We start from the raw sequence: 1153433 nt of genomic DNA, 5'->3' as shown, positions 1-1153433 counted from the left end.
AAATTTAAACAACGCTCTGCTGATTGGTCGAGGCCGGCGACCAATCAGCATAGCGATGCAGAGCGGGGATTAAATTTGGCCCCAAAGTCGCTGATTAGTCGCGTCTGACGGCCGCGACCAATCAACAGAACGTTGTTTAAATTTTGCGCCAAAATCGCTGATTGGTCGCGGCCGTCAGACGCGACTAATCAGCGACTTTGGGGCCAAATTTAAACCCCGCTCTGCATCGCTCTGCTGATTGGTCGCGGTCGGCGGCCGCGACCAATCAGCAGTATTGGCACCAAATTTAAACACCGCTTTGCTGATTGGTCGCGTCCGTCGACCAATCAGCGATTTTGGTGCCAAATTTAAACCCCGCTCTGCATCGCTCTGCTGATTGGTCGCGGTCGGCGGCAGCGACCAATCAGCAGTCTTGGCGCAAAATTTAAACACCGCTCTGCTGATTGGTCGCGACTAATCAGCAATTTTGGTGCCAAATTTAAACACGCTCTCCAGTCCTCACTAACACGGTTCGCAGATTGGTCGCAGATTGGTCGCGCCCGCGACCAATCACCGATATTGCCGCCAAATTTAAACACCGCTTTGCTGATTGGTCGCAGTTGCCGAACGCGACCAATCAGCGATTTGGGTGCCAAATTTAAACGCCGCTCTGCTAATTGCGCCCCGTCGGCCGCATACCTATTCTAGAATACCCGATGCGTTCGAATTGGGCCACCATCTAGTGTATATATACAGGACTGGAGAAGTAGTTCTGTGCAGTTTATATATACAGGACAGGAGAAGTGGTACTGTGTAGTGTATATACAGTGCTGGCCAAAAGTATTGGCACCCCTGCAATTCCAGCAGAGCATTGTAAGAAACTCATTGATGGTTACCGGAAGCGGTTGTTCGCAGTTATTTTGGCTAAAGGTTGTGCAACCAAGTATTAGGATGAGGGTGCCAATACTTTTGTCCGGCCCATTTTTGGAGTTTTGTGTGAAATGATCAATGATTTGATTTTTGCTTCATTCTCTTGTGTTTTTTCCTTGCAAGCAAATTAAATGAAGAGAATAATACCAAAGAATTTGTGATTGCAATCATTTTCAGGAAGAAACTGAGTATTATCTGACAGAATTGCAGGGGTGCCAATACTTTTGGCCAGCACTGTATACAGGACAGGAGGAGTGGTACTGTGCAGTGTATATAAACAGGGCAGGAGAAGTAGTACTGTGCAGTGTATATATACAGGACAGGAGGAGTGGTACTGTGCAGTGTATATAAACAGGGCAGGAGAAGTAGTACTGTGCAGTGTATATATACAGGACAGGAGAAGTGGTACTGTGTAGTGTATATATACAGGAGAGGAGAAGTGGCACTGTGCAGTGTGTGTATATACAGATACTTAGATTTGCACGGTCTCAGCCCGGCACCTTGTCACTTCTGGAACCCTTGCCACCTTAGCATAGCCCAGCTCTGCTTCATGAACACTGTCAATTACAAACTCTTCAGAGCAAACTCTGCAGTTAGAGGCATTAGAAGCTATTAATTAGTGCATCATATACAAGACCAGCTTTTCAAAGTCAAATGTGTGTCTGGATTGCCCATTCTAAACTCTTAGGCTATGTGCCCACGTAGCAGATTTAATGCAGAGCGTTTTTGCCTCTCTCTGGCAGAAAAAAACGCATGCAGATTTACATGAGTTTTTTCTGCCAGAGAGAAGCGTTTTTTCAGCGTTTTTACATGCATTTTGGCATGCGTTTTTTAAAGCAGTTTTCCAAGCGATTTTGAGCATCACTTGGAAAAGTGCTTGACAAGTTGGTCACACAATATAAATCCATGCAACTGACATGGATTTATATAGTGTGACCAAGTAATAGTTAAAAAAAGAATAAGAATGGTAAAAAAGAAAAAATAAAGTTTATACTCACCTTCTGATGTCCTCCCGGTGTTTTGTCCACGCCATACAGTCTCTTGCAATGCTCGCGGTGGTGTGAAGGACTTGCGGTGACGTCATTGAGTCATGTGATGGGTCACATGACTCCGTGACGTCATGGCAGGTCCTTCACAACAGCGAGAGCATTGCAAGAGACAGGACTGCGTGGACAAAACACCGGGAGGACATCAGAAGGTGAGTATAAACTTTATTTTTTATTTTAAATTCTTTTTTTTACAGATTCTATGGTACCTGGGTCTGGATGAGAGTCTTCTGTCCTCCACACGCGGGTATCCGCACATTAGAACGTGCCAATTACGCAAGTACAGATGCAGTCTTGCAGAATTGGCGCATTCTAATGCAAGTTAATGGCGGTGATTATGCTGCGTGTCTGCAAAATGAATGGACATTCTGCGTATTTTTGAGCGCAGCATAAACGCTGCGGAAAAATCCGCAGCATGGGCATTGAAAGTGCGGAATTGCATTGGAGACCATGGGGGAAGGTTTACCAAGCGTTTCCCAAGTGTTTACGCTGCGGAAATTCCGCAGCGTAAACGCTTGGAAAACGCATGGTGGGCACACAGCCTTAGAACTCTGAGTTGTCCAGTCATTTGTTTATTTACCTACCATAAAGATAAGTAGATAACCTCAGACTCCACACAGAATGCATGACTCACTGATACACAATGGTACACTGACAACAGTAGCCAGGCAGCCCATTTTATGACCTAACAGACCAGTTCTCCGGGCATCTGCCCAATAAGGCAGATTAGCAGTCCGGGCCTGATACTGTATATGGGGGACTAAGGAGCACATTCTACTGAGTGTGTGATATAATACCATGTGGGGGAGATCATACTGTGTGTAAGAGCTGTTGGAGACATGCTGTGTGTGGAAGCTGTGGGGGCATCATACTCTTTGTGTGTTGGGGTATCTTTCTGTGCAAGTGACATCATACTGTATATGGGGGACTGTGGGAACATTATACTATGTTTTAGAACACATTCGGGGCATGTACTTTGTTTGGGAGCTGATGGGATATTATACTGTGTGTGGGGGCCATGAAGGTATTCTATTGTAAGAAAGGAATGTGTGTGGGACTCTGGGGGCACCATACTGTGTGTATAAGGGGGACTGTGGGGACCAATATACTGTGTGTGAGGGTGGACTTGGTTGCCATCATACTGTATGTGGGTCAGTGTGGGTATGATGCTGTGTAGGGTGACTGTAAGGGACATTTTACTGTGTGTGATGGCTGTGGAAGCATCATGCTATGTGTGAGGCAGTGAGAGTATCATATTGTGTGGATATATGTGAACACATCATACTGTGTGTGGAAGTTTTGGAGGTATCAAGCTGTGTGGGGGGCTGTGGTGGTCTAAATATTATGGGGGGACTGTGGGGACTGCAGAGGTATCACTCTTTGTGCGGGGACTTTATACTGTGAGGAAGGCTTTGAGGTACAGCATACTGATTGTGGGGGGGCTGAAGTGGTATCATACTATGTGTGCAGGGCTGTGGGGGACATCATACCTTATGGTAGCATATTACTATGTGTCGATGCTGTGCTTGAGATCATACTGTGTGGGGTCATTATACTGTGTGTGGGGGCATCATAATATGTCTGGTGGGCTCTGGATCATACTGTGTAGAGGTAGGTAGGTTATCATACTCTGTGGGGCACTTTATACTGTGTGCTGGACCTGTGGGGGAATTATACTGTATGAGTGGACTGTGAATGACAACATGCTATGTGTGGGGGGCTGTGGGGCATCATACTGTGCGTGAGAGGCTGTGAGGGTACTGGGTGAGGGCATCATACTGTGGACTGGGGCTGTAGGGGTATCATTATGTGTAGGGGACATCATACTATGTGTGTACAACTGGGGCGGCATCATACTGACTGGAGGGCTATGAAATCAGAATGTGTGGGGGGCTGTATGGGACATCATACTGTGTTGGGGAGCAGTGAGAGTATCATACTGTGTTGAGAAGTTGTCGGGGCATCATAATGTGTGGGGGACTATTGGGGCATCACACTGTGTGGAGGACTATTGGGGAACCATACTGTGTGTGGGACCACTACACTGTGTGTGAGGGGGCACTGTGGGGATCATCATACTGTAATACTGTGTGTGAAGGCCATCATACTAGCATACTGTGTGTGGAAGCTGTGAGGGCATCATACTGGGTGTAGGAGTGCTATGGGGGGCAATATACTGTGTGTGTTTGAGGGGGGAATTTGAGGTCCATCATACTGACATTCTGTTTGTGGGAGCTATGAGGGGGCATCATACCGTGTGTGTGAGGGGCTGTGGAAGCATCATACTGTGGGTGGTGCCATGTGGGTATCAAAGTGTGTGAGGGGACTGTGAGGGCATATCATACTGTGTGGGGGACATTATACTATGTAGGGGGTCTGGGTACATCATACTATGTGTAGGTGCTGTGGGGAGGTGGGGCATCATAGTGTGAGTGGGGCAGTAGGCTTATTAAAGTGTATGGAGGACTGTGAGGGATATCATAGTGTGTGTTGTGGGCTGTAGAGGTATCATACGTTGTGTGAGGCTGTGGGGTATCATAATGTGTGGGGACATCATACTGTGTGGGTGATGTAGGGAAATCATAGTGTGCACAGGAGCTGTGAGGGCATCGTACTTTGTGGGGGAGCTGTGAGAACATAATACTGTGTGTGGAGAGCTGTAGGCTATCAATGTGTAAGGGATTGTTGGGGCATCGTACTGTTTACGATACGATACGATACAACACGATATACTTTATTGATCCCGAGGGAAATTACAGTATCACAGCAGCAGAACATTGGAGGGACTATTATATTGTGTGAGGGAATCAAATTGTATGAGGGGCAATCATACTGTGTGTGGGGAAACTATGGGGCCATCATACTGTGTGTTGGATTATCATAGAATATGGAGACTTGTGGGTGCATCATACTGTGTGTGTGGGAGCTGTGGGTGCATCATAATGTGTGAGGAACTGTGGAGTCATCATATTGTATTTGGGGGGCATTATACTGTGTGTTTGTCGGGGGGGCTGTTGGAGAATCATACTTTGTGTAGTGAAGCAGTGAGGCATCATAGTGTGCTTGAAGGTATCATACTGTATAGGGAGTTGTGGGTCCATCATACTGTGGAGGGGCTATGGGCATCATATTGTGTGTGGGGACATCATATCGTGTGTGGGTTCATCATTAAGTCTAGGGAAGCTGTTGATCAAGGTATAACTATACTCATATAATTAAAGATGAATAGCGGAAGCAATATGAGTTATTGCTTTTATAAACTTTATAAAAAGCAGTAAATTATATAGTTTTGATTAGCTTCTACTGGTAAGAATATACAGGTGCATCTCACTAAATTAGAATATCATCAAAAAGTTAATTTATTTCAGTTCTTCAATACAAAAAGTGAAACTCATATATTATATAGAGTCATTACAAACAGAGTGATCTATTTCAAGTGTTCATTTCTTTTAATCTTGTTGATTATGGCTTACAGCCAATGAAAACACAAAAGTCATTATCTCAGTAAATTAGAATACTTTATAACACCAGCTTGAAAAATGTTTTTAAAATCCAAAATGTTGGCCTACTGAAATGTATGTTCAGTAAATGCACTCAATACTTGGTCAGGGCTCCTTTTTCATCAATTACTGCATCAATGTGGCGTGACTTGGAGGCGATCAGCCTGTGGCACTGCTGAGGTGTTATGGAAGCATACGTTGCTTTGATAGCAGCCTTAAGCTCGTCTGCATTGTTGGGTTTGGTGTCTCTCATCTTCCTCTTGACAATACCCCATAAGTTCTCTATGGGGTTAAGGTCAGGCGAGTTTGCTGGCCAATCAAGCACAGTGATACTGTTGTTTGTAAACTAGGTATTGGTACTTTTGGCAGTGTGGACGGGTGCCAAGTACTGCTGGAGAATGAAATTTCCATCTCCAAAAAGCTTGTCAGCAGAGGAAAGCATGAAGTGCTCTAAAATTTCCTGGTAGACTGCTGCGCTGACTTTGATCTTGCTAAAACACAGGAGAAATACAGTACAGACCAAAAGTTTGGACACACCTTCTCATTTAAAGATTTTTCTGTATTTTCATGACTATGAAAATTGTACATTCACACTGAAGGCATCAAAACTATGAATTAACACATGTGGAATTATATACTTATCAAAAAAGTGTGAAACAACTGAAAATATGTCTTATATTATAGGTTCTTCAAAGTAGCCACCTTTTGCTTTGATGACTGCTTTGCACACTCTTGGCATTCTCTTGATGAGCTTCAAGAGGTAGTAACCGGAAATGGTTTTCACTTCACAGGAGTGCCCTGTCAGGTTTAATAAGTGGGATTTCTTGCCTTATAAATGGGGTTGGGACCATCAGTTGTGTTGTGCAGAAGTCTGGTGAATACACAGCTGATAGTCCTACTGAATAGACTATTAGAATTTGTATTATGGCAAGAAAAAAACAGCTAAGTAAAGAAAAACGAGTGGCCATCATTACTTTAAGAAATGAAGGTCAGTCAGTCTGAAAAATTGGGAAAACTTTGAAAGTGTCCCCAAGTGCAGTTGCAAAAACCATCAAGCACTGCAAAGAAACTGGCTCACATGAGGACCGCCCCAAGAAAGGAAGACCAAGAGTCACCTCTGCTTCTGAGGATAAGTTTATCCGAGTCACCAGCCTCAGAAATCGCAGGTTAACAGCAGCTCATATTAGAGACCAGGTCAATGCCACACAGAGTTCTAGCAGCAGACATCTCTACAACAACTGTTAAGAGGAGACTTTGTGCAGCAGGCCTTCATGGTAAAAGAGCTGCTAGGAAACCACTGCTAAGGACAGGCAACAAGCAGAAGAGACTTGTTTGGGCTAAAGAACACAAGGAATGGACATTAGACCAGTGGAAATCTGTGCTTTGGTCTGATGAGTCCAAATTTGAGATCTTTGATTCCAACCACCGTGTCTTTGTAATACGCAGAAAAGGTGAACGGATGGACTCTACATGCCTGGTTCCCACCGTGAAGCATGGAGGAGGAGGTGTGATGGTGTGGGGGTGCTTTGCTGGTGACACTGTAGGGGACTTATTCAAAATTGAAGGCATACTGAACCAGCATGGCTACCACAGCATCTTGCAGCGGCATGCTATTCCATCCGATTTGCGTTTAGTTGGACCATCATTTATTATGTGTGGTGTGTATGAGTATCCCATGTCGAGGCCCCACCTTAGCAACTGTACGGTATATACTCTTCGGCGCCATCGCTCTCATTCTTTAATTCTCCCTTGTTCATATGTGGCAGCTGTCAATTTGCCTCCAACACTTTTCCTTTCACTTTTTCCCCATTATGTAGATAGGGGCAAAATTGTTTGGTGAATTAGAATGTGCGTGGTTAAAATTTCACCTCACAACATAGCCTATGACGCTCTCGGGGTCCAGACGTGTGACTGTGCAAAATTTTGTGGCTGTAGCTGCGACGGTGCAGATGCCAATCCCGGACACACACACATACAGCTTTATATATTAGATTTATTTTACTCGCTTATATAGCGTCATTAATTCCACAGCGCTTTACAGATATTCTCATCACTGTCCTCATTGGGGCTCACAGTCTAAATTCCCTATCAGTAGGTATTTGTAGTGTGGGAGGAAACCCACGCAAACACAGGGAGAACATACAAACTCCTTGCAGATGTTGTCCTTGGTGGGATTTGAACCCAGGACCCCAGCGCTGCAGTGCTAACCACTGAGCCACCATTCTACCCTATCACTAAAGGACTAGTAAACATGCAATCTTACAGTCTTCCATATTCATGAGCTGTTTATAGCCCTACTGAATGACAGCTTTCAGCCTTTGCACAATGTAAACAGAAAAATGCCAACATGCAGCCAAGTAAGCGATATATCACTGGAATCAGAGTCTCTGCCCCTTCATCATACAGCTTTTTGATGGGTTAGCAAAAACCTGTTCATAGATTGCATTTAAAAAATGACAAATTTTAATATTTTTTTGCCTCATTTGTATGATGTGGTTTCCTTTATCTACTGCAATGGATTGTACTATGGATTATATAAATAAAAATACGATATCACTGGATACCTGGCAGAATCTCGTCTTAGTAGGTAATTTAATTAGGGAGGAGTCAGCCAGTCTACAGTGAGACCAAATGTTCTCTACGTTTTTCCTCACTAGCAAAGAGGTGCTAATATATTCAGGGAATATCATTTCCACTAGGTTGACTTGACATCTCTAGTCCATATCAGGGACAGTAATGTACCACCAATGGTGGCAGACTTCCTGAGAGTCTGGAAGACCTGGTGCCAGCATCAGGATCTGGCCGCCTCTCTCGGCATCACACTTTCAACTGTTTCGGCATCCTTCAAAACACGCGCTACAGAACTGCAGCAGTGGGGGAAAGGTGAGTATTTATTTTATTTATTTTTTTTTTTAATTAATGAGAACTTTGTGGGGGCCATTATACTGTTTGCAGGGCTATGTGGGTTACTATTTGCTGGGCTATGTGGGGGACCATTATACTGATTGCAAGGCTATGTGGGAGCCATTATACTGTATGCGAGCAATTATACAGTGTGAAGGTTTGTGTAGGGTCCATCATACTGTGTGGAGGCCATTGTGGGGGCCATTATGCCTTTTGGAGGGCTGTGTGGGGGCCATTACACTGTTTGGATGGCTAGAGGGGGCCATTATACAGTGTGGAGGGTTGTGTTGGGACCATCATACTGTGTGTAGGGTTGTGGGGGCCATTCTACTGTATGGAGACCCATTATAATGTATGTAGGGCTGTGTGGGGGTCACAGTTGAGGCATCATACTGTGTTAGGGTTATCATACTTTGCCAGGGGTGGTTGAGGGAAGGGGGTCCAGTATGGTCATCATACTGTGTGTGGAGGAATTCATTGTGGGTTATCATACTGTGTTTGGGGGGGGAACTTTTGTTAGTATCATACTTTATGAGGGCAATGAAAGGAGAATCTAGGGGCTTCAATAGGAGTAAAATTACTTTGTAAGGAATACAAAGTTGGGAGATATGCTCTTCTGTGACCCCGTCAAATTTTTTTTGGGGGGGGCGGTGGTGCCCTATTAGAACTCCTGCTATGGACCCCATAATTTCTTTGTACGTCCCTGACCAGGCACATCCCATGACACAATGGAAATGCAATATTTACATGCCATATTGATAATAATTGCCTATCAACACAATCCATGGATATATCTAGGATAAGGGGACATAATCACTTCTGTGATTCCAAGCGCCAGGATTATGGATATATTCTAGTCATGTTTGGTGTGTCTATGATGGTGAAAGAATGCTCTGAGATATAGCAGTTATATTATTCCACTAGGAGGTTCTTGTGAGAAAATATGATATAACTTAGAATCATGTCGTGCACCAATTTTTCCGTGCATACAATTAGCTATCCTTCTCTTGCCTGACCTGGACGAGAGGTGAGATTTGTGAATGGGACCCATTAAAATCTTTCATCCAGGAAAATGCAAAGACAATGTGAATTGCATATCTGTCCAAATTTCTGTAACAGATCCAATCCATAACACATTTTTGATACATTCCTTTTATTTTTGTATTGTTTTTGTCATATACCTGTATGTCCTTTTTGTTATTTTAGCTTTTTTTGTAACTTTGTATGCACTGTACCGTGTTTAATATATTGAATAATATCTCACCAATCTCACCAGAAAATCAAGCCAGAGATCTGGGTCCAGAATTACCTAACCCCAAGTGTACCAGAAGAAACCACAGCTCCCAGATTGGAATGGACTTTTGATTACAAGCAGGACAAGCGAGCTGAACACCAAGCAGAGAGAGCGAGTACCAGTTTAAGCTAACACAACTCCAAAAGCAGCACTTTACCCCACAGAACAGCAAGTCAAGTGAACCCAACATCTTTAAACCCCATTTGGAGCACTTTCCTATTATAGAAAAAGATGTGGACATGGACACTTTTTAAGAGGATTTGAAAAGACCTGCACACAGTAGAAGCTGCCCATGGAATAATAGGCTATGTACCTAGCTCCAATATGAAGAGACAAAGCCCTGGAAGTGCTTGCAGCTCTCCCTGGAGACAAGGATGAAGATAATGAGGCCATTAAACATTCCTTGATATAATTGTACAAGGAAAGAAGAACTTGGGATGGCGCTTCCGTTTGGAAGTGGAGATCAGACAGTCCATATATCCATATAAGATTTATTGGTTTTAAAAACAGATTTTACTGTCAAACCACATTTACCATAAAAAACGTTTAAAAACACAACGCGTTTCAACTTCCATTCTAGATACTGATGATTGGGATCTGTGAGAGGGAACACTCCACCCACAACTAATTAAGTATAAGTTATAAAAGTTTCTATATGTCACTATTTCTTTTACACCTGATGAAGACTCATAGAAGTAGAAACGCGTTGTGTTTTTACATTTTTTATGGCAAATGTGGTTTGACAGTAAAATCTGTTTTTAAAACCAATAAATCTTATATGGATATATGGACTGTCTGATCGCCACATCCAAACGGAAGCGCCATCCCAAGTTCTTATTTCATTGTATACCTCCACGTGGAGTGGCTTCGAGGCCAGGAAAAGCATTGGATGAGCAGCATACCAGAGGAGAAACTCCAGTCCTCTTCTAAATTTTCTGTCAGTGTTGTGCCTGTCCAGCACAACCATTTTGGGTGAGTTCATTACATACACTACACCTCTCCACAGTGTTACAATGAATTACTATGCTCAGGCAGAGCTCTCTGTTCTTTTTCCTCCTTCTATCTTCTCCTGGTAAGGATAACTATTGCTTGATATAATTGTGACATTTTTTGGAGCGTGCCAAATATTACCCTCCATTTAAAGTCAGCCAGCTGGGTTTTGTTGAATATATTCACACTTGGTCGCTGATCAATACCACATCTATAAGGCCACTTTCTAAAACCGTGGTCATCACACGTGATCCCATGTTACTACGGTAATAATTTCGACATTTTTTTGGAGCGGGCCAAATATTACCCTTCATTTAAAGTCAGCCAGTTGTGTTTTGTTGAACCTATTCACACTTGGTCGCTGATCAATAACTCATCTGTAAGGCCACTTCCTAAAACCATGGTCATCACACATGATCCCATACTACTGCGACAATAATTGTGACATTTTTGGAGCGGACCAAATATTACCCTCCATTTAAAGTCAGCCAGCTGTGTTTTGTTGAAACTATTCACACTTGGTCGCTGACCAATACCACATCTATAAGGCCACTTCCTAAAACCGTGGTCACCACACGTGATCCCATAATACTGCGGTAATAATTGTGATATTTTTTGGAGCGTGCCAAATATTACCCTCCAGTTAAAGTCAGCCAGCTGTGTTTTGTTGAACCTATTAACACTTGGTCGCTGACCAATACCACATCTATAAGGCCACTTCTTAAAACCGTGGTCATCACACGTGATTCCATATTACTGCGGTAATAATTGTGAAATTTTTTGGAGCATGCCAAATATTACCCTTCATTTAAAATCAGCCAGCTGTGTTTTGTTGAACCAATTCATACCTTGGTCGCTGACCAATACCACATCTATAAGGCCACTTCCTAAAACCGTGTTAATCACACGTGATCCCATATTACTGCGGTGATAATTGTGACATTTTTTGGAGCATGCCAAATATTACCCTCCAGTTAAAGTCAGCCAGCTGTGTTTTGTTGAACCTATTCACACTTGGTCGCTGACCAATACCACATCTATAAGCCCACTTCCCAAAAACGTGGTCATTACACATGATCCCATATTACTGCGGTAATATTACAGACATTTTGTGGAGCGGGCCAAATATTATCCTCCATTTAAAATGGTAAAGACGCGTGGCAAGGGACAGGGTAGAGGACGAGATGGTGATGGTGCATGCAGAGGCCGAGGCCACGGGCAAGATGAGACTGTGCCTGCTGAGGGAGCACAACAAACACCAACATCATGTTGAACTACCTTCCTGTCTCAATTACTAGGGGGCCACAGAACACAACTCTTGAAGCCAGAGCAGTGTGAAATGGTTGCTGTTTGGATAACAGATAATGCTTCCTGTCAATTTACCTTCCGCATGGTCAAGTCTCAATAGCAGTGACTCTGGACCACATATTCCTCACCCTGATCCTCCTTTCTCCCACCATGCTGAGTGCCAGAAGACAACTGATCCCACATTTGGACACTCCGAAGAGCTGTTAACTTTTCCATTTATAGATTCGGGCCTCTCGCCCGGCCTGCTTCAAGCATGAAGTGATGTCCAAATATTTGAGCAGCAACGATCACATGAAGGTGACGATGGGAAACTGTCGCAAGAGGTGGATGATGATGATGAGACATAATTGCCATCAAGTCAGGAGGAGGCCCAGGGTGTGTACGTGGAAGACGAGGTGGTGGACGATGAAGTCACTGACCCAACCTGGCAAGATGACATGCATAGCCAGGACAGCAACACACAGGAGGAGGAAGGCGTAGCACCACAACAGGCAGGAAGAAGCAGTGTGGTGGCCACAGACAAAAAACGGGCAACTGTTCCCCGGAACATCACCACGAGGGAAGTTGCCAGTCCAACTGTTAGGTCTTCCAGAGTCTAGCTCTTTTTTAAAGACTGTCCAGATAACCACAAAAAGGCCATTTGCACCCTCTGCCAGGCCAGCATCAGCAGGGGCAGCAAAACTACCAGCCTGACCACCACCAGCATGCTCAAACTCATGACAGCAAAGCACCCAACTAGTTGGGTCGAACGCCAGGGTCCAGAAACAGTGTCTGCGGGTGACACAACTGCCTGTTCTGCATGCATGCTCATCCCCTGTCCTTGGCGCAGGCGAAGATGCCTCCCGCCCTGCACCTGCCATTGCACACTTGCAATCAAGTCACTGTCAGCGTCCACGTCCTTCTCCCAGCACAGTGTTCAATTGTCCCTACCCCAGTCGTTTGAACGCAAGCACAAATACGCAGCCAACGAACCACAGGCCACACTACAAAACTCAAACATTTCTCAAATGCTTGCACTTGAAATGTTGCCTTTTAGTCTCATAGAGACGGAATCTTTCCGCAACCTGATGGCAGCGGCCAACCCTCGGTACTCAGCCGCCACTATTTCTCCTGGTGTGCCGTTCCTGCATTACACAAGCACGTATCCCAGAACATTAGCCGTGCCCTCAACAACGCAGTTACTGGGAAGGTCCACCTAGCCACGGACACGTAGACAAGTGCTTGTGGCCAGGAATGGTACATCTCGCTGATGACTCACTGGGTTAATGTAGTGAAAGCCGGGACCCAGTCGGACCCTGGGGTGGAACACGTCCTCCTAAAGCCAAGGATTGCGGGACCTGGGTCAATCAGGGTTGCCCCCACATTCTACAGCTCCTGCACCTCTTCCTCCTCCTCAGCCTCCATGTCTGAAATGACCACATCAGTCCGAAGCTGGAAGCACTGCAGCACTGCCTCGGCCAAGCGGCAAGAGGCACTGCTGAAGCTAATATGCTTAGGGGACAAAGGCACACCTCTGAAGAGATGTTGACAGCTGTAACGGAGCAGGCAGATCGCTGAACCTACAGCCAGGCAAGGTCTTGTGTGACAATGGCCGGAACCTGGTGGTGGCTCTGAAGCTAGGCAACCTCACACACGTATCATGCCTGGCCCATATGCTCAACCTAGTGGTTCAGAAGTTTCTCAAAACCTACCCGGATCTGCCTAAGCTGCTTGTCAAAGTATGCTGCGTGTGTGCTCATGTCACGCAAGATGAGGAAAGACTAAGTGCACAATGATGGGAAGAGGGGGAGGAAGCCCAAACACTAGGGAAAGGGGGACTGGAGACCCCTAGGCAGATCTGACAGTCACCCTGACTCTTCTAACATCCCTAAATAGGTTCCGCACCTACCGTGGAGCAGGAAACCTAATCCCTAACGGCCCCTAGCGATAGGCCCTAGGTAGGGAGGGGACGGGGTGAGCACTAGTCAGCCCCCACTGCAACTAAAGACAAACAGGTAAACAGACAAGGGAAACACTTAGCTTGAGAAGACATCAGAGAGATCACATCAACTATCCTCCAAGGGAACTCCTAGAAGACACTAGCCAAATACTAGTACTTCAAGCCTGCACAGAGGAAAATAGAGCTATCACCGGAGAAGGATATCACTACACTATAGAGAAGATAAGATCAAGAAGGTGCCTGCAGAGCCAAGCGCAATGCCCTTTACAGCTGGATCCAGGATGACTGTCTGTCACACCTGACACACCCGTGACAGCCCATTTTCGAAACTCACCTACAGCTTCCACCGCCCTCGCCGTGCTTCAGCAGCATTTGCAGCTTCCAACTCACCGACTGGTGTGCGATGTCCCCACGCATTGGAGCTCAACGTTGCAGATGTTGGGAAGAATTTGTGAGCAGCAGAGAGCAGTGGTTGAGTACCCGCTTCAACAAGCCTGTCGTTATTCAGGTCAGCATCCACACATTAGAACTGATGAGTGGGCATGGATGTCAGACATCTGTGTTGTCCTCCAAAACTTTGAGGACTCCACCAAGATGGTGAACAGCGATGACACCATAATTAGTGTTACCATCCAGCTTCTCTGTCTTCTGAAGCGCTCACTGCTCAAAATTAAAGAGGAGGCATTGCAGGCGCAACACGATGAGATGGAACAAGGAACCATACAGGATGATGCCACACAGCCCAGCCTCGTGGATTGGGTGATAATGAGGAGGAGGAAGAGGAGGAGGAACAGGAGCTGTTTTCCTGCGCTACAGACGGTATTACCCACAGAACTGTCATACCATCTGATCAGTATGGATGGCCTGAGGAAAGAGAGAATGAGGAAGAGGAGGATGAGGATGAGAGCATGGACAGTCATCCTCTTGGTCAGGACAGGGAAGACTTGGCTGTTACCACTCTGGCACACATGGCTGACTTTATGTTCCTCTGCCTTTCCTGGGACCCTTGCGTTGTACGCATTTTGGCCGACAGTAATTACTGGTTGGTCACACTTCTAGACCCACGCTACAAGGAGAATTTTCTATCTCTTTCTTTCTATCTCTCCTTCCCACAGCACCTAATCTAGTATGTAGTCTAGGGTCTAGTTAAATGTTGCAGTTCCTGAAAGCCCTTGTTGAGGAATTATTCAAAAAAAATTCTCATCTGAAAATGCTGGCAGCAGAGGTCACAGTTCCTTGGACAGCAAATTAGTACAGGCAAGGGAGACACAAAAACGATGCATCAGAGGCAGGGGAACACTGTCAGAGGTGTGGGACAGTTTTCTCAGACCCTCCCAGAACCCAGACCCTGATGCGCGGGGTACTCTGAAAAGGAGGGAAAAGTTTTGGAAGATGCTGAAGGAGTACCTTGCCGACCGTACCAACATCCTCCGTGATTCCTCTGTACCTTATAACTATTGGGTATCCAAGATGGACACGTGGCAAGAACTGGCTCTCTACGCCTTGGGAGGTCCTGGCCTGCCCTGCCACTAGCGTTTTGTCAGAGCGGGTTTTTAGTGCCGCCGGGGGTATTATAATTGATAGGCGCATTCGCCTGTCAACTGACAGGCTGACTCTTATAAAAATTAACAAGGGCTGGATTGGGCCAGACTTCTCAACAACACCGGATGATAGCAGCAGAACATAAAGTAAAATCCAGCTTTTTTTGGGGGGGGGTCTATTCACACCCAGACATGGGTATACGCTTCCTGATTTTGTCTATTTTCTGTAGTTCTCCTCCTTCTTATGACGCCCATAGGAAATTTTTTTAGAGGCCTACCTTTAACATTCTGTATGTTATACCGTATATTCATGTATACCCCCCCAGGTGTAAATGTTTTTCAGCCCCTGCACTTAGTACATGGACATTACCAGTATAGGAGACCCACTCCTTAACAATGGTAACAATTTTTTAAAATGAGGACGTCCTCTACGTCTCTTCAAAGGGGTGCATTCAATTTTTTGGCAGCCCTTTCAGTCACTGCATTTGCTTTACCACTACACGAGACCCACTTCTTTATGATGGGAACTTTTTTTTACTGAGGCACTGCTCTATGTCTCTTCAAAGAGGTATTGGGTTGCATCCTAATTTTTGTCAGCCCTTGCAGTCACTGCATCTGCAATAACAGTATAGGAGACCCGCTCCTTAATAATGGGAACATTTTTTTAAATGAGGCCCTGCTCTATATCTCTTCAAAGGTGTATTGGGGTTTTTCCAAATTTTTGGCTGACCTTGAAGTCACTGCATACGCAATAACAGTATAGGAGACCTGCTCCTTAATAATGGGAACATTTTTTTAAAATGAGGGCCTCCTCTATGTCTCTTCAAAGGTGTATTGGGGTTTTTCCAAATTTTGGGCAGGCCTTGCAGTTACTACATATGCAATAACAGTATAGGAGTCTGCTCCTTAATAATGGGAACATTTTTAAATGAGGCCTTCCTCTATGTCTCTTCAAAGGAGTATTGGGGTTTTTCCAAATTTTGGGCTGGCCTTGCAGTCACTACATACGCAATAACAGTATAGGAGACCACTCCTTAATAATAAGAATTTTTTTTTAAATGAGGCCCTCCTCTATGTCTCTTCAAAGGTGTATTGGGGTTTTTCCAAAATTTTGGGCAGGCCTTGAAGTCACTGCATCTGCAATAACAGTATAGGAAACCAGCTCCTTAATAATGGGAACATTTTTTTTAAATAAGGCCCTACTCTATGACTCTTCAAAGGTGTATTTCCAAATTTTGGGCAGGCCTTGAAGTCACTGCATACACAGTAACAGTATAAGAGACTGGCTCCTTAAAAATGGGAACATTTTTTTTAACTAAGGCCCTCCTCTATGTTTCTTCAAAGGTGTATTGGGGTTATTCCAAATTTTGGGCAGGCCTTGCAGTCACTGCATACGCAATAACAGTATAGGAGACCGGCTCCTTAATAATGGGAACATTTTTTTTTAAATGACGCCATCCTCTATGTCTCTTCAAAGGAGTATTGGGGTTTTTCTAAATTTTGGGCTGGCCTTGCAGTCACTACATACGCAATAACAGTATAGGAGACCGCTCCTTAATAATGGGAATTTTTTTTTTTAAATGAGGCCTTCCTCTATGCCTCTTCAAAGGAATATTGGGGTTTTTCCAAATTTTTTATTTTTATATAGCGCTAACATATTCTGCAGCTCTTTACATTCATTATCACCGCTGTCCCCATCGGAGCTCACAATCTAAATTCCCTATCAGTATGTCTTTGGAGTGTGGGAGGAAACTGGAGAACCCGAAGGAAACCCACGCAAACACGGTGAAACATACAAACTCCTTACAGATGTTGTCCTTGGTTGGATTTGAACCCAGGACCTCAGCGCTGCAAGGCTGCAGTGCTAAAAACTGAGCCACCATGCTGCCCTATCACTGAAGGACTAGTAAACATGCAAACATATTAACCCCTTAAGCCCCGAGGGTGGTTTGCACGTTAATGACCAGGCCAATTATTACAATTCTGACCACTGTCACTTTATGAGGTAATTACTCTGGAACGCTTCAACGGATCCCCCTGATTCTGAGAATGTTTTTTCGTGACATATTGTACTTCATGATAGTGCTAAAATTTCTTCGATATCACTTGCGTTTATTTGTGAAAAAAACGGAAATTTGTCAAAAATTTTGAAAATTTTGCAATTTTCAAAATTTTAATTTTTATGCCCTTAAATCAGAGAGATACAGTATAGACCAAAAGTTTGGACACACCTTCTCATTTAAAGATTTTTCTGTATTTTCATGACTTTGAAAATTGTACATTCACACTGAAGGCATCAAAACTATGAATTAACACATGTGGAATTATATACTTAACAAAAAAGTGTGAAACAACTGAAAATATGTCTTATATTCTAGGTTCTTCAAAGTAGCCACCTTTTGCTTTGATGACTGCTTTGCACACTCTTGGCATTCTCTTGATGAGCTTCAAGAGGTAGTCACCGGAAATGGTTTTCACTTCACAGATGTGCCCTGTCAGGTTTAATAAGTGGGATTTCTTGCCTTATAAATGGGGTTGGGACCATCAGTTGTGTTGTGCAGAAGTCAGGTGGATACACAGCTGATAGTCCTACTGAATAGACTGTTAGAATTTGTATTATGGCAAGAAAAAAGCAGCTAAGTAAAGAAAAACGAGTGGCCATCATTACTTTAAGAAATGAAGGTCAGTCAGTCCGAAAAATTGGGCAAACTTTGAATGTATCCCCAAGTGCAGTTGCAAAAACCATCAAGCGTTACAAAGAAACTGGCTCACATGAGGACCGCCCCAGGAAAGGAAGATCAAGATTCACCTCTGCTTCAGAGGATAAGTTTATCCGAGTCACCAGCCTCAGAAATCGCAGGTTAACAGCAGCTCAGATTAGAGACCAGGTCAATGCCACACAGAGTTCTAGCAGCAGACACATCTCTACAACAACTGTTAAGAGGAGAGTTTGTTCAGCAGGCCTTCATGGTAAAATAGCTGCTAGGAAACCACTGCTAAGGACAGGCAACAAGCAGAAGAGACTTGTTTGGGCTAAAGAACACAAGGAATGGACATTAGACCAGTGGAAATCTGTGCTTTGGTCTGATGAGTCCAAATTTGAGATCTTTGGTTCCAACCACCGTGTCTTTGTGTGACGCAGAAAAGGTGAACAGATGGACTCTACATGCCTGGTTCCCACCGTGAAGCATGGAGGAGGAGGTGTGATGGTGTGGGGGTGCTTTGCTGGTGACACTGTTGGGGATTTATTCAAAATTTAAGGCATATTGAACCAGCATAGCTACCACAGCATCTTGGAGCTGCATGCTATTCCATCCGGTTTGCGTTTAGTTGGACCATCATTTATTTTTCAACAGGACAATGACCCCAAACATACCTCCAGGCTGTGTAAGGGCTATTTGACCAAGAGGGAGAGTGATGGGGTGCTACGCCAGATGACCGGGCCTCCACAGTCACCAGACCTGAACCCAATCGAGATGGTTTGGGGTGAGCTGGACCGCAGAGTGAAGGCAAAAGGGCCAACAAGGGCTAAGCATCTCTGGGAACTCCTTCAAGATTGTTGGAAGACCATTTCCGGTGACTACCTCTTGAAGCTCATCAAGAGAATGCCAAGAGTGTGCAAAGCAGTCATCAAAGCAAAAGGTGGCTACTTTGAAGAACCTAGAATATAAGACATATTTTCTGTTGTTTCACACTTTTTGTTAAGTATATAATTCCACATGTGTTAATTTATAGTTTTGATGCCTTAAGTGAGAAAGTACAATTTTCAAAGTCATGAAAATACAGAAAAATCTTTAAATGAGAAGGTGTGTCCAAACTTTTGGTCTGTACTGTATGTCACACAAAAGAGTTAATAAATAACATTTCCCACATGTCTACTTTACATCAGCACAATTTTGGAATCAAAATTTTTTTTTGTTAGGGAGCTATAAGGGTTAAAAGTTGACCAGCAATTTCTAATTTTTCCAACAAAATTTACAAAACCATTTTTTTAGGGACCACATCACATTTGAAGTCACTTTGAGAGGTCTTTATGACAGAAAATACCCAAAAGTGACACCATTCTAAAAACTGCACCCCTCAAGGTGCTCAAAACCACATTCAAGAACTTTATTAACCCTTCAGGTGCTTCACAGGAATTTTTTGAATGTGGAAGAAAAAAAATGAACATTTAACTTTTTTCACAAAAATGTTACTTTAGACCCAATTTTTTTTATTTTCACAGAGGTAACAAGAAAAAATGGACCCCAAAATTTGTTGTGCAATTTCCCCTGGGCACGCAGATACCCAATATGTGGGGAAAAAACACTGTTTGGGCGCACGGCAGGGCTCGGAAGGGAAGGAGCGCCATTTGACTTTTTGATTGTAAAATTTGCTTGAATAATTAGCGGACGCCATGTTGTGTTTGGAGAGCCCCTGTGTGCCCAAACATTGGAGCTCCCCCACAATTGACCCCATTTTGGAAACTAGACCCCCCAAGGCACCTATCTAGATGCATAGTGAGCACTTAGAACCCCCAGGTGCTTCACAAATTGATTCGTAAAAATGAAAAAGTGAAAAAAAAAACACTTTTTCATTTTTATGAATCAATTTGTGAAGCACCTGGGAGTTCCAAGTGCTCACTATGCATCTAGATAGGTGCCTTGGGGGGTCTAGTTTCCAAAATGGGGTCACTTGTGGGAGAGCTCCAATGTTTGGGCACACAGGGACTCTCCAAATGCAACATGGTATCCGCTAACAAATTGAATGGAAAATCGGCTCAAATTGTTAGCGGACACCAAGTTGCGTTTGGAGAGCCCCTGTGTGCCCAAACTTTGGAGCTCCCCCACAAGTGACCCCATTTTGGAAACTAGACCCCCAAAGGCACCTATCTAGATGCATAGTGAGCACTTGGAGCCCCCAGGTGCTTCACAAATTGATTCGTAAAAATGAAAAAGTGAAAAAAAAACACTTTTTCATATTTATGAATCAATTTGTGAAACACCTGGGGGTTCCAAGTGCTCACTATAAATCTAGATAGGTGCCTTGGGGGGTCTAGTTTCCAAAATGGGGTCACTTGTGGGGGAGCTCCACAGTTTGGGCACACAGGGGCTCTCCAAACGCAACATGATGTCCGCTAACAATTTGAGCCGACAATTTGTTAGCGGATACCATGTTGCATTTGGAGAGTCCCTGTGTGCCCAAACATTGGAGCTCCCCCACAAGTTACCCCATTTTGGAAACTAGACCCCCCAAGGCACCTATCTAGATGCATAGTGAGCACTTGGAACTCCCAGGTGTTTCACAAATTGATTCATAAATATGAAAAAGTGTTTTTTTTTCACTTTTTCATTTTTACGAATCAATTTGTGAAGCACCTGGGGGTTCCAAGTGCTCACTATGCATCTAGATAGGTGCCTTGGGGGGTCTAGTTTCCAAAGTGGGGTCACTTGTGGGGGAGCTCCAATGTTTGTGCACGCAGTAGCTCTCCAAACGCAACATGGCGTCCGCTAACAATTTGAGACGATTTTCCATTCAATTTGCTAGCGGACACCATGTCGCATTTGGAGAGCCCGTGATGTGCCTAAACAGTGGAGCTCCCCCACAAGTGACCCCATTTTGGAAACTATACCCCTCAAGGATTTTATTAAGGTGTATAGTGAACATTTTGAACCCAGAGGTACGACACAGAATTTGTTTACATTAGGTCATCATATTGAATAAGTTGTCATTAGTCTTGAGCGCAAGTGCTCACTACTTGAGTTTGCATCGGGTACTCAGGTATGCACCATGTACAGCGTGTGCTCAAGTGACATGCTCGAGTCCCTGCTCCGCATGTTTCACAGTTATTAGACACCCAAAAAAAAACCATGCGGGGATCGCTCGTGCATGGCAGGCAATCCCCGTAAAGTTTTTTTGGCCGCGAAGCATATGGGGCAGAGACTCGAGCATGTCACTCAAATACCCACGATACTCAATGCATACCAGAGCACCCGATGCAAACTCAAGTAGCGAGCACTAGCGCTCAACACTAGTCGCCATATCGTCATCTTTTTTCTTACTTTTGAAAAAAATCCCAACCCCATCACAACCCTAACCCCAACCCTAACCCCAACCCCAGCCCTAACCGTAGCACAACCCTAACCGTAGCACAACCCTAACCGTAGCACAACCCTAACCGTAGCGCAACCCTAACCCTAGCACAACCCTAACCCTAGCACAACCCTAACCCCAAACCCAGCCCTAACCCTTGCCCAATCCTAACCCAAGAGTTTATTTTTGACGCCGTTCCTCGTGCGGTATAAGTGATTAGACGACTTTATTCTTCGGGTCGGTGTGATTACAGCAATACCAGAATCATATGGGGTTTTTATGACTGACAGCTGTCACACACAAAAAGACGCATTTTTTGTAAAATCTAGTTTTTGCATCGCCATATTTTGAGAGCTATAATTTTTCCAGATATTGGCAGACAGTCATGTGACAGCTCGTTTTATGCGGTATGAGTTGACGTTGTTATTGGTGCCATTTTCAGGCACGTGACATTCTTTGATCGCTTTCTATTCCGATTTTTGGGAGGCAGAATAAACAAAAACCAACAATTCAGGAATTGTTTTTTTTTTTTTTTTATTCTGTTCCGCGTGTGGTAAAAGTGATAAGGCAGCTTTATTCTTCGAGTCAGTACGTTTACAGCGGTACCACATTTATATCGTTTTTCTATGTTTTGCACTTTTACATAATAAAAGCAATTTTATAGAAAAAAATATTTTTTAGCATAGCTTTATTCTGAGAGCTATAACTTTTTTATTTTATTTTTTATTTTGCGGGACGAGATGACGTTTTCAGCGGTACCATTTTTATTTATATTCGTCTTTTTGGTCGCGTGTTATTCCATTTTTTATTTGGCGGTATGGTGATAAAGCATTGTTTTTTGCTTCGTTTTCTTTTTTTTTTTCTTACCGTGTTCACTGAAGGGGTTAACTAGTGGGACAGTTTTATAGGTCAGGTTGTTCCGGACGCGGCGATACCAAATATGTGTACTTTTATTGTTTTTTTTTTTTTTTTTTATAATAATATTTATTGATGGGTACATTATATTTTTATTTTTGGTAGATTATTTTATTTATTTATTTTTTATATTTTTGCAATTTTATTTTTTATTTTTTTTTTCACTTTCTGGGTGTTTTTATACTTTATTACTTTGTCCCACTATTTTTTCTCTGATCGCCTGCATGGCACAGGAATGCAGCACCATCCATGTGTCATACAGGCTATCAGCGCTGCACAGTGAGAAGATTGTTTGGAGATGCACTGCGCATGTCCAAACAATCTTCCTGCTGTCTGGTGACCTGGATGTTGTCATGACGACATCGGGTCGTCATGGCAACACCCGGGAAGCCTTTGCAGACAGCGCTGGAAGCCGAAAGAGGAGGTGAGTATCTGCGATCACCTCCCCTTGCCCCCGCAATGCTGCGATCGGCTGCGATCGACTTCGATCGCAGCATCGCAGGGGTTAATGTGCTGGGAGCGGTGCAGGACCGCTCCCTGCACATAGTACCGGGTGTCAGCTGTGACAATCAGCTGACACCCGGCGGCGATCGCGCCCGCACAGCCTGTGTGCGCGCGCGATCGCGATGACGTACTAATATGGGTCTGGCTCTTAAGTCCCAGGGCACAGACGCGTATTAGTACGTCAGATGTTATTAAGGGGTTAACTAAGGCCCTCCTCTATGTTTCTTCAAAGGTGTATTGGGGTTATTCCAAATTTTGGGCAGGTCTTCCCCATGTTGTTCCCATGTCATTTGAGCACTGTTCCCATCGATTTCCCCAATATTTAGGCCCCCTGCAGACCTCCGAGGGGGCCGCCAGAAAAATGCTCAAGTTTCCCACTGACTTACATTGGGCTCGTTGCTCGGGTTGAGCACCTGAGCATTACGATTTGTTTGTCCCGAGCAATGAGCATCTGAGCATTTTAGTGCTTGCTCATCACTATTGATTACCTACTGTTTATTTCTGTTAATGATGATGATTATGGCTTACAGCCAATGAAAACACAAAAGTAATTATCTCAGTAAATGAGAATACTTTATAATAACAGCTTGAAAAATGTTTTTAAAATCCAAAATGTTGGCCTATTGAAATGTATGTTCAGTAAATGCACTCAATACTTGGTCGGGGCTCCATTTGCATCAATTACTGCATCAATGCGGCGTGGCATGGAGGCGATCAGCCTGTGGCACTGCTGAGGTGTTATGGAAGCACAGGTTGCTTTGATAGCAGCCTTCAGCTCGTCTGCATTGTTGGGTCTGGTGTCTCTCATCTTCCTCTTGACAATACCCCATAGATTCTCTATAAGGTTAAGGTCAGGCAAGTTTGCTGGCCAATCAAGCACAGTGATACTATTGTTTTTATACCAGGTATTGGTACTTTTGGCAGTGTGGACAGGTGCCAAGTCCTGCTGGAGAATGAAATTTCCATCTCCAAAAACCTTGTCGGCAGAGGGAAGCATGAAGTGCTCTAACATTTCCTGGTAGACGGCTGCGCTGACTTTGGTCTTGATAAAACACAGGAGAGTACCTACACCAGCAGATGACACGGCTCCCCAAACCATCACTGATTGTGGAAACTTCACACTAGACCTCAAGCAGCTTGGATTGTGTGCCTCTCCACGTTTCCTCCAGACTCTGGGACCTTGATTTCCAAATGAAATGCAAAATTTACTTTGCATTTACTTAGTGTCAATGACTGCCTTCTGGACATCTGTCAAGTCAGCAGTCTTCCCCTTAATTGTGGAGCCTACTGAAACAGACTAAGGGACCTTTTTAAACACTTAGCCTTTGCAGGTGTTTTTTGTTAATTATTCCAGTTTACTGAGATAATGACTTTTGTGTTTTCATTGGCTGTAAGCCATAATCATCAACATTAACAGAAATAAACTTTCAATAAACTTGAAATAGATGACTCTGTTTGTAATGACTCTATATAATATATGAGTTACACTTTTTATATTGAAGAACTGAAATTAACTTTTTGATGATATTCTAAATTAGTGAGATGCACCTGTATCTCACACTGGTAACGGCCCCTTTCCTTTCAAATATGCTCTGTAGCAGACTCTCATTGAGATCAGTGTCCGGTCTGTAGATCTTAACAGCTCATTTACATATTAAGAAAAACACGGAATTCTCTGGAATAAGACATCGGATTACAAATATGAAGGTATCATTTTATTCCGCTTCCTATGATCTACATGTAAATATAGATGGCTTAGTAGGGTTGATCCTACTGACAGATTCCCTTTAAACTTGCATTTGATAATCCCGAATATTTGATATTTGAGTTTCCGATGATTGACACAAATTAAAGAAATCTCACTATATTTCAGCATTACTATGTATGCAATTCCATATACATACAGGTGATCCTCCATTTCAGACAGCCACTGGACACATTCCTTTTTGCAAGCAGAATTAATTAGACTATGTTTTGGACCGATTTGAAGATATCTTTTACAAATTCAATATCTTTATGGAACGACCCTAGAGATAATTAAAAAGTGTCACACTAAATAACTACATTTTCAAAACAGCTTTCCACTTTATAATTGCATTAGCATTTTTCCAGCCTAATTTTTCTTAGAAGCTTTGTTATCAGTCGTTTAGGCACACAACCCATACCACAAAGCACCACTACTTTTAATTAACTCTAGTCCACAAGTTCATTACCATATTTCACATTATTAAACCTAGACAAGCAACTATTTATGTGACACATTTATTAGTTCAGCCATAACTGGAGGCCTGTACCTACAATAGTGCATTAGAACTAAAATATTGTGATTTGCTGAATACTACAGTTCAGCTGAATTTATCACATACTGTATCCTCTGAAAACGTGAAAGCTTGCATGGTTCTTAATTCATTCTAATGTGACATTTATTTGTTTCATATACATTCATAAACTTTCTCCAGCCCAGTGTCCAGAATAACCAAGTAAAAAAAAAAGACATACCGATCAGCGATAATATTAATAATATTAATATTCTGTATGTTACCCTTGCCTCACCAAAGTAGCTATGAACATTAGATTCTGTGAGTAGCAAGGTAGGACGTGTATGGATAGGACTTGTTTTTCCAGTACATTCAACAGATTATCAATAGCATTGAGATCAGGAGAATTTGGTAGTTAAATCAACAATTATTACTGAACAATTTTTTCACTTTTCCAGGACACCATATCCTGCTGACAAAGGACATTTCCCTTTGAGAATAATGTTTTTATTATTATTATTATTATTATTATTATTTATTTATTTTTTAAATCAAATGTTTTTATTGATTTTTATAAAGATTTACACAAAGGAAAAGAAAAATAAAGGAAACAACAACAACAATCAGACAAACATTGGAGAAACACAGTTCTCCACCCCCCAACATTAAGAAGCATTAAACATGAGTTATTTATATATCTTGGCTCAGCAAAACCAGCATAATTTAGATGAACAAATATTTGAACATAGTAACAATAGTCAATCCAATTACATATAACTTGTGGACGTACTAATAACATTTTCATTAATTTTCAAAGAAGTTTAATTTGAGGCATCATATAAATGTAACTCAAAGCAAGCCGAGGCGAAATCTCCTCGGTTCCCTAGATGTCAAACCAGAGCCATCAATCCATAGACCCCATATCTTGTCAAATTTACAGATTGCATATCTTTTTAGGTATATGCCTTTTTCCAAATTTACTAGCTAGTTAACTTTATCAATAAATTCTGATATCATAGGCTCCTGATCTGCTATCCATTTTTGGGCTATCAATTTTCTTGCCATATATAACATACGTGCCGCAGCAATTATTATTATTATTATTAATAATTTTTTTTTAGAGCAACATTGATTCCATGGTGCTATACATGTGAAAAGGGTTTAAATACAAAATACAAATATAAATTACAATGAACGAAATAACAGTGACAGACCCAGCCCTCTTGGACTTACTGTCTACCGGATATTGGGAAAGGATACGGTAGGTTAGGGGGTTACAGCAACTCTAGTGGTGAAGTGGCAGCAGGGTCATTGCAAACTGTAAGCTTTCTTTAAGAGATGGGTTATCAAGTTCTGTCTGAAGATTCAGAACGTGGGAGACAATACGACATGTTGGGGCACAGAATTCCAAAGGAGGGAGAATGCTCAATAGAAGTCTTGGAGGCTATTGAGTGAGGAACCTACGAGATTGGAGAAGAGAAGCAGGAACTGGGAGTACCTGAAATTACGTGTGGAAAGATATCGGGAGATTAGTTCTGAGATATATGGAAGCGACAATTTATGAACAGCCTTGTAGGTCAGTGTTAGCAGTTAAAACTGTATGCTTTGGGAAATTGGGAGCCAATGAAGAGATTTGCAGAGGGGAGAGGCAGAGGAGTAGCAGGGGGAGAGGTCGATTAATCAGGCAGCAGAGTTAAGAACAGACAGGAGAAGTGTGAGTGTTAGTCAGGAGGCTACAGAGGAGGATGTTGAAGTAGACGAGACAGGAAATGATGAGGCCATGCACTAAAATTTTAGTAAATTCAGGGTTGAGAAAGAGACAAATTCTGGAAATATTTTTGAGTTGGAGGCGGCAGGAGGTGGTAAGGGCTTGGATGTGTGGTTTGAAGGACAGAGCAATCAAGAGTTCCTCTGAGGCAGCAGACTTGTGGTACAGGGGAAACCATGATGTCATGTATAGTGATGGATTAGATAGGGGAGCTAATTAATATGGAGAAAAGATGATTAGTTAAGTTTTGTCCACATTAAACTTTAGAAAGCATGATGAAAAGAAGGAGGAAATGACTGATAGACACTCTGGGATTCTGGACAGCAGTGAGATGACATCTGGGTTAGAGGGGTGGATTTGAGTATCAACAGCGTATAGGTGATACTGGAAGCCATGGGACTTTATGAGTTGTCTCAGGCCAAAGGTGTAGATGGAAAAGAGTAGGGGTCCCAAGAAAGACCCTTGAGGAATACTAACAGAGAGAGGGTGGGATGAGGAAGTAGAATGGTAATCTGAGACACTAAATGTGTGGTTAGTGAGGAGATCCAGGAGAGGACAAGGACTTTGATGCCAAGGAAAGAGAGGATCTGTAGTAGGAGCAGCGCTATCCACTGCTGTGTGCAGTAGAAAGGCGTATTCTCTTTCCCCCAGCGGTGGACACTGCTGCTTTAGGCTATGTGCCCACGATGCAGAAATGCTCTCGATTTTTTCCTGAGCATTTCTGCATCTCCCTGGCAGAAAAAACGCATGCAGATTGTACATGCGGATTGTACATGCGTTTTTCCTGCCAGGGACATGCGGATGTGAAGCGTTCTTCACATGCATTTCCGCATGCGGGTTGACAAGCGCTTTCCAAGTGATTTTAGCATCACTTGGAAAGTGCTTGACAACTTGATCACACTATATAAATCCATGCAAACGGCATGGATTTATATAGTGTGACCCCAAAGAATGTCAAAAAATAAAAAAATAAATCTATACTTACCTTCTGATGGCCCCCGCAGTCTTGCTTCGCTCCGTCCTGGCTTGCCGGCAGCTCGCGGAACACTACACTGAAGGACCTGCCGTCACATGACTAAATGACGTCAACGCAGGTCCTTCAGTCCACCGCGAGTTTCCGGCAAGTGAAGACAAGGAGACCGCGGGCCATCAGAAGGTAAATATAATATTTATTTTTTATTTTATTCTTTTTTTCACAGGTTCTATGGTACCCGGGTCCGGAGGAGAGTCTCCTCTCCTCCACACCCGGGTATCATCTGCACATTGAAGCGCATGGAATGCGCATCTACAGATGCAGTGATGCGTAATCCATGCGTTCCAATGCAAGTCAATGGCGGCGAAAACGCAGTGCTTCCGCAAAATAATTGGAAGTGCTGCGTTTTTTTCCGCAATGATAACCCGCAGCGGAAATTTCCACAGCATGTGCACAGCACATGCAGATTATCATTGGGGAACATGGCAGGCCTTCTACCATGCATTTTTTAAGCGTTTCTGCAGCATTTTTGCCGCTGCGGAAGCGCTTAAAAAACGCATCGTGGGCACACAGCCTTACTCTGCGTTAGCCCCATTGGTTAAGTTGCTTCCCTGGGCAATCTGCACACTGACGAAAGTCTGATATAGGTCGAAAAGTTTGTGTAAGTTAAATTGGATTGCTGTCCAACATTAAAAATGTTTCCTTATCATTAATTTTGAGTGCCAAGCTTCTTACATCTCAAGTTATGAAACAGGATCCTACTTGAGCACCTACCTGTCAGAAGCACCGTGGTTATTTTCTTCATTGTAAGAAGTAGGAGTAATTCATATTGTCTGTTAGCTTTGGTGGTATGTAATTCATTAGTAATTTTGGTTAGGGCAGTTTCAATGGAGTAGTGGGGATAGAAGTTGGATTGTCGGTTGTCGGTGAGCAAGTTGGATGAAAGGTGGAGGAAATTCAATGTGGACATGCTGTTCGAGAAGTTTGGAGGTTAACAGGAGTATCGATATGGCGCAATAGCTAGACTTAGAGGTTGGGTCGTGGGATGGCTTATCCATTATAGGTGTGATTGTTGCATGTTTGAAAGCAGAAGAAGAGAAAACAACAGAGGTTAATGATAGGTTGAAGAGGAGATATGGTTAGGACTGGGATAAGCCGGGTGGTGAGGTTGGGGAGGAGATGGGATGACATAGGGTCAAGTGAAGAAGCAGTGAGTTATGATTGCTAGAGAAGATGAATAAGCTTTTCTTCAGTGTTGATAGGAAATAAGGTTATGGGAGAAAGGCATTGGTCTGTAATATGAAGGGTTTATGGTAGTTGAACTGTAAAAACTTGTCTGATTTAGTCTATCTTATTTTTGAAATGTGCAGCAAAGTCTTTTACAGAAAGAAAAGTGTTGAATTACTCTTTGAAATCATGGGATAAAGAAGATATGAGGGTTGTGAAGTAGCCCTGTTTATTAGAGGTGAGGGCGGACTTGAATGTGAGAATTTCTTGTTTAAATGTGGTGAAGTCTTCTTATAAGTGCATTTACATCGAGCACCACTCCGCAACCCTGGAACATGCCAAAGCTTTTTTTGTGAGGTTGGTCTGCCAGGGTTGTCTATTGATTTGTCACCATTTGCTATGCACAAGAGGGTTGACTACTTCAATAGCTGATGCAAGTGTGGCATAGTAGAAAACAGTGGCTGTATCTGTGTCAAAAAGTGAGTATATGCTGGATTGCAGTAGAAAAGACTCAAAAAGTATGTGAGTGTCAAGGTGTGAGAGTTTTCTGTGGGGGTGTGCTAGCTGCTGGACTTGAGGAGCAGGTGAAGAGGACTGGGATGAGAATGTGAGTAGATTGTGGACAGATAGGGGAGAGGTGAGGTTAGATGGGAAACAGAGACAGGTGAAGATGAGATCTAGTGTATATCCATCTGTGTGAGCAGATGTGGAGGACCTTGTGTGAGATCAAAGGATGAAACATGTGACAAGAGTTTGGAGGCTGTTGACTGGTGGTTGTCAATGGGGATGCTAAAGTCACCCATGATGATGGTAGGAATGTCAGCAGAGAGAAAGGGAAGAAGCCAGGTGGAAAGGTAGTTGATAAAGGTGGTGGCACGGCCTGGAGTTCAGTATATGACGGTCGCTTGGAAGTTGATGGGAGAATAGATACGTACAGAGTGCACTTCAAAAGAAGGGAGAATAAGGGAGGGTAGAGGTAAGATTGGGTTAAGTGTGCAGTTGTTTGGCAGGAAAAGGTCAACTCCTCTACCATGTTTATTGCCAGGGCAAGCAGTGTGGGTGAATTGAAGACTACCATAATACAGTGCAGAAGGGTGTCAGCCTAGTTTCTGTAAGGCCCGGGAAGAATAGATTTAGAGAAATAAAGAGATCGTTAATGACATGGAGGTTATTTCAGATAGAATGAGCGTTTCATAGTGCTCCAGAGAGAGGGAGCGGTGGTCAAGTGGAAGGGTTTTAGGATGGTGAGGTTATGGTAGTTATTAGCAGCTCAGAGTCACAAAATGAGGGCAGTCAAATAGCTATAAATAACAATTTATATATGTATATATATTAAACAAAGCTGACAGGGATTGCAACAGGGGTTAGTAATGAGAGCAATAACAAATACTTATGAAATAGCAATAAAATCCTTCTTTAAAATATTGTATCTAGCCCAAATATGGGAATAATCACCGAAGTCCATCGGTTCTGCAAATGGCCCTAGCGGAGGTCTCCGGTTATTCCCGCTAGACCTTTAAGTCTTTTTCTGACAAAGTCAATCAGATCCCGTTTGGCTTGTTCCACCTCACCCGTCCCCCTCCCAACCTGATACCCTAAACCCAATTGTTCCCTGTATCGTGAGGGAGCGGTTGAAGTGACAGCCCTGTTCAGTGATGACACTCGTCAACTTTTGCTGACGTGATCTCTCCGGCACGACTCGTTTCTATCCTCTCTTTGTCCTGTCAATCAGGGCTGTTTACCACATCGTGGGTAGGAGGGTCTTGTACTTTTCCTTAATGTCGTATCCAAGTCCTGGTCCTCTTCCGTAGCCGTGACACCTAAAGGACCGCTGCGCTGAATCCCGCACTCGTTCACCGGCAGCCACCCGCCTTGCCTTATGGGTCTCTCACCCCGGTCTCTCTCGCTGTTCCTTCAGCCGCGCCCGGCCTGCGTCCCGTCTCTCCCTGTGTCTGGTGCCAACATCACCTCAGGCACTGCGCGCTCGACCGTTAAATTTTGAAATCCTCTGCTGGAGGTCACCTGACCGGGTCCAGCGTCCAAACTTGAAATGCTCACCAGATGGCGCTCTTTCACCTTATTACATACATCTCGCACTGATTCTCTGAAAGACTTTTTTCCTTCTATTACAATAGGACGGCAAAATATTAGAAGGTATTATATCTATAAAATATAGATTCCTTTATTTTCAAAAATGTAAAATAGCCAAGCGAGAGACATACACCAACGATCTGGGGATGTAGGGGGACAGGAGAATCGAATGGGAGTAAACAGACGTGTTTCGAATGCAACATGCACTCTTAAACTTGATTTGAATAGACACTGAAAGAGGGAGGAAACTTAAATGTGCACATAATTGTTTAGTTAGACTACAGGTGTGTAGAACCAGAAATAACGAAACAAAAGTATGCTGTAAAATAAGTCTGTAAAGCAATCTAAAAACAATACAATAGAAGTAAATTGCAACAAACCAAAGATTAAATAATGTAACATTACCTCTCTTCTGACATTTAACCCTAAAGGGACCTTGGTGTTTAAAGATAAAATCCAGTATGCCTCCCTGTTGTGAAGCGTTCTCTCCCAATCACCATCACAAATGTGTCTTGACTCTTGGGAGATTTTGTCTGTTGTGATTATTAATGAAATGTTTTTATGCATTGGAAATATACCGATTGGATGAATGAAGAATGTTATATGGATGTTCTCCTATTCTAGATTTGATTTTTCTAACGCTGGAACCAATGTACTTCAGGTTACATTCACTACATTGAATGATGAAAATTACAGTGGGTACAGAAAGTATTCAGTCCCCTTTAAATTTTTCACTCTTTGTTTCATTTCATCCATTTGGTAAATTCTAAAATGTTCATTTTTTTTCTCATTAAAGTACACTCTGCACCCCATTTTGACTGAAATAAACTGAAATGTTGAATTTTTTGCAAATTTATTAAAAAAGAAAAACTGAAATATCACATGGTCATAATTATTCAGACCTTTTGCTCAGCCACTCATATTTAAGTCACATGCTGTTCATTTCCTTGTGATCCTCCTTGAGATGGTTCTACTCCTTCAATGGAGTCCAGCTGTGTTTAATTAAACAGATCGGACTTGATTTGGAAAGGCATACACCTGTCTATATAAGACCTCACAGCTCACAGTACATGTCAGACCAAATGAGAATCATGAGCTCAAAGGAACTGCCCAAGGAGCTCAGAGACAGAATTGTGGCAAGGCACAGATCTGGCCAAGGTTGCAAAAGAATTTCTGCAGTACTCAAGGTTCCTAAGAGCACAGTGGCCTCCATAATCCTTAAATGGAAGAAGTTTGGGACCACCAGAAGTCTTCCTATACCTGGCCGTCCAGCCAAACTGAGCAATCGTGGGAAAAGAGCCTTGGTGAGAGAGGTAAAGAAGAACCCCACGATCACTGTGGCTGAGCTCCAGAGATGCAGTAAGGAGATGGGCGAAAGTTCCACAAAGTCAACTATCACTGCAGCCCTCCACCAGTCAGGCCTTTATGGCAGACTGGCCCGACGGAAGCCTCTCCTCAGTGCAAGACATATGAAAGCCTGCATAGACTTTGCTCAAAAACACAAGAAGGACTCCCAGACTAAGAGAAATAGGATTCTCTGGTCTGATGAGACGAAGATAGAACTTTTTGGTGATAATTCTAAGTGGTATGTGTGGAGAAAACCAGGCACTGCTCATCACATGCCCAATACAATCCCAACAGTGAAACATGGTGGTGGCAGCATCATGCTATGGGGGTGTTTTTCAGCTGCTGGGACAGGACGACTGGTTGCAATTGAAGGAAACATGAATGCGGCCAAGTACAGAGATATCCTGGATGAAAACCTCTTCCAGAGTGCTCTGGACATCAGACTTGGCCGAAGGTTCATCTTCCAAAAAGACAATGACCCTAAGCACACAGCTTAAATAACAAAGGAGTGGCCATTCTTGACTGGTCCAGCCAGAGCCCTGACCTAAACCCAATTAAGCATCTCTGGAGAGACCTGAAAATGGCTGTCCACCAACATTCACCATCCAACCTGACAAAACTGGAGAGGATCTGCAAGGAAGAATGGCGGAGGATCCCCAAATCCAGGTGTGAAAAACTTGTTGCATCATTCCCAAGAAGACTCATGGCTGTACTAGCTCAAAGGGTGCTTCTACTCAATACTGAGCAAAGGGTCTGAATACTTATGACCATGTGATATTTCAGTTTTTCTTTTTAATAAATTTGCAAAAATTTCTACATTTCTGTTTTTTAGTCAAGATGGGGTGCAGAGTGTACTTTAATGAGAAAAAAAATGAACATTTTTGAGAATTTACCAAATGGCTGCAATGAAATAAAGAGTGAAAAATTTAAAGGGGTCTGAATACATTCTGTACCCACTGTATGTGATCAGAATTGCAGTTTAGAAAACCATTTATGTTGTATGTTTTGTTACTATAGTTATTAGTAAATGTGTATGTTCTGGTGACATGTGGACATATTTTACTGTTTTACAAGAAGTTTGTTCACTTTTATGGAAACCGTTAACAGACAGCCAATTACCAGGGTCGCTAATAGTCCCATGAGGGTTGTACAAGCTGGGTGATAAACGGCTGCCTATGGTGAGTGCTTTGCAGGAAACAATTCTAATCCCCTTCTCCAAGATAGAATCCATAATGTCATCTTCCGATAAGATGTGTAGGTTCCGTTTAACAATGTTAGAAATAGCTGAAAAATGTGCATTGTAAGTAAGCACTAAGGTAGGTGTGTTACGATCAGCACTGTTCACATTGTGCATTTTTGGTAAAATGGAAAAATGAAAAGGAAGGTGCAGTTAGTAATTGGTTATATCTCTTACTTTCTGTTCATTTCTGCCACATTTCTGGTATATTTCTATTGTGCACTTCGTGTGGTTGTCTGGGCTTTTTTTTTACAAATTTATGTATGTACCTAGGCTGCAGAATGCTGACAGATTGTAACATACTCACTTTAAGCATTCTGAACTATTGCCTAGATACCACAATTTCGCATGTGGCCATTCCTATTTCTGATTTTAGAGAATCTGGCCACACTAGTGGCAGCTATTGTTCACCTTAATAATTGTGCAGCAATCCCACTGCTTACCACCGGAGGCTGCTGTTGTGTTCTGCAATTGCCCTTTACTAAGATGGCAGTTGCTGAACCTGTGGAATCCATCTTGTTTCCTGTTTGGATCTACTTAAAACCACACAGATCTCTCACTCATTGCTTGAGTATTGTGTCTAACTGTTTAGTCTAGATCCAGTCTCCAGCTCCTGGACTGTTTTACCCAAACTGTTCTCACCTATCTATGGATTGTTTCCTACAACTCCTTTATATATATCCAAGAACATCTATAATCGCTTGCTGCTCCTGCTTGTGCTCCTTGGGCCACTGGTTTCCAGCAGTGCTACGCCAGTATCGTAACATCCCAGAACCATTGCCTGCAACATAACCCCAGAGCATGATTGATCCACCCCTATGCTTAATGGTTGGCGAGATGTTCTTTTTATAAAATTCTGTGCCCTTTTTTCTTCACACATGCCTTTGGTCATTGTGGCCCAAGAGTTCTATTTTAACCCCTTAAGGACCCTGGGATTTTCCATTTTTGCATTTTAGTTTTTTGCTCCCCTTGTTCCCAGAGCCATAGCGTTTTTATTTTTTGGTCAATATGGCCATGTGAGGGCTTATTTTTTGTGGGATAAGTTGTACTTTTGAACGACATCACTGGTTTTACCATATTGTCTACGGGAAAAAGGGAAAGAAATTCCAAGTGCGGTGAAATTGCAAAAAAAGTGCAATACCACAGATGTTTTTTTTTTTGCCACATTCACTGAATGCTAAAACTGACCTGCTATTCTTATTCTCCATGTCATTCTGAGTTCGTAGACACCAAACATGTATAGGTTCTTTTTTATTTAAGAGGTGAAAAAAAAATCCAAAGTTTGCTAAAAAAAAAAAAAATGGCACCATTTTCCAAGACCCGTAGCGTCTCTATTTTTTGTGATCTGTGGCCTTGTGAGGGTTTATTTTTTGCGCGCCAAGCTGACGTTCTAATTGATATCATTTTGGGGTAGATCTGATATTTTGATCGCCCGTTATTGCATTTTGTAGCAATGTTGCGGCGACCAAAAAACGTAATTCTGGCGTTTAGAATTTTTTTCTCGTTACGCCGTTTACCGTCCGGATTAATTCTTTTTTTAAATTGATTGGGCGATTCTGAACATGGCGATACCAAATATGTGTATGTGTTTTTTTTTTTTTATTATTTTATTTTGAATGGGGCGAAAGGGCGGTGATTTAAACTTTTATATATTTTATATTTTTCAAAACATTTTTTTTTACACTTTTTGCTTGACTCTATAGTCTCCATAGGAGACTAGAAGCAGCAACTGTCTGATTGCCTCTGCTACATAGAGGTGATGAGCAGAAATTCTCCTGTGCTATGAGCGCCGATCACTAGGTGGCGCTCATAGCGATCATTACATGACAACCACTGGGGTCTGCTGCAGACCCAGGGTTGCCATGCCCACCCATCAGTGACCCGCGATCACGTGATGGGGTCACCGATGGGCGGGGTAAGTGACGCGCTTCCTGCATGGCGCTGTTAAATGGCGCTGTCAAAGATTGACAGCGGCATTTAACTGGTTAACAGCCGAAGGTGGATCGTGATTCCATCCACGGCTGTTGCAGGCACATGTCAGCTGTAATAATCAGCTGACATGTGCTCGGTTCAGTGCGGGCTCACTGCCGGAGCCCTCACTGAACCGGGGGTGATGGCCTGGGACGTACTAATATGCCCCAGGCTTTAAAGGGGTTAACCTCATCGGTCCATAGGACTTGTTTCCAAAATGCTTCAGGCTTGTTTAATTGTTTCAGGCTTCAGGCTTGTTTAATGCTTCAGGCTTGTTCTTTTGCATACTTGTGATGCTGAATTTTATGGTGAGGATACAGGAGAGGTTTTCTTCTGATGACCCTTCTATGAAGGTCATATTTGTGCAGGTGTCTGAACAGTAGAACAAGGTACTACAACTTCACAGTCTGTTAAATCTTTCTGAAGGCTTTTTTGACAAGCGGGGGTTCTGATTTGCCTCTCTAGCAAACCTACGAGCAGCTTTCACTGAAATTTTGCTTGGTCTTCCATACTTATCTTGACCTGCACTGTTCCTGTTAACTGCCATTTCTTAATTACACTTCGAACTGAGGAAAAGGCAACTTTACAACATTTTTCTATCTTCTTGTAGCATTTTCCTGCTTTGTGGGCCTCCACCATTTTCATTTTCAGAGTGTTAGACAGCTGCTTAGAAGAAGCCATGGCTGCAGGTTTTTGGCACAAGGTTATAGTACGCTGGGTTTTTATAAAGCTGGGAAATTTGCATCACCTGGCCTTTCCTAATGATTATAGTGAACAAGTCATAATGACCCTAACTGCCTAATTAATGTCTGAAACGTGGTCAAAGTTATCTGAGCACACAAATCTCCAAGAATGCCCAAACTTTTGCGTTGGCTTATTTTTCTTTTTGTAATTTTTAAAATGTAAAAAATGACAATATTTTTTTTTTTGTGTAAAATACTAATTAAATGTGTCAGCTTTAACTCTAGCAGTTTTAGAGATCATTTCATCTTCAACTTACTTAATTCTTCACAATACCAGTGATTTTGACCAGACTTTTAAATTCCACTGAATATGTATAAAAATACATACAATACACTCTCCTTGTGGAGAGTGACAAGCCATGCCTGGCATATCATAGTGAGGAGACTTATAAACCATGCATGCTCCTTATAAAAGCCAAACTAAAATCTCAATTTGCAGACATGGTGTTTCGGGGTGTTGCCTATCATCAGTGCAAAGTATGAGATCTGTTTTGGGTAGGTGAGAGGCTTTGGACTGGGGTCTAAAGGGTAACGTTTCGTCTTGTCTAGCATGACAAGTCAAGTATGGGATGTCAGAGTAAGGAGACTTATAAGCCATGCATGCTCTATAAATCTAAAAGTCAATATTAACTCCTTAACAAGCCTTGCAATATGACTTAAGTTAAAAGCCAAACCAGAATCTCAATTTGCAGATGAGAATGTGAAATTTCATGTATGCAAATTCTCTTCAGAAAGGAAGAGGACTAGAACTCTAGTGCAACCTCTTGGAAGCAGCAATCCTAAAAGTCAATATGACTTAGGATAAAAGCCAAACCAGAATCTCAATTTGCAGACAAAGTGTTTTGGGGTTTTGCCCCTCATCAGTGCAAAATATGAGATCTGATTTGGCTAGGTGATAGGCTCTCTACTGGGTTCTAAGGGGTAACGTTTCACTCTGACATGCCAAGCTTGACTTGTCGCTCTCCACAAGGAGAAACGTTACCCCTTGGACTCTAGCCCAGAGCCTACCACCTAGCCAAACCCTAGATCAGGGTCCTGTGTGCAAATCTTATATACAGTGATGTGAAATAGTGTTTGCCCCCTTCTTGATTTCCTATTGTTTTGCATGTTTTCACACTTAAATGTTTCAGATCACAAAACAAATTTAATTATTGGACAAAAATAAAATAAGTAAACACAAAATGCAGTTTTTAAATCAAGGTCTTACTATTAGGGGAAAAATAAATCCAAACCTATAGGGCCCTGTGTGAAAAAGTGACCCCCCCCCCTTAAAATATAAATTAACTGTGGTTTATCAAATCTTTGGGAAGCTGAGCTCAATTTCCCTAGCCACACACAGGCCTGATTACTGCCACACCTGTTCTCAATCAAGAAATCACTTAAATAGGACCTGCCTGACAAAGTGAAATAGACCAAAAGATCTTCAAAAGCTAGACATCATGCTGTGATCCAAATTCAGGAACAAATGAGAAACAAAGTAATAGATCTATCAGTCTGGAAAAGGTTATAAAGCCATTTCTAAAGCTTTGGGACTCCAGCGAACCACAGTGAGAGCCATTATCCACAAATGGCAAAATGGGAAGTGGTGAATAGTGATGAACAAGCACTAAAAGGCTCGGGTACTCGTTGCTCGGGTCGAGCAAATTGGAATGCTCGAGTGCACGGTATGAGTCTAATGGGAAACTCTAGCATTTTTCCAGCCTAAAAATTGCCCAAATCAATGGGAACAGTGCTCAAATGACATGGGAACAGCATGGAGAAGATCCCTGGAAGTATCTCTGACTCTCAGGTCATTGCTTTCAACAATGTTGTCAGAGGTATTATGCCACTTTTACGGACTCACAATAAAACATACAAAAACTAAACCAAAATGGATTTTTCTGGGAAAAATGTTAAGGAACATCATTTCCAGGGTAATGACTTGTATATAAGGCAAAATAAATATACAAAACCAAAAATGCTCCTCCACACCTTGGGCTATGTTCACGCGTAGCGTTTTTGATGAATTTTTGCTAGTGATGCGCGAGCACTAAAATGCTAGGGTGCTCGTTGCTCGGGTCGAGCACATTGGAATACTCGGGTGCTCAATCCAAGCAACGAGCCCAATGTAAGTCTACGGGAAACTCGAGCATTTTTCAGGCGGCTCCCCCCGGCGGTCTGCAGAGGGCCTAAAAATTGCCCAAATCGATGGGAACAGTGCTCAAATGACATCGGAACAGCATGGGGAAGACCCCTGGAAGCATTTCTGACTCTCAGGTCGCTGCTGTGAACAATGTTATCAGAGGTATTACGCCACTTTTACGGACTCACAATAAAACATACAAAAACTAAACCAAAATGGATTTTCCTGAGAAATATGTCAAGGAACATCCTTTCCAGGGTAATGACTTGCATATAAGGCAAAATAAATAACCAAAACCAAAAATACTACTGCACACCTTGGGCTATGTTCACACGTAGCGTTTTAGATGCGTTTTTGCACTTTTGCATTGCTTTCAACCGTGACAAATGCATTCACATGGAAATGTCATTTTAACATTTTACAACCCTATCTGGCCATGTGGTGTGTGACACATCATCAGACACATCCTGTCTCATTTATGAAAGAGGGACTCTTAAAGTCAGAAAGCCTATTTTTATAGGGCCATCAGGCGGCCTTTACTATTCTTAAAGGGTCAGCAGTCGGCCCTCACTATTCTTAGAGAGACATCAGCCGGCTATGCTTTGTTGTTCCCATTACTAAAGAGTGGGTCTCCTATACTATTATTGCGTATGAAGTGAGTGACAGGGCTGCCCAAAATTTGGACGCACCCCAATACCCCTTTGAAAATTTGGATGCACCCAAATACCCCTTTAAAGATACATAGAGGAGGACCTCCTGAAAAAAAATGTTACCATTATTAGGAAGTGGGTCTCCCATTGTGTTTGCCTATGCAGTGAATGCAAGGGATGTCAAAAATTGGGAGGCACTCCAATGCCTCTTGGAAAAGATGTGGAGGAGGGCCTCATAAAAAATGTTCCCATTAGAAAGGATAGGGTCTCCTATACTTGTAATGCCCATGCACGAAGTTTACGGGCTGACAAACATTTACCCCTGGGGGGTATACATGAACATACTGTACAAAAATTTTTTTTTACGGGCATCATAAACACTCTTTAAAAAAATTATGTGGGTGTTGCATCACGGACCACGGTCACCCTGGTGATATGGTGGTGGAGGATGAAGATGAGGAGAAAGAGGAGGACAAGAGCAAATAGCCAAAATCAGGAAGCGTATACCCATGTGTGGGCGTAAAAAGGTGCATGGGAATACACCTCCCAAAAAAAGACACTGGATTTGAGTTTATGTTACGCTGCTATCATTCGATGGTGTTGAGAGGTCTGGCCAAATCCAGCCCTTGTTCATTTTTATAAGAGTCAGCCTGTCAGCATTTTCAGTTGACAGGCAGATGCGCTTATCAGTTATAGGGGCTGAGAAAATTCTCCCAGAACTTTGACAGTGTTCCCCTTCCTCTGCTGGATTGGAGTTGTGTCTCTATCGCCTGTAGTCCTTGGTTGTCCAATGAACTGTGACCTCTGCCGCCAGCATTCTCAGATGGGAATTTTTTAATAGTTCCGCAACAAGGGCCTTCTGGTACTGCCCCATTTTTGTAGACTTGTCCGCCTCAGGAATAAGAGATAGAAAGTTCTCCTTGTAGCGTGGGTCTAGAAGTGTCACCAACCAATAATGACTGTCACACAAAATTTTGAGAATGAGAGGGGCATGGGAAAGGCAGCGTAACATAAACTCAGCCATGCGTGCCAGACTGCTAACAGGCAAGACTTCCGTGTCCTCACCAAGAGGACGACCGACCATGCTCTCCTCCTCCTCCTCTCTGTCCTCAGGCCATCCACGCTGAACAGACGGTATGACAGTTGTGCAGGTAATACCGTCTATAGCGCATGAAACTAGCTCCTGTTCTTCCCCCTCCTCTTCCTCATTGTCACCCAATCCACGTTGGGATAAGATGAGGCTGGGCTGTGTGTAATCACCCTGTATGGTTCCTTGCTCCATCTCATCGTGCTCTGCATGCAATGCATCCTCTTTGATTGTCAGCAGAGAGGGTTTCAGAAGACAGAGAAGCGGGATGGTGACACTAATTATGGCGTCATCGCCGCTCACCATCTTGGTGGAGTCCTCAAAGTTTTGGAGGATGGTACATATGTCTGACATCCATGTCCACTCCTGAGGTCTGTATGTGTGGAGTCTAAACTGAATACCAACGGCCTTGTTAATGCTGGTAGTCAACAATTGCCCTCTTCTGCTCACAAATCCTTCCCAACATCTGCAGTGTACAGTTCCAACGCGTGGGGACATCACACACCAGTCTGTGAGCTGAAAGCTGCAAATGCTGCTGAAACACGGCAAGGGTGGCGGAAGCTGTAGGTGACATTCTAAAATGGTCACACAGGCGGCGTACTTTAACAAGCAGATCTGGCAGCTCCAGGTAGGACTTGAGAAACCGCTGAACCACGAGGTTAAGCACATGGGCCAGACATGGTACGTGTTTGAGCTTGCCTCGCCTCAGAGCCATCACCAGGTTCCAGCCATTGTCACACATGACCATGCCTGGCTGTAGGTTCAGCGGTGTGAGCCACAGATCTGCCTCCTCTTTCAGAGCTGTATACAACTCTTCAGCATTGTGTGGTTTGTCACCTAAGCATATTAGCTTCAGCACAGCCTGTTGCCGCTTGGCTGAGGCAGTGCTGCAGTGCTTCCAGCTTGTGACTGATGTGGTCATTTCGTAGATGGAGGCTGAAGAGGAGGAGGATGCTGAGGAGGATGGGGTGCAGGAGCTGTGGACTGTGGGGGCAACCCTGATTGACCTAGGGCCCGCAATCTTTGGCGTCGGGAGGACGTGTTCCGTCCCAAGGTCCGACTGGGTCCCAGCTTCCACTATGTTAACCCAGTGTGCCGTCAGCGAGATGTACCGTCCCTACCCACAAGCACTTGTCCACATGTCCGTGGTTAGGTGGACTTTCCCAAGAACTGCATTGTTGAGGACACGGCTAATGTTTTGGGACACGTGCTTGTGGAATGCGGGGACGGCACACCGGGAGAAATAGTGGCGGCTGGGGACAGAGTACTAAGGGACAGCCGCCGCCATCAGGTTACAGAATACTTTAGTCTCCACGAGCCTAAAAGGCAACATTTCGAGTGCAAGCTGTCGCGAAATGTGGGAATTTAGTATTGTGGCCTGTGGGGCGTTGGGTGCGTATTTGCGCTTGCGTTCCAAGTTCCAATGAACAACTGAACGCTGCACTGGACCAAGGACGTGGACGTGCTTCCTGATGCTGCTACTTGAGAGTGTACAATGACAGGTGCAGGGCAGGAGGCATCTTCGCATGCACCATGGACAGGGGATTGGCTTGCACACACAGCAGCGGAAGAAGCAGTGGTGCCACCCGCAGACTCTGTTCCTAGACCCTGGGGTTCGGCCCACAAAGTAGGGTGCTTTGCTGCCATGTGCCTGATCATGCTTGTGGTGGTCAGGCTGGTAGTTTTGCCACCTCTGCTAATGCTGACCTGGCAGGTGGTGCAAAAGGCCTTTTTGGGGTTATCGGCAGAGTCTTTAAAAAACAACCAGACTCGGGAAGACCTAACAGTTGTACTGGCAACTTCCTTCGTATTGGTGTTACGGGGAACGGTTGCCTGTCTTCTGTCTGTGGCCACCACACTGTTTCTTCCTGCCTGTTGGGGTGCTCTGCCTCCCTCCCCCTGTGTGCTGCTGTCCTCGCTCTGCATGTCCTCCTGCCAGGTTGGGTCAGTTACTATATCATCCACCACCTCGTCTTCCACTTACGCACCCTGGTCCTCCTCCTGACTTTCTGGCAATTGTGTCTCATCATCGTTCACCTCTTGTGACAGTTTACCACCATCGCCTTCATGTGACCGTGGCTGCTCAAATATTTGGGCATCGCTACATGTGATCTCCTCTTGCCCTGCTTCAAGTGGACCAGACAAGAGGCCTGAATCTATAAATGGAAAAGTGAACAGCTCTTCGGAGTGTCCAAGTGTGGGATCAGTTGTTTCCGGGCACTCGGCATGGTGGGAGGAAGGAGGATCAGGGTGAGGAATATGCAGAAAAGACTCACGGCTACTGAGACTTGACCATGTGGAAGACAGTGTGGTGGTGGCAAAGTGACTGGAAGCATTATCCACTATCCAACCAACAACCTTTTGACACTGCTCTGGGTTCAATAGTCGTGTACTGGGGTCCCCTAGGAATTGGGGCAGGAAGGTTGGGTGAGAAGATGTGGGTGTTTGTTGTGGCACAATTTCAGCTTGCCCATATCCACATCCTCAGCCTCTGCATGCATCATCACCATCACGTCCACTTCCCCATCCCTTGCCACGCACCTTGCCTATTTTTAATGGAGGACAATATTTTCCACGTTCACGAAAAATGGATGATTTTGGAACACAGTAATATGTGATACGTCTGACAAAGAACCACAAATTTAAATAGCAGGCCTGTAATTTGCTAATATTGTTCTTCACAGACACATAGTGTGAATAGCTTGACCGACACACTGCAACAGAATGAAAATGGAAGAAATGGCTGATTTTGTAACACTGTTATAGGTGTTATGTCTGACAGAGAATCACGGTTTTAAATAGCAGGCCTGTAATTTACTAATACTATTCTTCACAGACACCTACTGTAAATAGCTTGACTGACACACTGCAACAGAATGGAAAAGGAAGCCAATATTTTCCACGTTCAGTTTAAATTTCTGGATTTTTATTGCTGAAATATGGAACAGATCTGGCTTTATTCTGGCTTGAGAACAAGCAAATGGAGCAAAAAAATGGTGTACTCTGGATTGCTTTTTAAGCAAATAGCCAGGATTAAGATAAAAAAAAATTTCCCTAGCCCCTGATATCTGGGGCTATGTCTACAAATACCTGTAAGAACAGCAGCGGCAGGAGCGTTTAATGGACCCTCTTTCACTATATGCACTGCAGTCTGCCACATACACTGCCTGCCTGCCTAACTCCTGCTATCACCACTGAATATATGCAGCTGGATTATTTCTCAGAAGGACTGTTAGTTCAGATGGATATACAGTTATATGAAAAAGTTTGGGCACCCCTATTAATCTTAAGCTTAATGTTTCATAAAAATTGGTGTTTTTGCAACAGCTATTTCAGTTTGATATATGTAATAACTGTTGGACACAGTAATGTGTCTGCCTTGAAATGAGGTTTATTGTACTAACAGAAAATATGCAATCTGCATTCAAACAAAATTTGACAGGTGCATAAGTATGGGCACCCTTATCATTTTCTTGTTTTAAAAACTCCTACCTACTTTTTACTGACTTACTAAAGCACATTTTTTGGTTTTGTAACCTCATTGAGCTTTGAACTTCATAGCCAGGTGTATGCAATCATGAGAATAGCTACTTAAAGTGGCCACTTGCAAGTTGTTCTCCTGTTTGAATCTCCTCTGAAGAGTGGCATCATGGGCTCCTCAAAACAACTGTCAAATGATCTGAAAACAAAGATTATTCAACATAGTTGTTCAGGGGAAGGATACAAAAAGCTGTCTCAGAGATTTAACCTGTCAGTTTCCACTGTGAGGAACATAGTAAGGAAATGGAAGAACACAGGGACAGTTCTTGTTAAGGCCAGAAGTGGCAGGCCAAGAAAAACATCAGAAAGGCAGAGAAGAAGAATGGTGAGATCAGTCAAGGGCAATCCTCAGACCACCTCCAGAGAGCTGCAGCATCAACTTGCTGCAGATGGTGTCACTGTGCATCGGTCAACTATACAACGCACTTTGCACAAGGAGAAGCTGTATGGGAGAGTGATGCGAAAGAAGCCGTTTCTGCAAGCACGCCACAAACAGAGTCGGCTGAGGTATGTAAAAGCACATTTGGAGAAGCCAATTTCTTTTTGGAAGAAGGTCCTGTGGACTGATGAAACCAAGATTGAGTTGTTTGGTCATACAAGAAGGCGTTATGCATGGCGGCAAAAAAACACAGCATTCCAAGAAAAACACTTGCTACCCACAGTAAAATTTGGTGGAGGTTCCATCATGCTTTGGGGCTGTGTGGCCAATGCCGGCACCGGGAATCTTGTTAAAGTTGAGGGACGCATGGATTCCACTCAGTATCAGCAGATTCTTGACAATAATGTTCAAGAATCAGTGACAAAGTTGAAGTTACGCAGGGGATGGATCTTTCAGCAAGACAATGATCCAAAACACCGCTCCAAATCTACTCAGGCATTCATGCAGAGGAACAATTACAATGTTCTGGAATGGCCATCCCAGTCCCCAGACCTGAATATCATTGAACATCTGTGGGATCATTTGAAGAGGGCTGTCCATGCTCGGCGACCATCAAACTTAACTGAACTGGAATTGTTTTGTAAAGAGGAATGGTCAAAAATACCTTCATCCAGGATCCAGGAACTCATTAAAAGCTACAGGAAGTGACTAGAGGCTGTTATTTTTGCAAAAGGAGGATCTACTAAATATTAATGTCACTTTTCTGGTGAGGTGCCCATACTTATGTGCCTGTCAAATTTCGTTTGAATGCAGATTGCACATTTTCTGTTAGTACAATAAACCTCATTTCAAGGCAGAAACATTACTGTGTCCAACAGTTATTACATATATCAAACTGAAATAGCTGTTGCAAAAACACCAATTTTTATAAAACATTAAGCTTAAGATTAATAGGGGTGCCCAAACTATTTCATATAACTGTATATATGTTGTGGAATACCTATACTAATTGTAAAGAAACAAATCTCTCCCTGATGCAGCAGCACCTCTCCCTACTCTGCCTGATTCCAAGGTACACTGTGACAAGCATAGCGGCACCAGGTCTTATAGACATGATGACGCTGTACGGCCAGCCAATCACTGTAATGCCCACAACCAACATGGCTACGGCATTACAGTGCATGGCAGGCAATCCCTACATGTTGATTGGCTCTCTAAAGAGCGCGAAACATGCAGGGAGGGGACCCGAGTTCCTACCCGAGCAACCCGGAAATACTCGCCGAGCGCTGAGCACGGTGATGCTCGGGCGAGTACCAAGCAGTGGCAAGCACGTTCGCTCATCACTAGTAATAATACAGACAATTTTGGCAACGTGACAAATATTAAACTCCATTTAAAATGGGCAAGATGTGTGTCAAGGGATGGGGAAGTGGACGTTATGGTGATGGTGATAGTGCACGCAGAAGCCATGGGCAAGATGAAACTGTGCCTGCTGAGAGAGCACAACAAACACCCACGTCATGTCGAATTACCTTACTGTCCCTATTTCTAGGGGGCCGCGGAATACCAATTTTGAAGCCAGAGCAGTGTGAAAAGATTGTTGGTTGGATAGCAGATATTGCTTCCAGTCAGTTTGCCACCACCACCACCCTGTGTTCCACGTGGTCCAGTCTCAGTACATGTGAGTCTGGACCACATTATTATTATTACTTTATCGCATTTATTCCATGGCGCTTTACATGTGAAAAAGAGATCTACAAATACTTTGCAAAAACAATTACAATTATCTTAAACAAAAATGTGACAACGACTGCTACTGGAGAAGTGAGGACCCTGCCCACGAGGGCTCACAGTCTACAAGAGATGGGTGAGAATACCATAGGTGAGGATAGAGCTGGTTGTGCAGCGGTATGGTGGAACGAGGGTTACTGCAGGTTGTGCGCATGTCGGAAGAGGTGCTTCAGGTGCTTTTTTGAAGGTTTCAACAGTAGGCGAGAGTCAGAAATGGTGGGGTAGAGAGTTCCAGAGAAGGGGGGATGCACGGGAGGAATCTTGTATGAAGGAAGAGGAGATAAGAGGGGAGTAGAGAAGGAGATCTTGTGAGGATCGGAGGTTGTGTGCAGGTAAGTATCGGGAGGCTATGGAGGAGACAGGTTGTGGATGGCTTTGCATGCCAAAGTTAGGGTTTTGAACTGGAGTCTCTGGGCAATGGAGAGCCAGTGAAGGGATTGACAGACAGGAAAGGCCAGGAAATAGCAAGGGGACAGGCGGATTAGTCGGGCAATAGAGTTTAGGATAGATTGGAGGAATGCGAGAGTGTTAGAAGCAAGGCCACAGAACAGGAGGTTGCAGTCGTTGAGAAGGGAGATGATGAGGGAGTCCACTAGTGTTTTTGTAGATTCGTGGTTGAGGAATGTGCGGATCCGGGAGATTTTTTTTTACTTGGAGTCGGCATTTTCCTCACCCTGATCCTCATTCCTTCCACCATTCCAAGTGCCCTGAGACAACTGATCCCACACTTGGACACTCCGAAGAGCTATTTTGTTCATCTTTCCATTTATAGATTCCGCCCTCTCGCTCTGTCCGCTCAGAAGTGGAAAGAGCTTGGATATGTGGTTTGAAGGAGAGATTAGAGTGCAGGGTTACCCCAAGAGCTGTTCACTTTTCTATCGACAGATTCGGGCCTCTCGACCAGCCAGCTTCAAGCAGGGCAACAGAATATCGCATGTAGCGATTTGATCAGCCATGGTCACCCAAAAGTGACGGTGGCAAAGTGCAATTACTGTCGTAAAAGGTGGATAATGATGAGACACAATGGACAGAAAGTCAGGAGGAGGACCAGGGTGCGGAAGTTGAAGACGAAGTGGTGGACGATAAAGTTACTGACCAAACCTGGCAAGGGGACATGCCGAGCGAGAACAGCAGCACACAGGGAGAGGGAGGCATAGCACCAAAACTTGCAGGAACAAGCAGTGTGGTGGCCACAGACACAAGGTGGGCAACTGCTCCTCGCAACACTAACAAGAAAGAAATTGCCAATACAACTGTTAGGTCTTCCTGAGTCTGGTTCTTTTTTAAAGACTGTTCAGATATCCCCTAAAAGGCCATTTGCAACATCTGCCAGACCAGCATCAGCAAGTGCACCAAAACTACCAGCCTGACCACCACCAGTATGCTCAGGCACATGACAGCAAAGCACCCGACTAGCTGGGCCGAACACCAAGGTCCAGAAACAGTGTCTGCAGGTGACACCACTGCCTCTTCTGCTGTTGTGCGTGCACGCCAATCCCCTGTCCACGGCGCATGCAAAGATGCCTCGTGCCCTGCACCTGTCGTTGCAGACTTGCAACCATCACCATTCACGTCCTTGTCCCTTCGCAGCGTTCAGTTGTCCCTACCACAGTCCTTGGAATACAAGTGCAAGTATGCCGCCAGACCCCCACCCACCCAAAGGCCGCAATACTAAGCTGTCACATTTCTGGATTGCTTGCACTTGAAATGTTGCCTTTTAGGCTCATGGAGGCAGAAGCTTTCCACAACCTCATGGCGGCGGCCGGGTGTCCATACTCAGTCCCCAGCTGACACTATTTCTCCGGTATCGTCTCCGCCTTCCACAAGTGCGAGTCCCAGAACATTACCCGTGCCCTCCCCAGTACACTTAAGTGGAAAGGACCGCCTAACCACAAACAAGAGGACAAGTGAATGTGGCCAGGGACGGTTCATCTCACTGACACATTCCACTAGGTTAATATTGTGGAAGCCGGGACACAGTGGGACTCTGGGATGGAACATGTCCTCCCGACGCAGAGAATTGCGGGCCCTGGGTCAATCAGGATTGCCCTTACATTCTACAGCTCCTGCACCACCTCCTCCTCCTCTTCAGCCTCCATCTCCATCGCTTGATTCATTTTTTCAGGACATATTCCAGATTATTTACTTAAACTTTGTGTGTGCCAATAACAATAAACAGGACTATATGCTTAGGCGACAATCCGCACACCATTGCAGAGTTGTTGAAAGCTGTATCAGAGAACCTGGTGGCGGCTCTGAAGATAGGCAAGCTTGCACACGTACCATGCATGGCCCATGTGCTCAACTTAGTGGTTCTGTGGTTTCTCAAAATCTACTCAGATCTGCCAGAGCTGCTTGTGAAAGAATGCCGCTTGTGTGCCCATTTCAGAAAGTCAGCTACAGCTTCCGCCGCCCTGGCAGGGCTTCAGCAGCGTTTGCAGCTTCCAGCTCACTGACTGGTGTGCGATGTGACTACGTGTTGGAAATCAACGTTACAGATGTTTTGAATGAATTTGAGCAGCAGAGAGCAGCTGTTGAGTACCAGCTTCAACACGTTTGTCGGCATTCAGGTCAGCCTCCGCACATAAGAGCTGATGAGTGAGCATGGATGTCTGACATCTGTGCCGTCCTCCAAACCTTTGAGGACTCTACCAAGATGGTGAGCGGCGATGACACCATAATTAGCGTCACCATCGCGCTTCTCTGTCTACTGAAACGGTCGCTGCTCGCAATTAAAGAGGAGGCATTGCAGGCGGAGCAAGGAACTATACATGGTGATGCTACTCAGCCTAGCCTTATCTCATCTCATCACGGATTGGGTGATAATGAGGAGGCGGAGGAGGAAGAGAACATAGACAGTCATACTCTTGGTGAGAACAGGAAAGTCTTGGCTGTTGGCAATCTGGCACACATGGCCGACTTTATGTTCCGCTGCCTTTACGTGACCATCGCGTTGTACGCATTTTGGGCATTACAGAAAACTGGCACGGCACAAGAGAATTCTTGAAGATGGAGGTGTGAGGTTCTGATTAAGGAGGATGTCAGTCTTAGATCAGTTGCAGAACGGAGGGCACATGAGGGGTGATGATACACAGAAATGAGGGATGGGATATAGGCCGGTGCAGAACTGTGCACAGCTTGGTGGGTGAAAGAGATGAGTTTGTATTGTATTCTGTAGTGATTGTTTAACCTAACCAGTGCAATCACTGGCACAGGGTAGAGGCGTCGGTGAAGGGGCTTGAGAGAAATACGACCCTGGCTGCTGCATTCAGAAGGGATTGGAGAGGAGACAGTTTGTTTAAATGGCGACCAATAAGAAGAGAGTTGCAGTAGTGAATAAGAGCAACAGTAAGAGTTTTTGCAGTATCAAAGGCGAGAACAGGTCGAATTGCGGAGATGTTTTTAAACTGCAGGTGATATGAGCGAGTGAGTGATTTTCCACGTGGAATAAAGGAAAGTTGTGTGTCAAATATGACTCCAAGACAGCAGGCGTGCCGAGTGGGAGTTATGGTGCCACTTTTGGAGATATTAATTTCAGGCTCTTTTTGAAGAATTATAACAATAAAAAATTCCCATCTGTCAATGCTGGCAGCAGAGGTCACAGTTAGACAGTTCATTGGACAACTAAGGAGTACATCACTCACAACCTACCATTTAATTCTTCTTAGTGTGGCTTTGCTTTTTGTGTTTAAAGTAGAGCTCGTAAGCATGAGCACCCTTGTCGCGGGTTATGAGCTAATGTATTTTGGCCAAAATATCAACTAATACCTCATATATTATATATATATGTATTTTTACACTTTTTTATACCAGGGTGCAGCCAGGCCCATTAGTGCGGGCATTGTAAACTGGGGTGTCTGTTCCCGTGGGATGCACTTGGATAGTATCGGGCAACCTGTCTAATCTAGTAGTATGGGTGTAGCTAATAGGCTGAAAGCCGGATGCTGTGCACTACCCTAGTGTGAACAGCACCCTATACAAGCCTTTTTTAGTGCAATTCAAATACTAAGCAGTCTCCCCCTCCATGAAATGGTAGGCTGTGAGTGATTATCTCATCAGTATTTTGCCCCTGTGCAGCCGCCATCTTTATGTGGGTTTGCTGCATCCTGGTAGCGCATTTTGTTCTGTTAGTTCTGAAGATCTGGGCAGGTAAACACTGCTGCCCTTTTTTGCTGTGTTTTTCTCAGTTTCTGTGCCCTACAACTGTTTGGTATCCAAGCTGGACATGTGGCATGAATTGTCTTTCTACACCTTGGAGGTCCTGGCCGCTAGCGTTTTGTCAGAGATGGTTTTTAGTGCCGCCGGGAGCATTATAACTGATAAAACTGATAGGCGCATCCGCCTGTCAACTGAAAATGCTGACAGGCCGACTCTTATAAAAATGGATTGGGTCAGACTTCTCAACACCACCAGATGATAACATCAAACATAAACTCAAATCCAGTGGTTATTTTTTTGGGGTCTATTCCCATGCACCCCTTCACACCCAGACATGGGTATACCTTTCAGGAATTGTTCTATTTTATGTCGCCCTCCTCCTTCTCCTCATCCTCCACCACCATATCACCAGGGAGACCGTGATGCAACACCCACATAATTTATTTAAGGGTGTTTCTGATTAGACACGAGCGAATATTTCAATTTTCATTTCGGATTACAATCGCCGTTTTTGCAATATTCGCCAATGTAATTGTCGAATATTCGCCGAACATTGCCGAACGCCATTGGATTCAATGGGTGCCAAAACCAAACGCATACACAACACCTTCAAGCTAAACCAAAAGCTGCCAAAACACCTCAATTTAGGGGCAGTCACTAGGAAAGTGCCATCAATTGACCCAGAATACAAGTAGTATAATTATTATTTATTATTATAGCGCCATTTATTCCATTGCGCTTTACATGCGAAAAGAGGTCACTGACTGGTACAAGAGCAGAGAGGACCCTGCCCGTCAGGGCGCACAAACAGTCTGTAAGAGATGGCTGAGGATACAATAGGTGAGGGTACAGCTGGTTGTGCAGCGGTATGATGGAGCAAGAGTTACTGCAAGTTGTAAGCTTGTCGGAAGAGGTGGGTCTTCAGCTTCCTTTTAAAGGTTTCAACAGTAGGTGAGAGTCTGATATGTTGGGGTACAGAGTTCAAGAAGAGTAGAAGGGATACACAGGAAAAATCTTGTATGCGATAGTGGGAAAAGGAGATAAGACGGGAGTAGAGAAGGAGATCTTGTGAGGATCAGAGGTTGCGTGCATGTATGTACCTGGAGACTAGGTCACAGATATATGGAGGAGACAGGTTGGATGGCTTTGCATGTCATGGTTACGGTTTTGAACTGAAGTCTCTGGCCAATGGGGAGCCAGTGAAGGGATCCGTCTTATAGATTGCTATCTTATAGATCGCTGGAGCCAGTGTACAGTAAAAAAGCAGCCAGAGTGTAGTGTCCGGGAACCTTCACACAGACTTTTCTTAGCCCGGGCTGCTTCTCGGCGGGGTTGGACGGGCCCACCAGAGAACCGGAAACTCCTCCGGAGGTTTCTGCCTTCTCCCTCAGGAGAGTTCATAGAGCAAACTTTGCAGGTCGTGATGATGATAGAGGCCACCATCTCCTTAGCTTGCTGCTGGTACTTTTCTGTGGGAATCAGCTTGCCTTCAACCAGTCTGGAATATTTCCAGTGGTTTAGTATTGGCACCCAGTACCAGAAGCGAAGCCATCCACAATTTCCTTCTCAGGAATTTTATTTGGTAGACTGAGTGGCTGCCCAAATACATTAGTTTCTCACAAAGGAGCTGAAGATACTGAGTGGCAGTAGGTGCAAGTTTCTCCAGCATGTTAGATATTAGAGGGATAACAGAGAGGGCAGTACAGTGGCTCAGTTGTTAGCATTGAAGCCTTGCAGCCCTGGGGACTGGATTCAAATCATACCAAGGACAACACCTGCAAGGATTTTGTATGTTCTCCCCGTGTTTGCTTGGGTTTCCCCCTAAGTAAAAAAGCAGCCATAGAGTGTCCAGGAACCTTCACACAGACTTTTCTTAGCCAGGGATTCTTCTCAGCAGGGATGGACGGGCCCACCAGAGAAAGGAGACTACTCTGGTGGGCCCTGGCTTCTCCATCAGGAGAGTTCATGATAGCGCAAACTTTGCAGCTGTTATGGGGCTCTTGAGCGGGGGAGAAAGGTGGGCCCTCAGAATCAAATCCTCTGGTGGGCCCAATGTTCTTCAGTCTGACACTGCTTCTCGGTGAGAGTTGTATTTTACCACAGCCATATTCTTTAGCTCAGTGAAAGGACTGGCATAGAGGGAAACCGTATCTACTCCGGTTGTCATTTCTCCGCCACCAGGTTCCACCTATTGTCACACACGACCATGCCTGGCTATATGTTCAGCAGTGAGAGCCACAGATCAGGCTGCTGTGTTACAGCTTTCAGCAACTCTGCAACGATGGGCGGTTTGTCACCGAAGCATTAAACATATTATCTTCAGCACATCCTGTTGCCGCTTGGCCAAGGCAGTGCGGCAATGCTTCAAACTTGTGACTGATGTGGTCATTTCGTAGATGGAGGCCGAACAAGAGGAGGAGGTCCAGGAGCTGAACAACGTGATTACATTGAGGTTACATTGGCAAGTCTGGTTTTTATACTAAAAAAAGATTCTACTGTGTTTTTATTTTTTATTTTTTATTTTTTTTTAAGTTTCTTCAAATGTGTATTGGAGTTCTTTCTAATTTTTGGCAGCTCTTGAAATTGCTGCATATGCAATAACAGTATAGGAGACACACTCCTTAATAATGGGAAGGACAATTCAAATAGATTCTATATTCTAGAATATTAACTGTCTTATTTGAAATTCTTTTACAGGTGAGGTATCGCAGTATGGATAGAGTATTAAACCGATCCAGCCAGGTATTATTGCCTTATACTGCATGCTGCTGCCCCAAAAAAATTAAAATCTATTTTATTCCCTATAGATAACGCTGTTAGATGCATTTACAATAGGGACAGGTGCTGCTAGGTGGTATCATCACCAGCTACAGATGAGTGTTCATTCTGGTCGGATAAATGTATTCCACAGTCCATAACTTTATTTTTTTTTATTTCTTTGGCCTTATATACAAGTCATTACACTGGAAAGAATGTTTCTTAACATTTTTTCCATTTTAGCTTGTTATTTGTATGTTTTTTTTTTGTCAGTCCGTAAAAGTGGCTTAATACTCTGACAACATTGTTCACAGATATGCTATTTGTCAGCGGCCAACTGTGAATAGGTTTGAACCCACAACTGCAATACTTTAAATGGAGTGTAATATTTGACACGCTCACAAAAATTGCTGGATTATTAGGGCAGTCATATGGGATAACGTCTGAAGGCCACGGTTTCAGGCAGTCGCTTAATAGTATGGTATTTGTCAGCGACCAAGTGTCACTTGGTTCAACAAAACACAGGTAGCTGACTTTAAATGGAGTGGAATATTTGGCATGCTCCACAAGATTTCTGTATTATTACGGCAGTCATATGGATCACAAGCATCTGATCATTGAAAAAAGTTCCTCTACTTCCACAATACCGTAATATGAATACAACTAAAAAAATCTGGCTGTATTCTGCGAACAAGCAAATGGAGCTGTAAAATGGTGTACACTGCCACACTGCCACAATCTATAAATGGAGGACAATATTTTCTACGTTCACTATATATGGCTGATTTTGGAGTTCAGTTATATGTGCTACTTGTGATGGAGAACCACGACGTTAAAAAGCGGGCCTGTAGTTTACTAATGCTATTCTTCACAGCAACCTCGTGTGAATAGCTTCAGCGACACACTGCAACAAAATGGAAATGGAAGCCAGAAACGGCTGATTTTGGAATGCAGTTATATGTGATGCGTCTGATGGAGAACCACGATTTTAAACAGCGGGCCTGTAGTTTACTAATACTATTCTTCACAGCAACCTTGTGTGAATAGCTTCACTGACACACTGCAACAAAATGGAAATGGAGGCCAATATTTTCCACATTCACTACAAATTTCTGGATTTTTATTGCTGTAATATGGAAAAGATCTGGCTGTATTCTGCAGTGCTAACAAGCGAAAGGAGCAGAAAAATTGTGTACTCTGGATTGCTTTTTAAGCAAATAACCAGGGTTAAGATGAAAAAAAAATTGCCCTGGCCCCTGATACCTGGGGCTATGTCTTCAAATATTTGTCACAGCAGGATCAGTCAGAAGTTGAACATGCAATGGACCCTCTTGTGCTGTATCATGCACTGCAGTCTGTCACATACCATGCCTGCCTTGCTTTTTAAGCAAATAACCAGGATTAAGATAAAAAAAAATTGCCCTGGCCCCTGATACCTGGGGCTATGTCTACAAATATTTGTCACAGCAGGATCAGTCAGAAGTTGAACACGCAATGAACCCTCTTGTGCTGTATCACGCACTGCAGTCTGTCACATACCCTGCCTGCCTTGCTTTTTAAGCAAATAACCAAGATTAAGAAAAAAAAAAATTTTGCCCTGGCCCCTGATAGCTGGGGCTATGTCTACAAATATCTATAAGAACAGCAGCAGCAGACAGAACGTTCAATGGACCCTCTTGCACTATATGCACTGCAGTCTGCCACATACACTGCCTGCCTGCCTAACTCCTGCTATCACCACTCAATATATGCAGCTGGATTAGTCCTCAGAAGGACTGTTAGTTCAGATGGATATATACATAGGTTGTGGAATACCTATACTAACTGTAAAAAAGCAAATCTCTCCCTGATTCAACAGCAGCTCTCCCTACTCTGCCTGTTTCCGGGGTAGACTGTGACGAACATACCGGCACCAGTTCTTATATAGACCTGATGACGCTGTGCGGCCAGCCAATCACTGTAATGCCCACAACCAACATGGCTACGAAATTACAGTGCATGCAATCCCTGCATGTTCATTGGCTCTCTAAATAGAGCCAAACATGCAGGGCTTGGGCCCGAGTTCCCACCCAAGCAACCCGGAAATACTCGCCGAGCTTGTCGAGCACCGTGATACTCGGGCGAGTACCAAGTAGTGGTGAGCACGTTCGCTCATCACTAGCAGTGAACCTTCCCAGGAGCACAGTGCCGACTCATCCAAGAGGTCACAAAAGACCCCACAACAACATTCAATGAACTGCAGACCTCACTTGCCTCAGTTAAGGTCAGTGTTCATGACTCTGCCATAAGAAAGAGACTGGGCAAAAATGGCATGCATGGCAGAGTTCCAAGACGAAAACCACTGATGAGCAAAAAGAACATAAAGGCTCATCTCAGTTTTGCCAGAAAACATCTTGATGATCACCAAGACTTTTAGTAGAATACCCTGTGGACTGACGAGATAAAAGTTGAACATTTTGGAAGGTGTATGTCCCATTACATCTGGTGTAGCAGTAACACAGCATTTCAGAAAAGAAACATCATGCCAACAGTAAAATATGGTGGAGCTAGTGTGATGATCTGAGGCTGCTTTGCTGCTTCAGGACATGGAAGACTTGCTGTGGTAAATTGAACCAGGAATTCTGCTGTGTATCAAAAAATCCTGAAGGAGAATGTCCGGCCATCTGTTCATGACCTCAAGCTGAAGCGCACTTGAGTTATGCAGCAGGACACTGATCCAAAACACACCAGAAAGGCTTAAGAAAAACATAATTAAGACTTTGGAGTGGCCTAGTCAAAGTACTGACCTTAGTCCGATTGAGATGCTGTGGCATGACCTAAGCATGCTGTCAGGGCACAACAGGTCCACCGCTGGGCATATCACCATGACAAACTCCCCCGCTCCCAAATGTTTGATCTTCTGCACCTCATCCAAAAGTGGTTATAGCTGGAATCCTCTACACCAGCTCAGATGGTGGAGCTAGTTCGTGCATTCTCTTCCAATCCCGATGCACACTTGGCTTGCTCAGGAAGATTTCCGGAACGCCGATGACTTGATGAAAGGTATCAGGGGATCGACGGATCCGTGGGGAGGCAACCCATTCCATACTGGGGGCGGAGGTTAAAGTCCAAGGGGGGAAGAGGTCATGCCAAGGCCTTCATTGGGGGATGTAATTTGCTGGAGATGTCACGGCCCAAGTCATATATCAGCCCATTGTCCCTTGACCACGGAGTAAATGGACTGTAGCATGGGACACCGGTGTTTCTTCTACGCATATCCAGCTTGCAGTGTGGACTGTCCACCTGGCAAGGTGCCCCAAGCTTTTCCTTTCAAAGTGAATGGCCTACAAATGGCTGGACAACTAGACTAGGAGTTTGGTAACCCTCGTGAGGGCCATACTCCCTCTCCAATTGATCCCTGGGAAGAAGGTGGGCTGCATTCACGGGATGCTAAAGACAATTCGGTGGCCATAGTGGTCAATGAGAGGGCCCGAGGTACTAAGTCCCATGAGGTCAGCGTGGTCCAGGATTTATTGCACCCAATTATCATAGGTTGGGACTTTGTGTTGTTTTGGGACTTGTGGGGGAGGGGCAGAGACCTCAATTGCTCGGGTAAGAAAAGGGTTGGCCCTAAAAAGTCACACTAATCTCAGAGAGTCTGATGAGTTGCCCTTCTGTGTAATGTGTGAAGAAGAGAAGATAGTATCACCAGAGGGAGACATTCCTGAGACAGGGTTGACCAGAGAAAATTTTGGGTTCACTCAACATAGGGACCCAAATCTAAAAGAGGCATTTAATAAGGTAAAAATTATAAATGGCATAACACAGGAGTCGGGAGATGACACCAGGTTTCCCTATTTCATGTTGAATGGGGACTTATTGTACCGGGTTAATAAGGTAAAGGAGGAGATAGTGGAACAATTATTAGTACCATGATCCTATAGACAAAGAGTGTTGGACAGGGCCCATTCACATGTCTTGAGTGGCCATCTGGGGGTGGACAAAACTCGACAACAGGTCATGCTATTGGCCCAGATGTCACAGTGAAATCCTAAAATATTGCAAGTCCTGTTCCCCCTCCAGTTAACTGCTACCACCTCTTCCTTCCAAAATCCTCTCATGCTGCTATCCGTCAAGGCAGGGCAACAGAGAAACCAAGTTGAAACTCCATGTTGGCTGGACAGACCAGAAGGTGACACTAAGGGTGTCACCATGGCAGAAATACTGTCACCGGCCCAGAAACAACAGTGCCAAGAACTCCTTCAGCGGAACCGGAACCTGTTTTCGGAATTGTCAAGATGTACGCAGGTTGGTGAACATGGAATCCTGACGGAACCACATGAACAGGTAGAATGCTCGAAGCCCACTGCAAGGTGTTTTCGAAGGAAGGGGCTAAATTTGAGATGTATCCGATACCCTGAGACTATGAACTCATATCGAAGCTAGGGTCAGCCAGATACATCACCTCCGTGTACCTAACGAAAGGTTACTGGCAAATCCTCCTCTTTCAAAGTGCCAAGAAGAAGATGTCTCTCTTACACCTAACGGTTGTTTCCAGTATATCAGAAGCCCATTTGGCCTGCAAAGAGACGAAGCTACCTTCCGGAGGGCCATACACCGTATTTTAGCCTCTCACAAAAAGTACATGGCAGCTTAGCTCGACGATATTGTGATATTTAGCCTGGATTGGGGAAGTCATCTGCAGAAGTTCCAGGCTGTGCTGGATGCGCTGAGGAAAGGGTTTACCATAAACCCAAAGAAGTGTGCCATTGGGAAAAAGAAGGGAAAATACCTGGGCTACATCGTTGGAAAAAGTAAAGTAAAGACGCAAGTGAATAAGGTGGAGGCAATCCAAAATTGGCCAAAAACCGGTCTCCAAGGATCAGCTTTGGGCATTTCTGAGAATGGTGGGATGGTATCAGTGGTGTATCCCGAATTTCGCCATGATAGCCGCACACCTGACCGACCTTCTTAAGGGCACGAAGACGTCAATGGCGTTCCAAGAGTTGAAATTCAGGGCTACAGGTCTTCATCTTTTATGTGGAAAACAGGCCTGGGAATCTGCACAGTAATGCAGATGCCCAGTTTAGACTTCCATGTTTGGTGACTGAAGGTGCCAAAACGTACGGCTTTGGACAGAGGGGGGAATATGTGACAACGTCACTGGCAAAGTACTGGAGGGGAGATATGTAGCACTGAGATTGTTAGTTCCAGTAATTAAACATAGGAAAAAGGTTTCAGCACACATAGGAATAAGGGGTTAATCAGCCATCTTTAGTGCAAGGGTGATTAAACACCTGTAGAGAGGGAGGAGGTCAGAGGATACATTCCCAGCCTTTTAGAGCATTTGGTGTGGGGTGGGTCTGAAGGCAAAAGCTCTGGAGCTGTTTTGTCATGTGAAGGAAAACTAAACCTTGGATTGTTTGTTCCTGAAGCGGGGGTTACCCATAGCAACAAGGACTGTGCCATATGTTATATTTTATTTTTCCTGTTAAGCCTGGAAGGCCATGTTTGTTTTGCTAGTGTTGCTGTGGTTTATGCAGTTCCCTTAACAAACCACAGAAGACTTAAGGAGACAGTGTTCCTGTGTCTACCTCTATGCGCAACCAAGTGAGCCGATCTACCATAATATATATACACATACTCATAGCCGAAAGTGTTGGCACCCTTGAAATTGTTCCTGAAAATGTAATTCTCCCAGAAAATTATTGCAATTACACATGTTTTGTTATACACATGTTTATTTCCTGTGTGTGTACTGGAACAGAACAAAAGAAATAGAGACATAATTTCACACAAAACCCCAACAATATGCCACACAAAATTGTTGGCACCTTTCCAAATTTGTGAGTAAATAACTTTCTTTCAAGCATGTGATGCTCGTTCAGTCTCACCTGTGGCAAGTAACCTGTTTGGGCAATATGAAAATCACACCTAAAACCAGATAAAATAGGGAGAAGTTGACTCAATCTTTGCATTGTGTGTCTGTGTGTTCCACACTAATCATGGAAAACAAAAAGAGTTGAAGAGAACTTTCTGTAGACTTGAGAACCAAAATTATTGAACAATAATCAACAATTTCAAGGTTAAAAATCCATCTCCAGGGCAGATCTTAATGTTCCTTTGTCCACGGTGCACAACATAATTAGGAAGTTTATAACCCAAAGCACTGTAGCTAAACTACCTCGACGTAGATGGCAGAGAAAAACTGATGAAAGGTTGAAATGCAGGATAGTCCAGATGGTGGATTAGCAGCCCCAATCAATTTCCAAAGAAATTCAAGCTGTCCTGCAGGCTCTGGGTGCATCAGTGTTAGCGCAAACTATCCGTCAACATTTGAATGAAATGAAACACTATGGGAGGAGATCCAGGAGGATCCCACTGTTAACACAGAGATATAAAAAACTAGACTGCAGTTTGCCAAAATGTACATAAGTAAGCCAAAATCCTTCTGAGAATGCATCCTATGGACAAATGAGACCAAGAACTTTTTGGTGAAGCACATCATTCTACTGTTTACCAAAAACAGAATGAGGCCTTCAAAGAAAAAAACACAGTACCTACAGTCAAATATGGTGGAGGTTCAAAGATGTTTTGGGGTTGTTTTATTGGCTCTGGCACTGTGTGCTTTCACAGTGTGCAAGGCATCATGAAATCTGAAGATTACCAGAGGATTTTGGGTCATAATGTAGTGCCCAGTGTCAGAAAGCTGGGTTTGTGTTCTAGTTCATGGATCTTCCAGCAGGACAACAACCCGAAACATATTTCAAGAAGCACCCAGAAATGGATGGAAACAAAGCACCAGAGAGTTTTGAAGTGTCCAGCAATGAGTCCGGATCTAAATCCTATTGAACACCTGTAGAGAGATCTTAAAAATGCTGTTGGGAGAAGGCACCCTTCAAACATGAGAGATCTGGAGAAGTTTGCAGAAGAAAAGTGGTCCAAAATTCCAGTTGAGAGGTATAAGTAGCTTGTTGATGGTTATAGGAAGAGACTGATTTCAGTTATTAATTCCAAAGAGTGTGCAACCAAATATTAATTTGTGGGTGCCAACAATTTTGTCTGAACCATTTTGGGGTTTTGTGAGAAATTGAGTCCACTTTGCTATACAGAAAAATAAACCTGTGTATAATTAAACATGCATAATTGCTACTTCATTTTCTGGAACAATTTCTAGTGTGCCAATACTTTTGTCCATGACTGTAAATATTTATTTATACACACACGTTTAATTAAAGGATGTGCATCTATATCAGTTTCTATTCGTATGGTTATATTTTTCTTACATATATAAATGCATACATGTGTCTTCATATACAGTGCCTACAAGTAGTATTCAACCCCCTGCAGATTTAGCTGGTTGACACATGCGGAATTAACTTGGCATTGTGACATTTGTACTGTAGATCAGCCTGGAAGTGGGAAATGCACTGCAGCAAATTTTTTTATTTTTTTTATTTTTTATTTTTTTTAAAAACGTTAAAAGTTAATTCAGAGTGTCATTTATTATTCAACCCCTCAAACCACAAGAATTCTGTTTGGTCCCCCAAAAGTATTAAGAAGTAGTTCAGGCACCAAGAATAATGAGCTTCACATGTGTGGATTAAAGATCTCTTTTGCCAGCCTTTTCTGACTATTTAAGACCCTCCCCAAACTTGTGAACAGCACTCAGACATGGTCAACATGGGAAAGACAAAGGAGCATTCCAAGGCCATCAGAGACAAGATCGTGGAGGGTCACAAGGCTGGCAAGGGGTACAAAACCCTTTCCAAGGAGTTGGGCCTACCTGTCTCCACTGTTGGGAGCATCATCCGTAAGTGGAAGGCTTATGGAACTACTGTTAGCCTTCCACGGCCAGGACAGCCTTTGAAAGTGTCCTCCCGTGCCGAGGCCAGGCTTGTCCGAAGAGTCAAGGCTAACCCAAGGACAACAAGGAAGGAGCTCCGGAAAGATCTCATGGCAGTGGGGACATTGGTTTCAGTCAATACCATAAGTAACGTACTCCACCGCAATGGTCTCCGTTCCAGACGAGCCCGTAAGGTACCTTTACTTTCAAAGCGTCATGTCAAGGCTCGTCTACAGTTTGCTCGTGATCACTTGGAGGACTCTGAGACAGACTGGTTCAAGGTTCTATGGTCTGATGAGACCAAGATCGAGATCTTTGGTGCCAACCACACACGTGACGTTTGGAGACTGGATGGCACTGCATACGACCCCAAGAATACCATCCCTACAGTCAAGCATGGTGGTGGCAGCATCATGCTGTGGGGCTGTTTCTCTGCCAAGGGGCCTGGCCATCTGGTCCGCATTCACACTGAAGGCATCAAAACTATGAATTAACACATGTGGAATTATATACTTAACAAAAAAAGTGTGAAACAACTGAAAATATGTCTTATATTCTAGGTTCTTCAAAGTAGCCTCCTTTTGCTTTGATGACGGCTTTGCACACTCTTGGCATTCTCTTGATGAGCTTCAAGAGGTAGTCACCGGAAATGGTTTTCACTTCACAGGTGTGCCCTGTCAGGTTTAATAAGTGGGAGTTCTTGCCTTATAAATGGGGTTGGGACCATCAGTTGTGTTGTGCAGAAGTCTGATGGATACACAGCTGATAGTCCTACTGAATAGACTGTTAGAAATTGTATTATGGCAAGAAAAAAGCAGCTAAGTAAAGAAGTGGCCATCATTACTTTAAGAAATGAAGGTCAGTTAGTCCGAAAAATTGGGCAAACTTTGAAAGTGTCCCCAAGTGCAGTTGCAAAAACCATCAAGCGCTACAAAGAAACTGGCTCACATGAGGACCGCTCCAGGAAAGGAAGACCAAGAGTCACCTCTGCTTCTGAGGATAAGTTTATCCGAGTCACCAGCCTCAGAAATCGCAGGTCAACAGCAGCTCATATTAGAGACCAAGTCAATGGCACACATCTCTTCAACAACTGTTAAGAGGAGACTTTGTGCAGCAGGCCTTCATGGTAAAATAGCTGCTAGGAAACCACTGCTAAGGACAGGCAACAAGCAGAAGAGACAAGTTTGGGCTAAAGAACACAAGGAATGGACATTAGACCAGTGGAAATCTGTGCTTTGGTCTGATGAGTCCAAATTTGAAATCTTTGGTTCCAACCACCGTGTCTTTGTGCGACGCAGAAAAGGTGAACGGATGGACTCTACATGCCTGGTTCCCACCGTGAAGCATGGAGGAGAAGGTGTGATGGTGTGGGGGTGCTTTGCTGGTGACACTGTTGGGGATCTATTCAAAATTGAAGGCATACTGAACCAGCATGGCTACTACAGCATCTTGCAGCGGCATGCTATTCCATCCGGTTTGCATTTAGTTGGACCATCATTTATTTTTCAACAGGACAATGACCCCAAACACATCTACAGGCTGTGTAAGGGCTATTTGACCAAGAAGGAGAGTGATGGGGTGCTACGGCAGATGACCTGGCCTCCACAGTCACCAGACCTGAACCCAATCGAGATGGTTTGGGGTGAGCTGGACCGCAGAGTGAAGGCAAAAGGGCCAACAAGTGCTAAGCATCTCTGGGAACTCCTTCAAGACTGTTGGAAGACCATTTCCGGTGACCACCTCTTGAAGCTCATCAAGAGAATGCCAAGAGTGTGCAAAGCAGTCATCAAAGCAAAAGGTGGCTACTTTGAAGAACCTAGAATATAAGACATATTTTCAGTTGTTTCACACTTTTTTTGTTAAGTATATAATTCCACATGTGTTAATTCATAGTTTTGATGCCTTCAGTGTGAATGTACAATTTTCATAGTCATGAAAATACAGAAAAATCTTTAAATGAGAAGGTGTGTCCAAACTTTTGGTCTGTACTGTATATATATATATATATATATGTATATATATATATATATATATATATATATATATATATAATGTATGTAGCGGGTGAAATAAGCATTGAACACGTCACCAATTTTCTAAGTAAATATATTTCTAAAGGTGCTATTGACATGTAATTCTCACCAGATGTTGATAACAATACATCCAATCCACCCAGGCAAAGGAATCAAACCATAGATGTACATAAATTAACCCCTTAACCCCCGAGGGTGGTCTGCACGTTAATGACCGGGCCAATTTTTACAATTCTGACCACTGTCAATTGATGAGGTAATTACTCTGGAACGCTTCAACGGATCCCCCTGATTCTGAGATTGTTTTTTCGTGACATATTGTACTTCATGATATACGTAAAATTTCTTCGATATCATTTGCGTTTATTCGTGAAAAAAACGGAAATTCGGCAAAAATTTTGCAAATTTAGCAATTTTCAAAATTTGAATTTTCATGCCCTTAAATCAGAGAGATATGTCACACAAAATAGTTAATAAATAACATTTCCCACATGTCTACATTATATCAGCACAATTTTGTAACCAAATTTTTTTTTTTATTACGGAGCTATAAGGGTTAAAAGATGACCAGCGATTTCTCATTTTTCCAACAAAATTTACAAAACCATTTTTTTAGGGACCACATCACATTTGAAGTCACTTTGAGGGGTCTTTATGATAGAAAATACCCAAAAATGACACCATTCTAAAAACTGCACCCCTCAAGGTGCTCAAAACCACTATCAAGAACTTTATTGACCCTTCAGGTGCTTCACAGGAATTTTTGGAATGTGGAAGAAAAAAATTAACATTTAACTTTTTTCACAAAAATGTTACTTTAGACCCAATTTTTTTTATTTTCGCAGGGGTAACAGAAAAAAATGGACCCCAAAATTTGTTGTGCAATTTCCCCTGAGCACGAAGATACCCCATACGTGGGGAAAAAACACTGTTAGGGCGCTCAGAAGAGAAGGAGCGCCATTTGACTTTTTGGATGTAAAATTTGCTTGAATAATTAGCGGACGCCATGTTGCGTTTGGAGAGCCCCTGATGTGCCTAAACAGTGGAAACCCCCCACAAGTGACACCATTTTGGAAACTAGACCCCTCAGGGAATGTATCTAGATGTGTCTTGAGCACCTTGAACCCCCAGGTGCTTCACAGAAGTTTAGAACATTGAGCAGTAAAAATAAAATTTTCACATTTTTGCAACAAAAATGTTTTTCAGCCTCCAATTTTGCATTTTCATGAGGGTAACAGGAGAAATTGCACCATGCAGTTTGTTTTGCAATTTCTCCTGAACAAGCAGATACCCCATATGTTTGGAAAAAACACTGTTTGGGTGCACGGCAGGGTTTGGAAGGGAAGGAGCGCCATTTGACTTTTTGAATGTAAAATGTACTTCAAAACTTAGCGGATGTGCCCCTGATGTGCCTAAACAGTGGAAAAACCCTACAAGTGACACCATTTTGGAAACTAGACCCCTCAGGGAACTTATCTAGATGTGTAGTGAGCACCCTGATCCCCCAAGAGCTTTGCAGAAGTTTATAACATAGAGCCGTGAAAATAAAAAAAATCAAACTTTTTCCACAAAAATAATGTTTTAGCCCCAATTTTTTTATTTTCACGAGGGTAGGAGGAGAAAATGGACCCCAAAAACTGTTGTGCAATTTCTCTTGAGTACGCCAATACCCCATATGTGGGGAAAATGCAGTGTTTGGGCGCACGTTAGAGTTCAGAAGGGAGGGAGCATTGTGTGACTTTTTGAACGTAAAATTGGCTGGAATTGAGAGCAGACGCCATGTCACGTTTGGAGAGCCCCTGATGTGCCTAAACAGTGGAAACCGCCCCACAAGTGACCCCATTTTGGAAACTACACCCCTCAAGTATTTTATCAAGGGGTATAGTGAACATTTTGAATCCAGAGGTACGACACAGAATTTGATAACATTAGGTCATCATTTTGAATAAGTTGTCATTAATCTTGAGCGCAAGTGCTCGCTACTTGAGTTTGCATCGGGTACTCGGGTATGCACCATGTATCGCGTGTGCTCGAGTGACATGCTCGAGTCCCCGCTCGCATGTTTCATGGTTATTAGACACCCAAAAAAAACATGCGGGGATCGCTCATGCACGGCAGGCAATCCCCGCGAGTTTTTTTGGGCCACGAAGCATATGGGGCAGAGACTCGAGCATGTCACTCGAGCACCCGCAATACTCAGTGCGTTCCAGAGCACCCGATGCAAACTCAAGTAGCGAGCACTTGCGCACAACACTAGTCGCCATATCGTCATCTTTTTTTTTTCTTACTTTTGAAAAAAATCCCTAGCCCAACCCTAACCCTACCCTAACCCTACCACAACCCTAACCCTACCCCTAAAGTTTATTTTTTACGCCGTTCCTTGTGCGGTATAAGTGATTAGATAACTTTATTCTTCTGGTCGGTGCGATTACAGCGATACCAGAATCATATCGGGTTTTTATGATTGACAGCTGTCACACACTAAAAGACGCATTTTTTTGCAAAATCTAGTTTTTGCATAGCCATATTTTGAGAGCTATAATTTTTCCATATTTTGGCTGACAGAGTCATGTGACAGCTTGTTTTTTGCGGGATGACTTGATGTTTTTATTGGTGCCATTTTCAGGCACTTGCCATTTTTTGGTCGCTTTCTATTCCGATTTTTGGGAGGCAGAATAAACAAAAACCAGCAATTCCAGAATTTTTTTACGTTTTTTTTTTATGCTGTTCCGCGTGTGGTAAAATTGATAAGGCAGCGTTATTCTTCGGGTCAGTACGTTTACAGGGGTACCACATTTATATCGTTTTTCTATGTTTTGACGCTTTTACACAATAAAAGCTATTTTATAGAAAAAAATATTTTTTTGCATCGCTTTATTCTGAGAGCTATAACTTTTTTATTTTTCGGCTGATAGAGCTGTTTTTTGCGGGACAAGATGACGTTTTCCATTTTTATTTATATTCGTCTTTTTGATTCCGTGTTATTTCATTTTTTGTTTGGCAATATGATGATAAAGCATTGTTTTTTTGCTTCGTTTTTTATTTTATTTTTTTACCGTGTTCACTAAAGGGGTTAACTAGTGGGACAGTGTTATAGGTCAGGTCGTTCCGGACGCAGCAATACCAAATATGTGTACTTTTATTTTATTTTATTTTTTTTTTCATAATAATATTTATTGATGGGTACATTATATTTTTATTTTTGGTGGATTATTTTTTTTATTTTTTTTTTTATATTTTTACAATTTTTTTTTTCATTTTTTAACACTTTTTGGACTTTTATTTTGTGTCCCACTCTTGGACTTTCACTTTTTTTATTCTGATCGCATGTATAGCACAGGAATGCTGCACCATTCCTGTGCTATACAGGCTGTCAGTGCAGCACAGTGCGAAGATAGTTTGGTCATGCACTCCGCATGACCAAAGAATCTTCCTGCTGTCTGGTGACCCGGATGTTGTCATGACGACTTCGGGTCATCATGGCAACATCCGGGAAGCCGCGGCAGACAGCGCTGGAGGTCGGAAGAGGAGGTGAGTATTCCGATCACCTCCTCTTGCCACCGCAATGCTGCTATCGACTTCGATCGCAGCATTGAGGGGGTTAATGTGCCAGGAACAGTGCGGGACCGCTCCCTGCACATAGTACCGGGTGTCAGCTGTGACAATCAGCTGACACCCGGCGGCGATCGCCCCGTGCCGGTCATACGTCAGAAAGGGGTTAAGTTATGTGTAATAATGAGAAATGACACAGGGAAAAAGTATTGAACACAATTACTGAAATTTAGCTAATACTTCATACAAAAGTCTTTGTTGGTGACGATAGCTTCAGGACGACTCCTCTATGGAGAAATTAGTTGAATGTGTAGCACCCCGAGGGCTCGGCTGCTACAGGGGTATTGCACCTCAAACCAGAGGTGTGATATTCCACTCCCGGGTAAGGATGGTGTGTGGACTAAGACTCGTTAGGCTGCATGCACCACACACACCCCATTTCCGAGGGACAGCTCAACGGTGCTCCCACAGAAGTGCAGGCACGACAGCTTCTGTCCCTGGCTGGAGTGGGGAGGGGGAGGAAAACCCAGTGGTGTAGGAGCAGATAGGGGTGGGTCTCTGGGCATAGGTAGGAGCCCATTGGTTGCTAGTCACCTGGGCTCGGGTGTTAGAAGGAGGTATATAAGGTGGGCACCATCTTAGAGTAGTCAGTTCAGTTAGGAGAAAGAAGAAGAAGTTGAGTCTGAAGAGAAGTGACAGGGAGCAGAGCTGCTGCATGGACTCTGCTCCACGGGCAGGCCTTGTCAGGAGGCCGGGGCCTGAGAGAGAGAGAGAGGAGAAGGAACAGCAAAGGAAATAAAAAAGGAAACAAGGAACTGGAACACAGAGAAAGGCCCAGAGACACGAAGGCAGAAGGAACCCCAAAGGCCCAGGAGATTGCGGGTGAAGCGTTGGCAGAGCAGGGTACCGGGACCCAAATTGGTGGAGGCAACAGATTCCTCAGCCAAGGACCGGAGGTTGTGACCACATCTTGGTGCGACCCCTCACTACATCCACCAGGAAAGCATGCCACGTAGGGTCAGGGAAACCGGAGATAGGTTTCGCCAATAGAAGGCCCGAGGAAGCTGGACAAAGGTGGGTCACTGGTGAGGACGGCCAGAGAAGGGAAGAGAAGGGAGCCCTGTGCCACGTTCTGGAATTGCCTGGGAGTTGGTCGAACCCCTTGCCTGGTGAACGCAGCACGGCTCAGGCGGTCCTTCATGTGCACAAGTGACCTGGATGAGAACTGTGAGTAAAGCATTGGAAACTGCACCACACGTCTCTGTGTTTCATCGCCGCACCAGTACCATTAGTACTGGGACGCTCACACCATCACTCCCATCATCCACACTAGCTGCCCTGAGGCAATACTTCTCCCGCGGGGAGTTATCCCATACTCGGCTGCGCAAACAACATCAGCCTCAGCGGTCTGTAGCGCAGCGGCGGTCCCCACTGACCGCAATCCACGGGTGGCGTAGTCGGACATTTGTTATTACACTAAGACTGCCACTGAATTGACCACCCTGGGCACGGACCGGGTCAGCGCCACGGAGACTACAACCCCCAGCGATCCGGCTCCGGGTATCCCCTGCACAACACAGGCCCAGGGGGCGCGTCAAATGCATTGCTCAGATATTATTTTACCCAGTTTTCCAAACACTCTTCAAATCCTGAAGGTTCTGTGGGCTCTTTCTATGAACTCTGAGCATTAGTTCCTTTCATAAATTTTCTTTAACCCCTTCCCAACATGCGCCAAACATATACTGCTCTGCGGGAGCTGCATTCCCACAAAGAGCAGTATATATATGGCGCAGTGATCGTACGGGCTCACGCTGAGGGCGCCGCGATCACATGCGGGTGTCAGCTCTATGTGAGAGCTGACATCCCGCAGCAATGCCCAATGTGACTAGCCCAGGGGAATGGGGAAAACTCGGTACCCGGGCCTTTTGCCTGACCTTGGGGATGTCGCAGTGGTCGGCTCCTGGGCCCGTACCCTGGGGTCAGCTTTTTAAAGGGTGGTTTGGTTTGCTAATTTTATGGAAGTTCGTGACGCCACCTGTGGTTTCTGGTGAGAATCACCAGCGCTGCCGCAGTCCGCTGAGGCCGGTGATAAGGCAGCTCGATAGTATAATTCCCCACAGGTGGAGCTAGGCCTCAGGGCAGTGTATGGAGAGGGGGATGCAGGACAGGCGAGACCCAGCCGGGTCAGAGCAAGAACAAGGACAGACACGATAGTCACTTCAGTACCTTTTACTGGTGGTAATTCAGGCACATCCCGAAGCACTGTAGGGTGAAGGGTGCATATCAGGATCCTCCCCAATGAGCGGGTGTAGGGCCTCCTGTTTCTTGCCTCTGCATAGTAAGTTTCTGACCTGCCTGAAGCTAAGCCTAACTTTGTCTCTGTCCTGCACCATCTGATGTTGTGGTAGGGCCTTCTCTTGGAGTGCACGCTCCCAGCTTAAGGGGCCTATGTCTCTCTTGGCTCTGTTACGTATCAGCTCTCTGGTGATCCTGGGACCTGTAGTTCTCCAGGGATTCCGGTTATGCCTTACTGGGTCGTAGAGATCCCGGTAAGCTCGGATCCGGTGTCCGGTAAAGTTTCGGGGTGAGCAGGGTAAGCTCCTCTGCCCCCACTGCTACTCACTCCTCTAGCCTTCGGCCGCGCTCGGGCCCTCACTAGGCTACTCACACTAACGGCAGCTTGCCGCTCTTCACCGCTCTTACAGGCGTCGGCACACCCACACCTTAAGCTCACTTACTTGAGCTCCTGAGTCTAGACTGGGCTTCAGGACCGCTGGAGGCCTAGCTTGCCTACACAGCTACCCGCGTGCTTCTCCCCACACACAGCTCTTCACTCTCTGTGCACTCCAGACTGACTGCTAGACTCTAGACTCCCGACTGACTAACTGCATAGCGCCACCTTCCCTATTTATATCCCTAACGGGCTCCCTCTGGTGGTCTGAGGTGGAAGGTGGAGGTGTGTGAATGCTTAAGGGGGCCTCTTGTGGAGGATTCCATTAATGCACACTTCTAGGATCTGTAGTACCAAGCGCAGCTGGGCGCCACAAATGCTCCCTCTGTGATTCCATCAGCACAATGCAATGCGATGCATTGTGTTGATGGTCTCCATGGTGACCCCCAGTCCCAAGATGGCCACGGGGTCCTTCAGGGGCCTTCAGGAAGGCGGATGTGTCAGCTCCTGCTCTCAGAGCAGGAGCTGAGACGCCTCCTTCCTGCCTGTCAGACGCTGATCTGATGTTCTGCAGTGCAGATGCATTGCAGAGTATCAGATCGCTGATCTGACTGTGTAAAGTTGATGTTCCATCCTGGGACAATGTGAAAAAGTAAAAAGAAAGTTAATAAAAATTGTAAAAATATAAAAAAAAAATCACAAAGTAAAGAACAAAAAATAGGAAAAAATATTAATCCAATAAGTACATTTATCTGTGTAAAAAAAAAAAAAGTACACATATTTGGTATCGCCACGTCCATAACGACCTGACCTATAAAACTGTCCCACCAGTTAACTCCTTCAGTGAACACCGTAAAAAAATAAATGAAAAACCAGGCAAAAAACTATGCTGTATTATGTTACCGACAAACAAAAAGTGGAATAAAACGTGATCAAAAAGACACGTGAAAATAAAAATGGTACCACTGAAAACGCCATCTTGTCCCTCAAAAAACAAGCCACCAAACAGCTCCATCAGTGGAAAATTAAAAAAGTTGCAGCTCTCAGAATAAAGCGATGCAAAAATAATTATTTTTTCTAAAAAATAGTTTTATTGTGTAAAAGCACCAAAATATAAAAAAACGATAAAAGTGTGATATGACTGTAATCGTACTGACCCGAAGAATAAAGCTGCCTTATCAATTTTACCACACGCGGAATGGCATAAAAAAATCCCATAAAAGCAATTCTGAATTGCTGTTTTTTCTGCCTCCCAAAAAACGGAATAAAAAGCGATAAAAAGATGTAATTTGCCCAAAAGTGGTACTAATAAAAACGTCAACTCGTCCTGCAAAAAACAAGCTGTCACGTGACTCTGTTGGCAAAAATATGAAAAAATTATAGCTATCAAAATATGACGATGCAAAAACTTGTTTTACAATAAAAAGCGTCTTTTAGTGTGTGGCAGCTGCCAATCATAAAAACCCGATATAAATCCGGTGTCACTGTAGTCGCACTGACCTGAAGAATAATGTCGTCTAATCACTTATACCACATGAGAAATGTCATCAAAAATAAATAAAACCAATTCTTCACCTGCTGCTGATTGGTTCTTTCTGCATCCCAAAGATCACAGTAAGGCTAGGCTTACATTTATCCTGCGCTCTGTGCTTACACCGGGGTTTCCGTGTAAGTCTCTGAAATATGTGATTCAGACGAAACCCCCTGTGGAAGATTCCCTATTGTGAGGCAGATGGAAGCACTGTGTTTGCCGTCTGGCCTATAATCTGGAGGTGTCCGTCTTTTTATTAGGCATGCATAAAAGTGCCATTGGACACAGTTTTGTGCACTTCTGAAATGAATGACGACGCTGAACAGAGGCCAGATGGACTCCAGAGTAACTCTATTGCCTCATTATAGTGAATGTATCCCTTGAGGATTTCATCTGAATCACGTCACTTGGAGATTTAGATGGAAACCCCGATATAAGTGCTCAGAGTAGAGCACAGGATAAATGTGATCCCAAATGTTATGTAAATGTTCCCAATAAAAGCTTCAACTCCACACACAAAAAAAGCCTCCACTCAGGTCCGTCATCTGTTAACAAATATATAGGGGGCTTCCACGTTACTGGTAGCACAAAGGCTCTGAAATAATGAAATGGCTCCTCGCCCTCTAAAAGAAATCCAACAAATTCTGCACTCCCAAATCCAAATGTCCCCCTCCCTTCTGAGCTCCTGTATGTGTCAAAACCGCAGTTAGCATCCACATGTTTGGCATTCCCGTAGCGATGAGAGCCCGCCTAATTTTCAGGTGCATGTCCCCAGAAGCAAGAGCAGGGCATAACTTACTGGTCACTACAATGTACTGGTCACTACAGTGGCAGTTTGCAATCTTCACTTAGCAACATCTGCTGCTGCTTGTTTCTGGAAAACACCCATGGAGTCAAAATCATCACTACACCTGTAGATAAATTTACAAAGGGGTATAATTTCCAAAATTGAGTAACTTGAGGGGGATTCTGCTCTTCTAGCACATAGGGGCTCAGTATATGGAGTCCGTAAACTATTCTAGGAAAATCTGCACTCCAAGAGGCAAAAAGCACTCCGTCCCTCCCCAGTCTCGTCGTATGGCTAAGCAGTACTGCACTGCCACATATGAGGCATTTCTGCATTCAGCAGAAATTGTGGAACAAATTTTGGTGCCATTTTTACCCATTTCCCAGTGTGAAAATGTAAAATCTGGGGCTAAAACAAAATTTTGGTGGTAAAAATGTAATTATTTTTTCTTCACTGCCCAATGGTATGATATTCTGTGACAAACCTGTGGTGTCAATATGTTCACAGCACCACTAGATGAATTCATTGAGAGGTGTAGTTTGTAAAATGGGGTCACTTATGGGGGGTTCGGCTGATCTTGCACCTCAGGGGCTCTGCCAATATGACATGGCACCATCAAACCAATCCAGCAAAATCTGAACTCCAATATAATGCTTCTTCACTTCTGAGCTTTGCACTATGCCTCAAAAGTAGTTTTCGACCACATATGGAGTATCTGTGTTCTCAGGAGAAATTACACAACAAATTTTTGGGGTCCATTTTTTCCTTTTACCCTTGTAAAAATGAAAAATTTTGGCCTAAAAACATTCTTGAGGGAAAAATGTGATTATTTTTATTTTCACGGCTCAATGTTATAAACTTCTGTGAAGCACCTGAGGGTTCAAAGTGCTCACCACACATCTAGATAAGTTTCCTGAGTGGTCTAGTTTCCAAAATGGTGACATTTGTTAGGGGTTTCCACTTTTTAGGCACATCAGGGGCTCTCCAAACGCGACATGGCGTCTGCTATTTATTCCAGAAAATTTTACATTCAAAAAGTTAAATAGCACTCCTTCACTTCCAAGCCCTGCAGTGTGCCAAAACAGTAGTTTTCCTCCTCATATCGTGCATCTGCGTACTCAGGAGAAATTGAACAACAAATTTTATGGTGCAAATTTTCATGTTACCCTAGTGAAAATGCAAAATTTGTTGCTAAAATTTTTTTTTTTTGTGGAAAAATGTGATTTCTTTGTTTTCATGGCTCAACTTTATAAACTTCTGTGAAGCACCTAGGGATTCAAGGTGCTCAGCACTCATCTACACAAGTTCCTTGAGGGCTCTAGTTTCCTTAATGGTGTCACTTGTAACCATAATGGTTTCCACTTTTTAGGCATGTCAGGGGTTCTCCAAACGCGACATGATGTCTGCTAATTATTCCAGCAAATTTTACATTCAAAAAGTTAAATGGCACTCCTTCACTTCCGAGCCCTGCTGTGCGCCCAAACAGTGGTTTTCCTCCACATATTGGGTATCAGTGTGCTCAAGAGAAGTTGCACAACAAATTTTGTGGTCCATTTTCTCCTGTTACCCTTGTGAAACTAAAAAAAATGGGGTCTAAAGTTAAATTTTTGTGAAAAAAAGTTAAATGTTTATTTTTTCCTTTCATATTCCATTAATTCCTGTGGAGCACCTGAAGGGTTAATAAACTTCTTGAATGTGGTTTTGAGCACCTTGAGGGCTGCAGTTTTTAGAATGGTGTCACTTTTAGGCATCCGCTGCGGATTATCATTGTGGAAAAATCCGCAGCACTACCAATTATTTTGCGGACACACAGCGTAATTGCCGCCATTGACTTGCATTGAATTGCATAATATCCGCATGACTACATGTGCACATGCAGATATTAAGCGATTCAATGCGCGGATGGTACCCGGGTCTGGAGAAGAGGAGACTCTCCTCCAGACCCGGGTGCCATAGTACCTGTAAAAAAAAATGTTTTAAAATAAAAATACACATTATACTCACCTTCTGCTATCCCCTGGTCTTCTATCCGGTACGTCTTGGCTCCCCAGTGGCTCGCGATGGAGTAAATGGACCTTCCATGACATCATTGAATCATGTGACAGGTCACGCAACTGCTGACGTCGGCGGTCGCGTGACTTGTCACATGACTAAATGACATCATGGAAGTCCTTTTACACCACCGTGAGACACCGGGGAGACGGTACGCATCGGAGAAGGAGACCGGGGGCCATCGGAAGGTGATTATATGTTTGTTTGTTTTTTACCATTTTTATTCTTTTTTTTAACTAACTTGGTCACACTATATAAAATCCATGCCGGTTGCATGGATTTATATAGTGTGACCAAGTTGTCAAGCACTTTTCCAAGTGATGCTAAAATCACTTGGAAAGCGCTTAACAACCCGCATGTGAAATTGCATACTAAAAACGCTTCACAAACGCTTGTCCCTGGCTGAAAAAACGCATGTAAAATCCGCATGCGTTTTTTCTGCCAGGGAGATGCAGAAACACTCAGGAAAAATCCGGAGCATTTCTGCATCGTGGGCACATAGCCTAAATGTCCATCCAATGGTAAAAAATCAGTGAAACACCTGTGTAGAAGAATGGTCATTACACACCTAGATGAATTCCCTGAGGGGATATTTTCTGAAATACAGTCACTTTGGTTTTTTTTCTGATGTTCTGGTACCTCAGAGGCTCTGTAAGTGCCACCTGCAAATTATTTCAGCCAAATTTATGCTCAAAAGTCTAAATAGCATTTCTTCCCTTGAAAGCTCTGCTGTAAATCCAAACAATAGTTTTTGACCACTTTTCCATCCCAAACTTTTATGAGACACCTGTAGGGCTAAAATGGTCACTACACACCTTGATGAATTTCTTGAGGGGTGTAGTTTATAGAATGAGGTCACTTATGGGGGTTTCTCCTGTTACGGCATCTTTGGGACTTTGCAAATACGACTTGGGTTCACAGTCTATTTCAGCCAAATTTGTGCTCCAAAGAGTACTTCTTCCCCTCCATGCCATGCCCTGTGCCCAAAGAAGTAGGCTTTGACAACATACAGTGGGGGGAATACGTATTTGATCCCTTGCTGTTTTTGTAAGTTTGCCCACTGACAAAGACATGAACAGTCTATAATTTTAAGGGTAGGTTAATTTTAACATTGAGAGATAGAATATCCCCCCAAAAAATCAAGAAAATCACATTGTGTAAATTAGATAATTTTTTTTGCATTTTGCAGTGAGAAATAAGTATTTGATCCCACTGGCAAGCAACACTTAACACTTGGTGGCGAAACCCTTGTTGGCAAGCACAGCAGTCAGACTTTTTTGTAGTTGATGATGAGGTTTGCACACATGTCAGGAGGAATTTTGGTCCACTCCTCTTTGCAGATTAAGATTTTGAAGCTGTCATTTGGCAACTCGGAGCTTCAACTCCCTCCATAAGTTTTCTATGGGATTAAGGTCTGGAGACTGGCTAGGCCACTCCATGACCTTACTGTGCTTCTTTTTGAGCCACTCCTTTGTTGCCTTGGCTGTATGTTTTGGGTCATTGCTGGAAGACCCAGCCATGACCCATCTTCAATGCTCTTACTGAGGGAAGGAGGTTGTTGGCCAAAATCTTGCGATGCATGACCCCATTCATCTTCCCTTCAGTACAGTGCAGTCGTCATGTCCTCTTTGCAGAAAAGCACCCCCAAAGTATAATGTTTCCCTCACCATGCTTCACGGTTGGGACGATGTTCTTAGGGTTGTACTCATCCTTCTTCTTCCTCCAAACATGGCGAGTTGAGTTAATGCCAAAGAGCTCAATCTTTGTCTCATCTGACCACAGTACCTTCTCCCAATGACTCACAGAATCATCCAGGTGTTCACTGGCAAACTTCAAAGGGCCTGCAAATGTGCCTTCTTGAGCAGAGGGACCTTGCGGGCACTGTAGGATTTTAAACCTTTAAGGCGTAATGTGTTTCCAATGGTTTTCTTGGTGACTGTGGTCCCAGCTGCCTTGAGATTAACAAGTTCCCCCATGTAGTTTTAGGCTGATCTCTCACCTTCCTCATGATCAAGGATACCCCACAAGGTGAGATTTTGCATGGTGCCCCAGATCGATGTCGATTGACAGTCATTTTGTATTTCTTCCATTTTCTTACTATTGCACCAAGAGTTGTCTCCTTCTCACCCAGCGTCTTACTTATGATTTTGTAGCCCATTCCAGCTTTGTGCAGGTCTATAATCTTGTCCCTGATAGCCTTAGAAAGCTCTTTGGTCTTGCTCATGTTATAGAGGTTAGAGTCTGACTTATTAATTGAGTCTGTGGAGAGGAGTCTTTTATACAGGTGACTATGCAAGACAGCTTTCTTTAATGCAGGTAATGAGTTGATTAGGAGCATCTAACTGGTCTGTAGGGGCCAGAACTCATATGATTTGTAGGGGATTTTGGGGTGCATTGTTTCTCATCACCCCTTTTGAAAATGAAAAATTTGAGGCTAAATGAACATTTTAATTGAAAGAATATAATTTTTCATTTTTTTCATTTTACATTGCATTTATTCCTGTGAAACAACTAAAAAGTAAACAAACATCCTGAATGCGGTTTTAATTACCTTGAGAGGAGGGGTCATTAATATCAGTTTTTAGAGTTTTCTCTTGTATTGGCCCCTCAAAGTAACTTCAATACTAAAAAGGTATCTAAAATAATAGATTTTGTTTTAAAAAAAAAATAAAGATTTCTGCTAAAGTTTAAGCTCCTCTAACATCCTAAAAAATGAAAGGACATTTTAAATATGCTGCAAACATAAGGTAGACATGTGGGAAATTATGCATTTTACCTATTTTGTGCAGTATGACTATCTGCAATAATGGCATAAATAATAAAATTTGAAAATTGCTAATTTTTCAGGGTTTTTTTCTTCCAAATTTCTAATATTTTCATAAATAAAAGCAAATCTTATCGAAGTAAAATTTACCACTACCCTGAAGTACAAAGTGTCACGAAAAAACAATCTTAGAATTACTGGCATTGTTAGTTCCACATAAATTTACACATGGCAGATTTGAAAAATGAGGTTGTGTCAGGGAGGTTAAAACTGGCTTTGGTAGTAAGGGGTTAAAATAATAAAGAAAGCATTACTTATCTAATGAAGCCCCTGCTGCTCAAGTGCCACCTCTTTGAACAAATAACTCTCAGGAGCACCAAAGGGATGAAGTGGTGATGTCGTGCATGCTTGGACTGGCCCACAGGAGAACAGGAGAATCCTCCGGTGAGCCACCACCCTCTTATATGAGTAGTACTTGGCACAATATACCCCAATCACTATGTACAGACAAAGGCAGCATCTTATTCATTTAATCTACTCAGTTTATTATTATATAAATTTGTGATTGAGGATAAGGTCACATTTCCATGGAGTTGAAAAGTGGGGCCCCGGAGTTGGTTACTGGTGGGCCCTTGGCACCCAAGTCCGACACTGATGTTGTGCCTCTAATATGTGACTGCTGCAGCCAATCACTGGTCTCAGTGGTGATGTCTAGGTAGACAGCACAAGATTGCTGAGCCCAGTGATGTGCTGTAGATGGGATATCACCACTGCTGCCCTGTATGGATTGGAAGGGGCTTCAATTAAGAAATAATGTTCATTTTGTTATTTCAGCCTGTTCGATTTTTATTTTATAAAACTGGAAAACAAAACAGCAAAAATGCATTAGTTCAAGGACAATATATATCACCTTAGAATTATTGAAGGAACTGAAACTCACGTTAAATTCTTAATTATTGTGTCTGTTGATGAATATTTAGAAATAGAATTAGAACTTTCTGTATCAATTAGTATATTTAATTTTCCTGGAGGTGATTGCCATTATGATCATTTAATTATATAATACAAAGTGTAGCAATTATGCTCTTTGTTCTTTATATAATACATTTCCATTGGAATGATGTAATAATGAATCACTATGAATTAATGTCATGTCTGATTGATTTATATAATGGATATGAAGTAATTACCAGACAACCGCACTCTCATTAGCTGTAATTTTCTGCTTGTCATCTACTACGACTGCATGGTATTACCACCTCTCATGTTTCTCCTGTTAACTACAGGTATAATTATTCTGCGTTAAAATATTTTATCATTCCTATTAAATGATCAGCATACTTAATAGTACAGTTCTATTTACGCAGAATTTTTTTTTAGGTTTTAGTAAATGTCGATATATAGGGGTTAATATAGAATACAATATGTTGGCCATTTTTTCAACTTAAGATTTTTGTTTCTAAAGAATTGTACCTTAAATAAAAACATTCAGAACACATTAAAAAACACAAATTTATTACATAAGCATTGTTACTACATGTACATACCATAAATACACACTCAGGGTCCGATTCACCAAAGTTTTTACGCCTGAATTCTGGCGTAAAAAGCTTTTAAATGTCGCAATATTTTTGTGCAGTGCAAGGTTGCCCAAAAATATTATGGCATTTGTCATTCCCACTCCATTTTTGCCCAGCTCCATCAAAGAGCTGCGGTGTGCCGACTCCTAACGATCAGCGGCATTTTCTACAATGTAGAGTCTACACCATTACGGCTATGTGCCCACGATGCGGAAATGTTCAGGATTTTTTCCTGAGCGTTTCTGCATCTCCCTGGCAGAAAAAACGCATGCGGATTGTACATGCGGATTGTACATGCGTTTTCCTGCCAGGGACATGCGGATGTGAAGCGTTCTTCACATGCATTTCTGCATGCGGGTTGTCAAGCGCTTTCCAAGCGATTTTAGCATCACTTGGAAAGTGCTTGACAACTTGGTCACACTATATAAATCCATGCAAACAGCATGGATTTATATAATGTGACCCGAGAAAATGGTAAAAAAAAAAAAAAAAAAAAAAATCTATACTTACCTTCTGATGGCCCCCGGAGTCTTGCTTCGCTCCATCCTGGCTTGTACACTACACTGAAGGACCTGCTGTCACATGACTAAATGACGTCAGCGCAGGTCCTTCAGTCCATCGCGAGCTGCTGGCAAGTGAAGACAAGGAGACCGCGGGCCATCAGAAGGTAAATATAATATTTATTTTTTATTCTTTCTTTAACAGTTTCTATGGTACCCGGGTCTGGAGTAGAGTCTCCTCTCCTCCAGGCCTGGGTACCATCCGCACATAGAAACGCATATTATCCGTGTGTGCAAATGTGCTGACACGGATAATATGCGTTTCAATGCAAGTCAATGGCGGCAATGGCGTGTCCGCAAAATTAATGGACATGCTGCGTATTTTTCCGCAATGATAATCCGCAGCGGAAATTTCCGCAGTATGGGCCAGCACATGCGGATTATCATTGGAGAACATGGCAGGCCTTCTACCATGCATTTTTTAAGCGTTTCTGCAGCAATTTTGCTGCTGCGGAAACGCTTAAAAAACACATTGTGGGCACACAGCCTAAATCTTACTCCAGCGGGAGTAAGATTTGTGCAAGGCACACATGGAGGCGCATGACACTTTGCATCTCATCTGATTCATTAAGAAGAGCCTGCCTTGTAATGAATCAATAGCCTCAATCTCCAGACAGCCCCCTTATCAAGACCAGCGTGAAAAACTCCACCCACATTGTTAACCTGTTAAATGCTACTGTCAATCTCTGACAGCGGCATTTGCTGAGTGCTGGCAGAGGGCGCGTCATTCTATGCCTCCATCTGTACCCCCCTTGACGCAATTGCGGGGCAGCGATGGATTGCCATCACAGCCTGGTGTCTGCTGAAGACCCTCATGCCTGTTATCCAGTAATCCTGTTAATGCCAGTTTCTGGCTGTCGTTCATAGGAGACTGTGATATTTGTTATATATAGCAATGCTGTGGTATTGCTGTATATAGCAAAAGTGATTGGATAACCACAGGTTCAAGTCCACTAAGGGGACTAAAAAATACAATGAAAGGTAAATAAAATGTTTTTAAAAATATGCAAAAAAAATATATATAAAAGTTCAAGTTACCCCCTTCTACCCCATTAAAAAAAAAAACATATGTGGAATTACTATGTCTATAAAAGCCTGATCCATTGGTTTAATAAATTTTATAAAAGCCTATCGATAAACGGCGTAATGAGGAAAAAAATCTAAATGCCAGAATTATGCAGTAAGAGGTGACTGAAACATCTTATTTACCCTAAAATGGTAGCAATAAAAACAACGGGTAAGGGCGCAAAAAACAAGCTCTCAAATAGCTCCATGGACAGAAAATTTTATATGTTACAAGTCTGGGAATATGGCAACACAAGCTAAATTTTTATTTATTTATTTTTTTACAGATTTCACCCCAATTTTTTCATTGTCACTACCAACAATTGTGGAAATGCACCTTTTTTTGCAATTTCAATGCACTTTGAGTTTTTTTTCCAGCTTTCCAGTGCATCACAGGATAAAATGAATAGTGCTATTCAAACACAACTTATCCTGCAAAAACAAGCCCTAATATGCCTATGTCAACAGAAGCAAGAAAAAGTTATGCCTCTTGGAAGAAGGAGAATGCAAAATAATAATGCAAAAATGGAAAATAGCCATGTTGGGAAAGGGCTAATAACATACATGAAAGGTCTGTAAACCCAGAAAACTTAGATCACGATTCATCAAAGCTTTGCCAGAAATCTGGAGCAATAAGCTTTGAAAAATGGCGCATTTTTTGCTAGATGTGAGATTGTACAAAAATTTGCCGACTTTTGGCATTTTCTTGTTATTTTTGCCTGGTTCCAATAAAAACGACGGAGCTGGGTTAGGATGGAGGCGTGGCAGGGTAGCGACCTCTACTCGTCAAATTTATGAAGAGTGGTAGTGTTCATCATGCTAGGAATCTTACTCCCTTTGTTGACTAACGTACGATTTGTGGTGAAGCGCACTCTACTTTGTGCTTCGCCTGATTTATTAAGAGGCTTATTCCTTTAAATGAGTCACCTTGCACTGCACTCCGCCCCCTCGTGCAGATCATCATTAAAAGTTTGGATTCTTGCTGTAGAATTTCCTCATTTAAAAGCATCCATACCTCCTGCTTCTTCACTGATTAGTCATTACTTAGATTGCAGTAAAAAACAGGGGTGGGGTTGGAGGTTGTCTATTTGGTCTAAAACTTAGTGCCATCACTCATTTCCTTGTGTACATAGACAATCTGTAATTCTATCTGCTTTATGATGGTGAAAAAAAACATTACATAGGAGGTTTCACCAGCAAGTGGTTGACAGAAATAGAAACAGCAGTCTAGTCCAGCAAGAGGAGATAGGACTAGGAAGAGATTTAGAGCACCACTGGGACCTGCACACATTTCGAGAAAGGGGCCCTGTTGTATGCTGTCAGTAATAGTAAGGTAGCCACTAGTGATGGGTGAGCACTAAAGTGCTCGGGTGCTCGTTGCTCAGGTCGAGCAAATCGTAATGCTTGGGTGCTCGACCTGAGCAAGGAGCCCAATGTAAGTCAATGGGAAACTCGAGCATTTTTCCGGTGGCCCCCCCGGAGGACTGGAGGGGGCCTATAAATTGGCCAAATCGATGAAAACAGTGCTCAAATTATATGGGAACAGCATGGGAAAGACCCCTGGAAGTATCTCTGCATCTCAGGTCACTGCTGTGAACAATGTTGTCAAATAGTATTACGCCACTTTTACGGACTCACAATAAAACATACAAAAACGAAGCCAAAATGGACTTTCCTTGAAAAAATGTTAAGAAACATTCTTTCCAGGGTACTGACTTGTATATAAGGCAAAATAAATAATCAAAAATAAAAATGCTCCTCCACACCATGGCCTATGTTCACACGTAGCATTTTTGATGCGTTTTTGCATTGCTTTCAACGGTGAAAAATGCATTCACTGGTAAATATCATTTTAACATTTTACTACCTTATCTGGCCATGTGGTGTGTGAGACATGAACAGGCACATCTTGTTTCATTTATGAAGGAGGGAATGTGAAAGTCACAAAGCCTGTTTTTACAAGGTCATTAGACAGCCCTTACTATTGTTAGAAGGGCAGCAGTAACTGCAAGGGCTGCCAAAAATTTGGACGCATTCCAATACCCCTTTGAAGAGACATAGATGAGGGCCTCATTCAAAAAATTGTTCCCATTATTAAGGAGTAGGTCTCCTATACTTGTCATGCCCATGCACAAAGTGATTGGGCTGAAAAACATTTACCCCAGGGGAGTATACATGAACATACTGTATAACAAACAGAATGTTGAAGGTAGGCCTCTAAAAATATTACCTACGGACATCATAAACACCCTTAAAAAATTATGTGGGTGTTGCATCACGGTCACCCTGGTGATATGGTGGTGGAGGATGAGGAGAAGGAGAAGGAGGAGGACAACATAAAAGAGATGAAATCCAGAAGCGTATACCCATGTCTGGGTGTGAAGAGGTGCATGGGAATAGTTTCCCCCTCAAAAAAAACACTGGATTTTGACTTTATGTTCCACTGCTATCATCCGGTGGTGTTGAGAAGTCTGCCCCAATCCAGCCCTTGTTCATTTTTATAAGAGTCAGCCTGTCAGCATTTTCATTTGACAGGTGTATGCGCCTATCAGTTATAATGCCCCCGGTGGCACTAAAAACCCAGCTCTGACAAAACGCTAGTGGCGGTGCAGGCCAAAACCTCCGAGGCGTAGAGAGCCAGTTCATGCCATGTGTCCAGCTTGGATACCCAATAGTTTTTATAAGGCACAGAGGAATCATGGAGGACGTTGGTACAGTTGGCAAGGTACTCCTTCAGCATCTTCCAAAACGTTTCCCTCCTTGTCAGAGTACCTCGCGCATCACGGCCTGAGCGCTTGGAGGGTCTGAGAAAACTGTCCCAGACCTTTGGCAGTGTTCCCCTGCCTCTGCTGCATTGTATTTGTGTCTCTCTCACCTGTACTCCTTGGTTGTACAACAAACTGTGACCTCTGCCGCCAGCGTTTACAGATGCAGAATTATTAAAAAAATTCCCAACAAGGGGACTGCAACATTTTATTAGACCTCTCCGCCACGGGAAGGAGAGATAGAAAGCTCTCCTTGTAGCGTGGGTCTAGAAGTGTGACCAACGAGTTGGCCAAAATGCGTACAACATGAGGGTCACGGGAAAGGCAGAGGAACATAAAATCAGCCATGTGTGCCAGACTGCCAACAGCCAAGACTTCCCTGTCCTGACCAAGAGGACGACTGTCCATGCTCTCCTCCTCCTCATCCTCCTGGTCCTCCTACTCATTCTCCCTCTCTTCAGACCATCCATGCTGGACAGACAGTATGACTGTTATATGGGTGGTACCGTCTGTAGCGCAGGAAAACAACTCCTGTTCCTCTTCCTCCTCATTATCACCCAATCCACGTTCAGATGAGATGAGGCTGGGCTGTGTGGCATCACCCTGTATAGTTCCTTGCTCCATCTCATCGTGCTCTGCCTGCAATGCCTTCTCTTTAATTGTGAGCAGCGAGTGTTTCAGTAGACAGAAGCGGGATGGTGATGCTAATTATGGCGTCATCGCCACTCAACATCTTGGTGGAGTCCTCAAAGTTTTGGAGGATGGCACAGACATCCATGCCTACTCATCAGCTCTCATGTGTGGAGGCTGAACTGAATACAGATGGTCGTGTTGAAGCTGGTACTCAACAACTGCCCTCTGCTGCTCACAAATCCTTCCCAACATATGCAATGTTGAGTTCCAACGTGTGGTGACATCGCTCACCAGTCAGTGAGTTGGAAGATGCAAACACTGCTGAAGCACAGCGAAGGTGGCAGAAGCTGTAGGTGGCTTTCTGAAATGGGCACACACGTGGCGTACTTTCACATACAGCTCAGGCAGATCCGGGGAGGTTTTGTGAAATTTTTGAACCACTAGGTTGAGCGCATGGGCCAGGCATGGTACATGTGCGAGGTTGCCGAGCCTTTAGAGCCGCCACCAAGTTACGGCCATTGTCACACATGACCATGCCTGCCTGTAGGTTCAGCGGTGACAGCCACAGATCTGCCTGCTCTGTTACAGCTGTCAACAACTCTTCAGCGGTGTGCGGTTTGTCACCTTAACACATTAGCTTCAGCACAGCCTGTTGCCACTTGGCCGAGGCAGGGCTGCAGTGCTTCCAGCTTCCGATGTTAAGATCTGCTACAAGCACTAAGGAAAGGCAGGAGATCTGTCCCTACAATAGAACTAAGCTAGATCCCTACGATGTAACGGGGAACCTGATCGTGCGATCAGACCCGCTAAAGTCCTCAGCTAGTCTGAACGAAGACCTATAGATGTGAGGGAGGGATCCCTACAAGAACTAGGGACTGGGAGAAAGATGGACACCTCCTAGCAGAAATTGTAGCAGTAAAAAGACAAACAAACAACATAGAACATAGAGGTCAAAAGACCTAGCTAAACTGACTGAGAAAGGTAACAAAGCACCTGGCTAGCTTAAGAGTAGAAATTACAATGAAGTCCAGCAAGGCCAGAAGGGCGGAGCAGGATTAAATAGGCAAAAACGGTCATGTGACCAGCATAATAGAAAAAACCTAACAGCGACTGGGGACAGAGTACCGAGGGACGGCCGCCGCCATGAGGTTACGGAAAGATTCAGTCTCCAAGACCTAAAAGGCAACATTTCAAGTGCAAGCATTTGAGAAATGTGACAGCTTAGTGCTGTGGCCTGTGGGTGGTTGGCTGCGTATTTGCACTTGCGTTCAATGGACAGGGGTAGGGACAACTGAACGCTGTTCTAGGACAATGACGTGGACGCGGTTGCTGATGCAAGTGTGCAATGACTGGTGCAGGGCGGGAGGCATCTTCGCCTTCGCCATGGACAGAGGATTGGCGTGCACGCACAACAGCGGAACAGGCAGTGGTGTCAACCGTAGACACTGTTTCTGGACCCTGGCGTTCAGCCCAACTAGTCGGATGCTTTGCTGTCATGTTCCTGAGCATGCTGATGGCGGTCAGGCTGGTAGTTTGCTTCCCCTGGTGATGCTGGCATGGCAGATGTTGCAAATGGCCTTTTTGGAGTTATCTGAACAGACTCTGGAAGACCTAACAATTGGACTGGCAACTTCCCTTGTGTTGGTGTTCCGGGAAACAGTTGCCCACCTTGTGTCTGTGGCCAACCCACTTCTTGTTCCTGCCTGTTTTGATGGTACACCTCTCTCGCCCTCTATGCTGCTGTCCTTGCTATACATGTTCCCTTGCCAGGTTGGGTCAGTGATTTCATCGTCCACCACCTCGTCTTCCACGTACGCACCCTGGGCTTCCTCTTGACTTGCTGGCAGTTGTGTCTCATCATCATCATCCACCTCTTGCGACAGTAATTGCACTTTCCCACTGTTGCCTTCATGTGACCGTGCCTGTTCAAATATTTGGGCATTGCTACATGCGATCTCCTCTTGCTCCTCTTGAAGTGGACGGGGCAAGAGGCCCGAATCTATAAATTGAAAAGTGAACAGCTCTTCAGAGTGTCCAAGTGTGGGATCACTTGTCTCCGGGCACTCGGCATAGTGGGAGGAAGGAGGATCAGGGTGAGGAATATGTGGTCCAGACTCACGGCTACTGAGACTGGACTATGTGGAAGACAGGGGGGTGGTGGTTGCAAACTGACTGGAAGCATTATCTGCTATCCAACCAACTACCTTTTCACACTGCTCTGCCTTCAAGAGTGGTATTCTGCAGCTCCCTAGAAAATGGGACAGGAAGCTAGGGCGACATGATTTGAGTGCTTGCTGTGCTCCCTCAGCAGGCACAATTTCAGCTTGCTCACGGCCTCGGCCTCTGCATGCACCATCAACATCACGTCCACTTCCATAGTCCTTCTCCCGCACCTTGCCCATTTTAAATGGAGTATAATATTTGGCATGCTCCCAAAATGTCACCATTATTTCGGCAGTAATATCGGATCACGTCTGATGACCACTGTTTTAGGCAATGGCCTTATAGTATGGTATTGGTCAGTGACCAAAAGTGAATAGTTTGAACAACACACAACTGGCAGACTTTATATTGAGTATAATATTTGGAATGCTCCCAAAAATGTCACGATTATTACCACAGTAATATCGGATCACGTCTGATGACCACGGTTTTAGGCAGTGGCCTTATAGTATGGTATTGGTCAGCAACCAAGTGTGAATAGTTTGAACAACACACAACTGATTACACTTGTGTTCTCATATGGAGTTTAGAAAACTATTTGGAATACTCCAATAACTAACTATGAAACCAAGTTTCAAAAACCATTAAGTTCTAGAAACAGTGCTGTGTGCAAGGTCACGTGCAAGAATGTATACCTTCATAAATCCTATAAATCCTATAGATCCCTATAAATCACTCCTTGAATAGAACCAAAGTGCTATGTGCAAGACTATATACAGGGCTATGTACAATGACATGTGCCTTCATAAGTGCATTGTATCCCTATGAGCTGCTAATGTGCTGCACCTGATATAAATCTCCGCTGTAATCCATTGGATCTGTGCACAATTACAATCAATATTAATGTATAATTACCTGTAGCAAGATGAGCAGGTGTGTATGGAAAGCCTCGCTGCCCCAATGCGCGTTTCGCCCATATCTTCCTCAGGGGTCGTGCCTTCCACGTGACCTTGCACGCAGCACTTTATATTAAACCCTGATTTTTAACATCCCTGTTTTCACTGGGCTATAATATATGTGTCTATAGTAGCAATGATTTAATAATCTAAGCATCTGTAACTATAATTATATTGATCAGTTTTGGTTACTAATTAATTTATGGTGTGTTTTGAGTAATCCTCACCTCATGGTTGCACTATCATAATAATTTTATAATTTTATTACAATGTTTCAATAAAGATATTTTGTTTAAAATACTCTATGTTTCTAGAACTTAATGGTTTTTGAAACTTGGTTTCACAACACACAACTGGCAGACTTTAAATGGAGTATAATATTTGGCACGTTCCCAAAAATTTCACGATTATTACCGCAGTAATATTGGATCACCTGAGATGATGGGCAAGTTTCTCTGCTTCTACAATATTGCAATGCTATTAAAATTAAAATCAAACAAATCTCGCAAAACGGGATTTAGATGTATGCGCCGGTGAGGTCATACACTATGATGGTGCCAGGAATGAATCAGCTGCGATCCCCTGCTGTCCTGTCTGTATACTCTTTTGCTTGCCCTCTGCCCAGGAGATGTGGTTTACCCGACCATGTTCCTGCACAGTCAGACACATTTATTACACAGAGGCACTATTAAGATTATCTTGGGACAGGAACATTTTTTTTACAGCATCCAATTGAGAAACTTATTTTTTATTCTAAGATTTATTTATTAAAATGTAGTTTGTTCTCCTTTAAGAGTGAAATTTTATGAAATCTCATCAAATGCTTATTCCCATCCTATTAAATTGGTAGACAATATGAAAATAAGCAGGTTTGTCATTTGCTTGCTTTTTCTGTCTGCCTCCTTTTGTTTGTGTTTCCTTTTGTGTTTTATTTCTTTATAGCTTTCTGCCAAGGAGGTTAGCCACTGCTACAGTATGTACGGTATTGGAGACTTTGCCAAACATGCCCAGTGCCTACAAACTTCTAGAAGCTCTTATAAGTACTGCATTCAGTCCCGAACACCTCTCTGTTCCCACCATGCTTCTGATGCTGCAAACGTAAAGCCTGCCTCATATAGTTCAGATCAGTGACATGACAATGCTGCTGTGCTGAGCTGTCACTCAGAGGAGCGCCTGCCCCTAGAGGAAATCGGGAAGCCGGTAAGTATTTCGCTCCTGAAGATACAAGTTGAGAAAAATGGTAATTAGTGAATTTTCCCTGTGGGAATGTATCCTTGGTCTGGTTATGAGTGTTACCAAAAAATCTTTATAACTTTACTATTTAGCACTATGAAAGTAAAAGTGGTCTTGAGGAACTTGATGTAACTGGGAGTTGGGGTACTCTCAATACTGAAATATAGCTGGTAGTGCAGATTTTATGAAAACATTTCAGAGGCAAAAAATTATTAAATTTTGGTTTGTAGTAATCAGAAGCTAATTAGTTTAGGCTGCTTTAACTCATTGGCTGTGACAGATTCATGTTTATTTTACATCAGTGTGGACTAAAAAATGAAATCATTGCAAATTGTACAAAGATTGCTTCATTGTTATTTAATTAAATGAATAATAAACAAGCCCTTAAGTGGCTTCTTGGCTACGAGAGGGCTGCTGGAGGAAATTGAATATGACCGACTATAGTAATTAGAACATTACAATGTGACTGCCTTCACTGTTATACGTCTTCTCAATAATGAAGTGGAAACACGTTAGCGACATGATTGTTTCTGCGTCCCAGGGGTGCGAACGGTGAAGATATGTACAGTACTTTTCTAAGAACGAATTTGTAAAAATGAGCGCTGTAATACACTATATAGAGTTTTGACTTTCAAAAGGCATACATTTATATGTAACATTATTCATGTGTTTTTTGTTCCATATTTTTTTATTTATTATTATTATTTTATAGTGTTTTCTGATAAAAAAAAAAAAAAATAAGCAAAGTACAAAAGCCCTGACTCAAGTTATGCAACTTTTGTTGTTTTGGCATCTTAAAAAATGGGTGTAGCTGGGGAGGAGTCAGGGCAGGACAGGGCATTAATAGTGGTGACATACATTACTCCAGAAATATTACTCCAATCCCTGACCAGAGTAACATTTGCGGCAAGACACAGTGAGGCGCTATCCACGTATAAGATGTTTCTTTTAATTAATTTGGCGCATTATTCCTGCATGCCATTCATTAAGACTGGAATACTAAACTCCACTTTTAATGAATCTTGGCCAAAGTATGTTTGCAATTTTATCAAAAATCTTTTCCAAAAGATAAAGCATTGGTGGGCCCACTGGGAGAACACCATTAAAGGCATATAGAGTAATATGGAAAGATCCATGGACTTACCTCTATAAGAAATAGGAAGTATACAGTACACTGAAAAAATAATAGATTATTAGCTCAGTCCCATATAAATAAAACAAAGTATAAAATAAAGAAGGAAAATATTTCAAAGAGAGCAACAAAATAAAGACAGAATAAAGATAAAATGAGAAACATAAAGGGGGAAAAGGAATAATGGGTTGTAAATGCAGTAATAGGGTAAGAGTCTATGATTGAGAAGGGTTTATAGCTATAACTGGGATATCATCCAAAAATTATCCCAGGATGAGCAGATTGTATTCAAAGTTGTCAACTTTATTAAGTAAAAGAGTAGTTAAAGAGGTGATCCACTACAATGTATATTGTGCATATCGATTTAAACCTTTCAAATAAGTATTTGGGCAAATACCTTATGTTGATATATTTGCCTCTGAGCAGCGCTATCAATCACGTGACCCCCAGCAGCAACCGCCATTTGGTGATGTCACGTCAACTTCCGGACTCTGAAAGTCGATCTTGTATCACCAAGTTATGATCCAGTCTCACGCAGACTGTGGCCACTTCCCCTGATTGACTGGGCTGTGGGCGGTGTTTCATTGCACGTCTCAGCACACTATCGAGCACTCACTTGCGTTGCCCTGCCAATGAAAGCATGGGAGAGAGGGAAAGCTTCTACAGCTGGATACTGGACTGTGACGTGCGGTGAAACACCGCCCACAGCCCAGTCAATCAGGTGGGATGCGAGGTTAACTTCCAGAGTTCAAACATTGACGTGACATCACCAGATGTGATGCAGCCGGGGGTCATGTGTTCAGGACTGACCGAGGAGCGATAGTGCTGCTCAGAGGCAAATATGTCAACATAAGGTATTTGCAAAAAGACTTATTTGAAAGGTCTAAATCGATGTGCACAATATACATTGTAGTGGACCACCTCTTTAAATATTATAGATTGCTATTGTCTTTTATTCTTGTGTACAACTGAACAACAGATGATGAGGATGTCTGTTTTGTCAGGCAATTAAAACCTCTAGCTGCAGTTAATAAGTAAATGCATAATCGCTAGAGCTCTTTTTCTCTAAGAGAATAGTAAAAATATTATGTAAATATATTCAAGTCTATTGTAAACTATGTATAATCGATTATACCTTTGACAAATAAAAAGGCTTAAAGAGAACCTGTCAGCAGGATTTAGCCCTATAAACTAAAGGCATAGCCATAATGTCGTTGTGATGCTGATTAATCTGAAACCTGATGTGAAGGGATATCAGTGGCTGTTAAATACTCACCTTATGAAGTTTTCATAAAATGATGTCTTCTGTAGAGATGGGCGAACCCAAACAGTAAAGTTCGTGGTCCGCACTGACCACCTACTGTTCGGGCACAGACCCTGAACACAGACTTCACCAAGAAGTCTGTATTATTGTCCGGGTTCGGCAGCCCGAACACTAGGTGTTCCTTGCGCTGTCATCTGCATGACAGCGCGAAAAACACCGGTGGCTCTGATCAGTGGTAATATTACTACCACGGTACCCACGCTGTCAGATGACAGTGTAGGAATGGAGGGCCTGAACATCGGGTGTTTGTCATGCTTTCATCCGCATGACAATGCGGTAACACAAGATTAATACCACCGGTCAGAGCGCTGCGGTTCCCACGCTGTCAAATGACAGCGTGAGACCGCAGATATGACCGGAGGTAAAAAGTTTACCTCCAGTCACAGGCGTCAACAGGTGGGACTACTACACCCATCAGCCTACGCCTGCTGTTGCAGATAACAGTGAGAGCAGGCACCACTGATTGGAGTATTCATCTCCTGGCGCCTGCGCTATAAATACACTTAAAAAAAAATACGTGAGTTCCCCTGTATTTTTGATAACCTGCCAGGCAAAACTGACAGCTGCGGGCTTTAACCCTCAGCTGTCAGCTTTAGCAAGGCTGGTTATCAAGAAAAAATTGACATAGGGTCCCCTCTATAAAATCTAACCAGCAAAGGCTAGGCAGACAGCTGTGAACTGATATTAATAGCCAGGAAAGGGTCCTTGGATGCGGCCCCTCTGAGGCTAAAAATATCAGCCCTCAACGGCCCCAGAAATGGCACATCAATAAGATATTGTTGTTTTTTATTTTTGTTTTCTTACAGGAGACGAGGGCTTCAATGGAATGAGCATTAGGCGATTATAACTGTGTTTGTTATTTTTAAATAGAAAGTAAAACTGTGTGTTTTATTTCAAATAAAAGACTTTACTCTGTCTGTGTCTTTATTTACAATATAACTATAGGATTAGTAATGGAGAGGCATTACTAACCCGTGGGCTTGATGTCACCGGACAATACAAAGGTAACGTCAACCCCACAAATATTACTTCACTTGCCACCGCCACAGTGTAAGTGGGTAGAGCTGGGCAAAGCACCAGAATTGGCGCATCTAATGGATGCGCCTTTTCTGGGTCGGCTGCAGGCTGCTGTTTTTAGGCTAGGTGGGCCAATATCCATAGTCCTTTAACAGCGCGAGAATACCAGCCCCCAGCTGTCTGCTTTAGCTGGGCTGGTTGTCAAAAATGAGGGGGACCCCAAGCCATTATTTTTAATTATTTATTTAAATAATTTAAAAAACGTAAGCAGCCTTGCTAAAGCTGACAGCTGAGGGTTGCAGCCTGCAGCTGTCAGTTCTGCCTGGATGGTTATCAAAAATACAGGGGAACCCACGCCATTTTTTTAAAAATTTATTTATAGCGCAGACGCAGTCATATGAATACTCCCATCAGCAGTGCCTGCTCTTGCTGTTATCTGCGACAGCAGGCATAGGCTGATGGGTGTAGTAGTCCCATTTGCCAAAGTCTGTGACTGAAGGTAAATCTGACAGCATGGGAAACGTAGCGCTTTGACCAGTGGTATTAATATTACCACCGAACAGAGGCAGTGTTTGCCGCGCTGTCATGCAGATGACAGCATGGCAAACACCCGATGTTCGGGTCCCCGATTCCCACGCTGTCGTCTGAAAGCGTGGGAACCGCAGCGCTCTGAGCGGTGGTATTAATCTTAGCACTGCTCAGAGGCAGTGTTTGCCGCGCTGTCATGCACATGACAGCATGGCAAACACTGGATGCTCGGGCCACCCAATCATGTAAATGGGGTCTGTGTTCGGGCACTGTTCTGGTACCCAAACCCGAACTTTAAATAAACTGTTCGGCGTTCAGCTGAACCAACCAGACCCAAATAGTCAGGGGTTTGCCCATCACTAGTCTTTTGTGCTCCAGTGTGCATCAGGGCGGGATGTGGGGGCAGGATCTTCTTCTTGTTCTGTGCCCCCTCCTCACAAGCCTCCTCTGCTTCTTGTACAGGTCACTGATTATTCAAGCACACAAAACTTAAGTTTATGAAAACTTCATAAGGTGAGTATTCAACAGCCACTGATCAGATCCCTTCACATCAGGAATCAGATTAATCAGCATCACAGCGCCATTATGGCCATGCCTTTAGTTTATAGGGCTAAATCCTGCTGACAGGTTCTCTTTAATCAGTCCCAAAAGAGATGGAACAGAGTGGCCCTGGGATCCAACATGACAAAGGGATAGTCAAACTGAAATGATTTTACTCACTTATATAGCGCTATTAATTCCACAGCACTTTACAGACATTATTGACACCGTCCCCATTGAGGCTCACAATCTAAATTCCTTATCAGTATGTCTTTGGAGTGTGGGAGGAAACCCATTCAAACACGAGAAGAACATACACACTCCTTGCAGATGTTGTCCTTGGTTGTACTTGAACCCAGGATCCCAGCACAGTAAGGCTGCAGTGCTAACCACTGAGCCACCGTGCTGCCCTAGATTATGAAAGAGATCCAGATTTTGGTAGAAGTGCATAAGTAACATATTGATCCCTGTTGATACATGCCCCGCATGTTTGGCTCATGTGACACAGCTAATAAACATGTGGGAATTGCCTGCCAGTTACTATAATATCGTAGCCATCTTGGTAATGACATTACTGTGATTGTCTGGCCTCATTACCTCATCAGAGGTTATAAAAGGTCTGGCTCCGCCACGCTTGGCACACTGATACCATTGCACAGCTCAGGGACAGTTGTGATTGGAAGGAGAGAGTAGTTGTTAAGGCCTGTGTGTGCACAGTTTCATTAATCAGAGTCCCCTAGTGGTGCTACTGGTGCTGATGCTGAACCATCATACTAAAAGTCCTTCTAAGGGCTAATCTTATTCTTTTTCTGTTTCTATGCTATACATTCTGCATTTAGCCTGGTGACAACTACTGGAGCAAAGAAAGTGGCTGAATACAGCCTTTAGACAGGGCTTAGGGCTTTGCAATCCATTGCGAAATAATTGACCACATTTTTTTGGGGGGGGTGAAAAAATTGACTAATATCATCCATACAGGTTAACGTGCTTTGTATGAAATTAAGGTGGTTTAACATTTTTAAAAACCGCTTGGCCTGTTACAGTTCATAACATTTTTGTTACAAAAATTGACTATTGTCTTCCATACAGTTTAACAAGCTTTGTGTAAAATTACAGTGGTTTAAAATTTTTAAAAACCACTTGGCCTCCTACAGCTGACATTTTTGTTCCAAAAATGTATTATTGTTATCCATACAGTTTAACGTGCTGTGTGTAAAATTATGGTGGGTTATAAGTTTTAAAAACAGCTTGGCACCAGATTACAACATTTTTTTTGTTCCAAAAATTGACTATTGTCATCCATACAGTTTAACGTGCTTTGTGTAAAATTACAGTGGTTTAAAATTTTTAAAAACCGCTTGGCCTGCTACATTTGACAATTTTTTTGGGTTCAAAAATGGACTATTATCATTTATACAGTGTAATGTGCTTTGTGAAAAATTACAGTGGTTTAAAACTTTTAAAAACTGCTTGGCCTGCTACAGTTCACAATTTTTTTTGTTCCAAAAATTGACTGGTGTCATTCATACAGTTTAACGTGCTTTGTGTAAAATTACGGAGGTTTGAAATTTTTAAAAACTGCTTTGCTTGCTGCAGGTGACCATGTTTTTTTTTAAATTAAAATAAATTTAGTTTCAATTAATCAAGGAAAGTCGGTTTCCAGAGACCTAGCAATTAGAAAATGCGTATGGCGTGCGGTAAGTGACTGGGAAGTGGAAGTGCTGATGATGGTGCATGCAGAGGCAAGGACGTAGGGCAGGTGCGACTGCACCTGTTGCTGGAGCACAAGAAACACGCCCATTCACTACACATAGCTTCCTGTCCCACTTTGCGGGGAGGCGCGGGAGACCACTTCTGAAGCCATACCAGTGCAAACAGGTGGCCAGTTGGATAGCAGATAATGCTTCCAGCATGCTTGCCATCACCTCCCAGTCTTATACATGGTCCAGTCTCACCACCCAAGAATCTGGATCACTTAATCCTCACCCTGATCCTCCTTCTTCCCACCATATTGAGTCCCAGGAGACCAGTGATCTCCCACTAAGACACTCCAAGGACCTCTCAATAATTATTTCTTGTTTGTGGCTAGTGATCAGCGAATGTGATCGCCACTACTCGGTACTCGCCCGAGCATCACGGTGCTCGGTAAGCTCGGCAATAATTTCCGACTTGCTCGGGCGGGAGCTCGTGTCCACGCCCTGCATGTTTTTCGCTCTTTAGAGAGCCAATGAACAATTAGGGATTGCTTGCCACGCACTGTAATGCTGCAGCCATGTTGGTTGTGGCATTACAGTGATTGGCTGGCCGCATAGCGTCATCGGGTCTATTTAAGACCCGGTGACGCTAGGCTCGTCACAGTCTACCCAAGAAACAGGCAGAGTAGGGAGAGCTGCTGCTGTGTGAGGGAGAGATTTGCTTGTTTATTAATTAGTGTAGGTATTCCACAACATATCTATATATCCAACTGAAATAACAGTCCTTCTGAGGACTAATCCAGCTGCATATATTCAGTGATGATAGCAGGAGTTAGGCAGGAAGACAGGGTTTGTGGCAGTGTATACAGCACAAGATGGTCCACTGCACGTGCTATCTGCTGCTGCTGTTATAGATATTTGTAGACATAGCCCCAGATATCAGGGGCTAGGGCTATTTTTTTTGGATCTTAATCCTGATTATTTGCTTAAAAAGCAATCCAATGTACACAATTTTTCTGCTGCATTTGCTTGTTAGCACTGCAGAATACAGCCAGATCTTTACCATATTACAGCGATAAAAATCCAGAAATTTGTAGTGAACGTGGAAAATATTGGCCTCCATTAAAGGGAATCTGTCACCCCCCTGGGCAATATCAGACCTCTACTATGGCCATATAGCGTATAGAAAAGTAAATCTATACTTACAGTGGTGGCCAAAAGTATTGGCACCCCTGCAATTCTGTCAGATAATGCTCAGTTTCTTCCTGAAAATGATTGCAATCACAAATTCTTTGGTATTGTTATCTGCATGTAATTTGTCTTCAATGAAAAAACACAAAAAGAATTGTCCTAAAGCCAAATTGGATATAATTCCCCACCAAACCTAAAAAAGGGGGTGGACAAAAGTATTGGCACTGTTTGAAAAATCGTGTGATGCTTCTCTAATTCGTGTAATTAACAGCATCTGTAACTTACCTGTGGCACCTAACAGGTGTTGGCAATAACTAAATCACACTTGCAGCCAGTTAACATGGATTAAAGTTGACTCAACCTCTGTCCTGTGTCCTTTTGTGTACCACATTGAGCATGGAGAAAAGAAAGAAGACCAAAGAACTGTCTGAGGACTTGAGAAACCAAATTGTGAGGAAGCATGAGCAATCTCAAGGCTACAAGTCCATCTCCAAAGACCTGAATGTTCCTGTGTCTTCTGTGCGCAGTGTCATCAAGAAGTTTAAAGCCCATGGCACTGTGGCTAACCTCCCTAGATGTGGACGGAAAAGAAAAATTGACGAGAGATTTCAACGCAAGATTGTGCGGATGGTGGATAAAGAACCTCGACTAACATCCAAACAAGTTCAAGATGCCCTGCAGTCCGAGGGTACAACAGTGTCAACCCGTACTATCCGTCGGCGTCTGAATGAAAAGGGACTGTATGGTAGGATACCCAGGAAGACCCCACTTCTTACCACGAGACATAAAAAAGCCAGGCTGGAGTTTGCCAAAACTTACCTGAGAAAGCCTAACACGTTTTGTAAGAATGTTCTCTGGTCAGATGAGACAAAAGTAGAGCTTTTTGGCAAAAAGCATCAACATAGAGTGTACAGGAAAAAAAAAGAGGCATTCAAAGAAAAGAACACGGTCCCTACAGTCAAACATGGCGGAGGTTCCCTGATGTTTTGGGGTTGCTTTGCTGCCTCTGGAACTGGACTGCTTGACCGTGTGCATGGCATTATGAAGTCGGAAGACTACCAACAAATTTTGCAGCATAATGTAGGGCCCAGTGTGAGAAAGCTGGGTCTCCCTCAGAGGTCATGGGTCTTCCAGCAGGACAATGACCCAAAACACACTTCCAAAAGCACTATAAAATGGTTTGAGAGAAAGCACTGGAGACTTCTAAGGTGGCCAGCAATGAGTCCAGACCTGAATCCCATAGAACACCTGTGGAGAGATCTCAAAATGTCAGTTTGGAGAAGGCACCCTTCAAATATCAGGGACCTGGAGCAGTTTGCCAAAGAAGAATGGTCTACAATTCCAGCAGAGCATTGTAAGAAACTCATTTTGGGTAAAGGTTGTGCAACCAAGTATTAGGCTGAGGGTGCCAATACTTTTGTCTGGCCCATTTTTGGAGTTTTGTGTGAAATGATCAATGATTTGATTTTTGCTTCATTCTCTTTTGTGTTTTTTCCTTGCAAGCAAATTAAATGAAGATAATAATACCAAAGAATTTGTGATTGCAATCATTTTCAGGAAGAAACTGAGTATTATCTGACAGAATTGCAGGGGTGCCAATACTTTTGGCCACCACTGTACTTGTATGGCCCATAGCAGAGGTCTGATTGCAGAGAAAAGCACTTTAATCAATTCTTTTTTCCACAAGCTTGGCGTCCGGGGGACGCCAAGCAATCTCCGCCTATCTGCTTATTATTCCCCTAAATCCCCGCCTCTCTGCTTAATTATCATATCCCCCCCTTCCCTGCATGTCACAGGGCCCTGTGACAGGCCCTGTGACATGCACTGTTCTCCCTGACTTCCGGGCATGCGCAAAGCGCCGCTCACAGAGCGAGCTTTGCTTCATCCTGGCCCCGTCTACCTGTGCTTTGCGCCACAGGGTTCTATTGTGCAGGCGCCGGGGAGTCACTGTCACTTTCCGGCGCCTGCGCAATAGAAATCTGGGGAGCAGAGCACAGGTAGACGGGAAGGCAAGAGGAGAACGCGTGTAGCGATGCCCAAATATTTGAGCAGCCACGGTCACATGAAGGCGACGGTAGGAAAGTGCAATTACTGTCACAAGAGGTGGATGATGATGAGACTCAAAATTTTGCCAGAAAGTCAGGAGGAGGACCAGGGTGCGAAGTGGAAGATGAAGTGGTGGATGAAGTCACTGACCCAACCTGGCAGGGGGACATGCAGAGCGAGGACAGCAGCACACAGGAGGAGGGAGGTGGCACAGACACAAGGCAGGCAACTGTTCCCTGGAACACCAACACGAGAGAAGTTGCCAGTTCAAGTGTTAGGTCTTCCCGAGTCTGGTTGTTTTTTAAAAACTTTGCAGATAACCCCAAAATGGCCATTTGCACCATCTGCCAGGCCAGCATCAGCAGGGGTAGCAAAACTAGCAGCCTGACCACCATCAGCATGATCAGGCAAATGACAGCACAGCACTCGACTAGGTGGGCCGAATGCCAGGGTCCAGAAACAGTGTCTGCGGGTGACACCACTGCTTCTTCCACTGTTGTGTGTGCACACTAATCCCCAGCCCATGGAGAATGTGAAGATGCCTCCCACCCTGCACCTGTCATTGTACATTCTCAACTAGCACCATCAGCAACCACTTCCATGTCCTTGTCCCAGCGCAGCATTCATTTGTCCCTACTTCAGTCCTTGGAAAGCAAGAGCAAATACGCAGCCAACGCCCCACAGGCCACTCGGTCGCCAGCCGCCACTATTTCTCCCGGTGTGCTGTCCCTGCATTACACAAGCATGTGTCCTACAACATTAGCCATGCCCTCAACAACGCAGTTACTGGGAGAGTCCACAAAACCAGAGACACGTGGACAAGTGCTTGTGGGAAGGGATGGTACATCTCACTGACGGCACACTGGGTTAATATAGTGGAAGCCGGGACCCAGTCAGACCGTGGGATGGAACACATCCTCCCGATGCCGAGGATTGCATCTACCAGCATCAACACGGCCGTCGGTATTCTGGTAAGCCTCTACACATAAGACCTCAGGAGTGGACATGGATGTCAGACATCTGTGCCTTCCTCCAAATCTTTGAGGACTCCACCAAGATGGTGAGCGGTGATGATGCCATAATTAGCATCAACATCCCGCTTCTCTGTCTTCTGAAACACTTGTTGCTCATAATTATAGAGGAGGCATTGCAGGCAGAGCACGATGAGATAGAGCAAGGAATTATACAGGGTGATTCCATACAGCCCAGCCTCATCTCATCCCAGTGTGGATTGGGTGACAATGAGGAAGAGGAGGAGGAGAAAAAACAGGAGCTAGTTTCCTGTGCTACCGACGGTACTACCTGCATAGACTGTCATACCGTCTGTTCAGCGTGGATGGCCTCAGGAGAGGGAGGAGGAGGAGGAGAGCATGGTCAGTCGTCCTCTTGGTGAGGACATGGAAGTCTTGCCTGTTAGCAGTCTGGCACGCATGGCTAAGTTTATGTTACGCTGCCTTTACCGTGACCCTGGTGTTCTCCAAATTTTGGGTGACAGTCATTACTGGTTGGTGACACTTTTAGACCCACGCTACAAGGAGAACTTTCTATCTCTTATTCCTGCAGTGGACAGGTCTGCTAAAATGTGGCAGTACCAGAAGGCCTTTGTTGCGGAATTATTAAAAAAATCCCACCTGAAAACGCTGGTGGCAGAGGTCACAGTTTGTTAGAAAACCAAGGAGTACAGGCGAGAGAGACACAAATGCAATCCAGCAGAGGCAGGGGAACACTGTCAAAGTTCTGGGACAGTTTTCTCAGACCCTACCATAGCATAAGCCCTGATGCGTGGGGTAGTCTCACAAGGAGGGAAAAGTTTGGGAAGATGCTGACTGTACCAACGTCCTCAGTCATTCCTCTGTGCCTTATAATTATTGGGTATCCAATATGGACACGTGGCACGAACTGGATCTCTATGCCTTGGAGGTCCTGGCCTGCCCTGCTGCTCGCGTTTTGTCAGAGCGGATTTTTAGTGCCGCAGGGGGAATCATAACTGATAGGCGCATCCGCCTGGCAACTGAAAATGCTGACAGGCAGACTCTTATAAAAATGAACAAGGACTGGATTGGGCCAGACTTCTCAACACCACCGAATGATAGCAGTGTAACAAACTCAAATACAGTGTTTTTTTTCTGGAAGGTCTAACTCTATTTCCATGCACTTCTGTCTTCACACCTAGACATGAGTATATGCTTCCTGATTTTGTCTATTTGCTCTTGTCCTCCTCCTTCTCCTCATCCTCATCCTCCACTACCATATCACCACCATATATACCATATCTCCATATCTACGTCTCTTGCAAGGGGCATTGGAGTGCCTCCAAATTTTTGGCAGCCGTTGCATTCACTACATAGGCAAACAGTATGGGAGACCCACTTCCAAATAATGGGAACATTTTTTTCATGAAGCCCTCCGACCTCTACATCTCATGCAAGGGGCATTGGAGTGTCTCTAAATTTTTGGCAGCCGATGCATTCGCTGCATAGGCAAACAGTATGGGAGACCCACTTCCTAATAATGGGAACATTTTTTTCATGAAGCCCTCCGACCTCTACGTCTCTTGCAAGGGGCATTGGAGTGCCTCCAAATTTTTGGCAGCCGTTGCATTCACTGCATAGGCAAACAGTATGGGAGGGGAGACCCACTTCCTAATAATGGGAACATTTTTTTCATGAGGCCCTCCGACGTCTTTTCCAAGGGATATTGGAGTGTGTCCAAATTTTTGGCAGCCGTTACAGTCACTGCATACCCTATAACTGTATAGCACAACCACTCCTTTCTATTGGGAACATGTCATTACTGAGGCCCACCTCTATGTGTCTTTAAATTGGTATTGGGTTTTTTCCTAAAAACACTACGAGTGAACATAGCCCAAGTTGTGTAGGAGCACTTTTGTTTTTGGTTATTTATTTTGCCTTATATACAAGTCATTACCCTGGAAAGGATGTTCCTTAACATTTTTTCAGGAAAATTCATTTTGGGTTTTATTTTTGTATGTTTTATAGTGAGTCCGTAAAAGTTGCATAATACTCCGACAACACTGTTGACAGCAGTGACCTGGGAGTCAGGTATGCTGTCATTTGAGCACTGTTCCCATCAATTTCGGCAATTTTTAGGCCGTCTGCAGATCTCCGGGGGAAGCCGCTGGAAAAATGCTCGTGTTTCCCATAGACTTACATTGGGCTCAGTGCTCGGTCCGAGCACTCGAGAATTCCAATTTGCTCGACTCGAACGAGTACCCGAGTATTTTAGTGCTCGCCCATCACTAATTGTGGCCTCTCACCCTGCATGTTCTAAGAAGAAAAGCAGGACATGCTGCTCTAAGTTTTGTGCATCACTAAACAGCAACGGTCACAGGTAGATGACGGTGGGGAATGGCAAATTTTAAAGATGATGAGACACAGTTACCGATAAGTCAGGTTGTTGTTAAGTCATCAAGTCTGGAGGACCGGGGTGCGGCGTTGAAGACATGGTGGTGGATGACGAAGTCAGTGACCCAACCTGGGAAACTGGCATGCAGAGCCAGACCAGCAGTTCTGAGGGGGGGGGGGGGGGAAATCGGCAGCACCGAAACAGGCAGGAAGAGGCAGCTAGGCGACCAAAGGTAGATGTATCGCAGACCATCGACACTCGTGAATTTCTCCGTCAAAGAGTTAGATGTTCCCCAGTCTGGGAGTTTTTTTAAAGTGAGTTCTGAGGCAAAAAAAATGGTTATTTGCAACCTGTGCCATGCCAAGATCAGCAGAGGCCTGACCAATTGACCAATAAGAGCCTAACCGCCACCAGCATAATCAGGCACTAGTCATCTAAGCACCCGACTCGGTGGGCCGAACCCCTGTGTCCACAATTGGTGCCAGCGGGTGACACCACTGCCTCTTCCCCTGTGCTAGGTGCTTGCCAATACCCTGTCCATGACACTTTCGCAGATGTCTACCGCCCTGCACCTGTCCTTGCACATTCTGAGGCACCATCATCAGACACTTCCAAATACTTGTCCCAGTACAGAGTTCAGCTGTTCCTACCCCAGGCCTTGGTATAAAAAATAAAGTTCTCAGCTACACACCCACAGTCCCAAACACTAAATGGGCACATTTTCAGGCTGCTTGGCATGGAAATGTTGCCGTTTAGGCTTGTAAACGTGAAGTATCTCTTCCAACTCATGGTGGCAGCCGAGCCTCGGTACTCAGTCCCCAACCGCCACTATTTCTTCCTGTGTGGCGTCCCTGCCTTGTACCAGCACATGTCCAGGATCATCACCCATGCCATTACCAACACACTTACTGGAATTGTCCACTTAACGACCGACACGTGGACAAGAGCTTGTGGCCAGGGATGCTACATTTCCCTGACAGCACACTGGGTGAACATTGTGGAGGCTGGGGTTGACAACAGCACATGAAGTGTTTTTAGTCTTCAATATTTGAATGAGACCCTCCAGTTGTTGCCTTCAAGTGTATACAGATGACCATCCTTAGATTTTTTTCTGGCTTTGCACTGTGTGCAGAGCCTTTCTGAGTTTAGAAGTACCACAACTACACGTTCTTAATATTTGAATGAGGTATTCCAGTTGGCGCCTTCAAGGGTGTATGGATGGCCCTGCTTGTAATTTTGTGGCAGGCTTTGCACTGTGTGCAGAGCTTTTATGAGTGTAGGAGTACCACAACTATACTTTATTCACAATATTTGAATGAGGTACTACAGTTGGTGAATTGAAGGTTGTATGGATGACCCTGCTTGTAATTTTTGGCAGGCTTTGCATTGTGTGCAGAGCTTTTAGGAGTACCACAACTACACTGTTTACAATATTTGAGTGAGGTACTACAGTTGGTGCCTTCAAGGGTGTATGGATGGCCCTGCTTGTAGTTTTTGGCAGGATTTGCATAGTCTTTATGAGTGTATGAGTACCACTACATGACAATTTGAACAGAATGTGTATGAGGCCCTCCTTTATGTCTAATACAGGAGTCACTCTTCTTTTTAAATTTTGAATATATACAAAATTGATATAGCGAAAATATATATTCTTGTACCGTGTTAGCCAGTAGATAGAAAAATATTTAGATTTGAGAGTCCTCAGTGGTTGATACCTTTTAATGGCTAACTGAAAAGATGGTAACAAATTGCAAGCTTTCGAGACTACTCAGGTCTCTTCATCAGGCATAGTATACCACAAAATCTGAAGAGTCACATATTTATACACAATAAGACACACAAAAAATGCAATAGGTAAGACAGGTGATGAAAAGCAGAGTTATTATGGAAGAGATAAACAGTTCTGGCTATAAATATTTTAGCAGTTAATAGATAAGGAGTGTGAAGGTTTTATTGTCCTGTGACCAGGTCCAGTGTTGTGATGGCCTCACAGGTCTGAGAGTCTGAGGAGCACATTCCTTAGTTGATGTAGAATGACATAAATCCATGCGACACATTCATTCCTGCTCTGAAAGTGTTAAAGGTCACCATCAGTTTATATTCTGAGATTCTTCTTTCTCTTTGAGATTTGAAGTTACCTTTTAATACCAGTAATTTCATGTCTTTTATGCTGTGATCAGGGGAACAAAAAATGCAGTAGCCTGTAGCCAAGAACCCGTCACATGACTAAATGATGTCATGGCAGGTCCTTTTAGACCATCGCGACCTGCCGGGAGCCAGGACGTATCACTATGGAGACCGGGGGACATCGGAAGGTAAGTAATGTATATTTTTTATTTTAATTCTTTTCTTTTACAGGTACTATGATACCCGGGTATGGAGGAGAGTCTCCTCTTCTCCAGACCCGGGTACCATCCGCATATTGAATCGCTTAATATCCGCATGTGCACATGTAGTCATGCAGATATTAAGCGATTCAATGCAAGTCAATGGCGGCAAAAACGCCGCGATTACGCAAAATAATTGGTAGTGCTGCGGATTTTTCCGCAATGATAATCCGCAGCGGAAATTTCCACAGCATGTGCACAGCACATGTGGATTATCATTGGGGAACATTGCAGACCTTCTACCAAGCGTTTTTTAAGCATTTCTGCGGCGGAACTGCCGCTGCGGAAACGCTTAAAAAACGCATAGTGGGCACACAGCCTTAATACTACATTACCGCAAAGCACTTGCACTTTTTTAGATAATAGCAGTTCCTTTTTCTAAAGTAATTTAGTAATGTCTATTTTGCTTTTATTAACATATTGTTCCTTATGTCCTTTAACACAGATGGTCCAAATTTGATATTTTTTTACTCTTTGTGTAGGGATATACCACTTAGGATTAGTGATGAGTGAGCACTAAAATGCTTGGGTACTGGTTGATCGGGTCGAGCAAATTGAAATACTCGAGTGCTCGGTCCGAGCAACGATCCCAATGTAAGTCTATGGGAAACTCGAGCATTTTTCTGGCGACCCCCCCGGCGGTCTGCCAAGGGCCTAAAAATTGCCCAAATCGATAAGAACAGTGTTCAAGTGACATGAGAACAGCGTGGGGAAGACCCTTGGAAGCATCTCTCACTCCCAGGTCACTGCTGTCAACAATGTTGTCAGAGGTATTACGCCACTTTTACGGACTCACAATAAAACATACAAAAACTAAACCAAAATAGATTTTCCAGGGAAAAATGTTAAGGAACATCCTTTCCAGGGTAATGACTTGCATATAAGGCAAAATAAAAATACAAAAACAAAATTGCTCCTCCACATCTTTGGCAATTTCACACATAGCGTTTTTGATGTGTTTTTGCACTTTTGCATCGCTTTCAACAGTGAAAAAAGCATTCACCGGGAAATGTCATTTTAACATTTTACTACCTTATCTGGCCATGTGATGTGTGAGACATCATCAGACACATCCTGTTTTATTTATGAAGGAGGGACTCTGAAAGTCACAAACACTATTTCTATAGGGCCATCAGGTGGCCCTTACTATTCTTAAAAGGCCAGCAGTCGGCTATGCTTTGTCATTCCCATTATTAAAGAGTGGGTCTCCTATACTGTTATTGCTTATGCAATGACTGCAAGGGCTGCCAAAAATTTGGACGCACCCCAATACCCCTTTGAAGAGACATAGAGGAGGGTCTCAGTAAAAAAATGTTCCCATTATAAAGGAGTGGGTCTCCTATAGTGGTAATGCCGATGCAGTGACTGCAAGGGCTTCCAGAATTTGGGAAAAACCCCACTAATAATTTAAAGACACATAGAGCTGGGCCACAGTAACGAGTACGACATGTTCCCATTAGAAAGGAGAGGGTCTGCTATACAGTTATAGGTATGCAGTGAGTCCAACAGCTGCCAAAATTTTGGAGGCACTCCAATGTCCCTTGCAAGAGACGTAGAGGTCGGAGGGCCTCCTGAAAACAATGTTCCCTTTATTAGGAAGTGGGTCTCCCATACTGTTTGCCTATGCAGTGAATGCAACGGCTGACAAAAATTTGGAGGAACTCCAATGTCCCTTGCAAGAGACGTAGATATGGTGGTGATATGGTGGTGGAGGATGAGGATGAGGAGAAGGAGGAGGACAAGAGCAAATAGACAAAATCAAGAAGCATATACCCATGTCTGGGTGTGAAGACAGAAGTGCATGGGAATAGAGTCAGACCTCCCAAAGAAAAGACACTGTATTTGAGTTTATGTTACGCTGCTATCATTCGGTGGTGGTATGGCCGATCCACCAGTGTTCATTTTTTATAAGAGTCAGCCTGTCAGCATTTTCAGTTGAAAGGCAGACGCGCCTATCAGTTATAATTCCACCAGCGGCACTAAAAACCCACTCTGACAAAATGCTAGCAGCAGGGCAGGCCAGGACCTCCAAGGCGTAGAGAGCCAGTTCATGCCACGTGTCCAGCTTGGATACCCAATAATTATAAGGCTCAGAGGAATCACGGAGGATGTTGGTACGGTCGGCAAGGTACTCCCTCATCATCTTCCAAAACGTTTCCCTCCTTGTGAGAGTACCCCGCGCCTCAGGGCCTGTTCAATGGGACGGTCTGAGAAAACTGTCCCAAAACTTTGACATGGTTCCCCTGCCTCTACTGGATTGCATTTGTGTCTCTCTCGCCTGTACTCCTTGGTTGTCCAACAAACTGTGACCTCTGCCACCAGCGTTTTCAGATCGGAATTTTTTTAATAATTCCGCAGCAAAGGCATTCAGGTACTGCCCCATTTTATTAGACCTGTCCGGTGGGGGAACAAGAGACAGAAAGTTCTCCTTGTAGCGTGGGCCTAGAAATGTCACCAACCAGTAATGACTGTCATCCAAAATTTGGACAACGCAAGGGTCACGGGAAAAGCATTGTAACATAATGTGTGCCAGACTGCTAACAGGCAAGACTTCCGTGTACTCACCAAGAGGACGACTGACCATGCTCTCCTCCTCATCCTCCTTCTCCTCCTCCTCCCTGTCGTCTGGATATCCAAACTGAACAGACGGTATGACAGTTGTGCAGGTATTACCGTCTGTAGCGCAGGAAACTAGCTCCTGTTCTTCCTCCTCCTCTTCCTCATTGTCTCCCAATCCACGTTGGGATGAGATGAGGCTGAGCTGTGTGGATTCACCCTGTATGGTTTCTTGCTCCATGTCATCGTGCTCCGCCTGCAATGCATCCTCTTTAATTGTGAGCAGAGAGCATCTCAGAAGACAGAGAAGTGGGATGGGGATGCTAATTATGGCGTCATCGCCACTCACCATCTTGGTGGAGTCCTCAAAGTTTTGGAGGATGATACAGATGTCTGACATCCTTGTCCACTCCTGTGGAGTCTGACCTGAATACCGATGGCCTTGTTGATGCTGGTAGTCAACAACTGCCCTCTTCTGCTCACAAATCCTTCCCAACAATCTGCAATGTAGACATCGCACACCAGTCGGTGAGCTGGAAGCTGAAAACGCTGCTGAAGCATTCTAAAATGGGCACACACGCGGCGTACTTTGACAAGTACATACATCAGATCTGGGTAGGTTTTGAGAAACCGCTGAACCATGCGGTTAAGCACATGGGCCAGGCTTGTTAAGCACTGCGGAATATGTTGGCGCTATATAAATAAAGACTATTATTATTACATGTGTGAGCTCACCTTGCTTCAGAGCTGCCACCAGGTTCCGGCCATTGTCACACATGACCATGCCTGGCTGTAGGGTCAGCGATGTCAGCCACAGATCTTCCTGCTCTTTCACAGCTGTCCACAGCTGTTCAGCAATGTGTGATTTGTCACCTAAGCATATTAGCTTCAGCACAGCCTGTTTCCGCTTGGCTGAGGCAGTGCTGCAGAGCTTCCAGCTTGTGACTGATGTGGTCATTTCAGAGATGAAGGCTGAAGAGAAGGAGGAGGTGCAGGAGCTATAGAATGTAGGGGCTACCCTGATTGACCCAGGGCCCGAAATCCTCGGCGTCAGAAGGACGTGTTACGTCCCAAGGTCCAACTGGGTCCTGGCTTCCACTGTATTATAGTACATACAATTCATGGAAAGAACAGGTAGTACACTTATCCCAAAACAGGGAGAAAGTCTATATTATATACAATTATTAATAACTTCAATATAGACTACCAATTTAATGGACTTTTTATAGGCTAAATCGTACAAACAAGATAGTACAAACAAGCAAGAAAACGATCAATAAGCCAATATTTAGAAAAATAATTCAATAAACTTTATTATAAATAGCAACAAGCATACATACATGTATCTTTTCAATTGTGGATTAGATGTTTAATGCTGTACTTAGTGGAGCAATCTTTTTTCATGGTTCGGAATGGCTATATTTATATTTATAATTACCCTAAATCATGCTTGTTGCTATTTATAATAAAGTTTATTGAATTATTTTTCTAAATATTGGCTTATTGATAGTTTTCTTGCTTGTTTGTTCCACTGTATTAGCCCAGTGTGTCGTCAGCGAGATGTACCATCCCTGCCCACAAGCACTTGTCCACGTGTCCGTGGTTAGGTGGATGTTCCCAGTATCTGTGTTGTTGAGGGCACGGCTAATGTTGTGGGACACGTGCTAGTGTAATGTGAGGACAGAACACTGGGAGAAATAGTGGCGGCTAGGGTCTGAGTATCGAGGGATTGCCGCCACCATCAGGTTGCGGAAAGCTTCAGTTTCCACGAGCCTAAAAGGCAACATTTAGAGCTCAAGCATTCGCGAAATGTGTGAATTTAGAAGTGTGGCCTGTGGGACACTGGCTGCGTATTTGGCTTGCGTTCCAAGGACTGGAGTAGGAACAACTGAACGCTGTGCTGGGACAAGGACGTGGACGTGCTTGCCAAGAGTGCTAGTTGAGAGTGTGCAACAACATGTGCAGGGCAGGAGGCATCTTTGCATGCGCCGTGGACAGGTGATTTGAGTGCACGCACAACAGCGGAAGAAGCAGTGGTGTCACCCACAGACACTGTTTCTGGACCCTGGGGTTCGACCCACTTAGTTGGGTGCTTTGCTACCATGTACCTGATCATGCTGGTGGTGGTCAGGCTGCTTGGTTTGCTACCCCTGCTGATGCTGGCCTGGCAGGTGGTGCAAATGACCTATTTGGGGTTATCTGCAGAGTCTTTAAAAAACAACCAGACTTTGGAAGACCTAACAGTTGTACTAGAAACTTCCGTTGTTTTGACGTTACGGGGAACGCTTTCCCGCCTTGTGTCTGCGACCACCACACTGCTTCTTCCTGCCTATTGTGGTGCTACGCCTCTCTCCCCTGTGTGCTGCTGTCCTCATTCTGCATGTCCCCCTGCCAGGTTTGGTCAGTTACTATATCATCCACCACCTTGTCTTCCACTTCCGCACCCTGGTCCTCCTCCTGACTTTCTGGCAATTGTGTCTCATCATCATCCACCTCTTGCGACAGTAATTGCACTTTCCCACCATTGCCTTCATGTGACCGTGACTGCTCAAATATTTGGGCATCGTTACATCCACCCTTCTCCTCTTGACTCGCTTGAAGCTGGCCGGGCGAGAGGCCAGAATCTACAAATGGAAAAGTGAACAGCTTTTCTGAGTGTCCAAGTGTGGGATCAGTTGTCTCCGGGCACTCGGCATGGTGGGAGGAATGAGGATCAGGGTGAGGAATATGCGGTCCAGACTCACGGCTACTGAGACTTGACCGTGTCGAAGACAGGACGGAGGTGGTGGTGGCAAAGTGACTGAAAGCATTATCTGCTATCCAACCAACAACCTTTTGACACTGCTCTGGGTTCAATATTGGTGTGCAGCATTCCCCTAGTAATTGGGACAAGAAGGTCGAGCGACAAGATTTGGGTGTTTGTTGTGGCACAATTTCAGCTTGCCCATGGCCACGCCCTCGGCCTCGGGCTCTGCATGCACCATTACCATCACGTCCACTTCCCCGTCCCTTGCCACGCACCTTGCCCATTTTAAATGGAGGACAATATTTTCCACGTTCACTAGAAATGACTGATTTTGGAGAACTGTTATATGTGATACGTCTGACGGAGAACCACGGTTTTAAATAGCAGGAATGTAATTTACTAATATTATTCTACACAAAGACCTAGTGTGAATAGCTTGACCGACACACTGCAACAAAATGGAAATGGAAGGCAGAAATGGCTGATTTTGGAACACTGTTATATGTGATACGTCTGACACAGAACCACGGATTTAAATAGAGGCCTGTAGTTTACTAATACTATTCTTCACAGAGACCTAGTGTGAATAGCTTGACCAAAACACTGCAATGAAATGGAAGGCAGAAATGGCTGATTTTGGAACGCTGTTATAGGTGATACTTCTGACAGAGAACCATGGATTTAAATAGCGGGCCTGTTTACAAATACTATTCTTTCCAGAGACCTAGTGTGAATAGCTTGACTGACAAACTGCAACAAAATAGAAATGGAAGGCAGAAATGTCAGATTTTGGAATGCTGTTATATGTGATATGTAGCGCCCCAAGGGTTCGGTCGCTACAAAGGTGTGATATCTCACTTCCAGGTAAGGATGGAGTGTGGCTCAGGACCCTAACACCCACATGCACTACACCACATTTCCGGGGGGCAGGGCAACAATGCTCCCAAGAGTGAGCACAACTGCCCCTGTCCCTGGCTGGAGTGGGGGGAGGGAACACCTAGAAAGGGGGAACCCGGTAGTGTGTGGGTGGGGAGAGTAGATCCAGGGTTCACTGAAGGAGGAGTATAAAAGGTGGGAGCCATCTTAGAGACAGTGTTCAGTCGGAGGGGAGAAGTGAAATAGCAGGGCTCTGTGGAGCTCTGCTCCAGGAGGCGGGCCAAGCCTGAGAGGCCCAAGACTGAGAAGGGAGAAAGAAGAAGAGAGAAGAAGACAGGGAGCAGGGGCTCTGTACGAGCTCTGCTCCGCGGGCAGGCCAAGTCACAAGGCCTGGGCCTGGAGGGGAAGGAAGGAGAGGAGAGGAACGGAGGAGGCTCCAGCAGTGGAGTGAAGGGACACCAGGGGTGTGGACCGGCCAGTCGCCACCCCGTACGCCCGCCGCTACCAGAGTAGTGGAGTCAGGCCAAGAAAGGGAACCGGATCCCTCATCTAGTGGAGGAGAGCAACTAAAAACAGACAGCATAGCCAGAACAATAGACATAATTTTTAGAAAATAGCAAAAGGCAATGGTACTCACCAGCCAAGATTTCAAGAAAAAATGCACACCAGGACACGGCTGGCCCCCTTTTGTTAGAAGGAGGTAACACAGGTGCAGAATGCTGATGAACAATCGCCCTCATCCACTTTCACTGGAGGGGTGACTGCCCAGCACTAAAACTGCACACAGATGAAACCCTACTGCAAGTTTCATCTGTGTGCAGTTTTAGTGCTGGGCAGTCGCCCCTCCAGTGAGAGTGGATGAGGGCGATTGTTCATCAGCATTCTGCACCTGTGTTACCTCCTTCTAACAAAAGGGGGCCGGCCGTGTCCTGGTCTGCGTTTTTTCTTGAAATCGTGGCTGAGGAGAGCAGCTACCCTCAGCTAGTAACCGGAGGCCGTGGCATTGCACGTGTTACGGCCCCACACTACACCCGTTGGGAAGGCACCACATAGGGCCCAGGGAAATGGAACATACGTTTGCCCGCCAAGGCCCGAGGCAGCTGGACAGAAACGTGGTCAGTTGTGGGGTACGACGGGCCAGAGAAAGGACACATGAAGGGGGTCCTGAAAAGCATTCCAAAGGTACCTGGGAGTTGGCCGAGCCCCTCACCTGTTAAGCACAGTACGACGTGGGCAGCCATTACCTGCAGAAGTGGCTTGGAGTGTAAAACTGTGAGTAAAGACCCTGGACTGCATCACTGGACTCTGAGTCATTACTGTTGCTCCCGCGCACCATCACCCCCATCATCTGCGCTCGCTGCCCTGAGGCTATACTCCTCCCGTGGGGAGTTATACTACTCTCTGCTGCGCACACATCAGCCTCAGCGGTCTGCCCCGCAGCGGCGGTTCTCAGTGACCGCAATCCACGGGTGGCGTAGTCGGGCATTTAAACATTAAAAACCAAATAAACAGATCCGCCACTGGTTTGACCACCCTGAGTCACGGAGACTACAACCCCCAGCTTTACACAGAGACCCGGCTCCGGGTATTCCCCGACACACGGCCCAGGGGGCGCGTCAGATACGTCTGACAGTGAACCACGGTTTTAAATAGCAGGCCTGTAGTGTACTAATACTATTCTTCACAGAGACCTAGTGTGAATAGCTTGACCGACACACTGCAACAAAATGGAAAAGGAGGCCAATATTTTCCACGTTCATTTCAAATTTCTGGATTTTTATCGCTGTAATATGGAAAAGATATGGCTGTATTCTGCAGTGCTAACAAGCAAATGGAGCAGAAAAATAGTGTACTCTAGACTGCTTTTTAAGCAAATAACCAGGATTAAGATAAAAAAAAATTGCCCTGGCCCCTTATATATGGGGCTATGTCAGCAGCAGACAGAACGTTCAATGGACCCTCTTGTGCTGTATCATGCACTGCAGTCTGCCACATACACTGCCTGCCTGCCTCTTGCTATCACCACTGAATATATGCAGCTGGATTAGTCCTCAGAAGGACTGTTAGTTCAGATGGAGATATATATATATATATATATATATACACACAGTACAGACCAAAAGTTTGGACACACCTTCTCATTTAAAGATTTTTCTGTATTTCCGTGACTTTGAAAATTGTACATTCACACTGAAGGCATCAAAACTATGAATTAACACATGTGGAATTATATACTTAACAAAAAAGTGTGAAACAACTGAAAATATGTCTTATATTCTAGGTTCTTCAAAGTAGCCACCTTTTGCTTTGATGACTGCTTTGCACACTCTTGGCATTCTCTTGATGAGCTTCAAGAGGTAGTCACCGGAAATGGTTTTCACTTCACAGGTGTGCCCTGTCAGGTTTAATAAGTGGGATTTCTTGCCTTATAAATGGGGTTGGGACCATCAGTTGTGTTGTGCAGAAGTCTAGTGGATACACAGCTGATAGTCCTACTGAATAGACTGTTAGAATTTGTATTATGGCAAGAAAAAAGCAGCTAAGTAAAGAAAAATGAGTGGCCATCATTACTTTAAGAAATGAAGGTCAGTCAGTGCGAAAAATTGGGAAAACTTTGAAAGTGTCCCCAAGTGCAGTTGCAAAAACCATCAAGCGCTACAAAGAAACTGGCTCACATGAGGACCGCCCCAGGAAAGGAAGACCAAGAGTCACCTCTGCTTCTGAGGATAAGTTTATCCGAGTCACCAGCCTCAGAAATCGCAGGTTAACAGCAGCTCAGATTAGAGACCAGGTCAATGCCACACAGAGTTCTAGCAGCAGACACATCTCTTCAACAACTGTTAAGAGGAGACTTTGCGCAGCAGGCCTTCATGGTAAAATAGCTGCTAGGAAACCACTGCTAAGGACAGGCAACAAGCAGAAGAGACTTGTTTGGGCTAAAGAACACAAGGAATGGACATTAGACCAATGGAAATCTGTGCTTTGGTCTGGTGAGTTCGAATTTGAGATCTTTGGTTCCAACCACCGTGTCTTTGTGCGACGCAGAAAAGGTGAACGGGTGGACTCTACATGCCTGGCTCCCACCGTGAAGCATGGAGGAGGAGGTGTGATGGTGTGGTTGTGCTTTGCTGGTGACACTGTTGGGGATTTATTCAAAATTGAAGGCATACTGAACCAGCATGGCTACCACAGCATCTTGCAGCAGTATGCTATTCCATCCGGTTGGCGTTTAGTTGGACCATCATTTATTTTTCAACAGGACAATGACCCCAAACACACCTCCAGGCTGTGTAAGGGCTATTTGACCAAGAAGGAGAGTGATGGGGTGCTACGCCAGATGACCTGGCCTCCACAGTCACCAGACCTGAACCCAATCGAGATGGTTTGGGGTGAGCTGGACTGCAGAGTGAAGGCAAAATGGCCAACAACTGCTAAGCATCTCTGGGAACTCCTTCAAGATTGTTGGAAGACCATTTCCGGTGACTACCTCTAGAAGCTCATCAAGAGAATGCCAAGAGTGTGCAAAGCAGTCATCAAAGCAAAAGGTGGCTACTTTGAAGAACCTAGAATATAAGACATATTTTCAGTTGTTTCACACTTTTTTGATGAGTATATAATTCCACATGTGTTAATTCATAGTTTTGATGCCTTCAGTGTGAATGTACAATTTTCATAGTCATGAAAATACAGAAAAATTTTTAAATGTGGAATACCTATATTAACTATAAACAAGCAAACCTCTCCCTGACTCAGCAGCAGCTCTCCCTACTCTGCCTGGTTCCGGGGTAGACTAACGAGCATAGCGGCACCAGGTCTTATATAGACCTGATGATGCTGTGCGGCCAGCCAATCATTGTAATGCCCACAACCAACATGGCTACGGCATTACAGCTTGTTGAGCACCGTGATGCTCGGGCGAGTACCGAGCATTGGTGAGCACGTTTGCTCATCACTACTTAGGATTATTATATTACCAATAATAGTACAAATAGGACCATTTCTCCTTCCTGCAATACATGCTTATTGTAGTTTTTAAGAATTTTTGATCATGTTGAATCAATAAAGATTATTCTAAATCTAAATAGACTACATTTTTTGTAGAATCTTTATTTGTATTTTTGGAGTGATATTAGGCATTAATTGTCTCTGTAGAGGTTGTAAACTCTTCTAGAGTAGAATGTATATAGCAACCACATGAAAAAATATGTGATTTCATCAACATTAGACTTACAAATTTATATGAGAGTGATGTTTATAGTGTACTATGTAGCGGATGAATAACTATTGCAAAGACTGGCACAAGGTGGAAGCATTGGTGTAGCAGCTAGGCAGAAATATGACCCTGGCTGCTGCATTCAGGTTACATTGGAGAGGAGAGAGTTTAGTAAGATAGAGAATGATTATTAGAGAGTTGCAGTAGGCCACATGAGTATGAATGAGTGCTACAGCAAGAGTTTTTGCAGACTTAAAATAAGAAAAGGTAAAATTCTTGCAATGTTTTTGTTGTGCAAGTGATATGAGCAAGCAAATGATTGGATATAGGGAGTAAAGGAAAGAGTCAAATATAACCCCAAGACAGCAAGCCTGTTGCTTGGCAGTTACGGTGGAGCCACCCACAGAAATGGCAATATTGGGTTTAGGCAGGTTAGTAGAGGGAGGAAACACAAGGAGTTCAGTCTTAGAATGATTCAGTGCTTTAGATACAAGGAGGACATAATGTTAGAGACAGTGGACAGACAATCACTTGTATTTTGTAGTAACGCAGGAGTAATGTCTGGAGAAGTTGTGTATAATTGGGTGTCATCAGCACTGAAATGGTACTGAAAATAAAATCTGAGATTGGGGACAGTATTGACTGTAAATCCTTCATAAGTTTGTTGTTATTGTTGGGACATATATATATGTATGTGTGGTATGTAGGTATGTCGTAAGTGGGGTGACAAATTGTGACAGAAAGGAGAGGTTATGGGCAGAGAAACAGAGACGAGTTAGTAAAATCATACAGTGAGCAAAATCAGAAGAAGATCAGGTCCAGTGTATTTCTGTTATCATGTGTAGGAGAGTTAGAAATACTGTGAAAGTTCAAGAGTAGAGATGAGCGGTGTTCGACTAGAACTGTTCGCCAATCTCAAATTCGAGCTGTTTTGGGCGGTGTTCGAGTTGTTCGACGAACCCGAACGATTTGCAAAAAATTCGGCTGTTCGAGGTTATGTTCGATAACTGTTCGTGCACCAAAAGCGTGTCCTGCATGTCTGGCGCTATTTAGAGCACCAATCATGCAGGGATTGTCTGCCACTCACTGTAATGCCACAGCCATGGTGGTTGTGGCATTACAGTGATTGCCCAAATCGATGGGAACAGTGCCAACAGTGAAACATGAAAAACCGGCAATTCAGCAGCGGCATACACCTGTACCCGACAATTTAGAACCGAAAGAATAGAGCTTCACACATAGATTAGATAGATATAAAAATGTCAGCCACATATATACGAAGTACAGTGAAAGTGCTGCTTACTGTACTTGTCATTTAGCGTAAAGGATTTATCAAAAAAAATAATAGTGTTTTCATGCACCGTCTCTTTAAAAAAGCCGGCCGGCAATTCAGCAGCGGTACCCGACAATTTAGAATAGAAAGAATAGAGAATCACACATAGATTAGATAGATAGAAACATGTCAGTCACATATATATGAAGTACAGTGACAGTGCTGCTTACTGTACTTGTCATTTAGCGTAAAGGATTTATCAAAAAAAATAATAGTGTTTTCATGCACCGTCTCTTTAAAAAAGCCGGCCGGCAATTCAGCAGCGGTACCCGACAATTTAGAACAGACAGAATAGAGCTTCACACATAGATTAGATAGATAGAAACATGTCAGTCACATATATATGAAGTACAGTGATAGTGTTGGTTACTGTACTTGTCATTTAGTATTAAAATAAAGGATTTATTATTAAAAAAATTGGCGTGGGGTTCCCCTTAATTTTAGGCTCTAGCGGAGGTTAAGCAGACGGCTGGGGCAGATGTTTGAAGCCTGGGAAGGGGGTAATACCCACGGAGCTTCCCAGGCTACTAATATCAGCCCCCAGCTGAATACATAGCCTTTACTAGCTATTAAAATGGGGGACCCCCCCAAAAAAATGACGTGGGGTCCCCCCTAATTTAATAGCTAGCAAAGGCTAGGCAGACAGCTGGGGGCTGATATTAATAGCCCAGGAAGGGAGCCATGAATATTGGCCCCCTCCCAGGCTAGAAACACCAGCCGTCAGCCGCCCCAGAAATGGCGCATTCATAGGATGCGCCAATTCTGGCACTTAGCCTCGCTCTTCCACGCTGCCCTGGTGCGGTGGCAGGGGGTAATAGGGTTGGGGTTGATGTCAGCTTATAATGCCAGCTGACATCAAGCCCAGGTTAGTAATGGAGAGGCGTCTATAAGACACCCCCATTACTAACCCCATAGTCAAAGTTAAAAAAAACACAAACACCCAGAATAAAGTCCTTTAATTGAAATAAAGACACAATCCTTTATTGTTCTAAATTAAACCATACTTACCGTCACGCCCATTCCAGCTGAAGCCAACGATCTCCTGCAATAAAAGAAAAATAATAAAGCAACCTCATCCTTACCTTTCCATGGTTCCCACGACAGCTTCAGCTCTGCTACATCGAGATGACAGGCTGGACCGCAGCAGAACGCTGCCATCCAGCCTCTCATCCCGCAGACACTGAGAAGCGCAGGCTTGCTTGCGCTGCTCAGCGTCTCTCTGTGACGACATCCAGATGAGCCGAGTTCATGTCCAATGAACTCGGCTCACCTCATGCACGTCACTGACAGCGTGGGAAAATTCTCACGCTGAAGCGGTGAGTGCAGGAGAATTCTCCCACGCTGTCAGTGACGTGCATAAGGTGAGCTCATGTCCAATGAACTCAGCTCACCTCCTGCACGTCACTGACAGCGTGGGAGAATTCTCCTGCACTCAGCGCTTCAGCGTGAGAATTCTCCCACGCTGAAGCGCTGAGTGCAGGAGAATTTTCCCACTCTGTCAGTGACGTGCATAAGGTGAGCTCATGTCCAATGAACTCAGCTCACCTCCTGCACGTCACTGACAGCGTGGGAGAATTCTCCTGCACTCAGCGCTTCAGTGTGAGAATTCTCCCACGCTGAAGCGCTGAGTGCAGGAGAATTTTCCCACGCTGTCAGTGACGTGCATGAGGTGAGCCGAGTTCATTGGACATTAACTCGGCTCATCTGGATGCCCTCACAGAGAGACACTGTGGAGCGCAAGCAAGCCTGCGCTTCTCAGTGTCTGCGGGATGACAGGCTGGATGGCAGCGTTCTGCTGCGGTCCAGCCTGTCATCTCGATGTAGCAGAGCTGAAGCTGTCATGGGAACCATGGAAAGGTAAGGATGATGTTGCTTTATTATTTTTCTTTTATTTCAGGAGATCGTTGGCTTCAGCTGGAATGGGTGTGATGGTAAGTATGGTTTAATTTAGAACAATAAAGAATTGTGTGTTTATTTCAATTAAAGGACTTTTTTCTGGGTGTTGTGTTTTTTTTAAATACTTTACTAGAAATTCATGGTGGTCATGTCTAATATTGGCGTGACCCCATGAATTTCGGGCTTAGGGCCAGCTGATAATGCCAAGCTGGCCCTAACCCCTTTATTACCCAGTGAGCCACCGCATCAGGGCCCTGGATGAGTTGGGTACAGCGCCAGAAGATGGCGCTTCTATGAACGCGCCATTTTCCGGGGTGGCTGCGGACTGCAATTTGCAGCGGGGGTGGCCCAGAAAGCTTGGGCCTCCCTGCGCTGCGGATTCCAGCCCCCAGCTGCCTAGTTGTACCTGGCTGGACACAAAAATAGGGCGAAGCCCCACGTCAATTTTCTTTAAATTATTTCATGAAATAATTAAGAAAAAAAGGGCTTCCCTATATTGTTGTGTCCGGCCAGGTACAAATAGGCAGCTGGTGGTTGGGGGCAGCCCGTTCCTGCCTGCTGTACCTGGCTGGACACAAATATAGTGCGAAGCCCCACGTCAATTTTTTTTAAATTATTTCATGAATTTCCTGAAATAATTTAAAAAAATTGAAGTGGGGCTTCGCACTATATTTGTGTCCAGCCAGGTACAGCAGGCAGGAACGGGCTGCCCCCATCCACCAGCTGCCTATTTGTACCTGGCCGGACACAACAATATAGGGAAGCCCTTTTTTTCTTAATTATTTCATGAATTTCATGAAATAATTAAAAAAAAAGTACGTGGGGCTTCGCCCTATTTTTGTGTCCAGCCAGGTACAACTAGGCAGCTGGGGGCTGGAATCTGCAGCGCAGGGAGGCCCAAGCTTTCTGGGCCCCCCCCCCGCTACAAATTGCAGTCCGCAGCCACCCCGGAAAATGGCGCGTTCATAGAAGCGCCATCTTCTGGCGCTGTACCCAACTCATCCAGGGCCCTGGTGCGGTGGCTCACTGGGTAATAAAGGGGTTAGGGCCAGCTTGGTATTATCAGCTGGCCCCAAGCCCAAAATTCATGGGGTCACGCCAGTATTAGACATGACCGCCATGAATTTCTAGTAAAGTATTTAAAAAAAACACAACACCCAGAATAAAGTCCTTTAATTGAAATAAAGACACAATTCTTTATTGTTCTAAATTAAACCATACTTACCATCACACCCATTCCAGCTGAAGCCAACGATCTCCTGCAATAAAAGAAAAATAATAAACCAACCTCATCCTTACCTTTCCATGGTTCCCACGACAGCTTCAGCTCTGCTACATCGAGATGACTGGCTGGACCGCAGCAGAACGCTGCCATCCAGTCTGTCATCCCGCAGACACTGAGAAGCGCAGGCATGCTTGCGCTCCTCACTGTCTCGCTGTGACGGCATCCAGATGAGCCGAGGTCATGTCCAATGAACTCGGCTCACCTCATGCACGTCACTGACAGCGTGGGAAAATTCTCACGCTGAAGTGCTGAGTGCAGGAGAATTCTCCCACGCTGTCAGTGATGTGCATGAGGTGAGCTCATGTCCAATGAACTCAGCTCACCTCCTGCACGTCACTGACAGCGTGGGAAAATTCTCCTGCAATCAGCGCTTCAGCGTGAGAATTTTCCCACGCTGTTAGTGACGTGCATGAGGTGAGCCGAGTTCATTGGACATGAACTCGGCTCATCTGGATGTCGTCACAGAGAGACGCTGAGCAGCGCAAGCAAGCCTGCGCTTCTCAGTGTCTGCGGGATGACAGGCTGGATGGCAGCGTTCTGCTGCGGTCCAGCCTGTCATCTCGATGTAGCAGAGCTGAAGCTGTCGTGGGAACCATGGAAAGGTAAGGATGAGGTTGCTTTATTATTTTTCTTTTATTGCAGGAGATCGTTGGCTTCAGCTGGAATGGGCGTGATGGTAAGTATGGTTTAATTTAGAACAATAAAGGATTGTGTCTTTATTTCAATTAAAGGACTTTATTCTGGGTGTTTGTGTTTTTTTTAACTTTGACTATGGGGTTAGTAATGGGGGTGTCTTATAGACGCCTCTCCATTACTAACCTGGGCTTGATGTCAGCTGGCATTATAAGCTGACATCAACCCCAACCCTATTACCCCCTGCCACCGCACCAGGGCAGCGTGGAAGAGCGAGGCTAAGTGCCAGAATTGGCGCATCCTATGAATGCGCCATTTCTGGGGCGGCTGACGGCTGGTGTTTCTAGCCTGGGAGGGGGCCAATATTCATGGCTCCCTTCCTGGGCTATTAATATCAGCCCCCAGCTGTCTGCCTAGCCTTTGCTAGCTATTAAATTAGGGGGGACCCCACGTCATTTTTTTGGGGGGGTCCCCCATTTTAATAGCTAGTAAAGGCTATGTATTCAGCTGGGGGCTGATATTAGTAGCCTGGGAAGCTCCGTGGGTATTACCCCCTTCCCAGGCTTCAAACATCTGCCCCAGCCGTCTGCTTAACCTCCGCTAGAGCCTAAAATTAAGGGGAACCCTACGCCAATTTTTTTAATAATAAATCCTTTATTTTAATACTAAATGACAAGTACAGTAACCAACACTATCACTGTACTTCATATATATGTGACTGACATGTTTCTATCTATCTAATCTATGTGTGATGCTCTATCTTTCTGTTCTAAATTGTCGGGTACCGCTGCTGAATTGCCGGCCGGCTTTTTTAAAGAGACAGTGCATGAAAACACTATTATTTTTTAAAATAAATCCTTTACACTAAATGACAAGTACAGTAAGCAACACTATCACTGTACTTATTATATATGTGACTGACATGTTTCTATCTATCTAATCTATGTGTGAAGCTCTATTCTTTCTGTTATAAATTGTCGGGTACAGATGCTGAATTGCCGGCCGGCTTTTTTAAAGAGACGGTGCATGAAAACACTAATATTTTTTTTAATAAATCCTTTACACTAAATGACAAGTGCAGTAACCAACACTGTCACTGTGCTTCTTATATGTGTGACTGACATGTTTCTATCTATCTAATCTATGTGTGATGCTCTATTCCTTCTTGTCTAAATTGTCGGGTACCGGTGTATGCCGCTGCTGAATTTGCCGGCCGGCTTTTTTAAAGAGAGTGTCTTCTGAGCAGTTTGTCAGCTTTTGGACACCTTTGCAGGTGTTTTCTATGTGTTTCTATGTGTTTTTGTTTGCCTGCCATTGGTTTTAACGGTGTTCGACGGTGTTCTAAGGTGTTCGACGAACAGTTCGACGAACAGTTCCTCAAACATCCCGGTGTTCGACGAACCGAACCGAACCCGAACACTACGGGGGTGGCTCAACACTATTCAAGAGAGGAAGTTACAGGCAGAAGATGAGTGGCTGGTTGGGAGAGTGGATTATCAATGGGGAAGTTAGAGTCCCCCATGATGAGAGAGGAAATGTCACAGGATACAATGTGCGGAAGTCACCTTGCAAAGTGATTGAAGAAATTGTGGAGTTGGCCCAGAGAAGTGTATACTACCACCACTGTCAGGGAAAATATGTGAAAAAGTGAGGGAACATAAATTAGGGTACTGAGTGGATGACCTGAAAAGCATATTTTGATGTAAGAAGCTGACTAACACCTGTCCATTATCTGTTCTCAGGTCTGGGTGTATGAAAATGTAGGCCACCATACGAGAGAGCTGCAGCAGCGATGGTGTCCAACTGCTGTATGCAGGTTTCCGTGAGAGCCAGAAGGTTAAGTTAATTTGAAATGAAGAAATCATGAATGTAGGGGAGCTTGTTACATGCTGACCGGTATTTCCAGAGGTCATAGTTAAGGGAGACAGGAGAAGAAATGCACTGAATGTTGATGAGAGAACACAAATTGTAACCCTAGACAAAGTAGGGAGACCCAAAGCACGACCATTAAACAAGTGTAAGGTGCCCCAGCGAGGTAGTCGTGGGCGAGCTGTAGTCCCCACTCGCTATGGCACCCTACAGACAATACGTATCCTCCCTCTGAAGTGTGGCTGTGTATGTGGTGCTCTTCACTTGCTTCAAGCCATCCGATCATGGCTGTCTCCAGGCATTTCTCTTCTGGGACCAGGGCAGCAATAAATTCAGAGGACACAAGGTTCTTAACAAGAACTTGAACTTTACTTGGGGAAGAGGAATATTTACAGTATTTACAGGCAGATATAATGGATAAGGCCCGACAGGCTATCATCTCTCTCACAGGCGCTGGCAACATCTTCAGCCCTGGTTCCCTCTTTAAGTGAAGCATCTCTGTGACTCTATCTCTAGTCCACGAGACTCTTCTGTAACATTAACAGTGACCTGGATCAAATATCTCCCCCACGTCCTAGCCTGGAGTCCTATTTATCTTCTTCTGCTTCCTGCAGACTAGAAGTGCCTCGGGTCCTCACTACCTCTGATGAGTTTCTCCGACCAGCTAACAGGACTCTTGCTCTTGCGTGAGGAGACTTGCAGTAGTGATCCCACTGTCTGAGGGTGTAGAGCTCCAGTCTACCCTAGCAGCCACTATAGTCAGGTTGCCCGCACGATTCCCCGTACTGTCTCTTAATGGCCTCTGGACACTAAAACCGAGGCTTTTTGCCAATGTGCCCACCCCCTGTGAGCTGTCATCACACAGCATTAACTCATCACTGCCTGTAACCCTGCTAGCAGACTCAACCTGACATTTGCATCCAGGACAGTGGCATCTTGTGGCTGTTTACAGGTACTGCAGCCCACAATGAATTATGCCAGGAACAAGCTTTATATCACTCAAGGCTTGATCCGGGCACCAAGTTCCCCCTCTACTCTACTGACTGGACCACTAAAGCTAACCCCTTAGCTTGGTCTACCAACAGTTCAGAGAGGTCTGACTTTAGGAACACTATCTTTTAACTATCTCAGTACCAAGGGAAGGCTACGCCCTTCCCCACTATTACATTCCCCGACACTTTAATGTTGGTCGTCCCTGACCACACTAAACAATGAACACAAATCAGCAGCTATGACATTATATCATATTACTAAATTTTACTAAAACATTTTAGCAAACGACTGGTCCTGAGGTCATCTTCTTGGATGGAAGACCGGCCCTTCTCAGTTAAGGGCCCCGGAACAGCAATTCAGGACAGTCCATTATCTACCTTTCAGAGATACCGGTCCTTCGTGGTAAGGACCCTGGAAACGTAACGTCCATGTCCATATTTTTAAGACAGGCCAACACTTCAATAGCCCCCAATCTCCTTCGAGGGCTGCATTCTGAGGCACACAGCCACAGGTAACACCCTGTGAGTCTCTTTCTTCTTCGCCCTAGCGGGGGTCACCGGTTCTTCCCGCTAGGCCGCAAGTCTCTTAGGTTTGGAGGATATCCATCCTCAAGGTGTGCCTCAGCATTGTAAATTCCAGCAGAAAAAGGCGCAACAAGCGCAACAAAAATAAAAATAAAAAGTGAAAACAAAAAGAGCAGCTCTCCTGGACACACAACTTTTGGGTGCTGCTTGAGGCCCTCCTGGCCTGGGAGGTAGGGGGAACAGTCCTCCATTTTTATTCAACTCGTTATGGGGCATCCCGCCCCCATTGGGTAACAGTCCCAAAAAGAAAACAGGACCACCGCTGATGGGTCCTAAAAAGGAAGGTAGGAGGTCAATGGACCTTTCAGCTCACCACCTCATTTCTTCTGGGCCTCCTTCCTTTCTTTCATTAAGGCGGCCCACGCTGCAGAGGAGGGTGGCTTCTTTCACCTCCAGGGCTGGTCAGGGTACCGGCTACGCCCGGGGTCCTCATCCGAGGAGGTGGCGCTGCCACAGCCGACTTGCGTGGGGCCGTAGCTGGTCACGGTGAAGCTGTGAACCTCCTGACTGACAGCAGCCTGAGTCCTTTCAAAGACTCTACGACGAACCGTCTCAGCCCCTTCTGGGTGTTTGGTTGTTGAGCCTACCTCAGGCGCCCCACTGGGAGAGTCGGCTCTTCTACAACCCGGGACATCCTCCTCCTCTTTATCGACGTCATCTCCCTGTTGCTGGATTCTGGATTCTTCCTCCTGCGGGATGCCGGCCTTGGGAGGGGGCAAGAATCCTCCAGGGGCTTCCCTAGCCCGACGCTGCCGAGCCTCCCTCTCAGCTCTCCGCCGGAAGACTTGCCTGTCCTTCTCCAGGACGTCCTCCCATTTATATGGGCGGGTGACCGCAGCCGCGTACCACCCCCTGGCACATTCGCATTTCACGAAGTGAACAGTTTCCCCCTCATGCAGGTTGTGCAGGCGATCGGGCAGGTATTCACGTTTGACGGCTTCTCGGCTGACAAACACCTCATGCCCGGTCCATTCTTCCTCTAGGAACCCGTATCCCTCGCGGACACGGAACTCCACAACCCGCCACCGGGTCTGGGAGTCTTCCACTGACTCCCTCCGTGCCTCGTTGGACCCCTCCAGCCAGCCTCTTAGGAAGGTGTCGGTCCACCGCTGCTGCTCCCGCGAGGTCATCGGAGGGTCGCGGGTGGCCCACTGTGGACTTCCGGGCTTGGTGTACCGCTCTGCGGAGGGGGAATGTAGGGCCTCCAAGGCCAATGACCAAAAGCTCTCTTGCGGGGCCTTTCTTTTAGGGGGCTTCTCTTCTGCTCCGCCTCTTGAAGGCCTGAGGGCCTCTGTTGCCGCCGAGGCTGCTGGGGCAGGTTCTGCAGGGGTGACCGGCCGCTGGGGCATGGACCGCTCACCTTCTCTCAGCTCCGCTGCAACTATTGCTCCGGCCCCACCGGGATGTTCTCCTCCCTCAGCCGAGGGGGACGACTCCTCCGGTATCCGGCTCCAGCACCACACAGGAAGCTCATGAAGTAGCAGGCCCAGCTCCGGATCAGGCCTAGTGGCCCACTGGACAGCCACTGGGGGTAAAGGCAACGGTTCGCGGGCAGCGCCCGCCGGCGAACGGCTTCCAGCCGCGGCCCCTGGGGTAATAATCTGCAGGGGTTCCAACTCTCCGCCGGTCTCTCGCACGCTGTTAGGCTCTGAGGCTGCCATTCTCTCAGGACGTCTGCTGCCGTATCTCCTTCTCCTGGCGTGTCGGACAGAAAATGGCGCCGGTCGCTTACCGGTGACGCGCGTCCTGCGCGTCCAGCTCCGCCTCTTCCTAGGCCGGCCTTCTGACGCGACCGCCGCGTCACTCGTCACTCTCGGCCGCTCCGCCTTCAGCCATGCCCTCTCTGTGCGCGCTGATACTCACGGGGCCAGGCTTCACTTTATGCCGCGCCCTCTTCCTCACTGGACGTCCCATCCTGGGATGCATCTTCGCCGCTGGGTCCATCCTTCTTCGGGCCAGAACTCGTAGGGGCTGGACATCTTTTCGCGCTCTCCAGCGCCGTCCACTCCCACGATAGGCGGTTCTTCTCCCAGACTTTACCGCCGTTGTCACCATTTTGGAATACATGCTTCGGGCCGCCATCTTGGGCCGCATGCCTTCCAACACTTTCTCCTCAGTGTTCTGCGTCGGCTCTTCCCCGCTTTCTTCATGCGAGGAGCTCGCATCCTGCCGACTACGCCAAATGTAAGGTGCCCCAGCGAGGTAGTCGTGGGCGAGCTGTAGTCCCCACTCGCTATGGCACCCTACAGACAATACGTGTCCTCCCTCTGAAGTGTGGCTGTGTATGTGGTGCTCTTCACTTACTTCAAGCCATCCGATCATGGCTGTCTCCAGGCATTTCTCTTCTGGGACCAGGGCAGCAATAAATTCAGAGGACACGAGGTTCTTAACCAGAACTTGAACTTTACTTGGGGAAGAGGAATATTTACAGTATTTACAGGCAGATATAATGGATAAGGCCCGACAGGCTATCATCTCTCTCACAGGCGCTGGCAACATCTTCAGCCCTGGTTCCCTCTTTAAGTGAAGCATCTCTGTGACTCTATCTCTAGTCCACGAGACTCTTCTGTAACATTAACAGTGACCTGGATCAAATATCTCCCCCACGTCCTAGCCTGGAGTCCTATTTATCTTCTTCTGCTTCCTGCAGACTAGAAGTGCCTCGGGTCCTCACTACCTCTGATGAGTTTCTCCGACCAGCTAACAGGACTCTTGCTCTTGCGTGAGGAGACTTGCAGTAGTGATCCCACTGTCTGAGGGTGTAGAGCTCCAGTCTACCCTAGCAGCGACTATAGTCAGGCTGCCCGCACGATTCCTCGTACTGTCTCTTAATGGCCTCTGGACACTAAAACCGAGGCTTTTTGCCAATGTGCTCACCCCCTGTGAGCTGTCATCACACAGCATTAACTCATCACTGCCTGTAACCCTGCTAGCAGACTCAACCTGACATCTACACCCAGGACAGTGGCATCTTGTGGCTGTTTACAGGTACTGCAGCCCACAATGAATTATGCCAGGAACAAGCTCTATATCACTCAAGGCTTGATCTGGGCACTAAGTTCCCCCTCTACTCTACTGACTGGACCACTAAAGCTAACCCCTTAGCTTGGTCTACCAACAGTTCAGAGAGGTCAGCCTTTAGGAACACTTCCTTTAACTATCTCAGTACCAAGGGAAGGCTACGCCCTTCCCCACTATTACACAAGAACCAAAAAAAACACAATCGTGCAGGGACCAAAGTATTTGCAAAAGGATAAAAATTTGCTTTTATTAAGTGTAAGTTATAAAGTATAAATATATCCAACACTGCAGGCACGAAGACATTAATGGATGAACCAACAGGGAAACCCCCATAGTAAAATGGCACCAGTCACAACAATAAACAGTATATAAAAAATGTATTGCCCAAAAGAATATAATGATGGCCAGTAACTGTGTGCAAAATCAAGCATACATAATATATAGATTGATTTAAATTGGAGTGCCAAAAGAATGATTCCCTGAAAAAAACATTCAGAAAAGGTAAACAGTAAAATACTGTAGTATGGGGCTCACTCACCAAACTGCCCGACATGCGTTTAATGCTTTTTCAGGGGTCGTCAGGAGTTCCAGAAGGTGCAGTTAAAGCAGACAGGAGAAGGCATGCACAGCATGTTAACAAGATTAGCAAAGTTTGTGTGTGCAGCAGAGAAAGCGCTAAATATACTAATATAAAGAGGGCACAGATTTGGGGAGATATCTTCTACAACTAGGAGAAGGAGAATAGAGAGAGTGAGCAGATGGTTTAGTGATTTGTGAGAGCATCTTCTGTGTTGTATGTTGGGAAAGGATGGATTTGAGTGTTTTAAGAATTTAAAAAGAACATGTGAGCTGTAAATGGGAGAGGGAAGATGAAAATTACTGATATGGATAGAGTGCACAAATTGTGTGAAAGGGCGATTAACAGCTAGAAGATAGATGAAGCAAATAGATATTGTAAATACATCTTGTGGCACAAGTGAACTAACAAAAGTTTGTTTGAGTATCTTGCATAGCTTACCTATCTCCTGCCCTAACTGCCATATTTAATTGCTGTGCACTTTAACAAATATGGAACTTTGAGAAATTCTGCACAAGTGCCCCCTTCACAAGTGCCTTCCCCTTGACTAGATCTAAATTTATAGGGAAATTTGTGCTTAGATCTAGGTTAATTCATGGAAAACATGATGGCCTGCAGGAACGCATTCCACTGCAGGTTTCTAATTTTCACAGCAGTTAATGTAAGCAGAGCTCTGATTGATTGCTATGGACAATAAGACTGAAGGGGCACTCTGGGGGCTATTATTACAGAAGAGGTAATTCTGGGGAGATATAATTACTGAAGGGAGTACTCTCAGGGAATTATTACTGAAGGGGGCAATCTGGGGGTGTTATTACTGGAAGGGGCACTCAGGGGGTATTATTACTGGAAGGGCACTCAGGGGGCATTATTACTGAAGTAGACATTTAGAGGGAATTATTACTGAAACCACACAATTAGGGGTAACAGCAGGATGGGGAATTTTTGCAGTTTGGGAATAGTGCCACTCACATATCAGCAGAGGCAACGGAAATGCGATTGGGGACAGGTAGGTGCACAACACCAATTGCAACACCAACAGTCTGGGTAAAATGGTTCTCAGGAGCTGTATACTGGAACTAAACTAAAAGCTAGACACAGTACTCAAGCAGTGAATTAGAGTTCCATGTGTCCTTAAGTAGGCCCAAACAGGAAACAAAATGAAGGGCGGTTGCAGATACACAATAGCAGCCTCCAGTGGTAAGGAGTGGAAATGAAGCACAATTTCTAAAGGTGCAGCCACTAGTGGTCAATCCATAGAAGGACAACAGAATTCTGACACACTGCTCTGCTGCTGGTTGCAAGCTTGTGTCAAAAATAAAAATGTCTATAAAAATGTTGGTGCTTTGTATACAGTGTCTATATTGTTACAACTTGGGGGTAAACAAACACAATCACTATCTCCTGGACAGAATCAGGACACCAAGAAGTCTACTTTAGCATTGAGGATTCTGTTTCAAATTGGTCACGTCAAGCTTTATTTTACTTCTCATGCAAAGGAATCATGGGAATTGTCTGATCACAATCTCATAGATGATCTAAGGCCATTTGGCCACTAACTATACCTGATTTTTTCCCAGCTAAGAAAGGCATATTACTCAGCACTCAAAATGCACTTGTCCATCCCGGTATCTTAGAGCCCACAGGCTTCACCTGCTCTTCCCTAAACTGTGTGCCCTGTGGGAATAGCTTACACCCTTCATAAAGAGTCCAGACAGCTATCTTTTAATGGGGCTCAATACACAACTAAAACCCTGGACTGTTCTGAACTCAGTGGACTGTTCTCATTATACTCAGGCAGACCAGCCTTGATATGGTTTTTCATACATTTAAATGAGAAAAAAAATTATACATTCGGCAGCAAAATATCTCCCAAGTGTCAAACTCTGGAAGTATGTGAACTGTATTTACCCTTTATCACAGGCCGTTTTTTTTGGGGAACATAGCTGGCAGTATTTTCCTAGTCATACTACAGTAGTTTTTGTGTAGAGCAGACAGAAAATCATTTGTGCCACTCTGGATGTAGTAGGACGTACTAACTGAAAACAAGTAGAAACATAGCTATAGTAGAAGAAAGTTTACAGCAATCTCCAACACTGTGCAGCTATAGCAGACACGTATTGCTATTCACAATAAAGAAAGACAAGACATCTTATTCGGTTCATTTGAATATGGAAGAGAACATAAAACTTGGAGCTGTCTGCCATCCTGGACCTTTTTCATCTGGTCACAATTGTGACGTGATGTAACAGTGAAGAAGGAATAAATGTAAAAATTTACACTTTAACTACCATAATATTGCATGTACCATCCAGACAGCCTGCCCAGCTGTGTCGACCATCTAATGCATGTGAGGCAAATTCCAAAAAAATGGCAGCTATCTTAATTTAAAGTGAACCTTTTTTTGCTCCAACAAAATGGCCGTGGCGCGTGTGGAGTAGCATCTATCAGCAAGCGATGGATGCTACTTCACACGCGCGGGCGCCGGCGCCATTTTGCTGGAGGTAACATTTTTTTTTTTTTAAAAGACTACAATATGAACTGCGCAAGCACAGTATTTAAAATAGGAGGCAGGTCACTGAAGGATCAGTGACCTGTCATTTAAGCCACAATGATGAAGATAATGCCAGAGCACCAAAAAAAAAACCCGTTCACAGGCCCACCTCAAAACACGAGAATCTAATTACCTACAAACTGCAAATAAAGATTAAGCAACAACCACAGGACGGAATTCATCAAACAAGGTATTATTTTAATCAGGGTAACGGCGCCAACCTGTCACTGCCTGTAGTTTACTTAGCACAATCCTGATGACTGGTTCACTTTAAGCTGGATTTGTCATCAGATTTCAAATACATTATTAAATAGGTCTCTTAGACCTCATGAGGCTTCTTTTATGATGATGCTTCGTTTGAGAATCCTAGTGCATGCTGGGATATTCAAATAAATTGTCATCAGGGGACAGAGGCTGTGGTCATTGCCGAAGCCTTTGTCCTCACGCTTAAACGAATTGTCATCACTGACGTCCATTTCAGGGGCTGGACAAGTCCCTGCTCTATGGAGCATGCGTTGGCTGTCAATTCCAGTGTATGCTCAGTAAGATCTTGTCACTGTGGTCTATTTTTCTCAGTACACAGTGGCAATGCACTCTCTTGCTGGCTCTGATGAGAAGTGACAAGCCGGCAAGAGAGCGCACGGTCGGTGCGCATTGTAAGAAGAAAATTAGCAAGCAGAGGCCAGCACCACCCTGCAATTGATGTCTCAACAGAACAGGAGAAGGACTTGGGTATTCTGGTTACAAGTAAGCTGAGCAGTAGTACTCAATGTCAGGCAGCAGCGGCAAAAGCAAACAAGATTTTAGGGTGTATAAAAAGAGGGATTAAATCCTGTGATCCCAATGTATTGTTACCCCTCTATTAATCACTTGTAAGGCCACTGTCACGACTCTGTTGTCGGGCATCCTTGAACAAGGGGCTCCTTTCCTGTCTCTAATGCTAGGGGGTGCCGTAGCTATCACTGTTCCCCGGATTACTTCTAAAGGTGAAGACGTTGGGGTTACGTACCTTGCTGAGCTCTTGAATCCACCCTCAGTCTGTTCCCTCCCCCCACCCAGGAAAGAGGGAAGTAGTGGTGTATTGCAATATGCCAACCAGACTAACAAGGTAATATAAACAGGGATAAAGGAAAATACCAATCATACAAATATGCACACACAAACAATAGAGGATAACACCAGGGAGTGGAAGATGGGGGAAAACCAAAGTAGGAGAAGGAGAGGATTTGCACACAACCAAAACCACACAACAGTCTTAGATAAATCCACCAAACACCTTCTCAAACAACAACTCTCCATCAACTCCTGGACAATGCAGCAATGAAGCTAGCTCTGGCAAAGACTGCTTGCCAGAGTCCAGTATATATAGGAGAGGGGAGTGGCCAACAGTGAACAGCTGAGAGCCTTAATGCAGGTAAGCTTCCAGGAGCTCTCAACTGAGCAGATTAAGCCCTGCACTGCTAGAAGAAACCTGCACCGTTTAATATAAAGGAGAAGTGCTTCTAGTCAGTGCAGGAGTAGGAAAAATCAGACGTGCGGTGTTCTGGCTCCTCCCTGTCTCAATAAACCCGTGACAGCCACATCTTACATATGGGATCCAGTTTGGGCTCCACATTTTAAAAATTATATTGCGAAGTTAGAATCAGTTTGGAGGTGTGCAACTAGATTATTACATGGAATCAAAGGTCTCTCGGTTGTAAAACTTGGGCTTGTTTAGCTTAGAAAATAAGACGTCTCAGAGCAGATCTTATTTATATGTATAATTACATGTATGCTCAATACAAAGGACTGGCACATGATCTATTCCTTCCAACGACCTTACAAAGGACCAGGTGGCATTCATTATGTGTGGAAAGGCAATTCCACATCTAAATAGGAAAGGGTTCTTTACAGTGAGAGCAGTCAGAATGGAATGCCCTACAATAAGAGGTAGTAATGGCAGATATTATATCCACATTTATAAAAAGGCTGGATGCTTCACTCACAACAAATGGAATATTGGGTTGTAAATAATCTAGCAATACAGAAAGTATAACTGGAGGAGAAAGGTTGAACTTGATGGACCTATGTCTTTTTTCTAACTTTCTTTTTATCTAACTTTCACTAAGGGTTATATACTAGTGAGGATCGAGCACTAAAAACACTCGAATTGAGCAAGTTGGACGCTCAGATGGGCTCGACGTGAGTAATCAGTGTAATGGAAGTCAATGGGAAACTCGAGCATTTTTCCAGAAGATCCTAACAGGTGGGCTAGGGGGCAGGAAAATCGCTGAAATGGAAGGAAACAGTGCTCAAATGGAATGGGAACAGCATGGGGGAGACACCTGGATACATCTCTGACTCCCAGGTCACTGCTGGAAACAACATTGTCAGAGTATTACTCCACTTTTATGGACTGACAATAAAACATACAAAATGCAATAAAAAATGGATTTTACAGGAAAAAAATGTTAGGAAACATTATTTCTTGTATAATGAGTGGTATATAAGGAAAAATAAAAAAAGAGAGAGAGAAAAAAAAACCCTCCTCCACCCCTTAATAGCCGGACCATCTCTCACCATATTTCCCCATCACCTATGACTACAGTAGATGACATAGTAGAGGGGGAAATAAAACTACACCCACCGATAGTTATCAGTAAATGTAATTTTAATATTTTACTACCTTATCTGGGCATGTGGTGTGTGTGACATGGTCAGAGACATCTTGTTTAACTTATGAAGGAGGGACTCTGAAACTCACAAAGCCTATGCAGACAATGCAAGAACTGATAAAAATTAGAAGGAAGAGAGACTCCGAAACACTCTGTATTAGACATAAAGGAGGGCCTCATATACATTCTGTTATAATTGTTAGGAAGTGGGACTCCTAGACTCATGAAGCCTATGCACTAAGTGCCAAGGCTTCCAAAAATTAGAAGGAGGGACTGCAATACACATTGGAAGACACATAGAGGAGGGCCTCAGAAAACTTTATTCCAATTTTTAAGGTAATGGGACTCCTGGACTGGTAAAGCCTATGCACTAAGTGCAAGGGCAGAAAAACATTCACCCCTGGGGGGTATACATATATATATGTAAGAGAATTGTAGAGGTAGCCCTCATACATATCCTGTAAAAATTATGAAGGAGGGCATCATACACACCCTGGAAAAATTAAGAGCGAGGGTCACATGATGACCTTCTAAAAATTATGAGCAAGGATCGCCTGATGACCCCCTAAAAATTATAAGCGAGGGCCACCTGTTTACTATCTAAAAATTATGAGTGTGGGCCACCTGATGACCCTCTAAAAATGATGAGCGAGGACCGCTTGTTTACTCTCTAAAATGTATGAGCGATGGCTGTATGATGACCCTCTAAAAATTATGAGCGAGGGCCGCCTTTTTACCCTCTAAAAATTATGAGCGAGGGCAGCATGATGACCCTCTAAAAATTATGAGTGAGGGCTGCCTGATGACCATCTAAAAATTATAAACAAGGGCCGCATAATAACCCTCTAAAAATTTAAAGTGAGAGCAGCCTGTTTACCCTCTAAAAATTATGAGCAAGGGCCACCTTTTTACCCTCTAAAAATTATGAGCGAGGGCTGCATGATGACCCTCTAAAAATTATGAGTGAGGGCTGCCTGATGTCCATCTAAAAATTATGAGTGAAGGCCGCCTGTTTACCCTCCAAAAATTATGAGCGAGGGCCGCCGTTTTACCCTCCAAAAATTATGAGCGAGGGCTGCATGATGACCCTCTAAAAATTATGAGTGAGGGCTGCCTGATGATCATCTAAAAATTATGAGTGAAGGCCGCCTGTTTACCCTCCAAAAATTATGAGCGAGGGCCGCCGTTTTACCCTCCAAAAATTATGAGCGAGGGCTGCATGATGACCCTCCAAAAATTATGAGCGAGGGCTGCATGATGACCCTCTAAAAATTATGAGCGAGGGCTGCATGATGACCCTCTAAAAATTATGAGTGAGGGCTGCCTGATGATCATCTAAAAATTTGGAGTGAGGACCGCATGCCTTTACATTAGGTATATAGTACATGCCTACAAACTTTCCGATATTAATAGGGAAAAGAAAATATGTAGCCCTGAAAAAGACTTTTGTTTTTATGTTGCAGCAGCAGGATACCTAGAGAAGGACTGTAAGGCAATAAACCCTGCCTATGTGCCTCTAATCCAAAACTATCCCTCCTCCACCAGCTATCCCTACAGTGAATGCAGGTAACAGCAGTTTTCCTAGAGAAAGACCAGTATGTAGCACTGAAAATGACTATTGTTGCTAAGTACTGCAATAGCAATTAATCACTGCATATTTGCCTGCTCTAATCTAAGCTCTCCCTCCTAGATCAACACTCCCATAACTGCTTCCAGAGGCCAGTGTGCCAAGCATCCCGTCACCGAGTCTTATATAAGAACTTATGAAGCGATGTGGCCAATTACAGTAATTCCAGTTGCCAACATGGCTAATGCATTACTTTATATGGCAGGCGATTCCCAGTATGTTTATTGGCTGTCTAACAGCCGTAAAACATGTGGGGCAGGGACTCGAGCATGGCGCTCGAGCACCCACGATACTTGATCAAGTAATGAGTATACCCGAGCACCCCAATGCTCGATTGAGTATTGAGCAGTGATGAGCACGCTCGCTCATCATTATTATATACCCACTTTTACACTGATTTTCAAAGTAAGTACACCAGCTATGTCAGGTCCTAGAGATCTGTTTTCATGTATGCAGTTTGCATTGTGAAACCTAATTTGTGAGAAATCTTATACCTATCACATCTATTTGCTCTACTCTAATAACCAACAAGAATGACCTTCATTGTAATATCCACAGGAGTTTCTAATCACAGCATAGAGCATAGAGTATTTTGTCATTGTTTATGCAAATTAGATGAGAGCATCGACTTACCAGTAAAAAAATGGACATAATTGAATCGCCTAAGAATGGAGATCTTGAGATAGTCCTTAATTATTGTGCACAGCAGTACAAAGCACCTCTCGGCATAATGAAAACATAATCACGATGAACATTAATTAGCAGACTAATTGCTGTTTCCTTTTTCTACAGGTATGAGAGCTCATCTTTAAACAACACTAAAACTATTTAAAGGGGTTGTACAGTAAGGAAAATATGGATGTTATTGTTTTTTTAACAGGAAACTCCTCCTAGGTTGTGTCTAGTATCCCTGCTCAGTTCCACTGGAATGATTACCACACTCAACCTGTGGACACAGGTATAACATATTTAAAGGGGTATTACCAGCATTGAAAGTTATCCCTTGTCCACCTTCACACAATGCACATGCACAATATGAGCCACGTGATGATGCATTGTACTGCAATTATATTGGAGCATGTGAATAGTGGTGAGAAGAAATTGTTGGATGCATCAGCAGTAAGCACAATTGGTTATTTTAGTTTCTTTGCAATAGGGAAAGTAATGAGACCTATTACAGGAGGTAATTGGACAAGACGAATGCTGACAATGGAAGCTTATTAGATCCTCCGTTTTGCAACTAGAATCTCTGGAGGCTTAAATTATAAAAATCATTTGCGCTACATTTATTAGATTGATAATAATGGTGATCCTTGATACAATAGATAAACAGAACTTAATATTTGGTACAGAAATCTTTGTTTGCTATTACAGAGGTCAGACCGAGGAAGATTGACAGTCGTATTTCTTTCATTTTCTAATAATTGTTCCAACAGTTGTTACCTTCTCCCAAACTGATTGCCTTTTGTCCTGTAGTCCATCCCAGCCTTGTGGAGGTCTACAATATTGTCCCTGGTGTCCTCAGACAGCTTTTTGGTTTTGGCCATGGTGGAGAGATTGGAGTGTGATTGATTGAATGATTGATTGATTGATTGAGTGTGTGGACAGGTGTCTTTTATACAGGTAACGAGTTCAAACAGATGCAATTAATACAGGTAATGAGTGCAGAGTAGGAGGGCTTCTTAAAGAAAAACTAACAGGTCTGTGAGAGCCAGAATTCTTACTGGTTGGTAGGTGATCAAATACTTATTTTATGCAATAAAATGCAATTTATTATTTAAAAATTATACAATGTGATTTTCTGTTATTTATTTTTAGATTCTGTCTCTCACAGGTGAAGTGTGCCTATGATAAAAATTACAGACCTCTCCATTCTTTGTAGGTGGGGAACCTTGCAAAATTGGCATAAAATACTTATTTTCCCCACTGTACATATAGAGGTAACAGGGCATTTGAACAAGTAACCAGCAGTAAGAGCAGTGATTAAAGGAACTGTTCTGGAAGCAGCCAATTTTGTGGGCTGGTGATTTTTTAAGATTTTTAACACAAGCTTTTCAGGAACTGTGAGGAAAGGAGATGAGTAGCTAATTGCTGTATAGAAATCAAGACCATGTTACTCAGAGCAAATATGTAATTTCTCTGCTGTAGAGTGAAGAGGTCTGTTGGGAAATGGTGTCAACCTTTTACTGATAGTAGTATTTGCACATCATTTTTATATGATTCCACATATAATTAAAAGCCCTATCTTTAATGGTTGTCATTTCCCATGACTTGGGAATTTTACAGTATTGTATTATTGTTGGTATGCTGTTATGCAATCTGTTTTGCTTTTTGATGTTTGTCCTGTCTGTCTCCCTATAGTCTAACTCTGATGCAGGTAACCCCTTCCTTTTTCTTATATCTAGTTAGTGAGTTATCCATCATTGTCTCATGTTATCCACTGTACAACCATGGCTAAGAATTATCTTTGTTTGTTGCTGTTGTGCTTAATACAAGGATTTCAGCCTGAGAATAAATCTCTCACTGAAAAAAAAACATAAATCAATAAAAACATCACATAAATAAAGGCAACCATACTTACCACTACCATGTCCAAACACAAATGCACAACAGGATGCAGAAATCCCCCATGATAAAGGCGGGAGCAGCACAGGTGCAAAATACTGAAAACAACCACTTACTAACCCACCAAACATCTGTGAGGTGGCTGCCTAGTATTCAGGCTTGTATAGGGTGCCATTCACACCATTACGTGAGATGCACATAGCAGCCTTTTACCAATGACCCTACTATTAGATCAGGTGCAGGGGTGGATTAAGAGTAGCCAGGGCCCCGTGCAGTTTAGAAGGTGTGGGTCCCCCCTTCCCAGGTACCCGATGTAACACATGACATGTCACATGATCCTCATTGATTGATCACGTGATAGGTCATGTGAGTAACACAGATGTTCTGATCACATCTATAGACGGAAAATGACGGAATTGTTTTCAATTATGTACAAGCCTATACATAACATACTATAAGCGGGAGTTGTGCCTCTGCTTGCACAACCGCATCAGGTGAGCAATTTCCTATAGATACTCACCCTTTTAATTGATCAAATCTTACTACGCTTAGAGAGCGCCACGTTTTTTATCCTTTAGGAAATCTATTATCATAGCACTATATATAGTAGAGCAGGGTGGGAGATTAATTTTCCCGAGGGGCCACATGAGAGACCATGACTGTTGTGGAGGCCGAGCCAATAGGCTGAAATTAATTCTGCTCAATATTGATATTAAAATAATTTTAAAAAATTATATTAATTGTATGACTTAATTTTGAGCAGAATTAAGTATGCTGACATCTCCCTATATACAGTATGAGCCCTCACATAACTCCCTATGCACAGTATAAGCCCCACATAGCCTCCTATATACAGCATGAACCCCACATATCTCCCTATGCACAGTATAAGCCTTCATAGCCTCCTATATACAGTAAGAGCCCCCAAACAGCCTTCTATAAACAGTATGAGCCCCTAACTAGCCTCCTATATACAGTATGAGCCCCGAAATAGCCTACTAGATACAGTATGAGCCCCACATAGCTCCCTAGATATAGTATGAGCCCCACATAGCTCCCTATATACAGTGCGAGCCCCTAAATAGCCTCCTAGATACAGTATGAGCCCCACATAGCTCCCTATATACAGTATGAGCCCCCACATAGCCTCCTATATACACACACACGCACAGTATGAGCCCGCACATAGCTCCCTATATACAGTAAGAGCCCCCAAATGACCTCCTATATACAGTAAGAGCCCCACCTAGCTCAGTATATACAGTATGAGCCCCTAACTAGCCTCCTAGATACAGTATGAGCCCCACATAGCTCCCTAGATACAGTATGAGCCCTCACATAGCTCCCTAGATACAGTATGAGCCCTCACATAGCCACCTACATACAGTATGAGCCCCCACATAGCCACCTACATACAGTATGAGCCCCCACATAGCCACCTACATACAGTATGAGCCCCCACATAGCCACCTACATACAGTATGAGCCCCCACATAGCCACCTACATACAGTATGAGCCCCCACATAGCCACCTACATACAGTATGAGCCCCCACATAGCCTCCTATATACACACACACACACAGTATGAGCCCCACATATCTCCCTATGCACTGTTTAAGCCTTCATAGCCTCCTATATACAGTAAGAGCCCCCAAATGACCTCCTATATACAGTAAGAGCCCCACCTAGCTCAGTATATACAGTATGAGCCCCTAAATAGCCTCCTAGATACAGTATGAGCCCCACATAGCTCCCTAGATACAGTATGAGCCCCCACATAGCCACCTACATACAGTATGAGCCCCCACATAGCCACCTACATACAGTATGAGCCCCCACATAGCCACCTACATACAGTATGAGCCCCCACATAGCCATCTACATACAGTATGAGCCCCCACATAGCCACCTACATACAGTATGAGCCCCCACATAGCCACCTACATACAGTATGAGCCCCCCACATAGCCACCTACATACAGTATGAGCCCCCACATAGCCACCTACATACACACACAGTATGAGCCCGCACATATCTCCCTTCTCTGATCGACTGTCGGTTCCACAGCCAGCTCAGAGAATGGTTGAATCCCACTCTGGGGGCGGCAACATGCAGCTGCCTATGAGACACCTCTGACCACAGCATGAGGTGGCCCGAAGGCACCCCCCTGATGGCTATACTCAAGTCACATGCCCCTCCTCTTCTCCTAGGTACGGCCCTGTACAGTCTATATGAGAATACATGACTGGTATCGGAGATGTGTCCGTCTGAAGCCTCTATAGACTGTACATGCAATGTGCCTGCGCAGTCTGGCCAGAGACAGAAGAACACATCAGCCGTTACAGGTGAGAGGCAGGAGGACGAGAATAAAGGATTGTGATGCGGTATGCGCAAGAGCTGACTGCATACCGCTATCTCCGGCGCCATTTGGACACATACCTTGATCTCTGGCGCCATTTTGTTGAAGACACTGTGTGCAAATTTGTCTTCAACAAAATGGCGCCGGAGATCATGCTATGCTCAGGCGCAAACTCTGGCGCCACACTCCTCCAGCCTCGCCAGCAGAAAAGGCAGAATGGGGGAGCATATACCAGGATGGGGGAGCATATACCAGGATGGGGAAGCATTCGGTTTCAGTTATGGGGTCTGACCCGGCGCCAGTTCAGGCATTGCTTTGAGAATACAGAGCAACCGCTGTAACCCCTGCCGTGACTGACTGACGGCCTCAATGTAGAGCCAGTGTCAGTCAGTGCTGGGGGCTCGGTTACAGCAGCCGCTCTGTATACTCAGAGCGGTGACCGAACCTACACTGCCCCCATGACTGAAACCGAATACTGGCAAGGAGAATAAAGTTAATTTTCTCCCCTCTGCATTCAGCTGCTGGGCAGCATAATAACGCTGTTAACCTGCCATGTAACCATTATATATGCAGGTTAATAGCATTATTTCTGATGACAGGATTCCTTTAATTCTGTAGCACAATAATTGTTTGTGTTTTTAAAACATGCAAATAAAATTGTGATCATGAGACAGATCTGGGGGCGATGAGAGATTGGGGTCGCGCCTACACCTTACACATCCCTGTGTAGCTCCAGCCTTAGTGACCACACACGGCCATCGCTCGGACATGTCGCTCCCCAGCATGCCTGATCGTTTCTCCCATCTCCTGGCGCCGGCAGTGCACGGCGGCTGCGTGTGCGCTCTGCTGCACCGCAGAGGCTGGATCTGATAGATACACGGACCATACAATACACTGTACAGACCCTATGACAACACTTCCTGGCACAGCACACAGGTGGGAATAGTTTTGTATTTTCATTGCAAATGACAGAAATCGGCACCGAAAATAGGATAAAAAAATTGGATTGTGAGATTTTTGCAAAAATGTCACTTTCTCTTATTGAGCAGAGATATTAAAGTACACCCCTGTCAGTGTCAGCCGCGTCCATTGTGTGAGACCTCTGCTGCTGTCAGTGAATAGACACCACCTGCGCTCAGGTGCAACTAATGACTACTTCCATTTCCTTCCCACAAGCAGAGATCTGGACGCCTCAGGTCACGTGACACCAAAGTAAAAACAAGTGAAGGTGTTAGACAGAGCGCACTACAAGCCGCAGCATGCTGGCACCACAGTGCACACCTACCTCTCAGGGCACTGTACGGCGCCAGCCTCTGGCCGGTCTCTCCCCTGCACACCGCCCGCTCCCGGCTCACACATCCTGCAGGCCGGGCCATTCCTGCTCTGCCTGACACCATGAGGCAGGGCGGTCCAGCGTCGGTGCGCGATCGTCGTGACAACATGCGGCCGGCTAGGAGCGGCTGCACAGCGTGAGCGGGCACCTGACTTTTAAATAAGCGCGCCCGGCCGCCCGCACTGTGCATGCTGGGTCCGCTCTGCCTGACGTCATGAGGCAGGGCAGCCAAGCTTTGATGCGCAATCGTCCTAACAACACGCGGCCGGCTAGGAGCAGCTGCACAGCGTGAGCGGGCACCTTACTTTTAAATAAGCACGCCCGGCCGCCTGCGCTGTGAATGCTGGGTCCGCTCTGCCTGACGTCATGCGGCAGGGCGGGCTCAGCATCAGTCAAGCCGCCTGCGGCTGCGGCCGCGTCTGTGGCAAAAAAAAGACATGGGATTGCGAATTATAATAGGGGTAATTCATGGGCCCCCCCGGAGTTTCAGGTCCCGGGCAGTAGCCCAGATTGCCCTCATTATAATCCGCCTATGATCAGGTGGGCTGCCCAATACCACATGTGCACCCACAAGGCAGACACCCCACATTACCCAGGTACCACTGAAGCTTATGCAGAATGGGCATTGGGGTGGTCCATCTTGTGTTATAGGTATCCTGTACCCTGCATAAAAAAGCAAAAATATGCAAGAAAGATTTACAGTGGGGAAAATAAGTATTTGATCCCTTGCTGTTTTTGGAAGTTTGCCCACTGACAAAGACATGAACAGTATATAATTTTAAGGGTAGGTTAATTTTAACATTGAGAGATAGAATATCCCCCCAAAAAATCAAGAAAATCACATTGTATAAATTAGATATTTTTTTTGCATTTTGCAGTGAGAAATAAGTATTTGATCCCTCTGGCAAACAACACTTAATACTTGGTGGCAAAACCCTTGTTGGCAAGCACAGCAGTCAGACTTTTTTTTAAGTTGATGATGAGGTTTGCAAACATGTCAGGAGGAATTTTGGTCCACTCCTCTTTGCAGATCATCTCTAAATCATTAAGATTTTGAGTCTGTTACTTGGTAACTCAGAGCTTCAACTCCCTCCATAAGTTTTCTATGGGATTAAGGTCTGGAGACTGGCTAGGCCACTCCATGACCTTACTGTGCTTCTTTTTGAGCCACTCCTTTGTTGCTTTGGCTGTATGCTTTGGGTCATTGTCTTGCTGATAGACCCAGCCACGACCCATCTTCAATGCTCTTACTGAGGGAGGGAGGTTGTTAGCCAAAATCTTGCGATACATGACCCCATCCATCTTTCCTTCAGTACGGTGCAGTCGTCTTGTCCCCTTTGCAGAAAAGCACCCTCAAAGTATAATGTTTCCCCCACTATGCTTCACGGTTGGGATGATGTTCTTAGGGTTGTACTCATTCCTCTTCTTCATCCAAACACGGCGAGTTGAGTTAATGCCAAAGAGCTCAATTTTTATCTCATCTGACCACAGCACCTTCTCCAATAACTCACAGAATCATCCAGGTGTTCATTGGCAAACTTCAGATGTGCCTGCACATATGCTTTCTTGAGCAGGGGGACCTTGCGGGCACTGCAGGATTTAAAACCTTTAAGGCGTAATGCATTACCAATGGTTTTCTTGGTGACTGTGGTCCCAGCTGCCTGGAGATCATTAACAAGTCCCCCCCGTGTAGTTTTAGGCTGATCTCTCACCTTCCTCATGATCAAGGATACCCCATGAGCTGAGATTTTGCATGGTGCCCTAGATCGATGTCGATTGACAGTCATTTTGTATTTCTTCCATTTTCTTACTATTGCACCAACAGTTGTCTCCTTCTCACCCAGCGTCTATCTTATGGTTTTTTAGCCCATTCCAGCTTTGTGCAGGTCTATGATCTTGTCTCTGACTTCCTTAGAAAGCAATTTGGTCTTGCCCATGTTGTAGATGTTAGAGTCTGATTGATTAATTGAGTCTGTGGACAGTAGTCTTTTATACAGGTGACTATGTAAGACAGCTGTCTTTAATGAAGGTAACGAGTAGTGATGAGCGAGCACACTCGCAAGTACTCGGTACTCGTCCGAGCATCTCAGTACTCGAGATGCTCGGAGCTCTCCGAGTACTTGCGAGATGCTCAGGCGGATGCTCGGGTCCCCTCCCTGCATGTTTGGTGCTCTTTAGAGCACCAATCAAGATGCAGGGATTGCCTGCCACTCACTGTAATGCCGCAGCCATGTTGGTTGTGGCATTACAGTGATTGGCTGGCCTCACAGCGTCATCAGGCCTATATCAGACCGGGCCGCTGTGCTCGTCAGTCTGCTCCGCAATCAGGCAGTGTAGGCAGAGGTGCTGCTGAGCTAGGGAGAGATTTGCTTGTGTATTAGGTAGTGTACGGAGAAAACAAGTGCATTACACATATCCATCTCTACAGACAGTCCTTCTGAGGACTAATCCATCTGTAGAGATATCAGGCAGGCAGTGTATATAGGCAGGCAGGCAGTGTATATAGCAGACTGCAGTGCATATAGAACAAGAGGCTCCATTCCAGTTCTGCCTTCTGCTGCTGTTAGATATTTCTAGACAAAGGCCCATGGGCCAGGAATAATTTTTTTCGGATCTTAATCCTCATTATTTGCTTAAAAAGCAATCCAGAGAACACCGTTTTTCTGCCCCATTTGCTTGTTGGCACTGCAGAATACAGCCAGGTCCTTTCCATATTACAGAGCTAAAAATCCAGCTATTTAAAACTGTTGTTTGTCCGTCACACAGATCACATATAATTGAGCTGAAAATACTGCCATTTTTGGCCTACATTCCAATTTTTTTTCAGTGTGTCAGCAAAGTTTTTGGCACCGGTTTGCTGTTCAAAATAGTTACCTACAGGCCAGGTATTTAAAACTGTGGTTTGTCCGTTACACGGATCACATATAACTTCGCTCCAAATTCAGCCATTTGTAGTGTGCGTGGAAGATATTGTCCTCCATTTAAAATTGGCAAGGCGCGTGACAAGGGACGGGGAACTGGACGTGATGGTGATGGTGATGGTGCATGCAGAGGCTGAGGCCGTGGGCAAGCTGAAATTGTGCCACAAAAACCACCCACATCTTCTCGCCGACCTTCCTGTCCCAATTCCTAGGGGACTGCAGCACAACTATTGAACCCAGAGCAGTGTCAAAAGGTTATTGGTTGGATAGCGGATAATGCTTCCAGTCACTTAGCCACCGTCTTCCACACGGTCAAGTCTCAGTAGCCGTGAGTCTGGACTGCATATTCTTCACCCTGATCCTCCTTCCTCCCCCACAAGCCGAGTGCCCGGAGACAACTGATCCCACACTTGGAAACTCTGAAGAGCTGTTCACTTTTCCATTTATAGATTCGGGCCTCTCGCCTGGTCCACTTGAAGCGAGGCAAGAGGAGATCGCATGTAGTGATGCCCAAATATTTGAGCAGCCACGGTCACACGAAGGCGACGGTGAGAAAGTGTCACAAGAGGCGGACGATGATGAGACACAATTGCCAGAAAGTCAGGAGGAGGACCAGGGTGCAGAAGTGGAAGGCGAGGTGGTGGATGATATAGTGACTGACTCAGCCTGGCAGAGCACCCCAACAGGCAGGAAGAAGCAGTGTGGTGGCCGCAGACAGAAGGCAGGCAACCGTTCCCCGTAACACCAACACGAAGGAAGTTGCCAGTACAACTGTTAGGTCTTCCTGAGTCTGGTTGTTTTTAAAGACTCTGCCGATAACCCCAAAAAGGCCATTTGCACTACTTGCCAGGCCAGCATCAGCAGGGGTGGCAAAACTAGCAGCCTGACCACCACCAGCATGATCAGGCACATGGCAGCAAAGCACCCGATTTTGTGGGCCGAACCCCAGGGTCCAGGAACAGTGTCTGCGGGTGGCACCATTGCTTCTTCTACTGTTGTGCATGCAAGCCAATCCCCTGTCCATGGTGCATGCGAAGATGCCTCCTGCCATGCACCTGTCATTGCACACTCTCAAATAGCTGCAACAGGAAGCACGTCCACGTCCTTGTCCCAGTGCAGAGTTCAGTTGTCCATACCCCAGTCCTTGGAACGCAAGAACAAATGCGCAGCCAACGCCCCATAGGCCACACTACTAAATTCCCACATTTCACAACTGCTTTTACTCTAAATGTTGCCCTTTAGGCTCATGGAGACAGAAGCATTGCACAACCTGATGGCGGTGGCCGTCCCTCGGTTCTCGGTCTCCAGCCCCCACTATTTCTCCCATTGTGCCGTCCCCGCATTACACAAGCACGTGTCCCAAAACATTAGCCGAGCCCTCAATAACGTATCACGGACACGTGGACTAGTGCTTGTGGACAGGGACGGTACATCTCGCTGACGGCACACTTGGTTAACATAGTGGAAGCCGGGACCCAGTCGGACCTTGGGACGGAACACGTCCTCCCGACGCCAATGATTGCGGGCCCTAGGTCAATCAGGGTTGCCTCCACAGTCTACAGCTCCAGCACCTCATCCTCCTCAGCCTCCTCCTCCTCTTCAGCCTCCATCTCCGAAATGACCACATCAGTCACAAGCTGGAAGCACTGCAGCACTGCCTCGGCCAAATGGCAACAGACTGTGCTGAAACTAATATGCGTAGGTGACAAACTGAACAATGCTGAAGAGTTGTGGACAGCTCTGAAAGAGCAAACAGATCTGTGGCTCACACCGCTGATCCTACAGCCAGGCATGGTCGTGTGTGACAATGGCCGGAACCTGGTGGTGGCTCTGAGCTGAGGCGAGCTCACACATGTACCATGTCTGGCCCATGTGCTTAACCTCGTGGTTCAGCGGTTTCTCAAATCTTACCCGGAGCAGCAGGATCTGCTTGTTAAAGAACGCCACCTGTGTGCCCATTTTAGAACGTCACCTACAGCTTCCACTGCCCTTGCTGTGTTTTAGCAGCGTTCACAGCTTCTGGCTCACAGACTGGTGTGTGTTGTCCCCTCGTGTTGGAACTCTACACTGCAGATGTTGGGAAGGATTTGTGAGCAGAAGAGGGCAGTTGTTGAGTACCAGCATCAACAAGGCCGTCGGTATTCAGTTGAGACTCCACACATAAGACCTCAGGAGTGGACATGAAAGTCAGATATATGTACCATCCTCCAAAACTTTGAGGACTCCACCAAGATGGTGAGCAGCGATGACGCCATAATTAGCGTCACCATCCCGCTTCTCTGTCTTCTGAAATGCTCTCTGCTCACAATCAAAGAGGATGCATTGCAGGCGGAGCACGATGAGATGGAGCAAGGAACCATACAGGGTGATTACACACAGCCCAGCCTCATCTCATCCCAACGTGGATTGGGTGACAATGAGGAAGAGGAGGAGGAGGATGAAGAACAGGAGCTAGTTTCATGTGCTATAGACGGCACTACCTGCACGACTGTCATATCGTTTGTTCAGCGTGGATGGCCAGAGGACAGAGAGGAGGAAGAGGAGGAGAGCATGGTCAGTCATCCTCTTGGTGAGGACACGGAAGTCTTGCCTGTTAGTAGTCTGGCACGCATGGCTGAGTTTATGTTACGCTGCTTTTCCCAGGACTCTTGCGATCTAAAAATTTTGGGTGATAGTCATTACTGGTCGGTGACACTTCTAGACCCACGCTACAAGGAGAACTTTATATCTCTTATTCCTGAGGCAGACAGGTCTACAAAAATGGGGCAGTACCAGAAGGCCCTTGTTCCAGAGCTATTAAAAAATTCCCATCTGAAAACGCTGGCGGCAGAGGTCACAGTTCATTGGACAACCAAGGAGTACAGGCGAGAGAGACACAACTTCAATCCAGCAGAGGCAGGGGAACACTGTCAAAGTTCTGGGAGAATTTTCCCAGCCCCTCCCATCGCACAGGCCCTGAAGCGCGGGGTACTCTCACAAGGAGTGTAAAGTTTGGGAAGATGCTGAGGGAGTACATTGCCGACTGTACCACCATCCTCCGTGATTCCTCTGTGCCTTATAATTATTGGGTATCCAAGCTGGATACGTGGAATGAACTGGCTCTCTACGCCTTGGAGGTCCTGGCCTGCCCTGCCGCCAGCGTTTTATCAGAGCGGGTTTTTAGTGCCGCTAGTGGAATTATAACTGATAAGCGCATCTGCCTGTCAACCTAAAAATGCTGACAGGCTGACTCTTATAAAAATGAACAAGGGCTGGATTGGGCCAGACTTCTCAACACCACCGAATGATAGCGGCGTAACATAAACTCAAATCCAGTGTCTTTTTTTGGGAGGTGTATTCCCATTCATCTCTTCACACCCACACGTGGGTATACACTGCGTGATTTGGGCTATTTGCTTTTGTCCCTCTCCCTCTCCTCATCCTCATCCTCCACCACCATATCACCAGGGTGACCATGGTCTGTGATGCAACACCCACATCATTTTTTTAAAGGGTGTTTAAGATGCCCGTTAAAATTTTTTTTTATACAGTATGTTCATGTATACCCCCCAGGGGTAAATGTTTGTCAGCCCCTTTCTAATGGGAACCTTTTTTAATGAGGCCCTCCTCCACGTCTCTTCCAAGGGGCATTGGAGTGCTTCCCAATTTTTGGCAGCCCTTGCATTCACTGCATAGGCAAACACAACGGGAGAACCACTTCCTAATAATGGGAACATTTTTTTTCATTAGGCCCTCCTCTATGTCTCTTCCAATGGGGCATTGGAGTGCCTCAAAATTTTTGGCCACCCTTGCATTCACTGCATAGGCAAACACAATGGGAGACCTACTTCCTAATAATGGGAACATTGTTTTCAGGAAGTCCTCCTCTAAGTCTCTTCAAAGGGGTATTGGGGTGCGTCCAAATTTTGGGCAGCCCTGCCAGTCACTGCATACGCAATAACAGTATAGGAGACCCACTCTTTAGTAATGGGAGCAATAAAATATAGCCGGCTGATGGCTCTCTAAGAATAGCGAGGGCCGACTGCTGGCCCTTTAAGAATAGTAAAGGCCGCCTGATGGCCCTATAAAAATAGGCTTTGTGACTTTCAGAGTCTCTCCTTCATAAATGAAACACGATGTGTCTGATGATATCTCACATACCACATGGCCAGATAAGGTTGTATAATGTTAAAATGACATCTCCTGGTGAATGCATTTGTCACGGTTGAAAGCAATGCAAAAGTGCAAAAACGCATCAAAAACGCTACATGTGAACATAGCCCAGGATGTGGAGGAGCATTTTTGTTTTTGGTTATTTATTTTGCTTTATATACAAGTCATTACCCTGGAAAGGATGTTCCTTAACATATTTCCCAGGAAAATCCATTTTGGTTTTGTTTTTGTATGTTTTATTGTGAGTCCATGAAAGTGGCATAATACCTCTGACAACGTTGTTGACAAAAGTGACCTGGGAGTCAGAAATGCTTCCAGGGGTCTTCCCCATGCTGTTCCCATGTCATTTGAGCACTTTTCCTATCGATTTTGGCAATTTTTAGGCCCTCTGCCGGGGGGAGCTGCCTGAAAAATGCTCGAGTTTCCCATAGACTTACATTCTGCTCTTTGCTCGGGTCGAGCTCCCGAGTATTCCAATGTGCTCGACTCGAGCATTTTAGTGCTCGCCCATCACTAGTAACGAGTTGATTAGGAGCATCTAACTGGTCTGTAGGAGCCAGAACTCATAATGGTTTGCAGGGGATCAAATACTTATTTCTCACTGCAAAATGCAAAAAAAAATATCTAATTTATACAATGTGATTTTCTTGATTTTTTTGGGGATATTCTATCTCTCAATGTTAAAATTAACCTACCCTTAAAATTATAGACTGCTCATGTCTTTGTCAGTGGGCAAACTTACAAAAACAGTAACGGATCAAGTACTTATTTCCCCCACTGTTTATAATGCATGAAAAATATTTAAATTTGAGAGTCCTCAGTGTTGATAGCTTTTAATTGCTAACTGAAAAGATTGTAACAAATTGCAAATTTCAAGCTTTCGAATCACAAATATGTGATTCTTCAGATTTTATGTTATACTATGCCTGATAAAGAGACCTGAGTAGTCTCGAAAGCTTGCAATTTGTCGCCATCATTTCAGTTAGCCATTAAAAGGTATCAACCACTGAGGACTTTCAAATCTAAATATTTTTCTATCTACTGGCTAACACGGTACAAATATATGTATTTTCCCTGTATTATAATGCATGAGGCATTGGTCAAAATTATGGCCAAAATACATGGCATTGGTAAATATGGCTGCCTTTTTTTCTATGATATTTTTTATTGATTTATGTCTTTTTTTCAGTGAATTGTTTTTGAATTGAATAGAGTCTCGCGATATAATGAGAACTCTTGACATGGGCTGCAAACTTGTGCATTTTGGCCAAAATACATTGCTGATAACATGTAAAACAGTTTCTATAGTTCCAATAAATCCAAGTGTAAAACTGTACTCAAATCATAGATAGATTACAACAAGCATACTACAATAATTGAAGAAAACATGCCATATAGATTTACCAGGATACCTATAACACAAGAAGGACCACCCCAACCCGCATTCTGACCAAGAAACAGGTCACCTCTTAACTGAGCAGCTGGGTTCAGCGCTCACTTTGATGGTACCAAACCTCCTACATCCCTAAAGTCAGAGTTCCACCTTACATCAACATGTCCTATTGGGACGCATCAGAGGGAGAGACAATCTCACAGGATGCTAGAGGGACGCATCATCCTAGAGTCCAGGATGCTAATCAGAATGAGTGCACTCTGCTCATCACTGGAAAAGGACACTCAGTATTCATTCCCAAAAGTATGGATCGACTGTACCAAAAGGACATGTAAACAGATGCAACCGGATACCTGAAGACATCTTGTGAAGCCCTTGCCTTAACGGATAATTTTATTCTTATAACTGACATTTTTTGGGGTTCATTTTTATTTTGTAGATTAATATGTACCGTAGATTTTGCAGATTGATAATCCCAGAACTCCCAGACCGATTTGCGTAGCGTTAAGGCTTCTAGTTAAAATGTTTTAAAACTACAATGGTTTGAATAAATGCATATTTCAACCTAAGAGAATACTGTGCACATCTGATTCCACAACACTTTATTCACAGTGGTTTCGCCTCAGTGGGAACGGTTTTAACCTTACATCAGCTGGTCCACAGCTTTTTTCTGCTGAGAGTTGTATTTAGCTCGGTGAAATGACTGGCAGAGAGGGAAACCGTATCTACTATGGGTGTCATTTCTCCCAGGAAGTCCTGTAATGCAGCTTGTTGCAGAAGCAATAGCAGCCCGTCCAACATCAACTCACACTTGTCGGTGGTGCTTTGACACACAAACATCTTTCTTTGCGCATTTAATTTCATGACTACAGAGTTGGGCAATGGCCTGATCTGCAATGCAGTTTGAGAAATAGCATGCATAAGCATGTCCGATCCACATTAAAAAAAAGCAGCCATAGAGTGTCCGGGAGACTCCTCCGGTGGGCCCTGGCTTCTCCTTCAGTAGAGTTCATAGTGCCGAGGTGAGGCCATGATGATGATAGAGGCCACCATCGGCTTAGTTTTCTGTTACTTGGAATGCAAGCGCCAGTATGCAGCCAGCCATCCACCCACCCAAAGGCCGCAATACTAAACTGCCAGATTTCTGGGCAGCTGCTTGCACTTGAAATGTGGCCTTTTACGCTCATGGAGGCGGAAGCTTTTCACAACCTCATGCCGGCAGCGGCCAGATGTCCATACTCGGTCCCCAGCCGCCACTATTTCTCCCAGTGTCGTCTCCGCCTTCCACAAGCAAGGGTCCCACAACATTACCCGTGCCCTCCCCATTGAACTTACTGGGAAGGACCGCCTACCCACAAACACGTGGTCAAGTGAATGTGGCCAGGGACGGTACGGATCAAGTCCACAGATTTTTTGCTGAGTTGTATTTCACCACAGCCATATTCTTTAGCTTGGTGAAAGGACTTGGGAAACCATATCTACTCCAGCTGTCATTTCTCCCAGGAAGTCCTCTAAAGCTGCTTTCACTTGAAATATGGCCTTTTAGGCTTGTGGAGGCGGAAGCTTTTCACAACCTCATGCCTCATGCCTCGTGTCCATACTCGGTCCCCAGCCGCCACTATTTCTCCCGGTGTTGTCTCCGCCTTCTACAAGCGCGGGTCCCTGAATATTACTGCTGGTACTTTTCTGTGGGAATTTGCTTGCCTCCTACCAGCCTGGAATATTTCCAGTAAACTATGGTACGACGCCATGGTATTAGCACTGCCCAGTACCAGTAGCGAAGCCATCCCCAATTTCCTTCTCAGGAATTTTATTTGGTAGACTGAGTGGCTGCCCAAATACATTAGTTTCTCACAATGGAGCTGAAGATAGACTGGCAGTAGGTGCAAGTTTCTCCAGCCTGTTAAATATCAGAGGGTGAACGGCAGCACATTGGATCAGTGGTTAGCACTGAAGCCTTGCAGCGCTGGGATCCTGGGTTCAAATCCCAGCAAGGACAACACCTACAAGGATTTTGTATCTTCTCCCTGTGTTTGCGTGGGTTTCCACCTCAGTAAAATAGCAGCCATAGAGTGTCCGGGAACCTTCCCACACACTTTTCTTAGCCAGAACTGCTTCTTGGCAGGGTTGGATGGTCCCATCAGAGAATCCTCTGGTTTGCCCTGGCTTCTACATCAGGACAGTTGATGATAGCTGTAACATACCTGGCGGCGTCCTTGCATGGTGGTCCATCTCCCACTGTGCAAGAGCGCGCACTTGATCTCCAGTCCAGAATGTCTCTCTGGCTTCCCTCCTTGCTGTCTGTTTGTCTGTTTTGGCTGCATAGGGCGACGCCCGCTGAACTTCCTGTTTCTTGTACCTGCTGTGGACACGCCCCTGTTGCACCTTCAGCCTATTGCTGTCCATCTTTGGGTATTTATACCACCTTCTTCCTCAAGATGGCGCCTGAGCATTGTGTCCTGTCAGTCGGCTGTTTGTCTCTGACATGCCAGGTCCTATCCTGTTTTCCTGCCTGTTTTCCAGTTCTTTGTCTGAACTGTGGTCTGTTCTTGTGAACACGCTTCTTGCCTGTTCTTTCGCCTTCTAGGGGCCGTATTCCTAGATCTGCCTGTCTGTGCCTTGCGGTATCTGTTCCCGTCTGAACAGAGTCCTGTTTGTGTCCCTGCCTTGCGGTATCTGTTCCTGTCTGAACTGAGTCCTGTCTATTTCTCCTGTCTTGCAGTATCTGTTCCCGTGTCTGAACTGAGTCCTGTCTATGTCTCCTGCCTTGCGGTATCAGTTCCCGTGTCTGGACTGAGTCCTGTCTGTGTACTCTTGCCTGCTGCCTTTCCTGGAGGCTGTATTTCCAGGCCTGTCTGAACACGCTCCTAGCCTGTTCCTCCCGCCTTCTAGGGGCCGATTACCTAGATCCGTTCCTGTATCTTGTCTGTCCTGTCTGAACACGCTCCTTGCCTGTTCGTCCCGCCTCTCTGGGGGCCGTATTCCCAGACCCGCTCCTGTATCCCGCTGCAGTGTCGGTCTCTTCCGTACACTCAGTTCCAGTCTGAACTCTCTCCTATCCTTTACCTGTTTTGCCTCTATGTCCGTTCCTTTCCTTTTTCTGCAGAGTCTGAACTCGTACCTAACTCCTGCTGGTTGTCTCTGTACTCCCGTTTGTGAGTTTGTGGTCCCCTCGCTACTTCACTGCAAGTACCCTGTGGGTATCTGGCTCTGCCTTTCCCTTCCTGTCTGTTCCGTGTGAACAGAGCCCTGTCCGTCCTGCTCTGACTCCTTGCTCACTGCTCCGGCAGCCTTGCTCCGCTCTTACCCTTTTGCTCACTGCTCCGGCAGTCCTGTCCTGCCCTGCTTCTGCCCGCTGCTCCGGCAGTCCTGTCCTGCCCTGCTTCTGCCCGCTGCTCCGGCAGTCCTGTCCTGCCCTGCTTCTGCCCGCTGCTCCGGCAGTCCTGTCCTGCCCTGCTTCTGCCCGCTTCTCCGGCAGTCCTGTCCTGCCCTGCTTCTGCCCGCTGCTCCGGCAGTCCTGTCCTGCCCTGCTTCTGCCCGCTGCTCCGGCAGTCCTGTCCTGCCCTGCTTCTGCCCGCTGCTCCGGCAGTCCTGTCCTGCCCTGCTTCTGCCCGCTGCTCCGGCAGTCCTGTCCTGCCCTGCTTGTGCTCGCTGCTCCTGCAGCCCCGTCCTGCTCTGTTCTTGCCCACCGCTTTGGGCGTTCCCTCTCTGCTGTGGTTGTCTACCGCATCTGCGGTTCTGTGACCCAGTCTGTACTGGGTCTTAACCTTTCTGTGCTCCAGCCCGTCCTTTCGGCCAGTACCTCCCTGCCTGCATACTCGCCTGTATCCACCCCTCTGCATACCTGCCGTGTTTGCTTACATCCACCAGTCTGTGCCAGCCTAACCTGCCTGTTCCAGTAATTCCAGTGTGGGTCTACCCCCGTGTCCGGAGTTTGACCTGGAGTAGCACCTGGTCCCTCTGCCCGGTTTCTCCCTGGTGCACTGGCGTCGTATGCCGTCGTGCCACCTTGGTCGGATCGGCCAGATACTTAGTCACGCCCCTCCAGGCACTCTCCGGTCCATGGTCCAGTGGAACCACAACACCCGCACACGCCAGTCAGTCCGGGCGTGTGCATAACAGCATGCTCAGGCCATGGTTCCCGTTGAGCCCCACGGCCTTCGCTCTCTGAGAAGTTTTCCAGCGAATACATGCATTAAAATAAATAAATAAAATTTATTATTTTTTTTCTCAGCTGAGTTCCAGGCGAATTACGCACCCGTCCAGATGGATCTATCTGCTCTCGTTCCTGCGGATCTGCCACGTTACTATGGGGATCCAAGACAAAGTCGTGCATTTGTGGAGCAATGCATGCTACACTTCAAGTTCTACCCTCTATGTTTTCCCACCGATCGGGTTAAGGTGGCATTCATTATGTCTTACCTGGCGGGTGATGCCTTGGAATGGATCAACCCCCTATATGAAACACGGGATCCGATCCTCCTGGACCTAATGGCCTTCCTGGTGGCCTTTCTAATGGTCTTCGATGATCCTAACCCGGAGGCTCCTGCTGAAGCTTCACCTCCCAATATCCCGGAGCAGCCCCGATGGGTAATGTGTGTGGGTAGCGCAATAGTCCTCCAGCCCAATGAGACTACTGCCCACCCAGAATCCTCACAGGGTGACTACGCTTTCCGGAATACTTCTCCCAACCTCAAGAGGCAGTCCAGACGTGCTAGACGTAGAGGCAAGCCGTCACGCCAGGGTCTGTCCTCCCTGAGACCTCCTGACCCCAACCTTGAAGTCCCTACTGAAGCTTCATCTCCCTGTATCCCGGAGAAGCCCCAACGGGTAATGTGCGTGGGTAGTGCTCCGGTTCTCCTGCCCGAAGAGACTTCTGCCCATCCAGACTCCACACAGGAGAACTTCCTGCACCCAGCATCAGATGCTTCACCCACTTTAACCGGTGTGCATGTCCAAGGATGCTCCAAAGCTGTGGTTACCTCTGAGTCTGTGCACCTCTACTACCTGGCGGAGGACCCCCTGTTGCCTCCTGAATCCTCCGGGATACCACTCGATGACAAATGGAGAGAGACTTCTCTACACTCGGTACTCGATACTTTGTCCGCTTCGTCCTGTGAGCCTGACAATGGGTACCCCAAAGTGGTAGTTACCCCCGAGTCTCTACACCCCTCCGACCAGGCGGAGGACCTCCAGTTGTCTCCAGAACCCTTCGGGGTGCTACTTGGTAGCGAAAGGACAGAGACTCTCCTATACTCTGTACCTGATACCTCGCTCGCTTCGTCCAGTGAGTCCAACCTAGTGTACTCCGAAGCAGAGGTTACTCCCGAGTCTCTACACCCCTCCGACCAGGCGCAGGACCTCCAGTTGTCTCCAGAACCCTTCGGGGTGCTACCTGGTAGCGAAAGGACAGAGACTCTCCTTTACTCTGTACCTGATACCTCGCTTGCTTCGTCCAGTGAGTCCAACCTAGTGTACTCCGAAGCAGAGGTTAATCCCGAGTCTCTACACCCCTCCGACCAGGCGGAGGACCTCCAGTTGTCTCCAGAACCCTTCGGGGTGCCACCTGGTGGTGAATGGACAGAGACTTTCCTATATCCTGGATCTGATACCTCGCTTGCTTCGTCCAGTGAGTCCGACCTTGTGTACTCTGAAGCAGAGGTTACCCTTGAGTCTCTACACCCCTCTGACCAGGCGGAGGACCTCTAGTTGTCTCCAGAACCCTTCGGGGTGCCACCTGGTGGTGAATGGACAGAGACTTTCCTATACTCGGTACCCGATACCTCGCCTGCTTCCTCCAGTGAGTCCGACTTAGTGTACTCTGAAGCAGATGTTTTCTCTGAGCCTCTGCACTCTTCTGACCCGGCGGAGGACCTCCAGTTGTTTCCTGAATTCTCCGGGGTACCACCAGATAACAAAGAGACAGTGACTTTTCCTCATTATGTACCTGATAACCCGTCTATTTCTTCCTGTGAGCTTGACAAGATGTACCTTGAAGCAGAGATTACCCCCAAGTCTCTGTCCCCCTCCAACCCGGTGAAGGACTTCCAGTCGTCTCCTGTACCCTCTGGGGTGCCACCTGAAAATATGTGGAGAGAGACTTCCTTGTGTGCTGTTCCTGGTACTCCACTCGTTTCGTCTGTTGCTAGGGATTGCTGGATAGGAGGTAGCATCCTAGCTAACCAGATGAGATCAATTTTTCCTGTGGACAGTGGAAGTGATCTCCTTGAAGTGAACGACTGGTCCTCGAATTCCCTGCGGAAGATTCTGGCAGGCCTGAAGAAGAGGGGGCGTAAGGGGGGGGGTACTGTAACATACCTGGCGGCGTCCTTGCATGGTGGTCCATCTCCCACTGTGCAAGAGCGCGCACTTGATCTCCAGTCCAGAATGTCTCTCTGGCTTCCCTCCTTGCTGTCTGTTTGTCTGTTTTGGCTGCATAGGGCGACGCCCGCTGAACTTCCTGTTTCTTGTACCTGCTGTGGACACGCCCCTGTTGCACCTTCAGCCTATTGCTGTCCATCTTTGGGTATTTATACCACCTTCTTCCTCAAGATGGCGCCTGAGCATTGTGTCCTGTCAGTCGGCTGTTTGTCTCTGACATGCCAAGTCCTATCCTGTTTTCCTGCCTGTTTTCCAGTTCTTTGTCTGAACTGTGGTCTGTTCTTGTGAACACGCTTCTTGCCTGTTCTTTCGCCTTCTAGGGGCCGTATTCCTAGATCTGCCTGTCTGTGCCTTGCGGTATCTGTTCCCGTCTGAACAGAGTCCTGTTTGTGTCCCTGCCTTGCGGTATCTGTTCCTGTCTGAACTGAGTCCTGTCTATTTCTCCTGTCTTGCAGTATCTGTTCCCGTGTCTGAACTGAGTCCTGTCTATGTCTCCTGCCTTGCGGTATCAGTTCCCGTGTCTGAACTGAGTCCTGTCTGTGTACTCTTGCCTGCTGCCTTTCCTGGAGGCTGTATTTCCAGGCCTGTCTGAACACGCTCCTAGCCTGTTCCTCCCGCCTTCTAGGGGCCGATTACCTAGATCCGTTCCTGTATCTTGTCTGTCCTGTCTGAACACGCTCCTTGCCTGTTCGTCCCGCCTCTCTGGGGGCCGTATTCCCAGACCCGCTCCTGTATCCCGCTGCAGTGTCGGTCTCTTCCGTACACTCAGTTCCAGTCTGAACTCTCTCCTATCCTTTACCTGTTTTGCCTCTATGTCCGTTCCTTTCCTTTTTCTGCAGAGTCTGAACTCGTACCTAACTCCTGCTGGTTGTCTCTGTACTCCCGTTTGTGAGTTTGTGGTCCCCTCGCTACTTCACTGCAAGTACCCTGTGGGTATCTGGCTCTGCCTTTCCCTTCCTGTCTGTTCCGTGTGAACAGAGCCCTGTCCGTCCTGCTCTGACTCCTTGCTCACTGCTCCGGCAGCCTTGCTCCGCTCTTACCCTTTTGCTCACTGCTCCGGCAGTCCTGTCCTGCCCTGCTTCTGCCCGCTGCTCCGGCAGTCCTGTCCTGCCCTGCTTCTGCCCGCTGCTCCGGCAGTCCTGTCCTGCCCTGCTTCTGCCCGCTGCTCCGGCAGTCCTGTCCTGCCCTGCTTCTGCCCGCTTCTCCGGCAGTCCTGTCCTGCCCTGCTTCTGCCTGCTGCTCCGGCAGTCCTGTCCTGCCCTGCTTCTGCCCGCTGCTCCGGCAGTCCTGTCCTGCCCTGTTTCTGCCCGCTGCTCCGGCAGTCCTGTCCTGCCCTACTTCTGCCCGCTGCTCCGGCAGTCCTGTCCTGCCCTGCTTGTGCTCGCTGCTCCTGCAGCCCCGTCCTGCTCTGTTCTTGCCCACCGCTTTGGGCGTTCCCTCTCTGCTGTGGTTGTCTACCGCATCTGCGGTTCTGTGACCCAGTCTGTACTGGGTCTTAACCTTTCTGTGCTCCAGCCCGTCCTTTCGGCCAGTACCTCCCTGCCTGCATACTCGCCTGTATCCACCCCTCTGCATACCTGCCGTGTTTGCTTACATCCACCAGTCTGTGCCAGCCTAACCTGCCTGTTCCAGTAATTCCAGTGTGGGTCTACCCCCGTGTCCGGAGTTTGACCTGGAGTAGCACCTGGTCCCTCTGCCCGGTTTCTCCCTGGTGCACTGGCGTCGTATGCCGTCGTGCCACCTTGGTCGGATCGGCCAGATACTTAGTCACGCCCCTCCAGGCACTCTCCGGTCCATGGTCCAGTGGAACCACAACACCCGCACACGCCAGTCAGTCCGGGCGTGTGCATAACAATAGCACTAACTTTGCAGCTGCTATGAGGCTCTTGAGCGGGGGAGAAAGGTGAGCCCTCAGAATCAAATCCTCTGGTGGGCCCAATGTTTTTCAATCTGAAACAGCTTCTCAGTGGGAGTTGCATTTTACCACAGCCATATTCTTTAGCTCGGTGAAAGGACTGGCATAGAGGGAAACCGTATCTACTCCGGCTGTCATTTCTCCGCCACCAGATTCCGCCCATTGTCACACACAACCATGCCTGGCTGTATGTTCAGTGGTGAGAGCCACAGATCAGGCTGCTGTGTTACAGCTTTCAACAACTCTGAAGCGCTAGGCGGTTTGTCACCTAAGCATTAAGCATGTTATCTTCAGCACAGCTTGTGACTGATGTGGGCATTTCGGAGATGGAGGAGGAGGTGCAGGAGCTGAACAATGTGATTACATTGAGGTTACATTGGCGACTCTGTTTTTTATACGAAAGAAAGATCCTACTGTTTTTTTTTTTTACGTTATTTTTTAAGACAAATGCATTCACCGGGAAATGTAATTTTAACATTTTACAACCTTATCTGGCAATGTGGTGTGTGACACATCATCAGACACATCCTGTTTCATTTATGATGGAGGGACTCTGAAAGTGACAAAGCCTATTTTTATAGGGCCATCAGGCGGCCCTTACTATTATTAAAAGGCCAGCAGTCGGCCCTCGCTATTGTTAGAGAGCCGTTAGCCGGCTGTGCTTTGTTGTTCCCATTATTAACGAGTGGGTCTCCTATACTGTTATTGGGTATGCAGTGACTGCAAGGGCTGCCAAAAATTCGGACGCAATCCAGTACCCCTATGAAGAGACATAGAGGAGGGTCTCAGTAAAAAAAAATGTCCCCATTATAAATGAGCGGGTCTCCTATAGTGGTAATGCCCATGCTGTGACTGCAAGGTCTGCCAAAATTTAGGAAAAACCCCACTAACAATTTAAAGACACATAGAGCAGGGCCACAGTAACGAGTACGACATGTTCCCATTAGAAAGGAGAGAGTCTGCTATACAGTTATAGGGTATGCAGTGAGTCCAACGGCTGACCAAATTTAGGAAAAACCCCACTAAGAATTTAAAGACACATAGAGCAGGGCCACAGTAACGACAAATTCTCATTAGAAAGGAGAGGGTCTCCCAAAGTGTTGGCCTGTGCAGTGAATGCAAGGGCTGTCAAAAATTGGGAGGCACTCCAATGCCCCTTGGAAGAGACTTAGAGGGCCTCATAAAAAAATGGTCCCATTAGGAGCGGATAAAAAAATGTTCCCATTAGAAAGGAGCGGATAAAAAAATGTTCCCATTAGAAAGGAGTGGGCCTCCTATACTTGTAATGCCCATGCACTAAGTGTGTGGGCTGACAAACATTTACCCCTGGTGGGTATACATGAACATACTGTATAAAAAATTTTTTTTACTGGCATCATAAACACCCTTTAAAAAAATTATGTGGGTGTTGCATCACGGACCACGATCACCCTGGTGATATGGTGGTGGAGGATGAGGATGAGGAGAAGGAGGAGGACAAGAGCAAATAGCCAAAATCAGGAAGCGTATACTCATGTGTGGGTGTGAAAAGGTGCATGGGAATACACCTCCAAAAAAAGACACTGGATTTGAGTTTATGTTACGCTGCTATCATTCGGTGGTGTTGAGAAGTCTGACCCAATCCAGCCCTTGTTCATTTTTATAAGAGTCAGCCTGTCAGCATTTTCAGTTGACAGGCGGATGCGCTTATCAGTTATAATTCCACCAGCGGCACTAAAAACCCACTCTGATAAAACGCTGGCGGCAGGGCAGGCCAGGACCTCCAAGGCGTAGAGAGCCAGTTCATTCCACGTATCCACCTTGGATAGCCAATAATTATAATGCACAGAGGAATCATGGAGGATATGGTACGGTCAGCAAGGTACTCCCTCAGCATCTTCCCAAACTTTGCACTCTTTGTGAAAGTACCCTGTGCCTCAGGGCTTGTGCGATGGGAGGGGCTGAGAAAATTCTCCCAGAACTTTGACAGCATTCCCCTGCCTCTGCTGGATTGGATTTGTTTCTTGACTGACCATGCTCTCCTTCTCCTCTCTGTCCTCAGGCCATCCACGCTGAACAAACGATATGACAGTTGTGCAGGTAGTAGCGTCTATAGCGCATGAAACTAGCTCCTGTTCTTCATCCTCCTCCTCCTCTTCCTCATTGTCACCCAATCCACGTTGGGATGAGATGAGGCTGGGCTGTTTGTAATCACCCTGTATGATTCCTTGCTCCATCTCATCGTGCTACGTCTGCAATGCATCCTCTTTGATCGTGAGCAGAGAGCGTTTCATAAGAAAGAGAAGCGGGATGGTGACGCTAATTATGGCATCATCGCCGCTCACCATCTTGGTGGAGTCCTCAAAGTTTTGGAGGATGGTACATATGTCTGACATCCATGTCAACTCCTGAGGTCTTATGTGTGGAGTCTGAACTGAATACCGACGGCCTTGTTGATGCTGGTACTCAACAACTGCCCTCTTCTGCTCACAAATCCTTCCCAACAACAGCAGTGTAGAGTTCCAACACGTTGGGACATCACACACCAGTCTGTGAGCCGGAAGCTGCAAACGCTGCTGAAGCACGGCATGTTAGAACCCTCCTGTTAGTTTTTTCTATTTTGTGGTCACGTGACCTTCTGCCTATTTATTCCAGCTCCGCCCTCCTGGCTATGCTGGACTTCAGTGTTACTTTGACTCTTAATCTAGCCAGGTGCTTTGTACCTATCTCTATAGTTTGCTTGGTCCTTGCACCTCTAAGTACTTTTTGTCTGTTTGTCTTTTTGCTCCGCTACAACTTCTGCTAGGAGGTGTCCAATTTTGTCCCAGTCCTTAGTTCTTTTAGGGACCCCTCCCTTATATCTATCGTTCTGCGTTCAGACTTGCTGAGGATGAAGGTGGGTCTGTTCACAAGGAACAGGTTGCCCGCTGCATCATAGGGAATCAGCTTAGTCCTATTGTAGGGACAGTTTTCCTTTCTTTCCTTAGTTCTTGTAGCAAATAATAACAGTAAATCCAGCCCAAAAAAAAAAAAAAAAAAAAAACTCTTAAGAAAGAAATCCAGAGATCAGCATGGTGTCTGTTCAGGAATTGGCTCAACGCCTGCAGGGATTGTCTCTGGAGGTGTCCGAGCGCCGGCAACACGTGAGTAGCTGTCCTGGAGCGCATTTTGTGGAACCGAAGGTAGGACTGCCTGATTTTTTTTATGGTAAACAACAAGATTTTTTTTCCTTTAAAAATGCTTGTTTATTATATTTTCGTTTGAGACCCAGGTCCTCTGGGAATGAATCACAGCGCATTGGGTTTATCATGTCACTTTTGCACAAGGAACCACAGGGATGGGCCTTTTCTCTCCAACCTAATGATCCGTGTTTTAGATCAATGGAAGATTTTTTTTCTGCTATGGGGTTGTTGTATGACGATCCTGATCGAGTCTCATCTGCTGAGATAGAATTGAAACGTTTGAAGCAGGGGTCAGGTGATGTTGAAAATTATTGTACACACTTCAGAAGGTGGTCTTCTGAAGTGGAATGGAATGATTCGGCGTTAAAATGTTTGTTTCTTGCTGGTCTAAGTGAAAGGGTTAAGGATCTGCTGATTGCTTTCCCTGTACCTGGAACCTTGCAAGAAGCCATGCAATTAGCTATACGTGTGGACAGGAGACTGCGTGCCAGGGTTAATGAGGAGAAATGCGAGTTTGCTGTGCAGAGGATTAGTTTTTTGGGCTACATTATCTCCAGCGAGGGCTTTGAGATGGACCCGGTGAAGGTTCAGGCTGTGCAGGAATGGCCTAGGCCTATTGGTTTGAAATCGATACAGAGATTTTTGGGTTACACCAATTATTACAGAAAATTCATTAAGAATTTTTCTATAATTGTTAAGCCACTGACCGATCTCACCAGGAAAGGTGCGAATACGGTCCAGTGGACTACTGAGGCCATTGAAGCTTTTGTGTATCTCAAGGAGAGGTTCAGTTCTGCCCCCATCCTTATGCATCCTGATGAGACCAAGCCTTTTTTGGTCGAGGTTGATGCTTCTTCGCTGGGGGTCGGTGCGGTTTTGTCTCAGGAGAACAAGGATGGAGTTCATCCCTGTGCCTTTTTTTTGAAAAAAATTTCTGAAGCCGAAGTTAATTACGATGTTGGTAATCGGGAATTCCTGGCTATTAAACTCGCATTTGAACATTGGCATCATTTCTTGGAAGGTGCTAAATTTCCCATTCAGGTTTTCACTGATTATAAGAATCTGATCTATCTAGATGCTGCCAAGCGCTTGAATGCCCGTCAGGCTAGGTGGGCACTTTTTTTTTCGCGGTTTAATTTCTCTGTTACTTACATCCCGGGTACTAAGAATGTTAAAGCCGATGCTTTATCTCCAGCTTTTCTCCCATGGTTGGTATCGAGGAGGAGGAGAGCATTTTACAGGAAGGAGTTGTGATAGCAGCATTGAACTCCGTTTTGGAAGATGGGATTCTGAAAGCCCAGGAGGATGCCCCATCTAACACTCCCCATGGGAGGTTGTTTGTGCCTAGAACCTTTAGGAGAGATTTGTTTGTTGAGTATCATGAGTCTCGGTTGGCAGGTCATCCAGGAATTTCTGAGACTAAGAGACTGGTAGGTCGAAGTTTTTGGTGGTCTGGGTGGCAGAAGGAAGTCATTAAGTGGGTGCGTCAATGTACTGTGTGTGCTAGATCAAAGGCTTCACATGCTCCTGCTGCGGGGTTGCTTTGCCCTCTGGAGGTTCCTAGTGCACCTTGGACGCATCTTGCAATGGATTTTATTACTGACCTTCCTGTGTCCGAGGGTTTCATTGTCATCTGGGTGGTCGTGGACCATTTTAGCAAGATGTGTCACTTGTTTCCTTTCATTAAACTACCCTGCGCTAAGACACTCGCTAAGGCTTTTGTTAAGGAAATTGTCAGACTCCATGGGGTTCCCACCGACATTGTTTGTGATAGGGGACCCCAGTTTGTGGCTCATTTTTGGCATGCCTTTTGTGACAGGTTGGGAGTCCATTTGTCATTTTCATCTGGGTATCATCCTGAGTCTAATGGACAGACAGAAAGAAAGAACCAGGATGTTGAGCAGTTTTTGCGTTGTTTTGTGGCAGACAATCAAGAGGGGTGGTCTGAGTTTCTGCCACTTGCTGAATTTGATCTTAACAACCATACATCCTCTTCTGCTGGGTGTTCTCCGTTTTTTTGTTGTACTGGGAGACATCCGTCGTTTGGTTCGTTCTCCAAATTGGTGTCGGCTGTGCCGAAGGAGGAGAATTTTTCCGGTGATTTGGAGAGAGTTTGAACTGATGTACGTTGTAACCTTCAAGAGGCTAACAAAAAGTCCAAGACGTATTTTAACAGGAAACGTCAAGAGGTTTTGTTTACAGTTGGTGACATGGTTTGGTTGTCCTCAAAGAATCCGCAGTTGAGGATTCCTTCTAAGAAATTGGGTCCGAAGTTTGTGGGACCATTTAAGGTGCTTCAGGTGGTGAACCAGTCTGCTGTTAGGTTGGAGGTTCCCACCTCCTGGAAGATTAATCCGATGTTTCATGTTTCCTTGTTGAAAAAAGCTGATGTATCGGATAGGGATGCCACTGTCACAGTTCCTCCGGTGGTGGAAGACGGTGAATATGAAATTTCTCGTATCCTGAATTCTAGAAGGCATAGAGGGAGATTGCAGTATCTCGTCGCTTGGAAAGGTTTCGGTCCTGAGGATAGCTCCTGGGTAAGGGCGAATGATGTCTCTGCTTCTAGACTTATCAGAGCGTTTCACAGGAGGTTTCCTGATAGGCCTGGGCCTGGAGGATCCGGAGGATCCTCATAGAAGAGGGGGTACTGTTAGAACCCTCCTGTTAGTTTTTTCTATTTTGTGGTCACGTGACCTTCTGCCTATTTATTCCAGCTCCGCCCTCCTGGCTTTGCTGGACTTCAGTGTTACTTTGACTCTTAATCTAGCCAGGTGCTTTGTACCTATCTCTATAGTTTGCTTGGTCCTTGGACCTCTAAGTACTTTTTGTCTGTTTGTCTTTTTGCTCCGCTACAACTTCTGCTAGGAGGTGTCCAATTTTGTCCCAGTCCTTAGTTCTTTTAGGGACCCCTTCCTTATATCTATAGGTCTACGTTCAGACTAGCTGAGGACGAAGGCGGGTCTGTTCACAAGGAACAGGTTGCCCGCTGCATCGTAGGGAATCAGCTTAGTCCTATTGTAGGGACAGTTTTCCTTTCTTTCCTTATTTCTTGTAGCAGGTCATAACACGGCAAGGGCGGCGGAGACTGTAGCTGACTTTCTAAAATGGGCACACAGGCGATGTACTTTGACAAGCAGATCCGGCAGCTCCGGGTAGGATTTGAGAAATCGCTGAGCCACGAGGTTAAGCACATGGGCCAGACATGGTACATGTGTGAGCTCGCCTCGCCTCAGAGCTGCCACCAGGTTCCGGCCATTGTCACACACAACCATGCCTGGCTGTAGGTTCAGTGGTGTGAGCCACAGATCTGCCTGCTCTTTCAGAGCTGTCCACAACTCTTCAGCATTGTTCGGTTTGTCACCTAAGCATATTAGCTTCAACACAGCCTGTTGCCGCTTATCCGAGGCAGTGCTGCAGTGCTTCCAGCTTGTGACTGATGTGGTCATTTCGGAGATGGAGGCTGAAGAGGAGGAGGCTGAGGAGGATGAGGTGCTGGAGCTGTAGACTGTGGGGGCAACCCTGATTGACCTAGGGCCCGCAATCCTTGGCGTCGGGAGGACGTGTTCCGTCCCAAGGTCCGACTGGGTCCCAGCTTTCACTATGTTAACCCAATGTGCCGTCAGCGAGATGTACCGTCCCTGCCCACAAGCACTTGTCCACGTGTCCTTGGTTAGGTGGACTTTCCCGGTAACTGCGTTGTTGAGGGCACGGCTACTGTTTTGGGACACGTGCTTGTGTAATGCGGGGACGGCACACCGGGAGAAATAGTGGGGGCTGGGGACGAGTACCGAGCAATGGCCACCACCATCAGGTTGCGGAATGCTTCTGTCTTCACGAGCCTAAAAGGCAACAATTCTAGTGCAAGCAGTCACGAAATGTGGTAATTTAGTAGTGTGGACTGTGGGGTGTTGATTGCGTATTTGCGCTTGCGTTCCAAGGACTGGGGTGTGGACAACTGAACTCTGCGCTGGGACAAGGATGAGGATGTGCTTCCTGATGCTGCTACTTGAGAGTGTGCAATGACAGGTACAGGGCAGGAGGCATCTTCGCTTGTACCGTGGACAGGGGATTGGCTTGCATGCACAACAGCGGAAGAAGCAGTGGTGCCACCCGCAGACACTGTTCCTAGACCCTGGGGTTCGGCCCACAAAGTCGGGTGCTTTGCTGCCATGTGCCTGATCATGCTGGTGGTGGTCAGGCTGCTAGTTTTGCCACCCCTACTGATACTGGCCTGGCAGGTGGTGCAAATGGCCTTTTTGGGGTTATTGGCAGAGTCTTTAAAAACATCCAGACTCGGGAAGTTGTACTGGCAACTTCCTTCATGTTGGTGTTACAGGGAACAGTTGCCTGCCTTCTTTCTGTGGTCACCAGACTGCTTCTTCCTGCCTGTTGGGGTGCTCTGCCTCCCTCCCCCTGTGTGCTGCTGTCCTCGCTCTGCATGTCCTCCTGCCAGGTTGGGTCAGTTACTATATCATTCACCACCTCGTCTTCCACTTCTGCACCCTGTTCCTCCTCCTGACTTTCTGGCAATTGTGTCTCATCATCGTCCACCTCTTGTGACACTTTCCAACCGTCGCCTTCGAGTGACCGTGGCTGCTCAAATATTTGGGCATCGCTACAAGCGATCTCCTCTTGCCCCGCTTCAAGTGGACCGGGCGAGAGGCCCGAATCTATAAATGGAAAAGTGAACAGCTCTTCAGTGTGCCCAAGTGTGGGATCAGTTGTCTCTGGGCACTCGGCATGGTGGGAGGAAGGAGGTTCAGGGTGAGGAATATGCAGTCCAGACTCACAGCTACTGAGACTTGACCTCATGGAAGACAAGGTGGTGGTGGTGGCTAAGTGACTGGAAGCTTTATCTGCTATCCAACCAATAACCTTTTCACACTGCTCTGTGTTCAATAGTGGTGTTCTGTGGTCCCCTATTAATTGGGACAGGAAGGTCGGGCGAGAAGATGTGGGTGTTTGTTGTGGCACAATTTCAGCTTGCCCACGGCCTCGGCCTCTGCATGCACCATCACCATCACGTCCAGTTCACCGTGCCTTGCCCATTTTAAATGGAGGACAATACCTTCCACGCTCACTACAAATGACTGAATTTGGAGCGAAGTCATATGTGATCCGTGTGACGGACAAACCACAGTTTTAAATACCTGGCCTGTAGGTAACTATTTTGAACAGCAAATTGGTGTCAATTGCTTCACTGAAACACTGAAACAAATTTTTAATGGAGGTCAGAAATGGCAGTATTTTCTGAAAACGTATATGTGATCCGTGTGACGGACAAACCACAGTTTTAAATACCTGGCTGTAGGTAACTAATTTGAACAGCAAATTGGTGTCAATTGCTTCACTGACACACCGAAACCAATTTTTAATGAATGCCAGAAATGGCAGTATTTTCAGCGCAATTATATGTGATCCGTGTGACGCACAAACCACAGTTTTAAATAGCTGGATTTTTAGCGCTGTAATATGGAAAGGACCTGGCTATATTCTGCAGTGCCAACAAGCAAATGACACAGAACAACGGTGTTCTCTGGATTGCATTTTAAGCAAATAATGAGGATTAAGATCCAAAAAAAAATTATTCCTGGCCTCTGAGACCTGGGCCTATTTCTAGAAATATCTAACAGCAGCACCAGACAAAACTGGAATGGAGCCTCTTGTGCTTTATGCACTGCAGTCTGCTATATACCCTGCCTGCCTATATGCACTGCCTGCCTGATATCTCTGCAGATGGATTAGTGCTCAGAAGGACTGTTAGTTGAGATGGATATGTGTCTCTAGTATAGTTTGGTACACCTACACTAACTAGAAATGTAGCACCCCGAGGACTCGGCTGCTACAGGGGTATTGCACCTCAGACCAGAGGTGTGGTATTCCACTCCCGGGTAAGGATGGAGTGTGGAACTGGGCTCAGATAGCTGCATGCACCACACTCACCCCATTTCCGGGGGACAGATCAACGGTACTCCCACCAGATAGATGTGCAGGTACGACAGCTTCTGTCCCTGGCTGGAGTGGGGAGGGGGGAGGAACATCCTAGTGGTGTAGGAGCAGATAGGGGAGGGACTCTGGGCATAGGTAGGAGCCCATTGGGTGCTTGTCACCTGGGCTCGGGTGTCAGAGGGAGTATATAAGGTGGGCACCATCTTAGGACAAGGTCTTTTTTTGGTCTGCTCTGTGCAGAGAGGAGCTCAGCCAGAGAGGGCTGACAGGGAGCTGTGGCTCCGTCTGGGCCCAGCTCCAGAGCCAGGCCTGAAGCAGAGAGAGAGAGAGAGAAGGAAAAAGGAGGAAGAAGAGAGACGCAAGGAAAGGCCCAGAGACGAAAGCATAGAGGGAACCCTGAGATCCCACGAGAGAACGGAAACGGGTGAAGGGTTGGCAGAGCAGGGTACCGGATCCCAAACTGGTGGAGGCCAATTATCCTTAGCCAGGAACCGGAGGTCGTGGACAAGTTTTGGCGCGACCCCTCGCCATATCCACCAGGAAGGCATACCACGTATAGGGTCAGGGAAGCCGGGAAAGGATTCACCACCAGAAGGCCCGAGGGAGCTGGACAAAGGTGGATCCCTGGTGGGGACGGCCAGTAGGAAGGAAGAGAGGGGAGCTCAGGACCACGCTCTGGAACTGCCTGGGAGTTGGCCGAGTCCCTGACCTGGTGGACGCAGCACGGCTCGGGTGGTCCAATTGTGCACAAGGGACCTGATAAAGAACTGTGAGTAAAGCTTTTTGAAACTGCACTTCAAGCCTCCGTGTTTCGTCGTCGCACCTGCACCATCAGTACTGGGACACCCGCACCATCACTCCCATTGTCATCTCTAACATAGCTGCCCTGAGGCCATACCCCTCCCGTTGGGGGTTATACCATCCACGCTGCACATCCGAACCACCGGCCTCAGTGGACTGCCCTGCAGCGGCGGCTTCATAGCCGCATTCAACGGGTGGCGTAGTCGGACACTAATACCATCATATCAATAACGCCACTTAGTTTGACACCCTGGGCACGGACCGGGTCACCGCCACAAGGACTACTACCCCTATCTGATCCGGCTCCGGGTATTCCCCGCGTGCGCAACGCTACACAAACATGGCCCAGGGGGCGCGTCAGAAACAAGCAAATCTCTCCCTAGCTCAGCAGCACCTCTCCCTACACTGTCTGATTCCGGAATGACTGTGACGAGCATGGCGGCGCCAGATCTGATATAGACCTGATTACGCTGTGCGGCCAGCCAATCACTGTAATGCCACAACCAACTTGGCTACGGCATTACAGTGATGCATGTTCATTGCCTCTGTAAAGAGCGCTAAACATGCAGGGAGGAGACCCGAGCTCCCGACAAGCAACCCCGGAAATTCTCGGCGAGCGCCGAGCACCTCGAGCAGTGAGATGCTCGGGTGAGCACCGAGCAGTAGTAATCACTAGTAATAATTAACTATACCCAAGCTTCTTGTGCATTATTCCTGAGTAAAAATGAAACAAACACCAATTAATCATTAATATTATTTAAATGAAAATAAATATGATAAATTATACTAAAAGCCCCATTGGTACTACCTGTTAGAAATCTTGACATACTTACATTTTTAATCCAGACAGCATTCTTTTCATTCTAGCGCACTACATTAATCTTTCATGAGTGCAGTGAAAGCTGTGACAGTGTACACATGGTCTACCGGGAATGATCTACGTCTGCTTCATTCTGCTGACATGCATGAAGTCAAATTATTTTTTTGCACATAATGTAAGGTGGCATATCTCTACGGGAAAGTTCCTCCCAATGTCTTGGTTGAGATCTTGCTAATACATAAGACGACTTTTCAAAATACCTTAGAACAGGAGTAAACATAATGCCATCATATACAATAAATTGCATTTTAATTGCATTTCCTGTGGTTTTGGCCAGTAAAATATTTTTATTTTTATCCATTCTAATGTGCATTACTATTTATCTAAAATAGCATTGTACTATTTTATGATTATTTTATTGTTTTTTGAAAACAAACACGCAAATACATTATATGGGGCCCAGGAGGCATAGAGCATTATATGGACCCCAGGAGGCATGGGGCATTATATGGGGCACAGGAGGCATGAGGCATAATATGGGGCCCAGCCTTCATGGGACATTATATGGGGCCCAGCCTGCATGGGGCATTATATGGGGCATCATATGGGGCCCAGGAGGCATGGGGCATTATATGGGGCATGGGGTATTATATGGGGCACAGGAGGCATGGGGCATTGCATGGGGCATTATATGGGGCATGGGGTATTATATGGGGCACAGGAGGCATGGGGCATTGCATGGGGCATGGGGCATTATATGGGGCCCAGGAGGCATGGGGCATTATATGGGGCACAAGAGGCATGGAGCATTATATGGGGCCCAGCCTGCATGGGGCATTATATGGGGCCCACCCTACATGGGGCATTATATGGGGCCCAGCCTGCATGGGGCATTACATGGGGCCCAGCCTGCATGGGGCATTACATGGGGCCCAGCCTGCATGGAGCATTAAATGGGGCCCATGATTCTGTTTAGAGCATTATATGTGGTGTCCATAATACTGTATGGAGGAGTTAGTGGTGCCCATAATACTGTATGGAGGATTATGTGGTGCCCATAATACTGTATGGAGGACTATGTGGTGCCCATAATACTGTATGGAGGACTATGTGGTGCCCATAATATTGTATGGAGGACTATGTGGTGCCCATAATACTGTATGGAGGACTATGTGGTGCCCATAATACTGTAAAGAGGACTATGTAGTGCCCATAATACTGTATTGAGGACTATGTGGTGTCCATAATACTGTATGGAGGACTTAGTGGTGCCCATAATACTGTATGGAGGACTATACTGTCCGGTCTGCACTGTGTTCTGCGAGGATTCGCCAGTTTCTGAGCTATTGTAGAATTTACAATAGATATCACTCATGTAATGTATGAAGTCAGTGAAATCTTTGGCATTGTACTATATATATATATATATATATATATATATATATATATATATATATATATATATATGTATATATATATATTTTTCTCTGCCGTATCTGTGCATCATGAATTGTGGTATGTGTTAAAGGGGTCCACTGAGACTCTTTCGCCCAGGGCTCACGAAAACCTGGAGCTGATCCTGGTTGAAAGCAATGATAGAAGAGGGAGCGTCATGTGACACTCCCTCTCCCATCATTCCTCCTCTGCATCTGACGCAGCGGCATGATGACGCTCCACGCTGTGCCAGATAGTGGAGCTTGCAGCTGCTGAGGTGATGAGGGAGAAGCGCTGCAGAGACTGAAGCAGCCGGGAACGAGGAACGGTAAGTGTGTATTTATTTATTTTTAAATCAGTGTGTACTGATAATACTGGAGGACTGGGGCTGCATTTTACCCTATGGGGGGTTGCATTATACTGTGTACAGGACCATGGGGGGTGCATTATACTGTGTACAGGACCATGGGGAGTGCATTATACTGTGTGGAGGACCATGGCGAGTGTCTTATACTATGTGAAGGACCATGGCGAGTGCATTATACTGTGTGGAGCACCATGGCGAGTGCATTATACTGTGTGGAGGACCATGGCGAGTGTCTTATACTGTGTGTAGGACCATGGCGAGTGTCTAATACTGTATGGAGGACCATGGTGAGTGTCTTACACTGTGTGGAGGACCATCGTGAGTGTCTTACACTGTGTGGAGGACCATCGTGAGTGTCTTACACTGCGTGGAGGACCATCGTGAGTGTCTTACACTGTGTGGAGGACCATGGCGAGCGCATTATACTCTGTGGAGTGTGGAGAGGTGTGGGGCCATTATACTGCATGGAGAGCTGTGTGAGGGTCACAGTTGGGGGATCATATTGTGTTGGGGTCACCATACTTTGCTTTGGGAGTTGAGGTGAAGTACAGTAGGGTCACTATACTGCGCATGCGGAGGAATTCACCATGGGGGTATCATACTGTGTCTGGGGGACACTTTTGTTGGCATCACACTTTATGGGCAATGAAAGAGGAATCTAGGACTTCAGCAGGAGGAAAATTACTATGTAAAGGCTGGAAAGTTGTGAGATCTGCTCTTCTGTGACCCTGACAATTATTTACATTTTTTTGGGGGGGGGGGGGGCAATTAGAACTTCTGCTATGGGGCCCCATGATTCCTATGTACGCCCCTGGTAATAATCCTACATTTCTTGGCTACCAAATTCTGAATAAATATATACGGGTCACTATTGACCCAAACTGCCCTGGGTTGGCTGGTTGTGCATATGTTTTCAATGGTGATGGGGGAATAAGGCGCTAGCAGATTGCTTATCTTTTCTGAGAAAAAAGTATAGAGCATGATGAATGTCTACACGCCTACCATGTTTCCCCACAACACTCAAGCACTCTACTATTAAGATCCTCCTGTTTTGGGGTTGCTACTCTAAGAGCATACACACAAAGGGTTTTGTATGACCCAAAATGTTGCTCAATAAACATTTAGGCCCCCGACTGATCAAGCAGTTTTCACCAGAATTTGCCGTTTTCAAACCAATCCTGGCCAGCTCCGCAAATATTTTAAAAAGAGGATGGAACTCAGGTAGGACAGAACATAGCAAAGCGTGCCTGGAAAAATTCATTAGTCAAAAGTGATTGAAAAATGACAGAAATTTATGCTAGCATATATTTCTGGCAGTATTGCAACGCTGTTGAAAAATGTGCCAAATGAATTTATAGACACACGCTTCTTAATGAATTTGGAGTATCTTACTCCAGTACTCCCTTTATTAAGGCCAGCGTAAACACATCTAATATTTAAGGGCATCTGCAAGGGTTTTGTCTTTATTTTGGCATGTTTTATCATACTGTTGACAATCATGTAATAAATCACTGATTGTTGAAGCTCCAGTCACTGGAGTTCCCACTGCTCCTGAACATGGAATGATTTAAGGTCCATTTACATTGGAAGATTGTAGCTTGTTTTATGATAATTGTGCAGCCTAACCGGGCTGATGATCACCCATCGAATAAGGAAAACACTAATTCATAGGGTGAAATGATGTTTTAGTTTTCAAAACAGATCATCGTTCTCGGCAGCTCATCTTCCTTTGTAAACAAAACTTACGCTGCAGAGAACAATGGAAGAGTATGTGCACTGAACATTCTATTACAGACCATTCAGTGCACATTGGAAGTGCGGTCTGCCTATGTAACAGGCTATTAAATGCCAAACATGTTGCCAGCCAGGGGGAGATTAAAGTAAATGGACCCTTAGGCTGAGGTCACATGGCCGTCTATTCTCGAGAATTGGGCCGACTCTGCTAAAGTCACTAGGATCAAACTCTGTCAAGAGTTTGATCCAAGTGTCATCTTACTGTGATCCAATTCTCTCACATGAGAGAATCGCATCACAGGTGCGGAGAAGACGGAGAACTTAATTTCTCTATCTTCTCCATTCTCTGTGTCTGCTGTAATCGGACTGCACTCGGATGACATCCGAGTGCAGTCCAATGTTTCACACGCACCCATAGACTTGTAGGGGTGTGCATGATCTGATTATCAGATGCACTCGCAGCATGCTGCGATTGTTTTCTCATGCCGAATCGTCATGAGAAAAAATAGTATAACTGAGCCAAATGCTATCTTATAAAACATCGGAGAGCACTCGGCCGTGTTATTCGCTCGTGTGAGCGAGCTCTTATTCCCATCTGCCTGTGAGGAGAAGGCTGGTTGCTTTTTGTTCTGTCTTGAAAATAAATTTGGCGTATCGGAATCGCCAACTGTTGTCAAAAGCCATCATTCCCAATCTATTATGTCCTAAAAAAACTGAGGGGTTTTATAGGGCAGTTGGTGAAATATAAAATGCTTGTCTTAAATGTTACAAAATAAATGACACAACCAAAAAGATGTGAAAAATTCTTGCCTTCAAAGCTACATAAAAATAACACATTCTGTCTTTTTTAGAATAACTTTCCTACAATACATGGATTTTGACATTGCAGCTATGTATGATTATTGTAACATGTTATTAATTCATGCAAGACTAATCCAAGAAGACAACCCAAGTTAATGTAAACTGGAAAATATCAGAAGATACTCAAGGTCATCTATGGATTTTATATAAATAGATAGATTACCAGTATGAAGAAAAAATGACAGCAGTTTATAGTTACTTATATTTTACATATTTATTTAGCAGTAGACCACATTTGATCATATTTATTTGCCATCTGCTGACACTGACTGATCCCGACAATTCTGACTTGAGCTGTGACCTTTACACCTTTGTTTTTTCTATAGAAAAATGGTATCTGGCAGCTGCTTGTCTACCTCTCTTATTGAAACCATTTGCCTCGCCCAGCCAAATGTACATGATTTAAGTGGTTTAGTTGAGTATGGGTTAAAGGGTTTGTCCTGTGAACATAAGTTCGCACCTATCCATATTATAAGTGATAACTTATAGATTGGTGGGGGTACAATCGCTGAGACCTGCACTGATTGGCAAAACGTAATTTTTTTTCCCAGTTAGATAGTAGTGGCAGTACACTGGCCCGTCTACCATTTCATTCATTCTCTATAGGACTATCGGAACAAGCCCAACAGGGAATGAATGGAGCTACGGTTGGGCATAAAACCTACCTCTCCATTCATTCTCTATAGTGCTACTGGAACAAGCCCAACAGGGAATGAATGGAGCTACGGTTGGGCATACAACCTACCTCTCCATTCATTCTCTATAGCGCTACCGGAACCAGCCCAACAGGGAATGAATTGAGCTACGGGCGGGCATACAACCTGCCTCTCCATTCATTCTCTATAGAGCTACCGGAACAAGCCCAACAGGGAACGAATGGAGCTCTGGTCATGCATACAACCTGCCTCTCCATTCATTCTCTATAGGGCAACTGGAACAAGCCCAACAGGGAATGAATGGAGCTACGGTGGGGCATACAACCTGCCTCTCCATTCATTCTCTATAGAGCTACCGGAACAAGCCCAACAGGGAACGAATGGAGCTCTGGTCATGCATACAACCTGCCTCTCCATTCATTCTCTATAGGGCAACTGGAACAAGCCCAACAGGGAATGAATGGAGCTACGGTGGGGCATACAACCTGCCTCTCCATTCATTCTCTATAGGGCTACCGGAACAAGCCCAACAGGGAATGAATGGCGCTACGGTTGGGCATACAATCTGCCTCTTCATTCATTCTCTAAAGGGCTACCGCAAAAGGCCCAAGAGGGAATGAATGGAGCTACGGTCAGGCATACAACCGGCTTCTCCATTCATTCTCTATAGAGCTAACGGAACAAGCCCAACAGGGAATGAATGGAGCTACGGTCAAGCATACAACCTGCCTCTCCATTCATTCTCTATAGGGCTACCGGAACAAGCCCAACAGGAAATGAATGGAGCTATGGTGGGGCATACAACCTGCTTCTCCATTCATTCTCTATAGGGCTACAGGAACAAGTCCAACAGGGAATGAATGGAGCTTTGGTCGGGCATACAACATGTCATGCAAGCTGTGTGAAAGGGAGCCCAGACTCTAGGGAAAGGGGGGAGTAGAGACCTCCTAGGCTGATCTGATATCACCCTGTCTCCACTAAGGTCCCTATATTGGTTCCTCACCAATCGCCGCACGCGAACCTAAACCCTGTATTTCCCTAGCGCTTGGCCCTGGATAGGGAAGGGGGGGGTGAGCACTAGTCGATCTCCACTGACAACTAAAGACAACAATGGAGATAAACACGGGGGAAAGTAGCTTATGACGCGCCCCCTGGGCCGTGTGGGGAACCCGGAACCGGGCCTTTTGTGGGATGCTGGGGGTTGTAGTCTCCGCGTGGCGCGGGAGCAGCAGTAACCACACGGAGTCTGTCATGCAAGTCAGGGTCTTTACTGTTGGTGGCATTAAAGGACCCGTCCGGAATACTGGTTAACAATGGAGGCCTGGTCAGTCTGAGAGCAACTGGGAAATCCTGCTGGTCAGGGGGAGTTTGTAGGCCTACCGTGCTGACTTCACTCTTTCTTGGCTATCCCGCTGTAGTGTAGTGGTAGCCCACGTCCCTGAGTGTACAGTGTTGTTCTCACCCGTATGACTGGCGACTCGGGCCTTCCGTACTTCTCACCCCTCCAGGGCAGTAGTAGTCCCTCTCGTGTGGCTGAGCCTCCGGACTTCCTTGGGCCAGAGGACTTGAAGTCCCCTGCGTGGTGGGTTTCTGCTGCTGGGCTTATAACCCTCACAGCCTTGGACTCCAGTGTCCGGCTTTCTAAGTCTCTAGCCAGAATGAGCTCTTCTAGCTCCCCTCCTGGCCTCGTGTTCCTCCTTTGCCTACAGGGACTCCTCAGCCTGCTGCTGACCTGTCCCTATCTGGTCCCTAACTGGTCTCTGTCTGTTCTCTGACTCACTAACCCTGCCCCAGACCCAGTTTATAAAGGGCAGAATTCTCCCCTCCCTGGGCTGAGGCAGGAGGTGCTGCATGCTAATTGTCCCCAACCAGGGAACCTCCCACCTGCTCTCAGACATGACATTGCTGCCACTGTAGCAACCAGACCTCGGGGTGCCACACTTAGCTTTAGCCGACTTCAGAGAGATAACTCCAAGCGTCCTCCTAGCACCACAGAGGAAGATAGCAGTCTGAGAGCTCCAAGCATTCTCAAGGAAACATCTGAGTATCACCGGCCCTTCCCTGCTGCCAAGTGAAGCTATTTAAACACCCAGGCCAGGGTGTCAATTAGCAGGTGGGAAGTAGCTGCTGGGTCCTAGAGTGAAACAGCTAAGAAGGTGTCTGTAATGCCAAACGAAGAGATCTTCTGCAACCAACAACAGGGCGACTGTCTGTCACATCTGACACACCTGTGACAGTACCCCTCTTCTCTATGAGTGGCCTCCGGACACTGTGTTCTAGATTCTGTGTTAGGATATGGCTGTTTACATACTCTCTGAACTCGTCACATCACTGCTCCATATGCAGTTTGCATAGAGACAATCACATGCCAACCTCTTTCTTTTCTCATAAACCCAACTGAAACAATGAGAGAAGCAGAAGAGAAAGTGCTTGTCGCTATAAAAATTGCATATTGACCGGTGATGTGACGAGCGCAAAGAGAGTAAAAACTGACGAATCCTAATAGTACACTACACAATGTTAAGAGTCAGTGAAGTTCTACAAAATGTTTTAGACTCCTCTTTAAAGTTAACTTGTCACCTTGAGAAATGCTATTTACCTACAGATGTAGGGTCGATCTGCAGGTAAATAGAGTTTAAAGCCTGGTTAGTCGGCTTACTGGAAAAGTGTTGGCTACAGGGAGAATTTTTATTCTCCCTGTCGCCACTCGCTTCCAGTCATAGTGGCAGTTTAGGAGTTCCAGCGCTGACTGCAAAGTGAGTGCCTGTAATAACTTCCCAGCACTTTGATTGTGATATCTTCCTAGGGGCTCCAGCCTTCGACTGGGCTTCATAGGATGACCAACATGGCAGCAACCCATCAGCAACCCACAACTGTGTCACAGGGGAGCTGATGGAAGCTGATGAGTACATGCACCAGTAATCACACTAATTGTACCTGTCAGTCCCATAGGTTATAATGGGTACATGTGATTTCTGTGAAAAAAAGGATACAACACGTACCAGACACAAGGACATGTGAAGGAGGCCTTATGGTGACATAGTTACGTCACGTTGCAAGAAGCGGTAATTTCACTTGTCTTTTCCTAAGCATGGAAAAACAAATGGAATTTGCTAACACATATGTGAACAAGCTCTTATAGACAGGGGGAGATTAAGAGTAGCCAGGGCACCGGGTAATTTAGAAGGTGTGCCCCCCCCCCCCAGGTACCCTATCTATCATGTGACAAGTCACATGATCCTCTTTGATAAATCATGTTAGTAACACACTGGTTCTCTGGTGCACATCTGCCGCTCAAATTGTTTCCTTATGTACAGCACCATACATAACATAGCGCTATACATAATAGAGCAGGTGTGGGAGATTACTTTTCCCGAGGAGCCACATGACAGACTGTGACTGTTGTGGAGGCCGAACCAAGAGGTTGAAATTAATTCTGCCCAACATTAATATATTAATTATTTTTTATATTACATTTTATGGCTTAATATTGAGAAGAATTAAGTGCTGACATCCCCTTATATACAGTATGAGCCCCCACATAGCCCCCTCAATCAACAACCAAAGCGATCAACCTATGGGGCCCTTATACATGTAAACCATAATAAAAATACCCTTAAAAAATTCTCTTTATTTAGTTAGTTTAAAAAGCCATATATCTCATAGTCATGTTTCAATGGACATGGCCGAAATATTTATATATATTTATATATATATATATATATATATATATATATATATATATATATATATATATATATACACATATATACAGTACAGACCAAAAGTTTGGACACACCTTCTCATTTAAAGATTTTTCTGTATTTTCATGACTATGAAAATTGTATATTCACACTGAAGGCATCAAAACTATGAAATAACACACGTGGAATTATATACTTAACAAAAAAGTGTGAAACAACTGAAAATATGTCTTATATTCTAGGTTCTTCAAAGTAGCCACCTTTTGCTTTGATGACTGCTTTGCACACTCTTGGCATTCTCTTGATGAGCTTCAAGAGGTAGTCACTGGAAATAGTCTGGAAATCTTGAAGGAGTTCCCAGAGATGCGTAGCACTTGTTGGCCCTTTTGCCTTTACTCTGCGGTCCAGCTCACCCCAAACCATCTCGATTGGGTTCAGGTTTGGTGACTGTGGAGGCCAGGTCATCTGGCATAGCACCCCATCACTCTCCTTCTTGGAGGAGGTGTGTTTGGGGTCATTGTCCTGTTGAAAAATAAATGATGATCCAACTAAACGCAAACCGGATGGAATAACTTTTTTGTTAAGTATATAATTCCACACGTGTTAATTCATAGTTTTGATGGCTTCAGTGTGAATGTACAATTTTCATAGTCAAGAAAATACAGAAAAATCTTTAAATGAGGTGTGTCCAAACTTTTGGTCTGTACTGTATATATATATATTAAAAAAATAAAGGGAGGCAGTGTGGCGCCCCTGAGGGTTCAGTCGCCACAGGGGTACTGCACCTCAAATGAGGTGTGGAATCTCCTCTTCCAGGTAAGGATGGAGCATCACACAGGACCCCACTTCACACTCAACACTACACCACTCCTGTCCTGTAGGGGGCCTAAATGCACCAGGGTGCTGCCCCGTTCCGGGATAGAGGAGATGGGAGGGAACCAAAGATAGGGGGAACCAAGTAGTGGGTGAGGGTGAAGGACACACTTACAGGAGATGGCCATCTTTAGTTCAAGGTCTTCTGATTGTGGTCTTCTGTCAGGGTCCAGCAAGAGTCTGTAGCTGGCTGAAGATTCACGGTCCTCGTTCTCAGGCCTTGAGACGAGGAGCAGGTCAGAGTTAACCAGTGTCTCTGCCCGGTCAGGGTCCCGTTCTAAGTAGGCCTAGGAGGGGAGCAGAGGAGTTAGGCTCCACAGGCAAAAGGATCCCTGGGGGATACGGACGGAGCGGAGTCGCCACCTGTATTCTTCACTCTGGCCTAGCCAGAGGGATTCCTGCTGCAAGAGGGGTGACCGGCCCCCGATATCTGACTGTAAACTTGACGTCACTGTTGGAAAAGCCCTGCGGCTTAGTGGATCCCAGGCAGGGACACAAGCGGGAGGAGAAGGAGAAAGAGAGGGAGAAGGAGAGGAACACACCGACGGGGTCTTGGCAGGTGCTCCTGATCTACCTGGGAAGTGCTGAACCCCTTCCTGGTGGCCGCAGCGTGCCACAAGAAGCAGAGGGAAGCTTTGCAGCTGCTACTTCACTAAAGTGAGTAAAACCTGGATGACTTCATTTACCGCCTCAGCTTGGTTATTCCCGCGCGGCACTGCACCCACCATCCCTCCACACTGCTCATCAACCACTACCCTGAGGCCTACTCTGCCTCTGGGGAGCAGTACCAACCAAGCTGCCAGAACATCAGCCTCAGAGGACTGTTGCAGCGCTGGTGGTCTTCACCAGAAACCACAGGTGGCGTAGTCGAACAACAACCACTCATCAAGAAGCCCATTATTTTCATGTGACAGCCCTGGGCACGGACCGGGTCACAGCCACGAAGACACCCCGCACCACCGCCCTACATTGGCCTGGCACCGAGTACCCCACAGCTCAGGGAGGGCGTCACAACTACATCCTGTCGGGGGAACCACACCGCAAGAGACTTGAATTCTGGGGTTGCTTATTGTATTGTACATATCTATTTATTATTTATAATGTTTTATATGTAACGTTTAAGCAAATTGCCTCCCATAAAGGGAAGATTGTTATTATTGTTGTTATAAAAAGTACTTCAGTCCGGGAGTACTGAGCTTTGCCAGGGGGGAATGTGGCGCCCTGCTGTGCATTAGTGCCACAGATCCTAGAGGGGTGAATGGATGGATTCCTCCACAAGAGGCCCTCACAGCATATACACACCTCCACCTTCCACCTCAGACCAGCAGAGGGAGTCCGGATAGGGATATAAAAAGGGAAGGTGGAGCAAGGCAGTCAGTCTGGTCTGAAGTCTAAGTCTGGAGAACAGTTTCCTCAGGGGACAGAGCTAGTTCCAGTCTGTGAGAATCCAGTCTGTAGAAGGAAGCCTGTAGAGAGGAGCTCCTGCAGAAGCCATCCTGCAGTGGAGCACAGTCCAGACTCAGAGAGCTCAGGTTAATGAGCCCAAGGCATGCCGACGCCGTAAGAGCGGTGAAGAGTAGCAAGGCCTATTGCCAGTGTGAAGCCTAGTGAGGGCCCCGAGCGTGGTCGAAGGCAAGTGGAGTAAGCAAGCTACATAGGAGGCAGAGGAGCTTAGCCAGCTCACCCCAAGACCATATACCGGACACCGGGTCCGTGTCTGCAAGGATCTCTAGGACCAGCAGAAACAACCGGAACCCCTGGCAAACTACATGTCCCAGGAATACCAAAAGCTGACCGTTATACCAGGGTCAGGAATCACAGAGGCCCAAGAGACCAGGTAGTGTGAACTCCAACAGAAGGCCCTACCACCAGGTCAGCAGGTGCCAGACAGAGACCAAGTTAGGCCTAGCTCCAGGCAGGTCATAAACTTAACAGGAAAAGGCAAGAAACAGGAGGCCCCACACCCACTCACTGGGGAGAGTCCTGAAATGCACCCTTCACCCTACAGTGCCCTGGATCGTGCCTGAAACAACACCACTAAAGGTACTGAAGTGAACTGTTGTGAGTGTGCCTATTCTTCTCCTGACCCGGCTGGGTCCCCTCTGTCCTGCATCCCCTTTTCCTACGCTGCCCTGAGGCCCCGCTCCACCTGTGCGGAGCAGCACCAACTAAGCTGCCTGACAACCGGCCTCAGAGGACTGCAGCAGCGCTGGTGATCCTCACCAGACACCACGGGTGGAGTCACAAACTTTTCCTATACCATACACCTTTCCCCCATTCTCCCTTGCTTTTAAGAGTGACCCCAGGGTACGGGCCCGGGAGCCTGCCACCGCGGCATCCCCCAAAACTAACAGCAAGGCCCCGGCGCCGAGTAGTCGTCCCCATCACCTGGGCGCGTCAGCAGCACTCCAAATATGAGAAAAAGATGAGGACCATCAAGTATGGCTAAAAAAGTCCTCATCTCTTTCTCATAATTGGAGTGCTGCCTGCCTTTATTTTTTTATTTTTTGAATATATTTGCCTGACGATTGGATGATTGGAATATTGTCTGGGAGGCCTTGCACCCATCATTTCAATTTTCTGGTGCTGTTCCACTTTCTTTTCAACTATATATACAGTATATACAGTATAGACCAAAAGTTTGGACACACCTTCTCATTTAAAGATTTTTCTGTATTTTCATGACTATGAAAATTATACATTCACACTGAAGGCATCAAAACTATGAATTAACACATGTGGAATTATATACTTAACAAAAAACTGCGAAACAACTGAAAATATGTCTTATATTCTAGGTTCTTCAAAGTAGCCACCTTTTGCTTTGATGACTGCTTTGCACACTCTTGGCATTCTCTTGATGAGCTTCAAGAGGTAGTCACCGGAAATGGTCTTCCAACAATCTTGAAGGAGTTCCCAGAGATGCTTAGCACTTGTCGGCCCTTTTGCCTTCACTCTGCGGTCCAGCTCACCCCAAACCATCTCGATTGGGTTCAGGTCTGGTGACTGTGGAGGCCAGGTCATCTGGCGTAGCACCCCATCACTCTCCTTCTTGGTCAAATAGCCCTTACACAGCCTGGAGGTGTGTTTGGGGTCATTGTCCTGTTGAAAAATAAATGATGGTCCAACTAAACGCAAACCGGATGGAATAGTATGCCGCTGCAAGATGCTGTGGTAGCCATGCTGGTTCAGTATGCCTTCAATTTTGAATAAATCCCCAACAGTGTCACCTGCAAAGCTCCCCCACACCATCACACCTCCTCCTCCAAGCATCACGGTGGTAACCAGGCATGTAGAGTTCATCCGTTCACCTTTTCTGTGTCGCACAAAGACACGGTGGTTGGAACCAAAGATCTCAAATTTGGACTCATCAGACCAAAGCACAGATTTCCACTGGTCTAATATTCCTTGTGTTCTTTAACCCAAACAAGTCTTTTCTGCTTGTTGCCTGTCCTTAGCAGTGGTTTCCTAGCAGTTATTTTACCATGAAGGCCTGCTGCACAAAGTCTCCTCTTAACAGTTGTTGTAGAGATGTGTCTGCTGCTAGAACTCTGTGTGGCATTGACCTGGTCTCTAATCTGAGCTGCTGTTAACCTGCGATTTCTGAGGCTGGTGACTCGGATAAACTTATCCTCAGAAGCAGAGGTGACTCTTGGTCTTCCTTTCCTGGGGCGGTCCTCATGTGAGCCAGTTTCTTTGTATCGCTTGATGGTTTTTGCAACTGCACTTGGGGACACTTTCAAAGTTTGCCCAATTTTTCGCACTGACTGACCTTCATTTCTTAATGTAATGACGGCCACTCGTTTTTCTTTACTTCGCTACTTTTTTCTTGCCATAATACAAATTCTAACAGTCTATTCAGTAGGACTATCAGCTGTGTATCCACCAGACTTCAGCACAACACAACTGATGGTCCCGACCCCATTTATAAGGCAAGAAATCCCACTTATTAAACCTGACAGGCAGGGCCGGCTCCAGGTTTTTCTGGGCCCCGGGCGAAAGAGTCTCAGTGGGCCCCTTTAACACATACAACGATTCATGATGCAGAGATACGGCGGAGAAATATATATATATATATATATATATATATATATATATATTAGTACAATGCAAAGATTTCACTTCTTACATTACATGAGTGATATCTATTGTAAATTCCACAATAGCTCAGAAACCGGCGAATCGCTCCACACAGTATACTGGCCCCCATATAAGGCTCCATACGGAATACTGGCTCCCATGCTTCATACGGAATACTGGCCCCCATATAAGGCCCCATACGGAATACTGGCCCCCATATAAGGCTCCATGCGGAATACTGACCCCCATATAAGGCTCCATGCGGAATACTGACCCCCATATAAGGCTCCATGCGGAATACTGGCCCCCATATAAGGCTCCATACGGAATACTGGCCCCCATATAAGGCTCCATACGGAATACTGGCCCCCATATAAGGCTCCATGTGGAATACTGGCCCCCATATAAGGCTCCATACGGAATACTGGCCCCCATATAAGGCTCCATACGGAATACTGGCCCCCATATAAGGCTCCATATGGAATACTGGCCCCCATATAAGGCTCCATACTAAATACTGGCCCCCATACGGAATACTGGCCCCCATATAAGGCTCCATACGTAATACTGGCCTCCATATAAGGCTCCATACGGAATACTGGCCCCCATATAAGGCTCCATACGGAATACTGGCCCCCATATAAGGCTCCATACGGAATACTGGCCCCCATATAACGCTCCATACAGGATACTGGTCCCCTTATAAAGCTCCATACAGGATACTGGCCCCCATATAACGCTCCATACAGGATACTGGCCCCCATATAACGCTCCATACAGGATACCGGTCCCCTTATAACGCTCCATACAGGATACTGGCCCCCATATAATGCTGCATGCAGGCTGTTACCCCCCACATAATGCCCCATACAGGCTGTCCCCCCCTTATAATGCTCCATGCAGGCTGTTACCCCCCACATAATGCCCCATACAGGCCCCCCCTTTTAATGCTCCATGCAGGCTGTTACCCCCCACTTAATGCCCCATACAGGCTGCCCCCCCCATTATAATGCCCCATGCAGGCTGTTCCCCCCCACATAATGCCCCATACAGCCCCCCCCCTTTTAATGCTCCATGCAGGCTGTTACCCCCCACATAATGCCCCATACAGGCTGCCCCCCCCTTTATAATGCCCCATGCAGGCTGTTCCCCACCTTATAATGCCCCATGCAGGCTGTCACCCCTCCTCTTTATAATGACCCATGCAGGATGTCCCCCCCCTCTTTATAATGCCCCATGCAGGCTGTTCCCCATCTTATAATGCCCCATGCAGGCTGTCACCCCTCTTTATAATGCCCCATGCAGGATGTCCCCCCCTCTCTTTATAATGCCCCATGCAGGATGCCCTCCCCCCCTTCTCTTTATACTGCCCCATGCCTCCATACATTAAAAAAAAAAAAAATCAAATACTCACCTCCCTTCTCCTCACCTGCTACCTGCTGCCCGCTGTCCGCTGCCTGCTGCTCGGGTCCGAACTCCAGCGTTGTCGGCGTCTTCCCACTTAGCGCTCCCTGTGACGGCTCAGGGGAGGGCGCGGTGTAAAGGCGTCACCGCGCCCTCTGACCTGACACGTCACAGGAAGACAGCTGATCTGCGGAGGCACGGGGAGAGGTAAGTATCCAGCTGCCGGGGCCCTGAGCAAGCGGCGGAGAAGGGCGGGCGCAGACACCGCTCTCCTCCGCCCATAGCCCAGCGGGGTGCGCGACCGCCAGTGGGCCCCTCTGCCTGCTCAGGGCCCCGGCATTTGCCCGGGTGCGCCGGGTGCTGACGCCGGCCCTGCTGACAGGGCACACCTGTGAAGTGAAAACCATTTCCGGTGACTACCTCTTGAAGCTCATCAAGAGAATGCCAAGAGTGTGCAAAGCAGTCATCAAAGCAAAAGGTGGCTACTTTGAAGAACCAAGAATATAAGACATATTTTCAGTTGTTTCACACTTTTTTGTTAAGTATATAATTCCACATGTGTTAATTCATAGTTTTGATGCCTTCAGTGTGAATGTACAATTTTCATAGTCATGAAAATACAGAAAAATCTTTAAATGAGAAGGTGTGTCCAAACTTTTGGTCTGTACTGTATATACACTGCTCAAAAAAATAAAGGGAACACTTAAAGGGGTATTCCCATCTCCATGATCCTATCCCAATATGTAGTAGGTGTAATAATAATAATATTAGCAAATACCTGCAATTAGAAATGTAGTATAGTATTTTTGATTCGCTATGTCTCTTTCCTCATGGGCAGACATTGAAGGACCTTAGGTATCCATGGTTACGTCCACTGATAAAGTGACTGTTAGTTATCTAGCGGCTAGTGGTCGTAACCGTGGATACCTAAGGTCCTGCGATGCCTGCACATGAGGTAAGTGGCATAGCGAATCAAAAATACTATACTACATTTCTAATTAGAGATATTTGCTAATATTATTATTATTATTACACCTACTACATATTGGGATAGGATCTTGGAGATGGGAATACCCCTTTAAACAACACAATGTAATTCCAAGTCAATAACACTTCTGTGAAATCCACCTGTCCAGTTATGAAGCAACACTGATTGTGAATCAATTTCTCCTGCTGTTGTGCAAATGGAACAGACAACTGGTAGAAATGATAGGCAATTAATACAGGCTATAGGTAACATTTATTTTGGACATTTATCCTTGTATAGTGATAATAAGACCTTTTGCATCATTGGGATTTTATATAAGAATACCTTGTAATACTATTGTGCTATTTTGCAGGAGCATTAAGGATTTGATATTACTCGTTTATTTAGATTAGACATTGGGCTCTTATATTGCACAAATCTTGTTGATTAGGTGGCAAAGACCACGTTGTGGCTATTATGTTTTTTGTTTATCCTTTACAGTGTTCATGGTCTCTTTTCTGTAAATTCTATCTGTGTATTTTGATATGTTATATACGCATGTATTTATTGCAGGATATACAAAGTATTGTCTATTTATTGCACTATCTGTATTGGTGACCATCTATTAACCTGAGCAGTCATGAGGGCCAGACCCCATTGTCTATATATATCTTTTAAATGTTTTTAAATGTTTTGTCTACGAAGTTTCTGGAATAAAATTATACCTTTTATATATAGAAGTGTGCTGCTCCGTACATGTGGTTCTTTTCTCCTTTACTTGCATTCTTGCTTATACCACATGGGTTAGCACCTTCTTTAATATTATTGGACTCCATACTTGCTGTGCATTCCCGTATCCATATATATATAGGCAATTAGCAAGATGCCCCCTATAAAGGAGTGGTTCTGCAGGTGGTGACCACAGACCATTTCTCTGTTCTCATCCTTTTTGGCTATTGTTTTGGTCACTTTTTCATTTTGCCATTGCTCTCACCCCTAGAGGTACAGTATCATGAGGCGGTGTCTACAGTACAACCCACAGAAGTTGCTCAGGTAGTGCAGTTCATCCTGGATGGCACATCAGTGCGAGCTGTGGCAAGAAGGGTAGCTGTGTCTGTCAGCACAGTGTCCAGAGCATGGAGCAGATACCAGGAGATGTGGAGGGAGTCATAGGAGGGCAACAACCCAGCAGCAGGACCGTTACCTCCTCATTTGTGCATGGAGGAACAGGAGGAGCATTGCCAGAGCCCCGCAAAATGACCTCCAGCAGGCCATAAATGTGCATGTGTCTGCACAAACGGTTAGAAACCGACTCTATGAGGGTGGTATGAGGGCCCGACGACCACAGATGGGGGTTGTGCTCACAGCCCAACACCGTGCAGGACGCTTGGCATTTGCCACAGAACACCAGGATTGGCAAAGTCTTCACTGGCGCCCTGTGCTCTTCACAGATGAAAGCAGGTTCACACTGAGCACATGTGACAGACGTGACAGAGTCTGGAGACGCCGTGGACAGCGTTTCTCCCTCTTTTGGTCATTCAGGGGTTCATCAGGGAATTCCTTCAATCAGGACAAAAAAGGGAGACCATAAGCCGTACTGCAATGAGGATAACAGCTCACAGGCCAAGACAATGTGCCCCGCATAGCCCCTACAAACAGTATAAGCCCACACACAGCCCCCTACATACAGTATGAGTCCACACACAGCCCCCTACATACCAAACAAGTCCACACACAGTCCCCTATATACAGTATGAGTCCACACACAGCCCCCTACATAACAGTATGATCCCACACTTAGCTCCCTACATACAATATGAGCCCACACATAGCTCTCTATATACAGTATGATCCTCCATATGGCCTCCTATATACAGTATGAGCCCCACATAGCCTCCTTTGTACAGTATGAGCCCCACATAGCTCCCTGTAGACAGTATGAACACCCACATAGCCTCTTATATACAGTATAAGCCCCCACATAGCTTTTTATATACAGCATGAACCCCAACATAGCTGCCTATATACTGTATGAGCCCACACACAGCTGCCTATATACATTATGAGCCTGCACATAGCCTCCTATATACATTATGAGCCCGCACATAGCCTCCTATATACGGTATGAGCCCTAACATAGCTGCCTATATACAGTATGAGCCCCCACATTGCCTCCTATATACAGTATGAGCTCACACATAGCTGCCTATATACATTATGAGACCGCACATAGCCTCCTATATATGGTATGAGCCTGCACATAGCTCCCTATATACAGTATGAGCCCTCATATAGCCTCCTATATACAGTATGAGCCTGCACATTACTCCCTATATACAGTATGAGCCCGCACACAGATCCCTATATACAGTATGAGCCCACACATAGCTCCCTATATACAGTTTCATGCCCCCACATAGCAAACTATATACAGTACGAGATCTCACACAACCCATACATATAGGCACACATCCCATACACATATTAATAAAAAACACAACACATACTCCCCCCTCTCCCATTCCCCCGGCCCTCTGGTCCGGTTCCTGGGGCTCCACTTGTACTTTTGGTGCATATATGCTGATGTGCGCCGGCTGATGATGTCATCGCACCGACACATCACTGCAGAAGGGACGGGAGCTCTCCTGGAACTGCGCTGCTATTCTGTATCATCGGCAGCAGAGCTCCAGGAAAGCTCTCTGCGGGGATATGTGCACCGCCAATGGCGCACAAAACATTATAATGAGGACAATCTGGCCATGGGCCCCCCAAGAGCCTCGGGCCCCGGGCAGTAGCCCAGATTGCCCTCATTATAATCCGCCTGTGCTTAGAGATTTAGTGTTGTGCCCTAAATACACAAATGTTTTACACATACACCACAATGCACTATTACATACATGCATCTTACAAACATACATACAACTCCAGAAACATGGACATGTAAACATACAGGATGGAGATATGTACATATGTACAGATGTGTACATATTCAGTATATAGACATGTACATATACATATATACACACAGATACGTACACAGATATATACATACACAGGCACACACATATTTGAAGACATTCACAAACCTATAAATATACACATACATAAATAGCCGTACACAATCATATGCACACACAGACATACACATATTGGAGGTGCTTTTACTTCTGCGGATCCAGGACCTCACATCTCCTGACTTGTGTGTCTCCCATCCGGCCCACATGTTGACTGAAGATCCTCTTTGGTGGAAAGGAGGCAGCACAAGGCGCGCTCAGTGATGTCAGGTATACCAGACAGGGCGTGCTCAGTGACGTCAGTGTACCAGACATGGCCACGTACAGTGAACGATGGGCGGCCGTGTCTACTGTAATGTGTCAGTGTGCCGGCCCGGCCCGGAACAGCTTCTGGGTGAGCGGCCCAGGGGGAATTTGCCCCCCTGCCCCCTGGCCCAGCCCGCCCGTCTGAAATCTTTCAGAAAGACCCTCACAAAATTGGCTTCTAAGGGCTGAGTCATTCCATTTAGAATCTGTTGCCCATCTACGGAATTCAGAACTGTAAATCTCCACTAACCGATTCCCCTGCTGAAGGTGACGTAGCCTAGATTCAGCAAAGGTGACTCGGTCAGGGTCATCACAGATGAGGGCCAGAGCCCCGAAAAAACCCTCTACAGACAAACCGAATCCTGCGGTAAAGAAAACGCTCAGGATTGAGGATCTCCCTGCAGTAGAGAGATCACAATTCCTACTCATTGCTCCTCACTTCCGGAGGAGCTGTGCAACTGAACCCATACAAAGGAAAAAAGAAAAAAAAAAACACGCCCGAAAAAAAAATCACACAATTAAACCCAAGTGTCAGTTGTTTTTTTTTTCTCTAAATGTGCACGGCTGGTGATAATGTCGTGCAGGGTGTGTGAAAAACTAAGTGCAACACAAAAGGAAGGGGGAAAGGAACACAGACACTAGGGAAAAGGGGAGTGGAGACCTCCTAGGCTGATGTGATATCACCCTGTCTCCACTAACTTCCCTGTATTGGTTCCTCACCAATCGCTGCACGCGAACCTAAACCCTGCAAGCACGCCCTGGATAGGGAAGGGGCGATGAGCACTAGTCGATCCCCCCTGACAACTAAAGACAACAAGGGAGACAGACACAGGGAAAGTAGCTTAGCTTTAGCCGCTGGGTCCTAGAGTGAAACAGCTAAGAAAGTGTCTGTAATGCCAAACGAAGAGATCTTTTGGATACAAAACACAGGGCAACTGTCTGTCCCATCTGACACACCCGTGACACAACCTTCCTCTCCATTCATTCTCAATAGGGCTACCAGAACAAGCCTAACAGGGAATGAATGGAGCTACAGTCGGGCATCCAACCTGCCTCTCCATTGTAGTAGGGTTAAGAGTCTCCTGTCAGGCATAAAAGTTTCCCATTCTGCTCTTTTGTGCAGGTCCCAATGGTCAGACCTTTGTGGATAGCTAATAACTTCATTGGAAAACTCCTTTAAATATTGTACACCTATATGAAAGTATATTTGGACTACTTATTCAATATGCATAGGAAGAGGGCAAAGTAAGTATTGGACTAAGAAAAATACAATATACGTGAATAATTTGATTTCTTTCACCGTATGAATACTTTTTCTTTTAATTAATGAAGACTGAGAAAATGGTATATCATTTAATTTCTCCGTGAATTCCCAGTCAGACTCTTAGGCTCCTTTATATCTCATTTGAGTGAATGTGCTACATCAGCCAAGATTTGGATTATTACATTTATGGAAAAATCTTCAGAGCTCAAGATGGATTACTATGGTTTCAGCTTTTCAGCTACTCCTGAGGAAAAGTTGTGATCTCAATTATCAATCTTGTTTGCTTTCCAAAATTGAACACATACCCAGGCTTTACTCTTTATGGCATCCTGACCTGAAAGGCACATTGGATTTTTTTTTATCCAAAACAAATGTTGAAGACTGATTGCTATAACCAAGTATCAACATAGCCTTTCTACATTCAAATGCTTCTCTAAGGAGCTGAGGGTTTAATACAGCTAACAGATTAATCAAAACGTACATGGGCATTTTTACAATGTGAATTGTGCATAGAGCTGAATATCGAGACCTTTGCATTGTGGTCTATTTATGAGCATGGAACCACACATGCAGTATTTGATGCCATTTTTGGCAATAAAATCCAAACATGACTCCAGCATGAAGGCAAAATACATAGGAAGGACTTATGTATTTCCTTTATGTTGAATCTAAATCTGACTTTGGCTAAAATAATGCACAAAAAGCTACTGTTTCGAGCCTAAGGACATGTGGCCAAAGTTTTCCTAGGCAAAGTCAATTCAGCTGGTGTTTTTCCTGAAGTGGCTTCACTGGTGGTATCGCTAGCATCTTTTCCTTATACTTTCAACTATAAAGAGCTGGCAGCTTCAAAATGAAGCCACCTGAAGAATGAGCAAGTTACTTCTTTTAATTGCTTCACCTTTCCAAACTCTGAACAACTAAAATAAATAACAGAAGACTTAAAGGGGTTTTCCCATGAGCAAAGGTAATTTTAATCAATATTTTAATTAACAGATCTTTAAATAAGAGTGATGAGCAAACCTGTGGATGTTCAGGTTCGCCGGGTTCGGCCGGACTATTTAAAAAGTCTAACTTGAGCCCGAACCCTATATAAGTCAATGGAGACCCAAACTGCAGTGCTGTAAAATGGCTGTATAATGGTCATAGTCACGACTAGGAGGCTGCAAAAGGAAGAAAAACATGGGTAAGAACAGGACAATTGCCCTGCAAACAAATGTGGATAGAGAAATGACTTAAAGTGAACCTGTCAGCAGGAAGTGTCATGTTGGGGCAGCTGCACTGATTAATATGGTACCTGAGGTGAAGAAATCCGTCTTGTGGTTCTTGTGTAATAAGTGTTTGCAGTTTTGAGTTAATGATATGCTCGTGCTCTGGGGCGGGACTGTAGGCAGGGTCTTTCCTTGGTGCTCTAGGCCAGATCAGCAAGATAATGGCAAAATATAAAAAGGACAAAAGCGGTCTGTGGAGCGCTAGATTGATAACTGAAAGACAGAAACGGGGTGTTACCACCTGATGAAGATAGTTTGGCTATCGAAACGTGTTGTGGAGAGGGCTTAATAAATGGTTTCTAGCCCCATTTCTGTCTTTCAGTGATCAATCTAGCGCTCCACAGACCGCTTTTGTCCTCTTTATATTTTGTCATTTTCATTCCCTCATAGAGGGTTAGCGGCAGGAGCAGAGGTTGATCACCTGTTAATTTTCCCTATAACTCCCCACCTAACTAATTGAGGACCTGCAGGCACCAAAGCCGCCCTCCCTAACTCCAAAGAACCTGCGGTGATGCGCACCAAGTCTTGAGTCACGTGGTCTGCGGCCAGTCACGTTTTCCTCGCCCAGGAACCCGGAAGCAGCAGTCATAGACAGCGGTCCGCAGCACGTGGTGGGCACACCAGTCTGCCTCGTGCGGCGAGAACCACCATCTGTCAACTTCCAGGCAGTCACCGGTGTTGTGCAGGGGTGCACAACTCCATTAGGTGAGTGGCCCTTCGGCCATCCTCATTTTAACTGGTCCACTCGGTCCTTCACACAGCGCACTTTCTCTTCTCTTCTTTTTGCAGATCAGCAAGATAAGACCTACCCACAGGCTGCCCCTGTCTTTCTGTCTGGCTGTCTCTATGATGAGGAACATACTTGTGCTTTGGGGCGGCCCGTGGCCAGGTCTTTTCTTGCTGTTCTGGCCTAGAACACTAAGGAAAGACCCTGCCCACAGTCCCGCCCCGGAGCAAGAGCATATCATTAACTCAAAACTGCAAACACTGATTGCATAAGAACCACAAGACGTATTTATTTACCTCAGGTATCATATTAATCTGTTCAGCAGCCCCAACATGACACTGCCTGTAGTTTACTTAGCAAAATCCTACTGACGGTTTTGCTTTAAAGGGGTTCTGTCACCATAGTAATTATGGTAAAATAGGAAGTAAAAAATTTTAACCGTGCCCTCACAGAGACTGAGGCTTCAGAAAATAGAGAGAACTTTGGCACACCAATTGCAAATGAAAAAATGAATTTATTATAAGAACCAAAAGAACAACAGACAGTAACAACCAACATTTTGGCCTATCATGGCCTTTCTCAAGATACAGTTGTGCTCAAAAGTTTACATTTTTGCTTTATTGGCCTTGTTTCAGAGAATATGAATGATAACAAAAAACTTTTTCTCCACTCATGGTTATTGGTTAGGTGAAGTCATTTATTGTCAAACTACTGTGTTTTCTCTTTTTAAATCTTAATGACAACCAAAAACATCCAAATGGCCCTGATCAAAAGTTCACATACCCGAGTTCTTAGTACCGTGTATTGCCCCCTCTAACATCAATGACAGCTTGAAGTCTTTTGTGATAGTTGTGGATGAGGTTCTTTATTTTCTCAGATGGTAAAGCTGCCCATTCTTCTTGGCAAAAAGCCTCCAGTTCCAGTAAATTCCTGGGCTATCTAGCATGAACTGCGCGCTTGAGATCTCCCCAGAGTGGCTCAATGATATTGAGGTCAGGAGACTGAGATGGCCACTCCAGAACCTTCACTTTCTTCTGCTGTAGCCAATGACAGGTCGACTTGGCCTTATGTTTTGGATCGTTGTTATGTTAGAACGTCCAAGTACGTCCCAAACGCAGGTTCCGGGCTGATAAGTGCAAATTTTCTTCCAGTATTTGCTGACAACGTGCTGCATTCATCTTTCCTTCAACTTTTACCAAGTTTCCTATGTTTTTTTTCCCCAAAACATCAGCGATCCACCTCCGTGCTTTACTGTACGGTGTTCCTTTCATCATAGGCCTTGTTGACCTCTCTCCAAATGTAACATTTATGGTTGTGACCAAAAAGTTCAATTTTGGTCTCATCACTTCAAATTACCTTGTTCCAGAGGTTTTGAGGCTTGTCTCTGTGCTGTTTGGCGTATTGTAGGCGAGATACTTTGTAGCATTTTCGCAGTAATGGCTTTCTTCTGGCGACTTGACCATGCAGCCCATTTTTCTTCTAGTGCTTCCTTATTTTGCATCTTGAAACAGCCACACCACTAGTTTTCAGTCCTGAATTTCAGCTGTTGTTATTTGTGGGTTCTTCTTTGCATCCCAAACAGTTTTCCTGGCTGTTGTGGCCGACATTTTTGTTGATCTACCTGACTGCGATTTGGTGTTTACAGAGCCCCAGATTTTCCATTTGTTAATTACAGTTTGAAAGCTGCTGACTGGCATTATCAATTCCTTGGATATCTTTTTGTATCCCTTTCCGGGGTTATACAGTTCAACCACCCTTCCCGTAGATCCGTTAACAATTCTTTTGCTTTCCCCATGACTCACAATCCATAAACATCAGTGACTGGATGAAAGATGCAAGAGTCTGTCTGGATCCCAGAAACTCACTCAGCTTTTATGCACACACACTGATTGCAAGCAAACAGGTCACAGACGAGGATGTTACCTTTAGTAGCCATTCAAACCCATTTGTGTCCAATTCTGTGCATGTTATCAGGCCAAAATCACCAGGATATGTGAACTTTGAGTCAGGGTCATTTGGATGTTTTTGGTTGTCATTAAGATTTAAAAAGAGAAAACACAGTAGTTTGACAATAAATGACTTCACCCAACCAATAACCATGAGTGGAGAAAAAGTTTTGTTATCATTCATATTCTCTGAAACAAGGCCAATAAAGCAAAAATTCTGCCGGGACATGTAAACTTTTGAGCACAACTGTATCTTGAGAAAGACCATGATAGGCCGAAATGTTGGTTGCTACTGTCTGTTGTTCTTTTGGTTCTTATAATAAATTCATTTTTTCATTTGCAATTGGTGTGCCAAAGTTCTCTCTATTTTCTGAAGCCTCAGTCTCTGTGAGGGCACGGTTAAAATTTTTATGTTATTCATTTACTTCCTATTTTACTATGATTACTATGGTGACAGAACCCCTTTAAAGCAAAACCGTCAGTAGGATTTTGCTAAGTAAACTACAGGCAGTGTCATGTTGGGGCTGCTGCACAGATTAATATGATACCTGAGGTAAAGAAATCCGTCTTGTGGTTCTTATGTAATCAGTGTTTGCAGTTTTGAGTTAATGATAAGTTTTATTATCATTTATATTCTCTGAAACAAGGCCAAGAAAGGAAAAATTCTGCCGGGGTATGTAAACTTTTGAGCACAACTGTATATCTGTATGGATAAACAATGAACAAAGAAAATAAAATAAATATAGGCATGGAAATAGAACAGATAAAAAAAATACATAACGTCCATTGTCAGGTCAGATGAAAATCATATATAATCAAGTGTAATAAAGCACCATAATCTCAAAAAGCACACAGAAGGCTTAAAATGCTGTGAATACTTAGTAAGGCGACTGTAATCTGATGTCAATTGGTGCATGTAAGAATTTCTAAGGTGAGCCCTGTTGTGATCCAAGTGTCAGGCATATTGTGTTACCTGGACAATAAATAAATAAATAAAGATAAGCGGAAGAAAATCCAAGTTCATATGAGGATCCCTAGAGGTCACAAAAGAGAACAATCATGAAAAATTCAGTAACAGGAGGAGAAAACTGGAATATACACAGGAGGAGGTATATGCAAAAGATTGAATAGGGTATAAAGTGAAACCCACCAGGGCTGTGGAGTCGGTAAGCCACAGTTGCGACTCCGACTCCTGGATTTTATCAGGTTCCGACTCCGACTCCGGCTCCGACTCCGACTCCGGCTCCGACTCCTTCATAAATGGCCAATTCGGAACAATAAATTTACTGTTGTAAAATATTAACATCGTGCTTATTCAGTTTCTCACCATCATATAAGTAATCAGACCACTTAGAGCAAAAACTATATTTATTAGAATACAATTAGAATATAGCAAATAACTTTATAAACTTTTCTAAACTCTTGTAAGTAAATATGCGATAAACACTGTTATGCAGTTAATAAGAAGAAATCTATAAATTTGTCCTCAGAAAAAGTATTGCCTCTGTCAGATCCTCCTTCATGGATGCCCTCAAATCTGATCTAATTATTTTGAGAGCAGAGAACAACCTCTCTACACTAACTTGGGTTGGTGGCAAAGCAGTAACCACTCGGGCAACATCTCTGACAATTGCAGGATACAGAGGAATCGCTTGTTGCACTGTTATTTTTGATGAACGGTCAAATTTCTCAATTTCTTTTAGTGCACATGAAAAATTCTGCTGAAATGTACTGGCTGTGTTCTTTGATGGGGATGACTCTTCTTCTATGCGGGAACACTTTGCACGGTCCTTGTGATCCAAATATTTTTCGAAATTAAATTCTTCATCAGTTGATGATGAGGGTTAAGATGTGGCAGGACGACCAAATTCTTCTTGTTCCTCCTGACTGTTCTGCAACCCTTTCATCCTTACTGCTATTTCAAACAGAGCTTCTTTTCCTTTAGTTAGCTGTTGATCATCTAGAAGAATCCGATGCATTGGGTCTACATAAACAGCTGCCAAAAGAATGTTATTTTGTAATAGTAGCTCCTCTCTCCGTTTCATTGATGTAGCAATGCCACTTGCAATTAACCCTCCTCTTTGGGACAGGCGAAACATCAGGTTCTTCCACTCCTTTAAGAAAATACCTGGAGTTAAGTCCTCTGCTTGTAATTTTTTAGTCACTGTAAATGGGTGCTCTAGCAATTTTTCCAGCTCAGTCACCTGATTCCACTGACTTTCATTTAGCGTCAGTTGAGGGTTATCCATGTCTACAAGAAAGGTTTTCAGTTCAACCAAGCGCTGAATCATTAAGTAAGTACTGCCCCATCGTGTGGCTTGATCAATAATTGCCCCTTTTCCAGCACGTCTCTTCAAAATTGAGTCAACTTTAGGGGTTCTGGCAACAGTAGCCAATTTTCTCACCTTGCCAATCAGTGCAGCAGCATGTCCTTCTTGCAGACTGTCTCTTATAGCCAGCTGTAGCGTATGCACAACACAGCGCATGTGATGAATGAAAGAACGTATTGACACAGTTTCAACAAGATCATCTAAACTATCATGTTTCTGTTCATCTGAAGCAACTTCAGTTTGCTCCTCAGTTACAATACTGTGTTCCTCTATTTCAAACATTTCTGTGTCTGTGGACCCAGAATGTTCTTCTAGCTGCTGGTCACCATCATTACTCTCATTCATTAGCTTAATAGTACTTATCATATTTGAAGCATTGTCAGTTACGACAGAAAGAACTTGCTCTTTTTTAAGTTAATAGTCTTGCAGAACCTTTTCCACCAAGACCTGGAGAAACTCACTGGTGTGATGAGCTTTGGTGTCTTTTACTGCCAATGTCTTGGTAACTATTTCATTTTTGTCACAAACAAATCGGACATTGATGGCAAAATAGTTCTCTCTGTGACGTGTGCAGGCATCCATTTTAAGAAACAGAAAGCGTCCCTTGAAAGTTTTTTTAAGTTCTTCCTTTTTTTTAAAAGCTTCTTTGATTACTAATTTTCTAATACTCTCTCTCTCCAGAGAAACACCAAGCTTGCGGGCCATTTCCCCATTCAGACACATAAAAGCTATTCGTGAAAATAATGAAATAGGCACACTATCCTTTACAGCAAGCTCTATGATCTGTTTTTTAAATGTATCTACTGTCATTGTCACAGTAAATTTGTCACTGACAAAATATCTTGCAACTGATGGCTGCAAAGTTCTCTGCTCCTTTGTTTGGCTGGAAGAGCTGGGCACTGGTTCATTGGTTTGGATGCAGTCTTTCTCATCCACTGCTTTCAGTACTTCTGGATGAAAGCGCTGTAAATGTCTCTTTAGATTAGAAGCTCTGGTAGGAGCATTTTTATCTTTGCCTGAATATGCACTGATCTTGGCTTCACAGCATTTGTTTTCATCTGGATCATTTGTCATACACTGACAGACATAATGTTTTCTATCTTGAGTGATGGTGAAATGTTCAAATACAGCTGATTTAATGTGACGCTTCTTTGACATTCTCAGGTTTTTAGTTCTGCATTCACAATCCAAATGACAATTGTTTTTCCTAAAAACAATTGTACAAAATTATTGCCAGGTCGTACAACTGATATAGTGGTCAGTAATACTGTTATTCCTCATGTACTCACGGTTAACTGATGCAAAGTTTGTTGAAAGGATAATACTTCTTACAGTCTTCCTCTTCTGAGTAGCAGCTGTGAGATGCTTGGAAGACGCACACCTAGTAAACATCTAGTCTAGAGGAGGAGCTTTACTACTAAGAATTTGCAACACATTTTCACTTTCAGTTTCATACATTGTAAGTAGGGGGGTTGGGGCAGCATGAGGTTAACCAAGTATAAGATTAGATAAGGGCAGTGGAGAACAGTGACACACAAGAAGTAAGAAATGTCTCTATCTCCAGCAGAACTGCTTATCACTGTTGTTCATAGTTTGATAGAACATATATATTTGAGTAACATTTATAAAATTCATATGAAAGTTCAATTATGAAATATTAATATATTTTTTTTAAAGCTGGAGTCAGAGTCGGTACATTTCTACCAACTCCGACTCCAACCAAAACTAACTCCGACTGCACGACTCCGACTCCACAGCCCTGGTACCCACAAAGGTCCGAAATTTCAGCTCAAGTAGCGTACGTTACAAATGCCACCGATGAAAAGCTGTTAATATGTTCTTGGATCGAGCTGGTGGTGACGCGCCCCCAGGGCCGTGAGGTACTCGGAGCTGGGCCTCCGGTAGCCGGGGAATATCACGGTGGCTGGCCCGGTCCGTGGCCCAGGGAGGTCACTCAAAAAGTGGAAATATGTATAGGGGATTCGTCGTGACGCCACCTGTGGTGTCTGGTGAGGATCACCAGCACTGCGACAGTCCTCTGAGGCAGATGATAGGGCAGCTTGAGATGGAACGGCTCCCCACAGGTGGAGCAGGCCTCAGGGCAGTGTAGATAAATGGAGTAGGTGCGCTGGGTGTTGTAGTGCAGGGATGGAAATGGCACCGGCGAAATAAAGGAGCGGAGGCAGCTCAGTGCAGTCATCCAAGATTTACTCACAGTTCTTAGACAGTCCACAGGTGCACTGTACCGGTGCAAGCCTCCCACGTCTCACTGCGTTCACCGGACAGGGGTTCAGTCCTTCCTCAGGCAGCTCGGGTGTACCTGGCAGAACCCCACTTTCATATGTTCCTAGACCGACTTCACACTGGGTCTTTACTCCCTCCTGCCCTGCGCTTCCCACTGTGAATCCTATTCCGGTGCTGCGAGGTCCCACCTGTCCGTCAGAGTTGCAGAGACCTGCTTAACCTTACTTGGATTGAAGTGAGAGGTTGGCTTCTGCTATAGAAGTCAGAAGTCTCCGTTTTTTTCAGCCGAGGCTTGAAGCTGCACGACTGGGCCAGGGGCCGGTCCCCTTCTTGCGGCCTAGATCCTCCTGACACTTCCCAGGTTCGGGGTGTACGGGTGCCACCTGCACTCGCCGTACCCCCCTAAGATCCCCCCTTCAGAATGGAGCTTCCTCCCTGCTCCCCTCCTGGGCCTCTGAGGCTAGGCCCTGCTTGGGGAGCAGAGCTCTGACAGAGACTCTGCTCCCTGACTGTCTTCACTCTCTCCTCTCACTGACTGGACTGCACTATCTAAGATGGCTTCTTTTTATATCTTTACTGTATGAGTGCTCCCCTAAACTACTTCCTCCATCCACACCCACTACTGGTTCCCCCTACCTTTGGGTTCCCCCCACTCCAGCCAGGGACAGGGCTCAGCAGCTGCGCTCTGCATGTCGCCCCTCCAGCCGGCCTGGAGCAGTGTAGTGTTGGATGCAGGTGTTTGGGGTTCCGTGCTGCACTCCCTCCTTACCTAAGTGAAGGGAGGCACCACACCTCTGAGTGAGGTGCAGTACCTCTGTGGCGACTGAACCCTCAGGGGCGCCACATTCCCCCCTAGTAAAACACAGCACGTCCGCGGGCTGGAACAGAGGAAAACAGTGCATACATGACATGCAAATTTTTAGAACGCATTATATACAAGACAATAAAACATTTCTTCCCTTTATGGGAGGCACTTCACTTAAACGTTGCAGGTTACATTTTTCAAACATTATAAGTTTCTGGCTGTTCACAGTCCCCAGCCTGGAGTCTATATACCCTGACGGGTAACTATGCACACAAAATGTTCAGCAGTTCAATAATGGTGCTCTCTCCGGGGAAGCACCTGTCCACAATAGGCTGGCCCAGCCGGGTCATCAGCTCTAGATGGCGAGGGTTTGCTCTCCTCCACCAACCTGTGGACATTCAGGGCATACCAGCCCCTTTCACCTCTATGCCTGGTGTAGGTGACGGAGTCACCAGGGTAGAGATTCCGGTCGGGAGCGTTATCCGGTGCTCCAGCGACTTGCTGGTCGTCGGCCATGTTGCGCCCCCCTAGTGAACCGGAGCCTACCTTCTTCAACAGGTAGGCCGCAGCTCCGCGGGCGACGGTCTTCTTCCAGGACCTTGTGTCGCTCACGTCTGACGTCAGAGCGTCCTCTCGCTCCTTCCAGGACCTGACGCTTCCTGGTACGACGTCAGGGGCGGGGCAGGTCTTAGGCTTTGCGCGCTTCCAGCGGTTACGCCCCTCTTCTTCCCGCACGGCAACAGGAAAAATGTCGGGAAAACTTCAGGAATGGCGGGAAAACTTCAACACAGTGAGTAACACAGTCTTTTAAGGCGCACAGTACCCGGTGGCAACGGGCACGGAATCCTGTTCGTGACGCCAGAAGATGACGCGCCCCCAGGGCCGTGGGGTACTCGGCAGCCGGGCCTCCGGTAGCCGGGGAATATCACGGTGGCTGGCCCGGTCCGTGGCCCAGGGCGGTCACTCAAAAAGGGGAAATATGTATAGTGGATTTGTCGTGACGCCACCTGTGGTGTCTGGTGAGGATCACCAGTGCTGCGACAGTCCTCTGTGACAGATGATAGGGCAGCTTGAGATGGAACAGCTCCCCACAGGAGCAGTGTAGATAAATGGAGTAGGTGAGCTGGGCGTTGTAGTGCAGGGAGGAAGATGGCACCGGCGAAATAAAGGAGTGGAGGCAGCTCAGTGCAGTCATCCAAGATTTACTCACAGTTCTTAGACAGTCCACAGGTTTTTCCAGCCGAGGCTTGAAGCTGCACGACTGGGCCAGGGGCCGGTCCCCTTCTTGCGGCCTAGATCCTCCTGACACTTGCCAGGTTCGGAGTGTACGGGTGCCGTCTGCACTCGCCGTACCACCTAGGATCCCTTTTGCAGAACGGAGCTTCCTCCCTGCTCCCCTCCTGGGCCTCTGAGGCTAGGCCCTGCTTGGGGAGCAGAGCTCTGACTGACACTCTGCTACCTGACTGTCCTCTCTCTCTGTCTGCACTATTCTAAGATGGCTTCTTTTTATATCTTTACTGTATGAGTGCTCCCCTAAACTACTTCCTCCATCCACACCCACTACTGGTTCCCCCTACCTTTGGGTTCCCCCCACTCCAGCCAGAGACAGGGCTCAGCAGCTGCGCTCTGCATGTTGCCCCTCCAGCCGGCCTGGAGCAGTGTAGTGTTGGATGCAGGTGTTTGAGGTTCCGTGCTGCACTCCCTCCTTACCTGAGTGAAGGGAGGCACCACACCTCAGGGTGAGGTGCAGTACCTCCGTGGTGACTGAACTCTCAGGGGCGCCACAGTGGTCCGCAGCAAGGCTTGCTACTGCCAGTCCAGTTAAAAATTTCACTGACAAAGCATGTTTTCACATTTCCCCCACAGAAGCTGATAAATTTCACCCACAGAAGCTGATAAATTTCACCCACACAGTATGGGGCACAGTACCCCCACAGAAGCTGATAACAAATTTCACCCACAGAGCATGGAGCACAGTACCTCCACAGGCGGGGTAGCAGAGTACACACTGCATCTTTTGCCACAGTACTCCCACAGGTGGGGTTGCAGAGTACACACTGCATCTTTTGCCACAGTACTCCCACAGGTGGGGTTGCAGAATACACACGTTTAACAGAGAATCAGGGTTCTATTCAGGAGAAAAAAGAAAAACCAGCTTACACAAGCTTTTTTGCTCGTATTCACACCTGGTCCGGTGGATCCTGTGGTTCTATGCACCTAGAACTTAGGTGAGCGTTTTTTTATTTTTTCTTACACTGTTTGGACTGTTTTTTACCTTGCACACCCAATTTTTTCCACACATATAACCTGCTAAATATTTTTTAGGCATATTATGTGGATTCAACAGGTCTGTGAAAGTGCAGATTTTTTATTTTCACTACGACTGACTCCACATGAGATTGAGTTTGCAGAGCTGCACAGGTGTTCTCTGTGGATTCAGATTTTAATTGTCCCTCTGATAATGTGTCTGTGGATCTTAATAAACTTGAAAAATTAATGATCTCTGAAACCAAAATCTGGTGGGACCACATGACCCTAGAAAGCTATGTAAATAAGAACATGATTCCAAGAGGGCTGCACATACAGTATAAAAAATCCCAACCACAGAATATTCTGCCAGTTTTGTGGATAAATGGAGTGAGATCCTTTTAAAATGCTCTACAGACCTCATGAAATTAATTATGGAGGAAGAAGAATCTAAATTATCACAAGTTCATAATGAGATGGATTTTATTAAAGCGCTGCCATGTTGCTTTTTTTTAAATAGCATGTTTTAAAAGTTTTCCTATTTATCAATAAATCTGCAAATTTACAAGAAGCTGCATCAACTCTGTTTTTTTTGCTCCTATTCAGGAGAGGCAGCTAGATTGATGGGCACCACATCTAAGGAAGGCAGCAGTCAAGCAAATTAAACACTTCTCAACTGAGTCAGCAGTTAATGTAAAGAGACAAACTAGCCATCCATGACAATCTAGAGGCTCTGTAATTGGAATGAGTGGTTAAATCTTTTAATGAGCCTTAGGACCGGCCATAAAGGTAGAGTACATTTTTTTTAGGCCCACTACTAGGCATGAGCGAACATTTCAATGTGCGGTTTGGAAAAGTTCGCCGAACAAATTGATATTCGCCGAATTTATTCTCCGAATGTTCGTTGAACATTTCCGAATCCCATAGGAGTCAATGGGGTGACCAAAAAATGCATATACAACAACTAGAAACGGGACCAAAAGCTGCCAAAACACATCAAATTAGGTGTAGACTTCAGGGAAGTGCCATCAATTGACCCAGAGTACAAGTACTTTAATTATTATTACTGTGACAGCGACATTTATTCAGTTGTGCTTCACATGTCAAAAGGGGTCACCGACTGGTACAACAGGAAAGAGGACCCTGCCTGTGAGGGTGCACTGTCACGGACGTGATTTGTGAAATCACTGTGTGCCACGGACCTCGGAGAGCCTGGAGGGGCGTGACTAAGCGAGCACCGGATGGTTCACTAGAGGCTCTGATGGTGAGATTAGACTTGGCTCCCGATGAACGCCAGGTGCCATTCCAGGACAGACCAATGGATGCGCAGCAGCTGGACCCAGTAGAACAGACTAGATGGTGCAGCAGGCAGAGTCTGTATCAGAGTGCAGCAGGCAGAGTCTGTATCAGAGTGCAGCAGGCAGAGTCTGTATCAGGAGTGCAGCAGGCAGAGTCTGTATCAGGAGTGCAGCAGGCAGAGTCTGTATCAGAGTGCAGCAGGCAGAGTCCTTATCAGAGTGCAGCAGGCAGAGTCTGTATCAGAGTGCTGCAGGCAGAGTCTATATCAGGAGTGCAGCAAGGACTGGTACGCAACCTTACACAACTTAGACTGCAGAACAAGAAGGTTCCAAGGTTCCACTACAGCCAACCTAATAGATGGAAACCCAATCAGGATTCCCCACATTTAAAAGAATTAGTGGCAGACAGTAGCAATGTCTAATCAATTTCACTACAGTAGAAATAGTGTAAATAAGACCCACACCTCTTCCAGTACAGCCAACCCAGGAGATGGAGACTTAACTAGGAGTGTTTACATTGCCCTAAATGAGGGCCTAACACCACCGAAGTGGCATCAATTTCACTAGAGTATAAGTATTGCAAAGGAGGCCAAAACCAGTTCCTCTACAGCCAACCCAATAGATAGAGACCAAATCATGATTCTCCACATTTCAAAAAATTAGTGGCAGACACTAGCAATGTCTAATCAATTTCACTACAGTAGAAATAGTGTAAATAAGACCCACACCTCTTCCAGTACAGACAACCCAGGAGATGGAGACCTAACCAGGAGTGTTCACATTGCCCTAAATGAGGGCCTAACACCACCGAAGTGGCATCAATGTCATCATACTAGAAGTAGTTTAACGCAGACCCAAACATGTCCCATTACAGTCAACCCAATGGATGGAGACACAAATCAGAATTCTCCACATTTCCCAAAATTAGGGCCTAAAACATGCAGCAGCAGCAAGAGCAGACACAGAAGCCATATCCCAGACTGCAATTTCAAGAGATCAATGCAGCACACTCAAAACGACAACATCGCCTACTCTGTACAGTCTGTAATTGGGATACAAAAGTCCTTGGAGATCCATGACTTGTTCATCTTGATGAAAGTTAGGCGGTCTACACTTTCAGGGGACTGCCGGATGCGCTTATCCGTCAAGACACTACCAGCAGCGCTGAAGACACGTTCAGAGAGCACGCTGGCTGCCGGGCATGATAAAACCTCCAAGGCATGAGAGGCGAGGCCATTCATCCATTTTTGAAGACAAAAATGTAAAAGGGTCAAAATCCTCCTTGATGGCATTCATATTAAGCTCTAGATACTCCAACATCATCCTCTCCAGTCGTTCACCACGTTTCAGACTTGTACTCTGTTGTGCTGGTGCACGAGCTGGTGCAAAAAATGTGTGAAAGGACTCCCAGAAATTGCTTCTGCCACTTACTCTGCTGCTGCTATTGTTTTGGCGTTGAGGAACTGACGTGCCAGAGGTTGAAAGACTACAGCTGCGATGCACACTGTGTGCCTTACTGTTATCTTAGGGAAAACCTCTATTAAGGTTGCTTAAAAGCTTGTTTCGATACTCCAACATAAGCGGGTCCCTTTCCAGGGCGGCAAGCATCTGGCAAAATTGACTCTTATAACATGGATCTAACAGATGGGAACCCAGTAGTCAGCATTATTTCGAATCCTAACTATACGGGGATCATGTTGCAGATAGTGCTTCAAGAAGGTACTCATATGTCGGGCTCTTCCAGGAGGTCCAATGCCAGGCTGTATTGTGGGCTGTGTAACACTGATGCTTGTTTCCTCCATCCCCTCCTGCCAACCACGTTCAAACGAGACGAGAGGGGATGATTATCCTCTTCATCCTCTGATAGCTGCTCGCCCATCACCTCTTCCTCCTCCGTTAGTTCCTCGGCTCTTGCACTTTCACTAACAGTTTGCCTGGTATCACCAAGCCCACTTCGATAGCTGTAATTCACCGTCACTTGGCATCAGCCTGTGTGACGACAGTCTGGAAATTTGAGACATTGGTATCCCTTCCGCATCCTCCTCTTCTTCTGCATCCAGCACCTACTGCCGCAGGTCATTTAAAGTTTGCTCCAGCATGTATATGACCGGAAAAGTGATGCTGATGACGGCATCGTCAGCACTAACCAGTTTAGTAGCCATTTCAAAACCGTCCAGAAGGGTGCAGAGGTCCTTAATCTGTTCCCACTCCGCAAACGTGATATGCCCTAAGTCCGTACTGTGTTGCCCCAAGCTATACGTCATGACATACTGCGTCAGAGCTCGTTGCTGCTGGCACAGTCGCTGCAACATGTGCAGAGTGGAATTCCACCGTGTTGGCACATCGCAGATCAACCTGTTAACTGGCACGGACAAAGACCTCTGTATCGATGCAAGTCGATGACATGAGGAGTGTGAACAGCAGAAGTGAGCACACAGCTTCCGTACTTTGTGAACCAGCTCATCCAGGCCAAGATAGTGGTGGAGAAATCGCTGTACCACCAGGTTGAGGACATGAGCCATGCAAGGCACGTGTGTGAGCTTGCCTCAGCCTAGGGCCGCTAACAGATTCGCGTCGTTATCGTACGCGGCCTTCCCTTGGTCTAGGTTCAGCGGAGACAGCCATTGCTCAAACTGAGCCTGGAGAGCTGCCCACAACTCTTCACTTGTATGACTGCGATCTCCAAGGCATATTAATTTGAAGACTGCCTGATTACAGTGAACCCTGACTGCACAGTACGGAGGTGATGTGTATTCGCTTCGCACCCTTGGTACGCGTGTCTCGTTAAGGCAGATGTTGAGTGTGAAGATGCAGACATGAGAGGAGATGGAGGATGCAGAAACAATGGAGGAAGTGGGAAATACAGAGGTTTCTTCTGCAAGCCTTGGGTATTCCAAGATTTGTGGAGCAGCCCCTTCCCCACCTGCCCCCTCAGCCACCAGAATCACCCAGTGCCCAGTCAACAAGATGTAACGCCCTTGGCCATGCTTACTCGTCCAGATGTCTGTGGAAAAATGCACTCTGGCCCTCGTAGATTCAGACAAGGAACGGGTGATGTTATCTGCGACATGCTGGTGTAGCTCAGGTACAGCTTTCTTAGAGAAGTAATGGTGACTGGGCAACTGGTACTGGGCGACTGGGATGGCCATCAGTTTTCGGAAACCATCTGTATCTACCAGGCGGAAAGGCAGCATTTCGGTGGCCAACAGATTGGAGTTGGTGGAGTTCAACCTCTTAGCTTTGTCATGCGTAGGATAAAACAATCTTTTACTTGACCACAGCTGTGGGATCGAGGGCTGGCTAAGGTCCTGAGTAACGGCAGAGTATGGTGAACCGGAAAAACTGGTGGAGCGTGAGTGAGGTGCAGATGTTAACGTGGATTGAGAAACATGCAGTGTGCTCGGTGAAACAAACACAGCAGGCATGTCCGCTTCCATTACAGCTGACGGGCTGTCACTCAGCCTGACTGGAGTGGGTAAAGAACCGGAGTTTCTGCGATGGGAGACCTGCGTGACAATACTTGGCATGGTAACAGAGGAGGAGGAAGAAGCAGCGGATGCATTTGATGGGGCAGCTGATGGTTGTTGAGGTGCGCTGGTCCTCATTTCAGCGCGGTAAGATTCCCAGCGTAAAGAATGTTGTTTGAGCATGTGAACGTTCGTGCATGTAGTAGTTAAATTATTGCAGTTTTTCCCTCTACTGAGTTTTTTTATCACAAAGTTTGCAGATAACGTGAGTAGGCTAATCCTTTGCAGTGACAAAAAAGGCCCATGCTAGACAACCCTTGCTGCCCCTGCGAGCTGCAGACCCCGGTGCCGGCTCCAGGTTTTTCTGGGCCCCGGGTGAAAGAGGCTCAGCGGGCCCTTATAGTACAATGCCGAAGATTTCACTTCTTACATTACATGACCGATATCTATTGTAAATTCCACAATAGCTCAGAAACCGGCGAATCGCTCCACACACTATACTGGCCCTCATAAAATGCTCCATACAGGATACTGGCCCCCATATAACGCTCCATACGGAATACTGGCTCCCATATAACGCTCCATACAGGATACTGGCCCCTATATAATGCTCCTGTAGCACCCTGAGGATTCGGCTGCTACAGGGGTATTGCACCTCAACCCAGAGGTGTGATATTCCACTCCCGGGTAAGGAAGGAGTGTGGAACTGAGCTCGGTAGGCTGCATGCACTACACACATCCCATTTCCGGGGAACAGGCCGACGGTACTCCCACTTAGAAATGTGCAGGTACGACCGAGTCTGTTCCTGGCTGGAGTGGGAGGGGGGGTGGTACATCCCATGTAGTGTAGGGGCAGATAGGGGGAGCAGCCTGGGTAAAGATAGGAGCTCATTGGGTGCTGGTCACCTGAGCTCACACATAGAGGGTGTATATAAGGTGGGCACCAACTAAGATCAGGGTCAGATGCAGAGGATCAGATGCAGAGAGGATCAGCTGCAGAGAACAAGTCAGGAGAGGAGAGAAGAAAGACCAAGACCCAGAGTGAGAGAGGAGAAAAGAGAGAGACCCAGAGCACAGAAGAGAAGGACTCTGAGATCCCAACTAAAAGCACCGGGTGAAGAGTCGGCATCAGGGTACCGGAACCCAAGCTGGTGGGGGTAAAAACATTCCCCAGCCAGAGACCGGAGACCGTGGGCAGTGTCTGCCACGGTCACCCATCACATCCACCCCGAAGGCACACCACATGAAGGGTCAGGGAACTCAGGGCCAAGGGTGTCCCAACAGAAGGCCCGAGGGAGCTGGACCTAGGTGGATTACTGGTGGGGACGGCCAGAGAACGGGACAGAAAGAGAGCTCAGGGCCACGCTCCGGACTTGTTTGGGGGTTGGCTGGATCCAGGACCTGGTGGACGCAGCACGGCTCGGGTGGTCACTAGCAGCTGGAGTGACCAGTACAACATCTGCAGTAAGTAAACACCCTTAACTGCACAACCCGACTCTGTCTTCACTGCCGTCTGCACTACACCACCACAACCCCCATCCTCTGCGCCTGTCCCCTCTGAGGCTATACCCCTCCCGTTGGGGGTTATCCCACCAAGCTGCGCACCCACCATCAGCCTCAGCGGACCCTGCTGCAGCGGCGGCCACAGTGACCGCATCACAACGGGTGGCGTAGTCGACACAAAAGAACTCTTAATAACATCTGTAGGACTGCCACACAACACTGAGCTTGACGCCCTGGGCACGGGGCCGGGTCACAGCCGCTCGGAGACTACAACCCCCCATCTGATCCGGTGCCGGGTATTCCCCTCAAAAAGGAATATGTCCCAGGGGGCGCGTCAACTTTGGCGTAGTCGGCAGGATTACGTGCCCGCAACACCCGGGTACTGCGTGCCTGAAGAAAAGTGCAAGTTTACCTCAGAAAGAAGTCTCCCGCCGGTTCCGGAGGGTCCACGCCATCGGACTCCATCACCAGTCGTTTCCCGCCGATTGTCCGCCATTTCCAACTTGTTCCCGCCATCTGCAGAGTTTCCCGCCACTGGGCGACGCTTCCCGCCAAAACCGCAGATTTCCCGCCTTGGAAGAGCAGCGGACGCCATTATGGGCGTGCCAAAGGAGGGCAAGAGGCCACCTCCCATCGTGGGCCAGGACAGAAAATGGCGCCAAAAGTGGAAACCGCCCCCACCAACAGAGACTGTGATGCTGGAGGTGTCTGTCAGCGTGAAAGAACTACCCCTGGAGCTTACAGTCACCGAGTGGCCCCGGGACCGCCCTCGAAGTGGGAGGAGACGAAAGAAAAGAGCGAAGATGGGTGCCGCCTGGAGCAGTCTGGAGCGAGCGCACCCGGAGACAAGAAGTCTGGAGAGGAGTAGCAGAGAAGCTCACCCGGAGATGTCCAGAGAGCAGAGCAGCACCGGCCCGCTGGCCAGGAGCCTGCTGGAAGAAGAGCAGAGCAGCACCGACCCGTTGGTCAGGAGCCTGCTGGACACCACGACCCCACTAGGCCTAGTGGAGGTCCTTGCACAGCTCCCCCGAGACCGGGAGTGTGCGCAGACTGCCCTGGAGGGCCTCGCACGGAGGATGGCCCGGGTACAGCGCGAGATATTGGCGGAATGGAGCCGGGAGATGGCCCAGCAAACTAAGACCCGGAGCACGCCAGCTGAGATGAGGAAGGAGTCCGCCTCTGAGGATGGCGCGGGAGGACCCAAGGCCGGAGACGGCGCCGAGGAGGGAGCCGAACGCATGGAGGCAGGTAAAGGGGATGCCTATACCCCAAGCCGTGACACCGCTTACCTGCCCCAGCTCCCCGTCGCAGAGCCCGAAAGTCCCCCTGCTGTGCCCGAAAACGCCATGTCACCGACGCAGACTAGGCCCCAACCGGAAGCCGCCGCCGCGACCCCTGTGACGTCACACGCCTCGACCCCGAGCGTGACCAAGCAGGAAGTACCACCAGCCTGGTCGCAGGGCCTAGAATTCCCGGGCGTCGCATCACCAACAGCGCCCCCTACCTCCGCGGAGCCTCCGGCCTGGTCGCAAGGCCAGGTAGCCCAGGGCGCCGCCGTATTAACGGTGCCCTTCACCTTCCAGGTGCCCCAGGCCTGGCCGCAAGGCCTGGGCAACCCGGGCGCCACCACCACCGCGCCCGCACCCGTAAAACCAAGGGTGCCGCGTCTGGGAGAGGACTTGTTTGCCCAGCACACGTGGCCGGACGGGCAGCCTTTCATCTGGCCCCAGAAGTATTACGAACTGGAGCACCAGAGGAGGGTTGGGGCCATGTGTGCACCCCTGATTCCGGCTCCGAAGCCCGTAATAAGGATCTCGCCCCCGCTAGCGGAAGCACAGTTTGAGTGGGACCCCACCGGAGAAGATCTAATGGGGTTCACTCAGGAAACTAGGGCAGCTGCAGCAGAGCGTGCGGAGTGCTGCCGCCAACAGCTCGAGGAGTTTGCGAGGGAGCGGAGAGAGAGGCGGGTCCGGGAACAACAGGCCCAAATAAGGAGCGCCGAGCAAAAGAGCCGGACCAGGAGGGACCCCCGTGCAGCGCACAGTCCCCGTACCACCGGGACTGTAATCAAGTTCAACCAGCAGCATGGGTGGGGCTTCATTCGAGACAACAACACCCCCGGCGACGTCTTTGTCACGCGCAGAGACGTGGACTCCCATCTGCCGGAGGGGCACAGAGGTCGTGACCTCTACATCGGAGATGAGGTCACCTTTACCCGGCACAAGTGTGCCAAGGGACCTTATGCCCTCCACGTACACCGCCTGACGGAGGAGGAGTTGCGGTGCGAGGAGGAGGAGCAAGAGGACCCGGACGGGTCTGAAGTAACAACCAGCTGTAAGCAAAGAGCAGGAGGAAGACGCCGTTGAGTGCGGCAGAGAAGTGATGTAAATAGTTACCCGACCGGGTACCAAAGAAACTGTTGATACATATATATAGTCCCCGTTGGGACCAGCTGAGTGAACTGTTTACCCGTTAACCCCTTAATCCCACAGGCTGAGGACTGTGAGCAGCCATTCCCTTCCCTCTACCTGGCCGAGGACTGAGAGCGGCCAACTTCCCCTGTATATAGTTGCGCTTCCTAAAGCGCCCCCTACCGGTTTTATAGGAAAACCAGTTTTTCTAAGAGACTGTCGCACTTTTCCCGGACACACGTTGCACAGTGTCCGGAGGAGGAACCTGAAACAAGAGACGACGAGAATGTTTATATGAAAAGTTTTATATATATAATGTTTTATATGTTTATGAAAAAAAAAAATTGTATGTTTTGGTGTTTTTGTCTTTACAGCCCGAGGACGTGCTGTGATTTACCAGGGGGGAATGTAGCACCCTGAGGATTCGGCTGCTACAGGGGTATTGCACCTCAACCCAGAGGTGTGATATTCCACTCCCGGGTAAGGAAGGAGTGTGGAACTGAGCTCGGTAGGCTGCATGCACTACACACATCCCATTTCCGGGGAACAGGCCGACGGTACTCCCACTTAGAAATGTGCAGGTACGACCGAGTCTGTTCCTGGCTGGAGTGGGAGGGGGGTGGTACATCCCATGTAGTGTAGGGGCAGATAGGGGGAGCAGCCTGGGTAAAGATAGGAGCTCATTGGGTGCTGGTCACCTGAGCTCACACATAGAGGGTGTATATAAGGTGGGCACCAACTAAGATCAGGGTCAGATGCAGAGGATCAGATGCAGAGAGGATCAGCTGCAGAGAACAAGTCAGGAGAGGAGAGAAGAAAGACCAAGACCCAGAGTGAGAGAGGAGAAAAGAGAGAGACCCAGAGCACAGAAGAGAAGGACTCTGAGATCCCAACTAAAAGCACCGGGTGAAGAGTCGGCATCAGGGTACCGGAACCCAAGCTGGTGGGGGTAAAAACATTCCCCAGCCAGAGACCGGAGACCGTGGGCAGTGTCTGCCACGGTCACCCATCACATCCACCCCGAAGGCACACCACATGAAGGGTCAGGGAACTCAGGGCCAAGGGTGTCCCAACAGAAGGCCCGAGGGAGCTGGACCTAGGTGGATTACTGGTGGGGACGGCCAGAGAACGGGACAGAAAGAGAGCTCAGGGCCACGCTCCGGACTTGTTTGGGGGTTGGCTGGATCCAGGACCTGGTGGACGCAGCACGGCTCGGGTGGTCACTAGCAGCTGGAGTGACCAGTACAACATCTGCAGTAAGTAAACACCCTTAACTGCACAACCCGACTCTGTCTTCACTGCCGTCTGCACTACACCACCACAACCCCCATCCTCTGCGCCTGTCCCCTCTGAGGCTATACCCCTCCCGTTGGGGGTTATCCCACCAAGCTGCGCACCCACCATCAGCCTCAGCGGACCCTGCTGCAGCGGCGGCCACAGTGACCGCATCACAACGGGTGGCGTAGTCGACACAAAAGAACTCTTAATAACATCTGTAGGACTGCCACACAACACTGAGCTTGACGCCCTGGGCACGGGGCCGGGTCACAGCCGCTCGGAGACTACAACCCCCCATCTGATCCGGTGCCGGGTATTCCCCTCAAAAAGGAATATGTCCCAGGGGGCGCGTCACTCCATGCAGGCTGTTCCCCCCACATAATGCCCTATGCAGGCTGTTCCCCCTTTATAATGCCCCATGCAGGCTGTTCCCTCCCTTATAATGCCCCATGCAGGATGTCACCCCCCATATAATGCCCCATGCAGGATGTCACCCCCCATATAATGCCCTATGCAGGATGTCACTCCCCTCCATATAATGCCCCATGCAGGATATCACTTCTCCCCCCATATAATGCCCCATGCAGGATGTCACCCCCCATATAATGCCCCATGCAGGATGTCACTTCTCCCCCCCATATAATGCCCCATGCAGGATGTCACCCCCCCATATAATGCCCCATGCAAGATGTCCCCCCCATATAATGCCCCATGCAGGATGTCACCCCCCATGTAATGCCCCATGTAGAAAGTCACTTCTACCCCCATATAATGCCCTATGCAGGATGTCCCTTTCCCCCCATATAATGCCCCATGCAGGATGTCCCTCCCCCCCCATATAGTGACACATGCAGGATGTCACATCTCCCCCCTATATAATGCCCCATTCAGGATGTCACCCCCCCTCTTTATAATGCCCCATGCCTTCATACATTAAAAAAAAAAATCAAATACTCACCTCACTCCTCCTCTCCTGCTGCCGCTGCTCAGGTCCGGACTCCAGCGTCGCCGGCGGCGTCTCGCTCTGCGCTGTCTGTGATGGTTCAGGGGAGGGCACGGTGGAAAGACGTCACCGCACCCTCTGACCTGAGACGTCACAGGGAGAGCACGGCAGGAAGACAGCGGATCTGCGGAGGCACGGGGAGAGGTAAGTATCCGGCTGCCGGGGTACTGAGCAAGCGGGGAAGAAAGGTGGGCGCTGGCACTGCTCTCCTCTGCCCATAGCCCGGAGGGGTGCCCGACCGTGAGGGGCCCCCCACCTGCTCAGGGCCCCAGCACTTGCCCGGGTGCGCCGGGTGCTGACGCCGGCCCTGTGCAGACCTGTGATCGCCGCTCGTGCTTGCATCACTCCGTGTCTGCGCCGTAGGGCGAAATGTACCCTCCTCGTCTTCCTCCTCCACCTCCTCAGATGAGCTACTCGGCTGCGTGACTCTGGGTTCACACCAAGTAGGATCTTCAACCTCATCATCATCCAATGTGTTATCTCATTCCTCACCCTCAGAGTGACCCCTCTACTCTTGTTGCACTGACAGCACAGTACAGTCAGCATGAGCCTCGGGTATCTGAGTCTCATCGGGATAACCTCTCTCCCCTGCGGTTAACATCTGGTGACAAGGGTCAGGAACCTGCTCAGACCCTAGTTTGTCCTGCCCCAAATCCAAGCTAAAAAAATTTTGGACATCGGTGCAGATACTTTCCTCCCCTTGACTCTGTGAATGTTTGGAGTACACTTCTGATGCCCATGGTGTAGAATGGGTGAAGAGTTCTACAGACTCACCCATCTGTGGTTCGCTACAGTCAGTTGGGCAATTGGCCAGTTGTGATGCGGGGGGAAGCATGGGTAATTGGGGTGCCACCTCTGTGGACTGTGTGGCACCCTGCTGCGCACAGGTACCACAGGACCCAGGGTGCATGGATGGACTTCTCCACAAGAGGCCCTCTTTACATACAAACACCTCCACCCTTCCACCTCATACCAGCAGAGGGAGCCCGTTGGGGATATATATATGGAGGGTGGAGCCAGGCAGTTCAGTTCAGTTGGAGAGAGTCAGACTGAGAGAGAGTCTGAGAGCGTGCTGATGCTGAGAGCAGCGAAGACGCAGCTCGTCTGCTGCTGAGTTTTGAGGGTCCTGAGTGTGGCCGACGGCAAAGAGGAGAAAGGAGAGAGGAGTTTAGGTGGCAGAGGAGCATCATAGGCTCACCCCGATATACAAACCGGACACCGGGTCCACGCCTACAGGGTCCCTTTATACCCAGTAGGGATCACCGGCATCCCAGGAGGACTACAAGTCCCTGGCTGACCTGAAGCTAGACCCATTACAGGACCAGGAACCACAAGACCCCAGTGTCCAGGGAGAGTGGTTGCCAACAGAAGGTCCTACTACCGAGCGACAGGTGAAGGAACAGCACGACACATAAGCTAGGCCCAGTTGCAGGCTGGCCAGGAGCATACAGAGAGGCAGACACGGACCAGGAGGCCCTATACCCGCTCACTGGGGAGAAGTCCTGAAGTGCACCCATCCTACTGAGTACCCTGGACCGTACCTGACAATCGCACCAGTAAAGGTATAGAAGCGAATCCCCTGTCTCTGTCATTTACTCCTGCTGCGCCATCCGTCTGCACTACAAGTCCCAGCACCACCCACCATCAAACTCCACACTGCCCCGGGGGCCCGCTCCACCTGTGGGGAGCAGAAACATCCCAGCTGCCATCCCATCACCCCCGGAGGTCTGCAGCAGCGCTGGTAATCCTTACCAGGTACCACAGGTGGCGTCACAAACTATTTACTTTATTTTTCCTATCCAAGTTACAATCCCCTTTTTGGTTGACCGCCCTGGGCCACGGACCGGGCCAGCCACCGTGATATCCCCCACCAGCATCCATAGGCCCGGCTGCGGAGTACCCCATTGCCCCGGGGGCGCGTCAACTTCTGGCGTCACGAACAGGATTCCGTACCCGTTGCAACGAACAGGATTCCGTGCCCGTTGCCACCGGGTACTGTGCATCTTAAAAGACTGTAACACTTACTGTGGTGAAGATTTCCCGCCATTCCCGAGGTTTCCCGTCATTATTCGCCATTTTCCTGTCGCCGCGCGGGAAGAAGAGGGGTGTAACCGCGGGAATCGGAGAGGCGTAACCGCTGGAAGCGCATGAAGCCCAGGCCCCGCCTCGCGCTTTGATGCCGAACCAGGAAGCGTCAGGTCCTAGAAGGAGACCGTTGTCAAGCGTACGCTCTGACGTCAGCCGCGAGGGAGACGCAAGGTCCTGGAAGGAGACCGTCGCCTGCGGAGTTGCGGCCTACCAGATCCAAGTAAAGAAGGTAGGCTACGGTTTACTAGGGAGGGGGCGTAACCATGGCCGATGACCAGCAAGCCGCCAGAGCACCGGTTAACGCTCCTGATGCTCAACTTGCGTCCGGCGCAGGACAGGCTGGAGCGGCCGCCCCATCAGCAGGGGTCGTGACTCCATTAATACCCATGGCCCTGCCGTATATCCCTGGAGCGAAATGGCTTCCCCAGTATGATGGCAAACCAGCCACCCTGTCTGGGTTCAAGAGAAAAATATGCGGTGTTCTGGACATGTATTCTATGACTGGTAAGCAGAGAGCCGCTGTTGTGCTGGGACAATTGACTGGTGCCGCAGAGCGGGAAGTTGAAACCTGGCCAGCCGCAGACCAGGAATCAGTATCCATTATCTTTAAGAGACTGCAAACTGTCTTTGAAAACCGCACTGAGACAGATCTCCGGTTAAGGTTCTACCACTGTGCCCAGAAACCTGAGGACAGTATCTGGGACTATGCCTGGTGTCTACAGGAAGCCCTGCGGGCCCTGAAACAGGTTAGTCCAGCCAGCATACAAGATGAGAATAAAATGCTGACGGAACAGTTCATCCGGGGGTTGAGGTCCCAGGAGGAGAGCAGAACTGTACGGTGGTGGGCTTTAGATCATCCAGATGCCACCTTTGACACCCTGAAGGACATGGCTATTAAGGGTCTACAGCCCCTGGAAACATCAGGGACTGCTATCCAGCATTACCAGGGTGGGGCCACCCCAGTGCCCGCAGCACCCACTGCTCCTTCATTAACGGCTGAAACAAAAATGCAAACAGTGCCCCCTAGCGAGCTGGACAGCCTGCGCTCTGAAGTGCGCCAGCTAAGTAAAACCCTGGCCACTGTCCTGAGCACCCTGCAGCTACAGACGGAGCCCGAGCCGGAAGGAAGGATCCAACTCGCCCACAGCCCTGAGGATGTCCCCTGGATGAGGAGAAGAAGGAGGACAACGCCACCCCGTAGGAGGACAACGCCACCCTGGAGGAGGACAACGCCACCCCGTGGGAGGACCAACGACCAACATCGCCCTCCAGGAGACTTCATCTGCTACCGTTGCCACAAGGCAGGCCACACAGCGCAACTGTCCTTTAAAAGAGCAAACCCTGGGGCCGAGGGCCGACACCCAGGAGTAAATCAACCAGGCCCATCAAGCTGGTACCACCGGTTCGTAGGAGGAAGGCCTTTCCTGTTCATCGTGCTGGACGGCATTGCTACACCTGCGTTACTGGACACCGGCTCACAGGTAACCATCATACCTGATGTCCTCTACAAAAGGTACTGGTCCATAGATGAACTCCGCCTGCCAGCCCCGAACCTCTCTGTGTATGCCTCTAACGGCCTTCCTCTTAACCTAGTCAGGGTTAAGGACGTGACAGTGAAGGTGGGGAGAATAGAACTAAAGGACCAAAGACTGATTGTAGTGGAATCTAACCTTGGTGATACAGACTTGTAAATGATATTTGGTACAAATATTGTTGGTAACTGTTTGGGAGAAGTGTTGTTTTTACTCCAACAGATTACTGACACTGCCAAACCAGGGCAGAGGAAGGTGCTCCAGAGAGAGATTCGAGCCCTCCTGTACCAGCAACAGGTAAAGCTAACAGGTGGTGAGATTGGTAATGTACGGGTGACAGACCCGATACCCATTGTGATTCCCCCAATGAGTGAGATGCTGATTTGGTGTAGGGCAGCAATAGGTCTCAAGGGACAGAACTACCAGGCGGTAGTGGAACCCATTAGCTCGGACCACAGACCTACACTCTTAACTGCTAGAGGGGTAGTTGATGTACGCAATGGGAGGGTACCCATACGTCTCCTAAATTGTGGGGAGGAGGAAGTTAAATTGCCAAGATACGCCACTGTTGCTAGATTGTATGCTGTGAATGATGATGTCATACACACAGTGGAATCCTTGACCCCACCAGATGCAGTGGAGGACAACGACTCCGAAGCTCAGCTGGAGGATTGGTGTTAACAGCTCCATGTTGGGACTGACGCCACTCCTGTCCATCAGAAACACGGTGTTTACAGAGTGGTTCAGGAATATGAACAAGTGTTTAGTAAGCACCCACTTGATTTTGGTAGGGTCAAAGGGGTACAACACCACATACCCACAGGTAACCATCTACCTATTACGGAGCGTTACAGACCCGTACCACCAGCACATTATCAGAAAGCCAAGGAAATGTTACACGACATGAAAAAGGCAGGAGTAGTAAGGGATAACTGTAGCCCCTGGGCAGCTCCCCTGGCCCTGTTCAGGAAAAAGGACGGTAGCATGAGGATGTGTGTAGATTATAGACAGATTAATCGCATAACACATAAAGATGCATACCCTTTGCCCCGTATAGAGGAATCCATGGCTGCACTAAAAACTGCCAATTACTTCTCTACACTGGATCTCACTAGCGGATACTGGCAAGTCTCTGTTGCTGAGGAAGACCGGGAGAAGACGGCCTTCACCACCCCGATGGGACTGTGCGAGTTCAACAGTATGCTGTTTGGACTCTGCGATGCACCCGGAACGTTCCAGAGGCTGATGGAGAGTTGCTTAGGACACCGGAACTTCGAGACAGTGCAGCTGTACCTGGATGACGTTATCGTGTAATCGAGGACGTATGAGGACCATCTGAAGCACCTGGCGGAGGTATTTGAAGCATTGTCACGGTATGGGATGAAACTAAAGCCTTCTAAATGCCATTTGCTCAAGCAGAAGGTTCAGTACCTGGGGCACATAGTCAGGTTGGAGTGAGTAGCACCAGACCCGGAGAAGGTCACTGCCATCCAGAAGTGGCCTGAGCCGAAAAGCATCAAAGAAGTACGGGAATTCCTGGCACTGGTCGGGTACTACAGGAGGTTCATAAAGGACTATACCAAAAAGGTATCACCTCTACAAGACCTCCTGGTAGGACAGTCCAAAAGAGGAAAGAGTTCCCCATTCCAATGGGGCAAAGAACAGGCCGAATCCTTTGCAGTAATGAAGGAAATCCTGACTGGTGAAGAAATCCTGGCTTACCCTGACTACAGCCAGCCTTTCCTGCTGTACACCGACGCCAGCAATGAGGGACTGGTTGCTGTGTTGTCCCAGAAGCAGAATGGAAGAGAGAAGGTAATTGCGTATGCCAGCAGGAAGCTTCGCCCTACCCAGAGGAACCCGGAGAACTACAGTTCCTTCAAGCTGGAGTTCCTGGCCTTGGTCTGGGCTATCACTGAAAGGTTCAAGCATTACCTAGCCTCAACTAAGTTTACAGCTTTTACTGACAACAATCCCTTGACACACCTGCAAACAGCCAGGTTGGGAGCCATGGAACAGCTTTGTGTTACCAGACTGTCAAATTATCAGTTCACCATCAAGTACCGGGCAGGTCACAAGAACACCAATGCTGATGCCCTGTCAAGAATGCCTCATCAGTCAGACGCTGAGGATGAAATGGATGATTTAGAGGAAGTTGAATTACCTGCTTTCCACCGAAGCGGAGTGGTCCATGAGCAACACGTCACCAGAAGACGTCAGGGAAGGACGCTGAATCCTCTACCCCACCACAGTTGGAAGGAGACCCAGGACAGAGACCTGGTTGTCAGCCTTATTAAAAGACTGATCACCCAGGAAGGTTCCCACCTGGAGAAGGATGCTCCTCCACAAGCCAAGCAACTGTGGAATGAAAGAAGCCGGCTGTTCATCTACAGAGAGAAGCTGTGCAGAAGATATGTCAACCCCAAGACCCTTGAAATGGTGTGGCAGATTGTTGTACTCAGAATGGATATCCAGATGGTGTTGGAGGCCTACCATGATCAAGCAGGTCACTTTGGCTGGAAGAAGCTGGAAACCCTGCTGAAGGACCGGTTCTACTGGGTTGGAATGCGGAGCTCCATAGAGAGGTGGTGCCGGAATTGTGGGCCCTGTAGCCTCAGAAGAAAAGACTACGGCAGCCAGAAAGCACTCTTGCAGTCCATCAAGAAAACCCAGCCCCTGGAGATCGTCGCTCTGGATCACGTCAAGCTGTCACCCAGCAGATCAGGCTATTCCTATGCACTGACCATGGTGGATCATTATTCCCGGTTCCTGGTGGTAGCCCCTGTCAAGGACCTGACAGCAGAGACTGCAGCAAGAACGTTCCAAGCATACTTCTGCAGGCCCCAAGGATACCCGGACAAAGTGCTGACAGATCAAGGCCCTGCCTTTGAAGCTGAGCTGTTTAAAGAATTCTGTCATCTGTATGGGTGCAAAAAGATCCGGACTACGCCGTTTCACCCTCAGACCAATGGTTTGTGTGAGAAAATGAACAACATCGTCATAGACCTGCTGAAAACCTTACCCTTGGAAGAAAGAAACCAGTGGCCAGACAAACTACCTGACCTGGTAGATCTGTACAATCACATACCTGTGAGTTCTAGTAATTGTACTCCAGCATACCTCATGAGAGCAAGACCTGGAAAGTTGCCCATGGACCTGGAATTCGGAGTGGTAGAACCTGAAGCAGATATGTCCACTGAAGACTGGGATACAAATCGGCAAGAGCAGTACAGGAGAGTACAGGCCTGTGTCGAAGACAGTCTGAACAGAGTAAGGGAAAGGCAGGAAGAACAGTACAATAAACATGCACCAGAAGAACCCTTGGCACCTGGAGAGATAGTGCTAAAGCGGAAGAGAAGAGGTCACAAACTTGATGACCAGTGGGAAAGAGAGCCCCACACAGTGCTGAACTCCAGATTTGACAACAGTAAAACTTGCCTGATTAGCAAAGATGGAGGTAAAACAACTGCAACAGTCTCAAGAGACCATCTGAAAGTGTGCCCAAGTCTACTGAAGACAACAGAAGAAGAAGTGCCTCCTAGAGCATCGGAAGAACCCAAGGAAGAAGAGCTTCACACAGTTCTAGGAGATTTCCCTGCGGACTGGCCTCAACTTGATGGAGCAGTTATAGTACCGGTGATACACTTCTATTAACAACCAGAAGAACCTGTAAGCGCCCTGGAAGAGCCTGCTCAGGAACAGGAAGAGTCCCCGATAAGAGGAGAATCACACGTTGAAGCAGAGCCTGAAGGCCCAGTGAACAGTGCACTTGCCAGTCCCATAGAGCGATTAAAGCAGTTCTACAATCTACCAGCACGTACACCTGCTAGATTAACAGAAAGTGCATGCACAGACACTAGTAACACCCCAGTGCTACGAAGGTCCACACGCAGCACACAAGGACAAATCCCTGCCAGGTTTAGGGAGTAAGCACAAAGTGCCTGAATTATAAATAGTTACCCAGTAGGGTATTGCATATTGTTTATGACGCGCCCCTTGGGCCTGTGTTGTGCAGGGGATACCCGGATCGCTGGGGGTTGTAGTCTCCGTGGCGCTGACCCGGTCCGTGCCCAGGGTAGTCAATTCAGTGGCAGTCTTAGTGTAATAACAAATGTCCGACTACGCTACCCATGGATTGCGGTCAGTGGGGACCGCCGCTGCGCTGCAGACTGCTGAGGCTGATGTTGTTTGCGCAGCCGAGTATGGGATAACTCCCCACGGGAGAAGTATTGCCTCAGGGCAGCTAGTGTGGATGATGGGAGTGATGGTGTGAGCGTCCCAGTACTAATGGTGCTGGTGCGGCGATGAAACACAGAGACGTGTGGTGCAGTTTCCAATGCTTTACTCACAGTTCTCATCCAGGTCACTTGTGCACATGAAGGACCGCCTGAGCCGTGCCGCGTTCACCAGGCAAGGGGCTCGACCAACTCCCAGGCAATTCCAGAGCGTGGCACAGGGCTCCCTTCTCTTCCCTTCTCTGGCCGTCCTCACCAGTGACCCACCTTTGTCCAGCTTCCTCGGGCCTTCTCTTGGCAAAACCTATCTCCGGTTTCCCTGACCCTACGTGGTATGCTTTCCTGGTGGATGTAGTGAGGGGTCGCACCAAGATGTGGTCACAACCTCCGGTCCTTGGCTGAGGAATCTGTTGCCTCCACCAATTTGGGTCCCGGTACCCTGCTCTGCCAACCCTTCACCCGCAATCTCCTGGGCCTTTGGGGTTCCTTCTGCCTTCGTGTCTCTGGGCCTTTCTCTGTGTTCCAGTTCCTTGTTTCCTTTCTTACTTCCTTTGCTGTTCCTTCTCCTTTCTCTCTCTCTCAGGCCCCGGCCTCCTGACAAGGCCTGCCCGTGGAGCAGAGCCCATGCAGCAGCTCTGCTCCCTGTCACTTCTCTTCAGACTCAACTTCTTCTTCTTTCTCCTGACTGAACTGACTACTCTAAGATGGTGCCCACCTTAAATACCTCCCTCTAGCACCCGAGCCCAGGTGACTAGCAACCAATGGGCTCCTACCTATGCCCAGAGACCCACCCCTATCTGCTCCTACACCACTGGGTTTTCCTCCCCCTCCCCACTCCAGCCAGGGACAGAAGCTGTCGTGCCTGCACTTCTGTGGGAGCACCGTTGAGCTGTCCCTCGGAAATGGGGTGTGTATGGTGCATGCAGCCTAACGAGCCCTAGTCCACACTCCATCCTTACCCGGGAGTGGAATATCACACCTCTGGTTTGAGGTGCAATACCCCTGTAGCAGCCTAGCCCTCAGGGTGCTACATTTATTATGTAAACTGGAATTAACATGTGCCTTTAGTTACCCGTCAGGGTACAAAGACTTGTAGGCTGAGGACTGTGAGCAGCCAGAAACTGTCATGTAAATAGTTGCACTTAACAAAGTGCCCCCTTTATTTGACCACAGAGCATAAATCCGTTTGGCATGGCTGAAGACGTGGTCCAGCACCTGGATCACTTATGCCCTGTAGCCACTCCCAGGGCCTACGTTGAGGGTTTTCAGGCGGGTCCCTCATGTTTCTCATGTTCTTTCATCGGTGAAATGGACACCAGGTTATGGGACTTACTGTAACTTAATTAATGTTATTATTATTATTGTTGTAACCTGTTACAAAAAAAAATGCTTCAGTCCAGGAGTACTTAATTGTACTAGGGGGGAATGTGGCACCCTGCTGCGCACAGGTACCACAGGACCCAGGGTGCATGGATGGACTTCTCCACAAGAGGCCCTCATTACATACAAACACCTCCACCCTTCCACCTCATACCAGCAGAGGGAGCCCGTTGGGGATATATATATGGAGGGTGGAGCCAGGCAGTTCAGTTCAGTTGGAGAGAGTCAGACTGAAAGAGAGTCTGAGAGCGTGCTGACGCTGAGAGCAGCGAAGACGCAGCTCATCTGCTGCTGAGTTCTGAGGGCCCCGAGTGTGGCTGATGGCAAAGAGGAGAAAGGAGAGAGGAGTTTAGGGGGCAGAGGAGCATCATAGGCTCACCCCGATATACCAACTGGACACCGGGTCCGCGCCTACAGGGTCCCTTTATACCCAGTAGGGATCACCGGCATCCCAGGAGGACTACAAGTCCCTGGCTGACCTGAAGCTAGACCCATTACAGGACCAGGAACCACAATGCCCCAGCGTCCAGGGAGAGTGGTTGCCAACAGAAGGTCCTACTACCGAACGACAGGTGAAGGAACAGCACGACACATAAGCTAGGCCCAGTTGCAGGCTGGCCAGGAGCATACAGAGAGGCAGACATGGATCAGGAGGCCCTATACCCGCTCACTGGGGAGAAGTCCTGTGACTCCACACTGCCCCAGGGGCCCGCTCCACCTGTGGGGAGCAAAAACATCCCAGCTGCCATCCCATCACCCCCCAGAGGTCTGCAGCAGCGCTGGTAATCCTTACCAGGTACCACAGGTGACGTCACAAACTATTTACTTTATTTTTATTTTTCCTATCCAAGTTACAATCCCCTTTTTGGTTGACCGCCCTGGGCCACGGACCGGGCCAGCCACCATGATATCCCCCACCAGCATCCATACGCCCGGCTGCCGAGTACCCCATTGCCCCGGGGGCGCGTCAACTGTACTGCGTGTGATGTTGAGGTGGAGGAAGAAGAGAGGCCACTGGAAGCAGAGCTTGCCATCCACTGGAGCACCTGCTCTTTCTGGGACTTATCAACAAGGCATATCACTGTGCGGCTGCCAAAGCAAGGGAGTGCACTAACTCCCTTCCCGTCCACTAACATCAGTTGTCAGTTGTCTTTGGATGGGACCTGTTTGTGTTGGTTCACTAGTGCTTTCACTAACATTGCCACGTACCCCATGTACACCTTGAAAAACAAGCCTATTCCCCCTGTCACCATGCCTTCTCTTTTTCCCACTCATGTTGGTCAGATACAGTGGTAGGAGCACGCAGTTAACTACAGAAAAATACGTTTTTTTCCTGTGCAATAGTTCAGCACACACCTGAATTTCAGCGACACTAAATGACAATGTAAGATATGGCCTGCCGTGTAACGTTACTAACAGACAAAAGAAATTTGTTAGTGTGCATGAGGCCGATAAAACCTATGAGATATTCTCCAAACAATTTGAAACTGAGATGTCCCCTGCTGTATTACTTTAGGAACAGAAGAAATTTTTTTTGAATGTGGATGAGGCCAGTATGACATAGAATATATGCTCCAAAATATTTCAAACTCAGATCTAGCCAGCTGTATCACTTTACTCGGAGCAAAAAATATTTTTGGGTTACTCTGCATAAGCTCTGCGTCCAACTGACTTTCACCACCACTGACGTAGTAGTTCAACGCCTCTAAAATAGGATCTGCCTTTTAGCAGACTGGATCAACTTTGCCACAGTAAAAAATCTATGGTGGACTCTGCCTGACAACCAAAAATATATACAGGTTTGACTGTGCGTACAAGCTGAATTTGACCGCCACTGACGTAGCAGCTGGCTTATAGCACTGTATGACTTTTGGCACAGGAAAAAATATTTTTGGACTTGGCCTAATAAAAGAAGTTTTTTGTTTACTGTGAAACCAGGACAATTTCAACGCCACTAAAATAGCATCTGCCTTTTAGCAGACTGGATCAACTTTGCCACAGTAAAAAACCTTTGGTGGACTCTGCTTGCCAACCAAAAATATATATAGGTTTGACTGTGTGTACAAGCTGAATTTGACCGCCACTGACATAGTAGCTGGCTTATAGCAATGTATGACTTTTGGCACAGGAAAAAATAGTTTTTGGACTGGGCGTAGTGACGCGCCCCCTGGGCCGTGGGGTACTCTGTAGCCGATCCGGTCGATGCTGGGGGACGTCACGGTGGCAGTGACCCAGTCCGTGACCCAGTGCGGTCAATTAAAGGGTGAAAGTAAAAAGGGGAATAAAGTTTTTAGAGATAATGTTCGTGACACAACCTGTGGTATGTGGCTATATGGAGCCGCCGCTGCGGTGCAGATCAACTGAAGCTGATGGTGACGCAGCAGAGTTGGTTCAGCTCTCCACAGGCAGAGCTAAGCTCCAGGGCAGTGTATGATGATTTTATGAGGTAGATGTTGTCGGTGCAGTGTAGTGCAGGGCAGGTGATGACGCAGCAATTATTCAAGGACACAGTGGGGTGCAGTCTTCAGGTTTTACTCACAGTTATTAAGTTCCTCAGATTACACTTTCCGGATTATAACTGCCCACGACTTCCTGTGTCCTCCGGGGTAGTGATTCAGCAAACTCTCAAATATCTCAGGAGCACTTGGACGAGACCCCGTTCTGTGTACCTTTCCTGGTCGTCTCACTGCGCTGGCTCTCGCCCTCCTGCCCTGCGCCTCACAATCAGTGTCCCAAGCCAGTGTTTGTCGGGCGATGTGCTCTCAGTCCCCTGGAACCTATGTGGCCACCTTTTTGGCAATGTAATTGTGGATTTTGGCTGCAACACCTTGAAAATGCAGCAGCCTCCGGTTGTCTAGCTGAGCCTTGTTGTTCTCCACTAGTTTAGGGGCCGGTCCCCTCTCTGTGGGCTGATCCCTCCTCGTCAGCGTGGATTCGGGCGCACGGTGGCATCCGCACTCACCATGCCTCTGGGTTCCCCTCTGTTCCTCCTGGAGCCCTTCTCACTGCTCCTCACTGCTCCTCTCTTCTCTCTTTCCTTCTCCTGTGCCTCTCTCACTGGGCCCTGCTCCTTTCTCTACTCCTCCTGAGCAGAGCTCCTCCTGAGCTCCTGCTCCCAGCTCTCACTCTGACCCTCTGACTCCGAACTGACTGCTTCTAGATGGTTCCCCTTCTTCTTATACTCCTACTCTCTGTGCTCCACTGATCTACCTCCTCCACCCACCTCCTCTACCTAGTTCCACCCTCCAGCCAGCGACCAGGGACTGTGCTCTCCCTTAGGAGCAATCTCACCCTTCCCTACTGAAGTGGAATGTGTTGGATGTGGGTGTGTGGGTCCCGGGTAGTACTCCCTCCTTACCTGAGAGTGGGGTACCACACTTCTGGGTGAGATGCAGTACGTCTGCGGCGACTGGACCCGCAAGGGTGCCACACGTAGCAAGAGAAAAAAAAAATTTTTTTACTCTGAAAACACCTGAAGCTCAACTCCACTAAAATAGTATCTGACACTAAAAAAACCTTTAGTGCACACAGCTTTCAATATCACAATAGCAACAGAAAAAAACAGATTTTGTGCTCTGCAATAAGAAGCAATTTCAGCCCCACTAAATGAAAAGGTGCACTGCGCTTGCTTGATCACATTAGCAAGTGCAAAAAAAGATCCAAGGTGTACTGAGACATGGAGCTCTATACCAGCGGTTCACAGCACTATTGTATGGCATGGGCCCTCTGTTTCTGTCAGAATCTCAGTACTTGCACAAGAACACCAAAAATGTGCTGCACAGCGGTTGCAGAGGTACACAGGCCAGGAATTATCTACAATATATGACTACCACACAAGCGCCCATCTATCTAGCTAATATCTCTCATTACACAGGAGAACACTGAGCTGCGTCTGTCTCCAGCAGTGACATGGATATAATGGCACTGAGGGAACATGGCCTCTTTTTATATTGAGAGGACATGTGATTTCTGCAGCCAATTGCAGAATCCCTTATGTCTGGACAGTGTAGATGCTTCCTGCGCTTTGATTGGCTGGCCGTGCTTTCCTCAGTTAAAGTTATTGCCCACAGGAAAAAAAAAACCCACTGATCTGACCTGTTCTAAGCTCTCCACAGCCCCCACACTCACCTGGCACATGTCACCGCTCATCATACACTGGCACTATGCCAACAAAACTGTTCAAAAGCCGTGATTGCCCTGTATTCGTGGTCCCACGCAACTTCGCCGAACTTTTCCGATTTTAAGAAAATTTGCTCGCCTTTGAGATCACGAATCCGAATGTGTCATATTCGTGTCGAATTTGAAACTTTTGAAAATTCGCCAAACAAATTCGCTCAACACTACCCACTACCCATACAGACACAGCTGCAGAGTACAGAGGCTGTATGTCAGGAATACTGTATGTCAGGACATTTGTCCATGAGCTGAATCTCAAGATAAAGTGGGTGATGCAGCAAGATAACAGCCCAAAGCACAAAGGTTGTTGTAATGGGTCTGGGAGGTGGAATCTCTGAGCTACTATACAAAGGGGCAGTCCTTGTAAGGAAGCGGGTGGCTCCCAGGGAAGGCGGGCAGGTAGATACGGCAAGTGACAGGAACAGTCTCTGGGTAGAAGGGCAGGAGGTCACGGCAAGTGACGGGGAAAGTCTCTTGACAGGCGGGTGGTCACGGCAAGTGACAGCAGAGTAAGAGTCTCTAGACAGGCAGGTGGTCACGGCAAGTGACGGCAAAGCCTCTAGGTAGGCTAGCAGACGGGTAGCAAGTGAGCGCTCCCAGGTGAGCGGGTAAGAGTCTCTCGGCTGGCTGGCAGGTGGTCACGGCAAGTGACGGCAGAGCCTCCAGGTAGGCTTGCTGGCGGGTAGCAGGTGAGCGCTCCCAGGTGAGCGGGTAAGAGTCTCTCGGCTGGCTGGCAGGTTGTCACGGCAAGTGACTGCAGAGCCTCCAGGTAGACTAGCTGGCGGGTAGCAGGTGAGCGCTCCCAGGTGAGTGGGAAAGAGTCTCTCAGCTGGCTGGCAGGTGGTCTCAGGCAGGTATCAGGCAGGTATCAGGCAGGTGCTTCCTAATCCGCAGGTGGACTGGTCCATAGACAGACTGGCGGATGCTGGTAGACAGACTGTGGGACCGCAGGGAATGCAAGCAGGTAAACAGAGCTGGAAAACAGACTGGCAACGGGACCTGAGGGCTGAAGCAGAGGTGAAAGGCTTTGCAACAACTTTGCTCGGGCACCTCCATTTTGGAGGAGGTGACTTATATATGGGAGCTCCACCGACAATTGGCCCGGGACTCCTTAGGACGGCGCGCGCGGCCCCTTTAAGAGAGAGGGAGCGCGCGGGCGCCCTAAGCACAGTGCCCGCGAAGCGGCGAGCGCTGCCCGCAGTGCGGGAAAAGGACGCCGAGGACGGAGCAGGGAGGTGAGAGGAACGGCGTCTCTGCCTAGCAGGAGGCAGGGACGCCGACGCTACAGTTGTTTTGTAAAAGAATGGTTAATAAGAATAAAGTCCTGACCTTAAACTAAGGCAACATTCTGACAAGTTAGTTAGTTAGTTAGTAAGTAAAGCCGAATAAAGACTTGCGTCCATCAAGTTCGACCTGTTAGTTCTGTAATTGCTAAAGTTGATCCAGAGGAGGGCAAAAACCCCAAATGATTTGGCCAATCTTCACCTGAGGAAAAATTCCCTCCCGACTCTGAAACCAGCAGTCAGAATAAATCCCTGTATCAACCTACTATTTTATTTTATTTTTAAGTATATGCTGAAATCTGCCTGGTATCTAGAAATGCATCCAGTCCCCGCTTGAACTGGTGTAGTGAATCCGACATTACCGTCTCCTCACTCAGTGAATTCCATATTCTCACTGCTCTTACCGTAAAGAACCCCTTCCTATGCTGGTGCTGAAACCTTTTCTCTTCCAGTCTTAGTGAGTGCCCTCTTGTTACCGTAATATCCCTCCTTTTGAACAAATCCCGGGCAAGGTCTCTATACTGTCCCCTAACATATTTGTACACATTTATTATGTCCCCCCTCAACCTTCTCTTTTCCAGGCTGAATAGTCCTAGTTTTGCCAACCTCTCTGGGTATTGCAGTCCCTCCATTCCCCTTATTAATTTTGTTGCCCTCCTTTGTACCTTTTCAAGCTCATTTATATCCTTTCTATATATTGGGGCCCATAACTGAGCACAGTATTCCAAGTGTGGTCTGACCAGTGCTTTGTACAGTGGAAGAACAATGTTCTCATCCTTTGCAGCTATACCTCTTCTGATACATCCCATTACCCTGTTTGCCCTTACAGCAGCCGCCTGACTTTGGGCACTCCAATTTAGTTTGCTATCAATCAAGATGCCCAAGTCCTTCTCCATCTCTGAATTCCCCAATGATTTCCCATTCAGTGAGTACTGGTGACTTCCATTTTTCCTTCCCATATGTATGACCTTACATTTCTCCTCGTTAAACCTCATTTGCCATTGAATGCTCCACCTACCCAGCTTATCCAAATCCCTCTGTAGGTCTGCACTGTCCTCTTTTGTATTAATTGTTTTACATAACTTTGTGTCATCTGCAAATATTGATATTTTACTTTTTATCCCGTTGACTATGTCGTTAATAAAGATATTAAATAACATTGGGCCTAGTACAGACCCCTGTGGTACCCCACTAGTGACGCTTACCCAATCTGAGTATATTCCATTTATAACCACCCTCTGCCTTCTATCCTTTAGCCAGTTAGCTACCCACTTGCAGACATTTTCCCCCAGCCCCATCATTCTCATTTTGTATACCAACCTATTATGTGGCACGCTATCGAACGCTTTTGAGAAGTCGAGATACACGACATCCACTGGTTCCCCCTGATCTACTCGAGAGCTAACCTCCTCGTAGAAGTCAATCAGGTTTGTTTGGCAGGAGCGATTCCTCATGAATCCATGTTGGTTCGGGGTTAATAGATTATTAGCATCAAGATGCTCCATGATTGCCTCATTAATAAAGCCTTCAAAAATTTTGCCCACAACGGACGTCAGACTCACATAGTTTCCGGCGTCACTTTTCGCTCCCTTTTTGAATATTGGCACTACATTCGCCTGTCGCCAATCAAGTGGTACAGACCCAGTCTCAACAGAGTCCTTAAATATAAGATATAACGGTCTGTCTATCACATTACTTAGTTCCCTTAGTACCCGTGGGTGTATGCCATCAGGTCCTGGTGATTTGTTTATTTTAATGTTACTGAGGCGTTTCTGTACCCCAGCTTGGGTTAGATTTGTCATACTTAGTGGAGGATTAAGCTTGTCACTTCTCATTTCTCCTGTTAGTTCTTTTTCCTTTGTGAAAGTTGACGAAAAAAATTTATTTAATAGATTAGCTTTATCCTCATCTTTCTCTATGATTTTGCCTTCATCACTTTTTATCGGTCCAATATTATTCGATTTAATCCTTTTACTATTTATATACGTAAAGAACAGTTTGGGATTTGATCTACTTTCCCTAGCAATACGTCTCTCTGTTTCCTCCTTTGCTATTTTTATTTGTTTTTTACAGGTTCTCGTTTTTTCCTTGTAACACATTAGTGCCTCCTTACTGTTTTCCTGTTTTAATCTCTTGAATGCCTCTTTTTTGCTATTTAACGCCCCTTTTACGTTCTTATTCAACCATATTGGTTTCCTCTTATTTCGGGCCCTTTTATTCCCATACGGTATATACCTCTCGCACTGAGTATTCAGAATTCTTTCGAAGGTTTCCCATTTACTATTCGTATTTCCTTGATTAAGAACTTTGTCCCAGTCTATAAGTTGAAGGTTTTCTTTCAGCTGATCAAACTTCGCCCTCCTAAAGTTTAATGTTTTAGTTATTCCCTTATTGATAACCCTACTGAAGGGCATTTTGAAATTGATAATATTATGATCGCTATTACCTAGGTGCCCCCCTATCTGTACCTCAGTTATTCTATCAGGCCTATTAGTCAATATTAAGTCCAACACGGCCTTCCCTCTCGTTGGTTCCTGCACTAGTTGGGAGAGATAATTATCCTTAATATTTGCCAAGAACCTTTTTCCTTTCTGCGATCTACAGGTTTCTGTTTCCCAGTCAATATCCGGGTAGTTGAAATCCCCCATTACAATCACCTCATTATGTTTTGCTACTTTGTCTATTTGTCCTAATAGCAGTTTCTCATTCTCCTCTGTTATATTAGGTGGCTTATAGCAGACCCCCAGTAATATTTTATTATTATTTTTTGCCCCCTCTATCTCTACCCACATGGACTCGACCCCCTCTTCTCCCTCTCCTATATCTTCCCTTAGTCTGGGCTTTAGACGTGACCTTACATATAAGCAGACTCCTCCGCCCTTCCCCTGTTTCCGGTCCCTTCTAAATAAACTATAATCTAATAAATTTACCGCCCAGTCATAGCTATTGTCTAGCCAAGTCTCTGTTATACCTACGATGTCATACCTCTCCTCCGATATAAGCGCCTGCAGCTCATCCGCCTTATTGGTCAGGCTTCTTGCGTTGGTCAGCATGCAAGATAAAACTTTGGGGTTATTTAGCATCCTATTCTTCTCTAACGATCTAACTGTACTATCCCCACCCCCCTCTCCATCCTCATTATATTCACTTCTTCCCTTCCCCCTTGCTTGCCTCACATCCCACCTATTTCCTTGGTTTCCCCCCCCCGTCTCTAGTTTAAAAACTCCTCCAACCTATTAGCCATCTTCTTCCCCAGCACCGCTGCACCCTCCCCATTGAGGTGCAGCCTGTCCCTACGGTAGAGCCTGTAGCCGACAGCGAAGTCGGCCCAGTTCTCCATGAACCCAAACCCTTCTGCCTTGCACCAACTCTTTAGCCACTTATTCACCTCCCTAACCTCCCGTTGGCGCTCCTGTGTGGCTCGCGGGATTGGTAGTATTTCTGAGAAAACTACCTTGGAGGTCCTTGCCCTAAGCTTCCTACCTAGATCTCTGAAATCATTTATAAGGACCCTCCATCTACCACTCACTTTGTCATTGGTGCCAATGTGGACCATGACCGCTGGGTCTTCGCCAGCCCCACCCAGTAACCTGTCAACCCGATCGGCGATGTGCCGGACTCGAGCGCCAGGGAGGCAGCACACCGTTCGGCGATCCCGGTCTTTGTGACAGATTGCCCTGTCTGTCCCCCTAATAATAGAGTCACCCACTACCAGGACCTGTCTAGCCTGCCCTACACTTCCCCCCTCCCCTTCATTACTGGAGCATACACTCCCCCGGCGGTCAGAGGATCTGTCGTGCTCCAATAATGCCGGTTCTGAACCAGCCTTCCTATACTTCTTCCCTCTATCCCTTCTAACTGTTACCCAGCTCCCTGCCTGTTCAGCCTGCGCTTCCCCACTAAGCTCCACCCCCAGTGTTGACCCATTGAGTGTCTGCTCGGTGAGCAGCAAACTCCGTTCCATGTTGTCGATGCTCCTCAGTACCGCTATCTGAGCACTTAGATCCAGGATTTGGGCTTCCAAGTGCACGATATGCTCACATCTCTCGCAGCAGTATGGATCCCTGAGCGGTAGCTCAGGGAATGCATACATTGCGCAAGATGTACACTGCACGGCTCCGGCCAACATGGACGTCATTCTAAATATGGGGATACAGTCAGTATATATGTACAAGTACAAAACACAATTATTTATATATAGGTGTATGGACGGGGATCAATTAGGGATGTGCAAGTGTATCGATTAGATATCGGCGCGGGATCAGTTAAGTATGGACGGGGGATCAATTAAGTATCAATTAAGTATGGACGGGGGATCAGCTGAGTGGGTCAGGTGGATTAATTAAGTATGGACGGTGTGTCAATTAACTATGGACTGGGATCAATAAGTATGGACTGGGGAAATAATTAATTGTGGACTAGGGAATCAATCAATTAATTATGGACAGGGGGTTTAATTAAATAGGATGGGGGGTAAAGCAAATAAATAGGTATGGACGGTGGGTCAATTAACTAAGGACTGGGGATCAATAAGTATCAATAATATCAATAAATATGGACTGTGGAAATAATTAATTGTGGTCTGGGGAATCAATCAATTAATTATGGACAGGGGTTAATTAAATATGGTGGGGGATAAGGCAAATAGATAGGGACTGGGGATGAGTAAAAGTGGACAAGGGGAATCTAATAAATAGGACAAGGGGGATCAATCAATTATGGGCTGGGGGGGTCAATCATTTAAATGTGGTCAGGGGGATCACTTTAATATGAACGGGGGGTGGTCGGGGATCAATTAAATGAGGACGGGGGGGTCAATTTAATGTGGTCAGAGGGATCAGTTAAATATGGACGGGGGTGTTCAAGGGAATCAATTTAAATATGGACGGGGGTGATCAATTAAATATAGACGGGGGGGTAATCAATTAAATATGGACTAGGGAATACAATACAATTACAATACAGATACAAATACAATACAGTACAGTACACACTTGGGTTCAGTAGGGCCGCTTATCGCGGCCTCCTGCCCCTCACTCACCTCCTCTAGGGACGCTGCACGCTATCACAGCGCGCTTGTCCCTCCGGTCGCCTCTTACCGGTCCTCCTGATCACTTCCTGGTCACCACCACCTGGCACCCGTGTGTTCGCCGAACTGTTCGTCGAACTGTTCGTCGAACACCTTCGAACACCGTTAAAACCAATGTCAGGCAAACAAAAACACATAGAAACACATAGAAAACACCTTCAAAGGTATCCAAAAGCTGACAAACTGCTCAGAAGACACAACTAACACATGGAAAAGTGACAAGTACATATAGTCATGCGAAAAGAAAAGAGGTGGAGGAGTAAAAGGAGGGGGAGACACAGATATAGGCATGTCATGCCCTTCTAAAATCCAAAAAGTGAGAAGCCGACACGTTCAGTCCGCTCCTGCCCGTGCCACCTCCGTGTCGCCGGGTTTGTGCCAGAGCCGCGGTGAACCCTGACGGCCAGCCCCCCTCTCCCAATACTGGTGCCTGTCCGCTGGTGGGTCGAGCGAGCCCCCCTGTGGTGGAGGCAGCTCTAAGCTTTTTAATTTAAATTGTCTCTCTAATTTGAATGAATACACTTTAAATCCATTTACAAGGATCTATTGGAGGGCAAGTCTCATGCCAGCAGCCGCGTAATTCCAGCTCCAGTAGCGTCCACTAAAGCTGCTGCAGTTAAAAAGCTTTTATAAGGATCGAGCTCGGCTGTCCACCGCAAGGCATCCTACTGCCAGTCCCAGCCCCTATGCCTTGGGGTGCCTCCTGATGCTCTTCACTGAGTATCCCGTGGTCCCGAAGCATTTCCTTTGAAAAAATTAAGTGTCCAAACTACAGGTGGTGTAGCTTGCTTAACAGCCGGGATAATCCGCTGACTAGCAGACACTGCTACTAGGCACAAAGTATTTCCTGGGCTAGATGCAGTTAAAAATTTGTAATTAGATACTCTCGTTGGATGCTGAGAAAGCATTCCATAGAGTCTCCTGGCACGCCATATATGATTCTCTTAAAAAGCTTGGGGTAGGGGTCTAGGGGACCCTTTTATAGCCAAAATCACGGCCCTGTATCGCAATACGTCACCTAGGCTGAAGATAAATGGAACTGTAGCACCCTGAGGGCTCGGTTGCTACAGATGTATTGCACCTCACCCAGAGGTGTGATATCTCACTCTCAGGTAAGGATGGAGTGTGGATCAGGACCCGACACCTGCATGCATTACACCACATTGCCGTGGGGCAGGGCGACCCCTGAGATAGGCACGACAGTCCCTGTCCCTGGCTGGAGTGGGGGGAGGGAACACTGAGGAAGGGGAACCCTGTAGTGCAGGAGCAGGGAGGAAGCAGTTCCTGATGCATTGAGAAGGGAGTATAAAAGGTGGGCACCATCTTAGTTCAGTGCAGAGAAGTCTGAGCAGAAGTGGCAGGGAGCAGGGGCTCTGCATGAGCTCTGCTCCGGAGGCGGGCCTAGTAACAGAGGCCCAGGCCTGGAAGAGGGAGAAGGAAGGAAGAGGAGCGGAGAAGGCTCCAGGAACGAGGAACGAAGGGATCCCAGGGGTGCGGACGGGCGAGTCGCCACCGCACGCCCGAATCCACCTGCATGGAGGGGTCAGGCCAAAGGGGGAGACCGGTCCCCGAAACTAGTGGAGGCAGGAAACGACCCTCAGCTAGAAACCGGAGGCTGTGACATTTTATGTGGCGCAGCCCCTCGCTACACCCGCTAGGAGGGCAGCACATAGGGTCAGGGAAACTGGCGCCAAGTTTACCAAGAGGAGGCCCGAGGCAGCCGGACAGAAGGGTTGGTAAGAAAGGTCAGACAAAGGACACCCAAAGGGGGTCCTGTGAAGCGCTCCAAAGTTATCTGGGAGTTGTCTGAGGCCCTCACCTGGTGAGCACAGTACGACGTGGGCAGCCGTTACCTGCAGACGTGGTCTGGATAATAAGAACTGTGAGTAAAGGCCCTGGACTGCATCACTGACTCCGTGTCGTTACTGCTGCTGCCCTGCACCATCACCCCCATCCTCCGCATACACTGCCCTGAGGCTATACTCCTCCTGTGGGGAGTTATGCTACGCTCTGCTGCACCCACAACACCAGCCTCAGCGGTCTGCCCTGCAGCGGCGGTTCACTCTGACCGCAATCCACGGGTGGCGTAGTCGGACATTTAAACATCAAAACCACATAAATAGTTCCGCCACTGGTTTGACCACCCTGAGCCACGGAACCGGGTCGCCACCACGAAGACTACAACCACCAGCATCCACCAAAAAGGGTCCGGCTCCGGGTGTCCCAAGGCCCAGGGGGTGCATCAGAACATTTTCATCACCTTTCACAATCACCAATGGGACAAGGCAGGGATGTCCTCTGTCCCCTCTCTTATACATCCTAGTGACGGAGCACCTGCTCTCATCAATTCGCCATAACCCCAATATTAGGTGGATTGAGGTGGGAGGCACCGAGTACAAGTGCTCTCTATTTGCTGATGATGTACTAGTATATATCACTCAATCACATATATCCATCCATGCTGTTATGGCTGAAATAGATCACTTTGTTACATGGTCAAATTTTAAAATCAATGCAGCGAAGTCTGAGGCCCTCGATGTCTCCCTCCCCAAATCCATATAGGATTCCATCCAGTCCAACTTTCCCTTTGCCTGGCCCTCACAGGGTATCAAATACTTAGGAATTCCTATTCATAGAGACCTCTCCCATCTATGTTATCTTAATTTTGGGCCCTTTATTGAACAACTCCATACAGACCACGGTTGGCAAGTTAGAACTGTAAGATTCACTACGTGAACCACTGGTGTTTTGTGGAAAAGCACATGTACACTGTGTTCCAAATTATTATGCAAAAAGTGTTTAGGAGTGATAAGGGAAGAATTTGTTTGTTTGTCAGTTAAACTCATTGATGGTGATGTGTGTCAGGGTTCTTTATATCACTGTAAGCAATTGCAGACACCTGTGCTAATTAGTTTGGCAGGTGTGTCCAATGAAAGGCAAGACTACTTAAGAAGGCTGTCTCACATTATTAAGCAGCCTACATTTTCTGCCAAAATGGGAAAGAAAAAGGATGTGTCGGCTGCTGAGAAGCAACAAATTGTGGAGTGTTTAGGTCAAGGCATGACTACAATCAACATTGTGCGATGATCAGGATGAAGTGTCTTGGCAATCAAGAAGTATGTAGCTGATTCACAGTACACACGTGTGCGTGCTGATAAGGGCAAATTGAGGACTCTTTCCTACAGGCAATTACGTCAGGTTAAAAGAGCAGCGGCAAAAAAGCCTTGTCATAGCAGCAGACAAGTTTTTGAAGCTGCTGGTGCCTCCAACGTCCCCCGAACAACAAGATGCAGGGTCCTTCAGAGGTTTGCAGCTGTGCATATGCCATCCTGTCGACCTCCTCTATCCACTTCACACAAGCAGAAACGGCTCCAGTGGGCCAAAAATTACATGAAGACTGATTTCAAAACTGTTTTGTTCACGGATGAGTGCCATGCAGCGCTCGATGGTCCAGATGGATGGAGTGGAGGATGGCTGGTTGATGGACACCCCACGCAAACACGGCTACAGCGCCAACAAGGAGGAGGAGGTGGAGTAATGTTTTGGGCTGGAATCATGGGGAGAGAGATTGTCGGCCCCTTTAGGATCCCTGAAGGCGCTAAAGATGAACTCCATAATGTATGTGGATTTTCTCAAACAGCACTTCCTGCCATGGTTCAAGAAGAAGAACCATGTATTTCACAGCAAGATCATTTTTTTGCATGATAATGCACCATCTCATGCTGCACATAAAACATCTGCATCTCTGGCTGATATGGGCATAAAAGGGGACAAACTTATGGTGTGACCCCCATGCTCCCCTGACCTCTACCCCATTCAGAACCTCTGGAGCATCATCAAAAGGAGTGTCTATGATGGCGGGAGGCAGTTCACATCTAAGCAACAGCTCTGGGAGGGTATTCTGTCCTCATGCAAAACAATTGAAGCAGAAACCATCCAAAACCTGACAAATTCAATGGACGAGAGAGTTCAGAAGCTCCTTTCGAACAAGGGGTCCTATGTGAAAATGTAACATCACCTAGAATAAAGTTTTGAGTTGAAAACTGTTTGATTTCAGTTTCTAATAACCTGCTAATGCTTATAATTTCAAAAATGACCATTTTTTTGGTCTTTATTAAAATGAAAAGGTTGATCGAAAAGTTTGGGGGATCTAAGAGTGTGGCAACCCAGTAGTCATGATTACTTCGAATTCTGACAATATGAGGGTCATGTTGCAGGTAGTGCAGCAAGAAGGCACTTATGTGTCTTGCGCATCTCGGAGCCCCAAAATTATTTTCCGGGCTAGATGCAGCTAAAAATTATTATTAATTTTAAATCTGGTGGAGCTTAGTATAGATGGGCTAATAGGATCAGTGCTGCACACTGCTACAAAGCCCAAATTATTTTCCAGTCAAGATACAGATAAACATGATTAGTAATTTGAAAGCTTAAAACGGTTGGTAGGGTGATTTTAACCAATCATCAAGCTTTTACTCTCCCCAGGATGACACAGGGGTAGAAAAGTCGTTTCGGATCCATGATTTGTTCATCTTTATGAACGTGAGTCTGTCTACATTATCAGTGGAGAGCCGCGTGCGCTTATCTGTCAGCACACCACCAGCAGCGCTGAACACACGTTCAGACAGAACGCTGGCTGCGGGGCATGACAAGATCTCCAAGGCGTAAGTGGCTAGCTCCGGCCATTTATCCAGATTGGAAGCCCAAAAAGAGCAAGGGTCCAGTGACACAGTCATGGCTTCAATGTACCATCGTCTCTAGGCGTTGACTATGTGTCAGACTTCTTGTCTCCTGTGGCCTTGCAAAGGATGGGCTAAAAAAGTGGTGAAATGATTCCGCAAAATTGATGTTACCAGCAGATACTGTGGTTCTGTTACGGTTTGAGTGCTGAACACTTGACGGTCCCACGGTTGGCAAGTTGGAACTGTGAGATTCACTACGTGCACCACTGGTGTTTTGTGGAAAAGCACATGTAAGATTCTGCAACAGTCTCTGCTGATACTCCTGCATGCGTGCATCCCTTTCTATGGCAGGAATAATTTCTGCAAATTTACTTTTGTACAGGGGATCTAACAGTGTGGCAACCCAGTAGTCAGGATTATTTCTAATTCTCACAATTCGAGGGTCATGTTGCAGGTAGTGCAGCAAGAAGGCACTCATGTGTGTTGCGCATCCAGGAGCACCAAGTCCCTGTTGTGTTGGTGGCGAGGTAACAATCATGCTTCCTTCCTCTGTCCTCTCCCCCCAACCTCGCACAACAGAAATGTGATCAAGGTCTCCCTCATCTGATGAGTCTTCCATCAGTTCGTCCTCCACTTCTTCCTGGGCTCCTGCACCTTCCTCACTAGTTTGGCTGCTACCATGCGCCCTGGTAAAACCATCTCCCCCACCCTCACATGCCTGCCGCCTTGGTGCTGCCGACCGTCTGGACCTTGCAGATGTTAGCCCTTCCGCATACAACTCCTCCTCCTCTACTTCCTCCACCTCCTCTTGTGCCACCACCTGACTCCGAATTCTGTTTAACATGTGCTCCAGCATGTAAATCACCGGAATAGTCATGCTGATAATGGCATCGTCAGCACTAAACATCTTCGTCGCCATTTCAAAACTGTGCAGAAGGTTGCATAGGTCCCTGATCTGAAACCACTCCTCCAGCGTGATTTGCCCCACCTCCGGATCTCGTTGGCCCAGGCTATACGTCAGAACGTATTGCACCAGGGCTTGTCGGTGCTGCCACAGTCGCTGCAACATGTGCAGAGTTGAATTCCACCGGGTAGGCACATCGCATTTTAGCCGGTGAAGTGGCAGGCCCAACGACTTCTGTAGAGATGTAAGTCGCTGAGCTGCGGGATGCGAACGGCGGAAGTGAGCACACAGCGACCGTGCCCTCTGCAGAAGGCCATCTAGTCTGGGATAGTGGGCTAAAAATTGCTGGACAACCAGGTTCAACACGTGAGCCATACAAGGCACGTGTGTGACATTACCCCGGCGAAGGGCCGCACCCAGGTTTGCAGCATTGTCGCACACGGCCTTCCCTGGTTTCAGGTCCAGTGGAGACAACCATTCATGAAATTGGTTCTCCAGAGCTGACCACAACTCCTCAGCTGTGTGACTCACATTTCCCAGACATTTCAAAGTAAAAACCGCCTGATGACGTTGAGCCCTACTGCCAGCATAGTAAGGAGGTGTGCAGGATCCCTTCTGCGCAGTTAGAAAGCTTGTGGCATGACCAGACAGGCTTTGGGTGCAGGTGGAAGACCGAGAGGAGGTTGAGGAGGCAGAAGCAGTGGAGGAACTTTGACATAAAGAGGATTGACGCACAACTCGTGGGGACGGCAAGACTTGGACAGCAGCCCCTTGTCCTGCTGTCACCATAGTTACCCAGTGCCCAGTCAGCGACATGTAACGCCCCTGTCCATGCCTACTCGTCCAAGTGTCTGTGGTGAAATGCACCCTGTCACACACAGAGTTTCTCAAAGAAGCGGTGATGTTGTGTGCGACATGCTGGTGGAGCGCAGGCACACCTTTCTTTGAGAAGTAGTGCCGACTGGGCATCTGGTACTGGGGCACTGCGACGGACATAAGGTCTCGAAACTCCTCTGTGTCCACCAGGCGGAAAGGCAGCATTTCTGTAGCCAAGAGCTTGCAGATGGTGAAATTCAACCTCTTAGCTTTCTCATGGCGAGGAGGAAATGGTCTTTTACTTGTCCACATCTGAGGGACCGAGGGCTGGCTATTGTGCTTAGACGGGGTTGATAAGGGTGTCCCCGGCAAACTGCCGGTCTGTGAGGAAGATGCAGGCGGACATGTTAGGTTGCCTTGATCCAAAGGTGGTGCTATCGATGTCGGACAGCGCTCAACACCAGCTGGTGTTACCACCTCCAAAGAAAATGATGACCTGCCAATCACGCTGACTGTTGCGGGTAAAGAGGTGGCAGGTCTGCGCCCCAAAACAGGTGTGACTGCTGTCCCCCCAGTCACAGAGGATGAAGAGGCCGCGGATGCACAAGATATGGCAGACGGTGGTTGGCCCGGCCGGCTAGGCCGCATTGTAGCACACTGAGCTTCCCACTGCAACTTATGCTTCATGTCCATGTGCCGGTTCATGCATGAAGTACTCAAACTATGTATTTTTTGGCCTCTACTTAGCTTTTGCTGACAAATGTTACAGATAACACGAGTTGGGTCATCTTTATCGATCTGAAATAATGCCCAGGCTATGCAAGGCTTAGCACCCATGCGACCTGAAGAGCCACCACGACTTGTGGTGAGAGGCAGAGTTGTGTTTGAGGATGCAGTTGTTGACGTGCTTCCAGTACTACGTCTCTGTCCAGGAAGGCGCAACCTGACCTCGTCGTCACTAGCATCTTCCTCCACCTCCTCTACTGACCTCATCTCTTGGCTGACTGTGGGTTGACAGTAAGTGGGATCTCCAACCTCATCATCATCACCCTGTGCATTATCACACCGTCGTCCTCAGAGCCAACCTGTTCCTGCCCTGACAAAAAACTAAAGTTGTCGCTCCAATCAGGTATTTGAGTCTCATCATCGTCTTCCTCATTGTCTCCACCAACAGGAGTTACAGTTTGGGAATGAGGGTCTACATTATGGTCAGAACCTTCTGCGTCTGGTCCTGGATCCGATTCATAAAGATTCTGGGCATCAGTGCAGATCATTTCCTCGTCTGGATTCACAGAAGCGCTGGAGTCGACCTCTGATTCCCAGGCTATAGTATGAGTAAACAGCTCTGCAGACTCAACCATCTGTTCTACCTCATACTCAGGCGGGCAGCTGGAGATTTGGGAGCTGTGAGGAAGCAAGTGCGATTGGGGTGACACCTTTGAGGACTGGAGTATTTGTGATGTTGAAGTTGATGTGGAGGAGAGGCCACTTAAAGGAGCACTTGATATCCGTTGAAGCACCTGCTGTTTTTGTGCCTCATCTGGAATTTGTAGCGATTGGCGTGGCCGTAAGAAAGGGATCTTATCACATTGTCCGCTAAAAGAAGGAGACATTTTAGTTTGGCTGGAAGATGGTCTTTCTTCTGCAGATGTTACTGTTGCTTTAACACCTACCCCACGGACACAACCTTTTTTCCCCTTCCCAACACGCCTATTCCCCTTTCCACCAGCAGCAGGCCTTTTTCCACTCATTTTGGTGGTTAACTAATTCACAACTCTGGAGTTGTTTGCACAAAAAAACAATGGATGGGAACCGAGCAGAGCTGAGTGGCCAAACTGTGGTATTAGGCCAAAACTATTGGCTGGGTTAGATGCAGAAAAAAATTATATTCAATTTGCAACCTGATGGAGGTCAGTATAGATGGACTAATAGAGAAAGTCCCACACACAGCTAGAAGCCCAAATATTTTTTCAGAGGTAGATGCAGAAAAAAAATATATTCAGTTTGCAACCTGATGGAGGTCAGTATAGATGGACTAATAGAGAAAATCCCAGACACTGCTAGAAGGCCAAATATTTTTTCAGAGCTAGATGCAGACAAAAAATTATTTTTAATTTGCAACCTGATGGAGGTCAGTATAGATGGACTAATAGAGAAAGTCCCACACACTGCTAGAAGGCCAAATATTTTTTCAGAGCTGGATGCAGATAAAAATTATTTTTAATTTGCAACCTGATGGAGGTCAGTATAGATGGACTAATAGAGAAAGTCCCACACACTGCTAGAAGGCCAAATATTTTTTCAGAGCTAGATGCAGACAAAAAATTATTTTCAGTTTGCAACCTGATGGAGGTCAGTATAGATGGACTAATAGAACAAGTCCCACACACAGCTAGAAGCCCAAATATTTTTTCAGAGGTAGATGCAGAAAAAAATTATATTCAGTTTGCAACCTGATGGATGTCTGTATAGATGGATTAATAGAACAAGTCCCACACACAGCTAGAAGCCCAATATTTTTTCAGAGGTAGATGCAGAAAAAAAATATATTCAGTTTGCAACCTGATGGAGGTCAGTATAAATGGACTAATAGAGAAAGTCCCACACACTGCTAGAAGGCCAAATATTTTTTCAGAGCTAGATGCAGACAAAAAATTATTTTTAATTTGCAACGTGATGGAGGTCAGTATAGATGGACTAATAGAGAAAGTCCCACACACTGCTAGAAGGCCAAATATTTTTTCAGAGCTGGATGCAGATAAAAATTATTTTTAATTTGCAACCTGATGGAGGTCAGTATAGATGGACTAATAGAGAAAGTCCCACACACTGCTAGAAGGCCAAATATTTTTTCAGAGCTAGATGCAGACAAAAAATTATTTTTAATTTGCAACCTGATGGAGGTCAGTATAGATGGACTAATAGAGAAAGTCCCACACACTGCTAGAAGCCCAAATATTTTTTCAGAGCTGGATGCAGATAAAAATTATTTTTAATTTGCAACCTGATGGAGGTCAGTATAGATGGACTAATAGAGAAAGTCCCACACACTGCTAGAAGCCCAAATATTTTTTCAGAGCTGGATGCAGATAAAAATTATTTTTAATTTGCAACCTGATGGAGGTCAGTATAGATGGACTAATAGAGAAAGTCCCACACACTGCTAGAAGCCCAAATATTTTTTCAGAGCTGGATGCAGATAAAAATTATTTTTAATTTGCAACCTGATGGAGGTCAGTATAGATGGACTAATAGAGAAAGTCCCACACACTGCTAGAAGGCCAAATATTTTTTCAGAGCTAGATGCAGAAAAAAATTATATTCAGTTTGCAACCTGATGGAGGTCAGTATAGATGGACTAATAGAACAAGTCCCACACACAGCTAGAAGACCAAATATTTTGTCAGAGGTAGATGCAGATAAAAATTATTTTAATTTGCAACCTGATGGAGGTCAGTATAGATGGACTAATAGAGAAAGTCCCACACACTGCTAGAAGGCCAAATATTTTTTCAGAGCTAGATGCAGACAAAAAATTATTTTCAGTTTGCAACCTGATGGAGGTCAGTATAGATGGACTAATAGAACAAGTCCCACACACAGCTAGAAGCCCAAATATTTTTTCAGAGGTAGATGCAGAAAAAAATTATACTCAGTTTGCAACCTGATGGAGGTCTGTATAGATGGATTAATAGAACAAGTCCCACACACAGCTAGAAGCCCAATATTTTTTCAGAGGTAGATGCAGAAAAAAAATATATTCAGTTTGCAACCTGATGGAGGTCAGTATAGATGGACTAATAGAGAAAGTCCCACACACTGCTAGAAGGCCAAATATTTTTTCAGAGCTAGATGCAGACAAAAAATTATTTTTAATTTGCAACCTGATGGAGGTCAGTATAGATGGACTAATAGAGAAAGTCCCACACACTGCTAGAAGCCCAAATATTTTTTCAGAGCTGGATGCAGATAAAAATTATTTTTAATTTGCAACCTGATGGAGGTCAGTATAGATGGACTAATAGAGAAAGTCCCACACACTGCTAGAAGCCCAAATATTTTTTCAGAGCTGGATGCAGATAAAAATTATTTTTAATTTGCAACCTGATGGAGGTCAGTATAGATGGACTAATAGAGAAAGTCCCACACACTGCTAGAAGGCCAAATATTTTTTCAGAGCTAGATGCAGAAAAAAATTATATTCAGTTTGCAACCTGATGGAGGTCAGTATAGATGGACTAATAGAACAAGTCCCACACACAGCTAGAAGCCCAAATATTTTTTCAGAGGTAGATGCAGATAAAAATTATTTTAATTTGCAACCTGATGGAGGTCAGTATAGATGGACTAATAGAGAAAGTCCCACACACTGCTAGAAGGCCAAATATTTTTTCAGAGCTAGATGCAGACAAAAAATTATTTTCAGTTTGCAACCTGATGGAGGTCAGTATAGATGGACTAATAGAACAAGTCCCACACACAGCTAGAAGCCCAAATATTTTTTCAGAGGTAGATGCAGAAAAAAATTATATTCAGTTTGCAACCTGATGGAGGTCTGTATAGATGGATTAATAGAACAAGTCCCACACACAGCTAGAAGCCCAATATTTTTTCAGAGGTAGATGCAGAAAAAAAATATATTCAGTTTGCAACCTGATGGAGGTCAGTATAGATGGACTAATAGAGAAAGTCCCACACACTGCTAGAAGGCCAAATATTTTTTCAGAGCTAGATGCAGACAAAAAATTATTTTTAATTTGCAACCTGATGGAGGTCAGTATAGATGGACTAATAGAGAAAGTCCCACACACTGCTAGAAGCCCAAATATTTTTTCAGAGCTGGATGCAGATAAAAATTATTTTTAATTTGCAACCTGATGGAGGTCAGTATAGATGGACTAATAGAGAAAGTCCCACACACTGCTAGAAGGCCAAATATTTTTTCAGAGCTGGATGCAGATAAAAATTATTTTTAATTTGCAACCTGATGGAGGTCAGTATAGATGGACTAATAGAGAAAGTCCCACACACTGCTAGAAGGCCAAATATTTTTTCAGAGCTAGATGCAGAAAAAAATTATATTCAGTTTGCAACCTGATGGAGGTCAGTATAGATGGACTAATAGAACAAGTCCCACACACAGCTAGAAGCCCAAATATTTTTTCAGAGGTAGATGCAGATAAAAATTATTTTTAATTTGCAACCTGATGGAGGTCAGTATAGATGGACTAATAGAGAAAGTCCCACACACTGCTAGAAGGCCAAATATTTTTTCAGAGCTAGATGCAGACAAAAAATTATTTTCAGTTTGCAACCTGATGGAGGTCAGTATAGATGGACTAATAGAACAAGTCCCACACACAGCTAGAAGCCCAAATATTTTTTCAGAGGTAGATGCAGAAAAAAATTATATTCAGTTTGCAGCCTGATAGAGGTCTGTATAGATGGACTAATAGAACAAGTCCCACACACAGCTAGAAGCCCAATATTTTTTCAGAGGTAGATGCAGAAAAAAATATATTCAGTTTGCAACCTGATGGAGGTCAGTATAGATGGACTAATAGAACAAGTCCCACACACTGCTAGAAGCCCAAATATTTTTTGAGAGGTAGATGCAGAAAAAAATTATATTCAGTTTGCAACCTGATGGAGGTCTGTATAGATGGATTAATAGAACAAGTCCCACACACAGCTAGAAGCCCAATATTTTTTCAGAGGTAGATGCAGAAAAAAAATATATTCAATGCCAATGACACATGCCCTTGCTTGTGTGAAAAAAGCACTTCGCTCCGTGTGTGCGCTGCTGATAGGCTGACAGATTGCACCTCCCCACTGTAAATGCGGGAAAGAGAAAAAAAAATGGAGATCTTCATTATTCCTGCAGAGATCCATCCCCTGCCCCTCCCCCCACCCCGCTGTACACTCAAACTGCGTATTAACATTAATTTTCATCATTACTGAGAAAAAATCCAGTTATGATTTTGGTGCACGAACAGTTATCGAACATAACCTCGAACATCCGAATTTTTCTCAAATCGTTCGTGTTCGCCGAACGGCTCCAACACCGCCCAAAACAGCTCGAATTTGAGATTGGCGAACAGTTCGAGTAGAACAACGCTCATCTCTAGAAACTAGGAACATGCACTCTGTACTTTAGAGTTCCATCCTAGTTACATCTGTTAAAAGTCAATGGATAAAAAAGATCAGTCTACCTGCTTTAGTGAAAAAAAGTGATGAATTAAAAACTGATGCAACTAAGATGCAACTAGAATTACACCTGAGAAAAAAAACAACAGATACTGAAAGCAATGGTTCACATACTCACAGACAAGTGATATTGGATGATTTTTCTCAATAACAAAATCAAATATTTTTGACTCATTTATTTACTTTGGTTTTCTTTATCTATTTGAGATCACCGCAGGACCCTGACCTGCACTGAACTCACTGAGGTCACCGCAGTTCAGGGACCCACTCTCGCTGCATCAAGTCATTCTTCTTTGCTCTTCAGTGTGAGCGGTCACCTCAAGCCACCGCTCATGGTGATGCGTAAATGTCACACAGATGGATTACGGAGTGGTACACTATGGATTCTTTCAACTTCGGACAGGTGAGGGATATTGTTTTTTTTTTATTTTATTCTTAATTTTACACCTGTTGTAGACAGCGGGGGGCTGAATACAACTTCCAAAATAGTCCCCTGCTGACACTGATCTCAGTGCAAGCAGGGGACAATGATGAGACTTGCCGCCAGCATCCGGTGCCGGGAACAACGCAAACTGTACCACTCTTTATCATGCACCGGTACGTGTCACAATGATGACACACGGATGTCATTCATGTGTCATCAGTGAGAATGTGTTTGGGACATTTTGGAGCCTGTACAGCGTGCAAAAATGGACATGTCAGTGTGTTTTGCCCATGGAAACACACTAACATGTGCGCAGACCCATTCATTTGAATGGATCTACATGTGTAAATGTCTCCAGTACATGTGAAAATTGTCACCACACATACTGGAGACTCTGTCGTGACCTAGTACATAACTGGCTGTTGAAAGGCGTTCATGGTAAAATCCGTCAGAGAGTTTATTTATGGCCATTGTAATAAGATATTTTCAATGACTAGATGGAGATAAGCCAAAGGATCAGGCATGACAAAATCCAACACAATCCAACATGCCCGATACTTTTTTTGCCAACAAGGTAGAGTTGACATACATCCATACACATTAGATCATTTTCCTCCCCAAATCAAGGGGTCAGTTGATGTTCAGCTAAAGTTTATGGGCACTTTAAGGTGTTGCAAGAACAAATTTGTGAAAATTTAATGTGTTTACTCACGTTTCCATTGTCTAATGTAATTAAAAATCTGTAACCAGTGTCAGAAATATGCAAATACTTACAAAATGTATATATTTTAACATCTTGCATCAGTTTTAAGCATCTGTCCTTAGCTGTGTTGCTATATGACATATTTGACTTAATAGAACAACCATATATGACAAAAGTGTAGACTAGTTTGTAAAATAAATGGATAACACAATGACTTTTGTTTTCCATATAAATACTAAGCTCATAGAAAAATGTACAGCAAAGACACAAAGGTCAGAATTTATCCGCAGCTTTCCCTGCACAGTATTTATCTTTTGTACTAATTTATGACGAGAAGATAATCCTTGACAGTTTGATATACTAGCTTCCTTGGAATAACCCACAATATTTTCCTCAGGAGGATTTTATCAGCTTGATAGATATAGGCTATATAGGTTCCCAGCTGCCCTTCCTTACTGTCTTCTTGTTCAATCTGCTTAACTATTAAGAATGTGTAAGAAATCCTATATCTCACTGAAGTACTATCATATCTTTTTCGGGATATACTATCTACCCAAATACAACAAATAATTATTACACATCTCCTAATCTTAAAACAACTGTACAGTATTATGCTCAAAAGTGATATGTAAGGCAATACTTTTAGCTGATGCTTATTTATTTTCTTCAACTTTTAGCTCTACTCCATCATGCAGAGCTGTGATCTGTGACTACAGCTTATCTACATTGCCTGCAGGTAGTTTGAGCCTGAGACACACTTCCTGTCTTGTGATTTGTTCAGGTTGCTGCTCTCTCCTTCACTTTGCAGTACTCTCTTCTCAGATTGTTGTGCACACATGGTAGTAAACAAGGGATAAAAGGAACTAACTATGAGAAAACTGCACAAACCCCATCCGGTTCCTGTACAGACTAAAGTTTCTGGTAACGCCAGCCCTGGCGGCTCCATCGCAACCTGTGTAATCCCTGAAGGTAAAACTACAGATGACCACTTAGACCTGGCTCCCTAAAAGACCGTCGAGTGTATCTTGTACCTCCTAAGGAACTGACTGAGAGTGCAACATAAAAAGAAACCCCAGCAGTACACTTATCTGACTGGCCTAGATACTCAAAGCAGAATCCACTAAAGACTGTCACCAGCAAAAAACACCAGAATGTGGGATGTTTAAATAGTAGCACCTGCAGTGTGATAGTGTAACACAGGTACTTTAGATGCAGTGACACAGAAGCACAGAGCAGCCAATACAGGGTTAATAAACAGGGAAAGTTTATGATAACAAGATGAATCTCCACGCAGGGAGTAACAGGGGAAAATATGGGGAAATAGCAGATATTAGTCTGTAACTGACAGTTTACAGTTTAACCAGATGTAGCAGAGTCGAACGGGTAACAAACGACAGTTTTTTCAATTAGCTGACTTGTATCCTCTACAAGGCAGTTGCCAGCTGGTGCTGGTGATGCTGTCTTCAGGCTTCCCCGCCCAAACAATGCTCCGTCTTCTGGCGGCAGCGGGCGGTCTCCAGTTTTACCCGCTGAGCCCCTAGTCCATAACACGGCACCTCACGTGCTCAGCTCCACGGACCCTGCGTCTCTTCTCCCTACAGTCAGCTTGACTCCTCCGGTCCACTGCACTCGGATCCCTTGCTCCAAGTCCTGTAGCCAGGAGCCTGGACCCTCTCACACTGCTCTGCTCCGCAGGACTCAGCTCCGCTTTCCCGCGCAAACGTCCTCGTCTCTCCCTCTCTCTCATCACACCAGGAGTCCTTCTGTCACCTGACCTCCCAGCTCTCTCTCTCGACACACCCCCTGCTTCCCTGTCACATGACTCCTCTGCTTGCAGTCTGTCTTCCCCCTGCAACAAGAGGTACAGCCCTGGCAGTTCCGGATCCTTTGCTCTGAAAGCACTTACACCCCGGTCTTCCCCCTTACACTCCTGCTCTCCTTTAACTCGCCATTCCACAGGCGAGAGTTCCTTTATCAAACGTTTAAATTTTTGGACTTACTGGATGGATGATACGGTACCATATGAATTGATCTTGTTCGTAACGGTGAGGAGGCACGCCTGTTGTTGTCCGTTCTGACCGGCGTAACTCAGTTTGACCGATGGGGGGTGCAGGGTCACTCGGATTTCCAATCTCCGCCTGCCCGGTGGCTTCAACCGATGTTGTTCCCTCGCCGCCTGCACTGGGGACTGCAGGTAATCGAGTGCTGGGGCTCGAAGGTGGAATCAACAACTCTTCTTCGTCCACATCTTGGCTTGGGGCAACTGTGACAGGTCCCTCTCTAGAAGCAGGTGATTCTTCTTCATCCTTGTCATCTTTAGACAGACAGGGTCGCAGCATACTACGATGAACCACTCTGGTAGGGGCTCCTTCAACCCCCTCGGGTTGAACTTCATACACAGGTCCTTCAGCGCCAATCCTGCGCTTCACTCGGTGCAGGGTCCGTTCCCACTGCCTACTCACTTTGCCCCGGGGCCGCCTGTCCCGAACCAACACCCGCTCCCCGGGCCTCAAAGCTGTCCCTCGAAGAGGCAATGTCTCTTGATGTTTGAGCTCCTGAAACTTTTGTTGTACCAACCGTCGGTGGGTCTGCAGTCGATGCCGATGTTCTCGGACCCAGGAAGACACCCCCGTCCGTTGGTATTCCTCCTCGGGGTCCAGCTCTAACTCGGTGATCTCTCGCCCCTTTTGTCCGAACAGCAAGGTATAAGGAGTGAACCCCGTCGTACTATTCACTCGGTTGTTGTAGACCCACACCAGCTCGGCCACAAACTCAGGCCATCGTACCTTCCGATCTTCCTCCAACGTGCGGAGCATTTGGATCAGTGTCCGATTAAAGCGTTCACAGGTCCCATTTCCTTGAGGGTGGTAAGAAGTAGTCCGTGACTTCTCAATCTTGTACAACCTGTGCAGCTCTTCCATCACCCGGCCTTGGAAGCAGGCGCCTTGATCGGAATGAATCCTCTTTGGGCAGCCGTACACCCGAATGAAGTCTCGGCAGATGGCCTGCGCAGCTGACTCGGCGGTCTGGTCTCTGGTCGGGGTCACTACCCCAAACTTGGTGAAGTGGTCTGTCATTACCAGGCAATGTTCATACCCGAGATGCGCCGGTCCAACAGTCAAATAGTCGATCATCAGCACCTCCAAGGGGGCAGAAGTCACAACAGTTTGTATGGGGACCCGCTGCTCCGGGGGCTTTACCAGCTCACAGCTCCGACATCTTCGACAAGTGTCTTCTATTGTTGCTCGCAGTCGGGGATGATACACCAGCCTCTGCAACCACTGAAACGTCTTCTCTGGTCCGAAGTGAGCCCCTCGTTCATGAGCTTCCTTAGCCACTACTCCGACCAACTTCTCTGGGATCACCACTTGCCAGGTGGTCCCGAACTCTCGCAGTAGCTGCACCCATCGGTACAGCAGCCCGTCTCGCAAACACAGTCTCTCCCATTGTCCCAGCATTTTCAGTGCTCCCGAGGACAGGGTACTCCTCTCTTCTCGACTGGGGACTTGCCGCAAAGCTACCCATTGACGTAATTGAGCAACTTCTCTGTCAGTCTGTTGAAGTCGGATCCAGTCATCTCTTGGCCGTCCTAGCACTTGTTCTTCCAACGTCTCTCCGATCTGTCCCTGCGCCGCAGCCAGCAGTCCCACGAAACTTCGGAAGCTAGGGGTCTCATCCGCCTCCAAATCTTCATCGGGGTCATGATCAGGCTGTTCATATGTCACTCTGGAGAGGGCGTCGGCGTGAATATTCTCTGCCTTAGGCCGGTAGGCGATCTTATACCGGTACCTGGCCATGCGGGCCACCCACCGCTGCTCCAGGGCCCCCAATTTCGCATTCTCCAGGTGGGCCAGCGGGTTGTTTTCTGTTCTCACCAGTACTTCGGACCCGGACAAATACTCCGCAAACTTCTCAGTCATTTCCCAAACCAGAGCCAGCAACTCTAATTTGAAAGAGCTATAATTATCTGGGTTCCTCTCGGAGTCGTGAAGGGAGCGGCTGGCGCAATCACGCACTCTTTCCCCTCCTGTACTTGGGATAACACGGCTCCTAGACCATGTAGGCTCCCATCAGTGTGGAGTATGAAGGGTTGGGAGAAATCCGCATAGGCAAGTATTGGGGCCTCGGTCAGGGCCATTTTTAGGGCACGGAAGGCCTCTTCCTGGCTGCTTCCCCACCGAATCGCCTGATTCTTGGAGCCCGCCAGCAATCCCTTAAGTAGCGCCAGCAATGGGTTGGCTATGCGGGTGAAGTTCTTCACGAATCTTCGGTAGTACCTGGCAAGTCCCAGGAAGGCCCGAACGTCCTTCACTGTCTTCGGGGTAGGCCACTCCTGTACGGCGGCCACCTTTTCCTGGGTGGGCCTGACTCCTTCACCGGACACAGTATGACTGAGATATTCGATCTGTTTGCGGAACAGGTGGCACTTCTGGGGCTTCACCTTTAGGCCATGACTCTGTGGGTGACTCAGTACTTGCTCCAGTCACTGGAGATGCTCCTCGAAGGTGGCGGCATAGACAATTATGTCGTCAAGGTAAATCAGTGTCGCCTCGAAGTTCAAATCGCCCAGGCACCTCTCCATCAGACGCTGGAACGTCCCAGGGGCGTTAGTCAGGCCGAAGGGCATCTGATTGAAATCGAACAGTCCCATGGGTAATATGAACGCCGTCTTCGCACGGTCATGTTCGGCCACGGGCACCTGCCAGTACCCACTGGCCAGATCCAAGGAGAAGTATCTTGCCTTCCCTAAGGCTGACAGGGACTCTTCGATTCGGGGTAGTGGGTAAGAGTCCCGTACTGTACAGGCATTCAGTCATCTATTAGTCCACACAGGGTCCCATCTTTTCTTCCGGACCAGGACAATCGGGCTGCCCACGGACTCTGACTCTCCCGTATCACACCATTCTGTAACATATGGGCTAGCATCTCCTTAACCTCTTTATACATCTGGGGAGGTATCTGCCGGTATCTCTCCCGCACTGGGGCAGCGCTCCCAGTAGGAATCTCGTGGGTAATGGCTTCGGTGCAACCAAAATCATCCTCATGGCGAGCAAAGACTTCCTGGTACCGCTTACCGCTCCAGCACATCCTCAACCTGCTGCACCTGTCGAGGTGTAAGTCCCGTCAATTCAGCCCGCATTCGTTCTAGGATTCTTCTTCCCCCCTTCGCACTAGCCCGGTGGGGTTCCGGCAGCTCGGTGACCGCCAGAGTCCAGGGGTCTCCTCGTACAGCGGACAGCTGTACCACATCAGGTCGCACCAACTTCTCTGGCATTCCCAGAATCTGGGCTATTTCTGCCCTGGGAGGGAGTGTGAGATCATCTTTGCCCAGATTAACACACCGCACTATAACATTGCCACCCTGGACGGTGGCCAGTGTCCGAGCCACCAAGAGTCCGGGGGGTACTTTGTCCATCGATGTTGGTTCTATCTGAACTTCGACCCCCTCAAGAGGTGTGCAGGCCCGTGCGGGTAATGTGAGTACAGTTTGTCCGGGCGGTAAGGTGAGCGCTGGCACTATTATTTTCCCCAGGATCTTCCCTTCACTCGACATCTCCTGAGCCTGGGCAGCTCGGATTAGTTGTTGAAAGACCCTGCTTTGAGGAGTTTGCGGGTCCCACTGGTCTAGAGGAATCTCCTTCGGCTCACTAAGCATAATTTGCCCGATCTCTTTCAGCACATTCATTCCGAAGGTCACCCTGCGACCAGGATGACTCCTTTTTTTCCCACATCTTTTCCACACACTCGTATCTTCATCCACACCACTCCTGCGACCGGGATGGGTAATTGATTAGCTGCCGTGAGTCTAATTACTGGTCCCCATTCAGGCCGCGCTATCTCAGGAAATCGCTGTTGAAAGTAGGCTTCTGTCATCGTAGTCACCTGGGATCCCGTGTCAACCAGGCAGTGAACAGCCCGACCGCTTATTTCGGCCCAGACAGTCGGGCTGCTGGAAACTAGGTCCTTGGGACTTCCTTTTTTTCTATCCCCTTCCTCAGGCTCCGTGCTGTGTCCCCTGAACACGGAGCCCACTAGTTTAGCAGCCGTCGCGACAGGGGCCGCCCTCGGCTAGCGCAGCCCCTGGCGTAATGTCCTGCGCATCCACACTTCCAGCAGGTTGTGTCTCTATCTGTGTAGGGCTGCCTCCCTCCTCTATGGAACTCTCCTGCAGGGGGGGTCCTGAATTAGATTCTTTCCATAACTGGGGCAATCGATCTGGGTATCTCTGGTGTCGGGGCAGGGGTCTTCTTGAGATTGGACCATTCATCCCGCATCTCCTGCTCTCTCACACGTGCCTCCGCCCCCACTTCTAGAAAAGTCATACGTGGGTTGGCGCGCAGGCGCTCCCGCAAGGCCTGCTTCAACTGCACGTCCCTGAGGCCTGCCACAAACTGGTCCCTTAAGATCACGTCAGGGGGGCCCATTCACAAATTCCCCATGTTGTTATTTCTAGTGATATAGGCATGCACCCTCTGTAAGGCATTAACATACTGCGTCACAGTCTCCCCCTCCTGCTGCACTTGGTGAAACAGTCGTATCCTCAGCTCTCCTACATTGGTGGGATTCCCATGCATTTCCTCCAGTATCCGCACCACTTTTTCTACAGTATCCCTGTCGGGCCTCGCCGTCCAGGGCCAGTAAGGCTATTTCGGCTTGCATAGCTGGGGTCATCGGGTGCATACGTAACATACTCCTAACTCTCTCAATCCAGTCCCACAGCATCATATTGTCCCCGGTGAACTTTGGGAGATTGCTGAGCATGGCCCCCAGCGGTAAGCTAGATTTAGGGGCTCCCAGGATGGACTGCTCTGCAGTGTCTGTGTCTAACGACTGCATCCTGCCGACTACACCAAATGTAACGCAGGTACTTTAGACGCAGTGACACAGAAGCACAGAGCAGCCAATACAGGGTTAATAAACAGGGAAAGTTTATGATAACAAGATGAATCTCCACTCAGGGAGTAACAGGGGAAAATATGGGGAAATAGCTGATATTAGTCTGTAACTGACAGTTTACAGTTTAACTAGATGTAGCAGAGTCGAACGGGTAACAAACGACAGTTTTTTCACTTAGCTGACTTGTATCCTCTACAAGGCAGTTGCCAGCTGGTGCTGGTGACACTGTCTTCGGGCTTCCCCACCCAAACAATGCTCCGTCTTCTGGCGGCAGCGCGCGGTCTCCGGTTTTACCCGCTGAGCCCCTTGTCCATAACACGGCACCTCACGTGCTCAGCTCCACGGACCCTGCGTCTCTTCTCCCTACAGTCAGTTTGACTCCTCTGGTCCACTGCACTCGGATCGCTTGCTCCAAGTCCTGTAGCCAGGAGCCTGGACCCTCTCACACTGCTCTGCTCCGCAGGACTCAGCTCCGCTTTCCAGCGCAAACGTCCTCGTCTCTCCCTCTCTCTCGTCACACCAGGAGTCCTTCTGTCACCTGACCTCCCAGCTCTCTCTCTCAACACACCCCCTGCTTCCCTGTCACATGACTCCTCTGCTTGCAGTCTGTCTTCCACCTGCAACAAGAGGTACGGCCCCGGCAGTTCTGGATCCCTTGCTCTGAAAGCACTTACACCCCGGTCTTCCCCCTTACAATAGGACAGGCTAGATAACAAATGAAAAACATCTGCTGTCCGAAAGGAATGGACAAAGGCAAAAGGAAATCAGCACCTGGACACTCCAAAATCTTAATTTTGTTTTTCTTAAGCCATTCAGAAAATATCTAGTGTGTTTTGGATCATTGTCCTGTTGCATAACCTAAGTATGCTTCACCGCGAGGTCACGAACAGATGGTCGTACATTCTCCTTCAGGATTTTTTTGGTAGACAGCAAAATTCATGGTTCCATTTACCCCAGTAAGTCTTTCAGGTCCTGTAGCAGCAAAACAGCCCCAGACAATCACACTACCACCACCATATTTAACTGTTGGTATGATGTTCCTTTTCTGAAATGCTGTGTTACTTCTATGCCAGATGTAATGGGACGTACACCTTCCAAAAAGTTCAGATTTTGTCTCATCAGTCCACAGAGTATTCTCCTAAAAGTCTCGGCGATCATCAAGATGTTTTCTTGCAAAACTGAGACTAGCCTTTATGTTATTTTTGCTGAGCAGTGGTTTTAATCTTGGAACTCTGCAATGCATGCCATTTTTGCCCAGTCTCTTTCTTATGATAGAGTCATGAACACTGACCTTAACTGAGGCAAATGAGGCCTGTAGTTCTTTGGATGTTGTTGTGGTGTTTGTTTGTGACCTCTTGGATGAGTTGTTGCTGCGCTCTTGGGGTAATTTTGGTTGGCAAGCCACTCCTGGGAAGGATACCACTGCTCCATGTTTTTGCCATTTGTGGATAATGGCTCCCACTCTGGTTTGCTAGAGTCCCAAAGCTTTAGAAATGTCTTTATAACTAGTGTTGAGCCACCCCCGTAGTGTTCGAGTTCGGTTCGGTTCGTCGAACACCCGTGTGTTCGCCGAACTGTTCGTCGAACTGTTCGTCGAACACCTTCGAACACCGTTAAAACCAATGGCAGGCAAACAAAAACACATAGAAACACATAGAAAACACCTTCAAAGGTGTCCAAAAGCTGACAACCTGCTCAGAAGACACAACTAACACATGGAAAAGTGACAAGTACATATAGTCATGCGAAAAGAAAAGAGGTGGAGGAGTAAAAGGAGGGGGAGACACAGATATAGGCATGTCATGCCCTTCTAAAATCCAAAAAGTGAGAAGCCGACACGTTCAGTCCGCTCCTGCCCGTGCCACCTCCGCGTCGCCGGGTTTGTGCCAGAGCCGCGGTGAACCCTGACGGCCAGCCCCCCTCTCCCAATACTGGTGCCTGTCCGCTGGTGGGTCGAGCGAGCCCCCCTGTGGTGGAGGCAGCTCTAAGCTTTTTAATTTAAATTGTCTCTCTAATTTGAATGAATACACTTTAAATCCATTTACAAGGATCTATTGGAGGGCAAGTCTCATGCCAGCAGCCGCGTAATTCCAGCTCCAGTAGCGTCCACTAAAGCTGCTGCAGTTAAAAAGCTTTTATAAGGATCGAGCTCGGCTGTCCACCGCAAGGCATCCTACTGCCAGTGCCAGCCCCTATGCCTTGGGGTGCCTCCTGATGCTCTTCACTGAGTATCCCGTGGTCCCGAAGCATTTCCTTTGAAAAAATTAAGTGTCCAAACTACAGGTGGTGTAGCTTGCTTAACAGCCGGGATAATCCGCTGACTAGCAGACACTGCTACTAGGCACAAAGTATTTCCTGGGCTAGATGCAGTTAAAAATTTGTAATTAGATACTCTCGTTGGATGCTGAGAAAGCATTCCATAGAGTCTCCTGGCACGCCATATATGATTCTCTTAAAAAGCTTGGGGTAGGGGTCTAGGGGACCCTTTTATAGCCAAAATCACGGCCCTGTATCGCAATACGTCACCTAGGCTGAAGATAAATGGAACTGTAGCACCCTGAGGGCTCGGTTGCTACAGATGTATTGCACCTCACCCAGAGGTGTGATATCTCACTCTCAGGTAAGGATGTAGTGTGGATCAGGACCCGACACCTGCATGCATTACACCACATTGCCGTGGGGCAGGGCGACCAATATGCCCCTGAGATGGGCACGACAGTCCCTGTCCCTGGCTGGAGTGGGGGGAGGGAACACTGAGGAAGGGGAACCCTGTAGTGCAGGAGCAGGGAGGAAGCAGTTCCTGGGTGCATTGAGAAGGGAGTATAAAAGGTGGGCACCATCTTAGTTCAGTGCAGAGAAGTCTGAGCAGAAGTGGCAGGGAGCAGGGGCTCTGCATGAGCTCTGCTCCGGAGGCGGGCCTAGTAACAGAGGCCCAGGCCTGGAAGAGGGAGAAGGAAGGAAGAGGAGCGGAGAAGGCTCCAGGAACGAGGAACGAAGGGATCCCAGGGGTGCGGACGGGCGAGTCGCCACCGCACGCCCGAATCCACCTGCGTGGAGGGGTCAGGCCAAAGGGGGAGACCGGTCCCCGAAACTAGTGGAGGCAGGAAACGACCCTCAGCTAGAAACAGGAGGCTGTGACATTTTATGTGGCGCAGCCCCTCGCTACACCCGCTAGGAAGGCACCACATAAGGGTTGGTAAGAAAGGCCAGACAAAGGACACACAAAGGGGGTCCTGTGAAGCGCTCCAAAGTTATCTGGGAGTTGTCTGAGCCCCTCACCTGGTGAGCACAGTACGACGTGGGCAGCCGTTACCTGCAGACGTGGTCTGGATAATAAGAACTGTGAGTAAAGGCCCTGGACTGCATCACTGACTCCGTGTCGTTACTGCTGCTGCCCTGCACCATCACCCCCATCCTCCGCATACACTGCCCTGAGGCCATACTCCTCCCGTGGGGAGTTATGCTACGCTCTGCTGCACCCACAACACCAGCCTCAGCGGTCTGCCCTGGAGCGGCGGTTCACTCTGACCGCAATCCACGGGTGGCGTAGTCGGACATTTAAACATCAAAACCACATAAATAGTTCCGCCACTGGTTTGACCGCCCTGAGCCACGGAACCGGGTCGCCGCCACGGAGACTACAACCACCAGCATCCACCAAAAAGGGTCCGGCTCCGGGTGTCCCAAGGCCCAGGGGGCGCGTCAGAACATTTTCATCACCTTTCACAATCACCAATGGGACAAGGCAGGGATGTTCTCTGTCCCCTCTCTTATACATCCTAGTGACGGAGCACCTGCTCTCATCAATTCGCCATAACCCCAATATTAGGTGGATTGAGGTGGGAGGCACCGAGTACAAGTGCTCTCTATTTGCTGATGATGTCCTAGTATATATCACTCAATCACATATATCCATCCATGCTGTTATGGCTGAAATAGATCACTTTGTTACATGGTCAAATTTTAAAATCAATGCAGCGAAGTCTGAGGCCCTCGATGTCTCCCTCCCCAAATCCATATAGGATTCCATCCAGTCCAACTTTCCCTTTGCCTGGCCCTCACAGGGTATCAAATACTTAGGAATTCCTATTCATAGAGACCTCTCCCATCTATGTTATCTTAATTTTGGGCCCTTTATTGAACAACTCCATACAGACCACGGTTGGCAAGTTAGAACTGTAAGATTCACTACATGAACCACTGGTGTTTTGTGGAAAAGCACATGTACACTGTGTTCCAAATTATTATGCAAAAAGTGTTTAGGAGTGATAAGGGAAGAATTTGTTTGTTTGTCAGTTAAACTCATTGATGGTGATGTGTGTCAGGGCTCTTTATATCACTGTAAGCAATTGCAGACACCTGTGCTAATTAGTTTGGCAGGTGTGTCCAATGAAAGGCAAGACTACTTAAGAAGGCTGTCTCACATTATTAAGCAGCCTACATTTTCTGCCAAAATGGGAAAGAAAAAGGATGTGTCGGCTGCTGAGAAGCAACAAATTGTGGAGTGTTTAGGTCAAGGCATGACTACAATCAACATTGTGCGATGATCAGGATGAAGTGTCTTGGCAATCAAGAAGTATGTAGCTGATTCACAGTACACACGTGTGCGTGCTGATAAGGGCAAATTGAGGACTCTTTCCTACAGGCAATTACGTCAGGTTGAAAGAGCAGCGGCAAAAAAGCCTTGTCATAGCAGCAGACAAGTTTTTGAAGCTGCTGGTGCCTCCAACGTCCCCCGAACAACAAGATGCAGGGTCCTTCAGAGGTTTGCAGCTGTGCATACGCCATCCTGTCGACCTCCTCTATCCACTTCACACAAGCAGAAACGGCTCCAGTGGGCCAAACATTACATGAAGACTGATTTCAAAACTGTTTTGTTCACGGATGAGTGCCGTGCAGCGCTCGATGGTCCAGATGGATGGAGTGGAGGATGGCTGGTTGATGGACACCCCACGCAAACACGGCTACAGCGCCAACAAGGAGGAGGTGGAGTAATGTTTTGGGCTGGAATCATGGGGAGAGAGATTGTCGGCCCCTTTAGGATCCCTGAAGGCGCTAAAGATGAACTCCATAATGTATGTGGATTTTCTCAAACAGCACTTCCTGCCATGGTTCAAGAAGAAGAACCGTGTATTTCACAGCAAGATCATTTTTTTGCATGATAATGCACCATCTCATGCTGCACATAAAACATCTGCATCTCTGGCTGATATGGGCATAAAAGGGGACAAACTTATGGTGTGACCCCCATGCTCCCCTGACCTCTACCCCATTCAGAACCTTTGGAGCATCATTAAAAGGAGTGTCTATGATGGCGGGAGGCAGTTCACATCTAAGCAACAGCTCTGGGAGGGTATTCTGTCCTCATGCAAAACAATTGAAGCAGAAACCATCCAAAACCTGACAAATTCAATGGACGAGAGAGTTCAGAAGCTCCTTTCGAACAAGGGGTCCTATGTGAAAATGTAACATCACCTAGAATAAAGTTTTGAGTTGAAAACTGTTTGATTTCAGTTTCTAACAACCTGCTAATGCTTATAATTTCAAAAATGACCATTTTTTTGGTCTTTATTAAAATGAAAAGGTTGATCGAAAAGTTTGGGGGATCTAAGAGTGTGGCAACCCAGTAGTCATGGTTACTTCGAATTCTGACAATATGAGGGTCATGCTGCAGGTAGTGCAGCAAGAAGGCACTTATGTGTCTTGCGCATCTCGGAGCCCCAAAATTATTTTCCGGGCTAGATGCAGCTAAAAATTATTATTAATTTTAAATCTGGTGAAGCTTTAGTATAGATGGCCTAATAGGATCAGTGCTGCACACTGCTACAAAGCCCAAATTATTTTCCAGTCAAGATACAGATAAAGATGATTAGTAATTTTAAATCTGGTGGAGCTTATTATAGATGGCCTAATAGAATCAGTGCTGCACACTGCTACAAAGCCCAAATTATTTTCCAGCCAAGATACAGATAAACATGATTAGTAATTTGAAAGCTTAAAACGGTTGGTAGGGTGATTTTAACCAATCATCAAGCTTTTACTCTCCCCAGGATGACACAGGGGTAGAAAAGTCGTTTCGGATCCATGATTTGTTCATCTTTATGAACGTGAGTCTGTCTACATTATCAGTGGAGAGCCGCGTGCGCTTATCTGTCAGCACACCACCAGCAGCGCTGAACACACGTTCAGACAGAACGCTGGCTGCGGGGCATGACAAGATCTCCAAGGCGTAAGTGGCTAGCTCCGGCCATTTATCCAGATTGGAAGCCCAAAAAGAGCAAGGGTCCAGTGACACAGTCATGGCTTCAATGTTTACTTGGAGATACTCCTGTACCATCGTCTCTAGGCGTTGACTATGTGTCAGACTTCTTGTCTCCTGTGGCCTTGCAAAGGATGGGCTAAAAAAGTGGTGAAATGATTCCGCAAAATTGATGTTACCAGCAGATACTGTGGTTCTGTTACGGTTTGAGTGCTGAACACTTGACGGTCCCACGGTTGGCAAGTTGGAACTGTGAGATTCACTACGTGCACCACTGGTATTTTGTGGAAAAGCACATGTAAGATTCTGCAACAGTCTCTGCTGATACTCCTGCATGCGTGCATCCCTTTCTATGGCAGGAATAATTTCTGCAAATTTACTTTTGTACCGGGGATCTAACAGTGTGGCAACCCAGTAGTCAGGATTATTTCTAATTCTCACAATTCGAGGGTCATGTTGCAGGTAGTGCAGCAAGAAGGCACTCATGTGTGTTGCGCATCCAGGAGCACCAAGTCCCTGTTGTGTTGGTGGCGAGGTAACAATCATGCTTCCTTCCTCTGTCCTCTCCCCCCAACCTCGCACAACAGAAATGTGATCAAGGTCTCCCTCATCTGATGAGTCTTCCATCAGTTCGTCCTCCACTTCTTCCTGGGCTCCTGCACCTTCCTCACTAGTTTGGCTGCTACCATGCGCCCTGGTAAAACCATCTCCCCCACCCTCACATGCCTGCCGCCTTGGTGCTGCCGACCGTCTGGACCTTGCAGATGTTAGCCCTTCCGCATACAACTCCTCCTCCTCTACTTCCTCCACCTCCTCTTGTGCCACCACCTGACTCCGAATTCTGTTTAACATGTGCTCCAGCATGTAAATCACCGGAATAGTCATGCTGATAATGGCATCGTCAGCACTAAACATCTTCGTCGCCATTTCAAAACTGTGCAGAAGGGTGCATAGGTCCCTGATCTGAGACCACTCCTCCAGCGTGATTTGCCCCACCTCTGGATCTCATTGGCCCAGGCTATACGTCAGAGCGTATTGCACCAGGGCTTGTCGGTGCTGCCACAGTCGCTGCAACATGTGCAGAGTTGAATTCCACCGGGTAGGCACATCGCATTTTAGCCGGTGAAGTGGCAGGCCCAACGACTTCTGTAGAGATGTAAGTCGCTGAGCTGCGGGATGTGAACGGCGGAAGTGAGCACACAGCGACCGTGCCCTCTGCAGAAGGCCATCTAGTCTGGGATAGTGGGCTAAAAATTGCTGGACAACCAGGTTCAACACGTGAGCCATACAAGGCACGTGTGTGACATTGCCCCGGCGAAGGGCCGCACCCAGGTTTGCAGCATTGTCGCACACGGCCTTCCCTGGTTTCAAGTCCAGTGGAGACAACCATTCATGAAATTGGTTCTCCAGAGCTGACCACAACTCCTCAGCTGTGTGACTCACATTTCCCAGACATTTCAATGTAAAAACCGCCTGATGACGTTGAGCCCTACTGCCAGCATAGTAAGGAGGTGTGCAGGATCCCTTCTGCGCAGTTAGAAAGCTTGTGGCATGACCAGACAGGCTTTGGGTGCAGGTGGAAGACCGAGAGGAGGTTGAGGAGGCAGAAGCAGTGGAGGAACTTTGACATAAAGAGGATTGACGCACAACTCGTGGGGACGGCAAGACTTGGACAGCAGCCCCTTGTCCTGCTGTCACCATAGTTACCCAGTGCCCAGTCAGCGACATGTAATGCCCCTGTCCATGCCTACTCGTCCAAGTGTCTGTGGTGAAATGCACCCTGTCACACACAGAGTTTCTCAAAGAAGCGGTGATGTTGTGTGCGACATGCTGGTGGAGCGCAGGCACACCTTTCTTTGAGAAGTAGTGCCGACTGGGCATCTGGTACTAGGGCACTGCGACGGACATAAGGTCTCGAAAATCCTCTGTGTCCACCAGGCGGAAAGGCAGAATTTCTGTAGCCAAGAGCTTGCAGATGGTGAAATTCAACCTCTTAGCTTTCTCATGGCTAGGAGGAAATGGTCTTTTACTTGTCCACATCTGAGGGACCGAGGGCTGGCTATTGTGCTTAGACGGGGTTGATAAGGGTGTCCCCGGCAAACTGCCGGTCTGTGAGGTACATGCAGGCGGACATGTTAGGTTGCCTTAATCCAAAGGTGGTGCTATCGATGTCGGACAGCGCTCAACACCAGCTGGTGTTACCACCTCCAAAGAAAATGATGACCTGCCAATCACGCTGGCTGTTGCGGGTAAAGAGGTGACAGGTCTGCGCCCCAAAACAGGTGTGACTGCTGTCCCCCCAGTCACAGAGGATGAAGAGGCCGCGGATGCACAAGATATGGCAGACGGTGGTTGGCCCTGCCGGCTAGGCCGCATTGTAGCACACTGAGCTTCCCACTGCAACTTATGCTTCATGTCCATGTGCCGGTTCATGCATGAAGTACTCAAACTATGTATTTTTTGGCCTCTACTTAGCTTTTGCTGACAAATGTTACAGATAACACGAGTTGGGTCATCTTTATCGATCTGAAAAAATGCCCAGGCTATGCAAGGCTTAGCACCCATGCGACCTGAAGAGCCACCACGACTTGTTGTGAGAGGCAGAGTTGTGTTTGAGGATGCAGTTGTTGACGTGCTTCCAGTACTACGTCTCTGTCCAGGAAGGCGCAACCTGACCTCGTCGTCACTAGCATCTTCCTCCACCTCCTCTGCTGACCTCATCTCTTGGCTGACTGTGGGTTGACAGTAAGTGGGATCTCCAACCTCATCATCATCACCCTGTGCGTTATCACACCCGTCGTCCTCAGAGCCAACCTGTTCCTGCCCTGACAAAAAACTAAAGTTGTCGCTCCAATCAGGTATTTGAGTCTTATCATCGTCTTCCTCATTGTCTCCACCAACAGGAGTTACAGTTTGGGAATGAGGGTCTACATTATGGTCAGAACCTTCTGCGTCTGGTCCTGGATCCGACTCATAAAGATTCTGGGCATCAGTGCAGATCATTTCCTCGTCTGGATTCACAGAAGCACTGGAGTCGACCTCTGATTCCCAGGCTATAGTATGAGTAAACAGCTCTGCAGACTCAACCATCTGTTCTACCTCATACTCAGACGGGCAGCTGGAGATTTGGGAGCTGTAAGGAAGCAAGTGCGATTGGGGTGACACCTTTGAGGACTGGAGTATTTGTGATGTTGAAGTTGATGTGGAGGAGAGCCCACTTAAAGGAGCACTTGATATCCGTTGAAGCACCTGCTGTTTTTGTGCCTCATCTGGAATTTGTAGCAATTGGCGTGGCCGTAAGAAAGGGATCTTATCACATTGTCCGCTAAAAGAAGTAGACATTTTAGTTTGGCTGGAAGATGGTCTTTCTTCTGCAGATGTTACTGTTGCTTTAACACCTACCCCACGGACACAACCTTTTTTCCCCTTCCCAACACGCCTATTCCCCTTTCCACCAGCAGCAGGCCTTTTTCCACTCATTTTGGTGGTTAACTAATTCACAACTCTGGAGTTGTTTGCACAAAAAAACAATGGATGGGAACCGAGCAGAGCTGAGTGGCCAAACTGTGGTATTAGGCCAAAACTATTGGCTGGGTTAGATGCAGAAAAAAATTATATTCAATTTGCAACCTGATGGAGGTCAGTATAGATGGACTAATAGAACAAGTCCCACACACAGCTAGAAGCCAAAATATTTTTTCAGAGGTAGATGCAGAAAAATTTTTTATTCAGTTTGCAACCTGATGGAGGTCTGTATAGATGGATTAATAGAACAAGTCCCACACACAGCTACAAGCCCAATATTTTTTCAGAGGTAGATGCAGAAAAAAAATATATTCAGTTTGCAACCTGATGGAGGTCAGTATAGATGGACTAATAGAGAAAGTCCCACACACTGCTAGAAGGCCAAATATTTTTTCAGAGCTAGATGCAGACAAAAAATTATTTTGAATTTGCAACCTGATGGAGGTCAGTATAGGTGGACTAATAGAACAAGTCCCACACACTGCTAGAAGGCCAAATATTTTTTCAGAGCTAGATGCAGATAAAAATTATATTCAATTTGCAACCTGATGGAGGTCAGTATAGATGGACTAATAGAGAAAGTCCCACACACTGCTAGAAGGCCAAATATTTTTTCAGAGCTAGATGCAGATAAAAATTATATTCAATTTGCAACCTGATGGAGGTCAGTATAGATGGACTAATAGAACAAGTCCCACACACAGCTAGAAGCCCAAATATTTTTTCAGAGGTACTGTAGATGCAGATAAAAATTATTTTTAATTTGCAACCTGATGGAGGTCAGTATAGATGGACTAATACAACAAGTCCCACACACAGCTAGAAGCCCAATATTTTTTCAGAGGTAGATGCAGAAAAAAATATATTCAGTTTGCAACCTGATGGAGGTCAGTATAGATGGACTAATAGAGAAAGTCCCACACACTGCTAGAAGGCCAAATTTTTTTTCAGAGCTAGATGCAGACAAAAAATTATTTTGAATTTGCAACCTGATGGAGGTCAGTATAGGTGGACTAATAGAACAAGTCCCACACACTGCTAGAAGGCCAAATATTTTTTCAGAGCTAGATGCAGAAAAAAATTATATTCAGTTTGCAACCTGATGGAGGTCTGTATAGATGGATTAATAGAACAAGTCCCACACACAGCTAGAAGCCCAAATATTTTTTCAGAGGTAGATGCAGATAAAAATTATTTTTAATTTGCAACCTGATGGAGGTCAGTATAGATGGACTAATAGAGAAAGTCCCACACACTGCTAGAAGGCCAAATATTTTTTCAGAGCTAGATGCAGATAAAAATTATATTCAATTTGCAACTTGATGGAGGTCAGTATAGATGGACTAATAGAGAAAGTCCCACACACTGCTATAAGGCCAAATATTTTTTCAGAGCTAGATGCAGATAAAAATTATATTCAATTTGCAACCTGATGGAGGTCAGTATAGATGGACTAATAAAACAAGTCCCACACACAGCTAGAAGCCCAAATATTTTTTCAGAGGTACTGTAGATGCAGATAAAGATTATTTTTAATTTGCAACCTGATGGAGGTCAGTATAGATGGACTAATACAACAAGTCCCACACACAGCTAGAAGCCCAATATTTTTTCAGAGGTAGATGCAGAAAAAAATATATTCAGTTTGCAACCTGATGGAGGTCAGTATAGATGGACTAATAGAGAAAGTCCCACACACTGCTAGAAGGCCAAATATTTTTTCAGAGCTAGATGCAGACAAAAAATTATTTTGAATTTGCAACCTGATGGAGGTCAGTATAGGTGGACTAATAGAACAAGTCCCACACACTGCTAGAAGGCCAAATATTTTTTCAGAGCTAGATGCAGAAAAAATTATATTCAGTTTGCAACCTGATGGAGGTTTGTATAGATGGATTAATAGAACAAGTCCCACACACAGCTAGAAGCCCAAATATTTTTTCAGAGGTAGATGCAGATAAAAATTATTTTTAATTTGCAACCTGATGGAGGTCAGTATAGATGGACTAATAGAGAAAGTCCCACACACTGCTAGAAGGCCAAATATTTTTTCAGAGCTAGATGCAGATAAAAATTATTTTTAATTTGCAACCTGATGGAGGTCAGTATAGATGGACTAATAGAGAAAGTCCCACACACTGCTAGAAGGCCAAATATTTTTTCAGAGCTAGATGCAGATAAAAATTACATTCAATTTGCAACCTGATGGAGGTCAGTATAGATGGACTAATAGAGCAAGTCCCACACACAGCTAGAAGCCCAAATTTTTTTTCAGAGGTACTGTAGATGCAGATAAAAATTATTTTTAATTTGCAACCTGATGGAGGTCAGTATAGATGGACTAATACAACAAGTCCCACACACAGCTAGAAGCCCAATATTTTTTCAGAGGTAGATGCAGAAAAAAATATATTCAGTTTGCAACCTGATGGAGGTCAGTATAGATGGAGTAATAGAACAAGTCCCACACACAGCTAGAAGTCCAAATATTTTTTCAGAGGTAGATGCAGATAAAAATTATTTTTAATTTGCAACCTGATGGAGGTCAGTATAGATGGACTAATAGAGAAAGTCCCACACACTGCTAGAAGGCCAAATATTTTTTCAGAGCTAGATGCAGATAAAAATTATATTCAATTTGCAACCTGATGGAGGTCAGTATAGATGGACTAATAGAGAAAGTCCCACACACTGCTAGAAGGCCAAATATTTTTTCAGAGCTAGATGCAGATAAAAATTATATTCAATTTGCAACCTGATGGAGGTCAGTATAGATGGACTAATAGAACAAGTCCCACACACAGCTAGAAGCCCAAATATTTTTTGAGAGGTACTGTAGATGCAGATAAAAATTATTTTTAATTTGCAACCTGATGGAGGTCAGTATAGATGGACTAATACAACAAGTCCCACACACAGCTAGAAGCCCAATATTTTTTCAGAGGTAGATGCAGAAAAAAATATATTCAGTTTGCAACCTGATGGAGGTCAGTATAGATGGAGTAATAGAACAAGTCCCACACACAGCTAGAAGCCCAAATATTTTTTCAGAGGTAGATGCAGATAAAAATTATTTTTAATTTGCAACCTGATGGAGGTCAGTATAGATGGACTAATAGAGAAAGTCCCACACACTGCTAGAAGGCCAAATATTTTTTCAGAGCTAGATGCAGATAAAAATTATATTCAATTTGCAACCTGATGGAGGTCAGTATAGATGGACTAATAGAGAAAGTCCCACACACTGCTAGAAGGCCAAATATTTTTTCAGAGCTAGATGCAGATAAAAATTATATTCAATTTGCAACCTGATGGATGTCAGTATAGATGGACTAATAGAACAAGTCCCACACACAGCTAGAAGCCCAAATATTTTTTCAGAGGTACTGTAGATGCAGATAAAAATTATTTTTAATTTGCAACCTGATGGAGGTCAGTATAGATGGACTAATAGAGAAAGTCCCACACACTGCTAGAAGGCCAAATATTTTTTCAGAGGTAGATGCAGAAAAAAATATATTCAGTTTGCAACCTGATGGAGGTCAGTATAGATGGACTAATAGAGAAAGTCCCACACACTGCTAGAAGGCCACATATTTTTTCAGAGGTAGATGCAGAAAAAAATATATTCAGTTTGCAACCTGATGGAGGTCAGTATAGATGGACTAATACAACAAGTCCCACACACAGCTAGAAGCCCAATATTTTTTCAGAGCTAGATGCAGAAAAAAATTATATTCAATTTGCAACCTGATGGAGGTCAGTATAGATGGACTAATAGAATGATGCTATGCCCAAAAGATTTTACTTCACTAGGTGCAGTAAAAAAATTGGTATTCTATACACAGGTGGTATATCTTGCAACACAGATAGGCTACTCCACTGACTAACACACTCTGCAATAGGCCAAAAAGGATTAGCTTTGCTAGATTCAGCCAAATGGTGTGAAAAAAACTTGCACAGCACTGGCACAGACCTGCCTGGCAAAAACTGATAGGAACTGATGTAACCTAGTCCTGAAAAAGACTCCAATTACAATTAGTCTTTACTCCCACAATCTATCTATTTAAGAGCACAGACCTGCCTGATAAAAGTCGTAGGAAATGCTGTAACCTAGTCCTTAAAAGGACTGCAATCACAACTATTCCCTACTCCCAAGCTATCTGTAGATTTGTGCGAAAATTGGCTTGAAATTAACAAGGTATAGCGCAGACAGCAACAGCGGTGCCATCTAACACGCAGCTGCAGCAGTGAGAAAATGGTGGCGATGGGGAAAATGGCTTGGTCTTATAGGGCAAGGACATGTGACATACACTGCCAATGACACATGCCCTTGCTTGTGTGAAAAAAAGCACTTCGCTCCGTGTGTGCGCTGCTGATAGGCTGACAGATTGCACCTCCCCACTGTAAATGCGGGAAAGAGAAAAAAAAAATGGAGATCTTCATTGTTCCTGCAGAGATCGATCCCCTGCCCCTCCCCCCACCCCGCTGTACACTCAAACTGCGTATTAACATTAATTTTCATCATTACTGAGAAAAAATCCAGTTATGATTTTGGTGCACGAACAGTTATCGAACATAACCTCGAACAGCCGAATTTTTCTCAAATTGTTCGTGTTCGCCGAACGGCTCGAACACCGCCCAAAACAGCTCGAATTTGAGATTGGCGAACAGTTCGAGTAGAACAACGCTCATCTCTATTTATAACCTTTTGCAGACTGATAGATCTCAATTACTTTGTTTTTCATGTGTTCCTGAATTTCTTTGGATCACAGCATGATGTCTAGCTTTTGAGGGTCTTTTGGACGACTTCATTTTGTCAGGCATGTCCTATTTAAGTGATTTCTTGATTGAGAACAGGTGTGGCAGTAATCAGGCCTGTGTGTGGCTGTGGAAATTGAACTCAGCTTCCAAAAAAGTGATAAACCACAGTTAATTTGTGTTTTAAGTGGGGGGGGCAATCACTTTTTCACACAGGACCCTGTAAGTTTGGATTTCTTTTACCCTTAATAATAAAGACCTTCATTTAAAAACTGCATTTTGTGTTTACTTGTTAGCATACGTTACCTGGAGCTATTATGTTATTCTTTAGTTCTATCAGGTGTCTTATTTTATGTGCCTATTTTCAGTACTGTTTTTGTGATATAATTTGGGATATGATTTGATTGCATGTTCATATTATGTTAATCCCGTATTTGTATTGACATTTAGCACTACTTTGACTTTGATAGTGCCTTGTTCACGGGGCTTGCGGGAGTACAGCCTTACCATGGGCTGTATTTATGGGTGTATATCCCTCTCAGTTTTTAAATGTTTTTAATCCTAGTTGTATGTGTTTTTTTGTGCATCAATAAAAATTATATTTATATTTGTATAGAGATCCCTGTGTGTTGCATACTCTTTCTTCATTGTTTATGGTCTTATGGTTATATATGCAACAGGTTGATCACTATAGATTATTTAAGTGGTGCCCATGCCCAACTTATTCCTTGTTGAAACATGCAAAGGAATAAGAAATCAGGAAGGGGGGAAACACTTTTTCACACCACTGTATATTTAAGAAAAATAGCAATACTAATGATAATAGTCTCCAAAGGTGGACCCCGCTGACCATAAGAGCTTACACTCTACAGAAGAGAGAGAGGAAGAACTCAGTTGATCATAAGAGCTTACAATCTACAGGAGAAAGAGGAACCCACTGACCATAAGAGCTTTGTCACACACATGGATCGTGAACCCACTGCGCCACAGTCCGGATTTACCTTTGGAAGGGCGGGGCTAAGTCGCCACCTGGTTTTAGCTAGAGTTCCTGATGGTGCAGTTAGGCTTGAGCTGCAGGTGGCCTGCAGGTACGACTCCAAGGACAGTCCCTGGTACTGCGACTGCTGACCCGGGGAGCGCGTGTGCATCAGGAGCGCTGCCGGGAGGTCCGGCCCAGGGGACTAGGAACCCATGCAGGAAACAGAGACACTGCTGAGAAACCGGGGCAATGAGTAAGCCGGTGTCCCTGCTGAGAGGAGGGAGAGGGAACATGCAGGGACGCCGGCACCGACATTAGCGTTACAAGCTTACACTCTACAGGAGAGAGAGGACCCCATTGACCATAAGAACTTACACTCTACGGGAGAGTGATTACCTCACTGACCATAAGAGCTTACACTCTACAGGAGAGACTTCACTGTGAGTTCTGTGAGAAAATTTAGATGAAGGCTCCTTGAGAGCAGGAACATTTTGTGCCATTATATGCTAATCACTCATCCTTTGACTGGTTTTTAATTCTAAATAAATTTTTCATCTTGTACTCATGCGCTTTTGAGCAGTTTCACCTGCGAGCCCATCTAAATGTTCTCACAGAACTCACAGTGAAGTCTCTTCCATCATCCACGGGAGCGCCTCCGGTAATCTCTTGCTACAAACCCACGTGCAGGCAACTTGTAGGTCCAGGACAAGGTGTGCAACCATGGCTTTCAGACGAGCAGCAGACAGTTGGTTGAGGACCTTTTAAATTTCATCAAATCCACACTAGAGTTGTGCCTGGATCTGCATAACCCACGTGAGTGAGCCTCTATAGTTACTTTTCAAAATTCCATATGTGATGTTATTTACTGCGCTCAGATAGCACTCCTTTCTTTTCCCAGTTTCTATCTCTTTCACTGCCCAGATTCTCTCTACTCTACAGGAGAGAGAGGACCCCGCTGACCATAAGATCTTACACTTTACAGGTGAGAGAGAGAGGGCCCCGCTGACTATAAGAGCTTACAATTTACAGGGGAGAACCCCATTGACCTTTAGAGCTTACGCCTTAAAGCCGAGAAAGAGAAAACCTTTAGAATAAAGGCCGGATCATGTGTTATGCTGCCATTCTGACGCCTGGTGCCCTCACAGCCTGGTGTACAGTCCTATAAAATCCTGGTGCAGCATGCCCTCACTGCCTTGTGTAGAGTGCCCTAACAACCTTGTGTGGAGTGCCTTAATAGCCTTATGTAGAGTGCCATAACAGCCTAGTGAAGCATGTCCGTAATACAATGTGGTGCAGTGTGCCCATAATACAGCCTGGTGTAGCGTGCCCGTAATACAGCCTGGTGTAGCATGCTCATAATGCAGGCTGGTGCAGCATGCCCATAATACAGCATGGTGTAGCGTGATTGTAATACAGCCTGTTGTAGCGAGCCTGTAAAACAGTCTGGTGTAGCATGCCCATAATACAGGCTGGTGTGGCGTCCCCATAATACAGCCTGGTGCAGCATGTCTGTAATACAGCATGGTTGGCATGACTATGTTGTCTGGTATCCCAGAAGCCAGGGTCTCTTTCCCTGTCCCTTGTGCTGGGGGCTCCCAAGCTATCTCTGCTCCCCAAAATACTTCTAATGGTGAAGATGCCAAGGCCACATACCTTGCTAAGCTCCTGAATCTGCCCTTAGTCTGTTCCCTCCCCCCACGCAGGGAAGAGGGGAGTAGTAGTGTATGGCAATATACCAACCAGACTTACAAGGTAATACTTTACGTACAGGGATATAGAAAAATACCAATCATGCAAATATGTTCTCACAAGCAACAGAGGGGAACACCGAGGAGTGAAGGAAGGGAAAAATCAAAGTAGATAAAGAGGATTTGCACACAACCAAAATCAAGCAAAAATCTTTAGAGAAATCCACCAAACTCCTATTCAAACAGCAAAACTCCACCAACTTCAGAACCATGCAGTATGAAGCTAACTCTGGCAATGTCTGCTTGCCAGAGGTGAGTATATATAGAAGAGGAAAGTGGCCAACACTGAACAATAGAGAGCATCAAGGCAGGTAAGCTTCCAGGAGCTCTCAACTGAACAGATTAACCCCTGCACTGCTGGAAGAAACCAGCACTGTTTAATATAAAGGTGAAGTGCTTCTAATCCGTGCAGGAGAAGGAAAAATCAGACAGTGTGGTCTTTTGGCTCCTCTCTGTCGCGGTAAGTCCGTGACACTGGTGTAGCGTGCCCGTAATACAGCCTGGTGCAGCATGCCCATAATACAGCCTGGTGTAGCGAGCACGTAATACAGCCTGGTATAGTGTGCTTGTAATACAGTCTGGTGCATACTGCTCTAACAGCCTGGTGCAGACTGTCCTAATCCAGCCTCTTCTCTACAGGGAATTTTTTTAGGTGGAAAAACATGAGAAGAGCATCAAATAGGGAACGTGAATGTGGTGCTGTCAGTGGTGAAGGTGTAGCTGCTGCAGAGAAAAGATGTGGTCAATCTGTGTCTGTCACGTGTCCAAGAGCAACACCTTCCTCAGGAGTATGCAGGTGAAAGGACGTTTTGCGTCATATCGTAAGTCCGAGTACCGCTGGCCGAATGGTGAGGAGAGAACATCTTGAGGCAGTGTTAGATTGGATGGCTGAGAGTGCCTCCAGTTCCTTCGCATTGTCTTCCATCCGGTCCTCTGCAGAAAGCGCAGAGTTGGCACCTTAGGACTATGAGCATTCGCCTTCCACCTCACCCCCTTGCAAATCAGCCAAGCATTCTGAGCCACAAGTTATGCAGCAGTCTCTTCTGCTTTTCGATGATTCCGCTGGCTGGAGTTCCGTGGCCCATCCATCTGGCCCTGCCCCAGAAGTGGAATAGACTGAGTGCACTGATTCCCAACCACTTGTTTTGTTGGAGGATGACTATGTGGTAGTGTACATGGTCAGTTGACCACCGCAGCACATCTGAGAAGACGATGAAACACAGGTGCCAACTGCTGGTTCTTTCTGCACTGTGCAGAGCAGCAAGGAGGGCAGGGGTGAGAAGTGGTGCGCAAGATGATGCGGGGAATGATGAGGTCCTAGACCCCATATGGAGCGAAGGCCATCCTAGCGATGTGCGCAGTTCAGAGGAAGAGGAGGTGGCCACACTGCCCCAGCAGCACAGCAAAAGAGGGAGCAGGGTGCAAAAGCATAGTGGGCAGCCCCTAGCCAGTATGTTGGCAGCTACTTCCCACTGTTCTGAGGTAATGAGAAAACCAAAGCCAGCTCAAATGAGTTCCCTGGCGTGGCATTTCTTCAGGAATTGTGCTGATAACAAAACACGCGTGGTTTGCACACTGTGTCATCAGAGCCTGAAGCAAGGCATAAATCTTGTAAACCTGAGAACCACCTACATTAAAAGGCATCGGAATTCCAAGCATGAGGCGCAGTGGTGTACAGATCTGAGCCTCCTCCTGCTCCCTCTTCTGCTGTGGTCTCGGCCTCTTCCTCCTACTCACGATCAACAGGGCCACCTGCCTCCCCACAAAGAGAGGATGGGACAGCACCACCACCAGCAGAGTCAAAGAGCATCTCCACACCGTCCCATGGAAGTGTTCAGCTCTCCATCCCCCAAACCCTCGAGAGAAAGAGGAAATACCCTCCTACCCACCGACGAGCCCTGGTCCTGAATGACAGTATTTCCAAATTCCTGGCCTTTGAAATGCTGCCATTTCGGATGGTGGAGAAAGTTTTAAATAACTGATGGCGGTGGCTGTCCTTCAGTACACTGTTCCCAGCCGCCACTACTTTTGAAGGTGGGCCATCCCTGTCTTGCATACACATGTTGCGGACCAAATCAGGTGTGCACTGTGCAACGCCATCAGTGGCAAGGTCAACATAACCACAGATACGTAGACCAGTAAGCACGGCCAGGGACACTGCATTTCCATAACAGCCCACTGGGTAAATGTAGTGGTGGCTGGGACAGAGGTGGAAGGCATTCTAGCACATGTCCTATCACCACTGAGGATTGCTGTACATTTCTCTCTCCATGGTTATAATAATAAAGCAAGGAAGAGAGAGAGAGGGAGTCAGCTCAACGAAACATAGTAACAGGATACAGCTGGTAGTCTCGCACCGATGAGCCCAGAACCAGGTTGGTACATCTGAGACGAAGAAAAAGAATTCCAGCGAGGCAGCAGGTTAAGTAGATAAAATACATGATTTATTGAAAATTCCATGAAAAGGACGATGGCAGTACATCCAGGGGCACAAAAACCAACGCGTTTCAGCTTTAGCAAGCCTTACTCAAGGTTACATACTGCGTCTTAAAGCTAACAATATACAGCATATAGTAAAAAAACAGCAACCACATGTCAAATGTGATCCAATGAGAATAGTGCATATTAATTGATACACCTGTGAAAACATGTTGAGAAAATAGCAGCAAAATGCATGGTTAGAACAAAAAGAGAGATGTAGGGAGGGGAGGGAAGCAGCCATAGCAGAAAAAACCCTACAAATATTGCAAAATCAAATTTTGCCTCGCATTAAGACCTAATGGGGTTCTAGTATTTAATATAAAAAATTCAAAAGGATTCCTTGTTTAACCCCTTAATAACATCTGACGTACTAATACGCGTCTGTGCCCTGGGACTTAAGAGCCAGACCCGTATTAGTACGTCATGGCGATCGCGCGCGCACACAGGCTGTGCGGGCGCGATCGCCGCCGGGTGTCAACTGATTGTCACAGCTGACACCCGGTACTATGTGCAGGGAGCGGTCCTGCACCGCTCCCAGCACATTAACCCCCGCGATGCTGCGATCGAAGTCGATCGCGGCATTGCGGGGGCAAGAGGAGGTGATCGGCGATACTCACCTCCTCTTCCGGCTTCCAGCGCAGTCTGCAAAGGCTTCCCAGGTGTTGCCATGACAACCCGATGTCGTCATGACAACATCCGGGTCACCAGAGAGCAGGAAGATTGCTTGGGCATGCGCAGTGCATCTCCAAGCAATCTTCACACTGTGCACTTCTGACAGCCTTCATGGCATAGGGATGGTGCTTCATTCCTGTGCCATGCAGGCGATCAGAAAAAAAAGTGAAAGTCCCAGAGTGGGACAAAGTAATAAAGTGTATAAACTGTGTGAAAGTGGAAAATAAAAAAAAAAATGTGCAAAAATATTATAAAAAAATAAAAAAAAATAATACACCAAAAATAAAAATATAATGTACCCATCAATAAATATTATTATAAAAAAAAACACAAAACAATAAAAGTACACATATTTGGTATCGCCGCGTCCGGAACAACCTGACCTATAAAACTGTCCCACTAGTTAACCCCTTCAGTGAACACGGTAAAAAAAAAAAAAAAAAAAACGAAGCAAAAAACAATGCTTTATCACCATACCGCCAAACAAAAAGTGGAATAACACGCGATCAAAAAGATGCATATAAATAAAAATGATACTGCTGAAAACATCATCTCGTGCCGCAAAAAACAAGCCACCATACAGCTCCATCAGCCGAAAAATAAAAAAGTTATAGCTCTCAGAATAAAGCGATGCTAAAAAATATTTTTTTCTATAAAATAGCTTTTATTGTGTATAAGCGCCAAAACATAGAAAAATTATACAAATGTGGTACCGCTGTAAACGTACTGACCCGAAGAATAAAGCTACCTCATCAATTTTACCACACGCGGAACAGAATAAAAAAAAAAAAAAAAACAATTCCTGAATTGTTGGTTTTTGTTTATTCTGCCTCCCAAAAATCGGAATAGAAAGCGATCAAAAAATGTCACGTGCCTGAAAATGGCACCAATAACAACGTCAAGTCATCCCGCAAAAAACGAGTCACATGACTGTCTGCCAAAATCTGGAAAAATTATAGCTCTCAAAATATGGCGATGCAAAAACTAGATTTTACAAAAAATGCGTCTTTTAGTGTGTGACAGCTGTCAGTCATAAAAACCCCATATGATTCTGGCATTGCTGTAATCACACCGACCCGAAGAATAAAGTCGTCTAATCACTTATACCGCACAAGGAACGGCGTCAAAAATAAACTCTTGGGTTAGGATTGGGCTAGGGTTAGGGCTGGGTTTGGGGCTAGGGCTGTGCTGGGGCTAGGGTTGTGCTGGGGCTAGGGTTGTGCTGGGGCTAGGGTTGTGCTAGGGCTAGGGTTGTGCTAGGGCTAGGGTTGTGCTAGGGTTAGGGCTGGGGTTGGGATTTTTTTCAAAAGTAAGAAAAAAAGATGACGATATGGCGACTAGTGTTGAGAGCAAGTGCTCGCTACTTGAGTTTGCATCGGGTGCTCTGGTATGCATTGAGTATCGTGGGTATTTGAGTGACATGCTCGAGTCTCTGCCCCATATGCTTCGCGGCCAAAAAACTTTACGGGGATTGCCTGCCATGCACGAGCGATCCCCGCATGTTTTTTTTTGGGTGTCTAATAACCGTGAAACATGCGGAGCAGGGACTCGAGCATGTCACTCGAGCACACGCTGTACATGGTGCATACCTGAGTACCCGATGCAAACTCAAGTAGCGAGCACTTGCGCTCAAGAATAATGACAACTTATTCAATATGATGACAAATTCTGTGCCGTACCTCTGGGTTCAAAATGTTCACTATACACCTTAATAAAATCCTTGAGGGGTATAGTTTCCAAAATGGGGACACTTGTGGGGGAGCTCCACTGTTTAGGCACATCACGGGCTCTCCAAACGCGACATGGTGTCCGCTAACAAATTGAATGGAAAATCGGCTCAAATTGTTAGCGGACGCCATGTTGCGTTTGGAGAGCCCCTGTGTGCCCAAACATTGGAGCTCCCCCACAAGTGACCGCATTTTAGGAAACTAGGCACCTATCTAGATGCATAGTGAGCACTTGGAACCCCCAGGTGCTTCACAAATTGATTCGTAAAAATGAAAAACTGAAAAAAAAAACAGCCAGTGGACAGTTTTGGAGGATGAGGAGGAGAAGGAGGAGGAGGAACTGTGTTCACACCCGGGTGGCACTCAAAGCAGCTTGCGGGCATCCCTGGAGTGTGGCCGGGGGGATACAGAGGACCCAGACGTTAGACCTCCCACCGATGACAGCTTATTGTTGCCTCTCGGCAGCCTGGTACACATGAGCCAATACATGCTGCTGTGCCTGCGCAATGACTGCCGAATTGCCCAAATTGTTACCACTGCTGATGACTGGGTGGCCACCCTGCTGGATCCCAGCTACAAGGACAACATACCATCATCACTTCCGTCACTGGAGCGGGGTCGTAAAATGCCTGAATACAAGCGGACGCTAGTAGAGGCACTACTGACAGAGTTCCCACCTGACAGCGGGGGCTCAGTGGAAGAACAAAGCAGAGGAGGAGGAGGAGGAAATCACAAATGCATCTGAGGCACCACCAGCACCTTGGAAGGCAGGGTCCCTGATGAAGCCAGTTGTACTGGTGAAACATATTGGGGAGGCTTAGGACTATGTTTTAATGGTGTTAGTGAGTGGTGGATACTTAGTGATAGGATAGTATAGGTAGCGGCCGCACCAAAGCTATCCTTTAACCACAGAATTGGAATGTTAAAAAACACAAAATAGAGTGTTGATTTCAGTGAATAGATAGTTTATCCGTGTCCAATAATATACTGACTCATACAAAATGTTATATTCCTTTAACAGTGTGATTAAAAGTTATATTTTATAGTCTTTAGTTAGGCATTATTTGCCTAAGGCAATCTGTTAATAGTACCTTTGGCTGACTAGACAACTAGCCACACCCAGCTTTTGTTATACTCTACTTGGCATTCGTTTAATTCTAGGGCCTCCCCAAATAAAAAATGAAGAACTAAAAAACAAAACTAAAAACAAAAAAACACGAAAACAGTGTTGACTATCTTCTCCTCCGCCTCTTTCACCTTACTGCCTCGTCCACTTCAACCTTCTCCACATATTTCACCTCCTCCCCCACTTGGACCTCCACTCACTGGATCTAGATTATTATTGTTTATTTTTTTATTCTATTATGTCAGTTCCCTAAAACAAACAAACAAAAAAAACACCAAAATAGTTGGAGACCTCTTCCCCTGCCTCTTCTGCCTGCACTGTCACATCCACGTCACATCGACCTCCACCTCCTGGTTCTAGATTTTGATTTTGATTTTTTTTTTTTCAATCCATGTCTTTTTAAGTCAGTTCCTTAAAAAAAAACACAAAAACAATGTTGGATACCTCCTCCCCTGCTTCTTCCACCTACACTGCCACGTCCACCTCCACTTCCTCCACCCACTCCACCTCCTCCTCCACTTGGACCTCCACCTCCTGGTTCAAGATTATTATTTTTAATTTTCTTTATTCTATGTTATTTTCAGTTATATTGAAGTTATTTTAAGTTACATTTGTTTTCAGGGCAATTGTCCTGCTCTTACCCCCATTTTGCTTCCTTTGGACTCAAGTTCGGCAGAAACCGATGAACTCAAACTTCCACGGGTCCACACCGCTAATCAATAGATCTTGAAAAATAAAAAGTTTTTAAAAGAAAATGTTCCTGTACTGCAATAAATAAATGTAATAAATGTGCCCCTGCTATGTACTGTGTAACGGCTGTGTCTGACTGTACCGGGACATGATCTGATCATACCACACCTCCTGGGCATGGGAAATCACAGTTGATTTTTTTCTGTAAGGTAAAGCATGCTTTTAAGCAGGTAGGAAAATGTATTACCTCACAAAAAGAATCAGCTGTGATTCCCTGCTGTAATGTCTGTATACTCTTTTGCTTCCTCCACTGCCCAGGAGCTGTGGTATGATCACACCATGTTCCTGCATGGTAAGACACAGCCATTACACAGTACGCAGCAGGGACATATTTATAAGATTATCTCGGCACAGGAACATTTTTTTAACACATCCTATTTAGTGATGAGCGAACGTGCTCGCCACTGCTCAGTACTTGCCTGAGCATCTCACTGCTCGAGATGCTCTGCGCTCTGCGAGTATTTCCTTGTTGCTCAGGTGGGGGACTTGGGTCCCCTCCCTGCATCTCTGCCACTCGTTAGAGAACCAATGAACATGTGTGTCACCCTGGCCTGGATGCCACAAATATAATAAAGCTGTGTCTGAGAGCAAGGGGGAGGTTCTCTGGTCAGGGGAACATTAGCATGCAATACCTCCTGTCTCAGGCCAGTAGGGGGAGCAGGCAGCCCCTATAAAAGCTGGAACTGGGGGCAGTGTTAGGGAGAACTGGACGACCTGTCTCTGGATTGAGAGGTGTCCCAGAGCAGAGAGAGACAGTTGTATTGCACCCTAAGAGGACGTGTGGCGGTAGGAGAGCCACAAGCCAGGGACAAGAGGTGAAGTGCGCCTGTCCTGGCAGACAAAGAGACTACTCTACCAGACTTTGGTGTCTGAGGCTGTGAGGATTCCACGTCCTACAGCAGATAACCAGTCCACAGGGGACTGTATGTTCCTTGGCCTAAGAAGCCCGGAGGCTCCGCCACAGCAGAAGGGACCAGCAAAGCCGTACCAGGCCGGGAGTAGAAAGGGACCCACGTTGCAAGCCATACGGGCGAGAAGACACGGTGAGCTCGGGAACGTGGGCTGTTATCCTACAAGGAGGGAAATAGCCAGAAAGAGCACAGAGAGCACAGTAGGCCTACACCCTCACCCTGACCAGGGCCAATTTCCCGTTTGCTCTCAGACGTCCAGGCCTCCCCTCCTAGCCGAGCCTGTTTGTGGGTCAGTTCACCTGTTCTAGTAAAGACCCTGGACTGCAACCTGTTGTCTGTGTGCTCCTTGCTCCTCCAGCACTAACGGCGCTGGGACACCCTACACCATCACCCCCATCTTCTACTATACTGCCCTGGGGCCGCACTCCTCCAGTGGGGAGTTATACAGTCTCAGCTGCACACATTATCAGCCCCAGCGGTCTGCACTGCAGTGGCGGTTAACCCTGACCGCAATCCACGGGTGGCGTAGTCGGACATCACTTAAAACTTATAAAGGGACTACCACTGGTCTGACCACCCTGAGCCACGGACCGGGTCACCACTACTACCCCCATCGTCTCCCTGAAGAGGGGCATGGACGTCCAAACCGCGCGAGACCCGAAGCTCCGCCCCACGCACCGACGCTGCGCAAGGTCCTGGAAGGGAGAGAGAGAGCGACGCTGACGTCACCAGGACGCGACGCAAGGTCCTCATCCGGAGCAGCACCAGCGGAGCCGCGGCCTACAGAAGAGGATCGTCGGAAGGTAGGCCACGCTTGACTAAGGGGGAGGAAGATGTCGGACACGGAGGCGCCCACTACCACCAGCGCAGCTGCAGCAGCGGTGATGCCATTTTCCCTGCCCTACATTCCTGGAGCGGCCTGGCTGCCTAAGTATTCAGGGGAGCCCCATGCCCTAACTGACTTTAAGGAAAGGCTGTACAGTCTGTTCCAAGTTTACCCCCTGACAGAGGAACAGAAGATTAGCATACTGACCGAGCAGCTAACTGGCGCAGCCCAGCGGGAGGTAAAGTTATGGCCCGCTGAGGAGAAAAGAACTGTAAAGGGCATTCTGGCCCGGCTGCGGGGTACCTTTGATACACGTACCTCCGCTGAAATTAAAATGCGGTTCTATGGATGTAAGCAGCGGGCACAGGACAGCATCAGAGACTATGCCCTAAATTTGCAGGAAGCCTTGAGAGCCATCAAACAAGCTGACCCTGGCAGCGTGCAGGATACGGATAAGCTACTAACCGAACAGTTCATAGAAGGTCTGCTGTCTAGCGCCCACAGGACCCAGCTGCGCCTCATGTTCTTTCAGAACCCTGACCTGACCTTTGCCCAATTCAAGGACAGGGCCATAAGGGTGCTCCTTGAACCCGCAACAAGTGGCGCTATAAACCCCCGGCGCCCTGCTCTCACCTACCACCAGGAGGCGGCGCCCTCCTCTATGGACTCCGTGGGGGCTGATGCACAGGCCCTGAACCAAGCCCCGCCGAAAGATCTGCACCACCAAGTCCAGGAGCTAACCAGGAGCGTCGCGGCGTTGACCAGGACCGTCCAGGCGTTGCAAGTGGACCCGTCAAGACCCATCGAGTTGGCTTCAAGTCCGGAGGAAGTCCCGTGGCGTCGACAGAGGAGGATCCCGTCGTTCCGAGGGAGGCCCACAGACCGCTTCGCAGAGGATGGACAGCCCATTTGCCGTCGATGCAACCAGCCCGGACACATTTCCAGGTACTGTAATTTAAACGGGTCCAACCTGGGGCAGAGGGCCAACCCCCAGGCATAAGATCACCAGGCCCTTACAATTGGCGTAATAAGTACGTTGGGGGGCGCCCAGTTTTACCCGTGGTGCTGGACGGTATCCCCATGAGCGCCTTGCTGGATACCGGGTCGCAAGTAACCACTATCCCTTATGTACTTTTTAAGCAGTATTGGACTGATGCTGATATAACACGGTATCCAGACAGTGACTTGAGCATCATCGCCAGTAATGGCTTGCCCGTGCCGCAGATGGGGTTCAAGGAGATGACCATTAAGATTGGTAAAGTTGAACTGCCGGCACAGGGAGTGATTATTGTGGACATTGACCGTCGTGAAAGTCACCCTAAAATAACTGTGGGTACTAACGTGATTGAAAATTGTCTTTCAGAGGTAATTGTAATTCTACAACAGGTGGTGGTGAATGCTAGTTCCAGCCAACAGAGAGTCCTCAACAAGGAGATAAAAGCCCTGATGAGACGGCAGCAGGTAGAACTGTCTGGTGGTGAGATCGGTAGTGTAAGAATGAGTGACCCATTCCCCATTTCCATGCCTCCCAAAAGTGAAATGATGATCTGGTGTCGGACTGCGATCGGGTTGAGAGGTAGAGACTACCAAGCCACGGTAGAACCCGTGTACTCAGACAGCAGGCCCACCATTTTGACAGCCCGGGGGGTGGTTGATGTCCGTCATGGGAGGGTGCCTGTTCGCATTCTCAACATTGGGGAGAGGGAGGTACACTTACCCAGGTACGCTACACTTGCCAAACTGTTTGCTGTCGAACACAAAGCTATCAGGGCCGTGGAGCCTTTGCCTCCATCTCCACAGGTGGAAGGTAATGGCTCCCAGAAACAAAAGGAGGACTGGTGCCAGAAACTCCATGTGAGTGCTGACTCCACTCCCCTGCACCAAAAACAAGGAGTCTACCGAGTGGTTCAGGAGTACGAGAGGATTTTTAGTAAGCACCCACTAGACTTCGGCAGAGTAAAAGTGATAGAACACCATATCCCCACGGGGAGCCACCCACCAATAAAAGAGAGACACAGGCCTGTACCCCCTGCACATTATCAGAATGCAAAGGGCATGCTAAGAGAAATGAAAGAGGCTGGGGTCATTAGAGATAGCTGTAGCCCCTGGGCAGCCCCCTGGTTCTGGTGAAAAAGAAAGACGGTACCATGAGAATGTGCGTGGACTATAGACAAATCAACCGTATCACCCACAAAGATGCATATCCGCTGCCTAGAATAGAGGAGTCTTTAGTCGCACTAAAATTAGCTAACTTCTTTTCTACTTTGGACCTTACTAGCGGGTACTGGCAGGTTACTGTGGCAGAGGCTGACAAGGAGAAGACCGCCTTCACCACCCCGATGGGACTGAGCGAGTTCAACTGTATGCCCTTCAGGCTCTGCAACGCACCAGGGACCTTCCAGAGGCTGATGGAATGCTGTCTAGGGCACCGAAACTTCGAGACGGTCCTCCTTTACCTGGATGACGTGATCGTCTATTCGAAGACTTACGAAGACCATCTAAAGCACCTGGCCGAGGTGTTCGAAGCCCTGGCAGGCTATGGCCTGAAGGTGAAACCATCGAAGTGTCACCTGTTGAAACCGAAGGTCCTGTACCTAGGGCACGTGGTAAGTGCGGAAGGAGTAACCCCCGACCCTGACAAGGTCACGGCAATCAAGAGCTGGCCAAGCCCCTCGAACATCAAAGAAGTGAGGCAGTTCCTCGGGTTGGTAGGCTACTACCGAAGGTTCATCCCGGGGTTCACTAAGATGGCAGCTCCTATGCAGGACCTCCTGATAGGACAGTCTAAGTTCAGAAGCCAAAAGCCACCCTTCAAGTGGGATAAACCGGAAGAGGAGTCCTTCCGCCAGTTGAAGATGGCCCTCACAGGAGATGAGATCCTGGCCTACCCTGATTATGGCCAGCCTTTTATTCTCCACACAGACGCCAGTAATGTGGGACTGGGAGCCGTACTGTCACAAAACCAACAGGGCAGAGAAAGGGTGATCGCGTACGCCAGCCGGAAGCTGAGGCCCACCGAGAGGAACCCGGAGAATTACTGCTCCTTCAAGCTAGAATTCTTGGCGGTGGTGTGGGCCGTAACGGAACGCTTCAAGCATTACCTGGCCTCCGCAAAGTTCACTGTGTACACGGACAACAACCCGTTAACACACCTAGACAGTGCAAAACTTGGTGCCCTGGAACAGCGGTGGATGGCCCGTCTCTCCAATTATGACTTCGTGATCAAGTACCGGGCAGGCAAAACCAATGCCAACGCTTTCCCCGTATCGAGAATGCCTCACTTACCTGAAGGTGACGAAGACCCGGAAGAGCTGGAGGAGGTAGAAGTCCCCGTGTTTCACAGGTATGGGGCCGCTCAATACTACCACCGTGTGAAGGAGGAGGATTTAACAACCGTTATGATCAATCCCCTACCTCACCACAGCTGGGCCGAGACCCAAGATAGTGACCCTGCAGGCCGCCTGGTGAAAGATCTGCTGACCCAGGAAGACGCCCGCTTAGGTCCGGATGCTCCAGAGGAAGCCAAGTTGCTATGGAAAGAGAAGAGCAAGCTGTTCCTCTATGAAGGCAAGCTGTGCAGATGACTTGTCAACCACCGGACACACGAGCTGACCTGGCAAGTCGTGGTCCCAAGGCAGGATGCAGCTATGGTCCTGGGGGCTTACCATGACAGAGCGGGGCACTTCGGTTGGAAGAAACTGGAGTTCCTGCTAAGAGGACGGTTCTTTTGGGTCGGCATGAGAGGGGCTGTAGAGAAGTGGTGCAGGGACTGTGGCCCTTGTAACTTAAGGAGAAAAGACCACACCAGCCAGAAGACACCCTTGAAGCCCATCTTCACCCAGCAGCCTCTTGAGCTGGTAGCTCTGGACCACGTCAAATTGGCTCCAAGCCGGTCAGGATACATCTACGCCCTGACAATCGTGGACCACTATTTCCGTTTTCTAGTGGTGGTCCCGGTGAAAGACTTGACAGCCCAGACGGCGGCCAGAGCCTTCCAGCAATACTTCTGCTGTCCACACGGGTATCTGGAACAGGTCCTGACAGACCAGGGTCCAGCGTTCGAGGCTGAAATCTTCCAAGAGTTCTGCAACCTCTATGGCTGTAATAAGATTCGGACAATGCCTTACCACCCACAAACCAACGGGATGTGTGAGAAAATGAACAATATAGTCATTGATCTCCTGAAGACGTTGCCCCTGGAGGAACGCAGCCTGTGGCCTGAAAAACTGCCGGATCTAATAGACTTATACAACCATTTCCCGGTGAATGCTACAAACTGCACCCCGGCTTACCGCTTACCTGATGCGAGCTAGACCAGGTAAGCTGCCCGTAGACCTGGAGATGGGAGTCCTAACACCTGAGGACACCTCCCCTTATGCGGACTGGGATACGGAAAGGCAACTGCAGTACAAGAAGGTACAGGAGAGTGTGGAGAAGAGCCTGGCCCAGGTGAGAGAGAGGCAAGAAAAACTCTTCAACCAACACGCCCCTGCTGGTCCCCTAGAACCTGGTGAGCAGGTCCTGAAGTGAAAGAGAAGGCTACATAAGTTGGACGACCAGTGGGAAAGGGAACCCTACACCGTACTGCAGTCTGATCACGACAACTTGAAGGTGTGCGTGATCACCAAGGATGGAGGAGAAACCACTAGTACCGTCTCCAGAGACCACCTAAAAAGGTGCCCCGAGCAACTCCGTAGTGCAGAAGAGGATCAAAGTGACCTTGAACCCGCAGAGGACAAGGAAGAAATGATCAGCACCATTCTCTGAGAGTTCCCGCAGTCCTGGACTCGAATAAACGATGCCATAGTGGTACCCGTCCTGCATTTCCTGCAACCGGCTCAGCAACAACCTACACCAGAGCAGGAAGGTGAAGAAGAGCAAGCAGTTCCAGAGGCAGAAGAGCCTGTACCAGCAGACCAGGAGAGTCAACCCTCTGCTGACAGTGAGCCTGCCATGCCTGTGGTAAGCAAAAGGACCCGCAGACAGCTGCCTGCCCTGCCTGTAAGTCCAGTTGATAGCTGTACCCCTAACGCTAGTGGGGAAAGCCAGGTCAGTCCACCACCAGACAGTGGGTTAAGGAGGTCAACCAGGAGCACAAAGGGGCAGATACCCGCTCGCTGGAGAATATAGGGTGCACTAAAATTGTAATTAACCCTGTTGCCAAGTGTTGGAATGTTTGCAAAGTTACATGCATGATTGGTAATTCTGTGTTTCAGTTTCTTACAGTTACCGTACGGACTCAAAGTTTATGGACTTTTAATAACCGGGACTTTGTATGGACTGCGTTCGGAGCCTAACCAAGGAATGAACTAAGACTGTCAAGGACTTGGGGCTAGGACAGACCCCCACCTGGTTAAGACTCCCCGTTGTGTTGGTGATATGGACACCCGGTCACAGACCACACTGTGACCTTAAGAACTCAATCTGTGCGTCGTTTGTCTACTAATGTTTTATAGTCATGTATATTATGTTTGTTTACTGTTTAGCCCCCGAGTACTAGATTCAACTAGTGGGGAATGTGTCACCCTGGCCTGGATGCCACAAATATAATAAAGCTGTGTCTGAGAGCAAGGGGGAGGTTCTCTGGTCAGGGGAAAATTAGCATGCAATACCTCCTGTCTCAGGCCAGTAGGGGGAGCAGGCTGCCCCTATAATAGCTGGAACTGGGGGCAGGGTTAGGGAGAACTGGACGACCTGTCTCTGGATTGAGAGGTGTCCCAGAGCAGAGAGAGACAGTTGTTTTGCACCCTAAGAGGACGTGTGGCGGTAGGAGAGCCACAAGCCAGGGACAAGAGGTGAAGTGCGCCTGTCCTGGCAGACAAAGAGACTACTCTACCAGACTTTGGTGTCTGAGGCTGTGAGGATTCCACGTCCTACAGCAGATAACCAGTCCACAGGGGACTGCATGTTCCTTGGCCTAAGAAGCCCGGAGGCTCTGCCACAGCAGAAGGGACCAGCAAAGCCGTACCAGGCCGGGAGTAGAAAGGGACCCACGTTGCAAGCCATACGGGCGAGAAGACACGGTGAGCTCGGGAACGTGGGCTGTTACCCTACAAGGAGGGAAATAGCCAGAAGGAGCACAGAGAGCACGGTAGGCTTACACCCTCACCCTGACCAGGGCCAATTTCCCGTTTGCTCTCAGACGTCCAGGCCCCCTCTCCTAGCCGAGCCTGTTTGTGGGTCAGTTCACCTGCTCTAGTAAAGACCCTGGACTGCAACCTGTTGTCTGTGTGCTCCTTGCTCCTCCAGCACTAACGGCGCTGGGACACCCTACACCATCACCCCCATCTTCTACTATACTGCCCTGGGGCCGCACTCCTCCCGTGGGGAATTATACAGTCTCAGCTGCACACACTATCAGCCCCAGCGGTCTGCACTGCAGTGGCGGTTAACCCTGACCGCAATCCACGGGTGGCGTAGTCGGACATCACTTAAAACTTATAAAGGGACTACCACTGGTCTGACCACCCTGAGCCACGGACCGGGTCGCCACTACTACCCCCATCGTCTCCCTATTGCCCGGTTCCGAGTGCCCCACGGCCCAGGGGGCGAGTCACATGCAGGGATTGCCTGCCACACACTGTAGTGCCATAGCCAGGTTGGTTGTGGCATTACAGTGATTGGCTGGCTGCAAAGCATCATCAGGTGTATATAAGACCGGGCGCCGCCATAATCGTCACAGTCTACCCCGGAATCAGGCAGAGTAGGGAGAGGTTCTGCTGCGTCAGGGCGAGATTTGCTTGTTTAGAGTTAGTATAGGTATTCCACAACATATATCTATAATATCCATCTGAACTAACAGTCCTTCTGAGGATAGTGGTGATAGCAGGAATTAGGCAGGCAGTGTATGTGGCAGACAGCAGTGCATGTAGCAAGAGGGTCCATGGAATGTCCTGTTAGTCTAGGTGCTCCACAACATATATATATATATATATATATATGTATATATATATATATATATATATATATATATATATATATATATATATAGTACAGACTAAAAGTTTGGACACACCTTCTTATTTAAAGATTTTTCTGTATTTTCATGACTATGAAAATTGTACATTCACACTGAAGGCATCAAAACTATGAATTAACACATGTGGAATTACATACTTAACAAAAAAGTGTGAAACAACTGAAAATATGTCTTATATTCTAGGCTCTTCAAAGTAGCCACCTTTTGCTTTGATGACTGCTTTGCACACTCTTGGCATTCCCTTGATGAGCTTCAAGAGGTAGTCACTGGAAATGATTTTCACTTCACAGGCATGCCCTGTCAGGTTTAATAAGTGGGATTTCTTGCCTTATAAATGGGGTTGGGACCATCAGTTGTGTTGTACTGAAGTCTGGAGGATACACAGCTGATAGTCCCACTGAATAGACTGTTAGAATTTGTATTAAGGCAAGAAAAAAGCAGCTAAGTAAAGAAAAACGAGTGGCCATCATTACTTTAAGAAATGAAGGTCAGTCAGTGTGAAAAATTGGGAAAACTTTGAAAGTGTCCCCAAGTGCAGTTGCAAAAACCATCAAGCGCTACAAAGAAACTGGCTCACATGAGGCCCGCCCCAGGAAACTAAGAGCAAGAGTCACCTCTGCTTCTGAGGATAAGTTTATCAGAGTCACCAGCCTCAGAAATCGCAGGTTAACAGCGGCTCAGATTAGAGACCAGGTCAATGCCACACAGAGTTCTAGCAGCAGACACATCTCTTCAACAACTGTTAAGAGGAGACTTTGTGCAGCGGGCCTTCATGGTAAAATAGCTGCTAGCAAACCACTGCTAAGGACAGGCAAGAAGCAGAAGAGACTTGTTTGGGCTAAAGAACACAAGGAATGGACATTAGACCAGTGGAAATCTGTGCTTTGTTCTGATGAGTCCAAATTTGAGATCTTTGGTTCCAACCACCGTGTCTTTGTGCGACGCAGAAAAGGTGAACGGATGGACTCTACATGCCTGGTTTCCACCGTGAAGCATGGAGGAGGAGGTGTGATGGTGTGGGGGTGCTTTGCTGGTGACACTGTTGGGGATTTATTCAACATTGAAGGCATACTGAACCAGCATGGCTACCACAGCATCTTGCAGCGGCATGCTATTCCATCCGGTTTGCGTTTAGTAGGACCATCATTTATTTTTCAACAGGACAATGACCCCAAACACACCTCCAGGCTGTGTAAGTGACCAAGAAGGAGAGTGATGGGGTGCTACGCCAGATGACCTGGCCTCCACAGTCACCAGACCTGAACCCAATCGAGATGGTTTGGGGTGAGCTGGACCGCAGAGTGAAGACAAAAGGGCCAGCAAGTGCTAAGCATCTCTGGGAACTCCTTCAAGATTGTTGGAAGACCATTTCCGGTGACTACCTCTTGAAGCTCATCAAGAGAATGCCAAGAGTGTGCAAAGCAGTCATCAAAGCAAAATGTGGCTACTTTGAAGAACCTAGAATATAAGACATATTTTCAGTTGTTTCACACTTTTTTGTTAACTATATAATTCCACATGTGTTAATTCATAGTTTTGATGCCTTCAGTGTGAATATACAATTTTCATAGTCATGAAAATACAGAAAAATCTTTAAATGAGAAGGTGTGTCCAAACTTTTGGTCAGTACTGTATATCAGAGCTAGGCAGGCAGTCAGGCAGTGTATGTGACAGACTGCAGTGTATAATATATCACAAGAGGCTCCATTCCAGTTCTTTCTGTTGCTTCTGTTACAGATATTTCGACAAATAGCCCCAGGTATCAGGGGCCAGGGATAATTATTTTTTTTAACTTAATCCTGATTATTTGGTTAAAAAGCAATCCAGAAAATCTACTCCATTTGCTTGTTGCCACAGCAGAATACAACCAGATTCTTTCCATATTACAGCGAGAAAAATCCAGAAATTTGTAGTGAACGTGGAAAATATTGGCCTCCATTTAAATTTTGTTGCAGTGTGTCGGTGAAGTTATTGACACAAGGTTGCTGTGAAAAATAGTAACCTACAGGCCAGCTATATAAAACTGTGGTTTTCCGTCACATGTATCACATACAAGTTCACTCCAAATTCAGCCATTTCTGGCCTCCATGTAAATTTTATTGCAGTGTGTCAGTGAAGTTATTGACACCAGGTCGCCGTGAAAAATAGAAACCTACAGGCCAACTATTTAAAACTGTGGTTTTCCGTCACACGTATCACATACAAGTTCGCCCCAAATTCAGTCATTTCTGGCCTCCATTTAAATTTTGTTGCAGTGTGTCAGTGAAGTTATTGACACTAGGTCGCTGTGAAAAATAGTAACATACAAGCCAGCTATTTAAAACTGTGGTTTTCCGTCACACATAACACATACAAGTTAGCTCCAAATTCAGCCATTTTTGGCCTCCATTTAAATTTTGTTGCAGTGTGTCAGTGAAGCTATTGACACCAGGTCACTGTGAAAAATAGTAACGTACAGGCCGGCTATTTAAAACTGTGGTTTTCCGTCATATGTATCTGTGGCGCCCCTGAGGGTTCAGTCGCCACAGAGGTACTGCACCTCACCCAGAGGTGTGGTGTCTCCCTTCTCTCAGGTAAGGAGGGAATGCTGCACGGAACCCCAACCACTTACATCCAACACAACACTGCTCCAGGCCAGCAGGAGGGGCAAGACGCAATGTAGTTTTCTGCTGAGCCCTGGCCCTGGCTGGAGTAGGGGGAACCCAAAAGTAGGGGGAACCAATAGTGGGTGGAGGAAACAGATACACGGAGCACATATACAGTAAGTATATAATAGGAAGCCATATTAGGTCGAGAGAGTTCTAGTTAGGGATGTTCAGTGGAACAGTCCGGGAGCATAGGCTCAGTCAGAGCTCTGCTCCACAAGTTAGGGCCCAGGATAGAGGCCCCGGAGGGGAGCAGGCTCCATTCTACGTGGAAGATCCCAGGGGGTACGGCGCGTGCAGGACGGCACCCGTACGCCCCGCTCCTGCCAGGTGTCAGGAAGGATCGGTTGCTACACTTAAAACACCAGGGGGTCAGGTTGGTCCCGGATCCGACGTACAGGAAGGACTTCAGCATACCCGAGCGGGAATGAGAGTGGGCAGCGTAGGACAACGAAGAAGAAGGACCGAGTGTGAAAAGGGTCAATATAGGTACACGAGAAAGTGGGGTTCCGCCAGTCATTCCTAAGCTGCTTGAAGAAGGATTGAACCCCTGTCCGGTGAACGCAGCGTGCCGAGGGAGGCCTTCACCTGCAAAGTGCATTTGTGAATTGCCTAAGAACTGTAAGTAAAACCTTGGACGACTGCATCGAACAGCCTCTGTCTGTTTCTTCACCGGCATCACTGATCCTCACCACACTACAAAGCCCAGCACACCATTCCAGCATCTATCTATCTACACTGCCCTGAGGCCCGCTCCACCTGTGGGGAGCTGTACCATCTTTAGCTGCCTTGACACCTGCCTCAGTGGGCTGCTGCAGCGCTGGTGACCTTCACCAGACACCACAGGTGGCGTCACAAATTTCTCTGAACTTTTATTAATAATTGACACCCCTTTGTGCACTGTCCGCCATGGGCCAGCCACCGTGATATATATATACTGTCCCCAAACAGTAAGGCCCCCGGGGGCGCGACATATCACATACAAGTGCGCTCCAAATTCAGCCATATCTGGCCTCCATTTAAATTTTGTTGCAGTGTGTCAGTGAAGTTATTGACACCAGGTCGCTGTGAAAAATAGTAACCTACAGGCCAACTATTTAAAACTGTGGTTTTCTGTCACATGTATCACATACAAGTTTGCCCCAAATTCAGCCATTTCTGGCCTCCATTTAAATTTTGTTGCAGTGTGTCAGTGAAGTTATTGACACCAGGTCGCTGTGAAAAATAGTAACGTACAGGCCAGCTATTTAAAACTGTGGTTTTCCGTCACACGTATCACATATCACTGCGGTTCAAATCCAACCATTTGTAGTGAACGCGGAAAATATTGTTCTCCATTTAAAATGGGCAAGGCGCGTGGCAAGTGATGGGGAAGTGGATGTGATGGTGATGATGGTGCATGCAGAGGACGAGGCCGAGGCCGTGGGCAAGCTGAAATTGTGCCACAACAAACACCCACATCTTCTTGCGCGACCTTCCTGTCCCAATTAATAGGGGACCGCAGAACATCACTATTGAACACAGAGCAGTGTGAAAAGGTTATTGGTTGGATAGCAGATAATCAGGCCAGCATCAGCAGGGGTAGCAAAACTAGCAGCCTGACCACCACCAGCATGATCAGGCACATGGCAGCAAAGCACCCGACTAAGTGGGCCAAACCCCAGGGTTCAGCAAGAGTGTCTGCAGGTGACACCACTGCTTGTTCTGCTGTTGTTCGTGCACACCAATCACCTGTCCATGGCGAAAGCAAGGATGCCTCCCGCCCTGCACCTGTCGTTGAACACTCTCAATTAGCACCATCAGCAAGAACGTCCACGTCCTTGTCCCAGCACATCGTTCAGTTGTCCCTACCCCAGTCCTTGGAACGCAAGCGCAAATACGCAGCTAATGTCCCACAGGCCACACTAAAAATTCACACATTTCGCGAATGCTTGCACTCGAAATGTTGCCTTTTAGGCTTGTGGAGACGGAAGCTTTCCGCAACCTCATGGCGGCGGCCGTCCCTCGGTACTCGGTCCCCAGCAGCCAATATTTCTCCAGGTGTGCCGTCCCCGCATTATAGAAGTACGTGTCCCACAACATTAGCCATGCCCTCAACAATGCAGTTACTGGGAAAGTCCTCCTAACCACGGACAGGTGGACAAGTGCTTGTCGGCAGGGATGGTACATCTCACTGACAGCACACTGGGTTAACATAGTGGAAGCCAGGACCCAGTTGGACCTTGGGACAGAACACGTCCTCCCGACGCCGAGGATTGCGGGCCCAGGGTCAATCAGGGTTGCCCCCACATTCTAAAGCTCCTGCAGCTCCTCCTCCTCTTCAGCATCCATCTACAAAATTACCACATCAGTCGCAAGCTGAAAGCAGTGCATCATAGCATCGGGCCAAGCGGCAATAGGCTGTAATGAAGCTAATATGGTTAGGTGACAAACCGCACAAAGCTGAAGAGTTGTGGACAGCTCTGAAAGAGCAGGCAGATCTGTGGCTGACACCGCTGAACTTACAGCCAGGCATGGTCGTGTGTGACAATGGCCGGAACCTGGTGGCGGCTCTGAGACGAGGCGAGCTCACACACATGCCTGGCCCATGTGCTTAACTTCGTGGTTCAGCGGTTTCTCAAAACCTACCTGGATCTGTCGGATCCGCTTGTCAAAATACGCCGTGTGTGTGCCCATTTTAGAAAGTCAGCTACAGCTTCCGCTGCTCTTGCCGTGCTTCTGCAGCGTTCGCAGCTTCCGGCTCACAGACTGGTATGTGATGTCCCCACGCGTTGGAACTCTACATTGCAGACGTTGGGAAGGATTTGTGTGCAGAAGTGGGCAGTTGTTGACTACCTGCATCAACAAGGCCATCGGTATTCAGGTCAGACTCCACACATAAAACCTCAGTAGTGGACATGGATGTCAGACATATGTACCATCCTCCAAAACTTTGAGGACTCCACCAAGATGGTGAGCAGCGATGACGCCATAATTACCGTCACCATCCTGCTTCTCTATCTTCTGAAATGCTGTCTGCTCTCATTTACAGAGGATGCATTGGAGGCAGAGCATGATGAGATTGAGCAAGGTACCATACAGAGTGATTACACACAGCCCAGCCTCATCTCATCCCAATGTGGATTGGGTAACAATGAGGAAAAGGAGGAGGAGGAGGAAGAACAGGAGCAAGTTTCCAGTACTCTAGATGGTACTACCTGCACACCTGTCATACCGTCTGTTCAGCGTGGATAGCCTGAGGACAGGGAGGAGGAGGAAGAGAAGGAGGAGGAGGAAGAGAAGGAGGATGAGGAGGAGAGCATAATCAGTCGTCCTCTTTGTGAGCACACGGAAGTCTTGCCTCTTTGCAGTCTGGCACATATGGCTGAGTTTATGCCTTTCCCGTGACCCTTGCATTGTCCAAATTTTGGGTGACAGTCATTACTGGTTGGTGACGCTTGTAGACCCACTCTACAGGGAGAACTTTCAGTCTCTTATTCCCTTGCAGGACAGGCCTAATAAAATGGTGCAGTACGAGAAGGCCCTTGTTGCGGAATTATTAAAAAAATTCTCATCAGAAAACGCTGGAGGCAGAGGTCACAGTTCGTTAGACAACCAAGGAGTACAGGAGAGAGAGCCACAAATGCAATCCAGCAGAGGCAGGGGAACACTGTCAAAGTTCTTGGACAGTTTACTCAGACCCTCCCATCGCACAGGCCCTGAGGCGGGGGGTACTCTCAAAAGGAGTGCAAAGTTTCGAAAGATGGTGAGGGAGTACCTTGCCGACCGTACCAACGTCCTCCGTGATTCCTCTGTGCCTTATAATTATTGGGTATCCAAGCTGGACACGAGGCATTAACTGGCTCGCTACACTTGGAGGTCCTGGCTTGCCCTGCAGTTAGCGTTTTGTCAGAGTGGGTTTTTAGTGCTGCCTGTGGAATTATAACCGATAGGCGCATTCGCCTGTCAACTGAAAATGCTGACAGGCTGACTCTTATAATAATGAACAATGGCTGGATTGGGCCAGACTTCTCAACACCACCGAATAATAGCAGTGTAACATAAACTGAAATACAGTGTCTTTTTTTGGGGAGGTCTAACTCTATTTCCATGCACCTCTGCCTTCACACCCAGACATGGGTATAAGCTTCCTGATTTTGTCTATTTGCTCTTGTCCTCCTCCTTCTCCGCATCCTCATCCTCCACCACTATATCACCATCAGTTATAGGAAGTTTCGCACCCAGCAGTTCGCCCCCAGCAATTTGCCCCCAGCAGTTTGCTCCCATCAGTTCGCCCCCAGGTACATTTCGCCCCCCCACATTACGCCCCACCCCTATTATTTCGCCCCCAGGAAGATTCACCCCCGCACATTTCGCCCCCGCACCTTTCGCCCTCGGACGTTTTGAACTGGGGGCGATATGTGCAGGGGTGAGATGTGCGGGGGCAAAACATCCTGGGGGCCAAATGCTGGGGACGAAATGTGCCGGAGTAAAATGTACCCGGAGGCGAATTGCTGGGGGCGAACTGCTGGGGGCGAAACATCCAATTCCCGCCACCATCATATGTACCATATCAACATATCTACGTCTCTTGCAAGGGGCATTGGAGTTCCTCCAAATTTTTGGCAGCCGTTTCTTCACTGCATAAGCAAACACTATGGGAGACCCACTTCCTAATATGGGAACAATGTTTTTAGGAGGCTCTCTGACCTTTACGTCTCTTGCAAGGGGCATTGGAGTTTCTCCAAATTTTTGGCAACCGTTACTTCACTGCATAGGCAAACACTATGGGAGACCCACTTCCTAATAATGGGAACATTGTTTTTAGGAGGCTCTCTGACCTCTATGTCTCTTGCTTGCAAGGGGCATTGGAGTTCCTCCAAATTTTGGGCAGCCATTGCATCACTGCATAGGCAAACACTATGGGAGACCAACTTCCTAATAATGGGAACATTGTTTTTAGGAAGCTCTCTGACCTCTACGTCTCTTGCAAGGGGCATTGGAGTTCCTTCAAAATGTTGGCAGCCATTGCTTCACTGCATAGTCAAACACTATGCAAGACCTACTTCCTAATAATAGGAACATTGTTTTTAGGAGGCTCTCTGACCTCTACATCTCTTGCAAGGGGCATTGGAGTTCCTCCAAATTTTTGGCAGCCGTTGCTTCACTACATAGGCAAACACTATGGGAGACCCACTTTCTAATAATGGGAACATTGTTTTTAGGAGGCTCTCTGAGCTCTATGTCTCTTGCAAGGGGCATTGGAGTTCCTCCAAATTTTTGGCAGTTGTTGCTTCACTGCATAGGCAAACACTATGGGAGACCGACTTCCTAATAATGGGAACATTGTTTTTAGGACGATCTCTGACCTCTACGTCTCTTGCAAGGGGCATTGGAGTTCCTCCAATTTTTTAACAGCCATTGCTTCACTGCACAGGCAAAAACTATGGGAGACCCACTTTCTAATAATGGGAACATTGTTTTTAGGAGGCTCTCTGACCTCTATGTCTCTTGCAAGGGGCTTTGGAGTTCCTCCAAATTTTTGGCAGCCGTTGCTTCACTTCATAGGCAAACACTATGAGAGGCCCACTTCCTAATAATGGGAACATTGTTTTTAGGAGGCTCTCTGTCCTCTATGTCTCTTGCAAGGGGCTCTGGAGTTCCTCCAAATTTTTGGCAGCCGTTGCTTCACTGCATAGGCAAACACTATGGGAGACCCACTTTCTAATACTGGAAACATTGTTTTTAAGAGGCTCTCTGACCTCTATGTCTCTTGCAAGGGGCATTGGAGTTCCTCCAAATTTTTGACAGCCATTGCTTCACTGCATAGGCAAACACTATGAGAGACCCACTTCCTAATAATGGGAACATTGTTTTTAGGAGGCTCTCTGACCTCTACGTCTCTTACAAGGTGCACTGGAGTTCCTCCAAATTTTTGGCAGTCGTTGCTTCACTGCATAGGCAAACACTATGGGAGACACACTTTCTAATAATGGGAACATTGTTTTTAAGAGGCTCTCTGACCTCTATGTCTCTTGCAAGGGGCATTGGAGTTCCTCCAAATTTTTGACAGCCATTGCTTCACTGCATAGGCAAACCCTATGGGAGACCCACTTCCTAATAATGGAAACATTGTTTTTAGGTGGCTCTCCGACCTCTACATCTCTTGCAAGGGGCATTGAAGTTCCTCCAAATTTTTGGCAGCTGTTGCTTCACTGAATAGGCAAACACTATGGGAGAACCACTTACTAATAATGGGAACATTTTTTTTAAGAAGCTTTCTAACCTATACGTCTCTTGCAAGGGGCATTGGAGTTCCTCCAAATTTTTGGCAGCCGTTGCTTCACTGTATAGGCAAACACTATGAGAGGCCCACTTCCTAATAATGGTAACATTGCTTTTAGGAGGCTCTCTGTGCTCTACGTCTCTTGCAAGGTGCACTGGAGTTCCTCCAAATTTTTGGCAGCTGTTGCTTCTCTGCATAGGCAAACACTATGGGAGACCCACTTTCTAATAATGGGAACATTGTTTTTAAGAGGCTCTCTGACCTCTATGTCTCTTGCAAGGGGCATTGGAGTTCCTCCAAATTTTTGACAGCCGTTGCTTCACTGCATAGGCAAACACTTTGGGAGACCCACTTTCTAATAATGAGAACAATGTTTTTAGGAGGCTCTCTGACCTCTACGTCTCTTGCAAGGGGCATTGGAGTTCCTCCAAATCTTTGGCAGCCGTTGCTTCACTGCATAGGCAAACACTATGGGAGACCCACTTCATAATATTGGGAACATTGTTTTAGGAGGCTCTCTGACCTCTATGTCTCTTGCAAGGGGCATTGGAGATCCTCCAAATTTTTGGCAGCCATTGCTTCACTGCATAGGCAAACACTATGGGAGACCCACTTCCTAATAATGGGAACATTGTTTTTAGGAGGCTCTCTGACCTCTACGTCTCTTGCAAGGGGCATTGGAGTTCCTCCAATTTTTTGACAGCCATTGCTTCACTGCACAGGCAAAAACTATGGGAGACCCACTTTCTAATAATGGGAACATTGTTTTTAGGAGGCTCTCTGACCTCTATGTCTCTTGCAAGGGGCTTTGGAGTTCCTCCAAATTTTTGGCAGCCGTTGCTTCACTTCATAGGCAAACACTATGAGAGGCCCACTTCCTAATAATGGGAACATTGTTTTTAGGAGGCTCTCTGTCCTCTATGTCTCTTGCAAGGGGCTCTGGAGTTCCTCCAAATTTTTGGCAGCCGTTGCTTCACTGCATAGGCAAACACTATGGGAGACCCACTTTCTAATACTGGAAACATTGTTTTTAAGAGGCTCTCTGACCTCTATGTCTCTTGCAAGGGGCATTGGAGTTCCTCCAAATTTTTGACAGCCATTGCTTCACTGCATAGGCAAACAGAATGGGAGACCCACTTCCTAATAATGGGAACATTGTTTTTAGGTGGCTCTCTGACCTCTACATCTCTTGCAAGGGGCATTGAAGTTCCTCCAAATTTTTGGCAGCTGTTGCTTCACTGAATAGGCAAACACTATGGGAGAACCACTTACTAATAATGGGAACATTTTTTTTAAGAAGCTTTCTAACCTATACGTCTCTTGCAAGGGGCATTGGAGTTCCTCCAAATTTTTGGCAGCCGTTGCTTCACTGTATAGGCAAACACTATGAGAGGCCCACTTCCTAATAATGGTAACATTGTTTTTAGGAGGCTCTCTGTGCTCTACGTCTCTTGCAAGGTGCACTGGAGTTCCTCCAAATTTTTGGCAGCTGTTGCTTCTCTGCATAGGCAAACACTATGGGAGACCCACTTTCTAATAATGGGAACATTGTTTTTAAGAGGATCTCTGACCTCTATGTCTCTTGCAAGGGGCATTGGAGTTCCTCCAAATTTTTGACAGCCGTTGCTTCACTGCATAGGCAAACACTTTGGGAGACCCACTTTCTAATAATGAGAACAATGTTTTTAGGAGGCTCTCTGACCTCTACGTCTCTTGCAAGGGGCATTGGAGTTCCTCCAAATCTTTGGCAGCTGTTGCTTCACTGCATAGGCAAACACTATGGGAGACCCACTTCATAATATTGGGAACATTGTTTTAGGAGGCTCTCTGACCTCTATGTCTCTTGCAAGGGGCATTGGAGATCCTCCAAATTTTTGGCAGCCATTGCTTCACTGCATAGGCAAACACTATGGGAGACCCACTTCCTAATAATGGGAACATTGTTTTTAGGAGGCTCTCTGACCTCTACATCTCTTGCAAGGGGCATTGGAGTTCCTCCAATTTTTTGACAGCCATTGCTTCACTGCACAGGCAAAAACTATGGGAGACCCACTTTCTAATAATGGGAACATTGCTTTTAGGAGGCTCTCTGACCTCTATGTCTCTTGCAAGGGGCTTTGGAGTTCCTCCAAATTTTTGGCAGCCGTTGCTTCACTGTATAGGCAAACACTATGGGAGACCCACTTCATAATATTGGGAACATTGTTTTAGGAGGCTCTCTGACCTCTATGTCTCTTGCAAGGGGCTCTGGAGTTCCTCCAAATTTTTGGCAGCCGTTGCTTCACTGCATAGGCAAACACTATGGGAGACCCACTTTCTAATACTGGAAACATTGTTTTTAAGAGGCTCTCTGACCTCTATGTCTCTTGCAAGGGGCATTGGAGTTCCTCCAAATTTTTGACAGCCATTGCTTCACTGCATAGGCAAACACTATGAGAGACCCACTTCCTAATAATGGGAACATTGTTTTTAGGAGGCTCTCTGACCTCTACGTCTCTTACAAGGTGCACTGGAGTTTCTCCAAATTTTTGGCAGTCGTTGTGTAGCACCCTGAGGATTCGGCTGCTACAGGGGTATTGCACCTCAACCCAGAGGTGTGATATTCCACTCCCGGGTAAGGAAGGAGTGTGGAACTGAGCTCGGTAGGCTGCATGCACTACACACATCCCATTTCCGGGGAACAGGCCGACGGTACTCCCACTTAGAAATGTGCAGGTACGACCGAGTCTGTTCCTGGCTGGAGTGGGAGGGGGGTGGTACATCCCAAGTAGTGTAGGGGCAGATAGGGGGAGCAGCCTGGGTAAAGTTAGGAGCTCATTGGGTGCTGGCCACCTGAGCTCACACATAGAGGGTGTATATAAGGTGGGCACCAACAAAGATCAGGGTCAGATGCAGAGAGTCAGTGAGTTGCAGAGAACAAGTCAGGAGCAGAGGAGAGAAGAAAGACAAAGACCCAGAGTGAGAGAGGAGAAAAGAGAGAGACCCAGAGCACAGAAGAGAAGGACTCTGAGATCCCAACTAAAAGCACCGGGTGAAGAGTCGGCATCAGGGTACCGGAACCCAAGCTGGTGGGGGTAAAAACATTCCCCAGCCAGAGACCGGAGACCGTGGGCAGCGTTTGCCACGGTCACCCATCACATCCACCCCGAAGGCACACCACATGAAGGGTCAGGGAACCCAGGGCCAAGGGTGTCCCAACAGAAGGCCCGAGGGAGCTGGACCTAGGTGGATTACTGGTGGGGACGGCCAGAGAACGGGACAGAAAGAGAGCTCAGGGCCACGCTCCGGACTTGTTTGGGGGTTGGCTGGATCCAGGACCTGGTGGACGCAGCACGGCTCGGGTGGTCACTCGCAGCTGGAGTGACCAGTACAACATCTGCAGTAAGTAAACACCCTTAACTGCACAACCCGACTCTGTCTTCACTGCCGTCTGCACTACACCACCACAACCCCCATCCTCTGCACCTGTCCCCTCTGAGGCTATACCCCTCCCGTTGGGGGTTATCCCACCAAGCTGCGCACCCACCATCAGCCTCAGCGGACCCTGCTGCAGCGGCGGCCACAGTGACCGCATCACAACGGGTGGCGTAGTCGACACAAAAGAACTCTTAATAACATCTGTAGGACTGCCACATAACACTGAGCTTGACGCCCTGGGCACGGGCCGGGTCACAGCCGCTCGGAGACTACAACCCCCCCCATCTGATCCGGTGCCGGGTATTCCCCTCAAAAAGGAATATGTCCCAGGGGGCGCGTCAACTTTGGCGTAGTCGGCAGGATTACGTGCCCACAACAACCGGGTACTGCGTGCCTGAAGAAAAGTGCAAGTTTACCTCAGAAAGAAGTCTCCCGCCGGTTCCGGAGGGTCCACGCCATCGGACTCCATCACCAGTCGTTTCCCGCCGATTGTCCGCCATTTCCAGCTTGTTCCCGCCATCTGCCGAGTTTCCCGCCACTGGGAAGCGATTCCCGCCATTTCCAGCTTTTTCCCGCCTTGGAAGAGCAGCGGACGCCATTATGGGCGTGCCAAAGGAGGGCAGGAGGCCGCCTCCCATCGTGGGCCAGGACAGAAAATGGCGCCAAAAGTGGAAACCGCCCCCACCAACAGAGACTGTGATGCTAGAGGTGTCTGTCAGCGTGAAAGAACTACCCCTGGAGCTGACAGTCACCGAGTTGCCCCGGGACCGCCCTCGAAGTGGGAGGAGACGAAAGAAAAGAACGAAGATGGGTGCCGCCTGGAGCAGTCTGGAGCGAGCACACCCGGAGGCAAGAAGTCTGGAGAGGAGTAGCAGTGAAGCTCACCCGGAGATGTCCAGAGAGCAGAGCAGCACCGGCCCGCTGGCCAGGAGCCTGCTGGAAGAAGAGCAGAGCAGCACCGACCCGTTGGTCAGGAGCCTGCTGGACACCACGACCCCACTAGGCCTAGTGGAGGTCCTTGCACAGCTCCCCCGAGACCGGGAGTGTGCACAGACTGCCCTGGAGGGCCTCGCACGGAGGATGGCCCGGGTACAGCGAGAGACATTGGCGGAGTGGAGCCGGGAGATGGCCCAGCAAACCAAGACCCGGAGCACGCCAGCCGAGATGAGGAAGCAGACCGCCTCTGAGGATGGCGCGGGAGGAACCAAGGCCGGAGACGGCGCCGAGGAGGGAGCCGAACGCATGGAGGCAGGTAAAGGGGACGCCTATACCCCAAGCCGTGACACCGCTTACCTGCCCCAGCTCCCCGTCGCAGAGCCCGAAAGTCCCCCTGCTGTGCCCGAAAACGCCATGTCACCGACGCAGACTAGGCCCCAACCGGAAGCCGCCGCCGCGACCCCTGTGACGTCACACGCCTCGACCCCGAGCGTGACCAAGCAGGAAGTACCACCAGCCTGGTCGCAGGGCCTAGAATTCCCGGGCGTCGCATCACCAACAGCGCCCCCTACCTCCGCGGAGCCTCCGGCCTGGTCGCAAGGCCAGGTAGCCCAGGGCGCCGCCGTATTAACGGTGCCCTTCACCTTCCAGGTGCCCCAGGCCTGGCCGCAAGGCCTGGGCAACCCGGGCGCCACCACCACCGCGCCCGCACCCGTAAAACCAAGGGTGCCGCGTCTGGGAGAGGACTTGTTTGCCCAGCACACGTGGCCGGACGGGCAGCCTTTCATCTGGCCCCAGAAGTATTACGAACTGGAGCACCAGAGGAGGGTTGGGGCCATGTGTGCACCCCTGATTCCGGCTCCGAAGCCCGTAATAAGGATCTCGCCCCCGCTAGCGGAAGCGCAGTTTGAGTGGGACCCCACCGGAGAAGATCTAATGGGGTTCACTCAGGAAACCAGGGCAGCTGCAGCGGAGCGTGCTGAGTGCTGCCGCCAACAGCTCGAGGAGTTTGCGAGGGAGCGGAGAGAGAGGCGGGTCCGGGAACAACAGGCCCAAATAAGGAGCGCCGAGCAAAAGAGCCGGACCAGGAGGGACCCCCGTGCAGCGCACAGTCCCCGTACCACCGGGACTGTAATAAAGTTTAACCAGCAGCATGGGTGGGGCTTCATCCGAGACAACAACACCCCCGGCGACGTCTTTGTCACGCGCAGAGATGTGGAGTCCCATCTGCCGGAGGGGCACAGAGGTCGTGACCTTTATATCGGGGACGAGGTCACCTTTACCCGGCACAAGTGTGCCAAAGGACCTTACGCCCTCCACGTACACCGCCTGACGGAGGAGGAGTTGCAGTGCGAGGAGGAGGAGCAAGAGGACCCGGACGGGTCTGAAGTTACAACCAGCTATAAGCAAAGAGCAGGAGGAAGACGCCGTTGAGTGCGGCAGAGAAGTGATGTAAATAGTTACCCGATCGGGGTATAGAGAAACTGTTGCTACATATATATAGTCCCCGTTGGGACCAGCTGAGTGAACTGTTTACCCGTTAACCCCTTAATCCCACAGGCTGAGGACTGTGAGCAGCCATTCCCTTCCCTCTACCTGGCCGAGGACTGAGAGCGGCCAACTTCCCCTGTATATAGTTGCGCTTCCTAAAGCGCCCCCTACCGGTTTTATAGGAAAACCAGTTTTTCTAAGAGACTGTCGCACTTTTCCCGGACACACGCTGCACAGTGTCCGGAGGAGGAACCTGAAACAAGAGACGACGAGAATGTTGATATGAAAAGTTTTATATATATAATGTTTTATATGTTTTATATGTTTATGAAAAAAAAAAAAATGTATGTTTTTGGTGTTATTTATGTCTTACAGCCCGAGGACGTGCTGTGATTTACCAGAGGGGAATGTAGCACCCTGAGGATTCGGCTGCTACAGGGGTATTGCACCTCAACCCAGAGGTGTGATATTCCACTCCCGGGTAAGGAAGGAGTGTGGAACTGAGCTCGGTAGGCTGCATGCACTACACACATCCCATTTCCGGGGAACAGGCCGACGGTACTCCCACTTAGAAATGTGCAGGTACGACCGAGTCTGTTCCTGGCTGGAGTGGGAGGGGGGTGGTACATCCCAAGTAGTGTAGGGGCAGATAGGGGGAGCAGCCTGGGTAAAGTTAGGAGCTCATTGGGTGCTGGCCACCTGAGCTCACACATAGAGGGTGTATATAAGGTGGGCACCAACAAAGATCAGGGTCAGATGCAGAGAGTCAGTGAGTTGCAGAGAACAAGTCAGGAGCAGAGGAGAGAAGAAAGACAAAGACCCAGAGTGAGAGAGGAGAAAAGAGAGAGACCCAGAGCACAGAAGAGAAGGACTCTGAGATCCCAACTAAAAGCACCGGGTGAAGAGTCGGCATCAGGGTACCGGAACCCAAGCTGGTGGGGGTAAAAACATTCCCCAGCCAGAGACCGGAGACCGTGGGCAGCGTTTGCCACGGTCACCCATCACATCCACCCCGAAGGCACACCACATGAAGGGTCAGGGAACCCAGGGCCAAGGGTGTCCCAACAGAAGGCCCGAGGGAGCTGGACCTAGGTGGATTACTGGTGGGGACGGCCAGAGAACGGGACAGAAAGAGAGCTCAGGGCCACGCTCCGGACTTGTTTGGGGGTTGGCTGGATCCAGGACCTGGTGGACGCAGCACGGCTCGGGTGGTCACTCGCAGCTGGAGTGACCAGTACAACATCTGCAGTAAGTAAACACCCTTAACTGCACAACCCGACTCTGTCTTCACTGCCGTCTGCACTACACCACCACAACCCCCATCCTCTGCACCTGTCCCCTCTGAGGCTATACCCCTCCCGTTGGGGGTTATCCCACCAAGCTGCGCACCCACCATCAGCCTCAGCGGACCCTGCTGCAGCGGCGGCCACAGTGACCGCATCACAACGGGTGGCGTAGTCGACACAAAAGAACTCTTAATAACATCTGTAGGACTGCCACATAACACTGAGCTTGACGCCCTGGGCACGGGCCGGGTCACAGCCGCTCGGAGACTACAACCCCCCCCATCTGATCCGGTGCCGGGTATTCCCCTCAAAAAGGAATATGTCCCAGGGGGGCGCGTCAGTTGCTTCACTGCATAGGCAAACACTATGGGAGACACACTTTCTAATAATGGGAACATTGTTTTTAAGAGGCTCTCTGACCTCTATGTCTCTTGCAAGGGGCATTGGAGTTCCTCCAAATTTTTGACAGCCATTGCTTCACTGCATAGGCAAACACAATGGGAGACCCACTTCCTAATAATGGGAACATTGTTTTTAGGTGGCTCTCTGACCTCTACATCTCTTGCAAGGGGCATTGAAGTTCCTCCAAATTTTTGGCAGCTGTTGCTTCACTGAATAGGCAAACACTATGGGAGAACCACTTACCAATAATGGGAACATTTTTTTTAAGAAGCTTTCTAACCTATACGTCTCTTGCAAGGGGCATTGGAGTTCCTCCAAATTTTTGGCAGCCGTTGCTTCACTGTATAGGCAAATACTATGGGAGACCCACTTCATAATATTGGGAACATTGTTTTAGGAGGCTCTCTGACCTCTATGTCTCTTGCAAGGGGCATTGGAGATCCTCCAAATTTTCGGCAGCCATTGCTTCACTGCATAGGCAAACACTATGAGAGGCCCACTTCCTAATAATGGGAACATTGCTTTTAGGAGGCTCTCTGACCTCTTCATCTCTTGCAAGGGGCATTGGAGTGCCTCCATTTTTTTGGCAGCCGTTGCTTCACTGCATAGGCAAACACTATGGGAGAACTACTTCCTAATAATGGGAACATTGTTTTTAGGAGGCTCTCTGTCGTCTACGTCTCTTGCAAGGTGCACTGGAGTTCCTCCAATTTTTTGGCAGCCGTTGCTTCACTGCATAGGTAAACACTATGGGAGACACACTTTCTAATAATGGGAACATTGTTTTTAAGAGGCTCTCTGACCTCTTTGTCTCTTGCTTGCAAGGGGCATTGGAGTTCCTCCAAATTTTTGACAGCCATTGCTTCACTGCATAGGCAAACACTATGGGAGACCCACTTCCTAATAATGGGAACATTGTTTTTAGGAGGCTCTCTGACCTCTTCGTCTCTTGCAAGGGTCTTTGGAGTTCCTCTAAATTTTTGGCAGCTGTTGCTTCACTGCATAGGCAAACACTATGGGAGTCCCACTTCCTAATAATGGGAACATTGTTTTTAGGAAGCTCTCTGACCTCTACGTCTCTTGCAAGGGGCATTGGAGTTCCTCCAAATTTTTGACAGCCATAGCTTCACTGCATAGGCAAACACTATGGGAGACCCACTTCCTAATAATGGGAACATTGTTTTTAGGAGGCTCTCTGACCTCTTCGTCTCTTGCAAGGGTCTTTGGAGTTCCTCTAAATTTTTGGCAGCCGTTGCTTCACTGCATAGGCAAACACTATGGGAGACCCTCTACCAAATATTGGGAACATTGTTTTTAGGAGGCTCTTTGACCTCTATATCTCTTGCAAGGGGCATTGGAGTTCCTCCAAATTTTTGGCAGCCGTTGCTTCACTGCATAGGCAAACACTATGAGAGACCCACTTCCTAATAATGGGAACATTGTTTTTAGGAGGCTCTCTGACCTCTACGTCTCTTGCAAGGGGCATTGGAGTTCCTCCAATTTTTTGACAGCCATTGCTTCACTGCACAGGCAAAAACTATGGGAGACCCACTTTCTAATAATGGGAACATTGTTTTTAGGAGGCTCTCTGACCTCTATGTCTCTTGCAAGGGGCTTTGGAGTTCCTCCAAATTTTTGGCAGCCGTTGCTTCACTTCATAGGCAAACACTATGAGAGGCCCACTTCATAATAATGGGAACATTGTTTTTAGGAGGCTCTCTGTCCTCTATGTCTCTTGCAAGGGGCTCTGGAGTTCCTCCAAATTTTTGGCAGCCGTTGCTTCACTGCATAGGCAAACACTATGGGAGACCCACTTTCTAATACTGGAAACATTGTTTTTAAGAGGCTCTCTGACCTCTATGTCTCTTGCAAGGGGCATTGGAGTTCCTCCAAATTTTTGACAGCCATTGCTTCACTGCATAGGCAAACACTATGAGAGACCCACTTCCAAATAATGGGAACATTGTTTTTAGGAGGCTCTCTGACCTCTACGTCTCTTACAAGGTGCACTGGAGTTCCTCCAAATTTTTGGCAGTCGTTGCTTCACTGCATAGGCAAACACTATGGGAGACACACTTTCTAATAATGGGAACATTGTTTTTAAGAGGCTCTCTGACCTCTAAGTCTCTTGCAAGGGGCATTGGAGTTCCTCCAAATTTTTGACAGCCATTGCTTCACTGCATAGGCAAACACAATGGGAGACCCACTTCCTAACAATGGGAACATTGTTTTTAGGTGGCTCTCTGACCTCTACATCTCTTGCTAGGGGCATTGAAGTTCCTCCAAATTTTTGGCAGCCGTTGCTTCACTGTATAGGCAAACACTATGGGAGACCCACTTCATAATATTGGGAACATTGTTTTAGGAGGCTCTCTGACCTCTATGTCTCTTGCAAGGGGCATTGGAGATCCTCCAAATTTTTGGCAGCCATTGCTTCACTGCATAGGCAAACACTATGAGAGGCCCACTTCCTAATAATGGGAACATTGCTTTTAGGAGGCTCTCTGACCTCTTCATCTCTTGCAAGGGGCATTGGAGTGCCTCCATTTTTTTGGCAGCCGTTGCTTCACTGCATAGGCAAACACTATGGGAGAACTACTTCCTAATAATGGGAACATTGTTTTTAGGAGGCTCTCTGTCGTCTACGTCTCTTGCAAGGTGCACTGGAGTTCCTCCAATTTTTTGGCAGCCGTTGCTTCACTGCATAGGCAAACACTATGGGAGACCCACTTTCTAATAATGGGAACATTGTTTTTAAGAGGCTCTCTGACCTCTATGTCTCTTGCTTGCAAGGGGCATTGGAGTTCCTCCAAATTTTTGACAGCCATTGCTTCACTGCATAGGCAAACACTATGGGAGACCCACTTCCTAATAATGGGAACATTGTTTTTAGGAGGCTCTCTGACCTCTACGTCTCTTGCAAGGGTCTTTGGAGTTCCTCTAAATTTTTGGCAGCTGTTGCTTCACTGCATAGGCAAACACTATGGGAGTCCCACTTCCTAATAATGGGAACATTGTTTTTAGGAAGCTCTCTGACCTCTACGTCTCTTGCAAGGGGCATTGGAGTTCCTCCAAATTTTTGACAGCCATAGCTTCACTGCATAGGCAAACACTATGGGAGACCCACTTCCTAATAATGGGAACATTGTTTTTAGGAGGCTCTCTGACCTCTACGTCTCTTGCAAGGGGCATTGGAGTTCCTCCAAATTTTTGGCAGCCGTTGCTTCACTGCATAGGCAAACGCTATGGGAGACCCTCTACCAAATATTGGGAACATTGTTTTTAGGAGGCTCTTTGACCTCTATATCTCTTGCAAGGGGCATTGGAGTTCCTCCAAATTTTTGGCAGCCGTTGCTTCACTGCATAGACAAACACTATGAGAGACCCACTTCCTAATAATGGGAACATTGTTTTTAGGAGGCTCTCTGACCTCTACATCTCTTGCAAGGGGCATTAGAGTGCCTCCAATTTTTTGGCAGCCGTTGCTTCACTGCATAGGCAAACACTATCGGAGAACCACTTCCTAATAATGGGAACATTGTCTTTAGGAGGCTCTCTGTCCTCTACATCTCTTGCAAGGGGCACTGGAGTGCCTTAAAATTTTTGGCAGCCCTTGCAGTCACTGCATACGCAATAACAGTACAGGAGACCCATTTGTTAATAATGGGAACAAGAAAGCATAGCCGGCTGATGGCTCTCTAACAATAGCAGGGGCCAACTACTGGCCCTTTAAGAATAGTAAAGGCCGCCTGATGGCCCTATAAAAAAAGGTTTGTGATTTTCAGAGTCCCTCCATCATAAATGAAACAGGATGTGTCTGATGATGTGTCACACACTACATGGCCAGATGAGGTTGTAAAATGTTAAAATTACATTTCCCGGTGAATGCATTTGTCTTAAAAATGAACATAAAAAAAAACAAAACACAGTAGGATCATTCTTTATTATAAAAACCAGAGTCGCCAATGTAACCTCAATCTAATCACATTGTTCAGCTCCTGCATCACCTCCTCCAGTACAACCGCCATCTCTGAAAGACCATATCAGTCACAAGCTGAAAGCATTGCAGCACTGCCTTGGCCAAGCGGCAACAGGCTGTGCTGAAGGTAACATGCTTAATGCTTAGGTGACAAACCGCCCACCGCTGCAGAGATGTTGAAAGCTGTAACACAGCAGCCTGATCTGTGGCTCTCACCGCTGAACATACAGCCAGGCATGGTCGTGTGTGACAATGGGCGGAACCTGGTGACGGAGAAATAACAGCCGGAGTAGATACGGTTTCCCAAAAGTCAGTCCTTTCACCGAGCTAAAAAATATGGCTGTGGTGAAATACAACTCACTAACAAGATGTGTAATGGCTCCATACCGTCCCTGTCCACATTCACTTGACCACATGTTTGTGGAGAAATAGTGGCGGCTAGGGACCGAGTATGGACACCTGATCGCCGCCGCCATGAGGTTGTGGACAGAACAGCTTCCGCCTCCACGAGCCTAAAAGGCCACATTTCAAGTGCAAGCAGCTTTAGAGGACTTCCTGAGAGAAATGACAGCTGGAGTAGAAACGGTTTCCCAAATCCTTTCACCAAGCTAAAGAATATGGCTGTGGTGACATACAACTCTCAGAAAAAAAGCTGTGGACTGACTCCGTACCGTCCCTGGTCACATTCACTTGACCACGTGTTTGTGGTTAGGCGGTCCTTCCCAGTAAGTGCATTGGGGAGGGCACAGCTAATGTTATGGGACCCGTGCTTGTGGAAGTCGAAGGCGACATAGTGACGGCTGCGGCTGGGGACTGAGTATGGACACACGGCCGCCGCTGCCATAAGGTCGTGGACAGCTTTTGTGGCGCCCCTGCGGGTTCAGTCGCCACAGAGGTACTGCATCTCATCCAGAGGTGTGGTATCCCACTCTCAGGTAAGGATGGAGTACTGCCCGAGACGCACCCACCTGCATCCAACACTACACCATTCCAGACCAGCAGGCGGGGCCAGATGCACTGGCTTATGCTGAGCCCTGTCCCTGATTGGAAGTTGGGGGAATCGAGTGAGGGGGAATCATGTAGTGGGTGTGGGTGGAGAAAGCAGATCAGGGGAGCACTTATAAAAAGGGGAACCATCTTGGGAGAGAGAGTCCAGTCAGAGAGATCAATCTGAGGAGAGAGTGTTGGGAGCAGGAGCTCTGTAGGAGCTCTGCTCAGAAGGAGAGGAGAGAGGAGCGAGCCTAAGTTGAGAGGCCCAGGAGGACAGGCTGGAAGAGTATGGGAGCAGAGGAAGGCTCCAGAAGTGAGGGGATCCCAGGGGCACGGCGAGTGCGGAAGCCACCCGTGCGCCCGAATCTACAGGAACGCGGAGGGATCAGGCCGCAAAGGGGACCGGCCCCTAACTAGTGGAGAACTACAAGGCTCAGATAGAAACCGGAGGCTTCTGTACTTTCAGGGTGCAGCTTCTCACAACTGCAACTAAATAGCTAAAGAGGTAGCCGCATAGGATTCAGAGGACTGCATGTTGCCCGCCAAAATCCGAGGTTACCGGCTTGGGACACTGGTTGCGAGGCGCAGGGCAGGAGGCTGAGAGCCAGCACAGGAAGACGACCGAGGAAGGCACACAGAATGGGGTCCCGTTATGTACTCCTGAAACACCTGGGAGATTGCTGAGCCCCTGCCTTGGTAAACACAAGACTGCATCCCCACTGTGTCCTAGAATTATTATCTGTGCCATCACCTGCACTACACTGCACGGCAACATCTACCTCATTTAATCATCACTGCACCGCCCTGGAGCTTAGCTCTGCCTGTGGAGAGCTGTATCAACTCTGCTGCGTCACCAACAGCTCCAGAGGATCTGCACCGCAGTGGCGGCTCCATATAGCCGCATACCATAGGTGACGTCACGAACATTATATATAAAAACTTTATTCTCTTTTCTTTATTCCCCTTTTATTGACCGCCCTGGGTCACGGACCGGGTCATCGCCACTGTGACACCCCCAGCACCGACCGGCCCGGGGGGCGCGTCACTTTTGCCTCCACAAGCCTAAAAGGCCACATTTCAAGTGCAAGCAGCTGTCAAACATTTGGCAGCATAGTATTGCAGCCTGAGGGTGGGTGGCTGGCTGCACACTTGCTCTTGCATTCCAAGGAATGGGGTAGGGACAAATGAACGCTGCACTGGGACAAGGATGTGGACGGTAATTGTTGCAAGTCTGCAACGACAGGTGCATGGCGGAAGGCATCTTCGCATGCGCCAAGGATCACTTATGATGGCCACACTTAGGCATTGACCTGGGAGTCAGAGTTGCTTTCAGGGGTCTTCCCCATGCTGTTCCCATGTCTTTTTAGCACTGTATGCATGTGTCTGATGATGTGTCACACACCACATGGCCAGATAAGGTTGTAAAATGTTAAAATGACATTTCCTGGTGAATGCATTTGTCTTGGTTGAAAGCAATGCAAAAATGCAAAAACGCATCAAAAACGCTACATGTGAACATAGCCCAAGGTGTGGAGGAGCATTTTTGTTGCTGGTTATTTATTTTTCCTTATATACAAGTCATTACCCTGGAAAGGATGTTCTTTAACATATTTCCCAGGAAAATCCATTTTGGTTTCGTTTTTGCATGTTTTATTGTGAGTCTGTAAAAGTGGCGTAATACCTCTGACAAGGTTGATCACAGCAGTGACCTGGGAGTCAGAAATGCTTCCAGTGGTCTTCCCCATGCTGTTCCCATGTAATTTGAGCACTGTTCCTGTCGATTTGGGCAATTTTTAGGCCCTCTGCAGACCGCCGGGGGGAGCCGCCTGAAAAATGCTCGAGTTTCCCATAGACTTACATTGGGCTTGTTGCTCGGGTCGAGCACCCGAGTATTCCAATTTGCTCGACCCGAGCAACGAGTACCCGAGCATTTTAGTGGTCGCTCATCACTAATCCTATTGTGTAACTTGTTATTCCAAGATCTATTCATTAAAATGAACTTTCCACATGGGGTAACCTCTTTAAACAATTTTTAAAGTTGTTTCAGTTTTATTTTCCATGCTACAAACGAAACTTGTTAATAAAGTTCACGTCACTTCTAGCATGCACAGGGAAAATAAGCAGAACTATATGTTTATTAATGATAATATAGTTGTTATTATTCGTAGCGACTTTGACTAATGTACATTGGGATTCGCAGAAGTATACGCCAGTATAGACAATGGTGTTTGCATCTTTATGCAGTGACTAGGACAGACATAAAGCAGTGTAAGAAGCCCCACAAGGCTGCAGCACAAGTCACAAGAGCTGCTGCCAATGTCACAAATCCCTGTAGCCAAAGAGTCTTCTGGGTGCCGCAGTGTTGTCCCTCTCTCTACCCCCTCTACAGGGCCCTTCTCTTTTTTACTATGGTAATAGTGACATTCAGCTGGAAAGGCTAGGAGCAGACATCAAAAGCCTAGACAGTGCTGCTGATTTCTCCTTTCAAGTCCCTGTGTGTCTATCTAAAGAGCCTGACAATGCTGGACCAGAGACATTCCTTGGAGCTGCACCCTCACATCATCACCAGCCAAGGCTGGATGGAAGATTTGGAAATGTGGAAACCCAGATGCTAAAAAACATTTTCCTGGACAACTCTGGATATTAAGCCTTTCATTAGAATTAAACTGCAATATCTGCTGGTCAGATACACTGATTGTATATGGCAAAGTTTTTTGCAGAGCTTCTGGGCTGCACATTGAGAGACAAGGGTGGGTCTCCTACATTTGAGGTGAGTCCCCAAGGAGATGAGGGTGCTGCTGAGTGCTCACCATGTGCTCACTGTGTGGCATAGTGGGTGGGATGCTGCATTGCTGGACCTCTCACCTTGCATGTTGTCTGGCTCATCTTCTCTAGGGATGCTGCAGATAACTTTACATTCATTGAAGATGCAGACACCAAGGTGAATTAGGGTAACAGCCATGTTTTAATGGTTCATCATTTTATAGGATTTGGTATTTGTAATCCTACACATGCTATGTCGTGCAGTGATGCTGACAAGCTTCACAAACATGTGTAGGACACTGCAGAGGATCACAGGGTAGATCTTTGTGAGTTATTCTTATTTTTAATTAAGGATCTACGGTAATGTGTTTTCCTCCGACTGTAAATTTAACGTTGTCCCCAATATATGTTTATAACACCCAAATTATATATATATATATGTATATATATATATATATATGTGCGTTTGTGTGTGAAAAAGCATATTAATTGAATGGTGTCAGCTCCTGAAAACGGTTGTATTGCAGTATATTATTTCAGCATTGTGCACATGGCTGATAATATGATGGGCGTTATGTTTTCAGCAGTCAGACTTTCTTGGATTTAAAGTGACAGCATTTTTTTTAATGTGCACTTATATGTATACAACCTAGCTGGATTTTTAGTTGCATTAAGTTGAATATTTACTAAACATTGTAAAAATATTTAATGGTCACTTAAACTTGTGTTTTAGTCACTAATAGACATTAGTAATGTTATTGAGTTTGTTTTTGAACAAGAATAAAACTGTAATAGCAATCTTAGCTCCCCCAATGTCATTATAACTACAGCAATGTCTGTTTATTTAAAAAAAATACACACATTTCTGTTCCTAAATAATCCAGTACTGAAATAGTATTATACAACTCCTGTATAATACTGCTATACTTGTAAAAATGCAATACCATGCCCAAATGCCATATCAGCACATGGTCCTGACAAAATATCAGCCTGTTCACCGCTATAAACATTATATAATATTGCACAGTATTAAAAATAATTCAGCCATACAGTGCACAATTAAAAGTTCTTTACAGTGCTCACATAGATCAAGGCATCTATAAAGGTATGTGTACTCAATGCCTTTTTCAGGTTGTAACCACCTGAAAAAGCACTCAATAAGCGTTAAAAATAATGAACATATGTAAAGTAATATCAAAACGACTTTCTGTGCATATTTCTAGGTTTTTTTTTAACGCTTTTTTTTAACCACTTGAGGTTTCAAAAGCCGTAAATCAGCTAAAAGAAGTGATCTGGCCATTCTTCAGGTGGCTTTTGCTTGGAAGCCACCACTATCTTATATGTTAAATAAGAAAAAAAAAATCCGGCATCAAAAACATCTAAAGAAAACACTTCAAAGAAGGAGTCTTTCCTTCTGCTTCAAAACCAATGCGGGTGTACTGAAGTTTAAAAGACACTGTGTGCACATACCCTAACAGTCCTAACCAAAAAAACAAATGTAGCAGTGCCAGACACTTTTCCTCAACTGTGCCAATTCAGTTTTCCACTTTATTAGTACCATCCAGGGGTTCTTGTACAATGTTCCCTTACTACTCATGCTGCTCTCCTTTGTCAGTGATAACAAAAAAGTTAAAAGGTAGTGATGTATGGAAGACAACGTGCTTTCTTGTGCCAAACTCTATCAGTTTAGATCAGTGCTGAAAATAATGCAGTGTGATTGGCAGAAGTGGTCACTGACTTCTGTTGACTGCTCTGTCCTTGGGGAATACTTCCCACTGCATAAACAAAATTCTGGCAATGATACAGACAAATATGAAAATGAACAATATAAATGCAAATATTTAAATAAAAAAAACTTAAAGCAAACATAATTTTTTACGAAAATGTAATAATTTGATTTGCTTGAACTTCTTCGTTTCATAATGTCCATTTAGTGGAACATATGAGTTAAAGCGAACCTGTCTGTTAATACAAGCTGTCCAATCCATAGGCAACATGTATCAAGCACTGCATGATTTCAAACAGGTATATTTGACTCTGAAACGTTGTGACATTTCAGAGAGCATACTTTAAAAGCCACTAGGGACCAAGCTGTGCTGGAGACTAGTCAGATAGGAGAGTCCCCAGCGGCTTCTCTACACCCTCCACCCTGGATTAACAGGTCTCTGCCTCTGTAAGTGGTGGCTTTTAAAGTATATTTTTCCTTGAAGTGCCTCAGTGTTTCAGAGTCAAACATATCTGTCTGAGATAATACAACAAGTGCCTGATACATGCTGCCCACGGATTGGGCAGCATGTATCAGCGGGCAGGTTCTCTTTAAAAAAATTTTTTGGTCATCATTGAAAATGATAAGCCATGCTAGTATGACGCGCCCCCTGGGCCGTGGGGTACTCGGTGCCGGGCCGGTCGGTGCAGGGGATGTCACAGTGGCAGTGACCCGGTCCGTGACCCAGGGCGGTCAATATAAGGGGATTATAGTTTTTATAGTTTAATGTTCATGACGCCACCTGTGGTATGCGGCTATATGGAGACGCCGCTGCGGTGCAGATCCTCTGGAGCTGATGGTGACGCAGCAGAGTTGGTACAGCTCTCCACAGGTAGAGCTAAGCTCCAGGGCGGTGCAGTGATGTTATAGATGAGGTAGATGTTGCTGTGCAGTGTAGTGCAGAGGATGGCGCAGATAATAATTCCAGGACACAGTGGGATGCAGTCTTCAAGGTTTACTCACAGTTGTTGAACTCCAGGCTACCAGTACCAGGGTAACCTCCCACGTCATCCTGCGTTCGCCAAGGAAGGGGTTCAGCAATCCCTCAGGTATTTCAGGAGTACATAATGAGACCCCATTCCGTGTGCCTTCCTCGGTCGTCTTCCTGCTCTGGCTCTCACCCTCCTGCCCTGCGCCTCGCAACCAGTGTCCTAAGCCAGTAACCTCGGATTTTGGCGGGCAACCTGCAGTCCCCTGAATCCTATGTGGCTACCTTTTTAGCGATGTAGTTGCGGTTGTGAGCAGCTGCACTCTGAAAGTACAGAAGCCTCCGGTTTCTAGCTGAGCCTTGTAGTTATCCACTAGTTTATGGGCCGGTCCCCTCTGCGACCTGATCCCTCCACGTTCCTGCAGATTCGGGCGCACGGGTGGCATCCGCACTTCCCTTGCCCCTAGGATCCCTTCTGTTCCTCTTGGAGCCTTCCCTGCTCCCGTCCTCTCTCTCTCTCTTTCCTGGGCCTCTCTTACTAGGCCCCACTCCTCTCAACTCCTGCTCCAAGCTCTGGAGCCAGGAGCCTGGACCTCCTCCACTGCTGTCCTGAGCATGACTCTCCCCTTACTGAACTCCTTCTAGATGGTTCCCTGCTTTCTTATACTCCTACTGAAGTGCTCCCCTAAACTACTTCCTCCACCCACACCCACTACATGGTTCCACCCTCCAGCCAGGGACCAGGGACTATGCTCTCCCTTAGGAGCAATCTCGTCCTTCCCTCTGAAGTGGAATGTAATGTATGCAAGTGGTTGGGTCCCGGGCAGTACTCCATCCTTACCTGAGAGTGAGATACCACACCTCTGGGTGAGATGCAGTACCTCTGTGGCGACTGAACCCTCAGGGGCGCCACACTAGCATTTGCCATATATTTGTATTTTCTGCTTTAATTACTCATTTCTCAGGTTTTAGACTGATAACTCTTTAATTATGATCTTTTATTATAATAACCTGAAATACAGTTGAAACCAGAAGTTTACATACACTATATAAAAAGACACATATGCATGTTTTTCTCAATATCTGACATGAAATAAGAATAAACCTTTTCCATTTTAGGTCAATTAGGATTACCATAATTTTTAATATTTGCCAAATGCCAGAATAATGAGAGAGAATGTTTTAAGCCATTTTTATTACTTACTGCAAAGCCAAAAGTTTACATGCATTTCATTAGTACACTGCTCAAAAAAATAAAGGGAACACTCAAATAACACATCCTAGATCTGAATGAATGAAATATTCTCATTGAATACTTTGTTCTGTACAAAGTTGAATGTGCTGACAACAAAATCACACAAAAATCATCAATGGATATCAAATTTATTAACCAATGGAGGCCTGGATTTGGAGTCACCCCCAAAATTAAAGTGGAAAAACACACTACTGGCTGATCCAACTTTGATGTAATCTCCTTAAAACAAGTCAAAATGAGGCTCAGTATTGTGTGTCGCCTCCTTGTGCCTGTATGACCTCCCTACAACGCCTGGGCATGCTCCTGATGAGGTTGCGGATGGTCTCCTGTGGGATCTCCTCCCAGACCTGGACTAAAGCATCCACCAACTCCTGGACAGTCTGTGGTGCAACGTCACGTTGGTGGATGGAGCGAGACATGATGTCCCAGATGTGCTCAATCGGATTCAGGTCTGCGGAACGGACGGGCCAGTCCATAGCTTTAATGCCTTCATCTTGCAGGAACTGCTGACACACTCCAGCCACATGAGGTCTGGCATTGTCCTGCATTAGGAGGAATCCAGGGCACACCGCACCAGCATATGGTCTCACGAGGGGTCTGAGGATCTCATCTCGGTACCTAATGACAGTCAGGCTACCTCTGGCGAGCACATGGAGGGCTGTGCGGCCCTCCAAAGAAATGCCACCCACACCATTACTGACCCACTGCCAAACTGGTCATGCTGAAGGATGTTGCAGGCAGCAGATCGCTCTCCACGGCGTCTCCATACTCTGTCACGTCTGTCACATGTGCTCAGTGTGAACCTGCTTTCATCTGTGAAGAGCACAGAGCACCAGTGGTGACTTTGCCAATCCTGGTGTTCTGTGGCAAATGCACGGTGTTGGGCTGTGAGCAGAACCCCCATCTGTGGACGTCGAGCCCTCATACCACCCTCATGGAGTAAGTTTCTAACCGTTTGTGCAGAGACATGCACATTTGTGGCCTGCTGGAGGTCATTTTGCAGGGCTCTGGCAGTGCTCCTCCTGTTCCTCCTTGCACAAAGGTGGAGGTAGCGGTCCTGCTGCTGGGTTGTTGCCCTCCTACGGCCCCCTCCACGTCTCCTGGTGTACTGGCCTGTCTCCTGGTAGCGCCTCCAGCCTCTGGACACTACGCTGACAGACACAGCAAACCTTCTTGCCACAGCTCGCATTGATGTGCCATCCTGGATGAGCTGCACTACCTGAGCAACTTCTGTGGGTTGTAGAGTCCGTCTCATGCTACCACGAGTGTGAAAGCACAACCAACATTCAAAAGTGACCAAAACATCAGCCAGAAAGCATTGGTACTGAGATGTGGTTGTTACGGATCCGGGTGGTGGAACCTCTGTGCTGCGGTGCAAGGAGGGGCCAGAGGGGCGTGACCAAGTATCAACTCGGTCCAACCAAGGTCGCACGGCGGCTCAGTCGACTCCATGAACCAGGGAGGAACTGAGCAGAGGGACCAGGTACCTTGTATGAGAGCATGTGACTCCCACGGGTCAGAAGGCAGGAACTGACCGGTACAGCGGATGAGCTTCGGCTGGCAGGCTGACGGGTGGTCCGGGTAGACAAGCAGGCTGATTAGGCAGATAGTCAGGTGAGTGTTCTGGGTAGGCAAGCTGGCGGCACAACAGGTAGCTGGCTGGTGCTTCCAGGTAAGCGGGCAGGCAGGTAACAGGCAGGAGCTTCCAGGTAAGCAGGCGGGCAGAGCCCATAGACAGACAGGCGGACTGGACTGTGGACAGTCTGTCGGGCTGGAGAGTAGTCAGGCTGGCGGACTGGACTGAAGATCAGACTGGCGGACAGGACTGACTTGCAGAGGACCTGGGGGCTGAAGCAAAGTAAGAATCACAAAGCAACAACCTTGCATGGGCACCTCCATATTGGAGGAGGTGCCTTTTTTAGAGGAAGTCCTCTGGCCATTGGCTGGGGACTTTTTAGGACAGCCCTCACGGCCCCTTTAAGAGGGAGGCAGTGCGTGCGCGTGCCCTAAGCACAGAGCCGGGGAAGCTGCGTGCACCAGCAGCAGCTGCAGGGAGGCCGGACGACGCCGGAGCAGGACCGCGGCGGTAAGGGGGACGGCGTCTCTGCCGGGCAGGAGGCAGAGACGCCGGTGCTACAGTGGTCTGTGGTCCCCACCTACAGAACCACTCCTTTATTGAGTGTGACTTGATAATTGCCAATAATTTCCATCTATTGTCTATTCCATTTGCACAACAGCATGTGAAATGTATTGTCAATCAGTGTTGCTTCCTAATTGGACAGTTTGATTTCACAGAAGTTTGATTTACTTGGAGTTATATTCTGTTGTTTAAGTGTTCCCTTTATTTTTTTGAGCCGTGTATTTGGTACCATTGCCCTTAAACTGAATGACTTGGGTCAAATGTTTGGGATATCCTTCCACAAACTTTTCACAATAGTTGGTTGGAATTTGGGCCCATTCCTCCTGACAAAACTGGTGTAACTGATCCAGGTTTGTAGATCGCCTGGCTCGCACCTGCCTTTTCAGCTTTGCCAATAAATTTTCAATAGGATTGAGATCAGGGCTTTGTGATGGCCACTCCAAAACATTGACTTTGTTATCCTTAAGCACTTTGTTACCATTTTGGCAGTATGTTTCGGGTCATTGTACATTTGGAATGCCCATTTCCGCCCAAGCTTTAATTTCCTGGCTGATGTCTTGAGATGTTGCTTCAGTATTGCCACATAATCTTCTTTTTTCATGATTCCATCTATTTTGTGAAGTGCACCAGTCCCTCCTGCAGCAAAACAACCCCACAACATGATGCTGCCACCCCCGTGTTGCACAGTCGGGATGATGTTCTTAGGCTTCCAAGCTTTTCCCTTTTTCCTCCAAACGTAATGATGGTCATTATGCCAAAAAGTTAAATTTTAGTTTCATCAGACCACAGGACATGTCTCCAAAAATTAAGGTATTTGTTCCTCTGTGCATTTGCAAACATTAATCTGCCTTTTTTATGTATCTTTTGGAGTAATGGCTTCTTCCTGACAGAGTGGCCTTTCATCCCATGTTGATACAGTACTCGTTTCACTGTGAACATTGACAAAATGTTACCAGCTTCCGCCATCATCTTCACAAGGTCTTTTGCTTTTGTCCATGGGTTGATATGCAATTGGCGGCCAAAGCATATTCATCTCTGGAACACAGAACCCATCTCCTTCCTGAGCGGTATGATGGCTGGACATTCCCATCTTGTTTGTACTTGCGTATAATTGTTTGTATAGATGAACGAGGCACCTTCAGGTATCTTGAAATTGTACCCAATGATGAGCCAGACTTGTGCAAGTCCACCATTCTCTTTCTGATATCTTAGCTGATTTCTTTAGACTTTCCCATGATGCTTGTCACCACCACTTATTATGGGACATTCTGAGATGTTGTGTCTGCTCCAAATTAAAATGTAATACCTAAATACATGTATGAAGAGAGAGAACCACACTGACACTTTCAGTACCAGAAAATAACTATTTTATTCCATGCTCTGGTCCAGGTTTATATAGGTTATTAATATTCGTACTTTAAAACAATATAATTGGCTCAGCTTATCTCTAAATATGTGGTGGCATTAGCATACATACAGTTGTGCTCAAAAGTTTACATACCCCAGCAGAATTTTTCCTTTCTTTGCCTTGTTTCAGAGAATATGAATGATAACAAAAATACTTTTTCTCCACTCATGGTTATTGGTTGGGTGAAGCCATTTATTGTCAAACTACTGTGTTTTCTCTTTTTAAATCTTAATGACAACCAAAAACATCCAAATTACCCTGATCAAAAGTTCACATACCCCAGTTCTTAATACCATGTATTGCCCCCTTTAACATCAATGGCAGCTTGAAGTCTTTTCTGGTAGTTGTGGATGAGGTTCTTTAATTTCTGGTAAATTAAGATGGTAAAGATGCCCATTCTTCTTGGCAAAAAGCCTCCAGTTCCTGTAAATTCCTGGACTGCGCGCTTGAGATCTCCCCAGAGTGGCTCAATGATATTGAGGTCAGGAGACTGAGATGGCCACACAGGTCGACTTGGCCTTGTGTTTTGGATCGTTGTCATGTTGGAACATCCAAGTACGTCCCATGCGCAGCTTGCAGGCTGATGAGTGCAAATTTGCCTCCAGTATTTGCTGATAACGTGCTGCATTCATCTTTCCTTCAACTTTTACCAAGTTTCCTGTGCCTTTGTAGCTCACACATCCCCAAAACATCAGCGATCCACCTCCGTGCTTTACTGTAGGAATGGTGTTCCTTTCATCATAGGCCTTGTTGACCTCTCTCCAAATGTAATGTTTATGGTTGCGACCAAAAAGTAAAATTTTAGTCTCATCACTCCAAATAAAGTAACTCCTGCTCTCACATGCTACGCAAAGAAGCAGTGTGTTTCAGGTGTGCATTAAAATACATCCGAAGGTGTGTCTCTAATTAACTCAGATGTTGCCAAAAAATCCTATCAGAAGCTTCCAAACACATGACATCATCATATGGGCAGTCCAGAATTGTTTAAAGGCATAGTAATCTTAGTGTATCTAAAGTTTTGACTTTGCAGTAAGTAATAAAAATGCCTTAAAACATTCTCTCTCTGTCATTATTCTGGCGTTTGGCAAATATTAAAAATTATGGTAATCCTAATTGACCTAAAACGGGAAAGGGAAACCTTTTTTTCTGCCAGGGGCCATTTGGATATTTATACTATCACTCTGGGGCCATACAACATTTTTAAAATTACCCTGCTATATTTGGTCAAACATGTAATTAACTCACCCCTAATGTGGTGGCTGGAATTGCTTCTCTTCAGTGCAATGTGTGTTGTTAGGTGGTATTGATGATATTGCTACTCGCAACTGCTCATCCAGATTTGCATCGGTCTGAAGTGCAGTCGAATCTTTATGATTAATTTTGAAAAGAAATTGCAGCAGTAAATTCTGGAAACAGATCCTTCTTACACTGCAGATCTCCTCACATGGGTAAGTCACTGCTCACGTTACCTTTATAGAAGCAATGGGGATCCTGCAGTATATACATCATATAGCAGATACCGATACTGCTCTATATGCATCACATAGGAGACACTGGGACTGCAGCATATATATCACATAGGAGACACTGGGACTGGAGCATATACATCACATAGGATATCCTGGGACACATACATCACAGGAGACTCCGGGAGCATATACATCACAGAAGGGGCCAGGGGCACATACATCACAGCAGGGGCCAGGGGCACATACATTACAGGAGGGGCCAGGGGCGCATACATCACAGGAAGGGCCAGGGTGCATATATCACAGTAGGGGCCGAGGGCACATACAACACAGGAGGGGCCGGAGGCATATACCTCACAGGAGATTCTGGGGCACATTCATCACATGAGGGGCTGGGGGCACATACATCACAGAAAATGCCCGGGGCACATGCATCACAGGAGATGCCGGGGGCACATATATCACAAGAGAGGGGCTGGGGGCATATATACATGACAGGAGATGCTGGGGCATATACATCATAAAAGATGCCAAAGCACACACATCAAAAGACTACATATAAGTCTAAATTATGTCAATTAATTCAGTGGTTTGTGCAAAAAAAGCAAAAGGAATAATTCAGATTTGTGCCAAATGCTCCTCAAAAGTACAATCAAATTGATAAATCAATAATATTAAGCTAAAACAATTTCATCAAAGTGTAATCAAAGGCAGCAGCATAGGGACAATGATAGTGATATTCTAATGTCATGAGTCTCTGGGGACTTGTTATGACTACTCAAAAAAGATGTATGGTGAGTTGGTGACTACATGTAAGAGTAAGGTAATAGCAATCAAACTAAGCAGAAATTTCTCTGCTGTCCCAGTGCATATACCCAAAATAATAAGAGAATAATGGTATATAACAAAAAAAGGATTATTATCTCAATAATAATGTTATTTATATACGTGGTCATAAAATGAATGCTTAAAATGATATAGAATGGGTTACCCCAATTGGAACACAAAGTTAATAACAACACAAACAATACTTCAATAACCAGTCGATATTTGACTAGGTAATTTGTTATAGATGTATTTTAACAATTAAAATTTAATTAGCCTGAAAGACATTTAACTATTAATGGTGCATTTTGAAGCATTAATTTGATTACAGTATCTGCAGTAAAAAGCCACATATAGATTAAATTCTTGTAAGCCAAACCAGCCGATATCAGAGGGCTTGTCCGACAGTGTAATGTTTATGGGGGCCTCCTGACTCTCCCCCATGTCAGGGTAGAAGGATCTGTCATGTTTCATTTCAGACTGCCAATTTTTTCTATTCTCGGAAAGTTAAGCCGCCATCAGAAGAGTCTGCCTTCTTCTACCCTGAAGAGAAGACAGAAGCGCTTGGCACATGGAGCACCCTTGTATGTGGAGGAGTCAGAAGAGATATCTGTTGACCAAACAATTGTGCAAACCATCATTCAGCCGACAGCTATCTACCGTGCATGGAACACTAAATTGTCTAGGGACCTTTAGTAGAAATAGAGTTCATTCAGGCTTACAATTCTTCCCTATGGGGGTATTCTGATTTATAAAGCCCATTTTAAATATCCTATTAGTAAATTCTGAGCTAATAGAGGTGAAGGAGAGAAGGGATCCCCATCCATCAGCAAGAGCAGAGAGTGAATGAAAATTACAAGATTAGGAATGAGAACCCTGCCCCTCTTACCAATTTTGTTGTATCTACCTCTAATACTTATGCTGTAATCTTTATTCATTTCTGATATATTCCCTGGTTGGGGTACTGACTGTGATGCAGTTTTTTTCTTATGTCTCTGATCAGTGTTTTGTTGTCAGAGGAGGTCATTTTGTGTTAGCATGGGCCACCTAGGTTCACTGTGGGATCCCAAGGATACTCCCGTTGCGACTTTGGCTAGAGGAAGAATAAGTGTAGGGTGCAGGACAGAGCAAGCTCTCCAATGTGGCATATGGTTGGTGCTATGTTTTCGATAAGAAGGTCTGGGGCTGACAGAACGCAATGCAGAACGTTCCTTAATCTAATATTCAGTCATTTTGAATGGAAAAGACAGTTGTTAGTGTAGATAGTAAAAAAAGAGGAATGAAAATAAGGATTTACTGTAATAAAATTTCAAATCTGATATAATGGAAAAACAGTGAGCTGGAAATAAAGATTACGAAGTGTCCGGGAAGATAGTAAAGAGAATAATAAAAAATAACACCAGCGGCACTGCTCCACTAAAGTGTGATTATTGTACAAATTCTGTTATATTATTCTACTGTTGATGTCATACTTAAATCTATTAGATAAACAGTTACTATAAAAAATGGAGTCAGGAAATTTCCTTTTGAGACAAGAAGGTTTTTGAAAATTACTAAATAAAATAGCCAACAGAAAGAATAAAATAATAAATAATAAAATTTATCAACAGAAAGAATTTTTTTTTCTAAAAACGTCTCTCACAGGAGAAACACAGAGACAGTAGTTTGTGCATCTGGACCAGTGTGCAAATAAAAGGATGTATTGCTCCTCTTAGCGAGGTCACCACCTCATTACATTGAAACCAACCTGGAGGCAGTTTTGGGAGGATTTTGTGTTAACCTGGAGATTTATTAACTCTACTGGGAGTCAAGAATGTCTCCCCCACTTCCAGGAGTATCCCAGACATTTATAGGGGACTATTCACCAGCTTAGAATGTTAAACTGGCCACATAATGGAATAGTGGCTGCAGAGCTGAGTAAAACTTTTTTGTTTTGTTTTTCTAATTTCTCATCTCCGTTGCTGAGATATTAGCTAGTAAAGTTTATATGCTAATTTCCGCTGTAACTATGGGTGATTTAGCAGAGATTCCTTTCTGGAGTCATTTACTTTTTACTGCATGACGTTGACCAATTATAAGCAGGAGGCATCATTCAAAAAAAAAAAGAAAAAGCCCCAGAATCGGTCAGAATCAACATTCTCTGTGTGATATGGTAAGACATGTAATGACACAGAGCTCTGCTTTCCTCCACAGATCACACAGATATCACTGCCGGCATCTACTGCAATTAAGCAGGAGAGGGGAAAGGAGTGGAGAACAGAGCTGGGTGTCTTCATATGCACTGGTGACTGCTCTAAATCTTTCCCAGACATCGGCGAATAATAATAGCTGAAACAGATTCAGAATGATATATGGGACATCTTGCAGCACTTATTTCACTGCACTATTAGCTCTGCTCTTCTCCCCCTCCACCATCACTGTCAGTGCCGTTAGACGAGAGCTGCAGCGTGTTATATACACCGCTCTGAATCTTTTTCAGCTATCAAAGCAGTAGTCCCTTTTTCTTGGGATAGGTGCAGAAAAGTGTATGTACTGACAAACAGCTCTTCTCTCCTCCCCTTCATTCCCTTCATTTGTAATCACACTAAATGCCAGTGTTGAGATCTGTGTGACCTGGGGAAGAAAGCAGAGCTGTGTTTTGTTACGTATTACCATATTACATAGAGAAAGACAGTTCTGACCTTCACTGGGGGTGTTTTTTTTTACGCATGATGCTTCTTGAGTATGATTGGTCTGTGCCTTGCTGGGGAAAAAGTAAATACCCCCAGACAAGAATCTGTGCTAACACCCCCTTAGTTACAGTGGAAATTAGCATATAAACTTTACAAGCTAATATCTCAACAATGGAGAAGAGAAATTAAAAAAATATGTTTTTATCAGCTTTGCAGCCACTATTCCATGATATGGCCAGTTTAACTTGCTAAAACTAGTGAAAGGTCCTCTTCCTCTTTAAGGAGACCTGGCAAGTATAATTGACTTTTAATGTCCTATGGGCCTGTGATCTGACAGACTTTATTGGTCTCCAATCAGTAACTTAGTAACATAGTTTTTTAAGGTTGAAGGAAGACTAAGTCCATCTAGTTCAACCCATAGCCTAACATGTTGATCCAGAGGAAGGCAAAAAAAAAACATGTGGCAAACACTAAGCTCCACATTGGGGAAACAAATTCCTTCCCGACTCCACATACAGCAATCAGACAAGTTCCCTAGATCAACGCCCTATCAAGGAATCTAGTATATATAACCTATAATATTATACTTTTCAAGAAAGGCATCCATGCCCTTCTTAAATTTTAGTAGTGAATCACTCATTACAACATCATGCGGCAGAGAGTTCCATAGTCTCACTGCTCTTACAGTAAAGAATCCGTGTCTGTGATTATGATTAAACCTTCTTTCCTCCAGACGTAGAAGATGCACCCTTGTCCCCGTCTCTGGCCTCAGAGTAAAAAGATCAGTAGAAAGGTCATTGTACTGTCCCCTCATATACTTGTACATAGTAATAAGATCACCCCTAAGCCTTCTTTTTTCCACAGTAAATAACCCCAAGTGTAATAACCTGTCTTGGTATTGCAGATCCCCCAGTCCTCTAATAACCTTGGTCGCTCTTCTCTGCACCCGCTCTAGTTCAGCTATGTCTTTCTTATACACCGGAGACCAGAACTGTACACAGTATTCTAAGTGTGGTCGCACTAGTGACTTGTATAGAGGTAAAATTATGTTCTCCTCATGAGCATCTATGCCTCTTTTAATGCATCCCATTATTTTATTTGCCTTTGCAGCAGCTGCCTGACACTGGCCACCAAATGTGAACTTGTCGTCCACCAATACACCCAGGTCTTTTTCAGTGACAGTTTTGCCCAGTGTTTTACAATTAAGCATATAAATATACATTTTATTTCCTCTGGCCAAGTGCATTACCTTACATTTATCCCCATTAAAGCTCATTTGCCATTTATCAGCCCAAGCTTCTAGTTTACATAGATCCCCCTGTAATATAAAATTGTCCTCCTCTGTATTGATTACCCTGCAGAGTTTAGTGTCATCTGCAAATATTGAAATACTACTCTGTATGCCCCCTACAAGGTCAGTAATAAATATGTTAAAAAGAAGGGGGCCCAATACTGACCCCTGTGGTACCCCACTGTTAACTGAGACCCAGTCTGAGTGTTTTCCATTAATAACCACCCTTTGTTTCCTATCACTGAGCCAGTTTTTAACCCACATACATATATTTTCCCCTATCCCCATTGTTCTCATTTTATGTATCAACCTTTTGTGTGAAACCATATCAAAAGCTTTTGAAAAGTCCATATACACAACATCCACTGCATTTCCTTGGTCCAGTCCGGAACTTACCTCTTCATAAAAACTGATCAGATTAGTTTGACAGGAACGGTCCCTCGTAAACCCATGTTGATATTGGGTCATGAGTAGTGTTGAGCGATACCTTCCGATATCAGGAAATATTGGAGCGGATTGGATCGGGCCTATACCCAAAAAGTACATAAATATCACAAATATCGGAATGAAAATAAACCCTTTCTTTCCTTGTAGGTTAATTCTACATGAAGGAAAACAACTAACAATAATGTAGAATGTATTGGGGGAGGTGGTTGCCCAAATCGATGGGAACAGTGCTCACAGTGAAACATGAAAAGCCGGCAATTCAGCAGCGGCATACACCGGTACCCGACAATTTAGAACAGAAAGAATAGAGCTTCACACATAGATTAGATACATAGAAACATGTCAGTCACATATATAATAAGTACAGTGATAGTGTTGCTTACTGTACTTGTCATTTAGTGTAAAGGATTTATTTAAAAAAATATTAGTGTTTTCATGCACCGTCTCTTTAAAAAAGCCGGCCGGCAATTCAGCAGCGGTACCCGACAATTTATAACAGAAATAATAGAGCATCACACATAGATTAGATAGATAGAAACATGTCAGTCACATATAATAAGTACAGTGATAGTGTTGGTTACTGTACTTGTCATTTAGTGTTAAAATAAAGGATTTATTAAAAAAAAATTGGCGTGGGGTTCCCCGTAATTTTAGTCTCTAGCGGAGGTTAAGCGGACAGCTGGGGCAGATGTTTGAAGCCTGGGAAGAGGGTAATACCCACGGAGCTTCCCAGGCTACTAATATCAGCCCCCAGCTGCATACCTAGCCTTTACTAGCTATTAAAATGGGGGACCCCCCCAAAAAATGACGTGGGGTCCCCCCTATTTTAATAGCTAGCAAAGGCTAGACAGACAGCTGGGGGCTGATATTAATAGCCCAGGAAGGGTGCCATGAATATTGGCCCCCTCCCAGGCTAGAAACACCAGCCGTCAGCCGCCCCAGAAATGGCGCATCCATAGGATGCGCCAATTCTGGCACTTAGCCTCGCTCTTCCCACTGCCCTGTAGCGGTGGCAGTGGGGTAATAGGGCTGGGGTTGATGTCAGCTTATAATGCCAGCTGACATCAAGCCCAGGTTAGTAATGGAGAGGCGTCTATAAGACACCCCCATTACTAACCCCATAGTCAAAGTTACAAAAAACACAAACACCCAGAATAAAGTCCTTTAATTGAAATAAATACACAATACTTTATTGTTCTAAATTAAACCATACTTACCATCACGCCCATTCCAGCTGAAGCCAACGATCTCCTGCAATAAAAGAAAAATAATAAAGCAACATCATCCTTACCTTTCCATGGTTCCCAGGACAGCTTCATCTCTGCTACATCGAGATGACAGGCTGGACCGCAGCAGAAAGCTTCCATCCAGCCTGTCATCCCGCAGACACTGAGAAGCGCAGGCTTGCTTGCGCTCTGCAGTGTCCGGCTGTGACGGCATCCAGATGAGCCGACAATGAACTCAGCTCACCTCATGCACGTCACTGACAGTGTGGGAGAATTCTCCTGCGCATGTGGTGAGCGTGAGAGACTCGGCTCATCTGGATGCCGTCACACCCTGACACTGAGGAGCGCAAGCAAGCCTGCTCTTCTCAGTGTCTGCGGGATGACAGGCTGGATGGAAGCTTTCTGCTGTGGTCCAGCCTGTCATCTCGATGTAGCAGAGCTGAAGCTGTCCTGGGAACCATGGAAAGGTAAGGATGATGTTGCTTTATTATTTTTCTTTTATTGCAGGAGATCGTTGGCTTCAGCTGGAATGGGCGTGATGGTAAGTATGGTTTAATTTAGAACAATAAAGAATTGTGTCTTTATTTCAATTAAAGGACTTTATTCTGGGTGTTGTGTTTTTTTTAAATACTTTACTAGAAATTCATGGCGGTCATGTATAATATTGGCGTGACCCCATGAATTTCGGGCTTAGGGCCAGCTGATAATGCCAAGCTGGCCCTAACCCCTTTATTACCCAGTGAGCCACAGCACCAGGGCCCTGGATGAGTTGGGTACAGCGCCAGAAGATGGCGCTTCTGTGAACGCGCCATTTTCCGGGGTGGCTGCGGACTGCAATTTGCAGCGGGGGGGGGGGGGGGCAGAAAGCTTGGGCCTCCCTGCGCTGCAGATTCCAGCCCCCAGCTGCCTAGTTGTATCTGGCTGGACACAAAAATAGGGCGAAGCCCCACGTATTTTTTTTTTAAATTATTTCATGAAATTCATGAAATAATTAAGAAAAAAAGGGCTTCCCTATATTGTTGTGTCCGGCCAAGTATAAATAGGCAGCTGGTGGTTGGGGGCAGCCCGTTCCTGGATGCTGTACCTGGCTGGCATACAAAAATATGGCAAAGCTCACGTCAACATTTTTGGGAAAAATTAATTAAAAAATAAATAATAATTTAGGGACTGCATCTTTATTAACCCCTCAAGTGTCATTTAGTGTTAAAATAAAGGATTTATTAAAAAAAAAATTGCCGTGGGATCCCCCATAATTTTAGTCTCTAGCGGAGGTTAAGCAGACAGCTGGGGCAGATGTTTGAAGCCTGGGAAGGGGGTAATACCCACGGAGCTTCCCAGGCTACTAATATCAGCCCCCAGCTGAATACCTAGCCTTTACTAGCTATTAAAATGTGAGACCCCCCAAAAAAATGACGTGGGGTCCCCCCTATTTTAATAGCTAGCAAAGGCTAGGCAGACAGCTGGGGGCTGATATTAATAGCCCAGGAAGGGTGCCATGAATATTGGCCCCCTCCCAGGCTAGAAACACCAGCCGTCAGCCGCCCCAGAAATGGCGCATCCATAGAATGCGCCAATTCTGGCACTTAGCCTCGCTCTTCCACGCTGCCCTGGTGCGGTGGCAGGGGGTAATAGGGTTGGAGTTCATGTCAGCGCCAGCTGCCATGAAGCCCAGGTTAGTAATGATGGGCGTCTATAAGACACCCCCATTACTAACCTACAAAGTGTTAAAAAGAAAAAACACACACTACACCCAGAAAAAAATAATTTATTTGAAATAAAACACACCATTTTATTTAATTCTTAGTTTACTTAAAAAAATAGTTACCTGTCCACGTTCCTGCGCTGATCTCCCATGCACAGCTGTCACATCTGGAGATGGTGACAGCTGTGCTTGGCTGCTGTAAGCTCACACTGCCGGGAACACGTCCGCTCCTGGCAGCGGGAGCCACTGACTGAGGTCACCGGAGTGCATTCAGTCAGCGCAGCTCCGGAGACCTCCTTTACGGCACTGGTGTACCGTGGGAATTTCTCACGGTACAGCAGGGCTGTAAAGGAGCTAACCGGAGCAGCGCTGCCTGAACTCCGGCGAACCCGCTTATGCTGTCATTCTAGCGGCGGCAGCGGTTCAGAGCGGTCACATTCTATGTGGCTGCTCTAAACTGGAGATCATCGTGGGACACTCGTGGCCTACTACGGAGGGGTAAGGATAAGGTTGTGGTTTATTATTTTATATTTTATTACAGGAGATCGATGGCTTCGGGGAATTAGGTGTCTAGGTGAGTATAGGTGTATTTTTTTATTTTTTACTTTATTTTAGGTGGCGATCGGCGGGGACAGGTAATGTATAAACTAATTTATTTTAGGTAACCACTGGCCACCAATGACATGTATTTAAAATTTATTGGGGACCAAAAACAAATATATATGGGGGCCTAAAAAAACACGTATAGGGGCAAAAATAACACATGGGGCAGTTTAAATAGCAGGATCAGGCTGATGGGAACTACTGCTCCCATCAAGCTGATTCTGCTGGCACGAGTGGACGGGGGACAGACATAGGCCGATGGGAGTAGTAGGGTCACATCGGCCTATGTCTGCCTGCACGCACACACCCGCAGACATCGCACAGACACCGCGCACACACCTGCAGACATCGCACAGACACCGCACACACCCGCAGACATCGCACAGACACCCGCACACACTAATCATGATGGGTCTGATGGTCTGGGAGGTGAGGCTGACCTGTGCGGCCGTGGGAAAGTTCATGTGAGTTCATGCAGTCAAGCATGAACTCACATGAACCCTCTGAGGGCACCGCGGCGACTTCAAATGAACAGCTGATCGGCATCACCTGATACCTCAGCTGTTCATTTGAAATAACCGGCGGGAAAGCGCAGCGCAGAACGGGAAAGCCGGCGGTGAAGTCTTTTCACCTCCGGCTTCCCAGCCCGGGTCCTTCGCTCCCCGCTCCTTGGTGCTGCGCTCCCCGCCCGGTCCTAACTTACCATCGGGATGGGAGGTGGCGAGGGGAGCGGAGGATCGGGGTGGGAGGCTGCGGGGAAGCAGTATGGGGCTGTGTGATTGTTTAAAAGCCGGCGGCTTTTTACCGCCCGCCGGCTTTTAAACAATCAGGAGAATTCTCCCACGCTGGGATGGCATTCTGATGACAGGCTGGATTGTAGCTGAGCGCTGCCATCCAGCTTGTCATCCTTCAGAGACACTGCAGAGCGCAGGCATTATGGGAACTTCCGATTCCGGTATTCGATATTGTAAAAGTATCTGAATTAAGTATCGGAATTCCGATACCGCGAATATCGGCCGATACCCGATATTTCAGTATCGGAATGCTCAACACTAGTCATGAGGTTATTCTTCTTCAGATACTCTGTTATAGCATCTCTTAGGAAACCCTCCAGGATTTTACCCACAGTAGAGGTTAAGCTTACTGGCCTATAATTTACAAGTTCAGTTTTTATCCCCTTTTTGAATATTGGCACCACATTTGCTATACGGCAGTCCTGTGGTACAGACCCTGTTATTATGGAATCTTTAAAGATTAAAAATAATGGTCAATCTATGACTTTACTTAATTCCTGCAGTACTCGCTTGTGTATCCCATCCGGGCCCGGGGATTTATCAACTTTAGTGATTTTTAGACGCCGCCGTACTTCCTGCTTTAGTGTCTGAAGCTCAAGACTGATAGCAACAGTATGGACATTGGGACACTGCAACAGATAGTACTGCAATCTTCTTCTCAACTACTGGCATAGTAAGCGGTGTAATAATAATAATCTTCATTTTTATATAGCGCCAACATATTCCACAGCACTTTACATACATTAACATGGCTGTCCCCATTGGGGCTCACAATCTAAATTCCCTATCAGTATGTCTTTGGAGTGTGGGAGGAAACTGGAGAACCCAGAAGAAACCCACACAAACACAGGGAGAACATACAAACTTGTTACAGATGTTGTCCTTGGTGGAATTTGAACCCAGGACCCCAGTGCTGCAAGGCTGCAGTGCTAACCACTGAGCCACCGTGCTGCCCATCAGAAGAAATGTCTTTAGCGGCTGCCGTAAAATAAATATAGAACAGTTACTAAGTGGTTAAAACGACTATGAATAAAATACCCCATGTTAATATTTAAAAAATAAATATCTGGACATAATTGTATAAATAAACATTATACAAAGATAATGGTAATGTGATGTAACGTAAACAAAATTTAACTAACTTTATAAAAATGGAAAAAAACAAAAAAATCTATTAAACAATAAAAAGATATTTCATTATTTCATTTCCACGTTTTTTAACTTAGACTCTTGAGCGGCAGCTCAGATACAAATAATTAAATTGTTAGAGTCTATTTACACATTTTGTTTTTGTGCCATTTTTTTTTACCTCAGTCATCCTACATGGTTGGCATGATGGATTATAACTCAAGGAAAAAAAATTGGCAGATTTTCCCATTAGCAAATAGCGATGAAGAGGTTCCAAATAAAGTTTCCATCTCCAATGTATAACTGAAATGTATAAACTTAAATATTTAAAGGGGTTGCTCGTCCTTAGGCTACAAGTCTGCAGTTACTCTGTTTCTGCAGGCTTGTGAATCCTCACATCGCGTACACTACGTGCTCTGGTGCTGGCGCTTGGAGCGGGTGGTCATGTGACCGCAAGTGTGCGATTTGCATACTTACGACCACATTCCAACTAAACCATGTCCGGCCTCGCTCAATACACTTACGTTGAGCGAGGCCGAACCCATCTAATCAGCACCTAGTGACCGCATACAGTACAGACCAAAAGTTTGGACACACCTTCTCATTTAAAGATTTTTCTGTATTTTCATAACTATGAAAATTGTACATTCACACTGAAGGCATCAAAACTATGAATTAACACATGTGGAATTATATACTTAACAAAAAAGTGTGAAACAACTGAAAATATGTCTTATATTCTAGGTTCTTCAAAGTAGCCACCTTTTGCTTTGATGACTGCTTTGCACACTCTTGGCATTCTCTTGATGAGCTTCAAGAGGTAGTCACCAGAAATAGTTTTCACTTAACAGGTGTGCCCTGTCAGGTTTAATAAGTGGGATTTCTTGCCTTATAAATGGGGTTGGGACCATCAGTTGTGTTGTGCAGAAGTCCGGTGGATGCACAGCTGATAGTCCTACTGAATAGACTGTTAGAATTAGTATTATGGCAAGAAAAAAGCAGCTAAGCAAAGAAAAACGAGTGGCCATCATTACTTTAAGAAATGAAGGTCAGTCAGTGCGAAAAATTGGGAAAACTTTGAAAGTGTCCCCAAGTGCAGTTGCAAAACCCATCAAGCGCTACAAAGAAACTGGCTCACATGAGGACCCCCCAAGGAAAGGAAGATCAAGAGTCACCTCTGCTTCTGAGGATAAGTTTATCCGAGTCACCAGCCTCAGAAATCGCAGGTTAACAGCAGCTCAGATTATAGACCAGGTCAATGCCACACAGAGTTCTAGCAGCAGACACATCTCTTCAACAACTGTTAAGAGGAGACTTTGTGCAGCAGGCCTTCATGGTAAAATAGCTGCTAGGAAACCACTGCTAAGGACAGGCAACAAGCAGAAGAGACTTGTTTGGGCTAAAGAATACAAGGAATGGACATTAGACCAGTGGAAATCTGTGCTTTGGTCTGTTGAGTGTCTTTGTGCGACGCAGAAAAGGTGAACGGATGGACTCTACATGCCTGGTTCCCACCGTGAAGCATGGAGGAGGAGGTGTGATGGTGTGGGGGTGCTTTGCTGGTGACACTGTTGGGGATTTATTCAAAATTTAAGGCATACTGAACCAGCACGGCTACCACAGCATCTTGCAGCGGCATGCTATTCCATTCGGTTTGCGTTTAGTAGGACCATCATTTATTTTTCAACAGGACAATGACCCCAAACACACCTCCAGGCTGTGTAAGGGCTATTTGACCAAGAAGGAGAGTGATGGAGTGCTACGGCAGATGACCTGGCCTCCACAGTCACCAGACCTGAACCCAATCGAGATGGTTTGGGGTGAGCTGGACCGCAGAGTGAAGGCAAAAGGGCCAACAAGTGCTAAGCATCTCTGGGAACTCCTTCAAGATTGTTGGAAGACCATTTTCGGTGACTACCTCTTGAAGCTCATCAAGAGAATGCCAAGAGTTTGCAAAGCAGTCATCAAAGCAAAAGGTGCCTACTTTGAGGAACCTAGAATATAAGACATATTTTCAGTTGTTTCACACTTTTTTGTAAAGTATATAATTCCACATGTGTTAATTCATAGTTTTGATGCCTTCAGTGTGAATGTACAATTTTCATAGTCATGAAAATACAGAAAGATCTTTAAATGAGAAGGTGTGTCCAAACTTTTAGTCTGTACTGTATATGCAAATATCATCCTTGCAATCACGAGCCTGCCGTTCCAGGTGCCAGCACAGGAGAATCCTTACAGCGAGCAGTGCTCGAGTTGTGAGGATTCTCAAGTCTGCAGTCATATAGAGTGACTACAGACTTGTAGCGGAAGGCCGGATAATCCCTGTAAACTCCAGATAAACACAAAGAAATTTTCCCCAAAATTACATTTCTATTACCTGAACACAGGACAGTTAATACATGTCTGATCGCGGGGGCTTAAGAGAACGGGTTGAGCATATCTATAGGACTACCAGGGAGAATACTGTGGGGGGTTGGAAGTAGTGCCTGGGTATTTGGGATTTGATGATAGTGCTACTGGTTGGCACCAGTGACACCTGCTCCTTCATGTGAGGAGGTGGAAGGGTCGACTGCAACAGCTGACTATGTTAAGGCTATGTGTGCACGTTCAGGATTTGAAGCCAAAATTTCCTGAGCATTTTTGCATCTCCTTTGCAGGAAAAATGCTGCGGAAAAAAACGTGTGGTTTGTGATGCATTTTTGATGTGGTTTTTGAAGCGTTTTTGTACATCAACGAATGCTTTTTGGAGCTAAATAAAGTTATTTGGTGGGACATTGCTTAAACCCTTGGATCACAGTCAGAACTGGGGTGAGTATATTGGTTAATTTAAATGATTAAAGAATGTGTCTATTGTATTTCAAATAAAGTGTTTGCTCTGTGTCTGTGTGTTTATTTAACTCTTTACTTTAATTAGGTTTGGTGATGAAAGGGTCTGATTGACACCTTGTCATCACCAAACAAAAGAGCTAGGTGTCAGCTAATCCCATTCGCCCAATCTCATTAGCATTTACATTCATGTAATTTATGTGGCAGTTGTGAGCTGCTGTTTTTAGCCTAGGAAGGTGCCATTTGCAAACATGGTCCCTGGCCATTATTAACAGCTCACAGCTGTTTGGTTAGCCACTATGTCCCTTCGATCAACACTCAGCATCGCTTTGGACGCAGCGTATTTTTGCATCGTCCAAAACGCAGTGTTCTAATACCGCACTTTTGTTGTCGGTACATGTGAATCCACCGCATATAATGACACTTCAATCGGTCAAAATCTGCAGCGGAGACTAGCGTGTCTGCTATAGAAATTGACATGCTGTGGGTGAGTTTGGGTACATCGCCACGATAAGGAGCCGATGCAGGTTTGACGCTGCGTGTTTATACAGCGTCAAACCCGCAGCATCCAGATGTTACAGCGTAGTGGATGGGATCTCTAGAAATCCCATGTCCACTATGCGTGCATCTGAGGCTGCGGATCATTCTTGGACACTGACATGCGGCTTTTCTTTCAGGACCGCCGCATGTCAAATTCTCTTGCGCAGTCCAGTCGCTAGTCTCTGCAACATAAATTTGACCACTAGAATGTATTGAATGAGGTAAATATGCATGGTTCAGGGAACACATGTGGATTTACCTGTTTTCAATAGAATGCAATGTTTTGGAAGCAGCCAAAACTATGCATCCAAACTGCTGCTACGTCTGGATCGTGGGCACAGAGCCTAAAATAAAAAAAAAAAAAATGGCCTGGGCTACGGCCTCATTTTTATAACCAGGAGAGGGAAAGCCGACCGCTAGGGGCTGATATTAGTAGCTGGGGAAGGGACCATTAGCCTAAAATGTTCCCTGGCTATTAATATCAGCCCACAGCTTGTTTGTTTAGCCTTTGCTGGCTAGATTACAGGGGGACCAGAGAAAAAAATTGACATGGGGTCCCCCTATAAAATCTAACTAGAAAAGGCTAAACACACAGCTGCGGGCTGATATTAGTAGCCAGGGAAGGGGCCATGAATACTAGCCCCCTCCGCGGCTATTAACCCAAGTAATAGTGAGTAGCTGTGCCCTGGGACTTATGGACCAGATACGTACTATTACGCATAATGTGATTGCGCCCGCACACAAGCGGTGCGGGGCGATCGCCACCGGGTGTCAGCTGACTGTCACAGCTAACACCCAGTGCTATGTGCAGGGAGTGGTCCCGCACCACTCCCTGCACATTAACCCCCGCAATGCAGCAATCGAAGCCGATCGCAGCATTGCAGGGGCAAGGAGGAAGGTAAGCGCCGTTACTTACCTCCTCTCCGGCCTCCAGCGATGTCTGCGGCAGCTCCCAGATGTTGTCATGATGACTCGATGTCTTCATGACAACATCCGGGTCACAAGGAGGCAAGGCGTTACTTTGGTCATGCGCAGTGCATGACCAAAGTAATGTCTCCCCTGCGTGCAGCGCTGACAGGCTGCATGGCATAGGGAAAAGCTGCTCTCTATGCTATACAGTTCATCAGGCTGCAAAAATTGAAAGTCCCATAGTGGGACAATGTGTAAAAGTAAAAAAAGGGTAGAAAAGTGAAAAAAATAAAGAAAATTTGTAAAAATAAAAAAAAAAAAATGAAAAAAATAATCCTCAAAAAATAAAAATATATTGTACCCATAATATTTATTTATTATTATGAAAAAAACATAAACCAATAAAAGTACACATATTTGCTATTGCCGCGTCCGGAACGACCTGACCTATAAAACTGTCCCACTAGTTAACCCCTTCAGTTAACACGGTAAAAAAAAAAAAAACGAAGCAAAAAACAAATGCTTTATCATCATACCGCCAAACAAAAAATGGAATAACGTGATCAAAAAGACGAATGTAAATAAAAATGGTACCGTTGAAAACGTCATCTCTTGTCCTGCAAAAAACAAGCCGCCATACAGCTCCATCATCCGAAAAATAAAAAAGTTCTCAGAATAAAGTAATACAAAAAAATTATTTTTTCTAGAAAATAGTTTTTATTGTGTAAAAGCGCCAAAACATAGAAAAACTATATAAATGCAGTACCGCTGTAAACGTACTGACCCAAAGAATAAAGCTGCCTTATCAATTTTACCACACGTGGAGCGGCATAAAAAAACACCCAAAAAAACAATTCTGGAATTGCTGGTTTTTGTTTATTCTGCCTCCCAAAAATCAGAATAGAAAGCAATCAAAAAATGTCACATGCCCGAAAATGGTACCAATAAAAATGTCAACTTGTCCCTCAAAAAACAAGCCATCACATGACTCTGTCGGCCTAAATCTGGAAAAATTATAGCTCTCAAAATATGGCGATGCAAAAACTAGTCTTTGCAAAAAAAAGTGTCTTTTAGTGTGTGACAGCTGTCAATCATAAAAACCCGATATGAATCTGGTATCGCTGTAATCGCACCGACCCGAAGAATAAAGTCATCTAATTACTTATACCGCACTTGGAACGGCGTAAAAAATAAACTCTAGAGTCAGGGTTGTGCTAGGGTTAGGGTTGGGCTAGGGTTAGGGTTGGGCTATGGTTAGGGTTGGGGTTAGGGTTGGGGTTAGGGTTGTGCTAAGGTTAGGGTTGGGCTAGCGTTAGGGTTGAGCTAGGGTTAGGGTTGGGCTAGGATTAGGGTTGGGCTAGGGTTAGGGTTGGGCTAGGGTTAGGGTTGGGGTTAGGGTTGGACTAGGGTTAGGGTTGGGCTAGGGTTAGGGATGGGGTTGTATTAGGGTTGGGGGTTATGGTTGGGATTTTTTCAAAAGTCAAGAAAATAAAAATGATGACGATATGGCGACCAGTGTTGAGCGCAAGTGCGCGCTACTTGAGTTTGCATCGGATTCTCGGGTATGCACTGAGTATCGCGGGTATTTGAGTGACATGCTCGAGTCTCTGCCCCATGTGCTTCGCGGCCAAAAAAATGTTGCTGGGATCGCCTGCCATGCACGAGCAATCCCCGCATGTTTTTTTTGGGGTGTCTAACAACCGTGAAACATGCGGGGCGGGGACTCTAACATGTCAATTGAGCACCTGTAATACATGGTGCATACCCGAGTACCCAATGCAAACTCAACTAGCGAGCACTTGCGCTCAAGACTAATGACAACTTATTCAATATGATGACCTAATGTTATCAAATTCTGTCGTACCCCTGGGTTCAAAATGTACACTATACCCCTTGATAAAATCATTGAGGGGTCTAGTTTCCAAAATGGAGTCAATTGTGGGGGGTTTCCACTATTTAGGCACATGAGGGGCTCTCGAAATGCGACATGGCGTCGGCTCTTGATTCCAGCCAATTTTGCGTTCAAAAAGTCACACAGTGCTCCTTCCTTTCTGAACCCTAACATGCGTCCAAACAGTGTATTTTCCCCACATATGGGGTATTGCCATACTCAGGAGAAATTGCTCAACAGTTTTTAGGTTCCATTTTCTCCTCTCACCCTTGTGAAAAAAAAAATTGGGGGCTGAAAAACATTTTTGAGGGAAAAAGGTGAATATTTTATTTTCACGGCTCAATGTTATAAACTTCTGTGAAGCACCTGGGGGTTCAAGGTGCTCACTACACATCTAGATAAGTTCCCTGAGGAGTCTAGTTTCCAAAATAGTGTCACTTATGGGGGTTTCTACTATTTAGGCACATCAAGGGCTCTCTAAACGCAACATGGTGTCCGCTAATTATTCAAGCTAATTTTACATTCAAAAAGTCAAATGGCGCTCCTTCCCTTCTGAACCCTGCAGTGCGCCCAATCAGTGTTTTTTCCCCACGTATGGGGTATCTGCGTGCTCAGGGGAAATTGCAGAACAAATTTTTGGGCCCATTTTTTCCTGTTACCCCTGCAAAAATAAAAAAAATTGGGTCTAAAGTAACAGTTTTGTGAAAAAAGTTAAATGTTAATTTTTTTCTTCCCCATTCCAAAAATTCCTGTGAATCACCTGAAGGGTTAATAAACTTCTTGAATGTGGTTTTGAGCACCTTGAGTGGTGCAGTTTTTAGAATGGTGTCACTTTTGGGTATTTTCTGTCATAAAGACCCAAAAGTCACTTCAAATGTGATGAGGTCGCTAAAAAAATGGTTTTGTAAATTTTGTTGTAAAAATGAGAAATCGCTGGTCAAATTTTAATCCTTATAGCTCCCTAATAAAAAAAAAATTGGGTTACACAATTGTGCTGATGTAAAGTAGACACGTGGGAAATGTTACTTATTAACTATTTTGTGTGATATATCTCTCTGATTTAAGGGCATAAAAATTACAATTTTGAAAATTGCGAAATTTAAAAAATTTTCACCAAATTTCTGTTTTTTTCACAAATAAACGCAAGTGATATCAAAGAAATTTTACCACTATCATGAAGTACAATATGTCACGAAAAAAAATTCTCAGAATCAGCGGGATCCATTGAAGCTTTCCAGAGGTATTACCTCATAAAGTGACAGTGGTCAGATTTGTAAAAATTGGCCCGGTCATTAACGTGCAAACCACCCTCGGGGGTAAAGGGGTTAATATCACCCCTCAGCAGTCCCAGAAATGGCGCATCCATAAGATGCACCAAATCTGGCGCTAAGCCTCCACCCTTCCCACTGCCCTGTAGCGGTGGCGAGTGGGGTAATGGGGTTGGGGTTCACGTCAGCCTTGTATGGCGGCTGACGTGAAGCCCAGGTTAGTAATGGAGGGCGTCTACAAAACGCCCCCATTACTAACTGCGTAGTAAAATTATCGCCGCCTTTTCAATAAAAGACATGGCCAGAATAAAGTATTTTAATGAAATAAAAAATAAAAAACACATGGTTTTAATTTTTTTTTTATTGTACTCAGTCCGCAAAGCCATCGATCTTCTGAAAAAAAAGGAAAAAATAACGAACAACCATATACCTCACCTGTCACGATTACGCCGATTGTCCCTTGGCAATACGGGTCACGGCTGTAGAAGACAGCAATGTACACTGACAGGAGTGTAAAATCACTCCTGCCAGTATACATTGCTGCTGGAGTGAGGTCACTGGGGTTCATCAGCTGAAGATCAGCTGATCAGCCTCGGTGAGCTCACCACCATGGGAACATTCTTCAGAATGTTCCCACGGTGAGGTCAAGTGAGCGATCAGCTGATCGCTCACATGACCGCAGGTCCTGGCAGCGCAGTGTACTGCCGGGAGGAGAACGTCGCTGGGGACCAGGACCAGAAGGACACTGAGGGGCGCCGGACAGGTGAGTATAGTGTTTTTTTTTTAAATTTTTTACTTTTTTTTTTCTTCTTTTACACCGCGTGGTAGCCGGCTTGGCTGAGGAGACTTCTGCTCCCCCCAGCCACGCCTCTCTCGCTGTTATACGGGAGCGGCGGTCGGATGAGAGGAGTAGTAGTCCTCATCTCCCGACCCGGGTACCACCCGCACCGCATTTCCGCCGCAAATTCGCACCTATTGGCTTTAATTGAAATGCAGCCAATCCACAGGTATAAATATTATACCTGCTGATTTGCTGCGGTTCAATTCAAGTCAATGGGCGCGAATTCATGGCGGAAATGCCCACACAATGGTCATGGTGCGGTTTTTACCGCAATGGCAATCCTGAGCAGAAATTTCCGAATCATGTGCACAGAATATCAGGATTACCATTGCTATAGCTGGCAGACCTATTAACAAGCATTTTCGTAGCATTTCCACGGTTGAAAAACCGCTGCGGAAATGCAATAAAAACGCTTCGTGTGCACATAGCCTAAAGGAATTTTCTGGGGTTGGAGACCTCCCAAGTGGGGGCAATGAAGCAGTGGGAGTTTAAGATGTATTGGATATTATCTCACTTAATCACATTCCTAAATGTTATGGTGATTTTTCAAATTCCTAGAAAAGTGTACCTCCAATATTGCCATGTTGCTGGCATCTTAGGGAATTGTTGCAAATGTGTTATATTCAAAGACTCTCCATCATATTGTAGATAAGTTCTGAATGGAATTTTCATTTATGTTATCTGTCTATCTATCTATCTGAAAGTCCCAAAAAATGCAGCTCATTTTTTATTAAAAACCTGCATACTATAATTTCTTAGTTGCTGTATGGTCTCCAGTGTTATCAAGTTGGAAAATTATCTTCCTGCTGTTTCACAATCTGGAACCTATTTTAAATTTTTGCTGAACCTGTGGTTTGTGAGAAATTAAATATATGGTGTTTGTATGGTTGCAAATGCCCCATTTCCTGGATTAGCAATTATTAAGCCAATCTAATAAAATTCACGTTAAACATTCTATACAATTACACATTGACTGACAACATATCTCTGCAACTAGTGATGGGTTAGCATTAGTGATGGGCAAGCACTAAAATGCTCGGGTGCTCGATGCTCGGGTCGAGCAAATTGGAATGCTCGGATGCTTGATCCGAGCAACGATCCCAATGTAAATCTATGGGAAACTCGAGCAGAGGTCTGCAGAGGGCCTAAAAATTGCTCAAATCGATGGGAACAGTCAGTCATAGAAGTCATGGGGCCCCATAGCAGAAGCTCTAATTGGGCCCCGCCCCCCCAAAAAATAAATATTTGTCTGTCACAGAAGAGCAGATCTCATAACTTTCCATCCTTTACATAGTAATTTTCCTCCTTCTGAAGTCGTAGATTCCTCTTTCATTGCCCCATAAAGTATGATGCCAACAAAAGTGCCCCCCAAACAGTATGATACCCCTACGGTGCATTCCTCCACATGCACAGTATAATGACCCTATTGTACCCCACTTCAACTCCCACGGCAAAGTATGTTGACCCTAACACAATATAATCCCCCAACTGTGAACCCCACAGAGCCCTCCATACACTCTCATGGCCCCCACACAGCCCTCCAAACAGTATAATGGCCCCACACAGCCCTCCAAACAGTATAATGGACCCCACACAAACCTTCACACTGTAATTGCTTTCATACAGTATAATGGCCCCCCACATAGCCCTCAAATATTATAATGGCCCAACATAGCCTTCCGTATAGTATAATACACCACCGATAATGTTCCATATAGTATAATACACCACCGATAATCTTCCATATTGTATAATGCTCCCCCCATAATCCTCCATATAGTATAATGCGCCCCCATAATCCTCCATATAGTATAATGCTCCCCCCATAAACCTCCATATAGTATAATGCGCCCCCCATAAACCTCCATATAGTATAATGCGCCCCCCATAATCCTCCATATAGTATAATGAACTTCCCATGGTCCTCCATGGAATATAATGCACTCCCCATAGTCCTCCATACAGTATATTACACACCCCATAGGGTAAAATGCAGCCCCCATATAGTATAATGCACGCCACAGTCCTGCAGTATTATGGGCACCACGTACTCACTGATTTTAAAATACCGTATATTTTAAATAAGCCGACCCGAATATAAGCCGAGGCCCCTAATTTTACCACATAAAAATGGGAAAACCTATTGACTTGAGTATAAGCCTAAGGTGGGAAATGCAGCAGCTACTGGTAAATTTCCCCATCCTGGTATGTGTGGCCCCCTCAATCCCACAATCCCTGGTATGTGTGGCCCCCACAATCCCTGGTATGTGTAGCCTCCTCAATCCCCCAATCCGTGGTATGTGTGGCCCCCTCAATCCCACAATCCCTGGTATGTGTAGCCTCCTCAATCCCCCAATCCCTGGTATGTGTAGCCTCCTCAATCCCCCAATCCCTGGTATGTGTAGCCTCCTCAATCCCCCAATCCTGGTAAGTGTGGCCTCCTCAATCCCCAAATCCTTGTAAGTGTGGCCTCCTCAATCCCCCAATCCTGGTAAGTGTGGCCTCCTCAATCCCCCAATCCTGGTATGTGTGGCCTCCTCAATCCCCCAATCCCTGGTATGTGTAGCATCCTCAATCCCCCAATCCTGGTAAATGTGGCCTCCTCAATCCCCAAATCCTGGTATGTGTGGCCTCCTCAATCCCCAAATCCTGGTATGTGTGGCCTCCTCAATCCCCCATTCCTGGTATGTGTGGCCTCCTCAATCCAAGTATCCTGGTATGTGTGGCCCCCTCATCCCCCAATCACTGCACACATAAAGCAATAAACACTTATACTCACCTTCCTTCCTCACCTCTGCTCCAGCGCTGAGTCCTGTCTGCAGCAGCTCATGTCGGCATCTGAGCAGCGCGCGCTCTCAGAAGCCGAGGTGAGCTGCTGCTGCTGCTGGCACATTCACTCCTCTCCACGTCGGGACTCTGGACGTGAAGAAGTGTGAATATGCTTTCTCTTTAGCAGCGGGCACTGACAGGAGCCGCGGCTCAGCGCTCCTCCGTGCCCGCTGCTGAAGAGAATGAATATTCCCTCTTCTCCACGCCCATGGGAGTGGAGAAGAGGGAATATTCATGTCCCTTTAGCAGTGGGCACACGTAGTAGCTGCGGCAGGGGTACTACGTGTGCCCTGCTCCTCCACTGCCGCAACCCGCTCCTCTGCCGCCGCAACCTCCTACTCACGTATGCTCCTCGTTCCCACGCTGCTTGGGGCCCTCACGGGCCCCCTACGGCCACGGGCCCCATAGCAGTGGCGTGGTCTGCCGCCATTGGCGGTATGCCACTGGGAACAGTGCTCAAATGACATGGGAACAGCATGGGGAAGACCCCAGGAAGCATTTCTGACTCCCACGTCCCTCCTGTCAACAACGTTGTCAGAGGTATTACTCCACTTTCACAGACTCACAATAAAACATACAAAAACGAAACCAAAATGGATTTTCCTGGGAAATATGTTAAGGAACATCCTTTCCAGGGTAATGCCTTGTATATAAGGCAAAATAAATAACTAAAAACAAAAATACTCCTCCACACCTTGGGCTATGTTCACATGTAGCGTTTTTGATGCATTTTTGCACTTTTGCATTGCTTTCAACCGTGACAAATGCATTCACGGGGAAATGTCATTTTAACATTTTACAACTTTTATCTGGCCATGTGGTCTGTGAGACATGATCAGACACGTCCTGTTTCATTTATGAAGGAGGGACTCTGAAAGTCACAAAGCCTATTCTTATAGTGCCATCAGGCGGCCTTTACTATTTTTAAAGGGCCAGCAGTCGGCCCTCGCTATTCTTAGAGAGCCATCAGCCGGCTATGCTTTGTTGTTCCCATTACTAAAGAGTGGGTCTCCTATACTGTTATTGCGTATGCAGTGAGTGGCAGGGCTGCCCAAAATTTGGACGCACCCCAATACCACTTTGAAAATTTGGACGCACCTCAATACCCCTTTGAAGAGACTTAGAGACTTAGAGGAGGGCCTCCTGAAAACAATGTTCCCATTATTAGGAAGTAGGTCTCCCATACTGTTTGCCTATGCAGTGAATACAAGGGCTGGCAAAAATTTGGACCTACTCCAATGCCCCTTGGAAGAGACGTAGAGGGCCTCATGAAAAAATGTTCCCATTATTAGGAAGTGGGTCTCCCATTGTGTTGGCGTATGCAGTGAATGCAAGGGCTGCCAAAAATTAGGAGGCACTCCAATGCACCTTGGAAAAGACGTGGAGGAGGGCCTCATAAAAAAATGTTCCCATTAGAAAGGAGCACGTCTCCGATACTTGTAATGCCCATGTACGCTTATCAGTTATAATTCCACCAGTTGCACTAAAAACCTGCTCTGATAAAATGCTAGCGGCAGGGCAGGCCAGGACCTCCAAGGCATAGAGAGCCAGTTCATTCCACGTGTCCAGCTTGGATACCCAATAATTATAAGGCACAGAGGAATCACAGAGGATGGTGGTACGGTCGGCATGGTACTCCCTCAGCATCTTCCCAAACTTTGCACTCCATGTGAGAGTACCCCGCGCCTCAGGGCCTGTGCGATGGGAGGGGCTGAGAAAATTCTCCCAGAACTTTGACAGTGTTCCCCTGCCTCTGCTGGATTGGAGTTGTGTCTCTCTCGCCTGTACTCCTTGGTTGTCCAACGAACTGTGACCTCTGCCGACAGCGTTTTCAGATGGGAATTTTTTTAATAGTTCCGCAACAAGGGCCTTCTGGTACTGCTCCATTTTTGTAGACCTGTCCGCCTCAGGAATAACAGATATAAAGTTCTCCTTGTAGCGTGGGTTAAGAAGTGTCACCAACCAGTAATGACTGTCACCCAAAATTTTGAGAACGCGAGGGTCACGGGAAAGGCAGCATAACATAAACTCAGCCATGCGTGCCAGACTGCTAACAAGACTTCCATGTCCTCACCAAGAGGACGACTGACCATGCTCTCCTCCTATTCCTCCTCCCTGTCCTCAGGCCATCCACGCTGAACAGACGATATGACAGTTGTGCAGGTAGTACCGTCAATAGCACATGAAACTAGGTCCTGTTCTTCCTCCTCTTCCTCCTCGTCCTTATTGTCACCCAATCCACGTTGGGATGAGATGAGGCTGGGCTATGTGTAATCACCCTGTATGGTTCCTTGCTCCATCTCATCGTGCTCCGCCTGCATTGCATCCTCTTTGATTGTGAGCAGAGAGTGTTTCATAAGCCAGAGAAGCGGGATGGTGACGCTAATTATGGCGTCATCGCCACTCACCATCTTGGTGGAGTTCTCAAAGTTTCGGAGGATGGTACAGATGTCTGACTTCCATGTCCACTCCTGATGTCTTATGTGTGGAGTCTGAACTGAATACAACTGCCCTCTTCTGCTCACAAATCCATCCCAACATCTGCAGTGTAGAGTTCCAATGCATGGGGACATCACACATCAGTCGCTGTTGAAGGGCAAGGGCGGCGGAAGCTGTAGCTGACTTTATAAAATGGGCACACAGGTGGCGTACTTTGACAAGCAGATCCGGCCACTCTGGGTAGGTTTTGAGAGACCGCTGAACCACGAGGTTAAGCACATGGGCCCGGCATGTTACATGTGTGAGCTCGCCTCGCCTCAGAGCCGCCAACAGGTTCCGGCCATTGTCACACACAACCATGCCTGGCTGTAGGTTCAGCGGTGTCAGCCACAGATCTGCCTCCTCTTTCAGAGCTGTCCACAACTCTTCAGCATTGTGCGGTTTGTCACCTAAGCATATTAGCTTCAGCACAGCCTGTTGCCGCTTGGCTGAGGCAGTGCTGCAGTGTTTCCAGCTTGTGACTGTTGTGGTCATTTCGGAGATGAAGGCTGAAGAGGAGGAGGAGGCTGAGGAGGATGAGGTGCAGAAGCTGTAGACTGTGGGGTCAACCCTGATTGACCTAGGGCCCGTAATCCTCGGCGTCGAGAGGATGTGTTCTGTCTCAAGGTCCGACTGGGTCCCGGCTTCTACTATGTTAACCCAGTGTGCCCTGTGGCAAGATGACTCGCTCGGCTCTCCCGGAGGCAGACTCAGGACACACGATCTCAGGTTACCTTTCTGCTGGTTTATTATCTGGCATAAACTCATGCAGGGTTCCGCAGTAAAAATAAACAAGACCCCCCTGGGTTAGCTGGGAAAGACAAAACAAAGTATAGCTCAGTCCATAGGTGAGCGGGTTCCGCCCACTATCGGTAGCATAAACTGCACAGGTAACAAGCTCTGCTGCTTCCACAATACTGTCTGGAGACTTCCCTCTCCAGACCACACTCCAGAGAAAAAAAAAGGACTGAGCTTTTATACATTGCTCAGCCACACCCTGAGGGGAGGTAGGGGGAATGGCATCCCGCCCTCTTTGCCATTCCCATAAAACCGCACACCCTTTAACAGAGTAAACCTACCAGCATATAACACGCTGGCAGAAAAATAAAGTAGGTCTTAGTTCACACAGGAGAGCATCCTGAGTGACACATACCTCCCCTCACATATAAAACCAGTGACACTGTCACATATTCCCCCCCTCTGCCCAAATCCGGGGGTTTGGGCACCTTCTGACACCAGGCAGGGAATCCTAGAGAGGGCATCTGCATTCCCATGTAACTTCCCGGGCCTATGCTCCACGTGAAAGTTAAAATCTTGAAGCTCTAGGAACCATCTAGTTACCCTGGCATTTTTACCCCTCTTCTCTCTCAACCATCTCAACGGGGCATGGTCTGATACTAATTTAAACTTCCGGCCTAGTAGGTAATATTTCAGTGTATCCACGGCCCATTTTATGGCTAAACACTCTTTCTCTACTATGGCGTAGTTCTTCTCGCAGGAGGACAGCTTTCGGCTTAGATAGAGAATGGGATGTTCTTCCCCATTTATCTCTTGGGAGAGTACGGCTCCTAGACCAACCTCTGAAGCGTCTGTCTGGACCACAAATTCTTTCTTGAAGTCTGGCGCAACCAGGACCGGTTGCTTGCACAGTGTTAGCTTCAACTGTTGAAACGCGGTCTCCATTTCTTCCGTCCATTTCACCCTGGTTGATTTGGTGCCTTTTAGAAGATCCATTAGTGGCGCGGCAATCATGGCGAAATTCGGGATAAACAGCCGGTAGTATCCCACCATTCCCAGGAATGCTCTCATCTGCTTCTTCGAGAGCGGTTGTGGCCAGCTTTGAATTGCCTCCACTTTCTTGGTTTGCAGCTTTATTTCGCCTCTCCCAACAACATAGCCCAGGTACTTGGCCTCCTCTTTTCCGATGGCACACTTTCTCGGATTTATGGTAAATCCTGCCTTCCTTAGCGCCTCCAGAACGGCCTGTAGTTTAGGTAGGTGACTAGCCCAGTCTGGGCTAAAGACCACAATGTCGTCAAGGTAGGATGCGGCATACTTCTTATGTGGGGCTAGGATCCGATCCATAGCCCTCTGGAACGTGGCTGGGGCCCCCTGTAGTCCGAACGGCATTTGCGTGTATTGAAAACACCCATCAGGTGTTGAGAAAGCCGTCTTCTCCTTAGCCATCTGGGACATGGGGATCTGTCAGTAGCCCTTCGTCAGGTCAAGAGTGGTGATGTACCTCGCCTGTCCAAGCCTCTCGATGAGTTCATCGACGCGGGGCATCGGGTACGCGTCACACTTGGATACCTCATTCAGCCGGCGTTAGTCATTACAAAACCTCCACTCTCCTTTGGGTTTCGGCACGAGGACGATTGGGCTCGACCACCCACTCTTTGACTCCTCTATTACCCCGAGGTCTAACATCCTCTTCACCTCAGCCGAGATCACCTCCCGGCGTGCTTCCGGAATCCGATACGGCTTCAGATTCACTCGTACGTGCGGCTCTGTCAGCACGTCATGCTCTACCACTTGAGTATGCCCCGGCAACTCTGAGAACAGCTCCCGATTCCGCTGTAGTAATTCTCGACACTGTTGCTTCTGGGCCGGAGTCTCTGCAATAGTGACCTCCTCCACCTTGCCTTCTGGTGCGGCTCCCAGGCAAGGAGTTTCCACAGGTTCACTGTCCCGCCACGGCTTTAGCAAATTTACATGATATATTTGATGCGGCTTTCTTTCTTCGGCCAGGCTGGTGGACTTTATAATTAACCTCGCTGACTTTCTTCACCTCCTCGTATGAACCTTGCCATTTGGCGAGGAACTTGCTCTCGACGGTAGGGATCAGCACCAAAACACGGTCCCCGGGCTGGAACTGTCTTAGTCTCGCTGACCGGTTATAGACCCTCGCCTGGGCTTCCTGCGCCTGGAGGAGATGTTCCTTCACGATGGGCATCACCTTTGACATTCTCTCCTGTAACTGGGCGACATGTTCGATGATACTCTGGTGTGGCGTGACTTCAGCCTCCCAAGTTTCCTTGGCGATGTCTAGGAGACCTCTTGGATGCCGCCCATATAGGAGCTCAAATGGAGAGAAGCCAGTGGAGGCTTGAGGAACTTCTCTGACCGATAAAAGCAGAAATGGGAGCAGGTAGTCCCAGTCTCGCCCATCCTTTTCCACGACCTTCTTGAGCATCGCCTTTAAGGTCTTGTTGAAGCGTTCCACTAGGCCGTCCGTCTGTGGATGATAAACCGAGGTCCGAAGCTGAGTTATCTGAAGGACTCTGCAAAGCTCCTTCATCACGTTGCTCATGAAGGGGGTTCCTTGGTCTGTCACAATCTCTTTTGGCAGACCTGTCCGAGCAAAAATATGGACCAGCTCTCGGGCTAAACTTTTACTGGACGAGTTCCTTAAGGGAACCGCTTCTGGGTACCGGGTCGCATAGTCCATGACGACCAGGATATATTGGTGGCCCCGAGCTGATTTAACTAAGGGGCCCACAAGGTCCATGGCAATCCTCTCAAAGGGAACCTCTATCACAGGTAGTGGGACTAAGGGGCTACAGAAGTGGGAGGAGGGAGAGGTTATTTGGCAGGTAGGGCAGGACCTACAATAGTTTTGAACTTCTCGATAACACCCTGGCCAATATAACCTTGTCAGTATCCTCTCCTGAGTTTTCTCGGCCCCTAGGTGTCCCCCCAGAACATGTGAATGGGCCATATCTAGCACGCGCCATCTGTATGGCCCCGGCACTAACAGCTGTTCCACTATCTCACCGCCTCTCAGTTTGGCCACCGTATATAGCAACTCCCCCTGAACTGCAAAGTGGGGGAATCTGGTGTTGGCCCCCGGCTCTTGGGCAACCCCATTACATACAGTAACCTGGTCGAACGCCCCTTTTAAGGTCAGGTCTCGAACTTGAGCAGTCCCAAAGTTCTCTCTGGACATATCTAGCGCAGGGAGGTCGGCCTCCTCGGTCACCGTCTCACCCTCGTCACCGACAAGGACGCACAGTGGGAACTCCTCCATCTGAGACTTCGTCGGGGGTTCTTCTTCAAGGACCTGGCTTTTCCCCATGCTACTTAGTCCAGTTCCCTTCCCCCACAAGTCCCAGAATAAGGAAAAATCACGGCCCAATATGACGGGGTGTATCAGGTCCTTCACTACCCCGACTTCATGGGACTGGGCACCACAGTCTGTCCCCACTGTCACTGTGGCCACAGGATAGTCCTTGGCGTCACCATGGATGCACCGAACGCCCAGAGTTTTGGAAGGGATCAACTGGTGGGGAAGGGTTGCTCTGATCAAGGTCACCAGACTCCCGGAGTCCAACAGCCCAAGCACTTTTACTCCATTAATGGACACTGCACACGCCTGCGGCCCCTTGCCAGGTCGACAGTCCACACTACAGGCTGGATAGGCATAATAGGAGACTCGTCTGCCTTGGCTGCAGTCCATGGGCTCAGGGGATATTTGACACCTGGCGGCTACATGTCCAGGGTTGTGACACCGCCAACAAACTATATCTTTACCAACCGTTCTAATGGCACCTTCAGTGGGAGTGGACGTCCCCCAGTGGTGGCTCTAGACCCCTTCCGTGCTGAACCCGAACACTTTTGGGTATCCCAGTAGGGAGAAGTGACTGCATCCGGTTTCCCAAGAGATCTCTCAACTACCTGGTACCTCTCTACCAGGCCGATGAAGTCATCTGCATTCTGGGGATCACCCTGGGCAACCCAGGTCTGTACTGGCTTGGGAAGGGAATGCATGAATCTGTCAATCACCACCCGCTCAACCATCTGGGCCGGAGTGGAGGACTCCGGTTGTAGCCACTTCTGAACAAGATGCAGGAGGTCAAACATCTGCGAGCGAGGGGGTTTGTCGCTAGTATACGCCCAGTGATGAACTCGTTGGACTCTCACCGCCATATTTACTCCCAGACGTGCTAAGATCTCTGTCTTTAGTTTGGGATACTCCTTAGCATCTTGCAGCGCCAAGTCAAAATACGCCTTTTGGGGTTCACCCGATAAATATGGCGCCAGAACCTCAGCCACCCTCTCAAAAACAGTCAGAAATGCTTCTACATCATCCCCAGGGGTCATCTTCTGCATGGCCCGCCTTACCGCCTTCCTGACGTGAGAATCATCAGTCGGACCTGGAGGTGGGGCGGCCGCCCTGCTCTGGATGGCGTCGGCCAAAAGCTGTATCTGCTGTTGCGCCTCCTGCTGGTGCTGCTGCTGCGACTTTTGCTGCAACTCGATTTGCTGAAGCAACAGTTTGGTCGTCTCCTGGTGCTGCTGCTGCATGCTCTCCTGGGCCTGCTGCATACTCTGCTGGCTCTGTAGGTGTTGCTGCTGCATGCTCTGTTGGCTCTGGACCAGGTGCTTAATGAGCTCCTCCATGCTGCTGGACTTCTCTGGCTGGCTGGCAGCCTTCACCCAGGACATCCACCGGTCTTTGTGGCAGGTACACGTGTTCCTGGAATCCTGCACGCACTCTCACACCAACTGTGGCAAGACACTCTCTCGGCTCTCCCGGAGGCAGACTCAGGACACACGTTCTCTGGTTACCTTTCTGCTGGTTTATTATCTGGCATAAACTCATGCAGGGTTCCGTAGGAAAAATAAACAAGACCCCCCTGGGTTAACTGGGAAAACAAAACAAAGTATAGCTCAGTCCATAGGTGAGCGGGTTCCTCTCGCTCTCGGTAGCATAAACTGCACAGGTAACAAGCTCTGCTGCTTCCACAATACTGTCTGGAGACTTCCCTCTCCAGACCACACTCCAGAGACAAAAAAAAGGACTGAGCTTTTACACATTGCTCAGCCACACCCTGAGGGGAGGTAGGGGGAATGGCGTCCCGCCCTCTTTGCCATTCCCATAAAACCGCACACCCTTTAACAGAGTAAACCTACCAGCATATAACACGCTGGCAGAAAAATAAAGTAGGTCTTAGTTCACACAGGAGAGCATCCTGAGTGACACATACCTCCCCTCACATATAAAACCAGTGACGCTGTCACAGCCCTCAGCGAGATGTACCGTCCCTGACCGCAAACATTTGTCCACTTGCTGTGTTTAGGTGGACTTTCCCTGTAACTGCATTGTTGAGGGCACCACTAATGTTGTGGGACACGTGCTTGTGGAATTCGGGGACGGCACACCGGGAAAAATAATGGTGGCTGGGGACCGAGTACCGAGGGCCGGCCGCGCCCTTCAGGTTGCGGAAAGCTTCCGTCTCCACAAGCCTAAAAAGGCAACATTTCGAGCACAAGCAATCGTGAAATGTAGGAATTTAGTAGTGTGGCCTGTAAGGCGTTGGCTGCGTATTTGTGCTTGCGTTTCAAGGACTGGGGTAGGGACAACTGAACGCTGCGCTGGGACAAGGACGTGCTTGCTGTTGGTACTAGTTGAGAGTGTGTAACGACAGGTGCAGGGCAGGAGTCATCTTCACATGGACTATGGACAGGGGATTGGCTTGCACGCACAACAGCGGAAGAAGCAGTGGAGTGACCCGCAGACACTGTTCCTGGACCCTGTGGTTCGGCCCACTTTGTCCGGTGCTTTGCTGCCATGTGCCTGATCATGCTGGTGGTGGTCAGGCTGTTAGTTTTGCTACCCCTGCTGATGGTGGCCTGGTAGGTGGTGCAAATGGCCTTTTTGGGGTTATCGTCAGAATCTTAAAAAAATAACCAGACTCGGGAAGACCTAACAGTTGTACTGGCAACATACGTTGTGTTGGTGTTACAGGGAATGATTGCTCACTTTGCCCTGTCTACGGCTACCACCCTTCTTCTTCCTGCCTGTTGGGGTGCACTGTCTCCCTCCCCCTGTGTGCTGCTGCCCTCTCTCTGCATGTCCTCCTGCCATGTTGGGTCAGTTACTATATCATCCACCACCTCGTCTTCCACTTCCTCACCCTGGTCCTCCTCCTGACTTTCTGGCAATTGTGTCTCATCATCGTCCACCTCTTGTGACACTTTCCCACTGTCGCCTTCGTATGACCGTGGCTGCTCAAATATTTGGGCATCGCTACATGCAATCTCTTCTTGCCCCGCTTCAAGTGGACCAGGTAAGAGGCCTAAATCTATAAATGGAATAGTGAACAGCTCTTCGGAGTGTCCAAATGTGGAATCATTGGTCTCTGGGCACTCGGCATGGTGGGAGGAAGGAGACGGTCCAGACTCACGGCTACTGAGACTTGACCGTGTGGAAGACAGGGTAGTGGTGGTGGTGGCTAAGTGACTGCTCTGTGTTCAATAGTGGTGTTCTGCGGTCCCCTATTAATTGGGACAGGAAGGTCAAGTGAGAAGATGTGGGTGTTTGATGTGGCACAATTGCAGCTTGCTCACGACCTCGGCCTCTGCATACACCATCACCATCATGTCCAGTTCCCCACCCCTTGCCACGTGCCTTGCCCATTTTAAATGGAAAACAATATCTTCCATGCTCACTACAAATGGCTGAATTTGGAGTGAACTTATATGTGATCCATGTGACGGACAAACCACAGTTTTAAAAGCTGGCCTGTAGGTAACTATTTTTAACAGCGCCTAACTCGTGTCAATAAGTACACTGACACACTGCAACAAAATTTAAATGGAGGCCAGAAATGGCAATATTTTCAGCGCAATTATATATGATCCATGTGATGGACAAACCACAGTTTTAAATAGCTGGCCTGTAGGTAACTATTTTTGACAGCGCCTACCTTGTGTCAATAAGTACACTGACACACTGCAACAAAATTTAAATGGAGGCCAGAAATGGCAATATTTTCAGTGCAATTATATATGATCCTTGTGACGGACAAACCACAGTTTTAAATAGCTGGCCTGTAGGTAACTATTTTTAACAGCAAACTGGTGTCAATAACTTCACTGACACATTGAAACAAAATTTTCATGGAGGCCAGAAATGGCAATATTTTCAGTGCAATTATATGTGATCCGTGTGATGGACAAACCACAGTTTTAAATAGCTGGCCTGTAGGTAACTATTTTTAACAGCGCCAACCTCGTGTCAATAAGTTCACTGACACATTGCAACAAAATTTCAATGGAGGCCAGAAATAACTATATTTTCAGCGCAATTATATGTGATCCGTGTGACGGACAAACCACAGTTTTAAATAGCTGGATTTTTAGCGCTGTAATATGGAAAGAACCTAGCTGTATTCTGCAGTGGCAACAAGCAAATGGCACAGAAAACAGTGTTCTCTGGATTGCTTTTTAAGCAAATAATCAGAATTAAGATAAAAAAAAAATATTCCTGGCCCCTGAGACCTGGGCCTATTTCTACAAATATCTGTAAAAGCACCAGCAGACAGAACTAGAATGGACCCTCTTGCTATGTGCACTGCAGTCTGCTATATACCCCGCCTGCCTGCCTAGCACTGATAACTCTGCAGCTGGATTAGTCCTCAGAAGGACTGTTAGTTGAGATGGATATGTGTCTCTAATATAGTCTGGTATACCTACACTAACTAGAAACAAGCACATTTCTCCCTAGCTCAGCAGCAGCTCTCCCTACACTGTCTGATTCCGGAGTGACTGTGATGAGCATGGCGGCGCCAGGTCTGATATAGACCTGATGATGCTGTGCGGCCAGCCAATCACTGTAATGCCACAACCAACATGACTGTGTCATTACAGTGTGTGGCTGACAATCCCCACATGTTCTAAAGAGCGCCAAACATGAAGGGAGGGGACCTGAGCTTCCGCCGAGCAACGCCGGAAATACTCGGCGAGCACCGAGCATCTCGAGCATGCCCTCTCATCACTAGATAGCATTCTCGGCACTGCTCGATCAAGCATTAGGGTGCTCGATCGAGTAGCAAGCAGTTTTGAGTATTTTGTGGTGCTCAATTGCTCAGATACCAATATCCATTAGTCCATTAGCAGTTGCTGATTGGCTGCAGTGCTCACATAGCATAACGGTGTCACGTGAGCACTGAGAGACACATCACCAACATTTTTGGAATGACTCTAGTGCGGGAGGTGAGTTTTTTTCTATTTTTACAATGGGGAGAACAACATTTAAGAAGGGGTAGTATTTGAGGTTTGGGCTTTATTAAAGGCCACTAAGATATATTTGGACCACCACCAATCTCATATTGATGACTTATCCTGTGGATCAGTTATCAATAATGATGGACAACTCCTTTCATGCAAAATATACAGTGGCTTCCGAAAGTATTCACCCCCTTGGCTTTTTACCTATTCTGTTACATTACAACCTGTGTTTAAATATTTTTGTAAATCAATTTGGGTGTGTGAAGTGAGAAAAATATAGGCATAAATTAAATTTATGGGATCAAATAGCTAAAAATTGGTATGTGCATATGTATTCACCCCTTTTGCAAGGAAGCCCCTAAAAATTTCTAGTGCAAGCAATTACCTTCATAAGCCACATGCTTAGTGAAAGGAGATCCCCCTGTGTGCAATCAAAGTGTCACATGATCTGTCAGCATATACACACCTTTTCTGAAAGGCCACAGAGGTCGCAACACCAATAAGCAAGAGGCAGCACTAACCAAACAACACCATAAAGACCAAGGAGATCTCCAAACAAGTCAGGTACAAAGTTTTTGAGATGTTTAAGTCAGGTTTGGGTTATAAAAAAATATCCCAATCTCTAATGATCCCCTGGAGCACCATCAAATCGATTATCATCAAATGGAAAGAACATTGTACCACAACAAACCTGATGAATGAGGCACCTTCAGGTATCTTGGTATTGTACCCAAGGATGAGCCAGACTTGTGCAAGTCCACAATTCTCTTCCTGACATCTTGGCTGATTTCTTTAGACTTTCCCATGATGCTACACAAAGAAGCAGTGTGTTTCAGGTGTGCATTAAAATCTATCCACAGGTGTGTCTCGTTGCCAAAAAAACTATCAGAAGCTTGCAAACACATGACATCATCATATGGGCTGTCCAGAATTGTTTAAAGTAATCTTAGTGTGTGTAAACTCTTGACTTTGCAGTAATAAAATACCTTAACACATTCTCTCTCATTATTCTGGCATTTGGCAAATATTAAAAATTATGGTAATCCTAATTGACCTAAAACTGGAAAGTTTATTCTGATTTTATGTCAGATATTGAGAAAAACATGCATATGTGTCTTTTTATATGGTGTATGTAAAGTTCTGGTTTCAACTGTACAACTGATGCCAATGATTAGATCAGCCACACCATCTGCCTTAGTGCCAATCCATTGTCTTTTACACTGTTCTACTGCCTCAAGCACCATTGACCCATGCCCAACCAGGCATCTACTCCTTGTTCATCACATTATCTATACTTTACTACTGCTGCTTGGGGCTGCCATTTTGGAGTTGCTCTATTTTTCCAGACATCTCTTTGCCTGTCACATCATATTTTTATACTGTGCGACTTCTGCTGCTGCCACTGCACTGCCATGCCAATCACACATCTCCTTGCTGCCCAGCGTATTCTAATAGTGCAATACTGTACTTCTGGTGCTAGATCTTCCAGAGCTGGCCCTACAAAGCCAGACATCTCTCTGCCTGCACTATTATATTTTTATAGCTTGCAGCTTATGCCACTGCCATTGCCATGGCACAACCACACAAGCCACACATCTTTTGGCTGTCCACTGTGTTTTGCAGACCTGTACTGTTACTTCCTTGGCTCCCATTGCTGGCACTGCACTATCAGACATCTTGCCTGTCCTGAACTATTCTATACTGTTTGGTTGCTGCCACTTGCTGCTAGATCATAGAATCATAGAATCATAGAATGGTAGAGTTGGAAGGGACCTCCTGGGTCATCTGGTCCAAACCCCTGCTCAAAGCAGGATTCACTAGATCATCTCAGACAGATGTCTGTCCAGCCTCTGTTTGAAGACGTCCATTGAAGGGGAACTCACCACCTCTCGTGGCAGCCTGTTTCACTCATTAATCACCCTAACTGTCAAAAAGTTTTTTCTAATATCTAATCTGTGTCTCCTCCCATTTAGTTTCATCCCATTGCTTCTAGTCTTTCCTTGTGCAAATGAGAATAAAGATGATCCTTCTACAATGTGACAGCCCTTGACATATTTGTAGACAGCTATTAAGTCTCCTCTCAGTCTTCTTTTTTGCAAGCTAAACATTCCCAAATCCTGCAACCGTTTCTCATAGGACATGGTTTGCAGACCAGTCACCATTCTGGTCGCTCTTCTCTGAACTTGCTCCAGTTTGTCTATGTCTTTTTTAAAATGTGGTGCCCAAAACTGTACACAGTATTCCAGATGAGGTCTGACCAAAGAGGAGTAAAGACCGATAATGACTTCACGTGATCTAGACTGTATGCTTCTGTTAATACATCCCAGAATTGTATTTGCCTTTTTTGCTGCTGCATCACACTGTTGACTCATGTTCAGTCTATGATCTATTAGTATACCTAAGTCTTTTTCACATGTACTGTTGCTTAGCTCTATTCCTCCCATTCTGTATATGCTTTTTTCATTTTTATTGCCCAGATGTAGTACTTTGCATTTTTCCCTGTTAAAAACCATTCTGTTGGTTGCTGCCCACTGCTCCAGTTTATTTAGGTCTTTTTGAATCCTCTCTCTCTCTTCTCTAGTATTAGCTATCCCTCCTAGCTTTGTGTCATCAGCAAATTTAATCAGTTTACCCTCAATTCCTTCATCTAAATCATTGATAAAGATGTTGAACAATACAGGTCCCAGGACGGAGCCCTGTGGTACCCCACTTGAGACAATCATCCAGCTGGATGTGAAGCCATTTACAACCACCCTTTGAGTCCGATCACTAAGCCAGTTATGAATCCACCTAACAGTTGCCTGGTCCATTGCATACTTGGTCATTTTTTCAATAAGGATGGTGTGAGATACTTTGTCAGATGCTTTGCTGAAGTCAAGATATACTATATCTACAGCATTTCCCTGATCCACCCAGTCAGTGATTCTGTCATAGAAGGAAATTAAGTTAGTCTGACATGACTTGTTAGTTACAAACCCATGCTGACTCTGGTTAATCACTTCATTCTTATCCATGTACTTACATACATGTTGTTTAATAATTTGTTCAAAGATCTTTCCTGGTATAGAAGTCAGACTCACCGGCCTATAGTTCCCTGGGTCCACCTTCTTCCCCTTTTTGAAGATAGGAACAACATTTGCTCTTCTCCAGTCTTCTGGGACTTCTCCTGTTCTCCAAGAATTTTCAAAGATTATGGAGAGTGGTTCTAAAATTTCTTCTACGATCTCCTTCAGTACTCTGGGGTGTAATTCATCTGGACCTGGAGACTTGAACTCATTTATGTTAGCTAAATATTCCCTCACAATCTTTCTGTTTACAGATAACTTGGATTCCTCTATTCCTTTAAAAGGACAGTGAAGATCAGTTGATGTTACATTTTCTTTCTGAGAGAAAACAGATGCAAAATAGGAATTAAAAAGTTCGGCCTTCTCAACATCCTCTCTTACCATTTCTCCATTTTCATCCTGTAAAAATCCTATAGCATCTTTGACTTTTCTTTTACTTTTGACATACCCCCAAAATCCTTTTTTATTGCTTTTGACATCTCTTGCAAGCCTTAATTCATTGTCAGCTTTAGCTAACCTGATACGTGCCCTACAGGATCTGCAGACTGCATTATAATCTTCTTTAGATATGCCTCCCTCTTTCCATTTAATAAACATTTCTTTCTTTCTTTTTAGCATGTGTTTAAGTTCTGTGTTCATCCATCCTGGTTTCCTTAAATGCTTCCCATTCTTCCTACTTTTCGGGATTGTTAACGATTGTGCTTTGAGAATTTCATTTTTAAAAATTTCCCATCCTTCCTGGACATTTTTGTCCTTAAGGACATCCAGCCATTGGATCCCTCCTATTCTCTTTCTGAGTCTCTTAAAATCTGCCTTTCTAAAATCTAACCTTGAAGTTTGAGTCTTCACATGTCTTCCTCCTCTAGTTATCCAAAATTCTATAATAGCATGATCGCTGCCTCCTAGGGTCCCAGCCACCTTTACCTCCTCAACCATTTCCTCCCTGTTTATAAGGATTAGATCCAAAGTAGCAGATCCCCTTGTTTTCTCCCCTACCTTTTGGAAGATAAAGTTGTCAGCAAGAGAGGATAAGAATTTGCTTGACCTGTTAGTTTTACTTGAGAGAGATTCCCAACAAATGTCTGGATAGTTGAAATCTCCCATGACCACTACGTCATATTTTTTGGAGAACTTGGTCATTTGATACATAAAGAGTTCATCCATATCTTCAGCTTGCCCAGGTGGCCTGTAGTAAATGCCTACAATGGTGTCCTTTCCGTTGTTCTCTCCTTGTATTCTTACCCAAACAGTTTCCACAGAACTCCCAGTCTCTGAAGCTTCAATCTCTGTGCAGATATACACTTTTCTAACATACAATGCAACACCTCCTCCTCGTTTATCAAGTCTGTTTCTTGCAAATAAGTTGTATCCTTTTAGCCTTTTATTCCAATCATGTGTATCGTCCCACCAAGTTTCAGTGATTCCAATGACATCATATTCCTTTTCCTGCATTAGTAGTTCCAATTCTCCTTGTTTGTTGCCCATGCTTTGTGCATTTGTATAAAAACATTTTAGTTTGTGATTGGTTTCTCTTCCTCCCATATTTTTATTATTTAAATTGTTTTGTCTTTGTTCTTCCTTTCCACTTCCAGTAGCAGAGATCTCAATAGTATTTGTCAGCTGTATGGCTTTTTCTGGCCTTTTGCTTCCCTTCCCACATTGTTCTAGTTTAAAGCTTTTCTGATGAGTGTAGCAAGGCGACTTCCAAATACATGTTTTCCAGTCTTCGTAAGGTGCACCCCATCTCTAGCAAGTAGTCCATCGTATAGGTAATTCATTCCGTGATCCAGAAATCCAAATCCTTGTTGACGGCACCATCGACGTAGCCAGTTGTTCACCTGTAGAATCTTATTCCACCTCATTGTTCCATGGCCATCCACTGGGAGGATGGATGAGAAGACCACCTGCGCTCCCAATTCTTTCACTTTCTTGCCTAAGTCTTCAAAGTCACTGCAGATGGTTTCCAGGTCCTTTCTTGCGGTGTCATTTGTCCCCACATGTATTAGCAGGAATGGGTAGTGATCTGTAGGTCTGAAGAGTCTTGATATCCTGTCAGACACATCTTTAATTTTTGCTCCTGGAAGACAGCACATTTCTCTTGAGGTTATGTCTGGTCTGCAGATAGCGGCCTCTGTTCCTCTTAACAGGGAATCCCCCATGACCACCACTCTCCGTTTTTTCTTCACAACATTCTTCTTTCTCCATCCAGGAGGATTCTGAGGGCTTACAAGGTTATTCATTGCTGGCAAAGTCTTATTTTGCTGTATTTCTTCATGGTTCTCCTGCGTGAGAGCCTGGTACTGGTTCCTGAGCAGTATGGGTGCTGACTGCCTCTCGATCCTCCTGCTTCTGTGGGTCACATGCTTCCATTCCTCTGTTCCGTCAGGTGCAGTTCGAATTTCTTCTCTTTCTGAATCATGAAGAGATAATTCTGCTCTGTCTAAGAACTCTTCACCTTCCTTAATGATTTTCAAGGTAGTTAACCTCTCTTCTAGATTTCGCAACTTTTCCTCCAACAGGGACACAAGCTTGCATTTCTGGCATGTGAAGTTTGGCTTTTCCACTGGCAAGTCTGTGAACATGTAGCAGGATATGCAGCTCACCAAATGGCTCCTGGACTCTTCCATGTTCTTATTGTTAATGTTCTGAAAACAGTGAAAAAAGCTTAAAAAAAAGCGGTTTACCGATGTCCCCTTTTCAGCTCCAACAGCCAAAATCCAGTGTTCTTTGAGCTCGCGGAGACTCTTCACTTACTCCAAAATGCAGTGGGAATATGCAAACAGTGCCCAAACAGATCACATGTGTGGCACCCCAGGGGTCTGGTCTCCACAGTAATAGCAATGTTATGTCTGAGAGCAGGTGGGAGGTCTCTTGGTCAGGAATCCTATTCATGCCACACCTCCTGCCCGGTCCTGGGAGGGGAAGGACTTCCCCTATATAAAACTGGGGCTGAGGCAGGGTTAGAGAGAAGAAGAGGAGCAGCTTAGGAAAGAAAGATCAGGAGCTCAGTGGGAGCAGTGCTAAAAGGAATCAGGGGCTGGCAGCTGAAGAGCTCGCCCTGATTGAAGAGTTACCACCGGACCCGGAGTCCGAGGCTGTGGGGACTAATCCTTACCCAGCAGCAGAAACCGACCGGCAGGGGATTTCAGGTCCTCTGGCCAAGAAACCCGAAGGCACGGTCACACGCGTGGGACCAGCACCGCCGTCGTGGAGCGGAAGCCACTAGAAGGCCCCGAGTCACCGGCCATACGGGTGAGCACCACACGGTACACTCAGGGACGTGGGCTACTTTTACCCGCCTCTAGCAAGGTAGCCAGAAGAGTACAATTAGTTGGGGAGGCCTACAACTCCGCCTGGCCAGGGGAAATCCCATCTGCTCAAAGACTGACCAGGCCCCGATCGCTAGCCAGTACTCCGGGAGGGTCTATCTTTATCACCAGTAAAGACCCTGAACTACACCGCATCGTCTCTGAGTGGTTCCTGCTACCCCCATCATCCACGTCGGCTGCCCTGAGGCCATACCCCTCCCGTTGGGGGTTATACCATCTACGCTGCACAATCGTACCACCGGCCTCAGCGGTCTGCCCTGCAGCGGCAGCTCCATAGCTGCATTCAACGGGTGGCGTAGTCGTCCTCATCTACTGCTAATATACCGCCACTTAGTCTGACTCCCTGGGCACGGACCGGGTCATCGCCACGAGACTACTACCCCTATCTGATCCTGCTCCGGGTAGGCTCCCGCGTGCGCAACGCTGCGCGACTCAGGCCCAGGGGCGCGTCAGCTTTTGGCGTAGTCGGCAGGATACCGTGCCCGCAACCACCGGGTACTGCGTGCCTGAAAAAAGAGACTTTTAAACTTACCTGTGGCGAAGATTCCCGCCATCCGGCGCCATCTTCAGCCTTCTTCCCGCCATCGGTGAAGATTCCCGCCATCCGGCGCCATCTTCAGCCTTCTTCCCGCCATCGGTGAAGATTCCCGCCATCCGGCGCCATTTTCAGCCTTCTTCCCGCCTTCCGTGGAGTTTTCCCGCCGTTGGACGCCATCTTGAAGACGCCGCGCGGGAAGAAGAGGGGCGTGGACTCCAAAAGCGCGCGAGAACTGAAGCCCCGCCTCACGTCCAGACGTCGCGTAAGGTCCTGGAAGGAGCCCAGCAGACGCTGACGTCACAGGAGCGCGACGGAAGGTCCTCAACCCTGACGATCCACTGCGGAGCCGCGGCCTACGGAAGAGGATCATCGCAAGGTAGGCCACGGTCCACTAGGGGGGAGGAAGATGTCGGATACGGAGGAGAGCTTCACTGCCTCAACCCCCGCCAGCGCCAGCGCTGCTGCAGTCATGCCTTTTACCATGCCCTATATCCCGGTAGCAGCCTGGCTACCCCAATACTCAGGGGAGTCACATACCCTGAATGACTTTAGGGAAAAGCTGGATAGCCTCTTCCAGGTGTACCCCCTCACAGAAGAGCAAAAAGTGAGCATCCTGGTGGCCCAACTAACCGGGGCAGCCCAAAGGGAGGTAAAGTCCTGGCCACCTGGGAGGAGGACTGTCGCGGGGATACTAACCCGGCTGAGGGACACCTTTGATACCCGCACCTCAGCCGAGATTAAGCTTAAATTCTATGGGTGCAAGCAGCGAGCACATGAGAGTATAAGGGACTATGCACTAAACCTACAAGAGGCCCTGAGAGCCATTAAGCAGACCGACCCCGACAGCGTGGGAAACGAGGACAGGCTGTTGACCGAACAATTTATAGAGGGACTATATTGCAATGTCCACCGAACCCAGTTGCGGGCCATAGCCTTACAGGATCCTCATCTGGACTTTGCACAGTTCAAGGACAGAGCCATCCGGGTGCTCCGAGAACCGGCACCGGGTGGCGTTGTGACCCACAGGCGCCCAGCTATCACTTACCACCAGGAGGCGGCGCCCTTGTCGGCAGGGCCTGTGGGGGCTGATGCGCAGGCTTTGAACAATGACCCGGCTCCAGACCTGCACCATCAGGTCCAAGAGCTAGCTAAAAGCGTTGCTGCGCTAACCCGAACTGTGCAGTCTTTACAGGTTTCCACTCCAGGGAAGATCCAGCTGGCATCCGGACCGGAGGACATCCCGTGGCGTCGACCAAGGAGGACCCCACCGGCCAGAGGAAGACCCAGCGACCGATACAACGAGGACGGACAACCCATCTGCCGCCGCTGCAATCAACCCGGACATATGGCAAGGTACTGTCCTTTAAACTGGCACAACCTGGGGTAGAGGGCCAACCCCCAGGAAAAAGATCACCAGGCCCATCGAACTGGCGTGACAAATATGTGGGAGGACGTCCAGTCTTGCCTGTGGTACTGGATGGCATTCCTATGAGTGCCCTACTGGACACCGGGTCACAGGTCACCACCATCCCGTACGTGCTCTTCAAGCAGTACTGGAATGACTCGGATATAACCCGCTACCCTGACGACGACTTGAGTATCATTGCCAGCAATGGTCAACCCGTGCCGCAGATCGGATTTAAAAAGATGACCATTAAAATAGGTAGAGTCGAACTGGCAGCACAGGGACTGATCATTGTGGACATTGACAAGCGCGAGAGTCACCCAAAGATAACTCTAGGAACTAATGTGATTGAAAATTGTCTTGCAGAGGTGATTTTCATTTTACAGCAGGTTGCCAAGAACGCCAGCTCCGGCCAGCAGCGAGTGCTCCAGAAAGAGATCTGGGCACTGATGCGACGGCAACAAGTGGAACTCTCCGGCGGTGAGATTGGTAGCGTAAGAATGTGTGACCCTTTCCCTATTGCCATACCCCCGAAAAGTGAAATGATGATTTGGTGCCGGGCAGCTATTGGTCTGAGAGGTAGAGATTACCAGGCCATGGTAGAGCCAGTCTACTCAGACAGTAGGCCCACCATTTTGACAGCCCGGGGGGTAGTTGATGTACGCCACGGGAGGGTACCCGTTCGCATAATAAATATTGGGAAAAGGGAAGTATACCTGCCCCGGTATGCTACGCTAGCCAAATTATATACTATCAACCAAAATTCTATACAGTCTGTGGAACCCTTGCCTCCATCTCATCCGGAGGAAGGTAACGGCTCTGAGAAAATAATGGAGGATTGGTGTCAGCAACTACATTTGGGTACTGACTCCACTCCCTCCCACCAGAAACAGGGAGTCTGCCGGGTGGTTCAAGAGTACGAGAGAGTGTTTAGTAAACACCCGTTAGACTTCGGGCGAGTCAAGGGGGTAGAACACCACATCCCCACGGGAGACCATCCTCCCATAAAAGAGAGGTATCGGCCCGTACCCCCTGCACACTACCAACACGCCAAGGGGATGCTTAGAGACATGAAGGAGGCTGGGGTAATCAGGGATAGCTGTAGCCCCTGGGCAGCTCCACTAGTCTTGGTCAAAAAGAAAGACAACACCATGAGAATGTGTGTAGATTACCGGAAAATTAACCGTATCACACACAAAGATGAGTACCCCTTACCAAGAATAGAGGAGTCTTTGGCTGCTTTAAAATCTGCTAACTTCTTCTCCACCTTGGATCTCACTAGCGGGTACTGGCAGGTTCCTGTAGCAGAGGCGGATCGGGAGAAGACCGCATTCACCACCCCGATGGGACTTAGCGAGTTTACCTGCATGCCGTTTGGACTCTGCAACGCACCAGGAACCTTCCAGCGATTGATGGAGTGCTGTCTGGGACACCGGAACTTTGAGACGGTCCTGTTATACCTGGACGATGTCATCGTCTACTCCAAGACCTACGAGGACCACCTGAAGCACCTGGCGGAAGTGTTTGAAGCTCTGGCAAGTTACGGCCTAAAGGTGAAACCTTCCAAGTGTCACCTCCTGAAGCCAAAGGTGCAGTACCTGGGACACGTGGTGAGTGCTGACGGAGTGGCTCCCGACCCTGATAAGATCACCGCAATTAAGGAATGGCCAAGCCCCTCCAGCGTAAAGGAAGTGAGGCAGTTCCTCGGGTTGGTAGGCTACTACCGAAGGTTCATTCCCGGTTTCACCAAAAAGGCAGCTCCTATGCAGGACCTCCTGATAGGCCAGTCCAGGAAGGCCAAGAACCAGAAGCCGCCCTTCAGATGGGAGAAGTTGGAAGAAGAGTCCTTCCGCCAGCTGAAGATGGCCCTCACGGGGGATGAAATCCTGGCGTACCCTGATTATAGCCAGCCCTTTATCCTCTACACCGACGCCAGTAACATCGGGCTAGGAGCCGTACTGTCCCAGATCCAGCAGGGGAAGGAACGGGTAATTGCTTACGCCAGCCGAAAACTGCGACCCACCGAAAGAAACCCTGAGAATTACAGCTCATTTAAGCTAGAGTTCCTGGCAGTGGTGTGGGCAGTCACCGAACGCTTTAAGCACTACCTCGCTGCTTCCCGGTTCACCGTGTACACGGATAGCAACCCGTTGACACACCTGGACACTGCAAGACTCGGTGCCCTAGAGCAGAGATGGATGGCCCGCTTGTCCAACTATGAGTTTACAATCAAATACCGGGCAGGATGCTCCAATACCAACGCGGACGCCCTGTCCAGGATGCCGAACCTACCGGACGTAGGGGAAGATTCAGAGGAACTATAAGAAGTTGAGCTCCCCGCGTTCCACCGTCATGGGACTATCCAGTATTCCCACCGTGTAAGAAGTAAGCAAACCGCTACGTTCAACCCCTTACCTCATTACAACTGGGTGGAGACGCAAGACAGTGACCCTGCCGTCCGTCTGGTAAAGGAGATGCTGACTCGGCCAGATGCACGCCTTGACCCAGACGCTCCGGAGGAAGCCAAGCAACTGTGGGCTGAGAAGAGTCGACTGTTCCTTTACAAGGGAAAGTTGTGCCGCAGAATGGTTAACTCCCGGACGCATGAACTAATCTGGCAAGTAGTGGTGCCAAGAAGAGACGCAGCTATGGTGATGGAGGCATACCACGACGGAGCTGGGCATTTCGGATGGAAGAAGCTGGAGTTCCTGCTGCGCGGGCGGTTCCATTGGGTAGGCATGAGAGGAACCATCGAGAGGTGGTGCAGAGACTGTGGCCCATGCAACTTAAGAAGGAGGGACCGTGCCAGCCAGAAGACTCCCCTGCGGTCCATCATCACCAGACAGCCGTTGGAACTGGTAGCCTTGGATCATGTAAAACTGACCCCAAGCAGAAGTGGCTACGTCTACGCGTTAACCATCGTGGATCACTACTCCCGGTTCTTGGTTGTCGTCCCCGTCAAGGACTTAACGGCTCACACAGCAGCTAGAACCTTCCAGCAGCACTTCTGCCGTCCGCATGGATACCCGGAGCAGGTGCTGACGGACCAGGGGCCTGCCTTTGAAGCGGAGGTCTTCCAGGAGTTCTGCACCCTGTATGGATGCCGGAAGATAAGAACAACACCCTATCACCCGCAAACTAATGGACTTTGTGAGAAAATGAACCAGGTGGTGATAGATCTCCTGAAAACATTGCCCCTGGAGGAACGCAGTCTGTGGCCTGAGAAGCTGCCCGACCTGGTGGACCTATACAACCACATCCCTGTAGGTTCCACCAACTGTACCCCGGCTTACCTAATGAGGGCAAGACCTGGTAAGCTTCCTGTTGATCTGGAGATGGGAGTCCTGACACCCGAGGACACTTCACCAGAAGCCAACTGGGACACAGAGAGGCAGCAGCAATACCGAAAAGTACAGGAGAGCGTGGAGCGTAGTCTCTGTCAAGCTAGGGAAAGACAAGAGAAAACTTACAACCAGTATGCTCCCGCTGTTCCCCTGGTGCCCGGAGAGCAGGTCTTGAAGAGGAAAAGACGGCTCCACAAGTTGGACGACCAATGGGAGAAGGACCCGTACACCGTACTGCCCTCAAGCCACGACAACCCAAAGATCTGTACAATCAGTAAAGACGGAGGGGAAACCACAGCCATTGTATCCCGGGATCACCTAAAGAAGTGTCCCGAACAGCTACGGAACCCTGAAGAGGAACAAGAGGACCCTCGACCCGTAGAGGAAAGGGAAGATATGGTTAGTACTGTGCTCGGAGACTTTCCTCGGTCTTGGACTCAAGTCAATGGTGCTGTTGTGGTACCCGTCCTCACGTTCCTCCAACCAGCATCCCAAGTGCCTACGGAGACACAGGTAGAGCTGGAAGAACAGCCGGTCCAGGAGGCAGAAGACCCCACACAAGCAGACCAGGAGAATCAACCCTCTGCTTATAGTGAGCCTGCCATACCCCTAGTGAGCCAAAGAGTCCGTAGACGGCTGCCCAGTTTACCCTTGACAGCTCCTATACCCTGTAGCTCAGGACCAATCAACCAGCTCCGTAGGTCCACTAGGGTCACTAGAGGCCAGCTGCCCATACGGTGGAGGATCTAAATGTTCAAGCTATTTTATTAATGTTTACCTGTTTATTGTTGCTTGTGTATAATTATGTGTTTCTAGTTATTTATAGGAGTCTTTGGTGGATTTACCGGGAATCCTTTGTGCATATAGTTGGAGCGTAACCCAGGACGGACTGAAAGACTGTTAAGGACTCGGGGCAGGACAGACCCCTACCTGGTTACGTCTCCCTGTGTTGGTGAAATGGACACCCTTGTTTTCCTCAAAAGTTACACCCAGTTGCGGACACGCCGTGACCACCTTATGTGTTGTCTCTATTAGAATGTTATTGTTTGCACCTTGTTATGTTTACAAAAGTATGTTTAGTCCCGGAGTACTAACTTTCACTAGGGGGGAATGTGGCACCCCAGGGGTCTGGTCTCCACAGTAATAGCAATGTTATGTCTGAGAGCAGGTGGGAGGTCTCTTGGTCAGGAATCCTATTCATGCCACACCTCCTGCCCGGTCCTGGGAGGGGAAGGACTTCCCCTATATAAAACTGGGGCTGAGGCAGGGTTAGAGAGAAGAAGAGGAGCAGCTTAGGAAAGAAAGATCAGGAGCTCAGTGGGAGCAGTGCTAAAAGGAATCAGGGGCTGGCAGCTGAAGAGCTCGCCCTGATTGAAGAGTTACCACCGGACCCGGAGTCCGAGGCTGTGGGGACTAATCCTTACCCAGCAGCAGAAACCGACCGGCAGGGGATTTCAGGTCCTCTGGCCAAGAAACCCGAAGGCACGGTCACACGCGTGGGACCAGCACCGCCGTCGTGGAGCGGAAGCCACTAGAAGGCCCCGAGTCACCGGCCATACGGGTGAGCACCACACGGTACACTCAGGGACGTGGGCTACTTTTACCCGCCTCTAGCAAGGTAGCCAGAAGAGTACAATTAGTTGGGGAGGCCTACAACTCCGCCTGGCCAGGGGAAATCCCATCTGCTCAAAGACTGACCAGGCCCCGATCGCTAGCCAGTACTCCGGGAGGGTCTATCTTTATCACCAGTAAAGACCCTGAACTACACTGCATCGTCTCTGAGTGGTTCCTGCTACCCCCATCATCCACGTCGGCTGCCCTGAGGCCATACCCCTCCCGTTGGGGGTTATACCATCTACGCTGCACAATCGTACCACCGGCCTCAGCGGTCTGCCCTGCAGCGGCAGCTCCATAGCTGCATTCAACGGGTGGCGTAGTCGTCCTCATCTACTGCTAATATACCGCCACTTAGTCTGACTCCCTGGGCACGGACCGGGTCATCGCCACGAGACTACTACCCCTATCTGATCCGGCTCCGGGTAGGCTCCCGCGTGCGCAACGCTGCGCGACTCAGGCCCAGGGGCGCGTCACATGTGCTTCTCCAATGTTTTGTATAGCTATGCTGTACTGCTGCTGGGAAGTGTACCCTCTTTAGGAAACACAAAAATTAAACTGCTCGCAAAATATGATTTTGTTTTATGGCTTGTTGAAAAGGCACTACTTTTTAACTTTGAAATCGACTAATCTGTTGCTGTTCCTTAAAAATAGGATAATTTTTGGGTGCCATGATAAAAATCCATTGTAATTGTTTAGTCATTTTGAGAATAGCAAGCTTGGTGTCATGGCTCTGTTGTCGGATATCCCGAGGCTAGGGGCTCCTTCCCTATCCCGAGGCTAGGGGCTCCTTCCCTATCCCTAAAGTTAGGGGCGCCCTAGCTATCCCTACTCCCTGGATTACTTCTAATGGTGAAGATGCCGGGGCCACATACCTTGCAGAGCTCCTAAGTCAGCCCTAGTCAGTTCCCTCCCCCACCCAGGGAAGTGGGGAGTTGACTAATAAACCAGACTAATAAAGGAAGATGTACAGGGATAAATGAAAATACCAGTCATACAAATATGCACTCACAAACAACACATTGGTTTTTCTTCCTATTCTTCCCAGTGTACCAAACAACAGTCCTTAGATCAACACTGAAAATGCCTCTTCAAACAACCGAACACCTCCGACTGGAGAACCAAGAAGCATAAAATGAACACTGGCATTCCCTGATTGCCAGATGCAAGTATATATAGGAGAAGGGAGTGGCCAATACTGAACAGCTAAGACCATCAAAGTTGGAAATCTCCAGCAGCTCCCAACTGAATAGATTAACCCCTGCACTGCTAGCAGAAACCTGCACCATTTAATATGAAAGTGAAGTGCTTCTAATCAGTGCAGGACCTTGGGAAATCAGGCGCCGCGGTCTTCTGGCCCCCCTCTGTCGTGGTAAACCCGTGACGCTTGGTGTCGACTCTGAAAAAGGGATAATTGTTTTCACTCTTAGTTGAGAAGCCATTGTTTCTTCACGTTCAAAACACCATACTTGTTTCTGCTCTTTAAATAAAGTGATAATTTATGGATGGCTTATTGAAAAGTTATCACTTTTTCATTTATCAAAAAACAAAGCTCTTGATACTCTTCAAACACAAATAATTTTTCCCCTTGTGAAAATGCCTCTTCTTTCTTTTTACCACCGGTGTTTAAAAACATAAAGCAGGCATTTGTCGTCCCAAAGAGATAATTTTTGAACCATTTCTACAATTTAAAGGGAACCTGTCACCAGCCATAACATTATTAACCAGCAGATATACGATCAATCTGCAGGTTAATAGCATTATTATGCTGTCCGGTGCCTGCACGCAGCCGAATGCAGCAGGGAGAGAATTAACTTTATTCTCCCAGCCAGCATTCAGTTTCAGTCATGGTGGTGGGGGCGCAGCGGGTTCAGTCAACGCTCAATACAGAGTGGCCGCTGTAGCCGTGTAATAGCATCATTTCCGATGACAGGTTCCCTTTAAGAAGCTTAAAAAGTTTGTTAACGCACCGGTTGCCATCAGTTTTCCCCTAGCCAAATATGTTACGCTCACTTGAACATTTCTAGGGCTGTGTTTGCATTAAAGAGCTTGAAAGGGATCAATATAGTTCTATGAGACCTCATCGCACTTCTATAAGGCGAACAAGGTCCAATTAACTTAACTAGTTTATGCACATAGCAGGAGGATCAACATTTTACTGAAATCAATACTGGATGCTCGATTTCCAAAATATGTCTCTGCTATCTCCTATTTAAAGGACAGGATGATTACTAAATGTTACTTGCACTAGGGGTGTGTGGCATCGGCTTTTCTTCTGGGAGAACACATGGATGGCGTGTTTGGAATCAAAGTGCCCAATTCTTATCTCCTAAAAATCTTCTCTTTGTGGAGAGTCAGAAGGCCCCTATTTGCTATTTGCATCAGATGGTTGGCCCTCTCCAGTGAAATGTACACTTTCAGCAGAATTTAATCTGATGTTTATGGGGGCCTGTACCTTCCATTACACTTTAGATATCTGTCAACCGGATGATGGTTTGGATGATCGTTCAGCCAGCAGCTACAAGTATCTCGCCCCATACACAGGAACACTTGCTCTGCCAAGAGCTTCAATGTTCTGTATGAAAGAGCCACTGCCAGACGTCTTAGCGGCAGGTTATTTTTTTAGAGATCAAAAGAATTGGCTATCCAAAGTCGGACATGCCAAATCCTTATCTCCCCTGATGTTTGATCATCTATTAAACACATATTTTATTATACAGCAGTATAATTGTTAAAAGTGTGACTTTAAAAGATGGTATTTCTGGTAATCCTGCAAGAATTTTAAATATGTAGTCAGAAAATGTAGCTGGCAGATTGGTTAGCAAGGTTGTCAAGTCAACTATACAAGGATGGAAACCTTTGCTGTTGAAGGAGCTGTGTCATCTTATTAAATTGGTAAAATTGCAAAGTAGTTGTAAAAACAAACCACTGTGCAATTTACTTCTTCTGAAAAATCCTCTGTGTCCTTAAGAGTGGAAGAATTTTTAATTCTGTAGTGGACAAATTGCATAGGCAACCGGCCACCTCAGAGGTAGCTGGTCTCCTAGGCAAAGAATGACCATTTGCAGGCTGTTTGCTACAGTGGGTATGGAAAGTATTCAGACACCTTTACATTTTTCACTCTTTGTTTCATTGCAGCCATTTGGTAAATTGAAAAAAAAATGTAGAAATTTTTGCAAATTTATTAGAAATGAAAACTGAAATATCACATGGTCATAAGTATTCAGACCCTTTGCTCAGTATTGCGTAGAAGCACCCTTTTGAGCTAGTACAGCCATGAGTCTTCTTGGGAATGATGCAACATGTTTTTCACACCTGGATTTGGGGATCCTCTGCCATTCTTCCTTGTAGATCCTGTCCAGTTCCGTCAGGTTGGATGGTGAACGTTGGTGGACAGCCATTTTCAGGTCTCTCCAGAGATGCTCAATTGGTTTCAGGTCAGGGCTCTGGCTGGGCCAGTCAAGAATGGTCACAGAGTTGTTCTGAAGCCACTCCTTTGTTATTTTAGCTGTGTGCTTAGGGTCATTGTCTTGTTGGAAGGTGAACCTTCGGCCAAGTCTGAGGTCCAGAGCACTCTGGAAGAGGTTTTCATCCAGGATATCTCTGTACTTGGCCACATTCATGTTTACTTCAATTGCAACCAGTCGATCTGTCCCTGCAGCTGAAAAAAACCCCATAGGATGATGCTGCCACCACCATGTTTCACTGTTGAGATTGTATTAGGCGGGTGTTGAGCAGTGCCTGATTTTCTCCTCACATACCGCTTAGAATTATCACCAAAAAGTTCTATCTTCGTCTCATCAGACCAGAGAATCTTATTTTTCATAGTCTGGGAGTCCTTCATGTGTTTTTGAGCAAACTCTATGCGGGCTTTCATATGTCTTGCACTGAGGAGAGGCTTCTGTCGAGCCACTCTGCAATAAGGCCCGACTGGTGGAGGGCTGCAGTGATAGTTGACTTTGTGGAACTTTCTCCCATCTCCCTACTGCATCTCTGGGGATCAGCCACAGTGATCTTGGGGTTTTTCTTTACCTCTCTCACCAAGGCTTTTCTCCCACGATTGCTCAGTTTGGCTGGAGGGCCAGGTCTAGGAAGACTTCTGGTGGTCCCAAACTTCTTCCATTTAAGGATTATGGAGGCCACTGTGCTCTTAGAAACCTTGATGTGTGAGCTACAAAGGCACAGGAAACTTGGTAAAAGTTGAAGAAAAGATGAATGCAGCATGTTATTAGCAAATACTGGAGGAAAATTTGCACTCATCAGCCCAGAAGCTGCGCATGGGACGTTCTTGGATGTTCCAACATGACAAGGATCCAAAACACAATGCTCTTAGGAACCTTGAGTAATGCAGAAATTCTTTTATAACCTTGGCCAGATCTGTGCCTTGCCACAATTCCGTCTCTGAGCTCCTTGGGCAGTTCCTTTGAGCTCATGATTCTCATTTGGTCTGACATGCACTGTGAGCTTTGAGGTCTTATATAGACAGGTGTGTGCCTTTCCAAATCAAGTCCTATCAGTTTAATTAAACACAGCTGGACTCCAATGAAGGAGTAGAACCATCTCAAGGAGGATCACAAGGAAATGAACAGCATGTGACTTAAATATGAGTGTCCGAGCAAAGGGTCTGAATTCTTATGACCATGTGATATTTCAGTTTTCTTTTTAATAAATTTGCAAAAATTTCTACATTTCTGTTTTTTTTCAGTCAAGATGGGGTGCAGAGTGTACTTTATTTAATGAGAAAAAAATGAACTTTTTGAATTTACCAAATGGCTGCAATGAAACAAAAAGTGAAAAATTTAAAGGGGGTCTGAATACTTTCCATACCCACTGTATATAGCTTAATATCACTGCTCTGAACTTGGCCAGATCGCTGGATCAGACCAGGCTCAGTACCTTGCGCTTTTCTCTTGCTTCAGAGGTAAAGCTTCCTCTGTTTTCAGAATGGGAGAGAGTGCACAATTTGGGCACTTGGGCACACACTTTTGGATACTCAATAAAGGATAAACAGTAAAGACTTGAAAACATAAAATTATGGATAATAATTAGTGTTGAGCGAACATGCTCGACACTGCTCGGTACTCGCCCGAGCATCACGCTACTCGGGATGTTCGGCGAGCACCGAGCATTTCCGGGTTACTCGGCGGGAGCTCGGGTCTCCGCCGTGCATGTTTGGCGCTCTTTACAGAGCCAATGAACATGCAGGGATTGCCAGCCAGTCACTGTAATGCTGCAGCCATGTTGGTTGTGGTCATTATAGTGATTGGCTGGCCGCACAGCGTCACCTCAAGTATTTAAAACGGGGCGCCGCCATCTTGGACACAGTCGCTCCGGATTAGACAGTGTAGGGACAGCGCTGCTGATTTAGGGAGAGATATAAACTGCGAAATAGTTAGTGTAGGGTCTGTAAAGGCTGCCAGAACAAACAAACAGTCCTTTTCAGGACTAATATCCATCCCAGATACCAGGCAGGCAGGCTGTATAGGAGACACAGTGGTTATACCTGCAAACGCTGCATTACAGTCCTGTGTGCTCCTGTTGCTGAAATTGCTGGACTTAGCACCAGGTGTCAGGGGCCAGGAAAAATCCTTTTTTTTTCATCTAAATCCTCCTTTTTTTTTCCTCCTTCACACTGTACAAATACCCGTCTTATTAACCTTTTGGTGCGTCTCCCCCCCCCCCAAAAAAAAAGCGTGTCTCTGATTTTTCAGACACAAATATAACTGTTGAAAATAGTCTGGTGTAGGCTAGAGAAACAGAAGTGTTGTTTTGCACTTCCACGGTTCAAACCTCTGTATTATCCATTTTGGACCATTTGTATCTAAAAAAAAAACAGTTTGAGTGTGTCGCTCACTGTTCTGCCGCAAATATCTCTATTTAAAAAAGTGTGGTATACCCCAGTAAACAATAACTGTGGTTTTGCCATCCCACGGTAAAAAATCTCTATTATTCAGGTTTTGGTAGTTTTTTCCGTAAAGAAAAACAGTAGTGTCTCCTGACTGTTGTGACACAAAAATATATCTGTTGAAAATAGTCTTCTGTAGGCCCGACATCCCAGTGTGGTTTCGCAGTTCCACGGGTCAAATCGCTGTACTATCCAGTTTTGGGCCTTTGGTATCTAAAAAAAAAGCAGTTTGAGTGTGTTGCTCACTGTTCAGCCGCAAATATCTCTATTTAAAAAAGTGTGGTATACCCCAGTAAACAATAACTGTGGTTTTCCTCTTCCACGGTTCTAATCTACTCTTTATTACCCTTTTTCCATTGATAGTGCAAGTGTAAGCTATTTTACTTAATTTACAATGGGCAAGGCGCGTGGCAAGGTACGTGGAAGTGGACGTTCTGGTGATGGTTCGTACAGAGGACGAGGCCGTGGCCAAGGTGAAAATGTGCCACAACCAACAGCCACATCTTCTCGCTCCCACTTCTTGACCGAATTGCTAGGGAAGCACAGAACAACACCAGTATTGAGAACTGATCAGTGTGAACAGGTTATTAATTGGATAGCAGATAATACTTCCAGTTACCTGGGCACCACCACCTCCGGTCTGTCTTCCACACGGTCAACTCTTAGTAGCCGTGAGTCTCGACCGCATACTCCTCCTCACCCTGATGCTCCTTCCTCCCACCTTGCCGAGTGTCGTCCGACAGCAAGTGATCCCACACTTGGACACTCTGAAGAGCTGTTCACTGGTCCATTTCCATATTTGGGCCCCTCGCCTGATACGCTTGAAGTGGTGGAAGAGGAGATCCCATGTTGCGATGCCAAAATATTTGAACAGCCACAGCCACAGGAAGTCGACGTTGGCAATCTGTCACAAGAGGTGGACGATGACGAGACACAATTGCCAGGAAGTGAGGAGGAGGATCGTGGTGCGCAAGTGGAAGAGGAGGAGGTGGTGGATGATCTAGTAACTGACCCAACGTGGAAGGAGGACATGCAGAGTGAGGCCAACAGCACACAGGGGGAGGGAGGCAGAGTACCCCAACAGGCAGGAAGAAGCAGTGTGGTGGCCGCAGACAGAATGCAGGCAACCGTTCCCCGTAACACCAACACGAGGGACGTTGCCAGTACAAGCGGTAGGTCTTCCAGAGTCTGGAATTTTTTTAAAGACTCTGCTGATAACCCCAAAAAGGCCATATGTTCCACCTGCCATGCCAGCATCAGCAGGGGTGACAAAACTACCAGCCTGACCACCACCAGCATGATCAGGCACATGGCAGCAAAGCACCCGACTTTGTGGGGTGAAACCCAGGGTCCACGACCAGTGTCAACAGGTGTCACCACTGCTTCTTCCACTGTTGTGCGTGCAATAGAACCCCCTGTTGTGTGTGCGCAAGGCAATCCCCTGTCCATACTGCATGTAAAGATGCCCCCTCCTCTCAGTCTTCACTTGTTATGGCAGTTTCTCAAGAAACAGCATCAACGTCCACGTCCCACCGCAGCGTTCAATTGTCCATATCCCAGACCTTTGAACGAAAACGGAAATTCGCAGCTAACGCCCCACAGGCCACAGTCCTAAATTTGCACATTTCACGACTGCTTGCATTGGAAATGCTGCCTTTTAGGCTGGTGGAGACGGAATCTTTCAACAATCTTATGGCGGTGGCCGTCCCTCGGTACTCGGTCCCCAGCCGACACTATTTTGCCCGGTGTGCCATCCCCGCACTACACAAGCACGTGTCCCAAAGCATCTGCCGTGCCCTCAACAACGCAGTTACTGGGGGAATCCACCTGACAACGGACACGTGGACAAGTGCTTGTGGCCAGGGACGGTACATCTCTCTGACGGCACACTGGGTAAACATAGTGGAAGCCGGGACCCAGTCGGACCTTGGGACGGAACACATCCTCCCCACACCAAGGATTATGGGCCCTATGTCAGTCAGAGTTGCCCCCACAGTGTATAGCTCCTGCACATCATCCTCCTCCTCCTCCTCCTCATGTTCAGCCTCCATCTCAGATATCACCACATCAGTCACAAGCTGGAAGCACTGCAGTACTGCCTCCGCCAAGCGGCAACAGGCTGTGCTGAAACTCATAAGCTTAGGTGATAAACCTCTAAATTGCAAAAAGAACTTCGGCACTCCATACATGAATATATAAGAAATATTGTATCTAGACTAATGTCACTTAGAAAAATGAAGGTTTTTTGCGCATAATTTGGCCAGTTCTTTTTGCAATTTAGATTACTCTTTTCTTCAGAGCACCCGAATAGACCAGTGAGCGACCCCTCTCTTTTTTTTCTACTAATCATTTTTGGGATCCCGCTCCTGGAGTATTGCAGCAGGTACGTGTTCACACTATTAGAAGTTTGACAGCCTTTTTTCTGACCATGTGTCCCTCCCATTCAGTCACAGGTGGTTTTAACTAGCTCTACCAGCCCATACATTGTAGGTTAAAAGCCCAAGCAGAGACATATTGTCCATACAGGCTTACAGCCCAAGAGTGGCATATCCAGTGGTAGCGTAGCGTAGTTTCCCATCATACGAAGGTGACCTTGTCGCGGTTGATGGGCACACATAAATTGGCCAAATTATGCGCAAAAAACCTTCATTTTTCTAAGTGACATTAGTCTAGATACAATATTTCTTATATATTCATGTATGGAGTGCCGAAGTTCTTTTTGCAAGTCATCTTGGTGAGGACACGGAAATCTTGCCCGTTACCAGTCTGGCACGCATGGCTGACTTTATGTTACGCTGCCTTAACCGTGACCCTCGCGTTGTCAAAATGTTGGGTGGCAGTCATTACTGGTTGGTGACACTTGTAGACCCCCAATACAAGGAGAACTTTCACTCTCTTATTCCTGAGGTGGAGAGGTCTACAAAAATGGGGCAATACCAGAAGGCCCTTGCTGCAGAACTCTTAAAAAAATTCCCATCTGAACACGCTAGCGGCAGAGGTCATAGTTCGTTGCCCAACCAAGGCGTATAGGCGAGAGAGATGCAACTCCAATCCAGCTGAGGCAGGGGAACACTGTCAACGTTCTGGGACAGTTTTCTGACACCCGCCCAGCTTACAGGCACTGAGGCGCGGGGTACTCTCACAAAGAGTGGAAAGTTTCAAAAGATGGTGCGGGAGTACCTTGCCGATCGTACCAGCGTCCTCCGTGATTCCTCTGTGCCTTTTAATTATTGGGTATCCAAGCTGGACACTTGGAATGAACTCGCTCTGTACGCCTTGGAGGTCTTGGCCTGCCCTGCCGCTAGCGTGTTATCGGAGCGTGTTTTTAGTGTGCCGCTGGGGGAATTATAACTGATAAGCGCACTCGCCTGTCAACTGACAATGCTGACAAGCTGACCCTTATCAAAATGAACAAGGGCTGGATTGGGCCAGACTTCTCATCACCACCAAATGACAGCAGAGTAACATAAAGTCAAATCCACTGTGTTATTTCGGGAGGTGTATTCACATGCACCGCTTCACACCCACACATGGGTATACGCTTCCTCGTTTCGGCTGTTTAATCTTCTTCTCCTTATCCTCAGCCTCCACCACCACTATACCACCAGGGTGCCAGCATTGCAAGTTCCTCCGTCCTTATTTTTGGCAGCTTTTGCTTTCAAGGCATAAGCAAATACTATGGGACACCCACTCCCCAATAATGGGACTTATGTTTGTAATATGCTGTACTGCATGGCTCTTGTAAGGGGCATTGCAAGTTGCTCCGTCCTAATTTTTGGCAGCTTTTGCTAGGAAAGCATAAGCAAATACTATGGGACACCCACTCCCCAATAATGGGACTTATGTTTGTAATATGCTGTACTGCATGGCTCTTGTAAGGGGCATTGCAAGTTGCTCCATCCTAATTTTTGGCAGCTTTTGCTGGGAAAGCATAAGCAAATACTATGGGACACCCACTCCCCAATAATGGGACTTATGTTTGTAATATGCTGTACTGCATGGCTCTTGTAAGGGGCATTGCAAGTTGCTCCGTCCTAATTTTTGGCAGCTTTTGCTGGGAAAGCATAAGCAAATACCATGGGACACCCACTCCCCAATAATGGGACTTATGTTTGTAATATGCTGTACTGCATGGCTCTTGTAAGGGGCATTGCAAGTTGCTCCGTCCTAATTTTTGGCAGCTTTTGCTGGGAAAGCATAAGCAAATACTGTGGGACACCCACTCCCCAATAATGGGACTTATGTTTGTAATATGCTGTACTGCATGGCTCTTGTAAGGGGCATTGCAAGTTGCTCCGTCTTAATTTTTGGCAGCTTTTGCTGGGAAAGCATAAGCAAATACCATGGGACACCCACTCCCCAATAATGGGACTTATGTTTGTAATATGCTGTACTGCATGGCTCTTGTAAGGGGCATTGCAAGTTGCTCCGTCCTAATTTTTGGCAGCTTTTGCTGGGAAAGCATAAGCAAATACTATGGGACACCCACTCCCCAATAATGGGACTTATGTTTGTAATCTCCTGTACTGCATGGCTCTTGTAAGGGACATTGCCAGTTGCTCCGTCCTAATTTTTGGCAGCTTTTGCTTGGAAAGCATAAGCAAATACTATGGGACACCCACTCCCCAATAATGGGACTTATGTTTGTAATATGCTGTACTGCATGGCTCTTGTAAGGGGCATTACAAGTTGCTCCGTCCTAATTTTTGGCAGCTTTTGCTGGGAAAGCATAAGCAAATACCATGGGACACCCACTCCCCAATAATGGGACTTATGTTTGTAATATGCTGTACTGCATGGCTCTTGTAAGGGGCATTGCAAGTTGCTCCGTCCTAATTTTTGGCAGCTTTTGCTGGGAAAGCATAAGCAATTACCATGGGACACCCACTCCCCAATAATGGGACTTATGTTTGTAATATGCTGTACTGCATGGCTCTTGTAAGGGGCATTGCAAGTTGCTCCTTCCTAATTTTTGGCAGCTTTTGCTGGGAAAGCATAAGCAAATACTATGGGACAACCACTCCCCAATAATGGGACTTATGTTTGTAATATGCTGTACTGCATGGCTCTTGTAAGGGGCATTGCAAGTTGCTCCGTCCTAATTTTTGGCAGCTTTTGCTGGGAAAGCATAAGCAAATACCATGGTACACCCACTCCCCAATAATGGGACTTATGTTTGTAATATGCTGTACTGCATGTGACGCGCCCCCTGGGCCGTGTGTACACATGTGTGGGATACCCGGTGCCGGGTCTCTGGGGTCTGTAGTCTCCGTGGCGGTGACCCGGTCCCGTGGCTCAGGCTGGTCAAACCAGTGGCAGTCTTTCTTAGGTTTTGAGGTTAATTGTCCGACTGCGCCACCTGTGGATTGCGGTCAGGGAGTACCACCGCTGCGAGGCAGACCGCTGAGGCTGGTGTTGTGTGCGCAGCATAGAATGGGATAACTCCCCTCGGGAGGAATATAGCCTCAGGGCAGTGAGTGTGGATGATGGGAGTGATGGTGCACGAGCGCAGCAGGAATGACTCAGAGTCTTTGCAGTGCAGTTCAGGGTCTTTACTGATGATTATAAGGTAGACCCTCCCGGGAGTACTGGCTAGCATAAGAGGCCTGGTCAGTCTGTGAGCAAACAGGAGTTCCCCTGGCCAGGTGGAGTTGTAGGCCTCCCCGTCTGTCTGCACTCTTCCTGGCTACCTTGCTGTAAGCGGGTAGAAGTAGCCCACGTCCCTGAGTGTACCGTGTAGTGCTCACCCGTATGGCTGGTGACTTGGGGCCTTCTGTTAGCCTCCACTCTACGACGGCGGTGCTGGTCCCTTGCTTGTGACTGAGCCTCCGGGCTTCTATGGCCAGAGGACCTGAAATCCCCTGCCGGCTTGTTTCCGCTGCTGGATATATAAGTCCTCACAGCTTCCGACTCCTGTCTCCGGTTCCTATTGTCTTCTGCCAGGGTGAGCTCTGCTCAGCTTCCAGCCCCTGGTCTTTAGCTCCTAGCTCCTACAGAGCTCCTTGCTGTTACTTTCCCTTGCTCTCACTCTGACTCTGACTGTTCTCTGACTCACTCAACAACGCCCCAGATCCAGTTTATAAGGGCAGAATTCTCCCCTCCCAGGATTGGGGCAGGAGGATGTTGCATGTTTAAGGGATCCTGACCAGGAAACCTCCCACTTGCTCTCCGACGTAATATCTCTATTACTGTGGTGACCAGACCCCTGGGGTGCCACACATGGCTCTTGTAAGGTGCATTGCAGTTCCTCATAATTTTTGGAAAGCCTTCCATTCACTGCTTAGGCCAACAGTGCACGGGAGACCCAGTTGCTATAAATGGAAAAAAAGGTTTAGTTAACGCCCTCTGACCTCCATGTCATTTCCAAGGGGCATTGGAGTGGCTCGAAATTTTTGGTCGGCATTGCACTCACTGTATGCCCTATAACTGTGTAGCCGAACCGCTCCTTTTGTTACAGAAACATATCCTACAAGACATATCTGGTTGACTGGCCTGATATTGATGTGAATGGTCCCTGTTCCTCCTGCTCTTTCTCCTTTGCCACTACCTCATCCATCATTTATCACCTGAAGCTTTGTTTTAACGGGAGTCATAGAACTTGGATAGTAGCAGGAAAACATCCAGCAATCCTCGGAGGAGGTAGGATATGCGCCAAAACGCTGACCACCTCAGGCCTAGCCGCTACTACATACATACGCTTGCATTACAACAAAACAAAGCAGATGCTAACTTCTATCATCCTCATCATGCTCCTCACCTTGGCACTCTCAACTCCCCTGATGGAGAAGCCAGGGCCCACAGGAGGAGTCTGATAGTCCGGTGGGCTCGGCCAATGCTGCCCTAAAGCAGGCCAGGCTAAGAAAAGTGTGGGAAAGGTTACCGGGACAAATAGGGGTGGCTGGGGACCGAGTATGGACACCCGGCCACCCCCTGGAGGCTGGGGAGCAAGCGGGGACACCAGGCGGCTGGGGACTGAGTATGGATACCAGGCCGCCGACACAGCCATGGCGTGGTGGCCAGATTCCGCCTCCACATGCCTAAAAGGCCCAATTTAAAGTGCAAGCAAGCAAGCAGTATGGTACTGCAGCCTGGGAGTGGGTGGGTGGCAGGCTGCATACTTGCGATTGCATTGCAAGGAATGGGAGAGGTACAATTGAACTCTGCCCTGGGACAAGGACTTGAATGGGGATAGTTGCAAGTCTGCAACGACAGGTGCAAGGTGGGAGGCATCTTCGCATGTACCATGAACTGGGGTTTGGCATGCACACACTACAGCGGAATAGGCTCTCCTTCCCACTAAATGCACTAGGGAGGGCACAGGTAATGTTTTGGTATACGCGCTTAATCTTATGTATAAGGCACACCAGGACAAATATGGGCGGCTGGGGACTGAGTATGGATACCTCGCTGCCGAAGCAGCCATGAGGTAGTGGCCAGCTTCGGCCTCCTCCAAACTAAAAGGCCCCATTTCAAGTGCAAGCTAGCAGTATGGAATTGCAGTCTGGGGGTGGGTGGGTGTCAGGCTGCACACTTACACTTGCATTAAAAGAAAACATAGCAGATGCTAACTTCTGTCATCATCATCATCATGCTCCTCACCTTGGCACTCTCAACTCCACCGATGGAGAAGTCAGGGCCCACCGGAGGAGTCTGGTTCTCTGGTGGGCTCGTCCTAAAGCAGGCCGGGCTAAGAAAAGTGTGTGGGGGGATGTTCCAAGGAGAAATAGGGGCGGCTGGGGACCGTTTATGGACACCCGGCTGCCCCCAGGCGGCTGGGGACCGTGTGTGGACACCCGGCCGTGGGGCGGCAGGGGACGGAGTATGGACACCCGGCCGCCGGGCGGCTGGGGACTGAGTATGGATTCCAGGCCGCCAACACAGCCATGACGTGGTGGCCAGATTCCGCCTCCACATGCCTAAAAGGCCCAATTTCAAGTTCAAGCAAGCAAGCAGTATGGTATTGCAGCCTGGGGGTGAGTGGGTGGCAGGCTGCATACTTGAGCTTGTATTGCAAGGAATGGGGGAGGTACAATTGAACACTGCCCTGGGACTAGAACTTGCATGGGGATAGTTGCAAGTCTGCATCTTCTGATGCAGTAAGGATCACTTATGATGGGCACACTTTTAGACAGTGACCTGGGAGTCAGAGATGCTTCCAGGGGTCTTCCCCATGCTGCTCCCTTGTCTTTTCAGCACATGTGTCACACAGCACATGGCCTGATAAGGTTGTAAAATGTTAAAATGACATTTCACGGTGAATGCATTTGTCATAGTTGAAAGCAATACAAAAGTGCAAAAACGCATAAAAAATGCTACTTGTGAACATAGCCGAAGGTGTGGAGGAGTATTTTTGTTTTTGGTCATTTATTTTAACTTATACACAAGTCTTTACCCTGGAAAGGATGTTCCTTAACATATTTCACAGGAAAAAAGTTTCACTTTCGTTTTTGAACGTTTTATTGTGAGCCTGTAAAAGTGGCTTAATACCTCTGACCACGTTGTTGACAGCAGTGACCTGGGGGTCAGAAATGCTTCCTGGGGCGATCCCCATGCTGTCCCCATGTCATTTGAGCACTGTCACTATCGTTTTAGGCACTTGTTAGGTTTTTAAAAGACTGCCGGGGGTGCCACCGCAAAAATGCTCTAGTCTCCCATAGACTAACATTGGGCTCGTTGCTCGGGTCGATCACCCGAGTATCACGGAGAGCTCGGCCCGAGCTTCGAGCACCCGAGAATGTTAGTGCTCGCTCAACACTAATAATAATATTATAATGTTTGGTGTTATTTGCAGGCTAATGCAATAATATATTAACATATGGCCTTGTGAGAAGAAATATCTCAGCGGAATAGTTGCACTTTAGAAAGAAAGACACAAAAGAGGCCGTCATAGCCATTAACCTCTTGTCTTATAGTAAATTCTTGCGTGGTTGAAAAGTTAAGAGTCAATTGCCTCTAGCATTTACCATTTATTTCTCTGACTAATGCACTTTGCTGTGCATTTTGTCAGTTTTGATGAACAAGAATTTTTCACCTTCATGCTATAAAGAATAAAAGATAGAAATGTGCATAACAGGACTAAGGAGACACTGTGCTCTAGGGATTAACATCAAAGGTGATAATCATCTATATCGTTATATTTAGAAATGTTTGCAATATTTTTTTACAATGCTTTCTGGCATCACATGAGATATGGGACCTTATCTCTCCTCAATTAGAAGTTACTAGAATTGTAAATGGAATGGAATTTGATGGTCCTGTTCCACATTTTTGCGTTAGAAATTGAGACCATGAGCTTCAAGCTTTTGTTTACCTACATATTTCAAATTTTACTGCCAAAATGCATACTTTTTGTTGAATTGTTCAAAATATGTGTAAATAGCATAATTTTGGAAAATTGCAGCAAAAGAAAATTAGACTGTGAATTTGTGGTTCGAGTCTAAATAAATCAATCGCACCAATTTTGACAGTTTTCCGTTACAATACAAATGTTTGGAATAGTCAATACACCGAATGGCCTACACTCTGCTCCTGTGCCTTACGACATTCGGTACAGCGCCCTGATTCTTTATGTTCAAAATAATCCCTGCAAAGGTTTAAGGCGCTTAGTGGAAATTTTAAGTATGCCTCCCACCTTTCTCTTGATGCGAGAAGGATCAGAATTGATGACAATGATGCTCTGTTGATTCCATATGTTACACGCACGCCGCTAGGTTCAGATAGGGCGAGATGGGTTTCATGAATTTTATGGAATCCTGAGGGAACCATTACTCAGGGTGACCATAGGCTGCAGCTTCTCTCAGGCACACAATAGATTCTGTTGCTGACCAGACACATCTGACAAGAGTCTTTTTCAACATTTTAACAGTGGAATTTAATCTGAAGCACGGCCTGTGCAATTCAGGGATATTACTGCAACAATCTTCAATACAGTACAGTCTGAGTTTCTTGAGCAACCGGCTCTAGTAACAATACAATAGTTTCTTCAGAAGGCACAGTAACGTCATTCTCTTCAGTAGCATAATTCACAGATTAGATCTTTTAGCAGCACACCTCTATGCATACACAACCACAGGTGTTTCCTTCACAAGGACACAATAGTACACAGCATTCTTTATACTGCATGGAGATGGAGGGGGGGATATACTACGCACGGGATATACTACGTGGCTGCTGTGACATCGGGCCAGTCACGAAATCAAATGCAATGCTATGGACGTGCCTAATTTCAAAAGTCCGTGACTGAAAAGATAAGGTCGCCACCCCTATGACTAATAGATAAAGGTATGTGAGGGGATCCCCTAATGATATAAAGGTTTTTTTTAAACCTAATAATGGAAGCTTTTCTTTGGCAAAAATTGCCATTGCCATTGCATTACTAACAGCTCATTGGGGCCACTATAATGGTTAAAAACAGAGTGACAGGTTCCTTTTAACTATCTACTGCACCAGGCTGTTAGGGCACGCTACACCAGGCTGAGATTAGTGCTGAAAATAGTGCCGCTACCCGTGATCCAGAGTTTTTACAGGCCGGGTTAAGTGTTGCGCAGGCCAATCACAGCCATGCCAATACTTGGCATGGCTGTGATGGCTTCGGAAATGCCAACAGCCAAAAAGCTTGTTGATTGGCTGCACTGTTAGATCATGCTGCACCATGCTGTTAGGCACGCTGCAGCCTTTCAACAAACTTTATTTGGTACTGAACCCTTAAAACGGACTTCCAGAAAAAAGCCTGTGTTTGAAGTTCAACACCAGACACTAGCTGTTCAGTACAACCCCCATACTTTAAAGGTCAGATTCGCTCATCCCTAGTCTTTATTAAAGCAAGCTTTGCAAGTTTGTTGATGAACTTCAGGCTGATGTTTTGATGTTTCCTCTGTTGACCTCAAGAAAACTTTTGTTCAATATTAAATCTAAACTGGATCTGAGGGTAAATGATATGCCATCATCTGCCAGAATACATGCTCTATGTAGTTCTGATGAGTCTTTTGTTATGAACAGTCTTTTCTGGACTTTTCTTCCTGGTTCTACCCAGACTCCACACCTCACCCCCACCATTTGGTTTGCAGGGAGGATGGTTGGGCGCCAGCCTACCTTGACTTCTTTTAGGTTCATTGTATTCTGTGCTTTCTTTACTCTATGAATCACATTTTCCGCCACGGCGTTGGGTATGGCAAGTGATGTGGCAATTGCATCCACCACCAGCGTCCCTGACTTGTGTTTCGTGATGACCTCACTGATTACATAATAACCCAGGATAGGATCCTCTGCCATGTTCTGATCACTGGTCACGAGAAAAGGTACAAAAAGCTCAATGGTGTTTCTGTTCTTCGTGTCCCTCAGTTGGAAAGTCACTTCCACCCAGCCTATGAAAGGGATTTCAGTCTGGTTGACAGCTTTGCCGTGGAGTTCCACTGGTCCTAAGAGTTCTTTTAGCGACCGAAGGCAGGTATGTGGCAGGTAGCGCCTTCTCCATTCTTCATTTAAAAGGCTGGCTTGAGCTCCTGTGTCCCACAGTGATTTTACCAGGAGTCCATCTAGCTGGCACTGTATAAAGCACCTTTCACCGATTAGGCTGATGAGGCTATCTTTACTGACTGAGTAATCCTCCTCCCAGGAGTACATTGTTTGACCTCCGCACTGGGCATTAAGTAACTGATGTCTCTGTCCCCTCACCCCCCAATCCTGGTATGCATAATCCCCTCACCCCACAATCCTGGTATACATGGGCCCCTCACCCCCCAAACCTGGTATGCATGGTCCCCTCACCCCACAATGATAGTATTCATGGTCCCCTCACCCCACAATCCTGGTATGCGTGGTCCCCTCACCCCACAATGATAGTATTCATGGTCCCCTCACCCCACAATCCTGGTATGCATGGTCCTCTCACCCTCCAATCCTGGTATGCATGGCACCCCTCACCCCCCAATCCTGGTATGCTTAGCACCCCTCACCCCACAATCCTGGTATGCATGGTACCCCTCATCCCCCAATCCTGGTATGCTTGGTACCCCTCATCCCCCAATCCTGGTATGTGTGGCCCCATCACCCCCCCCAATCCTGGTATATACGGCACCCCTCACACCTGCTGTGTCCTGTTCTGCCAGAGGCCGGGGGAGAAGTGCGGCGCCGGAGTACGCGCTTGCCCATACCATGCTGTTCGGCGCCATTTTGCTGAAGACACACTGCAAATGTGTCTTCAGTAAAATGGCGCCAGATAGCCCTATGGGCATGCGCCAATTCCGACGCCTCCCTCCTGTCCCGGTCTCTGGCGAAGAGATGTGCCGCGGCAACGCTCCTCCCGGTCAGGTAAGTATTTATTAAGTATGACACCCGAGATCGCGGTATGCGTTCAGTGTCTACACATACCGTGATCTCCGGCGCCATACACCTCCTCTTACCTGTAACGGCTCCATGTGTGTTTCTGTCTGGAGCCAGCCTTCGCAGGCGTGTCGCACTTGCGCAGTCTATAAAGGCGTCAGACAGAGGGACTCATCCCCCGTTATAGATTCTTTAGAACTACAGATGATGTACCCACAGGTTCATGGCAACATAAAATGCAAGTGGCATGGTGTTTATACACATCATCAGCACTTAACCCCTTTCTTTACCTTTGAACCAGAATCAATAGAAATACCTACAGCACTTTAGGGGTCAATGGATTGTGCCATTAATCTAAAAATGCTCCATCTGTAGAAATGCCAGACAACAAATTGAATTACAGGTTAAGTAGACTAGGCTGCTGATTCCATTTTTAACAGTATTGCTACTTATTCTTCCATTTCATTTACAAGGAACTGTTGTTGTATAATTCAGCTGTAAGTCATGATACCGTGACTCAGGAAAAGTTCAATGTATTCTTGATTAAGTCAAGAAATCTGTTTATTTACTATGAGCAGAAGGCACATAGCTCTCTAGCATTTAAGCTTAACTAGCCAAGTAAGCAAGTGCCTGGGAACATATGTTTGAAGGTTAACTAGATCAATAATGCCATATTCTCCCCTTATATTAATGTCAGCAACAGAACAATGCAGAGCAAAAGTGTCACAAATAAACACAGCTTGTGCTTAGTCATAAAAAAATAACTATTGATCGTGCATTCATTAGTGTCACTGTACGATAGACCAGGCGTGTATGCATTTCTGGCTCCTCACTCCTTTGTGTCTCGTGTATGTGCTTTAGAATTCATACAAACTAATATTAGTGCATGAATGTTTTTATATTTTGATATTATGCTATGTTATAAAATGGAATATCTTACCATCATTGATTAAAAAAGTCACACACTAATTCCTCTTCCATGCATAAGCTGGGCACCTGCACTGATGGCTGAAACCAGACCACTCAGTGACAGGCAATGGCAGCGCAATTTTTAAGGTAGTGGCTATGTTTTTTCCACAAAATATTTTGCCATTGGCCTCTGCCTTGGCTACATGTGTGAAAACCCAGCCTTTTTGTCTTATTTCCAGTCTTTGAACTAAACTAAAATTTACTGAATGAACACTGTTGAGCTCAATTCTCTGCACAGTATGAATTAGGTTCTTCTATTTGCATCACCTACAATAACCCATATCAGAATATGTCATAAAAGTAAGCTTGTCTGTTTTGGTTAGAGGCATAATCAAAGATACTGTGCCTGAATTTTGAACCCAACATGGTTACATAGTTAAGCCTGCCATACACACAAGATGGCCATTGCCGAACGATGCTTCGTCGGATCTGTTGGGTGATAGCCATCTCTGCCAGCTACTCAAGAATGCTAGATTGGCCAAGCACCCCTGTGTTCTCCATGAAAAGGTCATGTCTGTCAGCAGCTTATCCAGGAGAACAAATGAATTAGCAATCTGAAATCAGACATGCAGATCAATATCTGCAGAAATACACGCACTTACACACCTTTGCATGTTATTAATGTGGTTATTAATGATTGTCTATGGAATGTTCTGCCTTATCGAATGCAGTTTGGCAAGCAAAACATCAATATTCACATCTGGCTGCTCCCATTGTAATTGCTGAACCATAACATCCAATATGTGGCCAATAGTGGACAAGTCCAGAGGCATTGCAGGCCATGGTAGCACGGTTATACCATGCAGGCTGCTCAAAGTAGTGCAAACAACATGTGGCCTGGTGTTGTCGTGTTGTAAAATGGTACCTGGGACATTTTCACTTTTCCTTGTGAAGGCTTCTTAATGGCATTGCCCATGTGGTATCCAGACCAATATCTGGCTATTATTGCATCCTAGATAAAATCGAAACTCATTGCTGAAGAGGATAGACCTCCATTCCACCCTATGTTGACATCTTGCTCTGCACCATGATAGCTTTTGAGAGCGGTAGCGTGAGGTCAATGGGACACCTGTAGCTAGTCATCTGGCTTGTAGGAGATTTGGAACTCTGTAGCTTTTGAGTCAACAGAGTGTTGGTGACTTCTATACACCATGAGCTTCAGTGCTTCACTACTGAGTGATCCCACTTTGCATCTCACTTATTACCGCAGTGGCATCCATTGAGAGTGCCACAATTGAATTTGGTGGGTTCATTCAGTGCATTGGCATCCTTTTATTGTTCCATACTTTAATTTGGTGGGTTCATTTAGTGATACATTTTTTTTTTTACAAATGTTATTAAAGGCCGGCTATATGTCTAGGTGCTGGATTTTATACACCTATGACAATGGAACTCAATGTAAAACCTGAATTCAATGATTAAGAGGTGTATCCCAATAATTTTTTAGCAACGTTAATAAAATACAAAAGGTTATATGAAGCGTATTGGATCAGCAGGCTTGTATATAACTCACACCATTGTTCCTATGGTGCTGTCACTCCATTTAAGTAGATCTCATGACCTTCTGAAGTTACAACAGTAGATCTCCAAGTCGCAAAGGTTTCCTCCCACTGTTCTGAACCTACTTCAACAATAGCCACAAGGTACAGTATTTTAGTCTGATAGACCCCATATAACAGCAGTTACAGTATATAACTTATATAGATGGGCCTGAATCAGAGCATGCATTCTGGACCACCTATATAACAGAAGGTTGACTCTGAAATCTGAATAGCCTTCTAAGGCAGCAGGTTGGATGCACTGTATAACCTGGACTGTCTCCTTTAACAATAGTTTAGAGATACACCATCCACTATAACAACAGTAAGGCTGTGTCATCTAGGCTAGGTCTCCGATTCCTGGGCAGTGACCAACTGATCTGAAGAAGAAAAGAAACCACTATGGCAGACAAAGCTCAAAAACAACAGAAAATATATACTTTTTTTCCCACTAGCAATTCATTAAAGTCAGTTTTCAAAGTGACCTCACATTTTATTCTTCATTTGCTCATGGGAATTGTCTGCTTATATTTTGCCGTAGCTTCTAACTTGGGAAACTTATGAATTTTAATGAGTACTTGTGCAGTAATCTAGAGCAAACAAGTTAAGGTCTGTTTTTATTATAGACATCATAAGTCTTATTTTATTTTAACTGACAGGCTGGAATTAAATGTAATCCTATGGAATTAGATGTGAAAATGCTAAATCATTTGAGTGAAGCATCTCCATTAGTCATTTCATAGGAAAACATGATAACGGATCTCAGTGTTGAATTAAGTTTTTTTTAAAACCTCATCTCCAAAATGCACTTGGAAAATATAGAAAATGGAACTTCTCTGAGTAGCACTTTGGTGGAAATGAACGTCCTGCCAATATTCATGATAAATGTCATTTATATAAATATGGCTCACTTACATTTGCGATTCTTTAATACATTTAGGCCACGGTGTCTTGTCATTTATATGATTTGTCTACCCGACTTGCTGCCTTACAGTTCTTTTAAAGAGAAAAAGAAACAGTCAATTCACAGACATATCCCATGTGAGTCCTCAGGCCCATACGAGTCCCAAAATAAAGTCAATCACATGATGAGAGCAGAGCAAAGTTGGGTGACTCAAAATCTACCAGATTCTGCCTGTCATGTCCTAGTCATAATTAAAATGGGGGACCCCAAAAAATGACGTGGGGTCCCCTTATTTTAACAACTAGCAAAGGCTATGCAGACAGCTAGGGGCTGATATTAATAGACTAGGAAGGGGCCATGAATATTGGCCCCCTCCGAGGCTAGAAACAGGAGCCCTCAGCTGCCCCAGAAATGGTGCATCCATAGGATGCGCCAATTCTGGCACTTAGCCTCACTCTGCCACACTGCCCTGTAGCGGTGGCAGTGGGGTTATAGAGTTGGGGTCGATGTCAGCTTATAATGCCAGCTGACATCAAGCTCAGGTTAGTAATGGAGAGGCGTCTATAAGACCCCCCATTACTAACCCCATAGTGTAAGGCAAATGTAAAATAAAAACACCCATAACCAGAATAAAATATTTTATTTGAAATAAAAGACACCCTTTAATATTCTAAATTAAGCCATACTTACCGTCACGCCCATTCCAGCTGAAGCCAATGTCCCCTGTAATTAAAATAATAAAGCAACCTCATTCTTACCTTTCCGTCACAGTCCAAATAATGAGGGTCCCACGAAGATCTCATGAACAGAGCGGTCACATTGTAAATTGTGCCCGCTTTGTTCAGCAGCCGGCAATACACTGACTCAGTGTATTGCCGGCAAATGAGGTCAGCGCATGTGCAGTGAATATTTCCTCACACTTGCCAATGAGTTGAACTCAGTTCAACTCATCGGCAAGCGTGGGAAAATACTCACTGCGCATGCACTGACCTCATTTGCCGGCTATATACTAAGCGTCAGGGTTCGCCCATCTCTAATTGTGATCCAAAATCCTTTGGTGATCTTCAGATTTCATGATGCTTTACACACACTCAAGTCACCCAGTACCAGAGGCAGCAAATCAACCCAAAAACATCTTTGAACCTCAACCATATTTGACTATAGGTACTGTGTTCTTTTCTTTGTCGGGCTCATTCTGTTTTTGGTAAACAGTAGAATGATTTGCTTTATCCAAAAGCTCTATCTTGGTCTCATCTGTCCACAAGATGCTTTCCCAGAAGGATTTTGGCTTACTCACATCCATTTTGGCAAACTGCAGTCTAGCTTTTTTATGTTTTTGTGTCAGCAGTGAGATCCTCTTGGGTCTCCTGCCATAGCGTTTAATTTCATTCAAATGTCGACAGATAGCTCGCGCTGACCCTGATGCACCTTGAGCCTGCAGCACAGCTTGAATTTCTTTGGAACTTGATTGGGGCTGCTTATCCACCATCTGGACTATCCTACATTGCAGCAAAAACCACACTAAGAAGAATTAAAATTCCCCCAAAAATTCAAGAAAAAACTGCAAAAAAGGGCAGCAGTGTTTACCTGCCCAGATCTTCAAAGCCAAATGCACTACCAGGATGCAGCAGACCCACATAAAGATGGCAGATACACAGGTGCAAAATACTGATGAAACAATCACTCACAACCTACCATTTCATGGAGGGGGTGACTGTCTAGTATTAGAATTGCACAAAGATAGGCTTGTATAGGGTGCTGTTCACACAGGGTAGTGCATAGTATCCAGCTTACAGCCTATTAGTTACGCCTATACTATTCGACTAGGCGGGCTGCCCGGTACTATCCAAGTGCACCCCCTGGGAACAGACACCCTAGTTTACAATGCCCGCACTAATGAGCCTGGGTGCACCCTGGAATAAAAGTGTGCAAAATTACATATATATAATATATGAGGTATTAGTTGATATTTTGGCCAAAATACGTAAGCTCGTAACCCGCGTCAAGGGTCCTCATGCTTACGAGTCCTACTCTAAACCCTCACAGCAAAAACCACACTAAGAAGAATTAAAATTCCCCCAAAAATTCAAGAAAAACCAGCAAAAAAGGGCAGCAATGTTTACCTGCCCAGATCTTCAAAGCCAAATGCACTACCAGGATGCAGCAGACCCACATAAAGATGGCGACTACACAGGTGCAAAATACTGATGAAACAATCACTCACAACTTACCATTTCATGGAGGGGGTGACTGTCTAGTATTAGAATTGCACAAACATAGGCTTGTATAGGGTGCTGTTCACAGGGGGTGCACTTGGATAGTACCGGGCAGCCCGCCTAGTCGAATAGTATAGGCGTAACTAATAGGCTGTAAGTCGGATATTGTGCTCTACCCTGTGTGAACAGCACCCTATACAAGCCTATCTTTGTGCAATTCTAATACTAGACAGTCACCCCCTCCATGAAATGGTAGGTTATGAGTGATTGTTTCATCAGTATTTTGCACCTGTGTATCCGCCTTCTTTATGTGGGTCTGCTGCATCCAGGTAGTGCATTTGGCTTTGAAGATCTGGGCAGGTAAACACTGCTGCCCTTTTTTGCTGTTTTTTCTATCCTACATTGCAACCTTTCATCAATTTTTTTCTGCCATCCACGTCCAGCGAGATTAGCTACAATGCCATGGGTTGTAAACTTCTTGATTATGTTGTGCACCGTGGACAAAGGAAAATCAAGATCTCTGGAGATGGACTTCTAACCTTGAGATTGTTGATATTTTTCAATCATTTTGGTTCTCAAGTTTTCAGACAGTTCTCATCTAATCTTTCTGTTCTCAGTGCTTGGTGTGGCACACACAGACATACAATGCAAAGATTGAGTCAATTTTCCGCTTTTTATCTTGTTTCAAGTGGAATTTTCATATTGCCCACACCTATTACTTGCCACAGGTGAGTTTGAAAGAGCATCATGCTTGAAACAAAGCCTCTTACCCACATTTATGGAACGGTGCCAACAATTTTGTGTTGCCCATTTTTGGGGTTTTGTGTGAAATTATGTCCAATTTGCCTTTTTTTCTCAGTTTTTTTTTGTGTTGTTCCTATTCACATAAAGGAGATAAACATGTAAACAGCAAAACATGAGTAATTGCAATAATTTCCTGTGAGAAATACTTAATTTTATGGAACAAATTCAAGGGGGCCAACACTTTTGTCTATGACTGTATATTAGTACGTATGTTAAAATTCGATTTAAGATATAGAAATATCAGGAAATATAATTTTGTTCAATCACCTGTATATTGATTCTCCACTAGTAATGCCTCTATAGATCCATTGCAGGATAGGACAATGAGTTTATATATACATCTGAGATTTCCTATTCCTATTTTATTATAGTTGTCTATCTAATGTTCCCATAGTGATGGGTTAGATTTTGATCCTTTGACTAATTAAAACTATTATAATTCCTCGCATAACTGATACATAATCTACAAACAAAAGAACACAGCAGCAGTCTGTAAGCGCTAAGATGTATACAAACATTGAATATATGAAATTTGAACTACATTACTGCTATATAGAATATACTTATAAAAATGAAGGTACTTGCTGCATAAATTGGCCAATTCATGAGAGCCCATCAGACACAACAAGATGACCTTTGTTTAATGGTACCCTATCCTAATATCATGCCTCTCCCAGGCTAAAAGCTAATTTTAAAGGGCAGGTAGGATCCAGCACCAAATTATTATGCCGTCATAGCAGCTTGCACCTGTTCACTTTTGGCTTTATTCTGTTCGGAGTTGCTGGTCAGTTTTTTTAGACATAATCTAGTTATAATTGAATTAAACTGAAGTGCAGTGCTAAACTGTTCCTAAACCATCTCTCATCTCACCCACGCGTTCCTCTGCTTTTCTGGTTCATGAGGAAAGGATATATTTCTTATAAAGGAACCGGCAGCATGTCTCGCTGCATCTCATGTGGGCAGTGGCACCTGACTCTCCGTCCAGCATCCTATTTATACACTTAGTCACACCTCCTATGAGACCTTCATGATGCTAACTAGTTTGCACTGACCAAGGGGTAGTGTCATTGCCAAACACGTCATCAAGAAACACTATTTCCATGAGGCGTTATCAAAGCACATTCAATCTTGCTGGTGGTACTATACATATTACTGCATATTCCTCCTGGAAACATAATACCCGGTATGTAACCATATAAATATTATTTTGGGATGTCACTTCTGGTCAACATTGTGAATGCACCCTTTATCTTACCGGAGAACCTGTAGATAATACTACCAGCCTCAGTAGCATAATATCAGTAGGTATGGATCCAAGATACTAGTTACAGTCCACCTTAACATTACTATGCGTTCCTGATGTTGGCTACCTTTCTTTTAAATCAAATGGTGGGTGTGTATAGAATAAATTTTACACCCTCCGCTCATAGCAATCTTTTACAAAAGACTCCACCAACTCAAGTCAATCATGAATCCCATCACCTAACTGATAGGAGCATTTAGATATATATATACAGGTCTTTACGCGCTCCCCATTCTGGATTCAATATAAAATGCATCAATAATTTTTTACAAATAAATTATATACATAATATTATGATAAAAATGTTTGTAAATTAGTAATTAAGATGGTCCATATCATTGGCATGTGATTAATTAGAGGAGAATTGCATGAATTTAATGGACGAATTTACAGAATTAATTAGGAGGACCTACAAAAAATAAATATCCACTCAATAAATAGAAAATACAATAAATAAATATAAAATCAATTTTATTTAAGCATTAAATATTTCACACAAAAGGAAGTTCATGGAAAACTTATCAAATATGAGTAGATTCCGCCTTAGCTTTCTCAAGGAGTGATTTAAATGGGGGTATGGTCAACATTTAAGTCCACTCGTAGCCAATGAGAACTAATACAATAGATTAAAAAATATTTTCAGGTGTGGGAATAAATAGGAACAGCGAATGTGCAATAGAGTGATGTATATATTATAAGACTTTGGAAGTGATGTATGCATTCCAGCGTGGAGCATACAAAGATAAATTGCGCTCATGAAGGGGAACCAAAACCCCTTAAAACAGTGCTGAGGTGGGGATCTAGTGTTATAGGTTTTGGTTCCTAATTAATGCTGAATCATAATTTTAGCAAATAACCAAAGTTGTGCTGGTCCTTACTATGGCCTTAAATAATAGTATCGCAGTTGTAAGGTGTCATGGGTTTACCGTTGCAGAGAGGAGCCAGAAGACCGCAGTGTCTGAGTTCACATACTCCTGCATTGAATAGAAGCACTTCTCCCTCTTTTTAAATGGTGCTATTTTCTTTCAGCAGTTCAGGAGTTAAACTGCTCAGCTTTGAGTCTCTGTTAGTGATGAGCGAGCATACTCGCAAGTACTCGGTACTCGGCCGAGCATCTCAGTACTCGAGATGCTTGGAGCTCGCCGAGTACTTGCGAGATGCTCGGGCAGATGCTCGGGTCCCCTCCCTGCATGTTTGGCGCTCTTTAGAGTGCCAATCAACATGCAGGGATTGCCTGCCACTCATTGTAATGCCGCAGCCATGGTGGTTGTGGCATTACAGTGCTTGGCTGGCCGTACAGCACCATCAGGTCTATATCAGCCCTGGTGCCGCTGTGATCGTCTGTCTACTCCGCAATCAGACAGTGTAGGGAGAGGTGCTGCTGAGCTAGGGAGAGATTTGGTTGTGTATTAGGTAGTGTAGGGAGAAAACAAGTACATTACACATATCCATTTTAACAAACAGTCCTTCTGAGGACTAATCCATCTGCAGAGATATCAGGCAGGCAGTGTATTTGTGGCACCCCTGCGGGGGATTACCACAGGATCCATAGGTGCAGGGAGAGATGTACACTTGGGCACACACAACACCTTCCACCCCAGATCTGAGGGGAGGAGTCAGTTTCCAGGGAGACAGCAAAGCGGCAGTTAGTCTAGAGATGGGTGAAGGAGGAGAGGGACGGAGAGAGCTGTTGGCTGGGGACCAGTTAAGGAAACAGGTCTGTGTTGTGAAAGCGCCCTAGAGAGAGGGACGGAGGCTAGAAGGAGAAAGAAAGAGATAAAACTATTATCCCTTTAGCTCACCCGGACACCGGAGTCCGAGATTGCTATTAATTCAGGAATAGCATAGAAAACCCAGACAGATCAGGAGGATCTACTCCCCCTGAAGAAGAAGGGGAAAGAGTTGCCAAACTTGACCAAGTATAGGACCAGGGGCCCAGAAAGAGAATTGGTAGCCCCAAGGAAAGGTCCTCATTGGCAGTTGTGGAGAAGGACCCCAAAGAAAGTAAAAGGTGGCAGGTTCAGCTTAAGGCAGGACTGATCCCAAACAATGCACACATTGTTAGAGGAGGCCTCACAAATCTCCAGAGTAAATATCTCTCCCTGCACCGAAAACCTGGTTACCCTCCTGAACTGTACCTGTTACCGGACATCAGTAAAAGAAAGGTACTGAAACAAAGTCTTATTGTGTGTGTGTGCCTACTTTGACATTACTGCCTATAGCGTTCGTACAAGCCGTATGCCGATCACCTCAGCAACCATACACAGCGCTGGTAACCGATTTTACCAGTTACCACAGGAGGCGTCAGGACACAATACTCTCATCATCCTGACCCCCATCCCTTTACTGACGGTCCAGGGCACGGAACCGGGAACCGACCAACCGTGATCCCCACAGAAGTAACCCATCCATCCCGGTATCCGAGTACCCCTACCCCTGTCGACCGACTCAGTTATAGGCAGGCAGGCCGGGTATATAGCAGACTGCAGTGCATATAGCACAAGAGGCTCCATTCCAGTTCTGCCTCCTGCTGCTGTTAGACATTTCTAGACAAAGGCCCAGGTCTCAGGGGCCAGGAATATTTTTTTTTGGTTCTTAATCCTCATTATTTGCTTAAAAAGCAATCCAGAGAAGACAGTTTTTCTGCGCCATTTGCTTGTTGGCACTGCAGAATACAGCCAGTTCTTTCCATATTACAGCGCTAAAAATCCAGGTATTTAAAACTGTGGTTTGTCCGTCACACGGATCACATATAATTACGCTGAAAATACTGCCATTTTTGGCCTCCATTCAAATTTTTTTCAGTGGGTCAGCAAAGTTTTTGACACCAGTTTCCTGTTCAAAATAGTTACCTACAGGCCAGGTATTTAAAATTGTGGTTTGTCCGTCACACAGATCACATATAATTGCGCTGAAAATCCTGCCATTTTTGGCCTCCATTCAAATTTTTTTCAGTGTGTCAGCAAAGTTTTTGACACCGATTTGCTGTTTAAAATAGTTACCTACAAGCCAGGTATTTAAAACTGTGGTTTGTCCGTCACACGGATCACATATACGTTTTATGAAAATCCTGCCATTTCTGGCCTCTATTCTAATTTTTTTTCAGTGTGTCAGCAAAGTTTTTTTTGCTGTTCAAAATAGTTACCTACAGGCCAGGTATTTAAAACTGTGGTTTCTCCCTAACACGGATTACATATAACTTCGCTCCAAATTCAGCCATTTGTAGCGAGCGTGGAAGATATTGTCCTCCATTTAAAATGGGCAAGGCGCGTGACAGGGGATGGGGAACTGAATGTGATGGGGATGGTGATGGTGCATGCAGAAACAGAGGCCGTGGGCAAGCTGAAATTGTGCCACAACAAACACCCAAATCTTGTCGCCCGACCTACCTGTCCAAATTCCTAGGGGGCCGCAGCACACCACTATTGAACCCAGAGCAGTGTCAAAAGGTTGTTGGTTGGATAGCGGATAATTAGTGTTGAGCGAGCATGGTTTAAATGAAAAAAGACCATGTCAAAAATGTTCGAATATTTTTAATTAAGGTCATCAGTATATATAGAAGAAAGGGGGATTCATAGCAAGGGCTCAAATAGGCACTAGTGTTGAGCGAGCATGCTCGACACTGCTCGGTACTCGCCCGAACATCTCACTACTCGGGATGTTGGGCGAGCACCGAGCATTTCCGGGTTACTCGGGCGGGAGCTCGGGTCTCCGCCCTGCATGTTTGGCGCTCTTTACAGAGCCAATGAACATGCAGGGATTGTCAGCCAGTCACTGTAATGCCACAGCCATGTTGTTTGTGGGCATTACAGTGATTGGCTGGCCGCACAGCTTCACCTCGAGTATTTAAAACCGGGCGCCGCCATCTTGGACACAGACGCTCCGGATCAGACAGTGTAGGGACAGCGCTGCTGAGCTAGGGAGAGATTTTTGCTGCAAAATAGTTAGTGTAGGGTCTGTAAAGGCTGCCAGAACAAACAAACAGTCCTTCTCAGGACTAATATCCATCCCAGATATCAGGCAGGCAGGCTATATAGGAGAAGCAGTGGGATTATACCAGCAAACGCTGCATTACAGTCCTGTGTGCTCCTGTTTCTGAAATTTCTGGACTTAGCTGCAGGTCTCAGGGGCCAGTAAAAATCCTTTTTTTTCATCTAAATCCTCTTTTTTTTTTCCTCCTACACACAAATACCCGTCTTATTAACCTTTTACCCCCCCCCCCAAAAAAAAAAAAAAAAAAAAGTGTGTCTCTGATTTTTCAGACACAAATATATCTGTTGAAAAGAGTCTGGTATAGGCCACAGAAACAGAAGTATGGTTTTGCAGTTCAACGGGTAAAATCTGTGTAGTATCCAGTTTTGGGCCTTTGGTATCTAAAAAGAAAACAGTTTGAGTGTGTCGCTCACTGTTCAGCCGCAAATCTATATATTTTAAAAAGTCTGGTATACACCAGTAAATTAAAACTGTGGTTTTGCAGTTCCACGGTAAAAAATCTCTATTAGGCTGCGTGCCCACGATGCGTTTTTCATGCGTTTCCGCTGCGGAATTTCCTCAGCGTAAACGCATCAAAAACGCTTGGTAATCCGCACCCCATGGTCCCCAATGGCATTCCGCAATGTCAATGCACATGCTGCGGATTTTTCCGCAGCGTTTCTGCAGCGCTCATAAATCCGCAGCATGTTCATTAATTTTGCGGAAGCGCCGCCATTGACTTGCATTGAGACGCATAGAATCCGTGTCTGTACATTTGTACACGCGGATAATATGCGATTCAATGTGCGGATGGTACCCAGTTCTGGAGGAGAGAAGACTCTCATCCAGACCTGGGTACCATTCTACCTGTGTAAAAAAGAATAAAATAACAAATAAAGTTTATATTCACCTTTTCGACGGCTCTCTCTGCATGCCGGCAGCGCTGAAGGACCTTCGGTGACGTCAGAGTCATGTGACCGCAGGCCCTTCACCGCTGTGTCTCGCGGTATGCCGGCAGCCAGGAACCAGACAGGAACGAGCGCTGCAGCACACGCCGGGGCATCGGGGGTGAGTATAGCTTTATTTTAAGCATTGTTTTACGGTCACAGTATATAAATCCATGCTGTTTGCATGGATTTATATAGTGTGACCTAGTTGTCAAGCACTTTCCAAGTGATGCTAATCGCCTGGAAAGCGCTTGTCAATCTGCATGCGGAAACGCATGTGAATCCGCATGTGAATCCGCATGTATTCCGCATGTATTCCGCAGGAAAAATGCATGCACAATCTGCATGCGTTTTTTCTGCCAGGGAGATGCAGAAATGCTGCAGAAATTTTCTGCTTCATTTCTGCATCGTGGGCACATAGCCTTATCCTGCTTTTTGCATTTTTTGCAGTAAAAAAAAACAGTAGTGTCTCCTGAGTGTTCTGGCACAAAAATATATCTGTTGAAAATAGTCTGGTGTACGCCTGACAAATCCCAGTGTGGTTTTGCAGTTCAACGGGTAAAATCTGTGTAGTATCCAGTTTTGGGCCTTTGGTATCTAAAAAAAAAACAGTTTGAGTGTGTCGCTCACTGTTCAGCCACAAATCTATATATTTTAAAAAGTCTGGTATACACCAGTAAAATAAAACTGTGGTTTTGCAGTTCCACGGTAAAACATCTTTATTATCCTGCTTTTTGCATTTTTTGCAGTAAAAAAAACAGTAGTGTCTCCTGAGTCTTCTGACACAAAAATATATCTGTTGAAAATAGTCTGGTGTATGCCTGACAAATCCCAGTGTGGTTTTGCAGTTCAACGGGTAAAATCTGTGTAGTATCCAGTTTTGGGCCTTTGGTATCTAAAAAAAACCTGTTTGAGTGTGTCGCTCACTGTTCAGCCGCAAATCTATATATTTTAAAAAGTCTGGTATACACCAGTAAATTAAAACTGTGGTTTTGCTGTTCCACGGTAAAAAATCTCTATTATCCTGCTTTTTGCATTTTTTGCAGTAAAAAAAACCAGTAGTGTCTCCTGAGTGTTCTGACACAAAAATATATCTGTTGAAAATAGTCTGGTGTACGCCTGACAAATCCCAGTGTGGTTTTGCAGTTCAACGGGTAAAATCTGTGTAGTATCCAGTTTTGGGCCTTTGGTATCTAAAAAAAAAACCAATTTGAGTGTGTCGCTCACTGTTCAGCCGCAAATCTATATATTTTAAAAAGTCTGGTATACACCAGTAAATTAAAACTGTGGTTTTGCTGTTCCACGGTAAAAAACTCTATTATCCTGCTTTTTGCATTTTTTGCAGTAAAAAAAAACAGTAGTGTCTCCTGAGTCTTCTGACACAAATATATATCTGTTGAAAATAGTCTGGTGTACGCCTGACAAATCCCAGTGTGGTTTTGCAGTTTAACGGGTAAAATCTGTGTAGTATCCAGTTTTGGGCCTTTGGTATCTAAAAAAAAACAGTTTGAGTGTGTCGCACACTGTTCAGCCGCAAATCTATATATTTTAAAAAGTCTGGTATACACCAGTAAATTAAAACTGTGGTTTTGCCATTCCACGGTAAAAAATCTCTATTATTCAGGTTTTGGTATTTTTTCCGTAAGGAAAAACAGTAATAGTTTCTCCCTGATTGTTCTGATTAAAAGAGTCGGGTGTAGGCCAGAGAAATAGAACTGTGGTTTTCCTCTTCCACGGTTTTAATCTACTTTTTATTACCCTTTTTCCATTGATAGTGCGAGTGTAAACTATTTTTCTTCCCTTACAATGGGCAAGGCGCGTGGCAAGGGACGTGGAACTGGACGTTCTGGTGATGGTGCGTGCAGAGGACGGGGCCGTGGCCAAGGTGAAAATGTGCCACAACCAACAGCCACATCTTCTCGCTCCCACTTCTTGACCGAATTACTAGGGAAGCACAGAACAACACCAGTATTGCGAGCTGATCAGTGTGAACAGGTTATTCATTGGATAGCAGATAATACTTCCAGTTACCTGGGCACCACCACCTCCGGTCTGTCTTCTTCAACTCTTAGTAGCCGTGAATCTCGACCGCATACTCCTCCTCACCCTGATGCTCCTTCCTCCCACCATGCCGAGTGTCGTCAGACAGCAATTGATCCCACACTTGGACACTCTGAAGAGCTGTTCACTGGTCCATTTCCATATTTGTGCCCCTCGCCTGCTACGCTTGAAGTGGTGGAAGAGGAGATCCCATGTAGCGATGCCCAAATATTTGAACAGCCACGGCCACAGGAAGTCGACGCTGGCAATTTGTCACAAGAGGTGGACGATGACGAAACACAATTGCCAGGAAGTGAGGAGGAGCATCGTGGTGTGCAAGTGGAAGTGGAGGAGGTGGTGGATGATCTAGTAACTGACCCAACGTGGCAGGAGGACATGCAGAGTGAGGCCAGCAGCACACAGGGGGAGGGAGGCAGAGAACCCCAACAGGCAGGAAGAAGCAGTGTGGTGGCCGCAGACAGAAGGCGGGCAACCATTCCCCGTAACACCAACACGAGGGACGTTGCCAGTACAAGCGGTAGGTCTTCCAGAGTCTGGAATTTTTTTAAAGACTCTGCTGATAACCCCAAAACGGCCATTTGTACCACCTGCCATGCCAGCATCAGCAGGGGTGACAAAACTACCAGCCTGACCACCACCGGCATGATCAGGCACATGGCAGCAAAGCACCCAACTTTGTGGGGCGAAACCCAGGGTCCACGACCAGTGTCAGCGGGTGTCACCACTGCTTCTTCCGCTGCTGTGCGTGCAATAGAACCCCCTGTTGTGTGTGCAAGGCAATCCCCTGTCCATACTGCATGTAAAGATGCCCCCTCCTCTCAGTCTTCACTTGTTATGGCAGTTTCTCAAGAAACAGCATCAACGTCCACGTCCACGTCCCACCGCAGCGTTTAATTGTCCATATCCCAGACCTTTGAACGAAAGCGTAAATTCGCAGCTAACGCCCCACAGGCCACAGTCCTAAATTCGCACATTTCACGACTGCTTGCGTTGGAAATGCTGCCTTTTAGGCTGGTGGAGACGGAATCCTTCCACAACCTTATGGCGGTGGCCGTCCCTCGGTACTCGGTCCCCAGCCGACACTATTTTGCCCGGTGTGCCATCCCCGCACTACACAAGCACGTGTCCCAAAGCATCTGCCGTGCCCTCAACAACGCAGTTACCGGGAGAGTCCACCTGACAACGGACACGTGGACAAGTGCTTGTGGCCAGGGACGGTACATCTCCCTGATGGCACACTGGGTAAACATAGTGGAAGCCGGGACCCAGTCGGACCTTGGGACGGAACACATCCTCCCCACACCGAGGATTGCGGGGCCTATGTCAGTCAGAGTTGCCCCACAGTGTACAGCTCCTGTGCATCATCCTCCTTCTCCTCCTCATCATGTTCAGCCTCCATCTCAGATATCACCACATCAGTTACAAGCTGGAAGCGCTGCAGTGCTGCCTCCGCCAAGCGGCAACAGGCTGTGCTGAAACTCATAAGCTTAGGTGAGAAACCTCACACTGCTTGTGAGTTGTGGACAGCTGTGAAAGAGCAGGCAGATCTGTGGCTGAGACCGCTGAACCTACATCCAGGCATGGTCGTGTGTGACAATGGCCGTAACCTGGTGGCGGCTCTGAGGCGAGGCGAGATCACACACGTACCATGCCTGGCTCATGTGCTTAACCTCGTGGTTCAGCGGTTTCTTAAATCGTACCCCTAGTTGCCAGATCTGCCCGTCAAAGTACACCGCCTGTCTGCTCATTTTCGCAAGTCGGCTACAGCTTCCGCCGCCCTTGCTGTGTTGCAGCAGCGTTTGCAGCTTCCGGCACACAGACTGGTGTGTGATGTCCCCACACGTTGGAACTCTACCCTCCACATGTTGCAAAGGATTTGTGAGCAGAAGAGAGCAGTTGTGGAGTACCAGCTGCAACAAGTCCGTCGATATTCAGGTCAGACTCCACACATAAGACCTCATGAGTGGACCTGGATGTCTGACATATGTACCATCCTGACAAACTTTGAAGAGGCCACCAAGATGGTGAGTGGCGATGACGCCATCATTAGTGTCAGCATCGCACTTGTCTGTCTTTTGCAACGTTCTCTGCAGAGAATTAAAGAGGAGGCATTGCAGCCAGAGTTTGATGAGATGGATCAAGAAGCCGTAGTGGGCGATTACACACAGCCCAGCCTCATCTCATCCCAACGTGCATTGGGGGACAATGAGGGAGAGGAGGAGGAGGAGGAAGAACAGGAGCTGTTATCATGCGCTGTAGACGGTAGTACCTGTACAAGTGTCATACCGTCAGTTCAGCGTGGGTGGCCTGGGGACAGGGGGGATGAGGAGGAGGAGGAGAGCATGGTCAGTCGTCATCTTGGTGAGGACACGGAAATCTTTCCCATTACCAGTCTAGCACGCATGGCTGACTTTATGTTACGCTGCCTTAACCGTGACCCTCGCGTTGTCAAAATGTTGGGTGACAGTCATTACTGGCTGGTGACACTTGTAGACCCCCGCTATAAGGAGAACTTTCACTCTCTTATTCCTGAGGTGGAGAGGTCTACAAAAATGGGCCAGTACCAGAAGGCCCTTGCTGCAGAACTGTTAAAAAAATTCCCATCTGAACACGATAGCGGCAGAGGTCACAGTTCGTTGACCAACCAAAGCATACAAGCGAGAGAGAGGCAACTCCAATCCAGCAGAGGCAGGGGAACATTGTCAACGTTCTGGGACAGTTTTCTCAGACCCTCCCTTCGGACAGACCCTGAGGTGCGGGGTACTCTCACAAGGAGTGGAAAGTTTCAAAAGATGGTGAGGGAGTACCTTGCCGACCATACCAGCATCCTCCCTGATTCCTCTGTGCCTTTTAATTATTGGGTATCCAAGCTGGACACTTGGAATGAACTTGCTCTGTACGCCTTGGAGGTCCTGGCCGGCCCTGCCGCTAGCGTGTTATCGGAGCGTGTTTTTAGTGCCGCTGGGGGAATTATAACTGATAAGCGCACTCACCTGTCAACTGACAATGCTGACAAGCTGACCCTTATCAAAATGAACAAGGGCTGGATTGGGCCAGACTTCTCATCACCACCAAATGACAGCAGAGTAACATAAAGTCAAATCCACTGTGTTATTTCGGGAGGTGTATTGCCATGCACCGCTTCACATGGGTATACGCTTCCTCATTTCGGCTGTTTTATGTTCTTCTCCTTATCCTCAGTCTCCACCACCATTATACCACCAGGGTGACCGTGGTACGTGTTGCCATTATTGAAAGTTCCTCCGTCCTTATTTTTGTCAACTTTTGCTTGGAAGGCATAAGCAAAGACTGTGGGAGACCCACTCCCCAATAATGGGAATAATATTTTTAAGATGCTGTACTGTATGGCTCTTGTAAGGGGCATTAAAAGCATCTTGTTATACCACTCTGACCTCCACGTCTCTTGTAAGGGGCATTAAAAGCGTCTTGTTATACCACTCTGACCTCCACATCTCTTCTGAGGGGCATTAAAAGCGTCTTGTTATACCACTCTGACCTCCTCGTCTCTTCTGAGGGGCATTAAAAGCGTCTTGTTATACCACTCTGACCTCCACGTCTCTTGTAAGGGGCATTAAAAGCGTCTTGTTATACCACTCTGACCTCCATGTCTCTTCTGAGGGGCATTAAAAGCGTCTTGTTATACCACTTTGACCTCCACGTCTCTTCCAAGGGGCATTAAAAGCATGTTGTTAAACCACTCTGACCTCCACGTCTCTTGTAAGGGGCATTAAAAGCATCTTGTTATACCACTCTAACCTCCACGTCTCTTCTGAGGGGCATTAAAAGCGTCTTGTTATACCATTCTGACCTCCCCGTCTCTTCTGAGGGGCATTAAAAGCGTCTTGGTATACCACTCTGACCTCCACGTCTCTTGTAAGGAGCATTAAAACCGTCTTGTTAAGCTACTGGGACCTCCATGAGTCTTCGAACGGGCACTGCATTTCCTCCTAATTTTTTGAAGCTTTTGCTTGGAAGGCATAAGCAAAGACTGTGGGAGACCCACTCCCCAATAATGGGAATAATATTTTTAAGATGCTGTACTGTATGGCTCTTGTAAGGGGCATTAAAAGCGTCTTGTTATACCACTCTGACTTCCACGTCTCTTGTAAGGGGCATTAAAAGCGTTTTGTTATACCACTCTGACCTCCACGTCTCTTCTGAGGGGCATTAAAAGCGTCTTGTTATACCACTCTGACCTCCACGTCTCTTCTGAGGGGCATTAAAAGCGTCTTGTTATACCACTCTGACCTCCACGTCTCTTGTAAGGGGCATTAAAACCGTCTTGTTAAGCTACTGGGACCTCCACGAGTCTTCGAACAGGCACTGCATTTCCTCCTAATTTTTGGAAGCTTTTGCTTGGAAGGCATAAGCAAATACTATGGGAGACGCACTCCCCAATAATGGGACTTATGTTTGTAATATGCTGTACTGCATGGCTCTTGTAAGGGGCATTGCAAGTTGGTCCGTCCTAATTTTTGGAAGCTTTTGCTTGGAAGGCATAAGCAAATACTATGGGAGACCCACTCCCCAATAATGGGACTTATGTTTGTAATATGCTGTACTGCATGGCTCTTGTAAGGGGCATTGCAAGTTCCTCATAATTTTTGGAAAGCCTTCCATTCACTGCTTAGGCTAACAGTGTACAGGAGACCCAGTTGGTATAAATGGAAAAAACGGTTTAGTTAAGGCCCTCTGACCTCCATGTCATTTCCAACGGGCATTGGAGTGCCTCAAAATTTTTGGTAGGCATTGCACTCACTGTATGCCCTACAACTGTGTAGCCGAACCGCTCCTTTTGTTACAGAAACATATCCTACAAGACATGTGTGGTTGACTGGCCTGATATTGATGTGAATGGTCCCTGTTCCTCCTGCTCTTTCTCCTTTGCCACTACCTCATCCATCATTTATTACCTGAAGCTTTGTTTTAATGGGAGTCATAGAACTGGGATAGTAGCAGGAAAACATCCAGCAATCCTCGGAGGAGGTATGATATGCGCCAAAACGCTGACCACCTCAGGCCTAGCCGCTACTACATACATGCGCTTGCATTCCAACAAAACAAACGAGATGCTAACTTGTATCATCATCATCATGGTCCTCACCTTGGCACTCTCAACTCCCCTGATGGAGAAGCCAGGGCCCACCAGAGGAGTCTGGTTCTCTTGTGGTCTCGTCCAATGCTGCCCTAAAGCAGGCCGGGCTAAGAAAAGTGTGTGCGGGGAACTTGACAGGAGAAATAGGGGCGGCTGGGGACCGTTTATGGACACCTGGCTGCCCCCAGGCGGCTGGGGACTGTGTGTGGACTCCCGGCCGCCGGGCGGCTGGGGACTGAGTATGGATTCCAGGCTGCCAACACAGCCATGACGTGGTGGCCAGATTCCGCCTCCACATGCCTAAAAGGCCCAAGGCAAGCAAGCAAGCAGTATGGTATTGCAGCCTGGGGGTGGGTGGGTGGCAAGCAGGCTGCATACTTGCGCTTGCATTGCAAGGAATGGGAGAGGTACAATTGAACACTGCCCTGGGACAAGGACTTGAACGGGGATAGTTGCAAGTCTGCAACGACAGGTGAAGGGTGGGAGGCATCTTCGCATGTACCATGAACAGGAGTTTGGCATGCACACAATACAGCGGAATAGGCTGTCCTTCCCACTAAATGCACTGGGGGGGGGCACAGGTAATGTTTTGGTCTACGCGCTTAATCTTATGTATAAGGCACACCGGGACAAATAGGGTATGGCAGTATGGCATTGCAGCCTGGGGGTGGGTGGGTGGCAGGCTGCACACTTATGTTTGCATTAAAAGAAAACAAAGCAGATGCTAACTTCTATCATCATCATCATGCTCCTCACCTTGGCACTCTCAACTCCCCTGATGGAGAAGCCAGGGCCCACCAGAGGAGTCTGGTTCTCTGGTGGTCTCGTCCAATGCTGCCCTAAGAAAAGTGAGTGGGGGGAAGTTGATAGGAGAAATAGGGGTGGTTGGGGACCGTTTATGGACACCTGGCTGCCCCCAGGCGGCTGGGGACCGTGTGTGGACACCCGGCCGCGAGGCGGCTGGGGACAGAGTGTGGACACCCGGCCGCCGGGCGGCTGGGGACTGAGTATGGATTCCAGGCCGCCAACGCAGCCATGACGTGGTGGCCAGATTCTGCCTCCACATGCCTAAAAGGCCCAATTTCAAGTGCAAGCTAGCAAGCAAGCAGTATGGTATTGCAGCCTGGGGGTGGGTGGGTGGCAGGCTGCATACTTGCGCTTGCATTGCAAGGAATGGGAGAGGTACAATTGAACACTGCCCTGGGACAAGGAATTGCACGGGGATAGTTGCAAGTCTGCATCTTCTGAAGCGGCAAGGATGACTTCTGATGGGCACACTTTTAGACAGTGACCTGGGTGTCAGAGATGCTTCCAGGGGTCTTCCCCATGCTGTTCCCATGTCTTTTCAGCACTGTATGCATGTGTCACACAGCACATGGCCAGATAAGGTTGTAAAATGTTAAAATGACATTGCCCGGTGAATGCATTTGTCACGGTTGAAAGCAATACAAAAGTGCAAAAACGCATAAAAAAATGCTACTTGTGAACATAGCCCAAGGTGTGGAGGAGTATTTTTTTTTGGGGGGGGGGTTATTTAGTTTACCTTATACACAAGACTCTTTACCCTGGAAAGGAAGTTCCTTAACATATTTCACAGGAAAGCAGTTTCAGTTTTGTTTTTGAACGTTTTATTGTGAGCCCTTAAAAGTGGCTTAATACCTCTGACCACGTTGTTGGCAGCAGTGACCTGGGCATCAGAAATGCTTCCTCTGGCGATCCCCATGCTGTCCCCATGTCATTTGAGCACTGTCACTATCGTTTTGGGCACTTGTTAGGCTTTTAAAAGACTGCCAGGGGTGCCGCGCCAAAAATGCTCGGGTCTCCCATAGACTAACATTGGGCTCATTGCTCGGGTCGAGCACCCGAGTATCACGGCGAGCTCGGACCGAGCTTCGAGCACCCGAGCATTTTAGTGCTCGATCAACACTACGGATAATGCTTCCAGTCACTTAGCCACCACCACCCTGTCTTCCACACGGTCAAGTCTCAGTAGCCGTGAGTCTGGACTGCATATTCATCACCCTGATCCTGCTTCCTCTCACCATGCCGAGTGCCTGGAGACAACTGATCCCACACTTGGAAACTCCGAAGAGCTGTTGACTTTTCTATTTGTAGGTGCGGGCCTCTCGCCCGGTACACTTGAAGCAGGACAAGAGGAGATTGCATGTAGCGATGCCCAAATATTTGAGCAGCCACGGTCACACGAAGGTGACGGTGGGAAAGTGTCACAAGAGGTGGACGATGATGAGACACAATTGCCAGAAAGTCAGGAGGAGGACCAGGGTGCGGAATTGGAAGACGAGGTGGTGAATGATATAGTAACTTACCCAACCTGGCAGGAGGACATGCAGAGCGAGGACAGCAGCACACAGGGGGAGGGAGGCGGAGCACTCCAACAGGCAGGAAGAAGCAGTATGGTGGCCGCAGACAGAAGGCAGGCAACCGTTCCCCGTAATACCAGCACAAAGGAAGTTGCCAGTACAACTGTTAGGTCTTCCCGAGTCTTGTTGTTTTTTAAAGACTCTGCCGATAACCCCAAAAAGGCCATTTGCACCACCTGCCAGGCCAGCATCAGCAGGGGTGGCAAAATTAGCATCCTGACCACCCCCAGCATGATCAGGCACATGGCAGTAAAGCACCCGACTTTGTGGGCCGAACTCCAGGGTCCAGGAACAGTGTCTGCCGGTGGCACCACTGCTTCTTCCGCTGTTGTGCATGCATCAAGCCAATCCCATGTCCATGGTGCATGCGAAGATGCCTCTTGCCCTGCACCTGTCGTTGCACACTCTCAAGTAGCAGCATCAGGAATCACGTCCTTGTCCCTGTGCAGCGTTCAGTTGTCCATACCCCAGTCCTTGGAACGCAAACGCAAATACGCAGCCAACGCCCCACAGGCCACACTACTAAGTTCCCACATTTTACGTCTGTTTGCGCTCGAAATGTTGCCTTTTAGGCTCGTGGAGACAGAAGCATTCTGCAACCTGATGGCAGCAGCCATCCCTCGGCACTCGGTCCCCAACCGCCACTATTTCTCCTGGTGTGCCCTCAGCAATGCAGTTACCGGGAAAGTCCACCTAACCACGGACACGTGGACAAGTGCTTGTGGGCAGGGGCGGTACATCTCGCTGACGGCACATTGGGTTAAACAAACCGCATGATGAGATGGAGCAAGGAACCATACAGAGTGATTACACACAGCCCAGCTTCATCTCATCCCAACGTGGATTGGGTGACAATGAGGAAGAGGAGGAGGAAGAACAGGAGCTAGTTTCATGCGCTATAGACAGTACTACCTGCACAACTGTCATACCGACTGATCAGCATGGATAGCCTAAGGACAGAGAGGAGGAGGAAGAGGAGCAGGGGAGCATGGTCAGTTGTCCTTTTGGTGAGGAGGCGGAAGTCTTGACTGTTAGCAGTCTGGCACGCATGGCTGAGTTTATGTTGCACTGCCTTTCCCATGACCCTCGTGTTCTCAAAATTTTGAGTGACAGTCATTACTGGTTGGTGACATTTCTAGACCCATGTACAAGGAGAACTTTTTATCTCTTATTCCTGAGGTGGACAAGTCTACAAAAATGACCAGAAGGCCCTTGTTGCCCAACTGTTAAAAAAATTCCAATCTGAAAACGCTGGCGGCAGAGGTCACAGTTCGTTGGACAACCAAGGAGTACAGGTGAGAGAGACACAACTTCTATACAGCAGAGGCAGGGGAACACTGTCAAAGTTCTGGGAGAATTTTCTCAGCCCCTCCCATCGCACAGACCCTGAGGCGCGGGGTACTCTCACAAGGAGTGAAAAGTTTGGGAAGATGCTGAGGGAGTACCATGCCGACCGTACCAACGTCCTCCGTGATTCCTCTGTGCCTTATAATTATTGGGTATCAAAGCTGAATATGTGGAATGAACTGTCTCTCTATGCCTTGGAGGTCCTGGCCTGCTATGCCACTAGCGTTTTATCAGAGCGGGTTTTTGTGCCGCTGGTGGAATTATAACTGATAAGCGCATCCGCCTGTCAACTGAAAATGCTGACAGGCTGACTCTTATAAAAATGAACAAGGGCTGGATTGGGCCAAACTTCTCAACACCACTGAATGATAGCAGCGTAACATAAACAAATCCAGTGTCTTTTTTGGGAGGTGTATTCCCATGCACCTCTTCACACCCACACATGGGTATACACTTCCTGATTTTGGCTATTTGCTCTTGTCTTCCTTCTTCTCCTCATCCTCATCCTCCACCACCATATCACCAGGGTGACCGTGGTCCGTGATGCAACACCCACATAATTTTTTTAAAGGATGTTTATGATGTCAGTAAAAAAATTTTTTATACAGTATGTTCATGTATACCCCCCAGGGGTAAATGTTTGTCAGCCCATACACTTAGTGCATGGGCATTACAAGTATAGGAGACCCGCTCCTTTCTAATGGGAACATTTTTTTATGAGGCGCTCCTCCACGTCTCTTCCAAGGGGCATTGGAGTGCCTCCAAATTTTTGGCAACCCTTGCATTCACTGCATAGGCAAACTCAATGGGAGACCCACTTCCTAATAATGGGAGCGTTGTTTTCAGGAGGCCCTCTGACCTCCACGTCTCTTCCAAGGGGCATTGAAGTGCCTCCCAATTTTTGGCAACCCTTGCATTCACTGCATAGGCAAACACAATGGGATTCCCACTTTCTAATAAAAAGAACATTGTTTTCAGGAGGCCCTCTGACCTCCACATCTCTTCCAAGGGGCATTGGAGTGCCTCCAAATTTTTGCCAACCCTTGAATTCACTGCATAGGCAAACACAATGGGAGACCTACTTCCTAATAATGGGAACATTGTTTTCAGGAGGCCCTCCTCTAAGTCTCTTCAAAGGGGTATTGGGGTGCGTCCAAATTTTCAAAGTGGTATTGGGGTGCGTCCAAATTTTGGGCAGCCCTGCCACTCACTGCATACGCAATAACAGTATAGGAGACCCACTCTTTAGTAATGGGAACAATAAAACATAGCCGGCTGGTGGCTCTCTAAGAATAGTGAGGGCCGACTGCTGGCCCTTTAAGAATAGTAAACGCCGCCTGATGGCCCTAGAAAAATAGGCTTTGTGACTTTCAGAGACCCTCCTTCAGAAAAACTAAGGGTGTTTTTGTTGGATGGTCTAAAGTTTGATTTTGGAGCATAATGTGTTCACCTTTCAGGAACATCAGTATATACAGCAGCTTGGCATCGCAATGGTGACTCGGGTAGCCACAAGTTTTGCAAATTTGTTTATGGGGAACTTCGAGTCCACATCGCCAATTTGCCAGCCACCCTATTGCCATCATATAACATATTATCGCCGCTATATAGACGACTTGATCCTATTTTGGAAGGGTGAAGAGAATGTGGCACAAGAGTTCATTAGAGCAATGAACATGAATACCTGGGGGATCTCCTTCTCTGCAGAGTTAAACAAAGAAAAAATAAATTTTTTGGACCTAGAAATTAGCAATCAAAACAATAAAATCATTACAAAAACCTTTTTTTTTAAAAAAAAACTGATACTAATGGCTTTTTGGATTATCACAATTCCCATTATCCTAAATGGAAACAAAATATTCCTTTTAGTCAGTTTTGCCATATCAGAAGAAATAATACCAATGATAACGACTATATAGAACAATCTAAAATATTGTATAATAGATTTAAGGATAAAAAATTCCCTAAAAATCTTGTTATGGGGGCATTTAGATCCAATTTAGAAAAAAATCAGGATGAATGCCAGGGGGAGCTGCCTGAACAATGCTCGAGTTTCCCTTAGACTTACATTGGGCTCGTTGTTCGGGTCGAGCACCCGAGTATTCTAATGTGCTCGACCCGAGCATCGAGCATCCGAGCATTTTAGTGCTCTCCCATCACTAGTCTCTGTAGCTTCCTTCTTGGAAGTTCTCAGCTGTGCAGTATCATCCAGTCCCCTCTTCTATATAGTCTCTGCTCTGGCAATCTGGATTGCAAGTCTTAAGTCTTGTACTGCCTGGTGAGGAGTAGAGGATTCGGTGTTCGGTAGAGGTGTTTAAGGAGAGTTTTTCTGTGACTGTTGCTTGATGTTTTAGCTCTGCGCATAGTCCCTTCCTTCTATGTTTGTTTACCTTGCTAATTCCTTCGGTGTTTTCCTTCTGTTGTCTGTGAGTGCATATTTTGTATGTTCGGTATTTTTATTTATCCCTGTACATCATTTCCTTGTTTGTCTGGTTTGTGTATTTACATACACTATTCCTCCACACTTTACTGGGTGTGGGAGAGGACAGACAAGGTCTGATTCAGGAGAACAGCTCAGCAAGTTACATGGCCCTAGCATTTTCAACATCAAAAGTAACCTGGGGAGCAGGGATAGCTAGGGCGCCCCTAATGTTAGGGATAGGGTAGGAACCCTGGTCCCAGGTTGTCAGACAACAGTATCGTGACATAAGGTTATTTCATACATATTTTTTTTTGCATTGCTTATTCCAATTATTGTTGCAAGCCATGATAAAACACAACTAATGTCAATCATAATATTGTTTCATTTAGCAAAAAAGCATGTAAGCAGGCTACCATCAGATTACCAGGATTTACAAGGAGGCTTTTGACCCCTTCTAAAATTTTTGTTTTTGCTTTTTTGTTTTTTCCTCTATTTCTCCCAAGAGCCATAACTATTTCATTATTATGTCGACATAGTCGTGTAAAGACTTAGATGATTTCATTTTTAATGATGCCATTCACTTTACCATAAAATTTACTGAAAAATGCAAGATAAAAATCAAACTGGGGTGAAATTGTGAGGAAACCCAATTCCAACATTGATTTTTTTGGTTTCAGTATGTGGTAAAAAGTATTGGCAACATAATTCCATAGATTACGGAGATACCAAACATGTATAGTGGGTTTTTTTTCTATTAAAAATTCTTAATTTTTGTAAATAAAAAAGTATTGGTTTGTGTCACCACTTTCTCAGACCCATATCTGTGCTGCCAGCTTTTGAAGAAAAGTCGGACACCAGAAGTATTATAGAATAACTTTTTTTTATTTCTTGAAGAAGAAGTGGGTTACACTTTGAAACGCATAGAAAAATAAAAGAAACCGTAATGTTTTCATACTTCTGTCATCTGATGTTTCTTCACAAGCTGGCTGTGCGGATATGGACCACAAACTTTTCATGTTTTACTTGCTCTTCTGGTGAAATCACTCGTGGATCCGCAGCAGCGTTTCAACCCTGGATCAGGTCAGTATACATCGATACAATTTCTGATATTTATCAACCAGATAAGACCCTATCCTTGTGCTATTTTTTCTCCTCAGCTTCCTTTGCATATTTTTTGTAATGTGAGCTGTAATTTTTATTGGTATGATTTGAAATATATGCAACATTTTAATTGCTGGTTTTTTTTGCGTTTTTGAGGAAGTGATTGAAAAACGGCAATTCTGGAGTCTCACAATTTTTTTGTGGGGTTTACCATCTGGATTAAAAAATATATATTTTGGTAGATCGAACAGATGCAATGATACCAACCTTGCAATTTTTTTTTTCATTTCTTTCTTTTTGAATGGGAAAGAGGGTTGATTTAATATTGTAGCTTTTTTTAAATTTTGTTTAACTGCTCTTAATATATTTTAAGTCCCCCTCGGGTTCTTGAACCTGTAATTGTTTTTTCAATTGCACAATATATTGAATTAAATCAGTATAGGTATAATATTTCAGTATATAAAGAAACTAACAATCTACTAGGAAGCCTAGCTATAGGCAACCCATCAGCACCCCACAACTGAGTGGCGGGGGGCATTGCGCTCTTGGGTGAATCCGCACCCCCCTTTCAGCCAGGTTAAACAACTTTAATTTCTGCTTCTGATCTATCTCCATACACCTGCACCTGATGTGTGATGTCAGAAAATAACAGCAGCATGAGATTAAAGAGCAGTTTTTTAGAGGCAGGTTCCAGCTGTGTAACAACATTTGCAGCAGACACGTATGGAGCAATCTCAGCTTTCTGAGCTTATTCCATGCACCCACCGAACCCATACATGTATGTCATATGTCAAGAAGGGGTTAAATAACAACTTATACCAAAGAACCCCACTAATGTGTACAAATGTCTCCTGATGCCAAATGATGGGAGAAATAAAAATCTAACATGCCTGATCCTTTTTTCCTGTTGGAGATAAGCTGCTGTCTGAATATCTTTAAATTTACCCTAATAAATATTTCACTGACTGCAATTTAATCAGCATGAGACTCATTTAGAAATAAGACTTTCCATGACCTAACACTTTCATATCAGAATTAAATATTTGATACGGCAAAGTAATTTAGTGTATTGTAAATGTAAATATTAGATAAGCTATTTCTTACAAGCTTTTCTCTAGCATGAAATTTTAATCACATTTTATATGAATATGTTTGCAGTTTTAAATTAACTGATCAAAATGAAATAAGTTAAATGTCAAAGATACTAATTTGATCTTAATTGGCAATGGCATAAAAAACTATTTGTGAATAAGAGCTGAATAAGAATTAAGACTTGCGTGACAGGCCGATAATTGCAGATAAATACACAAAAAATGGATGAAATCCTGGGCACCTTAGAAAACTAACACCTAATCTAATAGGCCATTTTTTGGTCCAATGACCACATTGTAATACTGAACCAATCCCAAGGGGCACAAAAAAATAAAATAAAAGGGGTACGTACATGAATACATCACCAGAACCAAAATCAGAGCAGAAGTACATCACCAGAACCAAGTTTTGAAAAGTTGTGAGTTTTTGAGGATAATTTGGAGAGTTTCTGCTCAGTTACTGCTCCAAAAACTCAGTTTGAACAAACCCTAACTTAAAACATGAATCCATCACCTGAACCACTCACAACATGAATCCAGCACCAAAGCCGCAGTCAGCACATAAATCCATCACCAAAAGCAATGTCAGTACATGAATTCATCACCAGAATCATCATCAGTACATAAATACATCACCAGAACCACTGTCGGTATATGGATACAACACGAGAACCATCATCAATACATAAAAGCACCGAACTTAGGGCAGTGGTTAGTTGCAAGGTCAGGTCAACCCCACCATATACACTTGTACTACATGCATCTGCAACTCCCATTATGTCCTTAACATTGGTAAGAAGATGCTGGGAGTTGTTACGAGCCATCATCAGACTGTGAGCCTTATGGAAACTGCACCAATATAGAACCACTGATGAGAAGTAGTCACAAATAAACTTTTACACCCAGGTACTTTACAGTTGACATCTTCTCTGATTGATGTTGCCTCCATCCCTTTTATCTCCATGAAGTACAGACGCCATGATGAGATTCCATACCCACAACTCGTCTTTGCAGAATTCCCTCTTTTCCAGCCTTCTGCAGCACATCCTGACACAGTGCCTTTGAATATAAAATTATCACGATAACACACATGAATAAAAATACTTGTCAATGCTGTGCTCTTGAATAATAATTGCCCCCTACTGTGCTCCCTGCACAAAATATGACCCCTACACTTTCCCTTTTATGATACATGTACTCTACACCATCCCCACTTAAAAAATTATAACCACTACACTGTCCTCCCCTATGAACTATACAGTAACTGCTACTTTGTCTTTCCTTACCAACTATGGCCTCCACATTGTCCTCCTCATGCCAACCCCATGCTCCTCTGCCCCTGTCCCAGCACTCATGTATTCAAATGTTTTTGCGCATGAAAGATGCAAATACAAAAAGAAGGGTACCGGTTCAGGTATTCAAAAGGACAACATGCACAAGAGCAAACATCTAGAGAATGGCAATTTCTTTGTAAATTTTGTAAGCTACATGCATAAATCAATATTATAATCCCAGGAGTACAATGTAAAAGGACTAGTGATGAGCGAGCACTAAAATGCTCGGGTGCTCAAAGCTCGGGTTGAGCACATTGGAATACTCGGGTGCTCGACCCGAGCAACGAGCCCAATGTAAGTCTATGGGAAACTCGAGCATTTTTTTGGTCTGCAGAAGATCAAAAAATTGCCCAAATTGATGGGAACAGTGCTCAATTAAACATCAGGCAGGCAGAATATATAGGCAGACAGGCAGGCAGGGTATATAGGAGGGTGCATGAAAAACAGAGCAGGGCACTTGGAACACACTAGTAACCTCCAATTTTCATGCACCCGTCTCTTTAAAAAAGCCGACCAGCAATTCATCATCGGCATACACCGGTACCCGACAATTTAGAACAGAAAGAATAGAGCATCACACATAGATTAGATAGATAGAAACATGTCAGTCACATATATAATAAGTACAGTGACAGTGTTGGTTACTGTACTTGTTATTTAGTGTTAAAATAAAGGATTTATAAAAAAAAAAATTATTGTGTTTTTGTCTCTTTAAAAAAGCCGGCCGGCAATTCATCAGCGGCATACATCGGTACCCGACAATTTAGAACAGAAAGAATAAAGCATCACACATAGATTAGATAGACAGAAACATGTCAGTCACATATATAATAAGTACATTGATAGTGTTGATTACTGTACTTGCCATTTAGTGTTAAAATAAAGGATTTATTATAAAAAAAATTGGCGTGGGGTTCCCGGTAATTTTAGTCTCTGGCGGAGGTTAAGCAGATGGCTGGGGCAGATGTTTGAAGCCTGGCTGTGACGGCATCCAGATGAGCCGAGTTCATGTCCAATGAACCCAGCTCACCTCATGCACGTCACTGACAGCGTGGGAGAATTCTCCTGTGCATGTGGTGCCAGCAAATGACGTCACCGCTTGAGCAGGAGAATTCTCCCACGCTGGGATGGCATTGAGATGGCAGACTGGACGGTAGCAGAACACTGCCATCCAGCATGCCATCCTTCAGAGACACTGAGGAGCGCAATTTTTGCATTGCTCTTTTATTTATGGATTTATTTTTACAATGTCCACTGTGCAGGTTAAAAAATATATATGGTATTTTCATAGTTTGGGTTATTTCGAATTCAATGATACCACTGATGTGCATTCTTTTTACTTTTATATTTTCCACTATAAAGCTTTTTCTATTAGGGAAGACAATTTTTGTTGGGATGCGGGGGTTTGTGTTTTTGTGGTTTTTTTTAGACATTTTTAAAAATGTTATTTTTTCCTAAGTTGATTTTTTTTAGTCACACTACGTGAATTGAACTTCATTTACTTTGATCGCTTATATAACACAATGTAATTGTGTTGCATTAAATTATACTTGTCATCATAGACCCAGTCTCTATAAAAAGCAAGGTGAGCAGCATTCCTCTGTCTAACCACCTAGATGCTGCAGTTGCTATTTACTATGGCATCTAAGGGGTTAGCCTGCCAGAATCATGGCTACTAGTAATCCCAGGAGTTGAGGCAGGATAAGAGAAAAGTAATACAGTTCTCCTCTTGATATTGATCTCATAAATGTACAGATAGCACCCATAAGATAAGACTGATATAAATCTATGGTGGGATAGAGGGAATTGGAAGTTGATTACAACATACATTTATGGTGCTAGTCGGCAACTGGTTAAAAAAGTAATAATTTAAAGTGACAGGATCATTGTAACAAAATGTATTTCATATATTCTCATTATTTAATATTACAGTAAGACGCAATGGTTTGAAGAATCTTGGAATGGCTTAAGGAATACATTCTCCAGCACACTTAAACAGACTTTAATTGAATGTCTTTATTTTTAGTCCCATCAGTATGTTTTTCTTTGCATGGTTTACAGCATATACTTAAACTGTCCATAACGAAAATAAAATAGCATGCATGACAAGCGCTTTACCCAATATGCTGCATCCTTGCTATTTAAGTTGTCTAACTGTTCACAATGTTTTGTGTAATAGATGCCTTCGAGAAGCAACATATGTTGATTTTATGATCCTATGCCATAAATAATGCCATCCAACCCCCTAGTTAAATTTGCTCTAGATGTTATTAAAAATGCAGCTGCCATTGCAAATGTAAGGTTGAAAATACATGTTCAGTTTCTGATAGTTAATATTCTAAGATAGGTAATTTACATATTATTCTAGTTTCCAAACAACTATAGTTTCAAGGAAGAAAAAAAAAAGAATTAATGTAAAGGTAGCAATCAGGCATTCCAGTACAGCATTGCAAAACCTTGCACTGCAATGGGTGCCTATTAGTGTTGAGCGAGCACTAAAATGCTCGGGTGCTCGAAGCTCGGGCCGAGCTCACCGTGATACTCGGGTGCTCAACCCGAGCAACGAGCCCAATGTTAGTCTATGGGAGACTCGTGCATTTTTGCGGCGGCACCCCCGGTAGTCTGTAGAAAGCCTAAAAAGTGCCCAAAACGATAGTGACAGTGCTCAAATGACATGGGGACAGCATGGGGATCGCCCCAGGAAGCATTTCTGACCCCCAGGTCACTGCTATCAACAACGTGGTCAGATGTATTAAGCCACTTTTACGGGCTCACAATAAAACGTTCAAAAACGAAACTGAAACTGTTTTCCTGTGAAATATGTTAAGGAACATCCTTTCCAGGGTAAAGACTTGTGTATAAGGTAAAATAAATAACCAAAACAAAAATACTCCTCCACACCTTGGGCTATGTTCACAAGTAGCATTTTTTATGCGTTTTTGCACTTTTGTATTGCTTTCAACCGTGACAAATGCATTCACCGGGAAATGTCATTTTAACATTTTACAATCTTATCTGGCCATGTGCTGTGTGACACATGCATACAGTGCTGAAAAGACATGGGAACAGCATGGGGAAGACCCCTGGAAGCATCTCTGACACCCAGGTCACTGCCTAAAAGTGTGCCCATCAGAAGTGATCCTTGCCGCATCAGAAGATTCAGACTTGCAACTATCCCCGTGCAAGTCCTTGTCCCAGGGCAGTGTTCAATTGTACCTCCCCCATTCCTTGCAATGCAAGCACAAGTATGCAGCCTACCACCCACCCACCCCCAGGCTGCAATACCGTACTGCTTGCTTGCTTGCACTTGAAATTGGGCCTTTTAGGCATGTGGGGGTCGGAATCTGGCCACCACATCATGGCTGTGTCGACGGCCTGGTATCCATACTCGGTCCCCAGCCACCCCTATTTGTCCCGTTAACCTTCCCCACACTTTTCTTAGCCTGGCCTGCTTTAGGGCAGCATTGACCGAGCCCACCAGACCACCAGACTCCTCCGGTGGGCCCTGGCTTCTCCATCAGGGGAGTTGAGAGTTCCAAGGTGAGGAGCATGATGATGATGATAGAAGTTAGCATCTGCTTTGTTTTCTTGGAATGCAGCCTGCCACCCACCCACCCCCAGGCTGCAATACCATACTGCTAGCTTGCCGCGCGGCCGGGTGCCCACACACGGTCCCCAGCCGCCCCTATTTGTCCGGGTGCGCCTTATACACAAGCGCACATACCAAAACATTACCTGTGCCCTTCCCAGTGTATTTAGTGGGAAGGACAGCCTAACCACAAACACGTGGACAAGTGAATGTGGCCAGGGATGGTTCATCTCACTGACGCCTTCTCACTGGGTTAATATTGTGGAAGCCGAGACACAGTTGGACACTGGGATGCAACACGTCCTCCAGACATAGAGGATTGCGGGTCCTGGGTCAATCATGCTTCAACACAAAGTTCAGAAGGTAGACAGCAGCAGTGGTCGGCCTACTACACAACGAGTAAATTATTCATGATCATGAGGCCATCCATCTCCTTAGCTTTCTGTTCCTTGGAATGCAAGCGCATGTATGTAGTAGCGGCTAGGCCTGAGGTGGTCAGCGTTTTGGCGCATATCCTACCTCCTCCGAGGATTGCTGGATGTTTTCTTGCTACTTTCCCAGTTCTATGACTCCCGTTCAAACAAAGCTTCAGTTGATGAATGATGGATGAGGTGGTGGCAAAGAGAAAGAGCAGGAGGAACAGGGACCATTCAAATCAATTTCAGGCCAGTCAACCACACATGTCTTGTAGGATATGTTTCTGTACCAAAAGGAGCAGTTTGGCTACACAGTTATAGGGCATACCTTGAGTGCAATGCCTACAAAAAATTTCAAAGCACTCCAATGCCCCTTGGAAGTGACATGGAGGTCAGAGGGCCTTAACTAATCTGTTTTTTCCATTTATAGCAACTGGGTCTCCTGTACACTGTTGGCCTAAGCAGTGAATGGAAGGCTTTCCAAAAATTATGAGGAACTGCAATGCCCCTTGAAACAGACGTGGATTACAGTGTACTAAAAACCTTCTACCCATTATTGGGGAATGAGTCTCCCTTAGTGTTCGCCTATGCATTGAAAAGAAAAAGCTGACTAAAATTAGGAGGAAATGTAATGCCCCTTGGAAGAGTCGTGGAGGTTAGAGGTAATTAAAAACAACATTTCAATGCCCCTTGGAAGAGCTGTGGAGTTCAGAGTGGTTTAACAAGACGGTTTTAATGCGCCTTGTAAGAGACGTGGAGGTCACAGTAGCTTAACAAGACCGTTTTAATGCTCCTTGGAAGAGTGGTGGAGGTCGCAGTGGAATAAAAAGACAATATCAAAGCCCCTTGGAAGAGTGGTGGAGGTCGCAGTGGAATAAAAAGACAATATCAATGCCTGTGGAAGAGACGTGGAGGTCACAGTAGCTTAACAAGACGATTTTAATGCCCCTTGGAAGAGACGTGGCGGTCACAGTAGCTTAACAATACCGTTTTAATGCCCCTTGGAAGAGTGGTGGAGGTCGCAGTGGAATAAAAAGACAATATCAATGCCCCTTGGAAGAGTGGTGGAGGTCGCAGTGGAATAAAAAGACAATATCAATGACCCGTGGAAGAGACGTGGAGGTCACAGTAGCTTAACAAGACCGTTTTAATGCCCCTTGGAAGAGTGGTGGAGGTTGCAGTGGAATGAAAAGGCAATATCAATGCCCCTTGGAAGAGTGGTGGAGGTCGCAGTGGAATAAAAAGATAATATCAATGCCCCGTGGAAGAGACGTGGAGGTCACAGTAGCTTAACAAGACGATTTTAATGCCCCCTGGAACAGACGTGGAGGTCACAGTAGCTTAACAAGACCGTTTTAATGCCCCTTGGAAGAGTGGTGGAGGTCGCAGTGGAATAAAAAGACAATATCAATGCCCCTTGGAAGAGTGGTGGAGGTCACAGTGGAATAAAAAGACAATATCAATGCCCCATGGAAGAGACATGGAGGTCACAGTAGCTTAACAAGACGGTTTTAATGCCCCTTGGAAGAGTGGTGGAGGTCGCAGTGGAATAAAAAGACAATGTCAATGCCCCGTGGAAGAGACGTGGAGGTCACAGTAGCTTAACAAGACGGTTTTAATGCCCCTTGGAAGAGTGGTGGAGGTCGCAGTGGAATAAAAAGACAATGTCAATGCCCCGTGGAAGAGACGTGGAGGTCACAGTAGCTTAACAAGACTGTTTTAATGCCCCTTGGAAGTGTGGTGGAGGTCGCAGTGGAATAAAAAGACAATATCAATGCCCCATGGAAGAGACGTGGAGGTCACAGTAGCTTAACAAGACCGTTTTAATGCCCCTTGGAAGAGTGGTGGAGGTTGCAGTGGAATAAAAAGCCAATATCAATGCCCCTTGGAAGAGTGGTGGAGGTCGCAGTGGAATAAAAAGACAATATCAATGCCCCGTTGAAGAGACGTGGAGGTGACAGTAGCTTAAAAAGACGATTTTAATGCCCCTTGGAAGAGACGTGGCGGTCACAGTAGCTTAACAATACCGTTTTAATGCCCCTTGGAAGAGTGGTGGAGGTCGCAGTGGAATAAAAAGACAATATCAATGCCCCTTGGAAGAGTGGTGGAGGTCGCAGTGGAATAAAAAGACAATATCAATGCCCCGTGGAAGAGACGTGGAGGTCACAGTAGCTTAACAAGACGAATTTAATGCCCCTTAGAAGAGACGTGGAGGTCACAGTAGCTTAACAAGACCGTTTTAATGCCCCTTGGAAGAGTGGTGGAGGTCGCAGTGGAATAAAAAGCCAATATCAATGCCACGTGGAAGAGACGTGGAGGTCACAGTAGCTTAACAAGACCGTTTTAATGCCCCTTGGAAGAGTGGTGGAGGTCGCAGTGGAATAAAAAGACAATATCAATGCCCCATGGAAGAGACATGGAGGTCACAGTAGCTTAACAAGACGGTTTTAATGCCCCTTGGAAGAGTGGTGGAGGTCGAAGTGGAATAAGAAGACAATATCAATGCCCCGTGGAAGAGACGTGGAGGTCACAGTAGCTTAGCAAGATGGTTTTAATGCCCCTTGGAAGAGTGGTGGAGGTCGTAGTGGAATAAAAAGACAATATCAATGCCCCTTGGAAGAGTGGTGGATGTCGCAGTGGAATAAAAAGACAATATCAATGCCCCGTGGAAGAGACGTGGAGGTCACAGTAGCTTAACAAGATGGTTTTAATGCCCCTTGGAAGAGTGGTGGAGGTCGCAGTAGAATAAAAAGACAATATCAATGCCCCGTGGAGGTCACAGTAGCTTAACAAGACGGTTTTAATGCCCCTTGGAAGAGTGGTGGAGGTCGCAGTGGAATAAAAAGACAATATCAATGCCCCTTGGAAGAGGGGTGGAGGTCGCAGTGGAATAAAAAGACAAAATCAATTCCCCGTGGAAGAAACGTGGAGGTCACAGTAGCTTAGCAAGACGGTTTTAATGCCCCTTGGAAGAGTGGTGGAGGTCGCAGTGGAATAAAAAGACAATATCAATGCCCCGTGGAAGAAACGTGGAGGTCACAGTAGCTTAGCAAGACGGTTTTAATGCCCCTTGGAAGAGACGTGGAGGTCACAGTAGCTTAACAAGACCGTTTTAATGCCCATTGGAAGAGTGGTGGAGGTCGCAGTGGAATAAAAAGACAATATCAATGCCCCTTGGAAGAGTGGTGGAGGTCGTAGTGGAATAAAAAGACAATATCAATGCCCCTTGGAAGAGTGGTGGAGGTCGCAGTGGAATAAAAAGACAATATCAATGCCCCGTGGAAGAGACGTGGAGGTCACAGTAGCTTAACAAGATGATTTTAATGCCCCTTACAAGTGCCATGCAGTACAGCATATTAAAAACATTATTTCCATTATTGGGGAGTGGGTCTCCCATAGTCTTTGCCTATGCCTTCCAAGCAAAAGCTGCCAAAAATTAGGACCGAGGAACTTGCAATTCCCCGTACAAGAGCCATGCAGTATAGCATATTAAAAGCATTATTCCCATTATGGGGGAGTGGGTCTCCCATAGTCTTTGCCTATGCCTTCCAAGCAAAAGCTGCCAAAAATTAGGACGGAGGAACTTGCAATGCTGGCAACACGGACCACGGTCACCCTGGTAGTATAGTGGTGGTGGAGGCTGAGGATAAGGAGAAGAGCAAAAAACAGCCGAAATGGGGAAGTGTATACCCATGTGTGGGTGTGAAGCGGTGCATGGGAATACACCTCCCGAAACAACATTGACTTTATGTTACTCTGCTGTCATTTGGTGGTGATGAGAAGTCTGGCCCAATCCAGCCCTTGTTCATTTTGATAAGGGTCAGCTTGTCAGCATTGTCAGTTGACAGGCAAGTGCACTTATCAGTTATAATTCCCCCAGCGGCACTAAAAACACGCTCCGATAACACGCTAGCGGCAGGGCCGGCCAGGACCTCCAAGGCGTACAGAGCAAGTTCATTCCAAGTGTCCAGCTTGGATACCCAATAATTAAAAGGCACAGAGGAATCACGGAGGACGCTGGTACGGTCGGCAAGGTACTCGCTCACCATCTTTTGAAACTTTCCACTCCTTGTGAGAGTACTCCGCGCCTCAGGGCCTGTAAGCTGGGCGGGTCTCAGAAAACTGTCCCAGAACGTTGACAGTGTTCCCCTGCCTCTGCTGGATTGGAGTTGTGTCTCTCTCGCCTGTACGCCTTGGTTGGTCAATGAATTGTGACCTCTGCCGCTATCGTGTTTAGATGGGAATTTTTTTAACAGTTCTGCAGCAAGGGCCTTCTGGTACTGCCTCATTTTTGTAGACCTCTCCACCTCAGAAATAAGAAAGTGAAAGTTCTCCTTGTAGCGGGGGTCTAAAAGTGTCACCAACCAGTAATGACTGTCACCCAACATTTTGACCATGCGAGGGTCAGGGTTAAGGCAGCGTAACATAAAGTCAGCCATGCGTGCCAGACTGGTAACGGGCAAGACTTCCGTGTCCTCACCAAGATGACGACTGACCATGCTCTCCTCCTCCTCCTCCTCCTACCCCCTGTCCTCAGGCCACCCACTCTGAACCGACGGTATGACAGTTGTACAGGTACTACCGTGGCTGTTCAAATATTTGGCCAACGCTACATGGGATCTCCTCTTCCACCACTTCAAGCGGAGCAGGCGAGGGGCACAAATATGGAAATGGACCAGTGAACAGCTCTTCAGAGTGTCCAACTGTGGGATCAGTTGCTGTCTCACGACACTCGGCATGGTGGGAGGAAGGAGCATCAGGGTGAGGAGGAGTATGCGGTCGAGACTCACGGCTACTAACACTTGACCGTGTGGAAGACAGACCGGAGGTGGTGGTGCCCTGGTGACTGGAAGTATTATCTGCTATCCAATTAATAACCTGTTCACACTGATCAATTCGCAATAGTGGTCTTGTTGTTGTGTGCTTCCCTAGTAATTCGGTGAAGAACTGGGAGCGAGAAGATGTGGCTGTTGGTTGTGGCACATTTTCACCTTGGCCACGGCCCCGTCCTCTGCATGCACCTTCACCAGAACGTCCAGTTCCATGTCCCTTGCAACGCATCTAGCCCATTGTAAATGAAGTAAAATAGCTTACACTCACACTATCAATGGCAAAAGGGTAATAAAAAGGAGATTAGAACCATGGAAGAGGAAAAACACAGTTCTATTTCTCTGGCCTACACCAGACTCTTTTAAACAGATATATTGGTGTCTGAACAGTCAGCGAGACACTGAAAATTTTTTTTTTTTAATGGAAAAAAGACAAAAGAGTGGATAATACAGAGATTTGAATCGTGGAACTGCAAAACCACAGTTATAATTTCCTGGTGTATACCAGACTTTTTAAAATAGATATATTTGTGTCTGAACAGTCAGCGACACACTCAAACTGTTTTTTTTATGGAAAAAAGGCAAGCAGGTTGATAGCACCCAGATTTGAACCGTGGAAGAGGAAAAACACAGTTGTATTTCTCTGGCCTACACCAGACTCTTTTAAACAGATATATTGGTGTCTGAACAGTCAGCGAGACACTGAAAATGTTTTTTTTTTATGGAAAAAAGACAAAAAAGTGGATAATACAGAGATTTGAACTGTGGAACTGCAAAACCACAGTTATAATTTCCTGGTGTATACCAGACTTGTTAAAATAGATGTATTTGTGTCTGAACAGTCAGCGACACACTCAAACTGTTTTTTTTATGGAAAAAAGGCAAGCTGGTTGATAAAACCCAGATTTGAACCGTGGAAGAGGAAAAACACAGTTCTAGTTCTCTGGCCTACACCAGAATCTTTTAAACAGATATATTTGTGTCTGAACACTCACAGACACACTCAATTTTTTTTTTGGGGGGAGGGGAAATACCAAAAGGTTAATAACATGGGTATTTGTACAGTCTGACTGAGGAAAAACAAAACAAAACAGGATTTAGATGAAAAAAAATGATTTTTCCTGGCCCCTGAGACCTGGGGATAAGTCTAGCAATTTGACCAACAGGAGCACGCAGGACTGTAATGCAGTGTTTGCTGGTATAACCACTGCGTCTCCTATACTGCCTGCCTGCCTGATATCTGGGATGGATATTAGTCCTGAGAAGGACTGTTTGTTTGATTTGGCAGGCTTCAGAGACCCTACACTAACTATTTCGCAGTATGAATCTCTCCCTAGTTCTGCAGCACTGACCCTACACTGTCTGATCCGGAGCGACTGTGTCCAAGATGGCGGCGCCTGGTTTTAAATACTCGAGGTGACGCTGTGCGGCCAGCCAATCACTGTAATGCCCACAAACAACATGGTTGTGGCATTACATTGACTGGCTGGCAATCCCTGCATGTTCATTGGCTCTGTAAAGAGCGCCAAACATGCAAGGCGGAGACCCGAGCTCCCGCCCGAGTAACCAGGAAATGCTCGGTGCTCGCCGAACATCCCGAGTAGTGAGATGCTCGGGCGAGTACCGAGCAGTGTCGAGCATGCTCGCTCAACACTAGTGCCTATTTGAGCCCTTGCTATGAATCCCCCTTTCTTCTATATATGCTGATGACTTAATTAAAAATATTCGAACATTTTTGACATGGTCTTTTTTCATTTAAACCAGTGTTTCCCAAACCCCATCCTGACAGCCCCCCACAGGTCATGTTTTCAGAATCTCCTTAGTATTGCACAGGTGAGAGAATTCCTGATGCCTTGATGATACTTCAATCACCTGTGCAATACTAAGGAGATCCTGAAAACGTAACCTGTGGGGGGCCGTGATGATCGGGTTTGGGAAACACTGATTTAAACTAATCACCCCTGCTATAGTTTTTTCCAGGATGCTGGCAAGTTTCATAGAGCATAGAGATAAGCTGAAGCTAAATTGTGCAAAACATGCAAAAAACAAAACAAAGCATATAAAAAATCAATCCCCTCCGCGAAAAGTTAACACTCTTCATTTTATCACATGAGATGTGCAGTGCTAGAGGCGATGAAACAATGGTCACTGATTACATTCCAACAGAAAGAGAAATGTTCCTTCAGTGCACACCACCTTGTGCATAGCCCCTTTCCTCTCTGAGCACTTATAGTATAGTAGACTCTGTCTGGGTGTCTGCCCGAAAATGATGCACAGCAGAGCGCGCGTTCACGGTACCATTATAGTCTATGGTCCCATAGGTGCATATGTCCGAATCCCGTTTTCGGACGTAAGCCCCAATGCGGCTACTGAACAGGTGCCTAAACACAATGTGAAAACACCCTAATGCATCCAAAATTCCAGCACAATGTTCTGTAAAGAAGGACTTGATCTTTATTTCCTCAGATGAGTGCATTAAAAAGATTACAAAGTTAGAAGGGAGAAAATAAAAAAAACGCTTTTGGGCTGACGCATTTCAGACCTAACTCTCTTTACTTATATCCCATGGCTATGAGTCAGAAACACTTCAGCCCAAAAGCATATTTTTCATTTCTTCATGCTAACTTTGCAATGTTTTCAGTGCACTGCATATGAAGAAATAAAGATCAAGTAATTTTTTTATGGAACCTTGTGCTGGTGTTTTGGATGAATTATAAATGATCAGTATTATGCAAGTACTATCAATTTTTTATGCATTTTTAGATTGTAGAAGCTTTAGGCTGGTCAGTAGTGGTGAGCGAGCACTAAAATGCTCGGGTACTCGTTGTTCGGGTCGAGCAAATTGGAATGCTTGACTGCTCAGTCCGAGTAACGAGCCCAATGTAAGTCTATGGGTAACTCGAGCATTTTTCCGGTGGCCTCCCCCAGCAGTCTGCAGAGGGCCTAAAAATTGCCCAAATCGATGGGAACAGTGCTAAAATTACATGGGAACAGCATGGGGAAGACCCCTGGAAGCATTTCTGACTCCCAGGTCACTGCTGTCAACAATGTTGTCAGTGATATTACTCCACTTTTACGGACAATAAAACATACAAAAACAAAACCAAAATGGATTTTCCTGGAAAATATGTTAAGGAACATCCTTTCCAGGGTAATGACTTGTATATAAGGCAAAATAAATAACCAAAAACAAAAATCCTCCTCCACACCTTGGGCTATGTTCGCATGTAGCGTTTTTGCACTTTTGCATTGCTTTCAACCGTGACAAATGCATTCACCGGGAAATGTCATTTTAACATTTTACAACCTTATCTGGCCATGTGGTGTGTGAAACATCATCAGAAACATCCTGTTTCATTTATGAAGGAGGGATTGTGAAAGTCACAAAAACATTTTTTTTACAGCCTTACTATTCTTAAAGGGCCATCAGTCGGCTATGCTTTGTTGTTCCCATTATTAAAGAGTGAGTCTCCTATACTGTTATTGCGTATGCAGTGACTGCAAGGGCTGCCAAAAATTTGGATGCACCCCAATACTCCTTTGAAGAGACATAAAGGAGGGTCTCAGTAAAAAAAATGTTCACATTATAAAGTAGTGGGTCTCCTATAGTGGTAATGCCCATGCTGTGACTGCAAGGGCTGCCAAAATTTGGGAAAAAAAACACTATCAATTTAAAGACACATATAGCTGGGCCACTGTAACGAGTACGACATGTTCCCATTAGAAAAGAGAGGGTCTGCTATAGAGTTATTGGAGTGATGAAGAGGTAGTTATCCAGCAACTCGTGAAAGTGACTTAAAAAATAGCCTTTATTTTGAAAAAATTAAAACCATGAGACCATGGTGCAAATAAAAGCGTACAGAGGCTTACGCGTTTCGGATACGTAGATCCTTATTCATAGCAATGGCTCACATGAGGACCGCCCCAGGAAAGGAAGACCAAGAGTCACCTCTGCTTCTGAGGATAAGTTTATCCGAGTCACCAGCATCAGAAATCGCAGCAGCTCAGATTAGAGACCAGGTCAATGCCACACAGAGTTCTATCAGCAGACACATCTCTTCAACAACTGTTAAGAGGAGACTTTGTGCAGCAGGCCTTCATGGTAAAATAGCTGCTAGGAAACCACTGCTAAGGGCAGGCAACAAGCAGAAGAGACTTGTTTGGGCTAAATAACACAAGGAATGGACATTAGACCAGTGGAAATCTGTGCTTTGGTCTGATGAGCCCAAATTTGAGATCTTTGGTTCCAACCACCGTGTCTTTGTGCGACGCAGAAAAGGTGAACGGATGGACTCTACATGCCTGGTTCCCACCGTGAAGCATGGAGGAGGAGGTGTGATGGTGTGGGGTGCTTTGCTGGTGATCTGTTGGGGATTTATTCAAAATTGAAGGCATACTGCACCAGCATGGCTACCACAGCATCTTGCAGCGGCATGCTATTCCATCCGGTTTGCTTTTAGTTGGACCATCATTTATTTTTCACCAGGACAATGACCCCAAACACACCTCCAGGCTGTGTACAGGCTATTTGACTAAGAAGGAGAGTGATGGGGTGCTACGCCAGATGACCTGGCCTCCACAGTCACCAGACCTGAACCCAATCGAGATAGTTTGGGGTGAGTTGGACCGCAGAGTAAAGGCAAAAGGGCCAACAAGTGTTAAGCATCTCTGGGAACTCCTTCAAGATTGTTGGAAGACCATTTCCGGTGACTACCTCTTGAAGCTCATCAAGAGAATGCCAAGAGTGTGCAAAGCAGTCATCAAAGCAAAAGGTGGCTACTTTGAAGAACCTAGAATATAAGACATATTTTCAGTTGTTTCACACTTTTTTGTAAAGTATATAATTCCACATGTGTTAATTCATAGTTTTGATGCCTTCAGTGTGAATGTACAATTTTCATAGTCATGAAAATACAGAAAAATCTTTAAATGAGAATGTGTGTCCAAACTTTTGGTCTGTACTGTATATATGGTGATATGGTAGATATGGTGGTGATATGGAGGAGAATGTGGAGGATGAGGATGAGGAGAAGGAGGAGGAGAAGAGCAAATAAACAAAATCAGGAAGCGTATACCCATGTCTGGGTGTGAAGACAGAGGTGCATGGGAATAGAGTTAGACCTCCCAAAAGAAAACACTGTATTTCACTTTATGTTACGCTGCTATAATTCGGTGGTGTTGAGAAGTCTGGCCCAATCCAGCCCTTGTTCATTTTTATAAGAGTCAGCCTGTCAGCATTTTCAGTTGACAGGCGGATGTGCCTAAAGGTTATAATTCCACCGGCGGCACTAAAAACCCGCTCTGACAGGCCAGGACCTCCAAGGCGTAGAGAGCCAGTTCATGCCACGTGTCCAGCTTGGATACCCAATAATTATAAGGCACAGAGGAATCACGGAGGACGTTGGTACGGTTGGCAAAGTGCTCCCTCACCATCTTCCGAAACTTTTCCCTCCTTTAGAGAGTACCCCGCACATCAGGGCCTGTGCGATGGGAGGGTCTGAGAAAACTGTCCCAGAACTTTGACAATGTTCCCCTGCCTATGCTGGATTGCATTTGTGTCTCTCTCGCCTGTACTCCTTGGTTCTCCAACAAACTGTGACCTCTCCCAGCGTTTTCAGATGGGAATTTTTTAAATAATTCCGCAACAAGGACCTTCTCGTACTGCACCATTTTATTAGGCTTGTCCTTCAAGGGAATAAGAGACAGAAAGTTCTCCTTGTAGCGTATGTCGAGCAGTGTCACCAATCAGTAATGACTGTCACCCAAAATTTAGACAGCGCGAGGGTCACGGCAAAGGCAGCGTAACATAAACTCAGCCATGTGTGCCAGACTGCAAAGAGGCAAGACTTCCGTGTCCTCACCAAGAGGACGACTGACCATGTTCTCCTCATCCTCCACCTCTTCCTCCTCCTCCCTGTCCTCAGGCCATCCACTCTGAACAGACGGTATGACAGTACCGTCTATAGCGCAGGAAACTAGCTCCTGTTCTTCCTCCTCCTCTTCCTCATTATCACCCAATACACGTTGCCATGAGATGAGGCTGGGCTGTGAGTAATCACCCTGTATGGTTCCTTGCTCCATCTCATCGTGCTCCGCTTGCAATGCATCCTCTTTGATTGTGAGCAGAGAGCTTTTCAGAAGACAGAGAAGCGGGATGGTGACACTAATTATGGCGTCATCGCCGCTCACCATCTTAGTGGAGTCCTCAAAGTTTGTTATAGGTGATATGTCTGACAGAGAACCATGGTTTTAAATAGCAGGCCTGTAATTTACTAATATTACTCTACACAGAGACCTAGTGTGAATAGCTTGACCGACACACTGCAACAAAATGAAAATGGAAGAAATGGCTGATTTTGGAACACTGTTATAGGTGATATGTCTGACAGAGAACCACGGTTTTAAATAGCATGCCTGTAATTTACTAATACTATTATTCACAGACACCTAGTGTGAATAGCTTGACTGACACACTGCAACAGAATGGAAAAGGAAGCCAATATTTTCCACGTTCAGTTCAAATTTCTGGATTTTTATCGCTGAAATTTGGAACATATCTGGCTGTATTCTGCATTGCTAACAAGCAAATGGAGCAGAAAAATCATGTACTCTGGATTGCTTTTTAAGCAAATAACCACGATTAAGTTTAAAAAAAAAACTTGCCCTGGCCCCTGATATCTGGGACTATGTTTACAAATATCTGTAATTATTACAGAAGCAGCAGACAGGACGTTCAATGGACCCTCTTGCGCTATATGCACTGCAGTCTGCCACATACACTGCCTGCCTGCCTAACACTGATTATTGGAAATTAATTCATCGGTCACTCATAAGTTGCTGGTGCAGTATACATTTATTTACAGGCAAAAAATTAGCTCAAATAAATAAGAGTGAGGGCGACAGTAGACGTTTCGGCCAACATCTAGGCCTTATTCATTAAGTCGCTATTGAGTTTAGATTTGAGTAGATGCCTGAAAAATGAGTGGGTGCCAACGTATGGGAATAGTCCAGTAGAGAACTTCACTAGGGTTCCATAGCTGGACAGCCTGAAGGGATCTGTGGTTCAGTGAAGGTGGCTCTCCTGCTCTTCTACCCCCCGCAGTAGCACCACGTAGGACCTCCTTAATTACCCTTTAGGTGCAGGAGCGCCATCTTCACTGAACCATAGATCCCTTCAGGCTGTCCAACTATGGAACCCTAGTGAAGTTCTCCACTGGACTATTCCCATACGCTGGCACCCACTCATTTTTCTGGCATTTGCTCAAATCTAAACTCAATAGCGACTTAATGAATAAGGCCTAGATGTTGGCCGAAACGTCTACTGTCGCCCTCACTCTTATTTATTTGAGCTGATTTTTTTGCCTCTAAATAAATGTATACTGCACCAGCAACTTATGAGTGTGCGATGAATTAATTTCCTGCATCAATTGGGCATCATAGGCCCATTCCATCAGCACCTCTCACCATTGACAGAGTGCACGCTAATTACTTACCGAATACTGATTATATACACCTGGATTAGTTCTCAGAAGGACTGTTCGGATGGATATATATGTTGTGGAATACCTATACTAACAGGACATTCAATGGACCCTCTTGCACTATATGCACTGCAGTCTGCCACATACACTGCCTGCCTGCCTAACTCCTGCTATCACCACTGATTATATGCAGCTGGATTAGTCCTCAGAAGGACTGTTAGTTCAGATGGATATATATATATATGTTGTGGAATACCTATACTAACTATAAACAAGCAAATCTCTTCCTGATTCAGCAGCACCTCTCCCTACTCTGCCTGTTTCCTGGGTAGACTGTGACGAGCATAGCGGCGCCAATCACTATAATACCACAACCAACATGGCTACGGCATTACAGTGCGTGGCAGGCAATCCCTGCATGTTCATTGGCTCTCTAAAAAGTGCCAAACATGCAGGGAGGGGACCCGAGTTCCCGCCCGAGCAACCCGGAAATACTCGCCGAGCACCGAGCTTGTCGAGCACCGTGATGCTCGGGCAAGTACCGAGCAGTGGCAAGCACGTTTGCTCATCACTACTGGTCTGGCTTACTTCATGCTGCCCAATGTGGAAGTCATAGTGGGTCGTCTTATGTGTACGTCGCTTAAAGCAGTAAATAAGTGTACCGTTTTCAAAGGGATGCAGCATTACAGCACACACACATAAAAGCAAACTCCTTTATGGCAACTTTCTGAAGCTGAGCTGCTCACAAGGAACTCTCGCCAGGAGCATAATGAGAATGTTGTACTATAAATATTTCTGCTATAGAATATGTACTAAAAGGAAAAAGCCAAACTTTTGCCAAACGTTAGAAATGTAGCACAAGCATGGCAGGGTCATGTTGTACATGCTTAGTTTTACATAAAGTTGTCAGCAGGAGCCAAAGTGCCATAATGGGTCCAGTCTTCTCAATAAAAGACAAAATGAGCAATGTTTAGTGCAAATTAGGAATTGAACAATATCATTGAAATTTTTTTATTAAAATCCATGAAGGGGAATTTGGACTGCCATAATACAGATTAGTTTACCAGTATATTAAGAAAAAAATGGCAAAATTGGTAACATCTTAAAACTGGGTAGATTTGCAAATTGTCTACTCCAGCTGATCTACAATAAAACTTTTATGTTTCTTGAAAGCTTCCTCTTCATTTACAGTGAGCGTTTTGTTTTGAGCATTAGCTTTATGATTCTCCCTATCAATTTCAACAATTCCAATTTGCCTGATCCTTTAAATACCTTTTTTTCTATTTTTACCAAACAGATAAAGAGTCAGTCGCGTATTACCCTGAATCAGAGCACCAAAAGAAAGGTATGTGAATTTTTTTTTCAAGTAACAAAAATGGATTTATATCTGTTAGGCTAGATAACATCTGAGAGATTTTTTTTCTCAGATATCATCCTAGATGAATCCTAGTTGCTTCCATTTTTTTATTCACATGTAGACTGTCTATTTTTTATATATTGACTCCTAACAATGGAGCCGTTAAAAATAGATGAAACGCAGATGAAACTATAAAGTACAAAGTATGTCTTCAGTATGTCATCTCTCTGTTTTACAAATAGGGTCACCGTGACGTGGTGGGATAGTATTTACATTTTTTTTTATCAAAGTCATGTTAACCAAGTATCCGATATTATGTTCATGCACTATTGCTATTTATTTACTGCAGGGTAATTGCTCATTTTGCTTTTTTAGATGTGTGAATGTAGCCTAATTTGCATGTCAAATGGCAAAGGCTCCTTTTACTATTAAAGATGTTTGTGATGCCAAAAATTATGGATTTTTTAATCTTAAAGGGGTTTTCTTTTGTTTGTACAAAAACAACCACTGAGTATGCAATGTCTACCTTGTACATGCATTTTTCGATCCAGCCCCTGATCCAACTTCCTGTACTAGACCCCATTGAGAACATCCTGCACAGGTGCAAGAGGTGTAGATACCAAAAGAATAAACTTGTGAGCAATCTGCCATGTCATAGGAACTGGAATAGAACAGTGCAGGAGTGCATCATGTGACCCGCAAGAGAAAAAGGGAACACAGGCATGTAGTAGTGGTGGAGGTAATAGTCTGTCCCTGATACTAGAAAGGGTTAAAAGCATGTTCCCAAAGTTAGAACCTTCTGGGGCTGCAGTTTGGCCTAGGTAGGGTTAACTGTGACAGCTGGCCCAGTAGAGGAAGGGGGAACTCAGTGCTAGTGTGAAGTGCAGGAAGTGAGCACAGTCAGTATTGTGCAATTCAGCAGAAAGCATCAGGCTCTGTAGAGTCTGCTAGAGTAGACCTTGGCCTAGTATCCCGGACAGTGGATCACCAGAGAATCTGCAAGAGTCCCCTTATCTGGCCTGGGAACCTCGAGAAAGTCATCAGGCGCCTGGGGGCACATTTTATCTGTGAGGCTGCAGAAGAAGTCAGGACTGAAGCACTCAGAGGTGGAGAGAAATGGGATCCAGATATACTGTCATTGGTTAGGAAAAGTCTCTAGGGCTAGAGAGGAAAGCAACAGAGATGCTTCACCTAGATCGGGAACCAGGGCTGAAGTTGTATCCGGTACCTGTGGGAAGCATGACAACCCTTTGGGCCTTATCCTTTATACCTGCCTGTAAATACTGTAAATTCTGCCAGTTACCAAGTAGAGTTCTGGTTGTTTTTATGAACTCTGTGTCCTCTGAATTGATTGCTGCCCTGCTTCCAGAAGAGGAATTCCTAGAGTCAGAAGAGGCCAGCTGGACAGAAATAAGTGGGAAAAACCACATACACAGCAGCACCCCAGAGCTAGGACACAATTTGTCTGTAGGGTGCCGAAGCGAGCATGGGCTACAGTTCGCCCATGACTAACTCGTTTGGGCACCTTACAGGTACATATTTGTTTAGCATGTCTACAATCTTTATAAGATTCTATGGGGGCGATTCATTAAGACTGGCAATGTTAATGATGTGCTCACTGGGATAGCCTGACATGATTTATTAAGCTGCATGCACCACTTGATGAATCAGATACTCAGTGTGCGCCGCCACAAGAAATGTAATAGTGACATTAATTATGATGAATTTGACTGGCGGGCATGAATACACCCCAACCAGCCCATATTGGCATAACTAGCCAAGACTGGCATATAAATGCCAAAAGTCGCAATATGATTGTGCATGTGCCGAGTTGCATGAAAATATTGGGACTTATTTATGTATAAATGCCAGATTTATTTTCCCAACCATGAGCTGTTTTAGTAACACATATGCTAACACATGTTAAACACTTTTTGATTCTTTGCTCCACCTCGTCCGTTCAAAGGAGAAAAGGAATTTTTCGTCTTTTGGGTGGATCTACATGATCTACAAGGATCCGAAAGTTAGACTCAAATACATACTTCATTTGAGAATTCATCTTATAAAATGTTATCTTTCTTCTTTTTCATTTCTACCTGCTCCATGTCTTGGCTGATTTACTTTACACCTGCATTTTGGGCCAAACTAGTGGTGGGTGACATTAACGAATTTGCCATATCGCTTGACTCCTTTTACTTACTTTTTCTGTAAACTAATCACAACTGTTGAGGTGGGTAAAAATGGTCTAACACACCATAAATTTTCATCATGTACGTCACCCATTTGTCACAATTGGTGCCAAAATTCTAGTACATTTTGCTAACTCAATCTTATTGAAGTTTTCTATGATGCAATCAAAAATGAAATTGACAGTGATATTTGTACATGGACTAATTGCTTGTGCAGAATAGAGTAAATATAGATTGAATGAATTAGGGACTATGTATGTTCTGCAAGTTTCTAATATTACACTTTGTACTCTCAGTTTTACAACTTGATTGGTCATAGCGTTCTCTATTGTCGAACTCCTACTTCTTAGCACCTAATTTCCTGAAGTAACTTTTTAAAGCTTATTGCAGAGAAAAATACCAAAACTTTCATATATTTTTAATGGTGAGATACATTATGAATACAAAGGATGAAGAAATCTTGAAATTAGTAGTCCCCGCAGGAATAAGGTTGGTTCACTTATGACCACATCTGAGAGTGAAGAGAAATGGGAGGACAGTGTGAAAAACATATTACTTATTCATCAAAGAGCTAGACTCTAGATGTGAAGACCTTCTAGTTTATGTTTCTCCCTATCTAAGGTATTAATATTTAAGGCTAACTGTACAAACTAAATAAGCAAAACTTTTCTTCATAGGATTTCACACTCTGCATATTATGTGTAGGAATAAATATATAATTGAAGTATGGAACATAAAGTATATTCATTGTATATTCAAAAGTTGTGCAATGTTCTAATATATATGAAGTACCTACCCAATCCTTAATGTTTTGAAAGATTTCTGCTTGTATGTTACGAATGAGATCCAGAAGATGAAAAGTGTGCATTGACTGTAAGCTAAAAAAGTTCTGTATTATAAGAAGCCTGACACTTTTTTGACTGTGACATTACCATGACCATGACCATGACATATTTTTATTCTTAGGAAGTAAACAATAAAAATTTCCATTAAATGAGTACAAGCAGAAAATTTGCAAACTGTAAAAAGTTATGAAGTATATTATACAATGAGTATAGGAAAAGTCTTCTGAATTGGCTTTTTAAGGGTTTCTTTCTACTAACTTCTTTTATGACATTTCAGTCAATCAGAGTTTGATTGGTGGGAGTCCTACCATGGAGACCCCTGCTAATTTTGAGAATAAGGGGTTCTTGTTCTCTGTTCTCAGTAGAGTGGTGACCTTTTATGCATGGTCACTCTCCATTGAAATCTATTGGAGGTATGGACATAGCAAAATATCAGATTATTCATCGGATAACCTCTTTAAATGCTAAGACAGTTGACATTCAAGACTGCTGAAAAGAAGTCTGGAACACAGTGCATATGAAAGTTTTTTTTCTTGTGAAAATAAAGCTTTTACTTCCAGCACCAGCGCCATTGTAAGTTGCAAATTAATTGCATAACTTTCTGATTTTTTACACCATCCTTTAAAATTAAGATATACCATTGATTTGTATTAACCTCAGTGACAAACTGAAAATATACAATGTGAAGCCCAGCTGTGCTTGGTATCACAACTCCTAGAAGGGTGTATTGAAGGATTCCTGCACAAGAGGCCCCCATAACCATTCACACATCTCCACCTTCCACCTCACACCACCAGAGGGAGCTCCTTAGGGAGATATAAAAGGGAAGGTGGAGCCAGGCAGCAGTTAGTCTAAGTCTGTTGATGAGTTCCTGCAGAGCGAGACACAGAAACAGGTCAGTCTGCAGTGGAGCTCAGTGACTCAGCAATTCCTCTGAGAGTTCAGTTGGTGTAAGCCTGAATACAGAGTGGAGTCCAGACTCGGGTGTAGCTCAGAGAGGTGAGCTTTAGGTGTGCCGGCGCCATAAGATTGGTGAAAAGCGGCACGCTGCCGTTAGTGTGAGTAGCCTATTGAGGGTCCGAGTAGGCCGAAGGCGAAGGAGTAGAGAGTTCGTTCATAGGGGGGCAGAGAAGCTTAACTAGCTCACCCCGAAGAAGCAGTTACCGGACACCGGGTCCGAAGCTTGCCGGGATCTCCACGACCCAGTAAGATAAACCGGAATCCCTGGAAAACTACAGGTCCCAGGATCACTAAAGTGCTGATACGTACCAGAGCCAGGAGACACATAGGCCCCGTAGGTCGGGAGCGTGCACTCCAAGAGAAGGCCCTACCACAAGGTCAGCCAGCGCAGGACAGAGACAAAGTTAGGCCTAGCTCCAGGCAGGTCAGAAACTTATTACGCAGCAGCAAGAACCAGGAGGCCCAAAACCCGCTCATTGGGGAGGATCCGGACATACACCCTTCACCCTACAGTGCTCCGGGGAGAGCCTGAATTTCCATCAGTAAAAGGTACTGAAGTGACTTTTGTGTCCGTCCCTGTTCTTGCTTCGACTCGGCTGAGTCTCCTTGTCCTGCATCCCCGTTCTTATACTGCCCTGAGGCCCAGCTCCACCTGTGGGGAGCCATACCATCTAGCTGCCTTATCACCGGCCTCAGTGGACTGCGCAGCGCTGGTGAATATCATCAGAAACCATAGGTGGCGTCACAAACATTTTTATAAACTTAACATCTATCAACGCCTTTTTAAAGAGTGACCCCAGAGTACGGGCCCAGGAGCCGACCACCGCGACCTCCTTAAGGCTAAAGGCCCTGGTAACCGAGTCATCCCCATCCCCTGGGCTAGTCATACAACATTCCATTTTATTATAGGTGTATCTATATCACAGTGTATATATATGGGTATATCTGCCACCATCTGCATATTTGTGTGAATGTATGTAAATATACTATTCAACATTGAAATTGAAAGATCAAGAAGATGGAAAATTCAAGTAATAATGGAAATAACATGATCAATAAACATTTTAATGATATGCAAATGATGAAAAGATGGAAACAAAATTTTCAAAATATCTTAATTTTTTCAGTATTGAGTATGAGCACCACGTGCATAACTAAATGCACTAATGTGGCACCCCAGGGGTCTGGTTTTCCACAGTAATGTAATGTTATGTCTGAGAGCAGGTGGGAGGTCCTTTGGTCAGGGATCCTGTGCATGCCACACCTCCTGCCCAGTCTTGGGAGGGGAAGAACTTCCCCTGTATAAACCCTGGGCTGAGGCAGGGTTAGTCAGTCAAGGAGAGTAGAGACAAGAAACAGTCACAGGAAGAAACAGCAGAAGCTCAGTGGGAGCAATACTACTAGTGGGAGCAATACTACTACAAGTCAGGGGCTGGCAGCTGCAGAGCTCGCCCTGACTGAGAAGCTTTGTTACCGGACCCGGCGTCCGAGACTGTGGGGACTAACTCTTACCCAGCAGCAGAAGCCGACCGGCAGGGGATTTCAGGTACTCAGGCCCAGAAACCCGAAGGCACGGTCACACGCGTGGGACCAGCACCGCCATCGTGGAGCGGAAGCCATTAGAAGGCCCCGAGTCACCGGCCATACGGGTGAGCACCACACGGTACACTCAGGGACGTGGGCTACTTATATCCGCTTCTAGCAAGGTAGCCAGAAGAGTACAGTCAGTTTGGGAGGCCTACAACTCCGCCTGGCCAGGGGAGATCCCATCTGCTCAAGGACTGACCAGGCCCCGTTCACTAGCAAGTACTCCGGGAGGGTCTATCGTTGTTACCAGTAAAGACCCTGAATTACACCGCACCGTCTCTGAGTGGTTCCTGCTACCCCCATCATCCACATCTGCTGCCCTGAGGCCATACCCCTCCCGTTGGGGGTTATACCATCTACGCTGCACCATCCATCCACCGGCCTCAGCGGACTGTCTTGCAGCGGCAGCTCCATAGCTGCATTCAACGGGTGGCGTAGTCGTCCTACATCTACCGCTGTTACATCGCCGCTCAGTTTGACTCCCTGGGCACGGACCGGGTCACCGCCACGAGACTACAACCCTCAAGAGATCCGGCTCCGGGTAAGCTCCCGCGTGCGCAATGCAGCGCGACACAGGCCCAGGGGCGCGTCACTTACATGCCTTGTCATGCTATCAATGATATTCATGTTTATCTCAAGAATCTTCTGCTACACTGAATGCACTTGGGTGCACAAATCTTCAAGATCCGTTGCTGAAAGTTTTCTTTGCAATTGCTGATCAATGATGTTTCAGATGTACTCGATTGTAGACTAGACCAGAGACGCTACAGGCCATGATAGCACGTTTAGGCCACCCAAGGTGCTCACAGTAGCACATGTGGCTTTGCATTGTCTGGTTGAAAAATGTTTCCAGGGATGCTTTGGATACATGGCCGTACTACTGGTTCCATGATTGACACATTTTGTACGGCAAGAGAAATTAGATGTCACATACCAAGCCTAAGGCATCAAACAGTGTCTACAAAAACCAAGAAGACATTTGCACACAATTTTGCCATGAGCTGAGCTAGACATCCAGGTGCAGGTGTTCCACTGACCTCACACCACTGCTGTCATTGTGCAGAGGAAGACAGCAATGGAGGCTGGAATGGATGTCTATCCTCTTCTACTATGAGTCCCGCTTTTGTCTTGGATGCAATGATAGCTGGAGATTGGTCTGGAAAATATGTGGGCAACACCATGAAGAAGCCTTCACAAGGGAACTTCACACTGGTCCTATTTCGAGGACTATGCTGTGGAGTAACATAATGTACGGTAGTTGGACCACTGTAGTCTTCATTCCATGTACACTAACAGCTCGATGTTACATTAATTTGTAGTGGAACCAGTGGTATGGTCATTTCTCCGAAGTGTCCCAGGAGCCATTTTTCAACATGACAATGCCAGTCTGCATGTTGCTTTTGCTACTGTGAGCATCCAAAGTGGCTTAAATGTGCTAGCATAGCCTGCAGCGTCTCTAAACTTATGTCTACCATTGAGTACACCCGGGGCGTCATTGGTTGGCAATTGGAAAAGGAGCTACCAGCAGCATATCTTGATGATTTGCATGCACAAGTGTGGCAGAACATTCCTCAGACAACCATTAATAACTTCATTCATAGCATGCCAAGGTGTGTCGGTGTGTGTATTTCTATACGTGGTGCTTATCCTCAATACTGAATAAATTGAGATGTTTTGAAAAATTTTTCATAGTTTACCTATTATTAACATGTCTATCGATCCTGTGATTTTTAGAGTTCCCCAACTTTTCCTTCTTGTTGTTTCAATGTTGAGGAGTGTATGTTTGTCAGAGTGTGCACATGTGTATAACAATAAATTTTTGGATATTTTCATTTGAATAGTCCTACACTATAAGCATTTGTATGTTACCCCAATACACGTTACATTGTGTGCCAGTACCACCAAATTTAGGAAATCTATATGGGCCATTTATACACTGCTCAAAAAAATAAAGGTAACACTAAAATAAATCTTTATTTATTACATAGTGAAATGCGTTGAGAACAATAAAATATAAAAATGATCAATGTTAATCAAAATTAATATCCCATGGAGGTCTGGATTTGGAATGATACTTAAAATCTAAGTGGAAAATCAAATTACAGTCTGTGGTGCAACTTGGTGTTGGTGGATGGAACGAAACATGATGTCCCAGATGTGGACGATTGGATTCAGGTCTGGGGAACGGGCGGGCCAGTCCATAGCTTCAATGCCTTCATCTTGCAGAAACTGCTGACACACTTCAGCCACACAAGGACTAGCATTGTCATGCATTAGGAAGAACCCAGGGCCCACTGTACTTGCATATGGTCTCACAATGGTTCTGAGAATCTCATCCCAGTACCTAATGGCAGTCAGGGTAACTCTCGCTAGCACATGGCGGGCTGTGCGGCCCTCCAAAGAAATGCCTCCCCGCACCATTACTGACCCACTGCCAATCCGGTCATGCTGGAGGATGTTGCAGGCAAAACATTCTCCACGGTGTCTCCAGACTCTGTCATGTCTGTCACATGTGCTCAGTGTGAACCTGCTGTCATCCGTGAAGAGCACAGGGCGCAAATGTCGAATCTACCAATCGCCCTGCAAGGTGTTTGGCTGTAAGCTCAACACCCACTTGTGGATCTCGGGCCCCCATACCACCCTCATGAAGTCTGTTTCTGACAGTTTGAGCAGACACATGGATGTTAGTGGTCTGGTGGAGGTCATTTTGCAGGGTTCTGGCACTACTCCTCCTGTTCTTCCTCGCACAAAGGAGAAGGTAGCGGTCCTGCTGCTGGGTTGTTGCCCTCCTACGCCCCTTCCATGTCTCCTGGTATCTGCTCCATGCTCTGGACACTGTGCTGACAGTCACAGCTACCCTTCTTGCCACAGCTCGCATTGATATGCCATCCAGGATGAGCTGCACTACCTGAGCAACTTCTGTGGGTTGTAGACACCACCTCATGCTGCTGTACCTCTAGGGGTGAGAGCAATGACAAAATGCAAAAGGGACCAAAAGAACAGCCAAAAAGGATGAGGACAGAGAAATGGACTGTGGTCACCACCTGCAGAACCACTCCTTTATAGGGGGTGTCTTGCTAATTGCCTATCATTTCTACCAGTTGTCTGTTTCATTTGCACAACAGCAGGATAAATTGATTCACAATCAGTGTTGCTTCATAACTGGACAAATGGATTTCACAGAAGTGTGATTGACTTGGAGTTACATTGTGTTGTTTAAGTATTCCTTTTTTTTGGAGCAGTGTACTTCTACACATGAAAATTGGATGTTCTGTAATAAAAGGGCTTCTCATTCTTCTTAGAGTTAATTGTGTTTAAGCACAAATTGTACTTCTAACACAGAAAAAAATACATTGAATATCAAATGTACAGTAATAATAGTAATAAAATTTTAGAAAAAAAAATAACCAGCTGGACACACAAAGGACAAATACAAAAGCAAAAGCTGGCAATGCTTGCCGTAGTGATAAATGGGGACATGAGAGGAAATAATAATTGCAGAAATGAATATAAAAGCAAGACAATAAAATAACATAAAACTGTTCAACATGCCAGAATATGAAATAAAGGTTAATGGATGATGCAGTATAGAGATACCAGAGATAGGAAAGATTTAAAAAACTATACTATGTTCTACAAGATACCCAAGTGAGTTTATAATATATAGCGCTAGTATTGTCCCGAGTGATGCCAGCGTCTGTTCGAACACCACTGTGGATAGTAAGTATGAGCTTTATTACAAAGGTAAATCTTTATGGAGGATTAATGACTAGTAGAGTAAAACCACATAGCGTGTGCAATTTTCATTACAGTCTCCTATGGGTGCAGTAGCTTTTACCTGTCTCCATATTAATCCATTTGACACATTTGTAAAGCTTTTCTATTCCGGCAGGTGATAAAGAGTCCCAGCTCAGCTTGTGGTACTTCATGGAAATGGAAAATCTCTGTCACAGCCCTGCTGCTGGGCCTCTGGGGTTACAGCGATTTGCTCATGTTATTGTCATGGCTGTAGGCTCCTAAATAAAATAGTAAAAAGAAATATTCCAGCTGCTGAAAAAAACTCAATAATTAATCCACTGGATAAGATTACTTTATGATCTAAATATTCTAAAAAATTATGTAGAGATATAACAATTCTCAAAATGTTTCTTTTAATACAAATGTTTGTATCTTAAATCTTTCATAGTGCCCCAGAGGAAGTAAGAGAACAAGAAAGAAGGCCCTGATTCATCAAAACTTTTACCTCCAAAAATTGGAGTTGTGCCAACACAGCTTGTCTAATTCATGACGAACTGTGGCGTTCCCTATGCCAGGGACTGGAGGGATATTTCTGTCATGGCACACGGAGGCGCATGTCACTCACTAGATGCTCCAGATTCATGAAGTGGCATACACCCCTTCATGAATAAGGAGCTGCTGACTACATCAGGCCCCTCATCAAGACAAGCGAGAAAATTGTGGCCGAATGAAGTTTAGACTCATTAAAATTCAAGATTTAATTTAACTGGAGCATATCCCATTGCAAGGTTAGCTTTTCTAAGTAACTGTAGCCAATTACTGAGCTCAGACTGTGAGCTTTGTACCACTTCTTGTGAATCTGTAAGTTTGCATTTCATATCAGGGTCAGGAGTCAGAGATGGGGTAAGAACCTTTTGGCTATGACAGCCTCTCACTTGCTGTTTTGTTGCCTTAAGGTGGAGCTTGAGAAGACAATTGACAAAAGCCCGTAAGGGGCTGAAAGGTTTGTTGTAGTTCTCCTACATGTGGAATAAATGAACTGATTATATACACGTGAGTGCCGAGATATACCATATATAGACTGAGCACATTAGCAAAATACTAGGTAGTTATTCTGCATCAGCAAGGTCTCTCCCAGGCAAAGATTTAAAGCAGACTGGGGGCTTTTAAAATAAAGAAAACAATAGCAAAAACAGGCCACTTTTGATCTGATGAGAGGCCCACTTAAAAGAGGAGCTTTCACATCCTGTGTCCAATTCAACATGAAAAATTTGGTGAAAGGTCTTCTTTAAGATACGCTGCTCAAGTTCTTTTGAGGAAGCATCAAGAATTGGGCAATGTTGAGGACCGTAGACACAGTAGTCAGTAAAATGAAATTTAGGGCAGTAGAGCGAAAACACATGTTTAGTTCCCTTTGAACTCTAAAGATGTCCAACAGTGCCTCAGATCAGATCTGGCAGCAAACAGTGGGACCCAACTACACCCATCTACTGTTCGGAGAAGTTTGGCCAGAAGTGGCCTTCATGGAAGAGTTGTGGCTAAAAACTGTACCTTCAACATGGAAACAAGGCCAAATGACTCAACGATGCAGAAAAACATAAAATTTAGGCTATAGAAAAATGTTAGCAGGTGCTCTGAACTGATGAGTCAAACTGTGAAATATTTAACTGTAATAGAAGGCAGTTTGTTCACTGAAGGGCTTGGAGAGCAGTACATTTAGTAGTGTCTGCAGGCAGGGTCGGACTGGGGTGTCTGGGGCCCACAGGGAGAACTGACTCTAGGGGCCCACCTACAGCCATATGCAAATATCTGTTATCCGCTATCCCTGTTATAGTGGAGCATTGACTGGCGGCTCCTGCACATCTACTGTGCGACACTAACTGGGGTGTACAATTACGGTAGTTTGCATTAAAGGGCTTCTTTGGTTAAAACAAGTTATCACCGATCCATGGGCTCTACAGGATAGGTGGTAACTTATTGATCGTTTGGGTCCGAACATTGGAAAACGCACCTATCAGAAGAATGGGGAAGTTTTATCCCTGACAGGACACTTATCCCCATTTTAAAATGCAGCGGCAGGTGGGATGTCTGACCGCAGCTCCATTCATTCTCTTGGGGGCTTCCAAAAAAGAGCAGCGCTCACAGCCACTTTAGGAATGAATGGATCAGTGGTCGCATCTCACATGAGCTCCAGTCTAATGGGGAGAAAAACTCCACATTCTGCCAATTGTGTCCCAGCAGTCAGACCCCCACCAATCAATATTATCACTGATCCTGTGGAGAGGTGATTACTTGTTTTCACCGGAGAACCCCTGTAAGTGCATCTCTGCCGCTCTGGTCCAAGTATTTAATCTCTAAGGCCACGGCCCCACTATCAGTATTTGGTCAGTATCCGGTCAGTATTTTTTCTCAGGAGCCAAAACTAGATGAGGAACAATCAGACAAAAGGTATAATAGAAACAAGTGCACCAATTCTGTATTTATCACCCACTACTTGTTTTGGCAGCGACTCCTGAGAAAAAATACTAACCAAATACTGATGGTGGGGCTGTGGCCTAATGGAAAAAAATCTTTTCCTAGTTAATATCAGCAAGAACAAAATGACTGGCATACACAACACAGTCCACTATATCAACACCAATAATACCACATACAAAAGGGACAAATATCGCCACACCATGACTAGATCACATATTACCACCACATAGTGACTGAATAATACCACATACAAGGAACAAATACGGCCACACCATGACCAGACCACATATTACCACCCCAAAGTGACCAAATACTACAATACTGATCCTGAATACAAACCACAATACTAACAACACTGTTATTGCCACCAGCGACATTATACACAGGAGCTCTGTATATAGTGTTAGTGTACAGGTAACACAGTGATCACCAGTGACATTATACACAGGAGCTCTGTATATAGTGTCATTGTACAGGTAATACACTGATCACCAGTGATATTATACACAGGAGCTCTGTATATAGTGTTCGTGTACAGGTAATAAATACAGTGATCACCAGTGATATTATACACAGGAGCTCTGTATATAGTGTCAGTGTACAGGTAACACAGTGATCACCAGTGACATTATAAACAGCAGCTCTGTATATAGTGTACAGGTAATACAGTGGTCACCAGTGACATTATACACAGAAGCTCTGTATATAGTGTATACGTAATACAGTGATCACCAGTGACATGCACAGGAGCTCTGTATATACTATACACACGTGATCAGAATTGTTGGTAGCCCTCATTTAATGAAAGAAAAACCCACAATGGTCACAGAAATGACTTGAATCTGACAAAAGTAATAATAAATTTAAAAATCTATGAAAATGAAGAAATGAAAGTCAGACATTGCTTTTCTGCTTCCACAGAATTTAAAAAAAAATTAAACTCATGAAATAGGCCTGGAAAGAAATTATGGTACCCCTGAAAATAATGTGACAAAAGGGACATGTTAAATCAAGTTGTGCCCACTAATTAGCATCACAGGTGTCTACAATCTTGTAATCAGTCAGTGGGCCTGTATATGACGCGCCCCCTGGGCCTGTGTTGTGCAGGGGAACCTGGAACCGGGCCTATTGTAGAATGCTGGGGGTTGTAGACTCCGTGTGGCGGTGACCCGGTCCGTGCCCAGGGTGGTCAAACCAGTGGCAGTCTTAATGTATAGCAAATGTCCGACAACGCCACCCGTGAATTGCGGTCAGTGGGGACCGCCGCTGCGCTGCCGACCGCTGAGGCTGATGTTGTTTGCGCAGCCGAGTATGGGATAACTCCCCACGGGAGAAGTATTGCCTCAGGGCAGCTAATGTGAGAGATGATGGGAGTGATGGTGTGAGGGTCCCAGTGCTAATGGTGCTGGTGCGGCAAGGAATCAGAGAGACGTGAGGTGCAGTTCAGGGTCTTTACTGATGGTACAAGGCAGACCCTCCCGGGAGTACTGGCTAGTATAAGGGGCCTGGTCAGTCTGCGAGCAAGCAGGAGTTCCCCTGGCCAGGTGGAGTTGTAGGCCTCCCCGTTTATCTGCACTCTTCCTGGCTACCTTGCTGTCAGCGGTTACAAGTAGCCCACGTCCCTGAGTATACCGTGTGGCGCTCACCCGTATGGCTGGTGACTTGGGGCCTTCTGTTAGCCTCCGCTCCTGGATGGCGGCGCTGGTCCCTTCTTTGTGACTGAGCCTCCGGGCTTCTATGGCCAGAGGACCTGGAATCCCCTGCCGGCTGGTTTCTGCTGCTGGGTATATATCAGTCCCCACAACCTCGAACTCCTGTGTCCGGTTTTAGTAACTTCAGCCAGGGCGAGCTATATCTCTGCTCACAGCCCCTGGTCTTCAGCTGCTGCTCCTACAGAGCTCCTGATGTATCTTTTCCTGTGTCTGCAGCTTCACTCTCTACCCGCCCCAGACCCAGTTTATAAGGGCAGATTCCTCCCCTCCCAGGTCTGGGTGGGCAGTGTTGCATGCTTAGGGCTCCTGACCAGAGAAACCTCCCACTTGCTCTCAGACATAATATCTCTATTACTGTGGCAACCAGACCCCTGGGGTGTCACATATATAGGGCTACAGATACTCACTGTGAGGTTTGGTAACATGGTGTTTACCACACTCAACATGCACCAGAGGAAGCAAAGGAAAGAGTTGTCTCGGGAGATTAGAAAGAAAGTTATAGAAAAGCATGTTAAAGGTAAAGGTTATAAGACCATCTCCAAGCAGCTTTATGTTCCTTTGACTACAGTGTCACATATTATTCAGAAATTTAAGATCTATGGGACTGTACCCAACCTCCCTGGACGTGGCCACAGGAGGAAAATTGATGACAAATCAAAGAGACGGATAATATGAATGGTAACAAAAGAGCCCAGGATAACTTCTAATGAGATTAAAGGTGAACTTCAAGCTCAAGGAACATCAGTGTCAGATCGCACCATCTGTCATTGTTTGATCCAAAGCGGACTTCATGGGAGACGACCAAGGAGAACACCATTGTTGAAAAAAAAAAAAAAAAAAAAAGCCAGACTGGAATTTGCCAAACTACATGTTGACAAGCCACAAAGCTTCTGGGAGAATGTCCTATGGACAGATGAGACAAAAATGGAAGTTTTTGGCAAGGCACATCAGCTCTATGTTCACAGACAGAAAAATGAAGCATATCAAGAAAAGAACACTGTCCCTACTGTGAAACATGGGGGAGGCTGTTATGTTCTGGGGCTGCTCTGCTGCATCTGGCACAAGGTGTCTTGAATCTCTGCAGGGTACAATGAAATCTCAAGACTATCAAGGGATTCTAGTGAGAAATGTGCTGCCCAGTGTCAGAAAGCTTGGTATCAGTCACAGGTCATGGGTCTTGCAACAGGATAATGACCCAAGAATGGCTAAGAGGAAAATATTGGACTATTCTGAAGTGGCCTTCTATGAGCCCTGACCTAAATCCTATTGAGCATCTTTGGAAAGAGCTGAAACACGGAAAAGGCAACCTTCAAACACGAGACAACTGTAGCAGTTTGCTCATGAGGAGTGGGCCAAAATACCTGTGGAGAGGTGCAGAAGTCTCATTGACAGTTACAGGAATCCTTTGATTGCAGTGATTGCCTCAAAAAGTTGTTCAACAAAATATTAAGTTAAGAAGAACCATCATTTCTGTCCAGGCCTATTTCATGAGGTTAATTTTTTTTTAAATTCTGTGGAAGCAGAAAAGCAATGTCTGACTTTCATTTGTTCATTTTCAAAAGTTTGTAATTTATCAGATTCAAGTTATTTCTGTGACCATTGTGGGTTTTTCTTTCATGAAACGAGGGGTACCAACAATTTTGACCACGTGTGTAGTGTAAGTGTACATGTAATACACTGACTCACCTGTGACGTCTCTAGGTGAAGTCCTTCATCTTCGCTTTTCTTCTTCATCAGGCACAGACGGCCATCACTTCTTCCAGCCAGGAATCGACTATGCAGAAAATAACACACAGTTATCAATAACTGATCTCTTCTAGAGAATATTCCCACTCCCCCCCGACTTCTACGCTACACCAGTTGAAGAAAAAAAGCAACATAGTGCCATCCAGCACAGTAACAGGACTCCTCTTTTGTCCCATCCCATGGAAAACAGTTTCCTAAAAAGTAAATTATATTACTGAAGTAATAATGTAATAATAATAATTGGAATCTAAAGTAATAATGTTCCCCACTGGCCACCATAAACTAATAAAGTATGTTCCTCAATCTGGCCCCCAAACAGTAATTAAGTCCCTTGTCCAGCCAGGCACCCCCATATGTCCCTTCTGGCCCCCATATGTCCAGGGTGGCCTCTCCATATATTTATCCTAGCCCACATGTATCGAGCCTGCCCTCCCCCCTCCATATATCCATCCTAGTCCCCATGTGGCCAGACTGCCCCCCCCCACATATCCATCCTTGCCTCCATGTTTCCAGCCTGCCCCTCCATATATCCATCCTGGACTCCATGTATCCATCCTGACACCCCCCTGCATATATCCCTTCTGGCCCCCATTTGTCCAGTTTGACCCCTCCATATATTTATCCTAGCACACGTGTATCGAGCCTGTCCCCTCCCATATACCCATCCTAGCCCCCCATGTGGCCAGCCTGCCCCCCCCACATATCCATCCTTGCCTCCATGTTTCCAGCCTGCCTCTCCATATATCCATCCTGGACTCCATGTGTCCAGCCTACCCTCTATATATCCATCCTGCCCCCCCCTGCATATATCCATCCTGACACCTCCCCATATATCCATCCTGCCCCCCCATATATCCATCCTGGACTCCATGTGTCCAGCCTGCCCCACCCATATATCCATGTGTCCAGCCTGCTCCCCCTACATATCCATCCTGGCCTCCATGTGTCCAGCCTGCCTCCTCATATATCCATCCTGACACCCCCCATATATCCAGCGTGCCCCTCCATATATTTATGTTAGCCCACGTGTATCAAGCCTGCCCATCCACATATCCATCCTAGCCCCCCATGTGTCCAGCCTGTCCCCCCCCATATATCCATCCTGGCCTCCATGTGTTCAGCCTGCCCCCCCCATAGATCCATCCTGGCCTCCATGTGTCCAGATTGCCCCCTCCCATATATCCATCCTGGCCTCCATGAGTCCAGCCTGCCCCCCCATGTATCCATCCTGGCCTCCCATGTGTCCATCCTGCCCCCCCATATATCCGTCCTGGCCTCCCATGTGTCCAGCGTGCCCCCCCCATATATCCATCCTGACCTCCATACGTCCAGCCTGCCCCCCATATATCATCCTGGCCTCCATGAGTCCAGCCTGCCCCCCCATATATCCATCCTGCCCACCCCCCCTTTGCCTGGGTCCAGCCAGGGTCCCCCCTTGTGTGTCCAACCAGGGTCCCCCCTTGTGTGTCCAGCCAGGGTCCCCCCTTGTGTGTCCAGCCAGGGTCCCCCCTTGTGTGTCCAGGCAGGGTTCCCCCTTGTGTGTCCAGACGGGGTTCCCCCTTGTGTGTCCATACGGGTTCCCCCCTTGTGTGTCCAGCTGGGTTTCCCCCCTTGTGTGTCCATCCAGCTGGGCTTCCCCCCTTGTGTGTCCATCCAGCTGGGCTTCCCCCCTTGTGTGTCCGTCCAGCTGGGCTTCCCCCCTTGTGTGTCCGTCCAGCTGGGCTTCCCCCCTTGTGTGTCCGTCCAGCTGGGCTTCCCCCCTTGTGTGTCCGTCCAACTGGGCTTCCCCCTTGTGTGTCTGTCCAGCTGGGCTTCCCCCCTTGTGTGTCTGTCCAGCTGGGCTTCCTCCCTTGTGTGTCTGTCCAGCTGGGCTTCCCCCCTTGTGTCCAGCCTGCCCCCCCATATATCCGTCCTGGCCTCCCATGTGTCCAGCATGCCCCCCCATATATCCATCCTGACCCCCATCCTGAACCCCAGACGGGGTTCCCCCCTTGTGTGTCCATACGGGGTTCCCCTTTGTGTGTCCATCAGGGGTTCCCCCCTTGTGTGTCCAGCTGGGTTTCCCCCCTTGTGTGTCCATCCAGCTGGGCTTCCCCCCTTGTGTGTCCGTCCAGCTGGGCTTCCCCCCTTGTGTGTCCGTCCAGCTGGGCTTCCCCCCTTGTGTGTCCGTCCAGCTGGGCTTCCCCCCTTGTGTGTCCGTCCAGCTGGGCTTCCCCCTTGTGTGTCCGTCCAACTGGGCTTCCCCCTTGTGTGTCTGTCCAGCTGGGCTTCCCCCCTTGTGTGTCTGTCCAGCTGGGCTTCCCCCCCTTGTGTGTCTGTCCAGCTGGGCTTCCCCCCTTGTGTGTCTGTCCAGCTGGGCTTCCCCCCTTGTGTGTCTGTCCAGCTGGGCTTCCCCCCTTGTGTGTCTGTCCAGCTGGGCTTCCCCCCTTGTGTTTCTGTCCAGCTGGGCTTCCCCCCTTGTGTGTCTGTCCAGCTGGGCTTCCCCCCCTTGTGTGTCTGTCCAGCTGGGCTTCCCCCCTTGTGTGTCTGTCCAGCTGGGCTTCCCCCCTTGTGTGTCTGTCCAGCTGGGCTTCCCCCCTTGTGTTTCTGTCCAGCTGGGCTTCCCCCCTTGTGTGTCTGTCCAGCTGGGCTTCCCCCCTTATGTGTCTGTCCAGCTGGGCTTCCCTCCTTGTGTGTCTGTCCAGCTGGGCTTCCCACCTTGTGTGTCTGTCCAGCTGGGCTTCCCTCCTTGTGTGTCTGTCCAGCTGGGCTTCCCTCCTTGTGTGTCTGTCCAGCTGGGCTTCCCACCTTGTGTGTCTGTCCAGCTGGGCTTCCCACCTTGTGAGTCTGTCCAGCTGGGCTTCCCTCCTTGTGTGTCTGTCCAGCTGGGCTTCCCCCCTTGTGTGTCTGTCCAGCTGGGCTTCCCTCCTTGTGTGTCTGTCCAGCTGGGCTTCCCACCTTGTGTGTCTGTCCACTGTCCAGCTGGGATTCCCCCCTTGTGTGTCCAGCCAGGGGCCCAGACCATTACACACACACACACACACACACACACACATACACCTCTTACCTTCCTGCGATCCCGTGCGCCGTCCTCCTTCTCCTGAGTTGCGCGCCTCCTTCACAGCAGGCGCATGACGATGACGTCATAAGCCGGCCGGCGAAGGGAGACGCGCAGCTTCAGCTGCTTCACAGGGACGTGCGCCGCGGTGGTTCAGGTAATGAACGCCGCGTGCGCGCGTCCCCGCATACACTGTGCCTGCGCTTTTAAAGGGCCCTTGCCCCTTAAAACAGCAGGATTTTTTTTTGCTCTCTTCTCCCCCTCTCCTCTGCAGCAGGGGGTGGGGCCCACCGGGAAAATTCCCGGTATCCCGCCAGCCCAGTCCGACCCTGTCTGCAGGCAGCAGTGAAGCATGGTGCAGGTTCCTTGTAAGTTTGGGGTGCATTGAAGTTGATGATTTGGTCATGATTAATGATGTCCTCAGTGGTGGGAACGATCCTCAATAGTGAGAAATGCAGGCAGAAACTTCAGTGTAAAGAAGAACAAGGAGTCCTGGAAGTGATGATATGGCTCCCACACAGCCCTGATTGCAAAATCAATAAGTCTGTCTGGGATGATATGAAGTGACAGAAGGATTTAAGCAAGTTATATTCAGAGAAGATTTGTATTCTCAGAGATGTTCGAAACAACTTCCCTGCTGAGTTCCTTCAAAACTATGTGCAAGTGTACCTAGAAGAATTAATTCTGCTTTGAGGGCAAAAGGATGTGATACCAAATATTGATTTCATTTAGATTTATTTTTTGTTCATTCATTTGCATTTTTTTAATCAAAAAAAATAAACTATTAGCACTATTCATTTATGAACGCATCCTTACTTTGCAGCATTTTATTCACACCTGCCTAAAAATTTTGCACAGAACTGTATGTGCATATATATACTGTATATATATATATGTGTATATATATATATATATATATATATATATACTTATATATGCATATATATGCATATATATATGCATATATATATATAATCCCCGCAATATATATACATACAGTACAGACCAAAAGTTTGGACACACCTCATTCAGATTTTTCTGTATTTTCATGACTATGAAAATTGTACATTCACACTGAAGGCATCAAAACTATGAATTAACACATGTGGAATTATATACTTAACAAAAAAGTGTGAAACAACTGAAAATAAGTTTTATATTCTAGGTTCTTCAAAGTAGCCACCTTTTGCTTTGATGACTGCTTTGCACACTCTTGGCATTCTCTTGATGAGCTTCAAGAGGTAGTCACCGGAAATGGTTTTCACTTCACAGGTGTGCCCTGTCAGGTTTAATAAGTGGGATTTCTTGCCTTGTAAATGGGGTTGGGATCATCAGTTGTGTTGTGCAGAAGTCTGGTGGATACACAGCTGATAGTCCTACTGAATAGACTGTTAGAATTTGTATTATGGAAAGAAAAAAGCAGCTAAGTAAAGAAAAACGAGTGGCCATCATTACTTTTAAGAAATGAAGGTCTGTCAGTCCGAAAAATTGGCAAAACTTTGAAAGTGTCCCCAAGTGCAGTTGCAAAAACCATCAAGCGCTACAAAGAAACTGGCTCACATGAGGGCCAGTATAAATGTAAGAAAAAAACTGGCTTCCAGGAAAAAATGACAAAGAGCATAGTGTCATGCTCGAAACGCGTAGCTGGATCCTATGATGCGATTTATCCATTGAATTTTTATCTTATTACTAGTGTTGAGCGATACCTTCCGATATCGGGAAATATCGGATCGGATTGGATCGGACCGATACCGAAAAAGTATCGGATATCGCCGATTCCGATACCGGAAACCAATGCAAGTCAATGGGACATAAATATCGGAATTAAAATAAACCCTTTCTTTCCTTGTAGGTTATTTCTACATGAAGGAAAACAACTAAGAATAATGTAGAATGTATTGGGGGAGGTGGGGGAGACAATAAAGGCATAGAGCAGGGGCGGAACTACCGACCGTGCAGCCGGTTCATTGAACGGGGGCCCCGAGGGAGAGGGGGCCCCTCCAGCCTCCAGCAGGGCCGCCATCAGGGCATGTCTGCCCTGACTCCAGTGTGGGGCCCGGCCGGTAGGGGCCCCCTCGGAGCCCCCCCTCTTGTGCGTCTCTCTCCTCATGGGGCCCCCGGCCCCATGCTAAGCGCCGGGTCCGGTACATCAGCGCTGCGCTGCTCTGCTGTGGCAGCGCCTTTATGATTCCCCTGACTTCCGGTCATGTGACCGCGCCGTCACATGACCGGAAGTCAGGAGAACCTGGTGTCAGCGATTTGGACGAGCGCCAGGATTCTGCAGGGATCGCATGGGGGTAAGTATAACAAGTTTTATTTTTTTTTTTTAAATACAATTAACTAGGAGTGGGGGGAAATGGGAGATGCACATGGGGGGGAAGGGGAATGGGAGATGCACATATGGGGGGGGGGGGGGGGGATGGGAGATGCACATATGGGGGGGGGGGGGGGGGATGGGAGATGCACATATGGGGGGGGGGGGGATGGGAGATGCACATGGGGGGGAAGGGGAATGGGAGATGCACATATGGGGGGGGAAATGGGAGATGCACATATGGGGGGGGGAAATGGGAGATGCACATATGGGGGGGGGGAAATGGGAGATGCACATATGGGGGGGGAAATGGGAGATGCACATATGGAGGGGGGGGGGAAATGGGAGATGCACATATGGGGGGGGAATGGGAGATGAACATGGGGGGGGAATGGGAGATGCACATGGGGGTAGGGGGATGAGAGAGGTGCACATGGGGGGAGGGGGATGAGAGGTGCACATGTGGGGGAGGGGGATGAGAGAGGTGCACATGTGGGGGAGGGGGATGAGAGAGGTGCACATGTGGGGGAGGGGGATGAGAGAGGTGCACATGTGGGGGAGGGGGATGAGAGAGGTGCACATGTGGGGGAGGGGGATGAGAGAGGTGCACATGTGGGGGATGAGAGAGCTGCACATGGGGGGGTGGTGAGAGCTGCACATGTGGGGGGATGAGAGATGCACATGGGGAGGGGGATGAGAGATGTGCACATGGGGGGGATGAGAGCTGCACATGGGGGAATTGGGAGAAAATGAGCTGCACATGGGGGAATTGGGAGTAGGGGGATAATGAGCTGCACATAATGAATGTGGGGTGGGGGAGAGTAAATGATGATGGGGTGGGGAGAGCACGGACATGATATAATGAATTGGGGCAGGGGGTGCATGTAAATAATGAATGCGGGGAGCAGGAAGTATAGAGTAGGGGGCGTTGCGGATGCAGGAGTGTAACTGGTAACAAATTGGTGGAAAGAGTAGAGGTTCTAATTAAATTATATATTAAGTGCCTATTTACAGTTAATGGGGGCACCGTGGTGGATTACAATTTATATTTGGAATGGTGGGTGGCATAATAACTATATATTAATGGTGGGTGCACGTCTGTATTCAGCTGCGTAATGTAGAAGTTGGGGAATGTGCTCTAGATAACTGTGTTATTTTATGCAGAGACGAGTCCTGGCTGGAAGACGTGATGGCGGTCTGTGCTGGATGAAGGAGAAAAGCGTAGCTGAAGGACTTCACCTAGAGACGTCACCAGTGAGTCAGTGTATTACATGTACACTTACACTATATACTATGTACCGGGCTCCTGTGTATAATGTCACTGGTGATCACTGTATTACCTGTACACTGACACTATATACAGAGCTCCTGTGTATAATGTCACTGGTGATCACTGTATTACCTGTACACTGACACTATATACAGAGCTCCTGTGTATAATGTCACTGGTGATCACTAGATTACCTGGACACTTAAATTATACATACCATGTATAGAGCTCCCGTGTATAATGACACTTATGGTAATATTAGTAATGTGGTGGTAATATTAGTAATGTAGTGGTAATATGTGGTCTGGTCATGGTGTGGCAGTTTTTCTTCCTTCTGTGTGGTATTATTCGGTCACTATGTTGTGGTAATATGTGGTCTGGTCATGGTGTGGCGGTATTCCCTGTATGTGGTATTATTGGTCATTTAAAAAAAAATGTATATGACACATTCCCTTAAAGAAAACGAAATAAAAATATATCTAAAAAGAGTATTGGATGTTTTAAGAAAATTTTAATAGGTTAGAGTAGGGCCCGGCCAGAAGAGTCTACCTTATCGTGGTGGCGGCTTTAAAAATCTTTTGGCCAAAACAAAAGCTGCTGGCTATGTATGTGCCGCCGTCACATGGCCGAACGTCAGGAGAACCTGGTGGCAGCGACGTGGACGAGCGCCAGGATTCTGCAGGGATTGCATGGGGGTAAGTATAACAAGTTTTATTTTTTTTAAATACAATTAATTAACTAGGAACGGGGGGGATGAGATGCACGGGGGGGTGAGAGATGCACATGGGGGGGGGGGTGAGAGATGCACATGGGGGGGGGTGAGAGATGCACATGGGGGGGGGTGAGAGATGCACATGGGGGGGGATGAGAGATGCACATGGGGGGGATGAGAGATGCACATGGGGGGCGATGAAAGATGCACATGGGGGGCGATGAAAGATGCACATGGGGGGCGATGAAAGATGCACATGGGGGGGGATGAGAGATGCACATGGGGGGGTTATGTTTACATAACTTTGTTGCCTTATGAAGGGCAGGGGGGGGCCCCAAAAATTTCTTGCACAGGGGCCCACTACAGTCTGTGTCCGCCCCTGGCATAGAGGTTTAGCCCAGTCAAATGGAATAGCAGGAATTACTATTTTTTTATTATGTTCTGAGTTACGGAAATATTAACTATGTTAAGTATTTTTATATTTTGTCAGATATTTATGTTTCACTACTTCCATGCTCTTCACCTTCTTTTTTCCTTCTCCCACACTTTCTCCTTCATCATCCTCAGCATCTTTTTCATCCACTTCTTCTTCACCTTCTTCTTCTTCACCTTCTTCGTATTATTCTTTTTTTTACATTCTTCATATTCTACTTCTTCATCTTCTTCATATTCTTCTTCTTCATCATATTCTTATTTGTGACAGGCATTCCTGTAGTTGTTATCTATAAAAGGTTGGACATTACACCTTTCGTTCTGCCCGTCACAAAAGATTTACAACAGGATTTGTCCGCGTTCAGTTTGGCCTGCAGCAGCAGGTCTTTTCCAGGGGCACCACAAGGAGGAACGGACTCACCCCCATACACTGCTTAGTCATCTTCTGCTTATAATTTAGATATTATCTTTTGCTCTGATTTTTAGTCTTATGCTTAATGTTCTTCCGCTTTTTGTTCTGCAGCTTCTTGTATTTCTGCTTCTTGGTTTTCTGTCTCTTGTTCTTCTGTATCTTGGTGCTTGTCTTCTCTTCTTTGTCTTCTTGGTCAACTTCTTCAGGGTCATCTTCTTGGTCTTCTTCGGGGTGGTCTTCAGGGTCGTCGTCTTCGGGGGTCCTCGTCTTCGGGGTCCTCGTCTTCTTCGGGTTGGTCTTCTGGGTCCTCGTCTTCGGGGTCCTCGTCTTCTTCGGGGTGGTCTTCAGGGTCCTCGTCTTCTTCGGGGTGGTCTTCAGGGTCCTCGTCTTCAGGGTCATTGTCTTCGGGGTCCTCGTCTTCTTAGGGTTGGTCTTCAGGGTCCTCGTCTTCAGGGTCCTCGTCAGGGAGATCCAGAGTGATTACCAAGAACCATTTCAAAAAGCTTGAACTTGGAAATGTAGCAGAAGGTACAAGAAAGCTGAGGAACTACCGAGGACCAGCTGACGGTACTGGAACCCGGATGGGTAGCAGAAGGTACAAGAGCCAATGGAACTACCGAGGACCAGCTGATGTTACTGGAACTCGGTTACTAAGCAGGAGGTACCTGTGCCAGAAAGCACTACCAAGGACCAGCAGACGTTGGTGGAACTTGGATACCGAGAAGGAGGCACCTAATCCAAAGGCACTGCCGAGAACCAGCTGACGGTACTGGAACCCGGATGGGTAGCAGAAGGTACCCATGTAAAAAAAAGTTCAAGGCCGCGAGCCGGCCGCAGTTACCAAAACCCACAGTCCTACAGGGGGTGCTTGTCCTATTGGCACTATGGAACCAGCCTTCATTGCCAGATCCCGCAGCCCACATAGGAGTCACCTAAACTGCAGGCACCATAGAGTCGGCTAACCCGACCGCAACACGACAGGACAACGCATTGGAGGCAAAGTGACGTTGACACTACCCGGAAACAGCTGGCGTGCTGGAACCAGGCTGGGCAGGAGGGAGTACCCGTGCCAAAGACACTGCCGAGAACCAGCTGACGGTACTGGAACCCGGATGGGTAGCAGAAGATACAAGAGCAAATGGAACTACCGAGGACCAGCTGACGGTACTGGAACCCGGATGGGTAGCAGAAGGTACAAGAGCCAATGGAACTACCGAGGACCAGCTGATGTTACTGGAACTCGGTTACTAAGCAGGAGGTACCTGTGCCAGAAAGCACTACCAAGGACCAGCAGACGTTGGTGGAACTTGGATACCGAGAAAGAGGCACCTAATCCAAAGGCACTGCCGAGAACCAGCTGACGGTACTGGAACCCGGATGGGTAGCAGAAGGTACCCATGTAAAAAAAAGTTCAAGGCCGCGAGCCAGCCGCAGTTACCAAAACCCACAGTCCTACAGGGGGTGCTTGTCCTATTGGCACTATGGAACCAGCCTTCATTGCCAGATCCCGCAGCCCACATAGGAGTCACCTAAACTGCAGGCACCATAGAGTCGGCTAACCCGACCGCAACACGACAGGACAACGCATTGGAGGCAAAGTGACGTTGACACTACCCGGAAACAGCTGGCGTGCTGGAACCAGGCTGGGCAGGAGGGAGTACCCATGCCAAAGACACTGCCGAGAACCAGCTGACGGTACTGGAACCCGGATGGGTAGCAGAAGATACAAGAGCAAATGGAACTACCAAGGACCAGCTGACGGTACTGGAACCCGGATGGGTAGCAGAAGGTACAAGAGCCAATGGAACTACCGAGGACCAGCTGATGTTACTGGAACTTGGTTACTAAGCAGGAGGTACCTGTGCCAGAAAGCACTACCAAGGACCAGCAGACGTTGGTGGAACTTGGATACCGAGAAGGAGGCACCTAATCCAAAGGCACTGGCGAGAACCAGCTGACGGTACTGGAACCCGGATGGGTAGCAGAAGGTACCCATGTAAAAAAAAGTTCAAGGCCGCGAGCCAGCCGCAGTTACCAAAACCCACAGTCCTACAGGGGGTGCTTGTCCTATTGGCACTATGGAACCAGCCTTCATTGCCAGATCCCGCAGCCCACATAGGAGTCACCTAAACTGCAGGCACCATAGAGTCGGCTAACCCGACCGCAACACGACAGGACAACGCATTGGAGGCAAAGTGACGTTGACACTACCCGGAAACAGCTGGCGTGCTGGAACCAGGCTGGGCAGGAGGGAGTACCCGTGCCAAAGACACTGCCGAGAACCAGCTGACGGTACTGGAACCCGGATGGGTAGCAGAAGATACAAGAGCAAATGGAACTACCAAGGACCAGCTGACGGTACTGGAACCCGGATGGGTAGCAGAAGGTACAAGAGCCAATGGAACTACCGAGGACCAGCTGATGTTACTGGAACTTGGTTACTAAGCAGGAGGTACCTGTGCCAGAAAGCACTACCAAGGACCAGCAGACGTTGGTGGAACTTGGATACCGAGAAGGAGGCACCTAATCCAAAGGCACTGCCGAGAACCAGCTGACGGTACTGGAACCCGGATGGGTAGCAGAAGGTACCCATGTAAAAAAAAGTTCAAGGCCGCGAGCCAGCCGCAGTTACCAAAACCCACAGTCCTACAGGGGGTGCTTGTCCTATTGGCACTATGGAACCAGCCTTCATTGCCAGATCCCGCAGCCCACATAGGAGTCACCTAAACTGCAGGCACCATAGAGTCGGCTAACCCGACCGCAACACGACAGGACAACGCATTGGAGGCAAAGTGACGTTGACACTACCCGGAAACAGCTGGCGTGCTGGAACCAGGCTGGGCAGGAGGGAGTACCCGTGCCAAAGACACTGCCGAGAACCAGCTGACGGTACTGGAACCCGGATGGGTAGCAGAAGATACAAGAGCAAATGGAACTACCGAGGACCAGCTGACGGTACTGGAACCCGGATGGGTAGCAGAAGGTACAAGAGCCAATGGAACTACCGAGGACCAGCTGATGTTACTGGAACTCGGTTACTAAGCAGGAGGTACCTGTGCCAGAAAGCACTACCAAGGACCAGCAGACGTTGGTGGAACTTGGATACCGAGAAGGAGGCACCTAATCCAAAGGCACTGCCGAGAACCAGCTGACGGTACTGGAACCCGGATGGGTAGCAGAAGGTACCCATGTAAAAAAAAGTTCAAGGCCGCGAGCCGGCCGCAGTTACCAAAACCCACAGTCCTACAGGGGGTGCTTGTCCTATTGGCACTATGGAACCAGCCTTCATTGCCAGATCCCGCAGCCCACATAGGAGTCACCTAAACTGCAGGCACCATAGAGTCGGCTAACCCGACCGCAACACGACAGGACAACGCATTGGAGGCAAAGTGACGTTGACACTACCCGGAAACAGCTGGCGTGCTGGAACCAGGCTGGGCAGGAGGGAGTACCCGTGCCAAAGACACTGCCGAGAACCAGCTGACGGTACTGGAACCCGGATGGGTAGCAGAAGATACAAGAGCAAATGGAACTACCGAGGACCAGCTGACGGTACTGGAACCCGGATGGGTAGCAGAAGGTACAAGAGCCAATGGAACTGCCGAGAACCAGCTGGCGGTGCTGGAGCCCAGGGTAAATACTAAAAACAGAGGAGCCAGAGGTGTATTTGGAGGAGGTTTTAAATCCGTAGTACAGTGGATGTGGACAAAGCAGGAGAATTTGCCGGACACACAGCTGGGGATCAGCTGATGTTACTGAACCCCAATAACACTGGAGCAAGCGTTGACTGTGCAGACGGCACTTCTGAGCAGCAACTAGCGGTATTGGAGCCCAGGGTAAATACTAAAAACGGAGGAGCCAGAGGTGTAATTGGAGCAAGTTTTAAATAAGTAGCACAGTGAATATGGACAGAGCAGGAGAAATTGCCGTGAACACAGCAGGGGAACAGCTGACGTTACCGAACCCCAATAACACCGCAGCAAGTGTTGACTGTGCAGACGGCACTTCCGAGCGCCAACTGGCGGTGCTGGAGCCCAGGGATAAGAATGAAAACAGAGGAGCCAGAGGTGTAATTGGAGCAACTTTAAAATGTGTAGTACAGTGGATGTGGACAAAGCAGGAGAAATTGCCGTCCGTACAGCAGGGGAACAGCTGACGTTACCGAACCCCAATAACACGGCAGCAAGTGTTGACTGTGCAGACAGCACTTCCGAGCGCCAACTGGCGGTGCTGGAGCCCAGGGATAAGAATAAAAATAGAGAGGAGCCAGAGGTGTAATTGGAGCAAGTTTTAAATAAGTAGCACAGTGAATATGGACAGAGCAGGAGAAATTGCCGTGAACACAGCAGGCGAACAGCTGACGTTACCGAACCCCAATAACACGGCAGCAAGTGTTGACTGTGCAGACAGCACTTCCGAGCGCCAACTGGCGGTGCTGGAGCCCAGGGATAAGAATAAAAATAGAGAGGAGCCAGAGGTGTAATTGGAGCAAGTTTTAAATAAGTAGCACAGTGAATATGGACAGAGCAGGAGAAATTGCCGTGAACACAGCAGGGGAACAGCTGACGTTACCGAACCCCAATAACACCGCAGCAAGTGTTGACTGTGCAGACGGCACTTCCGAGCGCCAACTGGCGGTGTTGGAGCCCAGGGATAAGAATGAAAACAGAGGAGCCAGAGGTGTAATTGGAGCAACTTTAAAATGTGTAGTACAGTGGATGTGGACAAAGCAGGAGAAATTGCCGTCCGCACAGCAGGGGAACAGCTGACGTTACTGAACCCCAATAACACGGCAGCAAGTGTTGACTGTGCAGATGGCACTTCCGTGCGCCAACTGGCGGTGTTGGAGCTCAGGGATAATACTGAAAACAGAGGAGCCAGAGGTGTAATTGGAGCAACTTTAAAATCTGTAGTAGTGAGAATGTGGACAGAGCAGGAGAAATTGCCGTCCGCACAGCAGGGGAACAGCTGACGTTACTGAACCCCAATAACATGGTAGCAAGTGTTGACTGTGCAGACGGCACTTCCGAGCACCAACTGGCGGTGTTGGAGCTCAGGGATAATACTGAAAACAGAGGAGCCAGAGGTGTATTTGGAGGAGGTTTTAAATCAGTAGTACAGTGGATGTGGACAGAGCAGGAGAAATTGCCGTCCGCACAGCAGGGGAACAGCTGACGTTACTGAACCCCAATAACACGGCAGCAAGTGTTGACTGTGCAGACGGCACTTCCGAGCGCCAACTGGCGGTGTTGGAGCTCAGGGATAATACTGAAAACAGAGGAGCCAGAGGTGTAATTGGAGCAACTTTAAAATCTGTAGTAGTGAGAATGTGGACAGAGCAGGAGAAATTGCCATCCGCACAGCAGGGGAACAGCTGATGTTACTGAACCCAAATAACATGGTAGCAAGTGTTGACTGTGCAGACAGCACTTCCGAGCGCCAACTGGCGGTGTTGGAGCTCAGGGATAATACTGAAAACAGAGGAGCCAGAGGTGTATTTGGAGGAGGTTTTAAATCAGTAGTACAGTGGATGTGGACAGAGCAGGAGAAATTGCCGTCCGCACAGCAGGGGAACAGCTGACGTTACTGAACTCCAATAACACGGCAGCAAGTGTTGACTGTGCAGACGGCACTTCCGAGCTCCAACTGGCGGTGTTGGAGCTCAGGGATTACAGTTCAGGTGGTAGAAACATGAACAGAACAGGAGACCTGGATACTGTTGCCAACCAATTATTTATTCTGGAAGAGGACTGGCAAATTCATGAGAGATCCAGGCCTTGTTCATTTTGAGAAAAGTAAGCCGGTCAACGTTATCGGAGGATAGTCGCATGCGACGGTCTGTTAGTACACCACCTGCGGCACTAAAGACGCGTTCCGATAATACACTAGCAGCAGGGCAAGCTAGCACCTCCAGTGCATACTGACTAAGCTCTGGCCATGTATCCAGCTTACAGACCCAAAACTTGAAGGGAGAAGAGCCGTCTGGGAGTACACTAAGAGGGCAAGACATGTAGTCTGTCACCATCTGACGGAAACGTTGCCTCCTGCTGACTGGAGCCGTCTGTGATGGTGTAGACATTTGTGGCGGCGGGGACACAAAACTTTGCCACATTTCGGCCATACTGGTCTTGCCTTGTGCTGAGGCGCTGCTTCTGCTCCCTCTTTGTGCAGAGCTTCCTCCACTGCCTCGACGCACTGAGCTGCTTTGTAAAGCACTAGCAGCACTGCTCTCGGTTGGAATGGAGAACATGATGGAATGCACCAGTGCATCTTGGTACTCCCGCATTTTACGCTCCCGGTTCAACGGTGTTATGAGGCTTTGTAAGTTGTCCCGGTAGCGAGGATCTAGGAGGGTGGACACCCAATAATCAGCCGTGTTGAGAATGTGGGCGATGCGGCGGTCGTTTCTCAGGCACTGCAGCATGAAATCAACCATGTGCTGCAGACTGCCAACTGGCCAAGAAACGCTGTCCCCTGCTTGAGGCGTGATCTCTGCCTGCTCTGCATCACCCCACCCTCGCTCTAGATACTGACTACTAGAGCATTGTGTACCTCCCTCCTCTGGACAGATGTCTTCCTCATCCATTGACTCCTCCTCATCCTCCTCACAAAGTGTCCCCTGCCTAGGCCTTTGTGAGGAACCACGTTGCACAGACTGTAGAGAAGCAGATGGCATTTGTGACTCCTCATCCTCCACCTCTTCCAAAACCTCGTCCCTTAGTGCTTGCAGTGTTTTTTCAAGCAGGCAGATAAGGGGGATAGTCATGCTGACTAGTGCATCATCTGCACTCGCCATCCGCGTGGAATAATCGAAGGCACGCAAAACGTGGCAAATGTCCTTCATAGAGGCCCACTCAGTGGTGGTGAAGTGTGAACGGCGCGCACTGCGACTTGTTTGCGCCTGCTGCAGCTGGTACTCCATTACTGCTGCCTGCTGCTCACACAACCTCTCCAACATATGTAACGTTGAATTCCACCTGGTGGGTAGGTCACATATGATGCGATGTTCCGGAAGACATAATCGGCGCTGCAGAGCTGCAATGCGTGATCTTGCATTGCTGGAACGCCGCAAGTGAGCGCACTCTATGCGGACCTTGTGAAGCAGTGCATCAAGATCCGGATAGTCCCTCAAAAAACTCTGCACGACCAAGTTGAGCACATGTGCCAGACATGGGATGTGAGTGAGGTTGCCTAGGCCCAGAGCTGCCACCAGATTTCGGCCATTGTCACACACTACCATGCCTGGCTGGAGATTCGCTGGCACAAACCACACGTCACTCTGCTGCTTGATGGCATTCCAGAGCTCCTGCGCTGTGTGGCTTCGATTCCCCAAAGAAATTAATTTTAATACGGCCTGTTGACGTTTGGCCACGGCTGTGCTCATGCCGGTCATCATAACAGGTAACCGTTCACGGGTCGATGTGGAGGTAGACCGTGACGGCTCCTGCAGCGCTGATTCAGAGGAACTGGAGTATGAGGAGGAGTCAATGTGTACAGACTGGATTCCTGCAATCCTTGGAGTTGGCAGAACACGTACAGCGCCACTCTCAAGATCTGTACCCGGCTCCACAACATTTACCCAATGGGCAGTGAGGGAAAGGTATCGTCCCTGTCCATGCTTACTGGTCCACGCATCAGTGGTCAGGTGGACCTTGCTACTGACGGCGTTTTGTAGCGCATGTTTAATTTTTCCCTCCACATGATGTTGCAGGGCAGGGACGGCTTGCCTGCTGAAATAAAAGCGGCTGGGCACATTGTATTGTGGGACTGCCAATGCCATAAAGTTACGGAAGGTGTCAGTCTCCACCAGCCTGAATGATAGCATTTCAAGGGCCAGTAGTTTAGCAATGCCAGCATTCAGAGCCTGTGCTCGGGGGTGGTTTGCCGAGTATGGGCGCCTTTTCTCCCATGCCTGTGCTAACGATGGCTGTAGACTGGCCTGGGAGTGTGAGGGTGACTGGGAAAGTGGTGCTGTGGGTGGAATTACACTGTGTCTCTGTACAACAGTGCCAGAGATTCTTCCATGGCGATCCTGTGAGGAAGCCGAACCAGCTGTGTGTGAGCTGGAGGAAGAGGCTACAACACGAGCTGAAGAGGTGGTAGGTGGCGCTGTAGGTTGGCCTAGGTCTTCAGTGTGTTTGTGTAACTCCACCACGTGCTTGGTCCGCACATGTTTCCACATATTTGTGGTATTGAGGTTGCTGACACTTTTCCCTCTTTTCACCTTCTGATTACACAGCTTGCATTTGACAAAGCAAATGTCATCTGCAACTGTGTCAAAAAAGGACCAGGCACTGCAAGTCTTGGGAGCGCCCGCTTTGGATTTTGGAAGAGCCATGCTCCTAATGGGTGCCGAAGTGGAGGCTACAGGCAACCAAGTCTGCCCCCTCCCTCTCCCTCCTTTTTGGGCCGTTCGGGGAATCTCTTCCTCAGAGCTGCTCCCACCACCTTCCTGTCCCTCACGCCATGATGGGTCAAGGACCTCATCATCTACACCACCCTCTTCAAACAACTGCTTCTCCTGGGTAGTCTCGACAGCACAGTACGCACCAGAAAGTGGCACCTGAGTCTCATCATCAGATGCGTACTGAGGTGTGCTGCTGACCATAGGCACTGGCCCACCCGCCTCTTCAGATTCAGAGAGACAAAACGGTTGCGCATCACTGCATACTACCTCTTCTTCAAATTCTCGAATTCTGCTTGGCTGGCCCCCTCTTTCCAAGCCAAGAGATTCAGAGAACAGAAGTAGAGATGGCTCCTGTCCAGGGCTCTCTGACTGCCTGGGCAATTTGGCAGGTGGTGAAGAGACAGATGGGTGCTCTTCAGTGCTCAGGACCTGAGAGGATCTGGAACTAATTGAAGTCGATGCGTTAGCTGCCATCCATCCGACAACGGCTTCAATTTGGTCCTCGCGCAGCAGTGGGGTACGGCTAGCTCCTACAAAGCTGCGCATAAAGGACTGTTCCCTGGTAAAACTGGGGGATGCTGAGTCACTGGTGCCCGCAGCAGGCACAGAATCCCCACGTCCTCTCCCTGCAGGCACAGAATCCTCACGTCCTCTCCCTGCAGAAACTCCACGCCCACGCCCACGCCCACGACCACATGCCTTACTCCCTGCCTTCTTCATCTTGGTAGACTGATAAAGATAGGCAGAAAAGTACTAAGGGCTTAGTGTGCTTATTCCTGAACAGCTGCTAACAGGTATAAGAAACACTAATTTTATAAAGTGTGGACTAGACTTTAATATGAGCTAATGTGGCCTACACAACTGTAAAGTGGAGTGTTTGGTGAACTTTATTTAGGTTTTTTTTTGTCACAAAAAGACACTGGATGTGCCTAAAGATGTAATAACGATAGTATCACAAACTTTTTGTAGCTATTACAATGTAGGAAGGTAACCTACAATGCAATAGATGAGGCTGCAAAAAATAGGCTAATACTAATCTGGCTGGGGCTGCAGGGCCCAAGGCTGCAGAAAGGCTCCTCTATCTACTCCTATATAGTGTGTTTGGAATCAATTTAGCTGAATACGGATGGAACCACCACACTAATAGGAGATATCAGGAAAAATTATGAATTGGCAATAAAGGACAATGTATGAGGCAGTGACACACACTGAGTGCACTACAACCAGACGGGGTTGAAGCACACACTACAGGGTGAGCTGCACTCACACACCAGACCTTGCAGACAGCGGTGAACAGTACAGATGCAGAGCACTGTGCACTAGCGCTGCAAGACCAAAAAAATTTCTCTATCTACTCCTATATAGTGTGTTTGGAACCAATGTAGCTGAATACGGATGGAACCACCACACTAATAGGAGATATCAGGAAAAATTATGAATTGGCAAAAAACGACAATGTATGAGGCAGTGACACACACTGAGTGCACTACAACCAGACGGGGTTGAAGCACACACTACAGGGTGAGCTGCACTCACACACCAGACCTTGCAGACAGCGGTGAACAGTACAGATGCAGAGCACTGTGCACTAGCGCTGCAAGACGGAAAAAAATGTCTCTATCTACTCCTATATAGTGTGTTTGGAACCAATTTAGCTGAATACAGATGGAACCACCACACTAATAGGAGATATCAGGAAAAATTATGAATTGGCAAAAAACGACAATGTATGAGGCAGTGACACACACTGAGTGCACTACAACCAGACAGGGTTGAAGCACACACTACAGGGTGAGCTGCACTCACACACCAGACCTTGCAGACAGCGGTGAACAGTACAGATGCAGAGCACTGTGCACTAGCGCTGCAAGACCAAAAAAATTTCTCTATCTACTCCTATATAGTGTGTTTGGAACCAATTTAGCTGAATACGGATGGAACCACCATACTAATAGGAGATATCAGGAAAAATTATGAATTGGCAAAAAAGGACAATGTATGAGGCAGTGACACACACTGAGTGCACTACAACCAGACGGGGTTGAAGCACACACTACAGGGTGAGCTGCACTCACACACCAGACCTTGCAGACAGTGGTGAACAGTACAGATGCAGAGCACTGTGCACTAGTGCTGCAAGACGGAAAAAAATGTCTCTATCTACTCCTATATAGTGTGTTTGGAACCAATTTAGCTGAATACAGATGGAACCACCACACTAATAGGAGATATCAGGAAAAATTATGAATTGGCAAAAAAGGACAATGTATGAGGCAGTGACACACACTGAGTGCACTACAACCAGACTTGGCTGAAGCACACACTACAGGGTGAGCTGCACTCACACACACAGACCTTGCAGACAGCGGTGAACAGCACAGGGAACTGTGCACTAGCACTGCAAGGCACAGTGATTTAGAAAGTATCTTGGGTAAAGCAGTATAGAGCAAATAGGTAGCTAAAACTGTCCCTCAGAACAACAGCGTCCTATCCCTAACTGAATTCACAGCAGAGTGAGCTCAAAATGGCGGCGGTGGCTTTTATAGTGCATCATGACATCATTTCAGCAGCCAATCACAGCCATGCCATTAGTTAAGATGCCTACATGCCTAACAGGATGTGCCCACACTTCTTGGGATCCTCATTGGCTGAATAAAATGAAAATGTCTCATTGCATTATGGGAACTTCCGATTCCGGTATACGATATTGCAAAAGTATCGGAATTAAGTATCGGAATTCCGATACCGCGAATATCGGCCGATACCCGATATTTCAGTATCGGAATGCTCAACACTACTTATTACCTGAACTGATCTGAACTATTTTTCTATCAATAAAAAAAAAAAAAAAAATTTTGGAAATTTTTCCTGGAAGCCTGTTTTTTTCTTACATTTATACTGTTTCTACTACGTGAGACCACACGTTACTAGGCTTCCCTGCACCAGGAGCATGTGAGAACCAGGTGAGCTGAATTTATTTTATTTTTTATCTCACATGAGGACCGCCCCAGGAAAGGAAGACCAAGAGTCACCTCTGCTTCTGAGGATAAGTTTATCCGAGTCACCAGCCTCAGAAATCGCAGGTTAACAGCAGCTCAGATTAGAGACCAGGTCAATGCCACACCGAGTTCTAGCAGCAGACACTTGTTTGGGCTAAAGAACACAAGAAATGGACATTAGACCAGTGGAAATCTGTGCTTTGGTCTGATGAGTCCAAATTTGACATCTTTGGTTCCAACCACCGTGTCTTTGTGCGGCGCAGAAAAGGTGAACTGATGGACTCTACATGCCTGGTTCCCGCCGAGAAGCATGGAGGAGGAGGTGTGATGGTGTGGGGGTGCTTTGCTGGTGACACTGTTGGGGATTTATTCAAAATTGAAGGCATACTGAACCAGCATGGCTACCACAGCATCTTGCAGCGGCATGCTATTCCATTCGGTTTGCGTTTAGTTGGAACATAATTTTTTTTTCAACAGGACAATGACCCCAAACACACCTCCAGGCTGTGTACGGGCTATTTGACCAAGAGGGAAAGTGATGGGGTGCTACGCCAGATGACCTGGCCTCCACAGTCACTAGACCTGAACCCAATCGAGATGGTTTGGGGTGAGCTGGACCGCAGAGTGAAGGCAAAAGGGCCAACAAGTGCTAAGCATCTCTGGGAACTCCTTCAAGATTGCTGGAAGACAAATTTCCAATGACTACCTCTTGAAGCTCATTAACAGTGTGCAAAGCAGTCATCAAAGCAAAAGGTGGCTACTTTGAAGAACCTAGAATATAAGACATATTTTCAGTTGTTTCACACTTTTTTGTTAAGTATATAATTCCACATGTGTTAATTCATAGTTTTGATACCTTCAGTGTGAATGTACAATTTTCATAGTCATGAAAATACAGAAAAATCTTTAAATGAGAAGGTGTGTCTAAACTTTTTATATATACAGTGGGTAAGGAAAGTATTCAGGCCCTTTAAATTTTTCACTCTTTGTTTCATTGCAGCCATTTGGTAAATTCTAAAAAGTTAATTTTTTTCTCATTAAAGTACACTCTGCACCCCATCTTGACTGAAAAAAACAGAAGTGTAGAAATTTTAGCAAATTTATTAAAAAAGAAAAACTGAAATATCACATGGTCATAAGTATTCAGACCCTTTGCTCAGACACTCATATTTAAGTCACATGCTGTTCATTTCCTTGTGATCCTCCTTGAGATGGTTCTACTCCTTCATTGGAGTCCAGCTGTGTTTAATTAAACTGATAGGACTTGATTTGGAAAGGCACACACCAGTCTATATAAGACCTCACAGCTCACAGTGCATGTCAGACCAAATGAGAATCATGAGCTCAAAGGAACTGCCCAAGGAGCCCAGAGACGGAATTGTGGCAAGGCACAGATCTGACCAAGGTTATAAAAGAATTTCTGCATTACTCAAGGTTCCTAAAAGCATTGTGTTTTGGATCCTTGTCATGTTGGAACATCCAAGTACGTCCCATGCGCAGCTTCCGGGCTGATGAGTGCAAATTTTCCTCCAGTATTTGCTAATAACGTGCTGCATTCATCTTTTCTTCAACTTTTACCAAGTTTCCTGTGCCTTTGTAGCTCACACATCCCCAAAACATCAGCGATCCACCTCCGTGCTTTACTGTAGGAATGGTGTTCCTTTCATCATAGGCCTTGTTGACCTCTCTCCAAATGTAACATTTATGGTTGTGGCCAAAAAGTTAAATTTTGGTTTCATCACTCCAAATTACCTTGTTCCAGAAGTTTTGAGGCTTGTCTCTGTGCTATATGATGTATTGTAGGTGAGATACTTTGTGGCATTTGCGCAGTAATGGCTTTCTTCTGGCGACTCGACCATGCAGCCAATTTTTCTTCAAGTGCCTCCTTATTATGCATCTTGAAACAGCCACACTGCTAGTTTTCAGAGAGTTCTGAATTTCAGCTGATGTTACTTGTGGGTTTTTCTTTGCATCCCGAACAATTTTCCTTGCAGTTATGGCCAAAATTTTTGTTGGTCTACCTGACCGTAGTTTGGTTTTTACAGAGCCCTTGATTTTCCATTTGTTAATCACAGTTTGAACGATGCTGACTGGCAATATCAATTCCTTGGATATTTTTTTGTATCCCTTTCCTGTGTTATACAGTTCAACTAAGTGGCTAATAAGTGGCTCAGGAATTGGTGTAGGAAGGAGGCGTTTGGGTTCCAGGATAACTGGGCTGACGTTTCAGCTGGCTACAGGTTCTACTGTTGAGGGAGGGCAGCAATGACCCTTCACGGTTGACCAAGTGAGTGTCAAATTATTATGTTACTAGGTTGATTGCAATCAGGAAACCAGACGGAGACAAAGCTCTGTATGGGAGGATTTGAGAATCTCTAACCCCGTTTATTTCTACTTAGCATTATATATTGTTTTGAGTATATCAATAGCCAATCACCTACAGCCATACTACAGGCTTGAACCAATGTTAGTACAATTATTACGGAAACACACATATGGTCATATTATCGTTAGTTCGGTGCATGATGGAAAGTTACAAGGTTACACATCCTGGCTCAGACTAGTTAGATAACAGGAACAGGGTATCTCATAGAATGTTCTTGAGAGAAAAAGTTCTTGTGAGAAAATTGCGTGTGAAGCAGGATAAAAGAATGAAAGAATGTATATAGTAATAATAACATGATTTTAGAAGCAAGCTGCAAAAATGGAGTAGCTATAGCATGAATATCAATATGTCCTTTACATTTCCCCCCTAAAAATTATGTTAGTATCAACAATAGAGGTGCTTTCCCAGGGTCATGGTTTGAGCCTGAGGGACATTGGTCTTCACTCAATTAGTGCCCTTGTTACCAATTAAGGCCGTCGCGGCATGTCCATCCCCCCTTGTTTGTCAATATCATAAAGCTCTGATATTCAGACGTGAGGTTGGTCAGGGCAAGCGGGTAAAGGTCATCATTCCCTTGTCGTCCAGGTCCTCAATGCTGGTTACATCTGGGAGGTCTGTGTATAGTAGCACTGGATGTTGGTTGACAGCATTCTCCTTGCTCTCTGATGACTGGCAGGTTTTCCTCATGCAAATTGGGATACAATAAAAGACTAGTTTTAGTAAGACATATATTAACAAAATGCAAACAGCAATATGAAACACTCCTTGTAATATTCCAGCAATCCATCCACCAATCCCTTTAAACCAATTAGCAGGATTTAAAAAGGAAAACGTATCAGACCACCAACTGTCTTTGGTCAATTCGTTATGTTTGTTATATTCCTCCCTGAGTTTCCTAATGTCTTCCATTTAAGTCTTTAACCGTATGGTAGAGTTGGGGTCAATATAGTGACAACAGACTGGGCCTATAACCTGACACATCCCTCCTTGAGCTGCTGTCAAATAGTCCAGCACTAAAGTATGTTGATTAGCTACTGGTATACCTACAGTGGTGTTCCATAATCTACTAAACTTACTAGCGTTATTAGCAAGGGCATCGCTACAATTGGGCCAGTTTAGTAATTCTTCCAGAGTGACTGGGACCGCCAAAAAAGGCATACTAGCGGCTGAAACTGGTGAGTGAGTACATATCCAACAGTCACTGATCTGGTTGTTCTCTAATTGACTCAATTCTTGTACCAAAATCTGGTGGTGAGTAATGAACTTGTTATTAAAAGAGTCAGTACTCTGCTGTAGGCTATTCCAGGTATTGACTAGTCTAACCATACATATTATCATAAAACATCTCAGGATGGTTGACGTTTGCAGTGTGAAGCATGGATCCATGTTGACTTCCCTTCAAGTTTTACTGCTGTTGGGGTTGTAAGGAGCACTTGGTATGGTCCATCATACAATGGTTCTAGTCCATGTTTCCGAACATGCCTCTTCACATACACATAATCTCCGGGCTTGAGGGTATGACAACCTTCTGCATCAGCTGGATCTGGAATAGAAGATGATACTAACGCATGGGTGTTAGTTAAGGCTTTGGCAAGCTGAATCACATATTGCGCAACATGATCTGTTTCTTCTGATAATTGTTGTGGGGTAAATCGAGCTATAGCTGGTTGTGACCCAAATAGTATCTCATAGGGTGACAGTTTATGTTTCCCTATGGGGGTGGTGTGTATGTAATATAGTGCAATTGGAAGGAGCTCAGGCCACTGGGCCGTAGTCTCCTGCATCATTTTGGTCAATTGCCTTTTCAGTGTGCAATTCAATCTCTCCACCTTGCCGCTTGACTGTGGATGGTAAGGAGTATGCAGCGCCACTGTTGATCAGATCATGGTAAGTATTTCTTGATAAGTTGATTCTGCACTGCAACAGTAGTATTAATTACTTCCAATACACTCCAAATCTGGTCATCTAAGTAGTCACTGACTTCCACTAATTTGTCCTACATTTGTGTTACCATAGGGTAGAGGAAGACGGTACTGGCTATCTTATTGGGTATACTCATTTGTACTAAATGAGGTCTTCCTGATGGGCGTGGGGTGTTGTCCTTGGCACGTTTATAGATGGTATGAAGAGGGATGGCTCTCATATCTACTTTACTATGGGGAATAAGATAACTGGCTGGAGTTAGCCGGGCCAACGTACAAGTCCCCCCTACTCCGACTGGGAGCCATTTGTATGCATTATTCCCACAGACCCAATATGTGGCTGATGGCAGATCCCATAAAGCAGAGTGCTGTAATACTAATTTATGTACCAAATCGATAAAAACGGTGTTATTTGATAACATACACCATGAAGGCATTTGTCCCAGGGGGCTACAATATCCAACATCCGGATTGCCACATGTTGGATCACTAGGCTTATATTCAGAAAATTCAGTGCAAGGGATGTTACCAGATATTTTATAACATGTGTCATTGGTACCTTTTATAAACAGATTTGCATGTACACATGAGTGATTATGAATGCATCTTTCCAACAATGACGGTTTAAAAGCATCTGCCGTACTAAAGGTAGCATTAAAACTGATTTGTAGACCTTCAGTTGGTATGAAGCCTAAATTAGTCGAGGAAGACTTGTTTCTGGGCACCCACTTGTTTCCGTTAAGGGCAAGAAATTGTAGGTGTCTACTGGTGGCAGTAAGATTTCCTTGCCACCAGGGGAGATCCACCCACCCAACTACTGGTATACCTACAGTGGTGTTCCATAATCTACTAAACTTACTAGCGTTATTAGCAAGGGCATCGCTACAATTGGGCCAGTTTAGTAATTCTTCCAGAGTGACTGGGACCGCCAGAAAAGGCATACTAGCGGCTGAAACTGGTGAGTGAGTACATATCCAACAGTCACTGATCTGGTTGTTCTCTAATTGACTCAATTCTTGTACCAAAATCTGGTGGTGAGTAATGAACTTGTTATTAAAAGAGTCAGTACTCTGCTGTAGGCTATTCCAGGTATTGACTAGTCTAACCATACATATTATCATAAAACATCTCAGGATGGTTGACGTTTGCAGTGTGAAGCATGGATCCATGTTGACTTCCCTTCAAGTTTTACTGCTGTTGGGGTTGTAAGGAGCACTTGGTATGGTCCATCATACAATGGTTCTAGTCCATGTTTCCGAACATGCCTCTTCACATACACATAATCTCCGGGCTTGAGGGTATGACAACCTTCTGCATCAGCTGGATCTGGAATAGAAGATGATACTAGCGCATGGGTGTTAGTTAAGGCTTTGGCAAGCTGAATCACATATTGCGCAACATGATCTGTTTCTTCTGATAATTGTTGTGGGGTAAATCGAGCTATAGCTGGTTGTGACCCAAATAGTATCTCATAGGGTGACAGTTTATGTTTCCCTATGGGGGTGGTGTGTATGTAATATAGTGCAATTGGAAGGAGCTCAGGCCACTGGGCCGTAGTCTCCTGCATCATTTTGGTCAATTGCCTTTTCAGTGTGCAATTCAATCTCTCCACCTTGCCGCTTGACTGTGGATGGTAAGGAGTATGCAGCGCCACTGTTGATCAGATCATGGTAAGTATTTCTTGATATACGCATGAGGAAAAGGCTGGTCCTTGATCACTTTCGATAATTTCAGGGACTCCATACCGGCAAACAACTTCAGAGACCAGCTTCTTGGCGGTAGTCTTGGCAGTCATGTTTGGAACGGCGAATGCTTCTGGCCAGCTGGAAAACATATCCACTACCACTAAGCAGTATTCATATCGTCCTGCTTTAGGGAGAGTGATATGATCAACTTGCAATCGTTGGAACGCATACTCTGGTTTAGCAAGGTGTTTTGTCGGTACATTCTGTAATCTGCCTGGGTTGCAGATTTGTCATATTGTGCAACCTTTGTTCTGTGCGCTCAACACGGTGGAAATTCCTGGGGCCCAACAGAGTTTCTGTACCAGTAGCAAAGTTTGATTCTTCCCTCGATGCACCGGTCCATGGGCCCAGGCTGCGACGGCCGGATATAGGAGTCGAGGCAAACAATACAGTTGTTCCTTTTTCCATAGCCCATCTATCAATTTAGCACCCGCCTCCTTCCATGACTGGCGTTCTTCTTTAGAGACTTTTTGCTGTGTGGAGCGTAGCTTTGTGATTGGAGGGACCGGTTGATACTATTCTGCACGTTGATCCTGGTTTGGCACGGAATTTAGCTGTTTGGTCTGCTGCCGCGTAACAGCCATGGACATGGATGCTGGAAGAAGAGCTGCTTGCTTAGCATGGAGATCAGCAAGTGCATTACCTCTTGCCTCAGGGGCGTTTTGTCGGGTATGAGCTTTCACCTTTACAACAGCCAACTGTCTTGGTAGTTGTACCACTTCCATCAATTGTCTGACGCTTTCAGCATTTTTCACAGGAGAACCTGCAGTCGTGACAAAGCCTCTGTGTGGACAGATGTTTAGGTTGCTGTAAAGCCAAAACAGCCGCAATATCGTGTGGAGCATAAATGTGAGTCTCATGTCCAAGTATGATGTCCGCCATCTTCTCAAGTAACTGCTGTGTGGCATGAACCGCTCGTAGACATCTGGGGGAGGCCCTGGTTACCGGGTCCAGATGCGCTGAGCAATAACCGACTGGGTGCTGCTTTGTACAGTGTCTCTGCTTGAGTACCCCAGTTGCATGCCCTCCTGTCTCGGAGACATACAAATGGAAAGGTTGAGCATAATCCGGGTTTCCAAGGGCAGGGGCTGTCATTATCCTTGATTTTAGTTGCTCAAAGGCTTGTTGCAGCTGTTCTTGGTGGTCCTTGTTGTTTACATCAGCCAGAGTATCTTCTTTTAGTGCATCATATAAGGGTTGCATCAGACGTGAGGAGTCTGGGATCCATTGTCTGCAATATGTACATAGTCTGAGGAACCTTTGCAGCTCTATGGGATCTTTTGGGAATGGTAGTAGGTAGATGGCCGTCTTTCTTTCTTCTGTGAGATGTCTGGCGCCCGGAGTAAGGCAGTGGCCTAAGAAAACCACTTGACCGAGGCAAAACTGATGTTTCGAGGCTGAGACTCGACAATTCAGTTTTGCTAGATGCTTGAGGAGGCTAACACTGGCCCTGATGGACATTTGCTCTGTGGGGGCACACAAGAGAAGATCATCCTTGTATTGTAATAGTACTACCTCAGAGTTGTCCAGCTGCCCCGGCAGCAGACAGCTAGACATGTTCTTTGCAAACTGAATAGGGCTATTCTGCGCTCCCTGCGGTATCACCGTCCAAGTCAATTGCCTGTCCTGATATGTAAATGCAAACAGAAACTGACAGTCTTTGTGTAGTGGAATGCTGAAAAAGGCATTTGCTAAGGTGTTTTGAATTGTTTCTGTAAGCAGGTATTGTTACCTGGGTACATCCAGGGGATCATATCTTGGTCCCACCGCATGTATAACATACTGACATGATAGCTGTCCCGCTCTTGTAGCCATCATCTCTCCTTCTCTTAACGGACCGTGGTCACGGATGTGATCGTTGGATGCAGTTTGTATTGTAGGTCCCCCAATACGACATATTTCTGCAGCTAGCCCCCACCCATGCTGTAGTTTTGCATTTGCTGCGTTTACAATGATCCCGACTTGCTGTTGCGGTATACTCCCCATGCCTATTCTCAGTATAGTGGAAAATTCCGAAGGACCAATCAGTAAAACAGACGCCACCTCCTGGTACTCGTGTCCATGTACTATTTCCCCAGTTCGGGAGAGGGTGAATATGGTAGAGTTCGGAGGACCCTGGGTCTCCCCGAATGGAGTGTGGACCATGGCGGGAGCAGGTGGGAGCAATGGTTTATAATACCTGCCGTCAGCATTAAGTAATGTGAAGGCTGGTGCTGCTCCACAATTATAGCACATCTCGCGCCATCCCGGATTAGTGGCCCAACACACATTACAGAGCCAGCCATCTGGGTTATATGGTGGTGGCTGGCCACCAGTGGGAAGTGCAGGGTATTTAATCTCCTTAGGTATAAATTGCTCAGTTTCCGGATTCAGGGGCTGGGGTACGGCTACATTTGTGGGTGTAGGGGATACTTCTTTATGGGCTTCAGATTCGATTTGTGGACACATAAGTTGGGAAGGGGAATCTACTTCCTCCTCTACCTTTTCCCCATCAGCTTCAGTTTGTAGTACAAAACAGCCAGTCTTTGTTACAGCGCTAGATAATTTTCCCTTCTTGACATAAAGATAATTGAAATAACCAGGCTTCATCTCCTCCTCTATTTCAACATATCCTTCATCACAAATCTCATGTGCAACTTTCCTAAACTTTTCAGCATCTTCCAACAATCCACAGTCAACTAGTCAACCCCTTTTATGCCGGATTCCTTCATCCCACAATGTAGGCTGAAGTCTCCCTCCACTTTTGGTGCATTCTTAAATTATCTTTTCCCCTCTCGCCCGACCATGATAGTCATCACATCCTCTCCCTCCTGAGGGGAAGACGCTCTCTTTCTGCTCCACGGAAACATTGATTAATCACTACTGCCTTCCAACTGACAAAGATCCTTGATTTGTGCACAGTACGAGTCTGGCCGGCCTCAGCTGCTGTTCCACTGACTCACCCCTCCCGTCGCAGGAGTCACGTACAGCACTAGGTGAAAGGAGGAGAGCTCTTGTCTGCCGCTCTCCGGACACTCGATATACTTATATCTGTGTGCGTGTCCTACCCAATCTTTGATCACCTGCCGCGACTGAAACTAATAGTGTTCAGTCTCCTAAGAATCTTTGTCAGAAGTTAAGGAAGATTCATACAATATTCACCTGTCAATCCGAGGTGGTATTGTTTTAAAAGTTATCAATATCAGACCCCTAATGGGACTACACCCCTATAGTCTCACCTCTGACTATATCCAACCAGGACGTCCGGAGATACTGCAAACAACCACGCACCACGTGGAAACCACGCCAAACTGTCAGTATCACTAGTAAAGAACTCGTGCACTTACCGTGGCTTTTGTGGGGGATGATCAGTCCCAATTCCAGTGGGGGAGGCCGAATGCAAGTCTCTCTTTGTGGACGTCCAGGGGTGGTGGGGCGTCCCTGGTTAGGGATCCGAGTCACGGCACCAAGCTGTTGAGGGAGGGCAACAATGACCCTTCACGGTTGACCAAGTGAGTGTCAAATTATTATGTTACAAGGTTGATTGCAATCAGGAAACCAGACGGAGACAAAGCTCTGTATGGGAGGATTCGAGAATCTCTAACCCCGTTTATTTCTACTTAGCATTATATATTGTTTTGAGTATATCAATAACCAATCACCTACAGCCATACTACAGGCTTGAACCAATGTTAGTACAAATATTACGGAAACACACATATGGTCATATTATCGTTAGTTCGGTGCATGATGGAAAGTTACAAGGTTACACATCCCGGCTCAGACTAGTTAGATAACAGGAGCAGGGTATCTCATAGAATGTTCTTGAGAGAAAAAGTTCTTGTGAGAAAATTGCGTGTGAAGCAGGATAAAAGAATGAAAGAATGTATATAGTAATAATAACATGATTTTAGGAGCAAGCTGCAAAAATGGAGTAGCTATAGCATGAATATCAATATGTCCTTTACACTATGCTAGGGACGGGCTGCACCTCAATGGGGAGGGTGTAGCTGTGCTGGGGGAGAAAATGGCTAGAAGGTTGGAGGAGTGTTTAAACTATGGATTGGGGGGGAGGGTATTCATTTTATAGGTGGGGAAGAGAGCACCGATAGTGACCTGGGCACAAATAAAGAAATTGGGGGTGGAGTTAGAACAGTCAATATAGTAAGAAGGAATAGAGGTACAGAGAGATACATAAGATGCATGTACACTAATGCCAGAAGTCTCACCATCAAAATGGAGGCATTAGAATTAATTTTGTTGGAAAATAATTATGACATGGTGGGGATATCTGAGACATGGCTGTACGAGAGCCATGACTGGGCAGTTAATTTACAGGGCTGTAGTCTGTTCAGAAATGACCGTACAAACAAGCGTGTGTTTATATGTAAAATCATCCTTAAAACCCATCTTGCGTGAGAATATATGTGAATCTAATGATAATGTAGAGTCCCTGTGGGTGGAGATAAGGGGAGGGGGGAAAAATAATAAATTACTGATAGGGGTTTGTTATAAGTCTCCAAAAATAATGGAAGCAGCGGAGAATATCCTCATAAAGCAAATAGATGAAGCAGCGACTCAAGGAGAAGTCATTATTATGGGGGACTTTAACTACCCTGAAATACATTGGGGACAGAAACATGTAGTTCAAGCAAAGGTATTAGGTTTTTGACAACTATGAGAGACAATTACCTTTCACAACTGGTTCAGGACCCAACAAGAAGGGGGGCACTGCTAGACCTAATATTAACCAACAGGCCAGACCGCATATCATATCATAGGTAGTGATGAGGCATTAAATAGATACAGAAAATAAAATAAATTCTGTAAAAACCAAATCAAGGCAGCAAAGATTGAGACAGAGAGAATCATTGCCAGAGAAAGTAAAAATAATCCCAAAATATTCTTTAACTACATAAATTGTAAGAAACTAAAAATGATAGTGTTGGCCTTCTTAAAAATAGTCTGGGTGAAATGGTGGATGAGGATGAGGAAAAAGCCAATATGCTGAATGATTTTTTTTCAACAGTATTTACACAAGAAAATCGCATGACAGAAAACATGATCAGTGATAACAAAAATTCTCCATTAAATGTCACTTGCTTAACCCAGCAGGAAGTACGGCGGCGTCTAAAAATCGCTAAACTTGACAAATTCCCGGGCCCGGATAGGATACACCCGCGAGTACTGCAGGAATTAAGTAAAGTCATAGATAGACCATTATTTTTAATCTTTAAAGATTCCATAATAACAGGGTCTGTACCACAGTACTGGCGTATAGCAAATGTGGTGCCAATATTCAAAAAGGGGACAAAAACTGAACTTGGAAATTATAAGCCAGTAAGCTTAACCTCTACTGTGGGTAAAATCCTGGAGGGTTTCCTAAGAGATGCTATACTAGAGTATCTGAAGAAGAATAACTTCATGACTCAGTATCAACATGGGTTTACGAGAGACCGTTCCTGTCAAAATAATCTGATCAGCTTTTATGAAGAGGTAAGTTCTGGACTGGACCAAGGAAATGCAGTGGATGTTGTGTATATGGACTTTTCAAAAGCTTTTGATATGGTTTCACACAAAAGGTTGATACATAAAATGAGAACATTGAGGATAGGGGAAAATATATGTAAGTGGGTTAAGAACTGTCTCAGTGATAGGAAACAAAGGGTGGTTATTAATGGAACACACTCAGACTGGGTCACAGTTAACAGTGCGGTACCACAGGGGTCAGTATTGGGCCCGCTTCTTTTTAACATATTTATTACTGACATTGTAGGGGACATACAGAGTAGTATTTCAATATTTGCAGATGACACTAAACTCTGCAGGGTAATCAATACAGAGGAGGACAATTTTATATTACAGGACGATCTATGTAAACTAGAAGCTTGGGCTGATAAATGGCAAATGAGCTTTAATGGGGATAAATGTAAGGTAATGCACTTGGGCAGAGGAAATAAAATGTATAATTATATGCTTAATTGTAAAACACTGTGCAAAACTGTCACTGAAAAAGACCTGGGTGTATTGGTGGACGACAAGTTCACATTTGGTGGCCAGTGTCAGGCAGCTGCTGCAAAGGCAAAAAAAATAATGGGATGCATTAAAAGAGGCATATATGCTCATGAGGAGAGCATAATTTTACCTCTATACAAGTCACTAGTGTGACCACACTTAGAATACTGCGTACAGTTCTGGTCTCCGGTGTATAAGAAAGACATAGCTGAACTAGAGCGGGTGCAGAGAAGAGCGACCAAGGTTATTAGAGGACTGGGGGGTCTGCAATACCAAGACAGGTTATTACACTTGGGGATATTTAGTTTGGAAAAACGAAAGCTTAGGGGTGAGCTGATTACTATGTACAAATATATGAGGGGACAGTACAAAGACCTTTCTACTGATCTTTTTACTCTGAGGCCTGAGACGGGGACAAGGGGGCATCTTCTACGTCTGGAGGAAAGAATTCATAATCACAGACGCGGATTCTTTACTGTAAGAGCAGTGAGACTATGGAACGCTCTGCCGGATGATGTTGTAATGAGTGATTCACTACTAAAATTTAAGAAGGACCTGGATGCCTTTCTTGAAAAGTATAATATTACAGGTTATATATACTAGATTCCTTTATAGGGTGTTGATCCAGGGAACTAGTCTGAATGCCGTATGTGAAGTCAGTAAGGAATTTTTTTCCTCAATGTGGAGCTTAGTGTTTGCCACGTGTTTTTTTTTTGCCTTCCTCTGGATAAAGATGTTAGGTTATGGGTTGAACTAGATGGACTTAGTCTTCCTTCAACCTTAAAAACTATGTTACTATGTTACCTTTTCCCATAGATCCATTGACAATTCTTTTGCTTTCCCCATGACTCACAATCCAGAAATGTCAGTGGCTGCATGAAAGATGCAAGAGTCTGTCTGCATCCCAGAAACTCACTCAGCTTTTATGCACATCCACTCATTACAAGCAAACAGGTCACAAGTGATGATGTTACCTTTAGTAGCCATTCAAACCCATTTGTGTGAAATTCTGTTTTTGTTATCAGGCGAAAATCACCAGGGTATGTGAACTTTGAATCATGGTCATTTGGATGTTTTTGGTTGTCATTAAGATTTAAAAAGAGAAAACACAGTAGTTTGACAATAAATGGCTTCACCCAACCAATAACCATGAGTGGAGAAAAAGGTTTTTGTTCTCATTCATATTCTCTGAAACAAGGCCAAGAAAGGAAAAATTCTGCCGGGGTATGTAAACTTTTGAGCACAACTGTATATATATACACATATATACATGGGTCATGGGTAGTGTTGAGCGATACCTTCCGATATCAGGAAATATTGGATCAGATTGGATCGGGCCGATACTCAAAAAGTATCGGATATCGCCGATTTCGGTACCGGAAACCAATGCAAGTCAATGGGACACAAATATCGGAATGAAAATAAACCCTTTCTTTCCTTGTAGGTTAATTCTACATGAAGGAAAACAACTAACAATAATGTAGAATGTATTGGGGGAGGTGGTTGCCCAAATCGATGGGAACAGTGCTCACAGTGAAACATGAAAAGCCGGCAATTCAGCAGTGGCATACACCGGTACCCGACAATTTAGAACAGAAAGAATAGAGCTTCACACATAGATTAGATAGAAACATGTCAGTCACATATATAATAAGTACAGTGACAGTGTTGCTTACTGTACTTGTCATTTAGTGTAAAGGATTTATTTAAAAAAATAATAGTGTTTTCATGCACCGTCTCTTTCACCCCTTAAGCCCCGAGGGTGGTTTGCACGTTAATGATCAGGCCAATTTTTACAATTCTGACCACTGTCACTTTATGAGGTAATTACTCTGGAATGCTTCAACGGATCCCCCTGATTCTGAGAATGTTTTTTCGTGACATATTGTACTTCATGATTGTGGTAAAATTTCTTCGATATCACTTGCGTTTATTTGTGAAAAAAACGGAAATTTGGCGAAAATTTTGAAAATTTAGCAATTTTCAAAATTTGAATTTTTATGCCCTTAAATCAGAGAGATATGTCACACAAAATAGTTAATAAATAACATTTCCCACATGTCTACTTTACATCAGCACAATTTTGGAACCCAAATTTTTTTTTGTTAGGGAGCTATAAGGGTTAAAATTTGACAAGCGATTTCTCATTTTTCCAACAAAATTTACAAAACCATTTTTTTAGGGACCACATCACATTTGAAGTCACTTTGAGAGGTCTTTATGACAGAAAATACCCAAAAGTGACACCATTCTAAAAACTGCAACCCTCAAGGTACTCAAAACCACATTCAAGAACTTTATTAACCCTTCAGGTGCTTCACAGGAATTTTTTGAATGTGGAAGAAAAAAATGAACATTTAACTTTTTTCACAAAAATGTTACTTTAGACCCAATTTTTTTTATTTTCACAGGGGTAACAAGAAAAAATGGACCCCAAAATTTGTTGTGCAATTTCCCCTGGGCACGCAGATACCCAATATTTGGGGAAAAAACACTGTTTGGGCGCACGGCAGGGCTCGGAAGGGAAGGAGCGCCATTTGACTTTTTGATTGTAAAATTTGCTTGAATAATTAGCGGACGCCATGTTGTGTTTGGAGAGCCCCTGTGTGCCCAAACATTGGAGCTCCCCCACAAATGACCCCATTTTGGAAACTAGACCCCCCAAGGCACCTATCTAGATGCATAGTGAGCACTTGGAACCCCCAGGTGCTTCACAAATTGATTCATAAAACTGAAAAAGTGAAAAAAAAACAAGGTGCCTTGGGGGGTCTAGTTTCCAAAATGGGGTCACTTGTGGGGGAGCGCCAATGTTTGGGCACACAGGGACTCTCCAAATGCAACATGGTATACGCTAACAAATTGAATGGAAAATCGGCTCAAACTGGGTCTTGCAACAGGATAATGACCCAAAACACACAGCTACAAACACCCAAGAATGGCTAAGAGGTAAACATTATACTATTCTGAAGTGGCCTTCTATGAGCCCTGACCTAAATCCTATTGAGCATCTTTGGAAAGAGCTGAAACATGTCATCTGGAAAAGGCAACCTTCAAACACGAGACAACTGGAGCAGTTTGCTCATGAAGAGTGGGCCAAAATACCTGTAGAGTATAGTGTTGAGCCACCCCCGTAGTGTTCGAGTTCGGTTTGGTTCGTCGAACACCCGTATGTTCGCCGAACTGTTCGTCGAACTGTTTGTCGAACACCTTCGAACACCGTTAAAACCAATGGCAGGCAAACAAAAACACATAGAAAAACATAGAAAACAAAGGTGTCCAAAACCTGACAAACTGCTCAGAAGATACAACTAACACATGGAAAAGTGACAAGTACATATAGTAATGCGAAAAGAAAAGAGGTGGAGGAGTAAAAGGAGGGGGAGACACAGATATAGGCATGTCATGCCCTTCTAAAACCAAAAAAGTGCGAAGCTGACACGGCCAGTCCATTCCTGCCCGTGCGACCTCCATTTCGCCGGGTTTGTGCCAGAGCTGCGGTGGACCCTGATGGCCAGCCCCCCTCTCCCAATACTGGTGCCTGTCCGCTGGTGGGTCGAGTGAGCCCCCCTGTGGTGGAGGCAGGTCTAAGCTTTTTAATTTAAATTGTCTCTCTAATTTGAATGAATACACTTTAAATCCTTTTACAAGGATCTATTGGAGGGCAAGTCTCATGCCAGCAGCCACGTAATTCCAGCTCCAGTAGCGTCCACTAAAACTGCTGCAGTTAAAAAGCTTTTATAAGGAACGAGCTCGGCGGTCCACTGCAAGGCGTCCTACCTCCAGTCCCAGCCCCTATGCCTTGGGGTGTCTCCCCGATGCTCTTCACTGAGTGTCCCGGGGGCCCGAACCATTTCCTTTGAAAAAATTAAGTGTCCAAACTACAGGTGGTGTAGCTTGCTTAACAGCTGGGACAATCCGCTGACTAGAAGACACTGCTACTAGGCACAAAGTATTTCCTGGGCTAGATGAAGTTAAAAATTTGTAATTAGATACTCTCGTTGGATGCTGACAAAGCACTCCATGGAGTCTCCTGGCACGCCATATATTATTCCCTTAAAAAGCTTGGGGTAGGGGTCTACGGGACCCTTTTATAGGCAAAATCACGGCCCTGTATCGCAATACGTCACCTAGGCTGAAGATAAATGGAACATTTTCATCACCTTTTATAATCACCAATGGGACAAGACAGGGATGTCCTCTGTCCCCTCTCTTATACATCCTAGTGACGGAGCACCTGCTCTCATCAATTCGCCATAACCCCAATATTAGGTGGATTGAGGTGGGAAGCACCGAGTACAAGTGCTCTGCATTTGCTGATGATGTCCTAGTATATATCACTCAATCACATATATCCATCCCTGCTGTTATGGCTGAAATAGATCAGTTTGTTACATGGTCAAATTTTAAAATCAATGCAGCGAAGTCTGAGGCCCTCGATGTCTCCCTCCCCAAATCCATACAGGATTCCATCCAGTCCAACTTTCCCTTTGCCTGGCCCTCACAGGGTATCAAATACTTAGGAATTCGTATTCATAGAGACCTCTCCCGTCTATGTTATCATAATTTTGGGCCCTTTATTGAACAACTCCATACAGACCACGGTTGGCAAGTTAGAACTGTAAGATTCACTACGTGAACCACTGGTGTTTTGTGGAAAAGCACATGTACACTGTGTTCCAAATTATTATGCAAAAAGTGTTTAGGAGTGATAAGGGAAGAATTTGTTAGTTTTTCAGTTAAACTCATTGATGGTGATGTGTGTCAGGGCTCTTTATATCACTGAAAGCAATTGCAGACACCTGTGCTAATTAGTTTGGAAGGTGTGTCCAATGAAAGGCAAGACTACTTAAGAAGGCTGTCCCATATTATTAAGCAGCCTACATTTTCTGCCAAAATGGGAAAGAAAAAGGATGTGTTGGCTGCTGAGAAGCAACAAATTGTGGAGTGTTTAGGTCAAGGCATGACTACAATCAACATTGCCAAGACACTTCATCCTGATCATCGCACAATCAAGAAGTATGTAGCTGATTCACAGTACACACGTGTGCATGCTGATAAGGGAAAATTGAGGACTCTTTCCTCCAGGCAATTACGTTAGGTTAAAAGAGCAGCGGCAAAAAAGCCTTGTCATAGCAGCAGACAAGTTTTTGAAGCTGCTGGTGCCTCCAACGTCCCCCGAACAACAAAATGCAGAGTCCTTCAGAGGTTTGCAGCTATGCGTAAGCCATCCTGTCGACCTCCTCTATCCACTGCACACAAGCAGAAATGGCTCCAGTGGGCCAAACAATACATGAAGACGGACTTCAAAACTGTTTTGTTCACCGATGAGTGCCGTGCAACGCTCGATGGTCCAGATGGATGGAGTGGAGGATGGCTGGTTGATGGACACCCCACGCAAACACGGCTACAGCGCCAACAAGGAGGAGGTAGAGTAATGTTTTGAGCTGGAATCATGGGGAGAGAGATGGTCGGCCCCTTTAGGATCCCTGTAGGGAGTTTCTCAAACAGCACTTCCCGCAATGGTTCAAGAAGAAGAACCGTGTATTCCGCAGCAAGATCAATTTCATGCATGATAATGCACCGTCTCATGCTGCACATAACACATCTGCATCTCTGGCTGATATGGGCATAAAAGGGGACAAACTTATGGTGTGACCCCCATGCTCCCCTGACCTCAACCCCATTCAGAACCTCTGGAGCATCATCAAAAGGAGTGTCTATGATGGCGGGAGGCAGTTCACATCTAAGCAACAGCTCTGGGAGGGTATTCTGTCCTCATGCAAAACAATTGAAGCAGAAACCATCCAAAACCTGACAAATTCAATGGACGAGAGAGTTCAGAAGCTCCTTTCGAACAAGGGGTCCTATGTGCAAATGTAACATCACCTAGAATAAAGTTTTGAGTTGAAAACTGTTTGATTTCAGTTTCTAATAACCTGCTAATGCTTATAATTTCAAAAATTGCCATTTTTTTGTTCTTTATTAAAATGAAAAGGTTGATCGAACAGTGTGGGGATCTAAGAGTGTGGCAACCCAGTAGTCAGGATTACTTCGAATTCTGACAATCTGAGGGTCATGTTGCAGGTAGTGCAGCAAGAAGGCACTCATGTGTCTTGCGCATCTAGGAGACCCAAAATTATTTTCCGGGCTAGATGCAGCAAAAAATTATTATTAATTAGAAAGCTGGTGGAGCTTAGTATAGATGGCCTAATAGAATCAGTACTGCAAACTGCTACAAAGCCCAAATTATTTTCCAACCAACATACAGATAAACATGATTAGTAATTTTAAATCTGGTGGAGCTTAGTATAGATGGCCTAATATAATCAGTACTGCACACTGCTACAAAGCCCAAATTATTTTCCAGCCAAGATACAGATAAACATGATTAGTAATTTGAAAGCTTAAAACGGTTGGTGAGGTGATTTTAACAAATCATCAAGCTTTTACTCTCCCCAGGATGACACAGGGGTAGAAAAGTCGTTTCGGATCCATGATTTGTTCATCTTTATGAACGTGAGTCTGTCTACATTATCAGTGGAGAGCCGCGTGCGCTTATCTGTCAGCACACCACGAGCAGCGCTGAACACACGTTCAGACAGAACGCTGGCTGCCGGGCATGACAAGATCTCCAAGGCGTAAGTGGCTAGCTCCGGCCATTTATCCAGATTGGAAGCCCAAAAAGAGCAAGGGTCCAGTGACACAGTCATGGCTTCAATGTTTACTTGGTGATACTCCTGTACCATTGTCTCTAGGCGTTGACTATGTGTCAGACTTCTTGTCTCCTGTGGCCTTGCAAAGGATGGGCTAAAAAAGTGGTGAAATGATTCCGCAAAATTGATGTTACCAGCAGATACTGTGTTTCTGTTACGTTTTGAGTGCTGAACACTCGACGGTCCCACGGTTGGAAAGATGGAACTGTGAGATTCACTACGTGCACCACTAGTGTTTTGGGGAAAAGCACATGTTAGATTCTGCAACAGTCTCTGCTGATACTCCTGCATGCGTGCATCTCTTTCTATGGCTGGAATAATTTCTGCAAATTTACTTTTGTACCGGGGATCTAACAGTGTGGCAACCCAGTAGTCAGGATTATTTCTAATTCTCACAATTCGAGGGTCATGTTGCAGGTAGTGCAGCAAGAAGGCACTCATGTGTGTTGCGCATCCAGGAGCACCAAGTCCCTGTTGTGTTGGTGGCGAGGTAACAATCATGCTTCCTTCCTCTGCCCTCTCCCCCCAACCTCGCACAACAGAAATGTGATCAAGGTCTCCCTCATCTGATGAGTCTTCCATCAGTTCGTCCTCCACTTCTTCCTGGGCTCCTGCACTTTCCTCACTAGTTTGGCTGCTACGATGCGCCCTGGTAAAACCATCTCCCCCACCCTCACATGCCTGCCGCCTTGGTGCTGCCGACCGTCTGGACCTTGCAGATGTTAGCCCTTCCGCATACAACTCCTCCTCCTCTACTTCCTCCACCTCCTCTTGTGCCACCACCTGACTCCGAATTCTGTTTAACATGTGCTCCAGCATGTAAATCACCGGAATAGTCATGCTGATAATGGCATCGTCAGCACTAAACATCTTCGTCGCCATTTCAAAACTGTGCAGAAGGGTGCATAGGTCCCTGATCTGAGACCACTCCTCCAGCGTGATTTGCCCCACCTCTGGATCTCGTTGGCCCAGGCTATACGTCAGAACGTATTGCACCAGGGCTTGTCGGTGCTGCCACAGTCGCTGCAACATGTGCAGAGTTGAATTCCACCGGGTTGGCACATCGCATTTTAGCCGGTGAAGTGGCAGGCCCAACGACTTCTGTAGAGATGTAAGTCGCTGAGCTGCGGGATGCGAACGGCGGAAGTGAGCACACAGCGACCGTGCCCTCTGCAGAAGGCCATCTAGTCCGGGATAGTGGGCTAAAAATTGCTGGACAACCAGGTTCAACACGTGAGCCATACAAGGCACGTGTGTGACATTGCCCCGGCGAAGGGCCGCACCCAAGTTTGCAGCATTGTCGCACACGGCCTTCCCTGGTTTCAGGTCCAGTGGAGACAACCATTCATGAAACTGGTTCTCCAGAGCTGACCACAACTCCTCAGCTGTGTGACTCACATTTCCCAGACAATTCAAAGTAAAAACCGCCTGATGACGCTGAGCCCTGCAGCCAGCATAGTAAGGAGGTGTGCAGGATCCCTTCGGCGCAGTTAGAAAGCTTGTGGCATGACCAGACAGGCTTTGGGTGCAGGTGGAGGACCGAGAGGAGGTTGAGGAGGCAGAAGCAGTGGAGGAACTTTGAGATAAAGAGGATTGACGCACAACTCGTGGGGACGGCAAGACTTGGACAGCAGCCCCTTGTCCTGCTGTCACCATAGTTACCCAGTGCCCAGTCAGCGACATGTAACGCCCCTGTCCATGCCTACTCGTCCAAGTGTCTGTGGTGAAATGCACCCTGTCACACACAGTTTCTCAAAGAAGCGGTGATGTTGTGTGCGACATGCTGGTGGAGCGCAGGCACACCTTTCTTTGAGAAGTAGTGCCGACTGGGCATCTGGTACTGGGGCACTGCGACGGACATAAGGTCTCGAAAATCCTCTGTGTCCACCAGGCGGAAAGGAAGCATTTCTGTAGCCAAGAGCTTGCAGATGCTGAAATTCAACCTCTTAGCTTTCTCATGGCTAGGAGTAAATGGTCTTTTACTTGTCCACATCTGAGGGACCGAGGGCTGGCTGTTGTGCTCAGACGGGGTTGAGAAGGGTGTCCCCGGCAAACTGCCGGTTTGTGAGGAAGATGCAGGCGGACATGTTAGGTTGCCTTGATCCAAAGGTGGTGCTATCAATGTCGGACAGCGCTGAACACCAGCTGGTGTTTCCACCTCCAAAGAAAATGATGACCTGCCAATCACGCTGGCTGTTGCGGGTAAAGAGGTGGCAGGTCTGCATCCCAAAACAGGTGTGACTGCTGTCCCCCCAGTCTCAGAGGATGAAGAGGCCGTGGATGCACAAGATGTGGCAGACGGCGGTTGGCCCGGCCGGCTAGGCCGCATTGTAGCACAGTGAGCTTCCCACTGCAACTTATGCTTCATGTCCATGTGCCGGTTCATGCATGAAGTACTCAAACTATGTATTTTTTGGCCTCTACTTAGCTTTTGCTGACAAATGTTACAGATAACACGAGTTGGGTCATCTTTATCGATCTGAAAAAATGCCCAGGCTATGCAAGGCTTAGCACCCATGCGACCTGAAGAGCCACCACGACTTGTGGTCAGAGGCAGAGTTGTGTTTGAGGATGCAGTTGTTGACGTGCTTCCAGTACTACGTCTCTGTCCAGGAAGGCGCAACCTGACCTCGTCGTCACTAGCATCCTCCTCCACCTCCTCTGCTGACCTCATCTCTTGGCTGACTGTGGGTTGACAGTAAGTGGGATCTCCAACCTCATCATCATCACCCTGTGTGTTATCACACCCGTCGTCCTCAGAGCCAACCTGTTCCTGCCCTGACAAAAAACTAAAGTTGTCGCTCCAATCAGGTATTTGAGTCTCATCATCGTCTTCCTCATTGTCTCCACCTACAGGAGTAACAGATTGAGAATGAGGGTCTACATTATGGTCAGAACCTTCTGCGTCTGGTCCTGGATCCGACTCATAAGGATTCTGGGCATAAGTGCAGATCATTTCCTCGTCTGGATTCACAGAAGCTCTGGAGCCGACCTCTGATTCCCAGGCTATAGTATGAGTAAACAGCTCTGCAGACTCAACCATCTGTTCTACCCCATACTCAGACGGGCAGCTGGAGACTTGGGAGCTGTGAGAAAGCAAGTGCGATTGGGGTGACACCTCTGAGGACTGGAGTATTTGTGATGTTGAAGTTGAGGTGGAGGAGAGCCCACTTAAAGGAGCACTTGATATCTGTTGAAGCACCTGCTGTTTTTGTGCCTCATCTGGAATTTGTAGCGATTGGCTTGGCCACAAGAAAGGGATCTTATCACATTGTAAGCTAAAAGAAGTAGACATCTTAGTTTCGCTGGAAGATGGTCTTTCTTCTGCAGATGTTACTGTTGCTTTAACACCTACCCCACGGACACAACCTTTTTTTCCCTTCCCAACTAGCCTATTCCCCTTTCCACCAGCAGCAGGCCTTTTTCCACTCAGTTTGGTGGTTAACTAATTCACAACTTTGGAGTTGTTTGCACAAAAAACAATGGATGGGAACCGAGCAGAGCTGAGTGGCCAAACTGTGGTATTAGCCAAAAAGTATTGCCTGGGGTAGATGCAGATAAAAATTATACTGAATTTGCAACCTTATGGAGGTCAGTATAGATGGACTAATATAACAAGTCCCACACACTGCTACAAGCTGAAATATTTTTTTCAGAGCTCGATGCAGAAAAAAATTATATTGAATTTGCAACCTGATGGAGGTCAGTATAGATGGACTAATAGAACAAGTCCCACACACTGCTAGAAGCCTAAATATTTTTTCAGAGCTCGATGCAGAAAAAAATTATATTGAATTTGCAACCTGGTGGAGGTCAGTATAGATGGACTAATAGAACAAGTCCCACACACTGCTACAAGCTGAAATATTTTTTCAGAGCTAGATGCAGAAAAAAATTATATTGAATTTGCAACCTGATGGAGGTCAGTATAGATGGACTAATAGAACAAGTCCCACACACTGCTAGAAGCCGAAATATTTTTTCAGAGCTAGATGCAGAAAAAAATTATATTGAATTTGCAACCTGATGGAGGTCAGTATAGATGGACTAATAGAGCAAGTCCCACACACTGCTAGAAGCCTAAATATTTTTTCAGAGCTCGATGCAGAAAAAAATTATATTGAATTTGCAACCTGGTGGAGGTCAGTATAGATGGACTAATAGAACAAGTCCCACACACTGCTACAAGCTGAAATATTTTTTCAGAGCTAGATGCAAAAAAAAATTATATTGAATTTGCAACCTGATGGAGGTCAGTATAGATGGACTAATAGAACAAGTCCCACACACTGCTAGAAGCCGAAATATTTTTTCAGAGCTAGATGCAGAAAAAAATTATATTGAATTTGCAACCTGATGGAGGTCAGTATAGATGGGCTAATAGAACAAGTCCCACACACTGCTAGAAGCTGAAATATTTTTTCAGAGCTAGATGCAGAAAAAAATTATATTGAATTTGCAACCTGATGGAGGTCAGTATAGATGGACTAATAGAACAAGTCCCACACACTGCTAGAAGCCGAAATATTTTTTCAGAGCTCGATGCAGAAAAAAATTATATTGAATTTGCAACCTTATGGAGGTCAGTATAGATGGACTAATATAACAAGTCCCACACACTGCTACAAGCTGAAATATTTTTTCAGAGCTCGATGCAGAAAAAAATTATATTGAATTTGCAACCTGATGGAGGTCAGTATAGATGGACTAATAGAACAAGTCCCACACACTGCTAAAAGCCTAAATATTTTTTCAGAGCTAGATGCAGAAAAAAATTATATTGAATTTGCAACCTGTTGGAGGTTAGTATAGATCGACTAATAGAACAAGTCCCACACACTGCTACAAGCTGAAATATTTTTTCAGAGCTAGATGCAGAAAAAAATTATATTGAATTTGCAACCTGATGGAGGTCAGTATAGATGGACTAATAGAACAAGTCCCACACACTGCTACAAGCTGAAATATTTTTTCAGAGCTAGATGCAGAAAAAAATTATATTGAATTTGCAACCTGATGGAGGTTAGTATAGATGGACTAATAGAACAAGTCCCACACACTGCTAGAAGCTTAAATATTTTTTCAGAGCTCGATGCAGAAAAAAATTATATTGAATTTGCAACCCGGTGGAGGTTAGTATAGATGGACTAATAGAACAAGTCCCACACACTGCTACAAGCTGAAATATTTTTTCAGAGCTAGATGCAGAAAAAAATTATATTGAATTTGCAACCTGATGGAGGTCAGTATAGATGGACTAATAGAATGATGCTATGCCCAAAAGGTTTTACTTCACTAGGTGCAGTAAAAAAAATGTGTATTCTATACACAGGTGGTGTAGCTTGCAACACAGATAGGCTACTCCACTGACTAACACACTCTGCAATAGGCCAAAAAGGATTAGCTTTGCTAGATTTAGCCAAATGCTGTGAAAAAAACTTGCACAGCACTGGCACAGACCTGTCTGGCAAAAAGTGATAGGAAGTGATGTAACCTAGCCCTGAAAAGGACTGCAATTACAATTAGTCTTTACTCCCAACCTATCTATTTAAGAGCACAGACCTGCCTGATAAAAGTCGTAGGAAATGATGTAACCTAGTCCTTAAAAGGACTGCAATCACAACTCTTCCCTACTCCCAAGCTATCTGTAGATTTGTGCGAAAATTGGCTTGAAATTAACAAAGTATAGTGCACACAGCAACAGCGGTGCCGTCTAACACGCAGCTGCAGCAGTGATAAAATGGTGGCGACGGGGAAAATGGCTGGGTCTTATAGGGCAAGGACATGTGACATACACTGCCAATGACACATGCCCTTGCTTGTGTGAAAAAAAGCAGTTCGCTCCGTGTGTGCGCTGCTGATAGGCTGACAGACTGCACCGCCCCACTGTAAATGCGGGGAAGAGAAAAAAAAATGGAGATCTTCATTATTTCTGCAGAGATCCATTCCCTGCCCCTCCCCCCGCCCCGCTGTACACTCAAACTGAGTATTAACATTAATTTTCAGCATTACTGAGAAAAAATCCAGTTATGATTTTGGTGCACGAACAGTTATTGAACATAACCTCGAACAGCCGAATTTTTTTCAAAGCGTTCGTGTTCGCCGAACGGCTCGAACACCGCCCAAAACAGCTCGAATTTGAGATTGGCGAACAGTTCGAGTAGAACAACGCTCATCTCTAGTCGAGTACCTTTCATGAGTTTAATTTTTTTAAACATTCTATGAAAGCAGGGTTGAAAATCAATGTCTGACTTTCATTTGTTCATTTTCATAGATTTTTAATTTATTATTACTTTTGTCCGATTCAAGTTATTTCTGTGACCTTTGTGGGTTTTTCTTTCATTAAAATAGGGGTACCAACAATTTTGACCATGTGTGTATATAGTAAGGTGGCTGCTAGACACCTAGTGGTTGGGAGATAAACTTGAAGCAACTCTTTAATGCATATAGGACTAACAGGGGTTAATCGGCCATGGTAGGTTGATTATGAGCAGCTGAATGGCTGCTAACCTACAGTACAGACCAAAAGTTTGGACACACCTTCTCATTTAAAGATTTTTCTGTATTTTTCTGACTATGAAAATTGTACATTCACACTGAAGGCATCAAAACTATGAATTAACACATGTGGAATTATATACTTAACAAAAAAGTGTGAAACAACTGAAAATATGTCTTATATTCTAGGTTCTTCAAAGTAGCCACCTTTTGCTTTGATGACTGCTTTGCACACTCTTGTCATTCTCTTCATGAGCTTCAAGAGGTAGTCACCGGAAATGGTTTTCACTTCACAGGTATGCCCTGTCAGGTTTACTAAGTGGGATTTCTTGCCTTATAAATGGGGTTGGGACCATCAGTTGTGTTGTGCAGAAGTCAGGTGGATACACAGCTGATAGTCCTACTGAGTAGACTGTTAGAATTTGTATTATGGCAAGAAAAAAAGCAGCTAAGTAAAGAAAAACGAGTGGCCATCATTACTTTAAGAAATGAAGGTCAGTCAGTCCGAAAAATTGGGCAAACTTTGAAAGTGTCCCCAAGTCCATTTGCAAAAACTATCAAGCGCTACAAAGAAACTGGCTCACATGAGGACTGCCCCAGGAAAGGAAGACCAAGAGTCACCTCTGCTTCTGAGGATAAGTTTATCCGAGTCACCAGCCTCAGAAATCGCAGGTTAACAGCAGCTCAGATTAGAGACCAGGTCAATGCCACACAGAGTTCTAGCAGCAGACACATCTCTACAACAACTGTTAAGAGGAGACTTTGTGCAGCAGGCCTTCATGGTAAAATAGCTGCTAGGAAACCACTGCTAAGGACAGGCAACAAGCAGAAGAGACTTGTTTGGGCTAAAGAACACAAGGAATGGACATTAGACCAGTGGAAATCTGTGCTTTGGTCTGATGAGTCCAAATTTGAGATCTTTGGTTCCAACCACCATGTGTTTGTGCGACGCAGAAAAGGTGAACGGATGGACTCTACATGCCTGGTTCCCACCGTGAAGCATGGAGGAGGAGGTGTGATGGGGTGGGGGTGCTATTCTGGTGACACTGTTGGGGATTTATTCAAAATTGAAGGCATACTGAACCAGCATGGCTACCACAGCATCTTGCAGCGGCATGCTATTCCATCCGGTTTGCATTTAGTTGGACCATCATTTATTTTTCAACAGGACAATGACCCCAAACACACCTCCAGGCTGTGTAAGGGCTATTTGACCAAGAAGGAGAGTGATGGGGTGCTACGCCAGATGACCTGGCCTCCACAGTCACCAGACCTGAACCCAATCGAGATGGTTTGGGGTGAGCTGGACCGCAGAGTGAAGGCAAAAGGGCCAACAAGTGCTAAGCATCTCTGGGAACTCCTTCAAGATTGTTGGAAGACCATTTCCGGTGACTACCTCTTGAAGCTCATCAAGAGAATGCCAAGAGTGTGCAAAGCAGTTATCAAAGCAAAAGGTGGCTACTTTGAAGAACCTAGAATATAAGACATATTTTCAGTTGTTTCACATTTTTTTGTTAAGTATATAATTCCACATGTGTTAATTCATAGTTTTGATGCCTTCAGTGTGAATGTACAATTTTCATAGTCATGAAAATGCAGAAAAATCTTTAAATGAGAAGGTGTGTCCAAACTTTTGGTCTGTACTGTATATCCACCCCGGGAGGGGTTCATTGGGTAAATTGAGAGATGCTTGTTTCACACATGCTGGACATATGGAGATTTCAGGTCTCCTGGATTCAATGTCCTTTGCTAAAGGATATGGAAGCTGGACTCTAAGCCAGGTGGGCTAACCAGCACTATTGCATGGACTTGTTACTTTATGTTTTACATTGTGCCGGACAAAGGCTGTATTTAAGTTTTCTGGTAACGTGGTTTATGAGGATTGCAATTAACCAGCTGGACTTTAAATAATAACGATTCCCTTGTCTACTTCATTAAGAATTTGAGTGAGTCGACCTACTGCAATATATATATATATATATATATATATATATATATATATATTGTGAAGACCCGAGGTCTTCCTTGGGCATAACACTACTCAGACAACACAGGCTGAGTGTCAAACAGTGTGGCAATACTTTATTGAACCACAAAGCGGACAATAAACACATAGAACAGTCCCAGCAAATACCCAAGATTTTACAACATTACACAGTCACACCCTTCCGCTGGCCCCCCTGAGATAAAAGAGTTGCGACTTTAGGAATTCCAGGGCCAACTACCTCAACCAGTTGCCCCCTGCTTCTGGCGGGGCCCCACAGAGAGAAGGTAGTGGCAAGCTTAGGAAGCTTGCAGTCCATCGAGGTACACGGCCAGGAGACCCGAGGGACCCACCTTGACTTCTCTGAGAGTTTTCCGTGGGGCCAGATGACTGGCTGGTCCCAATCTGGCTTCTCCGAATGTCTCCATGTGTTCCAGGCAACCGGCGGGTCCCACCTGGCAACCCAAAACAACATACCCATGGGGCCAGGCGACTTCATCGTCCCAACCTGGACTCCCCAAATGTATCCATGGGCTCTCTGATGGTCAATGGAGCAGACCCGTATCTTTCCAGTCAGGGCCATATACCCTTAGGCTGGAATCATGTAGAATCCAAATCTGTGTCTCTTTGGTTAAAGACAATGCTTCCTGTTAGAACCCTTCTGTTTGTTTTTTCCATCTTGTGTTTTGCGGTCATGTCACCACCTGCCTTTATATTCCAGCTCTGCCCCCCTGGCTGTGCTGGACTTCAGTGTTGTTGACTGTTTTTCTAGCCAGGTGCTTCGGTGCCTATCTCTGTCAGTTTGCTTGGTCCTTCTGGGACCTCTAGTACCTTTTTGTCTGTTTGTCTTTTTGTGTTCTGCAACAACTTCTCTGTTTAGGAGGTATCCCTTTTTTGTTCCAGTCCTTAGTTCTTTTACGGACCCCTCCCCTTATGCTATAGGTCTTCGTTTAGACTAGCCGAGGACTAAGGCGGGTCTGTTCGTTAGGAACAGGCAGCCCGCTACATCGTAGGGATTAAGCTTAGTCTTACTGTAGGGACAGGTTTCCCCTATCTTTCCTTAGTACATGTTGCAGATCATAACACTTCCAAGCCGATGGTCTCAGAGATACTGTTCTTTGATTCTCCCTGTAAAGTCTCTTTCAAATTTCTGTTTTAAGTCGACTGCTACAGAAGCACATGTCCCTTAGAGTAGTTACAGTTGTCCTTTCAAGTACACATTCAAATGTAAGAGGTTAGGGAGGGCATTACTCACATTGCTCTGGTTTCATTGTTTGTGCAGTTAATCAACTTATGTAGTTTGTCCTCCTGTTTTGTGAGTCAACAAGCCACAGGGTCCACACAATGGTTAATCAACATATTTAGCAAATAAAATTGTTCCACAGACCAGTAGAAGACAACAATCAGGGTTATACAAAAAATCATATGTCCTTCTTGACCAGCCACTGAAATGCACATACATTTACAAGTCAACACAAAGATAATAGTGTATTTCTCTTGGCTTAACAAATCTAATCGTCTGGCTGATTAAGATTATAGGCTGTAGCATCACATTGCTCCCCCAATCTTAATCAACCGGACATGATAGGATCCCAATCATCCTTCTCCACTTATTGGAGACAGTCCATCAGCATGTCTTTAAGCACAGACATGAATGTAAAAGGTCTCACCTTCATGAGAACAAAACTTTGCATCATCCAGAGAATATTCTATGTCTTCCTTGCGAATAAACTCCACACGTAATTGACGAGAACCAAACTCGTATCCATTTCGTCCACACATGGCGTCCTCAGCATCATGTGGTTTCTGAATTAAATCCGATGAGTGTCGGTGGCCTGGTATTCAATCTGTTGAAGCTGGCACAGCTCCTGGAGTTGCCATTTCTTGCTGCTGCTGTATATTTTCTCCTGTCCTCCTCCCAAGGCCGAGCTAGTGGGGGTTGGACATGGTAGAATCTGAAACCCGCTGTGTATGCCTCACCTATGGTCTGCTGGGTCTGTCTACATGCCTCTCTGGTTGTGGAGCCCTTTTGGATGGTGTGTGCTAACACCAGTCCCTTTGCAGCTCCACATATTTATGTATATACTGTATATACACATATGTATGTATGTATATACACTACCGTTCAAAAGTTTGGGGTCATTTAAAAATGTAATTATTTTTGAAAGAAAAGAACATTTTTTTTCAATGAAGCTAGCATTAAATGAATCAGAAATACACTCTCTACATTGTAAATGTGGTGAATGACTATTCTAGCTCCAAACGTCTTGTTTTTATTGCAATATCCACATAGGTGTATAGAGGCCCATTTCCAACAACCACCACTCCAGTGCTTTAATGGTACATTGTGTTTGCTAACTGTGTAAGAAGGCTAATGGATGTTTAGAAAACCCTAGAAAACCTTTGCACAAGTATGTTAGCCCAGCTAAAAACGGTTTGGCTGATTTGAGAAGCTATAAAATTGACCTTCCTTTGAGCTAGTTGAGAATCTGGAGCATTACATTTGTTTGTTCTTAGAAACTCTCAAAATGGCCAGAAAAAGAGAACTTTCATGTGAAACTCGACAGTCTATTCTTGTTCTTAGAAATGAAGGCTATTCCATGCGAGAAATTGCCAATAAACTGAAGATTTCCTACAACGGTGTGTACTACTCCCTTCGGAGGAGAGCACAAACAGGCTCTAACCAGAGTAGAAAGAGAAGTGGGAGGCCCCACTGCACAACTGAGCAACAAGACAAGTACATTAGAGTCTCTAGTTTGAGAAATCGACGCCTCACAGCTCCTCAACTGGAAGCTTCATTAAATAGTACACGCAAAATGCCAGTGTTAACGTCTACAGTGAAGAGGCCACTCCGGGATGCTGGCCTCCAGGGCAAAGTGGCAAAGAAAAAGCCATATCTGAGACTGGCTAATAAAAAGAAAAGATTAATATGGGCAAAAGAACACAGACATTGGACAGAGGAAGATTAGAAAAAAGTTTTATGGACAGACGAATCAAAGTTTGAGGTGTTTGAATCAAACAGAAGAACATTTGTGAGACGCAGAACAACTGAAAAGATGCTGGAAGAGTGCCTGACGCCATCTGTCAAGCATGGTGGAGGTAATGTGATGGTCTGGGGTTGCTTTGGTGCAGGTAAAGTGGGAGATTTGTACAAGGTAAATGGGAAATGGGATTTTGAATAAGGAAGGCTATCACTCCATTTAGCAATGCCATGCCATACCCTGTGGACAGTGCTTGATTGGAGCCAATTTCATCCTACAACAGGACAATGACTCAAAGCACACATTCAAATTATGCATGAACTATTTAGAGAAGAAGCAGTCAGCTGGTATTCTATATGTAATGGAGTGGCCAGCACAGTCACTAGATCTCAACCCCATTGAGCTGTTGTGGGAGCAGCTTGACCGTACGGTACGCAAAAAGTGCACATCAAGCCAATCCAACTTGTGGGAGGGGCTTCAGGAAGCATGGGGTGAAATTTCTCAAGATTACCTCAGCAAATTTACAGCTAGAATGCCAAAGGTCTGCAATGCTGTAATTGCTGCAAAGGGAGCATTCTTTGACGAATGACCATCATCATCAATCATTATTTCTAACCTTGTCAATGTCTGGACTATATTTTCTATTCATTTTGCAACTTATTTGATACGAGGGTCAGTCAATAAGTAATGCCTCCTATTTTTTTTCTCCTTAAATAAGGTAGCTATGTTAAATATTCGAATTTGGCACAATTCCTCAAACCTTCTTCTCCAATCCACAGCAATTGCAACTTCCTGCACCAACAGGTGGCAGGACTGTATCCATTTGCAAAGTGGCTGACATTGATGTTCTGTGATTGAATTCTTGCATGCAGAAGGTGAAACGCCCATTCAAATTTATGAGAGACTGTAAAATGTGTACGGTGATGCAACAGTGGATGTCAGTACTGTTAGACGATGGGTTCGTCGCTGTAACACTGCTGAGGGGCCATCACCGTTGGCTGACAAAATGCGGAGTGGCAGGCCAGTAACCGCAGTGACTCCAAGGAACATTCAGCGAGTCGATGACATCATTCGTGGTGACCGCCGGGTGACTGCAGATGAATTGTGTGGCATTATCTGCCTCAGTAAAGGCAGTGTGATGAAAATTATTGGACAACTGGGATATAGAAAAGTTTGTGCACGGTGGGTCCCAAGAATGCTTTTTACCATGCTGGAATACATGCCCTTGTTAAACGGTGGACCAAGACTGTGGAAATGGATGGAGATTATATTGAAAAGTGACAAATTAATCGTTAATGTTGTGGTTTTCAACCTATGTAATTGCATTTGAATTTCTTGCCAATTAAAAGGAGAAAAAAAATAGGAGGCATTACTTATTGACTGACCCTCGTAAATAAAAGTATGAGTTTTCATGGAAAACACAAAATTGTCTGGGTGACCCCAAACTTTTGTACGGTAGTGTATATATACATATCTATCTATCTATCTATCTATCTATCCATATATATATATATATATACATATATATATATATATATACTGTATATATATATATACATATTGTGACAAAGTCACTGGTAAAGTGCTGGAGGGGAGGTATGTTTCTCTGAGGCTATTAGCTTCAGTGAATTAAAACCGTTAAGCTTCCTCCAGCATGTTATTTGCTGAGAGGGGTTAATCCACCATTTGTAAAAGGGAGTGTTTTTATGAGAACAACCATAGAGCGGGCAGGAGGTTCGTCTCTATTTCTCCACCTAAGGGTGTGGTCTGGGATTTAAATACACGGCCTGCTGAGGCATTACTTGTTCAGTAGGTCTGGAGAGAGGAACTCCAGAGCTGTTTGTGTGGTGCTAGCCTGAACCATGTTGAGTTGCTGAACTCTAAGCAGGTGGATCCCTGCTACCACAAAGACTGTGCTTTTAGGTTACCATTTTGCTTTGTCTTCTTGTTTTGCCCAAAGGGCCATGTTTTCTTTTATGGACGCAGTGTTGGTTTATGCTGCATTTTAATAAACCAACCAGAAGTTTTAAACAGACAGCGTACATGTGTCTAGCTCCGTGTGCAGCTGAGTGAGCGATCTACCACAATATAAATTTATACAGTTGAAACCAGAAGTTTACATATGTAGCACCCTGAGGATTCGGCTGCTACAGGAGTATTGCACCTCAACCCAGAGGTGTGATATTCCACTCCCAGGTAAGGATGGAGTGTGGAACTGAGCTCGGTAGGCTGCATGCACTACACACATCCCATTTCCGGGGAACAGGCCGACGGTACTCCCACTTAGAAATGTGCAGGTACGACCGAGTCTGTTCCTGGCTGGAGTGGGAGGGGGGTGGTACATCCCATGTAGTGTAGGGGCAGATAGGGGGAGCAGCCTGGGTAAAGATAGGAGCTCATTGGGTGCTGGTCACCTGAGCTCACACATAGAGGGTGTATATAAGGTGGGCACCAACTAAGATCAGGGTCAGATGCAGAGGATCAGATGCAGAGAGTCAGTCAGCTGCAGAGAACAAGTCAGGAGCAGAGGAGAGAAGAAAGACAAAGACCCAGAGTGAGAGAGGAGAAAAGAGAGAGACCCAGAGCACAGAAGAGAAGGACTCTGAGATCCCAACTCAAAGCACCGGGTGAAGAGTCGGCATCAGGGTACCGGAACCCAAGCTGGTGGGGGTAAAAACATTCCCCAGCCAGAGACCGGAGACCGTGGGCAGCGTCTGCCACGGTCACCCATCACATCCACCCCGAAGGCACACCACATGAAGGGTCAGGGAACCCAGGGCCAAGGGTGTCCCAACAGAAGGCCCGAGGGAGCTGGACCTAGGTGGATTACTGGTGGGGACGGCCAGAGAACGGGACAGAAAGAGAGCTCAGGGCCACGCTCCGGACTTGTTTGGGGGTTGGCTGGATCCAGGACCTGGTGGACGCAGCACGGCTCGGGTGGTCACTCGGAGCTGGAGTGACCAGTACAACATCTGCAGTAAGTAAACACCCTTAACTGCACAACCCGACTCTGTCTTCACTGCCGTCTGCACTACACCACCACAACCCCCATCCTCTGCGCCTGTCCCCTCTGAGGCTATACCCCTCCCGTTGGGGGTTATCCCACCAAGCTGCGCACCCACCATCAGCCTCAGCGGACCCTGCAGCAGCGGCGGCCACAGTGACCGCATCACAACGGGTGGCGTAGTCGACACAAAAGAACTCTTAATAACATCTGTAGGACTGCCACATAACACTGAGCTTGACGCCCTGGGCACGGGGCCGGGTCACAGCCGCTCGGAGACTACAACCCCCCCATCTGATCCGGTGCCGGGTATTCCCCTCAAAAAGGAATATGTCCCAGGGGGCGCGTCAACTTTGGCGTAGTCGGCAGGATTACGTGCCCGCAACACCCGGGTACTGCGTGCCTGAAGAAAAGTGCAAGTTTACCTCAGAAAGAAGTCTCCCGCCGGTTCCGGAGGGTCCACGCCATCGGACTCCATCACCAGTCGTTTCCCGCCGATTGTCCGCCATTTCCAACTTGTTCCCGCCATCTGCAGAGTTTCCCGCCACTGGGCGACGCTTCCCGCCAAAACCGCAGATTTCCCGCCTTGGAAGAGCAGCGGACGCCATTATGGGCGTGCCAAAGGAGGGCAAGAGGCCACCTCCCATCGTGGGCCAGGACAGAAAATGGCGCCAAAAGTGGAAACCGCCCCCACCAACAGAGACTGTGATGCTGGAGGTGTCTGTCAGCGTGAAAGAACTACCCCTGGAGCTGACAGTCACCGAGTTGCCCCGGGACCGCCCTCGAGGTAGGAGGAGACGAAAGAAAAGAACGAAGATGGGTGCCGCCTGGAGCAGTCTGGAGCGAGCGCACCCGGAGGCAAGAAGTCTAACGAGGAGTAGCGGAGAAGCTTACCCGGATATGGAGAGAAAGCAGAACAGCACCGGCCCGCTGGCCAGGAGTCTGCTAAAGACCGAGGAAGAAGAGCAGAGCAGCACCGGCCCGCTGGCCAGGAGCCTGCTGGAAGAAGAGCAGAGCAGCACCGACCCGTTGGTCAGGAGCCTGCTGGACACCACGACCCCACTAGGCCTAGTGGAGGTCCTTGCACAGCTCCCCCGAGACCGGGAGTGTGCACAGACTGCCCTGGAGGGCCTCGCACGGAGGATGGCCCGGGTACAGCGCGAGATATTGGCGGAATGGAGCCGGGAGATGGCCCAGCAAGCTGAAACCAAGACGCAAGCTGAAACCAAGACCAGGAGCACGCCAGCCGAGATGAGGAAGGAGACCGCCTCTGAATATGGCGCGGGAGGACCCAAGGCCGGAGACGGCGCCGAGAAGGGAGCCGAACGCATGGAGGCAGGTAAAGGGGACGCCTATACCCCAAGCCGTGACACCGCTTACCTGCCCCAGCTCCCCGTCGCAGAGCCCGAAAGTCCCCCTGCTGTGCCCGAAAACGCCATGTCACCGACGCAGACTAGGCCCCAACCGGAAGCCGCCGCCGCGACCCCTGTGACGTCACGCGCCTCGACCCGGGGCGTGACAAAGCAGGAAATACCACCAGCCTGGTCGCAAGGCCTAGTACCCCCGGGCGCCGAATCACCAACAGCGCCCCCTACCTCCGCGGAGCCTCCGGCCTGGCCGCAAGGCCAGGTAGCCCAGGGTGCCGCCGTCCTAACGGTGCCCTTCACCTTCCAGGTGCCCCAGGCCTGGCCGCAAGGCCTGGGCAACCCGGGCGCCACCACCACCGCGCCCGCGCCCGTAAAACCAAGGGTGCCGCGTCTGGGAGAGGACTTGTTTGCCCAGCACACGTGGCCGGACGGGCAGCCTTTCATCTGGCCCCAGAAGTATCACGAACTGGAGCACCAGAGGAGGGTTGGGGCCATGTGTGCACCCCTGATTCCGGCTCCGAAGCCCGTAATACGGATCTCGCCCCCGCTAGCGGAAGCACAGTTTGAGTGGGACCCCACCGGAGAAGATCTAATGGGGTTCACTCAGGAAACTAGGGCAGCTGCAGCAGAGCGTGCGGAGTGCTGCCGCCAACAGCTCGAGGAGTTCGCGAGGGAGCGGAGAGAGAGGCGGGTCCGGGAACAACAGGCCCAAATAAGGAGCGCCGAGCAGAAGAGCCGGACCAGGAGGGACCCCCGTGCAGCGCATTGTCCCCGCACCATCGGGACAGTGATCAAGTTCAACCAGCAGCATGGGTGGGGCTTCATCCGAGACAACAACACCCTCGGCGACGTCTTTGTCACGCGCAGAGACGTGGAGTCCCATCTGCCGGAGGGGCACAGAGGTCGTGACCTCTACATCGGAGACGAGGTCACCTTTACCCGGCACAAGTGTGCCAAAGGACCTTATGCCCTCCACGTACACCGCCTGACGGAGGAGGAGTTGCGGTGCGAGGAGGAAGAGCAAGAGGATCCGGACGGGTCTGAAGTTACAACCAGCTATAAGCAAAGAGCAGGAGGAAGACGCCGTTGAGTGCGGCAGAGCAAGTGATGTAAATAGTTACCCGATCGGGTACCAAAGAAACTGTTGATATATATATATATAGTCCCCGTTGGGACCAGCAAGTGTGAACTGTTTACCCGTTAACCCCTTAATCCCACAGGCTGAGGACTGTGAGCAGCCATTCCCTTCCCTCTACCTGGCCGAGGACTGAGAGCGGCCAACTTACCCTGTATATAGTTGCGCTTCCTAAAGCGCCCCCTACCGGTTTTATAGGAAAACCAGTTTTTCTAAGAGACTGTCGCACTTTTCCCGGACACACGTTGCACAGTGTCCGGAGGAGGAACCTGAAACAAGAGACGACGAGAATGTTTATATGAAAAGTTTTATATATATAATGTTTTATATGTTTTATTATGTTTATATGAAAAAAAAAAAAATAAAAATTTTGTATGTTTTGGTGTTATTTATGTCTTACAGCCCGAGGACGTGCTGTGATTTACCAGGGGGGAATGTAGCACCCTGAGGATTCGGCTGCTACAGGAGTATTGCACCTCAACCCAGAGGTGTGATATTCCACTCCCGGGTAAGGATGGAGTGTGGAACTGAGCTCGGTAGGCTGCATGCACTACACACATCCCATTTCCGGGGAACAGGCCGACGGTACTCCCACTTAGAAATGTGCAGGTACGACCGAGTCTGTTCCTGGCTGGAGTGGGAGGGGGGTGGTACATCCCATGTAGTGTAGGGGCAGATAGGGGGAGCAGCCTGGGTAAAGATAGGAGCTCATTGGGTGCTGGTCACCTGAGCTCACACATAGAGGGTGTATATAAGGTGGGCACCAACTAAGATCAGGGTCAGATGCAGAGGATCAGATGCAGAGAGTCAGTCAGCTGCAGAGAACAAGTCAGGAGCAGAGGAGAGAAGAAAGACAAAGACCCAGAGTGAGAGAGGAGAAAAGAGAGAGACCCAGAGCACAGAAGAGAAGGACTCTGAGATCCCAACTCAAAGCACCGGGTGAAGAGTCGGCATCAGGGTACCGGAACCCAAGCTGGTGGGGGTAAAAACATTCCCCAGCCAGAGACCGGAGACCGTGGGCAGCGTCTGCCACGGTCACCCATCACATCCACCCCGAAGGCACACCACATGAAGGGTCAGGGAACCCAGGGCCAAGGGTGTCCCAACAGAAGGCCCGAGGGAGCTGGACCTAGGTGGATTACTGGTGGGGACGGCCAGAGAACGGGACAGAAAGAGAGCTCAGGGCCACGCTCCGGACTTGTTTGGGGGTTGGCTGGATCCAGGACCTGGTGGACGCAGCACGGCTCGGGTGGTCACTCGGAGCTGGAGTGACCAGTACAACATCTGCAGTAAGTAAACACCCTTAACTGCACAACCCGACTCTGTCTTCACTGCCGTCTGCACTACACCACCACAACCCCCATCCTCTGCGCCTGTCCCCTCTGAGGCTATACCCCTCCCGTTGGGGGTTATCCCACCAAGCTGCGCACCCACCATCAGCCTCAGCGGACCCTGCAGCAGCGGCGGCCACAGTGACCGCATCACAACGGGTGGCGTAGTCGACACAAAAGAACTCTTAATAACATCTGTAGGACTGCCACATAACACTGAGCTTGACGCCCTGGGCACGGGGCCGGTTCACAGCCGCTCGGAGACTACAACCCCCCCATCTGATCCGGTGCCGGGTATTCCCCTCAAAAAGGAATATGTCCCAGGGGGCGCGTCACATACACTATATAAAAAGACACATATGCATGTTTTTCTCAATATCTGACATGAAATCAGAATAAACCTTTCCCGTTTTTTTCCCCTCAATTAGGATTACCATAATTTTTAATATTTGACAAATGCCACAATAAAGAGAGAGAATGTTTTAAGGCATTTTTATTACTTAATGCAAAGTCAAAAGTTTACATACATTTCATTAGTATTTGGTACCATTGCCCTTAAACTGAGTGACTTGGGTCAAACGTTTGGGATATCCTTCCACAAGCTTCTCACAATAGTTGGTCGGATATATATATACACAGTATAATCACAGCAATACTTTGTAACTTTGAGACTAAGTAGCAGAACATTGACAGTAAGCAAATAAACAGAATTGTAGCAGGGGGAAACTATGCATTTATAAAGGTAATTCAGCATGACGTTTCCTCCTAGATATCTTCCCCTCTAAATGAACTTGAATTTGTGCTTGCAGCTTCATTAAATGAGCAGTTCCACTGTCTGCTCCTGACAGGAACAGTTGGGGGGTAATAAAAAGAAGCAAAGGCACTAGAAACTTGTGCAGTAAATACATACTAGATACCAAGTATTAATATATTTACAGGAATTACTAAATTAATATATTTTAGAATTCTATGAGATCAATGTAAAATATCAAGGTAAATAATACCAATTCTAATAAAGCAAAATGATAATGCGAATTTGAGAAGTAGCTTATCAGCCACCAACCCTTTAAAATTTATAATGTAGAATTTCCTTGTACCTAAAATAAGATAATAGAGTGGAAACTGCCTTTTGTAAAATATCAAGATAGTTTGGTTATCATATGAACGTTTATACAAAATACACATATGTAGATCTAAAGAAGTATTCACAGTTTGAAGATTTTAAGACACCTAAACGATACTAGTAGCCATGGATTGGAGAGGTATTGAGGATGAAGTGAAGAAAAGAGAGAGCATTAAATCAATCAACTGGAAATCATATTTGAGTTGAATTTCATGAAATTTGCAGGTCGTGGTGAATTCAAACAATTTGAACAATAACTTTCTGGCGCCATTTCAAACAGACACCACATAATAGTTTGCAGCCATCACAGTACATGGACTAGTGGAGACAATCAGGGAGAACTATCACAGGTACTGTAAAAGGTTAGGGCAGGGAAAGCAGTGACCATTTTATGGTTTTTACAGCCTATGGTAGGGGGTCAAATCAGACAGCTCATCATCAGAGATACATGTGCATCTCACTAAATTACAATATCATCAAAAAGTTAATTTATTTCAGTTCTTCAATACGAAAAGTGAAACTCAAATATTATATAGAGTCATTACAAACAGAGTGATCTATTTCAAGTGTTTATTTCTGTTAATGTTGAGGATTATGGCTTACAGCCAATGAAAACACAAAAGTCATTATCTCAGTAAATTAGAATACTTTATAACAACAGCTTGAAAAATGTTTTTAAAATCCGAAATGTTGGCCTATTGAAATGTATGTTCAGTAAATGCACTCAATACTTGGTCGGGGCTCCTTTTGCATCAATTACTGCATCAATGCGGCGTGGCATGGAGGCAATCAGCCTGTGGCACTGCTGAGGTGTTATGGAAGCCCAGGTTGCTTTGATAGCAGCCTTCAGCTCGTCTGCATTGTTGGCTCTGGTGTCTCTCATCTTCCTCTTGACAATACCCCATAGATTCTCTATGGGGTTAAGGTCAGGTGAGTTTGCTGGCCAATCAAGCACAGTGGTACTGTTGTTTTTAACCCCTTTGCAACCCAAGGTGGTTTGCACGTTAATGACCAAGCCAATTTTTACAATTCTGACCACTGTCACTTTATGAGGTAATTACTTTATGAGATAATTACTCTGGAACCCTTCAACAGATCCCCCTGATTCTGAGAATGTTTTTTAGTGACATATTGTACTTCATGATTCTGGTAAAATTTATTCGATATCACTTGCGTTTATTTGTGAAAAAAAACAGAAATTTGGCGAAAATGTTGAAAATTTTGCAATTTTCAAAATTTTAATTTTTATGCCCTTAAATTATAGAGATATGTCACATAGCTAATAAATAACATTTCCCACATGTCTACTTTACATCAGCACAATTTTGGAACCAAAGTTCTTTTTATTAGGGATCTATAAGTATTAAAAGTTGACCATCGATTTCTCATTTTTCCAACAAAATTTACAAAACCATTTTTTTAAGGACAACATCACATTTTAAGTCACTTTGAGGGGTCTTTATGACAGAAAAAAAAACAAAAGTGACACAATTATAAAAACTGCACCCCTCAAGGTGCTCAAAACCACATTCAAGAACTTTATTAACCCTTCAGGTGCTTCACAGGAATTTTTGGAATGTGGAAGAAAAAAAATAACATTTAACTTTTTTTACAAAAATGTTACTTTAGACCCAATTTTTTTTGTTTTCGCAGTGGTAACAGGAAAAAATGGACCCCAAAATTTTGTTGTGCAATTTCCCCTGAGCACGCAGATACCCCATATGTGTGGAAAAAACACTGTTTGGACGCACGGCAGGGTTCGGAAGGGAAGGAGCGCCATTTGACTTTTTGAATGTAAAATTTGCTTGAATAATTAGCGGACGCCATGTTGCGTTTGGGGAGCCCCTGAGGTGCCTAAACAGTGGAAACCCCCCACAATTTACACCATTTTGGAAACTAGACCCCTCAGGGAACTTATCTAGATGTGTGGTGAGCACCTTAAACCCTCAAGTGCTTTACAGAAGTTTATAACATGGAGCCGTGAAAATAAAAAAATCCAACTTTTTCCACAAAAATGATGTTTTAGCCCCAATTTTTTTTATTTTCACAAGGGTAAGAGGAGAAAATGGACCCCAAAAACTTTTGTGCAATTTCTCCTGAGTACGCCAATACCCAATATGTGGGGAAAATACAGTGTTTGGGCGCACGGCAGGGTTCCGGAGTGAAGGAGCACTGTGTGACATTTTGAACGCAAAATTGGCTGGAATCGAGAGCGGACGCCATGTCGCGTTTGGAGAGCCCCTGATGTGCCTAAATAATGAAAAAAACCCACAAGTGACCCCATTTTGGAAGCTACACCCCTCAAGGATTTTATAAAGGGGTATAGTGAACATTTTGAACCCAGAGGTACGACACAGAATTTGCTAACATTGGGTCATCATATTGAATAAGTTGCCATTAGTCTTGAGCGCAAGTGCTCGCTACTTGAGTTTGCATCGGGTACTCAGGTATGCACCATGTATCGCGGGTGCTCGAGTGACATGCTCGAGTCCCCGCCCGCATGTTTGACGGTTATTACACACCCAAAAAAAACATGCGTGGATCGCTCGTGCATGGCAGGCAATCCCCATGAGGTTTTTTTGGCCGCGAAGCATATGGAGCAGAGACTCGAGCATGTCACTTGAGCACCAGCGATACTCAGTGCATACCCGAGCACCCAATGCAAACTCAAGTAGCGAGCACTTTTGCTAAACACTAGTCGCCATATCGTCATCTTTTTTTTTTTTCCTTTTGAAAAAAATCCCAACCCTAACCCCAACCCCAAACCTAACCCTAACCCAACCCTAACCCCAACCCCAACCCTAACCCTAGCCCATCCCTAACCCTAGCCCATCCCTAACCCTAGCCCAACCCTAACCCCAACCCTAACGCTAGCCCAACCCTAACTCAACCCTAGCCCAACCCTAAGCCTAGCCCAACCTAACCCCAACCCTAACCCTAGCACAACCCTAGCCCAACCCTAACCCTAGCCCAACCCTAGCCCTAACCTTAGCCCAACCTTAGCCCAACCCTAGCCCAACCCTAACCCCAACCCTAACCCGAGAGTCTATTTTTTACGCCGTTCCTCGTGCGGTATAAGTGATTAGACTACTTTATTCTTTGGGTCGGTGCTGTTAGAACCTTGCTCTTAGGTTTTTTCCTTTGCTGGTCACATGACCTTGTTGGCCTATTTAATCCTGCTCCGCCCTTCTGGCTTTGCTGGACTTCATTGTATAACTACTTTCTAGCTAGCCTGTGCTCTGTATCTACTCTGTTAGTTTGCTTGGTCTACGGACCTCTATGTTCTATATATTTTGTTTGTTCGTCTTTCTGCTACTATTTCTGTTAGGAGGTGTCCCATTTTCCTCCCAGTCCTTAGTACTTGTAGGGATTCCTTCCCCATATCTATAGGTCTCTGTACAGACTAGCTTAGGACTTTAGCAGGTCTGATCGCAGGATCAGGTTCCCTGTTACATCGTAGGGATTAAGCTGAGTTCTATCGTAGGGACAGATCTCCTCTCTTTCCTTAGCTCTGGTAGCAGAACATAACAGTAAGTCCAGCCTGCAAATTCTCTAAGGAAAGATTTTTCTGTTCCATCATGGTGTCGGTTCAGGATTTGGCTCATCGCCTGCAGGGACTCTCTCTGGAGGTGGCCGAGCTCCGTCAGCACGTGAGTAACTGTCCTGGAGCACATTTCTTGGAGCCTAAGGTATGTTTGCCGGATTTATTTTTTGGTGAACACCGAGAATTTTTTTCATTTAAAAATGCTTGCTTATTGTATTTTCGTTTGAGACCCAAGTCCTCTGGGGATGAATCCCAGCGCATAGGGTTCATAATGTCACTTTTGCGCAAAGAGCCTCAGGAGTGGGCCTTTTCTTTGCAACCTAGTGATATATGCTTCAGATCAGTGGATAGTTTTTTTTCTGCTTTGGGACTATTATATGATGATCCTGACCGTGTCTCATCAGCCGAGACTGAGTTGAGACGTTTGAAACAGGGATCAGGTAATGTGGAAAAATATTGTACTCATTTCCGTCATTGGTCTACTCAAACAGGGTGGAACGATTCTGCTCTGAAAAGTCTATTTCTTGCTGGGCTCAATGAAAGGGTTAAAGACCTGTTAATTGCTTATCCTACACCTGAAGATTTGCAACAGGCTATGCAATTAGCTATACGGGTGGATAGGAGACTGAGTGCAAGGGTTAATGAGAGCAAATCCTCTGCTATGTCAGTTTCTGGTTATGAGAATGTGTGTACTAACAGTGGTGAACCGATGGAGATTGGATCGGTGGCACCTCGCTCTCAAGAAAAAGACCGTAGATTTTCTGAAGGCTTGTGTTTCTATTGCGGAAAATCTGGTCATTTGATTAAAGGCTGTGAGCTTCGTATGAAGAAAGAAAAAAAAATGGTCAGTCATGCCCGTATTGCCTGTTTAAATTCCAGGGGTGTATTTTTAGCTGCTTCCACGATTGCTCAGGAAAAATTAATGGAATTTCGGGTGTTTGTTGATTGTGGGTCTACTCTGAATGTAATTGATGGGGGATTCTTGGAAAGACTCAATTTAAAACCCGAACCTTTATCATCCCCCATTGCTGTGGTTTCTGTGGATGGTTCCCCTTTGAAGAATATTACTCTCAAGGTCTGTGAATTTCCTCTCACTATTAATGGTGTTCACCATGAGAAATTGGATTTGGTAGTTTTGAATAACTTGCCTTCTCCAGTAATATTGGGATTGCCCTGGTTAAAATTTCACAATCCTGTACTGGATTGGTCTACCAGTGAAATTAAATCCTGGAGCCATAAATGTTATGACAAGTGTTGTAACGGGCGTATTGCAGCTTTGGATAGGGGAGAATTGCCTGTTCCTATTCAGGATTTTTGGAGAGTTTTTTTCTGAGAAGGAATCGCAGGTTTTGCCTCCCCATAGAGACTATGATTGTTCTATTGCATTTGTCCCTGGAGCGACTCTTCCTAAAAGTCGTTTATTTAACCTTACTATTCCTGAGAGGAAGGCTTTGGAGGAATACATACAGACAAGTTTGGCCGCCGGTCACATTAGGCCCTCTAAGTCTCCTGTGGCGGTTGGATTTTTTTTTGTAAAAAAAAAGGACGGCGGTTTACGTCCTTGTCTGGATTTTCGTGGGATTAACAAAATTACTGTACGCAATCCTTACCCACTGCCATTGATTCCTGATCTGTTTAACCAGTTAATGGGGGCCAAGTGGTTCTCTAAAATTGACCTTAAGGGGGCATACAATCTGTTGCGCATGAAGGAGGGTGACGAATGGAAGACTGCTTTTAACACTCCTGTGGGTCATTTTGAGAATCTGGTTATGCCTTTTGGTCTTACTAATGCTCCTGCATTTTTTCAGAATCTTATTAATGACATCCTTAGACCTTTGATCGGCAAAAATGTGGTTGTGTATTTGGATGACATTTTGATTTATTCGCCGGATCTGGAGTCTCATTGGCGGAGCGTACGTGAGGTATTACAGTTATTAATGGACAATTCGCTTTTTGCTAAGCTGGAGAAATGTGAGTTCGCTGTACAGAGAATTAGTTTTTTGGGTTACATTATCTCCAGCGAAGGTTTTGAGATGGACCCGGTTAAAGTTCAAGCTGTACAGGAATGGCCTAGGCCTATTGGTTTGAAATCGATACAGAGGTTTTTAGGTTTCGCCAATTATTACAGAAAATTCATAAAAAATTTTTCTAGTATTGTCAAACCTCTGACCGATCTCACCAGGAAAGGTGCTGATGCGGTTCAGTGGTCTTCTGAGGCCATTGAAGCTTTTGTGTATCTCAAGGAGAGGTTCACCTCTGCTCCCATCCTTATGCAGCCTGATGTGACTAAGCCGTTTTTGGTTGAGGTTGATGCTTCCTCTGTGGGGGTTGGCGCAGTATTGTCTCAGGATAACGGGGATGGATTACATCCCTGTGCCTTTTTTTCAAAAAAATTTTCGGAGACTGAACTGAATTACGATATTGGTAATCGGGAATTATTGGCTATTAATCTCGCATTTGAACACTGGCGCCACTTCTTGGAAGGTGCGGAATTTCCCATTCAGGTTCTTACGGATCATAAAAATCTGATATATCTTGATGCTGCCAAGCGCCTGAATGCCCGTCAGGCTAGGTGGGCACTGTTTTTCTCGCGGCTTAATTTCTCCGTTACTTACATCCCTGGTACTAAGAATGTTAAGGCGGATGCCTTGTCTCGCAGTTTTTCTCCCATAGTCGGTGCTGAGAAAGAGGAGAACATTTTACAAGAAGGTGTTGTGATAGCTGCTTTGGACTCCGTTTTGGAAGATGAGATTCTTAAAGCACAGGAGAATGCCCCATCTAACACTCCTCATGGGAGGTTGTTTGTGCCTGGGACCTTTAGGAGAGATTTGTTTGTTGAGTGTCACGAATCTCGGTTGGCAGGTCATCCCGGAATCTCTGAGACCAAGAGACTGGTGGGTCGCAGTTTTTGGTGGCCTGGATGGCAGAAGGAAGTCATTAAGTGGGTGCGTCAATGTACTATATGTGCTAGATCTAAGTCCTCACATACTCCTGCTGCAGGGTTGCTTTGTCCTTTAGAGGTTCCCAGTGCTCCTTGGACACATTTGGCTATGGACTTTATAACTGACCTTCCCCCCTCTGAGGGTTTTACTGTCATCTGGGTGGTCGTGGACCGTTTTAGCAAGATGTGTCACTTGGTTCCCTTCATCAAACTGCCCTGCGCTAAAACTCTCGCTAAGGCCTTTGTCAAGGAAATTGTCAGACTTCATGGCGTTCCTACTGACATTGTTTCTGATAGGGGTTCTCAGTTCGTGGCTCGTTTTTGGCGTGCCTTTTGTGACAGGTTGGGAGTTCATTTGTCGTTCTCGTCCGGATATCATCCTGAATCTAATGGCCAGACAGAAAGGAAAAAACAGGATGTTGAGCAGTTCTTGCGTTGTTTTGTGGCAGACAATCAAGAGGGGTGGTCTGAGTTTCTGCCACTTGCTGAATTTGCTCTGAACAATCATACATCTTCTTCTGCTGGTTGTTCGCCTTTTTTTTGTTGTTCTGGGAGACATCCGTCGTTTGGGTCGTTCTCCAAGTTGGGATCTGCCGTGCCTGAGGAGGAGAATTTTTCCGGTGATTTGGAGAGAGTTTGGACGGATGTGCGTGGTAATCTTCAGGAGGCCAACAGAAAATCTAAAGACTACTTTGATAGGAAACGACAGGAGGTTTTGTTCGCTGTTGGTGACATGGTTTGGTTGTCCTCTAGGAATCTGCGGTTGAGGATTCCTTCTAAGAAATTGGGTCCCAAGTTTGTAGGGCCCTTTAAGGTGCTTCAGGTTGTCAACCAATCTGCTGTTAGGTTGGAGGTTCCTACCTCCTGGAGAATTAATCCGGTATTTCATGTCTCTCTGTTGAAAAAAGCTGTTGTATCGGATTGTGACGTCTCTGCCTCTGTTCCTCCGGTGGTGGAGGACGGGGAATATGAAATTTCTCGCATCCTTAACTCTAGACGGTATAGAGGTAGTTTGCAGTATCTTGTGGCCTGGAAAGGTTTCGGACCCGAGGATAACTCTTGGGTGAGGTCGGATGATGTTTCCGCGTCCAGACTTATCAGAGCGTTTCACAGGAGATTTCCTGATAAGCCCGGTCCTAGGGGATCTGGAGGATCCTCTTAGAATGGGGGGTACTGTTAGAACCTTGCTCTTAGGTTTTTTCCTTTGCTGGTCACATGACCTTGTTGGCCTATTTAATCCTGCTCCGCCCTTCTGGCTTTGCTGGACTTCATTGTATAACTACTTTCTAGCTAGCCTGTGCTCTGTATCTACTCTGTTAGTTTGCTTGGTCTACGGACCTCTATGTTCTATATATTTTGTTTGTTCGTCTTTCTGCTACTATTTCTGTTAGGAGGTGTCCCATTTTCCTCCCAGTCCTTAGTACTTGTAGGGATTCCTTCCCCATATCTATAGGTCTCCGTACAGACTAGCTTAGGACTTTAGCAGGTCTGATCGCAGGATCAGGTTCCCTGTTACATCGTAGGGATTAAGCTGAGTTCTATCGTAGGGACAGATCTCCTCTCTTTCCTTAGCTCTGGTAGCAGAACATAACAGGTGCGATTACAGTGATACCAGAATCATGTCGGGTTTTTATGATTTTGTATCGCCATATTTTGAGAGCTATAATTTTTCAATATTTTAGCCGACAGAGTCATGTGATGTCTTGTCTTTTGCAGGATGAGTTGACGTTTTTATTGGTGCCATTTTCAGACACGTGACATTTTTTGATCGCTTTCTATTCCGATTTTTGGGAGGCAGAATAAACAAAAAACAATAATTCAGGAATTGTTTTTTTAAATTTTATTTTTTAATTCTGTTCCGCGTGTGGTAAAATTGATAAGGTGGCTTTATTCTTTGGGTCAGTACATTTACAATGTGCCACATTTATATAGTTTTTCTATGTTTTGGCACTTTTACACAATAAAAACTATTTTATAGAAAAAATTATTTTTTGCATCGCTTTATTCTGAGAGCTATAACTTTTTTATTTTTCTGCTGATGGAGCTGTATGGCAGCTTGTTTTTTGCTGGGACAAGATGACGTTTTCAGCGGTACCATTTTTATTTATATTCGTCTTTTTGATCGAGTGTTATTATTTTTTTTGTTTGGCGGTATGATGATAAAGCATTGTTTTTTGCTTCGTTTTTTATTTATTTTTTTTACCGTGTTCACTGACGGGGCTAACTAGTGGGACAGTTTTATAGGTCAGGTCGTTCCGGACGCGACAATACCAAATATGTGTACTTTTATTGTTTTTTTTATTTTTTTCATAATAATATTTATTGATGGGTACATTATATTTTTATTTTTGGTGGATTATTTTTTTATTTTTTTTTATATTTTTACATTTTGTTTTACTTTCTGACACTATTTTACTTTTATTCTTTGTCCCACTATGGAACTTTCACTTTTTTTATTCTGATTGCCTGTATAACATAGGCATGGAGCACCATCCCTGTGCTATACAGGCTGTCAGCGCTGCAGATGCAGAAGATACTTTTGTCATGCACTGCGCATGACTAAAATATCTTCCTGCTGTCTGATGGGAGCGGTGCAGGACCGCTTCCAGCACATAACACCAGGTGTCAGCTGTGACAATCAGCTTACACCCAGCTGCGATCGCGCCCACACAGCCTGTGTGCAGGTGCGATCGCAAAGACGTACTAATACATATCAGGCTCTTAAAGCCCAGGGCACAGATACGTATTAGTACCTCTTTGGCTTTAAATGGGTTAAACCAGGTATTGGTACTTTTGGCAGTGTGGACAGGTGCCAAGTTCTGCTGGAGAATGAAATTTCCATCTCCAAAAGCTTGTCGGCAGAGGGAAGCATAAAGTGCTCTAAATTTTGCTAGTAGACGGCTGCGCTGACTTTGGTCTTGATAAAACACAGTGGACCTACACCAGCAGATGACAGATGGTGTTTTTTGTTAATTATTTTAATTTACTGAGATAATGACTTTTGTGTTTTCATTGTCTTTAAGCCATAATCGTCAACATTAACAGAAATAAACACTTGCAATAGATCAGTCTGTTTGTAATGACTAGTGTTGAGCGAGCACTAAAATGCTCGGGTGCTCGAAGCTCGGGCCGAGCTCGCCGTGATACTCGGGTGCTCGACCCGAGCAACGAGCCCAATGTTAGTCTATGGGAGACTCGAGCATTTTTGCGGTGGCACCCCCGGCAGTCTTTTAAAAGCCTAACAAGTGCCCAAAACGATAGTGACAGTGCTCAAATGACATGGGGACAGCATGGGGATCGCCCCAGGAAGCATTTCTGACCCCCAGGTCACTGCTGTCAACAACGTGGTCAGAGGTATTAAGCCACTTTTACAGGCTCACAATAAAACGAAAGTGAAACTTTTTTACTGTGAAATATGTTAAGGAACATCCTTTCCAGGGAAAAGACTTGTGTATAAGTTAAAATAAATGACCAAAAACAAAAATACTCCTCCACACCTTCGGCTATGTTCACAAGTAGCATTTTTTATGCGTTTTTGCACTTTTGTATTGCTTTCAACTATGACAAATGCATTCACCGGGAAATGTCATTTTAACATTTTACAACCTTATCTGGCCATGTGCTGTGTGACACATGCATAAAGTGCTGAAAAGACATGGGAACAGCATGGGGAAGACCCCTGGAAGCATCTCTGACTCCCAGGTCACTGTCTAAAAGTGTGCCCATCATAAGTGATCCTTGCCGCATCAGAAGATGCAGACTTGCAACTATCCCCATGCAAGTTCTAGTCCCAGGGCAGTGCTCAATTGTACCTCCCCCATTCCTTGCAATACAAGCGCAAGTATGCAGCCTGCCACCCACCCACCCCCAGGCTGCAATACCATACTGCTTGCTTGCTTGAACTTGAAATTGGGCCTTTTAGGCATGTGGAGGCGGAATCTGGCCACCACGTCATGGCTGTGTTGGCGGCCTGGAATCCATACTCAGTCCCCAGCCGCCCGGCGGCCGGGTATCCATACTCAGTCCCCAGCCGCCCCTATTTGTCCTGGTGTGCCTTATACATAAGATTAAGCGCGTATACCAAAACATTACCTGTGCCCTCCCCAGTGCATTTAGTGGGAAGGAGAGCCTATTCCGCTGTAGTGTGTGCATGCCAAACCCCAGTTCATGGTACATGCGAAGATGCCGCCCACCTTGCACCTGTCGTTGCAGACTTGCAACTATCCCCATTCAAGTCCTTGTCCCAGGGCAGTGTTCAATTGTACCTCTCCCATTCCTTGCAATGCAAGCGCAAGTATGCAGCCTGCCACCCACCCACCCCCAGGCTGCAATACCATACTGCTTGCTTGCTTGCACTTTAAATTGGGCCTTTTAGGCATGTGGAGGCGGAATATGGCCACCACGCCATGGCTGTGTCGGCGGCCTGGTATCCATACTCAGTCCCCAGCCGCCTGGTGGCCGGGTGTCCCCGCTTGCTCCCCAGCCTCCAGGGGGTGGCCGGGTGTCCATACTCGGTCTCCAGCCACCCCTATTTGTACCGGTAACCTTTCCCACACTTTTCTTAGCCTGGCCTGCTTTAGGACAGCATTGGCTGAGCCCACCGGACAATCAGACTCCTCCGGTGGGCCCTGGCTTCTCCATCAGGGGAGTTGAGAGTGCCAAGGTGAGGAGCATGATGAGGATGATAGAAGTTAGCATCTGCTTTGTTTTGTTGTAATGCAAGCGCATGTATGTAGTAGCGGCTAGGCCTGAGGAGGTCAGCGTTTTGGCGCATATCCTACCTCCTCCGAGGATTGCTGGATGTTTTCCTGCTACTATCCAAGTTCTATGACTCCCGGTAAAACAAAGCTTCAGGTGATAAATGATGGATGAGGTAGTGGCAAAGGAGAAAGAGCAGGAGGAACAGGGACCATTCACATCAATATCAGGCCAGTCAACCAGATATGTCTTGTAGGATATGTTTCTGTAACAAAAGGAGCGGTTCAGCTACACAGTTATAGGGCATACAGTGAGTGCAATGCCTACCAAAAATTTCGAGGCACTCCAATGCCCCTTGGAAATGACATGGAGGTCAGAGGGCGTTAACTAAACCTTTTTTTCCATTTATAGCAACTGGGTCTCCTGTGCACTGTTGGCCTAAGCAGTGAATGGAATGCTTTCCAAAAATTATGAGGTACTGCAATGCCCCTTACAAGAGCCATGTGTGGCACCCCAGGGGTCTGGTCACCACAGTAATAGAGATTACGTCGGAGAGCAAGTGGGAGGTTTCCTGGTCAGGATCCCTTAAACATGCAACATCCTCCTGCCTCAGTCCTGGGAGGGGAGAATTCTGCCCTTATAAACTGGATCTGGGGTGGGGTTGAGTGAGTCAGAGAACAGAGAACAGTCAGAGTCAGAGTGAGAGCAAGGGAAAGTAACAGCAAGGAGCTCTGTAGGAGCTAGGAGCTAAAGACGAGGGGCTGGAAGCTGAGCAGAGCTCGCCCTGGCAGAAGACAATAGGAACCGGACACAGGTGTCCGAAGCTGTGAGGACTTATATATCCAGCAGCAGAAACCAGCCGGCAGGGGATTTCAGGTCCTCTGGCCATAGAAGCCCGGAGGCTCAGTCAAAGCAAGGGACCAGCACCGCCGTCGTGGAGCGGAGGCTAACAGAAGGCCCCAAGTCACCAGCCATACGGGTGAGCACTACACGGTACACTCAGGGACGTGGGCTACTTCTACCCGCTTACAGCAAGGTAGCCAGGAAGAGTGCAGACAGACGGGGAGGCCTACAACTCCACCTGGCCAGGGGAACTCCTGCTTGCTCACAGACTGACCAGGCCTCTTATGCTAGCCAGTACTCCCGGGAGGGTCTACCTTATAATCATCAGTAAAGACCCTGAACTGCACTGCAAAGACTCTGAGTCATTCCTGCTGCGCTCGTGCACCATCACCCCCATCATCCACACTCACTGCCCTGAGGCTATACTCCTCCCAAGGGGAGTTATCCCATTTTATGCTGCGCACACACCAGCCTCAGCGGTCTGCCTCGCAGCGGTGGTACTCCCTGACCGCAATCCACGGGTGGCGCAGTCGGACAATTAACCTCAAAACCTAAGAAAGATTGCCACTGGTTTGACCAGCCTGAGCCACGGGACCGGGTCACCGCCACGGAGACTACAGACCCCAGAGACCCGGCACCGGGTATCCCATACACGTGTACACACGGCCCAGGGGGCGCGTCACATGCAGTACAGCATATTACAAACATAAGTCCCATTATTGGGGAGTGGGTGTCCCATAGTATTTGCTTATGCCTTGCAAGCAAAAGCTGCCAAAAATTAGGACAGAGCAACTTGCAATGCCCCTTACAAGAGCCATGCAGTACAGCATATTACAAACATAAGTCCCATTATTGGGGAGTGGGTCTCCCATAGTATTTGCTTATGCTTTCCCAGCAAAAGCTGCCAAAAATTAGGACGGAGCAACTTGCAATGCCCCTTACAAGAGCCATGCAGTACAGCATATTACAAACATAAGTCCCATTATTGGGGAGTGGGTCTCCCATAGTATTTGCTTATGCTTTCCCAGCAAAAGCTGCCAAAAATTAGGACGGAGCAACTTGCAATGCCCCTTACAAGAGCCATGCAGTACAGCATATTACAAACATAAGTCCCATTATTGGGGAGTGGGTCTCCCATAGTATTTGCTTATGCTTTCCCAGCAAAAGCTGCCAAAAATTAGGACAGAGCAACTTGCAATGCCCCTTACAAGAGCCATGCAGTACAGCATATTACAAACATAAGTCCCATTATTGGGGAGTGGGTGTCCCATGGTATTTGCTTATGCTTTCCCAGCAAAAGCTGCCAAAAATTAGGACGGAGGAACGTGCAATGTTGGCACCCTGGTGGTATAGTGGTGGTGGAGGCTGAGGATAAGGAGAAGAAGATTAAACAGCCGAAACGAGGAAGCGTATACCCATGTGTGGGTGTGAAGCGGTGCATGTGAATACACCTCCCGAAATAACACAGTGGATTTGACTTTATGTTACTCTGCTGTCATTTGGTGGTGATGAGAAGTCTGGCCCAATCCAGCCCTTGTTCATTTTGGATTGGGCAGGGTCAGCTTGTCAGCATTGTCAGTTGACAGGCGAGTGCGCTTATCAGTTATAATTCCCCCAGCGGCACTAAAAACACGCTCCGATAACACGCTAGCGGCAGGGCAGGCCAGGACCTCCAACGCGTACAGAGCGAGTTCATTCCAAGTGTCCAGCTTGGATACCCAATAATTAAAAGGCACAGAGGAATCACGGAGGACGCTGGTACGATCGGCAAGGTACTCCCTCACCATCTTTTGAAACTTTCCACTCCTTGTGAGAGTACCCCGCGCCTCAGGGCCTGTAAGCTGGGCGGGTGTCAGAAAACTGTCCCAGAATGTTGACAGTGTTCCCCTGTCTCTGCTGGATTGGAGTTGCATCTCTCTCGCCTGTACGCCTTGGTTGGGCAACGAACTGTGACCTCTGCCGCTAGCGTGTTCAGATGGGAATTTTTTTATGAGTTCTGCAGCAAGGGCCTTCTGGTATTGCCCCATTTTTGTAGACCTCTCCACCTCAGGAATAAGAGAGTGAAAGTTCTCCTTGTAGCGGGGGTCTACAAGTGTCACCAACCAGTAATGACTGTCACCCAACATTTTGACAACGCGAGGGTCACTGTTAAGGCAGCGTAACATAAAGTCAACCATGCGTGCCAGACTGGTAACGGGAAAGATTTCCGTGTCCTCACCAAGATGACGACTGACCATGCTCTCCTCCTCCTCCTCTTCCTCCTCCCCCCTGTCCTCAGGCCACCCACGCTGAACCGACGGTATGACACTTGTACAGGTACTACCGTCTACAACGCATGATAGCAGCTCCTGTTCTTCCTCCTCCTCCTCCTCCTCTCCCTCATTGTCCCCCAATGCACGTTGGGATGAGATGAGGCTGGGCTGTGTGTAATCGCCCGCTACGGCTTCTTGATCCATCTCATCATACTCTGGCTGCAATGCCTCCTCTTTAATTCTCTGCAGAGAGCGTTGCAAAAGACAGACAAGTGGGATGCTGACACTAATGATGGCGTCATCGACACTCACCATCTTGGTGACCTCCTCAAAGTTTGTCAGGATGGTACATATGTCAGACATCCAGGTCCACTCCTGAGGTCTTATGTGTGGAGTCTGACCTGAATATCGACGGCCTTGTTGCAGCTGGTACTCCACAACTGCTCTCTTCTGCTCACAAATCCTTTGCAACATGCGGAGGGTAGAGTTCCAACGTGTGGGGACATCACACACCAGTCGGTGTGCCGGAAGCTGCAAACGCTGCTGCAACACAGCAAGGGCGGCGGTAGCTGTAGCCGACTTGCGAAAATGAGCTGACAGGCGGCGTACTTTCACGAGCAGATCTGGCAACTCGGTTTACGATTTAAGAAACCGCTGAACCACGAGGTTAAGCACATGAGCCAGACATGGTACGTGTGTGATCTCACCTCGCCTCAGAGCCGCCACCAGGTTACGGCCATTGTCACACACGACCATGCCGGGATGTAGGTTCAGCGGTCTCAGCCACAGATCTGCCTGCTCTTTCACAGCTGTCCACAACTCACAAGCAGTGTGAGGTTTATCACCTAAGCTTATGAGTTTCAGCATAGCCTGTTGCCGCTTGGCGGAGGCAGTACTGCAATGCTTCCAGCTTATAACTGATGTGGTGATATCTGAGATGGAGGCTGAACATGAGGAGGAGGAGGAGAAGGAGGATGCGCAGGAGCTGTACACTGTGGGGGCAACTCTGACTGACATAGGGCCCGCAATCCTCGGTGTGGGGAGGATGTGTTCCGTCCCAAGTAGTGTTGAGCCACCCCCGTAGTGTTCGAGTTCGGTTCGGTTCGTCGAACACCCGTGTGTTCGCCGAACTGTTCGTCGAACTGTTCGTCGAACACCTTCGAACACCGTTAAAACCAATGGCAGGCAAACAAAAACACATAGAAACACATAGAAAACACCTTCAAAGGTGTCCAAAAGCTGACAAACTGCTCAGAAGACATAACTAACACATGGAAAAGTGACAAGTACATATAGTCATGCGAAAATAAAAGAGGTGGAGGAGTAAAAGGAGGGGGAGACACAGATATAGGCATGTCATGCCCTTCTAAAATCCAAAAAGTGAGAAGCCGACACGGCCAGTCCGCTCCTGCCCATGCCACCTCCGTGTCGCCGGGTTTGTGCCAGAGCCGCGGTGAACCCTGATGGCCAGCCCCCCTCTCCCAATACTGGTGCCTGTCCGCTGGTGGGTCGAGCGAGCCCCCCTGTGGTGGAGGCAGCTCTAAGCTTTTTAATTTAAATTGTCTCTCTAATTTGAATAAATACACTTTAAATCCATTTACAAGGATCTATTGGAGGGCAAGTCTCATGCCAGCAGCCGCGTAATTCCAGCTCCAGTAGCGTCCACTAAAGCTGCTGCAGTTAAAAAGCTTTTATAAGGATCGAGCTCGGCTGTCCACCGCAAGGCATCCTACTGCCAGTCCGAGCCCCTATGCCTTGGGGTGCCTCCTGATGCTCTTCACTGAGTATCCCGTGGTCCCGAAGCATTTCCTTTGAAAAAATTAAGTGTCCAAACTACAGGTGGTGTAGCTTGCTTAACAGCCGGGATAATCCGCTGACTAGCAGACACTGCTACTAGGCACAAAGTATTTCCTGGGCTAGATGCAGTTAAAAATTTGTAATTAGATACTCTCGTTGGATGCTGAGAAAGCATTCCATAGAGTCTGCTGGCACGCCATATATGATTCTCTTAAAAAGCTTGGGGTAGGGGTCTAGGGGACCCTTTTATAGCCAAAATCACGGCCCTGTATCGCAATACGTCACCTAGGCTGAAGATAAATGGAACTGTAGCACCCTGAGGGCTCGGTTGCTACAGAGGTATTGCACCTCACCCAGAGGTGTGATATTTCACTCTCAGGTAAGGATGTAGTGTGGATCAGGACCCGACACCTGCATGCATTACACCACATTGCCGTGGGGCAGGGCGACCAATATGCCCCTGAGATGGGCACGACAGTCCCTGTCCCTGGCTGGAGTGGGGGGAGGGAACACTGAGGAATTGGAACCCTGTAGTGCAGGAGCAGGGAGGAAGCAGTTCCTGGGTGGGCACCATCTTGAGAAGGGAGTATAAAAGGTGGGCACCATCTTAGTCCAGTGCAGAGAAGTCTGAGCAGAAGTGGCAGGGAGCAGGGGCTCTGCATGAGCTCTGCTCCGGAGGCGGGCCTAGTAACAGAGGCCCAGGCCTGGAAGAGGGAGAAGGAAGGAAGAGGAGCGGAGAAGGCTCCAGGAACGAGGAATGAAGGGATCCCAGGGGTGCGGACGGGCGAGTCGCCACCGCACGCCCGAATCCACCTGCGTGGAGGGGTCAGGCCAAAGGGGGAGACCGGTCCCCGAACTAGTGGAGGCAGGAAACGACCCTCAGCTAGAAACCGGAGGCTCTGACATTTTATGTGGCGCAGCCCCTCGCTACACCCGCTAGGAAGGCACCACATAGGGTCAGGGAAACTGGCGCCAAGTTTACCAAGAGGAGGCCCGAGGCAGCCGGACAGAAGTGTTGGTAAGAAAGGCCATACAAAGGACACACAAAGGGGGTCCTGTGAAGTGCTCCAAAGTTATCTGGGAGTTGTCTGAGCCCCTCACCTGGTGAGCACAGTACGACGTGGGCAGCCGTTACCTGCAGACGTGGTCTGGATAATAAGAACTGTGAGTAAAGGCCCTGAACTGCATCACTGACTCCGTGTCGTTACTGCTGCTGCCCTGCACCATCACCCCCATCCTCCGCATACACTGCCCTGAGGCTATACTCCTCCCGTGGGGAGTTATGCTACGCTCTGCTGCACCCACAACACCAGCCTCAGCGGTCTGCCCTGTAGCGGCGGTTCACTCTGACCGCAATCTACGGGTGGCGTAGTCGTACATTTAAACATCAAAACCACATAAATAGTTCCGCCACTGGTTTGACCGCCCTGAGCCACGGAACCGGGTCGCCGCCACGAAGACTACAACCACTAGCATCCACCAAAAAGGGTCCGGCTCCGGGTGTCCCAAGGCCCAGGGGGTGCGTCAGAACATTTTCATCACCTTTCACAATCACCAATGGGACAAGGCAGGGATGTCCTCTGTCCCCTCTCTTATACATCCTAGTGACGGAGCACCTGCTCTCATCAATTCGCCATAACCCCAATATTAGGTGGATTGAGGTGGGAGGCACCGAGTACAAGTGCTCTCTATTTGCTGATGATGTCCTAGTATATATCACTCAATCACATATATCCATCCATGCTGTTATGGCTGAAATAGATCACTTTGTTACATGGTCAAATTTTAAAATCAATGCAGCGAAGTCTGAGGCCCTCGATGTCTCCCTCCCCAAATCCATATAGGATTCCATCCAGTCCAACTTTCCCTTTGCCTGGCCCTCACAGGGTATCAAATACTTAGGAATTCCTATTCATAGAGACCTCTCCCATCTATGTTATCTTAATTTTGGGCCCTTTATTGAACAACTCCATACAGACCACGGTTGGCAAGTTAGAACTGTAAGATTCACTACGTGAACCGCTGGTGTTTTGTGGAAAAGCACATGTACACTGCGTTCCAAATTATTATGCAAAAAGTGTTTAGGAGTGATAAGGGAAGAATTTGTTTGTTTGTCAGTTAAACTCATTGATGGTGATGTGTGTCAGGGGTCTTTATATCACTGTAAGCAATTACAGACACCTGTGCTAATTAGTTTGGCAGGTGTGTCCAATGAAATGCAAGACTACTTAAGAAGGCTCTCTCACATTATTAAGCAGCCTACATTTTCTGCCAAAATGGGAAAGAAAAAGGATGTGTCGGCTGCTGAGAAGCAACAAATTGTGGAGTGTTTAGGTCAAGGCATGACTACAATCAACATTGTGCGATGATCAGGATGAAGTGTCTTGGCAATCAAGAAGTATGTAGCTGATTCACAGTACACACGTGTGCGTGCTGATAAGGGCAAATTGAGGACTCTTTCCTACAGGCAATTACGTCAGGTTGAAAGAGCAGCGGCAAAAAAGCCTTGTCATAGCAGCAGACAAGTTTTTGAAGCTGCTTGTGCCTCCAACGTCCCCCGAACAACAAGATGCAGGGTCCTTCAGAGGTTTGCAGCTGTGCATACGCCATCCTGTCGACCTCCTCTATCCACTTCACACAAGCAGAAACGGCTCCAGTGGGCCAAACATTACATGAAGACTGATTTCAAAACAGTTTTGTTCACGGATGAGTGCCGTGCAGCGCTCGATGGTCCAGATGGATGGAGTGGAGGATGGCTGGTTGATGGACACCCCACACAAACACGGCTACAGCGCCAACAAGGAGGAGGTGGAGTAATGTTTTGGGCTGGAATCATGGGGAGAGAGATTGTCGGCCCCTTTAGGATCCCTGAAGGCGCTAAAGATGAACTCCATAATGTATGTGGATTTTCTCAAACAGCACTTCCTGCCATGGTTCAAGAAGAAGAACTTATGGTGTGACCCCCATGCTCCCCTGACCTCTACCCCATTCAGAACCTTTGGAGCATCATTAAAAGGAGTGTCTATGATGGCGGGAGGCAGTTCACATCTAAGCAACAGCTCTGGGAGGGTATTCTGTCCTCATGCAAAACAATTGAAGCAGAAACCATCCAAAACCTGACAAATTCAATGGACGAGAGAGTTCAGAAGCTCCTTTCGAACAAGGGGTCCTATGTGAAAATGTAACATCACCTAGAATAAAGTTTTGAGTTGAAAACTGTTTGATTTCAGTTTCTAACAACCTGCTAATGCTTATAATTTCAAAAATGACCATTTTTTTGGTCTTTATTAAAATGAAAAGGTTGATCGAAAAGTTTGGGGGATCTAAGAGTGTGGCAACCCAGTAGTCATGATTACTTCGAATTCTGACAATATGAGGGTCATGCTGCAGGTAGTGCAGCAAGAAGGCACTTATGTGTCTTGCGCATCTCGGAGCCCCAAAATTATTTTCCGGGCTAGATGCAGCTAAAAATTATTTTTAATTTTAAATCTGGTGAAGCTTTAGTATAGATGGCCTAATAGGATCAGTGCTGCACACTGCTACAAAGCCCAAATTATTTTCCAGCCAAGATACAGATAAACATGATTAGTAATTTGAAAGCTTAAAACGGTTGGTAGGGTGATTTTAACCAATCATCAAGCTTTTACTCTCCCCAGGATGACACAGGGGTAGAAAAGTCGTTTCGGATCCATGATTTGTTCATCTTTATGAACGTGAGTCTGTCTACATTATCAGTGGAGAGCCGCGTGCGCTTATCTGTCAGCACACCACCAGCAGCGCTGAACACACGTTCAGACAGAACGCTGGCTGCGGGGCATGACAAGATCTCCAAGGCGTAAGTGGCTAGCTCCGGCCATTTATCCAGATTGGAAGCCCAAAAAGAGCAAGGGTCCAGTGACACAGTCGTGGCTTCAATGTTTACTTGGAGATACTCCTGTACCATCGTCTCTAGGCGTTGACTATGTGTCAGACTTCTTGTCTCCTGTGGCCTTGCAAAGGATGGGCTAAAAAAGTGGTGAAATGATTCCGCAAAATTGATGTTACCAGCAGATACTGTGGTTCTGTTACGGTTTGAGTGCTGAACACTTGACGGTCCCACGGTTGGCAAGTTGGAACTGTGAGATTCACTACGTGCACCACTGGTATTTTGTGGAAAAGCACATGTAAGATTCTGCAACAGTCTCTGCTGATACTACTGCATGCGTGCATCCCTTTCTATGGCAGGAATAATTTCTGCAAATTTACTTTTGTACCGGGGATCTAACAGTGTGGCAACCCAGTAGTCAGGATTATTTCTAATTCTCACAATTCGAGGGTCATGTTGCAGGTAGTGCAGCAAGAAGGCACTCATGTGTGTTGCGCATCCAGGAGCACCAAGTCCCTGTTGTGTTGGTGGCGAGGTAACAATCATGCTTCCTTCCTCTGTCCTCTCCCCCCAACCTCGCACAACAGAAATGTGATCAAGGTCTCCCTCATCTGATGAGTCTTCCATCAGTTCGTCCTCCACTTCTTCCTGGGCTCCTGCACCTTCCTCACTAGTTTGGCTGCTACCATGCGCCCTGGTAAAACCATCTCCCCCACCCTCACATGCCTGCCGCCTTGGTGCTGCCGACCGTCTGGACCTTGCAGATGTTAGCCCTTCCGCATACAACTCCTCCTCCTCTACTTCCTCCACCTCCTCTTGTGCCACCACCTGACTCCGAATTCTGTTTAACATGTGCTCCAGCATGTAAATCACCGGAATAGTCATGCTGATAATGGCATCGTCAGCACTAAACATCTTCGTCGCCATTTCAAAACTGTGCAGAAGGGTGCATAGGTCCCTGATCTGAGACCACTCCTCCAGCGTGATTTGCCCCACCTCTGAATCTCGTTGGCCCAGGCTATACGTCAGAACGTATTGCACCAGGGCTTGTCGGTGCTGCCACAGTCGCTGCAACATGTGCAGAGTTGAATTCCACCGGGTAGGCACATCGCATTTTAGCCGGTGAAGTGGCAGGCCCAACGACTTCTGTAGAGATGTAAGTCGCTGAGCTGCGGGATGCGAACGGCAGAAGTGAGCACACAGCGACCGTGCCCTCTGCAGAAGGCCATCTAGTCTGGGATAGTGGGCTAAAAATTGCTGGACAACCAGGTTCAACACGTGAGCCATACAAGGCACGTGTGTGACATTGCCCTGGCGAAGGGCCGCACCCAGGTTTGCAGCATTGTCGCACACGGCCTTCCCTGGTTTCAGGTCCAGTGGAGACAACCATTCATGAAATTGGTTCTCCAGAGCTGACCACAACTCCTCAGCTGTGTGACTCACATTTCCCAGACATTTCAATGTAAAAACCGCCTGATGACGTTGAGCCCTACTGCCAGCATAGTAAGGAGGTGTGCAGGATCCCTTCTGCGCAGTTAGAAAGCTTGTGGCATGACCAGACAGGCTTTGGGTGCAGGTGGAAGACCGAGAGGAGGTTGAGGAGGCAGAAGCAGTGGAGGAACTTTGACATAAAGAGGATTGACGCACAACTCGTGGGGACGGCAAGACTTGGACAGCAGCCCCTTGTCCTGCTGTCACCATAGTTACCCAGTGCCCAGTCAGCGACATGTAACGCCCCTGTCCATGCCTACTCGTCCAAGTGTCTGGGGTGAAATGCACCCTGTCACACACAGAGTTTCTCAAAGAAGCGGTGATGTTGTGTGCGACATGCTGGTGGAGCGCAGGCACACCTTTCTTTGAGAAGTAGTGCCGACTGGGCATCTGGTACTGGGGCACTGCGACGGACATAAGGTCTCGAAAATCCTCTGTGTCCACCAGGCGGAAAGGCAGCATTTCTGTAGCCAAGAGCTTGCAGATGGTGAAATTCAACCTCTTAGCTTTCTCATGGCTAGGAGGAAATGGTCTTTTACTTGTCCACATCTGAGGGACCGAGGGCTGGCTATTGTGCTTAGACGGGGTTGATAAGGGTGTCCCCGGCAAACTGCCGGTCTGTGAGGAAGATGCAGGCGGACATGTTAGGTTGCCTTGATCCAAAGGTGGTGCTATCGATGTCGGACAGCGCTCAACACCAGCTGGTGTTCCCACCTCCAAAGAAAATGATGACCTACCAATCACGCTGGCTGTTGCGGGTAAAGAGGTGGCAGGTCTGCGACCCAAAACAGGTGTGACTGCTGTCCCCCCAGTCACAGAGGATGAAGAGGCCGCGGATGCACAAGATATGGCAGACGGTGGTTGGCCCGGCCGGCTAGGCCGCATTGTAGCACACTGAGCTTCCCACTGCAACTTATGCTTCATGTCCATGTGCCGGTTCATGCATGAAGTACTCAAACTATGTATTTTTTGGCCTCTACTTAGCTTTTGCTGACAAATGTTACAGATAACACGAGTTGGGTCATCTTTATCGATCTGAAAAAATGCCCAGGCTATGCAAGGCTTAGCACCCATGCGACCTGAAGAGCCACCACGACTTGTGGTGAGAGGCAGAGTTGTGTTTGAGGATGCAGTTGTTGACGTGCTTCCAGTACTACGTCTCTGTCCAGGAAGGCGCAACCTGACCTCGTCGTCACTAGCATCTTCCTCCACCTCCTCTGCTGACCTCATCTCTTGGCTGACTGTGGGTTGACAGTAAGTGGGATCTCCAACCTCATCATCATCACCCTGTGCGTTATCACACCCGTCGTCCTCAGAGCCAACCTGTTCCTGCCCTGACAAAAAACTAAAGTTGTCGCTCCAATCAGGTATTTGAGTCTTATCATCGTCTTCCTCATTGTCTCCACCAACAGGAGTTACAGTTTGGGAATGAGGGTCTACATTATGGTCAGAAACTTCTGCGTCTGGTCCTGGATCCGACTCATAAAGATTCTGGGCATCAGTGCAGATCATTTCCTCGTCTGGATTCACAGAAGCGCTGGAGTCGACCTCTGATTCCCAGGCTATAGTATGAGTAAACAGCTCTGCAGACTCAACCATCTGTTCTACCTCATACTCAGACGGGCAGCTGGAGATTTGGGAGCTGTGAGGAAGCAAGTGCGATTGGGGTGACACCTTTGAGGACTGGAGTATTTGTGATGTTGAAGTTGATGTGGAGGAGAGCCCACTTAAAGGAGCACTTGATATCCGTTGAAGCACCTGCTGTTTTTGTGCCTCATCTGGAATTTGTAGCGATTGGCGTGGCCGTAAGAAAGGGATCTTATCACATTGTCCGCTAAAAGAAGTAGACATTTTAGTTTGGCTGGAAGATGGTCTGTCTTCTGCAGATGTTACTGTTGCTTTAACACCTACCCCACGGACACAACCTTTTTTCCCCTTCCCAACATGCCTATTCCCCTTTCCACCAGCAGCAGGCCTTTTTCCACTCATTTTGGTGGTTAACTAATTCACAACTCTGGAGTTGTTTGCACAAAAAAACAATGGATGGTAACCGAGCAGAGCTGAGTGGCCAAACTGTGGTATTAGGCCAAAACTATTGGCTGGGTTAGATGCAGAAAAAAATTATATTCAATTTGCAACCTGATGGAGGTCAGTATAGATGGACTAATACAACAAGTCCCACACACAGCTAGAAGCCCAATATTTTTTCAGAGGTAGATGCAGAAAAAAATATATTCAGTTTGCAACCTGATGGAGGTCAGTATAGATGGACTAACAGAGAAAGTCCCACACACTGCTAGAAGGCCAAATATTTTTTCAGAGCTAGATGCAGAAAAAAATTATATTCAGTTTGCAACCTGATGGAGGTCAGTATAGATGGACTAACAGAGAAAGTCCCACACACAGCTAGAAGCCCAATATTTTTTCAGAGGTAGATGCAGAAAAAAATATATTCAGTTTGCAACCTGATGGAGGTCAGTATAGATGGACTAATACAACAAGTCCCACGCACAGCTAGAAGCCCAATATTTTTTCAGAGGTAGATGCAGAAAAAAATATATTCAGTTTGCAACCTGATGGAGGTCAGTATAGATGGACTAATACAACAAGTCCCACACACAGCTAGAAGCCCAAATATTTTTTCAGAGGTACTGTAGATGCAGATAAAAATTATTTTTAATTTGCAACCTGATGGAGGTCAGTATAGATGGACTAATAGAGAAAGTCCGACACACTGCTAGAAGGCCAAATATTTTTTCAGAGCTAGATGCAGAAAAAAATTATATTCAGTTTGCAACCTGATGGAGGTCAGTATAGATGGACTAACAGAGAAAGTCCCACACACTGCTAGAAGGCCAAATATTTTTTCAGAGCTAGATGCAGAAAAAAATTATATTCAGTTTGCAACCTGATGGAGGTCAGTATAGATGGACTAACAGAGAAAGTCCCACACACTGCTAGAAGGCCAAATATTTTTTCAGAGCTAGATGCAGAAAAAAATTATATTCAGTTTGCAACCTGATGGAGGTCTGTATAGATGGATTAATAGAACAAGACCCACACACAGCTAGAAGCCCAATATTTTTTCAGAGGTAAATGCAGAAAAAAATATATTCAGTTTGCAACCTGATGGAGGTCAGTATAGATGGACTAATACAACAAGTCCCACACACAGCTAGAAGCCCAATATTTTTTCAGAGGTAGATGCAGAAAAAAATATATTCAGTTTGCAACCTGATGGAGGTCAGTATAGATGGACTAATACAACAAGTCCCACACACAGCTAGAAGCCCAAATATTTTTTCAGAGGTACTGTAGATGCAGATAAAAATTATTTTTAATTTGCAACCTGATGGAGGTCAGTATAGATGGACTAATAGAGAAAGTCCGACACACTGCTAGAAGGCCAAATATTTTTTCAGAGCTAGATGCAGAAAAAAATTATATTCAGTTTGCAACCTGATGGAGGTCAGTATAGATGGACTAACAGAGAAAGTCCCACACACTGCTAGAAGGCCAAATATTTTTCAGAGCTAGATGCAGAAAAAAATTATATTCAGTTTACAACCTGATGGAGGTCAGTATAGATGGACTAACAGAGAAAGTCCCACACACTGCTAGAAGGCCAAATATTTTTTCAGAGCTAGATGCAGAAAAAAATTATATTCAGTTTGCAACCTGATGGAGGTCTGTATAGATGGATTAATAGAACAAGACCCACACACAGCTAGAAGCCCAATATTTTTTCAGAGGTAAATGCAGAAAAAAATATATTCAGTTTGCAACCTGATGGAGGTCAGTATAGATGGACTAATACAACAAGTCCCACACACAGCTAGAAGCCCAATATTTTTTCAGAGGTAGATGCAGAAAAAAACATATTCAGTTTGCAACCTGATGGAGGTCAGTATAGATGGACTAATACAACAAGTCCCACACACAGCTAGAAGCCCAAATATTTTTTCAGAGGTACTGTAGATGCAGATAAAAATTATTTTTAATTTGCAACCTGATGGAGGTCAGTATAGATGGACTAATAGAGAAAGTCCGACACACTGCTAGAAGGCCAAATATTTTTTCAGAGCTAGATGCAGAAAAAAATTATATTCTGTTTGCAACCTGATGGAGGTCAGTATAGATGGACTAACAGAGAAAGTCCCACACACTGCTAGAAGGCCAAATATTTTTTCAGAGCTAGATGCAGAAAAAAATTATATTCAGTTTGCAACCTGATGGAGGTCAGTATAGATGGACTAACAGAGAAAGTCCCACACACTGCTAGAAGGCCAAATATTTTTTCAGAGCTAGATGCAGAAAAAAATTATATTCAGTTTGCAACCTGATGGAGGTCTGTATAGATGGATTAATAGAACAAGACCCACACACAGCTAGAAGCCCAATATTTTTTCAGAGGTAGATGCAGAAAAAAATATATTCAGTTTGCAACCTGATGGAGGTCAGTATAGATGGACTAATACAACAAGTCCCACACACAGCTAGAAGCCCAAATATTTTTTCAGAGGTACTGTAGATGAAGATAAAAATTATTTTTAATTTGCAACCTGATGGAGGTCAGTATAGATGGACTAATAGAGAAAGTCTGACACACTGCTAGAAGGCCAAATATTTTTTCAGAGCTAGATGCAGAAAAAAATTATATTCTGTTTGCAACCTGATGGAGGTCAGTATAGATGGACTAACAGAGAAAGTCCCACACACTGCTAGAAGGCCAAATATTTTTTCAGAGCTAGATGCAGAAAAAAATTATATTCAGTTTGCAACCTGATGGAGGTCAGTATAGATGGACTAACAGAGAAAGTCCCACACACTGCTAGAAGGCCAAATATTTTTTCAGAGCTAGATGCAGAAAAAAATTATATTCAGTTTGCAACCTGATGGAGGTCTGTATAGATGGATTAATAGAACAAGACCCACACACAGCTAGAAGCCCAATATTTTTTCAGAGGTAGATGCAGAAAAAAATATATTCAGTTTGCAACCTGATGGAGGTCAGTATAGATGGACTAATACAACAAGTCCCACACACAGCTAGAAGCCCAAATATTTTTTCAGAGGTACTGTAGATGCAGATAAAAATTATTTTTAATTTGCAACCTGATGGAGGTCAGTATAGATGGACTAATAGAGAAAGTCCGACACACTGCTAGAAGGCCAAATATTTTTTCAGAGCTAGATGCAGAAAAAAATTATATTCAGTTTGCAACCTGATGGAGGTCAGTATAGATGGACTAATAGAATGATGCTATGCCCAAAAGATTTTACTTCACTAGGTGCAGTAAAAAAATTGGTATTCTATACACAGGTGGTATATCTTGCAACACAGATAGGCTACTCCACTGACTAACACACTCTGCAATAGGCCAAAAAGGATTAGCTTTGCTAGATTCAGCCAAATGCTGTGAAAAAAACTTGCACAGCACTGGCACAGACCTGCCTGGCAAAAACTGATAGGAACTGATGTAACCTAGTCCTGAAAAGGACTCCAATTACAATTAGTCTTTACTCCCACAACCTATCTATTTAAGAGCACAGACCTCCCTGATAAAAGTCGTAGGAAATGCTGTAACCTAGTCCTTAAAAGGACTGCAATCACAACTATTCCCTACTCCCAAGCTATCTGTATATTTGTGCAAAAATTGGCTTGAAATTAACAAGGTATAGCGCACACAGCAACAGCGGTGCCGTCTAACACGCAGCTGCAGCAGTGAGAAAATGGTGGCGACGGGGAAAATGGCTTGGTCTTATAGGGCAAGGACATGTGACATACACTGCCAATGACACATACCCTTGCTTGTGTGAAAAAAAGCACTTCGCTCCGTGTGTGCGCTGCTGATAGGCTGACAGATTGCACCTCCCCACTGCAAATGCAGGAAAGAGAAAAAAAAATGGAGATCTTCATTGTTCCTGCAGAGATCCATCCCCTGCCCCTCCCCCCACCCCGCTGTACACTCAAACTGCGTATTAACATTAATTTTCATCATTACTGAGAAAAAATCCAGTTATGATTTTGGTGCACGAACAGTTATCGAACATAACCTCGAACAGCCGAATTTTTCTCAAATTGTTCGTGTTCGCCGAACGGCTCGAACACCGCCCAAAACAGCTCGAATTTGAGATTGGCGAACAGTTCGAGTAGAACAACGCTCATCTCTAGTCCCAAGGTCCGACTGGGTCCCGGCTTCCACTATGTTTACCCAGTGTGCCGTCAGAGAGGTGTACCGTCCCTGGCCACAAGCACTTGTCCACGTGTCCGTTGTCAGGTGGACTCTCCCAGTAACTGCGTTGTTGAGGGCACGGCAGATGCTTTGGGACACGTGCTTGTGTAGTGCGGGGATGGCACACCGGGCAAAATAGTGTCGGCTGGGGACCGAGTACCGAGGGACGGCCACCGCCATAAGATTGCGGAAGGATTCCGTCTCCACCAGCCTAAAAGGCAGCATTTCCAATGCAAGCAGTCGTGAAATGTGCGAATTTAGGACTGTGGCCTGAGGGGTGTTAGCTGCGAATTTCTGCTTTCGTTCAAAGGTCTGGGATATGGACAATTGAACGCTGCGGTGGGACGTGGACGTTGATGCTGTTTCTTGAGAAACTGCCATAACAAGTGAAGACTGAGAGAAGGGGGCATCTTTACATGCAGTATGGACAGGGGATTGCCTTGCACACACAACAGGGGGTTCTATTGCACGCACAACAGTGGAAGAAGCAGTGGTGACACCCGCTGACACTGGTCGTGGACCCTGGGTTTCGCCCCACAAAGTCGGGTGCTTTGCTGCCATGTGCCTGATCATGCTGGTGGTGGTCAGGCTGGTAGTTTTGTCACCCCTGCTGGTGCTGGCATGGCAGGTGGAACATATGGCCTTTTTGGGGTTATCAGCAGAGTCTTTAAAAAAATTCCAGACTCTGGAAGACCTACCGCTTGTACTGGCAACGTCCCTCGTATTGGTGTTACGGGGAACGGTTGCCTGCCTTCTGTCTGCGGCCACCACACTGCTTCTTCCTGCCTGTTGGGGTACTCTGCCTCCCTCCCCCTGTGTGCTGCTGGCATCACTCTGCATGTCCTCCTTCCACATTGGGTCAGTTACTAGATCATCCACCACCTCCTCCTCTTCCACTTGCGCACCACGATCCTCCTCCTCACTTCCTGGCAATTGTGTCTCGTCATCGTCCACCTCTTGTGACAGATTGCCAACGTCGACTTCCTGTGGCCGTGGCTGTTCAAATATTTGGGCATCGCAACATGGGATCTCCTCTTCCACCACTTCAAGCGTATCAGGCGAGGGGCCCAAATATGGAAATGGACCAGTGAACAGCTCTTCAGAGTGTCCAAGTGTGGGATCACTTGCTGTCTGATGACACTCGGCATGGTGGGAGGAAGGAGCATCAGGGTGAGGAGGAGTATGCGGTCGAGACTCACGGCTACTAAGAGTTGACCGTGTGGAAGACAGACCGGAGGTGGTGGTGCCCAAGTAACTGGAAGTATTGTCTGCTATCCAATTAATAACCTGTTCACACTGATCAGTTCTCAATACTGGTGTTGTTCTGTGCTTCCCTAGTAATTCGGTCAAGAAGTGGGAGCGAGAAGATGTGGCTGTTGGTTGTGGCACATTTTCACCTTGGCCACGGCCCCGTCCTCTGCACGAACCATCACCAGAACGTTCACTTCCACGTCCCTTGCCACGCGCCTTGCCCATTGTAAATGAAGTAAAATAGCTTACACTTGCACTATCAATGGAAAAAGGGTAATAAAGAGTAGATTAGAACCGTGGAAGAGGAAAACCACAGTTATTGTTTACTGGGGTATACCACACTTTTTAAAATAGAGATATTTGCGGCTGAACAGTGAGCGACACACTCAAACTGCTTTTTTTTAGATACCAAAGGCCCAAAACTGGATAGTACAGCGATTTGACCCCTGGAACTGCGAAACCACACTGGGATGTCGGGCCTACACAAGACTATTTTCAACAGATATATTTTTGTGTCACAACAGTCAGGAGACACTACTGTTTTTCTTTACGGAAAAAACTACCAAAACCTGAATAATAGAGATTTTTTACCGTGGAACAGCAAAACCACAGTTATAATTTACTGGTGTATACCAGGCTTTTTAAAATATATATATATTTGCGGCTGAACAGTGAGCGACACACTCAAACTGTTTTTTTTAGATACAAATGGCCCAAAAGTGGATAATACAGAGGTTTGTACCGTGGAACTGCAAAACCACACTTGTATTTCTCGGGCCTACACCAGACTATTTTCAACAGATATATGTGTGTCTGGAAAATCAGGGAGACACTGTTTTTTTTTTTTACAGCAAAAAATGCAAAAAGCAGGATAATAGAGATTTTTTACCATGGAACAGCAAAAGCACACTTCTCTCTCTCTGGCCTACACCAGACTATTTTCAACAGATATATTTGTGTCTGAAAAATCAGGGAGACACTATTATTATTTTTATACAGCAAAAAATGCCAAAAACAGGATAATAGAAATGTTTTACCGTGGAACATCAAAACCACAGTAATAATTTACTGGTGTATACCAGGCTTTTTAAAAAATATATATATTTGCGGCTGAACAGTGAGCGACACACTCAAACTGTTTTTTTTAGATACAAATGGCCCAAAAGTGGATAATACAGAGGTTTGTACCGTGGAACTGCAAAACCACACTTGTATTTCTCGGGCCTACACCAGACTATTTTCAACTGATATATTTGTGTCTGAAAAATCAGGGAGACACTATTTTTTTTTTTACAGCAAAAAATGCAAAAAGCAGGATAATAGAGATTTTTTACGGTGGAACAGCAAAAGCACACTTCTGTCTCTCTGGCCTACACCAGACTATTTTCAACAGATATATTTGTGTCTGAAAAATTAGGGAGACACTATTATTATTTTTATACAGCAAAAAATGCCAAAAACAGGATAATAGAGATGTTTTACCGTGGAACATCAAAACCACAGTAATAATTTACTGGTGTATACCAGGCTTTTTAAAATATATATATATTTGCGGCTGAACAGTGAGCGACACACTCAAACTGTTTTTTTTAGATACAAATGGCCCATAGAACTGCAAAACCACACTTCTATTTCTCTGGCCTACACCAGACTATTTTCAACAGATATATTTGTGTCTGAAAAATCAGAGCCACACTTTTTTTTGGGGGGGGGGGGGGGGGCACCAAAAGGTTAATAAGATGGGTATTTGTACATTGTGAAGGAGGAAAAAAAAAAGAGGATTTAGATTAAAAAAAAGGATTTTTCCTGGCCCCCGGGACCTGGAGCTAAGTCCAGCAATTTCAGCAACAGGAGCAGCACACAGGACTGTAATGCAGCGTTTGCTGGTATAACCACTGCGTCTCCTATACAGCCTGCCTGCCTGATATACCTGGGATGGATATTAGTCCTGAGAAGGACTGTTTGTTTGATCTGGCAGCCTTTACAGACCCTACACTAACTATTTTGCAGGATATATCTCTCCCTAAATCAGCAGCGCTGTCCCTACACTGTCTGATCCGGAGTGACTGTGTCCAAGATGGCGGCGCCCGGTTTTAAATACTCGAGGTGACGCTGTGCGGCCAGCCAATCACTGTAATGCCCACAAACAACATGGCTGCGGCATTACAGTGACTGGCTGGCAATCCCTGCATGTTCATTGGCTCTGTAAAGAGCGCCAAACATGCAGGGCGGAGACCCGAGCTCCCGCCCGAGTAACCCGGAAATGCTCGGTGCTCGCCGAACATCCCGAGTAGTGTGATGCTCAGGCGAGTACCGAGCAGTGTCGAGCATGTTCGCTCAACACTAGTAATGACTCTATATAATATATGAGTTTCACTTTTTGTATTGAAGAAGTGAAATAAATTAACTTTTTGATGATATTCTAATTTAGTGAGATGCACCTGTTGGTATAGAAAAGCCTAAATCAGAGTGTGGTGTACTACTGCAGCACTGAAGAACATAGAAAATGGGAGTGGTAATCTGTCTCAGTAAACATACTGTAGATATAAGCTATAGGGAGGTTCTGGACCTGCATACTCTATGGGACATTGAATTGATTGTTTTTATATATACTGAATTATAGCACCTTAACCCCTTTACGACTTTGGACGTATCCATACGTTTAGCTTTGTAGGTACTTACTGACCTTGGACGTATTGATAGTTCATATCTTTAATGCAGCACCGCGATTGCATTAAGGTGCGTGATGAATCTCAGCACAGCACATGGAGTCGTCATTCCTGGGGGTCCCCCCTCCACAACTACGATTTCTGTGGTTGGCTGTTCATTTCTGAACAGCCAATCGCAATGTTTTTCCTTGTTTCAGGCAATCAGATTGCCTGAAACACTGATGTCCAGCCTACGATAGGTGCTGTAAGAGCACCGATCATAGACTGGAGCCTAGCAGCCAAGGCGACACCAGGGTCAGCTCTGATTGGTGTGATCGACGATGACGTCAATCACATCAATCAGAGCATACAGACACAATCTGACCCCACAGTGACCTTCTTGTACTTACTCATTCTAGCTGCGGACTTGTACAGGGCAGTCAATGTGTCGTTCTGCGTGTTGTACTGGGCCTTGTAGTGCCACAGACTTTTTCAAGCCTGTGCATCACTGCTGGTGTTTGTGCTCCTGCTTCTGCTGAAGAAGAAAGAAATGTTCGTGATCCCTTTCTGATCCTTGCCTGATCTTTCCTAATCCACCCCAATCCCCCTCGCCCCCTTTACTCCCTTTATCCCCTTTTCCTTCTCTCCCCCCTTCGGACCCCCTCTCTTCTGCCACCGAGCGCTGATGCTTATCAGTGATCAACCTCCTGTTATTTGGGGGAAAAGATTAGATTTAGATTAGGGACAGTAAAAATATACCTTAGTAATCATTGTCTTCTATAGTATTTTTGAATGAATTGAGTTAGGGTTAGTGTCAGAGCGCGCAGAAAAAAAAATCACATCCGTGCGTCTTTCCTACAGCCATCGAGAGCTGATCACCGACTCACATCAGTGATTAACCCCCGGTTGTTGCTTTTTTATTTTTAGCTTTTTCTTTCTAGATTCTATTCTTTCTTTTTTTTTCTCTTCTAAATGAAAAAACTTTACACCAAGCACTCACTCACACACACCTGAATAAAATTTGTTACTCACACAAACACCGCATACGTGAAAAAACGTCCCTCTCGTCCCAATCACTGTGTTCAGCGGAGGAGGCATATGTATTCCCTGCCTCCGACACTGAAAGTGAGGGAGAGGATCCCACCTTCTTTTATTTTTCCTCCTCCTCATCCTCTTCCTCAAGTGATGCTGAACCGCCATGCAGATGCCCCAGGACAGAAACTGAACCAGTGCCCGCCGTTACTGACCCCATATGGACCTCACCCTCCAAAGATTATGAGCCACTGATTCCTGATTTTGTGGCACAATCAGGAATCAAATTTGACACCACTGGTCTCACAGAAATCGACTTTTTCAAAGTATTTTTCTCTGAGGATTTTGTAAATCTCATGGTGGCCCAAACAAATTTGTATGCCCAGCTATTTTTGGCACAAAACCACCCTTCATCATTTTCTAACTGGATCCGTGTAAACGCAGTAGAAATGATGATGTTTTGGGACCTGGTCCTTCATATGGGGATAGTGAAGAAGCCAGAACTTTGGCAATATTGGAGTGTTGATGTTTTATACAACACTCCAGTATTCTGCGTGGCCATGACCCATAAAAGTTTTGAGGCCATCCAAAAATGTTTGCATAACAGTGATAATGCACAATGTCCTCCCCGAGATGACCCCAACTTTGACCATCTGTTCAAAGTTCCACCGGTCATTGATCACTTCAACAATAAGTTTGCTGAGGTGTACATGCCCCAAAGGGACATCTGCGTGGATGAGTCCCTAATCCATTTCAAGGGGAGGTTCAGATTCTGACAATGCCTGCCCAGTAAGAGAACCAGGTAGAGAATTAAGCTCTACAAACTGTGTGAGAGTACCTCAGGGTTTATGGTTTATGAAGGGGAGGATACCCGGATTGAACCCCCTGAATGCCCCCTGTCTCCTGGGAGTGAGTGGGAAAATTGTGTGGGATTTGGCGCACCCACTGCTGGATCAAGGTTATCACCTCTATGTAGATAACTTTTATACCAGCATCCCACTCTTAAAAGTCCCTCTCTGCGCGAGCTACTGCAGCATGCGGAACTGTCCACAAAAATCAGAAAGGTTTCCTTAAGACGCTAATTGGGCAGCTGCTCAGAAAGGGTGAGAGCAGAGACCAATGTAGCGGCAACATGCTGGTGATCAAGTACAAGGACAAGAGGGATGTCCTTTTCTTGACCACTGTACAAGGTACTTCTACACAGGTCCACAAACCAGACTGTGTACTGGGGTACAACAAGAACATGGGGGAGTTGATCTCTCTGACCAAGTTCTCCAGCCACAAAAAAAGTCAAGGTGTGGTACAAGAAGCTGGCTGTGCACATCGTACAGATGGCAACGCTTTTGTACAATCACGATGTGGAGGCCAGACCAGTACATTGTATCTTCAGTTCCAGGAGGCAGTGATCAAGGCCCTAATCTTTGGAGAGCAGGAAGGAGCGGGCCCCCGTGCTTCCGGAACTGAAGGTGCTTGTATTGTACCAAGTCAACATTTCCCCAAGGAGGTCTCTCAAACCTCAAACAATAGAAGGTCGCAAAAGTGGTGCGGTTACAGAAGGGGGATATGCAAGGACACCACTTATCAATGTTACACCTGCCCCAACAAACCTGACCTGTGTATAAAAGAATGCTTCAAACTGTACCACACATTCATGGACTTCATTTCTGACTTACACAACTCATGTAGTATACTAGATTGACATATACTGCACAACTCACATATGCCAACCTGATGCACTGCCACTACATTATAAAATTCACATACCAGAAAACAGTACATAAGTTCCAAAATGGGGTTACTTGTGTTCCACTGTTTAGGCACATCAGGGGCTCTTCAAATGTGACTTGACGCCAACAGACCATTCCATCAAAGTCTGCATTCTAAAATGTCACTCCTTCCCTTCCGAGCCCTGCTGTTCACTTAAATAGTAGTTTTCCTCCACATATGGGGTATCAGCGTACTCAAGAGAAATTGCACAACAGGGGCTAGAATAAAAAATGTGGGGGAAAAAATTAGATTTTTTATTTTCACAACTCTACGTTATAATTTTCTGTGAAGCACCTGGGGGTTCAAGGTGCTCACCACACATCTAGATAAGTTACCTGGGGTGACTAGTTTCCAAAATGTGGTCACTTGTGGGGGATTTCTACTGTTTAGGCACACCAGGGGCTCTCCAAATGTGACATGGCATCTGCTCTCAATTTCAGCCAATTTTGCGTTCCAAAAGTCAAACTGTGCTCCTTCTCTTCCAGGACCTACCGTGCGCCCAAACAGTGGTTTTCCCCCACATATGGGATATCGATGTGCTCAGGAGGAATTTCACAACAATTTTTGGGGTCCATTTTGTCCTCTTACCCTTGTGAAAATAAAAAAATAGGTCTAAAGTTAAATTTTTGTGAAAAAACTTAAATGTTAATTTTTTCCTTCAACATTCCATTAATTCCTGTGAAGCACTTGAGGGGTTAATAAATTTCTTGAATGTGGTTTGAGGGGTGAAGTTTTTAGAATGGCATCAGCTTTGGGTATTTTCTGTCATATAGACCTCTCAAAGTCACTTCAAATGTGATGTGGTCCCTAAAAACTGGTTTTGTAAATTTTGTTGTAAAAATGAGAAATATCTCGTCAACTTTTAACCCTTATAACTTCCGAACAAAAAAATCATGTTTCAAAAATTGTGCTGATGTAAGGTAGACATGCGGTAAATGTTATTTATTAACTATTTTGTGTGACATATCTCTCTGATTTAAGGGCATACAAATTCAAAGTTTGAAAATATCCAAATTTCAGATTTTTTCACAAATAAACGCAAATCATATAGAATAAATTTTACCACTATCATTAAGTACAATATGTCATGAAAAACCATCTCAGAATCAGTGGGATCCGTTTGTGTTCCAGAGTTATCACCTCATAAAGTGACAGTGGTCAGAATTGTAATATTTGGCCTGGTCATGAAGGTGGAAACAGGCTTAGGGAGTAAAGGGGTTAATAACCCAATTTTTTTTTCATTCTTGAGGCACTGCAAAAAAATAAAAATAAAATTACAGGGGTCAAGGTTTAAGTCCTCTCAGTCCTAATTTTCCAACTGAAGAAAAATCCTGAAACCAAGTCTTGACTGTCTGACAAAGTGCACTTCCTGCTTTGTGAGAAAGACAAGCCATAGGGCATAAGAGATATCCATTTTCTCATTTATTTTTATTTGTTTTGTAAAAGTTTTAGTTTTTGATTTATTTTAAAAAGACAAATAAAAATATCAATCATTCCATACATTTAGATTGAACAGTTTACATCACAAAGTGTGTGTGTTTTAAAAAAGTTTTACATTTTTTTGCATACTTGTAATAGTTCAATATTACACCCATGCACGCCACACAAATACAGTGGCCTGTTGCAGGTGCTGGTTTTTAAGATGTGCTCCTATCCTACCTAACTTTTCTTGTTGTGTTCTTTTTGATAGAAGATGTTCATTTTTTTTAAGCTTTGAAAAAATGAACACATTTAAATTTTTGCCTACCTATTTCACTAATCCAATTTAGGAACTTTATGTAAAAAAGGTTAATGTTTTGCTTAATTCTTTCAGTTGTTGACTTTGGCAACTGTACACCCCACAACTATCCATTTTGCAATTTGTTGTTACTGCTTTTCAAAACCATGTACCTACCTCCTGGCATTTGTTGAGACATTTAACTGTGCAGGGTGAAACAAATGTTTGGGTGGAGGGACATGCGGCCGACATGCATCATCACATGCAGGGCTGTGGAGTCGGAATCGGAGCCCATTTTGGTGAAGTTGGAGTCGGTATAAAATGGACCGACTCCGACTCCTAAAATATATAATGAATTGGGTACAGTAGTTCAATGCCGTTTGTGGAGAATATTTTTTCATAAGAATTTGGGAAAGTTATGAAATGTCCTATAAATGTCTGTCCTATTCCTGATCTAAGGGTCTAGACTTTTAGCTGAGATTAATCTGTGCTACAGTAAATTTATCACTTAAACATGAGCCATGTATGAGGGAGTCATGGAGTCAGTGGCATGGAAATTGAGGAGTCGGAGGTTTGGCTTACCGACTCCACAGCCCTGATCACATGTTATACTTAATTATTGTTTTTCTTGCTATTAACAATTATTTGACTTGGTTTTCCATGCATAAACTGCACAGATAGACACACTGACCCCAATTTATCCAGACTTGCGTTTTTCATGACAGTCTTGATGAGGGGCATGGTGGAATGTGAGGCACGAAGTGGTGTGCATTTCCATGTGCACCTCCCCACAAATCTTAATCTAGTCAGTGACAATATTTGGGGGAGTGCACAGAAACAGTGCAGGGGAAAAGTGTATAAGGAGACGATATGAGGGAGAAATGCACAAGGGGACATTATAGGGGAGAATAGTGTGAGGAAACAGTATGGAGGAAATTTGTGAGGGAAAGTGTGAGTTGACAGTATGTCAGGAAAATAAATTCAGAGACAGAATAGAAAGAGAAATGTGTGAGGGGACATTATAAAGGGGAAAAGTGTGAGGGGACAGCATGGGGGAAGAAATGTATGAGGGGACAGTACGGGGGAAGACATTTGTGAGGATAAATGTGAGGGGACAGTATAGAGTAAAGTGTAAGTGGTCAAAATATAGAGACTGGGTAGTGTGAGGGGGACAGTATAGGGAGGTGGCAGCGTGGGGAGAAAGTGTGAGGGCACAGCAAGTAGGGGAAAGTATGCAAAGGGTGGAAGTATGGGGAAAGGGCACAGTATAGAGTATTATACTGCAGTAAACACAGTGTGAGGGGACAGTGTGAAGAGAGTCCCAGTAGAACAAGTAGGCAGCATGGTGGGGGACACGTAAGATATTGACAATGTGGTGGTAATAGCTAATAAGGGCAGAAAGTTATAGTTCATAAGGGTGGACAGGGTGGAGGCAATATTTTATAGGAGGAGCTGTTTGGAGGCCATATACCATAACAGGGACAGTTTGAGGGTCTTATTTTGTGCAGGTAGAAAAGTAAGGGGTAATTATTCAGATGCACAGCGTAGGGCAGTATTTTCTTTTGGGAGCGTTATAATGACGCTGTTAGTTTTAAGGGCACCCTGTCCGGATGTGCAGCAGAAGAGCAGAGAAGATGGAAGTCTGCAGAGACAAGCTGTGGATGTAGGGATGAGACCAAGTCGAATCAGAGAAGGTGTCACCTATAAGGTACATTGATATAAATGTTTATTTGTGATACTGATTATGTCTCATCAGTATTCTGATGACGAGTGTTAACAACAACTCCCAGTATCACCTAACAACTTTTAAGGAGATATTGGGATTTTAGCTTCATGCGATACAATTGTATACTGGGCTGACCTGACACTTCAGTTGATTGCTGCACAAAGAATGTTGAAGTATTCAGTGACTGTTGGTGGTTCCGGTGATGTATTCTTGTACTTATGATGTTGCTGATGATGTATTCTTGTACTGATGGTGGTTTTGCTGATGTATTCTTCTACTGATGCTGGTTCTGGTGATGTGTTCTTATATTGATGGTGCTTGTAATTCGGTATTTCTGTACTGTTGACAGTTCTGGTGATGTATTCTGGTACTGATTGTGGCTCTGGTGCTGTATTCAGGTGCCGATGGTGTTTCTGGTTATCTATTCTGTCTGTATTGATTTTTGTTCTGGTGATGTATTCCTGTGCTGTAATTGGTTCTGATACTGATCACACCAAATTGCTCAATGGTATCAGTTAACTAATATTTTAAATCCAATAACCAAAGGTAAAAAATCCCACTTTAACCATTCCAAAATAAATTATGATTTATTATATTTATTATTATTTTGGATTTGTTAAAATTGGATTTTTTGGCCTTTGGCTCTTGGTTCTGATCCTGTACACATGTAGCAATCCACAACTTTCAGATAACGTGATACATGGTTACATAGTAACATAGGTTGAATAAAGACCTAGATCCATCCAGTTCAACCTTTCTCCCCCAAATGTACTCCCTACACTAACTTACTAAATTACTTAGACTATGCCTCACAAATGTATTATTACCATTTTTATTATTGATGCACTATTACAATTAAAAATGAACAAGTTTATAATTTTTTAATCAGTTTTATATTTTGTATTACTCTTGTGATTCCAATAATGGTATTACTAAAATCCCTATGCATAAATCTGTTGATCCAGAAGAAGGCAAAAACCCCAGGACACATTCAGGCAATTTGCATCACGGGGAAAAATTCCTTCTTTACCCCAAGAAAAGGCGATCAGTCCTAGATCCCTGGATCAAGCCTAATTATGATACTAGTTATGTAAATACTATTATCGTATTAAACGTACTACTATAGGTGTAATATTTTGTCTAATTTAACTGTAGCACACAATGTTATGTGTATCGGGGAAATAGTCCATCGCTTTTTTGAAAGCTGTTATAGTGTCGGCCATTACTACCTCTTGTGGTAGGGAATTCCAGAGCCCAACTGCTCTGACTGTAAAGAACCCTTTCCTGTTTAGGTGCTGGAATCGCCTTTCTTCCATGTGTAATGAGTGCCCCCTGGTCCTTAGTATGGTCTTCGAAAGGAATAAGTCAGTCATGTGCTAGTCCTTTGCACTGACCACACATATATTTATACATGTAAATGAGATCTCCTCTGAGGCGTCGTTTTTCTAAACTAAACAGTCTCAACTTTTTCAACCTCTCATCATATGAGAGGCCTTCCATCCCTTGTAATAATCTAGTTGCCCGCCTTTGAACTGACTCTAACTTCTGAATATCCTTTTTAAAATGTAGAGCCCAAAACTGAATCCCATATTCTAGATGTGGCCTCACCAGTGATTTATAAAGGGGTAACAGTACCTTGGCATCGCGGGATTTTATTTCTCTTTTTATACATCCTAAAATCTTATTTGCTTTTGCGGCTGCTATTGACATTGAGTTCTGCTGCTCAGCTTAAGTTTACCCAGAATACCCAAGTCCTTCTCCTGTTCTGTAGTCCCGAGTATACAGTACATCCATTTAATGTATATGCAGCAATAAGATTACACCGTCCCAGGTGCATAACTCTACATTTATCTACATTAAACCTCATCTGCCAAGTGTTTGCCCATTCAATCATCTTATCCAAATCGTTCTGCAATATTGTAACGTCAAGATCAGATTTTAATACCCTACATAGTTTGGTTTCGTCAGCAAAAACTGACACTTTACTCTCAATCCCATCCACTAAGTTATTAATAAAGAGGTTAAAAAGAATTGGTTCTAGCACAGATCCCTACGGCACCCCACTGCTGACTATATCCCATTTAGAGAATGTACCATTTATGACGACTCTTTGTTTCCTATCGTTTAGCCAATTCCTTACTCATCTACATATAGTTCCCCCAAGTCATTTCTTCTGTAGCTTCAGTATAAGGCTGCTATGTGGTACAGTATCAAATACCTTTGCAAAGTCCAGATAAATCACATTCGCCATATTACCAACATCCAGATCTGCACTTACCTCCTCATAGAACACCAACATGTTGGTTAGACATGACCTTTTTTTCATGAATCCATGCTGATTATCATTTATTATATTATTCTCTGCTATATAACTATGCAGGTCATCTCTTATGATGCCCTCAAAAACTTTGCACACTACTGATGTCAGACTTACCGGACTCCACCTTCTTACCTTTCTTAAATATCGGTACCACATCGGATATCCTCCAGTCCTGTGGCACTACCCCTGTTACCAGAGAGTCTAAGAATATGAGGTACAGCGGTTTGTCAATTACTGAGCTTAATTCCCTCAGTATCCGTGAATGAATACCATCTGGGCCGGGGGATTTATCAATGTTTAATTTGCTTTGACACAGGCGTACTTCTTTTTGTATTAAACTAGTTATATTAGGTGGTGAACTTTGATTTTTGCCCTGTTGAAAGATCCCTGGAACGGACGGTTTGTTGGTGAACATGGATGAAAAGGGCCTGTTTAATATCTCAGCCTTTTCTTTGTCCTCTATAATTATCTTGTTGTTATCGTTTTCTAAGGGGCCGATACCATCTGATTTTTTCTTTTTTGGCATTGATGTATGTATAAAATTTTTTTGGATTTATTTTAATGTCTCTGGCGATTTGTTGCTCTGTAAATAATTTAGCTAGCTTAATTTCTTTTTTACATTTCTTATTTAGGTCTTTATACTCCAGAAATGCTATTTCTGTTTTCTCGGCATTCAAGATTTTGAATGCCCTTTGTTTTTGTCTTATTAAACTTTGTACTGTCTTATTTATCCATAATGGTTTCTTTTTATTCCAGGACATTTTGTTACCAGAGGGTATAAATTTCTACAGGATTCTAGTAGTATTCCCTTAAACATGCCCCATTTACGTTTGGTATCCTCAGTTACCATGACATGGTCCCAGTCTACACAATTAAGCTCTTCCCTTAATTTGTTGAAATCAGCTTCCCTAAAGTTCCAGGTTTTTGCATTTCCTTTTTGAAATGCTTTATTGAATATTACGTTGAAACTTACCATATTATGGTTGCTGTTTCCCAAATGCTCCCGGACCTGAAGATCTGAAATTGTATCTGGTCTATTTGATAGAACCAGATCCAGCAGATTACCTCCCCTGGTCTGTTCAACTACCATCTGAGAGAGGTAATAGTCCTGAACTGTGGATAAGAACTTTCAGCTTTTAGTGCAACTGGACGATTCTATATCCCATTGAATATCTGGATAGTTAAAATCCCCCATAATAAGGACCCTATTATTTGCTGCCTTTTTAATTTTTTTCAGCATTTCATCCTCTACCAGTACAGCTATATTAGGAGGATTGTAACAAACTCCAATTAAAAGATTTCCATTATGGCCATCCCCATGTACATTAACAGACTGACTCTACATTATCGCCGCTCCCCCCAATGTTGTCACTGAGCACAGGTTTTAAGTTGGATCTTACGAAAATACACACTCCTCCACATTTTTTGTCTTTCCTGTCCTTTCTAAATGTAGTGTAACCTTCCATGTTTTTCACCCAGTCATGGCTTTCATCCAGCCAGGTTTCCGTAATACCCACCTCATCATATTCCGTGACCGACATGAGAGTCTCCAGTTCAGCCATTTTGTTTGCGAGACTTCTTGCATTTGCCAGCAAACATTTAATACCATTAGCACATTTGTTACTCCTACTCAGCTCCCTACTTTCCTTGCGTTTCCCAGACCCCCCTAGATCCTCTACAACCCCTTCTGTCCCACACTCTCTGTCTACTCTATCTATCCCCTTATTAACAGGAATACCCCCCCCCGATCCTAGTTTAAAAGCTCCTCCATCCGTCTGACCATTTTTTCCCCGAGAATAGCTGCACCCTCCCCATTGAGATACAGCCCGTCCCTACTGTAGAGCCTGTAGCCGACAGCGAAGTCGGCCCAGTTCTCCATGAGCCCAAACCCTTCTTTCCTGCACCAATTTCTGAGCCATTTATTTATCTCCCTAAGCTCCTGCTGTCTATCTAGTGACGCTCGTGGCACCAGCAGTATTTCTGAAAACACCACCTTGGAGGTCCTGGCCTTCAGCTTCTCTCTTAGTTCCCTGTACTGATTTTTTAAGGACCTTCCACCTCCCTCTAACTTTGTCATTGGTACCGATGTGTACCATGACCGTTGGGTTTTCCCCAGCCCCACCCAGCAAGCTGTCTATTCGATCCGCAATATGTCGAACCCGAGCACCCGGCAGACAACACACTGTTCGGCATTCACGGTCTCGGCGGCAGATGACCCTATCTGTCCGCCTAATTATAGAGTTCCCTACCACCGACATCTGTCTGGCCTTTTCTACACTCCTATTACTCTCCTTCCTACAGCAGTCATCTTCCTGGTTGCTAGGAGCAACATCCTGCTGCAGTGTTCCCAGCCCTGGGCTAGCATTCCTAATATCAGCCAAACAGGCATATTTACTAGGTTGTGCCAGATCAGGACTGGGCTCCCTGACACTTTTCCCCCTACCCCCTCTTCTGTTACCCAGCTACCTAGTTCTGGGTCCTGATCTTCTCCACCTCCACCCTCTTCCATATCACTGGCCCCAACCAGTGCAAGCTCAGTGAGGTCTAGACTCCTCTCCAGGTTTGCAATGCTCCTGAGTGTTGCTAGCTGCACATTTAGATCCAGTATCTGGGCTTCCAAACATGTAACTCGCTGACATCGAGCGCAGACATATTCACCCTCAAACAGCTGTTCAAGGCATTCATACATCTCACAAGACGCACACCTGGCAGCATTGCCCATTGAGCACATATTAAATGGAGATAATCAATACAAGTGAAAGCAGAAAAAACTAAATAAAAGGCAAGTAAGGAAAAACACCAAGCTATGCTCTTGCATTAAACTATGATATTGTGTTTAACTATGCACTTATCTACCCCTCTGTGTACTTATGCCTCCTCAGGGACGCTCAATCAGCCTCTACACGCTCGGCAGCCTCGCTGATTGGTTTTTGACTTGTAGTTCTTGCAGTCAGCCCAGCACAGGACGTTAATAAAGTATTGAGGTGTCTGACAAGCTAAGGGTTACTACAACTGTATTTGACTCGCCCCCTGGGCCGTGGGGCATGCGGATCCGGGCAATAGGGAAACGATGGGGGTAGTAGTGGCGGCCCGGTCCCGCGGCTCAGGGTGGTCAGGCCAATGGTAGTCTACTATGTACTGGTTGATAATGTCCGACTACGCCACCCGTGGATTGCGGTTATTAGGAACCGCCACTGCATGCAGACCACTGGGGCTGATGAGGTGTGCAGCTAGGGATGGTGTGACTCCCCACGGGAAGAGTGCGGCCCCAGGGCAGTGTGGTGGATGGTGGGAGTGATGGTAGTGAGAGTCCCAGTGATGATATTGCTGGAGGAGCAAGGAGCACACAGACAACAGGTTGCAGTCCAGGGTCTTTACTTGAACAGGTAAACTGACCCACAAACAGTCCCAGCTAGGAGGGGACCTGGATGTCTGAGAGCAACGGGGAAATTGGCCCTGGTCAGGGTGAGGGTGTAGGCCTACCGTGCTTTCTGCGCTCCTTCTGGCTATCTCCTCCTGATAGGATAACAGCCCACGTTTCCGAGCTTTCCGTGTATTCTCGCCTGTATGGCCTGCGACGTGGGTTCCTTTCTGCTTCCAGCCTTGTACGGCTTCACTGGTCCCTTCGGTTGTGGCAGGGCCTCCAGACTTCTTAGGCCAAGGAATGTATAGTCCCTTGCGGACTGGTTCTCTGCTGGGGGATGTAGAATCCTTCCAGCCTCAGACACCAAAGTCTGGTAAAGTAAGTCTTTATCTCTGCCAAGACAGGCTCTCTTCGCCTCTTGTCTCTGGCTGGTGGCTCTCTCCCACTGCCACACTTCCTCTTAGGTGCAATCAACTTTCTGTCCCTGCTCCACTCTGGGACACGTCTCAAAGCTGAGACAGGCAATCCAGTTCTCCCTAACCCTGTCCCCAGTACCAGCTTTTATAGGGGCAGCCTGCTCCCCCTACTGGCCTGAGACAGGAGGCATTGCATGCTAATGTTCCCCTAACCAGAGAACCTCCCCCTTGCTCTCAGACACAGCTTTATTACACTTGTGGCATCCAGGTAGGGTGACACATTCCCCCCTAGTGAAATTTAGTACTCCGGGACTAAACAATAAACAAAGACAATATGCATAACAATAAAACATTAATAGACAGACGACGCACAAATTGAGTTCTTTAGGTCACAGTGTGGCCTGTGACCGGGTGTCCATATCACCAAAACAACGGGAGCCTTAACCAGGTGGGGGTCTGTCCTACCCCAAGTCCTTCACAGTCTTAGTTCATTCCTGGGTTAAGCTCCGAACGCAGTCCATACAAGGTCCCGGTTATAAAAAGTCCATAACCTGTGAGTCCTTACGGTTGCTGCAAGAGACTGAAACACACTATCAATAAACATGCAGGTAACTTTGGCAAACATTTTAACATTTGGCAACAGGGTTATTTACAATCTTAGTACACTCTATATTCTCCAGCGAGCGGGTATCTGTCCCTTTGTGCTCCTGGTTGACCTCCTTAACCCACTGTCTGGTGGTGGACCAACCTGGCTTTCCCCACTAGCGTTAGGGGTACAGCTACCAGCTGAATGTACAGGTAGGGCAGGCAGCTGTCTGCGGGTTCTTTGGCTTACCGCAGGCATGGCAGGCTCACTGTCAGCAGAGGGTTGACTCTCCTGGGCTGCTGGTACAGGCTCTTCTGCCTCTGGAACCGCTTGCTCCTCTTCACCTTCCGGCTCTGGTGTTGGTTGTTGCTGTGCCGGTTGCAGGAAATGCAGGACGGGTACCACTATGGCATCATTTATGCGAGTCCAGGACTGAGGGAACTCTCCGAGAACGGTGCTGATCATTTCTTCCTTGTCCTCTGCGGGTTCAAGGTCACTCTGATCCTCTTCTGCACTACGGAGTTGCTCGGGGCACCTTTTGAGGTGGTCTCTGGAGACGACACTAGTGGTTTCTCCTCCGTCCTTGGTGATTACGCACACCTTTGGGTTGTCGTGGTCAGACTGCAGTACGGTGTAGGGTTCCCTTTCCCACTGGTCGTCCAACTTATGTAGCCTTCTTTTTCACTTTAGGATTTGCTCACCAGGTTCTAGGGGACTAGCAGGGGTGTGTTGATTGAAGAGTCTTTCTTGCTTCTCTCTCACCTGGGCCAGGCTCTTCTCCACACTCTCCTGTACCTTCTTGTACTGCAGTTGCCTTTCCGTATCCCAGTCCGCATCCGGGGAGGTGTCCTCAGGTATTAGGACTCCCATCTCCAGGTCTACGGGCAGCTTACCTGGTCTAGCTCGCATCAGGTAAGCCGGGGTGCAGTTTGTAGCGTTCACCGGGATATTGTTGTACATGTCTACCAGGTCCGGCAGTTTTTCTGGCCACAGGCTGCGTTCCTCCAGGGGCAACGTCTTCAGGAGATCAATGACTATATTGTTCATCTTCTCACACATCCCGTTGGTTTGGGGGTGGTAAGGCGCTGTCCGAATCTTCTTACAGCCATAGAGGTTGCAGAACTCCTGGAAGATTTCAGCTTCAAACGCTGGACCCTGGTCTGTCAGGACCTGTTCCGGATACCCGTGTGGACGGCAGAAGTATTGCTGGAAGGCTCTGGCCGCTGTTTGGGCTGTCAAGTCCTTTACCGGGACCACCACTAGAAAACGGGAATAGTGGTCCACGATTGTCAGGGCATAGATGTATCCAGACCGGCTTGGAGCCAATTTGACGTGGTCCAGAGCTACCAGCTCAAGAGGCTGCGTGGTGACGATGGGCCTCAAGGGTGTCTTCTGGCTGGTACGGTCCTTCCTCCTTAGGTGACAAGGGCCACAGTCTCTGCACCACTTTTCTACTGCTCCTCTCATGCCGACCCAAAAGAACCTTCCTCTTAGTAGGAACTCCAGTTTCTTCCAACCGAAGTGTCCCGCTCTGTCATGGTAAGCTCCCAGGACCATAGCTGCATCTCGCCTTGGGACCACGACTTGCCAGGTCAGCTCGTGCGTCCGGTGGTTGACAATCCTTCTGCACAACTTGCCTTCGTAGAGGAACAGCTTGCTCTTCTCCTTCCATAGCTGCTTGGCTTCCTCTGGGGCATCTGGATCTAGGCGGGCGTCTTCCCGGGTCAGCAGATCTTTCACCAGGCGGACTGCAGGGTCACTATCTTGGGTCTCGGCCCAGCTGTGGTGAGGTAGGGGATTCATCATCACAGTTGTTAGATCCTCCTCCTTCACGCGGTGAGAGTGTTGAGCGGCTCCATACCGGTGAAACGCGGGGAGTTCTACCTCCTCCAGCTCTTCTGGGTCTTCGTCACCTTCAGGTAAGTGAGGCATTCTTGATAGGGCGTCCGCGTTGGCGTTGGTTTTGCCTGCCCGGTACTTGATCACGAAGTCATAGTTGGAGAGACGGGCCATCCACCGCTGTTCCAGGGCACCCAGTCTTGCATTGTCCAGGTGTGTCAACGGGTTGTTGTCCGTGTACACGGTGAACTTTGCGGAGGCCAGGTAATGCTTGAAGCGTTCTGTCACGGCCCACACCACCGCCAAGAATTCTAGCTTGAAGGAGCTGTAATTCTCCGGGTTCCTCTCGGTGGGCCTCAGCTTCCGGCTGGCGTATGCGATCACCCGTTCTCTGCCCTGTTGGTTTTGGGACAGTACGGCTCCCAGTCCCACATTACTGGCATCTGTGTGGAGAATGAAAGGCTGGCCATAATCAGGGTAGGCCAGGATCTCATCCCCAGTGAGGGCCAACTTTAGCTGGCGGAAGGACTCCTCTTCCGGTTTATCCCACTTGAAGGGTGGCTTTTGACTCCTGGACTTAGACTGTCCGATCAGGAGGTCCTGCATAGGAGCTGCCATCTTAGTGAACCCGGGGATGAACCTTCGGTAGTAGCCTACCAACCCGAGAAACTGTCTCACCTCTTTGATGTTCGAGGGGCTTGGCCAGCTCTTGATTGCCGTGACTTTGTCAGGGTCGGGGGCCACTCCTTCCGCGCTTACCACATGCCCTAGGTACTGGACCTTTGGTTTCAGCAGGTGACACTTCGATGGTTTCACCTTCAGGCCATAGCCTGCCAGGGCTTCGAACACCTCAGCCAGGTGCTTGAGATGGTCCTCGTTGGTCTTCGAATAGACGATCACGTCGTCCAGGTAAAGGAGGACCGTCTCGAAGTTTCGGTGCCCTAGGCAGCATTCCATCAGCCGCTGGAAGGTCCCTGGTGCGTTGCAGAGCCCGAAAGGCATACAGTTGAATTCGCTCAGTCCCATCGGGGTGGTGAAGGCGGTCTTTTCCTTGTCAGCCTCTGCCACAGGAACCTGCCAGTACCCGCTAGTAAGGTCCAAAGTAGAAAAGAAGTTAGCAGATTTTAGTGCAGCTAAAGACTCTTCTATTCTAGGCAACGGATATGCGTCTTTGTGGGTGATACGGTTGATTTGTCTATAGTCCACGCACATTCTCATGGTGCCATCTTTCTTTTTGACCAGAACCAAAGGGGCTGCCCAGGGGCTACAGCTGTCTCTAATAACCCCAGCTTCTTTCATCTCTCTTAGCATGCCCTTTGCGTTCTGATAATGTGCAGGGGGTACAGGTCTGTGCCTCTCTTTTATTGGGGGGTGGCTCCCTGTGGGGATGTGGTGTTCTATCCCTTTTACTCTGCCGAAGTCTAGCGGGTGCTTACTAAAGACTCTCTCGTACTCCTGTACCACCCGGTAGACTCCTTGTTTTTGGTGCAGGGGAGTGGAGTCAGCACCCACGTGGAGTTTCTGGCACCAGTCCTCCTTTTGTTTCTGGGAGCCATTACCCTCCGCCTGAGGAGATGGAGGCAAGGGTTCCACGGCCCTGATAGCTTGGTGTTCGACAACAAACAGTTTGGCGAGTGTAGCGTACCTGGGTAAGTGTACTTCCCTCTCCCCAATGTTGAGGATGCGGACGGGCACCCTCCCATGACGGACATCAACCACCCCCCGGGCTGTCAAAATGGTGGGCCTGCTGTCTGAGTACACGGGTTCTACCATGGCTTGGTAGTCTCTACCTCTCAACCCGATTGCAGTCCGACACCAGATCATCATTTCACTTTTGGGAGGCATGGAAATGGGGAATGGATTACTGAGTCTTACGCTACCGATCTCACCACCAGACAGTTCTACCTGCTGCCGTCTCATCAGGGCTTTTATCTCCTTGTTGAGGACTCTCTGTTGGCTGGAACTAGCATTCACCGCCACCTGTTGTAGAATTACAATTACCTCTGAAAGACAATTTTCAATTATGTTAGTACCCACAGTTATTTTAGGGTGACTTTCATGACGGTCAATGTCCACAATAATCACTCCCTGTGCCGGCAGTTCAACTTTACCAATTTTAATGGTCATCTCCTTGAACCCCATCTGCGGCACGGGTAAGCCATTACTGGCGATGATGCTCAAGTTACTGTCTGGATACCATGTGATATCAGCATCAGTCCAATACTGCTTAAAAAGTACATAAGGGATAGTGGTTACTTGTGACCCAGTATCCAGCAAGGCGCTCATGGGGATACCGTCCAGCACCACGGGTAAAACCGGGTGCCCCCCAACGTACTTATTACGCCAATTGTAAGGGCCTGGTGATCTTATGCCTGGGGGTTGGCCCTCTGCCCCAGGTTGGACCCGTTTAAATTACAGTACCTGGAAATGTGTCCGGGCTGGTTGCATCGACGGCAAATGGGCTGTCCATCCTCTGCGTAGCGGTCTGTGGGCCTCCCTCGGAACGACGGGATCCTCCTCTGTCGACGCCACGGGACATCCTCCGGACTCGAAGCCAGCTCGATGGGTCTTGATGGGTCCACTTGTAACGCCTGGACGGTCCTGGTCAACGCCGCGACGCTCCTGGTCAGCTCCTGGACTTGGTGGTGCAGGTCTTTCGACGGGGCTTGGTTCAGGGCCTGTGCATCAGCCCCCACGGGATCCATAGGGGAGGGCGCCGCCTCCTGGTGGTAGGTGATTGCAGGGCGCCGGGGGTTTATAGCGCCACTGGTTGCAGATTCACGGAGCACCCTTATGGCCCTGTCCTTAAATTGGGCAAAGGTCAGGTCGGGGTTCTGAAAGAACATGAGGCGCAGCTGGGCCCTGTGGGCGCTGGACAGCAGACCTTCTATGAATTGTTCTGTTAGCAGTTTGTCCGTTTCCTGCACACTGCCAGGGTCAGTTTGTTGGATAGCCCTCAAAGCTTCCTGCAGATTTAGGGCATAGTCTCTGATGCTGTCCTGTGCCCGCTGCTTACACCCATAGAACCTCATTTTAATTTCAGCGGAGGTACGTGTGTCAAAGGTACCCCGCAGCCGGGCCAGAATACCCTTCACAGTCCTTTTCTCCTCAGTGGGCCATGATTTTACCTCCCTTTGGGCTGCGCCAGTTAACTGCCCTGTCAATATGCTGACCTTCTGTTCCTCTGTCAGGGGGTAAACTTGGAACAAACTATACAGTCTTTCCTTGAAGTCAGTTAGGGCATGGGGCTCCCCTGAGTACTTGGGCAGCCAGGCCGCTCCCGGGATGTAGGGTAAGGAAAAGGGCATAACCGCTGCTGCAGCTGCGTTGGTGGTAGTGGGCGCCTCTGTGTCCCACATCTTTCTACCCCCCTAGTGGACCGTGGCCTACCTTCCGACGGTCCTCTTCTGTAGGCCGCGGCTCCGCTGCTGCTGCTATGGACGAGGACCTGGCGTCGCGTCCTGATGACGTCAGCGTCGCTCTCTCTCCCTTCCAGGACCTTGCGCAGCGTAGGTGCATGGGGCGGAGCTTCGGATCTCGCGCGGTTTTGACGTCCACGCCCCTCTTCTTCCCGCGCGGCGTCCTGGAGATGGCGTCCGATGGCGGGAAACAGCTGCAGATGGCGGGAAGACGGCAGAAGACGGCGGGAAAAGGTCCAAGATGGCGTCTGATGGCGGGAATCGGCTCCGGATGGCGGGAAACGACTCCAGACGGCGGGAAACTTCGCCACAGATAAGTTCCGAAAGTCTTTTTCAGGCACGCAGTACCCGGTGGTTGCGGGCACGAAATCCTGCCGACTACGCCAAAGCTGACTCGCCCCCTGGGCCGTGGGGCACGCGGATCCGGGCAATAGGGAAACGATGGGGGTAGTAGTGGCGGCCCGGTCCCGCAGCTCAGGGTGGTCAGGCCAATGGTAGTCTACTATGTACTGGTTGATAATGTCCGACTACGCCACCCGTGGATTGCGGTTATTAGGAACCGCCGCTGCATGCAGACCGCTGGGGCTGATGAGGTGTGCAGCTAGGGATGGTGTGACTCCCCACGGGAAGAGTGCGGCCCCAGGGCAGTGTGGTGGATGGTGGGAGTGATGGTAGTGAGAGTCCCAGTGATGATATTGCTGGAGGAGCAAGGAGCACACAGACAACAGGTTGCAGTCCAGGGTCTTTACTTGAACAGGTAAACTGACCCACAAACAGTCCAAGCTAGGAGGGGACCTGGATGTCTGAGAGCAACGGGGAAATTGGCCCTGGTCAGGGTGAGGGTGTAGGCCTACCGTGCTTTCTGCGCTCCTTCTGGCTATCTCCTCCTGATAGGATAACAGCCCACGTTTCCGAGCTTTCCGTGTATTCTCGCCTGTATGGCCTGCGACGTGGGTTCCTTTCTGCTCCCAGCCTTGTACGGCTTCACTGGTCCCTTCGGTTGTGGCAGGGCCTCCAGACTTCTTAGGCCAAGGAATGTATAGTCCCTTGTGGACTGGTTCTCTGCTGGGGGATGTAGAATCCTTCCAGCCTCAGACACCAAAGTCTGGTAAAGTAAGTCTTTATCTCTGCCAAGACAGGCTCTCTTCGCCTCTTGTCTCTGGCTGGTGGCTCTCTCCCACTGCCACACTTCCTCTTAGGTGCAATCAACTTTCTGTCCCTGCTCCACTCTGGGACACGTCTCAAAGCTGAGACAGGCAATCCAGTTCTCCCTAACCCTGTCCCCAGTACCAGCTTTTATAGGGGCAGCCTGCTCCCCCTACTGGCCTGAGACAGGAGGCATTGCATGCTAATGTTCCCCTAACCAGAGAACCTCCCCCTTGCTCTCAGACACAGCTTTATTACAGTTGCGGCATCCAGGTAGGGTGACACATAGTTATGTTAAGAGCATTAAACACAAAGTTAAAGAGTAACCGTTGTTTTAATTTTTACTTCAAAAGTCAATAATATGCATAAAAATAAGCAACCTTGTAATATATCTTATCAGAGAAATCTGCTTCTTTTTCCTCTTTCCTCTTTTTGCCAACTTGCTTTTCTTCCTGCTTCTCTCAATGAAGCAGGGGCTATAGTTTTTATTGAACATTGAGAGAATCTGGAAGAGAGTTGTCACTTGACTGTAAGTATGCAAATTGCATATGAGTGGTCACGTGATGACTACTCAAACCGCTTAAGTTATGTTTAGGAGCGACGTCAATCTAAATTTTTTCCACGCATGCTGGAAAACTTAGGTTCGCCTTTGCTTTTACACCGCCATGACAAGCCACCCATTAATTAGCATTTCACCACTTCTGTTATAAAGTTGTCTCTCGAGCAGTCTCCTTACTTACTAGTTTCTGGCAGGGTGGGCACTCCTCTTTGAGTGAAAGTTCTGGTGAGATCCAGGAAAGTGAGATCTGTGATTTGGCGACCTGCTCTGAAAGATGCTAATGGTGGGGGCTGGTGAGTTTGTAAGATTTATAACAGCAGTTTGTGAGAAGCTGAGATGGAGGGCCTTGGACTCCTCGACCATCCCGACTCAGCGTCACATTCACCACTTGATCACAGAGTGTGTGACCAGGCTCCATGGTGGCGAAAAAGAAAAACATATCAGTCAGCTGTAATGTGACTCTGAGTCATTTATCACAGACAAGCCATGAGTCGGGATAGTCAAGTAGTCTGAGGTCAATAGCCAGGAGGGTTCATCATAAACAGAGGGAAGAGACAAAGTCGTAGTCAGGTAATGGTCCAAGGTCAAAATGCCAGAGCAAAGAGGTTAAACAGATGGATTGGTCAGAACGAGGTCCAAGGTCATGCTGTGATACATCAACAAGCAAAAATACAAGGCACAGAGTAAACCCAGGGCCACCATCAGGGCATTACTGCCCTTACTGACATATGGGGCCCGGTGAGCAGAAGAGGGCCCAGTCGGGGGCCATTCTTCTGCTCACCGGGCCCCAGCGGCAGGGTTCTAACGTTTTTGTTACTGAACAGAACCGAGGACGCATGTTAATTTGAAAGCTATTGCCATGCGGGAAGCTTCCCGCATGCCAATAGTTAACAGCCGCCAGCCAATCAAAGGCCAGCAGCTGACATCAGCACGCATGTTGCAGGCGCATCACATCACTGTTATGTGCCAGCGACCATGCTTGGGGTGATGGAAGAGCCGGGCGCCACTGGAGTGCTGCAAGGTAAGGAGAAACTTTTTTTTTTTAAACTTTTTTTGTAAAGCCGCACTTTGGGGGCAAGATGGAGACATGAGGGCAGGATGGAGAGACATGGGGGGGGCTGAATGGAAACATGGGAGCAGAATGGAGAGACATTGGGGGCAGAATGGAGAGACATTCGGGCAGAATGTAAATATGGGGGCAAAATGAGAGACATTGGGGGCAGAAGGGAAACATGGGGGCATAATGGGATACATGGGGGCAGGATGAAGAGACATGGGGCAGAATGTAAACATGGGGCAGAATGGAGAGGCATGGGGCAGGATGGAGAGACATGGGGGAAGAATGGAGAGGCATAGGGGCAGGATGGAGAGACATGGGGGCAGAGTGGAGAGACATGTGGGGCAAGATGGAGACATTGGGGGCAGGATGGAGACATTTTGGGCAGAATGGAGAGAAATTGAGACATGGGGCAGGATGGAGACAAATGTGGCAGGATGGAGTCAATGGAGGCAGAATGGAGACAAATGGGGGCAGAATGGAGACAAATGGAGACATGGGGGCAGGATGGAGACAAATGGAGATATTGGGGCAGAATGGAGACAAATGAAGACATAGGAGCTGAATGGAGACATTTGGGGCAGAATGGAGACAAATTGAGACATGGGGCAGGATGGAGACTTTGACGGCAGGATGAAGACATGGCAGAATGGGGACATAGGGAGCAGAATGGAGACAATGGGGGCAGGATGGAGACGTGGGGCGAGGATCTGGGACATTATTACTGTAGGGGCTAATTATGGAGACAATGGGGGCAGGATGGAGACATGGGGGCTGGATGTGAGACATTATTGCTGTAGGATTATATTACTAAATAAGAACAGGCTCTGTTCATAATCTAATGCAAAGCTGCTGAATAGCTGGACAATGCAAGAATCAGCATAACCATACCCGCTCAATAGACATGATCAAAAAGGAGAAGGAAAAGAGCTTAAATGGCAAAAAAGAGCAATTTTATTATATCAAAAATTAATATAGTACATCATAATAAGTAGCATGATCTATCACTAACAATGAAAGTGCTCTGTGCCAGGAGACACAGCGCAATACAGCCCACCCACCTGCTGAATGCCTAGATAGAAGAGGGTGGAAAAAGACAGGGCAGGCTGAGAGAAGCCTCTTGAGAAAGCTTGTCATCTTCTGGCGAAACACGCATCAAGGCATCGCTTGCCACCACCCTTCTTCACAGCGCTTTACACCTCCCCTGCTTTGACTGTGGTAGGGCTGTTTGTGTTGATTGATTGTGGGCTTATGAGTTTGTTGTTGGCACACTTGTGCTTGTATATGTATACAGCCTGCATTTTCTTTACCCTCTCAGCCTGCCCTGAAGAGTGGGCGGTGGGACTGTGGAAGGTTTGAGGGATGGATTCAGAGCTGGTGTGGAGGTGGAGCTGGGGTGGAGCCTGGGTGGAGTCTCTAGGGGGCCCAAAAATTTTGCCAGTAGGGGACCCCAAAATTTCTGGTGGCAGCCCTGAGTAAACCAACCACACTTAGCTGAAGCTACGGCTGACAGCTATCTGGAACTGCCAGCTCAGTTAAATAGCTGAACAATCAAGGGAATTGGAAGCACCTGACGAGAGCTCAGCATCTCCCAGTCTCAAATTGGACGGCTGAGCTGTCAATAAAATACAGACAGCTCAGCACGCCCCTGCACCAGACTGGACAACTGAGCTGTCAATCACTACACAGACAGCTCTGCACGCCCCTGCACCAGACTGGACAACTGAGCTGTCAATAACTGCACAGACAGCTCAGCACTGAGGGGTGGAATTGTTGCAATATATACAAATGTACATATAACTATATATAACTGTAAATTTGGCAATAGGAATATTTTTCACTTCAGTATATGGCACACAGAAGTAATATGATTAAAGCCACATATGGATCACAAAAGAAAAGAAATATTTCCCAGCAAGTGAAAGAAGTGATATAGTCCTGCTCATCGTTATTGGCACCCATGAAGCTTAAGTACATAATGTGGAATATCTCCTGAAAAAATGAATCAAATGAAACAGTTTTTTGTATAGAGCACTTGTGTTAAATACAGAAGAGCAAATGATAAGCAATAATTTAAAACCAAAAACAATGGGAAGGAAAAATAGAAAAACCTAAAGCTTGCAGTGATACTAGTATTGCCACCCTTTACATTAATTTACTATGGAAACACATTTTGACTCGCCTGTGGTAAATCACAAAAGAGATTCTCCTGTGATTCATTGTCGGTGCCCATGTGACATGAATTAGTCAATGAATGATGACTTCACTGTTTTAAAAAGCCACATGGTAGGCCCTGTTCCACAGCACAATGGTGAAGACAAAAGAGCTGTCTGAGGACATCAGAACTGCTATTATTAGCAAACACAAGACTTCCAAAGGTTATAAGGCCATCTCCAAAGACCTTGGTATCCCAGTTTCAACAGTGTGAATGGAACTGTCAAGAACCTCCCTGGATGTGGGTGAAAGAAGAAAATTGACAAGATATGTCTTCGAAGGTTGGTGCGAATGGTGGTAAAAACATCCAAAGACCTGAAGGCCAGCCTGGAACAGCCTGGGGTCATAGTTTCAACAAGTACCAGACGCCGCACACTAAACCAAGCAGAGCTTTATGGGCGAAGGCCATGGAAGAAATCATTGCTGAAAAAAAGACATAAAAAGGAACGACTGATCTTTGCCAAAGAGTACCCTAGCGAACCACAGTCCTTCTGGGAAAATGTTCTGTGGACAGATGAAACAAAAATAGAGCTTTTTGGCAATGCTAAGAAACAGTTTTTTTACAGATGGCACAATGAAGCTTATAAGGAAAAGAACACCTTAACAGTTAAGCATGGTGGAGGATCCATAATTCAATGCGTTGCTTTGCTGCATCTGGTACTGGAGGCCTTGACCGTATCACAGGAATCATGAAATCAGAGAATTTTCAAGAGATTTTAGAGCAAAATGTCCTACATAGTGTAAGAAAACTTGGTTTGAGTCAAAGATCATGGGTCCTTCAGCAAGACAATGACCCAAAGCACACATCCAAAAGTACAAAGGAAGAGTGGGAGAAAATTCCAGCTGAGAAGTGCAAGAAGCTTATAGATAGCTACCAGAAACATTTGGAGGCTGTTATCAATGCCAAAGTGTGCTCAACCAAGTATTAATTAGAGGGTGCCTTTATTGCTGAACATGCTGTTTATTCTGTTTATTCTTTGAAATTGCAACATGGAAGTTAAAAAACAATGTTTTATTATAGTATTACTTTGGACCAATCTTGAGGATATAACATTTCCATTTATTTCTGAAAATATTGTACAGTCTATGAAAAAAATGAAGGGGTGCCAATAATGGTGAGCAGCACTGTATATACAGTATATATACAAATCAGGGCTTAAATACCCATATCCATCAAGGTAATAAGCTCACCCACCAGAGACACAATGTCATTACCATATATTGAAGTGAAAAATCTTCTTATTGCCAAATTTACTAAGCACATAGTTATATGTCAATTTGCGTATACAGTACAGACCAAAAGTTTGGATACTCCTTCTCATTTAAGGATTTTTCTGTATTTTCATGACTATGACAATTGTACATTCACACTGAAGGAATCAAAACTATGAATTAACACATGTGGAATTATATACTTAACAAAAAAGTGTGAAACAACTGAAACTATGTCTTATATTCTAGGTTCTTCAAAGTAGCCATCTTTTGCTTTGATGACTGCTTAGCACACTCTTGCCATTCTCTTGATGAGCTTCAAGAGGTAGTCACCGGAAATGGTCTTCCAACAATCTTGAAGGAGTTCCCAGAGATGCTTAGCACTTGTTGGCCCTTTTGCCTTCACTCTGCGGCCTGCTCACCCCAAATCATCTCGATTGGGTTCATTTCTTTGGAGGGCCGCACAGCCCTCCATGTGCTCGCCAGAGGTAGCCTGACTGCCATTAGGTACCGAGATGAGATCCTCAGACCCCTTGTGAGTCCATATGCTGGTGCGGTTGGCCCTGGGTTCCTCCTAATGCAGGACAATGCCAGACCTCATGTGGCTGGAGTGTGTCAGCAGTTCCTGCAAGATGAAGGCATTGAAGCTATGGACTGGCCCGCCCGTTCCCCAGACCTGAATCCGATTGAGCACATCTAGGACATCATGTCTCGCTCCATCCACCAACGTCTCGTAGCACCACAGACTGTCCAGGAGCTGGCGGATGCTTTAGTCCAGGTCTGTGACAAGATCCCACAGGAGTCCATCCGCAACCTCATCAGCAGCATGCCCAGGCGTTGTAGGGAGGTCATACAGGCACGTGGAGGCCACACACAATACTGAGCCTCATTTTGACTTGTCTTAAGGACATTACATCAAAGTTGGATCAGCCTGTAGTGTGTTTTTCCACTTTAATTTTGGGGGTGACTCCAAATCCAGGCCTCCATTGGTTAATGAATTTGATTTCCATTGATGATTTTTGTGTGATTTTGTTGTCAGCACATTCAACTTTGTACAGAACAAAGTATTCAATGAGAATATTTCATTCATTCAGATCTAGGATGTGTTATTTGAGTGTTCCCTTTATTTTTTTGAGCAGTATATATATATATATATATATATATATATATATATATATATATATATATTTATATATATATATATATATATATTTATATTTCTGGGTTTCTTTCCCAGATTAGCTCACCCATCAAATTTTAGTGTATAAAGTCTGTTATTTGGTGTTTGTCTTTATACACTGTTCTTTTAAACACCCTTTTGAATAAATTTAGATTTTTTTTATTGATCTCTGAGTATTACTTTGTTCCTGGCATATTATTTCTCTTGGGTGCCTTTTATATATTAGACAGCACAATTAATAATTTTTAGAGTGTGTGCCTACAGAAGCACAAGCTGGGCATTATGCACTGCACTCTAAAACAGCATATTTTCATTTTTTACTCTGAAACATCCACTGTGAACTGATTTCTGGAAAATACCAGTGGGGTCAAAATAGTCATTAGATGAATTTGCTGAGCGTAGTTTGCCAGTTAAAGTCACTTTTTGGGATTTTTGCTGTTTTGGTACCTTAGAGGCTCTGCAAATGACACCCATGAACTACTCCTGGAAAGTAAGTGCCCTAATAGGTGTTCTGTCATGTGACTATACAGTATTGTATGACCATATATAGGTTAATCCTGCACTAAGGTGAAATAGAGTAATTATTTATAGGGTCCTTTTTTGTAAAGATGAAACATTTTCAGTTAAACCTTATTATTGTAACAAATATATTTTTTCATACAGCTCAATGATAAAGAAAAAAATAAAATTTTTACTAGTAAAATGCTCGTTACATTCCTAAATGCATTCCCAAAGGGGTGCGGTTTCTAAAATGTAACTTTGGTGGTTATCCGATGTACTAGTACCTTGGGGTCTCTGCAAGTGGCATGCACAAAATGTTACTGCTAAATTTGTGCTCCAAAAGCCAAATAGCATTTCTTTTCTATTGAGCCCCTCCGTGTGCTCTAACCACATATTGGTTATTGCCATGTCCAAAGAAATAGCTTTACAAATTGTGTGATCTATTTTCTCCTGTTACCCCTTGTAAAATTGAAAATATTGGTGGACAAACAACATTTTAGTGGAAATAGTGTAATTTTTGATTCCAACGACCCAGCAGTAAAAATTTTGGATGTATCTGTGGGATCAAAATGCTCCTCAGGCCCTCAATTAACTCATTGTAGTGTAGTTTCTGAAATTGGGTCACTTTGGGGGACTTTGTGCTGTTCTGCCACCTTGGGCTTCTGCAAGTGGCACCCAACTCTTTCAGACAAATTTTCACTTCAAGAGACAAATAGCATTTCTTCCCTTCCAACACCTGCCGTGTGTTGAAACTGTAGTTTTCAACCACATGTATAGGGTGTAGTCGCATTCAGGAGATTTTTTTTTCCACTAATTATGGGGTCAAATTTATTCTGCTACCTTTATGAAAAGGAAAAAAATTGATGCTAAAATAACATTTTTGTGTAAAAAAACATGATTTTTAATTTGTCAGTGTTATAAAATTCTGTGAAGTATCTGTGGGTCCCAAAATGTCACTACACCCTTAGTTAAATTCCTTGAGTGTTATAGTTTCCTATGTGGCGTCACTTCTGGGAGTTTTTTCTGTTTGTGCATCTTGGGGTCACTACAAATGCAACATGGTATCCACAGTTTATTCCAGCCAAAATTGAACTCCAAAAGACAGACAGCGCTTTTTCTCTTTGGAGCCCTGTAATGTTCCCAAAAAGAAGTTTCTGAACACATATGGGAGTATTCACGTATTAACCCCTTCCCGACCCGTGTCACACCGTTTGTGACATGGAAAACAGTTCGTTCCCGACCCATGTCACAGCATCTGTGACATGGAGGGAAAGAGCCCCTGCAGCGCCTGCGAGCGGGGTCGCTCAGGTGTCACAGTTGCTACTGCAACTGGACATCCTGAAGTCGACCCCCCGGGGGGTGGATTAACCCTCCGATTGGCTGTTTCATTTTCACTTTTAGTGAAACTGCCAATCGGTATGAATTAAATATTTCACCAATGAAAATTGGTAATATTTAAATCTGGGCATTGCCTGATGCTTACAGCATCAGCCCTTGGCTGGGGGGAGTGTCACCTCTGTTCCCCCCCTCCCCCCAGATCTGATTGGGGGGCTAGCGTCACATGGATACTAGCCCCAATCAGATATGGAGGGATGGCTGAAACCTCCCAGCACCTTCCCAACCCTAGATCGTCTGCTGTGGACCCCCTGCTGTGGACCCCCTGCTGTGGACCCCCTGCTGTGGACCCCCTGCTGTGGACCCCCTGCTGCGGACCCCCTGCTGTGGACCCTGTGGATCGCGTCTGCCACCGCCACCGCTGATCAGCGGTAAGTATTGCCGCCACTCCCCCCGACCCCCCCCTCCACACCCCCCCGCGACCCCCCCGCCCCCCTCTCCACCTCCCCTCCACTTTCATACCTGCACCCCAACCTCCGCTCCCTCTCCCACGTCTTCATCCACCGGCTGCTGCTCTCCTTCTGACAGCCGGTGGACTGTGATCACAGCAGCAGCAGGCTCAGTGTAAATGCCCTGCTCCTGTGATCAAACCCACCATCCCCCAGTCCCAGTGATATCACCCCCCACCTCCCAATAATCACCCCCTCCCCCAGTGTTCACCCCCCCTGTTCCCAGTGTTCACCCCCCCCTGTTCCCAGTGATCACCCCCCCGAAAACCCAGTAATCAGCCCCCTGCTCCTGCCAGCTCCTGCTCCCCTTTCTGCCCCAGTAATCACCCCCCGATGCTGCCGGCCTCCTACCCCCCCTTGCTGCTGCCGGCTCCTGCCCCAGTGATCACCCCCCTTGCTGCTGCTTCTGGCTCCTCCATCTCCTCAGCCCCCTCGTACGTCTGACCGCCCCATACGTCTGACCGCCCCCTACGTCTGACCGCCCCCTACGCCTGACCGCCCCCTACGCCTGATCGCCCCTACGCCTGACCGCCCCCTACGCCTGACCGCCCCCTACTCCTGACCGCCCCCTACGCCTGACCGCCCCCTACGCCTGACCGGCCCCTACGCCTGACCTCCCCCACACGTGACTGCAGAAGGTTGCACCAAGCACACACACGTACACTCACACTATAATAAAGTTTTGATTTTTTTTTTTTTTTTTTTTACACACGCACAAAGCACACAAAATGTCCCGCCCGTCCCGCTCATCCCAGTCTAGGGCGTACTCAGCTGAGGAGGCTATGTCAGGTTGGTGTGTGTGTGTTGTAGTGTATGAGATTGTGTGTGTGTGTGTTGTGTGTGTGTGGTGTATGCACTACAATATACCACACCGCACACCAACCTGACATGCACTACACAATGGTGTCCGCTAACAAATTGGAACCCTTTGCGTTTGGAGAGTCCCTGTGTGCCCAAACATTGGAGCTCACCAACAAGTGACCCCATTTTGGAAACTAGACCCCCCAAGGCACCTATATAGATGCATAGTGAGCACTTGGAACCCCCAGGTGCTTCACAAATTGATTGATAAAAATGAAAAAGTGAAAAAAAAAACACTTTTTTATTTTTACGGATTAATTTCCTAAGGACCTGGGGGTCCCAAGTGCTCACTATGCATCTAGATAGGTGCCTTGGGGGGTCTAGTTTCCAAAATGGGGTCACTTGTGGGGGAGCTCCAATGTTTGGGCACACAGCGGCTCTCCAAACGCAACATGGTGTCTTCTAACAATTTGAGCCGACAATTTGTTACCGGACACCATGTTGCATTTGGAGAGCCGCTGTGTGCCCAAACATTGGAGCTCCCCCACAAGTGACCCCATTTTGGAAACTAGACCCCCCAAGGCACCTATCTAGATGCATAGTGAGCACTTGGAACCCCCAGGTGCTTCACAAATTGATTCATAAAAATGAAAAAGTGGAAAAAAAAACACTTTTTTATTTTTACGGATTAATTTGTGAAGGACCTGGGGGTTTCAAGTGCTCACTATGCATCTAGGTAAGTGCCTTGGGGGGTCTAGTTTCCAAAATGGGGTCACTTGTGGGGGAGCTCCAATGTTTGGGCACACAGCGGCTCTCCAAACGGGACATGGTGTCCGCAAACAAATTGAATGGAAAATCGGCTCAAATTGTTAGCGGACACCATGTTGCGTTTGGAGAGCCCCTAATGTGCCTAAAAAGTGGAGCTCCCCCACAAGTGACCCCATTTTGGAAACTAGACCCCCCAAGGCACCTATCTAGATGCATAGTGAGCACTTGGAACCCCCAGGTGCTTCACAAAATGATCTGTGAAAACAAAAAAGTACTTTTTTTTTCACAAAAATTTTCTTTTAGCCTAAATTTTTTAATTTTCACATGGGTAACAGGATAAAATGCATCCTAAAATGTGTTGGTCAATTTCTCCTGAGTACACTGATACCTCATATGTGGTCATAAACCACTGTTTGGGCGCATGGCAGGGCTCAGAAGAGAAGGAGCGCAATTTGACTTTTGGAGCTAATTTTCCATTCAAAAAGTAAAATGGCGCTCCTTCCCTTCTGAGCCCTGCCGTGTGCCCAAACAGTGGTTTATGACCACATATGAGGTATCAGTGTACTCAGGAGAAATTGACCAACAAATTTTATGATGCATTTTATCCTGTTACCCATGTGAAAATTAAAAAATTTAGGCTAAAAGAAAATTTTTGTTAGAAAAATAAAAATGTTCATTTTTTTCTTCCATGTGGCTTTAGTTCCTGTGATGCACCTGAAGGGTTAATAATCTTCTTGAATGTAGTTTTGAGTAGCTTGAGGGGTGCAGTTTTTGGAATGGTGTCACTTTTGGGTGTTTTCTGTCATGTACACCCCTCAAAGGGACTTCAAATGTGATGTGGTCACTAAAAAAAATGGCTTTGCAAATTTTGCTGGAAAAAAGAAAATTTGCTGATGAACTTTGAACCCTTCTAACTTCCTACCAAAAATTTTTTTTTTTTCCAAAATTGTGCTGATGTAAAGTAGACATGTGGGAAATGTTATTTATTAACTATTTTGTGTCACATCACTCTCTAGTTTAGCAGAATAAAAATTAAAAATTTGAAAATTGCAAAATTTTCACAATTTTTCCCATATTTTTGATTTTTTCACAAATAAACGCAAATATTATCGACCTAAATTTAATACTAACATGAAGCCCAATATGTCACGAAAAAACAATCTCAGAATCGCTAGGATCCGTTGAAGTGTTCCAGAGTTTTTACTTCGTAAAGGGACACTGGTCAGAATTGACAAAAATGCCAAGGTCTTTAGGGTCAAAATAGGCTGGGTCCTGAAGGGGTTAAGAAAAATTGTTTTATAAATTGTGGGGTCAATTTTCTCTTGCTACACTTGTGAAAAAGAAAATTTGGGCAAAAACAGCATTTTCTTGAAAAAAATAAATGTCCCAATGGTATAAACTTTTAGTAACCACCTGTTGGTCAAAAAAAGTTTTGACACCCTACTGCATGAATTTCTTGAGGGGTGTAGTTTCTAGAATGGGGCCACTTGTTTCTGTTATTTTGGCATTTCAGGGGCTCTTCTACTGAGACATGGTATTCACAATCTATTACTGCCAAAATTGCACTCCAAATGTTAAATAGCGCACCTTCCCTTCCATGTTATAAAATGTGGCTAAACAGTAGATTTCAACCACATTTGGCAAATCACCGTGTTCAGTAGAAATTACATAACAAATTTTTGTGTGCATTTTTATCTCAAAACAGCTTGTAAAAATAGCAAAAGCAAAGGCACTTCTAACATCCTAACTGTAAGAAATGTGTAGATTCGTGCCTCCTCTGATTCTGCTTTGGCTGCTGGGCAGCGACTGCCTTTTTTGCTTGCGATTCATGACAGCGCCAGTCCTATTTTTTTCCTGAGACTTTTGGTGCTGCTGTAAAAGGGAGCTATGGGTTTAATTTTAGTTTAGGTTTTATCACTCCTTCCTAAGAACCCTGGATGGAGCAGCCAGATATTTAAACCCCTGAAGCTCTTACTCCCACTGCCAGTCAATAGTGTTGCTTGTCCTGATTTTACTGCTGTTCTGTGCTCCTGTTTTTTGTTCTGATTATTTCCATTTTTTTACCTCGGCGTGTTTTTTGACCAGCCTCTTGTTTTAAGATTCTGTCCTGATGTGTCCTCTTGGCTTCAACCCTGCTTGGAGACTTTTCCTGCCTCTGGTTTGCTCCTCCAGACAGCAGCTCTTCCATGGAAGCAATACAGGAGACACCATTGTAAGACCAGATTCCTGTACAGGGGTTAAAAGGTGAAGGTCAGAGTTTCACTGGAATCTATCAGACAGAGTGGCTTGTGCCACGTCTGTCCAAGGTAGACTTTTCGAACCTGTGGCCTCTGACGGTCATAACAATAACAATATAAAAGACCATTTAAAAAATGATGCTGATGTAAACTAGACATGTGGGAAATATTTTGTAATTAACTATTTTGTGTAGTACAACTATCTGTTAGAATGGTATAAAATTCAAGTTTAAAAATTTAACAATTTTGAAAATTTTCATCAAATTTCCAATATTTAAATAAACCTAAATCTTGACATAAATGTATTTCTCATTAAATTTCTAATATTTTAAAAAATAAGTGTAAATCTTATAAACATAAATTAATCATGAAGTGCAACATGTCACCAAAAAACAATCTCAGAATAAAAGTAGAGTAACAGGTATTGGAAGAAGCTATTTCCACATGAAGTTACACATGTCAGATTTCAAAAATGGGGCTCTAGCAGAAAGATCAAAACAAGCTTAGGTTGTAAGATGTTAATGTTGTACATAGTGGAATTTTAAGTCTGTCAATGACACCTGTATCAATTCTGCCCCTCAGTTCCATAGCCCACAGCACCCTGGGGGCTATGGAAAATACTTCACTAGAACAACTTCATCCACTTGATTTATTGGAAGAGATGAACAGTGTCACATCTCCACCAGGACCTGCTCCTGTGACATCTTCTGTCGTCGTGCATGTATTCATTCTACGGGCAGTGCTGGTGATAGAAAAGATTCTGGAACCAGAATTTCTGAATGGTGTAGGCTTTTCCAGGCATTTAGATTAGGGTAACTGGGTGTGTGTGCTGGTCAGCTGAAGTTATCAGCTCCCTCATACAGCTACAGTCAACTGGAGAGCACCACACCCTAATTAAGCTTCCAGCTTATTGCTGGAAGCTGCCAGATATAGTCCTCTGCTTCTCTGGTTCAGTACTGTCTGTTTAGCTCCTTGTTGTTTCACTGTTCTTTGTTTTGACCTTAGCTTGTGTTTCTGACTATTCTTGCGTATTCTGATTTTGAACTTTTCCTGCCCTCTTGGTTCTGACCCAGCTACCTGACCACTCCTGCCAGTCTGTACCACCAAACAGCAGATTATTTTTGTGGCCTCAACCCTTTTTAAGTGCAGATCCTTATTCAGTGGCATGTAAAAGTTTGGGGAACCCTTGTCGAATTACTGTTGTTGTGAATAGAGATGAGCGTTGTTCTACTCGAACTGTTCGCCAGTCTCAAATTCGAGCTGTTTTGGGCGGTGTTCGAGCCGTTCGGCGAACACGAACAATTTGAGAAAAATTCGGCTGTTCGAGGTTATGTTCGATAACTGTTCGTGCACCAAAATCATAACTGGATTTTTTCTCAGTAATGATGAAAATTAATGTTAATACGCAGTTTGAGTGTACAGCGGGGTGGGGGGAGGGGCAGGGGATGGATCTCTGCAGGAACAATGAAGATCTCCATTTTTTTTTTCTCTTTCCCGCATTTACAGTGGGGAGGTGCAATCTGTCAGCCTATCAGCAGCGCACACACGGAGCGAAGTGCTTTTTTTCACACAAGCAAGGGCATGTGTCATTGGCAGTGTATGTCACATGTCCTTGCCCTATAAGACCAAGCCATTTTCCCCGTCGCCACCATTTTCTCACTGCTGCAGCTGCGTGTTAGACGGCACCGCTGTTGCTGTGTGCGCTATACCTTGTTAATTTCAAGCCAATTTTCGCACAAATCTACAGATAGCTTGGGAGTAGGGAATAGTTGTGATTGCAGTCCTTTTAAGGACTAGGTTACAGCATTTCCTACGACTTTTATCAGGCAGGTCTGTGCTCTTAAATAGATAGATTGTGGGAGTAAAGACTAATTGTAATTGGAGTCCTTTTCAGGACTAGGTTACATCAGTTCCTATCAGTTTTTGCCAGGCAGGTCTGTGCCAGTGCTGTGCAAGTTTTTTTCACAGCATTTGGCTGAATCTAGCAAAGCTAATCCTTTTTGGCCTATTGCAGAGTGTGTTAGTCAGTGGAGTAGCCTATCTGTGTTGCAAGATATACCACCTGTGTATAGAATACCAATTTTTTTACTGCACCTAGTGAAGTAAAATCTTTTGGGCATAGCATCATTCTATTAGTCCATCTATACTGACCTCCATCAGGTTGCAAATTGAATATAATTTTTTTCTGCATCTAGCTCTGAAAAAATATTGGGCTTCTAGCTGTGTGTGGGACTTGTTGTATTAGTCCATCTATACTGACCTCCATCAGGTTGCAAACTGCATATATTTTTTTCTTCATCTACCTCTGAAAAAATATTGGGCTTCTAGCTGTGTGTGGGACTTGTTCTATTAATCCATCTATACAGACCTCCATCAGGTTGCAAACTGAATATATTTTTTTCTGCATCTACCTCTGAAAAAATATTGGGCATCTAGCTGTGTGTGGGACTTGTTCTATTAATCCATCTATACAGACCTCCATCAGGTTGCAAACTGAATATATTTTTTTCTGCATCTACCTCTGAAAAAATATTGGGCTTCTAGCTGTGTGTGGGACTTGTTGTATTAGTCCATCTATACTGACCTCCATCAGGTTGCAAACTGAATATATTTTTTTCTGCATCTACCTCTGAAAAAATATTGGGCTTCTAGCTGTGTGTGGGACTTGTTCTATTAATCCATCTATACAGACCTCCATCAGGTTGCAAACTGAATATATTTTTTTCTGCATCTACCTCTGAAAAAATATTGGGCTTCTAGCTGTGTGTGGGACTTGTTGTATTAGTCCATCTATACTGACCTCCATCAGGTTGCAAACTGAATATATTTTTTTCTGCATCTACCTCTGAAAAAATATTGGGCTTCTAGCTGTGTGTGGGACTTGTTGTATTAGTCCATCTATACAGACCTCCATCAGGTTGCAAACTGAATATATTTTTTTCTGCATCTACCTCTGAAAAAATATTGGGCTTCTAGCTGTGTGTGGGACTTGTTGTATTAGTCCATCTATACTGACCTCCATCAGGTTGCAAACTGAATATATTTTTTTCTGCATCTACCTCTGAAAAAATATTGGGCTTCTAGCTGTGTGTGGGACTTGGTCTATTAATCCATCTATACAGACCTCCATCAGGTTGCAAACTGAATATATTTTTTTCTGCATCTACCTCTGAAAAAATATTGGGCTTCTAGCTGTGTGTGGGACTTGTTGTATTAGTCCATCTATACTGACCTCCATCAGGTTGCAAACTGAATATATTTTTTTCTGCATCTACCTCTGAAAAAATATTGGGCTTCTAGCTGTGTGTGGGACTTGTTCTATTAATCCATCTATACAGACCTCCATCAGGTTGCAAACTGAATATATTTTTTTCTGCATCTAGCTCTGAAAAAATATTTGGCCTTCTAGCAGTGTGTGGGACTTTCTCTATTAGTCCATCTATACTGACCTCCATCAGGTTGCAAATTGAATATAATTTTTTTCTGCATCTAACCCAGCCAATAGTTTTGGCCTAATACCACAGTTTGGCCACTCAGCTCTGCTCGGTTCCCATCCATTGTTTTTTTGTGCAAACAACTCCAGAGTTGTTAATTAGTTAACCACCAAAATGAGTGGAAAAAGGCCTGCTGCTGGTGGAAAGGGGAATAGGCGTGTTGGGAAGGGGAAAAAAGGTTGTGTCCGTGGGGTAGGTGTTAAAGCAACAGTAACATCTGCAGAAGAAAGACCATCTTCCAGCCAAACTAAAATGTCTACTTCTTTTAGCGGACAATGTGATAAGATCCCTTTCTTACGGCCACGCCAATCGCTACAAATTCCAGATGAGGCACAAAAACAGCAGGTGCTTCAACGGATATCAAGTGCTCCTTTAAGTGGGCTCTCCTCCACATCAACTTCAACATCACAAATACTCCAGTCCTCAAAGGTGTCACCCCAATCGCACTTGCTTCCTCACAGCTCCCAAATCTCCAGCTGCCCGTCTGAGTATGAGGTAGAACAGATGGTTGAGTCTGCAGAGCTGTTTACTCATACTATAGCCTGGGAATCAGAGGTCGACTCCAGCGCTTCTGTGAATCCAGACGAGGAAATGATCTGCACTGATGCCCAGAATCTTTATGAGTCGGATCCAGGACCAGACGCAGAAGGTTCTGACCATAATGTAGACCCTCATTCCCAAACTGTAACTCCTGTTGGTGGAGACAATGAGGAAGACGATGATAAGACTCAAATACCTGATTGGAGCGACAACTTTAGTTTTTTGTCAGGGCAGGAACAGGTTGGCTCTGAGGACGACGGGTGTGATAACGCACAGGGTGATGATGATGAGGTTGGAGATCCCACTTACTGTCAACCCACAGTCAGCCAAGAGATGAGGTCAGCAGAGGAGGTGGAGGAAGATGCTAGTGACGACGAGGTCAGGTTGCGCCTTCCTGGACAGAGACGTAGTACTGGAAGCACGTCAACAACTGCATCCTCAAACACAACTCTGCCTCTCACCACAAGTCGTGGTGGCTCTTCAGGTCGCATGGGTGCTAAGCCTTGCATAGCCTGGGCATTTTTTCAGATCGATAAAGATGACCCAACTCGTGTTATCTATAACATTTGTCAGCAAAAGCTAAGTAGAGGCCAAAAAATACATAGTTTGAGTACTTCATGCATGAACCGGCACATGGACATGAAGCATAAGTTGCAGTGGGAAGCTCAGTGTGCTACAATGCGGCCTAGCCGGCCGGGCCAACCACCGTCTGCCATATCTTGTGCATCCGCGGCCTCTTCATCCTCTGTGACTGGGGGGACAGCAGTCACACCTGTTTTGGGGCGCAGACCTGCCACCTCTTTACCCGCAACAGCCAGCGTGATTGGCAGGTCATCATTTTCTTTGGAGGTGGTAACACCAGCTGGTGTTGAGCGCTGTCCGACATCGATAGCACCACCTTTGGATCAAGGCAACCTAACATGTCCGCCTGCATCTTCCTCACAGACCGGCAGTTTGCCGGGGACACCCTTATCAACCCCGACTAGGCACAATAGCCAGCCCTCGGTCCCTCAGATGTGGACAAGTAAAAGACCATTTCCTCCTAGCCATGAGAAAGCTAAGAGGTTGAATTTCACCATCTGCAAGTTCTTGGCTACAGAAATGCTGCCTTTCCGCCTGGTGGACACAGAGGACTTTCGAGACCTTATGTCCGTCGCAGTGCCCCATTACCAGATGCCCAGTCGGCACTACTTCTCAAAGAAAGGTGTGCCTGCGCTCCACCAGCATGTCGCACACAACATCACTGCTTCTGTGAGAAACTCTGTGTGTGACAGGGTGCATTTCACCACAGACACTTGGACGAGTAGGCATGGACAGGGGCGTTACATGTCGCTGACTGGGCACTGGGTAACTATGGTGACAGCAGGACAAGGGGCTGCTGTCCAAGTCTTGCCGTCCCCACGAGTTGTGCGTCAATCCTCTTTATGTCAAAGTTCCTCCAATGCTTCTGCCTCCTCAACCTCCTCTCGGTCTTCCACCTGCACCCAAAGCCTGTCTGGTCATGCCACAAGCTTTCTAACTGCGCAGAAGGGATCCTGCACACCTCCTTACTATGCTGGCAGTATTGCTCAACGTCATCAGGCGGTTTTTACATTGAAATGTCTGGGAAATGTGAGTCACACAGCTGAGGAGTTGTGGTCAGCTCTGGAGAACCAATTTCATGAATGGTTGTCTCCACTGGACCTGAAACCAGGGAAGGCCGTGTGCGACAATGCTGCAAACCTGAGTGTGGCCCTTCGCCGGGGCAATGTCACACACGTGCCTTGTATGGCTCACGTGTTGAACCTGGTTGTCCAGCAATTTTTAGCCCACTATCCCAGACTAGATGGCCTTCTGCAGAGGGCACGGTCGCTGTGTGCTCACTTCCGCCGTTCGCATCCCGCAGCTCAGCGACTTACATCTCTACAGAAGTCGTTGGGCCTGCCACTTCACCGGCTAAAATGCGATGTGCCTACCCGGTGGAATTCAACTCTGCACATGTTGCAGCGACTGTGGCAGCACCGACAAGCCCTGGTGCAATACGTTCTGACGTATAGCCTGGGCCAACGAGATCCAGAGGTGGGGCAAATCACGCTGGAGGAGTGGTCTCAGATCAGGGACCTATGCACCCTTCTGCACAGTTTTGAAATGGCGACGAAGATGTTTAGTGCTGACGATGCCATTATCAGCATGACTATTCCGGTGATTTACATGCTGGAGCACATGTTAAACAGAATTCGGAGTCAGGTGGTGGCACAAGGGGAGGTGGAGGAAGTAGAGGAGGAGGAGTTGTATGCGGAAGGGCTAACATCTGCAAGGTCCAGACGGTCGGCAGCACCAAGGCGGCAGGCATGTGAGGGTGGGGGAGATGGTTTTACCAGGGCGCATGGTAGCAGCCAAACTAGTGAGGAAGGTGCAGGAGCCCAGGAAGAAGTGGAGGACGAACTGATGGAAGACTCATCAGATGAGGGAGACCTTGATCACATTTCTGTTGTGCGAGGTTGGGGGGAGAGGACAGAGGAAGGAAGCATGATTGTTACCTCGCCACCAACACAACAGGGACTTGGTGCTCCTGGATGCGCAACACACATGAGTGCCTTCTTGCTGCACTACCTGCAACATGACCCTCGAATTGTGAGAATTAGAAATAATCCTGACTACTGGGTTGCCACACTGTTAGATCCCCGGTACAAAAGTAAATTTGCAGAAATTATTCCTGCCATAGAAAGGGATGCACGCATGCAGGAGTATCAGCAGAGACTGTTGCAGAATCTTACATGTGCTTTTCCACAAAATACCAGTGGTGCACGTAGTGAATCTCACAGTTCCAACTTGCCAACCATGGGACCGTCAAGTGTTCAGCACTCAAACCGTAACAGAACCACAGTATCTGCTGGTAACATCAATTTTGCGGAATCATTTCACCACTTTTTTAGCCCATCCTTTGCAAGGCCACAGGAGACAAGAAGTCTGACACATAGTCAACGCCTAGAGACGATGGTACAGGAGTATCTCCAAGTAAACATTGAAGCCACGACTGTGTCACTGGACCCTTGCTCTTTTTGGGCTTCCAATCTGGATAAATGGCCGGAGCTAGCCACTTACGCCTTGGAGATCTTGTCATGCCCCGCAGCCAGCGTTCTGTCTGAACGTGTGTTCAGCGCTGCTGGTGGTGTGCTGACAGATAAGCGCACGCGGCTCTCCACTGATAATGTAGACAGACTCACGTTCATAAAGATGAACAAATCATGGATCCGAAACGACTTTTCTACCCCTGTGTCATCCTGGGGAGAGTAAAAGCTTGATGATTGGTTAAAATCACCCTACCAACCGTTTTAAGCTTTCAAATTACTAATCATGTTTATCTGTATCTTGGCTGGAAAATAATTTGGGCTTTGTAGCAGTGTGCAGCACTGATTCTATTAGGCCATCTATAATAAGCTCCACCAGATTTAAAATTACTAATCATGTTTATCTGTATCTTGACTGGAAAATAATTTGGGCTTTGTAGCAGTGTGCAGCACTGATCCTATTAGGCCATCTATACTAAAGCTTCACCAGATTTAAAATTAATAATAATTTTTAGCTGCATCAAGCCCGGAAAATAATTTTGGGGCTCCGAGATGCGCAAGACACATAAGTGCCTTCTTGCTGCACTACCTGCAGCATGACCCTCATATTGTCAGAATTCGAAGTAATCATGACTACTGGGTTGCCACACTCTTAGATCCCCCAAACTTTTCGATCAACCTTTTCATTTTAATAAAGACCAAAAAAATGGTCATTTTTGAAATTATAAGCATTAGCAGGTTGTTAGAAACTGAAATCAAACAGTTTTCAACTCAAAACTTTATTCTAGGTGATGTTACATTTTCACATAGGACCCCTTGTTCGAAAGGAGCTTCTGAACTCTCTCGTCCATTGAATTTGTCAGGTTTTGGATGGTTTCTGCTTCAATTGTTTTGCATGAGGACAGAATACCCTCCCAGAGCTGTTGCTTAGATGTGAACTGCCTCCCGCCATCATAGACACTCCTTTTAATGATGCTCCAAAGGTTCTGAATGGGGTAGAGGTCAGGGGAGCATGGGGGTCACACCATAAGTTTGTCCCCTTTTATGCCCATATCAGCCAGAGATGCAGATGTTTTATGTGCAGCATGAGATGGTGCATTATCATGCAGAAAAATGATCTTGCTGTGAAATACACGGTTCTTCTTCTTGAACCATGGCAGGAAGTGCTGTTTGAGAAAATCCACATACATTATGGAGTTCATCTTTAGCGCCTTCAGGGATCCTAAAGGGGCCGACAATCTCTCTCCCCATGATTCCAGCCCAAAACATTACTCCACCTCCTCATTGTTGGCGCTGTAGCCGTGTTTGCGTGGGGTGTCCATCAACCAGCCATCCTCCACTCCATCCATCTGGACCATCGAGCGCTGCACGGCACTCATCCGTGAACAAAACAGTTTTGAAATCAGTCTTCATGTAATGTTTGGCCCACTGGAGCCGTTTCTGCTTGTGTGAAGTGGATAGAGGAGGTCGACAGGATGGCGCATGCACAGCTGCAAACCTCTGAAGGACCCTGCATCTTGTTGTTCGGGGGACGTTGGAGGCACAAGCAGCTTCAAAAACTTGTCTGCTGCTATGACAAGGCTTTTTTGCCGCTGCTCTTTCAACCTGACGTAATTGCCTGTAGGAAAGAGTCCTCAATTTGCCCTTATCAGCACGCACACGTGTGTACTGTGAATCAGCTACATACTTCTTGATTGCCAAGACACTTCATCCTGATCATCGCACAATGTTGATTGTAGTCATGCCTTGACCTAAACACTCCACAATTTGTTGCTTCTCAGCAGCCGACACATCCTTTTTCTTTCCCATTTTGGCAGAAAATGTAGGCTGCTTAATAATGTGAGACAGCCTTCTTAAGTAGTCTTGCCTTTCATTGGACACACCTGCCAAACTAATTAGCACAGGTGTCTGCAATTGCTTACAGTGATATAAAGAGCCCTGACACACATCACCATCAATGAGTTTAACTGACAAACAAACAAATTCTTCCCTTATCACTCCTAAACACTTTTTGCATAATAATTTGGAACACAGTGTACATGTGCTTTTCCACAAAACACCAGTGGTTCACGTAGTGAATCTTACAGTTCTAACTTGCCAACCGTGGTCTGTATGGAGTTGTTCAATAAATGCCCAAAATTAAGATAACATAGATGGGAGAGGTCTCTATGAATAGGAATTCCTAAGTATTTGATACCCTGTGAGGGCCAGGCAAAGGGAAAGTTGGACTGGATGGAATCCTATATGGATTTGGGGAGGGAGACATCGAGGGCCTCAGACTTCGCTGCATTGATTTTAAAATTTGACCATGTAACAAAGTGATCTATTTCAGCCATAACAGCATGGATGGATATATGTGATTGAGTGATATATACTAGGACATCATCAGCAAATAGAGAGCACTTGTACTCGGTGCCTCCCACCTCAATCCACCTAATATTGGGGTTATGGCGAATTGATGAGAGCAGGTGCTCCGTCACTAGGATGTATAAGAGAGGGGACAGAGAACATCCCTGCCTTGTCCCATTGGTGATTGTGAAAGGTGATGAAAATGTTCTGACACGCCCCCTGGGCCTTGGGACACCCGGAGCCGGACCCTTTTTGGTGGATGCTGGTGGTTGTAGTCTCCGTGGCGGCAACCCGGTTCCGTGGCTCAGGGCGGTCAAACCAGTGGCGGAACTATTTATGTGGTTTTGATGTTTAAATGTCCGACTATGCCACCCATGGATTGCGGTCAGAGTGAACCGCCGCTCCAGGGCAGACCGCTGAGGCTGGTGTTGTGGGTGCAGCAGAGCGTAGCATAACTCCCCACGGGAGGAGTATAGCCTCAGGGCAGTGTATGCGGAGGATGGGGGTGATGGTGCAGGGCAGCAGCAGTAATGACACGGAGTCAGTGATGCAGTTCAGGGCCTTTACTCACAGTTCTTATTATCCAGACCACGTCTGCAGGTAACGGCTGCCTACGTCGTACTGTGCTCACCAGGTGAGGGGCTCAGACAACTCCCAGATAACTTTGGAGTGCTTCACAGGACCCCCTTTGTGTGTCCTTTGTCTGGCCTTTCTTACCAACCCTTCTGTCCGGCTGCTTCGTGCCTCCTCTTGGTAAACTTGGCGCCAGTTTCCCTGACCCTCTGTGGTGCCTTCCTAGCGGGTGTAGCGAGGGGCTGCGCCACATAAAATGTCACAGCCTCCTGTTTCTAGCTGAGGGTCGTTTCCTGCCTCCACTAGTTTCGGGGACCGGTCTCCCCCTTTGGCCTGACCCCTCCACGCAGGTGGATTCGGGCGTGCGGTGGCGACTCGCCCGTCCGCACCCCTGAGATCCCTTCGTTCCTCGTTCCTGGAGCCTTCTCCGCTCCTCTTCCTTCCTTCTCCCTCTTCCAGGCCTGGGCCTCTGTTACTAGGCCCGCCTCCGGAGCAGAGCTCATGCAGAGCCCCTGCTCCCTGCCACTTCTGCTCAGACTTCTCTGCACTGAACTAAGATGGTGCCCACCTTTTATACTCCCTTCTCAATGCACCCAGGAACTGCTTCCTCCCTGCTCCTGCACTACAGGGTTCCCCTTCCTCAGTGTTCCCTCCCCCCACTCCAGCCAGGGACAGGGACTGTCGTGCCCATCTCAGGGGCATATTGGTCGCCCTGCCCCACGGCAATGTGGTGTAATACATGCAGGTGTCGGGTCCTGATCCACACTACATCCTTACCTGAGAGTGAGATATCACACCTCTGGGTGAGGTGCAATACCTCTGTAGCAACCGAGCCCTCAGGGTGCTACAGTTCCATTTATCTTCAGCCTAGGTGACGTATTGCGATACAGGGCCATGATTTTGGCTATAAAAGGGTCCCCTAGACCCCTACCCCAAGCTTTTTAAGAGAATCATATATGGCGTGCCAGGAGACTCTATGGAATGCTTTCTCAGCATCCAACGAGAGTATCTAATTACAAATTTTTAACTGCATCTAGCCCAGGAAATACTTTGTGCCTAGTAGCAGTGTCTGCTAGTCAGCGGATTATCCCGGCTGTTAAGCAAGCTACACCACCTGTAGTTTGGACACTTCATTTTTTCAAAGGAAATGCTTCGGGACCACGGGATACTCAGTGAAGAGCATCAGGAGGCACCCCAAGGCATAGGGGCTCGGACTGGCAGTAGGATGCCTTGCGGTGGACAGCCGAGCTCGATCCTTATAAAAGCTTTTTAACTGCAGCAGCTTTAGTGGACGCTACTGGAGCTGGAATTACGCGGCTGCTGGCATGAGACTTGCCCTCCAATAGATCCTTGTAAATGGATTTAAAGTGTATTTATTCAAATTAGAGAGACAATTTAAATTAAAAAGCTTAGAGCTGCCTCCACCACAGGGGGGCTCGCTCGACCCACCAGCGGACAGGCACCAGTATTGGGATAGGGGGGCTGGCCGTCAGGGTTCACCGCGGCTCTGGCACAAACCCGGCGACACGGAGGTGGCACGGGCAGGAGCGGACTGAACGTGTCGGCTTCTCACTTTTTGGATTTTAGAAGGGCATGACATGCCTATATCTGTGTCTCCCCCTCCTTTTACTCCTCCACCTCTTTTCTTTTCGCATGACTATATGTACTTTTCACTTTTCCATGTGTTAGTTGTGTCTTCTGAGCAGTTTGTCAGCTTTTGGACACCTTTGAAGGTGTTTTCTATGTGTTTCTATGTGTTTTTGTTTGCCTGCCATTGGTTTTAACGGTGTTCGAAGGTGTTCGACGAACATTTCGACGAACAGTTCGGCGAACACACGGGTGTTCGACGAACCGAACCGAACTCGAACACTACGGGGGTGGCTCAACACTAGTTGTGAACAGTTAAGCAAGTTAATGATGAAATGATCTCTAAAAGGCTTAAAGTTAAAGATGATATATTTCCTTTGTATTTTAGGCAAAAATATGTATATAGATTGTCATTTTTTACATTTTAAAAACTACAAAAAGGAGAATGGGCCTATGAAAACATTTGGGCACCCTGCTTGGTTAGTACCTGGTAGCACCCCTTTTTGAAAGTACAAAAGCTTGTAAAAGCTTTTCGTAGCCAGACAAGTCTTCTGACTTGTATTTGAGCTCCAAAGTGCACTGCACCATTGACACCTGAAGCAGCAAATATTGACAGGGAAAATACCTAAGTTTCAAGGCACACTGGGTGAATGCTTTGAGTGGTAGCCTCTGCGAGAGCTTCATCTGAATCTATCACTTTACCATCTCCTCTCACACCTCCACATCCTTCTCAACAGACATGAACCCATTCCCAACAGGAATAGGGCACATCATTGATAACACATACCACCCTCATTCTTTTTGTTAATGAAAGATAAATCGCTGCCAAGTGGTTTTACAACTTGAAAGCATCGAGGATAATATCCATGTAGAAGATGAGTTGCTGCTGTGCATCAAGCAGCAAAACTCATGCTGGATGGCTCCCAGTCAATTGCAGTTGGAAACTGTCATGAGAGCCAATGCCCGGAACCAGCGTCGGACTGGGGTGTCTGGGACCCATAGGGGAAATTGCCTCTAAGGGCCCACCCTACAGCAATATGCAAATACCTGTTAGCCATTATCCCTGTTATAGTAGAGCGTAGACTGTAAATCACAGGTGGCTCCTGCATATCTACTGTGCGCCAGTATAACTGGGATGTACAATTCCGGTAGTTTGCATTAAAGGGTTTCTTTGGTTAAAACAAGTTATCACCGATCCATGGGCTCCACAGGATAGGTGATGATCACTTATTGATACCTTGGAAACTGCACCGATCGGAAGAATGTGGAAATTTTATCCATGTCAGGACACTTATCCCCATTTTAAAATGCAGCGACAGGTGGGACGTCTGACCGCAGCCTCATTCATTCTTTTGGGGGTTTCTGAAAAACAGCAGCGCTCACAGCCACTGAGGGAATGAATGGATCAGTGGTCGAGTCGCACATGAGCTCCAGCCTAATGGGGAGAAACACTCCACATTCTGCCGATCGGTGCAGGTCCCAGCAGTCAGATCCTCACCAATCAATAACTTATCACTTATCCTGTGGAGAGGTGATTACTAGTTATGAGCGAGCACTAAAATGCTCGGGTACTCGTTGTTCGGGTCGAGCAAATTGGAATGCTCGAGTGCTTGGACCGAGTAACGAGCCCAATATAAGTCTATGAGAAACTCGAGCATTTTTCTGGCGGCTCGCCCAGGCGGTCTGCAGAGGGCCTAAAAATTGTCCAAATCGATGGGAACAGTGCTCAAATGACATGGGATCAGCATGGGGAAGTCCCCTGGAAGCATTTCAGATGCCCAGGTCACTGCTGTCAACACTGTTGTTAGAGGTATTGTGCCACTTTTACGGACTCACTTTAAAACATGCAAAAACGAAACTAAAATGGATTTTCCTGGGAAAAATATTAAGGAACATCCTTTCCAGGGTAATGACTTGTATATAAGGCAAAATAAATAAACATAAACAAAAATGCTCCTCCACACCTTGGGCTATGTTCACACGTAGCGTTTTTGATGCGTTTTTGCACTTTTGCATTGCTTTCAACCAAGACAAATGCATTCACTGGGAAATGTCATTTTAACATTTTACAACCTTATCTGGCCATGTGGTGTGTGGCACATCATCAGACACATGCATACAGTGCTGAACAGACATGGGAACAGCATGGAGAAGCATCTCTGACTCCCAGGTCACTGCCTAAAGTTGTGCCCATCACAAGTGATCCTTGGCGCATGTGAAGATGCCTCTGTCATTGCAGACTTGCAACAATCATCGTCCATGTCCTTGTCCCAGCGCAGCGTTCAGTTGTCCCTACCCCATTCCTTGGAATGCAAGCGCAAGTATGTAGCCAGCCACCCACTCACCCACAGGCTGCAATACTATACTGCCAAATTTTTGACAGCTGCTTGCACTTGAAATGTGGCCTTTTAGGCTCGTGGAGGCGGAAGCTTTCCACAACCTCATGGCAGTGGCCGGGTGTCCATACTCGGTCCCCAGCCGCCACTATTTCTCCCGGTGTCGTCTCCGCCTTCCACAAGCATGGGTCCCACAATATTACCTGTGCCCTCCCCAATGCACTTACTGGGAAGGACCGCCTAACCACAAACACGTTGACAAGTGAATATGCTCAGGGATGGTACGGAGCCAGTCCACAGCTTGTCGGTAAGAGTTGTATTTCACCACAGCTTGTCGGTAAGAGTTGTATTTCACCACAGCCATTTTCTTTAGCTTGGTGAAAGGACTTGTGAAACTGTATCTATTCCAGCTGTCATTTCTCCCAGGAAGTCCTCTAATGCGGCTTGTCGCATAAGCAATGGCAGCTCGCACTTGTCGATGGTGCTTCGACACACAAACATCTTTATTTGCGCCTTTAATTTCATGACTACAGAGTTAAGCAATGACCTGATATGCAATGCGGTTTCAGAAATAACATACAATTAAGCATGTCCAATCCACATAAAAAAAAAGCAGCCATAGAGTGTCTGCTTCTCGGCAGGATTGGACGGGCCCACCAGAGAACCGAAGACTCCTCCGGTGGGCCCTGGCTTCTCCTTCAGGAGAGTTCATACTGCCGAGGTGAGGCCATGATGATGATAGAGGCCACCATTTGCTTAGTTTTCTGTTACTTGGAATGTAAGCGCAAGTATGCAGCCAGCTACCCACTGACAGGCCACAATAGTAAACTGCCAGATTTCCTGACTTTTCCATCAGGAGGGCTCATGATAGCACAAACTTGCAGCAGCTATGGGACTATTGAGTGGGGGAGAAAGTTGAGCCAAATGTTTTTCAGTTTGAAACTGCTTCTCAGTGGGAGTTGTATTTCACCACAGCCATATTCTTTAGCTCGGTGAAAAAAACTGGCATATAGGAAAACCGTATCTATTCCTGCTGTCATTTCTGTCCATTGTCACACACGACCATGTTTTATAGCTCGGGTTGTTTCGGACGCGGCGATACCAAATATGTGTACTTTTTTGGGTTTTGTAAAAATATACGGATTTATTGGTTTAATATTTTATTTATTTATTTTTATTTATTTTGTGATTTTTTTTTTTTTAACAGTTTAAAAACTTGTTTTTTACTTTTTGTTACATTTTTACTTAGTCCCTGTATGGGACATTAATTTTTATTTTTCTGATCTCATGTAATGTAATAGACATGTATTACATTACATGAGATCTTCGCTGACTGTTTCACAGTCAGTCTCCTGCCTGGCTTCAGTTGCAGGCTGAGCCAGGCAGGACACCATATATGGCAGAGCTGTAGGCGGTCATGTGACCTCCAGCTGACATAGCAACCCCAGGTCCTGGAAGCTATCAGGGGTCGTCGGAGAGGTAAGACGACCCCCTCTCCTCCTTCTATCTTCTATATGCCGCGATCACTATAGATTGCGGCATATAGAACATAGCAAAGGGTTAACATCACTGGGACCTAATCCAATCAGGTCCCGATGATGTCCCCTGTCAGATCTAACGCTCTGCACCGGAATCGCAGCGCTTGCAGGACCCTGGGGGTCCTGAGCGCTGCGAGACCACCCACCGTTTTTAAACGTTGGCGCTGCACAGAGCCCAGCAAGCGCCGACGTTTATCTACAGTGGGCGGTCAGGAACCGGTTAAAGTACACTCTGCACCCCATCTTGACTGAAAAAAAACCTGAAATGTAGAAATTTTTGCAAATTTATTAAAAAGAAAAACTGAAAATCACATGGTCATAAGTATTCAGACCCTTTGCTCAGTATTGAGTAGAAGCACCCTTTTGAGCTAGTACAGCCATGAGTCTTCTTGGGAATGATGCAACAAGTTTTTCACACCTGGATTTGGGGATCCTCTACCATTCTTCCTTGCAAATCATCTCCAGTTCCGTCAGGTTGGATGGTGATCGTTGGTGGACAGCCATATTCAGGTCTCTCCAGAGATGCTCAATTGGGTTTAGGTCAGGGCTCTGGCTGAGCCAGTCAAGAATGGTCACAAAGTTGTTCTGAAGCCACTCCTTTGTTATTTTAGCTGTGTGCTTAGGGTCATTGTCTTGTTGGAAGGTGAACCTTCGGCCAAGTCTGAGGTCCAGAGCATTCTGGAAGAGGTTTTCATCCAGGATATCTTTGTACTTGGCCGCATTCATGTTTCCTTCAATTACAACCAGTCATCCTGTCCCTGCAGCTGAAAAATATCCCCATAGCATGATGCTGCCACCACCATGTTTCACTGTTGGGATTGTATTGGGCAGGTGATGAACAGTGCCTGGTTTTCTCCACACATGCCACTTAGAATTATCACCAAAAAGTTCTATCTTCGTTTCATCAGACCAGAGAATCTTATTTCTCATAGTCTGGGAGTCCTTCATGTGGTTTTGAGCAAACTCTATGCGGGCTTTCATATGTCTTGCACTGAGGAGAGGCTTCGGTCAGGCCACTCTGCCATAAAGGCCCGACTGGTGGAGGGCTGCAGTGATAGTTGACTTTGTGGAACTTTCTCTCATTTCTCTACTGCATCTCTGGAGCTCAGCCACAGTAATCTTGGGGTTCTTCTTTACCTCTCTCAGCCGACCTCGCAGAGGATGAGGACACCGCACGGGAGCGCAGGAAGGTAAGAGGAATCGTGTGTGTGTGTATGAGGGGGTCCTGGCTGGACACATAAGGGGGGTTCTGGCTGGACACATAAGGGGGGCCTGGTTGGAGACATAAGGGGGGCCTGGCTGGACACATAAGGGGGTCCTGGCTGGACACATGGGAGGGGAGTCTGGCTGGACACATGGGAAGGGAGTCTGGCTGGACACATAAAGGGAGCCTGGCTGGACACCAAGGCTCTTCTCCCACGATTGCTCCCGGCTGAGTTGAGCGCTTCCTTCGCAGCAGGCACATGACATTATAAGCTGACATCAACCCCAGCCCTATTACCCCACTGCCACCACTACAGGGCAGTGGGAAGAGCGAGGCTAAGTGCCAGAATTGGCGCATCCTACGGATGCGCCATTTCTGGGGCGGCTGACGGCTGGTGTTTCTAGCCTGGGAGGGGGCCAATATTGATGGCACCCTTCCTGGGCTATTAATATTAGCCCCCAGCTGTCTGCCTAGCCTTTGCTAGCTATTAAAATAGGGGGGACCCCACGTCATTTTTGGGGGGGTCCCCCATTTTAATAGCTAGTAAAGGCTAGGTATTCAGCTGGGGGCTGATATTAGTAGCCTGGGAAGCTCCGTGGGCATTACCCCCTTCCCAGGCTTCAAACATCTGCCCCAGCCGTCTGCTTAACCTCCGCTAGAGACTAAAATTACGGGGAACCCCACGCCAAGTTTTTTTTTTAATAAAAACTTTATTTTAACACTAAATGACAAGTACAGTAATCAACACTATCACTGTACTTATTATATATGTGACTGACATGTTTCTATGTATCTAATCTATGTGTGATGCTCTATTCTTTCTATTCTAAATTGTCGGGTACCGATGCTGAATTGCCGGCCGGCTTTTTTAAAGAGACGGTGCACGAAAACACTATTATTTTTTTTAATAAATCCTTTATCACTAAATGACAAGTACAGTAAGCTGAGTGCTGCCATCCAGCTTGTCATCCTTCAAAGACACTGCAGAGCGCAGGCATTATGGGAACTTCCGATTCCGGTATTCGATATTCTAAAAGTATCGGAACTCAGTATCAGAACTCCGATACCGCGAATATCGGTCGATATCCGATATTTCAGTATCGGAATGCTCAACACTAACTAGAATGCCAATGTTAATAAAAGTATGTTGCACGGTTTACAGTTTTTAAATTTTTATCTCATAAGTCCTTTTTAAAATCACTGAAAAACACTTAAAGTGCCATCTTACATATTCTCTAATAATAATTATTTTGTGTTTGTCTGTAGAAACCATATACTGAAATGAAAAGTGACAACAATCTCTATATTGAATGCATTGTTCCATACGACTAGTTAGTTAATTATGTCATAGAGATATAGATAAAAGGGGCTTTTAACATAATACAAATTTTTCTACTCCTCTGTAAACTCTGTGACTGTTTAAAATTTGTGGAATTAAATTATTCATATCTCACTATCATCCATTCCCCGCCAAATGACCTTGAGGGTGAAATGTTGTTCAAACCCATTAATTTTTATGATGTTTTCATTCGGATTTGAAATTAGGTATGTTATTAAGTGTTTAGAAAGTCAGCAGCAGTCAACATGGTTTTTCATGCTTTTCTGTGTAGCTAGACCTTTAATTATCTATTATTACTGTGAACTGCTATTAACTTAATCGAGATGTGGATGATGGAGATAAGACTACGATGTAAACCCCGCTGTCATATTTTAATGAATCTTAGTTGTTATCTGAGACAGGGAGTCCGGTGTAGCTTTTAATTTTGTGAAACAATCACATAGTGAGGGTTTTTATGTCACATACAGTCATGGCTGAAAGTGTTGACACCCTTGAAATTGTTCCAGAAAATGAAGTATTTCTCCCAGAAAGCTCCTGCAATTACACATATTTTGTTATACACATTTATTTCCATTGCGTGTATTGGAATAACACAAAAAAAAACAGAGAAAAAAAGGCAAATTGGACATAATTTCACACAAAACACCAAAAATGGTCTGGACAAAATAGTTTACACCCTCAGCTTAATATTTGGTTGCAAACCCTTTGGAATAAATAACTGCAATCAATCGCGTCCTATAACCATCAACACCTCTCAGCTGTAATTTTGGAGCACTCTTTTGCAAACTGCTCAAGGTCTCTCATATTTGAAGGGTGCCTTCTCCCAACAGCAATTTTAAAATCTCTCCACAGGTGTTCAATGGGATTTAGATCCAGACTCATTGCTGACAACTTCAGAATTCTCCAGCACTTTGTTTCTATCCATTTCTGGGTGCTTCTAGAAGTATGTATCATTGTCCTGCTGGAATACCCATGACTTAGGATGCAAGCCCAGTTTTCTGCCACTGGGCTCTACATTGTGTCAAGGCTCCCAGTGCCAGAGGCAGCAAAACAACCCCAAAACATATTTGAACCTCCACCACATTTAACTGTGTTCTTTTCTTTGTAGGTCTCATTCCGTTTTCGGTAAACAGTACAATGATGTGTTTTACCAAAAAGCTCTATCTTGGTCTCATCTGTCCACAAGACGCTTTCCCAGAAGGATTTTGGCTTTCTCATTTAAATTTTGGAAAACTGCAATCTAGCTTTTTTAGGTTTCTGCGTCAGCAGTGGGGTCCTCCTGGGTCTACTGCAATAGCGCTTCATTTCATTCAAATGTCGATGGATAGTTTGCGCTGACACTGATGCACCATGAGCCTGCAGGACAGCTTGAATTTCTTTGGAACTTGATTGGGACTGGTTATCCAACATTCGGACTATCCTACGTTGCAACCTTTCATAAATTTTTCTCTGCCATCCACGTCCAGGGAGATTAGCTATAGTACTGTGGGTTGTAAACTTTTTGATTATGTCGCTCACTGAGGACAAAGAAACATCAAGATCTTTGGATATGGACTTGCAACCTTGAGATTGTTAATATTTTTCAACAATTTTGGTTCTCAAGTCCTAAGACAGTTCTTTTCTCCTCTTTCTGCTCTCCATGCTTAATGTGGCACACACAGACACTCAATGCAAAGATTGAGTCAATTTCTCCCCTTCTTGTCTAGTCTCAGGCATGATTTTCATATTGCCCACACCTGTCACTTTCCACAAAATTGTTTACCCACAGTTTTGGAAAGGTTAATCAAAAATGTCCAAGAAACCATGGAAAGTCAAATGCTAGACAATTCAAATCAACCTGTATACCTTAGAGCCCTGTTAGCCATGTAGTAGGCTTTGGGATAAAAAGTGACTTCAGCTCAAAAAGCGTACAAATATATTTTCATTTATTGAAGCATGGTAAAATTTACAAAGTCAATAAAAAACAGGAATAGATTAGAAAAAAGATAGAAGGGAAGGGGGAACCTCCAATAGACGGGAGACATTGTATATTCGCCTTTTCCTCTATTACTTTAAAGCAGGTAGTGCTAACAGTATTTGGTAATCAGAATAGGCTCATAGTACCCATATACCTTCATTACTAAGTGTCTACCTATATTTCCAAATAAAAAAGACAATGTCAACGTCATCAATCATAGGATACAGATGGATGTTATTCCTATCTATGCATCATATAAATATGAATTCATAAAGTGCATGGTGCAAGTAGCAAACAACTGCATTGTCAACTACTGTATATGGAAAAATAATAGCAACAAACAAAGTGCATAGTGCCAAAGGAGAGCATTGCTGTCCTATAGGAGTAAATAGTTACTAAGCTTGCTTGTGCTGTTTGGTGAAAATCATGACACAGATACAGCATATAGGAGTTTTGTAAATGAAACAAATTATGAGGAATCCTATTACCTGGATAGAAGCCTACAGATGGACCAGGGGAGTGCAGTAAGGTGCCGCGTCTCCCTCGCCCCGACGCCGTTTCGCTATCGCTTCTTACAGGTATCAACAATTTTGTCGGGCCCATTTTTAAAGGTTTGTGTGAAATGATGTCCAATTTGGCTTTTTTCTCTGTCTTTTGTGCTGTTTCAATACACACAAAAGAAATAAATGTGTATAACAAAACATTAGTGATGAGCGAGTATGTCTCATTAACCCTTTCGGCGAGCACGCTCGGGTGCTCGCTGAGTATTTTGGCATGCTCGCATTTCATTTACTGTCGCCACGGCGGCATGTGTCATGGCTGTTAGACAGATATTTTTCATTTGTTATCTAGCCTGTCCTATCATACTGCAGGTGCTACTATTTAAACCTACCCCATGCTTGTCTTCTTTGTTGGCGATAGTCTTTAGTGGATTCTGCTTGGAGTTTCTTTCTTACGATACACTGTCCCTCAATACCTTAGGAGGTACGTGATACACTCAATGGCCTTTTAGGGAGCCAAGTCGAAGTTGTCTTCTCTAATTTTTACCTTAGTGTTTATCTAGGTCGCGCTGAAGTTGCTAGGACCTGCGTTAGTGAGTACAGGAACTGGGTGGGGTTTGTGCATAGTTCGGTCCTTTATCCCCGTGTTTGCTAACATGTGTACATTACACAGAATATCATAGAATGTCATACACAGAAAATATTCAGACCGCTTCACTTTTTCTATATTGTTTTACATTACAGGCTTATTCTAACATAGGTAATATTTTTTTTTGGATTCAGTAATCTATTGTATATAAAATACTCCAAAACAACAACAGTAGTTTGGCAATTTATTCAAAATAAAAACCTGATATACCAAATTTACCGAACTATTCAAACACATTAATACTGTTATGGTCTGCAAGCAAGTACTAAGGAAAGAAGGGGAAAGATTTCCCTACAGTAAGACTAAGCTGAATCCCTACGATGTAGCGGGCTGCCTGTTCCTAGCGAACAGACCAGCCTTAGTCCTAGGCTAGTCTGAACGAAGACCTATAGAATAAAGGGAAGGGGTCCCTAAAAGAACTAAGGACTGGAACAAAAATGGGACACCTCCTGAACAGAGAAGGTTGTTGCCGAACACAAAAAACAAACTGACAAAAAGGTACTAGAGGTCCCAAAAGGACCAAGCGAACTGAGAGATATAGGCACAGAAGCACCTGGCTAGCAAAACAGTCAAACAACACTGAAGTCCAGCGCAGCCAAAAAGGCGGAGCTGGAATATAAAGGCAGATGGTTACGTGACCGCAAAACACAAGATGGAAAAAGCAAACAGGAGGGTTGTAACAAATATAACACTAAAATAAGTCCTGTAAGTAGGGTATTCAACTCATTTACTGTTTATTACATTAATACCTTTCTAGTAGAATTACGACGGGGCATTTAAGAGAAATTTGTTTTTGAAGCTTATTCTCAGTTGAATTGGGACGGGCACTTCACTCCTCACTCTTCCCCCAGTGACCTGTCTCCCCTGCGCACCACGTCATTGCCCAGGTTTTTTTCATCAAATGGGGCGGCACCTGGCTGGAGAGGTCCTGATGATGTTGCCAATAAAGGACAACTTCATCATCACTGGAGATCTGACTGGTTCACAAGAATGTGGATAACTTCTCATCTTTGGACAAACACTTTAATTAATCATACCATTGGTACACCAGGTGACCCTTGCTGTTTTCAGACATGTGTAATTAGAAACTTATCAAATGGAAGCTCCCTTCGGTCTCTTGCTCTCTCGGCTCAACCAGGGGTTGATGCGACCAACCTGCAGTCTGTATTGTTCTAGGGTACACAAGAAATGAACTTTAAGTCTGCCACTTTGCGCTCACCAGTCTTGGATACTTCTCCTAATTTTCTTTGGTGCATGTTTCTCTCCCATCTGGAAATACACAAAGCACACAAAAACTTACCTTACACCAGACAATACCCAGCTCCTAAGCATTACAAATCTCACACCTTGAAAAAACAGTTTCTCTATTGTAAATTCCTGTTGCACATTGTACATCTATAGAAAGTTGATCCTGCCTGTAAGACCAAAAAACTTCATCATTGAACCTAAATCTCAGCATGTGATAATGTGTAGTTTAACAAACCAAAAAGGCCCCACACACCTTTAGTATTAATTTACAGGTGTACAAATACGCTGTGACCAATTTACAAACATATATACACACTATGCGTCAGCACACTGCAATAAATGAATATACAGTTAGGTCCATATATATTTGGACAGAGACAATATTTTTCTAATTTCGGTTCTAGACATTACCACAATGAATTTTAAACAAAACAATTCAGATGCAGTTGAAGTTCAGACTTTCAGCTTTCATTTGAGGGTATCCACATTAAAATTGGGTGAAGGGTTTAGGAGTTTCAGCTCCTTAACATGTGCCAATATTTAAAGTGAACCTGTCATGTCATTTCAAGCATCTAAACTGTCTCCAGTGCGTTGTTAGTGATGCAATGGGCATCACTAACATTTTATTTTCATTAAAAATGGCGCTCTAATGATGTCCCAAAAGCAATTTGATTGATTGTCCTGGAAGCACCGAGGTCACTTGAAACTGTCATAAAATCCCAGGCTTGCGCAGTGTGGAGTGTGAAGCCGCGCTGGCGCATTGTTGAGGTCGGGCAGCTCCACACTGCACAAGTGTGGGATTTTACAATGGTTTCGAGTGACGTCGGCAATTCCAGGACAATCAATCAAATTGAGTGGGCGGGGACGCCCATGAATGAACGAAAATGAAGTACACCCCTATGACTAAATGTCAGGCTTCAGATTTAGTACTATTCACTTTGAGACCAAATATTCTACCAAAAATGTAAAAAATCCTTAAAATATTATGAAGATATGTAAGCGTGGAAGTGATAAAAAGTAGATCATCATCAGCGAACAACATGTACTTATTTTTTTCTGCACCATTTAATACAACCTACCGTTTGTTTGTCAGTGCAAAAAGTGTATGAGACAGGACATCTCTGTCCTCGTGTGAGAGACCCAAAACATGTTGGACTCAAACCCCTGAATGCGAACCCTGGCCAATTGGTTAGTTTATAAAGTCTGGAGTGTATTAAGAAACTGAGGACCAAAGTCCATACTTCTCAAAATAAATTGTAGATACTGCCAAGAGACTGATTAAAATGATACCTGGGTTGATTAAATCCGTATTCTGGTTGTTGTTTAATCTTTGAATGCAGTTTGGAGATAATGATATGCTCATACTCCGGGGCGGCCTGTAGGCAGGTCTTTATTTGGTGGTCTAAATGACAGGTCACTGAACCTTCAGTGACCTGCCCACTACTTTAAATACTGCGCATGCGCAGTAGGATCTATTGGCAAGGGTGATAGATGCTGCACATGCGTGGGCGGCGGCGCCATTTTGCTGGAGTTAAATTTTTTTTAAAAAAGACCTCAATATGAACTCTCATGCGCAGTATTTAAAGGGGTTGTCCCACGAATAAAATTAATTTTAAAGTTAATTTTAATCAATAGATCTTGGAATAATAATAACTTCGACAATTAGATGTGTGTAAAAAAAATGTTCCTGTGCTGAGATAATCTTATAAATGTGCCCCTGTTGTGTACTGTGTAATGGCTGTGTCTGACCGTGCAGGAACAATGGTCTGATCATACCATAGCTCCTGGGCAGGGGAGGAAGCAAAATACTATACAGATAGAACAGCATGAGTTCACAGCTGATTCTTTTTGTGAGATAAAACATTTCCCTAACTGTTTTTAAAAAATGTTTTACCTCAAAGAAAGAATTATTTGTGATCCTGTGCTGTAATGTCTGTATTCTTTTCTACTTCCACCCCTGCCCAGGAGATGTGGTATGATCAGACCATGTTCCTGCATGGTCAGACATTGCATAGTACACGTCAGGGGCACATTTATAAGATTATCTTTGCACAGGGACATTTTTTTTAAACACACCCAATTGTGAAAGTTATTATTATTCCAAGATCTACTGATTAACCACTTCGCGCCAGAGCCTGTTTTTGCCTTCGTGACCGGGCCAATTTTTTCAATTCTGACCACTGTCACTTTATGAGGTAATTACTCTGGAACGCTTCAACGGATCCCCCTGATTCTGAGATTCTTTTTTTGTGACATATTGTACTTCATGATAGTGGTAAAATTTCTTCGATATCACTTGCGTTTATTTGTGAAAAAATCTGAAATTTGGCGAAAATTTAGAAAATTTTGCAATTTTCAAACTTTGAATTTTCATGCCCTTTAATCAGAGAGATTTGTCACACAAAATAGTTAATAAATAACATTTCCCACATGTCTACTTCACATCAGCACAATTTTGGAACCAAAATTTTTTTTTGTTAGGGAGCTATAAGGGTTAAAAGTTGACCAGCGATTTCTCATTTTTACAACAAAATTTACAAAACCATTTTTTTAGGGACCACATCTTATTTGAAGTGACTTTGAGGAGCCTTTATGACAGAAAATACCCAAAAGTGATACCATTCTAAAAACTACACCCCTTAAGGTGCTCAAAACCACATTCAAGAAGTTTATTAACCCTTCAGGTGCTTCACAGGAATTTTTGGAATGTGGAAGAAAACAATGAACATTTAACTTTTTTTCACAAAACTGCTACTTTAGCCTCAAATTTTTAATTTTCACAAGGGCAGCCAGAAAAAATGGACCCTAAAATGTGTTGTGCAATTTCTCCTGAGCACGCTGATACCCCATATGTGGAGCAAAGCCACTGTTTGGGCGCACGGCATGGCTTGGAAGGTAAGGAGCGCCATTTGACTTTTGGAATGGAAATTTGACTGTAATCGATAGCGGACGCCATGTTGCATTTGGAGAGCCCCTGAGGTGCCTAAACAGAGGAAACCCCCAACAAGCGACCCCATTTTGGAAACTAGACTCCTTAAGGAACTTATCTAGATGTGTGGTGAGCACCTTGAACCCCCAGGAGCTTCACAGAATTTTATAATGTTGAAGTGTGAAAATAAAAAAACACATTTTTAACACAAAACTGCTACTTTAGCCTCAAATTTTTAATTTTCACAAGGGCAGCCAGAAAAAATGGACCCCAAAATGTGTTGTGCAATTTCTCCTGAGCATGGTGATACCCCATATGTGGTGCAAAGCCACTGTTTGGGCGCACGGCATGGCTTGGAAGGTAAGGAGCGCCATTTGACTTTTGGAATGGAAATTTGACTGGAATCGATAGCGGATGCCATGTTGCATTTGGAGAGCCACTGAGGTGCCTAAACAGAGGAAACCCCCAACAAGTGACCCCATTTTGGAAACTAGACCCCTTAAGGAACTTATCTAGATGTGTGGTGAGCACTTTGAACCCCCAGGAGCTTCACAGAATTTTATAATGTTGAAGTGTGAAAATAAAAAAACACATTTTTAACACAAAACTGCTAATTTAGCCTCAAATTTTTAATTTTCACAAGGGCAGCCAGAAAAAATGGACCCCAAAATGTGTTGTGCAATTTCTCCTGAGCATGCTGATACCCCATATGTGGTGCAAAGCCACTGTTTGGGCGCACGGCATGGCTTGGAAGGTAAGGAGCGCCATTTGACTTTTGGAATGGAAATTTGACTGGAATTGATAGCGGACGCCATGTTGCATTTGGAGAGCCCCTGAGGTGCCTAAACAGAGGAAACCCCCAACAAGTGACCCCATTTTGGAAACTAGACCCCTCAAGAAACTTATCTAGATGTGTGGTGAGCACCTTGAACCCCCAGGGGCTTCACAGAATTTTATAATGTTGAAGTGTGAAAATAAAAAAACACATTTTTAACACAAAACTGCTACTTTAGCCTCAAATTTTTAATTTTCACAAGGGCAGCCAGAAAAAATGGACCCCAAAATGTGTTGTGCAATTTCTCCTGAGCATGCTGATACCCCATATGTGGTGCAAAGCCACTGTTTGGGCGCACGGCATGGCTTGGAAGGTAAGGAGCGCCATTTGACTTTTGGAATGGAAATTTGACTGGAATCGATAGCGGACGCCATGTTGCATTTGGAGAGCCCCTGAGGTGCCTAAACAGAGGAAACCCCCAACAAGTGACCCCATTTTGGAAACTAGACCCCTTAAGGAACTTATCTAGATGTGTGGTGAGCACCTTGAACCCCCAGGAGCTTCACAGAATTTTATAATGTTGAAGTGTGAAAATAAAAAAACACATTTTTAACACAAAACTGCTACTTTAGCCTCAAATTTTTAATTTTCACAAGGGCAGCCAGAAAAAATGGACTTCAAAATGTGTTGTGCAATTTCTCCTGAGCATGCTGATACCCCATATGTGGTGCAAAGCCACTGTTTGGGCGCACGGCATGGCTTGGAAGGTAAGGAGCGCCATTTGACTTTTGGAATGGAAATTTGACTGGAATCGATAGCGGACGCCATGTTGCATTTGGAGAGCCCCTGAGGTGCCTAAACAGAGGAAACCCCCAAAAAGTGACCCCATTTTGGAAACTAGACCCCTTAAGGAACTTATCTAGATGTGTGGTGAGCACCTTGAACCCCCAGGAGCTTCACTTAATTTTATAATGTTGAAGTGTGAAAATAAAAAAACACATTTTTAACACAAAACTGCTACTTTAGCCTCAAATTTTTAATTTTCACAAGGGCAGCCAGAAAAAATGGACCCCAAAATGTGTTGTGCAATTTCTCCTGAGCACGCTGATACCCCATATGTGGTGCAAAGCCACTGTTTGGGCGCACGGCATGGCTCGGAAGGTAAGGAGCGCCATTTGACTTTTGGAATGGAAATTTGACTGGAATGGATAGCGGACGCCATGTTGCATTTGGAGAGCCCCTGAGGTGCCTAAACAGAGGAAACCCACAACAAGTGACCGAATTTTACAATCTACTCCTCTGTATAAATTAATCTAGTGGTGGGAAAATAAGTAGGTAAATGGTCACTAAACCCATAGATGAATTCCCACAGAGGTGTCATTTCCATAATGGGGTCACTTCAGGGGGGATTATGCTGTTCTGGCACTTTTCAGAGTGCCAGAGCTAAAGAATCCCCCCTGAAGTGACCCCATTTTGGAAATGACACCCCTCTGGGAATTCATCTATGGGTTTAGTGACCATTTTAACTCAATGGATGATTTCCAGAAACAAGCACGCAATGGAAGGTTTAGATTCTGGAGAACCCCCTCCTGGAAATTAAGTGAGCTCTACTCGAATGTGTCATTCACTAAATGAACCAAATGTTTGAATGACAAATTGGGATACATTTTTACAGTTTAAAAACGTGGTTCTGTGTGGAAGATTTTAAAGCAGTCAGTGACGCATAAGGCTGGCAATGATGGGCATTGTGGGCAATAGTAGCTGGTATCACGCCTCATTCCTCTCTTAGTACATACACGACATCTTTTCTGGGGGTTCCTTCTTGTTTCCGTTGCTGGAATAAGTGCAATAAAATGTCGCTCAGTGAGTCTTTTCACATCCTCAGATTCTAATGGATGAGCGGGGCTAACACTTTGAAAGACAAGATTTTCAATTACCTTTTCTTGATAATCAAGAAAAGGATCTGAATTTCCTGCTTTTTTGTACAACACAAAAGAATTGTATGTGGCCACCTGAAACAAATAAATAACCAACTTTTTATACCAGGTATAGGACTTTCTTGATACCTGGTATGGCTGTAGAACCTGGTCTGCAAGGTCCACACCCCCCATGTGTTTGTTGTAGTCAATGAGTGACACAGGTTTTTGCTTCTGAGTGGTGGATCCTAGTTCTACAGTGGCCCTTGTGGCATCTGTGTGGATCGAGCTGAGGACAAAAATATCCCGCTTATGCCTATATTTCAGGGCAAGCAGCTCTCCGTTGCGTACAGCCCCTGACTGCCCCTTTTGCAACTTTTGGTTGACCAATGGTTGTGGAAACCCCTGACGGTTTTTACGGATGGTCCCACAAGCCCCGATGTTGTGTTCAACCAGACTTTTAAATAGGGGTATGCTGGTGTAATAATTGTCCACATATAGATTGTAGCCTTTTTGAAAAAATGGACTTATCAGCTCCCAAACAATTTTTCCAGATGTCCCCAGATAAGTAGGGCATCCTGGTGGGTTTAGCTGGCTATCTTTCCCCTCATATATGCGGAAAGCGGATGTGTATCCGGTTGAACTTTCGCACATTTTATAGATCTTTATTCCAAACCTTGCCCTTTTAGATGGGATAAATTGCTTGAGGTGCAGTCTTCCTTTGAATTTTACAAGGGACTCATCTATAGAAATATTTTGTGTTGGGGTGTAGAGGCTTAAGAATTTTTCTGACAAATTTTCAATGATGGGTCTAATTTTATATAACCTGTCATGTTCTGTTGCATTTCTGGGCAGGCATTGGCTATTGTCGTTAAAATGCCAAAACCGCATGAGCATTTCATAACAGGTCCTAGGCAGAACGACTGAAAACATAGGGGTGGCTTGAACAGGGTGGTTGGACCAGTAGGATCGAATGCTCTTTTTCTTAACAAGCCCCATGGCAAATGTAAGTCCTAAAAAATTTTTAATTTCCGGGACATTAGTTGGTGTCCATAAATTTGCCCTAGCATAGTAAGATCGGGGATTCTGGCTTATGAATTGGGATGCATATAAATTTGTTTGCACGACAATATGCTCTAGCAAGCTGTCTGTAAAAAACAAATTAAAAAAATGAATTGGTCCAAAATCTTCCACCTCCACATTTATACCAGGAATGGCGTTGAAATCAGGGCTGAATGGAGCAGCCGAATCCGAAGCCTCCCATCTGGGAAATGCTAGATCATGTGGCACCGCCCCTTGTACACTGGCGTGCGCCAATTCACTAGTAGCAGGGACAGCGCTTGTACTGGGCAGTGTTCCCTGATTTGGAGACGTTTCTCCAGTAGCGCTATTTGCCCCTATTGCTGTACTGGTCCTTGGGCTTGAGGATGGAACAGAATCACTGCTCATTTCTGAGCTCTCAGTGTCGCCGCTACTAAAGCCCTCAAAATCCGTATCTCCATCTGAGATTGCACTGTCATCAGTGTCAGAACATAGCAGGGCATACACCTCTTCTGCGGTATAAGTCTGACGGGCCATTTTATTTTTATATTTTTTGACCGGACTGAACGGACCGGACTAAACGGACCGGACTGAAAGGACGGAACCGGACTGGACTGACCGGACTGGACTGACCGGACTGGACTGACCGGACTGGACTGACAGGACTGACTGACCTGACAGGACTGACTGATCTGACAGGACTGACTGGACTGATCTGACAGGACTGACTGACTGACAGGACTGACTGATCTGACAGGACTGACTGACTGACAGATCTGACAGGACTGACTGACTGGACTGATCTGACAGGACTGACTGACTGACTGGACTGACTGATCTGACAGGACTGACTGACTGACTGGACTGACAGCTCTGACAGGACTGACTGACTGACAGATCTGACAGGACTGACTGACTGATCTGACAGGACTGACTGACTGATCTGACAGGACTGACTGACTGACAGATCTGACAGGACTGACTGACTGACAGATCTGACAGGACTGACTGACTGGACTGACTGACTGATCTGACAGAACTGACTGACTGATCTGACAGGACTGACTGACTGATCTGACAGGACTGACTAACCCTAACTCTTACTTTCTTTTTTATTTTATTTTTTTCACTTTTACTGTGGCAAGGCTGACAGCTCTTGTCACAGTGTTTCTCCTCTGCTCTCTCACTGAGATCGGAGGAGAAACAGTGTATTTATCAGGCAGATCGCCCGGGAAAGTTTGTTGCTAAAACAAACTTCCCTTGTGATCTCTCTGATTGGCTGGTGTGACGCTGTCATCATCGAGACCTGAGCCAATCAGGTCTCGATGATGTCAGAGGTCACAGCACCAGGATCCCCGCCGCTGGCAGGTATGTGGGGGGTCCCGATCGCCGACTACCGGCTGTCACTATCTTTTAAATGCCGCGATCGCTATGGATCGCGGCATCTAGAAGATAGGAACAGGTTAACATCATGGGGACCTGATCCAATCAGGTCCCCATGATGCCACATGTCAGAGCTATCGCTCTGAACCGGTACCGCAGCGCTAGCAGGACCCTGGGGGTCCTGAGCGCTGCGGGACCACCCACCGTTTTTAAACGTCGGCGCTGCACAGAGCCCAGGCAGCGCCGACGTTTATGTACAGTGGGCGGTCGGGAACCGGTTAAAATTAACATTTGTACGTGGGAAAACACCTTTATAATAGGAGGCAGGTCACTGAAGGTTCAGTGACCTGTCACTTAAGCCCATAAACATGAACATAAGAACAGAGCACTAAATAAAGACCCGCCCACAGCACGAACATATCATTATCTCCCCACTGCAATCAAAGATTAAAAAACAACCACAAGACTGATTCATCAACCCAGGTATCATTTTAATCAGTGTAACGTTGCCAACCTGACACTGCATGTGGTTTACTTCGCACAATCCTGATGACAGTTTTGCTTTAAATGTATAATAACATAGGATAAAAAACCTTGAATAAAACAGATAAAGTATGATGCAAACAAAAGTGCCCCAAAACACAGTATGATACCCCCACAGTGAATTCCTCCACACGCACGGTATGATGGCCCTACTGTACCCCTCTCCCTCAAATCCCCCACCAAAGAATGGTGGCCCCATCACAGTATGATTCTCCAACTGTAAACTCCACACAGCTCTTCATGCAGTATAATTGGCACAAAAAGTCCTCCATACAGTATTATGGGCCCACATAGTGCTCCATACAGTGTTATAGGCCCACATAGTGCTCCATACAGTCTTATAGCCCCGCATAGTCCTCCATACAGTATAATGGGCCCCACATAGTCCTCCATACAGTATAATGGGCCCCACAAAGTCCTCTATACAGTGTAATGGGCCCCACATAGTCCTCCATACAGTGTAATGGGCCCCAGATTGTGCTCCATACAATGTAATGGGTCCCACATAGTGCTCCATACAGTGTAATGGGCCTCATATAGTGCTCCATACAGTGTTATGTGCCCCACATAGTGCTCCATACTGTATAATGGCCCCACATAGTCCTCCACATTTTATAATGGCCCCGCATAGTCCCCCATACTGTATAATGGCCCCACATAGTGCTCCATACAGGATAATGGCTCCACTTAGTGCTCCATATTCTATAATAGTCCGCATAGTCCTCAATACTGTACAATGGCCCTGCATAGTCCGTCATACTGCATAATGGCCCCGCATAGTCCTCCATACAGTATAATGGCCCTGCATAGTTCTCCATACAGTATAATGGCCCCGCATAGTCCTCCATATTGTATAATGGCCCCGCATAGTTCTCCATACTGTATAATGGCCCCGCATAGTGCTCCATACTTTATAATGGCCCCAGATTTAAAAAAAAACAAAAACTACTCACCTCTGCTTGTTCCAATGCTGATCTGGTCTCTTCATATATCACAGTCCTACCTGTGGGCACGCGCACCATCTCCTCAGCCCACGCGCTATCCCCTCACCCTCCTAAGCATGCATGCAGACTAATGTGCGCTAGCGCATCACTGGCGCCACGGCCACTCTCCTCAGCCCACGCGCCCTTCCATCAGGCTGTATGCCCTCCTACGCCCTGAAGGGACGGCTTGTGTGCAGAGGAGAGTGGCCGCAGTGCTAGTGAGAGGGGAATGGCGCGTGGGCTGAGGGGAGTGGTGGCAGCGACAGTGCTGAGGAGATGGCACGCATGCCCACTGGGAGGGCTCTGCGTGCCCCCTCTGGCACGCATGCCATAGGTTCGCCACCACTGTCCTAGAGTCTTGGAAGGTTAGCCCAACTTATTTACCCAGAGTACTTTTTCTAAAAAGATATCTTCATCAAGCCCCCATGCTCTGCTGATAAAAAATACATCGTTTTTATGCTTAAAACCCTATCTGCCAGATGATTCAAAAGGGGTCATAGGGAGCATATAGTTACAAATAGAAGTTAAAGAATTAATTTGTGATTAGCTCAGGATTTTGAGTTCCCATTTGATGTGCGCAACTTAGGAATCCAGATCACAAAGAAAAATTGCAAGCTAGAATAGTATTTGGATTATCTCATAGCATATAGGATCTACATTTGGTCCAATGCAGTCCCTTTTCAGCATAAGTTGTTAGTAGAGATGAGCGGATCCATTCGCGGAACTGCAGTCCAGCGTCCAAGTCAGTGCTACCTGGTGACTCGACGAGAGTCCCACAAATCTATGACATTCCGATGTCCCCGACATGGCATTTGATTAGTCAGGGCTGGTGCAACGTCATCTGTGCGAAAAAAAAGTGTGAGACTGCCAGTTTAATCTTTACTAGGGGGCCTAGGATTGGAATATTCCTTTTTTCAACACAACATCAGGCAGTAGGTTGCTCACGCTACTATAAGCAGCTTTCATGGCCTAAACATGCTACCATGGCCTGCAGCATTTAGGGACTTGTCTCCCATTTATCAAGCACATCTGTCAGGTCATTGGTCAACAAATGCAAAGGGATCTGCCAGCAGCTGATCCTGTTGATTTCATGTCCAAGTGCATTCAATGTGGCAGAACAACCTTCAGAAAACTATTAACAACAATGCAGGCGTATAAGTGTGTTTATTTCTACACGTGGCACTCATACTCGATACTGAATAAATCAAAATGTTTTGAAAATGTTGTTTCCATTTTTTCATTATTTGCATTACATTAACATGTCTATCGATCCTGTGATTTCCATAACTGCACGACTTTTTCATGGTCTTGCAATTTCAATGTTGAGGAGAGTATGTAATTATCACTTCATTTGTATTACATGGAGTTAGACTTGGTGCAGATCGATTCACAGGACCCAGTCCAGCAGCCAGGTATCTGTGGCTGCTGGATAGGAGCCCTTAGGACAGCCTCTTACCTTACCGCATCCTCAGGTCTACTTTTGATTGGCCAAACTGGTATGAAGTTACATGTGCGTCACACTGCAACAAGTGCGATGACGTCACTAGGCTGACTAATCAAAAGAAGAGCCTTAGGTGCCGGGATGTGAAAGGTGATTACTGACCAGAGATTACTGACCTGGCCACTGGACTGGATCCTGCAAATCAAGTCACACCAACTCTATGTGGGGTGCTTATCAAGTAAAGTGTTAACATTAAAAATAAATCTCTCTCTGGCTTTCACATATATATTTATGCTCTGCTTCTCTTTCAGACAGCCATATTCAGTACCCTGTCAAGTGAGAAGTCATTATGCGAGCCAAAGCTGGTAGGTCCTCTCCACCCTCATTGCCTGCTTTCGTGTACTTATGCTCTATCGTGCAAAGTCTACATTGCAGATTTCGGTGGCAGCTTACCCTTACCAAATATGTATTGGGTTTCTTGGTTCATAATAATATTTCATGTAACATTATATTGCTTAATTCCTGATTGTATGTTTTATTAAACTACCAATAACTAATTTTCGGATGAAAATATACAGATATATGTTCAGAATGACAGATTTCTCACTACTTCTTTAGTTGTCATCTTATGTATCTTTAGGTCATCACTGAATGAGCATTTACTCAATGATAGTCATCAAACTGGCTAATGGCAGTCACTTCCACTCAATGATATTTTTATTAGTTTGCTTATAGTTTCCATTTTAATGTCACAACCTAATTCTAGGGGGTATGTAATCTTCTGATTTATATGATGTCCACCATCTTTGAAATCAAGAAGAACTGCCATTGATCCATTGTGAATATTGTCCCTGTGGTATAGATAAGGTGGCATATTCCTGGTTACCATAACTCCTCATTTAAAATACTTGATTGACTCAGAGTAAAGGCCTGATAATATAATTCCGGCGCAATGGTGTTTAACATTCAGCTGCATTCTTTAGACAAGACTATATGCCAAATTATTTCCAAATTGATTTCCGAATGATAGGCATTTTCACATTGGCTTAATTGATACTCTTGGCAAATATTGCTGCACAGAGTGTGGCTCCTGTGAATGCTGATTACATGAATAATGCCAAATACATTTTAGTCCCCCGTTTGATACTTTAACAGATGGACCAGGCTCCCCAAAAGCTGCTTGAAAGCTAATGAATTTAGATTAATTCCATATCATTAAATCTTTGATCAAATATGATTTTGATGTTTGATGCTTAGAATGATAAAATCAACCAGAGTAATACTCAGGGGAGAGATATAAAATGCTTTAATGAATTGTTTGTCTATATTGTATGTCTGATTGGGTTGTATAACCTGCATGACACCCATGAGGAAGCTTAAAAAAAATGTCCTTCAAGTATTTTAGAGAACTTCTGTGGAAGACAAATGAAAACAAAAATTCAGCTTTTTTGCTAATTTTATATAGCTCTTCATTTTAACAAGGACACAGCTCACATTTCTGCTGTAGAGGATCACTTGATCACTGAGCAACACTGGCATGGGCATAATTTCGATATGAGCAGTGCTTAAGTTGTCTTGCTGTTTATCGTGTGGTATCAGTAATGTAGTCCTTCAACCTTACAGGTTGCTTTGAACGCTGAGATACCAGTTATGTACTTTTAAATATTATTTTACTGTTTTAAAAAAAACAAGAGCATGTTTTTGGGGGAAAATGGCATTTTTTATTTATTACTTAAAATTGCATTTCTTTTCACTCTCTTAAAAACTTTTCATTCCAGTTTTTCTATGACCTATTGTTAGGCCCTGTGCTGCCAGAGGAACCCATGCAGATTGGTCGGATCTTTGAGACAATTACATGTGCATATTTTCTGCAGATATTCCATAAATGTCCTAGATGGATGGGACAATCCCTTTAAGATACTGTATAGTGAGAGAGATGGAATTGGCCCAAAATACGGCAGTTTTTATGAGCCTTTATTTACAACGGAATAAGGAGTCTTCAGCAACGTAGTGCTAGTAAGAAGTAAGGGAGCTGAGTGAGGTCCTCACTTTAGCCTGAATGTGCTTTGCTTTGATCAGCGGCTCAGCGCATTTTATTTTTAAACATAATCCAAGGAGCAGAACTTTGCAATAGGGAACATAACAATTCCAGCCGACTGACTACAACTCCCAAATGCCTCTTTGAGTGGATTCAAGTTTGCTATCTTGCTAACTGGATTGTGGCAATGCTGATAATGCAGTCTAAAAGCTCTGTAATAAAAGAAGAACACTGTCATGCACACCACAGTAATGAACACATATAGAGATGTATATAGACAGATCATATACAGTACAGACCAAAAGTTTGGACACACCTTCTCATTTAAAGATTTTTCTGTATTTTCGTGACTATGAAAATTGTACATTCACACTGAAGGCATCAAAACTATGAATTAACACATGTGGAATTATATACTTAACAAACAAGTGTGAAACAACTGAAAATATGTCTTATATTCTAGGTTCTTCAAAGTAGCCACCTTTTGCTTTGATGACTGCTTTGCACACTTTTTGAATTCTCTTGATGAGCTTAAAGAGGTAGTCACCGGAAATGGTCTTCCAACAAGCTTGAAGGAGTTCCCAGAGATGCTTAGCACTTGTTGGCCCTTTTGCCTTCACTTTGCGCTCCAGCTCACCCCAAACCATCTCAATTGGGTTCAGGTCTGGTGACTGTGGAGGCCAAGTCATCTGGCGTAGCACCCCATCACTCTCCTTCTTGGTCAAATAGCCCTTACACAGCTTGGAGGTGTGTTTGAGGTCATTGTCCTGTTGAAAAATAAATGATTGTCCAACTAAACGCAAACTGGATGGAATAGCATGCCGCTGCAAGATGCTGTGGTAGCCATGCTGGCTCAGTATGCCTTTAATTGTGAATAAATCCCCAACAGTGTCACCAGCAAAGCACCCCCACACCATCACACCTCCTCCTCCATGCTTCACGGTGGGAACCAGGCATGTAGAGTCCATCCGTTCACCTTTTCTGCATCGCACAAAGACACGGTGGTTGGAACCAAAGATCTCAAATTTGGACTCATCAGACCAAAGCACAGATTTCCATTGGTCTAATGTCCATTCCTTGTGTTCTTTACCTTAAAAATGTCTCTTCTGCTTGTTGCCTGTCCTTAGCAGTGGTTTCCTAGCAGCTATTTTACCATGAAGGCCTGCTGCACAAAGTCTTCTCTTTACAGTTGTTGAAGAGATGTGTCTGCTGCTAGAACTCTGTGTGGCATTGACCTGGTCTCTAATCTGAGCTGCTGTTAACCAGCGATTTCTGAGGCTGGTGACTCGGATAAACTTATCCTCAGAAGCAGAGGTGACTCTAGGTCTTCCTTTCCTGGGGTGGTCCTCATGTGAGCCAGTTTCTTTGTAGCTCTTGATGGTTTTTGCAACTGCACTTGAGGACACTTTCAAAGTTTTCCCAATTTTTCGCACTGACTGACCTTCATTTCTTAAAGTAATGATAGCCACTCGTTTTTCTTTACTTAGCTGCTTTTTTCTTGCCATAATACAAATTCTAACAGTTTATTCAGTAGGACTATCAGCTGTGTGTCCACCAGACTTCTGCACAACACAACTGATGGTCCCAACCCCATTTATAAGGCAAGAAATCCCACTTATTAAACCTGACAGGGCACACCTGTGAAGTTAAAACCATTTCCAGTGACTACCACTTGAAGCTCATCAAGAGAATGCCAAGAGTGTGCAAAGCAGTCATCAAAGCAAAAGGTGGCTACTTTGAAGAACCTAGAATATAAGACATATTTTCAGTTGTTTCACACTTTTTTGTTAATTATATTATTCCACATGTGTTAATTCATAGTTTTGATGCCTTCAGTGTGAATGTACAATTTTCATAGTCATGAAAATACAGAAAAATCTTTAAATGAGAAGGTGTGTCCAAACTTTTGGTCTGTACTGTATATATACACTACCGTTCAAAAGTTTGGGGTCACCCAGACAATTTTGTGTTTTCCATGAAAATTCATACTTTTATTTATCAAATGAGTTGCAAAATGATTAGAAAAAAAAAAAAAAAATAATAAAAAAAAATATATATATACAGTTATATGAAAAAGTTTGGGCACCCCTATTAATCTTAAGCTTAATGTTTTATAAAAATTGGTGTTTTTGCAACAGCTATTTCAGTTTGATATATGTAATAACTGTTGGACACAGTAATGTTTCTGCCTTGAAATGAGGTTTATTGTACTAACAGAAAATGTGCAATCTGCATTCAAACAAAATTTGTCAGTTGCATAAGTATGGGCACCCTTATCATTTTCTTGTTTTAAATACTCCTACCTACTTTATACTGACTTACTAAAGCACTTTTTTTGGTTTTGTAACCTCATTGAGCTTTGAACTTCATAGCCAGGTGTATGCAATCATGAGAAAAGCTACTTAAAGTGGCCACTTGCAAGTTGTTCTCCTGTTTGAATCTCCTCTGAAGAGTGGCATCATGGGCTCCTCAAAACAACTGTCAAATGATCTGAAAACAAAGATTATTCAACATAGTTGTTCAGGGGAAGGATACAAAAAGCTGTCTCAGAGATTTAACCTGTCAGTTTCCACTGTGAGGAACATAGTAAGGAAATGGAAGAACACAGGGACAGTTCTTGTTAAGGCCAGAAGTGGCAGGCCAAGAAAAACATCAGAAAGGCAGAGAAGAAGAATGGTGAGATCAGTCAAGTACAATCCTCAGACCACCTCCAGAGAGCTGCAGCATCAACTTGCTTGGGTTGGTGTCACTGTGCATCGGTCAACTATACAACGCACTTTGCACAAGGAGAAACTGTATGGGAGAGTCATGCGAAAGAAGCCGTTTCTTCAAGCACGCCACAAACAGAGTCGACTGAGGTATGCAAAAGCACATTTGGAGAAGCGAATTTCTTTTTGGAAGAAGGTCCTGTGGACTGATGAAACCAAGATTGAGTTGTTTGGTCATACAAAAAGGTGTTATGCATGGCGGCAAAAAAACACAGTATTGCAAGAAAAACACTTGCTACCCACAGTAAAATTTGGTGGAGGTTCCATTATGCTTTGGGGCTGTGTGGCCAATGCCGGCACCGGGAATCTTGTTAAAGTTGAGGGACGCATGGATTCCACTCAGTATCAGCAGATTCTTGACAATAATGTTCAAGAATCAGTGATAAAGTTGAAGTTATGCAGGGGATGGATCTTTCAGCAAGACAATGATCCAAAACACCGCTCCAAATCTACTCAGGCATTCATGCAGAGGAACAATTACAATGTTCCGGAATGGCCATCCCAGTCCCCAGACCTGAATATCATTGAACATCTGTGGGATCATTTGAAGAGGGCTGCCCATGCTCGGCGACCATCAAACTTAACTGAACTGGAATTGTTTTGTAAAGAGGACTGGTCAAAAATACCTTCATCCAGGATCCAGGAACTCATTAAAAGCTACAGGAAGCGACTAGAGGCTGTTATTTTTGCAAAAGGAGGGTCTACTAAATATTAATGTCACTTTTCTGGTGAGGTGCCCATACTTATGCACCTGTCAAATTTTGTTTGAATGCAGATTGCACATTTTCTGTTAGTACAATAAACCTCATTTCAAGGCAGAAACATTACTGTGTCCAACAGTTATTACATATATCAAACTGAAATAGCTGTTGCAAAAACACCAATTTTTATAAAACAATAAGCTTAAGATTAATAAGGGTGCCCAAACTTTTTCATATAACTGTATATATATATATAAAATGATTTTATTAGAAAGAATAATTTTCTCCTTCAAACTTTGCTTTTGTCAAAGAATGCTTCCTTTGCAGCAATTACAGCATTGCAGACCTTCTAGCTGTTATTTTGCTGAGGTAATCTTAAGAAATTTCACCCCATGCTTCCTGAAGCCCCTTCCACAAGTTTGCTGATGGGCACTTTTTGCGTAACATATGGTCAAGATGCGACCACAACAGCTCAATGGGGTTGAGATCTGGTGACTGCGCTGGCCACTCCATTACAAATAGAATACCAGCTGCCTGCTTCTTCCCTAAATAGTTCATGCATAATTTGGAGGTGTGCTTTGGGTCATAGTCTTGTTGTAGCATGAAATTGGCTCCAATCAAGTACTGTCCACAGGGTATGGCATGGCGTTGCAAAATGGAGTGACAGCGTTCCTTATTCAAAATCCCATTTACCTTGTACAAATCTCCCACTTTACCATTGCCAAAGTAACTCCAGACCATCACATTACCTCCACCATGCTTGACAGAGGGCATCAGGCACTCTTCCAGCATCTTTTCAGTTGTTCTGCGTCTCTCAAATGTTCTTCTGTGTGATCCAAACACCTCAAACTTTGATTCGTCTGTCCATAAAACTTTTTTCCAATCTTCCTCTGTCCAATGTCTGTGTTATTTTGCCCATATTAATCTTTTCCTTTTATTAGACAGTCTCAGATATGGCTTTTTCTTTGCCGCTTTGCCCTGAAGACCAGCATCCCGGAGTCGCCTCTTCACTGTAGACATTGACACTGGCGTTTTGCGTGTACTATTTAATGAAGCTTCCAGTTGAGGAGCTGTGAGGCGTCGATTTCTCAAACTAGAGACTCTAATGTACTTGTCTTGTTGCTCAGTTGTGCAGCGGGGTCTCCCACTTCTCTTTCTATTCTGGTTAGAGCCTGTTTGTGCTCTCCTCTGAAGGGAGTAGTACACACCGTTGTAGGAAATCTTCAGTTTCTTGGCAATTTCTCACATGGAATAGCCTTCATTTCTAAGAACAAGAATAGACTGTCGAGTTTCACATGAAAGTTCTCTTCTCTTTTTCTGGCCATTTTGAGAGTTTCATAGAACAAACAAATGTAATGCTCCAGATTCTCAACTAGCTCAAAGGAAGGTCAATTTTATAGCTTCTCAAATCAGCCAAACCGTTTTCAGCTGGGCTAACATACTTGTGCAAGGGTTTTCTAGGGTTTTCTAAACATCCATTAGCCTTCTTACACAGTTAGCAAACACAATGTACCATTAAAGCACTGGAGTGGTGGTTGTTGGAAATGGGCCTCTATACACCTATGTAGATATTGCAATAAAAACAAGACGTTTGCAGCTAGAATAGCCATTTACCACATTAACAATAGAGTGTATTTCTCATTCATTTAATGTTAGCTTCATTGAAAAAAAATGTGCTTTTCTTTCAAAAATAATGAAATTTCTAAATGACCCCAAACTTTTGAACGGTAGTGTATATACATATACATACACAGTGGCATGTAAAAGTCTGGGAACCCCTGGTCAAAATTACTGTTATTGTGAACAGTTACGCAAGATGATGATGAAATGATCTCTAAAAGGCCTAAAGTTAAAGATGATGCATTTCCTTTGTATTTTAGGGAATATATATATATATATATATATATATATATATATATATATACTGTATATATATTGTAATGTGTTACATTTTAAAAATTACAAAAAGGAAAATGGACCAATGCGAAAGTTTGGGCACCCTGCATCGTTAGTGCCTGGTAGCACCCCTTTTAAAAGTATCACAGCTTGTAAATGATTTTTGTAACCAGACAAGAGTCAATTCTTGTTGAGGGATTTTCATACATTCTTCCTTGGAAAATTCTTCCAGTTCTGTGAGATTCATCGGTTGTCTTGCATGCACTGCTATTTTGAAGTCTAGCAACAGATTTTCAATGATGTTCAAATAAGGAGACTGTGAAGGCCATTGTAAAACCTTCAGCTTGCACCTTTTGAGGTAGTCTAGTGTAGATTTTTTACGTGTGTTTAGGATCATGATTAGTGTTGAGCGAGCACTAAAATGCTCGGGTGCTCGAAGCTCGGGCCGAGCTCACCGTGATACTCGGGTGCTCGACCCGAGCAACGAGCCCAATGTTAGTCTATGGGAGACTCGAGCATTTTTGCGGTGGCACCCCTGGCAGTCTTTTAAAAGCCTAACAAGTGCCCAAAACGATAGTGACAGTGCTCAAATGACATGGGGACAGCATGGGGATCGCCCCAGGAAGCATTTCTGACCCCCAGGTCACTGCTGTCAACAACGTGGTCAGAGGTATTAAGCCACTTTTACAGGCTCACAATAAAACGAAAGTGAAACTTTTTTCCTGTGAAATATGTTAAGGAACATCCTTTCCAGGGAAAAGACTTGTGTATAAGTTAAAATAAATGACCAAAAACAAAAATACTCCTCCACACCTTCGGCTATGTTCACAAGTAGCATTTTTTATGCGTTTTTTGCACTTTTGTATTGCTTTCAACTATGACAAATGCATTCACCGGGAAATGTCATTTTAACATTTTACAACCTTATCTGGCCATGTGCTGTGCGACACATGCATAAAGTGCTGAAAAGACATGGGAACAGCATGGGGAAGACCCCTGGAAGCATCTCTGACTCCCAGGTCACTGTCTAAAAGTGTGCCCATCATAAGTGATCCTTGCCGCATCAGAAGATGCAGACTTGCAACTATCCCCATGCAAGTTCTAGTCCCAGGGCAGTGTTCATTTGTACCTCCCCCATTCCTTGCAATACAAGCGCAAGTATGCAGCCTGCCACCCACCCACCCCCAGGCTGCAATACCATACTGCTTGCTTGCTTGAACTTGAAATTGGGCCTTTTAGGCATGTGGAGGCGGAATCTGGCCACCACGTCATGGCTGTGTTGGCGGCCTGGAATCCATACTCAGTCCCCAGCCGCCCGGCGGCCGGGTGTCCATACTCAGCCCCCAGCTGCCCCGCGGCCGAGTGTCCACACGGTCCCCAGCCGCCTGGGGGCAGTCGGGTGTCCATAAACGGTCCCCAGCCGCCCCCATTTCTCCTTGGAACATCCCCCCACACACGTTTCTTAGCCCGGCCTGCTTTAGGCAGCATTTGACGAGACCACCAGAGAACCAGACTCCTCCGGTGGGCCCTGACTTCTCCATCGGTGGAGTTGAGAGTGCCAAGGTGAGGAGCATGATGATGATGACAGAAGTTAGCATCTGCTATGTTTTCTTTTAATGCAAGTGTAAGTGTGCAGCCTGCCACCCACCCACCCCCAGACTGCAATTCATACTGCTAGCTTGCACTTGAAATGGGGCCTTTTAGTTTAGAGGAGGCCGAAGCTGGCCACTACCTCATGGCTGCTTCGGCAGCGAGGTATCCATACTCAGTCCCCAGCCGCCCCTATTTGTCCTGGTGTGCCTTATACATAAGATTAAGCGCGTATACAAAAACATTACCTGTGCCCTCCCCAATGCATTTAGTGGGAAGGAGAGCCTATTCCGCTGTAGTGTGTGCATGCCAAATCCCTGTTCATGGTACATGCGAAGATGCCTCCCACCTTGCACCTGTCGTTGCAGACTTGCAACTATCCCCATTCAAGTCCTTGTCCCAGGGCAGTGTTCAATTGTACCTCTCCCATTCCTTGCAATGCAAGCGCAAGTATGCAGCCTGCCACCCACCCACCCCCAGGCTGCAATACCATACTGCTTGCTTGCTTGCACTTTAAATTGGGCCTTTTAGGCATGTGGAGGCGGAATCTGGCCACCATGCCATGGCTGTGTCGGCGGCCTGGTATCCATACTCAGTCCCCAGCCGCCTGGTGGCCGGGTGTCCCCGCTTGCTCCCCAGCCTCCAGGGGGTGGCCGGGTGTCCATACTCGGTCCCCAGCCACCCCTATTTGTACCGGTAACCTTTCCCACACTTTTCTTAGCCTGGCCTGCTTTAGGGCAGCATTGGCCGAGCCCACCGGACTATCAGACTCCTTCGGTGGGCCCTGGCTTCTCCATCAGGGGAGTTGAGAGTGCCAAGGTGAGGAGCATGATGAGGATGATAGAAGTTAGCATCTGCTTTGTTTTGTTGTAATGCAAGCGCATGTATGTAGTAGCGGCTAGGCCTGAGGAGGTCAGCGTTTTGGCGCATATCCTACCTCCTCCGAGGTTTTCCTGCTACTATCCAAGTTCTATGACTCCCGTTAAAACAAAGCTTCAGGTGTTAAATGATGGATGAGGTAGTGGCAAAGGAGAAAGAGCAGGAGGAACAGGGACCATTCACATCAATATCAGGCCAGTCAACCAGATATGTCTTGTAGGATATGTTTCTGTAACAAAAGGAGCGGTTCGGCTACACAGTTATAGGGCATACAGTGAGTGCAATGCCTACCAAAAATTTCGAGGCACTCCAATGCCCCTTGGAAATGACATGGAGGTCAGAGGGCGTTAACTAAACCTTTTTTTCCATTTATAGCAACTGGGTCTCCTGTGCACTGTTGGCCTAAGCAGTGAATGGAATGCTTTCCAAAAATTATGAGGTACTGCAATGCCCCTTACAAGAGCCATGTGTGGCACCCCAGGGGTCTGGTCACCACAGTAATAGAGATTACGTCGGAGAGCAAGTGGGAGGTTTCCTGGTCAGGATCCCTTAAACATGCAACATCCTCTTGCACCAGTCCTGGGAGGGGAGAATTCTGCCCTTATAAACTGGATCTGGGGTGGGGTTGAGTGAGTCAGAGAACAGTCAGAGTCAGAGTGAGAGCAAGGGAAAGTAACAGCAAGGAGCTCTGTAGGAGCTAGGAGCTAAAGACGAGGGGCTGGAAGCTGAGCAGAGCTCGCCCTGACAGAAGACAATAGGAACCGGACACAGGAGTCCGAAGCTGTGAGGACTTATATATCCAGCAGCAGAAACCAGCCGGCAGGGGATTTCAGGTCCTCTGGCCATAGAAGCCCAGAGGCTCAGTCACAAGCAAGGGACCAGCACCGCCGTCGTGGAGCGGAGGCTAACAGAAGGCCCCAAGTCACCAGCCATACGGGTGAGCACTACACGGTACACTCAGGGACGTGGGCTACTTCTACCCGCTTACAGCAAGGTAGCCAGGAAGAGTGCAGACAGACGGGGAGGCCTACAACTCCACCTGGCCAGGGGAACTCCTGCTTGCTCACAGACTGACCAGGCCTCTTAAGCTAGCCAGTACTCCCGGGAGGGTCTACCTTATAATCATCAGTAAAGACCCTGAACTGCACTGCAAAGACTCTGAGTCATTCCTGCTGCGCTCGTGCACCATCACCCCCATCATTCACACTCACTGCCCTGAGCCTATACTCCTCCCGAGGGGAGTTATCCCATTTTATGCTGCGCACACAACACCAGCCTCAGCGGTCTGCCTCGCAGCGGTGGTACTCCCTGACCGCAATCCACGGGTGGCGCAGTCGGACAATTAACCTAAAATCCTAAGAAAAATTGCCACTGGTTTGACCAGCCTGAGCCACGGGACCGGGTCACCGCCACAGAGACTACAGACCCCAGAGACCTGGCACCGGGTATCCCACACACGTGTACACACGGCCCAGGGGGCGCGTCACATGCAGTACAGCATATTACAAACATAAGTCCCATTATTGGGGAGTGGGTGTCCCATAGTATTTGCTTATGCCTTGCAAGCAAAAGCTGCCAAAAATTAGGACGGAGCAACTTGCAATGCCCCTTACAAGAGCCATGCAGTACAGCATATTACAAACATAAGTCCCATTATTGGGGAGTGGGTCTCCCATAGTATTTGTTTATGCTTTCCCAGCAAAAGCTGCCAAAAATTAGGACGGAGCAACTTGCAATGCCCCTTACAAGAGCCATGCAGTACAGCATATTACAAACATAAGTCCCATTATTGGGGAGTGGGTCTCCCATAGTATTTGCTTATGCTTTCCCAGCAAAAGCTGCCAAAAATTAGGACGGAGCAACTTGCAATGCCCCTTACAAGAGCCATGCAGTACAGCATGTTACAAACATAAGTCCCATTATTGGGGAGTGGGTCTCCCATAATATTTGCTTATGCTTTCCCAGCAAAAGCTGCCAAAAATTAGGACGGAGCAACTTGCAATGCCCCTTACAAGAGCCATGCAGTACAGCATATTACAAACATAAGTCCCATCATTGGGGAGTGGGTGTCCCATGGTATTTGCTTATGCTTTCCCAGCAAAAGCTGCCAAAAATTAGGACGGAGGAACTTGCAATGCTGGCACCCTGGTGGTATAGTGGTGGTGGAGGCTGAGGATAAGGAGAAGAAGATTAAACAGCCGAAACGAGGAAGCGTATACCCATGTGTGGGTGTGAAGCGGTGCATGTGAATACACCTCCCGAAATAACACAGTGGATTTGACTTTATGTTACTCTGCTGTCATTTGGTTGTGATGAGAAGTCTGGCCCAATCCAGCCCTTGTTCATTTTGATAAGGGTCAGCTTGTCAGCATTGTCAGTTGACAGGCGAGTGCGCTTATCAGTTATAATTCCCCCAGCGGCACTAAAAACACGCTCCGATAACACGCTAGCGGCAGGGCAGGCCAGGACCTCCAAGGCGTACAGAGCGAGTTCATTCCAAGTGTCCAGCTTGGATACCCAATAATTAAAAGGCACAGAGGAATCACGGAGGACGCTGGTACGATCGGCAAGGTACTCCCTCACCATCTTTTGAAACTTTCCACTCCTTGTGAGAGTACCCCGCGCCTCAGGGCCTGTAAGCTGGGCGGGTGTCAGAAAACTGTCCCAGAACGTTGACAGTGTTCCCCTGTCTCTGCTGGATTGGAGTTGCATCTCTCTCGCCTGTACGCCTTGGTTGGGCAACGAACTGTGACCTCTGCCGCTAGCGTGTTCAGATGGGAATTTTTTTAAGAGTTCTGCAGCAAGGGCCTTCTGGTATTGCCCCATTTTTGTAGACCTCTCCACCTCAGGAATAAGAGAGTGAAAGTTGTCCTTGTAGCGGGGGTCTACAAGTGTCACCAACCAGTAATGACTGTCACCCAACATTTTGACAACGCGAGGGTCACGGTTAAGGCAGCGTAACATAAAGTCAGCCATGCGTGCCAGACTGGTAACGGGCAAGATTTCCGTGTCCTCACCAAGATGACGACTGACCATGCTCTCCTCCTCCTCCTCCTCTTCCTCCTCCCCCCTGTTCTCAGGCCACCCACGCTAAACCGACGGTATGACACTTGTACAGGTACTACCGTCTACAACCCATGATAGCAGCTCCTGTTCTTCCTCCTCCTCCTCCTCCTCCTCTCCCTCATTGTCCCCCAATGCACGTTGGGATGAGATGAGGCTAGGCTGTGTGTAATCGCCCGCTACGGCTTCTTGATCCATCTCATCATACTCTGGCTGCAATGCCTCCTCTTTAATTCTCTGCAGAGAGCGTTGCAAAAGACAGACAAGTGGGATGCTGACAATAATGATGGCATCATCGCCACTCACCATCTTGGTAGCCTCCTCAAAGTTTGTCAGGATGGTACATATGTCAGACATCCAGGTCCACTCCTGAGGTCTTATGTGTGGAGTCTGACCTGAATATCGACGGCCTTGTTGCAGCTGGTACTCCACAACTGCTCTCTTCTGCTCACAAATCCTTTGCAACATGTGGAGGGTAGAGTTCCAACGTGTGGGGACATCACACACCAGTCGGTGTGCCGGAAGCTGCAAACGCTGCTGCAACACAGCAAGGGCGGCGGAAGCTGTAGCCGACTTGCGAAAATGAGCTGATAGGCGGCGTACTTTCACGAGCAGATCTGGCAACTCGGGGTACGATTTAAGAAACCGCTGAACCATGAGGTTAAGCACATGAGCCAGGCATGGTACGTGTGTGATCTCACCTCGCCTCAGAGCCGCCACCAGGTTACGGCCATTGTCACACACGACCATGCCGGGATGTAGGTTCAGCGGTCTCAGCCACAGATCTGCCTGCTCTTTCACAGCTGTCCACAGCTCACAAGCAGTGTGAGGTTTATCACCTAAGCTTATGAGTTTCAGCACAGCCTGTTGCCGCTTGGCGGAGGCAGTACTGCAATGCTTCCAGCTTGTAACTGATGTGGTGATATCTGAGATGGAGGCTGAACATGAGGAGGAGGAGGATGCGCAGGAGCTGTACACTGTGGGGGCAACTCTGGCTGACATAGGGCCCGCAATCCTCGGTGTGGGGAGGATGTGTTCCGTCCCAAGGTCCGACTGGGTCCCGGCTTCCACTATGTTTACCCAGTGTGCCGTCAGAGAGATGTACCGTCCCTGGCCACAAGCACTTGTCCACGTGTCCGTTGTCAGGTGGACTCTCCCAGTAACTGCGTTGTTGAGGGCACGGCAGATGCTTTGGGACACGTGCTTGTGTAGTGCGGGGATGGCACACCGGGCAAAATAGTGTCGGCTGGGGACCGAGTACCGAGGAACGGCCACCGCCATAAGATTGCGGAAGGATTCCGTCTCCACCAGCCTAAAAGGCAGCATTTCCAATGCAAGGAGTCGTGAAATGTGTGAATTTAGGACTGTGGCCTGTGGGGCGTTAGCTGCGAATTTCCGCTTTCGTTCAAAGGTCTGGGATATGGACAATTGAACGCTGCGGTGGGACGTGGACGTTGATGCTGTTTCTTGAGAAACTGCCATAACAAGTGAAGACTGAGAGGAGGGGGCATCTTTACATGCAGTATGGACAGGGGATTGCCTTGCACACACAACAGGGGGTTCTATTGCACGCACAACAGTGGAAGAAGCAGTGGTGACACCCGCTGACACTGGTCGTGGACCCTGGGTTTCGCCCCACAAAGTCGGGTGCTTTGCTGCCATGTGCCTGATCATGCTGGTGGTGGTCAGGCTGGTAGTTTTGTCACCCCTGCTGATGCTGGCATGGCAGGTGGAACATATGGCCTTTTTGGGGTTATCAGCAGAGTCTTTAAAAAATTTCCAGACTCTGGAAGACCTACCGCTTGTACTGGCAACGTCCCTCGTGTTGGTGTTACGGGGAACGGTTGCCTGCCTTCTGTCTGCGGCCACCACACTGCTTCTTCCTGCCTGTTGGGATACTCTGCCTCCCTCCCCCTGTGTGCTGCTGGCCTCACTCTGCATGTCCTCCTTCCACGTTGGGTCAGTTACTAGATCATCCACCACCTCCTCTTCTTCCACTTGCGCACCACGATCCTCCTCCTCACTTCCTGGCAATTGTGTCTCGTCATCGTCCACCTCTTGTGACAGATTGCCAACATCGACTTCCTGTGGCCGTGGCTGTTCAAATATTTGGGCATCGCAACATGGGATCTCCTCTTCCACCACTTCAAGCGTATCAGGCGAGGGGCCCAAATATGGAAATGGACCAGTGAACAGCTCTTCAGAGTGTCCAAGTGTGGGATCACTTGCTGTCTGACGACACTCGGCATGGTGGGAGGAAGGAGCATCAGGGTGAGGAGGAGTATGCGGTCGAGACTCACGGCTACTAAGAGTTGACCGTGTGGAAGACAGACCGGAGGTGGTGGTGCCCAGGTAACTGGAAGTATTGTCTGCTATCCAATTAATAACCTGTTCACACTGATCAGTTCTCAATACTGGTGTTGTTCTGTGCTTCCCTAGTAATTCGGTCAAAAAGTGGGAGCGAGAAGATGTGGCTGTTGGTTGTGGCACATTTTCACCTTGGCCACGGCCCCGTCCTCTGCACGAACCATCACCAGAACGTCCACTTCCACGTCCCTTGCCACGCGCCTTGCCCATTGTAAATGAAGTAAAATAGCTTACACTAGCTCTATCAATGGAAAAAGGGTAATAAAGAGTAGATTAGAACCGTGGAAGAGGAAAACCACAGTTATTGTTTACTGGGGTATACCACACTTTTTTAAATAGAGATATTTGCGGCTGAACAGTGAGCGACACACTCAAACTGCTTTTTTTTTAGATACCAAAGGCCCAAAACTGGATAGTACAGCAATTTGACCCGTGGAACTGCGAAACCACACTGGGATGTCGGGCCTACACAAGACTATTTTCAACAGATATATTTTTTTGTCACAACAGTCAGGAGACACTACTGTTTTTCTTTACGAAAAAAACTACCGAAACCTGAATAATAGAGATTTTTTACCGTGGAACAGCAAAACCACAGTTATAATTTACTGGTGTATACCAGGCTTTTTAAAATATATATATATTTGCGGCTGAACAGTGAGCGACACACTCAAACTGTTTTTTTTAGATACAAATGGCCCAAAAGTGGATAATACAGAGGTTTGTACCGTGGAACTGCAAAACCACACTTGTATTTCTCGGGCCTACACCAGACTATTTTCAAAAGATATATTTGTGTCTGAAAAATCAGGGAGACACTATTTTTATTTTTTCACAGCAAAAAATGCAAAAAGCAGGATAATAGAGATTTTTTACCGTGGAACAGCAAAAGCACACTTCTGTCTCTCTGGCCTACACCAGACTATTTTCAACAGATATATTTGTGTCTGAAAAATCAGGGAGACACTATTATTATTTTTATACAGCAAAAAATGCCAAAAACAGGATAATAGAGATGTTTTACCGTGGAACATCAAAACCACAGTAATAATTTACTGGTGTATACCAGGCTTTTTAAAATATATATATATTTGCGGCTGAACAGTGAGCGACACACTCAAACTGTTTTTTTAGATACAAATGGCCCAAAAGTGGATAATACAGAGGTTTGTACCGTGGAACTGCAAAACCACACTTGTATTTCTCGGGCCTACACCAGACTATTTTCAACAGATATATTTGTGTCTGAAAAATCAGGGAGACACTATTTTTTTTTTTTTACAGCAAAAAATGCAAAAAGCAGGATAATAGAGATTTTTTACCGTGGAACAGCAAAAGCACACTTCTGTCTCTCTGGCCTACACCAGACTATTTTCAACAGATATATTTGTGTCTGAAAAATCAGGGAGACACTATTATTATTTTTATACAGCAAAAAATGCCAAAAACAGGATAATAGAGATGTTTTACCGTGGAACATCAAAACCACAGTAATAATTTACTGGTGTATACCAGGCTTTTTAAAATATATATATATTTGCGGCTGAACAGTGAGCGACACACTCAAACTGTTTTTTTTAGATACAAATGGCCCAAAAGTGGATAATACAGAGGTTTGTACCGTGGAACTGCAAAACCACACTTGTATTTCTCGGGCCTACACCAAACTATTTTCAACAGATATATTTGTGTCTGAAAAATCAGGGAGACACTATTATTTTTTTTTCACAGCAAAAAATGCAAAAAGCAGGATAATAGAGATTTTTTACCGTGGAACAGCAAAAGCACACTTCTGTCTCTCTGGCCTACACCAGACTATTTTCAACAGATATATTTGTGTCTGAAAAATCAGGGAGACACTATTATTATTTTTATACAGCAAAAAATGCCAAAAACAGGATAATAGAGATGTTTTACCGTGGAACATCAAAACCACAGTAATAATTTACTGGTGTATACCAGGCTTTTTAAAATATATATACAGTTATATGAAAAAGTTTGGGCACCCCTATTAATCTTAAGCTCATTGTTTTATAAAAATTGGTGTTTTTGCAACAGCTATTTCAGTTTGATATATGTAATAACTGTTGGACACAGTAATGTTTCTGCCTTGAAATGAGGTTTATTGTACTAACAGAAAATGTGCAATCTGCATTCAAACAAAATTTGACAGGTGCATAAGTATGGGCACCTCACCAGAAAAGTGACATTAATATTTAGTAGATCCTCCTTTTGCAAAAATAACAGCCTCTAGTCGCTTCCTGTAGCTTTTAATGATTTCCTGGATCCTGGATGAAGGTATTTTTGACCATTCCTCTTGACAAAACAATTCCAGTTCAGTAAAGTTTGATGGTCGCCGAGCATGGACAGCCCTCTTCAAATGATCCCACAGATGTTCAATGATATTCAGGTCTGGGGACTGGATGGCCATTCCAGAACATTGTAATTGTTCCTCTGCATGAATGCCTGAGTAGATTTGGAGCGGTGTTTTGGATCATTGTCTTGCTGAAAGATCCATCCCCTGCGTAACTTCAACTTTATCACTGATTCTTGAACATTATTGTCAAGAATCTGCTGATACTGAGTGGAATCCATGCGTCCCTCAACTTTAACAAGATTCCCGGTGCCGGCATTGGCCACACAGCCCCAAAGCATGATGGAACCTCCACCAAATTTTACTGTGGGTAGCAAGTGTTTTTCTTGGAATGCTGTGTTTTTTTGCCGCAATGCATAATGCCTTTTTGTATGACCAAACAACTCAATCTTGGTTTCATCAGTCCACAGGACCTTCTTCCAAAAAGAAATTGGCTTCTCCAAATGTGCTTTTGCATACCTCAGCCGACTCTGTTTGTGGCGTGCTTGCAGAAACGGCTTCTTTCGCATCACTCTCCCATACAGCTTCTCCTTGTGCAAAGTGCATTGTATAGTTGACCGATGCACAGTGACACCATCTGCAGCAAGCTGATGCTGCAGCTCTCTGGAGGTGGTCTGAGGATTGCCCTTGACTGATCCCACCATTCTTCTTCTCTGCCTTTCTGATGTTTTTCTTGGCCTGCCACTTCTGGCCTTAACAAGAACTGTCCCTGTGTTCTTCCATTTCCTTACTATGTTCCTCACAGTGGAAACTGACAGGTTAAATCTCTGAGACAGCTTTTTGTATCCTTCCCCTGAACAACTATGTTGAATAATCTTTGTTTTCAGATCATTTGACAGTTGTTTTGAGGAGCCCATGATGCCACTCTTCAGAGGAGATTCAAACAGGAGAACAACTTGCAAGTGGCCACTTTAAGTAGCTTTTCTCATGATTGCATACACCTGGCTATGAAGTTCAAAGCTCAATGAGGTTACAAAACCAAAAAAGTGCTTTAGTGAGTCAGTAAAAAGTAGGTAGGAATATTTAAAACAAGAAAATGATAAGGGTGCCCATACTTATGCACCTGTCAAATTTTGTTTGAATGCAGATTGCACATTTTCTGTTAGTACAATAAACCTCATTTCAAGGCAGAAACATTACTGTGTCCAACAGTTATTACATATATCAAACTGAAATAGCTGTTGCACAAACACCAATTTTTATAAAACATTAAGCTTAAGATTAATAGGGGTGCCCAAACTTTTTCATATAACTGTATTTGCGGCTGAACAGTGAGCGACACACTCAAACTGTTTTTTTTAGATACAAATGGCCCAAAAGTGGATAATACAGAGGTTTGTACCGTGGAACTGCAAAACCACACTTGTATTTCTCGGGCCTACACCAGACTATTTTCAACAGATATATTTGTGTCTGAAAAATCAGGGAGACACTATTTTTTTTTTTTTTTTTACAGCAAAAAATGCAAAAAGCAGGATAATAGAGATTTTTTACCGTGGAACAGCAAAAGCACACTTCTGTCTCTCTGGCCTACACCAGACTATTTTCAACAGATATATTTGTGTCTGAAAAATCAGGGAGACACTATTTTTTTTTTTTTACAGCAAAAAATGCAAAAAGCAGGATAATAGAGATTTTTTACCGTGGAACAGCAAAAGCACACTTCTGTCTCTCTGGCCAACACCAGACTATTTTCAACAGATATATTTGTGTCTGAAAAATCAGGGAGACACTATTATTATTTTTATACAGCAAAAAATGCCGAAAACAGGATAATAGAGATGTTTTACCGTGGAACATCAAAACCACAGTAATAATTCACAATAACAGTAATTTTGATACATATATATTGAGGTAGATCGGCACGCTTGGTTGCACATAAAGGTAGACACAGGAACGCTGTCTCTTTAAATCTTCTGTGGTTTTGTTAATAGCACTGCAAAAACCACAGCAACGTTAGCAAAACAAATATGGCCTTCCCGGCCTATCAGGAAAAAACAAAACATAACGTATGGCACAGTCCTTGTTGCTACGGGTAACTGTCTGCGTCAGAAACAATCAACCAAAGGTTTAGCTTCCCTTCACATGACATAACAGCTCCAGAGCTTGTATCTCCAGACCTACCTCACACAAAATGCTCTAAAAGGCTGGGAATTTATCCTCTGACCTCCTCCCTCTCTACAGGTGTTTAATCACCTTAGTACTATACATGGATGATTAACCCCTCATCACTTTGTGTGCTGGAACATTTTTCCTATGTTTATATTACTGGTGCTAACAATCTCAGTGCTACATATCTCCCCTCCAGTACTTTGCCAGTAACTTTGTCATAATATATCTGCGCATATACAGTGGTGGCCAAAAGTATTGGCACCCCTGCAATTCTGTCAGATAATACTCAGTTTCTTCCTGATAATGATTGCAATCACAAATTCTTTGGTATTATTGTCTTCATTTAATTTGCTTACAAGGAAAAAACACAAAAGAGAATGAAGCAAAAATCAAATCATAGATCATTTCACACAAAACTCCAAAAATTGGCCAGACAAAAGTATTGGCACCCTCAGCCTAATACTTGGTTGCACAACCTTTAGCCAAAATAACTGCGAACAACCGCTTCCGGTAACCATCAATGAGTTTCTTACAATGCTCTGCTGGAATTGTAGACCATTCTTCTTTGGCAAACTGCTCCAGGTCCCTGATATTTGAAGGGTGCCACATCTCCAAACTGCCATTTTGAGATCTCTCCACAGGTGTTCTATGGGATTCAGGTTTGGACTCATTGCTGGCCACCTTAGAAGTCTCCAGTGCTTTCTCTCAAACCATTTTATAGTGCTTTTGGAAGTGTGTTTTGGGTCATTGTCCTGCTGGAAGACCCATGACCTCTGAGGGAGACCCAGCTTTCTCACACTGGGCCCTACATTATGCTGCAAAATTTGTTGGTAGTCTTCAGACTTCAATTATGCCATGCACACGGTCAAGCAGTCCAGTGCCAGAGGCAGCAAAGCAACCCCAAAACATCAGGGAACCTCCGCCATGTTTGACTGTAGGGACCGTGTTCTTTTCTTTGAATGACTCTTTTTTTTTTCCTGTACACTCTATGTTGATGCTTTTTCCCAAAAAGCTCTACTTTTGTCTCATCTGACCAGAGAAAATTCTTCCAAAACGTTTTAGGCTTTCTCAGGTAAGTTTTGGCAAACTCCAGCCTGGCTTTTTTATGTCTCGGGGTAAGAAGTGGGGTCTTCCTGGGTATCCTACCATACAGTCCCTTTTCATTCAGACGCCGACGGATAGTACAGGTTGACACTGTTGTACCCTCGGACTGCAGGGCAGCTTGAACTTGTTTGGATGTTAGTCGAGGTTCTTTATCCACCATCCGCACAATCTTGCGTTGAAATCTCTCGTCAATTTTTCTTTTCCGTCCACATCTAGGGAGGCTAGCCACAGTGCCATGGGCTTTAAACTTCTTGATGACACTGCGCACGGAAGACACAGGAACATTCAGGTCTTTGGAGATGGACTTGTAGCCTTGAGATTGCTCATGCTTCCTCACAATTTGGTTTCTCAAGTCCTCAGACAGTTCTTTGGTCTTCTTTCTTTTCTCCATGCTCAATGTGGTACACACAAGGACACAGGACAGAGGCTGAGTCAACTTTAATCCATGTTAACTGGCTGCAAGTGTGATTTAGTTTTTGCCAACACCTGTTAGGTGCCACAGGTAAGTTACAGGTGCTGTTAATTACATGAATTAGAGAAGCATCACATGATTTTTCAAACAGTGCCAATACTTTTGTCCACCCCCTTTTTTAGGTTTGGTGTGGAATTATATCCAATTTGGCTTTAGGACAATTCTTTTTGTGTTTTTTCATTGAAGACAAATTAAATGAAGAGAATAATACCAAAGAATTTGTGATTGTAATCATTTTCAGGAAGAAACTGAGTATTATCTGACAGAATTGCAGGGGTGCCAATACTTTTGGCCACCACTGTATATACAGTATATAGATATCTACAACAATACGAAACACAAGGGAGTTGTAACCCAAAGAGGAGTCAGTGCAACAGTGATGCATATAAAACATAATGACATTTATTTAATCAGTTAAAAAACAGAACTAATTATTATCATAATGGTGAAAAGTGAATGATAAAAGACACAAATGTGTGACAAATTTGGCACTTATATTTAACAAAGTATAATATTGCACATAGGGTGTCTAGACACCTAGGAAGATCAAAGAATACATCTTCCATATATGGGGGATAGTCAGGGTGTATATATGAAGATTAGTGTTGAGCGATACCTTCCGATATCAGGAAATATCGTATCGGATTGGATCGGACCGATACTCAAAAAGTATCGGATATCGCCGATTCCGATACTGGAAACCAATGCAAGTCAATGGGACAGAAATATCGGAATGAAAATAAACCCTTTCTTTCCTTGTAGGTTAATTCTACATGAAGTAAAACAACTAAGAATAATGTAGAATGTATTATGCGAAAAGCCGGCAATTCATCAGCGCATACACCGGTACCCGACAATTTACAACAGAAAGAATAGAGCTTCACACATAGATTAGATAGATAGAAACATGTCAGTCACATATATATGAAGTACAGTGACAGTGTTGCTTAATGTACTTGTCATTTAGTGCAAAGGATTTATTTAAAAAAATATTAGTGTTTTCATGCACCGTCTCTTTTAAAAAGCCGGCCGGCAATTCAGCAGCGGTACCCGACAATTTAGAATAGAAGGAATAGAGAATCATACATAGATTAGATAGATAGAAACATGTCAGTCACATATATATGAAGTACAGTGACAGTGTTGCTTACTGTACTTGTCATTTAGTGTTAAAATAAAGGATTTATTTAAAAAAAAATTGGCGTGGGGTTCCCCTTAATTTTAGTCTCTAGCGAAGGTTAAGCAGACGGCTGGGGCAGATGTTTGAAGCCTGGGAAGGGGGTAATACCCACGGAGCTTCCCAGGCTGCTAATATCAGCCCCCAGCGGAATACTTAGCCTTTACTAGCTATTAAAATGGGGGACCCCCCCAAAAAATGACATGGGGTTCCCCCTAATTTAATAGCTAGCAAAGGCTAGGCAGACAGCTGGGGGCTGATATTAATAGCCCAGGAAGGGTGCCATGAATATTGGCCCCCTCCCAGGCTAGAAACACCAGCCGTCAGCCGCCCCAGAAATGGCGCATCCGTAGGATGCGCCAATTCTGGCACTTAGCCTCGCTCTTCCCACTGCCCTGTAGCGGTGGCAGTGGGGTAATAGGGCTGGGGTTGATGTCAGCTTATAATGCCAGCTGACATCAAGCCCAGGTTAGTAATGGAGAGGCGTCTATAAGACACCCCTATTACCAGCCCCATAGTCAAAGTTAAAAAAAAAAACACAAACACCCAGAATAAAGTCCTTTAATTGAAATAAACACACAATTCTTTATTGTTCTAAATTAAACCATACTTACCATCACGCCCATTCCAGCTGAAGCCAATGATCTCCTGCAATAAAAGAAAAATAATAAAGCAACCTCATCCTTACCTTTCCATGGTTCCCACGATGGCTCCAGCTCTGCTACATCGAGATGACAGGCTGAACCGCAGCAGAACGCTGCCATCCAGCTTGCCATGCCGCGGACACTGAGAAGCGCAGGCATGCTTGCGCTCCTGTGTCTCTCTGTGACGGCATCCAGATGAGCCAACAATGAACTCAGCTCACCTCATGCACGTCACTGACAGCGTGGGAAAATTCTCCTGCACTCAGCGCTTCAGCGTGAGAATTTTCCCACGCTGTCAGTGACGTGCATGAGGTGAGCTGAGTTCATTTGACATGAACTCGGCTCATCTGGATGACGTCACAGAGAGACACTGAGGAGCGCAAGCATGCCTGCGCTTCTCAGTGTCTGCGGGATGACAGGCTGGATGGCAGCGTTCTGCTGCGGTCCAGCCTGTCATCTCGATGTAGCAGAGCTGAAGCTGTCGTGGGATCCATGGGAAGGTAAGGATGAGGTTGGTTTATTATTTTTCTTTTATTGCAGGAGATCGTTGGCTTCAGCTGGAATGGTCGTGATGGTAGGTATGGTTTAATTTAGAACAATGAAGAATTGTGTGTTTATTTCAATTAAAGGACTTTATTCTGGGTGTTGTGTTTTTTTTAAATACTTTACTAGAAATTCATGGTGGTCATGTCTAATATTGGCGTGACCCCATGAATTTCGGGCTTAGGGCCAGCTGATAATGCCAAGCTGGCCTTAACCCCTTTATTACCCAGTGAGCCACCGCACCAGGGCCCTGGATGAGTTGGGTACAGCGCGAGAAGATGGCGCTTCTATGAACGCGCCATTTTCCGGGGCGGCTGCGGACTGCAATTTGCAGCGGGTGGGGCCCAGAAAGCTTGGGCCTCCCTGCGCTGCAGATTCCAGCCCCCAGCTGCCTAGTTGTACCTGGCTGGACACAAAAATAGGGCGAAGCTCCACGTATTTTTTTTTTAAATTATTTCATGAAATTCATGAAATAATTAAGAAAAAAAGGGCTTCCCTATATTGTTGTGTCCGGCCAGGTACAAATAGGCAGCTGGTGGTTGGGGGCAGTCCGTTCCTGCCTGCTGTACCTGGCTGGACACAAATATAGTGCGAAGCCCCACGTCAATTTTTTTTTAATTATTTCATGAATTTCCTGAAATAATTAAAAAAAAATTGACGTGGGGCTTCGCACTATATTTGTGTCCAGCCAGGTACAGCAGGCAGGAACGGGCTGCCCCCAACCACCAGCTGCCTATTTGTACCTGGCCGGACACAACAATATCGGGAAGCCCTTTTTTAAAAAAAATATTTCATGAAATAATTTAAAAAAAAAATACGTGGGGCTTCTCCCTATTTTTGTGTCCAGCCAGGTACAACTAGGCAGCTGGGGGATGGAAACTGCAGCGCAAGGAGACCCAAGCTTTCTGGGCCTCCCCCCAACTGCAAATTGCAGTCCGCAGCCACCCCAGAAAATGGCGCGTTCATAGAAGCTGGATGCTGTACCTGGCTGGCATACAAAAATATGGCAAAGCCCTCGTCAAAATTTTTGGGAAAAATTTATTAAAAAATAAATAATAATTTAGGGACTGCATCTTTATTAACTCCTCAAATGTCATTTAGTGTTAAAATAAAGGATTTATTTAAAAAAAAAATTGGCGTGGGATGCCCCATAATTTTAGTCTCTAGCGGAGGTTAAGCAGACGGCTGGGGCAGATGTTTGAAGCCTGGGAAGGGGGTAATACCCACGGAGCTTCCCAGACTACTAATATCAGCCCCCAGTTGAATACCTAGCCTATACTAGCTATTAAAATGGGGGACCCCCCAAAAAAATGACGTGGGGTCCCCCCTATTTTAATAGCTAGCAAAGGCTAGGCAGACGGCTGGGGGCTGATATTAATAGCCCAGGAAGGGTGCCATGAATATTGGCCCCCTCCCAGGCTAGAAACACCAGCCGTCAGCCGCCCCAGAAATGGCGCATCCATAGGATGCGCCAATTCTGGCACTTAGCCTCGCTCTTCCACGCTGCCCTGGTGCGGTGGCAGGGGGTAATGGGGCTGGGGTTCATGTCAGCGCCAGCTGCCATGAAGCCCAGGTTAGTAATGATGGGCGTCTATAAGACACCCCCATTACTAACCTACAAAGTGTTAAAAAGAAAACACACACTACACCCAGAAAAAAATAATTTATTTGAAATAAAACACACCATTTTATTTAATTCTTAGTTTACTAAAAAAAAATAGTTACCTGTCCACGTTCCTGCGCTGATCTCCCATGCACAGCTGTCACATCTGGAAATGGTGATAGCTGTGCATGGCTGCTGTAAGCTCACACTGCCGGGAACACGTCCGCTCCCGGCAGCGGGAGCCACTGACTGAGGTCACCGGAGTGCATTCAGGCAGCGCAGCTCCGGAGACCTCCTTTACGGCACTGCTGTACCGTGGGAATTTCTCACGATACAGCAGGGCCGTAAAGGAGCTGACCGGAGCAGCGCTGCCTGAACTCCGGCGAACCCGCTTATGCAATGACGGGGCTGCTTTACGGCCCCATCATTCTAGCGGCGGCAGCGGTTCAGAGCGGTCACATTCTATGTGGCTGCTCTGAACTGGAGATCATCGTGGGACACTCGTGGACTACTACGGAGGGGTAATGATAAGGTTGTGGTTTATTATTTTATATTTTATTACAGGAGATCGATGGCTTCGGGGAATTAGGTGTCTAGGTGAGTATAGGTGTAGTTTTTTATTTTTTACTTTATTTTAGGTGGCGATCGGCGGGGACAGGTAATGTATAAACTAATTTATTTTAGGTAACCACTGGCCACCAATGACATGTATTTAAAATTTATTGGGGACACAGTAGGGCAATTTAAATAGCAGGATCAGGCTGATGGGAACTACTGCTCCCATCGAGCTGATCCTGCTGGCACGAGTGGACGGGGGACAGACATAGGCCGATGGGAGTAGTAGTGTCACATCGGCCTATGTCTGCCTGCACGCACACACCCGCACACATCCCGCACACATCGCACACACCCGCAGACATCGCACAGACACCGCACACACCCGCAGACATCGCACAGACACCGCACAGACACCGCACACACCCGCAGACATCGCACAGACACCGCGCACACCCGCAGACATCGCACAGACACCGCGCACACCCGCAGACATCGCACAGACACCGCGCACACCCGCAGACATCGCACAGACACCGCACACACCCGCAGACACCGCACAGACTCCCCACACACCAATCATGACGGGCTGATGGTCTGGGAGGTGAGGCTGACCTGTGCGGCCGTGGGAAAGTTCATGTGAGTTCATGCAATGCAGTCAAGCATGAACTCACATGAACCCTCTGAGGGCACCGCGGCTACTTCAAATGAACAGCTGATCGGCATCACCTGATACCTCAGCTGTTCATTTGAAATAACCGGCGGGAAAGCGCAGCACAGAACGGGAAAGCCGGCGGTGAAGTCTTTTCACTGCCGGCTTCCCCGCCCGGGTTCTTCGCTCCCCGCTCCTTGGTGCTGCGCTCCCCGCCCGGTCCTAACTTACGATCGGGATGGGAGGTGGCGAGGGGAGCGGAGGATCGCGGTGGGAGGCTGCAGGGAAGCAGTATGGGGCTGTGTGATTGTTTAAAAGCCGGCGGCTTTTTACCGCGCGCCGGCTTTTAAACAATCAGGAGAATTCTCCCACGCTGGGATGGCATTCTGATGACAGGCTGGATCTCAGCTGAGTGCTGCCATCCAGCTTGTCATCCTTCAGAGACACTGCAGAGCGCAGGCATTATGGGAACTTCCGATTCCGGTATTCGATATTGTAAAAGTATCGGAATTAAGTATCGGAATTCCGATACCGCGAATATCAGCCGATACCCGATATTTCAGTATCGGAATGCTCAACACTAATGAAGATAATTATAAGGTCCCTGTAACAATGAGTGTTAATAAAACCCCAATGCTAGCCAGAGTGGCCATGTATCCAGAAAAGCACAGTGGCATATCAAGTCAATAGACTTACCCATAAAGTGCTGCAGTGCCAAGTTGGTCAGAAACAGGAGCCCCTACGTGCGTTTCACATAGGCTTCGTTGGGGGATATCTACATATATATGCAAAAGTTTTAGGCAGGTGAGGAAAAAACTCCGCAGAGCAAGAATGCTTAGAGAAATTGAAGTGTTAATATTTTTATTATCAGAAAACAAAATGCAAAGTGAACGGACGAAAGAAAGATCTAAATCAAATGAATATTTATATTAGTACTTAGAAAAAAATTACAAATTACATTAAAGGTGAAAAGGTGTACTGCAATTTGTAAGTGGTAAAATATAAGGAACGTTTTGAATGGTTGAATTAAATCTTAGCTGTATAAACTTATTCCAACAATTTATTACGCAAAAATATTCCTCATAACTTGCATATTCCTAAATATGCACACACAGGGAATAACATATTAACATATGTATGCCTAATGAATAAAGAAAAATGCCCCTGAAGACGTCTCCTGCTCAAATGTTGGTAAAGCATTAGACAGTTCATTCAGCAGAATTTGCAACAAATATATACAAAATTAGCAAAACTTTCCTGATAATACTCACAATACATTAACTTGATATTTGGAATGTTCAATGCGTTATTTATAATTTGTGTTGCATTGTCAATAATAATGACATTTTCAGGAATGGGGATAGCTAAGAAATAGTACAAGTATTTTGTAAGGCATCATTCACACTTGCTTGAATCATATATGACGCGCCCCTGGGCCTGTGTCGCGCTGCGTTGCGCACGCGGGAGCTTACCCGGAGCCGGATCTCTGGAGGGTTGTAGTCTCGTGGCGGTGACCCGGTCCGTGCCCAGGGAGTCAAACTGAGCGGCGATGTAACAGCGGTAGATGCAGGACGACTACGCCACCCGTTGAATGCAGCTATGGAGCTGCCGCTGCAGGACAGTCCGCTGAGGCCGGTGGATGGATGGTGCAGCGTAGATGGTATAACCCCCAACGGGAGGGGTATGGCCTCAGGGCAGCAGATGTGGATGATGGGGGTAGCAGGAACCACTCAGAGACGGTGCGGTGTAATTCAGGGTCTTTACTGGTAACAACGATAGACCCTCCCGGAGTACTTGCTAGTGAACGGGGCCTGGTCAGTCCTTGAGCAGATGGGATCTCCCCTGGCCAGGCGGAGTTGTAGGCCTCCCAAACTGACTGTACTCTTCTGGCTACCTTGTTAGAAGCGGATATAAGTAGCCCACGTCCCTGAGTGTACCGTGTGGTGCTCACCCGTATGGCCGGTGACTCGGGGCCTTCTAATGGCTTCCGCTCCACGATGGCGGTGCTGGTCCCACGCGTGTGACCGTGCCTTCGGGTTTCTGGGCCTGAGGACCTGAAATCCCCTGCCGGTCGGCTTCTGCTGCTGGGTAAGAGTTAGTCCCCACAGCCTCGGACGCCGGGTCCGGTAAGAAAGCTTCTCAGTCAGGGCGAGCTCTGCAGCTGCCAGCCCCTGACTCGTAGTAGTATTGCTTCTGCTGTTTCTTGTCTCTACTCTCCTTGACTGACTAACCCTGCTTCAGCCCCGGGTTTATATAGGGGAAGGTCTTCCCCTCCCAAGACTGGGCAGGAGGTGTGGCATGCACAGGATCCCTGACCAAAGGACCTCCCACCTGCTCTCAGACATAACATTACATTACTGTGGGAAACCAGACCCCTGGGGTGCCACATATACATGCTCCATCCATGATTTTCACAGATAAAACACGTGACGTACTCATTAAGTCTATGGTCAGGGGCATAACTTGGAGCTCATGGGCCCCAATGCAAAAGCTTCAACGGGGTCCTCAATTATTGCAAGTATTTAATAGTATTGGTCTCTTTAAATAGGCCAAAGTTACAGTATTTTTTGGACTATAAGACGCACCGGACCATAAGACACACCTAGGTTTTAGAGGAGGAAAATAGAAAAAAAATGTAAGCAAAAAATGTGGTCACGATGCCCTGTTAAGGGGGAGCGGGTCTGCTGCTGACACTGGAATAGGGGTAATGTCCCCCAATTCTGATAATATCCCCCATCCTGGTAGATATGCCCCCCTTTCTTATTATACGTGGCTCCCATCCCCATCCTGATATGCATGGCACCCCTCTATCCTGATATGCATGGCACCCCTCATCCCTAACCTGGTATGTTTGGCACCCCTCATCCTTATCCTGGTATGCATGGCACCCCTCATCCCTATCACGGTATGCATGGCACCCCTCATCCCTATCCTGGTATGCATGGCACCCCTCATCCCTATCCTGGTATGCATGGCACCCCTCATCCCTATCCTGGTATGCATGGCACCCCTCATCCCTATCCTGGTATGCATGGCACCCCTCATCCTTACCCTGGTATGTATGTCCCCCTCATCCTTATCCTGGTATGCATGGTCCACCTAATCCCCATCAGGCTGCACATAAAAAAATAAACACTCCTACTCACCTTTCTTCTCTCTCCTCCAGAGCTGCATCCTGTCTGCTCGCACTGATCTCTCCATGTCAGGCGCACATGACTTCACTGCCATGTGCGGCTCATAAGGAGAGATCAGCTGCCGGAAGTCACTGCTCCCCATGGCGGCAGTGTGTGCGCGTGGAGCAGTGACTTCATGCTCTTTAATAGCGACACACAGGGTATCAGCAGCGCGTCTCCTGCTGCTGCCGGGCGATCGCGTGTGCCTGCTGTTAAAGGGCATGAATATTCACCCCCTCCCCACGCCCATGGGCGTGGAGAGGGGGTGAATATTCTTGCCCTTTAACAGCGGGCACATGCGATTGTCCGGCAGCAGCAGGAGGCGCGCTGCTGATACACTGGGTGCCGCTATTAAGGAGCATGAATATTCAGTGCTCCCCACGCCAGTGAATATTCATTTTCTTTAGCAGCGGGGACAGTGTAGGCTGCAGCAGGTGGCTGCTGCCTCCTGTGCCCCGCTCCTCCACCGCAACCGCTCCCCCCAGCACAGTATATATATGCAGTGCATTGTGAAAGTATTTGGCCCCCTTGAACTTTTCTACCTTTTGCCACATTTCTGGCTTCAAACATAAAGATATAAAATTCTATTTTTTTTGCAAGAATCAACAACAAGTGGGACACAATCGTGAAGTGAAACGAAATTTATTAGATATTTTAAGATTTTTTAACAAATTCAAAACTGAAAAGTGGGGCGTGCAATATTATTCGGCCCCTTTACTTTCAGTGCAGCAAACTCACTCCAGAAGTTCAGTGAGGATCTCTGAATGATCCAATGTTGTCCTAAATGACTGATAATGATAAATAGAATCCGCCTGTGTGTAATCAAGTCTCTGTGTAAATGCACCTGCTCTGTGATAGTCTCAGGGTTCTGTTTCAAGTGCTGAGAGCATCATGAAGACCAAGGAACACACCAGGCAGGTCCGAGATACTGTTGTGGCAAAGTTTAAAGCTGAATTTGGATACAAAAAGATTTCCCAAGTTTAAAACATCTCAAGGAGCACTGTGCAAGAGATCATATTGAAATGGAAGGAGTATCAGACCACTGCAAATCTACCAAGACCCGGCCATCCCTCTAAACTTTCATCTAGAACAAGGAGAAGACTGATCAGAGATGCAGCCAAAAGGCCCATGATCACTCTGGATGAACTGCAGAGATCTACAGCTGAGGTGAGAGAGTCTGTCCATAGGACAACAATCAGTCGTACACTGCACAAATCTGGCCTTTATGGAAGAGTGGCACGAAGAAAGTCATTTCTCAAAAGATATCCATAAAAAGTCTCGTTTGAAGTTTGCCACAAGCCACCTGGGAGACACACCAAACATGTGGAATAAGGTGCTCTGGTCAGATGAAACCAAAATCTAACTTTTTGGCCACAATGCAAAACGATATATTTGACGTAAAAGCAACACACCTCATCACCCTCAAAACACCATCCCCACTGTCAAACATGGTGGTGGCAGCATCATGGTTTCGGCCTGCTCTTCTTCAGCAGGGACAGGGAAGATGGTGAAAATTGATGGGAAGATGGATGGAGCCAAATACAGGACCATTCTGGAAGTAAACCTGTTGGAGTCTGCAAAAGACCTGAGACTGGGACAGAGATTTATTTTCCAACAAGACAATGATCCCAAACATAAAGCAAAATCTACAATGGAATAGTTCAAAAATAAACGTATCCAGGTGTTAGAATGGCCAAGTCAAAGTCCAGACCTGAATCCAATCTAGAATCTGTGGAAAGATCTGAAAACTGTTGTTCACAAACGCCCTCCATACAACCTCAATGAGCTCGAGCTGTTTTGCAAGGAAGAATTGGCAAGAATTTCAGCCTCTCAATGTGCAAAACTGATAGAGACATACCCCAAGCGACTTGCTGCTGTAATCGCAGCAAAAGGTGGTGCTACAAAGTATTAACTCAAGGGGGCCGAATAATATTGAACGCCCCACTTTTCAGTTTTGAATTTGTTAAAAAAGTTTAAAATATCCAATAAATTTCGTTCCACTTCATGATTGTGTCCCACTTGTTGTTGATTCTTTATATCTTTAAGTTTGAAGCCAGAAATGTGGCAAAAGGTAGAAAAGTTCAAGGGGACCAAATAGTTTCACAATGCACTGTATATACCCCCCCTTCCCCAGCAACATTTGGACTATAAGAAAAATTTTGGAGGAAAAAAGTGCGTCTTATAGTCCGAAAAATATGGTATTTTTTGGGTCCCTTAGGCTCCTGGCCCCTGGTGCAATTGCAACCCCTACATATATTGTAGTTACTCTGATCTCTCCTTCAAACCACATATCCAAGCCCTTTCCACTTCCTGCCGACATTCCTCAACCATGATTCTGCAAAAACACTAGTGCATGCCCTCATCATCTCCCGCCTCGACTACTGCAACCTCCTGCTCTGTGGCCTCCCTTCTACCACTCTTGCACCCCTCCAATCTATCCTAAACTCTGCTGCCCGACTAATCCACCTGTCCCCCCGCTATTCCCTGGCCTCTCCTCTCTGTCAATCTCTTCACTGGCTCCCCATTGCTCAGACACTCCAGTTCAAAACCCTAACCATGGCATACAAAGCCATTCACAACCTGTCTCCTCCATATATCTCTCACCTAGTCTCCCGTTACATAACCGCACGCAACCTCCGATCCTCACAAGATCTCCTTCTCTACTCCCCTCTTATCTCCTGCTCCCACAATCGCATACAAGATTTCTCCCGTGCTTCCCCCCTACTCTGGAACTCTCTACCCCAACACATCAGACTCTCGTCGACCGTGGAAACCTTCAAAAGGAGCCTGAAGACCCACCTCTTCCGACAAGCCTACAACCTGCAGTAACCACCGCTGCATGACCAGCTCTACCCTCACCTAATGTTTCCTCACCCATCCCTTATAGATTGTGAGCCCTCGCGGGCAGGGTCCTCGCTCCTCCTGTACCAGTCGCTGTCACATTGTGTTAAAGATTATTGTGCTTGTTTTGCTATGTATACCCCTTTTCACATGTAAAGCGCCATGGAATAAATGGCGCTATAATAATAAATAATAATAATAATAATAGTTACGCCCCTGTCTATGTTGCTATGCACATGCCCCTGCTTTTTTGTGGGCCATGTGTTCTAAAATCACAGGGACATGTCCATTTTTTCATCCAAGTTAGGGATCAAAATTAGCTATACAGGTTTATGGGTCCATCAAAATAGCATCATTTTACAATCTGTGTGCTGTCCATGAGTAACAGTGTAATAGATTGGAGACATTTTGTAAGTTATTTATTTATTTTTTTCACACATGAAAAATTGAAAATTGACTGAACCACTGATGGCAAAAAGGTGACACACCAACCAAACATTGATGAAAATCAGATCAAAAACACTAATGAACAACGGTCCATGATTTTATGCAAGAAAAAAATCATGGACATCTGAATGAAGCCTTAAACCAGCAGGGGGTTTAACATAGCAAAATTCTAACATGCAATTTTAGAATGAAGTGAACATAGTGGATTCTCACTAGTGCATGATAGGTAGATCCAAAGAGAGATCTGCTTGAGCTATGATAGCACTCACCACTGCTAAACTCTCTACCAGTATGTACTTGGTACAAGCTAGCTAAAAAAAGACTTCTGAGATGAAATCTGGTCTTCTCCCAGCTCTCTAAGTTTTTTTGTGTAGAAGAAAAAGTTTTTATTCAATTTTTGTGACATTGTTCATATATGAAAAAATTTGGATTCCTAGCTTGTCTTACCCATTGGTGGGGATGTCCAAACTGCTCAAAAGCAAATACATTCTTGTATTATGTCACCGGAGTTAACCTAGAAATACTCCAGAATATTTTTATTCCTGAAATACCAACGGGAACAAGGGTTTTTCATTCAGTAGCTGAAATTGACCTAGCTATGAATTACGAGACTCAGCCAGTCCCCCTTGACCGTGTCAAGCCTAAATGGGGATGAATTATGGCTTGTGACTAGTGTTGAGCATTCCGATACTGTAATATCGGGTATCGGCCGATATTCGCGGTATAGGAATTCCGATACTTAATTCCGATACTTTTACAATATCGGATACCGGAATCGGAAGTTCCCATAATGCCTGCGCTCTGTAGTGTCTGTGAAGGATGACAAGTTGGATGGCAGCGCGATCCAGCCTGTCATCAGAATGCCATCCCAGCGGGGGAGAATTCTCCTGATTGTTTAAAAGCCGGCGGGCGGTATAAAGCCGCCGGCTTTTAAACAATCACACAGCCCCATACTGCTTCCCCGCAGCCTCCCACCCCGATCCTCCGCTCCCCTCGCCACCTCCCATCCCGATCGTAAGTTAGGACCGGGCGGGGAGCGCAGCTCCAAGGAGCGGGGAGTGAAGGACCCGGGCGGGGAAGCCGGCAGTGAAAAGACTTCACCGCCGGCTTTCCCGTTCTGTGCTGCGCTTTCCCGCCGGTTATTTCAAATGAACAGCTGAGGTATCAGCTGATGCCGATCAGCTGTTCATTTGAAGTCGCTGCGTTGCCCTCAGAGGGTTCATGTGAGTTCATGCTTGACTGCATGAACTCACATGAACTTTCCCACGGCCGCACAGGTCAGCCTCACCTCCCAGACCCGTCATGATTAGTGTGTGTGCGGGGTGTGTGTGCGGGGTGTGTGTGCGGGTGTGTGCGGTGTCTGTGCGATGTGTGCGGGGTGTGTGTGCGGGGTGTGTGTGCGATGTTTGTGCGGGTGTGCGCGGTGTCTGTGCGATGTGTGCGGGGTGTGTGTGCGGGGTGTGTGTGCGGGGTGTGTGTGCGGGGTGTCTGTGCGATGTGTGCGGGTGTGTGCGGTGTGTGTGCGTGCAGGCAGACATAGGCCGATGTGACACTACTACTCCCATCGGCCTATGTCTGTCCCCCGTCCACTCGTGCCAGCAGGATCAGCTCGATGGGAGCAGTAGTTCCCATCAGACTGATCCTGCTATTTAAATTGCCCTACTGTGTCCCCAATAAATGTTAAATACATGTCATTGGTGGCCAGTGGTTACCTAAAAGAAATTAGTTCATACATTACCTGTCCCCGCCGATCGCCACCTAAAATAAAGTAAAAAATAAAAAACTACACCTATACTCACCAAGACACCTAATTCCCCGAAGCCATCGATCTCCTGTAATAAAATATAAAATAATAAACCACAACCTTATCCTTACCCCTCCGTAGTAGTCCACGAGTGTCCCACGAAGATCTCCAGTTCAGAGCAGCCACATAGAATGTGACCGCTCTGAACCGCTGCCGCCGCTAGAATGACAGCATAAGCGGGTTCACCGGAGTTCAGGCAGCGCTGCTCCGGTTAGCTGCTTTACGGCCCTGCTGTATACTGAGAAATTCCCACGGTACAGCAGTGCCGTAAAGGAGGTCTCCGGAGCTGCGCTGACTGAATGCACTCCGGTGACCTCAGTCAGTGGCTCCCGCTGCCGGGAGCGGACGTGTTCCCGGCAGCGTGAGCTTACAGCAGCCATGCACAGCTGTCACCATCTTCAGATGTGACAGCTGTGCATGGGAGATCAGCGCAGGAACGTGGACAGGTAACTATTATTTTTAGTAAACTAAGAATTAAATAAAATTGTGTGTTTTATTTCAAATAAATTATTTTTTTCTGGGTGTAGTGCGTGTTTTTTCTTTTTAACACTTTGTAGGTTAGTAATGGGGGTGTCTTATAGACGCCCATCATTATTAACCTGGGCTTCATGGCAGCTGGCGCTGACATGAACCCCACCACTATTACCCCCTGCCACCGCACCAGGGCAGCGTGGAAGAGCGAGGCTAAGTGCCAGAGTTGGCGCATCCTATGGATGCGCCATTTCTGGGGCGGCTGACGACTGGTGTTTCTAGCCTGGGAGGGGGCCAATATTCATGGCACCCTTCCTGGGCTATTAATATCAGCCCCCAGCTGTCTGCCTAGCCTTTGCTAGCTATTAAGATAGGGGGGACCCCACGTCATTTTTTTGGGGGGGGGTCCCCCATTTTAATAGCTAGTAAAGGCTAGGTATTCAGCTGGGGGCTGATATTAGTAGCCTGGGAAGCTCCGTGGGTTTTACCCCCTTCCCAGGCTTCAAACATCTGCCCCAGCCGTCTGCTTAACCTCCACTAGAGACTAAAATTATGGGGGATCCCACGCCATTTTTTTTTTAAATAAATTCATTATTTTAACACTAAATGACATTTGAGGAGTTAATAAAGATGCAGTCCCTAAATTATTATTTATTTTTTAATTAATTTTTCCCAAAACTTTTGACGTGGGCTTCGCCATATTTTTGTATGCCAGCCAGGTACAGCATCCAGCTTCTATGAACGCGCCATTTTCCGGGGCGGCTGCGGACTGCAATTTTCAGCGGGGGGCAGAAAGCTTGGGCCTCCCTGCGCTGCAGATTCCATCCCCCAGCTGCCTAGTTGTACCTGGCTGGACACAAAAATAGGGAGAAGCTCCACGTTTTTTTTTTTTAATTATTTCATGAAATTCATGGAATAATTAAGAAAAAAAGGGCTTCCCTATATTGTTGTGTCCAACCAGGTACAAATAGGCAGCTGGTGGTTGGGGGCAGCCCGTTCCTGCCTGCTGTACCTGGCTGGACCCAAATATAGTGCAAAGCCCCACGTCAATTTTTTTTTAATTATTTCAGGAAATTCATGAAATAATTAAAAAAAAATTATGTGGGGCTTCGCCCTATATTTGTGTCCAGTCAGGTACAGCAGGCAGGAACGGGCTGCCCCCAACCACCAGCTGCCTATTTGTACCTAGCCGGACACAACAATATAGGGAAGCCCTTTTTTTCTTAATTATTCCATGAATTTCATGAAATAATTAAAAAAAAAAATATGTGGGGCTTCGCCCTATTTTTGTGTCCAGCCAGGTACAACAAGGCAGCTGGGGGCTGGAATCCGCAGCGCAGGGAGGCCCAAGCTTTCTGGGCCCCACCCGCTGCAAATTGCAGTCCGCAGCCGCCCCGGAAAATGGCGCGTTCATAGAAGTGCCATCTTCTGGCGCTGTACCCAACTCATCCAGGGCCCTGGTGCGGTGGCTCACTGGGTAATAAAGGGGTTAAGGCCAGCTTGGCATTATCAGCTGGCCCTAAGCCCGAAATTCATGGGGTCACGCCAATATTAGACATGACCACCATGAATTTCTAGTAAAGTATTTAAAAAAAACACAAACACCCAGAAAAAAGTCCTTTAATTGAAATAAAGACACAATTCTTTATTGTTCTAAATTAAACCATACTTACAGTCACGCCCATTCCAGCTGAAGCCAACGATCTCCTGCAATAAAAGTAAAATAATAAAGCAACCTCATCCTTACCTTTCCATGGTTCCCAGGACAGCTTCAGCTCTGCTACATCGAGATGACAGGCTGGACCGCAGCAGAACGCTGCCATCCAGCCTGTCATCCCGCAGACACTGAGAAGCGCAGGCATGCTTGCGCTCCTCACTGTCTCGCTGTGACGGCATCCAGATGAGCGGAGGTCATGTCCAATGAACTCAGCTCACCTCATGCACGTCACTGACAGCGTGGGAAAATTCTCCTGCACTCAGCGCTTCAGCGTGAGAATTTTCCCACGCTGTCAGTGACGTGCATGAGGTGAGCTGAGTTCATTGGACATGAACTCGGCTCATCTGGATGACGTCACAGAGAGACACTGAGGAGCGCAAGCATGCCTGCACTTCTCAGTGTCTGCGGGATGACAGGCTGGATGGCAGCGTTCTGCTGCGGTCCAGCCTGTCATCTCGATGTAGCAGAGCTGAAGCTGTCGTGGGAACCATGGAAAGGTAAGGATGAGGTTGCTTTATTATTTTACTTTTATTGCAGGAGATCGTTGGCTTCAGCTGGAATGGACGTGATGGTAAGTATGGTTTAATTTAGAACAATAAAGGATTGTGTCTTTATTTCAATTAAAGGACTTTATTCTGGGTGTTTGTGTTTTTCTTTAACTTTGACTATGGGGTTAGTAATGGGGGTGTCTTATAGACGCCTCTCCATTACTAACCTGGGCTTGATGTCAGCTGGCATTATAAGCTGACATCAACCCCAACCCTATTACCCCCTGCCACCGCACCAGGGCAGCGTGGAAGAGCGAGGCTAAGTGCCAGAATTGGCGCATCCTATGGATGCGCCATTTCTGGGGCGGCTGACGGCTGGTGTTTCTAGCCTGGGAGGGGGCCAATATTCATGGCACCCTTCCTGGGCTATTAATATCAGCCCCCAGCTGTCTGCCTAGCCTGTGCTAGCTATTAAATTAGGGGGGACCCCACGTTATTTTTTTTGGGGGGTTCCCCCATTTTAATAGCTAGTAAAGGCTAGGTATTCAGCTGGGGGCTGATATTAGTAGCCTGGGAAGCTCCGTGGGTATTACCCCCTTCCCAGGCTTCAAACATTTGCCCCAGCTGTCTGTTTAACCTCCGCTAGAGCCTAAAATTAAGGGGAACCCCACGCCAATTTTTTTTTAAATAAATCCTTTATTTTAACACTAAATGACAAGTACAGTAATCAACACTATCACTGTACTTCATATATATGTGACTGACATGTTTCTATCTATCTAATCTATGTGTGATTCTCTATTCTTTCTATTCTAAATTGTCGGGTACAGATGCTGAATTGCCGGCCGGCTTTCTTAAAGAGACGGTGCATGAAAACACTATTATTTTTTTAAATAAATCCTTTACACTAAATGACAAGTACAGTAAGCAACACTGTCACTGTACTTCTTATATATGTGGCTGACATGTTTCTATCTATCTAATCTATGTGTGAAGCTCTATTCTGTCTGTTATAAATTGTCGGGTACCGCTGCTGAATTGCCGGCCGGCTTTTTTAAAGAGACGGTGCATGAAAACACTAATATTTTTTTAAATAAATCCTTTACACTAAATGACAAGTACAGTAAGCAACACTGTCACTGTACTTCATATATATGTGACTGACATGTTTCTATCTATCTAATCTATGTGTGAAGCTCTATTCTTTCTGTTGTAAATTGTCGGGTACCGGTGAATGCCGCTGCTGAATTGCCGGCTTTTCATGTCATTCTACATTATTCTTAGTTGTTTTACTTCATGTAGAATTAACCTACAAGGAAAGAAAGGGTTTATTTTCATTCCGATATTTGTGTCCCATTGACTTGCATTGGTTTCCGGTATCGGAATCGGCGATATCCGATACTTTTTGGGTATCGGCCCGATCCAATCCGATACGATATTTCCTGATATCGGAAGGTATCGCTCAACACTACTTATGACTAAATATTAATATCATACCTTTTCTCCATCTCCCTACCTTTCTCTTGTCTGTTTTGTATTTTCCCCTTTTGTGGTTGTGTGTGCCGCCCCTGATATTTCTCCTTCACACTTATTCTTTGCTCTAATGGCTGACCATTTTATGATGTAATTTATTAGATAAAGTATCTACATGTGGCAGGTTATATTTATGCAACTAATAAAACATTTTCTGGGCGAGTTTAATGTTAGCTGCACTTGTGACTGCACACCATTATGGGTTTGTGCTATTTATCCTGGTGCAGTTATTCTGCTATGCATATTGTTTAGCTTTTTTCAAAACTTTAAAAAAAACACTTTAGAAGACAAACTAAAAAAACATGAGAATACTCTTGGAACACCAACTGCTGCCCAACTGCTGCCAAGTTACTTGTGTGTGAATAAGATCTGATTATACAACGAATTATTGTAAAATTGTGCTATTATCGCTAAAGCAATATAGGTTTCCTATGGCAGGAAAAAAAACAAGCAACCTAGTCAAAAAATCTACCCATGCTGTTTTTTTATCTTGAAAAACCATTGTTGTTGTGGAAATTCTGTAACATTTCAGGCAATCTTTGTGTAGCCTGGGCTTAGAGTTGAAAAAGTAATTTACTGTTTTTCTCAAAGTGAATCCGTCACCGTATTTCACAATACAAAAATACACAACGGCATACATTATTAAATAGATATCTCAGACCTGATGATAATTATTTAGTTAATTTATGAATAGACGACGGAATGGCTCTATAATTTTATGAGTTCAGCTCATGAATGAAATAGCTCATGAGTCCAAATTTATTCAGTCTCTGCCCATCCTGACTGACAGCTGCAGCTTGTACTGAGCAGTGTGAGATCACAGCAGCATGAGGGACACTGAGGAGTGGTCAGTCAGGCTAAGTGGGCAGGGATTGAGTTAAACTTTCATAAATAATTATACAACCATTCTGCCATGAATTTTATAGTAAATACACCAGCCTCATCTGATGTAAGAAATTTATTTAGCCTTAACGCTTCTATCTTTCAACTTAGAGACTATACCACCTAAAGAAAGAAAACTGGTCTGACATGTTTGTCTCACAGCCAAGTTATTGATTGCAAAAAAAATGGAAATTAATATCTCCATTTTGTGATTTTAACACTACAAAGTCTAACTAAGATATGAACATTACTCAGATATAGAGTTGAAGGATGAAATATATTTTCTTCTCTTCCCCCTCTCCTTGTTCTCTATACCAATAAAAATACAACTCTGAAAGCCTCCTTTCTCTACCGCCCTTCTCTTCTCATCCACTTTATAAGGGTATGATTTTTATTATGACTTTAGTGTGGAATTATATTGTTAAAATGTGTTAATAATGTTACTCTGTAATATTATTTGTGATAGGTTTTGAAGTCAGCAAGATAAAAGTTATGTAAAATTTAATCTGGTGATAGATTTGATTTAGATCTAACATAATACATTCCTTTGGGTCTGCTCATAAGACCATATTTTCAGTTGCAATTCTTCACCCGACTTTTGGTTTCCTGATCTGAACTAGCAGACCGGTGTGTTCCTATAAGGGTATATGCATTTTGAGTCTTTGGAGTGGAAACTGAGTAAAAATGTCAAGTTTTTAGAGGAGTTTTGAGTTTTTGAGGAGTATTTAGAGAGTTTCCACTTAGTTTTTGCTTCAAAAACTCCTAAAAAAACTCAATGTGCATATAATCTAGAAGACCGTTAAATCAGGTCAGAAGACTCGTGGTTGGGTTTGGAATTGTGGCCATCACACGGACCATAAAATCTGGTTATGTGAATGCAGCCTTTTAGTAATTTCTGTACCTTCTTTCTCTGTGATGAATCTAAAGAGGAGTGTTCAAATTGGATCTCTGTGTGAGCCAAAGACTACAGAGAGATTTTGACGGCAGTTCATCAAAGCTTTTTCTCCAGAATATTGGAGTAAAACACTTTGAAAAGTCACAATTTTTTTGCTCAATGCAGAGTTGCGCAAAAATCTTGTAACTTTTGGCCTTTTCACAACAATTTGAAGCAGCTCTGCCAAAATGGGTAGAACTGGGCAGGAGTCAGGATGGGACAGGGCATGGCGATGCCCACTTGTCAAATTCACCAAAAGTGCCTTTTTTATGGCAGAAATTTTGCTCCAGGCCCTGACTGGCATAGCATTTCTTGCGAGACTCATGGAGGTGCAATGAGAAGATACGCCAAATTCATTAAGGGGCGTGTGCCTCTTAATGAATTCGACTAATCATACTCATCATATTCCCTTTATTAAAAATGGCGTACTCAAAGCCAGTCTTAGTGAATCGTCCACTTTATTTCTTCTCTTTCTTTCTAATCCATTTCTTGTTTTAACAAAAGCTGCATAAAGACACCAATTTAACCTCTGCTAAAATGTGCACAAAGATTTTCTTCTGTTTTGGGCTCGTGCACATGGCCATATTTTTAGTATGAGTGCGATCTAACAAAACATCGTATACCATTGGGACCAATGTTATTCTACGGAGCCGTGCACATGTCCAGTTTTTTTCAAGGAAAAACATCCCAGCATGCCCGAGATTGATCTGATATTCGGATCGCACTCGGCCATGCCAGACAATGAGTCTGTGGAAAACAGTCAGACTGAACTCGGATTACATCTGGGTGCAGTCTGATTTACGCAGACTGGAAGAATGGAAAAGATGGACAATTTTGTTTCTCCATCTTCTCCTCATTCGAGATAATTGGATCACACAATTATCACACTGTGATCGCAGTTGGATCAGAGTGTGATTTGCATAATCGACCTGATTGACTTGGATGAGAGAATATACACTCATGTGACCCCATGCTTATACTGAGTTTGCAGTGCACATTCACCAGTTCCTGGGCAATATAATAAATAATAAATGAAGGAAGCAGAGCTGTTGAGATTCATAACCACCGGCTAGAAATCAAAATAAAATTATACCAATTCACGTGTTTAATCAGTGTAACTACTAAACAGTGTGTCGAAGCCAAAGCTGCAGAACTACTGGATATTATCTGCTATTGTCTCAAAACAGCAATGGAACATATGGCGAATACCAAGTTCCATAACAATCAGTTGTGTGTGTATTTTATATTTTTCGAAAGGAAAACCTGTAAGTAGTATTTAACCTGGGGATAAACACACTGCAATAATGGTGACTATAAAAATTATAAGGAAACTCGCACTCCCAATGTTGTGGGGCTGAGAAGGAAAATTATATAATTCCAGCAAAAAAGGACCTTCAGTACAGAGTCAAGAAATTTTTATGAACTTGAATTTATTAAACTGACTCATGTATAGCAGAAGTAATTTCCAAAGTTTCGGCCCATCTTGCCTTTTACAAGGGCATCTGCTGGAATCTGCGTCGGCGTGTCTCCAAGGACAAAGTGTATTGACACGCTGCGTTAGATTAGATGAAACTCGGCTGAGTTTAGCACTCATGTATGGAGGAGTCAGAAGAGATTAATTGTCTGCCAAAGGAACATTTGTCTGACAGTTATCTGACGTGTTTGGTTAACTCTAAGTTCACCCATCTTTCACCTCGGTTCATGGGTAATGTGTTACAAGTTCTGAGTATATGTTCATATAGAAAATTACATAAGTAAAAATATCTATTTCAATGTGACTCAATAGTTGTGTGGGATTAATTGGCCCAGGGTGGTTTAAAAAGCAAAACAACAAAAAACTTTACTTACCTTCCGGACTGGCGCTAGTATTCTGCCCTCTTTAGTAGTGGGGGATGGCAAAAAGTGACTTATGATTGGCTGCAGGCTTTTCATTTCTTCCAAGCAGTAACACATACCGTCATTGCCAAAAGTGCTGGCACCCTTGAAGTTGTTCCAGAAAATGAAGTATTTCTCCCCAAAAAATATTGCAATTACACATGTTTTGTTATACACATGTTTATTTCCTTTGTGTGTATTGGAACAACACAAAAAAATGAGAAAGAAAAAAGAAAAATTGGACATAATTTCACACAAAACCCCAAAAATGAGCTGGACAAAAAATTGTTGGCACCCTCCACTTAATATTTGGTTGCACACCCTTTGGACTAAACAACTGCAATCAATTGCTTCCTATAACCATCAACAAGCTTCTGACACCTGTCAACTGGAATTTTTGACCACTCTTCTTTTACAAACTGCTCCAGGTCTCTCATATTAGAAGGTGCCTTCTCCAACAGCAATTTTAAGATCTCTCCACAAAAATATTTCCTTTTCTGGAGCAATTTCAAGAGTGCCAACATTTTTGGCCATGACTGTAGTTCAAATTGAATGAAAAGGTTGCAGCCAATCAGCTGCCACTGATTGGCTGCAGTGATCACGTGATACCACTTGCCAGATGTTGATGCTAACAGAGGGATGTGAAGGTCAGGAACAGTGCTGGACCGGGAGGGGAGTTTTTTTTTTCTTATATCACTTTATATCACTGTTACCTTATTATGCATAATAATAAGTTGTAAAGTAGAGCACAACCCCTTTAAAGTGTGTTTGTCACCAGATCTCTAAGACCAGATGAGGCCAGAGTACTTACTTTGAAAATCCATATCAGAATGGCTATATAATTCTGCTTTAAAATAATGAGCATTTTAAGAGTACAGTTAAAGAGTGAGAGAGTTGTGTTTTCAGTTTCCTGCTTGACTGGCAGCGGCAACATGTACTAGGTAATGTGAGATCTCAGCAGGGAGGAGAGACACTGAGTAGCTGTCAATCAGACTGGGTGAGCTTAGATTAAGTTTAAACTTTCAAAAGGATCAGCAAACATTCTGACATGGATTTTTATAATAAGTGTACAGCCCTGTTGGGTCTTAGAGATGTATTTATTAGGGTATGCAGTTTGCATTGTGAAATCTGCTGAAAGATCGGCATTTGGCATGATGCCAAAAAAGGGACAATATGAATCTTAGTTCCAATGCATTGTTCTAGAAAGTCAAATACTGTGCATAAAGGGATTACAGCATATGTCATTGCATTCTTTTACTACGAGATAACCTGACATTTAGGCTGTGTGCCCACGATGCGTTTTTTAAGCATTTTCGCAGCGGCAAAAACGCTGCAGAAACGCTTAAAAAACGCATGGTAGAAGGCCTGCCATGTCCCCCAATGATAATCCGCATGTGCTGTGCACATGCTGCGGAAATTTCCGCTGCGGATTATCATTGCGGAAAAAAACGCGGCACTACCAATTATTTTGCGGAAGTGCTGCGTTTTCGCCGCCATTGACTTGCATTAGATCACATGGATTACGCATCACTGTATATGTAGATGCGAATTCCATGCGTTCTAATGTGCGGATGGTACCCAGGTCTAGAGAAGAGGAGACTCTCCTCCGGACCTGGGTACCATAGAAAACTGTAAAAAAAAAGAATAAAATAAAAAATAAATATTATACTTACCTTCTGGCGGCCAGCGCTGCGCTCCTCCTTGCTTGGCAGCAGTTCGCGATGGAATGAAGGACCTGCGCTGACGTCAGAGTCATGTGACGGGTCACGCTACCCTGACGCCGGCAGGTCCTTCACTCTACTGCTGCCGACAGTCGGGACGGAGGGAATCAAGACTGCGGGGGCCATCGGAAGGTAAGTATACATTTATTTTTTTATTTTTTGACATTCTCTCGGTCACACTATATAAATCCATGCCGGTTGCATGGATTTATATAGTGTGACCAAGTTGTCAAGCACTTTCCAAGTGATGCTAAAATCGCTTGGAAAGCGCTTGTCAACCCGCAAGCGGAAATGCAAGTGAAGAAGTCTTCACATCCGCATGTCCCTGGCAGGAAAAACGCATGTACAATCCACATGTACAATCCGCATGTACAATCCACATGTACAATCCGCATGTACAATCCACATGTACAATCCGCATGTACAATCCACATGCGTTTTTTTCTGCCAGGGAGATGCAGAAACGCTCAGGAAAAAATCCTGAGCATTTCTGCATCGTGGGCACATAGCCTTATACTGATTTATTGTAATGCATCTCCTTATTGACATTCTCATTCTTCAAGGTCACCTTATTACTTTTCAAACTGAATCTCCACCTTCCACAATGGTAGCATTATATTTTATTGATATTCTAAATTAAATAATTTACATATGTACATACGGCCAAATTAGAGTTTGAGAATACCCTTTAAAATGTTCACTTTTATCGATGTCCTGCAGACGATTTGTATTCACATCAAATGATTATTATGTCCTTGGAGATCTAAGGTACAAAAGTGAACACAACATTATGTCTCAAGGAAGGTGTCACAAAGGCGTTATAGCAATGTCACTGCTTATGAACAAGGGCAACCAAACAATCAGATGACCTTGAAATAATTTCGTTCTATGATGCCTGAGGGCATTGCATTTTTATTACTAACTGGGACTTGGATTTATTATGGGAGATTTTACAAGTTAAGAGTGGTGCAGCTTGATTTTGTAATAAAACCTAAATTAACTTGCAGAACACAAAACTTTCTATAAATGTGCATCAGCCTACAATATAAACGTTCTGATCCATGTTTTCCAACATTTCACACACAAAATGAATGCAAATAAATGCTGATTCATATCCAGTAGGCAATAGCTTTAAAGCGTTCCCCTGGAGCCCAGCGATAGACTGAATTCCCAACTCAATTATTTTGATTGACGTAAATATTCTAAAAGGAAATATCTTAAAACTGAATCGACTCCTACTATGTTGTCTTTTGGAATGATTGATTTATCATGGGGTAGAATTGTAGACAAACACTAAAATTATATCAAACTCGATAGTTTTGTCTATTACTACACTTTATTCAGAATTGGCTACTTTTTAGTTATATTCCATTAAAATTTATGTTCATAATCCATAACCTCTCAGCAAAGGATCAAGCAATTTCTTTGTCCCTTACACCATGCAGAAGCGCACCACAAATTTCACATAAGCTCCAAGCATGGTGTTCTGTTAAAAAATTTGGCAAGAAATAAATAATTATAAATGGCAAAACTACTAAATCAGAAGTGAAAAAAATTCACAAATTCTGCTTTAAAAGAATTTTTGTGCAAAGTTGCACCAAACGTTTTGCTACTTTTGTTGTTATAACACTATTTTCTTTCAGCTCTGCAAAAATGGGCACAATGAGACACAACAGGGCATGACACTATAGCTTGTCTAATTCATGACAACTGTTCCCTATGCCAGAAATCTAACTCCAGTTAGGGACTGGAGTAAAATTTCTGGTGTGGCGCATGGAGGTACCCACCACTGGTCACATGCTCCTGATTCATTAATTCAGAGCGTTTAACTCCACCACATGCCTCCTCATCAAGATCGGTGAGAAAATCGCTGGTCTTGATGAATCAAGGCAGTAGACTGAGGCAAATTTACCTTTACATTAGCAAGTCATTAATGGATGGATAGTGTTTTTGAAAAATAATGATTAAAGGGGTTATTCAGTCAAATGAAAACACTGCGCTCAGTGGTGATGTGGAGATAGGCAGCATGAGACTGCGTGATATAATCTACATAATCTATCAAGAATACTTAAAGGGGTTGTCTGGTGAAAACTGAAAAGTCTACAGTCACTCTATGTGACTACAGACTTATGAATCACCACAGCACACGCACTGTGTGCTGCGGGGATTATCCAGGTTCTGAGTCTCGACCAGAGGGTATGTGTGAGTTATACATACTCCCGGCCTGTGGGCACGGTCTCGCTCCATACACTTGCTGTGCCCTGTCTAGTGATGCAAGCAACCAGTGGGCATGGACAACTAGAGAGCGCGGCCTCTCTCCATTTAAGTGTGTGGGAGCAAGACCGCACTCACTGGCCAAGAGTATGTATCACTTATGGTTAAGTCTGAGCAGAAAGTATAGTCCTGTACACTTCAGAATTCATCCAGCTGTTCTGTCTTCAGTTACATTATCAATAAACTCTAATGACCACTGCCATTAGAAGCCATGCATGCCCATGCCATCACACTGCCTCCACCATGTTTTACAGATGATGTGGTATGCTTTGAATCATGAGATGTTCCAAGTCTTCGCCATACTTTCTTCTTTACTCTTCTTTACATTATTCTGGTACAGGATGATCTTAGTTTCATCTGTCCAAAGAATGCTTTTCCAGAAATGAACTGACTTCTTTAGATGTTTTTTGGCAAAGTCTAATCTGGCCTTTCTATTTTTAAGGCCTCTGTATTTGCACTCATGAAGTCTTCTCTTCATGGTAGACTTAGATATTAAAGTACTTACTTCATGGAGTGTTCTTCACTTGGGTGGATGTTGTGAAAGGGGTTTTTCTTCACCGTTGAAAGAATTATGAGATCACCCACCACTGTTTTCTTCTGTGGACATCCAGACCTTTTTGAGTTCCCAAGCTCGCCAGTGCACTCTTTTTTTTGCAGAATGTACCAAACTGTTGATTTTACCACTCCTAACATTTTTCCATCTCTCTGATGGATGAAAGTACTGAACACGCTTACTGAAATTTAATTAATACATTGTACAAAAACCTTTGTTGGTGATGACAGCTTCAAGATGCCTCCTGTGTGGAGAAACTAGTCGTATGCATTGCTCAGGTGTGATTTTGGCCCATTCTTCCACACAAGCACTCTTCAAATCTTGAAGGTTCCATTGGCTCCTTCTATGAACGTTGAGCTTTAGTTCCTTCCATGAATTTTCTATTGGTTTCAGGTAACCTAATTGACTGGGCTATAATAACAGCTTTATTTTCTTTCTCTGAAATCAATTGAGAGTTTCCTTGGCTGTGTGCTTGGGATCATTGTTATGCTGAAATGTTCACCCTCGTTTCATCTTCATCATCCTGATAGATGGAAGCAATTATTTATCAAGAATGTCTCGGTACTTTTGTCCACTCATCCTTCCTTCAATCACATGAAGTTTGCCAGTGCCCTATGCTGAAAAACAACCTCACATCATGATGTTCCCATCTCCAAACTTCACTGTTGTTATGATGTTTTTGGAGTGATATGCAATGCCTTTTGGCCTCCAAACATGGCATATATTATGGCATCCAAAGAATTCAATTTTGGACTCATATCACCATACTATATTCTCCCAGTATTTCACAGGCTTATCTAAGTGTTGTTGAGCAAACTTTAAACGCGCTTGAACAAGCTTATTGTTTAGCAATGGAATCTTGGATGGTGAGCGTGCATACAGGTCATGGAGGTTGAGTGCATTACTTATAGTTTTCTTTGAAACAACTATACCTGATGGTTCCAGTTCTTTCTATGGCTCTTCACAGGTACTCCTTGACTCTTAAACAACTCTTCTGATAATTCCTTTCACCCCTCTGTCTCAAATCTTGCAGTGAGCACTTGGTAGTGGCTGGTTTATGGTCAAATGATGTTCTTTCCACTACCTGATTATGGCCCCAATAGTGCTTACTGGAATCTTTAGTAATTTTGAAATTCTTCTGTAACCAATGCCATTAGTATGTTTTTGCAATAAGGTTGCAAAGGTGTTGAGACAGCTCTCCGGTTTTACCCATCATGACATGTTTCTTGTGTGGAACCTTGGTAATGAAACACCTTTTTATAGGCAATCAGTTGAACCATCTGATTTTATTTTTCACTAAGTGGCAGGATTGCTGTCTAATTATTGATAGATTTCAGCTTGTCATGACTTTCCATGGCTTTTTGCACCTCTCTTTCTTCATGTGATCAATACTTTTTCCCTGTGTTATTTCCCATTATTACACATAACTTAATTTATGGACATGTATGGTTTGATGACTTTGGCTGTGTGAATTGGATGGGTTGTTACGGACATCTGGTGAAAATTGAATGTCAATAGCACCTTTAGAAATAAATTTACTTAGAAAATTGGTGACGTGTTCAATACTTATTTCAGCTGCTGTATCTATAAGCTGCACCCAGTAAACTAAGTAATACATCGTTGGAATCAGGGTCTCTTTTCCTATGCTGTGCTCAGATGAGGTAGCAAAAACCTGGTGACAGATTCCCCTTAAATGAATAACCATTATTACATGCCATCCAATTAGGACATTCATACTACAGTATATTTATACATTGAATGAAATTTAATAGCGGACATTCATTTAAAGGGAATCTGTCACCAGGTTTTTGTTACCTCATCTGACCAGCATAATGTAGGAAAAATTACCTTGATTCCAATGATGTATCACTTTGTCTACTGGGTGCAGCAGTTGTGACACAATCAGAGTTTTTAGATGTAACATGTAGCAGAGCTCACAAAGCTGACCTCTCTCACACCACTGACTCACAGCTCTCTATGTACATTGAGCTGCTTATCAGGGGAGGGGCCATGGTCAGAATAGGACTCGTGCCCATCAGTCCCAGAAGTGATTCTATTCTGGTGATAAAACCTTCATTGTATGGAAACAACAGCACACAGCCTAATAAGTAACACGTCGCTGAAATCTGTGTCTCAGCCCCTATCTCATGCTGTCATCAGATTACATAGCAAAAACCTGCTGACAGATTCCCTTTAACAGTACACAGAGTGAAGGAAATGCACACCAAAAGGCACTTAGAGAGGCTTCAAATAATATTCATTGCCAGTATTTCATATCAGTTGGTTACACCGTGATAAGTACAGTATTACGTTAATGTTTTGGGTGAAGACCCTTCATCATACAGGATCCAGCTGTATCAAGGCCTGCACACACCGCAGGCTAGGATACAACTGGATCCTGTATGATGAAGGGTCTTCACCCAAAACATTAACGTAATACTGTACTTATCACGGTGTAACCAATGGATATGAAATACTGACAATAAATACTATTTGAAGCATCTCCAAGTGCCTTTAGGTGTGCAGCTCCTTCGCTCTTTCTACTAATGGTCTACAGGAGCTCAGTGGTTGCCTCTAGAGGAACTTGCACCCCTTCTCAAGCTAACCCTATTTCACTAGGTGTGCCACCCACCTGTTTGATTACTAGGTTTCTTCTAATTTTACACCTCCGTGCTACAGAAACGCCTCACAGTAAATTATTCAGTTTAAGGTCTCTTTCCAGATACCATATTTTTGGTTCCCGTGCAGTCTGTGAAAAATGGACCGCACTAGGACCAATGTTATTCAATGAGGCAGTGCAGAGATGAGAAAAAAGAGTGAGAAAAAAATCATCCACTATTCCGTATGAAACTCTGAACTAAACAAGGCACAACTTATAGGGTGGCAATATGTTGCAGATTCTATGGGATCTTGCTTCTAAAGGGGTCCATAAATGATGTAATAGGAAATAGAAACTGTGATTGGGTAATAGAAAATGGGGGAAAAAATTGGAAAATTGAATGCAAATTGCTTGGAAATCAAGTGAAAGAGTAAATTCTATAAGGTCGGAATGGAGATTAAAATAGTCATAAGCTTTTTATATCCTGAACCAACTTGATACTGAAATAGTTATGTTGAAATGGGACCTCATACCAAGTTTTGCTGTATGGCCCCATGTCTATGTATTACTCCCCTGTTTAGAATTATTTGTTATTTTTCATTCAATTCTTCGGATTGCTGGCACATTTTTACAGGGATATTGGGAATATTTTCCAGTAACATTTATATATTATTGTTGAATAGCATTTACGTGCCTCTATGGAGTTTTTATAACTTAGAATTGAATTCAAACTACATATAAAACCTCTACAGTAGTAAATTTACAACATAAAATGGCATCATTTTACAGCGCTTCATAGAATTCTCCATAGCTTTAGCGTTTACTGTCAAGTAGGGACGCGCTGTCTATTTTACTATATACAAAACAGCGAGACCAACCAAACACAATATTTAAAGGCATTTCCCAACGTAGAGCATTTATTTGCACACTGGACATTTTACTGCAGCAGTACTCAGATTCACAAGATATACCATTTTGCTGGTTTTAGGAAAGCTGTTGATGCAAGGCCCCTTACATCAGCAAATATTAATTTATATGAACATAAAAGGGGGAGTAAAATGAAGTAACAAGCCATTATAAACATAAAATAAACATGTTTTATTAAAGGGACTGTCCAGCTCTGGCGACAATTTTTTTTTTGTTAAATATATCTATTTGGAGTTGCAAATAATTTTTGTAATTGGATTCAATCAATCATGTTGCACCATTTTACAAGCTTTTTGTTTCCATGCACATTCGACTTTGATGTGGTTTGTGGTCATAAATTATCCGAGAAAAACTAAGAAAAAGACAGATAACATCAGACTGTTATACCCATCTGACCGATTCTGATTCTCAGTTAAGCATTTTGCAGCCAACGATAGACAGTGCAACACAGATTCAATCCCAGAAGGCAAACGGTGCTGCGACTTTAAAGAAGATCTGTCAGCAAGTTTTTCCTTTGTAATCTGAAATCATCATGGTGTATGGGATGAGATCCTGATTCCAGTGATATATCACTTACTAGGCTGTTTGTTGCTCTTTCAATAAAATCAGTGTTTTATCAGAAGGAGATTATCACTACAGGACTAGCTGCCTCGTGCCTCCTAGTCAACTACACTGTGTAACCCTGCCCCCACCACTGATTAGCAGCTCTCTGACAATGTACGGTGTACATAGAAAGCTGCTAATTAGTGGTGGGTTATACAGTGCTAAACAGACAGAAATAGTTTACCACACATTAAAAATGTTACCTTTTGTACCCTATTCAGTAAAAGTGTCATCTTTTATGCCACATAAAATAACAGTGCTCCCTTTTAGTTATATTGTCCCCTGATTTATTCCTCCATGTAATAATATTCCCTGAGTTCCCCCTTAAAGTAACAATGCTCCTTGAGTGCCACCTTCAAGTAATGCCACTATTGTGCTGCAGACACCAAAAAATAATGTTTATACTCCCCTAGTCTCATTCCCTGATAATAACCACAACCACCGGTGCACTGCCGGGATGTCATTGTGCCTCTTTCTTTGGGACAATGATTTCTTTTTGGCTGCAGGTCTGCAGCACCCTGCGGCCTACAAGAGAGGGGAAGAGATAGGACAGGGAGCACATCGTTCTCCGCTCTGTCATAGAATTAAACTGTTTCGCCATTAGATAATGCTGATACACTTCAAAGTGTTGCTTGAGGACCAAGGGCAATGTTCAAAAAAATCACCTGTTTTTTTGTGCTCTAGCAGTGCTAATGTTCCCCCGTCTCAAAAAATCTTTCCGTATGGTATTCTTGTGTGATCATGAAATAATTCAGTCCATTTTTAGGATTAAAAATAGACTTTGAATAGACTAGAAGGAGGAGGGAGTTCCTATCAGCAGGTCTGTAGTATTGTGTTGTGGCTGCCGACATGAAAATATATTAGAATTTTATACATTCTGGATACCTTTACATTTCTGGATCCATAAAGTATATCCAAATATTGCTGAAACAAAGCTAAAGCCCCCTGATTTTGGTGGGACCATCCAACCATTTAATGTGTATGGGGCCTCCCAACTCTTCCCAACATTTTGGGTGGTTTGATTTTAATCGCCCTAACCTTTTATTCTGCAGGCTGATAAGCCGAGCTGAACATTCATGTATTTGGAGGAGCCAACAGTTATCTAAAGCGTATGGGGGATTTTAGTTAATTAAGAGGATACTTTTTGCCAGATTGATTGTATGGCAATGCAATGGAACAAATATACGCTCATAGCTGGACGCTTAAAAGATTTTGAAGAGGGGCCTCTAATAGGTATGAGATGTGGCTTGTGTTGAATCGTTTGCCAGTATCTAATGGGTAGTAGGTATTTAGACTGTAAGCTTGGTCAGCAGCATTTATTCCCATGGCATGGCCATACCATGTCAGAAAAAACATACACAATTTAATTAATAAGTGTTTGTATTATAATACAGAGCTTGTTCCAGTCAGTAACCATGAGTACAAATTGGAAATTGTAGAATATGGTGTAATAAAATATGATCAGTATTTATTAACTTCTAATAATAACTAAGTGAAGATGACTTTTTATCATTTCAGTGATTTAAAACAGTAAATCTAAGAGGATTTTGACATAGTAATGTAAAGGAGAATTGGTTCTTTCAACCCACCATATTATAAGACATGTAATTTTACAAAGCCGACACCATATTTGTCAAGACCAAGTCTTTGGGTTGCTGCACTCAGGTAGAAAGCCTGTCCAACGTCCATACTCTGCCTTCCATACAGTCTCCATTGGACTGGATGGATGTGTAAGGGGATATTCTTCCTTTGCAGCATTGCCATGATTTCATACAGATTCAGTACAAATAGATTTCCAAATGCCCTGTATAAAATTGGTGGCTTACAACTATGGTTCCTTGAAAAACAAAGCCATAATAAAACCATTTGAGTAAAAGCCTTACAGGAGAAACCTATTTGATTTCTTTTATCCATCATATCTCAACCTTATTGGTTATCCTGTCTGGAAAATAGTAAAAAATACATTCAAGAAACACAGATGAAGAATTAAACATTTGGGGCCTGACTCATCATTTGTGGATTTTTTTAAGTGACCTTTCTTTTTTTATCTTGTGGTATTTGCTGATGTTTTTTGTGCCAAATTTCTCAAAATGAGGAAAGGAAAATAAAAAAATATATTTTTGTAATGTTTAGCAGTCTACAATTTACTCAATAATCAGTCAATTACTGTTGCTCATCGCATGCTTTCCCTTGAAAGTCTTATATTTTATGTATTTGCTTTTATGCTATGACTAAGTCCTCTTTCACTCGTCAGTGTCTCCAGTACGTGTGGAGACAGTTTTCACATGTACTGGAGACACTTAGACAGGTAGACCCATCTGTGCACATGTCAGTGTATTTCCACTGACCGTGTGTCCGTGGGCAAACCACGCTGACATGTCAGTTTTTTGCACGCTGCACGGGCCGCAAAATGTCCGACACACGTGCACACTGATGACAGATTGATGGGATCCGTGTGTCATCAGTGTAACACATACCAGCACCTGGGAATCAGCGTACAGTTGGCTCTGTCCCCAGGCGCCAGATGCTGAAGGAATCTCTCATCATTTTCTCCTGCTGGTGCTGCAATCAGCGCCAGCAGGGGACAATGTTGAGAGTAGTATTCTGCTGCCCCTGATTCCAAAAAGTGTAAAAATGAGAAGAAAATAAAAAAAATCATTATACTCAAATGACTTGAGGCGACCGCACACGCTGAGGAGCAGAGGAGAATGACTCGCTGCAGCGAGCGGGCCCCTGAGCTGTGCTGAGCTCACTGAGTGGCAGGACACCCCTAAGTGATCTCAGCACAGTTTAGGGGCCGGTTCGCTGCAGCGATTCATCTCCTCTGCTCCTCAGCGTGTGCAGTCGCCTCAAGTCATTTGAGTATAATGATTCTTTTATTTTCTTCTCATTTTTACACTTTTTGGAATCAGGGGCAGCAGAATACTACTCTTCAGGCTGTGTAAGGGCTATTTGACCAAGAGGGAGAGTGATGGGGTGCTACGCCAGATGACCTGGCCTCCACAGTCACCAGACCTGAACCCAATCGAGATGGTTTGGGGTGAGCTGGACCGCAGAGTGAAGGCAAAAGGGCCAACAAGTGCTAAGCATCTCTAGGAACTGCTTTAAGATTGTTGGAAGACCATTTCCGGTGACTACCTCTTGAAGCTCATCAAGAGAATGCCAAGAATGTGCAAAGCAGTCATCAAAGCAAAAGGTGGCTACTTTGAAGAACCTAGAATATAAGACATATTTTCAGTTGTTTCACACTTTTTGTTAAGTATATAATTCCACATGTGTTAATTCATAGTTTTGATACCTTCAGTGTGAATGTACAATTTTCATAGTCATGAAAATACAGAAAAATCTTTAAATGAGAAGGTGTGTCCAAACTTTTGGTCTGTACTGTATATATATACAGCTCTGGCAAAAATTAAGAGACCACTGACAAGTTTTTTAAAAATCACCATCTCTACATGTCTGACAGCCATTCTAGTGTCAGTTGAATTCCCACCAAAGTACACCTCATTCTACTTAATGTGCTTCTGATTAGGTGATCACCTGAACCAAATCTTATGTAATGAGGGAAAGTATAAAAAACACTGCTGTGGTCTTCACAATCCTCTTGCAATAGGACAAGCTGGATGGCAAAACAAGTGCTAGGAATAGGCCAAAAGTAATTTGAATGAAAAAAATAACTTTTAACCATGCCAAAGAAGTTGAAAAGAAAAGTCTTGAGTGAGGAAAACAAGGGCTCAATTCTGGCTTTACTAGCAGAGGGATACAGTGAACGTCATGTTGCCTCCATCCTTAAAATTTCGAAGATGGCAGCCCATTACAACAAGGTCAAGCAGCAGACATTGGGAACAACAAAGCTACACACCGGCAGAGGGCGAAAGCGACTCTCCACTGACTAGGATGACCGTCATCTTATTCGAATGTCAATCAGCAACCACAGGATGACATCAAGTGACCTACAAAAGGAACGGCAAATGGCAGCTGGGGTGAAGTGCACGGCAAGAACAGTTCGTAACAGGCTCCTAGAGGCAGGCCTCAAGTCATTTAAAGCTAGAAAAAAGCCTTTCATCAATGAGAAGCAAAGGAGAGCCAGGCTGAAGTTTGACAAAGACCATAAGGATCCTCTGGAATTCTGTGCCTCAACACGTCCGATTATCCACCACATCTGGATCATTAAGATGGAACCTGAAAACCCATCTCTTCAAGAAAGCTTACAGCCTGCCATGACCACACTGCCTCCTCAACACCGGAGCTACTGCAACCCTCCCAGCCTACTGTCTCCTCCCCATTCCTGTAGAATGTAAGCCCGCAAGGGCAGGGTGCTCTTCCCTCCGTACCAGTCTATCAGTATTTACTGTATTGTTTACTGTAAGTGATATTTGTATTTTGTATGTAACCCCTTATGTACAGCACCATGGAATCAATGGCGCTATATAAATTAATAATAATAATAAGGATTGGACCATAGAGGACTGGAGTAAGGTAATCTTCTCTGATGAATCTAATTTTCAGCTTTGCCCAACAGCTGGTCGTCTAATGGTTAGACGGAGACCTGGAGATGCATACAAGCCACAGTGTCTTGCACCCACTGTGAAGTTTGGTGGAGGATTGGTGATGATCTGGGGATTCTTCAGCAAGGCTGGAATTGGGCAGGTTAATCTTTGCGAAGGACATATGAATCAACACTTGCTTCCTTCTGCTCAGGCAATGTTCCCCAACTCTGAGGACTGAGTTTTTCCAGCAGGACAATGCCCCATGCCACACAGCTAGGTCAATCAATGTGTGGACGAAGGAGCACCACATCAAGACCCTGTCATGGCCAGCCCAATCTCCAGACCTGAACGCCATTGAAAACCTCTGGAATGTAATCAAGAGGAAGATGGATAGTCACAAGCCATCAAACAAAGAAGAACTGCTTAAATTTTTGTGCCAGGAGTGGCATGAGGTCACCCAAAAGCAGTGTGAAAGACTGGGGGAAATCATGCCAAGACGCATGAGAGCAGTGATTAAAAATCATGGTTATTCCACCAAATATTGATTCCTGAACTCTTCCTGAGTTAAAACATGAGTATTGTTGTTTCTAAACGAATAAGAACTTGTTTTCTTTGCATTATTCGAGGTCTGAAAGCACTGGTTCTTTTTTATTATTTTGACGATTTCACATTTGCTGCAAATAAATACAACATTTTTAGCTTTGAATTTCGGAGACATGTTGTCAGTAGTTTATAGAATAAAACAACAATGTACATTTTACTCAAAAATATACCTATAAAGAGAAAAATCAGAGAAAATGAAAATTTTGCAGTGGTCTCTTAATTTTTGCCAGAGCTGTACAGTACAGACCAAAAGTTTGGACACACCTTCTCATTTAAAGATTTTTCTGTATTTTTATGACTATGAAAATTGTATATTCACACTGGAGGCATCAAAACTATGAATTAACACATGTGGAATTATATACTTAACAAAAAAGTGTGAAACAACTGAAAATATGTCTTATATTCTATGTTCTTCAAAGTAGCCACCTTCTGCTTTGATGACTGCTTTGCACACTCTTGGCATTCTCTTGATGAGCTTCAAGAGGCAGTCATCGGAAATGGTCTTCCAACAATCTTGAAGGAGTTCCCAGAGATTTGTATGGAGATTTGGTCAAGATTAATGGTGTTCTTAATACTGAGAAATAGAGGCAGATACTTGTCCATCATACAAATTTTCAATTTGTTTTTTTTTGTCTTTGCCATGTTTTAACCTCAAAACACACCAAAAGATAAAAAATAAAAAAATTTAGGCAAAATTCGACAACCCATGACAAAATATGCAAAACATTTGGCCCAGCAAATGTTGAAAACTAACACATGAAGGGATAAAACAATGTCAAATACAATTTTCGTCCTTATAGCTGACAACCATTTCCTTCCGGTTTACTAAAATCACCAGGAAAATGGCATCACACCAGCCAGAGAGAAGTAATCACACTTTAAAAAAAAATACAAAACTGTAGGTTTATGATTAAAAGATGAGTATAAAATCCAGTAAATTTACAGCACTTGGTCATAATTGGGTTAGCATATAGTGTACTTGGAATAATATTATTATTAGAAGCATAAGTAGCAGTATTATTTTTTTAGGTTACAGAAGTAAAAATAATTTTATGCCACATATATGACACTCTCCATGCATAACTTTGTTGTCCAAGTAGGTAACCTATTAAACATTTGAATCCAAGTCCTACACTTGAGTCTCTCACTCTTCTAACTGGAAATAGAGGAGGATATTCTGCAGAGTGGGATTGTGCTGGGCATGTGAGCAGTGCAACAGCAGCAGGTACCTTGATGACCTACCCCCCTGAAATTAAAGGGAATTTGTCACTAGGCTTTTGCTACCTCATCTGAAAGCAGCATGACGTAGGCAAAGAGACCCTGAATCCAATGATGTATCACTAAGTTTATTGCGTGCAGCAGTTGTGATTCAATCAGAGTTCTGGATTTAGCATGCAACAGAGCTGAGAAAGCTAACCCGTCCACACCAGGCTCTGTATGTACAGTTAGGTCCTTATATATTTGGACAGAGACAACATTTTTCTAATTTTGGTTCTAGACATTACCACAATGAATTTTAAACAAAACAATTCAGATTCAGTTGAAGTTCAGACTTTCAGCTTTCATTTGAGGGTATCCACATTAAAATTGGATGAAGGGTTTAGGAGTTTCAGCTCCTTAACATGTGCCACCCTATTTTTAAAGGGACCAAAAGTAATTGGACAATTGACTCCAAGGCTATTTCATGGACAGGTATGGGCAATCCCTTCGTTATGTCATTCTCAATTAAGCAGATAAAAGGCCTGGAGTTGATTTGAGGTGTGGTGCTTGCATTTGGAAGGTTTTGCTGTGAAGTAAACATGTGGTCAAAGGAGCTCTCCATGTAGGTGAAACAAGCCATCCTTAAGCTGCAAAAACAGAAAAGACCCATCCGAGAAATTGCTACAATATTAGGAGTGGCAAAATCTACAGTTTGGTACATCCTGAGAAAGAAAGAAAGCACTGGTGAACTCATCAATGCAAAAAGACCTGAGTGCCCACGGAAGACAACAGTGGTGGGTGATCGCAGAATAATCTCCATGGTGAAGAGAAACCCCTTCACAACAGCCAACCAAGTGAACAACACTCTCCAGGAGGTAGGCGTATCAATATCCAAATCTACCATAAAGAGAAGACTGCATGAAAGTAAATACAGAGGGTTCACTGCATGGTGCAAGCCACTCATAAGCATCAAGAATAAAAAAGCTAGACAGGACTTTGCTAAAAAACATTTAAAAAAGCCAGCACAGTTCTGGAAGAACATTCTTTGGACAGATGAAACCAAGATCAACCTCTACCAGAATGATGGAAAGAAAAAAGTATGGCGAAGGCATGGTACAGCTCATGATCCAAAGCATACCACATCATCTGTAAAACACGGTGGAGGCAGTGTGATGGCTTGGGCATGCATGGCTGCCAGTGGCACTGGGTCACTAGTGTTTATTGATGATGTGACACAGGACAGAAGCAGCCGAATGAATTCTGATGTATTCAGAGCCATACTGTGTGCTCAGATCCAGCCAAATGCAGCCAAACTGATTGGTCGTCGTTTCATACTACAGATGAACAATGACCCAAAACATAAAGCCAAAGCAACCCAGGAGTTTATTAAACCAAAGAAGTGGAATATTCTTGAATGGCCAAGTCAGTCACCTGATCTCAACCCAATTGAGCATGCATTTCACTTGTTAAAGACTAAACTTCAGACAGAAAAGCCCACAAACAACAGCAACTGAAAACCACCGCAGTGAAGGCCTGGCAGAGCATCTAAAAGGATGAAACACAGCGTCTGGTGATGTCCATGAGTTCATGACTTCAGGCATTCATTGCCATCGAAGGGTTTTCAACCAAGTACTAGAAATGAACATTTTATTTACAATTATTTAATCTGTCCAATTACTTTTGGTCCCTTTAAAAACAGGGTTGTACAGGTTAAGGAACTGAAACTCCTAAACCCTTCATCCAATTTTAATGTGGATACCCTCAAATGAAAGCTGAAAGTCTGAACTTCAACTACATCTGAATTGTTTTGTTTAAAATTCATTGTGGTAATGTCTAGAACCAAAATTAGAAAAATGTTGTCTCTGTCCAAATATATATGTACATATATATGTATATAACTGTACATGGTCTATTGACAGTGGGCTGCTTAGCACAGGGAGGGGTGTGGTCGGACAAGTGCTCGCGCGTCACCTAGTCACAACAATAATAATGTCCTAGTGATAAAACCTTCATTGTAAGTAAACAATAGCACACAACTTAATAAGTGACACATCTCTGAATTCTGTGTTTTAACTCCTACCTCAGGTTGTGTATGGATTACATGGCAAAAACTGGCTGACAGATTCCCTTTAAATTTCTGAGTGCATTCCTAGTTTCAAGCTATGGGAGATTGCCACCATCACAAACTGTCAAATATAATGTGCAGTGAATATGTACTTGGGTCCCTTGTTTATAGATGATATATTTGGCAAATTTCATTGTTTTATTTGCGGTAACTGAGCACCATGGTTGTACTGAATCTTGTAACAGTAAAGTAAGATGTGCCTGTGCACTGATCACTTCTTCTGTACTCATGATCATATTCATTTACCTTTGCCCCAAGTGAGTTACATCCATTCTACATGCAGATTAGTGGCTCAGGAGATGTGTTAACTAGAGCAAATGGGAACAGAATGTATTCAAAATTTTAATGCATAAAGCTTATGCCCCTGAGCGCCCTCTTCAGATACACAATCTGTTCTTGAATGAATTGGAAAGTTCTATGTGTTTTTATTGACTGCTTTATTCTTATTTTTTTTTTTTTTAGAACTTTAAGGGTCTGACTTATTATTGCATTTGCACCTGTTTTTTTTTGTCAAGTTTTTGGTGTTTTATGCCTTTATATTGTTTGCAACAAATTCATTTTTCCATGTGCACTTTTTTTCAACTCTATTTGATGTGTTTGCATCTATTAGGCCTCTTTCACACATCCAAATATTTCTGGTACTGAAAAAAACAGTACCGGAGACATCCGTGTCTATGTGTACCTGTGTGGCAACTGTGTGCCTCCTGTGTGCCGCATCAGAATCACACATACCAGTGCCTGGGAATCAGAGGTACAGATAGCTCAGTTCTCAGGCACCGGGTGCTGAAGGAATCTCTCATCATTGTCCCCTACTTGAACTGCAATCAGCAGTGACAGACGTGACAGAGTGTGGAGATGCCGTGGAGAACGTTATGCTCCCTGCAACATCCTCCAGCATGACCAGTTTGACAGTGGGTCAATAATGGTGTGGGGAGGCATTTCTTTGTAGGGCCACACAGCCCTCCATGTGCTAGCCAGAGGTTCGCTGACTGCTATTAGGTACTGGGTTGAGAACCTCACACCCATTGTGAGACCATATGCAGGTGCAGTGGGCCCTGGGTTCCTACTAATGTATGACAATACTAGGCCTCATGTGGCTGAAGTGTGTCAGCAGTTCCTGCATATTGAGAGAATTGATGCTTTGGACTTTCCTGCAAATTCCCCAGACCAGAATCCAATCGAGAACATCTGGGACATCATGTCTCGTTCCATCCACCAATGCCACGTTGAACCACAGACTGTCAAGGAGTTGACTGGTGCTTTAATCTAGGTCTGAGAGGAGATCCCTCAGGAGAACATTTGCTGCCTCATCTAGAGCATGCCCAGGCACTGTAGGGAGGTCATACAGGTACTTGAAGGCCACACACACTACTGAGCATCATTTCCTTGTCTTGAGGCATTTCCAGTGAAGTTGGATCAGCCTGTAATTTTATTTTTTATTTAGATTTTGAGTATCATTCCAAATCCAGACCTCCATGGGATATTCATTTTAATTTACATTGACCATTTTTATTTTTAATTGTTCTCAATGCATTCCACTATGTAATGAATAAAGATTTGCAACTGGAATATTTCATTTAGTGATATCTAGGATGTGGTATTGCAGCGTTCCCTTTATTTTTTGAGCAATCTACCAATGGTATGGAGTGATGGTAGCATCTTTTTCAGTACAGAGCAGTATATCTGTGAATTCATGATTCATGTAGAAAAATGAATTTAGAAAAAGCCATGGCGCCTACAGTGAAACATGATGGTGCCTTTGTCCGTATTTAGGGCTGCCTGAGTGCTGCTGGTGTCGGGGAGCTACATTTCATTTATTCATGAAATCACAGGTGTACTGCATATTTGCATGCAAACTGCATAAACCTGGATATTTAAGAAAGTAAAAGTGAGGTTTTGTCTTTAGATAATATCTATTGTGCATAATTATGGTGTAACTATTAGTGTGCAGAAGTATTGTTTATTTTCATCTGGTAAAGTGAGAATAATAACCAAACAACTCAAAATGTACAAAAATAAATTTCTGACATTTCACAAAAAAATATCAGTGACCAATAGAGCCCCCCTTCTTTTCACTAAGAATCATAAGCCTTCCATCCATGGAGTCTGTCAGTTTCTTAATCTGTTGGCGATCAACTTTTTGGGCAGCACAGACCACAGCTTCCCAGACACTGTTCAGAGAGGTGGACTGTTTTCCTTCACTGTAAATCTCCTGTTTAAGATGAACCCACAAGTTCTCAATAAGGTTTAGGTCAAGTGAGGAAGGGTCATGTTTTTTTCATCTTTAAGACCTTTACCTTCTAGCCAAACAGTGGAGTACTGCGGTGCATGCGATGGAGCATTGTCCTGCATATAAATTATGATTTTCCTGAAAGATGCAAAGTTTTCCTATACTGCTGTTTGAAGAAAGTGTCTTCAAAAACTAGTAGTAGGTTTGGGAGTTGATTTTAAGTCCATCTTAAACCCAAAAAGGTGCAACTGTTTCATCTTTAATAACACCATCAAAAGCAGTCCCCAACCCCCACCTTGCTGGGGTCTGAGTTGAAGAGCAGTTCTGTGCTTGTCACTCATCCAGCCATCCATCTGGTCCATCAAGAGTCACTCTCATCTCATCAGTCCATAAAACCTTTGAAAAATTTGTCAGATATTTCTTGGCACAGTCTTCACGTTTCAACTTCTGTGTCTTGTTCAGTGGTGGTTGGGTTACACCCTTCCTTACCTTGGCCATGTCTCTGAGCACTGAACACCTTGTACTTCTGGGCACTCCAGGGAGGTTGCAGTTCTAGAATATGACTGCACTTGAAGATAATTGGTTTCTGGTTGGTTTACGTTTGATTCTCCTCAAATCTTTGGCAATTAATGTGCGTCTTTTTTTTATCAACACGTTTTTTGTGACCTTGTTGACTATTTCCAACAAAACTTTAAATGGTTTTGTGATCATGAACCAATATCTTAGTAAGTTCAAGAGTGTTGCATCCCCCTTATAAGATAGGATACGAAACAAAAATCCACGGGCTTGAAGAGCACTGCCCGGAAGAAGAGGATCCATGGAAGGTGAAGTAAAAACTTTTATTTCACAACATACTGTATGTATAATTTCCAATATGTGAGGAGGACTATACAATCAGTCCACAATAGGATGAATAAACATAAATGCAACATACTTAATGGAGTAACAAATCACAGTTTATCAAAACATTTTTATTGGAACATCAAAAAGATCCAAGTACTTTAAAATTAACAATAATATAAGTTAAGAAGGGGGTAATTTGGGAATTCCTTTAGCGGTAATGTATAGATGACATTGTTAATCATACAAAAATAAAATATTCCCTTTATTATTTTTTTAAAAACCGCAAAGAAACTGGAGTATATTATAATCATGGACTTCTAAACTAGTGTGGGTCCTCCTATATATGCTCGTATAGGGTGTTGCAATATTGCATTTTAATTTTGTTTTATGTGTAATAACATTATGTATAAATAATCTACTATGTCCCCTATAAAGGGACCATATACAGCTCTGGCAAAAATTAAAAGACCACTGAACAGTTTTCTATTGGAAAGCATGGAAAGACTGGTGGAAAGCATGCCAAGATGCATGAAAGCTGTAATTAAAAATCATGGTTGGTCCAACAAATATTGATTTCTGAACTCTTCCTGAGTTAAAACATGAGTAATTTGAGGTCTGAAAGCACTGCTTCCTTTTTAGTATTTTGACGCTTTATCATTTGCTGCAAATAAATACTAAATTTTTAGCTTTGAATTTCAGAGACATGTTGTCAGTAGTTTATAGACTAAAGAAACAATGTACATGTTACGAACATGCCCGGACTGAGTGGCGTGAGCGTGGTAAGTGATACCACTGGACCATGAACCGAGGAGTGCCTGGAGGGGTATGACTAAGTATCAACTCGGTCCGACCAAGGTCGCACGGCGGCTCAGTCGACTCCGTGAACCAGGGAGGACCCTAGCAGAGGGACCAGGTGCTACTCCAGGTCAGACCCCGGTCAAAGCTGTTGACCCACACTGGGGAATGCAGGAACAGGCAGGTTAGGCTGACATACTGACTGGTGGGTATTGGCAGGCACGGCTGGTATGCAGACAGGTAGGTACTGGCAGGCACGGCTGATATGCAGACAAGTGGGTACAGGCAGGCACGGCTGGTATGCAGACAGGTGGGTACTGGCAGGTAGGAACGCAGGCAGGATAGGGACCAGTACAGACTGGGATACTGGAACAGAGCCGCAGATGCGGCAGACAAGCAGAGCAGAGCAAAACCTGCAGATGCGGTAGACGAGCAGAGCAGAGCAAAACCCACAGGTGTGGTAGACAAGTAGAGCAGAGCAAAACCCGCAGGTGCGGTAGACGAGAAGAGCAGAGCAAAACCCGCAGGTGCAGTAGACAAGCAGAGCAGAGCAAAACCCGCAGGTGCGATAGACAAGCAGAGCAGAGCAAAACCCGCAGGTGCGGTAGACAAGCAGAGCAGAGCAAAACCCGCAGGTGCGGTAGACAAGTTGAGCAGAGCAAAACCCGCAGGTGCGGTAGACAAGCAGAGCAGAGCAAAACCCGCAAGTGCGGTAGACAAGCAGAGCAGAGCAAAACCCGCAAGTGCGGTAGACAAGCAGAGCAGAGCAAAACCCGCAGGTGCAGTAGACAAGCAGAGCAGAGCAAAACCCGCAGGTGCGGTAGACAAGTTGAGCAGAGCAAAACCCGCAGGTGCGGTAGACAAGCAGAGCAGAGCAAAACCCGCAAGTGCGGTAGACAAGCAGAGCAGAGCAAAACCCGCAAGTGCGGTAGACAAGCAGAGCAGAGCAAAACCCGCAAGTGCGATAGACAAGCAGAGCAGAGCAAAACCCGCAAGTGCGGTAGACAAGCAGAGCAGAGCAAAACCCGCAGGTGCGGTAGACAAGTTGAGCAGAGCAAAACCCGCAGGTGCGGTAGACAAGCAGAGCAGAGCAAAACCCGCAAGTGCGGTAGACAAGCAGAGCAGAGCAAAACCCGCAAGTGCGGTAGACAAGCAGAGCAGAGTAAAACCGCAGGTGCCGGTAGACAAGCAGAGCAGATACACGCAAGGTACTTACAATGAAGTAGCGAGTGGACACTAAACTCACAAACAGAAGTACAGAGACAACGAGTTGGAGTTAGGTGCAGGTTCAGACACTGCAGGAAAAGGGAAGATACGAACATAGAGACAAACAAGTGACGGGCTAGGACACTGTTCAGACAGGAACTGAACCAGGAACAAGATACAGGAACGAGCCTGGGAACTCAGCCCCCAGGGTGGCGGAAACAGACAAGAAGTCACAGATACAGGTAACAGGCCTGGGTATACAGCTCCCAGGTGGCGGAACAGACTAGAAGTCACAGATACAGGTAACAGGCCTGGCTATACAGCCCCCAGGGTGGCGGAAACAGACAAGATACAGGACAGGACCTGGCAACTCAGTTGCACAGAACACACTGAAAGAAAGTGTTGCTCAGGCACCTCCTACTGGGTGGAGGGGGTTTAAATATCCAGTGACTCACAGCAATAGGCTGGGGACGCATTAGGACTGTGCACACAGTAACTATAAGAAACAGGCAGTAACCGCGCCGCCGCCCTAAGCAATCAGACAAGAGACATGCACACAGCAGGTACTGGAGCAAAGTGTGCAGCCTGGACTGATAGGTAAGATGGCGGTCTTGCATGGTGGGAGGTGGTAAGCCATGCCAGCATGCCGCCAGGGATGTTACAGTACATTTTACTCAAAAATATACCTATAAAGAGAAAAATCAGAGAAACTGAAAATTTTGCAGTGGTCTCTTAATTTTTGCCAGAGCTGTATGTTATACACACACAGCACACACACACACACATACATATATATATATATATATATGTTATGTTACCATATACCTGATGAAGGAGCCTTATCAGCTCCAAATCACGCAGTCATATGTTTTCAAATAAAAGTTTTTCTTCACCTTCCTTGGATCCTCCTCTTCCTTGCAGGCTCGTCCACCCTGTGGCTTTTTGTTTCGTATCCTATCTTCAGTTCCAGTGCTCACCAGCCCAGGAACCAGCGAGATCATTCACATGTCCATCAGCGTTGTGCCTGCATTGCACAGCGCTATCAGGTGAGTGTAATAATTCACAATCCTTGCACCAATAGTTGGTTGATCTGCACTAGGAGCGCTTTCCTTTTCTTTCTTCGCATCCCTCTATAAAACTTTTAACAATTTTTGACTTTTCTGAGTCAGTTAATTCTCTTTTTGGCCCATTTTTCCTAAGGAAAACAAACTGCCTAATAATTCTGCACACCTTGATAAAGGGTGCTGATATCCTTAGGCCAGATCCTCCCTCATTACACAAATATACATCACCTGATCTGCTTTATCCAATAAGTATTCAAGTTTATACAGCTTGGAGTTGAAAAATTGTAAGGTGCCCCAGCGAGGTAGTCGTGGGCGAGCTGTAGCCTCTGCTCGCTTTGACACCCTACAGACAATTTGTGTCCTCCCTCTGATATGTGGCTGGGTATGTGACATTCTTCAACAGAAGAACAACAGAAAATTGAGGAGTGTGCCCAACTCCTGTCTGAACTTGCATTGCCTGGAAAGAGACATCAATCCCGCAAAAAATCCACTCGCCCGAGGACTGGCGAAGAAAAAGGAGGGAGGAATACAGTAGAGGCAAGAGAGTCTTTAAGAGAATTCTTACAGGATGCTTCAAAGATGGAGAGAGATTGCCATCTGCTGGTCAGGCACAGTCAAGAGGAACCAAGATGGGCAAGGGAAGTTGAAGGGGGATCAGATTTAGAAGCTGGACCCAGTCATGTGATATCCAGAAAGGAGTTCATGGGTATAAGATGCCAGTGTGCCAAGCCTGAGGTGGTTTTGGTGCCAAGCAGCAGAGAGGAGCAGACGTGCTCCCTACGTGCTGAGAAGCCCCGCGTGGCAGGCCTAAGCCCGAGGCCTGCAAGGTGGCACACCCGGACACCGGTGGATGAGCTCCGGATCCCTCACAGATGTGCCCCAAGTGCTATGCCTACTGAGGAGAGTCGGAACCTGCTTGCGGTGCTGAGTGAGTTCGCGGAACCCAACGTCGCCCGCCTACAGACGAGGTCTGGACCCTCCTATTCACGGCTTGAGAGACTGCCTACAACGGCTAGGAAGAGAGGAGTTGGGAGACGGCTTGGCCAGGAAAGTCACGCCAGTGAAAGCAGAGGAGCTGCATACGTGAACAGGGACGTCACTTCTACTGTTCACTCACGGTATCGGGGCCAGTTGGGTTTAGGTGCTCAGGTTGGGAGGGGAACAGTTGGGGCGGAAGAAGCTAAACGTGATTTAATTGACTTTGTCCGGAAAAGACTTTCGGCCTAGCCGGAAAGACAGGAGACCCCCGCTAGAGCCATATACAAAGTTAAAGAACTGACGTGGTGACTCCCATGATTGGGTGCACCACAGTACCTTGAGAGACTTCGTATTTTATTAATATTTCAAATTACCGTTCATTACCCATGTTGCCATTCCCTTGTTCAGAATACCTGTTATATCTATATATAAACTGTTTATATTCATCTCTGACTGTCCTCGCCTTGTGTCTCTGTGTGTTGCATTCCGGCACCTGCATTACAAAATATGTATAAGAATGATAATATGTAGTGATGAGCGAGCACTAAAATGCTCGGGTGCCCGAAGCTCGGGTCGAGCACATTGGAATACTCGGGTGCTTGACCCGAGCAACGAGTCCATTGTAAGTCTATGGGAAACTCGAGCATTTTTCTGGCGGTCCCTCCCCGGCGGTCTGTAGAAGGTCAAAAATTGCCCAAATCGATGGGAACAGTGCTCAATTAAACGTCAGGCAGGCAGAATATATAGGCAGACAGGCAGGCAGGGTATGTAGGAGGGTGCATGAAAAACATAGCAGGGCACTTGGAACACACTAGTGCCCTCCGATTTTCATTCTTCACTGAGCAGCTTCTCAGTGTCTGCGGCATGGCAAGCTGGATGGCAGCGTTCTGCTGCGATCCAGCCTGTCATCTCGATGTAGCACAGCTGAAGCCGTCCTGGGAAGCATGGAAAGGTAACGATGAGGTTGGTTTGTTATTTTACTTTCATTGCAGGAGATCGTTGGCTTCAGCTGGAATGGGCGTGACGGTAAGTAGAGTTTAATTTAGAACATTAAAGTATTGTGTCTTTATTTCAATTAAAGGACTTTATTCTGGGTGTTTGTATTTTTTTTTTTAACTTTCACTATGGGGTTAGTAATGGGGGTGTCTTATAGACACCTCTCCATGTCAGTTGGCATTATAAGCTGACATCAACCCCAACCCTATTACCCCACTGCCACCGCTACAGGGCAGTGGGAAGAGCGAGGCTAAGTACCATTTCTGGGGTGGCTGACGGCTGGTGTTTCTAGCCTGGGAGGGGGCCAATATTCATGGCACCCTTCCTGGGCTATTAATATCAGCCCCCAGCTGTCTGCCTAGCCTTTGCTAGCTATTAAAATAGGGGGGACCCCACGTCATTTTTTTGGGGGGGTCTCCCATTTTAATAGCTAGTAAAGGCTAGGTATTCAGCTGGGGGCTGATATTAGTAGCCTGGGAAGCTCCGTGGGTATTACCCCCTTCCCAGGCTTCAAACATCTGCCCCAGCCGTCTGCTTAACCTCCGCTAGAGACTAAAATTACGGGGAATCCTATGCCAATTTTTTTTTTAATAAATCCTTTATTTTAACACTAAATGACAAGTACAGTAACCAGCACTGTAACTATACTTATTATATATGTGACTGACATGTTTCTATCTATCTAATCTATGTGTGATGCTCTATTCTTTCTGTTCTAAATTGTCGGGTACCGATGTATGCCGCTGATGAATTGCCAGCCGGCTTTTTTAAAGAGACGTGTGCATAAAAACACTATTATTTTTTTGTAATAAATCCTTTATTTTAACACTAAATAACAAGTACAGTAACCAACACTGTCACTGTACTTATTATATATGTGACTGACATGTTTCTATCTATCTAATCTATGTGTGATGCTCTATTCCTTCTGTTCTAAATTGTCAGGTACCGATGTATGCCGCTGCTGAATTACCTGCTTTTCATGTTTCACTGTGAGCACTGTTCCCATCGATTTGTTCAATCACTGTAATGCCACAACCACCATGGCTGTGGCATTACAGTGAGTGGCAGACAATCCCTGCATGATTGGTGCTCTAAATTGGTGCTCCCGTCCGAGCATCTCGAAAGTACTCGACGAGCTCTGAGCATCTCGAGTACTGAGATGCTCGGGCGAGCATACCTAATAATTCTGCACACAGTGTATTCAGGGATATTTTCCCAGGCTCCTCATGATAGTACCAGTTGTGACGCTTTTGTGATAATCCTACTTAAAAAAAGCCAATGTATAGTACAGCCTTAATGTATTGTATGGCAGCTCAAACATTTTGCGATCACTATCAGACATGTATTTGCATGTAGGGGTCACCCACAGAAATAATTATATCTGCCATTCCCATTATGAATTAATCATTGTTTCGATTTATTTTTTCTATTAATTATGACAAGTGTAACTCTCAGTACTGTCGACTTGTATTGCCTTTCCTGCTCCATTGTTTGATCTGGTTTTTGCTTCTAGGCTGCACATGTTCCAGCATTTACTTTTTAATAAAATAATTAGTGATGAGTGAACGTGCTCGCCACTGCTCGGTACTTGCCCGAGCATCTCACTGCTCGAGAAGCTCGGCGCTCTGCGAGTATTTCCTGGTTGCTCGGGCGGGAGCTCGAGTACCCTCCCTGCATCTTTGGTGCTCTTTAGAGAGCCAATGAACCTGCAGGGATTGCCTGCCACACACTGTAATGCCGTAGCCATGCTGGTTGTGGCATTACAGTGATTGGCTGGCCGCACAGCATCATCAGGTCTATATAAGACCTGGTGCCGCCGTGCTCGTCACAGTTACTCCGGAATCAGGCAGAGTAAGGAGAGTTGCTGCTGCGTCAGGGAGAGATTTGCTTGTTTATACTTAGTATAGGTATTCCACAACATATATCTATAATATCCATCTGAACTAATAGTCCTTCTAAGGACTAATCCAGCTGCATATAATCAGTGCTAGGCAGGCAGGCAGTGTATGTGGCAGACTGCAGTGTATGATACAGCACAAGAGGCTCCATTCCAGTACTGTCTGCTGCTGCTGTTACAGATATTTCTACAAATAGCCCAAGGTATCAGGGGCCAGGGATAATTCTTTTTTTGATCTTAATTTTGATTATTTGGTTAAAAAGCAATCTAAAGAACACAGTTTTTCTGCTCCATTTGCTTGTTGCCACAGTAGAATACAGCCAGATTCTTTCCATATTACAGCTATAAAAATCCACAACTTTGTAGTGAACGTGGAAAATATTGGCCTCCATTTAAATTTTGTTGCAGTGTGTCAGTCAAGTTTTTGACACCAGGTCGCTGTGGAAAATAGTAACCTACAGGCCAGCTATTTAAAAATGAGGTTTTCCGTCACACGTATCACATATAAGTTTGCTCCAAATTCAGCAATTTTTGGCCTCCATTTAAATTTTGTTGCAGTGTGTTAGTGAAGTTGACGCGCCCCCTGCGCCATGGGGTACTCGGTAGCCTGGCCGGTCGAGGCTGGGGGATGTCACGGTGGCAGCTACCCGGTCCGTGACCCAGGGTGGTCAATTAAAGGGGAAAGTAAAAGGGGAATAAAGTTTTTAGAGATAATGTTCATGACTCCACCTGTGGTATGCGCCTAAATGGGGCCGCCGCTGTGGTGCAGATCCACTGGAGCTGATGGTGACGCAGCAGAGTTGGTTCAGCTCTCCACAGGTAGAGCTAAGCTCCAGGGCAGGATATAGTGATGCTATGAGGTAGATGTTGTTGGTGCAGTGTAGTGCAGGGCTGGTGGTGGCGCAGCAATAATTCCAGGACACAATGGGGTGCAGTCTTCAGGTTTACTCACAGTTGTTCAAGACTCCAGGTTACAAGGCCAGTGTGTAACCTCCCACTTCGTCCTGTGCTCACAAAGGAAGGGGTTCAGCAAACTCTCAAGTCTCTCAGGAGTACTTAAACAGGACCCCGTTCTATGTTCCTTTCTGGGTCGTCTTCCCTGCGCTGGCTCTCACCCTCCTGCCCTGCGCTTCACAATCAGTGTCCCAAGCCGGTAGCCTCGGGTCTTGTCGGGCGACTTGCAATCCCCTGGACCCTATGCAGCCACCTTTTTGGCGATGTAATTGTGGTGGTTATCTAGCTGAGCCTGATTATTCTCCACTAGTTTAGGGGCCAGTCCCCTCTGCGGCCTAATCCCTCCATGTCCGTGTAGATTCGGGCGCACGGGTGACTTCCTGCACTCACCGTGCCCATGGGATCCCCTCTGATTTCGGAGCCTTCCCTCTGCTCCCATCCTCTCACTCCTGGGCCGCTCTTACCAGGCCCGCTCTCCTCTCTCTCCTGAGCGGAGCTCCTTCTGAGCTCCCACTCCCTACTGTTTCTCCTCTGGACTCATCTCAACTGTCTGACTGCTTCTAGATGGTTCACCTCCTTCTTATACTCTTCCCGTCTGTGCTCCCCTGAACTACTTCCTCCACCCACCTCCTCTACCTAGTTCCACCCTCCAGCTAGGGACCAGGGACTGTGCTCTCCATTAGGAGCAATCTCGCCCTTCCCTACTGAAGTGGAGTGTATTGGATGTGGGTCTGTGGGTCCCGGGTAGTACTCCATCCTTACCTGAGAGTGGGGTACCACACCTCTGGGTGAGATGCAGTACCTCTGTGGTGACTGAACCTGCAGGGGTGCCACATACCCCTCTGGTTAAACACAGCTTGTCTGCGGGCTGGAACTGAGTAAAAACACATTTTTAAGACTTACAAAATTTTTAGAATGCATTCACATAGAAGAACAATATACAACCTTTTTCTTCCCTTTATTGAAGGCACTTTTTCTTGAATGTTACATGTTTCTATCTTTATATATAAAACTTTATAAAACCTCTTTTAATAACATTCTTCTTCACACTTATAAAACATTTTTTTTCATAATAAACACATTTTCAGCAAACTACAGTGAGATTTGTAACCGGGTGTTCATCTCACTGGAGAAGATGGAATTTGAGGGACCCATCCAAAAACCCTCAGCGTAGGCCCTGGGCGTGGCTGCAGGGCATAACTGATTCAGTCGTTGGACCACGTCTTCGGCCACGCCAAAAGGGTTTTTGTTTGTTTGTCTTGATAAAACCAACAAGAAGCACTTTAAGAAGTGCAAACTATTTACAATGGAAAGTTTTTTTGGTTGTTCACTGTCCACAGCCTAACAGTCTTTTTAACCGGGTAACTTATAAAACTTTAAACTCACACACTTTAACACTGTGCATTATTGCTATACCCTTCCGGGTAACTATGTACAGTCACTTTTATCTTTCAAGGAAGCAGTTCAGTAGTGATATTCTCTCCGGGGGAACATTGGCCCACCACTGGATGGCCCAGCCGGGTCATCATCCTCCGAAGGCTGAGGCATGTCCTCCTCCTCCTCCTCCACCCTGTGCACATGGAGGGCATACCATTCGTGCTTTCCCTTATGCCAGGTGTAGGTAACCTTGTCACCTGGGTATAGATCCCGGCCTGGATGTCCCTGTTGGAGATGGGACTCCAGGTCTCGCAGGTTGACAAAAAAGTCCTTAGCCAATTGCGGCTCCCTAATGAAGCCCCATCCGGCTTCCAGATCAAATTTAACCACAGTCCACTCGGCGCGGGGACTGGGTGTGGCAGACTTGGTCTTGTGGGCCCGGGTCTTTTCCTGCATATTGCGGGCCTCCATCCTTTCCCACCTCTCCTGTCGCTCCTTGCGCTCCGCTGCAAGCTTTGTGGGCCTGGTCGTCTTACTCCTTGGGGTTGGCCCTCTGCCCAGGTGTTGCTCGATTAAATTACAGAATCTTGCGAAGTGCCCCACCTTTTGACAGCAGCGGCAGATGGGTTGCCCGTCCTGGTCGTAGCGATCGCTGTTCTTCCCTCTGGTCGGTGGAATTCTTCTCTGCCGTCGCCACGGGACATCATCTGGACTGGAAGCCAGCTGGATTCTTTTCTTTGGAGACGCTTGCATGGCCTGCACGGTTTTGGTTAGTGTAGCCACACTTTTGGTCAGCTCCTGGACCTGAAGGTGTAGGTCTGCAGAGGGGTCATTTTCTAGGGTCTGCACGTCAGGTGCCAGGGAAAAGGACGCTATCTCCTGGTGGTATGTGATAGCTTGGCGCCGGAGGGGTGCAGTGCCACTTGGGGTTGGTTCTCGCAGCACCTGGATGGCTCGGTCCTTAAATTGCGCAAAGTCCAGAACAGGGTTTTGCAGCGCCATAATGCGCAGCTGTGTCCGGTGAGCGTTAGACAGGAGCCCCTCAAAAAACTGCTCAGTTAGCAATCTGTCCTCGTCTCGCACACTACCGGGGTCCACCTGTTTAATGACCCGCAGCGGCTCCTGCAGGTTTAGAGCTTAGTCCCGTACACTGTCCTGCACCCTTTGTTTGCACCCCTAAAACTTCGTTTTAATCTCTGCTGCTGTGCGGGTGTCAAAGGTATCCTTCAACCGGGCCAGTATTTCCTTAACAGTGCCTTTGTCCCTGCCCGGCCAGGGCTTCACCTCCCTCTGGGCTGCACCGATTTGCTGGCCTATGAGGATGCTGACTTTCTGCTCCTCAGACAGAGGGTACACTTGGAACAAACTGCACAGTCTCTCCTCAAAGTCACTCAGGGTGTGTGACTCCCCTGAGTACTGGGGCAACCACGCCGCCCCCGGTATATATGACATTGATAACGGCATTACAGTAGCGGCGGCCGCGCCCGCAGCTGAATCCTCTCCCAGGTTTGGCATCTTCTTCCCCCCTAGTGAACCTCAGCCAGGTCCTGGGTTTCTGCTGACGTACCAGTATGCTGCTCTGCAGGCGGGAGAGATCACTTACCCGGCGGTTCCGGATCGAGGCCTCCTGCTTTCCCTCCGCTGACGACAAATGACGTGATGACACAGTTCAGCAAAGTCTATGGCACACAGGACCCGGTTATACCGGGCCTCGAATCCTGTTCGTGACGCCAAGTTGACGCGCCCCCTGCGCCGTGGGATACTCAGTAGCCGAGCTGGTCGAGGCTGGGGGATGTCACAGTGGCAGTGACCCGGTACGTGACCCAGGGTGGTCAATTAAAGGGGAAAGTAAAAGGGGAATAAAGTTTTTAGACATAATGTTCGTGACGCCACCTGTGGTATGCGGCTATATGGGGCCGCCGCTACGATGCAGATCCACTGGAGCTGATGGTGACGCAGCAGAGTTGGTTCAGCTCTCCACAGGTAGAGCTAAGCTCCAGGGCAGGATATAGTGATGCTATGAGGTAGATGTTGTTGGTGCGGTGTAGTGCAGGGCTGGTGATGGCGCAGCAATAATTCCAGGACACAGTGGGGTGCAGTCTTCAGGTTTACTCACAGTTGTTCAAAACTCCAGGTTACAAGGCCAGTATGTAACCTCCCACTTCGTCCTGTGTTCACCAAGGAAGGGGTTCAGCAAACTCTCAAGTCTCTCAGGAGTACTTAAACAGGACCCCGTTCTATGTTTCTTTCTCAGTTATCTTCCCTGCGCTGGCTCTCACCCTCCTGCCCTGCGCCTCACAATCAGTGTCCCAAGCCGGTAGCCTTGGGTCTTGTCGGGCGACTTGCAATCCCCTGGACCCCATGCAGCCACCTTTTTGGCGATGTAATTGTGGTGGTTGGCAGCTGAACTTTGCAAGTACAGCAGCCTCTGGTTATCTAGCTGAGCCTGATTATTCTCCACTAGTTTAGGGGCCGGTCCCCTCTGCGGCCTGATCCCTCCACGTCCATGTAGATTCGGGCGCACGGGTGACTTCCTGCACTCACCGTGCCCATGGGACCCCCTCTGATTCCGGAGCCTTCCCTCTGCTTCCGTCCTCTCTCTCCTGGGCCTCTCTTACCAGGCCCGCTCTCCTCTCTCTCCTGAGCGGAGCTCCTTCTGAGCTCCCACTCCCTACTTTTTCTCCTCTGGACTCACCTCAACTGTCTGACTGCTTCTAGATGGTTCCCCTCCTTCTTATACTCTTCCTGTCTGTGCTCCCCTGAACTACTTCCTCCACCCACCTCCTCTACCTAGTTCCACCCTCCAGCTAGGGACTAGGGACTGTGCTCTCTCTTAGGAGCAATCTCGCCCTTCCCTACTGAAGTGGAGTGTATTGGATGTGGGTGTGTGGGTCCCGGGTAGTACTCCATCCTTACCTGAGAGTAGGGTACCACACCTCTGGGTGAGATGCAGTAGCTCTGTGGCGACTGAACCCGCAGGGGCGCCACAAAGTTATTGACACCAGGTTGTTGTGAAAAATAGTAACCTACAGGCCAGCTATTTAAAACTGTGGTTTTCCGTCACACGTATCACATATAAGTTCGCTCCAAATTCAGCCATTTCTGGCCTCCATTTAAATTTTTTTGCAGTGTGTCAGTGAAGTTATTGACACCAGATCGCTGTGAAAAATAGTAACCTACAGGCCAGCTATTTAAAACTGTGGTTTTCCATCACATATATCAAATATCACTGTTGGTTCAAATCCAGCCATTTGTAGTGAACGTGGAAAATATTGTCCTCCATTTAAAATGGGCAAGGCACGTGGCAAGGGACTGGGAAGTGGACGTGATGATGGTGCATACAGAGGACGAGGCTAAGGCCATAGGCAAGCTGAAATTGTGCCACAACAAACACCCACATCTTCTCACTCGACCTTCCTGTCCCAATTAATAGGGGACCGCAGAACACCACTATTGAACACAGAGCAGTGTGAAAAGGTTATTGGCTGGATAGCAAATAATGCTTCCAGTCACTTAGCCGCCACCACCACCTTGTCTTCCACACGGTCAAGTCTGAGTAGCTGTGAGTCTGGACCGCATATTCCTCACCCTGAACCTCCTTCCTCCCACCATGCCGAGTGCCCGGAGACAACTAATCCCACACTTGAACACTCCGAAGAGCTGTTCACTTTTCCATTTATAGATTCGGGCTTCTCGCCCGGTACATTTGAAGTGGGGCAAGAGGAGATCGCATGGAGCGATGCCCAAATATTTGAGCAGCCATGGTCACACGAAGGCGATGGTGGGAAACTGTCACATGAGGTGGATGATGATGAGACATAATTGCCAGAAAGTCAGGAGGAGGACCAGGGTGCGGAAATGCAAGAAGAGGTGGTGGATGATGAAGTCACTGACCCAACCTGGCAAGGTGACATGCAGAGCAAGGACAGCAGCACACAGGGGGAGGGAGGCATAGCACCGCAACAGGCAAGAACAAGCAGTGTGGTGGCCGCAGAAAGAAGGCGGGCAACCCTTCCCCGTAACATCAACACGACAGAAGTTTCCAGTACAACTTTTAGGTCTTCCCGAGTCTGGTTGTTTTTTTAAAAACTCTGCCAATAACCCCAAAAAGGCAATTTGCACCACCTGCCAGGCCAGCATCAGCAGGGGAAGCAAAACTAGCAGCCTGACCACCAGCAGCATGATCAGGCACAAGGCAGCAAAGCACCCGACTAAGTGGGCCGAACCCCAGGGTCCAGGAACTGTGTCTGTGGGTGACACCACTGCTTGTTCTGCTGTTGTGCTTGCACGCCAATCCCCTGTCCATGGCGCATGCCAAGATGCCTCCCACCCTGCACTTGTCGTTGAACGCTCTCAAGTAGCACCATCAGCAAGCACGTCCACGTCCTTGTCCCAGTGCAGCGTTCAGTTGTCCCTACCCCAGTCCTTGGAATGCAAGCGCAAATACGCAGCTAAAGCCCCACAGACTACACTACTAAATTCACACATTTCATGAATGCTTGTGCTCATAATATTGCCTTTTAGGCTTGTGGAGACGGAAGTTTTCCGCAACCTGATGGCGGCGGCCGTCCCTCGGTACTCGGTCCCCAGCCGCCACTATTTCTCCCAGTGTGCCGTCCCCACATTACACAAGTACGTGTCCCACAACATTAGCCGTGCCCTGAACAACACAGTTACTGGGAAAGTCCATTTAACCACGGACAAGTGAACAAGTGCTTGTGGGCAGGGACGGTATATCTCGCTGAGGGCACACTGGGTGGAAGCCGGGACCCAGTCGGACCTTGGGACGGAACACGTCCTCCTGACGCCGAGGATTGCGGGCCCTGGGTCAATCAGGGTTGCCCCTACATTCTACAGTTCCTGCACCTCCTCCTCCTCTTCAGCATCCATCTCCGAAATGACCACATCAGTCGCAAGGTGGAAGCACTACCTCGGCCAAGCGGCAACAGGCTGTGCTGAAGCTAATATGCTTAAGTGACAAACCACACAATGCTGAAGAGTTGTGGACAGCTCTGAAAGAGCAGGCAGATCTGGCTGACACCGCTGAACCTACAGCCAGGCATGGTCATGTGTGACAATGGTCGGAACCTGGTGGTGGCTCTGAGGCGAGGCGAGCTCACACACATACCATGCCTGGCCCATGTGCTTAACCTCGTGGTTCAGCGGTTTCTCAAATCCTACCCGGATCTGTTGGATCTGCTTGTCAAAGTACGCCGCTTTTGTACCCATTTTAGAAAATCAGCTACAGCTTCCGCCGCTCTTGTCGTGCTTCAGCAGCGTTTTCAGCTTCCGGCTCACCGACTGGTATGTGATGTCCCCACGCATTGCAACTCTACATTGAAGATGTTGGGAAGGATTTGTGAGCAAAAGAGGGCAGTTGTTGACTACCTGCATCAACAAGGCCATCGGTATTCAGGTCAGACTCCACACTCCAAACCTCAGGAGTGAACATGGATGTCAGACATCTGTACCATCCTCCAAAACTTTGAGGACTCCACTAAGATGATGAGCGGCGATGACGCCATAATTAGCGTCACCATCCCACTTCTCTGTCTTCTGAAACGCTATCTGCTCTCAATTAAAGAGGATGCATTGCAGGCGGAGCACGATGAGATGGAGCAAGGAACCATACAGGGTGATTCCACACAGCCCAGCCTCATCTTATCCCAATGTGGATTGGGCGACAATGAGGAAGAGGAGGAGGAAGGGAGGAGGAAAAACAGGAGCTAGTTTCCTACGCTATAGACGGTACTACCTGCACAACTGCCATACCGTCTGTTTAGCGTGGATGGCCTGAGGACAGGGAGGAGGAGGAAGAGGAGGAGGAGGAGAGCATTGTCAGTCGTCCTCTTGGTGAGGACACGGAAGTCTTGCCTCTTTGCAGTCTGGCACACATGGCTGAGTTTATGTTACGCTGCCTTTCCCATGACCCTCGTGTTGTCCAAATTTTGGGTGACAGTCATTACTGGTTGGTGACGCTTCTAGATGCACGCTACAGGGAGAACTTTATGTCTCTTATTCCTTTGCAGGACAGGCCTAATAAAATGGGGCAGTACGAGAAGGCTCTTGTTTTGGAATTAGTGAAAAAAATCCCATCTGAAAACACTGGCGGCAGAGGTCACAGTTCGTTGGACAACCAAGGAGGAGAGCCACAAATGCAATCCAGCAGAAGTAGGGGAACACTGTCAAAGTTCTGGCACAGTTTTCTCAGACCCTCCCATCGCACAGGCCCTGAAGCGGGGGGTACTCTCACAAGGAGTGCAAAATTTCGGAAAATGGTGAGAGAGTACCTTGCCAACCGTACCAACATCCTCCGTGATTCCTCTGTGCCTTATAATTATTGGTTATCCAAGCTGGACACGTGGCATGAACTGGCTCTCAACACCTTGGAGGTCCTGGCCTGCCCTGCCGCTAGTGTTTTGTCAGAGCGGCTTTTTAGTGCCACTGGTGGAATTATAACCGATAGGTGCATTCGCCTGTCAACTGAAAATGCTGACAGGCTGACTCTTATAAAAATTAAGATGGCCTGGATTGGGCCAGACTTCTCAACACCACCGAATGATAGCAGCGTAACATAAACTCAAATGCAGTGTCTTTTTTTGGGGTGGTCTAACTCTATTCCTATGCACCGCTGTCTTCACAATCTGACATGGATATACGCTTTCAGATTTTGTCTATTTGCTCTTGTCCTCCTCCTTCTCCGCATCCTCATCCTCCACCACCATATCATCACCATATGTACCATATCAACATATCTGCGTCTCTTAGTTCCTCCAAATTTTTGGCAGCCGTTGCTTCACTGCATAGGCAAACACTATGGGAGACCCACTTCCCAATAATGGGAACATTGTTTTAGGAGGCTCTCTGACCTCTATGTGTCTTGCAAGGGGCATTGGAGTGCCTCCAAAGTTTTGGCAGCCGTTGCTTCACTGCATAGGCAAACACTATGGGAGACCCACTTCCTAATAATGGGAACATTGTTTTTAGGAGGCTCTCTGACCTCTACATGTCTTGCAAGGGGCATTGGAGTGCCTCCAAATTTTTGGCAGCTGTTGCTTCACTGCATAGGCAAACACTATGGGAGACCCACTTCCTAATAATGGGAACATTGTTTTTAGGAGGCTCTCTGACCTATACGTCTCTTGCAAGGGGCATTGGAGTTCCTCCAAATTTTTGCAGCAGTTCCTTCACTGCATAGGCAAACACTATGGGAAACGCAATTCCTAATAGTGGGAACATTGTTTTTAGGAAGCTCTCTGACCTCTATGTGACGCGCCCCCTGGGCCGTGTGGGGAACCCGGAATCGGGCCTTTTTGTGGATGCTGGGGGTTGTAGTCACCGCGTGGCGGGGACCCAGTTCCGTGGCTCAGGGTGGTCAACCCAAATGGCGTTCTATTTATAGGGTTTTGTGATTAAATGTCCGACTACGCCACCCGTGGATTGCGGTCAGAGTGAACCGCCGCTGCAGGGCAGACCGCTGAGGCTGGTGTTGTGGGTGCAGTAGAGGATAGTATAACTCCCTACGGGAAGAGTATAGCCTCAGGGCAGTGAGTGCGGAAGTTGGGGGTGATGGTGCGCTGGAGCAACAGTAACGACACAGAGTCCTGTAATGCAGTCCAGGCTATTTACTCACAGTTCTTTATCCACGTTACTCCAGCTAGTCATAACGTCCCACGTCGCACTGCGCTCACCAAGTGAAGGGCCCGGCCTACTCCCAGATAACTTTGGAGCGTTTCACAGGACCCCCTTTGTGTGTCCTTTCTCTGGCCTGTCATACCCCGCCAGTGACCTCGCTTCTGTCCGGCTGCTTCGGGCCTTCTCCGGTAAACGTTGGTGCCGTTTCCCTGACCCTATGCGGTGCCTTCCTAGCGGGTGTAGCGAGGGGCTGCGCCACATAAAATGTCACAGCCTCCAGTTTCTAGCTGAGGGTAGTTCCCCGCCTCCACTAGTTTCGGGGACCGGTCTCCCCCTTTGGCCTGACCCTCTATGCAGGTAGATTCGGGCGTGCGGTGGTGACTCGCCGGTCCACACGCCTGGGGTCCCTTCTTTCCTTGTTCCTGGAGCCTCCTCCACTCCTCTTCCTTCCTTCTCCTTCCTCCAGGCTCCGGCCTCTCTCTCAGGCCTGCCTGCGGAGCAGAGCCCATGCAGAGCTTCTGCTCCCAGCCTCCTTCTCTCTCTCTCTCAGTCCTGGCAGGGCCTCACAGGCTAGGCCCGCCTCCGGAGCAGAGCTCCACAGAGGCCCTGCTCTGTCACTTCTTCCCTCTGACTGAACACTGTTCCTAAGATGGCTCCCACCTTTTATACCTCTCTCATCAGTGCACCCAGGAACTTCCCTCTCCCTCCTATGCACTACAGGGTCCCCCCTTCCTCGGTGCTCCCTCCCCCCACTCCAGCCAGGGACAGAGACTGTCGTGCTCTACTTGGAGCATATCGGTCGCCCTGCCCCCCGGAAATGTGGTGTAATGCATGCAGGTGTCAGGGTCCTGATCCACACTCCATCCTTACCTGAAAGTGAGATATCGCACATCTGGTTGAGATGCAATACCTCTGTAGCGACCGAAACCTCGGGGCGCTACATTCCCCCCTGGTAAATCACAGCACGTCTGCGGGCTGGAACAGAGTAAAAGACAGTTCAAAACATGCAAATTTTTAGAATGCATCAACATATAAGATTATAAACCATAATAACTCATCCCTTTATGGGAGGATATTTTTATTTTAGAAGTTACGTTCATCATACAAAACTTTTCACTTTCAATATGACTTTCAGCATACAAATTTAAAACAGATTTTCAAGTAGAAAACACAAAACTCTTTCAGCAGCATCATTACGACGGAGTCCTTCAGTAAGTCACAGCTCCTGCTGCGACCAGGTGTCCATGTCACCCAACAAGGTGTAAAATAAGTGCAACAAACACCTTCAGGCATCTCTTGAGGTAGGTGTATATAAAACCAGTAGAGGGCACTTTAAGAAGTGCAACTATTTACAGAATTTGGCTGCTCCCAGTCCTCAGCTGGATAGAAAAGGATTGGCTGCTCCCAGTCCTCAGCCGGATAATTCACAGACCCTTTTCAGGTAACTTTAACAAACACATGGACAACAATCCCTAACCGGGTAAACTGTTTGTAATCTGCAAACGGCGTGTCACGAAACTTCTTCACCCTGGCGGGTAACTATTTACAGTTCAGTCCCCAACTACTATAATTCAGTAGTGGTGCTCCCTCCGGGGAGGCTCTTGTCCACTGTAGGCTGGCCCAGCTGGGTCTTCAGCGCTGTAGGGTGAAGGACTGTTCTTTGTCTCCACCCTGTGGACATTCAGGGCATAGAAGCCCCTCTCACCTCTGTGCCTGGTGTAGATGACGTGATCACCAGGGTACTGGTTTGGGGCGCGAGCTCCCGGGATAAGCAGTTCTGGCAGGGGAACCAGGGACGGTGCAGCGCCAGCTGCGTCCGGGACAGGGATATCACTCCTACCTGCTCCCGCGACCGCTTCAACTCGGCCTATCACCTCCCGATCCATGAGAAGCTTCGCCGGGGCTTGGGCGCCGCCGATCACTTGCAGCGCCGCCCCCGGTGTACACGGCATGGAGAACGGCATTACTGTGGCAGCGGCTGCGCCTGCGGCTGAAGTTCGCTCCATCTTGGGCATCTTCCTCCCCCCTGGTGAACCGCGGCCTACCTTCTCTTCTTTCTCCTCCGTAGGCCGCAGCTCCGCAGGCGATGGTCTGCGTTGAGGACCTGGCGTCGCACGCTGCTGATGTCAGCGCTCGCAGGGCTCCTTCCAGGACCTTGCGCGGCGTCAGTGAGTGGGGCGGGGCTTCAGATCTCACGCGCTTTCGGCGTCCACGCCCCTCTTTTTCCCGTGCGGCGTCCCGAAGATGGCGCCCAATGGCGGGAAAACGGCTGCGGATGGCGGGAAAACTTCACCACGGTAAGTATCTCAGTCTCTGAAGGCGCGCAGTACCCGGTGGTAGCGGGCACAAAATCCTGCCGACTACGCCAAAAGTTGACGCGCCCCCTGGGCCACATGGGGAACCCGAAACCGGGCCTTTTTGTGGATGCTGGGGGTTGTAGCGGGGATCCGGTCCCATGGCTCAGGGTGGTCAACCCAAATGGCGTTCTATTTATAGGGTTTTGTGATTAAATGTCCGACTACGCCACCCGTGGATTGCGGTCAGAGTGAACCGCCGCTGCAGGGCAGACCGCTGAGGCTGGTGTTGTGGGTGCAGCAGAGGATAGTATAACTCCCCACGGGAAGAGTATAGCCTCAGGGCAGTGAGTGCGGATGTTGGGGGTGATGTTGCGCGGGAGCAACAGTAACGACACAGAGTCCTGTAATGCAGTCCAGGCTATTTACTCACAGTTCTTTATCCACATTACTCCAGCTGGTCATAATGTCCCACGTCGCACTGTGCTCACCAGGTGAGGGGCTTGGCCTACTCCCAGATAACTTTGGAGCATTTCACAGGACCCCCTTTGTGTGTCCTTTCTCTGGCCTGTCATACCCCGCCAGTGACCTCGCTTCTGTCCGGCTGCCTCGGGCCTTCTCCGGTAAACATTGGCGCCGTTTCCCTGACCCTATGTGGTACCTTCCTAGCGGGTGTAGCGAGGGGCTGCGCCACATAAAATGTCACAGCCTCCGGTTTCTAGCTGAGGGTAGTTCCCCGCCTCCACTAGTTTCGGGGACCGGTCTCCCCCTTTGGCCTGACCCCCTACGCAGGTAGATTCGGGCGTGCGGTGGTGACTCGCCGGTCCACACCCCTGGGGTCCCTTCTTTCCTTGTTCCTGGAGCCTCCTCCGCTCCTCTTCCTTCCTTCTCCTTCCTCCTGGCTCCAGCCTCTCTCTCAGGCCTGCCTGCGGAGCAGAGCCCATGCAGAGCCTCTGCTCCCAGCCTCCTTCTCTCTCTCAGTCCTGGCAGGGCCTCACAGGCTAGGCCCGCCTCCGGAGCAGAGCTCCACAGAGGCCCTGCTCTGTCACTTCTTCCCTCTGACTGAACACTGTTCCTAAGATGGCTCCCACCTTTTATACCTCTCTCATCAGTGCACGCAGGAACTGCCCTCTCCCTCCTATGCACTACAGGGTCCCCCCTTCCTCGGTGTTCCCTCCCCCCACTCCAGCCAGGGACAGGGACTGTCGTGCTCTACTTGGAGCATATCGGTCGCCCTGCCCCCCGGAAATATGGTGTAATGCATGCAGGTGTCAGAGTCCTGATCCACACTCCATCCTTACCTGGAAGTGAGATATCGCACATCTGGTTGAGATGCAATACCTCTGTAGTGACTGACCCCTCGGGGCGCTACATATGTCTCTTGCAAGGGGCATTGGAGTTCGTCCAAATTTTTGGCAGCCGTTGCTTCACTGCATAGGCAAACGCTATGGGAGACCCACTTCCTAATAATGGAAACATTGTTTTTAGGAGGCTCTCTGACCTTTACGTCTCTTGCAAGGGGCATTGGAGTTCCCCCAAATTTTTGGCAGCCTTTGCTTCACTGCATAGGCAAACACTATGGGAAACTCACTTACTAATAGTGGGAACATTGTTTTTAGGAGGCTCTCTGACCTCTGCGTCTCTTGCAAGGGGCATTGGAGTGCCTCCAAATTTTTGGCAGCTGTAGCTTCACTGCATACGCAATAACAGTATAGGAGACCCACTCGTTATTATTGGGATCAATGAAGCATAGCCAGCTGATGGCTCTCTAACAATAGCGAGGGCCAACTTCTGGCCCTTTAAGAATAGTAAGGGCCCCCTGATGGCCTTATAAAAATAGGCTTTATGTCTTTCAGAGTCCCTCCATCATAAATGAAACAGGATGTGTCTGATGATGTGTCACACACCACATGGCCTGATAAGGTTGTAAAATGTTAAAATTACATTTCCCAGTGAATGCATTTGTCTTAAAAAATAACATAAAAAAAACCAAAACACAGTAGGATCTTTCTTTAGTATCAAAACCAGAGTCGCCAATGTAACCTCAATGTAATCACATTGTTCAGCTCCTGCACCTCCTCCTCCAGTTTGGCTTCCATCTCCGAAAGACCACATCAGTCACAAGCTGAAAACACTGCAGCACTGCCTTGGCCAAGCGGCAACAGGCTGTGCTGAAGATAACATGCTTAATGCTTAGGTGACAAACCATCCACCGCTGCAGAGTTGTTGAAAGCTGTAGCACAGCACTGTATGCATGTGTCTGATGATGTGTCACACACCACATGGCCAGATAAGATTGTAAAATGTAATGCAAAAGTGCAAAAACGCATCAAAAACGCTACGTGTGAACATAGCCCAAGGTGTGGAGGAGCATTTTTGTTTTTGGTTATTTATTTTGCCTTATATACAAGTCATTACCCTGGAAAGGATGTTCCTTAACATATTTCCCAGGAAAATCCATTTTGGTTTCGTTTTTGCATGTTTTATTGTGAGTTCGTAAAAGTGGCGTAATACCTCTGACAACATTGTTGACATCAGTGACCTGGGAGTCAGAGATGCTTCCAGGGGTCTTCCCCATGCTTTTTCCATGCCATTTGAGCACTGTTCCCATTGATTTGGGCAATTTTTAGGTCCTCTGCAAACCGCCGGGGGAAGCCGCCGGAAAAATGCTCGAGTTTCCCATAGGATTACATTGGGCTCGTTACTCGGACCGAGCACTCCAATTTGATCGACCCGAGCAACGAGTACCTGAGCATTTTATTGCTCGCTCATCACTAAAAATAACCTGTACAACATTATAGCAATAACTAATGCATTAATCTTTGGTTATGGTCACAAGGTGCTATCACATTTTTCCAAAAAACTGCATATAATACAGTGGTTCTACCATGATTTTAGAAAATCCTGGCAAAAAAAACACCGTGTGATCACATGGTGACATGGAGTGAACATACCCTTTGCGGTATCTTGGAGACTAAATTGGGAGCTTAGTTTTGAAATGAACCATTAGGTGGCACTATAAAGACATCCTGAGCTTGTGCGTGTATTTCACTATGCCCAGACTGGCTGTGCTCAGTGTAATGAATAACTACAATAAGAAACCAGCGTGCTGTCGCACCAATTTCAATAGCAGGAAGATACAAAAATGATAAAACATAATTTTTTAAAAATAAATATTTTTTATTTCAGAATAATTTTAAATATCTTCAAAATAAAATTCAGGTACTTTCAATTTACATCCACCACCATCCGCAGGCTGATCAATTATGATTTTTTATATATGTATTTGTTTATATTTAATCAGTTTTTATTCTAATATTTAATTGCACCTATCCCCATATTAAATAGTATAAGTAGGCTACAGAGTACAAATGCAAAGTTTTTAAAATACCTCTTTTATGCCCCTGTATATAAATGACCATTAATTAATTATTCCATATATGGATAAAGTGCTAATGCTAAATTCCTTCTCAACCATAAAGTATTAATTAATGATCCTATAGTCACACTGGGGTCTTTCCTTAGTATTTCCTACATTTATATCGATATGGGAATAAATATAAAGGTGTACTTACAAGTATATAATATCAGAGAGTGGGTGGTGGTGCTGGTCTTTACCCCGATGACACCGTTTCGCCTTGGGCTTCTTCCAAAAGGGGATGCCCCTTTAACCCCTTAACCCCCGAGGGTGGTTTGCACGTTAATGCTCAGGCCAATTTTTACAATTCTGACCACTGTCACTTTATGAGGTAATTACTCTGGAACGCTTCAACAGATCCCCCTGATTCTGAGAATGTTTTTTCGTGACATATTGTACTTCATGATTTTGGTAACATTTCTTCGATATCACTTGCGTTTATTTGTGAAAAAAATGGAAATTTGGTGAAAATTTTGAAAATTTTGCAATTTTCAAAATTTTAATTTTTATGCCCTTAAATCAGAGAAATATGTCACACAAAATACTTAATAAATAACATTTCCCACATGTGTACTTTACATCAGCACAATTTTGGAACCCAAATTTTTTTTTGTTAGGGAGCTATAAGGGTTAAAAGTTGACAAACGATTTCTCATTTTTCCAACAAAATTTACAAAACCATTTTTTTAGGGACCGCATCACATTTGAAGTCACTTTGAGAGGTCTTTATGACAGAAAATACCCAAAAGTGACACCATTCTAAAAACTGCACCCCTCAAGGTGCTCAAAACCACATTCAAGAACTTTATTAACCCTTCAGGTGCTTCACAGGAATTTTTTGAATGTGGAAGAAAAAAATGAACATTTAACTTTTTTCACAAAAATGTTATTTTAGACCCAATTTTTTTTATTTTCACAGGGGTAACAAGAAAAAATGGACCCCAAAATTTGTTGTGCAATTTCCCCTGGGCACGCAGATACCCGATATGTGGGGAAAAACCACTGTTTGGGCGCAAGGCAGGGCTCGGAAGGGAAGGAGCGCCATTTGACTTTTTGATTGTAAAATTTGCTTGAATAATTAGCGGACGCCATGTTGCGTTTGGAGAGCCCCTGATGTGCCTAAACATTGGAGATCCCCCACAAGTGACCCCATTTTGGAAACTAGACCCCCTAATGCACCTATCTAGATGCATAGTGAGCACTTGGAACCCCCAGGTGCTTCACAAATTGATTCGTAAAAATGAAAAAGTGGAAAAAAAAACACTTTCATTTTTACAAATCAATTTGTGAAGCACCTGGGGGTTCCAAGTGCTCACTATGCATCTAGATAGGTGCCTTGGGGGGTCTAGGTTCCAAAATGGGGTCACTTGTTGGGGAGCTCCAATGTTTAGACACACAGGGGCTCTCCAAACGCAACATGGTGTCCGCTAACAATTTGAGCCGATTTTCCATTCAATTTGTTAGCGGACACCATGTCGCGTTTGGAGAGCCCCTGATGTGCCTAAACAGTGGAGCTCCCCCACAAGTGACCCCATTTTGGAAACTATACCCCTCAAGGATTTTATTAAGGTGTATAGTGAACATTTTGAACCCAGAGGTACGACGCAGAATTTGATAACATTAGGTCATCATATTGAATAAGTTGTCATTTGTCTTGAGCGCATGTGCTCGCTACTTGAGTTTGCATCGGGTACTCAGGTATGCACCATGTACTGAGTGTGCTAGAGTGACATGCTCGAGTCCCTGCCCCGCATGTTTCACGGTTATTAGACACCCAAAAAGAAACATGCGGGGATCGCTCGTGCATGGCAGGCAATCCCCGCACAGTTTTTTTGGCCGCGAAGCATATGGGGCGGAGACTCGAGCATGTCGCTCAAATACCCACGATACTCAATGCATACCCGAGCACCCGATGCAAACTCAAGTAGCGAGTACTTGCGCTCAACACTAGTCGCCATATCGTCATCTTTTTTTCTTACTTTTGAAAAAAATACCAACCCCATCACAACCCTAACCCCAAACCCAGCCCTAACCCTAGCCCTAACCCTAGCCCAACCTTAACCCGAGAGTTTATTTTTTACGCCGTTCCTCGTGCGGTATAAGTGATTAGACGACCTTATTCTTCGGGTCGGTGAGACTACAGCGATACCAGAATCATATGGGGTTTTTATGACTGACAGCTGTCACACACTAAAAGACGCATTTTTTGTAAAATCTAGTTTTTGCATCGCCATATTTTGAGAGCTATAATTTTTCCAGATTTTGGCAGACAGTTATGTGACGGCTTGTTTTTTGCGGGATGAGTTGACGTTGTTATTGGTGCCATTTTCAGGCACGTGACATTTTTTGATCGCTTTCTATTCCGATTTTTGGGAGGCAGAATAAACAAAAAACAACAATTCAGGAATTGTTTTTTCTGTTTTTTTTTTATTCTGTTCCACGTGTGGTAAAATTGATAAGGCAGCTTTATTCTTCGGGTCAGTACGTTTACAGCGGTACCACATTCATATTGTTTTTCTATGTTTTGCACTTTTACATAATAAAAGCAATTTTATAGAAAAAAATTATTTTTTAGCATAGCTTTATTCTGAGAGCTATAACTTTTTATTTTTCGGCTAATGGAGCTGTATGGTGGCTTGTTTTTTGCCGGACGAGATGTCGTTTTCAGCGGTACCATTTTTATTTATATTCGTCTTTTTGATCGCGTGTTATTCCATTTTTTGTTTGGCGGTATGATGATAAAGCATTGTTTTTTGCTTCGTTTTTTATTTCTTTCTTTTACCGTGTTCACTGAAGGGGTTAACTAGTGGGACAGTTTTATAGGTCAGGTTGTTCCGGACGCGGCGATACCAAATATGTGTACTTTTATTGTTTTTTTTTATAATAATATTTATTGATGGGTACATTATATTTTTATTTTTAGTTGATTATTTTTTTTATTTTTTTTTTTATATTTTTACAATTTTTTTTTTATTTTTTTTTTCACTTTCTGACAGTTTATATACGTTTTTACTTTGTCCCACTCTGGGACTTTCACTTTTTTTCTCTGATCGCCTGCATGGCACAGGAATGCAACACCATTCCTGTGCCATGCAGGCTGTCAGCGCTGGACAGGGAGAAGATAGTTTGGAGATGCACTGCGCATGTCCAAAAAAATCTTCCTGCTGCCTGGTGACCCGGATGTTGTCATGACGACATCGGGTCGTCATGGCAACATCCTGGAAGCCACGGCCGACAGCGCTGGAGGCCGGAAGAGGAGGTGAGTATCTGCGATCACCTCCCCTTGCCACCGCAATGCTGCGATCGACTTCGATCGCAGCATTGCGGGGGTTAATGTGCGGGGAGCGGTGCGGTACTGCTCCCTGCACATAGTACCGGGTGTCAGCTGTGACAATCAGCTGACACCCGGCGGCGATTGCGCCCACACAGCCTGTGTGCGCGCGCAATCGCGATGACGTACTAATACGGGTCTGGCTCTTAAGTCCCAGGGCACAGACGCATATTAGTACGTCTAATGTTGTTAAGGGGTTAATAATTAATTAATGGTCATTTACAGTTATATGAAAAGGTTTGGGCACCCCTATTAATCTTAAGCTTAATGTTTTATAAAAATTGGTGTTTTTGCAACACCTATTTCAGTTTGATATATGTAATAACTTTTGGACACAGTAATGTTTCTGCCTTGAAATGAGGTTTATTGTACTAACAGAAAATGTGCAATCTGCATTCAAACAAAATTTGACAGGTGCATAAGTATGGGCACCCTTATCATTTTCTTGTTTTAAATACTCCTACCTACTTTTTACTGACTTACTAAAGGACTTTTTTTGGTTTTGTAACCTCATTGAGCTTTGAACTTCATAGCCAGGTGTATGCAATCATGAGAAAAGCTACTTAAAGTGGCCACTTGCAAGTTGTTCTCCTGTCTGAATCTCCTCTGAAGAGTGGCATCATGGGCTCCTCAAAACAACTGTCAAATGATCTGAAAACAAATATTATTCAACATAGTTGTTCAGGGGAAGGATACAAAAAGCTGTCTCAGAGATTTAACCTGTCAGTTTCCACTGTGAGGAACATAGTAAGGAAATGGAAGAACACAGGAACAGTTCTTCTTAAGGCCAGAAGTGGCAGGCCAAGAAAAACATCAGAAAGGCAGAGAAGAAGAATGGTGAGATCAGTCAAGGACAATCCTCAGACCACCTCCAGAGAGCTGCAGCATCAACTTGCTGCAGATAGTGTCACTTTGCATCGGTCAACTATACAACGCACTTTGCACAAGGAGAAGCTGTATGGGAGAGTGATGCGAAAGAAGCCGTTTCTGCAAGCACGCCACAAACAGAGTCGGCTGAGGTATGCAAAAGCACATTTGGAGAAGCCAATTTCTTTTTGGAAGAAGGTCATGTGGACTGATGAAACCAAGATTGAGTTGTTTGGTCATACAAAAAGGCGTCATGCATGGTGGCAAAAAAACACAGCATTCCAAGAAAAACACTTGCTACCCACAGTAAAATGTGGTGGAGGTTCCATCATGCTTTGGGGCTGTGTGGCCAATGCTGGCACCGGGAATCTTGTTAAAGTTGTGGGACGCATGGATTCCACTCAGTATTAGCAGATTCTTGACAATAATGTTCAAGAATCAGTGACAAAGTTGAAGTTAGGCAGGGGATGGATCTTTCAGCAAGACAATGATCCAAAACACCGCTCCAAATCTACTCAGGCATTCATGCAGAGGAACAATTACAATGTTCTGGAATGGCCATCCCAGTCCCCAGACCTGAATATCATTAAACATCTGTGGGATCATTTGAAGAGGGCTGTCCATGCTCGGCGACCATCAAACTTAACTGAACTGGAATTGTTTTGTAAAGAGGAATGGTTAAAAATACCTTCATCCAGGATCCAGGAACTCATTAAAAGCTACAGGAAGCGACTAGAGGCTGTTATTTTTGCAAAAGGAGGATCTACTAAATATTAATGTCACTTTTCTGGTGAGGTGCCCATACTTATGCACCTGTCAAATTTTGTTTGAATGCAGATTGCACATTTTCTGTTAGTACAATAAACCTCATTTCAAGGCAGAAACATTACTGTGTCCAACAGTTATTACATATATCAAACTGAAATAGCTGTTGCAAAAACACCAATTTTTATAAAACATTAAGCTTAAGATTAATAGGGGTGCCCAAACTTTTTCATATAACTGTATATACAGGGGCATAAAAGAGGTATTTTAAAAACTTTGCATTTGCACTTTGTAGCATATTGCACTAGAAAAAATTTGGATGTTTTTGGTTGTCATTAAGATTTAAAAGTAGAAAACACAGTAGTTTGACAATAAATGGCTTCACCCAACCAATAACCATGAGTAGAAAAAAAGGGTTTTTGCTATCATTCAAATTCTCTGAAACAAGGCCAAGAAAGGAAAAATTCTGCCGGGGTATGTAAACTTTTGAGCACAACTGTACACACAAAAACTGTGAGACTAATTTTGAGTTTGCCAAAAAACATATGGGAGACTCCCCAAATGTATGAAGGAAGGTGCTGTGGTCAGATGAGACCAAAATGGAACTATTTGGCCATCAAGGTAAACGCTATGTCTGACTCCAAACCAACATAGTTCATCACCCCAAGAACACCATCCCTACAGTGAAACATGGTGGAGGCAGCATAATGCTGTGAGGATGTTTTTCGGCAGCAGGGACAGGTAAATGGTCTGAGTCAAGGTAAAGATGGATGGTGCAAAATACAAGGATAATCTTGAGCAGTTTCTGTCTGTCAGTGATTTGAGACCAGGATGGAGGTTCACCTTCCAACAAGACAATGACCCAAGGCATACTGCTAAAGCAAGACTCGAGTAGTTTAATGGAAACATGTAAATGTTTTAGAGTGGCCTAGTCAAAGTCCAGACCTTAATCCAATTGAGAATCTATGGTCAGACTTGAAGATTGCTGTTCACCAGAGGAAACCATCTAACTTGAAGGAGCTGGAGTAGTTTTGTACTGAGGAATGGGCAAAAATCCCAGTGGCAAGATGTGGAAAGCTCATAGAGACTTATCCTAAATGACTTGCATCTGCAATTGCCACAAAACGAGGCTCTACAAAGTACTGATTTTAGGGGGGTGAATAGTTATGCACACTGAATTTTTCAGTTATTTTGTTCTTTCAGTTGTTTGATTCATAAAAAAAATAAAAACCAAAGGTTCACAGTTGTAGGCAGGCATCTTATTTACATGAAATGATGCAAACCCTGAAAAAAACAGTGAAATTCCAGGTTGTGAGGTAGCAAAACACAAAAACTGCCAAGGGGGTAAATACTTTTGCAAGCCATGGTGTGTGTGTGTGTGTGTGTGTGTGTGTGTGTGTGTATATATATATATATTTATATACTGAATATATATATATATAATAAACCAAGCAATGTGAACTGAGGTCTAAGATGGTAGACATGCAAGAAATAGGAGCATGTTCACACTAGCAAAAAGAAGCAAAACCTACAAAAGACAAAAATATATCTCATACCCTACCATCATTATATATAAATGTAAAGCAAAGTTGCATAATAAATATAGGGTACTTAGTGAACTATTTTTGATCAAAAAAAGTATACAAGCCGTCCCACCAGCGGCAAGGTGACCCTAAATTGGGACGGTACCTATACTGTCTATATTAAAAACCTTACTGTATATCAAAGTTGAAGTAATGCATATAAAAGGGTAGACAAATAGGACCGGGTCCCAACTCCAGACCACCTAGGCCCGTGGTAAGCTACATATATACTAATCAGCTCAACAAAGGGGATGCCACACCCTTAAATTGCACAGAATGCAAACAAGACAAAAAACCAAGCAATGTGAACTGAGGTCTAAGATGGTAGACATGCAAGAAATAGGAGCATGTTCACACTAGCAAAAAGAAGCAAAACCTACAAAAGACAAAAATATATCTCATACCCTACCATCATTATATATAAATGTAAAGCAAAGTTGCATAATAAATATAGGGTACTTAGTGAACTATTTTTGATCAAAAAAAGTATACAAGCCGTCCCACCAGCGGCAAGGTGACCCTAAATTGGGACGGTACCTATACTGTCTATATTAAAAACCTTACTGTATATCAAAGTTGAAGTGATGCATATAAAAGGGTAGACAAATAGGACCGGGTCCCAACTCCAGACCACCTAGGCCCGTGGTAAGCTACATATATACTAATCAGCTCAACAAAGGGGATGCCACACCCTTAAATTGCACAGAATGCAAACAAGACAAAAAACCAAGCAATGTGAACTGAGGTCTAAGATGGTAGACATGCAAGAAATAGGAGCATGTTCACACTAGCAAAAAGAAGCAAAACCTACAAAAGACAAAAATATATCTCATACCCTACCATCATTATATATAAATGTAAAGCAAAGTTGCATAATAAATATAGGGTACTTAGTGAACTATTTTTGATCAAAAAAAGTATACAAGCCGTCCCACCAGCGGCAAGGTGACCCTAAATTGGGACGGTACCTATACTGTCTATATTAAAAACCTTACTGTATATCAAAGTTGAAGTAATGCATATAAAAGGGTAGACAAATAGGACCGGGTCCCAACTCCAGACCACCTAGGCCCGTGGTAAGCTACATATATACTAATCAGCTCAACAAAGGGGATGCCACACCCTTAAATTGCACAGAATGCAAACAAGACAAAAAACCAAGCAATGTGAACTGAGGTCTAAGATGGTAGACATGCAAGAAATAGGAGCATGTTCACACTAGCAAAAAGAAGCAAAACCTACAAAAGACAAAAATATATCTCATACCCTACCATCATTATATATAAATGTAAAGCAAAGTTGCATAATAAATATAGGGTACTTAGTGAACTATTTTTGATCAAAAAAAGTATACAAGCCGTCCCACCAGCGGCAAGGTGACCCTAAATTGGGACGGTACCTATACTGTCTATATTAAATATATATATATATAATGTACAGGTGCTTCTCACAAAATAATAATATCATCAAAAAGTTATTATATTTCAGTTCTTCAATATAAAAAGTGAAACTCATATTATATAGAGTCATTACAAACAGAGTGATCTATTTCAAGTGTCTATTTCTGTTAATGTTTATGATTATGGCTTACAGCCAATGAAAACACAAAAGTCATTATCTCAGTAAATTAGAATACTTTATGACACCAGCTTGAAAAATTATTTTAAAATCCGAAATGTTGGCCTACTGAAATGTATGCTCAGTAAATGCACTCAATACTTGGTCGGGGCTCCTTTTGCATCAATTACTGCATCAATACAGCGTGGGATGGAGGCGATCAGCCTGTGGCACTGCTGTGGTGTTATGGAAGCCCAGGTTGCTTTGATAGCAGCCTTCAGCTTGTCTGCATTGTTGAATCTGGTGTCTCTCATCTTGCTCTTGACAATACCCCATAGATTCTCTATGAGGTTAAGGTCAGGCTAGTTTGCTGGCCAATCAAGCACAGTGATACTGTTGTTTTTAAACCAGGTATTGGTACTTTTGGCAGTGTGGACAGATGCCAAGTCCTTCTGGAGAATGAAATTTCCATCTCCAGCAAAGGGAAGCATGAAGTGCTCTAAAATTTTCTGGTAGATGGCTTCACTGACTTGATGAAACACAGTGGACCTACACCAGCAGATGACACGGCTCCCCAAACCATCACTGACTGTGGAAGCTTCACACTAGACCTAAAGCAACTTGGATTGTGTGCCTCTCTACTCTTCCTCCAGACTCGGGGACCTTGATTTCCAAATGAAATTCAAAATTTACTTTCAGCTGAAAACAACACCTTGGACCACTGAGCAACAGTCCAGGTCTTTTTCTCCTTGGCCCAGGTAAGACGCTTCTGGCGTTGTCTATTGGTCATGAGTGGTTTGACACAAGAAATGCGACACTTGTAGCCCATGTCCTGGATAAGTCTGTGTGGTGGCTCTTGAAGCAATGACTCCAGCAGTAGTCCACTCCTTGTGAATCTCCCCCAAATATTTAAATGGCCTTTTATTAACAATCCTTTCAAGGCTGTGGTTATCCCGGTTGCTTGTGCACCTTTTTTACCACACCTTTTCCTTCCACTCAACTTTCCATTAATATGCTTGGATATAGCACTCTGTGAACAGCTAGCTTCTTTAGCAATGACCTTTTGTGGTTTACCCTCCTTGTGGAGTGTGTCAATGACTGCCTTCTGGACATCCGTCAAGTCAGCAGTCTTCCCCATGATTGTGGAGCCTACTGAAACAGACTAAGGGACCTTTTTAAAAGTGTAGGAAGCCTTTGCCTGTGTTTTTTGTTAATTATTCTAATATACTGAGATAATGACTTTTGTGTTTTCATTTGCTGTAAGCCATAATCATCAACATTAACAGAAATAAACACTTGAAATAGATCACTCTGTTTGTAATGAATCTATATAATATGTGAGTTTTACTTTTTGTATTGAAGAACTGAAAAAATTAACTTTTTGATGATATTCTAATTTTGTGAGAAGAACATGTATATGTACATGAACACACACACATCTCTCAATATTAGAATTGCAACACCAAGAAGGAAAAGTCATGGAGTTATGGAAATCCCAGGATTTATAGACATGTTAATTATATGCAAATTATGAAAAAAAAATTAAAAAATTTCAAAACATCTTGATTTTTTCCTTATTAATAGTGTTGAGCGAGCACTAAAATGCTCGGGTGCTCAAAGCTCGGGCCGAGCTCGCCGTGATACTCGGGTGCTCGACCCGAGCAATGAGCCCAATGTTAGTCTATGGGAGACTCGAGCATTTTTGCGGTGGCACCCCCGGCAGTCTTTTAAAAGCCTAACAAGTGCCCAAAACGATAGTGACAGTGCTCAAATGACATGGGGACAGCATGGGGATCGCCCCAGGAAGCATTTCTGACCCCCAGGTCACTGCTGTCAACAACGTCGACAGAGTTATTAAGCCACTTTTACAGGCTCACAATAAAATGAAAGTGAAACTTTTTTCCTGTGAAATATGTTAAGGAACATCCTTTCCAGGGAAAAGACTTGTGTATAAGTTAAAATAAATGACCAAAAACAAAAATACTCCTCCACACCTTCGGCTATGTTCACAAGTAGCATTTTTTATGCGTTTTTGCACTTTTGTATTGCTTTCAACTATGACAAATGCATTCACCGGGAAATGTCATTTTAACATTTTACAACCTTATCTGGCCATGTGCTGTGTGACACATGCATAAAGTGCTGAAAAGACATGGGAACAGCATGGGGAAGACCCCTGGAAGCATCTCTGACTCCCAGGTCACTGTCTAAAAGTGTCCCCATCATAAGTGATCCTTGCCGCATCAGAAGATGCAGACTTGCAACTATCCCCATGCAAGTTCTAGTCCCAGGGCAGTGTTCAATTGTACCTCCCCCATTCCTTGCAATACAAGCGCAAGTATGCAGCCTGCCACCCACCCACCCCCAGGCTGCAATACCATACTGCTTGCTTGCTTGAACTTGAAATTGGGCCTTTTAGGCATGTGGAGGCGGAATCTGGCCACCACGTCATGGCTGTGTTGGCGGCCTGGAATCCATACTCAGTCCCCAGCCGCCCGGCGGCCGGGTGTCCATACTCAGTCCCCAGCCGCCCCGCGGCCGAGTGTCCTCACAGTCCCCAGCTGCCTGGGGGCAGTCGGGTGTCCATAAACGGTCCCCAGCCGCCCCCATTTCTCCTTGGAACATCCCCCCACACACTTTTCTTAGCCCGGCCTGCTTTAGGCAGCATTGGACGAGCCCACCAGAGAACCAGACTCCTCCGGTGGGCCCTGACTTCAACATCGGTGGAGTTGAGAGTGCCAAGGTGAGGAGCATGATGATGATGACAGAAGTTAGCATCCGCTATGTTTTCTTTTAATGCAAGTGTAAGTGTGCAGCCTGCCACCCACCCACCCCCAGACTGCAATTCATACTGCTAGCTTGCACTTGAAATGGGGCCTTTTAGTTTAGAGGAGGCCGAAGCTGGCCACTACCTCATGGCTGCTTCGGCAGCGAGGTATCCATACTCAGTCCCCAGCCACCCCTATTTGTCCTGGTGTGCCTTATACATAAGATTAAGCGCGTATACCAAAACATTACCTGTGCCCTCCCCCAGTGCATTTAGTGGGAAGGAGAGCCTATTCCGCTGTAGTGTGTGCATGCCAAACCCCTGTTCATGGTACATGCGAAGATGCCTCCCACCTTGCACCTGTCGTTGCAGACTTGCAACTATCCCCATTCAAGTCCTTGTCCCAGGGCAGTGTTCAATTGTACCTCTCCTATTCCTTGCAATGCAAGCGCAAGTATGCAGCCTGCCACCCACCCACCCCCAGGCTGCAATACCATACTGCTTGCTTGCTTGCACTTTAAATTGGGCCTTTTAGGCATGTGGAGGCAGAATCTGGCCACCACGCCATGGCTGTGTCGGCGGCCTGGTATCCATACTCAGTCCCCAGCCGCCTGGTGGCCGGGTGTACCCGCTTGCTCCCCAGCCTCCAGGGGGTGGCCGGGTGTCCATACTCGGCCCCCAGCCACCCCTATTTGCACCGGTAACCTTTCCCACACTTTTCTTAGCCTGGCCTGCTTTAGGGCAGCATTGGCCGAGCCCACCGGACTATCAGACTCCTCCGGTGGGCCCTGGCTTCTCCATCAGGGGAGTTGAGAGTGCCAAGGTGAGGAGCATGATGAGGATGAAGTTAGCATCTGCTTTGTTTTGTTGTAATGCAAGCGCATGTATGTAGTAGCGGCTAGGCCTGAGGAGGTCAGCGTTTTGGCGCATATCCTACCTCCTCCGAGGATTGCTGGATGTTTTCCTGCTACTATCCAAGCTCTATGACTCCCGTTAAAACAAAGCTTCAGGTGATAAATGATGGATGAGGTAGTGGCAAAGGAGAAAGAGCAGGAGGAACAGGGACCATTCACATCAATATCAGGCCAGTCAACCAGATATGTCTTGTAGGATATGTTTCTGTAACAAAAGGAGCGGTTCGGCTACACAGTTATAGGGCATACAGTGAGTGCAATGCCTACCAAAAATTTCGAGGCACTCCAATGCCCCTTGGAAATGACATGGAGGTCAGAGGGCGTTAACTAAACCTTTTTCTCCATTTATAGCAACTGGGTCTCCTGTGCACTGTTGGCCTAAGCAGTGAATGGAATGCTTTCCAAAAATTATGAGGTACTGCAATGCCCCTTACAAGAGCCATGTGTGGCACCCCAGGGGTCTGGTCACCACAGTAATAGAGATTACGTCGGAGAGCAAGTGGGAGGTTTCCTGGTCAGGATCCCTTAAACATGCAACATCCTCCTGCCCCAGTCCTGGGAGGGAAGAATTCTGCCCTTATAAACTGGATCTGGGGTGGGGTTGAGTGAGTCAGAGAACAGAGAACAGTCAGAGTCAGAGTGAGAGCAAGGGAAAGTAACAGCAAGGAGCTCTGTAGGAGCTAGGAGCTAAAGACGAGGGGCTGGAAGCTGAGCAGAGCTCGCCCTGGCAGAAGACAATAGGAACCGGACACAGGAGTCCGAAGCTGTGAGGACTTATATATCCAGCAGCAGAAACCAGCCGGCAGGGGATTTCAGGTCCTCTGGCCATAGAAGCCCGGAGGTTCAGTCACAAGCAAGAGACCAGCACCGCCATCGTGGAGCGGAGGCTAACAGAAGGCCCCAAGTCACCAGCCATACGGGTGAGCACTACACGGTACACTCAGGGACGTGGGCTACTTCTACCCGCTTTTAGCAAGGTAGCCAGGAAGAGTGCAGACAGACGTGGAGGCCTACAACTCCACCTGGCCAGGGGAACTCCTGCTTGCTCACAGACTGACCAGGCCTCTTATGCTAGCCAGTACTCCCGGGAGGGTCTACCTTATAATCATCAGTAAAGACCCTGAACTGCACTGCAAAGACTCTGAGTCATTCCTGCTGCGCTCGTGCACCATCACCCCCATAATCCACACTCACTGCCCTGAGGCTATACTCCTCCCGAGGGGAGTTATCCCATTTTATGCTGCGCACACAACACCAGCCTCAGCGGTCTGCCTCGCAGCGGTGGTACTCCCTGACCGCAATCCACGGGTGGCGCAGTCGGACAATTAACCTCAAAACCTAAGAAAGATTGCCACTGGTTTGACCAGCCTGAGCCACGGGACCGGGTCACCCCCACGGAGACTACAGACCACAGAGACCCGGCACCGGGTATCCCACACACGTGTACACACGGCCCAGGGGGCGCGTCACATGCAGTACAGCATATTACAAACATAAGTCCCATTATTGGGGAGTGGGTGTCCCATAGTATTTGCTTATGCCTTGCAAGCAAAAGCTGCCAAAAATTAGGACGAAGCAACTTGCAATGCCCCTTACAAGAGCCATGCAGTACAGCATATTACAAACATAAGTCCCATTATTGGGGACTGGGTCTCCCATAGTATTTGCTTATGCTTTCCCAGCAAAAGCTGCCAAAAATTAGGACGGAGCAACTTGCAATGCCCCTTACAAGAGCCATGCAGTACAGCATATTACAAACATAAGTCCCATTATTGGGGAGTGGGTCTCCCATAGTATTTGCTTATGCTTTCCCAGCAAAAGCTGCCAAAAATTAGGACGGAGCAACTTGCAATTCCCCTTACAAGAGCCATGCAGTACAGCATATTACAAACATAAGTCCCATTATTGGGGAGTGGGTCTCCCATAGAATTTGCTTATGCTTTCCCAGCAAAAGCTGCCAAAAATTAGGACGGAGCAACTTGCAATGCCCCTTACAAGAGCCATGCAGTACAGCATATTACAAACATAAGTCCCATTATTGGGGAGTGGGTGTCCCATAGTATTTGCTTATGCCTTGCAAGCAAAAGCTGCCAAAAATTAGGACGAAGCAACTTGCAATGCCCCTTACAAGAGCCATGCAGTACAGCATATTACAAACATAAGTCCCATTATTGGGGAGTGGGTCTCCCATAGTATTTGCTTATGCTTTCCCAGCAAAATCTGCCAAAAATTAGGACGGAGCAACTTGCAATGCCCCTTACAAGAGCCATGCAGTACAGCATATTACAAACATAAGTCCCATTATTGGGGAGTGGGTCTCCCATAGTATTTGCTTATGCTTTCCCAGCAAAAGCTGCCAAAAATTAGGACGGAGCAACTTGCAATGCCCCTTACAAGAGCCATGCAGTACAGCATATTACAAACATATGTCCCATTATTGGGGAGTGGGTCTCCCATAGTATTTGCTTATGCTTTCCCAGCAAAAGCTGCCAAAAATTAGGACGGAGCAACTTGCAATGCCCCTTACAAGAGCCATGCAGTACAGCATATTACAAACATAAGTCCCATTATTGGGGAGTGGGTCTCCCATAGTATTTGCTTATGCTTTCCCAGCAAAAGCTGCCAAAAATTAGGACGGAGCAACTTGCAATGCCCCTTACAAGAGCCATGCAGTACAGCATATTACAAACATAAGTCCCATTATTGGGGAGTGGGTGTCCCATGGTATTTGCTTATGCTTTCCCAGCAAAAGCTGCCAAAAATTAGGACGGAGGAACTTGCAATGCTGGCACCCTGGTGGTATAGTGGTGGTGGAGGCTGAGGATAAGGAGAAGAAGATTAAACAGCCGAAATGAGGAAGCGTATACCCATGTGTGGGTGTGAAGTGGTTCATGTGAATACACCTCCCGAAATAACACAGTGGATTTGACTTTATGTTACTCTGCTGTCATTTGGTGGTGATGAGAAGTCTGGCCCAATCCAGCCCTTGTTCATTTTGATAAGGGTCAGCTTGTCAGCATTGTCAGTTGACAGGCGAGTGCGCTTATCAGTTATAATTCCCCCAGCGGCACTAAAAACACGCTCCGATAACACGCTAGCGGCAGGGCAGGCCAGGACCTCCAAGGCGTACAGAGCGAGTTCATTCCAAGTGTCCAGCTTGGATACCCAATAATTAAAAGGCACAGAGGAATCACGGAGGATGCTGGTACGATCGGCAAGGTACTCCCTCACCATCTTTTGAAACTTTCCACTCCTTGTGAGAGTACCCCGCGCCTCAGGGCCTGTAAGCTGGGCGGGTGTCAGAAAACTGTCCCAGAACGTTGACAGTGTTCCCCTGCCTCTGCTGGATTGGAGTTGCATCTCTCTCGCCTGTACGCCTTGGTTGGGCAACGAACTGTGACCTCTGCTGCTAGCGTGTTCAGATGGGAATTTTTTTAAGAGTTCTGCAGCAAGGGCCTTCTGGTATTGCCCCATTTTTGTAGACCTCTCCACCTCAGGAATAAGAGAGTGAAAGTTCTCCTTGTAGCGGGGGTCTACAAGTGTCACCAACCAGTAATGACTGTCACCCAACATTTTGACAACGCGAGGGTCACGGTTAAGGCAGCGTAACATAAAGTCAGCTATGCGTGCCAGACTGGTAACGGGCAAGATTTCCGTGTCCTCACCAAGATGACGACAGACCATGCTCTCCTCCTCCTCCTCCTCTTCCTCCTCCCCCCTGTCCTCAGGCCACCCACGCTGAACCGACGGTATGACACTTGTACAGGTACTACCGTCTACAACGCATGATAGCAGCTCCTGTTCTTCCTCCTCCTCCTCCTCCTCCTCTCCCTCATTGTCCCCCAATGCACGTTGGGATGAGATGAGGCTGGGCTGTGTGTAATCGCCCGCTATGGCTTCTTGATCCATCTCATCATGCTCTGGCTGCCATGCCTCCTCTTTAATTCTCTGCAGAGAGCGTTGCAAAAGACAGACAAGTGGGATGCTGACACTAATGATGGCGTCATCGCCACTCACCATCTTGGTGGCCTCCTCAAAGTTTGTCAGGATGGTACATATGTCAGACATCCAGGTCCACTCCTGAGGTCTTATGTGTGGAGTCTGACCTGAATATCGACGGCCTTGTTCCAGCTGGTACTCCACAACTGCTCTCTTCTGCTCACAAATCCTTCGTAATATGTGGAGGGTAGAGTTCCAACGTGTGGGGACATCACACACCAGTCGGTGTGCCGGAAGCTGCAAACGCTGCTGTAACACAGCAAGGGCGGCGGAAGCTGTAGCCGACTTGCGAAAATGAGCTGACAGGCGGCGTACTTTCACGAGCAGATCTGGCAACTCGGGGTACGATTTAAGAAACCGCTGAACCACGAGGTTAAGCACATGAGCCAGGCATGGTACGTGTGTGATCTCACCTCGCCTCAGAGCCGCCACCAGGTTACGGCCATTGTCACACACGACCATGCCGGGATGTAGGTTCAGCGGTCTCAGCCACAGATCTGCCTGCTCTTTCACAGCTGTCCACAACTCACAAGCAGTGTGAGGTTTATCACCTAAGCTTATGAGTTTCAGCACAGCCTGTTGCCGCTTGGCGGAGGCAGTACTGCAATGCTTCCAGCTTGTAACTGATGTGGTGATATCTGAGATGGAGGCTGAACATGAGGAGGATGAGGAGGATGCGCAGGAGCTGTACACTGTGGGGGCAAATCTGACTGACATAGGGCCCGCAATCCTCGGTGTGGGGAGGATGTGTTCCATCCCAAGGTCCGACTGGGTCCCGGCTTCCACTATGTTTACCCAGTGTGCCGTCAGAGAGATGTACCGTCCCTGGCCACAAGCACTTGTCCACGTGTCCGTTGTCAGGTGGACTCTCCCAGTAACTGCGTTGTTGAGGGCACGGCAGATGCTTTGGGACACGTGCTTGTGTAGTGCGGGGATGGCACACCGGGCAAAATAGTGTCGGCTGGGGACCGAGTACCGAGGGACGGCCACCGCCATAAGATTGCGGAAGGATTCCGTCTCCACCAGCCTAAAAGGCAGCATTTCCAATGCAAGCAGTCGTGAAATGTGTGAATTTAGGACTGTGGCCTGTGGGGCGTTAGCTGCGAATTTCCGCTTTCGTTCAAAGGTCTGGGATATGGACAATTGAACGCTGCGGTGGGACGTGGACGTTGATGCTGTTTCTTGAGAAACTGCCATAACAAGTGAAGACTGAGAGGAGGGGGCATCTTTACATGCAGTATGGACAGGGGATTGCCTTGCACACACAACAGGGGGTTCTATTGCACGCACAACAGTGGAAGAAGCAGTGGTGACACCCGCTGACACTGGTCGTGGACCCTGGGTTTCGCCCCACAAAGTCGGGTGCTTTGCTGCCATGTGCCTGATCATGCTGGTGGTGGTCAGGCTGGTAGTTTTGTCACCCCTGCTGATGCTGGCATGGCAGGTGGAACATATGGCCTTTTTGGGGTTATCAGCAGAGTCTTTAAAAAAATTCCAGACTCTGGAAGACCTACCGCTTGTACTGGCAACGTCCCTCGTGTTGGTGTTACGGGGAACGGTTACCTGCCTTCTGTCTGCGGCCACCACACTGCTTCTTCCTGCCTGTTGGGGTACTCTGCCTCCCTCCCCCTGTGTGCTGCTGTCCTCACTCTGCATGTCCTCCTTCCACGTTGGGTCAGTTACTAGATCATCCACCACCTCCTCCTCTTCCACTTGCGCACCACGATCCTCCTCCTCACTTCCTGGCAATTGTGTCTCGTCATCGTCCACCTCTTGTGACAGATTGCCAACGTCGACTTCCTGTGGCCGTGGCTGTTCAAATATTTGGGCATCGCAACATGGGATCTCCTCTTCCACCACTTCAAGCGTATCAGGCGAGGGGCCCAAATATGGAAATGGACCAGTGAACAGCTCTTCAGAGTGTCCAAGTGTGGGATCACTTGCTGTCTGACGACACTCGGCATGGTGGGAGGAAGGAGCATCAGGGTGAGGAGAAGTATGCGGTCGAGACTCACGGCTACTAAGAGTTGACCGTGTGGAAGACAGACCGGAGGTGGTGGTGCCCAGGTAACTGGAAGTATTGTCTGCTATCCAATTAATAACCTGTTCACACTGATCAGTTCTCAATACTGGTGTTGTTCTGTGCTTCCCTAGTAATTCGGTCAAGAAGTGGGAGCGAGAAGATGTGGCTGTTGGTTGTGGCACATTTTCACCTTGGCCACGGCCCCGTCCTCTGCACGAACCATCACCAGAACGTCCACTTCCATGTCCCTTGCCACGCGCCTTGCCCATTGTAAATGAAGTAAAATAGCTTACACTTGCACTATCAATGGAAAAAGGGTAATAAAGAGTAGATTAGAACCGTGGAAGAGGAAAACCACAGTTATTGTTTACTGGGGTATACCACACCTTTTTAAATAGAGATATTTGCGGCTGAACAGTGAGCGACACACTCAAACTGCTTTTTTTTTAGATACCAAAGGCCCAAAACTGGATAGTACAGCGATTTGACCCGTGGAACTGCAAAACCACACTGGGATGTCGGGAGTACACAACAGATATATTTTTGTGTCACAACTAGTGTTAAGCATTCCGATACTGAAATATCGGGTATCGGCCGATATTCGCGGTATCGGAATTCCAATACTTAATTCCGATACTTTTACAATATCGAATACCGGAATCGGAAGTTCCCATAATGCCTGCGCTCTGCAGTGTCTCTGAAGGATGACAAGCTGGATGGCAGAGCTCAGCTGAGATCCAGCCTGTCATCAGAATGCCATCCCAGCGTGGGAGAATTCTCCTGATCTTTTAAAAGCCGGCTGGCGGTAAAAAGCCGCCGGCTTTTAAACAATCGCACAGCCCCATACTGCTTCCCGGCAGCCTCCCACCCCGATCCTCCGCTCCCCTCGCCACCTCCCATCCCGATCGTAAGTTAGGACCGGGCGGGGAGCGCAGCACCAAGGAGCGGGGAGCGAAGGACCCGGGCGGGGAAGCCGGCAGTGAAAAGACTTCACCGCCGGCTTTCCCGTTCTGTGCTGCGCTTTCCCGCTGGTTATTTCAAATGAACAGCTGAGGTATCAGGTGATGCCGATCAGCTGTTCATTTGAAGTAGCCGCGGTGCCCTCAGAGGGTTCATGTGAGTTCATGCTTGACTGCATTGCATGAACTCACATGAACTTTCCCACGGCCGCACAGGTCAGCCTCACCTCCCAGACGATCAGACCCATCATGATTGGTGTGTGCGGGGTGTGCGTGTGTCTGCGAGTGTGTGCGGGGTGTCTGTGCGATGTCTGCGGGTGTGTGCGATGTCTGCGGGTGTGTGCGGTGTCTGTGCGATGTGTGCGGGTGTGCGCGGTGTCTGTGCGATGTCTGTGCGATGTCTGCGAGTGTGTGCGGTGTCTGTGCGATGTCTGCGAGTGTGTGCGGTGTCTGTGCGATGTCTGCGGGTGTATGCGGTGTCTGTGCGATGTCTGCGAGTGTGTGCGGTGTCTGTGCGATGTCTGCGAGTGTGTGCGGTGTCTGTGCGATGTCTGCGGGTGTGTGCGGTGTCTGTGCGATGTCTGCGAGTGTGTGCGGTGTCTGTGCGATGTCTGCGAGTGTGTGCGGTGTCTGTGCGATGTCTGCGGGTGTGTGCGGTGTCTGTGCGATGTCTGCGAGTGTGTCCGGTGTCTGTGCGATGTCTGCGGGTGTCTGCGTGCAGGCAGACATAGGCCGATGTGACACTACTACTCCCATCGGCCTATGTCTGTCCCCCGTCCACTCGTGCCAGCAGGATCAGCTCGATGGGAGCAGTAGTTCCCATCAGCCTGATCCTGCTATTTAAATTGCCCTACTGTGTCCCCAATAAATTTTAAATACATGTCATTGGTGGCCAGTGGTTACCTACAATAAATTAGTTTATACATTACCTGTCCCCGCTGATCGCCACCTAAAATAAAGTAAAAAATAAAAATCTACACCTATACTCACCTAGACACCTAATTCCCTGAAGCCATCGATCTCCTGTAATAAAATATAAAATAATAAACCACAACCTTATCCTTACCCCTCCGTAGTAGACCACGAGTGTCCCACGATGATCTCCACTTTAGAGCAGCCACATAGAATGTGACCGCTCTGAACCGCTGCCGCTGCTAGAATGACGGGGCCGTAAAGCAGCCCCGTCATTGCATAAGCGGGTTCGCCGGAGTTCAGGCAGCGCCTTTACGGCCCTGCTGTATCGTGAGAAATTCCCACGGTACAGCAGTGCCGTAAAGGAGGTCTCTGGAGCTGCGCTGCCTGAATGCACTCCGGTGACCTCAGTCAGTGGCTCCCGTTGCCGGGAGTGGACGTGTTCCCGGCAGCGTGAGCTTACAGCAGCCATGCACAGCTGTCACCATCTCCAGATGTGACAGCTGTGCATGGGAGATCAGCGCAGGAACATGGACAGGTAACTATTTTTTTAAGTAAACTAAGAATTAAATAAAATTGTGTGTTTTATTTCAAATAAATTATTTTTTTCTGGGTGTAGTGTGTTTTTTCTTTTTAACACTTTGTAGGTTAGTAATGGGGGTGTCTTATAGACGCCCATCATTACTAACCTGGGCTTCATGGCAGCTGGAGCTGACATGAACCCCAACCATATTACCCCTGCCACCGCACCAGGGTAGTGTGGAAGAGTGAGGCTAAGTGCCAGAATTGGCGCATCCTATGGATGCGCCATTTCTGGGGCGGCTGACGGCTGGTGTTTCTAGCCTGGGAGAGGGCCAATATTCATGGCACCCTTCCTGGGCTATTAATATCAGCCCCCAGCTGTCTGCCTAGCCTTTGCTAGCTATTAAATAGGGGGTACCCCACGTCATTTTTTTTCCCAGGCTTCAAACATCTGCCCCAGCCGTCTGGTTAACCTCCGCTAGAGATTAAAATTACGGGGAATCTCACGCCAATTTTTTTTTAAATAAATCCTTTATTTTAACACTAAATGACATTTGAGGAGTTAATAAAGATGCAGTCCCTAAATTATTATTTATGTTTTAATTAATTTTTCCCAAAAATTTTGACGTGGGCTTTGCCATATTTTTGTATGCCAGCCAGGTACAACATCCAGCTTCTATGAACGCGCCATTTTCCGGGGTGGCTGCGGACTGCAATTTGCACTGGGGGGGGGGGCAGAAAGCTTGGGCCTCCCTGTGCTGCAGATTCCATCCCCCAGCTGCCTAGTTGTACCTGTCTGGACACACAAATAGGGAGAAGCCCCACGTATTTTTTTTTTTAATTATTTCATGAAATTCATGAAATAATAAAGAAAAAAAGGGCTTCCCTATATTGTTGTGTCCGGCCAGGTACAAATAGGCAGCTGGTGGTTGGGCGCAGCCCATTCCTGCCTGCTGTACCTGGCTGGACACAGATATAGTGCGAAGCCCCACGTCAATTTTTTTAAAATTATTTCAGGAAATTCATGAAATAATTTTAAAAAAATTGACGTGGGGCTTCGCACTATATTTGTGTCCAGCCAGGTACAGCAGGCAGGAACGGGCTGCCCCCAACCACCAGCTGCCTATTTGTACCTGGTTGGACACAACAATATAGGGAAGCCCTTTTTTTCTTAATTATTTCATGAATTTCATGAAATAATTTAAAAAAAAAATACGTGGGGCTTCGCCCTATTTTTGTGTCCAGCCAGGTACAACTAGGCAGCTGGGGGCTGGAATCCGCAGCGCAGGGAGGCCCAAGCTTTCTGGGCCCCACCCGCTGCAAATTGCAGTCCGCAGCCGCCCCGGAAAATGGCGCGTTCATAGAAGCGCCATCTTCTGGCACTGTACCCAACTCATCCAGGGCCCTGGTGAGGTGGCTCACTGGGTAATAAAGGGGTTAACGCCAGCTTGGCATTATCAGCTGGCCCTAAGCCCGAAATTCATGGGGTCATGCCAATATTAGACATGACCACCATGAATTTCTAGTAAAGTATTTAAAAAAAACACAATACCCAGAAAAAAGTCCTTTAATTGAAATAAAGACACAATTCTTTATTGTTCTAAATTAAACCATACTTACGGTCACGCCCATTCCAGCTGAAGCCAACGATCTCCTGCAATAAAAGAAAAATAATAAAGCAACCTCATCCTTACCTTTCCATGGTTCCCAGGACAGCTTCAGCTCTGCTACATCGAGATGACAGGCTGGACCTGCAGTACGCTGCAATCCATCCTGTCATCCCGCAGACACTGAGAAGAGCAGGCATGCTTGCGCTCCTCAGTGTCTCTCTGTGACGGCATCCCGATGAGCCGAGTTCATGTCCAATGAACTCGGCTCACCTCATGCACGTCACTGACAGCGTGGGAGAATTCTCCTGCACTCAGCGCTTCAGCGTGAGAATTCTCCCACGGTGTCAGTGACGTGAATGAGGTGAGATCATGTCCAATGAACTCAGCTAGCCTCATGCACGTCACTGACAGCGTGGGAAAATTCTCACGCTGAAGCGCTGAGTGCAGGAGAATTTTCCCACGCTGTCAGTGACGTGCATGAGGTGAGCCGAGTTCATTGGACATGAGCTCACCTCATGCACGGCACTGACACCGTGGGAGAATTCTCACGCTGAAGCGCTGAGTGCAGGAGAATTCTCCCACGCTGTCAGTGACGTGCATGAGGTGAGCTGATTTCATTGGACATGAACTCGGCTCATCTGGATGCCGTCAGAGAGAGACACTGAGGAGCGCAAGCATGCCTGCGCTTCTCAGTGTCTGCGGGATGACAGGCTGGATGGCAGCGTTCTGCTGCGGTCCAGCCTGTCATCTCGATGTAGCAGAGCTGGAGCCATCCTGGGAACCATGGAAAGGTAAGGATGATGTTGCTTTATTATTTTTCTTTTATTGCAGGAGATCGTTGGCTTCAGCTGGAATGGGCGTGACGGTAAGTATGGTTTAATTTAGAACAATAAAGAATTGTGTGTTTATTTCAATTAAAGGACTTTATTCTGGGTGTTTGTGTTTTTTTTTTTTAACTTTGACTATGGGGTTAGTAATGGGGGTGTCTTATAGACGCCTCTCCATTACTAACCTGGGCTTGATGTCAGCTGGCATTATAAGCTGACATCAACCCCAACCCTATTACCCCACTGCCACCGCTACAGGGCAGTGGGAAGAGCGAGGCTAAGTGCCAGAATTGGCGCATCCTGTGGATGCGCCATTTCTGGGGCGGCTGACGGCTGGTGTTTCTAGCCTGGGAGGGGGCCAATATTCATGGCACCCTTCCTGGGCTATTAATATCAGCCCCCAGCTGTCTGCCTAGCCTTTGCTAGCTATTAAATTAGGGGGGACCCCACGTCATTTTTTTGAGGGGGTCCCCCATTTTAATAGCTAGTAAAGGCTAGGTATTCAGCTGGGGGCTGATATTAGTAGCCTGGGAAGCTCCGTGGGTATTACCCCCTTCCCAGGCTTCAAACATCTGCCCCAGCCGACTGCTTAACCTCCGCTAGAGACTAAAATTAAGGGGAACCCCACCCCAATTTTTTTTTAAATAAATCCTTTATTTTAACACTAAATGACAAGTACAGTAATCAACACTGTCACTGTACTTCATATATATGTGACTGACATGTTTCTATCTATCTAATCTATGTATGATTCTCTGTTCCTTCTATTCTAAATTGTCGGGTACAGATGCCGAATTGCCGGCCGGCTTTTTTAAAGAGACGGTGCATGAAAACACTATTATATTTTTAAATAAATCCTTTACACTAAATGACAAGTACAGTAAGCAACACTGTCACTGTACTTCATATATATGTGACTGACATGTTTCTATGTATCTAATCTATGTGTGAAGCTCTATTCTGTCTGTTATAAATTGTCGGGTACCGCTGCTGAATTGCCGGCCGGCTTTTCTAAAGAGACGGTGCATGAAAGCTCAATTATTTTTTTAAATAAATCCTTTACACTAAATGACAAGTACAGTAATCAACACTGTCACTGTACTTCTTATATATGTGACTGACATGTTTCTATGTATCTAATCTATGTGTGATGTTCTATTCTTTCTGTTGTAAATTGTCGGGTACCGGTGTATGCCGCTGATGAATTGCCGGCTTTTCGCGTAATACATTCTACATTATTCTTAGTTGTTTTACTTCATGTAGAATTAACCTACAAGGAAAGAAAGGGTTTATTTTCATTCCGTTATTTGTGTCCCAGTGACTTGCATTGGTTTCCGGTATCGGAATCGGCAATATCCGATACTTTTTGGGTATCGGTCCGATCCAATCCGATACGATATTTCCTGATATCGGAAGGTATCGCTCAACACTAGTCACAACAGTCAGGAGACACTACTGTTTTACTTTACGGAAAAAACTACCAAAACCTGAATAATAGAGATTTTTTACCGTGGAACAGCAAAACCACAGTTATAATTTACTGGTGTATACCAGGCTTTTTAAAATATATATATATTTGCGGCTGAACAGTGAGCGACACACTCAAACTGTTTTTTTTAGATACAAATGGCCCAAAAGTGGATAATACAGAGGTTTGTACGATGGAACTGCAAAACCACACTTGTATTTCTCAGGCCTACACCAGACTATTTTCAACAGATATATTTGTGTCTGAAAAATCAGGGAGACACTATTTTTTTTTTTTTACAGCAAAAAATGCAAAAAGCAGGATAATAGAGATTTTTTACCGTGGAACAGCAAAAGCACACTTCTGTCTCTCTGGCCTACACCAGACTATTTTCAACAGATATATTTGTGTCTGAAAAATCAGGGAGACACTATTATTATTTTTATACAGAATAAAATGCCAAAAACAGGATAATAGAGATGTTTTACCGTGGAACATCAAAACCACAGTAATAATTTACTGGTGTATACTAGGCTTTTTAAAATATATATATATTTGCGGCTGAACAGTGAGCGACACACTCAAACTGTTTTTTTTAGATACAAATGGCCCAAAAGTGGATAATACAGAGGTTTGTACCGTGGAACTGCAAAACCACACTTGTATTTCTCGGGCCTACACCAGACTATTTTCAACAGATATATTTGTGTCTGAAAAATCAGGGAGACACTATTTTTTTTTTTTTACAGCAAAAAATGCAAAAAGCAGGATAATAGAGATTTTTTACCGTGGAACAGCAAAAGCACACTTCTGTCTCTCTGGCCTACACCAGACTATTTTCAACAGATATATTTGTGTCTGAAAAATCAGGGAGACACTATTATTATTTTTATACAGCAAAAAATGCCAAAAACAGGATAATAGAGATGTTTTACCGTGGAACATCAAAACCACAGTAATAATTTACTGGTGTATACCAGGCTTTTTAAAATATATATAAATTTGCGGCTGAACAGTGAGCGACACACTCAAACTGTTTTTTTTTAGATACAAATGGCCCAAAAGTGGATAATACAGAGGTTTGTACCGTGGAACTGCAAAACCACACTTGTATTTCTCGGGCCTACACCAGACTATTTTCAACAGATATATTTGTGTCTGAAAAATCAGGGAGACACAATTTTTTTTTTTTTTACAGCAAAAAATGCAAAAAGCAGGATAATAGAGATTTTTTACCGTGGAACAGCAAAAGCACACTTCTGTCTCTCTGGCCTACACCAGACTATTTTCAACAGATATATTTGTGTCTGAAAAATCAGGGAGACACTATTATTATTTTTATACAGTAAAAAATGCCAAAAACAGGATAATAGAGATGTTTTACCGTGGAACATCAAAACCACAGTAATAATTTACTGGTGTATACCAGGCTTTTTAAAATATATATATATTTGCGGCTGAACAGTGAGCGACACACTCAAACTGTTTTTTTTAGATACAAATGGCCGAAAAGTGGATAATACAGAGGTTTGTACCGTGGAACTGCAAAACCACACTTGTATTTCTCGGGCCTACACCAGACTATTTTCAACAGATATATTTGTGTCTGAAAAATCAGGGAGACACTATTTTTTTTTTTTTACAGCAAAAAATGCAAAAAGCAGGATAATAGAGATTTTTTACCGTGGAACAGCAAAAGCACACTTCTGTCTCTCTGGCCTACACCAGACTATTTTCAACAGATATATTTGTGTCTGAAAAATCAGGGAGACACTATTATTATTTTTATACAGCAAAAAATGCCAAAAACAGGATAATAGAGATGTTTTACCGTGGAACATCAAAACCACAGTAATAATTTACTGGTGTATACCAGGCTTTTTAAAATATATATATATTTGCGGCTGAACAGTGAGCGACACACTCAAACTGTTTTTTTTAGATACAAATGGCCCAAAAGTGGATAATACAGAGGTTTGTACCGTGGAACTGCAAAACCACACTTGTATTTCTCGGGCCTACACCAGACTATTTTCAACAGATATATTTGTGTCTGAAAAATCAGGGAGACACTATTTTTTTTTTTTTTTACAGCAAAAAATGCAAAAAGCAGGATAATAGAGATTTTTTACCGTGGAACAGCAAAAGCACACTTCTGTCTCTCTGGCCTACACCAGACTATTTTCAACAGATATATTTGTGTCTGAAAAGTCAGGTAGACACTATTATTATTTTTATACAGCAAAAAATGCCAAAAACAGGATAATAGAGATGTTTTACCGTGGAACATCAAAACCACAGTAATAATTTACTGGTGTATACCAGGCTTTTTAAAATATATATATATTTTCGTCTGAACAGTGAGCGACACACTCAAACTGTTTTTTTAGATACAAATGGCCCAAAAGTGGATAATACAGAGGTTTGTACCGTGGAACTGCAAAACCACACTTGTATTTCTCGGGCCTACACCAGACTATTTTCAACAGATATATTTGTGTCTGAAAAATCAGGGAGACACTATTTTTTTTTTTTTTACAGCAAAAAATGCAAAAAGCAGGATAATAGAGATTTTTTACCGTGGAACAGCAAAAGCACACTTCTGTCTCTCTGGCCTACACCAGACTATTTTCAACAGATATATTTGTGTCTGAAAAATCAGGGAGACACTATTATTATTTTTATACAGCAAAAAATGCCAAAAACAGGATAATAGAGATGTTTTACCGTGGAACATCAAAACCACAGTAATAATTTACTGGTGTATACTAGGCTTTTTAAAATATATATATATTTGCGGCTGAACAGTGAGCGACACACTCAAACTGTTTTTTTTAGATACAAATGGCCCAAAAGTGGATAATACAGAGGTTTATACCGTGGAACTGCAAAACCACACTTGTATTTCTCGGGCCTACACCAGACTATTTTCAACAGATATATTTGTGTCTGAAAAATCAGGGAGACACTATTTTTTTTTTTTTACAGCAAAAAATGCAAAAAGCAGGATAATAGAGATTTTTTACCGTGGAACAGCAAAAGCACACTTCTGTCTCTCTGGCCTACACCAGACTATTTTCAACAGATATATTTGTGTCTGAAAAATCAGGGAGACACTATTATTATTTTTATACAGCAAAAAATGCCAAAAACAGGATAATAGAGATGTTTTACCGTGGAACATCAAAACCACAGTAATAATTTACTGGTGTATACCAGGCTTTTTAAAATATATATATATTTGCGGCTGAACAGTGAGCGACACACTCAAACTGTTTTTTTTAGATACAAATGGCCCAAAAGTGGATAATACAGAGGTTTGTACCGTGGAACTGCAAAACCACACTTGTATTTCTCGGGCCTACACCAGACTATTTTCAACAGATATATTTGTGTCTGAAAAATCAGGGAGACACTATTTTTTTTTTTTTTACAGCAAAAAATGCAAAAAGCAGGATAATAGAGATTTTTTACCGTGGAACAGCAAAAGCACACTTCTGTCTCTCTGGCCTACACCAGACTATTTTCAACAGATATATTTGTGTCTGAAAAATCAGGGAGACACTATTATTATTTTTATACAGCAAAAAATGCCAAAAACAGGATAATAGAGATGTTTTACCGTGGAACATCAAAACCACAGTAATAATTTACTGGTGTATACCAGGCTTTTTAAAATATATATATATTTGCGGCTGAACAGTGAGCGACACACTCAAACTGTTTTTTTTAGATACAAATGGCCCAAAAGTGGATAATACAGAGGTTTGTACCGTGGAACTGCAAAACCACACTTGTATTTCTCGGGCCTACACCAGACTATTTTCAACAGATATATTTGTGTCTGAAAAATCAGGGAGACACTATTTTTTTTTTTTTACAGCAAAAAATGCAAAAAGCAGGATAATAGAGATTTTTTACCGTGAACAGCAAAAGCACACTTCTGTCTCTCTGGCCTACACCAGACTATTTTCAACAGATATATTTGTGTCTGAAAAATCAGAGAGACACTATTATTTTTATACAGCAAAAAATGCCAAAAACAGGATAATAGAGATGTTTTACCGTGGAACATCAAAACCACAGTAATAATTTACTGGTGTATACCAGGCTTTTTAAAATATATATATATTTGCGGCTGAACAGTGAGCGACACACTCAAACTGTTTTTTTTAGATACAAATGGCCCAAAAGTGGATAATACAGAGGTTTGTACCGTGGAACTGCAAAACCACACTTGTATTTCTCGGGCCTACACCAGACTATTTTCAACAGATATATTTGTGTCTGAAAAATCAGGGAGACACTATTTTTTTTTTTTTTACAGCAAAAAATGCAAAAAGCAGGATAATAGAGATTTTTTACCGTGGAACAGCAAAAGCACACTTCTGTCTCTCTGGTCTACACCAGACTATTTTCAACAGATATATTTGTGTCTGAAAAATCAGGGAGACACTATTATTATTTTTATACAGCAAAAAATGCCAAAAACAGGATAATAGAGATGTTTTACCGTGGAACATCAAAACCACAGTAATAATTTACTGGTGTATACCAGGCTTTTTAAAATATATATATATTTGCGGCTGAACAGTGAGTGACACACTCAAACTGTTTCTTTTAGATACAAATGGCCCATAGAACTGCAAAACCACACTTCTATTTCTCTGGCCTACACCAGACTATTTTCAACAGATATATTTGTGTCTGAAAAATCAGAGGCACACTTTTTTTTTTTTTTGGGGGGGGGGCACCAAAAGGTTAATAAGATGGGTATTTGTACATTGTGAAGGAGGAAAAAAAAAAGAGGATTTAGATAAAAAAAAAAGGATTTTTCCTGGCCCCCGGGACCTGGAGCTAAGTCCAGCAATTTCAGCAACAGGAGCGGCACACAGGACTGTAATGCAGCGTTTGCTGGTATAACCACTGTGTCTCCTATACAGCCTGCCTGCCTGCCTGCCTGATATACCTGGGATGGATATTAGTCCTGAGAAGGACTGTTTGTTTGATCTGACAGCCTTTACAGACCCTACACTAACTATTTTGCAGGATATATCTCTCCCTAAATCAGCAGCTCTGTCCCTACACTGTCTGATCCGGAGCGACTGTGTCCAAGATGGCGGCGCCCGGTTTTAAATACTCGAGGTGACGCTGTGCGGCCAGCCAATCACTGTAATGCCCACAAACAACATGGCTGTGGCATTACAGTGACTGGCTGGCAATCCCTGCATGTTCATTGGCTCTGTAAAGAGCGCCAAACATGCAGGGCGGAGACCCGAGCTCCCGCCCGAGTAACCCGGAAATGCTCGGTGCTCGCCGAACATCCCGAGTAGCGTGATGCTCGGGCGAGTACCGAGCAGTGTCGAGCATGTTCGCTCAACACTACTTATTAAGTATTAGCAACAAGCATAGAAATCCCTGCATATATACACCTCCTTGGAGTTCTGTCAATGAGGTTAATAATGGTTGTCTGAGGAATGTTCTGCAACGATGAATGCACTTGGGCATACCAATCATCAAGATCCATTGCTGGCAGCTCCCTTTGCAATTGCTGACCAATGAAGTCTCAGATGGTCTCAATCGAAAAACACACAAACAGACAAATTCGAATTCGCTTTAGGCCATGATAGCACATGCAGCACGGGCAGCATTCGGCCTGACTTTGTGTTGAAAACTGGCTCCTGAGATGCTTTGGAAAAATGACTGTAACATTGGTTCCACAACCAAATTAATATAACACAGAGCTCTTAGTGTACCTGGAATGAAGACTAGAGGGGTCTGGCTACTTTATATTATGCCATGCCCTCAAAATTAATCAAGGGAGTTGGACCAGTGCGACGTTCCCTAGTGAAGGCCTTTTTATGGAGTTGTCTATGTCATCTCCAGATGGTCACAGGAGGTTGAAATGAAGCAATGGAGGCGAGAATAGAGGTCTATCCTTTTCAGCAATGAGTTTTTTCTTTGTCTTGGATGCAATGATAGCTGGAGATGGGTCTAGAGACTGCGTGGACAACGCTATGAAGAAAGAAGTTCTGGAACCCTGTCTTGAATGGTGCAGAAATGTACATGCTTGACCTTTGCTCCATTCATTGTTTATGAGACTGCTGGAGAAAGCCAATTACACTGCTCATCTGTTTGCAGCAATTCCTTTGATAATGGAGCAGATGACGAGTATGAGCACCACTGCTCCATTCAAGGTAGACCTGTGCTCTGAGTTCCACAGCCCCATTCTTGAGATCACTGGGGAACTCAGCGGTCAGGATTTTGATATAACTAATGTATTCTGTATATTATAATTTGTATAATGTACTTAATTTGTTTAGTTCACTACTTTTACCATGGATTAATGTCGTTTGAAGATACTTGAAAGTTTTTTTTTTTAATAAATCTTCAGGTTCAAGAGCTGGATCCACATTTTATCCATATTGATTGCACCAAACATTTTTAAGAAGGTTCCCGCTGGCTAGTGATGCTTTTAGAGAAAAGAAGCATTGTTCTTTAAATCATGCAACCTTTGCCTCTAACAAACTTATACTTGCATTTCTTTGGAAGCACTTATGGGATCTAAATAAAAGCAGTTTTATAATAACATTGCTGTAAATGGGTAAAATAAGATTAAATGTACGGCTGAATTCATCTTCATAGCATGATGGAATTGTCCTTGTACCCAGGATTGGTGACCTAAAATTCTTAACCAACCAGTCAGTGAATTTCCCAAGGTTTCCATCTTCAAAAGGATAGTGTTCCTCTGACCTTCTAGAAGAACAAATACGTTAGACACTGGCAAAGACGGAACATATCTTGTCAATGACCCAATGCTACTTGCTTCTTAATATAAATAGTACACTATGTACTACAGCAATGTACACAAGTATGATTCACTACAAATAGCTGCACTTTCCTTCTAAATACAGTTCTGACTCTTGGTTAAAAATTGAATAAATTGGAATTATGCTATGTTTAGAAGCTGCTTACACCTGCTTTCTAATTTCAATAGGTTGTGTATGGAAAGGAGAATAATGCAAACTGCATATAAAGTGAAGAGTGAAAATTCAATGTGTAAAAATAGAGTTAGAGCAATTTTACCCCCTCGGGAACGCAGGCATTTTATGTACTTTCCCTTTCTTTTTTTTTAGTTTTTGCCTTCTAAGAGTTTATTTTCTTTGTACATAACTGTATAGGGACATGTTTTTTGAGGCCTGATCAATTTATCATACAATACTGTATATTGAGAATTTGGAAATTAAAATCTGTAACAGGTGAAAGCAACAAGAATTCAATCAGTGTTTTTTGTCTTTACGTCCTTCATTTTGTACTATGGCTTAGTATCGTTATCGCAATAGTAAATGTATATAGTTTTTTACTACTTTAAAAAAGAAACTTGAAAAAATGTAAATCGTTTTGTTACCATATTCTGAGAGCTAGAATTTTTCTATTGATAGATTTGTATGAAGGTTTGCTTTTTGAGGGAGAACAAAAAGGCAACTTTTAGGGAGGCAAAGTAATAAAAAACACTGCAATGATCCTGCTATTTAGATTTATTTTCTTTGCACAATAAATATGAGACAACTATTATTATATTATATTTTATTGGTTTTGTGTTACAAATGCAGAGATACCAAATATGTTTAATTTTTAATTCTTAGATTTTTGGCATTTATGTACCGGTAATCGTAAAAAGGATGATGTAAATCTTAATATTTAATTTTAATACTTGTATTTTTTCACTTTTATACTTTTTTTTTAACCTCTTCACAATCTTTGGTATACTTGTACATCAAAAGTTGTTCTTTGCCTTTGATGCATGCTCGCACGCTGAGCCTGCATCTTTCCCCGCACATGAAGACTGATTTAATCAGCCATCATGTGACTTTAACAGCCACAGATGGAGTGGAGCTTCACCCACGGTTTTTAACCTGTTAAATCCCGCTGTCAACTCTGACAGTGGCATTTAACATGTGCCAGCAGGGGTGTGCATCATTCCAAGCTCCCGTAGTTGCACCCCTGATGTGATAGCGGGGCGCCGATGGGTTGTCATGGCAGCCAGGGTCCTGCTGAAAACCCCCATGCCTGTCATTACAATCCTGCTGTGAAAGATGATCGGATGATCACAGCTTAAAGTCCCTTAAGGGGGTTATTATATACAGAAAAAAGTAAAAAAAAAGCTTTTAAAAATCTAAAAAAAATAAATAAAAAAACAGAAGTTCAAATCACCCCTTTTTTCCTCCATTAAAAATAAAACTATTAAAAAAAATATACATTTGGTATCGCTGCATTCGTAAAAGTCTAATCTATTAAAATATAAAATAAATTAATCCAATCGGTAAACAACATAACAAAAAAAAAATCAAAACTCCTGAATTACGTTTCTTAGCCGCTGCCACATTGCAATGGTATTGATAAAAATGTCTGCTCAGGCTGCAAAAAATAAGCCATCACACAGCTCCATATCTCGAAAAATTTAAATGTTTCAGGTCTCGGAAAATGGTGACACAAGCTAAATTTTTTTTCTTACACATTTCTGAGTTCTAAGTTTAAAATGGTATTTACCTTCAGGTTACCATTATGGTTGCAGGTAAATACCGTTTTTTTATGACAGGTTCCCGTTAACGTAGGTTCAAATTTCAAAACTGTCCCATTGAACAAGGCAGTTATAGGAGGCAAAGAGTTTGGAGTCATACTTAAGCACCTATGATGTCCACAGCACAATAGTAGCCAGTTTTTAAGTAATCTGGATAACAAGACAAAAGTAAAAAAAAGTGCTCACCCTAGTCATTTAATAATACTGACAACATTAATGTTGCGGGGAGACTTTGTGGGATGAGTTTGAAAGCTTAATCGCTTTAAGGGAACATGAAAACATGGTAAGTGAATAAAATCATCATACTTATCATTAAAGGGGTTGTCCGGTGTAAAATGAAAAATCTGCAGTCACTCTTTGTGACTGCAGACTTATGAATCCCCCAGTGCACGCAGTGTGCACTGCGAGGATACGCCAGTTTCTGAGCATGCAATATGCATACTCCTAGGCAGAACCCGTCCAGTGGTCGCGGCCTCGCCCCATAAACTTGTATAGAGAGAATCCGCGCCCATGTGGTCATGGCTGTCTAGTGGACACGGCCTCTATTAATATAAGTGTATGGAGCAAGACCGCGCCCACTAGTCGGACTTTGGCCTGGTGTATGTATAATGCATACATCACCTCCATTCCCGGCTCAGAAACCGGTGAATCCTCGCAGGGCAGAGTGTGTGTGCCGGGAAGATCCATAAGTCTGCAGTCACACAGACTTACCTATTTACAAATAAAATTGTGCTTGCGCTATAAACATTCATAGTGCCCTAAACAGCAATAATGCCAGAAAACTAGCATGAAAATGTAAAAAGAATCACATTTTTGCATAACTCCATGTTGTGTGAAAACGTTACTACTTTTCAAAGCATTTTATGCCAGTTTTCTGAATCAGCCCCACTGTGTCCAGTCATAACCATTCATTGTACGTGCTACATTGCTCACAATAGTGCATGCTACATTACTTACAATGCAATACTTTATCTTGATAGTGTCAAAGAATAATATCCGCATAATGCCTGTAAAGGTCACCATATACCTTAGATGGCTCTTAGATGAAAAATGGTTTGACCAATCGTTCATCTGGCAGCTAGGTCAGCCATCTCTCCCATACATAGGAGGGCTCCTACTGCCGGGAGCTCCTGTATTCCCAATGAGAGCAGCTGCTGGACTCCTCTGGTGGAGATTTATCTCAGGAAGAACAAAAGGATAGGACATGCCAGATCCTAAAATCCCCTGACAATCACTTGTCCGGGCCCCCCGTACATTTTAGACTGTCAGCTGAACTAATCAATATCAGTGGGTTTGGCCGACGCATTGATTTATCCAACCAGAAATTATGGGATTAGCAGATATCTGTCATGAGGTTATTATTGACTCAGATCTTTCATTTACTGCGAATATCCAATCACTCACTCGTGTCACCTACATCTCAAAAATATAAATGGTTTATTTCACTTAAGTGTTGGCTTAAGATGGCCATACTTGCGTAAGTATCTTCTAATGGCCGGCATTAAGTGCCTCAGTGGACAGAATGAGTGGAGGGGCATGCAGCTTGCACCACATGGCAGCCTGTTTTGAGAGAGACTTTATTATGAGATGAGATTTAAATGAGGTCTGTTTTTGAGTGATGCTTTTCAAATTGCTACTACAGAAATGACATGTTCAGTCAACTAGAACAAAATGAGTTTGTGTATTTTTCCTGAATTTTCCTTTAGTGTCCCTTTTCTTTCCTTCATCCCTCGAAACATATAACTATAGTTTATGAAAATATCTTGTCTAGGAATGTATATGTACAGTATGTCTATGGCAAGAAAGAATAACTTGTTATTCATGGACAACATATATGGTATCTAAATTTAAGTAAAATTTTACAAGCTGCCTTAAAAATATGTTTTTAATTGGTAATGTATAATTAAAAATACGTAATTATTATGCAATAACATGCACCTTATAGCAGTATTACCTTCATATAAAAGCAAGTATAATATTATAATTGCTTTGGTAGGCGATTGGTAGTTTAATTAAAAGGAAGCAAACAAGAACTATTAATTTGGCTATATACCTGCAAATATCCTGTGCACCCAGACAGCGTTAGTAAAAATCTTTTCTTTCTTTCGGAAGTAATAAAAGCTGGTGATAAATGTGCCTTTCCATGGGGACTGCCCTGCCCTGACTTTATGACCGGTGGTTTTATTGTGCCAGACAACCAGACAATTATGTTAAGATTTGGAACAGAGATTCTAAAACTGTCATTATAGTTTGGCATAAGCATAAAACAGAGATATGATCAGGAAGTGGCCGACTTAACGGTCTTGGGAAAAGCTTGTCTGGAAAATTATTACACAGTAATGAAATGCCCTCATTAGACATGTAATAAAGTGCTAGTATACATGGTTAAGCTTGGACTGGCTCTCAGGAGAACAGGTGAATCCCCTGGTGTCCCCCCACCTTCTTATATCAGCAGTAGTTGTCACAATTCACTTGATTCACTATGATCAGACAGCGGCAGCATCTCGTCATTCATTTAACAAACTTTTATTATTATTACATAGAAACATAGGTAAATCTGTGAATGAGGGTAATGTAATATTTGCATGTGTCCAAAAATTGGGGCCCCTGAGTCAATGTTGCTGGTGGGCCTTTGACACTACTGCCCAACGATGTACATGTTTATCTTCTAAAAGGTTCTTTTACCAAGTTTTCTTCAACGTTTAATCCCTGCAATTACATTTACAATGATGATTTATTGATTTTATTATCTAATATGTTGGAATTTCGGAAGCATTTTTAAAGCAATCATCTGTGAGAAGATTGGAATCAAATTTAGTTGCAAGTGTAGCACCCTGAGGATTCGGCTGCTACAGGGGTATTGCACCTCAGCCAGAGGTGTGGTATTCCACTCCCGGGTAAGGATGGAGTGTGGAACTGAGCTCAGTTAGCTGCATGCACTACACACATCCCATTTCCGGGGAACAGACCGATGGTACTCCCACTTAATAATGTGCAGGTACGACAGTGTCTGTTCCTGGCTGGAGTGGGAGGGGGGTGGAACATCCCAGTAGTGTAGGGGCAGATAGGGGGAGCAGTCTGGGTAGTGCTAGGAGCTCATTGGGTGCTGGTCACCTGAGCTCACACATAGAGGGAGTATATAAGGTGGGCACCATCTTAGGACAGGGTCTTTGCAGAGGAGTCTTTTGTAGAAGGCTGGTCAGTCTGTCAGTCTTTTGCAGAGCAGTGGAGGAAAGCAGAGGAGCAGAGCAGCCCCAAGGCCCAGAGAGAGAGAGGAGAAAGAAAGACCCAGAGGGGGAGAAAGAAGGAACTCCAAGAGCCCAAATTAGACCAGAGGGTGAAGAGTTGGCAACAGGGTACCGGATCCCAAGCTGGCAGAGGCTACAGCACACCTTAGCCAGGAACCGGAGGTCGTGGGCAGGATTGATCACCCACTAAATCCACCCGGAAGGCAGACCACGAATAGGGTCAGGGAACCCAGAGACAAGGGTTTACCACCAAGAGGCCCGAGGGAGCCGGACATAGGTGGATCCCTGGTGGGGAAGGCCAGAGAAGAGGACAGGACAGAAAGGGAGCTCAGAACCACGCTCCAGAACTACTTGGGGGTTGGCCGAGTCCAGGACCTGGTGGACGCAGCGCGGCTCGGGTGGTCACTCAAGGCCGGAGTGACCGGTTCAAGAACAGCAGTAAGTAAACAAACCCTGAACTGCACAGCCCGACTCTGACTCTCATTACCATCCTCACTGCACCTCCACAACCACCATCCTCTGCACCTGACCCCCTGAGGCTATACCCCTCCCGTTGGGGGTTATTCTACCTGGGCTGCACAAACACCATCAGCCTCAGCGGACCCTGCTGCAGCGGCGGCCGTAGTGACCGCAATTCAACGGGTGGCGTAGTCGACATAAAGAACTTTAGTAACATCAGTAAGGACTGCCACACACAGAGCTTGACACCCTGGGCACGGACCGGGTCACAGCCACTCGGAGACTACAACCCCCATCTGATCCGGCTCCGGGTATCCCTAACAGCACTGGCCCAGGGGGCGCGTCAACTTTGGCGTAGTCGGCAGGATCACGTGCCCGCAACAACCAGGTACTGCGTGCCTGAAGAAAAGTACACCGTTACCTCAAAAAGAAGTCTCCTGCCGGTTCCGGAGGGTCCCCGCCATCGGGCCCCATCACAGGTCGTTTCCCGCCGGTTGTCCGCCATTTGCAGCTTTTTCCCGCCATTTCCAAAGATTTCCCGCCTTGGAAAAGCGGACGCCATTATGGGCGTGCCAGAGGGTGGCAAAAGGCCACCTCCCATCGTGGGCCAGGTCGAAGAATGGCGCCAAAAGCGGAAACCGCGCCCACCAACAGAGACTGTGATGCTGGAAGTGTCCATCAGCGTGAGAGAACTGCCCCTGGAACTGAAGTTGCCCCGGGACCACCCTCAATGTGGGCGGAGACAGAAGAAGAGAACAAAGATGGGTGTCGCCTGGAGCAGTCTGGAGAGAGCGCACCCGGAGACAAGACGTCTGGAAGAGAGTCCAGAGAAAGCACACCCGGAGATGGAGGGAGAGCCAGGCAGCACCGACCCAATGGTCAGGAGCCTGATGCGGGCCGCCACTCCAGGCAGCACCGACCCAGTGGTCAGGAGCCTGTTGCAGGTCGCCACTCCAGAAGGCCTGCTGGAGATCCTAACACAGCTCCCCCGAGACCGGGAGTGTGCACAGACCGCGCTGGAGGGCCTCGCACGGAGGATGGCCCGGGTACAGCGAGAGACGTTGGCGGAGTGGAGCCGAGAGATGGCCCAGCGGACCGAAATCCGTCAGCGGAGCACGCCACCCGAGACGAGGAGACAGACCGCCTCTGAGGATGGCGCAGGAGGACTGAAGGCCGGAGACGGCGCCGAGAAGGGAGCCGAACGAATGGAGGCAGGTAAAGGGGACGTCACTACCCCGAGCCGGGAAACCGCGTGCCTGCCCCAGCTCCCCGTCGCAGAGCCCGAAGTACCCCCTGCCGTGCCCGTCGCTGCAACGTCACCGCCGCAGACTAGGCCTCAAACGGAAGCCGCGACCCCTGTGACGTCACACGCCTCGACCCCGAGCGTGGCCAAGCAGGAAGTACCATCGGCCTGGTCGCAAGGCCTAGTACCCCCGGGCGACGCAATACCAACAGCGCCCCCTACCTCCGCGGAGCCCCCGGCCTGGTCGCAGGGCCAAGTAACACAGGGCGCCGCCGTTCTTACGGTGCCCTTTACTTTCAAGGTGCCCCAGGCCTGGTCGCAAGGCCTGGTTAACCCGGGCGCCGCTACCACCACGGCGCCCATAACACCTAAAGTACCGCACCTGGGTGAGGACCTGTTCGCCCAGCATACGTGCCCGGATGGGCAGCCCTTCGTATGGCCCCAGGAATACATCCAGCTGGAGCTGCAAAAAGCAAGGGCCATGTGCGAACCCCTGATCCCGGCTCCAAAGCCCATGAAGAGGATCTCGCCCCCGCTAGAAGAGACCCAGTTTGAGTGGGATCCCACCGGAGAAGACCTCATGGGGTTCACTCAGGAGACTCGGGCAGCCGCAGCGGAGCGTGCAGAGTGCTGCCGCCAGCAGCTCGAGGTCTTTGAGAGGGAGCGGAGAGAGAGGCGGGTCCGGGAACAACAAGCCCAAATAAGGAGCGCGGAGCAGAAGAGCCGGACCAGGAGAGACCCCCGTGCAGCGCATGGTCCCCGTACCATCGGGACTGTGATAAAGTTCAATCTGCAGCATGGGTGGGGTTTCATCAGGGATCACCGCACCCCAGGCGACGTCTTCGTGACCAGGAGAGACGTTGAGTCCCACCTACCGGAGGGACACAGAGGTCGTGACCTGTATTTAGGGGACGAGGTCACCTTCACCTGGCACAAGTGTGCCAAAGGACCCTACGCCCTCCATGTGCATCGCCTGACGGAGGAGGAGCTGCGGTGTGAGGAGGAGCAAGAGGACCCGGACGGGTCTGAAACTGAAACTGTCCACAAAGAAGGAGCAGGAGGACGCCGTCGTTGAAGTACGGTAGAGAGAGACTGTATAAAGTTGCCCGTCGGGGTATAAGAACTGTTCTAGTTAAAATATAGTCCCCGTTGGGACCAGCCAAGATTGAACTGTTAACCCCGTGTGTCCCTATTCCCACTGACCGAGGACTGAGAGAGGTCAATCCTCCCATTACCTGGCCGAGGACTGAGAGCGGCCATATCCCATTGTATATAGTTGCGCTTCCTAAAGCGCCCCCTACCGGTTTTATAGGAAACTGTTTTCTTCCAAAAGAGACTGTCGCACTTTACCCGGTCACAAGTTGCACCGTGACCGGAGGAACCAGAAACAAGAATATTTATGAAAAAGTTTTATTGCTGCTAATATATATATATACCGTTTATATGTTTTATATGTTTTATATGTTTATGTTTTATGAAAAAAAAAATGTATGTTTGTGGATGTTTATATTTTACAGCCCGAGGACGTGCTGTGATTTACCAGGGGGGAATGTAGCACCCTGAGGATTCGGCTGCTACAGGGGTATTGCACCTCAGCCAGAGGTGTGGTATTCCACTCCCGGGTAAGGATGGAGTGTGGAACTGAGCTCAGTTAGCTGCATGCACTACACACATCCCATTTCCGGGGAACAGACCGATGGTACTCCCACTTAATAATGTGCAGGTACGACAGTGTCTGTTCCTGGCTGGAGTGGGAGGGGGTGGAACATCCCAGTAGTGTAGGGGCAGATAGGGGGAGCAGTCTGGGTAGTGCTAGGAGCTCATTGGGTGCTGGTCACCTGAGCTCACACATAGAGGGAGTATATAAGGTGGGCACCATCTTAGGACAGGGTCTTTGCAGAGGAGTCTTTTGTAGAAGGCTGGTCAGTCTGTCAGTCTTTTGCAGAGCAGTGGAGGAAAGCAGAGGAGCAGAGCAGCCCCAAGGCCCAGAGAGAGAGAGGAGAAAGAAAGACCCAGAGGGGGAGAAAGAAGGAACTCCAAGAGCCCAAATTAGACCAGAGGGTGAAGAGTTGGCAACAGGGTACCGGATCCCAAGCTGGCAGAGGCTACAGCACACCTTAGCCAGGAACCGGAGGTCATGGGCAGGATTGATCTGCCACGATCACCCACTAAATCCACCCGGAAGGCAGACCACGAATAGGGTCAGGGAACCCAGAGACAAGGGTTTACCACCAAGAGGCCCGAGGGAGCCGGACATAGGTGGATCCCTGGTGGGGAAGGCCAGAGAAGAGGACAGGACAGAAAGGGAGCTCAGAACCATGCTCCAGAACTACTTGGGGGTTGGCCGAGTCCAGGACCTGGTGGACGCAGCGCGGCTCGGGTGGTCACTCAAGGCCGGAGTGACCAGTTCAAGAACAGCAGTAAGTAAACAAACCCTGAACTGCACAGCCCGACTCTGACTCTCATTACCATCCTCACTGCACCTCCACAACCACCATCCTCTGCACCTGACCCCCTGAGGCTATACCCCTCCCGTTGGGGGTTATTCTACCTGGGCTGCACAAACACCATCAGCCTCAGCGGACCCTGCTGCAGCGGCGGCCGTAGTGACCGCAATTCAACGGGTGGCGTAGTCGACATAAAGAACTTTAGTAACATCAGTAAGGACTGCCACACACAGAGCTTGACACCCTGGGCACGGACCGGGTCACAGCCACTCGGAGACTACAACCCCCATCTGATCCGGCTCCGGGTATCCCTAACAGCACTGGCCCAGGGGGCGCGTCACAAGCTGTCAAATTAGAGCTAATATCAAATAGATAGATAGATATGTGATAGATAGATAGATAGATAGATAGATAGATTTGAACAAAAGAACCTTATTCAAGGTAATGGCTAACTACTAAAGAACTGTATCAGCTCCACAATGGTACATTAAGGCTGTGTGCCCACGATGCGTTTTTTAAGCGTTTCCGCAGCGGCAGTTCCGCTGCCGAAACGCTTAAAAAACGCTTGGTAGAAGGTCTGCCATGTTCCCCAATGATAATCCGCATGTGCTGTGCACATGCTGCGGAAATTTCCACTGCGAATTATCATTGCGGAAAAAAACGCAGCACTAGCAATTATTTTGCGGAAGCGCTGCGTTTTCGCCGCCATTGACTTGTATTGGAATGCATGGAATCCGCATCACTGGATCTGTACATGCGGATTACATGCGTTTCAATGTGCGGATGGTACCCGGGTGTGGAGGAGAGGAGACTCTCCTCCGGACCCGGGTACCATAGAACCTGTAAAAAAAGAATAAAATAAAAAATAAATATTATACTTACCTTCTGATGGCCCCCAGTCTCCTTGTCTTCGCTTGCCAGCAGATCGCGGTGGACTGAAGGACCTGCGCTGACATCATTTAGTCATGTGACGGCAGGTCCTTCAGTGTACCGTGAGCTGCCGGCAAGCCGAGACGCATCGAATCAAGACTCCGGGGGCCATCAGAAGGTAAGTATAGATTTATTTTTTTATTTTTTACCATTCTTTCGGTCACACTATATAAATCCATGCCATTTGCATGGATTTATATAGTGTGACCAAGTTGTCAAGCACTTTCCAAGTGATGCTAAAATCGCTTGGAAAGTGCTTGTCAACCCGCATGCAGAAATGCATGTGAAGAACGCTTCACGTCCGCTTGTCCCTGGCAGGAAAAACGCATGTACAATCCGCATGTACAATCCACATGTACAATTCGCATGCGTTTTTTCTGCCAGGGAGATGCAGAAATGCTCAGGAAAAAATCCGGAGCATTTCTGAATCGTAGGCACATAGCCATAGAAATTGTCCATCTCATTCCCTAGGACCCCCCACCTGGAATTACAATCAATCACTCAGAAAAATAGGAGGTCTTAATACTAGCTGAGATGTCAGTGTAGTAATGGTATGAGTGTCCCAAATTCCTGAGAATAATGTCTCACAGTGGGCAGCCTGCATTTAAATGAGAAATTCTTCCACCCCCAAGAATGATATTCTTGAAAAAAAAACAGATCTCAGATATTTGAGGTATGTGATCATCAAAAAAGACAAAGGGGAACTTTATCACCATCTCGAAACCAGACAATTGCCTTCAAAAAGTTGCAAAATTTGTCACCAGTGGTATTGTGAACAAAATTTTGCGGCTTTTGAGCCACAGCTGTGGCAATTTTTCAAAAAGTGCGTGGGCGTATCAAAAGGTGGTGTAGACTATAACTGTGTAACAAAATTACAGGGACATCTGAAAACATGCGTCAAATTGATTAGGCTTGCAGCCCCTTAACCCCTTCACGACCTTGGGTTTTTCCGTTTTTGCTTTTTCGTTTTTTGCTCCCATTCTTAACAGAGCCATAACTTTTTATTTTTCCATCAATATGGCCATGTGAGGGCTTATTTTTTGTGGGACGAGTTGGACTTTTGAACGACATCATTGGTTTTACGATATCATGTACTGGAAAACAGGAAAAAATTCCAAACGCAAAAAAAGTGCAATTTCACAATAGTTTTTTGGAGTTTTTTTACCATGTTCCTTTATTATTCTGCAGGTCATTACAAGTTCGTAGACACCAAATATGTATAGGTTCTTTTTTATTTAAGTGGTGAAAAAAAAATCGAAAGTTTGTAAAAAAAAAAAATGGCGCCATTTTCTGAGACCCATAGCGTCTCTGTTTTTTCGTGATCTGTGGCTGGGTAAGGGCTTAATTTTTGTGCGCCGAGCTGACATTTTCATTGATACCATTTTGGGATAGATACAATGTTTTGATCGCCCGTTATTGCATTTTATTGCAATGTTGCAGGGACCAAAAAAATTTAATTCTGGCATTTTGATTTATTTTCTTGTTACGCTATTTACCAATCGGATTAATTATTTTTTAATATTGATACAGTGGCCGATTTTGAACTCGGAGATACCTAATATGTGTATTTTTGATTTTTTTTTATTGCTTTATTTTGAATGGGGTGAAAGAGGGGTGATTTGAACTTTTATATTTTTACATTTTTTTAAAAACATTTTTTTACACTTTTTACTTGCTTCAGTAGTCTCCATGGTAGACTATAAGCTGCGATCATGCGATCGCCTGTGCAACACATAGCAGGGCTCTGCTATGTTTTGTAGAAATGCTCATCTGCTATGAACGCCGATAGCTGGGCGATGCTCATAGCAGATCGGCTATGACAACCACAGGAGTCTCCTGCAGACCCTGGGTTGTCATGCCAACCCATTGATGCCACGCGCTATCATGTGACGGGCGCGCCGATGGGCTGGCCTTATGATATGCTTCTGTCGCGGCCATGTTAAATGCCACTGTCGGAATTTGACAGCGGCATTTAACATGTTAACAGCCGCGGGTGGATCTCAATTCCACCCGCGTCTGTTAGGGACACATGACAGATAATCAAATCAGCTGTCATGTGCCTGAAAACATGCGGGCTCAGCGCCGTAGCCTATGATATTTGGATATTTTTTTCAGAATAGGTCAAAGATATCAAATCGAATGGTGTCTGACAGCTAGACCCCTCAATTATCTGCTAGCAGTTTCAGGAGAGGACATATGCAGACAGAGTGATGAAGTGGAATACCATCGTTATGTCACACTTTTTAGTGGTCGCCCCCTTGGTATTGCAGAACAGAACATCCATTTAAATAGGGTTATTCTGCGTACCTGAGTTCAGTCACTAAACTTTGTGACAGAGTGGTGGTGTTATGCTTCTTTCAATGTCTACATTTGGCTGCTACTGGAGCTGCAAGCAGTTGACTGGTGGGGATGCCAGGTGTCAGCCCTCCACCTATCTGATATTGATCGTGGTTGTCCTGAAGAAGAAGTTCGTATACTTCTAAACGTGTTGACTAATAAACTATTTGTACTCAGATTGGCATGCCTCATCCTTCCTACACAGCAGAGTAGAATTAACCCATTTGTTTATCCATTACATGAACTATCTGATATTGATGACATACTAAAGTGGTTTTCCACCAAACTGATATTGATGAACTATCTAATGGATAGGTCTTCCTTATCAGTGTAGTGGAAAACCACTTTAATAAATATGCCACATCTTACTCCATAAGTAAGGTTATAGGTTAAAGACTGATATACGTACAGTTCTCTAGTCTTGATAAATTTCACATGCCATTGCACAATTCAGATACATAAAGGTGTGAATAGCATAATCAATATTCTGCACACATGTCTAAAAGCGTATCTACTATATACATTGCTCAGCATAAATGAGTACACCCCGTTTAAAAATTTGATTTTAATCAATAACTCAGTGAACACAAGAACTATATCCAAAATTTTGACAAGACTGAGTTTCATAAAACAATGTTTTAACCCAATGTCACACCCTTACAGGTGTTTGATTGTTGTGTGTGTGTTTTGGATCATGTGTGTTTTGGATTATTGTCATGTTGGAAAAGTGGACGTCTACCAAGGGCATAGAGTGATGGCAGCATCTTCTCTTTCAATATAGAGCAGTGCATGTGTAAATTCATGATAGCTTCAATGAAATGTAGCTCCCTGACACCAGCAGCACTCATGCAGTGCCACATAAGGACACTGCCACCACCATGTTTCACTGTATGCAGCATGCATTTTTCTTTGTACTCCTTCCCATTGCAACATTATAAAGTTTTGAAGTCATTAGTTCCATAAACATTTATCTTGGTGTCATCACTCCAGAGTATAAAGTCCCAGTAATCGTCATATTTTTTAGCATAGGCCCTGGCAAAATGTAGTGGGTTTTTTTTTGCATGGGTTTCTATTGTGGACAACACCCAAGCATGCCACACCCCTGCAATGTACGCTGTATTGTTTCAAGGAAAACACTTACCCCGATTTGGTCTTCTACTTCTTTATTATAATCCAACGTCAAACTGCAATCACTACTTCCCAACTACAGTATAGCCACAACAGAAAACCAGTAACTATCAGGCTGATTTTCAAAGGAAAAAAACTCTCTGTATATTCGCTAAAAAACTGTTTACTGGAAGTTTCAATGGTTTCATGCAAAGACCCTCTTAATATGTTAGGTAATGACTGTAATAACTGATCAGTCACACAATGCTTATGTATGTGTTTTTAATCTTTAAAGAGTTATTTCCATCTTAGGCCTAAGAACTGTCTTTCATCTGCTGCACTGTTTCTTTGGCCGACCACAGAATCTTTGGTCTTCAATGTTGCCCATTTCTTGTCATTCTCAATGCTGAGAAATACAGACAGATACTTATTCATCATGCAGTACTATTAGGGAGACGTGTGATTGCCTCCAAATTTATTCTGCAGCAGGACAATGACCCCAAACATATAGTCAATGTTTTTAAGATCTATCTTTAGTGTAAAGAAGAACAAGGAGTCATGGAAGTGATAATATTCTCCACACAGGGCCCTGATCATAACCTCAACTCTGTCTGAGATTATATGAAGGACTGAAGGATTTGTTTAAATCTAGATCTGCAGAGAATCTGTGGTGAGTTCTCCAAAATGTTTGGAACAACCTCCGTAGGTTAATTAGAAATCTATGTCCAAGTGTACCTAGTAAAAATGATGTTTTGATGCTGGTTTGAAGGTAAAGGGTGGCCAGAGCAAATATTTATTTAATTTAGATATCTCTTTTGTTCATGCACTTTTGCTTTTTGTAAATTGATAAAAACAAACTATTAACTTTACTATTTTGATAGCATTCTTACTTTGCAGCATTAATGTCTCTCTGTGAGTGTTATATATTAATTACATATACTTTCCTCAAAGGATAAAAAAATGTAAACTACATTTTTAAAACATCTTGATTTATTCAGTTTCAAGTTTGAATTCCACAAGCAGAAATTCATGCATCCACGTGACTTGGCATGCTATCAATGAGGTTATGAGGAATGTTCTGCCACACTGAATGCAATTGGGCATGCAAACCATCAAGTTCCCTTTGCAATTGCCAACTAATAACCTAACCTATTATCATGGAATCAATGACGCTATCTATAGATTTATAGATAAATAATAATATTTATCAAATTCACAGAAAAATTGGTAAGATAGATGTGAAATAGCTAATGCAAAACGCGCGTCGGGCAGTCCCCTTGGGAGTCTTTGTGCACTAGCACTGAGCACTTTACTATGGGTAAGTTTTGAACACTACTAATGTACTCATGGCTATTTCTGGGACATTTTCCTTGATTGTTAGACAGCATTCTTATGAGAATTATAGGAAATGAGTTTTGAGAATTGCACATGCATTTTACATTTTTAGATGATTAAACACATATTCTCATAGGCTGTACCTGAATTGTCATTATAACCAGTTGGACCTTCTGAACTTGTTGTCATTTCTCATGTTCTCTGAACTATATTGTTATATTGTGAATCTCTGTCCCATAGTCTCTCCCCTTGGCAACAATTGTTCTTCGTTATGTTTACCAAAATGTAAGTGTATGTTTATATGAAACGTACTTGTCAATTTTATTCTTTGTGACTAATAAATCATATTTTAATTATCATATTTTTGTACGTCAGCACTCTAATGACCTAACCTAACAGATGTGCTCGATGGGAGACAAGTCCGGAGACACTGCAGGCCATAGTAACATGTATAGATCATGCAGGTTGCTCACAATAACACAAGCAACATGTGGCCTGACATTGTTGTGTTAAAAAAAAAGTCTCCTGGCATACTTTGGAGAAATAGCTACACAACTGGTTCCAGTATTGATTCATTCTGTACTGCAAGTGAAATTGGATGTCACTTGCCAAGCCTAAGGCATCAAGCAGTGTCTACACAAACCTTTAAAAGGTGTTTGCATGACATTAGACCACAAGCCAGACGTCCAGCCACAGGTGTTGCATTGACTTCACAGCACCACTAACAGAAGCCATGACGCAGAGCCAGACCTTAATTGATTCATTATTGGATGTCTGTACTCTTCCATGATGAGTCCTGCTTTTGTCTTGGGACAATGATAGCAGGAGATTGGTCTGAAGACAACCTGGGCAGTGCCATTATAAAACCTTCAGGAAAGAAAGTCACACCGGTTCTTTTCGGTGTTCACACCATTCTGCACAGTTTCAGTAGGAACTCAGCCATATATATTAGGCAGACTCCGACGATCAGCATAACTTATATGTGAACATTCTATTATGAAATATATGCAGTTGAAGCCAGAAGTTTACATACACTATATAAAAAGACACATGCATGTTTTTCCCAATATCTGACATGAAATCAGAATAAACCTTTCTCATTTTAGGTCAATTAGGATTACTATAATTTTTAATATTTGCCAAATGCCAGAATAATGAGAGAGAGAGAAAATGTTTTAAGGCATATTTATTACTTACTGCAAAGTCAAAAGTTTACATACACTAAGATTACTATGCCTTTAAACAATTCTGGACTGCCCATAAGATGACATCATGTGTTTGGAAGCTTCTGACTTAGAGACTCACTTGTGGATGTATTTTAATGCACACCTGAAACACACTGCTTCATTGTGTAGCATAATGGGAAAGTCTAAAGAAATCAGCCAAGATATCAGGAAGAGAATTGTGGACTTGCACAAGTCTGGCTCATCATTGGGTAAAATTTCAATATACCTGAAGGTGCCTCGTTCATATGTACAAACAATTATATGCAAGTAGAAATAAGATGGGAATATCCAATCATCATACCGCTCAGAAAGGAAACAGGTTCTGTGTCCCAGAGATGAACGTGCTTTGGTCCGACATGTGCATATCAACCCACGGACAAAAGCAAAAGACCTTGTGAAGATGATGGCGGAAGCTGGTAAGATTGTGTCAATAACCATAGTGAAATGAGTACTGTATCAACATGGGCTGAAAAGCCACTCTGCCAGGAAGAAGCTATTACTAGTGTTGAGCCACCCCCGTAGTGTTCAGGTTCGGTTCGGTTCGTCGAACACCGGGATGTTCGAGGAACTGTTCGTCGAACTGTTCGTCGAACACCTTAGTACACCGTCGAACACCGTTAAAACCAATGGCAGGCAAACAAAAACACATAGAAACACATAGAAAACACCTTCAAAGGTGTCCAAAAGCTGACAAACTGCTCAGAAGACGCTCTCTTTAAAAAAGCCGGCCGGCAATTCAGCAGCGGCATACACCGGTACCCGACAATTTAGACAAGAAGGAATAGAGCATCACACATAGATTAGATAGATAGAAACATGTCAGTCACACATATAAGAAGCACAGTGACAGTGTTGCTTACTGTACTTGTCATTTAGTGTAAAGGATTTATTTAAAAAAATAATAGTGTTTTCGTGCACCGTCTCTTTAAAAAAGCCGGCCGACAATTCAGCAGCGGTACCCGACAATTTATAACAGAAAGAATAGAGCTTCACACAGATAGATATAAACATGCCAATCACATATATAATAAGTACAGTGATAGTGTTGGTTACTGTACTTGTCATTTAGTGTAAAGGATTTATTTAAAAAAATAATAGTGTTTTCATGCACCGTCTCTTTAAAAAAGCCGGCCGGCAATTCAGTACCCGACAATTTAGAATAGAAAGAATAAAGAATCACACATAGATTAGATAGATAGAAACATGTCAGTCACATATATATGAAGTACAGTGACAGTGTTGCTTACTGTACTTGTCATTTAGTGTAAAGGATTTATTTAAAAAAATAATAGTGTTTTCATGCACTGTCTCTTTAAAAAAGCCGGCCGGCAATTCAGTATCTGTACCCGATAATTTAGAATAGAAGGAATAGAGAATCACACATAGATTAGATAGATAGAAACGTGTGAGTCACATATATATGAAGTACAGTGACAGTGTTGCTTACTGTACTTGTCATTTAGTGTAAAGGATTTATTAAAAAAAATAATAGTGTTTTCATGCACCGACTCTTTAAAAAAGCTGGCCGGCAATTCAGTACCCGACAATTTAGAATAGAAAGAATAAAGAATCACACATAGATTAGATAGATAGAAACATGTCAGTCACATATATATGAAGTACAGTGACAGTGTTGCTTACTGTACTTGTCATTTAGTGTAAAGGATTTATTAAAAAATATAATAGTGTTTTCATGCACCGTCTCTTTAAAAAAGCCGGCTGGCAATTCAGCATCTGTACCCGACAATTTAGAACAGAAAGAATAGAGCTTCACACATAGATTAGATAGATAGAAACATGTCAGTCACATATATATGAAGTACAGTGACAGTGTTGCTTACTGTACTTGTCATTTAGTGTAAAGGATTTATTAAAAAATATAATAGTGTTTTCATGCACCGTCTCTTTAAAAAAGCCGGCCGGCAATTCAGTACCCGACAATTTAGAATAGAAAGAATAAAGAATCACACATAGATTAGATAGATAGAAACATGTCAGTCACATATATATGAAGTACAGTGACAGTGATGGTTACTGTACTTGTCATTTAGTGTAAAGGATTTATTAAAAAATATAATAGTGTTTTCATGCACCGTCTCTTTAAAAAAGCCGGCCGGCAATTCAGCATCTGTACCCGACAATTTAGAACAGAAAGAATAGAGAATCACACATAGATTAGATAGATAGAAACATGTCAGTCACATTTATAAGAAGTACAGTGACAGTGTTGATTACTGTACTTGTCATTTAGTGTTAAAATAAAGGATTTATTAAAAAAAAAATTGGCGCGGGGTTCACCGTAATTTTAGGCTCTAGCGGAGGTTAAGCAGACGGCTGGGGCAGATGTTTGAAGCCTGGGAAGGGGGTAATACCCACGGAGCTTCCCAGGCTACTAATATGAGCCCCCAGCTGAATACCTAGCCTTTACTAGCTATTAAAATGGGGGACCCCCCCCCAAAAAATGACGTGGGGTCCCCCCTATTTTAATAGCTAGCAAAGGCTAGGCAGAATAGCCCAGGAAGGGTGTCATGAATATTGGCCCCCTCCCAGGCTAGAAACACCAGCCGTTAGCCGCCCCAGAAATGGCGCATCCATAGGATGCGCCAATTCTGGCACTTAGCCTCGCTCTTCCCACTGCCCTGTAGCGGTGGCAGTGGGGTAATAGGGCTGGGGTTGATGTCAGCTTATAATGCCAGCTGACATCAAGCCCAGGTTAGTAATGGAGAGGCGTCTATAAGACACCCCCATTACTAACCCCATAGTCAAAGTTACAAAAAAACACAAACACCCAGAATAAAATCCTTTAATTGAAATAAACACACAATTCTTTATTGTTCTAAATTAAACCATAATTACAATCACGCCCATTCCAGCTGAAGCCAACGATCTCCTGCAATAAAAGAAAAATAATAAAGCAACATCATCCTTACCTTTCCATGGTTCCCACGACAGCTTCAGCTCTGCTACATCGAGATGACAGGCTGGACCGCAGCAGAACGCTGCCATCCAGCCTGTCATCCCGCAGACACTAAGAAGCGCAGGCTTGCTTGCGCTCCTCAGTGTCTGGCTGTGACGGCATAAAGATGAGCCGAGTTCATGTCCAATGAACTCGACGCATCTCATGCACGTCACTGACAGCGTGGGAGAATTCTCCTGCACTCAGCGCTTCAGCGTGAGAATTTTCCCACGCTGTCAGTGACGTGCATGAGGTGAGGTCATGTCCAATGAACTCAGCTCACCTCATGTACGTCACTGACAGCGTGAGAGAATTCTCACGCTGAAGCGCTGAGTGCAGGAGAATTTTCCCACGCTGTCAGTGACGTGCATGACGCTGATATTTAAATTTGGCGCACAAATCGGTGATTGGTCGCGGGCAGCGTCCGCGACCAATCAGCACGGTAGTGTTTAACTTTGGCGGCAAGATCAGTGATTGGTCGCTCGCCAAGACCGCGACCACTCACCGATTTGGGCGCCACATTTAAATATCGGCCGCGACCAATCAGCACAGCGTTGTTTAAATGTGGATCCAAGATCGGTGATTGGTCGCGGCCGATATTTAAATTTGGCGCACAAATCTGTGATTGGTCGCGGGCAGCGTCCGCGACCAATCAGCACAGTAGTGTTTAACTTTGGCGGCAAGATCAGTGATTGGTCGCGGTCAAGACGGCGACCAATCACCGATTTGTGCGGCACATTTAAATAGCGGCCGCGACCAATTGGATGTCAGCGCCGCTCCCCAGGCCTCCCTTCACGCCCTAGCCGCATGGATGTCAGCGGCGCTGCCTGTGCGGATACTTCCGCTGCGAGAACCCGGGACATGAGCGGGCGCTCGCAGCAGAAGTATCCCGACCCGCAGCGCCGCTCCCCGGTCCTCCCTTCACACCCTAGCCGCTGATGTCCCCACAGTATCCGCATGGTGTTACAAAGGTCCGGACATTTGTGTTAAAAATCGCTGATTGGTCGCTGGCGCTGCCCGCGACCATTCACCGATTTGGGCGCCAAATTTAAATATCAGCCGCGACCAATCACCGATTTGGGCGCCAAATTTAAATATCCTCCGCGACCAATCACCCATCTTGGCTCCACATTTAAACACCGCTGTACTGATTGGTCGCGGACGCTATTTAAATGTGGCGCCAAAATCGGTGATTGGTCGCGCCCAGCGTCGGCGACCAATCAGCACAGCGGTGTTTAAATGTGGAGCCAAGATTGGTGATTGGTTGCGGCCGATATTTAAATTTGGCACCCAAATCAGTGATTGGTCGCGGGCAGCGCCAGCGACCAATCAGCGATTTTTAACACAAATGTCCGGATCTTTGTAACACCATGCGGATACTGTGGGGACATCAGCGGCTAGGGTGTGAAGGGAGGACCGGGGAGCGGCGCTGCGGGTCGGGATACTTCTGCTGCGAGCAGTCGCTCATCTCCCGGCTTCTCGCAACGGAAGTATCCGACCAGGCAGCGGCGCTCCCCGGTCCTCACCAATACGATTAGCTGATTGGTCGCGCTCTCCGCACGCGACCAATCAGTGATCTTGGCGCTAAAGTTAAACACCGCTCTGCTGATTGGTCGCGGATGCTGCCCGCGACCAATCACCGATTTGGGCGCCACATTTAAATAGCGGCCGCGACCAATCAGCGAGCTTGACGCCAAATTTAAACAACGCTCTGCTGATTGGTCACGGATGCCAGACGCGTCCAATCAGTGAGATTGGCGCCAAATTTAAACAACGCTCTGCTGATTGGTCGCGGACTCCAGCCGCGACCAATCAGCGAGATTGGCGCCAAATTTAAACCCCGCTCTGCTAATTGGTCGCGGATGCTGGCCGCGACTAATCAGCATTATTGGCGCCAAATTTAAACCCTGCTCGGCTGATTGGTCACAGTTGCCTTCCGCGACCAATCAGCGATTTTGACGCCAAATTTAAACACCACTCTGCTGATTGGTCGCGGCCGGCGATTGCGACCAATCAGCATTATTGGCGCCAAATTTAAACCCCGCTCTGCTGATTGGTCGCGACCGCCGGCCGCGACTAATCAACATTGTTGCCGCCAAATTTAAACACCGCTCTGCTGAATGGTCGAGGTCATGACCAATCACCATTATTGGCGCCAAATTTAAACACCGCTTTGCTGATTGGTCGCGACCACAACCTATCAGCATTATTGGCGCAAAATTTAAACCCCGCTCTGCTGATTAGTCGCGACCGCCGGCCGTGACCAATCAGTGATATAGTCGCCAAATTTCAACACCGCTTTGCTGATTGGTTGCGGTTGCTGGCCTCGACCAGTCAGCGATTTTGGCGCCAAATTTAAACACCGCTCTGCTGATTGCGCCGGGTCTGCCGCATACATATTCTAGAATACCCGATGCGTTAGAATCGGGCCACCATCTAGTTTAATGAAATAATTTTAAAAAAAATTGACGTGGGGCTTCGCACTATATTTGTGTCCAGCCAGGTACAGCCCAACCACCAGCTGCCTATTTGTACCTGGCCGGACACAACAATATAGGGAAGCCCTTTTTTCCTTAATTATTTCATGAATTTCATGAAATAATTAAAAAAAAATACGTGGGGCTTCGCCCTATTTTTGTGTCCAGCCAGGTATAACTAGGCAGCTGGGGGCTGGAATCTGCAGCGCAGGGAGGCCCAAGCTTTCTGGGCCCCACCCGCTGCAAATTGCAGTCCGCAGCCACCCCGGAAAATGGCGCGTTCATAGAAGCGCCATCTTCTGGCGCTGTACCCAACTCATCCAGGGCCCTGGTGCGGTGGCTCACTGGGTAATAAAGGGGTTAGGGCCAGCTTGGCATTATCAGCTGGCCCTAAGCCCGAAATTCATGGGGTCACGCCAATATTAGACATGACCACTATGAATTTCTAGTAAAGTATTTAAAAAAAACACAACACCCAGAAAAAAGTCCTTTAATTGAAATAAACACACAATTCTTTATTGTTCTAAATTAAACCATACTTACCATCACGCCCATTCCAGCTGAAGCCAACGATCTCCTGCAATAAAAGTAAAATAATAAAGCAACCTCATCCTTACCTTTCCATGGTTCCCACGACAGCTTCAGCTCTGCTACATCGAGATGACAGGCTGGACCGCAGTAGAACGCTGCCATCCAGCCTGTCATCCCGCAGACACTGAGAAGCGCAGGCATGCTAGCGCTCCTCAGTGTCTGGCTGTGACGGCATCCAGATGAGCCGAGGTCATGTCCAATGAACTCAGCTCACCTCATGTACGTCACTGACAGCGTGGAAGAATTCTCCTGCACTCAGCGCTTCAGCGTGAGAATTCTCCCACGCTGTCAGTGACGTACATGAGGTCAGCTGAGTTCAATGGACATGAATGAGCTCACCTCATGCACGTCACTGACAGCGTGGGAAAATTCTCCTGCACTCAGCGCTTCAGCGTGAGAATTTTCCCACGCTGTCAGTGACGTGCATGAGGTGAGCTCATTCATGTCCAATGAACTCGGCTCACCTCATGCACGTCACTGACAGCGTGGGAAAATTCTCACGCTGAAGCGCTGAGTGCAGGAGAATTCTCACACGCTGTCAGTGACGTGCATGAGGTGAGCCGAGTTCATTGTCGGCTCATCTTTATGCCGTCACAGAGAGACACTGAGGAGCGCAAGCAAGCCTGCGCTTCTCAGTGTCTGCGGGATGACAGGCTGGATGGCAGCGTTCTGCTGCGGTCCAGCCTGTCATCTCGATGTAGCAGAGCTGAAGCTGTCGTGGGAACCATGGAAAGGTAAGGATGAGGTTGCTTTATTATTTTACTTTTATTGCAGGAGATCGTTGGCTTCAGCTGGAATGGGCGTGACGGTAAGTATGGTTTAATTTAGAACAATAAAGGATCGTGTCTTTATTTCAATTAAAGGACTTTATTCTGGGTGTTTGTGTTTTCTTTTAACTTTGACTATGGGGTTAGTAATGGGGGTGTCTTATAGACGCCTCTCCATTACTAACCTGGGCTTGATGTCAGCTGGCATTATAAGCTGACATCAACCCCAGCCCTATTACCCCACTGCCACCGCTACAGGGCAGTGGGAAGAGCGAGGCTAAGTGCCAGAATTGGCGCATCCTATGGATGCGCCATTTCTGGGGCGGCTGACGGCTGGTGTTTCTAGCCTGGGAGGGGGCCAATATTCATGGCACCCTTCCTGGGCTATTAATATCAGCCCCCAGCTGTCTGCCTAGCCTTTGCTAGCTATTAAAATAGGGGGGACCCCACGTCATTTTTTTGAGGGGGTCCCCCATTTTAATAGCTAGTAAAGGCTAGGTATTCCGCTGGGGGCTGATATTAGTAGCCTGGGAAGCTCCGTGGGTATTACCCCCTTCCCAGGCTTCAAACATCTGCCCCAGCCGTCTGCTTAACCGCCGCTAGAGACTAAAATTACGGGGAACCCCACGCCAATTTTTTTTAAAATAAATCCTTTATTTTAACACTAAATGACAAGTACAGTAATCAACACTGTCACTGTACTTCTTATAAATGTGACTGACATGTTTCTATCTATCTAATCTATGTGTGATGCTCTATTCCTTCTATTCTAAATTGTCGGGTACAGATGCTGAAATGCCGGCCGGCTTTTTTAAAGAGACAGTGCATGAAAACACTATTATTTTTTTTAATAAATCCTTTACACTAAATGACAAGTACAGTAAGCAACACTGTCACTGTACTTCATATATATGTGACTGACATGTTTCTATCTATCTAATCTATGTGTGATTCTCTATTCTTTCTATTCTAAATTGTCGGGTACCGCTGCTGAAATGCCGGCCGGCTTTTTTAAAGAGACAGTGCATGAAAACACTATTATTTTTTTAATAAATCCTTTACACTAAATGACAAGTACAGTAAGCAACACTGTCACTGTACTTCATATATATGTGGCTGACATGTTTCTATCTATCTAATCTATGTGTGAAGCTCTATTCTTTCAGTTCTAAATTGTCGGGTACCGGTGTATGCCGCTGCTGAATTGCCGGCTTTTCATGTTTCACTGTGAGCACTGTTCCCATCGATTTGGGCAATCGCTGTAATGCCACAACCACCATGGCTGTGGCATTACAGTGAGTGGCAGACAATCCCTGCATGATTGGTGCTCTAAATAGCGCCAGACATGCAGGACAAGCTTTTGGTGCACGAACAGTTATCGAACATAACCTCGAACAGCCGAATTTTTTGCAAATCGTTCGGGTTCGTCGAACAACTCGAACACCGCCCAAAACAGCTCGAATTTGAGATTGGCGAACAGTTCTAGTCGAACACCGCTCATCTCTAGCTATTACTCCAAAAGAAACATAAAAAAGCCAGATTAATGTTTTAAAATGCACACAGGAACAAAGACCTTAATTTTTGGAGACATGTCCTGTGGTCTGATGAATCTAAAATTGAACTTTTGGGGCATAATTACCATCGTTACGTTTGGAGGAAAAAGGGAGAAGCTTGGAAGCCTAAGAACACCATCCCAACTGTGAAACATGGGGGTGGCAGCATCATGTTGTGAGGTTGTTTTGCTGCAGGAGGGAAAGGTGCACTTCACAAAATAGATGGCATCATGAGAAAAGAAGATTATGGGGTAATACTGAAGCAACATCTCAAGTCATCAGCCAGGAAGTTAAAGCTTGGATGGAAATGGGTCTTCCAAATAGACAATGACCCAAAGCATACTGCCAAAGTGGCTTAAGGATAACAAAGTCAATGTTTTGGAGTGGCCATCACAAGGCCCTGATCTCAATCCTATTGAAAATTTATGGGAAAAGCTGAAGTGACAGGTGCGAGCAAGGCGACCTACAAACCTGGATCAGTTACACCAGTTTTGTCAGGAGAAATGGGCCCAAATTCCAACCAACTATTGTGAGAAGCTTGTGGAAGGATATCCCAAATATTTGACCCAAGTCATTCAGTTTAAGGGTACCAAATACTAATGAAATATATGTAAAATCTTGACTTTGCAGTAAGTAATAAAAATGCCTTAAAACATTCTTCCTTGCTCATTATTCTGACATTTGGCAAATATTAAAAATTATGGTAATCCTAATTGACCTAAAACAGGAAAGATTTTTTCTATTTCTATGTCAGATATTGAGAAAAACATGCATATGTGTTTTTTTATATAGTGTATGGAAACTTCTGGTTTCAACTGTATTTATATAGTGTTGAGCGAGCATGCTCGACACTGCTCGGTACTCGCCCGAGCATCTCACTACTCGGGATGATCGGCGAGCACCGAGCATTTCCGGGTTACTCGGGCGGGAGCTCGGGTCTCCGCCCTGCACGTTTGGCGCTCTTTACAGAGCCAATGAACATGCAGGGATTGCCAGCCAGTCACTGTAATGCCACAGCCATGTTGTTTGTGGGCATTACAGTGATTGGCTGGCCGCACAGCGTCACCTCGAGTATTTAAAACCGGGCGCCGCCATCTTGGACACAGTCGCTCCGGATCAGACAGTGTATGGTCAGTGCTGCTGAACTAGGGAGAGATTTATCCTGCGAAATAGTTAGTGTAGGGTCTCTAAAACCTGCCAAATCAAACAAACAGTCCTTCTCAGGACTAATATCCATCCCAGATATCAGGAAGGCAGGCAGGCTGTATAGGAGACGCAGTGGTTATACCAGCAAATGCTGCATTACAGTCCTGTGTGCTCCTGCTGGTCAAATTGCTAGACTTATTCCCCGGTCTCAGGGGCCAGGAAAAATCCTTTTTTTTTCATCTAAATCCTGTATTTTTTTCTTCCTCAGTCAGACTGTCCAAATACGTGTCTTATTAACCTTTTGGGATTCCCCCCCCCCCGAAAAAAAAATTGAGTGCGTCTGTGACTGTTCAGACACCAATATATATGTTTAAAAGAGTCTGGTGTAGGCCAGATAACTAGAACTGTGGTTTTGCAGTTCCACGGGTCAAATCTCTGTATTATTTTTTTTTGCCATTTTTTGCCGTAAAGAAAAACTGTAATAGTGTCTCTCTGACTGGTCAGACACAACTATATCTGTTTAAAAGAGTCTGGTGTAGGCCAGAAAAATATAACTGTGGTTTTGCTGTGCCACAGGTCAAATCTCTGTATTATCCTGTTTTTGGCATTTTTTGCCGTAAAAAAAACAGTAATAGTGTCTCCCTGATTGTTCAGACACACATATATCTGTTTGAAAGATTCTGGTGTAGGCCAGAAAAATATAACTGTGGTTTTCCTCTTCCACGGTTCTAATCTCCTTTTTGATACCCTTTTTCCATTGATAGTGCGAGTGTAAGCTATTTTACTTCATTTACAATGGGCAAGGCGCGTGGCAAGGGACATGGAACTGGAGGTTCTGGGGATGGTGCGTGTAGAGGACGGGGCCATGGCCAAGGTGAAAATGTGCCACAACCAACAGCCACATCTTCTCACTCCCAGTTCTTGACCGAATTACTAGGGAAGCACACAACAAGACCACTATTGCGAACTGATCAGTGTGAACAGGTTATTAATTGGATAGCAGATATTACTTCCAGTTACCTGGGCACCACCACCTCTGGTCTGTCTTCCACATGGTCAAGTTTTAGTAGCCGTGAGTCTCGACCGCATACTCTTCCTCACCCTGATGCTACTTCCTCCCACCATGCCGAGTGTCGTCAGACAGCAACTGATCCCACACTTGGACACTCTGAAGAACTGTTCACTGGTCCATTTCCATATTTGTGCCCATCGCCTGCTCCGTTTGAAGTGGTGGAAGAGGAGATCCCATGTAGCAATGCCCAAATATTTGAACAGCCACGGCCACAGGAAGCCGACGCTGGCAATTTGTCACAAGAGGTGGACGATGACGAGAAACAATTGCCACGAAGTGAGGAGGAGGATCGTGGTGCGCAAGTGGAAGAGGAGGAGGTGGTGGATGATCTAGTAAATGACCCAACGTGGCAGGAGGACACGCTGAGCGAAGCCAGCAGCACACAGGGGGAGGGAGGCAGAGTACCCCAACAGGCAGGAAGAAGCAGTGTGGTGGCCACAGACAGAAGGCGGGCAACCGTTCCCCGTAACACCAACACGAGGGACGTTGCCAGTACAACCGGTAGGTCTTCCAGAGTCTGGAATTTTTTTAAAGACTCTGCTGATAACCCCAAAAAGGCCATTTGTACCACCTGCCATGCCAGTTTCAGCAGGGGTGACAAAACTACCAGCCTGACCACCACCAGCATGATCAGGCACATGGCAGCAAAGCATCCGACTTTGTGGGTTGAACCCCAGGGTCCACGACCAGTGTCAGCGGGTGTCACCACTGCTTCTTCCACTGTTGTGCATGTAATAGAACCCCCTGTTGTGCGTGCAAGGCAATCCCCTGTCCATACTGCATGCAAAGATGCCCCCCTCCTCTCAGTCTTCACTTGTTATGGCAATTTCTCAAGAAACAGCATCAACGTCCACGTCCACGTCCCACCGCAGCGTTTAATTGTCCATATCCCAGACCTTTGAACGAAAGTGCAAATTCGCAGCCAACGCCCCACAGGCCACACCCCTAAATTCGCACATTTCACGACGGGTTGCATTGGAAATGCTGCCTTTTAGGCTGGTGGAGACGGAATCCTTCCGCAACCTTATGACCGTGGCTGTCCCTCGGTACTTGGTCCCCAGCCGACACTATTTTGCCCGGTGTGCCATCCCCGCACTACACAAGCACGTGTCCCAAAACATCTGCCGTGCCCTCAACAACGCAGTTACTGGGAGAGTCCACCTGACAACGGACACGTGGACAAGTGCTTGTGGCCAGGGGCGGTACATCTCCCTGACGGCACACAGGGGTAAACATAGTGGAAGCCGGGACCCAGTCGGACCTTGGGATGGAACACATCCTCCCCACACTGAGGATTGCGGGCCCTATGTCAGTCAGAGTTTCCCCCACAGTGTACAGTTCCTGCGCATCATCCTCCTCCTCCTCCTCATGTTCAGCCTCCATCTCAGATATCACCACATCAGTTAGAAGCTGGAAGCACTGCAGTACTGCCTCAGCCAAGCGGCAACAGGCTGTGCTGAAACTCATAAGCTTAGGTGATAAACCTCACACTGCTTGTGAGTTTTGGACAGCTGTGAAAGAGCAGGCAGATCTGTGGCTGAGACCGCTGAACCTACATCCAGGCATGGTCGTGTGTGACAATGGCTGTAACTTGGTGGCGGCTCTGAGGCGAGGCGAGATCACACACGTACCATGCCTGGCTCATGTGCTTAACCTCGTGGTTCAGCGGTTTCTTAAATCATACCCCGAGTTGCCAGATCTGCTCGTCAAAGTACGTCGCCTATCAGCTCATTTTCGTAAATTCGGCTACAGCTTCCGCCGCCCTTGCTGTGTTGCAGCAGCGTTTGCAGCTTCCGGCACACCGACTGGTGTGTGATGTCCCCACATGTTGGAACTCTACCCTCCACATGTTGCAAAGGATTTGTGAACAAAAGAGAGCAGTTGTGGAGCACCAGCTGCAACAAGGCCGTCGATATACAGGTCAGACTCCACACATAAGACCTCAGGAGTGGACCTGGATGTCTGACATATGTACCATCTTGACAAACTTTGAGGAGTCCACCAAGATGGTGAGTGGCGAAGACGCCATCATTAGCGTCAGCATCCCACTTGTCTGTCTTTTGCAACGCTCTCTGCAGAGAATTAAAGAGGAGGCATTGCAGCCAGAGTATGATGAGATGGATCAAGAAGCCGTAGCGGGTGATTACACACAGCCCAGCCTCATCTCATCCCAACATGCATTGGGGGACAATGAGGGAGAGGAGGAGGAGGAGGAGGAAGAACAGGATCTGGTATCATGCGCTGTAGACGGTAGCACCTGTACAACTGTCATGCAGTCGGTTCAGCGTGGGTGGCCTGAGGACAGGGGGGAGGAGGAGGAGGAGGAGAGCATGGTCAGTCGTCATCTTGGTGAGGACACGGAAGTCTTGCCCGTTACCAGTCTGGCACGCATGGCTGACTTTATGTTTCTCTGCCTTAACCGTGACCCTCGCGTTGTCAAAATGTTGGGTGACAGTCATTACTGGTTGGTGACACTTTTAGACCCCCGCTACAAGGACAACTTTCAGTCTCTTATTCCTGAGGTGGAGAGGTCTACAAAAATGTGGCAGTACCAGAAGGCCCTTGCTGCAGAACTGTCAAAAAAATTCCCATCTGAACACGCTAGCGGCAGAGGTCACAGTTCGTTGACCAACCAAGGCGTAGAGGCGAGAGAGACGCAACTCCAATCCAGCAGAGGCAGGGGAACACTGTCAACATTCTGGGACAGTTTTCTGAGACCCGCCCAGCTTACAGGCCCTGAGGCGCGGGTTACTCTCACAAGGAGAGGAAAGTTTCAAAAGATGGTGAGGGAGTACCTTGCCGACCGTACCAGCGTCCTCCGTGAGTCCTCTGTGCCTTTTAATTATTGGGTATCCAAGCTGGACACTTGGAATAAACTCGCTCTGTACACCTTGGAGGTCCTGGCCTGCCCTGCCGCTAGCGTGTTATCGGAGCGTGTTTTTAGTGCCACTGGGGGGAATTATAACTGATAAGCGCACTCACCTGTCAACTGACAATGCTGACAAGCTGACCCTTATCAAAATGAACAAGGGCTGGATTGGGCCAGACTTCTCATCACCACCAAATGACAGCAGAGTAACATAAAGTCAAATCCACTGTGTTATTTCGGGAGGTGTATTCGCATGCACCGCTTCACACCCACACATGGGTATACGCTTCCTCATTTCGGCTGTATTTTGCTCTTCTCCTTATCCTCAGCCTCCACCACCACTATACCACCAGGGTGACCGTGGTCCGTGTTGCCAGCATTGCAAGTTCCTCCGTCCTAATTTTTGCCAGCTTTTGCTTGGAAGGCATAGGCAAAGACTATGGGAGACCCACTGCCCAATAATGGGAATAATGTTTTTAATATGCTGTACTGCATGGCTCTTGTAAGGGGCATTAAAATCGTCTTGTTAAGCTACTGCGACCTCCACCATTCTTCCAAGGGGCATTAAAACGTCTTGTTAAGCTACTGCGACCTCCACGTCGCTTCCAAGGGGCATTTAAACCGTCTTGTTAAGCTACTGCAACCTCCTCGTCTCTTCCAAGGGGCATTTAAACCGTTTTATTAAGCTACTGCTTCCTCCACGTCTCTTCCAAGGGGTATTAAAACCATCTTGTTAAGCTACTGCGACCTCCACGTCTCTTCCAAGGGGCATTTAAACCGTCTTGTTAAGCAACTGAGACCACCACCACTTCTCCAAGGGGCATTAAAACCATCTTGTTAAGCTACTGCGACCTCCACCACTCTTCCCAGGGGCATCTAAACTGTCTTGTTAAGCTACTGCGACCTCCACGTGTCTTCCAAGGGGAATTAAAACCGTCTTTTTAAGCTATTGCGACCTCCACCACTTCTCCAAGGGGCATTAAAACCGTCTTGCTAAGCTACTGCAACCTCCACTTCTCTTCCAAGGGGCATTTAAACCGTCTTGTTAAGCTACTGCAACCTCCACGTCTCTTCCAAGGGGCATTAAAACTGTCTTGTTAAGCTACTGCAACCTCCACCATTCTTCCAAGGGACATTAAAACCATCTTGTGAAGCTACTGCGACCTCCACGTCTTTTCCAAGGGGCATTTAAACCATCTTGTTAAGCAACTGAGACCTCCACCACTTCTCCAAGGGGCATTAAAACCGTCTTGTTAAGCTACTGCGACCTCCACCACTTTTCCCAGGGGCATTTAAACCGTCTTGTTAAGCTACTGCGACCTCCACGTCTCTTCCAAGGGGCATTAAAATCGTCTTGTTAAGCTACTGCGACCTCCACCATTCTTCCAAGGGGCATTAAAACCATCTTGTTAAGCTACTGCAACCTCCACGTCTCTTCCAAGGGGCATTTAAAAGGTCTTGTTAAGCAACTGAGACCTCCACCACTTCTCCAAGGGGCATTAAATTCGTCTTGTTAAGCTACTGCGACCTCCACCACTTTTCCCAGGGGCATTAAAACCGTCTTGTTAAGCTACTGCGACCTCTACCGCTCTTCCAAGGGGCATTGAAACCGTCTTGTTAAACCATTCTGAACTCCACAGCTCTTCCAAGGGGCATTGAAATGTTGTTTTTAATTAACTCTAACCTCCATGACTCTTCCAACGGGCATTGCATTTCCTCCTATTTTTAGTCAACTTTTGCTTTTCAATGCATAGGCGAACACTAAGGGAGACCCACTCCCCAATAATGGGTAGAAGTTTTTTAGTATGCTGTAATCCACGTCTGTTTCAAGAACCATTGCAGTTCCTCATAATTTTTGGAAAGCCTTCCATTCACTGCTTAGGCCAACAGTGCACAGGAGACCCAGTTGCTATAAATGGAAAAAACGGTTTAGTTAAGGCCCTCTGACCTCCATGTCACTTCCAAGGGGCATTGGAGTGCCTCAAAATTTTTGGTAGGCATTGCACTCACTGTATGCTCTATAACTGTGTAGCCGAACCGCTCCTTTTGGTACAGAAACATATCCTACAAGACATTTGTGGTTGACTGGCCTGATATGAATGGTCCCTGTTCCTCCTGCTCTTTCTCTTTTACCACCACCTCATCCATCATTCATCACCTGAAACTTTGTTTTAACGGGAGTCATAGAACTGGGATAGTAGCAGGAAAACATCCAGCAATACTCGGAGGAAGTAGGATATGCGCCAAAACGCTGACCACCTCAGGCCTAGCCGCTACTACATACATGCGCTCGCATTCCAAGGAACAGAAAGCTAAGGAGATGGATGGCCTCATGATCATGAATAATTTACTCGTTGTGTAGGAAGCCGACCACTGCTGCTGTCTACCTTTTGAACTTTGTGTTGAAGCCTGATTGACCCAGGACCCGCAATCCTCTATGTCTGGATGACGTGTTGAATCCCAGTGTCCAACTGTGTCCCAGCTTCCATAATATTAACCCAGTGTGAAGGCGTGAGATGGACCATCCCTGGCCACATTCACTTGTCCACGTGTTTGTGGTTAGGCTGTCCTTCAAATAGGGGCGGCTGGAGACCAAGCGTGGACACCCGGGCCCCCGGGCGGCTGGGGACTGAGTATGGATACCTCGCTGCCGAAGCAGCCATGAGGTAGTGGCCAGCTTCGGCCTCCTCCAAACTAAAAGGCCCCATTTCAAGTGCAAGCTTGCAGTATGGTATTGCAGCCTGGGGGAGAGTGGGTGAATGGCAGGTTGCCCACTTACGCTTGCATTCCAAGAAAACAAAGCAGATGCTAACTTCTATCATCATCCTCATTCTCCTCACCTTGGCACTCTCAACTCCCCTGATGGAAAAGCCAGGGCCCACCGGAGGAGTCTGGTTCTCTGGTGGGGTCGTCCAATGCTGCCCTAAAGCAGGCCAGGTTAAGAAAAGAGTGTGGGGGATGTTCCGCGGAGAAATAGGGGCAGCTGGGGACCGTGTGTGGACACCCGGCTGCAGGGCGGCCGGGGATCGAGTATGGACACTCGGCCGCCCCCTGGCGGCTGGGGACCGAGCATGGACACCCGGCCGCGGGGCGGCTGGGGACCGAGTATGGACACCCGGCCGCCCCCTGGCGGCTGGGGACGGAGCGTGGACACCCGGCCGCCGGGCAGCTGGGGACTGAGTATGGATACCTCGCTGCCAAAGCAGCCATGAGGTAGTGGCCAGCTTCGGCCTCCTCCAAACTAAAAGGCCCCATTTCAAGTGCAAGCTAGCAGTATAGTATTGCAGCCTGGGGGTGGGTGGGTGACAGGATGCATACTTGCGCTTGCATTGCAAGGAATGGGGGAGGTACAATTGAACACTGCCCTGGGACAAGGACTTGCCCGGGGATAGTTGCAAGTCTGCATCTTCTGATGCGGCAAGGATCACTTCTGATGGGCACACTTTTAGGCAGTGACCTGGGTGTCAGAGATGCTTCCAGGGGTCTTCCCCATGCTGTTCCCATGTCTTTTCAGCACTGTATGCATGTGTCACACAGCACATGACCAGATAAGATTGTAAAATGTTAAAATGACATTTCCTGGTGAATGCATTTGTCACGGTTGAAAGCAATACAAAAGTGCAAAAATGCATAAAAAATGCTACTTGTGAACATAGCCCAAGGTGTGGAGGAGTATTTTTGTTTTTGGTTATTTATTTTACCTTATACACAAGTCTTTACCCTGGAAAGGAAGTTCCTTAACATATTTCACAGGAAAGCACTTTCAGTTTCGTTTTTGAACGTTTTATTGTGAGCCCGTAAAAGTGGCTTAATACCTCTGACCACGTTGTTGACAGCAGTGACCTGGGGGTCAGAAATGCTTCCTGGGGCGATGCCCATGCCGTCCCCATGTCTTTTGAGCACTGTCACTATAGTTTTGGGCACTTTTTAGGCTTTCTACAGACTGCTGGGGGTGCCGCCTCAAAAATGCTGGGGTCTCCCATAGACTAACATTGGGCTCGTTGCTCGGGTCGAGCACCCGAGTATCACGGTGAGCTCGGCCCGAGCTTCGAGCACCCGAGCATTTTAGTGCTCGCTCAACACTATATATATACACTATGTATGTAATGTGTTATTAAAGGGCTAAAAGGGTTGTACAGTCTTCTGATGAACGTCTGCAGCCACTCCATGTGACTGCAGACCTCTGAATCATTAAAGAAGTTGTCCATTACTTTGACATTGATGCCCTATGGGATACCCATATAGGATAGGGCATCCCCTATAGGATAGGGCATCAGTGTATGATCGGCCGGGGTCCCACAGGTGGCACTCCCGCTGATCAGCTGTCTTCGGTGCCGGTGGCAGCTGCCGCCGGCCGGAAGTCCTTACCTGTGGTGCTTGGCCGCCAAGTGGTAGTGGCCGGCGCTTGTTACTGCACATCCACCTCCTATTAAATTGAATGGAAGGCGGATGTGCAGTACCCCGATGCGGCCACTACAGATGGATGGCCAAGCACTACAGTTAAGGTCCACGTGCCACGTGCGGGACCCCGGCCGATCATACATTGATGCCCTATCCTATGGATAGGGCATCAATGTCAAAGTAGTGGACAACCCCTTTAAAGAGTGCGGATTCTCCAGTGTTGCCAGTGAGAGCAATCGTTATGCGATTGGCATACATGTAGTCATGTGTTGACTAGACGTGCTCGGCCTCGCTCAATGTGAGTGAATTGATCAACACTGAGCACGTCTTTTTATACAACACAAAGTTGTTGAAATTTTATGACCTTTACCATTTGAACGCCATTTTTAAGCAGCTCCTCCAAAATGGGTGGAACTGGGGCGTACCCAGGACAGGGTGTAACTACACTTGCACGTCAAATTCAGCAAATGTGCTAGTGCAAGCCACTAATACGATGCGCTAAGTTAATTAATTGGCAGTCACCGCTTAATGAATTTTGCGCGTCGTACTCTAATGAGACCTTTATTATGACTGGTATGCACAACACCAGTCTAAATTAATCGGTTCCTTAGTTTTTTTTCCATGAACAGCCAGTAAGTAGCAATTAACTAAGTTTTAATTTTTTTCTTTTTGTAATTATTGGTTAAAAATCAAGGCCATAATTGGATCCAAAGGATAAAGGACTAGATTTATAATATAATACATTATATTTAATCACCAATGTTTGAACTAAAAATGAGCTTTTATATAAAATTACTTCATAATCAAATGACTCAGTCCTGCTTCGTAGGAACCAGGTGGCAATCATGTCCGATAGAAGCGTGTGTAGTAATTGTATAATAAATACCAATCTTTTTTTAACTTTTCCAAAAATTGTTTCCATCCTGACCTGTTATTTTGCAGCAACCTGACTTTATGAGCTTTTGTATTGAATGGTAACAAAGGACTTCCTTAGTGGACCTTTAGTTGTATTGTTGATTTTATAAATGGCGACCTCAGGGGGCCATTGGTCTCCACTGTAAATTGAGTATTTACTTCTGATTATAGCCAACTAGAATGTTAATGGCCATCACTACAGGGGATATGTAAATGAATCCTCTCTATCTATCATCTCTAAGCCTGTGGCTCTTGCTGAGACATACATATGCATTTCTACTTATACTTACTGTCTTGCAGACCATATTGGTTTGCTGGTTAGTTGAAAATTATTGGTCCCTGTATAAGTGAGCTATATGTCAAAATCAAAGCTGGAATAGAAGGCAATTATCTGAAATCAGGGTTTTCTGTTTACTACTATTGATTTATTCTTTCTTCTAATAGTCTAAGAGCACTATAAAGCAAAATACTTAAATTAGTGATACTTACAATTACAAAACCACAAATAACATAGCATTTTTTATGTGTGGAATGACAGAGTGAAGGAGAAGCCTGCGTTGTAAGAGAAATCTGTACAAAAATAGGGAATATAGAGTTTATATACAAAATATACAGAATATAGAGTCCAGCCATTTACAGAATATTAAGGAGAAAAGCAGTGCAAAAACATATAAGTCTCCCGGGGTCTGAGAAACAAGGAAGTCAGCATTAACAAAAATCTCTGTAAGCACAGGTGGTCTGGTCATAAATTGACACCACTGTTACCAGATATTTATACAGGAATCCGGATTAGAATTTGCCATCAGTTCTCCAATCATTGTGATGTATATCTGTTCACCATGCGGTAACAGAAGCAGCTTGTCTAGTTCTACTTAATCACCCAATTTAAAACTCTCACAGATATAAAAGTGGACAGAAGATTTAAAGATTGATAGATCATTTTCTATGGGTGGGTTTAGACAGTCCGGTTATTGTGCATTCCTAGGAAGTCTTGTCTTCCTGAAAAGTACTCATTTGTCAAGTGAAATGATCTTTTGGATTACCTAAAGGGTCATCTTTCTTGAAAAAAGAGTAAAAAAAAAGTGCTCACCATACTTTGAATCAATGCGAGTCTGTCTTCATCATACCATGTCCATAGCTTCTGACCCACAGAAAACATCCTAAGAAAACTAAGGGAGGATAGGCACATCCAAATAAAACCTTCAAGATTCATTTATGTCCATAATTTATTTACTGAGATTTACTTGAAATTTGACATTTTTCTTTTTCTTTTTCTTGTGATATTTTTTATTCTGGATTGTATATGTGCTTCTGATATATATGTGTATTCCTTTTTGTTAGGTTATGTGACCAGCATAATTGTAAATTGGTTTCACACGCTGAGTCTTTTATTTTCAAAGTTTGAGTTCTATCCATTAGCAATCATACTCTATGTGGAACCTTTAAACCCTCTGAACATGACTAAAGCTTGAAGATTTTATTTCGATGTGCCTGTCCTCCTTTATTTTTATTTGGATCAGCATTCTCAGTAGCACTTCATCCTGTGTAAAAAGGACATGTGCTGCCAAGAACAATGGTCACCTATGCGCACAGAACTTACTGATTCTTTTCTATTACTAATCGTTCTGTGCGCATCTGAAGTGTGGTCGGCCTGTCAAAACAGGTTTTTAAACAATTGCTGATTAGTAGACATGTTGCCGATCAGTGGTCGTTAATAGTGATGAGCGAGCATACTCGCAAGTACTCGGTACTCGGCCGAGCATCTCAGTACTCGAGATGCTCGGAGCTCGCCGAGTACTTGCGAGATGCTCAGGTCCCCTCACTGCATGTTTGGCGCTCTTTAGAGAGCCAATCAACATGTAGGGATTGTCTGCCACTCACTGTAATGCCGCAGCCATGTTGGTTGTGGCATTACAGTGATTGGCTGGCCGCACAGCGTCATCAGGTCTATATCAGATCTGGAGCCGCCTTGCTCGTCTCAGTCTACCCCATAATAAGGCAGTGTAGGGAGAGGTGCTGCTGAGCTTGAGAGAGATTTGCTTGTTTATTAGTTAGTGTAGGTATTCTACAAGATTCTCTACATATCTATCTCAACTAACAGTCCTTCTGAGGACTAATCCAGCTGCAAAGATATCAGTACTAGGCAGGCAGGCAGGGTATATAGCAGACTGCAGTGCACATAGCAAGAGGGTCCATTACAGTTCTGTTTGCTGGTGCTTTTACAGATATTATATTTGTAGAAATAGGCCCAGGTCTCAGGGGCCAGGAATATATATATTTTTTTATCTTAATCCTGATTATTTTCTTAAAAAGCAATCCAGAGAACACTGTTTTTCTGCGCCATTTGCTTGTTGGCACTGCAGAATATAGCCAGGTCCTTTCCATATTACAGCGCTAAAAATCCAGCTATTTAAGACTGTGGTTTGTCCATCACACGGATCACATATAATTGCACTGAAAATATTGCCATTTCTGGCTACCATTGAAATTTTGTTGCAGTGTGTCAGCGAAGCTATTGACACGAGGTCACTGTTAAAAATAGTTACATACAGTCCAGATATTTAAAACTGGTTTGTCCGTCACACGGATCATATATAAGTTTGCCGAAAATTCTGCCATTTCTGGCCTCAATTAAAATTTTGTTTCAGCGTGTCAGCAAAGTTATTGACACCAGTTTGCTGTTAAAAATAGTTACATACAGGCCAGCTATTTAAAACTGTGGTTTGTCCATCACACGGATCACATATAATTGCGCTGAAAATTCTGCCATTTCTGGCCTCCATTGAAATTTTGTTGCAGTGTCAACGAAGTTATTAAAACGAGGTCGCTGTTAAAAATAGTTACCTACAGGCCAGCTATTTAAAACTGTGGTTTGTCCGTCATATATAATTGCGCTGAAAATTCTGCCATTTCTGGCCTCCATTAAAATTTTCTTTCAGTGTGTCAGCGAAGTTATTGACACCAGTTTGCTGTTAAAAATAGTTACCTACAGGGCAGCTATTTAAAACTGTGGTTTGTCCGTCACACGGATCACATATAAGTTTGCTCCAAATTCCGCCATTTGTAGTGAGCGTGGAAGATATTGTCCTCCATTTAAAATGGGCAAGGCGCATGGCAAGGGATGGGGAACTGGACGTGATGGTGATGGTGCATGCAGAGGCTGAGGCCGTGGGCAAGCTGAAATTGTGCCACAACAAACACCCACATTTTCTCGCCCGACCTTCCTGTCCCAATTACTAGGGGACAATAGCACACCACTATTGAACACAGAGCAGTGTCAAAAGGTTGTTTGTTGGATAGTGGATAATGCTTCCAGTGTTAGAACCCTCCTGTTTGTTTTTTCTATCTTGTGGTTTGCGGTCACGTGACTATCTGCCTTTATATTCCAGCTCCCCCCTTCTGGCTGTGCTGGACTTCAGTGTTTTACTGTCTCTCTAGCCTGCTGCTTCTGTGCCTTTCTCTGTCAAGTTCGCTTGGTCCTCTGGGACCTCTAGTACTTTTTGTCAGTTTGTCTTTTTGTGTTCTGCAACAACATCTGATTAGGAGGTGTCCCATTTTTGTTCCAGTCCTTAGTTCTGCTAGAGACCCCTCCCTTAATTCTATAGGTCTTCGTTCAGACTAGCCGAGGACTAAGGCAGGTCTGTTCACTAGGAACAGGCAGTCCGCTACATCGTAGGGATTCAGCTTAGTCTTACTGTAGGGACAGCTTTCCCCTTTCTTTCCTTAGTACATGTTGCAGATCACAACATCCAGTCACTTTGCCACCACCACCACCACCCTGTCTTCCACACGGTCAAGTCTCAGTAGCCGTGAGTCTGGATTGCATATTCCTCACCCTGATCCTCCTTCCTCCCACCATGCCAAGTGCCCGGAGACAACTGATCCCACACTTTTCCATTTATAGATTCGGGCCTCTCGCCTGGTCCACTTGAAGTGGGGCAAGAGGAGATCGCATGTAGCGATGCCCAAATATTTGAGCAGCCACGATCATAGGAAGGCGACGGTGGGAAACTGTCACAAGGGGTGGAAGATGATGAGACACAATTGTCAGAAAGTCAGGAGGAGGACCAGGGTGCGGAAGTGGAAGACGAGGTGGTGGATGATATAGTAACTAACCCAACCTGGCAGGAGGACATGCAGAGCAAGGACAGCAGCACACAGAGGGAGGGAGGCAGAGCACCCCATCAGGCAGGAAAAAGCAATGTGGTGGCTGCAGACAGAATGCATGCAGAACGTTTCCCGTAACACCAACAAGACGGAAGTTGCCAGTACAACTGTTAGGTCTTCCCGAGTCTGGTTGTTTTTGAAAGATTCTGCCGATAACCCCAAAAAGGCCATTTGCACCACCTGCCAGGCCAGCATCAGCAGGGGTAGCAAAACAAGCAGCCTGACCCCCACCAGCATGATTAGGCACATGGCATCAAAGCACCCGACTTTGTGGGCCGAACCCCAGGGTCCAGTAACAGTGACTGCGGGTGACATCATGGCTTCTTCCGCTGTTGTGCGTGCAATCCAATCCCCAGTGTAGAATGCATACGAAGATGCCTTCTGCCCTGCACTTGTCGTTGCACACTCTCAACTAGCACCATCAGCAAGCACGTCCTTGTCCCAGTGCAGCGTTCAGTTGTCCCTACCCCAGTACTTGAAACGCAATCGCAAATACGCAGCCAATACCCCACAGGCCACACTACTAAATTCCCACATTTTGTGACTGCTTGCGCTTGAAATGTTGCCTTTTAGGGTCATGGAGATGGAAGCTATCCGCATCCTGATGGCGACGGCCGTCCCTCGGAATTCGGTCCCCAGCCGCCACTATTTCTCCTGGTGTGCAGTCCCCGCATTACACAAGCACTTGTCCCACAACATTAGCCGTGCCCTCAACACTGCACTTACTGGGAAAGTCCACCTAACCACGGACACGTGGACAAGTGCATGTTGCAGGGATGCAACATCTCGCTGAAGGCATACTGGGTTAACATAGTGGAAGCCGAGACCCAGTTGGACCTTGGGATGGAACACACCCTCCCGACGCCGAGGATTGCGGGCCCTAGGTCAATCAGGGTTGCCCCCACAGTCTACAACTCCTGCACCTCATCCTCCTCAACCTTCTCCTCCTCTTCAGTCTCCATCTCCAAAATGACCACATCAGTCACAAGCTGCAAGCACTGCAGCACTGCCTTAGCCAAGCGGCAACAGGATGTTCTGAAGCGAATATGGACAGCTCTGAAAGAGCAGGCAGATCTTTGGCTGACACCGCTGAACCTACAGCCAGACATGGTCGTGTGTGACCACCACACTTAGTGCATGGACTTTACAAGTATTGGAGACCCGCTCCTTTCTAATGGGAAAATTTTTTATGAGGCCCTCCTCCACGTCTTTTACAAGGGGAATTGGAGTGCCTCCCAATTTTTGGCAGCCATTGCATTCACTGCATAGGCAAACACGATGGGAGACCCACTTCCTACTAATGGGAACATTTTTTCATGAGGCCCTCTATGTCTCTTCCAAGGGGAATTGGAGTGCCTCCCAATTTTTGGCAGCCCTTGCATTCACTGCATAGGCCAACACTATGGGAGATCCACTTCCTAATAATGGGAACATTGTTTTCAGGAGACCCTCTGACCTCCACGTCTCTTCCAAGGGGCATTGGAGTGCCTCCCAATTTTTGGCAACCCTTGCATTCACTGCATAGGCAAACACAATGGGAGACCCACTTCCTAATAATAGGAACATTGTCTTCATGAGGCCCTCTGACCTCCACGTCTCTTCCATGGGTCATTGGAGTGCCTCCCAATTTTTGGCAACCCTTGCATTCCCTGCATAGGCAAACACAATGGGAGACCCACTTCCTAATAATGGGAACATTGTTTTCATGAGGCCCTCTGACCTCCACATCTCTTCCATGGGTCATTGGAGTGCCTCCCAATTTTTGGCAACCCTTGCATTCATTGCATAGGCAAACACAATGGGAGACCCACTTCCTAATAATGGGAACATTGTTTTCAGGAGGCCCTCTGACCTCCACGTCTCTTTCAAGGGGCATTGGAGTGCCTCCAAATTTTTGGCAACCCTTGCATTCACTGCATAGGCAAACACAATGGGAGACCCACTTCCTAAAAATGGGAACATTGTTTTCAGGAGGCCCTCCTCTAAGTCTCTTCGAAGGGGTATTGGGGTGCATCCAAATTTTCAAAGGGGTATTGGGGTGCATCCAAATTTTGGGCAGCCCTGACAATCACTGCATACGCAATAACAGTATAGGAGACCCACTCTTTAGTAATGGGAACAACAAAGCATAGCTGATGGCTCTCTAAGAATAGCGAGGGCCGACTGCTGGCCCTTTAAGAATAGTAAAGGCCACCTGATGGCCCTATAAAAATAGGCTTTGTGACTTTCAGAGTCCCTCCATCATAAATGAAACAGGATGTGTCTGATCATGTCTCTCATACTACATGGCCAGTTAAGGTTGTAAAATGTTAAAATGACATTTCCCGGTGAATGCATTTGTCATGGTTGAAAGCACTGCAAAAGGGCAAAAACGCATCAAAAACGCTACATGTGAACATAGCCCAAGGTGTGGAGGAGTATTCTTCTATTTGGTTATTTATTTTGCCTTATATACAAGTCATTACCCTGAAAAGAATGTTCCTTAACATATTTCCCAGGAAAATCCATTTTGGTTTTGTTTTGGTATGTTTTATTGTGAGTCCGTAAAAGTGGCATAATACCTCTGACAACATTGTTGACAGCAGTGACCTGGGAGTCAGAAATGCTTCCAGGGGTCTTTCCCATGCTGTTCCCATGTCATTTGAGCACTGTTCCCATCGATTTGGCCAATTTTTAGGCCCTCTGCAGACTGCCGGGGGGAGCCGCCTGAAAAATGCTTGAGTTTCCCATAGACTTACATTGTGCTCATCCCGAGCATTTTAGTGCTCACCCATCACTGGTTGTTAAACATGGGCAGTCAGCTGGTGTAAACGTGACCTATAACAGAACCTCATGTCTTTTGCAATAGGTCGACCACCTTATCCAAGAATGCAGGAGGATATTCCCACCAGAAATGGGTCATTCTGCTACAACACCAATACAGGTCTGAAGTGGAGGAAAGAAAGTAAAGAAACTAACAGCTTTTAATGCATATAGGCTATGCGACTAAAGCTAACCATGTATTAAATAGCTGGTGACAAACGTTCCTCTGTGAACATTAATGTTAGTGCAATCTTCAACTTCAGTTAATGGTAGACAGCTATTTCTCCTGACCCCCTTTTCCCTACAAATGTATGTACAAATGTGAATGTGTTTTCACAACAGGTGATTAAACTGCCGGAAACTTTGATTTATTTATCCTGAGAACATGTTGAAATCCATTATGTCTGATCCTTCTTTTCCCATCATGTGTCTTTCAGGAAAAATATTCAATACGACTCCACAAACAAGAAATTCAGCTGCTCTTGATTCACAATGAAATCATTGCATCTGCCCAGTTTTATGTGTGTAGACCCCATTAGGATAACCATATTTCTACATGCTGTCGGATCTCCAGCAATCTTATGACGCTCCCCCTGTGGCCGTGGGGTACTCGGAAGCCGGACCAGTCGTTTCCTTTTGGGGTAGTCACGGTGGCGTGACCCGGTCCATGGCCCAGGGCGGTCAATAAATAAAGAAAAGAGGGGAATAAAGTTTTGGGGATAAAGTTTTGTGACGCCACCCGTGATATGCTGCTATAGGTGGCCGCCGCTGCTGTTCAGATCCACTGGGGCCGTTGGTGACGCAGCAGAGATGGTTCAGCTCTCCACGGGTAGAACTAGGCCTCAGGGCAGTTAAATAGGTGATTTTAGATGTAGGTGTAGTGCAAGGCAGATGACGTAGTAAATAAGTCAAGGACACAGCAGGGTGCAGTCTTCAAGTTTTTACTCACAGTTCTTACGGTGCTCCAGGTTACAACTGCTAGCCATGTTATAACAGCCCACCGAGTCCTGTGTCCTCCAGGGAAGTGATCGAACCAACTCTCGGATAACTTGGGTGCACTTGATCGGGACCCCCTTCTTGTGTACTTTCCCGGGTCATCTCTCTGTGCTGACTCTCGCCCTCCTGCCCTGCGCCTCACACCGAGCCAGTGGCCCCAGGCCTTGTTGGGCGACGTCCTCTCTGTCCCCTTGGTCCTATATGGCCACCTTTTCAGAGAATGTGTGTGGTTTTGGCTACCGCACTTAGAGATACCGCATCCTCCTGTTTGCTAGCTGAGTCTTGCAGTCCTCCACTAGTCTGGGGCTGGTCCCCTACTGCAACCTGATCCCTTCACGGTCGGTGTGAACTCGGGCGCACAGGTGGACTCCGCACTTCCCGTGCCCCTAAGATCCTTTCTATGTCTCTGGAGCCCCTCTCACTGCTCCGGTCTTCTCTCTTCACTCCCTGTGACAGACTCCTGTCACCAACTGCTCTGACTGACTACCTCACTCTTTGATGGTCCTCACTCACTGCACTCTTGCTCCTAAGACCCCTCTAGATTTTTCTACCTTTCCTTTTATACTACCTGTCATGTGACCCACGTCACCAACTGTCAGTCTACGTGGCCCCCTCTACCTTCAGTCCTTCCTTCAGTGCTCCCCTAAACTACTTCCTCCACCCACCTCCTCTACTTAGTTCCATCCTCCAGACAGGGACTGTGACTGTGCTCTCCCTCAGGAGCAATCTCGCTCTTCCCTACTGGAGTGATGTGGTGTTGGATGTGAGTGTGTGGGTCCCGGGTAGTGCTCCCTCCTTATCCGAGAGTGGTGTACCACACCTCTGGCTGAGATGCAGTACCTCTGTGGCGACTGGACCCCAGGGGCGACACACTTACATTTATCACCCATGTTATGTATTACTTATATAATGGTGCTAAATGTTGTTAGTGTACCAATAGCATGTGCTAGGAATTTTGAGTCCTGAGATAGGTTGATATACATTGACAAGGAGAATGGGTCAAGGCAAGGGTACTTAAGTATGGATGTAATAGGTGTTTGTTTAAAATAAGAAGGGAAACCACCAGTGGATAGAGATAGCTGAAAGAGAATTGTTTCATAATAGTAAGGTTGGAGTTGCAGGGGATGGATTTTAGTGCTTGGATGTCAGTTTTTCTATTTTCTCTGAAACAGTCCACGGTTTTGTTTTCATGGGGGGGCTATCAGAAAACTTTTGATTTCAAGGCAATTTGACTTAGCTGCAATACCAGATAAAGCCATGAGCAACAGTGGTACATTTTTAGAAAAAATAAACCAAGTTTTTTTTATTATTTCACATAACGTGTTTAATGCCCTCAAAGATCCCCATATACCTTTTCTGCCAAGTTTCTTGCTGTTTTATGTTTTTCTGCTTCACTTCTTGTGCACTGGCATTAGCTCTTCTGTCACAGTCATCTCTTTCTCTTCAGATTCCTCTGCTCCCTTCCTACTACATTTCCCATAACTCTTTGCTGGGTTGCAAGCCAGCAGCGAGCAAAGACCTGTAACTCCACCTAAACCCCTCACACTCCTCCCCCATTAGCACATTTAGCATCAACAGGATCTCTGCCACAGGGAATAGAAGTAATGCACAAAGCACCATTACAACAGCCCTGACAATAAAGATTATCCCCTACTCCCTCTAACTGACTAATGGATGGATGGATGGGTGTGGTGAGAGATATGAATGTATTAATATTATAGCGATAATACAGAAAACAATATATTACATAGAATATAGAGCAGTGTGTGTACTGTACATGTACCTCGACCACCCATCAGTGTTAAGAGCCAAGAATTCTGACATGACATCACAGGAAGCCGGAGATTCTCAGCCAGAGATCATGTGACCAGGAGTGTAGCTCTGATTACAGAAGGATTTGGGAAAGCAAAGTGTTTTGTAATGTGGGTATCCATGGCACTTAGTTCACAAGAAAAGGACTTGTAAAGTAGTTGCCAACTTTTTTAACCCCTTCATGTCCAGGCGCTGTGCACACAAGAGCGGCACTGGGAGCTCAGCTTACATGATAGCCGAGCCCCAGCAGTCACAGCCAGGAGCGGTGTCCACACCATCCTTAGCTGTTTAACCTCCAAAGTGCTATAATCAATATCGATCTCGGCATTTGGGAGGCTTGGATAGCCTCCATTCCAATTGGCGTCATCGCAAGGGCCCGATCATTGTCATGGCAACCTGAGGTCATCATAATGACCTCTAGGTCTACCAGCTATGGTGACCTATTTAGACCATAGTAGCATGGTCTAAGAGGCTTCAGTCAATGCCGCACTGACAGGTACTGTATAATGCATTGCAATGCATTATACCAGCGATCAGAGTTATAAAAGTTAAAGTCCCATAGAGGGACTAAGTAAAAAAGTAAAAAAAAAATTATATAAATATTTAAAAAATATATCACAAAATAAATAACTACAAATGAAAAAAATATATATTAAACCAATAAATAGGTATATTTATGTAAAAACAAAAAAAGTACACATTTTATAGCGCCGCGTCCAGAACGACATGACCTATAAAACTGTCACTCTAGTTAACCCCTTCAGGGAACACTGTAAAAAAATAAATAAATAAAAAACGTGGCAAAAAACGATGCTGTTTCATCTTACTGTCGAACAAAAAGTGGAATAAAACGCAATCAAAAACTCGAATGGAAATAATGTTATCACTGACAATTTCATCTTGTCCTGCAAAAAACAAGATGCCATACAGCTCCATCAACGGAGAATTAAAAAAGCTTTAGCTCTCAGAATATAGTGATGCAAAAACAATTCATTTTTCTATAAAATAGTTTTTATTGTGTAAAAGCAGCAAAACATAAATTTTTTTTATAAATGTGGTACTGCTGTAATCATACTGACCCAAAGAATAACGCTGTCTTATCACTTTAACCACACGGTGAATGGCATAAAAAAAATCCTGAATTTCTGTTTTTTATTCATTCTGCCTCCCAAAAATCAGAATAGAATCCTTTCAAAAAATGTTATGTGCCCAAAAATGGTACTAATAAAAACGTCAACTCATCCTGCAATAATCAAGCCCTCATCGAGTCCTCAAACTATTCTTTGATAATTTGTACTCCAAGAGTCACATAGCGCTCCTTCCCTCCCGAGTCTTGCTGTGTGGCTAAGCAGTGCTGTACAGCCAAATTTGGGGTATTTCTACTTTCTGAACAAATTGTGTAAGAAATTTTGGTGCCATTTTTACCCACTTTCCCATGTGAAAATGGAAAATTCAGGGCTAATTCAATTTTTTGTGCTAAGAATGTAATTATTTTTTCTTCACTGCCCAATGGTATAAAATTCTGTGACCCAGTTGTGGTGTCAATATGATCACTGCACCCCTAGATGAATTCACTGAGAAGTGTAGTTTGTAAAATGGGGTCACTTTTGGGGGGTTCTGCTGTTCTAACACCTCAGGGTCTCTCCCAGTGGGTCATGGCACCCGCAAACCATAGCAACAAAATATGCACTACAGTATGGCGCTCTGAACTTTCAACTGTACCTGAAAAGTAGTTCCCCATAACATATAGGGTACTTATGGAGGGGTTCTGCCACCTCCGGGACTCTGCCAATGTGACATGGCAAAGTCAAACCAGTCCAGCAAAATCTGAACTCCATTATTGCACTCCTTCCCTTCTGAGCTTTGCACTGTGCATCAAAAGTAGTTTTCAACCACATATGGGGTACTGGCGTACTCAGGAGAAATTGCATAACAAATTGTATGGTTCATTTTGACCTATTATCCCTTTTTAAAATTGAAAACATGGGGCCAAAGCAATATTTTAGCGGAAAAATGATAATTTTCGAATGACTCATTCCAATGTTATACGATTCTGTGAATTGCCTGAGGATTAAAAATGCTCACTACACCACCTAGATTAATTCCTCAAGAGGTGTAGTTTCCAAAATGGGGTCACTTGTGGGGTTTTCTGCTGTTTTAGCATGTCATAGCATCTTCAAATGTGACATGACATCTGCAGTCTATTCCAGTCAAAACTGCTCTCCAGAATTCAATTGTCGATCGTTACCTTCTGAGCCCTGCCATGTGCCCAAACAGCAGTTTTTTCCACCACATATGTGGTATCGGTGTATTCAAGAGAAATTGGACAACATAACTTGGGGTCTATTTTCTCCTGTTACCCTTGTGAAAAGGAAAAATTTGGGGCTAAAGCAACATTTTTGGGGGAAAAATGTATTTTTTTCCTTTTCACGGCTCAGCGTTATAAAACTCTGTAAAGCACTTTTGGGTTCCAGATGCTCACCACATCTCTAGATAAGTTCCTTGAGGGGTGTAGTTTCCAAAACGGTGTCACCTGTGGGGGGTTCCTACTTTTTAGGCACATCAGAGGCTCTGCAAATGCAACATGACGTCCGCTATCTATTGCAGCCAATTTTGCGCTCCAAAAGACAAATGGTGCTCCTTCCCTTTCAAGCCGGCCGTGCGCCCAAACAGTAGTTTTCCACCACATGTGGGATATCGGGGTACTCAGCCGAAATTGCAGAACAAATTTTATGGTCCATTTCCTCCTGTTACCCTTGTAAAAATGAAAAATTTTGGGCTGAAGCAACATTTTTGCTGGAAAAATTTATTTTTTAACTTTCACGACTCAACGTTATAAAATTCTGTGAAGCATCTTGTGGGTTCAAGGTGCTTACTATATCTCTAGATTAGTTCCTTGAGGAGTTAATAAACTTCTTGAATGTGGTTTTGAGCACTTTGAGGGGTGCAGATTTTAAAATGATGTCACTTTTGGGTATTTTCGGTCATAGAGGCCCCTCAAAGGCACTTCAACTGTGATGTGGTCCCTAAAAAAAATGGTTTTGTAAATTTCGTTGTAAATTGCTTCAATACTCTGCACTAATATTCATACATGATCCCAACCCACAACGTAATCTATTTTGAAGGTGAGAAATTACAAGACTACTAATCCACATACAGGTGCATTTATTTCAGTTCTTCAATACAAAAAGTGAAACTCATATATTATATAGAGTCATTAGATATAGAGTGATCTATTTCAAGTATTTATTTCTGTTAATGTTGATGATTATGGCTTACAGCCAATGAGAATACAAAAGTCATTATCTCAGTAAATTAGAATAATTTATAACAACAGCTTGAAAAATATTTTTCAAATCCGAAATGTTGGCCTACTGAAATGTATGTTCAGTAAATGCACTCAATACTTGGGTCAGGGCTCCTTTTGCATTAATCACTGCATCAATGCGGCGTGGCATGGAGGCGGTCAGCATGTGGCACTGCTGAGGTATTATGAAAGCCCAGGTTGCTTTGATAGCAGCCTTCAGCTCGTCTGCATTGTTTGGTCTGGTGTCTCTCATCTTCCTCTTGACAGTACCCCATAGATTCTCTATGGGATTAAGGTCAGGCGAGTTTGCTGGCCAATCAAGCACAGTGATACTGTTGTTTTTAAACCAGGTATTGGTACTTTTGGCAGTGTGGACAGGTGCCAAGTCCTGCTGGAGAATGAAATTTCCATCTCCAAAAGCTTGTCGGCAGAGGGAAGCATGAAGTGCTCTAAAATTTCCTGGTAGACGGCTGCGCTGACTTTGGTCTTGATAAAACACAGTGGACCTACACCAGCAGATGACATGGCTCCCCAAACCATCATTGATTGTGGAAACTTCACACTAGACCTCAAGCAGCTTGGATTGTGTGCCTCTCCACTCTTCCTCCAGACTCTGGGACCTTGATTTCCAAATGAAAATTGGAACTCTGGGCCCTTGTGGGGTGTGTCAATGACTGCCTTCTGTACATATGTTAAGTCAGCGGTCTTCTCCATGATTGTGGAGCCTACTGAAACAGACTAATGGACCTTTTTAAATGCTTAGTCTATGTGCGCACGATCAGGATTTGAAGCAGAAATTTCTGCATCTCCTTGGCAGGAAAAACACTGTGGAAAAACCGAGCGGTGTTGCCACGATTTTGCCACGTTTTTGATGCATTTTTTGATGCGCTTTTTGAAGTGTTGTTTGGAGCGTTTTTGTACATCAATGAATGCTTTTGGAGCTAAATAAATTTATTTGACGGGACATTGCCTAAACCAATGGATTACCTTCAGAACTGGGTGAGTATATTGGTTAATTTAAACTATAAAAGAATGTTTCTGCTGTATTTCAAATAAAGTGTTTGCTCTGTGTCTGTGTGTTTATTTAACTCTTTACTTTACTTTAATTATGTTTGGTCATGAAAAGGTCAGATTGACACCTTGTCATCACCAAACAAAAGAGCTGAGTGTCAGCTGATTCCATACACCCAATGTTCATTAGCATTTCCATTCATGTAATTTATTCGGCAGCTGTGAGCTGCTATTTTTAGCCTAGGAAGGTGCCATTTGAAAACATGGTCCCTGACTATAATTAACAGCTCACAGCTGCCGGGCACAGAGCCTAAAATTTGTTAAAAAAATGGCGTGGGCTCCCGCGTCATTTTTATAACCAGCAGAGGGAAAGCCTTCCGCTGGGGGCTGATATTAGTAGCCGGGGAAGGGGCCATTAGCCAACAATGTTGCCTGGCTATTAATATCAGTCCACAGCTGTTTGTTTAGCCTTAATTGGCTAGATTACAGGCCCCCCTATAAAATCTAACCAGAAAAGGCTAAACAGGCAGCTGCGGTCTGATATTAATAACCAGGGAAGGGGCCATGGATACTATCCCCTTCCGCAGCTATTAATATCACCCCTCAGCAGTCCCAGAAATGGCGCATCCATAAGATGTGCCAAATCTGGCGCTTAGCCTCCGCTCTTCCCACTGCCCTGTAGCATTGGCGAGTGGGGTAATGGGGTTGGGGTTCACGTCAGCCTTGTATTGGCGGCTGATATGAAGCCCAGGTTAGCAATGGAGGGCGTCTATAAGACGCCCCCATTACTAACCGCGTAGTAAAATGTTCGCCGCTTTTTCAATAAAAGACACGGCCAGAATAAAGTATATTAATGAAATAAAAAACACACAGTTCTACATTTTTTTTTATTATACTCTGTTCGCAAAGCCATCGACCTTCTGAAAAAAAAAATTAAATAAACTACCATATCCCTCACCTGTCCTCCATCAACGACACAGTCCACGTACCGCCAACGATTGTCCCACGGCGATCTGGGTCACATCTACAGCAGTGACATCAGCAATCACTGATGTCACTGCTGTAGAAGACAGAAGTGTTTACTGAAAGGGATGTAAAATCACTCCTGTCAGTATACATGCTACAGGGGGTCACTGGGGTTCATCAGCTGAAGATCAGCTGATCAGCCCAGGTGAACTTACCACCATGGGAACGTTCTTGAGAATGTTCCCATGGTGAGGTCACATGAGCGATCAGCTGATCGCTCACGTGACCGGAGCTCCTGGCATCACAGTATACTGCTGGGACCGAGCATGCTCCCAGCAGTATACTGCTGGCCGCCGAGAGGAGAGGATCGCTGGGGACCACGAGGACACCGGGGGTCATCGGACAGGTGAGTATAAAGGCTTTTTTTTACTTTTACTTTTTTTTTTCTTTTTTTATTAGCTTGGTAGCTGGTTTGACTGAGGAGAACTACTGCTCCCCCCCAGCCACGGCACTCTCGCTGTCAGTCAGATGAGAGGAGTTGTAGTCCTCCTCTCTCGACCCGGGTACCACACGCACCGTGTTTCCGGCGCGGATTCGTGCCTATTGGCTTTAATTGAAAAGCAGCAAATCCGCAAGTATAAATATTATACCTGCTGTTTTGCTGCAGTTCAATTCAAGTCAATGGGCGCGAACTCGCAGCGGAAACGCCCGAACAATGGTCATGCTGCGTTTTTTTCCAAATGGTAATCCTGAGCGGAAATTTCAGCATCATGTGCACAGCACATCAGGATTACCATTGCTATAGCTGGCAGACCTATTAACAAGCATTTTCACAGCATTTCCTCGGAGGAAAAACCGTAGCAAAAACGCATCAAAAACACTTAGTGTGCACATAGCCTTAGGAAGCCTTTGCAGGTGTTTTTTGTTAATTATTTTAATTTACAAAGATAATGACTTTTGTGTTTTTCATTGGCTGTAATCCATAATCATCAACATTAACAGAAATAAACACTTGAAATAGATCACTCTGTTTGTAATGACTCTATATAATATATGAGTTTCACTTTTTGTATTGAAGAACTGAAATAAATTAACTTTTTGATAATATTCTAATTTAGTGAGATACACCTGTATTTCTTTAAGGAGATTGCTACTCTACAACACATTTTTATAATTATTGATGTTTTAGCTTAGAACCAAACGAAACATTTACATTAAATAAAGAATCAAATGGAACTTAACATTTAAGAGCGGGAATGTAATTACTGCTTTGCTTATTGTGAAGAAATGATTACTGAGGACTAAGCTATAATTTTCCTTATATATAGCTGCTTACTGGAGATTAATGTGGGTCACACACAAAAGTAGCAAATGAAGTGGTGATTAGTAACAACTAAAATTACTAGTATTTTTGTAAGAATGATTGTGTTAGCCTTGGCATAGCCTATAATATTATCCAGAACTTATGTGATCAGATATTGTCATTTCATGAAAAACCCAAATTTTCAACTCAACATAAAAAGTACCTTTAAAACGAGAGGCTTACAATTCAGTAATTTTATAATTTGCATTCCAAAAATCAGATAGCGCTCTTCCTTTCCGAGTCCTGCTGTGTGCCCAAACATAACTTTTCAATATTTTCAATATATGGGGTATTGCCATTTTCGGAAGAAATTGCATAACAAAAGATGGGGTCTTATTTTCTTATAAAAAAAAACACATATTTTTTTCTTTTTAAAGCCCAATGTTATAACATTGTGTGAAGCATCTGTGGCTTCAAAATGTTCACCACATGCCTACCTGATTTTATTGAGGAGTCTATTTTCCAAAATGGTATCACTTGTGTGGGGTTCCTGCTGTTTTTCACATCATGTGCTCTACAAATGCAACATGGCATCAGCAATTATTCCAACCAAATTTGAGCTCCAAAAACCTTAATCCAGCCATGTGCTTAAAAAGTCGTTTTTGACCACATATGAGATATTGCAACATTCGGGAAAAGCTGCAAAAAAAATTGGTAGGTACATTTTCTCCTATTACTGTATGTGAAAATTACAAATTTGGGGCTAAATTAATATTTCAATGGAAAAAAAATAATTTATTTTCATTCCACCATACATTAAGTCTTGTAAAGCATCTGAAGGGTTAATGAATGTTGTGACAACAGCTTTGAATAACTTGAGGAGTGCAGTTTTTAAAATGGTATCACTTTGAGGGGAGAGCGGGTCCAATATAGAGGCCCCTTAAAATCACTTCATAAAAAAAAGTAAGGTTTGTAAATTTCCTTGAAAAAAATGAAAAATCGCTGCTAAAGTTTAACCCTTCTAACACCCTAACTAAATAAAATAATGTTTAAAAAATGTTGCTAACATATACAAAATGTTGCTTATTAACTAGTTTGTGTGATCTGGTTTAAGAGTGTAAACATAAAGAAAGCAAATTTTTCAAAATTTCAGATTTTTTTTTTGGGAAAAAAACACATAACATATCGACCTACATTTACCCCTAAGATAATGTACAATGTATTATACAATCACTCAATCAATGGGATATGATGAAGCATTCCAGAGTTATGGCCATATAAAGTGACTCATATCAGATTTGAAAAAATAGGGCTAGGTCATTAAAGGGGTTGTCCAAAATTTATATTGATTTTCATCCTAAATGTATCTCTATTTATTTTAATAATATAATAGTTTTTGTAATATGATTTAATTAAAAAGTCCTTACCCTTCCCGCTCTATGCTTACTGCCTTGTATTTTTTACCTGTTTCCGCTTTGATGACTCTTAATTTGATAATCCCCAGTACCTACTGGGATACTCACACAGGACTTCATCAGGAGGTAGAGGCTGCGGTCACTGCCACAGTCTCTGTCCCCGTCCTGAAACTAAGCGTCATCAGTGACGTTCATTTCAGGGGCTGGGCTAGTCCCGCTTGTACTGAGCATGCATTGATTATCAATTCCAACGTATGGTTAATACAAGTTTCCTTTTGACTGTGTGGTACTCTTCTCAATGCACAGTAACGGTGCGCTCCCTCGCCAGCTCTAATTTGAAGTGATGAGCCTGCAACAGAGCGTTCTATCAGTGCACATTGTAAGGAGGTAGTCCTGCAGGAAAAACCAGCCCTGACCAAAAGTCTGTTTTCGGTGGGGTGGGGCTGGTCTTTGCCTGCCAGGTTATTTTCTTACAATGCACACTGACAGCGTGAAGAATATTGCACAGTAAGAAGGAATGTGTACTGAGCATACAGCGGAATATACAACCAACACATGCTTAGTACAGCAGGACTAGCCCAGTCTTTGATACGCACGTCACTGATGATGCTTCTTTTCTGGTGGGGACAGAGGCTGTGGCAGTGACCTCCACCTCGGATTCCCAAATGAAGCATCATATGTAAAAAAAATAATAAAATAAAATGGATTATAGAGGTAAAGGTAGAGTTTTTTTAATTAAACCATATTAGAAAACTATTATATTATTAAAATAAATAGAGAGACATTTATTATGGAAATAAATATAATTGTTGGACCACCCCTTTAGGCCACGTGTACAAGTTCAGTATTCGGTCAGTATTTTCCATCAGTATTTGTAAGCCAAAACCAGGAGTGTGTTAAATACAGAAGTGGTGACGAGTTTCTATTATACATTTAAGTCCATATATATTTGGACAGAGACAACATTTTTCTAATTTTGGTTCTAGACATTACCACAATGAATTTTAAACAAAACAATTCAGATGCAGTTGAAGTTCAGACTTTCAGCTTTCATTTGAGGGTATCCACATTAAAATTTGATGAAGGGTTTAGGAGTTTCAGCTCCTTAACATGTGCCACCCTGTTTTTAAAGGAACCAAAAGTAATTGGACAGATTAAATAATTGTAAATAAAATGTTCATTTCTAGTACTTGATTGGAAACCCTTTGTTGGCAATGACTGCCTGAAGTCTTGATCTCATGGACATCACCAGACGCTGTGTTTCCTCCTTTTTGATGCTCTGCCAGGCCTTCACTGTGGTGATTTTCAGTTGCTGTTTGTTTGTGGGCCTTTCTGTCTGAAGTTTAGTCTTTAACAAGTGAAATGCATGCTCAATTGGGTTGAGATCAGGTGACTGACTTGGCCATTCAAGAATATTCCACTTCTTTGCTTTAATAAACTCCTGGGTTGCTTTGGCTTTATGTTTTGGGTCATTGTCCATCTGTAGTATGAAACGACGACCAATCAGTTTGGCTGCATTTGGCTGGATCTGAGCACACAGTATGGCTTTGAATACATCAGAATTCATTCGGCTGCTTCTGTCCTGTGTCACATCATCAATAAACACTAGTGACCCAGTGCCACTGGCAGCCATGCATGCCCAAGCCATCACACTGCCTCCGCCGTGTTTTACAGATGATGTGGTATGCTTTGGATCATGAGCTGTACCATGCCTTCGCCATACTTTTCTCTTTCCATCATTCTGTTAGAGGTTGATCTTGGTTTCATCTGTCCAAAGAATGTTTTTCTAGAACTGTGCTGGCTTTTTTAGATGTTTTTTAGCAAAGTCCAGTCTAGCCTTTTTCTTCTTGATGCTTATGAGTGGCTTGCACAGTGCAGTGAACCCTCTGTATTTACTTTCATGCAGTCTTCTCTTTATGGTAGATTTCGATATTGATACGTCTACCTCCTGGAGAGTGTTGTTCACTTGGTTGGCTGTTGTGAAGGGGTTTCTCTTCACCATGGAGATTATTCTGCGATCATCCACCACTGTTGTCTTTCGTGGGCGCCCAGGTCTTTTTGCATTGATGAGTTCACCAGTGCTTTCTTTCTTTCTCAGGATGTACCAAACTGTAGATTTTGCCACTTCTAATATTGTAGCAATTTCTCGGATGGGTTTTTTCTGTTTTTGCAGCTTAAGGATGGCTTGTTTCACCTGCATGGAGAGCTCCTTTGACCGCATGTTTACTTCAGAGCAAAACCTTCCAAATGCAAGCTCCACACCTCAAATCAACTCCAGGACTTTTATCTGCTTAATTGAGAATGACATAACGAAGGGATTTCCCACACCTGTCCATGAAATAGCCTTGGAGTCAATTGTCCAATTACTTTTGGTCACTTTAAAAACAGGGTGGCACATGTTAAGGAGCTGAAACTCCTAAACCCTTCATCCAATTTTAATGTGGATACCCTCAAATGAAAGCTGAAAGTCTGAACTTCAACTGCATCTGAATTGTTTTGTTTAAAATTCATTGTGGTAATGTCTAGAACCAAAATTAGAAAAATATTGTCTCTGTCCAAATATATATGGACCTAACTGTACTTCTCCTCTGATTGTCCCGCTCCTGGTTTTGGCTTACAGATACTGCTGTAAAATACTGACCAAATACTCAACGTCTTCACGTGGCCTTAACGTTTAAAGTGGCTCCATCACTAAGTGGTTAACACTTTAAGTGTACTAATGTGTATATAGTATATATTTATGTTGTAGTGGCATATCACCCTAAATCTTAGCAGTAGGTCAAGAAAAGCCTAGCTCCATCTCCATCTATATAATACACTCATAAAAAGCCTCATAGAAATGTCAAACTACACTGCTGCTATGTTCAAACAGCAGTGCCAGTCATGGCAGTGCGCATGCAATAAAGCTAATCCTGTATTAATGGCCACTACAATATACACCCACCACCAGTACCTAAAAAGAATTGAAAAATCTATACAAAATTGGACAGTTCATGCAAAAAATACTCAGAAATATCAACACAATATTTTGATGGGGTTATTTTATAAACAAGAGTGCCTTCACTATTGTTTCCTGCTTCAAACACCAACACTGCTCTGCAGCTGACGCTTGAAGCTTCCTAGAAAAGCATAACTTTTAATAGAATTTCTTACATTTTCAAAACATGCTCAGTTTGAAATAATATAATTTCTTGCCAATTCTGCAGCTGTACGGATACATCTTTTGCCCAGATGTTGTCTGTATTTATGCTGAAATTGGCTTTGTTTGCCACTAGTGAATTTTCATCTCTTTAATTACGAAGCAGGTGGAGGAAGCAATAGTTAAAAATATCCTGTCTCTTGTAATCTGTCATTTCCTTTGCTGGGTAAATAGAACATAGATGTCATTTAAAATAGAATTCCACAAAGGGAGATTAAAAAATAGGAACAGTTGTAAAAACAATGCAAAATACTTTTACGGTTTTGCCATGGCTCACTGTTAAAGTTTGTTTTCTGTTAAAGTGTACGTAGACTATAATGCTGCTATAGAGTCTATGAAGTTCCCAAGCGTAGGTAGGAACCATTCCATTTTCAATAAAATGGAAAACCTGCCTGATACATTTAGTAATTTTAGTAAACGATGGAAAAAGGAGCTAGTCATTCATTACTTTTGTCATGCCTACCCATGTGGATGGAGAAGGCTCTTTGTGTGAAAGTCTCATGTGTTAAAAGAAAGCTATCATCATAAAATGACCTACTGATTAAGCCAGATTTTAGTGTTAAATGTATTATTTTGGTGGGGATATGTTTTTTTTACATGGCACAATCTGTATTGAAAATATAAAAAAAAATAGAAAGCTTGCAATTCTCACTCTGGCCACTGGGGTTTTTTTTAGACTGTGACTTCCATTTGTTTCAGGAAACAACACATGTACATAGCCACAATGGATAGACCACAATCCTATCTTTTGTATTGAAAATGTGTCTAATGAGCCTGTACAAAGGTCACTGAGCAGGGAGGTGGAGCAGGGTCAAGGTTGATATTGCCAATTGTGATTGGAGGATTCAGTGTTATCAGCTGTGTATAGAGGTGTTACCTGACATTGTAATCCTGCCTCTGCTGTCAGGGAGCCTTGCTGAAAGGACAGGAAGAACGGGTTTAAAAAATCCCCAGTGGATATTGTGAAAATTGCAAAATTACAAATTTTATTTGTTTTAATAAAGATTGTGATATAAGAAAAAAACATTTCCAACATTTAAAAAAAAAATACATGTAACAAAAAAACAGATTTAAACAATGTTATTTTCTGAAGATGTCATCAGTATAAGTGACTTATTATGTAATGTTTGGGAAGAGAACACTCCATAAATCTCATCGTCTGATTATGAAGGCAGGAAGTTGATTTAAATTGGCCTGAGAGAAGCAGCTGCACACATCCAGCAGACATCAGTAGATGTGACATTACCAGACTCGCTCAACTCCTGATGAAGTGAGCGGAGCCTGAATATCCCTTTAAACCTGGAGATGTAACTATTGCAAAAAATGTACACTGTCACTACATTCACCAGAATTTACAACTAACCTGACAGAAACACATATTCAGCCGAGAGCTTTTTCTCCCATCCTCAGCTGAGCGTCTATGTATTTTTAATGGGGAGAGGGGAATAAACCGCTGCCAATCTCTTTTGGCGGTGTCTTTTTTTTCACTCTCAAGAACGAAAGAATTTGGCATTTAAAATGCAATTGCCGATCTATATCTTTCCCAACATCTGCCATTTGGGAAGAGTTATGACATTATATAGAGTTAAGACATAAATATATCTCTGCCAACATCAGCAGGTTAGGCTGGCATACATCTAAAGTATTTGGCCAGCTAAAGTTGTTTTAGAGGTGTCATCAATGTCTTCGGGTGTTGCATGTAAATTGAAACATTTTCAATGCATACTATATTTCTTTACTACCTGATATAATGATTGATTCATTTTGTTACATCAAGTTTCTTAAAGGGTGTGACTAATAAATATTAATTTACTTTGTTAGATCAAGCCAAGATTTCAGTAGGAAATCCGCAGCGGAAATTTCCGCAGAATGTGCACAGCAAATGTGGATTATCATTGGGCAACATTGCTACTCTTCTACCATGTGTTTTTAATGCGTTTCCGCAGCATTTCCGCAGCTGCAAAAACGCATTAAAACCGCATCGTGGGCACACAGCCTAAAAGTTAAAAAGTAATCTTTAAATACCAGTCCCTTGTCTTAGCATCACACATACTGATTTTCAATGTATGATGTTTATCTTCCTCAAATAGATATGAAGCCTAATTGTAGTATATCACAAAGTAAGCATGGGCTTGCAGAAAGGGGTCGCTAAGATTAGCAAATTCAAAGAGTAAACTTCATTCCCTTCAATTTGTAAACTTCAATCATTCTTTGACATAAAAGGTTTGTTCATTTCATGGAGTGCCTATCAGCTGTACTCTTAGCTTTGTAGAGATCAGGACAGCTGGTAATTTGTTCACATGTCAAGGGTCTAGGTGTAACTCGTTTAGGAGAAAAGGAACATGTCCCAGCCTTCTTTTAAACATCTGAAACAATGGACAGTAGGATGATTGCCAGATCTTTGAGGTTCCAGCCAGATTTGGGTCACAAATGTCATAAATCAAAGGGTGGCAAGATGTGAATGAGTAACACAACGTCCAAATATTTTAAACAGTAATGAATTAATGATTCTAGAATGAAAGCTTTACAAGCCATTATATGTGGAAGGCTACAACAAGACATTCATGATTTGTCGTTTAACTAGCAAGAGGTTGTTCTCTTTTGGACTTATTCTAACATCACCTTTTTGTATATATGCTGTATATAATATCTAACTAATGACACAATACCCACCAGACTTAAAGGGGATGTCTGGGACTTTAACATTGATGGCCTATCCTTAGGGTAGGTCAACAATGTTTGATCAGTGGGGTGCGATACACAGCACCCTGGCCGATCAGCTGTTCCCGGTGTCAGTGGCGGCCAGAACTGCTCCGTTGCGGAGCTGCACAGCACGACTCTGTCAACTGTATAGTGGCAGCAGCTGGTTATTGCATATCTGGCCCCTATTCAGCGGCCACTAATCCGTCGATGGAGCTGTGCTGTGCAGTTCTGCAACTAAGCAGTTCTGGCCACCACCGACACCGGGAACAACTGATTGGAAGGGTGCTGGGTGTTGCATGCCCACCGATCAGATCTTGATGACCTTTCCTAAGTATAGGCCATCAATGTTAAAGTCCTGAACAACCCCTTACAGGACCCCATACACATTAGAACAATGTTGGCCAAACCCATCGATATCAGAGAGCGTGGTCGACAATCTAATGTGATATAGTGGCTTCCCGACTCTCCTCTGACAAATAATGTCTGGGTAGATAAAGATCCGGGATGTCCCCTTTTTGACTTCCAAACCTTTTGTTCTCGGAGATATAAGCTGCGGCCAAAGGAGTCTGACAGCAACTTTCTCATGGAAAGCACAAAAGCTGTTCATCAGAGGGAGCGCTCTTGTGTATGGAGGCGGTGGGAAAGATAACTGCCGGTAGAACAATTGGCTGCACCATTGTTCAACCGACAGCTACTATCTATTGTATATGGGGCCTGTAAGATGGCCACCGGACATGTCCTTGAGGGGAGATATGTATTGCTAAGGTTGGTAGCTTCAGTGATGTAAAACCGGGAAAAGTATGCTCTAGCACACATAGTGCTGAGAGGGTTAATAGGGCATATCAAGGCCGGTTTTTACGAGCAATCATAAGAGACAGGAGGGATTGGCTGCTCACATATCCCCACCCCAGGGCGTGTGTATAAAATGGAGACCGAGTGTCTCATTTAGTGTCTGTAGCTGGAGGTGTGGAGACCTCCAGCCTGTCTGTGCTACAGGACACTGACTGTGAGCGGGTGAACCTGCAGTATTGTATGGACTGTTTATTTTCCTGTTTTGTTACTTTGTGCTGGACAAGCCTATGCTTCATTTACTTTGAAAGTGCGGTTTATGAAGTCCAAATAAACCTGCCTTGGACATTTTAAAGAAACTGACTCCTGTGCCTACCTCAAAAGTGGCTGAGTAAGTACCAAACCCCTACAGGTCCCATAAAAGCGAAAAGTCATATTGGCTTTCGGAACTCTGCTGGTCAACCAGGTCCATAATCACTCAATCTCCATGCAGCTTAAATATAAAGAACAGGCAAGAACAATGGCTTCAGTACTATCATTAACTTGAAGGTAAAAAGTAGATAGGTGGCAACCAATCCTATTATTACATAATATACGGCACAAATATATATCCACAATATCAGAATATACATTATAAACCACAATGCATGTCATGATTATCAATTCAGAGCTACAAAATACACAAGTCAAATAAGCATCACAGTCCAAAGGGACTAGTCCAATAATCGATTGCCGATACACTCTCTTTAGAAATCAATGGGTTGGGCAGCCCAGTCTCCAGAGCAGCACTGGTATAATTTTAAGACATAGCAAACTGAAAACTTCCTTTACGGATTAGTAATGTTTTATGTTGCATAAGAATACAAAAATGTTGTACTTGAAAGATTTCCTTAAGTAGAAGTGGTAAGAGATAGATTTATCATTAGGCACAGCATAGGATTTTCTTTGGCATGTTAATCAAGTCAAGCTATTTTTCTCTCCATGGCAAATAAGCAATGAATGAAGGGTTAGAAAATTCAACTAATATTAAGTTGATATATAGTGAAGTTTATTATAATTTTGTTTATACAACAAAAAAAAAATAGAGCTACTCTGTCACGTTTGATCCCTTTTTGCAGCTTTGGACGTTCGCGAGTTCTAGATAATTTACGTCCAGCTCTAGTTATGCTTTTAGACTATATCCGCTATGAGAAGCTAATAAACTTCTAATTCTAATAAAGGATGATGATATTCATTCAAGTATACAGATCTATACCAGTGGTGTCCTTGTCATAAATTGAGGATATATCACAGTCATATGGACTGGCATATGGCCCAGGAATACTCCATCCATAGGTCATCTATATGTATGTAGCTTGGTTCATTAGCAATAACGTCTAGAAATGTCCCAACTTCTTGTAGTAGTGCGAAGAAAAATATCAAATTGTCTGTGAATTACCATCAAATGCAGATATTTTATGTTGTGTGTTCCAGGTACTTCTTTTTTCTATTATATGCACAAATCTGCAGCTCAGGCCTCTTTGTTTTATAGAGACTTAGGACAGGTTTACACCACCCGACTTACGGAGTTAAATGTCCATCAATCGGCTGCTAGTTTACTGACTGGTAGTCAGTTAATAGCCTGTTTAGATAGACTTTGTACAGATCGATCAGTAGTAGATTGTTCGGTGTGCATAGGCAGCTATTGTCCTCGGCAGCACAAGTCTTCTTTTCACAGAACTAGGTGCTGCCGAGAAAGATGACCGTTTAAGCAAACCAAAAGATCATTTCACCTGACAAACAAGTGTTTTACTCGTTCGTTGGGTGATCAACAGCCTGTTTACATTGGTCAATTATCGGGAAATGAGCATTCCTAATGATCGCTCAAAACTGAGAGCTCTCAATGGTTGATACCTTATAATGGCTCGCTGAAAAGATCATAACAAAGAGAAAGCTTTCCAGACTACCCAGAGGTGTAGCTAGGGTTTTGGTTCATGGGGGCGAAACTTCTGAGTGGGCCCCTAACCAGGTAACCCTGATTACAACTATAGTGGAGCACCCAGATAGTGGATGTAGGAGAACCTCAGCAGATGACTGCGCTGTTACTGAAAATAATCTCTATACAAAAGCCAGTACTGATATTACTGCCATATGGTGACATATATTGATAGATGCCAGTCCTGGAGAACATATAAGAGGTCACAGCACAGTTATATATCGTAACTTACAGCTGACGTTCTTTCTGATTAAATTGTTCACTTTTCCCGTCTTTTCCATCTGGCCCAGACCGACCCAACAACTTCTCCAGCCAGGACTCAGAGTCTCAGGTCTGCAGAGATCACAACAAGGACACATTTGACTCCTTACATTTCAGACCCCATCCCCGTCTATTCCCAACCTGCACAAACACCTCTTCCTGCTGATACCCCAATACTGAGCCTCTGTTGCTGTATGTGTCCATATTACTGCACCTTCTGTGTGCTCTCGAGATGGTAAAACAACCCTCAAGAATATAGTAATGCAATGTGCAAGTGCCCTAGAAAACAGTGACCACATTGTGCCCCCTAGAAAGTAATAGTCTCCTCTGTGTGCCCCTCTGACAGTCATAATAACCTGAGTTCCCCTATAACGATAAGTGCCCACTTAAGATTTAATAATGTCCTGAGTCTCCCCCATGTACAGCTCCCCTCTACACAGTATGATGCTCTCTTACACACAGCATAATTCCCCCTCACTGTATAACTGATGTCTCCAACACTGTATGATGGCCCCCACACTGTACAAAGACTCCACACTATCTCCCACACTGTATGATGGCCCCCACACTGTGCAAAGACCCCACATTATCTCCCACACTGTATGATGGCCCCCACACTATAGAAAGACCCCACATTATCTACCACACTGTATGATGGCCCCCACACTATACAAAGACTCCACATTATCTCCCACACTGTATCATGGCCCCCACACTGTACAAAGACTCCACATTATCTCCCACGCTGTATGATGGCCCCAACACTATACAAAGACCCCACATCATCTCCCACACTGTATGATGGCCCCCACACTTTGCAAAGACCCCACATTATCTCCCACACTGTATGATGGCCCCCACACTATAGAAAGACCCCACATTCTCGCCCACGCTGTATGGTGGCCCCCACACTGTGCAAAGACCCCACATTATCTCCCACATGGTATAAATAGCCTACATATAGTATAATGCACCAGATAGTCCTCAATATAGTATAATGCACTCCCCATAGTCCTTCATATAGTAAAATGCGCCCCCCATAGGCAGAGTCTGTAGTATAATGTCCCCCCCATAAGTAGAGTCTGTAGTATAATGCTCCCCCCCTTATAGGCAGAGTCTGTAGTATAATGCCCCCATTATAGGCAGAGTCTTTAGTATAATGCCTCCCCCCTTGTAGGCAGAGTCTGTAGTATAATGCCCCCCCTTATAGGCAGAGTCTGTAGAATAATGCTCCCCCACATAGGCAGAGTCTGTAGTATAATGCTCCCCCCTCCTCATAAGCAGAGTCTGTAGTATAATGCTCTCCCCTCCCCATAGGCAGAGTCTGTAGTATAATGCTCCCCACAGGTAGAGTCAGTAGTATAATGCTCCCCCCTTCCCGTAGGCAGAGTCTGTAGTATAATGCTCCCCCCTCCCCATAGGCAGAGTCTGTAGTATAATGCTCCCCTCATAGGCAGAGTCAGTAGTATAATGCTCCCCCTCCCCATAGGCAGAGTCTGTAGTATAATGCTCCCCCTTCCCCATAGGCAGAGTCTGTAATATAATGCTCCCCTCATAGGCAGAGTCAGTAGTATAATGCTCCCCCTCCATATAGGCCGAGCCTTTAGTATAATGCCCCCTCCCCATAGGCAGAATCTTTAGTATAATGCCCCCCCATAGGCAGAGTCTTTAGTATAATGCTTCCCCACCCCATAGGCAGAGTCTTTAGTATAATGCCCCCCAATAAGCAGAGTCTTTAGTATAATGCTCCCCCCTCCCCATAGGCAGAGTCTTTAGTATAATGCTCCCCCCTCCCCATAGGCAGAGTCTTTAGTATAACGCTCCACCCCTCCCCATAGGCAGAGTCTTTAGTATAACGCATAACGCTCCCCCCCATAGGCAGAGTCTTTAGTATAATGCTCCCCCCTCCCCTTAGGCATATTCTTTAGTATAACGCTTCTCCCCCTCCCCATATTCAGAGTCTTTAGTATAACGCTCCCCTCCCTCCCCATAGGCTGAGTCTTTAGTATTATGCTCCCCCCTCCCCATAGGCAGAGTCTTTAGTATAACACTCCCCCTCCTCCCCATAGGCAGAGTCTTTAGTATAATGCTCCCCCCTTCCCTATAGGCATATTCTTTAGTATAACGCTTCTCCCCCTCCCCATATGCAGAGTCTTTAGTATAACGCTCCCCTCCCTCCCCATAGGCAGAGTCTTTAGTATAATGCTCCCCCCCATAGGCAGAGTCTGTAATATAATGCAGCCCGCCCCCCCCCAGAAAAAAATAAATAAACACAGTACTTACCTCTCTCTCCTCCTCGTTCCCTCGCTGCTCCGAGTGCCCGGCCCGCACACATCTTCAGCACAGCGGGCCAGGCGCCAATTGATGTCGTCAGAGACGTCAGTCACAGAGAGGGGACCGATGGGAGAGGGAGCGTCGCGCCTCCTCTCTCATCAGTAAACTTGCGGCGCCGTGCCCCACCCCCTCCTGCTCAAGGGCCACATAGCGGCCGCCGGGCAGAGCAGGGACCGAGTCTCGCTGCTTTGACCAGAGTGTAACTGTGCACGCCGGATACAGTAACACTAGCTTAGTTCCGGGTGGGCTCCCTCATAGTGTGGGGCCCGGGGCGACCGCCCCCCTTTGCCCTCCCAGTATCTACGCTACTGAGACTACCCACATAACTTCATTAGGTTCAAGTGATGTGAAGCAGAACTATCAATATGGAAAGTTGTGGCAGTAAATATTGATGCAGTTCATAAATAAGGAGTGTGAAAGTTTTATTGTCCACTGATGGAGGTCTGGTCCATGGTTGTGATGTCCCCACTGGACCAGGCCATCAATGGACAATAAAACTTTCACACTCCTTATCTATCAACTGCACCACTATTTACTGCCACAACTGTTTCTCCCCTTCCCATATTGACAGTTCTGCTTCACATCACTTCCCTTATTACTGCACTATTCGTATATCCTGTGTATAAATATCTGACTCCTCAGATTTTATGTTATACTATGCCTGATGAAGTTTTCTGGGTAGTTTCGAAAGCTTGTTGTCATCTTTTCAGTTTGTCATTCAATAGGTATCAACCATTGAGGACACTCACATTTTGATTATTTTTCTATCTACTGACTAAGATATATTTTTCCTTTAGGAACTCTCGTTCCCCGATAATCGGCCAGTGTAAATCCAGCTTTACATTCTAACAAGGCTTGAAGTGATCCTGGTTTACTAAGGTTAAAGAACTTGAAGCTTTAAATCGATGCAGGATTCATTCCAAAACAATCAAAACAGTCACTTTGTAAAAAACAAAGAAGACTATAAACAGAAATGTTAATTCTATGGCACCTGAAGGCACTTTTTTTTGGACTCTGGGAATCCACCCCTTCACTTCAAAGCAAGTTCTGTTTTATCTTATGCCTTTCATATTCACAATAAATCTAAATGAAAGACTGTGCTTTTGAAGTGGAGATATTTTGGAGTGCTGACAATCCAAGAGTTGTAGAATGACCCATAAAGTAGAATTGCATAGGGAAGTGTTCTATAGCCCTCCTGACAATACTAATTTACTTTCTGTTAGTTACTTAGAACTGGTTTGACATCATAGATCATGTTCACACAGGTCCCATGCAGTTGTGAAATGATAAGATGTATAAAACTTCCATTTCTACTTACAGTATCTCCTATTAGGCTCTAATTTCTTCTTGAGTCGAAAAATCCTGTGCATGACCTAGTATAATATGGTTGTAGTATTTGTCTCCTTCTCCATTATATAGGATGAGACATTTGCTGTATAAACTGTTAAGAATTAGTTAGATTGAATTTTGGCATATTATTTTCACCCTTGTATATTTTTTGCAGATTCTACTTTTATCTAGCTTATTTTATCCCTCTACTTTTGTTTTGCTGTTTTGTGTTTATGGGACAATCACTCAAGAACTATTGTTTTTGTCTGGCATCCAATAAACTGTAGGGCACATGTGCTATATGTAATGCGTACATGTGCTATATGTGTTTTTCAGGGATATCACTTGTACCTATAATAGTGAATGAGACCATTCACATGTCTGTGATTTTTCATGGGCTGAGCAAAATCGCAGAGACATGTCTTATATTGATTAGAGTGTTGGATCTATGAGACCACTCTTGCAAAATTCTCCTGCTTCCTATGATATCCTGTCGACAGAACAGTTCCTTCTCTTCTGCTCTGTCTACAGGGCATCGCTACCAACATCATGTTGATTGACAGACAGCTCCCTGCTGAGTTAGGCTGAGATGGCTGTCAATCAATATGTCATAGGTGGGGACACTCATAAACAGAGCAGAGTACTCTGCCAACATGGCATCAAAGGAAGTAGGAGAATCACTGGCAGGAACAGTCCATGACTACTCTGAACCAGGAGAGATTGTTCCAGGATAGCTCAGGCAAGTAATTAGCAGCTGCATGCTGACAAGTGCTTACCCCCATAGGGAAAATAAAAACAAGCCCCGGATAATCACTAAGGCTGTGTGACACTATGCGTTTTTCTAGCCAGGGAGATGCAGAAAAAATCCGGAGCATTTCTGCTTCGTGGGCACTTAGTCTTACTGTCTGTGAAGGCTGCAACTTCTCAGAGTCATGTGATGTCTTAGGTGGAGGACACTGGCAGCGACCCAGGAGGTACTATGTGGTCATAGTCAGTGCTTTATGTAGCTGGCATTCTCAATGATGTCGGTTGATTTTGCTGTATAACCATTACAATTATAACCAATAGAAATATACAAATAGCAAAAAGACTGTCACTTACAAATCAGAAAACTGGTGTGTACAGGTGCGAACTAAGAGTAGCCATCTCTATACATAACAAGCGAGTAGAGTTGCACTCTGTAGTGCTATAGCATGTAAACATGAAATCTATGAAATTTGAATTGCATTACTGCTCTGGTTATAGCCTAGGAGAGGATTCACATTACATAGGTTCCCAACAAACCGGTCATCGACTTGTCGTTGGCTGCTGTGGATGCATGAATTGGCCAATTTATGTGCTAAGCATCTGCATTTTTTTGTTATTATCCAGCGTAGTAATGCAATTTAAATTTCATATATTTCATGTCTACATGCTATAGAGTTACAGAGCACAACTTTATTTGTCTATTACACTGTAGTTACTGTTTTAACCTCTCAGTGGTATAAGCAACAACAACAAGCCTAAATGAGCTCTGTTCTACTCGTTTTACTTGGGGCGTCACCTTAACTGGAGAGGATCATCAGCTTCTGTTTAGTGTGAAAAACCAGCCAAGTGTTAAAAAAGGTGTTCATTCCAGGGGACACACAAATGGTGTTATTTTTTTTAGGAATGTCACCAACATTCCTTTACAAAGCAGTGGTAGGGCTACTGGATTTTGACATTGTGATAAAGTTCTTGGGTATTTTGCATTGCATCTATTCATCTATTAAGCAGATTTTGTAAATGGGGTTTTCAGTGTACTTTCGATAGGCACCATATTTATGAACATCACTCTCTCTAAGATAATAGATTTAAACCATATCAAACTCTGCAGAAGGGTATATTAGTAATTGGGTTATTAACCGAATTACTAATCTGTTTTAACTCTTTCCTTTCCACATCACTGAGCTTAGAGGGAACTCTGTTCATGAAGCTCCTGAAACGCTTCGGCTGGGGCTACAACATTGGTCATGAAGTTGTGCAGCCAAAGATCGCTATATGCCATTGCTACATCACAGCATAGTGCACATGAATGCTAATTGTGACTCGCAAGGTACAGACAAGAAAGTGGCAAAAAATTCAATGGGTTCTGACTTTTTGTGACATGCTTGTTGAAGTGCTTTGTGGGTTGAAAGGCAACTGCATTCATAGGAGCCATGCTGCGATGAAGCAGCGGTATACAATCAACTTTGGCAAATTGACCTGTGTCACAGCCTAAACTTTTTCTTCCGACACATCCAAGTGCTTCTGTTCTTTTCTAGTCTGCCTAATTTATCAGGGACAAAAAAGAGGAAAACAACGCCTGGTCCAACCTGGGATTGTTTTCAGGCAGCACTACATCCATCAACAGATTGTGCATCTTGTTGATGAATACGGCATGAGAGTGAGAATTTAAAGCAATGCTCCTCCTGACTATCTACAATAGAAATATCTACAATAGAAATATATGGTAGAATCATATATTCTATATGTTATTAACAAATAGTGGTGTTTTCTCTCATCACTCTATTGTAAATTCTTACTAGTTTCTCTAGTGTATTGTCCTGTACATTTAAAGGGAATATGTCATCAGGTTTTTGAGAACCCATCTGAGAGCAGCATAATGTGGACACAGACCCTGATTCCAGCAATGTGTCACTTACTTTACTAGTTGCTGCAGTTTTGATTTTAAAACAGTTTTATCTGTTGCAGACTCAGCAGTTCTTTAAGTGCTCTGCTCTGTTATAACCCCGCCCACACCACTGATTGGCAGCTTTCTGCTTATGCACAGTGTACACAGACAGCTGCCAATCAGTGGTGAGGGTGTAATTGGGCTACATGTCAGCAGGTTTTCTGCTCCCCTGGTGATAATGATTTTATATAAACTACAGCACTCAGCCTAGTAAGTGATGCATTGCTGGAACCAGGGTCTCTGCCCCTATTTTATGGTGATCTTAGATTAGGTAACAAAAACCTGGTGACAGATTCCTTTTCATCTGTAGGAGAACCTGCATTTTTTAGTTGGGTGCAAGGGGAGTGGGTTGAATCAATGAATCAACTGTACATGCAACGTCAAATCTGAATAAAACTCAGTAGCTTAGAAAACAAAATATGATTTTTCAGAATATCTCCCCTAACCTTGAATAGGTATAAGTGGTGGGTATAAGATAGCGTTATTTTATAAGGGGGAACACAATGATTCAGAAAGCGTTGACTGAGTAGTGGACAACCCCTTTAATAAGTGAAGCAAGTTAACAGTTATGAATGTGACGCGCCCCTGGGCCTGTGTCGCGCTGCGTTGCGCACGCGGGAGCCTACCCGGAGCCGGATCAGTGGAGGGTTGTAGTCTCGTGGCGGTGACCCGGTCCGTGCCCAGGGAGTCAAACTAGACGGCAGTCTATTAGTAGTAAATAGTTGATGACTACGCCACCCGTTGAGTGCAGCCAGGAAGCTGCTGCTGCAGGGCAGACCGCTGAGGCCGGTGGTAGGATTGTGCAGCGTGATAGTATAACCCCCAACGGGAGGGGTATGGCCTCAGGGCAGCCGACGTGGATGATGGGGGTAGCAGGAACCACTCAGAGACGGTACGGTGTAGTTCAGGGTCTTTACTGGTAACAACGACAGACCCTCCCGGAGTACTTGCTAGCAAACGGGGCCTGGTCAGTCTTTGAGCAGATGGGATCTCCCCTGGCCAGGCGTAGTTGTAGGCCTCCCAAACTGACTGTACTCTTCTGGCTACCTTGCTAGAAGCTGATGTAAGTAGCCCACGTCCCTGAGTGTACCGTGTGGTGCTCACCCGTATGGCCGGTGACTCGGGGCCTTCTAATGGCTTCCGCTCCACGATGGCGGTGCTGGTCCCACACGTGTGACCGTGCCTTCGGGCTTCTGGGCCAGAGGACCTGAAATCCCCTCCCTGACGGATTCTGCTGCTGGGTAGGAGTTAGTCCCCACAGCCTCGGACTCCGGGTCCGGTAAAGGATCTTCTTAGTCAGGGCGAGCTCTGCAGCTGCCAGCCCCTGACTCCTTGTCACTCTGCTGTTTCCTATGCTGCTTCTTGTCTCCACTCTCCTTGTCTGACTCACCCTGCCTCAGCCCCGGGTTTATACAGGGGAAGTTCTTCCCCTCCCAAGACTGGGCAGGAGGTGTGGCATGCACAGGATCCCTGACCAAAGGACCTCCCACCTGCTCTCAGACATAACATTACATTACTGTGGAAAACCAGACCCCTGGGGTGCCACATTCCCCCCTAGTGAAATTTAGTACTCCGGGACTAAACACATTTAGAAAAACATAACAAAGTATAACAATAACAATACTATAAGAAAAACACATAAGATGGTTACGGCGTGTCCGCAACCGGATGCAGTCTTTGAAGAAAAGCAAAGGTGTCCATTTCACCAACACAGGGAGACGTAACCAGGTAGGGGTCTGTCCTACCCCGAGTCCTTAACAGTCTCTAGTCCATCCTGGGTTACGCTCCAACTATATACAAGGATTCCCGGTAAATCCACCAAGGTTTCCTAAAAACAACTGGAAACACAAAATTATACACAAGCAACAATACACAGATAAACATAAATAAAACTATTTTTACACTTCAAATTCTCCAGCGTGCGGGTAACTGGCCTCTAGTGGCCCTAGTGGACCTACGGAGCTGACTGTCTGGCCCTGAACTACAGGGTGTAGGAGCTGTCAAGGGTAAACTGGGCAGCTGTCTACCGGCTCTTTGTCTCACTAGGGGTACGGCAGGCTCACTATAAGCAGAGGGTTGATTCTCCTGTTCTACTCGTGTGGAGTCTTCTGCCTCCTGGACCGGCTGTTCTTCCAGCTCTACCCGTTGCTCCGTAGGTTCTTGGGATGATGGTTGGAGGAAGGTGAGTACGGGTACCACAACTGCACCATTGACTTGAGTCCAAGACCGAGGGAAGTCCCCGAGCACGGTACTAACCATATCTTCCCTTTCCTCTACGGGTCGATGGTCTTCTTGTTCTTCTTCAGGGTTCCTCAGTTGTTCGGGACACTTCTTCAGGTGGTCCCGGGATACAATGGCTGTGGTTTCCCCTCCGTCTTTACTGATGGTACAGACCTTCGGGTTCTCGTGGCTTGAGGGCAGTACGGTGTACGGGTCCTTCTCCCACTGGTCATCCAACTTGTGGAGCCGTCTTTTCCTCTTCAAGACCTGCTCTCAGGGTACCAGGGGAACAGCGGGAGCATACTGGTTGTAAGTCTTCTCTTGTCTTTCCCTAGCCTGACAGAGACTTCGCTCCACGCTCTCTTGTACTCTCCGGTACTGCTGCTGCCTCTCTGTGTCCCAGTCTGTTTCTGGTGAAGTGTCCTCAGGTGTCAGGACTCCCAATTCCAGGTCAACAGGTAACTTACCAGGTCTCGCCCTCATTAGGTAAGCCGGGGTACAGTTGGTGGAACCTACCGGGATGTGGTTGTATAGGTCCACCAGATCGGGCAACTTCTCAGGCCACAGACTGCGTTCTTCCAGGGGCAATGTTTTTAGAAGATCCATTACCACCTGGTTCATTTTTTCACAAAGTCCATTAGTTTGCGGATGGTAGGGTGTCGTCCTTATCTTCCGGCAGCCATACAGATTGCAGAATTCCTGGAAGACCTCCGCTTCAAAGGCAGGTCCCTGGTCCGTCAGCACTTGGTCCGGGTACCCGTGTGGACGGCAGAAGTGCTGCTGGAAGGCTCTAGCTGCTGTTTGAGCCGTTAAGTCCTTGACGGGGACGACAACCAAGAACCGGGAGTAATGATCCACGATGGTTAACGCGTAGACGTAGCCACTTCTGCTTGGGGTCAGTTTTACATGATCCAAGGCTACCAGTTCCAACGGTTGCCGGGTGACGATGGACTGCAGGGGAGTCTTCTGGCTGGCCCGGTCCTTCCTTCTCAGATTGCACGGGCCACAGTCTCTGCACCACTTCTCGATGGTTCCCCTCATGCCTACCCAGTGGAACCGCTCGCGCAGCAGGAACTCCAGCTTTTTCCACCCGAAGTGTCCAGCTCCGTCGTGGTATGCCTCCATCACCATGGCTGCGTCTCTTCGTGGCACCACTACTTGCCAGAGTAGTTCATGCGTCCGGGAGTTGACCATTCTGCGGCACAACTTCCCCTTGTAAAGGAATAGTCGACTCTTCTCCGCCCATAGTTGTTTGGCTTCCTCCGGAGCGTCTGGTTCAAGACGAGCCTCCGGCCGAGTCAACATCTCCTTCACCAGTCGGACGGCAGGGTCGCTGTCTTGCGTTTCCGCCCAGTTGTAGTGGGGTAAGGGGTTCAACGTAGCAGCCTGCTTACCCCTTACCCGGTGGGAATACTGGATAGTCCCATGACGGTGGAACGCAGGGAGTTCAACTTCTTCCAGTCCCTCCGGATCTTCTCCTTCGTCCGGCAGGTTGGGCATCCTGGACAGGGCATCCGCGTTAGTATTGGAGCGTCCTGCCCGGTATTTGATTGTGAACTCGTAGTTGGACAGACGGGCCATCCACCTCTGCTCCAGGGCACCGAGTCTTGCCGTGTCCAGGTGTGTCAACGGGTTGTTATCCGTGTATACGGTGAACCGGGAAGAAGCGAGGTAATGCCTAAAGCGCTCGGTGACTGCCCATACCACGGCCAGGAACTCTAGCTTAAATGAGCTGTAATTCTCGGGGTTCCTTTCGGTGGGTCGCAGTTTTCGGCTGGCATAGGAGATTACTCGTTCTCTCCCCTGCTGAATCTGGGACAGTACGGCTCCTAGCCCGATGTTACTGGCGTCGGTGTAGAGGATGAAGGGCTGGCTATAGTCCGGGTACGCCAAGATTTCATCCCCCGTGAGGGCCATCTTCAGCTGGCGGAAGGACTCTTCTTCTAGCTCTTCCCATTTGAAGGGCGGCTTCTGGTTCTTGGCCTTTCGGGACTGGCCTATCAGGAGGTCCTGCATAGGCGCTGCCTTTTTGGTGAAACCGGGAATAAACCTTCGGTAGTAGCCTACCAACCCTAGGAACTGCCGCACTTCTTTTACGCTGGAGGGGCTTGGCCATCCCTTAATTGCGGTGATCTTATCGGGGTCGGGAGCCACTCCGTCAGCGCTCACCACGTGTCCCAGGTATTGCACCTTTGGTTTCAGGAGGTGACACTTGGAGGGTTTCACCTTTAGGCCGTAACTCGCCAGAGCTTCGAACACCTCCGCCAGGTGTTTCAGGTGGTCCTCATAAGTTTTGGAGTATACGATGACATCGTCCAGGTACAACAGGACCGTCTCGAAGTTTCTGTGGCCCAGACAGCACTCCATTAATCGTTGGAAGGTTCCTGGGGCGTTGCAGAGTCCGAACGGCATGCAGGTGAACTCGCTAAGTCCCATCGGGGTGGTGAATGCGGTCTTCTCCCGGTCCGCCTCTGCTACAGGAACCTGCCAGTACCCGCTAGTGAGATCCAAGGTAGAGAAGAAGTTAGCAGATCTTAAAGCAGCCAATGACTCCTCTATCCTTGGTAAGGGGTACGCATCCTTGTGTGTGATACGGTTGATTTTCCGGTAATCTACACACATCCTCATGGTGTTGTCTTTCTTTTTGACTAAAACTAGTGGGGCTGCCCAGGGGCTACAGCTATCCCGGATTACCCCAGCCTCCTTCATGTCTCTAAGCATCCCCTTGGCGTGTTGGTAATGTGCAGGGGGTACGGGTCGATACCTCTCTTTTATGGGAGGATGATCTCCCGTGGGGATGCGGTGTTCTACCCCCTTGACTCGCCCGAAGTCTAACGGGTGTTTACTAAACACTCTCTCATACTCTTGAACCACCCGATAGACTCCTTGTTTCTGATGTGAGGGAGTGGAATCAGTACCCAAATGTAGTTGCTGACACCAGTCCTCCATGTCTTTCTTAGAGCCGTTACCTTCCTCCGGGTGAGATGGAGGCAAGGGTTCCACAGATTGTATAGAATTTTGATTAGTGGTATATAATTTGGCTAGCGTGGCATACCGGGGCAGGTACACTTCCCTCTCCCCGATATTTATTATGCGAATGGGCACCCTCCCATGGCGTACATTGACCACCCCCCGTGCTGTCAAAATGGTGGGCCTACTGTCTGAGTAAACTGGTTCTACCATTGCCTGGTAATCTCTACCTCTCAGACCAATAGCTGCCCGGCACCAAATCATCATTTCACTTTTTGGGGGCATGGCAATAGGAAAAGGGTCACACATTCTTACGCTACCAATCTCACCGCCGGAGAGTTCCACTTGTTGCCGTTGCATCAGTGCCCGGATCTCTTTCTGGAGCACCCGCTGCTCGCCGGAGCTGGCGTTCTTGGCAACCTGCTGTAAAAGGAAAATCACCTCTGCAAGACAATTTTCAATTACGTTAGTTCCTAGAGTTATTTTTGGGTGACTCTCATGTTTATCAATATCTACAATGATCAGTCCCTGTGCGGCCAGTTCGACTCTACCGATTTTGAGGGTCACCTCTTTAAATCCGATCTGTGGCACGGGCTGGCCATTGCTGGCGATGATACTCAAGTCGTCGTCAGGGTAGCGGGTAATATCCGAGTCATTCCAGTACTGCTTGAAGAGCACGTACGGGATGGTGGTGACCTGTGACCCGGTATCCAGTAGGGCACTCATGGGAATGCCATCCAGTACCACAGGCAAGACTGGACGTCCTCCCACATATCTGTCGCGCCAGTTCGATGGGCCTGGTGATCTTTTTCCTGGGGGTTGGCCCTCTACCCCAGGTTGTGCCCGTTTAAAGAACAGTACCTTTCCATATGTCCGGGTTGATTGCAGCGGCGGCAGATGGGTCGTCCGTCCTCGCTGTATCGGTCACTGGGTCTTCCTCTGGCCGGTGGGGTCCTCCTTGGTCGACGCCACGGGATGTCCTCCGGTCCGGATGCCAGCTGGATCTTCCCTGGGGTGGAAACCTGTAAAGACTGCACAGTTCGGGTTAGCGCAGCAACGCTCTTAGCTAGCTCTTGGACCTGATGGTGTAGGTCTGGAGCCGGGTCATTGTCCAAAGCCTGCGCATCAGCTCCCACAGGCCCTGCCGACAAGGGCGCCGCCTCCTGGTGGTAAGTGATAGCTGGGCGCCTGTGGGTAACAATGCCACCCGGTGCTGGTTCTCGGAGCACCCGGATAGCTCTATCCTTGAACTGTGCAAAGTCCAGATGGGGATCCTGTAAGGCCATTGCCCGCAACTGGGTTCGGTGGGCATTGCAATATAAACCCTCTATAAATTGTTCAGTCAATAGCCTGTCCTCGTTTCCCACCCCATCAGGATCGGTCTGCTTTATGGCCCTCAGGGCCTCTTGTAGGTTTAGTGCATAGTCCCTTATACTCTCATGCGCTCGCTGCTTGCACCCGTAGAATCTAAGCTTAATCTCGGCTGAGGTGCGGGTATCAAAGGTGTCCTTCAGCCGGGTTAGTATCCCTGCGACAGTCTTCCTCCCAGGTGGCCAGGATTTTACTTCCCTTTTGGCTGCCCCGGTTAGTTGGGCCACCAGGATGCTCACTTTTTGCTCTTCTGTGAGGGGGTACACCTGGAAGAGGCTATCCAGCTTTTCTCTAAAGTCATGCAGGGTATGTGACTCCCCTGAGTACTGGGGTAGCCAAGCTGCTCCCGGGATATAGGGCATGGTGAAGGGCATAACTGCAGCAGCGGTAGCGCTGGCGGGGGTTGAGGCAGTGAAGCTCTCCTCCGTATCCGACATCTTCCTCCCCCCTAGTCGACCGTGGCCTACCTTGCGATGATCCTCTTCCGTAGGCCGCGGCTCCGCAGTGGATCGTCAGGGTTGAGGACCTTCCGTCGCGTTCCTGTGACGTCGGCGTCTGCTGGGCTCCTTCCAGGACCTTACGCAATGTCCGGACGTGAGGCGGGGCTTCAGTTCTCGCGCGCTTTCGGAGTCCACGCCCCTCTTCTTCCCGCGCGGCGTCCTCAAGATGGCGTCCAATGGCGGGAAAACTCCACGGATGGCGGGAAGAAGGTCGAAGATGGCGCCGGATGGCGGGAAAACTTCGCGGATGGCGGGAAGAAGGTAGAAGATGGCGCCGGATGGCGGGAAACCTTCACCACTGGTAAGTTTGAACAGTCTTTGCTTTTCAGGCACGCAGTACCCGGTGGTTGCGGGCACGAAATCCTGCCGACTACGCCAAAGTTGACGCGCCCCTGGGCCTGTGTCGCGCTGCGTTGCGCACGCGGGAGCCTACCCGGAGCCGGATCAGTGGAGGGTTGTAGTCTCGTGGCGGTGACCCGGTCCGTGCCCAGGGAGTCAAACTAGACGGCAGTCTATTAGTAGTAAATAGTTGATGACTACGCCACCCGTTGAGTGCAGCCAGGAAGCTGCTGCTGCAGGGCAGACCGCTGAGGCCGGTGGTAGGATTGTGCAGCGTGATAGTATAACCCCCAACGGGAGGGGTATGGCCTCAGGGCAGCCGACGTGGATGATGGGGGTAGCAGGAACCACTCAGAGACGGTACGGTGTAGTTCAGGGTCTTTACTGGTAACAACGACAGACCCTCCCGGAGTACTTGCTAGCAAACGGGGCCTGGTCAGTCTTTGAGCAGATGGGATCTCCCCTGGCCAGGCGTAGTTGTAGGCCTCCCAAACTGACTGTACTCTTCTGGCTACCTTGCTAGAAGCTGATGTAAGTAGCCCACGTCCCTGAGTGTACCGTGTGGTGCTCACCCGTATGGCCGGTGACTCGGGGCCTTCTAATGGCTTCCGCTCCACGATGGCGGTGCTGGTCCCACACGTGTGACCATGCCTTCGGGCTTCTGGGCCAGAGGACCTGAAATCCCCTGCCTGACGGATTCTGCTGCTGGGTAGGAGTTAGTCCCCACAGCCTCGGACTCCGGGTCCGGTAAAGAATCTTCTTAGTCAGGGCGAGCTCTGCAGCTGCCAGCCCCTGACTCCTTGTCACTCTGCTGTTTCCTATGCTGCTTCTTGTCTCCACTCTCCTTGTCTGACTCACCCTGCCTCAGCCCCGGGTTTATACAGGGGAAGTTCTTCCCCTCCCAAGACTGGGCAGGAGGTGTGGCATGCACAGGATCCCTGACCAAAGGACCTCCCACCTGCTCTCAGACATAACATTACATTACTGTGGAAAACCAGACCCCTGGGGTGCCACAAATGCCTTCAGCTGCCATGACAACACATTGGTGATACAATCATGGAGGGGCCAATAAAGGCCCTTGCGTCTGTCTAACTACTTAGATGCCAGGGTGGCTATTGACCACAATATCTAAGTTCCAAGATCTATCACATATCTATCTATCTATCTATCTATCTATCTATCTATCTATCTATCTATCTATCTCATATCTACCTATCTATCACATATCTATCTATCTATCTCATATCTACCTATCTATCACATATCTATCTATCTATCTATCTATCTATCTATCTATCTATCTATCTCATATCTACCTATCTATCACATATCTATCTATCTATCTATCACATATCTATCTATCTATCTATCTATTATCATCTATCTATCTATCTATCTATCTATCACATATCTATCTATCTATCTATCTATCACATATCTATCTATCTATCTATCTATCCATATCTATTATCTATCTATCTATCTATCACATATCTATCTATCACATATCTATCTATCTCTATCTATCGTTCATTTATGTATGAGAAAATGATGACCCGAGTGGGAATGACCAGAAGAAATAGGGTTAAGCAAGGAGAGATTTCCCAAGAGCGTTAAGTATGTTAATGCTCTGAACTCAATCCCTCTGTAGAATGCAGACAGACAGGGTAACTTTTACTAAACTAATCCATACAGTAGTCTGACTGCCATTCTCTGTGCCATCTGTAACCTTCAAACGTGTTCTAATCCCTCTAATACAGAAGGATCCTACATAACGCTGCATACCCTAATTCCCAGCACACATTCATTGAATCATGTTAGCATTTACTAATGTGAAATAATAGTGATGATGAGATAACAGGACCACTGTGGATGTGAAATATTATCTCTCAGTTGTTGTCTTTGTCTCTATATGATGATGTGATTATAAGACACATCACAAGACTTTGTGTGATCGCAGCTGTTGCACATAGCCTTTGTCAGAGCTAAAAGACAGATGAGTAGTATTCATTATAGGTCGTTGGGATTAAGTGTTTCTGAGTATTCTGGAAGACGGATAGTGACTTAATACTGACTACACTGATGATATAGCCAGGACTAAAAAAATAACCCATCAGCCTCTGTTCACACGTTGTTTTCAGTATTTATGGCGCATATGACGCGCCCCCTGGGCCATATTCTTTAGGGGGAATATCCGGAGCCGGATCAGATGGGGGTTGTAGTCTTCCGAGTGGCTGTGACCCGGTCCGTGCCCAGGGTGTCAAACTCAGTTGTATGTGGCAGTCCTACAGATGTTATTAAGAGTTCTTTTGTGTCGACTACGCCACCCGTTGTGATGCGGTCACTGGGGCCGCCGCTGCAGCAGGTTCCGCTGAGGCTGATGGTGGATGCGCAGCTTGGTGGGATAACCCCCAACGGGAGGGGTATAGCCTCAGAGGGGACAGGCGCAGAGGATGGGGGTTGTGGTGGTGTAGTGCAGACGGCAGTGAAGACAGAGTCGGGTTATGCAGTTAAGGGTGTTTACTTACTGCAGATGTTGTACTGGTCACTCCAGCTGCTAGTGACCACCCGAGCCGTGCTGCGTCCACCAGGTCCTGGATCCAGCCAACCCCCAAACAAGTCCGGAGCGTGACCCTGAGCTCTCTTTCTGTCCCGTTCTCTGGCCGTCCCCACCAGTAATCCACCTAGGTCCAGCTCCCTCGGGCCTTCTGTTGGGACACCCTTGGCCCTGGGTTCCCTGACCCTTCATGTGGTGTGCCTTCGGGGTGGATGTGATGGGTGACCGTGGCAAACGCTGCCCACGGTCTCCGGTCTCTGGCTGGGGAATGTCTTTACCCCCACCAGCTTGGGTTCCGGTACCCTGATGCCGACTCTTCACCCGGTGCTTTTAGTTGGGATCTCAGAGTCCTTCTCTTCTGTGCTCTGGGTCTCTCTCTTTTCTCCTCTCTCACTCTGGGTCTTGGTCTTTCTTCTCTCCTCTGCTCCTGACTTGTTCCCTGCAGCTGACTCACTTCCTGCATCTGATCCTCTGCATCTGACCCTGATCTTAGTTGGTGCCCACCTTATATACACCCTCTATGTGTGAGCTCAGGTGACCAGCACCCAATGAGCTCCTAACTTTACCCAGGCTGCTCCCCCTATCTGCCCCTACACTACTTGGGATGTACCACCCCCCTCCCACTCCAGCCAGGAACAGACTCGGTCGTACCTGCACATTTCTAAGTGGGAGTACCGTCGGTCTGCTCCTCGGAAATGGGATGTGTGTAGTGCATGCAGCCTACCGAGCTCAGATCCACACTCCATCCTTGCCCGGGAGTGGAATATCACACCTCTGGGTTGAGGTGCAATACTCCTGTAGCAGCCGAATCCTCAGGGTGCTACATTCCCCCCTGGTAAATCACAGCACGTCCTCGGGCTGTAAGGACAAAAACACCAAAAACATACAAAATTTTCATATAAACATAATAAAACATATAAAACATGATATATATAAAACTTTTCATATAAACATTCTCGTCGTCTCTTGTTTCAGGTTCCTCCTCCGGACACTGTGCAACGTGTGTCCGGGAAAAGTGCGACAGTCTCTTTGAAAAGCTGGTTTTCTATAAAACCGGTAGGGGGCGCTTTAGGACGCGCAACTATATACAGGGGATGTTGGCCGCTCTCAGTCCTCGGCCAGGTAGAGGGAAGGGAATGGCTGCTCACAGTCCTCAGCCTGTAGGATGAAGGGGTTAACGGGTAAACAGTTCACTGGTCCCAACGGGGACTATTTTAGCAGCAACGGTTCACTGTGCCCCGACGGGCAACTATATACAGTCTCTACTCCCGTCCTCAACGACGGCTCCCTCCTGCTTTTTCTTGGTGATATGGTGTTGCTTCAGACCCGTCCGGGTCCTCTGGCTCCTCCTCCCCGTACCGCAACTCCTCCTCCGTCAAGCGGTGTACGTGGAGGGCGTAAGGTCCTTTGGCACACTTGTGCCGGGTGAAAGTGACCTCGTCTCCGACGTAGAGGTCACGGCCTTTGTGACCTTCCGGCAGGTGGGACTCGACGTCTCTGCGGGTCACAAAAACGTCACCGCGGTTGTTACGGTCCCGAATAAAGCCCCACCCATGCTGCGGGTTGAACTTTATCACCGTCCCGATGGTGCGGGGACAGTGCGCTGCACGGGGGTTCCTCCTAGTCCGGCTCTTCTGCTCCGCGCTCCGGATTTGGGCCTGTTGTTCTCTGACCCGCCTCTCCTCCCGTTCTCTCGCAAACTCTGCTAGCTGCTGACGACAACACTCAGTATGCTCAGCGGCGACTGCCCGAGTTTCCTGAGTGAACCCCATTAGATCTTCTCCCGTGGGGTCCCACACGAATTGGGCTTCTTCTAAAGGAGGCGAGACCCGAGTCACGGGCTTCGGAGCCGGGATCAGGGGCTCACACCAGGGCCCTAGTCTTTGTTGCCGCTCCAGCTCATGGTATCCTTCGGTCCAGATGAAGGGCCGCCCGTCCGGCCATGTGAGCTGGCTGAACAGGTCCTCCCCCAGGTGTGGCACCCTTGGTTTTGCGGGCGCGGGCGCGGTGGTGGTGGCGCCCGGGTTGCCCAGGCCTTGCGGCCAGGCCTGGGGCACCTGGAAGGTGAAGGGCACCGTTAGGACGGCGGCGCCCTGGGCTACCTGGCCTTGCGGCCAGGCCGGAGGCTCCGCGGAGGTCGGGGGCGCTGTTGGTGATGCGGCGCCCGGGGGTACTAGGCCTTGCGACCAGGCTGGAGGCTCTTCCTGCTTTGTCACGCTCCGGGTCGGTGCGTGTGACGTCACAGGGATCGCGGCGGCGGCTTCCGGTCGGGGCCTAGTCCATAGCGGTGACATGGCGGCTACGGGCACAGCAGGGGGACTTTCAGGCTCTGCGACGGGGAGCTGGGGCAGGTGGGCGGTTTCTCGGTATGGGGTATAAGCGTCCCCTTTACCTGCCTTCATACGTTCGGCTCCCTCCTCGGCGCCGTCTCCGGCCTTGGGTCCTCCCGCGCCATCCTCAGAGGCGGTCTGCTTCCTCTTCCAGGGTAGCATGCTCCGTGGACGGGTCTCAGCTTGCTGGGTCATCTCCCGGCTCCACTCCGCCAGTATCTCACGCTGTACCCGGGCCATCCTCCTTGCGAGGCCCTCCAAGGCAGTTTGTGCACACTCCCGGTCTCGGGGGAGCTGCGCTAAGATCTCCGCTAGACCTAGCGGGGTTGTGGACTCTAGCAGGCTCCTGACCATCGGGTCGGTGCTGCTCTGCTCTTCTTCCGGCAGGCTCCTGGCCAGCGGGCCGGTGCTGCTCTGCCCTCCTTCCTCGGTCTCTAGCAGACTCCTGGCCAGCGGGCCGGTGCTGTTCTGCTTTCTCTCCATCTCCGGGTGAGCTTCTCCGCTACTCCTCATTAGACCTCTTGCCTCCGGGTGCGCTCGCTCCAGACTGCTCCAGGCGGCACCCATCTTCGTTCTCTTCTTTCGTCTCCTCCCACTTCGAGGGCGGTCCCGGGGCAACTCGGTGACTGTCAGCTCCAGGGGGAGTTCTTTCACGCTGACAGACACCTCCAGCATCACAGTCTCTGTTGGTGGGGGCGGTTTCCACTTTTGGCGCCATTTTCTGTCCTGGCCCACGATGGGAGGTGGCCTCTTGCCCTCCTTTGGCACGCCCATAATGGCGTCCGCTGCTCTTCCAAGGCGGGAAATCTGCGGTTTTGGCGGGAAGCGTCGCCCAGTGGGGGGGAAACTCTGCAGATGGCGGGAACAAGTTGGAAATGGCGGACAATCGGCGGGAAACGACTGGTGATGGAGTCCGATGGCGTGGACCCTCCGGAACCGGCGGGAGACTTCTTTCTGAGGTAAACTTGCACTTTTCTTCGGGCACGCAGTACCCGGGTGCTGCGGGCACGTAATCCTGCCGACTACGCCAAAGTTGACGCGCCCCCTGGGCCATATTCTTTAGGGGGAATATCCGGAGCCGGATCAGATGGGGGTTGTAGTCTTCCGAGTGGCTGTGACCCGGTCCGTGCCCAGGGTGTCAAACTCAGTTGTATGTGGCAGTCCTACAGATGTTATTAAGAGTTCTTTTGTGTCGACTACGCCACCCGTTGTGATGCGGTCACTGGGGCCGCCGCTGCAGCAGGTTCCGCTGAGGCTGATGGTGGATGCGCAGCTTGGTGGGATAACCCCCAACGGGAGGGGTATAGCCTCAGAGGGGACAGGCGCAGAGGATGGGGGTTGTGGTGGTGTAGTGCAGACGGCAGTGAAGACAGAGTCGGGTTATGCAGTTAAGGGTGTTTACTTACTGCAGATGTTGTACTGGTCACTCCAGCTGCTAGTGACCACCCGAGCCGTGCTGCGTCCACCAGGTCCTGGATCCAGCCAACCCCCAAACAAGTCCGGAGCGTGGCCCTGAGCTCTCTTTCTGTCCCGTTCTCTGGCCGTCCCCACCAGTAATCCACCTAGGTCCAGCTCCCTCGGGCCTTCTGTTGGGACACCCTTGGCCCTGGGTTCCCTGACCCTTCATGTGGTGTGCCTTCGGGGTGGATGTGATGGGTGACCGTGGCAAACGCTGCCCACGGTCTCCGGTCTCTGGCTGGGGAATGTCTTTACCCCCACCAGCTTGGGTTCCGGTACCCTGATGCCGACTCTTCACCCGGTGCTTTTAGTTGGGATCTCAGAGTCCTTCTCTTCTGTGCTCTGGGTCTCTCTCTTTTCTCCTCTCTCACTCTGGGTCTTGGTCTTTCTTCTCTCCTCTGCTCCTGACTTGTTCCCTGCAGCTGACTCACTTCCTGCATCTGATCCTCTGCATCTGACCCTGATCTTAGTTGGTGCCCACCTTATATACACCCTCTATGTGTGAGCTCAGGTGACCAGCACCCAATGAGCTCCTAACTTTACCCAGGCTGCTCCCCCTATCTGCCCCTACACTACTTGGGATGTACCACCCCCCTCCCACTCCAGCCAGGAACAGACTCGGTCGTACCTGCACATTTCTAAGTGGGAGTACCGTCGGTCTGCTCCTCGGAAATGGGATGTGTGTAGTGCATGCAGCCTACCGAGCTCAGATCCACACTCCATCCTTGCCCGGGAGTGGAATATCACACCTCTGGGTTGAGGTGCAATACTCCTGTAGCAGCCGAATCCTCAGGGTGCTACACATACGTCACAAAAGATTCCGGCACATATGTCAAATGTATCCATAGGCCATATGTTCCAAACATAACGCTAAAAAAGTGTTCTTTTGGCATATGCCAGGTTGGTACACAGTATGGCACAAAAGTTTTAGGCAGGTGTGAAAAAAATGCTGCAAAGTTATTTGTTCGTTGAAGGGCTGGAGAGCAATAAAATAATGAGTGTTTGTAAGCCAGAGTAAAGCATGGTGGAGGGTCCTAACAAGTTTGAGGTTTCTATTCTCCAAGTAGAGTTGGGGATTTGGTCAAGATTAATGATGTCCTCAATGCTGAGAAATACAGGCAGATACTTATCTTTCATGCAATACCATCAGGGAGGTGTCTGATTGGATCCAAATTTATTCTGCAGCACAACAACGACCTCAGTCATGCAGCCAATGTCATTAAGAAATACAGTATCTTCAGCAAAAAGAAGAACAAGGAGACCTGGAAGTGATGATATGGCCCCACAGAGCCCTGATCTAAACAACATCGAGTCTGTGTGGAATTACATGAAGAGACAGAATGATTTGTACAAGCTTGCATCTACAGAAGATCTGTGGTTAGTTCTCCAAGATGTTTAGAGCAATCTCCTTTCCAGGTTCCTTCAGAAACTGTGTGCAAGTGTACCTAAAAAATTGATTCTGCTTTGAAAACAAAGACTGTTTGCACCAAATATTGATTTTCTTTAGACTTCTCTTTTTTTCATTCACTTTGCATTTTGTTAATTGGTGAAAATAAACTACTAACACCTCTATTTTTAAAAATAATCTTATGTTGCAGCATTTTTTCCCCACCTGCTTAAAACTTTTGCACAGTATCGTATGTCCGCACACTTTTCATATTTCTGTATGGGAAAGCATTGACTACTATTTTTTCCTAGACAGATGGATACTGTGAAAAAAATACTATGCAACATATACCATATGGGAATATGCTGCATTGTCCCATCAGAGGCATACAGCAGAAGGAAAAAAAGAACATAGCCATATCTGTAAAGAACTGTTTGGGTGTGTTTAGATAACTCTATTCTAGAGTGGCAGCCTGCTTTACAAGGAACACTAGGAACACTCGCTTTCCGATTATTGGCCGCTGTAAATGCACCCTAAGTTTACACTGTGTAAAGCAGGGATGCACAACCTGCAGCCCAGTGGCCACATTTAGCCCACCATGCCATTATATGTGGTCCATCTGGTCTCAGAAATTCTTAACCGTTTGTGGCTATATGTATGAAGTTTCCATATCAAAGAATAGACAGGTGGCATTCAGTCCCTCCATACATTTTAGGAGAAAGGGGTTCTTTGATCCCTCTTTTTCTTTCCAGAAAGATGAATATGGGTTACAGATGGCCATTAGTGATGAGCGAGCATGCTCATATATTATGTTCCAGTCCCTGCGTCTGCATGATTTACGGCTGTAAGATAGCCTCAACACATGCAGGGATTGCCTGTTTGTTAGGGAATCCTCACATGTGTTCAGGCAGTCTTACAGCTGTAAATCATGCAGACGCAGGGGCTGGAACATAATATACGAGCACACCGAAGCTGCTTGGTAAGCACCCGCGTATGCTTGGTGAAAGGGTTAAACGAGCACGCTCGCTCATCACTAATGGCCATCTATGCTTATGGCTGTCTGCATTGTAGCTTAAGGCATTTGAATTTACAATGGGCAGAGCCACATTCACGCAGGGACCTTCCCCTCTGCTAAGTGCTAACTGAGGGTGAAGTGGAACCTCATTCTTCCCATAGGTGCAGGTTCCACTTTCTGGACTACTATCAGGCAATTATGGCATATAAGTCCGTTATGACAGAAATGTCCCAGATGGTAATATCCCTATAAGTTTTATTGCTGTCTTTGGGAGTAATTCAACATGACAATATGGCCCTTGGATCAGAAAAAGTTATGCACCCTTGGTCTAAAGCCTCATTCAGACTCTGTAATTTTTTCACATACACAAAAAAAACAATCCAAGTATCATCAGTGTTTCAGATCAGGTTGTCATCAGTGTTTGGTCAGTGTGTCAGTTTTTACCTTGTCAGTAACGTTCCCGTATGGAAATAAATAAATTACAAAGCTTCTCTTATTCATTGCACTGTTAATCATGGACAGCACACAGATAGTATAATGATGGCATGCGTCTGCTGTCCGTGATTTTCACGCACCCATACACTTGAATGCGTCATTTTGATCCATTAATTGAATGAAAACGGACGTCTTTGTGATTTTCATGCAGTCACATGGTTGAAAAAAAACATAAACATGTGAACAGTCCCATAGAGTATAATGAGTTTGTGTTCTATTAGTGACATTCGTTTTTAACGTATGTGTTCTTTACATAGAACACATACCTATTATAATCAATGGAGCTGTTTACATGTCAGTTTTTAATTCAAGCCACATATCTAAATTACCAATACAAATCTATGTGTCCGTGAAAATCATGGACTGCAGAAAGATGGCATGAATGTCCATAACTATTAACATTGCAATTTATGTATTTTTACATACGTGAAAAATCACTAATGAAACTCTGATGGTAAAATGTGACATACTGACCAAACACTGATAAAAATCGCATCAAAAATACTCAAAAGTCACAGACGTCTGAATTAGGCATTAGACAAGATTAGTAAATCTGCCTCCCTGTGTATTAGAACAGTTCTCACAACCACGGTCGCCCAGAGTCCTGAAGGGAGGTTTAGTCATAATCCGGCATTTGGGGAATCTACAGAAAAATCAACTTAGTCTTTGGGCAAATGCTAAAATCTTCAATAGTTACATTTTATAGCAGTAATCAGCATTTCCCACTGTTTGGGGGTAATTATGACAAACTACTTCATTAAATTTAAAACTGCATAGGGTTTTTTTTACCACTTCTTTAGTAAAGGAACCATTCATGGTATTTAATCAATGCTTATAAGGGCTCATGCACATGACCGTATTTTCAGGTAAAATATCGTTTCGCACTCCACTCAATGTTATTCTATGGGGCCGTGCACATGACCAATTTTTTTTTCGGTCCAAGGAAAAATGCACAGTGTGCCCGAGTTTGATCTGATAATCAGAGAGAATCTACGGCTGTCTTATACAATTCACCAATATACTTCAGCTATTATACATTATACCCAGCTTTAAACTAATTAAAAAGGGTGTCACATCTTCTCTTATCAGGAGCACACCTTTGGCTAACTGCTTGCTGGGTGCTAGGTGATCTTGCTTAATTGACATCATTGCACTGCAGGCCTGAACTGTGCGACCTCCGGTTGTGTTGTAAGGGTGTGACAGGCACAGTCATACGCCTCTTCCCCTGAAGATAATGTTCGTGCATTGTATTGTATGAGTAATGTAGTTTTATTGTGCATAGAACTTTATAGGCACTAAGGTGTGCAGTTAATGTATTGTAATGTGATGAATGTATAATGTTCCTCATGTATAACATATAGGGAAAGTCTAGGGTCAAGTATAGGATATAGATATAGCTAGAATGGGAAAGGTCCAGTTGAGGGCACATTAGAAGTAGGAAGTAAGATGCACAAAATAGAAACAGTTAAATGTTCCTGGACATCCCCAACATGGGAGGGGAAAGGGTTAGTTAATAAAGGGAGCACTTCCTGATTAGTGGCAATTAGAGTAAGAGATTAGATTGAGAGAAGAGATAGCAGTAGTTTGAAGCCAGAGGGCTGGAGGGCACAAAAAGCACGGGCTGTTTAGCAGCATGGGAACGTCAGCCACAAACTTCAGCGGACATTCCTGGAATGTCCGGGGCTTATGCCCAACCAAGGCACTGAGAAGCGTGCCTCATTATCTTCCTATGAGAGGAAGCCAGATGGGAGACCGCATAAGGGAGTTGGGACAGGACTCATGGAAGCTGTGAAGCCGAACGGAGTATCCCAGGCAGGGGTGGATTAAGTGTAGCAAGGGCCCCGGGCAGTTTAGAAGGCGTGGCCCCTCCCCAAACACACACACACCTGATGTATCATGTGACATGTCACATGATCCCATGTGATAGATCATGTGATAGTTCACGTGAAATTAATTTTGCACAATATTAATATATTATAATCATTTTTTTACATTAGTTGTATGACTTAATATTGAGCACAATTAAGTATGCTAACATCCCCTATATACAGTATGAGACCCTACACACAATATGAGCTGCCACATAATCCTCCTATACACAGCAGGAGGCCGCACGTAGCCATCTATACAAAGCGGGAGGCCGCACGTAGCCATCTATACACAGCGGGAGGAGGCCACACGGCGCCCCCCAGATACAGCGGGAGGAGGCCGCACAACGCCCCCCAGATACAGCGGGAGGATGCCGCACGGCGCCCCCCAGATACAGCGGGAGGGGGACGCACGGCGCCCCCCAGATACAGCGGGAGGAGGCCGCACAGCGCCCCCCAGATACAGCGGGAGGAGGCCGCACGGCGCCCCCCAGATACAGCGGGAGGAGGCTGCACGGCGCCCCCCAGATATACAGCGGGAGGAGGTCGCAAGGCCCCCCAGATACAGCGGGAGGAGGCCTCACGGCGTCCCCCCAGATACAGCGGGAGGAGGCCACACGGCGCTCCCCCCAGATACAGCGGGAGGAGGCTGCATGGCGCCCAAAGATAAAGCGGGAGGAGGCCGCACGGCGCCCCCCAGAGACAGCAGGAGGCCGCACGCAGTCACGCACACATACAATATCTGTCTGCACACAAACACGTCACTCACCATCCCCCGGCTCGGCTCCAGACGTCGTCCAGCTCCTCTCCGGTGCAGCAGTGCAGGGCGCACACTGTGTGATGTCACACTAGCAGACACGGCCGCACACAGGGCCGTGTCTCCTAGCTGTCACGCGGTCGGGCCGGCACCAGCACACAGGGAAGTTAACAGGTGCAGTGCTGGCCCGGCCGAAGAAGAAGCAGCAGCCCTGCGCCGCTACTGGGGGAGCGGTCCGGGCGCCCCCCGCCTCTGCCTACCGGTGTCTGCCGCATTGGCGCCGCTGCGCCGCACATATTATAATGAGGGCAATCTGGCCAAGGGCCCCCCGGAGCCCTGGGCAATAGCCCAGATTGCCCTAATTATAAACCGCCTATGATGCCAGGGGCTAGAGATCCGAGTGAAAAAGGGATAGCTGAGGGCGAGCGAACAGCTGATATAAAAATGTGCTGTGTTATGGACTGAGAGTGGAAAAGTTTGTGCCCAATACTGGGTGTTTCAATATGATGAAGATAGACAGTTAAGTAAACTTCTCTTTTATATAACGAATTGGGTGTTCCCTGATGTGTGTGTGTGTGTGTGTGGCGGTTCCTGAAGTTAAAGAACCAGAGACAGCAGAGGCCTGCAACAAAAACGTGAGTGTTACGCACCACAGACATAGCACAGGAGAATCGGTACACTGTTTATTTGTAGGGTATCAGGGTGTGGGAACACAGCAGTCCTTTGCCCGTGACTACCGCCCTGCACACCTTACACTGTCTTAAGTAGCTGCTTAGCTTCTGCAGTCACCCTGGCCAGCTTCAGTACAGTGCTTACAAGCTTAGTATAAAAGAGCTTGTAAGCCCAGTACATGTTCTGCCACTGCTGGTACACTGCAGGGAGACCAATATCCTAGGAAATGAGCCGAAAACAATAAAAAAAAACAATAGTAATTATCAGGTGAACGGTGCATATTTTTTAGTAACCTGAAAAGGCATTTTAACCCTCTGGAGGTGTACATCGGGAGGATATCAGTATGTATAAGTCCGTCATAAGATTCTAACACTTGCTACTATAGAAGAATTTCCACTGCCTGGGTCCCTGGCAGGACACTTCTTCTCTTAAGAGTGTAGTGCTGCAATGGTGATGTGTTGGTCACTGTTGTGACCACTAATTAGATGCAGTGGTCAAAGGTTGATAACGAGGGTACTAACGAGCGGTGGGAGATCAGTAAGAGTGAGTATATGGTTTTTATTATTTTTAAAGCACACAAATACCTTTTTAAAATAAAAAAGCTTGGACAACCACTTTTTCAGATACTTAAAGTGCACCTGTCAGCAGGATTGTGCTTAGTAAACCACATACACTGTCAGGTCGGCGCCGTTACACTGAGTAAAATGATACCTTTGTTGTGAAATCCATCCAGTGGTTCTTTTATAATCTTTATTTTCATTTCTGACATAATGAGATTCTCGTGCTTCGGGGCAGCCTTTGGGGAGGGGCTGTAACTGCTGCTCTGCTTATGTATTCATAATCTTTTGGTAATCTTTCGGTTGCCGAGAGATGCTACTGCGCACGCGCAGGCGCCATTTCGCTGGAGGAAAAAGAATTTGCCTGCAGCAATATGGCGCCGCGCATGAACCGAGAAATGCTACTGCACAAGCGCGGGTGGCCAGGGCCATATTGCTGCAGGCAAATTTATTTTTCCTCCAGCAACATGGCGCCGCTAGGGACGTTTGCGCAGTAGCATCTATTGGCAAGCGATAGATGCTACTGCACAAGCGCGGGTGACGGGGGCCATTTTGGGGTATGTAAATTTCACTTTGGCACAGAAATTACAGTGTCAGTATTTTAAATAGTAGGCTGGTCACTGAAGGCACAGTGAACTGTCAGAAGCCAGAGATATGAATACATAAGCAGAGCACCAGTTACTGCCCCTCCCCAAAGGCCCACCCCAGAGCACGAGAATCTCATTATGTCAGAAATGAAAATAAAGATTATAAAAGAACCACAGCACGGATTTCATCAACAAAGGTATCATTTTACTCAGTGTAACGGCGCTCACCTGACAGTGTATGTGGTTTCCTAAGCACAATCCTGCTGACAGGTGTGCTTTTAAGTTTTTCTTTAGTGTTTTTGTATGTTTTAACAGAAGGATTGAAAGGTAATGATGTAATAGTAAAAAAAAGTAAAAGTGATGGATGATGGTGAAAGCATAACTGAATTTCTATATTCTTTTTGTCACTGTTATGAGGTCTTGATCTGTCATGGCCAGTTACTTCTGCCATTTGCATTGATCTTCTCAGACTGTGGCTTCACATTTATAATCATTAGGCTGCAGTTTCCTGCAAGGTCTGAAATGCCAGTATGATGGCAAAAGGTGCTTCCTGAATCCTGAGTCTGCAGCTGGGAATCAGGGAGGAGGTGAAATGTTTCGTTTTTCTATTGTGATGATAATTGAGGATTTGGGAGTTTTTCAAGACACAGCTAGAGCAAATAAATCCAAAACAATAAGAAGCAAAGCAAACACACCCTACTCTTGTCACTTCCAACAATGCTTCCTCTCCAGAAATATGGGCCATAGTTATTGAAATGAAGGAAACTCTCCAGTACATCTGCTCTTGGATACATTTTAGTAGAGCCTCCAGCTGTCCCTGCCTAATCTTTTGGGACATTTTATTGCTTTAAAGATATCCTTTGTAAATTTTGAACGAGAAAATAGTTTCTGTTTTCTGTAGTATTACCAAACTCCATCTCCACAATATCCATCTTCATGATGGATGGTAGTGACATATTGAACATAGTCTAAATGAGGCCCATGTAATGAAATAATATGCAAAAAGGAAGGGTTTCACCATGGCATGAGCCTCTGTTTGGGAAGTCCTAAAAGTTTTGAGATATGAAAGGTCCAATCGTACCATAGGGCCCAATTAATTAAGGTGTTTTGTATAGGGAAAATCGGCACATACCCGCAAGAGAGATTGACTTGTGGACTTGAAACGCGCACCGCAGGTCAGTTTACACTGCGTAAAAAGAAAGCATAGTGGTTATGAGGCTATGTTCCCACGATGAGTTTTTGGTGAGTTTTTTTTGTGCTGCGTATTTTTGAAAAAATGTAAGTAACCTAATTTACTTAATGGATGCAGAAATGATGCAGAAAATCTGCAACATCAAAAACTCACCAAAAGCTCATTGTGGGAACGTAGCCTAATTTATTTATTTATTTATTTTACTCACTTATATAGCGCCATTAATTCCACAGCACTTTACAGACATTATTGGCATTGTCCCCATTGGGGTTCACAATCTACATTCCCTATCACTATGTAATGTGGAGGAAACCGGAGAACCCAGAGGAAACCCACACAAACACGGGGAGAACATACAAACTCCTTGCAGATGTTGTCCTTGGTGCTAATTCCCATCCACTTTGCTGGAATTGTAAGGCTATATTCACATGTCCAGTATTTGGTCAGTATTTTACATCAGTATGTGTAAGCCAAAACCAGGAGTGGAACAATCAGAGGAAAAGTATAATAGAAACTCGTCACCACTTCTGTATTTATCACCCACTCCTGGTTTTGGCTTACACATACTGAGGTAAAAAACTCACCAAATACTGAACGTGTGAATGTGGCCTTAGGCTAAGTTCCCACGATAAGCTTCTGGTGAATTTTTAATGTTGTAGATTTTCTGCACCATTTCTGCACCCATTAGATAAAATAGGTTACTTGCATTTTTTCAAAAATACACAGAGTAAAAAACTCACTGAAAACTCCCTGTGGGAACGTAACCTAAGACACTATGTTTTTTGAGCAACCATCTCAGTAAATTAGAATACTTTATAACAACAGCTTGAAAAATGTTCTTAAAATCCGAAATGTTGGCCTACTGAAATGTATGTTCAGTAAATGCACTGAATACTTGGTCGGGGCTCCTTTTGCATCAATAACTGCATCAATGTGGCGTGGCATGGAGGCGATCAGCCTGTGGCACTGCTGAGGTGTTATGGAAGCCCAGGTTGCTTTGAAATGCAGTGCCATCATTTGCCGGCACCGCATGCGCAGGAGAATTCTCCCACGCTGTCAGTGACGTGCATGAGGTGAGCTGAGTTCATTGGACATGAACTCGGCTCATCTGGATGCCGTCACAGCCAGACACTGAGGAGCTTCACTGAGGAGCTTCTCAGTGTCTGCGGCATGGCAAGCTGGATGGCAGCGTTCTGCTGCGATCCAGCCTGTCATGTGAATGTAGCAGATCTGAAGCTGTCGTGGGAACCATGGAAAGGTAAGGATGAGGTTGCTTTATTATTTTACTTTTATTGCAGGAGATCGTTGGCTTCAGCTGGAATGGGCGATACGGTAAGTAGAGTTTAATTTATAACATTAAAGAATTGTGTCTTTATTTCAATTAAAGGACTTCATTCTGGGTGTTTGTGTTTTTTTTTTAACTTTGACTATGGGGTTAGTAATGGGGGTGTCTTATAGACGCCTCTCCATTACTAACCTGGGCTTGATGTCAGCTGGCATTATAAGATGACATCAACCCCAACTCTATTACTCCACTGCCACCGCTACAGGGCAGTGGGAAGAGCGAGGCTAAGTGCCAGAATTGGCGCATCCTATGGATGTGCCATTTCTGGGGCGGCTGACGGCTGGTGTTTCTAGCCTGGGAGGGGGCAAATATTCATGGCACCCTTCCTGGGCTATTAATATCAGCCCCCAGCTGTCTGCCTAGCCTTTGCTAGCTATTATAATAGGGAGACCCCACGTCATTTTTTTTTTGGGTCCCCCATTTTAATAGCTAGTAAAGGCTAGGTATTCAGCTGGGGGCTGATATTAGTAGTCTGGGAAGCTCCGTGGGTATTACCCCTTTCCCAGGCTTCAAACATCTGCCCCAGCCGTCTGCTTAACCTCCGCTAGAGACTAAAATTACGGGGAACCCCACGCCAATTTTTTGGGGGGGGTCCCCCATTTTAATAGCTAGTAAAGGCTAGGTATTCAGCTGGGGGCTGATATTAGTAGCCTGGGAAGCTCCGTGGGTATTACCCCCTTCCCAGGCTTCAAACATCTGCCCCAGCCGTCTGCTTAACCTCCGCTAGAGACTAAAATTACGGGGGATCCCATGCCAAATTTTTTTGTAATAAATCCTTTATTTTAACACTAAATGACAAGTACAGTAACCAACACTGTCACTGTACTTATTATATATGTGACTGACATGTTTCTATCTAACTAATCTATGTGTGATGCTCTATTCTTTATGTTCTAAATTGTTGGGTACTGGTGTATGCCGCTGCCGAATTGCCGGCCGGCTTTTTTAAAGAGACAGGTGCATGAAAATCGGAGGGCACTAGTGTGTTCCAAGTGCCCTGCTATGTTTTTCATGCACCCTCCTATATACCCTGCCTGTCTGCCTATATATTCTGCCTGCCTGACGTTTAATTGAGCACTGTTCCCATCGATTTGGGCAATTTTTGACCTTCTGCAGACCGCCGGGAGGGACTGCCAGAAAAATGCTCGAGTTTCCCATAGACTTACATTTGGCTCGTTGCTCGGGTCGAGCACCCGAATATTCCAATTTGCTCGACCCGAGCATCGAGCACCCGAACATTTTAGTGCTCGCTCATCACTAAACATTAACAGAAATAAACACTTGAAATAGATCACTCTGTTTGTAATGACTCTATATAATATATGAGATTCACTTTTTCTATTGAAGAACTGAAATAAATTAACTTTTTGATGATATTCTAATTTAGTGAGATGCACCTGTACCTAAAAGAAGCAAAACGTGATAAATATGCATATAAAAAAACTCACTCAAAAACGTTATGGAAAAAAACCACAAGGAACCTAATTTACCTAATAGGTGAAGAAATGCTGCAGAAAATCTGCAACATCAAAAATTCACCAAATACCCATCATGGGAACATAGCCTGAGGAGAGCGGGAGATATAAATACGTACAAAGTAGAAGTCATACAACAATTCTAACCCCCCTGCATTGTTTCCTGCAAATCAGTGAATATTAAACAGAACTTACCTAGGGCCCTTCATAAGCGTCACACGGCCCCTAGATGAATGTGTTAATGACCCTCTTTAGTGTTGAGCCCACACGGAATCATCTTTGCTAGTTTTCTCGCCTTTGAAAGTTCTAAATGAAATTATATTTGCTTTGTAACCTGAAATATTAAGGAAAATTATTCTCATTACTTCATTTTTACAAATATGTTCCCTGAAGGTATTGTAAATACTTGATAAATCATCTGTAGATCACAGCATGACCTTATACATTTTAAAATGCTTGAGAAATGGCTGATCGTACCATAAATGATAGTGAAGAATGAGTTTTTGAGCCGTATGAACGGCCCCTTCTTTATTGTAAATTGTAACTGTTAGGACTATTAGGAGTTTGGACTCTCCGTACCCTTTCATTAGTCAATATCAATAATGACTTTGTAGTAAATGGGATGATAGCAATGAATATTAAAACACAAGTATGGGCTTCCATATTGGTACAAGTTTATTATAGTCCAGTTCTGGCAACATTCGCAATTGTTAGGTTGATAATTGTTTCTAAAGCTAGTACAAGTTTAGTTGACAATGGAGCCAGTAAATTGCCATATTGATATCCCTGCCACCATATCTTGTCCTCCAGGTCGAAAAAACTGACTGTTTTAAATGATATAGTCAGATGGTGCTGCCTATAATACTGCCATGCTGGCGTTTCGGGGAGACGCACATTAATATGTTAGATTTGAAGTTGCATTGTTTTAATGACTTAACTTCATCCACATCTTACTGGAATCTTTGCGCTGTGCTGATGTTGCCGAACCTGACTGATGTTTTTTCTCTCCTATTCCCTCCCTGCATTAATCAGGACACTGAATTAAATAGTTTCAAACTGAGATGATTTATTCAGCATGCTATTAGGATCCCTACAGTCTCCTTCCCAGTGGGGTGCTCTCCTTCACCCACTGCCACCTGTGCTTCCTTCATCTGTATTGTTAATGCTGTCCAGAGTCTCATGTGTTCTTGTCATTTCAGAGTGTCACAGCATGGGGGCATGGGAGGCCTTTGGCCATCAGAGTGAAGTCACCTCTACATGTTAGCTCCCCCACATTGTGCCTCATTATTCCCAGACATTGCTTCCTGCCATGCGTTTCTCATTGAGAATATACATGTCCTTGTATAATACACTCAAATTAAATTAGTGAATCCAAAAATTTTTAGTCTAAAAAAAAAAACTTTTGTGTTAGCTACATTAGCTTCAGTTAGAATGAAATTCTCATTTACTTATCATGGCTTTACTTATCATGTCTATACAACATTTTATTTAGCGCAAAACTTATACAGGGTTATTCTTAAAAGGGAATCTGTCACCAGGTTTTTGCTACCTCATCTGAGAGCAGCATAATATAGGAAAACAGACCCTGATTCCAATGATGTATCACTTAGTTTACTGGGTGCTGCAATTGGGATACAGTCAGAGTTTTTAGATGTGGCAATAAAACAGAGCTGAGAAAGCTAACCCCTCCCACATGACAGCTATCTGTGTACATTGTCTATTGACAGTGAGCTGCTTATCAGAGGAGGGGGCGTGGTCAGACCACTGGGCATGTGGGACCTAGTCTGGGCAGTGATAATATCCTGGTGACAAAACATTCATTGTATGGAAACAACAGCACACAGCCTAATAAGTGACACATCCCTGAAATCAGTGTCTCAGCCCCTCCATCATGCTGTCCTCAGATTACATAGCTAAAACCTACTGACAGATTCAGATTAAGCCAGCCATACAAAATAGATGGCTGTCGGCCGAACAACGTTTTGGCTGGTCATTCATCCAATAGTCATCTAAGCCAACTTCTCCCATACACAATAGTGCTCATTTGGCCAAGCACTCCTGTGTTCTCTATGAAAAAGCCACAGGCCGACATGAGAATAATGCGATCAACAATCCAAAATCAGACAAGCCCAATTGACATCTCCCCCGACAATCAGTTGCCCCCTGTGATGGAACTGTATAGTATTGGTATTCATACAAGTGTAAAGTAGTGCAGTTTGGTTAATCACTGGCACTGTTATTTTGACAGTATACCATATTGCAGAGGACAGCAAAGGGTAACAAACTTGAACATACAAAGTATGTATTTGCAGTACTCCAAAAAGCTCTGACATCCACAATTTATATTTGCAGAAAAACAAGTGATAGCAAAACACGTAGAAAGTTATATCACAATGGTTCTACTTCTTCGTAATTGTACTAATCTGTAGAATAATATTACTGTATTCTATTTACCGCACAGTGAATCCTGTAAAAACCCAAGCAACAATGACAGATTTGCGTTCTTTTTTTCACCCTTGCACCCTACAAAGGACCTTTTCTTGTTTTGCAGTACAATACAGTATAAGGGCTCGCTCACACTTGCGTATAAATCGGATAAGTGCAATCTGATAAAAAATCGGATTGCACTTGGATCAATATAATTCAATGAGTCAGTGCAGATCTGTGGATTTTTTCTCAGTTCTATTCGGCATGAGAAAAAAATCACAGCATGCTGCAATTTCACTCCGAAATCGGATGGGTGCGAGAAAAAAAAATTGCATGCCATACGGGCCATCAGCATGGCATCCAATTTTTACGGATACATTATGATTAATAGCTGCTGAGAAAAAAAAACAGATTGTATGTGGACAGCAATGGGATGACAAGTGAGAGAAAATCTTCCCCTTCTCCTGGATGAGAATGTGCTAGTGTGAGCGAACCCTAAATTTAATGGTGGCATTTAAATTTACGACATTCATATAGTTATGGCTCTAGGAAGAAAAAACTCAAAAAAATGAAAGATAAACTGATTGAATCTCTGTAATTATGCTCTTTTTCTCACAACTATTTATATTGAGAGACACTATGTAATTCTGCTTTTTCCAAGCAGTCGATATATTATCAATATGGACAAATCTTTACATTATTGTACCTGCCAATCATTTCAGGAACCAATCATTAAAGGTGCGACTTCACAAAATATAGTTAATAGACCCTGGGTAAAGAAAAAAAAAACTTAACTCCCCTCCCAGACTGGCATTGCTCCTCTGCCCTCAATAGTATTTACCCCACTGTTCTTCTAGCATCAACTTCCGGCAAGGGGCACCACATGATCGGCAGCCGCTGATCCGCTGGAGCGGTCACATGACTTTCTATGGCTGAATTTTGAGGACAGCAAATGCAGTAGCAAGGGTGGAAGAGCAGAGGTGAGTATGTTTGTTTTTATTCTTACGCCAGCCTGGGCCCATTAAAGGGAACCTGTCCCCAGATTTTAGTTATATAGTTAGAACTACCACCTTTCAGTCATGTTTAAATGCACTCCTGCAACATCTTCATCAGAGCCCAGCTGTCCCGCATGAAGATAGCTTTTATAATAGTCCAGTGCAATATAGTAATCGGCATTGTGTGCTATAACATCAGGGTGTTGGTCTACAAGGCCCTCGTCAGGACCCTGGATTAGGTGAATACCGTATATGATGTTTTTTATTTTAAATCTAACTTGTGGTGTGACTGTGGCGGCATCATTAACAGTGGGAGACCCTCATACAGTGTGTGGTTTACTGTGGGGGACCCTGAAACAGTGGTTCTTATACATTTTAGGGACTACTGTGGGGGGCCCTCATAAAGTGTGGGGCCACTATATAGCATAGGAGCTAATGTGGGAGCCATTATACAGTTTGGGGGCTAATGTGAAAGCTATTATTCAGTTCGGGGGCTAATGTGGAGACCATGATACAGTTTGGAGACTACCTTGGAGGCAATCATACATTGTAGAGACATCTGTGTGTGTGTGTGTGGGGGGGGGGAGGTTCTCATAAAGTGTGGGGGCATAGGAGGTAATGTGAGGGCCATGATACAATTTGGGGCATACCGTGGGAAGCTAATGCGGGTGCCATTATACTGTTTGGGGGCTACTGTGGGGGCCATCATAATGTGTGGGGAATACTGTGGAGGCCATTATACAGTGCACGGGCCATTATACTGTATGGGACCATTATACAGTGTGGATTCTACTGTGGGGGTCATTATACTGTGTTTTGGGGAGCAGTGGGGACATCATACTGTGTATAGTGGAGCTGTGGGCCCCTCATACTGGGTATAGTAGAGCTGTGGGTGCATTATACTGTGTATAGGGGAGCTATAGGCTCATTATACTGTGTATAGGGAAGCTGTGGGCCCATTATACTGTGTATAGGGGAGTTGTGGTCCCACCATACTGTGTATAGGGGAGTTGTAGGGGTATCATACTGTGTATAGTGCAGCTGTAAGCCCATACTACTGTGTATAGGGGAGCTGTTGGCCTATTATACTGTGTACAGGGGAGCTGTGGGTCCATCATACTGTGTATAGAGGAGCTGTGGGCCCACCATATTGTGTATAGGGTAGCTGTGGGCCCATCATACTGTGTATACAGTAGCTGTACATTAATAAATGTTAAGTGGGCACTTAAGAAACATTATTGTTATAAGGGTACTCAGAGTACAGTGACTATCAAAGGTCCACAGAGGGCATTATTACTTTCTAGGGGCAAAATGTGGACACTTTTTTCTAGGCCACTTGTACTGGGCATTAATATTTTTTAGGGGGCAATGTTACCATCTAGAGGACACATATGAGGCATAATTGCAATGTAATGGGCACAGTGGTGGGCATTATTATGTGGGGCACCAAGAGGAGAGATGTAATTGTGCCAAATAGCAGGTGCAGTAAGAGGGACACAAGCAACGGCTTAGGATTGGAGTGACAGCAGAATGAGGAGTTTGTGCAGGTTGGGAAAAGTTTTGGACTGTGCGGAAATGTCAGAAGTCAAATGTGTCTTTGTTGTAATCACTGCAGACGAGTCATGGGTGGAAAGAAGTTGTCATGTCGGTCTGGGCCAGATGGAAAAGATGGGGAAAAGTGAACGAATCCATCAGAAAGAGAGTCAGCTGTAAGTCACCATCTATAACTGTACTGTAATCTCTTACATGTTCTGCAGGACTGATACCTACCACTATATGGTCACCATATAATGGTAATATCAGTGTTGGTCTTTGTGTAGATTTGTTTTCAGTAACAGCACGGTCATCTGCTGACGTTCCCCTATACCCATAATTAGGGTGTATGCCACCATAGTTGTAATTAGTTAGGGGACCATTCAGATGTCCCCCTGTCCCCGAGCTGAATCCCTAGCTACACCTCTACTCCAAAGACATACTGATAGGGAATGTAGTTTGTGAGCCCCAATGGGGACAGTGCCGATAATGTCTGTAAAGTGCTGTGGAATTAATGGCGCTATATAAGTGAGTAAAATACAGTAAATAAAGTAGTGAACATTTTAATGCACTGATGTTAGAAACTTGAAAAGGAGCAAATAGTTTCTCACTGTATCCTCCCAGGCCATTCACAGATTTAAGAACAGATGTAATTTCATTGTATTATTCACAGGAAATTCAGCAACACTTCAATCTTACTAAGAGTAATCCATCAGATAAAGTGCCGCGGATTCCTACAGCGGGTTTTTGAATGCAGTAGCCACTAAGCTCCTGTAATTTTCCTCTGCTGTCAGTATTAGTTCTGGAAACATTTCAAATGTTTTGAGAAAGCCGAGCAGCAAAACAAGTCATGAAGGATCTTGAAATGTTCTATTTGGCAACTGTTCCAAACAAATATCCCTTTTGGCCCATCAGCTGTTTAATTGCTCTGGAAGTTTCTAAAAATATTGCTTGCCTCTGTCATTAGCATCAATGTAAATGAGAATTCTGCTTTCCCATTCTATTCTGGTGGGCCAGATTACAATAATGTTGTCACAGATGCAAAGATAACGTTTAGTTGTTTTCAAAACTGATGTGAATGGAATGTGAAATTCACTGTGAAACCTGGTTCTTCTGAGAACTAACCACTAGAGGTGATTGAATCTTTAGAAATTTGAATTCACCAGGGTTAATGATTTTTTTTCCAGAAATTGAGTTGCAGTGAATTGGTTAGCTGAAATTTTCAACATTGCAAAGCCCCCAATTGCCCTTAAAAAGATGAGTATAAGGCCGGAGTCACACTAGCATTTAAAAAATTCGGTCCGATGTTGATCCAGAAAAGTAGGACGATTGTCATGCGAGTGTCATACAAGTATAATGCGGTTTTTATCAAGTAGCATCCGTATGACATGCGTATGCAATCCGTATTCAATGCATTTTTAAGATGAGCTTTTACATACAGTAATTCACTATGTCACTTCAAGCTAGTTTTCTAACTATAAAAACAATCGTATATACAGATATATATGATAGATAGATGTCATTGAGATATATAATCAGTGCTTTGCGTGTGTAGTTTTCTGTACTTGTATTTACTAAAAAAATTAATAAATTAAAGAAAAAAATGACGTGGGGTTCCCCCTATCTATAATATAACCAGGGATGCGTGTCTCTGTCTGAAGCCTCGATAGACTGCGCATGCGTGACGCGCAGTCTGGCTCCAGACAGAAGCAGGCATCCAGCTGTTACAGGTAAGAGGAGGTGTATGGCGCCGGAGATCACTATATGCATAGGCACTGAATGCATGCCGTGATCTCCGACGCCATACTTACATACTTACCTGACCGGGAGGAGCGTTGCTGCGGCGCCTCTCTTCGCCGGAGACCGGGGCAGGAGTGAGGCATCAGATCGCCGCATGTGCATTGCACTATCCGGCGCCATTTTACTGAAGACACATTTACAGTGTGTTTTCAGCAAAATGGCGCCGGACAGCGCGGTGCTCCGGCGCCGCACTCCTCCCCCGGCCTCCGACAGAACAGGATGCAGCAGGGCTGGAGCACAGAGAAGAAAGGTGAGTATAACTGTTTATTTTTTTTGTATGTGTGTGTGGCGCCCGGGCCTTAATGTCTGGTCTTGGGGGATGTCGCGGTGGTCGGCTCCCGGGCCCGTACCCTGGGGTCTCTCTTAAAAAAGGGGAAAGGAAAATGTCAAAGTTCGTGACGCCACCTGTGGTGTCTGGTGAGGACCACCAGCGCTGCAGCAGTCCACTGAGGCCGGTGTTACGGAAGCTATGATGGTGTAGCTCCCCATAGGTGGAGCTAGGCCTCAGGGCAGCGGTGTTTGGTAAGGTGCACGATATGGCGGTGACCCAGCCGGGTCACAGGATAAATGGGAGACACACTCACGTTTGGCTTCAGTACCTTTTTACTGGTGGAGTTGCGGTACCGCCCGGAGCACTGTAGGGTGAGGGGTGCACTGCAGGTCTCTCCCCAGGGAGCAGGTATAGGGCCTCCTGTATCCTTGCCGCTTGTGTAGTTTATGGCCTGTCTGAAACTAGGCCTAACTTAGTCCTTGTGATGCGCCGGCTGACTTGGTGTTAGGGCCTTTTGCTGAAGAGCACGCTCCTGGTATGGCGGAGCCTCCGTGCCTCCTGGTCCTGCTACGTGTCAGCTCCTGGGCTATCCTGAGACCTGAAGTCTTCCAGGAAAGATCCTGCTGTTTTCCACAGAAGGTATACTGCTCTGCAGACTCGGAGCCGGTGTCCGGTATATTTCTGGGGTGAGCTTATGAAGCTCCTCTGTCCCCAATGCTACTGTTCCACTAGCCTTCGGCCTACTCTGGGCGCTCACTAGGCTATACACACTGGCAGTTAGCTGGCTGCCTCTTCTGCCGCTCTCTAGAGCGTCGGCAACGCTCCTAGCTGTCTCTTTCTCTCTGGCTGCAGCAGACTCCAGACGGTTCTCTCTCTGCAGAAACCTGCTGAGTTGCTCTCTGCCTAGCTCCACCATCCCTATTTATATATCCCTGTAGGGCTCCCTCTGGTGGTTCTGAGGTAGGGTGGAGGTGTGTGCATGCTCTGAGGGCCTCTTGTGGAGAAAACCTGAAATGCACCCCCCCTTGGATCTGTGACTCCATGCACAGCAGGGCGTTACATTCCCCCCTAGTTGAACTCAGCACTCCCGGGCTGAAGCACATTTTGTAATTAAAAAAATAACAAGCTTCCCTTTATGGGAGGTTAGGACACTTGAACGTTGTATAACAAGTTAGTAATGAATACATATATATGATGCAATAAATAATTGGCAATGAGCAACTAGAAAGTCCAAGTCTCTTCCGGAGAGGTTGCTCAAAGGGGCACTCCAGGGAGCGCAAATATTTACAATACAAAGTCTTTGGGCTGCACAAAGTCCTAGCCTCAGAGTTCATATATGAGGAATAAACAGGTTAGGGTTAAAGTGTCCATTTCACTTAGATTGTCCAATTAAAGGGAAGAAATATAAGTTAAATACACACATGAATACAATATGCAGTATAATACATAATACCTCAGGGGTAATTATCTACATGAATCATTGCTTCTATTTTAGATTCTATATCTAGCAGGGGTTTGACCTTGTGTGGTGCGTGTTGATCTGCGCAGGAATGGGATGCGTGAGACACTAGTGTTTGCACTATTTCCCATGTGGTCAATACTAGATATAGATGGACTGCTGGTGTGTTTTGACCTCCCTAATCGACTGGCAAGCGTACCGTTTGCTGGGCCTTCCTGCTCTGCTCCCGCCGGTGATCCTTCTTGAGCAGGCTCTTCTTCAGCATTAGCAGGTTCAACTTGCTGTGGAGAGTTTTCTGGTTGTTAGAAGAAGTGGAGTACTGGGACGATTACTGCTCCTCCTATTTGAGGCCAATCTGCCGGGAAGTCGCCTAAGTCAGTATGGATTACTGCCTCTTCAGGTTCCTCCTGGATGATGAGAGGCACTTCTTCTTGGGGTTTGAGCAGATCCGGACACAACTTCAGGTGGTCCCGAGATACTGTTGCAGTGGTTCTCCCTCCATCTTTGCTGATCAAACACGTCTTCCTGTTGTCAAACCTTGAATTCAACACAGTGTAGGGTTCTCTCTCCCACTGGTCATCAAGCTTGTGGTTCCTCCGCTTCCTTTTCAATACCACTTCTCCTGGTGTAAAGGGTTCTGCTGGTACACTTCTGTTGTATTGTGCTTCCTGTTTATCCCTCATCCGAGTGAGACTGTCTTCGACACAGGCTTGTACTCTTCTGTACTGCTCCTGTCTGGCCGTGTCCCAGTCCTCATTGGTCACATCAGCTTCAGGTTCTACCACACCAAGCTCCAGGTCCATGGGCAACTTCCCTGGTCTTGCCTGCATGAGATATGCCGGAGTGAAATTGGTGGAACTTACTGGTATGTGATTATACAGATCCACAAGGTCAGGTAGTAGGTCTGGCCACTGGTTTCTCTCTTCTAGTGGTATGGTCTTCAGTAGATCGATGATGATGTTATTCATCTTTTCACAGAGACCGTTAGTTTGGGGGTGGTACGGTGTAGTCCTGATCTTTTTACACCCATACAGATGGCAGAACTCTTTGAACAATTCAGCCTCAAAGGCCGGGCCTTGGTCAGTCAGTACCTGCTCAGGGTATCCATGGGGTCTGCAAAAGTACGCTTGGAACGTCTTTGCTGCTGTCTCTGCTGTCAGGTCTTTGACAGGGGCGACCACCAGGAACCTAGAGTAGTGATCCACCATGGTCAGGGCATAGGAGTATCCTGACCGGCTGGGTGACAACTTGACATGGTCCAGGGCCACGATCTCCAGGGGTCGAGTCGCCTTGATGGGTTGCAGGGGTGCCTTCTGGCTGCTGTAGTCTTTTCTTCTGAGGCTACAGGGTCCACAGTCTCTGCACCACCTCTCAATGGAGCTGCGCATCCCCACCCAGTAGAATCGACACTTCAACAGGGTCTCTAGCTTTTTCCAGCCAAAGTGCCCCGCCTGATCGTGGTAGGCTTCCAACACCATCTGGATGTCCGTCTTGGGGACCACTATCTGCCACACCATCTCGTGGGTTTTGGGATTGACGTACCTCCGGCACAACTTCTCACGGTAGATAAACAGCCGGCTTCTCTCATTCCACAGCTGCTTGGCTTGTAGAGACGTGTCCTTCTCCAGGGAGGAACCTTCTTGGGTTATCAGCTCCTTGATACGGCTGACAACCGGGTCGCTGTCCTGGGTCTCTTTACAGCTGTGGTGAGGCAAGGGGTTTAACGTCTTACCGCGGTGCCTCCTGGAGGCTCGCAGCTCGTGGGTCATCCCATTCCGGTGGAAGGCAGGTAGTTCAACCTCTTCCAGGTCATCCACTTCTTCTTCTGTGTCTGACTGGTGAGGCATCCTGGACAGGGCATCGGCGTTGGCGTTCTTGCGGCCCGCCCGGTACTTTATGGTGAATTGGTAGTTTGACAGCCGAGCCATCCATCGTTGTTCCATGGCTCCCAGCTTGGCTGTTTCAAGATGAGTTAAGGGGTTATTGTCAGTGTAGGCAGTGAACTTGCTGGAGGCTAGGTAGTGCTTGAACCTTTCTGTGATGGCCCAGACCAAGGCCAGGAACTCCAACTTGAAGCTGCTATAGTTCTCTGGGTTCCTCTCAGTCGGGCGGAGCTTCCTGCTTGCATACGCAATGACTTTCTCCTGGCCATTCTGCTTCTGACTTAGGACAGCTCCCAGTCCTTCATTGCTGGCATCAGTATACAGCAGGAACGGTTGGCTGTAGTCAGGGTATGCTAGGATCTCATCACCTGTCAGGATCTCCTTCATTTCTTGAAATGATTCAGCCTGTTCTTTACCCCAGTGGAATGGGGGATTCCTGCCCTTGGGGGACTGTCCTACCAGGAGGTCTTGTAGAGGTGCTGCTTTCTTCGTGTAATCTTTTACAAACCTCCGGTATTATCCTATCAGTCCCAGGAACTGACGCACCTCCTTGAGGTTCTTTGGCTCCGGCCATTTCTGGATGGCAGTGACCTTCTCCGGGTCTGGTGCTACCCCTACTGGACTAACAATGTGCCCCAGGTACTGTACCTTTTTCTTGAGCAGGTGGCACTTTGAGGGCTTCAACTTCATTCCATACCGGGACAGTGACTCAAATACCTCCGCCAGGTGCTTCAAGTGGTCCTCATACGTTTTGGAGTACACAATCACGTCATCCAGGTATAGTAACACAGTCTCGAAGTTGCGGTGTCGCAGGCAGCACTCCATCAATCTCTGGAACGTTCCGGGGGCATTGCAGAGTCCAAACAGCATACTGTTGAACTCGCAGAGTCCCATCGGGGTAGTGAAGGCCGTCTTCTCTCGATCCTCCTCAGCCACAGCTACTTGCCAGTACCCACTAGTGAGGTCAAGGGTAGAAAAGTAATTTGCAGACTTCAAGGCAGCCAGGGATTCCTCAATACGTGGTAAAGGGTATGCATCTTTATGTGTAATGCGATTTACTTGTTGGTAATCTACACACATTCTCATGCTTCCATCCTTCTTCCTGACTAGAACTAGGGGAGCTGCCCAGGGACTACAACTATCCCTTACTACTCCTGCCTTCTTCATGTCATGCAACATCTCCTTGGCTTTCTGGTAGTGTGCTGGAGGTATGGGCCTGCACTGTTCCTTGATGGGGGGATGGTTGCCTGTGGGGATGTGATGTTGTACCCCCTTAATCCTCCCAAAGTCAAGTGGGTGTTTGCTGAATACCTGCGCGTATTCCTGAACCACCCGGTGTACTCCCTGTTTCTGGTGGGCAAGAGTGGTGTCTGTCCCAACGTGGAGCTGTTGACACCAATCCCCCTCCTGTATTGTAGGGTCATTATCCCCCACTTGGTCTGGGGAGGTCAAGGACTCCGCCGTGTGAATAGAGTTATTATTTACAGTATAGAGTTTGGCAACAGTGGCATAACGTGGTAGTCTGACCTCGTCTTCCCCATAGTTAAGAAGACGGATGGGCACCCTTCCATTGCGTACATCTACTACCCCCCTGGCAGTTAAGAGTGTAGGTCTGTGCTCTGAGCTAAGGGGTTCTACTACCGCCTGGTAGCTCTGTCCTTTAAGACCTATTGCTGCTCTACACCAGATAAGCATTTCACTCATTGGGGGAATCACAATGGGTATCGGGTCTGTTACCCGCACATTACCAATCTCACCACCGGTCAGCTTCACTTGCTGCTGGTACATCAGGGCTCGGATCTCCTTCTGGATCGCTCTCTTCTGCCCTGGTCTGGCAACGTAAGCGAGCTGTTGGAGTAAAAGCACAACCTCCTCCAAACAGTTACCAACAATGTTAGTGCCTAGTACCATATTCAGTCCATTTTCCTCATGGGCAGTCTTCACTACAATGAGTCCCTGGTCCTTTAACTCCACTCTCCCCACTTTTACTGCTACATTCTTAACCCCGAGTAGGTCAAGAGGGAGGCCGTTAGAGGCGTATACTGAAAAGTTTGGGTTTGGGGGTTGGAGACTGTCCATGGACCAGTATTTGCTATAGAGGATATCAGGTATGATTGTTACCTGGGATCCGGTGTCCAGCAGGGCAGGTATCGCAATGCCGTCCAGTATGATGGGTAGGAAAGGTCTTCCTCCCACGAACCTGCGGTGCCAGTCTGAGGGGCCTGCTGAGTCTATTCCTGGGTGCTGGAACTCGGACCCAGGGTTTGCTCGTTTAAAGGACACTGGTGCACTGTGTGACCTGCCTTCTGGCAGCGGTGGCAGACGAACTCTTGGCGAGGATGATGCTGGTTGTTGGTCCTTCCTGGAGGTGGCGTTGTCCTCCTCCGGGGTGGCAATGTCTTCCTCCGGGGTGGCGACGTCCTCCTTGTCCTCCGGTTCATCCAGGGGACATCCTCAGGGCAGTCGGCTAGCAGGATCTTTCCCTCCTTCTCTGGCTCCTTCCGTAGTTGCAGGGCACTCATCACAGTGGCCAGGTTTTTGGTCAGCTGGCGCACTTCTGAGCGCAGACAGTCCAGCTCAGTAGGGAGCGCTGCCTGGACTTTGGCTTCAGCAGCCAGCGGGGAAAAGGTGGGTGCTGCTGGCGTTGGAGTGGCCCCACCCTGGTAACGCTGGATAGACGTATCTGCTGTCTCCAGGGGTTGCAGTCCCTTGATAGCCATGTCCTTAAGGGTGTCAAAGGTAGCATCAAGGACCACCAATGCACAGTCCTGCTCTCCGCTTGGGACCTCAGCCCCCGGACAAATTGTTCTTTTAGCATTTTACTCTCATTAGTTATGCTAATTGGACTAACCTGTTTTAGAGCCCGCAGAGCCCCTTGTAAGCGGCAGGCATAGTCCCGAACGCTGTCCTCCAGTTTCTGAGAGCATTGGTAGAACCTCATCCGGAGGTCTGCTTCAGTGCAGTCCTCAAAGGCAGTCTGTAACTTTTCGAAAATTACGGACACTAATTCCTGGTCTGCGGCCGACCAAGTCTCTACTTCCCTCTCCGCATCACCAGTCAATTGTCCCACAACTACTGCAGCTCTTTGTTTGCCCGTCATAGAATACATGGCCAGGATGCTGCATATTTTGCGCTTGAATCCAGACAGGGTGTCCGGCTTGCCGTTGTACTGGGGGAGCCACTTTGCTCCAGGCATGTATGGTAAAGTCAATGGTACGATAGGGGCTACAGGCCCTGGTAATGGGGCGGCTGCTCCTTCCTGCGCGGCGGCTGCGGGTACATCATCGGGGCTGTCAGCCTGGGCAGCGACGTCGGGCTGTTGCTGCAACATCTTGGCGCCCCCCTAGTGAACCGTGGCCTACCTTCCTTCTGTAGGCCGCAGCTCCGCAGGTGACGGTCTGCTGATAGGACCTTGCGTCGCTTACGTTCCACGTCAGCGCGTTCACTGGGTTTTCCTGCCAGGACCTGACGCTGCGTCGGTGCGTGGGGCGTGTCCTCGACTTTGCGCGCTTTCAGCGGTTACGCCCCCTAGTTTTCCCGCGGTTACGCCCTTCTTCTCGTGCGGTGACCGGAAAGATGGCGGCCAGTGGCGGGAAACTCCAGAAAATGGCGAGAAAAGCTTCACCACTGTGAGTTTTACAGTTTCTTAAGGCGCACAGTACCCGGTGGCTACGGGCACAACTCCTTCCGTTGCCGCGGGCACGCAATCCTGTTCGTGACGCCAGTTAGAGATGATGTGGCGCCCAGGGGATGTGGACTACTCAGCGCCCGGGCCTTAATGTCTGGTCTTGGGGGATGTCGCGGTGGTTGGCTCCCGGGCCCGTACCCTGGGGTCTCTCTTAAAAAAGGGGAAAGGAAAATGTCAAAGTTCGTGACGCCACCTGTGGTGTCTGGTGAGGACCACCAGCGCTGCGGCAGTCCACTGAGGCCGGTGTTACGGCAGCTATGATGGTGTAGCTCCCCACAGGTGGAGCTAGGCCTCAGGGCAGCGGTGTTTGGTAAGGTGCACGATATTGCGGTGACCCAGCCGGGTCACAGGAAAAATGGGAGACACTCTCACGTTTGGCTTCAGTACCTTTTTACTGGTGGAGTTGCGGTACCGCCCGGAGCACTGTAGGGTGAGGGGTGCACTGCAGGTCTCTCCCCAGGGAGCAGGTATAGGGCCTCCTGTATCCTTGCCGCTCGTGTAGTTTATGGCCTGTCTGAAACTAGGCCTAACTTAGTCCTTGTGATGCGCCGGCTGACTTGGTGTTAGGGCCTTTTGCTGAAGAGCACACTCCTGGTATGGCGGAGCCTCCGTGCCTCCTGGTCCTGCTACGTGTCAGCTCCTGGGCTATCCTGAGACCTGAAGTCTTCCAGGAAAGATCCGGCTGTTTTCCACAGAGGGTATACTGCTCTGCAGACTCGGAGCCGGTGTCCGGTATATTTCTGGGGTGAGCTTATGAAGCTCCTCTGTCCCCAATGCTACTGTTCCACTAGCCTTCGGCCTACTCTGGGCCCTCACTAGGCTATACACACTGGCAGTTAGCTGGCTGCCTCTTCTGCCGCTCTCTAGAGCGTCGGCAACGCTCCTAGCTGTCTCTTTCTCTCTGGCTGCAGCAGACTCCAGATGGTTCTCTCTCTGCAGAAACCTGCTGAGTCGCTCTCTGCCTAGCTCCACCATCCCTATTTATATATCCCCATAGGGCTCCCTCTGGTGGTTCTGAGGTAGGGTGGAGGTGTGTGCATGCTCTGAGGGCCTCTTGTGGAGAAAACCTGAAATGCACCCCCCCTTGGATCTGTGACTCCATGCACAGCAGGGCGTCACATGTGTACAGTGTGAAAGGGATGAGGGGGCCACACATACCAGGATTGTGGGGTGAGGGGACCATGCATATACCAGGATTGTGGGGTGAGGGGACCATGCATACCAGGATTAGGGGGTGAGGGGTACCACACATATCAGGATTGGGGGGTGAGGGGTACCACACATATCAGGATTGGGGGGTGAGGGGACCATGCATATACCAAGATTGTGGGGTGAGGGGACCATGCATACCAGGATTCAGGGGTGAGGGGTACCATGTATACCAGGATTGGGGGGTGAGGGGACCATGCATATACCAGGATTGTGGGGTGAGGGGACCATGCATACCAGGATTGGGGGGTGAGGGGTACCACATATACCAGGATTGGGGGGTGACGGGTACCACACATGCCAGGATTGGTGGGTGAGGGTACCATGCATACAAGGATTGTGGGGTGAGGGGTACCACACATACCAGGATTAGGGGGTGAGGGGACCATGCATACCAGGATTGGGGGGTGAGGGGACCATGCATACCAGGATTGGGGGGTGAGGGGTACCACACATACCAGGATTGGTTGGTAAGGGGACCATGCATACAAGGATTTGGGGGTGAGGGGTACCACACATACCAGAATTGGGGGGTTAGCGGACCATGCATACCAGGATTGGGGGGTGAGGGGTACCACACATACCAGGATTGGGGGGTGAGGGGTACCACACATACCAGGAGGGGGTGAGGGGACCATGCATACCAGGATTGGGGGTTGAGGGGTACCACGCATACCAGGATTGGGGTTGAGGGGTGCCATGCATATCAGGATTGGGGATGAGGGAGCCATGCATACCAGGATTGGGGATGAGGGGTGCCATGCATACCAGGATTGGAGATGAGGGGTATCATGCATACCAGGATTGGGGATGAGAGAGCCATGCATACCGGGATTGGGGATGAGGGGTGCCATGCATAGCAGGATTGGGGATGAGGGGTGCCATGCATACCAGGATTGGGGATGAGGGGTGCCATGCATACCAGGATTGGGGATGATGGGTGCCATGCATACCAGGATTGGGGATGAGGGAGCCATGCATACTAGGATTGGGGATGAGGGAGCCATTCATACCAGGATTGGGGATGAAGGGAGCCATGCATACCAGGATTGGGGATGAGGGGTGCCATGCATACCAGAATTGGAGATGAGGGGTATCATGCATACCAGGATTGGGGATGAGGGGTGCCATGCATAGCAGGATGGGGGATGAGGGGTGCCATGCATAGCAGGATTGGGGATGAGGGATGCCATGCATACCAGGATTGGGGATGAGGGGTGCCATGCATACCAGGATTGGGGATGAGGGGTGCCATGCAAACCGGGATTGGGGATAGGGGGTGCCATGCATACCAGGATTGGGGATGAGGGGTGACATGTATTCCGGGATTGGGGATGAGGGGTGCCATGCATACTGGGATTGGGGATGAGGGGTGCTATGCATACCGGAATTGGGGATGAGAGGCCATGCATACCAGGATTTGGATGAGGGGCCATGCATACCAGGATAGGGATGAGGAGTGCCATGCATACCAGGATTCGGATGAGGGGCCATGCATACTAGGATGGGGATGAGGGATGGGGTACCATGCATACCAGGATGAGGGATACCATACATACCAGGATTGGGGGTGAGGGGTGCCACGCATACCAGGATTGGGGATGAGGGGTGCCATGCATACCAGGATTGGGGGTGAGGGGTGCCATGCATACCAGGATTGGGGGTGAGAGGATCCATGCATTCCAGGCTTGGGGGTGAGGGGTACCATGCATACTAGGATTGGGGGTGAGGGGTGCCATGCATACCAGGATAGGGATGAGGGGTGTCATGCATACCAGGATTGGGGATGAGGGGTGCCATGCATATCAGGACAGGATGGTGGGGACAGCATGGGGGCAGCACAAATACCAGGAAGGGGGCAGCACAAAACAGCATGGGAGACCATATACCAATAAAAATGCTCGCCACCCGGGCGTAGAACAGGTTCAATAGCTAGTATTTAATAACCAGCAAAGGCTAAACAGACAGCTGCGGGCTGGTATTAATAGCCTGGGAAGCTCCATGTTTATTACCCCCTTCCCAGGCTATTAAGACCAGCTGTCTGTTTTCCCTTAGCTGGTTATTAAAAACTAGGGGGACCCTACTCCATTTTTTTCTTTAATTAATTTATTTTTTAAATAAATACAAGTACAGTAAATACACACGCGCTGCACTAATTATATATCTCACTGACATCTTTCTATCTATTCTATCTATCTATTCTATTCTGACAGTTCAAGCTGTGAATTTACTGTACTCGGCTGATGAAATGTCAGGTTTCCTATGAGATGTGTTCGTAAAAATCAAATGAAACACGCATGGTCGGTGTGCCGTGAGATTTTTTTCTCGCACTCATTGACTTGCATTGGCTATTGCGATTCGATTTTCGCATCCACTCGCAGCATACTGAGATTTTTTTCTCATCCCGATCTCAGTCCGATACGAGCTGAGAAAAAAATCGCAGATGAGCACTGACTCATTGAATAACATTGGTCTGAATGCAATCTGATTTTTTATTGGATTGCACTCATCTGATTTATTCGCTCATGTGAGTGAGCCCTAACACTCCGAGGTTTCTTAGGACTGTATCCATGCTCTTTAACATGATGTATAATAAAAAATTATTTTGTGGTACGGTGCAATAAAAATCTACGTAAAAACTTTTATTCCCAAGAAAGACAAAAGTACTTTAGGATTGATACCTTTATTTTATACCCAGAAAAATTATATCTGCAAGCTTTCAGAGCACATTAGCCTCATGAATGTGCGTATGTGCTCTGAAAGCTTGCAAATATAAATTTTGTGGTTAGGCAATATAGTATTACTCCTAGAATATTTTTGTCTTTTTTGGTCATAAAAGTATTTACAAAGTTTTTTATCACAAACACAGCCTTAATGTCAAAGTGACCTCAGCATAGAAACGAATGGTAACTTGGTAGTAACCAACAGCCCATTTATTAAAACAGTGCACGGGCAGATTTTTCATGACTTTTAAAATGAAAAAATAGTCCAAGACTTATACTTTTAAGTCATTTGTGATCAAGCAGATCATTCTGTGCAAAAAACTGACACTGACTCAAACTGATGGCGTCACTGTCAGAAATAACATCACCCTGCTGTAGTATTGAGACAGCTGGTGCTAGTAGTGGTCCTTTTGCTAGCAGCTCCCACATTCTTAGCCTTGTTTTTTTATCTTTTATTTTACAATACCCCGTTTATTGCCATTGCCACTTCTTTTAACATACATTTTGTACAACACTATAATTAACTTTTGACAATCTTTTCAACACAAATTCTTCAACCCATGCCTAAAAGGGATAACACAAGAAATGCTAGGTAGGTACATGTACAGAAAGTAAAAAGTGGCAGCAGGCCACAGCATGGGTGTGGCATGTACAGTTGTGAAATTGGACAAGTAAAACATGTGTGAGGCAGTTAAATGTTTACATTTTGTTTAAAAAAATCTATTGTTCTTTTAACAAAATTCAGCCACATTACCAAAAATAACATGAAAAGAAATGTTAAATAGGCACATGTACAAAACGAGATCATCTTCAACAGGGCACTGAACTGGTATGGCATCTACAGATGTAAAATTTGATTAGGAAAACAGATGTGCAAAAAAATTTTTTGGGGATGATGCATACACACATGGTGAGGCAGACAGATGCAGGTAAATGACCAGATTTTGAGGATTTTTTTTGTATTTTGACAATTTTTTACCCTTCTTTGGAAAAAGGATTGCACAATAAATGCAGCCGTTTGTGACAAGTGAGCACTCCATCTCTGACAATGATTTCAGATTTTATTTTTTTGTAAAAAATATTGTGTTGTCCTGCTGCTGCTTTCTAGTGCATTCTAGTGCATTATGCTAGCTATTATGGAGAATCCCATGCAGTTGCGCTTGAGGTTATGTCAGCCTTAGGTGCCCTATGCCGTCTTCTACAATGTGTAAAATGAGACGTGCATTTTTTTTGTGATTCATGTAAATCGAATCCCAAATTGTCTGAATTTGATCAAATTTGATCCGCATCAAGTTGATTTGCTCATTTCCTCTAAGCACACATAAGCAGTGGAGCAATAAATAAAATTGGTGAGTATCATTAAGATCACAAGTATGTGTGAGGCCCACATAAAAGATAGGCATGTTCACTTAGGAATGAACCCTACTATGAACATTGATCATTATCCCATATATTGAAGATACTGAATACAATTGCCAACCTGATTTAACCTATAATCAATGCCTAAATAAGAAAGTACGGTAAAAGCATTCTATCTAGGAGCTTTGACAGCTTTCAGTTAGGTCAAAGCTCCTTAATTATATTTTTATCTAATTTAAATGGAAGCAACTACAATCCAATACTCATAAAGATCTGTTAGCCCTCATCACCCTGGGCTTCTGAATATGGTTAATTTTATGGAATATTAGCAAGAATAAAGTTTGTCCTATGTAAGTCTGGCTATACATGATAACAAAGGAAATAGAAATAAACATTCAACAGTTGTAAAAGTCAAGGGGATGAATGTTTGTGTTCATTTATACAGTGGAAACAGCAGAGTATGGTGGCAGACAAGATGAAAGACACAGAAGTTCTTAGAAGTTTTAGCTGCATGAGGTTTATAAAACGAGTGAAGATTATTCAAAGTTTATGACAAGAGCAGGTGCACTGGAGAATTTTCACAGTCAAACTAAATCTGTATTGCTACCAGTAATTTTAAATGCCAGGTATTTGGAATAACGGATTGCAGTGATTTAAAGTGTTAACTGATATCTGCAAATAATGTGTAGTAGTGTAATACATTTATACTGTGCAACGCAATTTAATAATGTTAATGTAAGGACACCTTATGGGAACTTTCACATTTATGCAAATTTAATAGTGACAAAAGCAGTGGTAAAAAAGAGGATACAAGGCTTTTACAAAAAAAACATATGATAAAAATAAAATATGAAGGAAAAGAGAATTCACATCTTTGGGCCGTGCTAACCGAAATGAAGATCCTTCATACAATAAAATAAAGATGCAGCCCCTATTCCACAAAGCTCTACCAGGCCGGACTAGCGTCCTCCTCAAGTGTAAAGGCCGCGCTAACCAAAATAAAGATCCTTGATCCAATAATATAAAGGAGTGGCCCCTGTGGCCACAGTTGGTTTTTACACTTGAGGGGGACGTCAGCCCAGTGTGGAAGCATATTGTGGAATAGGGGCCGCTCCTTTTTATTATTGGATCAATGGACATTTTGAGGAGGACACCAGTCTAATATGGAAGCGCGTTGTGCAATAGGGGCAGATCCTTTATGTTATTGGATCAAAGATCAAGAATCTTCATTTCGGTTAGCGCGGCCAAAAAACATGTATTATTTTTTCCTTCAGGAGTCCTGGTGGAGGTCATCCCCCAGCCACAGGGCGGCAACAACCGTTATTGAGCTTTCACAGGAGTTTGTGCCTGCACAACTCGCTCAGGTTAACATGTTACCTAAATCTACTGTATCTTTTTATTAAGGTATCACCCTATGGTCTGGTGCGCTCTGTTTCTCTACAGTGTTTATCTAAAAATAAAATATGAATATAATATTTTTTATATTATAATATATAGTGTATAAATAATATAGTGAATTGAGCATTGTATGCCAGAGTAATTTGGACACTATTGTCCTGATTCATCAAGACAGGCATGGTGAAGTACAAGGCACTTGATTCATTAAGAGTCAGAGACTTACTGAAGTAAGATTTTTAGTGTAAGTATTGCCATTGCTTGTGATAAAATTGACAAGTGAGAGTCACCATTCCCCCGTCCCATCCCAGCTCCTGCCACTGTGTCAGAGCTAAGTATAAATGAAAATGCCAAAAGTTGCAAAATTTTTGTGCAACCTGGTGTTGCGAAAATATTTTGCAACTTTTGAAAGGTTTTTACATCAGAATTCTGGTGTAGTTGTTTGGGTTCTACATGACCATATTATTTAGGCTGTATGTCCCATCCTTAGGTATGTATTGTTTAAGAAAATGCATGTACACTACCATTCAAAAATATGGGGTCACCCAGACAATTTTGTGTTTTCCATGAAAACTCATACTTTTATTTATCAAATGAGTTGCAAAATGATTAGAAAACATAATCCAGACATTGACAAGGTTAGAAATAATGATTTTTATTAGAAAGAATAATTTTCTCCTTCAAACTTTGCTTTCGTCAAAGAATGCTCCCTTTGCAGCAATTACAGCATTGCAGACCTTTGGCATTCTAGGTGTTAATTTTCTGAGGTAATCTTGAGAAATTTCACTCCATGCTTCCTGAAGCCCCTCCCACAAGTTGGATTGGCTTGATGGGCACTTTTTGTGTACCATACGGTCAAGCTGCTCCCACAACAGCTCAATGGGGTTGAGATCTGGTGACTGCACTGGCCACTCCATTACAGATAGAATACCAGCTGCCTGCTTCTTCCCTAAATAGTTCATGCATAATTTGGAGGTGTGCTTTGGGTCATTGTCCTGTTGTAGGATGAAATTGGCTCCAATCAAGCGCTGTCCACAGGGTTTTGCATGGCGTTGCAAACTGGAGTGACAGCCTTCCTTATTCAAAATCCCATTTACCTTGTACAAATCTCCCACTTTACCAGCACTAAAGCAACCCCAGACCATCACATTACCTCCACCTTGCTTGACAGATGACGTCAGGCACTCTTCCAGCATCTTTTCAGTTGTTCTGTGTCTCACAATGTCTGTGTTCTTTTGCCCATATTAATCTTTTCCTTTTATTAGCCAGTCTCAGATATGTCTTTTTCTTTGCAGCTTTGCCCTGAAGGCCAGCATCCCGGAGTCGCCTCTTCGCTGTAGACGTTGACACTGGCGGTTTGCGTGCACTATTTAATGAAGCTGCCAGTTGAGGAGCTGTGAGGCGTCGATTTCTCAAAGTAGAGACTCTAATGTACTTGTCTTGTTTCTCAGTTGTGCAGCGGGGCCTCCCACTTCTCTTTCTACTCTGGTTAGAGCCTGTTTGTGCTCTCTTCTGAAGGGAGTAGTACACACCGTTGTAGGAAATCTTCAGTTTCTTGTCAATTTCTCGCATGGAATAGCCTTCATTTCTTTTCCAGTAATTTTTATTAAATTTAGATTTAACAAAGGGAAGGGAATGATAAAGAGGGGAAGGAAAGGGATGGGGAGAGAGGGGAGGTGAGAAATTTATTTACGTTCCACAGGACAAGGAAAAAGGAGGGGGGAGGGTAGGGAAAAAGGGAGAACTTAATTTGTTACAAAGTAGATAGTAACAAGAGCAGTATTGCAGTGAACAAATTAGTGATAAAAAAACATTTGAGAATTATCATTAGGTTTATACTATATATAATCAATATTTAAATTACCCACGAGAGTACCAATTGAAAAAAGAGAAGTATTCAAATAACAACGTCAAAGAGAAGAGAATCAAGGGAATTTTGAGGTCCAGCAGTTCCATTTTCTGTGATATTTAGAAAGATAGTTATTGATTAGGGTATATCTAGATTCTAATGCGCTATGGAGAGAGATTTTTCCAATGATGTCACAAAGTTTAGGAAGTTGAGAATCCTTCCAAAGGGCGGCAATAGAATTCTTGGTTACAAGAAAGATGTGTATCTGAAGTTGTCTTTGAAAAGGTTTAACATTTTCTAAATCTAGAAAGAGGAGGGCCATTTGAGGAATAATTGGGAAATTATTATTGAATAAATTTGTTATCAGAGAAAAAACCTGGCTCCAAAGTGGTTTAATTTTGGGGCAGCTCCAAAAAATGTGAAAAAGTGTGCCTGGTTGGCCGCAGTTTCTCCAACAAAGAGAGGAACCATCATTAGAAAAATCAGCGAGTCTAACAGGGGTGAGGTACCATTTGGATACAATTTTGAAGAAAGACTCATGAAGGAGCATAGAGATATTTGAAGAATAGGAGTAATCTATTGCATTCTCCCATTGTTCAGGGGTGAATATTTTGTTTAGATATGTTTCCCACTTGTGCATGTAGGAAAGTTTGAAAAAAAAAGGGTCGTCATTAAAAGTATTGTAAAGATATTTAGTGCTCCAGAAGACCTTGTGATCCCCATCATTAATTAGGTTACATGTAATCTCAGATAGAGGAGCTTTGTTGGTTAAGATAGTGTTTATATTATCCTTCAGAGATGTATAATATAAAAAATCAGTCATAGAAAGATTGTTTCTTTTTTAAATCTTTGAAGGGAGAAAAACTGGAGCCATTATAAATATCTTTTATTTTTTGGAGGCCAACTGAATTCCAAGAAGGGAGTGAATGTTGATCAAGAATTAAATTGACAGGCAGGACGGAGAGGTTTTTGATTTGGTCTGATTTTTTTATTTTTTTTCTAGGTTTGGCCAGTGTTTTCCAAGCGAAGATGGTAGCTTGTAGAATGGGATGGGTTGGTTCGTGAGACTTTGGATTAAGCAAATGTTTAAATAGAAGATTTCTCAAGGGTTGGTAATTGTTATGAGCTAATTCTAGGTCTAGCCAAGCAGGAGTGAATTTAAGGTTAAACCACCCGTTACTTTGTTTAACAAAATTAGCGAGGTAGTATGCGTGAAGGTTTGGTAGACTCAATCCACCATGAAATTTGTTTTTATACAGAACCTTAGAAGCTACTCTAATTTTTTTATGATTCCAAATAAAGTAGTTTAGTAATTTCTGTAGCTTGGAGAGATAGAACATAGGAATGATAATGGGGAGAGTCCTAAAGATATAGGATTTTAGGGAGTATATAGGTTTTGACTACCATTACGCTACCTACCCAAGATAATTCGGAGGTGTTAAAAGAGATTAGGTCATTAGAAATAGTTTTAGAAATATTATCCATTATAATCCATTATTGTAGGAATAAGGGATTTCATTCACATTTTTAGTTAGGAAGATTCCCAGATACGGTATTTCCTTATTTTCCCAGTTGAAAGAGGATAAATTCCTGATGTCGTCGATGGTAAAGCTTTTTAGATTAAAGTAAAGAATTTGAGATTTGTCAGAATTGATTTTAAATAGCCTTCATTTCTAAGAACAAGAATATACTGTCGAGTTTCACATGAAAGTTCTCTTTTTCTGGCCATTTTGAGAGTTTCATAGAACAAACAAATGTAATGCTCCAGATTCTCAACTAGCTCAAAGGAAGGTCAATTTTATAGCTTCTCAAATCAGCCAAGGCTAACATACTTGTGCAAGGGTTTTCTAGGGTTTTCTAAACATCCATTAGCCTTCTTACAGTTAGAAAACACAATGTACCATTAAAACACTGGAGTGGTGGTTGTTGGAAATGGGCCTCTATACACCTATGTAGATTTTGCAATAAAAACAATACGTTTGCAGCTAGGATAGTCATTTACCACATTAACAATGTATATAGTGTATTTCTGATTCATTTAATGTTAGCTTCATTGAAAAAAATGTGCTTTTCTTTCAAAAATAATGAAATTTCTAAATGACCCCAAACTTTTGAACGGTAGTGTATATTGATCAGATATCATAAATTGTGTTTCCAAAATATATTATTTAAAACACCCAATATTTTCCTGAAGATCCAATTTATGAACGTACTTGTAAAATATGTTAAACATGATGACAATGTGTGTTTAAGAAAGATAGAAGACTTCACTATACAAAGATGAGGGTGGGTATGACCATAATCTATTGATGTGGCTTCAGACAGTAGGGAGTAGTCTGTTGGTTTCCAAGCTTCCTCATTTCCCATGGTCTGCTTAGTAAGATTTGTTTCAATGCTTACAAGTAGCAATTCACACCTTCCATCTTTGGTGTTTCCGTAATGCATATCAAGAGTTTGACAAGTTTTCTATGCACATAGTACTCTTGGGAAGAGACAACAGTTACACGGTCAGATAGTGACATTAGTAGTTGGTCAGAGTTTTGCTTAGGAAGTATAAATGATAGCTAAGGGTCTTTTTGTTCCACATCCACGTTCATTTATATTTCAAGGCTTATAAAATAAAAATGTACTTCGAAGGCCAAACAAATTAAAAATTCAGATGCTATATGCGTAAAGCTTAAGGAATAGTATGGGAAGATATATTAATAGCATTGCACATAACAAATGTATTCGTTTCTTGTTTTACTACTTAATTCTACATTCTTAACAAGTCAGTTTTAAATGTAACTTCAAGAAAAAGAACATCAAAGCTAGGATACAGCGCATTTGTGATATGGATGAACATATTAAAATGGTTGACTACAATCTTTCTACTTTCTGGTTGAATAAATCCCAGTATAAAGCTTTATCTAGTATACTTACATATACATGGGGTTTTTTTTGCTCTTTTTTTCCATTCCATTTATTTTTACTGAATGTCTCAATGCACAGAGCATAGGAGAGTTTAAAGCAGGAAACCTCCCAACATCCCCAGTTACTTGAATTCCCAAGTGTTGAACATATTGGGGAGCCCTCCAAAATTATCAATTCCCCCTCAGGGTATTCCATACCCTCATCCAATGCTAGCAGCGCAGACTTACCCCAATCGATTTCCAAGCCAGAATGGACACCAAATTCAACTATAACAGAAATCACCTTTGGAAGAGAAGAAGAACACATCAGGATATAGGAAATTCTTGTCCTCCTCTCCCCCACAGCCAAACCATTGCATCTCTCTGTCTTGCCTGATTTTAATTGCAAGGGGTTCAATAAAAAGAGCAAATAGTAATGGGGAGAGAGGAGAGCCCTGTCGTGTGCCCCTAAATAACAAAACGGATTCTGTAACTTCCCCATTGATGCCCAATCAGTCCTGGGTGCATATACTTTAATAACAATCAGAAATAGTTCAATGGCCCCAAAAGATCATTAAAAAATATTTTATGTCTATGGTGACATAATAGTAGTAAGAAAGTTCTAAGGGTATCATACAGTGGTGGCCAAAAGTATTGGCACCCCTGCAATTCTGTCAGATAATACTCAGTTTCTTCCTGATAATGATTGCAATCACAAATTCTTTGGTATTATTATCTTCATTTAATTTGCTTGCAAGGAAAAAACACAAAAGAGAATGAAGCAAAAATCAAATCATTGATCATTTCACACAAAACTCCAAAAATGGGCCAGACAAAAGTATTGGCACCCTCAGCCTAATACTTGGTTGCACAACCTTTACCCAAAATAACTGCAAACAACCGCTTCCGGTAACCATCAATGAGTTTCTTACAATTCTCTGCTGGAATTGTAGACCATTCTTCTTTGGCAAACTGCTCCAGGTCCCTGATATTTGAAGGGTGCCTTCTCCAAACTGCCATTTTGAGATCTCTCCATGGGTGTTCTATGGGATTCAGGTCTGGACTCATTGCTGGCCACCTTAAAAGTCTCCAGTGCTTTCTCTCAAACCATTTTATAGTGCTTTTGGAAGTGTGTTTTGGGTCATTGTCCTGCTGGAAGACCCATGACCCCTGAGGGAGACCCAGCTTTCTCACACTGGGAGCTATATTATGCTGCAAAATTTGTTGGTAGTCTTCAGACTTCACAATGCCATGCACACGGTCAAGCAGTCCAGTGCCAGAGGCAGCAAAGCAACCCCAAAACATCAGGGAACCTCCGCCATGTTTGACTGTAGGGACCGTGTTCTTTTCTTTGAATGCCTCTTTTTTTTCCTGTACACTCTATGTTGATGCTTTTTCCCAAAAAGCTCTACTTTTGTCTCATCTGACCAGAGAACATTCTTCCAAAACGTTTTAGGCTGTCTCAGGTAAGTTTTGGCAAACTCCAGCCTGGCTTTTTTATGTCTCGGGGTAAGAAGTGGGGTCTTCCTCGGTATCCTACCATACAGCCCCTTTTCATTCAGACGCCGACAGATAGTACGGGTTGACACTATTGTACCCTCGGACTGCAGGGCAGCTTGAACTTGTTTGGATGTTAGTCGAGGTTCTTTATCCACCATCCGCACAATCTTGCGTTGAAATCTCTCGTCAATTTTTCTTTTCCGTCCACATCTAGGGAGGTTAGCCACAGTGCCATGGGCTTTAAACTTCTTGATGACACTGCGCACGGAAGACACAGGAATATTCAGGTCTTTGGAGATGGACTTGTAGCCTTGAGATTGCTCATGCTTCCTCACAATTACATTTCTCAAGTCCTCAGACAGTTCTTTGGTCTTCTTTCTTTTCTCCATGCGCAATGTGGTACACACAAGGACACAGGACAGAGGTTGAGTCAACTTTAATCCATGTTAACTGGCTGCAAGTGTGATTTAGTTATTGCCAACACCTGTTAGGTGCCACAGGTAAGTTACAGGTGCTGTTAATTACACGAATTAGAGAAGCAACACATGATTTTTCAATCAGTGCCAATACTTTTGTCCACGCCCTTTTTTAGGTTTGGTGTGGAATTATATCCAATTTGGCTTTAGGACAATTCTTTTTGTGTTTTTTCATTGAAGACAAATTAAATGAAGATAATAATACCAAAGAATTTGTGATTGCAATCATTTTCAGGAAGAAACTGAGTATTATCTGACAGAATTGCAGGGGTGCCAATACTTTTGGCCACCACTGTACACTGTGTTCCAAATTATATGCAAATAATATTTTCTCAGATTTTCCCAAATTACCTATATGAATTGCAGTCATTGTAATTTTCCAGTCAAACAACTATTAGAGTACAATTGAAAGGTTTTTGTACAAACTGCCTATGATAACAGTATATTTTTTAAAAAAGAAAAAACTAAAACTGCACTCAAAATGCATGTTCCAAATTATTATGCACAGCAGAGTTTTCTACCTTTTCATTTTAATAAAGAACAAAAAAATGGTCATTTTTGAAATTATAAGTATTAGCAGGTTATTACAAACTGAAATCAAACAGTTTTCAACTCAAAACTTTATTCTATGTGATGTTATATTTGAACATAGGACCGCTTGTTCGAAAGGAGCTTCTGAACTCTCTCGTCCATTGAATTTGTCAGGTTTTGGATGGTTTCTGCTTCAATTGTTTTGCATGAGGACAGAATACCCTCCCAGAGCTGTTGCTTAGATGTGAACTGCCTCCCGCCATCATAGACACTCCTTTTGATGATGCTCCAGAGGTTCTCAATGGGGTTGAGGTCAGGGGAGCATGGGTGCCACACCATAAGTTTGTCCCCTTTTATGCCCATAGCAGCCAGAGATGCAGATGTGTTATGTGCAGCATGAGACGGGGCATTATCATGCATGAAAATGATCTTGCTGCGGAATGCACGGTTCTTCTTCTTGAACCATGGAAGGAAGTGCTGTTTGAGAAACTCAACATACATTATGGAGTTTATCTTTACCCCTTCAGGGATCCTAAAAGGGCCGACAATCTCTCTCCCCATGATTCTAGCCCAAAACATTACTCCACCTCCTCCTTGTTAGCGCCATAGCCGTGTTTGCATGGGGTGTCCATCAACCAGCCATCCTCCACTCCATCCATCTGGACCATCGAGATCTAAAGACTAAAGATTTTGTTGTAAAGGAAGTTAAAAGGCAGGCCATTAAAGGGACTGTCGACTTGAAAAAAAAACTTCAAATGTGTTTAAAAATATAAATATATTCAAATAATTTGTATTTAAGTCTGAATAAAGTCTAAAAAGATTTTTGACATATTGTAGCCCCTCTTTTGAACATTGGGAGTATGGATGGCGCTCAAACCACTGGGCAGTAGCTCACTAGCTTATTCATGAGCGACACACAGCAGTGTCAGGGCTTAGGGAAGCTGTGGGTGAGACATGCCCATGGATGAAGTGAGCTCTTCTGCCTCATCGGTGAAGGACTTAGGCTATGTGCCCACGATGCAGAAATGCTCCATATTTTTTCCTGAGCGTTTCTGCATCTCCCTAGCAGAAAAAACACATGCGGATTGTACATGCGTTTTTCCTGCCAGGGACAAGCAGATGTGAAGCGTTCTTGCATTTCTGCATGCGGGTTGACAATCGCTTTCCAAGCGATTTTAGCATCACTTGGAAAGTGGTTGACAATTTGGTCACACTATATAAATCCATGCATACGGCATGTCTTTATATACTGTGACCAAAAGAATGTTAAATAATAAAAAATAAATCTATACTTAACTTCTGATGGCCCCCGGAGTCTTTATCCGATGCGTCTCTGCTTGCCGGAAGCTCGCGGTACACTGAAAGGACCTGCCGACGTCAGCTGTTGTGTGACCCGTCACATGACTAAATGACGTCAGCGCAGGTCCTTGAGTCCACCGTGATCTGCTGGCAAGCCAGGACAAAGACACCGGGGGCCATCAGAAGGTAAGTATAATGTTTGTTTTTTATTTTATTCTTTTTTTTTTTACAGGTTCTATGGTACCCAGGTCCGGAGGAGAGTCTCCTCTCCTCCAGACCCGGATACCATCCGCACATTGAAACGCATGTAATCCGCATGTACAGATGCAGTGATGCAGATTCCATGCGTTCCAATGCAAGTCAATGGCGGTGAAAACGCAGCGCTTCCGCAAAATAATTGGTAGTGCTGCGGATTTTTCCGCAATGATAACCCGCAGCGGAAACTTCCGCAGCATGTGCACAGCACATGCGGATTATCATTGGGGAACATGGCAGACCTTCTACTAAGTGTTTTTTAAGCGGTTCTGCAGTGGAATTGCCGCTGCAAAAAACGCTTAAAAAACGCATTGTGGGCACACAGACTTAGGCTGCAGGCCACTTCAATGAACAGTGCATCAGAGTGGCTACAAAATGCCAAACATTTTTTCAATTAGTAATGTGACGCCTCTTACTCGAAAGCCCTTTTGTTTTACCCTGGGAGATGGGGGACTCGGAGTCGGGTCCTGTGATGGAGAGATGGGGTGCAGCCGTGGCCCGGACCCCACCCGTGCTCAGGGTCGTCACATTAAAAAGGATGGTGTGGGCTTATCCGGGTTGAGTGGCTGATTTACGACTATGCCACCTGTTGCACCTGGTGAAGGCCACCAGCGCCGCTGCAGTCCGCTGAGGCATGGTGTTATGGCGGCCAAAATTATTACTACTCCCCAAAGGCGGAGCGAGGCCTCAGGGCAGAGGGACAGGATGGAGGGGGTAGTAGTAGAGGAGTACGGGCTCCGCGTCACGCGGTGTGGCACAGAATAAACAGTCCAGAGGCCATAGGGGTAAACATCCAAGGCTTTACTCACTTTAGATGGCATAAGGAAGGTGACTCCCTGCTCCCTGTGGAGTCCTGCAGTCACCAGGGACGGGGGTCCGACAACCTCTGAGTAAGTCCAGCATTCAATCGGGACCCTACACCAGAGTGTTCCTGAACTACAGACCGAATCCTTTCCTGTCCGTGTGTGTGCAAATAGGCCGGGTCTCCCTCTGAGCTCTTCTCAGTACTAGGGCACGGGTGGCAGCTCCGCTCCGTCCGATGCCCGGTGGGATCCTCAGGGCCTACCGGGCTTTCCCGACCAGGACATGGAGTAGCAAGGTCGGGTATTGGGGGCCGGTACCCCTCTTGCAGCCGGACTCCCTCTGAATATATCAGCATGGCAAGGACAGGTGGCTTACACCGCTCCGTCTGCATCCTGCCTGGGATCCATTTGCTGTGGAGCCACACTCTTGAGCTCCGGGCCTTTTTGGTCCTGGTCATTGGCCGGGTTGAGACATTCCTTGTCTACAACCTACCCCTCGTCCCAAGGCCAGGGTACGGGGGCTGTGTCTCCATCCCCTGCAGGTCCACACAGGTTCCACGCTCAGGGTGGGAGATCACAGTTACACACAGTATTTGACAGCACAAAAGACTACTTGACAGACAAAGACCAAGATCAAAGATGGCTTTGAATTAAATATGAAATTTAAAGTGTAACTAACTTGTAAGTCCTCCACCCACACCCATTAACTGGTTCCCCTAACTCTTAGTTCCCCATTCTCCCTGTAACCAGGGGAGCAGCACCTAGTGCATACCAGCTCCCTCTGGTGGAGAAATGTGGTGTTGGATGCAAAGGTCGGGTCACGACTATCACACTGTTCTTACCTCAGAGGAGGAACACTACACTCCATTAGAGAAGTGCAGCATCTCTGTGGCGGTCGAACCCTCAGGGGCGCCACAGTAACACTTTAAGAAATGTGCCGTAATCTGAAGATACCAGAGCACAGATCTTCTCCTAGCAGATCCATTTCCAGGTTGTGTTTGACAAGGAAGAGAGCTTATTATGGCCAATGCATAGACTGAAAAGGGCCATCATAGTTAAAATAAACAAGTCAGCCACCCCCCTTTACACACAGCACTGTGTCATACTCAAGCCCAATGTAGAGCTTCAGGGACCCATCAGTGCAGATAGCTTCAGATTCAGCCACTTTATTGTAGAAATATGTTACCAAATTGCTTATGTTTATATTTTAAACACACCTAAAGGTTTTTCTTTTCAAGTGGACAACCCCTTTAAGATAACAGTTATTTTACCTGATCCCATAATGTGTGTAAATCTCAATTTCATCACATAAAGGGAATTAGACCAAAAACAAATCCCCTTTCCCCCATCATGTGCTGTCAGAGGAGTTTGCATGTATAGTTAGGTGCCTCCGTGCCTACACATACCACTAATTGATCATTATCTGAAGCAGTTGTGTGATGTCCCCAAATTGAAGAGAATGCGAAGAGACCAGCACTGGAAACAGGCAGCAGTAGCAGCAATTTTTCTTTTTGTTTTCAGACAACTATTGGCCCATTTTAAAATAAATGATGAAATGATACAGGTAGTTAAAGGGGTTGTCCACTACTTTTTATTTTTTTAAATGGGCCCATAGTTGTCTAAAAAAACCTGTAAACTCTCCAGACCCTTGCTGCTGCTTGGTACTGCTGCTCATGTCCCCTACTGGTCTCCTCACATCCCTTTCCACTTGGGGACATCACATGACTGCTGCAGACAATTAATGACCGATTAGTGGCAGAGGCCATTAAATGTTTGTGCACGGAGGCAGCTAACCATACACCTCCCTCCCCTGATGGCACATTATGGAGAAAGGGGGGGACTTACTCATGGCTTAACTCCTTTAGGAAAATTATGTAATTTTGATACCCTGGTCATTCGCACAATGCTGTCTGGACTGAAATTACTCATCGACCCTTTACTAAGATTTATTTACATTGCTTGTGGGATGACAAAAGTAGTTTGAGTGATTCACCATGTCGGACTTTTCCTTTCTAATTCTGAACACAAGTTTATCTAAGAAAATAGACACCAGAATAAACTACATCACTTTAACTATAGTGCTGTCATATAAATTACATAGGTGACATCTGCTTGATTGATGCCGATTTATCTCCAAGACCCCCACCAATTGCAGGGTCCTATGGTTCCCATTCAAATGGCGAGTCACTCTATTCAAAGTCCATGGAAGTTATGGAGAATAGTTATTCTCATGCGTGTCTGTCATTCCTATCCATGGTTGTCAACCTGACTTTTGTTTTTTTCAGGATTGCTTATAAAAAAATTATACAGACAATATTTTTTACAGATACATTGGAAAACCATAATAAATTATTATGATTATAGTGATACATGCAGAGGTGTATCTAGGTTTTCCGGCATCCGGGTCAAGAATTCAGTTTGGCGCCAACCTACCCCCTCAAGCACATATGCGATTTGCACACTTAGTCATGTGCCAACTAGCTGCTCTCCCTCATTCATTCAATGTACAGTAACAAACGGAGAGAAGCAGGAAGAGAAGCTCGTTGTGACATGACCACACGTATGAAAATTGCATATGAGTGAAGTAGCCATGTGATAACTGCTGGAACCTGCAGGCATAGCTGAATCCTGACAGTGAGTATATTACATGCTGTTAGGATTGGTATGCTACAGGGCTTCATTTTATAATTAAAGGGCTTGTCCAGATTTGAGCTGAAAGTCTGCAGTCACTCTATGTGATTGCAGACTTCTGAATTCTCACAGCGCATGCACTGCACACTTGCCGGTAGCAAGAGTGGACGGTCGTGTGAACACAAGTATGTATATGTATGTATATTTCTGGCCACATTCTGACTAGACGTGTCCAGCCTCCCTCAATTCATTTTCATGTTACAGTCGGCATGTTACATCGTGAATACAAATCGCCCACACCAGAGAATCCTGACAGTGTGCAGTGAGCTCTGTGAGAATTCAGAAGTCTGCAGTCACATAAAATGACTGAAGACTCATCACAAACTTGGACAACCCCTTTAATGCTCTTAACATCAATAAAAATATGAGAATTTGTCAGTATCACAAAAAAAATTACATCCAGGTACCTTATAGATGACGTTGTCTCTGATTGGATTCATTCTCTTTCTTTTCTTCATCTTGTCCAGACTCCATGATGACTATTCTCATCCACAGACTGACTCTGCAGACTTCCTTCTTTTCCGGTCTTGTACAGCACATTCTTTCATGATGCCCTTAAAGATACCAGTGTCATTATAATGCTCCTGAATAAAAATATCTGTCCTATGTTGAGCCCCTGAATAAATAATTTCCCCTCACCATATTCCCTGCACAAAATATGACCCCCACACTTTCCCTCTAATGGTAAATGCCCTCCACACTGCCCCTTTTAATCCATACTGGGCCCCCTGCTCACACTGTCCTCTCACACTGTCTCCACCCTCTATTGCCTAGTCTCAATACTTTGCCCCCTCATCACAATCCCCCTCCATGGCTTACTGTCCCCTTTTGGCTGTGCCCTTACACTGTCCCCCCATGCTACCCCTCCATACTACTCAGTACTTATTCTGTGCCCACTCACACTTTTCTCTCCCCATACTGTCTCCTCACACCATTCCCCTCAATAGTCTCCTCACACGTTTCTCTCTCCCTCCTCATACTGCCTCCTCACACATCCCCCAAACTCTCCATACTGTGTCTGCACACTCCCCATTACACTAAATCTCTCCCACCCGTTATACTAAATCTCCCCCACCCCTCACCCCACACTAAATTTACCCCACCCCTCCCCATCCACACTAAATCTCCCCTACCCCCACACTAGATCTCTCCCAACCCCCCCCCACACTTAATCTCCTGAAGCATTAAATCTCCCCCATACTCTAAATCTCCCCCCGCCCTAAATCTTCCCCATTACACTAAATCTTTGGTGTCTTCAGCTCCATTGGAGCACTTACCACCAATGTTCTTTACACCTCTGTGAGCCAGCTAGTGTCACCCTGACCCGGCGGTCAGAGTTTCAATTGTACTCGCATCTGGAAGAGGCGAGTACAATTGTTCACTGGGAGCCTGAGTGCTGCACCTTCTCTGAGCTGGCTGTCACCTTGATGCCCCGCCTGCTCCCTCCTAGATACGCCTCTGGATGCATGTTTATAGCCCATAATTCTGATATAAAGACATCAACTGCATTCACTGTAAACTGTAATTAGTCAAAATAATCTGTATAAGTATCTTCAGCTTCAAAAAAATAACAGACAACTTAAACAGAACCTGAGTATACACAGCGGTAACTGTAACCGAGCCCCCGACACTGGTTGACAGCCAGGCCCAATGCAGAGCCAGTGTCAGTCAGTGCCAGAGGCAATGTTACAGCCACCACTCTGACCGAACCCGGGCCGGCAACGCTCCAGTGACTGAAACCGGAACGTTGCTGTGGAGAATAAAGTTCATTTTCTCCGCGCAGCGTTTGGCTAAGTGTGGGCACCAGGCAGGTTAATGAAGCTAGTTACCTGCAAGTTAATAGTGTTTTTTCTGATGACAGGTTCCTTTAAAAAAAAATTTAAGGGAAGGGAAAAAAGTACCATATTTTACTGACTGTCCTGGAATTTCTGCACAGTTGGCAGGCCTGTTGCTATTAAATGGGGGACACGGGACCCTCAATCTAGTTATCCATTTGGGTTCCCTGTGGTGTGGATAGATGGTAACTTTTATTGTGGGACAGCCCCAGTTGTGTATTTTGTGGCTTTTTTAGTTATCTGGTTAGGTATTATTTGAATGACTATAGTAAAAAATACAAAACATTACGTTAAAAGTATTTTGTGCACCTTTTTAAGGTTTATGTCATTTTAGCTCAGTGTATACCATTTTTCTGATGTTTTTTCAAAAATACCATGTAAAATGTTACAAAATAAAAAAATGACACCAAACCCATGAAAATGCTAAGAAAGATGTGTTAAATTCATTGCGTGCGCCTCTTAATGAATCAAGAGCATCTGACTCAACAGCGCTCCCTCATGAAGACCGGCGTTGTTCATGCTGGTCTTGATTAATCAGGGCCTATTGATTCCGTTATGACATACAAACCTAACAGTCTTTTACACCGCCATGTGACCACTGCAGCCAATCAATGGCTTCAACAGTCATGCTGCCGCAATCTACTGTATACAATGACCACTGGGGACCCCCTAAACATTCCTTAAACATCAGGGAATTGAACAGGAAAGAAATTTTCTTTTCTTTTATTATTACATTCTCTGCTGGTACCTTTTTTGGTACTTTCTGACATCCCATTTAAATAAAGTATGATGATATACAAACAATATCGGATAACAAATGATAGAATAATACATTTTCCAAATCTGATGTGAGTTTTGCCTTCTATTCATTCTGATTTGCAGCTGCCATTCTATTGTTGCCTCCTATCTGTAGCTACAAAATGTCAATCATACTTAGTTACTGTTTATTGAAATCCTCCTCTTGATAACACACAGTGAGTAGATCAACCAGACTGTTAACAGGCAATCAGAGAAATCAGGTAGACGTCTGTATTCCGAGCACCCTCTGAGTAATTACATGGGCTTTGATCCACATTTAGATTTCACAGTATGTCTGACTGAAGTGCATCCACCTGTTTCAAGGACGGTGATCAAAGCAAGTGAATGAAAGCATACCGCGTGAATAATCATTCATGTATTGAAGCTTTATAACAGCCATTAACTCCTTCTAGGCGGTCATGTGCATGTACACTTTAGCTAGATAGCTGTTGTTAATAAATGAATGAGTCAATGTGATTCAGATAAACTACTAGAAAGTTCTACTGATTTAAAGATGTATTTGTTACATCGCTTTTCATATTAATTTATACATAATTGGCACACGTAACTTTCTTCTTGATGTATTTAAAAAAAAAAATTATGTACGTTAATGTAATACATTATTATTAAGACTGAAAAAAGACATAGGGGGCGATTCATCAAAGCTTTTTTCGCCAGATTTCCGGCGACAAAAAGCTTCAAAAAGTGTAAATTTTTGTGCAAAAAAATTTTAACTTTTGGTGTCTTCATGTGATAAGTGGGTGGCGCTGGGGTGGAATGGAGCATGGAGAGGTGTGGCTAGCCACGCTCATCAGATTCATGATGAATGGTGGCATTAGCCCAAATAGTTGTTTTTCCCCACATATATGGGATATCGGCGTGCTCAGGAGAAATTGCAAGGCAAATTTTGGGGTTCATTTTCTCCTGTTACTCTTGTGAAAATAAAAAAATTGGGGCTAAAGTAAAATTTTTGTAAGAAAAAGTAAAATGTTCATTTTTTTCCCTTCTGCATTCCAATAATTCCTGTGAAGCACCTGAAGGGTTAATAAACTTCTTGAATGTGGTTTTGAGCACTTTGAGGGGTGCAGTTTTTAGAATGGTGTCACTTTGGGGTATTTTCTTTCATATAGGCCCCTCAAAGTCACTTCAAATGTGATGTGGTCCATAATAAAATGGTTTTGTAAATTTTGTTGCAAAAATGAGAAATCGCTTCTAACTTCCTAACCCCCAAAAAATATGTAAAGTAGAAATTAACTTGGCACTCAAATGACTCAAATAATTGATGTAATTTTAATAGGGGAAGCAGGTGAAGTACAAAAACAAACGTTTCGGTCCCAATGGACCTTCATCGGTGTACTACAAAATGGCAAACAGATAAACAAAATTATGACCAGAAAAATAAGTAAAAAATAAACAGTCATGAATAATGCATAAATTGGGGTAAAGGAAGTTAGCAAAGGAAAGAGAATTTAGGGTTGGGGTATTGAAAAGAAAAGAAGAACAGGTATAAGGACCTACCAGAATAGTTGGATGAGAGGCATATTGGGCAGGTGCCTGGATGGTGCGGTAGCTGTAAAAAGAATAATAAATGTAACACCTTTCTATTAGACATGGAATTACAGAGATTCTATCGGTCCCTCAGATTGAAGGCACACTTCTCCCAGGCAGACACTAGGGACATCACACCTCAGACGCTCTGTCCAGCCCAAATCACGGCAGCCAGTTTAGGCTTAAGAACTAAAAGCACCTATCGCCCCCCACAGAACAACCATGCAGTTGAGACATTTATCACAGACAGGATAGCTTTACTTCACAAACATTTTAACCGGTAACTTTAAGTGATGTAATATGAGTTTGCCCCTCTTTTCTAACACAGACACAAAGTTGAGCTCTTGTTAACTGACACAACACTGGGTGATTAATCACTTTAGGCCTCCTCAAAACAAAAGTTAGAGAGCATTATCTGTGCCAATAAACAAAGTTGCGTGACTGCGGGAAGCTTTCTATGGTATACAAAATCCATGACTCATATAGACTGTGGGCAGTGGAAGCTGATGGCTGGAGCGTCCATTCTGAGGAATTACATAATAAGAGGTTCTGTCTTTTAGCATTTCTTGGATTGCTAATCTATGACACACAAACCAGTTTCTAAAGAATCAGTCATTCCCAAATATCGCTTATAAATCATAATTGCTTATGTTTACCACGGGAATCATTAGGCAAGTGTAGTAAAAGCTATAATTAGAACCTAACACCATCAGATGTAATTTGTAGAATTTTGTAGAGTAGCATTTTTGTCATTACATTGAGGGCAGAACACTTTGTAATATTTTAATATACTTTATTGCAGATCATTAACATATGAGTCGAAATGATCATGTTGCTTCTCCTTTTTGTACTGGTCATTTATAAATTTGATATTTTTTACATAATACCATGGTAATATCCCAATATTACAACATAACCTGTCCTGTTGCTTCCACAGCCAATGTATCTACAGAAAAAAATATTATTATTTATTATTATAGAACCATTTATTTCATGGTGTTGTACATGCAAAAAAGGGGTATATACATAGCAAAAACAATTACAATAATCTTGAACAAAAACGCGACAGCGACTGGTACAGGAGAAGAAAAGACCCTGTCCGCGAGGGCTCACAATCTACAAGGGATGGGAGAGGATACAGTAGGTAAAGGTAGAGCTGGTCATGCAGCGGTATGGTGGAGATTGGTGGTTGAAGAATGTTCGTATCCGGGAGATATTTTTAAGTTAGAGTCGGCAGGACGTGGAAAGGGCTTAGGTATGTGGTTTGAAGGAGAGATTAGAGTCCAGGGTTACCCAGAGGCAGCGAGCTTGCGGGACTGGGGAGAGTGAGCAGTCATTGACTTTGATGGATAGGTCAGATGAGACGGGGGGGGGGGTTAGTGAGACGGGGGAGAAAGATAATGAATTCAGTTTTACCCATATTAAGTTTTAGAAATCTAGCAGAGAAGAAGGATGAAATAGTGGACAGACATCATGGGATTCTGGTTAGTAAGTAGGTGATATCAGGCCCAGAGAGGTAGATCTGTGTGTCATCAGCATAGAGGTGATACTGAAAGCAGTGGGACTCTATGAGCTGTCCCAGGCCGAAGGTGTAAGTGGAGAAGAGAAGAGCCATAGGACTGAACCTTGGGGAACACCGACAGATAGGGGCGAGATGAGAAGGTGGTGTATGAGTGGGAGACACTGAATGTCCGGTCTGTTAGGTATTAGGACATCCAAGATAAGGCCAAGTCTGTGTTGCCGAGAGATGAGAGAGTCTGTAGTAAGAGGGAATGGTCCACTGTGTCGAAGGCAGATGACTGGTCCAGGAGGAGGACAGAGTAATGTTGCTTGGATTTGGCGGTTAGTAGGTCATTGGTGACTTTAGTGACTGGTTTGACATGTCCGCGGTATATGGTCCAAGATCGGATGGCAATACTCGGCCCAACAAGTGGTTCTCCTAACCCAAAATCGACAGTCACAAATATGCCTATGAGGCTGTTAAGTTCAGGTCAGGAGATTGGCAGCGGGTCTGGAAATAGTGGTCCATAGACAGAGTATGAAAGTCAGACATGTTAAGCTGGCCTAACTGACATACTGTGGAATTGATACACTGCAGAATGTCAATTCCTGTCGAAACCTGGTCATCGATTTTATGCAGATTTTCATTGTATTAAGTTTAATTAGGACAAAATCTGCAGCAAAACCGACATGTGGCGGATATTTTTGTGAAATACCTTTAAATCTGCGACTGTGGCCAAAAAAAAAATAAATAGTATAAAATGAAAAAAAATCCGGGTACTCCCCTGTCTTTGCCATAGTATTGCTTACCAAGTTCCCCGCTGATTTCTGTATCCTGGCCAGCGTGTTAGAAGGAGATTATACCATTTTTTTTCAATCTTTCAATCTTCTGTGGTTGATGCACATCAAAATCCATTGGATTTGTCAGATCTGAATACAGATTTTGGGTTGAATTTGTAGCAGAATTCTCATTGCAAATCTGGCCTTTGTGATCATATCGCTTTTGATGAAATGTCTAGAAATAGAAAACAGAGCCATAAAAAAAGAGAAGCAAGCAGTACAGGTCTATTGGAATATAAGATTGCTAATCGTTCTGCATCACTGTGTTGTTCTTACAGTTTTGGTACATGTACTTCTCTGGAAAAATCTTTTTATTATTGCAGCTGTTAGCTCCAGTGTTCCCAAGCAGGAAGAATCCACCCGCCTTTACATAAGAATCCCACCGATTGTTATACAGAGATGCAAAAGAGAACATTAGCAGGGAAACAGGAAATTTTAAATGGACAGAGAGATCAGTGAACATTTTACGTAAGAGCTGTAGAGGAAAGGTGTCTCGCTGAATAGGCTTCCTCCCCTTCCAAAGAACATTATGGCAGGCAGGCCCGTTGAGTGAATGTTCTAGTTGACTAAAGATTATGATAGGCCTTATTTCAAGCAAGTTGAATTTTTTCAAGTACAGTAGAAAACATTCACTTTCTTACATCAACCCAGAGGCTTAGCTAGGGGTTCCGCTCAGGGGAGACAAAATATCTGAATGGGTCCCTAACCAGGTAACCCTTATTACAACTATGGTGGCGCACCCTAACTGTGGGTAGAGGGGAACCTCAGCAGATGACCGCGCTCTTGCTGAAAATATCTCACTATAGAAAGACCAACCCTGATATTACTGTCATATGGTTATTATACAATGTAGGAACATACAAGTGATCACAATTATAGATAGTGACTTACACCTGATGTTCTTTCTGATGGAGTCATTCACTTTTCCCATCTTTTTTTCTGACCAACATGACAACTTCTCCAGCCACGACTTATTTGCAGAGATTACAATAAAGACATATTTGACTTCTCACATTTCCAGCACATCCCCATCTATTCCCAACCTGCACAAACTCCTCAACCCAATGCTGAGCAGCTGCTGCCGTATGTTTCCCTATTACTGCCCCTGCTGTTAGGCACAATAACAGTACACCTTTTAGTGCCCAAGATAATAATGCCCACCACTGTGCCCCCACATAATAATGCCCACCACTGTGCCCCTTTCAAAGTAAAATGCCTCCTTTGTGCCCTCTAGATGGTAAAATTACCACATAGGAAATATTAATGCCCTGTGCAAATGCCCCTAGAATACAGAGTCCACATTTTGCCCCTAGAAATTAATAATGACCCATGCGCGCCTTTGATGGTCACAATACCCTGAGTGCCCCTATAACAAAATACTTAAGTGCCCACTTAACATTTAATAATGTCCCCTGAGTCCCCCCATGTACAACTCCCCTATACAAAGAACAGTATGATGGGCCCACAGCTCCCCTATACACAGTATGATGTCCCCACTGCTCCATCAAAACACAGTATAATGGTCCCCACATTGGACCCACATTGGACTGTATAATGACCCCCACAGTAGTCTCCATATTTTATAAGGGCCCTTACACTTTTCTTAGAAAAAGCCGGTATACCGGTGAAACGCACGTCAGGGATATACTCTGAGCTAAAATGAGTGTTAGGGGGGAATAAGCATAAGCCCTAGGAATATGCACAGTCGTGGCACTCTGGAACAGGGAGAGCCGCTGAAGTGTCTCTAGCTGCAGCGGTCAGCTGTGAGAGCTGTAGTGTCTACGACTGCAGTGATCAGCCGTGCGAGCCGGGCACAGCGGACTGCTCCTCACTGCAGCGATCAGCTGTGTGAGCCGGGCACGCCGAGCACGTGTGCGGTCAGCGGGACCAGGGATGTGAGGAGTCGTTCGGCATAGCGGACTGCTCCTCACTGTAACAAGAGATATCGACCGCCTGGCAGTTAGGCTTGCCTCTTGCTGGCGGCTTTCAATTGTGCCGGCTCAGTTATAATAAGTGTACATCAGTATATGCACACTGTGCAGCTCGGGACTGATAGCCACGTGATTGGGCAGCGAGACAGTGGTGATAGGGGATGAATCACCCCTCACCGTGATAATACCAATAACAGCTTGACACTTGCTAGTTAAGAGATATACGCCGTGCCGGCTAGGCAAATTGACATATGATGTGTGGTAATATAATCACAATCTGCTATGATATCATCTAGCAATTCAATTAATTTTTCCAATCTTATAGTCAATTTAGTGAAACCGTGTCACTTGACATAAACACCAAGGCAATTTCAACATATAGGGATTCCATGTATAATATGTAGCCACAGTCCAATAAAAGAGGGACTGGACTGAGGCGTCCCAAATTTGTCCTACACCTCATTTAGCCAGATTTATTAGTGGGTACCATCCCTGTACCATATAGGATGGTTGCCTTATATGCATCTATAGATGCATGAGCAATTTTGTATTTATAAGGTTTTAATAAATTCAAATAAAGTATATGATTTTTAAAATTTAATCAATTTATATATCCACATCTTTTCCTATTTCCCCTTTCCCTTCTTACATGACTTAATTGGTGGTGTACACCTGTGGATATAGATCTGATGAGAATAGACTACGTCCTAGCTCCCATGATGTATAATGGCCCCAAATTAGCTCCTATGCTGTATAATTGCCCCACATTAGCTCCTTCACTGTATATTGGCCGCTACATTATTTTCCACTCTGTATAATTGTCCCACATTAGCTCCCATACTGTATAATTGCCCCATATTACTTCCCTTGCTGTATAGAGGCCCCACATTAACTCCTCCACTGTATAATGGCCCCACATTAGTTCCCGCACTGTATAGAGGCCCCACATTAGCTTCCATGCAGTTTAATGGCCCCATATTAGCTCCAGCGCTGTATAATGGCCCCATATTAGCTCCCTTGCTGTATAATGAACCCCCATTAGCTGCCTCACTGTATAGTACAACGGCCCCACATTAGCTCCCACACTGTATAATGGCCCCATATTAGCTTCAGCGTTGTATAATGGCCCTTGCATTAGCTCCCATGCTGTATAATGGCCCCCACATTAGCTCCCGTGCAGTATTATGGCCCCACATTAGCTTGTACTCTTTATAATGGCCCCCACAATGTACGAGAGCCCCCCAGTAGTCCCTAAAATGTATGAGCGGCCATCATACTTTATGATGCCCCCACATTTACACCATAAATTGTGAACAAAATAAAAAACATCTTATACTCACCTAATCCACGAGCCTTACGAGTCCTTCGGCAAAGCATAGGCAGAGCAACACGCTGAAGTCACAGTGCCGGCACAGGCACAGGACTAGAATTGCAGCGCATCACTCTGCTGGGGCTTGGCCAGAACAGAGAGCGGTAGTGCAGGGATATCCACTACGTTTACATTGATGCCTATCCTTAGAATAGGTTTTCAATGTCTGATAGGCTGGGGTCTGACGCCCGGCACCCCCGCCGGTCAGCTGTTATCAGTGGTGGCGGCACCCGCCGACCGGAAGTACTTACTTGCGGAGCTGGCTGTTTACTTGTAGTGGCTGCTGCAGGGTACTACACATCCGCCTCTTATTTATCTGAATATGAGGCAGATGTGCAGTAACTAGCCCCCGCCACTACAATTTAATTGCAGTTTTTGCAGTCTCCACTTAGATAAAATCCAAATAAATTGTGTGGCATTACACATCGTGTATCACAATTTATATCTTGCAAAACACAATACATTGTATACATCATCTTTTGTCCTTGTAGGAGATACTAAATAGGAAAAACTATTAGACCAATGTATGTGCATTTCAGAGATCATTTTAACTTTATCCTATCAGGCAGGGGTTCCATGAGACTGATAGAACATATCCGAGAGGCACACCACGCTAATCCAGAGGCTCTACGTTTTGCAGGATTGGAAAACGTACAAGGAAGTAACCTTAAGAAACTATTATTACGCAGAGAAGCCAAATGGATAGTAAGGTCAAATGCACAAGGTCCTCTGGGTTTTAACGATAAGCTTAATACGGCAGTATTTTTATAACTTTTTTTGTATATGTGTCATTCTGTTGTACTTTTTTGTTGTTACGATTTGGGTAAAAGGAAGAGGCATGTTTTCCTATTAAAGCCATTCCTCCCCTTTTCACACCGTACCTGGACCTGTTGAAGCATTGGTTGTACGCGAAATGGCCATCGTCCTCTTGGTGACCTGCTCACCCCGCATCAATGCTGTAATGTTTCACTAAATAAAGAAGATTTTATTCAGATATGTAGTGCTGCCCTTCATCTCTATGCTTGCACTTTCCAAAGACGTTGTCAGTCTTGGGCGTTGCACCTTTTGTGCCACGTTAGATCTCTCCATCACAAGCCTTCTGAATGTCTTTAATGATTATAAAATTCTTTTTAGGATATTGTAAAGCTGTCATCTCTGCACAATGCATTTTTTTGTCCTATTAATAATATGCTACACATGTCAAAAAGAAAAGATGACATGAATCTGTATTGTCACATCACAATAACATCATGGCTGATTTCTTCAGAAAGTACACCCAAATTTTAGAATTGTATTTAAGCTGACAGCTGAAAAGCCTTGTCAATCAAAGCAATGGTGGAAAATGGATGAATAAGTAAAGGAATTCACTTATTGTACTGACTGGAAGATGAGGTTGTGACTGGGCTAGAATGTTACCTTCCAAATGTCACTTCCTATTTCATATGTATTGCTAAAAAGATTAATCCACCGACTCAGCCAGGCTCGGACTGGCCCATAGGGGAACAGGTAAATCCCCCGGTGGGCCCCTGTGCAGAAGGGTGGCCCCAATCCACCTACTGTATATGAGCAGTAGTTGGCACAATACACTTCATTCACTATGTACAGACAAGTCAGCATCTTGTCATTCAGTGGGCCCCCAGATTCAATGTTACTGGTGGGCCCTTGTCATCCCAGTCCGACACTGATCTCAGCTATGTGGTGCAATGCACAATTAGTTGATTGCTATTATTTAGTGCAGGTTTTTGCAAACATTTTTTTTTACTGCTGCTTCATTAGCCAGAATATGCCAAAATTTTAAATTTTGCTATATTTTCCTACCACTTGTCTACTAAACCTATTATATCATTAAATTAGCACAAATACATACAATTGTGTTGCAATGCCAGAGGGTGCTATAGCCAGAGAAAGGACTGGGAACATTTGATTATTTCTGTGAAATTGTTTCTTTTGGCTAACAGGCCAGCATATGACCTATCGAGTTATGCAATGCCCTCATCTTATTTATGTGGCTCCTTTTTTAAGACGTTGTCCAGTACTTTTTTAATTTGCCCCAATGTATTCACCCTGTGCCCATAAGTGTTTTTGTAATCATCTTTAGTTGTATGTATTGCCTGTGAGCGGCGCTATAGCTGGCCACTCACAGGCATCATGTGACCCCCGGCTGCAGCCGGCTCTGACATGCACTGATGTCACGACAAGTTCCGCGCTGCGTTCCACAATGAGTGATGGGCTGTGGCGGGGTTACCCTGCGCGTCACACCTGGCATCCACCATGCGCTTTCCCTCTCCTCATTCATTGGGAGAGCGCGCGGTGGATGCTGGCTGTGATGCGAGGGGTAACACCACCCACAACACAGCATCCACCGTGGGGACCGCGTCACTGATGTCACGCCTCACTTGACGTGACATCAGCGCAAGAAAAAGCCGGGGGTCATGTGATGCCTGTGAGCGACCAGCTATAGCTCAAAAAGGTAATGGACAACTTCTTTAATGGTTCTGATTTAAACTATTTTTCTAGACCTAGATGCCGTTCCATAGCATTCACAACAATATGCCAACCACAAATATTCATAAGATAGTATGTCGGTAACAAATACCCCAAAGCAGCATGTCAGTCACAGATGACCTTAAAGTGTCAGCCAGAGATGTCCTTCCTTACAGTCATCAATGGCCCCACAGGAGTAAGGCTGGGTTTACATAGCATTTGCCATTATATTCAGTGGTTCCGTTGGGACTTATGTTGGAACCCCTGCCATTGACAATAATGATGCAAACGGAGTCACAGTGTGCACTGTCATGCATCATTTTCAGCTGTTTAGAACTAGATGAAGAGGGAAGAAAGACATGGTCATCTACAGTACAGACCAAAAGTTTGAATGCAAGAGTGTGCAAAGCAGTCATCAAAGCAAAAGGTGGCTACTTTGAAGAACCTAGAATATAAGACATATTTTCAGTTGTTTCACACTTTTTTGTTAAGTATATAATTCCACATGTGTTAATTCATAGTTTTGATGCCTTCAGTGTGAATGTACAATTTTCATAGTCATGAAAATACAGAAAATTTTTCAAATGAGAAGGTGTGTCTAAACTTTTGGTCTGTACTGTATGTCTTGGTGCTCACTTCCAAAAGGAGTATATGGCCAAAATGATGAACGACAGAGCACACAGTGATACCGTCTGTATCATTATAGTCAATTACTCTGTCGGCACAAATATCCGAATCCCATTTTGTGGGGGTTCAGATGACATCACTGACTGGCCCACTGATCGTAGCGGCAAATGCTATGTGAACTCGGAATAAGTCAAAGATGCCCTTACAATGTCAGCCACAGATGCCCCATGTTGCATACAGTTATATACTAGTGCAACAGATGCTAAACAGAAAATGGCACAAGTTGTTTTTCTTCATAGTTTATGAAGAACAGTGGGAGCGGCCTGAATGGGAGGAGAAGTAGTCTCCCCAGACAAGCCGGCTACCAAGCGCAGTACAAAAAAAATAAATAAAAAAGATAAAAATAAAAATAAACCTCTATACTCACCTGTCTGGCGGTCCCCGGCTGTGATCTTCTCCTCCCTGCGGTCGGCAGTATTTACAGGACCTGCGCTGACATCACAGATCAGATGATGGTAATGTGACTGCTCAGCTGATGGTCACTTGACCGTCAGCTGATCGTAAGCCCACCGGGGCAGATCTTCAGCTGATTCAACCCCAGTGACCTCCTGCAGCATGTATACTAACAGGAGTGATTTTACATCCCTGTCAGTATACATTGCTGTATTCTACAGCAGTGACATCAGTGATGGCTGATGTCACTGCTGTAGAAGTGTCACGAATCGTCGTGGCACACTTGGTGGTACGTGGACTGCGTCGTTGATGGCGGACAGGTGAGGAATATGTTTGTTTTTTATTTTACGTTTTTTTCAGGAGATCGAAGGCTTTTTAGAACCGTGTGCTTTTTATTTTATTAAAATACTTTATTCTTGCGTGTCTTTTATTGAAAAAGTGGCAACCATTTTACTACGCAGTTAGTAATGGGGGCGTCTTATAGACGCCCGCCATTACTAACCTGGGCTTCATGTCAGCCACCAATACAAGGCTTATGTGAACCCCAACCCCATTATCCCACTCGCCACCGCTACAGGGCAGTGGGAAGAGCGAGGCTAAGCGCCAGGTTTGGCGCATCTTATGGATGCGCCATTTCTGGGACTGCTGAGGGGTGATATTAATAGCCGTGGAGAGGGCTAGTATCCATGGCCCCTACCATGGCTATTAAATTCAGCAGCTGTCTGGTTTAGCTTTCGCTGGTTAGATTTTATAGGGGGACCCTACGTCAATATTTTTCTGGGGTCCCCCTGTAATCTAGCCAGTAAAGGCTAAACAAACAGCTGTGGGCTGATATTAATAGCCAGGGAACATTGTTGGCTAACGGCCCCTTCCCCAACTACTAATATCAGCCCCCAGCGGTCAGGTTTCCCTCTGCTGGTTATAAAAATGACGTGGGAGCCCACGCCATTTTTTTTAAAAATTCGCAGTCTCTGATGCACGCATAGTGGACGTGGGATTTCTAGAGATCCCATCCACTATGCTGTAACATCTGGACGCTGTGGGTTTGACGCTGCATAAACACGCAGCAAAAGAAGAAGGGGAGAAAGGGAAGCCGACCATAAAGTCCCAAATATCAAGGTGTAGTGAATAATTCCATATTTATTATTAATTAACAACAGGTGACAACAATGAATAGCAGATCAAATACATGATAAAAATAAACTAAAAGCATCTAAAAACAGGGGCGAGTGTCCGATATGATATTCCATGTGGGAGAGAAAAGTAGAACAAAGGGGAAATATTATATCATGATGATTAAATAAATAGTCATATAAATAGATAGGATAAAATAGGAAATGGTGAAATATAAATAGGGTGCACAATGAAAAAAGTGTCAGTGCTATGGATATTTAGATGTCTATCCCAAGATTGTGTACAAAGTACAAGATAGTGTACTGGGTACAGGTAAATAGCAGCATCAATGCATAATATATGTTGGTCAATATATGTATACCAGGGAGACAGGGCAGAGAATATCAATGCCTACATCAAGAGAACGGCGATGCAAGTGCCTGAAAATATATCAATGTGTACCTGAAGTAGATAGCTATCCTAGCATGATTAGTAAATAGTGAAAATTGATATATACCTACAATTATGTAGTAAGGGGCTCCCACACGCAGGACACGCGTCCACCCCGACGCGCGTTTCGGCAAGCGCCTTCGTCAGGGGGTGGAGATACCAGGCAACCAGGAAGTATAAAAGGAGATAGGGACCAATCATATGAGAGGGCGTGTGGTGATAGACCAATTACAGGAGAGGGGGCGTAGTATGACACGATGTAAGCCCCAAACCAATCATGTAGGGGGCGTGTGTCAATGGACCAATCATCCAGGAGGAGGCATGGCGCGATGCGACGCAAGCCCCAGCGCCCGCGCGTCACCGCAGCAACCGCATCACGTGACCCGCAGTCACGAGACACACGTAGGGCACGTGGTCTCGAACCACAGGGCACATGATAGACGCGGTCGTCACGGAGACGGCACAGGACACGGGAACACACGCCGCATACTGCCTGCTCCAGAATGGTAGGGGAGGCGTGGAATGACGCATATGACGCCACGATGACCAAGGGCAGCCGCGACCCCCCTGTCACGTGACCAAGGGAGGGCCACATGGAGACACAGGGGCCGCGGGTATCCATGGCAGCATGGCGGCAGTGCGTACCGCCCCCAAAATGTGTATATATATATATATATATATATATATATATACATTGAAGAAATACAATGTGTGAAGGAAAACAAGAATCAATGAAAAGTGTGATGTGAAGAGAATATATAAAAGAAAGGGTATGGGGGGGAGGGGGGCGGGAAGGGAGGAGAAGAAGGGGAGTGGGGGGAAGGGGGAGGGGGAGAGGAAAAAAAGGGGGGGTGTGGGGGGTGGGGGAATGTGTACGGAACATAAGTGTAAATATGGTGAAAAGTGAGGAATGTGAATGTGTGAAAAAGGTGTAAAAAGTAACGAATAGTGATGATGAAAGGCTAATGAATAAAAATGAATGGATAAAAAGTAAAAGTGAACAAAAAATGAATGAATATAATACATAAGGTGAAAATATATGAGATAATTGATTACTTATAAGTGCAGAGTATAAGTACGTGCATGAAATGCACATAATTTCATTATATAGATGATAAGACAACAAAAAACGAAAACACATGCAGTGGTGTCCACTCGTTCTTGGATAGTAAGCAGCCAGAAAAAATGCGACCAAGTCCATGGATGTCATATAAGTCCATCAGGTCCGCCAGGTGGTAATAGACGAAACGCCCCATACCATGATATCCCACACATGGGTCAAATCGATGGAATATAAACTAAAAGAACATAAAGATAAATGTAAATATATGAACAACATAGGGTCCAAAAGAGAGACAAAATAATATATATATATATATATATATATATATATATATATCTCTCTCGCACACTCCAACAATACTAAAAACGTAGTCAAGAAACACACAGTATATATCACATAAAATATAATATGAAGACAACATGAATATTAAAAATAAATTAGAGCCGGCCTGGAATCAAAATAGATGGTCAGAGAAATGGGACAAAACTGTTATATTCATTAAGCCCAAGGGGGTGGACCGTATTTAGAGTCCAAATCCATTTTGTTTCCCGCTGAGCAAGATTACGATTGATATTACCACCGCGAATGGTAGAGGAAATGGAGTCAATGCCACGAACCATCAATTTAGTACTATCGCAGTCATGGTGAGTTTTGAAGTGCCTTGGGATCGTTTTTAAACTAGAGACATCATTTTCTTCCCTGGCAGCTATAATGCCCAAAATATGTTCTCGTACCCGTACTTTTAATTGTCGAGATGTCATCCCGACATATATTTTAGGGCATGGACACGTGGCATAATATATCACGGCCTTAGTAGTACAGGAAATTTTTTTGTTAATTTTGTATGATTTAAGACCCATTGAGTCAAGGAAGGTATTGGATCGTTCGATATTAGGGCATGCCACACATCGCCCACATGGCGAGCAGCCCCCTATCGAGGGATAATTGTCCAAAAACGTTTTCGGAGACACTGATTGATAATGACTGGAGATAAGTAGGTCATGTAAATTTTTGGATCTGCGAAACGTAATTTGTGGTTTATCCGGAAGATATTGGGATAGTATGGGATCTGCCAAAAGGATAGGCCATGACTTATCCAAACTTCACCTCACAGCATCGGCATGTACGTTGAATGTTGTGATAAACCGAACAAGGTTTTTGTCAGCTGATTGTCTGGAGGAATATAAGAGTTGATGGCGTGATGTGTGTTTGACCCTATGATAGGCCCGTTTGACCATCCTATGGCTGTAGCCACGTTCATGAAAGCGAGCTCTCAATTCCAAGGCTCGTCTCTCAAAGTCCGTATTTAGGGAACAAATCCTACGAAGTCTCAGAAATTGGCCAACAGGAATAGAATTGATCATAAAGGAAGGGTGGGCTGAAGAGGCATGTAGGAGTGAATTGACGGACGTTGGTTTCCGATACATATCGGTTTGTAATGCACCATCAATATCACGCTTAATATTCACATCCATTAAATTAAACACGCAGCATCAGACCTGCAAGGGCTCCTGATCGTCGCCACGTACCCAAACTCACCCACAGCATGTCAATTTCTGTAGCGGACACGCCAGTCTCTGCTGCAGATTTTGACCAATTGAAATATCATTATGTGCGGTGGATTCACATTTACCGACAACAAAAGTGCGGCATTAGAACATCGCGTTTTGGATGCAGCAAAAATATGCTGTGTCCAAAGCGCTGCTGAATGCTGATCAGGGTGAAGTAGCGGCTAACGAACCAGCTGTGAGATGTTATTAATGGCCATGGACCATGTTTGCCTAATGGCACCTTCCCAGGCTAAAAATAGCACCTCACAGCAGCCGCATAAATTACATGAATAGAAATGCTAATGAAGATTGGGTACATGGGACTAGCTGACACCTACCTCTTTTGTTTGGTTATGACAAGGTGTCAATCAGACCTTTTCGTGACCAAATTTAATTAAAGTAAAGTAAAGAGTTAAATAAACACACAGACACAGAGCAAACACTTTATTTGAATTACAACAGACACATTCTTTACTCATTCAAATTAACCAATATACTCACCCCAGTTCTGATGGTCATCCATGGTTTAAGCAATGTCCCACCAAATAACTTTATTTAGCTCCAAAAATCATTCATTGATGTACAAAAACACATAAAAAATGCATGTAAAAACGCATGCGTTTCCCTGCCAAGGAGAAGCAGAAACACACAGAAAATTTCTGCTTCAAATACCCTTGGTGCACACATAGCCCAACACAGATTTCTAAGAAAATTCTTATTTCAAGTAAAATATAAGTATTTACTAAATAGAAATATTAAGAGAGTGAACGTGTTAATTTATTTATGTGTTTCTTATATAGCGCCATCATCATCATTGTCCCCATTGGGGCTCACAATCTAGATTCCCTATCAGTATGTCTTTGGAGTGTGGGAGGAAACCAAAGACCCCAGAGGAAACCCACACAAAGACGGGGAGAACATACAAACTCCTTGCAGATGTTGTCCTTGGTGGGATTTGAGCCCAGGATCCCAGCATTGCAAAGCAACAATGCTAACCACTGAGCCACCGTGCTTCCCTATACAATCAAATCCAAATATTATTATCTCCTAGATACAATATTGAGTGCACATCCGCTTACCTGTTTGACCCATTTTTGTAGTCTATAAATAGAAACTTAAGTCCTTGATCCTTTAAGACCTTTAGAGACTATATCATTATGGTATTCTATATCTATCACTATCCGCACAAGTGTATTCTAGTTATACCTTGGATGAGGGTGCAGTTGTTGCTCTGTGTGACGGGTCTTCACATTTAAAAACATAAATATATCTTCTACCGCAGGTTTCACTACTCTGATGAATAACAGCATAATTTGGCCAGCAGAAGGGAATGTAATGGCGTGGGCGGGCCTAAACAAGGCCATACACATTAGATGGCTGTGAGTCGAATGTTGCATTGGCCGATCTTTCACCATCTTGGCCATCTCTCCCATATACAGCAGCGCTCACTTGACCAAATGCTCCTATGGTCTCTATGGGATAGCTATCAACAGACATCTCTGCCAGTGGTTTATATCCCAGGAGAACAAAGCGATTGGCAGTCCAAAAGTGGACATACTGGATCTACATCACCTGTGAGGGTCAGTTGGCCAGCACCCCCATACCCATTCGAGTGAACAGCGGAACCACTTGATCAGCGGGTTCAGGTGTCATTAGTCTAATGTGTATGGGGGCTCTAAGACTCTGTAGTCCTATACTTAAACTATGAACAAATCTGTAGGAGATTTCCATTTAATCCAATGGTTTATACAATGACAATATAAATTAGGTTTAAAAAAGTACAGGTTCATACAGCTTTAATGCAACAAGATTTTTGCAATTCTTTCAGAGCAGGTTAGAAAGGTACATGTTGAAGAGTCTACAAGTAATGATGGGATTATAAACTCATTACAGATAATCCCTGTGCAGCTGGTGTGATGAATGAAGATTCCTTAGAAGAACAGATTTTTTATCTGCAATACTATTACATTTAAATATAAGTGCAATGAGGTTGTAATCCCTTCATACATTAAATTGTTGCTCTAAATTGTCTATGTTTAGGAAACATTTCCTATTTTCTGATCATAAATTTAACCAAGTGAAACATTTTAGATTGTATTTAGGCCAGAACTGAATACCCAGTTATTAGTGCGCAATGGATGATAGATAAGCATGAACAGAGGCATAAAACCAAAGAATGCGCATAACCTGTGAGCCTATTTGTAATATATGAGTAAGCAAGAAAATTCAAGGATATTTGCATAGTGTGATCATACAGTAAAGTTAAAAAAAAAGGCAAAATGATTAACAAACACAATAAGAGCTGGACATTGTAAAATAGATTTACTACCACTACCTTCTGGATAAAGGAAAAAATAACCTCTATAAGGGTACATATATAAGGGTTATAGGTTGCACAACCTTACTGGTTTGTAGGTTAAAGAAGCACTCTAATATATAGCACTGTGTACTTACAATTGCTCATTTTGCCATTCTACCCACTTAATTCTTCTGTTTTCCATTAGGTCTATGACATAACGTGATTAAAAACTGACTAGCTGAATCCTTCTAAGCTCTATGTAGAAACAGGAGGTCAATTTTCCCTGTATGAGTCATAAGTCACTGCAAAAGTCCCTGGCAGGAGGAGGGATAGTGCAGCTGGGTCAGAACCTTGAAGAGAGGAATGATTTCTGCAAGGACAAGAGACTTCCTGTTCCTACATAGAGCAGAGAAAAGAGAAAAAATAGCTGGGTAGAAAGGCAAAATGAGCAATTGTAAGTACACAGTGCCACAATGGTGCATGCCACACCATTCCTCCAAAAAGCACATAAGACATTCAGAAGGCTTCTATTGGGGAATATTACCGCAGGATTACAGTTTTCCTTTCACTGTACCAAAAACATTTTCTTAGGAACAAAGTCTTTAAATAGTTTCCTTATTGGGAATTATTTTCCCAGACCATGAATCCTTATCTACAGTTTCTTATACTGCTTGGGTGACTCCTTTAGGCCTTATGAAGGGTTAAAACTCAAAACATTACTACACTGCTGTCACTCTATGTTTATCAAGCTATACTAGTGGCACTTTATGGCATTCAATTGAAATGGTATGATGTTTTTGGACATAAGAAGCAACTTGTGCTAATTAGTGTGCGGTTCCTCTAAATTACTTTAATCCAGGAAATAATGGCCAAGAGAATGTAATATTTGTCGAATGCAAACAACGATTGTATGGGTGATATATAGAAAAATACTGGATGAGGGAGAAGTGTTAATATAATAAATGATAGATCACTTATGTCACTGTAATCTCATTAGCTGTGGTAAGGTAAATAACTAGATGCACTGGAGTACTGTGATAAGATGTATTAGTAGTCTGGTAGAGTGGTTGATGATTGAGAGAATAGTGCTTAGCATCAGTGAATATTAGAGATGATCAAATCTTTTGAAATTTGAATTTCCAGGTTCATCACATTTTTCACCAAAATTTAATTCGTAGTGAATTGATTTACTGCGAATTGCATTACTGCTAAGCCTGAAATTGCCCTGAAAAAGCAGGTGAGGTCTCCTAGAACAGTATCCAACACCTTGCAAGCTATTTAGCATAAAGACGGCCTTAGTAATATCACAGTGACCTCATCATATAAATGGATGGAAATTGGTAGTAACCAACAATTCATTTAATAACACAGTGCACTGACAATCTTTTCATGTTGTTTGTAAATTAAATAACAGTCCAAAAATTATCACTTAGTCATTTGTGATCAGACAGACTGATCTTTTCAGAACACTGACTCAAACTGATGGTGTCGCTGTCAGATGTAACATCATCATGATGTGAGTGAAAGTGACTGATATGAATGATGTGCCATATATCCCAAACTGACCTCTACTGCTTCCCCACTAAAAAGAGGGAGAACGAGGAAATTGGTAATGAGCCCACAAGTAGGACAATTTCTATGAAAATATTAACTTTATGATGCTTGTTTATACTGTTAGACTCATGCTTTTATTGTGATTTATCAACATAATAAACAGCAGGAGAAGACAAAAGGAATACAGAAAACTAATGTTAGCTATCTGATATCAGTATACATGTAATGACAGCCATGTAAGTAAATCAAGAGGACACAGAAAACCTTATTCGAGAAATTTTTGTCTAGTAAAACAAATTGCTTGCAACATGCACACTTTGTGAGGTAGACAGCTGCATTTAAATTTCTGGATTTTGGGGAATTTTCTTTTGTATTTTTAAAAGCAATTATTTCCCCCTTCACAAAAAGGAATGCACAAGAAATACAAGAACTTAGTAGAGTAAGTTGTGACAAGCAAGCACACTATTTCTAACTGACACTGATTTCAGTCACATAGACAATGAACGGAGCAGCATTCGAGCATCTGCATCCTTGCTCCATTTAAGACAGGATAATTTACAGCCTAGTTCCCGGGTTGTAGAGCCTTGATCTTGGGATCACTGAGGGTCCCAATGGTCAGTAAGTTATCCCTTGAGCTATGTTCACCATCCATGAAACTGCTGTAACTGTGGGGCCACGTAATAAATCCAGGCATTGGGATGAATAGATGAAATTACATCTCCCAAAAAATGGAGCATATTGTATGCGTATAGGGGACCCTCTGTTCCAATGACCCACAACGAAAACCAATAACTTCATGGGAGGCTCATATCAGACAGGCCAGAGGCTCAATGGCAACTACGAAGAGAAAAAGTAACAGGAGGCAATCTGTCTAGTACCCCTTCCCAACAGGAAGACCTCCGACAAATGACTAGTGCCCGCACTCTTATTAAAGGAGAATCCGCTGAGCTATGAATAGGGAATACTTTACTATTTTCGGAAGAACCCTTTGAGAGTGACTAGACTATATCAGTCTTTTAAAGGTTTCTTTGAACTTTAAAAATGCTGATCTAATAATATATTTTCTCTTAGCGATGACGTTTTTAACTACAATAATTGCTTATATTTTGAAAATTATAAAATTGTTATTTAAATATATCAACCTAGTAAGAAAGCAAAAAATAAATCTACACATATTGAAGGATCATAAAGTACCAGCCATCTATTTTATCAGAGACGGAAACATCAGCCCAGCTAATAAACTTTGGCCTTGGGCTAGTTTTTATTTATCCTTGATTTATTGAACAATCTGTCCTAGAAATACCATTTGCATCTACATAAATATTTCTAGCACTGTATGTTTTTCTTATCCCAACAGCTCTACATGAAAAATGACTGGAAGTCCATTAGCAAATTGCATTGGAAAACAGGCCCCTCATACATTATATGCCTTCTACCTTATTTCCTTAGACGTGCATGACTCATATATGGACCATGTTTATAATGATGCCATAGTCGGCCGGCACCGATGTGCAGACAATCTAAAGCCATTAGCGGTATAACAAATGGGCTTCATACAAGAGCCCAATACAGTTATATGAAAAAGTTTGGGCACCCCTATTAATCTTAAGCTTATTGTTTTATAAAAATTGGTGTTTTTGCAACAGCTATTTCAGTTTGATATATGTAATAACTGTTGGACACAGTAATGTTTCTGCCTTGAAATGAGGTTTATTGTACTAACAGAAAATGTGCAATCTGCATTCAAACAAAATTTGACAGGTGCATAAGTATGGGCACCTCACCAGAAAAGTGACATTAATATTTAGTAGATCCTCCTTTTGCAAAAATAACAGCCTCTAGTCGCTTCCTGTAGCTTTTAATGATTTCCTGGATCCTGGATGAAGGTATTTTTGACCATTCCTCTTTACAAAACAATTCCAGTTCAGTTAAGTTTGATGGTCGCCGAGCATGGACAGCCCTCTTCAAATAATCCCACAGATGTTCAATGATATTCAGGTCTGGGGACTGGGATGGCCATTCCAGAACATTGTAATTGTTCCTCTGCATGAATGCCTGAGTAGATTTGGAGCAGTGTTTTGGATCATTGTCTTGCTGAAAGATCCATCCCCTGCGTAACTTCAACTTTATCACTGATTCTTGAACATTATTGTCAAGAATCTGCTGATACTGAGTGGAATCCATGCATCCCTCAACTTTAACAAGATTCCCGGTGCCGGCATTGGCCACACAGCCCCAAAGCATGATGGAACCTGCACCAAATTTTACTGTGGGTAGCAAGTGTTTTTCTTGGAATGCTGTGTTTTTTTGCCGCAATGCATAATGCCTTTTTGTATGACCAAACAACTCAATCTTGGTTTCATCAGTCCACAGGACCTTCTTCCAAAAAGAAATTGGCTTCTCCAAATGTGCTTTTGCATACCTCAGCCGACTCTGTTTGTGGCGTGCTTGCAGAAACGGCTTCTTTCGCATCACTCTCCCATACAGCTTTTCCTTGTGCAAAGTGCGTTGTATAGTTGACCGATGCACAGTGACACCATCTGCAGTAAGTTGATGCTGCAGCTCTCTGGAGGTGGTCTGAGGATTGCCCTTGACTGATCTCACCATTCTTCTTCTCTGCCTTTCTGATGTTTTTCTTGGCCTGCCACTTCTGGCCTTAACAAGAACTGTCCCTGTGTTCTTCCATTTCCTTACTATGTTCCTCACAGTGGAAACTGACAGGTTAAATCTCTGAGACAGCTTTTTGTATCCTTCCCCTGAACAACTATGTTGAATAATCTTTGTTTTCAGATCATTTGACAGTTGTTTTGAGGAGCCCATGATGCCACTCTTCAGAGGAGATTCAAACAGGAGAACAACTTGCAAGTGGCCACTTTAAGTAGCTTTTCTCATGATTGCATACACCTGGCTATGAAGTTCAAAGCTCAATGAGGTTACAAAACCAAAAAAGTGCTTTAGTGAGTCAGTAAAAAGTAGGTAGGAATATTTAAAACAAGAAAATGATAAGGGTGCCCATACTTATGCACCTGTCAAATTTTGTTTGAATGCAGATTGCACATTTTCTGTTAGTACAATAAACCTCATTTCAAGGCAGAAACATTACTGTGTCCAACAGTTATTACATATATCAAACTGAAATAGCTGTTGCACAAACACCAATTTTTATAAAATATTAAGCTTAAGATTAATAGGGGTGCCCAAACTTTTTCATATAACTGTATGTGCAAATGTAATATTTTAGTAGGCAATAAAGTGTGAGCCAGGAATATATTTCATACTATTCCTGTCTTTATTCATAGATAAACATCCAAATTTTACAATTCATAATAAATAAAAAAAAAACATTGTATTGTAATTTATATTTAAATTGTACTGTTTTTTCCACATAAAACCTGTAGAAAAGCATAGTCTTGACGCTCCTACTCCCCACAACAAATTAAAGATGATCTTGATGCACATACAAGTCTAATATGTTCTGGAACGATTCCAAATTCTCATGATGTGTAACATTACATTCACTCTGTTTCATGTCGTTCCTGTTCATCAGCATTCTGTCAGGACTACAGGTGCTGAAACTTCCTTTCCCTTACTTCCTAGCATGCATACAGTTGTGCTCAAAAGTTTACATACCCCGGCAGAATTTTTCCTTTCTTGGCCTTGTTTCAGAGAATATGAATGATAACAAAAGCACTTTTTCTCCACTCATGGTTATTGGTTGGGTGAAGCCATTTATTGTCAAACTACTGTGTTTTCTCTTTTTAAATCTTAATAACAACCAAAAAACATCCAAATGACCCTGATCAAAAGTTCACATACCCCAGTTCTTAATACCGTGTATTGCCCCCTCTAACATCAATGACAGCTTGAAGTCTTTTGTGGGAGTTGTGGATGAGGTTCTTTATTTTTTCAGATAGTAAAGCCTCTAGTTCCTGTAAATTCCTGGGCTGTCTAGCAGGAACTGGGCACTTGAGATCTCCCCAGAGTGGCTCAATGATATTGAGGTCAGGAAACTGAGATGGCCACTCCAGAACCTTCACTTTCTTCTGATGTAGCCAATGACAGGTTGACTTGGCCTTGTATTTTGGATCGTTGTCATGTTGGAACGTCCAAGTACGTCCCATGTGCAGCTTCCGGGCTGATGAGTACAAATTTGCCTCCAGTATTTGCTGATAACGTGCTGCATTCATCTTTCCTTCAACTTTTACCAAGTTTCCTGTGCCTTGGTAGCTCACACTTCCCCCAAAACATCAGTGATCCACCTCCGTGCTTTACTGTAGGAATGGTGTTCCTTTCATCATATGCCTTGTTGACCTCTCTCCAAATGTAACGTTTATGGTTGTGGCCAAAAAGTTCAATTTTGGTCTCATCATTCCAAATTACCTTGTACCAGAAGTTTTGAGGCTTGTCTCTGTGCTGTTTGGTGTATTGTAGGTGAGATACTTTGTGGAATTTGTGCAGTAATGGCTTTCTTCTGGCAACTCGACCATGCAGCCCATTTTTCTTCAAGTGCCTCTTTATTGTGCATCTTGAAACAGCCACACCGCTAGTTTTCAGAGAGTCCTGAATTTCAGCTGATGTTATTAGTGGGTTTTTCTTTGCATCCCAAACTATTTTCCTGGCAGTTGTGGCCGGAAGTTTTGTTGGTCTACCTGACCGTGGTTTGGTTTTTACAGAGCCCCTGATTTTCTATTTGTTAATCACAGTTTGAATGCTGCTGACTGGCATTATCAGTTCCTTGGATATTTTTTTGTTTATCTTTCCTGTGTTATACAGTACAGCTACCTTTTCCCGTAGATCCGTTGACAATTATTTTGCTTTCCCCATGACTCACAATCTAGAAACGTCAGTGGCTGGATGAAGGATGCAAGAGTCTGTCTGGATCCCAGAAACTCACACAGCTTTTATGTATACACACTGATTACAAGCAAACAGGTCACAGGTTTGGATGTTACCTTTAGTTGCCATTCATACCCATTTGTGTCAAATTCTGTGCATGTTATCCGGTCAAAATCACCAGGGCATGTGATCTTTTGATCAGGGTCATTTGGATGTTTTCGGTTGTCATTAAGATTTAAAAAGAGAAAACACAGTAGTTTGACAATAAATGGCTTCACCCAACCAATAACCATGAGTAGAGAAAAAGTTTTTTTGTTATCATTCATATTCTCTGAAACAAGGCCAAGAAAGGAAAAATTCTGCCGGGGAAGGTAAACTTTTGAGCACAACTGTATCTCCAAATGGCATTTCTATCCTAAACTGCAGACATCACAGACAGGAGAGCAAGAGCAGGAAGAGAGCAATCTGCCTCAACGTCCTATCTGTCTGGTGTCACCGCTAACAGGCAGATTATATTTAAAATAGGCAGTAGCAAGTTAGACAGGAGGGAGATACCTAGTGCCAGTAACTTTGGAAGGATTTTTTTTTAGAGGGGTGGGGGCTGCTTAGGAAGAATAAAAAGTTAAAATCCAATTATGGACATATGGAACTAAAAGGGACATGCATATAAAAGCTTTCAAAAGGCAACATTTTTAAAAGTAGTACAAACCTTGGCATTTCAGCCCTATGTTTTGTATTATATTCAATACTTTTAGGGCCATGAATATTAGCAGAGTTTTTTTTTCTCCAATAAATATGCCTTTTTGTACTGTAAACAGGGAGCGGTCCTACTAGTTGGCTTCTCCTTTGCAAGAAGACACCATGAATAAGATGACAGATTAAGCTATTAATTTCCTCTGAGTGCATGACTTAAGTAATGCTTTTCTCAATATTTTTCATAGACTGGAAATGTCTGTCATCTCCACCTAGTGTTCTGACCCCACTTAGTACGTTTTAAGAAGCCTAGAGTGTTTTATATCATCATTTTAAAGGGTAGGATAGGTTTGCTCATTGTAGTTTCCCCTAAAATCTGACCTAAAATGGCTAAATGATGACATAGGTGAAATATGTAGATCACTGTTATCACATGTAATAAAGAACACAGAGAAGATCCACTATAGGGAATAGTAGTTTTTATTTAGATGTCATCCATTGAATTTTCTGAGTTTTGCAAAATACTATATTTACCATTCTCTGAAGCGAAAATGTGTATATGCCGGCAGCTGTTTTAGGTGATAACAGATTATTTCCAGGAGCAGCCAGGCCTCTCATGATAGCAGCAAAATGGACTGTTTTGATGAGTCTTGCTCTACCCACATTTTTTGTAAATTAATGATTTCCTCCCTACTTTAAAATACTATTCCGGCAGCATAGCGAGGGTTCTTCTGGAGCTTAGTGCCAATAGATGGCAGGGGTGGATACTGTATATCACTGGTGCAACCTGTGCAGCCGCAAAGGGGCCAAAGAGGTAAGGGGGCCCATTTTGACCTCCAAAGCAGGTGGAACTGTGCATTAAGATGGACTTCAAAGGGCCCATATATTGTTCTTGCACAGGGGCCCTTTTCTGTCTTTATCCACCAGTGGAGGATGGAAACTAGATATTTTACTTTTGTCTAGGCACGTTGATACAGGGCTAGAGTAGCAAACTCAACCTTTGCCGAGGGTAAAGGAAAAACTTGGCTCTGCATTACACCTTCCCTGTGTGACATCTGTGGAGATGATGGTGTCCTCTTATATTCCTAGCACACAGATGACGACTGTCTGCACCATTCATTTCTATGGATAGTGTGGGAGGCCAGACATACAGATCTATACCACACTGAACCTAAAGATTGATTTTGTCCTCTTGTCTAAGTGACAAATCTCTAATCCTTGCATTTATCTCGAAGGCGTCATTCAGACATCAGTATTTTCAAAGTACCAAAAAAGGGACTGATTTTTCTGATCAGAAATTGATCAGAGTATGATCCGAGCATCATCAGTTTTTCTCGTACGTGAAGAAAAAAAAATTCTTTACCTTCTCCTTTCTGACAGTCCGTGATGACATCCAAGTGCTGTCCGCTTTTTTCATGGGCTCATAGACTTGCATTGCCGATTTTTATCCAACACTTGGATCAAAATTGGACATGTCTCCAATATTTTCCGCAGACTACTTAGCCCAAGGAAAAAATACGATATGTGCACAGCCCCACAGAATACCACGGATCGCACTCATACGAGAGAATCTGACGTATGACCGAGCCTTTCAAGGGTCTTTAGGATAATGCATTATTTGTATGTTCAAATAATACGTCACATATAGGGGGTGGACAAAATCCAAAGAAGTCAACACAGTAAAGGTGCAAGTCTCCATAAATATAACACCTACACCATTTATCCCGATGAAAAAATAATTAAAAATAATTCACATGGGTGAACAAATAAAGAAGTAGTGGTCCCGTCAGTCATTTTAGAAATGTATGGGAAAATTCAGTACGATCTACTGATGAACAGTTCCTACGATTATAGACAAGTTGTATGTGCTGCACAAGGACACCATTGTGTGACCCACATTCCACTGTACTTTCAGTTTTAGAACAGGCACGGTCACAATAACTTCAGCTGTTCCTGGATATTAGGAGCCATCTGGTCCCATAAGCAAAATCAAAGGCAAACTAAACAGGTGATAGAACAATAAGCGTAATCCACTCTGTCTATTTTAAAGCACACAGGAATTACTTACTCATTGTATTACATCACATACATCAAAGGAAAATCTATGATAATATGGGCCGGGGAGACTGTGACTTGAAATGATAACATTTTGCTGACACGACACTGAATTTGGAGGCTGCTTCTATAGATTCCTTGCATTCTTTTAACATCTGTTTGAGGAATGACTACATGCTAACATGCGTATCTCACACAAACACTGGCAGATATTCTGTCTGATGTGGTTACTTTGATTTTGTATTTTCCGCATATTTCTTTTTGTTTATAGTGTTATATTTAAAAGTGCAAAATGTAATTTTATCAGTGGTTTGGTGTGTTAAAAAATATCAAACAAAGCCATACCTCCCGACACTTAGATGGATCCAGTGCAGGACACGCCGTCCTCTGTGTTTACACAGATAGACGTCATGGTTCAAGTAGCATCTATGACCTGTGATTGGCCAATGTGGTCAGATGACTCCAATAGCGCATCATCAGTGAAGTCACCTGACCACAGCGGCCATAGGCCATAGTGGTCCAGCTCCTTCTGAAGCTATGACATCTCACTTCTAGCATAAACACAGACGACTGATTGGCCTCCACTGGATCCAGGTAAGTGCCGAGAGGAGAGTATCGCTTAATCTGTTATTTTTTAACACAACAAGACACTGGAAAATCTTCGTTTTGCCCAGGTAACCCCTTCATACTAAGAGGGTAGACCCCCACTCCACATAGTAGACATTATCAACCACTCGGACATTTATGTTTAATATTTATTTTGGACAATTCATTATAATATGGAAAAGGATAAAATGTCAAATATTGCCATGTCAGTGTCATGTTGCCACTTTTATACAATAGCAATACCAGACTATACTGTATGTCATCGTAATCGAATCATGGAGATTCATTTTGGTAATCAGATGAATGAAAGAATGAATAAATGAATGAATTACTACCACACTCACACACGGATAAGACTGTGGCTAGTAAAAAATGCCTTCTGTTGCATTCTATTGAAGCCAGAGATGAAAATTTGAATACAGTAATCCATCTTTATAATTTGACAGGAATGACCAAGCAACGGGACATGGAGAGGTATCCTGCTGTCATACATTGGCTTTTCAAATATTTCCATCACATTGTATAATGTGAGTTACGTCACTTAATCTCCTCTTCACCTCACTGACATGTCATTGTTACATTAATGAACAAACTATATTTCTATTCAGCTTTTGTTAGGAGTGCTTAAATCATATTATTTCTATTGCCAAAGTCCCAACTATTTGGCATATAACAGGCATATAGCTTGTGGATAAACTTGCTTGGATATACTCACTCAATAATACAGCCATAACTTATAAGTGGCATAAGCTTTCACTAAATTCTGATTCACTCCGTTCAGTCGAGTACGACCATTGGATGCTCTGTAGACCAGTTCTCGCTAGGCTTTCTTGTTCTCCATAGCTTATTTAAATTGCTTGATGTTCAATAATAATGGAGTTCAGCAAACAGGCCTTCCATCTGCCCTGTATCCTTTCACCTTCCTTTCTGATGACTTTTTAATTCCACTGCAGTCTGAGAGTCGTAACTATCTCACTACTAGAGAGTGGTGGAAGACCTCATTTTCATTTTTAAGATTATTATTTTATATTGTTGTGCACAGGCTGGACTGGCCCACAGGAGAACAGGAGAATCCACCCTCTTATATGAGCAGTACTTGGCACTATATACTTGAATCACTATGTACAGACAAAGGCAGCATATTATTCATTTAACAATCTACCCAGTTCATTGTTATATACATTTGTGATTGAGGATAATGTCACATTTGCATTTAGCTGAAAAGTGAGGCCCTGGAGTTGGTTACTGGTGGGCCCTTGGCACCCCAGTCCGACAATGATTGTGCAGCATATATATATATATATATATATATATATATATGCATCTCACTAAATTAGAATATCATCAAAAAGTTAATTAACTTCAGTTCTTCAATACAAAAAGTGTATTGTATAGAGTCATTACAAACAGAGTGATCTATTTCAAGTGTTTATTTCTGTTAATGATGATGATTATGGCTTACAGCCAATGAAAACACAAAAGTCATTATATCCATAAATTAGAATACTTTATAACAGGGGTCCTCAAACTTTTTAAACAGGGGGCCAGTTCACGGTCCCTCAGACCATTGGAGGGCTGGAATATAGTTTTTAAAAAAAACTATGAACAAATTCCTATGCACACTGCACATATCTTATTTTGAAGTAAAAAAAACAATACAGGAACAAATACAATATTTAAAATGAAGAACAAGTAAAGTTAAATCAACCGGTATTTCAATAGGTAGGTAACTGTACCCAATAGGCAGCATAGGTCCCCAATAGGCAGGTAAAAGTACCCAATAGGCAGCATAGGTCCCCAATAGGCAGGTAAATGTCCCCAATAGGCAGATAAATATCCCCAATAGGCAGTAAATATCCCCAATAGGCAGCAAAGGTCCCCAATAGGCAGCATAGGTCCCCAATAGGCAGCATAGGTCCTCAATGGGCAGGTAAATGTTCCCAATAGGCAGGCTGTTTCCCCCTTATAATGCCATATGCAGGCTGTTCCCCGCCTTATAATGCCCCATGCTGGATGCCACCCCCCATATAATGCCCCATGCAGGATGTCCCTTTCTCACACCATATAATGCCCCATGCAAGATATCACTCCCCTGTCTTTATAATGCCCCATGCAGGATGTCCCTTTCCCCCCAATATAATGCCCCATGCAGGATGTCACCCCCCATATCATGCACCATGCAGGATGTCACCCCCCATATAATCCCCCATGCAGGATGTCACCCCCCCATATAATGCCCCATGCAGGATATAACTCCTCAGTCTTTATAATGCCCCATGCAGCATGTCACCCCCCCATATAATGCAGCATGTCACCCCCCCATATTATGCCCCATGCAGCATGTCACCCCCCCATATTATGCCCCATGCAGGATGTCACCCCCCCCCCCCATATTATGCCCCATGCAGGATGTCCCTTTCCCCCCATATCATGCCCCATGCAGGATGTCACCCCCCCATATTATACCCCATGCAGGATGTCACCCCCCCCATATTATACCCCTTCCAGGATGTCACCCTCCATATAATGACCTATACCTCCATAAATAAAAAAAAAAATAAAAAAATCCAATACTCACTTCTCACTTGCTGCCGCTGCCGCTGCTCTGGCCTGGAGTCCAGCGTCGCGGCGGCGTTGTCTCTGCGCTGCTTGTGACAGCACTCGGGAGGGCGCGGTGCAAAGACGTCACCGCGCCCTCTGACCTGAGACGTCACAGGAAGCGCAGAGCACGGAAGACAGCGGATCTGCGGAGGCACGGGGAGAGGTAAGTATCCGCCTGCCGGGGCCCTGAGCAAGCGGGGGGAAGGGCGGGCAATGGCACCGCTCTCTTCTCCTCCGCCCATAGCCCGGCGGGCCGGATGAAAGTCCTCCGCGGGCCGCATGTGGCCCGCGGACCGTAGTTTGAGGACCCCTGCTTTATAACAACAGCTTGAAAAATGTTTTTAAAATCCGAAATGTTGGCCTACTGAAATGTATGTTCAGTAAATGCACTCAATACTTGGTCAGGGCTCCTTTTGCATCAATTCCTGCATCAATGTGGCGCGGCATGGAGGCGATCAGCCGGTGGCACTGCTGAGGTGTTATGGAAGCCCAGGTTGCTTTGATAGCAGCCTTCAGCTCTTCTGCATTGTTAGTTCTGGTGTCTCTCATCTTCCTCTTGACAACACCCTATAGATTCTCTATGGGGTTAAGGTCAGGCGAGTTTGCTGGCCAATCAAGCACAGTGATACTGTTGTTTTTAAACTCAGGTATTGGTACTTTTGGCAGTGTGGACAGGTGCCAAGTCCTGCTGGAGACTGAAATTTCCATCTCCAAGCTTGTCGGCAGAGGGAAGCATGAAATGCTCTAAAATTTCCTGGTAGACGGCTGCGCTGACTTTGGTCTTGATAAAACACTGTGGACCTACACCAGCAGATGACATGGCTCCCAAAACCATCACTGATTGTGGAAACTTCACACTAGACCTCAAGCAGATTGGATTGTGGCCTCTCCACTCTTCCTCTGGACTCTGGGACCTTGATTTCCAAATGAAAATTGGAACTCTGGGACCTTGTGGAGTGTGTTAATGACTGCCTTCTGGACATCTGTCAAGTCAGCAGTCTTCCCCATGATAGTGGAGCCTACTGAAACAGACTAAGGGACCTTTCTAAACACTTAGGAAGCCTTTGCAGGTGTTTTTTGTCAATTATTTTAATTTACTGAGATAATGACTTTTGTGTTTTCATTGGCTGTAAGCCATAATCATCAACATTAACAGAAATAAACACATGAAATAGAACACTCTGTAATGACTCTATATAATATATGAGCTTCACTTTTTGTATTGAAGACCTGAAATAAATTAACTTTTAGATGATATTCTAATTTAGTGAGATGCACCTGGATATCCTGCCCAACAATGTCAAAGAATAATCTTAGGAATGTAAAAGAGGCCTTATACAATGTCCTCTAATAATAGTATAATAATATATACACACACATCTATATGTACACCGGTATATATACTGTATATATATATATTGTTCCACTAAGGGAATTTTGTTAAAGCCAAGATCAATACCACCTGAGTGTCATAAATGTACTGGGTATAGGTCGGGAAGTGGTAATTTTCCTGTGCTAATTATAATGTCATATTTTATTATATCTATTTTTGGGCAACAACTAATATGGTCACCATTACAGCTCCCACTGGGGTTACTACCTACCAACTCCCACGATGCAAATCAAAATGGTTATAAAGTTATATATGACCCTGGCATATCTATAGCTGCATATATATGCAATATAATAGAAAAGCTGGCGCAGCACCATAAAATAGTATGGTACTAATTATCCCAGGCAGCGGCCAAACAATCCAAATCCAAAAAACAATTGGAGGCAGAACACCAAAAATATATAAAAAAATAGTAAAATTTAATGGCCCATTGAGAAAGGTTCAAACTATGAAACGTCGCCACAAATGGGCCATTAAATTTTACTATTTTTCATATTTGTTGGTGTGTTGCCTCTAATTGTTTTTTGTATTTGGATGGTTTGGCCACTGCCTGGGAGACTTGGCACCATACTACTTTGCCTTCAATTGTTTTTTGTATATATTAAGCAACTTAGGATCTGTTTACACAGACGGACCGATGCCACTAAACAACCGCCAATCAGTAATTGACCAGCCAATTGGTGGTTGTTTAATAGCCTGTTTACACATAGACCAAAGTAAACGATGTGCGCTGAGTGATCTGCAATAGATCGCACACACAGACTGCTATGGTTCTGGGCAATGCGAGTCCTGTTTACACAGGACGGTGCACTGCCAAAAACGATAAATATGTGTGCTGCGCAAAAGATCATTTCAACCAATGAACAAGCGTTTTGCTTGTTCATCAGCCATTCAGCAGCCTGTTTACATGGCAAGATAATCGCGAAACAAGCGTTTTTAAAACCTTACGTTCACGATTATCTGTCAGTGTAAATGCAGCTTTAGTCCCCCTAGGAAGCTGGGAGATAAGTCCCAGAGAAGCTATTATGATGGACATATTCACACCTAGAAGAAAATCTTTAAAGGGTTTTTTCATAATCATTACACAATGACTCTTTTACAATGACAGCCTGTACAGAAATCTGCATAGTAGTCTATGAGGTTGTGATGACTATACACAGTTATGAAGTTTTTTAATAAGTTGAATACTTCAAAACAACCCTGATGTCTAGTTTTAGCTAGTTACTCTTACACACTGCTGATGATAGTCATGCATACGTTATATTGCCTCATGCCTACAAACAGACATTCCCAGTGGTCAAAACACATTGTAAAATGCTGGAAAAATGTAATTAATGACCAGACCATGTTGAGTTCCAGCTAGCTCTGCAATGACTCCTTAAGGTAGGAACACTTTGAACTTTACGAGGTGAAAGCTCCCGGTAAGTTACGTAGCACTCTAAACTGCAGAGATGTTCAACACGTTTTACACAGCTCATTGTCCAGACACCCAGAGTTATTATTATTTCATGTCATGGCAATACAATCAGCGTGTTTGTAAATGTATGAGCATTTCATATAATTATAATGACACCGTTGATCTTTAGGTCAGTCATTTTCTGGCAGCTGATGGCTCAACTGTAAGGAAAGCACTGACCTACAGGTCATCATACCATAAATATTCATGCACCTCTGACACATTATCTCTATGTTTTAACCACAAATTAGTTTTTATTTGTACCAGGTAAAACAATGATGCATGACGTCCACTCGATGACTGTACAGTAGCTACAGCTGGCAAGATATTTATTTCAGGAGCTGACACCACATTATTAGACTTTAAGAAATGCACATAACTGAAATGGCATGGTATACATGTTATACTGTATAAATACCATTGCATCTGGATGCATACTATAAAAATAAAAGAAGATATTCATATTATGTGTCATTTCTACATATATGTGATTGCTTCATTTTGAGAAAGCTAAACAAATCATATTTTACGGCACAATTTTTTTAGTATTCTGCATGCTACTGTTACATGCATTCATGTAAAAAGACCTTACAGTTTTGGTCCTGTTTTGGTGTATATTTTTTATTTTTTAGCAAAAATAGGAGAGGTAAAAAGAGATGTAGTCCACTTTTATCAGACATTTATGCCAAATCCACAGGTTTTTAAAATTCAGAATTGAGGCACAGCGCTTGGCAGTTAAACTTCAGGATTGAGGCACAGAGCTTGGCAGTTACACTATAGGATTGAGGCACAGAGCTTGGCAGTTACACTATAGGATTGAGGCACAGAGCATGGCAGTTACACTTCAGAATTGAGGCACAGAGCTTGGCAGTTACACTTCAGAATTGCCAGTTGCGCCTCAAGATTGAGGCACAGGGCTTTGCAGCTACAATTCAGGATTGAGGCACAGAGCATGGCAGTTACACTTCAGGATTGAGGGACAGAGCTTGGCAGTTACACTTTAGGATTGAGGCACAGATCTTGGCAGTTACAATTCAGAATTTGGGCACTTAGCTTGGCAGTTAAACTTCAGGATTGAGGCACAGAGCTTGGCAGTTACACTATAGGATTGAGGCACAGAGCATGGCAGTTACACTTCAGAATTGAGGCACAGAGCTTGGCAGTTACACTTCAGAATTGCCAGTTGCACCTCAAGATTGAGGCACAAGGCTTTGCAGCTACAATTCAGGATTGAGGGACAGAGCTTGGCAGTTACACTTTAGGATTGAGGCACAGATCTTGGCAGTTACACTTCAGAATTTGGGCACTTAGCTTGGCAGTTACACCTCAGGATTGAGGCACAGGGCTTTGCAGCTACAATTTAGGATTGAGGCACAGAGCATGGCAATTACACCTCAGGATTGAGGCACAGAGTTTATCAGTTGCACTTTAGGATTGAGGGACAGAGCTTGGCAGTTGCACTTTAGGATTGAGGGACAGAGCTTGGCCGTTACACTTTAGGATTGAGGCACAGAGCTTGGCAGTTACACTTCAGGATTGAGGGACAGAGCTTGACAATTACACCTCAGGATTGAGGCAGAGGGCTTAGCAGCTACAATTCAGGATTGAGCACAGAGCTTGGCAGTTGCACTTTAGGATTGAGGGACAGAGCTTGGCAGTTACACTTCAGGATTGAGGGACAGAGCTTGGCAATTACACCTCAGGATTGAGGGACAGAGCTTGGCAGTTACACTTTAGGATTGAGTGACAGAGCTTGGCAATTACACCTCAGGATTGAGGCACTGGGCCTACCAGGGATGACTAACCACCAGGGATTGCGATCCTGGGGCTCTCTCTGACCCTGCTCACTTCCCACTGCCAACAGAGATACAGCAGCAAGCCGTGTGGCCGACTAGAATAGCTCAGTTAACTCCTAACTGCAACAGCCAATAGCGACAGCAGCATGGACAGTGAAGAGTTTGACAGAGGGAGGAGATCCTCTATAACTCCATCAGCTCCATGTAATTCATTCCGGGGCTTGTAGATGGGTTGCTATGGTAACCTAAGGCTTCGCTCGTACATTGTGGCCATGTTTCAATTTTGTGCTGCATAATGCCAAAAAAGCATAGTTTTGCCATGATTTACCGAAATCATGGCAAAAATATTGTTGCTATGACATGATTGCGGCAAAAAAGCACTGGGTGTGAACGCAGCTTAAGAATGGCCTCCCGGTCTACCATAGCATAAAGCCCTTTAGATCCTACTGGAGACAGTAGTCAATAAGCTGCCTGTCAGTATAACACTAACAGACTGGGTAATGTTTGATCAAATATAATTTATGTGACTAAATATTATGAAAACATTTTCAAAAAATGCTTTGTGCTCAGTAAAAATATAATGCACTGAGTAGCTCCATTGAATGTGTAGCAGCTACTGCTAGGTAATGCAGAACAGAATTTATTTAGTATTTAGCCATCAGGGGGCAGTGACCGCAGCCCTTGCCCCCTGATGACGCTTCATTTGAGTATCCCAGCATGCACTGGGATACTCAAACAAAGTATCATCAAAAAAGAAAGTGACAAAAAAAAGAGCAGTGAGTGCAGGTATGGAGGGATAGGAATATTATAAGTCAAGTATATTAGAAAACAGTTTAGATTATGGCACTAAACGGATAGGGATATAGGAGGAAAATGACTTTGGACTTCGAACCACCCCTTTAAATTTTCTCAGAAGCTGGTGTTTGGCTATACCTCATGTCTGCAGCAGGTCACAACAGCCAAATGTGCTCTACTAAGTACTAAATTCGATTGTCATGAAGAGGTGAATAATTCGGAGACTACAGTAGTCAGTAAAAGAGGCAGCTTAGCTGAATTTGGAGGAACTATTTATTACATTAGTTGTTTCATTGGTTTATTTTAAACAGCGGAAAGTTTGTAAATTTTGATAATAAATGTCATTTGCACTGGGGGTTAAATAATGTTGATTGCAACTGTACTTAACAACCCAATACTAAAAAATAGAAAGCATGTATATGTCCAAGCAAAATATGCATTTAACTAAAAAAATGCTTAACAGATATATTTTTTATATAGCAAATATTGTAGTGCTCCCCTACATTTGCAAACCTATACAGAAACATCACCTAACAAAAACACTCAATACATTTGCAAGTAAATATTTTAAAGAAAATAAATTCTGCACAGCAGCGAAAGCCTATACTCATCTATGGAAATGTGGCATCCTCCTGAGGAATAATCAGTTTAGAAGTGAAGATCTCCTGTTGTCGCATGGAGTTATTTCTGCTTGGTTTGCTTTTCCCCATAAAATGCTGAACCACTCGGAAGGTAATGCACAGAAATACCCTAGTAGCTATTTCACAGATGTGACAGTGCTCCTAGTGGGGCGTTTGATGGGAATTAGCAGTCTGAGACTACGCTTGGAGCATAGACATTATGAGGCTCAGCTACTTCCTATTTTAAGGCTTTTTTCCTCAAGAAAATTGCATTTTAGATCCCTGGGACACAAGAAACGTATTAAGTTTACTGCTTAAAATGGTAAATGGAGAGAAATTTATAAAGTGTCGAGAAGGAAAGCCCCAATTAACCACAAAGTGTAATGGTGTGCCATGAAGCTTCATGTTATTTGAATTTTTTTTTTTTTAGAAAATAAAAAAATGGCTTTGACATTGATTTCAATGTTACAAACTTGGTTGTTGTATTTTTTTAATTTTATGTCATACTGGTGATTAAAACATGAAAACCAAGAATTAATCATATACTAGATCTATCAATTAGTAGCTGGATTCACACATGTAGCTCTTTACATAATTTTGTGCACAGTTTCTGAAGCTGTTTTTTTAAACTAAGAGAGGAAATTCTCATAGACGTGAATGACGTGAACAATCAGGAGCCACCACATTAGGCGAAACAAATTTAGGGGACCTACTGTACTCAGTTAAGTTAGCTTGGTTATGGGCTCACTTGATGTGATGGATTGTCGTAGCCATATGTCAGGGTGAGCAGCATTTATTAAAGTTGATGGCACAGTAGGGCTGGACTTGCCGGACAGCATGTGGATCAGCGAGGATCAGGACAGCAGGGCATGCAGGATGGCAGTCCAACACAGAGCAGTATACTACAGAAGACACAGAGCCAGGAGTGTAGATATACACAGGAACTGAAGAAGTATGGTGAGTTTAGGACTTGCAGCAAAAAAATGATTAATGGCAGAGTTGCATGATGTCAGGAGATAGATGGTCAATGGCTAAGACTTAGGCAATTAGAAAATAAATGTTTTAATACAGGCAGAAATGATGAACAGGCAAACTGGATACTTGCTTGCAGAAGCGACCACACACTGCTGCAGCAGCATTGCAGTGTGAGCAGTACCAGAGTATTTTATGCTTACAGCAAACAAATGGTTTTCGGCAAGTCTGAGCAAGGAAATATATGCAGGTAGATGATCAACAAGCAGGAATTCACTGAAGAGATGATTAGCGTGGTGAGAGAGACAGATGGCTAACTCCAGAAATATATGTGGTAATTGAATGTAGAGACGGCCTTAAAAGGCCTTGAGTGATGATGTCAAAGTAAGCTGTTGGGTCACATCAGAAACCCAGTGCAGACTTACAGAAAGGGAAATGTCTCCAGGGGAAGGAACCAAGAAGAAGTGCTCCAGTATATGGAGGAGTTGGGAGAGACAGCAGCCGGCCAAACCATTGCTTGGCTGACAGCTATATATAGTGTATTGAGCCCGTTAGATATTACATGGTCTGCTATTCATTTAACTAGTCTCATATAGCTTTCCCAAAAGATGACAGCTAATTAGTGTGACTTTCTAACATTTTGTCCGTGTTTATCAGCAAAATTATTTCAGGTATTAATTATTTTTTACTTGCTCACTAAATTCTGTATTACAATTTTACAAATTTCATTACGCTCTTAATAACCATTAATTTACCTTGTGAAATACAGTTACTAATACCTTAAAACCCCTTAACGATCAGAATTTTTTGATCTGAAATTACCTGATAATTTTTTTGCGGTTTTGTGCACGTAGTTTAATATCCCTAACTTGTTATTTCTGGGGCTACAAAATATTGTTTGCGGCATGTTTTTCTGTTGCACATAGTTCTTTCTTAATATGTTATTTAAAATATCTTTTTCCTTTTTAATTAATTATGGTTAATTTCTACAAAAAAAATTAACAACTGTGTTGTCCCATCTGGGACATTTATGGTATATTCACAGGTCCGACTGCTGGGAACCATATCTATACCAACAATGGAGTCCCATTGTGAGTCGCTGTCAATGGAGAGATAGCCGCTAATGTATGGCTCTCTCAATTCATTTGTATGAGGGTTTTAAAAATTTCCAAGCATGCTTACCTGACAATTTTCACAAGTCCTGCGCAAATGAATGGAGAGATCTGCATATGTTCATCCACCTTTATTCCCTGCAGTGTATAATGGGCTTCATTCTTGAGATAGGAACCACTTGGAATCACATGTATTGAACATTTATAGCATATTCTGAGAATATGCCATAAATGTCCCAGATAGATTAACCCTTTAATACAATGTTTTTCATTTAAATTTGCAAATTTACAATAAAAAATCCTGTTGTTTTGATACAGAAAATGTCAAATTGAATATGGAGACGATATAATTATGGGTTGTGTTCACATAGGCCGTGTTGTTTTCAATTTTTTTAAAAAAATGTGTATTTATGTTTTTTCACTAAGTTTTTCATATTTTTTAACATAACATTTCCCCCATTTTTTGCAGTTTTACACTAAAACTGAGGCATCTATTAGAACTACAATACCAGGGAGAAGTACCAACTCCGATGTCTGGGAAGTCCCAACTGGTTGCTGGGAAGGTAACCAGTCATACAGTGGCATATAAAAGTTTGGGCACCCCTGGTCAAAATTACTGTTATTGTGAACAGTTAAGCAAATTGAAGACAAAATGATCTCTAAAAAGCCTAAAGTTAAAGATGACACATTTCCTGTGTATTTTAGGCAAATAAAAATGTATATACTGTATATATTTTCACTTTATAAATTACAAGAAGGAAAATGGGCCGATGCACAAGTTTGAGCACCCTGCATGGTTAGTACCTAGTAGCACCACCTTTTGAAATTATCAGCTTGTAAATGGTTTTGGTAGCCAGCTAAGAGTCTTTCAATTCTTGTTTGAGTGATTTTCATCCATTTTTCCTTGAAAAATTCTTCCAGTTCTGTGAGATAACTGGGTCATCTTCTATGCACTGCTATTTTGAGGTCTAGGCACAGATTTTCAATGATGTTCAGATCAGGGGACTGTGATAACTATTGTAAAACCTTCAGCTTGGGCCTTTTAATGTAGACTATTGTGGATTTTGATGTGTGTTTAGGAACATTATCCATTTGTAGAAGCCATCCTCTTTTCAACTTCAGCTTTTTTTACAGATGGTGTTATGTTTGCATCAAGAATCTGGTGAAATTTCATTGAATCCATTCTTCCCTCTACCTGTGAAATGTTCCCCATGCCATTGGCTGAAACACAACCCCAAAGTATGATTGATCCACCCCTATGCTTAATGGTTGGAGAGATGTTCTTTTCCTGAAATTCTGTGCCCTTTTTTCTCCACACATACCTTTGATCATTGTGGCCAAATAGTTTTATTTTATTTTAACATCATTGGTCCACAGGATTTGTTTCCAAAATACATCAGGCTTGTTTAGATGTTCTTTTGAATAGTTCTGATGCTGAATTTTATGGTGAAGGTGCAAGAGAGGTTTTCTCTTGATAACTCTTCCATGAAGGCCATATTTGTGCAGGTGTCTCTGAACATTATGGCAATGTACCTCCAGAGTCTGCTAAATCTTTCTGAAGGTCTTTTGCAGTAAAGCGGAGGTTCTGATTTGCCTCCCTAGCAATCCGATGAGCATCTCTCACTGAAATTTTGCTTGGTCTTCCAGACCTCATCTTGATCTCCACTGTTCCTGTTAACTGCCATTTCTTAATTACATTTTGAACTGAGGAAATGGCAACTTGAAAACGCTTTGCTATCTTCTTATAGCCCTTTCCTGATTTGTGGGCCTCCACCATTTTCAGAGTGCTAGGCAGCTTCTTAGTAGAACTCGTGGCTGCTTGTTTTTTGGCACAAGGTTATAGTACGCTGGGTTTTTATAAAGCTGGGAAATTTGCATCACCTGGCCTTTCCTAACGATGATAGTGAACAAGCCATAACCCTAAAAGGTTAATTAAGGTCTGAAACCTTGGTCAACGTTATCTAAGCACACAAATCTCCAAGGGTGCTCAAACTTTTACATCAGCCCATTTTCCTTTTTGTCATTTTTAAAATAAAAAAAGACAATATATATATATTTTTTGCCTAAAATACAAAGGAAATTTGTCATCTTTAACTTTTGGCCTTTTCATTTCATCTTCAATTTGCTTAACTGTTCACAATAACGGTCATTTTGACCAGTGGTGCCCAAACTTTCACATGCCACTGTAAATGCTGCTTTCTGTTTTACAGTGCCACATACACTGAACAAAGAAGACAAAAGTGGTTATAAGCGACACCTGCCTTCTTTTTGGGGTCCTGTTCTGCCTTTTCTAGATGGTAGGAACAAGATTTTAAACAGGAATGATTCTACATATGTTTTTTTACAATCTACTCCTAGTTTTGTCTTTACACACTGCATGAAAATACTGCATCAAAACATCATGTGTGAAAGCAGTCATAAGCTTTGTAAAAATACATGGATAATTAACATGATTTTCAAAGAATGTTACCACTTACAGATTTCAAATAACATAAGTATCACTATTCAATTTATGCTGTGGATTTTCTCTGTTACACCCAGCAGAAAATCTGCTGTGTACAAGTATATAGCTCATGGAAATGTACCTTCAAAAATATGACAGAAACACAATAAAAAAGAAGAATAGAAAGTGACCCCAGCCTCCATCAGTGTGCTGCCTGATCATAATCTTCAACACACATTACTGTTGCAGTTCATATGGCATTTCTGGGTTGTTTGTCATCTTGATTCCTCCTTCCCATTTCATATAGTCCATCTAATGCAGCCAATATTCACCATGGTTCCTTTGGATTTGCAGAGGGGGCAAAGACTTATCACACTAAACTCACTTTGCTCTGAATCTACTATCTAATGGCCAAAGTAAATGATCACTGACAAAAACTGATTGTTACGGATCCGGGTGGTGGAACCTCTGTGCTGCGGTGAGGGAGGGACCAAAGGGACGTGACTAAGTATCTACTCGGACCGACCAAGGTCGCATGGCTCGACTCCGTGAACCACGGAGGAACCGAGCAGAGGGACCAGGTGCCACTCTGGGACCGACCTTGTATGAGAGCAGGTGACTCCCACGGGTCAGATGGCAGGAACTGACCGGTACAGAGGATGAGCACGGCAAGCAGGCTGACGGGTGGTCCGGGTAGTTAAGCAGGCTGATTAGGCTGATAGCCAGACGGATGCTCCGGGTAAGCAGGCAGGCGGGCACAACAGGTAACTGGCAGTTGCTTCCTGGTAAGCGGGCTGGCGGGCACGGCAGGTAACAGGCAGGTGCTTCCAGGTAAGCAGGCGGGCAGGGCCCATAGACAGACTGGCGGACTGGACTGTAGACAGACTGTCGGGCTAGAAGGTAGTCAGACTGGCGGACTGGACTGAAGATCAGACTGGCGGACATGACTGACTTGCAGAGGACCTGAGGGCTGAAGCAAAGTAAGTAACACAGAGCAACAACCTTGCACGAGAACCTCCATATTGGAGGAGGTGCCTTTTATAGGGAAAGTCCTCCGGCCATTAGCCGGAGACTTTTTAGGATGGCGCACACGGCCCCTTTAAGAGGGAGGGAGTGTGGCGCCCCTGAGGGTTCGCTCGCCACAGAGGTACTGCATCTCTCCAAGAGGTGTGGTATATCACTCTCAGGTAAGGAAGGAGTACAGCTCAGGACCCTAACACCTGCATTCACTACACCACATTTCCGGGGGACAGGGCGAGATTGCTCTTAGATCAGGAGTCAGTTCAGTCAGAGGAGGAGAAGTGACAGGAGCAGAGGCTCTGTATGAGCTCTGCTTCAGAGGCGGGCCTGGACAGTGAGGCCCAAGTCTGGAAAGAGGAGAGAAGAGCAGGAGAGAAGGCTCCAGGAGGAACGAGGGGATCCTAGGGGTACGGGCAGTGCTGGAGGCCACCCGTACGCCCGAATCTACGAGACAGTGGAAGGATCAAGCCGCAGAGGGGACCGGCCCCTTAACTAGCACGGATACTTCAAGTCCATCTAGCAACCGGAGGTGGCTGTACTTTCAGGGTGCAGTTGCCGACTACCACAGTTAACAATCGCAGAAAAGGTGGCCACATAGGGCCCAGGGGACTGCAGGTCGCCCCCCAAGACCCGAGGCCACCGGCTTGGGACACTGACTGTGAGGCGCAGGGCAGGAGGGTGAGAGCCAGCGCAGGAAGACGGCTGAGGAAGGCACATAGAAAGGGGTCCTGCTAAGTGCTCTGGAGATACCTGGGGGTGGACTGAGCCCCTCACTGAGTACGCACAGCACGACGTGGGAAGTTATGATCTGCAGTTATAACTTGGAAAGCAACAACTGTGAGTAAAGACCCTGGGACTGCACTATCTTGTCTCTGTGTTCCTTGCTGCGCCATCCCTCACTGCACTACAGCGCCCAGCACAACCTGCACAATCACCATCATCCACACACTGCCCTGAAGCTAACTCTTCCTGTGGGGAGTTATACCACCCTTGCTGCCAAACCATCAGCTTCAGAGGACTGCTCCGCAGCAGCGGCCTCATTAGCCGCACTCCACAGGTGGCGTAGTCGGACATTATAAAAACCTATACATAAATTGCCCTTGGATTGACCGCCCTGGGTCACGGACCGGGTCACCGCCACAGTGACTACAACCCCCCGCATCTACCGGCCCGGAGTGCGCGCCCTAAGCACAGAGCCAGGAAAGCTGTGTGCACCAGCAGCAGCTACAGGGAGGCCGGAAGATGCCGGAGCAGGACCGCGGGGGTAAGGGGGACAGCGTCTCTGCCTGGCAGGGGGCAGAGACGCCGATGCTACACTGATCACAATGCAGTCTCAGTGTATCTCATATAGCTTCAAACTGTCTCCCTGGCTTCTGCTGGTGATAGGTTTCTCTCTGCCAGCTCTTAGTAGGAAGCAGGCAAAAGAGGCTGAAGCTGCATCTCAAAGAAAAAATAATGAAAACAAACCCTTGATCAGCACCTCCTACCAGAATAAAGCAAGTATATTCTCATAAAATATAGTGAAGATTTTCAGCTATTATATCATCATTATTAAGATCTCTTAATAGCATTCAAAATGCATTATCTGGGAGCCTGAGCAGCATGGATTTTAATTGACAAAATGAAGCTTTGTATTTTACTGCATATCAGAAGGTCTGAACCATTTGTCGTCTTCACAAATATGGACTACTATATTACTGCTTTCTTACAACGATATGTGCAGCTACATAGAAGACTTATGGAGGAACAAGGACAAAGCTTCTGGGGAGGAGTTTGAGAACTGCCAGGAATGATTTCATAGTTGTTTTTATATTATCCTGTAGTTCACAAGAAGTTAGAGAATGACCTCCTGTTTACACACGAGTGCATGTACTGAACTGGTTGTCCTACTGGGATCACATGAGACAGCTGCTTATAATCAAGAACGCAAAAATATATTTTTTACAGGGAGCCTTTCATGAGATTTGAGCACCATGAATAAGTCACTAATTGCGTTGTTGTAGCTTTGTATATTTTAATCTGAAACGCATCTCACATGAGTGTGTGTGTATATGGAGAGACCTGTCAGTATGGGGAGCAGAGCAGGGAGAAGTCACCGGGGATCTGCCTTGGACTAGTCATGCAAGAAGCACATTGCTCAGCCATGGCATTTCAGAGTAAAACATTCATAGCTGTAATAACACAGGTATGACTGAATCTCTGGTGAGGTTTCTTTTAAGAAAATGCTGTATATGTCCTGGACTCCTGATATATTTAGATTGTGAGCGCCAATGGTGACAGTGATAATGATGTCTGTATAGCACTGTGTAAAGGGAAATAAGTATTTGATCCCCTACAAACCATTATGCGTTCTGGCTCCTACAGACCAATTAGACGCTCCTAATCAACTCGTTACCTGCATTATAGACAGCTGTCTTACATAGTCACCTGTATAAAAGACTCCTCTCCACAGACTCAATTAATCAGTCAGACTCTAACCTTCTAACCTCTACAACATGGGCAAGACCAAAGAGCTTTCTAAGGATGTCAGGAACAAGATCATAGATCTGCACAAAGCAGGAATGGGCTACAAAACCATAAGTAAGACGCTGGGTGAGAAGGAGACAACTGTTGGTGCAATGGTAAGAAAATGGAAGAAATACAAAATAACTGTCAATCGACATCGATCTGGGGCACCATGCAAAACCTCACCTCGTGGGGTATCCTTGATCATGAGGAAGGTGAGAGATCAGCCTCAAACTACACGGTGGGAACTTGTTAATGATCTCAAGGCAGCTGGTACCACAGTCATCAAGAAAACCATTGGTAACACATTACGCCTGCAGTGCCCACAAGGTCCCCCTGCTCAAGAAGGGACATGTGCAGGCCCGTCTGAAGTTTGCCAATGAACATCTGGATGATTCTGTGAGTTATTGGGAGAAGGTAGTGTGGTCAGATGAGACAAAAATTGATCTCTTTGGTATTAACTCAACTCGCCATGTTTGGAGGAATAAGAAGGATGAGTACAACCCTAAGAACATCATTCCAACTGTGAAGCATGGTGGGGGAAACATTATACTTTGGGGGTGCTTTTCTGCAAAGGGGACATGACGACTGCACTGTACTGAAGGGAAGATGGATGGGGTCATGTATCGCGAGATTTTGGCCAACAACCTCCTTCCCTCAGTAAGAGCATTGAAGATGAGTCATGGCTGGGCCTTCCAGCAAGACAATGATCCAAAACATACAGCCAAGGCAACAAAGGAGTTTGTCAAAAAGGAGCACAGTAAGGAAATGGAGTGGCCTAGCCAGTCTCCAGATCTTAATCCCATAGAAAACTTCTGGAGGGAGTTGAAGCTCCGAGTTGCCAAGCGACAGCCTCAAAATCTTAATGATTTAGAGATGATCTGCAAAGAGGAGTGGACCAAAATTCCTCCTGACATGTGCGCAAACCTCATCATCAGCTACAAAAAAATGTCTGACTGCTGTGCTTGCCAACAAGGGTTTTGACTTTGACTTTTGATTAAGTGTTTTTTGCCAGAGGGATCAAATACTTATTTCTCACTGAAAAATGCAAAAAAATTATCTAATTTACATTATGTGATTTTCTTGATTTTTTTTGGGATATTCTATCTCTTAACCTACCCTTAAAATTATAGACTGTTTATGTCTTTGTCAGTGGGCAAATTTACAAAAACAGCTAGGGATCAAATACTTATTTCCCCCACTGTAAAAGAAATATCAATACCCTAATAGTGGTGAGTGGATAGATACAAATGAGTGGACTGTACAGCTAGAGAGTTTCCAGTGTCTCTGGTAAAGCTGAAAGGTTACTACCGCTGATTGCTGTCAAGTGTTTCCTTTGAAGCCATTCCTTCTGTTGATGGAAATTTTGTGCAATACAGCCGTGAAGACTGCGAGCTATTTCCCTTGTGGCCATGAGTGAATTGAAATTCGGCTAGCTGTATCCATCTCTCCTTGCTTTTCATATCCCTATTCCAAGAGTGCTGCTCCTATTCAGACTACTAGAAATAAGCAGATATTTTGAAATATGAATTCGCTGACTTCGCAAAATTCTCCCAAAAAACTACATTTTTGCAAATCTGAATACTGGAAAGATTGTAATGGCTCAGAAAATACACATGTGGGAGAGGAAAGACTAGAGAGAGAACCCCACCAACCATAAGAGCTGCCACTTTACAGGCGAATGAGAGAGGACCCCACTTGGCCATAAAAGCTTACACTTTACAGGTAAGAGAGAGAGGATGGGGGGAAGGGAGCCCAGACACTAGGAAAAGGGGGAGTGGAGACCTACTAGGCTGATCTAATATCACCCTGTCTCCCCTACCGTCCCTATATTGGTTCTTCACCAATCGCTGAACAGGAACCTAAGCCCTGTAAATCCCTAGAGCTAGGCCCTGGATAGGGAAGGGGAATGAGCACTGGTCAGTCCCCACTATAAACTAAAGACAAGGGAGACAAACACAGGGGGAAGAAACTTAGCTTGAGCCGACTTCAGAGGGATTACACTTAACGTCCTCCAAGCACCAGAGAGGAAGTAAGCAGACTGTAATAGCTCCAAGCCTTCACAAGGGAACATATGAATATCACTGGCCCCTCCCTGCAGCAAACTGAAAGAATTTAAACACCCAGGCCAGGGTGTCAATCAGAACAGGAGGGAGGTAGCCGTAGGGTCCTAAAGTAAGCCAGAATTAAGGAAGTGTCTGTAATGCCAAACAAAGTGACCTTCTGCTATCAGCTGCAGAATGACTGTCTCCTACATCTGACACACCCATGACAATCCCACTGACCATAACAGCTTACACTCTACAGGAAAGAGAGATCCCCACTGACCATAAAAGCTTACACTTTACAGGCAAGAAAGAGTAGACCCATCTGACCATACCCTCTAAAGCAGGGTTCCCCAACTCCAGTCCTCAAGGCCCACCAACAGGTCATGTTTTCAGGATTTCCTTAGTATTACACAGGTGATAATTGCATCACCTGCACAGGCAATAATTCCATCACCTGTGCAATACTAAGGAAATCCTGAAAACATGACCTGTTGGTGGGCCTTGAGGACTGGAGTTGGGGAACCCTGCTCTAAAGGAGAGTGAGAGAGGATCTCGCTGACCATAAGAGCTTACACTTTACAGGTGAGAGAGAGAGGACCCAACTGACCATAGTAGCTTACACTCTACAGGAGAGAGAGGACCCCACTGACCATAAGTGTTAGGCGTCAGTCTGTTGCTGGATTCAAAATGGGTCCAGAGCCTTCTGTGGTCTCCCATTTCAGTCCAGCCAGGGCTGATGCTGCTCAGTATTGTCATCAGCCCCAACGCCTAGCTGGTCCACAAGATGCATAGATTGTCTCCTGGGTATTTGTGCCTAGCAATGTTAAGCATAGGTTGCGGAGCTAGACATGGCTTTTGGAGTCTAAGTCCAGGATTCGCCGCACTGAGCATGCCCGTGACCTGGCGGATCGTGATTGGTGGTTTGGCACCCACCTGACCCGGTGACCTGGCACCGCCTGATTGGTCCACGGGTGGCGTCACCAATGGTGCGTAGGTGGGCAGGGCTTAGTCTTTAAAAGGCCCGCCCACAAACATGGCGGTGCACTCTGATCATTGAGCAGTGATGCTGATTTGTGGACGACTGTGTTCCACGTAGCTTCCATAGGCAGGTGTAGTGGAAATAGGCAGGTTAGTGGAAATAGGCAGGTAGCTCCGTCTTGCAGTCTGGCTCTGCCATAGGGGTCGCCTAACACCCCGAGCAGCCTGCAGACGTCCTGACCATGGCTATCACCTGTCAGCCAAGTGAAGTAACACCCTGCAGTCCGGTAGCACGCCGGCTGGAGGCACGTGTACCCGTCGGCGTAGTCACACACGCATCCTAGCGCCACCACTGTAGTCCCTGTGCTGTAACAGGACTACAGATAGTTTTTTCCGCCTATCTCTCGTGCTGCTAACGGAGATAGAGGGTATTGCTATACCCGTTCCAGTGTGCAGTAACACGGAAGGGTTTATCATTTAAGTTGGTTGCTTTCCTTTTCACCTGGAAAGTTTTCGGCAGCAGTCCACCAGGCTGCATCGCGGACCCCGGGGTCGGTTGCGTTCCATTATAATAAAGTTGTCTGCAACCGCCCTCCTAACAGTATCAGAGCGCCAGGGTCTTGCCGAACATGGCCGACAACCAGCAACTGCAGCGTTACATACAGCAACTGGAGACCAGACTTAGGTCTCTGGAACAAGCTCCGGTCACTGATATCACTGCAGTAGCTACCCAGGCGGCTTCGCTAGCAGCCAATCTGGTTAACTCAGCTGCGATAAATGCTGTGACAGCTGCAACTGCCCCATTACCCCGTTTTCTGGAGACAGTAAATCCTGCAGGGGTTTTATTAATTTATGCTCCATTTAATTGGAGATGATGGAGGCACGGTTCCCCTCCGAAAGAGCCAAAGTGGGTTATGTCATCTCATTACTCTCCCACAGAGCTCTGGAGTGGCCTACTCCTCTATGGGAGCGGAATGATCCGGTTGTAGCAAATGCGGGTCTTTTCCTTAAGACTCTAAAAAGTGTATTCCTAGGTCCTCAGGTCACGCATGATACGGCTCTTAAGCTCCTTGCGTTGATCCAGGGTTCGGCCACCGCCAGCCACTATGCCATCCAGTTTAGAACACTAGCGGACTGGATTGGTCTGAGCGGTCTCTTATCCCGGTGTTCTGGAAGGGTCTGGCTGGGCATATTAAAAATGCTCTATCTACCAGAGAGATTCCAACCTCCTTGGAGGAGTTAATCTCTCTTGCTAACCGAATTGATTTGCGTCATGCTGAACACAAATTAGAACTGGAGGTTCCCAGACCCCAGTGTCGGTTGGCACCGTCCTTCTCTAGACCCGTTTCCAAACCCGCGACTCCTGACCCGGAGCCTGAGGCCATGGATATATCCCGGACGGAGTCTAGTCCCTCTCGTTCCCGACCTGCACATCTCTTGGAGGACCCCGTTAATAAGGGTTCCAAGCAGTCGGGAAAACGAGTAGGTCTTACCACCGTTGGAGGAGGTGTGTTAGATTCGGGGGCTTCTCCCTCCAAATTATTATATAATGTGACATTGTCCTTTGGTACATCTGCAGTTACTGCCAAGGCGGGGGTGGACTCTGGTGCTGATGGCAATTTTTTTCATCTACGTTTGCTCAGAGGCATGCCATCCCTATAGAGTTACTGTCAAGACCAATGAACATTAATGTTGTCAATGGTTCCCTCCTGGACGCGCAAATCACCCACCAGTCGATTCCCCTCACCATATAATTTCCTCAGGGCCACCGGGAAGTTATCTCTTTTCTTATTATTCCTGGTGGATTAGACGAGGTGTTATTGGGTCTCCCCTGGCTACGTTGTCATACTCCACATATTGACTGGAATACGGGGAGAATTTCTTCCTGGAGTGAGAATTGTGCGTCTCAGTGTATGGTCACAGCCACCCGGAGGGTAGTCTCTGATCCCTCTACCGTTGTGGCTTCTGGTACAGATTCTTTGTCTGTTCCCAGGACCCGGGTCTTGTCAGACTATGTCGAAAAGAACTCTCAGGTAGAGAGAGTGGCTGCAGTGTCCTCTAGCCAGGTTCCGTCGGGGAGGACGTTTGTTTCCCCTAATCTACAGAATATGGGGCTCTCCTGGGCTCATGCACCTAAGATCGGAGCTCATCTGGGGGTCAAACGTACCACTAAGTCCCTTCAACGGTCCTATTGGTGGCCCCGGTGGCGCCAGGACGTCAAGGACTTTGTTCTCGCATGTCCCGTCTGTGCGAGAGATAAATCTTTCCGCCACAGTCCGGCTGGTCTTCCCCATCTGTCACCCGTGACGGACTCCACACATAGAGAGTCGGTTGTCACTTCTCGTCGTCCTGCCCCCGTATTCTATCCGGGCGACAGAGTGTGGCTCACGGCTCGCAATACTAAAGTATGCGGTGAGTCTGCTAAGTTTGCTCCCCGCTTTAAAAAAGGGTACCCTGTACACCGGAGGGGTAACGGTTCTGTGAATCCTCTCTGTGATCCGGTGGACCACATTCATGCCCCCCTGCTCATGGAGGAAAATGAGCGTCAAGTGGAGGGGGATGTTAGAAGGGGGGATAATGTTAGGCGTCAGTCTGTTGCTGGATTCGAAATGGGTCCTGAGTAGAGATGAGCGGTGTTCGACTCGAACTGTTCGCCAGTCTCAAATTCGAGCTGTTTTGGGCGGTGTTCGAGCCGTTCGGCGAACACGAACGATTTGAAAAAAATTCGGCTGTTCGAGGTTATGTTCGATAACTGTTCGTGCACCAAAATCATAACTGGATTTTTTCTCAGTAATGCTGAAAATTAATGTTAATACGCAGTTTGAGTGTACAGCGGGGCGGGGGGAGGGGCAGGGGATGGATCTCTGCAGAAATAATGAAGATCTTCATTTTTTTTTCTCTTCCCCGCATTTACAGTGGGGCGGTGCAGTCTGTCAGCCTATCAGCAGCGCACACACGGAGCGAACTGCTTTTTTTTCACACAAGCAAGGGCATGTGTCATTGGCAGTGTATGTCACATGTCCTTGCCCTATAAGACCCAGCCATTTTCCCCATCGCCACCATTTTCTCACTGCTGCAGCTGCGTGTTAGACGGCACCGCTGTTGCTGTGTGCGCTATACTTTGTTAATTTCAAGCCAATTTTCGCACAAATCTACAGACTAGGTTACATCATTTCCTACGACTTTTATCAGGCAGGTCTGTGCTCTTAAATAGATAGGTTGGGAGTAAAGACTAATTGTAATTGCAGTCCTTTTCAGGGCTAGGTTACATCAGTTCCTATCACTTTTTGCCAGGCAGGTCTGTGCCAGTGCTGTGCAAGTTTTTTTCACAGCATTTGGCTAAATCTGGCAAAGCAAATCCTTTTGGGCCTATTGCAGAGTGTGTTAGTCAGTGGAGTAGCCTATCTGTGTTGCAAGCTACACCACCTGTGTATAGAATACAATTTTTTTTACTGCACCTAGTGAAGTAAAACCTTTTGGGCATAGCATCATTCTATTAGTCCATCTATACTAACCTCCACCAGATTGCAAATTCAATATAATTTTTTTCTGCATCGAGCTCTGAATAAATATTTCGGCTTCTAGCAGTGTGTGGGACTTGTTCTATTAGTCCATCTATACTGTCCTCCATCAGGTTGCAAATTCAATATAATTTTTATCTGCATCTAACCCAGCCAATACTTTTGGGCTAATACCACAGTTTGGCCACTCAGCTCTGCTTGGTTCCCATCCATTGTTTTTTGTGCAAACAACTCCAGAGTTGTGAATTAGTTAACCACCAAAATGAGTGGAAAAAGGCCTGCTGCTGGTGGAAAGGGGAATAGGCGTGTTGGGAAGGGAAAAAAAGGTTGTGTCCCTGGGGTAGGTGTTAAAGCAACAGTAACATCTGCAGAAGAAAGACCATCTTCCAGTCAAACTAAGATGTCTACTTCTTTTAGCTTACAATGTGATAAGATTCCTTTCTTACGGCCACGCCAATCGCTACAAATTCCAGATGAGGCACAAAAACAGCAAGTGCTTCAACGGATATCAAGTGCTCCTTTAAGTGGGCTCTCCTCCACATCAACTTCAACATCACAAATACTCCAGTCCTCAGAGGTGTCACCCCAATCGCACTTGCTTCCTCACAGCTCCCAAGTCTCCAGCTGCCCGTCTGAGTATGGGGTAGAACAGATGGTTGAGTCTGCAGAGCTGTTTACTCATACTATAGCCTGGGAATCAGAGGTTGGCTCCAGAGCTTCTGTGAATCTAGACGAGGAAATGATCTGCACTGATGCCCAGAATCTTTATGAGTCGGATCCAGGACCAGACGCAGAAGGTTCTGACCATAATGTAGACCCTCATTCCCAAACTGTAACTCCTGTTGGTGGAGACAATGAGGAAGACAATGATGAGACTCAAATACCTGATTGGAGCGACAACTTTAGTTTTTTGTCAGGGCAGGAACAGGTTGGCTCTGAGGACGACGGGTGTGATAACACACAGGGTGATGATGATGAGGTTGGAGATCCCACTTACTGTCAACCCACAGTCAGCCAAGAGATGAGGTCAGCAGAGGAGGTGGAGGAGGATGCTAGTGACGACGAGGTCAGCTTGCGCCTTCCTGGACAGAGACGTAGTACTGGAAGCACGTCAACAACTGCATCCTCAAACACAACTCTGCCTCTGACCACAAGTCGTGGTGGCTCTTCAGGTCGCATGGGTGCTAAGCCTTGCATAGCCTGGGCATTTTTTCAGATTGATAAAGATGAACCAACTTCGTGTTATCTGTAACATTTGTCAGCAAAAGCTAAGTAGAGGCCAAAAAATACATAGTTTGAGTACTTCATGCATGAAACGGCACATGGACATGAAGCATAAGTTGCAGTGGGAAGCTCACTGTGCTACAATGCGGTCTAGCCGGCCGGGCCAACCACCGTCTGCCACATCTTGTGCATCCGCGGCCTCTTCATCCTCTGTGATTGGGGGGACAGCAGTCACACCTGTTTTGGGACGCAGACCTGCCACTTCTTTACCCGCAACAGCCAGCGTGATTGGCAGGTCATCATTTTCTTTGGAGGTGGAAACACCAGCTGGTGTTCAGCCAGCCCTTGGTCCCTCAGATGTGGACAAGTAAAAGACCATTTCCTCCTAGCCATGAGAAAGCTAAGAGGTTGAATTTCACCATCTGCAAGCTCTTGGCTACAGAAATGCTGCCTTTCCGCCTGGTGGACACAGAGGATTTTTGAGACCTTTTGTCTGTCGCAGTGCCCCAGTACCAGATGCCCAGTCGGCACTACTTCTCAAAGAAAGGTGTGCCTGCGCTCCACCAGCATGTCGCACACAACATCACAGCTTCTTTGAGAAACTCTGTGTGTGACAGGGTGCATTTCACCACAGACACTTGGACAAGTAGGCATGGACAGGGGCGTTACATGTCGCTGACTGGGCACTGGGTAACTATGGTGACAGCAGGTCAAGGGGCTGCTGTCCAAGTCTTGCCGTCCCCACGAGTTGTGCGTCAATCCTCTTTATCTCAAAGTTCCTCCACTGCTTCTGCCTCCTCAACCTCCTCTCGGTCCTCCACCTGCACCCAAAGCCTGTCTGGTCATGCCACAAGCTTTCTAATTGCGCAGAAGGGATCCTGCACACCTCCTTACTATGCTGGCAGCAGGGCTCAATGTCATCAGGCGGTTTTTACTTTGAAATGTCTGGGAAATGTGAGTCACACAGCTGAGGAGTTGTGGTCAGCTCTGGAGAACCAGTTTCATGAATGGTTGTCTCCACTGGACCTGAAACCAGGGAAGGCCGTGTGCGACAATGCTGCAAACCTGGGTGCGGCCCTACGCCGGGGCAATGTCACACACGTGCCTTGTATGGCTCACGTGTTGAATCTGGTTGTCCAGCAATTTTTAGCCCACTATCCCGGACTAGATGGCCTTCTGCAGAGGGCACGGTCGCTGTGTGCTCACTTCCGCCGTTCGCATCCCGCAGCTCAGCGACTTACATCTCTACAGAAGTCGTTGGGCCTGCCACTTCACCGGCTAAAATGCGATGTGCCTACCCGGTGGAATTCAACTCTGCACATGTTGCAGCGACTGTGGCAGCACCGACAAGCCCTGGTGCAATACGTTCTGACATATAGCCTGGGCCAACGAGATCCAGAGGTGGGGCAAATCACGCTGGAGGAGTGGTCTCAGATCAGGGACCTATGCACCCTTCTGCACAGTTTTGAAATGGCGACGAAGATGTTTAGTGCTGACGATGCCATTATCAGCATGACTATTCCGGTGATTTACATGCTGGAGCACATGTTAAACAGAATTCGGAGTCAGGTGGTGGCACAAGAGGAGGTGGAGGAAGTAGAGGAGGAGGAGTTGTATGCGGAAGGGCTAACATCTGCAAGGTCCAGACGGTCGGTAGCACCAAGGCGGCAGGCATGTGAGGGTGGGGGAGATGGTTTTACCAGGGCGCATGGTAGCAGCCAAACTAGTGAGGAAGGTGCAGGAGCCCAGGAAGAAGTGGAGGACGAACTGATGGAAGACTCATCAGATGAGGGAGACCTTGATCACATTTCTGTTGTGTGAGGTTGGGTGGAGAGGACAGAGGAAGGAAGCATGATTGTTACCTCGCCACCAACACAACAGGGACTTGGTGCTCCTGGATGCGCAAGACACATGAGTGCCTTCTTGCTGCACTACCTGCAACATAACCCTCGAATTGTGAGAATTAGAAATAATCCTGACTACTGGGTTGCCACACTGTTAGATCCCCGGTACAAAAGTAAATTTGCAGAAATTATTCCTGCCATAGAAAGGGATGCACGCATGCAGGAGTATCAGCAGAGACTGTTGCAGAATCTTACATGTGCTTTTCCACAAAACACCAGTGGTGCACGTAGTGAATCTCACAGTTCCAACTTGCCAACCGTGGGACCGTCGAGTGTTCAGCACTCAAACCGTAACAGAAACACAGTATCTGCTGGTAACATCAATTTTGCGGAATCATTTCACCACTTTTTTAGCCCATCCTTTGCAAGGCCACAGGAGACAAGAAGTCTGACACATACTCAACGCCTAGAGACGATGGTACAGGAGTATCTCCAAGTAAACATTGAAGCCATGACTGTGTCACTGGACCCTTGCTCTTTTTGGGCTTCCAATCTGGATAAATGGCCGGAGCTCGCCACTTACGCCTTGGAGATCTTGTCATGCCCTGCAGCCAGTGTTCTGTCTTAACGTGTGTTCAGCGCTGCTGGTGGTGTGCTGACAGATAAGCGCACGCGGCTCTCTACTGATAATGTAGACAGACTCACGTTCATAAAGATGAACAAATCATTGATCCGAAACGACTTTTCTACCCCTGTGTCATACTGCGCAGAGTAAAAGCTTGACGATTTGTTAAAATCACCTCACCAACCGTTTTAAGCTTTAAAATTACTAATCATGTTTATCTGTATCTTGGCTGGAAAATAATTTGGGCTTTGTAGCAGTGTGCAGTACTGATTCTATTAGGCCATCTATACTAAGCTCCACCAGATTTAAAATTACTAGTCATGTTTATCTGTTTCTTGGCTGGAAAATAATTTGTGCTTTGTAGCAGTTTGCAGTACTTATTTTATTAGGCCATCTATACTAAGCTCCACCAGCTTTCAAATTAATAATAATTTTTAGCTGCATCTAGCCCGGAAAATAATTTTGGGTCTTCTAGATGCGCAAGACACATGAGTGCCTTCTTGCTGCACTACCTGCAACATGACCCTCAGATTGTCAGAATTCGAAGTAATCCTGATTACTGGGTTGCCACACTCTTAGATCCCCCGCACTCTTCGATCAACCTTTTCATTTTCATAAAGAACAAAAAAAATGGTAATTTTTGAAATTCTAAGCATTAGCAGGTTATTAGAAACTGAAATCAAACAGTTTTCAACTCAAAACTTTATTCTAGGTGATGTTACATTTGCACATAGGACCCCTTGTTCGAAAGGAGCTTCTGAACTCTCTCGTCCATTGAATTTGTCTGGTTTTGGATGGTTTCTGCTTCAGTTGTTTTGCATGAGGACAGAATACCCTCCCAGAGCTGTTGCTTAGATGTGAACTGCCTCCCGCCATCATAGACACTCCTTTTGATGATGCTCCAGAGGTTCTGAATGGGGTTGAGGTCAGTGGAGCATGGGGGTCACACCATAAGTTTGTCCCCTTTTATGCCCATATCAGCCAGAGATGCAGATGTGTTATGTGTAGCATGAGACGGTGCATTATCATGCATGAAAATGATCTTGCTGCGGAATACACGGTTCTTCTTCTTGAACCATGGCAGGAAGTGCTGTTTGAGAAACTCCACATATATTATGGAGTTCATCTTTACCCCTTCAGGGATCCTAAAGGGGCCGACAATCTCTCTCCCCATGATTCCAGCCCAAAACATTACTCCACCTCCTCCTTGTTGGCGCTGTAGCCGTGTTTGCGTGGGGTGTCCATCAACCAGCCATCCTCCACTCCATCCATCTGGACCATCGAGCGTTGCACGGCACTCATCGGTGAACAAAACAGTTTTGAAGTCAGTCTTCATGTATTGTTTGGCCCACTGGAGCCGTTTCTGCTTGTGTACAGTGGATAGAGGAGGTCGACAGGATGGCTTACGCACAGCTGCAAACCTCTAAAGGACTCTGCATCTTGTTGTTCGGGGGACGTTGGAGGCACCAGCAGCTTCAAAAACTTGTCTGCTGCTATGACAAGGCTTTTTTGCCGCTGCTCTTTTAACCTGACGTAATTGCCTGGAGGAAAGAGTCCTCAATTTTCCCTTATCAGCACGCACACGTGTGTACTGTGAATCAGCTACATACTTCTTGATTGTGCGATGATCAGGATGAAGTGTCTTGGCAATGTTGATTGTAGTCATGCCTTGACCTAAACACTCCACAATTTGTTGCTTCTCAGCAGCCGACACATCCTTTTTCTTTCCCATTTTGGCAGAAAATGTAGGCTGCTTAATAATGTGGGACAGCCTTCTTAAGTAGTCTTGCCTTTCATTGGACACACCTGCCAAACTAATTGGCACAGGTGTCTGCAATTGCTTACAGTGATATAAAGAGCCCTGACACACATCACCATCAAAGAGTTTGACAAACAAACAAATTCTTCCCTCCTAAACACTTTTTGCATAATAATTTGGAACACAGTGTACACGTGCTTTTCCACAAAACACCAGTGGTTCACGTAGTGAATCTTACAGTTCTAACTTGCCAACCGTGGTCTGTATGGAGTTGTCCAATAAAGGGCCCAAAATTAAGATAACATAGACAGGAGAGGTCTCTATGAATACGAATTCCTAAGTATTTGATACCCTGTGAGGGCCAGGCAAAGGGAAAGTTGGACTGGATGGAATCCTGTATGGATTTGGGGAGGGAGACATCGAGGGCCTCAGACTTCGCTGCATTGATTTTAAAATTTGACCATGTAACAAAGTGATCTATTTCAGCCATAACAGCAGGGATGGATATATGTGATTGAGTGATATATACTAGGACATCATCAGCAAATGCAGAGCACTTGAACTCGGTGCCTCCCACCTGAATCCACCTAATATTGGGGTTATGGCGAATTGATGAGAGCAGGTGCTCCGTCACTAGGATGTATAAGAGAGGGGACAGAGGACATCCCTGCCTTGTCCCATTGGTGATTATGAAAGGTGATGAAAATGTTCCATTTATCTTCAGCCTAGGTGACGTATTGCGATACAGGGCCGTGATCTTGCCTATAAAAGGGTCCCCTAGACCCCTACCCCAAGCTTTTTAAGGGAATAATATATGGCGTGCTGCACAAAGTCTCCTCTTAACAGTTGTTGAAGAGATGTGTCTGCTGCTAGAACTCTGTGTGGCATTGACCTGGTCTCTAATCTGAGCTGCTGTTAACCTGTGATTTCTGAGGCTGGTGACTTGGATAAACTTATCTTCAGAAGTAGAGGTGACTCTTGGTCTTCCTTTCCTGGGGTGGTCCTCATGTGAGCCAGTTTCTTTGTAGCGCTTGATGGTTTTTGCAACTGCACTTGGGGACACTTTCAAAGTTTTCCCAATTTTTCGCACTGACTAACCTTCATTTCTTAAAGTAATGATGGCCACTCGTTTTCTTTACTTAGCTGCTTTTTTCTTGCCATGATACAAATTCTAACAGTCTATTCAGTAGGACTATCAGCTGTATATCCACCAGACTTCTGCACAACACAACTGATGGTCCCAACCCCATTTATAAGGCAAGAAATCCCACTTATTAATCCTGACAGGGCACACCTGTAAAGTGAAAATTATTTCCGGTGACTACCTCTTGATGCTCATCAAAAGAATGCCAAGAGTGTGCAAAGGAGTCATCAAAGCAAAAGGTGGCTACTTTGAAGAACCTGGAATATAAGACATATTTTCAGTTGTTTCACATTTTTTTGTTAAGTATATTATTCCACATGTGTTCATTCATAGTTTTGATGCCTTGAGTGTGAATGTACAATTTTCATAGTCATGAAAATATAGAAAAATATTTATATGAGAAGGTGTGTCCAAACTTTTGGTCTGTACTTGTCACTTTTCCATGTGTTAGTTGTGTTTTCTGAGCAGTTTGTCAGCTTTTGGACACCTTTGAAGGTGTTTTCTATGTATTTCTATGTGTTTTTGTTTGCCTGCCATTGGTTTTAATGGTGTTCGACGAACATACGGGTGTTCGACGAACCGAACCGAACTCGAACACTACGGGGGTGGCTCAACACTAGTCCTGAGCCTTCTGTGGTCTCCCATTTTGGTCCAGCTGGGGCTGATGCTGCTCAGCATCGTCGTCAGCCCCAATGCCTAGCTGGTCCACGAGATGTACAGATTGTCTCCTGGGTATTTGTGCCTAGCAATGTTAAGCATAGGTTGCGGAGGGAGACAGGACTTTTGGAGTCTAACTCCAGGATTCGCCGCACTGAGCATGCCCGTGACCTGGTGGATCGTGATTGGTGGTTTGGCACCCACCTGACACGGTGACCTGGCAGGGCTTAGTCTTTAAAAGGCCCGCCCACAAACATGGCGGCGTGCTCTGATCATTGAGCAGTGATGCTGATGTGTGGACGACTGTGTTCCACGTAGCTTCCATAGGCAGGTGTAATGGAAATAGGCAGGTAGCTCCATCTTGCAGTCTGGCTCTGCCATAGGGGCCGCCTAACACCCCGAGCAGCCTGCAGATGTCCTGTCCACGGCTATCGCCTGTCAGCCACATGGAGTAACACCCTGCAGTCCGGTAGCATGCCGGCTGGAGGCACGTGTACCCGTCGGCGTAGTCACACACGCCTCCTAGTGCCGCCACTGTAGTCCCTGTGCTGTAACAGGACTACAGATATTTTTTTCCGCCTATCTCTCGTGCTGCTAACGGAGATAGAGGGTATTGCTATACCCGTTCCTGTGTGCAGTAACACGGAAGAGTTTATCATTTAAGTTGGTGGCTTTCCTTTTCACCTGCAAAGTGTTCGGCAGCAGTCCACCAGGCTGCATCGCGGACCCCGGGGTCGGTTGCATTCCATTATAATAAAGTTGTCTCCTAACAATAAGAGCTTACACTCTACAGCAGAAAGAGAGGACCCTGCTGAGCATAAGAGCTTACACTTTACAGGAAAGAAAGAGAGAGAGGACCCTGCTGAGCATAACAGCTTACACTCTACAGCAGAGAGAGAGGACCCCACTGACAATAGTAGCTTATATGCTACAGGAGAGAGAGAGGACCTCACTAACCATAAGAGTTTACACTATACAGGAGAGAAAGAGAGAGAGGACCCTGCTGACCATAAGAGCTTACACTTTACAGCTGAGAGAGAGAGGACCCAACTGACCATTGGAGCTTACACTCTACAGGAGAGAGAGAGGGTACCCAACTGACCATAGGAGCTTACACTCTACAGGAGAGAGAGGACCCCGCTGATCATAAGAGCTTACACTGTACAGGAGAGAGAGAGGAACCCACTGACCATAAGAGCTTACACTCTACAGGAGAGAGAGAGATCTCCGGTGACAATAGTAGCTTATATGCTACAGGAGAGAGAGAGGACCCTGCTGACCATAAGAGCTTACACTCTACAGGAGAGAGAGAGAGGACTCCGCTGACAATAATAGCTTATATGCTGCAGGAGAGAGAGAGAGGACCCTGCTTACCATAAGAGCTTACACTTTACAGGTGAGAGAGAGAGGACCTAACTGACCATAGGAGCTTACACTCTGCAGGAGAGAAACTGACCAGTGACTCTGGAGATGGAAAATGACTCTGCCGTACAAACTGTGCTCCACTGGGAACAGCTGATCTGTCATGGCCCGGATACTGACCCTTCTGTACAAGGCATGATAATCCGTAGTATGTCATAACTGCACAGTATTATGGGGAGATCCGTACAGCAACGCCTGCTCTCTGATGCAGTAGCAGTGAGGAAAATGCTGCCTGGCAAGTTATTTTATTTGCAAACCGCAAATTGAACCCCAAAATGTTCATATTCGATTGACACAGCGAATTTAAGGAAATTTGACTCGAACTTTATCCTCCACAGATCGATCTGCTCATCTCTATGGCCTACTTATTGATTGCTATGGGCAACTGCTCCTCTTTTCTCAAGCCAGTTTTAATATCCACCCAATTGTGTTACTATTCAAAAGCATAAATATTTTATTAGGAGAATAAAAATGCTTCCAGAGCTGTTTAGTGCTCACATATGGAATATTGTAAGGAAGGTCAAGTATTTTCATAAAGGTCATGTACTAAAAGTCTCCAGTGGTTTTACAGAGGTCATGAAATTTCCACGGTCACTTGAAACAGACGTGATAATATACTGTAGTGGGTACACAATAAATTCTAACTGCCAGTTATGCTCTACTGGAACTAGTCCACGTTTTATTGGTTTTGAGGGACAGGGACAAAGGTGGTGTTCATTCCAAAAATGTGTAAAATTAGGTTAAAGAGCAATTTTACTAAGCATGCAATCTTATTCATAAAGTACACATCTAACATACATAAATATTCTTGCTTCATCTGTATTAAAACCACAGTTAACTACTCCTTTTATAGAACTGTTAACAAATGTGCTAACCCAGACAAAGCAATCAGCTCTGATAATAAATATATCGGAGAGCTGCTGAGTGTTTTACCTTTTCTGGCAGAATCTTTTCTAAATTTTTTGTCTTTAGTTTGTACATTCGATTGGACTATTCCGTTTACTTTGTTGCTTTCCCAACTGTAAAGCAAAATATGTTCTTGCTAAAATAAAGGGGATATCCGGGATTATATATATTTTTTTACTATGGACATAAGTACTAACAGGCAGGTAGTTGTTACCTACCTGCCTGCTGTGTCCGGTGCCGATCTCTGCCGGAACGATCGGTCCTGCCAAAGACTCAATGGCTTCTGCTGATGTCATGTCAACAGAGCAGAGGCTTCTCTTCCACTCTGCTCTGTTGATGGGGCGTGAATGCCAACGTCATGCTGATTAACAGCTGGCTCCCTGCTGCCTAACTGCAGGGAGCTGGCTGTCAATTAGCATGACGTCAGCCGTCATGCCCCATCAACAGAGCAGCCTTGAAGAGGAAGAGCTGCTCTGTTGATGTGGAGCAGCTGAATCGCCAACAGGGATGGTCAATGACCAGGTAAAACAGACAGGTAGGTGGAAATTAACTATAATTAATAGTCCTGAATAAACTCTTTAAATAACAATTCTAATATAAAAAAATCTAAGCACAATAAAAGAACCGATTTTTTTGAGGGGGTGTATCTGTAGCCACCCTGTATTATGGCTGTTATAAAAGAGACCTGAATGTAACTCCCGTGTCTCCAATTCCGTAATAAAGTGTCAATAAATGGGTTATGTGAACACGACAGCTTGCCATGTTAGAGCCTTAAAGGGAAGCTGTTACCTCGGAAAACACTATTTACCTACAGATATAGGGTCAATCTACAGTTCATTTTCCCCCGATAGCCGCAATTTTAGTAAGGCGACCAGGCGGAAATATAGCGCTATTTACCTGCAGATTAACCCTATATTTGCAGGTAAATAGTGTTTACTCATTTAGGCATGACCAGTGGTCCATATAATGTGCTTGGTGATATCCAGGCAGAGATTGGAGAAAAATAGGGTCAGGGTATGTTGAACTTCAACATACCTGATAGCTAAAACTCCCTTTAGGAGCAAAAGTATTAGAACCCCATTGATGTAACCAGTGGATAGATGATAAATTATTTAAGGCCCTCAAACATTAGATAGGTGGCAGCCAATCGATCGCTCAGGCAAAAGCTATCTTTCCAATATAAAGGAATGGTCAGATTCCACTGGTCGTGACTTATCTGCAGGGAGAACAGAAGGATCAGCTGCAGAAATTTAGAGTCGGCTGCTCCCTTACAGAGCCAATCCTGTTGATCGGTGGATCCATCCAACTTTAGTCTAATGTGTATGGGGGCTTTTAGGCTAAAATCCCCTATAGTTTCATATGTAACACGGAAATAAGGGTCACAGTGTTTACTGTGTACACAATTAATTTCAACTCTGTCCATATTTCTTTCTTAATATCAGTCTGGCCATTGTTACACAACTTTAGGGAATGAAACAAATGAGAAGATAAAGCCATTCTTCCAGCATAGCTAGAATTTCATCTGCATTCCTCTTTGTATATAAGAAACAAACAGCCACTATGTCACATGAAAAACATCTTGTTTGCAGAAAAATATTTGTGTAACGGAGGTCACAGTAATGATGTATCATTACCAAAGTTTTCATTTCATCTCCAGGGACTATAAATTCACTGCCTCCGAGAACTAAGGTTACAGTGCCGAAAGTATCAGGTTCTACCAACTTCTTGCTTGTTTGCTTTACTTCCCATGTGATGTATTTTACCCTTTAGTTGAAGTTCATATTACCAATATCTCTGCATGATCTTTAACGTCAGACAGTCAGGGCTGTTATTTCTGCTCAGAGGCAATTACATGGCTATGTATACATTTAAAAGTACGCAAATGTATGGAGTTACAAAATGTCCCATCTAGTCTAAAACAGGTTTTCTGCCTTCAAACTGCAATCTTCCTCCTAATTAAACAATACAGTACTGGCTACACAGTTACATAGGTTGAAAAAAAACCTAGTTCCATCAAGTTCAACCTTTCTCCACCAATTATACATTTTGTCACTAAACTAACTATAACCCACAACGTTATTTGAACTGAGGAAATCATCCAGCCCTTTTTTAAAAGCTGTTATAGTGTCTGCCATTACTACCTCTTGTTACGGATCCGGGTGGTGGAACCTCTGTGCTGCGGTGCAAGGAGGGACCAGAGGGGCGTAACTACGTATCAACTCGGACTGACCAAGGTTGCACGGCGGCTCAATCGACTCCGTGAACCAGGGAAGGACCGAGCAGAGGGACCAGGTGCTACTCTGGACCAGTCCTTGTATGAGAGCAGGTGACTCCCACTGGTCAGAAGGCAGGGACTGACCGGTACAGCAGATGAGCACGGCAGGCAGGCTGACGGGTGATCCGGGAAGACGGACTGGCAGACACCACGGGTAACTAGCAGGAGCCTCCAGGTAGGCTGGCTGGTAGGCACGGCAGGTAACTGGTACGTTCTCCGGGTAGGCAGGCAAGCCTGGCCCATAGACAGACTGGTGGGTTAGGACCGTAGGCAGACAGTCGGGCTGGAGAGTGTACTTGGCTGGCGGACACAGGTAGACAGGCTGGCCGACTGGACTGGTAGTCAGGCTGGCGGACTGGACTGGTAGTCAGGCTGGCGGACTGGACTGGTAGTCAGGCTGGCGGACTGGACTGGTAATCAGGCTGGCAGACTGGTAGTCAGGCTGGCGGACTGAACTGGTAGTCAGACTAGCAGCGGGACCTGAGGGCTGAAGCAGAGTTTATAACACAGAGCTACAACCTTGCACGGGCACTTCCATTTTGGAGGAGGTGCCTTTTATATGAGAGGTCCTCCGGCCATTGGCCAGGGACTCCTTAGGACGTCGCGCGCAGCCCCTTCAAGAGGGAGGGAGCACACGCGCGCCCTAAGCACAGTGCTCGGGAAGCTGCGCGTGCCGGCAGCAGCAGGAGGGCCGGAAGACGCCGGGCCAGGAGCGCGGCAGTAAGGGGGACGGCGTCTCTGCCTGTCAGGGGGCAGAGACGCCGATGCTACACCTCTTGTGGTAGGGCATTCCACAGTCTGACTGCTCTAACTGGAATTGCCTTTCTTCCACCCATAATGAGTGCCCCCTGGTCTATATTATGGTCTTTGGAAGGAATAAGCCTCACAAGTGATGTATAAAGGTGTAACAATACGTTGGGATCGTGGGATTTCCTCTCTCTTTTTATACACCCTAAAATCTTGTTTGGTTTTGCGGCTGCTGCTTGACATTGAGTACTGCTGCTCAGCTTACTTGTAACCGGAATACCCAAGTCCTTCTCCTGTTCTGTAGTGCCGAGTATACTCCCATTTAATGTGTATGCAGAAATAGGATTACTCCGTCCTTGGTGCATTACTCTACATTTATCCACATTAAACCTCATCTGCCAAGTGTTTGACCATTCAATCATCTTATCCAGATTATTTTGCAATATTGTAATGTCATGGTCAGATTTTAATATCCTACATAGTTTGGTGTCATCAGCAAAGACTGACACTTAACTCTCAATCCCATCCACAAGGTCATTAATAAAGAGATTAAAAAGAATTGGTCCTAGCAGAGATCCCTGCGGCACCCCACTTGTGACTATATCCCATTTAGAGAACGTACCATTTATGATAACTCTTTGTTTCCTGTCTTTTAGACCGTTCCTTACCCATCTACCTATAGTTCCCCCAAGTCCTTGCTTCTGTAGCTTCGGTATAAGGCTGTTATGTGTTACAGTATCAAATGCCTTTGCAAAGTCCAGATAAATCACATCAGCCTCATTACCAACATCCAGATTTACACTTACCTCCTCAAAGAAACCCAACATGTTGGTTAGACACTACCTATTTTGCATGAATCTGTGCTGGTTGTCAGTTATTATATTATTCTCTGCAATATATTTCTGCAGGTCATCTCTTATGATGCCCTCAAAAACTTTGCACACTACTGATGTTAAACTTACCGGACGGTAGGTACCTGGATCCACCTTCTTACCTTTCTTAAATATTGGTACCACGTGAGCATCCTCCAATCCTGTGGCACCAACCCTGTTACAAGAGAGTCTAAGAATATGAGATACAGTGGACTGTCAATTACTGAGCTCACTTCCCTCAGTATCCGTGGATGAATGCCATCTGGCCTGGGGGATTTGTCAATGTTTAATTTGCTCAGACGCAGGCGTATTTCTTCTTGTGTTAAACTAGTTATATCAGGTGGTGAACTTTGATTTTTGCCCTGTTGAATGATCCCTGGATCATTGGTGAACCCCGATGAAAAGTGCCTGTTTAATATCTCAGCCTTTTCTTTGTCCTCTATGATTATCTTGTTATTATCGTCTTTTAAGGGGCCAATACCATCTGTTTTTTTTCTTTTTGGCATTGATGCATTTATAAAAATTTTGGGGATTTATTTTAATGTCGCTGGTGATTTGTTTCTCTGTAGCTAACTTTGCAAGTTTATTTTTTTTTTAACATTTCTTATTTAGATCTTTATACTCCTAAAATGCTATTTCTGTATTCTCGGCCTTCAAGATTTTGAATGCTCTTTCGTTTTGTCTTATTAAACTTTGAACTGTCTTATTTATTGATAATGATTTCTTTTTATTCCTGGATATTTTATTGCGAGAGAGTATAAATTTTCTACAGGATTTTGCATGCAGACTTGTGCCAACAACTTTTTTGGTAATTGGTATATAGAAGGATTGTCGAATTATAGCAAAGTGCCATTACTTTATTATGTTGAATATGTAAATAGCCTCTTCTTAGAAGAGGATGGGAACACTAGTGCCACCAATTTTAAGTCTAAAAGTCAGTATCGACCCTTTAAAGAGCCTTGCCACATGACTTCGGATAGGAATCCAAACCAGACACTCCATTCTCAGATATGTGTTTCAGGGTATTTGCTCCTCATCAGTGCCAAGTAGGAGAGATGGATTGACTGGGAGGGAGTGCTCTTCCAGGAGATCTAAGGCATACAGTTTTTCCTTGTGGAAAGTGCAAAGTTAAGATAAGAGGACGTATAGGCCATGCAGTGCTCCTTAGGTAATTTAAATATCTCTCTTCAGAGAGGAAGAAGATGGGAAATATAGTACCACATATTAGTAGTACCAATCCAAAGAGGGAATATTGACCCTTTAAAGAGCCTTGTCACATGACTTAGGATAGGAATCCAAACCAGACACTCCATTCTCAGATATGTGTTTCAGGGTGTTTGCTCCTCATCAGTGCCAAGTAGGAGAGATGCATTGACTGGGTGGGAGTGCTCTTCCAGGAGATCTAAGGCATACAGTTTTTCCTTATGGAAAGTGCAAAGTCAAGATAAGAGGACGTATAGGCCATGCAGTGCTCCTTAGGTAATTTAAATATCTCTCTTCAGAGAGGAAGAGGATGGGAAATATAGTACCATCTATTAGTAGTACCAATCCAAAGAGGGAATATTGACCCTTCGAAGATCCTTGCCACATGACTTGGGGTAGGAAGCCAAACCAGAAACTGCACTTGACACCTAAACCGAAATTGCGACACAAATTTCTGTCACAAAGTAAGCCAACTAATATATTGTGTAAACGATTAAAGTGGTTGTGTCATGTTAATTGCAAAGTGGAACATTGGGATTAAATTAATAATAGAAATCCTCTACGTTCTCCAGAATGCAGGGATTCTAATTCTACAGTGTACTGCTCGTTCCCTAGATTACCGATCACCTCAGCATAGGATGCATTAGAGGAGGTCGATTCCATAGGCAAGGATCACATGCTTGCAAGGTCTTTGCTTTAACCCCTAATGCAAACTGACAAAAAGGTATGTAATTGCAGGGTGTATCGCAGTTGGGGGGGGGGGCTCGGGAGTTTCACTCTCATCACATGCGTAGGATGCTAGCTATATTAAATATCCGGCATCTGTGTAGGCCAAAGCTGAGCTCTGATCACTGCTGATAACCAGTTATATACCACTGTCAATCTCTGACAGAGGCATTTCAATGGAATGCTCGCGCGCACCTCTTCCCATCAGCACCCTGCAACACAACTACATGTGCGTATATGTGTGCGTCTATACGTGGTGGGGGGCAGTCACATTTTCAGCACAGGGGCCTTTGGCTGTCAGTGTCCGATTCTGTTTATCCAGTTCATTCAGGTTTGCATTAGGTATTTTAGGAAAAATTGGATGTATAGATCCATAAGTAGTGTTGAGCGATACCTTCCGATATCAGGAAATATCGGATCGGATTGGATCGGGCCGATACCCAAAAAGTATCGGATATCGCCAATTCCGATACCGGAAACCAATGCAAGTCAATGGGACACAAATATCGGAATGAAAATAAACCCTTTCTTTCCTTGTAGGTTAATTCTAGGAAAACAACTAACAATAATGTAGAATGTATTGGGGGAGGTGGTTGCCCAAATCGATGGGAACAGTGCTCACAGTGAAACATGAAAAGCCGGCAATTCAGCAGCGGCATACACTGGTACCCGACAATTTAGAACAGAAAGAATAGAGCTTCACACATAGATTAGATAGATAGAAACATGTCAGTCACATATATATGAAGTACAGTGACAGTGTTGCTTACTGTACTTGTCATTTAGTGTAAAGGATTTATTTTAAAAAATATTAGTGTTTTCATGCACCGTCTCTTTAAAAAAGCCGTCCGACAATTCAGCAGCGGTACCCGACAATTTATAACAGAAAGAATAGAGAATCACACATAGATTAGATACATAGAAACATGTCAGTCACATATATAAGAAGTACAGTGACAGTGTTGCTTACTGTACTTGTCATTTAGTGTGAAGGATTTATTTAAAAAAATATTAGTGTTTTCATGCACCGTCTCTTTAAAAAGGCCGGCAATTCAGCAGCGGTACCCGACAATTTACAACAGAAATAATAGAGCATCACACATAGATTAGATAGATAGAAACATGTCAGTCACATATATAATAAGTACAGTGATAGTGTTGGTTACTGTACTTGTCATTTAGTGTTAAAATAAAGGATTTATTAAAAAAAAAGTTGGCGTGGGGTTCCCCGTAATTTTAGTCTCTAGCGGAGGTTAATCAGACAGCTGGGGCAGATGTTTGAAGCCTGGGAAGGGGGTAATACCCACGGAGCTTCCCAGGCTACTAATATCAGCCCCAGCTGAATACCTAGCCTTTACTAGCTATTAAAATGGGGGACCCCCCCAAAAAAATGACGTGGGGTCCCCCCTATTTTAATAGCTAGCAAAGGCTAGGCAGACAGCTGGGGGCTGATATTAATAGCCCAGGAAGGGTGCCATGAATATTGGCCCCCTCCCAGGCTAGAAACACCAGCCGCCCCAGAAATGGCACATCCATAGGATGCGCCAATTCTGGCACTTAGCCTCGCTCTTCCCACTGCCCTGTAGCGGTGGCAGTGGGGTAATAGGGCTGGGGTTGATGTCAGCTTATAATGCCAGCTGACATCAAGCCCAGGTTAGTAATGGAGAGGCGTCTATAAGACGCCCCCATTACTAACCCCATAGTCAAAGTTAAAAAAAAAAACACAAACACCCAGAATAAAGTTCTTTAATTGAAATAAAGACACAATTCTTTATTGTTCTAAATTTTAACCATACTTACCATCACGCCCATTCCAGCTGAAGCCAACGATCTCCTGCAATAAAAGAAAAATAATAAAGCAACATCATCCTTACCTTTCGATGGTTCCCAGGACGGCTCCAGCTCTGCTACATCGAGATGACAGGCTGGACCGCCGCAGAACGCTGCCATCCAGCCTGTCATCCCGCAGACACTGAGAAGCGCAGGCATGCTTGCGCTCCTCAGTGTCTGGCTGTGACGGCATCCAGATGAGCCGACAATGAACTCTGCTCACCTCATGCACGTCACTGACAGCGTGGGAGAATTCTCCTGCGCATGCGGTGAGCGTGAGAGACTCGGCTCATCGGGATGCCGTCACAGCCTGACACGGAGGAGCGCAAGCATGCCTGCGCTTCTCAGTGTCTGCGGGATGACAGGCTGGATGGCAGCGTTCTGCTGCGGTCCAGCCTGTCATCTCGATATAGCAAAGCTGGAGCTGTCCTGGTAACCATGGAAAGGTAAGGATGATGTTGGTTTATTATTTTATTTTTATTGCAGGAGATCGTTGGCTTCAGCTGGAATGGGCGTGATGGTAAGTATGGTTTAATTTAGAACAATAAAGAATTGTGTCTTTATTTCAATTAAAGGACTTTATTCTGGGTGTTTGTGTTTTTTTTTAAATACTTTACTAGAAATTCATGGCGGCCATGTCTAATATTGGCGTGACCCCATGAATTTCGGGCTTAGGGCCAGCTGATAATACCAAGCTGGCCCTAACCCCTTTATTACCCAGTGGGCCACCGCACCAGGGCCCTGGATGAGTTGGGTAAAGCGCCAGAAGATGGCACTTCTATGAACGCGCCATTTTCCGGGGTGGCTGCGAACTGCAATTTTCAGCGGGGGGGGGCCCAGAAAGCTTGGGCCTCCCTGCGCTGCAGATTCCAGTCCCCAGCTGCCTAGTTGTACCTGGCTGGACACAAAAATAGGGCGAAGCCCCACGTATTTTTTTTTTTAATTATTTCATGAAATTCATTAAATAATTAAGAATAAAAGGGCTTCCCTATATTGTTGTGTCCGGCCAGGTACAAATAGGCAGCTGGTGGTTGGGGGAAGCCCGTTCCTGCCTGCTGTACCTGGCTGGACACATATATAGTGCGAAGCCCCACGTCAATTTTTTTTAAATTATTTCATGAAATAATTAAAAAAAAAGGGCTTCTCTATATTGTTGTGTCCGGCCAGGTACAAATAGGCAGCTGGTGGTTGGGGGCAGCCCGTTCCTGGATGCTGTACCTGGCTGGACACAAATATAGGGCGAAGCCCCACATAATTTTTTTTTAATTATTTCATGAATTTCCTGAAATAATAAAAAAAAAATTGACGTGGGGCTTCGCACTATATTTGTGTCCAGCCAGGTACAGCAGACAGGAACGGGCTGCCCCCAACCTCCAGCTGCCTATTTGTACCTGGCCGGACACAACAATATAGGGAAGCCCTTTTTTTCTTAATTATTTCATGAATTTCATGAAATAATTAAAAAAAAAAATACATGGGGCTTCGCCCTATTTTTGTGTCCAGCCAGGTACAACTAGGCAGCTGGGGGCTGGAATCTGCAGCGCAGGTAGGCCCAAGCTTTCTGGGCCCCCTCCCGCAGCAAATTGCAGTCCGCAGCCACCCCGGAAAATGGCGCGTTCATAGAAGTTCCATCTTCTGGCGCTGTACCCAACTCATCCAGGGCCCTGGTGCGGTGGCTCACTGGGTAATAAAGGGGTTAGGGCCAGCTTGGTATTATCAGCTGGCCTTAAGCCCGAAATTCATGGGGTCACGCCAATATTAGACATGACCGCCATGAATTTCTAGTAAAGTATTTAAAAAAAACACAACACCCAGAATAAAGTCCTTTAATTGAAATAAACAAACAATTCTTTATTGTTCTAAATTAAACCATACCTACCATCACGCCCATTCCAGCTGAAGCCAACGATCTCCTGCAATGAAAGAAAAATAATAAACCAACATCATCCTTACCTTTCGATGGTTCCCAGGACAGCTCCAGCTCTGCTACATCGAGATGACAGGCTGGATCGCAGCAGAAAGCTGCCATCCAGCCTGTCATCCCGCAGACACTGAAAAGTGCAGGCATGCTTGCGCTCCTCAGTGTCAGGCTGTGACGGCATCCAGATGAGCCAAGTCTCTCACACTCACCGCATGCGCAGGAGAATTCTCCCACGCTGTCAGTGACGTGCATGAGGTGAGCTGAGTTCATTGTCGGCTCATCGGGATGCCGTCACAGCCAGACACTGAGGAGCGCAAGCATGCCTGCGCTTCTCAGTGTCTGCAGGACGACAGGCTGGATGGCAGCTTCCTGCTGCGATCCAGCCTGTCATGTGAATGTAGCAGAGCTGAAGCTGTCCTGGGAACCATGGAAAGGTAAGGATGATGTTGCTTTATTATTTTACTTTTATTGCAGGAGATCGTTGGCTTCAGCTGGAATGGGCGTGACGGTAAGTAGAGTGTAATTTAGAACAATAAAGAATTGTGTGTTTATTTCCATTAAAGGACTTTATTCTGGGTGTTGTGGTTTTTTTTAAATACTTTACTAGAAATTCATGGCGGTCATGTCTAATATTGGCGTGACCCCATGAATTTCGGGCTTAGGGCCAGCGGATAATACAAAGTTGGCCCTAACCCCTTTATTACCCAGTGAGCCACCGCACCAGGGCCCTGGATGAGCTGGATACAGCGCCAGAAGATGGCGCTTCTATGAACGCAACATTTTCTGGTGTGGCTGCGGACTGCAGTTCGCAGCAGGGGGGGCCCACAAAGCTTGGGCCACCCTGCGCTGTGGATTCCAGCCCCCAGCTGCTTAGTTGTACCTGGCTGGACACAAAAATAGGGCGAAGCCCCACGTATTTTTTTTTTTTAAACTTATTTCATGAAATTCATGAAATAATACTAAAAAAAGGGCTTCCCTATATTGTTGTGTCCGACCAGGTACAAATAGGTAGCTGGGAGTTGGGGGCAGCCCGTTCCTGGATTCTGTATCTGGCTGGCATACAAAAATATGGCAAAGCCCACGTCAAAATTTTTGGTAAAAATGAATAAAAAAATAAATAATAATTTAGGGACTGCATCTTTATTAACCCCTCAAGTGTCATTTAGTGTTAAAATAAAGGATTTATTAAAAAAAAATTGGCGTGGGATCCCCCATAATTTTAGTCTGTAGCGGAGGTTAAGCAGACAGCTGGGGCAGATGTTTGAAGCCTGGGAAGGGGGTAATACCCACAGAGCTTCCCAGGCTACTAATATCAGCCCCCAGCTGAATACCTAGCCTTTACTAGCTATTAAAATGGGAGACCCCCCCAAAAAAATGACGTGGGGTCCCCCCTATTTTAATAGCTAGCAAAGGCTAGGCAGACAGCTGGGGGCTGATATTAATAGCCCAGGAAGGATACCATGAATATTGGCCCCCTCCCAGGCTAGAAACACCAGCCGTCAGCCGCCCCAGAAATGGCGCATCCATAGGATGCGCCAATTCTGGCACTTAGCCTCGCTCTTCCACGCTGCCCTGGTGCGGTGGCAGGGGGTAATAGGGTTGGGGTTCATGTCAGCGCCAGCTGCCATGAAGCCCAGGTTAGTAATGATGGGTGTCTATAAGACACCCCCATTACTAACCTACAAAGTGTTAAAAAGAAAAAACACACTACACCCAGAAAAAAATAATTTATTTGAAATAAAACACACCATTTTATTTAATTCTTAGTTTACTAAAAAAAAATAGTTACCTGTCCACGTTCCTGCGCTGATCTCCCATGCACAGCTGTCACATCTGGAGATGGTGACAGCTGTGCATGGCTGCTGTAAGCTCACGCTGCCGGGAACACGTCCACTCCCGGCAGCGGGAGCCACTGACTGAGGTCACTGGAGTCCATTCAGTCAGCGCAGCTCCGGAGACCTCCTTTACGGCACTGCTGTACCGTGGGAATTTCTCACGATACAGCAGGCCCGTAAAGCAGATCACCGGAGCAGCGCTGCCTGAACTCCGGCGAATGACGGGCTGCTTTACGGCCCCGTCATTCTAGCGGCGGCAGCGGTTCAGAGCGGTCACATTCTATGTGGCTGCTCTAAACTGGAGATCATCGTGGGACACTTGTGGACTACTACGGAGGGGTAAGGATAAGGTTGTGGTTTATTATTTTATATTTTATTACAGGAGATCGATGGCTTCGGGGAATTAGGTGTCTAGGTGAGTATAGGTGTAGTTTTTTATTTTTTACTTTATTTTAGGTGGCGATTGGCGGGGACAGGTAATGTATGAACTAATTTATTTTAGGTAACCACTGGCCACCAATGACATGTATTTAAAATTTATTGGGGACACAGTAGGGCAATTTAAATAGCAGGATCAGGCTGATGGGAACTACTGCTCCCATCGAGCTGATCCTGCTGGCACGAGTGGACGGGGGACAGACCTAGGCCGATGGGAGTAGTAGTGTCACATCGGCCTATGTCTGCCTGCACGCACACACCAATCATGACCGGTCTGATGGTCTGGGAGGTGTGGCTGACCTGTGCGGCCGTGGGAAAGTTCATGTGAGTTCATGCAATGCATTCAAGCATGAACTCACATGAACCCTCTGAGGGCACCGCGGCTACTTCAAATGAACAGCTGATCGGCATCACCTGATACCTCAGCTGTTCATTTGAAATAACCGGCGAGAAAGCGCAGCACAGAACGGGAAAGCCGGCGGTGAAGTCTTTTCATTGCCGGCTTCCCCGCCCGGGTCCTTCGCTCCCCGCTCCCTGGTGCTGCGCTCCCCGCCCGGTCCTAACTTACGATCGGGATGAGAGGTGGCGAGGGGAGCGGAGGATCGGGGTGGGAGGCTGCGGGGAAGCGAGTATGGGGCTGAGTGATTGTTTAAAAGCTGGCGGGCGGTAAAAAGACGCCGGCTTTTAAACAATCAGGAGAATTCTCCCACGCTGGGATGGCATTCTGATGACAGGCTGGATCGCAGCTGAGCGCTGCCATCCAGCTTGTCATCCTTCAGAGACACTGCAGAGCGCAGGCATTATGGAAACTTCCGATTCCGGTATCCGATATTGTAAAAATATCAGAACTCAGTATCGGAACTCCGATACCGCGAATATCGGCCGATACCCGATATTACAGTATCAGAATGCTCAACACTATCCATAAGTTATATGCAAGGAGTTACCCAAGTAAGTCAGAAGCATCTATTAAATCTCCCTTTGTTATGTCTATAGAAATCACATAGAGTAATCATATAAATTAGTTTAGATACTTTATTAAACACAGCACACAGAAAGCTTTTATAAAATATCATCTCCACCCATAAAAACACCAGTAAAAAATTCCGGGCTGTGTGGTTTACATATATCCTTAAGGCATATGGATAGTAGTGGATGCCAATGCAAAGTAAATACTAGTATATCCCTTTAAAAATACAAGGAGTGAGTATAATTCTCTCTTTCATGAACAGTACTCCGATATAGCATTTATATGCAAGATGGATAGCATCATATTCTTTCAAGGATACAGGAAGTAAGTACACATCTCTCAATTCAGATACTTTTCATTGTATGCATAGTAAGTGATTTACAAGAAAATTTTTAAGAAAGGGTAACTATAGGTTTCTCTAATCAGCATTAAGGCATTATAGACGTGCATACAGTATTCCAAAGTATATCATTACATAAACAGCAACATATTCTCACAGGAATACAGAAAGTAGATATACATCTCTTGAATCAAGTATTAGTAAAACATTACATAGATGTATACCGCAATCAAATATCCACCATTAATCCTGTATATATAGAAGGATTGCTATAATCAGGCATCCAGATACAGACCATTAGCCATAGTAAAAGGTTCCACACTGCCCAGCACCCCTACGCGCGTTTCGCGTCTTTGATTCCTCGGGGGGTACTGGGACAGATTGCAGACTAGACATATATAGCGATGCAGGCAAATTGAGTGAAGGATGCAACCAATCGGTATCATGCTGCACAAGCAGTTAGGTGATGCTTATTTCACATTAATCAGTGAGGAGGAGATTCACTCATACAAACCCTGTGCTATCGGTATATAGGGGCGCGTCCCTGCTGCCCATAACGGCGTCGCCAGCTGCGGTCGGCGTCCCGGAAGTCTGACCGCGCATGCGCGCGCAGCAGAACCTCCGATTGGACGCCGAGCACAGGGGGAGAGGCCAGGATGACACAGCATAGACGCGCTCATACCGAAAGCCATCGGGCGCCATGATGCTAATGGGCAAAATTTTGCCCTTACTTATATTTAGCAGAAAATACAAAAAGGAAGACATGATATAATCATAGTAATATATAGTTTTCAGTCTTAGGACAGTCAATCCTGATATAGTTCCATTTGATAATTCTTGTCCTTTTGAAAGGGTTTTTTATATGGGTCTTCTTTCACCTTTTCCTCCGTTATGTCATAGATATATGAAGCATTTTCAAGACTTAATTTGTATTTCTCCATATGTTACTGATTATCATGCATCATCAAGACTATAATCAAAATAAATAGTTAATTAAAAAGAGGTACAGGATCTCCATTTTACAGGACATATCTATAAGTATGAGCCAAAATATCCGGTAATCATTACAATAATTATATCATAATCACATTGACACCTTATAAATAACATCAGTTATCGATTGTATTACAATATCCCACATGCTATCAACATCGCTATACATATCCAGCTGCTTTTTAAATAGTAAAAATATGTTGTACATTCCCATCATGCAGTCACATATCCACCTACAACCGTAGGCACCCCCAGCAGCAGTGTCATGAGTTATGTCAAAAAAGGAGCAAAACTTATCAGATCATTTAGCCCCTTTGGCTTAACTGTGTCCAGGATAGTAATCCACTTAATTTCCCTTTGTTCACGTGTTCTTTTTAAATTACCTCCTCTTGCCCCCAAATTAATTTTATCTATACCTCTGAAGCGTAGCAATCTCCAATTGCAGTTGTGGTGTTCCCTAAAGTGTTTGGGTATATTTTTAAGTGCAGCAATTTCTTCAGGTTTTTGACATTTTTTTGCATTCTTTATGTCTTTGACATGTTCCAATATTCTGACCCTGAACTCACGTGATGTAAGTCCAACGTATATTAGTTCACATGGGCAAATTGCCCAGTAAATAATACCAGACGATCTACAATTAATAAATTCAAAAATTTTGAATATTTTATTTTTTGTTGAATCAAAGAATTATTTTGCTCTGTCAATTTGAGGACAGGCTCCACATGATCGCACAGGAAAAACATCCCTGTCGTTGGGTAGTACCACCAGTAAGTATGTTCTGAGGTTTTGGGGGGATGTAATGACTCCTTACTAAGATATCTGTCAGTGTTTTTGATCGTTTAGGTGTTATAGCAGGCTTTTTTGAGACGAACCGATTTAAAACAGGATCAGAGCGGAGAATAGGCCAATATTTGTTAATAATGTCATACATTTCCCTCCATTGACCATGATAGGGAGTGATAAATCTCACGCTCTGATCCTGTTTCCAGACCCTGGGTTTCAGAAGTTCGTCCCTAGTGGTCGATTTTGCTCTCTGATAACCACTCTGAACAGTATCATCTCTATAGTTGCGAGCATTAAAGCGTTTTCTCAAATCCGCAGCCTGTTTTTCAAATAGAACATCGGTTGAACAAATGCGTCGAGCCCTGAGGAACTGGCCCGTGGGTATTGATCTAATAACTTGCAGAGGGTGTGATGATTCGGCGTTTAAAATAGCGTTTACAGCTGTATTTTTTCTATAGATGTCCGTAGATATTCTTCCTCCATCCTCTCTCCTAATTTTTAAATCTAAAAAGTCAATTTCCTCAGTGCTCGAGGCATGGGTCAACCGAATGTTCTGCGTATTGACGTTTAGATTTTGAAAAAATTCTTCCAGAGGCTCTTTTTCCCCTTGCCATATAATGAATAGATCGTCGATAAATCGTACCCACATGTGGACCGCACCATTTTCTTCTGCTGGGAAAGTAATGTTATGTTCCCAATACCCAAGAAAGAGGCACGCATATGCGGGTGCACAAGACGCTCCCATTGCGGTCCCTCTTTCTTGTAGGTAGATTCTGTCTTTAAATAAGAAAAAATTGTGTTTTAACACAAAGTCTAGTAGATACAGAATCAGTTGGATTAGGTGAAGGTCCAGATGTGTTGTTTTTAGGAAAAATTCTGCTGCCCTCAATCCATCCTCATGTTTAATAGAGCTATAAAGGGACTCCACTTCCGCAGTTACCATAATAATATTTTGATCAAAACAGATATCTTGAAGTCTTATCAATAAATCAGTGGAGTCCCTAATATAAGATGGTAGATTTTGCATGAGGGGTTTCAGATAGTAATCCAAAAATTTGCATGTTGGTTCACAAAGACTATTGTTGCCCGAGACAATCGGTCGACCGGGTGGGTCAACAATGTCTTTGTGAACTTTAGGTAGAAGGTATAGAGTTGGTATTACCGGATTTAACATGATGAGGCCCTCATATACTGATTTGGGAATAATATTTCTTTGTAATGCATCATCTAGAATTTTCATTAGTTCATTACTGAAAATAGATGTAGGATTTTTATCCAATTTTCGGTAGCATGATTTGTCATTTAATTGTCTATATACCTCCCTTTCGTATTTAACAATAGGCCATATAACGACATTTCCTCCCTTGTCCGCCCTTTTTATAACTATATCATTCATATTTTTTAATTCATTTAATGCTGTCCTTTGACTTTGATTCAAGTTATCATGTGCTCGTTTGTTAGGAAGCTGTCTCAATTCTTCAGTAACTAATTTTGTAAACATTTCTATCACTGGGCAGGTGGACAAAGGGGGAAACATCGTTGACTTTTTTTTTGTATACGGGGGAAATTTGGAGTTCTCATCAGTGATTCCATCTTGTTCATTAAGGAGCGATTCCAATGTTTGGATTGCCTCTCTTTCTTCAGTTGATGCTTCTCTAAGAAAAGCATCCTCTGATTTAGCAAAATGTTTCTTAGGCTATGTGCACACGATGCAGAAATGAAGCAGAAAATTTCTGCATCATTTCTGCATCTCCCTGGCAGAAAAAACGCATGCGGATTGTACATGCGTTTTTCCTGTGGAATACATGCGGATTCACATGCGTTTCCGCATGCGGATTGACAAGTGCTTTCCAAGCGATTTTAGCATCACCTGGAAAGTGCTTGGCAACTAGGTCACCCTATATAAAACCATGCAACCGGCATGGATTCATATAGTGTGACCATAAAAGAATGTTTAAAAATAAAAAAATAAAGCTATACTTACCCTCCGATGGCCAGGCGTGTGCTGCCGCGTTAGTTCCTGGCTTGTTCCTGGCTGCCGGGATATCGCGAGACACTGCGCTGAAGGGCCTGCGGTCACATGACTGTGACGTCACCGAAGGTCCTTCAGTCTTGCACGCAAGCAGAGGGAAGGAGACCGGGGGCCGTCGGAAGGTGAATATATCTTATTTTTTATTTTATTCTTGTTTTTACAGCTTTTTTATGGTACCTGGGTGTGGAGGAGAGTCTCATCTCCTCCACACTCGGGTACCATCCGCACATTAGAACGCGCCAATAACGCAACTACAAATGCAGTCTTGCGGTATTGGCGCGCTCTAATGCAAGTCAATGGCGGCGAAAACGGCGCGTTTCCGCAAAATTAATGGACATGCTGCGGATTTTTGAGCGCAGAATAAACGCTGCGGAAAAATCCGCAGCATGGGCACAGCACATGCGGATTATCATTGGGGAACATTGCTGCCCTTCTACCATGCGTTTTTAATGCGTTTCCACAGCTGCAAAAACGCTGCGGAAACGCATTAAAAACGCATCGTGTGCACACAGCCTTAAGAAGTAATTTCCGACTAAATAAATTGACATCCTTTATGGCAGTGAACTGGTCGAAATTTGAAACAGGGGAGAAAGTAAGTCAGATAAGTTAATTACCTTTAGTTCATCTTTTGCTGACGCTCCCTCCATGGTGCTCCTGTCTTTTTTTTGGCATTGGTGGTGTTTCTGGTTTCCATTCGCCTTCTCTTTTATGGACCTGGGTTGTCCTCCGTGGCTATGCGTTTGGCTAAAAAACGGACTGCGGAGTTACTTTTATTTGAAGAGATGGAGTTATTTCTAGATGATGATCGTACTTGAACATTTATCTGGCCTTGATGCCATTTAAATACCCGGTCACTTTGATAGTCCGAGACGTCACGTTGATATTTTTTCATCTTGAAGTTTTTAATATCCGTCTCCCATTTCTCATATTCATTAGTTAGTTCTTTATCAAACTTTTCCAGGGCTTCTTTAGAGGATTTTGACTTCAGTTCTTTTTGAATGCCCTCTATTTCTGATTCTAAGTTGTCTAATAATTTTTTATCAAGGCTAATCAGAAGCTCAATCATGGTGCGAGAGCAGAGTTTACATGCATCTTCCCACCTCTTTTTAAACATGTCATCATCCACTGAGAAAGATGGAAATACCTGGACACGTAAGCCTCTAGGTGTAATATCTTTGCTCAAATATTGTTCAAGTGTGGCCTTATTCCACCAAGTTTTTGTACGTTTATATAGTAATTTTTTAAGATTTATTTCCAACTCACGACATTGCTGCATTGGGGGATCTGATCCTGCATGATAGTCATTACCAAAGATATCCGCTAGCTGTGTCGCCCAATTTGCGTCGCGACTGCGAAAGTCCATGTTGGAACCTAAATCCACACAAAACACAAGATAAATTAGGAAAAATTATATAGATCCATAAGTTATATGCAAGGAGTTACCCAAGTAAGTCAGAAGCGTCTATTAAATCTCCCTTCGTTATGTCTATAGAAATCACATAGAGTAATCATATAAATTAGTTTAGATACTTTATTAAACACAGCACACAGAAAGCTTTTATAAAATATCATCTCCGCCCATAAAAACACCAGTAAAAAATTCCGGGCAGTGAGGTTTACATATATCCTTAAGGCATATGGACATTTTCAGCACAGGGGCCTTTGGCTGTCAGTGTCCGATTCTGTTTATTCAGTTCATTCAGGTTTGCATTAGGTATTTTGCCTAATAAAGTGATTTAATCTTATGATACATATAATTTTATAAAGAGCAACAACCTTCATCCACCAATATTATATTGTTGGTGCGGCATTGCACTCATACATAAAAGGCAAATTGTGAATTATGAATTGTGAATTATGAAGCCCCAGATTTATCTCTTGATCTATCGGTCTTAAATATCTCAAAGAAGTATGGTCCCTAAACCTGCGCCCTCCTGCATAGAGCTACATTCATTCATTATTTACAAAGGAATTCTTTCTGGAGAACGAGTGGCAAGGCTGGGACCTTATGTTCGGGAGGTCGGCGCACTTACAAGGCTAGCCTTTGATATATGGGAAAGTAACAGGAGAAGTGAGTAAAGGAAATCCATACATCAGTGAAAGCTGAAAAGAAAGGAGGAAGAGAGAGCCATAAATGAAAGTAAAACTGCTGCCTGTGAAGGCCTCAGTCGGTTAATTGCATGATTTGTTACGCGCCTGATGCCTGCATTTTATTTAGGGTTGTGCAGTGATACTTAAAATATAGTTAGTGGGCCATAAATTGGAATTGCAAAAATGACACCCATATATCCCATCGTGAAAGTTCTTCCCTGTTAGGCTCTAAAACGACTTTAAAAATAATTAGGGCTAAGTGACCTCATAGAACAGACCGGTATTACTTCCATCCACAACTTCTCTGCAGATCCTTTATCAAAAATATTGAAATCAAAGCAGAAAAATAACATTTGTATCAATGCAAGAAACAGGTCAGCAGTCAGCAAGCTCATATTTCTATTCATTGATGATAGTAACTTGGACAGTCACAATTTTTATGAGAGTAATAAAGGAATAATTATGGGTGGATTTATTGTCAGATTTACGCCTCTTGTATATAAGGCAGTTATTACTTTTTTTTCCTTAAGATTTATAAAATGTTATTAATTTTCTTAAAGTAAATCACATATGTTTTTAAACAAACATCTTTCATAGTAATGAGGAGTCATGCAACCTGGTCATTTAATCACACTATGCCCAGTTTAATCATTGTGTGTAGGTCAATTGTGTTCTATTTTCACATGGGATTCAGTAAGTATGTAGATTTTCACATGGAACACATTAAAAGAAATCCCTGGAATATTTGAATCCAGATGTACATTTTCCTAGGCTTGTTTATACAGCTCAGAGTTATTCCCATCATTAGGTATGGAGAAAATCAGGCCACTCTGTCATTCGCTAGAACTCATGTAACTCAATTAGATACTCATTATTGTATTGAATCTGCTGCAGCAAATAATGTGGCCCCTTCCTTAAAGGGGTTGTCTGGCCTCAGCAGGGTATAAGTCTGCAGTCACTCAATCCTCACATCATGCACACTGTGCGTTATGAAGTTGCTCCAATGCTGGCGTCTGATACATACATGTGGTCACATGCAGGGGCGGACCTACCGCCCGTGCAGCCGGTTCATTGAACGGGGGCCCCCGAGGGAGAGGGGGCCCCTCCAGCCTCCAGCAGGGCCGCCAGCAGGGCATGACTGCCCTGACTCCAGCATGGGGCCCGGGCTGTCGGGCCCCCCTCGGAGCCCCGTTGGGGCCCCCCTCTTGTGCGTCTCCTTATGGGGCCCCCCCGTAGGACCCCCGCCGTCACATGACCCCCCACCGTCACATGACCGGAGATGTCCTGACGGCGCCGGCACAATACTTACCCCTCCCCGTGCCTCCGCAGCGTCTTCCGCGTCCTCTGACTGTGACGTCTCATGTCAGAGGGCGCGGTGATGTCTTTACACCGCGCGCAATCTCTCCTGAGCTGTCACAGCGGGAAGACGCGGGCGACGCTGTGGAGTCCGGATCAGCATCAGGTGAGAGAAGTCAGGTGAGTATTTGATTTTTTTTTTTTATGTATGGGGGCATGGGGCATTATATGGTGGGGGAGAGTGGGCGTGACATCCTGCATGGGGCATTATATGGTGGGGGGAGAGTGGGCATGACATCCTGCATGGGGCATTATATGGTGGGGGGAAAGTGGGCATGACATCCTGCATGGGGCATTATATGGGGGGGTGACATACTGCATGGGGCATTATATGGGGGGTGTGTGTGACATACTGCATGGGGCATTATAAGAGGGGAAGGGGGGAAGTGACATCCTGCATGTGGCATTATAAGGGAGGGGGTGTGACATACTGCATGGGGCATTATAAGAGGGGAAGGGGGGAAGTGACGTCCTGCATGGGGCATTATAAGGGAGGGGGTGGTCTGACATACTGCATGGGGCATTGAAAAGGGGGGAAGTGACATCCTGCAAGGGGCATTATATGGGGGGGGAGAGGTGACATCCTACATGGGGCATTTTATGGGGGGTAGAGGTGACATCCTGCATAGGGCATTAAAAGGGGGGTATCATCCTGCATGGGGCATTATGAGGTGGGAACAGCCTGCATGGAGCGTTACATGGGGGCCAATATTCTGTATGGAGTGTTATATGGGGGACAGTATCCTGTATGGAGCGTTATATGGGGACCAGTATCCTGTATGGAGCATTATATGGGGACCAGTATCCTGTATGGAGCATTATAAGGGGGTCAGTATCCTGTATGGAGCATTATATGGTGCCCATAATACTGTATGGAGGACTATACTGTCCGGTCTGCACTATGCACTGTGAGGATTCGCCAGTTTCTGAGCTATTGTAGAATTTACAATAGATATTGCTCGTGTAATGGGGCATTATAAGGGGGGGAACAGCCTGCATGGAGCATTATATGGGGGCCAATATTCTGTATGGAGCGTTATATGGGGGTCAGTATTCTGTATGGAGCGTTATATGGGGGACAGTATTCTGTATGGAGCGCTATATGGGGGCCAGTATTCTGTATGCAGTGTTATATGGGGACCAGTATCCTGTATGGAGCGTTATATGGGGACCAGTATCCTGTATGGAGCATTATATGGGGACGAGTATCCTGTATGGAGCATTATAAGGGGGTCAGTATCCTGTATGTAGCATTATATGGTGCCCATAATACTGTATGGAAGACTATATAGTCCGGTCTGCACTGTGCGCTGTGAGGATTCGCCGGTTTCTGAGCTATTGTAGAATTTACAATAGATACCGCTCATGTAATGTAGTAAGTGAAATCCTTGGCCTTGTACTATATATATATATATATATATATTTCTCTGTGGTATCTGTGCATCATGAATCATGGTATGTGTTAAAGGGGCCCACTGAGACTCTGTCGCCCAGGGCTCACAAAAACCTGGAGCCGGCCCTGGGGGTAAGTATAACAAGTTTTATTATTTTTTTTAAATACAATCAATTAACTAGGAGTGGGGGGAATCAGAGATGCACGGGGGGATGAGAGATGCACGGGGGGGGGGCCTTCATGCCCCCTATGAAGGGCAGGGGGGGGGCCCCCAAAAAATTCTTGCACAGGGGCCCACTACAGTCTGTGTCCGCCCCTGGTCACATGCAGACTAGACGTGCATGGCCTCGCTCAATGCAAGGGTGTTGAGCGAGGCTGGAATGTGGGAATGTGGCTGGAAGTATGCAAATTGCAAGTCACAGGTTCCTGGCACCGTAGAATTCTAACAGTGCGCCATGCGCGTGTTGTGAGAATTCACAAGTCTGTAGTCAAAGAGCGAGTGCAGACTTGCACCCTAAGGTCGGACAATCCTATTAAAGAAGCCCTCCCATTAAGTTTTTTTTTTTCACTAAATCTGTGTGTATGTAGTATAGTGTGAGTGTATTAATATACTCACCTTCCGCTGCTATCCCCAGGATCTAGGGCTGCTCCACTCCTCTTCTGAGTGATGTTACCACTTTTCAAAGGCTCTGCATGCCCCCAAAATGGCTTTTACAATGTAAGCCTATGGAATGACAGAACAAGTCTCCATAAGCTTATTTTAATTGAAAGAGGGAGTTACTAGTGTGCATGTAGAACAGGCAGTCAGTCATTACATGTCTCACACGCCCCCTTTAATTTAAAATAAGCTCTGGGGTCAGATTCTCAGGGAGATCAGTGCCTGGCCCATAGATCTTAACAGCTCATTTACATATTAAGAGTAACAAGGATTTCTCTGGAATAAGACATTGAATCACAGCTATCAAGGTATTATTTTATTCAGCTTCCTATGACCAGAATGCCCATATACAGTAGATAGCTTAGGAGGGTTGATCATACTGACAGGTTCCCTTTAAATGACCGGCGACTCCTGCTGAAATAGCAGCAAATGAACACTGCTACCATGTAATTAGTGGGCTTTCCTATGACATGGTCAGGTTTCAACTCACATCCTGGTGGCCAGTGACACCATATGTGTTCAGTAGTGACCCCATTCTTAGTAGCCAGTTGTTACGATACTGGGGTAGTACTGCTGGAAACCAGTGGCCGAAGGAGCACAAGTAGGAACTGCAAGCGGTAGTAGATGTTCTTGTAAGATAGCAAGGAGTTGTAGGAAACAGTCTGCAGATGAATTAGAACAGTCTGGGTAAGAATGTTCAGGAGCAGGAGAATGAGGCTAAGCTAACAGCTAGACACAATACTCAAGTAATGAGTGAGAGATCCATGCGGCTTTAAGTAGGCCCAAGCAGGAAACAGGCTGGATTCCATAGATTCAGAATCCATCTTGGAAAATGGCAATTGCAGAACAGAACAGCAGCCTCCAGTGGTAAGGAGTGAAACTGTAGCACAATTATTAAAGTGAACAATAGCAGCCACTAGTGGTCAAACTGTAGAAGGCAACAGAATTCCTGACAGTTGAGTATATAACAATGAGTGGAAACAGGCAGATAAAAGAGGAAGATAAAACCAAAAGTAAAGTTCACCCCACAACCTTCAGCCAAAGTACTATATTATTACATTGTGTTGTGTACATCTCTTACCCAAGTTCACAGTTAGGAAAGGTACAATATTAGTAAGTGGCTTCTCATTACCAGATCATTACTGCACAAGAAAGGGGCAGTAATTGTTGTATGTGATATCTGAAATTGTGTTGAGGACAAATGCAGGATGAACACACATTCTGATTTATGGCAGGTCAAAGCAATCACTACACCAGAAACCATATACGGTAGATTGTACAGAACGACAATAATCAATCATGTGCGTAGAAATTACAGTTTAATACAAATGGTTATGATGTGACCTATAAGGTAGTTCATCTTGTAATCAATAAGTGAAGATGTCAGATAATTTACTGTCAGGTACAGTCAACATACCGGTCTTTAACCCTTGGACTTCTGATGTATGTAGACCTCTATATTCTGGTTAAGCAGTAATAATGTATTTGTATCTTTGAGTATGACAGAAAAAAATGCTACTTTAAAGAGTTGAAGCAGACATCAGTACTATGTATATAATCACATTGGCATCCTAGCTTACATTGTGTACATAGTTTATTTCGCCTGCTTAGCATTTGTTCCGTGTGTATTCCCGCATCACATGACTATCAGAAAAATTAAGAATGCAACCACATGTCAAACCGCGAGGGATATAACATATTCTCCGATTTCATGCAATTTCTAGAACTCATTTACTTAGTTATAGAAACTGCTGTAACTCAGAACTCCCCCACCTCCTTCATTTTAAATTCCACTTTTAACCTTGACAGACAAGCTAACAAACCATTTCTGCCTCAACTCAAAATATTATATAACGCAAAAATGAATTCCTCAGCATTAAAAAGTGAAGGCTTAACCCATGCGAATGCAAAAAAAAAATTCATGTCAATACAAAAATACATTTCAATTTTCTCATTTACGGTTTCTTAAAAGGTTGTTCCTATCTTAGATATTCATGGCATAAAAATGTCTCCTTGGAAATCCACAAATATCTCTAGAATATGATTCCCAACCTCCGTCTAGCTTCTGGCCGCTGTGAATTCATGATTATGTAAGTTCTAAAAGCAGCTGACCAAGCCTTTAAGAAAAAAGGTCCTATTGATCTCAATAGGAAAAAATAGTTTTTAATGGGCAACTGAAAAAGACGCCGAGATTTTGCACAACTATAATTTTATTTCTCTTATTAAGAGGTTTTCCGGGTTAAAAATAAATTATTGCAGTGACTTTATTTGACTTCAGATTACAGAATCATCATTGTGCAATGTGCACATTGTCAGGATTCCCCTCTATTTCCAGCGTGGTGATATAATTGCGAGTATGCAATTTGCCTACTTACTGTCATGTGCCGTCAGATTCTCATCTGCTTTTCTCAATTTTCTATTGAGAGGAGGTAGTGAAAATCTAGACTGCACGTGACTGCAAGTAGGCAAATAGCACACTTACAATAACGTTACCGCTCTGGAAATAGAGCACATTGCACACTGTCACGATTTGGCAATCTGTAGTCACATAGAGTGACTCCAGAGATTTCTTTTGAGCTCCTTTAAAGGCAATAGGAAACTTTTCAAATGGCTCATATAGCACCAAACTTTTTTTCTTAAAGGAGATGACCACATTTATTTCAACAAAGGTATTAGGGAAATTATTTTGTGGCACTGATATATAAATATATTACATACAGTGGATTGCGAAAGTTTTCCCCCTGTTGACATTTGTAGTGTTTTGCTACCTCACAACCTTGAATTTCACTGTTTTTTTGAGGGTATGCATCAGGTCATGTAAAGAACATGCCTACAATTGTGAACATTTGGTTTTCTTTTTTTTGTGGAGCAAACAACAAATAGGACAAAATAACTGAAAACTCCGGTATGCATAACTATTCACCCCTCTAAAGCCAGTACTCTGTAGAGCCTCCATTTGTAGCAATTACAGCTGAAAGTTGCTTTGGATAAGTCTCTATGAGCTTTCCACATCTTGCCACTGGTATTTTTGTCCATTCCTCAAGGCAAAACTGCTGCAGCTCCTTCAAGTTAGATGGTTTCCTCTGGTGAACAGCAATATTCCTGTCAGACCACAGATTCTCAATTGGATTAAAGTCTGGGCTTTGACTAAGTCACTCCAAAACATTTACATGTTTCTCCTTAAACCACTCAAGTGTTGCTTTAGCACTATGCTTTGAGTTATTGTCTGGTTGGAAGGTGAACCTTCATCCCAGTTTCAAATTACTGACAGACTGAAACAGGTTTTGCTCAAGAATATCCCTGTATTTTGCACCATCCATCTTCCCTTCGACTAGGACCATTTTCCAAGTCCCTTCTGCTGAAAAACATCCCAACAACATGATGCTACTACCACCATGTTTCACTGTGGGGATTGTTTTCTTGGGTTGATGATCTGTGTTGGTTTTGTGACAGACATAGTGTTTACCTTGGTGGCCAAAAAGTTCAATTTTGGTCTCATCTGACCAAAGCACCTTCCTCCATACATTTGGGGAGCCTCACACATGAGTGCACAGCTTATTGTTGTCATATGGACAGATACTCAAGTCTCTGCTTGGGAACTCTGCAGCTCCTTCAGGGTTACCTTTGGTCTCTGTTCTGCCTCTCTGATTAATACACTCCTTACCCGGGCTGAGAGTTTTGGTGGGCGGCCCTCTGTTGGCAGGTGTGTTGTGGTACCATGTTGTTTCCATTTGATGATAATGGATTTGATGGTGCTCTGGGGATCATCAGAGATTGGGATATTTTTTTTCAAACTCAACACTGACTTGTATTTCTCACCAACTTTGTCCCTGACTTGTTTGGAGATCTGCTTGGTCTTCATGATGTTGTTTGGTTAGTGGTGCTTCTTGCTTAATAGTGTTGCAGCCTCTGTGGCCTTTCAGAAAAAGTGAGTATATACTGACAGACCATGTGACACTTAGATTGCACACAGGTGGACTTCTTTTCACTAAGCGTGTGACTTATGAAGGTAAATGCTTGCACCAGAAATTGTTAGTGGCTTCATAGCAAAAGGGGTAAATACATATGCACATTCCAATTTTTAGTTATTTAATCCCATAAATGTATTTTATGCCTATATTTTTCTGACTTCATCTCATTAACTTAGACTATTTAGTGCTGATGCATCACACACAAATCAGATTACAAAAATATTTAAACACAAGTTGTAATGTAACAAAATAGGTAAAAAGCCAAGGGGGTAAATACTTTTGCAAGCCACTGTATACATATATTACAGATTCTTATCCTTTTGAAGCTCCAAACTATGATTGCTGCCTTCTTCACAGTATGTACAGAGCTCCTGATGGTTGATGAAAGACCAATTGACCAGACCTGTCCATCAGTCTCTACCAAATTGAAAAACATTATTTTTAATTGGAGGTGACTGATGGACAGGTTTTGTCAAATGCTCCTCTATCAATTGCCATTCTGAGAACAGGAGGGTGCTACATACTGTGTGCATCACGGTGGTGGCATACTGAGTTGGGATCCATCGTATTGCATTGGGACATTAAAAGAGTATTGTAGTAAATGGGAACAGAAAGGGGTTTCACTGCACTATTTTTTGGGAGCGTACACTGAAGTGTGTGTCGCTCTTGCCCATCTTTGAAAGCTGGAAGATATGCAGTTTATGCTGTCACTCCCAACAAGTTACATCATACTCGCTTGTCCTTTGCAGTATTGTTACCAGTGAATCTGCCACGGTCGTGCCGACTGGGGTACTCCGTAGCCGAGCAGGCTGTCCGACAGGGTTATCACGGTGGTTATTACCCAGTTCCGTGGCCCTGACCGGGCAAGTGAAAGGGGGGATTATTTATAGGGGATTATAGTTTATGGATGATCCATGACGCCAGCGGAAATATCTGGCCAGGGATGGCCAGCGCTGCATATGGAGTCCCCAGGGGATAGATGGTAGTGCAGCAAGGTAGATCACTCCCCTCAGCCGGAGCGGGCCCCTGGGGTGATGATGGGGGTTGTAATGAGCAGTGCAGCAGAAAGAAGCAAAGAGGCAAATTAATTCAGTCTTTACCTTTACTGATGATGGATGGCAAGTTGATTCCAGGGGTACTGGTCACCAGGTCCAGGGTCCAGCCAGCCTGGAAGCAGCTGGAGTCCACTCCACCAGGTGGGATCAGTATGCCTTCCTTCTGCCCTTTATATTTAGATTCTCTGATGCCTGTGAGCTGATCTGTTCCTCTTTGTGCTCCCTTCTCTCTGTAGTTTTCCCAACCAGCAGGCAGTGCGAGCCTATCTGGGGTGTTGTTCTGTTTCTTACGGCTCCAGGCTCTCTATACTGCAGTGCTTTTGAGTCTACACGTGTGACCATCAAACTTGTAATCCTCTGGTCTCCAGACTTGGCCGCCGGGGCTTGCAATTCTCCGAATAGCCCAGGACTCTCAGCATGAGCCTGGGGTCAGCCTGCCGAAAAACCCCGACCCCCCCAGAGCTCTTGTCTCCTCTAACCTCTTCTCCCTTCCCTTCTTCACACTACTCTCTCTCCCCTCCCCCCAGCCAGAAGAGGCTGTAACTCCCCAAATCTAGGTACTTATTCTCCCCCTTCTGGTCAGGGATGAGGTCTGTGTGTGGATGCGTGGTTACCTGATGCAGGGAGCTCCATTTACCTCCAGACATGATACCGCCTCTTCCCCCTCCCCCGTTAGAGAGGTGACACCATTGTGGCTGACGGACCTCAGGGGCGCCACAAATCCATGGCGTGTGATGTATTCTTATAGCTTGCCACAGCCTGGGAACATATATATAGTATAGTTTTTTGTACTTGCTTACACATTGGACAGCCACAAAAAAAAATAAAAAAATCACAATTTCTTTTTTTTCATTTAACATATGGGGCCTACGGAAGACTGCAACTGTATGGGACGTGATGGCATACATCTGGCTCTGTTAGATTTCCAGAAAGCTTTGGAAAATAGCTTTATATAAATTAATGCATGCGCAGAATGCTGAATATGTAATGTTTACACGCTTTGCTTTTTTTTTTTAATTTTAGTAAATTGTCAGCTGATATTATTAAAAAAAGAGAAAAAAAATACATCAAATTTACAAATGGCCAAGGGAACAACATTGTGTAATATGACATTACGAAAGTGGATAATCTGTTCATGATCAGTTACATGGTGCTTTGTTTAGGCTCCAGGAGTCTGGGACATGGAACAAATGGTCACATTTAGACGTCTATAACGGATTTTTTTTCTCTAGCGTGGGATTTTGGACAGAAGCCGTCATAGTTCAGATCTTGGCTAAATATCTTCCAGAGTTATAGTAAGAAGAGCTTCCAGTAACTAGTATAGAGCATACTGTTGGCCCCACTTGGCACTTGGATTTAATAGTGATAAAGTCCATATTTCTCAGGAATCCTCCAAGTCTTACAATCTAAAAGTAAAATGATCAATTACATTTTGTCAATAATTAAAAAGATTCTTCTATGTATTGTGATATCTACAACATCCAACTTTTTTATTCTTTTGTATTTCCAAGATTTCTGTTTTCTGTTAATAAACATTCTTGTTTATATCCATTGCCTGAAACCTCATATCGACCTAATATTTGCAACGATTATACCCAACCTAGTCAACTCCCAGTGGACCTTATATACAGTACATTGTAGTAAATTATCAGGACTGCAAAGTTGGGATATGTCTACATGTGGCATTTTTTACGCAGCTTGTTTGGAGCATAAAATACGCAGAGTTTTTACAGTACCAGAAGAATCAGATTTCTGAAATCTCATGCACACGCTTGGGTTTATTTCCTCTCTTATCTTGAGCCCTGCTGGATTTTTGCCATCATGTTTTTGCACTGCTTGTTACATACTCAAATGAATAGGTGAAAAGCACAAAAATTGCATGTAAAAATGCAACAAAAACTGCACCAGTTTGGGTTTTGGTGCAGAAATAAATTGCTGCAAAAACGCAATGGTTTTAAGCGGGTTTTTTTCTTTTGCTCGAATGGCTGAAAACAGCAGCTAAAACACTGAAAGAACTTGACATGCTGCGTCTTGGTTCAAAAGATCTTTTCAAAATACAAGAAGTGATCTGGCACCAACTCCTCTTGGGGGTATACTTTAGAAACACACTGTCTGACTAGCAGGATATCATGGTGCTCAACCTGATTAGTAGTTAACCAATGTCAACGAAGATTGAACAGGCGGCACTCACCATCCCATAAAAAATACTTTATTCACATCATGGTAAAAACATGGATGCAGGAGGATGTGGGCAGCGCTGTGGATGACAGTTGTTTCACGTGGAACAACACTTTCCACACGAATCGGCCATCGTCCACAGCGTTGCCTGCATCTACCTGCATCCATGTTTTTACCGTGATATGATTAAAGTGTTTTTTTTATAGGATGGTAAGTGCCACCTTTTCAATCTTCCTTGACATTGTCAAAAGATCCTTTCACCCAGTAAGTGAGCGTTTTGTTCATTCATCGGGTGATCAGCAGCCTGTTTACGCTGCAAGATTATCATGAAATGATAAAATGAGCATTTTTAAAGACCCTTGTTCACAATTATCTTTCAGTGTGATTGCAGCTTAATTGAAAATGAGATAATTGGATATAACAGTACCTTGAGCAAAGGAATGTAAACGTGTCCTAAACCCATCAACCATTGGAACCTTGTGTAGTGAAACAACATAGATAGATACAGATAACCTATCAAGATATTTAATCTTAATGTAAGAAAAGTGTAAAGATCTGTTAATTGAAAACTTTGAAAGAGCTTTGAAGCCAGAAAATGGTGCTAAGGAAAAGAAGCCTATGCACTGAATTCAGCAAGGTCGTTTATTTGTCCATGTGTATTGAGAACAATGTGAGTAATTACTGTTCACAAGTACAGAGATAATTCAATCATTATATCTTTACCCTTTGTCCTGTTTATCTTCCAATAATAAGTAACTAATTGTTTGATCACGTTGTCAATTGTCTTAAGGGTTTTATTACATGTTGTGTGTTAGACTAGAGTCACACGACCGTAAAAATTGGACGACTGCTATCCATCATGTTGACGGATACCACTCATCCCCATGTTATTCAATAACCGAGTGGTCCGAGGAAAAAAAAAAAAGCTGCATGCACAATTTGACTCCAATAATCAGAACGCATTTAGCCATTCAAGTCTATGGGTTCAATGAAAAAAATTGGCCCGCACTCAAATGACATCCGAGTGAGGTCCAATTTTTACGAACTGACTGAATGGAGAAGATGGAAAACTGTTTTTTTTATTCTCCATATCCAAAAAATTGGATCACACTTTGATCAGAGTCTGATCAGAGTATCATTAGTATAATGGGACCAATTTTCTGGCCATACACATTAGACAGTTGTTGGCTGAACGACCGTTCGACCGACTGCTATCTCTCCCGACTTCCTCATACACAGGTATGCTCAGCATGAACGAGAGCTCAGATGTTCTCTATAAGAGAGCTGAGGTCAGAATCATCTGCCAGTGACATATATTCACACTGAACGAAAAGATCAGCAGCCAGCTGGATCCTTCTCTACCCTGACATCTTATATCAGGAAAGAGTCAGGAGGCCCCCATATCATGTTCAGTCTGAGTGCTGTCCTTTCTACACTCAGACAGCATTCACACGTGAACATTAAATAGGTGTTTAGAGTATTGTGACCCAAGACCCCTAAATTTTACTGATTGTGGAGGTTCCAGCAGTTGGACCCCACAATTAGAAAGTTGTGATTCCTATAGTTTTGATTTGTGGGAAAATCTCTTTAATGACAGAAACATGGTCTAATTAGCATTCTGGAAATGTCAGCTCAAGTGTACTTGTGAAGCCAGGCTACTTGAGATGGATTTGTTTTGGACTTTTTTCTAACACCAAAGAATGTAGCAGCTATAAGTTAACTGGTAGTAAATGAAGAAATATGACTTTCCATTCTCACACACAGCATTTTTAAAATTGAGAAATGTAGGCAATTTTACTAAAAAGAGCACAAACAGAAAGCATTGTCATAAGAACCCAGGAATTAACACATCTGTGGGCTTTGGACCAGAAGCTTCAAGAACTACGACTACTACTATTATTAATATTAATACATATTAGATGACCTTGGAGGTCCCTTTCAACTCGAACATTCTACGATTCTATGGACAGACATCTGTCTGAGATGGTTTAGTGAATCCTGCATTGAGCATGGGGATTGGACCAGATGACCCTGGAGGTCCCCTCCAACTTGAATATTTTATGTTTCTACTACAGTCATGGCCAAAAGTGTTGGCACCCTTGAAATTGTTCCAGAAAATGAAGTATTTCTCTCAGAAAATTATTGCAATTACACATGTTTAGTTATACATATGTTTATTTCCTTTGTCTGTACTGGAACAACACAAAAAACTGAGAAAAAAAGCAAATTGGACATCATTTCACAATGAACCCCCAAAATGGGCTAGACAATATTGTTGGCACCTTTCCAAAATTGTAGGTAAACAACTTTGTTTCAAGCATGTGATGTGAAACTCACCTGTGGCAAGTAACAGCTGTGGGTAATATGAAAATCACACCTGAAACAGATAAAAAGGGAAGAAGTTGACTGAATCTTGGCATTGTGTGTCTGTGTGTGCCACACTAAGCATGGAGAACAGAAAGAGAAGAGAACTGTCTAAGGACTTGAGAACCAATATTGTTGAAAAACAACAACAATCTCAAGGTTACAAGTCCATCTCCAGAGATCTTGATGTTTCTTTGTCTATGGTGCACAACATAATCAAGAAGTTTACAACCCATGGGACTATAGCTAAACTCCCTGGACGTGAACTGCAGAGAAAAATTGGTGAAAGGTTGCAATGCAGGATAGTCCAGATGGTGGATAAGCAGCCCCAATCAAGTTCCAAAGAAACTCAAGCTGCCCTACAGGCTCAGTGCGGATCAGTGTCAGTGCAAACTATCTATGGATATTTAAATGAAATGAAATGCTATGGCAGGAGACACAGGAGTGCCCCACTGCTGACACAGAGACATAAAAAACCTAAACTGCAGTTTGCCAAAATGTATGAGAGAAAGCCAAAATCCTTCTGATAAAGCGTCTTGTGGACAGATGAGGCTTTTGGTAAAGCACATCATTCTACTGTTTACTGAAAATGGAATGAGGTCTACAAAGAAAAGAACAGTACCTACAGTCAAATATGGTGGAGGTTCAAAGATGTTTTGGGGTTGTTTTGCTGCCTCTGGCACTGTGTGCCTTGACTATGTGCAAGGCATCATGAAATCTGAAGATTACCAATGAATTTTGGGTCATACTGTAGTACCCAGTGTCAGAAAGCTGGGTTTGCGTCCTAGGTCATGGGTCTTCCAGTAGGATAATGACCCCAAATAGACTTCAAGAAGCACCCAGAAATGGATGGAAACAAAATGCTGGAGAGTTCTGAAGTGGCCAGCAATGAGTCCGGCTCTAAATCCCATTGAACTCCGGTGGAGAGATCTTAAAATTGCTGTTGGAGAAGGCACCCTTCAAATATAAGAGACCTGGAAGACTTTGCAAAAGAAGAGTGGTCAAAAATTCCAGTTGAGAGGTGTAAGAAGCTTGTTGATGGTTATAGGAAGTGATTGATTGCAGTTATTTTTGCCAAATGGTGTGCAACCAAATATTAAGTTGAGGGTGCCAACAATTTTGTCTGGTCCATTTATGGGGTTTTGTGTGAAGTTATGTCCAATTTTCTTTTTTTTCTCTTTTTTTTGTGTTTTTCAAATACACACAAAGAAAATGAACATGTGTATAAAAAACATGTGTATTTGCAATAATTTTCTGGGAGAAATACTTCATTTTCTGGATCAATTTCAAGGGTGCCAACATTTTTGGCCATTACTGTATGTCTTAACATAACAAAACTAAAGAAATGAGCTGGAGCAAAAATTGGTATACGTGCATTGTGTAAGAGCACGTTCACACTAAGGCCATTTAAAAGACAAAATCTAAGATAAAAACAAAATGAGCATATATCCTATAGTACGTAAGTGAGTAGTAATAGTACTTGTATATAACAAAGGGTACTTAGTTAACATTAATTTGATTAAAAAAAAATGTAAAAGCCATTGTACCGCAACAAGGTGCATCCATTCGGGACAGCCCTATCCTTCAGTATTAAAATCTCACCTTGTGTCAGCTGACCTCAATGTAGAACGTGCGCTTACACATTTCACGTATACCAACTTATGCTCCGGCTCATTTCTTTGGTTTTGCTGTAGTTAATTATACTTTGTACAAACAGGGTTGTGGCTCCTACTTTTGAGCTAGGCAATTCATCTATATAGCTTCCCATGACCAAGTGTCTGCACAGTCAGGCCCTGGTCCTTCTTTGCCCCGATCTACATTGAGGTCGGCTGACACAAGGTGAGTGTCACGATCCCGCCGTTCATTGTGTTCTATTGAAGCAGTGAGTGACAGCTCAGCCGTCATATGGATTGTGGCGGTGTGCCGGACTGTCAGCATTGTCAGTGACAGCTCTGTCATCCTATAGAATGCAGATTCGTGCTAGGCTGCCAGTTTTGTGTATGGGATTTCCTTGCAGCTCAATTAGGCCAGGCCTGCTATAAATTCTCCAGGTATTGCCCTTTCATGGAGATTGCTTGGCCATTTAACTGGCTGGCCATGTTGGGACTATTGCCAGTAGTAGCTTTCAGCTCAGTAGTGTGTTTGCTCTGTGCTTTGATATTCTGATCTTTGTTGCCGGACCTTGGATTTGCCTTTTGACTACCTGTTTGTATTACTCCTTTTTGCCTTGACGCACTCTGACCTTGGAATTCTGACCCCGGACTGCGACCTGACTGGCTACTCCTTTGTCTCTTCCCTCTGTTTAAGACGTACCCTTTTGGTTCTTGACCAGACTCCTCAGGAGTACTCGACTTCCCTTACTCACGGATTCTCCATAAGTGAAGTTACAGTGTTACAGTGAGGTTTTAATACTAGAAGAAAGGACCTTCCCGAATGGGTAGACCTTGTCGCGGTGCTATTGCTTTTACCCTTTTCTTTATCAAAATAGGGCTATCTAAGTATCCAATGTTAAATACATGTACTATTACCACTCACTTGCTTACTTACTACAGGCTATATGTTAATTTTGTTTTTATTTTAGGTTTTATAAGACCAAAAATATAGAAAAACTGTTTTCCTATATTCAGAATTAGTTACAGGCAAATTATCACCAAGATCATGCTGCCCAGACAAATCACGTAATGACAGTTTTCATGATCATAATGAGTATTTTTGAGGGCAACATACCGTTGTGCTCAAAAGTTTACATATCCCCGGCAGAATTTTACCTTTCTTGGTCTTGTTTCCGAGAATATGAATGTTAACAAAAAAACTTTTTCTCCAGTCATGGTTATTGGTTGGGTGAAGCCATTTATTGTAAAACTACTGTGTTTTCTCTTTTTAAATCTTAATGACAACCAAAAACATCCAAATGACCCTGATCAAAAGTTCACATATCCTGGTGCTTTTGGCCTGATAACATGCACAGAATTTGACACAAATGGGTTTGAATGGCTACTAAAGGTAACATCCTCACCTGTGACCTGTTTGCTTGTAATCAGTGTGTGTGCATAAAAGCTGAGTGAGTTTCTGGGATCCAGACAGACTCTTGCATCTTTCATCCAGCCCCTGACGTTTATGGATTGTAAGTCATGGGGAAAGCAAAAGAATTGTCAACGGATCTACGGGAAAAGGTAGTTGAACTGTATAACACAGTAAAGGGATACAAAAAAATATCCAAGGAATTGCTAATGCCAGTTAGCAGTGTTCAAACTGTGATTAACAAATGGAAAATCAGGGCTCTGTAAAAACCAAACCACGATCAGGTAGACCAACAAAAATTTTGGCCACAACTGCCAGGAAAATTGTTCGGGATGCAAAGAAAAACCAACAAATAGCATCAGCTGGAATTCAGGACTCTCTGAAAACTAGAACTGTGGCTGTTTCAAGATGCACAATAAGAAGGCACTTGGAGAAAAATGGGCTGCATGGTCGAGTTGCCAGAAGAAAGCCATTATTGCGCAAATGCCACAAAGTATCTCGCCTACAATATGCCAAACAGCACAGAGACAAGCCTCAAAACTTCTGGAACAAGGTAATTTGGAGTGATGAGACCAAAATTGAACTTTTTGGCCATAACCATAAACGTTACATTTGGAGAGAGGTCAACAAGGCCTATGATGAAAGGAACACCATTCCTACAGTAAAGCACGGAGGTGGATCGCTGATGTATTGGGGATGTGTGAGCTACAAAGGCACAGGAAACTTGGTAAATGATGAAGGAAAGATGAATGCAGCACGTCATCAGCAAATACTGGAGGTAAATTTGCACTCATCAGCCTGGAAGCTGCCCATGGGACGTACTTGGACGTTTCAACATGACAACGATCCAAAACATCAGGCCAAGTCGACCAGTCATTGGCTACAGCAGAAGAAAGTGAAGGTTCTGGAGTGGCCAGGTCTCCTGACCTCAATATCATTGAGCCACTCTGGGGAGATCTCAAGCGCGCAGTTCATGCTAGACAGCCCAGGAATTTACAGGAACTGGAGGCTTTTTGCTAAAAAGAATTGGCAACTTTACCATCTCAGAAATTAAAGAACCTCATCCACAACTACCACAAAAGGCTTCAAGCTGTCATTGATGTTAGAGGGGGCAATACACGGTACTAAGAACTGGGGTATGTGAACTTTTGATCAGGGTCATTTGGATGTTTTTGGTTGTCATTAAGATTTAAAAAGAGAAAACACAGTAGTTTGACAATAAATGGCTTCACCCAACCAATAACCATGAGTGGAAAAAAAGTTTTTTGTTATCATTCATATTCTCTAAAACAAGGCCAAGAAAGGAAAAATTCTGTCGGGGTATGTAAACTTTTGAGCACAACTGTATTATAATGGGGGGGTGGTCTGCTTTCCATTTAGAGAAAATGGCAAAAATTAGTGTAGTCTTTCTTTGCTGTTCTTTAACAAAGGGCAGAATATTTTATTTTGTGCCATGTGGTGTGCTAGCCCAGTGGAATTGTTACTATTAAATGCGACTGGTATATAGGTCAGCATATTATAGTGAAAAATCCACTGGGCAGATAAGAAGCCAGCGAGGAGTCACCTAGAAGACAATTCTCTCTGATGCTGGCAGCTAACAATGGCTATGAACCAGTGGTAAAGCTGTTTTTCGAAAATACCACCAAGTTAAACTTAGTTGATTATGATCATTTTAAAGGTCAAAATATTTTTAAAGGTTACTCTTATAGATTAATAGCCTGTATTCTATATTTTTATTATTACAATTGGCCATTAGATGTGGAAAATTGCCGGAAACCTTCTTCACAAACCATTTCATCTTGTAATAAGCCATCCAGTACGGGAATTTCTCCATAGGGGTTTTTAAATGGTAAAGCGTTAATTAAATCTAAACAAAACCTTGTGACTGATCATAAAACTCAGAAACACTTCTGGCAAATGTAACATTTAGACATATACCTAGTACTAAGCCTTATTGGTAGCTTACCACTGTAATTACTTGCAGGCTATGAATACAAACTGAAAATACAGGGCTCAATGTTAACAACAAAAGGGGCTACATTTTATAATGCAGTTCCCATCACCCTCTCTAAACGCTGAGCTGAAATGTGCAGCCTGAAATGTGCTTGTGTTATATGATGTTGTATTCTTTAAAAGTCAAACCAGGCTTTTTAATGTTTTAATGCATATTCAAGCGTACTGAAAAGCTGTCAGCTGTCAAAATAAATGAGGATCTGTCAATGTAAAAATGATTTACTATTCATATGGTGATTACTTACAGGCTGTCAGGCATCATTTTTCGATGTAAGTAAATTGAAACAAGGTTTGGCTGGTTTAAAGGTTTTTTCCCAAAATCAAAATGTATACCCTATCTACAGAATAGGGGAAACTTAAGGTCCATTTACACTGCGAGATGCGCAGCGTGAAATGACTGCCGACCTGCAAGATATCTACCGGTGGGCAATTGTTTAACCGCCTGTTTACACATGCCGACTGTGCTTCAGATGTGCATTGAACAATCAGTAATCATTTAATGCAGATCATTTAATGCTCGTATACTGCCATTGTCCTGTTTACATAGAAAGATGCACTACTAAAAGCTAAGTTCTTTTGTGCAGCCTAAAAGATAATTTCACCCTATGAACGAGTTATGCTCGCTGATCGTCAGCATGATTATGATTAGACTTTATGATTATCATGAAATGCTAATCTTGCAGTGTAAATGAACCTTTACTGATCGCTGAAGGTCAAACCGCTGGGAGCACCAGCAATCCCAAGAGATGGGCTCCGCTGCCCAGTCTTGAATGAGGCAGAGGTGCTTATGCTGAACCTCTAGTCCATTCATTGTTTAAGGGACTGCTGTAAGTAGCAGAGCACTATACTCTGCTTTCTCTAGCAATCCATTTGATAGTGAATGGAGCGTTGGTCAAGGATATGTACCTTTCCTTGATTTAACATGGGGCACTGCAGAACTTGGTTTCTGGGAACCAAAGTCCTGTTGGGTTCGTAGGAGATTGTAGTAGTCAAACACCCTTTTAAGAATGAAGACTATAAGAAGTGCATCATTTACCTATGGTCTACAATTAAAGGTTTGACAATTTATGAACTTTTGCAAATCAGGAGGCTGTTATGGACTGTACGTGGAAGTCTGGCAACCTAGAGAGCTTCCACCAACAGTACTAGTTACTCGGCTAATTAGGTCCCAGAGAATGCTTCCATTTTTACTCTTTCACCCTTGTGCAGAGATCTGGCCTTTGTTACAGTGGCCTCTGGGTTTGCATCACAGAGTAGCTACTGGGTGAACGGCAAAACAATACACTTTACACAGAGACCTGTTGGAATTCTGAAAGTGGACACAGGTTGTCATAGCATTAAGAAATGGGTGTGTGGTGATCTTGCTGCCCAGATTGAGGGGTAACACAATAAGACTTGTAGGGGCCTTTGTTGGGTGGTAAGCACACTGTCTAGCAGAAGAAGATGCTCCACTCTCCATTTCTGGCGCCAGTTGTGCCAGTAATTCCATCAGACCCTCCTCCTTTGCTGTTTGGCCACTCACTAACACAGTACATGGCAGCAGAGGACTTTCCTGGGTGGTAATCACACTATCTAGCAGATGAAGATGCTCCATGCTATGATCTGCTACAAGCACTAAGGAAAGAAAGGAGATCTGTCCCTACAATAGAACCAAGCTAGATCCCTACGATGCAACGGGGAACCTGATCCTGCGATCAGACCCGCTAAAGTCCTCGGCTAGTCTGTACGAAGACCTATAGATGCAAGGAGGGATCCCTACAAGAACTAGGGACTGGGATAAAGTTGGACACCTCCTAGCAGAAATTGTAGCAGAAAAGACAAACACACAACATAGAACATAAAGGTCCGAAGACCTAGCTAAACTGACAGAGAAAGGTCACTAAGCACCAAGCTAGCTTAAGAGTAGAAATTACAATGAAGTCCAGCAAGGCCAGGAGGGCGGAGCAGGACTAAATAGGCAAAAAAGGTCATGTGACCAGCAAGATAGAAAAAACCTAACAGGAGAGTTCTAACAGTACCCCCTCTTCTATGAGGATCCTCCGGATCCCCTAGGCCCAGGCTTATCAGGAAACCTCTTGTGAAACGCTCTGACAAGTCTGGAAGCAGAAACATCATCTGCCCTCACCCATGAGTTATCCTCGGGTCCGAAACTCTTCCAAGCAACGAGATACTGCAAACTCCCTCTATACCGTCTAGAATTTAGGATGCGGGAAATTTCGTATTCCCCGTCCTCCACCACCGGAGGAACAGTGGCAGAGGTTCTCCATCCGACACATAAGCTCTTTTCAACAGAGAAACATGAAACACCGGATTAATCTTCCAGGAGGTAGGAACCTCCAACCTAACAGCAGATTGGTTAACTACCTGAAGCACCTTAAAGGGCCCTACAAACTTGGAATCCAATTTTTTAGAAGGAATCCTCAACCGCAGATTCTTAGAGGACAACCAAACCATGTCACCAATAGCAAACAAAACCTCTTGCCGTTTCCTATCAAAGTACCTCTTAGATTTTTGTTAGCCTCCTGAAGATTACCATGCACATGCGTACAAACTCTCTCCAAATCACCGGAAAAACTCTCCTCCTCAGGCACAGCCGATACCAATTTGGAGAATGACCCAAAAGACGGATGTCTCCCAGAACAACAAAAAAAAGGCGAACAACCAGCAGAAGAGGATGTATGGTTGTTAAGAGCAAACTCAGCAAGTGGCAGAAACTCAGACCACCCCTCCTGATTGTCTGCCACAAAACAACGCAAGAACTGCTCAACATCCTGATTCTTCCTTTCTGTCTGGCCATTAGACTCAGGATGATAACCGGATGAAAACGACAAATGAACTCCCAACCTGTCACAAAAAGCACGCCAAAAACGAGCCACGAACTGAGGTCCCCTGTCCGAAACAATGTCAGTAGGAACGCCATGTAGTCTGACAATTTCCTTGACAAAGGCCTTAGTGAGTGTCTTAGCGCAGGGCAGTTTGATGAAAGGAACCAAGTGACACATCTTGCTAAAACGGTCCACGACCACCCAGATGACCGTGAAACCCTCAGAGGGGGGAAGGTCAGTAATAAAGTCCATATCCAGATGTGTCCAAGGTGCACTAGGAACCTCCAGAGGGCAAAGCAACCCCGCTGCAGGAGTATGTGAAGACTTAGATCTAGCACACACCGTACATTGACGCACCCACTTAATGACTTCCTTCTGCCATCCAGGCCACCAAAAACTGCGACCCACAAGTCTCTTGGTCTCAGAAATTCCTTGATGACCAGCCAACCGAGACTCATGACACTCGACAAACAAATCTCTCCTAAAGGTCCTAGGCACAAACAACCTTCCATGGGGAGTGTTAGATGGGGCATTCTCCTGTGCTTTACGAATCTCATCTTCCAAAACGGAGTCCAAAGCAGCAATCACAACACCTTCTTGTAAAATGCTCTCCTCCTCCTCAGCACCGACCATGGGAGAAAAGCTGCGAGACAAAGCATCAGCTTTAACATTCTTGGTGCCCGGGATGTAAGTAACGGACAAATTAAACCGCGAGAAAAAAAGTGCCCACCTAGCCTGACGGGCATTCAAGCGCTTGGCAGCATCAAGATAGATCAGATTTTTATGATCAGTGAAAACCTGAATGGGAAATTCAGCACCTTCCAAGAGATGATGCCAGTGTTCAAAATGCGAGTTTAATAGCCAGCAATTCCCGATTACCAATATCGTAATTAAGTTCAGTCTCAGAAAAATTTTTTGAAAAAAGCACAGGGATGTACTCCATCCTTGTTTTTCTGAGACAACACCGCACCGACCCCCACCGAAGAAGCATCAACCTCAACCAAAAACGGCTTAGTCACATCAGGCTGCATAAGGATGGGAGCAGAGCTGAACCTCTCCTTTAGAAACACAAAAGCTTCAATGGCCTCAGTAGTCCACTGAACCGCATTAGCACCTTTCCTGGTGAGATCAGTCAGTGGTTTGACAATAATAGAAAAATTTTTAATGAATTTTCTGTAATAATTGGCGAAACCCAAAAACCTCTGTATCGATTTCAAACCAATAGGCCTAGGCCATTCCTGCACAGCTTGAACTTTCACTGGGTCCATCTCAAAGCCCTCGCTGGAGATAATGTAGCCCAAAAAACTAATTCTCTGTACAGCGAACTCACATTTCTCCAGCTTAGCAAAAAGCAAATTGTCAATTAATAACTGTAATACCTCACGTACGCTCCACCAATGAGACTCCAGATCCGGTGAATAAATCAAAATGTCATCCAAATACACAACCACATTTTTGCCGATCAAAGGTCTAAGGATGTCATTAATAAGATTCTGAAAAAAATGCTGGAGCATTGGTAAGACCAAAAGGCATAACCAGATTCTCAAAATGACCCACAGGAGTGTTAAAAGCAGTCTTCCATTCATCACCCTCCTTCATGCGCAACAAATTGTATGCCCCCCGGAGATCAATTTTAGAGAACCACTTGGCCCCCACTAACTGGTTAAACAAATCAGGAATCAATGGCAGTGGGTAAGGATTGCGTACAGTAATTTTATTAATCTCACGAAAATCCAGACAAGGACGTAAACCGCCGTCCTTTTTTTTAACAAAAAAAAATCCAACAGCCACAGGAGACTTGGAAGGCCTAATGTGACCGGCGGCCAAGCTTGTCTGTATGTATTCCTCCAAAACCTTTCTATCAGGAATAGTAAGATTAAATAAACGACTTTTAGGAAGAGTCGCTCCAGGGACAAATTCAATGGTACAATCATAGTCTCTATGGGGAGGCAAAATTTGTGACTCCTCCTCAGAAAAAACTCTCCAAAAATCCTGAATAGGTACAGGTAATTCCCCTTTTTCCACCGCAGCAATACGTCCGTTACAACACTTGTCATAACATTTAGGGCTCCAGGACTTAATTTCATTGGTAGACCAATCTAGTACAGGATTGTGCAATTTTAACCAGGGCAATCCCAAAACTACTGGAGAAGGCAAATTATTTAATACTACCAAATCCAAATTCTCTTGGTGAACACCATTAATAGTGAGGGGAAATTCACAGACCTTGTGAGTAACACTCTTCAAGGGAGAGCCATCGACAGAAACCACAGCAATAGGGGATGACAAAGGTTTGGGTTTTAATTTAAGTTTTTCCAAGAATCCCCCATCAATCACATTCAGAGTAGAACCACAATCCACAAATACCCGAAATTCAATTAATTCTTCCTGAGCAGCAGTAGTAGCAGAAAGAAATACACCCTTAGTGTTTAAACAGGCTATACGGGCGTAACTGACCTTTTTTTGTTCTTTGTTCATACGAAGCACACAGTTCTTAATAAAATGGTCAGATTTCCTGCAATAAAAGCACAAACCTTCAGAAGACCAGCGGTCTTTTTCCTGAGAGCGGGGTGCCATCGCCCCAATCTCCATAGACTCTCCAATGTCAGTACAGACCCTCTCAAGACTAGGAGCTGACATGGCAGAGGATTTACTCTCATTAACCCTTGCACGCAGTCTCCTGTCCACCCGTATAGCTAATTGCATTGCCTCCTGCAAGTTTCCAGGTGTGGGATAAGCAATCAGCAAATCCTTAACCCTTTCACCTAGCCCCGCAAGAAACAAACTTTTCAAAGCTGAATCGTTCCACCCCACCTGGGCAGACCACCGACAGAAGTGAGAACAATATTTTTCCACATTACCTGATCCCTGCCTCAAACGTCTCAATTCAGTCTCAGCTGATGAGACACGATCAGGATCATCATACAACAAACCAAAAGCAGAAAAAAAACTATCCACTGATCTAAAGCATGGATCACTAGGTTGGAGAGAAAAGGCCCATCCCTGAGGTTCTTTGCGCAAAAGTGACATTATGAACCCTATGCGCTGTGATTCATCACCAGAGGATCTGGGTCTCAAATGAAAATACAACAAACAAGCATTTTTAAAGGAAAAAAATTCTTGTTGATCACCAAAAAATAAATCAGGCAAACGTACCTTTGGCTCCACAAACTGTGCTCCAGAACAGCTACTCACGTGTTGTTGGAGCTCGGCCACCTCCAGAGAGAGTCCCTGCAGGCGTTGAGCCAAATCCTGAACCGACACCATGATGGAAACTGGAAGTCTTTCCTTAGAGATATTTTTGGGCTGGACTTACTGTTATGATCTGCTACAAGCACTAAGGAAAGAAAGATCTGTCCCTACAATAGAACCAAGCTAGATCCCTACGATGCAACGGGGAACCTGATCCTGCGATCAGACCCGCTAAAGTCCTCGGCTAGTCTGTACGAAGGCCTATAGATGCAAGGTAGGGATCCCTACAAGAACTAGGGACTGGGATAAAGTTGGACACCTCCTAGCAGAAATTGTAGCAGAAAAGACAAACACACAACATAGAACATAAAGGTCCGAAGACCTAGCTAAACTGACAGAGAAAGGTAACTAAGCACCAAGCTAGCTTAAGAGTAGAAATTACAATGAAGTTCAGCAAGGCCAGGAGGGCGGCGCAGGACTAAATAGGCAAAAAAGGTCATGTGACCAGCAAGATAGAAAAAACCTAACAGGAGAGTTCTAACACTCCATTTCTGGTGTCAGTTGTGCCAGTAATTCCATCAGACCCTCCTCCTTTGCTGTTTGGCCACTCACTAACACAGTACATGTCAGCAGAAGAAGACTTTCCTGGGTGGTAATCACACTATCTAGCAGATGAAGATACTCCACTCTCCATTTCTGGTGTCAGTTGTGCCAGTAATTCCATCAGACCCTCCTCCTTTGCCGTTTGACCACTCACTAACACAGTACATGGCAGCAGAAGAAGACATTGCTGGGTGAATGTGGATGCATTGTCTCAAACTTTGCCCTCAAGCTATGAAAACAGCTTTTGTTTTGTGAATTCCCCCAGTCAGGGACAGGTAGATGCATATAAACTTGCAATTGTTCTACATAGGCTAAGGTGAAAAGGCCTATTAACCACATAAAATGAAAGAGCTGTAGGGCGTAAATAACGAAAGCCTGCTTCCTATCTCAGTTATTTCTACTGTCTTTACTTTGATGATGCAAACGTTATCCACTGGAATGTAACAGGCTTGGGTAACAATAGTGGAACCAAATTAAGTCTGGAGTTAACAATTGGTTTAGTTATTTAAAAAAAAATTACAGCATTCTATTCAATTTAGAAAAAGTTGTAGATACTATTAGTAAATGCTGAGTTAATAGCAGGTTACCCCCTGTTTAGGGTCTCTTAGCCAGAATACAGTCCGGTTGCAAAGTCTCGCTCAGGATAAGCAGTGCTGACCCACATTATACAGGCGACAGACCGATTTTAATCAGTGTAATACTGCTGATTTTCACACAAATGACAGCTTATTGCTAGGGATCGCTGCAGGAGGGTGGGGGGCACTTTATGATTGGCTTATTGTCAAGGTACCTTTCTTCAAAGTAAGGAACCTCACCTTTATGGCTTTGGTCACATACACTGATGTAATTTTGGGGGGGTATATGCTAAACTTAGAACTCTGAATTAGGCAACGTATGCCATATTGTACATCATGTAAAAGTCCCTGAGAAAACTGGTTGGCATATTTTATCTGGTTGTCCACTCTATAGGAAAGTATATCACCATGTATTCCTATGTAGTTATTAAAAATACATATACCAACATTTGCATACCTGAAATATGTCAAAAGGACGATCTTTGACATATGAGATAGTTGTTCACCACAATGTCCCCCCCTATACATGTATGCTCATGGGTATGTTTTCCATAAGGAGAGTGGAGTGAAAAGCTGTCAAACACCTTTACCAGCTTATCCCCCTTAGGAGAAAAGGATCAGGCACGTGGATTATTTATTTATTTTCCTCGCTTATATAGCGCCATCATTAATTCCACAGCACTTTACAGATATTATCATCACTGTCCCCATTGGGGCTCACAATCTACATTCCCTATCAGTATGTCTTTGGAGTGTGGGAGGAAATCAGAGAACCCGGAGGAAACCCACGCAAACACGGGGAGAACATACAAACTCCTTGCAGATGTTGTCCTTGGTGGGATTTGAACCCAGGACCCCAGCGCTGTAAATCAACAGTGCTAACCACTGAGCCACCAAGATTATTCTCTTATCTAACATTTGCCGTGCATGTCATGTTCTAACTGTGCATTAACAACAATCAGCACACTAGTATAGATGGATGTAGGTTTCAGTACAGCCATTATTGTACATTATTGTATTTCCCGAACAAAAACCATTAATATTCAATTTCGTTTGTCATGTAGGATTTTTTCAGATAGTAGTCGACTATACAGTGAAGTTTTCGATATGATGGGAAATATAAGACTAGCTGTATTTTTTCCCTCACTACTATAACTGGCGGTGTTTGATTAATCTTGGCGCTGATCAGCATTGGAGAGTTGAAATCTAACGCCTATGGCTAGATTTGTGGTAGGAGCAATCATGTCGATGAGAAGTTCTGTATGAGTACAAGGCTCACTAACAATTCATTAGAAGAATTTGTCAAACTGTCAGTCTGGAATGCAACAACCAGCGTCCATATTTGTTTTTGGTCTCGCTGACTTGACCTCTGTCAACATAAGGTCATAGGTTAGTTAAGAAAGAATTTGAATGAGGATGTGATTTCGGCTATATATTTCAGTGAAGCTTCAAGTCTAGATGGTGGAATCCTAGGTATACAGTGTTGCCATCTATTAGCATGATACACCATGTAGTAAGCCCCATCCTCGGAGTCCAGAGTCATGCTAGTTGCTACATTGAGCTAGAAAAAGCTTTCAGTATTTCAAGTAATGATCACTTTTGGTTCTCATGCTTATGACTATACTATATATGGTCGGATTTATACTCAGCTTTTAGGAGCGTGTTTTTTGTGTATGTGCAAAAAAAAAACTCATTGAAAAACACATACAAGTTTACATAATTAGTGGCAATTCTTCACAAATTTTAAACAAAAGGAAAAAGACATGAATGAACTGGGTCTTAAAGGGCCACTCCACAGCTTCTGTCCCCGCCCTGAAACCGATCGTCATCAGCTTAGCACTGATGCATTGTAGAGCTGGCTGTCAGTCAGTGCCGAGGCATGGTTATAGGAGAGCCTGGCAAGGCTGCCTAAAGGAATAAAGTGCGACGGCCGCACGGCTTCAGAATGCTACTAACCTGCAGATTCATCTGCAGGTTAATAGCGTTTTTTTTACATGATTGGTTCCCTTTAAATAGTTCAAGACAGCTAGATGGACAAATTGGTTTCTCCAAATTAACCACAAAATGCCACATTTACTGACTATTGCAGTCTCAAAATTATTCAACCCCTTCATGGCAAGCATCTTTAGTACTTCCTAGAGCCCCTTTGGCTGTTATGACCTGCTGAAAATGTGATGCATAAGAAGACACCAGCTTCTGATCACATGGAATCTCAGCCCATTCCTCATAGGCAATGGCCTCCTTTTTACTAATCCACTTGGGTTGCCAAAAGAGTGGTCCAAAAAGCTAAGAGAAAATTGTTATGAACAAAGAAGGAAAAAAATGCAAAAACATACAAAGACATTGTATGTTCTTAGAGATGGAAGCAGAATTTACAAGTTTAAAATTAAATGGACATGACTACACTGATTGGACGTGGCAGAAATAGAAAGCTATCACCGACTATCACTAGATTCCTGAGAAGGCACGTGGTCAAAAACCGATGAGTAAAAGCAAAAAAGACCAGCAGCAAGATTGGTGGCAGCGAGAGCTGAGCTTTTGAGGCTTATGAATTAGCGATATGTCTGGAGGAGGAGGAAGAATGAAGCATATGCTGAAAAGAACACCTTGTCTAAAGTGATGCATGGTGGTGACTCGGTGATCCTATGGAGCTGTTTAGCTTCTTATGACACTGGAAACCCGCAGAATGTGGAGGACAAGATTGATTCAATCAAGTATCTGGAAGTCCTATGAGAAAGTATCATGTCTACTAAGAGGAGGCTGAAGATTGGACCCCACTAGACCTTCCATGCTTACCTCAAAGTTCCCCAAGGTTTTGTTACAGGAGAAGTCCTGGTAGAGTGTCCGTCACAATTGCTTGACTTGAACCCCAGAAAAAAAGAAGATTCCTAAGAAACGCTGCCAGTAGCTGGTATCTGGCTATGCATCATGTTTGTGTTCGCAGCAGGTTATAACAGCCATAGGGGCTCTATTAAGTGCTAAAGATGAATCCCATGAAGGGGGTGAATAATTCTGACACTGGAGTAGTCAGTAAAAGTGGCATTTTAGCTAAATTTAGCAAAAGTAGAGAAACCACTTGTTAGATTAGTTGTGTTGAGCTAATGAAATTATTCTTGTTTTATTGGTTTATTGTCAACTGCAGAAAGCTTGTACATTTTCGTACTAAACCTAATTTGCACGGGGGAGGGGTTCGGCAGAATTGGAATTTTTAGCCTGCTTGGCTGACAAGGGCAACCCCAAACAATGCTTTTTTTTTTTTTTTTTTTAAGTAGGACAGAGATTACCACATACAAATCACAATAAATAAAGAGCTAAGCAAAGAGAAGGCTCAGGGAAAAGCATGCAGAATTAGGTGGAAATCTTGGCCTAGGGGTATATTAGGCATAAGCTGTCTGTCTTCCAATCTGAAGTATATAACACAATGAATAAGCAGGGATTCCTCTTAACCTCTTCGTGGAAAATGGACACAATTGTACTTCCAGATTGCAGGTAATTTCTCTCAATCCGGCGTACAGTTGCGTCTGATGGGTGGCAGGGGTTCAGGAGGTGCGCCCCTGCCATCTGCAGTAGGAGTCAGCTGTTACACACAGCCAGGCTCCTGCTGATTGTGCTGAGACTGGTTACAGCTCCATTCCCAGCCCTTTAACCCCTCAGATGCCTTGGTGAGTAATGACAGCGGCAAGTTTGGAGTTACACATTGGGAGATTGCACCCAAAAAATGACGACCAAAAAAAAGCTATATTTTTCTTTAAAAACTGATTTTCTTGTGAAAAAGTAGCAATACATAAAAAAGAGGTATACATTGGGTATCATTATAATTGTATTGACATGCATAATAATGTTGACACGTCAATTAAACTGTACAGTGAGCTCTGTAAAAAAAAACAACACAATTCCAATTTTTTTTGCTCATGCCTACTACCAAGAAAAGAATTAAAAAGTGATTAAAAGGTTGCATGTGCCCCAAAAAACATGCCATCACACAGCTCCATCTATGGAAAAATAAAGGTTATGGGTGTCAAAATATGATGAAAAAATAATCTATATAAATTTGGTGTTGAGTAATAGTAACAGCCCACAGAATAAAGATAGCAAAATGTTATTCCAAATGGTGAGTGGTGTTTAAAAAAAAATTATAATAAATCAATATATATATATATTTTGTGACGACACAGAATTTAATCTTAATTATCCAGACATAAATTCAGTAGTCCAGGAGAAGTACGCTATTATCTTCATGTTGAATTTTGAATTTATTTGTAAAAGCCTGGATGTTGACACTTGAGTTGATATTTACTGCAACTCACTGTCTGCTAACTTTGCAAGACAGGGACGCAGAGTCATTGAATGACATTTGCTAATATGTTGATTACCATTGTATAAGTCCTTGTAGCTTGTAGACCTGCAGAGCAGTGGAGGACAAACTATGCAAATCAATTAAATGCTCAAACAATGAGATGAGGCCTTACCACCTCCCCCCCTGGCCTGTGGATGATGACATGAACCACAGATGTGGATACAAAAAGGACCCCCATCCTTCCGAGAGGATCTTTTACAAAATCACAGCCAAGAGAGACTCTTCAGAACAGCAACCAGGACACATGGCTCCATCAAGCGGGGCACAGATTGATTTGACTTTCTACAGGATATCCGCTTAGGGGACCACAGCCCCAGCTGTAAAAAAACATATCTGCTCCATTGAATAGAACTGAACCCATGGAAACATTTGGGGAACCTAGTATTGTGACCCTCCAGTGACCTGACCCCCAGGGTTATGTTTGGGGAAACCAGTTTGGGATTCTCTGGTCACCTGGTCCCATGAAGATTTTTGGAGTAGCCAGGTTGGGACTGTTAGGTGTCAGGCATTTGCTGGATTTGAAATGGGTTCAGAACCATCAGTGGATTCTGTGGTCTCCCATTCCAGTCCAGCCCAGCCAGGGTGGATGCTGCTCAGCATCATCATCAGTCCCAACGCCTAGCTGGTGCACGAGATGTACAGGTTGTCTCTTGGGTCTTTGTTCCTAGCAATATGAAGGATAGGTTGCGGAGGGAAACAGGGCTGCTGCAGCGTAAGTCCAGGATTCTCCGCACTGAGCATGCCCGTGACATGGCAGACCGTGATTGGTGGTTTGGGAGTCAGCTGACCCAGTGACCTGGCAACGCCTGATTGGTCGTGGGTGATGTCATCAATGGTGCGACGGTGGGCAGAGCTTAATCTTTAAAAAGCCCGTCCACAAACATGGCGGTGGCTCTGATCATTGAGCAGTGATAGTGTTGTGTAGACACTTGGTCATTTGAGCTCCACATGTGCTTTAGCTTGATTCAGGCAGGTTTAGCGGGGGATAGGCAGCCTTAGATGGAGGGAGGCAGGTAGCTTCATCTGACAGTCTGGCTCCGACAAAGGGGTCGCCATACACCCTGAGCAGTCTGCAGACACCGTATTCCCAGCACCTCCCGTAAGCCACATGGAGAGATACTCCTCAGTCTGGTAGCATGCCGGCTGGGAGCACTTATACGCCGGCGTGTAGGACCCATGCATCCTACCACCTGCTGTGTAGTCTCTGTGCTGTAACAGGACTACAGATACATTATTTATCGCACATCTCTCGTGCAGTTAACGGAGATAGTGCAAATCCCTATTCCGGTGTGCAGTAACACGGAGGGGATTGTTATTTAAGTTGGTTGTTTTACCTTCTCACCCGGAAGGTGTTCGGCCACAGTCCACCAGGCTGCATCGCGGACCCCGGGTTCGGTTGCTTTCCATTATTTAATAAAGTTCTGTGGTCTCCCATTCCAGTCCAGCCAGGGCAGATGGTGCTCAGCATCATCATCGGTCCCAACGCCTAGCTGGTGCACGAGATGTACAGGTTGTCTCTCGGGTCTTTGTTCCCCAGAAGAGTAGGATCACGACGAGACCTCTAGTGATACGATGAGATCACCCCAGGGAAAGTTATGGGTACTTTTCTCAAATGGAGCCAAAACTGGCATTGGTAGGGGGGCGGGGCTTAATAAACTGACATCACCAAGAGTGGGCGTGACAGGACTTTAGTATAGCCGACAGCCAGAAACCCCCTCAGTTTTGACCCAGGAGATGATGTGAACAACTTCTAACATCGGGTCCAGGTCTCTGAGTGGGAGGAGCACCTTTGCCATGTGCTACTGAGGCCTGGACGACTGCAACTAAGCTTGAACCTGTGGGATAGCAAATCCTCCCTTGCACCACAAGAACAGTAACTGATTTATCGTTGTTATTCCTGTGTTTTGTATTTCTAATTGTTATATCTCTCATTCTGGCCAAATACCGTTGTATAGTTAATTGTATAGCCTTGTAATCTAGTGTATTCTTATAATTGATTAAATCATAAATTAATCATGGGCTGTATCCTTTACTCTGCATATACGAATCCATTGGTCCGGAAACGCTAGGCTGAAATGCTACAGGGTTGGTTCCTGACCCGATGCAAGTCTATTAACGGACCGGGCTTGTATCAAACGAGAACTGGTGGCAGCACACCATCTGGGGGATTTGAGGAAGGCTGGCAGTGACCGTGTCCGCGGGCACCTTCCCCACATGATACATTCTGTTTGGGTTCCCTAACTTGTATCGTGTGGTTATGAATTGATTCTATATCTGTAGCTTTTGGCGGCCATTTTCCACAAAGAAAGCACAAGGTTTCTTGAGACAATGGAGAGGTTTTCAGGTTTGCACAAATGGTTTGCTTCTGGTTTCAAGTGACATCAAGGTGTTAATTACCCCCTAAGGTCTGGCTGACTCTGTCCTGCTTGGACACAACAGAGCTGGCCCATCTATTTACCATATCAAAGAAGTTCCTTGAGACTGATCTCCAGAGGTGGGGGGCGAATGGCTCTCTTTACCAGGGGCTGGAGAAATGTGACATGGTAGGAGCTGTGTGAGGGATTTTTAGAAATGACAATAGGGAATATCTTCAGGTATGACGTATCATACCTAAGATGGCGGCTAACTTTCATGACAGTGAGACTCTGTAATTTTGCACCATCTTGGGTATTTGCTGGGACTGTTCTGTATGTTATTGTCTGTTTGTTGGTTCAATAAAGTATTGCCACACTGTTTTACCCTCACCCTGTGTTGTCTGAGTAGTATTATGGCCACGGGAGACCTCCATGTCTCCACATATGTACAGTACAGACCAAAAGTTTGGACACACCTTCTCATTTAAAGATTTTTCTGTATTTTCATGACTATGAATTAACACATGTGGAATTATATACTTAACAAAAAAGTGTGAAACAACTGAAAATATGTCTTATATTCTAGGTTCTTCAAAGTAGCCACCTTTTGCTTTGATGACTGCTTTGCACACTCTTGGCATTCTCTTGATGAGCTTCAAGAAGTAGTCACCGGAAATGGTTTTCACTTCACAGGTGTGCCCTGTCAGGTTTAATAAGTGGGATTTCTTGCCTTATAAATGGGGTTGGCCATCAGTTGTGTTGTGCAGAAGTCTGGTGGATACACAGCTGATAGTCCTACTGAATAGACTGTTAGAATTTGTATTATGGTAAGAAAAAAGCAGCTAAGTAAAGAAAAACGAGTGGCCATCATTACTTTAAGAAATGAAGGTCAGTCAGTCTGAAAAATTGGGCAAACTTTGAAAGTGTCCCCAAGTGCAGTTGCAAAAACCATCAAGCGCTACAAAGAAACTGGCTCACATGAGGACCGCCCCAGGAAAGGAAGACCAAGAGTCACCTCTGCTTCTGAGGATAAGTTTATCAGAGTCACCAGCCTCAGAAATCGCAGGTTAACAGCAGCTCAGATTAGAGACCAGGGCAATGCCACACAGAGTACTAGCAGCAGACACATCTCTTCAACAACTGTTAAGAGGAGACTTTGTGCAGCAGGCCTTCATGGTAAAATAGCTGCTAGGAAACCACTGCTAAGGACAGGCAACAAGCAGAAGAGACTTGTTTGGGCTAAAGAACACAAGGAATGAACATTAGACCAGTGGAAATCTGTGCTTTGATGAGTCCAAATTTGAGATCTTTGGTTCCAACCACCGTGTCTTTGTGCGACGCAGAAAAGGTGAACGGATGGACTCTACATGCCTGGTTCCCACCGTGAAGCATGGAGGAGAGGGTGTGATGGTGTGGGGGTGCTTTGCTGGTTACACTGTTGGGGATTTATTCAAAATTGAAGGCATACTGAACCAGCATGGCTACCACAGCATCTTGCAGCGGCATGCTATTCCATCCGGTTTGCGTTTAGTTGGACCATCATTTATTTTTCAACAGGACAATGAGCCCAAACACACCTCCAGGCTGTGTAAGGGCTATTTGACCAAGGAGGAGAGTGATGGGGTGCTACGCCAGATGACCTGGCCTCCACAGTCACCAGACCTGAACCCAATCGAGATGGTTTGGGGTGAGCTGGACCGCAGAGTGAAGGCAAAAGGGCCAACAAGTGCTAAGCATTTCTGGGAACTCCTTCAAGATTGTTGGAAGACCATTTCCGGTGACTACCTCTTGAAGCTCATCAAGAGAATGCCAAGAGTGTGCAAAGCAGTCATCAAAGCAAAAGGTGGCTACTTTGAAGAACCTAGAATATAAGACATATTTTCAGTTGTTTCACACTTTTTTGTTAAGTATATAATTCCACATGTGTTAATTCATAGTTTTGATGCCTTCAGTGTGAATGTACAATTTTCATAGTCAAGAAAATACAGAAAAATCTTTAAATGAGAAGGTGTGTCCAAACTTTTGGTCTGTACTGTATATATATATATATATATATATGTATATTTTTTTTTAATAAAAAGTAATTAAAAAAAAATCACATGGACCACAAAATGGCACCAATGAAAACTACACCTTGGCACACAAAAAATAACCCCTCATTCAGGTCTGCTGACTGAATATTGTGAAACTTACAATATGACAACTCCAAAATAAATGACTATATAAATTTAGTATTTCCATGGTCTGACCTGCAGAATAAGGTTAACACCTTAGTTGTGCAGTAAAATTATTTAAAACAAAAAAACTGTGGCAGAATTGTTGTTTAGCTTATATTCTGCCCATAAATATACATACTTAACCACTTCGCGCCAGGGCCTGTTTTTGCCTTCGTGACCGGGCCAATTTATTCAATTCTGACCACTGTCACTTTATGAAGTAATTACTCTGGAACGCTTCAACGGATTCCCCTGATTCTGAGACTGTTTTTTTGTGACATATTGTACTTCATGATAGTGGTAAAATTTCTTCGATATCACTTGCGTTTATTTGTGAAAAAAATGGAAATTTGGTGAAAATTTTGAAAATTTTGCAATTTTCAAAATTTGAATTTTCATGCCCTTAAATTAGAGAAATATGTCACACAAAATAGTTAATAAATAACATTTCCCACACGTCTACTTTACATCAGCACAATTTTGGAACCCAATTTTTTTTTTGTTAGGAAGCTATAAGGGTTAAAAGTTGACCAGTGATTTCTCATTTTTCCAACAAAATTCACTAAAACATTTTTTTAGGGACCACATCTTATTTGAAGTGACTTTGAGGGGCCTTTATGACAGAAAATACCCAAAAGTGACCCCATTCTAAAAACTGCACCCCTCAAGGTGCTCAAAACCACATTCAATAAGTTTATTAACCCTTCAGGTGTTTCACGGGAATTTTTGGAATGTGGAAGAAAACAATGAACATTTAACTTTTTTTCACAAAAATGTAAATTTAGACCCAATTTTTTATTTTCACAAGGGTAACAGAAAAAAATGGACTACACAATTTGTAGTGCAATTTCTCATGAGCGCGCTGATACCCCATATGTGAGGGAAAACCACTGTTTGGGCGCACTACAGGGCTCGGAAGGGAAGGAGCGCCATTAGACTTTTTGAATGTAAAATTTGTTTGAATAATTAGCGGATGCCATGTTGCGTTTGGAGAGCTGCTGATGTGCCTAAACAGTGGAAACCCCCCACAATTGACACCATTTTGGAAACTAGACCCCTTGGGGAACTTATCTAGATGTGTGGTGAGCACCTTGCACCCCCAGGTGCTTCACAGAAGTTTATAATATTGAGCCGTAAAAATACCATTTTCACATTTTTCCCACAAAAAATGTTTTTCATCCCCTAATTTTGCATCATCATAAGGATAACAGGAGAAATTGCACATGAAATTTGTTGTGCAATTTCTCCTGAGTACGCCGATACCCCATATGTGGGGGAAAACCACTGCTTTGTTGTACGGCAGGGTTCGGAAGAGAAAGGAGCGCTATGTTGGCTGGGATAGGTTGCAGACACCATGTCACATTTGAAGAGTCGCTGACATGCTGAAACAGCAGAAACCCCCACAAGTGACCCCATTTTGTAAACTACACCTCTCAAGGAATTCATCTAGGGAAGTAATGAGTATTTTTTAATTTTTAAATTTATACCATTGTGCAGTGAAGAAAACATAATTATATTTTTACCAGAAAAAATGTTTTACCCTCAGATTTTACATTTTCACACAGGGCAATGGGTAAAAATGGTGCCGAAATGTGTCACACAATTTCTTCTAAAAGTGGCAATACCCCATATGTGGCTGTATCGTACCGCTTAGCCATACGGCGAGATCTGGGAGGGACGGAGTGCTATTTGACAATTGGAGAACAAATTATTGTAGAATAGGCATTTGGATTTGGGAGCACAAGATTTTCTGAATTTCTTTTGGGGGGCAAGGGCCATTTCGCTTTTCCAGAGCCTTTCTGCTACCAGTAACTTGGAAGTCTCTTATATTTTTAACAGATAACGGACCTGAGTGGGGACTAGCTTTTTTTGAAGACTGAGTTGAAGCTTTTATTGGGAACATTTTATGTAACATTTATCCGGCGCTCTAGGCTGAGCACTTACAGTACAGACCAAAAGTTTGGACACACCTTCTCATTTAAAGATTTTTCTGTATTTTCATGACTATGAAAATTGTACATTCACACTGAAGGCATCAGAACTATGAATTAACACATGTGGAATTATATACTTAACAAAAAAGTGTGAAACAACTGAAAATATGTCTTACATTCTAGGTTCTTCAAAGTAGCCACCTTTTGCTTTGATGACTGCTTTTCACACTCTTGGCATTCTCTTGATGAGCTTCAAGAGGTAGTCACCGAAAATGGTCTTCCAACGATCTTGAAGGAGTTCCCAGAGATGCTTAGCACTTGTTGGCCCCTTTGCTTTCACTCTGCGGTCCAGCTCACCCCAAACCATCTCGATTCGGTTCAGGTCTGGTTACTGTGGAGGCCGGGTCATCTGGCATAGCACCCCATCACTCTCCTTCTTGGTCAAATAGCCCGTACACAGCCTGGAGGTGTGTTTGGGGTCATTGTCCTGTTGAAAAATAAATGATGGTCCAACTAAACGCAAACCGGATGGAATAGCATGCCGCTGCAAGATGCTGTGGTAGCCATGCTGGTTCAGTATGCCTTCAATTTTGAATAAATCCCCAACAGTGTCACCAGCAAAGCACCCCCACACCATCATACCTCCTCCTCCATGCTTCACAGTGGGAACCAGGCTTGTAGAGTCCATCCGTTCACCTTTTCTGCATCGCATAAAGACACGGTGGTTGGAACCAAAGATCTCAAATTTGGACTCATCAGACCAAAGCTCAGATTTCCACTGGTCTAATGTCCATCCCTTGTGTTCTTTAGCCCAAACAAGTCTCTTCTACTTGTTGCCTGTCCTTAGCAGTGGTTCACTAACAGCTATTTTACCATGAAGGCCTGCTGCACAAAGTCTCCTCTTAACAGTTGTTGAAGAGATGTGTCTGCTGCTAGTACTCTGTGTGGCATTGACCTGGTCTCTAATTTGAGCTGCTGTTAACCTGCGATTTCTGAGGCTGGTGACTCGGATAAACTTATCCTCAGAAGCAGAGGTGACTCTTGGTCTTCCTTTCCTGGGGCGGTCCTCATGTGTGCCAGTTTCTTTGTAGCGCTTGATGGTTTTTGCAACTGCACTTGGGGACACTTTCAAAGTTTGCCCAATTCATAGTTTTGATGCCTTCAGTGTGAATGTACAATTTTCATAGTCATGAAAATACAGAAAAATCTTTAAATGAGAAGGTGTCCAAACTTTTGGTCTGTACTGTACATCGGTGTTTCCATCTAAATTTCCAAGTGATGTAATTCAGATGAAACCCCTGCGGGATCCATTCACTGTAATGAGGCAGCAGAGTTACTCTGGACTCCGTCTGGCCTCTGTTTAGCGGTGTCCTTTTTTTCAGAAGTGCACAAAACTGTGGCCAACCACACTTTTATGCACGCCTAAAAAAACTGACACCGTGGGATCACAGGCCAGACGGCATCCACAGTGGCCTATTTATGCCTCATTACAGGGAATCTTCCGTCATGGGTTCTGTCTGAATCACGTATTTCAGAGATTTACACGGAAACCCTGGTGTAAGTGCTCAGCGCAGAGCGCAGGATAAATGTGAGCAGAGCCTTACTGCGATCTTTGGGAAACATAAAAAACAAATCAGTAGCAGGTGAAGAATTGGTTTTATTTATTTTTTACGCCGTTCCTCGTGTGGTATAAGTGATGAGATTACTTTATTCTTTGGGTCGGTGCGATTACAGAGATACCAGATTTATATCGTATTTTTATGACTGACAGCTGTCACACACTAAAAGACGCTTTTTTTGCAAAATCTAATTTTTGCATCGCCATATTTTGAGAGCTATAATTTTTCCATATTTCGGCCGACAGAGTCATGTGACGGCTTGTTTTTTGCGGGACGAGTTGACATTTTTATAGGTATCATTTTTGGGTACGTGACATTTTTTGATCGCTTTCTATTCCGTTTTTTGGGAGGTAAAATTAATAAAAACCAACAATTCATGGATTGTTTTTTGAGTTTTTTTTATGCCATTCTGCGTGTGGTAAAAGTGATAAGGCAGCATTATTCTTCGGGTCAGTACATTTACAGCGATACTACACTTACTGTATATTTTTTTTATGTTTTGGCGCTATTACACAATAAAAAATGTTATAGAAAAAATATTTTTTTTGCATCGCTTTATTCTGAGAGCTATAACTTTTTTATTTTTCGGCTGATGGAGCTGTATGATGCATTTTTTTTAGCGGAACAAGATGACATTTTCAGCGGTACCATTTTTATTTCCATTTTGCTTTTTGATCGCTTTTTTCCCCACTTTTTGTTTGGCGATATGATGAAGTTTTTTGCTCCGTTTTTTATTTATTTTTATTACGGTGTGCACAGAAGGAGTTAATTAGTGTGACAGTTTTATAGATCGGGTTGTTTCGGACGCGGCGATACCAAATATGTGTACTTTTTTTGTTTTTGCATAAATATACGGATTTATTGGTTTAATATTTTATTTATTTTTATTTATTTTGTGATTTTTTTTAATAGTTTGAAAAAATTTTTTAGACTTTTTTTTTACATTTTTACTTAGTTCTGTATGGGACATTAATTTTTATTTTTCTAATCACTGTTCTCATGCAATGCAATAGTCAGTGTCTCCTGCTAGACTTCAGCTGCAGGCTGAGTCTAGCAGGACATCATACAGTTATATGAAAAAGTTTGGGCACCCCTATTAATCTTATTGTTTTATAAAAATTGGTGTTTTTGCAACAGTTATTTCAGTTTGATATATGTAATAACTGTTGGACACAGTATTGTTTCTGCCTTGAAATGAGGTTTATTGTACTAACAGAAAATGTGCAATCTGCTTTCAAACAAAATTTGACAGGTGCATAAGTATGGGCACCCTTATCATTTTCTTGTTTTAAATACTCCTACCTACTTTTTAATGACTTACTAAAGCACTTTTTTGGGTTTTGTAACCTCATTGAGCTTTGAACTTCATAGCCAGGTGTATGCAATCATGAGAAAAGCTACTTAAAGTGGCCACTTGCAAGTTGTTCTCCTGTTTGAATCTCCTCTGAAGAGTGGCATCATGGGCTCCTCAAAACAACTGTCAAATTATCTGAAAACAAAGATTATTCAACATAGTTGTTCAGGGGAAGGATACAAAAAGCTGTCTCAGAGATTTAACCTGTCAGTTTCCACTGTGAGGAACATAGTAAGGAAATGGAAGAACACAGGGACAGTTCTTGTTAAGGCCAGAAATGGCAGGCCAAGAAAAACATCAGAAAGGCAGAGAAGAAGAATGGTGAGATCAGTCAAGGACAATCCTCAGACCACCTCCAGAGAGCTGCAGCATCAACTTGCTGCAGATGGTGTCACTGTGCATCGGTCAACTATACAACGCACTTTGCACAAGGAGAAGCTGTATGGGAGAGTGATGCGAAAGAAGCCGTTTCTGCAAGCACGCCACAAACAGAGTCGGCTGAGGTATGCAAAAGCACATTTGGAGAAGCCAATTTCCTTTTGGAAGAAGGTCCTGTGGACTGATGAAACCCAGATTGAGTTGTTTGGTCATACAAAAAGGCGTTATGCATGGCGGCAAAAAAACACGGCATTCCAAGAAAAACACTTGCTACCCACAGTAAAATTTGGTGGAGGTTCCATCATGCTTTGGGGCTGTGTGGCCAATGCCAGCACCGGGAATCTTGTTAAAGTTGAGGGACGCATGGATTCCACTCAGTATCAGCAGATTCTTGACAATAATGTTCAAGAATCAGTGACAAAGTTGAAGTTACGCAGGGGATGGATCTTTCAGCAAAACAATGATCCAAAACACCGCTCCAAATCTACTCAGTCATTCATGCAGAGGAACAATTACAATGTTCTGGAATGGCCATCCCAGTCCCCAGACCTGAATATCATTGAACATCTGTGGGATCATTTGAAGAGGGCTGTCCATGCTTGGCGACCATCAAACTTAACTGAACTGGAATTGTTTTGTAAAGAGGAATGGTCAAAAATACCTTCATCCAGGATCCAGGAAATCATTAAAAGCTACAGGAAGCGACTAGAGACTGTTATTTTTGCAAAAGGAGGATCTACTAAATATTAATGTCACTTTTCTGGTGAGGTGCCCATACTTATGCACCTGTCAAATTTTGTTTGAATGCAGATTGCACATTTTCTGTTGGACACAGTAATGTTTCTGCCTTGAAATGAGGTTTATTGTACTAACAGTTATTACATATATCAAACTGAAATAGCTGTTGCAAAAACACCAATTTTTATAAAACATTAAGCTTAAGATTAATAGGGGTGCCCAAACTTTTTCATGTAACTGTATATGGCAGATCCGGAGGCGGTCATGTGACCTCCGGCTGCCATGACAACGGCAGGTCCTGTCAGACATCAGGGGGCCGTCGGAGAGGTAAGTGGACGACCCCGTCTCCTCTCACTATCTTCTAAATGCCACGATCACTATAGATCGTGGCATATAGAAGATAGCAAAGGGTTAACATCATTGGGACCTGATCCAATCAGGTCCCGATGATGTCCCTGTCAGAGCTGTCGCTCTGCACCGCACCCGCAGCGCTTGCAGGACCCTGGGGGTCCTGAGGGCTGCAGGACCACCGACCGTTCATAAACATCGGCGCTGCACAGAGCCCAGGCAGCGCCGACGTTTATGTACAGTGGGCGGTCTGGAAGCGGTTAATAAAAGTTTGTTAATTGGTTATATGTATGATAAAATGATGCCACTGATACATGAAATTCGTCCCTCCCCCCCAAAAAAAAACAAGCCCTCATTTGACTATGCCACCAAAAACATATAAGAAAAGTTATGGCTCCTAGAATGTGACAGTAGAAAAGTGAAGAAAACAGTTGTCTGGGATAAGGTCAAAACTGGCTGTGACACTTAGGGTATGTTCATACTAAGTGTTTTCTCACCGTTTTTTTTTTCTGCAGCAAAACCTGATCTCTTGGCAGGTAAGAAGTTGCGTTAAAAACGCAGGTTTTGGTGCATTTTTAGTGTGTTTTGGTGCGTTTTTCAGGATCTCAAAGTTCAGCTTTGCTTCCACCACAGAAGCATGAACACAGGTCACCAATGCAAGACATATGTGAAACCATATTAACCAGACATACAAATGTAACAGTGGGGGAAGGTGAATTGTTCAGAAATAGTTTTTCTAAGACATTGGTAGTGCACTGAGTTTGTAGGACATTATTTATTTTCACACTATGGTCTGCTATTGAGTTGCTCAGAGATTGCTCAATTTCACACCTCTGTGGGCCACAGGTATAGTTCAATCTCACACCTAGCTCAGCCAATGTTTACAGTTTAATTTAATTAAACTGTACTAATCTTAACTGCCATCTCAGGTGACAAAGACAAGATGGTAGAATAACAAAAATAAATGAGTTTCACATACTGCTGTACTTTTTTTTCACTAAAAACACAGCAAAGCCTGATAGCTATGTTCACACTAGGCGTTATTTCACCACCCATTACTTTCAATGGGTGAAAAACGCTGAAAATGTAGAAAAAACGCTGAAAGAAGTGACATGCTCTATTCTGCAAAAAAAACATGCAAAGCACAAAATCCTGATGACACAAAAACCAATGTGTGTGCAGGAGATTTCTGAAATCTCAGACTTTGCTGGTACTGTAAAAAGCAGCTGAAAATGTGCGGAAAAAACGGCTAGTGTGAACATAGCCTAAGGGGTTAATATGAGTGGTGCCTTACATAAAAATCCCACCGTAGGCGCAATAATTTGATTTGACACTGTGATTTTCTAGGATTGCAGTCAGTAATGATAGAGCCCTAGATTTCTAGTCATCCAGTGATACTCTATCTTGTATCATCAGCTTTATAGCAAACATCTACATTGTCCGCTCTGTGATATTGTCACCGTAAAGTATGTTTATTGTGAAGAAGGTTTGCTCGGTAAATCATTAAATAGTAATTCTCTGCTTCCTTTGTGTCTTCATTACTCATTCTAATAAGACAACAGGAAAGTATGCTCCTAAATGCCTTTGTGTTTGCAGCATATCAGTGGTAGACACTTGACAGGTTTAGACATTACCTAACACCTGATTTTGGGCTTCATGTGCAGAAGATTTCGAAAGAATAACAGAGGTATAATCAACATGGGGACTAAATCAAAGGACTCAGGGAAGTAACAACAATTTCTCTAAAGTCTTGGATCTTGTGGGATATGCATTAAAAACCAAAATAGTATGTATGAATAAGGGCTGATACTTGAAAATAAAGGGTTAAAAGAACTACTGAGTGGTAGGTATAAGGCATCATTCAGGTGTTTTCATGTATGCAGAAAAAAAGGTACATCTATGGTCAGTTTTTGGTCAGTGTGTCATCAGTGTTTGGTCAGTGTGTCATCAGTGTTTGGCCAGTGTGTCATCAGTGTTTGGTCAGTGTGTCATCAGTGTTTGGTCAGTGTGTCATCAGTGTTTGGCCAGCGTTTTTCACAGATGGCTAAATAAATAAATTACAAAGTGTTGAACAGACACACGGTACGTCTGAATGGGGCCTTAGAAAGGATAAGCCTGCACAATGGAGTATATATGTATATATTTTAAGGTGTGAGATTTACTCATCCTATATCCCCAAACTACCTGTCCGCAGAGGTTGGCACCCTAGGCTAATACGGTAAAGACGCCCACGCAGAGAAGGCTGTATGGTGGCCACAATATGGTGATCCATACAGCTCTGTGTTAAGGAGTCGTTCTCCCCTAGAAGATACAATATCAGATAAAGCATGCCACAATTTTTTCTTAAAGGAACCCGTCAACTCGGAAAACGCTCTGAACGTGCAGATATATGGTTAATGTGCAGATTATTAGCATTAGGCCACAGCCCCACTATCAGTATTTGGTCAGTATTCGGTCAGTATTTTTTCTCAGGAGTGGGAGCCAAAACCAGATGAGGAACAATCAGAGAAAAGGTATAATAGAAACCAGTCACCAATTCTGCATTTATCACCCACTCCTGGTTTTGGCTTCCACTCCTGAGAAAAAAAATACTGACCGAATACTGACCAAATACTGATAGTGGGGTCGTGGCCTGATAGTGTTATCTAATGGGACAAGTTCACTTTAAAGTAGTTGACAACCCGTTCTTAACTGCTTAAGTGCTCCACATAACAAATACATACTTACCCCTCTGCCCGTCGCCGTTCCTGCAATGTTGGCACAGTGATTCATAGCACGCGACATTGGCTGCAGCAGTCACACGACATAATGCCATATGACCCCTGTCGCGGCGCCGACAGTCACTTAGCTTTTAATACTAGACCCAGCACATCACTGATATTTGCAGAGACTGATGACTGCTCCAGTTATAGTTGAAATAAGTAATAGAAAAAAAAAGTAAAAAAAAATCAAGTTCGTATAGCTAGCTCTTCAATGGCCTTTTTGTGGATAAATCATAAAAAAAAGTAATTATACAATAAAAAAGAAATCCTAAATAATGATAGAAAAAAAGAAGATAACGGCTAGACATGCATACACAAAGCCTGGTCTCCAGTGGCTTTAAAGGGGTTGTCCATTTTAAAATCCCATTTTCCCCTAGTGTTGCAGGACTGTTACTCATCCTCCCCAGGTCCAGTGCTGCCTCTCCACTGCTCATGCAGTTTTTAATGACAACCTGGACCGCAGTGGTCACAAAGACAGAAGCAGCGGTAAAAAAGGCACCACCGGACCTGGGGAGGGCGAGTAACAGCTATGACTGATGTTTCACAGGTCCGCAACCTTATGGAAAAATAACTTTTTAAAATAAACAACCCATTTAACCTGAAAATATCTATCCAATAAATATAGGGGGACACGAGGAACCCTATTCTAATGATTAGTGGGGGTCCTAGCCGTCAGCTCCTCACTGATCAGACACAGCTTAAATTTGGGAAATCCCTATTAACATTTCTATTAAGTAGAAAAATAGTGCAGATAGAAACAGGTCCGCCTTTGTATTTAGCCTACGCCAGATTCCTCGTCATGGTGCGCAGCCGGCTCATATGGTACACCCGTGTTAATAGATCACCCAATATGCCTTGTGTATTAGAACAGTAAGATGCTGCTGCCCAAGAACACTTAAATGTCCAGCACAAAAGATGAAAGCTGAATGGTAGATGTGGCCAACAAAGTCATTTATGATGCAAGACTCCCCTTATCTGTTCAGTAAACTCTACTGCTTTCCAGATAAATATCAGAGGGCGGCTATGGTGTTGGATTGCAGAATGGTCTGTTTTCAGACAAGTGTTTTCTGAAATCATATTAAAAAGCCTATAGAGAATGTCACCTTAAAAATTGCTCATGCTGAACATGCTACATTAAAAAAGGGTACGGACCTCAAAATTGCAAAAAAAGCTGTGTGCAGATTTTTTCAGAACTTGCGATTGATTCCCAGCTAGTGATGAGCGCAAGCGCTCATTACTAGAGTTTGCCGAGGGTGCTCGAGTATGCACTGAGTATCGCGGGTGCTCGAATGAGATGTTCGAGACACTGCGGCAACATGTTTCGCGGCTGTTAAGACAGCCATAAAGCATGCGGGCATTGCCTGACAAACACGGGCAATCCCCATGGCTGCGAAACATGCGGCTGCGGGGACACGAACATCTTACTTGAGCACCCGCGCTAGTCAGTGCATACCCGAGCACCCTAGGCAAACTCGAGTAACGAGCACTTTCGCTCATCACTACTCCCAACAAACTTTAGACACCCAACAAAAACTGTGTGAGAAAACACTATTAGGCCAGTTTCACGTGTCCGGATATTTCCGGTACCGGAAAAACCAGTACTGGAGATATCAATGTTCGTGTGCACATGTGTGCCGCATCAGGAGCACACGTACCAGAATTTGGGAATCAGTGTACAGTTAGTGCTGTTCCCAAGTGCCTGGTGCTGAACGCTGCCCTCATCATTGTCCCCTGGCGGCGCTGCGATCAGCACCAGCAGGGGACCATGATGAGAGTAGTAGTGTCTGCTCCCCGTGTCTCCACCTGTAAAAATAAGAATGAAATAAAAAAATCCATATACTCACCTGTCCTAAGTGTCCCCCACTGTAATCCATGCAACCGCTCAGCAGAGGAGCCGGGGAGAATGATTCCTGCAGCGAGCGGCCCGGAGCTGCGCTCAGTGAGTGACATACACCGCTCGCTGAGTATATGGATTTTTTTTATTTTATTGCTCAACTATGGTGAGGGCAACGTTCAGCACCCGACGCTTGGGAACAGTGCTAACTGTACAGCTGATTCCCAAACGCCGGTACGTGTCACACTGATGGCATCCGTGTGCGGCACGTGTTTACACGGATCCATTGACTGGAATGGGTCTGTGTGATCCATGCTGCCGGCCAAAAACGGACATGTCTATGTGTGGATCACACGGACACACAGTCCGTGGAAACACACTGACATGTGCGCAGACCCATAGATTTGAATGGGTCTGCGTGTGTCAGTGTCTCCGGTACGTGTGGAAACTGTCACCACACGTCCCGGACACACTGACGTGTGAAAGAGGCTTTAAAGGTATATGTGCACATGCAGTCATATAGATGCTGGTGCAGCCACTTCGGCTCTCTTTAGAAAAGAAGACCAACAGTGACATTGCTGTGCACTATGTTTACTTTATGGGGTGCTTTTTCAGGAGGAATCCACCTGAAAAAGTTTCTGTCTGCACAATCCATTAGGGCAAGTTTATTTAATTGGGGGAACCCAATTGGTTTTTCAAGAAGAAGTTGCTTTGGGAAACCTTGGCCTTTTTTCCCGTAGTGTCTTTTTTAGTGGATTTTTTTGTCAATTTCCTGAGCGCTTTTTCTAATTTTTTGGCCACCAATGGGGTATTTCTTGAATTACCCTACATTGAGAATAAAAGATCAGTTCAGGAGGAGAAAGAAGCAGATCTCTCTGACAAGATACATTACAAAGTTACTTATTTTTCTATGTACTATTGATGGAATAGAAATTAAAATGACGGTTACTCTATTTCAGAGAAGGATATCAGAAAAAACACACTCATCAAGGTGTTTCTGCCAGTTTTCTGACAAAACATAACCATGAAATATCTCAACATTTTTTTGCGCAAACATTTTCCAACTTTTGGCGTTTTAATGCCAGTGCCACTCAAATGGGTGGAGCTTGGGCAGGATGGCGAGTGGCAAAGGATGCCCACAAATTTCTCAAAATTTATGCCAGAAATGTATTTTGACTGGAGTAACATTTCTGGCAAGGTGCATCTTACTCCAGCAATGCCTTAATTAGAGGGAATCTGTCATGTCCCCAACTGCTATTAACTTGCTGAGATAGGGTTAATCTGCAGGCTAATAGCAGGTGGCGTTACAATGCTGAAAGTGCGGCACCCAGGAGAAAATGAGCCTTATTCCGCCGGCTTTCAGCCATAAAGGTGTGCATGGAATAATTACTTTTATTGACAGCTTACACTGCATCACAATTAACCCTTTATCTGCAGGTTAATAGCATTTGGGGACATGACAGGTTTTCTTTAAAGCACCACTCCAGCGTTTTTTTTTTTATTGCACCGCTGGAGTGGTGTTTTAAATGTAAGCCCCCTGTCTGATACTCACCTGCCGCCACCTTCATCCGTTTACTGTGTCGCTCTAGGGCGAAAAGTGACCTGCCTGTTGCTCCAGTGTCTCATGGAGCTGCACGGAGGTCACTTTACAATACAAATCTATGAGAGTCTCGTTCTGGCTCTCATAGACTGGTATTGTGAGCTTGTGTGGTATATTCTGAAGATGGCGCAGGGGGACTGGAGAGAGAATGAAGAAACGTTGAAGACGCCAGAGGGTGAGTATATGACGGGGGCAGGGAAATAGATTTAAAGCACCACTCCAGTGCTGAAAAAAAAAAAAGAACGCTGGAGTGGCACTTTAAGATTGCCATGCAAAATGCCAGTCTTAAAAAAGTATTCTCAAGTCTGGACCACGTCCTGATGGCTGGGGATCCGGCTTCTGGGATGGCCGAAGATCCAGAGAAGATGCCGCAGCGCCATTCATTCTTATGGGAGTGCTGAAGACAAGCTGAGCCCAGCGCTCCACTATCTACCATTAAAAATGAATAGAGCAGCTATGCGCATAATAGACCACAGAGCCTTTCTCGGGATCAGTGGGGGTCTCAGCGGCGAGAGTGACCCCCAGCAATTGTGACGTTATCTGCTAAAACATGGCGGAACGGATAACTCATAATCTTCACAAGACCCTTTTCATGAATTAGGGCCCCTGGTACAAATGGAACAACTAACCAACACCGCTTGTTAAAACACCATCAGCTCTGCAGGGTGATATCCTAGGGGGGTACACTGGGGGGGGCACACTAGGGGGATTCATTCAGCTGAACATTTCTATGGATAGCTGGGACAGTCGGCATGGTACCCCTCCATTCACCAGGCATTTCCCTCTATAATCTAGTTTTGGGTGTACAGACAGAGAACACTGCGACAGTGCAGCGACATTACATTGTCACCCCGTCCCCATAGCAGCATTCACAAGGCAGGCATCTATCTCTGTGGCGCTGCCCTCCATCATTCCACCCCAGTGTCCTCACTACTGTGCATTCATCAGCTTGTCTCCCCAGTGGCCCTGAGGCGACCACTGGAACCATGGAGGACGGGGGAGATGGCTGCCCTGCAGCTGTCTGTGCGGCCGACCTGTGATTCACATGTCTGGGAAGGAGGAGCGGGCGGGAGGAGAAGTGTGGAGTGGAAGGGAATACGGAGGACACAGCAGTGACGTGAGGGCGGGGGAGGAGAACCGGAGGAGCGGGGAGGAGAACCGGAGGAGCGGGGAGGAGAACAGGAGGAGCGGGGAGGAGAGGGGAGGAGCGGGGAGGAGAACAGGAGGAGCGGGGAGGAGAACAGGAGGAGCGGGGAGGAGAAGGGAGCTCCGACACCAGAGAAACAAGTGCACATTGCTGGAGACTGGGGACAGCAGGCAGCGAGGAGCAGCGGTCCTGAGCGTGGGCTTCTGTGGATTTATCAGTGGACCTCTGCGGGATTACTGCATGGAGGCGGCATCACCCAGGGGGCAGAAAGGCAGCGAGGAGCAACATTAACCGCAGCGATTCCCAGGTAGTGTGTATGTGTCTATAAATAATATATACATATATATACATGCGTAAGTGTGTGTAATATACATATATCATGTATAAGTGTATGTGTGATATATATGTGCACAGGTGTGTTTGTGCATCATGTATATGTGTGTATGTATATACACATGTATCATAAGTGTGTAAAATGTGTGTGTGTATATATATATATATATATTTATTATGCACAAGTGTGTGTGTGTGTGTACACACACTAATACATACAGCCGTATATGCATGCTATAGACATACATGCATACATACGATGTTATATATATATATATATATATATATATCTCACACAAACCATGTATACACTCTGTAAGCGCAGTGCTGATTGCACCGTGTTGCACACCCTTCTGCTGCTGGAGACTAGTCCGGGGCAGTGCCCACAGATAGCTGCTGTGACATTGTCCTGTGTGACCTCCGTGGATGTGGGTGATGTGAGCAGTGACTCAGGCTGTTAGTGGACGTGATGAGGCAATGTGTCTGGCTTTGTTATGTAGCCCAGTGGGTACAGTGTGTACCTAACGTTGTGGTAGGCTGGCACAGATGCCACTAGGACAATGTTGCGTTACTTACTCTAGTCTATATTTAGGCAGGAGAGCGGGCAGCGGTCAGTGGGACACTACTGCACATTTCCTGCCTCCATCTTCTCCAATGAGTTGTATTGTAGCTACAAGGAGGTGAATTAATGATGCCACTTTTCTACACCTCCACATCCATTAGATAGCGGAGTGTATACAGCTTCATTCATTGTCATCGCCTTTTTCCCCACTATATACTTACTATTATACACTGCAGCCTTGAAGCACTGGGGTCCTGGGTTCAAATCCCACCAAGGACAACATCTGCAAGGAGTTTGTATGTTCTACCCGTGTTTGCGTGGGTTTCCTCCGGGTTCTCCGATTTCCTCCCACACTACAAAGACATACTGATAGGGAATCTAGATTATGAGCCCCAATGGGGACAGTGATGATAATATCTGTAAATTGTCTGAATTGTAAAGCGCTGCAGAATATGTTGGGGCTATATAAATAAAAAGATTATTATTATTATTGGATATATATATTTTCCTTTACCTAATGATCGCTGTAACTTGTACTGACTAATGGAGGGTGGCATCAGAGAAATGTAATCGGCCGGTGCTAATGACAGCTGTTGTGAAGCATCTACATTGGTGGCACATTGCCTCAATGCCATCAGCATCTGTTCATTGATAGCCTCACCTCCGGCACAGAGGCCTTGGGGCGGGCTACTATATAATGCACAAAGTTTATTTTGTCTTTTTTTTTCCAGCAACTCTCCAGATCTAGCACTCTGGCTGATTGATGCGGGTCACAAGCAGTAAAGCTATGTTCACATGCAGTGTTATTTTGCTGCATTTTTTTATGCAAATTACAAGCTGCTTTTTACATTCCCAGCAAAAACTATCAGATTTCAGAAATCTCATGCATATACTTGTTTTTGTGGCTTTTTTTAAGCATTTTTGCTGAATAAAATTAACCTTATTAAAACACATATACTGTACAAAAAGCACATGTAAAAAGCCGCAAAATGGGTGTTTTGAAGGCAGTGATATTATTTCACAGAGAGCGAGTTTTGGATCCAGAAGAAAAAAAACGCAGCAGAAACCCTGCATGTGAACGTAGCCTAAGACCCCACAGCTAAGTCATTTCTGCTGTTTATGGTCCAGATCTAGCACTGCGGCTGTTTCCTATTGGGCATTGATATGAGTCACAGCAGTAAGACCCCCAAAGACCGGTCATTTTTGCTGCTGATGATGGGAATACTCTACCCAGGTAACAGGTGTATAGACTGCTAGTTATCAGCCCTTTCTCTATGCTACAACAATTGTGCAATCTTCGCTAATGAATGGCTGGTGTCGGACAGCCGGGGAGCGGACCTTACACCTGGAGGTCAGGGCTTTTGGAGTAAGCTAGGCATACTTTCAGAGAGGAGACTGGGTTTAGTACTTACGTCTGACCTCAAACAGAAGGACTTTCTTTCCGTAAATCTCCATTATCTGAAACCTCTCTGGATGAGCACAGATTAGAAATTTCCAGGATTATTTCACATACATTAATATGTTGGGGAACTATTGGAAAACCATCCAAATAATATACGTAATAAAGTGTGGTGGAGAATCCTACGTGAGAATGCTGTTCATATGCTTTGTATGACTGGTCTCTATTGCTTAGTCTTTCCCGTGTTGTTCCCACAAATATTATATAAAAGTGATCTTATATTGTGGACCATGTTCTTATTGCCTGTGAACTGCATGTGAACACTTTACAATGGCACAGCGCCACCCAGTGGTCACTTTATCATGATGCACAGTGGAATGTTTTAATTGTACCAAATTGTTCCCGAGTCAGTGAATGATGATTCAGTGGATTGTTTGGGTAAGTATATGTCCTAAACATCAAACCAGCGCGACGTGCCTATCCCTCTATTTGCTGCATATAACTTCTATTCTAAAGCCCCCCATACATATCAGGCTAAGGTCGGCCAAACTCGCTGATCTCCATGTCTTTGGCCAACAGTCTAATGTGAATGATGGCTCCCTACTTGGTGATAAGGATTCTTTTGTTCTTCAGAGATGCCTGTCGTTTGCTCTAACAGGTGCGCTCAGCTAAGTGAGTGCTCCAGTGTATGAGCGAGCCGGGTGAGAACCATCACGTGATTGACCGCTATCCATACACTTAAAACGGTCAATCACATGATGGTTCGCACCCGGCTCGCTCATACACTGGAGCTCTCACTCAGCCGAGCGCACCTGTGAGAGCCAACGACGGGCATCTCTGAAGAACAAAAGGATCCTTAGCACCCAGTAGGGGGCCATCATTCACATTAGACTGTTGGCCAAAGACATGGAGATCAGCGAGTTTGGCCGACCTTAGCCTGATATGTATGGGGGACTTTAGAATAGAAGTTATATGCAGCAAATAGTGATAGGCACGTTGCGCACCTGTGAGAGAGCCAAGGCCAGGCATGTCTGAAGAACAAAAGGATCCTTATGGGGAGACTTAAAGGGGTTATCCAAGACTTTGCTTATATATTCGTATGGGGCTATGAATAGAGATGAGCGAACCCGAACTTAAAAGTTTGGGGCTCGTACCGGACAATTAGTATCCGCTGCTAAATACTGAACACTGACTTCTCCCGGAAGTCCGTTGCAGTTCTGGGGGAAGTCCTGAAGGAGAGAGGGAGAGAAGAATTTTCCAGTTCAAAAGTTCGGGTACTCATTGTTTTCAATGGGGTTCGGGTTCTAGGCAAATTTGGGTACAATTCTGATACCCGAGCTGAACTTTGGAATAAATTTCGGGTCGGGTACCACAACCCGAACTTCCATGGGTCCGCTCCTCCCTAGCTATGAACTTACAGCCCGGTGACGCTCTCTATCAAAGGAAGCAGGAGAGTCACCGCCTGAGCCGTAGAGGTTATCGCATCTACCTGCTGGTAAGTTCTTAGTCCCATATGAAAAAATACCTAAAGTTCCGGATAACCATTTTAAGTCTATAGGTGTGGTACACAAAAGTATTTGACCCCTTATTTTTTAATTGTAGAACTGAGAAATAACCCCCCAAATAAAGTATAGAAAACAATGGCCTTACACGTTTATGATGGGAAAATAAATAGTAGGTCCACGTTAAGTGGTGATACATTCCTAGTGACGCACAATGTGACCGGCTGGATGTTGCACAATATGGAGTGCGGCATGCCAGCTGACTGCTACACCGACCATTTAACCACACACCTACATTTCTGCACAATGACAGGGAATGGACCGATACTAAGTCAGCAAATAACCGCTCCGTGGACCTTGCAGTGTAGCTGGTGCTCGCTGCTGTTCTCCTTTGCTGGGTAATCTAGTGTGAGCCTTGCACACATTTTCTTTTTTTTTTTGGATGGGATTAATTTGATGCAGGATAAACAGTGATGTTACAGAAGCAGCTATTCTTAGCCATGTCGTGACCCATGAAACTAATCCAATGCAAACATAATCAAGAATAAATCCTCTAATATTGTACATCCCATAAGCTCAAAGAGGGCAGGTGGTGGAGTCTGTAGCGCTTACTCGCCCTGCACTGGCTGACTTGTAGGGTACATAGTATTTCAGGCACAACAATAGAGGTTTCTTATAGTGTAACAAACAGAAAATGTAATTTATGCTCAGTTCCACTGGACCCCCACATGCTGACATCTTGGGGTTTAATTCTGCTCTAAACCTGACACGTCACTAGGGAATCTCTCAGTAGCTTTTTGGTATGAGAACAGCATAATCCTGATTCCATCCATCTCACTTGCTGGGTTCCATGCTGTCATTTTGATACAATCAGTTTTCTCTGCTGCAGATCTATCAGTGCTCTGAATGCTGAGCTCTGTATGACCCCACCCACACCACTGATTGGCTGCTTTCTGTCAATATACAGTCAGTGGTGGGGGGGCAGGTTTACACAGAGCAGTTGACTAGGCAGCAAAAGACACCTTATTGTGATAATCTTCTGCTGATAAAACACTGATTTTATTGAAACCGCAACATGCATCCTAGTAAGTGATAAATCCCTGGAATCAGAGTCTATCCCTATATCATTCTGCTCTCGGATTACATGACAATAAGTTGCTGGCAGATTCCCTATAAGAAACCCTATGGCTGCTGCTGATGTCAGAAACAATGGATTCAGCAGTTTGTGGTTCAGAATACCCAATTCTCTTTTTTTTTTTTTTCCCTCTGACAACTTTAATCAGGAGTAGAGTTGGGAGACTTATGACACTTATAAGGCAAATCCTGTAAAAAAAAAAAAATATATATATATATATAAATAAATAAAAAATAAACGTTACAGTAAATTTTAGTTTCTTTAACATTTTAAAGAACGTTCACAAATCTATTGATATATGGGTTCCAAGTACTAAGACCCCCATTGATCAATAATGTTAGAGCTCTGCCCCTTCTTTTTAATGATCTGTGGGGGTCGAGGTGTGGAGATGAATACCTTTTGACATGTCATAGGTTTTTGCAATGTCAAATACTACTTTAAAGGAGTTGTTCACTTATATGATATTGATGACCTGTCCTTAGGCTTGTAAACGAAAAAGACTGACAGTCGCATCCAAAACAGAAAACTGGTGTGTACAGATGCTTACAAAGAGTAGCCATCTCTATATATAACTAACAAATAAAGTAGCGCTCTGTAACGCTAAGTATGCGAACATGAAATATATGGGGCTTGGTCATCAATATCAGACTAGTGGGAGTCCAACTCTCTGCACCCTCACCGATTAGCTGCTACTAACGCAACTTCTGGATGTAGATGGTGCTCGGGGCTGTGGTGTTCACCTCCGGTCACTATAGAGCTGCCGTGCTAACCTGTTTTTGCTCCATTTGCTGCCATACAATATGGGACCATAACGGCCGATAGAGGCCACGATCACGATTCTGAGTCTGGATGTGTCCGTAGTCGTAATGACTTGTTGGATGCCATCAGTGCAGACTGCTTGTAGATGGGAAATGTAAGGTATCATATTGTGGACAATTTGGCTAAGCTATTTCTCCTGTTCCTTACGTCGGGGATTTGGCCCATAGGGTGTGTTCTGCCAGGATAGCAATGGTGTGTGTAGTAATGAGAGGTCATTATAGGCCAGGTTTTCATTCTGTAGAATCTGGTTACAATGGACACGGTATCTGCTCTGTTTACCCCGGGGCCTTGCTTTTGTAAAGAGCTGTAGGCTCCGCATACATCCTATGTTTGCTGTAGGTTGTATAGACACAGCTGGCAGGAGGTGCACGTTCCAGGTGGTGTATTCGATGGTGAGATATAGCCTGATGTCCTGTTCTTTGTCTATTACCCCATATTTATACCAGATATTTCACATGTTTAGGTGCTAATGTACATGTGAAAAATCTAATGGCTGTGGTAGTTAAAAAAAAATAGAATATTACCGTATTTGGTTTCGAGGCCGGCTCTGCGATTGGCTTCAGCCCTGCAAACAGACTACCGAGACTGAGGCAGTGGCGTACAACCGGAAAAGGGAAGGGATGTAATATACTTAGTTTTTTTTTTTTTTAATAATTACAGCCTCAGCTTATAGCAGACAATTTTCAGAAAGGATGCAATGCCTTTAAATAACGACTTGAGGACAGTCTGAGGAGCAGGAGTCAGGGTTTTGGGTACCTGGGGGGGCCCCTTTTTGTGCTCTGCTGGCGCATATGATCAGAAGCTGTTCAACTCTGCTACCAGCAGCTGACAAACAGTTTTGTAGTGCAGAATAGGGACGTCAATGTTTTATGACCCATCTGTCAGCATGTGCCTAATTAATAAAGAAGTGTCTGTGTGAGACAACTGGCCGCCTCTCACACGCAGCGGGCCCTGTTCAGCCTGCTCTGGTATCTGCAGCAAAAATCTGGTCTAGGTAAAAATCATACACGTGGAGATAGATGACTTCGTATAATCATTACTATTGCAATGGAAGCCAAACCGTGAAATATCTGATTCTTTTTATGGACAAGTCTGCAAAAATCTGCTGTGACCTCAATTTTGCAATACATGGGCTAACTTGTCAAACTGGGCTATAGGATCAAGAAGAAAATGAGCAGGTGCTGACAGTTTACTCCAAATTCACACGATCCAGTTTTCTACCATATAAATCTTGTTTTTAAAAACAAGCTGCAGGTTTCCGCTCCAAATTGGGGCCTTCTTCAGGCTTCCTGAAATTCACTACACCACTCGTAAAATAAACCCGGTTTAATAGGAAACTATTTGCATTTGCTAATTTTTGAAAAAGTGAAAAATCTGTTGGTTCTTGCATTCTTAGATTTTTTATTACGCTTTTTTTTTATTTGAGACAATATAGTCTATCTTTCTACGATGGAATGAATGACGATGCACGTATTGTTAAAGTGGCAGACGCTAGCGTCATCCACAGGGCCACATTAAGGTGTCACATTTGACATGTCTGCTTTTCAGTTATTTTTAGATGCTATTTTTCCAGGCGGAGCGGCGTTTGTAAAAAGCAACCACAAGTACGCACTTGCCATGTTACCAGGTGTCACTGTGTAGTGACCAACACATGGGTTGTTCCAGTAACTGTCATCACTTCTACTGGTGAGATTTACAGTGAATGGTTTTCAGATGCACATTTAGTAAGCGTTTACCTGCTTATTATAAAACCAGAAATTTGCAGTGTATGACCAGATTACGCAGAACTGTACAAACTTTTGGTGATCAAACTTGCAGAATGTAGCATTAGTCTGGAACAGCACAGTGTATGGCATCGTAATCGCAAATGGTACAGTAGATTACATTGCCATACACTATGCAGTCCCAGACTAGTTCTGCAAGCTTGGTCATCAGATTGTCTGAGGAAGGTCGCAAGAAAGAAAACTTTTATGCAAAATCTGATGTGCTGATTGTGAATAAAAAATTACTTGTACAATGCGGTGCTCTGCACACTCTGTTGAACTTGATATATACGGGATTGGGAACCTACTTGCTGCACCTCAAGCCTCTTCTGTCAACCAGGGTACATTGGTTCTGTCAGGGTAGTCAGGATCGTGTCTCCCGTCGGTGGCTCGGGTTAGTCGGGATCGTGTCTCCCGTCGGTGGCTCGGGTTAGTCGGGATCGTGTCTCCCGTCGGTGGCTCGGGTTAGTCGGGATCGCGTCTCCCGTCGGCGGCTCGGGTTAGTCGGGATCGCGTCTCCCGTCGGCGGCTCGGGTTAGTCGGGATCGCGTCTCCCGTCGGCGGCTCGGGTTAGTCGGGATCGCGTCTCCCGTCGGCGGCTCGGGTTAGTCGGGATCGCGTCTCCCGTCGGCGGCTCGGGTTAGTCGGGATCGCGTCTCCCGTCGGCGGCTCGGGTTAGTCGGGATCGCGTCTCCCGTCGGCGGCTCGGGTTAGTCGGGATCGCGTCTCTCTTCGGTATTGATGTCTGTGGACTTGATACTACTATTTCCTCAAACGCTGGCACATCACAATACCTTATCACTGCTACTTATTGGATGCTATTTTTTTTTACTATTTTGTTAGTGTTCGGCAGCCCGGTCCCATTGAGTTGTCAGCTGAGGAATGAGGACGTCTTCTGAGTGCTGTCACAATGACTGGTCCTGTCTAGACAGGAGGTTGTTGGTGGAGGTGAGCAAAAAGCTTACTTCAGCTGAAAAAAATCTCCATTATTTTGTATGTCCTGTTCACGTGTGCTGCGCCTGTAATTCATTTCTTGCCACGTGAATCTACAAGGAACTGCCGGTGCCTATACAGGTGTGATCACTGCTGTTGTGAAACAGAGCAGATTTTTCTAACATGTTCAGGTCCCAGCTTTCCTAACAGGTAGAGAAGGTTAGGAGTCATGCAGAGTGAATGTATACAGACATAAAGTGTATGGCAATTATAATAGGTTGCACAAAGCAGCCACTGCTGGTCCTCTGGATGACCATCCTGCCCTCTGTAGAATAGCAGGCAGATCTGCATTGTCTTTCATTCATTTCCTTGTGTGCCAGTGCTGCCCACGTGGCTTGTGTGTATTTCACAATAGCCAGGAAATTAATTGCAGATAACCCGTGATGGCTGAGAAATGTTCAGACATTTATTGACATAACTTGCTTCTCCAGGTGTGTAGTAATATAATGGAGCCACTGTATGAAGCCGCTGGCCTCATTTTCATCCAGAAGCTTGTGTAGACACAATGGATTTTTATCCAGACTTTCTGCCTTCGGAGGTCTGTGGGAAATGCCGATACCCCCAGTGGGAATTATAATGGCACTTTTCTGATATTTTAGGGAGAATTAGTCTTCCATATGCCCCATTCATTGGTAATCTCTAGTATTTTACTAGAATACTGTGATAAGTGGAATCATCAATCGGGTTCTGCACTTCGATAAGTGGTTTGACCGTGTCAGCTTATATCAACCTGGAGAACGCAGATTGGTTTGACTTGATTATTCCATCTAAAAGCTACTTTAATACCAATCTGCAGACGTATCCTGTCTTCCTACAATAGAGCTGAGAGCCAACAAGCGGCTCCTAATTCTATTACTGAGAGCTAAGCAGTTTAGCTTGTGTTGCATAAGCTTTATGTAAATTCCCCTTGCAGGCAAATGCCGCATCCTATATATTCCCATGGACGGCCGCGTATTCTTGGCCCCTCACTTACTACATTGCTCTCTGAGAGCTCTGAGCGGAGGTGACATTTGCATCCCGAACATTTATGTCTGAGCATGAAACATATAATGTTCACTGACATCGCCTGGGCTCTGATAGCTCCATAGTCACGCAACCGCAGCTGACGGGATGCCTTCAAGTTCATCGAAGGGCTGACCTTACCCGCAGCTGTCACCATGCTATACTGTATATAGGGCACAATTTTGTCTCAGTATAACATTTATTTATTTTCTTTGAAAATAAAACACATTATTTATGGCTAAGACTGGACATCATTTTAACAGATTTGGTAATAATAATTGAGGAAATGCACAATGCAGAGTAAGGCCTTGTTCAGACATCAGGTTTTTTGCTTGGGAGAAAAAACAGACCGAGGTTCATCAGTGATTTTCATTAGACTTTGGTTAGTGTTTAATCAGTTTTTTTTGCATGGTTGAGAAAAGAAAGTTTCTTTACCTTCTCCTATCTATCAGTCAATGAAAAACTGACAGCACATGGCTGGCACGTGGATTTTGTAGCATATGGATGGCGTCTGAGTGCTGTCAGATTGTTTTCACTGACCCATAGACTTGCATTAACGATTTTGATCCAACCCTTGGAACAATATAGAATATGTCACTGCGATTTTGCACGGACCACTCGGTCCAAGGAAAAAAATCTGACCTGTGAACGGCCCCATAGACTGTCACAGGCATGAGTGCTGTCCATGAAAAACACAGATGGCTCTCGTACGTGAAAATCTGATGTGTGAATGAGCCTGAGTGCTGGTTGTTGGGGATCAGGCCTTTCTAGGAGCACTTGTTTCGGACTATCAGGTCGGCAGTCACCCGACAAATTTTGCTTATTCATCAGGTATGATGATTTTTAAGACGGGTTGAAATTCATCGTTATTAGCGGCACATGTTCCTGTGGAACCAGAACATGTGCTGCTCAAGACATGACGTCCTATGGGCACAGAACAATTGTTTTTATGATCACTCTGTGCGCATAGCACTTTGGGTGGCCTGTCTATAAACAGGCCATGAAACGACTGCTGGTTAGCCTGCAAGTAGCCGGCCGCGGTTGACACGTGTAGACCAGCATTATGACAAACTATGCACCAGCATAGTTATTGCTTGAACAATATATGTATTTAGTAAATGAGACATGTCAGGAGTGGTGATAAGTGAAAATGCTCTCTAATGCATGGCTCAGACATGCTGATAAGGAGTTATTGGGATTTTGGGGACTAATGTGTAATGTTTAAACCCGTTTTAATAAGATTATTCTGATAAGCCATCTCACATAAGGAAACAAACAATGGGAATGAGTATCTGTCTCTTTTTGGTTTTGCACTACTAATTGCCAGTCAGACTGCCTACCCTGTTCCCAGCTGTCTTCTGATCGTATGTCCCGTTTCTTATATTTCTAGCTGCACGTCTGGCCATAAAGAAACAGTTGGGCTCATTATATTATGACACGTCTGTGCTGCGCTAAGCTGAGACACGTGCACTATTCAGACCTCGTCTCACAGCTGAGCAGATGTGAAACACTACTTCGTGTTTGCTTTCAATGACCGCAGCCTTCCTCTTATTTTAATGCAAATATTAGATTGTAGGGCTATCAATAAGGGCTGAAGTCCCAGCAGTTCCTCAGTTGTGCGAGATCTGGACTTTGGATCCTTCTGATTGTTTTCTCACTGAGCCATATAATTCCTGACGAGGTCTGAATACCTCTTTTGTTTGGATTTGCTGCCAGAAGCTAGAAGTATGTGAGTAGTGCCTTTTTGTCCCCAGGAATCCAGCTAATAACTTAATAGTCAGTCTCCCCTCCACCATGCTTCATTGTGGCATGCTTTGTTGAGAGATATGCCATACAGATGGAGGAAAGTACTTAACTGCAGGCCATCACTTCACTCCTGGTTCCTGTGATCAGATGTCTGCTTTCTGGCATTGTCCACCATCCAAACTCAGCTTCTTTAAGATAACAGCATCACAAGAGGGGGTGGGGGGCTGCATCTGTTCCTTTAGAAATGAGAACAAGGAGTGCCAAAGGATAGATGCTAATGCATGGTCTGTTTTCTCCATTTTTATGTAGCCTCAGGCTGTTTTTTCCCAGTGTATATTCTAAACTCTTGGGGTTCAAAGAGACCATGGAGTTTCTATATGTTTTATGTCTTTTTATTTATTTTTACAGGAGAGAATGCCACAAACTCCAAGTTTGGTAGCCATGTTTGACAGTGGGACTTTCAACCGGAACTTGTATCAGTCCAAAGAAGAGAGCTATTCTGACCTGTACTACCAAGATAACAACTTGCTGTCGGGTTCCCTCGAAGCCCTCATCCAGCACTTGGTGCCCAGCGTTGATTACTATCCGGATGTAAGTTGAAGCGGCCTCAAAATAAATCTGTTGTCAAGCATGCATTTTCACACCGTGGATGCTGACATTCTTCTTTTCAGCACAGGAAACATGAAGATAGCTTATCTCTGTAACACTTGGACGGGCAGACAGAGTGCATGGCTTTTCCATTCCTACATCACATAAATAAAGCTGCCATACCATCATTTTCATTTAATTGTGAAAGCACTTTATAAAGGTTGAGGGCAACAAAACATCTTTCCAAACTGGTATCTAATATGACCATGGTAACATCTGGTCAAGATGGGTGACAGCCAAACTGCTCTCAAGCTGACGCTCATCTTAGCCAATCGACCATTTGTTCTCGGGACGGGAATGGGAGCAAGTCACCGACAAACCCTTTTGGTTATGGCATGTCGTAGGTGATAACAAAATGATCGGGCATGTTGAAATCCAACATGTGAGACCCTTTTTTCCGATAACATATGCTGTCAGGGGAGAGTCGGAACACCCATATAAATTAGACGGTCAACCAGTCCTGGTGTTGACCAACAGTCATATAAATGTTTGGCCACCTTATCTGTTTAAATTTGCCTACACATTTGATTATTAAGTCGATTATGCGCTCAAGGTGAATCCCAATTCCACCTCCAAAGCAGCAAGAACTAGACAGAATTAGTGGACTTACACGGCCCACATACTGGGCCGTTTCTGTCCGCCACTGAATTTACATGTAGGACTAAAGTCATCTAAAGCCACTGAGATCAGCTAATGTGTATGGGGGCCACCCGATTCCTGATGTTAGGGATAGAAGGATCCAGACTACTGAATTTCAGAGGCTGACCATTGTGTCCTCCCTGGAATTAAGCCACTGCCAAAGGTGCCTGGCAGCAGCTCTCTTATAGAGAAAACAGGAATACTTGACCGAGAAGAGCGGTCCTGTGTACTGTGCATGAGCGACTCTGGAGAGGTGGCTGTCATCCAAGTGATCGATGTGTATGTGGGCCTTTCCATGTAGATTTTGGTACATTTTGTGCATGTTTGTTTTTTGATAAGATTTATACTTCTCTAAACATTCTTCTTGTTTTCTTTTTCCTCCCTCAGAGAACGTACATCTTCACCTTCCTCCTCAGTTCTCGCCTTTTCATTCATCCTTTTGAATTAATGGCTAAAGTCTGTCATGTTTGTGTCGAGCAACAAAGGCTAAATGAACCAGGAACTGATAAGGTAAGAGATGACTCCAGGGTCTCAGACTGCTTAAACAATAGCTAATTGTCATTTATTTTAGTACTTGGCATCCATGGAGAGTCACAAAGATTGATGGTTTGGGTAGTCGGGGAAACCGAGCCACTGTCAGAAGCTTCTGGAAGTAGTTTGTCCCCCTCTCATGTATTTAATAAGTATATTGATGTAAGGGAATATATCTGCCTGGCTGAGCAATGAGTTCATGCAGGTTTTGTCTACAGGATCCAAGTTGAACCCGGCTGAGGAGGGTATTGATCTTTTCCATATTTTAGATGGTCGGGTTTTGGGGGCTTTTGGAAGCTACTTGTTCCAGAGTCTTACAAGCAATGCTTCCTGAGATAAAAGTATGCAAAAGATTTCTCTTCCCAGAAGGAAGACATATATAATATACCCTCTGGACTGGAGTGATGGGGTTTGTTTCACGGTAAATAATAATTATTTTTTAAGCATTAATTAAAAATTATAAGCACACAGGCATCCTCTCCTTTATAGCACCCCCCCAGAACCAGCACAGATCGCTCCGTGGTTCTTCACCTCCTAAAGTGGCTTTACACGGTTTGCAAGTCACAGCACACATCTGTTGATGTGTGACACCCCAGGGGTCTGGTTGCCACAGTGATAGAGATGTTATGTCTGAGAGCAGGTGGGAGGTCCTTTGGTCAGGAATCCTATGCATGCGACACCTCCTGCCCAGTCTTGGGAGGGGAAGAACTTCCCCTATATAAACCCGGGGCTGAAGCAGGGTTAGGAGTCCAGGAGAGTAGAGACAAGAAACAGTCATAGGAAGAAACAGCTGGAGCTCAGTGGGAGCAATACTACTACGAGTCAGGGGCTGGCAGCTGCAGAACTCGCCCTGACAGAGAAGCTTTCTTACCGGACCCGGCGTCCGAGGCTGTGGGGACTAACTCTTACCCAGCAGCAGAAGCCGACCGGCAGGGGATTTCAGGCCCAGAAACCCGAAGGCACAGTCACACGTGTGGGACCAGCACCGCCATCGTGGAGCGGAAGCCAATAGAAGGCCCCGAGTCACCGGCCATACGGGTGAGCACCACACGGTACACTCAGGGACGTGGGCTACTTATATCCGCTTCTAGCAAGGTAGCCAGAAGAGTACAGTCAGTTTGGGAGGCCTACAACTCCGCCTGGCCAGGGGAGATCCCATCTGCTCAAGGACTGACCAGGCCCCGTTCGCTAGCAAGTACTCCGGGAGGGTCTATCGTTGTTACCAGTAAAGACCCTGAATTACACCGCACCGTCTCTGAGTGGTTCCTGCTACCCCCTTCTTCCACGTCGGCTGCCCTGAGGCCATACCCCTCCCGTTGGGGGTTATACTATCACGCTGCACAATTCTACACCGGCCTCAGCGGTCTGCCCTGCAGCGGCAGCTCCATAGCTGCAAATCAACGGGTGGCGTAGTCGACACTCAAATAACATCTATCAAGACTGCCACACACTGAGTTCGACTCCCTGGGCACGGACCGGGTCCCCGCCACTCGGAGACTACAACCCTCATCTGATTCGGTTCCGGGTAAGCCCCCCGTGCGCGAGACGCTGCGCGACATAGCAGGCCCAGGGGCGCGTCAGATGCGCTCTTCTAGTCACCTGACTGCTACAGCCAAACACAGGCTGCAGCGGTGCTGTGATTATGAACAGGCAAGCATTGCATCCAGAGACAGAGCAGCCTGTGTTGGCTCAGGAGGTGGGGTAGACACAGGAAGGTGAGCATTCCTCTGTTCATTATTCTTAATCAATCCATGCCTGAAAAACAATATTTTCCTGTCTGACAATCAATTTAATCTAAGTTCTATATCAACACTTATAAACTGAGGGCAAAAAGATGTGAAAATACGTGGGGAAAAATTATATACTTTATTGAATTTCAACATCTAGGAGTGTGTGTGTGTATATATATATATATATATATATATATATATATATATATATATATATATATATATATATATATATATATATATATATATATATATATATATATATATATAATTATAATATATGTTATCCTTCCATGAAAGGACCACACGCCACCACCATTAGTTACATGTCCATTGTGTCAGCAGACTGTCGTTACATACCCAGTGTCGCTTCATTGTTGCCTTTTTTTGTATACTTGAATTCTATATGGGCTTTTGTATCATTATTTAATTGTTGTCTGCAACGATACTGTAAGCTACCATTGTCTTTTAGCTGACACACAATGTTATGGAGAAGCTCTGATTCTTTGTACATGTATGTGCCATGGATGACTTGTGTAGATTATTATAACGTGCATATATGGCACTCCACAGACTCGCATGAAGAAGATTGCTCCCAAAATCCTTCAGCTGCTGACAGAGTGGACCGAGACCTTCCCTTATGATTTCCGAGATGAGAGGATGATGAGAAACCTTAAGGACACAGCCCACCGCATCACGCATGGAGATGAGGTATGTACCCAGTTTTTGTTTTTTTTTAAACTGATAAATCCTCACTAGAGCTATGCTGTATTAAGCAGCCGTACAATCACATTGGCTTGGCAAGATCACTTTCAACATTTTTATAGAGGCAAGTCAGTAAGTGTATCACTGCACAGGGCTGAGAGCAGTATATAATGCCTGACTCACAACAGACAGCTCAACTGAATTCAGAGACCTCCATAACCTTGCTTCTGTCATGCTGAGCTGCCTCATCACATGAATTCCTTGCCGCTTAGGAAAACTCTGCTGTGCATTTCCCTTTTTAAACTATTTTTAACTTCTAGAGACTAAAAACCCAAATAACCAATGCCTGTCATATATGGTTTCCTTTTGGAAAAAGATTAAAATGCACCCACTGTGTGACCTGATGTATACTGGGGAATATTTTTCATAAAACTATAACAATTCAGGTCATGATTTTGAAGAGTATCTTTCATATATGTGAAATATGCATTCACAAATAATGTTCACTTTACTTTTGTGTTAACCAGGAAAAGTCCTAACGTACTTGCTAAATGTGTCCAAATGATTACCGTATATTAGCCTAGGCTTTTTGGCCTCTGTCTTCCTGGTATACATCAGCGTGTGTGTATATATTTTTGTATGTATACATACAGTACAGACCAAAAGTTTGGACACACCTTCTCATTTAAAGATTTTTCTGTATTTTCATGACTATGCAAATTGTACATTCACACTGAAGGCATCAAAACTATGACTTAACACATGTGGAATTATATACTTAACAAAAAAGTGTGAAACAATGAAAATAAGTCTTATATTCTAGGTTCTTCAAAGTAGCCACCTTTTGCTTTGATGACTGCTTTGCACACTCTTGGCATTCTCTTGATGAGCTTCAAGAGGTAGTCACCGGAAATGGTTTTCATTTCACAGGTGTGCCCTGTCAGGTTTAATAAGTGGGATTTCTTGCCTTATAAATGGGGTTGGGACCATCAGTTGTGTTGTACAGAAGTCAGGTGGATACACAGCTGATAGTCCCACTGAATAGACTGTTAGAATTTGTATTATGGCAAGAAAAAAGCAGCCTAATATAGGCTGGCATTGATATAAATTCATTTATGGATGTCACTGGGGTCAAACATGCTTCTGAACTGCTGGGGTATAAGACATTGCCACTCTTTATAGACTGTATGCAGGCGGAAATAATAAATGACTGCGTCAGTGCTACTCACCAGCACTTAATGAATAAACCGTTTCCCTGCCATGTGTTGTCTTTGCTATGGGTATAATAAATAGATAGGGATGATGTAATATAGGAATACTGCATTCAGCGTGGTAGGAGGGTATTGTACTGATTAGTGCATTGGACAAAAAACTAGAAGATTACTTAGCAAGTGGCCAATTATCTGCCAAGTGCACAGCAGGCATCACCCAGCAGTGCCTTCTTTACAATGTGGGCCCAGCTTAGTGAATACTTACCCATTACTGCTATTAGAAAGTAATTCCTTCATATAATTCATTGAATTTGGTATGAATGGTCCTATTTTTTGCACAAAAAACTCTTGTGAAAACAGTCTTTTTTTTTGGGGGGGGGGGGGGGGGAGAGCTCACCCTGTGATCGCTGCACTGTGCAGTCTATCCTTGTGGGATCAAATGGCATTAAAACCATTTTGTGCTGATAAATACTTACTGGAAAAGGTTCTTTTATTTTCAAGAATGCATTGATTGTTTCTGAGCGGGCAAGCAAGCCACAAAACAGGTAGACGGCTCACTGTGGATCAATCAGGGTTCAAAGAACTGAGGTTTCTGAGCTGAGACTAACAGTGCCAGGACTATAACAAAATAACTTCTGCATGATTCATTAGCGGGCATCAGTGGTGAGGGTGTTTATTATAATAAGATCTAGCTGGCACAGAGGCACATCAACTGCTAACAGATCTGTAAAGGATAATTGTCACCAGACTGTCACTACAATCATTGTATATCGATCAATCTACTTGTTTAACCCATCAGTCTGACTCTTTGTTCTATTCTGTCTTCTATCAGGAATGCTTTACTGTTGAAAGAAAAGCAGATTATTCTACAAAAGACTAAATTCCTTTAAAGGGAATCAGGCTTTTGCTATGTAATCTGAGACCACTATAATGTAGAAGCAAAGATGTTTTGCTAGCTGTTTCAATACAATCAGCGTTTTATCAGCAGGTGATTATCACTACAGGACAACTGGCCTTGTGGATCCTAGTCCAATCATGCCCCCAGCACTCATTAGCAGATCTGTCACTGTACATTGAGCACCACTGACAGCTTTCTATCATAACTGCCACACCCAGTAAACTAAGTGATACATCACTGGAATCAGTCTCTTCCCCTACATCATGCTGCTGATAGATTCCCTTTAAGAGGAAGACATAATTGGGACGAATGTCTATTAGTTTACTCTGATTTTACATTAGGTGTGTTGTTTTTTTTTTTTTTTTTTTTTTTTTTTTTCTCTCCTAGATGTACAGGAAAAATGTTCAACAGATAATACAAAATCTTATTCGGAAGCTAGCAGCATTGAGTCAGTATGAAGAACTGATTGCAAAAATCAACGCCCAAAGCGCCGATCGCATGGCTGTCTTGAAGAGCAAGCCCCAGTCCATACAGAGGGACATCATCAGTATCTGCAGTGACCCCTATACATTAGCTCAGCAGCTGACCCACATAGAGCTGGTGAGTAATGGGTGCATGTGATGGCATGCTGACGGGTTGTATTCCTCTGATTTACATTGCTGCTTGTGTTACAGGAGAGACTAAGCTATATCGGACCAGAAGAATTTGTGCAAGCTTTTGTTCAGAAGGACCCATTAGATAGAAATGAGGTAATGCATCCATCCATCCATCCAATTAGATGTATTTCTACTTTGACGACAAAACTGATAATAAATGGTTTACTTATTCATAGAACTGTTTCAGTGACCGAAAAAAGCCTCGTAATTTAGAAGCTTATGTGGAATGGTTCAACCGGCTCAGTTACCTTGTGGCCACAGAGATCTGCATGGTAAGTGCCCAGCTGCATTGCTATATAATAATAATAATAATAATATTGACTGCCTTCCTTTTACATCGAGTGTACAGAACTAATTGGACTTTCTTTCTCTGTAGCCTGTTAAAAAGAAACACAGAGCCCGAATGATTGAGTTCTTCATTGATGTAGCTCGGGAGTGTTTCAACATCGGAAATTTTAACTCTTTAATGGCAATAATTTGTAAGTATATCAGTTGGTAAATATGAAACGCTCAAACATTTCCTTTTCTGTTTATATATGTTTTGTCAGAAAACACAGAATTTCTTGTGGAATATGAAACTAGACATTATATCAATGTACCAAGAATCTTCCTTTTGGCTTATTAAGTTCCTTGGTGTGCACATGTTCGGTCCTTTGAGCCTCTTTTAACTGTTTCACATTTGGAAAAGACGCAAAGTGGGTAAAATAAGTTACCAGACCGTTCTGCAGGCGACTTGCACTTAGAAGCTCCTCACTATTTCATGCAAAACCGGTAAAAAAGGAAAAATGACAACAACAAATTCACAGTAAAAACGACCAGAGAAGCACCAAAAAAAACACTTCAGGAAAAGCAATGCCAGCGTTTTCTTGAAGTATCTTCTGCTTAAGCTCCGCGGGTATACTGGCGTCTAAAAGACATGGTGGTAATGGGGGAAACCAGCAGAATTCTGAACTTGATATTAGATGTTCCGACACAAGCTAGCCTACAATCCAAAGTTGGTGCAAGACATTTGGTATTTAGTAGGATACCCAACATTTGTGGAACACCTTTTGGAGTCTATTTGAAGCTTACTTTATAGGAGTGAAATGTAGCTACAGTATTATATGCAAACACTAGTTAGTATATTGCTCTATTGAGTAAAGATGCAATGCATGGCCTATATAGTGTGTACATACACTGTATATGTTTTCTGTTTTGTACAGCTGGAATGAACATGAGTCCCGTTTCTCGCCTCAAGAAAACATGGGCAAAAGTGAAGACTGCCAAGTTTGATATTCTGGAGGTATGAAGTGCTTGTGTGATTGCTTTCATGGTAGTAAGATTGTGTAGAACACATGAATGCTGTTTTTGTTATTGAGTCTCTTCCTGTTTTACTCATTGGGCCACTGAAATACAATCAGACGGATTTCCGACACCCTGCACCCCCAAAAATCAGCTCGTATCCGTTTCAAAGAGAATAGGAGGTGATCTGCAGTGGGTGCTACACATTGAATGTAGTTGTTTTGTACCGCTTTGTTCTTTGTTTATGTCCGCCCACCAGAGCTAATAGCAGCTGATCATGGGTGTGCCAGTTGTCGGACCCTCACTAACCTGATATTGGTTACCTATTCTCAGGATAGGTCATCAATATTAGATGACTGGACAATCCCTGTAATATGTTATGCCTTGATAAACTTGAATATTTTCAGTATTGAAGTTACCAACACAAAAGTACATTTCCAATATCTAAATCTTTAGAGGAAAATGTAGTCATTCAATATGAAGTTATAGATCTCCTAGTAACTGCCATAGACTTGGTGATCACCATTTTAATCTAGATTCCTTTTTTTGTGTCCCTTTACAGCATCAAATGGATCCTTCGAGCAATTTTTACAACTACAGGACAGCTCTGCGAGGGGCAGCTCAAAGGTCCCTAACTGCCCACAGTAACAGAGAAAAGGTATGTTGTCCAAAATGCTGAGAAGATGGCGCTACGGTCTGTTGTGTGGATGTATGGCCGAGCCATAGAAGGGTGTGATCACACTATGTCCTTTACTTTTGTATTACAAGAAGAGGGAAGTAACATGCCAAATCTGATAACTGATCTGTAAATGATTAAACCAGGGATGATGTACGTTTTGACGTCATTGACCAACCAGCCAAATCCATTGCAAACTAAAACGCTTGACCTGACTACAAATACGTATGGGATCATTAGCCAAGCATCTGCTTGCTTAAATAATCTTGGTTTTGAAACCTACATTATTCCAATGCAGTAATGAAGCATGGCAGTTATGTTACAGGGATTTTACTGCATCTTTCTCTAATTTAGGCCCCACAATTGTGGCGATATAATTAGAAAGTTCAGATGGATGAGTGTATGTAACCTCTCCATCATTTCCTGTGTGCTTCTTGAATTCAATAAGGCTACGTGCCCACGATGCGGAAATGAAGCAGAAAATTTCTGCAGCGATTCTGTATGGTATTGGCAGTCAAAAACGCTTGCGGATTTTACACGCGTTTTTGCAGCGTTTTTACATGCGGATTTGACTTGCATTTTTCAAGTCCATTGGGACCTCAAATCCGCATGCAGAAACGCACAAATAATAGACATGCTGCGGATTTTTCCGCAAGGAAAATCCGCTGCGGAAAAATCCGCAGCATGGGCACAGAACATGCAGATTTTCATGGGGCACGGATTACCAAGCGTATTTAAAGCGTTTCTGCTGCGGAAATTCCGCATCAAAAACTCTTGAAAAATGCATAGTGGGCACACAGCCTAAGTGTAATATTGTGCTTGTATTGATGATAATAGTAAGAGTCTTCTTAAGTTAGTCTCTTGACAAAATTATTTGTCTTTTATTCTGTTTGCTTGCCCTTTCTTAAATGGTCATTTATTCATATGATTATAAAACATGCTTGTTTAGATATGTTGTTCCAAGTATTCAAGCTAAATTAAAGGTTATGTGCACCACTTTAATTACTTATAATATCGTGCCCATTATTTACTTACTGGGAAGTGGCTAGGGTGGTTGAGTAAAGGGGCATCTTCACAGCAAGGTAATTGTGACCGAGTGTTGTTAAACAAAGGAATATGTGATCTCAGAGACGAGAGAAAAGTGGCACTCACCATTAGCGGTAAAAAACAGTCCTTTATTCCGACATAACCGTCTGGAGAGGCGGTAGGCAGGGGGTGTGCGGAGAATTGGACCAGATCCTACGGTGAAGCACCACCGATTGTAGCTGCTGGTGGCTATTAGTTCTGATAAGAGGTCAGCCGATACTAATGATATACCGGACTGGTGCCTACATAGCTTCACTTTCACAGTCATTAAACAAAGGAATGCTCGTTCGTCGGGTGAAATGAACTTTTGTGTAGCTCACAAGATCACTGTTCTCAGCAGTGCATCGTCTTATGTAAACAGGACTCTCACTGCCCAGAACTAACTGATCTAGTGTAGAATGATCATTTGCTTTGATCTGCATTTGACGTGCCCCCTAGGGCCGTGCAGTACTCGGCGCCGGGTCGGTCGGTTCTTTTAGGATAGTCACTGTGGCGTGACCCGGTCCGTGGCCCCGGGCGGTCAATAACAGAGGGGAATAAAGTTTTGGGGATGAAGTTTTGTGACGCCACCTGTGGTATGCGGCTATAGGTGGCCGCCGCAGCTGTTCAGTTCCACTGGGGATGTTGGTGACGCAGCAGAGATGGTTCTGCTCTCCACGGGTAGAGCTACGCCCCAGGGCAGTTAAAGAGATGAACTATGATATTGGTGTTGTACTGCAAGGCAGGTGACGCAGCAATTAAGTCAAGGACACAGTGGGGTGCAGTCTTCAAGTTTTTACTCACAGTACTTATGATGATCCAGGTTACAACTGCCAGCACGTTATAACAGCCCACCGAGTCCTGTGTCCTCCGGGGAAGTGATCCAGCCAACTCTCAGATAACTTGGGTGCACTTGATCGGGACCCCCTTCTTGTGTACCTTTCCCGGGTCGTCTCTCTCTGCGCTGGCTCTCGCCCTCCTGCCCTGCGCCTCACACACAGTGTCCCGAGCCCTAGCCACGGGCCTTGTCAGGCGATGTCCTCTCTGTCCCCTTGGTCCTATATTGCCACCTTTTCAGCGAGTGTGTGTGTGTGTGTGTGGGGGGGTTTTGGCTATGGCACTTAGAAATACCGCAGCCTCCGTTTTGCTAGCTGAGTCTTGCAGTCCTCCACTAGTCTGAGGCTGGTCCCCTACTGCGACCTAATCCCTTCTCCTGACTGCGGTCGGCGTGAATTCGGGCGCACGAGTGGACTCCACACTTCCCGTGCCCCTAGGATCCCTTCTCTGTCTCTGGAGCCTTTCTCTGACTCCCTCGCTCCTCTTTTTCTCTCTCCTACTGGGCCCCTCTGACTGGGCCCTCACTCTGTCTGGACCCTACTCCTCAACGGTCCTCACTCACTGGGCCTTTCTAGATGTTTCTACCTGTCTTTTTATACTGTCTGTCATGTGACCCACTTCACTAACTGTCACTCTACGTGGTCCCCTCTACCTTCAATCCTCCCTTGTGTGCTCCCGTAAACTACTTCCTCCACCCACCTCCTCTATTTAGTTCCCTCCTTGGGACAGGGACTGTGCTCTCCCTCAGGAGCAATCTCACCCTTCCCTTCTGGAGTTATGTGGTGTTGGATGTGGGTCCCGGGTACCACACCTCTGGCTGAGATGCAGTACCTCTGTGGCCACTGGACCCGCAAGGGCGCCACACATGTGTAAAAGTTTGCGGCTCAGCGGTCGTATCGTGCCACTGGTCAGTGCATGTAAAAGGACCTTTAGAGTTGTCATGCTTCCCAGTTTTAGGGTTTGCTGTGGTGTTAGTAATCACTCCCCAATGTAATCCTCATAAGCCCTGCACAGATTGGAATTGGCATGAAAACCTTGTCTAAAGTTGTAACTGTTATTCCTAAGCCAAGTACCCCCTACTGAAAAAAAGTTACGTCAAAGTACCCTAAAGGCTGTGATCATGTAATATGCTGCGCATTAACCTCTCAGTGTGAGAGAGCACACGTGCCCTCCGGGTACATGTACCACAGTTTGAGAACCTAGGTTGTAGAACAACTGAATTTTAGCAGTTACTATATGGGGTAATACCTAATTCAGGTATGTAGTAAGTGTGGCCCATATAACATGCCACTGATGGAGTAGGCCCCAGCTCCCAGCATATTTTATGCTGACATACTAACGAACACATTAAGCTGGCAACTCTTTTTTCCTTATAAATATAGTATCCTCCTTTTACCAAATGGGTTTTATAATTACAAAAATGCTGTGTCCATTCACTTCTCTCCTGGAGTTTGGAGATCAGCCAAGTACCTTGCTATCCCTCATCCATTTAGGAAGGGGCTGCTCACTGGTGTCTTGCTGACCTTGTTCTTACACTTAATGTTTAGCGTGCACATGGATGGTGTGAGATGGTGTGATCCAAGGATCTGTTACACAATATCCTATTGTAATGGGTTGCTCATTTCTATCTATTCTTTCAATCTGGGATTTTTTGTTGGATGTGAAAAGGATCCTATGGGTTTTAACAGTCAGGCGAACTAGAAAAAAATGGGGAAAGTTAGGGCCGATCTTTTAGGTCTCTATACATGCCTAGAAAGTGTAAGCTGGCTGTATGAGCTTGAAATGTGGTATTTTTAGGTAACTTTAATTTACTAAGCTGAAATTCAATTATAACTGTAGATTAGTTTTATGTCTTTTAAAACTGTTGTCCCTTTTCTCCTTTTTACCTCTCAAGCTGTCCCGAGGGGCAGGCCAGTCACCCTCTGACTTCTGGCTGCTAGGCCTATTGTCCAAAACGTGTGCTTCATCCGGTGGTCTTATGACCACTCTTCCTTTTCATTTTCTTCACATCGCAGCCTTGGGGGGAAATGCCTGTTTCAACGGTTCCCTCTCACTCCCCACCCCAGTTTTTGCTCTCTCTTCCTCCTCGTAAAGGAAAGGAACGCTATAAAGGAGTGTCAAAGACAAGGTAGAACAATGTATATGCCAATGTTTTGTTGATAGGGCAGTGATGTGAAGGCACCATACCAGAGCGATACACAGGCAGCACTACCGGGATCACATGGCGGCTTATAGAACCTATTTGGAAAGTTGCTAGTACTGCCCCTGAGGAACAACTGTACTGTTTGCTCAGGAGAAAGTTGTACCAAATGAGGATTCAACATTTGTTAATCCTCAGAATTGGATGAAATGAAGAAATGTTTTATTATTCTATAATTATTTTATATTTTTCTCTGTAGATTGTTATCCCCTTCTGCAGTTTGCTGATTAAAGACATTTATTTCCTGAACGAGGGCTGCACCAGTCGCCTCCCCAATGGTCATGTCAATTTCGAGGTATATACCCAAGATTTTGTGTAGGCCCCTATCTATAGGAAGTGGCTGCGATGTGTAACATTCCTATGTTATATGAATGGTTCCTCTGAACATGCCAGTTTGTTACATTATGGACTTGAGCACTTTGATCATAGATGGAGAATAATGCTTGTCATGTTTTCTTATTCTTCAGAAATTCTGGGAGCTGGCAAAGCAAGTTAGTGAATTTACGGCTTGGAAGCAAGTTGAGTGCCCTTTTGAAAAGGATCGAAAAATTCTGCATTATGTCCTGACTGCTCCTATATTCAGTGAAGATGGTATGTGTTTTTGGCAACATTGACTACAGCAATCTGTAAAGCTTATTTTACTGAATAATACTATTTGGTATTCTACAAATAATAGCCCTAGCCTTCTAATATGCGGTTGTGTCTTTTATGTTTCTTCTTTATTAAGTACCTATAATCCATATCAAGTCTTACCGTTAAATCTAGATTAATTTAAGTCTTCTGATATGCTTCTGAGAGACGTGCTGTAGTAGCTAGACTTCAATCTATTTCAGGATTGTCCATTTTAGCTTATATTTAGTATAGTATGAGGTATATGTAGAATTAATTGCTTCTTTTTCCCTTTCGCCAGGTCTTTATCTGGCTTCATATGAGAACGAGAGTCCTGAGAATCACATTGAAAAAGACAGATGGAAAACTCTAAGGTGTGTTTTACAGGCCGCAACATGCATCAATCATGGGTGCATTCCTGCGCCTCTGGACACTTGTATTCCAAAAATATGTGCCCATTTCAATGACCAAATACTGACTACAGTTGTGTTCTTAATTGTTATTTATCTTTAAATTATTCACTTTTTTATGTGTTTATAATCATTTAAACTTTTATATTTTTCTGTTTTATTTACTGAGATTCTCAGTTTTTAGTGTTTTTGTTATGCTCCATTTCTATTCTAATTAATGAGCATATCATTTGTATATTGTGGGTCTTTTCGACTCATCTATGTACTGTTTAATTAACTAATCTATATGTATGTATGCATTTATATTTTTTTTAACTTCTATTTACAATCTTTTATTTCTTTTTTTTTTTTTTTTTTTTTTTTTCCAGGTCAGCAATTTTGGGCAGAGTCTAAAGTATGAAGTTGCTGCCATGAAATGACCATTATTTCTGGCCACATTCTGCACTGTGGGATTTGAACGATGGGTGCATTGCAAGCAGCTGAGGCTTTCCGGCGGAGCAGACTTGAATCGAGACCGCTCGAGGGCAGGCAGATTACATGAATCACAACTGGCTTGTCTGCCTAGCCTGCTTAGGACAAAACAATCACTTGATGTTTCACAGTCACCCCCCTAATACCGACTTTTATTTTTTCAGTCGCATATAGATTCCTTACTGGGTTCTAACATCCTGCTTCTCAATCCTACCCAGCTGTTTCTCCTGCATTACAAAGTAACACAGTGCTGTAATATGACTGACAACCACTCGCTGGCCGGGGGTCTGAACCCATTAATGCTGAGCAGTTAATTTGTGGTCTAAAGCTTTAGTTTACTGCTGGATGGTAAACTCAACAGTGGGACTCATCGGACATTTATTACTATTAATTTTGGAAGTAATATGTTATAGTCCAGAGCTAAAGCCTATTAACTATAGGCTACAGCGTAACACAGTATATGTGTATATAGACCAGAGCGGTTTACAGTATTTTTCCTTGTTTTTGTGATTTGCTTGTATATTCTTTACCTAAGATCATGGAACTTTCTTATTTATTGCAGCAAGGTCTGTACAGAACATTTTGGTACAGAGCAAGTTGTGCACTGAGTGTATATTGGGACAAAGCTATTTTTCCCCCAACATTCCTTCCTCTTTGTATTTAATGCATTTTTATACGTGAGCTTTTTACCACTTTTCCATTTTGTCCTACAAACATCACCGCTTCAGACATCAGCATTTTTTTTCCCAAGAGACTACATAGAGTCACTGGAATTTTGGGAGATACTTATGCATGTTTTCTTGAATATCTGGCCTGAAACGCATCGCAACCGACTCGATGCTTAACTGCTGTGAAGAGACGTTTGTAGTTTCTGGTAAAGTCTATTTTGCTATGGACTGAAGAGTTACTGTAGTGTTATAAATAATATTAATGCAGGTTTGTATATACAGATGATCATGTCTGTTTGCTAGTCTTCCTCTATTGATGTGATGGTCCCGTGACAAGGACAAACAGACCTTTTTACCTCATGTATCTCTCCTTGCAATGTGCAGAAGCATCATGACAGTGGAGTCCTTGGTGAATACTTTTTTTTTTTTTTTTCTCCAGTGTGATGGATAGGTTACTTTGTGCATGTACTGTATAGGAATGCTAACAACGGTGAACTAGACAATGGTAATAAATGTGGTAATATACACGCTAGATTGCAAGGGGGGTAAAAGTGATTGTGTTTTGGGATTGTAATAAGGCCAGGGGTTAATGCATTCAGCTCCAAATATATCTTGACTTGTCTCAGCTGAGGAAGAAGAGTTTACAGCTGCGCCTTATGAGACAAGACATACGAGGGGGGATCCGTAATGAATTCAGCTGTGACTATAAATAATAAAGCTCATTTCACAGGGAAATAATTTACCGTTTCATTGAGAAATGAAGCTTATCCAAGTACAGGCAGATGAATAGGTGGCTAATGTAGCCATAGGGTTAAAACAAAGCTTCAGCTGGGCTCATATACTGCAGCAGAGGTATACAGAAAAAAATGTATGTATGTAAAGTGGCATGTCATAGCTTGGCGAGGTACGTCAGGAAAATTCCAGATGTATACATCCAATTGATGTCTCAGACATGTAGAAGTCCTGCACTCCGTTGGTTTATACGTTTTCCCATAGATCAGTATAATATCCCATTGTTAGGAAGTGACTGATATTTCTTAGCCGTTTGTTAGAATTTGCATAATCAATTTTAAAGACATTTCCCGCTGCTGGGAAATGAATATTCTGACAAGCAGCTGCTGAGACGAGACATCGGGCACCTCCTTCATACTTTGCATGAATACATTTAGCGGATCCCTAGTGTAGGGTCACGTCTGTGCACTCGAATGAAGCACAGTGGGCGTTCATTTCCTTGCATCCGTATTTCCATCTTGGGGGCACAGGTTCTACATGTAGGGAGTCTTGCAGGCAATATGGCATATCATCATCAGCGGCCATTCTTACTCAATATGCTCCTTATGAGAGGTATGTGCAGAGAGATGATGTATTCTCTAAAGTGGAGATGAAGGTATGACTTCTCAAAAGAAGATGCAGATCAATCGGATCTGAAAGCGAAATACATACAATATTGCAGAACACAAAAAAGAAAAAGGTATCTATATAAATGGGTCTTGCACACTGAATAACTATTAATATAGTTTATTAGGTGAATCAGTACAAATATTCCATGTGGCAAAAAATGCATTAAAAACAATAAAAAAAAAAATGCATAACCTCACGAAGCTAAATACAAGACCTAACAAAACACTAAGATAAGTGTTGGGGGTCAAAATATTCCCTATCTCATCATAAAAAAAAAGGGCAAATGAACTGGTATAGAAAATACAACATATACAAAAAAAAATTGTGCGATGTATGCAGATCCAAGTAAACCAAATGAAGTATACCAATAAATTAATATAGCAATAAATACATAAATGCAAATTAAAATTGCAAAATATTGCGAGGAAGTCACATTTTTGACGATACATGAGTTACCTCATATCCCCTTATTCTCCTTTGGCAGTCCTTTGTTGTTTTTTTTGTAGTATTCACTTTGGAAATATTTATAATTATTTTTATATGTATTGTTATTTTATTTATTGGTATACTTCTAGGGTATTTTCTATGCTAACGAATTTGCCATCGTATATGATGAGATGGGGGGGTATTTTTGAACCCAACACTTATGGTGTTTTGTTAAAGGGTTATTCCCATCTCCAAGATCATATATCCCAATATGTAGTAGGTGTAATAATATTAGCATATGCCTCTAATTAGAAATGTAGTATAGTTCTTCTGATGAGCTATGTCGCTTACCTCATGTAGGGCATTGCAGTAGCTTAGATATCCATGGTTACAGCCACTGATATAGTGACTATTAGTCAGTTCGCTGTTAGTGATCATAACCATCGGGTACTCGCAAAGTAGTTTCGGAGTGCTTGGCATTTCAGTTTCAGCCACCGCGGCTGCATGTATCGTGGCTGTTACACAGCTGTGACACGTATAGGGATTGCCTGTGTTACAGCCGCGACACATGCAGCCTCATCAGCTGAAACTGAAAGGTCGAGCATGCCGAAACTACTCGGCGAGTACCTGATCGTGCTCGTTTAAAGGGTTAAACGAGCACGCTCACTCATCACTAGTATATATCAAACGATCAGTATAATGACAACCTACTTCATGCAAACAAAAGTAAAACCTTAGATGCCTGAGGTTTTGTCTTCCATAGGGGTAACCATAGAATTAATAATGTCAGTACAATTATTTTTTTCTTTTGTATGGCATCAGTATGATTTATGTAGAATGAATCTGTGCACTTGCCTAATAAATTCTGCACTTTTTAGGGAGTAGATAGAATCCAGGCAACTGGTAAGTATGTCATGCAAAATATGGAGAGGCATAGGGGGCAAGCCATCTATCCGCTCCTTATTTAACAAATCAGAAGGCAGTATAGTGGGTACAACTTGTGCCCTCTGGCTCTGCATAATTGGGGCATCTGTAGGAAAGCGTACTCCTTATCAATTGACAAGTTCCCTTTAAATCCTTTTAGCAATATGAGGTTGTGACCATATTGTGAAAAAAGTAAAAAATTACATAACATATCTTATCAGTACCAATAAAATGTATGGTAGTTGAATTGTGACCACACCAGGTAAAACCGAGGAAACATTCCCCATCAGATAACGATGTAATACATACCCTACAGCAGGTACTATAGCAAAGGAGCGTTCCATAAATCTGGAAAGCAGGCCTCTAGTTCAGAGACCGAAATGTGTGTATGTGTATAGAATTGTAGTGGATTTTGACTTGCTTATAAATTGTATTTAAAATTTATGTAGTTGATGCAAACTGTAAATAAAAGTGAACCACATTGTGTATAAGGACTGTTTCCTTTTTGGGGGGATGGATGTTGGCTTACCATGTGTATATGTGAGAGACATTGTAGCATTGATGTGCTCTTGACTTTGTATCTGCATGGTATAGATTGGAAAAAAAATGGTGCCATCATTGATGTCTCTTGGGCTGGATATTCAGATTACAACTGTGGGCATTTGGCCCCATAATGCAGTGTACATAATGTGGTGTGAACGGTACTTAGAAGAAGTCAAGGTCTAACATACAGCATCTGTTGATGCATGCTCCATAAAAAATAAATACCGTAAATCTTAGTATACCACTGTACTATTAGGTGGTGGCATGAATGACCCCATATTGAAGCTACACACTTAGACTGTGATTGTTTGCATGACACTGTGGACCTTGTGGCACAGTTATTTTTCTAAATAACAAAAGACTGACCGTTCACTTTCAAACAGAACACTGACCTGAACAGGTGAATACTAAGAGTAGCCATCTTCATACATAACTAAAAAATTAAGTTGCACTCTGTATTTTTTTTAACGCTATAGCATGTAAACATGAAATACAGTGGGGAAAATAAGTATTTGATACACTGCTAATTTTGCAAGTTTTCCCACTTACAAAGAATTGAAAGATTTGTAATTTACACTTCAGCTGTGAGAGACAGAATCTAAAAATAAAAAACAGAAAATCACATTGTATGATTTTTACATTTTATTGCATGATATAAGTATTCGATCACCTATCAACCAGTAAGAATTCTGGCTCTAACAGGCCTGTTAGTTTTTCTTTAAGAGGCCCTCCTGTTCTGCACTCATTACCTGTATTAATTGCACCTGTTTGAACTTGTTACCTGTATAAAAGACCCCTGTCCACACAATCAATCACACTCCAACCTCTCCACCATGGCCAAGACCAAAGAGCTGTTTAAGGACACCAGGGACAAAATTGTAGACCTTCACAAGGCTGGGATGGGATACAGTACAATAGGCAAGCAGCTTGTTGAGAAGGCAACAACTGTTGACACAATTATTAGAAAATGGAAGAAACACTATTCCTCGGTCTGGGCCTCAAAGCAAGATCTTGCTTCGTGTGGTAAGGATGATTCTGACAAAAGATCAGGAACTACACGGGAGGACCTGGTCAATGACCTGAAGAGAGTTGGGATCACAGTCTAGAACATTACCGTTAATAACACACTACGCCATCATGGATTAAAATCCTGCAGGGCATGCAAGGTCTCCCTGCTCACGTCAGCACATGTTCTGGTCCATTTGAAGTTCGCCAATGACCACTTGGATGATCCAGAGGAGGCATGGAAGAAGGTCATGTGGTCAGATGACACCAAAATAGAACTTTTTGGTATCAACTCCACTTGTGTTTGGAGGAAGAAAAAGGATGAGTACAACCCCAAGAACACCGTCCCAACCATGAAGCATGATGAGGAAACGTCCTACTTTGGGGGTGCTTTTCTGCAAAGTGTACAGGATGACTGCACCTAATTAAAGGCAGGATGGATAGAGTCGTGTATCTCGAGATTTTGGCCAACAACCTCCTTCCCTCTGTAAGAGCATTGAAGATGGGTCATGGCCAGGGCTTCCAGCATGACAATAATCTGAAACACAGCCAGGTAAACTAAGGAGCGTGGCTCAGTAAGATGCATTTCAAGGTCCTGGAGTGGCCTAGCTAGTCTCCAGATCTGAACCCAATAGAAAATCTTTGGAGGGAGCTGAGACTCCATATTACCCAGCAACAGCCCCGAAACCTGAAAGATCAGGAGAAGATCTGTATGGAGGAGTGGGCCAAAATCCCTGCTGCAGTGTGCGCAAACTTGTTCAAGAACTACAGGAAATGTCTGACCTCTGTAATTGCAAACAAAGGTTTCTGTACCAAATATTAAGTTCTGTTTTTCTATTGTATCAAATACTTATTTTATGCAATAAAGTATAAAATACAAATTATGTAAAAATTGTAAAATGTGATTTTCTGGACTTTTTAAGATTGTCTCTCACAGTTGAAGTGTACCTATGATAAAAATTACAGGTCTCGCCATTCTTTGTATGTGGGAAAACTTGCAAAATCGGCAGTGTATCAGATATTTATTTTCCCCACTATATGAAATATGAATTGCATTACTGCTCTAGAAAATAGGAAAAAATGAAAATACTTAGCACATAATTTGGCCAATTCATGCATGCCTAGCAGCTAATGACAAGGCAATCTTCTTATGCTGGGAAGCTATCCTAATGTGATTCCTCTCCTGGGCTGAAGACCTATATTTATATGGGTAGGTAGGATCCTGCTGTAATTAAAACCGCCACGGGCTGATGGGTGGGGTGCTCGGTTAGTGGGCCTATCCATATATATAACAAAAGACTTTCCATCGCTTCCAAACAGAACACTGGTCTGAACAGGTACATACTAAGAGTAGCCATCTCCATACATAACTAACAAAGTTGCACTCTGTATCTTTTTTAACACTAAAGCATTTAAACATGAAATATATAAAATTGAATTGCATTACTGTTCTATAAAATAGGAAAAAATTAAGGTACTTGGCACATAATTTGGCCAATTCATGCATGCTGTGCATGGAAGGAGGCAAAATAATATACAGACATTACAGCATGGGATCACAGCGGATATTTTTGTGAGGTAAAACATTTCACTGCCTGTTTTTAATCAATGTTTTACCTCACAGAAAGAATCAGCTGCGATCCATTGCTGTAATGTCTGTATACTCTTTTGCTTCCCCCCTGCCCAGGAGCTGTGGTATGATCAGACCATGTTCCTGTACAGTCAGACACAGCCATTACACAGTACATAGCAGGGACACATTTATAAGATTATCTCAGCACAGGAACATTTTATTTTAACACATCCAATTATGGAACTTATTATAATTCAAAGATCTATTGATTAAAATATTAAAACTTTGTGGGAAAACCCCTTTAAATATAAAGCTATATTTAAATGTAATGCTATTTTGTTTTTAATAACAAATTTCAGCCAGACACTCCTGGTTACATGGCTTTTGATTCTCCCGTCAGTTTAGTATGCTTATTTTTGTGTAGGAAACTAATGTTTCATGTCGGCAGAGAATATTCCATCTTAAATGAATCGATATCTCTTCTCAGGTGATAACAATACAATAAGCATAATATAAATGAGTTTCCCATAATGCTATTAGCAACATCATGACATATGTAACAAATTCTCCAAAAATAAGAAAACCATTCTTGAAAAATCAATGTCGACTGGGTTAGCAAAAGCTACCTCATTGTGGGTTTGGTACAATTAAATAGAACAGAGCTTGGAATGACCATAGGTCAGCTTTCACACAATTAGAGGGCAATTATTGATTGTTAGAATAAGTGAAGATGGACATAAGTGTGGAAATGAGAATATCATGACATATGGGAAGGAAAAATGATTGCTACACTGCGCTGATAGATTGAAGACAGATTGCATGAAGCCAGGGACCTCTTTCTATTTGTAAATCAGATTTCTGCAACATGGTAACTGCCAACACAAAGTGGCCTCCTGGGAACTGATTGTGTGAAAGCTTATCTTCTACAGCTCCTCCAGCCATATAGAGGATGGAAGAAATTGGTACCTTATTTATATAGAGTGCAGTGACTAAGAACAGAAGCTGGTTTCTATCAGGATCATTTATAAAATGAATTACAAACCACATTTTACTATACTATACTTTACATGTTCTGTCTGTTTCTTATAGCTTGTGGACAAATGGGCTCTGATGCAAAGTATTTCCACCAGATTTCTGCTTAAAACACTTTGTAAATTTGCAAAACTTTAGTGCAACTCAAAGTTGCGCAACAATTTTGCAATTTCAGATGTATTCAAGCCAGTCCTGGCAAGATCCACTAGAGTGGGTGAAGCATTGGTAGGGTGTGAAGAAGCCCACCCAACAAATTCTTCAAAAGTTTCGCCGCTTTGGTGAAGCAACTTATGCTAGAAATGTACTCCAGTTCATGACTGACTGCACCATTCCACTGAAACTGCCCTGACTAAAGTCACCAATGACCTACTAACCACCAAATTCAAGCGACCATACTCTGTCCTCCTCCTCTAGGACCTGTTTGCTTTTGACACAGTGGACCATTACCTCTTACAACAGATTCTTTCATCTCTTGGCATCACAGTCTTGGCCCTATCTTGGATCTCCTCATACCTAACAGACCAGACAATCAGCATCTCCCACTCACACACCACATTCTCACCTCGCCCCCTCTCTGTCGGTGTCCCGCAATGTTCAGTTCTAGGGCCCCTGCTCTTCTCCATTTATACCTTTGGCCTGGGACAGCTCATAGAGTCCCACGGCTTTAAGTATCACCTCTATGCTGATCTACCTCTCTGGACCTAATATCACCTCCCTACTATCCAGAATCCCACAATGTTTGTCCACTATTTAATCCTTCCTCTCTGCTAGATTTCTAAAACTTAACATGGATAAAACAGAATTCATCATCTTTCCCCCATCTCACTCAACCCATCCAACGGACCAATCACTTAAAGTAAATGGCTGCTCACTCTCCCCAGTCCCACCAGCTTGCTGGTAAACGGGGACTCTGATCTCTCCTTCAAACCACACATCCAAGCCCTTTCCACTTCCTGCCAATTCCAACTCAAAAATAAATCCCGGATCCGTACATTCCTTACTCAAGAATTTGCAAAAACCCTAGTCCATGCCCTCATCATCTCCCGCCTCGACTACTGCAACCTCCTGCTCTGTTGCCTCACCTCTAACACTCTCGCACTCCTCCAATCTATCCTAAACTCTGCTACCCGACTAATCCCCCTGTCCCCCCTCTATTGCCCGGCCTCTCACCTCTGTCAATCCCTTCACTGGCTCCCCATTACCCAGAGACTCCAGTTCAAAACCCTAACTTTGGCATACAAAGCCATCCACAACGTGTCTCCTCCAAACATCTGTGACCTATGGAGATGAGCGAATGTTTCAATATTCGATTCGGATTACGATCGCCGAATTTGCAATATTCGCCAATTTATTAGTTGAATGTTCATTGAACGTTGCCGAGCGCCATAGGATTCAATGGGGGGACAAAAAAGTCGCATACACAACACCTTCAAACGGGCCCAAAAGCTGACAAAACACATCACATTATGGGTAGACACCTGGAAAGTGCCATCAATTGACCCAGAGTACTAGTACTATAATTATTATTACTTTTACAGCGATATTTATTCCGAGGCGCTTTACATGTCAAAAGGGGTCACCGACTGGTACAAGAGGAGAGAGGACCCTGCCTACGAGGGCGCACAAACAATCTACAAGGGATGGATGAGAATACAGTAGGTCAGGGTACAGCTAGTCGTGCAGCGGTATGCTGGAGCGAGGCTTACCGCAGATTGTATGCTTGTCACAAGAAGTGGGCCTTCAGCTTCCTTTTCAAGGTTTCATGGTAGATGAGAGTCTGATCTGTTGGGGTACTGCAATACACAGTAGCGGAGATGCACGGGACAAATCTTATATGCAACCGTGACAAGAAGAGATAAGAGGAAAGTAGAGAAGGAGATCTTGGAAGGATGGGAAGTTGCATGCAGGTAACTAGAACAGGGAGACTAGGTCACACATATATGGAGGAGAAGCTGGTTTTGGAGGAGGAGAGTTGAGTTGTTATGAGAGAGAAGGGACTGTTGGGACTTTAAGCAAAAGCTTTGCCCTATGTTGTCAATATTCTGCTTGAAGAATGAGGCTAAGTCTTCAGCTGAGATGAGAGGAGAGGAGAGGGAGGGGGAGCTGGTGGACAGAGGAGGGACATGAAAGTACTGAATAGCTGTTTAGGGTTGTGAGACACGTATGATATGAGAGATGAGAAGTAAGTTTCTTTTTGCTGCAGTGAGCAATTGTGCAGCATTTTGAAAACTTCTGTTACTGGACTCCATTCCCTTTCTTTGGCAGTCGCACAGCGGTATGCCTTGTAAATGAGGGATAGGAAGAACATGTGGTCCAGTAGATGACAAGCGCTGCATTAAGTGGCCTCTGCTCCTCTTTCTCCACCTTAACATCACACACAGTACAGTCCTTAGAGTTGCCACTCGAATTACCCTTGTTTTCACCCACGTCACAACTCTCCAACTGGCCAACTGACTATGGGGAAGCACAGATGGACGAGTCTGCAGAGCTGTTCACACATTCTATTGCGGGGCATCAGAGGTCTGATCCAAAGCTTCACAGACTCAAGAGGGGGAAAGCATGTGCAGCGATGCCCAAAATTTTTTTCAGTTGATCCGGGCCTTGATGCAGTAGGGTCCGAGAAGAATCCAAACCCTCGTCACCAGACGTTAACCCCTGGGGGTGGGCATGGATGGGTTGGAGAAAGAAATAAATACGTACCAGAACATGGAAAACTAAACTAATATACAACAGGGCTTTTAGAACTAAACTACTAAACAGCTAAGGTTGGAGAATGAAACAAATACACACCAGAACATGGAAAACTAAACTAAGAGAAAACAGGGGTTGGAGAACTAAACTAATAAGACAACAGGGTTTGGAGAACTAAGCTACTAAACATCTAAGGTTGGAGAATGAAACAAATACACACCAGAACATGGAGAACTAAACTAATAGAAAACAGGGATTGGAGAACTAAACTAATAAGACAACAGGGGTTGGAAAACTAACCTACTAAACAGCTAGGATTGGAGAACTAAACCACTACACACTAGGGGATGGAGAACTAAACCACTAGACACCAAGGTGTCACTAGACAGCAAGTGTTGGAATCCCCAAGGCTTGTGGGACAAACCTCTGTATCTAACACTTCCTCCAGTGCTTCTGCATCCTCCACCTTCTCTAGGGCCTCCACCTGCGCTCTCAACCTCTGCCTTACTCTGACACATATTCCAACAGTGCAGAGAGAATCCCCCCCACCTCTGTACTGCGCAGCCAGGGCTCACCGCATATCAGGCAGTCTTCAAATTAATATCAATTGGAAATCGCAGTCATACAGCTGAAGAGTTGTGGACACCTCTCCAGGCCGAGTTTGAGCAATGACTGTCTCCACTGAACCTGGAGCAAGGGAAGGCCGTGTGCGTTAACGGTGCAAACCGGTGGCGGCCCTATGCTGGGGAAACCTCAGACACGTGCCTTGCATGGCTCGCATCCTCGACCTAATGGTACGGCAATTTCTCCACCACTATCCCGGTCTGAATGCGCTGCTGCACAAATCACAGTCTCTGCGTGCTCACTTAAAACTATAAAAATGAGCAGGAGCTTTAGTATAAAAGCCAGACTACTAGACAACGAGCAAACTCCTTCATGATGATAGAGGCCACCATCTCCTTAGCTTGCTAGTACTTTTCTGTGGGAACTAGCTTGTCTCCAACCAGCCAGGAATATCCAGTGAATGGCACGTCACGGTTTGGTACTAGCACCCAGTACCAGAAGCAAAGCCATCCACAATTTCCGTACCTCAGGAATTTTATTTGGTAGGCTCGCTGAGCAAACATTAGTTTCTCACAAAGGACCTGAAGACACTGAGTGGCAGTAGGTGCAAGTTTCTCCAGCATGACCTGTTTGTTATTGTTAGATATCAGAGGGAGAACATAACTGGGCTTTGCCAAGGTGCCATATTGCATCTTAAGTCTTATTGACTCTGCACTTGCAGCCTTACATTCTACAGGATGATGGGGAAGGAGACAGTATGTTGTGGAGTTGCATTAGCCTGGTCGTGTTGAGGTGAGGTGGCAGCGAGGCAATGGCAGGCTGTAGGCTGTCTTGAAGAGATGGGTTTTCAGGCTGTGTCTGAAGGATCCGAATGTGGTGGCTAATCGGACTTGTTAAGGTACAGAATTCCAGAGGATGGGGGATATTTGGTAAAACTATTGGAGGTGATTGGGTGAGGAACAAATAAAAGAAGAAGGTCTTGGGAGGACCAGAGATTACGGAAGGGAATATATCGGGAGATTAGTTCAGAGATGTGCGGAGAAGAAAGGTTATGGATGGCTTTGTACGTCAGTATTAGTAGTTTGAACTGGATACGCTGGGCAATTGGGAGCCAGTGAAAGGATCTTATAGATTGCAATCTTCTTATGGATTGCTGGAGCCAGCCGACAGTAAAAAAGCAGCCATAGAGTGTCCGGGAACCTTCCCACACACTTTTCTTAGCCAGGGCTGCTTCTCAGCAGGGTTGAACGAGCCCACCAGAGAACCGGAGAATCCTCCAGTGGGCCCTGGCTTCTCCATCAGGAGAGTTCATAGCACAAACCTTTCAGGTTGTGATGATGATAAGGCCATCGATCTCCTTAGTTTTCTGTTACTTGGAATGCAAGCGCAAGTATGCAGCTAGCCACCCACCCACAGGCCGCAATACTAAACTGCCACATTTCTGGACAGCTGCCTGCACTTGAAATATTGCCTTTTTGGCCCATGGAGGCACCTCTCACAAGCACCGGTCCCAGAACATTACTGCTGGTACTTTTCTGTGGGAATCTGCTTGACTCCTACCAGCCTGGAATATTTACAGTGAGCTATGGTACGACGCCATGGTACTAGCACTGCCCCCAGTATCAGTAGCAAAGCCATCCCCAATGTTCTTCTCAGGAATTTTATTTGGTAAACTGAGTGGCTGCCCAAATACATTAGTTTCTCACAAAGGAGCTGAAGATACAGAGGGTGAACGGCAGCACAGTGGCTCAGCGGTTAGCACTGAAGCCTTGCAGAAGTGGGATCCTGGGTTCAAATCCCAGCAAGGACAACATCTGCAAGGATTTTGTATGTTCTCCCCGTGTTTGCGTGGGTTTCCCCCTCAGTAAAAAAGCAGCCATAGAGTGTCCAGGGAACCTTCCCACACACTTTTCTTAGCCAGAGCTGCTTCTTAGCAGGGTTGGACGGGTCCACTAGAGAACCGGAGAATCCTCCAGTGGGTTGTGATGATGATGGGGCCATTCATCTCCTTAGTTTTCTGTTACTTGGAATGCAAGCGCAAGTATGCAGCCAGTCACCCACCCACTCACAGGCCGCAATACTAAACTATAACATTTCTGGACAGCTGCTTGCACTTGAAATATTGCCTTTTAGGCTGGTGGAGGCGGAAGCTTTTCACAACCTCATGACGGCCAGGTTTCCATACTCGGTCCCCAGCCGCCACTATTTCTCCTGGTGTCATCCCCGCCTCCCACAAGCACGCGTCCCAAAACATTATCCATGCCCTCCCCAGTGCACTTAGTGGGAAGGACCGCCTAACCACAAACACGTGAACAAGTGAATGTGGCCAAGGACGGTATGGAGCCAGTCCATAGTAAAAAAAAACAGCCATAGAGTGTCCAGGAACCTTCCCACTCACTTTTTTTAGCCAGGGATGCTTCTCGGCAGGGTTGGATGGGCCCACCAGAGAACCGGAGAATCCTCCAGTGGGTTGTGATGATGATGAGGCCATCCATCTCCTTAGTTTTCTGTTACTTGGAATGCAAGTGCAAGTATGCAGCCAGTCACCCACCCACTCACAGGCCGCAATACTAAACTGCCACATTTCTGGACAGCTGCTTGCACTTGAAATATTGCCTTTTAGGCTGGTGGAGGCAGAAGCTTTTCACAACCTCATGACGGCCAGGTTTCCATACTCGGTCCCCAGCCGCCACTATTTCTCCTGGTGTCATCCCTGCCTCCCACAAGCACGGGTCCCAAAACATTATCCGTGCCCTCCCCAGTGCACTTAGTGGGAAGGACTGCCTAACCACAAACACGTGAACAAGTGAATGTGGCCAAGGACGGTATGGAGCCAGTCCACAGTAAAAAAAAACAGCCATAGAGTGTCCAGGAACCTTCCCAATCACTTTTTTTAGCCAGGGATGCTTCTCGGCAGGGTTGGACGGGCCCACCAGAGAACCGGAGAATCATCCAGTGGGTTGTGATGATGGTGAGGCCATCCATCTCCTTAGTTTTCTGTTACTTGGAATGAAAGCACAAGTATGCAGCCAGTCACCCACCCACTCACAGGCCACAATACTAAACTGCCACATTTCTGGACAGCTGCTTGCACTTGAAATATTGCCTTTTAGGCTGGTGGAGGCAGAAGCTTTTCACAACCTCATGACGGCCAGGTTTCCATACTCGGTCCCCAGCCGCCACTATTTCTCCTGGTGTCATCCCCGCCTCCCACAAGCACGGGTCCCAAAACATTATCCGTTCCCTCCCCAGTGCACTTAGTGGGAAGGACCGCCTAACCACAAACACGTGAACAAGTGAATGTGGCCAAGGACGGTATGGAGCCAGTCCACAGTAAAAAAAAACAGCCATAGAGTGTCCAGGAACCTTCCCACTCACTTTTTTTAGCCAGGGATGCTTCTCGGCAGGGTTGGACGGGCCCACCAGAGAACCGGAGAATCATCCAGTGGGTTGTGATGATGATGAGGCCATCCATCTCCTTAGTTTTCTGTTACTTGGAATGAAAGTACAAGTATGCAGCCAGTCACCCACCCACTCACAGGCCACAATAGTAAACTGCCACATTTCTGGACAGCTGCTTGCACTTGAAATATTGCCTTTTAGGCTGGTGGAGGCGGAAGCTTTTCACAACCTCATGACGGCCAGGTTTCCATACTTGGTCCCAAGCCGCCACTATTTCTCCTGGTGTCATCCCCGCCTCCCACAAGCACGGGTCCCAAAACATTATCCGTGCCCTCCCCAGTGCACTTAGTGGGAAAGACCACCTAACCACAAACACGTGAACAAGTGAATGTGGCCAAGGACGGTATGGAGCCAGTCCACAGTAAAAAAAAAACAGCCATAGAGTGTCCAGGAACCTTCCCACTCACTTTTTTTTAGCCAGGGATGCTTCTCGGCAGGGTTGGATGGGCCCACCAGAGAACCGGAGAATCCTCCAGTGGGCCCTGGCTTCTCCTTCAGAAGAGTTCATAGTGCAAGCCTTGCAGCTGCTGTGAGGCTCTTTAGTGGGGGACAAAGGTGGTCCCTCAGAAACAAATCCTCTGGTGGGCCCAATGTTCTTCAGTCTGACACTGATTCTCGGTGAGAGTTGTGTGTCACCCCAGGCCTGGATGCCACAAATATCAAAGGCTGTGTCTGAGAGCAGGAGGGAGGATCCTTGGTCAGGGACCATTAGCATGCAGCACCTCCTGTCCCAGGCCAGTAGGGGGAGCTGGCTGCCCCTACAAAAGCTGGAACGGAGGGCAGGGTTAGAGAGACCAGGACCCACTTCTGAAGCATCCAGAAGGGTTCCCAGAGGAAAGGGACAGGTCAGCAGCAGCTGAGGAGTCCAGGAGGCAGAGGTAGAAGAGCAAGCCAGGGACAGAGGCGACGAGAGCCGGTCCTGGCTGAGAGAGAGAACTACACAACCGGACACTGGGGTCCGAGACTGTCAGGGTTACAAGCCCGGCAGCAGATAACCAACCCGCGAGGGATTTCAGGTCCCTTGGCCTGAGAAGCCTGGAGGCTCCGCCACACAGAGGGACAGGTACAGCATGGAGAAGCCACAGGTACCTAAGGCCCGAGTCGCAAGCCATACAGGCGTAGTACACGGCCAGCTCAGGGACGTGGGCTATCACACCACGAAAAGGGGGATAGTCAGCAAGGGCAGAGAGAGAACGGTAGGCCTTCACACTCACCCTGACCAGTGGGGCTCGCCCGAATGTACTCAGACACCCAGGCCCATTCCTACCCAGTACTCCTATTGGGTCATTAGAAATACCTGCATTAAAGACCCTGGACTGTTTGAAGCGGTCTCTGAACTCTGATTATTGCGGCCTGCACCATCACCCCCAGCATCCTATTACACTGCCCTGAGGCTGCACTCTTCCCGTGGGGAGTTATCCTATCCCTGTGCTGCATCCCAACATCAGCCTCAGCGGTCTGCCTTGCAGCGGCAGTCATCCCTGACCGCAATCCACGGGTGGCGTAGTCGGACATTCAAAACCCTACAAATAGACTGCCACAGCATTTGGTCTGACCACCCTGAGCCACGGGATCGGGTTGCCACTACTACCCCCAACATTGCACTGAAGCCCGGTTCCGGGTGCCCCACGGCCCAGGGGGCGAGTCAGCTTTGGCGTAGTCGGCAGGATTGTGACCAACCCGCCACAAATGGGTATTGCGTGCCTGAAAAAGACTGTACACATACCTTAAAAAGAGGTTTCCCGCCATCCGGAGCCGTTTCCCGCCATCTTCAGTCATCTCCTGCCATCTTCAGTCGTTTCCCGCCATCTTCAGCCGTTTTCCCGCCATCGGACGTCATCTTCAGGACACCGTGCGGGAAGAAGAGGGGCGTGGACGTCCAAACCGCGCGAGACCTGAAGCCCCGCCCTACGCACCGACGCTGTGCAAGGTCCTGGAAGGAGAGAGAGCGACGCTGACGTCACCAGGACGCGACGCAAGGTCCTCGCCCGGAGCAGCACCTGCGTAGCCGTGGCCTACGGAAGAGGATCAACGGAAGGTAGGCCACGCTTAACTATGGGGGGAAGAAGATGATGGACGCGGAGGGGCCGTCTACTACCAGCGTGGCTGCAGCAGCGGTGATGCCGTTCTCCATGCCCTACATCCCCGGAGCAGCCTGGCTGCCCCAATACTCAGGGGAATCCCATACATTAACTGACTTTAAGGAAAGACTGCACAGTTTATTTAAAGTTTATCCCCTGACAGAAGAACAGAAAGTGAGCATTCTGACGGGGCAGCTAACCGGTGCAGCCCAGCGGGAAGTGAAATCATGGTCAGATGAGGAGAAAAGGACTGTAAAGGACATTCTGACCCGGCTGTGGAGTACCTTTGATACCCGTACCTCAGCAGAAATCAAAATGCGGTTCTATGGCTGTAAGCAGCGAGCCCAAGATAGTATCAGAGACTATGCCTTGAACCTGCAAGAAGCTCTGGGAGCAATCAAGCAAGCTGACCCTGGCAGCGTACAGGACACCGATAAACTGTTGACTGACCAGTTCATAGAAGGTCTGCTGTCCAGCGCCCACAGAACCCAGCTGCGCCTCATGGCCCTACAGAACCCCGATTTGACTTTTGCGCAGTTTAAAGATAGGGCCATCCGGGTGCTCCGAGAACCCGCACCAGGTGGCGCTGTAGCTTCCCGGCGCCCTGCCATCACTTACCACCAGGGGGCGGCGCCCTACCCCGCAGACCTTGTGGGGGCTGATGCACAGGCCCTAAATCCATCCCAGCCTGCGGACCTGCACCATCAGGTCCAAGAGCTAACAAAGAGTGTGGCTGCATTTACCAGGACCGTACAGTCGTTGCAGGTGGAACCGTCAAGACCAATCAAGCTGGCTTCCAGTCCGGAGGATGTCCCGTGGCGTTGACAGAGGAGGATCCCGTCGTTCAGAGGGAGGCCCGCCGACCGTTACACTGAGGATGGACAGCCGATTTGCCGCCGTTGCAGTCAGCCAGGACACATAGCAAGGTACTGTACTTTAAATGGGTCCGACCTGGGGCAGAGGGCCAACCCCCAGGCATAAGGTCATCAGGCCCGTCTAATTGGCGTGATAAATACATGGGGGGACGCCCGGTCTTACCCGTAGTGCTGGACGGTATCCCCATGAGTGCACTGCTGGACACCGGGTCCCAAGTGACTACCATCCCCTACGTACTTTTCAAGCGGTACTGGAGTGACGCGGATATAACCCGTTATCCAGACGATTACTTAAGCATGATCGCCAGCAATGGCCAACCCATGCCGCAGGTGGGGTTCAGAGAGATGACCATCAAAATTGGTAAAGTGGAACTGCCGACACAGGGAGTGATCATTGTGGACATTGACCGTCGTGAAAGTCACCCTAAAATAACCTTGGGTACTAATGTGATTGAAAACTGTCTTTCAGAAGTAATTGTGATTTTGCAGCAGGTGGCGATGAATGCGAGCTCCAGCCAACAGAGGGTCCTCCAGAAAGAGATAAGAGCCCTGATGAGACGGCAACAGGTAGAACTGTCTGGTGGTGAGATCGGTAGCGTGAGGATGAGCGACCCGTTCCCCATTGCCATGCCTCCCAAAAGTGAAATGATGATCTGGTGTCAGACTGCAATCGGGTTAAGAGGGAGAGACTACCAAGCCATGGTAGGACCCGTGTACTCAGACAGCAGGCCCACCATTTTGACAGCCAGGGGGGTAGTTGATGTCCGCCATGGAAGGGTGCCCGTCCGGATCTTAAACATCGGGGAAAGGGAAGTACACTTGCCCCGGTACACTACACTAGCCAAATTGTTTGCCGTCGAACACAATGCTATCAGGGTCGTGGAACACTTGCCTCCATCTTCCCCGGTGGAGGGTAATGGCCCCCAGAAACACAAGGAGGACTGGTGCCAGAAACTCCATGTGGGTGCTGACTCCACTCCCCTGCACCTAAAACAAGGAGTCTACCGGGTGGTTCAGGAGTACGAGAGAATTTTTAGAAAGCACCCACTAGACTTCGGCCGAGTAAAGGGAGTAGAACACCACATCCCCAAGGGGAGCCACCCACCAATAAAAGAGAGACACAGACCTGTACCCCCTGCACATTATCAGAATGCAAAGGGCATGCTGAGAGAAATGAAAGAAGCTGGGGTCATTAGAGATAGCTGTAGCCCCTGGGCAGCCCCCTTGGTTCTGGTAAAAAAGAAAGACGGTACCATGAGAATGTGCGTGGACTATAGACAAATCAATCGTATCACCCATAAAGACGCGTACCCGTTACCTAGGATAGAGGAGTCTTTAGCAGCCCTAAAATCAGCTAACTTCTTCTCTACTTTGGACCTTACTAGCGGGTACTGGCAGGTTCCTGTGGCAAAGGCTGACAAGGAGAAGACCGCCTTCACCACCCCGATGGGATTGAGCGAATTCAACTCTATGCCATTCGGGCTCTGCAACGCACCCGGGACCTTCCAGAGGCTGATGGAATGCTGTCTAGGGCACCGAAACTTCGAGACGGTCCTACTTTACCTGGACGACGTGATCGTCTATTCGAAGACCTACGAGGACCATCTAAAGCACCTGGCCGAGGTGTTCGAAGCCCTGGCAGGCTATGGCCTGAAGGTGAAACCCTCAAAGTGTCACCTGTTGAAACCCAAGGTCCAATACCTAGGACACGTGGTGAGTGCTGAGGGAGTAGACCCCGACCCCGACAAAGTTACAGCCATCAAGAGCTGGCCAAGCCCCTCTAACATCAAAGAAGTGAGGCAATTCCTCGGGTTGGTAGGCTACTACCGAAGGTTCATCCCCGGGTTCACAAAGATGGCAGCTCCAATGCAGGACCTCCTGATAGGCCAGTCTAAATCCAGAAGTCACAAGCCACCCTTCAAGTGGGACAAGCCGGAAGAGGAGTCCTTCCGCCAGTTGAAGATTGCCCTCACGGGGGATGAGATCCTGGCCTACCCCGATTATGGCCAGCCTTTTATCCTCCACACAAACACCAGTAATGTGGGGCTGGGAGCCGTACTGTCACAAAACCAACAGGGCAGAGAAAGGGTGATCGCGTACACCAGCCGGAAGCTTAGACCCACCGAGAGAAACCCGGAGAATTACAGCTCCTTCAAGCTAGAATTCTTGGCAGTGGTGTGGGCCGTCACAGAACGGTTTAAGCATTACCTGGCCTCCGCAAAGTTCACTGTGTACACGGACAACAACCCGCTGACACACCTGGACAATGCAAGACTAGGTGCCCTAGAACAGCGGTTGATGGCCCGGCTATCCAATTATGACTTCACCATCAAATACCGGGCAGGCAGAACCAATGCCAACGCAGACGCCCTATCAAGAATGCCTCACCTCCTCGAAGGAGAAGAAGACTCGGAAGAGCTGGAGGAAGTAGAGCTCCCTGCGTTCCACCGGTATGGGGCCACTCAGTATTCTCACCGGGTAAGAGACAAAGACCTAACCACCGTCATGTTCAACCCCTTACCCCATCACGGCTGGGCTGAAACGCAAGATAGTGACCCTGCAATTCGCCTGGTGAAAGACCTGTTAACGCAGGCAGACGCTAGCCCTGGCCCGGACGCTCCAGAGGAAGCCAAGCAGATATGGAAGGAGAAAAGCAGGCTATTCCTCTACGAGGGTAAGTTGTGCAGAAGGCTTGTCAACCACCGGACGCACGAGCTGACCTGGCAGATAGTGGTCCCAAGACGAGATGCAGCAATGGTCCTGGAGGCCTACCATGCCAGAGCGGGACACTTCGGGTGGAAGAAACTGTAGTTCCTACTGAGAGAGCGGTTCTACTGGGTCGGTATGAGAGGGGCCATAGAGAAGTGGAGCAGGGACTGCGGCCCATGCCACCTCAGAAGGAAGGACCGTACCAGCCAGAAGACACCCTTGAGGCCCATCGTCACCAGGCAGCCTCTTGAGCTAGTAGCTCTGGACCATGTGAAGTTGGCTCCAAGCCGGTCCGGCTACATCTATGCCCTCACGATTGTGGACCATTACTCCCGGTTCCTGGTGGTGGTTCCTGTTAAAGACCTGACAGCCCAAACAGCGGCCAGAGCCTTCCAGCAACACTTCTGCCGTTCCACACGGGTATCCGGAACAGGTCTTGACAGATCAAGGTCTAGCGTTTGAGGCGGAAGTCTTTCAGGAGTTCTGCAACCTCTACGGCTGTAGGAAGATTCGGACAACGCCGTACCACCCGCAAACCAACGGGCTGTGTGAGAAAATGAACAATATCGTCATTGATCTCCTCAAGACGTTGCCCCTGGAAGAACGCAGCCTGTGGCCAGAGAAGCTGCCAGACCTGATTGACTTGTACAACCATATCCCTGTGAATGCTACAAATTGCACCCCGACTTACCTGATGCGAGCAAGACCAGGTAAGCTGCCTATAGACCTGGAGATGGGAGTCCTGACACCCGAGGACACCTCCCCAGATGCGGACTGGGATACGGAACGGCGGCTACAGTACAAGAAGGTACAGGAGAGTGTGGAGAGGAGTCTGGCTCAAGCGAGAGAAAAGCAAGAGAGGCTCTTCAACCAACACGCCCCTGCTGGTCCCCTGGAACCTGGTGAGCAGGTCCTGAAGCGGAAGAGAAGGCTTCACAAGCTGGACGACCAGTGGGAGAGAGACCCGTACACAGTACTGCAGTCCGACCACAACAACCCAAAGGTATGTGTGATTACCAAGGATGGAGGAGAAACCACTAGCACCGTCTCCAGAGACCACCTAAAATGGTGCCCCCAGCAGCTACAGAGTCCTAGTGAAGATCAAGATGACCTTGAACCCGCAGAGGACAAGGAAGAAATGATCAGCACAGTTCTCGGAGAGTTCCCCCGGACCTGGACTCGAATAAACGATGCCATAGTGATACCCGTCCTACACTTCCTTCAGCCTACCCAGCAAGAGCCTACAGGAGAGCAGGAAGAACAAGAAGAACAAGCAGCCTCAGAGGCAGAAGAACCCTTGCCAGCAGCCCAGGAGAGTCAACCCCCTGCTGACAGTGAGCCTGCCATGCCTGCGGTAAGCCAAAGAACCCGCAGACAGCTGCCTGCCTTGCCTGTGAACCCAGCTAGTAGCTGTACCCTTAATACTAGTGGGGAAAGCCAGGTTAGACCACCACCAGACAGTGGGTTACGGAGGTCAACCCGGAGCACTAGGGGTCAAATACCAGCTTGCTGGAAGATCTAAATGTATAATGTATATATTTAATATGTTATGTTTGTACCCTGGTTATTAATAATGTTTCTCCAGTTTTTCTAGATATATGGACTGACAGGTTATGGACAGTGAATAACCGGAACTACCATGTAGATAGTTGCACCTGGTGCCCTCTTTCGAAGATGACCACAGAAGAAAAACCTGTCCGGCGTGGCCTCCTTGTGGTCCAAAGTAGGTAGATCAGCCTTGCCGCCACACCCAAGGCCAGGAACTTGGGGTTTATAGGGACAGGTCCCCACATCGCTCAAAAACTTCGCCTTATTGGGTGAAATGGACACCTGGTCACGGATCATACTGTGACCCTCTTCTTTTGTTGGTGATATGGACACCCGGTCACAGACCATACTGTGACATAAAGAACTCAATATGTGGTGTTGTTTGTTATTTCTTTCTCTGTTGTGTTTATGGTCATGCATTCATACCCTGTATTTGTGTTTCTTGTTTAGTCCCGGAGTACTAAAATTTACTAGGGGGGAATGTGTCACCCCAGGCCTGGATGCCACAAATATCAAAGACTGTGCCTAAGAGCAGGAGGGAGGTTCCTTGGTCAGGGACCATTAGCATGCAGCACCTCCTGTCCCAGGCCAGTAGGGGGAGCAGGCTGCCCCTATAAAACTTGGAACTGATGGCAGGGTTAGAGAGACCAGGACCCACTTCTGAAGCATTCAGAAGGGTTCCCAGAGGAAAGGGACAGGTCAGCAGCAGCTGAGGAGTCCAGGAGGCAGAGGTGGGACAGCAAGCCATGGACAGAGGCGACGAGAGCCGGTCCTGGCTGAGAGAGAGAACTACACAACCGGACACTGGGGTCCGAGGCTGTCAGGGTTGCAAGCCCGGCAGCAGATAACCAACCCGCGAGGGATTTCAGGTCCCTTGGCCTGAGAAGCCTGGAGGCTCCGCCACACAGAGGGACAGGTACAGCACGGAGAAGCCACAGGTACCTAAGGCCCGAGTCGCAAGCCATACAGGCGTAGTACACGGCCAGCTCAGGGACGTGGGCTATCACACCACGAAAAGGGGGATAGTCAGCAAGGGCAGAGAGAGAACGGTTGGCCTTCACACTCACCCTGACCAGTGGGGCTCGCCCAAATGTTCTCAGACACCCAGGCCCATTCCTACCCCAGTACTCCTGTTGGGTCATTAGAAATACCTGCAATAAAGACCCTGGACTGTTTGAAGCAGTCTCTGAACTCTGATTATTGCGGCCTGCACCATCACCCCCAGCATCCTATTACACTGCCCTGAGGCTACACTCTTCCCGTGGGGAGTTATCCTATCCCTGTGCTGCATCCCAACATCAGCCTCAGCGGTCTGCCTTGCAGCGGCGGTCATCCCTGACCGCAATCCATGGGTGGCGTAGTCGGACATTCAAAACCCTACAAATAGACTGCCACAGCATTTGGTCTGACCACCCTGAGCCACGGGATCGGGTTGCCACTACTACTCCCAACATTGCACTGAAGCCCGGTTCCGGGTGCCCCACGGCCCAGGGGGCGAGTCAGTTGTATTTTACCACAGCCATATTCTTTAGCTCGGTGAAAGGACTGGCATAGAGGGAAACCGTATCTACTCCGGCTGTCATTTCTCCCAGGAAGTCCTTTAATGCAGCTTGTTGCATAATCAATGGCAGCCCGTCCAACATCAGCTCACACTTCTCGGTGGTACTTAGTTACAGACAAAGATCTTTCTTTACGCCTTGAATTTAATCACTACAGAGTTGGACAATGGCCTGATCTGCAATGCATTTTGAGAAATAATGTGCATAAGCAAAGCCACGGTTTAGGCCACTGAAGGTCATTAAGAGAAACTCATACATCTTTCCCACAGTTTGGAAGAGGGGTATCAAGACAGCCAAGACTTCCCTGTCCTCCCGAAGAGGACGGCTGCCCATGTTCTCCTCCTCATCCTCCTCCTCCTCATTATCAATCAATCTGCATTATGATGAGATGAGGCTGGGCTGCATAGTTCCTTGCTCCGCCTGCAATTCCTCCTCTTTAACTGTGAGCACTGAGCATTTCAGTAGACAGAGAAGCGGGATGGTGATGCTAATTATGGCATCATCGCCGCTCACCATCTTGGTGGAGTCCTCAAAGTTTTTAAGGACGGCACAGATGTCAGACATCCGTGCCCACTTATCGGTTCTTATGTGTGGAGGCTGACCTGAATGCCGATGGGAGTGTTGAAACTGGTACTGAACAACTGCCGTCTGCTGCTCACAAATCCTTCCCAACATCTGCAACTTTGATTTCCAACATGTGGTGACATCGCACAACAGTCGGTGAGCTGTAAGCTGCATATGCTGCTGAAGCACTGCCCGGGTGGCGGAAGCTATAGCTGACTTTCTGAAATGGGCACACACGCGGCGTACTTTCTCAAGCAGCTGTGGCAGATCTGGGTAGGTTTTGAGAAACTGCTGAACCACTAAGTTGAGCACATTTAGTGCTCTCTCATTACTAATGTGAACCCCTGCATGGAGAACAATATCAGCACCTAAAAATTAAAAGATGAAATATAGCCTGCTTTATATACCACGGTACTAAGAAAACCAATTTCGATTATATCTTGCGTACCCCTGTGACAAAAATATCTGGACCAAAGAATTAATTTCACTAGAGTAGAACTAGTATAATGGTGACCGACAACTCTTCCACTACAACCAAACCCAATAGATGAAGACCAAATCAGGATTCCCCACATTTCCAAAAATTAGTAGGAGACAACAGCAAAGTGGCATCAAATTCAGTACAGTAGAAATTGTACAATTAGGAATGACACCTCTTCCCCTACAGCCAGCCCAGTAGATGGAGACCCTATCAGAATTCCCCACTGTAAGGCGGCGGTGTTCACACCGTGCAGTAACTGAGGCAGTGACCCAAGCAAGTCCAACATAAACAGCTTTTATTCAGCAACTCACGGGAGAACAGAAAGTCCTCCGGTTCGCAGCCGAGTTAACATGAGTCCATAAACAATGGTTGCCTTGGGCAACGGCCGCGCCGGGGCCGCTCAGAGCCTTACGGGTGCAAAGCCTTCCCAGGCATGGGTTCAGCTACACACAGGCCCGCCGAGCTTTCCTGCTATGTTCCTAGCAGGTCCCAACACTGAACAACACTAATCCTTAATGCAGGGTTTTTAAAGGACCTGTGGCAAGAGCCACTGGAAAACCCGTGTTGGAGGGAGGAGGCCGCCCCACTGCCTTCATGTAGCCTCCTCCAAGAAATGAAGGCCCTGCCGGGTTTTACTAATCTGCCTTAGCCAGATAGCCTGACCAAGTCAATGCTCACCTTCATTCCTGCATTGCAGCCGCAGGAGAGTTTGTGACTGCAATGCACTCCAATAGATTTAATAGGTCTCTGTACACATTCTGGGGGATATATAACGTCCCTCGTATATGATCCCGGACACTGCCTCACACCACATTTCCAAAAATTAGTGGCAGACACCAGCGAAGTGGCATCAATTTCACTAGAGTAGAAGTAGTTTAATGGAGATAGAAACCTCTTTCACTACAGCCGAACCCAATAGATTGAGACCCAATCAGGATTCCCCACATTTCCAAAAATTAGTGGCAGACACCAACAAAGTGGCATCAATTTTAGTACAGTAGAAATTGTACAATTAGGAACGACACCTCTTCCCCTACAGCCAACTCAGTAGATGGAGACCCAATCAGGATTCCCCACATTTCCAAAAATTTGTGGCAAACACCAGCAAAGTGGCATCAATTTCACCAGAGTGGAAGTAGTTTAATGGAGACAGAAACCTCTTCCACTACAGCCAAACCCAATAGATGGAGACCCAATCAGAATTCCCCACATTTCCAAAGTGCAAAGTGGCATCAATTTCACTACAGTAGAAATTGTAGAATTAGGAATTACATCTCTTTCCCTACAGCCAACCCAGTAGATGGAGACTCAATCAGAAGTGTTTACATTTTCCTAAATTAGGGCCTAACACCACCAAAGAGGCATTAATTTCACCAGGGTAGAAGTAGTTTAATGGAGACAGAAACCTCTTCCACTACAGCCAAACCTAATAGATGGAGACCCAATCAGGATTCTCCACATTTCCAAAAATTTGTGGCAGACACAAGCAAAGTGGCATCAATTTCACTAGAGTTTAAGTAGTATAATGAGTAGTGTTGAGCGAACATGCTCGACACTGCTCGGTACTCGCCCGAGCATCACGCTACTCGGGATGTTCGGCGAGCACCGAGCATTTCCGGGTTACTCGGGCGGGAGCTCGGGTCTCCGCCCTGCATGTTTGTCGCTCTTTACAGAGCCAATGAACATGCAGGGATTGCCAGCCAGTCACTGTAATGCCGCAGCCATGTTGTTTGTGGGCATTACAGTGATTGGCTGGCCGCACAGCGTCACCTCCCAGGCGATCAGCCCGTCATGATTGGTGTGTGTGGGTGTCTGTGCGTGTGTCTGCGAGTGTGTGCGGGGTGTCTGTGCGATGTCTGCGGGTGTGTGCGATGTCTGCGGGTGTGTGCGGTGTCTGTGCGATGTGTGCGGGTGTGCGCGGTGTCTGTGCGATGTCTGCGGGTGTGCGCGGTGTCTGTGCGATGTCTGCGAGTGTGTGCGGTGTCTGTGCAATTTCTGCGGGTGTGTGCGGTGTCTGTGCGATGTCTGCGGGTGTGTGCGGTGTCTGTGCGATGTGTGCGGGTGTGTGCGGTGTCTGTGCGATGTCTGCGAGTGTGTGCGCGCAGGCAGACATAGGCCGATGTGACACTACTACTCCCATCGGCCTATGTCTGTCCCCCGTCCACTCGTGCCAGCAGGATCAGCTCGATGGGAGCAGTAGTTCCCATCAGCCTGATCCTGCTATTTAAATTGCCCTACTGTGTCCCCAATAAATGTTAAATACATGTCATTGGTGGCCAGTGGTTGCCTACAATAAATTAGTTCATACATTACCTGTCCCCGCTGATCGCCACCTAAAATAAAGTAAAAAATAAAAAACTACACCTATACTCACCTAGACACCTAATTCCCCGAAGCCATCGATCTCCTGTAATAAAATATAAAATAATAAACCACAACCTTATCCTTACCCCTCCGTAGTAGTCCACGAGTGTCCCACGATGATCTCCAGTTTAGAGCAGCCACATAGAATGTGACCGCTCTGAACCGCTGCCGCCGCTAGAATGATGGGGCCATAAAGCGTCCCCGTCATTGCATAAGCGGGTTCGCCGGAGTTCAGGCAGCGCTGCTCCGGTTAGCTCCTTTACGGCCCTGCTGTATCGTGAGAAATTCCCACAGTACAGCAGTGCCGTAAAGGAGGTCTCCGGAGCTGCGCTGCCTGAATGCACTCCGGTGACCTCAGTCAGGGGCTCCCGCTGCCGGGAGCGGACGTGTTCCCGGCAGTGTTAGCTTACAGCAGCCATGCACAGCTGTCACCATCTCCAGATGTGACAGCTGTGCATGGGAGATCAGCGCAGGAACGTGGACAGGTAACAATTTTTTTTTAGTAAACTAAGAATTAAATAAAATTGTGTGTTTTATTTCAAATAAATTATTTTTTTCTGGGTGTAGTGTGTTTTTTCTTTTTAACACTTTGTAGGTTAGTAATGGGGGTGTCTTATAGACGCCCATCATTACTAACCTGGGCTTCATGGCAGCTGGCGCTGACATGAACCACAACCCTTTTACCCCCTGCCACCGCACCAGGGCAGCGTGGAAGAGCGAGGCTAAGTGCCAGAGTTGGCGCATCCTATGGATGCGCCATTTCTGGGGCGGCTGACGGCTGGTGTTTCTAGCCTGGGAGGGGGCCAATATTCATGGCACCCTTCCTGGGCTATTAATATCAGCCCCCAGCTGTCTGCCTAGCCTTTGCTAGCTATTAAATAGGGGGTACCCCACATCATTTTTTGGGGGGTCTCCCATTTTAATAGCTAGTAAAGGCTAGGTATTCAGCTGGGGGCTGATATTAGTAGTCTGGGAAGCTCTGTGGGTATTACCCACTTCCCAGGCTTCAAACATCTGCCCCAGCCGTCTGCTTAACCTGCGCTAGAGCCTAAAATTATGGGGGATCCCACGCCAATTTTTTTTTAGATAAATCCTTTATTTTAACACTAAATGACATTTGAGGAGTTAATAAAGATGCAGTCCCTAAATTATTATTTCTTTTTTAATTAATTTTTCCCAAAAATTTTGACGTGGGCTTTGCCATATTTTTGTATGCCAGCCAGGTACAGCATCCAGTTTCTATGAACGCGCCATTTTCCGGGGTGGCTACGGACTGCAATTTGCACCGGGGGGGGGGGGGCAGAAAGCTTGGGCCTCCCTGCGCTGCAGATTCCATCCCCCAGCTGCCTAGTTGTACCTGGCTGGACACAAAAATAGGGCGAAGCCCCACGTATTTTTTTTTTTAATTATTTCATGAAATTCATGAAATAATAAAGAGAAAAAGGGCTTCCCTATATTGTTGTGTCCGGCCAGGTACAAATAGGCAGCTGGTGGTTGGGCGCAGCCCGTTCCTGCCTGCTGTACCTGGCTGGACACAAATATAGTGCGAAGCCCCACGTCAATTTTTTTTAAATTATTTCAGGAAATTCATGAAATAATGAAAAAAAAATTGATGTGGGGCTTCGCCCTATATTTGTGTCCAGCCAGGTACAGCAGGCAGGAACGGGCTGCGCCCAACCACCAGCTGCCTATTTGTACCTGGTTGGACGCAACAATATAGGGAAGCCCTTTTTTTCTTAATTATTTCATGAATTTCATGAAATAATTAAAAAAAAAAATACGTGGGGCTTCGCCCTATTTTTGTGTCCAGCCAGGTACAACTAGGCAGCTGGGGGCTGGAATCCGCAGCGCAGGGAGACCCAAGCTTTCTGGGCCCCACCCGCTGCAAATTGCAGTCTGCAGCCACCCCGGAAAATGGCGCGTTCATAGAAGCGCCATCTTCTGGCGCTGTACCCAACTCATCCAGGGCCCTGGTGCGGTGGCTCACTGGGTAATAAAGGGGTTAAGGTTAGCTTGGCATTATCAGCTGGCCCTAAGCCCGAAATTCATGGGGTCACGCCAATATTAGACATGACCACCATTAATTTCTAGTAAAGTATTTAAAAAAAACACAACACCCAGAAAAAAGTCCTTTAATTGAAATAAACACACAATTCTTTATTGTTCTAAATTAAACTATACTTACCATCACGCCCATTCCAGCTGAAGCCAACGATCTCCTGCAATAAAAGAAAAATAATAAAGCAACCTCATCCTTACCTTTCCATGGTTCCCAGGACAGCTTCAGCTCTGCTACATCGAGATGACAGGCTGGACCGCAGTAGAACGCTGCCATCCAGCCTGTCATCCCGCAGACACTGAGAAGCGCAGGCATGCTTGCGCTCCTCAGTGTCTCTCTGTGACGGCATAAAGATGAGCCGAGGTCATGTCCAATGAACTCGGCTCACCTCATGCACGTCACTGACAGCGTGGGAGAATTCTCCTGCACTCAGCGCTTCAGCGTGAGAATTTTCCCATGCTGTCAGTGACGTGAATAAGGTGAGGTCATGTCCAATGAACTCAGCTCACCTCATGCACGTCACTGACAGCGTGGGAAAATTCTCACGCTGAAGCGCTGAGTGCAGGAGAATTCTCCCACGCTGTCAGTGACGTGCATGAGGTGAGCCGAGTTCATTGGACATGACCTCGGCTCATCTTTATGCCGTCACAGAGAGACACTGAGGAGCGCAAGCATGCCTGCGCTTCTCAGTGTCTGCGGGATGACAGGCTGGATGGCAGCGTTCTGCTGCGGTCCAGCCTGTCATCTCGATGTAGCAGAGCTGAAGCTGTCCTAGGAACCATGGAAAGGTAAGGATGAGGTTGCTTTATTATTTTTCTTTTATTGCAGGAGATCGTTGGCTTCAGCTGGAATGGGCGTGATGGTAAGTAGAGTTTAATTTAGAACAATAAAGAATTGTGTGTTTATTTCAATTAAAGGACTTTATTCTGGGTGTTTGTGTTTTTTTTTTTAACGTTGACTATGGGGTTAGTAATGGGGGTGTCTTATAGACCAGTGGTCCCCAACCTTTTTTGCACCAGGGACCGGCTTGAAGCAAGATCATTTTTCCATGGCCCAGCAAGGAGGGGGTGGGGTGGGCGGGGCTTTGGTCATATGGGGGCGGGGTAATGGAGGGATTTGGAGTTTAGTGCATACTTATCATATAGTGTAGACCAGGTCCCCGCCAGGAGCTATGCCAGGAGCCCCACATAATGTGCTGTGCCAGGAGCCGCATCACTGAGGCCCCATCACGCCCTGCAGCAGGACAGGGCAGCTGTCCTGACAGCTGCTGTTCAGCTGCATTTGACGCGCCCCTGGGCCTGTGTCGCGCAGGGTTGCGCACGCGGGAGCTTACCCGGAGCCGGATTTGTTGAGGGTTGTAGTCTCGTGGCGGTGATCCGGTCCGTGCCCAGGGAGTCAGACTAAGTGGCGCTGTATCAGCGGTAGATGTTGGACGACTACGCCACCCGTTGAGTACAGCTAAGGAGCTGCTGCTGCAGGGCAGACCGCTGAGGCCGGTGGTAGGATTGTGCAGCGTGATAGTATAACCCCCAACGGGAGGGGTATGGCCTCAGGGCAGCCGACGTGGATGATGGGGGTAGCAGGAACCACTCGGAGACGGTACGGTGTAGTTCAGGGTCTTTACTGGTGACAAAGATAGACCCTCCCGGAGTACTGGCTAGCGATTGGGGCCTGGTCAGTCCTTGAGCAGATGGGATCTCCCCTGGCCAGGCGGAGTTGTAGGCCTCCCAAACTAACGATACTCTTCTGGCTACCTTGCTAGAGGCGGGTATAAGTAGCCCACGTCCCGGAGTGTACCGTGTGGTGCTCACCCGTATGGCCGGTGACTCGGGGCCTTCTAGTAGCTTTCGCTCCACGACGGCGGTGCTGGTCCCACGCGTGTGACCGTGCCTTCGGGTTTCTGGGCCAGAGGACCTGCAATCCCCTGCCGGTCGGTTTCTGCTGCTGGATAGGAGTTAGTCCCCACAGCCTCGGACTCCGGGTCCGGTGATAACTTCTCAGTCAGGGCGAGCTCTGCAGCTGCCAGCCCCTGACTCCTTGTAGCACTGCTCCCACAGAGCTCCTGTTGTTTCTTCCTATGCTGCTTCTCTTCTCTACTTCTTCTCTACTCACTAACCCTGCCTCAGCCCTAGGTTTATATAGGGGAAGTTCTTCCCCTCCCAGGACTGGGCAGGAGGTGTGGCATGTATAGGATCCCTGACCAAGAGACCTCCCACCTGCTCTCAGACGTAATATCTTTATCACTGTGGCAACCAGACCCCTGGGGTGTCACACATTTACTTCATCCCAGGGGCGGACACAGACTGTAGTGGGCCCCTGTGCAAGAAATTTTTGGGGGCCCCCCCGCCCTTCATAAGGCAACAAAGTTATGTAAACATAACCCCCCCATGTGCATCTCTCATCCCCCCATGTGCAGCTCACCCCCGTGCATCTCTCATCCCCCTCCGTGCATCTCTCATCCCCCTCCGTGCATCTCTCATCCCCCTCCGTGCATCTCTCATCCACCCCCCGTGCATCTCTCATCCACCCCCCGTGCATCTCTCATCCCCTCCGTGCATCTCTCATCCCCTCCGTGCATCTCTCATCCCCCCCGTGCATCTCTCACCCCCCCGTGCATCTCTCACCCCCCCGTGCATCTCTCATCCACCCCCCGTGCATCTCTCATCCCCCCCGTGCATCTCTCACCCCCCCGTGCATCTCTCATCCACCCCCCGTGCATCTCTCATCCCCCCCGTGCATCTCTCACCCCCCCGTGCATCTCTCACCCCCTCGTGCATCTCTCATCTCTCCCCTCCCTCCCATGTGCATCTCTCATCTCTCCCCTCCCCCCATGTGCATCTCTCATCTCTCCCCTCCCATGTGCATCTCTCATCTCTCCCCTCCCCCCATGTGGATCTCTCATCTCTCCCCTCCCCCATGTGCATCTCTCATCTCTCCCCTCCCCTCCATGTGGATCTCTCATCTCTCCCCTCCCCCATGTGCATCTCTCATCTCTCCCCTCCCCCCCATGTGGATCTCTCATCTCTCCCCTCCCCCATGTGTATCTCTTATCTCTCCCCTCCCCCCATGTGCATCTCCCATTCCCCCCACTCCTAGTTAATTGTATTTAAAAAAAAATAAAACTTGTTATACTTACCCCCATGCGATCCCTGCAGAATCCTGTCGCTCGTCCAAATCGCTGACACCAGGTTCTCCTGACTTCCGGCCATGTGACAGCGCCGTCACATGACCGGAAGTCAGGGGAATCATGAAGGTGCTGCCGCAGCAGCGCAGCGCTAAGATGTCCCGGACCCGGCGCTTAGCATGCGGCCGGGGGCCCCATGAGGAGAGAGACGCACAAGAGGGGGGCTCCGAGGGGGCTCCTACCGGCCGGGCCCCATACTGGAGTCAGGGCAGTCATGCCCTGATGGCGGCCCTGCTGGAGGCTGGAGGGGCCCCCTCTCCCCGCGGACCGGCTGAAAAACCCCAACGGCCCGGTCCTGGTCCGCGGACCGGCGGTTGGGGACCTCTGTTATAGACGCCTCTCCATTACTAACCTGGGCTTGATGTCAGCTGGCATTATAAGCTGACATCAACCCCAACCCTATTACTCCACTGCCACCGCTACAGGGCAGTGGGAAGAGCGAGGCTAAGTGCCAGAATTGGCGCATCCTATGGATGCACCATTTCTGGGGCGGCTGACGGCTGGTGTTTCTAGCCTGGGAGGGGGCCAATATTCATGGCACCCTTCCTGGGCTATTAATATCAGCCCCCAGCTGTCTGCCTAGCCTTTGCTAGCTATTAAATTAGGGGGGACCCCACGTCATTTTTTTGAGGGGGTCCCCCATTTTAATAGCTAGTAAAGGCTAGGTATTCAGCTGGGGGCTGATATTAGTAGCCTGGGAAGCTCCGTGGGTATTACCCCCTTCCCAGGCTTCAAACATCTGCCCCAGCCGTCTGCTTAACCTCCGCTAGAGACTAAAATTAAGGGGAACCCCACGCCAATTTTTTTTTAAATAAATCCTTTATTTTAACACTAAATGACAAGTACAGTAATCAACACTGTCACTGTACTTCATATATATGTGACTGACATGTTTCTATCTATCTAATCTATGTATGATTCTATATTCCTTCTATTCTAAATTGTCGGGTACCGCAGCTGAATTGCAGGCCGGCTTTTTTAAAGAGACTGTGCATGAAAACACTATTATATTTTTAAATAAATCCTTTACTCTAAATGACAAGTACAGTAAGCAACACTGTCACTGTACTTCATATATATGTGACTGACATGTTTCTATGTATCTAATCTATGTGTGAAGCTCTATTCTGTCTGTTATAAATTGTCGGGTGCCGCAGCTGAATTGCCGGCCGGCTTTTTTAAAGAGACAGTGCATGAAAACACAATTATTTTTTAAAATAAATCCTTTACACTAAATGACAAGTACAGTAAGCAACACTGTCACTGTACTTCATATATATGTGACTGACATGTTTCTATCTATCTAATCTATGTGTGAAGCTCTATTCTTTCTGTTGTAAATTGTCGGGTACCGGTGTATGCCGCTGATGAATTGCCGGCTTTTCGCGTAATACATTCTACATTATTCTTAGTTGTTTTACTTCATGTAGAATTAACCTACAAGGAAAGAAAGGGTTTATTTTCATTCCGATATTTGTGTCCCATTGACTTGCATTGGTTTCCGGTATCGGAATCGGCGATATACGATACTTTTTGGGTATCGGTCCGATCCAATATTTCCTGATATCGGAAGGTATCGCTCAACACTATCCTTAACATATTTCACAGGAAAGCACTTTCACTTTCGTTTTTGAACGTTTTATTGTGAGCCTGTAAAAGTGGCTTAATACCTCTGACCACGTTGTTGACAGCAGTGACCTGGGGGTCAGAAATGCTTCCTGGGGCGATCCCCATGCTGTTCCCATGTCATTTGAGCACTGTCACTATCCTTTTGGGCACTTGTTAGGCTTTTAAAAGACTGCCGGAGGAGCCGCCGCAAAAATGCTCGAGTCTCCCATAGACTAACATTGGGCTCATTGCTCGGGTCGAGCACCCGAGTATCACGGCGAGCTCGGCCCGAGCTTCGAGCACCCGAGCATTTTAGTGCTCGCTCAACACTAATAATGAGGACTGACACCGCTTCTACTACAGCCAACCCAGCAGATGGAGACACAAGCAGAACTGTTCACATTTAAAAAAATTAGGGCCTATGACCACAATTTCCGTGGCCTACAGATTGGAGATGGTGGAATTCAACCTCTTAGCTTTGTCATGTGTAGGAGTAAACAATCTTTTACGTGACCACAACTGCGGGACCGAGGGCTGGCTGCAGTGCTGAGAGAGGGCGGAGTACGGTGAAACAGACAAACTACTAGACCGTGAGTGAGGTACAGGCAGAGATGTTACGGTGGATTGAGAAACATGTGGTGTGCTCAGTGAAACAAACACAGCAGGCATGTCAGCTTTTGTTACAGCTGACGGGCTCTCACTCAGCCTGATCGGAGCGAGTATACAACTGTAGGTTCTGTGGTCGGAGACCTGCGTGACAATACTTGCCACGGTAACAGAGGAAGAGGAAGAAGCAGCAGATGTGTTTGATGGGGCGGCTGATGGTTGTTTATTGAAAACCAATTTTGAGTTAATCATGTTTGTGCACCCCTTTGTGGAGAACAATATCTGCACAAATAATTTATTTCACTACAGTATAACTATACAAATAGATGGAGACCAAAACCTCTTCCACTACGACAAACCCAGGAGATGGAGACCTAACCAGGATTCCCCACATTTCCAAAAATTAGTGGCAGACACCAGCAAAGTGGCATTAATTTTACTACAGTAGAAATTGTAGAATTAGGAACCAAAACCTCTTCCACTACAGCCAACCCAGCAGATGGAGTCTCAGTCAGGAGTGCACCATCCTCTCCAGTCATTCACCACGTGTCAGACTTATACTCTGTTGTGCAGGTGCATGAGCTGGTCTGAAAAATATGTGAAAGGACTCACAGAAATTGCTTCTGCCACTTACACTACTGCTGCTGCTAATATTTTGGCGTTAACGAATTGACATGCCAGAGGTTGGAAGTGTAGAGCTGCGATGAACTCTGTGTGCCTCACTGCTGGCTTGGGGAAAACCTATTTTAAGGTTGTGTAAAAGTGTGTTTTGATACGCGGGTCCCTTTCCAGGGCGGGAAGGATCTGGCAAAATTTACTCTTATAACGTGGATCTAACAGAGTGGCAACCCAGTTGTCAGCACTATTTTGAATCATAACTATACGGGGATCATGTTGCAGATAGTGCAGCAAGAATGCACTCATATGTTGGCCTCTTTCCTGAGGTTCAAGCCCATGCTGTGTTGGTGGCTGGGTAATTCTGATGCTTGTTTCCTCTGTCCCCACCCGCCAAACATGAACAGAGAGGGGATGATTATCCTTTTCATATTCTGATGGTTGCTCATCCATCACCTCTTCCTCTTCCATTTGTTCCTCACCTTCACTAACACCTTCACTAATAGTTTTTCTGGTATCGCCAACCCCCCTCGATCGCAGTGAAGCACCCTCCCTTGGAACCCTGAGATGTCCCCTAGTGCATGACGTTAGTAACAGAAGAAAGTATTTTTTTAGTGTGATTGAGGCCTGTATAACATAGGAGATATGCTATGAACAATTTTAAACTGAGATGTCCCCTACTGTATCACATTAGTAATACTGTATCACATTAGTAACAGAAGAAAGTATTTTTTTGTATTGTGGATGAGGTCTGTATAACATGCGAGATATTCTCCAAACTAATTCAAATTGAGATATCCCCTGCTGTATAACTTTAGGAATCAAAGAAAGTATTTGTTGACTGTGGATGAGGCCTGTATAACATGGAATATGCTCCAAGATATTTCAAACTCAGATCTAGCCTGCTATATCACGTTAGTCACAGTAAAAAATAGATTTATTTACTCTGCATAAGCTCTGCATACAGCTGAATTTCACTGCCACTAAAATAGTATGTGGCTTTTAGCAAAGTGTATCACATTTGTAACACCAAAAAATCTTTTGTGGACTCCGACTAGCAACAGAAAAAAAATTTTTTTTTACTCTGAAAACAGCTGAAGTTCACCGCCACTAATGTAGTAGCTGATCTATAGCAGAGTGTATGACGTCTGCCACACAAAAAAATCATTTGTGGACTGTGGCTAGCAACAGAAAAAATATATTTTTTTACTCTGAAAACAGCTGAAGTTCACCGCCATTAACGTAGTAGCTGACGTATAACAGAGTGTATGATGTTTGCCACACAAAAAAATGGTTTGTGGACTCTGCCTAGCAAGACAAAAAGAATCAATTTTTTTACTTTGAAAACAACTAAGGTTCACCGCCACTAACGTAGTAGCCGACAAATAGCAGAGTATATGACATTTGCCCCCCAAAAAATCTTTGGTGGACTCTGCCTAGAAAGACAAAAAATATAATTTTTTTACTTTGAAAACAGCTAAGGTTCACCGCCACTAAGATAGTAGGTGGCTTTTAGCAGACTGTATCACATTTGCCACACAAAAAAATCTTTGGTGGACTGTGGCTAGCAACAGAAAAAAAATATTTGTTTTAATGTGCATACAGCTGAAGTTCATCCACCAAAAAAATGACAAACGGGGCTAACACAGCTTGCACTATCACATTAGCAAATGAAAAAAAATTTTTTTTGTGCTCTGCACTGACAAGCTCTGCAGATAGCTAAATTTCAACCCCACAAAATCAAAAAGTGGCCTACAAGGACTTGCTTGCTTTATCACATTAGCAAGTGCAAAAATAGATAGAAGGTCTGCATGGAGCACAGTACAACAGATGCACAACACTGTTCTGAGCCATAGACCCTGCTCTTTCTGCGAGAATCTCAGTAATTGCATAAAAACAAAAAAAAAGGGCTGAAAGGTCGATTGAACTGGTACACAGCACAAGACTTATCTACACTATCTGACTTCCACAGAAGCACCCATCTATGTAGCTAATATCTCTAATTACACAGGAGCTGGGTGCAGGAGCAGCATCTACCACGACTGACATGCATGAAATGGCGCTGAGGGAACATGGCCGGTTTTTATATGGAGAGGACGTGTGATTTCAGGAGCCAATTGCAGAAGCCCTTGTGTCTGGGACACTGTGCATGCTTCCTGCGCTCTGATTGGCTAGCCTCGATTTCCTGACTTAAAGTTACCGCCTACAGGAAAAAGAAACAAAAACTGCCTGCCGCTGATCTCACCTGTTCTGAGCTATCACCAGCTATCACCAGCTATCACCAGCTCCCCCACTCATCTACCACGTCTCCTCGCTCATCATACACAAGCACTATGTTAGCAAAACTGTAAAAAAAAAACGATTGGCCCGCAATCACTTAACCACGGAAATTTGCTGAACATTACTGATTTTCCCCAACTTAACAAATTTTACGAATCCGAATGTGCCACAATCGTGTCGATCTCAACTTTGGAGATCAGATCTCGAACATATTCGCTCATCACTAGTGACCTAGTCTCCTGGTACTTACCTACACGTAACCTTCGATCCTCACAAGATCTTATTCTCTACTCCCCTCTTATCTCCTCTTCCCATAATCACACACAAGATTTCTCCCGTGCTTCCCCCCTACTCTGGAACTCTCTACCCCAACATATCAGACTCTCGCCTACCGTGGAAACCTTCAAAAGAAATTTGAAGACTCACATCTTCTGACAAGCCTACAACCTGCAGTAACCATCGCTCCACCACACCGCTGCACGATCAGTCCCGATTTGGAGGAGCTGCCCTGGGAGGTCAGGCTTTCACTTATTCTGTGTTTGTAATGCATGCTTCACTGTATGTGTTACTGAGTTCATTGATCAGAAGTTCCTTTGACTCTGGGGGAGAGGCTGCCATCACTGTGCTCTGTACATTCTTACATCCATTTATTTAAAGGGGTTGTTCACTACTTGGAAAACCCTTTCTCAATTACTAAATTCCCCCATCTAAAATAGAAATAACCTGTTCTCCCCTCCGGTGGCAGCACCAGGTCTTCTGTGGCTCAAGTGACTGCTAATGGGCAATTTCACTCTCACTTCTTCAGACAAATCTAACATTCGGAGGAAATTGGAACTGCTGCTGCTCTCTCACTTCGTCCAGATGTCAGGGACGCGCCCCCTGGGCCGTGTGTGTGTGGGGATACCCGAAACCGGACCTTTAGTGGATGCTGGGGGTTGTAGTCCTTGCGTGGCGGGGACTCGGTCCCGTGGCTCAGGGTGGTCAAACCAAATGGCAGTCTGTTTATAGGGTTTTGTGATTAAATGTCCGACTACGCCACCCGTGGATTGCGGTCAAAGTGAACCGCCGCTGAAGGGGCAGACCGCTGAGACTGGTGTTGTGGGTGCAGCAGAGGGTAGTATAATTCCTCACGGGAGGAGTATAGCCTCAGGGCAGTAAATAGGGATGTTGGTGGTGATGGTGCGCGGGAGTAGCAGTAACCACACGGAGTCTGTCTTGCAATTCAGGGTCTTTACTGTTGGTGGTATTAAGGGACCCGTCCGGAATACAGGTTAACAATGGAGGCCTGGTCAGTCTGAGAGCAACTGGGAAATCCCACTGATCAGGGGGAGTTTGTAGGCCTACCGTGCTGACTTCACTCTTTATTGGCTATCCCGCTGTAGTGTGGTGGTAGCCCACGTCTCTGAGTGTACCTTGTTGTTCTCACCCGTATGACTGGCGACTCGGGCCTTCCGTACTTCTCACCCCTCCGGGGCAGTAGTGGTCCCTCTCGTGTGGCTGAGCCTCCGGGCTTCCTTGGGCCAGAGGACTTGAAGTCCCTTGCATGGTGGTTTTCTGCTGCTGGGCTTATAATCCTCACAGCCTCGGACTCCAGTGTTCAGCTTTGTAAGTCTCTATCCAGGACGAACTCTGCTAGCTCCCCTCCTGGCCTTGTGTTCCTCCTCTGCCTACAGGGACTCCTCAGCCTGCTGCTGACCTGTCCCTATCTGCAACTTCGCTGGAACTTCTCTCTAACTTGTCTCTAACTGGTCTCTAACTGGTCTCTCTAACCCCGCCCCAGATCCAGTTTATAAAGGGCAGATTTCTCCCCTCCCTGGACTGAGGCAGGAGGTGCTGCATGCTAATTGTCCCCAACCAGGGAATCTCCCACCTGCTCTCAGACATGACATTGCTGCCACTGTGGCGACCAGACCTGGGGTGCCACATTCCCCCCTAGTGAAATTTAGTACTCCAGGACTAAACACATTTTGCAAAAACACAACAGGTAATAACAATACAGTAACATATATACAAGAAGTTTAGTCTTTTTAGGTCACTGCGCTCCCATAACCAGGTGTCCTTGTCACCCATGACGCACTTTGAGGGACCCGTCCCAAACCCTCCACGTAGGCCCTGGGGTGGCTACAGGGCTTTGATGATCCAGAGTTGGACCACGTCTTCAGCCACCTCCACTGGTTTTGTGTTCTGTGGTCGTCTTCAAAAGAGGGCACCTTACCAGGTGCAACTATGTACAAAGTACAGTTCCGGTTATTCATTGTCCATAACCTGTTAATCCATGAACCCTGTCGGGTAACTAGAAAAACATAATTAGCATGTAGGCAACAAACATTTTAACATTTGCAATATACAAGCATTTATATCACATTTAGATTTAGATTTAGATTTTCCAGCGAGCGGGCATCTGACCCCTAGTGCTCCTGGTGGACCTGCGTAACACACTATCTGGTGGTACTCTATTCGGGTCCCCTGTTTCCACCTCCTGTGTACTGGGTGTGCTCGTGTCTGCACTAGAGGTGTTTGCAGATGTTACGGGTAGGTTGGGCAGCTTTCTGCATACTCTTTGGCTCACCACGGGCATGGCAGGTTCACTACTAGCAGAGGGTTGATTCTCCTGAGCTGCTGGGATGTATTCTTCTGCCTCCGGGGCCACTTGCTCTTCCAACACTACTTGCTCTTCTGCAGGCCCTTGAGGGGCTGGCTGGAGAAAGGTAAGGACGGGTACCACTATAGCGTTGTTGATTTGTGTCCAGGACCGGGGAAATTCTCCGAGCACTGTACTGACCATTTCTTCCCTTTCCTCTGCGGGTTGAGGGCTATCTTGGTCTTCATCAGCGCTTTGCAGCTGCTCGGGACACTTCTTCAGGTGGTCTCTGGAGACAGTGACTGTGGTCTCTCCTCCATCCTTACTGATAACACATACCTTTGGGTTTTCATGGCTTGAGGGCAGTACGGTGTACGGGTCTTTCTCCCACTGGTCATCCAACTTGTGGAGCCATCTCTTCCTCTTCAAGACCTGCTCTCCAGGTGCCAGGGGAGCAGCAGGAGAATGCTGGTTATAATTCCTCTCTTGCCTCTCTCTTGCTTGAGACAGACTTCGCTCCACACTCTCCTGTACTTTCCGGTACTGCTGCTGTCGTTCTGTGTCCCAGTCTGCTTCTGGTGAGGTGTCCTCGGGTGTCAGGACTCCCATCTCCAGGTCAATTGGCAGCTTACCAGGTCTTGCTCTCATTAGGTAAGCTGGGGTGCAGTTGGTAGAATTTACTGGGATATGGTTATACAAGTCCACCAGATCCGGCAGTTTCTCAGGCCACAGGCTGCGTTCCTCCAGGGGCAACATCTTGAGCAGGTCTATTACTACCTGGTTCATTTTCTCACACATCCCGCTGGTTTGGGGGTGGTAAGGTGCTGTCCTTATCTTCTTGCAGCCATACAGGTTGCAGAATTCCTGGAAAACTTCAGCCTCGAACGCTGGACCTTGATCAGCCAACACTTGCTCTGGATACCCGTGTGGGCGGCAGAAATGCTGCTGAAAGGCTCTGGCGGCCGTCTGAGCTGTTAAGTCTTTGACAGGGACCACCACTAGGAACCGGGAGTAGTGATCTACGATTGTGAGGGCGTAGACGTATCCTGATCTGCTTGGAGCCAGCTTGACGTGGTCCAGGGCCACCAGCTCAAGGGGCTGCTTTGTGATGATGGGCCGCAGGGGAGTCTTCTGGCTGGCGCGGTCCTTCCTCCTTAGGTTGCTCAGGCCACAGTTTCTGCACCATCTCTCTATAGCCCCTCTCATGCCTACCCAGAAGAACCGCTCACTCAACAGGAACTCCAGATTCTTCCATCCAAAGTGCCCTGCTCCGTCATGGTATGCTTCTAGGACCATAGCCGCATGCCGCCTTGGGATCACTACCTGCCAGGTCAGCTCATGTGTTCGAGAGTTGACGTTTCTGCGGCACAGCCTCCCCTCGTAGAGAAACAGCTTGCTCCTTTCCTTCCACAGCTGTTTGGTCTCTTCTGGAGCATCCGGATCAAGGTGGGCATCAGCCTGGGTCAGCATCTCTTTTACCAGGTGGACTGCGGGGTCACTATCTTGTGTCTCTGCCCAGTCGTGGTGGGGTAAGGGATTGAACGTAGCGGTAGCAGAGCACCTCTCCTTTACGCAGTGGGAACACTGGGTGATCCCATGATGGTGGAATGCAGGGAGTTCAATTTCTTCCAGTTCTTCTGGATCCTCTCCCCCGTCCTGCAAGTGAGGCATTCTGGACAATGCATCTGCGTTGGCATTTGCGCGCCCTGTCCGGTATTTGATAGTAAATTCATAATTGGACAGCCGGGCCATCCATCTCTGCTCTAGGGCACCAAGTCTTGCAGTGTCCAGGTGTGTCAAAGGGTTGTTGTCCGTGTACACAGTGAACTTAGAAGAAGCCAGGTAATGCTTGAAGCGTTAGGTGACTGCCCACACCACTGCCAGGAACTCTAGCTTGAAGGAGCTATAATTCTCAGGGTTTCTCTCTGTGGGTCTCAGCTTTCTGCTAGCATAAGCAATTACCCGTTCTCTGCCCTGCCGGGTCTGGGACAGTACGGCTCCTAGCCCCACGTTACTGGCGTCGGTGTGGAGGATAAAAGGCTGGCCGTAATCAGGGTAGGCCAGGATCTCATCCCCCGTGAGGGCCATCATCAGCTGGCGGAAAAACTCCTCCTCCAGCTTGTCCCACTTAAAGGGCGGCTTCTGACTTTTAGTCTTTGACTGACCTAACAGGAGGTCCTGCATAGGGGCTGCCATTTTGGTGAACCCGGAGATGAATCTTCGGTAGTAGCCTACCAACCCGAGGAACTGCCGCACTTCCTTTATGCTGGAGGGTCTTGGCCAGTCCTTAATCACCGTGATCTTGTCAGGGTCTGGAGCTACTCCGTCAGCACTCACCACGTGTCCCAGGTACTGTACTTTTGGCTTCAGTAGATGACACTTTGAGGGTTTCACCTTTAGGCCAAAGCCTGCCAGGGCATCGAACACCTCTGCCAGGTGCTTTAGATGGTTCTCATAGGTCTTGGAATACACGATGACATCGTCCAGGTAGAGTAGGACCGTCTCGAAATTTCTGTGCCCCAGACAGCACTCCATCAGCCTCTGGAAGGTCCCTGGTGCATTGCAGAGTCCGAACGGCATACAGTTGAATTCACTGAGACCCATTGGGGTGGTGAAGGCGGTCTTCTCCTTGTCTGACTCTGCTACAGGAACCTGCCAGTACCCACTAGTGAGATCCAAAGTAGAGAAGAAGTTAGCAGATTTTAATGCAGCCAAAGACTCCTCTATCCTAGGTAACGGGTACGCATCTTTGTGTGTTATTCTGTTGACCTTCCTATAATCTACACACATCCTCATCGTGCCATCTTTCTTTTTTACAAGAACTAGAGGAGCTGCCCAGGGGCTACAGCTATCCCTGATCACCCCAGCCTCCTTCATTTCTCGTAACATACCCTTGGCATTCTGATAGTGTGCAGGGGGTGCAGGCCGGTATCTCTCTTTTATGGGTGGATGGTCTCCTGTGGGGATTTGGTGCTCTACCCCCTTTACTTGCCCAAAGTCTAGCGGGTGTTTGCTAAAAACTCTTTCGTACTCCTGAACCACCCGGTAGACTCCCTGTTTGTGGTGTGAGGGAGTGGAGTCAGTGCCCACATGCAGTTTCTGACACCAGTCCTCCATTGGTTTCTTGGAGCTGTTACCCTCCTCTGGTTGAGATGGAGGCAAGGGTTCCACGGCCTTTACAGAGTTTTGGTTAATGGTGAACAATTTGGCTAGAGTGGCATACCTGGGCAAGTGTACTTCTCTTTCCCCAATATTTAGGATGCGGACGGGTACCCTCCCATGGCGGACATCAACCACCCCCGTGCTGTCAAAATGGTGGGCCTACTGTCTGAGTAAACGGGTTCTACCATAGCTTGGTAGTCTCTACCTCTTAACTCGATTGCAGTCCGGCACCAGATCATCATTTCGCTTTTTGGGGGCATGGCGATAGGGAATGGGTCACTCATCCTAACGCTACCAATCTCACCACCAGACAGTTCTACCTGTTGCCGCTTCATCAGGGCTCTGATCTCTTTTTGTAAGACACGCCGCTGGCTGGTGCTGGCATTCATTGCAACCTGCTGTAATATAACAATTATCTCTGAAAGACAATTTTCAATAACGTTAGTACCCAAGGTTATTTTAGGGTGACTTTCACGACGGTCAATGTCCACAATAATCAGTCCTTGCGCCGGTAGTTCAACTTTACCAATTTTGATGGTCACCTCCTTGAACCCCACCTGCGGCACGGGCTGACCATTGCTGGCGATGATGCTCAGGTCATTATCTGGGTAGCGGGTAATATCCGTGTCATTCCAGTACCGCTTGAAAAGTACATAGGGGATGGTGGTTACCTGTGACCCGGTGTCCAACAGTGCACTCATGGGAATGCCATCCAGTACCACAGGCAAGACCGGTCGTCCCCCCACATACTTGTCACGCCAGTTTGACGGGCCCGATGATCTTACGCCTGGGGGTTGGCCCTCTGCCCCAGGTTGGGCTTGTTTAAATTACAGTACCTCACAATATGTCCTGGCTGGCTGCAGCGGCGGCAGATGGGTTGTCCATCCTGGTCGTAGCGGTCCTTTGGCTTCCCTCTGGACGGTGGGATCCTGTTCTGTCGGTGCCACGGGACGTCCTCCAGACTGGTAGCCAGCTGGATCTTTCCTGGAGAGGATACCTGTAACGACTGCACAGTCCTGGTTAGTGCGGCAACGCTTTTGGTCAGTTCTTGGACCTGATGGTGCAGGTCTGTAGACGGGGTACTATTCGTAGTCTGTGCATTGGCTCCTGCAGGTTCTATAGACTGGGGCGCCGCCTCCTGGTAATAAGTGATAGCAGGGCGCCTGGAGGCCGCAACGCCACCAGGTGCGGGTTCTCGGAGTACCCGGATGGCTCTGTCCTTAAACTGTGGAAAGTCTAACTCAGGGTTCTGCAGGGCCATTAGGCGTAACTGGGTTCGGTGGGCGCTGGACAGCAGACCCTCAATGAATTGTTCAGTCAGCAGTTTATCTGCATTCCGCACACTGTCAGGGTCTGCCTGCTTAATGGCTCTCAGGGCCTCTTGCAAATTCAAAGCATAGTCTCTTATACTGTCTTGGGCCCGCTGCTAGCACCCATAAAATCTCATTTTGATCTCTGCTGAGGTTATGCGACTCCCCTGAGTACTGGGGCAACCCGGCCGCTCCGGGGATATAAGGCATCGTAAACGGCATTACTGCGGCAGCCGCCGCGCTGGCGGTGGCAGTTCCCTCTGCTTCCGACATCTTCTTCCCCCCTAGTCAACCGTGGCCTACCTTCCGTTGCTTTTCTTCTGTAGGCCGCGGCTCCGCAGGTGACCGTCGGGGTTGAGGACGTTGCGTCGTGTCCTGGTGACGTCAGCGTCCGCTCGGCTCCTTTCAGGACCTTGCGCAGCATCCATGCGCAAGGCGGAGCACCAGTTCTCGTGCGCTTTTGTCGTCCATGCCCCTCTTCTTCCCGCGCGGCGTCCCAAAGATGGCGCCCTATGGCGGGAAAATGGCTGCGGATGGCGGGAAATGGCTGCGGATGGCGGGAAACTCCACCAAGGTAAGTATTACAGTCTTTCTTCAGGCACGCAGTACCCGTTGGTGGCGGGCACGAAATCCTGCCGACTACGCAAAAAAGTTGACGCGCCCCCTGGGCCGTGTGTGTGTGGGGATATCCGGAACCGGACCTTTTGTGGATGCTGGGGGTTGTAGTCCTTGCATGGCGGGGACCCGGTCCCGTGGCTCAGGGTGGTCAAACTAAATGGCAGTCTGTTTATATAATTTTGTGATTAAATGTCCGACTACGCCACCCGTGGATTGCGGTCAGAGTGAACCGCCGCTGCAGGGCAGACCGCTGAGGCTGGTGTTGTGGGTGCAGCAGAGGGTAGTATAACTCCCCACGGGAGGAGTATAGCCTCAGGGCAGTAAATAGGGATGTTGGTGGTGATGCTGCGCGGGAGCAGCAGTAACCACACGGAGTCTGTCTTGCAATTCAGGGTCTTTACTGTTGGTGGTATTAAGGGACCCGTCCGGAATACAGGTTAACAATGGAGGCCTGGTCAGTCTGAGAGCAACTGGGAAATCCCGCTGATCAGGGGGAGTTTGTAGGCCTACCGTGCTGACTTCACTCTTTCTTGGCTATCCCGCTGTAGTGTGGTGGTAGCCCACGTCTCTGAGTGTACCGTGTTGTTCTCACCTGTATGACTGGCGACTCGGGCCTTCCGTACTTCTCACCCCTCCGGGGCAGTAGTGGTCCCTCTCGTGTGGCTGAGCCTCCGGGCTTCCTTGGGCCAGAGGACTTGAAGTCCCCTGCGTGGTGGTTTTCTGCTGCTGGGCTTATAACCCTCACAGCCTCGGACTCCAGTGTCTGGCTTTGTGAGTCTCTAGCCAGGACGAACTCTGCTAGCTCCCCTCCTGGCCTTGTGTTCCTCCTCTGCCTACAAGGACTCCTCAGCCTGCTGCTGACCTGTCCCTATCTGCAACTTCACTGGAACTTCTCTCTAACTTGTCTCTAACTGGTCTCTAACTGGTCTCTCTAACCCCGACCCAGATCCAGTTTATAAAAGGCAGATTTCTCCCCTCCCTGGACTGAGGCAGGAGGTGCTGCATGCTAATTGTCCCCAACCAGGGAACCTCCTACCTGCTCTCAGACATGACATTGCTGCCACTGTGGCAACCAGACCTGGGGTGCCACATCAGTTTCGTCCAAAAGAAGTTAGAATAGCCTGTTGCTGGGCTCACATGCCACAGTAATGTCATGTAAGCCCCAGGAGAACCAAAACCGACATTGCTTTAAACTCTCCTATGCTTGACAGAGCAGTCTTTAGCTCATTGCTATTGCTGATGTCTTCAATGCTACAGGATGGGAGTATAAATTACAGAGAAGGCCAGACTTTTAAAAAAGAATTTGTTAAATGGGTTGCCCACTTCTCAGACAACCCCTTCTCAATTACTAGATTTCTTCATGGAAAATAAAAACAGCCTGTACTCACCCCCATATTGTAAAATTTTCTGTACTTAAATATGCATTGTATTCTTCTTCTTTACGAGTACATTGTACTGATATAAAGAACTACATCATTATATAATAGTGCATTTTTATGTATCTGTATTCTAGGGTTAAGATAGAAGTTAGAGCTTTTTTTCTTCCTATAAAAATACTAAAAAGGAATTGAAAACCATTACAAAAAGTGCATTTTTAAAGTAGTTTGAAAATAAATAAATAAAACACAAATAAGCAAATATCAGACATATGTGGTATCCCAGGAATTGTAACGTCCTGTACAATATAGTAGATTATGGTGATTGATAAATGGTGCAAAAAAATTATGTGATTGATTTTTTCTATATTAGCCCATTAGAAATGTAATGGAAAATACGAAGCATAAATGCTGCATTTTTTCTTCTGCTTTTTATCTGCATGTGCATTTCTTGTAGGATCCCCTTAGAAGCCTATAGAGAAAAAATGAACCAAAACAGCATTATTCGATAACCTCTTTAGAGGTCTTGATTTTTCATGAAATCACATCCACTTTGCTTGGACAGTTACAGTTAGGTCCATATATATTTGGACAGAGACAACATTTTTCCAATTTTGGTTCTAGACATTACCACAATGAATTTTAAACAAAACAATTCAGATGGAGTTTGTAACGGGTCTGGGAGGCGGAACCTCTGAGCAACTTATACAAGGGGCAGTCCCTGTAAGGAAGCGGGTGGCGACCAGGGAAGACAGGCAGGCGTTCACAGCAGGTGACCGGGACAGTCTCTGGGCAAACGGGCAGGAGGTCACGGCAAGTGACCGGGACAGTCTCTGGGTAAACGGGCAGGAGGTCACAGCAAGTGACCGGGACAGTCTCTGGGTAAACGGGCAGGAGGTCACAGCAAGTGACCGGGACAGTCTCTGGGTAAACGGGCAGGAGGTCACGGCAAGTGACCGGGGCAGTCTCTGGGTAAACGGGCAGGTACGACCTGTGACGGCTGAGCCTCCAGGTAGGCTAGCAGGCAGAGGGCAGATGAGTGCTCCCAGGTGAGCAGGCGAGAGTCTCAGGATAAGCAGGTGGTCACAGCATGTGACGGCGGAGCCTCCAGGTAGGCTAACAGGCAGGTAGAAGATGAGCGCTCCCAGGTGAGCGGGCAAGAGTCTCTGGACTGGCAGGTGGTCACAGCACGTGACGGCGGAGCCTCTAGGTAGGCTAACAGGCAGGTGGCAGATGAGCGCTCCCAGGTGAGCGGGCAAGAGTCTCTGGACTGGCAGGTGGTCACAGCACGTGACGGCGGAGCCTCTAGGTAGGCTAACAGGCAGGTAGCAGATGAGCGCTCCCAGGTGAACGGGCAAGAGTCTCTGGACTGGCAGGTGGTCACAGCACGTGACGGCGGAGCCTCCAGGTAGGCTATCAGGCAGGTAGCAGGTGAGCGCTCCCAGGTGAGCAGGCAAGCTGGTCCATAGACAGACTAACAGGTGTCGGAAGGCAGACCGTCGGACCTCAGGCTAGCAAGCAGGAAAGCGGATGACAGGCAGGAATCAGGCAGCAAACTGGCAGGAGACTGGCAGGTAACTGACAGGAAACTAGCAGGTAACTGGCAACGGGACCTGAGGGCTGAAGCAGAGTAGTGAACAGTGCAACAACATTGCTCGGGCACCTCCATTTTGGAGGAGGTGCCTTATATATGGAGGGACTCCTTAGGGCGACGCGCGCGGCCCCTTTAAGAGAGGGGGAGCGCGCGCGCCCTAAGCACAGTGACCGGGGGAGAGCGGGCGCTGCAAGCAGAGCGGGAGGAAGCCGCCGGGCACGGAGCAGAGAGGTGAGGGGAACAGCGTCCCTGCCTAGCAGGAGGCAGGGACGCCGACGCTACAGTACCCCCCCGTTTAGGCCCCCCCTTTTTTAGGCCAGACAAAAATTTAGCAAGGATGAGAGGGGCATGGATGTTCTCCCGGGGCTCCCATGTTCTCTCCTCAGGACCAAACCCCTTCCAATCCACTAGAAAAAAGGTCTTTCCTCTTACCCTTTTGGTGGCCAGAATGTTCTCTACCTCAAACTCGTCTTCAGCAGAAACCGGAGCAGGAGGCGTACCTGTAGACTTGGAAAAGGAGCTAAGTACCACGGGTTTGAGAAGAGATACATGGAAGGAGTTAGGGATCCGTAAGTTGGCCGGGAGTTTCAATTTATAGGCCACCGGGTTGATCTGTTTGATAACCTCCAGTGAGCCGATGAACCGAGGCCCTAACTTATAGGAAGGAATCTTGAGCCGGACATATTTGGATGAGAGCCAGACTTTATCTCTGGGACGAAATTGTGGGGAATCCAGGCGTTTTTTGTCGGCGTGTCTCTTCATCCGCTCGGACGACTGAAGGAGTGCGGATCGGGTACTCTCCCAAATGGAGGAAAATTTGCTAACGAGAGATTCCGCAGCCGGGTTGTCCACAGAGGTGGAGACAGGAAAAGGGATCCGAGGATGCTGACCGAAGACTACAAAAAACGGGGATTTAGAAGAAGATTCGCTCTCGTGATTGTTGTAAGAGAACTCGGCCCATGGTAGGAGATCCACCCAGTCTGAATGGTGGGCATTAACGAAGTGCCGGAGGTAACTGGTCAAATTCTGATTGATCCGCTCCACTTGACCATTGGACTGTGGGTGGTAAGCGGAGGAGAAGTCCAGGGTGACGTCGAGCAGTTTACATGTGGCTCTCCAGAAGCGTGAGGTGAACTGAACCCCACGATCCGACACGATGTGGAGAGGCAGACCATGGAGACGGAAGATGTGGCGGATAAAGTCTTTAGCTAGCTCAGGAGCAGACGGGAGGCCTGGCAGGGGAATAAAATGAGCCATTTTGGAAAAGCGGTCAGCGACCACCCAAATGACCGTACAACCGGCAGAGACGGGGAGATCTGTTATGAAGTCCATAGCTATATGTTGCCACGGGGCAGCAGGCACAGGCAGAGGAAGAAGGCGGCCGGTAGGCAGGTATCTCGGAACTTTGTTGCGGGCGCAGGACACACAGGCAGAAACAAAGTCAATTACATCCTTGTGCAGGGTAGGCCACCAGTAGTGCCGGGTAATAAGCTGGAGGGTCTTTTTCTGACCGGCGTGCCCAGCTAGCTTAGACGAGTGACCCCAGTGTAGAATCTTCTCCCGATCGGACTCCGTTACGAACGTCTTACCGGGAGGGAGACGATTTAGACCCACGGGGGCTACCTGCATTAATCTGGCGGGATCGATGATGTGTTTAGGCTCCTCCTCAAGATCAGACACCAGAAAGGATCGGGACAGGGCGTCAGCTTTGATATTCTTGTCAGCCGGATGAAAATGAAGAATGAAATCAAAGCGGGCAAAAAACAAAGACCACCGGGCTTGGCGCGGGTTAAGTCTCTGGGCGCTCTGGAGATATGCCAAGTTCTTGTGGTCAGTGTAAATTATTACCGGGTGGAGAGCCCCCTCGAGCAGGTAACGCCACTCCTCCAGTGCCATCTTAATGGCCAACAATTCTTGGTCTCCTATAGAATAATTGCGCTCAGAAGAGGAGAAAAGTTTGGAGAAAAAGCCGCAGGTTACCTTTCTTCCGGAAGAAGATTTTTGGGTAAGTACCGCCCCAGCTCCGGAGGAGGAAGCGTCAACTTCGAGGAAGAATTGTTTGTTGCCGTCCGGACGATGCAGCACCGAGGCGGAGAGGAAGGCCTGTTTTAAGGAAAGAAATGCCTCCTCTGCTTCGGGCGGCCATTCTCTGGGGTTCGTACCTTTACGGGTGAGAGCAGAGATAGGGGCGGTCCGGGAAGAGAAGTGCGGTATGAACAGGCGGTAATAGTTGGCGAAGCCCAGGAACCGCTGAATAGCCTTCAACCCCTCTGGTCGGGGCCACCTCTGGATGGCAGACAGTTTCTCAGGATCCATTTGTAGACCTGTCTGAGAGATTATGTAGCCCAGAAATGGAAGAGAGGTCTGCTCAAAGATGCACTTCTCATATTTAGCGTAGAGGTGGTTCTGCCTGAGCCTGAGCAGGACCTGACGAACGTCCCTCCGGTGAGTAGGAAGATCCGGAGAGAAGACCAAGATATCGTCCAGGTACACCACCACGCAGGAGTAGAGAAGATCACGGAAAATGTCATTGACCAACTCTTGAAAGACGGCAGGAGCGTTACAGAGACCGAAGGGCATCACAAGGTATTCATAGTGGCCGTCCCGGGTATTGAATGCCGTCTTCCACTCATCCCCCTGACGGAGATGGACCAGGTTATACGCCCCACGGAGATCCAGTTTGGTGAAGATTCTAGCTCCCCTCAGATGGTTTAATAATTCAGGAATAAGCGGAAGGGGGTATTTATTCTTCACAGTAATCTGGTTTAGGCCTCTATAGTCTATACATGGACGGAGTGAGCCGTCCTTCTTTTTGACAAAGAAGAAGCCTGCTCCCGCCGGGGAGGTAGATTTCCGGATAAGTCCCCGGGCCAGGTTCTCCTCAATATATTCAGACATGGACCGGGTTTCAGCAGCGGACAAAGGGTAGATTCGCCCACGGGGGGGAGTAGAGCCGGGCATCAGGTTGATTGGGCAGTCGTATGGTCTATGAGGAGGTAAAGTCTCTGCCTCTTTTTTATTGAAGACATCCGCATAAGACCAATAGGGAACCGGAAGACCGGGCAGATTGGCTGGGGTAGGAGAAGGACGGGCAGGACGAACGGGAACTAGACAAGTCTTATGGCAGTCCTGTCCCCAGCGAAGGACCTCTCCGGTCTGCCAATCAAGCACGGGTGCATGTTTCTGGAGCCAAGGCAGGCCAAGCAATAGTGCGTGAGAGAGTCCAGGCAGAACATGAAAGGAGATGCTCTCAGAATGCAGCATTCCCACCTGTAGAGTCAGAGATTCGGTGATGAGTTGGATGGGATGTGGTAAGAGGCCCCCATCCACGGCGGCGACAGATAAAGGTACGGCCAGAGGTTTGGTGGGAATGTGGTATTTTTCTACCAGGGATTGAGAGATGAGATTTCCAGCAGCTCCAGAGTCAAGTTGAGCCAGTTCAAAATAGCGGTTCTCTCCGCAGAAGATAGAAACAGACAGCATCAGGGATGGAGAGTGTTTACTTTTGTCTAGGGCGACCTCTCCGAGCGATCCTAGACACAGGCGTTTCCCGACCTCTCAGGGCAGGAACGGATCCGGTGCTCCTTACTGCCACAGTAGAAACAGCTCCCCTCGGCACGACGTAAGTCTTGACGGGTCTTGACCATCTTGGTCTGGTCGACCTGTATAGGCTCAGGTGAGTGTGCCTGGAGAGTGACGGGTCTCTGAGAGGTAGGGACTAGACGTGGAATCCTCCTCTCACGGGTGACCTCCCTCGCGCGCTCCTGGAACCGGATGTCAATCCGGGTGGCAAGTGTAATCAAGTCGTCGAGAGTGGTAGGAATGTCCCGACCGGCGAGTTCATCTTTAATACGGCCAGACAGACCCTCCCAGAAGACGGACACCAGGGCGTCGTTATCCCAGGCCAGCTCCGAAGCAAGGGTACGGAACCGTATGGCATATTGGCCCACGGTGAGACTCCCTTGACGGAGGCGTAGCAGAGATGAGGCGGATGAGGTCCTCCGTCCGGGTTCGTCGAAGACCTTCCGGAAAGCCGTGAGAAAGGCTGGCAGGTCGGACACCAGAGGGTCTCCTCTCTCCCATACAGGATTTAGCCAAGCCAGTGCCTCTCCCGTGAGATGGGACATGATGAAGGCTACTTTGGCCCGGTCGGAATTAAACTGGTGGGACTGGTGTTCAAAGTGCAGGGTGCACTGGTTAATGAAGCCCCGAGCTTGAGCGGAGTCGCCTCCAAAGCGAGGAGGTGCAGAAAGCCGGATTCCAGAGCAGGATACTATGGTATTGGTGGTTGCTGGTGGGGCAGTCAAAGTGTCCAGGCGAGTATTGACATTCCGCAGGTGACCCAGGATGGACTCCTGTTGGGACCTCTGTCGGGACAGTTCATGACAAAGGTCCGAGAGCGAGGGAGCTTGGGTGCCACCGGGTTCCATGGCCCGAGCAAACTGTAACGGGTCTGGGAGGCGGAACCTCTGAGCAACTTATACAAGGGGCAGTCCCTGTAAGGAAGCGGGTGGCGACCAGGGAAGACAGGCAGGCGGTCACAGCAGGTGACCGGGACAGTCTCTGGGCAAACGGGCAGGAGGTCACGGCAAGTGACCGGGACAGTCTCTGGGTAAACGGGCAGGAGGTCACAGCAAGTGACCGGGACAGTCTCTGGGTAAACGGGCAGGAGGTCACAGCAAGTGACCGGGACAGTCTCTGGGTAAACGGGCAGGAGGTCACAGCAAGTGACCGGGACAGTCTCTGGGTAAACGGGCAGGAGGTCACAGCAAGTGACCGGGACAGTCTCTGGGTAAACGGGCAGGAGGTCACGGCAAGTGACCGGGGCAGTCTCTGGGTAAACGGGCAGGTACGACCTGTGACGGCTGAGCCTCCAGGTAGGCTAGCAGGCAGATGGCAGATGAGTGCTCCCAGGTGAGCAGGCGAGAGTCTCAGGATAAGCAGGTGGTCACAGCATGTGACGGCGGAGCCTCCAGGTAGGCTAACAGGCAGGTAGAAGATGAGCGCTCCCAGGTGAGCGGGCAAGGGTCTCTGGACTGGCAGGTGGTCACAGCACGTGACGGCGGAGCCTCTAGGTAGGCTAACAGGCAGGTAGCAGATGAGCGCTCCCAGGTGAACGGGCAAGAGTCTCTGGACTGGCAGGTGGTCACAGCACGTGACAGCAGAGCCTCCAGGTAGGCTATCAGGCAGGTAGCAGGCGAGCGCTCCCAGGTGAGCGGACAAGCTGGTCCATAGTCAGACTGCCAGGTGTCGGAAGGCAGACCGTCGGACCTCAGGCTAGCAAGCAGGAAAGCGGATGACAGGCAGGAATCAGGCAGCAAACTGGCAGGAGACTGGCAGGTAACTGGCAGGAAACTGGCAAGTAACTGGCAACGGGACCTGAGGGCTGAAGCAGAGTAGTGAACAGTGCAACAACATTGCTCGGGCACCTCCATTTTGGAGGAGGTGCCTTATATATGGAGGGATCCTCCGGCCATTGGCCGGGGACTCCTTAGGGCGACGCGCGCGGCCCCTTTAAGAGAGGGGGAGCGCGCGCGCCCTAAGCACAGTGACCGGGGGAGAGCGGGCACTGCAAGCAGAGCGGGAGGAAGCTGCCGGGCACGGAGCAGAGAGGTGAGGGGAACAGCGTCCCTGCCTAGCTGGAGGCAGGGACGCCGACGCTACAGAGTTGAAGTTCAGACTTTCAGCTTTCATTTGATGGTATCCACATTAAAATTGGATGAAGGGTTTAGGAGTTTCAGCTCCTTAACATGTGCCACCCTGTTTTTAAAGGGACCAAAAGTAATTGGACAATTGACTCCAAGGCAATTTCATGGACAGGTGTGGGCATTCCCTTCTTTATGTCATTCTCAATTAAGCAGATAAAAGGCCTGGAGTTGATTTGAGGTGTGGTGCTTGCATTTGGAAGGTTTTGCTGTGAAGTAAACATGCGGTCAAAGGAGCTCTCCATGCAGGTGAAACAAGCCATCCTTAAGCTGCAAAAACAGAAAAAACCCATCCGAGAAATTGCTACAATATTAGGAGTGGAAAAATCTACAGTTTGGTACATCCTGAGAAAGAAAGAAAGGACTGGAGAACTCATCAATGCAAAAAGACCTGGGCGCCCACGGAAGACAACAGTGGTGGATGATCGCAGAATAATCTCCATGGTGAAGAGAAACCCCTTCACAACAGCCAACCAAGTGAAAAACACTCTCCAGGAGGTAGGCGCATCAATATCCAAATCTACCATAAAGAGAAGACTGCATGAAAGTAAATACAGAGGGTTCACTGCACGGTGCAAGCCACTCATAAGCATCAAGAATAAAAAGGCTAGACTGGACTTTGCTAAAAAACATCTAAAAAAGCCAGCACAGTTCTGGAAGAACATTCTTTGGACAGATGAAACCAAGATCATCCTCTACCAGAATGATGGAAAGAGAAAAGTATGGCGAAGGCATGGTACAGCTCATGATCCAAAGCATACCACATCATCTGTAAAACACGGCAGAGGCAGTGTGATGACTTGGGCATGCATGGCTGCCAGTGGCACTGGGTCACTAGTGTTTATTGATGATGTGACACAGGACAGAAGAAGCCGAATGAATTCTGATGTATTCAGAGCCATACTGTGTGCTCAGATCCAGCCAAATGCAGCCAAACTGATTGGTCGTCATTTCATACTACAGATGGACAGTGACCCAAAACATAAAGCCAAAGCAACCCAGGAGTTTATTAACTGGCCAAGTCAGTCACCTGATCTCAACCCAATTGAGCATGCATTTCACTTGTTAAAGACTAAACTTCAGACAGAAAGGCCCACAAACAAACAGCAACTGAAAACCACCGCAGTGAAGGCCTGGCAGAGCATCAAAAAGGAGGAAACACAGCGTCTGGTGATGTCCATGAGTTCAAGACTTCAGGCAGTCATTGCCAACAAAGGGTTTTCAACCAAGTACTAGAAATGAACATTTTATTTACAATTATTTAATCTGTCCAATTACTTTTGGTCCCTTTAAAAACAGGGTGGCACATGTTAAGGAGCTGAAACTCCTAAACCCTTCATCCAATTTTAATGTGGATACCCTCAAATGAAAGCTGAAAGTCTGAACTTCAACTGCATCTGAATTGTTTTGTTTAAAATTCATTGTGGTAATGTCTAGAACCAAAATTAGAAAAATGTTGTCTCTGTCCAAATATATATGGACCTAACTGTATATATATGTATCTACTTATCCATGTGAGATAGTGTCAGCTATTAGTCCGGATTAATAGATGACACTATCTCACATGGGCTCAAAATAAACTCTTTACTGAACGGTAACAGTTATATAAAAGGCATGGCAGGTACAAAGTCTTATGGATGTTTTCTTTACTATATGGAGCATTTTCCATACAATATCCTTCCTCTGTAGTTTACTCCAGTGCTTTCAAGGAACCCTGTTTCTTTCTATTTTGCCACAACCCAGTTGTCATGCTCCTGGGTTCGATCTCTTGGGCTTGTGTTCTGTGGTCAGCTTCTCTTTCTACCAAGCAACAGGAGACATACCTTTTCTCTTGTGTTTGGATTCTGCTATTCTGGCTGCAGTCTGTCTAGCTTAACACAGGTGTTTTTAGTTGTCTTGTTATAAACTTTTGGGTGCAGCTTTAAATTCTGTCCCCCTGCTGGTGATCTTTGCTGGTGATAGAGTCATTTAAATGTTCTAACATTCTATTGATGTTTGGAGCCAGTCAGTGAAATTCCAGCTAAGAATTTTCTATTTGCTGTTTCTTTCCTACACTTCGCACTTATCTTCTGCTTATCATTAGGAAGTGGGCAGTATATTTGTTAAAAGTATTTACTTTTTTATTTGTTTGGTATTTTGCTATTTCTTTACTCACTCTGAGATCTTTCCTTCATTCAGCACCCTTCTCCTCTTGTAGGTAACTCTCACTCTGCTCTGCTCTCCGGTTCTTTAGGAGGAACATGAAGCAACTCGATGGCTGTTTAGGCAGTTTAGGTCCGAGTTGCCATCTCTGAATCTGTGGTCAGGTCTATCTCTGCATCGCAGGCACCACTAGGGACTGCGGAGTTAGGATATCTAGTCTGCACAGGAACTGGCAGGGTCAGTTGCAGTTTCTAGTGTATAACCTATTATCCCGAGTGAGTTGCTACACAGGTATAATGTAGCACCCTGAGGATTCGGCTGCTACAGGGGTATTGCACCTCAACCCAGAGGTGTGATATTCCACTCCCGGGTAAGGAAGGAGTGTGAAACTGAGCTCGGTAGGCTGCATGCACTACACACATCCCATTTCCGAGGAGCAGACCGACGGTACTCCCACTTAGAAATGTGCAGGTACGACCGAGTCTGTTCCTGGCTGGAGTGGGAGGGGGGCGGTACATCCCAAGTAGTGTAGGGGCAGATAGGGGGAGCAGCCTGGGTAAAGATAGGAGCTCATTGGGTGCTGGTCACCTGAGCTCACACATAGAGGGTGTATATAAGGTGGGCACCAACTAAGAACAGGGTCAGTTGCAGAGAGAAAGTCAGCGAGCTGAGGAGAAGAGAGACCCAGAGTGAGAGAGGAGAAAGAGAGACCCAGAGGGGGAAACAGAAGAAAAGGACTCCAAGACCCCAAACTAAATCCCCGGGTGAAGAGTCGGCACAGGGTACCGGAACCCAAACTGGTGGGGGCAAAAACACTCCCCAGCCAGAGACCGGAGACCGTGGGCAGCGTTTGCCACGGTCACCCACCACATCCACCACGAAGGCATACCACGAGGAGGGTCAGGGAACCCAAGGCCAAGGGTCTCCCAACAGAAGGCCCGAGGGAGCTGGACCTGGGTGGATCAATAGTGGGGACGGCCAGAGAAAGGACAGAAGGGGAGCTCAGGGTCACGCTCCGGACTTATTTGGGGGTTGGCTGGATCCAGAACCTGGTGGACGCAGCATGGCTCGGGAGGTCACTCGAAGCTGGAGTGACCAGAACATCAGCAGTGAGTAAACATCCTAAACTGCATAACCCGACTCTGTCTCTGATTGCCGTCTACACTGCATCACCACAACTCCCATCCTCTGCACCTGATCCCCCTGAGGCTATACCCCTCCCGTTGGGGGTTATCCTATCAAGCTGCACCAACACCACCAGCCTCAGCGGACCCTGCTGCAGCGGCGGCCACAGTGACCGCAACACAACGGGTGGCGTAGTCGACATTAAGAACTTAGTAACATCTGTAGGACTGCCACATACAACTGAGTTTGACACCCTGGGCACGGACCGGGTCACAGCCACTCGGAAGACTACAACTCCCATCTGATCCGGCTCCGGATATTCCCCCTAAAGAATATGGCCCAGGGGGCGCGTCAACTTTGGCGTAGTCGGCAGGATTACGTGCCCGCAACACCCGGGTACTGCGTGCCTGAAGAAAAGTGCAAGTTTACCTCAAGAAGAAGTCTCCTGCCGGTTCCGGAGGGTCCCCGCCATCGGACCCCATCACCAGTCGATTCCCGCCGGTTGTCCGCCATTAACAACTTTTTCCCGCCATCTGCAGAGTTTCCCGCCACTGGGAAGAGATTCCCGCCATTTCCAAAGGTTTCCCGCCTTGGTAGAGCGGACGCCATTATGGGCGTGCCAGAGGGTGGCGAGAGGCCACCTCCCATCGTGGGCCAGGACCGAAAATGGCGCCAAAAGTGGAAACCGCCCCCACCAACAGAGACTGTGATGCTAGAGGTGTCTGTCAGCGTGAAAGAACCGCCCCTGGAGCTGACAGTCACCCAGTGGCCCCGGGACCGCCCTCGAAGTGGGAGGAGACGAAAGAAAAGAACGAAGATGGGTGCCACCTGGAGCAGTCTGGAGCGAGCGCACCCGGAGGCAGGAAGCCTGGAGAAGAGTAGCAGAGAAGCTCACCCGGAGATGGCGAGAGAGCAGAGCAGCACCGGCCCGCTGGCCAGGAGCCTGCTGGAAGAAGAGCAGAGCAGCACCGACCCGTTGGTCAGGAGCCTGCTGGAAACCACGACCCCACTAGGCCTAGTGGAGGTCCTTGCACAGCTCCCCCGAGACCGGGAGTGTGCACAGACTGCCCTGGAGGGCCTCGCACGGAGGATGGCCCGGGTACAGCGAGAGACATTGGCGGAGTGGAGCCGAGAGATGGCCCAGCAAACCAAGACCCGGAGCACGCCAGCCAAGATGAGGAGACAGACCGCCTCTGAGGACGGCGCGGGAGGACCCAAGGCCGGAGACGGCGCCGAGAAGGGAGCCGAACGCATGGAGGCAGGTAAAGGGGACGACTATACCCCAAACCGGGACACCGCTTACCTGCCCCAGCTCCCCGTCGCAGAGCCCGAAAGTCCCCCTGCTGTGCCCAAAAACGCCGTGTCACCGACGCAGACTAGGCCCCAACCGGAAGCCGCCGCCGCGACCCCTGTGACGCCATGCGCACCGACCCCGAGCGTGGCAAAACAGGAAGTAACACCAGCCTGGTCGCAGGGCCTAGAATTACCGGGCGTCACATCCCCCACAGCGCCCCCTACCTCCGCGGAGCCTCCGGCCTGGCCGCAAGGCCAGGTAGCCCAGGGCGCCGCCGTCCTAACGGTGCCCTTCACCTTCCAGGTGCCCCAGGCCTGGCCGCAAGGCCTGGGCAACCCGGGCGCCACCACCACCGCGCCCGCACCCGTAAAACCAAGGGTGCCGCGTCTGGGAGAGGACTTGTTTGCCCAGCACACGTGGCCGGACGGGCAGCCTTTCATCTGGCCCCAGAGATATTATGAACTGGAGCACCAGAGGAGAGTTGGGGCCATGTGTGCACCCCTGATTCCGGCTCCGAAGCCCGTGATAAGGATCTCGCCCCCGCTTGAAGAGACCCAATTTGAGTGGGACCCCACCAGAGAAGACCTAATGGGGTTCACTCAGGAAACCAGGGCAGCTGCAGCGGAGCGTGCTGAGTGTTGCCGACAGCAGCTCGAGGAGTTTGCGAGGGAGCGGAGAGAGAGGCGGGTCCGGGAACAACAGGCCCAAATAAGGAGCGCCGAGCAGAAGAGCCGAACCAGGAGGGATCCCCGTGCAGCGCACAGTCCCCGCACCACCGGGACTGTAATTAAGTTCAATATGCAGCATGGGTGGGGCTTCATCAGAGACCACAACACCCCCGGCGACGTCTTTGTCACGCGCAGAGATGTGGAGTCCCATCTGCCGGAGGGGCACAGAGGTCGTGACCTTTATATCGGGGACGAGGTCACCTTTACCCGGCACAAGTGTGCCAAAGGACCTTACGCCCTCCATGTGCATCGCCTGACAGAGGAGGAGCTGCGATGTGAGGAGGAAGAGCAAGAGGATCCGGACGGGTCTGAAGCTGAGATCCCCAAAGAAGGAGCAGGAGGAAGACGTTGTTGAGTACAGCGGAGTAGGTGCTGTAAATAGTTACCCGATCGGGGTATAAAGAAACTGTTATTGCTAATATAGTCCCCGTTGGGACCAGCTGAGTGAACTGTTACCCGTATTTCCCTAAATCCCACAGGCTGAGGACTGTGAGCAGCCATTCCCTTTCCCTCCTTAACTGGCCGAGGACTGAGAGCGGCCATATCCCTGTATATAGTTGCGCGTCCTAAAGCGCCCCCTACCGGTTTTATAGGAAAACCATTTTTCTAGAAAGACTGTCGCACTGTACCCGGTCACACGTTGCACAGTGACCGGAGGAGGAGCCAGAGGCGACGAGAAAGTTTTATATATATAATGTTTTATATATTTTATATGTTTATGAAAAAAAAATTTTGCATGTTATGTGATGTTTTTGTCTTACAGCCCGAGGACGTGCTGTGATTTACCAGGGGGGAATGTAGCACCCTGAGGATTCGGCTGCTACAGGGGTATTGCACCTCAACCCAGAGGTGTGATATTCCACTCCCGGGTAAGGAAGGAGTGTGAAACTGAGCTCGGTAGGCTGCATGCACTACACACATCCCATTTCCGAGGAGCAGACCGACGGTACTCCCACTTAGAAATGTGCAGGTACGACCGAGTCTGTTCCTGGCTGGAGTGGGAGGGGGGCGGTACATCCCAAGTAGTGTAGGGGCAGATAGGGGGAGCAGCCTGGGTAAAGATAGGAGCTCATTGGGTGCTGGTCACCTGAGCTCACACATAGAGGGTGTATATAAGGTGGGCACCAACTAAGAACAGGGTCAGTTGCAGAGAGAAAGTCAGCGAGCTGAGGAGAAGAGAGACCCAGAGTGAGAGAGGAGAAAGAGAGACCCAGAGGGGGAAACAGAAGAAAAGGACTCCAAGACCCCAAACTAAATCCCCGGGTGAAGAGTCGGCACAGGGTACCGGAACCCAAACTGGTGGGGGCAAAAACACTCCCCAGCCAGAGACCGGAGACCGTGGGCAGCGTTTGCCACGGTCACCCACCACATCCACCACGAAGGCATACCACGAGGAGGGTCAGGGAACCCAAGGCCAAGGGTCTCCCAACAGAAGGCCCGAGGGAGCTGGACCTGGGTGGATCAATAGTGGGGACGGCCAGAGAAAGGACAGAAGGAGAGCTCAGGGTCACGCTCCGGACTTATTTGGGGGTTGGCTGGATCCAGAACCTGGTGGACGCAGCACGGCTCGGGAGGTCACTCGAAGCTGGAGTGACCAGAACATCAGCAGTGAGTAAACATCCTAAACTGCATAACCCGACTCTGTCTCTGATTGCCGTCTACACTGCATCACCACAACTCCCATCCTCTGCACCTGATCCCCCTGAGGCTATACCCCTCCCGTTGGGGGTTATCCTATCAAGCTGCACCAACACCACCAGCCTCAGCGGACCCTGCTGCAGCGGCGGCCACAGTGACCGCAACACAACGGGTGGCGTAGTCGACATTAAGAACTTAGTAACATCTGTAGGACTGCCACATACAACTGAGTTTGACACCCTGGGCACGGACCGGGTCACAGCCACTCGGAAGACTACAACCCCCATCTGATCCGGCTCCGGATATTCCCCCTAAAGAATATGGCCCAGGGGGCGCGTCAATAACACCAGTTTTAATGCTACAGTCCTGATTCACAAGTCTTCTTTACTTGTTCAGCAGTTCTGTGTCTTATTTCTTCTACCACTGGCGCCGTGGATCTCCCGCTCAGCACCGTTCACTAGTCCCTGTCTCTCAGTCCTGCTAAGGCCTGTTACCATCTGCATTATAAGCTACAGTTCTTGTGGCAAGGTGTCGCCTCCTAGGATCTGTCTCTAGAAGACCACTCTGCCTCTTTCTGTCACTTTTATTCAGAATCACACTATCTCCTCCTTTAGACTCCTCTCACTCAGGGTCACCCTTTAATGCAGTTCTGTTCACTTCGCGCTCCAAACTCTATCCTAGCAGGAAGCAGTCATCCTCCCTAAGAAAACCCCCTCCCGCTATGGGCTAGTCACCAAACATTAACTCTAAACTTACAGTGTGCATTACACACTGACCATTACTCACAAAGATGCAGGACATTATTCACACTACAATACAACACATCATTGACGTGATTTGTCTCTATAGGGGTGGGAACACGACAGCACAATCCATCATCTCTACATTAGTTTGAAACAATTAGCTTTATTTTCTTCTCCAGTAAGTATGTCACAGAGCAAAAATAAATCCTTGTCCACCTGGCCACTAGCTAAATATATAGCATTCCTTTCTGAACTTCCACCCAGCAACTCAAAACATATCATAGCCCATACCATTTCTCATGATAGTGATGATGTCTCCCACCATCTTTGGCATAGATTGTCCATCTCACTAACCTTTTATTGAGCTCTTCAAGCTGGCTCCTAGTAAACTTCAGCTACCGGCTCACACCTTTGGCCTTTCTGCATGGAGTGGAGTCTTCTCTGCCTGTTACGATCGCGCCTGGACCGTATTAGCAAGTACGGCTGGTATGCAAACAGGTGGGCACTGGCAAGCACGGCTGGGATGCAGACAGGTGGGCACTAGCAGGTTGGAGCGCAGGCTGGATAGGGTCCAGGACAGACTGGGAAACGGGTTCAGAGCCGCAGATGCGGCAGTCAAGCAGAACAAAGCGAAACCGCAGGTGCGGTGGACAAGGCTGAGCAGAGCGAAACCGCAGGTGTGGTGGACAAGGCTGAGCAGAGCGAAACCGCAGGTGCGGTGGACAAGGCTGAGCAGAGCGAAACTGCAGGTGCGGTGGACAAGGCTGAGCAGAGCGAAACCGCAGGTGCGGTGGACAAGGCTGAGCAGAACGAAACCGCAGGTGCGATGGACAAGGCTGAGCAGAGCGAAACCGCAGGTGCGGTGGACAAGGCTGAGCAGAGCGAAACCGCAGGTGCGGTGGACAAGGCTGAGCAGAGCGAAACTGCAGGTGCGGTGGACAAGGCAGAGAGGACAGGGCTCTGTTCACATGGAACAGACAGGAAAATGCAGGAAGATGGCTAGAACACAGGAGGAAGATACGGAGGAAGGGAAAAGGGACAAGCAGAACCAGATACACTCAAGGTACTACACATGAAGTAGCGAGTGGACACAAAACTCACAAACAGAAGTACAGAGACAATGAGTCGGAGTTAGGTGCAGGTTCAGATACTGCAGGAAAAGGGAAGGTACAGACATAGAGACAAACAGGCTAAGAGAGTGTTCAGACAGGAACTGACACTGCAACAAGATACAGGAGCGAGTCTGGGTATACGGCCCCCAGAGAGGCGGACAAACAGGCTAGGAGAGTGTTCAGACAGAAACTGACACTGCAACAAGATACAGGAGCGAGTCTGGGTATACAGACCCCAGAGAGGCGGACAAACAGGCTAAGAGATAGTTCAGACAGGCCTGGGAATACAGCCCCCAGGTTGGCGGACAGGCAAGAAACAGAACGGGACCTGGCACATCAGAGGCAAGGAGCCCTCTGAAGGTAAGAGTTGCTCAGGCATCTCCTACAGGGTGGAGTGGGTTTAAATATACAGGGACTCACAGCAATAGGCTGGGGACGCATTAGGAGTGTGCCCACAGCAGCCAAAAGAAACAGGAAGTAGCCGGGCCGCCGCCCTAAGCAGTCAGAGCATGCACACAGTATGAACAGGAGCACGGCTTACAAACTGGACTGAAGGTTAAGATGCGATCTTGCATAGTGGGAGATGGTGCACTATGCAAGCACGCCGCCAGGTATGTTACAGTACCCCCCCCCCTTTACGCCCCCTCTTCTTCAAGCCTGCAAGGGTTTTCCGCAGAGAATTTGGAGGCCAATCCTTCTCTTCAAGAGGATTACCACTTCTGTCCACTAGAGGAAACGAAACTGGTCTCATCATCTTGATAACTTGGATGCTTCCTCCCATCAAGCCATCCTCAGCAACAGATGAAGTGGGTGAAGTACCAGGAACAGCACACAGGAAAGTCTATCTCCATTTGTTATCAGATAGCACCCCGGAGGATTCAGGAGACAACTGGAGGTCCTCCGCCCGGTTGGAGGAGTGCAGAGACTCGGGGGTAACCACTGCTCCGAAGTATACTTTGTCACACTCACTGGATGAAGTGGGCGAAGTATCAGGTACAGGGTGTAGGAAAGTCTCACTCCAATTGTTATTAGGTAGCACCCCGGGGAATTCAGGAGACAACTGGAGGTCCTCCGCCTGGTTGGAGGGGTGCAGAGACTCGGGGGTAACCACTGCTTCGGAGTACACTTTGTCAAGCTCACTGGATGAAGTGGGCGAGGTATCAGGTACAGGGTGTAGGAAAGTCTCTCTCCATTTGTTATCAGGTAGCACCCCGGAGGATTCAGGAGGCAACTAGAGGTCCTCCGCCTGGTTGGAGGGGTGCAGAGACTTGGAGGTATCCACCGCCTTGATGGACGTGAGGCCAGATTTATTAGAGATGGAGGGTCCATGCTTTGGGACTATCTTAAGTCTGGTTTCAGAGATGACATGTCTGTGAGGCGGAACGGTACCTGAAGCCAGATCATTAGTACAATTGTCGAGACTGTGTGGGGACATTGCCTCCGCTTCTCTTCCTTCGGAGACTTCAGCGCACAGCGAGTCAGCGACTAGCAGATCTGGTGAAGAAGAAGAAGAAACTGCTAACTGTCCTGATGATATGGGAACTGGACACCCCTTGTACCTTAGCAGTCCCCCAGGATACACCATGCAGGGTCTCCAGACCTGAGCGGGCACTAGATCTCTCGGCTCTGGACGACTTGTGGGTAAACCAGTCAGCACCTGGAATGTGAACTTCTTCATGTGTAATGCTCCAATCTGGAGCTTAATTTGTACAGACATATTTTGACTGTTTCTGAGTAGGGCTCGTCCTTCCGCTGACAATGCCCAAACCGGCTTCTGGAGTCTTCGGACGGGAATCAAACACTGACTCTTCAAGGCTTTAAGCCCGAAACTTCCGGTTAATCCGAGGCTTTTACTTGCCACGGAGACAGTCATGGTCATCTGTGGAGAGGAAACACTAAGGCTAAGGGCAGCCTCTCCTACAGGCCTAATGTCTTGGAATTCTCCAACCTTCGCTGGACAAAGACCATCAGGGGGTCCCAAACAACCGCAGCGGTGCCGCAATCCGATTTTGTGACTGAGTTCCGGCCTCTGCTTTGCCTGATGAACATGGTCAACCTTCATGGATTCAGTGCGGGTAGCTGCTTCTACAGGCTGGGGAACAGGAGGTCTTTGGGAGGACAGAACCTGGCGTGATGGTTTGCCTCTACGCCTTGCTCGTCTGGACTGCCTCTTGAGGTTGGGAAGAGAAGTATTCTGCGGAGCGTAGTAATCCTGTGTGGATTCTGAGTGGGCAGCAGTCTCTTCAGGCTGGAGAACTGGTGAGCTACCCACACACATTACCTTTGGGTGCTGCTCCGGGATATTGGGAAGGGAAGCTTTAGCAGAAGCTTCAGGATTAGGGTCATCGAAGACCATTAGAAAGGCCACCAGAAAGGCCTGCAGGTCAAAGACGATAGGATCCCATGCTTCCCACAGGGGGGTGATCCATTTCAAGGCATCACCCGCTAGGTAGGACATCATAAATGCCACTTTAACCTGATCGATAGGAAAATAGTGAGAATAGAACTTGAAATGCAGCATGCATTGCTCCACAAATGCACGGCTTCGTTTTGGATCCCCATAGTACCGTGGTGGATCCGCTGGAACGAGTGCTGATAGATCCATTTGGGCTGATGCATAAATCGCCTGGGCCATAGCTTGAGAAAAAATTTGTTCTTGGTGCACGTATTCGCCAGACAAGGATTCAAAATGTCTCTGAGAGCGAAAGGCCGTGGGGCTCAATGGGATCCATGGCCTGAGCAAACTGTTACGCTCGCGTCTGGACTGACTGGCGTGAGCGTGATTAGTGATCCCACTGTACCATGAACCGAGGAGTGCCTGGAAGGGCGTAACTAAGTATCAACCCGATCCGACCAAGGTCGCACGGCGGCTTAGTCGACTCCATGGACCAAGGAGGAACCGAGCAGAGGGACCAGTTGCGACTCCAGGTCAGACCCTGATCAAAGTTGTTGAACCACACTGGGGAATGCAGGAACAGGCAGGTTAGACTGGCAGACAGGCAGGTGGGTATTAGCAAGTATGGCTGGTATGCAAACAGGTGGGCACTGGCAAGCACGGCTGGTATGCAGACAGGTGGGCACTAGCAGGTTGGAGAACAGGCTGGATAGGGTCCAGTACAGACTGGGAAACGTTTCAGAGCTGCAGATGCGGTAGTCAAGCAGAGCAAAGCGAAACCGCAGGTGCAGTGGACAAGGCTGAGCAGAGCGAAACCGCATGTGTGGTGGACAAGGCTGAGCAGAGCGAAACCGCAGGTGCGGTGGAGAAGGCTGAGCAGAGCGAAACCGTAGGTGCGGTGGACAAGGCTGAGCAGAGCGAAACCGCAGGTGCGGTGTTTAAGGCTGAGCAGAGCGAAACCGCAGGTGCGGTGGACAAGGCTGAGCAGAGCGAAACCGCTGGTGCGGTGGACAAGGCTGAGCAGAGCAAAACCGCAGGTGCGGTGGACAAGGCTGAGCAGAGCAAAACCGCAGGTGCGGTGGACAAGGCAGAGAGGACAGGGCTCTGTTCACATGGAACAGACAGGAAAATGCAGGAAGATGGCTAGAACACAGGAGGAAGATACGGAGGAAGGGAAAAGGGACAAGCAGAACCAGATACACAAAAGGTACTACACATGAAGTAGCGAGTGGACACAAAACTCACAAACAGAAGTACAGAGACAATGAGTTGGAGTTAGGTGCAGGTTCAGATACTGCAGGAAAAGGGAAGGTACGGACATAGAGACAAACAGGCTAAGAGAGTGTTCAGACAGGAACTGACACTGCAACAAGATACAGGAGCGAGTCTGGGTATACGGCCCCCAGAGAGGCGGACAAACAGGCTAGGAGAGTGTTCAGACAGGAACTGACACTGCAACAAGATACAGGAGCGAGTCTGGGTATACAGACCCCAGAGAGGCAGACAAACAGGCTAAGAGATAGTTCAGACCAGCCTGGGAATACAGCCCCCAGGTTGGCGGACAGGCAAGAAACAGAACGGGACCTGGCACATCAGAGGCAAGGAGCCCTCTGAAGGTAAGAGTTGCTCAAGCATCTCCTACAAGGTGGAGTGGGTTTAAATATACAGTGACTCACAGCAATAGGCTGGGGACGCATTAGGAGTGTGCCCACAGCAGCTATAAGAAACAGGAAGTAGCCGGGCCGCCGCCCTAAGCAGTCAGAGCATGCACACAGTATGAACAGGAGCACAGCTTACAAACTGGACTGAAGGTTAAGATGCGATCTTGCATAGTGGGAGATGGTGCACTATGCAAGCACGCCACCAGGTATGTTACAGTACCCCCCCCTTTACGCCCCCTCTTCTTCAAGCCTGCAAGGGTCTTCTGCAGAGAATTTGGAGGCCAATCCTTCTCTTCAAGAGGACTACGACTTCTGTCCACTAGTGGAAACGAAACTGGTCTCATCATCTTGGTAACTAGGATGCTTCCTCCCATCAAGCCATCCTCAACAACAGATGAAGTGGGTGAAGTACCAGGAACAGCACACAGGAAAGTCTCTCTCCATTTGTTATCAGATAGCACCCCGGAGGATTCAGGAGACAACTGGAGGTCCTCTGCCTGGTTGGAGGGGTGCAGAGACTCGGGGGTAACCATCGCCTTGACGTACACTTTGCCAAGCTTACTGGATGAAGTGGGCGGTGTACCAAGTACAGGGTGTAGGAAAGTCTCTCTTCCTTTGTTATCAGGTAGCACCCCGGAGGATTCAGGAGACAACTGGAGGTCCTCCGCCCGGTTGGAGGAGTGCAGAGACTTGGGGGTAACCACTGCTCCGAAGTATACTTTGTCACACTCACTGGATGAAGTGGGCGAAGTATCAGGTACAGGGTGTAGGAAAGTCTCACTCCAATTGTTATTAGGTAGCACCCCGGGGAATTCAGGAGACAACTGGAGGTCCTCCGCCTGGTTGGAGGGGTGCAGAGACTCGGGGGTAACCACTGCTTTGGAGTACACTTTGTCAAGCTCACTGGATGAAGTGGGCGAGGTATCAGGTACAGGGTGTAGGAAAGTCTCTCTCCATTTGTTATCAGGTAGAACCCCGGAGGATTCAGGAGGCAACTAGAGGTCCTCCGCATGGTTGGAGGGGTGCAGAGACTTGGAGGTATCCACTGCCTTGATGGACGTGAGGCCAGATTTATTAGAGATGGAGGGTCCATGCTTTGGGACCATCTTAAGTCTGGTTTCAGAGATGATATGTCTGTGAGGCGGGACGGTACCTGAAGCCAGATCATTAGTACAATTGTCGAGACAGTGTGGGGACATTGCCTCCGCTTCTCTTCCTTCGGAGACTTCAGCGCACAGCGAGTCAGCGACTAGCAGATCTGGTGAAGAAGAAGAAGAAACTGCTAACTGTCCTGATGATATGGGAACTGGACACTCCTTGTACCTTAGCAGTCCCCCAGGATACACCATGCAGGGTCTCCAGACCTGAGCGGGCACTAGATCTCTCGGCTCTGGACGACTTGTGGGTAAACCAGTCAGCACCTGGAATGTGAACTTCTTCATGTGTAATGCTCCAATCTGGAGCTTAATTTGTACAGACATATTTTGACTTTTTCTGAGTAGGGCTCGTCCTTCCGCTGACAATGCCCAAATTGGCTTCTGGAGTCTTCGGACGGGAATCAAACACTGACTCTTCAAGGCTTTAAGCCCGAAACTTCCGGTTAATCCGAAGCTTTTACTTGCCACGGAGACAGTCATGGTCATCTGTGGAGAGGAAACACTAAGGCTAAGGGGAGCCTCTCCTACAGGCCTAATGTCTTGGAATTCTCCAACCTTCGCTGGACAAAGACCATCAGGGGGTCCCAAACAACCGCAGCGGTACTGCAATCCGATTTTGTGACTGAGTTCCGGCCTCTGCTTTGCCTGATGAACATGGTCAACCTTCATGGATTCAGTGCGGGTAGCTGCTTCTACAGGCTGGGGAACAGGAGGTCTTTGGGAGGACAGAACCTGGCGTGATGGTTTGCCTCTACGCCTTGCTCGTCTGGACTGCCTCTTGAGGTTGGGAAGAGAAGCATTCTGCGGAGCGCAGTCATCCTGTGTGGATTCTGAGTGGGCAGCAGTCTCTTCAGGCTGGAGAACTGGTGAGCTACCCACACACATTACCTATCGGGGCTGCTCCGGGATATTGGGAAGGGAAGCTTTAGCAGAGGCTTCAGGATTAGGGTCATCGAAGACCATTAGAAAGGCCACCAGAAAGGCCTGCAGGTCAAAGACGATAGGATCCCATGCTTCCCACAGGGGGGTGATCCATTTCAAGGCATCACCCGCTAGGTAGGACATCATAAATGCCACTTTAACCTGATCGGTAGGAAAATAGTGAGAATAGAACTTGAAATGCAGCATGCATTGCTCCACAAATGCACGGCTTCGTTTTGGATCCCCACAGTACCGTGGTGGATCCGCCGGAACGAGTGCTGATAGATCCATTCGGGCTGATGCATAAATCGCCTGGGCCATAGCTTGAGAAAAAATTTGTTCTTGGTGCACGTATTCGCCAGACAAGGATTCAAAATGTCTCTGAGAGCGAAAGGCCGTGGGGCTCAATGGGAACCATGGCCTGAGCAAACTGTTATACTCGCGCCTGGACTGACTGGCGTGAGCGTGATTAGTGGTCCCACTGTACCATGAACTGAGGAGTGCCTGGAGGGGCGTAACTAAGTATCAACCCGATCCGACCAAGGTCGCACGGCGGCTTAGTCGACTCCATGGACCAAGGAGGAACCGAGCAGAGGGACCAGGTGCGACTCCAGGTCAGACCCCGGTCACAGTTGTTGACCCACACCGGGGAATGCAGGAACAGGCAGGTTAGACTGGCAGACAGGCAGGTTGGTATTAGCAAGTACGGCTGGTATGCAAACAGGTGGGCACTGGCAAGCACGGCTTGTATGCAGACAGGTGGGCACTAGCAGGTTGGAGCGCAGGCTGGATAGGGTCCAGTACAGACTGGGAAACGGGTTCAGAGCCGCAGATGCAGTAGTCAAGCAGAGCAAAGCGAAACCGCAGGTGCGGTGGACAAGGCTGAGCAGAGCGAAACCGCTGGTGTGGTGGACAAGGCTGAGCAGAGCGAAACCGCAGGTGCAGTGGACAAGGCTGAGCAGAGCGAAACCGCAGGTGCGCTGGACAAGGCTGAGCAGAGCGAAACCGCAAGTGCGGTGTTTAAGGCTGAGCAGAGCGAAACCGCAGGTGCGGTGTTTAAGGCTGAGCAGAGTGAAACCGCAGGTGCGGTGGACAAGGCTGAGCAGAGCGAAACCGCAGGTGCGGTGGACAAGGCTGAGCAGAGCGAAACCGCAGGTGCGGTGGACAAGGCTGAGCAGAGCGAAACCGCAGGTGCGGTGGACAAGGCTGAGCAGAGCGAAACCGCAGGTGCGGTGGACAAGGCTGAGCAGAGCGAAACCGCAGGTGCGGTGGACAAGGCTGAGCAGAGCAAAACCGCAGGTGCGGTGGACAAGGCTGAGCAGAGCAAAACCGCAGGTGCGGTGGACAAGGCAGAGAGTACAGGGCTCTGTTCACATGGAACAGACAGGAAAATGCAGGAAGATGGCTAGAACAGAGGAGGAAGATACGGAGGAAGGGAAAAGGGACAAGCAGAACCAGATACACAAAAGGTACTACACATGAAGTAGCGAGTGGACACAAAACTCACAAACAGAAGTACAGAGACAATGAGTTGGAGTTAGGTGCAGGTTCAGATACTGCAGGAAAAGGGAAGGTACGGACATAGAGACAAACAGGCTAAGAGAGTGTTCAGACAGGAACTGACACTGCAACAAGATATAGGAGCGAGTCTGGGTATACGGTCCCCAGAGAGGCGGACAAACAGGCTAGGAGAGTGTTCAGACAGGAACTGACACTGCAACAAGATACAGGAGCGAGTCTGGGTATACGGCCCCCAGAGAGGCGGACAAACCGGCTAAGATATAGTTCAGACAGGCCTGGGAATACAGCCCCCAGGTTGGCGGACAGGCAAGAAACAGAACGGGACCTGGCACATCAGAGGCAAGGAGCCCTCTGAAGGTAAGAGTTGCTCAAGCATCTCCTACAAGGTGGAGTGGGTTTAAATATACAGTGACTCACAGCAATAGGCTGGGGACGCATTAGGAGTGTGCCCACAGCAGCTATAAGAAACAGGAAGTAGCCGGGCCACAACCCTAAGCAGTCAGAGCATGCACACAGTATGAACAGGAGCACGGCTTACAAACTGGACTGAAGGTTAAGATGCGATCTTGCATAGTGGGAGATGGTGCCCTATGCAAGCACGCCACCAAGTATGTTACACTGCTCTTTCCACTCCAGCAAAGTACTTCACATTTAAAAAAGTTGTCCTCTTCTTTAACATTGATGACCTATCCTTAGGATAGGTCATCAGTGTCTGTTTGGTAACGGTGCTACACCGGGTATCCCTGCCGATCATTTGTTATGGGTGTCAGCCAGAATTGCTCAGTTATAGAGTTGCACAACGCAGCTCTGTTGACGGAATAGTGGACGTCTCAGGGTAATCCATATCCACCCCATATTGATTTGAATAGGAACGGATGTGCAGTACCATGTCGGTGTGGCACCCTGCTGTTCAGAGGTACCACAGGACCCAGGGTGTATGGATGGACTTCTCCACAAGAGGCCCTCATTACATACAAACACCTCCACCCTTTCACCTCATACCACCAGAGGGAGCCCGTTAGGGATATATATATGGAGGGTGGAGCCAGTTAGTCAGACAGAGTCAGAGAGTCTGATAGCGTGCTGACGCTGAGAGCAGCGAAGACGCAGCGTGTCTGCTGCTGAGTTCTGAGGGCCCCGAGTGTTGCCGACGGCAAAGAGGAGAGGAGAGAGGAGTTGAAGGGGGCAGAGGAGCACCATAGGCTCACCCCGAGTATTCAAACCAGACACCGGGTCCGCGCCTACAGGGTCCCTTTATACCCAGTAGGGACCACCGGCATTCCAGGAGGACTACAAGTCCCTGGCAGACCTGAAGCTAGACCCATAACAGGACCAGGAACCACGAAGGCCCCAGCGTTACCAGGGATAGGGGTTGCCAGCAGAAGGTCCTACTACCAAGCTACAGGTGAAGGAACAGCACGACACATAAGCTAGGCCCAGTTGCAGGCTGGCCAAGAGCATACAGAGAGGCAGACACGGACCAGGAGGCCTTATACCCGCTCACTGGGGAGAAGTCCTGAAGTGCACCCATCCTACTGAGTACCCTGGACCATACCTGACATCCGCACCAGTAAAGGTATTGAAGCGAATCCCCTGTCTCTGTCAGTTACTCCTGCTGCACCATCCCGCCTGCACTACAAGCCCCAGCATCACCACCCACCAAAACTCCACACTGCCCCGGGGGCCCGCTTCACCTGTGGGGAGCAGAAACACCTCAGCTGCCATCCCATCATCCCCCGGAGGTCTGCAGCAGCGCTGGTAAACCTTACCAGGTACCACAGGTGGCGTCAAAAACGATTTACTTTATTTTTATCTCTATCCAAGTTACTGTGGCACCCCAGGGGTCTGGTTGCCACAGTAATAGAAATAGTATGTCTGAAAGCAAGTGGGAGGTTTCTCTGGTCAGGAGCCCTAAGCATGCAACACGGCCCACCCAGACCTGGGAGGGGAGGAATCTGCCCTTATAAACTAGGTCTGGGGCGGGATTAGTGAGTGAAGTTCTAGACACAGCGAGAGTTACAACAGGAGCTCTGTAGGAGCAGGAGTGAGTGCCAGAGGCTGGAAGCTAAAAAAGCTCGCCTTGGCTGAAGACACTAAACCCGGACACGGAGTCCGAGGCTGTGGGGACATCCAGGTCCAGCAGCAGAATCCAACCGGCAGGGGATTCCATGTCCTCTGGCCATAGAAGCCCGGAGGCACGGTCACAAGCAAGGGACCAGCACCGCCATCGTGAAGCGGAGGCTAACGGAAGGCCCCAAGTCACCGGCCATACGGGTGAGCACCACACGGTATACTCAGGGACGTGGGCTACTTCTACCCGCATAGAGCAAGGTAGCCAGGAAAGAGTGCAGATAGTCGGGGAGGCCTACAACTCCACCTGGCCAGGGGAGATCCTGCTTGCTCACAGACTGACCAGACCCCTACTGCTAACCAGTACTCCCGGGAGGGTCAGCTTTACACCATCAATAAAGACCCTGAACTGCACCACACGTCTCTGTGTTTCATCGCCGCACCAGCACCATTACTACTGGGACGCTCACACCATCACTCCCATCATCCACACTAGCTGCCCTGAGGCAATACTTCTCCCGTGGGGAGTTAGTCCATACTCGGCTGCGCAAATTACATCAGCCTCAGCGGTCGGCAGCGCAGCAGCGGTCCCCACTGACCGCAATCCACGGGTGGCGTAGTCGGACATTGTTATTACTTAAGACTGCCACTGGTTTGACCGCCCTGGGCACGGACCGGGTCACCGCCACGGAGGACTACAACCCCCAGCGATCCGGCTCCAGGTATCCCCCTGCACAGCACAGGCCCAGGGGGCGCGTCAACTTTGGCGTAGTCGGCAGGATCTCGTGCTCGCAACCACCGGGTACTGTGTGCCTGAAAAAGACTTTTATACTTACCTGTGGTGAAGTTTCCCGCCGTCCGGAGCCGTTTCCTGCCATTGGACGCCATCTTGGGTCGTTTCCCGCCGTCTTCTGCCGTCTTCCCGCCATCCGCAGCTGCTTCCCGCCATCGGATGCCATCTTCAGGACCCCTCACGGGAAGAAGAGGGGCGTGGACGCCGAAAGCGCGCGAGATCCGAAGCTCCGCCCCACGCTCCGCCCCACGCTCCGACGCTGTGCAAGGTCCTGGAAGGGAGGAAGAGCGACGCTGACGTCATCGGAGCGCGACGCCAGGTCCTCTACCCCGACGATTGACTGCGGAGCCGCGGCCTACGGAAGAAGAGCATCGCAAGGTAGGCCACGGTCCACTAGGGGGGAAGGAGGATGTCGGACACCGAGGGGAGCTCCACTGCCACACCCACCACCAGCGCAACCGCTGCAGCGGTCATGCCATTCACCATGTCCTATATCCCGGGGGCAACCTGGCTACCCCAGTACTCAGGGGAGGCACATACTCTAAGTGACTTTAGGGAAAGACTGGATAGCCTCTTCCAGGTATACCCCCTCACAGAAGAGCAAAAAGTGAGCATTCTGGTGGCAGCCCAAAGGGAGGTAAAGTCCTGGTCACCTGGGAAGAAGAGGACTGTCAGAGAAATACTAGCCTGGCTGAAAGACACATTTGACACCAGCACCTCAGCCGAGATAAAACTAAGATTTTACGGGTGCAAACAACGGGCACACGAAAGTATAAGAGACTATGCTCTAAACCTACAAGAGGCCCTGAGAGCCATTAAGCAGGCAGACCCTGACAGAGTGGGAAATGAAGACAAGCTGTTGACCGAACAATTTATTGAGGGTCTACTGTGCAATGCCCACCGAACCCAGTTGCGGGCAATGGCCTTACAGGATCCTGACCTGGACTTTGCACAGTTCAAGGACAGAGCCATCCGGGTGCTCCGAGAACCGGCACCAGGTGGCGCTGTGACCCACAGGCGCCCTGCTATCACTTATCACCAGGACGCGGCGCCCTTGTCTGCAGGGCCTGTGGGAGCTGATGCGCAGGCTTTGAACAATGACCCGGCTACAGACCTGCACCATCAGGTCCAAGAGCTGACTAAGAGTGTTGCCGCGCTAACCAGAACTGTGCAGTCTTTGCAGGTCTCTTCTCCAGGAAAGATCCAGCTGGCATCCGGACCAGAGGACGTCCCATGGCGCCGACTGAGGAGGACCCCACCGGCCAGAGGAAGACCCAGCGACAGATACAACGAGGACGGACGACCCATCTGTCGCCGAAGCAATCAACCCGGACATATGGCAAGGTACTGTCATTTAAACGGGCACAACCTGGGGTAGAGGGCCAACCCCCAGGCTTAAGATCCTCAGGCCCATCGAACTGGCGTGACAAATACGTAGGGGGACGTCCGGTCTTGCCTGTGGTACTGGATGGCATTCCTATGAGTGCCCTACTAGACACCGGGTCACAGGTCACCACCATCCCGTACGTGCTCTTCAAGCGGTACTGGAATGACTCGGACATAACCCGCTACCCAGAAGATGACCTGAGCATTATAGCCAGCAATGGTCAGCCCGTGCCCCAGATAGGATTTAAGGAGGTGACCATCAAGGTCGGTAAAGTTGAACTGCTGGCACAAGGACTTATCATTGTGGACATTGACCGTCGCGAGAGTCACCCAAAAATAACCCTAGGTACTAACGTAATTGAAAACTGTCTTGCAGAGGTGATTCTTATTTTGCAACAGGTTGCCAAGAACGCAAGTTCCAGCCAGCAGCGTGTCCTCCAAAAAGAGATCCGGGCACTGATGAAGCGGCAACAGGTGGAACTATCTGGTGGTGAGATAGGTAGCGTGAGAATGTGTGACCCGTTCCCTATTGCCTTGCCCCCGAAAAGTGAGATGATGATTTGGTGCCGGGCAGCTATTGGTCTGAGAGGTAGAGACTACCAAGCAATGGTAGAACCCGTCTACTCAGACAGTAGGCCCACCATTTTGACAGCACGGGGGGTGGTCGATGTACGCCATGGGAGGGTGCCCATCCGCATCATAAATATCGGGGAGAGAGAAGTATACCTGCCCCGGTATGCCACGCTAGCCAAATTGTTCACCATCAACCAGAATTCTGTGCAGGCCGTGGAACCCTTGCCTCCATCTCAACCAGAGGAAGGTAACGGCTCTAAGAAACCAATGGAGGACTGGTGTCAGCAACTGCATTTGGGTACTGACTCCACTCCCTCACACCAAAAACAGGGAGTCTACCGTGTGGTTCAAGAGTATGAGAGAGTGTTTAGTAAACACCCGCTGAACTTCGGGCGAGTAAAGGGGGTAGAACATCACATCCCCATGGGAGATCACCCTCCTATAAAGGAGAGATACCGACCCGTACCCCCTGCACACTATCAACACGCCAAGGGGATGCTAAAAGACATGAAGGAGGCTGGGGTAATTAGGGACAGCTGTAGCCCCTGGGCAGCTCCACTAGTCTTAGTGAAAAAGAAAGACAACACCATGAGAATGTGTGTAGACTACAGGAAGGTCAACCGTATCACACACAAAGATGCGTACCCGTTACCAAGGATAGAAGAGTCCTTAGCTGCATTAAAATCTGCTAACTTCTTCTCTACTTTGGATCTCACTAGCGGGTACTGGCAGGTTCCTGTAGCAGAGGCGGACCGGGAGAAAACCGCATTCACCACCCCGATGGGACTCAGCGAATTTAACTGTATGCTGATCGGGCTCAGCAACGCACCAGGAACCTTCCAACGGTTGATTGAATGCTGTCTGGGACACTGGAACTTCGAGACGGTCCTATTATACCTGGACGACGTCATCATCTATTCCAAGACCTATGAGGACCATCTGGAACACCTGGCATAAGTGTTTGAAGCCCTGGCAAACCATGGCCTGAAGGTAAAACCCTCAAAGTGTCATCTACTGAAGCCGAAGGTACAGTACCTGGGACACGTGGTGAGTGCTGACGGAGTAGCCCCCGACCCTGACAAGATCACCGTGATTAAGGACTGGCCAAGACCATCCAGCATAAAGGAAGTGCGGCAGTTCCTCGGGTTGGTAGGCTACTACCGAAGATTCATCCCCAGTTTTACCAAGAAGGCAGCTCCTATGCAGGACCTCCTGATAGGCCAGTCCAGGAAGGCCAAAAACCAGAAGCCACCCTTCAAATGGGAAAAGCTGGAAGAGGAGTCCTTCCGCCAGCTGAAGATGGCCCTCACGGGGGATGAAATCCTGGCGTACCCTGATTACAGCCAGCCCTTTATCCTCCACACAGACGCAAGCAACATCGGGCTAGGAGCCGTACTGTCCCAGATCCAGCAGGGGAGAGAACGGGTAATTGCTTACGCCAGCCGAAAACTGCGACCCACGGAAAGAAACCCTGAGAATTACAGCTTGTTCAAGCTAGAGTTCCTGGCAGTGGTGTGGGCAGTAACCGAACGTTTCAAGCATTACCTTGCCTCTTCCAGGTTCACCGTGTACATGGACAACAACCCGTTGACATATCTGGACACTGCAAGACTGGGTGCCCTGGAGCAGAGATGGATGGCCCGCCTGTCCAATTATGAGTTCACAATCAAATACCGGGCAGGACGCTCCAATACCAACGCGGACGCCCTGTCCAGGATGCCAAACCTACCGGACGAAGGGGAGGATCCAGAAGAATTGGAAGATATGGAACTCCCTGCGTTTCACCGTCATGGGATTACCCAGTATTCCCACCGTGTGAGGGGCCAGCGATCCGCTACGTTCAACCCCTTACCCCACTACAACTGGGCGGAGACGCAAGACAGTGACCCCGCAGTCCGTCTGGTGAAGGAGATGCTGACCCAGGCTGACGCCCGCCTGGACCCAGACGCTCCGGAAGAGACCAAGCAACTGTGGACTGAAAAGAGCAGACTGTTTCTCTACAAGGAGAAGTTGTGCCGCAGAATGGTCAATTCCCGGACACATGAGCTGATCTGGCAGGTTGTGGTACCGAGACGGGACGCAGCTATGGTGCTGGAGGCCTACCACAATGGGGCAGGGCACTTCGGATGGAAGAAGCTGGAGTTCCTGCTGCGTGAACGGTTCTACTGGATAGTCATGAGAGGAGCCATTGAGAGGTGGTGTAGAGACTGTGGCCCGAGCAATCTAAGAAGAAGGGACCGTGCCAGCCAGAAGACTCCCCTGCAGCCCATCATCACCAGGCAGCCGCTGGAACTGGTCGCTCTGGACCATGTTAAACTGGCTCCAAGCAGAAGCGGGTATGTCTACGCCCTAATCATCGTGGATCACTACTCCCGATTCCTAGTGGTGGTCCCCGTCAAAGACTTGACGGCTCAGACAGCAGCCAGGGCCTTCCAGCTGCACTTCTGACGCCCACATGGGTACCCGGACCAAGTGCTGACGGACCAAGGACCAGCCTTCGAAGCGGAGGTCTTCCAGGAGTTCTGCAACCTGTATGGCTGCAAGAAGATAAGAACAACGCCCTATCACCCCCAAACCAATGGACTCTGCGAGAAGATGAACCAGGTGGTGATAGATCTGCTAAAAACATTGCCCCTGGAAGAACGCAGTCTGTGGCCTGAGAAACTGCCCGATCTGGTGGACCTGTATAACCACATCCCGGTAGGTTCCACCAACTGTATCCCAGCTTACCTAATGCGAGCAAGACCTGGTAAGCTGCCTGTTGACCTGGATATGGGAGTCCTGATACCCGAGGACACCTCGCCAGAGGCAGACTGGGATACAGAACGGCAGCAGCAGTACCGAAAGTACAGGAGAGTGTCGAGCGAAGTCTCTGTCAATCAAGAGAAAGGCAGGAGAGGACTTATAACCAACATGCTCCCGCTGTTCCCCTGGTACCTGGAGAGCAGGTCTTGAAAAGAAAAAGGCGGCTCCATAAGTTGGACGACCAGTGGGAAAAGGACCCGTACACCGTACTGCCCTCAAGCCACAATAATCCAAAGGTGTACGTCATCAGCAAGGATGGAGGAGAGACCACAGCCACTGTCTCCAGAGACCACCTGAAAAAGTGCCCCAAGAAGTTGCAAAGCACGGATGAAGATCAGGAAGACCCTCAACCCGTAGAGGAAAAGGAGGAAATGATCACCACCGTACTCGGAGACTTTCCCCGGTCCTGGACACAAGTAAACAACGCTATCGTGGTGCCCGTCCTCACCTTTCTCCAGCCAGCCCCTCAAGTGCCTACAGAAGACCAGGTAGAGCTGGAAGAGCAGCCGGCCAAGGAGGCAGAAGAATCCACACCAGCAGCACAGGAGAATCAACCCTCTGCTAGTAGTGAGCCTGCCGTGCCCCTAGTGAGCCAAAGAGTGCGCAGACAGCTGCCCAGCTTACCCATAACACCTCCTACACCCTGTAGTGCAGGACCAGTTAGTGAGCTCCGTAGGTCCACTAGAGTCACTAGAGGTCAGATGCCCGCTCGCTGAAAAATATAAACTAATGCACTGTAAATTTACCTGTTTTTTGAAAATGTTTATGGTTTGTGTTGTTGCCTGTTATTAATTATGTTTCTCAGTTACCCTGCAGATTTCTATGGACTAACAGGTTATGGACACTGGATAACCGGAACAATTCTTGTAGATAGTTGCACCTTGGTGCCTCTTGCGAAGACGGCGGCGGAAGAGAAAACCTGTCTGGCGTGGCCTCCTTGGGGCCCAAAGTAGCTAGCTTCAGCCTTGCAGCCACGCCCAAGGCCAACGCAAGGGGTTTGCTTTGGACAGGTCCCCTACCTCGCTTAAGACTTCACCTTGGGTGATATGGACACCCGGTTGTGGACACGCCGTGACCTTTAAAGAGCTAAAGCTACATGTAAATATGTTATTGTATTATTGTTATACCCTGCATTTATGTTTCTTTAAAAAAAAAAAATGTGTTTAGTCCCGGAGTACTAAAATTTACTAGGGGGGAATGTGGCACCCCAGGGGTCTGGTTGCCACAGTAATAGAAATATTATGTCTGAAAGCAAGTGGGAGGTTTCTCTGGTCAGGAGCCCTAAGCATGCAACACGGCCCACCCAGACCTGGGAGGGGAGGAATCTGCCCTTATAAACTGGGTCTGGGGTGGGATTAGTGAGTGAAGTTCCAGACACAGGGAGAGTTACAACAGGAGCTCTGTAGGAGCAGGAGTGAGTGCCAGAGGCTGGAAGCTAAAAAAGCTCGCCTTGGCTGAAGACACTAAACCCGGACACGGAGTCCGAGGCTGTGGGGACATCCAGGTCCAGCAGCAGAATCCAACCGGCAGGGGATTCCATGTCCTCTGGCCATAGAAGCCCGGAGGCACGGTCACAAGCAAGGGACCAGCACCGCCATCGTGAAGCGGAGGCTAACGGAAGGCCCCAAGTCACCGGCCATACGGGTGAGCACCACACGGTATACTCAGGGACGTGGGCTACTTCTACCCGCATAGAGCAAGGTAGCCAGGAAAGAGTGCAGATAGTCGGGGAGGCCTACAACTCCACCTGGCCAGGGGAGATCCTGCTTGCTCACAGACTGACCAGACCCCTACTGCTAACCAGTACTCCCAGGAGGGTCAGCTTTACACCATCAGTAAAGACCCTGAACTGCACCACACGTCTCTGTGTTTCATCGCCGCACCAGCACCATTACTACTGGGACGCTCACACCATCACTCCCATCATCCACACTAGCTGCCCTGAGGCAATACTTCTCCCGTGGGGAGTTAGTCCATACTCGGCTGCGCAAATTACATCAGCCTCAGCGGTCGGCAGCGCAGCGGCGGTCCCCACTGACCGCAATCCACGGGTGGCGTAGTCGGACATTGTTATTACTTAAGACTGCCACTGGTTTGACCACCCTGGGCACGGACCGGGTCACCGCCACGGAGGACTACAACCCCCAGCGATCCGGCTCCGGGTATCCCCCTGCACAGCACAGGCCCAGGGGGCGCGTCATTACAATCCCCTTTTTGGTTGACCGCCCTGGTCCACGGACCGGGCCAGCCACTGTGACATATCCCCCCAGCATCCATAGGCCCGGGTGCCGAGTACCCCACTGCCCTGGGGGCGCGTCATCGTTACCCAGCCACGGCCACAATAGACTTGACGGAGCTGTGCTGTGCAGCTCCATAACTGAGTAGTTCCAGCTGCCGTCGACACGGGGAACGGCAGGGGCGCCGGGTGTCGCACCCCCACCGATCAGACATTGGTGACGTATATAAGCACAGCATAATAAAAAGGATAGGCCATCAATGTAAAAGTAGTAGACAACCATCTCTCTTTAATAACAAAAATATTTCACTTCAGACGCTGCACTGTTTCAAGTGGAATAAAAATTGTATACATATGTGGTTGGTGAATTCAATCTGCAAACAGTCTGCAGAATTCATGATCCTTATAGAAGTGTGTATAATTTATATATCCCTCTTGTGGCTTCAATTATTATTATTATTGTCAAAATAATGGAAATTCTTAGGAAGCAATCATTCAGTGTTTCCAGTACACAAACGTAAGATTGGAGAAATAGGGGAGCAGTAGATTCCTAACAATGGTGCTAGAGCGCCACTATGTGTCCATGAACGCTCAGTGCAGTGGAAATAAAACACACAAAAGTGAAAGCACTATATGGACTGCGGAATGGAAAGAGTAACTATTGATGCTAAATCACTTATTGAATTACCTTACTAATTGTATGCACAAAAGGCTGGGCAGCACGGTGGCTCAGTGGTTGGCATTATTTCTTTACGATTCTGGGGTCTAGAGCAGTGGTGTACCGACAATGGCGGCAGGCAATGCGACTGCTATGGGACCCCTTTGGCCGGCCAGCGCCGCATTCAACTGTATTGACAGTTGCTGATACAGTTGAAAGCAATGATGGAAAAGGGAGCGTCATGTGACGTCATTCTGACGCGCCCCTGGGCCTGTGTCGCGCTGCGTTGCGCACGCGGGAGCTTACCCGGAGCTGGATCTCTTGAGGGTTGTAGTCTCGTGGCGGTGACCCGGTCCGTGCCCAGGGAGTCAAACTGAGCGGCGATGTAACAGCGGTAGATGTAGGATGACTACGCCACCCGTTGAATGCAGCTATGGAGCTGCCGCTGCAGGACAGTCCGCTGAGGCCGGTGGATGGATGGTGCAGCGTAGATGGTATAACCCCCAACGGGAGGGGTATGGCCTCAGGGCAGCAGATGTGGATGATGGGGGTAGCAGGAACCACTCAGAGACGGTGCGGTGTAATTCAGGGTCTTTACTGGTAACAACGATAGACCCTCCCGGAGTACTTGCTAGTGAACGGGGCCTGGTCAGTCCTTGAGCAGATGGGATCTCCCCTGGCCAGGCGGAGTTGTAGGCCTCCCAAACTGACTGTACTCTTCTGGCTACCTTGCTAGAAGCGGATATAAGTAGCCCACGTCCCTGAGTGTACCGTGTGGTGCTCACCCGTATGGCCGGTGACTCGGGGCCTTCTAATGGCTTCCGCTCCACGATGGCGGTGCTGGTCCCACGCGTGTGACCGTGCCTTCGGGTTTCTGGGCCTGAGGACCTGAAATCCCCTGCCGGTCGGCTTCTGCTGCTGGGTAAGAGTTAGTCCCCACAGCCTCGGACGCCGGGTCCGGTAAGAAAGCTTCTCAGTCAGGGCGAGCTCTGCAGCTGCCAGCCCCTGACTCGTAGTAGTATTGCTTCTGCTGTTTCTTGTCTCTACTCTCCTTGACTGCTAACCCTGCTTCAGCCCCGGGTTTATATAGGGGAAGTTCTTCCCCTCCCAAGACTGGGCAGGAGGTGTGGCATGCACAGGATCCCTGACCAAAGGACCTCCCACCTGCTCTCAGACATAACATTACATTACTGTGGAAAACCAGACCCCTGGGGTGCCACATTCCCCCCTAGTAAAATTTAGTACTCCGGGACTAAACACATTTTAGAAAAACATAACAAGATATAACAATAACAATACAATAAGAAACACATAAAGGTGGTCACGGCATGTCCGTAACCGGGTGTAGTCTTTGAAGAAAAGCAAGGTGTCCATTTCACCAAAACAGGGAGACGTAACCAGGTAGGGGTCTGTCCTACCCCGAGTCCTTAACAGTCTCTAGTCCATCCTGGGTTACGCTCCAACTATGTACAAGGATTCCCGGTAAATCCACCAAGGATTCCTAAAAATAACTGGAAACACAAAATTATACACAAGCACCAATACACAGATAAACATAAATAAAACAATTTATACACTTCAAATCCTCCAGCGTGCGGGTAACTGGCCTCTAGTGGCCCTAGTGGACCTACGGAGCTGACTGTCTGGCCCTGAACTACAGGGTGTAGGAGCTGTCAAGGGTAAACTGGGCAGCTGTCTACCGGCTCTTTGTCTCACTAGGGGTACGGCAGGTTCACTATAAGCAGAGGGTTGATCCTCCTGTTCTGCTTGTGTGGAGTCTTCTGCCTCCTGGACCGGCTGTTCTTCCAGCTCTACCTGTTGCTCCGTAGGTGCTTGGGATGCTGGTTGGAGGAAGGTGAGTACGGGTACCACAACTGCACCATTGACTTGAGTCCAAGACCGAGGGAAGTCCCCGAGCACAGTACTAACCATATCTTCCCTTTCCTCTACGGGTCGATGGTCTTCTTGTTCCTCTTCAGGGTTCCTCAGTTGTTCGGGACACTTCTTCAGGTGGTCCCGGGATACAATGGCTGTGGTTTCCCCTCCGTCTTTACTGATGGTACAAACCTTCGGGTTCTCGTGGCTTGAGGGCAGTACGGTGTACGGGTCCTTCTCCCACTGGTCATCCAACTTGTGGAGCCGTCTCTTCCTCTTCAAGACCTGCTCTCCGGGTACCAGGGGAACAGCGGGAGCATACTGGTTGTAAGTTTTCTCTTGTCTTTCCCTAGCCTGACAGAGACTTCGCTCCACGCTCTCCTGTACTCTCCGGTACTGCTGCTGCCTCTCTGTGTCCCAGTCTGTTTCTGGTGAAGTGTCCTCGGGTGTCAGGACTCCCATTTCCAGGTCAACAGGTAACTTACCAGGTCTTGCCCTCATTAGGTAAGCCGGGGTACAGTTGGTGGAACCTACCGGGATGTGGTTGTATAGGTCCACCAGATCGGGCAACTTCTCAGGCCACAGACTGCGTTCTTCCAGGGGCAACGTTTTTAGAAGATCCATTACCACCTGGTTCATTTTCTCACAAAGTCCATTAGTTTGCGGATGGTAGGGTGTCGTCCTTATCTTCCGGCAGCCATACAGATTGCAGAATTCCTGGAAGACCTCCGCTTCAAAGGCAGGTCCCTGGTCCGTCAGCACTTGGTCCGGGTACCCGTGTGGACGGCAAAAGTGCTGCTGGAAGGCTCTAGCTGCTGTTTGAGCCGTTAAGTCCTTGACGGGGACGACAACCAGAAACCGGGAGTAATGATCCACGATGGTTAACGCGTAGACGTAGCCACTTCTGCTTGGGGTCAGTTTTACATGATCCAAGGCTACCAGTTCCAACGGTTGCCGGGTGACGATGGACTGCAGGGGAGTCTTCTGGCTGGCACGGTCCTTCCTTCTCAGGTTGCACGGGCCACAGTCTCTGCACCACTTCTCAATGGTTCCCCTCATGCCTACCCAGTGGAACCGCTCGCGCAGCAGGAACTCCAGCTTCTTCCACCCGAAGTGCCCAGCTCCGTCGTGGTATGCCTCCATCACCATGGCTGCGTCCCTTCGTGGCACCACTACTTGCCAGAGTAATTCATGCGTCCGGGAGTTAACCATTCTGCGGCACAACTTCCCTTTGTAAAGGAACAGTCGACTCTTCTCTGCCCACAGTTGTTTGGCTTCCTCCGGAGCGTCTGGTTCAAGGCGAGCCTCCGGCCGAGTCAGCATCTCCTTCACCAGTCGGACGGCAGGGTCGCTGTCTTGCGTTTCCGCCCAGTTGTAGTGGGGTAAGGGGTTCAACGTAGCAGTCTGCTTACTCCTTACCTGGTGGGAATACTGAATAGTCCCATGACGGTGGAACGCAGGGAGTTCAACTTCTTCCAGTCCCTCCGGATCTTCTCCTCCGTCCGGCAGGTTGGGCATCCTGCACAGGGCGTCCGCGTTGGTATTGGAGCGTCCTGCCCGGTATTTGATTGTGAACTCGTAGTTGGACAGACGGGCCATCCACCTCTGCTCCAGGGCACCGAGTCTTGCCGTGTCCAGGTGTGTCAGCGGGTTGTTATCCGTGTACACGGTGAACCGGGAAGAAGCGAGGTAATGCTTAAAGCGCTCGGTGACTGCCCATACCACGGCCAGGAACTCTAGCTTAAATGAGCTGTAATTCTCGGGGTTCCTTTCGGTGGGTCGCAGTTTTCGGCTGGCGTAGGCGATTACTCGTTCTTTCCCTTGCTGAATCTGGGACAGTACGGCTCCTAGCCCGATGTTACTGGCGTCGGTGTAGAGGATAAAGGGCTGGCTATAATCCGGGTACGCCAGGATTTCATCCCCCGTGAGGGCCATCTTCAGCTGGCGGAAGGACTCTTCTTCCAGCTCCTCCCATTTGAAGGGCGGCTTCTGGTTCTTGGCCTTCCGGGACTGGCCTATCAGGAGGTCCTGCATAGGTGCTGCCTTTTTGGTGAAACCGGGGATGAATCTGCGGTAATAGCCTACCAACCCGAGGAACTGCCGCACTTCCTTTACACTGGAGGGACTTGGCCATTCCTTAATTGCGGTGATCTTATCAGGGTCGGGAGCCACTCCGTCAGCGCTCACCACGTGTCCCAGGTACTGCACCTTTGGCTTCAGGAGGTGACACTTAGAGGGCTTCACCTTCAGGCCGTAACTTGCCAGGGCTTCGAACACTTCCGCCAGATGTTTCAGGTGGTCCTCATAAGTCTTGGAATATACGATGACATCGTCCAGGTACAACAGGACCGTCTCGAAGTTTTTGTGTCCCAGACAGCACTCCATTAATCGTTGGAAGGTTCCTGGTGCGTTACAAAGTCCAAACGGCATGCAGGTAAACTCACTAAGTCCCATCGGGGTGGTGAATGCGGTCTTCTCCCGGTCCGCCTCTGCTACAGGAACCTGCCAGTACCCGCTAGTGAGATCCAAGGTGGAGAAGAAGTTAGCAGATCTTAAAGCAGCCAAAGACTCCTCTATCCTTGGTAAAGGGTACGCATCCTTGTGTGTGATACGGTTGATTTTCCGGTAATCTACACACATCCTCATAGTGTTGTTTTTCTTTTTGACTAAAACTAGTGGGGCTGCCCAGGGGCTACAGCTATCCCGGATTACCCCAGCCTCCTTCATGTCTCTAAGCATCCCCTTGGCGTGTTGGTAATGTGCAGGGGGTACGGGTCGATACCTCTCTTTTATGGGAGGATGATCTCCCGTGGGGATGCGGTGTTCTACCCCCTTGACTCGCCCGAAGTCTAACGGGTGTTTACTAAACACTCTCTCATACTCTTGAACCACCCGGTAGACTCCCTGTTTCTGGTGGGAGGGAGTGGAGTCAGTTCCCAAGTGTAGTTGCTGACACCAATCCTCCATTACTTTCTTAGAGCCGTTACCTTCCTCCGGGTGAGATGGAGGCAAGGGTTCCACAGACTGTATAGAGTTTTGGTTGATGGTATATAATTTGGCTAGCGTGGCATACCGGGGCAGATACACTTCCCTCTCCCCGATATTGATTATGCGAACGGGCACCCTCCCATGGCGTACATTGACCACCCCCCGTGCTGTCAAAATGGTGGGCCTACTGTCTGAGTAAACTGGTTCTACCATTGCCTGGTAATCTCTACCTCTCAGACCAATAGCTGCCCGGCACCAAATCATCATTTCACTTTTTGGGGGCATGGCAATAGGAAAAGGGTCACACATTCTTACGCTACCAATCTCACCGCCGGAGAGTTCCACCTGTTGCCGTCGCATCAGTGCCCGGATCTCTTTCTGGAGCACCCGCTGCTCGCCGGAGCTGGCGTTCTTGGCAACCTGCTGTAAAAGGAAAATCACCTCTGCAAGACAATTTTCAATTACATTAGTTCCTAGAGTTATTTTTGGGTGACTCTCATGTTTGTCAATATCTACAATGATCAGTCCCTGTGCTGCCAGTTCGACTCTACCGATTTTGATGGTCACCTCTTTAAATCCGATCTGTGGCACGGGCTGGCCATTGCTGGCGATGATACTCAAGTCGTCGTCAGGGTAGCGGGTAATATCCGAGTCATTCCAGTACTGCTTGAAGAGCACGTACGGGATGGTGGTGACCTGTGACCCGGTGTCCAGTAGGGCACTCATGGGAATGCCATCCAGTACCACAGGCAAGACTGGACGTCCTCCCACATATCTGTCGTGCCAGTTCGATGGGCCTGGTGATCTTTTTCCTGGGGGTTGGCCCTCTACCCCAGGTTGTGCCCGTTTAAAGAACAGTACCTTGCCATATGTCCAGGTTGATTGCAGCGGCGGCAGATGGGTCGTCCGTCCTCGCTGTATCGGTCACTGGGTCTTCCTCTGGCCAGTGGGGTCCTCCTTGGTCGACGCCACGGGATGTCCTCCGGTCCGGATGCCAGCTGGATCTTCCCTGGGGTGGAAGCCTGTAAAGACTGCACAGTTCGGGTTAGCGCAGCAACGCTCTTAGCTAGCTCTTGGACCTGATGGTGTAGGTCTGGAGCCGGGTCATTGTCCAAAGCCTGCGCATCAGCTCCCACAGGCCCTGCCGACAAGGGCGCCGCCTCCTGGTGGTAAGTGATAGCAGGGCGCTTGTGGGTCACAACGCCACCCGGTGCCGGTTCTCGGAGCACCCGGATGGCTCTGTCCTTGAACTGTGCAAAGCCCAAATGGGGATCCTGTAAGGCCATTGCCCGCAACTGGGTTCGGTGGGTATTACAATACAGTCCCTCTATAAACTGTTCGGTCAACAGCCTGTCCTCGTTTCCCACTCCATCAGGGTCGGTCTGCTTAATGGCCCTCAGGGCCTCTTGTAGGTTTAGTGCATAGTCCCTTATACTCTCATGCGCTCGCTGCTTGCACCCGTAGAATCTAAGCTTAATCTCGGCTGAGGTGCGGGTATCAAAGGTGTCCTTCAGCCGGGTTAGTATCCCTGCGACAGTCTTCCTCCCAGGTGGCCAGGATTTTACTTCCCTTTTGGCTGCCCCGGTTAGTTGGGCCACCAGGATGCTCACTTTTTGCTCTTCTGTGAGGGGGTACACCTGGAAGAGGCTATCCAGCTTTTCTCTAAAGTCATGCAGGGTATGTGACTCCCCTGAGTACTGGGGTAGCCTAGCTGCTCCCGGGATATAGGGCATGGTGAAGGGCATAACTGCAGCAGCGGTAGCGCTGGCGGGGGTTGAGGCAGTGAAGCTCTCCTTCGTATCCGACATCTCCCTCCCCCCTAGTGGACCGTGGCCTACCTTGCGATGATCCTCTTCCGTAGGCCGCGGCTCCGCAGTGGATCGTCAGGGTTGAGGACCTTCCGTCGCGCTCCTGTGACGTCGGCGTCTGCTGGGCTCCTTCCAGGACCTTACGCAACGTCCGGACGTGAGGCGGGGCTTCAGTTCTCTCGCGCTTTCGGAGTCCACGCCCCTCTTCTTCCCGCGCGGCGTCCTCAAGATGGCGTCCAATGGCGGGAAAACTCCACGGAGGGCGGGAAGAAGGCAGAAGATGGCGCCGGATGGCGGGAAACTTCACCGATGGCGGGAAGAAGGCTGAAGATGGCGCCGGATGGCGGGAATCTTCACCACAGGTAAGTTTGAAAAGTCTCTTTTTCAGGCACGCAGTACCCGGTGGTTGCGGGCACGAAATCCTGCCGACTACGCCAAAGTTGACGCGCCCCTGGGCCTGTGTCGCGCTGCGGTGCGCACGCGGGAGCTTACCCGGAGCCGGATCTCTTGAGGGTTGTAGTCTCGTGGCGGTGACCCGGTCCGTGCCCAGGGAGTCAAACTGAGCGGCGATGTAACAGCGGTAGATGTAGGACGACTACGCCACCCGTTGAATGCAGCTATGGAGCTGCCGCTGCAGGACAGTCCGCTGAGGCCGGTGGATGGATGGTGCAGCGTAGATGGTATAACCCCCAACGGGAGGGGTATGGCCTCAGGGCAGCAGATGTGGATGATGGGGGTAGCAGGAACCACTCAGAGACGGTGCGGTGTAATTCAGGGTCTTTACTGGTAACAACGATAGACCCTCCCGGAGTACTTGCTAGTGAACGGGGCCTGGTCAGTCCTTGAGCAGATGGGATCTCCCCTGGCCAGGCGGAGTTGTAGGCCTCCCAAACTGACTGTACTCTTCTGGCTACCTTGCTAGAAGCGGATATAAGTAGCCCACGTCCCTGAGTGTACCGGGTGGTGCTCACCCGTATGGCCGGTGACTCGGGGCCTTCTAATGGCTTCCGCTCCACGATGGCGGTGCTGGTCCCACGCGTGTGACCGTGCCTTCGGGTTTCTGGGCCTGAGGACCTGAAATCCCCTGCCGGTCGGCTTCTGCTGCTGGGTAAGAGTTAGTCCCCACAGCCTCGGACGCCGGGTCCGGTAAGAAAGCTTCTCAGTCAGGGCGAGCTCTGCAGCTGCCAGCCCCTGACTCGTAGTAGTATTGCTTCTGCTGTTTCTTGTCTCTACTCTCCTTGACTGCTAACCCTGCTTCAGCCCCGGGTTTATATAGGGGAAGTTCTTCCCCTCCCAAGACTGGGCAGGAGGTGTGGCATGCACAGGATCCCTGACCAAAGGACCTCCCACCTGCTCTCAGACATAACATTACATTACTGTGGAAAACCAGACCCCTGGGGTGCCACAATTCCTCCTCTGCATCTGGCGCAGCAGGCGCGAAGACGTCACTTCATCGCGCCACACTGTGTCAGGCAGTGGAGCTGCTGAGACGTGCTGCAGAGATGAAGCAGCGGGGGAACGGGGAGGAGAGGTGAGTATTGTATTTTTTTTTTTTTTAAATCTGTGAGTACATGGTGCCCATAATATTGGAGGACTGTGGGGACTGCATTATACTATATGGGGGCAGCATTTTACCCTATGGGGGCTGCATTTTACCCTATGAGGGCTGCATTTTACCCTATCGGGGCTGCATTTTACCCTATGGGGGTGTGCATTATACCCTATGGGATGTGCATTATACCTTATGGGGTGTACATTATACCCTATGGGGCGTGTATTATACTCTATGGGGTGTGCATTATACCCTATGGGTTGTGCATTATACCCTATGGGGTGTGCATTACACTCCATGGGGAGTGTATTATACTGTATGGAGGATTATGGGAAGTGTATGATATTGTATGGAGGACTATGGGGAGTGCATTATACTATATGCAAGATTATGAGGGGCACATTATACTATATGGAAGGCTAAGTGAGGCCATTATAATATTTGGAGGGCTATGTGGGAGTCTTTATACTTTATGGAGGGCTATGTGGGGGCCATTATACTGTATGCAAGCAATTTTACAGTGTGAAGGTTTGTGTGGGGTCCATCATACTGTTTGGAGGGCTGTGTGGGGGTCATTATGCTGTTTGGAGGGCTAGAGCGGGCCATTGTACGGTTTGGGGCCATTATACTGTATGTAGGCCCATTATACTGCATGGAGAGCTGTGTGGGGGTCACAGTTGGGGGATCATACTGTGTTGGGGTCACCATATTTTGCCTTGGGAGTTGAGGTAGGGTACAGTAGGGTCCTTATACTGTGCATGTGGAGGCTACTGTGGAGGAATCCACCATAGGGGTTTCATACTGTGTTTGGGGGGCACTTTTGTTGGCATCATACTGTATGGGGCAATGAAAGAGGAATTTAGGACTTTAGCAGTAGGAAAATTACTGTGTTAAGGCTGAAAAGTTGTGAGATCTGCTCTTCTGTGACCCTGATAAATATATATATATTTTTTTGGAGGGGGGGGGGTAATTAGAACTTCTGCTAATGGACGCCATGATTTCTATGTACGCCCCTGCAGACCAGTACTGATTGTGGCTCTTTACATACAGATAACTTTTATAATAGCATGAAAACAATTGTCTGCACACTGGAAACCTTTCATCTGGTGCAAATGTTGCCTCTGCTTTATAGGGCAATTTATAGACTGTCAGGTGACAGATGCTCTTAACCCCTTTACAACCCAAGGTGGTTTGCATGTTAATGACCAGGCCAATTTTTACAATTCTGACCACTGTCACTTTATGAGATAATTACTCTGGAACGCTTCAATGGATCCCGCTGATTCTGAGACTGTTTATTCATGACTAGTGTTGAGCATTCCGATACTGAAATATTGGGTATCGACTGATATTCGCGGTATCGGAGTTCAGATACTGAGTTCCGATACTTTTAGAATATCGAATACCGGAATCGGAAGTTCCCATAATGCCTGCGCTCTGCAGTGTCTCTGAAGGATGACAAGCTGGATGGCAGCGCTCAGCTTACTGTACTTTTCATTTAGTGTTAAAGGATTTATTAAAAAAAATAATAGTGTTTTCATGCACCGTCTCTTTAAAAAAGCCGGCCGGCAATTCAGCAGCGGCATACACCGGTACCCGACAATTTAGAACAGAAAGAATAGAGCATCACACATACTGTAGATTAGATAGATAGAAACATGTCAGTCACATATATAAGAAGTACAGTGACAGTGTTGCTTACTGTACTTGTCATTTAGTGTTAAAGGATTTATTTAAAAAAATAATAGTGTTTTCATGCACCGTCTCTTTAAAAAAGCCGGCCGATTCAGCATTGGTACCCGAAAATTTAGAATTGAAAGAATAGAGCATCACACATAGATTAGATACATAGAAACATGTCAGTCACATATATAAGAAGTACAGTGATAGTGTTGATTACTGTACTTGTCATTTAGTGTTAAAATAAAGGATTTATTAAAAAAAAAATTGGCGTGGGGTTCCCCGTAATTTTAGTCTCTAGCAGAGGTTAAGCAGACGGCTGGGGCAGATGTTTGAAGCCTGGGAAGGGGGTAATACCCACGGAGCTTCCCAGGCTACTAATATCAGCCCCCAGCTGAATACCTAGCCTTTACTAGCTATTAAAATGGGGGACCCCCAAAAAAATGACGTGGGGTCCCCCCTATTTTAATAGCTAGCAAAGGCTAGGCAGACAGCTGGGGGCTGATAATAATAGCCCAGGAAGGGTGCCATCAATATTGGCCCCCTCCCAGGCTAGAAACACCCAGTCAGCCGTCCCAGAAATGACGCATCCATAGGATGCGCCAATTCTGGCACTTAACCTCGCTCTTCCCACTGCCCTGTAGCGGTGGCAGTGGGGTAATAGGGTTGGGGTTGATGTCAGCTTATAATGCCAGCTGACATCAAGCCCAGGTTAGTAATGGAGAGGCGTCTATAAGACACCCCCATTACTAACCCCATAGTCAAAGTTAAAAAAAAAAACACAAACACCCAGAATAAAGTCCTTTAATTGAAATAAACACACAATTCTTTAATGTTCTAAATTAAACCATACTTACCGTCACGCCCATTCCAGCTGAAGCCAACGATCTCCTGCAATAAAAGTAAAATAATAAAGCAACCTCATCCTTACCTTTCCATGGTTCCCACGACGGCTCCAGCTCTGCTACATTCACATGACAGGCTGGATCGCAGCCGAAAGCTGCCATCCAGCTTGCCATGCTGCAGACACTGAGAAGCGCAGGCATGCTTGTGACTCACCGCCTGGGCCGTGGGGCACTCGGGACCGGGCTTCAGGGCAATACTGGGAGTAGTGGTGGCGACCCGGTCCCGTGGCTCAGGGTGGTCAGACCAGTGGTAGTCTGCTATGTGCTGTAGGTAATGTCCGACTATGCCACCCGTGGATTGCGGCTATTATGAACCGCCGCTGCAAGGCTGACCGCTGGGGCTGATGGTGCATGCAGCTGAGGTAGTGTAACTCCCCACGGGAAGAGTGCAGCCCCAGGGCAGTGTAGTTGATGGTGGGGGTGATGGTGCAGGGAGTCCCAGTACACACAATTAGAACACACAATTTTTTAATGTTCTAAATTAAACCATACTTACCATCACGCCCATTCCAGCTAAAGCCAACGATCTCCTGCAATAAAAGTAAAATAATAAAGCAACCTCATCCTTACCTTTCCATGGTTCCCACGACAGCTTCAGCTCTGCTACATTGACATGACAGGCTGGATCGCAGCCGAAAGCTGCCATCCAGCTTGCCACGCCACAGACACTGAGAAGCGCAGGCATGCTTGCGCTCCACAGTGTCTGGCTGTGACGGCATCCAGATGAGCCGAGGTCATGTCCAATGAACTCGGCTCACCTCATGCACGTCACTGACAGGGTGGGAAAATTCACCTGCGCTCAGTGCTTCATCAGGAGAATTTTCTCACGCTGGGATGGCATTGAGATGACTGGCTGGATGGCAGCTGAGCGCTGCCATCCAGCATGCCATCCTTCATAGACACTGCAGAGCGCAGGCAATTCTCCCACGCTGTCAGTGACGTGCATGAGGTGAGCTGAGTTCATTGGACATGAGCTCACCTCATGCACGTCACTGACAGCGTGGGAAAATTCTCCTGCGCTCAGCGCTTCAGCAGGAGAATTCTCCCATGCTGGGATGGCATTGAGATGACAGGCAGGATGGCAGCTGAGCGCTGCCATCCAGCATGCCATCCTTCATAGACACTGCAGAGCTCAGGCATGCTTGCACCCCTCAAGGTGCTCAAAACCACATTCAAGAACTTTTTTAACCTTCAGGTGCTTCACAGGAATTTTTGGAATGTGGAAGAAAAAAATTAACATTTAACTTTTTTCACAAAAATGTTACTTTAGACCCAATTTTTTTTCCTTTTGCAGGGGTAACAGGAAAAAATGGACCCCAAAATTTGTTGTGCAATTTCCCCTGAGCACATTGAGTCATAAAAATAAAATGTTCACATTTTTCCCACAAAAATGTTTTTCAGCCCCCAATTTTGCATTTTCATAAGGGTAACAGGAGAAATTGCACCATGCAGTTTGTTGTGCAATTTCTCCTGAGTAAGCAGATACCCCATATGTGGGGGAAAACCACTGTTTGGGCGCACGCAGGGTTCGGAAGGGAAGGAGCGCCATTTGACTTTTTGCATGTAAAATTTGCTTGAATAATTAGCGGATGTGCCACTGATGTGCCTAAACAATGGAAACCCCCCACAAGTGACACCATTTTGGAAACTAGACCCCTCAATGAACTTATCTAGATGTGTGGTGAGCACTCTGAACCCCCAAGTGTTTTACAGAAGTTTATAACATGGAGCCGTGAAAATAAAAAAATCAAACTTTTTCCACAAAAATTATGTTTTAGCCCCAATTTTTTTATTTTCACAAGGGTAAGAGGAGAAATGGACCCCAAAAACTTTTGTGCAATTTCTCCTGAGTACGCCAATACCCCATATGTGGGGAAAATACAGTGTTTGGGCGCACGGCAGAGTTCAGAAGGGAAGGAGCACTGTGCGACTTTTTGAACGCAAAATTGTCTGGAATCGAGAGCGGGCGCCATGTCGTGTTTGGATAGCCCCTGATGTACCTAAATAGTGGAAACCCCCAACAAGTGACCCCATTTTGGAAACTACACCGATCAAGGATTTTATCAAGGGGTATAGTGAACATTTTGAGCCCAGAGGTACGACACTTGATAACATTAGGTCATCATATTGAATAAGTTGTCATTAGTCTTGAGCGCAAGTGCTCGCTACTTGAGTTTGCATCGGGTACTCAGGTATGCACCATGTATCGTGCATGCTCGATTGACATGCTCGAGTTCCCGCCCCCATGTTTCACGGTTATTAGACACCCAAAAAACATGGCGCTTTTTCACAATAAAAGCTATTTTATAGAAAAAAATATTTTTTCGCTTTATTCTGAGAGCTATAACTTTTTTATTTTTTGGCTGATGGAGCTGTATGGCGGCTTGTTTTTTGCGGGACAAGATGACGTTTTCAGCGGCACCATCTTTATTTATATTTGTCTTTTTGATCACGTGTTATTCCATTTTTTGCTTGGCGGTATGATGATAAAGCATTGTTTTTTGCTTCGTTTTTTATTTTTATTTTTTACCGAGTTCACTAAAGAGGTTAACTAGTGGGACAGTTTTATAGGTCAGGCCGTTCCGGAGGCGGCGATACCAAATATGTGTACTTTTATTGTTTTTTTTTTTTTTTTTTCATAATAATATTTATTGATGGGTGCATTATATTTTTATTTTTGGTGGATTATTTTTTTTAATTTTTTTTTTATATTTTTACAATTTTTTTTTAATTTTTTTCACTTTCTGACACTTTTTTTTACTTTTATTCTTTGTCCCACTATGGGACTTTCACTTTTTTTATTCTGATCGCCTGTATAAAACAGGGATGGAGCACCATCCCTGTGCCATGCAGGCAGTCAGCGCTGCAGATGCAGAAGATATTTTGGTCATGCACTGTGCATCAATCTTCCTGCTGTCTGGTGACCCGGATGTTGTCATGACGACATCGGGTAGTCATGGCAACATCCGGGAAGCCGCGGCAGACAGCGCTGGAGGCCGGGAGAGGAGGTGAGTATCCCGATCACCTCCCCTTGCCACAGCAATGCTGCAATCGCCTTCGATTGCAGCATTGCGGGGGTTAATGTGACGGGAGCGGTGCAGGACCGCTCCCAGCACATAGCACCGGGTATCAGCTGTGACAATCAGCCTGTGTGCGGGCGCGATCACAAAGCCGTATTAATACGGGTCAGGCTCTTAAGTCCCAGGGCGCAGATACATATTAATACGGGCTTTAAAGGGGTTAAAAACTGTATGGACATATAAAAGATCCTCAAAGGAAATATGCCATCAGGAAACGGCCTGCTGTTTAATTCAGGGTTTAAAGGTTACATTTATTTTTAAAAAATGTTTGATGTTTTTTTTTAAATTTCCAATATCACTATCTATATAAAAAATATTCAGAAATTTTGCACTTTTCACAGTGACCACTATTTATTTTCAAAATTTCTCGATTTATTCTGTATTGAGTATAAGCGCCACATGCAGAAATACACACACTTACTCATCTTGCCATACTATCAGTGAGGTTATTAATGGTTGTCTCAGGTATATCCTGCCACGCTGAATGCACATGGGTACACAAATCATCAATATCTGCTGCTGGAAGCTCCCTTTACAATTACTGACCAATGTCGTCTTGATGGGAGACAGTCTGAAGACACTTCAGACCATGGTAGAACATTTAGGCCAGATGGGCTGCTCATAGTATGATGAGCAACATGCGCCTGGCGTTGTCTTGTTGAAAAATGGCTTCTGGGATACTTTGGAGAAATGGCCTTACCACTGGTTCCATGATTTATTCATTCTGTACTGCCAGTGAAATTGGACATCATATAGCAAGCTTAAGATGTTAAACTGTGTATATAGAAACTATTAGAAGGCATAGGCTTGACAATGGGCTATGAGCTAGACTCTCAACTACCGATGTTCCCTTGACCTCACGCTACCATTCTCAAACACTTTCATGGTGCAGAACAAGACAGAGGCTGGAATACAGATCTGTACTCTTCATTGAGATTCCTGATTTTGTCTGAGACACAATGATAGCTGGAGATTTGTCTGGAGACCACGTGGGCAACACTAAGAAGAAACCTTCACAAGGGAATGGCGCATTGGCCCTACTCCCTCGATTATGATGTGAGGTGGCATAATGGATGGCATCTGAATTCCTCTAGTCTTCTTTCCAGATACACTACAGACCCAGTTCCAAAACGTTGGGATGCTGTTATAAAATGTAAAGAAAGCTAGAATGAAATGATTTTGGAAATATCTTATAGCCATATTGTATTCACAACAGAACATAGAACACATGCTAGAAGTTGAAAGTTAGACATTTTCCAGTTCATCTGAAAAAAATAACTAATTTAGAAATTGATGGAAGCAACACATCTCAAAATAATTGGGACAATGCCATGTTTACCATTGTATAGCATCTCCTCTTCTTTTTACAAATCTGTAAATGTCTGGGAAGTGAGGACACCAATTGCCAGAGTTTTGGGAGAGGAGTGTTGTATCATTCTTGTCTGATGTAGGATTCTAGATGCTTAATGTAACATACCTGGCGGCGTCCTTGCATAGTGGTCCATCTCCCACTGTGCAAGAGCGCGCACTTGATCTCCGGTCCAGTCTGCTAGCTTGGCTTCCCTCCATGCTGTCTGCTTGCCTCTGTTTCTGCTGCTTAAGGGCGGTGCCTGATTACTTCCTGCTTCTTGTAGCTGCTGCAGGCACACCCCTTGTGCGTCCTCAGCCTATTGCTGTTTGTCACCTGGTATTTAACCCAGCTCCTCCCTGGAATCCATGCCTGAGCATTGTGTTCTGTCAGTTGGCTTTTTGTTACTGATGTGCCAGGTCCTGTCTATGTTTCCTGCCTTGCGGTATCAGTTCCCATGTCTGAACTGTGTCCTGTCTGAACTATCTTCTAGCCTGTTGTCTTCTGCCTATCCTGGAGGCTGTATTTCCAGGCCAGTGTGAACACGCTCCTAGCCTTTTCGTTCCGCCTTCTAGGGGCAGCATACCTAGACCCGCTCCTGTATCTTGCTGCTGTGTCTGTTCTTGTCTGAATACTCTCCTAGCCTGTTACCTGTTTTTCTCTATGTCCGTACCTTCCCTTTTCCTGCAGAATCTGATCCCGTACCTACTCCTACTCGTTGTCCCTGTACTCCCGTTTGTGAGTTTAGAGTCCACTCGCTACTTCATTGCAAGTATCCTGTGAGTACTTGGTTCTGCCTTTCCCTTTCAGTCTGTTCCGTATGAACAGAGCCCTGTCCCCTCTGCTCTGCCTTGCTCACCGCTCCGGCGGTTCTTGCCTGCTCTGCCTTGCTCACCGCTCCTGCGGTTTCCGATCTGCTCTGACCCTTTGCTCGCTGCTCCGGCAGTCTCGCTCTGCTCTGACCCTTTGCTCGCTGCTCCGGCAGTCTCGCTCTGCTCTGACCCTTTGCTCGCTGCTTCGGCAGTCTTGCTCTGCTCTGACCCTTTGCTCGCTGCTTCGGCAGTCTCGCTCTGCTCTGACCCTTTGCTCACTGCTCCGGCAGTCTCGCTCTGCTCTGACCCTTTGCTCGCTGCTCCGGCAGTCTCGCTCTGCTCTGACCCTTTGCTCGCTGCTCCGGCAGTCTCGCTCTGCTCTGACCCTTTGCTCGCTGCTCCGGCAGTCTCGCTCTGCTCTGACCCTTTGCTCGCTGCTCCGGCAGTCTTGCTCTGCTCTGACCCTTTGCTCGCTGCTCCGGCAGTCTCGCTCTGCTCTAACCCTTTGGGCGGCCTCACTCTGCTGTTTGTCCACCGCATCTGCGGTTCTGTTCCTGAGTCCCAGTCTGTACTGGGTCCTATCCACTCTGTGCTCCAACCTGTTGTACCTACCAGTACCTCCCTGCCTGCATACCAGTCGTGCTTACCAGCATCCGCCAGTCTGCATACCAGCCGTGTCTGCCTATACCCAGCAGTCTGTGTGCCAGCCTAACCTGCCTGTTCCTGTATTCCCCTGTGTGGGTCAACAGCCGTGTCCGGGGTCTGTCCTGGAGTAGCACCTGGTCCCTCTGCTCGGTTCCTCCTTGGTGCACTGGCGTCGTAGGCCGTCGTGCGACCCTGGTCGGATCGGGTGGATACTTAGTTACGCCCCTCCAGGCATTCACTCTCTGGCACGGTCCAGTGGAATCACTACATATACACGCACACGCCACTCAGCCCTGGCGTGTGCATTACAGCATGCTCAGGCCATGGTTCCCGTTGAGCCCCACGGCCTTCGCTCTCTGAGACCTTTTCCAGCGAATACGTGCATCTAGAAAAAATGTATTTATTTTTTTTTTGCTACTAGCTGAGTTCCAGGCGAATTTCGCACCCGTCCAGATGGAGCTTTCTGCACCCGTTCCTGCGGATCCGCCACGGTACTATGGGGATCCAAGACAGAGTCGTGCATTTGTGGAGCAATGCATGCTACACTTCAAGTTCTATTCTCTTTGTTTTCCCACTGATCGGGCTAAGGTGGGATTCATGGTGTCTTACCTAGCGGGTGATGCCTTGAAATGGATCACCCCCCTATGGGATGCAAGGATCCTATCGTCCTGGACATAATGGCCTTCCTGGTGGCCTTTCTAATGGTCTTCGATGACCCTAATCCGGAGTCCCTGCTGAAGCTTCTCTTCCCTGTATCCCGGAGCAGCATCGACGGGTAATATGCGTGGGTAGCGCACCAGTTCTCCTGCCCGAAGAGACTTCTGCCCACCTAGAATCCACACAGGAGGACTTCCTGCACCCGGTGTCTGATGCTTCACCCACTTTAACCGGTGAGCCTGTCCAAGGGTACTCCGAAGCAGTGATTACCTCCGAGTCTGTGCATCTCTACTACCTGGCGGATGACCCCCTGTTGCCTCCTGAATCCTCCGGGATACCACCTGATGACAAATGGAGAGAGACTTCCCTACACCCGGTACCCGATACTTCGTCCGCTCCGTCCTGTGAGCCTAACAATGGGTACCTCAAAGCGGTAGTTAAACCCTAGTCTCTACACCCCTCCGACCAGGCGGAGGACCTCCAGTTGTCTCCAGAACCCATTGGGGTGCTACCTGGTAGCGAATGGACAGAGTCTTCCCTATACTCTGTACCTGATACCTCGCCCGCTTCGTCCAGTGAGTCCGACCTAGTGTACTCCGAAGCAGAGGTTATCCCCGAGTCTCTACACCCCTCCGACCAGGCGGAGGACCTCCAGTTGTCTCCTGAACCCTTCAGGGTGCTACCTGATAGTGAATGGACAGGGACTCTCCTATACTCGGTACCTGATACCTCGCCTGCTTCTTCCAGCGAGTCCGACCTAGTGTACTCCGAAGCAGAGGTTACCCCCGAGTCTCTGCACTCTTCCGACCCGGCGGAGGACCCCCAGTTGTTTCCTAAATCCTCCGGGGTACCACCAGATAACAAAGAGGCAGTGACTTTTCTACACCTTGTACCTGATACCTCGCCCATTTCATCCTGTGAGCTTGACAAGATGTACCCCGAAGCAGAGGTTACCCCCGAGTCTCTGCACCCCTCCAACCCAGCGGAGGACTTCCAGTTGTCTCCTGAACCCTCTGGGGTGCTACCTGATAATAAGTGGAGAGAGACTTCCTTGTGTGCTGTTCCTGGTACTCCACCCGTTTTGTCTGTTGCTGAGGATGGCTGGATAGGAGGTAGCATCCTAGCTACTCAGATGAGACCAGTTTTTCCTGTGGACAGTGGAAGTGATCTCCTTGAAGTGAAGGATTGGCCCTCGAATTCCCTGCGGAACATTCTGGCAGGCCTGAAGAAGAGGGGGCGTAAGGGGGGGGGGGGTACTGTAACATACCTGGCAGCGCCCTTGCATAGTGGTCCATCTCCCACTGTGCAAGAGCGCGCACTTGATCTCCAGTCCAGTCTGCTAGCCTGGCTTCCCTCCATGCTGTCTGCTTGTGTGTCACCCTGGCCTGGATGCCACAAATATAATAAAGCTATGTCTGAGAGCAAGGGGGAGGTTCTCTGGTCAGGGGAACTTTAGCATGCAATACCTCCTGTCTCAGGCCAGTAGGGGGAGCAGGCTGCCCCTATAAAAGCTGGAACTGGGGGCAGGGTTAGGGAGAACTGGACGACCTGTCTCTGGATTGAGAGGTGTCCCAGAGCAGGGAGAGACAGTTGTATTGCACCCTAAGAGGACGTGTGGCGGTAGGAGAGCCACAAGCCAGGGACAAGAGGTGAAGTGCGCCTGTCCTGGCAGACAAAGAACCCAATTTACCAGACTTTGGCGTCTGAGGCTGTGAGGATTCCACGTCCTACAGCAGATAACCAGTCCGCAGGGGACTGTATGTTCCTTGGCCTAAGAAGCCCGGAGGTTCCGCCACACCAGAAGGGACCAGCAAAGCCGTACCAGGCCGGGAATAGAAAGGGACCCAAGTTTTAGGCCATACGGGCGAGAAGACACGGTGAGCTCGGGAACGTGGGCTGTTACCCTATAAGGAGGAAATAGCCAGAAGGAGCGCAGAGAGCACGGTAGGCCTACACCCTCACCTTGACCAGGGCCAATTTCCCATTTGCTCTCAGACGTCCAGGCCCCCCCCTCCTAGCCGGGCCTGTTTGTGGGTCAGTTCACCTGTTCTAGTAAAGACCCTGGACTGCAACCTGTTGTCTGTGTGCTCCTTGCTCCTCCAGCACTAACGGCGCTGGGACGCCCTACACCATCATCCTCATCTTCTACTATACTGCCCTGGGGCCGCACTCTTCCCGTGGGGAGTCACACTACCCCAGCTGCATACACCATCAGCCCCACCGGTCTGCCTTGCAGCGGCGGTTCGCACTGACCGCAATCCACGGGTGGCGTAGTCGGACATTACCAACAGCGCATGGCAGACTACCAATGGTCTGACCACCCTGAGCCACGGAACCGGGTTGCCACTACTACCCCCATCGTTTCCCAATTGCCCGGCTCTGAGTGCCCCACGGCCTAGGGGGCGAGTCAGCTTTGGTGTAGTCGGCAGGATAGTAACCAACCCGCCACAAATGGGTATTGCGTGCCTGAAAAAGACTGTACACGTACCTGAAGAAGAGGTTTCCCGCCATCCAGAGCCGTTTCCCGCCATTTTCAGCCGTCTTCCGCCATCTTCTGTCGGTTCCCGCCATCTTCAGCCGTTTTCCCGCCATCGGACGCCATCTTCAGGACGCCGCGCGGGAAGAAGAGGGGCGTGGACGTACAAACCGCGCGAGACCCAAAGCTCCGCCTCACGCACCGACGCTGCGCAAGATCCTGGAAGGGAGAGAGAGCGACGCTGACGTCACCAGGACGCGACGCAAGGTCCTCGTCCAGAGCAGCACCAGCGGAGCCGCGGCCTACAGAAGAGGATCATCGGAAGGTAGGCCACGCTTAACTAGGGGGGAGGAATATGTCGGACACGGAGGCGCCCACTACCACCAGCGCAGCTGCAGCAGCGGTGATGCCATTTTCCCTGCCTTACATCCCTGGAGCGGCCTGGCTGCCTAAGTATTCAGGGGAGCCCCATGCCCTAACTGACTTTAAGGAAAGGCTGTACAGTTTATTCCAAGTTTACCCCCTGACAGAGGAACAGAAGGTTAGCATACTGACAGGGCAGTTAACTGGCGAAGCCCAGCGGGAGGTAAAGTCATGGCCCGCTGAGGAGAAAAGAACTGTGAAGGGTATTCTGGCCCGGCTTCGGGGTACCTTTGACACACGTACCTCCGCTGAAATTAAAATGAAGTTCTATGGATGTAAGCAGCGGACACAGGACAGCATCAGAGACTATGCCTTAAATTTGCAGGAAGCCTTGAGGGCCATCCAACAAGCTGACCCTGGCAGCGTGCAGGATACGGATAAGCTACTAACAGAGCAGTTCATAGAAGGTCTGCTGTCTAGCGCCCACAGGACCCAGCTGCGCCTCATGTTCTTTCCGAACCCTGACCTGACCGTTGCCCAATTCAAGGACAGGGCCATAAGGGTGCTCCGTGAACCCACAACAAGTGGCGCTATAAACCCCCGGTGCCCTGCTCTCACCTACCACCAGGAGGCGGCGCCCTCCTCTATGGACTCTGTGGGGGCCGAGGCACAGGCCCTGAACCAAGCCCCGTCGAAAGATCTGCATCACCAAGTCCAGGAGCTGACCAGGAGCGTCGCGGCATTGACCAGGACCGTCCAGGCGTTACAAGTGGACCCGTCAAGACCCATCGAGCAGGCTTCAAGTCCGGAGGATGTCCCGTGGCGTCGACAGAGGAGGATCCCGTCGTTCCGAGGGAGGCCCACAGACCGCTACGCAGAGGATGGACAGCCCATTTGCCGTCGATGCAACCAGCCCAGACACATTTCCAGGTACTGTAATTTAAACGGGTCCAACCTGGGGCAGAGGGCCAACCCCCAGGCATAAGATCACCAGGCCCTTACAATTGGCATAATAAGTACGTTGGGGGGCGCCCGGTTTTACCCGTGCTGCTGGACGGTATACCCATGAGCGCCTTGCTGGATACTGGGTCGCAAGTAACCACTATCCCTTATGTACTTTTTAAGCAGTATTGGACTGATGCTGATATCACACGGTATCCAGACAGTAACTTGAGCATCATCACCAGTAATGGCTTGCCCGTGCCGCAGATGGGGTTCAAAGAGATGACCATTAAGATTGGTAAAGTTGAACTACTGGCACAGGGAGTGATTATTGTGGACATTGACAGTTGTGAAAGTCACCCTAAAATAACCGTGGGTAATAACGTGATTGAAAATTGTCTTTCAGAGGTAATTATAATTCTACAACAGGTGGCGGTGAATGCTAGTTCCAGCCAACAGAGAGTCCTCAACAAAGAGATAAAAGCACTGATGAGACGGCAGCAGGTAGAACTGTCTGGTGGTGAGATCGGTAGCGTAAGAATGAGTGACCCATTCCCCATTTCCATGCCTCCCAAAAGTGAAATGATGATCTGGTGTCGGACTGCAATCGGTTTGAGAGGTAGAGACTACCAAGCCATGGTAGAACCCGTGTACTCGGACAGCAGGCCCACCATTTTGACATCCCGGGGGGTGTTTGATGTCCGTCATGGGAGGGTGCCCGTCCGCATCTTCAACATTGGGGAGAGGGAGGTACATTTACCCAGGTACGCTACACTTGCCAAACTGTTTGCGGTTGAGCACAAAGCTATCAGGGCCGTGGAACCCTTGCCTCCATCTCCACAGGCGGAGGGTAATGGCTCCCAGAAACAAAAGGAGGACTGGTGCCAGAAACTCCATGTGGGTGCTGACTACACTCCCCTGCACCAAAAACAAGGAGTCTACCGGGTGGTACAGGAGTACGAGACAGTCTTTGGTAAGCACCCGCTAGACTTCGGCAGAGTAAAAGGGATAGAACACCACATCCCCACAGGGAGCCACCCACCAATAAAAGAGAGACACAGACCTGTACCCCCTGCACATTATCAGAACGCAAAGGGCATGCTAAGAGAAATGAAAGAAGCTGGGGTCATTAGAGATAGCTGTAGCCCCTGGGCAGCCCCCTTGGTTCTGGTAAAAAAGAAAGACGGCACCATGAGAATGTGCGTAGACTATAGACAAATCAACCGTATCACCCATAAAGACGCATACCCGCTGCCTAGAATAGAGGAGTCTTTAGCCGCACTAAAATCAGCTAACTTCTTTTCTACTTTGGACCTTACTAGTGGGTACTGGCAGGTTCCTGTGGCAGAGGCTGACAAGGAGAAGACCGCCTTCACCACCCCGATGGGACTGAGCGAGTTCAACTGTATGCCCTTCGGGCTCTGCAACGCACCAGGGACCTTTCAGAGGCTGATGGAATGCTGTCTAGGGCACCGAAACTTTGAGACGGTCCTCCTTTACCTGGACGACGTGATCGTCTATTCGAAGACTTACGAGGACCATCTAAAGCACCTGGCCGAGGTGTTCGAAGCCCTGGCAGGCTATGGCCTGAAGGTGAAACCATCAAAGTGTCACCAGTTGAAACCAAAAGTCCAGTACCTAGGGCACGTGGTAAGTGCGGAAGGAGTAGTCCCCGACCCTGACAAGGTCACAGCAATCAAGAGCTGGCCAAGCCCCTCGAACATCAAAGAAGTGAGGCAATTCCTCGGGTTGGTAGGCTACTACCGAAGGTTCATCCCCGGGTTCACTAAGATGGCAGCTCCTATGCAGGACCTCCTGATAGGACAGTCTAAGTCCAGAAGCCAAAAGCCACCCTTCAAGTGGGATAAACCGGAAGAGGAGTCCTTTCGCCAGTTGAAGATGGCCCTCACAGGGGATGAGATCCTGGCCTACCCTGATTATGGCCAGCCTTTTATTCTCCACTCAGACGCCAGTAATGTGGGACTGGGAGCCGTACTGTCACAAAACCAACAGGGCAGAGAAAGAGTGATCGCGTACGCCAGCCGGAAGCTGAGGCCCACCGAGAGGAACCCGGAGAATTACAGCTCCTTCAAGCTAGAATTCTTGGCGGTGGTGTGGGCCATATCGGAACGCTTCAAGCATTACCTGGCCTCCGCAAAGTTCACTGTGTATACGGATAACAACCTGTTAACACACCTAGACAGTGCAAGACTTGGTGCCCTGGAACAGCGGTGGATGGCCCGTCTCTCCAATTATGATTTTGTGATCAAGTACCGGGCAGGCAAAACCAATGCCAACGCTGACGCCCTATCGAGAATGCCTCACTTACCTGAACGTGACGAAGACCCAGAAGAGCTGGAGGAAGTAGAACTCCCCGCGTTTCACCGGTATGGGGCCGCTCAATACTCCCACCGCGTGAAGGAAGAAGATTTAACAACCGTTATGATCAATCCCCTACCTCACCACAGCTGGGCCGAGACCCAAGATAGTGACCCTGCAATCCGCCTGGTGAAAGATCTGCTGACCCAGGAAGACGCCCGCTTAGATCCGGATGCTCCAGAGGAAGCCAAGCAGCTATGGAAAGAGAAGAGCAAGCTGTTCCTCTATGAAGGCAAGCTGTGCAGAAGACTTGTCAACCACCGGACACACGAGCTGACCTGGCAAGTCGTGGTCCCAAGGCGGGATGCAGCTATGGTCCTGGGGGCTTACCATGACAGAGCGGGGCACTTCGGTTGGAAGAAGCTGGAGTTCCTGCTAAGAGGACGGTTCTTTTGGGTCGGCATGAGAGGGACTGTAGAGAAGTGGTGCAGGGACTGTGGCCTTTGTAACTTAAGGAGGAAGAATCGTGCCAGCCAGAAGACACCCTTGAGGCCCATCGTCACCACGCAGTCTCTTGAGCTGGTAGCTCTGGACCACGTCAAATTGGCTCCAAGCCGGTCATCTATGCCCTGACAATCGTGGACCCCTATTCCCGTTGTAGCACAGGCGTCCCTGCCCTCTGCTAGGCAGGGACGCTGTTCCCCTCACCTCTCTGCTCCGAGCCCGGCGTCCTCCTCCCGCTCTGCTGGCTGCGCGCGCTCCTTCCCGGCCACTGTGCTTAGGGCGCGCGCGCGCTCCCTCCCTCTTAAAGGGGCCGCGCGCGCCGTCCTAAGGAGTCCCCGGCCAATGGCCGGAGGACTTCACCGTATATAAGGCACCTCCTCCAAAATGGAGGTGCCCGAGCAATGTTGTTGCACTGTTCACTACTCTGCTTCAGCCCTCAGGTCCCGTTGCCAGTTACCTGCCAGTTACCTGCCAGATTCCTGCCAGCTTGCTGTCTTATTCCTGCCTGATATTCTGCTACCTGCCTGCTAGCCTGAGGTCCGACGGTCTGCCTTCCAACTCCTGTCAGTCTGTCTAAGGACCAGCTTGCCCGCTCACCTGGGAGCGCACATCAGCTACCTGCCTGCTTGCCTGAGGTCCGACGGTCTGCCTTCCAACTCCTGTCAGTCTGTCTACGGACCAGCTTGCCCGCTCACCTGGGAGCGCACATCTGCTACCTGTCTGCTAGCCTACCTGGAGGCTCCGCCGTCACGTGCTGTGACCACCCGTTTATCCAGAGACTCTCGCCTGCTCACCTGGGAGCTCACGTCTACCATCAGCCGCCACAGGTCGTACCAACCCTTTTCCCAGAGACTGCCCCGGTCACTTGCCGTGACCTCCTGCCCGTTCATCCAGAGACTGCCCCGGTCACTTGCCGTGACCTCCTGCCCGTTCATCCAGAGACTGCCCCGGTCACTTGCCGTGACCTCCTGTCCATTCATCCAGAGACTGTCCCGGTCACCTGCTGTGACTGCCTGCCTGGTCGCCACCCGCTCCCTTACAAGGACCGCCCCCTTGTATAGTAGCTCAGAGGTTCCGCCTCCCAGACCCGTTACACCCGTTTTCTAGTGGTGGTCTCGGTAAATGACTTGACAGCCCAAACAGCGGCCAGAGCCTTCTAGCAATACTTCTGCCGTCCACACGGGTATCCGGAACAGAGCAGGGTCCAGCGTTCGAGGCTGAAATCTTCCAAGAGTTCTGCAACCTCTATGGCTGTAAGAAGATTCGGACAACGCCTTACCACCCACAAACCAATGGGATGTGTGAGAAAATGAACAATATAGTCATTGATCTCCTGAAGACGTTGCCCCTGGAGGAACGCAGCCTGTGGCCAGATCTAATAGACTTATACAACCATATCCCGGTGAATGCTACAAACTGCACCCCGGCTTACCTGATGCGAGCCAGACCAGGTAAGCTGCCCGTAGACCTGGAGATGGGAGTCCTAACACCTGAGGACACCTCCCCTTATGCGGACTGGGATACGGAGAGGCGACTGCAGTACAAGAAGGTACAGCAGAATGTGGAGAAGAGCCTGGCCCAGGTGAGAGAAAGGCAAGAAAGACTCTTCAACCAACACGCCCCTGCTGGTCCCCTGGAACCTGGTGAACAGGTCCTGAAGTGAAAGAGAAGGCTGCATAAGTTGGACGACCAGTGGGAAAGGAAACTCTACACCGTACTGCAGTCTGATCACGATAACTCGAAGGTGTGCGTGATCACCAAGGATGGAGGAGAAACCACTAGTACCGTCTTCAGAGACCACCTAAAAAGGTGCCCCGAACAACTCCGTAGTGCAGAAGAGGATCAAAGTGACCTTGAACCCGCAGAGGACAAGGAAGAAATGATCAGGACCATTCTCGGAGAGTTCCCTCAGTCCTGGACTCGAATAAAAGATGCCATAGTGGTACCCGTCCTGCATTTCCTGCAACCAGCTCAGCAACAACCTACACCAGAGCCGGAAGGATAAGAAGAGCAAGCAGTTCCAGAGGCGGGAGAGCCGGTACCAGCAGCCCAGGAGAGTCAACCCTCTGCTGACAGTGAGCCTGTCATGCCTGCGGTAAGCCAAAGGACCCGCAGACAGCTGCCTGCCCTGCCTGTAAGTCCAGCTGGTAGATGTACCCCTAACGCTAGTGGGGAAAGCCAGGTCAGTCCATCACCAGACAGTGGGTTATGCAGGTCAACCAGGAGCACAAAGGAGCAGATACCCGCTCGCTGGAGAATATAGGGTGCACTAAAACTGTAAATAACCCTGTTGCCAAGTGTTGAAATGTTTGCAAAGTTACATGCATGATTGGTAATTCTGTGTTTCAGTTTCTTACAGTTACCGTACGGACTCAAAGGTTATGGACTTTTAATAACCGGGACTTTGTATGGACTGCGTTCGGAGCCTGACCAAGGAATGAACTAAGACTGTAAAGGACTCGGGGCTAGGACAGACCCCCACCTGGTTAAGGCTCCCCGTTGTGTTGGTGAGATGAACACCCGGTCACAGATCACACTGTGACCTTAAGAACTCAACCTGTGCGTCGTTTGTCTACTAATGTTTTATAGTCATGTATATTATCTTTGTTTACTGTTTAGTCCCGGAGTACTAAATTCTACTAGGGGGGAATGTGTCACCCTGGCCTGGATGCCACAAATATAATAAAGCTGTGTCTGAGAGCAAGGGGGAGGTTCTCTGGTCAGGGGAACATTAGCATGCAATACCTCCTGTCTCAGGCCAGTAGGGGGAGCAGGCTGCCCCTATAAAAGCTGGAACTGGGGGCAGGGTTAGGGAGAACTGGACGACCTGTCTCTGGATTGAGAGGTGTCCCAGAGCAGGGAGAGACAGTTGTATTGCACCCTAAGAGGACGTGTGGCGGTAGGAGAGCCACAAGCCAGGGACAAGAGGTGAAGTGCGCCTGTCCTGGCAGACAAAGAACCCAATTTACCAGACTTTGGCGTCTGAGGCAGTGAGGATTCCACGTCCTACAGCAGATAACCAGTCCGCAGGGGACTGTATGTTCCTTTGCCTAAGAAGCCCGGAGGTTCCGCCATACCAGAAGGGACCAGCAAAGCCGTACCAGGCCGGGAATAGAAAGGGACTCAAGTTGCAGGCCATACGGGCGAGAAGACTCGGTGAGCTCGGGAACGTGGACTGTTACCCTATAAGGAGGAAATAGCCAGAAGGATCGCAGAGAGCACGGTAGGCCTACACCCTCACCTTGACCAGGGCCAATTTCCCGTTTGCTCTCAGACGTCCAGGCCCCCCCCCCCTAGCCGGGCTTGTTTGTGGGTCAGTTCACCTGCTCTAGTAAAGACCCTGGAATGCAACCTGTTGTCTGTGTGCTCCTTGCTCCTCCAGCACTAACGGCGCTAGGACGCCCTACACCATCACCCCCATCTTCTAATATACTGCCCTGGGGCCGCACTCTTCCCGTGGGGAGTCACACTACACCAGCTGCATACACCATCAGCCCCAGCCGTCTGCCTTGCAGCGGCGGTTCGCACTGACCGCAATCCACGGGTGGCGTAGTCGGACATTACCAACAGCGCATGGCAGACTACCAATGGTCTGACCACCCTGAGTCACGGAACCGGGTTGCCACTACTACCCCCATCGTTTCCCGATTGCCCGGCTCCGAGTGCTCCACGGCCCAGGGGGCGAGTCACTTGCCTCTGTTTCTGCTGCTTTAGGGCGGCGCCCGATCACTTCCTGCTTCCTGTAGCTGCTGCAGGCACACCCCTTGTGCGTCCGCAGCCTATTGCTGTCTGTCACCTGGTATTTAACCCAGCTCCTCCCTGGAATCCATGCCTGAGCATTGTGTTCTGTCAGTTGGCTTTTTGTCACTGATGTGCCAGGTCCTGTCTATGTTTCCTGCCTTGCGGTATCAGTTCCCGTGTCTGAACTGTGTCCTGTCTGAACTATCTTCTAGCCTGTTGTCTTCTGCCTATCCTGGAGGCTGTATTTCCAGGCCAGTGTGAACACGCTCCTAGCCTGTTCTTTCCGCCTTCTAGGGGCCGCATACCTAGACCCGTTCCTGTATCTTACCTGTTCCTGTCTGAACACGCTCCAGCCTTTTCGTTCCGCCTTCTAGGGGCCGCATGCCTAGACCCGCTCCTGTATCTTGCTGCTGTGTCTGTTCTTGTCTGAATACTCTCCTTGCCTGTTACCTGTTTTTCTCTATGTCCGTACCTTCCCTTTTCCTGCAGAATCTGATCCCCTACCTACTCCTACTCGTTGTCCCTGTACTCCCGTTTGTGAGTTTAGAGTCCACTCGCTACTTCATTGCAAGTATCCTGTGAGTACCTGGTTCTGCCTTTCCCTTCCAGTCTGTTCCGTGTGAACAGAGCCCTGTCCCCTCTGCTCTGCCTTGCTCACCGCTCCGGCGGTTCTTGCCTGCTCTGCCTTGCTCACCGCTCCTGCGGTTTCCGATCTGCTCTGACCCTTTGCTCGCTGCTCCGGCAGTCTCGCTGTGCTCTGACACTTTGCTCGCTGCTCTGGTAGTCTCGCTCTGCTCTGACCCTTTGCTCGCTGCTTCGGCAGTCTCGCTCTGCTCTGACCCTTTGCTCGCTGCTTCGGCAGTCTCGCTCTGCTCTGACCCTTTGCTCGCTGCTCCGGCAGTCTCGCTCTGCTCTGACCCTTTGCTCGCTGCTCCGGCAGTCTCGCTCTGCTCTGACCCTTTGCTCGCTGCTCCGGCAGTCTCGCTCTGCTCTGACCCTTTGCTCGCTGCTCCGGCAGTCTCGCTCTGCTCTGACCCTTTGCTCGCTGCTTCGGCAGTCTCGCTCTGCTCTGACCCTTTGCTCGCTGCTCCGGCAGTCTCGCTCTGCTCTGACCCTTTGCTCACTGCTTCGGCAGTCTCGCTCTGCTCTGACCCTTTGCTCGCTGCTCCGGCAGTCTCGCTCTGCTCTGACCCTTTGCTCGCTGCTCCGGCAGTCTCTCTCTGCTCTGACCCTTTGCTCGCTGCTCCGGCAGTCTCACTCTGCTCTGACCCTTTGCTCGCTGCTCTGGCAGTCTCGCTCTGCTCTGACCCTTTGCTCGCTGCTCCGGCAGTCTCTCTCTGCTCTGACCCTTTGCTCGCTGCTCCGGCAGTCTCGCTCTGCTCTGACCCTTCGCTCGCTGCTCCGGCAGTCTCGCTCTGCTCTGACCCTTTGCTCGCTGCTCCGGCAGTCTCGCTCTGCTCTGACCCTTTGCTCGCTGCTTCGGCAGTCTCGTCCTGCTCCTCTCTCGCTCACCGCTTCAGGCGGTCTCGTCTTGTTCTGCTCTTGCTCGCCGCTCTGGGCGACCTCACTCTGCTCTTTGTACACCGCATCTGCGGTTCTGTTCCTGAGTCCCAGTGGGTCAACAGCCGTGTCCGGGGTCTGTCCTGGAGTAGCACCTGGTCCCTCTGCTCGGTTCCTCCTTGGTGCACTGGCGTCGTAGGCCGTCGTGCGACCCTGGTCGGATCGGGTGGATACTTAGTTACGCCCCTCCAGGCATTCACTCTCCGGCACGGTCTAGTGGAATCACTACATATACACGCACACGCCACTCAGCCCGGGCGTGTGCATTACACTTAACAATCCTGGGTCTTCTGGATTTTTCATTTCATTATGCGCCAAATTATTTCTATTGGTGAAAAGTCTGTACTGCAGGTGGCCAGTTCATCTTCACCTGAACCCTTCTTCTGAGAAGCCATACTGCTGTGAGGGATACAGTACGTGATTGAGTTGTCTTGCTGAAATATGTATGGCCTTCCCTGAAATAGCATTGTCTGAATGTGAGCATATGTTGTTCTAAAATCTCTATATAAGGATCAGCATTGAATGGTAGTGCCTTTCAAGATATGGAAGCTGCACATGCCATGGGCGCTAATGCCACCTCATACCTTCAGAGATGCAGGCCCTTGAACTGTGTGCTGATAATAAGCTGGATGGTCCTTCTCCTCTTGAGGCCTCAGGACATGGCATCTGTTGTTTCCATAAAGAATTTCAAATTTTGATGACCTGACCACAGAACAGTTTTTCATTTTGTCTTTGTTCTTTTTAAATGAGCTTTGGCCCAGTGACGATGGCAGCATTTCTGGATTATACTGATATATGGCTTTTTTTTGCATAATATCACTTTAACTTGCATTTATGGATTGCATGGTGAACTGTGTTCACAGATAATGATTTCTGGAAGTATTCCTGAGCCTATGCAATGATTTGTATGACCAAATCAAGTGTGTTTTTAATGCATTGCTGTCTAGAAACTCATAGATCATGAGCATCCAATATTGACTGTCGGCCTGGTCCCTTGTGCACATGGCTTTTTCCAAATCTTTGATAATATTATATACTGTAGATGGTGGGATTTTCAAAGTGTTTGCAATTTTACTTTGAGGAACATTTTTCTGTAATTCTTACATGATTTTTAGATGCAGTTATCCACAGATTGATGAACTTCTGACCGTCTTTGCTTCTGAGAGACTATGCCTCCCTAACCTGCTCTTTTTATACAGTGATGTGACTAAGTGTCATGCACATGTGGTTCGTGGAGTGGAGCCACTGTACCATGATCTGAGATTACCTAGGAGGGGTGTAACTAAGCCAACCTTGTCTTCGCTAGAGGACCTGATGGTGGAGTTAGACTTGAGTTGCATGTTGTAACCTGGTACCACTCCTAAGCAGACCCCTACTGCAGCTGCTGATCCCAAGGGTCAGCATCGCAGACATGGGCAGTCACTGGCAGGACAGGATTCAGACTGTGTCCAGACAACACAGGTTCTGGATCATCGGGCAGAATGCATACTGAAACGGAATCACAGGCACAGCTGAATTCGGACTCTGTTCAGGCAGCACATTTTATTGGTCATCTAGCAGAACGGATACTGACACGGAGTCACAGATAGAGCTGGATTCAGATACTGGAACACTCTCTGGCAGTACGGACTCTGGAACGTAAACCAGAGGAGACACTGGTGCTGGTTGAAGTACCGTCAGAACGGTTTCAGGTCCAGGTACCGCAAGTGCTATTACAGGGTTCAGATACTGCCGGTGCCGCCTCAGGATTCATGTACTGTGGATTTGGCTTTACGATTCAGGTACAGCGGGTGCGGATACAGGGCTCAGGTATCGAGGTCGCGGCTTCAGGGTTAAGGTACCGAGGGTGCGACTTCAGGGTTCAGGGACAGCCGGGAGCGGTGTCTGGGTTCAGGTGCTGCCGGTGTGGCTTAAGGCTCAGATACCATAGGGAGCGGTGTCAGGGTTGAGGTAACACAGGCAATGGAACAGGTTGTGGGTCAAACAACATGGGTCATCAGCACAGGTTCAGGTACTAAGAGAATAGGTACAATAATAAGTTCAGCGACCTGGCAACTAACGTAGCAGGAAAGACTAAACTAACACAAAGGAAGATGATGTACAGGCATCTCCCTATAGGGGAGCATGCCTCAAATACTGGATGCCTCCCAGCCATTGGCTGGGGACATTTCCAAAGTTTGCACGCTGCTTCCAAAGTTTGCGCGCCTCTGGGAGACTAATGTGGCGTGCGCAGGCCCAAAGGAACCAGGAAGACGGGCAGGGCACGGGGAGACAGCTGAGCAGCCGGGACAGTGAGTATGTCTACTTCCCTGCCAGGAAGAGGGAGAGGAATCATGCCCAAACTTCTTCAAGCCAGCAATAATTATCCGCAGAAGAGTCACAGATATTCTTCTTGGATCCCCACGATCTCTCTTCAAGGTCATTTCCTCTCCAGACCACTAGACCTTTGGACTTCAGAAGCATAGGAGTAGAAGAGAGAACCTGTTTAATGATGAGAATTAAAGATACCGTCTCCTGGTCCACCTTCAATTTGGGGTTCAGGACGATACTTTGCAGATGGGGAGGGGATCCTGGAAACAGGCCAATGGATCCCTTCAATTTCTCTTCGATGCCAAATTATTTCCAGACTTTCTTTAGGTCCATTTTCAATTTGATGTCCAGGATGATACATCCTCGAGGGGGTGAGGATCCCGGAAACGCGGATCAATGAAACCATCATATAGTCTGTGTGGAGGCAACGTCTTCGCTTCCTTCCCATTGAAGATGTCAGCACATGACTAACAAGTGGATGGCAGACCTGGCAGAGAAGATGCCATCACCAGACTGGACTTATGGGGACCAGACATCTCTCGTGATGTGAATGTCCCCAATGAAGCATCTCACCAGATCTCCAGTCTAAGACGGGCTCGTGAGCATGCAGCCACTGAAGACTTAGGAGTAGAGGGTGCTACAGACCAGGCGGCACATAAAAAGCGATTTTCTCCTTATGCAGCATTCCTACCTGAAGCTTCACCTTCTCAGTAATAACTTGAATGAGTTTGGATAGGACCATTCCCTAGACGGAATAATAATAATAATAATTTTTATTTATATAGCGCCAACAAATTCCGCAGCACTTTACAATTAAGAATGCACTTTACAATTAAGGAATACACTATCAAGGGACTCTGGAGGCATTGGTCAGGAATCTGATACCCATTAACTTGCTACAAGAAATCTCCTGCCAAACCGGAGTCGAGGTATACCGTCTCGACAAACTGGTAGCCTTCACATGATACGGGAGCAGTCAGAGTCACTGGTGCAGAGGTATGACTCTCGCCCAGGGTTGCCTCTCCCACAGGCTCTAGGCTTTGGAGTTTCTCAGCTTTCTCGGGACAACTATGAATGAAATGTTCAGCGCAACCGCTGCAATGCCCTAATCCCTTGGCATGACAGTGTTTTGGCTGCTGCTCTGCCAGCCCAACACGGTTGACTTTCATGGATTCAGAGAAAAGAGCTGTCTTAGAAGGTTTTGGAATAAGTCATATCTGGAAGGATGGAGCCAGATGTGATGGTTTCCTCTTACGTGTCACCTCTCTGGTCTGTTCCTGTAACTTGAGAAGGGGAGATGCTGCAGAAGACTCATGACCCGGCTCATTGAAGACCTTATGGAAGGCCATTAGGAAGGCCTGAAGATCTGAGGACACAGGATCCCCTCTCTCCTATAAGGGGTTGAGCCACACTAGGGCATCTCCTTCTAGGTAGGACATTAGAAATCCCACCTTAACCCTATCAGAGGGAAACTGATGGGCCAATAATTCATAGTGCTGCGTGCACTGTTCTAGGAATCCACGGCACTGCTTAGGATTCCCTTCATAACATGACTGAGCAGGCAGGATGGGTTCAGCTCCAGGAGCATAAGTTGCAGGCTGATTAGACATGGCTGCTATTGCTGCAACTAGGGCTGGAACGAATGAGGCAGCCGTGGTTAGGGTATAAAACCGGGCATTCACAGTCCGCAGTAGGACAACCTTTTTTACTTATGATCTCGCTGACGGATCAACTGTTGGTACAGCTTCGAGGCCAGAGGGGTTCATTAGGGTCCATGGCCTGTATAAACTGTCACGCACACATGGATTGTGGTCCCACTGTGCCACAATCCGGGCTCACCTAGGAGGGGTGTAGCTAAGCAGCTACCTGGTTTTTGCTAGTGCTCCTGGTGGTGGAGTTAGACTTGAGCTGTAGGTTGCTGCCAGGTACCACTCCTAGACAGTCTCCAGTACTGCAGCTGCTGACCCCAATGGTCAAGATTGCAGACATGGACAGGGCTTGGAGTAACTGGCAGGACAGGATTCAGACTCTGTTCAGACAATACAGGTTCGGGATCATCGAGAGGAACAGATACTGAAACAAAGTCACAGGCAGGGCTGGATTCAGACTCTGTCAAACAACATAGGTACTGGGTCATAGGGCAGAACGGATACTGACACAGAGTCACAGGCAGGGCTGGATTCAGATACTGGAACAGGCTGCGACATTACAGACTCTGGAACGCAAACCAGAGGAGACACTGGTGCTGGTTCAAGTACCTTTGGAACAGTTACAGATTCAGGTACCATGAGTGTAGTTACAGGGTTCAGATACCACCGGTGCAGCCTCAGGGTTCAGGTACTGCGGGTGCGGCTTCAGAGTTCAGGTACCACCGGTGCAGCTTCAGTGTTCAGGTACTGCCGATGTGTCTTCAGGGTTCAGGTACCGTCGGGAGTGGTATCAGGGTTCATGTGCAACCGATATGGCTTCAGGCTCAGGTACTGCAGGGAGCAGTGTCAGGGTTCAGGTAGCAAAGTCAACAGAACAGGTTCTGGGTTAAACAACACATGGACACAGGTTCAGGTACTAACAGAATAAGTACAGGAATAGGTTAAGGGACCTGACATGTAACTTAGCAGGAAAAACTAAACTAACACAAAGGAGGGCATTGTACATGCACCTCCCTACATGGCAGTGTGCCTTAAATACTAGATGCCTCCCAGCTATTGACTGGGGAGCATTTCCAAAGTTCACACGCTGCCCCTTTAAGAATCAGGGAGCGTGCACGCAATGAATATGTCAGTGTCCCTGTCGGGAGGAGGGAGAGGAATCATGCAGGGAAGCCAGCATAGCATTACACTAAGTTGAAAATTGCCTCCACCCAGCTGTTTTTCATTAGTATCACTTACTTTTCCAACATTTTGTTAACACTGTCTTTCTGCTTGTCGACATAGTAGAGATGAGCGAATCAATTTGATGTAAATCAAATTTGTGTTGAATTTTTAAGAAATAGCTGAACAATTTGCTATTCACTTTGTGCTAATTGCCTTAGATGGTGTTTTACACATTGCAGAATATTATATTAGAGAATGCTCACTTGATTTCAGTTAATATTTCCACACTTCTGTACTGTATAATATATCTATGATGCTTATGTAGGCTGCACACTCCAGCTGGCAGGACCTGGGGACTCAGATCATGGGACCCTGATGACATTATCACATGTCCTTCTGCACTTCTATATTGGTTCCTGATTATCATTGGTCGGCCTCACATAGGAGGCAGAAGTTTAAGCCCCCAGTAAAAATACCTCCTCCTTGGACTTAATGAAAGTTAATTCATTAAGTGTCAATTATTTGATTGCTAATATGGTGAGGCGAAATTATAAAAGAACACCCCTATCACCCCACTATTACATTATGTGTCCAGTTCAAATGAAAAATTTGGTGAAAGGCATTAATTACAGTTCTAGGAGGCTACAGAGTATTATACACTTTTATTTTTAGGGCAATTGAAGGCTCTGGAATACTTTTTATTTGTCGCAAATCAAATTTCCTGAGAAAATTCAGCAAAATCTGATGAATTCAATCTTCAAAATATTATCTCATCTCTATGACATATCCATACGGGGGCTTGTTTTTTGAGAGATTAGTTGTATTCTTCAATGGCAGAATTTTGGAGTAAATATAACCTAACGAACATTTATTATTTTAGATGATATATAAGCAAAGCAGCAATTCTGCCACAGTTTTTTTTAAACTTTATGCTATGCACGATGGTGCACAAATAAAATATTACCTTTATTCTGTGGACCAAATTGATTATGGTGATACCAAAGTTATATATTTATAATTTTTTATTTTTATACATACACACTTTGAAAAAATCCTGGTACTATTTCCAGGTCCATATTAATTTTTCATCACCTTTTATTTCATTCTTTGGTGGGAGGCATGAAATGAGGATCATTGTGTGTGTGGGGTGCTGTGGGAGACCTTGCTGTGTGTGGTGTGACGCGCCCGCCTGGGCCGTGGGGTACTCGGCAGCCGGGCCTATGGATGCCGGTATAGGGGATATCACGGTGGCTGGCCCGGTCCGTGACCCAGGGCGGTCAGTGAAAGGGGGAAATTTATAGGGGATTTGGAAAGTTTGTGACGCCACCTGTGGAATGCGGCTAAGGGGTGCCGCCGCTGCGGAGAAGTCCTCTGGAGCTGGTGTTACGGCAGCAGGGATGGTGTGGCTCTCCACAGGTAGAGCTAGCTCCAGGGCAGTGTAGGGAGTGTAAGTTGCGCTGGGCGTTGTAGTGCAGGGAGGAAAAGATGGCGCAGATAAAGAATGGACGGAGGCAGTGCAGTGCAGTCATCTGAGTCTTTGCTCACAGTTCTTATGACAGTTCCACTGGTGCACTGTACAGTTGTTGGCCTCCCACGTCACGCTGCGTTCACCAGGCAGGGGTTCAGCACTTCCTCAGGTAGATTAGGAGCACCTTACAGAACCCCACTTTCTTGTGTTCCTAGCTAGACCGTCTTCACCCTGGGTCTTTCTCCCTCCTGCCCTGCGCTTCCCACTCTCAATCCTGTTCGGGTGCTCTGAAGTCCCTCCTGTACGTTGGCGTTCCCGGACCTGCTTGACCCTCACGGCGATTAGAATGAGGCTTCAGCAACTGACTATATAAGCCAGAAGCCTCCGATTTTCCCAGCCGAGACGTAGAGTAACACGGCTGGACCAGGGGCTGGTCCCCTTCTTGCGGCCTACGATCCCTCTGTCTTCTGACAGATGCGGGGCGTATGGGTGCAGTCCTTCACTCGCCGTACCACCTAGGATCCCTTCTTAGAACGGAGCCTACTCCTCTGCTCCCCACCTGGGCCTCTAGGACTGGGCCCTACTTGTGGAGCAGAGCTCCTAAAGAGTCTCTGCTCCCTGACTGTTCTCCACTGACTTCTCTACCAAACTCTCCTGCCACCCCAAAATGGCTCCCCTTTATATAACTACTACTATAGTGCTCCCTTAAACTACTTCCTCCACCCACACCCACTACTGGTTCCCCCTACCTCTGGGTTCCCCCCACTCCAGCCAGGGACAGGGCTCAGCAGGAAAACACATTGCATCTTGCCCTTCCAGCTGGCCTGGAGCAGTGTAGTGTTGGATGCAGGTGTTGGGGTTCCGGGCAGCACTCCATAGAATCATAGAATCATAGAATGGTAGAGTTGGAAGGGACCTCCTGGGTCATCTGGTCCAACCCCCTGCTCAAAGCAGGATTCACTAAATCATCTCAGACAGATGTCTGTCCAGCCTCTGTTTGAAGACGTCCATTGAAGGGGAACTCACCACCTCTCGTGGCAGCCTGTTCCACTCATTAATCACCCTAACTGTCAAAAAGTTTTTTCTAATATCTAATCTGTGTCTCCTCCCATTTAGTTTCATCCCATTGCTTCTAGTCTTTCCTTGTGCAAATGAGAATAAAGATGATCCTTCTACAATGTGACAGCCCTTGACATATTTGTAGACAGCTATTAAGTCTCCTCTCAGTCTTCTTTTTTGCAAGCTAAACATTCCCAAATCCTGCAACCGTTCCTCATAGGACATGGTTTGCAGACCAGTCACCATTCTGGTCGCTCTTCTCTGAACTTGCTCCAGTTTGTCTATGTCTTTTTTAAAATGTGGTGCCCAAAACTGTACACAGTATTCCAGATGAGGTCTGACCAAAGAGGAGTAAAGACCGATAATGACTTCACGTGATCTAGACTGTATGCTTCTGTTAATACATCCCAGAATTGTATTTGCCTTTTTTGCTGCTGCATCACACTGTTGACTCATGTTCAGTCTATGATCTATTAGCATACGTAAGTCTTTTTCACATGTACTGTTGCTTAGCTCTATTCCTCCCATTCTGTATATGCTTTTTTCATTTTTATTGCCCAGATGTAGTACTTTGCATTTTTCCCTGTTAAAAACCATTCTGTTGGTTGCTGCCCACTGCTCCAGTTTATTTAGGTCTTTTTGAATCCTCTCTCTCTCTTCTCTAGTATTAGCTATCCCTCCTAGCTTTGTGTCATCAGCAAATTTAATCAGTTTACCCTCAATTCCTTCATCTAAATCATTGATAAAGATGTTGAACAATACAGGTCCCAGGACAGAGCCCTGTGGTACCCCACTTGAGACATTCATCCAGCTGGATGTGAAGCCATTTACAACCACCCTTTGAGTCCGATCACTAAGCCAGTTATGAATCCACCTAACAGTTGCCTGGTCCATTGCATACTTGGTCATTTTTTCAATAAGGATGGTGTGAGATACTTTGTCAAATGCTTTGCTGAAGTCAAGATATACTATATCTACAGCATTTCCCTGATCCACCCAGTCAGTGATTCTGTCATAGAAGGAAATTAAGTTAGTCTGACATGACTTGTTAGTTACAAACCCATGCTGACTCTGGTTAATCACTTCATTCTTATCCATGTACTTACATACATGTTGTTTAATAATTTGTTCAAAGATCTTTCCTGGTCTAGAAGTCAGACTCACAGGCCTATAGTTCCCTGGGTCCACCTTCTTCCCCTTTTTGAAGATAGGAACAACATTTGCTCTTCTCCAGTCTTCTGGGACTTCTCCTGTTCTCCAAGAATTTTCAAAGATTATGGAGAGTGGTTCTAAAATTTCTTCTATGATCTCCTTCAGTACTCTGGGGTGTAATTCATCTGGACCTGGAGACTTGAACTCATTTATGTTAGCTAAATATTCCCTCACAATCTTTCTGTTTACAGATAACTTGGATTCCTCTATTCCTTTAAAAGGACAGTGAAGATCAGTTTGTGGCACCCCAGGGGTCTGGTTTTCCACAGTAATGTAATGTTATGTCTGAGAGCAGGTGGGAGGTCCTTTGGTCAGGGATCCTGTGCATGCCACACCTCCTGCCCAGTCTTGGGAGGGGAAGAACTTCCCCTGTATAAACCCTGGGCTGAGGCAGGGTTAGTCAGTCAAGGAGAGTAGAGACAAGAAACAGTCACAGGAAGAAACAGCAGAAGCTCAGTGGGAGCAATACTACTACAAGTCAGGGGCTGGCAGCTGCAGAGCTCGCCCTGACTGAGAAGCTTTCTTACAGGACCCGGCGTCCGAGGCTGTGGGGACTAACTCTTACCCAGCAGCAGAAGCCGACCGGCAGGGGATTTCAGGTCCTCAGGCCCAGAAACCCGAAGGCACGGTCACACGCGTGGGACCAGCACCGCCATCGTGGAGCGGAAGCCATTAGAAGGCCCCGAGTCACCGGCCATACGGGTGAGCACCACACGGTACACTCAGGGACGTGGGCTACTTATATCCGCTTCTAGCAAGGTAGCCAGAAGAGTACAGTCAGTTTGGGAGGCCTACAACCCCGCCTGGCCAGGGGAGATCCCATCTGCTCAAGGACTGACCAGGCCCCGTTCACTAGCAAGTACTCCGGGAGGGTCTATCGTTGTTACCAGTAAAGACCCTGAATTACACCGCACCGTCTCTGAGTGGTTCCTGCTACCCCCATCATCCACATCTGCGGCCCTGAGGCCATACCCCTCCCGTTGGGGGTTATACCATCTACGCTGCACCATCCATCCACCGGCCTCAGCGGACTGTCTTGCAGCGGCAGCTCCATAGCTGCATTCAACGGGTGGCGTAGTCGTCCTACATCTACCGCTGTTACATCGCCGCTCAGTTTGACTCCCTGGGCACGGACCGGGTCACCGCCACGAGACTACAACCCTCAAGAGATCCGGCTCCGGGTAAGCTCCCGCGTGCGCAACGCAGCGCGACACAGGCCCAGGGGCGCGTCAAGTTGATGTTACATTTTCTTTCTGAGAGAAAACAGATGCAAAATAGGAATTAAAAAGTTCGGCCTTCTCAACATCCTCTCTTACCATTTCTCCATTTTCATCCTGTAAAAACCCTATAGCATCTTTGACTTTTCTTTTACTTTTGACATACCCCCAAAATCCTTTTTTATTGCTTTTGACATCTCTTGCAAGCCTTAATTCATTGTCAGCTTTAGCTAACCTGATACGTGCCCTGCAGAATCTGCAGACTGCATTATAATCTTCTTTAGATATGCCTCCCTCTTTCCATTTAATAAACATTTCTTTCTTTCTTTTTAGCATGTGTTTAAGTTCTGTGTTCATCCATCCTGGTTTCCTTAAATGCTTCCCATTCTTCCTACTTTTCGGGATTGTTAACGATTGTGCTTTGAGAATCTCATTTTTAAAAATTTCCCATCCTTCCTGGACATTTTTGTCCTTAAGGACATCCAGCCATTGGATCCCTCCTATTCTCTTTCTGAGTCTCTTAAAATCTGCCTTTCTAAAATCTATCCTTGAAGTTTGAGTCTTCACATGTCTTCCTCCTCTAGTTATCCAAAATTCTATAATAGCATGATCGCTGCCTCCTAGGGTCCCAGCCACCTTTACCTCCTCAACCATTTCCTCCCTGTTTATAAGGATTAGATCCAAAGTAGCAGATCCCCTTGTTTTCTCCCCTACCTTTTGGAAGATAAAGTTGTCAGCAAGAGAGGATAAGAATTTGCTTGACCTGTTAGTTTTACTTGAGAGAGATTCCCAACAAATGTCTGGATAGTTGAAATCTCCCATGACCACTACGTCATATTTTTTGGAGAACTTGGTCATTTGATACATAAAGAGTTCATCCATATCTTCAGCTTGCCCAGGTGGCCTGTAGTAAATGCCTACAATGGTGTCCTTTCCGTTGTTCTCTCCTTGTATTCTTACCCAAACAGTTTCCACAGAACTCCCAGTCTCTGAAGCTTCAATCTCTGTGCAGATATACGCTTTTCTAACATACAATGTGACACCTCCTCCTCGTTTATCAAGTCTGTTTCTTGCAAATAAGTTGTATCCTTTTAGCCTTTTATTCCAATCATGTATATCGTCCCACCAAGTTTCAGTGATTCCAATGACATCATATTTCTTTTCCTGCGTTAGTAGTTCCAATTCTCCTTGTTTGTTGCCCATGCTTTGAGTATTTGTATAAAAACATTTTAGTTTGTGATTGGTTTCTCTTCCTCCCATATTTTTATTATTTAAATTGTTTTGTCTTTGTTCTTCCTTTCCACTTCCAGTAGCAGAGATCTCAATAGTATTTGTCAGCTGTATGGCTTTTTCTGGCCTTTTGCTTATCTTCCCACATTGTTCTAGTTTAAAGCTCTCCTGATGAGTGTAGCAAGGCGACTTCCAAATACATGTTTTCCAGTCTTCGTAAGGTGCACCCCATCTCTAGCAAGTAGTCCATCGTATAGGTAATTCATTCCGTGATCCAGAAATCCAAATCCTTGTTGACGGCACCATCGACGTAGCCAGTTGTTCACCTGTAGAATCTTATTCCACCTCATTGTTCCATGGCCATCCACTGGGAGGATGGATGAGAAGACCACCTGCGCTCCCAATTCTTTCACTTTCTTGCCTAAGTCTTCAAAGTCACTGCAGATGGTTTCCAGGTCCTTTCTTGCGGTGTCATTTGTCCCCACATGTATTAGCAGGAATGGGCAGTGATCTGTAGGTCTGAAGAGTCTTGATATCCTGTCAGACACATCTTTAATTTTTGCTCCTGGAAGACAGCACATTTCTCTTGAGGTTATGTCTGGTCTGCAGATAGCGGCCTCTGTTCCTCTTAACAGGGAATCCCCCATGACCACCACTCTCCGTTTTTTCTTCACAACATTCTTCTTTCTCCATCCAGGAGGATTCTGAGGGCTTACAAGGTTATTCATTGCTGGCAAAGTCTTATTTTGCTGTATTTCTTCATGGTTCTCCTGCGTGAGAGCCTGGTACTGGTTCCTGAGCAGTATAGGTGCTGACTGGCTCTCGATCCTCCTGCTTCTGTGGGTCACATGCTTCCATTCCTCTGTTTCGTCAGGTGCAGTTCGAATTTCTTCTCTTTCTGAATCATGAAGAGATAATTTTGCTCTGTCTAAGAACTCTTCACCTTCCTTAATGATTTTCAAGGTAGTTAACCTCTCTTCTAGATTTCGCAACTTTTCCTCCAACAAGGACACAAGCTTGCATTTCTGGCATGTGAAATTTGGCTTTTCCACTGGCAAGTCTGTGAACATGTAGCAGGATATGCAGCTCACCAAATGGCTCCTGGACTCTTCCATGTTCTTACTGTTAGTGTTCTGAAAACAGTTAAAAAAGCTTAAAAAAAAAGCTTCAAAATGCGCGCGCCAGTAGGCGCGCAGTTTACCGATGTCCTCTTTTCAGCTCCAACAGCCAAAATCCAGTGTTCTTTGAGCTCGCGGAGACTCTTCACTTACCCCAAAATGCAGTGGGAATATGCAAATTATCTCCTCAGGACTCCTCCCCTGGTTTACCGATGTCCTCTTTTCAGCTCCAACAGCCAAAATCCAGTGTTCTTTGAGCTCGCGGAGACTCTTCACTTACCCCAAAATGCAGTGGGAATATGCAAATTATCTCCTCAGGACTCCTCCCCTGGTTTACCGATGTCCTCTTTTCAGCTCCAACAGCCAAAATGCAGTGTTCTTTGAGCTCGCGGAGACTCTTCACTTACCCCAAAATGCAGTGGGAATATGCAAATTATCTCCTCAGGACTCCTCCCCTGGTTTACCGATGTCCTCTTTTCAGCTCCAACAGCCAAAATCCAGTGTTCTTTGAGCTCGCGGAGACTCTTCACTTACCCTAAAATGCAGTGGGAATATGCAAATTATCTCCTCAGGACTCCTCCCCTGGTTTACCGATGTCCTCTTTTCAGCTCCAACAGCCAAAATCCAGTGTTCTTTGAGCTCGCGGAGACTCTTCACTTACCCCAAAATGCAGTGGGAATATGCAAATTATCTCCTCAGGACTCCTCCCCTGGTTTACCGATGTCCTCTTTTCAGCTCCAACAGCCAAAATCCAGTGTTCTTTGAGCTCGCGGAGACTCTTCACTTACCCCAAAATGCAGTGGGAATATGCAAATTATCTCCTCAGGACTCCTCCCCTGGTTTACCGATGTCCTCTTTTCAGCTCCAACAGCCAAAATCCAGTGTTCTTTGAGCTCGCGGAGACTCTTCACTTACCCCAAAATGCAGTGGGAATATGCAAATTATCTCCTCAGGACTCCTCCCCTGGTTCACCGATGTCCTCTTTTCAGCTCCAACAGCCAAAATCCAGTGTTCTTTGAGCTCGCGGAGACTCTTCACTTACCCCAAAATGCAGTGGGAATATGCAAATTATCTCCTCAGGACTCCTCCCCTGGTTTACCGATGTCCTCTTTTCAGCTCCAACAGCCAAAATCCAGTGTTCTTTGAGCTCGCGGAGACTCTTCACTTACCCCAAAATGCAGTGGGAATATGCAAATTATCTCCTCAGGACTCCTCCCCTGGTTTACCGATGTCCTCTTTTCAGCTCCAACAGCCAAAATCCAGTGTTCTTTGAGCTCGCGGAGACTCTTCACTTACCCCAAAATGCAGTGGGAATATGCAAATTATCTCCTCAGGACTCCTCCCCTGGTTTACCGATGTCCTCTTTTCAGCTCCAACAGCCAAAATCCAGTGTTCTTTGAGCTCGCGGAGACTCTTCACTTACCCCAAAATGCAGTGGGAATATGCAAATTATCTCCTCAGGACTCCTCCCCTGGTTTACCGATGTCCTCTTTTCAGCTCCAACAGCCAAAATCCAGTGTTCTTTGAGCTCGCGGAGACTCTTCACTTACCCCAAAATGCAGTGGGAATATACAAATTATCTCCTCAGGACTCCTCCCCTGGTTTACCGATGTCCTCTTTTCAGCTCCAACAGCCAAAATCCAGTGTTCTTTGAGCTCGCGGAGACTCTTCACTTACCCCAAAATGCAGTGGAAATATGCAAATTATCTCCTCAGGACTCCCCTCCCCTCCCTCCCTCCTTACCTGAGAGAAGGAGACACCACACCTCTGGGTGAGGTGCAGTTCCTCTGTGGCGACTGAACCCTCAGGGGCGCCACACTCTCCCCTGGTAAAACACAGCACGTCCGCGGGCTGTAATAGAGCAAAACAAGGCATATTAGACATGCAAATTTCTAAGAATGCATTCGCATATAAGATATTAAAACTATCTTCCCTTTATGGGAGGCACATCACTTTAATGTTACAAGGTATATTTATTAAACATTATAAGAGCACTTTATAATAACATTTCTGTAACAGGGTATAACAGTAGCAGCATGAGGGACCCGTCCGCAAACCCTCAACGTAGGCCCTGGGCGTGGCTGCAGGGCATAGGTGATCCTGGAGTTGGAAGACATCTTCCGCCACGCCAAACAGGTTTTTCTTCTGAGGTCATGGTTACTAATATAAAACCTATAGGAAGCACCTTAAGACGTGCAGAACTATTTACAAGGTCAGTCTCTGGCTGTTCACAGTCCCCAGCCTGAAGTCTATATACCCTGACGGGTACTTAGGCACACATAAAACAACTGGTGATACCCTTACAGGTGGCTATTTACAGTTAGTCGCAACTACTGGCCTAGTAGTGGGGTCCCCGCCTGGGGTATTGCTGATTCTTACATGACCCAGCCGGGTCATACGGTATGTCCTGCGGGCGTGTGTCCTCGATTACGTGGTACACCTGCAGGGCGTACCACCCGTGCTCCCCGTGGTGACGTGTATAGGTGACTCGGTCACCAGGGTAGAGATTCAGGTCGAGATGGCCCTGTTTCAGCTCGGGCTCAACATCCCGCCGGTTTACAAAAAGGTCTCTTGAAAAGTTGGGATCTCTGCTAAAGCCTCACCCAGCCTTCAGTTCGAACTTGACCGCTAGTCCCTTCTGACGGGGGCTGGGGTGGGCTGACTCCACCTGACGGACTTGAGCCTTTTCGGCCTTGTTCCGGGCCTCCAGACGTTCACACCACGCCCGCCGAGTGCGCCGCTCCTTCTCCAACTGCTGGAGCTCCCGCCTGCAGAATTCCTTCCTCTGCAGGACTTTGGCCTGGGTCTCCCGTGGGAACCCCATCAGGTCCCCCCCCCGGTTGTCCCAGCAAAACTCCACTCCTCTGGTGTAGGCAACCGGGGCGCTGGTGTCGGGAGTAGCAGGTATGGCTGCTGGTCCTCGATGTGGGCGGACCAGTCGAAGGCCGGCGCGCCATACACCCACTCGGGTGCCAGAGGTGGAGGCTCCGGGATGGCGTCAAGTAGAGGGCCCCTGACTTCGGTGCCCGGGAGTAGAGCTTCCTGGAGGGCACCAGGTGGAAGGTCCTTGAGTTCAGCGCCCAGGGGTGGAGGTTCCGGACTGAACAGCTGCTCCAGAGAGGGCATGGCGGAATACGGGGAGTGCTGATGAAGGAGGCCCAGGAGCAGTTCGGCGCTTGTAGCGCCCGGGACAGGGGATTCTTTCCTACCTGCTCCTGTGTTGCTCACGGCCTCCTGGGATTCAGCGGGCTCCGCCGGGGCTGGGGTGCCGCTGCTCGCTTCCAGTGCTGCTCTCCGCCGTGCTGCCATCTTCTCCAATAGCTCGCTCCTCCATCTGGTGACCGCTGCCTGCTGAGCCTTCTCAACTTGCTGGCTTAGCTCCAGGATTTCACTCTGGAGGAACTCCGCGTCCTCCAGTGACAATTTTCCAGCTTCCCCCTCCAGGGTGAGGTGTGTCGCTTGCCACTCTAGCAGGCCAGAGGCGGAGGCTTGGTCTTGGCGTCCGTCAATGCTGGCTGCCGGTTGTGGTCTGTCTAGACTGGTTAAGACCACACCCTGTCTCCATTCCTTCTCTCCTCCTCCTCTCCTCTTTCGGGGGCGGTCCCATGGCAATCTGCTGTCGGTCACTCCTTGCGACGTCCTCCCTGCCTTGATGGACACATCTATACGGACAGTTACTGTTGCAAAGGGCAGGGTATGCTTTTGGCGCCATTCTGAGACCCGGCCCACGATGGGAGGTTCCATATTGTTGTCTTTGATCACGCACATAATGGCGCCCGTTCTTCTGGGGCGGGCGTCACATTCAGTATCATCACACAGTTCTTTAGGCACACTTCACCCGTCGATAACGGGTTGGTCACGTATCCTGTTCGTGACGCCAGAACTGACGCGCCCGCCTGGGTCGTGGGGTACTCGGCAGCCGGGCCTATGGATGCCAGTATAGGGGATATCACGGTGGCTGGCCCGGTCCGTGACCCAGGGCGGTCAGTGAAAGGGGGAAATTTATAGGGGATTTGGAAAGTTTGTGACGCCACCTGTGGAATGCGGCTAAGGGGTGCCGCCGCTGCGGAGCAGTCCTCTGGAGCTGGTGTTGCGGCAGCAGGGATGGTGTGGCTCTCCACAGGTAGAGCTAGCTCCAGGGCAGTGTAGGGAGTGTAAGTTGCGCTGGGCGTTGTAGTGCAGGGAGGGAAAGATGGCGCAGATAAAGAATGGACGGAGGCAGTGCGGTGCAGTCATCCGATTATTTACTCACAGTTCTTATGACAGTTCCACTGGTGCACTGTACAGTTGTCGGCCTCCCACGTCACGCTGCGTTCACCAGGCAGGGGTTCAACACTTCCTCAGGCAGATTAGGAGCACCTGAAAGAACTCCACTTTCGTGTGTTCCTAGCTAGACCGTCTTCACCCTGGGTCTTTCTCCCTCCTGCCCTGCGCTTCCCACTCTCAATCCCGCTCGGGTGCTCTGAAGTCCCTCCTGTACGTTGGCGTTCCCGGACCTGCTTGACCCTCACGGCGATTAGAATGAGGCTTCAGCAACTGACTATATAAGCCAGAAGCCTCCGGTTTTCCCAGCCGAGACGTAGAGCAACGCGGCTGGACCAGGGGCCGGTCCCCTTCTTGTGGCCTACGATCCCTCTGTCTTCTGACAGATGCGGGGCGTATGGGTGCCGTCCTGCACTCGCCGTACCCACTAGGATCCCTTCTTAGAACGGAGCCTACTCCTCTGCTCCCCACCTGGGCCTCTTGGACTGGGCCCTACTTGTGGAGCAGAGCTCCTAAAGAGCCTCTGCTTCCTGACTGTTCTCCACTGACTTCTCTACCAAACTCTCCTGCCACCCTAAAATGGCTCCCCTTTATATACCTACTACTATAGTGCTCCCTTAAACTACTTCCTCCACTCACACCCACTACTGGTTCCCCCTACCTCTGGGTTCCCCCCACTCCAGCCAGGGACAGGGCTCAGCAGGAAAACACATTGCATCTTGCCCTTCCAGCCGGCCTGGAGCAGTGTAGTGTTGGATGCAGGTGTTGGGGTTCCGGGCAGCACTCCCTCCTTACCTGAGAGAAGGAGACACCACACCTCTGGGTGAGATGCAGTACCTCTGTGGCGACTGAACCCTCAGGGGCGCCACAGGTGCTTTAGGACTATCACATTGTGTGGGAGCCTGTGTGTATGTGTATTTTATTTTTAATTTTCTGGAGCCCCAATACTTTTTTGTGGGGGAACTCAGGGATCTGTAATACTATATTTGGGTGGGACTCGGGACATTATTAAATGTTAAGTGGGTTCTTAAAAGGCATTATTACAGTAAAGGGGAGCTTAGTGTATTGTAACCATCACAGGAGGCATTCTTACTAGTGTACTTGCACAGGGCATTAATATTTTCTTGGAAGTAATTTTACTATTTAGAGGGCACAAAGGTGGTATTTTGCTTTGCAAGGGGCACAGTGATGGGCACTGTTATGTGGGGCAGTAAGAGGAGCACTGTTTTCATGTCACACAGTAGGTGCAATAATAGGGACACATACGGCAGCAGCGGCTCAGCATTGGGTTATAAGTAGAATGCGGAATTCGTGTGGGTTGTGAATAGATGTGGACGGTCCTGGAAACGTGAGAAGTCATATATGTCTTTGTTGCAATCTACAGACAAGTCGTGGATGGAAGAAGTTGTCATGTTGGTCTGGGCCAGATGGAAAAGATGGGAAAAATGAACGACTCCATCAGAAAGGACATCAGTTATAAGTCACTATGTGTAACTGTACTGTAATCTCTTATATGTTCTACAAGATTAGTATCTCTGACTATACGGTCAGTCACCATATGGCGGTAATGTCAGTCCTGGTCTCTGTGTTGTTATTTAGGTAGGTGAGGGGCCTGCTCAGATGTCTTTCACCCCCTCCTCCCGAACTTAACCCCTACCTATGCTTCTGCACTGCATGATATGAACATGACAAAAAAATTAAGCTCTTCCAGATCTGTTTCAGCTAATAAAAATGGCAATTGTGAGCTTTTAGCACCATCTAGTGGTAATAGTAGGATAGTGCTCTTTTTTTTTCCTCAAACCATTGTCATTTTCAAGCAGCTTTTATGTAAATACTTTTATACCCAAAAAAGCTTTCAGATCACAGAAGCTCCTTCATCAGTCACAGTCACATTTATACACATTCTACATAGTGCCAATACCCCAGACATAATTTAAGTACTTCAAATCAAAATCTTTACCATAAAATATAGTATCAGCGGTGCCATTATGGAAATATGGTGACACATTTTTTTTGCAGGGCAGATGATAGAAAACATAAATGATGCATTGTCACCATCTCTTCTCCCCACAGAATTTTCTCATGACATAGAATATTTAAACTTTTTGTCAAGGAAGAGTAATGACAAAATGTTTTCATAGAAACAAAAAAGTGTTGTACATGGCGTTACAATCTACTGTAAAAAGTCTGAAAGAGAAACACTGAAGGCTATGTCCACATGTGACAGAAGAACATTGCTGTAGATCTTAGCCTACACTTTGCAAGAGTCAGATCCACAGTGAAAGCTCGAACTGACATACTTAGGATTTAAGATTTGCATCGCATGTCAATTTCTGTTTCTTAAAGGGGTTATCCGGGGTTTTGCTTATTTTTTTTGCTATAGGGCTAAGAATTTACAGGCAAGTTGTTAACTACCTGCCTGTTCTGTCTAGTGCTGATCTCTGCAGGCTCAGGGACTGTTCCTGCCGGCGATTCTGTTTCTTCATTTGACCTCACATCAACAGAGCAGCTCTTCTTCTTCTGGTCTGCTCTGTCGACAGGGCGTCACTGTCGACGTCATGCTGATTGATCGCCGACTCCCAACAGAGGGGACGGTGATCACTTGGGGAATAAAACCCTGATTCTTTGTCACTCATGGACTGGACCATATCTTACCCACAAAAAGTATCTTTCAAAGTTAGGACCCACAGACAGTGTTGTTGCCACAAGATTTGTTGACTGTCATCAAGTCCAGGACCCTGCATGCATCACTAATAAAATGCATGGTCAATCAGGTTTTGTGCAGACTGCCATCCTAGGCAGGGGAATACTGAAATGGCCACCATGCAAGAAGTTTCAGTCACTCTCATGGACTTACAAGCAATGACAGTAAAGCAATAATTTTTGCACATTGTTACTTTAAAAAGTATGAAAAGTCTGTCTGTGCTTTGTGCTATTAAATAGGCTGTTGGTTACCACTGGTTGCCAATCGTTTAACCATAGTCAAATATGGTGAGGTCAGTTGGACATTACTGCATTTGTGTTAAAGGGAGTCTGTCAGCACGGAGTGACTTTAGAGAAAAAAAAAGTTTCTGCACCTTTTCCATTCTGTCAGTCCGTGAAAATCATACCACACTTGAATGTCATCCGAGTGCGATCATCCAAGTGAGGTCCGATTTTTTTTCACGGACCCATATACAATTTTGATCTGGCACTTGGATCAAAATCAGACTTGTCTGCGATTTTTTCCATGGACCATTCGGTTCGAGGAAAGGACCGGACATAGATATCACAAGTACAAGTGCTATCCATGAAACCCTTAGATAGCACTTGTCTGAGAAAATCGGTCGTGTCCACAAGCCCTATTAGATAGAAGAAGAGTTAGCTGTATGCCTTGGTATTGTGTAGTCGCCACCATTATTTTGGTGGATGCTGAAGTGAATCCGGAGTGCCGTGTATGCAGAAAGCCAGGCTGTCTGAGTCAAGTTGTGCAATTGTGGTTTAGGCTATGTGCCCACGTAGCAGATTTGATGCAGAGCGTTTTTGCCTCTCTCTGGCAGAAAAAAACGCATGCAGATTTACATGTGTTTTTTCGGCCAGAGAGAAGCGTTTTCGCATGCATTTTTTCAAGCACTTTTGCAAGCAATTTTGAGCATCACTTGGAAAAGTGCTTGACACGTTGGTCACACAATATAAATCCATGCAACTGGCATGGATTTATATTGTGTGACCAACATATATGCTTTAAATGCTGCATCTATAGTTAAAAAAAGAATTAAAAAGTTAAAAATAAAAAAAAATGTATATTCACCACTCCGGTCTCCTCCCGGCAGCGGCGTCCCGCGGTGTACTGGCAGGACCTGCGGTGACGTCATTTACTCAGATGATGGTCACGCGACCATCACCTAACCGCTGACGTCATGTTTTGTTATATACATGTTTATTTCCTTTTTGTGTGTATTGGAATAACACACAAAAAAAAAACTTAGAAAAAAATTTCACACACCCCCAAAAATGGCGGGAAAAAATTGTTGGCACCCTCCACTTAATATTTGGTTGCACACCCTTTGGAATAAATAACTGCAATCAATCGCTTCCTATAACCATCAGCGAGCTTCTTACACCTCTCAGCTGGAATTTTGGAGCACTCTTCTTTTGCAAACTGCTCCAGGTCTTTCATATTTCAAGAGTGCCTTCTCCCAACAGAAATCCGGCTATGGGGGACATATGAGGAGCTGGCTACAGGGGATATAAGAGGGGCTGGCTGTTTGGGACATATGAGGGGCTGGCTGTTTGGAACATATAAGGGGCTGGCTGTGGGGAACATATGAGGGGCTGGCTATGGGGGACATAGGAGGGGCTCGATGTGGGGACATAAGAGGGAATGGCTGTGAGGGACATAAAAGGGGCTGGGTGTGGGGGACATGAGAGGAGCTGGCTATGGGGGACATAAGAGGGGCTGGCTGTGGGGGACATAAGAAGGGCTGGCTAAGGAGACATATGAGGGGCTGGCTGTGGGGGACATAAGATGTGCTGGCTGTGGGAGATATAAGATGGGCTGACTGTGGGAGACATAAGAGAGACTGGCTGTGGGGAACATATGAGGGGCTATCTGTGGGGGACATATGAGGGGCTGGCTGTGGGGAACATAAGATGGGCTGGCTGCAGGGACATATGAGGGGCTGGCTGTGGGGAACATAAGATGGGCTGGCTGCAGGGACATATGAGGGGTTGGCTGTGGGGGATATCACAAGGGGGGCTATGGGGGACATCATATTATATTGGATACTGTGGGAAACATTATACTGGGAGCTGTGCTGGACATTATACTGGGAGCTGTGAAGGACATTATACCTGGGCTGTCTGGACACCATACTATATAGGATATGTGGGGGCGTCATTGTATAGGGGTCTGTTGGAGGAATCATAATGTATAGGTGACTCGTGTGAACATCATACTGCATAGAGGCCTTTGTGGGGCATCATACTGTATATTGGGGGCTGTGGTGGACATCTTAGTGTATATTGGGGGGATGTTGTGGATATCACACTGTATGGACAGCTGATAATAGCAGACAGCGTGGTGGGTGTAGCTCATTAGAGGACAATGTGGAGGCCAAATACTATAGGAGAGTTATGTAGGTCATAATATGGACATATACTTTTTATGCAGAGGGCATTATAATGACACTCTTATTTTTAAAGGGCACTGTGTCTGGGTGTGCTGCAGAAGACCCAAGAAGAGGGGGGTCTGCAGAGACGAGCTGTGGATATGAAAAGTCATCACGGCGTCAGAGCAAAATGGAGACGAAAAGAAAGAAAAGACTCAATCAGAGAAGAGGTCACCTATTAGGTACCTGGGTGTAAATGTTTACTTGTTGATACTGACTATGTCTCATCAGTACTATGGTTTCTGTATGGTCCGCAGTCTGATAATGACTTATAACAACAACTCACAGCGTCTCATTACAATTGTTAAGGACATACTTGTAAGTTCATTAGATACAAATGTATATGGGCCTGACTTAGAATGATTCAGCTAGTCAGCTATTAATCGCGTGATGTCATATACTTAATGGAAAAGGGAAGAATTATCTGGGTAGAAAGGCAAAATTAGCAATTTTAAGTACACAGTGTCATATAATATGATGATTGCAATATATTAAGAGAATAAAAATTTTGATGGGAGGAGTACTTCCTTAAAAACAATCAAACGTATCCGTATCCCTTTATCTATAACGGGGTCTGCTTAGTTTCCTTTAGGGCATCTGCCAAATGATGGGCACTCTAATTGAAACCAAACAGCCCTCATTATAGCTAAGTTATATTAGTTTCCATGACTGTCCTTATGTTTTATATATAAAATATAGGATGTCAGGGATGAATATTGCTATTTAAATGTGTAAATGATCCACAAACAATGGATGATTCTATTTATAACGTTGAAAGCACACTCACTGCTGAGCCTCACCCCAAAAAGTACACCACTTTTTTTTAATTCTGCTGGTATTTTTTGGCGACAAAGAGGGGGTACATTAGGATTTTTTTTACCTTAGTCTCTGACCCATTCATTTACTTGAGTGCTGAGGGTTCATCGGAGTGCCGTCAGCTTCATCTGACTAGGGCACCAAAATACCTTGTCCCGGCCCTGCAGGGGCAACCAAGGCAACAGATCTCACTTTGGGTTCATGGGCATGGATATAATTTGGGTCAAATCCCACACCGAATGGCAATGAAGCACCACCAATACCCACCCTTTGGCCTGAGTACCCATTTCTTCTATGTGCCTCAGTAAGGGGGAAGACCGGGGTGAAAGTACTTTCAGAGCAAGGGATCCGGAACTGCTGGGGCCGTGCCTCTGGTTACAGGGGGAAGACAGACTGCGAGCACAGGAGTCAGGTGACTGGGAAGCTGGTTGCATGGCCAGAGTGAGAGCTGGGAGGTCAGGTGACCGAGAGACTGGTGGCGTGGGTAGAGAGAGAGGAAGAGACGAGGACGTTGGCGCGGGAAAGCGGAGCTGGGTCTTGCTCAGCAGAGCAGTGTGAGAGGGTCCAGGCTCCTGGCTCCAGGACTGGGAGGAAGATCCGAGTGCAGTGGACCGGAGGAGTCAAGACAACTAGAGAAGAGATGCTGGGTCTGTGGAGCCGAGCACGTGAGGTGCCGTGTTATGGACTAGGGGCTCAGCGGGTAAAACCGGAGACCGCCCGCTGCCGCCAGAAAATGGAGCATTGTTTGGGCGGGGAAGCCTGAAGAAATCAACACCGGCCTCAGCTGGCAACTGCCTTGTGGAGGAAAAGAGTCAGCTAAGTGTAAAAACTGTCGTTTACAACCGGTTCGACTCTGCTATATCTAGTTAAACTGTGAACTGTCAGTTAAAGACTTTTTACCTGCTACTTCCCTTGTTTTCCCCCATATTTCCCCTGTTACTCCCTGCATGGAGATTTACCCTGTTATTATAAACTTCCCCTGTTTATTAACCCTGTATTGGCTGCTCTGTGTTTCTGTGTCGCTGCATCTAAAGTACCCGTGTTACATTTGGCGTAGTCGGCAGGATGCAGTCGTTAGACACAGACACTGCAGAGCAGTCCATCCTGGGAGCCCCTAAATCTAGCTTGCCGCTGGGGGCCATGCTCAGCAATCTCCCAAAGTTCACCGGGGACAATATGATGCTGTGGGACTGGATTGAGAGAGTTAGGAGAATGTTACGTATGCATCCCATAACCCCAGCTATGCAAGCCAAAATAGCCTTACTGGCCCTGGACGGCGAGGCACGACAATCCGTGATGTACCGCCCTCCCCATGACCGGGATACTGTAGAAAAAGTGGTGCGGATACTGGAGGAGATGCATGGGGATCCCACCAATGTAGGACAGCTGAGGATATGGCTGTTTCACCAAGTGCAGCAGGAGGGGGAGACTGTGACGCAGTATGTTAATGCCATACAGAGGGTGCATGCCTATATCACTAGAAAAGACAACATGGGGAATTTGGGAATGGGCCCCCCTGACGTGATCTTAAGGGACCAGTTTGTGGCAGGCCTCAGGGATGTGCAGCTGAAGCAGACCTTGCGGGAGCACCTGCGCGCCAACCCACATATGACTTTTCTAGAAGTGGGGGCGGAGGCACGTGTGAGAGAGCAGGAGATGGGGGTGACGTCCCTAGCAGGGATGGTCCGGATTAACGAGGTACCCACCCTGCAATGTTATAGTGCTGTGTGTTAATCTGGGCAAAGATGATCTCACACTCCCTCCCAGGGCGGAAATAGCCCAGATTCTGGGAATGCCAGAGAAGTTGGTGAGACCTGATGTGGTACAGCTGTCCGCTGTACGAGGAGACCCCTGGACCCTGGTGGTCACCTTGCCGCCGGAATCCCACCGGGCTAGTGCAAAGGGGGGACGAAGAATCCTAGAACGAATGCGGGCTGAATTGACCTCGACAGGTGCAGCAGGTTGAAGAGGTGCTGGAGCGGTACCAGGAAGTCTTTGCTCGCCATGAGAATGATTTTGGTTGCACCGAAGCCATTAACCACGAGATTCCCACGGGGAGCGCTGCCCCAGTGCGGGAGAGATACCGGCACATACCTCCCCAGATGTATAAAAAGGTTAAGGAGATGCTAGCCCATATGATACAGAATGGTGTGATACGGGAGAGTCAGAGTCCGTGGGCAGCCCCGATTGTCCTGGTCCGGAAGAAAGATGGGACCCTGCGGTTCTGTGTGCACTATAGACGACTAAATGCCTGTACAGTACGGGACTCTTACCCACTACCCCGAATTGAAGAGTCCCTGTCGGCCTTAGGGAAGGCAAGATACTTCTTCTCCTTGGATCTGGCCAGTGAGTACTGGCAGGTGCCCATGGCAGAACATGACCGTGTGAAGACGGCGTTCATATTACCCATGGGACTGTTCGAGTTCAATCGGATGCCCTTCGGCCTGACTAACGCCCCCGGGACAGTCCAGCGTCTGATGGAGAGGTGACTGGGCGATTTAAATTTTGAGGCGACACTGATTTACCTTAACGACATAATTGTCTATGCCGCCACCTTCGAGGAGCACCGCCAGTGACTCAGGCAAGTACTGAGTTGCCTACAGAGTCATGGCCTAAAGGTGAAGCCCCAGAAGTGCCACCTGTTCCGCAAACAGATCGAATATCTCGGTCATACTGTGTCCGGTGAAGGAGTCAGGCCCATCCAGGAAATGGTGGCCGCCGTATAGGAGTGGCCCACCCCGAAGACAGTGAAGGACGTTCGGGCCTTCCTGGGACTTACCGGGTACTACCGAAGATTCGTGAAGAACTTCACCCGCATAGCCAACCCATTGCTGGAGCTACTTAAGGGAGTGCCGGCGGGCTCCAAGAATCAGGCGATTCGGTGGGGTAGCAGCCAGGAAAGGCCTTCCGTGCCCTAAAAATGGCCCTGACCGAGGCCCCAATACTTGCCTACGCGGATTTTTCCCAACCCTTCATACTCCACACTGATGGGAGCTTACATGGTCAGGGAGCCGTGTTATCCCAAACACAGGAGGGGAACGAGCGCGTGATTCCGTACGCCATCCGCTCCCTTCACGACTCCAAGAGGAACCCGGATAATTATAACTCTTTCAAATTAGAGTTGCTGGCTCTGGTTTGGGCAATGACCGAGAAGTTTGCAGAGTATTTGTCCGGGTCCGTAATACTGGTGAGAACAGATAACAACCAGCTGGCCCACCTAGAGAATGCGAAATTGGGGGCCCTGGGGCAGCGGTGGGTGGCCCGCATGGCCAGGAGGTACCGGTATAAGATCACCTACCGGCCTAAGGCAGAGAATACTCACGCCGACGCCCTCTCCAGAGTGATCATGACCGCGATGAAGATTTGGAGGCGGATGAGACCCCTAGCTTCCGAAGTTTCGTGGGACCGCTGGCCGCGGCTCAGGGACAGATAAAAGAGACGTCGGAAGAACAAGTGCTAGGGCGGCTAAGAGATGACTGGATCCGACTTCAATAGACTGACAGAGAAGTTGCTCAATTACGTCAATGGGTGGCTTTGTGGCAAGTCCCCAGTCGAGAAGAGAGGAGTACCCTGTCCCTGGGAGCACTGAAGATGCTGGGACAATGGGAGAGACTGTGTTTGCGAGACGGGCTGCTGTACTGACGGGTGCAGCTACTGCGAGAGTTCGGGACCACCTGGAAAGTGGTGATCCCAGAGAAGTTGGTCGGAGTAGTGGCTAAGGAGGCTCATGAATAGTGTTGAGCCACCCCCGTAGTGTTCGAGTTCGGTTCAGTTCGTCGAACACCCTTGTGTTCGCCGAACTGTTCGTCGAACTGTTCGTCGAACACCTTCGAACACCGTTAAAACCAATGGCAGGCAAACAAAAACACATAGAAACACATAGAAAACACCTTCAAAGGTGTCCAAAAGCTGACAAACTGCTCAGAAGACACAACTAACACATGGAAAAGTGACAAGTACATATAGTCATGCGAAAAGAAAAGAGGTGGAGGAGTAAAAGGAGGGGGAGACACAGATATAGGCATGTCATGCCCTTCTAAAATCCAAAAAGTGAGAAGCCGACACGGCCAGTCCGTTCCTGCCCGTGCCACCTCCGTGTCGCCGGGTTTGTGCCAGAGCCGCGGTGGACCCTGACGGCCAGCCCCACTCTCCCAATACTGGTGCCTGTCCGCTGGTGGGTCGAGCGAGCCCCCCTGTGGTGGAGGCAGGTCTAAGCTTTTTAATTTAAATTGTCTCTCTAATTTGAATGAATACACTTTAAATCCTTTTACAAGGATCTATTGGAGGGCAAGTCTCATGCCAGCAGCCGCGTAATTCCAGCTCCAGTAGCGTTCGCTAAAGCTGCTGCAGTTAAAAAGCTTTTATAAGGATCGAGCTCGGCGGTCCACCGCAAGGCGTCCTACCGCCAGTCCCAGCCCCTATGCCTTGGGGTGCCTCCTGATGCTCTTCACTGAGTATCCCGGGGTCCCGAAGCATTTCCTTTGAAAAAATTAAGTGTCCAAACTACAGGTGGTGTAGCTTGCTTAACAGTTGGGATAATCCGCTGACTAGCAGACACTGCTACTAGGCACAAAGTATTTCCTGGGCTAGATGCAGTTAAAAATTTGTAATTAGATAGTCTCGTTGGATGCTGAGAAAGTATTCCATAGAGTCTCCTGGCACGTCATATATTATTCTCTTAAAAAGCTTGGGGTAGGGGTCTAGGGGACCCTTTTATAGCCAAAATCACGGCCCTGTATCGCAATACGTCACCTAGGCTGAAGATAAGTGGAACTGTAGCACCCCGAGGGCTCGGTTGCTACAGAGGTATTGCACCTCACCCAGAGGTGTGATATCTCACTCTCAGGTAAGGATAGAGTGTGGATCAGGACCCCGACACCTGCATGCATGACACCACATTGCCGTGGGGCAGGGCGACCAATATGCCCCTGAGATGGGCACGACAGTCCCTGTCCCTGGCTGGAGTGGGGGGAGGGAACACTGAGGAAGGGGAACCCTGTAGTGCAGGAGCAGGGAGGAAGCAGTTCCTAGGTGCATTGAGAAGGAAGTATAAAAGGTGGGCACCATCTTAGTTCAGTGCAGAGAAGTCTGAGCAGAAGTGACAGGGAGCAGGGGCTCTGCATGAGCTCTGCTCTGGAGGCAGGCCTAGTAACAGAGGCCCAGGCCTGGAAGAGGGAGAAGGAAGGAAGAGGAGCTGAGAAGGCTCCAGGAATGAGAAACGAAGGGATCCCAGGGGTGCGGACGGGCGAGTCGCCACCGCACGTCCGAATCCACCTGCGTGGAGGGGTCAGGCCAAAGGGGGAGACCGGTCCCCGAAACTAGTGGAGGCGGGAAACGACCCTCAGCTAGAAACCGGAGGCTGTGAGGCTAGCTACACCCGCTAGGAAGGCACCACATAGGGTCAGGGAAACTGGCGCCAAGTTTACCAAGAGGAGGCCCGAGGCAGCCGGACAGAAGCATTGGTAAGAAAGGTCAGACAAAGGACACACAAAGGGGGTCCTGTGAAGTGCTGCAAAGTTATCTGGGAGTTGTCTGAGCCCCTCACCTGGTGCGCACAGTACGACGTGGGCAGCCGTTACCTGCAGAAGTGGTCTGGATAATAAGAGCTGTGAGTAAAGGCCCTGCACCATCATTCCCATCCTCCGCATACACTGCCCTGAGGCTATACTCCTCCCGTGGGGAGTTATACTACGCTCTGCTGCACCCACAACACCAGCCTCAGCGGTCTGCCCTGCAGCGGCGGTTCACTCTGACCGCAATCCACGGGTGGCGTAGTCGGACATTTAAACATCAAAACCACATAAATAGTTCCGCCACTGGTTTGACCGCCCTGAGCCATGGAACCGGGTCGCCGCCACGGAGACTATAACCACCAGCATCCACCAAAAAGGGTCCGGCTCAGGGTGTCCCAAGGCCCAGGGGGCGCGTCAGAACATTTTTATCACCTTTCATAATCACCAATGGGACAAGTCAGGGATGTCCTCTGTCCCCTCTCTTATACATCCTAGTGACGGAGTACCGGCTCTCATCAATTCGCCATAACCCCAATATTAGGTGGATTGAGGTGGGAGGCACCGAGTACAAGTGCTCTCTATTTGCTGATGATGTCCTAGTATATATCACTCAATCACAAATATCCATCCCTGCTGTTATGGCTGAAATAGATCACTTTGTTACATGGTCAAATTTTAAAATCAATGCAGCGAAGTCTGAGGCCCTCGATGTCTCCCTCCCTAAATCCGTACAGGATTCCATCCAGTCCAACTTTCCCCTTCCCTCACAGGGTATCAAATACTTAGGAATTCCTATTCATAGAGACCTCTCCCGTCTATGTTATCTTAATTTTGGGCCCTTTATTGAACGACTCCATACAGACCATGGTTGGCAAGTTAGAACTGTAAGATTCACTACGTGAACCACTGGTGTTTTGTGGGAAAGCACATGTACACTGTGTTCCAAATTATTATGCAAAAAGTGTTTAGGAGTGATAAGGGAAGAATTTGTTTGCTTGTCAGTTAAACTCATTGATGGTGATGTGTGTCAGGGCTCTTTATATCACTGTAAGCAATTGCAGATTCCTGTGCTAATTAGTTTGGCAGGTGTGTCCAATGAAAGGCAAGACTACTTAAGAAGGCTGTCCCACATTATTAAGCAGCCTACATTTTCTGCCAAAATGGGAAAGAAAAAGGATGGGTCGGCTGCTGAGAAGCAACAAATTGTGGAGTGTTTAGGTCAAGGCATGACTACAATCAACATTGTGCGATGATCAGGATGAAGTGTCTTGGCAATCAACATTGCCAAGACACTTCATCCTGATCATCGCACAATCAAGAAGTATGTAGCTGATTCACAGTACACACGTGTGCGTGCTGATAAGGGCAAATTGAGGACTCTTTCCTACAGGCAATTACGTCAAGTTAAAAGAGCAGCGGCAAAAAAGCCTTGTCATAGCAGCAGACAAGTTTTTGAAGCTGCTGGTGCCTCCAACGTCCCCCGAAAAACAAGATGCAGGGTCCTTCAGAAGTTTGCAGCTGTGCGTAAGCCATCCTGTCGACCTCCTCTATCCACTGCACACAAGCAGAAATGGCTCCAGTGGGCCAAACAATACATGAAGACTGACTTCAAAACTGTTTTGTTCACGGATGAGTGCTGTGCAAAGCTCGATGGTCCAGATGGATGGAGTGGAGGATGGCTGGTTGATGGACACCCCACGCAAACACGGCTACAGCGCCAACAAGGAGGAGGTGGAGTAATGTTTTGGGCTGGAATCATGGGGAGAGAGATTGTCAGCCCCTTTAGGATCCCTGAAGGGGTAAAAATGAACTCCATAATGTATGTGGAGTTTCTCAAACAGCACTTCCTGCCATGGTTCAAGAAAAAAAAACGTGTATTCCACAGCAAGATCATTTTCATGCATGATAATGCACCGTCTCATGCTGCACATAACACATCTGCATCTCTGGCTGATATCGGCATAAAAGGGGACAAACTTATGGTGTGACCCCCATGCTCCCCTGACCTCTACCCCATTCAGAACCTCTGGAGCATCATCAAAAGGAGTGTCTATAATGGCGGGAGGCAGTTCACATCTAAGCAACAGCTCTGGGAGGGTATTCTATTCTCATGCAAAACAATTAAAGCAGAAACCATCCAAAACCTGACAAATTCAATGGACGAGAGAGTTCAGAAGCTCCTTTTGAACAAGCGGTCCTATGTGCAAATGTAACATCACCTAGAATAAAGTTTTGAGTTGAAAACTGTTTGATTTCAGTTTCTAATAACCTGCTAATGCTTATAATTTAAAAAATGACCATTTTTTTGTTCTTTATTAAAATCAAAAGGTTGATCGAAGAGTGTGGGGGATCTAAGAGTGTGGCAACCCAGTAGTCATGATTACTTCGAATTCTGACAATCTGAGGGTCATGTTGCAGGTAGTGCAGCAAGAAGGCACTAATGTGTCTTGCGCATCTAGGAGCCGAATAATTATTTTCCGGGCTAGATGCAGCTAAAAATTATTATTAATTTTAAATCTGGTGGAGCTTAGTATAGATAGCCTAATAGAATCAGTACTGCACACTGCTACAAAGCCCAAATTATTTTCCAGCCAAGATACAGATAAACATGATTAGTAATTTTAAATCTGGTGGAGCTTAGTATAGATGGCCTAATAGAATCAGTACTGCACACTGCTACAAAGCCCAAATTATTTTCCAGCCTAGATACAGATAAACATGATTAGTAATTTTAAATCTGGTGGAGCTTAGTATAGATGGCCTAATAGAATCAGTACTGCACACTGCTACAAAGCCCAAATTATTTTTCAGCCAAGATACAGATAAACATGATTAGTAATTTGAAAGCTTAAAACGGTTGGTGAGGTGATTTTAACCAATCATCAAGCTTTTACTCTCCCCAGGATGACACAGGGGTAGAAAAGTCATTTCGGATCCATGATTTGTTCATCTTTATGAACGTGAGTCTGTCTACATTATCAGTGGAGAGCCGCGTGCGCTTATCTGTCAGCACACCACCAGCAATGCTGAACACACGTTCAGACAGAACGCTGGCTGCGGGGCATGACAAGATCTCCAAGGCGTAAGTGGCGAGCTCCGGCCATTTATCCAGATTGGAAGCCCAAAAAGAGCAAGGGTCCAGTAACTCAGTCATGGCTTCAATGTTTACTTGGAGATACTCCTGTACCATCGTCTCTAGGCGTTGACTATGTGTCAGACTTCTTGTCTCCTGTGGCCTTGCAAAGGATGGGCTAAAAAAGTGGTGAAATGATTCCGCAAAATTGATGTTACCAGCAGATACTGTGTTTCTGTTACGGTTTGAGTGCTGAACACTCGACGGTCCCACGGTTGGCAAATTGGAACTGTGAGATTCACTACGTGCACCACTGGTGTTTTGTGGAAAAGCACATGTAAGATTCTGCAACAGTCCCTGCTGATACTCCTGCATGCGTGCATCCCTTTCTATGGCAGGAATAATTTCTGCAAATTTACTTTTGTACCGGGGATCTAACAGTGTGGCAACCCAGTAGTCAGGATTATTTCTAATTCTCACAATTCGAGGGTCATGTTGCAGGTAGTGCAGCAAGAAGGCACTCATGTGTGTTGCGCATCCAGGAGCACCAGGTCCCTGTGTTGTGTTTGTGGCGAGGTAACAATCATGCTTCCTTCCTCTGTCCTCTCCCCCCAACCTCGCACAACAGAAATGTGATCAAGGTCTCCCTCATCGGATGAGTCTTCCATCAGTTCGTCCTCCACTTCTTCCTGTGCTCCTGCACCTTCCTCACTAGTTTGGCTGCTACCATGCGCCCTGGTAAAACCATCTCCCCCACCCTCACATGCCTGCCGCCTTGGTGCTGCCGACCGTCTGGACCTTGCAGATGTTAGCCCTTCCGCATACAACTCTTCCTCCTCTACTTCCTCCACCTCCTCTTGTGCCACCACCTGACTCCGAATTCTGTTTAACATGTGCTCCAGCATGTAAATCACCGGAATAGTCATGCTGATAATGGCATCGTCAGCACTAAACATCTTCGTCGCCATTTCAAAACTGTGCAGAAGGGTGCATAGGTCCCTGATCTGAGACCACTCCTCCAGTGTGATTTGCCCCACCTCTGGATCTCGTTGGCCCAGGCTATACGTCAGAACGTATTGCACCAGGGCTTGTCGGTGCTGCCACAGTCGCTGCAACATGTGCAGAGTTGAATTCCACCGGGTAGGCACATCGCATTTTAGCCGGTGAAGTGGCAGGCCCAACGACTTCTGTAGAGATGTAAGTCGCTGAGCTGCGGGATGCGAACGGCGGAAGTGAGCACACAGTGACCGTGCCCTCTGCAGAAGGCCATCTAGTCCGGGATAGTGGGCTAAAAATTGCTGGACAACCAGGTTCAACATGTGAGCCATACAAGGCACGTGTGTGACATTGCCCCGGCGAAGGGCCGCACCCAGGTTTGCAGCATTGTCGCACACGGCCTTCCCTGGTTTCAGGTCCAGTGGAGACAACCATTCATGAAATTGGTTCTCCAGAGCTGACCACAACTCCTCAGCTGTGTGACTCACATTTCCCAGACATTTCAAAGTAAAAACCGCCTGATGACGTTGAGCCCTGCTGCCAGCATAGTAAGGAGGTGTGCAGGATCCCTTCTGCACAGTTAGAAAGCTTGTGGCATGACCAGACAGGCTTTGGGTGCAGGTGGAGGACCGAGAGGAGGTTGAGGAGGCAGAAGCAGTGGAGGAACTTTGAGATAAAGAGGATTGACGGACAACTCGTGGGGACGGCAAGACTTGGACAGCAGCCCCTTGTCCTGCTGTCACCATAGTTACCCAGTGCCCAGTCAGCGACATGTAACGCACCTGTCCATGCCTACTCGTCCAAGTGTCTGTGGTGAAATGCACCCTGTCACACACAGAGTTTCTCAAAGAAGAGGTGATGTTGTGTGCGACATGCTGGTGGAGCGCAGGCACACCTTTCTTTGAGAAGTAGTGCCGACTGGGCATATGGTACTGGGGCACTGCGACGGACATAAGGTCTCGAAAATCCTCTGTGTCCACCAGGCGGAAAGGCAGCATTTCTGTAGCCAAGAGCTTGCAGATGGTGAAATTCAACCTCTTTGCTTTTTCATGGCTAGGAGGAAATGGTCTTTTACTTGTCCACATCTGAGGGACCGAAGGCTGGCTGTTGTGCTTAGACGGGGTTGATAAGGGTGTCCCCGGCAAACTGCCGGTCTGTGAGGAAGATGCAGGCGGTCATGTTAGGTTGCTTTGATCCAAAGGTGGTACTATCGATGTCGGACAGCACTCAACACCAGCTGGTGTTACCACCTACAAAGAAAATGATGACCTGCCAATCACGCTGGCTGTTGCGGGTAAAGAGGTGGCAGGTCTGCGTCCCAAAACAGGTGTGACTGCTGTCCCCCCAGCCACAGAGGATGAAGAGGCCGCGGATGCACAAGATGTGGCAGACGGTGGTTGGCCCGGCCGGCTAGGCCGCATTGTAGCACAGTGAGCTTCCCACTGCAACTTATGCTTCATGTCCATGTGCGGGTTCATGCATGAAGTACTCAAACTATGTATTTTTTGGCCTCTACTTAGCTTTTGCTGACAAATGTTACAGATAACACGAGTTGGGTCATCTTTATCGATCTGAAAAAATGCCCAGGCTATGCAAGGCTTAGCACCCATGCGACCTGAAGAGCCACCACAACTTGTGGTCAGAGGCAGAGTTGTGTTTGAGGATGCAGTTGTTAACATGCTTCCAGTACTACGTCTCTGTCCAGGAAGGTGCAACCTGACCTCGTCGTCTCTAGCATCCTCCTCCACCTCCTCTGCTGACCTCATCTCTTGGCTGACTGTGGGTTGACAGTAAGTGGGATCTCCAACCTCATCATCATCACCCTGTGTGTTATCACACCCGTCGTCCTCAGAGCCAACCTCTTCCTGCCCTGACAAAAAACTAAAGTTGTCGCTCCAATCAGGTATTTGAGTCTCATCATCGTCTTCCTCATTGTCTCCACCAACAGGAGTTACAGTTTGGGAATGAGGGTCTATATTATGGTCAGAACCTTCTGCGTCTGGTCCTGGATCCGACTCATAAAGATTCTGGGCATCAGTGCAGATCATTTCCTCGTCTGGATTCACAGAAGCTCTGGAGCCGACCTCTGATTCCCAGGCTATAGTATGAGTAAACAGCTCTGCAGACTCAACCATCTGTTCTACCCCATACTCAGACGGGCAGCTGGAGATTTGGAAGCTGTGAGGAAGCAAGTGCGATTGGGGTGACACCTCTGAGGACTGGAGTATTTGTGATGTTGAAGTTGAGGTGGAGGAGAGCCCACTTAAAGGAGCACTTGATATCCGTTGAAGCACCGCTGTTTTTGTGCCTCATCTGGAATTTGTAGCGATGGGCGTGGCCGTAAGAAAGGGATCTTATCACATTGTCCGCTAAAAGAAATAGACATTTTAGTTTGGCTGGAAGATGGTCTTTCTTCTGCAGATGTTACTGTTGCTTTAATATCTATCCCACGGACACAACCTTTTTTCCCCTTCCCAACACACCTATTCCCCTCTCCACGAGCAGCAGGCCTTTTTCCACTCATTTTGGTGGTTAACTAATTCACAACTCTGGAGTTGTTTGCACAAAAAAACAATGGATGGGAACCGAGCAGAGCTGAGTGGCCAAACTGTGGTATTAGGCGAAAAGTATTGGCTTTGTTAGATGCAGATAAAAATGATATTGAATTTGCAACCTGATGGAGGTCAGTATAGATGGACTAATAGAACAAGTCCCACACACTGCTACTGACGCGCCCCCTGGGCCAGTGTTGTTTGGGGGATACCCGGAGCCGGATCAGATGGGGGTTGTAGTCTCCGAGTGGCGGTGACCCGGTCCGTGCCCAGGGTGTCAAGCTCAGTGTGTGGCAGTCCTACAGATGTTGCTGGATGTTCTTTAGTGTCGACTACGCCACCCGTTGATTTGCGGTCAATACGGCCGCCGCTGCAGCAGGGTCCGCTGAGGCTGGTGGTGTGTGTGCAGCTTCTGGTAGTATAACCCCCAACGGGAGGGGTATAGCCTCAGGGGGTCAGTTGTAGAGGGTGGTGGTTGTGGTGGTGCAGTGAGGATGGTATTAAGACTCAGAGTCGGGCTGTGCAGTTCGGGGTTTTTACTTACTGCTGTTGTTCTGGTCACTCCGGCCTTGAGTGACCGCCCGAGCCGTGCTGCGTCCACCAGGTCCTGGACTCGGCCAACCCCCAGGTAATTCTGGAGCGTGATCCTGAGCTCCCTTTCTGACGTTCCTTTTCTCTGGCCTTCCCCACCAGGGATCCACCTATGTCCGGCTCCCTCGGGTCTCTTGGTGGGTACACCTCCTCTGGGTTCCCTGACCCTATACTTGGTCTGCCTTCCTGGTGGATATAGTGGGGGGTCGTGGCAGATCCTGCCCACAACCTCCGGTCTCTGGCTGAGGATTAGTGCCCTCCACCAGCTTGGGATCCGGTACCCTTGTGCCAACCCTTCACCCTGTTGCTTGTATTTGGGCTCTTGGGGTTCCCTCTTCTTCCCCTCTGGGTCCTTCTGACTCCTCTCTCTCTTCTTTCAGGACTGCTTGACCCTCTACAACAGACTGACTAGTAGCTGTCTGCCTGTCTGACCCTGATCTAAGATGGTTCCCACCTTATATACTCCCTCTATGTGTGAGCTCAGGTGACCAGCACCCAATGAGCTCCTAGCATTACCCAGACTGCTCCCCCTATCTGCCCCTACACTACTGGGATGTTCCACCCCCCTCCCACTCCAGCCAGGGACAGACACTATCGTACCTGCACATAAACTGGTGAGAGTACCGTCGATCTGTCCCCCGGAAATGGGATGTGTGTAGTGTATGCAGCCTACTGAGCTCAGTTCCACACTCCATCCTTACCCGGGAGTGGAATATCACACCTCTGGCTTGAGGTGTAATACCCCTGTAGCAGCCGAATCCTCAGGGTGCTACATTCCCCCCTGGTAAATCACAGCACGTCCTCGGGCTGTAAGAGAATAAACATCCAAAACATACAATTTTTTTTTCATAAAACATAAACATAATAAACATCATATATACTATCAGCATAAAACTTTTTATAAATAACATTCTTGTTCCTCCGGCCACGGTGCAACTTGTGACCGGGTAAAGTGCGACAGTCTCTTCAAGAAAAACAACAGTTTCCTATAAAACCGGTAGGGGGCGCCTTAGGAAGCGCAACTATATACAAGGGGATATGGCCGCTCTCAGTCCTCGGCCAGGTATAGGGAAGGAATGACCGCTCTCAGTCCTCGGTCAGTTGGATTAAGGGACACACAGGTTAACAGTTTACACTTGTCCCAACGGGGACATATTTAAAGCAGCAACAGTTCACTGTACCCCGACAGGTAACTATTTACAGTCTCTTTACCGTACTTTAACGACGGCGTCCTCCTGCTCCTACTTTGTCTTCAGACCCGTCCGGGTCCTCTTGCTCCTCCTCACACCGCAGCTCCTCCTCCGTCAGGCGATGCACATGGAGGGCGTAGGGTCCTTTGGCACACTTGTGCCGGGTGAACGTGACCTCGTCCCCTACGTACAGGTCACGACCTCTGTGTCCCTCCGGCAGATGGCTTTCTACGTCTCTGCGGGTTACAAAGACGTCGCCGGGGGTATGATGGTCTTTTATGAAGCCCCACCCATGCTGCAGGTTGAATTTAATCACAGTCCCGGTGGTACGGGGACCATGAGCTGCACGGGGGTTCCTCCTGGTCCGACTCTTCTGCCCTGCGCTCTGTTCCTGCAGCCGCTGCTCACGGATCCGCCTCTCTTTCCGCTCTTGCTCAAAGGCTGCCAACTGCTGGCGGCAGCACTCCACTCGCTCTGCTGCAGCTGCCCGCGTTTCTTGAGTGAACCCCATGAGGTCTCCTCCGGTGGGGTCCCACTCGAATTGTGCTTCTTCTAGCGGGAGCGGGGTTCTCCTGACGGGCTTCGGAGCCGGAATCAGGGGCTCGCACAGGGGCCTTGCTCTTTGGAGTTCCAGTTGGTAGTACTCCTGGGGCCATACAAAGGGCTGCCCATCCGGGCACGTGTGCTGGGCAAATAGATCTTCGCCCAGGTGCGGCACTCGAGATGTTGAGGGCGCGGTGGTGGAAGCAGCGCCCGGATTGACCAGGCCTTGCGACCAGGCCTGGGGTACCCTGAACGTAAAGGGCACCGTGTAGACGGCGGCGCCCGGGGGTACTCGGCCCTGCGACCAGGCCGGTGGCTCCGCGGAGGTAGGGGGCGCTGTTGGAATTGCGGCGCCCGGAGGTACTAGACCTTGCGACCAGGCCGTTGGTATTTCCTGTTTGGTCGCGCTCAGGGTCGAGGCGTGTGACGTCACAGGGGTCGCGGACGCGGCTTCTGCTTGAGGCCTAGTCCGGCACGGTGACGATGCAGCGACGGGCACGGCAGGGGGAATTTCGGGCTCTGCGACGGGGAGCTGGGACAGGTACACGGTTTCTCGGCTCGGGGTAGAGACGTCCCCTTTACCTGCCTTCGTCCGTTCAGCTCCCTTCTCGGCGCCGTCTCCGGCCTTCACTCCTCCTGCACCATCCTCAGAGGCGGTCTGTCTCCTCGTCTCGGGTGGCGTGCTCCGCTGACGGGTTCCGGTCTGCTGGGCCATCTCACGGCTCCACTCCGCCAGCGTGTCTTGCTGCACTTGGGCCATCCTCCGTGCGAGGCCCTCCAGCGCGGTCTGTGCACACTCCCGGTCTCGGGGGAGCTGTGCTAGGATCTCCACTAAGCCTAGTGGGGTTGTTGCTTGCAGCAGGCTCCTGACCACTGGGTCGGTGCTGCCTGTCTCTCCCTCCATCTCCGGGTACGACTTCTCCGGAGTCCTCTCCAGACTTCTTGTCTCCGGGTGCGCTCTCTCCAGACTCCTCCAGGCTGCACCCATCTTCTCTCTTTTGTTCCGTCTCCGCCCACATTGAGGGTGGTTCCGGGGCAACTTTGTGATTGTCAGTTCCAGGGGCAGTTCTCTCACGCTGATGGACACTTCCAGCATCACAGTCTCTGTTGGTGGGCGCGGTTTCCGCTTTTGGCGCCATTCTTCGACCTGGCCCACGATGGGAGGTGGCCTTTTGCCACCCTCTGGCACGCCCATAATGGCGTCCGCTCTTCCAAGGCGGGAAATCTTTGGAAATGGCGGGAATCGTCTCCCAGTGGCGGGAAACTCCATGGATGGCGGGAAAAAGCTGCAAATGGCGGACAACCGGCGGGAAACGACCTGTGATGGGGTCCGTTGGCGGGGACCCTCCGGAACCGGCGGGAGACTTCTTTTTGAGGTAACGGTGAACTTTTCTTCAGGCACGCAGTACCCGGTTGTTGCGGGCACGTTATCCTGCCGACTACGCCAAAGTTGACGCGCCCCCTGGGCCAGTGTTGTTTGGGGGATACCCGGAGCCGGATCAGATGGGGGTTGTAGTCTCCGAGTGGCGGTGACCCGGTCCGTGCCCAGGGTGTCAAGCTCAGTGTGTGGCAGTCCTACAGATGTTGCTGGATGTTCTTTAGTGTCGACTACGCCACCCGTTGATTTGCGGTCAATACGGCCGCCGCTGCAGCAGGGTCCGCTGAGGCTGGTGGTGTGTGTGCAGCTTCTGGTAGTATAACCCCCAACGGGAGGGGTATAGCCTCAGGGGGTCAGTTGTAGAGGGTGGTGGTTGTGGTGGTGCAGTGAGGATGGTATTAAGACTCAGAGTCGGGCTGTGCAGTTCGGGGTTTTTACTTACTGCTGTTGTTCTGGTCACTCCGGCCTTGAGTGACCGCCCGAGCCGTGCTGCGTCCACCAGGTCCTGGACTCGGCCAACCCCCAGGTAATTCTGGAGCGTGATCCTGAGCTCCCTTTCTGACGTTCCTTTTCTCTGGCCTTCCCCACCAGGGATCCACCTATGTCCGGCTCCCTCGGGTCTCTTGGTGGGTACACCTCCTCTGGGTTCCCTGACCCTATACTTGGTCTGCCTTCCTGGTGGATATAGTGGGGGGTCGTGGCAGATCCTGCCCACAACCTCCGGTCTCTGGCTGAGGATTAGTGCCCTCCACCAGCTTGGGATCCGGTACCCTTGTGCCAACCCTTCACCCTGTTGCTTGTATTTGGGCTCTTGGGGTTCCCTCTTCTTCCCCTCTGGGTCCTTCTGACTCCTCTCTCTCTTCTTTCAGGACTGCTTGACCCTCTACAACAGACTGACTAGTAGCTGTCTGCCTGTCTGACCCTGATCTAAGATGGTTCCCACCTTATATACTCCCTCTATGTGTGAGCTCAGGTGACCAGCACCCAATGAGCTCCTAGCATTACCCAGACTGCTCCCCCTATCTGCCCCTACACTACTGGGATGTTCCACCCCCCTCCCACTCCAGCCAGGGACAGACACTATCGTACCTGCACATAAACTGGTGGGAGTACCGTCGATCTGTCCCCCCGAAATGGGATGTGTGTAGTGTATGCAGCCTACTGAGCTCAGTTCCACACTCCATCCTTACCCGGGAGTGGAATATCACACCTCTGGCTTGAGGTGTAATACCCCTGTAGCAGCCGAATCCTCAGGGTGCTACACTACAAGCTGAAATATTTTTTCAGAGCTAGATGCAGAAAAAAATGATATTGAATTTGCAACCTGATGGAGGTCAGTATAGATGGACTAATAGAACAAGTCCCAAACACTGCTAGAAGCCCAAATATTTTTTCAGAGCTAGATGCAGGTAAAAATTATTTTTAATTTGCAACCTGATGGAGGTCAGTATAGATGGACTAATAGACCAAGTCCCACACACTGCTACAAGCTGAAATATTTTTTTCAGAGCTAGATGCAGATAAAAATTATTTTTAATTTGCAACCTGATGGAGGTCAGTATAGATGGACTAATAGAACAAGTCCCACACACTGCTAGAAGCCCAAATATTTTTTCAGAGCTAGATGCAGATAAAAATGATGTTTAATTTGCAACCTGGTGGAGGTCAGTATAGATGGACTAATAGGCCAAGTCCCACACACTGCTACAAGCTGAAATATTTTTTCAGAGCTAGATGCAGAAAAAAATTATATTGAATTTGCAACCTGATGGAAGTCAGTATAGATGGACTAATAGAACAAGTCCCACACACTGCTACAAGCTGACATATTTTTTCAGAGCTAGATGCAGATAAAAATTATTTTTAATTTGCAACCTGATGGAGGTCAGTATAGATGGACTAATATACCAAGTCCCACACACTGCTAGAAGCCCAAATATTTTTTCAGAGCTAGATGCAGAAAAAAATTATATTCAATTGGCAACCTGATGGAGGTCAGTATAGATGGACTAATAGACCAAGTCCCACACACTGCTAGAAGCCCAAATATTTTTTCAGAGCTAGATGCAGAAAAAAATTATATTGAATTTGCAACCTGATGGAGGTCAGTATAGATGGACTAATAGAACAAGTCCCACACACTGCTACAAGCTGAAATATTTTTTCAGAGCTAGATGCAGATAAAAATTATTTTTAATTTGAAACCTGATGGAGGTCAGTATAGATGGACTAATAGACCAAGTCCCACACACTGCTAGAAGCCCAAATATTTTTGCAGAGCTAGATGCAGAAAAAAATTATATTCAATTTGCAACCTGATGGAGGTCAGTATAGATGGACTAATAGAACAAGTCCCACACACTGCTAGAAGCCCAAATATTTTTTCAGAGCTAGATGCAGATAAAAATTATTTTTAATTTGCAACCTGATGGAGGTCAGTATAGATGGACTAATAGACCAAGTCCCACACACTGCTAGAAGCCCAAATATTTTTTCAGAGCTAGATGCAGAAAAAAATGATATTCAATTTGCAACCTGGTGGAGGTTAGTATAGATGGACTAATAGAATGATGCTATGCCCAAAAGGTTTTACTTCACTAGGTGCAGTAAAAAAATTGGTATTCTATACACAGGTGGTGTAGCTTGCAACACAGATAGGCTACTCCACCGACTTACACACTCTGCAATAGGCCAAAAAGGATTTGCTTTGCTAGATTTAGCCAAATACTGTGAAAAAAACTTGCACAGCACTGGCACCGACCTGCCTGGCAAAAACTGATAGGAACTGATGTAACTTAGTCCTGAAAAGGACTGCAATTACAATTAGTCTTTACTCCCAACCTATCTATTTAAGAGCACAGACCTGCCTGATAAAAGTCGCAGGAAATGCTGTAACCTAGTCCTTAAAAGGACTGCAATCACATCTCTTCCCTACTCCCAAGCTATCTGTAGATTTGTGCGAAAATTGGCTTGAAATTAACAAGGTATAGCGTACACAGCAACAGCGGTGCCGTCTAACACGCAGCTGCAGCAGTGAGAAAATGGTGGCGACGGGGAAAATGGCTGGGTCTTATAGGGCAAGGACATGTGACATACACTGCCAATGACTCATGCCCTTGCTTGTGTGAAAAAAAGCAGTTCGCTCCGTGTGTGCGCTGCTGATAGGCTGACAGATTGCACCTCCCCACTGTAAATGCGGGAAAGAGAAAAAAAAATGGAGATCTTCATTATTCCTGCAGAGATCCATCCCCTGCCCCTCCCCCCACCCCGCTGTACACTCAAACTGCGTATTAACATTAATTTTCAGCATTACTGAGAAAAAATCCAGTTATGATTTTGGTGCACGAACAGTTATCGAACATAACCTCGAACAGCCGAATTTTTTTCGAATCGTTCGTGTTCGCCGAACGGCTCGAACACAGCCCAAAACAGCTCGAATTTGAGATTGGCGAACAGTTCGAGTCGAACACCGCTCATCTCTATTCATGAACGAGGGGCTCACTTTGGACCAGAGAAGACAATTCAGTGGTTGCAGAGGCTGGTGTATCATCCCCGACTGCGAGCAACAATAGAAGACACCTGTCGAAGATGTCGGAGCTGTGAGCTGGTTAAGCCCCTGGAGCAGTGGGTCCCCATACAAACTATTGCGACTTCTGCCCTCTTGGAGGTGCTGATGATCGACTATTTAACTGTTGGACCGGTGCATCTTGGGTATGAACATTGCCTGGTAATGACAGACCACTTCACAAAGTTTGCGGTAGTGACCCCGACCAGAGACCAGACCGCCGAGTCCGCTGCGCAGGCCATCTGCCGAGACTTCATTCGAGTGTACGGCTGCCCAAAGAGGATTCATTCCGATCAAGGCGCCTGCTTCCAAGGCCGGGTGATAGAAGAGCTGCACCGGTTGTACAAGATTGAGAACTCACGGACTACTCCTTACCACCCTCAAGGAAATGGGGCCTGTGAATGCTTTAATCGGACACTGATCCAAATGCTCCGCACATTGGAGGAAGATCTGAAGGTACGGTGGCCTGAGTTTGTGGCCGAGCTGGTGTGGGTCTACAACAACCGAGTGAATAGTACGACGGGGTTCACTCCTTATACCTTGCTATTTGGGCGAAAGGGGCGTGAGATTACCAAGTTAGAGCTGGACCCCGAGGAGGACTACCCACGGACGAGGGTGTCTTCCTGGGTCCGGGAACATCGGCATCGACTTCAGACCCTCCGACGGTTGGTACAACAAAAGTTTCAGGAGCTCAAACATCATGAGACATTGCCTCTTTGAGGGACAGCTCTGAGGCCGCGGAGCGGGTGTTGGTTCGGGACAGGCGTCCCCGGGGCAAATTGAGTAGGCGGTGGGAACGGACCCCGCACCGAGTGAAGCGCAGGATTGGCGCTGAAGGACCTGTGTATGAAGTTCAACCCGAGGGGGCTGAAGGAGCCCCTACCAGAGTGGTTCATCGTAGTATGCTGTGACCTTGTCTGTCTAAAGATGGCGAGGATGGAGAAGAATCACCTGCTTCTAGAGAGGGTCCTGTCCCAGTTGCCCCAAGCCACGATGTGGATGAAGAAGAGTTGTTGATTCTACCTCCGTGCCCCAGCACTCGATTACCTGCAGTCCCCAGTGCAGGCGGCGAGGGAACAACATCGGTTGAAGCCACCGGGCAGGCAGAGATTGGAAATCCGAGTGAGCCTGCACCCCCTATCAGTCAGACTGAGTTACGCCAGTCAGAACGGACAACAGCAGGAGTGCCTCCTCACCATTATGAACAAGATCAATTCATATGGTACCGTATCGTCCAGGAAGTCCAAAAATGTGAACGTTTGATGAAGGAACTCTCGCCCGTGGAATGGCGAGTTAAAGGAGAGCGCGAGTGTAAGGGGGAAGACCAGGGTGTAAGTACTTTCAGAGCAAGGGATCCGGAACTGCTGGGGCCATGCCTCTGGTTGCAGGGGGAAGACAGACTCCGAGCACAGGAGTCAGGTGACTGGGAAGCTGGGGGCGTGTTCAGAGTGAGAGCTGGGAGGTCAGGTGACCGAGAGACTGGTGGCGTGGGTAGAGAGAGAGGAAGAGACGAGGACGTTTGCGCGGCAAAGCGGAGCTGGGTCCTGCTCAGCAGAGCAGTGTGAGAGGGTCCAGGCTCCTGGCTCCAGGACTGGGAGCAAGATCCGAGTGCAGTGGACCGGAGGAGTCAAGCCGACTAGAGAAGAGACGCAGGGTCTGTGGAGCCGAGCACGTGAGATGCCATGTTATGGACTAGGGGCTCAGCGGGTAAAACCGGAGACCACCCGCTGTCGCCAGAAGAGCATTGTTTGGCGGGGAAGCCTGAAGAAATCAACACCGGCCTCAGCTGGCAACTTCCTTGTGAAGGAAAAGAGTCAGCTAAGTGTAAAAACTGTCGTTTACAATCGGTTCGACTCTGCTATATCTAGTTAAACTGTGAACTGTCAGTTAAAGACTTTTTACTTTTTACCCCGTCAATACACCTATATATAAATAATTGTGTTTTGTACTTGTATATATATACTGACTGTATCCCCATATTTAGAATGACGTCCATTTTGGCCGGAGCCGTGCAGTGTACATCTTGCGCAATGTATGCATTCCGTGAGCAACCGCTCGAGGATCCATACTGCTGCGAGAGATGTGAGCATATCGTGCACTTGGAAGCCCAAATTCTGGATCTAAGTGCTCAGATAGCGATACTGAGGAGCATCGACAACATGGAACGGAGTTTGCTGCTCACCGAGCAGACACTCAATGGGTCAATACTGGGGGTGGAGCATAAAGGGGAAGTGCAGGCTGAACAGGCAGGGAGCTGGATAACAGTTAGGAGGGATAGAGGGAAGAAGTATAGGAAGGCTGGTTCAGAACCGGCATTATTGGAGCACGACAGATCCTCTGACCGCCGGGGGAGTGTATGCTCCAGTAATGAGGGGGAGGGGGGAAGTGTAGGGCAGGCAAGACAGGTTCTGGTAGTGGGTGACTCTATTATTAGGGGGACAGACAGGGCAATCTGTCACAAAGACCGGGATCGCCGAACGGTGTGCTGCCTCCCTGGCGCTCGAGTCCGGCACATCGCGGATCGGGTTGACAGGTTACTGGGTGGGGCTGGCGAAGACCCAGCGGTCATGGTCCACATCGGCACCAATGACAAAGTGAGTGGTAGATGGAGGGTCCTTAAAAATGATTTCAGGGACCTAGGTAGGAAGCTTAGGGCAAGGACCTCCAAGGTAGTTTTCGCAGAAATACTACCAATCCCGCGAGCCACACAGGAGCGCCAACGGGAAGTTAGGGAGGTGAATAAGTGGCTAAAGAGTTGGTGCAAGGCAGAAGGGTTTGGGCTCATGGAGAACTGGGCCGACTTCGCGGTCGGCTACAGGCTCTACCGTAGGGACGGGCTGCACCTCAATGGGGAGGGTGCAGCGGTGCTGGGGAAGAAGATGGCTAACAGGTTGGAGGAGTTTTTAAACTAGAGACGGGGGGGGAAACCAAGGAAATAGGTGGGATGTGAGGCAAGCAAGGGGGAAGGGGAGAAGTGAATATAATGAGGGTGGAGAGGGGGGTGGGGATAGTACAGTTAGATCGTTAGAGAAGAATAGGATGCTAAATAACCCCAAAGTTTTATCTTGCATGCTGACCAACGCAAGAAGCCTGACCAATAAGGCGGATGAGCTGCGGGCGCTTATATCGGAGGAGAGGTATGACATTGTAGGTATAATAGAGACTTGGCTAGACGATAGCTACGACTGGGCGGTAAATTTATTAGATTATAGTTTATTTAGAAGGGACCGGAAACAGGGGAAAGGCGGAGGAGTCTGCTTATATGTAAAGTCATGTCTAAAACCCAGACTAAGGGAAGATATAGGAGAGGGAGAAGAGGGGGTCGAGTCCATGTGGGTAGAGATAGAGGGAACTAAAAATAATAATAAAATATTACTGGGGGTCTGCTATAAGCCACCAAATATAACAGAGGAGAATGAGAATCTGCTATTAGGACAAATAGACAAAGTAGCAAAACATAATGAAGTGATTGTAATGGGGGATTTCAACTACCCGGATATTGACTGGGAAACAGAAACCTGTAGATCTCAGAAAGGAAAAAGGTTCTTGACAAATATTAAGGATAATTATCTCTCCCAACTAGTGCAGGAACCAACGAGAGGGAAGGCCGTGTTGGACTTAATATTGACTAATAGGCCTGATAGAATAACTGAGGTACAGATAGGGGGGCACCTAGGTAATAGCGACCATAATATTATCGACTTCAAAATGCCCTTCAGTAGGGTTATCAATAAGGGAACAACAAAAACATTAAACTTTAGGAGGGCGAAGTTTGATCAGCTGAAAGAAAGCCTTCAACTTATTGACTGGGACAAAGTTCTTAATCAAAGGAATACGAATAGTAAATGGGAAACCTTCAAAAGAATTCTGAATACTCAGTGCGAGAGATATATACCGTATGGGAATAAAAGGGCCAGAAATAAGAGGAAACCAATATGGTTGAACAAGAACGTAAAAGGGGCGTTAAATAGCAAAAAAGAGGCATTCAAGAGATTAAAACAGGAAAACAGTAAGGAAGCACTAATGTGTTACAAGGAAAAAACGAGAACCTGTAAAAAACAAATAAAAATAGCGAAGGAGGAAACAGAGAGACGTATTGCTAGGGAAAGTAGATCAAATCCCAAACTGTTCTTTATGTATATAAATAGTAAAAGGATTAAATCGGATAATATTGGACCGATAAAAAGTGAGGAAGGCAAAATCATAGAGAAAGATGAGGATAAAGCTAATCTATTAAATAATTGTTTTTCGACAACTTTCACAAAGGAAATCGAAATAACAGGAGAAATGAGAAGTGACAAACTTAATCCTCCACTAAGTATGACAAATCTAACCCAAGCTGGGGTACAGAAACGCCTCAGTAACATTAAAATAAACAAATCACCAGGACCTGATGGCATACACCCACGGGTACTAAGGGAACTAAGTAATGTGATAGACAGACCGTTATATCTTATATTTAAGGACTCTGTTGAGACTGGGTCTGTGCCACTTGATTGGCGACAGGCGAATGTAGTGCCAATATTCAAAAAGGGAGCGAAAAGTGACGCCGGAAACTATCGGCCGGTGAGTCTGACGTCCGTTGTGGGCAAAATTTTTGAAAGCTTCATTAAAGAGGCAATTACGGAGCATCTTGATGCTAATAATCTTTTAATCCCGAACCAACATGGATTCATGAGGAATCGCTCCTGCCAAACAAACCTGATTGACTTCTACGAGGAGGTTAGCTCTCGAGTAGATCAGGGGGAACCAGTGGATGTCGTGTATCTTGACTTCTCAAAAGCGTTCGATAGCGTGCCACATAATAGGTTGGTATACAAAATGAGAATGATGGGGCTGGGGGAAAATGTCTGCAAGTGGGTAGCTAACTGGCTAAAGGATAGAAGGCAGAGGGTGGTTATAAATGGGATATACTCAGATTGGGTAAGCGTCACTAGTGGGGTACCACAGGGGTCTGTACTAGGCCCAATGTTATTTAATATCTTTATTAACGACATAGTCAACGGGATAAATAGTAAAATATCAATACTTGCAGATGACACAAAGTTATGTAAAACAATTAATACAAAAGAGGACAGTGCAGACCTACAGAGGGATTTGGATAAGCTGGGTAGGTGGAACATTAAATGGCAAATGAGGTTTAACGAGGAGAAATGTAAGGTCATACATATGGGAAGGAAAAATGGAAGTCACCAGTACTCACTGAATGGGAAATCATTGGGGAATTCAGAGATGGAGAAGGACTTGGGCATCTTGATTGATAGCAAACTAAATTGGAGTGCCCAAAGTCAGGCCGCTGCTGTAAGGGCAAACAGAGTAATGGGATGTATCAGAAGAGGTATAGCTGCAAAGGATGAGAACATTGTTCTTCCACTGTACAAAGCACTGGTCAGACCACACTTGGAATACTGTGCTCTGTTATGGGCCCCAATATATAGAAAGGATATAAATGTGCTTGAAAATGTACAAAGGAGGGCAACAAAATTAATAAAGGGAATGGAGGGACTGCAATACCCAGAGAGGTTGGCAAAACTAGGACTATTCAGCCTGGAAAAGAGAAGGTTGAGGGGGGACATAATAAATGTGTACAAATATGTTAGGGGACAGTATAGAGATCTTGCCCGGGATTTGTTCAAAAGGAGGGATATTACGGTAACAAGAGGGCACTCACTAAGACTGGAAGAGAAAAGGTTTCAGCACCAGCATAGGAAGGGGTTCTTTACGGTAAGAGCAGTGAGAATATGGAATTCACTGAGTGAGGAGACGGTAATGTCGGATTCACTACACCAGTTCAAGCGGGGACTGGATGCTTTTCTAGATACCAGGCAGATTTCAGCATATACTTAAAAATAAAATAAAATAGTAGGTTGATACAGGGATTTATTCTGACTGCTGGTTTCAGAGTCGGGAGGGAATTTTTCCTCAGGTGAAGATTGGCTAAATCATTTGGGGTTTTTGCCCTCCTCTGGATCAACTTTAGCAGTTACAGAACTAACAGGTCGAACTTGATGGACGCAAGTCTTTATTCGGCTTTACAAACTATGTTACTATGTTACCTGCTACTTCCCTTGTTTTCCCCCATATTTTCCCCTGTTACTCCCTACGTGGAGATTTACCCTGTTATTATAAACTTCCCCTGTTTATTAACCCTGTATTGGCTGCTCTGTGTTTCTGTGTCGCTGCATCTAAAGTACCCGTGTTACACCTCCACAGGCACAGACATACCACCCCTTGTACAACCCTCTCCTCTCGGCCTCCTCGTATAATCCCTCACCTAAACCAAGATCCCAAGCTCATTGTTCCTCCAATCCTGCTCCTCATTCCTCATCCCCAACTCATATTATAATTTAGAATTTTGTTTTTGCATGTGTCCATTTTTTTGCAAAGAACCAATAATGGCTGATGTTTGGGTTGGCTTATATATAATTTTTAGTCTTCATTAGGGCCTATTTTAAGTATGTAAATCTTCTGTTACAATGAAAATTAGCATTTTTTTTTGTTATGTCCCTTTCTTGTGTTTTTTATTGCCCATTACATGGGTTCCTCAAAATATATAAAGCAACACACATTTGAGAGAATAAAGTATGTTATTTTTTAAAATAAAAATAACAAACATTACAAATACTAAGCAACAGAAGAGTCTTGCCAGGGAGTAGATCCGTCTGACATTAAAAAATAAGTAAGTTGGAACACCTCACCCCCGACCAGAACAAAAGAGTCGGTTCACCACTGGAGCCAGGGGGGAGCCATGGGGGTTGGACACCCAATTTATTATTATGAAGCGGTTGAACCATTATGGAAGAATTAAAGATTTGAGAACCTCCAATTCTTCCATAGGCCCCAATATCTACAATTCCAAACTTGTAGGTGTTGTCAAACAAGGCCAACAACAACAAAAAGTATTGTTTGTAATTGAAGTAATGGGAACCCGAAAATCAGCGTCTTCTTTACTCGAATGTGTTTCCCAGCCAGGGCTCAAATACAGTTTACAGAAATCTAAAGCATCTGAAACAACGGATACTGGAAGGCTGTGCTAGCATTTCATCTGCTATCAGTGTGTCAAGAGTGGGAGAAGAGGGTTGCATTGACAATCTAACACAATGGGCAGCACTTTGAACACATTTTATAAGTGGTCATAAACTTGTAAAAAACTCATGAAAAAATAAAGTTACGTTAAAACCAAGCACACCATTGTTTTTCTTATGTAATTCTCAATAAGTTTGATGTGTCACATGACCCTCTTCCCATTGAAAAAAATAAAGTTGGATCCAAAATGGCCAACTTCAATATGGCCGCCATGGTCACCACCCATCTGGAAAAGTTTTCCCCCTCCCATATACTAATGTGCCACAAACAGGAAGTTGATATCACCAACCATTCCCATTTAATTTAGGTGTATCCATATAAATGGCCCACCCTGTACAAAGGAAAACCAGCACTTGCTTAATATACATAAAAACATATCTCTTTTTATTGGTTAAGAGTCCATGATAAAACCAAAAAATTCACAATTCACACTGTGGAATTGAACAAGGTACAGCAGAAATCCATAGATAACAGCAAGGCTTGCTTAACTAATAACAAGATCCACGATTTTATACATATGAAGCAAGTGCTGGTCTTTTTTTGAACTTTCTGATTTAAGCTTTTTTGGCCGGG

General features: G+C 45.9%; 1 protein-coding gene across 5 annotated transcripts; it reads left to right on the top strand.

Annotated features, from left to right (window-relative positions):
• The first annotated feature begins 305719 nt into the window (after positions 1-305719).
• Positions 305720-996596, top strand: RASGEF1B (RasGEF domain family member 1B). Of its 5 annotated transcripts, XM_073637007.1 has the most exons (16): positions 305721-306118; positions 426995-427042; positions 597033-597086; positions 980178-980360; positions 981444-981566; positions 983891-984028; positions 986519-986731; positions 986806-986880; positions 986964-987059; positions 987164-987266; positions 987990-988069; positions 988631-988726; positions 993046-993141; positions 993314-993437; positions 993757-993829; positions 994234-996596. In XM_073637007.1, the coding sequence occupies exons 1-16, from the start codon at positions 306050-306052 to the stop codon at positions 994256-994258; spliced, it is 1596 nt and encodes a 531-aa protein (XP_073493108.1). In that variant the 5' UTR covers positions 305721-306049; the 3' UTR covers positions 994259-996596. The 5 variants fall into 5 exon arrangements, with proteins under 5 accessions (XP_073493109.1, XP_073493108.1, XP_073493111.1 ...); XM_073637008.1 differs by lacking the exon at positions 426995-427042 and having other exon boundaries at positions 305720-306118; XM_073637010.1 differs by lacking the exons at positions 305721-306118; positions 426995-427042; positions 597033-597086 and adding an exon at positions 968612-968822.
• Positions 996597-1153433: the final 156837 nt, after the last annotated feature.

The sequence above is a fragment of the Phyllobates terribilis genome, unplaced genomic scaffold (assembly GCF_046119375.1).
Source record: "Phyllobates terribilis strain yellow unplaced genomic scaffold, ASM4611937v1 Scaffold_1__5_contigs__length_1240528914, whole genome shotgun sequence".
In the NCBI taxonomy this organism is placed as follows: domain Eukaryota; kingdom Metazoa; phylum Chordata; class Amphibia; order Anura; family Dendrobatidae; genus Phyllobates; species Phyllobates terribilis.
Note: the sequence above shows the minus strand (reverse complement) of the source record. Positions and strands in the feature narration are given on the sequence as shown.

Bases quoted from the DNA above. Each gene is read 5' to 3' on its own strand.
- RASGEF1B (XM_073637007.1), top strand. From the start codon at position 306,050: ATGGCAAAGTTTTTTGCAGAGCTTCTGGGCTGCACATTGAGAGACAAG. The intron at 984,029-986,518 runs GTATGTACCCAG...TTTCTCTCCTAG, and splicing joins GCATCACGCATGGAGATGAG to ATGTACAGGAAAAATGTTCA. The intron at 988,070-988,630 runs GTATGAAGTGCT...GTCCCTTTACAG, and splicing joins CCAAGTTTGATATTCTGGAG to CATCAAATGGATCCTTCGAG.